Raw genomic sequence first — 1,077,356 nt, 5'->3', positions numbered from 1 at the left:
CCTCAGGAGGGGGCAGCCAGGGAGATGGCGGCCTACTCTGCCATCTTGGAGGAGGTGCAGGTAATGAGAGGGTGTGTGGAGAGGATGGAACATGCCCTCTTGCGGCTGGTAGCCGAAAGAGGGCATGGTGCCAGCAGCCATACACCCTCTCATTGACTGCACCTCCTTCCGCCCCCCTCGCCTGAGGTAGCTCAAGCTGCTCTTGGGGGGCACCTACCCTCTTTCCCTGTGTTATGTGTATGTAAATAGTTATTTAAAAAAAAGTTTTAAGTTTTTAAAAGTTTTAAAAAGTTTATATTTTAATAAAAAAGTTGGTTATAGTTTAAACTTTCCTGTGTGGTTTTAACCATGTAGCATCAGCAGTTTAGTGGACAGAGTCCAAGGTAGATAGGGGTTCAGGAGGGACTGCTGAATGGGCCCTTTTCAATATACAAGAAGGTGACATATAGAAAGTTTGACAATCTTTATTGGGGTCTGTCATTCATTCTATTACCTGCTAGCCACTCTGATGTCAAATCATTGCAGAATCTAGGAAAAAAGTAAGTGAATGCAAGGGTATATGCAACTATAGGTAGATAACGACATCTCAGCTATGATGTGCAAAATAAGGCAGTCCCTGTTCCAAAGTAAATGGCTACATAAGGAAGAAAATATAAGTCACTGTGGTAGATTTGTTGTTAAGGAATAGGGTTACTGCTACTAAGAGTTGGCTCCACACCAGGAGAATCCAAATGAGACATGTGGGTTTTTCTTCCTTTCACGGAAGGTGATGGAAGTAAAGGCCACATACCTCAATCTATCCTCCTGGTTCTTGAGCTGCACTATTTTGGTTAAGCAGGTGTGGAAACCACAAAGATGCTCACAGCTGCACTGCTCTCAGTAATACAAAACTCCATCTGACAATACTGCAGTTGCCTGTTTAAGACACCTGAAAACAGAAAAGAGGAGAAGCTGGTTTACACAAGGTTCACAAACAGGGGGTTCAACCCCCAAGGTCCATATCTATCCTCCCTTCCCTGAAGCAATGTGTTAACCTCATTTATGTTGAGCTGCTGTTTGTGTGCATATAACAGCAGGAATGCGTGCCATGGTGTTCTATGAGGCCAACATTATCAATTTACTATTGTTCCTGAAAGTCATCAAGGATACCTGTGTGAAGAGAACAATAGAAGTGTGAAACATTTATTTCACTCATCAGAAGAGTGACTCAAGTGAAGAATAGTAGAGTATCATTCTCACCTACAACTGTTTGGCTAGGTGCAAGCTGGTGTGCTGAGCTGATGAGCAGAGTTAACCTGAAATGAAGAATAGAGAAACTGTTAACAAAGATCTATGTCTCCAAAATGAAACACTGAAGTTGTGGCAGAACACACACCTAGAAGTAACAGAAGTGCTAACATACCTTTAGACTCCTTATTAAAAATGGCAGCCATTAGCCACTCATTAGGAGTTTTCCACCTGAACCATGTACACTGATTGGATGTCCACTGAATGGCAGTGTTCCCCCCCCCCAACACACCCAACCTGTTCTTATCAATGAGTTAGTACACAGAACCATTCCTCACCTGATTTTAACTTGCCTGTAATTTGATTCTACAAAGAATTAACTTTAGCTCTATGAGTAAACCCTCTCAGATGTATGAACACATCCATTTTACTTATATATCCATATTTCTACCAGCAAAATTTCTACCAGCATGGTCTTTATCAGTCTTCTCAGTCATTTTTGTCAGCCCTGTGGAATGAAGAGTAAGAGATATCAGAAATAAAATAACTATTATAAACAATAGCACACAATGAAAGCCCATAAAGAGAAGTCAGTTTTTGCTGGTTGGTTTCTTTAGTTCTATCATAAGGACACCTAAGTAGCTTACAAAATATCATTCTCACCTGGACTTACTATCTGAGCTACTTCTAGAAAAGATAAAACAACATATTAGAATGACATGTAGCTTGTTAATGGCTCTGTGGAATAGAGAGAAATGGGAGGCAGAGATAGGAAAAAAAAAAGTAAAAGACTAAGACAGAGTAAAGTCTCAAACATCTGCATAAGGAATAGAACAGAATAGAAAAGAAACACTGCTCACCTGGACCTTCTTATACCCATGCACGCCTAATTAACGTCTGACGTCAGTAGGACGGGAAAGGTTTCTCAATGCCTATTGGGCACCGTTCGGGTGCGGTTCCTTGGCCCGCTTCCTAACCACGCCTATCACACCTCATTGGCTATTCTATGGGGGTGTGTTTGAACGTGTTCTACAAGTAGCCTGAAAAGATATCTTCACCTTACAACATGGCTCCAAAACGGAAATCGAATTTCTTGCATGGAGAGTTGCAGATATGGAAAATGGAAGTGGGGCAGACCATGACATTTTGAAAGCAGGGAGAGTGGTGGGTGTAGGCATCTGTGTGTAACCTGGCCTGGCCCCTTCTTTTCCCTAACAATTGATTCCCCTCCACACTTAACACAAAATTTAAGTCCTCAACAATCCCTCACACCAACACCCAGAAAAATCCATAAACGAAAGAAATACAGATAATGGGGGTGGGGAGGAGTGTCAAAGGCAGAAGGGAGTATAAAGGAGAACAGGCAAGTTTCATAGCACAAAGTTTCATCATTGAGGAAACGGAACACCACAAACACCAACTCACATGAGGGGGTCTTACATAGGGAAAATGGCTGTGCCAAAGCTTTCTATATACTAAGCACGCCTAATTAGCGGCGGACGTCATAGAAACCGTTAGGATTCAAATCTAATTGGATGTGCATTGGATGTGGTTTTGCAATATACAGCTGTAGTGACGTTGTAGTCATTTCCTTCACATCTCTAAGCTCTATGTTCTAAACAAAGTTACCTCTATAGCTCTATGCCTTAAGGCATTGCTTTTTTCATCGTCCATACATCAGGGGGTTCAAGTCTTGAGTAAGGTTAGCAAATAGGTTATATTCATTTCTCAGCCAGGACACCTGGTAACTCTTTAGCCTTGCCTTTACATATCAATATTTTGCTTCAGCTTTTATTATGTGCAGCCCATTGTCTAATAGTTAATGCAACCTGTTCTCTCTCATGCTGAACACCCTCCCCCCACCAAAAACATCCCCCCCTAACTGGATCATTCTTCAACACCTGTCCAAGCCCTCTGAAGTTTGATTTAACTCATAGAAAACAAATATGAAATATGTATTAAAGAATTGCAGCACAAATAACGCCTAAACGGAACCGATTATTTACAGTCCTATATGCATTAGTACAGTGCTTAGAATGAAGATTAGCGTGTGAGAAAAACGGAGCTCCACCTCACATGCATTCAAGCACACTTGGGAATATGGGTTTGGGGCTCAGTGAAAGCAGCCTACTATGACATTATAGCTAAACTCCTTTTCCCTTAGCACTTCACTAAGATATGATATGACAAGGGAACCAGAGGAATTGGAGCTGTGGGTCAGTGAGGAAAGGCACTCTCTACCAATTGTCCGGCCTTTGAGGGTTCAAATCCCAGCCTGTATTTTACTTGTGGCGTATCTGCCTTCCAGGTGCACTTTGATGATGCTTTCCACTTCTTATAGGAGTTGAATATAACATTTCTCCATTTAAACATGGCATACGTTGTTAGTTTTTATCGTGGTAAAGTATACATTTCTGAAATGGTGAAGAAATGGCAGAAAGCGGTATAAGCAAATCCAAACTGCTATAAGCACAAGAAAGCATTTGTAGCTCAACACGCTAATGCTCCTTTTCTGAGCTTTGCCATCTAAAACTCCCCAGTTCGACTCCCACCTTTGCTAATTTTAATAAGGTCCTAGTTTTTTGCTATTAGCTCTTATAACATTTCCCTTTGCAGGCAAACCTATTTTCAACTTACCATGGCTCGGACATCCTAAGCAGTGATGAGAGACACCTTTCCTCTGACAGCAAGATGACATTTGTGGATCGCCTGGTTAATGTGCTCTCATCACTGCTTAGGATGTCCCAGCCATGGTAAGTTGAAAATAGGTTTGCCTGCAAAGGGAAATGTTATAAGAGCTAATAGCAAAAAACTAGGACCTTATTAAAATTAGCAAAGGTGGGAGTCGAACTGGGGAGTTTTAGATGGCAAAGCTCAGAAAAGGAGCATTAGCGTGTTGAGCTACAAATGCTTTCTTGTGCTTATAGCAGTTTGGATTTGCTTATACCGCTTTCTGCCATTTCTTCACCATTTCAGAAATGTATACTTTACCACGATAAAAACTAACAACGTATGCCATGTTTAAATGGAGAAATGTTATATTCAACTCCTATAAGAAGTGGAAAGCATCATCAAAGTGCACCTGGAAGGCAGATACGCCACAAGTAAAATACAGGCTGGGATTTGAACCCTCAAAGGCCGGACAATTGGTAGAGAGTGCCTTTCCTCACTGACCCACAGCTCCAATTCCTCTGATTCCCTTGTCATATCATATCTTAGTGAAGTGCTAAGGGAAAAGGAGTTTAGCTATAATGTCATAGTAGGCTGCTTTCACTGAGCCCCAAACCCATATTCCCAAGTGTGCTTGAATGCATGTGAGGTGGAGCTCCGTTTTTCTCACACGCTAATCTTCATTCTAAGCACTGTACTAATGCATATAGGACTGTAAATAATCGGTTCCGTTTAGGCGTTATTTGTGCTGCAATTCTTTAATACATATTTCATATTTGTTTTCTACTTGAAAACGTTCCAAATCTTTAGGCATTCCTTTGCTTAAACTTATTTGAGTTCATCCTGATATGATACCTAATGAAGCACGGACAGTTCAGTCAAGCAGCTGTAGCTCTATCGGTTAGGAGCCCAGCCTGTGCTGCTAACATCCAGAAGTTGTGGGTTCAACACCCACCACGTCTTTTAATTGTGGCATATTACTGGAAGATGCAGATTGATGAGGTCACAATGAGGTCAGTTTTGTGCAACTGAACACCTCCATTTTGCAATGAGGGAAGCTGGATTGTTAAGGTGTGTATCTGTTTATTCTCTTTTTAAGTGCTGATAATGTGTGCTGGTTTTTCTTTGCTTTCAAAAGAGAGCCGATTGCAGTGCTGTTTGTTGAGACAAAAAAGGGGGTTGTAAAAGCCATGTGAAAATTATATTATGGTTTGGGATGAAATGTGGTTTGTTATCCATGCAATATAATGTGTTCCATTGTTATGGTGTCATTATATTTATTCGGACAGAGAAAAGATGAAATATACCTATTGAAATTCACTATTGGAATTATTGATGAAAAACACAGCGGACGTCTGCCTCGCGTCTAACAAAGAGCCGCAATTACGATAGTTGAAACGGCATTGAAATCCAAGCTAGACCAGGGTTTCTTACGTCTACATAATTCACGAGATTTAGACGCACGCGTTCGCCCAAGTAGCGCCTATCTAGCGTCCCCACTTGGCACGCCCAACGGAACGCCCACGGAACGCCCACGTCCAGAGCTGCAGACGGGACTATGCGTTCAATAGACGTTAGTTCGTTATGTACTACCTAGGGACGTCTATGTGTCGTTAATTACCCAATTAACATCAATTAAGACCCTTAACTCCGTAATTATTCACTTGCAGCGGACGTCCAAAGCACGCCTAAGTTAAACGCAGTAATAGAGAATTTAGGCCATTGTGCATATATCGAATGTGAATATGTTTAGTACATGATGTATATTTTATCTGTTGAAATCCGCCTAGAACGTTTGTGAAAGTAGGTTAGATTACTATAATAGTGTGGCTTGCCTAAATATCAACTGAAACATTTACAGTTCATGCATAGGAGCCAACTTTCGAAAATGATTGAGGTGCTCAACTCAACTCACAAAAAATTGCCCCTTGTCCAGCAAAGAAAAACCAAAATGCATCTATTACCTGAATCTAAATGTCAAGTGCTGAGCAAGTAATGTGGACAAATCATAGGCAGCTGAACACTTTTTTGTTGGGGGGGGGGGCAAAAGCTGCACCCCAGACCCACTCCCATAATAGTACTAATTGTAATACCATTTTATCCATTCATTTTTCGTATATAAATACAATATAATCTTATTAACAACACATAATGGTTAACCACAAAATTACCGTATTTTTCGTTCTATAGGACGCACCCCACAGTAGAGGAAGAAAAACCAAGAAAAAAAAAATTTGGTTCACAATTTTTTTTTCTTGGTTCTTCCTCCTCTACATATAGGTGCATCTGGTGGTCTGGTGCTGGGAAGCCCACAGCCTGAAGCAGCCCACAGCATCCTGAAGCCCGCACATACGTGTGTCTGGTGCTGGGAAGCAGCAGCCCGCAGCAACAGCGAATACACCTCCCCCCACTCCCAGGTACTTTTTTTTAACAGGCGGTGGTCCAGCATGGTCTACTGCTGGACGGCTGCTTTTCTCCTGAGCGATGCACAACGCAGGAGTGCAACCTTTGCACTTCCTGCCTGGTCACGCGCTGCTCTGTGATTGGCTGCTGTCAGTTCTCCGCCGCTGAAATTTAAAATCTTAAGGCAGCTGACGCAAAGCTAGCCTCCCGCCATCGGCCTGCCATGGAAGTGTTCTTTCTGCAGCACTTCCTCTTCCCGTGTAGGCAGAAAGAAACATTTCCGGGGCAGGCCGACGGTAGGAGGCTGGCTTTGAGTTGGCTGCCCAAAGATTTTAAATTTCAGTGGCAGGGAGGTGGTAGGTGGGGGAGTTGAGACTCAAGGAGGTTCCTGGAAAGGGTTTCACTACAGTGTCAGCGCACAGTCACTGCGGGCTGCATAAAACCAGAAATGTTTCTTTTTCTGTTGAACAGAATACAAAGATGTCTGCTATATATGTTTCCAGAACTAACATAGTTCAGGCAATAAATTCCTTTTTTTACCTTTATTGTCTAGGGATTTATTTTTACATCAAGTTGGTTCCAGTTTCTGTTTTTCTCTGCTTTCTTTTGCATTTCTTCCTCTCTCTCCTCCACCCCCATGTGCAATATGTCTTCATCTTGCTACAAAGGGAGTGGGAAAAGAGAGAGAGACGGTGGGGATCCAGAGTGCATCTTTCCCACCCCCCTCTCCTGCCTAATGCAACATTTCTCCATCTCATCCCTTGGCTCCTGTACAGCATTTTTTGTCCCTCTCCACCATCCCCATGCCCAAAATTTCTCTTTCCATCAACCCTCTCCACCACTATGTTCAACATTGCTCCCTCTTACATCCATTTACATCTCCCACCCTTCCCTCTCAACATCCAATATTTTTCCCTCCTTCTTCTCCACAGCTATCATGTCACTCTCACTCTACACACCTATGTCCAACAATTCTCCATTCCTTTTCCCTCCCTCTCCGGCAGCATTTCTCTCTCTCCCTTTCCACTACCCCACCCAGTGCAGCATCTCTCTTTTCTTCCTTTCTTACCCCCCCCAATGCATTTGTCTTTCCTAACCCTCTCCTAGTACATGCAGTACCTGTCTTTCCCAACCCCCCCCCCCCCCCAAGCCCCTGAGCATCTGTCTTCCCTGCTTTCCCAACTCCCTACCCCCAGCCCGTGGCATGTATCACATTATTTCCTTCCTTCCTCCCCTAGTGTGACCCTGCCGCACAACCTCTTTCTTCGGCTTTCGAGTCTCAACTCCCCCAAACCTACCTCCTCCACAGTTTTTTTTTGTTTGTTTTTAAAATCTTTGGGCAGCGTCAACGAGATCAGCGTGCTGCCATCAGCCTGCTCCAGAATCCTTCATTCAGCAGTAGCCCACCTATGTGGAAACAGGAAATTGCTGCTGAAAGAAGACTTCCAGGGCAGGCCAACTGCAGCATGTTGATCTCGTCGATGCTGCCCGAAGATTTAAAAAAACAAACACAGGGAAGGAGGTAGGTGTATGGGAGTCGGGAGTTGAGAATGGAAAGCCGAACAAAGAGGTCGTGCGGCAGGGTCCCACTAGGGGGGAAGGAAGGAAATAATGTGATACACACCAACCAGTGGGGGAGCAGAGCCACTGCCAATTTTGGGGAGGCCATGGCCCCTGTGCCTTCCCCCCTCCTGTTCAGACGCCTATGGGACAAATCAAAAGTTAGGGTCCTCCGCTCTCTCCTCCCCCTCATATTTATCTCTCCATTCAAGACATTCATAGTACTTTTCTCTAACCAGCCCTTCTCTTTCCTCAGCCTATCTACACCACATTCTTTTCTCCCAATTTTTCATTTCCCCTCATTTCTTCTCACCCACTCCTCATGGTCCTCTCCCCCCTCCTCCTGCATAGGTATAATTTGATGGTTTATATTTGGGGTCAGGGAGTTTAATAGCTCTCTTTCTGCTCCACGCCCCAAATCTTTTTAGCCTGTTCTGCTTTTCATTTTTCTTCACCCAGCCTTCTATTTCCCTCCACTCCCCAGCAAGTTCCAGTGCACTTTTCCCTAGCCAGCTGCTGTTCAATGCAGATTTGGCTCGCCCATTCCTTTACCAATTCCCACTTCTCATTTTCTTCCTAATGTTTGTAGATTTAACTCATCTTCAGTCTTTGACTCCCTATTGATCGCAGACTTGGATCAATCCTCTGCTCTGCTCTCCCTGGCTCCAGGCGCATTCCTGTTTTCTGGGACTGGTTCCCCATCCCCTTTAGCACTGATGCACTTCACCTGGCAGTCACAGATTCCGGGCCAATGGCCACCTGCCTGCTGAATCCACATCAGATTCTTTCCACATGCTCACCCTGAGTAGGGTTACTATACGACTCCAGTAAAAGGAGGATGGATTAAGGCATCCAGGTTTTACTTCTGTTGCTTTAAATAGGAGTAAAACCCAGATGTCTCAATCCGTCCTCCTTTTTCTAGAGCCAAATAACCCTAACCCTGAGCTCTGGAAGTCCAATAAGGTTCACAGCTTGAAACCTCAAAAATTATAACATAACATAACATAACTTTATTTTTCTATACCGCCACAATCATATGACTTCTAGGCGGTTTACACTGAAGAGAACTGGACAATCAGAGAATTACAGAATACAAATAGTAAAAGTACATGTTTCTCAAAAATAGTCAGTATATAATTATTAATTTTAAAATGATTTCTGTTTAGGAGATAAATCTGTCAAACAATGCAGGCGTAATTTCTTTCCAAAATGTGCCGTTAGTCAACCTGGCTCCATTGATATAATTGCCTAACCAAGACTGCTGTTTACTTGCTTGAAACATGAAAGTTCTATCCAGAAAGGACCTGTATTTACAACCAGTGATCCTTGGATAGGCAAAAAGATTACAATTTCTGGTTATCCTAGTGGGGATGTATAGCACGAAATGAGGTAAGAGATAGGTAGAGGCTATTCCCCAAACCGACTTAAAACAAATACAAGAGAACTTGAACATTATTCGTGCCTCCATTGGTAACCAGTGCAGCAGTCTGTAGTAGGGACTAACATGATCACTTTTCTTCAATCCAAATATTAAACGGACAGCCGTATTCTGCACTATTCTTAATTTTCTCAGTTTTTTTTAGGTATACCCAAGTAAATGATGTTACAGTAGTCCAATATAAATAAAACCAATGACTGAACCAGTAATCTAAAAGATAAAGGGTCAAAATATTTTTTAATAGTCTTTCGTTTCCATAGTGCAAAAAAGCACTTCTTTGCCACTAAGTTCATGTGTTCAACCATGGTCAAATGGGTATCTAATGTGACTCCTAATATTTTTATAGTTTTAGATATCAGCTAATCATGACCATTTAGGTGTAACGATGTTCTAATAATTTTATCCTTTGGGCTTGTCAAGAAAACTTTTGTCTTGTCTGTATTTAATTTCAATTTAAAATTGATTGTCCACTGTTCTATTCAGTCATAATATAGGAAATGTGTTCTAAAATTTCATTGGTCATGCTATTCAAAGGAATTAAAATAGAGATATCATCAGCATATATATAGTATTTTAGGTTTAACTTTTGTAATAGATGTCCTAAAGATGAAATGTAAATATTAAATATGGTGGGTGATAGTGGGGAACCTTAAGGTACCCCCGAAGGATTTTTCCAAGAACTGGAGTATATCCCATCACTAACCACTTGGTATGATCTTTTAGTTAAAAAACCCTGAAACCAATTCCAAACTCTTCCCGAAAGCCCCATTGCATCTAGGCAATATAGCTTTATTTCATAATCAACTAGATCAAAAGCACTGCTAAAATCTAGTTGCAAGATCAGAGCACTGGTACCTTTACTAAAAAGATCGTAAAGGTGATTAAGAATTGATGCTAAAACTGGCTCCGTGCTAAAACATTTTCTGAATCCTGATTGGTGTTCACTTAGAATATTAAATTTGTCTAGATAATTCACTAGTTCCAAATTAACCAATCATAGAAACATAGAAAAAGCGGCAGAAAAAGGCTATAGCCCACCAAGTCTGCCCATTCCAAGTATCCCCCCCTGAATTTACTCCCTTAAAGATCCCACGTGAGTATCCCATTTTTTCTTAAAATCCGTTACGCTACTGGCCTTTATCACCTGGGGTGGGAGTCTGTTCCAATGATCCACCACTCTTTCGGTGAAGAAGTACTTCCTGGGATCGCCATGAAACTTCCCTCCCCTGATTTTCAGCGGATGCCCTCTGGTGGTTGAGGGTCCCATGAGCCAGAAGATATCATCTTCTGACTCGATGCGTCCCGTGATGTACTTATACGTTTCAATCATATCTCCCCGTTCTCTTCTTTCCTCAAGTGAGTACAGCCGCAACTTCTTTAGTCTTTCTTCATACGTGAGATCCTTGAGCCCCATGACCATCCTGGTGGCCGTTCGCTGAACCGACTCGATCCTCAGCATGTCCTTTCGGTAGTGTGGGCTCCAAAACTGAACACAGTACTCTAAGAGAGGCCTCACCATGGCTCTGTACAACGGCATCATAACCTCAGGTCTCCTGCTGACGAAACCTCTACGGATACACCCCATCATTTGTCTTGCCCTGGAGGAAGCCTTCTCCACTTGATTGGCAACCTTCAAATCCTCGCTAATGATCACTCCTAGATCGCGTTCCGCCGTAGTTCTAACCAAGGTCTCACCATTTAGTACATAAGTTCTACGGGGGTTTCTCCTGCCCAAGTGCATTATCTTGCATTTTTTAGCATTGAAGCCTAGCTGCCAAGTTTTTGACCATTGTTCCAGCAGCAGTAGGTCGTGTGTCATATTATCAGGTAATAAGCATCTGCCTACTATGTTACAAAGTTTGGCATCGTCGGCGAACAGTGATACCCTTCCTCTAAGTCCTTTCGTCATATCTCTTATGAATAAATTAAATAGGATCGGACCCAGGACCGATCCCTGCGGCACTCCACTGATCACGTCCGATGCTTTGGATGGGGTACCGTTTACCACCACCTTCTGAAGTCTACCGCTCAGCCAATCCCCAACCCATGTAGTTAGAATGTCTCCTAATCCCATCGATTTCAGCTTGTTCAGTAATCTTCGATGAGGGACGCTGAAGTCCAAGTATACCACATCCAGTGACTCTCCGGCGTCCAGTTGTCTGGTAACCCAGTCAAAAAAGCTAATCAGATTAGATTGGCAGGATCTACCCCGGGTGAACCCATGTTGGTGTGGATCACGCAGTTTTTCTTCATCTAGGATTGTGTCAATATTCTGTTTGATCAGTGTTTCCATGAGTTTACACACTATAGACGTGAGACTCACTGGTCTGTAGTTTGCTGTCTCTGTCCTGCAGCCCTTTTTGTGGAGTGGGATTACGTTGGCTGTTTTCCAGTCTAATGGGACCCTTCCTGTGCTTAGGGAAAGATTGAAAAGAACAGATAATGGTTCTGCCAGGACTTCCCTTAACTCCCTGAGCATTCTGGGGTGTAGGTTATCTGGTCCCATGGCTTTGTTTACTTTGAGTCTTGAAAGTTCGCCGTAGACACTACTGGGCGTAAATTCGAAATCTTGAAACGGGTCTTTCCGGTTATCTCCCGTCTGCAGCTGTGGACCAGCTCCCGGCGCTTCGCGGGTGAACACTGAACAGAAGTATTGGTTTAGTAATTCTGCCTTCACAGAGTCTGATTCTGCAAAGTTACCGTCCGATTGCTTCAGGCGTACTATCCCATCTTTGTTTCTTTTTCTGTCGCTAATATAGCTGAAGAAAGATTTATCCCCTTTCTTAATTTTCCGTGCTAGCTCTTCCTCCATTCGGAGTTTGGCCTCTCTGACTGCTGTTTTGACAGCTTTAGATCTGTCTAGATCAGTGTTTTTCAACCTTTTTTGGGCAAAGGCACACTTGTTTCATGAAAAAAATCACGAGGCACACCACCATTAGAAAATGTTAAAAAATTTAACTCTCTGCCTATATTGATTATATATAAAGTAATTCTCTTGAATAGGAATCAAATAAACACAAAGAAAGTATTTTATAATTACTTTATTACGAAATAAAAATTATAAAAATTATAAAATACTTTATTCAGTGCGAAACCTGGGCCTGTTTGGCTGAACACAAAGCTGATATTCTGGCTGGAATCGAAGAAAGACACACACGTAGCTCTTCGTCAACAGCTCTCAGTCTCTCTCTGTATTTGGTTTTTATAGCATACAAAAATAGACAAATATACCCTCCATCCTTTTTATTAAACCACAATAGCAGTTTTTAGCGCAGGGAGCTGCGCTGAATGCCCAGCGCTGCTCTTGACGCTCATAGGCTCCCTGCGCTAAAAACCACTATTGCGGTTTAGTAAAAGGTGACCATATTGTAAAATATAGACAGCAGATATAAATTCAGAACTGTGCATAGTAAGTGAAGGGAAGTTTCATCTCTGGGAATTTACCCAGTTAACTATTAAGTTATTTGGGCAAATTCCTTTGAAAACTGTGGTAATACTGCCTCCACTTTGCTAAATTTAAAATAAAATCATTTTTCCTACCTTGTCTGGTGATTTCTGGTTGCACTTTCTTCTTCTGACTGTGCATCCAATCTTTCTTCCCTTCTATCAGCCTGTATGCTTTCTGTCCTCCACACCTCATTCCCTCCCCCAACTTTTTCTTCCTCTCTCCCTGACCTTTCTTTCTTTTTTTCTGTTTCTCTTCTTTCCTTCTGTTTCTCTGCCTGCCCCCTTTCTTTCTTTCTCCCTGCCGTTCCCCAAGCCACTGCCACTGCCGCTGCCATCGGGGAACAGGACCCACCAATGGATAACAGGCCCCAAAGCCGACGCCGACGCATGCTCTCCCTGATGTCAATTCTGCAATCGGAGAGGAAGTTCCGCCCAGCCAGGCAGCGATTGGCTGGCCCGAACTTCCTCTCCGACTGCAGAATTGACGTCGGGGAGAAGAAGACTTATCGGCTCGATAGATTAGATCGCCAAGACAAAGTGAGTCCTGGGTGATCGACTCACTTTGCCTTGGCGAGCTACTGGCGCCCCTGCCTCGGGCCCCCTGTCAGCTCCGGGCCCGGCGGCCCTGCGGCACACCAGGCAACATCTCGCGGCACACTAGTGTGCCGCGGAACAGCGGTTGAAAAACACTGGTCTAGATAGTCCTCTTTTGCCCCCTCTCTGCCTAAATGTTTGTAGGCGATAAAAGCATCTCTTTTCTGTTTAACTATGTCTGAAATTTCTTTACTGAACCATTGGGGTCTTTTGTTTCTCCTGCGTTTACTTACAGTCTTTATGTATCGGTCTGTTGCTTCGTGTAGTATGGACTTCAGAGATGACCACATATCCTCCACATTATCAGTTTTTGCTTGTTTATGTAGCTCCTCATGGACGAAATCTCCCATGCGGTTGAAGTCTGTGCCTCTAAAGTTGAGAACCCTTGTTGCTGTGTTTGTTTTCAGGAATCCTTTCTTGAGGTTGAGCCAAACCATATTATGGTCGCTGGAGGCCAGTGTTTCTCCTACTGAGACTTCCGTGACGCTATCTCCGTTGGTGAGAACAAGGTCTAGTAACGCCTTGTCCCTGGTGGGTTCCAATACCAATTGCTTGAGACGTGCGCCCTTTATGGAGTTTAATATTCTTCTGGTGCTACCCGTAGTCGCGGAGAGTGTGTCCCAATCTGCATCTGGCATGTTGAAGTCTCCTAGCATTACAGAGTCCCCGCGCAGTGTGATATTCTCTCTGTCCTCGATTAATTCCATGTCTTTGTCCTCCTGTTGCCTGGGAGGTCTATATATCACACCAAGGTATAGGCATCTTTCATTCCCTCTGGCCAGGTTCACCCAGAGGGATTCCCCAGTGTATCTAACATCTGTGATTCTGGTGGTTTTGATGCTTTCCTTAGTGAATAGCGCTACTCCTCCTCCCAATTTACCCACTCGGTCGCAGCGAAGTAGGTTGTACCCTGGTATAACCATATCCCACCCATGCCATTCCGTGAACCAGGTTTCAGATATCGCTATCACGTCAAGATCGGCATTTGTTATTTCAGTCTCTAATTCTAGAATCTTATTGCCCAAGCTGTGCGCATTAACATACATGGCCCTCCATATCTGTGAAGAGTTTACTTTATGAGTTAGTGTGGCTCCTTAATTATCAGTGATATTTCTCCCTGAATTAATGTGGATGTCATTGGTACTTACCTTAGACTTGGTAGTGTGAGTGCGACTTGCCTCCTCAGGGTGGTTTCTTACTGCTCTGGGATATAAGTATGTACCCTCCCCCAACTTACCTAGTTTAAAGCCCTATGGAGTAGGCGGGCCAATCGATGTCCAAATACGTTTCTACCTCTTCTGGTTAGGTGGAGTCCATCTGGTCCTTGTAGTCCCTGGAGCGTCTCGCCGTGGTTTAGGAATCCAAAGTTCATTTCTCTGCACCATTCTCGGAGCCATTCGTTAGTCCGTTGAATACGCTCTTCTCTAGCTCTGCCTTTGTTTCTTACTGGAAGAATTGATGAAAAGACCACCTGTGCTCCTATCTGCTTCAACTTCTTTCCCAGCGCTCCAAAATCTCTGGGTATGTTCTCTGTGGTATTTCTCGCAGTGTCGTTTGTGCCTACATGGATGAGAAACATGGGAAAATGATCATTAGGTTTTAGAATTTTGTCTAGGTTAGTGGTAATATCCTGGATCTTGGCTCCAGGGAGACAGCAGACCTCTCTTGACTGCAAATTAGGCCTGCATATTGGTCCCTCGGTGCCCCTTAGCATGGAGTCACCAATGACTACCACTCTTCGTTCCTTCCGACGGGGCTGGTCCGCGTGCTCTGGAAATGATGTTGTGAGCTGGGCATCCTCTTGAGCCTCTTCTGATATTTCCTCGGTGGCTCCTTCCTGTAGGATCTGAAATCTATTTCTCAGAGTTAGCTGTGGTAGTGATGAACTGCTATCCTGTTGAAGAGAAAAAGAAGAAGAGAGTGAGAATGAGGTGGGTTTATTTCGCTTGCCTGTAGAGGAGGTTACTAGCTGCCAGGGGCCTGCTTCTCCAATCATCTCCTGTATTCCAATCGTTGTGTTTAGCGCTGTAGGTTTGGGCGTGTCGAGGATGGACCTGTTGTGGGCTCTCTCTGTGAGGTGCAACAGTTCCAGGATGGCGTCGTCGATGAAGGCCTCGTCATCCCTTATGCTCCTCAGGCGCTTTACCTCCTCCCTGAGGCTCAGTAGTTCCTGTAAGATATCCTCGCCTAAGCTTCCCAGCTCCTCTGTCTGTGTAGAGACTGTAGTGCACTTTGAGAGGGGGGGGGAAGGTCTCGGTCTGCACTGAGTTTAGTTTAGTGAATAAGGGGATACTCGCTATGGGCCTGTAGTTCGACTTCAATACAATTGAGTTTTTCTGGTCTTTAGGGATAGGTGTAATCAAAATGTGTCCCAATTCCTCATAGAATGACCCTCTGATAAGAGTAGTTGTTAACCAATTAAATAAATCCCTTTTAAAATCAGGTACTGCAACTTTCATAATCTTAGATGGGTATTCATCTAGCAAGCAGTTTGATTTGGTGTATTTGTTAAACAAAATTAGAAATTGATGCCAATTTGGGAGCTCAAAATGATCCCAGAGCATGTCCACTCTGAGCTCCTTTTCATGAGGTCCAAAATTGGAATTCAAAATCAGATGTAGGCATAGGTATAGTTGCTCTTAAGTCTAAAATTTTCTTAATGAAGAAACTGGCAAGGGTTTCAACCAATGGAATGCATTCATTATCCTTTTTCAGGACCTGAGTTGTATCTGTTAACCTATTTACCAGCTTAAACAGTTCTCTGCTATTTATTTTAGATGTACCTATTTTATGTGCGTAGTGTTTTGAATGCTTTTCTTTAATGAAAATTTTATATTTGTTTCCAGTTTCTTTTATCTTCCTCTTTATCTGATTTATGCCAAATTCTTTCCAATTTTCTCAATTCCTGTTTAAAAACTAGTAGTTCAGAATCGAACCACTCATTTAATACCCTCTCTTTTTGTATGTTTGGAATATTGCTATTTGGTCTAACACTTCGTTGCTAAACTTTCCCCATTTTGTAGGAAAGTCCTTCCTTAATTTTGGGATATAATTTGTAATGTGCCCAAAATTCAATTAGATTTATAGTACCTCTGCTAGTGATTATTTTTCTCTTTATGTTTTTGCTTGTGTGTTTTGAAAAAGTTTGTTTCTTTTGCCAAAGTAAATCAAAATTGCAAATATAATGATCTGACCATAAGCATTTCTCCCAGGACCCTATACAATATTGAATCTTTGGTTCAGGAATTTCTTTGTGTGAAAAAGTGACTATATCTAACTGGTGTTCCTTATGTGTTTCCTCTGTATCTGGTATTACATGCTGAGTAGGAGAATATGTTCTGGCAGCCCAAAGCATAGGAGCATGCATTCATATTGAGCCACTGTATTCTGACCTGCCTGTAGGATATTGTTCCAGTGCCTAAGGAACAAGCATCTAGCTGAAAGAGCCAAGATGAGATCCGGGATGTGGTTGCAGAGTTTTACCAAGAGCAAAGAGGGGAGCAAGGAGAAAGCCAGGGAGTCAAACCAGGAAACAAAGTTTATGAGACAGCATGTTCCTTCTCCCATAACACCAATACTGTCAATAGTCCTGTCACTCTTCCTGCTGCAGCTGCTGTGCTGCTACTTTAGGCTCACATAGCCCAGTGCCCCTATCATTTATATCTCCTGTGAAATGTAATGGGAGAGTAATATTTTTCATTTTTGTGAGGAATGGGAACAGTGCTACTCTCCATTCTCCCTTGGTTCAATCTCTGACCATAGCTCTTCTCAATATCAGAGCTACCAAGAGAAAAAAAAGTTTTAAAAGAGAGATTTTCAAGTCATGGTATTTCATCCTTCTAATGAAATACCTTATCTAACCAGCAACTGCAAAATTGGAAGAAAAGAACAGATACCAGCAGCTACCCAAAACTTACTCCCACTCAGTGATTCTTGGCCTCACTCAGTTGTAGGGCATGGCTGATTGATTTAAACCAGGCGCACAAAAATCTAAACATTTTCTTATTGCTTGTTCTTATTTTTTCTTATTGCTTGTTGTTATGCCAGTTATGCCCCAGCATATTACTGATAATTTTGTTTATGTATTCTCAAGTCTGCTGACCTGAACTCCTTACCCCCAAAGAAAAGTAATACCAGATGGTCTCTACAATAACATTGCTTATTGTAGATCCTGACCTCTTTGATCTGATTTCCTTGATCACACCAAAAGGACAGATGGCCTCTGTAACACCTTCTTGATAGCATCAAAGAGACAGTGCAACACCTATCCTGACTTCCTTTATTTGAATGACAACTGGATAGCATCAAAGAGACAATAAACTGTAACACCTCCTTGCCGCTCAAATAACCTCAGTAAAGACAGATGGGAAACTACATCAAAAAGAAAAGGGACAGTGAACATCCTAACCTCCTTGATCTTCAAAGGGACAGTGAAACCAGTCCCATGGGAAAACAATTACTGCAAACACCTCTTTCTGACATCCTGACCTGGGTGTTGTCAAAACACAGAACAAAAGAGCAGGACTAATTGTAACAGCAGGACCAGCTGTTTATACTTTTACTATGAACTCCGCAGTGTGCATCCTATATAAGACCGGGATTCTGACCCTGACAGTAGAATCCTAGCCGGCTACAGGAACAGATGCCACGAGGCTAAAGGGTCAGTCTCCAGTGTCCACTCACCTATCAATTGTATGGATTCTCCAATTGGGAAGGGAGTATTTGCTTGGGATACAGTGAAGGTATTTAATTCTTATAATATTTATCTATGCATGTAATAAAGTGTTATTGTTTAAGCTTTATATTGTCTGGGTGCCTTTCTGAGGGTTACTGATCATCCCATTGGGCAGAAATAAGTGGCGGAACAAATTGGTACCAGGAAGTGGGGTAATCATGTGGTCAGAAAAGGTAACTAGAAAACAAGGGGTGGAGGAGCAGGCTCCCAATCCCTCCATTCCAAATGGGAATGAAATTATGGGAAAATTAATGACCACTGAGTGGTCTGTAGAAGCAGGATTGTGTGAATCCTGTACTTTTGGAAGTGGGGATCCACATGAATTATGTGCCTCCTTACAAAAGGTGAAAATCTCAAAAGGAGAAGAGCAAGAAGTAATTTCTAGACAAGGAAGGATGATTTTGTCAGACTGGAGGAATTTGCATGAAGCTAAACAGGAATTACAATTGAAATCAGGAGAGCTGGAAAAGAATAGGTGTAATCAACTGCATGCCTTTGGAATGCTGCAATGTCAGAATAAGTTGTTAATAGATAAGGCCGTGCGATATGCACGATATAAATACAAAAAACGGAGGCGGAAAGTGAGTTACAGAAAAGTTAAAATCTTAAATTATCATCTGCCGGATAATTGGAATCCAAACAAACGGGATGGGGAAATTTGTGATTCAAATGCTAATAACAGTGAGGAGGATATATGTATTGAAGGAAAGCAGGCAGAAAGTTTAGAAGCAGAGCCTGTGAGGAGACAAAGATTACAAGAAAATTTGCAAACAGGAGAAAATCTAACTAGAGATAATGTTAGGGAGGATGTTACTACACATGAAATCATGGATATGATAGCACGCTTTATACAGCAGCCTGGGGAACCACTAATACAGTGGGTAGTTCGGGTGCAGGAGCTGGGTGCAGCAGGGATTATGTTAGATGCCACAGATGCCCCTAAATTTGTTCAAATTAGTCAAGAAATAGTAGTGCAACATGCGTTGCGAGAGGATCCTTATCCTGCAAAAAATGCCCAATGGTCTTTATTAGAGATAATTAGTAGGGGTGTCACGAGGCGATATCCACTTGAATCTGACTGGCCCTCAAATGATAAGATTTGGTATACATTAAAAGATGCTCAAATGAGAATTAAGGAGGAGTCTATGAAGGCAGCCTTAGTAATAGGTCACGCTGACACATATACGTCATTACCTTTTACTGAGTCCATGAGAAATAAAATGATTAAGTATGCTGCACCAGCATACAAACAGGTAAAGATAACTTTGTTGATCAATCAAATAGACAGGACTATTTTGGAAGCCTTAGAAGCGGTCCGACAGTTAGGAGATCGGGGGGACTGGGGACCTCAAAATACTTTTAATAAAAAGAGAACAGGACAATCCAATTCAAACAGGGCTAAGCGGGTGTCTCGGAGGAATATGTTTTTGGCATTAATAAAAGATGGTGTAAAGAGGGAAGAAATAGATGGAGAAGATACAGGGACATTATGGGGAATGTACAAAAGTAGAGAACAAAGGAGAGAGGGAGGATATTTTGGTGCCAACGGCCCCCCTGAGGAAATTGCTTCCATTCTTTATCCTGATTTAAAAGGGTGGAAGTGTTGGGAGGATCAATAATGTGAATGCCGAGTCTCAGTGTTTGCCTGGACCAAATTAGAACAGCGTCCGCAGGTAGAGATAAATACCTAGTAGAAATCTGGGGAGCAAAAGGTACAAGCTGTAGTGGACACTGGGGTGTAGGAATATAAATATCAGGATTGGGGGGAAAATTATACAAGCAGGAAGAAAAAATTTTACAAATTTTAAAATTGGACAATTACCAATTTGGGATTAATCTATGGGATTCCTTGCCAGATATCCAAAAAGGGTTATGGACAATAAAAAAGTAGAAATATTGCTAAGTGACCTTTATAATGTATAAAGTTTTGTTAGATAGTATAAGGAAGTTGCACTCCAAGTAATTTTGCAAATGTGTCTTTTACCTAAAACACTAACATTGTGAACCTCTCTTGTATATTTTATAGATTAAAAATTCCCTGCGTGCATTCTCTTACGATTGTGTGACAGAGCTTTGAAATGGAAGAAAATAGAAAAGAAGACCAGTAAAACTATATAGAGCAATTAATTTAAATTTCTATCTCTCTTTCTTTTAGAAGCTTATTATCTAGACATGGTCCGGAGAACCAATTTCACTGTGCCACATTTAAAATACTTCCAGCAATGTGACCTGATAGTGGGAATCCAATGGATACCACATTTGTTTGTGACTCTTTTGATTAATAGTGTGCTTATTTACAGATTAAATTCAACCCTGAATCATTACTGATGGAAGAAAGCATGCCGGAGCTCTGTGTTTGTCTGTTTCTGTTATGTGTTGTCTGTTTTAGCTTAAGGGGTACCCCAACATTGTACATTGGCCATTTCCAGAGTTTATTCCACCCCTTCTATTAGTCCAAATGGTACCATATCCCTTTTCAAAAAAGATTCCCCCACATACCAGAAAGTATCTTATGAAAACCATGCTCACAATGATTTTATGCTATGGCTCACAGGTAATCGAGGCCAGCAGGGTGCCAGATTTTAGGAATAAAGGGGACGCCCATGTGGGATCCCTACGTGGGTCAGGGCAAAACATTGGTTAATCTTAAGGGCAAAGGGTCTATAGAGTGGGCAGACTTGATGGGCCTTGGCCCTTTTCTGCCATCATCTTTCTATGTTTCTATACAGCCCAATGATAATTTAGTTAGGGGTTATATTATAAAAGGATATCTGAAGAGAAATAATTAGAAAGCTTTATACCTGGTAAAATGGTGTTCATTGGTATTTGATATTTGCTAAATAAAATAAAAAATGGTCTCTCTTTATTTAACTTACCAGGTATAAACAGTGCAGTGCACATCTCTGACATAAGTTATTTTGGTATCACATTCTGTACGTGTGTATGGTCTCTCTTAAATGACATAATAATTATGTCCAGAACATAAAAAGGTATATTTTCTGAATGTCCTACAGAATACCTTTAAGTGCATTAGTGTTGTTTCTCTCATCTCACACAAATACTACTTTACACACAAGTATTGTGTCACATGTTATCACCTTCTGTACAGAAAGTGGTTTTTCTCCTTTTTCTCTTATACTCTCTTTTACCACTAGGGGGGTTTAATGTAACTAAAGCATTGAAGTTAAACAGTCATGAGGAAATATTTTCCTTGAAAAATCACGTACTGGGAAATGTTATTCCATATAGACTTTCATCCTTTTGTGATAAAATTGGTCAGCTCTGCTCTCTCATTCTGATGATTTGGCTAACATGCTGAGTTAAGAGAAAATTTCACCAGACCGAGAAGATGATGACGCAACCAGACATACAGTGCCGTGCCATGAGGCTGTTATGTGGCACCAACTGGGGAATAGAAGTGAGCCTAGATCCTGCCACTTCACATTAGGGCTGATCTCTGGAGGTGGTGCCTGAGACTTACATGAGTGAAGGCATGTGAGTGGCATAGCAAGCCTATTGAAACTGGAGCATAGCCAGACCCTAACCAAAGATGCTAAGAAAAACGGGATACCAGATAACTGCGGTGATCGATGGTGAATATGAAGCTACCTTAAATGTATGCCATGAGTAAGAGCACAAATATAATATTAATAAGATTATTAATTTTCATGATTCCCGATACGTGATACTTTCAAGTGAAAGGCCTAATTAGCAAGAAATATTAGGGAATGAAAGAATACCAAGTTTAGCACATAAGGAAATAATTTATGAAGGGAAAAATAATTTTCCCATTTTACCTTTGCTTAATAAATACTATTGTTTCTGAAATACTGACTGGCAAACAAGCATATTTTGGCTCCAGAGTAGCAGATGTATTTAGAAGGGAAGGTGAATGGGTGACAAATACTGTACATAATTATGAACTAACGCTACGATATGATCAGTTAATGTTACATGTCGTTAATGATATCACAAAGAATTAACTTTATCGCATTGATTTAAAAACCACATCACATTCTGTACCCTTAGATAGAAAATGATGTAAATTTTGAAATGAAACAATGTGTCCTTAGAACTGTTGAACTTGTGATTCCTGCTAATCAAACTCCCTTTTCAGTATGTTTACAGAATGTTAGTATGTTGCAGTGGGCAAATAATGCAACTTATGAAATACTAACTTGCATTCTGTGGCAGATCATATTGAAGCTACCACTGCACTCCATGGGTGGGATGCTATTACTAGAGGCTGTGATATGGCACAAAAGGTGTTTAGCTATTAGGAGGACTTTTTATGGGAGCAGACTTAAGAATCCAAGGGTGGAATGTTATGCCAGTTATGCCCCAGCATATTACTGATAATTTTGTTTATGTATTCTCAAGTCTGCTGACCTGAACTCCTTACCCCCAAAGAAAAGTAATACCAGATGGTCTCTACAATAACATTGCTTATTGTAGATCCTGACCTCTTTGATCTGATTTCCTTGATCACACCAAAAGGACAGATGGCCTCTGTAACACCTTCTTGATAGCATCAAAGAGACAGTGCAACACCTATCCTGACTTCCTTTATTTGAATGACAACTGGATAGCATCAAAGAGACAATAAACTGTAACACCTCCTTGCCGCTCAAATAACCTCAGTAAAGACAGATGGGAAACTACATCAAAAAGAAAAGGGACAGTGAACATCCTAACCTCCTTGATCTTCAAAGGGACAGTGAAACCAGTCCCATGGGAAAACAATTACTGCAAACACCTCTTTCTGACATCCTGACCTGGGTGTTGTCAAAACACAGAACAAAAGAGCAGGACTAATTGTAACAGCAGGACCAGCTGTTTATACTTTTACTATGAACTCCGCAGTGTGCATCCTATATAAGACCGGGATTCTGACCCTGACAGTAGAATCCTAGCCGGCTACAGGAACAGATGCCACGAGGCTAAAGGGTCAGTCTCCCGTGTCCACTCACCTATCAATTGTATGGATTCTCCAATTGGGAAGGGAGTATTTGCTTGGGATACGGTGAAGGTATTTAATTCTTATAATATTTATCTATGCATGTAATAAAGTGTTATTGTTTAAGCTTTATATTGTCTGGGTGCCTTTCTGAGGGTTACTGATCATCCCATTGGGCAGAAATAAGTGGCGGAACACTTGTTCTTATTTTTCTTATTGCTTGTTCTTATTTTTTCTTCCACTCCTGCCACTTCCATCCCTCTCTTCACCCTTTTCCACTTAATCTATGGATGGTGGCTTATGCGATCACTGTCCTCTAATAAATGGATATTGATCTGTTAAAGTTAGACCATACACTCTTTGTTGACAAGAAATAATTATGTTCAGATATTAATTATGCTTGCCTTGGGCTATCAATGAAAAGGTGTGAGCTAGATATAAACAAATAATCTAATAGGAAATTTTTTGAACCAAATTGTGAGAAGTGATAAAATTCAGCAGCAGTAAGAACATAAGAATAGCCTTACTGGGTCAGACCAATGGTCCATCAAGCCCAGTAGCCCATTTTCACCTGGCCAAAACCCAAGGTGTAGCAATATTCCATGCTACCAATACAGGGCAAGCTGTGCTTCCCCCATGTCTTTCTCAATAACAGACTATGGACTTTTCTTCCAGGAACTTGTCCAAACCTTTCTTAAAACCAGCTACACTATCTGCTCTTACCACATCCTCTGGCAACGTGTTCCAGAGCTTAACTATTCTCTGAGCGAAAAAAAAAATTTCCTCCTATTGGTTTTAAAATAATTTTCCTTTAACTTTATTGAATGTCCCCAAGTCTTTGTAATTTTTGATGGTCTGAAAAATTGATTAACTTGTACCTGTTGTACTCCACTCAGGATTTTGTAGACTTCAACCATATCTCCCCTCAGCCATCTCTTTTCCAAGCTGAAGAGCCCTAACTGTTTTAATATTTTCTCATACGAGAGGAGTTCCATTCCCTTTACCATCTTGGTCACTCTTCTTTGAACCTTTTCTAGCGCCACTACGGTATATCTTTCTTGAGAAAAGGAGACCAGAATTGAACGCAATACTCCAGATGAGGTCGTGCCATGGAGTGATACAGGGGCATTATAACATTCTTAGAAACTATAGATTCATGCTCATGTCTTCATGTTTCAAGCACAGAAGAAATGATATTTAAGCATGACAAGAGAAGGTGAAGAGGCTACAGCTGTATCAAGGCCCCAATCTCAAGGGGAATCCCAACCTCATAAGAATACTCATATACATACAAAAATAAAGTATGGTGAAATAATTGCAAGGAACAGCTATGTAAATTATGTTAAGATATGTACAGAAACTGATTTCAAATTTGAATAAATACATATATTTTATTAATGAATGTAAATTTCATAATTATAAGCCAACCTTTAACAAACAGATCACTTTTGGACTATGGCAACAAATAATTGAATATCAAAGATAGAAATTTTTTTTTTAAATCCCTGTTCCTTTGATTCATCTCAAAAAACTCTCCTAGTTCTCCTTCAGTCACTCAGCAGGAACTGAATGAACGGCCCCTGATGCTTAATTGTTCTGTTGCTGAGTCCGTGCTGCATTATTATTGCTGAAAAGATAATCCATTTTGTTCAGGGTATTATAAGCATGCTTACATCTTATAACTCAAGCTTTAAAGAAGTTGGTTAGAGGCAGATTGGTAGAATGGACTTCAACCAACAGTTTCACCAGTAATTTTCTCTGTATTTATGTGCAAAACATGTAGAATATAAAAGCTTTGACTCTTAACATATGAGAGTTCTTCAAAAGTTTCCACACTTTCATATTTTCATAGGAAATGGTTGGGGCGAGTGAAGTAGTAAGAGGGTGTGTTAGTGGAATGCTGGGAAAATGTGTCACAAAACGGGGTGACTGTGGAAAAGTGATATAATCTGCTACTGAGATATGTAAATAAGTGATTGTGTTTAAAAAAATAAAAGCGCAGAAACTTTTTGAAGATTCCTCGTATTATAGCAGCCTTCAGCAAACAGACAGTACCTTGGTGTCAACACTTGTGGAAATCTTATAGCAAGTTTTTAAACAAAGTAGTATAAAAAAATCTGCCTTTACTCTTGGGACGTTTGTAGCAAAACTTATAATCTTTTCAGTCAAGGTGATCTTTGTATTTGCCCATGGTATCTCAGTACCTGGCAAAATCTCTTTTAGGTTTTGGAGGACAGGTAGTCCCAGGGTTTCAGTTTCTACATTTTTACCTGCTTTACAATATATCCAACCTTGTTATTGGTAGCTGCTATATGCCTATACTATAGATCTCTAGGCCAGTGATTCCCAACCCTGTCCTGGAGGAACACCAGGCCAATCGGGTTTTCAGACTAGCCCTAATGAATATGCATGAGAGAGATTTGCATATGATGGAAGTGATAGGCATGCAAATTTGCTTCATGCATATTCATTAGGGCTAGCCTGAAAACCCAATTGGCCTGGTGTTCCTCCAGGACAGGGTTGGGAACCACTGCTCTAGGCCACCCACTTCCCACCAATTACTTTCTTCTAAATTATAAACAGCTTTTGGTGTTTTTAAAAGTTTAACACAGAATGGCTATTCAGCAAAATGACTGATGAAGCAGCGCTGTAGCAGGTAGCAGGTATTTCAGTGACCAGTTCCAATTGTGAAATATAGAAAGTCCAAACAGCAGACTGTAGACAAAGCCAAACAAATTTCATTCCATGAATGTAAGTATGAGGTGGATACATAGTTGGACAGTTGAATGTAGTATATTCTATATACATGATGTGGTAAAAAGCAAACTAGTGTAACCAAGAGGAAAAAGAAACTCTTTATCTGAGCACGAAATTCCTGATGCATTGGAGCCATTGAGCCATGTTTCCTCAGTAGTCTGAAGATTACAGATGACTGGCAAAGCAGAAGAATGGAGACTGTTCCAAGAAAAACGGCAATTATGCAGCAATTCAAGATTAAAATGCTTGTTTGAGTAAGGTCTCTCTGGAACTGAAAGCACTTTGTCCTATTGTAGTCGTTTGATGTACCATAATGTGATAGAAAAGCAGGGCTCAGTATCAGAATCCATACGATCCAGACAGTGGCGCTGATCGCAACAATGTAAAGCTTTTTCTGGAACTCCAGCTTTCTGATCTTTTTATGGAAAGTCAGTAGGCGTATTATTATCATAACTACATAGAAGAAGAAAGTGAGGTACATGTGGACATAGATCATGAAACTCACTATCTTGCAAGTGAGCCACCCAAATAACCATTTCTGCAACACATAATAAGAGATGCGAAAAGGAAGAGTGCATAAAAGGAAGGCATGCACTGCAACAAGATTTCTAAAAATGATGACCATCGCTGAATGGGATTTCCTGCTGAATAAAAAATGTGACATGACAATTACTCCAGCAGTACCTCCTGTTAAAACTATAGTATAGAATGCTATCAAAAATTTAATGTAAAGTGGTATGGAGTTTTCATCAGAGAAAATGTCAGCTGGTAAAGAGGTTGTATTAAACATTGTGACCATTGCCTCAGGAAGTTAAAGTTGAGTTAGAAAATAATATAAAAATAAACTATATGAAGAACCGGTCTTGTTTAAATTCCATCTTGATTATGATTGAAAACCAACATTTTCTTGTATCCAGAACTCTGAAACAAAAATGTAAAAATATAGAACATAAGTGGTTTTGCCCAGAAGTGATCCTTGGGTGAGCTTAAGCAGCCTTAGGCATGTCCCTTAGGCTGCAACAAACGCCTGAAATGTAGGTCAGCAAAATGCTGGCCTACATTTCAAATAGACACAGCCACTGAGCTGATCATGGCAAGTAAATCTCCCTGCCACGATCAGCTGAATGACCGCAGCATGGATCCCTCCCCCCATGACATTGGCAGGAGGGATGCCCACTCCCTCCAACCCCCTGAATCCCTCCCTTAGGGATGCCTACTACCTCCTGCCCTTGAACCCCTCCTGCAAAAGCAGGACAGGAGGGATGCCCACTCCCTCCTTCCGACACCCCCCATAACCGCTGACACCCCCCTAAAGCTGACCCCCCCCCCAACAAACCTATGTCTACCCTGACAACTTCACCCCATACCTGTATGAAGAAAGTCTGGCCGGAGGGATGCCTACACCCTCTAGCCAGCAGGCCCGCCACTCCAAAATGGCAGGCCTTTCCCTTCCCAGTGTATTCTGGGATGCACTGGGGCGGGGCATAAGGCTCTGACTGAATGCACTGGGAATGAGGCCTAAGACTCCAGTTGGCCTAGGTTCCCTTTCTTCGTACAGGTACAGGGGTGGGTGGGTGGGGGTGGAGGGGAGTTGGGTAGACTTTAGGTGTGTCATTGGTCCTCACTGGCCCTCTGGATCTTCATCTGGGTCCTCCCTCGCCCTCACTGGCCCTCTGATCTGGGGGGCAAGAAAATGGGACCAAGGTATTCCTCTTCTCAAAGAGGCTACTGTTTTCCAGTTTTGCATAGAATAATATTTAAAATACCAACCCTTGTATATAAAATAAATGCATCTGGTCTGTTGCTTCCTTATCTCGGGATCTCATACCATATTCCAAATTTTACATTCTTCATCACAAAATCTATTTTTGGAATCATTATTTAGATTCTTTTATTTCACAGTTCTTTTATTGTTTTGTTTTTTTAATCTACAGTATTTTAGATAGTAACATAGGGCTCCTTTTACAAAGCTACGTTAGTTACTGCCGCTGCAGTAATCGCTCCAAAGAACATAGGGATTTAATGGGCATTGGAGTGTTTGCAGCATAGCAGCCACTACTGCAGCTTTGTGAGGGGGGAGGGGATAGTAACATAGTAAATGATGGCAAATATAGACCGGAATGGTCCATCCAGTCTATATAGCGGTATATCAAATCCTAAATACTTAAGAGTACCTGATTACTATTCAGTATATTGTAAAACGCTTTGGGTCAATCTCTTCATGAAAAAGGTGGTTAATAAATCTCAATAAATAATAATAACGTACAGTTGCACAACAGGCTTTAGAAGTAGGAAATGCTTTATAAAATTATCCGCTAGAGTTTTGAGTTCAACAGCTCTCTGATATTACCTAATGGCAAAATGAACTTTCAGCCATGTGCATTCACAAGTCACATTACCATTAGGCAATGTCAAATTGCTGCTAGAGCCCCAATGGCAAGGAAATAAGGAGATTTAGCTTCCACTTCAGTCTGAGGTATGCCAAAGGGCTCTAATATCCCAGAGTACCCAGGGTCATTGTCATCAGGAAAGGAAAGGATAGAAGGAAAGAGCATTATAACTGCTGGGAGGAGAGGAGATGTGTTTGGAAGGTGGTATGCACTTACACAATAATGAACTATGACCCCTTTTAAAAGTCTTCAAAGTCTTGTATTGAGTGTAACCTAGTGGTTAAAGTAGGAGGCTAGGAGCACTATTCCCTCTAAGCTAATATTGTGTTTTCAATTGCTAGAGGCAGGCAGGTTCTCTGGAGTCCTGCAGAGCTCGCCTGTCCCTCACTATTGAAAATGTGGTAGTGAAATAGCATCCCTCACTGGTAGGACTATAGATGCAGGACTCCTGCTTAACTTAAAGGTTTCTACCGTGGCCTGGAGCACTAAATGCTCCAACACTGCTCTGACACTCATAGGAAATCAGTGAGCATCGGAGCATTCAGCGTTCTGGGCTGCAGTAGAAACCTCTACCTTGGCTTAGTAAAAGGGGGTTATGTTTCAGTGTTGGGCCTGCATTGGGGTATATATAAATTACAGACAATATTCAGTGCTTTTGTTCAGCATTACACAAGCATATACATATAAAAATAAGTTCTACACAAACAGGAGATCAGATTCTCAATGGAAGGCTAGAAGAAAGAAAAGAAATGAAAGAGAAATAGAAAAAGGAGATACACATAATTGAAAAATTACAAATATTTGAAATGGATTTCAAAAAAAGAATAAATTAAAAATATGACTTTTCATACCCAGTAATTGAGCAACCCTAATGAAGAAATAAAACCATTGGACTCACAATATCTAGAGCTGCCTAAAATAAAAACATGCACTGATAGTCTAGGGGTGCTCGTACTCCAGTACACTATGGGCTCCTTTTACGAAGCTGCGGTAGTGGTTTAACGTGCGTAATAGCGCGCGCTAAACCGCTAGCCGCTACCGCCTCCTCTTGAGCAGGCGGTAGTTTTTCGGCTAGCGCAGGGGTAGCGCGTGATTAAAAGTCACGCGCATTAAAGCCCCTACCGCGGCTTCGTAAAAGGAGCCCTATATGCATGAATCAATAAACATAATAAGAAGTTAGAATATCTTAGCAGGTAAGTAAAAAAAAAACAAACCACCAGTAGAATTTAGCTTACAGACTCACAGAACCTTGCCATAGCAAGAACTGAAGGATTTCTGTTGTAACTGTGACTCTAAAACAGAACACTGTGCAAAAAACTAAAGAAAGGCTTGTGTTTTAAAACTCAAAAACAGATTGGTTTAAGGTATAACTAATAAAAAAGCTATCAGTTTAGAGATGCCATGTTTACCAGCTTCATGAGCCATAGACACTGTCAGGAAAAGTCACTAAGGGAAAAACACATTTTTTGGCAAATAACATGGATTAATTGGGAAACACAGTAACATTGTAAATGACGGCAGATAAAGACCTGAATGGTCCATCCAGTCTTCCCATTAGTTATATCCATTAAAAATTCATGATTAAATTAACTTGTCTCTTCTTTGACATTACTGGAAAAGAGTGTAAAGTCCACCTGATATTGTCCTAGGTTCCAAATGGTGAAGTTGCCGTCCAAACTCTCTCCAGCCTATCCAACCATCCTGTTCTCATTGATGCCCTCCCCAGTCCACTCTACACCAAATCACCACATATAGGACACAGACTGTGCAAGTTTGTTTGTCCTTTATGCACAATTTTTTTTTAATCAAAACAGATTAATTAATAATGAGATACCAAGAAAATAGTTAATCAATATATTTTTTTTAAGTCCACTTTAGGTACTTTTTAAGCACTTGCAGTTTTTAGGTTGTAGAATATGAAAAAACATCAACATTGTGAAAAACAATTACTGGTACATAGTCCCTTTCAAAAATGAAAGTTGCCTTATTTACCCTTCCAAACTTTTATAGCCTTTATCTATGTTATTTGTAAACCCATTTTTGGTAATTATTTTCACTCAGCAGGGCACATTTAGCCTTATTATCTGCTCTCCAGTCTGACCTAGAAATGGAATTTGAAGCACATATACAAGTACAGTATTTATAATAACCATGAGATCTTGATAATGTCACAAACTACTTAAGTCTTACTCTATGTGAATAAATTATAGGCCATTCATTTGATTTTCACCTCCTATATAGCAAACAAAATGGAGACTATCAAAAAACATTCAACCTCTTGCCCTTATTCAGAACTGCAATGTCTTTGTAAAAACTATAGATGATTTTAAACTTACACTGCCTTTGCGTCATTACAGTAGTCTGAATGGTGAATTTCCTTGCTGTTTTCTAACTGAGGATCCAAATGTGCAATTTGCTGATTTAAAACCAGGAACTCCAGTGCTGTGCTAAAGGAGCATCGCCTTTGATACACCAGTCTGGTTTCTCACATGATATCCATCCTTTTCATATCACAGGCTGTTGCATACATTTCTGCTCAAGAGAGAAAAAGAGTTTTGCCAATAACACAAACTCTGACCATCCATCCACAATCGCAATCAGGATCTCACCATAGGCACTATACATGAAAGCTTCAAACTTACTCTGCCTTACCCCCTTTTCCTACCTTTGGGTGGCTTCTAAAGAGGTTCCTAAACTTCTTAAGTACCACAAAGCAAACCTCTAGGTTAACTCTTCAGAGAACTGACCTGTGGTGCTTGATCTCTTCATTTCTACTTTTATTCTCTCTTTCTTCTTCAGTTTTGGACAGGGCTCCTAATGCCAACTTTAATGTCCTTAACTGGGTACATTTGATTACTGGGTCCTCTTCAGCTAGTGTCTGCCTAGCTGAATTTTGCTGTACAGAGTATAGACTCAATCAAACATTTGAAAAAACTAACCTGTTTCAGGATTAAAATTTTCCCCCTGTCATTTGTATCTCATATTTTCTGCCATCAAGATAAAGTGAAACAGGATATGACCAAATGTGGGCTGCCAGGACTCAGGAAGGAACTGACTAATACCTTCAAGAATCCTGTGGTATAGAAATAAAAGTCATTAAACAAAAACATTTTATACAGTTGTGACAGACCTGCTTTGTCTACACAGTGGCGTACTAAGGGGGGGGGGGCGGGAGGGGCGGTCCGCCCCGGGTGCCAGCCATGAGGGGATGTTCCCGGCCTTGCCGTTCATTCCCCCCACCACCACCCCCGAAGGACCGCTCGCCCCACTGACCTTCCTGCACCACCTGTGAAGCAGCCCGCAGCAGGATCGCGACTTCAGCGATACCTGAGCTGCTTGGGCGCTGCTTCCTGCGCCGCGGTCCCGCCCCTCCTCTGACTTCAGAGGAGGGGCGGGAACGCGGCGCAGGAAGCAGCGCCTAAGCAGCGCAGAGATCGCTGACGTCGGGATCCTGCTGCGGCTGCTTCATAGGTGGTGCAGGAAGGTCAGTGGGGCGAGCGGTCCTTCGGGGGTGGTGGGGGGGGACTGAACGGCAAGGCCGGGAGCATAGGTAGTGCTGCTTCATAGTGGTGCGGGGAGGCCAGGGGGGCGAGCGGTCCTTCGGGGTGGGGCGGGCGGGCAGGCAGGCAGGCTTTCAAGGAGGAGGGGGGTGACAGACAGGCAGGAAGGCCTTCAAGGGGGGAGACAGGCAGGCCTTCAAGGGGGGGTTCAGGTCTACAAGGGGGTGGGACAGGCCTACAAGGGGGTGGGACAGGCCTTCAAGGGGGGAACAGGCCTGGGGGGGGTGCAGGCCTTCAAGGGGGGGACAGGCCTACAAGGGGGGGACAGGCCTACAAGGGGGTGGGACAGGCCTTCAAGGGGGGTGCAGGCCTTCGGGGGGGTGCAGGCCTTTGGGGGGGTTCAGGCCTTCGGGGGGGTGCAGGCCTTCAAAGGGGGACAGGCCTTCAGGGGGGTGCAGACCTTCAAGGGGGGGTGGACAGGCCTACAAGGGGGGGACAGGCCTACAAGGGGGGGAGGACAGGCCTTCAGGGGGGTGCAGGCCTTCGGGGGGGTGCAGACCTTCAAGGGGGGGGACAGGCAGGCAGGCCTTCAAGGGGGGGACAGGCCTTCAAGGGGGGTGCAGGCCTTCAAGGGGGGACAGGCAGACCTTTAAGGGGGGACAGGCCTTTGGGGGGGACCCTGGTTTAGAAGTACACGGAGGGAAGGGGGGTGTTCAAAGAGACGTGCATCTGCCAAACTTTGGGGGGGGGGGGGAGGAAGAAATAATGGGTCTGAAAATAGAGGAGAGGGAGAGAGATGATGGACCATGGGATTTAGGGAGGGAAGGAACAGAAAGGGAGAGAAATTGGACACAAGGGATGGTGTGGAGGAGGGATAGAGATACTGGATAGGAGGGTAATTGGGAAAAGAAAGGGAGAGATGGTGGACTCGGGTGGTGGGGAAGGAGGGAGAGATGCCGGATGAAAGGGTAGTTAAGAAAAGAAGGATCTGTGGAGGGAGATGAAAAAAAGGAAAGATACCAGACTTCCTGGGGAGGGAAGGGAAATGGAAAGGGAGGACAGAGTTGGCAGATGGATGGTTAGCATGCAGAAAGAAGAAAGAAGGAGACCCCAAGTTATCAGAAGAAAACCAGAGCCTTGGACCAACAAGATTTGAAATATAACCAGACAACAAAAGGTAGAAAAATTAATTTTATTTTCTGTTTTGTGATTATAATATGTCAGATTTGAAATGTGTATCCTGCCAGAGCTGGTGTTGGACTGCAAACGTGAGCTAGGATTTAACAGAGAGAGGAAAAGTCCTTTTTGTTTCTTTATTTTATTTACACCACAGCGCCAGTGTGATTAGGAGAAGCCAAAGGGGGTGAAAAATCCACCAGGAGTTTTGAAAAAAATCACCCAACTGGGCAGGAAAATCGAATTGAAAAACCAATTCAATAGGCTGAATCGAATCAAAATTTTTTTTCCTGAATCTGACAGCATTAGTTTGCGCTACTGTCTTAGACTTTAGGACCTGGGATTGGGGAGAGATGGCATCCTCAGTACTTTATAATGCAAGTGAAACGAGGATTTGGTCAGACTTTTGAAGGGTCTGCAGAAAAAAAATATTGTATAGGCCGGGGACATGAGACAGCAGGAAATGGGAACTTTTCTTCCTTCTATTTTTGTGAATGGAAAGGCTGAGGATGTCAGAGAGTTCAGTTAAAATATGTGCTTTATAAGAAAATATAATAATGTGTTTTATAAAGTTTATAGCATAGCTGGCCTACCCAGTGAGGTGTTCCTAGTGGTGGTGGTGGCAGCATGTCAATGTGTTGAGAGGAAGAGGTGGTCTGGGAAATTCTGCTGAGCAAACTCCGTGCCCATTTCCACCCCCCAGTTAGTCCACTCCACTCAACTGGTTCACACACTGAGTGGGTCTTTGGGTGTTGTTTTGGGATCTCTTCCAGTGGTTTAGCAGTATCTCCTTCTGGTCCAAGGAAGGAAACTTTGTTATCCTTAGCATTGACCTACAGAATATGTTTGTAACAGCGCTGCTTGTGTGGCATTAGGCTATGTAGTGATCGAAAGAAAAAAACAGACCTTTGCACATTTTTGCACTATATGGTGGGTGTATGAGGAGATTCACATTTCCTGCACAGCTAAGTCCATGTGAAGTTACCTTGTGCTGTATTTGACATCTAGCAAGTTCTCTGTTTGAAAGGAAAGATCTAAACTTAAAAATGAAGTGGCCAGAAGTTATGGTAAAAGCAGATAGTGTAGCTGGTTTTAAGAAAGATTTGGACAAATTCCTGGAGGAAAAGTCCATAATCTGTTATTAAGACATGGGGGAAGTGTCTGCTTGCCCTGGATCGGTAGCATGGAATGTTGCTACTCTTTGGGTTTTGACCAGGTATTAGTGTCCTGGATTGGCTACCATGAGAATGGGCTACTGGGCATGATGGACCATTGGTCTGACCCAGTTAGGCTATTCTTATGTTATGTTCTCATCTGTATGGGCCTTTGTTTTCACTTCTTATTTTAATGTATTTTTTTTCTGTGAACTTATCAGTGTTTTTTATAATGGGAACAAAAATGGAAGAGAATTAATGTGTGTGGGATGAGGGGGTAACTAATTTCTTCAGCTAAATAATTCAATCCACCTCAACCAGACATAGGAGAACTCACGCACCATTCACACACCCTCCAACCAAAAACGTCAAAAGAAAAAAACTGTTCGACAACCTCCTAGCCATTCGAGCTGCAACACTCGACCCCCAACTCTACAACCAATTGACATCGACCACATAATGCAAAACCTTCAAAAAGAAATAAAAACCCTTCTATTCAAAAAACACATAAAACCGAACTAACACAATCAGAACTGTCCCAAGCATCACCTGCAACTACTCCATATGTACTTCTGATGTCATAACAATTCAGACATAATTTATGTTATGTTATGTTTGGAATATAAGAAAATTTTCACTGCCTGTTTCTATTCTGACCATTTATTCCGTTTCATGGTCATTACAAAAAAATATTTTTTTATATGGGGGGGGGGGTGTCAAAAAATGATGGGCCCCGGGTGCCACATACCCTAGGTACGCCACTGGTCTACTAGCCTAGATTTAAGAGAGAGAGATTTCTCTGCCTAGCTCTCAGTAGAGCAAATAGGCATTTGAAACTGTCTCATGCCTTCCACACTGCTAATTCTTAGTTAGGTTTCTTAACTCTTGGCTAGTGAATTGTTGGAAATCTCTACAAGATTTTTTTTTCTCATTGCTCTTCATAGATAAGAGAGTGGCTTATGGTATTATAGCTGGTTTAATTTGTAGAGATTGCAACTGCTGCATTTAAAGGGAAAATTTGGACTCTAAAGGAAAATCTGGATTGTAAAAGAACGCTTTTTTTTGTGTCAATTTTTCTTATTATGCTTGCCCTTCCTATAATGGAACGTAGATGATTAATTTTATACACACTTATAATCCTAACCTTACTGTTCCTATACAGCTAGGTAATAAACATTCACAATATTCTTTGATAAAGTCATATTCAGGTAATCCTGCTGATTGGTAACTCATCATACACCTGTTCACACTAATACCAACCAATCAACCTGATTTTCATTAGTGTAGTACATTCGTCCTGAGGTGCTCCATCTGGAGGTTTAAGGTTTACCCTATCTGTCTATAACTTGCTGATATAAAAACATAAGAATAGCCTTACTGGGTCCATATAGCCCAGTAGTTCATCCTCACAGTGGCCAATCCATGTCCCTAGTACCTGGCAAAAACCCCAAAAGTAGCAACATTCCATACTAGCAATCCATGGTAAGAAGTGGCTTCCCCTATGTCTGTCTCAATTAGTGCTGCCCAATTCAAGAAAAAAAAATTTGATTTGATTCGATTCAGCCTATTGAATCAATTTTTCGATTAGATTCGATTTTATTGCCAAATTGGGTGTTTTTTTCCAAACATCCTGGTGGGTTTATTTTATAGCCTCTTTGCCCTCTCCTACCCACACTGGTCCTGTGGTGTAAACAAAATAAACAAACAAAAAATACTTTTCCTCTCTCTATTAAATCCTAGCTCACGTTTGTGGTCCAACACCAGCTCTGGAAGGATGCACATTTCAAACCTGACATATTGTAATCACAAAACAGAAAATAAAATTATTTTTCCTACCTTTTGTTTGGTCATTTTTCAAATCTTGTTGGTCCCATGTTGATCTGGTTGTCTTCTGATCAGGCTCTCCTTCTTTCTTCTTTCTCCTTTCTCCGTGCTAACCATCCATCTTCCATCTCTGTCCTCCCCTTCTGTTTCCCTATCCTTCCCCAGAGGTCTGACATCTTTCCTTTTTTTCATTTCCAACCCCCGCAGCTGCAGCGATGGACCCCACCATCCACAGATCCACCATCTCTCCTTTTCTCATCTACCCTTTCATCCAACATCTCTCTTCTGTGTCCCTGTTCCTATGCTCCCTCCATGCCTAGCATCTTATCTCTCCCCATATCCAGCTTCTTTTTTCTCTCTTCCTTACCTCCTGTATCCCCTTCCCCAGGTACAGGCTTTCTCCTACTACCGCTCCTGCCATCCTGCACCTTGCCCACCTACTTTGGAGCAGTATCTGTCCCTCTTGTATCATTCCCCTTGTGGTCTTGCATTTCTCTGTTCCTCTCCCTCTCTCCATTAGTCCAGCACCTCTCCTCTGCTTTCCTCCCCCTCTTTTTGGTCTCTCTCTTCCCTTCACTTCACCCCAGGTGTGGCATCTCCCCTCCCCTCTCTTACTCCTTCCTCCTCCCTCTGCACAGGCCTGCCTCCCTACCGCCAAAGGAACTCTTCCTCCTCCTCCCTCTGCACAAGACTGCATCCCTGCCCTGAAGGCCTGCTCCCCGCCATGAAGACCTGTTCCCCCCACGAAGGCCTTCTCCCCCCAGGAAGGCACTTTCGCTCTTCCTCCCCGCGCAAAGGCCTGCTCCCTCCACGACGCCTTCTCCCCCCCACCACCACGAAGGCATATTTTCGCCTGCTCCTGCTGCGAAGGCCTGCTCCCCCCCCCTAAACGAACGCCTGCTCCCCCCCTGCCGCAAAGGCACATTTTCTCCTCCCCCCCGCCGCGAATGAACACCTGCTCCCCCTGCAGCCTGCACCTTCTCCGCTCTTACCTCCTTAATGCTAATAGGGCAGTGGATAGGGCAGGTGGTGGGCCAACCTAGACTTAGTCATCCGGCAGCCATAACCCAAAAGGTTTGACGGAATTTAAACATTTTGAATTAAGACGAAGTCAAAACAGGCATAAATTCCAGATCGGACCGCTGAGCTGATCGCAGTTGCGTGGGATGGGGGAACAGTTCCACGATGCTCTAACCTGCGTTGTTTATAACAGACGCCGGTTAGAGAATTGTGCTTTTAGGCAAAGGACTGGCCCCTTCTTTGCCTAAAAGGTCTTGTTTTGGGTGTTTGGGACTTGGGTGATTTTTTTGGTCGGGAATGTGTTGTAAGCATACATGTAGTGATGGTCTAGGTGATTAAACTGCTGAACGTACAGGTAGGCCATGCTAAAAAAAAAAAACACATTTTGAACTACTTTGTGCGCCTAAAGCCTTAGGCCAAAAGGGGACTTAGACGTTGATTTTGATTATGCCCCTCCCAGTTTTCAAATTTCCTAAGGTCTGCCTGCAATTTTTCACAATCTGCATGCATTTTAAGAACTTTGAACAGTTTACATTACATTACATTACTGACTTCTATTCCGCCTGTACCTTACAGTTCTAGTGTCATCTGCAAATTTAATCACATCACTTGTCATTCCAATTTCTAGATCATTTATAAATAAGTTAAATAGCCTCAGCCCCAGAACAGATCCCTGCAGCACTCCACTATTTACCCTGCTTCATTGAGAAAAATGGTAATTTAACCCTACCCTCTCTTTTCTATCTGATAACCAGTTTCTAATCCACAATTCAACACTGCCTCCTATCCCATGATTCTTTAATTTTTCCACAAGCCGCTCATGAGGAACTTTGTCAAAAGATTTCTAAATATCTAGATACATTATATCAACCAGCTCATCTTTATCCATGTTTATTCACACCTTCAAAGAAGTCAAGCAAATTGGTGAGGCAAGATTTCCCTCGGCTGACTCTGTCCCATTAAATCATGTTTGTTTACATGTTCCATAATTTTATTTTTATAATTGTTTCCACTATTTTGACCAGCACTGGTTTGAAATTTCTCGAATCTCCCCTAAAACCCTTTATAAAAATCGGCGTAACATTGGCTATTCTTCAATGTTCAAGTACTACAGACAATTTTAGCAGCAGATAACAGCTCACTAACAACAGGTCAGCAATTTCATATTTGAGTTCTTTTAATAACCTGGGATGTATACCATCTGGTCCAGGTGATTTATCACTTTTTAACTTGTCAATTAGTCTTGGCATATCGTCTAGATTCACCGATATTTCTTTCATTTTCTCCACATCATCACCCTTGAAAACCATTTCTGGTTCAGGTAGATCTCTTCTTCCTTAAAGAGTGAAGCAAAGAATTTTCAGTTTCTCCGCTATGGCCTTAACCTCCCTGAGCTATGCTCTTTGATGATCCATTAGGCTGTTTCTAATGTACTGAAAAAGTTTACTATGAGTTTTTGCCTCTGGCAAGCTTCTCTTCATATTGTTTTTTAACTTTCTTTATCAACACTTTGCATCTAACTTGCCAGTGCTTATGTTACTAATTCTTTTCTTTATTCAGTTCATTTTTCCATTCTCTAAAGGATGTTCTTTTGGTTCTAATAGCCTCTTTCACTTTCACTTTTAACCAAGTCAGCTGTTATTTTCTCTTCACTTTTGTTAATATCCTGAATACATCTGGTCTGGGCTTCCACGATGGTATTTGTAAATAACATCTATGCCTGATTTAAAGTCCTTACTTTTGCTGCCAATCCTTTTAACTTCTTTTCAACCATTTTCCTAATTTTATTGTAGTCACCCTTTCGAAAATTTACCCCCTCTTTTACAAAGCCACGCTAGCATTTTTAGCGCTGGCCGCTGTGGTAACAGCTGCGACACTCATGGAATTCCTATGAACATCTGTTATCGCCACAGCTGGTGCTAAAAATGCTAGTGCAGCTTTGTAAAGGAGAGAGGGTTAATGCTGCTACAGTAGATTTCTTTAATGACATCACTCCATGCATCAGCTCAAATTTGATCACTGTTTCCCAACAGATACAACACAGTTACCTCCCATACTATGCCTTGCAAGACCAAATCTAAAATGGCTCCCCCTCTTGTTGTTTCCTGGGGTGATCCAGGAAATTTCAGATCTGTAAGCCTGACTTCAGATCAGGGCAAAATAGTGGAAGCTATTATAAAAAATAAAATTATGGAACACTTAGACAAATATGGTTTAATGGGACAGAGTCAGCATGGGTTCAGTGAATGAAGGTCTTGCCTCATTATTTGCTGCATTTCCTTGAAGGTATGAATAAATATGTGGATAAAGGACATAATGTATCTAGAGTTACAGAAAGTTTGTTACAAGGTTCCTTGTGAGAGACTCCTGAGAAAGTTAAAGTCATGGGCGATGTTCTGTTGTGAATTAGGAATTGGTTATTGGACAGAAAGCAAAGGGTAAGATTAAAATGCCATTTTTCTCAACAAAGGAGAGTGAATAGTGGAATGCCACATGAATATACCTGGACCAGTGCTATTTAACATATTTATAAATGATCTGGATATTGGAACAAGTGACCTGATTAAATTTGCAGATGATACTAAACGATTCAAAGTTGTTAAAATGCATGCAGACTGTGAAATATTGCAGGAAGACCTTAGGAAATTGGAAGACTGAGCATCCAAATGGCAGATTAAATTTAATGTGGACAAATGCAAAGTGATGCACATTTGGAAGAATAATCCAAATCACAGTTACCAGATGCTAGGTTCCAACTTAGGGGTCAGCACCAGAGAGTTGCACGGGGCAGAAATCCCAACCATCCCTGCGAGGAACCCCGTCCATCCCTGCCCGTCCCCATAAAAAGCAGCAATTACTTCTGACAGGATCATCAATTCCACAGTTTCTTTTGTGCTTGCACTGCTGTTTTCCTTGTGGAATCTCTGGTGGAACCCTTTTTATGTTTTCTGTTCAGGTAATTAACTTATATTCCCCCTCTTTTACTAAGACATGCTTGCCGGTTTAGCGTGCACTAAATGCTAACATGTCCATTGAATATAATGGACACGTCAGAATATAGCACTAAATCGGCTAGCATGCCTTAGTAAAACAGGGAGTTTATAAGTTAATTACCTGAACAGAAAACAAAAAAAGGGTTCCACCAGAGATTCCACTAGGAAAACAGCAGCGCAAACACAAAAGAAACTGTATAATTAATGATCCTGATGAAATCTTTTACTGTTTTATATTTTCATATTGTGTTTTATTTTTTAATTCATCACCTTTTTCAAATAAAGATTTCATCAGGATCATCAATTCCACAGTTTCTTTTATGTTTAAGTGAATTACCTGACTGCCAGATGCCGAGTCCTCCTGCCTCTCTGAAGACATATTGGATAATGTGTGTGAAGGAGAGGACAGCAGGGAGGGTGGAAGGAAGGAAAGATGGGGGCAGGAGGAAAGAGATGGGACAGAAAGAGGTTGGCGGGTGAAGGGGAAGAAATAAAGAAATGTAAAGCTATTAGAGAAGGAGTGAGGAAACTATTCAAGAAATAACTTCTTGCTCAGTGGACATTTCTTTTGACATTATTATTTTACGGTCACAACATCCTTGCTTTGCCCTGTCATTATGCCCGACACGACTGACAGATGCGATGATCTCCATTGCCATTATGCATATACTCAAGAATTGGAAATCGGCCGACTTGCTGGACTACACCTTTTGGTGGAATTCTCTCTGTTTATATCAAAAATATGAACAATATGCTTTTGAAAAACGATGCATATCTCAAATATCTTCAGGTTCCTCAAGTCCTACTTCTCCTTGGCAATTCCTAGATCACTTTATACATTCTACTTCATAGACCACTTACGTATCTGTATTTCTGTCATTGATCTACTTCTTCCCTCTTCTTCTCTTTCAGTTTTCCTTTTATCTTTCCTTTTCTCTGACATTTCATCTGTTATATGCATTTTTATTGTATTTGGTTTGAATTGCTTGATCACTTATACCACTATATTGTTATTTGTTCATGTATACCAGGTTGATATATATGAATCACAGTCTTACTGTTCTGTTTTATTTTTTATTTCTGTTTCGTTATTTTATATGAAAATTCAATAAAAATCTTTTGAACTTAAAAAAAAAAAAAAAGAGAAGGAGTGAGGAAAGAAGTGAAAATGATAGACCTATGTGATTATTGGGGGAATAGAAAGGACATGAGTGAGAGGAAGATAGTGAACACAGGTGGTAGAAATGTGGTAATGGGGAATAGGAGACCAAGTAAAAGTGAGATATGGGAGAATTAGAGCATGAGAGAAAGAGAAGGAAAGTTGATAAGCACCTCCTCCTGCCTGCTGTGCTCACTGCTGCTCCATCCTCAGCTCGGGTCTAAAAAATAATTGCACAATTCATTGTCTCCTGCCTCCTTGGGTCACTCTCTTCGTGTTCGAGTGAGTCTCCCCAGTATTAGGGCCTTCGGGGTGCTGGGCGGATCACTAAATATATCCTGTGTCTTCCCGCTCTAGCCTTGCCGACCAATCAGCAAGCAAGGCTCTTAGCTGTGTACATGCTCCAACGCCGAACCAATTAGCAAGGCTTTCAGCTGTGTGCGTGCTGAGCTCACTGCTCAGCATGGCTGTTTCTGCCACGGCACCGGGCTGGTCTTTCAGCTGCATCGTCAGAATTTAGGTAGGCCTCAGTAAGTCGAACCCTGCTTCTATCCCCATAGGCTAGAGGGGGTCCCCATGGAAGTCTCATGGGCCAGGGGGATCCCAGTTCCCGTGCAGACTTCTAGTCAGCACTCAAGAAAATTATCTAGACGTCATCATAGACAATATGCTGAAACCTTCTGCCCAATGCGTAGCGGTTGTCAGAGCCACCCACAGGCCAGTAGTTCTCTGGGTGGCATATGACAGGAACATCAATGTTAAATCCTCATTCATACCAGGGTTTCACTCAGGATCAGAGAGAGCTTACTTTAAAACACTCCACCAAATAGCCTCACTGGTGCCTTTCATAAACAAGGCTTTATTATAGCACAGTTCAAACAAGAAAAAAAGGGTTCAGCTTGCCAGTATCAAAAACAATTAACAAGAAAAGAAAAACAAACACTGTTGTGTCAGAATGCTCCCCAAAATCACAGTTGGTAACATAATCACTGGTACTGAAAAAAAAGAAAAAGTAAACTCTTCATACAGTAAATCGCTTGCATCAAGGTTCATTCTTAGCAGTCTTCTTGGTGCCTAGGTATTTATTCATTTAGAACAAAGTTCCCAAAGTTTTCTACTTTGCCTTCTCTGACTGACTCCCAGTCCAGCAATAGCCCATACCAGTGCTAGAACCTGGTTTCCCAGCATGTATTTTTGCTGGGAGAAAAAGCTGTGAATTTGTGTGGTGGTATCTTTGAATTAATAAACCCAATATAACACAAAACTCCCCAACTTCCTCTGGGCAAGACAAAGTCACTTTATATTGTCAAAAAGAAAAAAAAAACACCTTTAAATGTCTTCACACAATCCTCCTTATAAAGCACGTTCAGGGGTTGCCAGGAACTCAAAAAGAAACCAAGTCTTTCAAACATGTAGCAAAAGAAATACTTTCCTCCAGAGCAAAAAAAAAGAGGTAACTAGTAGCTTTTCGCTTGCCTCTGTTCTCTCAATTAATGTCCATGGCCTGCTACTCCTGGCTGCTCAGGTCAGAGCCTATCTCCACTTCCATAGGTTAACCCACCTGGTCATCTGAGGTCTGGTACTCCTCTTCAGCTTCCTGCTAGAAACTTTTATATAAGGATAAAAAATTTGATCACGTTTCCCCACTGCTAAAAGATGCCCACTGGTTGCCTATATCTCACCATCTAACATATAAAATTGTACTCCTCGCGTTTAAATCAAGATTAAACCACTTCCCTGCTTTCATTACAATACTCCAAGTGGATTACATTCTACTTGCCCTAATCTATCCATTCCTTCCTTGTGACATATTGTATATTACACCACTCGCAAAACCAGAGAATTGGATAGAGGGAGTGGGCTAGATGTGGTGTATTCAGATTTTAGCAAAACCTTTGACAGTGTTCCACACAGACGTCTAATAAATAAACTGAGTGCCTTTGGGATGGGTCACAAAGTGATGGGCTGGGTCAAGAACTGGTTGAGTAGAAGGTGACAGAGGGTAGTGATCAATGGAGACTGCTCTAAGGCAGTGGCATACCTAACATATGTGACACCTGAGGCCCATCATTTTTTGACACCCCCCCCTATCTATATGAAAACATGATTTTTAGTAATAATTTACCTATCGTATAACAAGAGTGTACCTAGGAAAAGGCAGCATCTTACATACTGCAGTGAGCAGTAGAGCATCAATACACCTATTGTAAAACTAAACAAGCCAGATTAGTACAGACTAAGCCTACACAGTCAATGCTAACAGAGAACCATGTCTTCCGTATACATAGAACACAGAAAACACCTTTGCCCAATACAGAATACGTAATCACAAGCTACCCCCCCCCCCCTTACAAAACTGTAGTGCAGTTTTTTGAACCGGCTGCAGCAATAACAGCCTTGACGCTCATAGAATTCCTATGAGTACCGGAGCTGTTACTGCCATGGCCAGTGCTAAAAGGGGGGGGGGGGGGGGCTAAAATAGAAATATGTAGACAAAAGTTAAACTGAACCAAGAAGCTGGAAACATAAGCAGCAACGCATGTCCCGTAATATTGTGCAAAATATAAAGATAGATGTAAATTTGAAAAAACAGAGAAATAGAAACATGATGCCAGATAAAGGATAAATGGCCCATCTAGTCTGCCCAGCCACAGTAACCATTATCTCTTCCTCTCTCTAAAAGATCATCAAATTACAAATTAACTAATAACACCCCCCCACCTTTATGAAGCTGCGTTAGGGGTTGTTGTTTTTTTATTGCAGGCCGCAGCGGTATAAGCTCTGGCGCTGAAAGAATTCCTATGAGCATCTGAGCTAATATCGTTATGGCTGGTGATAAAAAAGCCTAATGCAGCTTCGTAAAAGTGGACCAAAGTGTGGGGGGGAATAAAACAAGAATGGAAAATAAAATACCATTTTATTGGACTAATACATTTTTCAGAGGCCAGAACCTCTTTTCTCAGGTCAGTAAAGTATACTGTTGATACAGTATCCTGTCCTGACCTGAAGAAGGGGATTTTGGTCTCTGAATTAGTCAAAAATGTATTACAATTAGTTCCTTATTTCCATTTTCTATTTCTATTTATAAATATTTAGCAACACAGCTACAATACAACTTTATCCTAAAGCAAAAAAATAAATAGAAAAAAAATTTCTATCTTTATCTTCTCTGGTTTCTGCTTTCTCGTCTTCTTGTCACTCTCTTCTTTCCATCTTCTTCTTTTAACATATTGTATTTCCTCACTCTCCTCCCTTCCAAGGGGTAGCTCTATAAACAGAGTGAAAATAGTATGGATAAGTTCTGCACATGTGCCAGTCAGCAACTCTCCCCATCTGTCCGCTAACATCATTTGCATGCAAGATTTTTGGAGAATGTCTCTCTTTTTAAAATTCGCTCTCACAATGGCTGCCTTTTTTATGCGGATTTTTTACCCGGAGTTTTGAGAATCTTGCCCTTTGTCTCTGTGTATGGGCTAGATTCACAATGCAAACCGATCAGTTTGCGACCCCTTTACGACCAGATTTCCCTTGGGCCCCATTCACTAACCTCTCCTGTGATCTGCTTCGAATCTGTGCATGCAAATGAGGTGAAACGCATGCAAAGTAGGCAGAGATGTGATTCACAACACAGAATTTCACATCCAACTGGGCTGGCTGATCAACTGAATAAGCGACTGCTGGGGACCAGTCAAAAACGTCTTTCAGACTCTGCTCTCTACCCTGCTTGCTGCCCTCTCCTGCCTGCTCGCCCTGAATTGCCGCTCCAGTTTTTTCCTGCCCTTCTTCCCCGAATCTCTCCTGCCCTTTCCCGAAACTTCTGCCTGCCTGCTCGCCACATCGTCGCCCCGGTTTTCTCCTGCCCTTCTTCCCTGAATCTCTACTACCCTTCCCCAATACTCCTGCCTGCCTGCTCGCCGCATTGCTACCCCGGTTTTCTCCTGCCCTTCTTCCCTGAATCTTTCCTGCCCTTCCCCGAAATTCCTGCCTGCCTGCTCACCACATCGCCATCCCGGTTTTCTCCTGCCCTTCTTCCCCAAATCTCACCTGCCCTTCCTCGCCCTGTGAGCCCGTGGTTTTAACCCGCGGGTTTAAAGCGTGTTAAAACCACAGGCTCGCAGGTCTAAAAACTAATAATAAAAGTTAAAAAAAAAAAAAAGATTGCGGCTCTGAAGGGCATGCGCAGACCATCTACAGATGGTTTGCGCATGCGTAGGAATCGCAGAAAAGTGATCTGTGCTGGCAGATGGGGGCGTTCCTCCAATCGCCACCATCTGCACATTTTAGTTTGCTGAATTCGTCGGACCTGCCCGGATCGGGCAGGTTGGTGAATCTGGTCCTATGTGAACTGTTGCTTACACTTCACTCTCTCCCCCTTCCCTTCTCAACTGTTAAACATTGTAACTTCTTGCTGTCCCTGCATCTTGCTCTCTTTTCTGTCCTGCTGTACTTTATCGTTCTGCTACTGTAGAACCACAACTATATCTCACTGTACATCTCACCCCTTCATCCGCTAAACATTTCCCCAGGCTGTTACATGTCACGTTCTTTCTTCTCTCAAAGTCTCTGAATGCTATCTTTCCCTTTCCAAACTCCTGTACCTCATTTGTCTTCACTCTCTCTGGGACATCACATACCACCATTGCCACAACACTCTCCAAGCCTCCCCCACCAACTAGAAAGCATCAGCAATAGCTATTCTCATTACTAGCAAGGAGAAGAAAGCTTTTGCCAGCACCATGATTCGACTTGCAGGATGCTGTCTGGGAAGGATTATAGCTGAGTGGAAGAGATGAATGCAAACTAAATGTAAAGGGGATAAGTTAAAAGAGAGAGAGAAAAGAAATCTGATTTAATGAATGGTGAAAATGGAAAAATGGAGAGGTAAGTGGGGTAGAATGAAGAACGTGAGAATGTCAGTTATTCTGTCTCTCTATCCCAGCTTTTCCCTAGGTTGATGATTTTCAAACACTAATTACACTTGACACTGATTCGGAAGTATGATGGGCTGCTGATAAGTACTCAGCCCAACCAAGAAGAGTATGATGTGGAGGCATGAAACTTACAAGTTATTCCACACATTTCTTGACACTTTTTGTTTCAATTATATGAAATGAAATGAATATAAGTTTCATGGCTCCACATCATTCTCTTCTTGGTTCGGCTGAGAACTTTTCAGTGGCCCCCTAGTACTTATTCAAGAACTAGAAAAGATTGCAAGCTGGTTAGTAGATAATATGAAATGAAATCTAGAAAAAAACTAAAGGTTTCATATTAAAACAAATTTTTGACTATCTCTTTGTCTAAGATACAAATGTTGTACGTTCCAATTTACTGAGTTAGATCTGTCAAAATCTTAGAGTGATCATAGACAATAACATTTATTTTAAGAACATATCTCATTCATATCTTTAAAATAATGCTTTTATAAACTAAATATAATACATTCAGTATGGTCTATTTTTTCTACTGAAGCATTAGAAACATAGAAACATAGAAATTGACGGCAGATAAGGGCCACGGCCCATCCAGTCTGCCCACCCTAATGACCCTCCCCTACCTTTACCTTGTGAATAGATCCCACGTGTCGATCCCATTTGGCCTTAAAATCAGGCACGCAGCTGGCCTCAATCACCTGAAGTGGAAGACTATTCCAGCGATCAACCACCCTTTCAGTAAAAAAGAACTTCCTGGTGTCACCTCGCAGTTTCCCGCCTCTGATTTTCCACGGATGACCTCTTGTTGCCGTGGGACCCCTGAAAAAGAAGATATCTTCCTCTGTCTTGACTCTGCCTGTGAGATATTTGAACGTCTCGATCATGTCTCCCCTCTCTCTGCGCTCCTCGAGTGAGTATAGCTGCAATTTTTCCAGCCGTTCCTCGTACGGGAGATCCTTGAGTCCCGAGACCATCCGAGTGGCCATTCTCTGGACCGACTCCATCCTCAGCACGTCCTTGCGATAATGCGGCCTCCAAAATTGCACACAGTACTCCAGGTGGGGCCTCACCATGGATCTATACAATGGCATAATGACCTCCGGCTTACGGCTGACGAAACCCCTGCGTATGCAGCCCATGATTTGTCTTGCCTTAGATGAAGCCTTCTCCACTTGATTGGCAGCTTTCATGTCCTCACTGACGATCACCCCTAAGTCTCGCTCTGCTACTGTTCTTGTTAGGATCTCACCATTAAGGGTATAAGTCCTGCATGGATTTTGGCTACCCAAGTGCATAACTTTGCATTTTTTGGCATTGAAACTGAGTTGCCAGGTCCTAGACCAGCGCTCCAGTAGGAGTAGATCGTGCATCATGTCGGGCATTGAGTTTTTGTCCGTTGTGCTTTTGCCCACTACATTGCTTAGCTTGGCGTCATCGGCGAATAATGTTATTTTACCTCGGAGCCCTTCTGTCAAGTCACTTATGAAGATATTGAACAGGATCGGGCCCAAGACCGAGCCTTGGGGCACTCCACTGATCACCTCTGTCATTTCAGAGGGGGTGCCGTTTACCATAACCCTTTGAAGCCTACCTCCAAGCCAGTTCCCAACCCATTTTGTCAATGTCTCGCCCAATCCTATAGAACTCATTTTACTTAGCAACCTGCGGTGTGGTACACTGTCGAATGCTTTGCTAAAGTCCAGGTACACGATGTCCAAGGACTCCCCAACATCTAGCTTCCTCGTCACCCAGTCAAAGAAGCTGATCAGGTTGGATTGGCAGGATCTCCCCTTAGTAAATCCATGTTGACGGGGATCCTGCAGGTTCTCCTCATCAAGGATTGTGTCTAATTGGTGTTTGATTAAGGTTTCCATTAGTTTGCTCAATACTGATGTGAGACTCACCGGTCTATAGTTTGCTGCCTCAATTTTTGAGCCTTTCTTGTGAAGTGGAATGACGTTAGCCGTCCTCCAGTCCAATGGGACGCTGCCTGTACTAAGGGAGAGGTTGAAGAGCACGGACAGCGGTTCCGCCAATACATCATTATGTTCAGTGATCTTTGCTATGGTTATCACTAACATAGACTACAGTAACTTGATCCTTTCAGGGATCCTGCACATTGACCTCTGACATCTGCAATTATTACAAAACACAGCAATATAGCTCTTAAAAGGTAGAAGAAAATGATACCTTCCTTAGCACAGCAGCAGATGAATCCAGAGACTAGTGGGATAGCTCACATCGACCAGCAGGTGGAGATAGAGAAACTGATTAACAGGTGGTCTTATAGACTGGCAATCCTCCTGTCCATTCAGTTTGCTCTATCTCCCAGCAGGGGTTCGTAGCTATTTATCTAGCTCCTGGATTCTGGCTGTGCTGGATGAAATTTCTGGGATTTTTCTGTTCTTCTGTTGAGACTAGTTCTTTTCAGTAAGAAAGGGGTGTCTGGCTGAGCGGTGCCAGCTTTGGGAGCTACACCTGGGCCCCCCCAGGTCCCTTCTCCACCCTCCCCTCCAGTAGATTGAGGGGTTTCCTTAGGCTCTGTGTTGTTTCTTCTTTCCAGTTAAAAAAAACAAACATTGATTTGGACAGAGCCTCCCTGTGCTGTGCTGTGCCTTCGGGTCAGCTTCCAGCCGGAAACTGCCAGCCATAACTTTTCTGCTGAGTGATTGTGTTTCGGTGAGTGGATTTGCTGGTTTGAGTGTGTCTCGTGCGGTTTAGCCCGTTCCGGGTGTTGGGGTTTGTTGTGCTGCATCGGTAGTTTTTTGGCGGGCTTCTCCGGTTTAAAAAACAAAAACCAAAATCGCCATGGCGGCCGAATCTGTGAAACGGTGTTCGCGCTGTGGGAAGCGCAGAACACCGTCGGGTCTGTGCTCTGCCGGCTGTGCAGACGCGCCGACTGAAGATTCTTTGATGCAGCCTTGTGAAGGGGAGTTTTCCCGCGCTGAGGAAGCGCACTCGGGCTCCTCTTCCCGCGCGGTTGAGTCAGCCATGCTGCCGGGCGCGCTGGCGTCTGATGTGAGTTCAGCGGCTCTCGAGGCGTCGGGAGCGCTGGGGGAAGCCGCGATTTTGTCCCACGATGCAAGGCAGGCCGGACCAGCAGGATGTGGGCTGGGCTCATTTTCGCCGGAATTTATAATGATGATGCACCGTGCCTTTGTATTGCAGAGCTCTCAGCCTACTCAGGCGGTGAATTTGAATTTGAGTCTGCCTTTAATGCCTACTCTGACTACTACTACTACTTCTACTCCTCCTATTTCTTCTGGGACTGCTTCTTTTCCTAATGCCCCTCCGGTGCAGTCTCAGGCGGCCAAGCAGCACAGGCTTGTAATGGCGGACGAGGGGGACCCTAACCCCGTCTCCCCCTTGTCTCTGACTCTTCCTGAGGAGTTGGAGGATGGTGAGGTACCAGAATTGGATGCGGAGGAGCTGTCGGGTAGGGACATGGATGATCCTTCCGCGCTCCGTTTGTTTCACAGGGAGGAACTTTCCTCGTTGATTTCTAAAGCTTTACAAGGTTTGAACATCTCGCAGGAGGATCCGCAAGTTTCTGGGTCCGCGAACCCCCTTATGGCAGGGACTCGCAAGCCGACTAGATCTTTTCCGGTACATGAAGCCATGCAGGAGCTTATCGCGACGCAATGGGACACGCCAGAGGCCAGTCTGCGGGTGTCGAAAGCCATGCGGCAGTTGTATCCTATTGCTCCGAATGAACTAGAAAAATTTAAGTTGCCTAGGGTTGACGCATTGGTAGCCGCGGTCACCAAAAAGACTACCCTGCCGGTGGAGGGGGGTGTTGCACTAAAGGATGTTCAGGATAGGAAGATTGAGTCGTCGCTTAAAATGTCCTTTGAAGTAGCGGCAGTCACCTTGCAGGCTGCGGTTTGCAGTTCATATGCCGCATGTGCTTGTTTGCAATGGTCTCAACTCCTGGCGGATAACATGATGGAGTCCGGGGGTTCTGTCCCCTCAGAAGTGGCTGATATGGAGTCTGGTCTGGCGTATTTAGCGGATGCCTTATATGATATTATTCGTGCTTCTGCCAAACAAATGTCTCTTTCCATGGTTTCTCGCAGATATTTGTGGCTCCGTAATTGGGCGGCGGATGCGGCGTCCAAGCTTCGGCTCGTGAAACTCCCTTTTAAAGGACGTTTGTTGTTTGGGGAAGATTTAGATAGGTTGGTGAAGGATTTTGGTGATACCAAAACACAGCACTTACCGGAGGATAGGCCTAGACCCCCTTTGAAATCCTCGGCTGCCAGACCGCGCTTCCGGGATGTTAAGAGATATAGGCCAGGTAAGCCATCCTTTCAGCCCGCTTACTGTTCCTTCACTACTTCGAGACCTAGGTTTCCACAAAAGAGTTCCTTTCGTGCAGTGAAACCCCTGACAATTCAGCCAGCCCGTGCTCCAGCAAATCGCACTCCACAATGACGGGGTCTCGGCTCCCTCCGCCATTCCCTTGGAGGGGCGGCTGTCTGCCTTTCTGGCGAAGTGGGCCAAGATAACGTCGGATCAGTGGGTTTTGGACATTATTCGAGACGGTTACAAGTTCGAGTTTTCCTCTCCCGTCGCCGATTCTTTCTTGGTATCCCCGTGCCACGGGACGGCCAAGGGAGACTCGGTCCGCCTAACTCTTCAGGTGCTTCTGGATCTGGGGGCGGTGGTGACGGTTCCCCCGGAAGAGGTAGGTCTCGGCAGGTATTCCATTTACTTCATTGTGCCCAAAAAAGGGGGGTCGGTCAGACCTGTGCTGGATCTCAAGAGGGAGTTTGGTCCCAGGAGGAGGCCCAGCGGTCGATCAATATGCTGGAGTTGAGGGCGATCAGGCTTGCGCTTCTGGCGTTTCAGCCCATGGTTCAGGACCGTCTGACCAGGGTCTTTTCGGACAGTGTCACAGCGGTGGCGTATATCAATCGCCAGGGGGGTACCCGGAGTCCTCAGTTGGCTGACGAGGCGATGGTCCTGTTTCGATGGGCGGAGGTGCATGTTCCTCTTCTCTCGGCGGCACACATTGCGGGTCACGAAAACGTTCAGGCGGACTTCCTCAGCAGAAATCTTCTCAATCCAGGCGAATGGGAGCTGTTCGCTCGGGCATTCGATCTGCTGGTCCTACGGTGGGGTCTTCCGGAGATGGATCTCATGGCCTCGTCCCGCAATGTGAAGCTTCCTCGGTTCTTCAGCAGACGCAAGGAACAGGAGTCGGAGGGGGTGGACGCGTTAGCCCTCCCGTGGCCTCCGGGTTGCCTTCTGTATGTATTTCCTCCTTGGCCGATGATAGGTCGGGTGTTGCACCGCATCTCTCTCTTTCCGGGCAGGGTGATCCTCGTGGCTCCGGATTGGCCGCGTCGGCCGTGGTACGCGGACCTGATTCATCTGTCGATGGGCGATCGGCTGACGTTTCCGGTGACTCTGGACTTGCTGACTCAGGGTCCAATCTCCATGGAAAATCCGTCCCACTTTGGTCTTACGGCCTGGCTCTTGAATGGTCGCGGCTGAGATGTAGAGGCTATTCTGAACAGGTTATTTCCACTCTTCTTCAAGCCAAAAAGATTTCTACCTCTGCCTCCTATGCTAGAGTCTGGAGAGTTTTTGAGTCTTGGTGTAGGGGGCAGGGTCTTGCGCCCTTCCAGGCGTCTCTGTCGACTATTCTTTCCTTTCTGCAAGAGGGCGTAGCTAAAGGGTTGGCCTATAATTCATTGAAGGTTCAGGTGGCGGCCATTGCGTGTTACAGGGGCCGGGTCTCTCGTGCGCTAGCGTCTCAACCTAACATGGTTCGATTCCTCAAAGGGGTTCACCATATTCGGCCTCCTGTAAAAAGAACCTGTCCCGCGTGGAGTCTTAAGCTTGTCCTTGGGGGATTGCGGGCGGCACCTTTTGAGCCTTTGTCTAATGCTACTCTGAAAGATGTCACCTTGAAAACGGTGTTTTTGGTGGCTATGGCTTCAGCCAGACGGGTGTCGGAGTTGCAGGCTCTGTCTTGCAGGGATCCTTTTTTGCGCATTTCGGATGCTGGGGTGTCTGTTCGGACGGTGCTTCCTTTCTGCCTAAGGTGGTTTCTTCCTTTCATGTGAACCAGTGTTTATTCCTCCCGGCTTTTCGGCGGGAGGATTGGGGGGAGCGCTTCTCTTCTTTGCGTTTCCTGGATGTGCGCAGGATTGTTCTGCATTATTTGGAGGTGACTAACGACTTTCGTCGGTCGGACCACCTGTTCGTGTTGTTTGCAAGCAGGAACAAAGGTATGGCGGCATCTAAGGCTTCCATTGCTCGTTGGGTCAAGGAAACGATTGCTTCGGCTTATTTGATAGCGGGGAAGTGGTTGCCAGAGCAGCTTCGTGCTCATTCGACTCGAGCGTTGGCTGCATCTTGGGCGGAGTCAGGAGGTCTTTCCTTGGAGGAGATTTGCTGTGCGGCTACTTGGTCTTCTGGGAATACCTTTTCCAAACATTACCGATTGGATGTGGTGGCCTGTGCAGAGGCTAGTTTTGGCGCTTCGGTTATTGCGGAGGCGGCGTTAGCTTCCCACTCAGTTTGAGTTTTGCTTTGCTACATCCCACTAGTCTCTGGATTCATCTGCTGCTGTGCTAAGGAAGGAAAAATTATGTTCTTACCTGTTAATTTTCTTTCCTTTAGGAGCAGCAGATGAATCCAGAGCCCCACCCTTTCTGCGGACGATCTGTCAGTGTTCTGTGTGGCGCGTTTCAGTTGGGTTATTGTTGGTAGTTGTGTTCTGTAGTTACTATTTGTGATTCGCTTCTGAAAAGAAGATTTTTGACTGCTCATTTTCCTATCTCTGGATGCTTGGGCAAGGAGCGTTACTGAATGGACAGGAGGAATGCCAGTCTATAAGACCACCTGTTAATCAGTTTCTCTATCTCCACCGGCTGGTCGATGTGAGCTATCCCACTAGTCTTTGGATTCATCTGCTGCTCCTAAAGGAAAGAAAATTAACAGGTAAGAACATAATTTTCCATGTGACAACCATTTTTATAGAACACTGACTTCCAGTGAAATATCAATACAGTTCAAAATACTAATTTTAGTCTACAAAATCAATAAATATGGCTCAGAACTTTCTCGTTATATCTTCTTTTCATTACATACATCTGCAATCAATTTGTGATTCTATTTTTAGTGGTGTTGGTCTTACACTTTGGAATCATCTGCCTCAATATTTACGATCTGAATTAAGTTATCCAATGTTTAAAACTAATCTGAAGTCTGGAAGAGGACAATTACTTCCAAAGTATATGAGAGCCATTTTGGAATTCATTGACACTGCTGGTTCATTGTAGAGTACTGAACTTATAATCACTGTAATTTTATGTTGGTCTGTGAGTTTAATCGCTGCATGTTAACGAGGGAGAATGGGGGATGGGTTGTTGAGTTATTTAGTTATATATGATAATTGTGCTAGAGTAGCTAGACTGAGTTATATGATAATTTGACTATTGTTAAATTGTTCAACCTTATTTAAATAATAAAATCCTTTAAACATAAACCTAATCTGAAGACCTACTTGTTTAAACTAGCCTATAACTTAAATCTAGATAATAAAGCAAGAATTGAATGGAGAACAGCAATGAACAATTTTGGCTCTATAGTTTGATTTCTGTTATAAATAAATTGTACCTTTCTTTTTTATTTTTGTATTTTGTAGATCTTATGTAAACTGCTGTGTCTGACATGCCAAATAGTGGTATATCAAATTGAAAGTAAACTGTAATTCTTCAAATGTTTCTCTTAGCACTGTATAGAAATAGAGAATGGGAGAAGATAGGAATCTCAGTCTTGGCCATGTTCAGTTTCAAATGGTGGTAAGACATTCAGGCAGCAATGGCAGACAAATAGGCTGAGAATTGGGCCTGGATTCCCATAGAAATTTCTGATATGGAGAGGTAGATTTGGGAATCATCAGTGTAAAGATGACACTGAAAACCATGGGGGGAGATCAGAGCACTAAGCGAACAAGTATATAGAGGGAAAAGAAGTCCCAGGACAGAGTCCAGAGGTGCTGGCTGGTAGTAGGATAGCAGTAGAGTAGAATCCACCAGAGTATTCAGTAAGACCATGATTCTATATATGTCACCTATAAAATGGGCTAGTATGGCGCTAAGTACAATTCTATAAAAGTTAGGTACACTATATAGAATTGTGCTTAGCACTGCCTAAGCAGCCTTAGACAACACTAGGCATCCTAACTTTTAGGTGCAATGTATTTATGCAAGGAGTTTCTTGGCCTAAATGCCTGCACCTAAGTTAGGCGCACAACAGTGCTAAGTCAAAAATAGTCACTTAACTCGAAAACACACCCGCAATCTGCACTTTAGACTAGGCGCCTACTTTTTATACAATTGCGTTTTTTGAGTTAAGCGTCTAATGACAATTGTGAGGTAAGTGCCATTTATCGGTGCCAATTAAACTGATTAATCAATTATGCTAGGGGCCTTAAGCATCTGAACCAATCAGGGTCTTAGGCCCCTTCCCCGGTGCATCCCAGAATTCACCTGGAAAGGGAAGGACTGCCATTTTGGAGTGGCGGGCCTGCTGGCCAGAAGATGCAAGCATCCCTCAGGCCTGACTTTCTTCTGGAAAGGTACAGGGAGGGGTGGGGGGTGGGACTTAGGGATGCTGGGGAATCTACAGGTTTGGGGGTTACTGGGGGTCTGGAGGGGGTGTCACCAGTTGGTGGGGGTGTTGGGAAGTTCCAGGGGTTGGCAACAGGAGGGAGTGGGCATCCCTCTTGCCAGAGGTACTTCAGGGGGATTTGGGGGTTTAGGATCAGGAGGGAGTGGGTATCCCTCCTGCCCGGCTGCTTCAGGAGGGGTTTGGGGATTCAGGGGCAGGAGGGAGTGGGCATCTCTCTTGCCTGGCTCTTTGGAGGAGTTTGGGCAGGAGGGAGTGGGCATCCCTCCTACCAGATGATTTTGTGGGGGGCTCCCTGCTGCAGTCACACAGCTGATCATGGCAGGGGGATTCCCGTGGTGTGATCAGCTCAGCGGCCACATCTGTTTGAAATGTAGGCCAGAATTTTACTGGCCTACATTTCAGGTGTTTGTTGTGGCCCTAGGGAGACACCTAGGGCCACTTAAGCTCACCCATAGCCACTTCCAGGCGAAACCACACCCAGCCTTGGTTGAGTTTAAATGTTTCAATACGTCTCCCTGAACCATAACAAACATTTACAGTGTAAGCGGCCTTCCTCGGGGTTTGTTTGTTTTTTAAACATGTGTCCCAATTGGCTGCTAGACAGTGGTAAGATGCCTACCGCTGCCTACAATTGAGACGTTCATTTATAGAATCTGCCTCTTTGTTTTTACATTTCTTCTGCATTCTAAGATTAACAGAGAGAGGGTAAAAGCAGCCCTCCATAGCCTCTATTACACACCCATCTGCTTTTCTCATTATTTTACTAATCTTGTGCACTGTTTAAACTTGTAAGGATAGTAATCTTCATGTATGCCTAACAAGTCATAGAACTCTAACTTGCTTTTGCCATCCAAGATGACATATATCTTCAGTGGCCTGTCTTTTGGGTTTCTCCTTGGCTAGGCATATCTTTGAACAGAAGCTAACGCTGTGCTGTTCTCCTTGAACTTCAGTACATTTGGGAGAAGCCTTGAGCACTAGTATTTTTTTCTTCATTGTTCTCCCTGTTGTGAATCAACACAGGGGCACAAGCTTCTGTGAAATTAGTTTTTATAGAAACTTCACAACTGCTTTTCAATAATAGAGGACAATAGTTTAAAATTTTTCTTAAATGTTACTAATAATAATAATAATAACTTTATTTTTGTATACCGCAATACCACAAAACAGTTCAGAGCGATTTACAGGAGAAGAGCCTGTACATATGCAATGAAGGTACAGAGAATTACTATTGTCCTCTAAAAATGAATTAAATAAATAAATAGTATTAGCGCAGTTACTGACTGTGTTATTTAAAACTGATTAAACCCTCAATTAAAAAAAGTAGGTGCCAGGACATCTAGATATTTAACGGTGTCTTACACATGTGGGTGTGGTTAGGAGAAAGAGCGAGACTTAGACACGATTCACCAAAGAACTTAGACACCTGCAATAGGCCAGTAAAATGATGGCCTACGTTACAGGTGTCTACGTTGTTGTTTTTTTTAAATTCTTTATTTATATTTAACACAAAAACAAATCAAGAAATAACTTCTTTTTCAGAATATTGAGAAAGACATTACAATATATAATAAATGTATATAAAATAAAAAGGAAATACTTTTCTTAATCAATCTTTAGTCCATTACATATAGATCCAAGAATCTTAATGAGTGAAATAAGTTTTTTCTTAGGCGTCATTAGCCGTGGTTCTGTTAATGGCGCCTAAGCGTGACTGACACGTGGCCGGCGTCCATTTTTGTAGACACCGCCAATATAGGCACTGTTTACAGAATCCAGTTCCCTATGTCTGCATCCTATAGAATGGAAAATGCAGGGAGAAACAGAATAGTGTTTTGTAAACTCTCCATATACTGGCTCCATGGGGGGAACACCACAAATCCCATCCCCTTTACAAGTAACTCTAATGCAACAAATGTGAGTCACATTTAGTAGAGCTTGAATTAAATTTCCTATCTGACCTCTCTTCAAATCTATTAGCTATTCTAACAAAAGATGACCAAAAACTGCTACATAAAATATAAGATCTGAATGTAGTTTTATTTATTAGGCGTTAACAGAAAGAGTATGGATTCAGGTGATATTGGTTGATTATAATTAAATGAAATAGACAATCAATCCTGCAAAGATTTCATATAACATTTTTTTCTACCCATTTCTTTTCATATGGAAAACAGTGCTTTGTTCGTCTTAATTCTATAAACTTCTGTGCTCATTTTCACACTTAGCATCACAGGTTGCAGAAAACTACTTGTTATGTACATAACTTGTTAAATTAGCAGCTAACTGGCATTAATAAACAATAATTATGCTAATTGGCACTAATTTGAAGTTATTCACATAACTGCACTTAACCTTAGCACACAAACTATAGTAAGCAACTGCTAGAGGGGGGTGTAGACATGGGAGAGGTATGGGCAGGTCAAGGTTGTGCCTAGGACTTTGGCGCTATGGTTGTAGAATACTGCTAGTTACAAGCATTAACTAACAGCATTTAGACTCAAGCATTTACACCAGCCTTTGACAGGGCTCAAGTGGTTGCGCGTAAACTTAGGCACGTAGACGTAGACATATGCTATTATTCTACGAGGGTTCTTCAAAAAGTTTCAGCACTTTCATATTTTCTCAGGAAATGGTTGGGGCGGGAGAAGCGGTAAGAGGGTGTATTGGGGGACGCTGGGAAAAATGTATCGCAAAACCGGGTGATTGTTTGGAAAAGTGATGTTAATTTGCTTTTGAGATATTTAATAAATAGTGTTTAAAAAAAAAGTGCAGAAACTTTTTAAAGATTCCTTGTATAATGGCAATTCGTATGGCAATGCTCTTACAGAATTTGCCCTTAGAATACAGCAGGGGTGCCCATAAGGTTGATCGCGAAGGCAACGCGAGTCGATCGCGGAGCCCATCCCGGGCTCAGTGATAGACTCGCGTTGCCTTCACGTTCTCCCTGCTTCCTGATGCCATAAACAGGACAGCAAAAGCGCCGGGCCCATCAGCCCCCCTCCCCCCCGATGTAAATTCTGACGGCGGAGAGGAAGGTCCAGGCCAGCCAATTGCTGGTCTGGAACTTCCTCTCTGATATCAGAATTGATGTTAAAGGGGGGAGGCTGGTGGGCCCGGCGCTTCTGTTATCCTGTTTATGGCATCGGAGAGCTCAGCGGCAGTGGCCGAGGCCCTGTTCCCTGATAGTGGCGGCAGTGGCTTGGGGGGGGGGTGAGGGGGTGGCAAGGAGAAAGAAAGACAAAGAAAGAAAGGGGGCAGGCAGGGAGACAGAAAGAAAGGGGGGACAGGGAGACAGAAAGAAAGAAAGGGGGCATGGAGACAGAAAGAAGGAGGCAGGGAGAAAGAAAGAGCAGGGGGCAGGGAGAGAGGAAGAAAAAATTGGGGGAGGGAATGAGGTCTAGAGGAGAGGGAGCATACAGGAGGCTGAAAGAAGGGAAGAAATATTGGATGCACAGTTAGAAGAAGAAAGTGCAACCAGAGACTCATGAAATCACCAGACAACAAAGGTAGGAAAAATGATTTTATTTTCAATTTAGTGATCAAAATGTGTCCGTTTTGAGAATTTATATCTGCTGTCTATATTATGCACCATGGCCCCCTTTTACTAAACCGCAATAGTGGGTTTTAGCGCAGGGAGCCTATGAGCGTCGAGAGCAGCGTGAGACATTCAGCGCAGCTCCCTGCACTAAAAACCGCTATCGAATGTTTAGTAAAAAGGGAGGGGGTATATTTTTGTATAGTTGTTACTGAGGTGACATTGCATATAATCATCTGCCTTGACCTCTTTGAAAAAAACCTGGAATATAAATGATATTTAACATTTTCTCTGCGTACATTGTGCTTTGTGCTTTTTAAAATGTTATTGTTGGTAGATCATTTTGACTTGGTCATTTTAAAAGTAGCTCACAAGCCCAAAAAGTGCACCCCTGGCATACAGCAACACAGTGCCTGACTTTAGTTGACTTGTAGAGAATTACCCCTAATTGTAATTAGAAGTGACAACACACAAACTTGTTTTTTAGTGACATACACTTGCTCTGTTTGAAGTAATTGCTTTGTAACACAAATGACCACATATCAAAGCAGCTGATGGCAGTTAAACTTAAACAGATGTCATTATATTTAACAATTTTGCAGTCATTCACATTTTGTACATAATAGATCCGAAATATGTGATATGGTACGAAGCAGAAAAACATGACCAATATGAAGAATAAGCTCTTCATCTGGGCACAAAACTCTTGGTAGGCAAGCACTGGGCCCTGCAGCTTTCTCACAATGCCCACAATAATGCAGATTTGCATGCACAGGAAAGCAAACACCACAGCTAAAATAATGGCTATGGTAATGTAGTTCAGTATTTGTACTCCCAACTTCATGAATTCATCCTGAAACTGAAAACACTTGCTTGAGTCATATTTTCCATTTCTGCCATACTCTTTGAAGAAGAGTGGGAAAATAATGACCACTACCAAAACCCATACTGCTACACTGGCAACCACAGCGTGCAGCGTTCTGTAGAACTCAAGCTTGTCCTTTCGATTGAAGAAAATTAGATATCTGATCACCAGGGTTATCACATAGAATATGAATGAGAGATACAGGTGGACATGGATCATGGCACTCACTAACTTGCAAAAGTCATCTCCCAGAAGCCACTCGTTCTTGATGTAGTATAGGATACGGAATGGCACAGTCAGGAGGAAGATTCCATGTACCACGATCAGGTTTATGACAGCTGTTGTGGTCACTGAGCGTGTGTTGCTTTGGAACAGAAGAAAAGACATCAAAGTGATTCCAGTCACACCTCCAATAAAAATGAACGAGTACAGTGCAGTGAGGACATATGATATAACTTCATTGTCTGGACAGTTTGTGCTGTTTGTTATGTTGTCAAACATGGTTTCAAAACCCTGTAAAAGAAGAGAAAATGTCAATAACAAAGAAAGGGCCCTGTGTACTAAACTGACTTTACAAAAGTGCAAGTCATGGAAAAATAGGAAAAAAAAAGGAGGGGCATTTAAGCTATTTTTTCCTACATTGTTGTTTTGCAGAAATCCACTTTGTTGTACTAAACTTTTGTGAGAAGTCCACTTTGCATGAAATATTTTTTTTTTAAATTTTGCATTAATGAGCTGCTGCAATGATAAATTATGTAAGAAGGTGAAGGTAGTCCCCTGTATACAAGTATCAAGTTGAGAATGACTGATGAAGACTACCATTTCCATGACAGTGCAGGATTTGAACTCATGTCATGGGCACAATAGGCAAGTGACCTGCCAATTTCACCACATGGCCTCAAAAGCAGCAGGCACTAACAGGTAGTATTCTGACCTGGGGGGAATATAAGGTTTTTTGGGGGGATGCCTCTTAGTGTCCATGGCTTAGGTTTTAGGAGTCTGTCCATGTGTGCTTAGGTAGCGGGGAGTTTTTATAGGTTGGTGGGTCCTTTGGGTGCCCTTTTTCTGCCAAAGTCATAAGAACCCTGACTCCTGATTTAGTTTGTAGATGTAGGATCCTTTTTTGAGTATTTTAGCTTGGGACCCTGGGGCTCCTATAAGTTTATAGAAGCGGGACAAGTTTGTTTGATTTTTTTCCTTTTTGGATATACATTGCTAGTTAGGGAGCTTGAGTTGAGGTGGGATTTGTGCTGATAGTTGCTTTCCTTTTGGGGGAGCAACTTTTTTACTTTGTTGTTCTCATTTTGGAATTAGCAAATTAGCAGGTGGCCTCTCTATTTTGGATGGGTTTGGGAGGGCGAGGGAGGGGTCTAGTTATTTATTTTCTGTATAAAAAATGGATGACTACTTTTATCTTTGCAAGGTTTTTCTTCTTTGTGCTGTTCAGTTGTCATTAAAACAATTGTTGAAACATAAAATGTTATCAGTGGGGTTTTTTCCCCTTCTTTTAGGCCCCCTTTTATCAAGCTGCATTAGGGCTTTTTATCACCGGCTGTGCAGTAAAAGCTGATGCTCATAGAATTCCTTGGTCCTCTGTGTCTTGTGGAAAGTACTGGGTTTTTTCCTTTCTGTGTGCCATTTTTATTTGCAAAAAAATCATTTCTGAAATGTACTTTTCGATTTATGCTGCTGCTTGGATGAATTTACTAAATGCAAGATAAGGGGTCTTTTTAACTAAGATACATTATGGGATAAAGTGTGCGCTAACAATTACTACTATGCCCCCCTGTTACAAAACTGTGATAGCAGTTTTTAGTGCAGGCCGACGTGCTGAATGCTCTGTAATGTTTCCAACACTCATAGAGTTCCTATGAGCGTTGGGAGCAGCGCAGAGCATTCAACGCGCCAACCTGTGCTAAAAAACGCTATTGCAGTTTTGTAAAAAGGGGGGGGGGGGATATATTCCTATGGGCTGCATGGGATTTAGTGCACACTAATTGCTAGAATGTCTTAGGAAAAGGACACCTAAGGGGGTCTTTTACAAAGCCATGGTAGTGATGCTGCCGCAGTAAATGCACCAAAGTCCACAGGAAATGAATGGACTTTGGTGCATTTACCACAGCTGCATCACTACCATGGCTTTGTAAAAGGGGCCCTAAGAGAGGAAAGGATGTACATACGAGGATGTACATACAATAATTTCATACACAGTTGCAGCTCAGTGCGAGTCTAACATTCCAAGAAACAGGATGGCAGGAGAGTCCTCGTGCGAAACAAGATTTGGAGCACCGTTCAGTGATAAAAAAATTCTCACAAAAGAAGGGAAAAAGCCAAAGGAGATCCATGAACACATGACTGCAGTTTATGGTGAGTCTGCATCATCATCCTACAAAGTAAAATTTTGTTGCAAGTCGTTAAGTAGGGTAGAGAGTTCATTGAAAATGACCCTCACACTGGATGGCCTGTGGAAGCAACTTCCACAAAAATGTGCAAGAAAGTCGAGGATTTAATTTTGTCAGACAGAAGAATTAAGGGCTCCTTTTACTACGCTGCGCTAGTGGTTTTAGTGCATGCTTAGTGCCTGCTACACACTAACGCCTCCATAGAGCTGGCATTAGTATTTTTTGTATAGCGCGGGGTTAGTGCGTGCTAAAAATGCTAGCACAGCTTAGTAAAAGAAGCCCTAAGTGTTTCTAAATAGCTGAAGAAATGGGCATCTCGGCAGGTACAGTTTGGAAAATAATTCATGAAAAGTTGGGCATGTCCAAGGTTAGTACAAGATGGGTTCCAAGAATGCTGATGCCATAACTGAAGGCCACAAGGCTCCAGTGCTGTCAGGAGAACTTGGAGATGCTCTGTAAAGACCAAGTGAATTTTTTTCATCATTTGGTGACTGAAGATGAACAGAGATTCTGAGTCCAAAATGGAGTCAATGCAGTGGAAGCACAAGTCATCCTCTACCCCAAAAAAGTTCAAGACAGACTTTTGCTTCTGGAACTCATGCCACACAAGACAATCATAATCGGGGAGAGTTGCCGCCAACACAATGATCACTTTGCAGGAGTCAATCAAGGAGAAAAAACAAGGAAAACTCATAGCAGGTGTGCTGCTGCTTCATGGCAATGCACCAATGCACATCTCACGACAATCACAGGCTACCATCCAAGAATGTGGATTTCAGAGCCATCCACCCTACAATCCTACATAAGAACTGCCGCTACTGGGTCAGACCAGTGGTCCATCATGCCCAGCAGTCCACACACGCGGCAGCCCTCCGATCTAAGACCAGCGCCCTAACTGAGACCAGCCCTACCTGCGCACATTCTTGTTCAGCAGGAACTTGTCTAACTTTGTCTTGAATCCCTGGAGGGTGTTTTCCCCTATAACAACCGCCGGAAGAGTGTTCCAATTTTCAACCACTCTCTGGGTGAAGAAGAACGTCCTAACATTCGTACGGAATCTATCCCCTTTCAGTTTTAGAGAGTGCCCTCTCGTTCTCCCTACCTTGGAGAGGGTGAACAACCTGTCCTTATCTACTAAGTCTATCTCCTTCAGTACCTTGAATGTTTCGATCATGTCCCCTCTCAGTCTCCTCTGGTCGAGGGAGAAGAAGCCCAGTTTCTCTAATCTTTCGCTGTACAGCAACTCCTCCAACCCCTTAACCATCTTAGTTGCTCTTCTCTGTTCTGGCTTCCTTGTATTATTTCCTGTTCCGAGTTTTGAAGAAATCTCTCCATGGACAGCAGTTTTCAAGTGATTATGATGTCAAGGAAGCTGTGACATCCTGGTTTGAAGGTCAAACAGAAGAATTATTTTCAAAGGGGTTAAAGTCATTGCAGGACAAGTGAATGAAGTGTATGGAACTATCAGAGGACTATATTGAAAAATAAAACAAAAAACAATTTTTTTATTTTTTTTTAACTCTTTTCTTTCCTACTGATGTTGATAAATTATTGAACGCTGGACTTGTGCCATTCTCTGTTTTTCCTCATGTAGGTGCTTATCCTCATCTGCCAGATTTTCTGAACAATATTCTTTTTGCTCTTTCCATTTGGTTTCATCTTTCCTTTTTCCTTGCTAATTTGCATTAAACAAAGATATGGAGGGGCATTTTCAATAGGACGTCTGAGTCTGAATCGGGATGTCCCAAAATTGGGTCTACTGTATAATCAAAAATAAGTCCAGGAACAGAAGGACATTTCAAAAATGAAGTAACTGAACTTCTGAAACATCACTGTCTAAAATTTGTTCTACTGAACATCCAAGAGTTTCGATTATATGGCCCCTAAGATATCTAAAGTTGAAAATGTCTACAATAATGTCAGTCACACTAAAGATGGCACTATTTAAATCTGTTTCATTTATGGTTGGGAATCATATAACACAACTCTCCAATACTTTACCCAACCTCCAAATTATCCAGCGTTCCCCTCCATAGAATTACAAATTGTTAAACATACTCTCATATATTTTAAATATAACAAAATGTGGCCTCAGGTACACCTCCTCCACCCTTAGTAGTGTTCAATATCTGTGGGAATACCAGTGTTTTCATTCCTCATTGGCTCACATGCTTTTTTTGCAATTATTTAAGTAAACCTTTTTTTTTTAACTTTTTTATCTTTTTAGAAGTTTCCTTGAGATTATTCTATTTAAAAATGTTCAAATAAGTAGTATACTTAGCTTATCATGCTACTGGGTTACATGATCCAACATGTTTCACAACAATTTGCTTTATCAAGGATCCCCCAGAGCCATTGTGTCCACCATCTTACTCAAAGTTTTTTGCAAACTAGCCTTATCTGGACTTCTTAAAAAGAAACCATACACTGGTCTGAAAGACATTTGGAGTATTGAGATTAAGTATCAAATTTCTGCGTCTCAATGGACACAAATTTGGACTTGGAGGATGAGATGTACAATGTCAAAATCTATGAGACAAACATGGTTTTTTCTGTTGCATAGAGCATTATGGACCCCTGTTCAGTTACAAAAATTGGACAGCTCTAAATGTTGGCACTGTCATCTTGAAGCAGGGACTTTAGATCATTTGTTATTCTACTGTCCATTTATTATGACCTTTTGGAAATCAATTTGGGACCAAATTAATTGTTTATTAGATAACCCTGTGGCATTATCATATGATACTTTGCTGTTTGGTATGGCAATGAGAGCAAAAAGTCAGATTTCTTCAAATAATAACAAATTGTTGCTTATAATGACTGGTGTTGCCATTCAACAAATTACTTATAATTGGAAAAATTGGAATAGACTAAATTATAATTTTTGGTGGAATTCCCTATGTCACATATATAAAATGGAAAGATCCATTGTAATACAGCGAGGGTGTTTTAGGAAATTTCAAGATGTATGGGAGCCATTAACAAAATATTGTTCTGAATAGATGACATTTTTTCCCTTAATTTTACAGGTTCAATTATGAAGGGGTGGGGGGATAATTTTATGATTTTATTTTATATATTGCACAATTTATTTGAATATATAATAGAAAGGGGTGGGAAGGGTAGATGATAATAACATATTATTTGTACTATTGTTGATTAATAAGTGATATATTTGTGATTAATTTCTTTTAGCATATTGATACACTTATTGTATGTTTGAAAATGAATAAAGAATTAAAAAAAAAAAGATCAGGCTTACAGAGCATAAATCTAGAGTTCATACTCTCAAAGAAAATGCCCCTTTAGTTAGACACTGGCAACTTAGTCACTATACTTTACAAGATACTCACTAGAGGGTCATCGATGTAACAAATGTAGTGTGGGAGGGTGGTGATATAGACAGAATACTTGCATGTAGAGAACTCAAATGGCTATATGAAGTCAACAGTGTAGCTCTAGCAGGTCTAAATGAGGAAGCTGATTGGCTTACAGTGGCCTGTTAATGAAACGTCACTCCTGAGCCAGGGACATCAACGCCTTTGTGAAAGCTTCAGGTTTGAAAATAATAATACATGCAAAATGACACCAGCGCAAGGTTTTTAAAATTATAACCAAGATTTATTGAATTATTGTTTCTATTTTGCCATTATTAGATCAAAAGAATCCAGCATCATTGCTTAACGTTGCGCTAATGGGAGATCGTCATTGTGGCCAAAGGCTGGCCTTCTCACAACGGTCTCGTTTTACTAGCTCCAGAGTTTCTATTATATACTGTTGGCTTTTCGGTGACATCATCATCATAACAACCAATAACAATTCTATGGGTGGTCTTAAAAGTTTAGACAAGGAAAAATAAATCCCTCCATGTTTCCATGTTTAAAAGTTTAGAACAGCACATTTGATTTCTGAATTAACATTATAACATAACATATTCAAAAGAATCTACAATTATTAACATGGTGCTGAAAAATTCTCAACCTCTCCCTAAATTGACAATAACTTTAGTCTGGAAGAGGAAAGCTGACAGCTTCATGTTACACACAGTGATAAGCATGGGCTTCCAATGCCCCCCCCTTCCTATGCTGGAGACTGACTCTAATTATTTCCAGATGTTGTGCTCAGGATTTTTCCTTAGTGTTCTTTTTATAAACCATTTATATCACCACATATCACATTCAGGGGCCCCAAACATTCATAATTTCATTCATGTCTTGGCCATTCATACTTCATGTATTTTATATCTTAGTTTAGAACACGTTATCCTTCTTTACTAGTCTAAAGCAAGCACAGCTGGTGTTAATTAACACCACGAGGCTGGGAGCGGGAAAACTCAGAGAGGACAAAGAAGACAGAATACTATTCACTGGCCCAAGATGGTGTCCGAAAACAGGACAGATATAGTACAAACTGAGAACCCAAAATGGATTCCATGTAATCATGTAATCATGATTTGGCTCAACAGCAAAGTACATACACAGATATTATTATGCTTTCCCTTATATTAATCCTTAGTGTATTTTTCTCTGGCATTAGCTACATTATATTTAAATTTTTATTCACCTGTTTTTCCGTACGCTTCTATTTGGGCGTGGTCCTTAACTGACACAGATGTTTGTCTAACTAGAATTACCCAGAATCATACGAAAAACTGGCGCTTTTGTAGAAAAACTCCACATAAAATACTGCACTTATCATGTCCTGACATCCATTCCCATTTCCGTCCCATAACCAGCACCCCCTGCTGGCCACGAGCCACTACTCACTCCGTAGGAGTTTTTCAATCTCACGTAGTGGGCGGGCAGCTCTCCATTTTTTATAGGGAGAGATGCCGCAGCCATGTTTAAAGCAAACTTTAATGAGACGTTTTAGGCAGCACTCTCTTAGATTTTAGATTTTAAGCCATTGTAATCCTTTCAATTGTATGACACCATTTAAAATGCTAAATATTTGAGGGAAAGAGAGCGGAGCTGATATAGTTACCCGGAAGAAAAGTTAACAGCATTTTAATAGCATTTTAACCAGCTTGCCAGCATGATGTTGATTTGTTTCTTCTTGGCTTTGAAGCATCTTGCTTTAAAAGCTCACCTGCTCCCTGAAGAAAGGGTTGAAACGGATACTCCATCGGAGAGGTGTTGCTGCTAAGCAAGCTAAGTATTTATTTCCATTAAATTATGAATTGTGAATGAGATTATAAGAATTGGAAGAAGAATGAAGTAGAAGATAGATATAATGAATTATAATACAGTTGAAAAAATAAGATAAAAAGTAAACAAGTAAAACTAACCAATGGGACTAATGAAGAATTCAGCCAGCTAGGGTCCATTGACTCTGCTGACATACTGAAGACCCTGAGGATTTAGAAGAAAAATATTTTTTCTACATATTTTTCTACTTATTTATTGGCAAGCATTTGGTGGTGCTTTGATTATCTATATATATACTACAATATCTTTTTTGATATAATAATTGTAATTTGTCAGAATCTGTCAGATATGTCATACTACTGTGGTAATCCTGTTATAATGAAGGGACTGGCCTAGTCCCATCATCTATGTAGTAATTGTAATTTGTCAGAACTGTCATACTGCTGTTATAATCCTTACTCCTGCATCGGAATTAGCCTTACTATGTATGTAAATTTATAACCCATTCCTGGTTCTTCTGAGAGGATGGGCTATAAAATCAATTAAATAAATAAATAAATAAATAAACAAAACTACTACTAATAATGTTAATCATTTTTATGGTGCTACTAGGTGTACACAAAGCTGTACACATTATATGCAGGTACTATCTCTGTCCCCAGCAGGCTCACAATCTACAAGAAACAAGCAGCCAAAATCATCCCACAAAGTAGAGATGAGACTGTAAGTTACTAGGGTTACCTCAAGTAGGGTTATCTTCAAGCACCTCCACCTCTGTAGACCGACGGACACACTCAGAGACAGGCAGAGGTGAGAAGACACAGCTCACACCCTGAGAGACACCGCCAAGTCTCCTACAGATGCCCAACAGCCTGCGCTCAAACCTTTGTTCGGCAGAAGGAGAAAGATGGGTACGGCCCTGAGCTCCTGTCAAGCAAATGCGGGATGGCTGACAGGTACCACCAGGGATTGGCCTGTCAGCTGCAGACCAAAGTCTGTGTGATTTCAATGCAGGCAGAGCTGAAGAATCGCTCCAAGCATAAGAAATCCCCGGCAAAGGGACGAAAAACACAGAATAAAATAATATAATGGAGAGTAGAACAAACACACTCTTGCTGGCAGGTATGCAGAAGGGAAAAACTGTAGGCGGAGCTAGACAGCACAGTAAAGTACAGCAGAGGCACAGAGAAAAAATCTGGAGTGGATTCCTTCTGCAAATGGCAAGCGGCCACTGGGACACTACCCATCTAGAATGTCTCACCTATTGCACTGGAAATAGTATTTCCTGTAAATGTTTTCATTCATGAGAAATGCTGCAAATTAAACCTGCTTATGGGCAGTTGAGCTGAGATGTGTACTGAGAAAACTGTAAAGCAGGATACAGCTGAGGTTGTGTGAGTTGTGGGTCAAGAACCTATCTGATACCTGATGCTTCTCATGATTTATTCAGATTTCTAAATTAAGTCTGGAGTTATATTTCAAAGGAAAATAGATACAAACTTTTAAAATGTATTTCAGAATTTAAACTGGATTTTTGTGACTCCTGTTGCTAAAAAGAAATGTTAAGTACTGGTAATAGAGAATTTTAATTCCTTTACTATGTAAGACTACTGATTTAACTCAGATTGCCTAATATTATTGGTGTTTAAGGCAAATGCTTTTGAGTTTAATTTAAGGTAATAGGGGATTTGGACTTGTATAGTGTCTCTTTTTGTAGTTTTACAACCACACTCAAAAGAAGTGGTGATGACAGATGCCAGTCTTTACATACAGGTACTTCAAGCATTTTCCCTATGTGGCCCGGTGGGCTCACAATCTATCTAATATACCTGGGAAGAATAACCTAAATCATAGTTACCAGATGCTAGGGTCCACCTTGGGGTTCAGCAACCAACAAAACAATCTGGGTGTCGTAGACAATACGATGAAACCTTCCGCCCAATGTTCGGAGGCCAAAAAAGCAAACAAGATGCTAGAACCAAGATGATAAAGGGGATGGAACTCCTCTCATATGAGGAAAGACTAAAGAGGTTAGGGCTCATCAGCTTGGAAAAGAGACGGCTGAGGGGAGATATGACAAAATCCTGAGTGGTATAGAACGGGTACAAGTGGATCGATTTTTTTTTTTTTTTTTTACTGTATCAAGATTTACAAAGACTAGTGAACACTTGATGAAGTTGCAGAGTAATACTTTTAAAACCAATAAGAGGAAATATTTTTTCACTCAAAGAATAGTGAAACTCTGGAATGCATTGCCAGAGGATGTGGTAAGAGCAGTTAATGTAGCTGTTTTAAAAAAAGGTTTGGACAAGTTAAGAACATAAGAACATAATAATTGCCACTGCTGTGTCAGACCAATGGTCCATTGTGCCCAGCAGTCTGTTCCCGCAGTGGCCCTTAGGTCAAAAACCATTGCCCTAACTGAGACTAGCCTTACCTGCTTAAATTCCGGTTCAGTAGAAACTTGTCTAACTTTGTCTTGAATCCCTGGAGGGTGTTTTCCCCTATAACAGCCTCTGGAAGAGCGTTCCAGTTTTCCACCACTCTCTAGGTGAAGAAAAACTTCCTTACATTTGTACGGTATCTATCATCTTTTAACTTTAGAGAGTGCCCTCTCGTTCTCTCTACCTTGGAGAGGGTGAACAACCTGTCTCTATCTACTAAGTCTATTCCCTTCATTATCTTGAATGTTTCGATCATGTCCCCTTTCAGTCTCCTCTTTTCAAGGGAGAAGAGGCCTAGTTTCTCTAACCTCTCACTGTACAGCAACTCCTCCAACCCCTTAACCATTTTCGTCGCTCTTTTCTGGACCCTTTCGAGTAGTACCGTGTCCATCTTCATATACGGCGACCAGTGCTAGATGCAGTATTCCAGGTGGGACGTACCATGACCCAGTACAGTGGCATAGTACCCTTCTCCAATCTGTTCGTGATCCCCTTCTTAATCATTCCTAGCATTCTGTTCGACCTTTTCGCAGCCACCATGCATTGCACGGATGGCTTCATTGACTTGTCAATCAGTACTTCCAAGTCTCTTTTCTGGGAGGGTCTCTCCGAGTACCGCACCAGACATTCTGTATTTGTGTATAAGATTTTTGTTACCCACATGCATCACCTTACACTTATCCACATTAAACTTCATTTGCCATGTCGCGGCCAATTTCTCAAGCGTGTTTATGTCACATTGCAGGTCTTCGCAATCCTCCCGCATCTTCACTACTCTGAATAGCTTCGTATAGTCCGCAAATTTAATCACCTCACTCGTCGTACCAATTTCCAGGTCGTTTATAAATATGTTGACGAGCACGGGCCTAAGCACCGAACCCTACGGCACTCCACTCGTGACGCTTTTCCAGTCCGAATATTATCCATTTACCCCCACTCTCTGTTTCCTATCCACCAACCAGTTTTTATCCACGTAAGTATTTCACCCTCAATTCCAAGGCTCGCAATTTTTCGAAGTAGTCGTTCATGCAGTACCTTGTCGTATGCCTTCTGAAAATTCAGATGTACAATGTCTACTGGCTTGCCCTTATCTATCTGCTTGTTTACTCCTTCGAAGAAGCGCAGCAAGTTCATCAAGCAAGATCTTCCCTTGCTGAAGCTGTGCTGGCTGGTCCTAATCAGATCATGTCCGTCAAGGCGATCAATGATGCGGTCCTTTATCAGTGCCTCTACTATCTTTCCCAGTACCGAGGTCAGACTCACTGGTCTGTAGTTTCCTGGATCTTTTCTTGAACCTTTCTAGAAGATCGGCGTAACATTCGCCACTTTCCAGTCTTCTGGAATCCTTCCCGATTTGATCGAGAGATTAGCTATCAGTTGAAGCAGTTCAGCTATAGCCCCTTTCAGTTCCTTGATTACCCTTGGATGGATACCATCCAGTCTCGGGGATTTATCGTTTTTAAGCCTATCAATCTGCCTGCATATCTCTTCTAGACTGACCATCAACCCCATCAGTTTCCCATCTTCGTTTCCTGCATAAAGCCTGTCGGCTTCCGGTATGTTGTGTATATCCTGTTCAATAGATACAGACACAAAAAAAGTGTTCAGTTTGTTGCCGATGGCTTTGTGCTCCTTTAGCACTCCCTTTATTACATGGTCATCCAACGGCCCCACCGCTTCCTTCGCGGGCCGTTTCCCTTTAATATATTGAAAGAATAGCTTGAAGTTTTTCGCCTCCTTGGCTATTTTTTTCTCATAGTCTCTTTTGGCCCCTTTTACCACTTTATGGCACCTGCTTTGATGTTGTTTGTGCTTTTTCCAGTTTTCATCCGTTTATGACCTTTTCCATTCCTTAAACAAAGTCTTCTTGTCTCTGATTGCTTCCTTCACCATTACAGTGAGCCACACCGGTTCATTGTTCTTTTTCCTCTTAGATCCCTTGTTGATACGTGGTATATATAGATTTTGCGTCTCAGTGACCGTGTCCTTAAAAAGGGACCATGCTTGCTCTAGCATTTTTACAGTGCTTATCTTTTTCCCCACCATGACTCTCATTCCTTCGTAATTCCTTTTTCAGAAGTTCAGTGCCGTGGCCAACATTCTGGATTGATGTTTCGCCCCTGTGTCCAGGTTGAAGTGAATCATATTGTAATCACTACTTCCCAGCGTCCCTTCTACTTCTACACTTTGTGCCGGTCCTCGTAGTCCATTTAGAATTAAGTCGAGAATTGTATTTCCTCTTGTATTTTTCTTGACAAGTTGTTCCAGGAAGCAATCGCCTACAGCATCCAGAAACTTGGTCTCCCTACCGCAGCCGGAGGTGCCTAGGTTCCAGTCTATCCCCGGATAATTGAAGTCACCCATGATAGCTGCGTTGCCTCCCTTGCAGTTGCGTTTAATCTCGTCCATCAACTCTCCATCAATTTCTTCGGATTGCCCTGGGGGGTCGGTAGTAGATGCCAGTCTTCGTTTCCGTTCCTTATGTTCCCAGAATTTTAGCCCATTGAGACTCTACCTTATTTTTTGTTTCCGGCGTGTTCTCTCTGGTAGTCTCAATTTCCTCTTTGAAGCATAGGGCAATACCCCTACCTTTTTGACCTACTCTGTCTCTGCAGAATAGCTTGTATCCCGGTAGCACAGTGTCCCAGGTGTTTTCCTCATTCCACCACGTTTCCGTGATGCCGATGATGTCAAGGTTATCTTTTTGTGCCATAGCTTCCAATTCCCCCATCTTATTTCTTAGGCTTCTTGTGTTCATGTACATACACTTGAGTTTGCGGCCTGTAACTTTTTTGCAATTCCTTCCCTCTTGTGTCCCTTTCGATCTGTCAGGATTTCTGTCTTGCCTATGATCCGGTGAGTCTTCCCCACTATCTTGCTGCACAGTATCCTCTGAGTATACCGGTTCCCGAACCATCAACTCTTGGTCGACTGTCGGCTTTTCCCTTCTTCCTAGTTTAAAAACTTCTTAATTTCTCTCTTGATGTTGCTTGCAAGTAGCCTTGTTCCATCTCCGCAGAGGTGGAGTCCATCCTTACTGAATAGCTTGCTCTTCCCCCAGAATGTCGTCCAGTTGCACACGAATTGGAATCCTTCTTCCTCACCAGCGCCTCATCCACGCGTTGACTGCTTGCAGCTCCGTCTGCCTCTTCTCATCGGCCCTGGATACCAGCAGGATCTTCGAGAACGTACCCTCTGCGTTCTGGTCTTCAGCTTCCTTCCTAGCATCCAGAACTGGTCCTTCAGTACTTCCCTGCTGTAGTTCCTGTTGCTCACATTTTTTGTCCCCACATGGATCACCATCGCCGTATCTTCCTCTTCAACACTGTCGATGATCCTATTGATGCGGCTCACTATGTCTTATACCTTGGCTCCTGGTAGGCATGTCACCAGCTATATGGCTGTCAACTTGTCTGATGATGGAGTCCTCCACAACGATTGCTATCCTCTCTATCTACTCTTGCCTCTTTAGCCACAGGTCCATGTCCCTGGTGTATGACCATCTCTCCTGCTGTGCACTTCCATCTTCCCTCATCCTGGCGTTGGCTTGCACCGGACTCGTCTTCTTGTGGATTCCTTCCGCTTTCTCTAGATCTCGCTGCTGTGTCACCCATTTCTTCCCTGTGGTTGTCCTCCAGGTGGTCCTCACTCACTGTAGGTATATTTTGGCAGTTCCACTGTTGCTGGTGATTTTCCACAGCTTCCCTGTATGCTTCCTCAATTAACTTCTCTAATTCCCGGACTTCTTCCTCAAAGGTTTCCTCTGTCTTGACACTCTCTGCCTCTCTGTCCTCCTCCTCCACTGCTCGAAGTGCTTCCAGTTCCTGGAGGAAAAGTCCATAGTCTGCTGTTGAGACAGACATGGGATGGTAGCATGGAATGCTGCTACTATTTGGGTTTTTGCCAGGTACTTGTGACTTGGATTGGCCTCAGCAACTATTGGTCTGACCCAGTAAAGCTATTCAAATGTTCTTAAGGGATGGTTAACCAAACTAAGAATATCATAAAGCCTCTGTATCGTTCCACGAAGCGACCTCACCTGGAGTATTAGATTCAATTCTGGTTACCTTATCTCAAGAAAGATATAGTGGCGCTAGAAAAGGTTCAAAAAAGAGCGACCAAGATGGTAAAGGGAATGGAACTTCTCTCGTATAAAGAAAGGCTAAAAAGGTTAGCGCTCTTCAGCTTGGAAAACAGATGGCTGAGGGAAGATATCATTGAAATCTAAATCCTGAGTAGATTGATTTTTTTTACTTTGTCAAAAATTACAAAGACTAGGGCACACCAATGAAGTTTCAGGGAAACACTTTTAAAATTAATAGAAGGAAATATTTTTTTCACTCCGAGAATAGTTAAGCTCTGGAACACATTGCCAGAGGTTGTGGTAAGAGCAGTTAACGTAGATGGATTTAAGAAAGGTTTGGACAATTTTACTAAACTAACTAAACTAAATCTTGGGTTTGTATACCGCATCATCTCCGCAGATGGAGCTCGACACGGTTTACAAGATTAGGGAAGGAACGGAACTCCAATGGAATTATATAAGTAAGAGAGAAGAGAGGTTAGGTGCGAGAGTGCCACGAAGGGGACGGGGTTACGTTTTGGAGAAGAGCCAGGTCTTCAGATGCTTACGGAATGGTAGAAAGGGGCTCAAATTGCGGAGAGGGGAAGGGAGACTATTCCAGAGCTGAGCGATTCTGAAAGGGAGGGAAGACCCAAGTTTACCAACAAGGGAGATGCCTTTTAAGGAGGGGTAGGATAATTTTAATTTTTGCGTGGATCTAGTGGAGATTGGATTTGAGGAATTCCAGGATAGAGGGATAAGAAGAGGAAGGATACCGTGGAGGATCTTGAAGGTTAGGCAGACACACTTAAAGTGGACCCTGGAAATAACGGGAAGCCAGTGGAGCTTGGATAGGAGCGGTGAGACATGGTCAAATTTACTTTTTGAGAAGATAAGTTTGGCCGCGGTGTTCTGGATTAATTGGAGTCTGTGAAGGCTTTTCTTTGTTAAGCTTAGGTAAATGGAATTGCAATAATCCAATCTGGAGAGGATGATGGATTGAACGAGGACGGCGAAGTGTTTTTGGTGGAAGCAGGACCTCACTTTCCTCAGCATGTGAAGGCTGCAAAAGCATTTTTTTATCAGGGAGTTGAGGTGGTCGTTGAAGGATAATGATGAATCTATGGTGATGCCCAGAACTTTGCTAGAGAACTCCAACTGAAGAGAGGAGCCTGTGGGCAGTGGGATGGAAGTGGGTAATTGATCAAGTTTAGGGCCGAGCCATAGTAGTTTGGTTTTGGACTCGTTCAATTTCATTTGTACAGTGTGAGCCCAGGATTGAAGGTTGGTTATGCAAGAAGAGATGTTAGCTGCGAGGTTGGTGAGGTTCGCGTCGGTCTCGAGGAGGACCAGGATATCGTCGGCGTAAGTGTAGAGTGTTTCTAGGGGGGATAGGTGGAGGAGATTCAGGGAGGACATATAAACGTTGAAGAGGATGGGAGATAGGGGGGAGCCTTGTGGGACTCCACATGTCGGTTTCCATGGGGGGGGAAGAGGAACCATGTTTGGTGACGGTGTAAGAGCGAGAACGTAAGAAGTTCGAGAACCAGTCAAGGACTGTAGAGCTAATGCCTATCTCGGAGAGTAGGAAGATTAGAATGTCGTGGTGGACAACGTCAAAGGCAGCAGAGAGGTCGAATTGAAGGAGAACGGCAAATTTTTTGTGAGAATGAAATTGTTGGATCTTCGAGACTAGGGAGGCCAGGAGGGTTTCGATACTGAAGTTGGGTCTGAAGCCGTATTGATAGGGTAGGAGGACAGAGAATCTTTCCAGGTAGGCTGAGAGTTGGGAGGAGACGATGGACTCAAGCAATTTGGTTAGGAGCGGAATGTTTGCTATTGGGCGATAATTGGATGGGGTGGAGGGGTCTAAGAGGAAAAGTCCATAGTCTGTTATTGAGACAGATATAAGAGAAATCATTGCTTGCTCTGGATTGGTAGCATGGAATATTGCTATTTTCTGAATTTTGGCCAGAAGGTTGGTTTTGATTATTGGCACTTGGACATCCCTGCTATTAAGACGTTCAAGTGCCAACTTAGGCATGTGTTTGGAGTTTTAAAGTTTTGATTATGCCCCCCCCCCTTAGCGTTCAGCTTTTTTTTTCTGGAGTGCATTCCTGCAGTCTTTTCTGATTGCTAATATGCCGAGTCCTTGGCAAGAATACACCTTTGGGTGAAGTTTGAAGAATCTGAAACTATTTGTTGGGGGCTGAATGATCTTTTGAGAACTGAGGGTCTGGAGTCTTGGGAGTGATGTATTGTCTTGGGGTTCTAGGAAGTTCTGTGGTGCAGAGCAATTTCCGGTCAGTATTCCTGATTTTAGTTGTAATCCACCTTGTTTAAAAGCGGAATATAAATAATAAACTACGTATAAACCATATAGCACTATCAGGCTCTTTGTGAGGAAGCTGCGAGACTGTGAGGTAATTAGTGAGGCGTTTCATAATTTCTGAATCAAAGATACTTGGATAGTTAGATAAAGCTGAGGTGGCTCAGATATTATGGAATTTGTGTGTTGAAACTGTGAGCTGATTTCACATCAGAAGCATTTATGGGGGTCTTCTGCGAGGGTCAGCTTACGGATAAAATAAATATCTGTTCTTTTACACATGTAGTTAGAAATACATGGCCTTAGCCTAAGAAGACACTGACTTTAACCTAGGAGGTTAGGGTTTTGCTTCCTTTCATTTGTTTGCAGATAGGATAGTAGTAAATTTCTGAATCATCAAAGGAGCTGCTGATTCCAGACAGGTAACAGGATAACAACTCAGCGGTACCCAGCACAAGAAAAATGTGATATCAGTAAAAACAAGTTTTTCTTAATGCTTTATTTTTGTGTGCACACAAATATACACTTTTTGCATTATATTGAACTTTGGGACTGAGAAACACGCTGTGGTTTTAAGAGAGTCACCAAGTCAAATACTTGCGTGTGGTTTTGCATATCCTGGAACAACGTTGGTATTAAGCTGAAAGGCATGACATGTTTGTTTGAGGTTTGAATATTGTCACTAACTATAATGGTGCAATCAATGTAAATTTGATCAAACGTGAATGGTAAATTAATTTTGCTATTCATTTATATTTAAATTTAATTTACCTTGTTTAAACAACAACCAATAACAATTGTTGAACATACTTATTTAGTTTTCTTTCACCCTCAATTGTTATTGGGATTTTTTAGTTGCAACAAATACAAATATTTAAAAGTTTAACCTTTGTGTTGGTGTGAATTGAAGGGGAAACCTATTGAAACATCTCACTGATTATAACATCTCATACAGTTAATTGTAATAGTTAAATTGTAATGTAATTGCATCACATCACCACTAGGGGTCTTTCAACTACTATACATTGATCACATATCATTTCAGGAAATGACTGCAAAACTAAAATTCTAGGAAGTGAGAATAACATTAAACACATTTTAGATCTATACCATAAAAACTAGAACAATTATATCATTTATTTCCAGGTATAAAATCAAATCCAGCGTACACTTCCTCCGTATTTCTTCAGATAATCTATGAATCATTTGCTCCTCACTGTAAAGTATGGTACCCAGAAGGAACTGAACCTTCATTTCCCAGAAACTCTATCTCAATTCTACATTTCTCACTTTGGATTTCCCTATCAGAATTTGTTTTTTGCCACTTTGGGGTTTCTAGCATTATCTTTCAAAATCATTACTGTAGGGAGCATTTATCTTCAAATTTAAGTCCAATTTTGAGTGTCCCCAATATCAGACTACCTATGTAGAGGAGCTAAAATGTGAACATCTGCGGTTTATGAGACAAGTTGTCCCTGTATCTTTATCAGACAGACCTATGCAGTACCAGCTGTACAACTATAAATAGTTCCTTAGGGCTTCTTTGAACAAAAATTTTGTCTTCTCTAGTATAGTAGTATAGGGCTTACTGTGAGTTCTGTTGCTCCAGTTACAAAGATTTGTTTCAGAATTCTTCAGTGTTCTCTCTCAGTTACCTTCCATCTCATGCCATGGTCTGAAATGAGGTCCAAACTCTTTTTTAATATATTATATTTTAAAATATATATATATTAAATTTTTATTGAGAAAATGTTTTATAAAAACAAACATTACACAAATACAATAGCACATCCATTCTAAGGATATCCAAATTATAATGCATCCACATTTTTTTCAGGCAAATAATTAACATAATCCTCTTTCAACAAAAGTAACCTAAGACAAATAGAACACTATTGCTGTTATTAATTTCTATTCAAATTTCAATATTCACCCAGAGTTATATTTAACATACCATGGGGCTCACAATCGAAAGAAAAAAATGTCCAAAAACCGGCCTAAGTCGGCACTTGGACGAACATTTCTCAAAAACGTCCAAGTGGCGATAATAAAAACGGGTTTTGGACGTATTTCTAAACGACCTAGGCCTTCATAGTGCCGCTGAATGACGGGCGGGAGTTGGGCAGGACGTGGGCCAGCTTAGACTTAGTCGTACAGCATGTATAACCGAAAGTTTTACAACAGAGCCTAGACGGAACTTGGACATTGTGACTTAGACCATCCAACTAAAGTCACCAGATAAGCACTGCAAACACATAAAACAGACCCCCATACACTACACCAGTGATCACTAACCCCCATAACAATTTTATTCATACCTTTAAAATTCAGCCTCCAAACCATCATCACCTGGCCGCCTGGCATAGGAAAGCCTAGTTATCCAACACAGAGGCAGCTTAAGTCGTCTTGGGGGTGGGTTAGGGACCCATGGAGAGGAGGACCCATGCCCATAAGCCCCTGTAATCACTGCATTGATACTTAAACATGTACACTCTCCTATACACCCCCCAAACCCTTTTGTACTGGCATATAAGTGACTCCTGCAGCCATAAGGGCTATTGGGGGGGTAGATAAGTGGGTCTAGGGGATTCTGGAGGTGGTTTGGGGGGCTCACCATAATCTATAAGGGAGCTGTAGGGAGGAGAAGACATGGCACCCTTTTTGTGAAGTTCACAGCAGTGCCCTATTTATGTGGCATGTCTAGGTGTGTAGTCCATCACTTTGCAGACCCCTCCCTCGTCCAACAGGGCTTGTTCTAGGCATTTTGGACTTGGACGGACAGTTAGATAAAAATGTGGTATAAAGATAGATGATTTAGTGGCTTGGACGATCAGATCGGCAGGACGTATAATTAGACGATTTTCGAAACGAAAAAAAAGTTGGACGTACCTTTCGAAAATGTGTCTTAAGCTGTTTTTTTACTTTGGACGACTTGCGAGATGGACGTAAACGGACTTAGACGTCCCTTTCGATTATGCCCCTCCACACCTCCAGAGATTCCCACCTCTTCTGAAAGCTGATCACTTGATTCCTATGAATAGCTGTTAATTGACTATATACCCTGAATGATCTGAGGCATAGATGGAATATAGTATCTGACCATACTCTTGCTAGGTCCCGTTACATACACATACTACCTTAAATACATTCTTATCCGTTCCCAAAGGTTTATATTGCAACAAAAATAATTTAACATCACATGGTATTACATTCTTCAGCATATCAGAGAGTAAAAGAGCACACTTATTCCAGAAATCTTGTATTAAGGGACAGTTGCACCACATATGACTATAGGTACAAATTAAACCACATCCTCTCCAACAAACTCCAGTCCTAGTAGGGCAATAACAAGCTAATCTGGTTGAATATAAGTACAATCGATAAGACTTTGCTCGACCAAATTAGCTGAAATTGATATTCGCTGTGTTTTCCTATGAATTATTTCCCATTCCTTTAAGGAGATAGTAATCCCTAAATTCTTTTTCCATTTAACTTCATTTAATTATGTACTCCCCTAGGGTTCCCGTGCAACATTACATAATACCTGGTAATAATTTTTTTCTGATTCGTATTCTCTATCAGCATTTCTTCCCACTGCATTTGTGGCCATTGTAACCAATCTTTAATAGGGGATGAAAACAATAAATGCCGAACTTGTACATAAATATGAAAATCAGTAGTGGAAAGAGAATATTGCAAGCACAGCTGTGAATAGGACTTCAATACTCCAGCCTCATATAAATCCCCCAATGTGGTTATTATGCCTTTATTGATCTATCCATTAAAAATTTGTATGTTCCCATACTGGAGCAGATGCATATAATGATATCAAAGGTGCAACAAGTGACAATCTCTTCTTCCCCCAATAATATATTATACTTAATAAACTCACAGCCAACCACAAAAGAAATAGACTCAGGTTAAAGCATAATGAAACAAATTAAGTAGTGCCAGCTCTGTGGCTGCAATGGATGCATTAGCACCTCCAAGACTGATCAAACTCCTTTACTATATCTAGGAAGGATTAATGTATATTGGGTTTAGCATGCCCCAATCATTTTGAAAAGTTATTGCCTATGAACTTATTTAATAAAAGTTTATATAACTATGCTGCTTTCTCACTGGCATTTATCTTCATGTGTAGTATCTGAATATTCTCTCATCACATGCATAATACTCACGCGCTGCCTTGTATTAGGTAATCCTCATGGAGCAGGAATCCACTAGTAAACAGCACAGTCCTCCTTAGGAGTTAGCAGTGTTCAGCTAAGGAAATGCACTACTCAAAGGTTCAGCTTTCTGATGACATGATTCAGTGGAAATTTTTCTAATGCACTTCACAGACTTTCCACAACTTATACAGGATGATGTCTCTCTGCACATCTGCTCTCCAGCTCTTTTGATTTCACACAATTTTCTGTGATCTGAACATACTCCATTCATCCAGGCTATGCAACATGAAAACTGCGATTATGGTTGACTAGATGCTGCTGCATTGAAAAGTAACCAGGGATTACACTAAGTTTGGCAATTTCCTTTTGTAAAGAGGCAGGGCTGTACTTCCTAAAAAGCTTTCCAGAATGCTGCTGTACAACAGCCCTTGCACACTGCACTATTCTCCCATTCTACAATTTACTGAATCAGTGAACTCAAATGCACCAGAAGTAACAGCTAGTTCTGCAGTTCCTAAGCAGGCAAACCAGAAGACCTCACCTCTTTCTTTAGGAATCAGCTTTTATATAAAATGATCTTGGGGGAGTGGGTGGACATTTACACTTATCCCCACTTAAATAGCTCCAGTGAGGTTTAAATGCCAAATAAAAAGCAATGACTATACACTGCAAGTGACAGGTCTCCAGTTCAATCTCTGGGTCCGCTGGGGCTGAAGATGCTGTAGAACAGGCTTGTCCAACCTTTTTCTATTGGGGACCACATCTTATATTTTGTAACATTTGGAAGGCCAAAATACGCAGTTGTGTTTTGCCACATGTTTCATCAGATAGTGGCAAAACACAATGGTATGTTGTCCCGTCTTCAGTCTTTCAAGGGTGATGATGCAGAGGAACTGAAAGAAATCTCGGTGAATCTGGAAGATGTACTAAGCCAAATCGATAAGTTAAAAAGTGATAAATCGCCAGGACTGGATGGTATACATCCCAGGGTACTAAAAGAACTCAAACATGAAATTGCTGATCTGCTGTTAGAGATCTGTAACCTGTCACCAAAATCGTCTATAGTACCTGAAGATTGGAGGGTGGCCAATGTTACGCCAATCTTTAAAAAGGGCTCCAGGGGAGATCTGGGAAATTACAGACCGGTAAGCCTCACTTCAGACCGGGCAAAATGGTAGAAACGATTATAAAAAATAAAATTCTGGAACACGTAGACAAACATGATTTAATGAGACAGAGTCCGTATGGGTTCAGCCGAGGGACATCTTGCATCACCAATTTGCTTGACTTCTTTGAAGGTATGAATAAACATGTGGATAAAGGTGAGCCGGTTGATATAGTGTATCTAGATTTTCAGAAAGCTTTTGATAAAGCTCCTCACGAGAGGCTCCTGAGAAAATTAAAGTGTCATGGGATAGGTGGCAAAGTTCAGTTGTGGATTAGGAATTGGTTATCGGATAGAAAACAGAGGTTAAGGTTATATGGTAATTTTTTTTCAGTGGAGAAGAGTAAACAGTGGAGCGCCGCAGTGGTCCGTACTGGAACAGGTGCTATTTAACATATTTATAAATGATCTGGAAATTGGAACGACAAGTGAGGTGATTAAATTTGCAGATGACATTAAACTGTTCAAAGTTGATAAAACGCATGCGGTTGTTAAAAATTGCAGGCTGTGGTACGCAGCCTATGCCTGCTAGGTGTGTCCCTAGTGCAGAGCCCTGTTTAAAGGCCAACCCTTTCCCCAGTGTTACTGATAAACCTTTTCTTGATTCTCCTGATGCTATTTCTCCCTTGCTCTCTAGAGGGAGTCAGAGAGCACGAGTGCAGAGCGCCCATCCCCCTCTCAGGCCCAGAGTTGCTGATAGGAAATTCTTCCCACCTGAGGGTTGGGGGCGGGGCTGCAAACTAGTTGCCCAGAGAGGAAAGCTCCTGGGAAGTCAGTTAAAAGGAGGAGAGGCACAGGACAGGCAGGAGAGCTCAGGGCTGGGAGATCCTGATGGCAGTTCTCCACTGGAATCTATGGAGCTGACGGAAGCCGAAGAAGAATCTTCTTTGAAGGAGAATGAAGAACCTCAAGCCATGGAACTTGACCCAGATTCATCTGCTGCTCCAGTGAGTGAGATTCTGCCAATGGAAGTTTGCTTCATGAAAGGCAAGCCGCTCGTGGAATAAAAGTGAGTAGCTGTGACCTTATTATATAAAGGACTTCCATGTTTATGCATTGCCCTGTGGGAGCTTTAGTAACCAAGAGCTCCAGAAGATTTGAAAGACTCATGTGAAGGTGTTTTTTTTTTGTGTTTCTCTTACATGAGAAAGGACTGTTACCAGCCCAGGTAGTGGGGGTTTGCCTCACGTATTTTGTGGTGGGATTGTGGGCCTGTTTGGCAGTATATCACCACGTGAAGCGCACTGCCTGCCCAGTATTCAAGCTGCTGGGATAGTCACAGCCGTAGCTCTGACTAGTGCTGTGGTAGTCAATTTAAGACTGTTTGTATTTTGTTTTTCATTGCTGAGAACTGAGTAGAGGTTGAATCCAATAGCCTGAATTTTGGAAAAACTTGAACTTTTGAACATTTCCATTTTGGGACAGTTTGCTGTTTTGTGTTTTTTTTTCTTTTTACTGTTTTGGGACTATTTACTAATCGCAGAAATATCCTGACAAGCTTTATGTTTAATACCAGTGCAAGAATAAATCCTGAGTTTAATTTAAGTATCTACCCTTATCTGGTGTGGCAGTATTTTTCTTCCGCTATTATTTTCCTTGTGCAGATCACCGCGGCTCACAAGAGCACAACTCCCGTGTCCCAGCCGCTCAGGGCCCATTGTCCTGAGCCGGTTGGTGACAAGGCGGACCTTATGAAATTGGAAGACTGGGCGTCCAAATGGCAGATGAAATTTAATGTGGACAAATGCAAAGTGATGCACATTGGGAAGAATAACCTGAATCACAGTTACCAGATGCTAGGGTCCACCTTGGGAATTAGCGCCCAAGAAAATGATCTGGGTGTGATTGTAAACAATATGATGAAACTTTCTGCCCAATGTGTGGCGTGGCCAAAAAAGCAAACAGGATGCTAGGAATTATTAAAAAGGGATGGTTAACAAGACTAAGAATGTTATAATGCCCCTATATCACTCCATGGTGCGACCTCATCTGGAGTATTGCGTTCAATTCTGGTCTCCGTATCTCCAGAAAGATATAGTGGCACTAGAAAAGGTCCAAAGAAGAGCGACCAAGATGATAAAGGGGACGGAACTCCTTTTGTATGAGGAAAGACTAAAAAGGTTAGGGCTCTTCAGCTTGGAAAAGAGATGGCTAAGGGGAGATATGATTGAAATCTACAAAATCCTAAGTGGAGTAGAATGGGTACAAGTGGAATGATTTTTCACTCCATCAAAAATTACAAAGACTAGGGCAGTGTTCTTCAACTGCCGGTCCACAGAAAATTCCTGCCAGTCCGTTGTGGCCGGGCCCGTCCCCGAGTAGGTGGGAAACTACGGTCCGGGCCACAAGTAAGATTTTTAGTACGCCTTTTATATGGTAGTGAAAGGAAGACCCGGATACCGGATTCCTTGGAAAATAGTATCAGGTTTATTACAGTCCCAAAGTATACAGAAAAGAAAACATAAGCAAAAAGAAAAACATTCACCTTGGTTGGTTACAGTCCTTTAGGTGCCTCCTGCACACTATGATATTCCAGTTCAGGTGTTTTAATGAGGAGCTGGATTGCATCTCCTTATCAACAGCAAAAATTATTATCACATCAAAATATTATCAGTTCAGTGCCTTCCTTGGCTCATATTCTCCACTGGGATGTATTGATCTCTCTGGCCCTTTAACACCTTTTAGCTTCTCTAGCTGAGCACGGCTTGCTTCAAGCCTTTCTCCCTCTCAGTTCTCTTTTTCTGCTTAACACGTTGTTCTCACCTCATTAGCTTTGCCAGCACTGCTCTGGCTGTCGGGAAACACATACAATGAGGGAACGTTCTTCAGGAGCTTAGCTGAGGACTCTCACATATTGTATTCCCCCAGGTCCATGTCCTCTTCACTCATATCACTACTCAGGACACTGCACATTTCCCATTCACCCTCATGGGAACCTTGGCTCAAAGTTTCCTTACTTTTCTCAGGTTGTGCTGCCCATCCCCCTCTCTGCAAGTCTGCCAAAATACTTGCAGCCTTTCCCTGGGGATAATTTCTCAGCCCTTCTCTCTGGGGTTTAAGTTGCCAGTCACTGTACCTCCCAAGTGCTGTGCCACCTTTCCTTAGGTGCTGGCTTCCTGCCATACGCTCATGCTGGGATTCAGGCACCCTCTGTGACCTGGAAACTCCTGGAGTAGTTTGGCTGCTCTCATCAGAGACAGCTGTGTCCTCATTCTCTCTCTTCCTCCAGCTCTCCTGCTCCTCTCTCTCTTGTTTTCCCTTCTCTTGCTTCCTTCTCTCTTGCTTCCCCTTCTCTTGCTTCCCCTCGTCTGTAAACTGACTCTGCCTATAAGGCAATCTCCTGGGTCTGACTCCACCCCTTTCTATATTGGTCTCAGGTTTCTCCCTGACCTCTGGAAAGGAGTGATAGGGGAAATTAGTGGTTTTCAGAGCCTTCCTTAATTGGCTCTTCCGCTGTGCTGCTACCTGCCTGGGCTTGCATTCTTTTGGCTGAGCCAGCTGTCCTGGCTCCATGCCGGGTTTTACAGAGCCCTGTGCTGCATTCTGGGGAGTTTTAGCAGTAGTTTTCACTGTGACAGGAGCTTCCCTGTCACATACCCCCCTACTTATACCCCTATCGGTCCTTTCTCCCTTTAAACTCTTAGAGGACTTTTCCCCTAAATGAAACGGAACTCTTTGGGTTATGGGTTTCTTCACCACCCCTTCTTTCTCCTCTGAGGAGCCCCAGCCCTGCTCCCCTCGAGCAGTGTCTGTCCTTATCTCCTCTTCTCGTAGTTCCGGAGTCATCACTCGCTCACATATTAACTGAGCTACACAATCTCCCTCTTTTATTCCATATTCTTTCTCCCCTAGATTCATTACTAAAATCTTCAGGGTTCCCCGATAATCTGGGTCGACCACTCCAGCCCCTATGTGTATGCCATGCCGGAGGGCCAAACCCGATCTTGGCGCAATGCGCCCATAACATTCTCCTGGTAGAGCTATCACTAGGCCAGTATCCACGACCTTTCTGCCCCCTTTTGGCACCTTTATCTCTTGGATACTACTTAAGTCCCAGCCCACGGATCCTGGTGTCACGCGGACTGGCAGTTTAGCCTTGGGAGACAGCCGCATAACCTTTACAATGGGCTTCTCCTTGTCCGGTGTAACCCTTGCCCAGGGAACCTCTTTAATGTCTTTACTCAAACCTACCTCTTCAGGATTTGCTGGTGGACTCTTTTCACCCCGGTCGCTATTCAGGCCTACCTCTTCAGGATTTACTGGCGGACTCTTTCCGCCCCTGTCTCTATTCAGGCCTTCCTCTTCAGGATTTACTGGCGGACTCTTTCCGCCCCTGTCTCTATTCAGGCCTTCCTCTTCAGGATTTACTGGCGGACTCTTTCCGCCCCTGTCCCTATTCAGGCCTACCTCTTCAGGATTTGCTGGCGGACTCTTTCCGCCCATGTCCCTATTCAGGCTTTCCTCTTCAGGATTTGTTGGCGGACTCTTTCTGCCTCTGTCCCTGTGCAGGCCTACCTCTTCAGGATTTACTGGCGGACTTTCCCCGCCCATGTCCCTACACCTCGGACATTCCTTACACCAGGCCGCTACCTCTCGGACTAGTCCGGGCCAATAGAATTTCATTTGGATTCCTTTAATGGTCCGGCCTTGGGTCAAGTGCTCCTTCCCTATGTCCCTATGGATGGACCAAAATATTTGTCCCCTAAAGCTGGCCGGTATTACTAAGCACCTTTGAGCTTTTCGGGTCCTAGGATTCCATCCTCTCTTATAGAGGAGTCCTCCTACTACCTGGAATGCACAAGCCCCCTCTCCAGCAACTTCCCACTGCTCTATAGCCTGCTCTAGCGAAGGATCTTTCCTTTGTTCACGGCTTAGAGTAGGGAATCTTTGGGCCACCTCGTAAGGCACCCAGGGTCTCCAAGATAAGTGACTCCCCCCTCCCTTGCCTGGAGAGCAAGATCTTTTGTCCGCTCGCCTCTCCGCTCGGCTTTTAACTCTTTTATGGGACGGTTCTTCTAGGACATCACCTTCCCGGGGGAAGATCTGGGCTAACTTCTCCTTCTGCACTGGGGAAGCCATCACCCCTCGCATGCTAAAGCATTCCCTAAAGTAGGACCATTCCCGTCCCAGGATTACATCATATGGGGGCCTAGGCATCAGGGCCATTTCCAGAGCATCCTCTCTCCCTTGATACTCTACCCATACCTTCTTCAGTTCATAGGTTAAGGAGGTCCCATGCATGCACTTTATCTCCTTTTGTCCCTGGGGTCTATCGATTCCCTGACCTCGGGCTCTTAAGATCCTCTGCCACACCTTCTGTGCCAGTATGGACTGATCAGCCCCTGAATCTATTAGGGCAACTACCGGAATTCCCTCTATTTTTATCTGGATCATGCATTCCCTCTGGGAACCCCGGACTGTGGACCCAACCTTGTTTGTCAGGTTCCTCCTGACCGGGCATTGCAACCTCCAATGCCCCGGCTTACCACATGCAAAACAATTACCAGCCTGCTTAACCCTGGCCCGCCCCTGGTACCTTCCTCCAGACCTCCTGAAACATCTTTCAAGGCCTTGTTTCAAGGCTCCAGGGCACTCATTCGGGGTCAAACGGGTTACCCGTGACTGGCTCCGATAGTGGCCTGGGTTATTCCCTACATAATCTAGCAAAGTTTGCTTCAGTATGGGATAATTAGCTGCTTGTTCAGCGTTCAAGGTCTGATCTGGTATGTCATCATCTACATTTACTTTATGCAGTCTTATCGGCTCCCCAAAAGGAGCGCCTACCGGCCCGACGACGCCATCACCGCTGCCGGCCACCGGTGTTGCAGGCCTCTGTGCCAGGTTGTTTAGGGCCTATATCTGAGCGGACATTTGCTGCAAAAGTTCCGTGTGCCGCGTTTGCTGGGCCTGGTGATCTGCTTTCCAGAGCTCCGCCTGCGACTGCAGTATCTCCTGAAAACGCAGCTGCATTCTGTGCATCTCCCCTTCTAGGCCTGTCAGGAACTTTGACGCCTCCATCCTGGAACACAAACAAAAGAGAACAGGAAGTGCGGACTTTCAATGCTAGGGTTTCCCTCACTAGCCCTGAGCCTCTGGTCTCCCTTACCCACCAATCCACATCAGCCACCCCTAAGCACCGTTACCTTAGGGACTGATGTGTCTCAGCCTTGGGATATTAGGGCCTCCCCAGCCACTCCTCCGACCAGGAACTCAGGAACCTGGAACCGCTCCTCCGGACTCCGCTCCACTCTTTAGCAGACTGTGTCCTCCGGATGTCTTGATGCTGACTTGTACTCCACCAGGAACCATACTGCACCGGATACTGCTCCTTCTTCCTGCTTTGCCTCTGGGTATTTGTAATCCTCAGGCTCAAATAAAGTCAGGTTAGAAAAATTATGGCTTTCAAAAAAAAAACCACTCGAATTGTTCCACAATTCCCAAAATACTGTATTGCCAGCCTTTGAACACAGTACTTTCTGGCACTATTCTTCACCTCAAAAAGGTCAGCAGCTTGCTTTGCACAAAAAAAAACCCAAAACCAAAATTCGTGTTTTTTTTTTTCTCTTTCCTTCTTGGTGTTTTTTTTTTTTCCAAGTCTTTGGGCGTACTTCCTCCACTAACCTGTGGGCGGCGCGATCCCACCACTGCCACCAACTTCTTGTGGCCGGGCCCGTCCCCGAGTAGGTGGGAAACTACGGTCCGGGCCACAAGTAAGATTTTTAGTACGCCTTTTATATGGTAGTTCAAGTTTCAAGTTTATTAGGATTTTATATACCGCCTATCAAGGTTATCTAAGCGGTTTTTACAATCAGGTACTCAAGCATTTTTCCCTCTCTGTCCCGGTGGGCTCACAATCTATCTAACGTACCTGGGGCTATTGAGGATTAAGTCACTTGCCCAGGGTCACAAGGAACAGTGCGGGGTTTGAACCCACAACCCCAGGGTGCTGAGGCTGTAGATCTAACCACTGCGCCACACACTCCTCAAGGAAGGTAGTGAAAGGAAGACCCGGATACCGGATTCCTTGGAAAATAGTATCAGGTTTATTACAGTCCCAAAGTATACAGAAAAGAAAACATAAGCAAAAAGAAAAACATTCACCTTGGTTGGTTACAGTCCTTTAGGTGCCTCCTGCACACTATGATATTCCAGTTCAGGTGTTTTAATGAGGAGCTGGATTGCACCTCCTTATCAACAGCAAAAATTATTATCACATCAAAATATTATCAGTTCAGTGCCTTCCTTGGCTCATTTTCCCCACTGGGATGTATTGATCTCTCTGGCCCTTTAACACCTTTTAGCTTCTCTAGCTGAGCACGGCTTGCTTCAAGCCTTTCTCCCTCTCAGTTCTCTTTATCTGCTTAACACGTTGTTCTCACCTCATTAGCTTTGCCAGCACTGCTCTGGCAGTCGGGAAACACATACAATGAGGGAACGTTCTTCAGGAGCTTAGCTGAGGACTCTCACATATTGTATTCCCCCAGGTCCATGTCCTCTTCACTCATATCACTACTCAGGACACTGCACATTTCCCATTCACCCTCATGGGAACCTTGGCTCAAAGTTTCCTTACTTTTCTCAGGTTGTGCTGCCCATCCCCCTCTCTGCAAGTCTGCCAAAATACTTGCAGCCTTTCCCTGGGGATAATTTCTCAGCCCTTCTCTCTGGGGTTTAAGTTGCCAGTCACTGTACCTCCCAAGTGCTGTGCCACCTTTCCTTAGGTGCTGGCTTCCTGCCATACGCTCATGCTGGGATTCAGGCACCCTCTGTGACCTGGAAACTCCTGGAGTAGTTTGGCTGCTCTCATCAGAGACAGCTGTGTCCTCATTCTCTCTCTTCCTCCAGCTCTCCTGCTCCTCTCTCTCTTGCTTTCCCTTCTCTTGCTTCCTTCTCTCTTGCTTCCCCTTCTCTTGCTTCCCCTCGTCTGTAAACTGACTCTGCCTATAAGGCAATCTCCTGGGTCTGACTCCACCCCTCTCTATATTGGTCTCAGATTTCTCCCTGACCTCTGGAAAGGAGTGATAGGGGAAATTAGTGGTTTTCAGAGCCTTCCTTAATTGGCTCTTCCGCTGTGCTGCTACCTGCCTGGGCTTGCATTCTTTTGGCTGAGCCAGCTGTCCTGGCTCCATGCCGGGTTTTACAGAGCCCTGTGCTGCATTCTGGGGAGTTTTAGCAGTAGTTTTCACTGTGACAGGAGCTTCCCTGTCACACCGTGCAGGGCCGGCGAGAACGGATTAGTTAAGTAATATCTGGCGTGTCCCCGAGCTTTACACTAGCTGTTCATTTAAGTGCTAAACTCTTACAAACATGCACTGTCTGTCAATTCTATCAACCAATTACAGTTGAGGGGAGAGGCAGATGAGCCTGTTCTTGCCACACCTTATCCATAGCGTCCAGTCCCTCTTTATTCCAGCATAATGTGTCTGGTCTATTCTTTTTGAGTATGTCAGTGAGAGCCATTGCTCTAGTAGCAAACTGTAGTAGCCTATGAGTCCTAGGAACCCCCTAAGCTGCTTCTTTGTGGCTGGCAAGGGATAGGACTTAATGCAATGGACTTTGTCCACCAGTGGTTTCACCTGCCCTCGACCCACTACATAACCCAAATACCTCACCTCCCTCTGGCCACTGTTAATTCAGCTCCCCTCAGTGACTTAAGGACTGCTACAACATATTCCAAGTGCTGAGTCCAACTGCTCGAGTGTATGACTATACCATTGAGGTACGCCTCCACGTAGGGGTGGTGGTCACGCAGCAACTTGCTGACTAGTCTTTGACATGTCACAGCAGTGCCATGAAGTCCAAAAGGCATCCACCTAAATTGGAACAGACCAGTAAGGATAGGCAGTTTTGGGTCTGGCATCTGGCATTAAGGGTATCTGCCAGTACCCCTTCGTTAAGTCTAAGGTGGATAAATACTGGGCTTGTTCCAGGCAATCTAGTAACTCAACTACCCTTGGCATGGGGAAGGCATCAAATTGAGAAACCTCATTAAGCTGCCGTAAATCTATACAAACCTAAGGGTCCCATCTGCCTTGGGCACAATTACTATTGGACTGCACCACAGGTTTTGTGAGGGTTCAGTCACCCCCCAGGGCTAACATTTCCTCCACTAGATTCTGCATCAACTTCTTTTTCTCTTCAGACAACCTATATGGTTTGACCCGTACTATCTTCCCAGGAGTTGTAATGATATCGTGGGACACTACTTCAGTATGCCCTGGGGCCACGGAGAACACATCTTCAAAGTTCTTAACTAATGTCCCCAACTGTTGCACCTGGGCATTAGATAGTTCTGTCCCTATATTGACCCCCCTCTTCCTGAGAGAGATCTGCTACGTGGGGCCTGAAATCTTCCTCCTGGCCTTGCTGTGTTATCAGGGCTAATGTTTCCCTGTCCTTCCAGGGCTTGAGCAGGTTAATGTGATAGGTTTGCTCCCGTCCCTTCTCATCTTTAACCTGATAGTCAACCTTGTTTAATTTTTTGACTGCTATGGCTGGGCCCCTCCACTGTGCCAGGAATTTATGGGGGTCGGTAGGCACCAAAATTAGCACCCTATCCCCAACCTGTAAATGTCTCTCACGAGATCTCTGGTCATAGTAGGCTTTTTGTCTCCTCTGACTCCACTCAAGATTGACCTTACCAACCTGCGCAACCTGGGTCAATCTTTGTGTTAGCTACACCAGGTAGGAGACCACATTTACTTCTTGATCCTCTTGGGGGCTACAATCTTCTCTCAATACATCCAAAATTCCCCTGGGGTTTCTCCCAAAAAGCATTTCAAAGGGGCTTACACCTAAGGAATCCTCTAGCATTGGAGTTTCCCTGGGCTGCCTCCTTGACTGTGATGTCCAGGCATCTAAATGCTGCAGAGCAATGCTCAGCCCTGCGCGGGGAATGGTCCCTGCTCAGCTCTGACTGCCTCTCAGCCTGTTTTGCTAGTAATCCCAAAATGGATGCCCTTAAAGGGGCATAACCCTGTTTTCCCTGATCAGGCTGAGCCCCAACTGAACTCAGAATATTGTCTGCACTACATTCCCGTGCACGGAAGAGGAGTGGAGTTTTCCAGCTGATACATTCAGAGGATTGGGCATGGATTCTGGATTGTACATCAGAATGGTGCCTTGGTGTTTTCATCTATAGTCTGGCCAGACATTTTCTACCAGTACAGCACAGCGTTTCAGACCATGGTCCTAAGCTAAGTAAAACTTTTTTTGCTTTTCCTGTGCACATATATTACTCTTTTGATAATTACAGTTCAGTGGTGGTGGAGTTTTTTTTGCCAGTGATAGTACATAAGCAGCTTGGACTTAAAACAGTATTGAAGTTGTTTACTGCTGCATTTAAATTTTTGAGACTTTTTCTTCACTGGTTTGTGAAATGGTTGTCGGAGGAGTGTAACCCATCTCTGGTGAGTAATATTTTGTAGTTCAATTTTGGGATTTTTTTCTATTACTGTTTGGTTTTTTTTTTTGTGACTAAAAATTATGCCAAGTGTACACCTGGCAGAGCCTCCGCGTGTGCGGATTGCCGGACTTGATGGACCGAAGGTCTGATCCGGAGATGGCGCTTCTTATGTTCTTAGATAAGCAAACAAATAATACAATCAGCACTCAATACAATCAAATGATATAATAAATATATATCATTCCCCTCCCATACCCTCCCACCCACCCTTCCTGGATGTGCATAACAGAAATCAAGGGGAAATACGTATGATCAATTCTTACAAAATTTTGTTAATGGATCCCAAACCACCTTGAATTTATTATAGTGTCCTAACTGTATCGAATTTATACATTCAAATATATAACTTTGACATAGGGTTTCGCACCAAAAACTGTAATTTTTCCAGTTTTTCATGATCAGCTGCATAGCAACTCCTGTCATGATGAGAAGTAATCTATTCTGATTTGCATTAATTGGACTTTTGGGCATTAATAATGTTCCAAACAACACATCATATGTCAATGATAATGGAACTTCCAGGATCATAGTAATTTAACCCCATATAGATCTCCAAAATTTAAGTATCAAGGGGCAATAGAACAATAGATGATCCAGCGTCCCTCTATCGAGATGACAGTGTGAGCATCTATTTGACTTAGAACTATCTAACTTTTGCAACCGAACAGGGGTCCAGAAAATTCTATACAACAGAAAAAACCAAGTCTGCCGCATTGGGGGGGGGGGGGGGGGCTTACTCTACTCTTCAATGTTTAGGCATTCCTCTTTTGTTTTTGTGTCTGTTTGCATTTGAAACTTCTTGTAAACCACCCTGATGTCTCCACTGATATGAAGGCATAACAAATGTCAAAATAAATGAGCCTGACATTCCTACATCACACCCATTGAAACTGAGAAGTAAATGTTGACTTTGGTATCCTTCAGTTTTATAGGCATTTATAGCACAAGGTACCCAGCCTGGGATATTTTTTTTGTTGTTAGAATTGTTTCGGTTTTGAAATGAATATAAGGCCAAGGTTCTTTCTGGTATAACTATTGTTTTCTTTTCAGAAAGTCGTCTTGTATTCTAGCTGTTTCAGCATTTACATTTCAGTACTTCTTTGTAAAATATTTCTGAGTATATTTTAAGTCCTTACCTTGTCCATATTCTATAGTAAAAAGATTAGAAAGCCCATCAGTTACTGTCTGCAGGACTATACAGTCCAGATATAAGTTGTAGCTGTATGAACACTTCCTGTAAATTAACTAGCAACCACAGTAAACACATTTATGTTTGCACGCATCATAGACAGACTGGAAGCAAAGAAAGCAGAATGTGCCTTTCACTCTGAATATATAGTACATGTCATAAAAAACCAGAATGAGTACATAAATAGATATGATTTCAGTTCAAAGAAACAGAATGTTATTTGGATTTAACTCATGCCTTTTCTTAGTAGTACGAGGGGGTGCTGAAAAGTTCTCAGCCCAACCAACTTCCTAAATTCTGAGCGTTATTTTGCCACTGTAGCTGAAAAGAGTTATTTTATTTTGTAAAGTACCATTTTACAGAATCATAATGCTGTTTTGACATTGTTTCAGATCATTGATCAAACCATGGGCTCCTTTTACAAAGGTGCGTTAGCGTTTTTAGCGCATGCACAAGATTAGCGCATGGTAGCCAAAAAATTACCGCCTAGTGTGTGGATTGTGATGATTTATAAAGTTCTTTGAAGAACTGGCCTGGTGTGTGGATTGTGATGATTTATAAAGTTCTTTGAAGAACTTACCTGGGGTGTGGATTGTGATGATTGATAAAGATCTTTGAAGAACTGGCCTGGTATGTGGATTGTGATGATTGGATAAGTCCTTTGAAGACTCTGTTTGAAGAGTAGTGTATGATTGGGTATCCTATGGATGATGTCATCAGGGGGGTGTATATCATGCAGTAACTGAATACTGCGGCCATATTTGGATGACATATTATAAGCAGCGTGAGCAAAACGAATGAATGAAATGTAGTTGGTAAGTAATTGAAGGGAATGATATAATATTGATAATTATTCATTGACATTCCCCTCCCAATAACTCTTATGTTGCTGTGTTTGCTTTTTTGTAGTTAAGGCACTTCCCCATCCTGAGGAAGATACGAAACGCATTAGTGGGGCGTAGTGTAACAGCGACATTGCACTAACAAAGCTAAGTTATCTAGGGGATAAGAAATGTTCAATATATTACTTGAAAATGAATCGGAAAGAATGATAAATTATTGAAATGAATGAAATGACTAAGAAAACATATGGAAGAGATAAAAATTCAATGAATTGAGATTCTGGAAATGACTTTAAAGATATTAGCATATTTATTTATTTATTAAAAAACACAGAAACAGTATGAAATATTAGAATTAGAAACAGTGTGAAGAATATAAAAAAGAAAAAAAGAGATTAGAATAGAGGACACATTTGGCTGAGCCAGTGACGAGTGCTGCCACATTCTACTGCAGGAATCAACAAGCAGACAAGTGGCATTCTGAGATTCCCCTTTTGTTTTATAAAAGTATTATAAGCTGCTTCATAAAGCATGATAAAAATTTAAACAATAGTTTTAAAAATCTTTGAGTGGATTGATATTATAGAGTGCCTAATAGGATTGTGATCCAATAGCTGGGACAGATGGCAGAGAGAAAGCTGTAATATCTCCTTAGATGGTACTATTTATTTATTTTGATTTCTATCCCGTTCTCCCGGGAGTTCAGAATGGGTTACAAAGGGACAGTCACAGTGGATTACAAGACAAGATATTCACGATAGCAAGAACAAGAAGGTGAGAGAAGTAGAATTACAGAAGAAGTCACAGCAATTACGAAAAATCTAGCTGCAGGACAAGGAGTCCACAGGGAAAGGGAGAATGGAGGTGTGTGATAGCTAGTGCCATTAATTTGAAGAGGACGGTCTTCTCTGCTTTTCGGAAGGCCATCAGTGAGTCCTGTGATCTTATCTGAGTTGGCAGTTGGTTCCATAGTCAAGGGATAAAGTGACTGTATAAGCGTTTCTGTGCAGTTTCCATTTGGAGAGATGTTCCTGGGGGGATACTTAGTTGTCTCTTCACTTAGGAGCAGAAGGGGCGGGTAGGGGTATACTGATGCAGCTTGAATGTGATGTAGGCTGGGGTGATGAGGTGGAATCTTTTGTATGCCATTACAAGGCCCTTGAATATGCAGCGTCTGTTGAGTGATAGCCAGTGTTCAGTGTGGGGAGATTGGGTCATAGTAGTTGAGGCGGATTCCAGAGTTTTGGACTCTGTGGCAAGTCTGGCACTGCTTCCAACTTGCCCCATGGTAAAAGCAAGGAGAACAATATTTCAGGTGGTAGTAAATTCCATCAGAGGAATTTCCTTAGCTATGAGGCTGCCTATCCCAATACAGAAACCTTAGAAGCCATCCCTGTGCAGAATGAGAGAAGCAGCTCTGCAAAGGAGCCTATTCCAGGCAAAGAATAAAATCTTTTAAAACTGTCTTTAAGCAGCATATGTTCCCTGACTGCAATTTTCATCTTGGCCAAAGGGGGAGTCAAAGGCAGTACTGGCCCATTCCCATACCTCAGAGCCTGGGGTGTGGCTTGCCACAATGTAAGCCAGAGCTTCAGACAGGGAAGGGGGAGGCTCAGGAAGGTGGATGGAAACCAGCCCAGCAGAAGGTGCCAGAGAAGCAGCCAGAGGGTAGAACAGAGCTCAGCCCAGATCCATTCCTGATGAGGAGTTAATAGAACTGGAGGAAACCGGACTACCCACTCAGTCAACTTGGCCTACTCCTGAGGAATGCATGGAAGTGTGTGAAGCAGTACCTGTACAAGGTGAGCTGAATGAAGATATGGACATTAGCTGAATGAACCCTGCTTATTGAGGGGGTTTTCTCTTTCTTGGAGGAGGGATTCTTTTTCCTTTTTGCTTGTCTCATTGCAAAGAAATGGTGCAGTAAACCTTTATTGCTCTCACCTGAGACAAATCAGCTTGAACTGTGTTTTGTTTCATGGATGTTTTTTTTCTTTATCTTTTTGGCTGGGACTAATTGAAAGACTTTATTGAACTGTGAAACCTATGCTGCACCATACACACTGTGTGGAGTTAACTAAGCAATACCTATGTAGCAGAGCTGATAAATGAACCTATGAAATGGTGTTTGTGTTTGGAATAGAGTTGCGCGGGGACAGAAATCCCACCCGTCCCCGCCAAAGTCCCACCCGTCCCCATGAGGAATCCCACCCGTCCCTGTGAGGAATCCCTCCGTCCCCACCCGTCCCCACGAGGAATCCCCTCCGTCCCCGTGAGGAATCCCCTCCGTCCCCGCCCGTCCCTATAAACTTCAGAAATAGTTATTTAATTTAATTATGCTACTGAATTAAAGGCTCTGGTAGAAACCCATTTACAAATAAGCAAAAAGACTTTATTAATTTGGAAATATTAATTGGGAAGAATACATACTTTGTAAACGGGTTTCTACCAGAGTCTCTAATATTTATAAATTTTTATCAACACAACTAATATACTACTTTATCCTGAAGCAAAAAAAAAGAAAAAAGAAATAGAATTCTTTTCCTACCTTTGTTGCCTGGTTTCTGCTTTCCTCATGTTCTCATTCAATTCCTTCCATCCACTGTCTCTTCCTTCTGCGTCTTCCATTTGCTCTGTTACTGTGCCTCTCCATTTCTCCCCCCTTCCAAATTGGTCTGGCACCCATCTTCTTCCCTCCGCTCCCCCCATAGTATAGCATCTCTGTCTTCTTCCCTGCCAGCGTCTTCTCCCCACTCTCTCTTCCCCATTTCCTTTCAGCGTCCTTCTCCTCCCCCATCTTCCCCATGTCCTGTCAGCGTCCTTCTCCCCCCTCTGTCTTCCACATGTGCTTTCAGTGTCCTTCTCCCCCCTCTGTCTTCCCCATGTCCTTTCAGCGTCCTTCTCCACCCCTTTGTCTTTCCCATGTGCTTTCAATGTCCTCCACCCCCCCCCGTCTTCCCCATATCCTGTCACCGTCCTTCTCCCCCCTCTGTCTTCCACAAGTGCTTTCACTGTCCTTCTCCCCACCTCTGTCTTCCCCACGTCCTTTCAGCGTCCTTCTCCCCCCTCAGTTTTACCCATTTCCCTTAAGCGTCTTTTCCTCTCCATTCCACCTTTCCTCCCTTTCTCTCTTCCTGCCCCCCTTACCTTTGTGGCGCTTCCCTGCCCGACCAACAGAACAGGCCCGGTCCGACAAACCTCCCTGCCCTTAACCGCGAATCTAAATTGCCTTCTTACAGCTGCTGTAAGAAGGTAATTTAGATTCGCAGCTACAGGGCAGGGAGGTTTGTCGGACCGGGGCTGTTGTCGGTCGGTCGGTCGGGGAAGCGCCACAAAAGTAAGGGGACCTGGCCGGCTGTGCTGCACCCGGGGCGGACCGCCCCCTCCCTTGGTAGTCACTCGAGCCGCGAGGCTACTCTCCTTCTCCTTACCTGCCCTGCCTGCAGCACAGAGCTGAACAGAAGTCTTCCCAACGTCAGCGCTGACTTCCGTTCGGCTCTGTGCTGCAAGCAGAGCAGGTAGGGTGAAGAGCCGCGCGACTGAGTACATCCAGCCCCGCAGGTACCCACGACCCTAGGGGACGTCCCCACGGGATCCCCGCGACCCTAGGAGGTCCCCATGGGATCCCCGTGACCCGAAGGGGGAACCCGCGGGTCCCGCGGGATTCCCATTGTTCCCGTTCCCGTGCAGCTCTCTAGTTTGGTACTTACTCAAGGTTATTTTTCTCCTCTCTTTTGAGCCTCCTGATATCCTGGAAACAAAGCCTAAGCAGTGTCTGGGCGTGACATCTAACCAGGCTGAAGGAAGTCAAAGATCCACTGAATACAAGCAATCAGCCATTATCTATACATACATAAGAACATAAGAATTGCCGCTGCTGGATCAAACCAGTGGTCCATCCTGCCCAGCAGTCACGTGGCGGACCTTAGGTCAAAGACCAGTGCTCTAAATGAGTCCAGCCTCACCTGCGTATGTTCCAGTTTAGCAGGAAACTGTCCAACATTGTCTTGAATCCCTGGAGGGTGTTTTCCCCTATAACAGACTCCAGAAGAGCGTTGCAGTTGTCTACCACTCTCTAGGTGAAGAAGAACTGCCTTACGTTTGTAAGAAATCTATCCCCTTTCAGCTTTAGAGAGTGCCCTCTCGTTCTTCCTACCTTGGAGAGGGTGAACAATCTGTCTTTATCTACTAAGTCTATTCCCTTCAGTATCTTGAATGTTTCGATCATGTCCCCTCTCAGTCTCCTCTTTTCAAGGGAGAAGAGGCCCAGTTTCTCCAATCTCTCACTGTATGGCAACTCTTCCAGCCCCTTAACCATTTTAGTTGCTCTTTTCTGGACCCTTTCGAGAAGTACCATGTCCTTCTTCATGTACGGCGACCAGTGCTGGATGCAGTACTCCAGGTGAGGGCGCACCATGGCCCGGTACAGCGGCATGATAATCTTCTCCGATCTGTTCATGATCCCCCTTCTTTATCATTCTTAGCATTCTGTTCGCCCTTTTCGCTGCCACCGCACATTGTGCAGACGGCTTCATCAACTTGTTGATCAAAACTCCCAAGTCTCTTTCCTGGGCAGTCTCTCCAAGTATCGCCCCAGACATCCTGTATTCATGCATGAGATTTTTGTTACCAACATACATCACTTTACACTTATCCACGTTGAACCTAATTTGCCATGTCGATGCCCATTTCTCGAGCTTGATTATGTCACGATGCAGATCTTTGCAATCCCCCTGTGTCTTCACTAGTCTGAATAACTTCGTATCATCTGCAAATTTAATCACCTCACTCGTCGTACCAATGTCCAGATCATTTATAAAGATGTTGAAGAGCATGGGTCCATGCACCGAGCCCTATTGTTTTGTGTTTGTTTCAAGTGCTGCATTATTTTATTCTTGTGCACTGCATATTTTCTGTTATACCTTTTTGCCTGTTTTGAGATTGATTTTGTCTTTCCTGAAAACTTGTTTATTTTGCAAAGACTGCATAATAAATGTCAACTTTTGTTTTCAACAATTAAAACCTTGCCTTAGTGACTTTTGTGAGCTTTTCTGGGTGATCTGTAAAGGTGCTTTGGCAAACCTTATTAGCCAGCACTGCCTGTAGGGCCTTCTCCCTGTTGAAAGACTGGCCTAGTATTCAGTGCCGCCTGGTGGTGAGTCACCGAATTGTTCTTAGTGGGGCTGGCTGTGCGACAACTCGCTAGGTGCGTTTGAGTTCTCTAGCTATAATTCCATTAAATATGGAGTTACAGTAGTCCATCCTAAAGAGTACATAGGCTTAGAGGAGTTGGGCCAGGTCAGGTCTAGAAATGTATGGTTTGATCCATCTTAGTTGGCGCAGATAGTAGAAGAAGGTGGAGACCACCTGTGAGACATGAGCTGAAAGGGATAGACTGCGTACATTGTCTTTTGCTGTCAGGAGGGTGGACTCCCAGGATAGTGTTGGGCAGGTGAAGCTGGTGGTTTTTTTTCTGAATCATAGGAGTTCGGTCTTAGTAGCATTCAGTTGGAGTTTGTTGTCTGTCATCCAGTTCTTCTTGTCGGAGAGGCACTGTTGGAGGTTGGTGAGTTGGGCAGATCTGTTCTCCCCTAGCGGGAGGAGTAGTTGAATGTCATCAGCATAGGAGTGGATTTTGATGTTTTATTTCTGAGCAATATCAATAACTGGTCTGATGTACAGGTTAAATAGGAGTGGGGACAGCAGGGCATCCTGGGGGACTCCATATATGATGGGTTTGGGTTATAATTTGTTTGGGCTCAGCAGTACTGCTTGCATTTTCTGGTGTAGGAAGGAAGTGAACCATTGAAGGGCAGTGTCCTTGATCCCTAGGTCAGTAAATCTGTGGAGTAGGAGCTGATGGTCAATGGTGTCAAAGGCAGCGCTTAGGTCTAGTAGTACTAGTAGGGCATCACTTCCTATGTCAAGTATTGACCAACTGTCATCAATGATGTCTAGAAGAACTGCCTCCATGCTGTGGGCTGCTTGGAAGCCGAATTGAAAAGGGTATAGGGTACCCTGTTCTTCTATGAATGGTAGGAATCAGTGGAGTACTATTCTTTCCAGGAGTTTGGACATAAATGGGAGGCTGGAGACTGGGCGGTAGCTGCTTGAGTCTTTTGGGTTGAGGCTGGGTTTCTTGAGGGTAGGTTTGATAATAGCCGATTTCCAGCAGAGTAGGATCTCTCCAGTTGATAGGGAAGCATTTATGATGAGAAGGATGGGTTCTGCCAAAGCATCTTCAGTGGATAGGGCTGGAAGGGCAGGGGTCAAGGGTAGTGTTAGAGGGTTCGAGTTATTTCAATGTTTCAAGAAGCTTGCTATGCATGACCAGGTGAAGTTGGGATAGGGATCTGAATGCTGGGAATGCCGGATCGCGTAGGGGGTGAGATGTCATTGTTAGGGGCAGTGTCAATCTTGTTACGAATGTTGTCGACTTTGGTTTGGAAGAAGTTGGAGAGGACCTCGCTGTCGAGGTCAGTGAGTTTGTTTTGATCATTTCCTTAGGCTGCAGAGAAGAGTTGGTTTGTCAGGGTGATCAGGTGTTTGGATCTGTTCGGAACTCTCTGTAGTAGTTGTGAATAGTAAGATATTTTGCTTCTAGGATGATGGATTTGTAGTCGGCTAATAGGCCTTTCTTGTGTGCATTCGTTTCCTCATTTGGGTGCTTGACCCATTTCCACTCCACTTTCCTCTGTGTTCTTTTTAGGGATCGGAGATTACTAGTAAACCAAGAGGTTGGAGGTTTGTTGGTGGGTAGCCATGTGGTTCTTTTCTGAGCAAGGCTGTCATAGAGGGACTGGATTCCTGAGTGCCAGGTAGAGGCAGCCAGGTCAATGGAGTGTAGATTCTGGTTGTAGGTTTTGCCGATGTCCTGGATGACTAGAGGGTTGACTGAGCCCATGATCTGGGTTTGGGTGGTAGGAGTGGGGCCTCTTGGCATGGCGGGGGTGGGTTTGTTAGGGAGTTGAAGTTCGATTAGGTGGTGGTTTGACCCTGGGACTGGGGTGGCGGTGCAGCTCACACATTGGGGCTCTGTGGTTAGGTCTTTATGTATGAACACTAAGTCTAGGGTGTTGCCAGCTGAGTGTGTAGGGGTGAATACTGCCTGATGGGATCCTAAGTCACATATGGAAGATAAGAAGTTGTTACTCATACCAGAGGTGTTGGGATAGTCCGGGAAGTTGAAGTCGCTAAGGATGGTCAAGTGTTTGGAGGAGATGGATAGCTTGGTGACGAAGTCGAAGAGCGTTTCCAGGGCTTCTGCTGGGGAGTGTGGTGCTCTATATATCATGATGAAAGTGACTTCACTTTTGGGGTTCATAGTGAAGGCTACGGCTTCCAACTTGGGGAGGGTAATTGACTCTATTATTTATTTAAAAAATGTGTATATGTTTACAACTAAACGGTTAACAAGGTGTACATACATAATCTTAAAACATATTAAGAGACATACAAAAAATCTTAAAATTCATGTTTAAAAAAGATGCTAACGTGGCTTTACATAAAAACAAATCTTAAGACAAATAAACAATAATGTGTCATGGATACAGAGTAATATTGTAACTGCAGATCACAAAAAGCTCATCAAATTTATCAAATAAAAGAATATGATTAAAAGAAAGCATCAACAAATAACTGAGTTTGGAGTAATTTTCTAAACATACCCCTCTCACAACAGTTCCGTATCTGTCCTACCACAGCAGAAAGCTTTTTGCCAGTATCGACCAACCTTGGATTCACGGTCGTCTTCAGCAGAGCCAAATTCTCAGAACGCAAGGATCAGTTTGGAATATAACTAGGTATGTTATTTTTAATCAATTCTGGAATATTTCCATACAAAAATTGATGACAGATCATTAAAACTTTGTATTGTATTCTGAAGGCGACTGGAAGCCAATGAATTTTATGGAGATGAGGCGACATATGGTCATATCTAGACAAACCCACTTTCAATCTTGCTGCAGCATTCTGTGTAACCTGTAACACTTTACATCTAACCTTTGTTATTCCTAAATAAAGGGCATTACAGTAGTCAAGTCTTGACAAGACCATAGCCTGAACTACAGTTTGAAAATCGTATGGTGCTAACATTGGTTTTAAACGATGCAACAAGTGCATCTGTGCAAAGCAAGCTTGAACAGTCTTAGTTACATGTAACTTCATTGTTAGCCCAGACTCTAATCTTACACCTAAAATAGTCATAGATTCATGCACCAGGAGAACATCATCCAGAATTTTCACCTCCATGGGCCATTGAGGATTCAATTTTCCTACCAACATTATTTCAGTTTTATCTACATTTAATTTCAAACCATGTTTCCCCATCCACTGCTCAATTTTACTCATATATTCACTCAATGGTTTCTCAAAATTATCATTCCATCCATCAACTGGAAATAAAAAAATAATATCATCTGCATATATTAGTTTAGGAGAGATGGTGGTTTTAACGATGGCTACCACTCCACCACCTTTCCCATTGGCGCAGGAGCAGACCAGGGCTTCGTAGCCTGGGGGGCATAGTTCACCCAGTGTTATCCCATCATTGGCGCGGAGCCAAGTTTCAGTAATCATAAGGGCATCCCAGCCATTGTCATGGATGAGATCATGGAGTAAGATGGATTTGTTGGATGCTGATGAGGCCAGTGTGAGAGGATTGTTGTTTGAGGTAGGGGGACAGATGGGATTGGTATGAGGTTTTGGGGGTTTCTGGTTCAATGATTCTTCTACTGGGAGCTTAGGTCACCGTATGTGCCTTGTCCTGTGATGACTGGTATGGTGAGGTAGATTGTAGCAAATAGTGCTGGGACTTCAGTGTGTGTAGGTAGTTGTACAGTGGGTGCTATTGTGTGGGACTGATCCAAGCTGGGTTGGTTAGGAGTGATGTGGAATGGGTGGCTGGAGGCATAATGATCAGGTAAGTGGAGAGTGACAGTTTGGCTAGGGAAGTAGAAGGAAGGGTCAGCTGTAGAAGTAGGATGAGACTTGACTGGCGGAGGGGTAGCTAGGTGCATCTTTGCTAAGGTTGAGTGGTGGAGTTTGAGCATGGGCTTGGCCACCTTGGACCACACAAAGGGCCCTTTGGCATGGCCCACCAGTGGAGAGGCCACCTGGTTGTCAGCCCTTAAATAGGACTTGCAGAGATGCTTTGGGCAGAGCTTCAGTGGTGATCCTTGGTGCGATGATCAGCGAGGTAAGGAGGGAACAAGAAGGAAGTTTCCTTGCTCCTTTCCCTGTTTGTCACAGCTATGATTAGTCCCACCAGATCTGCTTCTGTTTGCAAAGCCACCATTTTTTCAGAGGGCTCACCACTCTGTCTCTCCTCTGTCTTTAACAGGCATTATGCAGCTCAGACTAGATGAAGGTGCCTTGATTCACTGCCAATTGTTGGAGCATTCTATAAACAATCCTGTACTATCAGAAAAGCACAGCTGCGATGCAAAAGTCAAACATAAAAAGGGGGTTAATGGGGAAGTTGAAGTGGAGCCGAGCAACATGGCGTCTGCTCAGGTCACTGCCATCACATGACTCCCCTCCACACACACACACTTGTACCTACCAACTGTCAGGTCCTCACTATTCCCTGCTCTCTCTCCACCTGCCAACATTCTTCCACTCAATCACCAAGTCCCATTCATCTTCTGCTCCTCTACCCTGTCCCTACCCCTAAATCCCATCCATCTTCTGCTCTGCTCTCCTACCCCCTACTCCCATTCATTTCTATTCTGTTCCCCTACCTCCCTACCCCCGAGTCCCATGCATCCTCTGCTCCACTCGCCTACCCCCCACACACACACAATCCCATTCACCGTCTACTTGTTTCCCCACCCATGAGTCCCATCTATTTCCTGCTCTTTCCAGAGTTTTCAGTCTGTTCAACATTTCTTCTTTCTCCAAGTCCACCATCATTCCCTCTGTATCCCTGTCCTTATCCCTCCTCTATATTCAGCACCTGCCCTTTTTGTCCCCATACCTCTCTGTGTCTCTGTCTCGCCCAGCTTTCCCCCTATCTTCCCATTTTCCTGCATCCCAAGGCCAGGATGTCTTCCTTTGCCCTCCCCCTCCTTGCAGTCCAGCAACTCTTTGTCCTTCTCCCCATTTGGGGGTTCAGTGTCTGTTCTCTTCTTCCCCTCTACTCACCCTACCATATATCCCAGCATCTCTCTCTCCTCCACCGCCTCCTCTTCCTGACTCCAGCATTCCTCCCCTTCTCTTCCTACTCCCTTATCCAATTTCGCTCTAAGTCCTATCCCCTCCCATCCAGCATGTCTCCCCCTCTCCACCCTTGTGGTCAGAAATCTCTGTTTCCATTCTATCCATCTCCTGCCCTTGTCCCTGCCCCTGTGGGTACAGCATCTTTCTCTTACTCTGTCATGCCCCGTACAGCCCGGTATCTCTCTATTCCCTTCCTTCTCCTCCCCCTCCCCATATAGGCCACCATTTTAGGCACCGGTTTCACGCCTATAAGATGAATAGGGATGCCTACATATGCCTAAGGCCACTTCTGGTGCAAACCATGCCCACACCGGCCTTAGACATCCATAGGCATCTCTATTGACCTCCATAGGCATGAGACCGGTGCCTTAGAACAGCGGTTTCAATTTTTAAAAAAAACAAAAACATGTCCCTTGATGGATCAGTTAGGTGGTGGTAGGGCACCTACCGCCACCAAACTGCAGTGTATTGTTTACAGAATTTGGGACTTAGTACATGCTGATGTGGATATGCTAACTGTTTAGTGCAGAAATGTCTACTCTCTGCCTCTGGTAATTTAGCAGTTACCTCAAGACATGTGAGTGTGTCCCATTTTAAGCTGCATTAGGCACGTGTTAGCACCTCACGCAGCTAGTAAAATGACCCCTTAATCTTTACCAATCTTGACTCTAGCAGAACAGAATCAGCAACATTTTTACAATGAAAAATGTTAATTGGTCTTCTGCAACAAAGAGCATGTACTTAATACTAACATTCTATTCTATTACTGTATTTATTGTTTGCTTTATATTCTTTAGAAATTCATAGCAGATTACATAATTCACTATACTTTTACTGGAAAAAGATAGTACAGTGGAAGATTCTAGAACATTGCCAAAGATGCTTTGCCAGCTATCCACAAAATTTAAAGGGCTGTCTGTCAAAGTTTAGCAGCCTAATCGAGCTGCTTGAAGAGCTGGCCAATCCTTGGCCACTATAAACTTAGCTGGCTAAACTATAAACTTAGTGGCTAAAAATAGACTGGATATTCAATGCTGGCCCAGCTAACTCCTGCAGACTGAATATTATGTCCAGAGAACATAGGAAAATATAAACTGCAAGGGAGCAGATAATGAAGCACTCCGAACCTCACCCCTACCTCATCCCAACTCCATCTTCTTCCACTGTCACTCATCTGAATCCTCCCCTTACAAATACACAAGCCATTCACTTGGACATATCGCTCATTTCTCCCATTCACATATTCCTCACTCATTTACATATAGTATACACACATGCTTCATATACTGATATACTACCCTTTGATCTTTGGAGCAAAGGGTGGTATATCAAAAAGTTGAATAAACTAATACAACATACAAGCATGGGGAGGGGAGCAGTTACACAGGCTTTGGTCACCATCTGGGGTCATGTGACTTTTCAACTGCTAAAATGAATTATATCATGGAAAAATTTGAGATGTACTGCCCCAGTGCTTTATTTTTATCTTAGAATACAGCTGTATGGCCTGAAAGGAATCACAGCAGTTTACATCTACCATTCTAGTAATGGGTTAAACTTTAGGGGCCCTTCACTGCACAATAATTGCTAGCGCATAACTGCAGTTAGGGACTTTGTGATATTTTTGCAGCTACCATGCAAATAAACCATTCACTAAAGTGCTTTTTATGTGAGGGTAAAGGGGATGGGACTTGATATACTACTTTTTTCCTGTGTGGTTACAATCAAAGCAGTTTACATATTTTAGACAGAGATTTATTTTCTATCTAGGGCAATGAAATGTTAAATGACTTGCCCAAAGTCAGACGGAGCTGCAGTGGGAATTAAACTCATAACCTCAGAGTGCTGGGGCAACTACTCTAACCACTAAGCCACAGTTATTGGCAGAGAATGAGCGTAGAATGCATTTTGTTGTTAGCATGTTGCAAATGATGCATGCTAATTAGCACTTTTGCATTTAGCACAGGACCACTTACTATATCTTAAACAGGAGGTGCTATGTGCTTGCATACTAACTCCAAAAGACCTCTAGTTATGCATGATGTAAAAAGCATACATTATGTACCTTATTATACAGATTTATGATATCCGCAGTCTTTCTGACCCTCAGTGGAGCCACCACACACTCAATATACTCTCATAGTGTGTGGCTTTATGCTCCAAATTGTCACTGGATCCATTTTTTATTTTTAGTTATTTTATGTTTTTTATGTTCAATGTTTATTAGAATTAAAAAAAAATAAAATACAGAAAACAAAGGAACAATGAGCAATATATGGCATCATGGCATGCCCTTTGATTTCATGATTATTTTATACGTTTTCTTGTTAACTTATTATTACTTTACTGCTTTAATAAATATGTAAATAAAGTAGTACGCTGACAAGGCATGCCTAGACGTTAGATGCTGTCGCTGGAAGTATGGACACAGCGTCAGCTGATGAGTTTAGGGCAGGCTTAAATTAGAGGAAGGAAGTAGTGATGACATTCTTTTCGAGACGCTGTGGTCTGTTGGAATGGCGTAAAACACAATAGGTAAGACAGTGGGTTATTGAGAGTTTTAAGTAGTAACTTAAATTATTAGATATTTATATATTGTTTAACTAGGTGGGTGAAGAGATTAAGGGGTCCTTTTATCAAGCTGCGGTAGGGGTTTAACGTGCGTAATACCGCGCATTAAACTGCCTGCCGTGCTAGCCGCTAACGCCTGAATTGAGTAGGCGTTAGTTTTTTAGCCGGCTGCAGGGGTTAGCATGTGATGAAATGTCCAACGCGCTAACCCCGCTAGCGTGGCTTGATAAAAGGAGCCCTAAGTGTTTCTCTTTTTTGATCGAAGGGAGTGATAGCCTTGAAAAAAACCTACTAAAGTTAATGGGTGAAACATGTCAGTGATCTACCACTGTTTTGAAGCGAGATCACACAGCTAAGTACTTTTTAGTACATATTTATTAAAGCAGTAAAGTAATAATAAGTTAACATGAAAACGTATAAAATAATAAAATAACTAAAAATAAAAAATTGATCCAGTGACAATTTGGAGCATAAAGCCACACACTATGAGAGTATATTGAGTGTGTGGTGGCTCCAATGAGGGTCAGAAATCTGTATAATAAGGTGCATAATGTATGCTTTTAATATCAAGCATAATTAGAGGTCTTTTGGATCTAGCCCTTATTTACATAATTTTGAGAACAAGTGCCATGAGCTAATGCATACTAACTCCAAACACAGTACTGTGTGGTTTCTGAAAACTAATGGGAGCACCTGTAATGGCAAATGCTGGGAACACTCCCAATGATTGCTGTGCTAAATTTATGCATAGAAAAGTCTCGTGTTAAGCCTTGGCAACCACATATTTTATTGTGGCTTAGTAAAAGGACCCTATAGAGCTAATAGCTAAACAGACCACTGTGTACCCAACCCATGACAGGATAATTTGCAAGGGTTACTGCAACATTAAGAATCCAGTGCTTAACAGGTTTTCACAACAAATTTTGCAAAACGGAAATAAAAGCATTTTCAAGTTGTTTAAATAAGAGGCTGTTTCCACACTGCACACAATTTCATAATTGTTTTACCAAAGACCAATATTGCATAATACACATAAAATAAGAATGTTCACTTCCACTAGCAAAAAAAACTTAGGCACGTCTATTACTTACCACATTCCTCCCTCCCCTTACATTACAGAAAATAAAATTAGTACTATGTACCAAGCCATAGATCCCAACTAGTGGCTGGTATAATTCAAACCTTTAAGGTTATGTCCTAGTACAGTACTTTCATTTTATTATGAAAGGGCTTTCCCATATACTTTAATACAGAAAACCTTATTACAAGACCACCTACTGAGTGGGGAAAATGCATAGACATAGGCCTAGATTCACTAAACCTCCAAACTGTGCACAATCCATTGCCGTTTGCATGCCGGCCGACGAATTCAGTAAAGGCCTGCATGCAAATGGGGACGATCATTAACACGCCCCCTACCCACGGCCAGAGCAATCCCTGCTCATGCGCACACCCTGACAGTAGTGACAGAAGAAGCAGCCTCCTGTCACTGCTGTCAGAGCTCAGCTCAGATCTCTCTTGCCTGCTCCCGGACTCTCCTGCTCTCTGCCGCCGTTCCCTGCAGTGCAAGCCCGTGGTTTTAAAGTGGGCCTGCACTGCAGAAAATGATGGCAGAGAGCAGGAGAGTCCGGCGAGCAGGGAAGAGAGATCAGGCACCGGCCTGACACATCAGCCCTATACGACACCCCCCTCCCCTCCCGCAGGCCCCATTCTCTCCTGCCTGCCCTATTCTGCCCAGATCTCTCTTGCCTGCTCCAGGACTCTCCTGCTCTCTATCGCCGTTCCCTGCAGTGCAAGCCTGTGGTTTTAAAGCGGGCCTGCACTGCGGAGAACGGCGGCAGAGAGAGGAGAGTCCAGGAGCAGGCAAGAGAGATCTGCCCGACACCCCCCCAGGCCCTGATCTCTTCTGCCTGCCCTGCTCTGCCCCGATCTCTCCCTTGCCCCCCTCCCGGCACGGCCCACCCACTCCCAACATCAAAAAGTTGGGAGCAGGAGGAGTGCTCAGTCCCTCCTGCTCCTAGGCCTCCCACCCCCGGCCACCCCTGTTCGGCCCAGGCAGTTGGGCTTGGCCCACCCACCCCAGTACCTTTAAATAGTTGGGAGCAGGAGGGGTCCAGATGCCCCTCCTGCTCCTTCCGACAAGGAGCTCCATCTTCGGGAGCAGGAGGGGCATCTGGACCCTCCTATTCCTAAGCCGAGTAAAGTCTTCCTGCTCCTGCTCCCCGGGCTGCACAATAGAGGCCTTAGTCCCCACCCCGGCGCATCATCTGATGCACGGGGAGGGGCCTAAGGCACTGATTGGCTGAGGCACCCTAGGCTCCTCCCATAACCTAGTTGAAATTCCTCCAACCAGTCAGTCTCGAATCAAAAATACTTTATTCCTAACAAAGCGAGCATTCAAATAAGAACAAGGTACGGAATATAATCCTGTGTTGCCATGTAGGAAAACTATTTTCTTTCAAGGCTGTGTGATTATGGGAGGAATTACAAAGCTGTTTTTTTATTTTCTAGCTCTTATATGGTCTTTAGACAACAGATGAAAGTCTGTTTGTTTGAAATATTTCTTAAACGTGCAATGCATAGTAATGATTTAAATGCATGTGTATTCCTGGTGACTAGTCATTGTTTTTTTTATATTGTAAACTGCTCTGAAATTCATGGTTGTTGCTGTATATAAATAAGTGATGATTATTATTATTATATCAAAACTTTAATACACAATTAACAATCATTTTTAGGAGGAAAAAAAAACATGTCTTTAGCACTTTCCTAAAGTGATAATAAGATTTCAGCGGTCTCAAATGGAAAGGTAAATTATTACTGATTTTAGGTCACTGATATACAAAAGTAGACTCAAATAGATGTTTACGATGAACAAATGAAACTGAAGGAAAATTTAACTTACAGCAGGTAGCTGGGAGGGCTGAGCCGAGCACGTGGAAACCAGAGAGAGACCAGAGCAGAGAGGAGAAATATCGGGGAGTGCAGGGAGAGACCGGAGCAGAGAGGAGGAGTACAGGGGAGTGCTGAGAGAGACCGGAGAGGAGAGGAGGAGTACCGGGGAGTGCTGAGAGAGACCGGAGAGGAGAGGAGGAGTACCGGGGAGTGCAGAGAGAGATCGGAGGAGTGCAGAGAAAGATCGGAGGAGTGCAGAGACTGCTAGGACAAGGAGAAGAGAGGGGCTAAGGCGAAACGGGCAGAGCAGAGCCCAGGGGAAGAGGCGAGAGATAGCTCCGCCTACCCCCGACGTCATCAGCCGATCCCTCCCATAAAAGGGGAGGAGCCAACGGCGGGGATCTCACTGGAGCCGACACTCGGGCTTGCAGCAGGTAGCTGGGAGGGCTGAGCCGAGCACGTGGGAACCAGAGAGAGACCAGAGCAGAGAGGAGAAATATCGGGGAGTGCAGGGAGAGACCGGAGCAGAGAGGAGGAGTACAGGGGAGTGCTGAGAGAGACCGTAGAGGAGAGGAGGAGTACCGGGGAGTGCTGAGAGAGACCGGAGAGGAGGAGTACCGGGGAGTGCAGAGAGAGATCGGAGGAGTGCAGAGAAAGATCGGAGGAGTGCAGAGACTGCTAGGACAAGGAGAAGAGAGGGGCTAAGGCGAAACGGGCAGAGCAGAGCCCAAGGGAAGAGGCGAGAGATAGCTCCGCCTACCCCCGACGTCATCAGCCGATCCCTCCCATAAAAGGGGAGGAGCCAACAGCGGGGATCTCACTGGAGCCGACACTCGGGCTTGCAGCAGGTAGCTGGGAGGGCTGAGCCGAGCACGTGGGAACCAGAGAGAGACCAGAGCAGAGAGGAGAAATATCGGGGAGTGCAGGGAGAGACCGGAGCAGAGAGGAGGAGTACAGGGGAGTGCTGAGAGAGACCAGAGAGGAGAGGAGGAGTACCGGGGAGTGCTGAGAGAGACCGGAGAGGAGAGGAGGAGTACCGGGGAGTGCAGAGAGAGATCGGAGGAGTGCAGAGAAAGATCGGAGGAGTGCAGAGACTGCTAGGACAAGGAGAAGAGAGGGGCTAAGGCGAAACGGGCAGAGCAGAGCCCAGGGGAAGAGGCGAGAGATAGCGCCGCCTACCCCCGACGTCATCAGCCGATCCCTCCCATAAAAGGGGAGGAGCCAACGGCGCGCAGCCGTTCGGCGCGCGGCGAAGGCGAGCGGCAAAGGCGCTTGCCTTAGCGAGAGCACCTTTGCGAAGGAGCCTTGCTAAGGAGCCCAGGCAGCCCAGCAGCAGCAAAAATCTAACTAAGCAGGAGCACACCAGCACTTCACGAGAGCGATGGAGGACCCAGGACCCCAGAGGTACTTTCCGGTATACTGCACAGAGTGCAATATGTACGACTACATCCCCTTGGGAAGGCGGGGGTACATATGCAGTCGGTGTCAGGAACTGGAAAGCCTGAGGACGGAGGTTGACAGACTGAGGGTCAGGGTCCAGGAACTGGAGGGACTGCGCACCACAGAGGAGACGAGCTGGTCAACCAAGGACACAGACGGAGCATGCCCCATTGTGGACCAGGTGAGGGACCTCGAGAGATTCATCGAGGAGGCCTATAGGAAGGTGGAGGAACGGGATCAGCAGCTACACAGATGGATGTCGGCAGATGAGACCCAGGATCCACAAGGCGACACCGAGGAAGGACCTAGCGGAGGAACCACGCAAGAGGAAGTGACTGTGACTCACCGGGACCCCGAGGGAGAGACACCGCACTACACCGAGGACACGGACCTGAGACAGAGGAGGTTGCTGAGGAAAGGGAAGTCTGCTATTGTGGTGGGAGACTCGATCTTGAGAGAGGTGGATAGTCACGTAGCTGGAGGAAGGGAGGACCGGCTAGTGACTTGTCTCCCAGGGGCCAAGACACGAGACATCACTGATAGGATCGAGCGGATCCTGGAAGGAGCAGAGACAGAGGAGACTGCGGTGATAATCCACGTCGGAACGAACGATGTGAGCCGGAGGAACTTCAGCATGGCCACACTGACTGACCAGTTCAGGGTCCTGGGACGAAAACTGAAGCGGAGTACCCAGAGGATTGCATTCTCAGAGATCCTGCCTGTACCGAGAGCAGATGCAAAGAGACAAGCAGACCTCCAGGCTGTGAATGCATGGTTGAGGAGATGGTGCCAGGAGGAGGGCTTCCACTTTGTGAGGAACTGGACGTCCTTCTGGGGAAAGAGTAAACTCTACCGGCGGGACGGCCTGCACCTGAGCACAGCGGGAACTAGACTACTGGCAGCCAATGTGAGAAAGGAGATCGAGAGGGCTTTAAACTGAGGAGAGGGGGAAAGCCGACAGCTGATCTGATGTTGACGCTTCGGACAACGGTATCCAGAACAGATGCTGAAAGGGATGACTGCAAGGAACTAGAAGTCATGGCCAAATATGAGAGACTAGACATCATAGGGATCACGGAAACATGGTGGAACGAGGAAAACAAATGGGACATAGTACTGCCAGGATACAAACTCTACCGAAAAGACAGGACTTACCAGAAGGGGGGAGGAATAGCACTATACATAAGGGATACCATTCACTCAACCACTGTGGACACAGCAGAGACAAATGCCCAACTGGAGTCATTGTGGATCAAAGTACCAGGAAGCAACGGATCTGAGATAAAGATGGGATTGTTCTACCGTCCACCTGGGCAAACTGAAGCTGAAGATACAGAAATGGTAGCCGAGCTGAGAAGGGAATGCAAGAACCCAAACACCATAGTTATGGGAGATTTCAACTACCCTGGGATAGACTGGTGTCTTGGAAATTCAAAATGTGCAAAGGAAATGGAGTTCCTGGAAGCAATCCAGGACTGCTTCATGGAACAACTAGTCGAGGCACCAACGAGAGGATCAGCGACTCTGGATCTGATCCTCAATGGGCTGAAAGGCCCCGCGAAGGATGTGGAGATCATAGGACCACTAGGAACCAGTGACCACAACATGATTCAGTTCAAAGTGCAAGTAGGACTACCTATGGGAAAGAGAACCAAGGCAATAACATTTAACTTCAAGAAAGGGAACTATGATGCCATGAGACAAATGGTGAGAAAGAAGCTCAGAAACAGCTCCAAGGAAACTCGGACTGTGGAGCAAGCCTGGTCCCTATTCAAGGACACAGTAAACAAGGCGCAAAACCTATATATACCAAGATTTAGGAAAGGTTCCAAGAAAAATCAGACAAAGGACCCTGCATGGATAACCAGTGAAGTAAAGAAAGTGATAGGAGACAAGAAAAAATCATTTCGGAAGTGGAAAAAAGGACAAAACTGAAGGAAACTGGAGAGAGCACAGGAAGCAACAAAAAGAATGTCACCGAGTAGTCAGGAAAGCCAAGAAAGAGTATGAGGAGAGACTGGCCAAGGAAGCAAGAAATTTCAAACCATTTTTCCGATATGTGAAAGGGAAACAGCCAGCGAGGGAGGAGGTGGGGCCCCTGGATGAGGGTGACCGGAAGGGAGTGGTGAAAGAGGAAAAAGAGGTGGCTGGTAGGCTAAACAAGTTCTTCTCGTCAGTCTTTACAATAGAGGACACATCCAGTGTGCCAGAACCGGAAAAAATCTTCAGGGGAGATCAAGAGGGTAAATTATCATGCATGGAGGTAAGCCTCGAAGACGTTCTTAGGCAGGTAGATAGATTAAGAACAGACAAAGCTCCGGGCCCAGACAGGATCCACCTGAGAATACTGAAAGAGCTCAGAGATGAAACAGCAGAGTTACTGCAGCATATTTGCAACCTGTCCTTGAGAACAGGGGTAATCCCGGAGGACTGGAAGATAGCGAATGTTACACCGATCTTCAAAAAAGAATCGAGAGGCGACCCGGGAAACTACAGACCGGTGAGCTTAACCTCCGTTCCGGGGAAGATGGTCGAATCAATGATCAGGGAAGGTATCAATGAGCATATAGAAAAAAATAATCTGATGAGATCGAGCCAGCATGGTTTCTGTAAAGGCCGATCATGCCAGACAAATCTACTGCATTTCTTTGAGGGGATAAGTAAGCAATTGGACCAAGGTGACCCAGTAGACATTATATATCTAGATTTCCAAAAAGCCTTTGACAAGGTGCCCCATGAACGCTTACTGAAGAAACTGTGGCGTCACGGGGTGGAAGGGGACGTGTACAGATGGATCAAAAATTGGCTGGCGGACAGGAAACAGAGGGTAGGAGTAAAGGGGCACTACTCTGACTGGATAGGGGTCACAAGTGGTGTTCCGCAAGGGTCAGTGCTGGGACCATTGCTGTTCAATATATTTATTAATGATCTAGAAACGGGGACAAAGTGCGAAGTTATCAAGTTCGCGGATGACACAAAACTCTCCAGCAGGGCCAGAACTGTTGAGGAATGCAAAGAATTGCAAAGCGACCTGAACAAACTGAGTGAGTGGGCAAAAAAATGGCAGATGAGCCTCAATGTGGAGAAATGTAAGGTCTTGCACATAGGGAAGGGGAACTCCATGTACAGCTATACGATGGGAGGGAGGGTACTCGGGAAAGGCAGCCAGGAAAAAGATCTGGGGGTATTGGTAGATAACACAATGAAGCCGGCGGCACAATGTGCAGCAGCCTCAAAAAAAGCGAACAGAATGTTGGGCATTATCAAAAAAGGTATCACTACCAGAACAAAAGAAGTTATCCTGCCACTGTATCGAGCAATGGTGCGCCCACATCTGGAATACTGCATCCAATACTGGTCGCCATACCTCAAGAAGGACATGGCAATACTCGAAAGGGTCCAGAGGAGGGCAACGAGGATGATAAAGGGTATGGAGAACCTTTCATATGCCGAACGGTTAGACAGGCTGGGGCTCTTTACCCTGGAGAAGCGGAGACTGAGAGGGGACATGATAGAAACTTATAAAATCATGAAAGGCATAGAGAAGGTGGAGAGGGACAGATTCTTTAGACTAGCAGGGACAACTAAAACAAGAGGTCATTCAGAAAAACTGAGAGGAGACAGATTCATAACGAATGCAAGGAGGTTCTTCTTCACTCAGAGGGTGGTGGACACCTGGAACGCGCTTCCCGGAGAGGTAATAAGACAGAGTACAATTCTGGGGTTCAAAAAGGGACTGGATGACTTCCTGGAAGCGAAGGGGATAACAGGGTACAGATAGAGGTTTACCGTACAGGACATTGAGCGAATAGGGTATGGATATTTCAGGTTAGGTAGGGAACACTTTCAGGTCATGGACCTGGGGGGCCGCTGCGGGAGCGGACTGCCAGGCACGATGGACCCCTGGTCTGACCCGGCAGAGGCAACGCTTATGTTCTTATGTTCTTAAGGAGGAAGTAGAGAAACCGGTGGATCTTATGATCAGACAGCGAGGGAAACATCAGGTAAAGGGAGCTTGCTGGAAGGAGACTAAGGGGCATGGAGACACAGGGGGACTGGGTGGCACAAGGGCGAAAGCTGAGGGCAATATAGGGGTGCCACAAGGCGAAGGGGATCAAACTGAGGCTCAAGGGATGATAGCCCAAGAGGGGGCAGGTAGGGCTAGAAAACCCAGAGGAAAAGCGGGGAAGTGGGGTGTCGGGAAAGTGGGGAAGCCGAAAGCTACGAGGGTAAAGGCTGATGGCAAAGCAGAAGCACAGGGAACTGGAGAGCTGCCCCAAATTCAAATTCAAGGGGAGGCGGCCCAGGTAAATGCAGAGGTGGAGGAAAAACGACGGGACCTGCGGTGCTTATACGCAAATGCAAGAAGCCTCACGGCCAAGATGGGTGAACTAGAAGTCGTGGCCAAGGGGGAGGACCTGGATATCATTGGAATTACAGAAACCTGGTGGACAGAGGAAAATCAATGGGATGTGGCGCTGCCGGGGTACAAGCTCTACAGGAGGGACAGGACCCACAAGAAGGGAGGAGGCATAGCACTATATATAAAGGACTCTATCTACTCGGTCGGGATGGATATGGCAACGAAGTCAGAGGGGCTGGAATCGCTATGGGTCAAATTGCCGGGAAACAAGGGTGCAGGCATAAAACTGGGGCTGTACTATCGCCCACCTGGTACGCCAGAAGGAGTTGGACACGACTTAGAAGCTGAACTGAGACAGGAATGCAGGACTGGAAGTGTAACAGTGATGGGGGACTTCAACTACCCGGGGATAGACTGGAGTACGGGTCACTCCAACTGCACTAGGGAAACAGGATTTGTAGAAGCCGTGGGGACTGCTTCATGGAGCAACTAGTCAGGGAACCGACGCGAGGGGGTGCTACTCTTGACCTCATCCTAAACAGATTAGGGGGGCCTGCAAGAGGGGTAGAAGTGGGAGGACCACTAGGCAACAGTGACCACAACGCAATCAGATTCAAATTAGAAAGGGGGACTCCCATAGTAAGGAGGACCACAACAACTGCGCTCAACTTCAGGAAAGGAAACTATGTTGCTATGAGGGAAATGGTGGTGAGGAAGCTCAGAAACATCTTTAGGATGGAGACTGTAGGAAGCGCCTGGACCCTATTCAGGGACACCCTGCAGAAAGCACAAAGAATGTACGTCCCCAGTTTCAGGAAAGGCTGCAAGAACAAGCAGTCAAAGGACCCGGCTTGGATGTCAACTGAAGTAAAGAGGGCAATAAATGACAAAAAAGTATCCTTCCAGAGATGGAAAAAGGACCCAACGGAAGAAAATCACCAGGCGCACAGGAAATGCCAAAAGGAATGCCACCGAGAGGTTAGAAAAGCAAAAGGGAAATACGAAGAGGGGCTGGCCAGGGAGGCGAAAAACTTCAAGGCATTCTTCAGTTACGTAAAGGGGAAGCGACCAGCGAGAGAGGAGGTGGGGCCGTTGGACGATGGGGATAGGAAGGGAATGATTAAAGAGGATAAAGAGGTAGCTGAGAGGTTGAACACGTTCTTCTCGTCGGTTTTCACGAGAGAAGACACATCTAATATACCGGACTCAGAGGAGCTCATGAGTGGGGAACAGGCCGAAAAATTGGAGCACATAGAGGTAAGTAAGGAGGATGTCCTCAAACAGATAGACAGGTTAAAATGCGGCAAATCACCGGGCCCAGACGGGATCCACCCAAGGGTTCTAAAGGAACTAAGACAAGAAATAGCGGGCACAATCCAGCATGTTTGCAACCTATCCTTGAAAACTGGAGAGGTACCAGAGGACTGGAAATTGGCGAATGTCACACCTATCTTCAAGAAGGGATCGAGGGGTGACCCCGGGAACTACAGGCCGGTGAGCCTGACTTCAATTATAGGGAAGATGGTGGAAGCTATGATCAAAGACGGCATTTGCGAGCACATCGAGAGAAATGGCCTACTGAGAACAAGCCAGCATGGATTCTGTAAGGGAAGGTCATGCTTAACGAACCTTCTGTACTTCTTTGAGGGAATAAGCAGTCGGGTGGACAATGGGGAACCCATAGACATCATTTACCTCGATTTTCAAAAGGCTTTCGACAAGGTGCCACATGAAAGGCTGCTTAGGAAGCTGTGGAACCACGGGGTGGGAGGGGATGTGCACAGATGGATCAAGCACTGGTTGTCGGGTAGACTGCAGAGGGTCGGAGTGAAGGGCCAATATTCTGACTGGCGGGGAGTCACGAGCGGTGTGCCACAGGGATCGGTGCTGGGACCGTTACTCTTCAACATATTTATCAATGACCTGGAAAAGGAGGCAAAGTGCGAGGTTATAAAATTTGCAGACAATACCAAACTGTGCGGTAGAGTTAGGTCCAGGGAGGAGTGTGAGGACCTGCAAAGGGACCTGGACAAGCTGGAAGACTGGGCAAACAAATGACAAATGCGCTTTAACGTGGAAAAATGCAAGGTCATGCATATAGGAAAAAAGAACCCGTTGTTCAACTACAAATTGGGGGGGGCATTGTTGGGAGACAGCAGACTTGAGAGAGACTTGGGTGTGCTGGGGATGCATCACTGAAGCCATCTGCACAGTGCACAGCAGCCTCGAAAAAAGCCAACAGGATGCTGGGCATCATAAAGAGGGGCATAACAACCAGGACGCGGGAAGTCATCATGCCATTGTATCGAGCGATGGTGCGTCCACATCTGGAATACTGCGTTCAGTATTGGTCGCCACACCTCAAGAAGGACATGGCGGTACTTGAGAGAGTCCAAAGGAGAGCAACGAAACTGGTAAAAGGGCTGGAACACTGCCCATACGCCGAGAGGTTGGATAGGCTGGGGCTCTTCTCTCTGGAAAAGAGGAGGCTCAGGGGAGATATGATAGAGACCTTCAAGATCATGAGGGTCATAGAGAGGATGGATAGGGACAGATTCTTCGGACTGAAGGGGACAACAGGTACGAGGGGGCATTCGGAGAAACTGAAGGGAGATAGGTTCAAAACAAATGCAAGGAAGTTTTTTTTCACCCAAAGGGTCGTGGACACTTGGAATGCGCTACTGGAGGAAGTGATCAGGCAGAGTACAGTACAGGGATTCAAACAGGGATTGGACGGATTCCTGAGGGATAAAGGGATCGTGGGATACTGAGAGAGGTGCTGGGATGTAATACAAGTACAGTGGTGCCTCGCATAACGGACGCCTCGCACAGCGAACGCTGCGCACAACGAACTTCTTGTCTTGATTCGTACAACGGACTTCGTTTCACACAACGAAGTCGCCCGAGCTGCATCCTTCCGCGCAGTGTGCGTGACGCTACCGGCTACCCTCCTCCTCCTCCATCAACCAAATGGGAAGTTACATCATGAGGGGAGAGGAAGGAGGAAGGAAGCAGTTGGCAGCATACGCACTGTTAGAGCCCCGTGGCTTGTGTTAAAGTTGTTTACAGACTTCAACAGCAGCGGGAGAAAGCAGTCGCCGGCCCTGTTTCGCCGATCGAGGGGGGGCCCTGTTTCGCCGATCGAGGGGGGGCCCTGTTTCGCCGATCGAGGGGGGGCCCTGTTTCACCGATTGAGGGGGGGTGCCTGGTGTTGCCGATCACTGCGGGGGGGGGGGGGGCGGGCTTTGGCAGAGGTGGGAGAAAGCAGTAAATGAGTGGAAGTTGGCAGGCCTGGGGATGGAAGGGCAGTCGAAATACGGTATGTTGGAGCAGGGGATGAGAGGGAGGGAGAGAAGGGGAAATATTGGACAAGGGCAGAAGGGATGCTAAATCATAGGGTGACAGGCAGAGAGAACAACAGGAAAAAGAGTGGAAGCAATCTTGAACCCTGAGGGTGAGGGAAGAGAGAGGTGGTGAGATGATTGATCATGGGGAGAGGGACAAAAGGGAATAGAGATGGGATAGGAAGATAGTGGAAGTAAAAGGACAGGGAGATGTATGTTTTTAGATGTATCTAAATAAAAATAATAACAAAAAATTTATCTTTTTTTATGTCATCTTAGCATATTTTATGCTACAGAACGAATTATTTTTTTTAACATGAATTGTTATGGGAAAACGCGTTTCACATAACGAACTTTTCGCATAACAAACTTGCTCCTGGAACCAATTAAGTTCGTTGTGTGAGGCACCACTGTATAGAAAACTAATCAGGTAATAAGTATGGAAACCCAACCAAGTCGTGAATGTGCAAGACCGGAGGATTAGGACTTCGATGGGAAGATAGGACTTCAATGGGAAACCAAGGTGGCAAGGGGGCCCCTTCTGGTTATTCAGACAGGTCGTGACCTGTTTGGGCCGCCGCGAGAGCGGACTGCTGGGCAGGATGGACCTATGGTCTGACCCGGCGGAGGCACTGCTTATGTTCTTATGTACAACCCTGTACAATTCTTGAACAATTAAAAGACTTTGGAATACCCATAGCAAATATTAAACCAGCAGAGTTTAATCCGTTTATGACCTTATGAACTAGACAGGCAGTCTTAAATTGAACTCTTTTTCACCGACAAACAGTATAACTCTATCAGCTATTCAATCAAAAAATTCAATCTTGCCACAGTATTCTGTAGCAACTGTAATCTTACACCCCTTCTCTGTAATACCACAATAGAAAGAGTTCTGAAATTGTTCTGACTGAAAAACGATCTTATTCTCAATTCCTCTATCTAGAAAAAAAAACAAACCAAACTTAACTAAGGGCTCCTTTTAACTAAGGTGCGCTAGCGTTTTTAGGACGTGCAAACCCCACGCTAAACGAAAAATACTAACACAAGCTCTATGGAGGCGTTAGCATCTAGTGCACGCGGCATTGTAACACGTGCTAAACGCACGCTAAAATCGCTAGCGCACCTTAGCAAAAGGAGCCCTAAGGTTTCAATCTGGTCTTCAAAAGTAAGACTAGAGTCAATAATAACCCCAAGAATTTCAGCAGTTCTCTCAATCTTAAGTGTCTCTCCAGAAATCAGTGTTAAATCTGTTCTTGAGAGCAAATCCTAAGCTCCAAATTATAGTACCCTTGTTTTCAACTTAACTTCAACTTAAAGAGGCCCTTTTATTAGTCTACACTTACTGCACATTTAAAGAAAAAAATTTACATGAAGTAAGTGCAAAGACTGAAGTAAATGCAGGGGCTTCTGCCCTGCATTTACTGCACAGGGTACAGTACACAATTAGCACATGGGTACCACATTCAGTGGCATAGTAAGGAAGGAACCACCCTGGGTGCCATCTCGGTGGGGGCACTGGCACCTATCCACCCCTCATGCTACGCTCGTGCCCTTCCTTCCCCTCCCCCGTACCTCTTTAAAATCTTTGCCAGCGCGAGCAACTACTATAGCCTGTTGCTCAAGCAGGCCTGGCTCCCTCTGAAATCACTTCCAGGTTGCGGGGCCAGGAAGTGATGTCAGAGGAAAAAGCCAGCATGGGCAACAGGCAGAGAAGCTGCTGACGCTGGTGAAGATTAAGAGGTACAGAGGTAGAAATGGACAGTGAGTGTGCCGTGAAGGTATGGAAGGAGCAGGGGTTGGATGGAGAGGAGGGCACGGGAGGGTTAATGCGAAAGGAGCGGGGGACGGAAAGAAGGGTGCAGGGGCACCATTCCCCAGGCGCTTTCCACCCTTGCTACATCATTGACCACATTACATGCCTGGGCTGACAGCCGGGGGGGGGGGGAGGGGAGCGACACAATGAGAGATTGCTGAGGGGTGTTCTGTTCTCATAGAGCATGCTGTCCTAGCTCAGGACTCTCTAAGAGGAAATATGCTATATTCTCCAGAGAATTAAACCTTAACACACCAGCATACATGAGAAATCTCTAATTTTCTGAAGTTTACCTTATTGAATAAATATAGTAGATTTACTCACAGTTATTGTACTTCTGAATATTGAAGATGAAGATGAAGGTGAAGATTTGAGGAACAGAAGCATTGTGGCAGAGGAGAGAGAATAGTTAGACAGTAAGGTATTCCAAGTTCCAGAGATGAAATGCTGAATTATTCATATGTGTGCTTAAGTAGGTTAAGATGAAAAGATAAATTATCTGTCCAAAAGGAGAAAGAAAGAGGTATGTCTGCCTTCCAGACAAGCTGAAGCATGACTGACCCTGAGACAAAGGATCCACATAAAATACTTATAAAGCAAGGGGGTTAAGGGAAGAGACCAATAGGAACATCACTTGGCAACAGATAGCAGAGAGAGGTCATACCTTTGCTAATCCATCAGGGCAAAGGTTGTAGAAATGACCAAGAAGTACAGCAGTGACACAAAAGATCCAAGCTCAGTTGAGAGAAAGGGATGGTCTTCACAAGAGAAAGGAACAGTAGCAGTGAAGCTTATACAGGTAAGCATGAGTGACTGCAGCATACATGAGATTACATTACACACAATGCATTGTTCACACATCATGGCAGGAAATTAAGGCAGCACTATTTCAAGGAAGTGTCATAAGAACATAAGAATTGCCGCTATTGGGTCTGACCAGTGGTCCATCATGCCCAGCAGTCCGCTCACGCGGCGGCCCTCTGGTCTAAGACCAGCACCCTAACTGAGACTAGCCCTACCAGCGCACGTTCTTGTTCAACAGAAACTTGTCTAACTTTGTCTTGAATCCTTGGAGGGTGTTTTCCCCTATAACAGCCTCTGGAAGAGCGTTCCAGCTTTCTACCACTCTCTGGTGATGCAACCAGTTCATCCCCTACACAAAAGCCTTATCCCATTCAGGAAACCTGGCAAACAACCTTCCCCCCCCAAATAAGGCCCAATCAGACCTGGCACCCCTCAATCAGACCAAGCAACTCCTGATCCTACAGCCCTGTCCCAAATTCATCAACCCCACTCCTTTACTGAATCCTGATCCCCCTTACCGAGGGCCTGCCTCGCAAATCCATACCCTCCCTCACTCCCTGATCCACCTTCTAAGGGTCAGTATTGATAAGGCAGTGGTCTCAGGTGACAGAATCTTCCTCTGCTGCCACCCAGGTCAGTGCCTGAATCCAAAATGGCACCAATGACCCCTAGTGGTAGTCTGGTGTTCCTACCACTGGAGGCCTTTTCCATTCCTTATATGGAAGATTGCCCACTAGCACTAGTACTGTGCATGCGCACATGGAAACCACGCTTACCATGAAACCTTTGTACACGTACATTTGGTACACTCTCTCCTCATCCCTATTAACTGCAAGTTTGCTGCTTATAAAATTTGAATACATTTAACTTCCTGAATGGTGCAATATTAAACTTGCAGTAGAAGCCATATGCTCAGACATCCATGTGCCACAAGCTTTATGCATTGGCCCCAAAGACTGTAAGGGATAACTTTATTTGAAAACATTCATACTACTCACTATATTTTTAGTGGAGAAAGTTGGAACTGTGTAAAGCCATAAAGAGTTTGAAGCAGAAAAAAAAAGGAAAAATTGTCTCACATTACATTACATTAGAGACTTCTATTCCGCCTATACCTTGCAGTTCAAGGCGGATTACAAAAGAGCTAACTGGACATTTCCAGTGAAGTTACAACAGTTTTGTGGGGTTTTTTTTTGTTACAAGGGAGGAGAGGTAGCTGGATTAATTCCGGAAGAACTTGCAAATTGGATATTAAATTGACTGTACGTTACTGTGTGATATAACAAATAGATTACAGTTAGAGTACAAATAAGATTACATTACATTTCAGGGATCTGAATACTTGGTTGGTGTTTTGGGGAGGAAGAGATTATTTAAGTGGAGGTTTTGGGGTAGAATTTATCTAGGAGGAGGGGGAAGGGTTGGGTTAAGATATCTGGATAAATTTTTTGAAAAGTAGGGTTTTGATTTCTTTTTGAAAAGTTTTGAAGTCGCCCATTGCCGTCAACAGGTTGGAGATGGAGTGGTTAAGTTTTGCTGCTTGCGTCGCCAGAAGGTTATCAAACATCTTTTTGCGCTGAGTGCTCTTGAGTGGAGGGAAGGCAAAAGGGTTCGGAGTTCTTCTTTGTCTTGAGGTGAGGATCTGGTTTAGGCGGTTGTTTAGATAGGGGGGGCGGAGCCTTTTAATGCTTTGAATAATAGACAATAGAATTTGAATTGAATTCGTGCTTGCATAGGTAGCCAGTGAGAGTCTAGGAAGGCAGTTGTAATATGATCATATTTTCTCAGGGAGTAGATCAGTCTGAGGGCAGTGTTTTGTATAGTCTGAAGTTGTTTTATCATGTTGGCAGGACAAGGTAGATAGAGGGAATTGCAATAGTCCAGTAGACCTAAGACTAGGGATTGGACAATTATCCTGAATTGTGCTGGGTTGAAGAATTTTCTTATTTTACGTAGATTTCTCATAATTAAAAAAACTTTCTGGGATGTTTTATTGATTTGGGACTGCATTGTGCAGCATCTGTCTATCGTTACTCCTAGGAGTTTGAGTTCGGGCTGTATTGGGTATTTGGTGTTTTTAATTTTCAGTTCTGTAATGGTGGGAGTTTTGGCCTTTTCGAGCAGAAGGAATTTTGTTTTATCTGAGTTTAGTTTCAGTTTGTGGTCTACCATCCATTTTTCGATTGCATCTAGAGTTATTTCCAGTTTTGCTGTAGTGGTGGGCTCTGATGGGTCAAAGGGGAGGGGTATGGTGATGTCGTCTGCGTAGCTGAAGGATGTAACATTTAAGTTATCTAAAGTGGCTCCAAGGGAGGAAATAAAGAGGTTGAAGAGCGTAGGTGATAGAGGTGATCCTTGTGGAACTCCGCATGGGTTGGACCATGGTTCTGATTTGATATTATTGGACTTTACCCTGTAGGTTCTTGATTTGAGGAATCCTTGGAACCAATTGTAGACCTTGCCTGAGATCCCAATTGTGTCAAGTATCTGTAGCAGTATGGAGTGGTCGACCAGGTCAAATGCTGTGGAGAGGTCAAGTTGGATTAGCATCATCTTTTTGCCTTTGCTAATTTGCTGTCGAGCTATGTCTAGTAGTGTTACAAGTAGTGTTTCTGTGCTGTGGTTGGTTCGAAATCCTGATTGTGAGGGGTGAAGTAGGTTATGGTCTTCCAGGTAGTTGGTGAGGTATTGTGCAACTAGACCTTCTATTATTTTAATGTATATTGGTATTGAAGCGATTGGTCTGTAGTTGGAGGGGCTATCTATTGGGCCTTTGTGGTCTTTAATGATTGGGGTGATTATGATCTCTCCAAGGTCTTGAGGGTATTGACCTTCTGTTAATGTGGTTTGAATCCATAGCATAAGGTTGGCTCTGAATGTGGTGAAGGAGTTTGATAACAGGTAGGTGGTGCAGTTATTTAGGTCGCAAGAAGCTTGGCTGTATTTTTTGTAGAGTTGATTCATATCCGACCAATGTAATATGGGGAAGACTGTCCAGCTTCTGTCTGTGGCGATGGCTTCTCCTGTTGAAGGGTTTGTTGTTATCTTGTCAAGGTGGGTGTGAGTATTGTTGAATGTGGTTCTGATCTTGGTGATCTTATTTTTGAAATGGTCTGCTAGTTGGATAGCTGTCAGTGGGTGGTTTCCTTGTGTAGCTAGGTGAGGTTTGGTGTCGGTGAGATTCTTTACTAGATTGAATAGTTTTTTTGTGTCTAGGGTTTCCGTGCCTATCATTTTGGAGTAGTAGGCTTTCCGTTTTTCCTTGAGTTTGTTCTTGTATTGGTTGATTTGAGTTCTCCATGCTGTTTTTGTGTGTTCTAGGCTCTTTTTTTCCATTCTCTTTCTAGTTGTCTGCAGAGTTTTTTTAGTTGGAGAAGTTCAGTGTCGAACCATTTGTCTGACGGTCTGCAGATTCTGAATTTTGATTTTTCAGGAGCTAGCTCATTCAGGATGGTTTCGCTTACAGTACGCCATTGTGATATGAATTCGTTGGGGACTATATTGGTGATTGCGGGGTCTGCTTTGTCCCAGAATATGTCTGATAATGTTTTCCTTTAGTCCTACCAGACCAGTCCATAATAAATGAGTTATGTCCATGCATCAGTGGAAGGAGACAGAACAAAATAGTCCCAAGTGAATTGTCCCTTAAAGGAATAGTGCAGACATAGAATGTTCATTATTATAAATAAATAAGCAGTGGTGCTCATAATCCTATTATATAGTCACAGTAACTTGCATATTCATAAGAACATCCAGGGTGGGATATTTTGAGGAATTAAACTATATAAATATAATATTGGTAATAATGAATATGAATTAACATGTTATAATAAGAGAAAGGGGGGGCGGAAAATGATTATTTTCTTTTTTAATTGTATATTAAAGTGCATTTTATTCAAACTTTTAATGTTATATTATCTGTAATGCACTGCCAATGTTTGAAAATTCAATAAAGATCTTAAAAAATAAAAAAGAACAAGAATAGCCTTACTAAATCAAACCAATGGTCCATCAAGCTGAGTAGCCCATTCTCACGGTGGCCAATCCAGGTCACTAGTACCTGGCCAAAACCCAAAGAGTAGCAACATTCCATGCTACCAATCCAGGGCAAGCAGTGGCTTCCCCCATGTCTTAATAACAGATTATGGACTTTTCCTCCAGGAATTTGTCCAAACCTTTCTTAAAACCACCTACACTCTCCGCTTTTACCACAACTTGTGAGGACACGTTTACTTGAGATGCAGATATTTCACTGATTTAGGAGCTGCATTAGAAGTTGTCCATTAGAGAACTTTGAAAAACTGAAGCAGAAAAACTTGGAAAGAAACATCAAATGGAAACAAATATAATAAGGGAAGGTTTCTGGACTGGTCTAGTAGGACAAAAGGAAAGAAAATTATCAGGTAAAGATATAATTTTTCCATCCTTTTCGTCAACAGCAAATCAGTCTCTGGGATATAAAGCAGTGTCCTGAAGAGGGTAAGATTAAGGCAATGAATAACCAAAAACTAAGATATGGAAGAAATATAGAAGAAAAACTAAAATACAGGGCCACAAGTATTCAACTAGGAACATGACAACGTGGAGAGAGCACTAGCCCCTAAACAACAACGGAGGCCCTAAACTAAAGGGTTAAGGCCCTAAAACTAGATGGTTAATAGCTCTAAGCCACAAAGGGGAGCTGCACTAAGAAAACTATAGAAGAACAAACAAGACAGAATTTTTGCCAGAGAAAGTCTAAGGAAGACTTGTATTGTCGCTGAGAAGCAACCAGAGAGACTAGATGATTAGAGAAGAAGAAAATTGGCTATTCCATGCACATAGCAACCACAGAAGCTGGTTACCTCTTGATGAAAGCCAAAAGCAATTGGAAGTATACCAGTGGAAGATGCAACCAAGGACAATAGTCTGCCAACAAAGAAGGCAACCAGAACCAATTACATAACTGGTACACAGTAGCTATATCCAGTGAAGTCAGAGACATCAGGGTGACAGCTAAGTCTAGCATTATAGAGGAGCTTACAATCATAAAAATGGTTCCCATACAAATAGTGACAAAAATGAAGGCACCTTATACAGGCAAGAAGTAGAAAGATGTTGGGGCTGCAGAATGGGAAACATTTTACTCCCAGTACAGCAAATAGCTGAAGATCTTTCTAATGCCACTGTAATTTACATGCCATTAGTTTACTGCATTGGGGGTAAAAGGTATTTGTAGCATATGCATTATAACAGTGTTACTGAAGCTTAGCACATGGTTCAAACATACCATCTACTGCATAAAGGCCAGTCAGAAACAGGAAAATAGCACAGGTACACCTGTTATACTTTTAGCCTAGCATGCTTTGTTAGAGCAGAGCACTAGGTGGCAGCCAAGTATCTTGTTCTATTGGTGTAGCATTTGTTAAGTTGCAAGAAAAGTATTCTAAAGTCCCTATAAAAACTTTTGTACGTGTTCTGTTCGTTACTAAGCTGAGGAAAGCAGTATCTCAAATTTAAGCAAGTGCAAAAGGCAGATATAAATTCAGGTCAGCCATGAACAAAAACTGGAAATTCTAATTTAAGAACTGTATACGGCCAGGAATCAGGATCAGGAACTTACCAGGAGTGTAGGAGAAAAAAACCAGGAACAAACAAACTAGAATTAGACTTTAAATACAGCCATCAATAAAGCTGGCTTCTGCTGGTCCATTCAGAAGACAGTTGGTGGGATATAAGACAAGCAGCAAGGTAAAATGTTTAGATAGCATGTGATCAGGGGTTCTCAAACTAGTCCTCAGGACATCCAGTTCTTGTATTTAGGGATATCCTGAAAACCTGGCTAGATATGTCCTCCTGAGGACTGGGATAAGGTATATTACCAGGGGAAATTGCAAGGTTGACTGTATTCATCATGCTTCCAACCCCCCACCCCATCCAACACACACACATACCTCTACAGGCAAATGCTAGGATTCTGAGAACTATATAGGTTTCACTAAATGATGCAAACAATAGCATCCCTAATTCTGGATTTCTGTGTCAGAAGAAACCATTGCTAGGCAAAACATTGTTCTTGTCTCAAAAGCGCCTAGCAAGAAAATGCTTAAAGCAGACATAGAAACATAATGGCAGATAAAGGCCAAACGGCCCATCCAATCTGCCCATCCGCAATAACCATAATCTCTTCCTCTCTCTAAGAGATCCCAAGTGCCTATCCCAGGCTTTCTTGAATTCAGACAGTTTCTTGTTTCCACCACCTCTTCCAGGAGACTGTTCCATGCATCTACCACCCTTTCTGTATGAAGAATAGAGACATCTTTAATAAACAGGATTGAATTGATTGGATATTTTCATTACAAGGAATTCCAGATTGGATTCTATTGCTACAGCATAATTATAAACTTACATAGCTCATACATAATAAAGGATAAATGAAACAAAGTCAAAATGTATTTAGTTAAGGTAAATCTTGCCTCACCAATCTACTTGAAGGGGTGAATAAACTAGGGTTAACAGAGGACTGTCCAAGTGTTCAGCAAAATTTCTCGAGCTGCAGCACACTAAAGGTAGTGGCCGTGACTTGAGGCACCTGGAAGTGTGCGGATATCGCCATGATGACATCATGCACATGCATGACATTATCATGTCAATGTCCGCATGTGTGTAAAAGCCCTCCAGGTGGGCCCTGAGATGTCAATTGGGAGTGCCAGAAGGGAAGAGGGCCAGAGAGAAGGATAGGTGCTGGCACCCACTGATTGCCTACAGGTCGTGCCTCTCACCACGAGAGGCACATCCTGAAGGCAGTCAGCTGGCACCAGCACCTCTCCTCCTCCCCAGTGTACCGCGGCACACCTGAAATCTCAGGAGGCACACAGTTTGAGATACATTACTCTAGTTGAATGCACTCAAAGAGCAAAAGGAAGCTGCATTCCACAGACAATGTAGGAGGACTAAAGAGCTGACCTAATCCATCTTGAATTCCACAGACAATGTAGGAGGACGAAAGAGCTGACCTAATCCATCTTGAAATGGTAGCCATGGTTTCTTTGTGCCAAGAAACAATCAAATTAGGTGCTACGTTTCGTTTGGCGTATCCCTGCAAATGCCTGGTTAGATACCTAGGAGTCAAGTATACCTTCTTTTCTCCAGACCACCTGAAGGAATTTATAGATGTTAAGAAGATCGTCAAGGAATGACTTTAGAAGGGTGTTGAAGTAAAGCAGTTGTTTAGATACATTAGGTCTTTCTTAATTTAATTAAATTCCTTTTTTCATCTCTCGTATAATTTGACCACTCACCTTAAATTGTGGTCTAAGAAAGGGATTATTATGATTGATTGATAACGTAAGTTTGATTTCTGATGCCTTGAATTGATTTTTCTCCCTGTGTTTAATGGTGCAAGATTTACTCTTGTGAAATTTAATGTAAAATTAGAAAATAAAAAAGAAATGGTAGCCTTGGAAGCCATCCTCCCCTTCTTTTCCAGATTTGTCAAAAAAGATGGTCCGAGAGATGAAAATGATTCGTAACTTCCAGGTGTCACAAGATAGCCCTCTGGACTTCCAGCACCTTTGTTCTTTCTAGAACCAGAGAGCTGGAAAGTCGGAAGCCTACCCTCCTGGTGATATGGAATGCCAAAATCACCTTTAGCATGAAAGAAGGGATGGTCCACAAAGAGAACCCTGCATCTGTAATATGGATAAAGTCACCATACATCCCGTTATTAATTAACTTGTCCCGTTGTCCCGAAGCAGAGCTTCAGGACGTTTTCGGAGCCCTGGATTTATCCCTGCTTCCCCAACGCAGCAACACCAAGGCGCATGCAGCGACTGCACAAGCGCCTGGCCCACAAGCCTTCCCCCCCCCATCCCCCAATGTCAATTCTGACGTCGGAGAGGAAGTTCTGGGCCAGCCAATCGCTGCCTGGCTGGCCCAGAACATCATCTCCGACATCAGAATTGATGTCGGTGGGGGGCGGGGGGTAGGCTTGTGGGCCTGGCACTTGTGCAATGCAGTTGCTGCACGCACCTTGGTGTTGCTGCATCGGGGAAGCAGGGTGCGTCGGGGGGCAGGGAGAGAGGAAAAAAAGGGGAGGCAGGGAGAGAGGAAGAAAATGTTGGATTCATGGAAGGACAGAGAGAAATGTTAGTTGGGGAAGGAAATGAGGTCTGGAGTAGAGGAAGCATGCAGGAGGCAGAAAGAAGGGAAGAAATATTGGATACACAGTCAGAAGGAAGTGCAATCAGAGACTCATGAAATCACCAGACACTAAAGGTAGGAAAAATGATTTTATTTTCTGTGATCAAAATGTGTCAGTTTTGAGAATTTATATCTGCTGTCTATATTTTGCACTATGCAGCAACCTGAAAAGCCTCCCTCAAAATCACCTTCGGGCAGGAGGGCATCGTGCTGCATGAGCGTATGCCCTCCTGCTCGACCAGAGCAGGCAGCAGGGGGGTGGAACTATCCCGTTTTGAGGAAAAAAAATAAATGATCACGTTAGATAAGGAGGTAAGAATTCCTGTAAGACAAAGTCTGCAATTCTGAGACATGTCTAGCAGAAGTAATGGCTACCAGAAAGATCATCTTCATAGGTCCATGAGTGAGGCCTCCTGTATAGGCTTGAATAGAGGCTGCGAGAGCCCCTCTAGCACAGTGTTAAGGTTCCAGGAAGGACACAGCTGGTGAGCTGGAGGCCTAAGCCTCAGAGCTCCCTTTAAAAATCTGATAATATCCGGGTGTGAAGAAAGGGAAAACCTGGCCCTTTGGCTTTGAAACAAGAAACTCCAGCCACTTTAACCTTCAGAGAAGAAACCACCAAACACCTATTAAAGCCTTTTTGAAGAAAGGCAGCACTGATAATACTGAAGCTGTGGTAGAGTCCAGCTTCTCTTTGTGACACCAACAATGGAAGGAATCCCACACCTTGGTGTATGTAGGCTTCTTGGCCCTCAGAAGCATACACACCTCTCCTCCTTATAAAATACTTCAGGTACAGTAGTTAAAGACAGAGTCTTTTTGCAGCTGAAGATTGAACAGCTGGAGAATTTCAATAGGAAGCTCACCTTACATGTGATAAATTTTCCAAAATTAGCTTTATCTACTCCTCCAATAAATATAGTTTACTATTTACCAAGAAAAAAAGAAAAATTGCCTGATAATCCACAAGAAATTGCTCAACAGATTGATTTCAACAATTTAACTGATATACTGGAGAATTCTCAAGAGGAGATTGAATACCGAAGAACTTTGCTAATTTAATTAGCAGGACCTGAATTTAATTATGAAGGCCTATTTTTGATCTCCCCAAAATTTATTTATGGGACAAAAAATTTGGATTTTCTCTGTTGTCACAAAGGTGACCCAAGACTGCAGAAAACAATTCTTAGCTATGCGGGAAGAAGCAGTTAAAATGGAAGCAAATTTCTTGTTAAATTATCCTTGCAAGTGTCAAATTAAATATGCTGGACTTAAATATGTGTTCTTCATACCAGAACAGCTTCGAAATTTTCGGGCTGTAGAGAATTATAGGCCGGTTTGATCCACTTTAAACCTTTTTCTATGATTTAATTTTCAATGTAAAGAGATCTCCTTATCTCATTTTCTTGTCTCTCCCATTGTCATTGGAGTCTAAGGAGGAGTTTTAGAATAATGGAAAAAAAAAATTGTTCATATGATTTTTTTCTAATTTACTACTTTTAGTTTTATTAATTATTTGGTTGTTTGTTTAAAATCATATGATGTTATTTGATATTTGATGCTCTGATTTACTGTAACAAGTGGATTCTTGTAATTATTTTTGAAATGCAAAAAAAAAAATCCAAGTAGCCCTTCTGGCTCAAAGCTGAGCACTGAAGAGCCATGCCATAAGACCAAAGCACTCCGAATCTTGCAGCATAATCAGATCTAGAGAGAGAAGTCCCTTGAATGGTTGAAGCCTCAGAGGGGGACCGTCCTGAAGACACACCAGATCCATATATCATGGGTACCGGGGCCAGTCCGGAACTACCAGGATTACCCGTCCCGGGTGCCTGGCTACTCTTCTCAGGACTCTCATGGACCAGGGAGGGAAAATGTACAGAAACTTGACCGATGGCCAAGGCTGTACCAAGGCATCAATCCCTGAGCTTCTGGGCTTGTATCTGTGGCTGAAGCATACTGCTTTCTTGTTCTTCATCATCGTCATGAGGTTGAACGTTGGTCTGCCCCAGCCTGAAATGCCTGAGGAGAGAGAGAGACTACTCGCCCAGGTCCAGAGTTTGTCTGCTGAGGAAGTCTACCTGCATGTTTTGAACTCCGGTGACTGCCACTAAAATGGCCAGTAGATAAGCTTCCACCCAATGGAAGAGAACCGTCATCTCCTTCTGGAGCCTGACACTCCTGGTGTCTCCTTGCTGTTGACATAGATTACTGGTATGGCATTGTCCGACTACACTCTGATTGCCTTGTTCATCAGCCAGGGCTGAAACTGCTGCAGTGCTATTCAGATGGCTCAGAGCTCTAGCCTGTTGATTGTCCAATGGCACTGAGATGGAGATTACCGCCCCTAAACTGGATGGTCCTCACCCAGAAGGCTGGCATCCATTGTCAGCGTAGTCCAAGAGTCGATCTGAAGAGGCATTTCTGAGGTCAATGGCTGTGGATGTAGCCACCGTACCATGCTGTAGGGGGAAGCTGTCGTCCAGGGCAGTAGAACATGCAGAGAGTCCCACTGTAGGGACCAGTGAGACAGAAGGGAGTATTGTAGGGGATGCATAAACACTGTCATCCAAGGCACCACTTCTATCGTGGCATCCATTGAAACCAGAACTTGAAGATAGTCCCAGGTCAACAAAGACTGTTGTACCAGGAGAGCTGAAATTTGGCCCCAAAGCTTCTGTTTGCATGCCTCTGAACGAAATGCTCAGCCTCTCTCTGTATCAAATCAGATACCCAGGTACTCCAGTTCCTTTTCATGTTGACAATCCAGCTTAGACTCAAGGGTCGCCATGCCAGCCTGAACCACTCTCTCCACTTCCTCCCTTTAGGGGGCTCCAATGAGCCAGTCATCCAAGTAACGATGGATAAGCCAACCCATTTTGTGGAGATGAGCCACCACCACTACCATCACCTTGGTGGAGCTCTGTGGGGCTGTGGCAAGACCATAGGGCAGAGCCGTAAACTGAAAATGCTATTCCAAGACATGAAAAAGAAGGAAGCACCTGTGAACCTCAAAAATGGGGATAGAAACATAGAAACATAGAAGATGATGGCAGAAAAGGGCTACAGCCCATCAAGTTTGCCCACTCTGCTTATCCACCCCCTGTCTATGCCCTAATGACCCAATTTCCTTATCTTGACCCTCGTAGGAATCCCATATGGGTATCCCATTTATTCTTAAAGTCTGGCACGCTGTCTGCCTCGATCACCTGCACTGGAAGTTTGTTCCAATGATCAACCACTCTCTCTGTCAGGTCCAAAGCTGCCAGGAACTCCCCTTACTGAACAGAGGCAATAACTGACTGGAGCATCTCAATAAGAAAATGAGGCACTCTGAGAGCCACGTTGATGTATTTGAGGTCCAGGATCAGCCTCCAATCCTCAGAGCTTTTCATGGCATTACAAAGTATATGGAGTATCTGCTGAAGCCTTAGTCTGCATCTGGCATCTGTTCAATTGCGTGAAAATCAGCAATCTGTTTAGGGTCACCTGGACATGGAGCTCTTTTCAGTCAGCCCACTGGAGAGTCCATGAACCAAGCAGAGAGTGGACAGGCGAACTCCAACTTGTAGCTGTCCCCGATTAGCACCCATTGGTCAGTCGTGATGGTCTTCCTGGAGGCATGGGAAGCTTACAGCTTGCCTTTGATCTTCCACAGAGAGGCTAGAAACCTGGCATCATTGGTATTTCTTGGGCTGCCCACCCAGAGAAGAGGTGGAGCCCTGAGACTTCTATTCCTGGTGAACCTCTGTCGTGGGCTCTGAAAAGATCTCTGAGATGAGGATCCAGAGGAGAATAGGCATGAACAGTTTGAGCCTCAAAAGGACCCACAGGTTTGCCCTTTCACAGCATGAGCCTTGTTGTCTGGAAGTGATTTGAGATGGCAGTCCTGGATGCTAGCCATGAAATCATCCAATCCCTGGCCGATTAGCATATTGCCTGCCGAGAGTGGCTTTGGATGTGGAGTCCCCAATATCTGATCCACAAAATCCGGCAGGCAGACACAGAATAAGCAGAAACCTTGCCCTCTACCCTAAGCAGGTCATACAGAGCATCAGCCACATAGTCCACTCCCACCAGCAACAGCTGGGACGGTGGCTCTGAAGTTGCTCCTCCTAGGTCATGCAATTTAGAAAGACATGCTTGAGCAACAAAGACAGCTGCTACAGCAGTCTTAACTGCCAGAGTCAAGACCTCAAACTGCCTTTTGAGCAACATGTCCAGCCTGCGATCCTATTGATCCTTGAGCACCATGCCTCCCTTGCTGGGTAGGGACATGTGCTTTGTCACCTGAGCCACCACTTTAGTTATAGCAAACATCTGCTGGAACTCCTGGTCCAAAAGATATAACTTGGACATTGCTTTTGCCACCTTAAGGGAGTCCTCAGGGTTCTTCCAGTGCTCAGAAATTAGAACTTTCTTCTACGGATGCCACAGAAAGGCGGTAGGCTGAGAGCGGATCCCACTGAACAGAGAACATTGGGTAGCAGACTAAGGATGTAAATTTTGAGCTCCTTCAGAGACTCAGTAAGGAGGTCCATCAAGGCAGCAGACTTGAACAGTCTGTGAACAGAGATATCTTTGCCCTGATCTGCAATAGCACTTAGTCTCTGATCTACTTCACACATCACCGAATCATCCTTGACTGAGGTGTCACTCTGGGAAAGAGGAAAAGCGTTCAGGTTATCATCCTCAGTGACCCAATCTGACCAACTGTCAGAGTCCAGGGGAGATGCAGGTCTTCTTAGCAGAACAGATGTGGGGCCATGAGAAGGCTGCGCAGCCAGTCACTGTCCAGCTGGCCCAGAAGGTGTGCTAGCACCACCGACATAGGCTTGCCAGAGCAAGTTCACAAAATCAGGTGTCACGGGACTGAGAACCCTCTTCAAGAGGAAGGTTAGAGCTCTTTCTTTTCAATTTGGGGCTATCAGCACCCTTACTAGGCACTGGTGCTGTACTATGGGACTCTGAGAGGCTGCAATCATCACCCAACCATCCCAACAATCTCTTAGCAACCTTAATGAGATGGTCAGAGGCTGATCCTGGAGGTCCCTGCCTCCCTATCTTGTGCAGTGAAACATGCGGCATAAGTAACGTGACCATTTATTTTTTTTCAGCAAAACGGGACATCTATTAATATTCAGTCCCTCCCCTAATCCCACCCTAGCCCCACCCCCAATCCCACACTAGTCCCACCCCAGCCCAGCCCCCAATTTCTTCCATTCACTTTCATGTACATACAATATCTTACTAATTCAAATGGCAACCATAAAATTTACAAAAATACAAAGCACACTGTACGCAGTGAAAATGTTAATTATCATTTACGAGTTTTGGGTTTTTTTTTCAAAGATGTCAAGGCAGATGACTTTAAAATGTCACCTCAGTAACTATAGAAAAATAGACAAATATAGTGCAAAATAAATTCTCAAAACTGACACATTTTGATCACTAAATAAAATCATTTTTCCTACCTTTGTTGTCTGATGATTTCATGAGTCTCTGGTTGCAGTTCCTTCTGAGTGTGCATTCTTTCATCTCTTTCTGTCTTTCTTTTTCTCTTTTTTTTTTACAGATTGCTATTTATTGATATTGCAAGAGTTTTGCATTTACAAATGCACACAAAGGTCATTTAAAGTATAACTGAAGGAAAGAAATCTGTTGTGAATGTAAACATAAGCCTTACTAGCTGAAGTGATGGTGAGGATAACCACACAAGGGTGAGCAGCCAGCCATCTTTTGTCATCTACAAACGCACTACATATTTTTGTGCCAATGCCCATTGTTTTACTAAACGTTTCCCTCCTTATGCTGACAGTTGCCCCGCATTATGCTTATCATAAAATCTCTCATTGGCATCCAAGCTTTATAAAAAACACCTTCAGTGATCAAAAAGGGCAGTCAATAGATACAGAGAAGCCAAATGAACAGCCTCAACATAATAAAATTAACATCAGCAGCAAATCCTCTTGCTGAAGACTTCAGATATAGTGCACTTGTACCAAAGTTCTACTGTTGTTAAAAGGTGCATACACGCACTTATTTGTCCCTTGCCTTGAATAAACTGGTTATGTAAATCAGTTATGGATTTTAATTGCTTTCTCAAGGTAAGTGCAGCAACTTCTCTTTGGGGCTTTATTGAAATGGTCCAGTCCTATCTAAGTTCTGGGATGAGCTATATTACCAGGATGGGACTCAGTCTTTCAAATTCACTTCATATTCATCTTCATCAATGTATTGGTGTCATCCCATCATTTTAATGGCAAACTTAAACTTCTCAAATTCTTTTTCTTGGATGTCTTGCATCACTTGAATCCACTTCATCACCTCTCTGAAATGTTCACCCTGGTGTATCCTAAGCAAGAAAGGAATTCCAAATACCTCTTTGTGGAAATGTGCCACTGTAATAAGCATTTCATTTTCTTTATCTATGTCTACCTGATCCAAAAGTATTTCCTCTATTCAAAAGGTCCGGCTTGTTGCAGGGGATAAACATTCTAAACAGTTCATCTTCTTGATGCATTCCAATTATTTTGTAGCTTACAATTTCTAGCAGCCTTAACTTCCCTGATCCCTTCTCAGAGAGTTCTACAGTCTTTTTACATTCTTCTAACAAGTCCCGTACACATCCATGTTTGTCTGGATATAGTGTTATGTCCTCTTCCCTAAACTGGCTGTTTAGCCATATGCATTTAAAACTTCTCAAAATCTGTAATTTTCATTTTGAGCTGTTGGTAGTAGTTTCTTGGGTTGTCTAGGTTTGAAAAACTGTAGTAGATCTCTTAGTGTACCTTAATAATTATGTCTGAGAGGGTTACCTGGTCCATCTTTGTAACCTTGGGACTTAAAAAACTGTAGTAACATTGCATCGGTATTAAGTCTTTGTGCAACTGTCTTTGCTACCTGGAAAGTAATTCATTCTATTTGACAATGTAACAACAAACCCAGAATCATTAGGAATAGTTTTATCACAGAAGATGACATTAGCACGATGATACAGGTCTCTGAAATATTCCTTTGCTGTTGTTAGTTCACTGTTATCATTTTCTGGGTCATCTTTCTGAAACATTATAATGTCGCCATCCATAAGCTCATCAAGCGCTTTCTGTCTTTCTTTCTACCCCCCCTCCCTCCAGTCTTTCATCCTCTCTCCTGGCCCGGCCCAAACCACCGCTGCCGCCTATTTGTCCAAGTCACCGCCGCACTAAACATCTTCGTACAGCGACTGCAGAAGCCTCCTCTCCCTCCCCCCCCCCCCCCCGACGTCAATCTTGACATCTGAGAGGAAGTTCCGGCCCAGCCAATCACTGCCTGGATGGCCCGGAACTTCCTCTCCGATGCCACAATTGACATTGGTGAGGGGGGGAGGAGGGTTGTGCAGTCGGTGCATGAAGATTATGTTAGTGCAGCGGTGGCTTGGACAAATAGGTAGCAGCAGCCCGTTTTTAGCTCACCTGTCCCGCTCCTTCTGAAAACGGGACATTTTGATGTCCTGAAGCTATGCGTCCGGACAATGGGACATGTGAGCTAAAAACAGGATGGTCCCGTTCAAAACGGGACATATGGTCACCTTAGGCATAAGGGCGTTCTTCTGGTGCCTAACCAGAACAAACTTCACATGAATTCATTATATTGGAGCCTGAGGACTCCATCCCTGGTGGTTAGAAGCAAAAATTAGGCTTTTTAAGGAAGTTTGAGAACTCAGAATTCAAATCAGGAAAAATCCAAAATGGCTGCTGCCAGGATTTCCCACTGAAAAAACAGCTGAAACTCCAATGGAGAGCAGCCAAAACTAATGATGTTAGGATTTTTGGGGTGGGGGAACAAGGCTACATCCCTCCTGCCAATGCGACCCCACCACCCCCATGGCAACATTATGGCAGGAGGGATGCACACTCCCTCCTGCACCAGGAAGGGAAAGCCCCGCCATTCTGCAGCGGTGAGCCTACAAGCAGGACAGACTAAACTTCAGTCCTGCCTTTTTGGGGGGGGAAGGGGTAGAGTAGAGGATGTTTGGGGTGGCACCATGCACAGGATTGGGTATTCGGTGGCAGGAGGGAATGTGCATCCCTTCTGCTGTATCGTTACCGTGGGGGTGGGGGAGGGAGGTGCATTGGCAGGAGGGAGTAGGCACCCCTTCTGCCATTTTCACTTCCTTGGGGGGGGGGGGGTCACAGTGCCCTAACAGCAGTGAAAGGAGGCTGCTTCCTCTGTCACTGCTGTTAGGGCTCTGTCCATGTGTCAATTGCTCACTGAGCGATTGATCAGTCCCATTTGCATGCAAATAATTTAGACGGCCAACAACAATCGAGTCGGTATCTTTAGTGCATCTAGGCCTTAATTCCTATTTCCTGCACTAATCTTATTCCAAATGTAGTAGAAAAATGTGAGTAAAATCACCATAATAAAGGGTAGCTTACTGGTCCTGTAAAATAAATGCAAAATGATTAAATCCAAATTTGCTTCTGATATAACAAAAAATAAATAAAATACTACATTTTGGCTTTTTTTTTTAAAGTTTTTCTGTAGTCTGAATCTTTATTCCAGCTCTGCATAGTTCTAATGCACTTTAAATCCCTTCAGTAAAGCTATTCTATGGTTGGCTTCTAGTTATAAACATTTGCAAATCTGTGTATCACAAAAAAAAAATTCCACAATAGAAGCTAGGCATCAGGATATACTCAAACTTCTCCTTGGTTTTAATATTTTTCAGTGCGAATCATACTGTCATATACTTTTTCTGTTTGTGAAGATGATGTAATCTAACTATCCACATGACCCTTTTATCATCCTCTTTATCCCGTGTTCTCTGCTTGTGCCCAGCAGCATTTTAGGGTGGGGAGCTATTTAAATATTTTTGAAACCGCACACTGGTGGGTATGCTGTAGCAAGCTAAAAGCTTGACAGTGCTAAACTCCTGCTATGCCTTTCCTTACTCCTTTTGTCATTTGCTTTGATAAGGAAAAAAAAAAAGTAAACCACTTCTGGCTGGCAGCATTGCACTCCTACAATTGGTAGTTGAAAACCTGGAAGGAAAACAAATAGTTTTTCAAATCAAAACATGAGAAGAGTTAATTTTATCAAAATTACAAAAGACAAGATTTAAGGTAGACCTTGTGGTGTGTCTGAATTCAAGAAAGTATGTGACAGACACGTGGGAACTCTTAGGGAGAGGAGAGGAGAGGAGAGTGGATGCTGCAGATGGGCCATTTGGCCTTTATCTGCCATCATGTTTCTATGCTACTTTTCATGAAGCATGCACAAGGTCAGCAAAACATTCTTTAGAGAAATTATAAGTGTAAAGAAAGGGTCTTAAACTTTACTCAGCTAAACTTCCCCTTAAGGAACTCCCCTCCCTGCAAAGAGACCCCTTCCTCATACAATCCACCCTTTCACTGGCAATTACTGTAAATAACAAGTTATTGAAGCTGTTCTCACTACTGATATCACACTTTTCCTGAGTATTTTTGCCTTTTAGGCACTTTTTAGAAATAAGTTTCTCAGAATATCCTTTGCTTTTAAGGAGCATTTCATTTTTCCTCCCCTCTCCTCTCCAAGTTTTTATCCAGTAGGTCACAGGATCAAGGTCTGCACATACTAGCTCCCCTTGCTAGCTGAGAACCGGAAGGAAATTCTCTCTGACTCAATACTCCAGTGCTCTTCTAATGCCTGTAAGAATCCCTCCTACCCTGCTTCTTCTCTCTAACCCCACTCCCTGAACATAATTGCCAGTGCCTTTCATTCTTGATGTCCCTAAATTTTGGCAGCCCACTCTGCAGCTTTTTGAGGATACACAGTGTAATGCTTCAATGTAAATTCTTCATTTTCTGGCAGTTTCTTTCTGTTCCCTTGAGCTTCTAACTCAAATATAAATTAGAATGCTACATGAGAATAGTGATTGTGGAAATCCCTCACAACCCACAGAATTCCCAAGGGTATGGAAGAAGTTGCCATGGGATTCTCATAGGGATGTATGAGGTTGCAGTGGGATTTCCATGGGAGAGTAGTCAAAATCGTTGATGATTCCAGAATGAGGCTTGGAATGCACTAGAGCACCAGAATGAGGTTTAGAACACTCATTGGTTGAATAGTGAATACCATCCAAAAAAACACAGGAGGTTGTAGGGGTTGGGAGGAAACAGGGGGCAGCAAGCAAGTAAATAATAGTGTCTACTCTTTCAGGTATGGGTGGGGATACAGTAGGGTTACCAGCAGTGGCGTACCTAGGGTATGTGGCACCTGGGGCCCATCATTTTTTGACACCCCCCCCAATGTAAAAAAATATTTTTTTGTAATGACCATGAAACGGAATAAATGGTCAGAATAGAAACAGGCAGTGAAAATTTTCTTATATTCCAAACATAACATAACATAAATTATGTCTGAATTGTCATGACATCAGAAGTACATATGGAGTAGTTGCAGGTGATGCTTGGGACAGTTCTGATTGTGTTAGTTCGGTTTTATGTGTTTTTTGAATAGAAGGGTTTTTATTTCTTTTTGAAGGTTTTGCAGTCTGTGGTTGATGTCAATTGGTTGTAGAGTTGGGGGTTGAGTGTTGCAGCTCGAATGGCTAGGAGGTTGTCGAACAGTTTTTTTCTTTTGACGTTTTTGGTTGGAGGGTGTATGAATGGTGCGTGAGTTCTCCTATGTTTGGTTGAGGTGGATTGAATTATTTAACTGAAGAAATTAGTTACCCCCTCATCCCACACACATTAATTCTCTTCCATTTTTGTTCCCATTATAAAAAACACTGATAAGTTCCCAGAAAAAAAATACATTAAAATAAGAAGTGAAAACAAAGGCCCCTACAGATGAGAACATAACATAAGAATAGCCTAACTGGGTCAGACCAATGGTCCATCATGCCCAGTAGCCCATTCTCATGGTAGCCAATCCAGGACACTAATACCTGGTCAAAACCCAAAGAGTAGCAACATTCCATGCTACCGATCCAGGGCAAGCAGACACTTCCCCCATGTCTTAATAACAGATTATGGACTTTTCCTCCAGGAATTTGTCCAAATCTTTCTTAAAACCAGCTACACTATCTGCTTTTACCATAACTTCTGGCCACTTCATTTTTAAGTTTAGATCTTTCCTTTCAAACAGAGACCTTGCTAGATGTCAAATACTGCACAAGGTAACTTCACATGGACTTAGCTGTGCAGGAAATGTGAATCTCCTCATACACCCACCATATAGTGCAAAAATGTGCAAAGGTCTGTTTTTTTCTTTCGATCACTACATGGCCTAATGCCACACAAGCAGCGCTGTTTCAAACATATTCTGTAGGTCAATGCTAAGGATAACAAAGTTTCCTTCCTTGGACCAGAAGGAGATACTGATAAACCACTGGAAGAGATCCCAAAACAACACCCAAAGACCCACTCAGTGTGTGATCCAGTTGAGTGGAGTGGACTAACTGGGGGGTGGAAATGGGCCCGGAGTTTGCTCAGCAGAATTTCCCAGACCACCTCTTCCTCTCAACACATTGACACGCTGCCACCACCACCACTAGGAACACCTCACTGGGTAGACCAGCTATGCTATAAACTTTATAAAACACATTATTATATTTTCTTATAAAGCACATATTTTAACTGAACTCTCTGACATCCTCAGCCTTTCCATTCACAAAAATGGAAGAAAAGTTCCCATTTCCTGCTGTCTCATGTCCCCGGCCTATACAATATTTTTTTTCTGCAGACCCTTCAAAAGTCTGACCAAATCCTCGTTTCACTTGCATTATAAAGTACTGAGGATGCCATCTCTCCCCAATCCCAGGTCCTAAAGTCTAAGACAGTAGCGCAAACTAATGCTGCCAGATTCAGGAAAAAAAATTTTGATTCGATTCAGCCTATTGAATTGGTTTTTCAATTCGATTTTCCTGCCCAGTTGGGTGATTTTTTTCAAAACTCCTGGGGTTTTATATCTTTTTCACCCCCTTTGGCTTCTCCTAATCACACTGGCGCTGTGGTGTAAATAAAATAAAGAAACAAAAAGGACTTTTCCTCTCTCTGTTAAATCCTAGCTCACGTTTGCAGTCCAACACCAGCTCTGGCAGGATACACATTTCAAATCTGACATATTATAATCACAAAACAGAAAATAAAATTAATTTTTCTACCTTTTGTTGTCTGGTTATATTTCAAATCTTGTTGGTCCAAGGCTCTGGTTTTCTTCTGATAACTTGGGGTCTCCTTCTTTCTTCTTTCTGCATGCTAACCATCCATCTGCCAACTCTGTCCTCCCTTTCCATTTCCCTTCCCTCCCCAGGAAGTCTGGTATCTTTCCTTTTTTTCATCTCCCTCCACAGATCCACCTTTTCTTAACTACCCTTTCATCCGGCATCTCTCCCTCCTTCCCCACCACCCGAGTCCACAATCTCTCCCTTTCTTTTCCCAATTACCCTCCTATCCAGTATCTCTATCCCTCCTCCACACCATCCCTTGTGTCCAATTTCTCTCCCTTTCTGTTCCTTCCCTCCCTAAATCCCATGGTCCATCATCTCTCTCCCTCTCCTCTATTTTCAGACCCATTATTTCTTCCTCCCCCCCAAAGTTTGGCATATGCACGTCTCTTTGAACACCCCCTTCCCTCCGTGTACTTCTAAACCAGGGTCTCCCCCAAAGGCCTGTCCCCCCTTAAAGGTCTGCCTGTCCCCCCTTGAAGGCCTGCACCCCCCTTGAAGGCCTGTCCCACCTCCTTGAAGGCCTGTCCCCCCCCTGTAGGCCTGTCCCCCCCTTGAAGGCCTGCCTGCCTGTCCCCCCCTTGAAGGCCTGTCCCCCCCTTGAAGGTCTGCACCCCCCCCAAGGCCTGCACCCCCCCGAAGGCCTGTCCTCCCCCCCTTGTAGGCCTGCCTTCCTGTCCCCCCCTTGAAGGCCTGTCCCCCCCCGAAGGTCTGCACCCCCCTTGAAGGCCTGCACCCCCCTTGAAGGCCTGTCCCACCCCCTTGTAGGCCTGTCCCCCTTGAAGGCCTGCACCCCCCTTGAAGGCCTGCACCCCCCCGAAGGCCTGCATCCCCCCCCCCGAAGGCCTGTTCCCCCCTTGAAGGCCTGTCCCACCCCCTTGTAGGCCTGTCCCACCCCCTTGTAGACCTGTCCCCCCTTGAAGGCCTGCCTGCCCCCCCCCTTGAAGGCCTGTCCCTCCCCCTTGAAGGTCTGCACACACCCCCAAAGGCCTGTCCCCCCCCCTTGAAGGCCTGTCCCCCCTTGAAGGCCTTCCTGCCTGTCTGTCACCCCCCTCCTCCTTGAAAGCCTGCCTGCCCGCCCGCCCCACCCCGAAGGACCGCTCGCCCCCTGGCCTCCCCGCACCACTATGAAGCAGCACTACCTATGCTCCCGGCCTTGCCGTTCAGTCCCCCCACCACCACCGCCGAAGGACCGCTCGCCCAACTGACCTTCCTGCACCACCTATGAAGCAGCCGCAGCAGGATCCCGACATCAGCGATCTCTGCGCTGCTTGGGCGCTGCTTCCTGCGCCGCGTTCCCGCCCCTGCTCTGATGTCAGAGGAGGGGCGGGACCGCGGTGCAGGAAGCAGCGCCCAAGCAGCTCAGGTATCGCTGAAGTCGCGATCCTGCTGTGGGCTGCTTCACAGGTGGTGCAGGAAGGTCAGTGGGGCGAGCGGTCCTTCGGGGTGGTGGGGGGGGAATGAACGGCAAGGTCGGGAACACCCCCTCATGGCTGGCACCCGGGGCGGACCGCCCCTCCCGCCCCCCCCCTTAGTACGCCACTGGTTACCAGATGTCCAGATATTCCTGGACATATCCTCTTTTTAGAGGACTGTCCGAGTGTCTGGATGGTTTTCTGGACTGGACGGAGTTTGTCCAGGTTTTGAACTCACTCTCTTCAGTCCATACCTCACCTTGGAGTCAGAGATGGCTCTCATGAGTCTCTCCTGTCCCCATGTACCTCATTCAGCGCTGCAATTTCAAAACTTCGGGCAGCCAGCAGTGTTAGTGAGTGATCCTGCTGCCTGGCCTGCTCCGGAAGCCTTCACTTTGCAGTGCCTGCCTATGCAGGAACAGGAAGTGATGGAGAGCGAAGGCTTCCAGGGCAGAACAATGGCTGCAGGATCACTCGCTAATGCTGCCGGCTGCCTGAAGATTTGAAATAGCTGCACTGGAGGAGGTACGTGGGGACAGGGGAGTCTCAAGAGTCATCCCTGACTCCAGGGTGGCCCAGGTGAGGGGCTGGAGAGAGAGAGGCTGTGTTGGGGGGTAGGGCGGTTTAGAGGTGAAACTAGAGGGAGACAAGGGTGGGGCAGGGCACTGTGGGTGGGCCAGGGTGGGCAATGGGTGGGGCCGGGGACAGAGTCAGGTGTCTTCTTTTTTGACTTACCAAATCTGAAACTCTAGGATGGAGGACATTAATTGTGGGAATGGGTAGAGATGGAATGGATCTTGGCAGGTACAGGTGGCTCAGGGTTATGATAGCATGCTCTTAAGCAACATATTAAAGCCCAGATTCTCAAAACTTAAACATGATCGGTAAACTGGTTTCCAGATAGTTTAGCTTGCATGCATTTTAGTGGCTGATTATCAAAATGGCTTAGTGAGCTTTCTAGCAGTCTCCGAACCTGCCATGCAAATGTGCTCTTCAATAATGAAATGAGCACTCCAGTGGATTCTTAAAAATCACCGAGCCATTCTCCAAGAGTGGCGTAGGCTTTTGGTGACAAAAATCAGCGACTGTTCTGGGGGTGCTGGTACAGTGACAGCTCCCAGGACGAAATACACCTCAGAATGCCCCCTGGTTGTGCCCTTCATCTGCAAACTGCCAAACGACGTTCCTACTCCCACTTCATACTGAGCCACTGGAATCAACTGTCCCCGCAGATTAGATCCCTTGAAGGACTCCTCAACTTTAGGAAAGCAATAAATACATACCTCTTCACCTAACTACCCTGCCCGTGACCGATGGATTACAAAGAAAGTATATTGGTACTAGATCCCAGTATGTGTCACGTTAGGATAAAAACTTGTATTTAAAAAACCTTGCATTGTAAAGAATACCTATGGCAAATTATAACCTATAAACTCTATATTATGTTTATTGGTATTAGACCCCTTGTATGTATAGAATTACGACACAACCTTGTATCGCAAACTTGTACTGTAACTATCAAATTGTAACCTGTTAACTGTATATTATGTATTGTATGTTTAACCTGTAACCCATTGTGAGCTCTTTGGGGAAAACAGAATAGAAAACAAATTAAATAAATAAATATCTGCATAATATATGCTCTGGCCCGCTTACAAAAGGCTTGAACAGCTGGTCAGAGCTAGAAGGCAAGAAAAAATTATGGACCTCAGTGGGAATGCGCTTGATACTTGCCCAAATATCTCAAGTAGACACCATACCTCACAAATCTTGTTCCTATCTTTGGCGTAATAGGAGGTACAGAAATATATAAAGCTTTATGAGTACCTGAAATGGATATTTTCCCCAGAAGAATAAGATCAAATTGTCACAATTTATTCCCCAGAGGAAAGCCCATGGCATCTTTATCTACGTAGAGAAGGAAAAATATTTAAGTTGACAGAAGGCATAACAGTCGTCCCACAAAAGAGTTACCTATAAGAAAACTCTGTATAGGTAATCAAAGTCCCCGTGGGATGAAGCAGGTGTTATAGTAGATAAGTTCCCAGAAAAAAAATACATTAAAATAAGAAGTGAAAACAAAGGCCCCCAGATGAGAACATAACATAAGAATAGCCTAACTGGGTCAGACCAATGGTCCATCATGCCCAGTAGCCCATTCTCATGGTAACCAATCCAGGTCACTAGTACCTGGTCAAAACCCAAAAAGTAGCAACATTCCATGCCACCGATCCAGGGCAAACAGACACTTCCCCCATGTCTTAATAACAGACTATGGACTTTTCCTCCAGGAATTTGTCCAAACCTTTCTTAAAACCAGCTACGCTATCTGCTTTTACCATAACTTCTGGCCACTTCATTTTTAAGCTGAGATCTTTCCTTCCAAACAGAGACTTTGCTAGATGTCAAATACAGCACAAGGTAACTTCACACAGACTTAGCTGTGCAGGAAATGTGAATCTCCTCATACACCCACCATATAATGCAAAAATGTGCAAAGGTCTGTTTTTTTCTTTCGATCACTACATAGCCTAATGCCACACAAGCAGCGCTGTTACAAACATATTCTGAAGGTCATTGCTAAGGTTAACAAAGTTTCCTTCCTTGGACCACAAGGAGATACTGACAAACCACTGGAAGAGATCCCAAAACAACTACCCAGGCACAACACCCAAAGACCCACTCAGTGTGTGAACCAGTTGAGTGGAGTGGACTAACTGGGGGGTGGAAATGGGCACGGAGTTTGCTCAGCAGAATTTCCCAGACCACCTCTTCCTCTCAACACATTGACACGCTGCCGCCACCACCACCACCATTAGGAACACCTCACCGGGTAGGCCAGCAATGCTTATAAACTTTATAAAACACATTATTATATTTTCTTATAAAGACATATTTTAACTGAACTCTCTGACATCCTCAGCCTTGCCATTCACAAAAATAGAAGGAAGAAAAGTTCCCGTTTCCTGCTGTCTCATGTCCCCGGCCTATACAATATTTTTCTTCTGCAGACCCTTCAAAAGTCTGACCAAATCCTTGTTTCACTTGCATTATAAAATACTGAGGATGCCATCTCTTTCCAATCCCAGGTCCTAAAGTCTAAGACAGTAGCGCAAACTACCGTAGTGCTGCCCGATTCAAGGAAAAAAAAAACATTTTCGATTCGATTCAGCCTATTGAATTGGTTTTTCGACATCCTGGTGGGTTTATTTTATAGCTTTTTCACCCCCCTTTGGCTTCTCCTAACCACACTGGCGCTGTGGTGTAAATAAAATAAAGAAACAAAAAGGACATTTCCTCTCTGTTAAATCCTAGCTCACGTTTGCGGTCTAACACCAGCTCTGGCAGGATACACATTTCAAATCTGACATATTGTAATCACAAAACAGAAAATAAAATTAGTTTTTCTACCTTTTGTTGTCAGGTTATTTTTCAAATCTTGTTGGTCCAAGGCTCTGGTTGTCTTCTGATAACTTGCTTGCCAGAGTCTCCTTCTTCCTTCTTTCTGCATGCTAACCATCCATCTGCCATCTCTGTCCTCCCTGTTTCCCTTCCCTCCCCAGGAGGTCTGGCATCTATCCTTTTTTCGTCTCCCTCCACAGATCCATCTTTTCTTTACCCTTTCATCCAGCATCTCTTCCTCCTTCCCCACCACCCCAGGGTCCACCATCTCTCCCTTTCTTTTCCCAACTACCCTCCTATCCAGTATCTCTATCCCCCCCTCCACACCATCCCTTGTGTCCAACTTCTCTCTCTTTCTGTTCTTTCCCTCTCTAAAACCCATGGTCCATCATCTCTCTCCCTCTTCTCTATTTTCAGACCCATTATTTCTTCCCACCCAAAGTCCGGCATATGCGCATCTCTTTGAATCCCCCTATTCCCTCCGTGTATTTCTACACCAGGGCCCCCTCTCCCTGAAGGCCTGTCCCCCCCTTAAAGGTCTGCATCCCACCCCGAAGGCCTGCACCCCCCCTTGAAGGCCTGCACCCCCCATTGAAGGCCTGCCTGCCTGTCCCCCCCTTGAAGGCCTGCCTGCCTGCCTGATCCCCTTGAAGGCCTGTCCCCCCCCCTTGAAGGCCTGCACCCCCCAAAGGCCTGTCCCCCCCCCTTGAAGGCCTGCCTGTCCCCCCCCCTTGAAGGCCTGTCCCTCCCTTGAAAACCTGCCTACCTGTCCCCCCCCCCTTGAAGGCCTGTCCCCCTTTGAAGGCCTGCCTGCCTGTCTCCCCTTTGAAGGCCTGCCAGTCCCCCCCCCTTGAAGGCCTGCCTGCCTGTCTGTCACCCCCCCTTCCCCTTGAAGGCCTGCCTGCCTGCCCGCCCCACTCCGAAGGACCGCTCACTCCCCTGGCTCCCTGCACCACCCAAATTATCTAGAATTTCAGTACAATTTAGAATTTTCATTAAATTATACTAGGGAGAACCTGCATGTTTCCAATTTGTTGCCCATTAGGGCAGTAGCGTACTAAGGGGGGGGAGGGCGGTCCGCCCCGGGTGCCAGCCCTGAGGGGGTGCTCCCGGCCTTGCCGTTCAGTACCCCCACCCCCGAAGGACCGCTCGCCCCCCTGGCCTTCCTGCACCACCTATGAAGCAGCCCGCAGCGGGATCGCGATGTCAGCGATCCCTGCGCTGCTTTGGAGCTGCTTCCTCTGCCGCGGTCCCGCCCCTCCTCTGACATCTGAGGAGGGGCGGGACCGCGGCGCAGGAAGCAGCGCCGAAGCAGCACAGGGATCGCTGACATCGCGATCCCGCTGCGGGCTGCTTCATAGGTGGTGCAGGAAGGCCAGGGGGGCGAGCGGTCCTTCGGGGGTGGGGGTACTGAACGGCAAGGCCAGGAGCACCCCCTCAGGGCTGGCACCCGGGGCGGACCACCCTCCCCCCCCTTAGTACGCTACTGCCCTAATGGGCAACAAATTGGAAACATGCAGGTTCTCCCTAGTATAATTTAATGAAAATTCTAAATTGTACTGAAATTCTAGATAATTTGGGATACAGAGGGAGGAGCCTAAGACCCTGATTGGCTCAGATGCCTAAGGCCCCTGAGCCTAAGGCATCTGAGCTATTCAGGGCCTTAGGCCCCTTCCCGTGCATCTCAAGATGCACCAGGAAGGGAAAGGCCCACCATTTTGCAGTGGTGGGCCTGAAGAGCAGGAAGAACTGGGCATCCCTCCTGCTGTCAACTAATTTCAAAGTATGGGGTTCGGAGGGGCCAGGGGCATCTGGTGGCAGGAGGGAGTGGGCATCCTTCCTGCGGATTTTTTTTCTTTAATGAAGGGGAGTGGGAAAGTGGAGGAGAGAGGTTCAACGCAGCAAGAGGAAATGGATATCCCTCCTCTTTTACTACCGGGGTCATGGGGGAGAGGTCAGCATGGGAGGGCTGGCAAGGAGGTAGATTCGGCAGGGGAGTAGGATAGATGGGGGCCCCACTCTCCTGCCCTGCTTATCCACTGGACCACAACAGTAAGTTAAAGTAGGCCAGAGAGATCCAAGAGAGGGGTTAGAACATGTTGGGGGGCTTTCTGTTGTTGGGAGGAGGGATCCAGACATGTTGGGTGGTTTCAGGAGGGAGGGGAGACATGGACAGCTACAGGCCATTAATTGAAAGCTATTCGTATCTATACAGCTATGGAGCTGTTTTGCTAAGTATTTTATGTTAACCAGCATTTTACAAGCTGTTGTGTATTGTGACCGGGCATGGCCATAACTAGGGCCTTGCCTGGAGCACACAGGCCTTAGCCAAGTGGTAAGGCAATATAACAAGTATTGTAAAGTAGTCACTCTGTGTTCCTTTACAATGAGCTAAAACAAGTATCCTTCAACTGCTATTGAAACTAATGCTCAGAGACATGAAGGCGGATGTAACCGCCTCACCACCCAATCATCACATTGGTCAATACAGTGTCAGAATGGTAATAATGATAGATGTTAAACTTGCAATTGCCAAACAGGCTATACACTCTATATCTTGTATTGCTGGCTTAAAAATGTAAAACTTAGTTTCAAGTTAGCTGGTTTCGACATGACACGTTTCGGTACTGCTTCAGGGAACCGACATTGCACTGCTATGCCACCTCAAATATGGGTAATGAAGTCTCATGCAGCGTCAAAAATCACATTCTCGCCATTAAAGTTTACTACGCTAGGAAAGCGGTATTGACCAATGCGATGATTGGGTGGTGAGGCGGTTATATCCGCCTTCATGTCTCTGAGCATTAGTTTCAATAGCAGTTGAAGGATACTTGTTTTAGTTCATTGTAAAAGAACACAGAGTGACTACTTTACAATACTTAATATATTCACTTTGAGTCACTCAACATTAGCATATTGGTTGAGTTACCTGCCCTTTTTCTGATTTTTGACTGAGCGGTAAGGCAAGGCTTTGTGTGTGTGGAGTGGAGGAAAATGCAGTACACACAGGTGTTAAGCTGAAAAAGAAAATGTGCTATATTTGCATAAACAGTTCAGCACTTGTTATAGCTTCCCAAGATTCAATAATGGTGCAAAACAAGAAAAAACACATCAAACAGTTAATTCCATCTTTTCCTTCTGCTGCTTCTGGCTTTGCCATATAATTTAAACCAGGTAAGTCATAAACATTCAAAAATAAAACATAAGTTGCTTGAAGTTCAGCTTCTGTACCTAGTGTTTAATTGCCAGTACTTGGGAGAAAACAAGGAAAAAACTCTTCCCCAAGCTTTAGATGTCACCTCCCATAATGGAACCAGAATGCTAGGCTCCCCACCCACTGAAATCACCAGTAAAAATAAACTGGCTGCCTTATAGGTTTCATACAACCCAAAAAAAATACAGTCCAAACAATATCTGGGATTTAATCAGTCTTAACAGTCAATTTAAGCAGAAGATGAAACAATCCTCAAATCACAAAAACTATTCTTCTTTATCAGTAAGCCTTAATTAAAGTATGGCAGATTCTAGTTCAGCTCCATAGTTCAGTCAAGGCAGGATTAATTTGTCGAGGGCCCCTAGGCAGACAAGTACATTGGGCCCCCTGCCCCGCCCCACCCCACCATGCGCCCAGGCAGAAACAGGAAGCTGCGTCAGAGGGAAGCTTTGGGCAAGCAGAACCGCTTGCACAATTACAGTTCTCATTGCCTTTCTTACCCGCGTTGCTTGCTTGTTTTACTTTCCGTCGATGGGGGTGGGGGGTGGGGCTGCGTTGCCGATCAATGCTGGAGGGGCCCATCGCCGTTTGGAAAAAAACAATGTTGATGCCCTCCTTCATCGGGCCCCCCTGACAATTTCAGGCCCTAGGCACGTGCCTACTTGGCCTATTGGTTAATCCTGCCCTGGCTTCAGTATCAGCCCCCCCCCCCCCCACACACACACACTCTGCAGTTTCCATGCTCCAGGTATCTGTTTCTACTAGAGCTTCTGGCTCCATACCAATACACTTCTCCCTCCATATTCGCAGGGGTTAGGTGCAGAGCTGGCCTGCGAATAGGGAAAAATCACAAATAAGTTTTTGGGCCAGCTCTGACCCACCCACTCCTGCGTCCCCGACCTTACCTTGTGATCTAGCAGTGACGCGGGACAGGAGCGATCTTCCTATGCTCCTGCCCCGTGCAAAGCCATCATTAAAATGGCTGCCATGAATTCCCATTGTAGTCTCGAGACTACAATGGGAACTCACATCAGCCATTTTGATGACGGCTCTGCATGGGGCAGGAGCATAGGAAGATCGCTCCTGCCCCGCGTCACCACTAGACCACCAGGTAAGGTCCGAGGAGGTTCGGGCAGCCTGCAAAAAGATGAAAAAAAAATTGTGAATAACCGAATTCGTGAGTAGGGAAACCGCGAATCTGGAGGGAGAGCTGCATCCTCATAACTAGCATTTAGTTCAGTATTAGAGGTCTTTACCTGAGCCATAGGTGAGGGAGCTGCTTTCCAGCCCTGTGCTGGCATAGTCTCCATTCCAGTTCAGTCAATCTGCAGTTGGGCGATGGTGTGCGCTTCTCCCTCTCCTTCTAACCACTCCCTTTTCAGTTACTGGTGCTGATTAGCACTCAATCCAACTGAACTTCCTTGTCTCAAGCCTGCTATTCTCTGGGTTGCTCTGAGCTGATTACTGCTCATTACACCTGGGCTGATTGGTCTAATCACTCCAGCCATGGTCTGCGTTACTCCTATCCTGGGGCATGCTGGGACTGCATTTATCGATAGACACTTGGTTCCCTATGCCTCTGCCAAAATGCTCAATTCTAGTGATCAACACTTATTGACAGTTCCCTCTTAAAATCATTAGTACACATCGACAGTAGACTTCTCCTTCCGTTTTTGCGAATTCCATATCTACAGATTCGCTTATTTGTGGTTTTAAACAAAAAAATCACTTTCATTTTTCAGGCTATTTTAAGCCCTGTAAGCCCCCCCCCCTTAAGCCTTACCTGGTGGTCTAGTCGGTTTTTGGGGCAGGAGCAATCTACCCACGCTCCTGCCCCGTGCAGATCACACAGGAAATGGCTCGAGAGACTACGGGAGCTCAAGGCAGCCATTTCCTGTGAGCAATCTGCATGGGGCAGGAGCATGGGAAGATCACTCCTGCCTGAAAACCCGCTAGACCACCAGGTAAGGCTTAAAGGGGGGCTTTCAGGGCTTAAAATAGCTGGGGGAAGTGGGTTTAGGGGCAGAACCAGCCCGAATATTATTCACAGTTTTATCATATTCGTGGGCCGGCTCTGCCCCGAACCTCCGTGAATATGGAGGGGAAAGTGTATACTTTTTCCATCATAGCACCACAAACTTGGAATTCCTTGCCCATTTATCTAAGAGAAGAACGTCTTATAAATAGATTTAAGAGCTAGTTAAAGTACTTTCTTTTTAAAGATGCCTTTGACTGATTAGTTTTTTTTAGATTTGGTCTGCTCCTTTGAATTTTATACTCTGCTATTTTTATTTATCCCCTCCTGATATTTAACCCCTTATTTGTTTATTTTCTATTAATTATTGTATTTCTTACTCTTCTTCTTACTCTTACTCTGTATTTCTTACTCTTCTAATGTATGTCATGCTCGTTGAGTATTGTTTGTGTGTTTGTTCCCTCTGAAAATTGTAAAGTTTTTAATAATGTACATTGCTTTGAAGTATGATTAAGCAATTATCAAATTCTAAATAAAACTTGGAAACCTTTCCCTGTTATTTGTTGCATAGGAAAATTAGAACAGGCTTTAGGTAACTTGCCAGTTTTAGAACTGGTATGTAAAGGATTCTGCTGGTCCTGCAGTGCTTTGGACCTAACTCTAGGGACAGGTATTGCTGTTCTCACAGTCTGGTCTGTACCTCCATCCCCATTTCTTGGGCACTGCAGTGTTTCCTTTACCGACACAGGGGTGACACTATGACAGTATCTCACTATGAGTCTGGAGTTTTCCCTTTTAGACGATCTAAGTGCCATAGTGCCATTTACTGGATTGACTCCTTCACCCCTGAGGAAGACTTCCCAGTGGGGGCTGAAACACGGATTGTGTCAAGTCAAAAAAGGAGAAAGGACATTCTATTTATGTATTTATAAATGTATTAGTTTTTATGTGTGATTGCAATCAATAAAATTTGTTGTTTACAAGACTTACATGCATAGTCCCATTCCCCTCTTTGTTTTCTTGCTCTTACCTGATATTTAATGCCAGGACACACATAGTTAAGTGGGTAAATTTAGAACTGCCTTTTATACAGTCCTACCTACCTGTTTGATATTTGGCACTAGTGCCTGTATAGCTGCTGGCACCCACAGAACTCCTGGCTCTGCCTCTGCCCAGATTTCAGATGGTTAGTTAATGCCAATGTTCAGTGGCCCTTTCAGCAGGCATAAACTTCTCCCATACATTTAAATAGCTTTGAATACTGAGTCCTACATGTTTAAATTTATTTATTTTTTAATATGCCCAAGTTTGGTTATACAGTAGAATAACATCTGGACTGTGCAAATCACAAGAAATCCTCAGGACTGAACTCAATCCCTGTTTCACCCAAAGTTCATCTGTTCTGGAAAGCTGTATTAAATGAATGAGTAACGTTATAAGCACTAATATCCCCAGTGAGAATTAATTGACATTAATGGTGTGAAGTAGAGTTTGGTTACTGGTAAAATGAACTTTAATAAATATATAATTGTCACTGCTAACAGTTAATAAGTGGGTATTATTGAAATGAACAGAAAGAACTGCCGATTGGAAAACTGCAGTACTCAACTATGCATGATCTGATGCAAATGGAATTAGTAACAGCTCTAGAGGAGACAGATAGACATTGAGAAATTCATGGCAGCATGGAAAGAATTTATCTATCCTCTATTAAATTAAGCTGGAGAAGTATCTTGGAAAATCTCGAGCAATTTTAAATAGAAGACAGAGCATAAGAATTGCACAGTTGTAATTGGCTACAGTAGAATAGTTGGCCAGATCAAAGGGAAAAGATTGTTTGTTAAAATTTGACAGGCATTGGTGGTTACATGCAATAGGATGTAATTAATTTATATCTTTACTCTGTTTGCAGATGCAGTTTAAAATCACAATTGAACCTGTTAAAAAAAAAGGTTTGTGGAAATTTAAAAAAAAAATGTTATGAAACCTAAGTAGGGCAAACTTGGAAAAGTTTGGCAGAAAGCCAGGAAGATATTGAAGAAATCTCTTCAGAAATTCTGTGGGGATGTAACACCAGAAAAATGAGAAATGGTCTTAGCAGACAAACATGAATTGAAATTAAAGGCTACTGCAAAAAGGGGGTTTGGAACTGCCACACATGAGAACTGAAAGGCTCTTGACTTTCCAGAGAGCTCTAGAAAATTCTGTTCAACACCAAGGGCCTCTTTTTGAAAGCCACAGTAGTGATTTTCCCACAACAAATGCACCAAAGTCAATTCAGTTCCAGTGGGCTTTGGTGCATTTGCTGCGGGAGAATCACAACCACGGCTTTGTAAAAGAGACCCCCAAGTCCAGCTGCACAATAAACCTGTCAAACTAGTCTGACCTGCTTGTCCTACGAGAAAAATTAAGGGCTCCTTTACAAAGCCGCAGTAGAGGTTTCTACCATAGGCTGGTGAGGTAGATGTTCTGATGCTCATCCAGCGTAAGTTAAAATAATGCTTGACCATTAAAAAAATATTTACATATTTCAATGTGCTTTTGCTCTCTGTCTAAAGAAGCAGTAATTGTATGTCCTCAGTAAAGATGCTTTGCTCCTCTAGGACTGATCTATAAAGATTTTTTTAAAAGTTATATTATGCAATCTATGGCCCCTTTTATCAAGCTGTGATAGGGTGTTTTAACATGGGCTGGCGACTGGCGAGATAAATGCTCCAACACTCATAGGAATTGAATGAGTATCGGAACATTTACCTCACTGGCCCGTGCTATAATGCTCTACCACAGCTTGATAAAAGGGACCCTATATTTGTAAGCTAAATTATCCTTATCCTATTTAAAAAAACATAATATTAATTAGAGCTACATTTTGTTTAAAATTTTAATTGTGATTTATCACACAATTAAAGGTATGCTATTTTTTCCCCCACTATAGCTCCTTGTGACTCTGGGCAAGTCACTGCAGTGGAGAAAAAAATAACATACCTTTAATCGCATGATTAATCATGATTATAAATGCTTATTGAAATGCAACCATAAAAAATTAAAGAATAAGAGGTAACGAAAAGATAAGAAATACAAAATGCTAATAGAAAAATTACAAATTAAACAATCTAAAACAGCATGCAAAATAGCTATAAACAACCTTACGGTTTTCACAGCCTACTTCAGAAAAATGAGCCTAATATTGGGGTTCTTGTACTAAGGCGCGCTGGCTGTTTTAGCATGCGCTAAATAGCATGCGTCCATAGACTATAATGGATGCGTTAGCGTTTAGCATGCGCTAAATTGGCTAGCGCACCTTAGTAAAAGGACCCCTTTAATATTTCTTATATATCTGTAGGTTTCATTACATTTTTCCAGGGTTAAAATTGCTAGATTTTACATTAAGAAGGTAATGTAAACATTTTCCTTCATGTAGAGAGCATCTTAAAAAAAATTACCCCACAAGGTTATCCCCCTAATTTTATATAGAGTGCCTAACTTTTGGCACTGAAAAGGGAGTTAAGCGCTAAAATGGGTGTGAAGCAGCAGTTAGGTGCCTAGGTACACTTAGGGGCTCATAATAATAAAAAAAAAGACATCCAAAAACCATCATGTTGGCACTTGGACATCCTAATCGCCGGGACCCAGGCCCATAAGCCCCTCTAACCACTGCATTTATGGTGGAAAGAGTGAGTCCACCATACCCCACCAAAATCCTACTAGACTGCCATATAAGTGCCACCTGTAGCCATAAGGGTTATTGGGGTGGTAGACAGGTAGATATAGTAGGTTTGGGGGGAGTTTTGGATGGCTCACCATAAATTATAAGAGGGTTATGGTGAGATATACACATGGCACCCTTTATGTGAAGTTCACAGCAATGCCTTCTAAGGTGCCCCAGTGCTCTACTGGCATGTCCATGTGGCAAGTCCATTACAATGCTGGCTCTTCCCAAATTCAAATGGTCTAGATTTGGATGTTTTCAATTTAGACGTTTCTGTGGTTGAAAATGGAGCATAAAGTTAGGTGTCCTAAGGTTGGACGTCCTGATGACCAAGACTTCCGAGTAGACAATTTTTGAAAAAAATAATAAAAAAATTGGATGTCCAGCAGTTTAAAAAATGGGCATTTCTTCAATCACGACTTTGGACATCTTGCGGAAAACGTCCAAGTCTGACTTAGACGTCCATTTTGAAAACGGCCCCTCTTAGGCACCATTTTAATAACTTGGTGCTTAAGTGTTCTAGTGTGTAACTGCAAAGTGATATTTTACGTGGGAGGGGCACGGGTGGGTCATGGGTGTTCTATTTGAATGCATGCTTTATTGAATATTGTCAGTTAGATGCCTAACTGCAGCATTTAGATGTGTCCATTTACACCTACCACAAAGCAAGTGTAAGTGGTCCTGCCTAAATTTAAACATCTAATTGCTGATTTAAGCTAGTATTCTATAATATGATTAAGCACATGCATTTGTCATTATAGAATACTAGCATAGCACCTAGATGTTGGTCATCTAATTTTTCACACTTTATATAGCATTTCCCCTTAATATGTAGAGGTACCTGGTCTCAGGGCAGTCATTCTGGTGTCTCCTACCTCTGAGTGCCCTCAGAACATTTATGTGTCTCCTGATCCTTTCCCCTCCTTCACTTGGCACATGCACGCTCTTTTCCAAGGAAGCAGATTGTCTCTAGGGGGAAGGGATATCCCTAGACATAGATTTCCCCATTTTGCTACAAATATTCCGACAGCTCTGGGATGATTCAACTAATTTTACTGAGGAATGGTGTATAACTAGTGTGTTCTCAGAAGACTCTATTTCTTGAGTTGTACAGCAGTAGGTAAACACTGTAGTGTCATGCATTTCTTATCTCCTTTATAGTGGAGTGGCCATATCTACCATTTGGGTGGGTCCAGAGTTAACATAGGTGAGCCTTTCCAATCCACTCCTCCCCTTGGAACCCAGCATCTCCCCTGCCTTTCCCAAACAACCCCCGATGAGGTCCAAGATTTATTTCACGATGAGGTGTGAGACAGAACAATACTGCAGGCTCCTGGTTCAGATCCTGGCTCCAGGTAGATCATAACACATGATGGAGTATGGAAGAGGCCAGAGCCAAGACCTTACTAGTGTGCCTGTGTAGGCCATGGGGCAGGCCTTGGAGCTCCATTGCTGCTGCAGTGGCAGTCAATTGTCTATTGCTGGGCAGATCAGGAAACACAAAGTCCACCTAACCCAAACCCTAATGGACTGTAGGCCTACCCAATGCCACAAGGAGCAGCAGCATTCAGGTATGCCTTGCCTATGTGCTTCATTTTCTTCATTCCCAAAGGCAACAGGAATGGGCGTGGCTTATGTCATCTAAGAAGCAATAGCAACAACACTATCAGACACTCTCTCCCGCTGCTGGGGTTTCTGTCTCCCTGACACCCCTGGAAGGAAGGATGCCCACTCCCTCCTGTAACTGGTGATTCTTACCCATTACAAATCCCCCCCACAGCAGGAGGGATGCCTGACACCTCCAGAAGGGATGCCCATGTCCTCCTGCCACCCGTGAATCCCACCCCAACAGCCCCCTCCCCCAACAAGAGGGATGCCCACTCCTTCCTGCCACCAGTGATGTCCACCCTCCCTACACCTCCATATCTTTCAGTCAATGGCTGGCCAAAGGGATGCCTACTCCCTCTGGCTGGCAGGCTCACTTCTTCAAAATGGTGTGCCTTCCCCTTCCCAGTGCATCCTGGAATGCACTTGGGAGGGGCCTAAGGCACTTATTGACTCAGATGCTTAAGACCCCTCAGCACCTTAGGGGAAGGCTCTGTCGGGGAGGGAGGGAGGGTTGTTGGAGGATTGGGAATTGCTGGTGGTGGGAGGGAGTGGGCATCCCTCCTGCCAGGGATTTTGGGGAGATGGGAATCCTGGAGGTGGGAGGAAGTTAGCATTCCTCCTGCCATCCTTCAATTTGGGGTTTCTTTTTTAAAAAAATTTGTTGGGGGGAGGGTTCTGAGCTTTCAAGCTTTGCTTTCCTGTCAATGCATGAGCCAATCAGCACTCAGGCACTGACCGGAAAGTAAGGCTACAACAGCTCAGACCCTGCTGGAAAATTTTGCCCGCAAATGTAAGACAACGAGGTTAGGGAATCACCTGGTGATGATAGAGAATCGTCGGGTGGGCTCGTTTAAATATTAATGATCTGACCTCGTAATACATTTGTATGGCAGAATCGGAGTCTGCCAGGAAGCTCAGAAAAGACCACGGCGACAGCGAACCCTTTTGATAATTGGCTGGAACTGGTTTAGTGATCATTGTTAAAGGCACAGTAGGTTTTGAGAATCTTCCCCTTATTAGTTCATTCATCCAGGAGACTGGGAAGGTTGTTACTCATTAAAGAAAAAGATCTTCAAGGTCAAGTTGTGCAGTTCTTTAAAGACCTCTACTCTAAAAGGACCCTATGATACAGCTTAATGGGATAGAAACATAGAAAAAAGCAGCAGAAAAGGGCTATAGCCCACCAAGTCTGCCCATTCAAAGTATCCCCTCCCCTGAATTTACTCCCTTAAAGATCCCACGTGAGTATCCCATTTTCTCTTAAAATCCGTCACACTGCTTGACTTTATCACCTGGAGTGGGAGTCTGTTCCAATGATCCACTACTCTTTCGGTGAAGAAGTACTTCCTGGAGTTGCCATGAAACTTCCCTCCCCTGATTTTCAGCGGATGCCCTCTGGTGGTCGAGGGTCCCATGAGCCAGAAGATATCATCTTCTGACTCGATGCGTCCCGTGATGTACTTATATGTTTCAATCATATCTCCCCGTTCTCTTCTTTCCTCAAGTGAGTACAGCCGCAAATTTTTGCAGGACTAAGTGTTTTTGCAGGACTAAGGTTACCAAAAGGGTCTGCAGAACAGCTTAGAATCCTTAACGCACCAACATCCATACCATTAAAAGTATGAAATTGAATAAAACACCTGAATCTGATGATCTTGGGCCAGAGTTTTATAAAAGATTGAAATAGCAGAATGGGCCCCTAAATTAACCTATATGTGGGGATGTTACGGCACAGCATACACATTCACCTTCTCATAATCATGCATGTATTGTAGTACTCCTGAAACCTGGGTGGCATTCAGAATTGATGGGATCCTATTATCCTATGGAGCTCATTTAAAAAAAAAAGATGTCCAAATGACAGCATAAACTGGCACTTGGGCATTTTAATCGCCAAAACGTCCAAGTGTTGATTTTCAAAACTGACTTGCTAGACCTTTTTCTAGGCTTTTTGTCTGTAGTGCGTCCAAAGTTCAAGGGGTGTGTTGGAGGCATGTTATAGGTCGGATTAGGGTGTGCTTAGTGCTTGGAAGACTTGCAACAATAATCAAACATTTACCAAGGCGTCCAGGACGCAATGTAGATGTTCGGAGCTAGACCTGTTTTAAAAGCATCTAAGGAGCAAAAAGGTACCCAAACTGACCAAATGACCACTAGAGGGATTAGTCATGACCCCCCCACACACACACTCCCCCAGTGGTCGCTGATCCCCTCTCACCACCCAAATATCTGAATGAAATAGTACATACCTATCTCTAGAACAGCAGCGCCTGATGTGGGAAAGCCTAGTAGAGTAGCAAACAGGTGTCTGGAGTAACCTGGCGGGCTGTGTAGTGAACCATAGAGAGAGGGACCCATATCCCACTCTAACCACTACATTGATGGTGGAAAGTGTGAAACCACTAAAATCCTACTTTACTGCCATAAAGGTGCCACCTGCAGCCATAAGGGCTATTGGGGTGTTAGACGGATGGGTATAGTAGGTTTTGTGGGAATTCTGGAGGGTTCACCATAAATTTATAAGGAGGTTATGGTGAGATGTACAATATATGTAGCACCCTTTTAGTGAAGTTCACAGCAGTGCTCTCTAAGGTGCCCCACTGCTCTGTTGGCTAGTGCTGTCTGATTCATCGATTCACTTTAGTGAATCAGTTTGAATCGATTTGTTCCCCCCCAAAATCAGAATCGATTTAGTGATCAACACCCCCTCCCCCCTGGTGACATCTGACATGCCTCCGGGCCTCCTAAAGCAGTAGCAGTAGTTGTGGCAGTGGCTGACCAGAAGAGGCAGCATTTTAAACAGACTGCTTGGGCCTGTCCTGCTGGGGTCTTCCCTCTTCTGCATCACTGATGTCACAGGAGAGGGAAGCCTTAGTGGGGAAGGTTGCAAGCAGCCTGTTCAAAGCGCTGCCTCTGCCTGCTGGCCACCTCCACCGCTTCTGCTGCTCTGGGAGGCCCAAAGGTATGTCAGATCTCACAATAGGGGAGTTGGTCAGGAGGTGCTGCATAGGGGGATTGGAGGGAAGGATGGAATGCTGCTGCACATGGGGGGGGAGAGAGGAGAGAGGAAGAATTGTTGGACATGCGGTGGAGTAGAGGAAGGGAGAGACGCAACAAAGAGGTAGAAAGGAGTGAGAGGGATAAATCCTGCATATGGTAGAGGGGAGAGAGACATGCATGGAGAAGAGAGAGGGAGAAATGTTGGATATAGGGTGAAGGGCCGGGAGAGATGGTACATGGGAAGAAAGAAAGAAATGTTGCACATGACAATGGAGGGGAGGAAGGGAGAGATGCTGCTTGGAGGGGAATAGAGAGGTTTGACCCAGGGCACAAGGCAAGGAGAGAGAGAGATAGAGATTGTAGACAGTGGGAAAGAAACAGAAATGTTGGATATGGCAGTGAAAGGGAAGGTACAGAGATGGAAGATGGATAGTGAATATGGAGAAAGAAGAAAACGTTAAATGGGCAGGAGATCCTGGCGAGTGAGTTAACAGAGGATAAACAGAAACTACAGCCTGGGACAAACATGATTTGAATAATAAAATGACCAGATAACAAAAGGTAGAAAAAATAATTTATTTTCTGTATCCGTGAGTTCACTGGAAAAAGACATTTCTACCAAAATTTGCTAATAGAAGGGGATAACACGCACTTTTTCAAAACAGTAAATGAAAGAAATTATTTCCAGGATCAAAAATATGCATAAGGCATGGATGTTATTTAAAAAGCCCATTTTGTTAGCTCAGATATAATATATTCCACCCATCAAAAAAGATTAAAAGAAGGATAAAGAATGGTCAGCAAGGTTTCATGGTGAGGTAGAAGAGATGATGAAAGCTAAGAGCTTCTTTTAAGAAAATGGAAAGCAGACCCTAATGAAGAAAACAGTGATGATCACAAACACTGGCAAGCTAGATGTAAAAAATAAAATAAAATAAGGCAGTCCAAGAGAGACTTTGAAAAGAAGCTTGCTATAAAAGTCAGAACTAATATCAAACACTTTTCAAGTGCATCTGAAGCAAAAAAAACAACAACTCATGAGCAAGTCAGTTGGACCACTGGATGACTATGAGGTAAAATGAGTGCTAAAGGGTAAAGTTAATAGCAGAAAAGCTAAATGAATTATTTGCCTCAGCCTTTATTGAGGAAGATGCTCAGGTCATATCAAAACCACAAATTTTCTTTGCCATCTTTGTCTCTGTTCACCATGCTATCTTTTACCATACTATGTCTGAGAATGCAGCACCGTGGTTGAAACTGCTGCCTAGGCATCTTGAGGTTATGGGTGCAGGCCCACACTGGCCAAGCTTGGCAGGCAGCAGTAGCGTCCCTGAGTCACAGATGCTGGCACCTCAGTGGCTCATGGATGCTGCCAGCGACTGCTGCGCTTGGTGGAGGGGAGTTCTGACCATCTCTAGAGGAGGTCCTCTGCTGGCGGTGCTTGGGGATCCCCACCAGTCACAGCAAGGGCCAACAAGTACTTCAACACTGTAGAAATAAAACCAGAAATGCATTTCCTTTTCTTTTGAACACAAAACAAAGATATCTGCCATATACATTTCCCAAGGCAGATGACTCTATGCAATGTCACCTCGGTAACAAAATACAAAAATAGACAAATACACCCCCTCCCTTTTTACTAAACCACAATAGTAGGTTTTAGCACAGGGAGTTACGCTGAATGCCTCGCGCTGCTCTCAATGCTCATAGGCTCCCTGCGCTAAAAAACAATATTGCGGTTTAGTAAAAGGGAGCCATAGTGCAAAATATAGACAGCAGATATAAATTCTCAAAACAGACACATTTTGATCACTAAATTGAAAATAAAATCATTTTTCCTATCTTTGCTGTTTGGTGATTTCATGAGTCTCTGGTTGCACTTTCTTCTTCTGACTGTGCATCCAATCTTTCTTCCTTTCTTTCAGCCTCCTGTATGTTTCCTCTCCTCCAGACCTCATTCTCTCCCCCAACTTTTTCTTTCTGTCTCCCTGTTCCCCCCTTCTTTCTGTCTCTCTGTCTGCCCCCCTTTCTTTCTTTCTCCGTGCCCTCCCCCAAGCCACTCGGTTTGCTGCCACCGCCATCGGGGAATAGTCCCCAAGCCACCGCTGTCCCAAGCTTTCCCTGCAGAAGCGTCGCGCTGACCAGCATTCCGCTCCCTGACGTCAATTCTGACGTAGGAGAGGAAGTTCCGGGCCAACAAGGCATTTCTCCTCATTCCATCCAGCCTGAGCCCCATCTCTCCTTGATCCAGCATTTCCCTTCTGTGTCTGTCAGAATTACCATTCCACCTATTTTCCAGCATCACCCTTCTTTGTGTCCATCTCACCTATATCCCTATCTCACCACTTTTTCAGAATCTTCATTTGTCTCTGTCCTTGTCTTTACCCCATGTTCACCATTTGCCCTTTCAATGTCTTTATCTCCCCCCACCCACACTTTTTCAGCATTACTTATATGTCTCTATTTCACCTCCTCTTCATGTCCCCTCTGTATCTCTATCCTTATTCAGTAGGTCCTGCTTACTCTTTCTCTTCTTTGTGTCACTATCTTCATTTTCAGCTTTCCCCCCTTTTCCTTTGTTACTGCACCCGGTAGCCAGAATCTTTCCACCTTCCCTCCACTCCAGCCCAGCCCAGTATGAAATATTTCCTTTTGTTTCCCTCCCCTCTCTCTTTCTCTCTCTCTTCTCCTCCCTCACCCACGAGTCCTGCATCTGGCCCTCTCCCTTCTACCTGCACCTGGCAACACCCCCCTGCTCCGCGGCTCTCTTAAGCAACTCGTCAGCAGCGGTGATCAAGACAAGCTGCCGACATCGAGGCCTTCCCTCTACGAGTCCCGCCTTTGTGGAAAAAGGAAGTTGAAACAAGCGGGACTCGCAGAGGGTAGGCCCCGACGCCAGAAGCTTGTGTCGATCACTGCTGCTGAGATGCCGAAGAGAGCCGCAGGTAGAAGGGAGAGGGAGATAGGAAGGCTGTAGAAGCTCCGGAGCATGACACCGAACCCGGCCAGGATGATTTCTTTTTCAGGCTGCTGCTGCCGCTGCCACCCCCCACCCGAAATGACAAAAAACAGCCTAATGCCCGCGTCGGGAAATAGCCATGCTGAGCAGTGAGCTCAGCACGTACACAGATGAAAGCCTTGCTTGCTGATTGGTCCGGCGGCACGGTGGGGCGGGGCCGCCGGACCAATCAGCAAGCAAGGCTTTCATCTGTGTACGTGCTGAGCTCACTGCTCAACATGGCTATTTCTCCTTGTGACCCTGGGCAGATCACCTGCTCCCCCATTGCTCCAGGTACATTAGATAGATTGTGAGCCCACTGGGACAGAGAGGGATTTATGCTTGAGTACCTGAATAAATTCATTTAAACTGTTCTGAGCTCCCCTGTATAGAAAATTGAATAAATAAATACTAATGATTCAGAAGAACTGAAGCATCTAATATAATAAAACGCTAGGCCGCGCATGCGCACTCCCATCGCGTGGGTCCGTTTTCCATGAGCTGTAGCGACCCATAGGAAGTGCGCATGCGCGGCTTACGGTTCTTTGAAAGACGCAGCGGTGGCTACTCTCACAATCCCCGCCTGCGTCGGACTTTCAACGCAGGTGGGGATCATGAGAGGAGCCACCGCCGCGTCTTTCAACTAAAAAAAAAAATACTGCAAGGCGGATGTTGGCCGCGGTGGCTGCCGGCGGCTATAGGCCGCGGCAGCTGTAGCCCGCCGCGGCCGAGCACAGAGACGGGCCGAAGTTTTTTTCAACTTCTCAAAGACGCTGCAGCGGCTCCTCTCACGAGCCGCTCCTGTGTCGGAGAAGGCGGCGATCGTGAGAGGAGCCGTCGGGAAGTTATACTGCTGGGGGCTCGGGCTGTTAGGTCCGTGCAGGCTCCTCTCGCGGTAAATAGAGGGAGAGGGAATGCTGCGGCTGCTGGACAGGGAAGTAGGGAAAGAGATAGGAAGAAAGAAGGGACAGGGGCAGGGAGAGAGACAGAAAGACAGACAGACAAAAGGGGCCAGGGAGGGAGAGAAACAGAAAGAAAGACAGACATATATTCTACCACCAGGGGGAGGAAGGGAGACAGAAAGAAAAGAAGAAAGACACAGGGACAGGGAGAGACACAGAAAGACAGACAGACAAAGGGGGCCAGGGACAGAGACAGACAGAAAGAAAGACAGCAGGACAGAGAGAGAGAGAGACGCAAATAAAGACAGACAGACAGACATATATTCTAGCACCCGTTAATGTAACGGGCTAAAATACTAGTATCACCATGTCTAGAAGATGTAATAGAACAAATTGACAAACTCGAGCAACAAATCCCCATGACAGACTGGAATTCACCCCACTGTCCTGACAGAGCTCAATCATGACATTGCTAACCTGTTAACGGTACTAGAAACTTATAAATTGAAGATACCTAAGGATTAGACTGAGGATGGACAATAAAATCCTGGAATTCCCAGGATGATCTGGGAATCTAAACTAGTGAGCATGTTGTTGCTGCCAGGCAAACTAGTCAAAGTGGTACTGAAAAACATAATTACTGACCATATAGATAGACATGGCTTAATGAGAATCAATCAGCAGGATTCAGCAAAGGCCAATCTTGCTTTACCAACATTAGATTTTTTTTTTTTAAAGGTGTAAATAAACAGGTGCTTGTAGATAATGGCGAGCCAATTGATATTGTGTATTTGAATTTTCAAAAGGCATTTGACAAAATCCACATTGGAAGAATTCTTAGGAAATGAAAGAGTTATGGGATAAGAGTCAGTGCTCTTTTGTGGAATGCAAACCGACTAAAATACATAAAACAGAGTAGGAATGGAACTGGATAGATGTGAATCACTTTTTTACTCTTTCCCCAAAATACTAGGACTAGGGGGCATGCAATGACGTGGCACTGTTCTTCAAAGGCAGAGATGGAGGTGGAACAGGGCAGGGCTGGGGGCAGAATGGGGTGAGGCCAGGCATCCTCATTTTTCAAAGAAGAAATCTGACAATCCTAATTCTACATTGTGTCCAACAATTACAGTCAGTAATAGACTTAGGCATCGCTAGGCAACTGACGTAGTTGCTGGTAAATTAGGCCATGTAAAACCTGACCTAATATGCAGGCACCTACCTCTAAAATGCCTAGCGACATCTAAGTCCAATTAGGTGCCACTACATGATTATACATGGGAGCTTCAAAAAGTTTCCACACTTTTATTTTTTTAAACACTATTTATTCAATATTTCATAAGCAAATTACATCACTTTTCCACATAATCACCTTATTTTGTGATACATTTTTTCCATCGTCCTACTAACTTCTGAATGCCATCAGAAAATAATGTTTTTGGTTGAGCACGAAACTTTGAAAGTGCAGAAACATTTTGAAGGACTCTCGTATAAACAGTGCCATGCAGTTAATTGACAACCGCATGGAGCTACTTGCCATTGCTCTCAACCCTGCTTGAATGAGTCCCTTTCTTCAGCAAGTTCATTAGTGGAGAAATTACCCAGGAGAATCCTTAAATAAAACAGAGGAGGTGGTAGAGCAGAGTGCGACTTTAGGTTTCAAAAAGGGACTGGATGAGTTCCTGAAGGAAAAGGGGATCCAGGGGTACAATTAGAGGGTTGCTATACAGTACAAAATGCTTTAGAGTAATAGACCACTACAGGTCATTGACCTGGGGGGCTGCCGCGGGAGTGGACTGCTGGGCATGATGGACCTATGGTCTGACTCGGCAGAGGCAATGCTTATGTGCTTATCAATAAAAGTTGGCAAATCCTAAAAGCTTGTGGATACTTTTGATATCTTTTGGGGCTGACCACTCTGTGCCATTTATAGAATCAGGCCTTTTATTGATAGGTGGCATAGTAAATCCCTATTAAACCTGGATATTTGGCAATATTAGGTGAATGTTTCCATTTGGCTTCTAATCAGAAGTCTTCACATAACAAAACGCATCACTCCTCTGTCACCGCCCCAAACCCTGACAACTCCTTAAATCATTAACCCAACATTCAGAGGTTATAAATTTAAGAGTCATCACCAACATCTTCTCACACATCAAGCAGCATTATGGGGTAAAGACCTTGAACAATTGCTCGTGCCCACTACCTATGGGGAATTCAGGAAACGCCTAAAAACACATCTGTTCCTGAAATACTTAGGAAACCAACCTATACAATCTCAGTCCTCAACAAATGATCGTTAGAACTATCAATAACTAAGTCTGTACTTTGTTTATTCCATTTAATCTGTAACATTCCTAATCTGTAACATTCCTAATCACTGTAAACCACATAGAACTTCACGGTCCTGCGGTATATAAACTGTTATTATTATTATTATTCAGGTTCCAACTTCATTTCAAGGCCTGACCACTTAAGCTAGTATTACACATCTGAATTAATTAATTTATTTATTTAGCCCTCCCTCCCAAAGGAGCCCAGAACAGGTTACAAAGGTACATTCATAGTATAGATAGGACAAAATTAAGTGAAAGACATATTTGGCAGACATAGCTTAGAAGAATTTGCAGCATTCATAGAAGATATTACATGACATAGCATAGTTTTAGAGCAGCATTCACTGTACTAACAGTGAATTCTCCTTCCTGAAATCATTTTATGACTTTATAGCTTTGCAGTTCTTCCTCTCCTGGGCTCTTCTGTCTGACTAGAAATATGTTACCTGCCTTTAAAGTGAGGTCTTGTCCTTTCAATTCAGAACTCCCCCGGAGCTCTTTCTAGTGTCAAACTGATATATATAATCAGTGATACACTGCTCAGCACTTCAGAACTGGTTTATGTTTGATAGTAGATCTCCACTGAAGTATGAGCTGTGCCAGATGAACTGCAAGCAAAGGATTGTATGAGTGTAATGGTAGTAGCTCAGACTGGAGACAGTAAATTCGGTATATGGAATGAAAACTGGTAGGTAATTTTGAGAACTTACTATGGTATATTATTAAGAGATACAGGGGTATGACAAACCCAGCAATCTACATGACTTCAACTAAATTCATTCTGCTTTGCTCCTGTTAACATATAGAGTTGTTTCATAAGTGATCGCGCGGGAAGTTCGGGGGGGGAGTGTCCAGCAGCAGAGATTGGGCATTCCTCCTGCCGGTGAAGAGCGCAATCGCATGGGGGGATCGGGGGGTGGCGGCAGGAGAAATTGGGTTTCTCTCCTGCCGCGATCGTTGCAGGGGTAGGGACAGCTCCATGATTCTCTAACTGGCATTGTTTATGATATACAAATCTATAAGGCAATAGAGACTTGTTTTTCTAAGGTTAAATTCCAAAGTCAAACATATACAACCTTAGATAAAGATATTATTTATCCCATTTAGGACCTCAGCGGTGCAAGCTGTGAGGAAGTTTCATTCACAGACTTGTTAGCACAAAAGTCTTCATCGGTCTCAATTTTTTATGTATTTTTTCTATATATAAATTTTTATACTTCATTTAAAAATTTTTATACTTCATTTGAAATGAAGTATAAAAATTTATATATAGAAAAAATACATAAAAAATTGAGACCGATGAAGACTTTTGTGCTAACAAGTCTGTGAATGAAACTTCCTCACAGCTTGCACCGCTGAGGTCCTAAATGGGATAAATAATATTGTTTATGATAGACATCGTTTAGAGAATCATGCTTTTAGGTGAAGGACTAGCACCTCCTTCGTCTAAAATGTCTTGTATTGGGCTTTTGGGACTTGGGCCATTTTTTGGTCGGGAATGTGTTGTAAGCATACACGTAATGGCAGTCTGGGTAATTAAACTGCTGAACGTACAGGTAGGCCATTCTTGGAAAAAAAACCCAACATATTTTGGATGGTTTTTTTTGAGAATGGACATTTTCCTGCTACATATTTTGTACGCCTAGGGCTTTAGGCCAAAAGAGGATTTAGACATTGTTGTTGATTATGCCCCTCCATGTGTATTTATGTGCCTTGACAATCTATTATAAAATTATCTATGTAGACCACGGGAAGTGACTATAGAATAGGCATACATTTAAATGGTGCTGTATCTTTTTTAATGTAGCATTGTAAAACACCAGAAAGGGTGGCAGATGCATGGAACAGTCTCCCGGAAGAGGTGGTGGAGACAGAGACTGTACCTGAATTCAAAAGGGCCTGAGATAGGCATGTAGGATCTCTCAGAGAGAGAAAGAGATAATGGTTACTTCATTTTTAAAACTTTTTTATTGAATTTTTCATAAAATCATATAAACAGTAAAAGAAATAACAGGTCAGATAACAAATACATAAATGAATATAGTGTTATTTGTGACCAATGAAAAACTGACATGTAGGGGCATGAGCCAGTGCTAGAAATCATGCCCTCTAACATGTACAGAAAACTTAGAACAGAGCAACAGAAAGGTAAAATCTTGCATCTGTAAATCACATCTCTGCAGCAAAGACAAAATACATTTATATAAAAGAGGCATTTACATGACAATTGTGAGAAAAAAACATCACCCTATAACAAAACTGAAAAAGTGGATATATGACAATTATAGCTGGAGTCAAACAAAATGGTTACTGTGGATGGGCAGACTAGATGGGCCATTTGGCCTCTATCTGCTATCATGTTTCTACCATAATGTATATTACTGCTAACTGTGGAGGGTAGTATTGAAACAACAGTATTGGCTCTCTTATTCAGCTACTATAGGATTACCTATAAAATTGCACTCTTGACTTTTAATGCAAACTAATACTCCAGCGTTCATAGATAGACTGCTGATCCCTTATGACCCTCACAGAACTTTACGATCAGCCTCACAGCATTCCCTTAACGTCCCATCCCTAAAAATAATCGGTACTCGTCATACTCTCATTTTCTCAGTCACTGCCCCTTTAATTTGGAACTCTTTCCCTCTACACCAGGGGTGTCAAAGTCCCTCCTCGAGGGCCGCAATCCAGTTGGGATTTCAGGTTTTCCCCAATGAATATGCATGAGATCTATTAGCATACAATGAAGGCAGTGCATGCAAATAAATCTCATGCATATTCATTGGGGAAATCCTGAAAACCCGACTGGATTGTGGCCCTCGAGGAGGGACTTTAACACCCCTGCTCTACACCTTACAGCTGAACAAAATTTGCAGAAATTTAAAAGCAGCCTAAAATGCTTTCTCTTTAAAGACGCCTATAACTGAATTTTTTTACACAAGTACATACTTCCGTACTACTCAACTTTTCCCCCTTTCCTATTGTATTTTCCTTTTATGCATTTTTTTCTAAGAAATTGTAGTTCTTCCCTTTTTTCCCAATGTTCTCTGGCCATAAGCATGTTTGATTAGTTGGTGTATGTCTAATTATTTAAAATGTTTGTTTCCCAGCTATTTTAAATTACTATGTACAACGCTTTGTACCTTTGGATAAGCGTTTAATCAAAACTTAAATAAACTATGACGCTATGAGATGCACTAGAGCTCTTTTCATAATCTCTTCTAATATGGTCATTCTTACTAGCTAAAGAACGGTTTTAATGATGAACAATCTAGTAAATGTATAATAATTAGCACAATGACTTTGGTTGGAAGGCAGTATATTAAATTTTATGAAATAAATAAATAAATCTTATAAACACTGGAATTCATAAAGGTAGTCTGCTTTTCATACACCACACACAAAAAGTGATGGTAGTTAAGGACTGTAAAATCTATCTAGTCTGCCCAGTTTTACTCATGATGTAATGTAATGTAATTTATTTCTTATATACCGCTACATCCGTTAGGTTCTAAGCGGTTTACAGAAAATATACATTAAGATTAGAAATAAGAAAGGTACTTGAAAAATTCCCTTACTGTCCCGAAGGCTCACAATCTAACTAAAGTACCTGGAGGGTAATAGTGAAGTGAAAAGTAGAGTTAGAGGAAAAATAAAAATAAAATAAACATTTTAACAAGACAGCATTGATCTAAATACTTTGGAAGGTAGAAGAGAGGAGAGAAAGGAATAGAAGCAGAAGGGGGAGCCGTTGAACAGTAGAATTCTGGAGAAATTTAAATGATAGAAATAGAACAAAACAAAGACAAAAGGCAAAACAATAGATAAGATTAAAGATAAATCATAAGCTGGAAAGAAAAATAAAATAAAACGTTGTCTTCAATCCACGGTTTCAGCGTCAGTGATGAAGTGGAGCAAGTAAGTGTAGGAGGAACCTAGTTAATTCCTGACTTCCCATTCATTTCTTTTCTACTAGAGATCCTCTGTGCTATTGGGCTTGATGGAACATAGGTCTGACCCAGTAAGGCTCCTGCCCCGCTGCTGTGAGTTCTGGCTGTTCAGCTGTACCGAGCAGGAGCACGCTTCCCACACTTCTGCTCGGCACTGAGCGGCTTTCTGAATGGCTTAGGCAAATCTTGTAAGAATTTGCGGGAGCCATTCAGGAAGCAACTCAGCACTGAGCAGCAGTATGGGAAGTCCACTCCTGCTCGGTACAGTTGAACTGCCAGAACTTGTAGCAGTGGGGCAGGATGCAGAAAGCTCGCTCCTGCCTGCTATACCTCTGTACCACCAGGGATTCCAGGTACGCGGGTCATACGGAAGGCACTGCGGCATGCAAGATATCGACATAGAGTAGGTACAATGGACAGAGTAAGGAGGGGGACAGGATGCAGAGCCTGGGAGGGAGTAGGGACAGGGTGCAGAGCCTGGCAGGGCAGGGAGGGAAGGGGGCTGGGTGCAGTGCCTGGCAGGGAGGGGGCTAAGTACATATCCTGGCAGGGCAGGGGAGGGCAGGGCAGGGGAGGAAGGGGGTGCTGGGTGCATATCCTGGCAGGGCAGGACACTTGAATATTAAACCACCTGTATATTCGAGTCAACTATTTTTTCTCCTTTTGGGGGAGTCTCAACTTATATTCGGATCAACTTATATTTGAGTATATACAGTACTCTTATGTGTATGAAATTTTTCCATTTCATTCCATTATATTCCGCCAATACTTCATCAGTTCTAGGCAGATTACAAAATAAGATATTAGAGCCAAATGTCTAGAAATATCCATCATAGTGTTAGAAGAAAACTGTTCGAGTGTGAGAGAAGGAGATGGAAAGTTGATAGGAAAAGAGAAAAGAGAAATTAGCACCGGAAAGATGAAAAAAAAAGAATGTTCAGACAACAAAGGCAGAAAAAAGTGTTTTAACCTGAATATATTACCTGGAATATGTTAGCTTTGGGAAATGTGCATTGCGGATGTCGTTGCATTATGTTAAGTACAAGAGGAAGTGCATTTCTGGTTTTTTTCTCCAGTGTTGCAGTACATGCTGAATGGACATCTTGGGGGTCTCATTTCCGTTTTTGTCTTCATATTTCTAGTTTTAATTTGTGATGCCTTGTTCTGTTTTTGAGGAGGATCCTTCTGTGTTTTGCATGTTACTAAGGTGCAGTATTCCATTTGCATATAATATAATAATTTTATTTTTATATACTGCCTAACCAGCAATTCATAGCAGTTTACACAATATGTACTCAGCATACAATATAATAATAACATCATACATAAAACTAATGAATTAGGAAAACACAATATAAACTAAAATAAGTATAGATTAAAAGTACATTATATCTACATGATAATATAAAAATCAATAATGTATATTATATTGTTTAAATGAGTGGGTTTTAAGATCTTTTCCATATTGATAGTAAGTAAGAAATGAAGAAACAAGAAGATTCAAACATGAATTCATGTAGTTTCTGTGCAGAGATCTGTAGTGGACTTGTTTTATCAGTAGTACATATTTTGGTGTTCTATGGTCCAGTGTAATATTTGTAGTGTTGCCTGTGCATAGCTAGGTTTTTTCATATTTAAATTACAGGATTAGCTACATATTTGCTACAGAAATAATTTTTTTAGGCTTTGTATTATCTCTCAGTGTAGGCATTCTTCCTGCTGATCTTCGATTTGGGGGTCTCTTTTTCTTTTTGTGGGTATATTTTGCACATGTGCTGATTGCTATCACCAGCGACTTGTCCCATGCAAATTTACTGACCCTCTGTGACTCTCCACAAACCTAATTTGCATGTGCGGGTTTTAGAGAATGACTTGTTTTTTCAAATCGTTATATTTACAGCTGTGACAGCGGCCCGTCAGATCCTAGCATGAGTGTTAGAGAATCCTCTCCTAAGTTAGTCAACAGTTTGCCTGCCTTATTACCTACAGGATTGTAATTTCTTTGTGAGTCTTAACAGAGATTGAGTCTGGTTTTCCTTTTCTCTTGAGTATAGGCTATTATTATACTTCACAATGCTGTTTTCGCTGCTTCCTAGTACATCATATCTCTGACTCCTAAGTCAGCATTATCATGTACATAATCCTGGTTGTCTTTAGTAAATAATCCTGGAAGACATTGTTCAAATTTAGGGTGGGGTTCATTTTCCATAATTTATTTGCCTAACCTTTCATCAGTTCCATTGTGACCTTAACTGTTGCATGATCTGAGAAGGGAGCCTCCTGAATCTTGTCATCCTGCAACCTGCCAAACAAAGCCTCCAGCAACAGAATATAATCAATCCTAGAAAAGGAGTAATGGACATTGGAACAGAACATGAGGGGTGAAGGACCTACCAGACATCTAGCAGGTCTAGTTCTGTTAGTAAGAAATTTACTCCCTCCCATCAGTTAAAACCTATTCTTCCCTGATCTCAGGGACTTGCAATCCAACATGGGGTCACCAGCAGTGTTCCCTCTAAGCGGGCGGGTGTTGTGAGCAAACTTTTTTCACCGTGAGCCAAAAATATCGGGCGCCAGCAAGTTATGAGCCAACTCGCCCGATTCTCCTCTCGCCGCCCTGCCATCTGCCGTACGCCTCTTCCGATTGTGCGCTGTGACGAGAAACGTGTGCGCTGCGATGTAATATTTTGTGCGCCAGCGCAGCTTAGCGGGAACACTGGTTCAAATGGTTTTATTTATTTCCCCAAATTTATTTTTGTTATACGCATTGAAAATATTTGATATTGCGTTTAAATCAAAATCTCAATAAACTTGAAACGAGTGCCCGTGAGATTGTGGGAGGGTTAAATACTCAAAACTTAGAAGTTTTTGCTACGCCAGCTTTCTGGTATCTTTACATACAGTGGCGTACCTAGCATATGTAACATCCGGGGCCCATCATTTTTTGGCACCCCCCCCATCTGTAAGAAAAACATGATTTTTAGTAACAAACCACACGTCACACATGAGTACCTAGGAAAAGGCAGCATCTTACATATTGCAGTGAGCAGTACATCAATACACCCATTGTAAAACTAAACAAGCCAGACCAGCACAGATCAATCCTACACCGTCAATCCTAACAGAAAACACACAGAACACAGAAAACACCTTCGCCTAGTAAGGAATATGTAATCACAAACTAACCCCTCCCTCTTTTACAAAACTGTAGTGTGGATTTTAGCTACGGAGGTAACAGCTCTGATGCTCATAAAATTCTGAGCATCAGAGCTGCTACCACCAAGGCTGGTGCTAAAAACGCTTCACAGTTTTGTAAAAGGGGGGATAAAATAAAAATACATAGACAAAGGTTAAATTGAACCAGCAAGAAGCTGGACTCTGCATACAATGCTTCACAGAAACAGTGACACATGTCTCCTAAAGCAATAAATAAATAGAAATTTTTTTCTACCTTTGTCTTCTGTGGTTTCTCCTTTCCTCATCTTCTTGTAACTCTCTTCCTTCCATCCACTGTCTGCCGTCTCTCTTCCCCTATATGGCATCTTCTCTCCTTCTATGCCCCTTCCAGAAACTGTATGCCTCCCCCTTCCATCTCTCCTTTCACCCCATTGGTCTGGCATCTCTCTCCTCGCCTTCCCTCTCCCACACCTCTCCTCATAGTCTGGTATCTCCCCTTCCCTGATTCTCTGGCATCTCTCTCCTTTCCTTTTCTTCCATCTTTCGCTCCCCCTCCATGCTCTCACATCTCCCCCTTCCTTTTCCCTTAGACTGGCATACCTTCCTCCTACGCTCCAAGCCCTGGCATCTCCTTTAATTCCCTCCCTCATCTTCCTTCTCCCTCCAGCTGGGTACCGCAACACTCTTCCCTGCAGCTCTGCACTTCCCCACAATTGCCATGCTTCGGTTCCTCTTCTTCCTTCCTTCCTCCCCCCCCCGCGGGACCCTGCGGCACCATCAACTCTTACTCCCTCTAATGTCGGCCCTGCAGCTCCAGACTTCCTCGCACCTTCTCCCCTCCCCCTTTGGATCGCTATTATTTTAAATGTTATAGCCGCGGAGCTGTATCCATCAGTGGAGATGTCTAACCTCGGCCTGCCCCGGAACTCTTACTGCAACAGTGACTTCCTGTTCCTGCCTAGACGGGCGGCTGCTGCAGTAAGAGTTCCGGGGCAGGCCGAGGTTAGACATCTCCACTGATGGATACAGCTCCGCGGCTATAACATTTAAAATAATAGCGATCCAAAGGGGGAGGGGAGAAGGTGCGAGGAAGTCTGGAGCTGCAGGGCCGACATTAGAGGGAGTAAGAGTTGATGGTGCCGCAGGGTCCCGCGGGGGGGGAGGAAGGAAGGAAGAAGAGGAACCGAAGCATGGCAATTGTGGGGAAGTGCAATCCCCCCAATGCGTCCCCTTACCTTACCTCCCCTTACCTTTGCGACGCGTGTGTGCGCTGTGAAGAGAAACTTGTGCGCTGCGATGTAATATTTTGTGCGTGAGCGCAGGCCAACGCAGCTTAGCGGGAACACTGGCAGTAATGACTGGTAAAGTCCCCTGCTATCCTCTTATGGAAAAAAATATTACGATTGTATGGACACCAAGAGGAAGGACTGATGGAGGACCTGAACTCTTCTTAAGATAAGGCTTAAAATGCTTTTTAAAAAATTCCTTTTCTATCTATGTTCTTGTATGTCTGTCAGGGCGGGAGGGAGGTAGTGGTTGAATAGATGGTGGTTGTGAGATGGGATATATTAAGGGCTTCCAGTGGGGGTCTCCTATCTAAACCCCAGGGAATATATTGAGGAGTAGACCGAAGAGTACCTCCCTCTCACCTCTAAAACAAACCCTCCTTCGTCACATGGTTTCTCCCTACTGAAACCCTCAATAAGTAGATGCCCAACTCCCTATAACCCATCTCCTGCACACACACATCACAGTTACTCCTTTCTGCAGATACTCATGCCTTATTCCATTCACATACATCCTCCCCCATAGAAAATCTAACAACAGACTAACCAGAACATGTCATTTAGGCCCTCCCTCTACCCCCCAACTCCACATTTAAGACATTATACAGCCTGGAGACCTTTCTCTCAACACCCTCAAAAATGTTACATCAGTGTCTAAAATTAACAACAGTGGAAAAACAACTAAATATTCAAGAAAAAAAACCCCAAAAGGAGGCCAAAGAGATTTGTAACTATGATACAAAGACCCAGGGATAGCATCTCCCCAAGGAGCCCGAGCATCTGGGTACCAAGCAAGCATTATTTATTTATTGGGATTTATAAACTGCCTTTACGAAAAGACTCACACAAGGCAGTAAGTAAATTTGCTGGTTCTAATCTCCCTCCAAAGATCCAAGTACTCTAGAGTCCTTTATCACTTGTGCATAGACTTATCTGAGACAGTCTCTGATCACTCAATCAAAAACAGAACAGAATGAGCAAGTTGAGCGCATGTTCTTGGTAATTATAATTCTTAGCAAACCAGTCAGCAGACACCAGCACATTATTGTACTGCCAAGTGGTGAAACAGATGGAAGCCCTATTTTCCTGTTGCTTTAATCTAAACAGGCAGGATAAACTAGCCATAAAAGTCTTAAGTTCCTCTACTGTGGCATAAATTTTAATTGTAACCTTGGGTAACCTATACAAGCTTGAGGCCCTGCTGTATAGTTCAGAACAATAGGGGCCAGAGCCCTTCTGCTTGCCACAACTCTAGTGAATAATCATTAAAGAGCATAATACAGGCATCTTTATACTCCAGCTGCCTCTTCTTACGATATGCTGCCATGATCTTTCCTTCTAAGTTCAAAATACAGACCAACACTGGTCATGGATAGCCATCATCTTCCTTTCACAGGCTCATCTGATGCACCCACTTTGGTAGGGACCCAGCATTCATAGAAATCCTACAGCTCTTTTGTCTGGGTGTTTTCAGAAAAGGCCACAATCAAGTTGTTCCTCCTCTCCCAATTTTCATGGTCTTCTAGTATATCCATGAGAAATTGACAACACTCCTCTAGCCTTCAAAATTGGGTCTCCAGGGATCGTGTCCTGTCCTCCTGCTGTGCTGTCTCCACCTGGAGCAGCTTGGTCCCATGACCCTACAGGTTCTCTTTTATTTCATATATGGAGGCTTCAATTTTAGCCAGTTTATCATCAAGCACAACTGACAGATGGCAGGTCTACTCGCTTATTGCTTCCTCCTGCAGCATGAAAACTGTTACTACACATCTCCCTCTGTATTCACTGTGATAGGGGATTAACAGAACCGCAAATACAGAAAAGCCGCAAATAACTTTTTCACATGTTATTTGCTGTTTTCTATTAAAGACCATTGTGAATATGGTGAAACCGCGAACAACATGGTGGGAGACCTGGCCGTTCCTGAAGGAGAGGCAAAACATGATGAAGAAAGTGCTGGGAATCAGCGATTTTCTCTGTAAACGCTTGGAATCAGTGATTTCTCTATGCAAGCTGATGTAATTTGGGGGAAGGAGCCAGCAAGCTACAAACCGTGAATAATCGAAACCGCGAATGCTGAGGGAGAAATGTACTGTGTTGCTCACCATTGTAGCAGGCTCAGGTTTGCTTATCTCTTTAGCTGATCATGGGATCCTGATTGGCATGCCACTCAATGTGCACTCAGAACTGCCCCCTCTTCACCACTGGAGGATTCCAGAGGTCTTCAGCTGCTTACTTACTGTACCAAGTTTCCAAGTTTATTAAAATTTGATATACTGCTTAGAATAGCTGTCTAAGCGGTGTACAAAGTTACAATATAAAAAGTTTAAAAAGTTTAAGGAAAGAAAACTATTCTGAGTGTTTGGATGCAACCGACCAAACCTGCTTTCTGGGCTTGGCGGAACCGTCGCCATGGTTTAATGCTTCTGGAGCAGCGTCATGCTCGCCTCTCTTTCAAACGGAAGAAGGTCTTCCTGTTGACTTGGGGGCGCCTACATTCAATCATTATCCCCTCGGGCTCGGAGCTTAGTGTTGAACACCTAACAAGCCTTGATTTTTTTTTGTTCTTGCCTTTTGTCCTAGTACCCCGGGGTCTTGTGGGAGAGGGAGAATGGGGTGACTGGTGAAGTGACTGATTTTTTTTTTTTTTTGTTTTTTGGGGGGGTTTCTAGGAAGGGGGAGGGCTGGGGGGCCCGGTTCCTGGAGAGTCGTAAGACATAAGAGTACAGCTTTCTGACGTCTGCTTCGGAACTCTTGTTTTGCATTGGGGTGGGGCTGGGGTAGGGGCTATATGGAATTGGTAAGATGGGTGGGTGGGGGGTGAAACAGAAAACTGTTACTATTGTTAAACTGTTCTTGGCTGCTGCTCATGCTGGGGTGTTGTTTGTTGTTCTGTATTGTTCAACAATAAAAACATGATTTACACTAAAAAATTTTAAGGGACAAAACAAGGACATAAGATGTAACATGACATACTGGAACAAATAGAGGGGGAGGGCTGAACTACAATTGAAATAGGACAGAAGAACAGAAATATATGGTACATTAGGAAGGGGTAGCTATGCTCTTCCTTTGATGGAATCGGAGGAGTAAGGATGTCAAAGGTCGTAAGCGTCCTTAAATAAGAAGGTTTTTAAGTTTGTTTTAAATTTGTCAAGATTTGTTTTTTCCCGTAAATATAGTGGAAGTGAGTTCCAAGGGTAGGGGTGGTAACAGAGATTATTTGTTTCTGAGTGGTATCGTAGAAAATATGCCTCAAAGAAGGAACATGTAAGAGAAATTGGTTACTGGAGTGAAATGTTCCTTATGCTTGTACATTATTATAGAGCAAAATAGAGAGCAGCCTTCAGCAATAATAAGCATTTTGTGAGGTCTGGGAGTGGAGATGAAGCTGAAGCCCAAGCCTGCTGCTCAGATAGATATCATTGCATAACTCCCCCACCCCAACACCATTTATTTTCTATTTTTAATTTTATGTGACTATGTTGAGGAACTGAAATTACATACTGTACATTAAATGTTACCCTTCCCAATAAAATGAAGGAATTGTTTGCTTAAAATAGGCCATTTAGAAGGCTATTCCCACATTTTTGTGCAAAACAACAACCCATTTAATTCTGTCTTTATGCTAATAAAATCATCCAATTCAATAAATTTCAATAGAACACGAAGAGATGTTTCTTTCTCTACTTCCAGCTGCTTTGAAAGGGAATAACCTCAAGAAAAGGAATAACCTCAAGAAAGATTTATGCAGAACTTACCAACATATGCTGCAGGATTATAAAACAATCCAGAAATGAAAAATAAGGCAGCATAGTTGAACAAAAATGGTCTGAAATTGAGGAGCCAAAGAAAATTCCTTCTGCAGCTAGGGAAGGGACTTAGGAATCTAGCACAGCAAGATCTGGATAATGCATTTACAGCATTGCTATAGAAAAAAAAAATAACAGCCCACAACAAATCTCATGACCTCACATAAGATCAAAAACACACTCAAGAGAAACTAAACCTGCTGTAAAGTGTAACTGAAAATTAGCAAGTCCTTCTGACAATACAGGAAACTGAGGAATATCTTCTGACTTCTAAGACTACAAAAGCAAGTGAACTACAAGGCCACGTATGTACACTGTACATGAGTTGCTCAGAAACAGCAGAATACTCGAGGCACAATTAAAATTATTAACCTTACTTCATTGTATAGTCATTTCTTTGAGGTACAGTCAGAATGCTTTTTGTTACACAAATATACAGATCTGGAGATACCACTAATCCAAATAGTTATAGAGGGGTCTGGATTAAAAGCAGGGCAGGATTAACCAATAGGCTAAGTAGACACGTGCCTAGGGCCCGAAATGGTCAGTGGGGCCCGATGAAAGAGGGCATCAACACTGTTTTTTCCAAACGACGATGGGCCCCTCCAGCATCAATCGGCAACACGGGCCCCCCTCCCCGATCGGCAACGGGCCCTTCCCCATCGACGGAAAGTAAGACAAGCAAGCAACGCGGGTAAGAAAGGCAACGGGAACTGTAATTGTGCAAGCGGTGCTGCTGGCCCAAAGCTTCTCTCTGACGCAGCTTCCTGTTTCCGCCTGGGCGCATGGTGGGGTGGGGTGGGGTGGGGCAGGAGGCCCAGTGTACTTTTGTGCCTAGGGGCCCTCGATGAATTAATCCTGCCCTGGTTAAAAGTAATACACATTGCTCCTCTGATTCCCTGACGCTCTCCCGTTGGCGCACCTTGATGATACACCAAGCTTCCATGGAGAGGCATTGTTTTTCCTTGTTGGACTCTGCTCTGGGCCAGTTATTTTGTCTCTGTTGGACACCATTTTGGGACACTTTAACACCTAGAGCTCGTAGTCATCTGTTGAATGCATAGGACTTTGGTTGGGACTGCACTGGAATGGACTTTGTTCTTTGTTTCTTGTTTCGGCAGTGGGGTTGGGAGTGGGATGGGGGGGGGGGAGATTCAGGTTTATGGTGAAATTGGGATGTACTTTGATATCCACGTATTTTGTGGACCACCATGTATACTTGAGTCTTTTGTTTATTCTTGAAAATGTAATAAAATATATACTTAAAAAAAAAAGTAATACACATTGTTTTTTAATTTCCCCAGCATTAGAGGACCACAATACATTCATAACAGCAAAAGCCCGCATAGCAGTTAGATTGGATTTCTCCAGGACCAGAATCCAGCCATAATTGTGCCCCTGTGCAACTTGTGCACTAGTGCTCTCTCTCTCTCAACCCCCTCCCCCTCTTCTACCCTACCTGCATTGACACTGCCAAAGAGAGAAGCTAGAAACCAGGGGGGGGGGGCACAATTTTTGTGTCCTTACATATATATATGCTCTGTGCAGCTGTATCAGTAGCCCATCTCTTGGTAGGGTGTTAGATACCTCCCCAACCAAATCACTGGCCACAATCTTTGCCTTACTGACACTAATCATAAAGCACCCCATTTAGGTACCATATGTGTTTGTTTTGATGATGTATGAATCAACTTTTAACTCTATTTGACACATGGTTTCAATTTCAATTTCAAATAGCTGTAAACTAGAAATGGGGAAGGGTTCTGGGTGGGTGAAAGAGCCCATAATTGGGCCAATATTCAAAACAAGTTATAATGTGCCCAGTAGGTGTATAAGTTTACTATATTTATATTTTTAAATCTTATATGGTAGTAATGGGCTGGATGGTTCAACACTATAACTATTGGAAAAGGCTGGATTTGAGGTGAAGGTGAAGTACAAAATTCTTCATTTAATGGTATATTGACAACAATGTCCATATATTCAGTACTCTATTTACATGGTTAGCATAAAATCAATTAACTTAAACCAGTACTGACTCCAATTTCATTAAATTCTTTTAGTCATCCATTTCCATTTATCAGCTACAATATAAAAGATAATGAACATACATATAAACAGATTTAAGGAGGCTGGAGGAAAGGGATCCTCATTCTCTATCATGAATGATTGCCATATTACTGGAGACCTCCATGGATTGAAGAACGAAAACAAATGACTCACAGATTAAACTCTTGGTACATGCAGAAGATCTTGTAATTTTATACTCCATCCTACAATGTTTACAAAAGAATCTCATCCTTATGTTCCTTCAAAGATCTGTTGGAGGTCATGAGTCATACACCAGGCCCAAATTGAGAAGTGGGCAAAGTGAATGACTACCTTCAGCTTCAGGGCAGTGTAATTGCTGTCATGCTTCAGTCAGGGCTTGCTGCTGTCCTGATGAGCAGTGAAATCCCACAGCCGCAACTCTGTATTTAGCCACACATGATTTCAGGCAGTGAGTGTGTTCTTGCTTGGGAACTGTGAGTGGGAGTTGTGGTGTGTCCCTGCTCAAGGAGAATAAGTGCAAGGGTGTCTTTTATGCTGCATCTTTGTTTGGAGAGTCTGAGGGGAAGTGGAAGTGCTAGGGCAGGGGTCTCAAAGTCCCTCCATGAGGGCCGCAATCCAGTCGGGTTTTCAGGATTTCCCCCAATGAATATGCATGAGATCTATGTGCATGCACTGCTTTCAATGCATATTCATTGGGGAAATCCTGAAAACCCGACTGGATTGCAGCCCTCAAGGAGGGACTTTGAGATCCCTGTGCTAGGGTTACCATATGGCTCCAGAAAAAGGAGGACGGATTGAGACATCCGGGTTTTGCTTCTGCTGAAAGCAATGGAAGTAAAACCCGGATGTCTCAATCCATCCTCCTTTTTCTGGAGCCATATGGTAACCCTAGGAAGTGCCGGAGTATGAGTGGTGCTGTGGAGCCAGTATACTAAACCTTTGACTCCAACTGATGTTGGGCTTTAAATTTTTCATTCTGGAGTTGGACTTGGTACATTTTTACTAACTCCATCTCCTCAGCCCTAGTGCTACATCTTGCTGATGAGTGTGAATGTGAGGTTGTGTGTGCTGCTGTGTCCTTGGCTCAGAGGTGTATGTAGTGCTTGTCCTTGCTTAGGAGCAGCAAATGTGACTCTGTGGGGCTCTGTTTTGGCTTGAGCACAGCGAGAGAGTGTGTTTGCACATACTTTTGTGTCCTTGCTTGGGGACAGTGTGTGTGTGTGAACGTGTGTGCTGTCGTTTGCTTGCTTGGTTAATGGGAGTGTGAGGATGTGAAGTACTAGGTCTTTGTTTGGGGACCAGGAGAGCGAATGTTGGGTGTATGTGGTGTTGTGTCTTTGTGCAGGGAATGTAAGAATGAGACTGAGGGTGATGACAGTGTATGTGGTGATGTGTCCTTGCTCTGGGACACAGTGTGTGTGAGAATGAATATCAGTTTTTATAGTAGCTAAATAACCCCCTCCTTTACTTTTACTTGTAAAGTACAGGATAACATTTGTTACTTTTATTTTTACTAAAGTAATAATTTTGCCAATTTTTACTTAGTTACATTTGATGCTTGCAGTTAAAAGTAAAAGTGGAAGGGAGATGTAAATGACAATTCCTCAGTAAACCAAAAGAAACAGCAAATGGGAAATATTTAGCTCGTAAAGAGAAGAGGGGTCAGCACCCAAATAGATGCCTAGATATTTAAAGGAGTGGTGTGTCCTCCTCAGGGGACACAGAAACTGACTTCTTGGGGTCCATCCCAGGAGTGTTTCTAAATATTCTGATTTAGCCAGATTGAGTTTAAAGCCTCAGTAATCTCCAAATTCTGCAAAGGTTTCCAGTAATGCGGGCAAAGATATCTCCGGTGAAGTAATATGTAATAGAAAGTCATTCACAAAAGCAGAGATTTTAAATTGATCACGTCCAAGAGGGACTCCTGTGACAGCCCAGTTTTCCAAGATATCCCGGATAAGAGGGTCTAGAACTAAGACAAACAAAAGAGGGGACAGAGGGCACCCCTGTCTCGTCCCTTGAGACACTTGAAAAGACTCCGACTCCCATCCATTCACCCCAATCTTAGCTATGGGCGCTTGATATAAAGCGCGAACCCTGGACCAAAAGAGTCCTGAAAAACCGTAAGCCTGGAACGTCTCAAATGGAAAAGGCCACACAACTCTGTCGAAAGCCTTTTCGTCATCAAGGCTAATTAGTAATAATGGCGCGGCTTCTATTTTAACCTTATCTGAGGATAATAGGATTTTCCTAATATTCTTGGTGATAGTACAACCTTGAACAAAACCCACTTGAGGAGAACCCACCAATTCTGGAAGAACCCGGGCCATTCTTTTGGCCAGTATTTTTGCAAATAGTTTTGCTTCATATGGAATGAGAGAAATCAGGCGGTATGAGTCTGCTAGCTGAGAATCTTTACCCGGCTTTGGAAGAAGTATAATAAGAGCCTCCCTTAAGGAGTCAGGCAACTGTTCTTCTTCAATAAAGGAAGTAAATACTGTCACCAGGCATCCAGAAAGATCAGACTGAAGGATCTTAAAAAATTCTGCAGTAAATCCATCTGTCCCCGGCAATTTGCCTAACACACTGAGTCCAATAGCAGAATATACCTCTTCCTCCCTAATCGGATGCGAGAGTCTGTGAGAATAGGATGTGGAACATTAGATAAGTATAGATTACCATCCAGACTTGGCTGTACAGGAGAGGCATATCATTTGGAGTAAAAGTCCTGAAAATCCGAGGCAATCTCCTGATCTGTTCGAAGAACTCCCCTAGGGTCTTTTAAAGTAGATACCCTATGGGAACCCGTGCCTGTGCTATCAACTGGTGTGTTGAAATAATTGGAATGTATAATATTGAGCCGATTTCTGAGCCCTCTCATGAAGCAAATGGTTAAGGGCTGCCTGAGAAGTCAACCATTTCTCCCTATGTAGTTTAGTGTGTAACCCCATACCGCTGTCTGTTCTGTCAAACCTTAGTCTTCCATCTTTTAATATCTGCCTCACCCACCTGTCTCTTAAGGACACAATAAGAGAAGATATCACCCCAGAGAACAGCTTTTGCTGCCTCCCAGAAGAGAATGGGATTGGAAACATGGGCAGCATTATCTTGTGTGTAATTAGACCATCAATTGTGGAGAAAATCATGAAACTTAGTCGTAATATCAATGCCTGGGGAACCGCCATTTCCATGGCCCGGGGGCCTCCTCTACATCCTGCAACTCTAACCAAACAAAAGCATGGTCAGAGACACACAATGGTTCTATGCTAGCCTGTTACAGACCAGTGGACAAAGCAGAAGGAGTAAATCAATTCTTGATTGGGTCCCATGTGACCAGGATATATGAGTATAGTCTCTGTCCCCTGGGTGCAAAAATTTCCAGGAATCAAGAAGGCCCAGGGTTTCACAGAGGAAAGGCAGTCCCTTAGAATAGTCAATGGGGGTAACACCTGGGCAAGATGATTTATCCACTATAAGATCATAAACTGTGTTGAAATTCCCCCCCCCCCCCAAAAAAAATAAAAATAATGATGGGCATAGTTGTGGGTAGAGTAAGGTGTCTCAGAAGGTTGCGGTAAAAGCCCTTGTCATAAATGTTGGGAGCATATACATTTACCAATAGCAGTTCCTGGCGATTTACTGTTGCATGGGCTATAAGAACATGACTTAAAGTGTCATGGTAAACTGAGTGTTTCACTACTTCCAACCCTTTCCGAAACAGGATGACTACCCCCGCTTTTTTGTTCTGAGCTGAACTATCCAGAACTTCACCCACCCACCAACGACGAAGCTTAGAGTAAAGCAATATGTGCCCCCTGTCTATTGAGCACCCGTAGAATCTTACTGCGCTTTAATGGGGTGTGTATACCCCCAACATTCCATGAGATATGGTAATTTTACAATTCAGGGCGTAATAAATCTAGGGGTCAGCAGTAAGAGTAAAAACCCACAGCATAAGGGGCTCAGGCATCCCAGCCTGTACCCTCACCCCCCAAAGAAAATCGGATCCAACGCACCCTAGGAAGAGTGCAGCTAGAAAAGTATCTAGGAAACCTATCACTCATTGTCCTCAAAACCCTCCCAACCCCCCTCTCCCTCCCACCCATTCCCCTCCCTACCCTCAAAGAAGCAACCTGGGCTTCTATTTCACCGATCCCACCCAACGCATCAAGGAGCCTAGTAAGGCTCTCCGGAGTCTTCAAGATGCCAGCTTTTCCCATAGGAAAAGTTACACCCAACCAGAAAAAGAAAGAAAAGAAGGTACCCACACAAATAATAAACAAGCAAACAATGTGGGTATGGGTACTGAAAAAAAAATGAACCAATCTATTCAAATAGGGGACCCCTGACTCTATGTGTAATGTAAGCAGGAGCTCACCAAGTCACTAAGGGCTCCTTTTACAAAACCACGTTAGCAGTTTAACGCGTGTAATAGCGCGCGCTAAACTGCCGGTCACGCTAGATGCTAATGCCAGCATTGAGCTGGTGTTAGTTCTAGCTGCGTAGCGCGGGTTCAGTGCATGCTAATAAACTGCGTGCGCTAAAACTGCTAATGCGGCTTCGTGAAAGGAGCCCTGTCACCTGAGGAGAGTCACATGAGAAAATGACAAACACCAGGGTTCCCCTATTAGGGCCTGGAACCCTCAAGATAGATACCAGTTATGCAAGTTAAAGAATTGTCCAAGTGCTTGGCTGAGAATGAAATAAAGGAAAAGACAATCCTCTCCACAATAAGCCTATCAAGGACAAAAATCAGTAGTTAAGGTGTTCAACAAAGTCCTGCGCTGTGCCAAGGTCTTCAAATATCTGTTCGTTGCCTGCATGGTGGGTTTGAAGCTTTGCAGGAAAAAGCATACATGGTCATGGTCAGAGCAGCACAAAGTGGTACAAATGCTTTCTGGGCGGTTGCTACCCGGGCAGAATAGTCCTGGAAACATAAAACCTTATGGCCTTCATAACACAGGTCAAGACCTGCACTTTCAGCCCTTACAATAGCTTGCTTGTGAGCAAAATGTAATAATCTCATAATAACCGCTAGTGGATCCAGGTTGGCGCAGTAAGCCCACACTCTGTGTGCGCGCTCTAACCGCAAGGGTCCCAATTGCATGTCAGAAGGGACAGAATCTTTAAACCAGATTTCCAACAGACGAGCAAGTCCTCATTCTCTTGGTGGTTCTGTGATTCCAATTAATCTCAAGTTGTTTCTTTGCGACTTATTTTCTAGGTCGTCTAGCTTATTTTCCAACTCAAACAGCTGTTTCTGAAGAGTTGCATTAGGGCCTGCCACCGCTGCCGATTTGTCTTCCAGTTCTCCCACCCGGTGCTGGATCTTGTCGATCTTGAGGCATATGCTATCCTGTCACTCGTGCGCAGCATCCGCTCTGTAGACAATAAATTGCAGCTTTTTGTCGAGCGTCACCTCCACTGCTGCAGTGACCTCCGCAGCTATCTCCGCTGTCCATGCCACGCAAACAGAGGAGGGTGGCGAGAAAGGCGGGCCCGCCATATTGGGCTCAGGTCCCTTCAATTTTCACGGTCTTTTGGGGGGGATTATCAAGGACATGGAACTCTGTGTGAAGCAAAAAAGCTCTCCAATCAAGGCTCCAAACGTGATGAAAGTCGTCAAGGGTCCCTGACAGAGTGAGGATTGAGGTGGGACTGGTTAGTCGTACAAAATAGCTGGGGGAAGTACGAAGCTCCGCCGTTTAGCATCCTCCCCATCTTATGGCACCACATGACCTTTGAAATTACATTTTAATTAGTTTTAAATGACATGGCCAATTACTGTGCCAATTGAATTAGGTGGCAGAAGGGCACCAACCGCCACCTAACTTATGACACCGTTTAGAGAATTTGGGTCTTTTATACTTTTACTTGAGTAAATTTTTAATTTGTTTTCATTATACTTTTTTTTTTTTTTTATTATATTTTTATTATTTTCAACTTAAATTTCAAGTATTACACTTGTACAGAAAGCAAGAATAGAATGGATATCAAATACAATAGTAATATAATTCCTAAGTTAACAATTATACTATTTATGCTCAAGTCCACAAATTAAGATCCAAGAATTAAAGAAACTTGGCGAAGAAAAAAAAAAAGAACAGTAATAATAACAGAAAACTGAGAGCTATAGCATTGAGGTAGGGGTCACAATATCTAAATTATAGGGCTCAAAGATTGTTAACATTCAGACGAGACATAGCCACGAAGTTAGTCAGTTGTGATGGTTCAAAAAACACATATTTAAACGTACGATAATATACAATACACTTACACGGATGTCTCAAATAAAAAGTTGCCCCCAAAGATAAAACCCCAGGTTTCAAAAGAAGAAATTCACGGCGGCGCCTTTGCGTCTCCCGTGCCAGATCTGGGAACATTAATATTTTATAACCAAGAAAGCTTTTTTGTCTATTTTTAAAGTAAAGTTTTAACAACCATGTTTTGTCAATTGGCAAAGCTAAGGTGATAATCATAGTGGCTGGTGATGCTAAATCCTTCTCAGATGTTTCTAAAACCTGTGAAATATTTAAAGGTTCTTGATCTGAAGATTTTACTTTTGGTTGTTGATTTTGTTCTTTATCAGGCAAGTAATAAACCCTTGAAAATGGTGGTAATGAATCCTCGGATATCTCTAAATTTTCCATTAGATATCTCTTAAGCATATCTCTAGGAGTTACTAACTCGAGTTTTGGAAAATTAATTAACCTTAAATTATTGCTACGTGAGTTATTCTCAAGCATTTCAATCTTCTTCCTTAGGTTAATATTGTCTTTAACTAAGATCTCTTGAATTTGTTTCGATGATTCAATTTCTTTTTCTATTTTTTGAGTTGATGAATTAAAAGTATTTGTTTCTTCTCTTAAGTTCTTCAGTTCCTTATCATGTTCCTTAATTTTCTCTTCAATTTGTTGAAATGTAGGAGTTATATTTTTAACAAAACCAGCCATTAAGTCCCAAATAGAGTCTAAAGTCACTACTGCAGGTTTAATCAGTACAATTGGAGTTTGTGTAAGTGTAAATTGCTCACCGTCCTGAAATCCTTCGAGGGGAGTCTTCTGTCCTTCCCCCTCAGATTGAGATGGTGTTCCCCCAGACATCTCCATGGGGGCCCTGGAAAAATGGGCCCCAACCTCCAAGCTCTCCAGTAAGTCCTTCCTTGCCTCTGGAGAGGAGAAAACCATTGAATCCGGGGTTTCCCCGCCCCTGGGAGAGCTGGTCGTCTGGGGCTGCGGGGGCGGTGCCCTAACGTCAGGGCTCAGCGTGGTATCGGGCCCAGGAGTATCCACAACGGGTTCGCCTCCCTGTGTCCTCTGCGGGCCGCCATCCGACGTCGCTGTGGCCTCTTGCATGCGCCTCAGGAGATCCTGTATATTTCCGAGACCCGGGGCTCCAGGACGCCGCGAGGCAGAAGCGGCACTCCGGCCCCGTCTCTTCGGCATCGCGGTAAGTAAAAACCGCTAGGAGAAATTCAAACGAATACGATCCTGGGACACGCAGCTCAGCGCGTCCTGCTCTCAGATCGCCATCTTGGATCATATCTTCATTATACTTTTTTACTTTTACTTAAATACTTTGATCTATGTTTATGTTTAATTAAGATTTGATATACCGCTCCTGCATTTTACTGACCTAAGCGGTTTACAATGTATCAAACTAAAATGAAATTAGGTACTTGAGAAAAACTACCCTATCTGTCCCGAAGGCTCACAATCTAGCTAAAGTACCTGATAAACTAAAAATATGTAATAACAACATATAAAGGAACCAAACAGGGTAAACAAAACCACAAATACAAATATGCAAAAGATAGAATAGAATTGTCCAAACCAGAATGATGTGCACTAATGAAAGTGTCCGCCAACTCATCTGATAGTGTAAAAACCTTTATTCATCCAATAGCACAAAAGTTCATCCGACTCAATGACTCGACATGTACATGTTTCGGCCGACTGGCTTGCCTCAGGACATGTAAGTACATGTATAAACATATAACAAAAAGTAAAAATATCATATTATGTATTTGATCAATAGAATACATAAACAAATTATACTGAATAAACATGCAAAAGAAACTCAGACAACAAACAGCAAATGTAACAACCTCAAGACAATAAATTTCCTCATAAAACTTTAAAAAACATCTCTCAGTCTCCTCTTTTTAAGGGAGAAGAGGCCTAATTTCTCTAACCTCTCGCAGTACGGTAAGGGGTTAGAGAAACTATAAGGGTATAAGTGGTTCTGAGTACTCACTTGGAGACAGTGTGAGGGTGTGGATGGTGCAGTATCCTTGGGATGGGACAGTGAGTGAGTGTATGGTTCTGTGACCTTGCTTGTGAGTGTGAGCATGTGTGGTGCTTTGTTTTTGATCTGAATCTGAGACATGAGGAAGTGTGTGATACTGTCCTAAGTATGAAACTCTGAGTGTGAGAGTGTGTGGTGTTGAGTCTGGTGAGTGTGAAGATGCATGTGGTGCTATGGCCTCAATATGGGAGTGTGCTTGTAAGGGTGTGTGTGCGATATTGGTTCCTTACTTGGTGAGGGTATGTGAGAGTGTGTCCTCAGTGTGAGACTGTGAATGTGAGCATGTGTGTGTTGCTGTGTCCTTGGAATTGGACTGTGAATGTAAAAGTATATGTGGTGCTCTTTTCTCAGGTTGTGTCTTCATATATTAAGTGTAAAGAGAGTGTGTGGTGCAGCTGTGTCCTTGATGTGGGACTGGGAATATGTGGTGCTGTTGCCTTGTTGTGTGTGGGAGGGTGTTTTGTGCCGTCCACTGTAAAGAACTGTGATGTGTGTATGGTGCTCTACTCTGTTGGATTGGGAGTGTGAGGGCATATGATGCTATGTGTGTGTGTAGCTCTGTGTCCTTGGTATGGAAATATGTGCCACTTTGTGCTCTTGGTATGGGACACTGAAGGGAGGGGTTGTGGTATTGTGTCTTTAGTATGGGACCAAGAGTGAGTATGTGGTGGTGTGTTTGCAGTGTGCTGTGAGGATCTGTAGTAGTAATCTGCCTCTAGTGCAGGGGTGTCAAAGTCCCTCCTGGAGGGGCGCAATCCAGTCGGGTTTTCAGGATTTCCTCAATGAATATGCATGCGATCCATTTGCATGCACAGCTTTCATTGTATGCTAATAGATCTCATGCAAATTCATTGGGGAAATCCTGAAAACCCGACTGGATTGCGGCCCTCCAGGAGGGACTTTGAAACTCCTGCTCTAGTGCTGTGTGAGCGAGTGTCCTTAGGGGTAGCGTGCGGGGTATGCGGTGCTTGTATCCTCGTTCTGGGTGTGTGTAATGTTGTGGAACTCTGAGGGGGGGGGGGTGTGGTCTATAGTGCCTCCAGTGCAGGAGTATGAGCGCGCGGTGCCGCGTTTTCGCTGTGGGACTCTCGGGGGGATGCGCGTGCGGGTTTGTCGCGCTCTAGTCTGCCTTCAGTATGTGAGGGTCGTCGGCGCGAGGGTCTGTGTGGTACTTATTGTGTCTTCGGTGTGAGGGTTGGGCGCGTGCTGCTGGCTCCTCCCTGACCGGCTGCTCTCGCGCTCCTCCTCCTCCTCCTCCTCCCGCCTCCGGGGCTTCTCAGGCTCTTCGCTCACTCACTCAGCGCTTTTCGGGAGCAGTGGTGGTGCTTCGCGCCGGCCAGTCCTTTTTCAGGTAGGTAGCAATGTGTGCCTGAATTGTTTTTTTTATTTTTTGTTTTTTGGAGGGGGACGATGTTGGGTGCAATGAGTGCTCCGACTGGACTGTGCAGTTGCTTTCTCCTTCTCGCCGGCGCCTTTGGGGAGGGAGAGGGGGGGGAGAGTCGCGCTGGGTCCCGAGCCGGGAGGAGGGGATGGGAGATGATGCTGTTCTCTGTCCGCCGTAGGCCTCGCAGCGGCGATAGGGGTGCCTGACAGGACTATCCTGCTGCAGCTGCCCCGCTGTCGCCACTTTTCTCTACGCCCGTCTCTCTTTCCAAACCCGTTATTTAATTCAGCGCTGGGTTAGGAAAGTGCTCGTTCAGTCTTGCACTCTCTCTGTATGTGTGTGTTTGTCTTCTTTTTTTTGTTTTGTTTTGTTTGTGCTGAGATGTGTGTCACAGGATGGCTAAGGTTGGGGGGGGGGGGGGGGGGGGGGGGGCTCATCTGTCAGCGGCAGGGCCACGTGAAAAGTCGCTGCTGGGCCACATCTGCCAGAGGAGCCCCGAGCGAGATGAATTCAACAGGTTGCTCCGGGGCTGCCTGCAAGTGTTGCGCTTCTCGTCCAAGTCATCAAGACCAACAAATGGGGCCCGATTGCCCCGGCCAGGAAACTACTCCCCGGGGGGTGAAAGCCATGTAAAATGTGACAAACGCCATCAAAGGAAGACAGGATGCTGGTGGAGGCGCCGCATTCTTCTTTAATGTAAGGATTGCAAGCCCTTGAACGCTGTTCGTCTGTTCCGGGAGAGAGCTGAGCTAGGTAAAGCTTTTTGAGCTGCCGGAGCAAAGCCAAAATCAAGTGGAGGTGAAAGAGAGAGTTGGGTTGGGGAAGCATGATGCCAGAGGTGAATTTTGATGCATTGCCTCTGGATTGCTCCAAGGGGCGACCTCACCTGGAGTATTGCGTTCAGTTCTAGTCTCCTTATCTCAAGAAAGATAGAACTGGCACTAGAAAAGGTTCAAAGTGATAAAAGGGGATGGAACTTCTCTCGTATGAGAAAAGATTAAAAAGGTTGGGGGCTCTTCAGCTTTGAAAAGAGAAGGCTGAGGGGAGATATGATTGAAATCTACAAAATCCTGAGTGGAGTAGATTTTTCACTCCGTCAAAAATTATAAAGTCTAGGGGGACACTAGATGAAATTATAGGGAAATACTTTTAAAACCAATAGAAGGAAATATTTTTTCACTCAGAGAATAGTTAAGCTCTGGAAGGGGTTGCCAGAGGTTGTGGTAAAAGCGGATAGCTTAGCTGGTTTTAAGAAAGGTTTGGACAAATTCCTGGAGGAAAAGTCTATAGTCTCTTATTAAGACATGGGGAAAGCCTGGAATGTTGCTACTCTTTGGGTTTTCTCCTGGTACTAGGGACCTGGATTGGCCACCGTGAGAATGGGCTACTGGGCTTGATGGACCATTGGTATGAGCCAGTAAGGCTATTCTTATGTTCTTAAGCAGGGCAAAATCTTCATAACTTTTTTTTTTTTTTTCCCTTATCTAGTATTTGATAGTGCTATAATATTGATGCAATTTAGATTTCCAAATGTGAACAGTTTAACTCAGTGGTCTCAAATTCAAACCCTTTGCAGGGCCACATTTTGGATTTGTAGGTACTTGGAGGGCCTCAGAAAAAAATAGTTAATGTCTTATTAAAGAAATGACAATTTTGCATGAGGGAAAACTCTTTTTATAGGTTATAAATCTTTCCTTTTGGCTAAGTCTTAATAATACTATTGTAATTTATAGCTAAAGAGACATGATTAAGAAACTGTTATTTTACTTTTGTGATTATGATAAACATACCGAGGGCCTCAAAATAGTACCTGGTGGGCCGCAAGTTTGAAACCACTGATTTAACTGTTTCTGAACTCCTGTAGTTTAGATCCTCTTGTTTTACTCTGCAACATCACTCTGATGTCCTCTTACAAATGAAGATAGTTAATAGAATTTTTTCCTGAAGTGACATCAAAATCGGATGCACAATAAGTGGAACTGATGAATATCAGAACAATATTTCAGCATGGAAGGATTCTTGTTTTCACCCTCCTCCTTTGTTCTGATGTTAGACACTACCTTTAAATCTTCACCTTTCCTCTGCTCTGCTTCAAGCAAGAGGGAATGTATCCAATATGTTGATTCCAGTTTTTCTGTCTGGTTTCTGTTCTGCAGATGTACTGGGGTGGTTTAGCCTTTTACTGTCCTACATTTCAAGGAGGTGATAATGACCCACTTTTTGGAGGATCCCTTTGAGATAGCCCTAACTTCTGAATTTATATTTTGATTTCAAGTTTGTCACTTAATTTACGACTTTATAGCCAGGAAGATCAAAGTGGTGTGCAAGAAGAAACAGAAAGAAATTCCATCAAAATAATAGGATAGAAGCAACAAGGTCAACAGATTAAACTGCGATGTATATGCATATTTTATAAAATATACCAGTACACAGGCACTATTTATTTACTTCACACTTTTACATTAGGAGCCCAAGCTGAATTATATTCAAGTGCACTAGGTATGTCCCTGTGCACAGAGGGTTTACAATATAAGGGCTGCGTGAGCAAGTACTGGCGCAGCCCATAGGAATCGAATGGGCTGCATTGCATTTGCTGTATGGGACTTGTTACTATGGCTTTGTAAAAGAGGTCCTAAATTTGCACTTGAGGCTACAGAGGATTAAGGCCCAGATTCACTAAAGATAATGACTCAATCGCTGTTGGCTGATTCTCTGGCTGATTTTTAAACAGCGATTGATTCACTATCAAATTTGCATGCAAATGATTTGCACGGAGGTTTTCAAATTTTGTCATAGGTTGGTTTTCTTGTAGCAATGATTTTTTTTTCCTCTTGATTTGTATTTGAGATGTAAGAAATTCAATAATAAAAACAGAATTCGCCTCTCTTAGGCGAATGTTCCTTATCTTACATAGCTCTGTGATGCAGGAAAAAGAAGAATACCTTAGCTATCCAAGATTCAAATGTACAAAAATTGCCAAGATCCTAATATAGACAGTTAAATAGGAAAGATGGTTAAAGTTTGTTGTTTTGTTTTTTTTAATACATCAGTTTCACATAAATAGTAAATGCTTCTGACCTTGGGCAAGTTGCTTAATTGTCCACTGCATCAGGTACAAACTTAGATGTAATCCTCCTAGGGACAAGGAAATAACTGAATGTAGCTAATCTTGAGCCACTTTGAAAAGGATGTGGGCCAGATTTGACAATAAATGAATTAGAATTTTGGGACTTGTATATCGCCTTTTTGTAATTATACAACCACACTCAAAGTGGTTTACATACAGGTACTTCAAGCATTTTCCCTATCTGTCCAGGTGGACTCACAGTCTCTCTAATGTACCTTGGCCAGTGGAGGATTAAGTGACTTGCCCGGGGTCACAAGGAGCAGTGCAGGGTTTGAACCCACAACCTCAAGAGTGCTGAGGCTGTAGCTCTAACCACTGCACTACACTCTCCTCCATGAAACTTTTTGAGTAGAGCAGCCAGTGATGGCCTTAAACTATGTTGCAAACTTCAGTGTTTAGTCCTTGAGAACCATAAACAGGTCTGACTTCCAGGATATTCATCAGATTTATATGCAATGATCTGAGAATATGATATCAGGTAAACAACATAAGGCCCGTTTAGTCTTTAATTCCTTTACATTATTTTAGACCAGCGATCTTCACTATTTTTCAAGCATGGGCCACTTTGGCAAAAACGTCAGTGTGGGGAGCTGTTGTCAGTGCCTTGGGTAAAAAGGAAGGCCCTTCTGCAGTGGTGCAGCTGGCCTAGAAGGGATGCCCTTTCTGAAGATGGAGCCAAGTTGGCTTCATAGACACACTCAGAGCAATTTATACAGCTAAAATTAACTTTGTAGGAAATTACCGTTCCCCCTTAACAGCACTTCCTCACAATCATAGAGCCACCTTGAAAAGTGGGCTACAAAGCAAGGAAGAGATGACTCAGCAGGAGCAGAACAAGGAGGGCATAGTCAAGGCAGTATAAAATTTGGTACAGATCAGTTGGAGAAACCCAGATGATAGAGGCTGTGGCATAGTAGGAGGGGAGGTGGATCGCTCCGGGTACCATCTTTTCGGGGGCACCAACACCTCTCTGCCCCCTCAAACCTCTTGGAATGTTTGTCAGTGCGAGCAGCATCTTCCACCTGCTGGTCACGCCGTCTCTTCTCCCTTCTGATGTCACATCCTGGTCACAGGAGAGTGTATCTGGAAAAGAGTCAAGGAATTTTGGTATTTGTAGGACAAATAAATAAATAATATCAATAGAATGTACTACAGAGTATATAATAGGATATAACGTGGATTTGTTTATTTATTATGATATAGTTTTACTCTGAAGATGGAAATTGGTAATCTGTTTTTAGCATGAATATCCATGTTAGTGGTAATAGTGACCTGCATGTCCTTTAGGTAGCCATCTTTCCCTGTATGGTTTTGTCATAAGATGGATTGATGTTACTTGGAAAATTGATGTTAACATAGAAATCTCTATACATAGAGGTACATCATAATAATAATAAAAAAAAGTCTAAAAACCTGTCTAAATCAGCACTTGGACAATCAAAAAGACAGATCATCCAAGTACCAATAATCGAACAGGGTTTAAGACATATTTGAAACCAGCTTAGGCCTTTTCCCTGCCTCTGGGTGCCCAGAGTGAAAAGGGGCGTTTTTGGAGGAGTGGATAAGGCAGGATGTGGGCCAACCTAGACTTAGTCGTCCGGCAGCCATAATTGAAAAGTTTCACAGGTTGTGTGGACAGAACTTATATGTTTTGACTTAGATCAATTCAAAACAGGTATAAGTTCCAGATCAGGCCACTGAGCTGATTGCAGCTGCTGTGCGATTAGCTCAGCAGCCCAGGCAACCTGTCCTCCCGCAACAATCACAGCAGGAGAGATGCCCAGTCCCTCCTGGCCAAACCTGCAACCCACTCCCCCCTGCAATCTTCACCAGCAGGAGAGATGCCGAATCTCTCCTGCTGACACTGTGAACCACCCCCCCCTTAACAATCGCAGCAGGAGGGATGCCCAGTCCCTCCTGTTGACACCCCCTAACCCCACTTAACCCCCCCAACCTGGTTTAGTTGGCTGGCCCGCCTTCGATGGAATGGTGGGCCTGCCCCTTCCCGGTGCTTCTTGGGATGCACTAGGGAGGGGCCTAAGAGCCTGATTGGACCTTAGGTACCTGGTCCAACTGGAATTCTAAGCCAATATCCCAGTGCATTCTGAGATGCACTGGAGTGGCCTAGAATTCCGATTGGCCAGATCCCCTAGGCCCCTCCTATGGGATGCACTGGGAGAGAGGCCTTAAACACCTGAGCAAGTCAGACCCTTAGGCCCCTCCCCGGTGCATCCCAAGATGCCCTGGGAAGGGGCAGGGCCACCATTCCAGCGAATGGCTGAATGCAGACAGGAGCCATCTGGCCAGCCAACTAAATTTGGTTAGGGGGGTCCGGTTGGGGTTAGGGGGGTTCAGATGGGGAGTCCTTTGTGGGGTGGGTCTGGGTGGGCGTGAACTTTTTTTGGGGGGAGTATTGGCAGGAGGGACTGGGCATCCCTCCTGACACGATCATTCGGGGGGGGGGGGGGGAGGCGGGGTTTGTGGGTCCCGGCAGGAGAGATTGGTCTTTTGCTTGTCCGTATATGTGAACCTTTTGTAAAATTTTCTGATAATTGTGCTTAGACAGACCTAGGTACCCAATTCCTTTTTCATAATCAGGGTTAAAATTAAGGGCTTTCAGGACATTTTCTAGCTAATTAGGGTTTTTTTGAGGGCTAGAAATTGGTGTTTGTTTTTGTGCTGCATCCCAAGAGGGGGATAAGAGTGTACAGTACTAGGAAAATTATATGTTTGTGGTGTTTATCTAGTAAACTCCAATTTAAATTCTTTTGCATCAGTCTGTTTCATCATTGCTTACTGGTTAAAAAATCTAAAATCAGAAGTCGTACTTATGTGTTTCCCTCTAGAAGTGGCAGGAAATTTAAATTCTTCATCTAAAGATGTATTGCTTCGGACCCATGAAAGCAAATTGAGCAGGCTTTTCAAAGGGGTGGGGTTGAGGTGGGGGGCAGGGGGCATTGGTCCAAAACTTAAATCTGAACCAGATGATGTTAAATTGGTAGCTTAGGGTCTACATTTCAAACGAGACAAATGCATCTAACTGTGTTTTGTGCCAGAAATCTGTTATAAAAGGCAGTAAATACCCTTAAGAAGGAAATCTATTTATTTTTAGTTATAATGGCATAGAAAACTTTGCAATTTGGGGCATACTTAACTCGTATCTTAGTATATATAACTTTTCTGATTAACAGGAGCGCCAAGATATGAGCATATCGCACCATATCTCCGACAGCTGCACTGGTTGCCAGTTGCATTTAGAATCCAATATAACTACTTCCTCTTATCCAGCTTGGGCATTCAGCAGACTCCTGCGAGGTCGAGCCGCTTCCTTTGCCCCAGTCTGAACTTACACACACTCTTTGCAGAGAGCAGAGTCTCTGCGAGTGTCTGGTCTGGCATCCAAGCACGTAAAGCAAGGAGCAGATTCTTTGCAAGTGCCTCGACGAGAATCCTCACACTCTATACAAGGAGCAGAGTCCTTGAGAGTGCATCAAGGTTCCTCCACCATGCCTCTGGAGCTTCGATCTACAGCCTCTAGTACTATTTGTACATCGGCTTCGGCTGCCCACGTCTCCGAGGCGAAGTCTCTTCGATCCTCGAGATCTGGTTTCAGATACAGTTCTCACTGACATTCGAGGCCTTCATCGAGGCATCCTTCCAGGCATAGTTCTTTGTCTCACGACAGACCTTCTTCCTCGAAGCCTCGATCTGGTCCAACCTCGACCAGACCACCGACTCCTCGTTCGAGGTCTCTGATGTTGGACCTCGAGGATGTTCCGGTCTCGATTGCTTTGTCCAAGTCACCAGGTTCCTTTGATGCCTTTTTCCCTGCCGAAGCTTCTTCTTCGACACAGGCTGCCTCGACGTCCTCGAGTCCTTCTCGAGGCAAAGCATTGGCAGATCAGCTATCTTTCTCATCTTTTCTGTGACAGATGGCTGTGGACTTGGATGTTCAATTGGATACTGGCTCCAAATATTCTAAGGAGTATCTCGAAGTCATGCATCTTCCTCAACCTCCGGCAGAGTCTCTTAAGCTTGCACTTCATAAGCTTTTGAATCAGACTTTTGGTCGTTGCATGGAAACACCTTTTTCCATACCGGCTGTTCCAGGAAAATTGGACTCTAGACATAGGACTGTGCATCGCAGAGGGTTTGAAAATTCTCATCAATCCCTGCTGGTCGAGTCCTCCTTGAAAAGGTCCCATCTTTCCAAGGTTTATGCCACCGTCCTTCTTGGAAGGGAAAACTATGGACAAATTCGGACGTCGCATCTACCAGAATGCTATGATGTCCTCTAAAGTCCTCAATTATAATTTTTATTTCATCACATACTTTGAATTTCTTCTTTCTCTTCTACCAAAGATTTTGGGATTATTTGGATACCCAAATGCATTTTGAGTTTCAGGAAGTCATTGCTTCTTTCTCTCAATTACGTCTGCATCTCTTCCAATCATCTTATGATGCCTTCGAGTTATCTGCCTGAGCGGCTGCTTGCTCTGTAGCTATGCGTCGTCTTGCCTGGCTTCGTACCATTGACATGGACTCTAACCTTCAAGACCGCTTGGCTAACATTCCTTGTGAGGGCAACGACCTCTTTGATGAAGCCATCGAGGCAGCCACCAATAAATTATCTGACCATGAAAAATCATTTGCTTCTGTAGTCAGACCTAAGCCAAAGCCAGCTCCTGCCAAGCCTGTACGCCCTGCTCTTATCTATCAAAGGCGCTTTGCTCCAAAGCCGGCTCCTTATACTCGCCCTCCTCTGAAAAAACAGCAACCTCAGAAGCAACAGAAACCCCAACCTTCTGCTGCACCTAAGCTTCTCAGCCTTTTTGACTGTTTATAACAGAGTATAACCTCCACCATTCTGTCTCTGTCCCCTTTTCCCCTTATAGGAGGTCGTCTCCATCATTTTTACAACCGATAGACGATAATTACATCCGACCTCTGGGTGCTTACCATCATCAGAGAAGGATACTCTCTTCATTTCACTCAGGTTCCACCAGAGCTTCCTCCAAGAGAGTATCTTTCCATTCCATCCCAGACCGCCCTTCTTCTTCAGGAAGCTCAAGCTCTGCTTTCTCTTAATGCCTCCGAACCAGTTCCTTGGAACAGCAGAACAGGGGGTTTTACTCCCGTTACTTCCTTGTTCTGAAGAAGACGGGCGATCTGCGACCCATTCTGGATCTCAGGACTCTCAACAAATTTTTAGTCAAAGAAAAGTTTCGAAAATTTGTCCCTGGCATCTCTTTATCCCCTTCTCGAGCAGAACGACTGGTTATGCTGTCTGGATCTCAAGGAGGCCTACACTCATATCTGGCCTCCCGTCAATACCTCAGATTTCGGGTGGGGAATCTGCATTTTCAATACAGGGTACTACCCTTCGGCCTGGCCTTGTCTCCCAGAGTGTTCACCAAGTGCCTGGTAGTGGTAGCGGCAGCTCTCCGGAACCATGGTCTTCAGGTATTTCCCTACCTCGATGACTGGCTCATCAAAGATTCCACATCCCAAGGGGTTATTGTAGCGACCCAATGGACTACCTGGTTCCTACAAAGTTTGGGATTCGAAATCAACTTTCCCAAATCTCAACTTCAGCCCTCACAGAATCTACAATTAATTGGAGCTGTTCTGGACACTGTCCAACTCGGAGCATTCCTTCCACAACAACGTCTGGAGGCTCTTCTACAACTCTGTCACACAGTGTCTTCCCGCTCTTCCATCTCAGCGAGACACATGATGGTACTTCTGGGTCACATAGCCTCCACAGTACATGTGACTCCTTTTGCCAGACTTCACCTCTGGCAAAAGGACCCTGGCATCTCAATGGACGCAAGTTTGAGACCCTCCTTCTCAACACATTTCAGTCACTCCTTCCTTGAAGAAGTTTCTCCGTTGGTGGATGCTCTCTTCCAATCTTTTCAGAGGCTTGCTTTTTCAAATGCCCCCCTCATCAAAAGGTCCTCACGACAGACTCTTTGACCTACGCTTGGGGCGCTAATCTCGATGGTCTCCGTACTCAAGGCCACTGGACCAGTACGGATCGTCAATGTCACATAAATCTGTTGGAACTCAGAGCGATTTTCAAGGCTCTCAATGCTTTTCAACATCTTCGTGACCAGGTAGTCCTCATCCGGACAGACAACCAAGTTGTCATGTATTATGTCAACAAACAAGGAGGGACGGGCTGTGCCTCCCTTTGTCAAGAAGCTCTGAAGGTTTGGGACTCAGCAATCCGCCACAACACCTTCCTCAAAGCTATCTATATTCAAGGAACGAAGAATTGCTTGGCAGACAACTTGAGTCGTCTTCTGCAACCTCACGAATGGACTCTCCATTCCTCGCCTCTTCATCACATTTTTTCACAATGGGAAACCCATCAAATAGACCTCTTTGCGGCTCCCTACAACTTCAAACTGCCTCAGTTCTGCTCCAGGATATACTCTTCTCACCACCTCGAGGCAGATGCTTTTCTTCTGGAATGGAAGAATCTCTTCCTCTACGCATTCCCTCTATTCCCTCTCATTCTCAAGACTCTGGTCAAGTTGAAGAACAATCATGCCACCATGATTCTCATCGCTCCTCGGTGGCCAAGACAACCTTGGTACTCCCTTCTACTTCAACTCAGCACCAGGGAGCCATACCTTCTACCAGTTTTTCCTTCTCTGCATACACAGAGTCAAGGATCTCTACTTCATCCCAACCTGCAGTCTCTACAGCTGACAGCTTGGTTCCTTTCAACGTAACTCCTCTTCAGTTTTCTCAATCTGTAAGAGATGTCTTAGAAGTTTCTAGGAAGCCTACCACTAGACAAAGCTATCACCAAAAGTGGACTAGATTTTCTATGTGGTGTTTTTCTCATCATAAGGAGCTTCAGCATTCCTCCTTATCTTCTGTTTTGGACTACCTGTTGCACTTATCCAATTCTGGCCTCAAGTCTACATCGATCTGAGTCCATCTCAGTGCAATTGCGGCTTTCCATCAGCCTATTGAAGGGAAACCCCTCTCTGTTCATCCTGTGGTTTCCAAATTCATGAAATGACTCTTCAATGTTAAACCTCCTCTCAAACCGCCTCCTGTGGTTTGGGACCTCAATATTGTCCTTACTCAACTCATGAAGCCTCCATTTGAACCAATTGATAAGGCTCATCTGTAGTATTTCACTTGTAAAGTGGTGTTTCTCATAGCATTCACTTCCGCTCGAAGAATCAGTGAACTGCAAGCTTTAGTTACTGACCAACCATTCACTGTGTTCCATCATGACAAGGTGGTTCTTCGTACTCATCCTAAATTCCTACCTAAAGTGGTCTCGGAATTTCATATCTACCAATCCATCGTACTTTGTACTTTCAGTATTTTTTCCAAAGCCTCTTCATACTCTGGACTGTAAACGTGCTTTGGCCTTCTACTTGGAACGCACCAAACCACACAGAACTGCTCCTCAACTTTTTGTTTCCTTCAATCCAAATAAGTTGGGCCATCCTATTTCTAAACATACCATCTCCAACTGGATGGCGGCTTGTATCTCTTTCTGCTATGCCCAGGCTGGATTACCTCTTCACAGTAAAGTCACAGCCCATAAAGTCAGAGCAATGGCAGCTTCAGTAGCTTTCCTCAGATCTACACCTGTTGAGGAAATTTGCAAGGCTGCTACTTGGTCCTCGGTTCATACCTTCACTTCTCACTATTGTCTGGATACTTTCTCCAGACGGGATGGACAGTTTGGCCAAACAGTATTACAAAATTTATTCTTCTAAATTGCCAACACTCCCACCATCCCCTTCTTATTAGCTTGGAGGTCACCCATATGTGAGAATACCTGCCTGCTTGTCCTGGGATAAAGCACAGTTACTTACCGTAACAGGTATTATCCAGGGACAGCAGGCAGCTATTCTCACAATCCACCCACCTCCCCTGGTTGGCTTCTCTGCTAGCTATCTGAACTGAGGAGACATGCCCTGCACTGGGCGGGAAGGCATGCGCGGTGCGGGCGACTCAAAACTTTGAGTTTCTTCAAGCAAGTCTGCTTGCAAGGCGTCCGTATCCGGGCTCCATCGGTGACGTCACCCATATGTGAGAATAACTGCCTGCTGTCCCTGGATAACACCTGTTACGGTAAGTAACTGCTTTCAGGAGCTGGCTACCCAAATTGGCTGTATTCAGTTTTTTAATGTATTTTTATAGTTCTGTTTTAGAGGAATCTAGATTATTCCTTCGCCGATAGAAGGATGATCTACCCATTTTGTGCTATAGATTGTTACCCATCTTCTGATGGAACAGCACTTGTTCTGCCCTTAGTAGGTAGAATCAGATTTAAATGATTGATTCTGATGTTCTGCTCAGTCTTCTCAGGGCTCCTGGACTACTTGAATTCTATGTTGATACCATGTTGGCCTCAACATTCCTTGTGCTACATGATTGGCCTGCTTCTCTAGCTTGACTCTTTCCCTCTGGAATTCTTTGCCTATGTCTCTGAAAATGAAGAGTTTACTGTATATCATAAATTTGTCAAAAGTCAAAATATGGGTATTTGAACATTGCTTTTCTGGTGAATACATTTTGGATTCTAATTCAAGGATATTGGGCCTAACTTTTTCTGGTCATTGATATTTCTTGGGGGGGTAGGAGTAATTGCTTTTTGTTTTTATTTTATTAGACTTATAACCTGCATATTAACTATGTGAGTAACAATGGAACATGCATAGTGTAACTCCCCACCCCCCTATAAAACACATGCAACAGCTCAAAGACTAAGGGGCCCCTTTTTACAAAGCTGTGGTAGCAATACTGCCACTGTAAATGCACCAAAGCCCATTCAATTCCTATAGGCTTCGGTGCATTTACAGTGGTAGCATTGCTACCGTGGCTTTGTAAAAGGGATCCTAAGTCTCAATCAACTTAACACATCGAGCCTAAGCCTACACAAACAAATGCCTTTTTAGCTTTTTCTTAAATTCTGATATGTGACAAAAGGTGAATGCTCTCAGGCAGCTTATTCCATAGCAGTGGGCCAATTAGGAACAATGCAGTGCCACAGGTATTGGAATAACACAACCTTGCAAAAGAAGGCTGCAACAATTGTCGAGTTCTCACTGATCTCAAGGAGTGAGACAGATGATAGAGACTCAAGATTTATTTAAAGTACAGTATTCAGGAGTCATGCCTGTCAGAGTCTTAAAAATCGGCATCAATAATTTATATTGTGCCCTAAATTTCACAGAAAGCCAGTGCAAAGCCTGCATTTTCCTCATCTGTCTGACTCTTATCAGTTTTGCTGTGTTGTGCTATTCTTGTCCCACCTTGTACGATTCCTTGTTTGTTTTTGGTTTTTTTTTTAAGCAGAGTTTGATATACCACAATTATCTGTCTTTTTGTTAAATGAGACAAGAATATCATTTTGTTATAGGAAAGACACATATTCACACCTAGGGTAGCATAACAGAGAAGGGCAATAGAGAGGGAGGAAGGATAGACAATCTAGAAGTGCACTGGGTGCAGTGGTACCTCAGAGCATATGCTTAAAAATAGAATTAAAAAATGTGATTTTTAAGCATAGCATTAAATCTGGAAAAAGTTCCATAGGTGTGTTGCAAGGAAGAAGAAAACTGAGTATCTAATTCAGGGCTGCCCAAGTCCGAGATCTTCTGGCTGGCCAGATTTTCAGGATATCCACAGTGAATATGCATGAGAGAGATTTGCCTGCACTGCCTTCTTGGTAAGCAAATCTCTCTCAGGCATGTTCATAGTGGATATCCTTAAGACTTGGCCTGCCAGTAGATCTCAAGGACCGGACTTGGGCAGCCCTGATCTAGTTGATTTCAAGTTGAGGGGGAGCATGGAATAAAATGAATGGATTGGGGGTTTTTGTATGATGATGGATAAGAAGGGGTTCTGTAGGCATTGTGGGCAAAGCCGAGAACTTTGAAATAAATTCAAGTATGAATAGGTAGCTTTTGTCGGTGAAATAGTAGCAGGGTTGCATGGGTCATTAGCAGCATATTTTCCCTAGCCTGTAAACCTCCTTGATTATTTTATAGGTTGAAATGGTGATATATCAGTTACTGGATGAATGACTAGATAAGTACCGTATATACTTGAACATAAGTCGAGACCACCATTTTCCCCCCCAAAAAGGAGGAAAAATGGTTGACTCGAATATGTCGGGCGGCTTAATATTCAAGTGCCTCGCCCTGCCAGGATCTGCACCCAGCCCCATTCCTTCTGTCCCCTGCCAGGCACTGCACCCAGCCCCCTTCCCTCCCTCCCCTGTCAGGCACTGTATCCAGCCCCCTTCCCTCCCTCCCCTGTCAGGCACTGTATCCAGCCCCCTTCTTTCCTTCCTTCCTTCTCTCCCTCCCTCCTCAGACTCTACACCCAGCCCTCCTCCCTCGCTCATCAGGCTCTGAACCCAGCCCCCTGCCCCCCTCCCTGCCCTGCCCGTTGTACCTCCTCTGCTGATCCCTGGTGGTCCAGAGCTTTCAACGCTTCTGCCCCACTGCTAATCAGGTTGGTCGGTGGCTGCCGCAAGTTCTGGTTTCTTAAGCCACTGAGTGGCACCGAGCAGGAGTGTGCTTTGGCGCTGCCGCTCAGCCTGAAAGAAAAAATGGGCTTTTAATAATCCCTTAAAACTTATGGTATCACGACAAAAGTACATAAAAATCTAGATCCTGGCCTCTCTGTGCCTATAAACTTCGCAGACTTATTACCTTTTTGCAGAGAAAAAGTATATATCATAAAAACTAAAAAAAACACACATCCAAATAAATCCATAAAATACATAAATCAGCCAGATCCATAGTACTTCCCCAGATCTTGCTCTTAAGGAGCACAACTACTCGGATGTGCTCCTTTGGCACAAGCACTGTTGCTAGCATTTAATTTGTAGCTTCACATGGAGCCCATTTACGTATGATGTTCATGGAGCAATAAGGAGCAAAATTACTCTGAGTTACCCAGTCATCAAGAAAATAGGTACAGTCATCAACTATGAACAGAATCGGTTGATTCTTGGTGTGTTTGCACTTGTTCATGTTTTGTAGGATTCTGAATAGCTCTCTTCCTCTATCTTCTGATTATTCCCACCAGTATTATTTTCTTGTCTAGGGACTGGAGAAGATGCTTCTTTTCTTTTGAAGCCTGTTTTGAAAAAGATTGGCTGATCTGGCCCTGGTTGTAAGGGTAATTTCTCCAAGTGGATTAGTTTGCCAGTGAGACAACTTCACTGTGCTTGTTGCAGCTTTTCTTATCTTCTGACTCTTGACTCTTGCTTGCTTTTGTGTGATTTGTGCCTTTCCTCACTTTGACCTTTCTTGAAATGACTCATTGGCCTTGGATTCTGGCCTGGTTTTTGAGTGTGACTGATGTTTTTGATTTATCTGTTTTCTACTTTTTTTTAAAATTTCAAGTAGAAGAGTATCCTAATAGTTAGTGCAGAGAATTGAGAACCAGGGGAACCGGGTTCAATTCCCTCTACAGCTCCTTGTGACTTAACCCTCCATTGACCCAGGTACAAAATAAGTATCTGTATATACAGTACTCCCTCGATATTCCTCGGGTTCCTACTCTGCTGCTGCCCGCCGCCCAATAGTGGCCTTAGGCCCTGCCCCAGTGCATCATCTGATGCACGGGGAGAGGCCTAAGGCACTGATTGGCTGAGGCTTCAGGCTTCTCCCTTTGGAGGGGCCTGGGCACCTCAGCTGATCAGGGACTTTCTTAGGGAGAAGTCTAAGGAAGTCCCTGATTGTCCATTGTTTTGGCCAATCAGGAACTTCCCTAGATTCCTCTCTAAGGAAGTCCCTGATTGGCTGAGGTGCCCCAGCCCCTCCAAAGGGAGGTGCCTGAGACACCTCAGCCAATCAGTGCCTTAGGCCCCTCCCTGCGCATCAGATGATGCATCGGGGCGTGGCCTCAGGCTGCACTCTTCAGCGGAGGAGGCGTGGAGCAAGAGGGAATGAGCACTCCTTCTACTCCCAATGATTCTTAAAGGTGGGGGGAGCCGATTCTTAAAGGTGGGGGGAACGGGTGGGCCCGGCCCAGCCCAGCCCAGGTTGAGCGGCAGGGAGGGAGCTGGTGTGCCCGGCCCAGCCCAGGTTGAGCGGCAGGGAGGGAGGTGGGCCCGGCCCGACCTGACCCGGTGGCATTTAAGATGGCAGGAGGGAGTCGTCGGGGCATCGGCGTAGGAGGGAATAGGCATCAGTGCGCAGGGGGCATCGGCAGTGTGGTGAGCATCAGCACGAGGGGGGGGGGCAATGCAAACCGCAATTTTTCTTTTTTATATAAATTTTAACTTTTTTACATAGGCCAGGGAGCCCATGGTTTTAACCCATGGGTTAAAACCAGGGACTCGCTGGGCAGGGAAGGGCAGGAGAGCTTCGGGGAAGGACGGGAGAACGGCGATGTTGCAGGAGAGAGTCGGGGAAGATCGAGGCAGAGCAGGGCAGCATTCGGGATGAGCAGGCAGGAGAGATTGCAGGGCAGAAGGCAGGGCTTCCTGTCGGAAAGACGTTTTTGACTGGTCCCCAGCAGTCGCTTCTTCAGGTGATCGGCCAGCCCAGTTGGATCGGAAATTTTGTGTAGTGAATCGGGTCGCTGTCCAATTTGCATGCGTTTCACCTCATTTGCATGCATGGATTCGATACGGATCGCAGGAGAGGTAAGTGAATTGGGCCGGATGGAAATTTGATAGTAAAGGGGTCACAAACCGATCGGTACACGATCGGTTTGCTTTGTGAATCTAGCCCTTTCTTTGTTGTTAGTTTAGTTATTTTCTAGGTGTGGGTAGTGGGTGGGGTGATAGACAAGAAGGTAATTACGTAAGGGTTTGTAATGGAAGCTTTAATTAGTGTTGATTTGTAGTTTTGAACATTAATTGGAGTGGTGTTATGGGTGTATAAGTGTAATGTGAGCCTAGGGATGGGTGGGATGAGAGCCAGGGTGGGCAGGCATAGGCCTCAGGTTTGTGAGCACAATGTAGTTGTGGAAATGATCTCTAAAGTTGACCCAGAGGTCAGTATATATTTTTTAGAAGTATATGTCCCAGACAGAGGCTAAGTTAGAAAATAATTTTGAGCTGCTTTCCAGGTGAAGGTAGCTGAGCTTCCAGGGGGACAGATGGGCTTAATGAATGCAGGTTATCAGTAGAATGTATGTATTTAAAAAGTTTTAACATCTGGAAAGACTTGACTAGTCTTACCACAAAACAGTACCTCTTTTGCCCTTTAAAATATGCCTTCTGAGCTGAAACTTTATTCTTCTCATCTGTGAAGATCACAAGACTCGCCCTTAAAGGAGTACTTTATTGTCCAATGAATCCCCCCCCCCAAAAAAAAAACAAAAACCGGTTAACTCTGTACTAGCAGATGGGGTCAGTTCCTCAAGCTTGATTGAACCTTCACTGAAGGCACAAAAAAACATTTTAGCAAAGACAGTTGTTTACCATTAACTAAACAAAGAATCTCCTTAGTGTTTCCTCAAGAGTATTTCTGGAAGGAAATAGTAATAACAATCTAACAATCTATGGTGAAAAACCAAAGAATCTTATGAAAGAAACAGAAGTATTCTGTAAAATAGTAAGAGGCAGTAGCTGAAGCAATAACAATGTGCTTATCCGTTTGGTCTTCAGGTATAAATTTAGAAATAGAGGTGCCAGGTTTTTTCCCTTCCTTTTCTTGCCCATAAATAACAAATAATGTACTTGAGTTAAACAGAAGATGTCAGACAATGTGCCTCTCCTGCTCTTTTGAAGCCCTGGTTGTAACAACCAGCCACATATTCTGCTGTCATGCTCCTTTTGGCAAGTCCAGAGCTTCCCAAACCCCAACAAGACTCACAGGGCAATAAAATGTTAAATAAAGATTTAAAAAAGAGAGAAACATGTACACACACTCTAAAGGGAGGACCTAAAATTTTGCACAAATAGCCAGGTTTTGACAGATTTTGTCAATTTAGAGAAAGATGACAAAGTATAATTTCAGGTTGAAGTGAGTTACAAAGATGTGGACCTGTATAACTGAAAGCAGTATTACAAGTTGTAAGTAACTGAAGGACAGAAAGAAGACGAAGGTAGTGTAGTCTTATACGTGAGGAGTGGAATGAGAATGAAGGTGAGTGTGGAACAAGCAGATTGGAGATATAATCAGGCAGGGAGGGTAGATGGTCTTTGAACTAGAGAGCTGAACGGGGACGAGGGGAATCCCGCGGGACCCACAGGGATCCCGCGGGTTCCCCCTTCAGGTCACGGGGATCTCATGAGGATGCCCCCTAGGGTCGTGGGGATGCCCCCTAGGGTCGTCAGCTAGGGTCGCGGGGATCCACTAGCCAGCCGCATGAAAGAACGGATCCAATTGATAATGGACCATGCGACTGGAAAAATCTTGGAAGCACCCGCCTCCCGCTTCGACTTCTTACGACTCCGCCGATGCACCCTGCCCTCCATAAGACAAAAAATATCTATACAAGAACGTCGCCTAATCTTACGCTGTAAAGCACGCGGCACCCGCTCCCAAAGTTCCGTCAGGGCCACCAAAGCTGGCACACCTCGACCCTCACTCTGCTGAGCCACACTACTACTCCCTGCAAGACCCGCCTCCCCCACCGGCACAGAAGCCGGAGAAGAGGAGGCCGACGACGAAGAGGAGGACGAAGACAAAGACTGGCTCGACAAAGAGGAATCCCGCCTGCGCCGTTGCTTCCCCTTACCCCTCTTCCTACATTTACTCCCCCCAGCAACCACAGCAGGCGCCACCTTACCCGAAGAGGAAGGACCCTCCACTGCAACAGAGATGCCACCGGAAACAACCTCCGTCGATGCCCCCGATGGTCGCTCCACGACAGTGACGCCACGGCCAGCAACCACCACATCAGACGAGGGACCAGCAGCGCCTCCGCCAGCAGCCACCGACTCCAACGCAGAAGTCACCGATGCTCTCTCACTGTGTTGCCGCTCCGAAACCGAACCAAGGCTGCCGGTCGAGTGTCCTGGAGCACCTCCGACTGCGCTCCAATGGGGCTCCGGCATAACCAGCGGACCCTGTGAAAAGAAACCAAAACCAGGAACAGAGCCCGGAAAACCGCCCCCAGGCACCCCCCAACCAGCACCCCCAGCCCCACTTGGTAACATACCACCGGACCACCCGGGAGCAACACCCCCGGCCCAGAATGGGGGAAACAAGCCAGGACTCCAACCCTGCTGCCCAGGACCCCACGGGAAGAAACTATAAGGTACCCCCAAATGTCCCGCAGAACTAGAACCCCATGCACCAGCCCCCCAACTCATGGAAGGCAGAGGCGACGGTTGAACAGGCCTCCCTTCCAATGGAACCGACCCGTCCACCCCCGAAACCGGAGCTGCACGAACCTCAACAGAACCGACCCCGGAGGGTGTCTGATGAGAAACTACATGCTCAGACACAGCACCAGAAGCCTGTGGGGAAACCTGAACCCCTAAATCAGGAGCCTCAGAGCTGCGACTCTCCGGCCGAACAGACTGCCGTCCGCTCGACTTGCCCGATTTACCCCTCCCACCAGTTTTACTCTTCCCGGCTCCATGTCGCATGGCAACCCCAGTTGAGTCGACACCCGCTTCGGGAGACCGCCCACCCACGCGGCCCGCGGAGCCAGCGATTACAATGGCCGAAAGCGCCTCCCGCTTCGACCTGCGAATCGGTCTGCCCGGCACAGCCCCACCAGCCGAACCCACCTGCTCATCCGGGTCCTCCACTAGTGAATCGCCCGCCCGAAACGAGATCTCCGCTTCATCTGAGATCTGATCTCCAGCAACCGCCGACCTCGCCGCCATGCCGCCGCAACAACAGACACGCCGAAAAGTTGAAAAAACGCCCTGGAAGACCCGAATGGTTGAGTCCTTCCCAGCCCTCCCCCTTTTAACCCCTCGCCTCACATGCACGCCGCCGGCCCGACCGCCCCGCCGACGAGCAACGCGGAGGCTCACCAGCCCAGTGTTATATTTCGCCCTTCGACACTAGGTCTCGGGGTCCCATATATCACGCCTAGAGTGCTTCGATCCACCCAACAATATCTTCTTGCCACCCCACCTCCGCCATGCACCAAAAAGTGTATGATTCCACTAGAAAAATGATTTTTTTCCATCGTTGCACCAATGTTGTGGAATTCTCTTCCCACCAACCTCGGACAAGAAAGTTGTCTTCCAAAGTTTTTAAATCTGGACTCAAAACTTTCCTTTTCAAAGATGCCTTTGGTAACTAAATTGCGACGCCATCAGAACCCTTCTTGTAAAAAAAAAAAATATATATAAATAATCTTTTCTCTCCTTTTCTTTACCTTTCTTGGCTTTTTGTCCTGCTTTTTTTTTCTCTCCCTTTCTTCTTTTCATTTTTTTCTCTTGTCCACCCACCCTTCTGGTTTGTTCCTTTACCCTCTCCTTCTATTTTATGATGTATCTGGAATTCGTATTTCCCTCTTTGTGTCAAGTATGCTTGTCCATTGTTTTTTAACAACCCCTGTTTGTCCTGTCCCCCCCCCCATATATTTTTATCATTTCTATTCTACCACGGACACCATACATATAGAGTTTGTATGTTCTAACTGTGTTTGTAACTGTTTCCTTCATGCACCCCAGTTCATAATGTTATTACATTACATGAGTACTCACATATGCTGAACTAGGAACACAGGTTCCATTCTGAACCGGGAAACAACTGCATGGAGTTTCTTTTCAACCTGAGTTTCCACATATTGAGTTGTTTTAATCAATACTGGAACTTTTGGATGCCACTTATTCCAACAGATCTTCCTTTTCAGTTTATGAGATTGCAAATTCCAGTGAGACTTGCATTCTCTATCACAATCAACAAATCACAGGGACAGACTATTACATACTGTGGAGTGCATTTAAGATCCCCCTGTTTTTCCCATGGACAACTCTATGTTGCTTGCTCAAGGGTGGGTTCACCCAAGAATTTATATGTTCTTGCTCATGGAGGTGAAACTAAAAATGTTGTTTATAATCAAGTTTTGTGTTAGTTGTATTGTATTCATTTTGTCAAATATTTCACATTATAATTTGAATATTGTACTTTTTATAATGCTGTTAAAAAATAATTTCATTCACCACTATAAAGTATCTTTATTTGATTCCATTTACAGTGTTATTGCTATAATTAAATACCCGTGCAACGCCGGGGCATCAGCTAGTATATTTTTAAAAATTTCTATTCCGCTTAAGGCCTAAGCGGATTACAATAAAACAAACATAAAATATGGCGCATGAACAAGGTTCTAGGAATCGATATGTGGAGTGTGATGAGGAAAAAGCAAATGTGGAACTTAAGTACAGTACCGGGCAGAGCTTTGGATTCTTGCCCAGAAATAGCTAAGAAGAAGAAAAAAATTTTTTTTTAGATAGAATCAGGTTGGGCAGTCTGGATGGACCATTCGGATCTTTATCTGCCTCATCTACTATGTTACTATAACAATAACAAAACTACATCAGCAATCCATACATCGTCACTCATTCTTTCAGTTATCTAAGTACAGAAGTTGTACATTCCCCCTGTGCATAACACAGAAATAAGTACAAACCCTTTATTATGAGGGACATACAGTAGTTGCTGCTTGGAGAATTAAGAACATAAGAATAGCCTTATTGGGCCAGACCAATGGTCCATCAAACCTAGTAGCCCGTTCTCATGGTGGCCAATCCAGGTCACTAGTACCTGGCCAAAACCCAAGGTATAGAAATAGTCCGTGCTACCGATACAGGGCAAGCAGTGACTTCCCCTGTGTCTTTCTCAATAACAGACTATGGACTTTTCCTCCAGGAACTTGTCCAAACCTTTCTTAAAACCAGCTACATTATCCGCTCTTACCACATCCTCTGGCAACACGTTCCAGAGCTTAACTATTCTCTGAATGAAAAAAAAAAAATCCTCCCATTGGTTTTAAAAATATTTCCCTGTAACTTTGAGTGTCCCCTAGTATTTGTAATTTTTGATGGAGTGAAAAATTGATCCACTTGTACCCATTCTACTCCACTCAGGATTTTGCTAATAATCTTCTTTCTGTTCATGATTAAAGAAAAAAAAAAAAAGCATAACTATTTAAAATGACTCGTATTTAGCGTAGGAATCTAGTAGCAGTCTGTCTAGTTACCATAATTATGTCAGAGCTCTTTGGCTCACCTCAGCAGTTTTGTTTGTGGTGATTAGATGCAGTGTGTAATGATTAAGAGAGGGAAAATAGAACCCATGGGTGGAGCATACAGTCTTTTTTTGCTTGCTCAGATGGAAGAGGTTAGAAAAAGAAACAAAAACAACATTTTAATCCCCTATTTGTAATGGTCTTGCCTCATAATGAATCTTCTGGCTTAATGTAAGTCGTTATTCTACTTCAAGTGCCAGCCCATTAACATTTATTCATTCTCTCTTCAGTCTGTGTCAGTACAAACTCTTGCTATTAGACTTTGCTGTGTGTATCATGACATGCTTGTATGTTACTGAGTGCAGTTTATATATTTTATTTTGAGTAAGCTACCGTGAGCTAATCCAAAACTTTGTGCATGTTATGGCTCCAACTTTTGATCTCCTACGCATGTAAAAAGCATGCCAAATGTTTTCCTTGTAAACAGGATCAGACTTAGAATTCTACTTTGTGTGATCTCTTATTTCCAGCACTGTGGTTTTGCATGCTTAGAAAAAGGTGAATTAGAAACTAGGAACAATCCTCCCTGTCCCTTCCCCACCCCCAGGTCTGCCTCTCCCAGTTTGCAGCATTCTGGATGAGGCTTTGCACAGGGCTAGCTCATGTGCAAAATGCTTTTCAAGCTACCTGATATGGAAAACCTTACACATTTTATTGCATTGGCCTCCCCCTTCCCTCCCCCCTTGGTTGAGTCATACAGTATAGGCTAATTGTTTTCTGTTCAGTTTAGTTTTGCTAAATTTGATTATTAGCTTTAGATAAACATATCAGTGTGAAAGGGACAAAAAAGTTGCAATGAATGTATGCTTGAAAATTGAATCTTGGAGTTCAGCCAAAGGGACTGACAGGTGGATTTATGAATCGGAATAGGTGTTAAATTATTAATAAATTTTAGTGTTTGCCAGGTGTCTAATAAAATTCTATTGTACTTATACAACCTAGGTATCTTGATACTCAAAACATGACACAATCTCAAAGGAGACGTTGCCATTCCAACCATAACCAGTTGGGAAGATTTTGCATGAGCTCGGGGAGGATCTAATACATACCCTGATGCATAATATAGGATTGAAGGTACCTATAAAAATTGGGAAAATTTACCTCCCCCCCCCCCGCCGCAGTTGGTTTTTGTAAAGATACTAAAGCAACTCTCGCAGTTTTCTCCAGCCAAATAAATTTAGTAAGAATACTATTTAATTTCTTGTAAAAGGGCCCCCTGACAATAAACTGGCAACATACCCATTTGGTAGCAAACCACAGGCAAAATCATCATCCTAACTGTTTGAACTCTCCCCCACCAAGATAGATGTAAGGGGTTCCATTGCTCACACATTTTTGTGACCTTCAGCAATAAAGTTCTTTCATTTACTTTCATTGTCTCTTCCAGTGTTTTATAAATTCAAATACCTAAATATTTTATACCCTCTTCCTTCCAAAGAAAGGGAAATGAATCAAATAATCCTTTTAGACAACGTACATTTAGTGGAAGAACCTCTGATTTACTCCAATTTTATTTTATACCCTGAAAATTTCTAAAAATCTATCAATCAAATCTAGTAAATGTGAAATGATAGTTTCAGGAGTCCTCAAATGAAGCAAAATATCATCTGCATACGCAGAGACTTTATATTCCCGAACTGCATAAGGAATACCCTGTATCTCCCTTGCCTGTTGAATAGCAAATAGCAAGGGTTCCAGTACAATGTCAAAAAGCAAAGGAGATAACGAACACCCTTGTCAAACTCCACTCTCCAGACAAAAACATTCTGAAAAAGTATTATTAATATATAATCTGGCAGAAGGGGAACTATACAAGGTTTGAATCATTTGTATAAATCCGAAACCAATTGCTTGATACATGATGGTCCACTCCACAAGATCAAAGGCCTTCTTTGCATCCAAAAATACAGAGAAGGCTGGATCTTCCATAGCTTTTGTTAAATTTAACATATGAAAAGCTAATCTAGTGTTTTTGAAGAATGTCTTTGAGCAACGAACCCTGTTTGGTGCATACCAATAATATAAGGGAGAGCCTTGGCTAAACGTAATGCCAATAACTTAGCCAAAAGCTTTCCATCTACCGTATTTTCACGCATATAACGTGCGCGTTATAAACGATTTTACAAACCGTGCATAACCATGCGCGTTATACGTGTGAGCGCGTTGTACAATTTTTTTTTTCATTCTGATCCAGCATTCCCGCTGCGAACCGGCATCCTCCCCCCCGCTCGCGTCACCCCCCCCCCGCGATCCTACATCCCCCCCAGCACCGCAATGACAACTCTTACCCGATTGGGCACCGGCACCGGCACCAGCACCAGCACCAATGCACAGGATGTGCCAGTGCCAGTGCCCAAAGATCCTCGTTGGGTTGGGTTGGGCTGGGCTGGGTTGGGCGGTGCGAGAGAGATCCTCCTTCTTCCTGTGCCGGGCTGGAATAGGCTTTGAGCATTTGCGCATGCTCAAAGCTTTCTGGTCTCACTCTCTCTGAGATAATCTCGGAGAGAGCGAGACCAGAAGGCTTTGAGCATGCGCAAATGCTCAAAGCCTATTCCAGCCCGGCACAGGAAGAAGGAGGATCTCTCTCGCACTGCCCAGCCCAGCCCAGCCCAACCCAACCCAACGAGGGAGGATCTTCGGGCATTGGCACTGGCACATCCTGTGCATTGGTGCCGGTGCCGGTGCCCAATCGGGTAAGAGTTGTCTTTGCGGTGCTGGGGGGGATGTAGGATCGCGGGGGGGGGGGGTGACGCGAGCGGGAGGGGAGGATGCCGGTTCGCAGGGGGAATGTCGGAGCCCAGCCCAAAGAGGGAGGATCTTCGGGCACTGGCACTGGCACATCCTGTGCATTGGTGCCGGTGCCCAATCGGGTAAGAGTTGTCTTTGCGGTACTGGGGGGGATGTAGGATCGCGGGGGGGGGGGGGTGACGCGAGCGGGGGGGGGGAGGATGCCGGTTCGGAGTAGGCGGGAGGAGGTTTTAGCATGTGCGGTATACGCGTGTGTGTGCTATATTAAAATTTTATTACATAAATTTCTGTTCTCCGCTCGCTATACTCGTGTGCGCGTTTTACACGGGTGCGCGGTATATGAGTGAAAATACGGTACATTAATCAAAGAAATAGGCCTGTAATTCGAAATCAACGTGGGATCTTTATTTGGCTTCGGTAAAACTACAGTTAAGGATTCCGCCTTAGTACCTGTAATGCAACCATTAGTCAGTTGATCCTGATATAATTTTAGTAAATGAGGTAATAGGGTAATTTGAAATGATTTGTAAAACTCTACAGTGAACCCATCACCACCTGGAGCAGATCCAACTGCAAGGGACTTCAGCGCTGCTCGCAATTCTGTCAGTGATATAGGCGCGTCAAGAGAAATTCTATGTTATTTTATCTCTGTTAATTAGCTGATACCACTGCCAAAAACCGAGATGAACTTCTCAATTTCTTGTGAGTGGGGGAAGGAAACCCCAAAAGAAACTACTGCATGGAATTAACTGATTGATTGATACCACAGTATATTGATATATGTTTTAAAATTTGGATTTCTTGTCCAGAGCAACCAAGGGAGAGCAACGCTTCCCAGCCTGCTAATTAGTAGGAATGGAAGATGGGCATTAAATAATTTTATCTACCTCAGTAGGAAAGAAAAGAGTTAAAAAAATAAAAATTCAATATAGTCCCCTGATAGCTCCATACACTTTATCCACTTTTCCTGCAATGACTAACTCCTTTGAAAAGAATTCTTCTGTCACCTTCAAACCAGTACATCACAGCTTCCTTGAGGTCTTAATCGCTTGAAAACCACTGTCCACGGAGAGATTACTTCAAAACTCAGAACAGGAAATAATCTGAGGGAGCCAGGTCAGGACTGTAAGGTGGATGTTTCAGCTGCTGAAACCCACATTCTCGGCAGCTTGTGATTGTCGTGATATGTGCTGTGGCGCATTATCGTGAAGAATCAGCATGCCTGCTGTGAGTTTATCTCGTCTTCTCTCCTTGATTGACTCCTGCAAAGCGATCATTGTGTTGATGTAACTCTGGTTATAGTAGCCTTCCTCTGGACCGCCCATCCTTTTTATATCTTTTTGAAGGTATGGCCTCCAGAATTGTACACAATATTCTAAATGAGGTCTCACTAAAGTCTTATACAGGGGGCATCAATACCTCCTTTTTCCTACTGGCCATACCTCTCCCTATGCAACCTAGCATCCTTCTAGCTTTCGCCGTCACCTTTTCAACCTGTTTGGCCAACTTAAGATCATCACATACAATCACACGCAAGTCCCTCTCTTCTGTCGTGCACATAAGTTCATCACCTCCTAAACTGTACCATTCCCTTGGGTTTTTGCAGCCCAAATGCATGACCTTGCATTTCTTAGCATTAACTTTTAGCTGCCAAGTTTCAGACCATTCTTCAAGCTTCGCCAGGTCTGTCTTCATGTTATTCACACCATCTGGCGTGTCTACTCTATTGCAGATTTTGGTATTATCCACAAAGAGGCAAATTTTAACTGACAACCCTTCAGCAATATCGCTTATAAAAATGTTAAAAAAAAACAACAGGTCCTAGAACAGAACCTTGAGGCACACCACTGGTAACATCCCTTTCCTCAGAGCGATGTCCATTGATCACTACACTCTGTTGCCTTCCACTCAACTAGTTCTTGACCCAGCCCGTCACTTTGGGTCCCATCCCGAGGGCACTTAGTTTATTTATTAGACGTCTGTGTGGAACACTGTCAAAGGTTTTGCTAAAATATAAATACACCACATCTAGTGCACATCATCCAGCTTAGTAAAAGGATCTGGTTGTGATTTAACAGCTTTGAATAACTTTGTCATCAGCAAATTTGATCACCTCACTCATTTTTCCTGTTACCAGGTTATTTATATTAGAAAGCAGCATTGCACAGCTCTCTGAGGAACTCCACTATTTACCCTTCTCCATTGCGAATATTGATCATTTAACCCTACTCTTCTGTTCTCTTTCAAGCAATTTGTAATCTACAAAAGATCATTGCTCCCTATCCCCATGACTTTTTAATTTCCTCAAGTGTTGTTCAAGGAGCACTGTGTTAAATGCTTTCGGAATATCCAGATACACAATATCAACTGGCTCACCTTTATCCACATGTTCATTCACTGCTTTAAAAAAAAAAAAAAAAGTAAAAAAAGTAATAGATTAGCCAAGGGAAATCTTGCCTCACCAAATCTGTTGGTTTTGTCCTATTAATCCATGCCTGTGTACATGTTTAAATCTTTATTGATTTTCAAACTTTGATAGTGCAATACAATTGGTAAATCATAAATACTGCATAAAACGCACTAATAACTATACAATTATTACATTAAACAATCATTTACTCCCATCCTCATCTTAATTATTAATACAATAATACATATGATGTGATTTCAATATTATAATTAAATAATTTAACTCCTAAACGTACATTTCCCTTCCCCCACCCACCCTCCCTGGATGTGTAAAGAAATCTAATGAAATGGGAAGAAACATGACCCTTACTGTAATGCAACAAAAGTAGTCAATGTACTCCATACATCATTAAAGGACTTACTAGTCCCCAAACGTTCCGCCCTCATTCTTTCATACTTATATGTGGTACACACAGTTACCCACCAAAAAGTATAATTAATCCTGTCATGGTTCTTCCAATTATGTGTGATCAGTTGAACACCTTTTCCTGTCATGATCGGGAAAAGGCGACTTTTATACTTGTCTAAAGTAGGTTTAACATGAAGTAACGTACCACAAATTACAGCCTCATAGGATAAGGGGATAGATGACCCAAGAATGAGATTTATTTGTCCCCAAATTGACTTCCAGAAATTAAGTATGAGTGGACAGAAATATAACTTGTGTACAGTACATGCGCAGTAGAACTCAGAACCACACACAGAGCTTTGTGTTCAGTGCCTTTGTGCTTCAGATGACAAGCCAGCTGAGCTTCAAGCCTACTGTGCTTACTGCTTCTCCCAGAACAGCTGAACATGTTTCTACCAAGAGCCCCACTGTACTACACAAACCTGCAAGCAGCCAGCTTAGTATTGGAATTATAGCCAGCTATTAATTCAGAGCCAAATTGTTGTACATCCCTGCTGTGCTTGTGTGTGTGTTTGCCCTGTAGCTTCATAACTGGTGATGTCACTTCTGCATCTCATTGAAGTCCATTATAATTTTTTTATTCTGAAGAATTTAATATTTTTAGAAGCTTGCTTTTTTTTTTTTTTTTTTTTTTAATCCCATACTCAATTTTCTGTGCATGAGTTTATCTTGGATTGTGTGCAGCTGCTTCATGTACTGTGAAAACTACTTAGCAGCTGCTTGATTGACCCAACATGTATAGTAGCGGGGATTTTATAAAACACTGAGGCTGAATTCTCATTGTGTGCACAGTCATGACTTCATCACTCCTGTCTGACATTGCTCAATTTTTACTTCTTGGCTAATAAATGCACTTCATCAAATTATTTGTGACATCTGCATTTCAACTTATTGGCTTGCATATAGTTATTCATGTGGTCTAAAATAGAATTTTGTGTGATAATTAGTTGGATAATTTAGGAAGTCTTGATTTTAAATTTGTTGGGTTGACTGGTATTGGTCATCTTTCCATATATAGTCATACCATTTCTGTGTGCCTTGATTCAAAATATTTGGGTTACTTCAGTAGGTACCTGGACAAATCTTTGCTTTTGAAAAACTCCCTCCATACTGCTGACTGGATAAATTTTGTCTGTCCAACATTTTGGACAATCCACACGATAAAGGGGAAACAGAATTAAACTGCCAACTTCAAAGACTCAACAGAGAACTTATGGAAAAGGAAGTGGCTAATTAAACTTCACATCAACTCTTTCATGTATTTACATACTTATTCAAAAACAGTGCTCAGAGTTGGATTTGGTTTTTCAGACCAAACGCCAGAAAAAAAAACAACGGACGTTTAAAAGGCTATAACTTCACTCTGTGTAGCTTCCCCCTCCAAACCTTTGTATTTGTCCTGTTCATACCAAATTTTCAGGACATGTTAAGGTGGACCTGAGGACTGGGCAGTTTGGTTTCCATATTTAACACATATGCATGTACTGTGGATGTGTGAATGCACTCTCTGATCTCAGAAAGCAGGCTGCTCTTATTCTGACTGTTGGAACTTCTGTGCTTACAGAATGACAGCATGGTCAAAGATAATCACATTTAGGCCATTCATGTCAAGTGGTCTAGGCCTCCCCACTTGACCATCTCTGAAGTTGATGAAATTTTTACTGGATAAATAGGAAATGCAGTGAATATGTGCAAAGTCTAGAGCAGGATCTTCATTTCTTCCAAAGTTAGGGGTGTTGCTATTGATTCCACTTTTTTTGTTCCATGGAAGATAGTGAAAAAACGTCAACTTTTTGGTTCAGGTTGTGGAAAGAATAGTTCAACCAAGCTAAAAGTCATATTTCTAGTACAACTTGTGCTGAATCCAAATATACCACTTGTATCACTAGGGGACCATAAAGTTGTGGAATGCACAGGTAAATATTTGACACAACATAGCTCCTGAATAGAAAGCATAATAGGGCTCGGATTTTAGGAACTGGAATAGATAACAGCCAGTTTTGCATCCACAAGGCCCTGCTCAATCCTTTCATTACCCCCATTAGAAAAGATACTGTATGGGTTTCAGAGGAACATATTTCTATGGTTCTTGAAGCTCCAATGACAACCTCAACATGAAGGCAATTCACAAACTGTGCTGTCCCAATATTGACAACAAATTCAAGGCATTGTACTCGGGCTAGCTGCACGATGAGCAGCATTTGAAGTGATTGCTACTCTTTCCTCACCATACTGTTCTTTGATCACTTAGGCCCTCTTTTACTAAGGTATGGCCCCCGGGGTGCTAAATGCTCCGACGTTGCTCATAGGAATTCTGTGAGCGTCTTGAGTATTTAGCTCTCTGCTTAGTAAAAGAGGACTTTCATTTTTCGCCCTAATAAAAATTTACAGTTATTAGAAAGCCACAAATTTCCAATTAAAATTTTCTCTCATTATTTCAGTGCCCCGTCTACATCTCCAACATATTAAACGCGGGTTGAAAACTTGATGTACTTTCAGGCTTATTTTAAGCTACTGGGAATAGCAGGTCAAAAAATGTGGCTTGGTTAGTTTTGTAGCCAAAAAATTGCTCTTTCAAATGGTGCAAGAAAGAGATTTGGAGGATGTATAGTTGTGATATATGATGTTAAATATAGGTAAAAATTTGCATAACAGTTTTTCAGTTACATTTCTCCCTCTGTATTCGTGGTGGATGCGGGCAGAACATAGCCGTGAATTCGGAAAAAACCGTGAATAACTTTTTATATGTTCGTGGTTTTTTTTTTATTTTTTTTTGTAACAGCCAGCAGTTTTGTTATTAAAACCGCAAATAACTTTTCAACTGTTGTTTGCGGTTTTTGGAAACGGCCACTATTATTAATATTGAAATTTGCAATTTTGGTGGAATAACAATATTTTTGAACAACAATATAGATGTACAGGTTTCAGGGCTTTTAGCAGGCAAGCAGCGGTTCACTTTAAATCTCTATGGGCTTCGGGGCCATTAGCACAGCGCAGCCGCTAGCACGGCTTTGTAAAAGAGGCCATAAGCTGTTAGCAGGCAAGCAGTGATTCGCAATGATTTTCTGGGTAATAGCGATTTTCTCCATGCACGGTGGGAAGCTGCGTTTCTCTCTAAGGATGATGGGAAGCAGTGCTTTTCTTTGTGCACTTTGGGAAGCAGTGATTTTCAGGGTGAAAGATTTGAAGTAGAGAATGACACGGTGACAAAATTCATCACTGTTCCCGTCCCCGCGGATAACCGCGGGAAACCATCTTCATGTCATTCTTTAAGGAGAGAGGGAAGAATCAGAGTATAATTGGGCACAACCACTGACCTGCAAGCTTTGCTTTGAAGAATGCTGGTGTAGAAGGACTGAGGTTGAAATAGACACTAGAAAATGACATGGGATTATTTCCCGCGGTTATCTGCGGGGACAGGAACGCTGATGAATTTTGTCACCGTGTCATTCTCTAATTTGAAGCATCGATTTGATGGGAGAAAACATGGAAGCAGCGAGTGTTGTTGCTAAACGTTAAACTTTCTTTCAGTACAGTAAAAGGAACTTTAATCATGATGTAATTTTTTTGGGGGGGCGGAGTCAGCATGTGAAAAATCGCGAATAAGTGAAACCGCGAGTGCAGAAACCATGAATACGGAGGGAGAAGTGTATCTTAATAAAGATTTATCTCGTAGAAAAAAAGTGCAGTGTGCATAAAGGTTTATGGGGCAGTAAAGCTAATTAAGGCATCACTGTATTCTGAGGACATTTCAGAGATATTTCCAATCCACCAATAATTGTCATACATGCAAGCAACATATTGGCTGGACTGGAGGTTGACAAATTGAATAAATGAAGGAGGATTATGAGCTTTAGTGTCCATTTTGATGGGCCATTTACAAGAGTATGTGTAAGCAGTGGATGTCATAACCTGAGTTAACTAGGCAAGCCCAACAAGCTTAGATGCACCATGCAATTTCACACCTCGAGCTCATTTGCATATTACATAATAGGATGCCAAAAATGTTCTTATTTACCTCTGTATATATGAGTGTGAATAATGTATGCATTTGAGACCTAACTTCTGGCCAAACGTATAATCACACAAAGAAATAATATTAGTGCTTTAAACACATTTTGGGCATTTTTGGGGTGCAAATATCTCAACTATAAATTGTCCAATTTTTTTAATTTTTTTATATGCATTACTTGAAAGAGCATCTTTTTTGCTACAAAGCCATTGTTTTATATTTGACCCAGCTTTGCTTTGGGGTTGGAAAGTTCTGGGGGAGGGGAGGGGTGGCAGCAGGAGGGAGTAGGCATCCCTCCTGCCTCTCTGCTTTGAGAGGGGTTCAAGGGTTTGGTGGCAGGAGGGAAGTGGGCATCCCTCCTGCCCGGCTGGTTTGGGGTTAGGAGGGAGTGGTCATTCCTCCTGCCGATTTTGGCGGGATTTGTGTGTGTGTGTGTGTGGGGGGGGGTCCCCTGCCACAGCTGCTCAGCTGATGATAGCAGGGGGATTTTCTTGCCGCTGATGTTGGATTCCCCTGTCAACATCAGGAGGGAGAAAAAAATTTCTTTCCTTCCCTCCCACCCGCCTCTATGTCTCAAACCAATAGAGATCCAGTTGAAAAATTTTACATGGTTTAATTTGAGGCTATAGGGAACATTCACACACAATTTTATTCAAATTGGAGGAGGTTGAGTGGGGATGATTTTCAATATTGGACTACTTGACATGGAATGACCCATCTATAAGAGATTCAGTGCAATTTAGGACTGTATATCCTGGTCATTGAATTAATACTTTTTGAAGTGTCCTGAATTATAGGTTGCCTTGAGTTCAGATCAGAAAAAGTGAATAATTAGTTCTTGAGAATCCACATAGAAGATATGTGTATGTATTTATTTATATCTACATCTATTATTATTAAAACAAAAACTTAAAGTAAATTTGTCCTCAGTTGGAAGCTGGCTAGAAACCGCCCCCCCCCCCCAGTACATTATAGAGTAATGACTTGAGGTCAGATTTGTCCCCATTCCTGTCCTGTCCTCGCGAGTTCTGTCCCTGTCCCATCCCAACAAGCTCTATATTCGAGGCTTTTTCAGATGTGGATGGGACACGGTCAGAACTCCCGAGGATGGGATGGGAATTGAGATAGATCCCACAGGGACGGGGACAAATTTGTTCCCATGTCATTCTCTAAAGTAGTAGCAATATTCCATGCTTCCAATTCTAGAGCAAGCAGGGGCTTCCCCAATGTCTGGCTCAATAGCAGACTATGAAGCTTTTTCTCCAAGAATTGGTACAAACTGTTCATGAACCCAGATACACTAATTGCTGTTACCATAACCTCTGGTGATGAGTTTCAGAGTATAACTTTTTCATTAAGTGAAAAAAAAAATTCTTCCTTTTCATTTAAAGTATTACCATGTAACTTCATTGAGTGTCTAATAGTCTTTGTACCTTTATTTTTTAAGAAGAATAATAAAAAAAATTGATTGTTTTACGTGTTCAAACACCACTCAGAATTTTGTAAACTTCTATCGTATCCCCCCTCAGCTGTCTCTCTTCCAAGCTGAAGAACCCTATCCTCTTTAGCTTTTCCTCATACAAGAAGAGTTCAATCCCATTTATCATTTTGGTCTCTTTTCTTTGAACTTTTTCTAATAGCACTATATCTTTTTTGACATACAGGGCTGGATGCACAAAGCTCCAGGCAACCCAGCCACAAGTGAGAGACTGAATGAATTCTTTGTTTTGGTCTTTACTGAAAAAGATGTAACAGATCTATCTGTATCGCAAATGGTTTTGATCGGTGGCTTCGGTGAGTCCTGCCAGCAAAGCTGTTCATGGCTTCCCATTCCAGCTCAGCTGATTGTTGCTCCAGAGCCCCGATCAGATGAGCCGGCAGGGCAAAAGAGAGCAGGGCTGCTGGCCCAGCTGCGTTAAAAAAAACCCCCCAAAAAGCTGCTGTTGTGCATGTGTTATGTGAGTGTGTGTCCCGCTCCTGTTAGGCACAGGACACACACTCATACAACAGTTGACGCAGCTCCAGTAAGAGGTGATGTCCTCTTCTCTTTTTGAGCATTACAAAGAGTGTTCATTTAAATACTAATGAGCTCCTTGTAATGCTTTTGCACAGGGTTCACAGTGGCTACTACTTCTTCCTTGCAAGTAAGACTAGTTTTAACCACTCTTACTTGCAAGGAAAACTTTTCAGCATCTGGGCCACAGTGACCAAAATTGCATGCAATACTCAAGTTGTGGTCCCACCATGGAGCGCTACAGAAGTATGGAAAATAAGACAAAAAAATATAATCCTGTCCCAATAATTCCTAGCATACTATTTGTTTTATTAGCTGTCACCACCACATACTGGGCAGAAGATTCCAGCGTATTGTCTGACATCTAGATCTTTTTCTTGGGTTGTGATTCCTAAGCTGGACCATAGCATCAAATAACTGATTTGGATTATTCTTCCCAATGTCCCAATCACTTTGTATTTGTCTACATTTGGATTCCTGGTCTTTCAATCTTCCTAGGGTCTTATTGCAATTTTTCACAGTTTGCATGTGTTTTGACAACTTTGAATAGTTTTTTTGTCATCTGCAAACTTAATCACCTCACTTGTCATTCTGATTTCCACATCATTTATAAATATGTTAAATAGCACTGGTTCTAGTTCAGATCCCTGAAGCATTCCATTATTCACTCTCTTCCAGTGAGAAAAACGATCATTTAACCCTGTCCTCTGTTTGCTATCAGTAAACTATTTCCTAATCCTCAACAGAATATTGCGTCCTATTCAATAGCTTTTTAAATGTTCTCAGGAGTCTCTCATGAGGGAATTTGTTAAAAACTTTCTGAAAATTTAGATACTCTACACAACCAGCTCATCTTTATCCACATGTTAATTCATACCTTCAAAGAAATGAAGCAAATTGTTGAGGCAAGGTTTCTATTGACTGAACCCATGCAGACTCTGTCCCATTAAACCATGTTTGTCTATTTGTTCAGTAATTTCATTATTTTTAATAGTTTCCACTATTTTGCCCAGCACTGAAGTCAGGCTTACAGGTCTCTAATTTCTCAGATCGTCCTGGAACCCATTTTCACATTATATTGGCAACCCTTCAATCTTTAGAAACTAAGGATGATTTTAATGACAGGTGGAAGATAATCAGTTTCATGTCTGAGGGGAAGATTCTCAAAACCCACTGTGCCTTTAATCCAGCCGGTTTAACATGGAAGTATTCTACCGGCCAATTCTCAATTTTCCAAGATTCCTGGCAGACTCTGACTCTGCCATGCAAATGTATTGCAATGACATCGCTAATATTTAAATGAGCACTCCTAGGGTGATTCTCCATTATAGCCAGGTGATTCCCTAACCTCGCTGTCCTACATTAGTAGGCAAAATTTTCTAGCATGTTTGAGTTGTCAGCCTTACTTTCTGGTCAGTGCCTGAGTGCTGATTAGCTCAGGCATTAATAGGAAAGCAAGGCTTGACAGGTCAGATCTGCCAGAAAAGTTTTCCCCCTCCCCCTTGCTGTCAAGCAACCCCTCCACACACACCCTGGCAGTGGGAGAGATGTCCACTGCCTCCCACTGCTGCCACTGAGGAAACTCCCCCCCCCCCCCCGACATCCCCCTTGGCAGCAGGATAGATGCCCACTCCTTCCCACTGCTGCCATTGAGCAAACTTCACCACCAACACCTCTCCCCCCAGCAGCAAGAGGGATGCACACTTTCTCCCACCGCTGCCATTAAGCAGACCTCCCCCTCAACATCCCCCCAGCAGCAAGAGAGATGCCCACTCCCTGCACCACCATTGTTCTTCCGACGACCCCCCTGCCCCCACCTACATTGTTCATGATGGTAGGCCGGAGGGATTCCTAATCCCTCTGGCCAGAAGAACCTGCCTCTTTAAAATGGTGGGCCTTCCCCTCTCCGGTATATCCTAGGATGCACCAGGGAGGGGCCCAAGGCTCTGATTGACCTAGGTTGCTAAAGGCCCATCCTATGGGAAGGGCCTTAGGCACCTGAGTCAGAGCCTTAGGCCCCTCTCACTGCATCCCAAGATGCATTGAGAGGGGGAAGGCCTGTCAATCTGAGCAAGTGGCCATAAGATAGGTAGGAGGGAGTGGGCTTCCCTCCTGCCCGTTTGTCATCCAAAAGTATGGGGGTTGTTGGGGGATGTCGGGGGGAAGTGTGTAGGGCAGGGGTGTCAAAGTCCCTCCTCGAGGGCTTCAATCCAGTCGGGTTTTCAGGATTTCCCCAATGAAAGCAGTGCATGCAAATAGATCTCATGCATATTCATTGGGGAAATCCTGAAAACCCTACTGGATAGCGGCCCTCGAGGAGGGACTTTGACACCCTTGGTGTAGGGGATTGGTGGGTGGGAGGGAGGGAAAGACAAATTTTTTTCTCCCTTCTGATCCTGGCAGGGGAATCCACCATCAGTTGAGCTGGCAGGACTGCACCGAAACCGGCTGAGCTGATGGGGATTCCCCTGCCACGATCAGACAAGGTAGCTGCAAGACTTGGTTTTGTGAGTTTTTCATGTGGACATTTTTATTTTTGAAAATGGCCAAAAAAGATAGATGTACTAAAGACTAAAACATCTACATAGGTCATTTTCAAAAATGAAAGATAGACGTCTGGTTGTTTTGCAAATGGACATTTTCTCTGCTGAATTTCTGGACATTTTAAAAAAATGTTAGACTTAGATGTCCTATTGAAAATGCCCCTCCACGTCAGCTTCTATTCACTTAGGGGGTCTTTTACTAAAGGTTACTGCATGTTATCTCCCACTGGACCCATTTTATTCCACAACAGTGACAATTTGTGGCCAAAATAATAAACTGTGTCCACACATTAAAAAAAAAAAAAAAAGGGTACTGGTTGCTATAACCAAATTGTATTTAAATTGCACTCAAAATATGCGTAAATATGAGAGTGAGCAAGCACTGGTTCCATAAAAGTACGCACACATGGGTGTTTGCTAGCAGCACAATCAATATTTGGTGTACTCAAAAAATTTTATCAGGACTTGGCTTTGCATGCACATGCATTATGAACCTGATTCTATAAAGTCTGCCTAAAGTTAGGCGCTGATATCGGCACCCACTTTAATTGAGCAATGGTCTTAATCAGTGCTGATATTGGCACTCAACACCTCATAGTCAGACTTAATTGAACTTGCAAAACGCAATTCTATAAAAAGTAGGTGCCTAGCCCAAAGCACCTACACTAAAAGTGGGCATGGTTAAGGGGCGGATCATGGGCATGTTTTCAAGTTAGGCACCTTTTTGTGAATCAGGTGTCAGGGGCTCTGATTTTTATTTATTTAAAAAATTTTTTATACCACCAAAAATCGTCATATAGCTAATGACATAAGAAAAGTACCCTTAAAAATACTACCAGCAAGTACTCATCAATGACAGTAAAGGGAAAACAGCACAATTTCAGAGGAATAATTGTCATACCGTATCATAAGTAAGCATCGACAAATAGCTTAGTTTTAAGCAGTTTTTAAAAAAATAGAATGTTTCACACATAATCTTATTTGACCTTATAAGTTATTCCACAAAAACATCCCAACAATCGTAAACAGTTTCGTTTTTGTCGGCATAATCGAAAGGGACGTCTAAGTCCGTTTACGTCCATCTCACAAGTCTTCCAAAGTTAAAAAGGTTTCATTTTTGAAAGATACAACCAACTTTTTTTTACTTTTGAAAATTGTCTAATTATACGTCCTGCTGATCTGATCATCCAAGCCACTAAATCATCTATCTTTATACCACATTTCCGTCCACCTTTCCGTCCACGTCCAAAATGCCTAGAACAAGCCCTGTTGGATGTGGTTGATCATTGGAATGAACTTCCACTGCAGGTGATTTGAGGCCAGTAGCGTGCCAGATTTTAAAAGTAAATGGGATACGCATGTAGGATCTCTAGGGGGGTAAAGTCAGGGGGGTGGTCATTAGGGTGGGCAGACTTGATGGGCTGTGGCCCTTTTCTGCCGTCATTTTTCTATGTTTCTATGAGTCTGCAAAGTGATAGACTGCACACACAGACATGCCACCCTAAATAGTGGGGTACCTTACAGGGCACTGCTGTGAACTTCACAAAAAGGGTGCCATGGCTTCTCCTCACTACAGCTCCCTTATAGGTGACGGTGAGCCCCCCCAAACCACCTCCAGAATCCCCTAGACCCACTTATTTACCACCCCAATAGCCCTTATGGCTGCAGGAGCCACTTATATGCCAGTAAAAAAGGGTTTTGGGGGTGTATAGGGAAGTGCACATGTATAAGTATCAATGCAGTGATTACAGGGGCTTATGGGCATGGGTCCTCCTCTATGGGTCCCTAACCCACCCCCAAGACGACTTAAGCTGCCTCTGTGCTGGATTGACTAGGCTTTCCTATGCCAGGCAGCCAGGTGATGATGGTCTGGAGGCTGAAATTTAAAGTTATGAATAAAATATTTAGGGGGGGGGTTGGTGATCACTGAGGTAGTGTGTGGGGGTCTGTGTTATGTGTTTGCAGTGCTTATCTGGTGAGTTTAGGTGGGTTTTTGAGACTTAGACCATGTTTTACATGGTTTTACATGGTCTAAGTCACAACATCCAAGTTCTGTCTAGGCTCTGTTGTTAAACTTTCGGTTATACATGCTGTACGACTAAGTCTAAGCCGGCCGAACTCCCTTTGACACTCCTCCCGAAACGCCCCATTTAGCTTTGGACAGTTGATCAGCACTATGAAGGCCTAGGTCGTTTAGAAATACATGCAAAACCTGGTTTTATTATCGGCGCTTGGACGTTTTTGAGAAATGTTCGTCCAAGTGCTGACTTAGGCCAGTTTATGGACGTTTTTCTCTTTCGATTATGAGCCCCATAGCTTATATTTTGGCACCTAACTTTAGGCATTGAAAACCTTGAAGTAAATTCGGGATGCCTAAATGTTAGGATGCTGAGTGGTGCCGCTTTGGTGATGCTGAGTGTGACTATAATGGGCGCCTAAGTTTTATAGAATTGGTGCTGATATTGGCCTCTAACTTTAGGCAGACTTTATAGAATCGGGGCCTGTGCATGTGTGTGTCTGAAATGCTATTCTGTATGGCTAATGGTGATATTTGGTAGGATGGTAGACAATTTTATTTTTTGGCTCTTAATCTAGAGAAAGCAAAATTGATGTGGGTAACAAATGGCAAGGACAAGGGTCCATTCCAAGAAATTTGGCCCATTTTAGATGCTTGCGCTCAAAGTCTTAGAGCTGTTAGAGAATGATTTGTCTATCAAAAATCGGGTAAATATGGTGGTTTAAAATGTCATTTGTAAATTTATGATTGTAAATTTATGATTGATTAGACTTTACCTACAGGAGGAACATGTGAAGCAGATGGCTTCAGGTTGTTATAATCTCTCAGCTGGACTATCTATCATTTTTGGCTTTTCTAAGCGGAATTGTGCCAGTTCACGGTTGGTCAAGAATACATCTGCTGATGTAAAAAGAGCTAAAAAAATGGAATAGAACTGCATCCCTGTTGGATGAGATTAAATTTAAATTGCTTATTATAGTGCATATGTTTTTGGGTATTAGAATCGGAGTATATTTGCAGTGTGGCTTCTATTTTTAAGCCAGCAATACCTTTGAGAGATGAGGACTAAATGTCATTAACCATACTGTCCATTAAGCATTAGCAAATTATCAGCCACTAGACAGCAGACCTTGAAAGACTAAACCTAGTGTAAATGGACTGCATTGCCAAGGATATTGAGAGGAATTCACCTTTTGGAAGACATTAAAGATCTGGCAGGTTTTGCAGATTTATTGATATTTTTGAGGTGATGGATTTGAAATCTAAAGATGGGATAATTAGTTAGAAATGCTAGTAAGGCACTTTTATACAAATTCTCTTTATTGAACAAATAAATATCATCATAAGTAAAAGTTTATCAAATAACCAAATATACAATTTGTTTTGAATTTAGAACATGTTATATAATATTTACTCCCCGCTCCTCCCATTACTCACTTTTATTGGTTTTATACAAAATTCCCCCCTGCCAACAAATGTGCCATTCAAGGGACAACAGAAAAATCATATCTTTTAAGTATATAAAGTCATTTAAGAGCTTGTTTCTTGCTCTAGGCATTGTTCTTCAATGGAAGGCCCGGAGGCCAGTGGTGGCCCTTGGAGGGTTCTGGGGTGGCCCTCATTATCATTCTGGGTTTTTTTCCCTGCTATTCTCTGCCTCTCTAACCAAGTTCATGACAGAAAAGGAGAAATGGATGAGAGGAAGAACCATGTGCTTGAAGGACGCATCATTTTTCATAGGTGAATAATAATAATAATAACAGTTTATATACCGCAATACCGTTAAGTTCTATGCGGTTTACAATAGATTAAGCGAGGTACAAATTGACTGAATTTAAGAGGGGGGAAGAGGAGAGTTAATAGGACTGGAAATGCGTTGTTGAGGAGAAAGAGATTAATAGGACAGAAGATGAGTGGGTCAGTTGTCTAGATACTTTAGGAACAGTTGAGTTTTTAGACGTTTTCTGAATTCCTCATAAGTAGTGGGCGAAAGCAGTTGATCTTGGTCTTTACCCCACAATGCTGCTTGATGTGAAAGAAGGTGTTCATTGTGTTTTTTCAGTTCATTTGAAAATGCCCACTTCCTTGAGGAAACATCCAATAAACTGTTTTAAGAGTGGGATGGATGTTAATGATACACACTAGTCAGGAGTGTTGTAACCTTGAATGGAAAGATATTTGGTGGCTCTTTCAGCTCATTGGATCCACTATGGCCCTGACTTAAAATTTGGTGAAGACCACTGCTCTAGGGGCAAAGACTGAAAATACAATGAGGTATATACCTCCCAAACAGACAAAAACAGTTTTTTTCTTAAAGGTGAGATTAGCATTTATAGCTTCCAAGTTGATTAGTGTATATAACATATTCCTCCATTGCCAATGTGGAGGTGGATTATCTCCCAACCAGCACTGCATAATATATAATTTTGCTGTAATACTAGTTTTATTCAAAAGTAATCATTATATTACATTGCCTTCTAACTTGTATTCCGACAAAGCCCTTACGACAGTGGTCTCAAACTCGTGGCCCAGAGGCCACATGCGGCCCACCAGGTACTATTTTGAGAAATAAAACAGTTTCTTGATCATATGTCTCTTTAGATTTAAATTACAATATTATTATTAAGAATTAGCCAAAAGGAAAGATTTATAAACTATAAAGCAGGAGTGTCCAACCTTTTGGCTTCCCTGGGCCGCATTGGCCGAAAAAAAAATTTCTGGTGCTGCACAAACACACAAATGCAGCAGCAAGACAGAGGAGGGAGCCGGCAAGACGGTAAACACACAGGGGCAGCAGAAGAAAACACTGCATTGCCCTCGACTGGGGCCACACAAAATACTTCACGGGGCCGCATGCTGCCCTCAGGCCGCAGGTTGGACACCCCTGCAAAGAGTTTTACTTCATGCAAAATTGTCATTTCTTTAATAAGACATTAACTATTTTTTTCTGAGGCCCTCCAAGTACCAAATCCAAAATGTGGTCCTGCAAAGGGTTTGAGTTTGAGACCACGCCTTACAAGTTCATGGTGGATAACAATATATTTCAGTTATTGGAAACAATCCCTGTTAAACTTAATGGAATGACAGATAATTTAATAATGAATATTAACAAGGAAAAATAGCAAAGTTTAAGATAAAAAATTGTTAAACAGAAATGTTTTTGAATTTTCTAAAAACTGTATAATGACCTACCGATCTAATTGAAATAGGAAGGTCTTTCCAAAACAAAGGGGCCTGATAAAAGAAAGATGAATTCCATTGAACTGATGATTTAATTGCTTTTGGCAAGGGAAATTGAAGATAGAATTTTCCTTGTACATCATGACCTGGTCTACCTACTAGTAATAATATCAATTCCACTAGGCATTAAGGTACTTGACCGTATAAGATATTATCCCAGGACAAGCATGCAGCATATTCTCACAGAGATGGGTGACGTCATCCAAGGAGCCCAGTACAGACAGTGTTAAAGTGTACTGTCACTTTAAGCTTTGAGACTGGCCGAACCATGCATGCACAAGTGCATTCTTGCCCGATGCCAGCTTGCGAGGTAGTTTTTCGTTTTCCACGGAGTGAAGATGACGTTTCTAGACTTCAGTCAAGTTTGCTTTCCTGTTTTATTTTTCATTATTTTCTTTATCTTAGTTTTTTCTTTTATACCTTTTATTTCCTAACAAAAAATTATTTATTAAATCTGCCTCTTTGTGGCTAGACTTTGGCTTCAACCACTCCTCATTCATTAGCAATGAGAATAAAAGCTTTATAGCTCATGGGGTTCCATTATGAGGGGGTGCTGAAAAGTTCTGAGCCTAATCAAGAACGGAATGATATGGAGCCATGAAACCTACAAGTTAATCCACATAAGTTTAACACACTTGGCACATCATGTCTGAAGTTTCTGTAACCCTTCCAAAAAATACTCTGTTGTCTGGTCACAGAAATACTGTTCTGCAGCTGCAAGCACCTCCAAATTACCCAAAAATTGTTGCCCTTTCAAAATCATTTTAAGGTTTAGAAACGGAAAATAGTCAGATGGAACAAGATCTAGTGAGTAAGGTGGGTGGTCTATGCACTGAAATCCCAATTGCATCAAGATATCCATCATTATCCCAGGACAAGCAGGCAGCATATTCTTGACTGATGGGTGACGGCACCGATGGAGCCCCGGTACGGACAATTCTAGAGTGATTGCACTCTAAGAACTTTAGAAAGTTCTAGCTCGGCCGCACCGCGCACGCGCGAGTGCCTTCCCGCCCGACAGAGGCGCGCGGTCCCTCAGTTTCTTAGTTTCCGCGGAGCTAAGAAGACGCGTTTTTTTCAACGGCTGTTGAAACTTTTTTTCTATTGCCTTCCCGCTCGCGTAAACTTTTTGGCTTTGGCCTTATTTCGTTTCTTTTTTTCTTTTGTAAAAAAAAAAAAAAAAAAAAAATAAATATTTTTTCCTTTTCTTAATTTGATTTTCCCCGGCGGGGCCTTCTGCCACCATCGAAGCCTCGGCCTTCGATTTGGCGGAAGCCGTTTTTCCTTTCATGGCCCCTCAACCGGGTTTTAAAAAGTGCCAGCGGTGTGCTAGGCCTATATCTCTCACGGACCCACACAACTGGTGTTTACAGTGTTTGGGTCCTGAGCATCAGGCCTCTACTTGCACCCGCTGTGCTACTCTAAAAAAACGGACATTAAAAAATCGCCAGATACAGCAGCGATTACTGTTCGGTACCGAGATGTCCGACCCCGTTCCTTCGACTCCGGCTTCGGCACCGATTCAGTCGGCACCCTCGTCTTCGACGCCGCGTGATTCCACACCGGCATCTCAACAGTCAGGTAAGCCGGCTAAGAAGCCTTCCCCGCTGGAACGTCTTCCGGCCTCGAGTGCAGTGAGTCCAATCCTGCCGCCTGTAAGACGCCAGCGGAAGCGCTCCGCCCCTATAGAGGTGAGTCCCTCGACATCGGGCTCCTCATCTCCGGGGCGTCGAGCGGCACCGCAGGTACCGCAGAAGAAAAAAGCGGTACTTGTGCCATCCCTCGATGACCGCATTACGGCCATCCTTCAGGTGCAGCTTAAGGAGCAATTAGAAAGACTCCTTCCTGCTATCATGACACCGAACCTTCCGGTGCCGGCCCGCACCCAGCTATCGGTACCAGTTGTGGAACAACCCGTATCGATACCGATTGTGGAACCCGTATTACCCGCTTCCACTGTTTCGGTACCGCTTCACCTAACCTCATCGGTATCGATGCCAGTTCTTGCACCGGAGCCGAGAGCTCACCATCAATCGGTACAGACTTCGGCACCGGTGCGACCGATAACATCTCCTGACTCGGTATCGATGAGGTCGGGTAAGTCGGTGCGCAAAACCCGACACATTCAAACGTCGACACCGGAGTCTCAGGACCATGCTTCCCATGTCAGGGATCCTGATCTGTGGGGGGACTCAGAGGAACCCTTTCTTTCTGAAGGCGAATGTTCCTCAGAGGAGGAGGATTCGGCTGTCCCTGACCCATCCTCCAAACAGGTCACTTCCTCTTTCTCCTGTTTTTTGAAAGAGATGTGTGAATCCTTGTCCATTCCTTTGGAGGCTGAATCCAAAAAGTCTAAAGCTTTTTTGGATGCCCTTGATTTTGATCAGCCTCCAAAGGAATTTTTGAAACTTCCCCTTCATGACATCTTGAGGGAAACTTTCTATAAAAATTTAGAGACTCCTTTAACTGTCCCAGGGGCCCCACGTAAACTGGATTCTCTATATAAAGTAATTCCCATTCCTGGGTTCGACAAACCTCAACTTCCACACGAGTCATTATTTGTCGAATCCACCCTTAAAAAGACTTCAGGAGCCAGTGTATATGCATCTGTCCCTCCTGGCAGAGAAGGAAGGGCCATGGATAAATTTGGTAAGAGGCTCTACCAAAATGCTATGTTAGCAAATAGGGCTAGTAATTATGCTTTTCATTTCTCTTTTTATTTAAAGCATCTCCTTACCACCATGGCTTCTTTCGAAAAATATCTTCCTTCACGAAAGCATTCCTCTTTTCACACCTGCTTGTCGTCTCTTTTCCAATTGCGTAAGTTTATGGTTAGATCCATATATGACACCTTTGAACTTACATCCAGAGCGACAGCAATGTCGGTGGCTATGCGCCATTTGGCCTGGCTTCGGGTATCCGAGCTTGATGTTAACCATCAAGATCGGTTAGCCAACGCCCCGTGCCTAGGGGATGAGCTCTTTGGGGATTCCATGGACTCAACCACACAAAAGCTCTCGGCTCATGAGACGCGCTGGGATACTCTGCTTAAAAATAAAAAGAAGCCTCCTCCACCAAAACCATATAGACAGCAGTCGGCCTATCAACGCCGCTTCACAGCTCGTCCATTAACTACCACTGCTCAGCAACCCAGGCGTCAGAGGCAACAACAACGTCAGCCTCCCAGACAGCAGCAGCAACAACAATCTGTGAAACAACCTCCTCAGCAGAAGTCACAGCCCTTTTGACTTCATTCTCCACAGTATAGCCAGTATCCCTATTCCTGCTCTCCTGCCTCAGCCTATAGGAGGTCGACTTTCTCTGTTCCTCAGCCGGTGGGAAGTAATCACGTCGGACCAATGGGTCCTCAACATCATCCGCCACGGCTACTCTCTCAACTTTCAGACTCTTCCACCTCAAAGCCTGCCAAAAGAGTCTGCTTTGAACAGTCCTCAATCGGCCCTCCTTATTCAGGAGGTCCAATCCCTCCTCCTTCTGAACGCTATAGAAGAAGTTCCTCTAGATCAAAAGGGGCAGGGATTCTACTCCCGTTATTTTCTAGTCCCCAAAAAAACTGGAGATCTCAGACCCATCCTAGATCTTCGCGATCTCAACAAACATCTGGTAAAAGAAAAATTCAAGATGCTTTCTTTAGCCATCCTTTATCCCCTTCTAAATCAAAACGACTGGCTATGCTCCCTCGATCTCAAAGAGGCTTACACTCACATACCCATCAATGTAACCTCAAGACCATATCTCCGATTCATGATCAATCATTGTCATTACCAATACAAGGTACTGCCCTTCGGTCTAGCCTCATCTCCAAGGGTATTCACCAAATGTCTCATTGTGGTAGCGGCATTTCTACGCTCTCACTACCTTCATGTATTCCCTTACCTGGACGACTGGTTGATCAAAGCCACATCCGCTCAAGCAGTTCTCCTGGCCACCAACCAAACCATCCAGTTTCTACAAATTCTGGGGTTCGAGATCAATCTACCCAAATCTCATATCATCCCCACTCAAAGACTTCAATTCATTGGAGCGATCCTAGATACACTCCAAATGAGAGCTTTCCTACCATCCAATCGTCTTCAGACCCTTCAGTCTCTATGTCAGCAGGTGCTTTCACTACCTTCCATCTCAGCCAGACAGATGATGGTACTCTTGGGGCACATGGCATCCACAGTTCATGTCACACCTCACGCACGTCTTCACCTGCGCACTCCTCAATGGACCCTTGCTACTCAGTGGTCCCAAGCGTCGGATCCTTGCTCACGACACATATCTGTGACATTATCTCTGCGTCAGTCTCTTCAATGGTGGTTGGTATCCTCAAATCTATCCAGAGGTCTTCTGTTCCATCAGCCTCCTCATCAACTAGTCATCACCACCGACGCCTCTCTGTATGCATGGGGAGCTCACTTGAACGAGTTCCAGACTCAAGGTTTTTGGACAGCCCAGGAAAAGAAGCATCAAATCAATTTCCTGGAACTCAGAGCGATGTTTTATGCCCTCAAGGCCTTCCAACATCTTCTCTTTCCTCAGGTCCTTCTGTTGTGCACAGACAATCAGGTTGCGATGTACTACATCAACAAACAGGGTGGGACAGGCTCTCGCCTTTTATGCCAGGAAGCCCAGAAGATCTGGACTTGGGCCATAGATCACCATCTCTTCCTGAAAGCTATATACATTCAGGGGGCACAGAATTCTTTAGCGGACAAACTCAGCAGAATTCTCCAACCTCACGAGTGGACACTCGATCCTGTAACTCTACAGTCTATCTTCACTCAATGGGGCACTCCTCAGATAGACCTCTTTGCAGCTCCTCACAATCATCAGCTGCCCCTATTCTGCTCCAGACTTTACTCTCCGCACCGTCTAGCAGCAGATGCTTTTCTCCTCGACTGGTCGAATCTGTTCCTGTACGCCTTCCCTCCTCTGCCTCTCATGTTGAGAACCTTGTTCAAGCTCAAGAGGGAAAGAGCCACCATGATTCTAATTGCTCCGAGGTGGCCCAGGCAACATTGGTTCTCCCTTCTACTTCAACTCAGTTCCAGGGAACCTTTTCTTCTTCCTCTGTTTCCATCTCTGCTTACGCAACAGCAGGAAACCCTTCTACATCCCAACCTCCAGTCTCTGCACCTGACAGCTTGGTATCTCTCGGGCTGACTTCGACTGATACTCTTTTGTCGCAGCCCGTTCGTTCCATTCTGGATGCCTCCAGGAAACCAGCCACTCTGCAATGTTACCATCAAAAGTGGACGAGATTTTCTTCCTGGTGTCTTCTTCATCATCTTGATCCCACTTCCCTGGCAGTGGAGACGTTGTTGGATTATTTGCTTTCTTTGTCTGACTCTGGCCTTAAGTCCTCTTCCATCAGAGTCCACCTCAGTGCCATTGCAGCTTTTCATGAGCCAGTCCATGGAAAACTTCTTTCAGCTCATCCCCTGGTATCCAGGTTCATGCGTGGACTTTTCAATGTGAAACCACCTCTTAAAGCCCCTCCTGTTCTCTGGGATCTCAATGTGGTTCTTTCCGCCTTGATGAAGCCTCCATTTGAACCATTGGCTACATCTCCTTTCAAATTTCTCACTTGGAAAGTGCTTTTCCTTATTGCTCTTACCTCTGCCAGGAGGGTCAGTGAGCTTCATGCACTTGTCGCAGATCCACCTTTTACGGTTTTTCACCATGACAAGGTGGTTTTGCGTACACATCCAAAGTTTCTCCCTAAGGTTGTCTCTGAATTCCATCTCAACCAATCCATTGTTCTACCGGTTTTCTTTCCAAAACCTCATTCTCATTCTGGGGAACAAGCTCTGCATACTTTGGATTGTAAACGGGCTCTAGCTTACTATCTAGAGCGTACGAAACCCCACAGATCAGTTCCTCAACTTTTTCTGTCCTTTGATCCGAATAAATTGGGACGTCCTGTTTCTAAACGTACGTTGTCTAATTGGCTGGCAGCGTGCATTTCATTCTGTTATGCTCAGACCGGACTGACACTGGAAGGTTCTGTCACGGCCCATAGAGTCAGAGCTATGGCAGCATCTGTAGCTTTCCTCCGTTCCACTCCTATTGAGGAAATCTGCAAAGCTGCTACTTGGTCCTCAGTTCACACTTTTACATCTCATTATTGTCTGGATGCATTCTCCAGACGGGATGGACACTTCGGCCAATCTGTTTTGCAAAATTTGTTTTCATAATGGCCAACCTTCCCTCCATCCCTCTTTTTGTTAGCTTGGAGGTCACCCATCAGTCAAGAATATGCTGCCTGCTTGTCCTGGGATAAAGCACAGTTACTTACCGTAACAGGTGTTATCCAGGGACAGCAGGCAGATATTCTTGCGTCCCACCCACCTCCCCGGGTTGGCTTCTTAGCTGGCTTACACTAACTGAGGGACCGCGCGCCTCTGTCGGGCGGGAAGGCACTCGCGCGTGCGCGGTGCGGCCGAGCTAGAACTTTCTAAAGTTCTTAGAGTGCAATCACTCTAGAATTGTCCGTACCGGGGCTCCGTCGGTGCCGTCACCCATCAGTCAAGAATATCTGCCTGCTGTCCCTGGATAACACCTGTTACGGTAAGTAACTGTGCTTTTTGCCAGCCTTGTGAGCATGTGTATTGTCTTGCAAAAAGAGAACTCCTTTCTGCAGCTTCCCTCTCCTTTTTTCTTTCAATGCCTTCTTTAATCGGCACAGCAAGTTACAATAGAATTCGCCATTAACTGTTTGACCCCTTGGAAGATAGTCATTACAACACCTTCCTGATCCCAAAACAGTGTGTCCATGACTTTTCCTGTTGACCTCTGGGTCTTGAATTTCCTTGGCATTGGAGCACCTGAGTATTACCATTGCATGGACTATTGTTTTATCTCAGGATCATAGTGGTATTACCATGTTTCATCAATAGTAACTAGTCGTTCCAAAATGTTGGCACCATTTCACTGAAAATGCTGCAAAATCAACTTGTAAGTATCCACTCAACGTCTTTTCTCATCAGCATTCAAAATTTGGGCACCTGCTTGGCTGAGAGGTTCTGTATACCCAACTGCTCGTGGATTATACACCCAACACATTCCCCAGATATCTTATATTTCAGCAATTGTTTTAGCCAATATTCGCCGATCTGCCAAATTCAGGTCATGCACATGGTCAGCAATTTCCTAAACAGACTACGCTTTTTCCCCCTACAAACCCAAAGCAATCTTCAGGCAATTCCTACCCCTCTCACTTTCCCTCCCCCTTTCAACCCCTCTTACATTCCCCTCCACTACAACCCTTTTCTTCTGTAACATTCCCCTCATGCATTTGTAATTCTCTGAATGTCCAGCCTTCTTTCGATGTAAACCGCTAGAAGTCATCTGACTATGGCGGTATAGAAAAATAAAGTTATTATTATTATTATTATTTCAGGAGTTGACACTGTTTGAGGCTTGTCAGACTTTGCTGCATCTTTGGTATCAATCTCCACGCTGAAAGTTTATACACCATTTCTTCACTGTGGAGTATGATGGGCATTTGTCACCCAGTGTTTGCATCAAACATTATCCCAGGACAAGCAGGCAGCATATTCTTGACTGATGGGTGATGGCACCGACGGAGCCCCGGTACGGACAATTTTAGAGTGATTGAGTGAGAATAGCTGCCTGCTGTCCCTGGATAACAACTGTTACGGTAAGTAACATTGCTTTCTCTGCTGCATGAAGAAGGAAGTCAACTGAAATGTTTATTATACTTGTATTTTTTTAATGTCAATAAACAACTTGCGAGTTTTACCTTTCTTATGGGACTAAATTTAGTTTTGTTTTGACTGACTTTTGATTAGTTAACACTCTTCACTAGGTAGAGATGTAGGGATATATATTCATTTGAAATGATATGGGAAATCTCAACACCATTTTCCCATTTTATTAATGTGAAATAACAGGAAAAAACATAGGGCTCCTTTTACTAAGGTGCGCTATGCTTTTTAGCGTGCACTAACCACGCACTAAACGCTAATGTGTGCATGTTAGTATATGGACGTGTTAGCGGTTAGCACATGCTAAAACGCTTAGCGCACCTTAGTAAAAAGGGGGTTAATTTTTTTCCCCTGTATTGTAAATAACTGAGCAAAATTGACTTTGCCCCAGAAATAATAATAATAAAAATAAAATAAAAAAGACACAAAATCTCACTGGAACTAGAAACTAAACAAAATGTATATTTTTAACCTGCAAACTCCAACCAAAGATTAAGGCCAGCTGCAATCCACACAGATATAATAGCATGCAACTCCTCTGTCCTGGCTGAAGTTCGGAGAGGGTTGGTTAGGTGTCTGACCTCATGAAGTTTTTATTCATGTTTAAATTGTTATCCTTTATTGACGTACAATATAGACTTTGTAAAACAGTGGCCCCCAACCCTGTCCTGGAGTACCACTAGCCAGTCAGGTTTTCAGGATTGCCCTAATGAATATGCATGAAAGAGATTTGCATGTAATGAAGATGATAGGAATGCATATTCATTAGGGCTATCCTGAAAACCAGACTGGCTAGTGGTCCTCCAGGCCAGGGTTGGGGACCACTGATGTAAAAAAACAGCCTCCAAACTATACTTGAATATAAGACTATCCAAATATAAGTTGTTTTTTTAATATATATCTTTATTAATTTTTCAGTCTAAAAACAGTGCATAAGGGAATACATATAAGTAATTTGAAAAACAGCACTTACATCCATCAATAAATATATGAGAAACCATTTTCACCCCCTCCCATCCACCGTAATTCCAATGTATTCAATAAAACCATTGTGTTGTCCACCTTCAGTTAAGCTAGCTCCTCGTGAACACATTCCTCTGAAAATCAATCAGGGTTTACCACACCTCTATCACTAAGACACTAACCAAATTGCTTTATACATTTTGATTGAGTCTGGATGCACTTTTATAATTTAATTTAATTATTGGGATTTATTAACTGCTTTTTCATGAAGAAATTTACCTATAGCGGTTTAGAATGCATTGAATAGTAATCAGGTACTATTAAATATTTTACCTACCTGTTCCAGCAAGCTCACAATCTAACTGTGCTACCTGGAACAATGCAGGATTAAGTGACTTACACAGGGTCAAAGGAAGTAGGCTGGGATCAAACTCACAAACAGGGTGCTGAGGCATTAGCTCTAATCACTAGGCCACTCTTCTCCTCACTTTTATGAATGCCTGGGTTTCTGTCTGCCTTTAATAAAAGTTTGTGTAACCCCTAAACAATAATTTTATTGTGGGGGAGCTGCTACTCCATCGTGTTCTAAATGTGGGACAGAGGAAGGGACGTTTGGTCACTTGTTTTGGGGGTGTAGTTCCATTCAGTCGTATTGGAGGGACATTTTACATTTTATGCGTCATGATCTTCATCTTGCCTTGTTAGGTACCCCGGAACAATTAGTATTGGACTTACCTGAGGTGTTTGGGGCTATGGGAGGGGCACGCAGATTATCATGTCTTAAGCTTGGTTTGGTGGCTCGCAAATGCATTATGAAACATTGGACTTCTAGTGAGCCCTCCCCCCCGAGTTTTGGCTTTGGCGGGCTGATGTGCATCAATTGACCTGCTGGAACGCGAGGGATGCGAGGGGTTCTAGGAAAGAGGGTCAGCGATTTCTGCAAACTTGGGATCCATATTTACGGCAGTTACATCCTAAGAGCCATAGTCTTCTGAATGCCCTGTGAGTGTTGTGGTGTGTGAATGGGGGAGGATGGGAAAAGGGATGAGTTTTAGAATTGGGTGGAGGACATTGGGTAGGAGCGCGGATGGTTGGGTGGAGTAAATATTAGAGTGGAAGGATTTCCTAATAGAAACATAGAAACATAGAAACATAGAAATTGACGGCAGAAAAGGGCCACAGCCCATCGAGTCTGCCCATACCAATGACCCACTCCCTGACTTCTACTCCCCTATAGATCCCACGTGAATATCCCATTTCCTCTTGAAATCCAACACGCTACTGGCCTCAATCACCTGCTGAGGCAGCTCGTTCCAATGATCGACCACCCTTTCGGTGAAGAAATACTTCCTAGCATCACCTTGAAACTTCCCTCCCCTGATTTTCAGCGAGTGCCCTCTGGTTACCGAGGGCCCTGTAAGACTGAAGATATCATCTTTCACCTCTATATGCCCTGTGATATACTTAAAGGTCTCAATCATGTCCCCCCCTCTCTCTTCGCTCCTCCAGTGAGTACATCCGCAATTTTTTTAACCTTTCCTCATACGTGAGATCCCTGAGCCCCAAGACCATCCTGGTAGCCATACGCTGAACCGACTCAACTCTCAACACATCTTTCCGGTAGTGCGGTCTCCAGAATTGAACACAATACTCGAGATGGGGTCTCACCATGGATCTGTACAGTGGCATTATGACTTCAGGTTTTCTGCTGACAAAACCCCTCCGGATGCAGCCCATCATTTGTCTTGCCCTGGACGAAGCCTTCTCCACCTGATTGGCAGCCTTCATATCATCGCTAATGATCACTCCTAAATCACGTTCCACCGTGGTCCTGGACAAGGTTTCACCATTTAGTGAGTAAGTTCTGTGTGGATTTTTTTTTGCCTAGGTGCATTACTTTACATTTTTTAGCATTGAAGCCTAGCTGCCAAGTTGATGACCACTGTTCCAATTTCTGTAGGTCTTGCATCATAAGGTCAGGAACACTGCCTTTGCCTACTATGTTGCATAGTTTGGCGTCGTCGGCAAACAGTGATATTTTTCCTCTAAGCCCTTGGGTCAAATCTCCTATGAATAAATTGAATAGAATCGGCCCTAAGACGGAGCCCTGAGGTACTCCACTCGTTACTGCTGATGTTTTGGAAGGGGTACCGTTTACCATTACCCTTTGAAGCCTACCATCTAACCAATCCTTTACCCATGCAGTGAATGTGTCCCCTAATCCCATCGATTTTAGTTTGTTCAACAGCCTGCGGTGTGGGACGCTATCAAAAGCTTTGCTAATGGGCTAGGTGTTCGTCTGGGATGAGATCTATTTCAGATTTTTGTGATTATTTTGAGTTGGGGTGGGGGGAGGGTTACTACTGTTTGATGGGGCATGTAACTTAGTCCTGTTTTGTGGGGGTAGGGGCTCGGGTATTATCATAACACAGATTCCTGAACCTTATTGTTTTGGTGGGGTTTGCTGGTATTGGGTTACATCTACTGGATCAGTGGTAGTTGGGGGGAGGGGGATCGTTGGGGGATGCTGATTAACGCTGTACTTCGGTGTTTTATCTCTCATTTCCCACTTGCTTTTTCTTTGATCTATGTCTTCGTGGGAACATAATTTTGTAGTAATAAAATGTTGCTATAAAGATTTCTAGCAATTATGGTTGCTAAGGTACAACTGCAGCGTAATATTGCAGGAAACCAGTGTTTTATTATTTTGCCTTGGCTCTGTTCATTTTTATTTACATCTGTTTGCAGAAATAGTATGGACAGTGTGTTTGTAAACACCATTCATCCACTTTATCCCTAGGGGTCTTAGTTGAATTTGGTATTTTTCTGCTTCACTTAAATGCATTCTCCTGCTAAAATATAAATACAATAATTATAACCTGATGATATATTGTACAAAGTTTGAAGGGAATGGAAATTTACATTTACCCTTTTTATCCAATTACAAACCCAAAGTGTTTTTGAAAACACAAAGGTTTAGGCATCCAGCTGCTTGTGGAATGGCGTGAGACTGCAGTTCCTGTATTTGCATGTTAGCATATTGTAAGATGGCCGGAATCACTGAGTTCACACTCATGGAATGTGCCAGGGACAGTGGAATTAAACTAGTATCCCAGAAAATAAAAATGAAACTGCTTGGTAGCTGTTGCTTGTTCAGGTGAATCTGAAAGTAGCTCATTCAGGGACATGCACTTCTGTTCCCAGGTGTCTGCATTTTTGTCCAAAGGGGAGGGGGCGTGACAGTGTCATGACAAAATACTGTTCCTTTATAGATAGATTGAGTTAGTGTTCTGCACAAAATGAGGTCATATGACCATAAGAACATAGGAATAACCATACTGGGTCAGACCAATGATCCATCCAGCCCAGTATCCCTTTTCCACATTGGCCAATCCTGTACCTGGTAGAAATCCAAATAGTAGCAACATTCCATGCTACCAATTCCATGACAAACAGTGGCTTCCCCCATGTCTGTGTCAATAATAAGAACATAAGAATTGGCATACTGTGACAGACTGAAGGTCCATCAATCCAGTATCCTGTTTCCAACAGTGGCCAATCCATGTCCCAAGTAACTAGCTAGATCCCAAGTGGTAAAACAGATTTTATGCTGCTTATACTAGGAATAATTCAATTTACCGTATATACTTGAATATAAGTCGATCTGAATATAAGTTGAGATCCCCATTTCCCCCACAAAAAGGAGGAAAAATGGTTGACTCGAATATAAGACGGGGGCTTAATATTCAAGTGCCATGCCCTGCCAAGATCTGCACCCAGTGTCCCCTCCCTCACACCCTCGCCTGCCAGGTTCTGCACTCAGCCCCCCCCTTGCCAAGTTCTGTACCCAGCCCCCTTCCCTCCCTGCCCTGCAAGGCTCTGCACTCAGTTCCATTCTCTACCAGGCTCTGAACCAAGCCCCCTTCCCTGCCAGGCTCTGAACACTGTCCCCCCTCCCTACTAGGCTCTATACCCTGTCCCACCTTCCTTCCCTGTACCCTCGTCCCATTAAAAAGAGCCAACCTCATCTGTGATGTCACAGTGGCTTGATTGTCCCATACTCCCCTCTGCACTCCAACCCAGCCAGCAGATTAACTCTTCCCCTTAACTGAAACCACCTAGTGGTAGGCTGGGACAGGAGGGATCCCTCCCATCTCCTGCCCCGGCCGACACTAATAATTACCACCCTCCCTCGCGTACCCTGGTGGTCCAGCAGTGTATCCCTCCTTATGATTGCAAGTAGCCAGCGATGCACCCGGGCCAACACACAGGAGTGAGCTTTTCATGCTCCTAGCTGGCCCTACACCGCTCCTTGATAGGTTGCCACGAGAGCTGTGAATCCCGCGAGAACTGGCACTCCCATTATTCACCCTCCATTGAGAAAAATAGTCATTTAACTCTGTTTTTTGTCCAATAACCAATTCCTAATCCACATCAGAACATTGTCTCCTATCCTATAACACTCTAATTTTCTGATGAGTCTGTCATGAGGAATGTAGGTACAATTAGAAAACATAAAATCACTCGGTAATTATTCTGGACTCGTCTGCTAGGAATATGATAGCACCTAAGATATCCTTATGATTCTAGGATTGCTGCCTTAAAAGAAGAAATAATGCCAATGTGAGATTATATATTATTTATTAGATAAAAATACTTAGAAGTTATGGTAATCAGGTTACAACAATAGTTACAAAAATATACTAATGATTACACAAAATATATGTAGATATATAAATGGTAATACTGAAAATATATGTAAAGTAACCCTACAAAATATATATTGTTAAACTGAATAAATTTCCTGAGAAAATATTAAAAAGCAACAACTATATTAGGCTAATTACCAAGTGTCCCAGAATTACTGACCCTTAGCAAATAAAGGACATGTGACTAATCTAGCCCCTAGAACTCTACAAGGTACCCCATTCTCACCTTACGTTCAGTTGTGTCAGCGTCCAATGGTGATGAAATTATTCCTCTTGAGGAGTACAAACCTTACAGCGAGCCCCTTAGTTCTGGTACAAGAAAGGTTCAACTCCTTGCACTGGCCTAGCAGTAGGATTTAGTCTGACAAAAGCAAGTAATCAGCAACTGCAGAATTCTTTCTTATTTTGGTCTTAGCACATAAAAACAATCTCTTCACAGAGATGCATAAACCAACCAAGAATCTTCTTTCTTTTCTTCCTTCTCCACAAACCATACCCAAACTGAGTTCAGCCTGGCGACAAACTGAGTTCATACTGAGATGACAAACATGGGCCATCAGGTTATTAGTAGTCACACATGAGGGCAGATGGGCTTCTAGATGGTACAGAATGTCTCACCAAGAAAGTAGCAAGTGAGACGGACTTCATTCCAATATTCCTGTGAAGCTCGCTCCTACACAATTTCTGAGAAGCTAGATCAGGGCCCACTACAGATGGCTGACCTTGGATGTCAGCTAATAGCATGTTTACAAGTACTGTATATAATCAAATATAAACCAATCTGAATATAAACTGAGCTGACCTCTTTCTCCCCAAAAAGGAGAAAAAAAAGGTTGACTCAAATATAAACCAAGATTAGAAACTTGGGTTATCCTGGTGAGCCAGTATACAAAGAACTAGACGTCCTTGCCATAAGTTTTAGCACAATTTTTTTTTACATTAAATATTTTTATTAGTGTAAAACTACACAACGCTTATAATAACAGCAGTCTAAACAATATCTGTTTAGATCAGTTTATCTCAAACTGTGTGCCAAGGCACACTAGTGTGCCTCCTGAGATTCCAAGTGTGCTGCGGCACACTGAGGAGGAAGAGAGGCTCCTGCCAGCTGACTTTCCTACGCGGTATAGTGCCAGCATTGCCTAATTCACCGAAGGCCTGCATGTTATCCCCCCTTCTCTCTAGCGTCCTCTGGCTTTCCCCCTGGACTCCAGTCTCACCTTTAAAGCTAATTACAGCAGCCTGCAGAGGATCTTCAGTAGGTATTACAACTGCCTTCCTAGACTCTCACTGGCTACCTATGCAAGCACGAATTCAATTCAAATTCTACTGTCTATTATTCAAAGCATTAAACAGCTCCATCCCCCTATCTAAACAACCGCCTAAACCAGTTCCTCACCTCAAGACAAAGAAGAACTCCAAACCCTTTTGCCTTCCCTCCACTCAAGGGCACTCAGCGCAAAAAGATGTTTGATAACCTTCTGGCGACGCAAGCAGCAAAACTTAACCACTCCATCTCCAACCTGTTGACGGCAACGGGCGACTTCAAAACTTTTCGAAAAGAAATCAAAACCCTACTTTTCAAAAAATGTATCCAGATATCTTAACCCAACCCTTCCCCCTCCTCCTAGATAAATTCTCCCCCAAAACCTCCACTTAAATAATCTCTTCCTCCCCAAAACACCAACCAAGTATTCAGATCCCTGAAATGTAACGTAATCTTATTTGTACTCTAACTGTAATCTATTTGTTATATCACACAGTAATGTACAGTCAATTTAATATCCAATTTGCAAGTTCTTCCGGAATTAATCCAGCTACCTTTCCTCCCTTGTAACAAAAAAACCCCAAAACTGTTGTAACTTCACTGGAAATGTCCAGTTAGCTCTTTTGTAATCCGCCTTGAACTGCAAGGTATAGGCGGAATAGAAGTCCCTAATGTAATGTAATGTAAAATTATTTTATTTTCAATATAGCGATTGAGTGTCAGTTTTGAGAATTTATATCTGCTGTGTATATTGTGTGTATATGAAAATGAATAGAAAAAATTGCATTGCAATTAGTAAAGGGAATGGGATCTGGGTCAAAGGTTTGGGTGGGCCTAGGGAAGTCTGTGATTGGGGTACTCAGTTGATATTTGTTAGACTTAGGGGGTACTTAGCTTGAAGTAGTTGAGAAACACTGTTGTAGGCAATCAGCTGGAGCCAGTGCCTCTCCTTCTCTTCGGCCCTCTTCCCTGCTGGCACCCCCAACTGGCGTCTCAGGGCCCATCTGGAGGGCCTCTGCACATGTGTGGACGTCGATGTGATGATGTCACGCATATGCGTGATGTCATCATAGCGACATTCGTGCACTTCTGGGTGCTTCAAGCCGTGGCCACTACCTTTAGTGTGCCCCGGCTTGAAAAAGTTTGAGACACTGGTTTAGATAAACAATCCCTCCCACATAATCCTCCTGTTCCCTAACCTCCATCCCCAAGTTTTAACACATTTAAAATCCTTCAAAACAGGATTTCTCATCAGAATTCCAGACAGACAGTGGAAGTCAGCTTCTGTGATGTCATTAGCATAGACATTGTCGTTATTAATGTCGTCATTGTCATTATCTTAGGACAGCATATATATATATTCTTACAATACTCCCACCTCCCCTAGTTGACTTCTTAACTTTTTTACGGAACTGATGGTCCCAAGAGCCAATATTGGGTGGGAAGGCATAGTTCATGTGCACTGCGGACAATTTTGCGACTTTGAACATTTTTTAAAGTGACAGTACACTTTAATACTGTTCATACCAGGCTCTGTGAATGATGCCACCCACATGTGAGAATATCAGCCTGCTGTCCTCGGATAACACCTGCTACAAATGAGTAACTATGCTATTTCTCCTCACACTCCTCCTCATGAACATTGGTCATCAGGTAAGCCACTCTTATCTGTCCCCTTCTTCTCCACTGCCACCATATGCATGGAATAGGCTTCTTGAGAAAGGGTGTCATGCTTCCTGTGTGATCTTACTGATGTCCAGGTTAAAAACATCTTTTTGAGGCTGCTTTTAAATCTTAATCCCCTTATTCTCCTTTTTATATTCATATTGTTTTAATCATTTCCCATAATAAATGAAATTCACTGATGTTTTATTTGCCCTGTTTGTCTTGAATAGATTGCCATATCTATGGATCAAGTTCGGTCTTATGTATACAACTCTGTGTATGTCTCATAGAACTGTAGAAATGATGGGCTGCATATTCAAACAGGTTTTTTTTAATGGTGTGGAGGAGCTGCTTAATGGTTAGTGTAGTGGCCTAAGAACCCATTGCCATTGCTTGTGACTCTGGGCAAGTCACTTAACCCAGGTACAAAATAAGTACTTGTATATACTACTATTAATTATTTCTGTAGCACTACCAGACGCATGCAGCGCTGTACAGAGTCACTTGTGCAGCATTTTTAACTTGTAAACTGCTTCAATTGTAAACACAGAAATTTGGTATATGAAATCCTTTCCCTTTTATGTTTAGTGATGACCAGTAAATGTGTAAACCTTCCCTACATGAATTTTCAGCAGCATTGGGTGAATACTGCTGAAGAAAATTCTTACAGACCACACTATTAGTGCTGGACCATAGTGAGGGTGCATATAAAGTGGCATAGCGCATAAATACAAGGGGGCGTTCACATAAGAGGGGCATAGACAGGAGGAGGAGCATAGACAGGTCTGCCTCCCCTATGTGACCACCGTATGTGATTTTTTTTTTTTTCCAGAAGGTACAGTGTACAGAATTCTATTAATTATGTGTGCCCTTCTGCATTTATGCAGTCACAATTATGCCAGGTCTATGGCTGGTGTAATCGCGGATGTGGGAAATGTTAGGCATGCCAGTGTAGGTTTAAGCTAGTATTTTATATCAGAATCTGGGTGTTCAGGAGCCGTGTTAGAATTGGCTCCCTGTGGAACATTTGGGCACCTAAAGACTGTGCCCACTAATAGAATTGTCACCTGTCTGGTTAGCTACATACAGAAGTTATATAGCTATTTATAGCAATAATTATCTATAGTAATTCACGTTTCTATACTGGTAGCAGCTGAATATTACTGTTATTCATAGAACTGGTGCTAGTCATTAGTCTTTATGCATATTCAGTGTTGCTGTCTTTATGGATAACAGTGCTGAATATTTGTGGCATTATAAATGCTATAACCACAATTAAACCCCTCCCCCCAAACACTGTGCTTGCTAGGGATTGCCCCCAGATAACTGGTTGTCATTTGTATTTCTTTATTTATGCCCTGCTTTTACCAAGGCGGGTCACAGTAAAGTACATACACAAACAGAATCGCATACAATATATCAAATTAAAAATCAATATCTGTCATAATAAAACCCTAAGCACGCATGCGCACTTCACACTCTATGATCCCTGCGTTTGTGGTCGTAACTCCATGGCTTCGCATGCACAAGGGAAGGAGTCATTGGTGGTTTTTTCTGCACACGCGAAGGCACCTTATGCAGGGATGCACGGAGGCGGTGACCATGGAGGCGACTCCCCCCTCCCGCCCTCACTCCTTTTAACACAGCGGTCTCAAACTCACGGCCCCCCAAGTACTGTTCTGCGGCCCACGGTCTGGCCGGCTCCCTTACAGTCCCTTGCCGAAGTTATTTTTAAGTTCAAAACCACTGTGGCGGCTCCTCTCAAGAGCCGCACCTGCATCGGAAGCCTCTCTGAAATCACGTCAGAGAGAAGGAGCCGCCACAATAGTTTTGAACTTAAAAATAACTTCAGCAAGGGACTGTAAGGGAGCCGGCCAGACCATGGGCCGCAGAACAGTACTTGGGGGGCCGTGACCGCCACAGTTTTAAAATCAAAAATAACTTCAGCAAGGGACTGCAAGGGAGCCGGCCAGAAACAAACGATGTTGCTGCACAGGGAAGGGAGGGGAGGGGGAATGCTGCTGCTACAGCTACACAGGGAAGTGGAGGGGGAGGGAATGATGATGCTGCACAGGGAATAGGGACCGGGGGGGGGGGAAAGGGGTCCAGGGAGCGAACTTGCTTTGCTTTGGGGGGGGGTGTTGGGGGGCAGGGAGCAATCTTGGTTTGCTTTAGGGGGGAGACAGAAAGACAGACAGGCAGTGCACGAGAACAAAAGACGGGAGCCATGGAGAGACAGAAAGCAAGAAAGATAGACAGACAGGGGGCCAGGGAGTGAGACAGACAGAAAGAAAGACACACAGACAAAGGGGGCCAGGCAGACAGACAGACAGTGGGAGGCAGAGAGAGAAAGAAAGAAAGATAGACAGCAGAAGGGAGAGAGACAGAAAGACAGACAAACATGTATTCTAGCACCCGTTAATGTAACGGGCTTAAACACTAGTAATATAATAATAATAATAATAATGTAAAGCCTCCTAAAATTACAAAGAGGCTACCAGCGCTTCACATCAAAAACTATAAATCAGGTCCCATATTTCATCTTACAGAAGAGATAAGTGAAAGCAGTGATTTTTGGGTTTTTTTTTTTTACCTCTACAGAATCCAGAAGGGGCTACTAGATTTTTGTTTATGGTGAGAATCGTGCCCATTTAAAAATCTACATACAGAATTTGATAAGAGGCTAGTTATGGGCTTAATTTCCTTACGAAGTTCCAGGGGATTTCTGAGTGAGGAAAAGAGTTTTAAGTGCACAGTGGAACTGTGTCTTTCCTTTCTGGCAACACTTAGTTGGTTTTGGCACACACTGGACTCTATCTGCCTGTCAAAATTCTCTTGAAGATGCTCTGATGTTTTATTAGCCCTAGAAGCAAGAAATTGGTGGTGTTGGATTGAACAAAATTGACTTTTAAAGCCTTGATATCTTGGACTTTATGACACAGACAAATTATCTCCTTTGAAAATGTGTGGTTCCTAGCTTTATAGATAATATTGTATTTAATAAGTGAGGCAATCTTAAGAGCTGAAATGGTGTCAGATTGCTGCTGCTTGTTTCTGCTGAAAAGAGACTCCAAACCACATTTTTTACATTTATATTTGATACCGCTTTGAACCGCAAGGTACAAGCGGAATAAAAATCACTAATGTAATGTAATGTAATGTAATACTCTGCCTTTTCCTAGGATACAGCATGATATGGGTTATGTGAAAACCAAAATGCATTTAGTTCATGCATATATATAAACACGAAGAACATTAAATACTGGGCAAATAGTGAAGACACAGGGGGATTGCGAAGATCTGCAACGTAACATAATCAAGCTCGAGAAATGAGCATCGACATGGCAAATGAGGTTCAACATGGATAAGTGTTAAGTGATGCATGTCAGTAACAAAAATCTCATGCATGAATACAGGATGTCCTGGGCGGTACTTGGAGAAAGAGACTTGGGAGTTCTGATAGACAAGTCGATGAAGCCGTCCACGCAATGCGCGGCGGCAGCAAAAAGGGTGAACAGAATGCTAGGAATGATTAAGAAGGGGATCACAAACAGATCGGAGAAGGTTATCGTGCCGCTGTACCGGTCCATGGTGCGCCCTCACCTGGAATACTGCGTCCAGCACTGGTTGCCGTACATGAAGAAGGACATGGTACTACTCGAAAGGGTCCAGAAAAGGATGACTAAAATGGTTAAAGGGCTGGAGGAGTTGCTGTACAGTGAGAGACTGGAGAAACTGGGCCTCTTCTCCCTTGAAAAGAGGAGACTGAGAAGGGACATGATCGAAACATTCAAAATACTGAACTCCTGCATCCCTGCAAGAAAATGTGTGGAGACTCGTTGAAAGATGGTATCAGTGGTTGAGATATTCCTGTCTATCCTACCTCTTCTCTTCTTGTTCATGAGCTCTGTGGAACATCTAGTCTGCCTCCAGCACACTCTTGCCTACATTTACAAATTCTTTATCTCTTATGCTCTGTCTTTTTTTTCTCTGAGGTTTGACTTTGCTCTGTAGACTTTGCTTCATTTGCTGCCCTTTGTTACCTTTTCTCACATACACCTCATCCCATTGGCTGCAGTGGTGATATTAAGTTTCAAGTTTATTCTGACTTGATATACCGTTTTTACATACCAAAGCGGTTTACAACTTTACAATATTAAAAATTAATTAAAAACCTTCTTATAGGTTTCAAACCTCTTCCATCTTGGTCTTGCTGCCTTTCTTCAATTGAAGTCTACCCCATCTGCCTATTCGTTCCACTATCCCTCCAGGTAGCTGTCATTTTTCTACCCCTGATAAGTCCCTTCTGTCTTTCTCATGGCATTTGACTCCAGGCTTTCCTTCTTTCTTGAACCTTCCTCCCCTTTTCTTATCCTTGGTGACTTTAATATTCATGCTAATGATCCCTCTGTCTCTTGTGCCTCTAAAAGTTTCTTGCTTTAACATCCTTACTCAAGTCTCCAGCTGTGCTCCACTACAATACTCGCCAGCATGGCTACTGCCTCAAACTTGTGTTCTCCAAGTGCTCACTCTTAAATCTTTCCATCTCAGTTCCTCCCTCCTTTGACCATCATCTGTTAATTTTTTTATAATTACAACTGAATTTATATTCTGCTACTTACTATAATTTGGATCAGGTTACAATATCAAATTCTAGCCAATTCTGGCAAAATACATAAAATTGCAAAAGGATGCCAGTAACAGATGAACTTAGTTATATCAAATATTCTTGAAATAGATATGCTTTTAATAATTTGTGGAATTTCAGATAACATGGAATCAATTTTAATTTTACTGGAAGAGAATTCCAACATTGAACATACAGAAAAGCAAAACCTGCTGAATGAATCGATTTTAAATTTACTAATTTTTATACTAAAATTACCCCCTCCTCAGTCTAGTCCAATTTTTACCAACTTATTCATGAATAGAAATATAGAAAACATAGGCCATATGTTTTTGTCTGCCTTCATGTATCTGTCTAGTCTGCCTATCCATACTATCTACCATCCCTTCCTCTCTCATCTGCTGCCTATGTTCCTGTGCAAGCGCTTTTGGATAAAATCCCTGGGCCATGCTGACTTCATAAATTTCAAAATTCTTGCTGACCTTCTTCCAGTCTGTTCTTGTACTTGCCAAACAAGAATACTATAACTATTTGACAAACTGTCTTGCCTCCATCATTTGCCATATCTTTGCCAAATGAAGCTCAGCACATATTACTCTGATCTCACCCAAACCCATCTACTCGGCTCCATCTCCTCTACTGTCATTCCTTCTGCTTGTCATATCCTGAATTTATCACTTATCACTTAAACTGTACATGCTTCTTCAAAAATGCTATGTTTGTACCATCACTCAAAAATCTTCATTGGAAGCTACTTACCCTTACAACTTACATCACATATCCCTTTTTTTTACCAAGCTGAATGTGCTGTTCACTGCTACTGCCTTTCGTGTATCTCAAGCTATTCCTGATTTACTACAATCTGGTTTTGGCTTTTGCTCTCACTCTCTGTTCTACACAGAAACAAACTTTACCAAAGTCTCCAGTGACCTGTTATTGGCCAGATCCAAGGGCTTTTACGCAATCCTCATAACTGTCTGCAGCTTTTGACACTACTCCTTCATACTCTGTTCTGTCTTGGTTTTCTTCTTATCAGTGGCGTACCTAGTGTATGTGGCACCCGGGGCCCATCATTTTTTGACACCCACCCATGTAAAAAAATATTTTTTGTAATGACCATGAAACGGAATAAATGGTCAGAATAGAAACAGGCAGTGAAAATTTTCTTATATTCCAAACATAACATAACATAAATTATGTCTGAATTGTCATGACATCAGAAGTACATATGGAGTAGTTGCAGGTGATGCTTGGGACAGTTCTGATTGTGTTAGTTTGGTTTTATGTGTTTTTTGAATAGAAGGGTTTTTATTTCTTTTTGAAGGTTTTGCAGTCTGTGGTCGATGTCAATTGGTTGTAGAGTTGGGGGTCGAGTGTTGCAGCTCGAATGGCTAGGAGGTTGTCGAACAGTTTTTTTCTTTTGACGTTTTTGGTTGGAGGGTGTGTGAATGGTGCGTGAGTTCTCCTATGTCTGTTTGAAGTGGATTGAATTATTTAGCTGAAGAAATTAGTTACCCCCTCATCCCACACACATTAATTCTCTTCCATTTTTGTTCCCATTATAAAAAACACTGATAAGTTCCCAGAAAAAAAATACATTAAAATAAGAAGTGAAAACAAAGGCCCCTACAGATGAGAACATAACATAAGAATAGCCTAACTGGGTCAGACCAATGGTCCATCATGCCCAATAGCCCATTCTCATGGTAGCCAATCCAGGACACTAATACCTGGTCAAAACCCAAAGAGTAGCAACATTCCATGCTACCGATCCAGGGCAAGCAGACTCTTCCCCCATGTCTTAACAACAGATTATGGACTTTTCCTCCAGGAATTTGTCCAAATCTTTCTTAAAACCAGCTACACTATCTGCTTTTACCATAACTTCTGGCCACTTCATTTTTAAGTTTAGATCTTTCCTTTCAAACAGAGACCTTGCTAGATGTCAAATACAGCACAAGGTAACTTCACATGGACTTAGCTGTGCAGGAAATGTGAATCTCCTCATACACCCACCATATAGTGCAAAAATGTGCAAAGGTCTGTTTTTTTTCTTTCGATCACTACATAGCCTAATGCCACACAAGCAGCGCTGTTACAAACATATTCTGTAGGTCAATGCTAAGGATAACAAAGTTTTCTTCCTTGGACCAGAAGGAGATATTGATAAACCACTGGAAGAGACCCCAAAACAACACCCAAAGACCCACTCAGTGTGTGAACCAGTTGAGTGGAGTGGACTAACTGGGGGGTGGAAATGGGCCCTGAGTTTGCTCAGCAGAATTTCCCAGACCACCTCTTCCTCTCAACACATTGACACGCTGCCACCATCACCACTAGGAACACCTCACTGGGTAGGCCAGCTATGCTATAAACTTTATAAAACACATTATTATATTTTCTTATAAAGCACATATTTTAACTGAACTCTCTGACATCCTCAGCCTTTCCATTCACAAAAATAGAAGGAAGAAAAGTTCCCATTTCCTGCTGTCTCATGTCCCCGGCCTATACAATATTTTTTTTCTGCAGACCCTTCAAAAGTCTGACCAAATCCTCGTTTCACTTGCATTATAAAGTACTGAGGATGCCATCTCTCAACAATCCCAGGTCCTAAAGTGTAAGACAGTAGCGCAAACTAATGCTGCCAGATTCAGGAAAAAAAATTTCGATTCGATTCAGCCTATTGAATTGGTTTTTCAATTCGATTTTCCTGCCCAGTTGGGTGATTTTTTTCAAAACTCCTGGTGGGTTTTAGAGCTTTTTCACACCCTTTGGCTTCTCCTAACCACACTGGCGCTGTGGTGTAAATAAAATAAAGAAACAAAAAGGACTTTTCCTCTCTCTGTTAAATCCTAGCTCACGTTTGCAGTCCAACACCAGCTCTGGCAGGATACACATTTCAAATCTGACATATTATAATCACAAAACAGAAAATAAAATTAATTTTTCTACCTTTTGTTGTCTGGTTATATTTCAAATCTTGTTGGTCCAAGGCTCTGATTTTCTTCTGATAACTTGCTTGCCAGGGTCTCCTTCTTTCTGCATGCTAACCATCCATCTGCCAACTCTGTCCTCCCTTTCCATTTCCCTTCCCTTCCCAGGAAGTCTGGTTTCTTTCCTTTTTTTCATCTCCCTCCAAAGATCCACCTTTTCTTAACTACCCTTTCATCCGGCATCTTTCCCTCCTTCCCCACCACCCCAGAGATCACCATCTCTCCCTTTCTTTTCCTAATTACCCTCCTATCCAGTATCTCTATCCCTCCTCCACACCATCCCTTGTGTACAATTTCTCTCCCTTTCTGTTCCTTCCCTCCCTAAATCCCATGGTCCATCATCTCTCTCCCTCTCCTCTATTTTCAGACCCATTATTTCTTCCCCCCCCCAAAGTTTGGCATATGCACGTCTCTTTGAACACCCCCTTCCCTCCGTGTACTTCTAAACCAGGGTCCCCCCCAAAGGCCTGTCCCCCCTTAAAGGTCTGCCTGTCCCCCCTTGAAGGTCTGCACCCCCCCGAAGGCCTGTCCCCCCCTTGAAGGCCTGTCCCACCCCCTTGTAGCTTGTCCCCCCCTTGTAGGCCTGTCCCCCCTTGAAGGCCTGTCCCTCCCTTGAAGGTCTGCACCCCCCCGAAGGTCTGCACCTCCCCAAAGGCCTGTCCCCCCTTGAAGGTCTGCACCCCCCAAAGGCCTGCACCCCCCCCGAAGGCCTGTCCCCCCCTTGAAGGCCTGTCCCACCCACTTGTAGCTTGTCCTCCCCCTTGTAGGCCTGTCCCCCCTTGAAGGCCTGCCTGCCTGTCCCCCCTTGAAGGCCTGTCCTCCCTTGAAGGCCTGCACCCCCTTGAAGGTCTGCACCCCGAAGGCCTGCACCCCCTTGAAGGTCTGCACCCCCCCTCCCCGAAGGCCTGCACCCCCCCGAAGGCCTGTCCCCCCCTTGAAGGCCTGTCCCACCCCCTTGAAGGCCTGTCCCCCCTTGTAGGCCTGCCTTTCCCCCCCTTGAAGGCCTGTCCCCCCCCCTTGAAGGCCTGCACCCCCTTAAAGGTCTGCACCCCCTTGAAGGTCTGCACCCCCCCGAAGGCCTGCACCCCCCCGAAGGCCTGCACCCCCCCGAAGGCCTGCACCCCCCTTGAAGGCCTGTCCCACCCCTTGTAGGCCTGCCTGCCTTTCCCCCCCTTGAAGGCCTGTCCCCCCCCCCTTGAAGGCCTGCACCCCCTTGAAGGTCTGCACCCCCCCAAAGGCCTGCACCCCCCCAAAGGCCTGCACCCCCCCAAAGGCCTACACCCCCGAAGGCCTGCACCCCCCCAGAAGACCTGTCCCCCCCTTGAAGGCCTGTCCCACCCCTTGTAGGCCTGTCCCCCCTTGAAGGCCTGTCCCTCCCCCTTGAAGGCCTGCACCCCTTGAAGGTCTGCACACCCCCCCGAAGGCCTGTCCCCCCCTTGAAGGCCTGTCCCCCCTTGAAGGCCTGCCTGCCTGCCTGTCCCCCCTCACCCTTGAAAGCCTGCCTGCCTGCCCGCCCGCCCCACCCTGAAGGCCTGATGCCCCGACCCACCCCGAAGGACCGCTCGCCCCCCTGGCCTCCCCGCACCACCTATGAAGCAGCCACAGCAGGATCGCGACATCAGCGATCTCTGCGCTGCTTAGGTGCTGCTTCCTGCGCTGCGGTCCCGTTCCTCCTCTGACATCAGAGGAGGGGCGGGACAGCGGCGCAGGAAGCAGCGCCCAAGCAGCGCAGGGATCGCTGACGTCGCGATCCTGCTTCACAGGTGGTGCAGGAAGGTCAGTGGGGCGAGCGGTCCTTCGGGGGTGGGGGGGACTGAACGGTAAGGCCGGGAGCACCCCCTCAGGGCTGGCACCCGGGGCGCACCGCTCCCCCACCCTCCCTTGGCACGCCACTGCTTCTTATCTCTCTTGTTGCACCTTTACCGAATGCTTTGGTGGATCCTCCTGCATTGCTATTCTACTATCAGTCAGTGTACCTCAAAGCTCTCTTGCGTACTTTTCTCTCCTTTATCTATACTTACTCATTTGGTGCTTTGATCTCCTGCTGTGGTATTCAGTATTATATTTATGCTAATGACTCCCATAATTACCTCTTCATACCAGACATTTGCCAGGAATCTAAGCCCAAGTCTCAACCTGAATTGACTGAATTTGCTGTCTGGATTTCCCACCATCATCTGAAACTGAACTTGGATAAAACTGAGCTGCTTATCTTTTTCATAAACCCACCTTTCCTCTTCCTCTATTTTCTTATTTCCGTGGATAATACTGTCATCCTCCCTGTGACCTCAACTCATAATCTTGGAGCCATTTTTGACTTTTTCTCTTTCTCTTCACTTTTGCTTCCTAGCCTGGTCGAGGTAATCACTAGGGATTACATAACAGAGACTCAAGTGGCCATATTTTTGACACTTGGTTACAAGATTTCACAGTTCTCTTTCAAACAGATAGTGTGTGGATAATACTCCTTGTTGGGTTTACTGGGCTTTGGAAGCAAACTAAATGCACCTTTTGAATACCGTTTTTACTTGCCGCTCTATCTAAAATTCTAGGCATAGAAAATTCAATTTTTATAACAATAGAAATATAGTTCAAGCCAGGCATTTTCTAGTGTTAATAGCAACCATATTTTAATTTAAGAGATGAAAGAAAAACCATTTTCACTATTAAGTTTTCTCTTGTTTTCTAGTATACTTTGCTTTCTCTGTTAACAATAATGCCTGGAATTCTCATAGTGACCACGCTCAGTCCTCATACTCTCAGTACTATTTGTGCAATTGTATCAGTATCTGTGATACCAGCACTTCTGTTGGGAATCCTCTTCTCTTTAGTTATAGAGCACTGCAGCAGACTCTTCCTCTTGAGCATGTGCTGTGTCATGGAACTTTACTTTTGAGCAGGTTAGATTACTGCAATTTGCTATTTCTGGGTTTGACAAAATCAAAGTCGAAAGCACTGCAAGTATTGAACTCAGCGGCTAGGCTGATTAGTGGGGTTTCAAGGACAGCACACATAACTCCTGTACTTAAGCGACTTCACTGGCTACCAATAGAACAACATATTCATTTTAAGATTTTGTCTTTAGTGCACCAATCTGTGTACCTTTATGTGGCTATGAAAATAAGATATGTGGACATACAACTAAAAATGTTTTCGTACATGGGTGTTTCTCTATGGAATAAATTACGGGGTCAATTAAGGCTATGTTCGGACCATCTCAGCTTTAAGAGATTGCTTAGAACAAAGCTTTTTGTTGATGCATATCTGTGAATTCCTCACCAGAATTTTGTATTGTGTCCTAAGAAGATTTCTTAAAACTAAGCTTTTTGTCATTCCATATCTGTGAATTGCTCCCTAGGATTTTGTTCCTCATCTAACTGTAATGATAGTGAACTGTAATGATAGTGAAGGATGATATCAATGAGTTTTAGGTTCAACTTCTTGAGTTGATTTGAATTATTGTATAATGTTATGTATGTTATTTTGGAAACCGCTGAGACTCCAGGTGGTATAAAAAATTTTTAAATAAATACTTGCATTTACAGTAGTTCATTTTTTATTCTGTTTTCATCTGGTATTATTTTATTCCAGATTGGTAGTGGATGAGTGCATCTCTGTAACACAGATGTGGCTGTAAAAGAGCATAAGGTAGCCCTTCTACAGATCTTGGCACTGGAACATCTCTGCCACAGGTAACTGCTTTCTTCTTTCCTAGCTTATTTCTTTCCATACATTGGGATTATTTATTAATGGAAGATAATGTGCGATAACAACATTAGTGCATAGTAGCTGTTTATTGATCCCAATAAAGTTTGTGACTAATGCTTTTTAGATAGGGTTACCATATGGCTCCAGAAAAAGGAGGATGGATTGCGACGTCCGGGTTTTACTTCCATTGAAAGCAAGTCGGTCTTCCTTTTTCTGGAGCCATATGGTAACCCTATTTGTAGACATGCTTTTGACATGTGCCTAAATTAGCGATCTTTAACTTTACATGTTAATCTCAGGTTTGATGAGAGTCATCTACAGAAAGAGTTCACAGCACAGCCCGCTGGCTGAATTTTCCATGTCCAAGGATGAGCAGTAAAAGAGTAACAGTGCTTGGAATGGGGATTTGATTATTGGAGTAGCCCGAATTTGGACTGTTGACTTCAGACAGGCTGATAGAAGGGCTAAGAGCAAAGCAGCACATGTGGTGGTTGTCTCCCCATGAAAGTGAATTTGCCTGATGGTGTAAGAGAGAGAGCTAACAAAATACGGCAGTGGCACACATCAATTGTTATGCATGAAATTTTATTAAGTATGTCATAAGCAATTGATTCTAAAAAATATAATCTAGGAGAGGATATTCAACAGTAGGCACAAGAATCATACCTTAGTAACAGGCATAGCCATGACTCAATTTTTGGGGGTGTGCAGGGGTGCACTGAGAGAGATAAGTATTTCTTGTTAGTTTTTCTTCTCTCCCTTTGCTGGCAGGGATGAGATTCTCTGCCGGAACAGCGCCTGTGTGCCAAAACAGCATGGAAACTAGCAGGGTGCTCCAGCTTCTGACATGGGCACTTACGCATATGCTCAGTTCAATGCGTAAACTCAGCATGCTTTAAAGTGCCAGAATTGTCAACAGGAGCACCCTGCTGGGTTTCTCATCGCTCCTCTTGCTTCAGCAGCACATGTGTGACTCCAGCAAAGGATCTGTTTGGCTGACAGGGCTTGGGCATCCCCACCAGCCATGTATCTGGCGCCACAATTTGAAGGGGACCTGAGCCCCTTGTGGGGGGGGGGGGACGGCATGTCCCAAGGGGGCCCCTCCCCATGGCTATGCCACTGTTTAGTAAATAAAACAAAACAACATTTTGGACCATAATAGTGTTTAATTACTAGAGTATTTGACTAGTGATATTTGACACCAACCTGTACTTTCATAAGTCCATCTTTTTCTTAAATATATTGCAAAACTTGTGTATAATATGGACCAGATTAACAAATCCAAATTTTAATAATAAGAGTAGCAGCTTATCTTGTTCAGATCCTAGGAGGCTATCAACTTCTGAATGAATCATGTTTCGTAAAATTATTCTTTCATCTCCTCACGTCTCCATGAGCTGCTTCTGCTATGCACCTGTCATATGGTTTTCATGCTACTTTCTCTTATATGGGGCCCTAGTCCTGGAACTTGCTGCCTTGGAGTTTGAGGAGAGTAAGTGGTGGCTCAGAAAGCACTTTGGTTCAGAAAGCAATTGGAAAGTCTGCTTTTTAGGCAACATTTTAACTTAGACGAATGAGAGATGATGGATTTATTATTCTAAAATGGTCTTCTAAGAGTTTTGAAATTAGTTATCTGATGGGAAGGAGATTTTCAAATTACCCTCTTAAAGTGACAGTTCTTGCTTGAAAGGAGCAGTGATGGCTAGGGCCATCAAAATATTTTTATTTATTTATTTAATATATATATATTTTTTGGGAAGGATACTGCCTGAAACCTATATGGTTTACATAAAAACATACATAAAAGTAAATATAATTTCTGTATTGGTTCCATTTGATCCTGTTTTTATATACTTTCTATTCCTTCTTTAATTCATCTCTTTTCTTTTACATTTTTACACATGCCTTAAATTAAGTGTGTATCTTTTTGTTCTGGCTGTAACTCTTTCTTCCCAGGCTGCTCTCCTGTGCTGAGCCTTATAAAATCCCGTCTCTAATTAGATTGCACTGATGCAAGTAGCTGTCGGAGGGGAGTTTTAAGAAACTGTTGTCAAATGAAACTAAATCATTTCCCCTTTTTTTTTTTTTTTGTTTGAACTGTCCAAATCTATTATCTCAGAGTAATTGCTTCAGAGTAGCAGTGCTTGTAACAATTTGCTAACATCCCACTCTCCTGGCTGTTAAGTTAATAGAAAAGAGCTCTCTGTTGATTTTTATGCAGTGCCAAAACCAACTTAATGGCAGTATTAAAATGTAACTTTTTTTTTTTTTTTTTTAAGTATAGCAGTTATGCCTTAAGTGATTGACGAACAGTGTATTGAAAGCATATTTATTCATTTTAACAAAAGTTATTGCTAGTTCTGCAATATTGTTCAGTGCTGTTTCCTTTAATTAAGTGGAAGAGTAGTCTAGTGGTTAGAGCACTGGGCTGAAACCAGGGAATCTTAGCTCAAATCCTGCTGCAGCTCATTGTGTTCTTGTAGGGTTACCAGATGTGTGGGATTTACCCAAACATGTCCTCTTTTTAGAGGACTGTCTGGATGGATTTTAAAAAACCTAGCAGTTTGTCTGGGTTTTGGAAGGCCCCGGCTTGGATAAGACTTTGGGTCTGGGTCTGGAGGGCCTCCAAGCATGAGAAGATGTGATGCAATGACCTTGTTCTCATGCGTACGACATCATTGCATTGCATCTGTGCATGTTTGGAGGTCCTCTAGACGCAACCCCGAGCTCAGGGAAGAAGAGATGAGGTGTGAGGATGTGGCTGGGGGTAAAATGAGGTGGGAGTGGGGCTGGGCCACATGTCCTCATTTTTCCTTCAACAACTTTAAGATTTTAGTTTCTCATATTTATTATGTTTGTTTTAACTAATGTGAACCATTTAGTTCTTAAATAGTGTAGAATATTTTTAAATAAATGAATCTAGTAACCCCTATGTTCTTGGAAAAATCTCTTAACCCTCTGTTGCCTCAGGTACAAACTTAAGTCTCTCTCTCTCTCTCTCTTTCTCTCGCTCTCTCTTTCTCTCGCTCTCTCTTTCTCTCGCTCTCTCTTTCTCTCGCTCTCTCTCTGTCTCTCTCTGTCTTTCTCTTTCTCTCTTTCTCTTTCTTTCTCTCTCTCTCTCTCTCTCTTTCACTCTCTCTCTTTCACTGTATATATGTCACAAAGAACAACAACCAGCACACACCTGCATGTGAACCAGAATGATGTTAATATTTCTATCATATCTCCCTTTCCCATCTTTCTTCCAAAGTATACATATTGAGATTTTTAAATCTGTCCTTATATAATAAATTATAAAGACCACTGACCAAAACAGCATTTTGTGAGTTTGTGTACTTTTTTATACATTTGAAGACTCATAAGACTCCTGAGGCAGGCCATTTGGGCTGAAACATGCGCATGTTGAGTCGCAGTCACCAGTGGAGAGGTGCCATAAACATGTCCTGGTTTGAAAGTCTCCAGTGCATGTGTTTGAGAGTGCAGGTTTCCCACTGGAAGCACCAGTCTCTCAGCTTTACTCTTCCAGTTCAGGCCTGGCATTCAAAACTGCAAGCCCTTTAACTAAAGATTCAAGAGATCTTCTGCTTTTTAATGATTGAAATATTGTAATAATAATAATGAGACCAGGAGAAGGGGTGGGAACCATTTTCTTTCTTAAGACTTCTACAGAGATGCTTTTTGGGATAAGCATCATTCAGTTCTCCTTATATCCTTAGACCTATCATCAGCTTTTGACACAATCAATCATCATCTTCTCCTGAGTAGACTAAGATCTTTGGGAATTTCGGTAGTTCCAGTCTTATTTTCATGAATGATCAGCTAAGGTAACATTCAATAACTCCTCTGCAAGTATAACTTCGACAAGCTTTGGGATCCCGCAAGGTTCAATTTTATCTCCGCTACTGTTTAACGTATTTTTGGCACCGCTGTTAACCCTTAGTCAATCAATTGGGTTTACACCATTTGCTTATGCAGATGATGTACAACTTTTATATCCTATAGACACTAGCTCAGATGGAGAAATTGCAGTAATTAATGAGAAACTTTCTAAAATATCTAAATGGTTACACGACAATAAGATGGCGCTTGACACATCCAAAACAGAGACTATGCTTTTTCAAAAATTTGATCATGTAACTCCACTTCGTAGGAAAAATCATTGGTTGCCAATAAATCATAGAATCATATATAAAATTGCATTACATACACATAAAATATTAGTAAACAAAGCGCCTGCATTCTTAGAAAGATTTTTAATATCATATATCCTTCGAAATCCTTAAGATCGGAAGAAAAATCTTTTAGTAATCTCTTCGTTAAAATTAATTTATTCAAGGAGGGATATGATCTTTTCTGTTACAGCCCCACAAATTTGGAACGTGCTTCCATTCAATATAAGAGAAGAAAAATTACTCAATAAGTAAAAGTCTCCTAAAAAGTTGGCTATTCAAGGACGCATTCAACCGATGCACTCAAAATTTTACACCTTTATATTGGACAAGGAACACTGTCAAGTACAAATTAAGCGGGTAACGTTCCCCAACCTTTTGTTTCATTTACCCATCCCTTTGTTTTTTCATTTTTTTGGAATTGTATTTAAGCCATTTTTTTTCCTGCCTCCCTTATCAAATTAGTTTTTACTGTCATTTGTTGGATTTTTTAATTTTTAACTTAAATTCTAATTAATGTAAATCGCACTGGATTTGGATTTTGCAATTATATCAAATATTTTAATTAAACTTGAAACTTTACCATATGTGGCCCTAAGGCAGAGCTACCCAAACTGTGGGTCAGGATTGTTTCAAAACTGCCTAAGGGGAGTCTCCATTGGTGTATTATTCTGCTCCTAGGGTGTGGAATGATTGCATAGATTGATAAACAGTGCCATAAGACAGTTTGGCTAAATGCCTAAGGTCTTGGTGTTTACTAGGGACCTCTCATGTTCAAGTGCCTGACCGTGCAGCCCCATGTTTTGGCTTACAGTTTGTTTTGTGCTTGTTATTTTCAGAACATGATTAATGCACAAGGATGGCATGTGATATGGTGTCTCAGGGTGAGGAAGGATCTATACTTCTACTAAGACTAAGGGCTCCTTTTACAAAGGTGTGCTAGGGCCTTAATGCGTGCAATAGCGTGCATTAAATTCCCAAGCGCGCTAGCCACGGAGGTGGTAGATTTTCAGCTACCGCACCACTATAGTGCGCAGTAATTTTGTGCGTGCGCTAAAAACCCTAGCGCACCTTCGTAAAAGGAGCTCTAAGTATCTTAATAAAAAATTCAGCCCTCCACTTAACCTGTGTTTTAGATTTTGGCCCCTTATGTGATTGAGTTTGACACCCCTGCTCTAGTGGAACCATGTTGCTTCAGGTCCTGCGATCCATTGGATTCCAAAAACCTTACTTTTCTCTGTTTTAGAAGCATTTCCATTAATTTATTTACCATAGAGGTCAGACAACCTTCTCCATACTTCTGCTTTTATGGAGAGGGACTACAGCTGCCGTTGTCCCATCCTTTGGAACCACTTCTGACTCTAGAGAAGCATTGAAAAGGTCAGAGAGCGGAGCTGCCAGAACTTCTATAAAATCATTTCAGTACTCTTGGATGTATGCAATCTGGCACCATCACTTTAGCCATCTTTAGCTATCTCCAGGTGATCTGAGCCATCTGAAAATTGTTCAGGGTCTACCACACTTCCTTGCCTATTTGTATTTTTCTGGGGTCCTACTCCCAACCCTTCATCTGAGAACAGAAATATTTGTTAAGCAATTGTCTTATCCTTATCAGCTGCTACATATTCCTTCTCCTCATCTTTGAGTCTCACAATTTTTTTTTTAAAATTAGCCATTTTTGCTCTTTCTCTCAATACTAACATAACTTAAAATGTCTTGCTCCCCCCACCCCCATTTTACCACATTAGCTATTTTTTTTCTCCATTTGGATCTTTGCTTTCCCGACTACTTTACTAGCTTCTCTTAGCTTTCCCAGATATTGTCACCCATCTTCCGCTTTCTGTGATCTCTTGTATTTTATGAAGGCTCACCTCTTTTCCTTACCTTTTCAGCTGTTACTTTTGAAAACCACAGAGGCCACCTTTTCTTATTTTTTATTCACTTTCATTGCAAACAGATTTCCTGTTCTTAAAATTGCTCCTTTTAGTTTTGCCCACTGTTTTCCTACTACTTTCAGATATTCCCATTCAGTTAACAACTGCTCAAGGTAATCCCCCATCTCAACAAAGTTGAGGTTTTTTGCTTGGTTGTTTGTTTTTGTTTTTTTGTAAAGTCTAGAGCTCTCACTTTTGAATGATTCTTCTCCATACCTTTCTTAATATTGAACAAAGTCATCTGGTGATTACTGAATGCCAGATGATTACCCACAATAACAGAAACACTCAAGCACCAAGTCTAATATGGCCCCTTCCTACATGAGTTCTATTATTAATTGTTATCCTACTTCCGGATAGCCCCACAAAAGGGATACCCCAATCAACATCTGGCATATTAAAATCACCGATAATGGTAGTACCCCTTTTGGATGTCTTTAATTAAATCTCTGTTCTTTCCTGCCTGTGAATCACACTAATGTAGATACATTTTCTATTACCACTTTCCAGATTGATCCATAGTGCCTCTTCTGTATCTTGTAAGTTGTACAATTTTATTACTTTGCTCTTATTTTTACTACTGTGAATAATTTCTATAGCGCTACTAGATGTATGCAGCTCAATAGACATTATATGCAGGTAACTTCTCTTTCCTTAGTGGGCTCATAATCTAGGTTTGTACCTGGGGCAATGGAGGTTTAAGTGACTGCCCAGGGACAGAAGGGGCATATTCTATAAAGGCTAAGTTGGGCATCCGCTCCTAATTTTTTTTTTTTTAAATTAGCTTAATTGGCATGGTAATTGACGTGCCGATTTTCATAAGAACATGAGAAATGCCGCTGCTGGGTCAGACCAGTGGTCCATCATACTCAGCAGTCCGCTCACGCTGCAGCCCTTGGTCAAAGACCAGCGCCCTAACTGTGACTAGCCCTACCAGCGTATGTTCTTGTTCAGCAGGAACTTGTCTAACTTTGTTTTGAATCCCTGGAGGGTGTTTTCCCCTATGACAGACTCCGGGAGAGCGTTCCAGTTTTCCACCATTCTCTGGGTGAAGAAGAACTTCCTTATGTTCATATGGAATCTATCCTCTTTCAATTTTAGAGGGTACCCTCTCGTTCTCCCTACCCTTATCTATTAAGTCTATTCCCTTTAGTACCTTGAATGTTTCGATCATGTCCCCTCTCAATCTCCTCTGTTCGAGGGAGAAGAGGCCCAGTTTCTCTAATCTTTCGCTGTACGGCAACTCCTCCAGCCTCTTAACCATCTTAGTCGCTCTTCTCTGGACCCTTTCGAGTAGTACCGTGTCCTTCTTCATGTACGGCGACCAGTGCTGTACGCAGTACTCCAGGTGAGGGCGCACTATGGCCTTGTACAGCAGCATGATATCCTTCTCCGATCTGTTCGTGATCCCCTTCTTTATCATACTTAACATTCTGTTTGCCCTTTTCGCCGCCGCCACACATTGCGTGGACGGCTTCATCGACTTGTCGATCAGAACTCCCAAGTCCCTTTCCTAGGAGGTCTCTCCAAGTACCACCCCGGACATCCTGTATTTGTGCATGAGATTTTTCTTACCATCATGCATCACTTTACACTTATCCACCTTGAACCTCATCTGTCATGTCAATGCCCATTCCTCGAGCCCAATTATGTCACGTTGCAGATCTTCGCAATCCCCCTGCGTCTTCACTACTCTGAATAACTTCGTATTGTCTAGAAATTTAATCACCTTGCTCATCGTACCTATAACCAGATCGTTTATAAAGATGTTGAAGAGCACGGGTCCAAGCACCGAGCCCTGCGGCACCCCACTGGTGACGCTCTTCCAGTCCAAGTATTGTCCATTCATCCCCACTCTCTGTTTCCTATGCTCCAGCCAGTTTTTAATCCATGTGAGTATTTCACCTTCGATTCCATTGCTCGAAATTTTCCGAAGTAGTCGTTCATGTGGAACCTTGTCGAACGCCTTCTGAAAGTCCAGATATATAATGTTGACTGGGTCGCCCTTGTCCATCTGCCTGTTTACTCCCTTGAAGAAGTGTAGCAAGTTTGTCAAACAAGATCTGCCTTTGCTGAAACCGTGCTGGCTGGTCTTCATCAGACCATGTTCATCAAGGTGATCAATGATGCTGTCCTTTATCAGTGACTCTACCATCTTTCCCGGTACCGAGGTCAAACTCATCGGTCTATAGTTTCCCGGGTCTCCCCTCGAACCTTTTTTGAAGATCAGCGTAACATTCGCCACCTTCCAGTCCTCTGGAATCTTTCCCATTTTGATCGACAGATTGGCTATTAGTTGAAGCAGTTTAGCTATGGTCCCTTTCAGTTCCTTGATGACCCTCGGATGGATGCCATCTGGTCCCGAGGATTAAGCCTATCAATTTGCCTGCATGCTTCTTCTAGACTGACTGTTAACCCTATCAGGTTCCTGTTTTAATTTCCAGCATATAGCCTGATGGGTTCAGGTATGCTGTGTATATCCTCTTCGGTAAATACAGATGCCAAAAATGTGTTCAGTCTATCAGCGATTGCTTTGTCCTCCTTTTGCGCTACTTTTATTCCTTGGTCATCCAACGTGGGTCGTTTTCCTTTAATATATCGAAAGAACGGCTTGAAGCTTTTTGCCTCCTTGGCTATTTTTTCCTCGTAGTCTCTTTTGGCCCCTTTTACCGCCTTATGGCACCTACGTTGATTTTTATTTGTGCTTATTCCAGTTTTCGTCCATTTTTGATCTTTTTCATTAAACAAGGTTTTTTTTGTCTCTGATCGCTTCCTTAACCTCTACAGTGAGCCACAACGGTTCTTTATATTTTTTCCTCTTTGATCCCTTATTGATACGTGGTATATATAGATTTTGCACCTCAGTGACCGTATTCTTAAAAACAGACCAAGCTTGCTCCAGCGTTTTTACAGTGTTTATCCTCTTCTTAATCTTCTTCCCCACCATGCGTCTCATCCCTTCATAATTCCCTTTTCGGAAGTTTAGCACCATGGCCATCGTTCTGGACTGCCGTTTCACTCCTATTTCCAGGTTGAAGCGGATCATATTGTGATCACTGTTTCCCAGCGTCCCTTCTGCTTCTACATCCTGTGCCAGTCCTCGCAGCCCATTTAGAATTAAGTCCAGAATTGCATTTCCTCTCATGTTTTCCTTGACAAATTGTTCCAGGAAGCAATCGCCTACAGTTTCCAGGAACTTGGTCTCTCTAGCACAGCCAGAGGTGCCTAGGTTCCATTCTATCCCCAAGTAGTTGAAGTCGCCCATGATAACTGCGTTGCCTCCCTTGCAGTTGCATTTAATCTCATCTGTCATTTCTCCATCAATTTCTTCAGACTGCCCTGGGGATTGGTAGTAGATGCTAGTGCTGCCCGATTCAGGAAAAAAGATTTCGATTCGATTTGATTCAGCCTATTGAATTGGTTTTTCTATTTGATTCGATTTTCTTGCCCAATTGGGTGTTTTTTCAAACATCCTGGTGGGTTTATTTTATAGCCTCTTCACCCCCTTTGCCTTCTCCTAACCACACTGGTGCTATGGTGTAAACAAAATAAACAAACAAAAAAAGACTTTTCCTCTCTCTGTTAAATCCTAACTCATGTTTGCGGTCTAACACCAGCTCTGGCAGGATGCACGTTTCAAATCTGACATATTGTAATCACAAAATGGAAAATAAAATTAGTTTTTCTACCTTTTGTTGTCTGGTCATTAGTCAAATCTTGTTGTTCCCAGGCTCTGGTTGTCTTCTGATAACTTGCTTGCCAGGGTCTCCTTCTTTCTCCGTGCTAACCATCCATCTGCCATCTCTGTCCTCCCCTTCCATTTCACTTCCTTCCCCCAGATGTCTGGCATCTTTCCTTTTTTTCATCTCCATCCATAGATCCACCTTTTCTTAACTATCCTTTCATCCAGCATCTCTCCCTCCTTCCCACCACCCCAGGGTCCATCATCTCTCCCTTTCTTTTCCCAACTACCCTCCTATCCACTATCTCTATCCCCCCTCTACACCATTCCTTGTGTCCAACTTCTCTCCCTTTCTGTTCCTTCCCTCCCTAAATCCTATTGTCCATCATCCCTCTTCCTCTCCTCTATTTTCAGACCCATTATTTATTCCCCCCCAAAATCCGATATATGCACGTATCTTTGAACCCCCCTTCCCTCCCTCTCTCCATGTACTTCTACACCAGGGCCCCCCTCCCCTGGTCTGTTCCCCTGAAGGCCTGAACCTCCCCCTAAAGGCCTGCCTGTCCCCCCTGAAGGACTTTTCCCTCCCTGTACTCACTCTCCACTCTCCCCTTTCTTCACCTTCTTCTCTCCATTCTCCCTTCTGTCTTTTCATCTTTATTCTCCCCCCTTTCTGCTCTTCTCTCTCTCTCTCTCCCTTCTCACTCCTTTCCACGCTCCCTCTTCTCCTCATTTTATCTTCTTTCCTTTCTTTCTTCACAGCTTTCTCTTTTCTAAACAGTATCTTCTGTACTCTCTTTCTCTCCCTTCTCCGCAGTGGTTTAGAACAAACTCAGGATGCAAAGTGGTCTTCAGTAAGTGAGCAGGAATCGCAGTGAGGGGGCAAGCTGCCTGGCCGATCTTTCTTCTCATTTTTGTTTAGTGGGTTTCAGCTGCTCTCAGGCTGTACAACAATCTTAGTTCTCTTTGAAGGCCCCAGAATGAACTGTGAAAACTTGCCATGGACTAGCAGCAGCACCGCTCTCTCCTTATTGTAATTTGCCTGACAGCTTCCTGTAGCTTTAGCGAGTCAATTCCCTTCTGCAGCTTCAGGGATTTTGCTAGGCCGCCCCATCTCCGATGATGCAACTTAATTCTTCCTTGGAGGCGGGACGGCCTAGCAGAGGCCCTGAGGCTGCTGGAGGGGATTGACTCGCTAAAGCTACGGTAGCAGTCAGGCAAATTACAATAAGGAGAGAGCGGTGCTGCTGCTAGTCCAGGCTAGTGATACGGGGAGGGTTTGAAATCGCTGAGTCAGGCCGGGGAATCCCCAAACTGGTGAGATGGGTTTTAAAAAATGTTTGAGTGGCGGGCAGCAGAATTCGCACCCAGCTAAAATGCGCTAGGGAGAACACTGCAGTCTCCTGCTTCAGAGATGGAAACTGTCCAAGAGCCGGAGCGGCAGCTTTAGGTTAGCGGCGCGAGGAGGAGGGTTGGGCCCAGTGCTCCCTCTAAGGATTGGCTGGGTGAGTGCAAATTTTTTTCTCATGTGAGTGACAAGTTCTAAAAACTAACAATTTTCCAGATTTGCAAGTATTTTTGTAAGCGACCCTGTAAAATCTGTGAGCAACGCTCCTAGAATGAATGAGCTCATGTGCTCAGCTTAGAGCAGTGGTCTCAAACTCGTGGCCCGGGGGCCACATGCAGCCCGCCAGATACTATTTTGAGGCCCTCAGTATGTTTTTCATAATCACAAAAGTAAAATAAAACAGTTTCTTGATCATATGTCTCTTTAGCTATACATTATATTATTATTAAGACTTGGCCAAAAGGAAAGATTTATAAACTTTAAAGAGTTGTCATTTCTGTAATAAGACATTAATTATTTTTTCTGTGGCCCTCCAAGTACCAACAAATCCAAAATGTGGCCCTGCAAAGGTTTGAGTTTGAGACCACTGGCTTAGAGGGAACATAGGTTGGGCCCTGAATCTAAGTTGGCAATTTTTTAAAAAATACACATTAATTCGAATCGATTCAGCCAAAGTGAATCGGTGAATCGATTTGAATTGGAATTCGGGCAGCACTAGTAGATGCCTAGCCTCGTTTCCGGTCCAGTCAATTAAAAAAAATAAAATTAAATCATTTAAGAGTTCTGCACTGAACTCTTAGGAAGCCTAGTGAGGACTAAGTGAAGGTGCCTTCCCATGCCTAAGGACACCTAACAATGCCCATTTGAAAAAGTAGGTGTGGTTAGGAGGCAGAGAATAGGCATGGTTGAGTTAGGCTTCATTAGGCGTCTTATGTAGGCGCCGCCAAATTAGGTAGAGGAAAAGCTGACCTAATGGAGAGGCACTCAGATGAGAAAATCAGCATGTGATATTAAGATGCTTACCACAATTCGAATCCAAGTTTCTTGCATCAGAGGAGAATGCTATGATTTCTGTGGGTATCATTATTTATTAGAAGCTCACCACATAAGATAATTATATAAGTGTTAGCTCAGTGGCAATGCAAACTATGTGCCAGAGAGATATGTAATGTAATGTAATTTATTTCTTATATACCGCTACATCCGTTAGGTTCTAAGCGGTTTACAGAAAATATACATTAAGATTAGAAATAAGAAAGGTACTTGAAAAATTCCCTTACTGTCCCGAAGGCTCACAATCTAACTAAAGTACCTGGAGGGTAATAGAGAAATGAAAAGTAGAGTTAGAGGAAAAATAAAAATAAAATAAACATTTTAACAAGACAGCATTGATCTAAATACTTTGGAAGGTAGAAGAGAGGAGAGAAAGGAATCGAAGCAGAAGGGGGAGCCGTTGAACAGTAGAATTCTGGAGAAATTTAAATGATAGAAATAGAACAAAACAAAGACAAAAGGCAAAACAATAGATAAGATTAAAGATAAATCATAAGCTGGAAAGAAAAATAAAATAAAACTTTGTCTTCAATCCACGGTTTCAGCGTCAGTGATGAAGTGGAGCAAGTAAGTTTAGGAGGAGCGATTGACGTTTCCAGAAAGGGCTTCTTCAAGGAAGAGACTTGGCCGACAGTCCCAGGATGCCTATGTCTCCTCCCCTGCGATGTTCTCCCATCCATGCATTCCCTCCCAGACACACTGCCCGTGCCCCAGCCGCTCCAAGGAGGCTGCCTCAGATGAGGCCCACGGTGAATGCAGGATTCTCTCCTCTGCGGGAAAGCCGCCCGGAGCCGACAGTCGATCTTCTTAGCGGATTGCATGGGGGGAAGAGTTCACACTCTTGGTAGGATCGGGTCTGTGTGCTCTCGGTGGTTGTGGCTGGTCTCGTTGCTGCTTAGGTGTAAAAGCAGTTGATCTCCACTGCTGCTGATATTTAAAAGCAGGCAGATTGATCTCTCCAATGGACTGCAGGGGGAGGAGTTCACACTCCTGGCAGGATCGGGTCTGTGGGCTCTTGGTGGTTGCGGTAGGTCTCGCTGCTGCTTGTATGTAAAAGCAGTTGTTTTTCTACTGCTGCTGATATTTAAAGCAGGTAGATTGATCTCTTAAACGGGATATAGGGGGAGGAGCTCACATGCCTGGCTGGATCGGGGCAAGGGCTCCTATTATAGGCAGCTGGTCTTGCTGCTACTTAGGTGTTAAAGCAGTTGATTTTCCTAGCGGACTGCAGGAGGTGTGGAGCTCACACTCCTGTCATGATCTGGTCTATGGGCTCTTGGTAGTTGCGGTTGGTCCCAATGCTGCTTAGGTGTAAAAGCAGTTGTTCTCCCACTGCTGCTGATATTTAAAAGCAGGTAGATTGATCTATCCAATGGATATGGCTTCAGTTCTTGAGCCTGGATTCTGTTCTAGAGGTTAGCCTTGTCTGGGGATGCTGTGCAGTAGTGCTGCCCGATTCAGGAAAAAAAAATTTTGATTCGATTCAGCCTATTGAATCGATTTTCCTACCCAATTGGGTGGGTTTTTTTAAGCATCCTGGTGGGTTTATTTTATAGCCTCTTCACCCCCTTTTCCTTCTCCTAACCACGCTGGCACTGTGGTGTAAACAAAATAAACAAACAACAAATACTTTTCCCTCTCTCTATTAAATCCTAGCTCACATTTGCGGTCCAACACCAGCTCTGGAAGGATACACATTTTAAATCTGACATATTGTAATCACAAAACAGAAAATAAAATTATTTTTCCTACCTTTTGTTGTCTAGTCAAGTCATTTTTCAAATCATGTTGATCCCATGTTGGTCTGGTAGTCTTCTGATCAGGCTCTCCTTCGTTCTTCTTTCTCCGTGCAAACCATCCATCTTCCATCTCTGTCCTCCCCTTTTGTTTCCCTTTCCTCCCCCAGAGGTTTGGCATCTTTCCTTTTTTTCATCTCTATCCCCCCGCAGCTGCAGCGATGGACCCCCACCATCCACAGATCCACCATCTCTCCTTTTCTCAACTACCCTTTCATCCAGCATTTCTCTTCTGTGTCCCTGTCCCTATTCTCCTCTCCAGTACTGTCCCCGTTCCTATGCTCCCTCCATGCCCAGCATCTTATTTATCCCCATATCCAGTTTCTTTCTCTCTTCCTTACCTCTTGTATCCCCTTCCCCAGGTACAGGCTTTCTCCTACTATCACTCCTGCCATCCTGCACCCTGCCCACCTACTTTGGAGCAGTATCTGTCCCTCTTGTACCCTTCCCCTTGTGGTCTTGCATTTCTCTCTCCTTCTCTCCCCATTACATAGAGTGTGACGGCAAAAAAAGGGCCAGTGGCCCAACAAGTCTGCCCACTCAAGTACCCTCCCTCCTCGAGAATCCATTTTTAAAGCATTCCTCTGGAGCGACCCCACCAGACGGTCCCATCGTCCCTTGAAGTCGAGCGTGGTACTGGCCTCAACTACCTGACGTGGAAGACCATTCCATCGATCAATTACCCTTTCGGTGAAGAAGTACAATCAAACCTCGGTTTGCGAGTAACCCGGTTTGCGAGTGTTTTGCAAGACGAGCAAAACATTCTCGCAAAATGTGTCTCGCAAACCGAGTGTTGACTTGATTTGCGAGCACCCCCCGATAACCGGCATCGCTCCCCCCCCCTCTCGCAAAGGGCCCCCTCCCGCTTGAATCGGCACCCCCCCCCGCGAGAAAAGGAACCCCCCCACCCGACCAACTTTAACTCACCCCCCCTGTGGCACCGGCACACAGCCCACAAGTGCCGGTGCCGCTTGAAAATCTTCTTCCCAGTCTCTGCTGGCTTTGAGCATGCATCTGCGCATGCTCAAGCCCTTCTAATTCTCCCTCTCGCCGAGAATCTCGGGAGAATTAGAAGGGCTTGAGCATGCGCAGATGCATGCTCAAAGCCGGCAGAGACTGGGAAGAAGAAGATCTTCAAGCGGCACCGGCACCGGCACTTGTGGGCTGCGTGCCGGTGCCAAAGGGGGGCTGAGTTAAAGTTGGTCAGGCACGGGCGTTCCTGTTCTCGCGGGGGGGGGGGGGGTGCCGATTCGAGCGGGGGGGAGCGGTTCTCGTGCCGGTGCCAGATGGGGGAGGGGTGAGTTAAAGTTGGTCGGGCGGGGGGTGCCTGTTCTCACGGGGGGTGCCGGTTCACGTGGGGGGGGGGGACTTTGCAAGCGGGGGGGGAGCAGCGCCCTGGCCTCGGGGGGTGGGGTGGGAGGGTGGGAACGTATCAAAGCGAGTTTCCATTATTTCCTATGGGGAAACTCGCTTTGATAAACGAGCATTTTGGATTACGAGCATGCTCCTGGAACGGATTATGCTCGTAATCCAAGGTACCACTGTATTTTCTGGTGTCCCCATGAAATCTTCTCCCCCTGAGTTTTAGCGGGTGCCCTCTTGTCGCCGTGGGACCCATAGGATAAAAAATTTCTTCCTCCACTTCAATGCGGCCCGTGACGTATTTTGAATGTTTCTATCATGTCCCCCCCTTTCTCTGCACTCTTCTAGAGAATATAAGCGCAGCCTGTTCAGATGTTCTTCATATGGGAGATCCTTGAGTCCTGAAACCATCCTAGTGGCCATTCGCTGAATCGTCTCCATTCTCTTCACATCCTTTTGATAATGTTGCCTCCAAAACTGAACACAGTATTCCAGGTGAGGTCTCACCATGGATCTGTATAATGGCAGTATAACTTCAGGCTTTCGGCTGATAAAACTTCTTCTAATGCATCGTAGCATTTGTCTAACCTTTGCTGACGCTTTCTCCACCTGATTGGCAACTTTCATATCATCCTGGATGATTACTCCCAAGTCCTGTTCTGCTGCAGTTCTTGTTAGGTTTTCACCATTCAGGGTGTACGTTCTGCATGGATTATCTTTACCAAGGTGCATTACCTTACATTTTTTGGCATTAAAATTCAGTTGCCAAGTACTGGACCGTTGTTTTAGTAAAATTAGGTCCCGTTCCATGGTGTCGGGCATGGTTGCGTCGTTAGGTGCTGCTGCGCTGCCCACAACGTTGCATAGTTTAGCGTCATCAGCAAATAATGTAATTTTGCCTCGAAGTCCCTGAGGCAGATCCCTTACAAAGATATTGAATAGTACTGGGCCTAAGACTGAGCCCTGCGGTACTCCACTGGTCACTTCCGACATGTTTGAGGGAGTACCGTTCACCATCACCCTTTGAAGTCTGCCGCTAAGCCAGTCTTCTACCCATGCTGTTAGTGTTTCTCCAAGGCCCATCGCGTTCATCTTGTTCAATAACCTCCATTGTGAGACACTATCAAAAGCCTTACTGAAGTCTAAGTACACGATGTCCAAGGACTCTCCCTTATCCAGTTTTTTTGTCACCCAGTCAAAGAAGTTTATCAGATTGGATTGACAAGACCTTCCCTTAGTAAATCCATGTTGGTGGGGTTCCCTTAGTCTTTCGTCATCCAGAAATGTGTCCAATCTGTTTTTGATCAACGTTTCCATAAGTTTACATACTATTGATGTGAGACTCACTGGTCTGTAATTTTCGGCCTCTGACCTGCATCCCTTTTTATGGAGTGGAATAACGTTGGCAGTTTTCCAGTCCAAGGGAACTTTTCCCTCTCATAGGGAAAGATTAAAAAGCTCGGCTAACGGTTCTGCTAGGACATCTCTCAATTCCTGAAGTACTCTGGGGTGTAGATTATCTGGGCCCATAGCTTTGTTCACTTTTAGCTTGGATAGCTCATGGTAGACATTACCCGTGGTAAATGCAAAGTCCCGGAATGGGTCCTCCGAGCACCCCTTTGTCTGTAGCTGAGGTCCGAATCCTGGCGCTTCGTGGGTGAAGACTGAGCAGAAGTAGTTATTGAGTAGTTCTGCTTTGTCTACGTCCAAGTCCACTAAGTTACTGTCAGGTTTTTTTAGGCGCACAATACCGCTTGAGTTCTTCTTCCTGTCGCTAACATACTTAAAAAAGGATTTATCCCCTTTTTTAACCTGTCTTGCTATATTTTCCTCCATCTGGAGTTTGGCCTCCCTGACTGCTGTCTTAACATTTCTAGATTTTGCCAGATAAGTTTCTTTAGCTTCCGGCCTTTGTGATTGTTTGTAGGTTATGAATGCTTTCTTCTTTTGCTTTACTAGTTCTGAAATCTCCGTAGAGAACCACTGTGGTCTATTTTTTCTGTGCCTTTTGCTTGCGGTTTTTATGTAAATGTTGGTTGCTTTTTGTAGGGTGGATTTCAGAGCCAACCATAGTACCTCCACACTGTCCGTCGTGCTCTGGTTTTGCAGCGCTTTGTAGACATAGTCCCCCATGCACTGAAAGTCAGTTCCTTTAAAATTTAGGACTTTAGTCGAGGTATTTGACCTAGTGGTTCCTTTCTTTAGATGGAACCACACCGTGTTGTGGTCACTGGAGACCAAAGCTTCTCCCTCTGTGACACTGTCCTTGTTGGTGAGCAGCAGGTCCAGGATCGCCTAGTTTAAAGCTTTTTGGAGCAGGTGAGCTAGACGTCTTCCCAGGACGTTCTTCCCTCTTCTGGTTAGGTGTAGCCCATCTGGTCCCTGCAGTCCCTGCAGTGTCTCTCCGTGGTCCAAGAAGCCAAAGTTCATTTCTTTGCACCATTCCCGCAGCCACTCGTTCGCCCTCTTGATCCGTTCTTCTCTAGCTCTTCCCTTGTCTCTTACTGGTAGGATGGAGGAGAAAACCACTTGTACTTCCATCTGTTTCAGCTTCTTTCCTAGGGCTCTAAAGTCTTCCGGTATCTTCTCTGGTGAGTTCCTGTCTGTATCGTTTGTCCCAACATGGATGAAGAGCATCGGATAGTGGACTTGGGGCTTGATAATTTTTCCTACGCAGGTGGTCACATCCCGGATCCTGGCTCCTGGTAGACAGCAGACCTCTCTTGATTGTAGATCTGGTCTGCATACCGGTCCTTCGGTTCCCCGTAGAAGAGAGTCCCCAATGACAACCACTCTGCGCTTCTTGGGGGGGGGGGGGGCTGATTCTTTGCTTCTTGAGTTGGTATCGACTCCTGGATGTCCTCCTGAATATCTTCCTGAGTTCCGTTGGGTCCTTCTTGTAGGAGTTGAAATCTGTTGCTCAGGGTGATTTGTGGTGTCGGTGTGAGGTTGCTGTGCTTGTATGAAGATAGCGAAGAGGAGGACCACCTTCTGTGTTTGCATTAGTCCAGCACCTCTCCTCTGCTTTCCTCCCCCTCTTTTTGGTTTGGTCTCTCTCTTCCCTTCACTTCACCCCAGGTCTGGCATTTCCCCTCCCCTCTCTTACTCCTTCCTCCTCCTCCATGCCCTGAAGGCCTGCTCCCCACCACGAAGACCTGTTCCCCCTGAAGGCCTGCTCCCCCCACGAAGGCACTTTCTTTCTTCCTCCCTGCACAGCCTGCTCCCTCAACGAAGGCCTACTCCCCCCTGCCGCGAAGGCACATTTTCTCCTCCTCCCTGCTGCGAAGGCCTGCTCTTCCCCTGCCGCGAACGAATGCCTGCTCCCCACACAGCCTGCACCTTCCCCGCACTTACCTCCTTAACGCTAATAGGGCAGTCTGCAGGCTCGCTGGTAAGATGATAAGAATTGCCGTTGCTGGGTCAGACCAGTGGTCCATCATGCCCAGCAGCCGCTCACGTGGTGGCCCTCCGGTCAAAGCCCAGCGCCCTAACTGACCATTTAACCCTACTTTCTGTTTGCTACGTATCTTTTAAACAGATCTTAATCCATAATAGAACATTACCTCCTATCCCATAACTTTTTTTTTATTTCCTCAGAAGTCTTAGAAACATAGAAACATGATGTCAGATAATGGTCAAATTGCCCATCTAGTCTGCCCATCCACAGTAACTATTATCTCTTTCTCTCTTCGAGAGATCCCACGTGCCTATCCCAGGCCCTTTTGAATTCAGACAGTCTCTGTCTCCACCACCTCTTCCAGGAAACTGGAGACAGTAAGGCAATAACGTACCTATAAGGCCCAAGGAAGCTAGCTAACCCCATCCTAAGGCCCAGGCTCCTGTAATAAGGCAGCGGCACAGCTATAGAGCCCAGTACTGATCGGTGGTGACTTTCTGCAGTCTCAGCTCGTCTTTGGGGCTGACAGCTCCCCGCCTGCGCTGTAGCGCCTCCTCCTCGGTCCGTGGCGGCGGCGGGCTCCCGGAGGAGCTTCCACCCTTCACCTGCATGTCCGCGGCGCTCTCCAGTGCTGGCTCCTGCAGCCTCCGGCTCCCGGCCAGAGAGTTGGCAGTACTGGGAGACGAGCAGCAGCTCATCCTCTGGGCCTGAACCTGCCTCCCGGGTCTTCTTTCAGTGGGGGTAGCTTTCCAGGGCTCGGACCCAGCAGAGAGGATGCTCTCCCGCTATAACGCTCCGCCCTGTGATATAGCGATCCCTGCAGCTGCCCGTGGTCCTCAGCGGCAAGTTCTCTCTGCGGCGATCCTGCCCCTGACGTCAGAGCAAGGGCAGGATCGCGGCAGAAAGAACGTGCCACTGAGGACCACGTGCAGCTGCAGGGATTGCTATAACACCAGCGAGCCTGCAAGCTGCCCTATTAGCATAAAGGAGGTAAGAGTGGGGAAGCTGGGGGAGGCAAGAGCGGGCAAGCTGGGGGAGGCCTTTCTGACCGACCCTCCCCCCTCAAGCAGGAGCAGCAGCGGATGGCCAGCAACAGGCAGCGCTGCAGCTCCTGCTTTAGGAAGGCACGGGGGAAGGGTCGGCCATTGAAAGGGAGGCCAATTTTTTTAAAAAAATTGAATCGATTCGAATTGATTCACCTGATTTGAATCAGTGAATTGATTCGAATCATGAATCGGGCAGCACTACTGTGCAGACCTAATGGTCTGAGACTGAAAAATTGACTTTGATCCTTTAGAGCAGGGGTGTCAAAGTCCTTCCTCGAGGGCTGCAATCCTGTCAGGTTTTCAGGATTTCCCCAATGAATATGCATGAGATCTATTAGCATACAATGAAAGCAGTGCATGCAAATAGATCTCATTCATATTCATTGGGGAAAACCTGACTGGATTGCGGCCCTTGAGGAGGGACTTTGACACCCCTGCTTTAGAGGAAAGGGAAGTACTCAAACCAGAAATATCTGCATGCAAGATAAACAAATTTAGCACTTAGAGTAGCTGGATGACTTTGAAATTTGCTGATATCTGGGGTTAGTAGGGAACTGCACCATAAGATGCAAAGCCCCTAATCTTGCATATATTTTGAAAATACTTAAGCAATTTTGTGTTCAGAAAAAATTCAATTATGTTAATACAAAAGGGAAAAGAGATTCAGGAGTAAGTCCAACACTGGAAGCAATAAGGTTGAAAAATGTGTTAGATGAGCAGTTTCCCATCCATTTCACAAGTGTGGATCAGCAAATTGGCCAAGAAAGTCTTTGTGGACTGGGGGAGGTAGAAACAAAACCCAGCAGATTTTGGGTTCTTCCCCCCCCCTTACTCCTTCTGTTTTCCTGTTCCAATTTAAGGAAAAAAAATTTCTAAGTTGGTAAGGCTTCTAAGCCCCACCAGCTGAAGGCCTCCTCCCCTCCAATAGCACTAAAAACAGTGCTTGCCACCTTGGCAGTTCTTCAGCAGCTGTCTGAGCTGCCAGCATTGGCACATGTTTTGGGTCAAGTCTGATTATAGCAATATAACTAGGCATGCCTCTGATGTACAGTCAAATATAAAATATTTAAACCCATTTTCTTAAAAATATATTATTATGGTTTTAAGAATGTCTGAAATTAAGCTTAACTCCTAAGAAGCCAGACTTGGCATACAAAGCAACACTAGAGAAAGGAAAAACAGTGACAACTTTTCAAGAGGCACACTTTCAAAAATAGATGGTGTCGAGCAGGCGTGTCCAGCCCATGGGCCAGAACTTGACCTGCCAGCCATAGCTTCTTGGCCTGCAGAAGCTCTGTGAAATCCTCGATGATCCTCCTTCCCTGCTTGCAAGAGTCCAAGAAAGCCCTGTGAAGTCCTGTTATGCCACGATTAGTTTAACCGGGAGCTTGAGCCTTGTGATGCTGGAAGTTGAGGCAGGTCCTGTGGTATCAAGTCTCATGAGACTTAATACCACGATACCAACTTTAACTTCCGGTACAGCTCAACTTCATGGTGGAAACCAGTCACGGCAGAGACACAGAAATCTCATCAAACTTTACAGAGTTTTCTCAGGCTAATAGTGGCAGGGAAGGAGGATACTATTGAAGCATCAGGTAGGGAGGCAAGGAACTCGGCAAGGAACAAGACTGGGGGGGGGGGGGGGGCAAGGGAGGTATGCATATAGGGTTACCAGATGTCTGGATTTACCTGGACTGCCCAGGCATCCGAACAGGTTCCAAGTTTTATTAAAAATTTTATAAAATGTTTATATAATTTCTAAGCGATTTACATTTTAAAAAAATGATACATAAAAAGAAGACATATAGACAATACTTATGTTAATTCTAACTTACAAGAAACTCAGGGAAAAAGGGAGAAAACTACAATTTTTAAAAGCAAAGAAACATTCAGGGTAAGAAGGCTAGTTTCTGATATTTTGGAGAGTCTATCACTGTTAATAGATAATATCAATTTAAGATTTCAACCATTCAGAACCTAATTCTGAAAGGCATCATTAAATAACCTTGATGATTTCTACACACATCCAGGGAGGGTGGGGGGAGGGAGTAAAGTACTGTGTTTCTTATTTGTTCAATAAGTGCTGTTATTTGCATTATTTGACTGTATATTTTGTTGGCGCTTTGAATAAGTTCTGAAAATGAATGAAGATTTACAAAAAAATAAAATAAAATAGAAAACTTTTAAGAATACTTTAAAATTTATCTAATTGTTTTTCTTCTCTTAAAAAAGACGGAAGACGATTCCAAATTTGTGGGGCTGTTATAGAGAAAATCTCTGGCTGTTTTATGTTGCCCGCGGTGCTCTTCTTGTATTTATGATTGTCCAGTTTTTAAAAACCGCTGAGCTCAGGGCTGTGTCTGGGGATCTGTGCGCACTTTTATGCAATATGATGATGTCACACGCATTGCATCCGAGCGTGTGCAGATGCCCTCCAGACGTGACCCTGAAGAAACAAGGTTTGTGTGGGGCAGCGCAGGCGGGGTGGAATGGGGCAGTGCCATACATCCTCTTTTCTTTTTTTTTTTTTCAGAAAAAATATGGTAACCCTAGATACATAGAGAGAGAACTGGTGAAGGTTGGGGGAGGGAGAAATTAAAAAAAAAAAAAAAAGGGAGAATTTGAAAATCAGTAGACACTGGGAAAAGGTAAATGGGGAGACGAAGTGCAGGCAAAAAAAAAAAGCTGGTGAGGATCAAAAGAAAGCATGGAGTTTCATATGGAAATTGCCATTGACGTTACTGTTATAGCGGCATAGCCAAAGGGGCTTTGGGCTCAGATCCCCTCCAAATCTGAAGTGAACCCATTAAATGGGATGACAAAGCCCTGCCAGGCAAGGAACGTCTCTTCTGAGCTGCTTCCCTCTTCCTGGTGCTGCTGCAGTAACCCCAAAGTCAGCAGAATACGTCCAGCTGTGATGCTAGGAGTCCTGGATTACTGCAGGAGCACCAGGAGGAGGAGAATGGCTCAGCAGGAAATTTCTTTGGCTGGTAGGATTTAGCATCCTTGCCAGAAAAGGTACTACCATAATTCTAATGCACAGGAGGGTGGAGGGAATATGTTGTTCCCCCGCCCCCAAAGTCTACCTCTGGGATCTCCAAAATCAGAGGACTGGCTATGCATCTAGTGGGGAACCAACAGGTGCCCTGTATAAAAGGCTTGGGGGGAGATTAAGCCTCCCTAATTCCAACTGCAACCTTTCCAACTCACAGACTTGTGCCTTTTCTCCATTAGGTCAATGCTAATAAGCAACCAAGGAAGGAGCAGAGACCACCACTCTCTGTAGCCTATGCTGTTCCTATTTATGTCAGAGGAGATGGAATTATTACAGGACAAGGTTCTGTGCTATTTCCTTGGCTGTTCCTTAGCATAGACCTGCAATAGAGGTGCAATAGAAGGGAGGAAAATTGTACAGCATAGAGGTGAATGGGATGGGAGACAAAACAGGGCAAGACTGGATGGATGGAAGGAAGATAGAAATGGAGCAATACTGGATGAGTGGAAAGGGAACAAGGGCAAGACTGGATGGGAGGGGAGAAAGAGAAAAACAGAACAGGGCAATGCTAGATTAGGAGAAAGAGAGAGGGCAATAGTGAATAAGGAGGTGGGGGAGAGAGACAGGCAATGCTGAATGACCTGGAGAGACAGCAGAGAGGGGGATATACTGTTTAGGAGGAGAGAGAGAGAAAGATAGGCAATGCTGGATGGGGGAAGAGAGAAGGCAGAGGCAGTGCTGGATGGGGGAAGAGAGGCAGGGGAAATGCTGAATGGTGCAATGGGGGGTAGAGAGAGAGGCAGGCAATGCTGGATGGTTTAGGGGATATTCGTAGGAGAGTCAGAGGAGATATTGGATGGCAAGGGGGAGAGAGACAGGCAATACTACCTAAGGGAAAACAGGAGGGTGGCATGGGAGAGAGAGCTTGTGAGTGTGTTCATTCATGTGTCTTGGCCCTTCAAATGTTATGAAATGTTAAATGTAGTCCCTGATTAAAAAAAAAAAAGGTTGAACAAGCCTGGTATAGAAGATAAATCAGACAATCCACTTATAAACATGGGAGGATTGTGCAGGGCAGGGAAGTACATTTGGCCACCTAGGCTACCAGAGAGTCCACTTTTGGCATAGCAAACATTTGCTGAAATTCCTGATCCATGGGATACAGTTTAGCCATGGTTTTTGCTACTCAGGGAGTCTTCAGGGATCTCCCAAGGCTCTGTGATTAAGACCCTCATGTTCGGGCGCCATGGGAAGGATGTGGACTGAAATGGATCCCGCTCAGAAGAGAACACTGAAGACGGGGTTTGCAAGAGGATCTATTTTCAGTTCTTAGTGGGACTCGGCAATGATCTCCATTAGGGCCAAGGAACTAAAAAGTTGGCTAATGGAGGGATCTTCTCCCTGATGTATAGCCAATAATTCTTGGTTCTCTGAATGGAAGACTTTGTCATCCATCAGGAAAGCCTCATCATCCCAGGACAAGCAGTTTGGAACCCCAAAAAGTCACCAGTGACTCAGGAGAGGAAGACTCGCTCGAGGGAATCCAACGAGTTTTACGGTTGAGGCCCCGAGAGACGAGGGGACACTTAGGCTGGTCAGACTGCGACTGGGTCGAGACCGAGGTCAAAGGTGTCGAAGTCGGGACTAGTTGGCTAACCACCGAGGAAAACTGTGTGGTAATAATAGCCTTAAACATGTCTTCGAACATAGGCACCGAGACCAAAGGTAGGTGGGTCGGAGGTGCAGCAGTGCACTCCTTCGGGGGCGACCTCGAGGAAGAGTATTCCCTACATGAGGAGGCACGCTTAGACTGATGCCTTGAAGACGCCGACGAGGCGGCGCTAACATGAGACTCCGAGGCAGGCTTCTTCGCTTGTATACCTGAGAAGGGAAGAGGAGACTTACCTGAAGCCGGAGTAGCAGGAGGGGCAAAGGCCGGAGCCTTCGAGGCCGACGGGGACTTCGAGGCCGAGTGCCCAATGAGGACATCGAGGCCGAGCTCGAGGCCAATCCCGCAGGATCCATGGGGCCAAAGAGTAGGAGAATCTTGGCCACATGTCTACGAAGAGCCCGCGGTTGTAAAGTCGCACAATGGGGACACGACTCAGCGCAGTGCTCTGCACCCAGGCACTCCACACAACAGCGATGAGGATCGGTGATGGAGATAACTTGGTTGCACTTAGTGCAGTGTTTAAATCCAGAACGAGGCCGGGACATAAGAAAAAGAGAGTCATGGCCCCGCGAGGCCAGGCGGCCAAAGGAAGACCGGGAACCCGGTCAAAAATATACGAACTGAAAAAAAAAATGAAAATAAAGAAAATGAAAGATGCGAGCACAGCGACTCAAAAGAAACTAATCAAATAAGCCACGGTGCAAGAGGGACGAGATTGCGCAAAGCAAGGGAGTAGTGCTTCTGGCTCTGCGGAAAACAGAGAACTGAGGACACGCTGAGGAGATGCATGCCCTAGGCAGGATGGGAGGGGCACGCGTGCATGCACGGGCTAATCACAAGCCTGAAGGTCTTTGAGCAAGTCTGCTTGCGAAAACATCTGCTAGGGGGCTCCGTCGGTGACGTCACCCACATGTAGAGAATATGTAGAGTCCCCGTCGGCCTCGAAGGCTCCGGCCTTTGCCCCTCCTGCTACTCCGGCTTCAGGTAAGTCTCCTCTTCCCTTCTCAGGTATACAAGCGAAGAAGCCTGCCTCGGAGTCTCATGTTAGCGCCGCCTCGTCGGCGTCTTCAAGGCATCAGTCTAAGCGTGCCTCCTCATGTAGGGAATACTCTTCCTCGAGGTCGCCCCCGAAGGAGTGCACTGCTGCACCTCCGACCCACCTACCTTTGGTCTCGGTGCCTATGTTCGAAGACATGCTTAAGGCTATTATTACCACACAGTTTTCCTCGGTGGTTAGCCAACTAGTCCCGACTTCGACACCTTTGACCTCGGTCTCGACCCAGTCGCAGTCTGACCAGCCTGAGTGTCCCCTCGTCTCTCGGGGCCTCAACCGTAAGACTCGTTGGATTCCCTCGAGCGAGTCTTCCTCTCCTGAGTCACTGGTGACTTTTTGGGGTTCCAAACTGGGGGCCACTTTTTCCCCCACTACTGCAGCGAGGCTCACAACTTCTAAACAGCCCCGGTCTTCCCCGCCCTATCGGGGCAGGTCTTCGACCTCAAAACCGTCCAGACACACACTTGTCCTCGAATTGGACTCTAGTGTTTGTTCCCCATCGAGGCGCTTGCTGACTTATAAAGAGACTGCTTTGAAGCCAGTTGGGGATTTTTCCTATACCCCGTCTTCTCTGAGGCTTCCTCAATGATTTCCTCGGACCCCGGGGTCTTCCTCGGACCATCTGGCATGGGGCCGTGCCTCGACGCCCCCTACACGCTTAGTCGAACCTCTTCGGTCTCCCGTTCACGGGACTCTGAGGCTCCGGCTTACTATTCCAGGGAAGTTTCTCCCTCTTTCTCAGCTGCACCCCGGTCTCGGTCGGAGTCTCCCCGGAGGATGAATCTTCCTCTCGGACCTCCTCCTTTTCTCGGTTCATCTCTGACATGGGCAGAACTTTGAACTTGGATCTTCAGGCTGATTCCCGCTTTACCCAGGAATACCTGGCGGAAATGGGAGTTGACAATACACCTCGCGAGGCACTTCGCCTTCTGTTGCATCAGGTTCTCCAGCAGACGTTTCTCTGGAACCTGGAGACACCATATGCTGTCACAGCTATTCCCTCCATGTTGGAGTCCCATTACCGGACTATCCCGGTTAAAGGGTTTGAAAGTGCTCAGCTTTCCCATCAATCCTTGGTGTTTGAGTCTTCCTTGAAGAAGTCTAACCCCTCGAAGGTTTAAGCTGCCGTCCCTCCGGGCAGGGAGGACCGTACGATGGACAAATTTGGTTGCCGCTTTTATCAGAATTCGATGATGGCGAACCGTGTCCTTAACTACAATTTCATCTTCATGTCCTACCTCCGGTTCTGTATAAATGCCCTCCGCTCGTTCTGGGAGGTCATGCCAGAGCCTCGGCGTCAGGAGTTTCGTCTCCTCGAGGAGACCCTCTCCCAACTCCGCCTGTATATGTTTCAGGCCTCTTACGACGCCTTTGAATTGTCCTCGAGAGTTACAGCCTTTGCGATCTCCATGCGTCGCCTCGCTTGGCTCCGGATTGTGGATATGGACCCAAATCTACAGGATTGCCTTGCCAATCTCCCGTGTGTGGGTCATGAGCTCTTCGATGATTCCATCGAGGTGGCCACGAAGCGCCTCTTGGACCACGAGTGATCCTTTGCGTCTCTGGTGAAACTTAAACCTAAGGACCCTCCGGCTCATCCATATAAAATCCCTCTACGGAGGTATCCATAAAAATCCACAAAAATCCACTCCTGCTTTCTCTAGGCCTTCTTCGAAACGGCCCCTACAGCAGCAACGTCAACCTAAGACTCAGCCGCTGGCCCTGGCGAAGACTGGGCCGTCCTTTTGACAATTCCAGTCCGAGCCTTCGGGCTCCCTTCCTCCTAGAGCCTTTCCCCCTCCCCATTGGGGGTCGCCTCCATCATTTTTATACCCAGTGGGAGAGTCTTACCACCGACAGTTGGGTCCTGTCTATCTTCCGGGAGGGATACTCCCTCCACTTCAGTTGCGTACCCCCGGATTTGCCTCCAAGAGAGTTTCCTTCTGCTCAGTCTCAGCTTCCCCTCATCCTACAGGAAGCTCAGGCTCTTCTTCGCCTTCGGGCGGTTGAGGAGGTTCCCCCAGAGCAGTGGAACTCCGGATTTTATTCCCTGTACTATCTGGTACCCAAGAAGACGGGGGATCTGCGTCTGATCCTGGACCTCCGTGCTCTGAACAAGTTTCTGGTCCGGGATTGATTCAAAATGCTCACCCTTTACACGTTGTATCTCCACTTGGACGAGGGGGACTGGCTGTGCTCACTGGACCTCAAGGAGGCATAAACGCACATTATCCCAGGACAAGCAGGCAGGTATTCTCACTAGTGGGTGATGTCATCAGACAGAGCCCCGGTACGGACGTCTCACAAGCACGTGTTGCTTGTAGAAACTTAAAAGTTTCTAGATGCCCGCACCGCGCATGCGCCGGTGCCTTCCCGCCCGGAGGTCCGGGCGTGTCTCCTCAGTTCTTTTCTTTCCGCGGAGCTGAGAAGTTCAACTTCATCATGCGCTAGCTGAATTCAGTTAAATTTGCCTTCCTTGTCCGCGTTTTCGCTTTCTTTTAATTACAGTTAACAGTACTTTTCTTTTTCAGCAAAAAAAAAAAAAAAAAAGAAGATTATTTCCTCCGGCGGGTCGAACGGGCCGGCCACGTGGCTCAGGCCCACTGGCTTCGACCTCGCGGCGGAGATTTTCCGGCCTATGTCCCGGCCAATCACCGGGTTTAAAAAGTGCAGCAAGTGCCAACGCGCGATTTCACTCACGGACCCTCACCGGCGCTGTTTGCAGTGTTTGGGCCCTGACCACATTCCGAAATCGTGCAGGCCTTGCTCTACCCTTACGGCACGCTCATTCAAGCGACGTTGCCTATTGTGGGAATCGATGTTCAAGATGGACGCAGCTAAGGATCCCTCAGCCTCCACTTCATCTGATACCTCCCCGGTTCGGGCGAAACCGGTATCGACCCCTCCTGCATCGAGTGTGGTGAAACCGGCATCGTTCATCCCGACACCATCCACGAGCTCGACGTCGGTGCCTGCCCCGGTCTCCTCGGTTCAGGTACCTCTTCCTTCCACAGTGCCACCAGTGGTCATCAAAGTGCCGAAAGCTACTAAGCAGAAGCACTCGGCCTCGAAGGAGCGCGATGACCGTGCAGGAGGACCCCCTTTCGGTGCGGATCCCTCCTTATCGGCTTCGCTACGGTCCGTGCTGGAAACTCAATTCGTTGAGCTCATGCAGACCATCGGACCCGGGCTCATCGCTGCCATACAGGGTGACCTCCCGGTACCGGTCCAAAGGGGCGGTCCGCCCCCTCCCCCTCCTCCACGCCGTTCGACCTCGAAAACCGACGAGGACGAACGGGGGAGGGCGGCGATGCCCATGCGGCAAGCCTCGCTTACCGATATGCCGCCATTAGAACCCATTACGCCTCCGCGCCAACATGGGACCAGACCTCCGATCGATACTCAAAGCCCTGGGCATAGTCAGGAAGAGTTCTTCCGTACTCCTTACCAGACTTGGGTAGCATCGCAAGAATCCGCATCGCAACCCCAGTTGCGATCCACCGCTTCCAGCCCTATCCACCACTTGGGGGCCTCGGGAGACCATGCTATGCACAGACGATCCCGATCCCCGTCCCGCCACCGAGACGGGCACCGATCAAGACACTCATCCTGGCACTCTTCACGCCATTCGGAGGTGTCACCGCAGAAAAAACTGCAACGGAGGGGATACTCCTCATCAGAGGTGTCCCCTCCGGAGGGCCCGGAGTACGAGGAGACACCGGTGCCCGATTCTCCTTGCCACTCCCCGATGTCCATGGACCCGGAGGCCTCCTCCTCCTCCAGCCCGTCCCACAGACCGACGCTGGCGGATCAATTGTCCTTCTCATCATTCCTCCGACAAATGGCGGATGATCTGGATGTGACCCTTGACACGGGCTCCCGATACTCCAAAGAGTATCTGGACACCATGCATTTACCTAACCCTCCAACGGAGTCGCTTCGGCTCCCCCTGCATAAATTGCTGGATCAGACCTTCATGCAGTGTTTCGAAACACTGTACTCCATACCGGCGATTCCCAGCAAACTCGATGCTCGATACCGCATCGTGCACCATAAAGGGTTTGAGGGCCCTCAACTCTCCCACCAATCCCTACTGGTCGAGTCCTCTCTTAAACGCTCTCATCCCTCCCAGGTCTACGCCTCTGTACCGCCGGGCCGAGAGGGGAGAACGATGGACAAATTTGGTAGAAAATTCTATCAAAACTCCATGATGGCGTCACGGGTGCTGAACTACAATTTCTTTTTCTCTTCCTATCTGGAGTTCTTCTTGCCGGTGCTCCGCAAGTTCACTCCGTTCATAGACAACCAAGCTCGATTCGAGTTCGAGGAAGTGGTAGCCTCCCTCTCCCAATTACGCCTCCAGCTGATGCAATCCTCCTTCGATGCATTCGAACTCTCGGCACGTGCTGCCGCAAGCGCGGTAGCCATGCGTCGCCTGGCATGGCTCCGTACAATCGATATGGATCCCAACCTCCAGGACAGACTCGCCAACGTACCATGTGCTGGAGCTGACCTGTTCGATGAGTCTATCGAAACTGTTACCAAGAAGCTGTCGGATCATGAAAAATCTTTTCAATCCATCCTGCGGCCCAAACCCAAACCTCAACAGTCTCGACCTTCCAGGCCACCCCTGATTTACCAGCGGCGTTACATGCCCAGACAAACGCCTGCTGCGAGACAACCTGCGAAGAGACAACCTCCCCAGAAGTCTCAGCAAAAACCTCAGCCACCGGCTGCACCTAAGGCTCCCCAGCCCTTTTGACTCCCCTCCCGGGAGCATAACCGACACCGTTCTGCACTCAGCCTCTCCCATAGGGGGCCGCCTCCATCTTTTTTACCATCGATGGGAGGCCATAACCACGGACCTATGGGTCCTTACCATCATAAGAGAAGGATACTCCCTCCAATTCCATCGTGTCCCCCCGGACCATCCTCCAAGAGAGTATCCTTCAAGCTCGACGCAGACCGCCCTTCTTCTTCAGGAAGTCCAAACCTTACTTCAGCTTCGGGCTGTCGAGCCGGTCCCGTCAGACCAATTGAACCGAGGGTTTTACTCCCGGTACTTCCTCGTCCCGAAGAAAACGGGCGACCTGCGACCCATTTTAGACCTTCGGGCCCTCAACAAGTTTCTGGTCAAAGAGAAGTTTCGCATGTTGACTTTGGCTTCTCTATACCCCCTCCTCGAGCAGAACGACTGGTTATGCTCCCTGGATCTCAAGGAGGCCTACACTCACATCCCCATTCACCCGGCCTCCCGAAAGTTCCTCAGATTTCGGGTGGGAAATCTGCACCTACAATATCGAGTGCTACCATTCGGCCTATCTTCGTCCCCCAGAGTCTTCACAAAGTGCCTGGTGGTAGTGGCCGCGGCACTCCGGGACAGGGGTCTACAGGTGTTCCCATACCTCGACGACTGGCTCATCAAGGCCCCGTCAGCCCCAGAGGTCACTTCGGCGGCCTTGGCTACAACCTACTTCCTCCAGAATTTGGGCTTCGAGATCAACTTTTCCAAGTCTCATCTACAACCCACCCAGTCCCTCCCCTTCATCGGAGCGGTCCTGGACACCACCCGACTCCGAGCATTCCTGCCTCTGCAACGCATGGAGTCTCTTCTTCATCTCTGCCAGTCGGTGTCTACTCGCCAAACCCTACCGGCGAGACAACTGATGGTGCTCCTGGACCATATGGCCTCCACAGTACATGTGACACCCTTTGCCAGACTCCATCTCAGGATCCCCCAGTGGACCCTGGCATCACAGTGGAATCAGACGTCCGATCCACTATCCAAACACATCTTAGTCACACCTGCTCTTCGGCAGTCTCTACTTTGGTGGATGACCTCTTCGAATCTATCCAGAGGTTTGCTGATGCACTCTCCCCCCCATCAGAAAGTTCTCACAACCGATTCGTCAAATTATGCATGGGGGGCCCACCTGGATGGTCTCCGCACCCAAGGATTCTGGACCACTGCGGAAAGACTACACCAAATCAATCTACTGGAACTCAGAGCCATCTTCAATGCGCTCCAAGCTTTCCAACACCTACTTCACGACATGGTAATCCTCATTCGCACAGACAATCAGGCCGCCATGTATTATATCAACAAGCAAGGAGGCACGGGCTCGGCCCTCCTTTGCCAGGAAGCTCTACGAGTCTGGGACTGGGCGGTGCGCCACAACGCCTTCCTCAGAGCAGTCTACATTCAGGGGGAGAACAACGTCTTAGCAGACAAACTGAGTCGTCTACTACAACCGCACTTATGGACTCTCCATTCCAGCCCCCTTCACCAAATCTTCACACAGTGGGGGACGCCTCAGATAGACCTCTTTGCGGCTCCCCACAACTCCAAACTGCCTCAGTTTTGCTCCAGGATCTACACCCCTCATCGCCTCGAGGCAGATGCTTTTCTACTGAACTGGGGGAAACGATTTCTATATGCGTTCCCACCATTCCCGCTGATCCAGAAGACTCTGGTCAAGCTGAAACTCGAACAGGCCACCATGATCCTAATAGTTCCTCGGTGGCCCAGACAACCTTGGTTCTCCCTCCTACTTCAACTCAGCAGCAGGGAACCAGTACCACTTCCAGTGTTTCCTTCACTACTTACTCAACATCAAGGATCACTGCTTCATCCCAACCTGCAGTCTCTCCACCTGACAGCTTGGTTCCTCTCAACGTAACCCCTCACCACTTCTCTCAAGAAGTGAGGGAGGTCTTGGAAGCTTCCAGGAAGCCCGCCACTCGACAATGCTACTCCCAGAAATGGACTAGATTCTCCTCATGGTGTGTTTCTAAATCAAAGGAACCTCAGCGAGCTTCCTTATCCTCCGTGCTGGACTATCTCCTACACCTATCTCAATCCGGGCTCAAGTCTACATCCATAAGAGTCCACCTGAGCGCTATTGCGGCGTTCCACCAGCCCCTACAAGGGAAACCCCTCTTGGCCCATCCGGTGGTCGCCAGATTTATGAAAGGACTCTTCCATGTTAACCCTCCTCTCAAACCACCCCCAGTAGTTTGGGACCTCAATGTAGTCCTTTCCCGTCTCATGAAGCCCCCGTTTGAACCACTCAACAGGGCCCCTCTTAAGTATCTCACCTGGAAAGTGCTTTTCCTGGTAGCCCTTACGTCCGCTCGCAGAGTCAGCGAACTCCAGGCACTGATGGCGGATCCACCATTCACAGTATTCCATCATGACAAGGTGGTCCTCCACACTCACCCGAAATTCCTGCCTAAGGTGGTCTCAGAATTTCATCTCAACCAATCCATTGTACTTCCAGTATTCTTCCCTAAGCCCCATTCTCACCACGGAGAATCGGCCCTTCACACTCTAGACTGTAAACGTGCGCTGGCTTTCTACCTGGATCGCACCAAGCCACACAGAACCACTCCTCAACTTTTTGTCTCCGACCCTAATAAGTTGGGAAGACCCGTATCAAAGCGCACCATCTCTAATTGGATGGCGGCTTGTATCTCTTTCTGCTATGCCCAGGCTGGATTATCACTTCCTTGTAAGGTCACAGCCCATAAGGTCAGAGCAATGGCAGCCTCAGTAGCATTCCTCAGATCAACACCAATCGAGGAAATTTGTAAGGCTGCCACCTGGTCCTCGGTTCACACATTCACCTCACATTATTGTCTGGATACTCTCTCCAGACGGGATGGACAGTTTGGCCAAACAGTATTGAAAAATTTATTCTCTTAAGTCGCCAACTCCCCCTCCATCCCACTGAGGTTAGCTTGGAGGTCACCCACTAGTGAGAATACCTGCCTGCTTGTCCTGGGATAAAGCAATGTTACTTACCGTAACAGTTGTTATCCAGGGACAGCAGGCAGCTATTCTCACGTCCCACCCACCTCCCCTGGGTTGGCTTCTCAGGCTAGCTACCTGAACTGAGGAGACACGCCCGGACCTCCGGGCGGGAAGGCACCGGCGCATGCGCGGTGCGGGCATCTAGAAACGTTTAAGTTTCTACAAGCAACACGTGCTTGTGAGACGTCCGTACCGGGGCTCTGTCTGATGACATCACCCACTAGTGAGAATAGCTGCCTGCTGTCCCTGGATAACAACTGTTACGGTAAGTAACATTGCTTTCCGATACACCTGGCCTCTCGCTGGTATTTGAGATTCAGGGTGGGGAATCTCCATCTCCAGCATTGTGTTCTTCCCTTCGACTTGGCGGCCTCTCCGAGGGTTTTCACGAAATGTCTGGTTGTGGCAGTTGCGGCCCTGCGCCTCCGCAGCCTGCAGGTGTTTCCCTACCTCGATGACTGGTTAATCAAAGCATCTTCTCGCAATGAAGTCCTGCGAGCGACAAGTCAGACCATCTTGCTCTTTCAAAGTCTTGGCTTCGAGGTGAACTTTCCCTAGTCTCACCACTGCCCGACCCATTCTCTCGAGTTCATCGGAGCAGTCCTGGACACGGTTCGTCTCTGCTCCTTCTTGCCTCGCCCTCTTCAGGAGGCCCTAATCCGTTTTTGCCGAAGGGTGACCCATCTGCACTCGGCACCGGCTCGGCTCATGATGGTCCTCCTAGGTCACATGGCCTCCACGGTTCACGTGACTCCTTTTGCCAGACTTCACCTCCGTGTTCCTCAATGGACTCTGGCATCCCAATGGAACCAGGATAGGGATTCTCTCTCCCGACGCATTGTCGTGACTCCTTTGTTGAAGAGGTTTTCTGTTTCATGCTCCTCCTCCGCAAAAGGTCCTCATGACGGACTCGTCAACCTATGCTTGGGGGGCTCATCTGGATGGTCTGCGCACCCAGGGTCTTTGGTCCCGTGCCGACCGCCTTTGTCATATCAATCTTCTGGAGCTTCGATTGGTTTTCCTCGCTCTGAAAGCCTTTTGTCACCTACTTCGCGACCGGGTGGTGCTAGTTCGCACAGACAACCAGGTCGCCATGTATTATATCAAGAAACAGGGGGGGCACGAGGTCCAGGTCTCTGTGCCAGGAGGCGCTACGGCTCTGGGATTGGGACATCTGCCGCAACATATTCATTCAAGCTGTCTACATTCAGGGCCAGCGGAACTGTCTGTCAGACAAGTTGAGTCGTCTTCTGCAGCCTCACGAGTGGTCCCTCCATTCCGTGACCCTGCATCAGGTGTTTGCTCGTTGGGGGACTCCGGACGTCGATCTGTTCGTGTCCCCCCTCAATCACAAGTTGCCCCGCTTCTGCTCCAGGATTTACACTCCTCTCAGGATCGAGGCGGATGCCTTCCTTCTGGATTGGACGAATGAGTTCCTGTATGCGTTCCCTCCATTTCCTCTGATTCTGAAGACTCTCGTCAAGCTCAAGTCTTCGCGTGACACCGTGATTCTGATACCTCCTCGGTGGCACCGACAACCTTGGTTCTCCCTTCTGTTGCAACTCAGTTCCAGGGAGCCTCTTCCTCTGCCTATTTTTCCTTCTCTGCTTACACAGAGTCAGGGTTCTCTGCTTCATCCCAACCTCCAATCTCTGCATTTAACAGACTTAATGCCCTCATTCCAGTTCTCCCAGCCTGTGCTGGATGTCCTGGAGGCATCTCGGAAGGAGTCCACTCGCCAATGTTACCATCAGAAGTGGACCCGCTTTCCTTCCTGGTGTGCTACTAGGCTGCTGGAGCCACTGTCCGCCTCCTTGTCAGCTGCACTTGTCTGCACTTGTCTGGTGCTGGGCTCAAGTCCTCTTCGGTTCGAGTCCACCTTAGTGCCATTGCTGCTTTTCATGAAAGGACTTTTCCACGTTCATCTGCCCCCTCAAACCTCCTCCGGTGGTTTGGGACTTTAACGTGGTCCTTGCTCGATTGATGAAACCCCCGTTCGAGCCGCTAGCGCGTGCTCACTTAAAGTATCTTACTTGGAAAGTTGTGTTTCTTATTGCTCTCACTTCTGCCAGTAGGGTAAGTGAGCTTCAAGCCTTGGTATTGGACCCACCTTTCACTGTCTTCCATCATGAGAAGGTGGTTCTCCGTACCCATCCTAAGTTCTTGCCTAAGACTGTTTCTGATTTTCATATCAACCAATCTATTGTTCTTCCTGTGTTTTTTCCGAAGCCCCATTCTAACCCTGGAGAAGTGGCTCTACATTTTCTTGAAGCGCACCGCTCCTCATTGTTCTGCTCTCCAGCTGTTCCTTTCTTCCGATCCTAATCGCTTGGGTCGCTCTGTCTCTAAGCGGACCATTTCTAACTGGTTGGCCGCTTGTATTTCTTTCTGTTAGGCTCAGGCTGGTCTCTCCCTGCTGGGTCGAGTCACAAGCCACAAGGTCAGGATGATGGCAGCGTCTGTTGCTTTCCTCCGCTCCACTCCTAATGAGGAAATCTGTAAGGCTGCCACTTGGTCCTCGGTTCATACGTTCACCTCTCACTACTGTCTGGATGCTTTTTCCAGGGGTGATGGCCACTTTGGCCAGTCAGTTTTGCAACATCTATTCTCCTAAATTGCCACCTCTCCCTCCATCCCTTTCTGGTTAGCTTAGAGGTCACTCATATGTAGAGAATATGCTGCCTGCTTATCCTGGGATAAAGCACAGTTACTTACCATAACATGTGTTATCCAGGGACAGCAGGCAGATATTCTCATAACCCACCCACCTCCCCATGGTTGGCTTCATTGCTTGCTATCTGAACTGAGGACATGCTGAGAAGACGCATGTCCTAGGCAGGGCGGGAGGGGCATGCGCGCATGTGCGGGCGAATCGCAAGCTTGAAGGTCTTTGAGCAAGTCTGCTTGTGAAAACATCCGCTAGGGGGCTCCATTGGTGACGTCACCCACATGTAGAAAATATCTGCCTGCTGTCCCTGGATAACACCTGTTACGGTAAGTAACTTTGCTTTTTGGGTCCCCTTGTCCTCCGAGTCCCTCACTGAAGGACCATCATAGTTCAGAATAGTGTCTGCTTTTAGGGAGGATGCTCTCTCAGATTCCAGACAGGTCTGCGTGCTGGTCCACTCGCTTGTGGACTGGACCCATGGATATCCTATATAATAAAGAGCTAGCCGCGCATGCGCACTCCTATTTGCGTGTTCTGTGCGGTGTAGGTCTGTGGCCGCAGGAGTGCGCATGCGCGAGTCCCCAGCCTTGGCTGCGGCTTGAGGCGTATGCGCCAGTTAGCTGCATCGGGCGACAGGAGTGGCTCTGGCAGCGGATGGCGGGAGGAGGGCTCATGGTCCTGCCGCCGCTGCCGCTCCTGTTCACAGCGGCCTGCACGTCGCCGACTCACCCCCTCCCGCAACAACCGCTACCGTTCTTCCCCTCCCTCCAGTCACTGCTGCCATTCCTATTTAAAACAGCCTGCTGAGGTTCGCGGCCGGCTGTAGCGAACCTCGCAGGCCGCTCTCCACGTGGTAGCACGTTCCCTCTGACGCGATCGCGTCAGAGGGAACATGCTACTGAGGTGAACAGCGGCCTGCGAGGTTCGCTACAGCCGGCCACGAACCTCAGCAGGCCGTTTTAAATAGGAATGGCAGCGGTGACTGGAGGGAGGGGAAGAACGGGAGGGGAAGAGGAAAAAGAAGGGCCATGGAACAGGCAGGAAAGGGGGCTGTTCTGGTGGGAGGGTTGTGCTAAGTGCAGATAGCAGAGAGTTGGGCCAACCTCTCCTTCCTCACCGACGCCAAAGAAGCTGCAGGCCCCGTTCTGAGCACTCACGATTGGCTGAAGGGTGTCGTGCCAGTGCTGCAGGTACAGGGGGATGCTTTGTTGGAGAGGTGTGCTGGGGGGGTAGACAGCTTTGCTCGGGGGGGAGGGGGAAGACACAAGGGGGTCAGGGAGAGGGAAAGGGGGCTGCTTTGGGGGAAGGGGTATGCTGGAAGCAGACAGCTTAGCGGGGGAATGACACAAGGACACAGACACAAAGAATGACACACAGGGGGCCATTGAGACAGACAGAAAGGAAGACATTCAGGCAGCGTCCAAAGAGAGAAAAACAAATAAACATAGACAGACAGACAGCGGCCAAGGGGAGAGAGAGAAAGAAAGAAAGACAGACACACACATCTATTCTAGCACCCGTTAATGTAACGGGCTTAAAGACTAGTATATATATATATCTTACAGTAAATGTTTCAACTTTGCTCCTCTTGGTTCCTCATCTACATTTTTACATAGGCACGTTAGCTGAGGCATTATTCTCCTTTTGCAGATTGTAGCACATTTTGCCTTCTTTCTGACATCATGATCATTGCTGCACATTGCCATCGATTTTGTAAACATAGAAAGTTGCATCACTGTGATTAAGAGGAACCACAACTTTCAGTGAACTTGCTTATGTGTACCTAATATTGCATGATGTAAGAATGCCTTGCTGTGAGATTTGACTTGATTCTGTTTATTACAGCAGTAATGGCCAGCTTTAATTTGCAAAGGCTGTAAGCAAGTCTAGTTTTCAGGATATCCATGATGGGTACTTGAGTCGCATAGTTGATCAAAGAACTACATAAACGTGTGTGTGTGTGTGGGGGGGTGATTGTTTACCTTTTATACTAAACCTGTGTGTAGGACCCCATCCCCAAAACCAGCTCTGCTACTAAGCGGATTAAATGTCTGCCTAGAGGTGGTAGCATTGCTAGTGGTAGTAGTAGAGGATAGTGTTGGTAACACAGCTATGAAGGATGTGTGCAAGATCCTTTCCCTTGCCACACCTGTTCCACCCTGTCATGCCCATCAATGTTTTCCTGTGCTAATCCCATAGTTTAAAGAAGAATGAGTGATACATGGCCTCATAAGTATAGGCCCACATAGAAGTATTGCTTTGTTCTACTTCCTTCTAAAGCAGATTTACGGTCAGAGGGGGTGGGCCACTGTAGTGCTATTACACAGGCATATAATTAGAGGGCCCATGCAGTGCTCAAGCTTCTTTAAGTTTAGGGGCAGTACAGAAAGTGGTAGAGTGTGTTGTTGGTGATCCATAAGCATGGAGCAAAGGGGGTCATGATGGACATGGGGTGGAGGTAGGCAAAGGGAGATGAGATGTGGGCCATTTGGGGAGGGGTAGTTAGAGTGGTAGGGAGTTGTTGGAAACCTGAGGGATAGAGTGGGAAAAGGGAGAGTGGCCATAGTTGTAGGGGCAGGGGGGAGGGTTGTCAGGCATATGAGAGGAAAGAAGCTAGGGGATAGGGGGAGGGTTGTGTTGGTAGTAGGGCCTTCAGCTGAAGGTTTGCTTAAGGTATCTGACCATTGGGCTGGTCCAGCCTGTCCCATTAATGTTTTTCCAAAATTCAATAATTTTATGTATAGATTATCAGTTTAATATTGTTTTTCTTTTCTGCACAGTAATTATTGTTCATCTGTGCTGCCATCATCTAAGGCTTGCTCTTCAGTAAATGATGGTATGCGGCTGTGCGTCCTGAAAGGGGAGAACTTCACATGTTCCCAGGGACTTTCCTATACCTTGAGAGCTGATTGAAAATGTCAAAAAGGAAATTGGTATGATAGAATTGCATTCAGACTGACCTTTCTTTTAAATGTCTTCATTTATTAAGGTCTGAATGAGAGTGATCTTCTGTGGAACGTAGTGCTTGGTTTCACTGGCTTTGCAGCACATCAGCAGCCATAATGCCACCTCCTTTGGACATAGTGAAGGTGGCAATAGAATGGCCAGGAGCTTTCCCAAAGTTGATGGAAATTGATCAGGTGAGTATGTGCTCCAGATTTTCTAGCATATTTGCTGTTAGGCACACAAAACAAATCAATGCAAGACTAATGGCATGGTAGGGTATTATTATTGTCTGATTCACTGGCAGCTCCCCTTGCACACTTGCAGCTGCCTATGAGTCCAGCAGGCAACCTCCTTCCTTATTGCCTGCAAGTCCAGCTGGCCCCCCTCCGCCGAAGCCGACTGGAGGGCTTCCCTCCGATGTCAGTGCTGATGTCATAGGGAAGCCTTTCTGGTCAGCCAGGGATCCCAGGCAGTTACCTCGACCGTTGGACACTGTCTTCCCTCCAGCTTGGCTGCTGCTTATCTGCAGCACCAGCCACACTTTGGCTCTTTCTCACTTCATGCTGCTGACCCAGTTCTGGGTCAGACATGTGCAGCGAGTAAGAGCCACTGTGTGCTGTCCCGGCAAACAAGTGCAGCTGGCGCTGAAGATAAGGAGCAGCCAAGCCGGAAGGAAGACAGACACGCGCTTACAGGGGCCATGAATTCTTCACGGACTGGCACCGGTCTGCGGACCGGCGGTTGAACAGTACTGTTCTACTTCACTTATATTGTGGTTATATTGCTTCTTTGAGCATGGTGTAAAGCTATTGTTCTAGATATGGGTAATGGTGCAACAGAGCAGCAACTTGCAAAGCACTGGCCACTTCTAGATAAGCAGCAGAAGGTGAATTTATTGAAATGAGAATTCTGAATAAGTGTGCACATGCAGCTATATTAATACGATAGGTTATGCTTTATTTTTGCCTTTTAATTTTTTCTTATATCTCTATATTTGATACTGTTCTTATCACTGTATATATTTAAAAATCTTTTCTTTTTTTAGGCACTTTAGTCTAGATTGTGAGCCTATATAGGACAGAGAGGGATGTTTCAAGTACCTTAATTCAATATATTAAACTAAATTTGTGATCTGCATAGGCTTTAAGCGGAATAGAAGTGTTAAAACTACATAAATAAATAAACAAGGACATATGAAATTTAGCTACGTTTAATTTTTTTATATGTTCTGCTATTTGAAGAGGCTCTTTATACTTACTCCCTTAAAACTCTTCTCCTCCCCTGTCCCCCTCCACAGCAGGGTTAAACATTTTTATCTCAAAACCTTTCTAAATCTGGCGATTTTGTTGTGTCTCGGTTTGTTTATGCTGCACAAATGAAGGCCATGTTATTTCTTAGTTATTACTCTGTGACTTCATGTCAGACATATGATTATCAAACAGTGTAGGCAAAATGCACTTCTCCCAAAACTATCCTATATCTTAAACATCAAGAGGCCAATCAATGCCTCCAGTCACTACAAAAAAGTTACATCTTTTCCAAAAGCCAGTTTTCAATTCTTAGCAAGCCTTTCATTTTAGTTGTGATATGGCCTCTGACAAATCACCAACCAGAGGAAAATTATCATCATTAGTTTAGAGGAATCCAATCCTATCCAAGCTCACAATCAATTCACCCAACAGGCACAAGAAGATATTTAATAATAAAAATGAAAAGCAAGACCCTTGAGGAATCTCACAGGGGGAACTCCACAGAAGTATTCCCCCAACAAGTCACAATTGACTGTGTCTTAAAATCTTGAAGGAAGAGCTGAATCCAAGACAAAGCTTTATGCTTAACTTTTTACACCAAAGTAACAACAAATTTATTTATTCAATTTTCTATACCGTTCTCCCAGGGGAGCTCAGAACTGTTTACATTAATTTATTCAGGTACTCAAGCATTTTCCCTGTCTGTCCCGGCGGGCTCATAATCTATCTAATGTACCTGGGGTAATGGGGGGATTAAGTGACTTGCCTAGGGTCAACCTGGCAGCTAGGCTTCAATGCTAAGAAATGTAAGGTCATGCACCTCGGAAGCGGAAATCCATGCAGGACGTACTTCTTGAATGGAGAAACTTTAACTAGGACTTCAGCAGAACGAGATTTAGGAGTAATCATCAGTGCAGACATGAAAACTGCCAATCAAGTGGAGAAGGCATCATCTAAGGCAAGGCAGATATTGGGTTGTATCAATAGAAGTTTCGTCAGCCGAAAGCCTGAAGTCATAATGCCGTTGTACAGGGCCATGATGAGACCTCATCTGGAGTACTGTGTGCAATTCTGGAGGCCACATTACAGTAAAGATGTGTGCAGAATTGAATTGGTTCAGCGGACGGCCACCAGGATGATCTCGGGGCTCAAGGGTCTCTCGTACGAAGAGAGACTGAACAAATTGCAGCTCTACACTCTCGAGGAACGTAGGGAGAGGGGAGACATGATCGAAACATTTAAGTACCTCACGGGACGTGTCGAAGTGGAAGATGATATTTTCTTTCTCAAGGGACCCTCGGCCACAAGAGGGCACCCACTCAAACTCAGGGGCAGAAAATTTCATGGCGACACCAGAAAGTATTTCTTCACAGAGAGAGTGGTTGATCATTGGAACAAGCTTCCAGTGCAGGTGATCGAGGCAGACAGCGTGCCAGACTTTAAGAATAAATGGGATACCCATGTGGGATCCCTACGAGGGTCAAGATAAGGAAATTGGGTCATTAGGGCATAGACAGGGGGTGGGTAAGCAGAGTGGGCAGACTTGATGGGCTGTAGCCCTTTTCTGCCATCATCTTCTATGTTTCTATAAGGAGCAGCATGGGTTTGAACCCACAACCTCAGGGTGCTGAGGCTGTGGCTTTAATCACATTGCCACACTCTCCCCCATAAATCATGATCTACAAAATTAAAGGCAGAAGCTAAAGCCAACTAGACTAAAATACCTGCACTCCCATATCAAGGAAATGACAAATCTCATCTTGTAATGTCACAAGCACTGTCAGTGTACAATGAACCATTCAGAAACAAATTTGAATATCAGACAGACCCTTCCTCCTTTCCCTATAACATGCTCCAGTACTTCAGACAAAAAGAAAGATTAGCAATAGACCTCGTATAATTCTTGCAGTCTGCAGGGTCCAGATCTGGTTTCTTTAAAGCAGGAGTAACGAAAGTGTATCACAACATATCAGAAATAATCACCTTCTCTACTGAACAACATACAATCTCCCTTGTAGGTTACAAAGCCATCTGAGGCTGTTGTGCCGTCATAATAATATAAGAACATAATTGCCAAAGGTCTATCAAGCCCAGCATACTGTTTCCAATAGTGGCCAACCCAGGTCCCAAGTACCTAGTTAGATCCTAAGTAGTAAAACAGATTTTATGCTGCTTATCCTAGGAATAAACAGTGGATTTCGCCTAGCCATTTCAATAATGACCTGTGGACTTCTCTTTTAGGAAATTTCCAAGCCTTTTTTAAACCCCCCTTAAGCTAACTGATTTTAACATATTCTCTGGCAACAAATTCTAGAGTTTAATTAAATGTTGTGTGAAGAAATATTTTCTCTGGTTTGTTTTAAATCTACTACTTGTTAGCTTCATTGCATGCCCCCTTGTCCTAATATTTTGGAAAGAGTGACCAAACGATTCAAATCTACCCTTTCCATTCCACTCAGTATTTTATTGACCTCTATGATATCATCCCTGAGCTTCTCTTCTCTAAGCTGAACAGCCCTAGCCACTTTCCCCTCTCCCCTCTCCTCATAGGGAAGTCATCCCAAACCTTTTATCAGTCTAAAGATTACTTCACAAACTTGGATTATATAGGAAGGTGGCAAGAAGGAAGTAATAGCTAAAGAAAAGCCATAAGATGTACCACACAGCTTTTGTAAGGAAATACTTATGGAGGTCACTGCTTGCACATGATAGGTTTTGTGGTCTGATGAGACCAAAATATAAATTAGATCCAAGCAGAGCAGAAGAAGAACCAATATTCCTCCGAGATCAAGAAACGAAAGCACAAAGTAGGACATAAGTTTCTGGATGTCCTGGAAATATTATTAATTATTTATTAATCCAAATTGTCATATTAAAAACAAAATCAAAGCAGCCTCAGGATTTATTTAGGTACAAAGGTATTACTAGTAGTACAAACTCACAAAAGTGAGATCCGGACCCTACACGGTCCATGTTTTGACAAATTCTCCTGCTTTATCAGGGGTCCTAAATCGATTGACACAAATTATATGGTACCTAATACCTAAGATCAATTTTTGGGAAGTGTTGTGCACGAGCAGGATCTTCCAGATGAAAGTGAAAACCAAAAATATAATTACATGAGGTGTAAAACTAACATGGCATATCACCCTAATAAAGCAATCCTAAAGTAAAACATGGTGATGCTAATAATATGTAGGAATACTCTGCACCACCTTTCCCTCAATCTTCTTGGTCCCAATGTCTCAAAGTATAAGCAAATCTCTGGAAGAAACCGGCTCCAATCTGTCACATATCTAAGACTGGGGAGAAGATTCACCTATCAACAAAGCAATAATCTTAAGTATAAAGCAACGATGGAATGGCTCAACATAAAGAAAGTAAATGCCTTTGAGCGACCCAGTTAGAGTTGTTCCTTTCGGGCTTTCAGATCAGTCAGAAAATCTGTGGGAAAACCTGAAGACTGCAGTCCACAGAAAATCCCCAGCCAACTTCAAAGAGCGTCAGATACTCTGCCAAAAAGAAAAAGGCAAAACTGCACTATCCCACTGTGCAAAGTTGGTAGATATTTATCAAAAATGACTGATATCTGTTAGTGATGCAAAAGGAGCTTCTACAACAAAATAAGTTAAGGATGTAAAGATATATCCAATCTATTTATTTACTTGTCCAGTAGGGCTCGAGGCCAGGTTCCGATGGGAGGGTGGGAAGGATGGGGATTCGGCTGCGTGGTGGGAGTGGGTGCCCGGGGGGAGGGTGCCCGGGGGTGTGTGTGTGCTCGCTCAAGGGTCCTGCTGTACAAGGGATGGGAGGGAGGGGAGGAAATATGCTGCACATGTGGAGGAGAGAAAGGAAAGAGGAAGAATGGGGTGAAGGAGAGGAAGGGAGAGATGATCATGTACATACCCCGAAAATAAGACCTAGTGCCTTGTTTGGGCCTAAAATTAATATAAGGCACTCTTATTTTCGGGGAAACACGGTAGAACAGTACTAGGAATTGGTTCCTTCTCTATCTGTTCACTGCAAAGGGCTATCTATGCTGTTCACTTTTACTGCCTGCTGCAATACAACAGACCTTATATAATCTTTTTAATAAAGCTATTAAATCTTTCCTGTCTTAAAAAATGTGTTTTTTCTTTGTAGCCTAAAATAACTAAATGAATGGCAGTGCGCATAGTGTGCTATGATGGCTTGAGTTATTCTCATTTACCCCTCCCCTCCCATCTTTTACAAAACTGCAAAAGCAGTTGTTTGTTGTGGGTTTTTTGGCCACTCATAGGAGTCCTATGAGCGTTGGGAGCAGAGCATTCAGCACAATGGCTAGCGCTAAACACTGCTTTCCTGATTTTGTAAAGGGTGGGGGGTAGGGGATGGTGCCTTTGTTCTACAGTGTTAAGTTTCCAAAATGTCCCACTATTTTAAGAACACCCAATTTTAAATCACAGTAAGTAGTTGCATTTATTGTATTATTATTTTTAAAGAAAACCTTAGTTACTTTAAAACATTTTTACATCCTGTGCAATGTTTGAGGTTGGCTGTTTTGTGCTATTAAACCCTTTAAAATGCTTAGCACATATTGACGCCAGCTGTTAGCGCAGGCTCTGACAGCATTGCTTCTGTGAGAATTAATTTCTGTTGCATGTGACATTTTTCCTTTGATATTCTACTTTTGAAGTGTATGAAACAATTTTGCGTTCCATGTCTTTTTTTTACTTTTACTGGTGAGTTCCAGTTCTTAGGCCTTTAAATATAAGGGTGAATGAAGGGCTGGCTCAAAAGAAAAGTTAAAGAGAGGGTAGAGCTGCCTTTCATGTTCTTCTAAGTAGTGATTACTTTAGAAAGTCTTTTCACTTATTAGGAAGACCACTACAGAAATGCTTATGAGCACCTTAGGTGCTGACAATTATAAGGGCAAGATAAAATTCCTGTTTTGAAACATAAATTTTTCTATTAATTCAATCTGTTTTATGGAATGCTCCCTCTTGCCTGGAAGCAGGCATTGTGATCTGTCCTTTGTTGAAAAATGTGCAGGCAGATTTTTCTGATGTTTTCAAATCTATCCTTTGTGTCCAGAGTCGCAGAAAAATAACAACACCGTGACTATCACACTAAAGGTCTGAAACAAGGTGCTCATTTTCATAAGAACATAAGAATTGCCGCTGCTGGGTCAGACCAGTGGTCCATCGTGCCCAGCAGTCCGTTCACGCGGCGGCCCTCTAGTCAAAGACCAGCGCCCTAAGTGAGACTAGCCCTACCTGCATACGTTCTGACTCAGCAGGAACTTGTCTAACTTTGTCTTGAATCCCTGGAGAGTGTTTTCCCCTATGACAGACTTGGGAAGAGTGTTCCAGTTTTCTACCACTCTCTGGGTGAAGAAGAACTTCCTTATGTTCGTACGGAATCTATCCCCTTTCAATTTTAGAGGGTGCCTTCTCGTTCTCCCTACTTTGGAGAGTGTGAACAACCTGTCCTTACTTTGGAGAGTGTCTATTCCCTTCAGTATTTTGAATGTTTCGATCATGTCCCCTCTCAATCTCCTCTGTTCGAGAGAGAAAAGGCCCAGTTTCTCTAATCTTTCGCTGTATGGCAACTCCTCCAGCTCCTTAACCATCTTAGTCGCTCTTCTCTGGACCCTTTTGAGTAGTACCGTGTCCTTCTTCATGTACGGTGACCAGTGCTGGACGCAGTACTCCAGGTGAGGGCGCACCATGGCCCAGTACAGCGGCATGATAACCCTCTCCGATCTGTTCATGATCCCCTTCTTTATCATTCCTAGCATTCTGTTCACCCTATTCGCCGCCGCCACACATTGCGCGGACGGCTTCAATGACTTGTCGTTCAGAACTTCAAAGTCTTTCCTGGGAAGTCTCTCCAAGGACCGCCCAGGACATCCTTTATTTGTGCATGAGATTTTTGTTACCTACATGCATCACTTTACACTTATCCACATTGAACCTCATCTGCCATGTTGATACCCATTCCTCGAGCCTGATTATGTCACGTTGCAGATCTTCGCAAACCTCCTGCGTCTTCACTACTCTGAATAACTTCGTATCGTCTGCAAATTTAATCACCTCACTTGTCGTATCAATGTCCAGATCGTTTATAAAGATGTTGAAGAGCACGGGTTCAAGCACCGAGCCCTGCGGCACCCCACTGGTGACACTTTTGCAGTCTGAGTATTGTCCATTTACCCCCACTCGCTGTTTCCTATGCTCCAGCCAGTTTTTAATCCACGTGAGTATTTCACCCTCTATTCCATGGCTCGCAATTTTCTGAAGTAGTTGTTCATGAGGAACCTTGTCAGAAGCCTTCTGAAAATCCAGATATACAATGTCTACTGGGTCGCCCTTGTCTATCTGTCTGTTTACTCCCTCAAAGAAGTGCAGCAAGTTCGTCAAACATGATATGCCTTTGCTAAAACCGTGCTGACTGTTCCTCATCAGCCCGTGTCCGTCAAAGTGATCAATGATGCTGTCCTTTATCAGCGACTCAAAAGAGAAAAATGTCTGAAATGCAGCAGATGGATTTTTATGTTTTGGACTATTCATTTTCATAGTCAACTTTTTGTGTGGTTTATATTCTGCAGTTTGTTTACATAGTCTTTAATCTCCAAGAACTTTTACAGTTTTAGTCAAAGAAAAGTAATTTCACACTAGCTGCAGCGTTTCCCAAGTCTGATGACATCAGCATAATTGGAACACATGCAGTATGGCTGCTGGAATGCATATGATTATTTTAGCATTTTTCAAGTGTTTTTCTTAGCATTTTGTGAAAACTTATCCTCCCCCTTTTACTAAGCTGTGGTAGAGGTTTCTACCACGGCCCCGAATGCTAAATGCTCCGACGCTCATAGAATTTCTATGAGCGTCAAAGCATTTAACGCCCTGGGCAGTGATACAAACCTCTACCACTGCTTTGTAAAAGAGGGCATTAGTGATTCTAGATGGGCAGACGCTGCTGCATTAGATTCTACACTTGGTTTTGTTTTGCATTTTAAAAAAATGGATCCCAATTTTGATAACATCGAAGTAAAATGATCATTTTTTGAGCGTATAGCTATTTTTTTTGTCTTACTCATGTTTGCTGAATAGATACAGCATTTGTTTAAAGAAATTATATTTTGATTTGAGAGTGTTTTAAGGGTTTATTTAGTGCCTCGCTTTTGAACTCTGCTGGAAGCATATAAACTAGCTTCATTTACTGCATTGCAGATTCTTCTTTATTCAATTTCCTATACCGTTCTCCCAGGGGTAGCTCAGAATGGTTCACATGAATTTATTCAGGTACTCAAGCATATTTCCCTATCTGTCTCAGTGGACTCACAATTTATCTAATGTACCTGGGACAATGGGGGGATTAAGTGACTTGGCCAGGGTCACAAGGAGTAGTGTGGGTTTGAACCCACAACCTCAGGGTGCCGAGGCTGTAGCTTTTAACCACTGCGCCACATTCTCCCATTTTGGGTTATTTTTAGGTCTGAACACCTCTCTATGTAGTCATTAACTCTATGGTTTATTATTTTATAATATAGATTATTTTTATACAAGTCATTTTGTATGTCTGAACTGATAGCATTTACTCCTGACACAGACTTTTTAAATGTAAAATGTAGCCATGCCAGGTGCTTTGTTTTAATTTTGCACTTCTACAGCTGCTGGTCTGCTCTGTAATGTTTGTTGTTTAGTTGGTGTGAAGATCTCAGCCTCTTTGTCTCTCTGGCCCACACTAAAACTGTTTTAAAAGCTTTAGTGACAATCGCTTTTGATGACCCGATTCAGAAAATGGCTCACTGCCTGGTTTTCCACACGATCGCTCATTCCCCAATCTGACCATGCAAATAAGCTAATTAATATTAAAATGCCATGTAAACTAGTAGAGCAATTGATGCTCTAACATGGCTTCCCGTTGCACAAAAAAAGGTAATCGTTTATAACAATCCAAAAAAGCGACTGGTTAAGACCAGTTGCTTACCTGTGTGCCTTTTTTTTGTGGTGGAAAGGGGGAGGATAGAGGATGTTTTTTTGGGGGGAGGGGTGGGGGACGCCTGCCATGGGAGTGGGCTTTCAGTGGCAGGATGGAGTGGGCATCCTTCCTGCCATTTCACTGCCACCGGGGAGGGGGGGGAATTGCCATGGCAGGAGGGAGTGTACATCCCTCTTGCCAATTTTCTTTTGTGGGGGGAGGTGGTTGGCATGTTAGGAGGAAAATGGCATCCTTCTGCCATTTTTGTCTGGGGGGGGCAAATGGCAGGAAGGAATGGCTATCCCTCCTGCCAATTTTTGGTAGAGCGAGTGGGGTCTTTCTAGTGCCATATTCGTCGGGGGTTGAGGGCGTCATTGGCGGAGGGTGTGCATGTTTTTTTTTGTTTTTTTATTTATTATGGACAGATATTGTGTGTGTGTATCATGCACAGCATCTGTGCCTATTAAAAAAAAAAAAAAAGGTTTCCTGCGCTGAATAGTTGATTGGTAGGAGGCTGCTTTTGGGGCTTCCCCTGCCTCTCAGCTGTTCATGCTTCCCCTGCTGGCTCTGCACATGTGTGAAAGTCGAGTGATCATCGGACAGCAGAGTCTGGGATTATGACGATCATCCATGTGGATTATTTATATGCAAACTTTTTAGTGCATCAATAGCTCTTTCTGAATCGACCAAAAAATTGGATCATGCAGACCCACACGGTCTTCCAATCCTCTTGGTGCATCTAGGCCTCTACTAAGCTCTATAATCCCTTCTGCAGAGATCCTCTTAGCTTGTCCTATGCTTTCTTGAATTCAGATACAGTCCTTGTCTGCATCTGCTGAGAAACCATTTCATCACATTTTCTGTAAAGAAATATTTCTTTAGACGACTAAATCTATTCCCTTTCTCTGTCTTCTATGCCCCCTGATTCCAGAGTTTACTTTCAGTTAAAAGTGGTTCCACCTCCTGTTCATTTGTGCCACAGAGGTATTTAAATATCTCATCATCTCTTTCTTCCAAAGTATAAAAATCGAGATCTTAGCTTGTCCCCATTTGCTTAATGATATACACCACTGAAGAATGATAGTCCCTCTGCATAGGTCTCTAGTCAGATCCCATTTGGAATATTATGTACTATTCTGTAGACCATGCTGTCAAAAAGATATAAATAGGACAAAGTCCATCCAGAAGATATCACCTGAATGAGGAGGACACAGAGTGAAGGTGAAAGGGAATAGATTCAGGAGTAATCTAAGGAAATATTACTTTACTAATCTTTAAGCCCGTTACATTAACGGGTACTAGAATAAATGTGTCTGTCTGTCTTTCTTTCTGCCTCTCTGTCTCCTTGGCTGCTGTCTGTCTTTCTTTCTGTCTGTCTCTCTGGCCCCCTGTCTGTCTGTCATTCTTTCTGTCTGTGTCTCTCCTTGGCCCCCTGTCTTGTCTGTCATTCTTTCTGTCTGTGTCTCTCCCTGGCCCCCCGTCTTGTCTGTCATTCTTTCTGTCTGTGTCTCTCCCTGGCCCCCCGTCTGTCTGTCATTCTTTCTGTCTGTGTCTCTCCCTGGCCCCCTGTCTGTCTGTCATTCTCTCTCTCTCTCCTTGGCCGCTGTCTGTCTGTCTGTTTGGCCCCCTGTCTGTTTGTCATTCTTTCTGACTGTGTCTTTCCCTGGCCCTCTGTCTTTCTTTCTGTCTGTCTCTCTCCCTGGCCCCCTGCCTGCCTGTCTCTCTCTGTTGAACCATGCCTGCTTGTCTCTCCGTGGCCCCCTAAGGAAGTCCCTGATTGGTTGAGGCGCCTCAGGCCCATTCCCAAGGGAGAAGCACGAGGCGCCTCAGCCAATCAGGGCTTTAGGCCCCACCCTGTGCATCACACAATGCACCGGGGCGTGGCATAAGGCCTCAGACTCGTCGCAGGAGGCATTGGAGCAGGAAGGATTGAGCACCCCTCCTCCGTTAAAAGTACAGGGAGGGGTGGGGGTGGGGCGGGGGCATCCATGTGTGTGTGTGTGTGTGGCATCAGAAAGTTGGCATCCCTCCTGCCGTTATGTTTTTGGTGGAACCGATGGCAGGAAGGAGTGGGAACCCTCCTGCCATAATTTTTTTCAACGTGGCTGCGGAGCAAATTTTTTGGGAGGTTTGGGGAGGGAGGGGGGTTAGGGGCAGTTGTTGGGAGGGTGTTAGTAGTTCTAGATATGGCAGGAGGGAGTGGGAACCCTCCTGCCATAATTTTTCTAAACGCGGCTGCGGGGCAAATTTGGGGGGGGGGTTGCATCACTTGGGAGGGGGGTTTAATTTTTTTTTTTTTAAATCGAGCAGATATTTTACATGTTTAAAACACGCAAAATATCTGCCCGATTAAAAAAAAAAATTAAAAAAGCCGGCAGAAGCCCTGACAGTAGTGACAGGAAGCTGTTTCTCCTGTCACTACTGTCAGGGCTTTAGCGATCCGTGCAGTCGGTTGGGAGCGTGCCTCTGATCGCCCCATTTGCATGCAGATGGTTGGCGAATTGGTCGGCCTACCTCCAATCGCCCACGGATCGCAGGGTTAGTGAATCTAGCCCATAGGGCCCAAACTGAGATCACTCAGTTTATTTATAAGTCACTTATACAGAACCATGTCAAAGACTTTGCTGGAATTTAAGTGCACTGGGGTTCTAGAAATTGCATTATCCTCTATTTTAGAAGCATTTCCATTAATTTACTTGCCTCAAACATCAGTGAAACTGGCCCCCTAGTTTTCAATATCCTCCTTCTGCTTATGGTAGACCAGTTTTTAGGGACCACTTCCAGCTCTAAATAAGCTTTGAAAAAGTCATAGTGAAGCTGTCAGAATCTCCTTAAGTTCACAGGACATTCAGATATATCTAATTTGGGCCCCATCATTTTTACAATTTTTAGTTGGATCTTCATGAATACAGTCTTCTGAAAATCATTGGTCTGTCTCACTTCCATTCCTATTTGTGTTTGCCTTGTGTCCTATTTCCAGCCCTTCATCTGTGAACACAGAATAGAAATATTTGTTAATTCTGCTTTATGTTTATCAGCTTCTTCATATTCTTCCCCTCACTCTTGAGTCTCCCAATGACAATTTTGTACTTTCCTCTGTCATCCTTTTTCTGTTTCCTGCTGCCCACTAGCAGTAAGCCATGAATGGCTTGTGGGCCACCATACAAGTTAAATGGCAAGCTCTATAGGTGGTGATGTTATCAGCACCATGGATATTCCAGGTTAATGGAAAGTTACATGATTGCTCAAGACTACAAACTACCACCATGGGATTTGATTTTGCACCTTCCATTTTTCTAACATGCTGCTTTATCCAGTAGGCTTTTATTCCTCTGCATTAAGATTTCTAAACAAAAAAAGTCTTATCTCCCTATTTTTTCTTTGATTAAGGATTAAATTGAATGATTTTTTAAAAAATAAATACATTTTTTAAAAAATAGAATAAATTTATATATTTGCTTTTTGACTACTTTTTCAGCTTAGCGTTTCCAGATATTCTTACCTGTTTTCATCTCTCTCCAATTTTTTTTTTTTTTTTTTTTGTAGTTTATAAAGGCATACCTCTTGTTCCTTTCTTTTTAAGCTGCTAATTTTCAGAACCAAAACAACCTCCTTTTTTTTAACTTCCCTAAAAAATGTTTGTTGCACAGTAGACTAAGCTGCAAGAACAATTTTGGAGGTTTTCCTTTTTTCTTTCTATGTATTTGTATTGTGCATTTTCTTCTTTTTTCAGCTTAGATTTTCTGTTCAAGCATTTCATTAGAAAATAAAAAAGTTTGTTGCTCTTAAAATAGCTCCTTCTTATCCCAGGACAAGCAGGCAGCATATTCTTTACGCATGGGTGACGTCACCGACGGAGCCCACGGTACGGACCTTTTTACTAGAAAGTTCTAGTTGGCCGCACCGCGCGTGCGCGAGTGCCTTCCCGCCCGACGGAGGAGTGCGTGGTCCCCAGTTTCTTCGTTTCCGCGGAGCGAAGAAGACGTGTGTTTTTCAACGTCGTTGAAATACTCCTTTTGCCTTCCCGCTCGCGTTCTTTTTTCGATTTTTTCACCTTCGGGTGCTTTTTTCTTTCTATTTAAAAAAAAAAAAAAAAAAAAAATTCCTTTCTTTTTGCTTTATTTTTCGTTCCTGCCCCGGCGGGGCCTGTTAGCACGATCCAGGCCTCGGGGTTTGATTTTGCGGAGGCCGTGTTCCCATTCATGCCCCCGCAGCCCGGTTTTAAGAAGTGCCAGCGGTGTGCACGCCCGATCTCCCTCACTGACCCACACAACTGGTGCTTACAGTGCTTGGGACCGGATCATCGGGCGGATTCCTGCACCCGCTGTGCCACTCTTAAAAAACGCACTTTGAAGAATCGTCAAATCCAACAAAATCTACTTTTCGGCACCGGCCCGACTATGGATTCGACCTCTTCATCTGCGGCACCGTCGAAATCGACACCGACCACTTCGACACCGCCTGAGTCGACATCGGCGCCCCCGGCGCCAGGTAAGCCGGCTAAGAAGCCTTCCACCCTTGAGCGCCCTCCCACTTCGGGGACGACACCAGTCCTTTCGGCTCCACGCCGAGCCAAAAAAACGCTCCACTCCGATTTCGGTGAGTGCCTCGTCATCGGCCCCCTCATCGCCGGAGTGTAGAGCGGCACCCATGGAACCAAAGAAGAAAAAAGTGGTTCCAGTGCCTCCCCTGGATGACCGCATTGCGGCCATCCTCCAGGACAAGTTGCAGGAACAACTCCACAAGCAACTTAAGCAGCTCTTACCCTCTATCTTGGCACCGCTGCTCTCGGTACCAGACCGGCCCGAGCCCCATACCGTCCAACCGGTATCCACTCCCTCGGTACCTATGGACTCCTCCATGCCCATTCTCTCGGCACCGCATCTCCATTCCCATGCCGAGGCTATGGCCTTGACGACGACCGATCCTCCTCGGGACCGGGCAGGGCACCGGTCTCCCCACGACTCTGACCGGCACCGTACTTCTCGGGACCGAGACAGACACAGGTCTACATCACCCGGTAATGTCTCGGTACGCTCAGGCAAGTCTTTGTCTAAAACTCACCATGCCGAGCCTTCCACTCCAGTCTCTCGACACGCACATACCGATGTCAGAGACCCGGACCTATGGGAACAATCCCCTACCGGTACCGAGGAGGATGCATCGTCGTCGAATGAAGAGCCTTCGGCACCCGATACCGCATCTAAACCTGAACAATCTTCCTTCTCAAAATTCCTCAGGGAGTTGTCGGGTGCTTTGTCTTTGCCTCTGGAATCTGACTCTAAGAAGTCACAAGCTTTCCTGGAGGCATTAGATTTCGATCAACCTCCCAAAGAGTTCCTAAAGTTGCCCGTGCATGATATCTTACGGGAAACTTTTTATAAAAATTGGGAGAACCCGCTGACTGTTCCTGGGGCCCCCCGTAAATTGGACAGCCTCTATAGGGTTATACCAATCCCAGGATTTGATAAACCCCAACTCCCTCATGAGTCTCTCCTGGTAGAGTCCACTTTAAAAAAGACTCAGGGCTCCAGTGTCTATGCCTCCACCCCTCCTGGCAGAGAGGGCAAAACTATGGACAAGTTTGGCAAGCGGCTCTATCAGAATGCCATGCTTGCCAACAGGGCAAACAACTACTCGTTCCATTTTTCATTCTACCTCAAACATCTGGTAATGCAACTCTCCGCCATGCAAAAGTACATGCCAGAGCATAAGGTTCCACTTTTCCAACAGCACGTCTCTAGCCTGCTTCAACTTAGAAAATTTATGGTGCGCTCTATCTATGACTCTTTTGAGCTCACCTCCCGTGCATCTTCTATCGCCGTGGCCATGCGCCGCCTGGCCTGGCTCAGGGTCTCTGATCTGGACGCCAACCATCAAGACCGATTAGCCAACGCCCCATGCCTTGGTGATGAATTATTCAGAGAGTCCCTGGATACCACCACGCAAAAACTCTCTGCCCATGAGACCAGATGGGACACTCTCATAAAACCTAAGAAAAAGGCTCCACCTGCTCGTCCTTACAGGCCACAAACCTCATATCAACGCAGGTTCTCCGCTAGGCCGCTCAATCCACCTCCACAGCAACCTCGGCGGGCCCGCCAACACCAGCACACCCAGGCTCGTGCCCAGTCTAATCAACCGGCCAAGGCTCTTCCTCCTGCCAAACCATCTCAGCCCTTTTGACTCCTCTCTCCAGGGCTTAGCCAGTCTTCCACCCTCATTGCCTCTTCCTCAGCCGATCGGAGGCAGGCTCCACATCTTCCTCAGCCGTTGGGAGGTCATCACATCGGACCAGTGGGTCCTAAACATCATCCGCCACGGCTACTCTCTCAACTTCCAGACTCTTCCACCAGACAATCCTCCCGTAGAGTCTGCTTCTCTTTCAACTCAAACCCCCCCTCCTCCTGAGGGAGGTCCAATCCCTCCTTCTACTCAATGCCATCGAAGAAGTACCTCTGGAACAAAGGGGCCGGGGATTCTACTCCCGTTACTTTCTAGTTCCAAAAAAGACAGGAGACCTACGTCCCATTCTCGACCTCCGGGACCTCAACAAGTGTCTCGTCAAGGAGAAGTTCAGAATGCTCTCCCTTGCCACGCTGTACCCTCATCTCTCTCGGAACGACTGGCTATGTTCCCTGGACCTCAAGGAGGCCTACACTCACATCCCAATCAATCCATCCTCACGTCGCTACCTACGATTCCAGGTGCACCATCGCCATTATCAGTACAAGGTGCTACCTTTTGGCCTGGCATCATCTCCCAGAGTGTTCACCAAATGCCTCATTGTGGCGGCGGCCTTCCTCAGGTCTCACAACCTCCAGGTGTTTCCCTACTTGGACGATTGGTTAGTGAAAGCACCTACGTCTCCACTTGTGCTACAAGCCACTCATCATGCCATCTCTCTCCTCCATCTTCTGGGGTTCGAGATCAACTACCCCAAGTCGCATCTGTTTCCCACACAGCGACTTCAGTTCATCGGAGCGGTTCTCGACACCACACTAATGAGGGCGTTTCTCCCCTCCGATCGTCAGCGAACTCTGCTCCGCCTGTGTCGTCAGGTGCTCCTTCATCACTCCATTTCTGCCAGAAAAATGATGGTCCTCTTGGGCCACATGGCCTCGACGGTACATGTGCTTCCCCTGGCACGACTCCACCTCAGAACACCTCAATGGACTCTGGCCAACCAGTGGTCACAGACCTCGAATCTTCTTTCTCATCCCATCTCTGTGACATCGTCTCTTCAGCGATCTCTACAATGGTGGTTGGACTCCTCAAATCTTTCCAGGGGCCTTCTTTTTCATCTGCCCCCGCATTCCATGATCATCACCACGGATGCCTCCCCTTATGCATGGGGAGCTCACCTGGGAGACCTACGCACCCAAGGTCTTTGGACCCCGCAGGAGCGTCTCCATCACATCAATTTCCTGGAACTACGAGCCATGTTCTATGCTCTCAAGGCCTTCCAGCACCTTCTTTGCCCTCAGGTTCTGCTTCTGTGCACGGACAACCAAGTTGCCATGTACTACATCAACAAACAGGGTGGCACCGGATTTCGCCTCCTTTGTCAGGAGGCTCTTCGCATTTGAACCTGGGCCACGGCCCGCAGTCTCTTCCTCAAGGCTGTCTACATCCAGGGCGAACAGAACTCCCTGGCCGACAATCTCAGCTGCATCCTTCAACCTCACGAGTGGACTTTGGATCCTCCCACGCTCCACTCCATCTTTGCTCGCTGGGGCACTCCGCAGATGGACCTATTCGCAGCTCCTCACAACCATCAGCTGCCCCAGTTCTGCTCCAGACTCTTCTCTCCTCATCGTCTGGCCCCGGATGCATTCCTTCTCGACTGGACGGATCGGTTCCTCTATGCCTTTCCTCCTCTACCTCTGATGTTGCGGACTTTATCCAAACTCCGCAGGGACGGAGCCACCATGATCCTCATAGCTCCCCGGTGGCCTCGTCAACACTGGTTCTCCCTTCTACTTCAACTCAGCTCCAGGGAGCCCATTCCTCTACCTGTGTTTCCTACTCTACTTACACAGCAACATCAGTCTCTACTACATCCCAATCTGTCTTCCCTCCACCTGACAGCTTGGTTTCTCTCGGGCTGACCTCTTCAGGAAATCTGTCTCAGCCTGTCCGTCTCATTTTGTACGCCTCCAGGAAACCGGCCACCCTCCAATGTTACCATCAGAAGTGGACCAGGTTCTCCTCTTGGTGCCTCCGTCATCATCACAATCCCACCTCCTTAGCGGTGGAAACTGTTCTGGACTACTTACTCTCCCTGTCCAACGCAGGCCTCAAGTCTACCTCAATCAGAGTCCATCTCAGTGCCATCACGGCATTTCATGAGCCTGTCCTAGGAAAACCTCTCACGGCTCACCCTCTGGTTTCCCGATTCATGAGGGGCCTCTTCAACATCAAACCACCTCTGAAGCCTCCTCCGGTCGTCTGGGACCTGAATGTGGTTTTGTCTGCCCTCATGAAACCTCCCTTTGAGCCACTTGCCACAACTTCGCTCAAATTTCTGACATGGAAGGTTCTTTTCCTCATTGCCATCACCTCTGCCAGGAGGGTTAGTGAGCTTCATGCACTGGTTGCCGATCCACCGTTCACTATTTTTCACCATGACAAGGTGGTTCTGCGCACCCATCCAAAGTTCCTTCCAAAGGTGGTCTCAGCCTTTCACCTCAACCAGTCCATTGTTTTGCCTGTGTTCTTCCCGAAACCTCATTCACATCCCGGAGAACAGGCATTGCACAGTCTTGACTGCAAGCGTGCCCTGGCTTACTATCTCGATCGTACAAGGGCTCACCGCTTGTCCCCTCAGCTCTTCCTGACCTTCGACCCGAATCGTTTGGGTCGACCGGTCTCTAAAAGGACGCTATCCAACTGGCTTGCAGCTTGCATCGCGTTCTGTTACGCTCGGGCCGGTCTGTCACTAGACGGTGCTGTCACGGCCCACAGGGTAAGAGCTATGGCCGCTTCTGTTGCTTTCCTCCGTTCCACACCCATTGAGGAAATCTGCAAGGCGGCCACCTGGTCCTCAGTTCACACATTCACTACTCACTACTGTCTGGATGCTTTCTCCAGACGGGATGGGCACTTCGGCCAATCTGTACTTCAGAATTTATTTGCATAATGGCCAACCATCCCTCCTCCCTCTGTGTTAGCTTGGAGGTCACCCATGCGTAAAGAATATGCTGCCTGCTTGTCCTGGGATAAAGCACAGTTACTTACCGTAACAGGTGTTATCCAGGGACAGCAGGCAGATATTCTTACGTCCCACCCTCCTCCCCGGGTTGGCTTCTTAGCTGGCTTATACTAACTGGGGACCACGCACTCCTCCGTCGGGCGGGAAGGCACTCGCGCACGCGCGGTGCGGCCAACTAGAACTTTCTAGTAAAAAGGTCCGTACCGTGGGCTCCGTCGGTGACGTCACCCATGCGTAAAGAATATCTGCCTGCTGTCCCTGGATAACACCTGTTACGGTAAGTAACTGTGCTTTCAGTTTTTCCCACTACTTTTCCACTTACCCAAATGTTCCTATCCAGTTAACAACTCCTTGAGGTATTCCCCCATTTTTTGAAGTCTAGAACCTTTAATTTTGAATGAGTCTACTCCATGGACGAGTATATCTTTTTATAATCATTTTATTAAATTTTCAAACAAATGATACAATATAGTATACAAACCAAACAGTACAAAATCAATACATCCAGCAATCACACTAGACAAGAGACATAATTGCACTCTGGCAATGTCAATCTACATTTGTTCTCAAGTTGAAAAATCCTGTGGGCTAAAGGTCTAGGGTTAGGGTCTAGGGCATAAAGCCAAAAATTGTTTCCAAAGATCATGATAATTCACCCAAATTGTGGATTTAGTTCTAGAGTAAAATGCATTTCGTAAAGAGCCATATCCTGTATCTTAAAAATCCATCAAGTAACTTGTGGATCTTCCTGGGATGTCCAATATTATAATATTAGTTTCTTGACCAATATGACTGCAGTATAAATAAATTTAATCTTATCCTTGGAAAGGCCCTGGACAAGGAACACCTGATTTTTCCCTAGCAATAGTGTGGGATAGTCCCATTCCAATTGGATTTGTGTAGGGTCTTCCCTATAATAACAAAGACCTTATTCCAGATCTTCAGCTTGTGCCATTTCAGGAATGAGTGTAAAAATGTGCCTTTGGCCATCTGACACCTAAGACATGTATCATCTGGCCTCAAAAACAACTGAATTCCTCTCATTCTTGTGATAAATGTTCTATGCAACAATTTAAATTGAGTTTTCAAACTGGCATCTTTTATCATGCCAAATAAATGTTGAAACTGATTAAACAGGTCTTGTGTAGTAATTGCCTAGCTCTCTGGACCCAGGAAGCTGCTAATTCTGACAGGTGCCGGTCAGCCTGGTAATCTCTGCACACCTTGTACCAAAATAATAATTTATTGGATGTAACCAGTATGGTCAGAAAAAAAAATTATTCAAGAAGCTCTCCTTCCCATGCTCCCCCTGTGATCTTGGAAGAGATATAGTGTGTCATTTGCAAATAAACGAAAAGACTGGCCAAAATCAAATGCCATGATTTTGTAAGTTGATCAAAAAATAGCATCAGTTCCCCTCCCACATAAAGTACATGAGCTATTGTGATGGTACCAGCTCCCCATGATTGACAAACAGAAGCATCCATCCGTGATGCAAAGTGAAGATTGTTTTTTAAGGGAAGGAATGGAGAAGCCGATGGCATTCTGCCCTGTCTCCATCTCCACTAACACCAGGCTCTACGGAATGGTTGTAAGAAGAGAGGAAATGGTTCTGATCCTTTCCCATGTATGTGTGACAAAAATGAGATTTGTCTAGTGCAGGTGTCTAAGATGTTCTTCGGAGAATACCGGCTGTGGTTGGTAATTGTCTCTTGTATCCATCTGACCAGGGCAGCCACTTTATAGAGGCAGAGATCTGGCAACCCTAGACCACCGTATGATTTGGGTAGTACTGATTAGCTGATTCTTGCTGATTTGTTGTTCCAGCAAGTAAATAGCAGTCCTGGCTGGGTAATTACATCAATGGAACCAGGCTGACCTACAGCGCCTTTCAGAGAGCAATTAAAACAGTACTGTTTGACAAATTCATCTCCTATACAGAAACCTCACTATTTACAAAGTTATAGTCTCCCTCTGTCAAATTCTGTGCAACATGCTGTCCCCTCACTTTCTGCATTCTGAAATTTGCTGTTTGTTCCAGAATTATTCCTTGGGTTGCATACACGCGATCTATATTACATACCTAAGATTCATATTTTCCTTTTATCTATTTCTTGTTAATAAGTTATACCCTCACTACTTGCATTCTGTAATTCACCGACTGACAAGCTTCATTCTTTAATTCACTTTATCCAGTATTTGGCTTTTTCTGTAATTTACTTTATTCCACAATTCACTTTCTTCTGTAATTCACTTCATTCTGCAATTCACCTTATTGTCCAGCTCTATTCTATATGTCGCAGAGTGTCCAACTTTATTCCATGGAATGTAATTCTCTGATTTTCCAGCCTTTTTTGATGTGAACCGCCTAGAAGTCATTTGACTATGGCGGTATAGAAGAATAAAGTTATTATTATTATTATATAAAGGATTGTATAAGGGAACAAAATTAGCATTCATCTTTTTTAGGTTTGTAAAGGATATAATGGTTTAGAATCAGTATCATCTTCACTAAGCTATTCTTCCCATTAATGATAGAGGTAGATTAACCCACTTCTGACAGACGTCTAATTTTTTTTTTTAATTCTCTGTTATGTTAAGTTTGTATATAATGTCATATTGTAGGCTTACATTGTTTCCCGTTTTGGCCAGCCCCACTCCATGTTGCTCTGAACCAGCAGGAGTTCGTTTGTAGCCCAGATAAGCGTTGCAAAAAGACTCTTCCCTGATGCAGTGGGGATGCAATTTGATCCCGCGAAACATAGGCCACTATGTTGGACTGAGAGTAGCAAGCAACAGTCTTGGTTCTTAAAGAGCATAAGAACAAAAGCTAAGTACTTTAAGCTTTATGAGGTTTAAAAGTTTACAGCACAGATGCACTTTTTGAAATGGCACTTTCTGAAATGGCACTTAAAAGCACTAGTACACTTTTTGCACTAGTGCACTTTCTGTCAGACCAGGGTCTCTGAAATGAACTGTGAGGTTTAAATAGTTTTTAGTATTAACGAACAACATAGCCCTTTTAGTATTAAATAGTAGTTTTAATTTAAATCATTGAAGAAATAAAAATTATACTTAATGTTTGAAAGAAGATAGGGAGGATGGGTTCAAGCCAGTGATGTGAATGTGAGTAAGAGAAAAGAAGTGTCTTTCTCTTTGAAAGAACCCTGAATGGGTGAGAACTTAAATACTCAGTATTCTGAGGCTTGTTCCCGTTTATAAATAAATAGAGAAAAATAGAGAAAAGAATTACCTCCAGTGTCATTTTGGTATGTTTTGGTGGTTCTGTATATTGTCTTAATATTGAACCACACAATCCATGATCACTGAATCACCCACTATACCATCGAAATACTCTCTGCGTTTGGTCCAGTATGGTCTCAACTTGCATGAGTTCCATTACCAACTACTGGAACTGATCTCTTTATAAGAGGATTCAGGATCTCTCTACTTCTAGAAGACACAATTGGGATTTCGCAATTGACATCTGGGATGGTGGGAACTGAGGTGGGGAAGAAGGGAATTAACACCTTAGAAAGGCTGTGTTATCAAACAGTATAATTAACTAGCCCCCCCCCTCGCCTTTGAACTGGGGGTAAGAAAGAAATGTCTAGAGCAATCAAAACATTTTCCTATATGTATTTAAAAATATAAAACCTAATCACTAATCCCCCTTCTACTAAAAGCAACAGAAAATAACTCAACATCTAACCCAGTAACATAACATTAGAATGACAAATTCCCCCTTAATGAAATTAGGCTGCAGTTTGATCCTGTAATGAGAGGCTAGGTTAAAAAGCTTGACCTTTTTTGAAAGGCTGTGTGCGTGTACTGTATTATACAGAGCTGATGAGCTATTATGCAAGCTGAAAAGCAAGACCACTTGAAACAGATTTTTTTCCAAAGAAAGCTGTTGATCTTTTCCCAGAGAACTATTGGAAAATTATCATAACTTTTTGCTTTCCTTCTAGTTGCTCTGACTACTTTGTTTAATCCTGGAGCCAGTGGGATCTTATATTTCATGTCCATCTTCTTGGAAACAGGTTGCACCAGTCTTTTCATAGCTATATCGTGAATATCTTCAATTAAATCTCTGCCCACTTCTGCCTGTGAAGAAAGCCTATATAGCACACCCATGTATATCGTATATAGTTGTTCTTTCCCTCCTTCCAGGTTAACTCAACATTGCTGCCACCTTACCCAATATGTTGTGCAATTCTGTTGCTTTGATAGTATCTTAAACACATAACTCCTCCTCCTTTTCTTCCTTCCCTTTCTTTTCTGAATAAATTATAACCTGGGATAACTGTATCTGAGCCATGGTTCTCAGTGAAACACTTCTCCATTATCACTACTAAATCTAAGTCAGTCTCTTCTATCAGAGCCTCTTATCGAGAAACCTATTTCTTATACTGTGGATGTTAACATAAGCAGCTTTCCAGACATTGCCCTTTTTCCCCATTTCTGTAGAGGTATTCAATATTTTACTTACCTGGGGTTTTGTTCACCCATCCCTTATGACAGGGCTGCCCAAGTCCGGTCCTCGAGATCTACTGGCAGGCCAGGTTTTCAGGATATCCACAATTAATATGCATGAGAGAGATTTGCCTGCACTGCCTTCTTGGTATGCAAATCTCTCTCATGCATGTTCATTGTGGATATCCTGAAAACCTGGCCTGCCAGTAGATCTCGAGGACTGGACTTGGGCAGCCCTGCCTTATGATATTAGGGATGTAAGCAACATTGCTGAAGGGCTGTCAAGTAAGATTTGCCTCTTTGCGGATGATACCAAAATCTGTAATAGAGCAGACACCCCTGATGTGATAACATGAGGAAGGACCTAGCAAAGCTTGAAGAATGGGCTGAAATTTGGCAGCTAAGATTTAATGTTAAGAAATGCAAGGGTTACAAAAACCCGAGGGAGTGGTACAGTTTAGTGGGTGAAAACCATTTGTGCACGAAAGAGGAGCGGTACATGGGTGTGATAGTATTTCATGATCTTAAGGTGGCCAAACAGGTTGAAAAGGCAACAGCAAAAGCAAGAAGGATGATTGGGTGCATAGGGAGAGGTATGGCCAGTAGGGAAAAGAAGATATTGATGCCCCTGTATAAGACCCTGGTGAGATCTCATTTAGAATATTGTGTACAATTCTCGAAACCACACCTTCAAAAAGATATAAACAGGAAGGAGTCAGTCCAGAGGAAGGCTACTAAAATGCATATGGGGACAGACTTAAAATATCTCAACATGTATACTTTGGAGGAAAGATCTCAACATGTATGCTTTGGAGGAAAGAGGGGAGATATAATAGAGATGTTTAAATACTTACATGGCATAAATGTGCATGAGGCAAGTCTCTTTCATTTGAAAGGAAATTCTAGAACGAGAGGATATAGGATGAAAAGGGGGGGAAAGGCCCAGGAGTAATCTAAGGAAATACAGTCAAACCTCAGTTTGCGAGTAATGCGGTTTGCGAGTATTTTGCAAGGCGAGCAAAACATTCCCGCAAATCGTACCTTGCAAACCGAGCGTTGACTCGATTTGCGAGTGCCCCCCACCCCCGCTATCCGGCATCCCCCCGCACACGTCGCAACCCCACCACACACATGATCCGGCATCCCCCGCCAAGTGCCCAAACACCATCCCTTACCCCGATTTGGCACCAGCACCAATGCACAGGACATGCCGGTGCTGGTGCCAAATCGGGGTAGGGGATGGTGTTTGGACATTTGACATGTCCTGTGCATTGGTGCCGGTGCCAAATCGGGGTAAGGGATGGTGTTTGGGTGGTTGTGGGATGCTGGATCATGGGGGTGAGGGTGCGCGATGCGAGCGGGGGCAATGCCAGTTCGGGGGGGCGATGCCGGTTCTCGGGGTGGGGAGAGTGGAGCAACGCCGGTGGCCTCGAGGTGGGGGGAAAGGTGAAGCAGCACCGGTGGCCTCGGGGGGGGGTGGGAACAAATCAAGCGAGTTTCCATTCATTCCTATGGGGAAACTCGCTTTGATATACAAGCAATTTGGTTTACGAGCATGCTTTTGTAACGAATTATGTTCGTAAACCAAGATTGCACTGTACTGTTTTTACAGAGAGGAATAATCTCCCGGTAGAGATGGTGGAGACAGACTGTCTGAATTCAAGAAGCATGGGACTGGCACATGGTATCTCTTGGGGAAAGGAGGAGATAATGGATTTTGCAGATGGGCAGACGGGATGGGTCATTTGGTCTTTGTTTGCTGTCAGTAGGTTAGTTAGTTTGCTGTAGAAAGCACTTCATCCCTTTGTTGTTAAGGGAACACCATTGTTTCAATCAACTTTGGAAAATAACTTCATGGTTCAGAAAGCTGAAAAGCAGTCGGTAACATCGTCCAGATAGCCATCTACTAGATTCAAGACTCAACCCAAGCCAAGTGAATGCACATTCCCTTCCTAGTACCTAATTCTTAGTAGCTCTATGGAAAATTGGAGAGCATTCAGTTGCAGGGATCCCCCCCAAATCCCTAAATTTGGTTTAGAAGTCAACTTCAACTTTTCTGGAAGTATATGAGGTATATCTCCTGACTCTGAGATAGTATGGCAGAAATGGTGCTACAAAATTAAAATTAAAAGCTGACATCACAAAATGTTTTGCAGTGGAAATCTTGTGCTCCCAGTGTCTTATCATGGATGGTAATTGTTATTGGGGAATATTAGAGCATCTTTGAGTGCATGTTCATATTTTCAAATTTTTAAGATTTTATTTGATAATAATGTAGCAAAACACTTTCCAAATAGGGTAAAAATACAAATTTTACTAACATTCTCCCTGTATATTAGTCATCCAGTATTTGATACTAGTTACTTATTCAAATATCTTCCAACAAAATGAAATAAACAACAGCAACAACTGATGGCTTAAACAAACTGATGCCTTTACACTTACTGGAGGAAATGTCTCCTTTGCTTTTGTATACATGTTAGTTATTAACTGGTAAATTTTAGAGAATTGGTAGCAATATTGATTTTTGTTGTTTAGCACTAAAAGAGCCTTATAAAAATCAAATACTGATTTAGAATGATGGTGGAAAGTTGTATTTCTTTAATGTAAGAACATTGTCATTCCTCTGTCTTTATGGTATATGTGGAGTGAGTTTGATACCATCTACTTTTACATCGTCTTCAAGAAATCGGCATAACAGATCAAGTCTTGGACTGGTTTTCTTCTCACTTCAAAGATCATTCTTCTAAAATTATTTTCAACGACTCATCTTCTGACACACTCCTTATTGAATATGGCATCCCCCAAGGTTCAATTCTGTCCCCAATTCTATTTAATATTTTCTTGGCCCCTCTACTAACATTAAGGCAGTCTATTGGTTTCACCACTTTTGCCTATGACATCCAGTTAGTCCACCCAACTGATCTTGATAATCCAGACGACATCCGTATTATTAGCCAGAAATTAGAAAAAATAAGTGATTGGTTGAACATTAACATGTTATCCATTAATATCAATAAATTCAAATCTATGACCTTCCCCATTAAGGATGGGCTATCTTTATCCAGCCCCATAGAGATTAAATCCATTCCAATAGAAATCATTCCTACCATTAAATTACTGGGGTTCTATCTTTGATGGAAAACTTTCATACCATGACCAAATTAGCACAGTTACTCAAAAATTTTTCTTTCGCTTACGTTTGATATATTAACTTTCAAAATTGTTAGCTTCTTCATTAAACATTCTCATTCACTCACTCATCATCTTCTGCATCAACTATAGTAACGTTCTATATAAGGGAATAAATAAAAAAGAAATTTGAAGATTAAAAATTATCCAGAATACTTAAATTAAAATGATCACCCACAACACAAAAATTTGATTGTGTCACCCCCTTTTGATCAACGCTCACTGGTTACCTGTAGAACACCGAATTACATATAAGATAATGTTACAGACTTTTAAAACTAGAACCATTGGCCATGCTGATGTCATAAATAGGCTCATGATTCCTTATTTGCCCCATCGATCCCTTTGCTCAGTTACTCAAAACCTGCTTTCAATTCCTTCATTAAAATATATCAATACAATGCGAATCAACATTTTTTCTGTAATAGCCCCAACGCTTTGGAATTCAGCACCTAACCACCTAAGAGAGGAGACATTTATTAAATACCTTTAAGATCAGCTTAAAAACATTTTTGTTCAAGGATGTCTTTGTACTATAATCGTTCTTTTTAGAATGTTTTAATCATTTCTTGATGCACTTTATTCTGAACGACTGTTGGCTGTTTTGTCTTCCCCCCTTACGTTCCTCCCTTCTTTTTCTTTATACATTGTAGTTCTCTCCTCTCCCCTGTTGTTTCTATCATGTAGGTGTATTGTTATTTTTATATATAGTCAAACCTTGGTTTGCGAGTAATGCAGTTTGTGAGTATTTTGCAAGATGAGCAAAACACGCTCACAAATCTTGCCTCGCAAACCGAGCGTTGACTCGATATGCGAGCCCCCACCCCCGAGAACCGGCATAGCCCGTCCGCCCACCCAAACCCTTACCACAATCGGGCACCAGCATGCAGCACCAACCCACAGGATGTGCCGGTGCCGAAAGAGCCTGCTACTCACCGCTGATCTCTACTGGGCCATGAGCATCTGCACATTCTCAAGGCCACCTGGCTCTTGCTCTTTCCGAGATTCTAATGAGAAATCGAGAATCTCATTAGAATCTCGAAGAGAGCGGGAGCCAGAAGGCCTTGAGCATGCCAGTGCTGATCATGGTAAGGCAGGCAGATGGGGCGAGGGTTCTTGGCGGCGATGCCGGTTCTCGGGGGTGGGATGGGGTTAGCGAAGCTGGTTCCCGGGGGTGGGGTGGAAATGCGCCAGTGCCCTTAGGGATGGGGGGTGTCTTTATGGGATGGGGTGGAAGCGCGCCAGTGACCTCTGGGGGGGGGGTGTCTTTTTGGGATGTGGAACAAATCGCCCGCGTTTCTATTACCTCCTATGGGGAAATTTGCTTTGATATACGAGCACTTTGGTTTACGATCATGCTTCTGGAATGAATTATGCTCGTAAACCAAGGTGTGTGTGTGTGTGTGTGTGTGCTCATAAACCATTGACATGTTTATTGGCTGCAGTGGCAAAACATGCTGATACTTCCAAATGGAGAATTGTTGACCCTCATTTTTTTTTCTTGGCTACCATTGACAGGTGGTGTATTACCATAAAGATACTGGGAAAAAAATCTTCATTTTCATAAGTGCATTTTCATAAGCTGCAGAACTAAAATATACAAACTTGTCATAATTGCAGCCAAGCATCAAGACACTTCTTTTTACATTTACAGTTCAGCACATACTTCAGTTATCAAACATATGTATTGGATTAAAATCGTGGTAGCCCCATAATGCAGTGGAAATGCAGTGGCCTAATCATGTGTCTCTTTTCTGTTCTAGAAAAAGCCATTGTCTTCAATAATAAAAGAAGTCTGTGACGGGTGAGTACCACACAGAAGGCAATTGTTTTTGTCCTTATTGGTACGGTAATACAAGGCCCAGGCATGCGGGGGAAGATCTACAATGTCCCTTTTTGTAATGGTGCTTAGTAAACATTCTGTCCCATTAGAAAAGCAACGCTTTAAAAAATTATTCATGTGGAAAAGATGTAAACAAAGCATTGGACTAGGATTTGGGGGGGGGGAGGGTCTTTCGATTCTGGTCTGGCCTTTCACTGGTTCTCTCTATGAACTTGGATAAGTCACTTCATCTCATTTTATCCACTGCACTCAGCTGAAATCAGTTCTGTTAATACCGTGGCTCTTGCTTATGCCTTAACATTGGGAAATCTGGATCTTAAAATTAAATGCTAAACTACTGATGCCTGCAATAGCTGAAAGTATGTTTTGTGATGGTAAAATGTATCAAAATCTTATCTTGCTTGGTTAGTTGTAAAGGAAAAAGCTAGCTTTTCTTTACAACAATAAAAAAAGATAAAACTACTGTTCTAAGCATAGTGCTAAACATAGCAAGGAATTGATACCTGGAGCATGAATATTGGGATGTACTGGAATCCAAATATTGGACAAAGTGATAATTAGAGCACAGTTTGTCATTTTCTTGTGGGTTTTTAATAACAGACCTTGATTAGAGCAGTGGTTCCCAACCCTGTCCTGGAGGACCACCAGGCCAGTCAGGTTTTCAGGATAGCCCTCATGAATATGCATGAGAGAGATCTGCATATAATGGAGGTGCCAGGCATGCAAATCTGCTCCATGCAAATTCATGAGGGCTATCGTGAAAACCCGACTGGCCTGGTGGTCTTCCAGGACAGGGTTGGGAACCACTGGATTAGAGTGCAGTGAAACAAAAATGTTGACTGATATTGCATTAGTAATTTTGATGGAGTACTAAAGGGCACAGGTATTGGGGCTTATAGAAGCAGGTAGTGACTGTTCTTAAGGGCATTTATTTATTAGCTGGCAAAGAACTGATGGTGCAAATGAAACTCACTTTTGATGGTGGTGCAAACTGCTCTCTAAAACAAACCTTAAAGCAAAACTTAAGCAACTAAACGTAAATAGCTTGTAGAGGAGTGGGGTAGGGGGGATATTTATTTATTTATTTATTCAATTTTCTATACCATTCTCCCAAAGGAGCTCAGAGTGGTTTACATTAATTTATTCAGGTACTTGAGCTTTTTTCCCTATCTGTCCCGGCAGGCTCACAATCTTTCTAATGTACCTGAGGCAATGAGGGGATTAAGTGGCTTGCCCAGGGTCACAAGGAGCAGCGTGGGTTTGAACCCACAACCTCAGGGTGCTGAGGCTGTAGCTTTAATATGACAGCTATTGAATAATTGAAAGGTAAATAATTTATTTGCTCAATTATTTAGCCCGTCCTCCCAAAGGAGCCCAGAACAGGTTACAAAGTACATCCACAATATAATCGAGACAAGACAAAGATTACATAATTTACAATATTGACATGACAAAAAATATCCACTAAGCAGCTCTGGTGAGAGTAGGTGGCGTAGGTGTGTTGACTCTGAATGGCATTTCTGGGTGCATGGGTTTGTGAAGAGGAAGGTTTTACATTCTTCCTGAAGCTCCAGAGAATGAAATGTGAGTAGGAGCTTGCAGGCTTTCAGTTTTGAGGGAGCAGCCAGAAGGTATGGTCAATCGTTTTTCTCCTTGAGACCTCAGTGGTCACTTTGGGAAGTAGATTTGTAGTTTAGTTGTCATGTAGTGTAGAATCGATTCGTGGAAGGTTTTGAAAGCGAGCATCAGGGCCTTGAAGGCACAGTGTTTTTGAAGAGGCAATCTTTCCCCCCCCCCCCCACCCCCCCACCCCCCGTGGAAATCTTTTCCCCCCAAGAGGCAATCTTTTCCCCCCAGTGGAAAGTTAAGAGTAGGATGGAATGGCATCATTTTCTCACAGGTAGTCAGATACAAGGGATAGCCTGTCAGAGCAAAATGGAAGAAGAGGGGTAAAAACTGTATTATTCAAAGAGCATAGAACAACACACAGAAGATCCTTTGTTTGGAGCTGAAGATAAAGCCAGCGGTTAAGTAGGGTCTGCAGTATGGGAGCAATAGAAAAAGACAGGGTCTTTGCAGCCTTTATCTGCTGTCAATGTGTGTTCCCATATAAATGAACTATGGCTGATATGTGACCTGAGGGGGAGAGAGAGTAAAAAAGAAAAAAAAGAATACTGTCTTAAGTGATCAAGAAAAGAATTTTAAAAAATCCTTTCCAGCATGTTGTGATCATATAGTCCTGATTAAATCAGGATGGCTAGATGTGGTCTCATAAGTTTGTCTTTATAAAACAGACACCCCTAGAACCAGCCCCAGCAGTTTGTAGGTCATGAAGCGCATATTGCCATGTGCTCAAAAATGAGGGTAAAAGTGGCTATCTCTAGGAAAATAGGACTAAATTCATGTTTTCCCAGAGACAGTCATAAATGTATGTGTGTATACTCTTAAGCATATACAGTGGTGCCTCACACAACGGACGCCTCGCACAGCGCACGCTGCGCACAACGAACTTTATGTCTTGATTCGTACAACGAACTTCGTTTCACACAACGAAGTCGCCCGAGCTGCATCCTTCCGCGCAGGCACTGCGCTTAACTGCCCTCTCTCCGCCTGGCTCCCTCTTGCCCCCCCGACTCCCCGACACGATCGGGGCAAAAAGGAGCCCAAGCCCTCTTGCCCCGCCGATTCCCCAACTCCCCGACAATATCGGGCCAGGAGGGAGCCCAAGTCCTCCTGGCCACGGCAACCCCCTAACCCCACCCTGCACTACATTACGGGCAGGAGGGATCCCAGGCCCTCCTGCCCTCGACGCAAACCCCCCCTCCCCCCAACGACCGCCCCCCCCCAAGAACCTCCGACCGCCACCCCAGCCGACCCGCGACCCCCCTGGCCGACCCCCACGACACCCCCAACCCCCTTCCCCGTACCTTTCTGTAGTTGGCCGGACAGACGGGAGCCAAACCCGCCTGTCCGGCAGGCAGCCAACGACGGAATGAGGCCGGATTGGCCCATCCGTCCCAAAGCTCCGCCTACTGGTGGGGCCTAAGGCGCCTGGGCCAATCAGAATAGGCCCGGGAGCCTTAGGTCCCTCCTGGGGGCGGGGCCTGAGGCACATGGGCCCAACCTCAGGCCCTGCCCCCAGGAGGGACCTAAGGCTCCCGGGCCTATTCTGATTGGCCCAGGCGCCTTAGGCCCCACCAGTAGGCGGAGCTTTGGGACGGATGGGCCAATCCGGCCTCATTCCGTCGATGGCTGCCTGCCGGACAGGCGGGTTTGGCTCCCGTCTGTCCGGCCAACTACAGAAAGGTACGGGGAAGGGGGTTGGGGGTGTCGTGGGGGTCGGCCAGGGGGGTCGCGGGTCGGCTGGGGGGGCGGTCGGAGGTTCTTGGGGGGGGCGGTCGTTGGGGGGAGGGGGGGTTTGCGTCGAGGGCAGGAGGGCCTGGGATCCCTCCTGCCCGTAATGTAGTGCAGGGTGGGGTTAGGGGGTCGCCGTGGCCAGGAGGACTTGGGCTCCCTCCTGGCCCGATATTGTCGGGGAGTTGGGGAATCGGCAGGGCAAGAGGGCTTGGGCTCCCTTTTGCCCCGATCGTGTCGGGGAGTCGGGGGGGCAAGAGGGCTTGAGCTCCCTTTTGCCCCGATCGTGTCGGGGAGTCGGGGGGGCAAGAGGGCTTGAGCTCCCTCTTGCCCCGATCGTGTCGGGGAGTCGGGGGGGCAAGAGGGCTTGAGCTCCCTCTTGCCCCGATCGTGTCGGGGGTGCCAGGGACCACACGGAGTCACCCACCGTACCACCCGATTCGGGTAAGCGCAGGTATCGGTGGGTGGCTTATTTGCGGGGGGGTGCCTTATTTTACATTTTTTTCTAAAAAGGGGGGGCTGTCTTATTTGATGGCCCTGCCTTATCATCGGGGAAACACGGTAGAAAAAAAAAAAAAAATGAACAGTTAAGTCCCAGTTTTTGCCGCTGAGACTCTGCCCTCTCTCACTGTAAAATTAGACTCTACTTAGTCTGTCTTTAAATTTAAAAAATGTGTGTTGTTTTAAAAAACAATTATGTTTTTAGATGTATCTAAATAAAAATAATAACCAAAAATTTATCTTTTTTTATGTCATCTTAGCATATTTTATGCTACAGAACGAATTATTTTTTTTAACATGTATTGTTATGGGAAAACGCGTTTCACATAACGAACTTTTCGCATAACAAACTTGCTCCTGGAACGAATTAAGTTCGTTGTGTGAGGCACCACTGTACTCTATATTTTATAAAATATGCATGACCCTTGCAACTCTGTGCCCGATCTACCCAAATCACTCCAATGAGAATGCCTGCATGTGGTGTGCACATACAGTATAACAATGCTCTCTCGTGTCACTAAGTGCGTTTGCTATCACACAATTATGTAAAAGGCTTTATCTACATGTAAAATGGACTTTACATGCAGATAAGTCTTTAAAAATGATTACAGTAGAGGAAAGTTTTATAACAGAGAGCACACAGACACATATATTCAAATTTTTTAAAGGGCCGCCTTCAAAACACCCAAATACCAGACATGAAACCTCAATAAAGGTGTTTTTGGACCATTATAACTAATACCGCTCAAGATCAATAGTAAAAGGAATAATAAAAAGTCTGTATTTTAGGAATTTTAATCAGTCTGTACAAGTTTAGTGAAAGCTATTCTTAATGTGCTCCGAATGTCCACCCCCCAAATTACTTTTTAAATCTTGTTTGGGAACTCCTCCCCCCAAATCACTTAGGGCCACTTTTATCAAGCTGCACTAGAGGTTTTTAGCTTTTTAGCACGAGCGTCTGAGCACTTAACTCACTGGCCTGCGCTAAATAACACTAGCGCTGCTTAATAAAAAAGGGGGTTAATTTTTTTTCCCCATTTTAAAAAATTTATTAACACTTTCACTTTTCTAATCACAGCCCCCTTTTTTGAAGCTGTGATAGTATTTTAGCATGGGCCAGCGAGGTAAATGCTCTGACATTCATAGGAATTGAATGAGCATCGGAGCATTTACCTCACCAGCCCTCACTAAAATGGTCTACCACAGCTTGATAAAAGGGGACCATTGTGACTTAGGGCTCCTTTTATCAAGGTGCGCTAGCAGGGTTAGCGCATCGGACATTTCATCACACGCTAACCCCCGTGGCAAGCCAAAAAACTAATGCCTCGTCAATGGAGGCATTAGCGACTAGCGCGGCAGGCGGTTTAATGTGCGGTATTCCGCGCGTTAAACCCCTACTGCGCCTTGATAAAAGGAACCCTTAATCTAACATATAATGACTACCGTATTTTCACGTAGATAATGCGCACACGTGTAAAACGCGCACACGGGTATAGCGCGCGGAAAACACAAATTTATGTACAGAAATTTTTGTATACCACACACACCCTTATACCGCGCATGCTACCCAACTCTCCAGTCGCCCGCCCCGACTCTCCTCTGGCCGCCCCGACTCTTCTTTCGCCCGCCCCGACTCTCCTCTCCCCCTTGAAGTCCTGTCCCCACCCTGAAAGCCTGATGCCCCCCGACGTCCGATTCATCCCTCCCCGCAGGACCGCTCGCACGCACCCCCACCCTGAAGGACCGCTCGCACCTCCACAGCCTCCCGACCCCCCCATCATGTAGAAGCTCCTACCGGTGTCCTGCTGCTTCCCCTCTTGCCCCGCCGACTCCCCGACACGATTGGGGCAAGAGGGAGCTCAAGCCCTCTTGCCCCCCCCGACTCCCCGACACGATCGGGGCAAAAGGGAGCCCAAGCCCTCTTGCCCCGCCGACTCCCCAACTCCCCGACAATATCGGGCCAGGAGGGAGCCCAACTCCTCCTGGTCCTGGCGACCCCCCCCTAGTTGTTCGGGCCAGGAGGGAGCCCAAATCCTCCTGGCCACGGCGACCCCCTACCCCCACCCCGCACTACATTACGGGCAGGAGGGATCCCAGGCCCTCCTGCCCTCGATGCAAACCCCCTTCCCCCCAACAACTGCCCCCCCCAAGAACCTCCGACCGCCCCCCCAGCCGACCCGCGACTCCCCTGGCCGACCCCCACGACACCCCCACCCCCCTTCCCCGTACTTTTCTGTAGTTGGCCGGACAGACGGGAGCCAAACCCGCCTGTCCGGCAGGCAGCCAACGACGGAATGAGGCCGGATTGGCCCATCCGTCCCAAAGCTCTGCCTACTGGTGGGGCCTAAGGCGCCTGGGCCAATCAGAATAGGCCCGGGAGCCTTAGGTCCCTCCTGGGGGCGGGGCCTGAGGCACATGGTCAGGTTGGGCCCATGTGCCTCAGGCCCCACCCCCAGGAGGGACCTAAGGCTCCCGGGCCTATTCTGATTGGCCCAGGCGCCTTAGGCCCCACCAGTAGGCGGAGCTTTGGGACGGATGGGCCAATCCGGCCTCATTCCGTCGTTGGCTGCCTGCCGGACAGGCGGGTTTGGCTCCCGTCTGTCCGGCCAACTACAGAAAGGTACGGGGAAGGGGGGTGGGGGTGTCGTGGGGGTCGGCCAGGGGGGTCGCGGGTCGGCTGGTGGGGGCGGTCAGAGGTTCTTGGGGGGGGGGTCGTTGGGGGGAGGGGGGTTTGCGTCGAGGGCAGGAGGGCCTGGGATCCCTCCTGCCCGTAATGTAGTGCGGGGTGGGGTTAGGGGGTCACCGTGACCAGGAGGGTTTGGGCTCCCTCCTGGCCCGAACAACTAGAGGGGGTGGGGGGTCGCCAGGGCCAGGAGGACTTGGGCTCCCTCCTGGCCTGATATTGTCGGGGAGTTGGGGAATCGGCGGGGCAAGAGGGCTTGGGCTCCTTTTTGCCCTGATCGTGTCGGGGAGTCGGCGGTCCTTCGGGGTGGGGGTGCGGGTGCGTGCGAGCGGTCCTGCGGGGGGTGAATCGGACGTCGGGGGGGAACTATGTAAAAAAAAATTTGTACAATGCGCTCACGCGTATACCGCACAATGGTATGCACGGTTTGTAAAAACACGTTTAACGCGTGCGTTATATGCGTGAAAATACTGTACTTCTTCTTATAAGGAAATAACATTAGTAAATCTATTCGTCCATAAAAATAAGGAAGAAAGAAGAGTAAATAATAAAGGCCAGTCCATTCAGTAATTTAAAATGATCACTTAATTTATATTCCAGTATAATGTCCCATTAAACCTTCAATCTTGTAGTCAGCACATGCAACACTAATTGAACTGCTCAGTTTGCCAGCTTGTTGACACAAAGGTATTTCAAGCAAACAAGTGCTCTGGATCAGGGCAATGTCACTAAAAATACAGCAAAGCTCTACATTAGTAATCTAACAAAAATTCAAAATTATATGCAAACATATTTGTTCTGTGGTCCAATATTGCTTTTACTTGATTGAATCTAAAATTTGCAACTTTAGCATCTATTTGATCACTGCCTGTGTTTGAAACCTGATCCATGACAAGGACAGAACTTTGGTACATTTTGTTTGATAATAGACTTTTGATTTGATTTACCCTGCCAACTGTGAAAGCTCTATGTACTGCGCTGCCCATGCTGTCACAATATTGCTGAAAAATTTGAGGGCTTTGTATTGTCTTCAGTAAGAAGATACGTTTTTGGGTTTTTTTTTTAAAGAATAACAATATATGAGAAAATGTTTTTCCCTTCCTCTAATCCCCAGTGTTAACTTTTCTTCTGAGCAATTCATATAGTAAATCAAAGATATTTCATAATATATTCTTTCCAGATGCTTTGTGTTTAAGCATTTTATAAAATTTACTTGTACAGTATATGCTTACGAGTACACACTCTCTGAAACATATAAACATGATGGCAGATAAAGACCAAATGGCCCATCCGCAGTAACCATTCCTTAGCAACAGCAGCAGATGAATCCAGAGACCAGTGGGATAGCACACTGGGATAGCACACATCTACCAGCAGGTGGAGATAGAGAAACTGATTAACAGGTCATCCTTTTGGCTGGCACACCTCCTGCATCTTCAGTATGCTCTATCTCCCAGCAGGTGATGTTCGCTATTCAACTAGCTCCTGAATTCTGGCTGTGACTGGAAAATTATTTTCTCCTGTTGATGTTTCTCTTCAGTGAGACTGCCATTCTATTTCTCCTGTTGAGGTTTCTCTTCAGTGAGATGGCAATTTTATTTCTCCTGTTGAAGCTTCTCTTCAGTGAGACAGGAGAGGCAGCTGAATGATGGTGCCAGCTTTAGGGGTTACACCTGGGCCCCCCCCCCCAGGTCCCTTCCTCACCCTTCCTCCAACGATAGAGGGTCTGACTGGGTCTCAATTTTTCTTCTTTCCCTTCAATGTAAAAAAAAAAAAAAAGAGAGACCACAGTGACTAAAACAATTCTGCCCTCATAGTGCTGAGCGACCGGCATCTCCCAGCACTATCAATAAATTTGTGAGTATATGTTTTATTTGAACTCCTTTTCTGGTTTCTGGTTGTGGTGGAGCTGCGGGTTCGGTGTGAATCTACAGAAGGAATATGTTTTTTTATCAAACGCTATGTTTTGTAGAGTTGTGGAAATGGTTTAGTGACTGACAAGTAAATTTACATTTGTATGAAGTTTATTCAGTAAAGGGCTTGGGTGTATGGATAGAGAGCTCTGTTGACGGAACTAGTGTCTTCCCGCGTGTTGTAGGTGCGCGCTTGTTTTCATACTCGCAGCAGTGCCACAGTGGTAGTGGGATTTCTCCACGAGGTGGACTCTGCTTGGCAGTTCCCGCGGCTGGGTGGAGGTAAATATTTGGACTGCTCCGGGTGTGTTCTTCACATAGCCAGTTCCTGACTGAGCGCAAGAGGCGTGTGCTTATTTTCCTAAGTTGAGAATGAAGCAGCATTCATTTATTTCTCTCCAATGTTCATTTTAAGCATTTTATACCATGACAGTGCGAAAAATATTTTAATGGTTGGCTCTGGGTAGGTTTTTAATGCATTGTTGATAGAGCCAGCTCATTTCAGCATGAAACGGGCATGTGCTTGGGTCTCCGGCGCTAGCGGGAGCACTGCAGCGTTCACGGAGTTTATTTTGCAGCTGACTTAGGTCATTATTCCGCGGTTTCCCTGTTTTCGGGTTTCTAAGCGTCAGGAGTGTTTCAACAGCTTTTGCCACTGTTGCGGTGATATACCTTGTGTGTGTGTGTTTCCCCACTCTCTCTGCTTGAAAAAGACTTAACTACTTTAATTGCGACTGTACTGTTATGCCTCACGGTGCTTAAGAAAGAGATTCTGCCCTGTGCTCAGCTACCCAATCAAAGGTTTTTGCCGTTATGGGTCAGCAGAAGGCAAATTGCTGCACAGTGATGTAAGCGGCATGAGAGTATCCTGTGTTTCATACGGGTATCTTCCTGTCTCTCTCTCTCTGAAGGGTGAGTCTATGTAGGTTTAGAGGTTTTTTTATTCTTTGTGCCTCTATGCAGTGCTGTGTGTGTCTGGTAGCACTATAGAATTGATTCCTGAACTATCTTTTCTATTGGACTGCAAGTTTCAAAGCTTCTTGCACAGATTTCTCAGGTCACCATCTTCTCATGGCACCTGCTAGACAGTCCCTCAAAATGGCAGGAAGAGCTGTGTGACTCCTTCTAACCAGGGACAAGTTACCTATTCTCCCAAACCCACAGAGTAGCAAATGCTATGTGACTGCTGGAATCATCCCTGAAGCTCTCTTTAGGGATGTGAGCTTTATCTGATAACAATTAGGGTGCATATTGTTTCCCATGGGGCGGTCAATGCAGCTTCTAGATTCCGTCTAGTACGTCTTCACTTTAAAGGCAGTAAGTTTTTGGCTAACATTACATACTCCATCTTACATCGCAAAGCTGGATTTTTTGTGGGACAGTTCCTTTCTTCTTCCAGAATTTACAGCTCTTGTCCAGCCGTTCCCCGACTGTCTGCTTTTCATTCTGAAGGGATCTTCACTTCCTCTGGTAACTCTTTATGCTTTCTCATGAGGGGGGAGACACTATGATGTCAGGTCAGGGGGCTTTGGGCATTTTTCAGGATGCTTGCAACTTTGAATCCTCCTCCCATTTCAGATTTGTTCTTGGAGTGACCATGTATTGAGCTTCCAAAGGTTATGTTCATGCGAAACCCCCTTTTAAGTGTTACTGGTTCTCGGGGCAGTAGTTTTAGTTCTTCTGGAACTAAGGGAAGTTATTCCATTTACTTCATAGTGCCTAAGATGGGGTAATTGGTCAGACGGGGGCTGGATCTCATTCTGGTAAATTAGTTTCTCAGAGTTAGACATTTCCAGAGAAAAATTGTAAGAATATTTACAATTTCCCTATGGTCACTGAACTTGCACTATCTTCGCTTAGCTCTCATTGAGCAGCGCTATCAGTTTTGGCAGATGTCATTTGGCCTAGCCACGGCTCCATGAACATTTTAGAAAATGAGTGGCAGATACTTTCTTTCTTAGACGATTGCTTGATTCAGATGTCTTCCAGTCAGGTCAATTTGTCAGACACAAACGGGTGATTTATTTTATTTAAACTTCTTTTCTTCAATTTTTTGGAAGTGAATCTTCAAATTTCCAAAGAGCTCTTTTCTCCTGTACTAATTATTGGAATATCAAGGGATATTGTTCACGTAGGAGAGGAATGTGTTTCTTCCCAGAGACTGGGGCAACAGATTACAGTCTCAGGTTTGCCTTCTTCAGTCACCAAGAACAAGAGTATGGGATTCTGTACAGGTTATAGGATCTATGGTGGTGACTCCACTGGGAACTTCAGCTTGCTATCACACGAGAACGCTACAGCAGTCGCTTTTGTTCCAGTGGTTCCCGGTATCTCAAGGCTCCAATTGTAGTATCTAGTAGGCTCCTCAAGCATCACTCAATATATTTGGTGGCTCAGCGAGATTAATCTTTTCAAACGCATGACTCTGTCTTTGCTGGACTGGCTCAAATTCACCAAACATCCCAGGCTGTCGGGTTGGGGGCTCAGTGCCTTCAATCCTCAGCGCAAGGAGTCTGGTATTAAGAGGAGACTCAGTACTCGTTCATTCTTCTGGACTGAAGCATGGTCAGGCTACCGTTTCAGGAGTTTCAGACCATTCTTCCGGAATGACTATAAAGGTCTTTTAGGACAGTGTTATGACAGTGGTATTTCTCTACAGCCAGGAAAGTACATGATGTACTCAGTTGGCGAGTAAAGTAATGGTTCTACCTCAATGGTGGAATCTCATCTTCCTCTTCTGTCAGCGCATCAGTTTACAGGACAGGAAAAGGGTTTAGATAGACTTTCTCACAACAAAATCTGAGCATGGACCATCTATTGTATGTTAAAATGTACAGCGCTGTGTATACCTTTCAGCGTTTTAGAAATAATAAATAGTAGTAAAATCTTCTACATCCTGGAAATTGGGAATTATTTGCTCAGGCATTCCAGCTCTTTGTATAAAGGTGAGATCTGCTAGAACTAGACCTCATGGCCTCGTCTCGAAATTCAAAGCTTCCTAGCTTCTTCAGCAGACGCAGGGAGTGGCAATCAGAGGGGGTAGCAGCTTTGCTTCTTTCTCGCCTCTGGTTTCTCTTTTTATGTGTTTTCCCCTGGCTGATGATTGGATGGATTTGCCATCTCAAGCTCGCTTTCAGGGCACAGTAATTAGAGAATCTCTGGATTGGCTGCGCCATCCTTGCTATGCAGATCTGATGAGTCTTTCGACGGCCGAACTGTTGAGATTCCTGGTATCTCCAGATTTACTCACCTAGGGTCCAATCAAAATGATATTCGTCATATTTTGGTATTATGACCTAGCTTTTGAAAAGTCATGGCTGACATGTAAGGGTTATGCGAAGCAGGTTATTTCTTCTCTTCTCCAGGCGATACAGACGTCTTCACCTGTGGCTTATGCTTCCGTTTGGAGGCTTTTCTTTTCTTGGGTACTTCTCAACATTGGCACCCTTCCAGAGTTCTATTATATATATTCTTTCTTTTTTGGCACAAGCGTATTGCCAAGGGCTTAGCGTTCAATTCTCTTCAGCTTCAAGTGGCAATCTTAGCTTGTTACAAGGGCTCAGCTTCATGTAGTTCAGTTCCTAAAAGGAGTACAGTATATTTGTATACCTCTTAAGAAGCCCTGTCCGGAGTACAGTCTTAAGGTACTTCTTCGCAGTTTACAGAAGGCTTCGTTTCAACCTTGTCTTTTGAGACTCTAAAAGGCTGTGACGTTGAACACGGTGTTTCTTGTGGCCATGGCTTCAGCTCGGAGGGTTTTCTGAGTTGCAGGCCTTATACGCCGAGGATTCTTATTTCTGATTTACAAATTCTGTGGTGTCAGTTCGGACAGTACCACAATTTCTTTCTAAGGTGGTGTCATCCTTTCTTTTATGCCACTCTCACTTTTCCTTCCTTCTTCCTGGGAGGAGGAATGAGGAGACGAGCTTTTCTTCACTGCATTTTTTGAAAGTACATAGCATTCTCCACAATCTGTAGGTTTCTAACAACTTTTAATCGTTTAGATCACCTCTTTATATTCTTCAAGGGATGCGATAAATGTTTGGCAGCGTCCAAATTATTCATCGCTCAAAGGGTCCAGGAAGACATTCTTTACACTTACATGATGGCAGGGAAGCGGTTGGCGGAAGAACTTCATGACCATTCAGCCAGAGCAATGGCGGCTACTTGGACATAGTCCAGAGATTTTTTCCTTGGAGGAGTTTTGTCATGCAACTACTTGGTCTTCCAAGAGTACTTATCTCAGCATTACCGGTTGGATGTGGGGGCACATGCGGAGGCAGTGATTAGTGCTTCGGTTGTTGCGGAGGCGGCATTTGCTTCCCACCCAGATTGGGATTGCTTTGCACCATCCCATTGGTCTCTGAATTCATCTGCTGCTGTTGCTAAGGAAGGAAAAATTATGTTCTTACCTGTTAATTTTCTTTCCTTTAGACGCAGCAGATGAATCCATAGCCCCACCCTTTCTGGAAATTGACTATCGGTTTTTTCTTTTGCAACTTTCAAAGTCAGTTATTATTGATAGTTGTATTCTGTATTATTACCTTTTGAAATTTGTTATGGGAAAAAAGTTTTTTACATGCTAAACATATTGATGGTTACGGATGCTTGGGCAAGGAGCAATACTGAAGTTGCAGGAGGTGTACCAGCCAATAGTACCACCTGTTAATCAGTTTCTCTATCTCCACCTGCTGGTAGATGTGTGCTATCCCATTGGTCTCTGGATTCATCTGCTGCGTCTAAGGAAAGAAAATTAACAGGTAAGAACATAATTTTTCCTTATCTCTTTCTCTCTCTGAGAGATCTCACATGCCTATCCCCGGCCCTTTTGAATTCAGAAATAGTCTTTGTCTCCACCGCCTTTTCTGGGAGACTATTCCATGTATCTACCACCCTTTCTGTAAAAAAGTATTTCCTTAGATTACTCCGGAGCCTATCACCTCTTAACTTCATCCTATGCCCTTTCATTGCAGAGTTTCTTTTCAAATGAAAGAGACTCGACTCATGCGCATTTAAATTGCATAGGTATTTAAACGTCTCTATCATATATCCTCTCTCCCGCCTTTCCTCTGACATATTTATACCATGTTTGGAGCAGATGTATTTGCACACCATTGGGGCTGGTTTTGGGAGGGAAAGGATTTGCATGGCTGCTGCTAGAGGCCTGCTCTTCTCAACCAACCCTTCTATGCTCCTCCAGACTTAGTGAAGTGCTTATCATGCTAAACGCATATGAAAAACCTTTTTTTTCTTTTTTGCATGGCTGTGAGGTACATAATGATAGCATTAATGTGCATTTAAACACATTTTTGTACAGTCTGTGATAATGGTTTTAGTGGGAGTTAAACTCTCACAGAAACTATTTGATCATTCAGTGCACAGTAATGTATTCACAACTAGTACTAATATTCATTCAGTTGTGTCCGACCCTTAGATACTCTGTAGACCAATCCTCGCCATGCTTCCCTGTTTTCCATAGCGTCTTTCAATTGCTTGATCATTTCCATGTCATTCTTGACGGGCCCATGGTCTCCCTTGTTTCCTTATACCACTGACTAATGTGTGCACAAACCTGACTTTAACTGCATGTTCTTGTACAATTCCACTTTATTCCGGGACCAGTGGGTTATTACCGTCTACCTGCCAGGACTTTGTAAGAAGCCTCAAATTTCAGAAGTTTTATCCCTTCTCCCTCATACCTCATTACTATGTATCATCTTCAGCTTACAAGCCAGGCTGTAAGAGCTTATCTTTTCTGCTTGTGTTTAATTTTGTGGACTTTCAGTATATTTCGTTTGCAGTTTTTCACTTTCATGCTGTGGAGGTTCCCTGTGGGGACATCCTTGACTGCAGGAGATCACAGACCTTTGGAAAAAGTCTGTTTCTGGATGGGTTCCCTGCTTGGCAAGAAGCCTCCTGGACAGCCTCCAGGAAGCCTTCAGGAAGCCTCCTGGACCATTCCCTTGGGAACTTGCTCAAACCAGGTTCATCCGCTAGTGGGTAGAGTGCAGGCTGAGCAGTTCCATGAGAGGCACAACTGGGATCGGAGCCAGACTGCATTCCTCCACCAGGCATCTGCGCAGTGTGTCAGAGGGTGGCGGAGATCTCCTGCCGTGGAAGTCATGCCAGTGGGGCAGTCAGAAGAGTTGATATCCAAATCCACAGTTCTTTGAGGCAGAGATCTCCCTGTGGCTGTTTTCAGCTCTGTATGCAGTGTTTTCCATTCAGCCCAAGTCACAGTGAGTACAAACTGACAGCTTGAATCAGCAATTTTGGAGGAGTTTTTGGGTGCCCTCCCCCTCCCCACCTCTGTAATCCCCAAATCGCCATTTTTTTAGGGTTCCTGTGATTTTCCTAGGCTATTTTTAGTCAAAATTGGCACCTGTAGTGGCCATTTTGATTTTTTCCCAATTTGAATTTAAAATTATTTTTCATACTGCCAGCAGAAACCTCAGACTCCTGCTACATCCAAGGCCACTCAGTCTTTTTGACCATCTGATAGAACGCTGATAGAACAGTTCAAAATTCTGGGAAGGAAGCTGAAGATGAGGGCCCAGAAGATAGTATTCTCAGAGATCCTACCGGTACCGAGGGCAGATGTGAAAAGGCAGGAAGAAGTACAATCAATAAATGCATGGATGAGGAGATGGTGTGAGGAAGAAGGATTCCTTTTCGTGAGAAACTGGACAACGTTCTGGAGCAAGAGCAAGCTCTACAGGAGAGATGGACTGCACCTGAGCACGGCGGGAACAAGACTTCTAGCAAACAACGTCAAGAGAGGAATAGAACAGGCTTTAAACTAAGAGAAAGGGGAAAGCCGACAGTCGACCTAGCGTCGATGATTCGGAAGAAGGTATCCCGTGAAGATACTGAGGGGAAAAAAGGCAGGGAAGAAACAAGAGACAAATTACAGGAGTCAACTAACCCAGAAGAGGAGGTTAGAAAGAATGTAGCAAAAGAGAAGACACCAAAGACCGAAGCACAGGGAAAAGAAATGAAGACGACAAAATGCCAGGATCTAAACTGCATATATACTAATGCAAGGAGTTTAAGTAACAAAATGGGGGAACTAGAAGCCATGGCCAATGCAGAGGACATAGACATCATTGGAATCTCTGAAACGTGGTGGAATGAGGAAAACAAATGGGATACAGCACTGCCGGGGTACAAGCTCTATCGCCGGGATAGGTCAGGTCAGAAAGGAGGAGGAATAGCCCTATACGTAAAAGAAAGCATACAATCGACAAGAATGGACACAGCGGAGATGATCAACAAACTGGAATCGCTATGGGTTAAAATACCGGGTAGGAAAGGGCATGAAATAAAGATGGGCCTATACTATCGTCCACCCGGGCAAACCGGAGATAGCGATAAAGAAATGGATGCCGAGATGAAGCGAGAATGCAAAAGCGGTTACACAGTTGTTATGGGAGACTTCAACTATCCTGGGATAGACTGGAGTCTTGGAAGCTCAAGATGCGCTAGGGAGACAGAATTCCTGGAGGCTATACAAGATTGCTTCATGGAGCAGCTTGTTAGAGAACCGACGAGAGGAAATGCCACTCTGGATTTAATCCTAAATGGACTAAGGGGACCTGCAAAGGAAGTGGAAGTAGTGGGACCGTTGGGAAACAGTGATCATAATATGATCAAGTTCAAGGTTGAAGTAGGCATACCAAACGGAAAGAGAACCATAGCGACATCTTTCAACTTCAGGAAAGGAAACTATGAAGCAATGAGGGAAATGGTAAGGAAGAAACTTAGGAACACTTCCAAAAAATGGCAAACAGTAGAACATGCCTGGTCTTTTTTCAAAGACACGGTGAGCGAGGCACAAAATCTGCACATCCCCAGATTCAGAAAGGGGTGCAAAAAGGGTCGAACAAAAGACCCAGTATGGATGAATAAAATAGTGAAGGAAGCGATAGGCAATAAGAAAAATTCATTCAGGAAATGGAAAAAGGACAAAACTGAAGGGAACCATAAGGAGCACAGGAAGTATCACAAAGAATGTCACCGTGTGGTTCGAAAAGCCAAAAGAGAGTATGAAGAGAGGCTAGCCAGGGAGGCACGAAATTTCAAACCGTTCTTCAGATATGTTAAAGGGAAACAGCCAGCTAGGGAGGAGGTGGGACCGCTGGACGAAGGAGACAGGAAGGGAGCGGTGAAGGAGGAGAAAGAAGTCGCAGAAAGACTCAACATGTTCTTCCCGTCTGTATTTACAAACGAAGACACAACCTACATACCGGAACCTGAACAAATCTTCAATGGAAATCAAGCAGAAAAATTAACATCCATGGAAGTGAGCCTTGATGATGTACACAGGCAGATAGAAAAACTTAAAACTGACAAATCCCCGGGTCCGGACGGAATCCATCCCAGGGTTCTGAAGGAATTATAGGAGGAGATAGCGAAACTACTGCAGCAAATTTGCAACCTATCCTTGAAAACAGGCATGATCCCGGAGGATTGGAAGATAGCCAATGTCACGCCCATCTTTAAAAAGGGATCAAGAGGTGACCCGGGAAACTACAGACCAGTGAGTTTGACCTCGGTTCCGGGGAAACTGGCGGAAGCACTGATTAAAGAACACATCGATGAACATCTGGAAAGAAACGAACTTTTGAAAACAACCCAACATGGTTTCTGCAGGGGGAGATCGTGCCTAACGAACTTATTGCACTTCTTCGAAGGAATTAACAAACGGATGGACAGAGGAGACCTCATAGACATCATATACCTTGATTTCCAAAAAGCCTTTGACAAGGTGCCTCACGAACGTCTATTCCGGAAACTGATGAACCATGGAGTGGACGGAGACGTACATAGATGGATCAGAAACTGGTTGGCGGGTAGGAAACAGAGGGTAGGGGTGAAAGGCCACTACTCGGACTGGATGAGGGTCACGAGTGGTGTCCCGCAGGGCTCAGTGCTCGGGCCGCTGCTATTTAATATATTCATAAATGATCTAGAAACAGGCACGAAGTGTGAGATAATAAAATTTGCGGACGATACAAAACTATTTAGTGGAGCTGGGACTAAAGAGGAATGTGAAGAATTGCAAAGGGACTTGAACAAATTGGGGGAATGGGCGGCGAGATGGCAGATGAAGTTCAACGTTGAGAAATGTAAAGTATTGCATGTTGGAAACAGAAACCCAAGGTACAACTATACGATGGGAGGGATATTATTGAATGAGAATAACCAAGAAAGGGACTTGGGGGTACTGGTGGACATGACAATGAAGCCGACGGCACAGTGCGCAACGGCCGCTAAGAAAGCAAATAGAATGCTAGGCATAATCAAGAAGGGTATTACAACAAGGACAAAAGAAGTTATCCTGCCATTGTATCGGGCGATGGTGCGCCCGCATCTGGAATACTGCGTCCAATATTGGTCTCCGTACCTTAGGAAGGATATGGCGTTACTCGACAGGGTTCAGAGGAGAGCGACACGCTTGATAAAAGGGATGGAAAACCTCTCATACGCTGAGAGATTGGAGAAACTGGGTCTCTTTTCCCTGGAGAAGAGGAGACTTAGAGGGGATATGATAGAGACTTATAAGATCATGAAGGGCATAGAGAGAGTAGAGAAGGACAGATTCTTCAAACTTTCGAAAAATAAAAGAACAAGAGGACACTTGGAAAAGTTGAAAGGGGACAGATTTAAAACGAATGCTAGGAAGTTCTTCTTTACCCAACGAGTGGTGGACACCTGGAATGCGCTTCCAGAGGGCGTAATAGGGCAGAGTACAGTACAGGGTTTAAGAAAGGATTGGACAATTTCCTGCTGGAAAAGGGGATAGAAGGATATAGATAGAGGATTACTGCACAGGTCCTGGACCTGTTGGGCCACCGCGTGTGCGGACTGCTGGGCACGATGGACCTCTGGTCTGACCCAGCAGAGGCATTGCTTATGTTCTTATGTTCTTACGTTATCTAATACAGAGCATCACTTCCATTGTTCTGCCTCTGTCCTCTCCCCTTCCCATTGGAGGTCATCTCCATCATTTTTACCAATGATGGGAACTCATTACTTCAGACATCTGGGTCCTATCAATCATCAAGGAAGATTACTCTCTTCGTTTAATCCAGATTCCTCCAGATCTGCCCTCAAGACAGTATCCTTCCAACCCCTTGCAGACTACCCTTCTTCTTCAGGAAGCTCAGGCTTTGCTTCATTTCTGTGCCATCGAGGAAGTTCCTTTGGAACAGCAGAGCAGAGGGTTTTACCCCCTTTACTTCCTAGTTCCAAAGAAGATGAGTGATCTGCGACCTATCTTGGATCTGAGAGCACTCAACAAATTTCTTGTCAGAGAAAAATTCTGCATACTGTCTGGCATCCTTGTATCTCCTTCTAGATCAGAACGATTGGTTATGCTCTCTGGATCTCAAAGAGGCTTATACTCACATTCCCATTCATCCAGCCTCTCGCAAGTTCCTCAGATTTTGGGTAGGAAATCATCACTTTCAATACAGAGTGCTACCCTTCGGCCTGGCATCATCTTTAAGAGTCTTCACCAAGTGCCTGCTGATGATAGCAGCAGCTCTGCGAAACCATGGTCTTCAGGTTTTCCTATACCTGGACGATTGGCTCATCAAAGATTCAAAGTCTCAGGGGGTTATTGTAGCGACCCAACAGACTACGTGGTTCCTCCAAAGTATGGGTTTTGAAATCAACTTTCCCAAGTCCCAGCTACAGCCCTCTCAGACTCTACAGTTTATTGGAGCTGTATTGGACACTGTGCAACTCAGCATTCCTTCCTCAACAACGTCAGGATGCTCTCATTCAACTCTGCCTCAACGTGTCTTCCCTACCTTCAATTTCAGCAAGACACATGATGGTTCTCCTAGGACACATGGCTTCTACCATTCACTTGACTCCTTTTGCCAGACTTCACCTCAGAATTCCTCAGTGGACCTTGGCATCACAGTGGGCGCAGGCTTTTGACCCACTTTCTCAGCACATTGCAGTGACTCCTTCGTTGAGACAGTCTCTCCAGAGGTTTACTGTTTCAGAAGGTCCTCATGACATATTTCTCGACCTACGCTTGGGGAGCTCATCTCAATGGTCTCTGTACTCAAAGCCATTGATCCAGCATGGATCGTCAGTGTCACATCAATCTGTTGGAACTCAGAGTGATCTTCAATGTTCTCTAAGCTTTTCAGCATGTTCTTCACAATCAAATAGTCCTTATTCATACAGACAACCAAGTTGTCATGTATTATGTCAACAAGCAGGGAGGCACAGGATCTCTCCCTCTTTGTCAGGAAGTTCAAAAGGTGTGGAATTGGGTGATCCATCACAACACCTTTCTGAAAGTGTTCTATGGTTCAAGGGGAGAAAAACGGTGGGCGAATAAATGGCAGATGAAATTCAGTGTAGGGAAATGCAAGGTCATGCATATAGGGAGAAAGAACCCGATGTTCAGCTACCAAATGGGGGGATTAGTATTAGAGGGAAGTAACCTTGAAAGAGATTTGGGTGTACTGGTGGATACAACAATGAAGTCAACGGCGCAATGCGCAGCAGCCGCGAAGAAGGCAAACAGAATGTTGGGTATTATTAAAAATGGTATTACGACCAGAACAAAAGAAGTCATCCTGCCGTTGTATCGGGCAATGGTGCGCCCGCACCTGGAGTACTGTGTTCAGTATTGGTCACCGTACCTTAAGAAGGATATGGCAATACTTGAGAGGGTCCAGAGGAGAGCGACACGAATGATTAAGGGCATGGAAAACCTTTCATACACTGAAAGATTGGAGAGGCTGGAGCTCTTCTCCCTGGAAAAGCGGAGACTCAGAGGAGACATGATAGAAACCTACAAGATCATGAAGGGCATAGAGAAAGTAGAGAGAGATAGATTCTTCAAATTTTCAAAACATAAAAGAACAAGAGGGCATTCGGAAAAATTGGAAGGGGATAGATTCAAAACAAATGCTAGGAAGTTTTTCTTTACTCAGCGGGTGGTGGATACCTGGAATGCGCTTCCAGAGGACGTAATAAGGCAGAGTACGGTACTGGGGTTTAAGAAAGGATTGGACAATTTCCTGTTGGAAAAGGGGATAGAGGGGTATAGATAGAGGATTACTGCACAGGTCCTGGACCTGTTGGGCCGCCGCGTGAGCGGACTGCTGGGCACGATGGACCTCAGGTCTGACCCGGCAGAGGCATTGCTTATGTTCTTATGTTCTGTCTGGCGGACAAATTGAGTCGTCTTCTCCAACCTCAAGAATGAACACTCAATTCCTTGCCTCTCCATCACATTTTTTCGCAGTGGGGAATCCCTCAGATAGATCTCTTTGTGTGTCCCCACAACAACAAACTGTCTCAGTTTTGCTCCAAGTTATACTCTCCTCACCGCCTCGTGACAGATACTTTTCTTCTGGAATGGAAGAATCAGTTTTTTTATGTGTGCCCTCTATTCCCTCTCATTCTCAAGACACTTGTCAAACTCAAACGAGACCATGCCACCATGATTCTGATAGCTCCTCGGTGGCCCAGACAGCCTTGGTTCTCCCTTCTATTTCAACTCAGCAGCAGAGAGCCATTTCTTCTACCAGTTTTTCTGTCTCTGCTTACACAGAGTCAAGGATCTCTGCTTCATCCCAACCTGCAGGCTCTACACCTGACAGCTTGGTACCTCTCAACCTAACTGCCACTCTACAGTTTTCTCAATCTGTACAGGACATTCTAGAGGCTTCCAGGAAGCCTACCACTAGACAGCGTTACAACCAGAAATGGACTAGATATTCTGCTTGGTGCACCATTCATCACAAGGAGCCTCAATCTACCTCCTTGTCTTCAGTTTTGGATTATCTGTTCCATTTATCTCAGTCAGGCCTCAAATCCACATCCATTTGAGTCCATCTTAGTGCAATTGCTGCTTTTCATCAGCCTATCGAAGGGAAACCCCTACCTGCTCATCGTGTGGTTTCCAGATATATGAAAGGACTTTTCAATTTCAAACCACGTCTCAAACCGCCTCCAGTGGTTTGGGATCTCAATGTGGTTCTTGCTCGATTGATGAAGCCTCCTTTTGAACCAATGGCTTCGCCTCATCTTATATAGCTCACTTGGAAAGTGGTTTTTCTCATTGCTCTCATGTCTGCTCGCAGAGTCAGTGAACTACAAGCTTTAGTTGCAGACCCACCTTTCATAGTATTCCATCATGACAAGGTGGGCCTCCGTACTCATCCTAAATTCTTACCTAAAGTGGTTTCAGAATTTCATCTCAATCAATTCATTGTACTTCCAGTGTTTTTTTTCCAAAGCCTCATTCTCATCCTGGAGAAACAGCTCTTCATACTCTGGACTGTAAGCGTGCTTTCTACTTGCAAAGGACTAAGCCACACAGATCTGCTCCTCAACATTTTGTGTCCTTTGATCCAAACAAGTTGGGCCATCCGATTTCCAATCGCACCATCTCCAATTGGTTAGCTGCCTGCATCTCTTTCTGCTATACTCAGACTGGACTGCATCTATAGGGTAGAGTCACAGCCCATAAAATTAGAGCCATGGCAGCATCAGTAGCTTTCCTTAGATCTAATCCTATTGAGGAAATCTGCAAAGCTGCCACTTGGTCCTCGGTTCATACTTTCACCTCTCATTATTGTCTAGATTCTTTTTCCAGATGGGATGGCCATTTTGGCCAGGCAGTTTTACAAAATTTATTCTCCTAGATTGCCAACACTCCCACCATCCCATTCTGGTTAGCTTGGAGGTCACCCACATGTAAGAATATGCTTTCTTCTTGTCCTGGAATAAAGCACAGTTACTTACTGTAACAGGTGTTATCCAGGGACAGCAGGCAGATATTCTCATGACCCACCCAACTCCCCTGGTTGGCTTCTTAGCTAGCTATCTGAACTGAGGGGAACGCTGAGGAGGCGCGCCCTACGTTGGGCGGGAAAGCACTCGTGAACTTTCTAAGTTTTACAAGCAAGTCTGCTTGCGAGGCTGTCTGCATCGGGGCTCAGTGGATGACATCACCCACATGTGAGAATATCTGCCTGCTGTCCCTGGATAACACCTGTTACGGTAAGTAACTGTGCTAAATAGCACAAGGTACACCACCTCTAGAGCTAGTATGCCTGTATATAGATTTCCAAAAATCCATACATAAATTGTAACCTACGCCATTGTGTGTTCTGTTCATGCTTCACCCAAACTCCACTCGTATGTGTCCACTAGACAATATGCACCTTCCTTTAGTGGTGGAAAAAGTAATGGAGATTTTGCTGAAGGAAAAGGATAGTGAACTTTCTAGAACCCAATATATTGTTAGGTCTAAGGCAACATTGGTTTGGCTTGGTCTTACTTTGGTAAAATAATCTGATTTTTCTTTGACTGGGTGACCAGAGGACTAGATTAATGGCATGCACTAGATATGGAAGTTTATCTTCAAAACACTTAGACACACGAAATGCTGTAGAAACCTATGGTACTTTGTGTCTTAAGTGGTTTGAAAATGAGCCCCTTGATCCACTTAGATTTCAGCAAAGCCTTCGATACTGTTCCTCAAGAGGTTTAAGAATAAATTGAGTAGCCTATGAATGGGTCCCAAGCGTAGGCACCAGCTCTATGGTGCCAGGGGATGCTGAGTACCCCCAGTGTTGAGCCATGCCCCTTCACTGTGACTAGGGAGGGGTATTGTGTTAGGCACCCCTAAAACGTTTTGAACTGTTGGCAGTTGTGGTTCCATGATGGTGAACTGACCAGAATTTGGTTGACTGATAAAATAATAGTGTGATGGTAGATGGAATTAACTTGGAAGAAAGAAAGTGTGCTGCAGAAGTTGATTCTGTTCAATGTTTTTGTAAATTGAAAAGAACTATGGGAGGACCAGTAAAGAAAAAAAATTGAAAAAGACCCTAGGAGTCAAAGAATGTTATAAATTAGACTAAGAGGTCTATATAAAAACAATTCCCCCAAACGGTGGAACTTCAAAAGGGCTTGATATCAGAAGGTCTTATAGAAATTGATGTCCCATCAGTTAAAGAGCAGTTAATTTGGCACTGTTCAGAAGCACCAGAAAACAAATCAGTAAAGTGTGAGGTAGCCCTATGATCAGAGTGATGCTAAAGTGTTCATTTTCAGAGGAGACTCCCCATCTGTTCTTTGAAGGCTGGCGAGGAGGCCTTGGCAACTGAGAAAGCAATGGAGTAAATTGGAAACAAGACAAAACAGAAGCTTTACTTGTATTTATAACTTGGTCTACAGAAAATGTGTTTATGAACACGTGTGTTTATGCAGCATTAATGAACAGTGATGCTTGAAGAGCCCTTTTTTGTGCTTGTCGTTTTACACTTTGTGTGTGAGATTACAAAGCATTAAATAAATGTAATGGGCAAATGTTCATATTTTTCAGGTGGTCGCTTCCAAATCATGAAAATTATGCTCTCCAACATGCGGATAGTTCAATGTTTTACATCACAGAAAAGGTGTGTAACCATTTACATCACAGTTTTCGATACTTGGATAACCATTTTGGGAAAAGTTGCAACACTGAGGTTGGATCCCCATTGTCCCCAGTACTGTTCAATGAATATATGGCATCATTTTGTGATAATTTTTCTACCTGTTGTGTGAAATTCTTTTCATGTGTTATGTTTTTATTGATACCAATTCAAGATATACTTCATCTACCTTTACAGCAAATGTAATCTATATATATAAAATCGGAGGTATGTATGTGTGTATGTATGTGTGTATGTGCCGCGATCACGCAAAAACGGCTTGACCGATTTGAACGAAACTTGGTATGCTGATCCCTCACTACCTGGGATGATATGTTCTGGGGGTCTCGCGGCCCACCTGCACATGTGGGCGGAGCTACAAACATAAAATCAGATTTCACCCATTCATGTCAATGGAAAAAATGTAAAAAGCTGCCATTCTCACAGTAATTCAAAAACGGCTTGACCAATGTGAACGAAACTTGGTATGCAGATCCCTCACTACCTGGGGTGATATGTTCTGGGGGTCTCGCGGCCCACCTGCACACGTGGGCGGAGCTACAAACAGAAAATCAGATATCACCCATTCATGTTAATGGAAAAAATGTAAAAAGCTGCCATTCTCACAGTAATTCAAAAACGGCTTGACCGATTTGAACGAAACTTGGTATGCAGATCCCTCACTACCAGGGGTGATATGTTCTGGGGGTCTCGCGGCCCACCTGCACACGTGGGCAGAGCTACAAACAGAAAATCAGATTTCACCCATTCATGTCAATGGAAAAAATGTAAAAAGCTGCCATTCTCACTGTAATTCAAAAACGGCTTGACCGATTTGAACAAAACTTGGTATGCAGATCCCTCACTACCTGGGGTGATATGTTCTGGGGGTCTCGCGGCCCACCTGCACACATGGGCGGAGCTACAAACAGAAAATCAGATTTCACCCATTCATGTCAATGGAAAAAATGTAAAAAGCTGCCATTCTCACTGTAATTCAAAAACGGCTTGACCGATTTGAACGAAACTTGGTATGCAGATCCCTCACTATCTGGGGTGATATGTTCTGGGGGTCTCTCGGCCCACAACTCTATGTTGCTTGCTCAAGGGTGGGTTCACCCAAGAATTTATATGTTCTTGCTCCTGGAGGTGAAACTAAAAATGTTGTTTATAATCACGTTTTGCGTTAGTTGTATTGTATTCATTTTGTCAAATATTTCACATTATAATTTGAATATTGTACTTTTTATTAAGCTGTAAAAAAATAATTTCATTCACCACTATAAAGTATCTTTATTTCAATCCATTTACAGTGTTATTGCTATAATTAAATACCCGTGCAACGCCGGGGCATCAGCTAGTCTTTTATATAAAAATGGAATTAAGTACAGCACATGGTTTAAAATTGAATAGAGACAAAACCAAATTACTTTGGCTTGATAGAGTTAGATGTAATATTCCTAAGGAATTGCTTTTCTCTGATGGATTTAAACTGAAAGTTGATAGTGTCACCAACATTCTCGGTGTTCATTTAGATACATCGTTATCTTTGATATAAAAACGTAAGAATAGCCTTACTGGGTCAGACCAATGGTCCATCTAGCCCAGTATCCTGTCTTCACAGAGGTCAATCCAAGTCACAAGTACCTGGCAAAAACCCAAATAGTAGCAGCATTCCATGCTACCATCCCATGTCTGTCTCAACAGCAGACTATGGACTTTTCCTCCAGGAACTTGTCCAAACATTTTTTTTAAACCAGCTACATTATCTGCTCTTACCACATCCTCTGGGAATGTGTTCCAGATTAGAGTTACATTTTATTAATTACATTGTTTCAGGAGACTTTGATCTATTTTTGATGAAAAACATTTTACAATTTTAGTTCAAGCATTCATCCTCTCTAAATTAGATTATTGCAATGGTTTATACCAGGGGTTCCCAATAGGTCGATCGCGATCGACCGGTAGCTCGCCAAGGCAAAGTGAGTCGATCATCCAGGACTCACTTTGCCTTGGCGATCTATCGAGCCGATCAGTCTTCCTCTCCCTGACGTCAATTCTGCCCTTGGAGAGGAAGTTCGGGCCAGCTAATCGCTGCCTGGCTGGGCGGAACTTCCTCTTCGACGGCAGAATTGACGTTGGGAAGAGGAATGCTAGTCGGCCCGAAGCAGGGAGAGCATGGGGTGGCGTCGGCGTCGGCTTTGGGGCCTGTTATCCATTGGTGGCATTTGGGTCCTGTTCCCCGATGGAAGCGGCAGTGGCAGTGGCTTGGGGAAGGGCAGGGAGAAAGAAAGAAAGGGGGCAGGCAGGGAAACAGAAGGAAAGAAGAGAAACAGAAAAAAAGAAAGGGGGCATGAAGAGAGAAAGAAAGAAAGGTCAGGGAGAGAGGAAGAAAAAGTTGGGGGAGGGAATGAGGTGTGGAGGAGAGGAAGCATACAGGCTAAAAGAAAGATTGGATGCACAGTCAGAAGAAGAAAGTGCAACCAGAGACTCATTAAATCACCAGACAAGGTAGGAAAAATGATTTTATTTTAAATTTAGTGATCAAAATTTGTCTGAATTTATATCTGCTGTCTATATTTTACAATATGGTCCCCTTTTACTAAACCGCAATAGTGGTTTTTAGCACAGGGAGTCTATGAGCGTCGAGAGCAGCGCTGGGCATTCAGCGCAGCTCCCTGCGCTAAAAACTGCTATTGTGGTTTAGTAAAAAGGGAGGGAGGTGGGTATTTGTCTATTTTTGTATGGTTGTTACTGAGATGACAGTGCATAGAGTCATCTGCTTTGACTTCTTTGAAAAAAACCCGGAATAGGAATGATAATTAACAATTCTATGCGTACAGTGTGCGTTGTGTTTTTTTTAAATTTTATTGTTAGTAGATCATTTTGACTTGGTCATTTTAAAAGTAGCTCACGAGTCAAAAAAGTGTGGGCACCCCTGGTTTATACTTTATACTGTCTTTTCTCTAGTAATCTGCTTTCTGAATTACAAGTGATCCAATATACCACTATGAAGATGATTTTAAACAAAAGAGGTCAAATCATTGCCTACTTTGGCAATGCTCCATTGGCTACCTATTAAGATGCATTATTTTTGTAAATTATTATATTGTTTTGTTTTCATTTCCATTATCTCCATTGTCTTTACAAGCTAGAGATTTCCATTTTCCATCTTTTGTTGGGTTAAATATATATAAAAATATCTCTGCCTCCTTTCAATATTAAGCAGTTTCAGCTTTGGGTTCTTTACCTGTTGAATTGAGGATGATTTCCTCTTATTTATTATTTCAAAAACAGTTGAAAGTTTATGTTTAAAAAAATTTCTTTTTTGGTTTTTTGTTATGTTGATGTTCCTAAATATTTTTTGTGTTATCTGCTTTGAACCTGTTTCAGGGAGTTGGCGGAATATAAGTGCTATTACCATTACCATTCTATATTCTTGTATTTGCGCCAGCATAGACTTACAGATAATTCTGTTTAGATTTTTGTTTGTTGATACTTTTTTTATCCCAGGACAAGCAGGCAGCATATTCTTAACGCATGGGTGACGTCACCGACGGAGCCCCGGTACGGACACTTTTAATTAGAAAGTTCTAGTTGGCTGCACCGCGCATGCGCGAGTGCCTTCCTGCCCGACGGAGGAGAGCGTGGTCCCCAGTTTCTTCGTTTCCGCGGAGCGAAGAAGACGCATGTGTTTTCAACGGCTGTTGAAATATCTGATTTTTGCCTTCCAGCTCGCGAAATTGTCTTCCTTTTTGTTCTTTTTCCTTCGGGTTTCTTTTTCCATTCTAAATAGCAAAAAAAAAAACAAACAAAAAAAACCTTTGTTTTTTCTTTATTTTTCAGGCCGGCCCCGGCGGGGCCTGTTGCCACCATACAGGCCTCCGGTTTTGATTTTGCGGAGGCCATTTTTCCCTTCATGCCCCCTCAGCCGGGCTTTAAGAAGTGCCAGCGGTGTGCACGCCCGATCTCTCTCACTGACCCGCACAATTGGTGCCTACAGTGCCTGGGTCCAGAGCATCGGGCTGACACCTGCACCCGCTGTGCTACTCTTAAAAAACGTACATTAAAAAATAGACAGATCCAACAGAATATCCTTTTCGGTACCGGATCTGCCATGGAATCGGCCGCGCCGTCAACGGCACCGCAAAAGTCAGCACCAACTACTTCGACAACGCCTGATCCTTCCTCGGGGTCGCTGGCACCAGGTAAGCCGGCTAAGAAGCCTTCCACTTCCCTTGAGCGCCCTCCTGCCACAGCGGCGACGCCGGTCCTCCCTGCATCACGCCGACCCCGCAAACGCTCCGCCCCGATTTCGGTGAGTGCCTCGTCATCGGCATCCTCATCGCCGGGGCATGGAGCGGCACCTATGGTACCGAAAAAGAAAAAAGCGGTACCGGTGCCCCCTCTGGACGACCGCATTGCGGCCATACTCCAAAGCCAATTGCAGGAGCAACTACAACAACAACTCCAACACTTGTTGCCAGCAATGTTGGCCCCGCTCCTTCCGGTACCGGACCGGCCCGAGCCTCGCACCATACCACCGGTGTCGACACCATCGGTACCATTGAACACCTCCATGCCGGTACTCGCGGCTGAACCACTCAATCCTCCCGTGCAACCACGCTCTGACGCCGACCCTCCCCGACATCGAGACCGACACCAGTCCCCCCGAGACCAGGACCGGCACCGGTCTTCCTCCCCTGGTACCGTCTCGATGCGCTCTGGCAAATCAATCTCTAAGACTCGCCACACTGAGCCGTCCACACCACCGTCCCGTCCTACGCACACCGACGTCAGGGACCCGGACTTATGGGAAGAATCCCCACCCGGTACCGATGATGAGGCTTCATCAACGGACGAGGAACCCTCGATGGTCGATACCAGTTCCAAACCTGAACAGTCCTCATTCACAAAATTTCTAAGGGAAATGTCGGCGGCTCTGTCTATCCCATTGGAATCCGACTCTAAGAAGTCCCAGGCTTTCCTTGACGCCCTGGACTTCGAACAACCCCCCAAAGAATTTTTGAAGTTACCCGTCCACGACATCTTACGGGAATCTTTTTACAAAAATTGGGAAAACCCTCTCACGGTACCGGGTGCCCCTTGAAAACTAGATAGTTTATACAGGGTCATTCCTATCCCGGGGTTCGACAAGACTCAACTACCCCATGAATCCCTTCTAGTGGAGTCCACCTTAAAGAAAACCCAGGGCTCCAGTGTTTATGCCTCCACCCCTCCTGGCAGAGAGGGCAGAACGATGGATAAATTTGGCAAGCGCCTTTATCAGAATTCCATGCTTGCCAACAGGGCTAATAATTACACCTTCCACTACATGAAGCATTTGGTGCAACAACTCTCCTCCTTACAAAAGTACATCCCTGAGCGTAAGGTCCCGGTTTTTCAACAACAAATTTCCAGTTTGCTCCAACTCCGGAAATTTATGGTGCGCTCCATTTATGACTCTTTTGAGCTGACCTCTCGAGCATCTGCCATGGCTGTTGCCATGAGGCGCTTGGCCTGGCTGAGAGTTTCTGACCTCGACATTAATCACCAAGACCGCCTGGCTAACGCACCTTGTCTTGGTGATGAACTCTTTGGGGAATCCCTGGACTCAACTACCCAGAAACTCTCGGCACACGAGACCAGGTGGGATACCCTGATCAAACCTAAGAAGAAGACTCCACCAGCTCGCCCCTACAGACAGCAGTCTTCCTACCAATGCAGGTTCTCGGCCAGACCTCTCAACCCGCCTCAACAACAGCCTCGCCGGCCTCGTCAGCAGCACCAAACTCAGGCTCGCTCACAGTCTCACCAACCTGCCAAGCCTCTCCCTCAGTCAAAACCATCTCAGCCCTTTTGACTCTTTTCTCCAGGGCATAGCCAGTCTCCCACCATCATTGCCTCTTCCTCAGCCAATCGGAGGACGCCTACAACTCTTCCTCAACCGTTGGGAGGTCATCACATCAGACCTGTGGGTCCTCAACATCATTCGCCACGGCTACTCTCTCAACTTCTAGACTCTTCCACCAGACAATCCTCCCATAGAGTCTGTTTCTCACTCCTCCCAATCCCTCCTCCTCCTGCGGGAGGTCCAATCCCTCCTTCTTCTCAATGCCATCGAAGAGGTACCCCCAGACCAAAGGGGTCAGGGATTCTACTCCGGCTACTTCCTGGTTCCCAAAAAGACAGGAGACCTCCGTCCCATCCTCGATCTCCGGAACCTCAACAAGTGTCTGGTCAAGGAAAAGTTCAGAATGCTTTCCCTTGCCACGCTTTACCCTCTTCTCTCTCATCACGACTGGCTATGTTCCCTAGACCTCAAAGAGGCCTACACTCACATTCCAATCCATCTGTCTTCACGTCGCTACCTTCGATTTCAGGTTCAGCACCTTCACTACCAGTACAAAGTGCTACCCTTTGGCCTCGCATCATCACCCAGGGTGTTCACCAAGTGCCTCATTGTGGTGGCGGCCTTTCTCAGGTCCCACAACCTCCAGGTGTTCCCCTACTTGGACGATTGGTTAGTGAAAGCACCTACGTCTCCTCTTGTGCTACAAGCCACTCAGCACACCATCTCCTTCCTCCACCTCCTGGAGTTCGAGATCAACTACCTCAAGTCGCATCTGCTTCCCACACAGCGACTGCAGTTTATTGGAGCCGTCCTCGACACCACTCTGATGAGGGCGTTTCTCCCCTCAGACCTTCAACGGACCCTGCTCCATCTCTGCCGTCAGGTGCTCCTTCGTCGCTCCATTCCAGCTCGACAAATGATGGTCCTCTTGGGCCACATGGCCTCGACGGGCCATGTGCTTCCTCTGGCGCGACTCCACCTCAGGACACCTCAATGGACTCTGGCCAACCAATGGTCACAGACCACGGATCCTCTTTCTCATCCCATCTCTGTGACATCGTCTCTTCAGCAATCTCTTCAATGGTGGTTGAACTCCTCCAATCTTTCCAGGGGTCTACTCTTTCATCTACCCCCTCACTCCATGGTCATAACCACAAATGCCTCCCCCTATGCATGGGGAGCTCACCTGGGAGATCTGCGCACCCAGGGACTCTGGACCCATCAGGAGCGTCAGCATCACATCAACTTCCTCGAACTCAGGGCCATGTTCTATGCTCTCAAGGCCTTCCAGCACATTCTCTACCCTCAGGTTCTTCTCCTGTGCACAGACAACCAAGTCGCCATGTACTACATAAACAAGCAAGGCGGCACCGGATCTCCCCTCCTCTGTCAGGAGGCCATCCGCATCTGGACCGGGGCCACGGCCCGCAGTCTCTTTCTCAAGGCTGTCTATATCCAGGGCGAACAGAACTCCCTGGCCGACAATCTCAGCCACATCCTTCAACCTCACGAGTGGACCCTGGATCCTCCCACACTCCACTCCATCTTTGCTCTCTGGGGCACTCCTCAGGTGGACCTCTTTGCAGTTCCTCACAACCATCAGCTGCCCCAGTTCTGCTTCAGACTCTTCTCTCCTCATCGTCTGGCCCCGGATGCGTTCCTGTTCGACTGGATGGATCAGTTCCTCTATGCCTTTCCTCCACTGCCTCTGATGTTGCGGACGCTATTCAAACTCCGCAGGGACAGAGCCACCATGATTCTCATCGCTCCTCGGTGGCCTCGCCAACACTGGTTCTCCCTCCTGCTCCAGCTCAGCTCCAGGGAGCCCATTCCTCTTCCTGTGTTTCCTACTCTACTTACGCAGCAGCATCAGTCTCTACTACATCCCAATCTGTCCTCGCTCCACCTGACAGCTTGGTTTCTCTCGGGCTGACCTCCCTAGAGAATCTGTCTCAGCCTGTCCGTCGCATTTTGGATGCCTCCAGGAAACCGGCCACCCTCCAATGTTACCATCAGAAGTGGACCAGGTTCTCCTCTTGGTGTCTACTGCATCACCACGATCCCACCTCATTAGCGGTGGAAACTGTACTGGACTATTTGCTCTCTCTATCCGATGCTGGCCTCAAATCCACCTCAATCAGAGTCCACCTCAGTGCCATCACTGCGTTTCATGAGCCTATCCACGGAAAACCTCTCACGGCTCATCCCCTGGTTTCCAGGTTCATGCGGGGCCTCTTCAATGTCAAACCACCTCTGAAGCCTCCCCCAGCCGTCTGGGACCTGAATGTGGTTTTATCAGCCCTCATGAAACCTCCGTTTGAACCACTTGCCACTGCTTCATTCAAATTTCTGACTTGGAAGGTGCTTTTCCTCATTGCCATCACCTCTGCCAGGAGGGTTAGTGAGTTGCATGCACTGGTTGCCGACCCACCTTTCACTGTTTTTCACCATGACAAGGTGGTTCTGCGTACCCATCCTAAATTCCTTCCCAAAGTGGTCTCGGACTTCCACCTCAACCAATCCATTGTGTTGCCTGTCTTTTTCCCTAAGCCCCATTCTCATCCTGGAGAACAGGCGTGGCACACGCTGGACTGTAAGCGTGCCCTTGCATACTACCTTGACCGTACCAGGGCTCACCGCTCGTCCCCTCAGCTCTTTTTGTCCTTCGACCCCAACCGTCTAGGTCGCCCTGTCTCTAAACGGACGCTCTCCAACTGGCTTGCTGCCTGCATTGCGTTCTGTTATGCTCGGGCCGGTCTCTCACTGGAAGGTGCTGACACGGCCCACAGGGTCAGAGCTATGGCTGCTTCTGTGGCTTTCCTCCGTTCCACGCCCATCGAGGAAATCTGCAAGGCTGCCACTTGGTCCTCAGTTCACACGTTCATTACTCACTACTGTCTGGATACCTTCTCCAGACGGGATGGACACTTCGGCCAATCTGTGTTACATAATTTATTTTCCTAATGGCCAACCATCCCTCCTCCCTCTCTGTTAGCTTAGAGGTCACTCATGCGTTAAGAATATGCTGCCTGCTTGTCCTGGGATAAAGCACAGTTACTTACCGTAACAGGTGTTATCCAGGGACAGCAGGCAGATATTCTTACGTCCCTCCCACCTCCCCGGGTTGGCTTCTTAGCTGGCTTATCTTAACTGGGAACCACGCTCTCCTCCGTCGGGCGGGAAGGCACTCACGCATGCGCGGTGCGGCCAACTAGAACTTTCTAGTTAAAAGTGTCCGTACCGGGGCTCCGTCGGTGACGTCACCCATGCGTTAAGAATATCTGCCTGCTGTCCCTGGATAACACCTGTTACGGTAAGTAACTGTGCTATACTGCCTATACTACCACATTATATCTAGGAGGTATACAATCTAATATATAAAACAAATGCAAAACATGAACAGGAACTCCATATAGTGGATAGGAAAGAGGACACCATTCAAACTATAGCAACCATTCATAAAATAATCTACCAGATAAATTCTCAAGCTAGTCAAAATCTTTTGATTGGATAGCCAAGGTAAAATGTGGGTGTTTTTTTTCAGAAGTTTTAAACCTAAGGATAGACATTTCTGCTTGAATTAGAGGGAGGAGGCCATTTCACACGGAGAAAAAATTTATCCCCGTCTCCGCCCCATCCCTACGAACTCGGTCCCCATCTCTTCCCCATCCTTGCGCATCTCTGCCCCATCCCTACGAACCCGGCCCCCATCTCCGCCCAATCCCTAAGAACTCAGTCTCCATCTCTGCCCCATCCCTATGAAGTCGGTTCCCATCTCTGCCCCATCTCTAAGAACTCAGTCCCCATCTACATAGTAACATAGTAGATGACGGCAGATAAAGACCCGAATGGTCCATCCAGTCTGCCCAACCTGATTCAATTTAAATTTATTAATTTTTTCTTCTTAGCTATTTCTGGGCAAGAATACAAAGCTTTACCCGCTACTGAGCTTGGGTTCCAACTGCCGAAATCTCTGTTAAGACTTACTCCAGCCCATCTACACCCTCCCAGCCATTGAAGCCATCTCTGCCACATCCCTGCGCATCTCTGCTCCATCCCTATGAATTCAGTCCCTATCTCTGCCCCATCCTTACGCATCTCCGCCCCATCCCTACGAACTCGGTCCCCATCTCTGCTCCATCCTTGAACATTTCTGCCCCATCCCTGCGAACTCAGTCCCCATCTCTGCCCCATCCCTGCAAACTCGGTCCCCATCTCCGCCCCAGCCCTGTGAACTCAGTCCCCTCCCCATCCCTTCGAACTCGGTCCCCATCCCCACCCCGTTCCCGCAAACCATCTAATCCCATCCGCACAAACTTATTATATTAAAGTATAAAAAGAAATAATATTCTTTACAATTGTCATTTTAGAAATCAGAGTTCTGGCTGCCGAACTAGAGAAAAAGATCTTCAGTTGGCAGGGCTTTGTTTATAAACATCTGTCAACACAGCTATAATACTACTTTATCCTAAAGCAGGGGTAGGGAATTCCGGTCCTCGAGAGCCGTATTCCAGTCGGGTTTTCAGGATTTCCCCAATGAATATGCATTGAAAGCAGTGCATGCACATAGATCTCATGCATATTCATTGGGGAAATCCTGAAAACCCGATTGGAATACGGCTCTTGAGGACCAGAGTTCCCTACCCCTGTCCTAAAGCAAAGAATAGAAATATAAATTTTTTTTCTACCTTTGTTGTCTGGTTTCTGCTTTCCTCATCTGTTCGTCATTCTCTTCCTTCCATCCACTGTCTGCTTTCTCTGTACCTCTTCCATATGGCATCTGCTGTATTTCTATACCTCTACCAGAAACTATCTGCCTCTCCTTTCCATCTCTCCCTCTCCCTCCCCCCCATTGGTCTGGCACCCATCTGCTTCCCTCCGCTCCCCCCATGTTCTGGCATCTCTTGTCTCTTCCTTTCCAAGTTTTATTTAAAATTTGATTAAACGCTTATACAAGTTTCTAAGTGATTTACAATTAAAATCAGGGTTAAAATACATAGGTCATACTGGACTAAGACAAGACTATCACTTACAGAAACCAAAAGGAAGGAGGGTATAACTACAATTGAAATAGGAGAGAAACTATATAAGGGCAAAAACAAAAGAAAGGGTAAGATAATAGCCTAAAAATGCTAGGTTATCACTGTGGAGAAGTTAATTAATTCTGGGAAAGGGCCCAGTGTTTGCCGTTTGCTTCAGCTCTCGAACGCGTCATTAAACAGGAAACTTTTAAGAGAGCTTTTAAATTTATCTAACCGTGTTTCAGCTCTGATAAAAGACGGCAGGTTATCCCAAATTTATAGTGCAGTTACTGAGAAAATTTCTGCTCTTCTTGTACTGATTATTTTTAAGGAGGGGATGGTCAAAAGATTTTGATAGCCGATCTAAGAGATCTTAATGTGTATAAGGAATGAGAAGCTTATCTAAGAAGAATGGTTGTTTCGCTTCGCGGATTTTGAAAGTTAATAGTGCCAGTTTGAAGGTAATTCTATGTTGTATCGGTAGCCAGTGTGCAAGTTTCAAAAGGGGGAGACATGATCAAATTTTTTTGAATTTGTGATGATTTTTATTGCTGTGTTTTGTATTATTTGTAGACACCTTATTTCTTTTTGTGGCAGATTTATGTAAGGAGAATTACAGTAGTCGAGTTTAGTGATAATCAATGAATGAATCAATATATTTAAGGCTGGTGGGTGTAGTACCTTAGTTAGAGATCCTGTCCATCTCTCCCTCCCTCCCCCTGGTGTTTTTAACATCTCTTTCCTCCTTTCCTCCCTTCAAATCTGGTATCTGTCTCCTCCCCCTCCTCCCCCTCCTCCAATGCTCTGGTATCTCTGTCTCCTCTCCCTTTCCTTTCCCTTCCTTTTCTTTTCTGCTCTTCCTTCTCAATTTGTTTTCTACCTCTTGTCTACTTTCTTACTTTCCAGTCCTCAGTTTCTCTTTCATTGTGTCTACCTACAGCTTGCTACCTTTTTCCCTCACCCCTTCCAGTATCTCACTAACTCTATCCTCTTCTTCCAATCCAGCATGTGCCCTTTTTTTTCTTTATCCTTTCCTTCCATCCAGTATGTGTTTTCTCTCTTTCCTCTCCACTTCCTTCCAAAGTCTGATCCTCTCTCCCCTCTCCCATCCAGTGTCTATTTCCATCTCTCTCTCCCCTCCCATCCAGTGTCTGATCCCCTTTCCCTCCTCCCCACTTCCTTCAAGCATCTGTTCCCCTCTCTCACCCCTTCTATCCAGCATCTGCTACCCTCTCTCCCTCCTCTCCATTTCCATCCAGCATCTGCTCCTCCCTCTCGCTCCCCTTCAGAATCTGCTCCTCTCTCTCCCCTTCTCACTTCCCTTTAGTGTCTGTTCCCCTCTCCCGTCCCCCTTCTTTCTCTGCTTCCCTTCAGCACCACTCAACCTCTTCCCCTCAGGCCATCTCCCTCCCTTCCCCTAACCTTCGCGGACACTTTTTAGAGTTTTCTCTTTCTGAGGTGTCCTGATGTGGCAACTGTTCTCACATCTCCTGATGTGGCAACTGTTCTCACGCGACTGCCCCAAAACCTCTCCTCTGATTCACCTTTCTGTTTCCGCCTGGGTGGCTCACGTCAGAGGAGAAGCTTTGGGGCAGCTGTGCAGGACTTGTGAGAACAGTTGCTGTGTCTGGACACCTCAGAAAGAGAAAACTCTGAAAAGCGACCATGAAGGTGAGGGGAAGGGAGGGAGATGGCCCGAGAGAAGGGGGAGGGGAGAGGGGAACTGACACTGAAGGGAAGTGAGAAGGGGAGAGAGAGATGAATAGATTCTGAAGGGGAGAGAGAGGGAGGAGCAGACACTGGATGGAAGTGGGGAGGGGAGAGAGAGGGGAACAGACGCTGAAGGGAAGTGGGGAGGAGGGAGAGAGGGTAGCAGAAGCTGCCCTGTCTGCCCTAACACCGGCGTTGCCTCTGTCAGCCCCTTCGAAGCTTCATGCAGGCAGGACTTCTCCAACCAGAAGCTCGTAGGCCTGCCCCGGGAGTCACAAAGGGGCCGACACAGCCCAGGAGAGTTGCAGGTTTGTTAATGGGGTTTTTTTTTTGCCGCCAGCAATCGGGAGAGAGTGAGTGTCGTGATTGCGAGGGGACTGCTGGATGCGCGATTGCAAGGAGGGCTGCTGACGGGGAGGGGTGGGAAGGGAGGCAACACAGCAGATACTTTACTGCGGGAACAAGGCCATTCACCGCTCCATGGGGTGGAGAATGGCCTTGTCCCCATACCCGCAGCAACCAATCATTTTTCCTCCCCATTCCTGCGGTTACCCGTGGCTCCGGGAGCCGTGCTGAATGCTGTGCGCAGCTCCCGATGCTCATATGAACTCTATGAGCATTGGGAGCAGCGTGGGCCATTCAGCGTGGCTCCCCGCGCTAGAAACTGCTAGCGCAGTTTCGTAGAAGAGGGGGTAAGTCTATTTTTTCCCTCTCAAATTGTGCCACGGAAGTAGTAGCAGAATAATTATATTTGATTAACTTACCGATGATCTGAAACACTGTGGCATCCCTGGACTTCTAACAATTCACCACATAGACATGGCTCACTTTTTATTTTATCTAAATGTAGATTTTCATAAAACCATCTGGATTCAATCAATATTCACAAACCACGTTCTGGTAATTTACTTCAAAGTACCCAAATTGGTTGTGAAAAAGTTCACTTCAAAACACATTAACAATAAATGGTATGCAAACCTGAATGTGTTTCATCTTAGTTGACCTTCCCCCCCCCCCTCAAGATATCTATATAGAAATTAAAGGAAAAAAAGCCAGTGAGCCATTGCAGTATAGTGAATTGCAGAATATCCCTGGGGAATATGTTTCACATTAGTAGCAAGTGAACGGAATCCATATATACTTTATGGATGAACAGAGAAAATAACTGTAGCCAAGGAGCACAGTCAGAAATCAAGCTTCGCTAGATGATTTTATTTTTGTTCTGTTTTGAAAATTTGGTAAGTTGGATATTCAGGGGCAAGTTCTATAAATGGCGTCCCGATTGTAGGCAGCGGTAGGCATCCTAACACTGTGTAACCAGTCAATTAGGACACACTTAAAAAAAAAAAAAACACCCCCCCAAGGCAGGTCACCTAGATTGTAGGCATTTTCGCCAGCCTAGGAAGATGCATAGGGCTGCTTAAGCTTGCCCAAGGCTAGGCGTGGGTGTTGTTTCGCCTGGAAGTAACCTTAGATGAGCTTAGGAGGCCCTAGGTGTCTCTCTAGGGCCACGATAGGTGCCTGAAATATAGGCCAGCAAAATTCTGGTCTACATTTCAAATAGACGCGGCTGCTGAGCCAATCGTGGTAAGGGAATCTCCCTGCTACAATCAGATTAGTGTCCACAGCAGAGAACCTGTCCTTCACATGAACTCGACAGGTAGAAGGGATGCCCATTTCTTCCTGACGGAACCCCAGAAGCCCTCCCCCTAAATGTCTGTAGCAGGAAGAGTGCCCAATTTCTCCTGACGACACCCCCCAAGACATCCCCCAGCAGGAGCAATGCTCACTCCATCCTGCTGCTGGCACCATTATCCCCCAAAGCCCCCCAAACACTCCCTGACTCCACCCCACATTCCATGACACCCCAAGATTCCCCTGCTACCCCGATTTCCCCCCCCCCCCCCCGAACGCTCCTCATACCTTAATCTGATGGCCGGTCAGAGGGATGCTTACTTCCTATAGCCAGCAGGCTCGCCTCTTTAGAATGGTGCACCTTCCCCTTCCGAGTGCATCCTGGGATGCACCGGAGAGGGGCCTAAGGCCCTGATTGGCCCAGGAATCTAAGGCCCCTTGCATAGGAGGGACTTTAGGAACCTGGGCCAACTAGAGTCTTAGGCCTCCTTCCCAGTGCATTCTGGAATGCACTGGGAGTAGCCTAAGACTCTGACTGGCCAGATCCCTAAGGCCACTCCCAGTATGCACCAGGAAGGGGACGGTCTGCAATTTTGCAGTGGCAGGCCTGCTGCCCAGAGGGTGTATGCCTCCCTCTAGATGGACCTTCTTTTTAAGAGGTATGGGGGAGTGGAGGGCTGGTCTTCCAGTTAGGGGAGATGCCAAGTGGGGTCTTCAGGTGGGTGGGTGGGGTCTTGGAAGGGGGGTTGCCAGGGATGCTTTGGGTGGGTAGTGCTTGGGGGGGGTGGCAGGAGGAATTGGGCCATAATTTCAGTACAAGTTTACATTACAAGTTATTATCCTAACATTATTTTACAAAAGGCAAATAAGAGGAATATTGTGACTTAGCATGATATCTTTCAAATCCCTTTTTCCACGTCTATAGCACAGAAGATATAATTGGATTCTGTTTGCTAATGCAGACAAATCTGCTTTCTTGGCATGCAGGATACGAGGTGCTACCCAAAAGTTCAGGAAATGTGAACAGCGCGCGCAAACTGGATATAGTATGCCCTTTCGCCACTAGAGGTGTCTAGCAGTGTGCTTTGTGAATCAGTGTGCTAATGGGTGTGCAGCTGTGTGATCGCGTTGTTTTGTTCTGCGCGATTTTGTAAAGTTGTGTTTTAGTAACTTGGCGGATTTTGATAATGACAGATTTTACTGAGCAAAGAATTTGCATCAAATTTTGTTTCAAACTTTAAAAAACTGCTGCAGAAACCCATCGAATGCACCAGAAAGCCTTTGGAAATAATGCCATGTGCCAAAGCAAAACCTTTCTTTGGTACAAACGCTTCAAGGATGGATGAACATCTGTTCACAACGATGACTGTTTCGGACGACTGTCAACAAGCACAACACTGGAAACCATAGCAAAAGTTTGTGAGACTATCCTTGCAAATCATAGGCAAACTATCCACGATGTTTGTGAGATAGTAGGAGAGTCATAAGGGACAGTTCAACAAATTTTTCAGACGAATTGAACATGAGACGCATTTCTGCAAAATTTGTGCCAAGACTGCTAACCGATGAACAGAAGGCCCGCTCACACATCACTCGTTCAACAATTCCTGACTTCCAGAAACATTACAGTGATTACGCACCCTGCCTATTCACCTGACCTTGCCTCCTGTGATTTTTTTTTCTATTCCCCAAAATGAAATTATGACTTAAAGGGCGCCGTTTTAACATGATTGAAGAGATTCAGGCAGAATCGCAGGAGGTCCTCAAGACACTCACTCAAGATGTCTTCCATAGATGCATGGATTCATGGGTAAAACGCTGGGATCGTTGTATGCATTCTCAAGAGGACTACTTCGAAGCAGACGGTGGAAACAGGTTCGGTAAGCTATTTTTTTTTTTTACAATTGAATTCCCCGGACTTTTGTGTAGCACCTCACATATGTCAAATGATATGGAGCAACTAGTTGCTTTTTAACTTTAAATACTGTAAGAAAATGCTAGGCAAAAAAGATTTACTTCTTTTGGTTTAGGCCTTCAACTTTGTTTCCCTGTATTCACCAGGATCATTGATTAGGTGATCTGCTCTTCAACGTCTACATGTCCTCACTAGGCAAGCAGCTAACCCAGTTAGGGATAAAACTATTTAGTTATGCAGATGATTTTACGATCATCATCCCATTCGTTAATTCTATCTCTGAAAATATTCCTAAAGCTTCAGAAGCCATAAACGTGATGGAGCACTGGATGACAACCTTTAGGCTCAAACTTAATTCAGAAAAGACAACTTTCTTTGTTGCTTCGCCACATCCGCTTGACACTAAATCACCACTATGTATCAATAATCTTAATTACCCTATCCAACCTACCATAAAGATACTAGGTGTAACTTTGGATCAGTGCCTAACCATGAGAGACCAGGTGGACTCCTTGATCAGAAAGGGATTTTTCACTCTCTGGAAACTCAGATCCATTAAAGCTTATTTCGATACAGTGGCATTCAGAACCCTAGTCTAATCCCTCGTACTGAGTCTACTTGACTACTGTAACATCGCCTATTTAGCAATTTCCCAAAAGAACATGCAGCATTTACAACTGATGCAAAATGCAGCGGTCAAACTGATCTTTGGGCTGAGGAAGTTTGACCACGTGACACCCTACTACCGACAGCTGCATTGGCTGCCAATGGAGGCGCGGGTAAAGTTTAAATTTGCCTACTACTGCTTCAAAGCACTACACGGACTTGCCCCTAAATATATAACTGACCTTTTCGTCTTCTCAGCCAACAGGCACAAGAGAAGCTCACATTCCAACTTCGTTTCCCCCCCCCCCAGTGAGAGGTTGTAAACTGAAAAAACACCATGAACATCTTCTCTCGCACCAAGCAGCATCATGGGGTAAAGACCTAGAACAATTGCTTTCGCCCACTACTTATGAGGAATTTAGGAAACGTCTGAAAACACACCTGTTCCTAAAGTATCTAGACAACTGATCCTCTCTTCTCTCTTCCCTCTATAGCGATTAACTTGTTCTATTGATCGCTCTCTCCTCAAAAATGGATTTCCTGATCTATTAACCCTCTTTCTTCCTCCCCTCTTAAAGTCAATCAATTTGTACCTTTGCTTAATCTTTGTAAACCGCATAGAACTTCACGGTATTGCGGTATATAAGCTGTTATTATTATTATTATTATTATGTAGTTTTAAGGTATATTTTCCATTTTATAGATATAGGTGTCATACTTGTAAATCTCTTTTGTGCAGCACTTGTATGGCTGCCCTCATTTTCTGAGTGAGAGGTGGGCTCCAGAGACTATTTGCCTTAAATATTTGAGGTATAAAATCTGAATTAAAAAAATAAGGGTTTCCTGAGCTAGCTGAACAATTATGCAGGTTTTGGGCTGCTGTCATTCCTGTCTCAGAGTCTGCCCTTCTTTTCCACCAGTGCTGAGTGACAGAAATAGAGCAGGGTGGGAATGAAGTAGGAGGAAGAGGTTCTGGTGTTGCCAGTTTGGATCTTGAACAAACAAACCAAAAAACTGCAGACTTTGTACACGATGCAGGCAGACTTTATTATGACAAATGAATCTTTGATTAAAAACCTTTTACCAGGTGAGGGACCCAACACGGTCCGTGTTTCGGACTAACCTTCGTCAGGGGTCCGATGAGTAACACGCTGAAAAAACCGCCAGAGTGTTACTCATCGGACCCCTGATGAAGGTTAGTCCGAAACATGGACCGTGTTGGGTCCCTCACCTGGTAAAAGGTTTTTAATCAAAGATTCATTTGTCATAATAAAGTCTGCCTGCATCGTGTACAAAGTCTGCAGTTTTTTGGTTTGTTTGTTCTGGATTGTTTTTCACTGCAGACAGTTGGACCTTGGGTTTTTTCCCCTTGTTTTGGTTTGTTGCCAGTTTGGATCTTAAAATGTGATTTTCGGAATATGGCACAACATAACTTTTTCTTTCTTTTTTTCCTTTTTTTAAATTTTCTGTTTGTCTTTCTTAGGCTTCCATATTGTTATCTCTTACCCTTGGGACTGTAAGAGTCCAAGTTCCTTGGGGAGGTACTTTAAATATTGATTTCGGCTGTTGTGGGAAGCTGGGGTTGTGGGGTATGGGACTACGGTATGTTCTGTTTCCTAGTTTGTATTCTATTGTGGTTTGTATTTTTGTAATCAATAAAAATTGTTTCAACATAAAATGTGATTTTCAGGATCCCAGATTCACTGGAAGTCTTCAGCTTTACATGGTCCTGGGTTTTATAAAATTGAACTTTTATACTATGCATTTTAAAACAAATGGAGCAGATCCCTGGCAGGAGAGTGAGAAGCATTATGATGTGCCCTACTACTAAAGTGAAAGCCAAGTAAATAATCTCTGTATACACCTGGATATTCTTTAGTTATGTTTTTTCAGTGGAAATATTTAAAATGAGAGGGAGGGAATATAGTATATGTGGAGAAGGGTATTTTCAGTAACATTCCTCAAACCTTCTAACCTTTTTCTTTTCAGAATCGTAATGAAATAAAAAATGGTGCTATTCTTCGACTAACAACATCACCAGTAAGTTGCTAATTTTTTTCATGCTTGTAATTTTTTCAACAGCACCTATATTGATGGGATGAAATAATATCTAAAGTTCCTCCATACCATTAAAACAAAAAGTATATTAAAAAAAGATAGATTTGTGATGTTGGTTGGCATCATGATTGTTGCTGTTTTCCGGGTGTTGCTGTTTTCCGGGTCTTGCTGTGTCTGGGCAGGTAGAACTGACATTTCAGCCATCATGCTGTGGCTTTCTTCAGGGTATGCTGCAAGGTCTGCCATTTGTCTTTATATATAGTGGGTTGACTGACCTGATTGAGAACAGATAGGTCTGTTGGTTATGAATTTGAATTTTTGCGGGAAAGTTCATTGGTCACAGATTTGAAATGTGGCAGGAAAGTTCATTGGTCACAGGTTTGAAATATGGCGAGAAGGTTTGTTGGTCACAGATTTGAAATGTGGCAGGAAATTTGAATTTTGGCTGCCTGGAATGTCTGTTGGACCCAATTTTAAATTTTTGCGAGGCAGTCTGTGGTCACTATTTTTGAATTCTGACAGACAAAAAAAGGAAGGTGGAAACTTTAGCTGGAGGGAGAAGGCATTTGTTCTCGGCCCCAGTCCTTTTTCCCATGAATTTCTTATGGATGAATGGTTGCCATGCTTTGTTTATGGGCTAGATTGTGAGCCCGCCGGGACAGACAGTGAATAATGCTTGAGTACCTGAATAAATTCATATAAAACCGTTCTGAGCTCTCCTGGGAGAACGATATAGAAAATGAAATAAATAAATAATAGAAATATATAGAAATAAATAAATATAACATGGCAGACAGTATACATCATGGCTATCCTAGTATAACTTGACAGTATGGCACTTAACATGGTAGAACCTAGTGTGTGGATATGGGATGGACATTAAGTGCAACAGTTTGAGATTTGTGACAGCAGAGGGCTGGTGCTTTTCTTTGTAAGGTTTGGGAATTTGGGTAGGTGCGCACTCAGAGGGTTTAAGGAAGAAGTGGGTTTTTATTGTCTTCCTGAAGTTCAGTAGACCTTCTGATGATCTTATGAGGGTAGGTAGTTTGTTCCAGAAGCATGGTAGGTAGTGAGAGTACAATCTTTTTTTGTGCAGTCTCAAGGTGGAGGAGTTTGTAGGCCATTACTAGGCCTTTGAATATACATTATTTGTCAATTGGCAGCCAGTGGGCAGTGCACAGCACTGGGGAGATCGAGTCTCATATGTGAAGGTTCTTCAGGAGTCGGATGGTGGCATTTTGTACTTGTTGTAGAGACCCCCATTTTTCTTCCAAAAAAGGAAATGGTTGACTTGAATATAAGATGAGTGGCTTAATATTCAAGTGTCCTGCCCTGCCAGGATCGGCACCAAGTGCCCCATCCCTGTCTCCCCTGTCAGGCTCTGAACCCAGCCCCCTTCCCACCCCTCCCTGCCAAGCTTTGCATTCAGCCCCCTTCCCTCCCTGCCAGGCTCTGCACCCTGTCCCCTCTCCCTGCCCTGTCCATTGTACCTCCTCTCTGTCGATATCCTGCATGCTGCCGTGCCTTCCATATGACCCGTGTACCTGGAATCCCTGGTGGTCCAAAGGTGTAGCGGGCAGGAGCACTCCTGCCCTACTGCTCACTGGCCACTGTTGCGAGTTCTGACAATTCAGCTGTACCAAGCAGGAGTGTGCTTCCCGTGTTGCTGCTTGGTGCTAGGCGGCTTCCTGAATGGCTCCTGTAAATTCTTGTGAGACTGTAAACCAGGGGGAGGAGAAGTTGCAAGCGTTAGTTTTATTTTTTTGTGTTTATGATATGTCTTCATACAGGTTCAATGGGTGTTGGTTCACTCCTAGTTGTTTCAGCTATTTTAAATATGCCAGATGATAGCTTTTCTAGGTTGACTGAGTTTGGGTAGTGCCTTCTTGAATGGAAGCCAGTAAGGATGTCTCTTAGTACCATGCAGCAGCGCCAAATCGTGCTCCTGCTCGTGTCGCTCAGTGGCCGAAGGAACTCGTGGCAGCTGGTTAGCAGCAGGGCAGGAACTTAGAAAGTTCGCTTCTGCCCGATGCACCTCCACCGCAGATCACCAAGATGAGGTACCGTATGAAGCTAGGGCAGGGAGGGAGGCGGGGGCAGAGCCTGGGAGGGGAAGGAGGGAGGGTGCAAAGTCTGATGGGGAAAGGAAGGAAGGGTGCTGGTGCAGAGCCTGACAAGGGAGGAAAGAAGGGTGCTGGGTGCAGAGCCTGACAGGGGAGGGGAGGATGGAAGGGTGCTGGGTGCAGAGCCTGACGGGAGGGAAGGAAGGAAGAGTGCTGGGTGCAGAGCCTGACAGGGGAGGGGAGGATGGAAGGGTGCTGGGCGCAAAGCCTGACAGGGGAGGGGAGGATGGAAGGGTGCTGGGTGCAGAGCCTGACAGGGGAGGGGAGGAAGGAAGGGGGCTGGGTGCAGAGCCTGACGGGGCAGGACACTTGAATATTAAGCCACCCGACTTATATTTGAGTCAACCATTTTTCCCTCCTTTTTGGAAAAGGGGGGTCTCGACTTATATTCGAGTATATACGGTAGTTTCTTTGTCAAGGAAGTATTCCTCAAAAGTAGACTCAGAATTGTAGAGTTCACACAATAATATGCTGCCTACTTTTTATAAGTGTTTGTCCCAAAAAGAAAGGAGGTAGAGGGAGAGAGTTCTGGGTTCAAAGCAGAAGCAACTAATTCCTGAGGTTCATTTAATGGCTGGAGGTTAATGACTGAATGCAGTCTGGTTTGCTAGTGTGAAAGCCATTTACAGTCTGCTTCAGTTGAAAGCCGGTTAGTAATTGGAGACAGGAAGACAATTGATTTGTAGAAGAGTGAGAAGAGATGAGGAGTAGAACTATAAACACAGTTAACAGTTCAAAAACAACATTTTTAAGAATGTAAAATGTTAGCATGTATATTATAAATGTGAGTGCATATAAGAGGGTCATTTCATAAATAATGCACACTATTTTTTTTTTTAATTTACATGTTTTATTTTTTTTCAATAATTTCTTTACAATCCTTCAATATAGTCTCCCTGCTTTGTAGTAACTGAGTCCCTATGTCCAGGAAGCTTCATTATTCCATCCAAGACACTGTTTTGTTCAGTTGCCGAATGGCTCGGGTACTGGCGGAAGAAAGCTCTTGCAGAGATACAAAATGATGTCCACGCATAGGTTGTTTCAACTTTGGAAAAAGGTCGAAGTCTGGTGGACTCATGTCTGGACTGTAGGGAGCATGAGGTAACACCTCCCAGCCATATTCGCATAGTTTTTCAATGACGAGTGGAGAGCTCCATCTTCCCCACGACCAAAAAAATTTCGATGAACTCAATCAAAAGTCAAACAAATGTTGATTTTTGCTTTTGGTCATGAAGGCATCATCATCACAGACAAAGTTCCATGTGGAAGAAGTGTCACAGCAGTGTATTATCATGATTTTTTTGCAAAAAATGCACAGAACCTGACCTCAGTTGCTCTTGGCTGGGCCATTCATTCTTCATGATAACGCTCGCCCGCACTTAAGGAATGTCATTGAAAAACTACATGAATACAGCTGGAAGGTGTTAACTCATGTTCCCTACAGTCCAGAAATGAGACCACTAGATTTTGACCTTTTTCCAAAGTTGAAACAACCTGTGCATTGACATCATTTTGCATCTCTGGAAGAGCTTTCTTCCGCCGGTACCTGAGCCGTTCTGCAACTGAACTAAAATGGTGTCTTGGATGGAATAATGAAGCTTCCCAGACGTTGGGACTTGGTCATTGCAAAGCAGGGAGTCTATATTGAAGGATTGTAAAGAAATACTTGAAAAAAAAAAAAAAAAATAAAACATGTAATTTTTAAAAAAATAGTGTGCATTATTTATGAAATGACCCTCATATATACATATTTGCACACACCCATGCAAGGGTCTACTGTGTTTCCCCCATAATAAGACACTGTAATATAAATTTTGGGCCCAAAAAACACACTAGGTCTTATTTTGGGGGTTGGTCTTTTTTTTTCATGTACAATGATCATCCCTCTCATCCTCTCCTCCACCCCAATTTTTCCTCTTTCCTTTCTCTCCCCCACATGTGCAGCATTTTTCCTCCCCTCTCACCTATCCCCTTGTGCCTTCCCTCTGTAGCATCTTTCTATCCTTCCCTCCCATCCCCCCGTGCAGCAGAACCTTTGCACAGCATCTTTCTATCCCTCCCTCCCATCTCTTCCCTTGTGGAGCAGAACCCTTGCACAGCTTCAATCACTCCCTTCCTCCCATCCCCCATGCAGCATCTTTCTATCCCTCCCTCCCCTCCCCCCACCGCGCAGCCAAACCCCTGCTGACCCTTGCATCTCTCCCTCCCATCCGAATCCCGCCGATTGCACCACCAATATACCTTCTTCCAAATGGCAGCATCAGCAGCAATCTAATCAGGCAGCTGTGCAGCCTTCTTCCGTCGGGGTGTTCTGTGTGCTGCATTGCTGATGTGAAACAGCCTGATTAGATTGCTGCTGACACTGCCGTTTGGAAGAAGGTATATTGATCTTACGGTCAATGGGGTTCGGATGGGTGGGAGAGATGGAAGGGTCAGCGGTTTCGGCTACACAGGAGGGGGGAGGGGGGAGCGCTGCTGCTGGCGAATCCAGCGCTTCAACTAGGGCTTATTTTTGGGCTAGGGCTTATTTTCGGAGAAACACGGTATTTACTAAGGTGCATAAGCAGTTAATATGGGAATTACTGCATACTGACACTGTAGGTTCAAACTTACAGCTAACATGATATATGTACCTTAACAGTTGGTGTGTGATAATTTTCACGTTAGCTACCTAGAGCCAGATTTTGTATATGCCACGAAAAATGATAGCATCTGTTAAGTCACCTTCTTCAAAAAGAGAAAATCTAATATTCTAAAAAATATTTTAAAATATGTAATCAATTAATTAATAGTGCTCAGTGAAAGCCAATACGAACTTCAAGGCATGAAGAGCACGGGACTCTACCAGTTCAGGCTTAAATCCATCATAGCACTCCTCCCTTCCTACCAATATAACAACTAAAGCTCAAAAAAGCGAAAGCTCTAAGTAAACATAAAAAAGGGGGGCACTTATCTCTGCTGGAGTTGTCATAAAGTCCCGGGCTTCTGCTTCAAGTCCAAAAAGTGCTCAGTGCTCCTCAATCACTCCAAAATTTCCACGCAAAAAAAAACAAAAGCAAAAATTTGTGTTGTGGATTTTATTTTTCAAATTTTTGCTTTTGTTTTTTTTGTGTGAAAATTTTGGCGTGATTGAGGAGCACTGAGCACTTTTTGGACGTGCGATTCTGTAACAAGGCGCCTCCAAAAATTTAGGTGGCCTTCAAAAATATAAGGGCTAGGCATGTTAGGTGTGGGCGTGGCTACGTGTTAGGCGCTTTCTTATAGAATCACTGCTCTTAAGCGTGCTTAAACGCTCGCATGGGCGCCTAACTTTTAGTTGTGCCTAGTGCTGGCCTATTTAATGGGCGCCTCCAAAATAGGTTCCGCTCAGCGTGATTCACTAAACAGCACCCAATTTCACTTGAATCGCGCTGAAAGGTGCCTATATTGGCGCCTAACTTTTGGGTGCTTCTTATAGAATTTGCCCTCATGTATAGAATCAGGCCCCTAATGCCTAAGGGGATGGGAAATGTATTTTATGTTTACTGTGGAGATGATGAGCATGTGTAAACTTTAAAGGTGGAAGATAATGGCATAGTTTATACTACCATGAGTTATCCCAGGACAAGCAGGCAGCATATTCTCACATGTGGGTGACGTCATCCATGGAGCCCCGGTAAGAACAGTATTAAAAGTGTTTTTATCGCCACTTTAAGTTTTTAGAAATTTCGACTGCCCAAACCGCACATGCGCGAGTGCCATCCCACTCAATCTAGGTTTGCGGTTCCTCAGTTCTTCGATTTCTGCAGAGCAGAGTACTTTTCTGACTGAACTTCATCAGTCTGTGTTGCCTTCCCGCTTTGCGTTTTTTTCTGACTAGTTTTTCTAATGTATCTTTTTTTCTTTGTCTTATTTCTTTTCCATAATGGTGGAACTTCCAGAATTTTTAAACTCTGATATTTAATATTTGTACCTGCTGTGTACTGCTTGGGTGAATCTGATTAAAGCAATAATTAAATCCCAAAATGAATTAATATGCTTCCAAGAAGTAAATGGAAGCTAGAGTATAAATAGGAAATTATAACAGTTTACTGAATCTTTCAGAGGTTTCAAGGTACAGGGAGCTACTTCGCTTTTAATGTCATGCCAACTGGGAGGCTATCATGCACACTGTGTGGACTCCTCCTACTGCCAAGATTAGAGAGCTTCTGTTGGCTCTTTTGAAAGATTGAGAATAGAGGTATTCCCCCCTTCTCTCACCTGTCTGGCATCTCTTGCTGAGAATACTGTGACATAAACTAGCAACTTGAGAAATGTGGGTGTGTCTGCTATTGAAACAGACATGGGGGAAGCCACCTCTTACCTGGGGATTGGTAGAACTGAATCTTGCTACTATTTGAGCTTTTGCAGGTTCTTTTGACCTGGATTGGCCACTGTGGAAACAGGATACTGCTAGATGGGCCATTGATCTGACCCAGTATTTCTGTTCTTATGGCTTCCATATCTGATCGTGGTGCATTTTTTGTGTGTTTAGATGAAACGCTAGTGTTCTAATCTAATCTAATCTAATGCTTAGTTTTGTATACCGAGACTTCAATCCAGGAAAGCTCGACTCGGTTTACAATGATTAAGTTAGGCCAATAAGGGAATATAGAGAATTATCAAGAAAGATTAGTTTCTAAAAATGTTTAGTAAACAGAAAATACTTAAGAAAAAAGGGAAGGGAACCAGAACTTCTTAAGCAAAGTGGATGGTCTCAATCCTATCCTCAAGGTCTCTGCACATTTGATTTTCAGGGTGACTCAGGGAAACAAGTTAATGTGTTTCTTAGACCTAGTTTGTGCCGTTCTATCTCATACAGATATAATTATTTATTTATTTAATTACTTAAATCTTTATTGATTTTCAATTTAAATTTCAAGTATTACACTTGTACAGAAAGCAATAATAGCATAGATATTAAATACAATGCAAATATAACTCATAAGTTGATAAATTTACTATTTATGCTCAAGTCCTCAAGAATCAAGTAAAAAATGGCGAAACAAAAAGAAAAATACTAATAATTACACAGGAAACTGAAAGCTATAGCACTGAAATGAGGTCGTCAATAGTCAAATTATAGGGCTCAAAGATTACTCCCATTCAGACGAGACATTGCCACAAAGTTTGTCAATTGAGATGGTTCAAAAAACACATACTTAACAGTACGGTAACACACAATACATTTACAAGGCTATCTCAGATAAAAAGTTGCCCCCAAAGATATAACCCCAGGTTTCAAAAGAAGAAATTCACGGCGGCGCTTTTGCGTCTCCCGTGCCAAATCTGGAAACATTTGTATTTTGTGACCAAGGAAACGTTTTTGTCTATTTTTAAAGTAAAGCTTCAACAACCATGTTTTATCAATTGGTAAGGCTAAAATAATAATCATAGTGGCTGATGATGCTAAGTCCTTCTCAGATGTCTCTAGAATTTGTGATATATTTAAGGGTTCTTGGTCTGAAGATTTTTCTTTTTGTTGTTGGTTTTGTCCTTTATCAGGCAAATAATAGACCTGTGAGAATGGTGGTAACAATTCTTCAGATATCTCCAAAATTTCCACTAGATATCTTTTAAGCATATCTCTAGGTGTTACCAAATCAAGTCTTGGAAAGTTAATTAACCTTAAATTATTACTATGTGAGTTGTTTTCAAGCATTTCAATTTTCTTCCTTAGGTTAATATTATCTTTAACTAAAGTCTCTTGCAATTGTTTTGATAATATAATTTCCTTTTCAATTTTCTGAATAGATGAAGTATTTATTTCTTTTCTTATATCCTTCAATTCTTTATTATGTTCCTTAATTTTCCCTTCAATTTGTTGAAAGGTAGGAGTAATGGTCTTAACAAAATCAGCCATTAAGTCCCAAATGGAATCTAGAGTCACTTCAGCAGGCTTAATCAATATAATTGGAGCTTGTGTGAGTGTAAAGTGTTCACCGTTCTGAAGATTTTCTTCGGGGCATGTCTTCTGACCTTCCCCCTCATGCTGAGATGGTACTGTCCCAGATATCTCCATTGGGGCCCTTGTAGTATGAGCCCCAGCCTCCAAGCTCTCCTGAAGATCCTTGCTCGCCTCTGGAGAAGAGAATACCTCAGAATCCGGGGTTTCCCCGCCCCTGGGAGAGCTGGTAATCTGAGGCTGCAGGGGCGGCGCCCTAACATCGAGGCTTAGAGTAGTGTCGGGCCCAAGAGTGTCCACCACGGGTTCGCCTCCCTTTGTTCTCAGCAGGCTGCCATCCGATGTTGCTGAGACCTGCATACGCCTCAGAAGATCCTGAATATTACTGAGACCCGAAGCTCCAGAGTGCAGCGAGGCAGAAGCAGCGCTCCAGCCCCGTCTCTTAGGCATCGCGGTAAGTAAAACTACCGCTAAGAAATTCCTTCCAAAAATCGCTGTTCTGAGATGAGCAACTCAGCGCATCCTGCTTTCAGTCGCCATCTTGGATCCTTCCTTATTTATTTATTTAATTGGACTTAGCTCACACCTTTTTAAGTACAGGTACAAGATCCTTGTTCTGAAATCCTTGGTATAAGGCATATTTTGTTTGTTTTGTTTAATTTTTTGGTTTTTGGAATGGTGATATTAAGCCAGAAAAAGACAAATCATAAGACCATAAAATTGCCACCAAACTTTATTTCAAAATAAGGCAAACATTAAACAATTTAAGCACTTCAGGCACAAACTTGTTCGGTACTATGGTACTGGGACAATACCTTCAAACATAAATGAAGCTTTAACATCCATCATCTTTAGTCACACTTAGGCCCATATTCTATAAACGGCGTCTAAGTGCAAAATGCCGTTTAAAAGCACTTTTAAAGCAAATCAGAATTGCACCTAGTCTTTCTTAGCCAAAAACGTCTTAACATGCATCATCATCTTTCTGTATTTGGCTATCTGATGATGGTGCAGGTACATTAGCAGTCTTTTTAAGAACTTCTTCCAGAATAATCTGTTTTGGTAGTCTCTCTTTGATCAAGAAGACTGCCATAATCTCATGCTCACTGATAAATGGACATTGTTCCATGCCAGCAATTAACTGGTCACACATTTTCACCATATCATCTATAGGAATTTTTTTCTCTGATGTTCACAAGGTCTTCATCACTACTATCTTCAAGCTTTTCTTTATTTAACACCATTTCAGTAACCTTGCCATCATTGATGGCAACAGTTGCATCTTTGTCAGTATTCAGCATTTCATTAATATCCGCTGTCTCTAACTTAAAATTTTGAGATGATAGACTTCTGACATAAGCAATGAGATATCATCAGTGTTTTATTAGGCTTGGAAACCTTCAAAGTCTTCCACTAATGGTTCATTTTCATTGAATATTGTTGATTGTCAAAGTTTATATCAAACACTTTTTAATGCTGATTTAGTTACATCTTTCCAAACATTGGTAAGTACATAAATGGCATGCTTAAGACTGAACTCCTTGAGAAAGTCTTGAATTCTTATGCCTCTGTTAATTGCATTGAGCATGTAATTTAGAAAATTGTCTTTTTACTTGGTCTTCGTGGAATGTAAAATTCCTTGGTCACAGGCTGAAGTAATGATGCCACATTGGGTGGGAGGTAAAAGGCAGAAACATTATATTTCACAAGATGTTCTTGAGATGGATGTGCAGAGCAGTTGTCTATAACCAGTAAAACTTCACAGTTTTCTTACAATTCAGCTTCTCTACAGTGAGCTCTTGCTGTTAGTACAAAGTGATTATTGAACCAATCACTATGTTTCTCTGGTTACCCATGCGTTCTTGTTAGCATAGTAGTCCACATACACCCTTGAAACATTGGGGATGATTCCAGTGACATAAAAAGTTTGCTTGATTTGAACAGCTTCTGCTGTTGCTGATGAAGAGGTGGGTTGTGTAGCAAGGATCCATCTGGTCCAGCCTACATCCATTTGTATGGTGTCAACCCATATTCTTTTGTTGATGGATTTAGTAAATATTCCACCTCGTATGACTGTGTGGCTTTCATCTATTAATGCAAAGTTTACTTTTGGAGAGAAGGTTCTTCTGGTATATTGATTACTTTTCTTTGTTCTTGCTGAAGTTTTTGCCATAATAGGTAAGTAACTTCCTGATTTTTGGGTTGGTATGTCATAATCTATTGCAGTGGTGTATAGGTGTAGCCATTGGGGATCATTTGGGCCTGCTGTAGCATATGAGGATACATCTTGAGTTGGTATGATTTCAAATATCCATTTTGTAATTCTGTATTGATCAAAAAATTGGGCCACTGTTGACTTGAAACATTGGGGATGTTGACTTTTTACAATCACTGCCAACTTTAATTTTTGTGTGTCTGCAGCATTGGTGCATGCAAGAACAGTTACCTTGACCTTTGTCTCCTTAAAACCAGATGGTGCTCATTCATCAGCTGTTGTCAGTGCCAGTAGAGAGCTGTTTAATCAGCATTGTAGATTTGTTCAGGACATAACATGACATAAAACTTTATACCTATCCTTCAATACCTTGTTGTTCAATGAAGTTAACACAACAAAGAAAACTGTACTTAAACAGTGAACTATAAAGTAAACCACACTGATACAAGAAAATCATTCCCCCTCAGATATCTTCTTAGCAAATTCATCAATGTAACTTTCAGCTACCTCATAATGAGCAGAAGTTTTTTCACCACAAATTTTGAGATATTTGATACCATGGCTCTATTTAAATTTCTGCAACTAAACTTCTGAATATTTACCCTCACCGTCATTGTTCAGTTCTTGATGGTGTTATTTGGCTTGCTTCATTACCATCAAACCAGTCAGTGGCATGTGTCCATGCCTTCTTTGCCGTACCCACTCAATCAGCACATGATCTAAATATTTTATTTTTTTACCCTAAACAATGTTGTTTTTTTAATTTTTCATTAATTTCTGGTCATCTCTCTCTCTTTAAAACTTCAACAACTTATCTTTCTGTTTCCTTAAGTCATATATGGTTATGGTTCTTATAAACAGGGTTTAGTTTTAAAAGCTTTTACCTATCTGGGGGCTTCTGGGTGTCCAAAACTGATCTGGGGTTTTTGGGCAGATCAGGGCATTCTCCGTGTCTGGCTTGTGTAAGGGGGATGCGTTGGGACTGAGTTCTGGGGTTCAATTTTGTTCCAGGGTCCTGGAGGCAGAGCCACAGTAAACACAATCTGCCACATTGAAAGCTGGCTGCGTAGTGAGGACCGGCTGAATAGAGGAGCCAGAAAAGGCTGGGGATGCAGTCTAGCCAACTGGAAGTGACTGAGCATGCTCAAACTTTCTGCACATCTTCTTGCTTCCAGGAAGATTGAGTTGGGATATTGACACTGTTGGGAGTCATTGGGGCATAAAGAACTGGTTTTGATGACAGGGATCACTTGAAGAGCCATTTGGGATTCTGGTAAGTTGGTTTTTGGGCCACTGTTGTGTTTGTTTAATTTTTAAAATGTGTTTTTTTCAGTCGCGTTTGGTGGTGGTCCAAAGGAAATTTTTAGGTGTTAATTTTTGGTAATGAAGGTCTCTGGGGGTCCCTTTTGGTGAATTATGTGGGTCTGGTGTTTAGAAAAATGTAAGTTTGCCTGTTAAGTGGATAGGTAGTGGATGACTGGTGAGTTTTAGAATGCACGTTTGGTGGTTTTAAAGGTTACAATTGTTGGGAAATAGTTTTCTAATATTTTCCATGTGGAAACTTGGGAATTTTGGTGCATTGATCCAAACCAACTTGAAGTGTTGCTTCTATCCAAACGATCGTGAAGAGACATTCTAAATCTTTCACTGTCTACAATGTAATAAAAGTTAGCAATGCACTCCAGTTTAGTAGGGGGATCTGGGAGTTTCCAATTGGCAAGAATGGCCAATGGAGCTGCCAGCAGCAAGAAAGGTGGAAAAATTATTATCCCAGGACAAGCAGGCAGGTATTCTCACTAGTGGGTGATGTCATCCGACAGAGCCCCGATACGGACATCTTGCAAGCATGTCTTGCTTGAAGAAACTCAGAAGTTTCGAGATGCCCGCACCGCACATGCGCCAGTGCCTTCCCGCCCGATGCTCCGGGCGAGTCTCCTCAGTTCTTTTTCTTCCGCTGAGCTGAGAAGTCTATCTTCAATTTGCGCCCATTGAATCTTTTTTTTGCCTTCTATTTTGCCGCGGGTTGAGTTCTTTTGGCTCTCCTGTGCATTTATTTCTTTCTTTGATTTCTTTTTTCAAAAAAAAAAAAAAAAAAAATTTTTCCTTCCGATACCGGGTCGGCCGCGTGGCTGGGGCCCCGCGCCTTCGACCTTGTGGTGGAGCTTTTCCGGCCTATGTCCCGGCCGATTACCGGTTTTAAAAAGTGTAGCAAGTGCCAGCGCGTGATTTCGCTCACGGATCCTCATCGACGCTGCTTACAGTGTCTGGGACCGGATCACTTCCCGAAATCGTGCCGGCCTTGCTCCACTTTGACGGCGAGAGCGTTTAAGCGCCGCTGTCTGCTGTGGGAGTCCATGTTCAAGATGGAAGCTTCATCGGATCCTGCAGCTTCGACATCGACATCGACGGGTGCTTCGACTCCTTCCGCGAAGCCCTCTGCCTCCCCGGCTGCTTCGGGCCTCCTGAAACCGGCATCGTTCATACCGGTTTCGGCCCCGGCTTCGGCGCCGGTGCCTTCCTCCGTCTCCTCGGAGCAGGTATCGACCCCGACAGTTCCACCAGTGGTGCTCAAGGTGCCGAAGACTGGCAAGCAGAAGCACGCAGCACCGAAGGAGCGCGGAGACCGTGCGGAAGGGCCCCCTTTTGGTGCGGATCCCTCCATATCGGCTTCGTTGCGGTCCCTTCTGGAGGCTCAGTTCGTGGAGCTCATGCAGACCATGGGGCCTCGGCTGATTGCCACCATCCAGGGTGACCTTCCAGCTTCGGCTTCGAGGGGAGGACCGCCCCCTCCTCCTCCTCCTCGCCGCACGACCTCGTTGCTCGGCGAGGAGGAGCGGTGAGCGGTGTCCGGGTCCTCGAGGAGGTCCTCCGTTAGCGCTGTACCTCCTTTGGAACCGATTCCCTCGAGGAGGGCCTCCCTTAGTGATATGCCTCCCTTGGAGCCCATCCCCTCGAGGAAAGCCTCGTTTAGTGACCTGCCTCCCTTGGAACCGATTACTCCACCCCATGACTCAGTGTGGCGTCCACCTTCGGGGCCACCCAGTCCTGGGCATAGCAGGAAGCAGGACGAATTCTTCCGAACCCCCTATCAAACCTGGGTGTCGTCGGGGGAGGCGCCGACTCTTCCGCCTCTGCGATCGACGGCATCGAGTCCAATCTGCTCCCTGGCAGCGTCTGAACCAGTTTCTCACAGGCGGGCTCGATCCCCTTCCAGGCATCGGGAGGGGCATCGATCTAGACATTCTTCGAAGCATTCCTCTCGGCACTCGACCGTCTCGCCTCAGAAGAAATTGCCTCGGTTGGGGTATGCTGCTTCGACTGGGTCTCCTCCTCCGGGCCCGGAGTTCGAGGACCCTGAGGTTTTCTACTCGTCCTGTTGCTCGCAGGCCTCTCTGGAGCCTGAAGCCTCTTCTTCTTCTAGTCCGTCTCGCAGACCGGCGACGGCGGACCAACTGTCCTTTTCATCGTTCCTCAGGCAGATGGCAGATGACATGGACATTACTCTCGATGCTGGGTCTCGATACTCCAAGGAATACCTCGATAAAATGCACTTGCCTCGTCCTCCGGCGGAGTCCTTGCGACTTCCCCTGCACAAGCTCCTTGACCAGACCTTCATGCGATGCTTCGAGTCTCCTTACTCTATCCCGGCGGTCCCTGGCAAATTGGATGCGCGGTACCGCACGGTGCATCATAAAGGCTTCGAGGGTCCTCAGCTTTCTCACCAGTCCCTCCTGGTCGAATCCTTGCTCAAGCAGTCTCATCCTGGCCAGGTCTATGCTTCAGTGCCTCCGGGCCGCGAGGGCAGAACCATGGATAAGTTTGGTCGACGCATCTATCAGAATTCGATGATGGCGTCTCGAGTCCTGAATTACAATTTCCACTTTGCAGCCTACTTGGAATTTTTTCTACCTGTGCTTCGGAAGTTCACACCCTACATCGAGTCCCAGGCTAGGTTTGAGTTTGAGGAAGTGGTTGCTTCGCTGTCCCAACTTCGGCTTCAGTTAATGCAATCTGCCTATGATGCGTTCGAGCTCTCAGCCCGAGCGGCGTCCTGCTCGGTGGCGATGCGCCGGTTGGCCTGGTTGCGGACCATTGATATGGACCCGAATCTTCAGGACCGCCTGGCGAACGTCCTGTGTGCTGGGGCGGATATTTTTGACGAATCCATCGAGACTGTTACGAAGAAGTTGTCTGACCACGAAAAGTCCTTCCAATCTATCCTTAGGCCGAAGCCTAAGCCTCAGCAGTCTCGACCTTCTCGTCCACCGTTGATTTATCAGCAGCGTTATCAGCCGAGGCAAACTCCACCTGCGAGGCAACCTGCGAAGCGCCAGCCTCCCCAGAAGGGTCAGCCTAAGTCTCAGTCGCCTGCTGTCCCTAAGACCACTCAGCCTTTTTGACTGTCTCGTCGAGGGCATAGCCAACCTCGTTCTGCCTCCCCCTGTTTTTCCCATCGGAGGGCGCCTCCATCACTTTTATCATCGCTGGGAGGCCATAACAACCGACCTCTGGGTCCTTACTATCATCAGGGAAGGATACTCTCTTCATTTCCATCGGGTCCCTCCGGACCGCCCTCCAAGAGAGTATCCTTCCAACTTGACTCAGACCGCCCTTCTTCTCCAGGAAGCTCAGGCTTTGCTCCGGCTTCGTGCCGTGGAGCCGGTCCCGTCGGACCAACTGAACCAGGGGTTTTACTCCAGGTACTTCCTTGTTCCGAAGAAGACGGGCGACCTGCGACCCATTTTGGACCTCAGGGCCCTCAACAAATTCCTAGTCAAGGAGAGGTTTCGCATGCTGACTCTTGCTTCTCTCTACCCTCTCCTCGAGCAGAACGACTGGTTATGCTCTCTGGATCTCAAGGAGGCCTACACTCACATTCCCATTCATCCGGCCTCCCGCAAGTTCCTCAGATTTCGGGTGGGACATCTACATCTGCAGTATCGAGTGCTTCCATTCGGCCTTTCCTCGTCTCCCAGAGTCTTCACGAAGTGCCTGGTGGTGGCGGCCGCTGCACTCCGGAACAGGGGTCTTCAGGTATTTCCATACCTCGACGACTGGCTCATCAAGGCCTGGCAGCTCCAAAGGTCATTTCGGCGACCTTGACCACGATCTGCTTCCTGCAGAGCCTAGGCTTCGAGATCAATTTTCCCAAATCTCATCTGCAGCCTACCCAGTCCCTTCCCTTCATCGGGGCGGTACTGGACACCATTCAGCTTCGAGCATTCCTTCCTCCTCAGCGCATGGATGCTCTTCTTCGTCTCTGCCAGTCTGTATCTTCTCGCCAGTCCATCTCAGCGAGACACATGATGGTCCTCCTGGGCCACATGGCCTCTACAGTTCATGTGACACCCTTTGCCAGGCTCCATCTCAGAATTCCTCAGTGGACCCTAGCTTCTCAATGGACTCAAGTGTCAGACCCGTTGACTCGACACATCATAGTCACTCCTGCTCTTCGGCGGTCTCTACTTTGGTGGATGACCTCTTCGAATCTATCCAGAGGTTTGCTGTTTCACACTCCTCCTCATCAGAAGGTTCTCACAACCGATTCCTCGACCTATGCCTGGGGGGCTCATCTGGATGGGCTTCGCACTCAGGGATTCTGGACCTGTGTGGACCGACTCCATCAAATCAATCTTCTGGAGCTCAGAGCCATCTTCAATGCTCTTCAAGCTTTTCAACATCTGCTTCACGACATGGTGGTTCTCATTCGCACCGACAATCAGGTCGCCATGTATTATGTCAACAAGCAAGGGGGCACGGGCTCGGCCTCCCTCTGCCAGGAAGCTCTCAGAGTCTGGGATTGGGCGGTTCGCCAAAACACCTTCCTCAAAGCTGTCTACATTCAGGGGAGGGACAATGTCTTGGCGGACAAACTGAGTCGTCTTCTCCAGCCTCACGAATGGACACTCCACTCCAAGCCCCTTCATCAGATCTTTGCTCAGTGGGGAACGCCTCAGATAGACCTCTATGCGGCTCCCCACAATTTCAAGCTGCCTCAATTTTTCTCCAGGATCTACGCTCCTCATCGCCTCGAGGCAGATGCTTTTCTGCTGGATTGGGGGAATCGCTTTCTGTATGCGTTTCCGCCATTCCCTCTCATTCAAAAGACTCTAGTCAAACTGAAGTCCGAACATGCCACCATGATTCTGATAGCCCCTCGGTGGCCCAGGCAACCTTGGTTCTCCCTTCTACTTCAACTCAGCAGCAGGGAACCGTACCTACTTCCAGTGTTTCCTTCACTGCTTACTCAGCATCAGGGGTCTCTGCTTCATCCCAACCTGCAGTCTCTCCACCTGACAGCTTGGTTTCTCTCAGCGTAACTCCCCACCAGTTTTCCCAGGCGATGAGGGATGTCTTGGAGGCTTCCAGGAAGCCTGCTACTCGTCAATGCTACTCCCAAAAATGGACTAGATTTTCTTCATGGTGTATTTCCAATTCTAAGGAGCCTCAGCGAGCCTCCCTATCCTCTGTTTTGGACTATCTTTTACATCTGTCTCAGTCTGGTCTCAAGTCGACATCTATACGAGTCCACCTGAGTGCTATTGCGGCTTTCCATCAGCCTCTACAAGGGAAACCTCTCTCTTCTCATCCTGTGGTTTCCAGATTTATGAAAGGACTTTTTCATGTCAATCCTCCTCTCAAACCGCCTCCAGTGGTTTGGGATCTAAATGTTGTCCTTTCTCAGCTTATGAAACCTCCTTTTGAGCCTCTGAGCAAGGCTCCACTAAAGTTTCTCACTTGGAAAGTGGTTTTTCTGGTGGCCCTCACATCTGCTCGCAGGGTCAGTGAGCTTCAGGCCTTGGTGGCGGACCCACCTTTCACAGTATTCCATCATGACAAGGTGGTCCTCCGCACTCACCCGAAATTCCTGCCTAAAGTGGTCTCTGAATTTCACCTCAACCAATCCATTGTGCTTCCAGTGTTCTTTCCAAAGCCTCATTCTCATCCTTGAGAATCAGCTCTTCACACTCTGGACTGTAAACGTGCTTTGGCTTTCTACTTGGATTGCACCAAACCACACAGAACTGCTCCTCAACTTTTCGTCTCCTTTGATCCAAACAAGTTGGGACGACCTGTATCGAAGCGCACCATCTCCAACTGGATGGCGGCTTGTATCTCTTTCTGCTATGCCCAGGCTGGATTACCCCTTCCCTGTAAGGTCACAGCACATAGGGTAAGAGCAATGGCAGCCTCTGTAGCCTTCCTCAGATCGACACCGATTGAGGAGATTTGTAGGGCTGCCACTTGGTCCTCGGTTCATACGTTCACCTCTCATTATTGTCTGGATACTTTCTCCAGACGGGATGGGCAGTTTGGCCAAACTGTGTTACAAAATTTGTTCTCCTAAGTTGCCAACTCTCCCTCCATCCCATTGAGGTTAGCTTGGAGGTCACCCACTAGTGAGAATACCTGCCTGCTTGTCCTGGGATAAAGCAATGTTACTTACCGTAACAGTTGTTATCCAGGGACAGCAGGCAGCTATTCTCACGTCCCACCCACCTCCCCTGGGTTGGCTTCTCTGCTAGCTACCTGAACTGAGGAGACACGCTCGGAGCATCGGGCGGGAAGGCATTAGCGCATGCGCGGTGCGGGCATCTCGAAACTTCTGAGTTTCTTCAAGCAAGACATGCTTGCAAGATGTCCGTATCGGGGCTCTGTCGGATGACATCACCCACTAGTGAGAATAGCTGCCTGCTGTCCCTGGATAACAACTGTTATGGTAAGTAACATTACTTTATGGTCTGATATTGTAAAATCAGAATTGAGAGAGACATTCAGCACTGCCATAGCATACAGTTGTTCCAAGTTCAACACCACAGCAGTGGAATTTGAACCTGGGTTTCCTGGTGTTCTAACCACTAGCCTATTCCTCCAATAGGTGTTTTTGTTTTTTTTGAGAGAAGACATTTTGAGAGGTCATGTTACAAGCCACTGCTGTACTAGCACATGTAAGTAATGCACTTGAGATTGGTGATTGCTAATGTTTGATGTGTTGTCTACAATGGCTTAGCATTTCAGGATGGCCAAATTAATCAGTGTATACTCCCTTCTTTACTTGTGCCACTGTCATTGTGGATTTTAGAATTATTGCTTGCTTTTCTAAATCTGAGCTGAAGGTGAGTTGCATATTGATGGTCTCTAGGTAAGGGGACTTATAATTTAGTTTGTGAAGGTTCATGTTTGTCCTTTCACATCTGTTCCTTCTGCTTCCTGGAAGTTTCTGTCTGGTGTCCACCTGGGCCTGATGTATTGATCGGGACCTCTTGCTTATTGACCGCTATGGTAATGTAGTTTCTGTCTCTTGTATTGCTGTTGGCTGCTTTATCAATAAAAATTATTTAAAAAATAATAATTTCGTTTGTGCATGAGGCAATGGATGGAGCAATGATGTGCCTAAGTTTGCAAAGGGGCTTGTTTCCTAAAGTGCACCAGGCAGTTAGCATGTGAACTGGCACATGCTATTAGTGCACAAGTGGAGTATCCATTATGCTGGCAAGACATACAATGGCATGACGTGAGGAATGGACTTGGACTGCAGTGCACGTTATAAATAGCAAATTATAACTTTACATTGTGGTTTTACTTACGTTGTTAGTGCAGGTGCAATTATTGACTTTTAAATAGGAAGTAAAGTTCATTCATAGTAATTGTTAATACACTTAACATGCAGTAATTGTATGAGGATGTGCTGTGAATATTTATTTATTCAATTTTCTATACCATTCTCCCAGGGGAGCTCAGAATGGTTTTCATTAATTTATTCATGCACTCAAGCATTTTTCCCTGCCTGTTACCTTTGGGCTCACAATCTATCTAATGTACCTGGGACAATTGGGAGGGAGGTGTGGGGGGGGGAATTAAGTGACTTGCGACTTGCCTAGGGTCACAAGAAGCAGTGTAGGTTTGAACTCATAACCTCAGGATGCTGAGGTTGTAGCTTTAACCACTGCGCCACACTCTCCCCCCAGCTTTAATCATAAGAACATAAGAAGTTGCCTCCGTTGAGGCAGACCAGAGGTCCATCTCGCCCAGCGGTCCGCTTCCGCGGCGGCCCATCAGGCCCATTGCCTGAGCAGTGGTCCCTGACTAGCTCTATAACCTATCTCTACTCCTATCCCTATAACCTACCTCTACACCTATCATCACAGCCTATTATCTTTATGAACTATTAGAGTCGGTGGTGGCAAAGGTCCTATCCTGAATCCAGTCTAGTATCATCCAGCCAGCTTCTTTTTAGTTTTCCTATTTTCCTCACTCTTTTGACTCTTTCAAACATTGCTATTTTTATCAACCTGTCATCTTCCATTTATCACCTAAAAGAATGTCAGTGGGAGAAGAAGGGATTTGAACCATGGCTATCCATACCCTGCGTGTCTAACCACCGCACTCCTCTATGCTTGTGCTTTGGGTAAGGGTAATGGGATTTGATATGCTGCCTTCCTGAGGATCAAAGCACTTTACATTTATTATATGCAGAGTAGGTGAGGAGTGGCCTAGTGGTACAGTTGCTTCCTCAGCACCCTGAAGTTTATTTATTTATATAGATTTCTATCCTATTCTCCCGGAAGCTCAGAACAGGTTACAATTGACATTCACAATAAAGTTACAGGACAATAAAATTATAGGCATTCGAACAAGAGACAGGTGAGAAGACGTAGCGAGAGAAGAAGAGGGGGAGCGAAGGGAGGAGGGTAGGGATAGGGGAATGGGAGGGGAGTAAGGAGTTAAAGGAAGGGGAGCAGGGAACAGGAGACTGGAAGGAGAGAAGGAAAGAGGGAGGAGAGAAAGAGATAAGGGAGCTAGGAGGAGGTTGTCTGTTAGCACTGTTCAACTGAAGAGATGGGTCTTCAGCATTTTATGGAAGTTGTAGGATCGATCCAGTGCTGCTCCTTGTGATGCTGGGCAAGTCATTTAATCCTCCATTGCCCCAGGTACAGAATAAGTACCTGCATGTATGTTAACCACTTTGAATGCTAGGAACCAATGCTAGGAAGTTCTTCTTCACCCAAAGGGTGATGGACACCTGGAATGCGCTTCCAGAGGGTGTGATAGGACAAAGTACGGTATTGGGGTTTAAGAAGGGATTAGACGATTTCCTGAAGAAAAAGGGTATAGAAGGGTATAGATAGAGGATTACTATACAGGTCCTGGACCTGATGGGCCGCCGTGTGAGCGGACTGCTGGGCACGATGGACCTCTGGTCTGACCCAGCAGAGGCACTGCTTATGTTCTTATATTCTTATGAATGTGTAACCACAAAAGTCATAAAAGTCACATTCCCTTTCCCTTTACTTTCTCTATCCCTAGTGGACTCACAAACTAAGTTTTTGTACCTAGTGCAGTGGAGGGTTATTTGATTTGCCCGGAGTCACAGTGCGAACTAAACTCACTGTACTAACCATTAGGCTACTCCTCCAGTAGCATAATACTTTGGTTCCAGGGTGGCAGGATTTTCTGACAGGCAAGATATTTAAAATTAGTTGTAAGATCTTGGAACTCACATGGTACCATTTACCTTTTTGTAGAGAATGACACGGTGACAAAATTCATCACCGTTCCCGTCCCCGTGGATAACTGCGGGAAACCATCTTCGTGTCATTCTTTAAGGAGAGAGGGAAGAATCAGAGTATGAATGGCCACAACCACTGACCCACAAGCTTTGCTTTGAAGAATGCTGGCGTAGAAGGACTGAGGTTGAAATAGACACTAGAAAATGACACGGGATGATTTCCCGCGGTTATCCGCGGGGACGGGAACGGTGATGAATTTTGTCACCGTGTCATTCTCTACCTTTTAGTTCATTTTCTACAGTTATGCTGCAATACTTGTATGGTAGACAAACTCTATACATTTGTGACTAGCTTTTGAGCAGTCACTATTTCCAGGATTTGATGATGATCCTTGATGTTCTAAATGCTAATGAGTTTGTTGGTTCGTTGTTTTTGGTTTTTTTAAAAAAACACTGGAATACTAAACTAACTGCTTCAACTGTCTAAAAAATGTAATTGAGTTTGAAAAGTAAGTAAATGGTGACATAAGCACTGGCGGTGCTGAATTTTCTCAATTATTTTCCTTCCCTGTTTTCACTACCTTGAATAATGTGCTGAGGAGGAACATGTGTCAGAAGTCAGAAGGGAGACAGGGCCAAACCCTAACAGCAATCCAGTTTCTTAATAATATATTATTTTAAATTAAATCAGTGCACAAGAGGATTATGCTGAAGGACATTTAATTTTTGCTAGTTGCTGAGTGCAACTCTTACGGAGGGAGAACTTGGCTGCACAGTCCTTTCTAATTCCACTTCTAACTATACACTGAGGATACCAACCAGATCCAGATTTTCAGGATGGTTAATCCATTCCTACTTTTCCTATTTCCCGCAAATTCTAATATCCCTATTGCAAGATCACTTTGTTGTCTGCTGTGGAATAAAACCAGGACTGACCTAGCCTGCCCTGAAAATCTGGAGACTGTTGGCAAACATTCATGCAGTCCCCACCATTACCCAACAATGCTCTTCAAATTGTCCTCCACTGTGATTCTCTACCATCTTTTGCATACCGAGAGGAGGTATAGGAGAGCATCGCTGTTGCCTCCTCTACAAGGTTCTGCCTGAAGTCTGAATGCTTTGGAGCCCTGTAATCTCGCAGGATCTGCTATCACCCTGAGTTCACACCAGGTTGAAGCTAGTAGAGGGGGAGGCGCATGCAGTTAAGAAGTGTTTCCCTTCTGCTAGCTGGGAGAAGGGAGGGTGGAGAGAATGACAATACAGAACCTGGGGTAGTCCCTTGATTCTTCCCACTCCCAGGGAAGATCCTGTAAAGGTGGTAGAAGTGATTATTGTCAATAACACAATATACATTTAGTAAAAACTTAAGTTGTCTTTTTTGATTAGTAGCAAGAATGGAGTTATTCCTGTAAAGTAAATAGTAAGGTTAATTTCAGTCACATAATTTGTTCAAAATGCCCTCCTTAAGTTAGACACACAAGCACAAAGAGGTTATGCTACTGTCTTATTATATTGTCAATCACACAGTCGGGTTCTTCCCATACAGTTTGCCTGGCACTCAGTGGCATAGTAAGGGGGGAGAGCAAACCACTCTGGGTGCCAACTTTGCGGGGGCACTGGCGCCTTTCCTCCTCTCCACACCCCTCTCCCCCCAAGTACCTCTTGAAATGTTCACTGGCGTGAGCAGTGCCACTGGGCAAGTCACTTAACTCTCCACTGCCCCAGGTACGTTAGATAGATTGTGAGCCCATCGGGGAAAATGCTTGAAGTACCTGTATGTAAACTGCTTTGAGTGTGGTTGTAAAACTACACAAAGGTGGTATACAAGTCCCCATCTCTTTCCCTTTCCCAGTATCTTCCATCTGCTGCAGGACAAAGACCGTAAAACAGGACTTAATTTGCAGATAAAAAGGAAATGGGATTGTGGAGCAGGGAAAGGCTCAGGTGGGCTTTGCTCCAAGCTTATAACCTACTCTTCTCTTCTGACCAGAATCGGCCCTAGCACCAATCTTTCAGGCCTCCATTACTCACCTTTTATTTATTTATTTATTACATTTCTATTCCACAGTCATTCAATTCCTAGGCATATTACAGTGTAATAAAAGTCAATTCAACTGTAGTATTAAAAGACAATTCAAAATCCAGTCCGATTAACAAATAAATAATTTCTTACTTCTAACACCACCACCCCTTGGTCAGAATCATAAATGTATGTTTACATATAACTTCTTAAAAAAATGCCTCTCTAAATAAAAATGTTGGAAGAGTTCTTCTGTTAATTGTTTTTATAGTATCGTTATAGCTTAGGTTTTAAACGGGGGTAAATGTTTCTAAATAAATAAATAATGTCTTTAAATCTTTAGTGGTTTGGACTTTTTCATGTAACATATTCCACCGTACTGTGCCTCTTACATAAGAAATTGAATTTCTTTATTCTTACAAATTAATTATATGAAATGAGAGTCCATTGAATGACTGTAAAACTGTGGATGGCTGGTGAATACGTAGTGTTGCAGCAAGTACAGGGTAAATCTTACTTATGAAAGCTTTGAAAACCAACAATATCAGATGTGATATTCTACTGGTAACCAGTGTAGAGATGTCAACATAGAGAATATATTTGAAATGATCTTAAATACTTCTTTGGTACTCCTAATAATAAAGCATTACAGTAATCAAATATGATATTATAGTATTTTGTACAACCAACTGAAAGTTCTCATCTCTTAATATATTCTTAAGTGGCTTTATTAATCTTACTCTGAAAAAGACTTTCTTCACGTTAAGAGAGATTATATTACCACATTGTAAGGGCTGGATCTAAAAGTATACCAAATGTTCTAACACATTTCACAAGAGGAATATCAATATTGTTGATCCTAAATACTTCTGGAAAAGTCATATTAGCATGAGTTCTCAATAGCATGACTTTTGTTTATCCATATTAAGTCTGAGATGATTGCCTTATCACTAATGTCTTATCAAATCTAAAGTTAAGACTAAAAATTAATTATCTACAAGTGCATTTGCTCTGCAGCTCTTCAGTATCTCTCCTCTTTCCCCACACTCTCCTCCTGGGCACTTCACTCATTGGGTAAGTCTCTCTTATCTGTACCCTTCTCTATGGCCAACTCCAGACTCCATCCTTTCTACTTTGCTGCATCATATGCCTGAAACAAACTGCCTGACTCGGTACGTCAAGCTCCGTCTCTGGCAGTATTCAAATCCAGACTTGAAGCTGCTTTCAATTCCAAACTCCTACCTACCTTCTAAGCACCAATATTTGTCTTGTCTTATTCCCTCTGTAATTCCCCCACCTGAGCCCTGTGCATAGATGCACTTTCTTGTCCAGTTTGTCTGCCTTGACTAGATTATAAGAACTTTTGAGCAGGGACTGTCTTTTCTATGTTTTGATGTACAGCGTTGAGTATGTCTAGTAGCACTATAGAAATGATAAGTAATAGTAAAAATATGATGGTTTCAGAACTAGAATTTTATACCCTAAAAATATACCTTTCCTTCCTCTGAGTGAATTCCATTAACCACCACCCTCTGGCATCTGTCAAACAGTTTTCTAATCTAGTTCACCATTTTGGGTCTTAATGTCAGCCTGTCAAGTTGTTCAAGAGCTTTCTATGTGGAATTGTGTCAAAGGCTTTGCTGAAATTTGAGTAGTTTACATCTAGCACACATCCTCAATCCAGTTCTCTGGTTACCCACTCAAAAAATTCAATCAGATTTGTTTGACATTATTTACCTTTGGTAAAACCATGTTTCCTTAGATCTTGTAACCTAGGGGTTGGGGACTCTGGTCCTCGAGAGCCATATTCCAGTTGGGTTTTCAGGATTTCCATAATGAATATGCATTGAAAGCAGTGCATGCACATAGATCTCGTGCATATTCATTGGGGGAATCCTGAAAACCCGACTGGAATACAGCTCTCGAGGACCGGAGTTCCCTACCCCTGTTGTAACCCATTGGATTCCAGGAAATTCACTATCCTTTCCTTCAGCAGTGTTACCATTATTTTTCCAATTGATGAAGTGAAGCTTACCGGCTTGTAGTTTCCAATCTTTTCTGTCACCACTTTTGTGATTGTGAAGAGGGACCACATCCGCTTTTCTTTAATCCTGTGGAACCTTTCCCATCTCCAAGGATTTATTAAACAAACATTAATTGTTGTAATATTTAGTTTATTATAAAAACTTGGTAACCGTCTAGGGTAAATAATCACTCTGATGTCACATTGGCATTGTAGGAAAAGTAAGCAGTGAGTTCCGGGGTTGGTTAGTACGAAGTGTTACTTGATCTTTGTTTTGGTTCAGATTTACCCAAATTTGCTTCAATTATGCAGTTAAACAGCAAAGTTAATTGACAAAATCTAGGCCCTTTTTATTCCAATCACCATGAGTAGATATGTCCACAATCTATATTCATTTTGACATTTGTTAGATAAAAGAATTACAAGCTAGGAAAGCAAACATATTTGTTAGAGCAGATTGAGAATGTTATTCAGACTGATGATATTTGCATTGAAGGCAGCCACTATTGGAATTTGTCAGACTAATTTTGCCATTCTTGAAATGGATTTTGTTTTGCTTCTACTAACTATAACTCCCCTTCCCCTCTCCCTTTTTTAATATTTTTTTTGTTTTGTTTTGTTTTTGATGAGGCTCAAAATGCACAGCAGCTTCATGAGAGGATCCAGTCTTCCAGTATGGATTCCAAGCTGGAAGCGCTGAAAGACCTGGCTAAATACTCATGTGATGTTACGTTTGCTCAGGAATTCATCAACCTAGATGGCATTTCCTTCCTCACACAGATGGTTGAAAGTGGCACAGAGTAAGTGATTCATGCTTTTCTGGGTTTTAGGAAAGAAAAAAATAAAAAGTAGAGCTTTAAAAGTGATACCTTGTAGTTTTTCACCTGCCATTCTCGAAGGTCTTAAAAGGAGTGAAATAAAGTTTCAGCTGTAAGAAAGTGTGATGGAGATTGTCAACTCCTGTCTGGCCATTGAGTAAATTTGGAAGATGCCAGGTTTCTTTGGAAATATGTCTACTAGTTCTTTGTAAAAGAATAAAGTTACCTGACCATCTTTAAAAGAAAACAATACCCTGATCCTTGCTCCAAAACAACCATCCTAGGAATCCCTTTCTTTATACATCTCCTGCACACTTAAGTAGATAATGAGAGAAACCCCTTATCAAATTTTGCCTGGCATTTTCTATCAAGTGCTTCTAAAGTAGAGTACCAAGCTCTTTTGCTCCTTTCTGCATGCTTCGCTATTTGCATCATTTAAGAGCCCCACAGCCTTGATTCTGTTGGTCAAGAAATTATCTGCACTGTAATAAAGATGTCAATTAGATTTTAATACAACATGGTAAAAGATGTCCATTTTGACAACCTGAATCAAGAGGAAATAATCTTATTCTTCTTGACCAGCCTATTACAAGAGGAATATAATGGCAACCATTTCTCTCATTTTAAAAAATAAAATAGAAATTAAAAAAAACAAACCTTCAAATTACCCAAAAGTTTTCTTCCAGATTTTTCTAATTACTGTACTTGGATTTGCTAACAATTGTATTTTAAAACTCAACAATCATTAGCTGAAATTGCCTTATTACTTTGACTCCACTGAGCTGATTTCCTAGAGCTTTTGGGAGCTACTGAAAAACAGGAAATTAATTGCTTATTGAACTCCATTTGACTTTTCCAAATATTTTTAAGCAAATAAATGGAGGAAACTGAACCTAGTAAATGGCATAATATGGTTAATACAGATTATAAGAGAGTAAAGCATCCCATATGGATTCCTCCCCTTATAAAATTTTATTTTTAGCACTGGAATAAAGGAACTTGAAATAAATCCATGGTACAACTAGGGGCACTTTTAAGCATTAAGCACTTCACATGCAAATTGGTGAACATTACCTCTGAAATAACCCCTTTAGGAGTGGCTCTTTCTTAAAAGTCTGAAAAACAGAATGAGTGAAAGGTGATAGTTAAAGAAAGTGAATTCCATTCTGATGGTGGTGGGAAAGGTGACAGAGAATGACAAGAATATAAGCAATCTAGTTGTGTTTCATAATGAATTAAAATCCTACATCTTTCTAATTCATTTTTTTTCAGTTCCAAAGTATTTGATCATTGTGATGTCATATGTGCTGTGTTCACTGAAGTTCCTTTTTACTGCTGTCAGTGATGAGGTCCTGAAAAGCTCTCCCCCATAGAGGGTGATACTTTGGTCCTTCCTCTGTGTGCTCTTTCAGTATGTTTATATAAATTAACTAGCTGATGCCCCGGCATTGCACGGGTATTTAATTATAGCAATAACACTGTAAATGGATTCAAATAAAGATACTTTATAGTGGTGAATGAAAGTACACCTTAATAAAAAGTACAATATTCAAATTATAAAGTCAAAATGAATACAATACAACTAACGCAAAACGTGATTATAAACAACAATTTTAGTTTCACCTCCTGGAGCAAGAACATATAAATTCTTGAGTGAACCCACCCTTGAGCAAGCAAAATAGAGTTGTGGGCCGTGAGACCCCCAGAACATATCACCCCAGGTAGTGAGGGATCTGCATACCAAGTTTCGTCCAAATCGTTCAAGCCGATTTTGAATTACAGTGAGAATGGCAGCTTTTTACATATTTTCCATTGACATGAATGGGTGAAATCTGATTTTCTGTTTGTAGCTCCGCCCACGTGTGCAGGTGGGCCGCGAGACCCCCAGAACATATCACTCCAGGTAGTGAGGGATCTGCATACCAAGTTTTGTCCAAATTGGTCACAGTGAGAATGGCAGCTTTTTACATTTTTTCTATTGACATGAATGGGTGAAATCAGATTTTCTGTTTGTAGCTCCGCCCACGTGTGCAGGAGGGCCGCGAGACCCCCAGAACATATCACCCCAGGTAGTGAGGGATCTGCATACCAAGTTTCGTCCAAATTGGTCACAGTGAGAATGGCAGCTTTTTACATTTTTTCCATTGACATGAATGGGTGAAATCAGATTTTCTGTTTGTAGCTCCGCCCAAGTGTGCAGGAGGGCCGTGAGACCCCCAGAACATATCACCCCAGGTAGTGAGGGATCTGCATACCAATTTTTGTTCAAATCGGTCAAGCCGTTTTTGAATTACTGTGAGAATGGCAGCTTTTTACATTTTTTCCATTGACATGGGTGAAATCCAATTGAATGGGTGAAATCTGATTTTATGTTTGTAGCTCCTCCCACGTGTGCAGGTGGGCTGCGAGACCCCCAGGACATATCATCCCAGGTAGTGATGGATCTGCATACCAAGTTTCGTTCAAATCGGTCAAGCCGTTTTTGGGTGATCGCGGCACATACACATACACATACATACCTCCGATTTTATATATATATAGATTATTTCATTTTTTAAATTAACTTCTGGCCAATTTCATCAATGTAGCATCTCTTTCTCCAGATTTTCTGCACTGTATTATATTTTACATTTGAGGAGTAGCAAAGGGTAGTTGGGTTTAACAATGGGAAAAAATTTCTGGATTGTTTTGGATTTTTCCTGACTTTTAAGGGTTCCTTTTATGAATCCGTGTTAGGCTTTTTTTTAATTGCTGGCCATGGTGGTATTAGCTCAGATGCTCATAGGAATTCTATGAGTGTTGGAGCTAATACCACCCTGGCCAGGGATTAAAAAAAAGGGGGGGATAAATATTTTCATCTTTTTTTTTTTTCAGACATTTGTTTTCATAAAGATATAACCCATGAAATTAATTGTGTGCATGGTAATTCATGGGTTCGAGCACATTAAATGGATACTGTATGCACTAAATTTTTAAAGGCATACTAACAAATGCACAGTCATAATGAGTAGAATCTCCTTGTAGTTGTGTTGCCCATGTTCAGAGCTACAGCAGCCTAGGGGGACTTCCATAGTTTGCAGTAATTTTTGTTAAAATCCATTTGTTTTTCTTGGCAGTGTTATCTTAGCTCATTCCATTTTTCATATATGAGGCAGGAAGTGTTAATTTCTGAAAACTACTCAAGATGTATAAAAAAGCATTGCCTTAAAATATAGTTATGTTAACTTTTATTTCTGTGCATTCAACTAGACCAGGGATAGGCAATTCCGGTCCTCGAGAGCCAGAGCCAGGTCAGGTTTTCAGGATATCCACAATGAATATGTATGAGATGGATTTGAATGCACTGCCTCCTTGAGATGCAAATCTATCTCATGAACATTTATTGTGGATATCCTGAAAACCTGACCTGGCTCCGGCTCTCGAGAAACGGAATTGCCTACCCCTGAACTAGACCAAGGTGTCCAGGTTTTTTCAACAGTAGGCTACATGATCAGAAATTCATTTGTATATAGGCCATCTGAATATTTTAGACTATTAATTAATGATTCATATTCATCAAAATATAATTATATTCTGAACTTGTAACTTTATAGCCAAGAAAATCTCTACAGCTCTTCAAATTCATGTGTGCTAGCTAATAAGGTAAAAAGTATTTTTGGTAAAAAAAAAAAATCTCAAGTGAAACTTTTCCCAAAATCTGGCGGGCTGCATATCAGATGTTTCTGAACTAGACTAACATGGCAATTTTACTACTTTATCCATATTCTAAAAAGAAGTAATGGTGCAAAATAACCATTTTGTGCCAGTGATAAGACAGTTCAGTCAATAGCTTCATCTCACAAGATAGTTTATAAACAATTAATTTTTTGTAGTAGACTATGGGTATTTTAACATGAAACTCCCATGTCTCATGCTGGTGAAGTTTTTATGACTGATATGTTAGTAGATCTGAAAGTCAACTTTATTCAAAGAACAATTTTTTATAACCCCAATGCATTCATTTAAATAAAAAGAAGTGTTTTAACACTGCCCTTGGACTTCTGGGACTTGTTATGGACCTCATTTTCCCTTTGTTATTGTAGTTTTCCAAGTTCAAGTGTCCTGATTGCATCTTACCATACGGTAGTTAGGAAAATAAATTTTCCAATGCAGAGGTTCTTAACTTTTTTTGGGGTTCTCATACCCTCTGACTTGATTAATGAAATATCCTCTCAACCCCTTTCTAACTGATTACTGGCAGTTACATATGTCATTAAAATTGTGGTAGTGCAGTTATACTACCAAAGACATCACACTTAAAGCTATTGTACAATGTGACATAATACTGTTGAATAAAATGACCGTTTACAAATGAGATCTTTTTCTGCACTCGCATTTGACTTTTTCCTGTACTCCTTGGAGGTGTGGACACCACTGGTTAAGAACCCCTGGTCTAGTGCTTAAAGCTTGGAACCATGATTATGCTACTGTCTAAGACATGTTAAGCTGGCTCCATGCCCTTCCCATAAGTTTTAAATTCTTTTTGCACCTTGGGCAAGTCATTATAACTTCTGAGACCTTTGAGTGGGACTCAGTTGAAAAGAAGTTTTGTCTTCCTCTTGCTGTACAATTAAACAGTTTAAACTAAAATTTCTAGCAGGTTACTTTTTTAATTAACAATTTTCTGATCCACCAGATTCTTGAGTAGTAACATGGTTAATCTTGAAGAAACTTTGCTCTAGATAAGCTGAACTCTTTGTAAAAAAAAAAAAAAATAAAATAAAATTAAAAAAAATCTTCCTCTGGTTTTGATCCTTCCATTTAAACTTGAAGTTTTTTTGTTGTTGTTGTGTTTGTCTTTTCCTAATTATCTTTGCTCTCTCTTACCTCCCTCAAAATGACTCTGTGGGAACCATAGATGTCTGTGTTGGCGCAGGAGTGGTGGTCTCCCAGAAAGAAACTCAGTGTGACTCTTGAACCTGCAAGGCTTGCCTCTTTGTAATAGCTCAATGATACCGCTGCAACAAACTGCATTTTTTAAGTATGCTGTTCAATGCCTCTTATAACATTTACAGTACGTAACTTCTGAAAGTTTGTTAGGTATTTAAGATCTAGAGGTCCTATTGCATTATCACTAATATTTGCTTACAAATATTATGGTAGCTTGCTTCTTTTCACAAATGGTCTTAAGAAGCACATTTTTAATTTGGCAATTTTTTTTTTTTTTTGTTCTTTGCTAAGAAGTTACATGAGAGAAACCATTAATACTTTGTCTGAAAATCAATAGGAATTTACTCGCAAGCAGACTGGAAATCCAAATAAACCATGCTCTTGTGGTACTGAATTTTAACAAATGAAAAAAAATACAGCTCTGTTATATTTATGCTTAGCAGACAAAACATATTTCCATGTTGGCTGCCTTGGTGGTATTCTTGTACCATTCTTGTGGTATGGGAGAATGAATCATAGCAATGTCTTTTTGTTGTGTTGCTTGTACTCATGCATTGTAAATTCTGGTCATTCATTCTGTGTTATTTTCTCATGAATACATTGACTAGATTAGATTATTACTTTGTGTTTATGTGCCTTAAACATGTTTCCTTGCTTATTTCCAGAATAGATTTTTGATTGGGCTGGGATTTTATTAACACAATTTATTTCTTGATTCTTAAATGATCATTTTAAATAGATTTTCCTTAAGGCTTGCCCAAGGTCTGTTTGAGTTTGTGTAATTGGATACAAATGTGATAAAATATATATCCTCACGTGGAAGTTTTTAAATTTTTGCAGACGATATCAGAAATTGCAGAAGATAATGAAGCCCTGGTAAGGATTTGATTGGCTCATCGCCTTGCACACCTCCTCTTTGTTTTTGCATGATTAAATCCGGTCCTCACGCCAGTTATCCCAAGAAGGGGAGAAGACAAACCCCACTCAAAATTTTATTTTCTTGCTATTTTGGTTTCAGCTTTTGGAAGCTTCCTCTGGGGCTGGTGCTTTGCTTGTGGCTGTGTGTATTGCATTAATACCTAACTAGACAATCCTTCAAGTTGATCTTCCTGCAGAAGAAAGAAAGCAGACAATCAAAGCCATTCCTACCCACTCTCTCCCCAAACTTGTCTGTTTTCCCAGAGCAGGCCTGCGTTCTAGAACCTCAAGATTTATGTTTGAGTTGAGTTGTTGTTAAGCTTTGATCTTTTTAAACAAGAGCTGCATAGGAGAAATTAAGCTCGCCATATCTGGATGTGTATCTTCTTGTGTTTTTTTGTTTCATCCAAGTTTCAAGTTTTATTTCAATTTGCAGCCCACCTAGGCAGTTTACAGTCTCTATCTGTGTAGAGGGAAAATCAGTTTGACAAAGATATGATAGAGAAGGGTAGTTAGTAACTGTTAACGGTAGCTTTTTTCATTAGTACAGGCTCTACTACGAGTAGGGCAGTATTCACTTGGAGACATTATCCTAATATTCCTACTAAAATTGTGTTCCTTGAACCAAACTTTGATGAATTTATTTTTGGAACCCCCTCCCCCAGGATTTTAACAAGAGAGGATTGATGAGGCTGTTTGGGGAGCACTAGTGACTGTTGGCTCCCAACATTGCCACGTACCTGGCTCCAGCCACTTGAGGAGAGGTCCGTGGCAATTTGAGAAAGGTAGAGGAGGACAGAAAAGCTAGGAACACCAACCTGCACTTTTTCCAAGGTGGTACAGGCACCTAGACAACCCTTGTCTTAGAAAATGAACTTCAGTAGACATTACTTTTTATATTCCCAGCTCAAATTGGTGGCTAATAAAGGAATTTTAATTAAGCTATTGCATGGTAAAGCTCTAAATCAGGGATCTCAAAGTCCCTCCATTTTTTTCTACATCAGACTTCTTTCATTTAGAGCAGAGGACTCAACGTCCTTCCTTGAGGGCCGCAATCCAGTCGGGTTTTCAAGATTTCCCCAATGAATATGCATGGAAAGTAGTGCATGCACATAGATCTCATGCATATTCGTTGGGGAAATCCTGAAAACCCGACTGGATTGCGGCCCTCAAGGAAGGACTTTGAGACCTCTGCTCTAAATGAAAGAAGTCTGATGTAGAAAAAAATGGTATGAAAGGAAATTCAACAATTGGATTCCTGACATGCTTGCAGTTGTTTTCCTATCTTTTGTTTCCTTTATTCTAATGTTTGGTATTCCAGCAAAACTTTCCATTGGCATAAAAGTTTTTTACTTGCAGACGGAAGAGATTGTTTTAGAGGAGTTTAGTAGCACTTACACATGAAAAGAGCTAGTTTTTACATCTAAAGGGGCATACATGTGTGTGTAGCAATTTTAGAAAAACTGTTAGATATATGTTTATATCCTTAGCATGCAAAGCTAGGCAAGAGGATTCAAAAGGAGGCTATGGCCTCTAGGAGATAAGGGGGAAGCCAAGTAGGATCCCCAAATCAGCAGGTAACTGCGCCATCGTCAAGGGTGACCAACCACCTCTCAGGCCTCCCAGGCGGCCAAATGATGTACCAAAGATCTCCAAGTCCAATATGAGGGAGGCTCAGAAACAGTCCAGGATTGCAAAATGCATTTGCGAGCAAGAAGACACACCTTACAACACCATTGGGGACCCTCCTTGGGGAGACCACGGAAAGCCCCAGGAAGGTCTAAAACCAAGTGCTCTACAGTACCTGAAATGAGACTTCGAAATAAGCCCTGGAAATAATGGACTATGGATGTCCAAAAAGCTTGTATGGTCCAACAGTCCCAGAAAGAATGAGCAAAAGTATTGGGTTCCCGGCTGCATTTCAGACAGAGGGGTGAATTAATGCCCCCCACTTTATACAATTGGACCTGAGTATAATAGGCTCTATAGATCACTCTAATATAGCATTCTCAAAGCGTCGCTCCCGTTATTAAATGAGGGACCCCCCCGCAGGGCATGTAGAATGTTGCAATGGCTAAGGTCGTTATGAAGTTCCCGAACCCAGCCCCCCTGTATCCACAAGATATCTTTAGGGCATGCAAATTCAGAAAGGGCTCTATACAATGCTGACACAGAGGTAGAACAGAGTGCCACCCCATCAAAGAAACCCCGAAGGCGTACCCCCATCGGCTGTGTGATCTGCTCCTGCAGAAGAGAGAGAATATATTTCTTAACTTGACAATAGATGAAAGTATCACCCCAGCACCTACCCAAACGACTCCCCTCCTCGGTTAACAAGTGTTCCACAAGAGTAAATCCTTGGTCCTCCCAACCATGAAAAGTAGGGTTATCCTGGCAAGGCAGAAAGGCCGAGTTCCCACAGATGGGTAACTGATTTGTCACGTGGGGATCCCCTCCCAATCTACCGATCAAACTCCCCCACACAGCGCGCATAGATTTCAAAAGAACACTTGGATGGAACAGGACGGGGAGCTCCTTAGCGGGCAAGTGTAATAGACTAGACAAAGAATGAGGTGCATAAAAAGCTTGTTCAAAATCCAAAAGAGTATATTGTTGCGTTCCCTGCAACCAGTCTTTCAGATGTCTTAAACAAACAAGCTTCATTATATAGACCAAAATCGGAAAGTCCAAATCCCCCATGCGTCCATCCACCCACTAAATAATGAAAGCGCCCTTTCGGCTTATGAGACTGCCAACAGAAGCGAGACAAGAACCAGTTCAAATGGGAAAGATCCTTCCGCAATAGGCGAAGCGGCTTTGCAGCATGAACAACCAACGGGGGAAAATCACCATTCGAATCAGTGCTATACAACCTATCAATGCTAAAAGGAGATCACTCCAGGCCGCAAGCTGAACCCTGCTATCCTCCAAAAGCTTAGAAACATTAAGCAAATAGAGCTGTGACGTAGAGATCGAGAGATACACCCCCAAATATTTAAAAGAGCCTGTAGCTCACCGCAGGGGAAAGGAATTGCCCCACTGAGCCTGCAAAGCCAAAGAGGACGGTAGAGCCTCAGACTTAAGCAAATTCAAATGAAAACAGTGTAATCACCATATTCTCAAATAGTTTCCAAAAGAGCCTGCAAAGAGCAGATAGGGTCCGTCAGATGAGCCAAAAGATCATCCGCAAAAGCTACAAGGTAGACACCCCTTAATATCTGGGTTCAAGTAAATATCACGAAGAAGTGGGTCGAGGGCCAATACGAACAATAAAGGAGACAGAGAACAACCCTGACGGGTTCCTCTATGAATCTCAAATAACGATGACCTACAACCGTTAACCCACAAAGTGGCCTGGAGGATGGGGGATAGCATATAGCGTGTGGATAGCTGAAACAAAGCGGCCCTGAAAACCATATTTGGTTAAGGTAGCAAACAAACAATCCCACCTAACATGGTCAAACGCTTTCTCAGCATCGAAGCTAATAAGTAAAAAAGGCAACACAAAGCGAGTGCTATATTCTAAAGAGGTCAAGATCTGCAAATTTTTTGCCACTGAACAAAACTCACCTGAGACTCATGGAGAAGGAGCGGCAAGAGCCAGGCCAACCGATTGGCCAAAATCTTAGCCAAAAGCTTGACATCAAAATTGAGCAGTGAGATAGGACGATAGGATTCCGGGAGAGTAGGATCCCTTCCGGGTTTCAGGAGAACTATAATTTGAACCATATTAAAGTGTTCAGGCATCGCTTCGGCGTTGATCATCACATTAAACAGATTAACCAGTGGCGACACTATTTCAAGTTTCATAAGTTTATAAAACTCAGCCCTATAACCATCAATGCCAGAGGCCTTCAAAGTAGAACTTTGAGTAATAGCGAGCTCCACCTTACCAACATCAACAGGCGCATTCAATCTTTCCAGCTGCCCCTCAGTAAGACATGGAAGATCAATTCCATCCAAATAAAGTTCCCCAGGGATCCCCAAATCCGGAGGTTGAGCATAAAGGTTGGCATAGAAACGGCAAAAGACCTCACAGATGGCAGTATTACTCGTAACCCGATATGAGCCGCTAGTCCGAAGGTGCAAGATCTTCTTATGACTCTCCCTCTGTGAAACCAGATGGGCCAAAAGTGTCCCCCCCCCCTTATTGCCATGAACATATAAGCGGTATTTGTAATACGTTAGAGACCGAGAAGCCTGTTAATGCAAGATCTCATTGAGCATCATTTGCAAAGACAATAAATTTTGTTTGTTAAGCAGGGTGGGTTGGACACCAAAAGCACAGCGAGCTTTCGTTAGTTGGCCGGACAAACTAATCAACTCCTGATCGTGTGCCTTCCGAACCCTACTAACAGCAAATAATAGCTCCTCTAAGAACCGTTTTTGCCGTTTCCCAGTATAAAACGGGATCGTCAACATACTGGCTGTTATGGAATTTATAACTTTTCCATGCCTTCATGAGATAGGGTAAAACATTTGGATCCTTCTGAAGCCATAAAGGGTAGGCCCAAGACCGTGGTGGACGAGGCCCCACATCCAAGTTGATTCGAAATCGCATAGGGCCCAATCTCTGCCCGCTGTACCTTGGAGAAGAGAGATCGAGAAAGCAACACATAATCAATATGAGATTAAGTGGAATGAGCACGAGACAGATGGGTATAATCCTGCTCCCTGGGGTGAAGGAGCCTCCAAAAGATTCAAAAGTTGACACAACTTAGCCTCAGTCACTGCACCCCCAGCAGCAGAATGAGATTTATCCAGAGAAGGATCCCAGACAATATTGAAATCACCCCCCAAAATTATCGGAAGATGAGCACGCTTCAATAATAGAGCCTGCAAACAAGCATAGAAAGATTTATCAAATGAACTGGGGGCATAAACACAGCCAATCAACACCATAACTCCCGCAATCACCGCTGTACAAAATGCATAACGGCCACCCGCATCAACAGCCACCAGCGTGATCTGTGAAGCCACCGATTTACAAAAAAGGATAGCCACTCCCCGCTCCATCCCGACCGCAGCTGCGGAGATGCAGCGTTCCACCCAACCCCTCCTCAGTTTACCATGCTCTAAGTCAGTAAGGTGTGTCTCCTGCAACAATGCAATATCCACTTTAAATCTCTGCAGATTTTGTAAAATTTTGGTTTGTTTAACAGGAGAGTTAATGCCTCCAACATTCCAGGTAACTAGGCGTACCATTCAACCATCATAAAAATGAATTTAAAAATTCAGTAAAGGGAACAGAAAACAAGAATGGTTTCCAAGATGTCGTCCCAGCCTACAACATCCAGCAACAGGAAAATGGACCCACCAAGTAAACGACTGGCCCACAACTAGAGAACAAGCGCTCAAGAAAAAATATTGTGTCCCAGGATCAACCACTGCCACAGCAAAAGCAAACAACCCCACCAAAGAAAAAAGAAGGGAAAAGAAAAGTGCAGGAGCAAACATTGTGGGGGAACCCCCCACCAAACCAAACTACCCCAAACCCCTCCTCATCCCAGCCCACCAACCCCTTCCCCTCCTCCCCATCCCTCCCCAAACACCCCTCTCCCCCACAGAACCCAAGCCCCCATTATGCCTATCCCCCTCCTCTACTCCCAGAACCTACTACTAACCCACCACCCCCCTTTAACCCCCAAAGATCCAGGTCCCTACCCAAGGAACCAGGCCTAAATTGACGCCTCCCAACCCAAACTTAATCAGACAAAAGAGGCAAAAAGAAGCCTCTCCCAGGGCAGTGAAGAAAAACACCCAGGCCCAGTCAGCCACCCAACAAGGGTCTCCCAGCCCCAACCACAAAAAACACCCCACCCAACTCTCAAACCAAGCACACACACACACACCAGTTGTCCACCACCCCACACACACTTAATAACAGTCCTAAGGAGCGTGGGTGCACTGAAGCGTCAATCTCTCGTCACTCTAGGACCTATCGAGGACCCCCACTTAGAGGACCACAGAGGCGACAAAACAATCCCACAACGATCCCCCTGTAGTCCTTCACCCCACCGCCCAGTCAGCACCCTAGTCCAACTATTGGGCTCAGCAAAGTCCACAAGAAGCCACAATGTTCAGCCTGGCAGCAACCCTCACAGCTGGGGACAAGTGAAGGGCCCAAAAAGCAGGCAGAAGGAAGACAAACCAATTGAGGAGGTGTCCCCAGGCAGAAGCCTGCAGCACTGCCTAAGGTCGAAGCAAGCCAAGATGGACTAGCAGCCTCAAGGAAGGACATCCACTAGAGGTCAAGGACAACAGTAGGGTCCGCTGTCCAGACTAGAAGCCCGGTGCGCAGTAGCAGGTCCTGGAGAAGCTGCCGCCGAACAAAACAAACATTGACCTCAAGAACCTGGCACAGGGAAGGGAAGGCAAGGCAAGCCCCAAGATGGTCCCAGGCAGGAGAGCGGAGCACAAGCAAGAACTTATGTAGAACCAAAGGGGGCCAAAGGCTCATTTCCAGTGCAGTGTAGGAAAGCAGGGTGGAGGAATAGCAAAAAACCACAAGCATCAGTGGTGTAGGCAAAGAGAGTCCAAACATAAGAGTCAAACAATAGTCAAAAATTAATCAGGGAGCCGTTGAGTCGGAGATCCACCTGCATCCTCCAGGCGGTTAAGGAAATCCTGGGCCTCCGCCACGGGTTATGCGTGATTCACAGCTTCGCTGGATACAGCAGAGCGAAGCGGATCTTGCAGACAAATAGTCAGGAACAAATAGGACTAAACTGCCTCCGCTGCTGGGCCACCCCCGAAGAATAGTCTTGGAAGCAGAGCACCTGGCAGAACTACCACTTTATGGGCAAAGTTCAAGACCTGCAAAATGATCACTTGCAGTCTCGTAGCTCCCTCCTGCCAAGCCGGTGAGCTCATTCCACCTGCAAGGGCCCCAGCTCCTCCGGAAGCTCCAGGGACTCAAGGAGCCAGCGCTCAAAAAAGGCGCGAAGGTCGGGGGTCAGGCAATGTCTCTGTAAGACCTACAAAACGCAGGTTATTCCATCTGGTGCGATTTTCCAGGTCATCTATCCGTTGCTCCAACACCTTCAACTAGCGACCAGCAGCTGTTTGACTCTCCATCACGTCGCCAACCTGATCCTCTAGGTCGCTCACCCGCTGCTGGAACTGGGTGAGATTGAGACTCACAGCCTCCAGCTTGCCCTGCAAGATGTCCAGTTTAGAGTCCAGGGTGTGGAATCTGGCATCCAAAGTAGAAGCAACCGCCGCGGTCACGTCGGTGGTAATAGCCGCCACCCACGCAGGCGCTGCGGATGGACCAGTGTGGCTCACATCCTATACCATCTTGGGCTCCTGCACGTGGCCCTGATCCTTGTCTTTCTGGAGGGTTTTGGAAGCCATCCAAAACCCTGAGGCACCAGCAAAATGCGCAAATAGTGTGCGGTAAGTACCACTGGCATCGAAGCCCTGGGAGATAGCAAAATGGGTACAAAAGATGGGCTGGCGGCCAGAGAGGAAGCTGAATGTGACCTCTTCAGAGCATGGTGTCACGTGACCTCGATAGGGAAGTTTTTAATCTAGTTCATAAAGAAAACCAAGAGTCGTTCAGGAGTGCATAGTTCAGATCTGGCAAAATATGGATGTTGTAATGTCTGAATAGAAAGGTTGTGTAAAGGTTGAAGTAGCTGAGGTCCGCTTTAATAAAGCAAAGACATAAATTATTTCCATTACCATATTTTGTGAATTGCTGTAAACCATTTTGCATTGTCCTATGATGGACTAGAAAGTTAGTATATATGTCTGAAATAAACAAATTATGAATTCAGATTTATCAAAAAAACATTCTTCGAATCTCTGCATATGAATTCCAAAAAGGAGGCTCTTGACCTTTGGGGCTCATAGGATGTGGATAAAGGGGAACAGTCTCGGGAGTAATATAAGGAAATAACAGTATTTCATTACAGAAAGTGTAGTGGATGGAAACATGGACAGTGTTCAAAAAGCACAGGATAAGCCCTAAGGAAGTCTGAGAAGAAAGAGAGTATACCGGGCCCTTAATTTAGGGGGAGTGTGGTGCAGTGGTTAAGGCCTCAGCACCCTGAGGTTGTGGGTTGAAACCAATGCTGCTCCTTGTGATCCTGGGCAAGTCACTTAATCCCCCCCATTGCCTCAGGTACATTTTAGAAAGATTTTGAGAAAAAAAAATGCTTGAGTACCTGAATAAATTCATGTAAACCATTCTGAGCTCCCCTGGGAGAACGGTATGGAAAATTGAATAAATAAATATGGATGTGAATGGGCATCCTTCTGTCACTTACCCCTCCCACACACACTTTTATGAAGCCCTGTTAGGGTTTTTTATTTAATCACAGGCCGCAATGAAGTGGAGCATGTAAAGGCTGCTTTTATAAACTCTAAAACTGCATTTACTGTGTCATCTAAAATAGTGCCTATAGTTGTCTGATTTTTTTTTGTCTTTGTTGAGTAGGTTGGATTGCTGCAGTACTACTTAATTGGGTTTGCTAAGACCATTTTAAGGATACTGTAGATGATTCAAAATTCTGCTGTATACCTGATCACTGGCAAAGGAATGATGGTGTTCATGATCTTGCTCTGCTTCATTGATTGTCATTCAGTGGATTAAGTTTAAAATTTGTTATTTAATTTTTAAAGTGCTTCAGGCTGGTGAACCTGCTTATTTTGAGGGGTGTTCTGTTAGTCTGTGTATGGGTCATTGCATTCCATGGGAGGGAATTTGTTGTTGGTCTCATCCTTTTAAGTTTTCTAAACATGCATTCACTAGAAAGTTAGCCTTTTCAGTGAGTGGTTCAGATAAATGGAATTCCTTCCCAGAATGCTTGAGAGTGCAATCTGACATTTTAGGAAGCATTTAAAGGTGCTTGTTACAGTCCCATTGAGTAAAACCGGCATTTTAATTTTGAATTTTTGATTATTTGTGTGTTGTATGTTTTGTGTGGTGTGCTAATAATTGTGTATGTTTTGTTGTAAGCTATCTTAGAAACATAGAAACTATGTTGCTAAGATGGAATATAAATGTAGAGAAGACACTTTTAGTCCATCAGCAGCAGTTTTGAGAAAAATATGTAGCAGCTTCTGGTCTGAGTAAATTTTGCAGAGTATTCAACATAAAGCAATTAATACCATGGACTTTGTAAGTTTTGGCATATGAATATGGTACAGTAAATGAATCTTGCCTTGATGAACAAAATTAATTGCATAACTCAAAACTGGCAAAAAAAAAAAAAAATGGACTGAGTGAGTTTTGGAAAAGCGCTCTTCAATTATTTTTTGAATTTTTCTATAAATGCTCTTTCACATTGAATGGGAGTTGAGGCGTAAAGCAGTGAATCAAGTTCCTGCTTTATTGAATTCTGAATTGTATTTTTTAGATGGCAGACTGAAAAATATACAAAGATGTGTGAAGACTTTAACAAGGTCTATAACAGATCTGGAAATCTACTCACATGCACATATTTTCACAATCAGTAATTAACAATAACAGTTTCAGTTCAACCAGATTATGCTGTTATAAGCTAAAGTCTTCCTCTTATTTGTGGCTTCTATCTATCCACAAAGGTGGGTTTGAATCTTACCCAACAAATACAGCCTGAAGGTTGTATCCTCTTCCTCATGGATATAATCTGCAGCTCTACTTCCTCCATGGCCCACATTCTTTCGCATTCCCAACTGCAATCCACAGTATTCAGTCCTTTCCCCAAACAACAATTCAAAATCTTGTGCATTTTGGAGGCAATTCTATAGGGGCTGGGGGGAGTTGGTATTTAAGCAGTAAAAAGCATGCCTGCTTTGGGTTATTCTAATAATTTACAAATTAATGTGGGAACATATGTGTATAAATGACCCCTTGGTAATACGGCCTAGTTGCAAAGTACATACCATGACATGATGGCACACTTTGCTGTTTGATTTTTTAAGGTACTTATATACTGCCCTTTGCAATACCATCAAGGTGGTTTTTACATTCAGGTATTCAAAGTATTTTCCCTATCTGCCAAGTGGGTTCACAATTTACCTATGACACCTGGGGCAATGGAGGATTATGTAACTTGCTCAGGGGCATAGGGAACGGCACTGAACCCGCAACCTCAAGGTGTTGAGGCTGCAGTTCTAACCACTAGGCCACGCCTCCTCCTTGGACATTCACAGGGGTGGAGCATGGGCAGAGTGCACAAGAATGTGTGCAGATTATACAATACTATAATTTATGTACAAACATGACAGATATTGGTATGGACATTTACACCTGTCCTAAGGCTGTTTATACTTGCCACTTAAGCTAGTATTTTGTAAAGAAAAATAGGTGCCTGCTTTTCTTTCAAAAAAGCGCTTATGTACACACCTTCTTAGCCTCTTATCCCTGGCACCCAGTTATACAGTTATCTTTCATGTGTGAAACTCAGGTGGTTGCAGGGGCTCATGTACTTTCATGTGGGAAACCCTTCCTCTCACATAGTGCAGCCTTAGTAGCTGAAGAAGAAAAGTGAGGCTGGTGAGGTTCCCTGCATTTTGTCAGACTGTTAACCAAGTATCATAGTAACATAGTGACAGCAGATAAAGACCCGAATGGTCCATCCAGTCTGCCCAGCCTGATTCAATCTAAAAAAAAATTTTTTTTCTTCTTAACTATTTCTCTGCAAGAATCCAAAGCTCTGCCCGGTACTGTGCTTAGGTTCCACATTTGCTTTTTCCTCTTCACTTTCCACATATCAGTTCCTAGAACCTTGTTCATGCGTCATATTTTATGTTTGTTGTATTGTAACCCGTTTAGGCCTTAAGCGGAATAGAAATTTTTTAAAAATAAATAAATAAGTTAGTCAGTCCATCGTATTAACTTCAGAACAGCTAACGGCCTACCTATTCCAAATTTTGAGGTTCCTTAGAAACTTCTTTATTTGGATTGGCATTTCCTTCTTAGTTTAGACTTTTATATATTTATATGGCCTTTAATTTTATTTGGGTATTGGAACCATAAAGCAACCAAATGATCTTTTCTTTTAAATTGATGTACACCGCACTGATGCTGTAACAAAGAGCGATATGTAAATACTAATAAATATAAACATATCTGGGGCTGTTCAGTGGTATTAGTACTTCCCTGGCTTACTTCTCTCCTTTCCTAGTTTTAGCTGTCAAATTTTGTCAGACTAGCCAAGTGACCAGAGAAAAGTTAAGCAGGCTGCTGGCTTCTGTTTTACAAAGCTAAGCTTCGTCCAGGCAACTTTTAAAGTTGCCAGGACAGTTCTTTTGTATATGACCCTGTCTGTGTTTTTCTGAGGCAGACAGAGTCCCCCTGTGAAATGTAGAAATGCTGAGCCCTTTTTATTGTCTTTACCTTTAATACTTGCTTCTGTGACACAGCCAAAGAGTGACACCTGCTGGGAAAGTTTATTATCTGAACAGCAGGCAATCTTTCTCTTCTACATTTTTGTAAGAACATAAGAACATAAGAAATGTAGTTTCTCCAATGAATTTAACTCAGCACTTTGTACTCAGATAACTTTTGTGATACAAATGCAGAAAAAGTGGAGGTGGAAGTCATGTGATAAGCACAGAGTAGTAAATGCACCCTATGAGCTACTGCTAGCGCTAGGCCAAAATCCTTTACAGTATAGAAATCACACCACCCCTTCATTGTGCAATTTTAACTTGCTTATCTATACTAATAAAGTTTACCTACACTGAGCAGAAGTGTTCTGTGACAACCTCTTCAGCATAAGCCATGTGTAGGAAATGCTGGCTAAATTGCCTATCGATATCTGACCCAGGAGAGATTGTGTTTGAGATACTTCAGTTGTATGTAAGCAAAATATCTGTTGAATTGCTCTGTTGTTAAAACTGCAATAAAAGCAAAGTTTACAAGAGAAAGGTAGGGGAGATTCCTAAGCCAAGGAAGGAAAAATAATCGCCCCTCTCAAAAGTAGAAAAGGACTTTTATATAAACAATTTTATTGTACAGCCAAGTAAAAGATCATAAAACATTGAAAAATAAAAATGTTCACATTTGAAATCATCCCTACTCCATAATGTTCCCCCCTACTAAAGGGGTCTACATCAGGTAAGAAACAAAAAAACTAAAAAAAAACCTAGCAACAAATATAATAGACTAAGATATACAGTAAATGGGATCATACCTCTCCAAAAACACAAATGTACAAAAGTAGTTCTCCAAAAACACAAAAGTGGTCAACTAAGGAACGGAATAAACATCCTTTGGAAGTACAAATATGTAAACAAATCCCCAATTAAATCAGAAACTATGACCCCCAATCTAAACCCCTTAAATTAGACTGGACTTTCAATGAATAAACCAACTGAACAATTTTTATAGTTGATGCCTCTTGATAGAAGTTTTACAGGACTAGGGAGCAGATGCACAAAACTCTGATGATGTAGAGGAACAGAGCTGGAGAAACACTGGTCTATATTTAGCTACCTATTCTCAATACTAACAGCATGCAAATTATATGCATGCTGTTAGTGTTGAGCATTGGTTGGTAAAGGGGTGCAGTCTGAACCCCTCCCAACAGAGATTTCCCTGTGGTCCAATGGAACTTTCTGAATCCCCCAACCTGACCTGACCCAACACTGGGATCCGACCCCCGCAACAATGTTGAGAAGTTCCCAGGTGGTCTGATCTCTCCCCCTTTCCCGACAAAGAAATTCCTCAGTGGTCCAGTGGACCCCTCCCCCAACAGCCTAACCTGACTGCGCAGGACCCCAGGCTCTGAGCCCCAGGCCGGGTTCCCTTGCAAACAGTTATCCTGGTGGCCTAGTGAAATCCTTCCACTCCCTTTGTACTTTACTTGGAGACAAGAGGAAGACCACCTCCCTGTCTCTCCTGGGCCCACCCCATCAAAATGGTGGCACCCAGCCTGGTGGAAGTGGTCTGATTACCATATAAGGAAAAACTTGTATCAAGCATGACCAATCAAAGTCACTCCCATCACCATTGTCCACATATAGAGGCTGGATTCAGTAAATGGCACTCAAAATTCAGTGCTGAAAAAATCTGTACTAAACAGTGGTATTTAGCTTATGCTGCTTGTCAGCGTGGCTTGATAAATTGGGGGGAGGGGGTGTTGGTAAGTTAGTAATTTTATTTTGTGGTGGATCCCCTAGTTTACATTCTGAATCAGATTTGTAGTGCTGCTCACCCAGGCAGTAGCAGAGGCTACAGACTTGGATTTTAATCATTGCTGTTCCATAGGATGAACTGTCTTGCAACCTGCATGCATACACTGTGTACTGTTAAAAAAAAAAAAAAAAAGAAAATAAATTATTTACCTTATTGTGAGACTTTGTGCTTTACTCCAGTATAACAGTCTCTTTGGAGAAAACAGTTTAACTTAGTATATATTAGCTTCATTGCCAGACTATTACAGTATGCTAGCAAGATAGAGCTTGCAGAGTTCATCAGATCTGTTGTTGTTGTACCTTTCTTAATGTTTTCTTGCTTACCTTCATTCCTTTAGCTGATACTAGGACTGGTTTTTGTATATTATTGTAATGCAGTTTCAAGAAATTCATACTGTTACTAAAACATTTTCTTTCAGGTGGTGGCACTTAATGTTTGTTCTCCTTTGGGGTATCTTTGTTGCATGGGTCTCCTCTTTTATTGCTTCTACTTAATATTGGCCTGGCTTTGTTTCTGCTTTCTAAAAGATGCTTGCTCTGCTCCCTTCTCTACATGGTTACTTCTCAGTGTTGTTACTCACTGTAATACTTATGAATCATGTGTGTTCCAGCTTTGGAGAGATGTTGTCCTTTACACTGACTGCATTTGTTGAACTGATGGATCATGGGATTGTGTCATGGGATATGTTCTCTGTTGCGTTCATTAAAAAGGTAAATTAATTGATTATAATGAATTCTCAAGTAAATATGTAGCTTTTTTTGTTTTTACCCTCCAAACGTACAATAGTTTCATAACAGTAAAGAATTTCATATTCACAAATTAGCTTTTTTTCCTCAGCCTGATAGAAAGCTCCAGCTTACTGAACATCAAATTTTAGACCCAAATATGCTAGAAACTGACTGACTTAAAGAAGATGCTTACGTAGTGCTGATGAGAATGCTCAGTTTGTCACTACCTAACAGCTCCTCTGGGTTTCCAAATAGCTGAAAAAGTTATGGAAGGGAAACTATATTGATATCTGTCAGGGAGCTGGAGCAGCTCAGTGAAGGCAAAGAGAAAAAGGAGACGATGGTAAAGTGAAAAAGGAAGACATAGTGAAATCCATTCACAGTTGAGATTCTAGAATTTTAACATTTTAATCAACATTGTATAAAGAAGCTAGGTTTCTTCAAGTATTCTGATGTGATCATTATCTAAGATCATAGGTTTTATGGGACGTGGGCTTCATTAAATGATGATAAAAGGCCCATAAAGAGTGAGATTCAGTGCTGTACACATATATACCTAACTGGGCAGAGTTAGGACTGCCTTTTGTATGGTCCTGCATGCCTTGTAAGTGGGCACCAGTATATTAAATCCAAAAAAGTGAAATATTGAACAGCTGGGGTTTCAAGGGCATAGATCTGTAGCTAAATTCAACAATTTCCCTTTCTTTCATGTAAACCTTTCATCCTTCTTCCCCTACCCAAATCATTTATGGTGGCAAGCAATTATTTTGGTGGATAGAGGCATCAGATAGGGCTTACATTATCAACCTATGAGAGCTTGAGAAGTATCAGCTAACACTTCAACTGTGGACAAGTACTGAAAATTCAGGAGATAAGTATTCAGTGGTACAGTTCCAGGAGAGGATAAGAAGGGTCTCCCCTCCCCACCAGAGGTATAATTTAAGAAAACAACACTTAATTTGTGTTTACTCCATGATGAAATAATTCAAGAGACATCCCTGAACATCTGAGGCTGCCATGCTATGGAAAGGATTCTCACTGGGTTTAGGATCACTTACAGGGGACTAATAGCCAGCCAAAGGGTACACCACATAAGGTCTGCAGTGGTGCTGGACCTGGGGATCAACTTTGTATGAAGTTGTGCAGAGTTATAACTGGCACAATGCAGAGTTGCAAGCTTGATTCCTTCATTCCCTAATAGAAGACTTTTAAGATCTTTCCTCTGGCTCTAGTGCCCAAAAAGGAACAAGAAAAATATAATCTCCGTATTTTAGCTCTGAATATAGACTATCAATATAACTATGTAGGATTTCAAGATGGTTCCAGGTCATGGAGGACAGGCTGAGTTAACCCTGGCTTTATGTCACTAGACTAGAAGACCAGGATTTCCTCAGCTTTTTCTCCTGAAGCTATTTGATAACTCTTTGTTCCTTAAAGAAGATAAAACATTCTTGCAAGTTAGACTCAGAAAAGTGGCATTCTTTTTATAATGAGTACCTATCAGCATAGTTTCAGGTTTTCAATTTTATAAACATATTTGGAATGTATTTCTTCTGAACAGGGCTAGCAATGTTTGCAGCAACCACAGAATTTCCCCCCCAAAAGGGGGGAAAGAATTGATTCTTGGTTAGAGAATGAGACGTAGACAAATTTTCCCCCGTCCCCGCAGGAGCTCATTTTCTCATCCGGTCCCCATGAGTTCAGAATCCATGCCCTGTTCCTGCAAGCTCTGTCCTCATCAACACAAGCCTCAAATACTTTAAAATCATAAGTGTTCGAGGCTTGTGCAGTTAAGAAAGAGTTTACAGGAATGGGGCAGAGACAGCAACAAAACTCATGGGGACGGGATAGGGAAATTGGGTTTCTGTGGAGATGGGGACAAATTTATCCCCGTGTCATTTTCTATTCTTGGTGCTCAGATGGTTTCAAGTTATACAATCTGTTTCAGATGATTAGGTCAAGTAGGGGTGGGGAAGGATCTAGATTGTAGGAATGAAGTATATTAACGCATATTTAATTGTGAATATCCTAAAAACCTGACCTGCCTGTGGCTCTCAAGGACCAGAATTCCCTACCCTTAGTCTAGAATCTTGCACTGTCTACTTGTCTATTTAATTCATGCCTTCTGCTGAATGTATTATAACCTACATTAAATTCTTGTTTTTAATTGTTTATTTTTATTTTACAGATAGCAAGCTATGTAAACAAAGCATCAATGGGTATCTCTGTCCTGCAACGATCATTGGCAATTCTTGAGTCAATGGTGCTAAATAGCCAGGATCTATATCAGAAGGTGGCACAGGAGATCACAATTGGTCAGTTAATCCCACACCTTCAAGGGTAAGTCTCAAATAAAGCACAAGAAACGAACGGGTGATTTATCTCAGCATTGATACAATGCCTAGTAAGGGTGTTCATGCCCTTGGACATTGTTCACACTGTACTGATCTATACAACATATGCCACAACAACAACAATATATATATATGTATATATATATATATATATATATATATATATATATATATAGTCAAAAATAATTAAGTCTAGTAGAACAAAAAGTCTTGATTGCATAAGTCTTCATACTCCTGGAATCGAGGCTGCATGGAAGCTGTGAGTAATTTGTGACTGTTTTGAGGAAAGGGGACTAAAAGTTGCAGATCCAAAATGTTGAGAATCGGTGATCTTCATGTCATGGGTCCATATGTTTTAACTTTTATAACTTTTTTCCCTCTCACATAAAAGGGGGTTTATACAGTTGTGGTCATGGGTCCATATGTTTCCCCTCACATAAAAGGATGAGGTTTACACAGTTGTGTTACAAATTATTTACTCTAACAGAATTTATTAGCAGCAATGAAGACAGTGGCTTCACCAGCAGGTTTAGGAGGAGGCATGGCAGGAGACTCATGCAGTGGCGCATACCCCTAAGGGTATGCTTACCATGTGTTGAGAACCTCTGGTATAGATGGTCTGGGAATAAGATGGTAAACTGTGCTGATGAGTTGGGGTTGGGGGAGAAAGAGAGACTGGTGGGACTTGCAATGCTACTCCTAGCATTTCTTTTACCCACAATTTCTCCGTGTATGCTACCACCTGATGTGCTTTTCATTTAAGAACAGCCTGGCCACTTATGTTCATAACCCACCATGCTTTAATTTCCTAATATGGACTTGGTTCCTATGGCAGTAAATGCAATTTCCTAATTGCTCATGCCTAAAAAGTATAGAAAATGTCTTTTTTCCCCCCCAAAAAAACTTTGCTTTTTTAACCAGGATAGTCAAATTTTGCAGTTTATCTATTTAAAATGTGAAAATGCCAAATTTTCATCTTTTCTTATAAAGTTATAAAAAGCAACATTTGAATCACAATTAACATGTATTTATACTGAAGTTATAGAAAGATGATCACAGAAGATTTAGGGCCTGTTTTACAAAGCCGCGCAGCAACAGCCCCGAAGCCCTTTAAATCTCTATGGGCTTCGATGACTTCCCAGCCGTACTCATCATAGTAAGGTCTTGATGCTGTTGTAATCCTCTTTCAGGGCACTGAGTGAACCAGTAGAAGAGATGGGTACTTGTGCCTGTTATGGAGCAGCACAGCTTTGATTCTCCTGAATGAGTTGTCAGTGAAGAGATACCATTCTTTCAGGTTACAGATAATTTCTATTACTTCAAAAAGACTGTTCACGTTGTGGCAGAAACGGAGCCCTTCTTGATGGGTAAAGAAAGTGGAAAAAGCTTGATGATGCTTCCTCTGATCTGTGACTTGCACACTTTTCATCTAAAAAGTTCCATTGCTGGAGCCTAGATGTCAAAAGCTTGGCATTGAACTTGGTGAGACCAAAATCTCAAATCAAGCTGTTGAGGTCTTTTTAGTTTGGATAGTATGGGTTTCTTTCATCAGCTACGCCACTGATATTGTAAACTGAATCTACAATATCTCCCTTACTCTCTGACGTGCTACTCTCTACTGAAGACAGCTGCTGCTCTTTCTCTGGGAGAGTGGGTATGGGGTGCTCAGGGTAATATGGAACGGGGGCGATGGATGAAGGAATGTCTGGATATGCTGAACAAGAACATGCGCTGGTAGGGCTAGTCTCAGTTAGGGCGCTGGTCTTTAACCAGAGGGCCGCCGCGTGAGCGGACTGCTGGGCATGATGGACCACTGGTCTGACCCAGCAGCGGCAATTCTTATGTTCTTATGATCTTATGTGAATGCAGATGCATGCTTGACAGTTGGATATTTGGAAGGGTTCACCATGCAGAAATAACAGTTGCTTGGGTGGTCAGTGGGTTTCTGCCAAATTCTTGGGATAACAAACTTAATGACTCTCTTTTACCCTCTATACCATCCTGTAGATGAACAAAATTAAATTGCAGTATTGAAAACAATACATTAATTTCACCTATGACTATTGTGTATGAGATCGCAACTTATTGAGTCTGGTATAATATTTCCAGTTTCTAGTAATATGCTGAATGGGGAGGAGGGTATTAAGAGTTATAATTTTTCCTATTTTTGTTTATAATATATGTAATATTGAATTAATTTAATACTATTGTTGGAAGGGATGGGAGGGTTTTTTATTTATATATTTATGCTGATGTTTGATTAGATTTTCAAGTGATTTGTATGATCTAATTGATATTTTATTGTACACTTGTTGTAAGAAACGAAAATGAATAAAGATTTGGGAAAAAAAAGAAAATTTTTAAATTAAAATATTTTAAAAACTTAAACATTCTAAGAAATTTTAGAGCAGAAAATTCTGCATCCTAGTGAGAAACAAAATTATCTTACCTTCCAGAGTTTTTTTTTGGCAGTGCTCTTATGTGAAGTGAGTGAGGTGCCCAAGGTTTGTCTTGATCCCCAACAGGCATGCCGCAATATGCCTTGTAGGTATCGCATATCTTAGCTGATGCTTCTATGGAGTACATAGCAAAATGCTTCTGCTGGTCGTTTGCAGCCTAAGTAAAAGGGGCCTCTAAGTTTACTTAGCTTTGGAATCAATCTAGAATGTTCTGCAAAAAAAGATAAATTAAAAAATAACAATGTCCTGGTCACAAAAGCAAAGTTTGAGGTGAATGACAACCATTTTCTATACTTTTTGTGGCATAGGCAATTAAGAAGGACAACTTAATACAGTGGTGCCTCACACAACGAACTTAATTCGTTCCAGGAGCAAGTTTGTTATGCGAAAAGTTCGTTATGTGAAACGCGTTTTCCCATAACAATACATGTTAAAAAAAATAATTCGTTCTGTAGCATAAAATATGCTAAGATGACATAAAAAAAGATAAATTTATCTTGTTAGAGCTGGTGTTAGACACAACTGGGGACTGCAAAGTCCAGGCAGAGGCTTACGGCTCTCTTTGACCAGGGGGGACAGTTGCCCTAGTTGCACTACCCTAACCCTATTCCTGCTATGTGTGACTGTGGTATTCTGTTAGCATGATATAGAGGGGATATATGTGAAGGGGAGGGGAGACAGGGGTTTTGTTGATCCTTGCTGTGTATTATAATCACCCCCCACATACTCCCCAGTACCTTTTTTAATTCCTCCCATCTTTCCCAGCCAGTGGCGTACAGGCCAGAAGCGCAGAGATCAGGAGCAATTCCTCTGCACGCCTGTGTGGGCTCATGCCGATCTCCGAATGGCTGCAGTTAGTTCTTGTGAGTCCCGCGAGAGCTGGCTGCAGTTAGTTCTTGTGAGTCCCGCGAGAGCTGACTGCAGCCATTCAGAGATCAGCGCAGGCCCAGGCAGTAGCACAGAAGGCTTGCTCTTGATCTCTGTCTGCGCTTCTGGCTGGGAAATTTGCTAGACCACCAGTTCGAGTGAGCGGGTGAGATTAAAGTTGCAGCAGTGGTGGCTTTTTTAAAAAAATATGTGGCGGCGGGGGGAGGTTTAAAAATATGCGGTGGCGGCAGAGGCTTAAAAATATGCAGCAGCGGCGGCAGGGGGGTTTAAAATATGTAGCGCCACTGCACAGGGAGCCAGGCGGAGAGAGGGCAGTTAAGCGATGCAGCTCGGGCGACTTCGTTGTGTGAAACGAAGTTCGTTGTGGGAAGCAAGACCTGAAGTTCGTTGTGCGCAGCGTTCGCTGTGCGAGGCGTCCGTTATGCGAGGCACCACTGTACTCAGGAACCAAAAAAATACATTTTATTACATAATCATAGAATGTTCTAGGGCTCAGAAAGCAAGAAGGCGTTAGGATTTGACGGACCGGATAAATCAAATGCAGCTTATGGAAGCAGAATTTTACAGCTGCACTAATTTGATCATGAAAAGATAACGAGGAATCAAATATCACATGTAATAGCTTTGTAGACTGCACAAAAAAAAGAATAATACCAGAGATAGAGGTATTGAGAGGGTAGGATGCTCAGAATGACTGAACAGTAAAACTGGATTTTTCTGGATTGAGCTTTAGGCAATGAAATCAAAGCTAGTCAGGTATGTGTTAACTTAGAATGGAGTGAATGTAATTCCTCTGTTGATGTATCAGATGATGATCAGAGAATTGCTAGTTTATCTGCATATGCATATGTAGTGAACCTAAGAGATTGTTATGAGGTCAAGTTGTGTCAAGAAAACATTAAAAAGAAAAGGGGCAAAGACTGACCCCTGGGGTATTCTATAGGGCATCGGAATCGGAATTTCTATCATGCTGCCAAGCGATGCAAACTGGCGGAGGAGTTCATGGTCTATTAAGTCAAAAGCTGCCTTAAGTCCCATGAGATAAGTGCAATGACTTTTTGTTGAGCTATGTTGCCCAGTATGACGGATAATAAACCCAGTAGTGCAGTCTCTGTACTGTGTGAATGCCAAAATCCCATTTGATGTGGATGGAGAAGTTGGTGATAGTCTATATAAAGATGATGAAGCACAACTTTCTCTGATAATTTTGAAATAAATGGCAATTGCGCTATAGGAAGTTGACAGGTATATTAAGACCTAAGTTTGACTTGTCTGTTTAACATACAAAAATGTTCTTTTTATAATATTGTTTAACAACATAAGTGCAAGGAACGTACACATATGCAAAACAGGCACCTGTTTTTGTCTGATCTGTGATAAATATATGTAAATTATCTCACTTGTGTAAAAATAACTAATAAAGTTTTTTTATTCGTGACATGTGCTCAGAATTGTGTAGTCCATCCAAAGATCATAGATCCATATAGCTCAGTGTATCGCAAACTGTGTGCCTCCTGAGATTTCTGGTGTGCCGCAACACATGGCGACGAGGAGAGTCGTCTATGCTGGCTGCCTGCCTACAGGACGTGCCTCTCGCGTTGAGAGGCACGTCCTGTAGGAAGTCAACCGGCATGGACGATTCTCTTCCTGGCCAGTGCCTCTCCTCTACTTCCTGCACCTCCCAGAATCCTCTAACAGCGGGGTCGAAGCAAGATGGGCCTCTGCACATGCACGGGCGTTGATGCGATGGCATCACGCTTGCGTGTGATGTCATTGCGTTGACTTCCGGGTGCCTTCCAGTCGGGGAACTGCATTTAGTGTGCCACCGGCCGGAAAAGTTTGCGGGACATTGATATAGCTGCCCCACCATCCGATCATTGCATATGTGACAAAGCAAAAACTAAGTGCTCCTTTTACAAAGCTGTGCCAGGGCCTTAACGCGCAGAATAGCGTGCGTTAAATTGTCGCACGCGCTAGCTGCTACCGCCTCCTTTTGAGCAGGCGGTAGATTTCCGGCTAGTGCACGCTAATTTGGTGCGTGCGATAAAACCGCTAGCGTGACTTTTGTAAAAGGACCCCTAAATGTGATAAACAAAAAATTTTTTAAAGCTGGTGTAATTCCAATAATTTCATATATTAAAGATGAGTTCACTTAGCTGAAGAGTCCTTGCCTGATCTGTGTACAGATATTCCCAGGAGGTTCATTTAGAAGGAGTGGGGTTAGAGATTTGATGTACGTGCTTATTTTATAAAACATAGGGTACACACAAAGCCTTATGTTGCTTTCAACCCTGTCCTTTGGGTGCACCCAGCCTATTGGATTTTCTTGATATCCATATGCATAAGGAAAATTTGATTCATTGCCTCTTTGCATATTCGTTGTAGGTATCCTAGAAAACTGACTGGCTGAGTTGAGAACTACTGGCAAAGAGTACATGCACACATTTACACCAACTTTGGAGCAGATGTAAATGTGTGTACTTGTATGTGTGCACCATTGGAGTTAGTACTGGGAAATTTTTGTTATAAACACACACAAATGTCCATATTGCTTTTATAAGATATGCTTAAATTAAGCGCCTGGTTTTGTTTAGTAATTTCTTTCAGCTCAGTTAGTGTGCTTTATTTTCCTCTTGGTGAGGCCTTGCTCTCTGTCTGAAAAATTTAAAGTAGTCTTTTCTACATTGCTTGGTAGTAGTAAATCCAATTTCATTTTCCACCCAGGACGGATCAAGAGATACAGACATACACCATTGCAGTAATAAATGCACTTTTTCTGAAAGCCCCTGATGACAAGAGACAGGCAAGTAATTGACTTTTTGTTTATGTGGGGGTTTAATTGCATAAGTCCAAATAACTGGTGTTTTCACAAAGGCCCATTATTATGTATTTATCCCTCTTATTATTCCACTTGTTTTCCTTGCTCCTCAATAATTTGTCAGAGTACTAATCAGCACAAATCATGCTGTGTTTTTTCCCCACATACTTTTCTTTCTCTGGAAATGTAAACTGATGTATTTATATCTCCCTAGTTTTGGAGCATACAGTACATTGAGGCTATTAGCCATGCTGTTTCTCTAATTTTGTTGGGGATGTGGGAGGACTGTTTCAAAAACCTTTGTCTTTTCTAAACGTTTACTACTGTTTGATTTATTTGTTTTGAGAAATAGAAGAAATAGTGATGTGGGCACGAAGGGGTAGTTTTTTAATTTAAAAATCTTTATTATTTTTCAAATATTAACAGTGCATTACAAAGAATTTAAACATAAATAAATCAGGAAAAGCACTTTAAATATACAAACATTTTGAAAACAATCATTTTATCCCCCCCCCCTCCCTTTCACCAATAAAAGTAGAAACACATATATAATTTTATTAAATAATAATGCTTTCCCCCCCCTCCCTCCCTCATAGTTTTACCATTGGTCGCCTGTATTGAGAAGGCAAGAAAATGCCTATTGGTAACTTATTTTATAAAGGCACAAGGGGACATAAATGTTCTTTATAAAATATCAGCACAAATACTATAAAAATTGTGTCTAAAGTTTAGCTACAGACATTTATAGATGCTCAGAAGCAAGCATTGTGTGCACATATTTTATAATGTACTTGTATAAGTTTGTTTATTTATTTACTAGTCTTTAAGCCCGATACATTAACGGGTGCTAGAATATATGTTTGTCTGTCTTTCTTTATTTCTGTCTCTCTCTGCCGTTGTCTTTCTTTCTTTCTGTCTCTCTCCCTGCCCGTCTCTTTCTGTCTCCCTCCCTCCCACTATCTGTCTGTCTTTCTTTCTGTCTCTCTCCCTGCCCGTCTCTTTCTGTCTCCCTCCCTCCCACTATCTGTCTTTCTTTCTATCTGTCTCTCTCCCTGCCCCCTATGCAGCAGCATTTATCTCCCCCCTCCACTTCCCTGTGCAGTAGTTACATCAGCATTCCCTCCCCCTCCATTTCCCTGTGCTGCAGCATTTCCCTCCCACCCCACTTCCCTGTGCAGCATTTTCCTCCCCCCCCCCCCCACTTCCCTGTGGTCTCTCTGTCTGTGTTTGTTTTGGTGTTTGTCTCTTTGCCTGCTGTATGTGTGTGTGTGGGGTTTTTTTTCTGTGTGTGTTAACAGGTGCTAGAGTAGATGTCTGTCTGTCTGGTTTTTTTTTAAATTTGTCTCTCTCTCCTTGGACACTGTGTCATTCTTTCTGTCTGTGTTTCTCCCTGGCCCCCTGTCTGTCTATCTTTATGTCTAACTCTATCCTCTTCCCTCACTTGTGCCCTTTTTTTCTTTCTCCTCCCCATTTCTTTCCAACGTCTGCTCCCCCTGTCCCTCAGACTTCCATTCAGGAGTTGTCCCTCCTCTCCCCCACACTTCCATTCAGTGTCTGTCTCCCTCTCTCTAACCCTTTTACTGTTCACCCTCTGTCTTGCCCCTTCCATTCACTACCCTCTCTTCTCTTTCCATCCAGTGTCCGCCCTCTCTCTCTCTCTGTTCCATATGGCCTTTACTCCTTCCTTTCCCCCTTCCTTTTCCCTTGCTCTGGCATACCTTCCTTCTTACCTCCATGCCCTACCATTCTCTCCCCCTCTGCTCCCTTTCCTCCTTGAACTTTATCGGGCAGCAGCAGCAGCATTCATAATTAATTGCTGTTGCCAGCTTCAGGTCTTCCTCTCTGGCGGGTCCTGTTTTCATGAAAACAGGAAGTAGGCAGGACCCGCCAGAGAGGAAGGGCTGAAGCTGGCAACAGCAGCAAATTTTAAACGCTGCTGCTGCCCGAAGAAGCCAGGCCTTAACAACAAAGCTCCCTCCAGCGTTGGCAGGCGCGAGAGCCTTTTAGCATAGGGATACCGCTGGACCACCAGGTTTAAAAAAAAAAAACCAAAACTTACCAACGATGAAGGCAGTGCTGGGGGGGGAGTTGGAGGGTTTTAAAAGGTACAGCGGCGGCAGTGCTGGGGGATTTGAAAAGCCATTGGCCGTGAAGTATGCCGCCTGCATACTTCACGGCTGACGGCTTTTCCGTACTTTAAAAACTTAGTAACGATGGCGGCAGTGCTGGGGGGCTGGAGGGTTTTAAAAGGTACAGCGGTGGCGGTGCTGGGGGGGGTTTGAAAAGCCATCGGCTGTGAAGTATGCCACCTGGCTTTTTCGGACTTTAAAAACTTAGCAACGATGGCGGAAGTGCTGGGTAGAGTTTTAAAAGGTGCAGCGTCGGCAGACGCCGCGGCTCCTCTGTCGATCCCCGCCTGGTGCAAGTGTGGTGGCGATTTAATTTTGAATTTGTCACGGCGGCTCCCCTCACCATTGCCGCCTTCCTCGGAATCCTTTCAGCGGCGCAAGGTGGAGAGCAGGGAGGCTAGTCTGGTGCACTCTTGTGGCCACATCCCGACAGATCAGATCTCAGGGAACACGTGGCGAGAGTGCGCATGCGCGCTTAGCATTTTATTATTATAGATTTTAAAATTTTCTTCTCTGCTTAGTGCCTAAGCAGCTTACAAATTAAACATACACAATCATGTATACACAGACATAGTCAATAATAACATTTTCCTACCAAATCCCCTCAATTAATCCCACTTGCTCTCTGCCCCAGCTCCACCCCAGAAAGCATTTCTTCAATTGGGGGGCCTGCCTTTCCTGGGGCCGAGCTACTTCGGCCATTATTTTGGCTGACAAGGCCTGCTTTCCCCGCAATCATGCTGCTCTGGCCACAAGCTTTGCCACTTCTGTGGGTGATGAGGCCTGTTTTTCCCCCCCCCCCCATTACCTCATTGCTCTCTTTTTGAATTCCCTATGCATATGTTTGTACATTAGCAAACAAATAGGTGCAGATAGACAGACAGTCTGAAAGGTGGATGAACTCTTGATGCCAGTGCTATTGTCCACTGTGAAATGCATCTTACAAAACTTGTGGCAACAGAAGTCTTGTTATAATTTTTTTTATTTCAAAGATGTTCTTTATTATGAAAATCATGTTACAGCAATAAAAGAAGGCAGATAAACTAGAACATCAGAGGCACTAAGCCTCCCTAAACTTAATGTACTCCTAGTTGTTCCTGCCCTGCACTCTGCCTCATTTGATTTCATTTTGCATTGCATACATTATAGAACTATATTTTTTGGAAACAGAATATGAAAATTCATACAAGACTTTAAAAGTCATTGTATTTATCATAATTAGGCATGCAACATAGATCAAACTGAAGATCCTTATGTTGGTGGCCAATGCAGGTCACAGGTATCTGGAAAGCTATATTGCTGTTGTGACAAACCCAGGTCCGTTTCGGGTTTTGGCCAAAACAAACCCGAATCCGTACCGGGTTTTGCCCCAGTGATCAGGAGTATTCACAGTGCACCTAGATGCAGGAGGGCTGATCAGGTGACCTGCCAATTGATTGATGAAGCTGACTTCTGCTCTGATTCTGACATGTAGGTAGAAGAGACAGGGCAGGATAAGATTAAGAGAAAAATCCTACACTCCATGCAGACCTGTCACTGTCAGAAAGCTTATTCAGTTTGAACAGCCTGTTAAAATCAGGGCTAGGGAGAAACCTGCCTGTAATAGCAGGAAGCAAGCCGGTGTGTGGAAAACCCTTCCCCCCCACCTTCTCAGAGGGGGAGTGGTTATCCACAGGATATAACGAGGCACAGGGGACATATGAGGGGGAGAGAGGAGAGACGGGAGAATGGGAAGCTGAGAGGAGGCAGTCTCTCACAGACTGTCCCATGCTGAGGCAGATGAGTTACCTCCTGTCTGGGACACTGGAGTACAGCCAGAAGGAGAAGCCATGGAGGGGCAGGAAAGCTGTGTAGGAGCTGACACTCTGCCAACACCCATGGAGACCCAGTAAGCCTAAGATTGGGATTTAATTTCTTTATGCTGCAAGCTTGTCTCTTACCCGTTTGAAGCCAGTGAAGCTCTCCTGGAAAGCCACATTTTTGAGGTTTTCTGTAAAGCAGGAATGTGTGTGTTTTCTGACAAACCATTTTGAATGTATTTCCTGTATGATGATTCAGCTGGGAAATCTTGATGGTCCTGCACAGCTGTGCCTGATTGCTACAGCAACGTTTAGAGGGAAACGTTTGCTTGATTTTGAACTCTGAATAATGCTGTGATTCTTATGTGTTCTGGACTGTTGGATAAAAGCATTACTTATCTGATTATTACTGCTCTGGTGAAGAGAACTGTATTTCTTGACTGATTAAAGTCCAGAAGCAGGGGACTGTACACAAGGCAGTGCTGACCCAGATTCAACTGCCTGATTATATTATTGTGAACCTTTGTATTTCATGCAATATCAGTCCATCTTGAACTACAAGGCTGTTGCCTATATTTTTTTGATTTATTCAACCAGTGGTTGAAATAAAGTTTATTTTTGCTTTGCCATTTCTGACTAAGATGCCTTTATACTTTGCATGCTGATAAGTTTAGAATGTGCCTGTTCTAAAGACCTGAAGGATCCCTTAGTGGAAAGGGACACGTCGGGTTTCAGCTTTGGTCACATTCCCAGGTGCTCGCTGCGCCTTACAGGAGCCCGGGTTGTGACACTGTATATACTTGAATATAAACTGATCTGAATATAATATGAGGTAACCTTTTTTTCTCCCCCAAAAAAGAGGAAAAAAGGTTGACTAGAATATAAATGGAGATTAGAAATTTGGGTTTGTGAGTATCATTTGTCAGGGATCATCCCATAAATCACTAATTTTTCAGCTAGGGCTTTTTCGAGTCCAAAAAAATTGAAGGAGATCTGACAAATATCTTCCTACTTGGGGCCATGACACCATCCAAAGTTTCTGGACTTCTATCCCCACCAGAACACCTGGCCTCAGCCACACATGCAGAAAACAGAAAAAAAAACCCTCCTCAAATACAAACCCACAAAGTAAAAGTATTATTGTACACAAATGAAACCATAATATGCCAGACTCTGCACACAGGACACCACAAGAGAAACAAAAAGAAATGTATTTCTTCCTGAGCAGTCCAAATATAAAAACAACAGATGTAAATTTTCAAAATTGACATATTTCAGTCACTAAATTGAAAATAAAAACATTTTCCCTACCTTTATTTGGCAATTTTATTTTTCTGATCATCTTGTTCTGTCTGTGCCTCCTTATACATTTGCTGTTTCTTTCCTCTCCTTCACTTTTTGCACTGATTTTCTTTGGCACTGATTTTCATATTCAGTTTTCCATTTTTCTGCCTCAATCTCATATCTATCTATCTTTCCAACTCTTACCCTCTCCTCCATCCTCTCTTCTCTCCCATTTTCCTCTGTCCATGTGCACCATCTCTTCTCTCTCTTCTCTTCCACTTCCATCTGCCCATGTACATCATCTCTTCCCTCCTCTCCCCCTTTCCTCCATCCATGTGTACCATCTCTTCCCTATTCTTCCACTTCCCTCCATCCATATGCACCATCTCTTTTCCCTTTCCTCTTGCCTTCCCCTCCTCTTCATATGCCACCATCTCTTTCTTCTCCCCCCCCCCATCAATGTGCCCACTGTTCCTCTACTCTTTGTCCCTCCCATTCAGCATCTCTCCCTTCTTCCTCCCTCCCTCCTCCCTGGTTCCACAGCCCCCTCACCACGAAAACTACAAAGAGATCACCAGCGCAGTAGCGATCCTCTTGCACTGCCTATGGCTGCCTCTGCACGGTTCCTTTGCTGGGTCTACTCAAGCAGAAGCAGGAAGTTGCTTCAGAGGGGGTTGGACCACGGCAAACAAACAATACAGAGGAGACCACGGCAGCGCTGGAGAATACAGGTTCAGGCACTTCTATCCTCCACTACCCACTCCCCCCCCCCCCACCTCAGACCAACATCACACTTACAGTTCTGCTCAGGAAAAGGAAGTGAACACCAATGCGCAATGTAGAGCTGATGCAGAGCCTTGAACATCTGCACATGCTCAAGGCTTGCTGGACTCCCTTGAGAATCCCAGAGATGGCGGGAACCAGCAGGTCTTGAGCATCCACAGACACTCAATGCCCATTCCCAGCCTAGCATGGAGCATTAGTTTCTGCTTCCTGAGCACTAGAATTGTAAGATGTTGATCTGGGGCAGGGGATTGTAGGTAGTGGAGGATAGGAGTGCTGGTCATTGTGTGTGTGTGGGTGGGTGGGTGGGGGGGAGAGAGATATAACGGTAGCAGCGACTTTCTGAGGTTAGGCATGCCGGTCATCAGGAGGGGTGGGTGTAAGGGAGATAGCAGTAGCGTTGGCTTCCTGAGCACTAGAACTGTAAGTGCCATGTTGGTCTGGAGCAGGGGATTGTAGGTAATGGAAGATAGGAGTGCCTGTGATCAGGGGGGTGAGGGAGGATAACAGTGCCGGTCATAAGAGGAGGTTGAAGGATAGCATTATCTGACATTGAGACAGTGAGAGGGAGTGGGCATCTCTCCCGTTGTGGGGTGGGGAGATGGATAGAAATGTTGGGGAATTGTGCGGCGGGAAGTGGGCATCTCTCCTGCTGCGGGTTGGGGGGTGGGTAGTATTGTCGAGGGATTGTTCGACACAGTGGGAAAGAGTGGACATCTCTCCTGCCGATCTTCAATTTGGGGTTTTTTTTGGTGTGTTTTTTGACATTTGCACTGGGAGTGGGTGGGGTCTGAGCTGTCAAACATTACTTTCCTGTCAGTGCCTGAGCCAATCAGCACTCAGGCACTGACAGAAAATAAGGCTATGACAGCTCAGACCTGTCGGCAAATTTTGACTGCAAAGTGGCACAACGTTGTTAGAGACTTGCTCAGTAATGATAGAGAATCGTTCGGAGTGCTCATTTTAATATTAATGACCTCGTTGTACAACATTTGCATGGCAAAATTGGAGTCTGCTAGGAAACTCAGAAAAGACCACAGTAAGCCATTTTGATAATCTGCCACTAAAATACATGCACACTAAACCGGCTGGAACCGGTTTAGCGAAAATGTTAAAGGCACGTTTAAGTTATGAAAATCTTCCCCTCATGGAAATTTGCTGGTGTTTGTGATAAGGAGCCTGAGAGAGGGGGAATCACAGATCCCAACTGGATTATAATTGGATTATAAAACTGTGCAGAGTTTGAATCCTGTTAATGCCCCCTGAGTAGAGAAAGCAGGAAGAAATTTTAAAAAACAGAGAAAGGTTTAGTGTTACTAAACCTGTGGATTCCTCTATATTACCCAAGAGTGAGGTCCTTTTCCTGCCCAATCTTCATGCCCTACCTTCTTAAAGAATGTACATCAAAACTCTGCCCGTGTTCCTCCCCATTGATGTCTCTTGAAAAGCCTATATTTGGATCATGTAGAAGCATAAGAAATCTTTTTAGCTTTAATAGCCTCTTTACTTCATCACTAGGGACAGAGAAAAAGTACCTGTATATAGTATGTAAACCTCTTTGGTTTCACAGAAAGGTGGTATCAAATGCAGGACCTTTATCCTTATCCTTAATAATTAACCATGTTGGTAGTGTTTTGGTCTTCCGTTAATCTTTTCTAATGCATAAAATACATTTTTACTGGGCTTCTGAGATGATGTTTCCTGTTCTGGGAAAGCTGGTCTCATATGGGAAAGGTTCCTCCAGCCTGGCCCAGGATTCTAGGGTTAGGCATCCTCCTGGTTATGACAACACATTTTATAAAATATGGGAGTATGTACATAGAGCAGTGGGTTTCAAATGATATCTGGCCAACATGATGAAAATTTTAAAAAAATGTCAAGTAAACCTTCAAAAAGGCATGCTTAAAGGGATTTTTCTTTTTAAAGAAACATGCTACTAAAGCAAAAGATAATAAAAATAACTTAAGTGTATCTGAAGCAAAGTGCTAGTGAAGGAGTAGATTGGACCCCACTATAGCAGAGGAGCAAAAAGGGTTATGGCAGATAAACAGAATTATCCCAAGACAAGCAGGCAGCATATTCTCACGAATGGGTGACGTCACTGACGGAGCCCCGGTATGGACCACTTTAAAAGTGCATCACCACTTTAAGTGCTTAGAAGATTCGCGATAGCCTGAACCGCGCATGTGTGAGTGCCTTTCCGCCCACAGAGCTAAGAAGTCACGTTTCAATGGCTGTTGAAAATTTTTCATATCACTGCCTTCCTGCTCTCGCAAATTTCTGACTTTGTAGTCAGTTTTCTTTTCTTTTATCTTTCTTTTCTGTTTTAGTTTTTTTTTTTTAAAAATCATTTTTGAGTTTTCTCTTTCCCGGATTCAGCCTGGCGGGGCCTGTTCATCCACCTTGGCCTCCAGGTTTGATTTAGCTAAGGCAGTGTTACCATCAATGTCCCGGCCTCAGACGGGTTTTAAAAAGTGTAGAACTTGTACTCGGCCCATTTCCCTCACTGACCCACTTCGCTGGTGCTTCCAGTGTTTGGGGCCTGAGCATCATCCAGAGACTTGTTCCCGTTGTTCGTCTCTGCAGAGCGATCCCTTAAGTACCGCCTTATCCAGCAGAAACTGCTTTTCGACATGGAGGGAGATTTGACATCGATCTCTGCATCGGCAGCTCCATCTAAATCGGCACCGCAACTCTTGACGTCAGCAGATCCATCTAAGAAGCCTTCCCCCATTCCTTCGGGTCCTCAGGTCACTTCAGCAGTAAGCCAAATCCTGTCGACCTCGAGGAGGCCCAGAAAGCGCTCTGCTCCAATTTCGGTGAGTGCCTCGACATCGGCCTCTTCATCGCCCGAGCGTAGAGCGGCACCTGGCAAAAAAGCCTGTGGTACCAGTGCATTCTCTTAAGCAGCAAATTAGAGACCTGCTGCAGGAGGAATTAAAGGAGCAGTTACAACTTCTGCTTCCTGTTATGTCGACGTCGGCTCCTCTGGTGCTAATCAGGTCTGAGCCCTTGACACTGGCACCAACCCTTTGAGAGTCTCCATCGGTACCGTCTCACCTGGTTAAGGAACGGTATCGGGGACTTCATGACACCGATCATCTTCAGAGACATCTCCTGAGACAGTGTCCGTCAGATCGGGCAAGGTTCTGAAAAAAATGAAACATCTCAAGCCTTTGACACCAACTACTCGGCACTGACTTCCAGTAACCCGAGATTCTGACCTTTGGGGTGATTCTGACCAAGAACCCTTTTTATTTGATGACGAGGGTTCTTCAGAAGAGGATTCTCATCTCGCATCTTCTCAAGAGCCTCATCTCAAGTCTGATAAGTCATCCTTTGCTGCCTTTTTCCGTGGAATGTCGGACACTCTTTCTATTCCTTTGGAGGCTGATTCCCAAAAATCTAAGGCTTTTTTGGATGCTTTGGATTTATGATCAGCCACCCAAGGAGTTTTCTCAAGCTTCCCTTGCATGATATTCTAAGGGAAACTTTTTATAAAAACTTGGAAACTTCTCTTACCATTCCTGTGGTTCCTCGCAAACTCAATTCTCTATATAGGGTGGTTCCCATACTGGGGTTTGACAAATCTCAGCTTCCCCATGAATCTCTTCTGGTGGAGGCAACCCTGAAGAAATCTGCAGGAGCTAGTGTATATGCCTCGGTACCTCCTGGCAGAGAGGATAAGGCAATGGACCGCTTTGGCAAATGGCTATTCTAGAATGCCATGCTCACCAACCGGTCAGGCAACTATGCTTTTCATTTTTCCTTTTACTTAAAGCACTTAGTAAACCAAGTTGCCACCTTTAGAAAATATTTACCTGACCGTAAATTATCTGCTTTTCAGCAATATATCTCTGACTTGCTACAGCTTCGTAAATACATTAACCGCTCTATCTATGACACCTTTGAGATAACGTCACGCGCTGCAGCTATGTCTGTGGCTATGCAGTGCCTTGCCTGGCTTACGGTGTCGGAACTTGATGTTAACCATCAAGATAGGCTGGCTAATGCCCCTTATTTGGGGGACAAACTTTTTGGGGCATCTTTAGACACCACTACCCAAAAGTTATCGGCTCATGAGACCAGGTGGGATACTCTGTTGAAGACCAAAAAGAAACTTCCACCTTCTTGTCCTTTCAGGCCATAATCCTCCTATCAACGCCAATTTGCTGCAAAGCCTATGCCTTCACCTCAGTCTCAACCTAGGAGGCAGAGACAACACCAGCAGCAACCACGTCAACAACAGCAAAAACAACAGGCTGCACCTCCAAAATCTACACAGCCTTTTTGATGTGTTTCTCTGGAGCATAGTCAATATTCCTATTTTACAGACTTTGCCTCAGCCTATCGGAGGTTGTCTTCAGTTCTTCATCAGTCTTTGGGAACTTATAACATCAGACCTCTGGGTTCTCAACATCATTCATCAGGGTTACTCTCTCAATTTTCATACTCTACCACCAAACAACCCTCCAAGAGAATCTAATTTGGACCCTGCACAGTCCTCCCTTCTGCAGGAGGTTCAATCCCTTCTCCTGATGAATGCCATTGAGGAAGTTCCCCTCAATTAGCAGAAGCAGGGATTCTACTCCCGTTACTTCTTAGTTCCCAAGAAGACCGAGACCCATCCTGGATCTCAGAGCTCTTAACAAATATCTAGTCAAGGAGAAATTCAGGATGCTGTCCTTCGCCCTGCTTTATCCTCTCTTCAATCAGAACGACTGGCTATGCTTCCTTGGATCTCAAGGAAGCCTACACACATATCCCAATTCATCTGACTTCCAGGAAGTACCTTCACTTCCAAATCAATCGCTGTCATTACCAATACAGGGTACTTCCCTTTGGCCTGGCATCTTCTCCCAGAGTCTTCACGAAGTGCCTGATTGTAGTGGCCTCATCTCTCTGATCACACAGCCTTCAAGTCTTTCCTTACCTGGGCAACTTGTCGATCAAGGCTGTTTCATCTCAGGAAATGGTCCAATTAACATCTCAGACCATTTCTTTTCACCAGATTCTAGGATTCAAAGTCAACTTCCCCAAATCACATCTCATTCCGAATCAACATCTGCAGTTCATTGGGGCAATTCTAGACACCATTCTCATGAGAGCATTTCTTCCTCCAGCTCGCCTTCAGGCTCTCATCCATCTGTGTCAGCAGCTGCTTCCTCTTCACTCCGTCTCTGCCAGACACATGATGGTTTTTCTAGGCCACATGGGTTCAACTGTCCATGTAACACCATTGGCAAGGTTGGATCTTCGCACCCCTCAGTGGACCCTTGCTTCTCAGTGGTCTCAAGCGACGGATCATCTCTCACAACCAGTGTTCCCTCTAAGGTGAGCGCAAGAGCGATTGCTCACTATTTTCAGTGGCGTCGCTCATACGCTTTCTCCTGTCGCTCACTCGAGGGCGGGCTGAGATGAGAGGAAGCGGCGGCGGCTTGTATTTTAAAGTTGAAAGATGCAGTGGTGGCTCCTCTCAAGATCCCCGACTGCATCGGACTTCCAACGCAGGTGGGGATTTGTGAGAGTAGCCGCTGCCATGTCTTCAGTGTTGTACCAAGGGGGAGGGGCGTACCAAGGGGGGGGGGGGCGGTCCACCCTGGTTGTGCACCCGCCCTAAGGCTGCAGTCGGAGAGGAAGTTGGACCAGCCAATCGCTGCCTAGCTGGACGGAACTTCCTCTCTGACGGCAGAATTGAAATCGGGGGATTGCTGGTCGGCCCGGTGAGAAGCAGAGAGAGCTTGGGGCAGCCGCGGCGGTGGCTTTGGGGCCTGTTTCCCCTGATTGTTGCGGCGGTGGCTTTGGGGCATGTTTTCCTCGATGGTGGTAGCAGTAGTTTTGTGGAGGGTAGGGAGAAAGAAAGGGGGCAGGCAGGGAGACAGAAGGGAAACAGAAAAAAAGAAAGGGGGCATCAAGAGAGAAAAAAGAAAGAAAAGGCAGGGAGAGAAGAAGAAAAAGTTGGGGGAGGGAATGAGGTCTGGAGGAGAGGAAGCATACAGGCTGAAAGAAGGGAAGAAAGATTGGATGCAGAGTCAGAAGATGAAAGTGCAACCAGAGACTCATGAAATCACCAGACAAGGTATGAAAAATGATTTTATTTTAAATTTAGTGATCGAATTTATATATGCTGTCTATATTTTGCACTATGGCCCCCTTTTACTAAACCGCAATAGTGTTTTTTAGCGCAGAAAGCCTATGATCGTCGAGAGCAGCGCTGGGCATTTAGTGCAGTTCCCTGCGCTAAAAACTGCTATTTTGGTTTAATAAAAAGGGAGGGGGGTATATTTGTCTATTTTTGTATGGTTGTTACTGAGGTGACAATGCATAGAGTCATCTGCCTTGACCTCTTTGAAAAAACCTAGAATAGGAATGATAATTAACATTTTCTCAGCGTATAGTGTGCTTTGCGTTTTTTAATTTATTGTTGATAGATCATTTTGACTTGGTCATTTTAAAGTAGCTCGCAAGCCCAAAACGTTTGGGCACCCCTGAGCTAGAGCGTTGAAGCTGTGTATTTCTATTTTATCCCCCCTTTTACAAAACTGTGGAGCGTTTTTTAGTGCCCGCCATGGTGGTAGCAGCACTGATGCTCAGAATTCTATGAGCATCAGAGCTGTTATCACCGTGGCTAAAATCCACACTACAGTTTTGTAAAAGGGGGAGGGGTTAGTTTGTGACGACATATTCCATACTAGGTGAAGGTGTTTTCTGTGTTCTGTGTGTTCGAAAGACAAAGTTTTCTGTTAGGATTGACGGTGTAGGATTGATCTGTGTTGGTCTGGCTTGTTTAGTTTTACAATGGGTATATTGATGTACTGCTCACTGCAATATGTAAGATGCTGCCTTTTCCTAGGTACTCATGCATGACGTATGGCTTGTTATTAAAATCATGTTTTTCATACAGATGGGGGGGTGCCAAAAAATGATGGGCCCCGGGTGTTACATATGCTAGGTACGCCACTGTATGTAAAGATACCAGAAAGCTGGCGAAGCAAAAACTTTAAGTAAATTGTTATTCTTCTAAGTTTTGAGTATTTAACCCTCCCACAATCTCATGGGCACTCGTTTCAAGTTTATTGAGATTTTGATTTAAACGCAATATCAAATATTTTCAACGCGTATAACAAAAATAAATTTGGGGAAATAAAACCATTTAAACAATAAACATACAAACATATCCATAGATGATTAAAAATACATAAGGAGTACAAGGATAAACTACATTTGTTTAAAAATGCGTCCTCCGTGCCTGCTCATAAATTTGTGGAGTATGTAACTTGTCGCTCATGCATATTTTTTTTTGCACACACCTCATCAATCCTTAGAGGGAACATTGCTCACAACATATATCTGTGACATCATCTCTTCTGCAATCGCTTCAATGGTGGATGACCTCTTCCAATCTCTCCAGAGGTCTCCATTTTCACTTGCCACCTCATCACAAGGTCATCACGATGGACGCATCCCCTTATGCTTGGGGGGCTCATATGGACGATCTCCAGACTCAGGGTCTTGTACCGCCAAGGAGCGAAAATTTCACATCAATTTCCTGGAACTCAGAGCAATGTTTTATGCCTAGGCTTTTCATCATCTTCTCTGCCCTCAAATCCTCCTCCTTTGCACGGACAATCAAGTAGGAATGTATTACATAAACAAGCAAGGAGGCACGAGCTCTCTCCTGTTGTGTCAGGAGGCCCAAAAAATCTGGACTTGGGCGACAGCTCGCAATCTATTCTTGAAGGCTGTCTACATTCAAGGGGAGAAGAATTCCCTAGCAGACAACCTCAGCAGAACTCTTCAGCCTCACGAATGGACTCTCAACTTTGCAATTCTCCAATCCATCTTTGCTCAATGGGGCATTCCTCAAGTGGACTTGTTTGCGGCTCCTCACAATCACCAGTTGCCCCAGTTTTGCTCTAGACTTTACTCTCCTCTCCGTCTGGCAGCAGATGCTTTTCTTCTGGATTGGATGGGCTTGTTTCTATATGCATTCCCTTCACTTCCTCTCATGTTGAGAACTCTGTTCAAGCTCTAGAGAGAAACAGCCACCATGATTCTCATTGCTTCACGGTGGCCCAGGCAACATTGGTTCTCCCTTCTACTGCAACTCAGCTCCAGGGAGCCCATGCTTCTTCCAGTATTTCCTACTCTGATCACTCAGAATCAGGAATCACTTCTTCATCCCAACCTGCAATCACTACACCTGACAGCTTGGTTTCTCTTGGGCTGAATCCATCTCACTTACATCTTTCTCAGCCTGTTTGTCAAATTCTAGGTGCAACCAGGAAACCAGCCACTCAGCAATGTTACCAACAAAAGTGGTCTAGGTTTTCTCCCTGGTGTCTTCTTCATTATCATGATCCAAAATCCTTGGCAGTGGAATTGGTATTGGATTCTTCATCTGTCTGACTCTGGTCTTAAGTCTACATCTGTCAGACTCCATCTCAGTGCTATTACAACTTTTCACATGCCAGTCGAGGGAAAACCTCTGACTGCTCATCCTTTGGTCTCCAGGTTTATGAAAGGACTTTTCAATGTGAAAACCACCTCTCAAGCTTCCACCTTTCGTCTTGGACCTTAATGTGATCCTTTCCAGCTTGATGAAGCCACCATTTGAACCATTGGCCGCAGCTCATCTCAAGTTTCTTACCTGGAAAGTGGTCTTCCTTATTGCTCTCACCTCTGCCAGGTGGGCTGTGAGTTACAAGCATTAGTAGCAGATCCACCCTTCACAATTTTTCATCATGACAAGGTGATTCTGCATACACATCCAAAGTTTCTTCCAAAATTTGTCACTGAATTTCATCTCAATCAGTCAATTGTTCTACCAGTGTTTTTTCCTAAGCCTCATTCTCATGCTGGAGAAACTGCTTTGCATACTTTGGACTGTAAGCGGGCTTTGGCCTACTACATTGACCAGACAATGCCACATTGAACATCTACCCAACTGTTCATCTCTTTTGACCCAAACATGTTGTGGCATCCTGTATCCAAGAGAATGATTTCCAACTGGCTGGCTGCCTGCATCTAGTTCTGCTATGCTCAGACTGGACTGGCACTGGAGAGTCGTGTCACAGGCCACAAAATTAGAGCTATGACAGCTTCTGTGGCTTTCCTCAGATCTACTCCCATTGAGGAAATCTGTAAAGCTGCCACCTGGTCCTCAGTTCATACCTTCACTTCTCACTACTGTCTGGAGTCTTTTTCCAGGCAGGATGGGCATTATGACCAATCTGTATTACAAAATTTATTTTTTTAGGCCAACACTCCCACCATCCCATCTCTGTTAGCTTGGAAGTCACCAATTCGTGAGAATATGCTGCCTGCTTGTCCTGGGATAAAGCACAGTTTCTTACCATAACAGGTGTTATCCAGGGACAGCAGGCAGATATTCTCACATCCCACCCACTTCCCCCCGGGTTGGTGTCTTAGCTAACTCAGAGGCACTGAAGCACATCACATTGTGAAACTGTAAGATGTAATGGAGCAACTTGACAAACTAAAGAGAAACCGATCAGCAGGACCAGATGGCATATACCCCAGGGTTCTAAAAACTCAAAAGTGAAATTGCAGACTTAGTAATAACAAAAACAACTACAGATGAGTGTGGAAAGTGGCCAATTTTTAAGGCAAATCTTTAAACAGAGGTCCAGGGTTGATTTGAGACTCACTACATCAGTGAGCAAAACAAAATCGATGGTCATATGGGTACACATGACTTAATGGGGCAGTGTCCACATTGCCTGCAAACTTTTAACCACTACAACCATTCCTTGTCATTTCTTTCCGACTGGTTTCCTTGTTTTATCAAAGTCACCCCCCCCTAATACAGTATAATGTTTATCAATGTACATTATAAAAAATTTCAATAAACAGATTTTAAAATGAAATTAAATACTGCTGCAGTAGCTTTCCTTACTGTCATTCCTCCACTGATTGTCAGGTTTGATCATGTCAAGGCAGCCCCGGTTTTACACCTTGGACCCAACCCTGCATTTCATTGAAGCCAGGATAAAGGGTAGGGACTTGTGTACCACCTTTTTGTAGTTACACAACTACATTCAAAGCAGTTTACGTACAGGGACTGAAGCATTTTCCTATCTGTCCCGGTGGGCTCACAATCTAATGTATCTGGGCTAATGGAGGATTAAGTGACTTGCCCAGGGTCACAAGGAGCAGCTCTGGGTTTAAACCCACAACCTCAGGGTGCTGAGGCTGTAGCTCTAGCCACTGTACCACACACTTCTCCATCTAGCCAGTTCTTTATTTGGTTGGTTCTGAGACCAATCATTTATGGTTTCTACAATCTTTACTTCCCTAGCATGTTCCAATGAGGCATTCACCTATAAAATGCCAGAGTATTTGAAATCTCTATTATTGCATTCATAATTCTCTTATCAATTCTTTTATCAAACTGTGCTAGCAGTTTGTAGCATGGTAAGCCGCGCTGAATGGCCCGCACTGCTCCCAATGCTCAAAGAGTTCCTGTGAGCGTCGGGTTCAGCGCGGCTCTCTGTGCTAAAAACTGCTAATGCAGTTTGATAGAAGAGGTCCTTAATGTTTTACTGTCTGTTTCCTCTTCCTGGCCAGGCAAATAGTAGTGTACTCCATCTGCTATATTCCTCTTCATTACAATTTCATAAAACATTTTATTTCCTGAACATTTATACTGTTTGACACTCTGCTATATTTAATTTGTAGTGTCACCCCACAACTGATTTGATTTGCCATACTATTTGACCCTTGGTATTATAGAGGTTCCCTTCCTTTCATCAGGTCTCTACAGTTTATTTTATGTATATTTTCATTTAGTTCTCAAAGCACACAAACCGCATAATCTCATTAATCATTACTTACTACCCCATACTGTTTATTAAACTATTTTCAAATGTTCGATATGGCTTACCGTGTTGCTGTGTGTTAGCAGTGTTACCACCAAATATACTAGATACGTTTTACAATTTTTTTCCAATTGAGTGTTTATTGGAATGTGTTAGAGCAGGGGTCTCAAAGTCCCTCCTGGAGGGCCGCAATCCAGTCGGGTTTTCAGGATTTCCCCAATGAATATGCATGAGATCTATGTGCATACATTGCTTTCAATGCATATTCATTGGAGAAATCCTGAAAACCCGACTGGATTGCAGCCCTCAAGGAGGAACTTTGAGATCCCTGTGTTAAAACGTGTATTTTATGGTAATTGTTTTATGGTAATTGGTGGTGGAGACAGTGAACATGCAATGATGGTCTCCAAACACAGCTGACTCCGTGATTTTTCACTAGGGTTATAGTTGTGGGTCTGAGCGTTCAGTAATAAAGTTATTTGATGCTGATTATTTACACATGGACAATTTTGTTATTCCAAAGTGATTAATGAGAGTTGTTTTGTATATCACCTCAGTTAATTGAAGTTCCCTTGTATAGTTGGTATTTTCATTTAATGACATTCATTTGAAATCTCCAGTTGTATTATGTTAAACTTCTGGCATTTGCATACAAACAATTGAAAGTTGATTTTTTTTTCCGTTTTGAATTTGAAAGTCCATTTTGTCTCATTTATGCAGATAATATGTATACACTTTTCAGGTATTTTAGGACTTTTTTTTATCATAATCATTTTGAGTAGATTAAGATTTTGAAAAAGACCCAATCCAGATCTTACCAGAGTTCCTCTAACCCAGGGGTAGGCAATTCTGGTCCTCAAGAGCCGGAGCCAGGTCAGGTTTTCAGGATATCCACAATAAATATGCATGAGATGGATTTGCATCTCAATGAGGCATTGCATGCAAATCCATCTCGTACGTATTCATTGTGGAAATCCTAAAAACCTGACCTGGCTCCGGCTCTCGAGGACCAGAATTGCCTAACTCTGCTCTAACCAGATAAAAGTATGACTTGGAAAAATCTAATGTATGCAGGGGTTCCTGTGCTCCTGGAGAGAATCAGTTTGCCATCTTAAAAACATGCCCCCTTTAAATTTATAACTAAGCTTAAAGTAGCATTCTGTTAAACAAGTGAATTAAAGTACTTTTTGGTTTTCAGTCCCTTAGGGCACCTGTCATAAGCCTTAAAAGAACACACTATACATATTGTAGTCAGGACAGAGTATCTGTTTCTTATGATGATGAACAATTACTGCATTGCCAAAGTCTTGTGGTCTAACCCTGTTTCTTATTTTGCTCCTTTCCCCTCCAGCTATGGTAACAAAGAAACTGAGATCTGTTAGAGCTATAAATTCATGGGGCCCTGCTTTCAGAGTCTGCTTTTTTAGAGTAGGTACAAAATGGTTGTAAAGTGTCACTAAAGTTAGGACCTTCTGTTTTTCTGTTCCCTCCTCAAGGAAATATTGCATACTTTAGGTAACAACTGGCTTTAAAAACAGAGTCCTCACAGCATTTAAGTAAAATTGGACATGGCACAGAGGTGATTTTTCCCAGCTATAAAAGAAACCTAACAGTATATCTTTTTTACTATGGGTTGGCGGGTAAGAGGCAGAATTAGCAGAGAAAGCGGGAACGGACATGAAATAAGGCTACATAATAAATGTGGCAGTGGGAGGCATTATTCTTGCCATCTGAGCTGTGCCTGCTGAGAATTCAGAAGCACTTGGAAACGTGACGTGAATCTGAGCTTTTCTTTGTTCCAGGACTCTCACCACACTGACACATGCACTCACTAAAATGAAACAAACATTTTTGCCTATTTTTCTTGCATTTATTTGTTCCTCAATACTGAAAAAAGCAAATAGAAAATTGCAATTTGATTATCTGATCTTTATTTATTAGAATGTACTTCTGTGTTAAAAAGAAAAACCTGGAAGTGCCCCTAGCTGTACTCTATATAAGTGCAGGAATGACACAGACAGTTTGTGCCCTGCAGGAGAATGAAGATGTAATATTTCTCATACAGCCTTTAAAAAGATACTTTCCTGCACCTTCACTCCTTCCCTGTCCCCTACAGCCTACTTGCACATATGAGATATATATGTGCTTGAGGACTTATGCATATATATATATATATATATATATATATATATATATATATATATATATATATATATATATATATATACAGTGGTACCTCAGTTTACGAGTGCACTGGTTTGCGAGTGTTTTGCAAGACGAGCAAAACATTCGCAAAATCGGTGCCTTGGAAACTGAGCGTGCCTCGATTTACGAGCGCCCCCTATGATCCGGCACCCCCCGCTCACGTCGCACCCACCCCCCCTTCCCGCTGCGATCCGGCATCCCCCAGGCAATCACCCACCCACCCGATCACATTCCTTACCCCTATTTGGCACCGGCACCAATGCACAGGACATGCGGGTGCCGGTGCCCGAAGATCTGCCTTCTTCTTTGTGCTGGGCCTTGAGCAACTGCGCATACTCAAGGCCTTCGGGTTTCCGTTCTCTCTAAGATTCTCGGATCTCGGAGAGAACGGGAACCCGAAGGCCTTGAGCATGCGCAGATGCTCAAGGTCCAGCACAAAGAAGAAGGCAGATCTTCGGGCACAAGCATGTCCTATGTGTTGGTGCCGGTGCCAAATGGGGGTAAGGAATGTGATCGGGTGGGTGCCTGGGGGATGCCGGATCGCGGCGGGGGTGCGACACGAGCAGGGGGGGTGCCAGATCGTGGGGGGGGGCATCACAAGCGGGGGGATGGTGGATCACACGGGGGGGGCCTTCATGAGCGGGGGGAGCAATGCTGGTTCTTGGGGGGGTAAAGCAGCGCCGCTGGCCTTGGGGGGTTGGGGGTGGGTGGGAACGAATCAAGCGAGTTTCCCTTAGTTCCTATAGGGAAACTCGCTTTTATATATGAGTATTTTGGTTTACAAGCATGCTTCTGGAATGAATTATGCTCATAAACCAAGATTCCACTGTATGTATATACTGTATTTTAAATTCTATATTCATTTTCAAACTTAAACAGTGTTATACAGGAGTACATTACAAAATATCTTAAAGACAACACTTACAACTTTCAATAAATACCATAAAAATTATTTTCACCCCCTCCCTCCCCTTATTTCAATATAATCAAGTAATCAAACAATATTACATCCATCTTTTACAACAATCCCAATACACTTTCTTCCACCCTTCCCCCCAACCCCCAGTCCCTGGATGTGTAAGGAATGAACAAAAGTATAGGGAAGTATCATTCAATTATTAATAAAATTAGTCAACGGACACCATGTCAATTTAAATAATTTATTGTTACCCCTTTGATCAGAAAACGTTCTCTTGAACCTGTAACTCAAACATAACGTGTGCCACCAAAAAGTAAAATTTAGACGATCATAGTTTTGTGATCATTTGGATGGTTATCCCAGTCATGATTCCTAACAATCTATTTCTATATTTATCAAGTAGTGGCTTAGGGGATAATAATGTCCCACAAATTACCATATCATAAGATAGTGGAATCACAGTCTCCAGAATCATATTAATATGACCCCAAATAGAACGCCAGAAGGTAAGTGCCAGCATCCATTTGATTTAGAGCTATCTAATTTCTGTAAACGAACAGGTGTCCAAAAACTTCTATGTAACAAAAATAACCATGTTTGTCTCATAGATGTTGACTGTTTGATTCCTGTTCAATCAATGAATAAAGACTTATGCACATATATGCTAGTATTCTAAATGTTTATTTGTGTGATGGATGTATAAATGTAAGTGCCTAACTTGTAGAATTGCTCTGTCTAATCTTAGTTATCTGACACCCATGGGGATTGGTGGATGCCGGATAGCTGTAGTTACTGGTTGCTTGAGAGTTACTGTAAAAATAGGTTTGGGCTTCCTTCTCACCTCACTCTATCATCCCCCCTCCCCCGCCCACTTGTAGGTCCAGCATCTTATCCCAGGACAAGCAGGCAGCATATTCTTGACTGATGGGTGACGGCACCGACGGAGCCCCGGTACGGACAATTTTAGAGTGATTGCACTCTAAGAACTTTAGAAAGTTCTAGCTAGGCCGCACCGCGCGTGCGCGAGTGCCTTCCCGCCCGACAGAGGCGCGCGGTCCCCAGTTTTCTTAATTCCGCGGAGCTAAGAAGACGCGTGTTTCCAACGGCTGTTGGAAGTTTTTTCCTAAACTGTTCACTTGCCTTCCCGCTCGCGCGTATTTTTCTCTTCATTTTATTTCTTTCTTGTTCTTTTACCGTTTGTAAAAAAAAAAAAAAAAAATTTGTTTTATTTTTTTCACTTTTTATTGACTACCCCGGCGGGGCCTGTTGGCACCATCGAAGCCTCCGGCTTCGATTTTGCTACAGCGGTTTTTCCCTTCATGCCCCCGTCACCGGGTTTCAAAAAGTGTCAGCGGTGTGCGCGCCCTATATCTCTCTCCGACCCGCACAAGTGGTGCCTTCAGTGTCTGGGTCCGGACCATAGGGCTGACACCTGCACCCGCTGTAGTTCTTTACAAAAAAGAACTTTAAAAAACCGACAAATTCAACAACGAATTCTGTTCGGCACCGACATGGAAGTTGCACCAGTATCGACATCGGCAACTTCCTCCAAATCGACACCGACTGTCTCGGCACCGACAGATACATCGCCGACGTCGATCCCTGTAGGTAAGCCGGCTAAGAAGCCTTCCCCTACTGTCCTAGGGCCACCAGTCGAGCATGCAGTGAGCCAAGTCCTGCAGACTGAGCGCCGGCCCCGTAAACGCTCCGCTCCCATTGAAGTCACTGCCTCGTCATCGGCATCGACTTCACCCGAGCGTCGAGCGGCACCAAAGGTACCGAGCAAGAAAAGACCGGTACCGGTGCAATCGGGACCTACGTTGGATGAGCGCATTGCCTCTATCCTCCAGGTCCAGCTTAAACAGCAACTACAACAATTGCTCCCGGCTCTGTTGACACCGAATCCTCCAGTGTCGGTACCCAGTGAGCCTTCGGTGCCGACCGTCGATCAACCCCTTTTATTGACATCGACTTTGTCGGCACCGCACAAATCCATGTCCATGCCTTTTCTATCAGCGGAGCCGAAACGACGTTCTGCTCCGGACACTTCTGAACCGGTACCGTTCTCTGAGCCCCGTACCGTTCTACACTCCCCTGGTACCGTCTCCAACCGTTCGGGGAAATCGATACGCAAGACTAAACATGTTGGCACCTCGACTCCACTTTCTCAGGGCCGTCTCCAATCGGTACGGGACCCTGACTTGTGGGATGACTCGGATGATCACCTTGGTACCGAGGAAGATTATTCATCTGAAGAGGAGGATCTATCTGTGCAAGACCCTGCTACTAAGCCAGAGCACTCCTCCTTTACCAAATTTTTAAGGGAAATGTCAGACACCCTTTCAATTCCTTTGGAGTCTGATTCTAAAAAGTCCAAGGCATTCTTAGATGCCTTGGACTTTGATCATCCTCCTAAGGAGTTCTTAAAGTTGCCCCTCCATGATATCTTGAGGGAAACTTTCTATAAGAACTTGGAAACTCCCTTAACCATCCCGGGAGCCCCAAGAAAATTGGAATCTCTTTATAAAGTCATTCCAATTCCAGGATTCGACAAGCAACAACTTCCCCATGAATCCTTGTTGGTGGAATCAACCCTGAAGAAGTCTGTAGGTGCCAGTGTTTACGCCTCTGTTCCTCCTGGCAGAGAAGGAAAGGCCATGGATAAATTTGGAAAGCGCCTTTACCAAAACGCCATGCTGGCCAACCGTTCAGGTAATTACGCATTCCACTTCTCGTTTTACCTGAAGCATCTCATTCAACAGGTGACCTCTTTTCAAAAGTACATTCCGGACCGTAGACTTCCTGCTTTTCAGCAATGTACTTCTAGTCTTTTGCAACTAAGGAAGTTTATGGTCCGTTCCATTTATGATACTTTTGAACTGACGTCACGGGCCACTGCTATTTCTGTAGCAATGAGAAGGTTGGCATGGCTACGGGTCTCAGAACTGGATGTAAACCATCAAGACCGACTGGCCAATGCGCCTTGTCTTGGGGATGAGCTGTTTGGGGAGTCCATGGATACCGCCACACAAAAGCTCTCCGCGCATGAGACTAGGTGGGACACCTTGTTGAAAAACAAGAAGAAACCTCCTCCTCCTCGTCCATTCAGGCAACAACCTTCTTATCAAAGAAGGTTTTCTGCTCGCCCAGCTCAGACTCATCCTCCTCAACCTCGCAGGCAGCGTCAACAGCAGCAACAGGCTCGTCAACAACAACAGCCTGCTGTAAAACCGGCTGTTCAACCTAAGTCTACACAGCCCTTTTGACTCTCTTCTCGAGAACATTGCCAGTCTTCCTCCCTCATGCCTTCAAACTCAGCCCATAGGAGGTCGACTCCAGGTTTTTCTGTCTCGATGGGAAGCAATTACCTCCGACCAGTGGGTACTTGCTATCATCGCTCACGGATATGCCCTGAACTTTCAGACTCCTCCACCGTTAAGTCTACCAAAAGAGTCTGCTTCCAACAAGGCTCAGTCCCTCCTTCTCGGTCAGGAGGTTCAATCCCTCCTCCTTCTCAATGCCATCGAACCAGTTCCTCTAGACCAGCAAGGCCTGGGATTTTATTCCCGGTACTTTCTTGTCCCCAAAAAAACCGGAGATCTCAGACCAATATTAGATCTCAGAGATCTCAACAAATGTCTGGTCAAGGAGAAGTTCAAGATGTTATCTCTTGCCACCCTATACCCTCTTCTCTCTCAGGAAGACTGGCTATGTTCCCTCGATCTAAAGGAGGCGTATACTCACATTCCAATTCATCTGATGTCCAGACAATACCTTCGCTTTCTTGTCAACCAACATCATTACCAATACAAGGTGCTACCCTTCGGCTTAGCCTCCTCTCCCAGGGTATTCACCAAATGTCTGATTGTGGTCGCAGCTTATCTCCGCTCCCACAATTTTCAAGTCTTCCCTTATCTGGACGACTGGCTCATCAAGGCTCTTTCTCCTCAGTCCGTTCACATAGCCACCAATCAGACAATTTCCTTCCTTCGACTGTTGGGGTTCGAGATCAATCTACCCAAGTCACACCTCATTCCAACTCAGCGACTTCAATTCATTGGAGCCATTCTGGATACTGTTCAGATGAGGGCGTTTCTTCCTCCAAACCGCCTTCACACCATCCTTCATCTCTGTCAGCAGGTATTCCAGAAAACTTCCATTTCAGCAAATCAAATGATGGTACTTTTGGGGCACATGGCATCCACAGTGCATGTCACCCCCTTTGCACGTCTCCACCTGCGTACTCCTCAATGGACCCTAGCGACTCAGTGGTCACAAGCGACGGATCCTTGTTCACAACACATATCTGTGACCTCGTCTCTTCGACAGTCGCTTCTTTGGTGGTTGAACTCATCAAATCTATCCAGAGGTCTACTGTTCCATCTACCTCCTCATCAACTAGTCATCACCACAGATTCCTCCCCCTATGCATGGGGAGCTCACTTGAACGAGTTCCAAACTCAGGGGTTTTGGACCACCCAGGAAAAGAAGCACCACATCAATTTCCTGGAACTCAGAGCGATATTTTACGCCCTCAAAGCTTTTCAACATCTCCTCTTTCCTCAGGTTCTTCTCATTTGCACAGACAACCAAGTTGCAATGTATTACATCAACAAACAAGGAGGGACGGGATCCCGTCCTTTATGTCAGGAAGCTCAAAGGATTTGGACATGGGCGACTGCTCGTCACCTATTCCTGAAAGCAGTCTACATCCAAGGGGAGCAGAATTGCTTAGCAGACAATCTCAGCAGAATTCTTCAACCTCACGAATGGACTCTCGACCCCTCGACTCTTCAGTTCATTTTCTCTCAATGGGGCACTCCTCAGGTGGATCTTTTTGCAGCTCCCCACAACCATCAACTGCCCCTGTTTTGCTCCAGACTTTACTCTCCTCACCGTCTGGAACCCGATGCATTTCTTCTGGATTGGACCAATCTCTTCCTTTATGCATTCCCTCCTCTTCCGCTCATGCTGCGCACCTTATTCAAGCTCAAGAGGGAACAAGCCACCATGATCCTCATCGCTCCACGGTGGCCCAGACAGCATTGGTTTTCCCTTCTACTTCAACTCAGTTCCAGGGAACCCATACCTCTTCCTCTGTTTCCTTCACTACTTACACAGAATCAGCAAACGCTTCTTCATCCCAACTTACAGTCTCTGCACCTGACAGCTTGGTATCTCTCGGGCTGACTGCACCTCATGCTCTCCTTTCTCAGCCTGTCCGTTCTATTATTGATGCCTCCAGGAAACCGTCTACTCTTCAATGTTACCAGCAGAAGTGGTCTCGGTTTTCTTCCTGGTGCCTGTTACATCACCATGATCCCATATCTACAGCAGTGGGATTGGTATTGGACTATCTTTTGTCCTTATCTGACTCTGGTCTTAAATCCTCTTCGATAAGGGTCCACCTTAGTGCCATTGCAGCTTTTCATGAGCCGATCCATGGTAAACCCCTCTCAGCTCATCCCCTAGTCTCAAGGTTCATGAAAGGCCTTTTCAATGTAAAACCACCTCTTAAGGCCCCTCCTGTTGTATGGGATCTTAATGTGGTTCTTTCTGCGTTAATGAAGCCTCCTTTCGAGCCTCTGGCCACAACGCATTTTAAATTTCTCACTTGGAAAGTGGTCTTTCTGATAGCTCTCACTTCTGCCAGGAGGGTCAGTGAGCTCCATGCACTGGTGGCTGATCCACCTTTCACTGTTTTTCACCATGATAAGGTTGTCCTTCGTACACATCCAAAATTCCTTCCTAAGGTTGTGTCTGAGTTTCACCTTAATCAATCCATCGTTCTACCTGTTTTTTTCCCAAAGCCTCATTCTAATCCAGGTGAACAGGCTTTGCATACCTTGGATTGTAAACGTGCTCTGGCTTACTATCTTGATCGCACCAAACCTCACAGATCATCTCCTCAACTGTTTTTGTCCTTTGATCCTAACAAGTTGGGTCATCCTGTATCTAAACGCACTCTGTCCAATTGGCTTGCTGCTTGCGTTTCTTTTTGTTATGCTCAGTCGGGCCTGACACTGGAGGGTTCTGTCACGGGCCACAAAATTAGAGCTATGGCAGCATCTGTAGCTTTCCTCCGTTCCACTCCTATTGAGGAAATCTGCAAGGCTGCTACTTGGTCCTCAGTTCATACTTTCACATCTCACTATTGTCTGGATGCATTCTCCAGGCGGGATGGACACTTCGGCCAATCTGTTTTACAAAATTTATTCTCCTAATGGCCAACCTTCCCTCCATCCCTCTTTTTGTTAGCTTGGAGGTCACCCATCAGTCAAGAATATGCTGCCTGCTTGTCCTGGGATAAAGCACAGTTACTTACCGTAACAGGTGTTATCCAGGGACAGCAGGCAGATATTCTTGCGTCCCTCCCACCTCCCCGGGTTGGCTTCTTAGCTGGCTTATCCTAACTGGGGACCGCGCGCCTCTGTCGGGCGGGAAGGCACTCGCGCACGCGCGGTGCGGCCTAGCTAGAACTTTCTAAAGTTCTTAGAGTGCAATCACTCTAAAATTGTCCGTACCGGGGCTCCGTCGGTGCCGTCACCCATCAGTCAAGAATATCTGCCTGCTGTCCCTGGATAACACCTGTTACGGTAAGTAACTGTGCTTTTTCTTCCCTTCTTCCTCTCCAACTTTTTCTCCAACCCCTTTCTCTTCCACTTTCTCTTCCCCCTCCCTCCATTCCAGAAGCAGTAGAGCCGGTCCTTACAAGCCACCCTCCTTCTGTTCCCAAAGCAGCAGAGTGTCCTGACAAACTCCCCTCCCTCCCTCTCCCTCACTCGAAGCTGTAGTGGCAGCCGGAGAGCAGAGGAAGCACCGGTAAACAGGCTGCTTCTAACCAGCCCAGGCAGGGCCTTTCCTCTGCCGCGTCGGAAGTGATGCGGCAGAGGAAAGTCCTTGCTGGGGCTGGCCAGAAGCAGCCTGTTTACTGGCGCTTCCTCTGCTCCGCCAGCTGCCACTACAGCTTCAGGTGAATGAATGGGGGAGGGGGTTTTCAGGATGCTCTGCTGCTTGAACAGAGGGAAAGAGGGAGTGGGAGGAGAAGGAGGAGGGGAGAGAAAGTGAGAGAGAAAGAAGGGAGGAAAATATGCTATTTCTACTGATTAAAGTGATGAATATATGCATTTCAGTGCTGTAGCTGGCTTTTAAAAAAAAAAAAAAATGCTGACCACAGCATTTGAACATTGGCTCATAAATCTTTAGTGTGTGAAATTGTAATAAAGCTGTTGCTACTTTCTTCCATAAATCTGTACCAGTTACCTTTTTGTATGCATTATGTGAAAGTGGAACTTGGTTATGGGGAAAAGTGGAGATAGGGTTACCATATGGCTCTAGAAAAAGGAGGAAGGATTGAGACATTCGGATTTTACATCCATTGCTATCAATGGAAGTGTAACCCAGATGTCTCAGTCTCTCCTCTTTACTTTCATTGTTTTCAGTGAAGTAAAACCCAGATGTCTTAATCCGTCCTCCTTTTTCTGGAGCCATATGGTAACCCTAAGTGGAGAAGACAAAGCACCAAAAGGGAGAAAAAAATCCCCTATGAAAAAATGACAAAAAGAAGTAGGGGAGGACCAATGAAAAATCAATGAAAAAAGAAACCTAGAAGTCATGGAATGACAAACACAAAGTTTTAGGAAATTGTTTATACAAACCTATTTATCTTGTTTTTTTTTTTTAATCAAACTGTGTGTTTGTCTGTTCTCTTAGGCTTGAGTAGGTAGAACCGAAGTTTCAGTGATCTTGTGGTTTCCTTTAGGGTGTGCTGTGAGGTCTGCAGTTTGTCTTTATATATAGTGAGCCCTCAAACCTGAATGGCTGGAGCTTGAGGTGATTTCAGAAAAGTCCGTTGGTCACAACTTCAAATTCTGGTAGGAAAGAGGCTGGAAAATTAATTGGGACAAATCTGATTCTGGGAAAAGGAATTTTTGAGGTTGTATTCTAAAACTTTTGGAGGGAGAAAGAAGGCATTTGTGCTCAGCCCCAGTTCTGTTTGCGTTAAATTTCTTTTGTATGATCAGTTGCCATTATTTGTTTATGAAGAACCCTTTATCTCTATTGAAATTATTGGGGCGTCTTGCTATTTCTATTGCTTTTTTGATTCTTCTCGGCCACCAACGGTGGTCTTTCTCCAAGATTTTTATGTTCTCCTTGGCATGAAGGGCTACAGCTGGTTTTTCCACATTGCATAGCTTGTGGTGTCTCTTGTGCTCTTTTGCATCCTTTTCAGTATAGTGCATCCGGTTTCACCAATGTACCTTGCAGTTGCGATCAATCGTACATTGGCAAAACTGGACGTGCTATAGAGGAAAGGCTGCAAGAGCACAAGAGATACACCACAAGCTACGCAACATGGAAAACTAAACTGTAGCCCTTCATGCCAAGGTAACTTGTCATATGATTAGATTTGAGAACACAAATTTTGGAGAAAGAAGACTGTTGGTGGCTGAGAAGAATCTGAGGCAATACCCCAATAGCTTCAGAGGAGATAAAGGGCACTCCATAATGGGGCCCAAGGATAAAATGCATTCTATCTCCCTCCCTCTGAATCAACTGCTTCAATTAATTTTCCAACCTCTTTCCTGCCAAAATTTAAAGTTGTGACCAATGGACTTTTAAATGTGTGAACAACAAATTTTCCCAGCAAAATTCAAATTCGTGACCAGCAGACTTTCCTGCCTCTTTCACCTTAAGCCCCAGCCAATCAGGTGTTAGGACTTACTATATTTAAAGACAAACTGCAGACTTTATAGCACACCCTGAAGAAATCTGCAGCATAATGGCTGAAATGTCGGTTCTACCTACTCAGACACAGCAAGATCTGGACAGTTGCAACAATCTTTGTGTTTGTCATTCCTTGACTCCTAGGTTCCTTGTTTCATTGATTTTTCATTGGTTCTGTCCTACTTATTTTCCTTTTGAAAAGTAGAGAAGGACATCAAGTGTGAGTGCTGAACTGATGGACTTGGTCATGTCTGGCTTTCTCATTCAGATTCTGTGTATTTAATATTGCATCTTTTGCCTTTTTTTAATGCTTCGTTTCAATTTTGATGCCATTAGCCTCCCCTAGTGGACAGTAATTACATCCTAGACTTTCACTGTAAGTTAAGCTTTTCTTTTTGTGGCACTGCATGTTTGAGCATATGTTCAGATGTTGGTTTAAAGCACATTATTTTGTTTTATTTTCTTCTATATATACCTTAAAAATACAAACACTCTTCACAGCTGTAAATTCCAGAGAAAAGCTAGAAACAATTTGATTAAATTATGATTGAAGGGGATTATTCTTCAAAAAATGTACAAACATTTAGGTGCCAAATATGCACATAGCCATGTACATGTCAAAAATCTGTCTACCCACTATTCTGTAACTATGTGCATATCTTACATAGCATGTACTTTGTAGGTGAGTGTACAAATGGACAGAATTTGTGAAAGATTCACATGCATAACTTATAGAAGACTGTAAACTGCATCTGCAGCATCTAAGTGCAAGTATTTACCCCGCTTTATGGTTGGCTTAAGTGCTTGCAGCTAGCCACATTCTCATGAATATATCCAATTAGGCTTGTATTCTATATAGGAAAGTAATAATAATAACTTTATTTTGTATACCGCAATACCACAAGCAGTTCAGAGCGGTTTACAGAGGAAGAGACTGTACATATACAGCGATGTTACAGGAAGTGTTGTCAAGTACATTGGAATAAATTTCAATTACATTAGTGGGCCGAGAGAAGTTGGGTATAACCGGAAATATGTCAGAGATACAGCAGGTAATTCAGTGATATAACAAGGTAGGAAGGAGTCAGAGAAATTTATCAAAGAGATAGATTTTAATTGATTTCCTGAAGGATTGGTAAGAGGGTGCACTTGAAATGAGGGTGGTTAGACATTTATTCCATTTGCCAGCTTGGAATGACAGTGTTCTATCAAGGAATCTCTTGTAAATACAGGCCTTCAGGGAGGGGAAGGCAAACAGGCACTACGTGTGCAAGTGGTGCCTGGAAACACAAAATGATGCGACAGGTAAATCGGGGATGAACCCGTTAAGGTTTTGAAGCAAAGGCAGGCGAACTTGAAGATGACCCTTGCCTCCATTGGCAACCAGTGAAGTTTTCTGTAGAACAGGCTTACATGATCTGACTTTTTGAGACCATAAATGAGACGGACAGCAGTAATTTGCCCAAACTTTTTTAAACCCTGCTAAGCTAACTGCTTGCAACACATTCTCCTGCAATGAATTATAGAGTTTACACGTTGAATTAAGAAATATTTTCTACTATTTGTTTTAAATCTACTACTTAGTTTCATGTATATACGACAATGCAATTTTATACAAATCCTTTTCCACATGTAAAATATTCCTTACATACAGAAAAAAGGTGTAAAATGTATCCCCCATATATTTCTGCTTTGGCATGTGTAGAATTGGTAAGCTTGCAATTACAGTGGTGTAGCGAGGGTGAGAGGTGCCTGGGGTGGTGGGGCCCCTCCCCTCTGCCCTCCCGCCTGCCACACATACTCCCCCCTCCTCCCACCTACTGCGCGTCCCCCTTCCCTTCCCCCATTTCTCTAGTTGAAGTTGTTGCTCGCAGCAGTCAACAACGTGCTCCTTGCAACCCTGTCGACTCTCCCTCTGATGTCGCTTCTTATGTGCAGCACCCAGAAGTGACATCAGCGGGAGAGCTGACGGGATCGAAAAAAACAACATTGTTGACCACTGCAAACAACAACTTCAACTTCAACTACAGGTATGTGGGAAGTGAAGGGAGCGCACGTGTGGAGGGGAGGAATGGGAAGAGGTAAGGGGTGGAGAGGAGATGGGGTGCCGGTGCCCCCACCAACATGGTGTCCAGGGCAGACCGCCCCCCCTTAATACACCACTGTATATATCTGATATGTAAGTTATATCTACAATAATACCAGATCATAACTTAATACATACTACATAAGTGCACAAAAGGAACATTCAGCAGTATACGCAGAATTTCAAAACAAAAAGACTTTGACACCATCAATACTTTTGTTTTATATATCTTTTATAATAGAAACTAAAGATTAGACAAATGGGGAAAGAATGCATAGTATGGTTCATGGAATTCTTTCCAACCAGTATGTATATACTGTATATGTTGAGGCAAATGTTGGTGGGGAGGGTATTTTTTATGTTTTTGGCAGATTGCAGGGTGTTGAGTGAGTTTTGGGGGGTAACTTTTAGGGGTGGGACAGTTTCCAGGGCAGTTGTATGGTATAGTTTGGGAGTGTTTTCAGTTCAAGGGGTAGTGAGCTTTTGTAGGGGGTAGATTGGGGTGTTGAGGTAGTTGGGTGTTTTGAGGGGGGGCATTTTGCAGGGGCATGAGGCAGTTGTGACTGGGTAGTTTCCAGGCCATTTGTGGAATAAGGGAGTGGAGTAAGTTTGCAAGGATCAGGGCATTTTGATGGGGCTGGGTCAGTTGCAGGAGGGTAGTTTTGGGTAGTGGGGAGTGTGAGAGAGTAGAGAACAGGGAAAGGCAGTTTGCTTTGGTCTATTTGGGTCCATTTTCAAACTCAGTTTGTTTGTTTTTTAATGGATTTTTCCCATATGCAGTGGTATACCAAGAGGGGAGGGAGGGGATGCGGTCTGCCCCAGTTGCAGCTTATCGGGGGTACTCTGGAGTCTGATCCCTCCATGCTGCAGCCTGCAAGCTTTGGGCTGCCGACAATGTCAGTCAGCTGAATAGGCTGCCTTCGGTGGCCTGGATGTTTTCCCCTCTGCTGCAATGTCCTGCCTCTGCAAGGACAGGAAGTTGAAGCAGAGGAAAGCAGAGGCAGCCTGTTCAGATCACCTTTGATGATCTAGGTCACTGCCAGTGCCTCCTGATTCCTGGCTGGAGGAACGTGGCCACGTACCACCTCTTCTTTCTCCTATGTGTAAAATGTGAAATCGGAGCAGACAGTAAGTGGAGTTGGCTGCGGATGAGTGTGAATAGCATGGCTTGGGTAGCTCCCATCATCAGCCTGGAGGAGAGAACGGAGAACAGAGCCATCCCTTTCTTTTACACTCATGTGTAGCTGTAAGGGGTGCGCCGTGGGGCTTCACACTGAAAGGGGACCTGGTGCATGGGGAAATCATTTCCAAGGTAAGCAAGGGACAAGGAAGCAATTATTGGTGCTGGCCCACCATGCATTCAGCAGTTCACGCTTTCCCCTGCTCAGGGCTCTTTTAATCTCCACAGTAATAAAGAACAGCGGAATGGGGTTCTAAAGAGCTCCTTTGCCTTTTCTCAAAGTCTTTCATATAGCTTCTTGCCAACACTTCATAGCATGTAAGAGAGAATGAGAGAGTTGTATGTTCTTGATGGGGTGCTGCAGCTGGAAGTATGAGTTTGTGTGAGTAGGGGATAGTCTTTTAATTATGGAATTCTTTTTCCAAAAGAAAACAGTGCAATGCTAACTAGTGGGTAGAGCTGGTGTTTTTGGTGGGAAGGGGATACTGTCATTGCTGCTCTTTGTTGAACTGGTCTTTGGTTTTCTAGAGCAGGAAAGCTCTTTTCTTTCTGGGCCTTTGGGACTGAGAGAATAGATGGTTTTATTTTTGTTAATACCTGGGCAGTTGTATAAAGGGAAGAGTTGTTTTGTGTGGTTCTTTTATCCCATCTTGAAGCTTTGGTGCCCAGGGTCATTTGCAGGAAGGTAGTTTTGGGTGGTGGGAGAATGCAAATTAAAGAGCTAAGGCTGGTACTGGATAGACTTGCATGGTCTGTGTCCCATATATGTGGTGATTTGGGGTAGGATGGACTGGGGAGGGCATCAGTGGGAACTCCACTAACTTGGAACATGAGGATGTTAACTGGCCAGACTTTATGGTAGATATCCTGCAAACAGGATTGTTGGAGAGCAACTTCAGCATTTGGAACCTAGGACAATACCAGATAGACCTTACAGTGTATGACCCAGAAATATCAAAGAAGAGAAGTTAAATTAATCATGTATTTTTAATGAGTATAACTAATGGGCAGACTGGAGGGACCATTCAGGTCTTTATCTGCCGTCATTTACTATGTTAATATGTTAGAATTAGAAAAAACTTCCACAACTTTTATCACAGAAATTTGAGTGGAATTGAGCTGCAAAGCATCCCACAGAGAGTCCATAGTGACTACTTCAGGCTTCTATATGAGACAGAATGACAACTGTTCAGTGAGTAACATTTAACTTTTGGGCAAAACAACAGAATGAAATGGTAAAGAGACATATACTTTACAGAGTTGTGTATTCAATGTTGGAAGTCCATAAGCCCTGAAGAAGCGGCTTTATACCATGAAACATTGGCTGCATTGAGGACTCTTATTAAACTGTAGGTTTTTTTAACACAGCTTCAGTGAAGTTGTTAAGAATCTAAGTTCCAGTAACACAATTTTTGTGGCAATAAATTACTACTGACGAAAGATTTTTTGCCAATGATGTGGGCGGAGGTGGTAGAGCATAAAGTAAACAGATCAACCAAGAGACCTGAGGCTTTTTCTTTCATCGGATAGAGACTCTTAGCCCTCCAAAGTGGTGGTTTTTTTTTGTATTTAAATACTTCAGGCTTCTGCCATCTATTGCACTGTTTGCGCTGAGGCCCTTTGTTACCCACTACCACTGGAAGTACTCACAATTGGCTTTGTTGCTGGTCCAAAATCCACTGGACTAAAAGAGATCTGTGGAGAGGAAACTGCCAGCGAAGATTCCCTCTGTAGGAAGCATTGAAGAACAGAGCCGCCACCTGTCCCCATTCTCCCCAGGCTTTCAGGTTGGTGTGGTTCAAGTCCATATGGGGGGTCTGAGTGAAACCCCACTACCACCAGTAGAGCTTACATCTGATATGGTTGAAAAAGGAGCAGCAGCAAGACCAGTGGGTATCTGAAACTGCTCTATAGTGATTTGCCTCAACAGAGGAGCAGGCAATCTAATCTAATCTAATCCTTAGGTTTGTATACCGCATCATCTCCACGTTCGTAGAGCTCGGCACGGTTTACAGGAGATGTAATAGGAAGGAACTACAAAAAAGGGTTAGAGGTCGAAGACTGAAGAATAATTAGAGGACTAGGGAAGCCAGATATGAAGAGATTTTGAGGACTTGGGATATCAAAGCTGGAGAGAGACTTACAATTTTTGAGAAAAGCCAGGTTTTCAGATGTTTGCAGAAAACTTGGAGAGAGCTCAAGTTCCGAAGAGGGGAGAGGCTCCAGAGAGAGGCTTACATTTTTGAGAAAAGCCAGGTTTTCAGGCAACAAAGTTGGAGGCACTTGTTAGAGCACTCCTTTCCTCCTCTTCAAATAGCATTGGGCATACCAAAGGCTTCCTGTCAAGAACCAACCATGAGAAGGTAAGGGGCTCCCACAGGCACATCTGATTATGTGGCCATCTTGGATCCCATAGTCATAACCATTTTTAGTGATCTGTTTGATCAGGGAAATAAGCATCGCCACACTAGGACAGACCAAAGATTAAGCCCAATATCCAAAAGAGAAACAGATTTTATGTTGTTTATCTCAGCAATAAGCAGTGGATTTTCCCAAGTCCATCTTAATAGTTTATGGACTTTGCTTTTGGGAACTTCTCCAAACTTCTAAGATAAACTGGTCTTACCACATCCTCTGGCAATGAATTCCAAAGTTTAATTATACATTGACTGAAGAAATATTTTCTCCAATTTGTTTTAAATGTATTACTAACTACCTTGATTGTGTACCTCCTAATCCCTGTATTTATGGAAAGAATAAACTAGTGATTCACAACTATCCATTCCAATTCACTCAGTATTTTATGAACTTCTATCGTATCTCCCCTCAGCCATCTCTTCTTCAAGCTAAAGAGCCCTGGCTTCTTTAGTCTTTCCTCATAGAGAATTCATTCCATCCCCTTTATCATTTTTTTTCACCTTTCTTTGTACTGAGAGAGGGCATGAAAACTCAGGCAATGAGAATTAGAAGGGGAGATAAAAGTGTGACATGAGATAAAAGGGAAAGATCAGTCAGAGACAGATATAGGGGAGGAAGTGAAGAAAACAGAAGGAGGGAGAAGAAAAATAAAAGGAGTTTGGAGAAAATGGAACACACTGAAGGCAGAAAGAATCCATCACTAGCAGAATTGGGGGGAAAAAGTGACCAGACAAGAAAAGATAGAAAAATATATATTTTGTAAGTTTAGTAACTTGAATATGTCAGCTTAGGAAATATGCATTTCCGATATACTGTACAGTAAAACCTTGGTGTACGAGCATAATTTATTCCAAAAACATGCTAGTAATCCAAAACACTCATATATCAAAGCGAATTTCCCCATAAGAAATAATGGAAACTCAGACGATTCATTCAACAACCCAAAACTGTAATACAAAATACTGTATGTACTTGTGTTGCAAGAGTAACTCCCACAACGTCAGAGAGAGATGAACCATCGGCTCAGTTGTGATGATGTGAAGCGTGTATACTGTATGTACTTGTATTGCAAGACTTTGCATGTTTAGAACATCCCCATATTCTTGCAGTGTCTGAGAGAGAATAACCATCAGCTCAGTTGTGATGTGTGTACTTGTATTGCAAGATATTGCTTGTATATCAAGTTAAAATTTAATAAAATGTTTTGCTTGTCTTGCAAAAACACTTGCATATCAAGTTACTTGCAATCCAAGGTTTTACTGTATTTATATTTCTGACAGCAAGGAATAAATGCATTTTAGTTTTTCTCTCCAGTGTTTTCACAGTACATAGAGCCAGAATTTCCAGGATTTCTAATTTGTGATCTCTAGGTGAAGGTCTGTTATGTTCTGTATGTGTGACAGAGGTGAAGTGTTTAGTTTCCTTTTGAAAATCCATAGCGGTGTAACTTAAAATGTTTTTTTCAGCTGAAGATGTGTTTGTATTCTATGCCCTGGTGTAATTTGCCTTTTGGAAAGCTGGGAGCTTGTGTTGTTTTGGTCTGGCAGGTTTGCTAGTTAGGTTTGGAATGCATTTTTGTTGTCATATTCCAAAGTGTCTGATAGTGAATGATTCCAGTTCCTCCCTTATGAAGATATAGCTGTGTGCTTTTGCTGTTGCACATGTTTTATAAAACAATCAAACAACCTTTAAAAAGATAGTTTATTTGCATTCATAATTAATATAAAATTGGTCTACTGTAGTCCTGTTAGGTAAAGTTTTTAAATTAATAAAATTGTAGATGAGACAGTCTATGTGCATGTACAAGATGTTTTTGCCTTTTTAAATTGCTATCTCTAAGCATATTTTTGGTGGGGGAGTGTTAGTGCACCCCTCACCATCCTGCTTTAGCCTCCCCAGACAAGTTAGTCACAGACCACCTATGTTTTTGGTCTTGAACATTTGTGATAAAAGAACTATAAAACACTGTGTGATGGTCCTAAAGTATCCATTTTGAAATTCTGTGAATTCAGCTAGTTTGTGTAACATATCTGTATGCTCACAGGCCCACTCATACATACAGTAGAGCTGCCTGATTCAGGGAACATTTTTTTGATTCGATTCGGCCTATTGAATTGATTTTTTGATTCACTTTCAATAACACAGCTTTGAATCAATTTGTATAGTAAAAGTAAACATGCTAGATTAATTCAGATCAATCCTGAACAGTCAGTGTTAAAGAAAACCATGTCCTTTTCATACACACAGAACACAAATACACCTTCATCCAGTATGGAATAAGTAATCACAAACTAAATAGAAATATGTAGACAAAAGTTGAACTAAATGGCCAAGACTCTGCATACAGTGCAACACCACAGAAACAGTAATGCATGTCACCTATGTGAAATATAAAGATATCAGATGTAAATTTGAAAAAAAAAAACCCTGATAAATAACAATTGCCACCTTACAAATTAACAACAGAAATAAAACAAAAATGGAAAATAAGAAAATACCATTTTATTGGGCTAATCCATTTATGAATTAGCTTTCAAAGGCCAAAACCTCATTTTTCAGGTCAGTACAGTATACTGCTATTATGGTTTCCTATCCTGACCTGGTTAGTTCAATATGTATTAAAATGAGTCTAATTACTTTATTTCCATTTTTTGTTTATAAACATTTATCAATACAGCTACAAAAAAGCAACAAAGAAACTCTCTTTTCTGCCTACTGTCATTTCTGCTTTAATCATCCTCTTGATTCTCATTTTCCATCCAGCATCTGTCTTCTTTCTCCCTTCCATGCATTTGCCCTCTCTCTCTCCCTTCTATTAATTGTGTTTCCATCCCTTCCCCTGTGGCCCTGCCTCTCCTGTCCAGCTTTTCCCTCTGTTCCCTTTCTGCTCCTATTCTCCTCATCTCATGACAAGCATCTCTCTTTTTTTTTCTTTCCATTTGTGGATTTAGTATCTTTCCCACTCTTCTTTCCCAGCATCTTTCTCTCTTTTCCGCCCTCCATGAATTCAGCCTCTCCCACTCTCCCTACTGCCTTATCTAATCTTTCTCTTGTCTTCAGGCCATCTCCTTCCCTGCCTGCTCTGTAGTAAATATATATGTGTATATATATATATATATATACTAGCTGATGCCCCGGCGTTGCACGGGTATTTAATTATAGCAATAACACTGTAAATGGATTCAAATAAAGATACTTTATAGTGGTGAATGAAATTATTTTTTTACAGCTTTATAAAAAGTACAATATTCAAATTATAATGTGAAATATTTGACAAAATGAATACAATACAACTAACGCAAAACTTGATTATAAACAACATTTTTAGTTTCACCTCCAGGAGCAAGAACATATAAATTCTTGGGTGAACCCACCCTTGAGCAAGCAACATAGAGTTGTCCATGGGAAAAACAGGGGGATCTTAAATCCACTCCACAGTATGTAATAGTCTGTCCCTGTGATTTGTTGATTGTGATAGAGAATGCAAGTCTTACTGGAATTTGCAATCTCTTAAACTGAAAAGGAAGATCTGTTGGAATAAGTGGCATCCAAAAGTTTCAGTATTGATTTAAACAACTCAATATGTGGAAACTCAGGTTGAAAAGAAACTCCATGCAGTTTTTTCCCGGTTCAGAATGGAACCTGTGTTCCTAGTTCAGCATATGTGAGTACTCATGTAATGTAATTACATTATGAACTGGGGTGCATGAAGGAAACAGTTACAAACACAGTTAGAACATACAAACTCTATATGTATGGTGTCCGTGGTAGAATAGAAACGATGTCCCTAGTGGTTATAGTGTCATAGAAAGTGTTTTATAGTTGGAATTACTGTGAGAATGGCAGCTTTTTACATTTTTTCCATTGACATGAATGGGTGAAATCTGATTTTCTGTTTGTAGCTCCGCCCACGTGTGCAGGTGGGCCGCGAGACCCCCAGAACATATCACCCCAGGTAGTGAGGGATCTGCATACCAAGTTTCGTTCAAATTGGTCAAGCCGTTTTTGCGTGATCGCAGCACATACACACACACATACATACACACATACATACCTCCGAATTTATATATATATAGATATATATATATATAAGTTCAAAAGCACAATAGCAGGTGGATGTTATCTATGGTACATGAACTGATTTCATATGCGTAGCGCAACAGGATATCAGATATGACCTATGAGTATTAGCACTCTTCAGTTTGTGTCATTTCCTCATTCATCCCTGCGTAATGCATTTTTGTATATTTTTTATAATAATTTTTTTAGTGATTTTTCTTATTCTTTTATACTTAGTAAATGAATTAAATAATTTAAATAGTTTAAATGAACTTAGCTTCAAAGAGAACATGCTTCAGCTTTAGAATGAAGCTCCCCAGTGCCAACGCGTTTCGCACATCTTTATCAAGGCTGGGAATCTCAGAGATTCACAAACACTACTTGTCAAGCCAGCAGCATTCATAGGACAGGGTAGTTGGGAAGAGAAATGGAGAGATGGACCCTGGGGTGGTGGGAAGGAGGGAGAGATGCTGGATGAAAGGGTAGTTGAGAAAAGGACAGATGGTGGGTCTGGGGATGATGGGGTCCATTCCCATGGGCGGGGCAGGTCCAGGGGGGGAGCCCAGTGTACTTGTGTGCCTAGGGCTCTCAAAGAATTAATCCTGTCCTGAAAGAACTACGAGGGTTGCGTTGGGACATGGAAGGGAGGAGGAGGGTCACTTTGGGACAGGAAGAGAGGAAGGGGACACTTTGGGACATAGAAGGAAGGGAGGGAGCATAAACCAACCAAAAGAGGGAAGGGAGGAAGAAAGGAGGGAGGGAGAATGAACTTGGGACATATGATGGAAGAATGGAGGGAGGGAGTGAAAGAGATGCTGAGGTGAGGAGGGACTAGAAAGGGAAAAATTATTGGGCATGAGTGAGTGAGAGGGAAAGAAAGATGGTGCACATTGGGAAATGAAGAAAGAGGTGAATTGTTGGGTATAGGGAGGGAGAGAGAAATATTGGACATGTTGGTGGGAGAGGCGTGAGGTACAGATACATGGGGAAGAGAGAGATAAGAGGGAGAAATATTGGATGTGGTGGAGAAAGAACAGTGGGACGGATGAAGAACAAAAGTAAGTGTAAACCTCCTGTCTTTTCTTTCTATTTCAAGTACATTACTTTATTTTGAGGACTGTTTCTTTAATGTTTATATAGACTATGTACTGTACAGGATCCAAGTTACATACAATATTCAGCTTAAGAATGATTTATAAAATGAACTCGTTCTTAACCTGGGGATTACCTGTATATGTAAAACATAAAAGCGTTCTAAGGATAGTCTCTTAGAGAAAGGTAGGGGTGAGGAGGGAGCTGGGAATATCTCTGCTCAGTAATTCATCCTCCTAGAGTAGTGGCTTTAGATCTATTATGATTGTTTTCCATTTTTCCACTCTGAATTGTATGTCACGGCAAGAAGCACGCTCTCTGTGGGTTTCTTTTCTTTGTACTGTAATAATGTTTCCTTGGGTGTTTTGAAGGAATTGCTGTTTTAAGTATGAATTACTGAAAGAGAGATTTCCAGTTATAGCTGCTGTTGCCTTCTGATAGCCACCTCTGCCGGTAATGTGAAACAAAAATTAATGAAAAGCAAATTCCCAGTGGAACTAAAAAAGAGAATGGCACACATCCTTGCAATAAACCAAGATGCAAACTGTGCCAACATAACCTAGGACCCCCCCCCCTCCCCTTCCCAGTCACTCACATTGGAAAAACATTCACCCCAAGGGGATCCTACACATGCTTATATTAAAAAAATACAGTGTATGTTATTCAATACAAAAAACTGTGAGGAAGGATACCATATTTTCACGCATATAACGCGCGCGTTATACGCGTTTTTACCTACCGCGCATACCCCTCGCGCGTTATATGCGTGAGCGCGGTATACAAAAGTTTTAAAACATAGTTCCCACCCCGCCCGACGCCCGATTCACCCCCCCAGCAGGACCACTCGCACCCCCACCCCGAACGACCACTCGCACGCGCTCCCACCCGCACCCGCATTCACGATCGGAGCAAGAGGGAGCCCAAGCCCTCTTGCCCGGCCGACTCCCCGACGTCCGATACACCCCCCCCCCCCCGGCAGGACCACTCGCACCCCCACCCCGAACGACCGCTCGCACGCGCTCCCACCCGCACCCGCATCCACGATCGGAGCAAGAGGGAGCCCAAGCCCTCTTGCCCGGCCGACTCCCCGACGTCCGATACATCCCCCCCCCCGGCAGGACCACTCGCACCCCCACCCCGAAGGACCGCCGACTTCCCGACAATATCGGGCCAGAAGGGAGCCCAAACCCTCCTGGCCACGGCGACCCCCTAACCCCACCCCGCACTACATTACGGGCAGGAGGGATCCCAGGCCCTCCTGCCCTCGACGCAAACCCCCCTCCCCCCCAACGACCGTCCCCCACCAAGAACCTCCGACCGCCCCCCAGCCGACCCGCGATCCCCCTGGCGACCCCCACGACCCCCCCACCCCCCTTCCCCGTACCTTTGGTAGTTGGCCGGACAGACGGGAGCCAAACCCGCCTGTCCGGCAGGCAGCCAACGAAGGAATGAGGCCGGATTGGCCCATCCATCCTAAAGCTCCGCCTACTGGTGGGGCCTAAGGCGCATGGGCCAATCAGAATAGGCCCTGGAGCCTTAGGTCCCACCTGGGGGCGCGGCCTGAGGCACATGGGCCCAACCCGACCATGTGCCTCAGGCCGCGCCCCCAGGTGGGACCTAAGGCTCCAGGGCCTATTCTGATTGGCCCACGCGCCTTAGGCCCCACCAGTAGGTGGAGCTTTAGGATGGATGGGCCAATCCGGCCTCATTCCTTCGTTGGCTGCCTGCCGGACAGGCGGGTTTGGCTCCCGTCTGTCCGGCCAACTACCAAAGGTACGGGGAAGGGGGGTGGGGGGGTCGTGGGGGTCGCCAGGGGGGTCGCGGGTCGGCTGGGGGGGCGGTCGGAGGTTCTTGGGGGGGGGCGGTTGTTGGGGGGGAGGGGGGTTTGCGTCGAGGGCAGGAGGGCCTGGGATCCCTCCTGCCCGTAATGTAGTGCGGGGTGGGGTTAGGGGGTCGCCGTGGCCAGGAGGGTTTGGGCTCCCTTCTGGCCCAACTACCAAAGGTACGGGGAAGGGGGGTGGGGGGGTCGTGGGGGTCGCCAGGGTGGTCGCGGGTCGGCTGGGGGGGCGGTCGTTGGGGGGAGGGGGGTTGGCGTCGAGGGCAGGAGGGCCTGGGATCCCTCCGGCCCGTAATGTAGTGCGGGGTGGGGTTAGGGGGTCGCCGTGGCCAGGAGGATTTGGGCTCCCTCCTGGCCCGATATTGTTGGGGAATCGGCGGTCCTTCGGGGGGAGGGATGTATCGGACGTCGGGGGGGGGCATCAGGCTTTCAGGATGGGGACAGACCTTCAAGGGGGGACAGTGCACGGAAGTCAGGGGGGGTGAACGGAGAGTCGGGACAGCGCACGGAAAGTCAGGGCGGGCGAAAGGAGCGTCGGGCAGCATGCGCGGTATACCCGTGAGCGCGGTATACCAAAGTTTTTGTACATATCAGCGTGATTTCTGCGCGCTTTACCCGTGTGCGCGTTTTATACGGGTGCGCGTTATTTGCGTGAAAATACGGTACTATGTTGGAGAAACATATTTAAGACATAACTGAATTTACATATATATCACATCAAACCCCTCTATAGAATTTTGTCAGACCAGAGTACTATATTAATGGCTTTATGGTGAGAAAAGTGAACTAAACTGAAATTTCAAAATCATCCAGCAACACAAAACTTTTGAAAGTGAAAATGGTGAAATATTTTGACATCCACCAAGGGATGGATCCCCTGCATATTCCTACTTGTGTAGTCAAGTGGGTGTGTTTTTCAGGAATGTAATAAATATAATTATAAATATTGCTGAAACCCTAATGTTTATCATGTCCATATGCTATAACACTAACAGTATCCAGATGTTATATGTGTACTTGCACAGTTGCAGCTGGTAAAGAGGGAGGGGGCCCCTATGTGCTCATTGGCCCAGGAGCCAACAAACTCCTGATCCGTCACTGCATCTAGCACAATGGGCTTAAAAAAGGTCTTGTTTTCCTATCACATTATAAACCATAAAATTATATACCTTTCCCCATGAGACTCTCATTAGAATGCTTTTATGTTTTACATATACAGTGGTACCTCGGTTTACGAGTGTACCGGTTTGCGAGTGTTTTGCAAGACGAGCAAAACATTTGCAAAATCAGTGCCTCGGAAACCGAGCATGGCTCGATTTATGAGCGCCCCCCCCCCCCTGCAATCCGGCACCCTCCCCCCACGATCTGGCACCCCCCAACGCGATCCGTCCCCCCCCCCCGACGCGATTGGGTACCCCCGCCCCGATCTGGCACCCCCCTGCCACGATCCGGCACCCCCCCCCCGCCGCTTCTTACCCTCATCTGGGCACCGGCATGTCCTGTGCTTGGTGCCGGTGCCCGAAGATCGGCCTCCTCTTCTGCTAGGCATTGAGCATCTGAGCATGCTCAAGGCCTGCGAGTTCATGTTCAGGGTAAGAAGTGGCGGGGGGGGGTGTCGGATCGTGGCGGTAGGGGTGCCCAATCGCGTCGGGGGGGGGGTGCCAGATCGTGGCGGGGGTGCCCAATCGCGTGGGGGGGGTGCCGAATCACGGGGGGTGCCGGATCGCAGGGGGGGGCCTTCGTGGGGAGCAATGCCAGTTCTCGTGGGGGGGGGAACGCATCAAAGCGAGTTTCCATTATTTCCTATGGGGAAACTCGCTTTGATAAACGAGCATTTTGGATTATGAGCATGCTCCTGGAACGGATTATGCTCGTAATCCAAGGTACCACTGTATATTCTTCTTGTATGTCATCATTTGCTCATTTCTGATCTGAAGGAAGGTATTGCCTTTGAAAGCGATCAAAGTATGTATTTAGTCCAATTTTAAAAAGTATTATAATTTTTTTCTCTGTTTGGTTTTATTTCTTTTTACCTGACTAATTTACAAATCTAAGCTTTTACATTCTGTTTCCTTTCTGTCTATTGCCATCTATCTGTAGTTAAAGTGGATAGTTCTTTTATTTTAGTAAATGCCCGTACTCCTGCTTCTCCTGTCTAATTATTTTAGATGTGTTTCAACAAAATAAAAATGCTTATTGGAGAGGCTCCATTCTTCTGTTTGTTTGTTTGTTTGTATGCATAGACACAGACAAACACATATGACAACTCCTTTGTCTTTTCACACCCAGCCTCCAAACAGACATCTATGAGTTTGCAAATGAAGAAAGGAAAAATATACCATGTTGGCACACTATAAGTTTGCACTTTTCAACTTATTTTGGTTTTGGGGTTGTTTTTTTTTTCTTTTCATGTTTTTTGTGTTAATGGAATGCTCTGATTGAAAACAAAGGTGTGTGTCCAGTTTCTTTACACATTTCTAATATCTTGACAAACATGCTGGGCATTGTACATCAGCTAAAGAGATTAAGGAGATTACAGTATTTTTGAAGCATTTACATGAGGAAATAGTGGCATTTACATGTGTAGTGATTTCAGAAAGATCCTGTTTACACACTACAGAGCAACAGGATGCAGAGATTGAAAGGCAAGTAAAAAGTTATATCTGTATTCCCCATCTTGAATGGGAATACAAACATCACTGTGGGATTTTGCAGCAGCTTAATGGCAAGCACAGATATTCAAAAGTGCTTGTTTTGGTTAAGGCTTTATATAAGGGGTTATGGTCTCATTAGTCCCCTATTTTTTATTTCTGCTTCCAAATTTTAAAATAATTGCAGCTTCACTAGTTGTTTGGCATTAGATTTGTGAAATGGCCATATTATATACAGAAGTGATGGCACTTCTACGTGGAAATTGCTGAGCTGTTGCTGATGTTTTTGTATACATACATATTTACAAAATGGCTGCTCCTGCTGCATACACAGGCAAACATATGCACCTCTGCATACTTTACATACAGAGATTGTTTTATAAAATACAAGGAGAACTGAGCTCCTCCTGACCTGAATGTCTCAATTCCAGTCAACCACCTATATTAAATGGGTCTTCATGCCAAATAACCATGTTGCAGCAAGTCATGGAGGCAATATTGAAAACTGCTTATCTGGTCAGCATTGGGCTGACTGCATACATGCTTTAACATTAAAAAAAAACAACAACCATAGCTTATATTTATATAAATTTTGGTCATGTAGGCCAGCATATGGATAGCAGGAGGAGGGGCCCTAGGTGTTTCAGGGGCAGGGCCTTAAGTTATATTCATAATAATCAGCATACATATGTGATTGCCCAAATAGTAGGGCCAGACTTATATGGATAAGTTAGCTGTGCAAAGTTAGGCCGACATTTTATAAACTTAATCAGATTAGGCCACTGGAAGTCATGGATAAATTATTTATATCTGTATACGCTTTGCGTTGCTGAATATTTACTGCTATGTGTGTAAATGTTACTCTATTTTAGTCTTAAATTTCCAATTTTCGTCAAAACAGGAAATGGCAAGCATTCTGACACAGAAGCAGCTTCGCTCCATCATCTTAACGGTAAGGAAAGATAAAAGAACTTTAGAGCCTAGTTGTAATATATGTATAAGCAGTCTTTGCAGCCTAACAATATGATGATTATTATGGCGTGTAATGCTGCTGGATGTTCAAAGAATCCAGACAAAAGATGTGAAAGCAAATTCCCAAAGTGGAATAAATTTCAATTTTATCATCTTCTTAGCCTAAACACAAGCCACATCAGTAGGATTTTGAATAACTATCATAATTATGAAGTGTGAATGAACTGAATTTTAACCTGCAGACAAGATAGTGATTTAAAAACATGTTTTGGTGACTTGTCACTTGGAGGAACATCCAGAATACAGCATCATCTTGCAGTGAAAATTATTTTAACTCTTTTTTTTTATTATTGGCTTAATTGCTGATACCATGCTTATGAATATTGTATGTCAGTTTTCAGCTGGTGTGGTCATAAGTTTAAGTTAAAGTACCATGTTCAACTTACCATAATTAATATATTGAGTGCTGCTGTCTGTATAGATAGTGGTGTTTTTTGTTTTTGTAATTGTTTATTTATAACAAAAAACAACGCATCGAAACAGCAGTACAGTTCAAAAGTAGTACATGCATCGAAACAGCAAGCCCCACTGATGTCAACCCCTCCCCCACTGCCCTCACATAGTGGTGTTTTGACTGTAGATATTAACTAGCGACTGTGTTAGTAATAACCATTATCATTGTTGAATGGATAATTTTTGGGCTATTTGTAACATAAGAACATAAGCCGTGTCTCTGCTGGGTCAGACCTGAGGTCCATCATGCCCAGCAGTCCGCTCATGCGGCGGCCCATCAGGTCCAGGACCTGTATACTAGCCCTCTATCTATACCCTTCTATCCCCTTTTCCTTCAGAAAATTGTCCAATCTCTTCTTGAACTCCAATACCGTACCCTGTCCTATCACTCCCTCTGGAAGCGTGTTCCAGATGTCCATCACCCGTTGGTTGAAGAAGAACTTCCTAGCATTGGTTCTGAATCTGTCTCCTTTTAATTTTTCGGAATGCCCTCTTGTTCTTGTAGTTGTCGAAAGTTTGAAGAATCTGTCCCTCTCCACTTTCTCTATGCCCTTCGTGACCTTATAAGTCTCTGTCATATCCCCTCTAAGTCTCCGCTTCTCCAGCGAAAAAAGCCCCATTCTCTCTAATCTTTCAGCGTATGAAAGATTTTTCATACCTTTTATCAAACACGTCGCTCTCTTCTGAACCTCTCGAGTATCACCATATCCTTCTTTAGGTACGGGGACCAATATTGTACTCTCTCTTTAACCTAGCTCACATTTATATGGATATTGTCAAGCTGTTTAGGTATTTAAATTTTGTCAAGTTTTAAAAATGTACACATTAACAAATTTTGCATAATTTATTTTGAATATTGGCTTGTGTGTTTAGGTCCTTTCAGGAAAGTCCTCGTTCGAGTGAGGTATTGTGTGTGTGTATGTGTACCATGATATCCTAGAATGAGATTCTCCTTTTTGTTTTCTCCTAAACTTTTCCTTATTTTGAGTGATACCATCTGGTAGAGGTAGGATGTTTATTCCTGGCTGTCTTGCAGCACTGCCTTGCTTATCTCTCTCTGAATAATTAAATCAATAGCATAGACTGAAGTTCTTCTGTATGTAAATGCCTGCTCTTGAATCTGCATTTAACTGCACTCCTTTCTTAGGGCATATATTCCAGGAAAGGGTCCCTTTTCCACCTTCCTTTCTTCACTCCCACATACAGTAGAGTCTCAGTTAACTGGGACTCTCACCTAACTGGCAAAAAAAATTGCTGGTGGGGAAAAAAAAGTCCCATGAAGCACCAGTAGCAACGATCCTAAGCCACAAACCCCCTCCCTCCCTCAAGCCCCAAAGAGCTACAAGCAGCAGCAGTAGTCCTGAACTGTGAACTCCACTTCCCTCCCAACCCAAAGCACCAAGCGGGGCAGCATCTGAAGCTGCAAACGCTCCCACAAGCCCCCCGAAGAAGTTACGAGCCATCCTCCCTCCCACCCCAAAGCACCAGTGCAGCAGCAGTCCTAAGCCACAAAGCCTTCCTCCCTCCCTCAAGCCCCTTAGTGGCAGAAGTAGGTGGTGGTCCTGAGCTGTGAACTCCCTCGCTCCCTCTATCTTCCTTACCCATAACGCAGCAATCAAGAGGAAGCAGCCTCAAAACAGACTGCTCGTGGCCAGCCCTGGCAGAGCCTTTCCTCTGATGCGTCTCTTCTGACATATCAGAGGAAAAGCCCCTACCAGGGCTGGCCATGAGCAGCTTGTTTTGAGGCTGCCTCCTGCTGACCGCTGTGCTTTGGGTAAGGAAGAGAGAGAAGGAAGGAGGGAGTGAGGGGGTTCGTGGCTTAGGGAAGGAGGAGGGTTTTGCAGCTTACGATAGCTGCCACGCTGGTGCTTCAGGGCAGGGGGGAATTGAGACTGTTAGACAAGGTTTTTATCAGTTAACCAGAAAAACAGTTATCTGGTATCCACCAATCTCCATGGGTGCTGGATAGCTGAAATTCTACTGTACTTAAGTCTATCCGTAGTGAAAATTATTGTCCAACAGCCAAAGGAACCTGCAAGAATGTTGATTCTATGCTATATGCATAACCACAATGGCATTTACTGTGTGTGTGTATACATATATGTATTTCCATAGCAAAGCAGCAGATGAATCCAGAGACTAGTGGGTATAGCTCACATCGACCAGCAGGTGGAGATAGAGAACTGATTAACCGTTGGCCTTAAAGCCTGGTGTTCTTTCTGTTTATTCAGTTTTGCTCTATCTCCCAGCAGGGTTGGAGCTATCCTTCTAGCTCCTGGTCTCTGCCTGCTGCAGGATAGATTGAAGTGGTGTTCCGGTAGGATTCCTCTGTTGAGACTAGTTCTCTTCAGTAGGTGGGGGTGCCTGGCTGATTGGTGCCGGCTTTGGGAGGTACACCTGGGCCCTCCCAGGTCCCTGCTCCACCCTCCCCTCCGTTGGATAGAGGGGTTCCTTTCCAGGTGCAGGATATTGGCTGGCTTCTTCATTCCAGTATAAAAAAAAAAAAAAAAATGGAGCCTTCCTGCTAGTACTGAGCCGGGCAGTGGTTAACTCGGCTTTCAGTACATTTACCAACGATTGCCTGGCTTCGGGGGTAAGCGGCGGACCGGGTGAGTGTTTTCTTTGCCTTCCTCGAGGGTGGTCGCGTTTCCCGGGTGCCGGGCGTCTTGGGGGGCGGAGTCGTCTTTCGGCGGCGTTCGCCGCGTGTGTAACAAAAAAAAAAAAAAAAAAAAAAACCGCGTCGGAGCTTTTTGATCAGGCCGAGGGGGGATGGCTGCAGAAGTTAGTCAGCTGTGTTCGCGCTGTGGGAAGCGCCGAACACGGGCGGGTCTTTGCTCTGCCGGGTGCTTGGAAGCACAGGCAGACGACCCGTTTTTGGCGGCTTGCGAGGCGGCCATGTCCCGGGTGCGGGAGTCTTGCGCAATGTCCCCGCCGCTCGGAGCCGATGCAGGGTTACTGCAGGACTCGGCCACGGAGGACAAGAGTGAGGCGGCGGGGGAACAGGCGTCAGCGCTGGAGGCCGGCACGGCCCCTCCCCTCGGCTCGGAGCAGGGCGGGGGAGTGCCTCTTAGTTGGGGGGCATTTTCGCCCGACTTTGTGCTGTTGCTCCATCAGGCCTTTCAGTTACAGCGCTCGCAGCCTACCCAGCTGGGGCTGGGGGCCGGGCGGTCCCTTCCGGTGCCCTCTACCTCTACGGGGGGGGGAGGGGACAGCGGCTAGACCCACGGCAGGGGCAGCAGGCTCCCCGGGGCAGTCGCAGGGGGCTAAGAAGCGCAGGCTAGGGGCTGTGGACGCAGTGGATATTTTGCCCAGATCTCCTTTCTCCCTGCCTGAGTCATTGGAGGAAGGGGAGCTTTTGGAGTGGGACACGGAGAGTATCCCGGGTAGGGAGGGGGATGACCCTATGGCTATCCGGTTGTTCCATAGAGAAGAGCTTTCTTCTTTTATTTCAAACGCTTTGCAGAGTTTGAACATTGCTCAGGAAGATGCCACGGGGTCCGGTAACCCCTTGATGGCAGGTACCCGTAGGCCGTCTAAGGCCTTTCCGGTACATGAGGCCATACAGGAGCTGATCTCGGCGCAATGGGAGGCGCCGGAGGCCAGTTTGCGGGTGGCAAGGGCCATGAGGCTCTTGTATCCGGTCGAACCGTCCGAACTGGACAGGTTTAAATTGCCTAAGGTAGACGCTCTGGTGGCGGCGGTGACTAAGAGAACTACCTTGCCGGTAGAAGGGGGCGTGACACTCAAGGATGCACAGGATAGAAAGATTGAAGCTTCCCTAAAGATGTCCTTTGAAGTGGCGGCAGTTACCTTACAGGCCGCAATCTGCAGTTCTTACGCGGCGCGGGCGTGTCTGCAGTGGTCACAAGGGATGACCGATTTATTGCTGGAGTCTGGAGGTACTGTCCCTTCGGAACTGGCTAATTTGGAGTCCGGCTTGGCTTATTTGGCGGACTCCTTGTATGATATTGTTCGGGCGTCTGCGAAACAGATGTCTCTGTCTGTGGTTTCCCGCAGGTCCTTGTGGCTCCGTCATTGGGCGGCCGATGCAGCGTCCAAGCTCCGGCTGGTGAGACTCCCGTTTAGAGGGGGTTTATTGTTTGGAGCGGAGTTGGATAAACTGGTAAAGGATTTTGGGGATACCAAAACGCAGCGTTTACCGGAGGACAGGGCTAGACCCCTGGTACGGGCCGCTTCGTCTAGACCGCGTTTCCGGGATGTTAGGCGAGCCAGGGCTGGTAAACCTTTTTCCAGGTCTGCATCTGGCCCGTTCTCTGCTTCGAGACCTCGGTTTCAGCAGAGAAGTTCCTTTCGGGCGGCGAGACCCTCTGCAGGGCAGTCAGCCCGTACCCCAGCCAGTCGCCCTCCACAATGACGGGGGCTTGGCTCCCTCCGCCCTTCCCTTAGGGGGTCGGCTTTCGGCATTCCGGGCGGAGTGGGCCACTGTCACGTCCGACCAATGGGTATTGGACATTGTTCACGACGGGTACAAATTAGAGTTCGCCGCTCCCGTCGTAGATTCTTTCTTGGTGTCCCCGTGCCGTGGCAGGGCCAAGGGATCCGAGGTCCGCAGGACTCTTCAGGGGCTGCTCGATCTGGGGGCGGTGGTACCGGTGCCCCCGGAAGAGGTAGGCCGCGGGATTTATTCCCTATACTTCATTGTACCAAAGAAGGGGGGGTCCTTCAGACCTGTGCTGGATCTCAAAGGAGTCAACAGATTCCTCAGTGTGCGCCATTTCCGAATGGAAACGGTGCGCTCGGTTATTGCGGCGGTAAGACCAGGAGAGTTCCTCACGTCTCTCGATCTCAAGGAGGCGTACCTCCATATTCCGATATGGCCTCCGCACCAGCGGTATCTGCGGTTTGCGATTCTGGGCCAACATTTTCAGTTTCGGGCAATGCCCTTTGGCCTGGCGACGGCTCCCCGCACATTTTCCAAGGTCATGGTGGTAGTAGCCGCTTTTCTCCGCAAGGAAGGGATTCGGGTACACCCTTACTTGGACGATTGGTTGATCCGCGCCTCGTCCCGGCAGGAGAGTTTGTCGGTGACGCAAAGAGTGATCTCTCTCCTTCAGTCGTTGGGGTGGATTGTCAACTTTCCCAAGAGTGTTTTGTCCCCATCGCAGTCTTTGGTGCATCTGGGGGTGCGGTTCGATACGGCTCTGGGGAAGGTGTTTCTACCCCGAGATCGGGGGGAGAAATTGCAGGCACAAATTCGCCTCCTTCTCGGGTCGCCCAGACCTCGAGTTTGGGATTATGTGCAGGTGCTGGGCTCCATGGTGGCGACTCTGGAGGTGGTTCCCTGGGCCCGGAGCCACATGAGGCCCTTACAGCAGTCTCTGCTCTCTCGCTGGTCTCCAGCTTCTCTGAACTACAATGTGCGTCTCCAGTGGAGTCCTCGAGCGGCTCAAAGCATGCGCTGGTGGCTCCAGGACGGGCCTCTTTGGAGGGGCATGCCGTTGGCCACACCGGATTGGGTGGTGGTTACAACGGATGCCAGCTTGCAGGGTTGGGGAGCCCAGTGCATGCACACGTCGGTGCAGGGAAGGTGGTCTTCCCAGGAGGCTCAATGGCCCATAAACTTACTGGAATTAAGAGCGATCCGGTTGGCGCTGCGGGCTTTTCAGACCCTGGTTCAAGACAGACCGACCAGGATCTTTTCGGACAGTGTCACGGCGGTCGCGTATGTCAATCGTCAGGGGGGTACCCGGAGCCCGCAGTTAGCTGAAGAGGCAAGACTTTTGTTTCGGTGGGCAGAGGGGCAGATTCCGCTTCTGTCGGCGGCCCACATTGCAGGGCACGAAAACGTGCAAGCGGACTTCCTCAGCAGAACTCTTCTCGATCCGGGAGAATGGGAGTTGTCGGCTCGAGCGTTCAGCCTGCTAGTCCGTCGATGGGGGGTGCCAGAGATGGATCTCATGGCCTCTTCCCGCAATGCGAAGGTGCCTCGGTTCTTCAGCAGACGCAAGGAACAGGGATCGGAAGGGGTGGACGCATTAGCTCTCCCGTGGCCTCCGAATTCCCTTCTGTATGTATTCCCGCCGTGGCCCATGATAGGGCGGGTGTTGCAACGCATCGCTCGCTTTCGAGGCAGAGTAATCCTGGTGGCTCCGGATTGGCCACGGCGGCCATGGTACGCGGATCTGATGCTGCTGTCGGTAGGCGAGCAGGTAGCGTTCCAGGTAACTCCGGACTTGCTAACTCAGGGTCCAATATTAATGGAAGATCTGGGCCGCTTTGGTCTTACGGCCTGGCTATTGAAAGGTCACGGCTGAAAAAGAAGGGTTATTCAGAACGGGTGATTTCCACCCTGCTTAAGGCTAAGAGGATTTCAACGTCAGCCTCCTATGCGAGGGTCTGGAGGATCTTTGAGGCTTGGTGCGGAAGACACGGAATTGCGCCTTTCCATGCTTCTCTGCCGGCTATTCTGGCGTTCCTGCAGGAGGGCGTAGAGAAAGGGTTAGCATATAACTCTTTAAAGGTCCATGTATCGGCCATTGCCTGTTACAGGGGCCGGGTGGCTCGCTCAGCCCTCGCATCTCAGCCGGACGTGGTACGTTTCCTCAAGGGGGTTCAACATATCCGGCCGCCGGTTAAGCGAATTTGTCCAACTTGGAACCTTAAACTCGTCCTTGGGAAATTGCTGGGGGCACCTTTTGAGCCCCTATCAGCGGCCACTTTGAAAGATGTCACACTAAAAACAGTTTTTTTGGTGGCGATGGCTTCAGCAAGGCGAGTATTAGAGCTGCAAGCGCTTTCTTGCAGGGAACCCTTTTTGCGTTTCTCGGAGGCTGGGGTGACGGTGCGTACGGTGCCGTCCTTCCTGCCTAAGGTTATTTCGTCCTTTCATGTGAACCAGAGTCTGTTTCTGCCATCCTTCAGGAAGGAGGATTGGGGGAAGCGTTTTTTGTCGGTACGGCTCCTGGATGTCCGCCGTATGCTTCTCCATTATTTGGAGGTGACGAATGCTTTTCGCCGGTCGGACCATCTCTTTGTCGCGTTCGCGGGTAAAAACAAAGGGATGGCGGCGTCTAAAGCGTCCATTGCGCGTTGGGTCAAGGACGCTATTGCTTCGGCATATGTGTTGTCAGGGAAGAAGGTACCGGAGCACCTTCATGCTCATTCCACTCGGGCTTTGGCTACATCTTGGGCGGAGTCCGGGGGGATGTCATTAGAGGAGATTTGCCGGGCGGCCACTTGGTCGTCAGGGAATACTTTTTCAAAGCATTATCGGTTAGATGTAGCAGCCCGTTCAGAGGCGAGTTTTGGCGCGGCAGTGCTGGCAGAGGCGGCATTGGCGTCCCACCCAGTTTGAGTTTGCTTTGCTACATCCCACTAGTCTCTGGATTCATCTGCTGCTTTGCTATGGAAGGTAAAATTATGGTCATACCTGTTAATTTTCTTTCCTTTAGAAGCAGCAGATGAATCCAGAGCCCCTCCCCAAGTGCACGGGCTGTGTGTAGGGTGTTTAGGTCATTAGGTTAGCCGGGGCTATGGTTGGTAAGTGTATTATTTCAGGTCAGAAAAAAAAAAAAAAAAAAAACACAAGAAACGTCAAACGAGAAAATATCAATGGGATTCAGAAGAGAAAGACACATTTTTTACTGGAATGGAGTTTGTGGCTGCTCATTCTCCTTTCGGGATGCTTGGGCAAAGTGCATAACTGAATAAACAGAAAGAACACCAGGCTTTAAGGCCAACGGTTAATCAGTTCTCTATCTCCACCTGCTGGTCGATGTGAGCTATACCCACTAGTCTCTGGATTCATCTGCTGCTTCTAAAGGAAAGAAAATTAACAGGTATGACCATAATTTTACCATATAATCAGATACTTGAAAAGCACCTTTCTTGTCACCTGTATTAGCTATTCAGTGTATAGTACACTGTTCTCAAACAAATGTATATCCTCACTGAAAGATATTTCACTGAAAGACTAAAATCATTTGTCATCTTAAGTGGATCTACTTCCCTTCACAGCATGTTATCCGGGCACAGAGAGCCATTAATAATGAGATGGCTCACCAGCTTTATGTACTGCAAGTGCTGACCTTTAACCTCCTAGAGGACCGTATGATGACAAAAATGGATCCGCAGGACCAGGTAAGTGACCATTGAATTTCATGCCTGTGCTAAAATGAGAAATCCAGTTCCAGGGCCAGTGCTGGATATTCAAGATATTGTCTCCAAATACACTAGATTTTTGTATACTATAATAGGAAAGAATTTCATCTACGACAGGGTATATTGATCACTTTTTTTTTTCAAATTAACTGCTAATATGCATCTCAACCCCTGTATCATGCCAGAGAAAGAATCTGTCTACAGTTCATAAGCTATAATCTCTAAGGTGGATAAGCAAAGGTGATGAAACAGTAATAGCACTTTGTGATCCTTTATATTAGATCAGTGGTTCCCAAACCTGTCCTGGGGGACCCCCAGCCAGTCAGGTTTTCAAGATATCCCTAATGAATATGCATGAGAGAGATTTGCATATAATGGAAGTGACAGGTATGTAAATCTCTCTCATGCATATTCTTTAGGGATATCTTGAAAACCTGACTGGCTGGGGGTCCCCCAGGACAGGTTTGGGAACCACTGCATTAGATGAAGGACTCTTTTATATTCTGCAGATGTGACAGAGGTGAGGTAATGTATATACTCGAATATTAACCTAGATTTTTTATATTTGAATCTTTCCCTCAGAACCATTGCAGGCCTCTCCCCAGGCCTATTTTAAGCCCTGGTGGTCCAGTGGTGAGCCAGGACAAGAGCGATCTTCCTATGCTCTTGCCCCATGAAGTCTCACTACTCAAAATGGCTGATGCGAGTTCCCATAGTGTTTGTTATGTTTATTTACTGCCTTTTCATGAAGAGTTTCAACTAAAATGGTTACAATACATTAAATAATAATCAGGTAGTCTTAAGTGTTTTCCTTATCTGTCCCTGCAGGCTCACAATTTAACTGTGGTAGAGGGATTAAGTGACTTGCCTAGTGTCGCAAGGATCAGGCTGGGATTGAACTCATATCCTCAGGGTCCTAAGGCAGCAGCTGTAACTACTAGGCCATTCACTCCCATACTAACCTTGCAAGACTGACATGAGTTCAGTTTATATTCAGGTCAACCTTTTTGGGGGGAGAAAGGTTACCTTGGTTTATATTTGGATGGGTTTATATTCGAATATATATAGTATTTCATTAGTATTTACTGTGTTTGCCTGAAAATAAGCCCAAGCAGGATTTTCGGGGTAGGTCTTCATGTAAGCCTTACCCTCAAAATAAGCCCTAGTCCCGGGATTTACCGGCAGTTTCCCTTCCCTCCCTCCTATCCCTTGTGCAGCAGGACCCTTGAGAGAGTACCCCTCCCCCCCAAGTACCTGCCATGCAGCCGAATCCCCATCCTTCCCTCCCTCCCATCATAACCCGGCCGCAAGCCCTACTTACCTCTCTAAGCAGCGTCGGGCTGGCAGCACTCTAACAGGGAGGTAAGTAGGGCTCATGGCCGGGTTCCGATGGGAGGGAGGGAGGGAAAGATGGGGATTTGGCTGCATGGCGGATGCTCGAGGGGGGAGTGAGTGCTTGCTCAAGGGTCCTGCTGCACAAGGGATGGGAGGGAGGGAAAGGAAGCTGGGCAAGGGTCCTGCTGCACGAGGGATGGGGGAGGAAAGATGCTGTACATGTGGGGGAGAGAAAGGAAAGAGGAAGAATTGGGGTGAAGGAGAGGAAGGGAGAGATGATCATGTACATACCCTGAAAATGAGACCTAGTTCCGTGTTGGGTCCCTTACCTGGTAAAAGGTTTTTATTCAAAAGATTTATTTGTCACAATAAAGACTGCCTTCATCGTGTACATTCACCTGCAGTTTTTTTTGGTTTGATTGTTCTAAAATTAATATGACACTCTTATTTTCGGGGAAACATGGTCATTTTTGTGTGAAGATCCATAGCTTTGTAACTTATTCTGTTTTCCCAGTTGAAGTATTGTTATTCTAGGTCCTGATGTAATTTGTAGTGCTGCCTTGCATAGGTATTTGGGGGCTGAGGGGTAGTGTTTTGGTCTGGCAGGTTTGCTGTCTATGTTTGGAATGTATTTTTGTTTGAGGTTTGCTGTATTCCAAAGTGTCTGATAAGGGAGAGTTTATCTGATAGTTACTGGGCTGACTCCAGATTTTATATGTTATGTGCTACTGTTAGTAGTACTTTACAGTTAAAAGGCCTTATGTGAATATAGGAGAAAGGTAAATGGTGGGGGTTCTCTAGGAATCTGTGCAGGATTCCTATTTTGTTTTAACATATTTATAAATGATCTGGAAACAGGAATGAGGGAGGTGATCAAATATGCTGATGACACAAGGTTATTCAGGGCTGTTAAATCATAATTGAGGATTCTGTTACATCTCTTCCAGATTCAGTACGCTAGGTGTTCAATCCCTTCCCGCAATCCCGGGAGTTGCAAAATTCCAAACACTTTTCTGAGCACATGCACCTCCCACCTCAGAGAGAGAGAGCGTTAGAGATTCTCTACTCAGTGTAGTAGCAGCCAAGAAAGCAAATAGAATTTTAGAAAATGTATCAGGAAAGGTATAAATCAATATTATAATGCCTTTGTATCAATCCATGATGCAACTGCATCTCGAATTTTGTTTTCAATTCATGTCACTGCATCTCAAAAAAGTTATAGAACCATTAGTAAAGGTACTCAGAAGGATGACCAAAATGCTAAATGGGGTGGAATAACTCTTATGAGTAAAGGATACAAAGGATAGCAATGGTGTATCTATTGTATTTGACTCCTGGGGCAGAACTTTTTTTAACTTCCCCCTCCTCTCTATACGTACAACAAAATTGCTGGTACATGGTGATAACAAAAAGCAGTCAATTTTATTATTTTTTTAATTCTCTGCAGACAATGCACCCTCTTATTTACTGCACTCTGGGTACACTTCTACTAATCCACCTTTGGTATGACTCTGGAGGCTAGGGCTCTTCTGCTTATAGAAAAGATGGCTGACGTGTAGAGTGGAATGTTTAGGCATGAATTTCCTGCTTAACTCTTTTAAAAAGCACAAGGATCAGAAAGTGTGCCATGAAATTACTAAGTAGAATATAAAACAAATTGGAGAAAATATTTTTTATTTATACTTTCATAATTAATTCATTCACCATATATAAAATGAATAGGAAAATAATCAAATAATACCAAATGAACATTTCCAGACCACAATTAGAAAAGTTACAATCTTTGTTCATAAAAAGTTGGAAGTGGCATCATTAAAATGAAAATAAGGGAATAATCCAAAATAAGCTTAGACATCAGCCAACCTAACAGTTTTAGACTGGACAGTTTTCATTTCTTTGGTTCTAAATCAAAATACATTAACACTTTCGCTTAACATTAGATAATCTTGAAGTGGTTTCAGGTCATGAAATTTAATTTCCACCAATAGCAAGGAAATTTCAATAGACAAATCACTCTGAGAGCCAGAGTTCTGTTTTTTAAGCCTGAAACACCAGGCATTGTATTATGTTCAATAAATCAGGAAATATACTAGTTTAAGACCCTAAAAAGCTTCATTCATATAACTGAAGTTAATAGTTTGCATTATGACTTCCAAAGATGGTTCCAGAAAGCCAGTTAAGTTCAATAAAAGTTTGTTAAAAAGAAGAAACCTGACCATTCTGACCCTTCTTCTGGCGATAAACTTCACACACCAAAAATTATATAGTATTTTAAAGAGAAAATATTTCTTCACTTAACATATAATTAAGTTCTGGAATTCTTTGCCAGGGAATGTGCTAAAAGCAGTTTTCAGAGTAGGAATTAAATACAGTTTGGACAAATTCTAAAAGAAAAGTCCATGCACCATTATTAATGTGGACTTGGGAAAATCTGTTGCATATTCCTGGGATAAGCATCGTGAAATGCCTCCCGCCTCCTGTCCCAGCCCGATTTTAATTATTTTAATCTTCCTCCTGCCTCCCCCGCGTACCTTAAGTATCCCTGTTGGACTAGTGGTGAATTGAGGCAGGAGCGACCTTCCTTCGCTCCTGCCCTTGCAGAACCACTAGCTAATTGATTGACGTGAGTTCTCACCAGTGGCGTCTGTTTTCAAAAATTCTTACATTACATTACATTAGTGACTTATATTCCGCCTTTACCTTGCTGTTCTAAGCGGGTTACAGTATAAGACAGCTGGACATTTCCAGGAAGTTACAATTTAGGGGATGCTTACAGTTCTAAGCGGGATATAGTATAAGATAGCTGGGATTTTCTAGGAAGTTACAATTGGGGGATGCTTACATAATAGATGCAAGGAATTACAATTTAGGGGACGTTTACATAGTAGATGCAGGGGGATTACTGTATAGGGAAGGTTTAATAGAGGAGGCAGAGGGGAGAAGTTGGGGAAGGGAGGAGAATTGAGTAATACTAGTAGGGAAGAAGAGTTTAGGGTTGGTTACTTGTTAGGGTCGGTTGGGAGGTTGTATAGTTTTTTTTTTGAATAGTAGGGTTTTGATTTCTTAAAGGTTTATTCTAGCAGTCTGGAAGATGTCAGCCTCAAGGGTTTCAGGTTATTTGGCCCATAAATGTTTGCTACTCATTTTTTTTTTTTTAATAGCTACTGCAAAACGCGGCTCGTGTCAAAGCCGGGTTTCAGATCTGCAAAGCTAAGGGCCTATTTTACAAAGCCGCGCAGCAACAGCCCCGAAGCCCATAGAGATTTAAAGGGCGTCAGGGCTGTTGCATCGCGGCAGCCGCTGGCGCAGCTTTGTAGAAGAAGGGGTAAGTGTTTTCAATTTGCCTTTTTTTGAAACTTTGTTACTTTTGAAAGATTCAATTCTATGTGACATTGTTGCCATTTATATCCTATATAATAAAACGCTAGACGCGCATGCGCACTAAGATCTGCGTGATCTGTAATCCCTGATCTGTAGGTCCGTGGCATTGCAGGAGTGCACATGCGCGCCTACGGTTCTTTCTTCATCGTCGTCGTCTTCGCCCCCCCCAATCCCCGTTGAGCCTCCAGAAGTCCGCTCCGCTCCTCCAACACCGGAAGACCCCGAGCCCAAGTCGGCTAACGAGCTGGTCCTTTGCCGGCTGCTGCCGCTCATGCTGAGGAGCGCGGTGTACAGGCGCTGAATGGCGGCAGCTCCGGGGCTTCTCCTCCCGCACAGGCCTCTCCCCTCTCCGCCAAAGACGCTCCAAGCACAGCGCGGCGCTGTGTGGGAAACCGAGTACCACGCTCGACACCGACCAAACTCCCACTGGACCAGTCGCGCGAAGCTGCAGCGGCCTTCCTCCCCAGGCTGAGCAGCACAACATTCAATAGGATTAGTGATATGAAAAGATGAGCAGACAAGAACAGAGGCTGAGAAAAAGAGAAGGCATAAAGGAGTAGACAATTGCAGTTAGCTTCAAAATTAAAGGCAGTTATTAAATAACTGAGCACTGATGGACAGGGGGGGAGGAAGGGAGGCCTACTGCTGGACAGGGGGACCAGGAAGAAGTGCTGATGGACAGGGGGGGGAAAAGAAAGGGAGGCCTACTGCTGGACAGGGGGAGATGGAAGAGGTGCTGATGGACAGGGGGGGGGAAAATGAAGGGAGGCCTACTGCTGGACAGGGGGAGCAGGAAGAGTTGCTGATGCACAGGGGAGGGGTAAAACAAAGGGAGAAGGGCTACTGCTGGATAAGGGGAGCAGTGAAGGGGTGGTGGTGTACACAGGGGAGGTAAAAGGAAGGAAGAATGGACAGGGGGAGCACACAAGGGGTGGTTGTGGACAGCCAAGGAAAAAGAAAGCGGCTAAGGAGAGAGAGAGAGAGAGAAAGAAATAAAGACAGACATACACACACATATTCTAACACCCGTTAATGTAACGGGCTATAAAGCTAGTATGTTAATAAGTTTGTGTGCTATGATTAAGCTGTGAATTGCATACTGGTGAAAGTTTTATTTTAACACATGGCACCTGTGAATCATTGATTTATGAGCACAAAGAAGATCTAAAGTTGGGACTTTTAAAGTGATTTGAAGTAATTCTCTGTTCCTGGTGGGTTTTGGAGTAAATTTATATCATATTACCCCCCAGAAATATATACTCTGATATACCCTTTGTTTGTTTTGCAATGTTCTTGTTTGGCTCTTAAACAGCGGTAAAAAAAAAAAATAATAATAAATTCAATCATATCTAACAAACTAGAGCTGATGTGGTCTATCCAATGCAATTTTCTGAATCAGCACCCCAAATAATCCCAGGAACGGATCAAAAAACCCAAGGCACCAATAATTTTTGTTGTTGTTGTTGGCCTTGTGTTATCTATCATTTTGATGCCCAGTCTCACAAGTCTCTCTTGCATTTGTTCATAGCAACTTTGTCATTAGGAAATTTAATATTTCACTAGTTATTCCCATCTCTTTGCTTAACAAATGAGAAAACACCTTCTATAAATGATCTTTACTTTTTAACATTCTCATATCTTCAACTCTAGATTTTTATCAAAATTGTAAATTGTTGTCAATATTTATAGTTCTGTTATTGATAATCTAGAGATTGTAATGTTTATATGTGATATACCAATGCTCATTGAGGAGAGAGAGAGAGAGAGCCCGTATTTGCTAATGATAATTGCATCTTCCAGCCAAGAACGGTTCCTAAGATCACCATGGAAGTGTATACTTGAATTTTGCTGCTAATGCATCAGTCAGTTCTTCATTTCCATTCATCTGTCACCAGAGGGCAGACAGATTTCAAAAAACAAGGAAGAGCAGTCTTCACTCAGGGTTTTGTTTTTGTTTTTTTTTTTTGCTGCTGTGCCCTTTATAGAACAAAATTCTGATTTATTTTCCTAAAATGTGCAACTTTTCTTACAGGCCCAAAGAGACATCATATTTGAGCTGAGAAGAATAGCTTTTGATGTTGAATCTGAACCTAACAACATCGGTGGCAATATCGAGAAGCGCAAATCGATGTACACCAGGGACTATAAAAAACTTGGCTTCATTGTAAGTGCATATACTATAGAAAAAAGGTTACCCTTTAATCAGATCTTGTTTTGAATGTTTTATTGTAAATTCTTTAAGACAGAATTGTCCTCTAGTTCCATTTTGAAGTGATAATGACACTTTTAGATAACATGTACAGGCCCTTTTACTAAGCTGTGGCAAAAAGTGGTCTTAGTGCGCCCTACCTGGGTCTTTCCTTACCTCAGCAGTAAAATGGCAGATTTTCTTCTTTTTTTTTGTTTTAAAGGCCATGAGCTACTGTTGCTGTTAGCCTGTGGCCATTTTTAAATTTACCACGAGAGCACTTAACTGCCATCCGTTTTGTTAGCAGTAAAGGCTTGCAAGGTATTCATGCACTAACCAGTTTAGCACATGGTAATTAATGTACATGTGCTCACTGGTTAGCTCAGGAATGCCTACCCTCTGCCAATGTTCCCTCTAATTTTTCATAGGCTGCGTGTGCAAAAAATTTCATCTGTGCACATTTTAAAGAAAAACTAAATTTGTGTGCACGATAAAAATGATCGCCAGAGGGCCCGGAGTTCAGTTATGGGCATTTATGGGCAGATCTTTGAGTTTAGTCTGAATTAACGAAAACACAATGTAATTTTAGTTACAATTTATATTAGTTACACTTTATGTAACATAAAGTCTCATTTCAATAAACATAAATTATGTTTCATTGAAATGTTTTATTGAGCGCTACCTATAAATAAGGTATCATTGTACTTTATACTTAAAATTTAGAAAATAACAGCAATTAAGTTTTCAAAGTTTTTCGCTGCGATCTTTCATATTTATCTAGTCCGAATAAATTCTGTCAAGATCTGTTGAGCCTCCATCTTGAAGGTGACTCTTAACACGCATCAGCATTTCCAAATGCTCTAAATTACATTACATTACATTACATTAGTGATTTCTATTCCGCCATTACCTTGCGGTTCAAGGCGGATTACATTCCAACTAAAAAACAGGAATTACATACAAATTAAAGGAGTAGAATAAGCGATGACATAGAATTTTTTAAGGTAATAAACATTGGATAAAGAGTTACCAAAGGGAAGTGGAGGTCTTTAGGAGGTAAGAATGTGGTGAAATTATGGGTATTAGATAGCATTTGATATGTAAAGCATTTGATAGGTAAAAGTGTTGTTAAGAGTAAGAGGTTTTAAGGGTGGGTGTGGTTAGGACTGTTTCAGGGCTTTCTTGAAGAGTATAGTTTTTATTTGTTTTCTGAAAATCTTGTAGTCTGGGGTGGTTAACAGTAGGTTGGAGATTTGGTTATCCATTCTTGCAGCTTGAGTGGCTAGGAGGCCGTCGTATTGTTTTGACCGTTTTACTTCCTTGATCGGGGGAGGTGTGAAAGGGGAGTGCGTTTTTCTATGTCTGGTTGAGGTTGCTTGGATGAGGCGATTGTTTAGGTAGGCTGGGCTGTTTCCATTTAGGGTTTTGAATATCATGCAGTAGAATTTAAATAATATTCTTTCTTGGATTGGTAGCCAGTGTGAGTTGATGTAGGCTTCTGTGATATGATCATGTTTCCTCAGTGAGTAGATGAGTCTCAGAGCAGTGTTTTGGATTGTTTGTAGTTGCTTGGTCATCGTGGCAGGGCAGGGGAGGTAGAGGATGTTGCAGTAGTCTAGCAATCCTAGGATTAGGGATTGCACTATGAGCTGGAATTGTGATCTTTCAAAGAATTTCCGGACTTGTCTCAGGTTTCTCATTATTGCAAAGGATTTCTGTATGGTTTTATTTATTTGCAGTTGCATAGTGCAGCATCTGTCTATTGTCACTCCTAGTAGTTTTATGGTGGTTTGGATTGGATAGTTGATTGAGTTAAGTTTTAAATTGGTTATAGTTGGGACTTTGTCATTTTCGAGGAGGATGAATTTAGTTTTATCTGGGTTGAGTTTTAGTTTGTGTTCTTTCATCCAGGTTGTAACTGTTTCTATTGTTTGGTGTATTATGTTTGTCATGGTGGTCTTTGGCTGATCATATGGTATGAGGATGGTGATGTCATCCGCATAACTATAGGTGGTAATGCCTAGGTTATCCAGGTATGCCCCGAGAGAGGCAGTGTATAGGTTGAAGAGGGTAGGGGATAGTGGGGATCCCTGTGGTACGCCGCAAGGGTTTGACCAAGGATCTGATTTTTCTTTGTTTGATTTTACTCTGTAGGTTCTGGATTTTAGGAAGCCTTCAAACCAAGAATATACTGTATCTGAGATACCTATTGCATCCAAGATTTGGAGAAGGATGTTATGATCAACTAGGTCGAATGCTGCAGTTAGGTCCAGTTGTATGAGAAGCATTTTTTTTCCTGTGCTGAGGTGTTGTCTGGCTGTGTCCATAAGGGAGCCCAGGAGTGTCTCTGTGCTGAAGTTAGTTCTGAATCCTGATTGCATGGGGTGGAGTAGGTTATGGTCATCTAGATAGTTTGTGAGGAGTTTGGCTACTAGGCCTTCTGTAATTTTGACATATAGCGGTATAGAGGCAATGGGTCTGAAGTTGGATGGTTGGTCTGTTGGTCCTTTTGGGTCTTTTTGAATTGGGGTGATGATAATTTCGCTGAAGTCAGTAGGGAAAAAGCCATCTGTGAGTGTTGTTTGTATCCATTGCAGAAGTAGAGTACGGAATTTTATACTGGAGGTGGTAAGGAGATATGCTGGGCAGTGGTTGAGGTCACAGGAGGCGTGGCTGTATTTTTTGTAGAGTTTATTGAATTCGGACCATTGTATGTTGGGGAATTGAGACCATGTTCTGTCCGCTGTAGTAGATTCTTTATCCGTGGGTTGGGTTGTGATTTCGTTTAGGTGGGATGGGGTAAAGTTGAGGGTGGCTCTGGCGTTAGTGATTTTGTTCTTGAAATAGTTTGCTAGAAGGGTGGCTGAGGGGGTTGGGTTGTTGTTAGTGGTCGTGTAGGGTTTGGTGTCCGTTAGGTCTTTTAATATTTTGAATAGTTTTTTGGTATCTTGGGTTTCTGTGCCTATTAGGTTTGTGTAGTGAGTTTTTCTCTTGTCTTTTAGTAGGATTTTATATTGTTTGTTAGTTTTTTTCCAGGCGGTTTTCGTTTGATCTAGGTTTGTTTTTCTCCATTTTCTTTCTAATCTTCTGCATTGTCTTTTAAGTTGGAGCAGATCATTGTCAAACCATTGGTCTGATCTTCTACTGGTTCTAGTTTTGGTTTGTAGAGGGGCTAGTTCGTCCTGGGTGTTGGTGGCTAGAGAATTCCAGTGAGAGATGAAGTCTTTTGGGTCGCAGTCCTGGAGTGTTTCATCTATTTTTTTCCAGAATACAGTTGGCTCGATATGTTTGCGTGAGGTGTATGTTGTTTTTTGGGATTTAGGTGTGGTTTTGTTCTTGGTCCAGTTAATGCTGAAATTGTAAGTGTAGTGGTCTGACCAGAGGGATGGGGACCAGGTTCCATTGGGTGTTTGAATTACTGGGGTGGTTGATTGGTGGGTCATGAAGGCTGCAATGTCTAGTTGATGTCCTTTTTCATGAGTGGTTTGTGGGTCTAGGATTTGGAAGGATAAGGCATTGAGAAATGCTAGACAGTTTTTTGCTGGTGTGGATTTTGGGTCTTCTAGGTGGAGGTTTAGGTCTCCTAGGATGAGGTTATATTCTGCTGTTAAGGAGTTTTGGTAGATGAAGTTTTCAAATTCAGGTCTCGTTGTGGTCCAATTTCCCGGGGTTATGTAACAGAGCATGCATGCTAGTGAGTTTTTTAGTGTGGGGCTTGTGAGATGACAGGCAAGGAAGTCCATTTGTGTGGTGGATGTTTTTTCTTGTATATTTAGGGTTAGGGAGTCTTTGAATATTATTGCTAGTCCTCCTCCTCTTTTTTTCTCTCTGCAGGTCACTGTTATTTTGTACCCCTGCGGGCATACCTCTGTTATTCTGGGGTCTGTGTCTGAGGTTAACCAGGTTTCTGTGAGGAAGAGACAGTCTAGGTTTTCGGTTTTTAACCAATTTTTTATATGTTCTGTTTTGGATCCTAAGGCTCTGATGTTTAGGTAGGCACACGTTAGAGTAGTAGTTTCTGTTTGATTCTTGTGGGTCGTTTCAGGGTAGATGAGTGTTTTGGGAGGAGGTTGAGGTTTGGTCTTGGGAGGAGTTGTTCTTTTTCTCCAGGTTGTGGTGATGGAATGTTGGGTGCTGGTCTGGTGGTTCGAGTTTCTTGTTAAGAAGGTTCTGCCGTTATGGAGTTGGAAATTGGTTACAGAGGAGCTTGTGGGTGTGGTGTATAAGTTGTTTGCTACTACTTTCCAGCTGGTGAAGAGGAGGATTATTATTAGGGTGGCTTGAGTATGTGTTTGAGTGGATAGCTTCATCTTTAGTGGCAGTTGGTGGGGGTCTGGACTGATTCTGAAAGTCGTTTGTCCTGTTGTTATTGGTGAGGGAGATAGATCTTGTTGTTTTGTGGTAGATGGGTTATGTTGTATATCTGATCAAATGATTGAACTGTTCGGGACTTCGGGGGGGGGGGGAGGCGGAGATTGGACTTCCACGCGGCCGGTGTTCCTACCCTGCGGCAGTCGATCCGGTTTTTATTTTCGTTGGGGCAGCTCCCGGTTTCAGTGGGGCTGCTCTGAAGGGAAGAGGCTGTGTGAGCTGCTCTGCAGGGGGCTTCGGGGGGCGGAGTTGGGCTCCCACGCGGCCCGAAGTTCCTTCCCTACGGCAGGGGTCTGTTTTTCGTTGGAGCAGCTCCCGGTTTCAGTGGGGCTGCTCTGAAGAGAAGAGGCTGTGTGAGCTGCTCTGCAGGGGGCTTCGGGGGGCGGAGTTGGGCTCCCACGCGGCCCGAAGTTCCTTCCCTACGGCAGGGGTCTGTTTTTCGTTGGAGCAGCTCCCGGTTTCAGTGGGGCTGCTCTGAAGAGAAGAGGCTGTGTGAGCTGCTCTGCAGGGGGCTTCGGGGGGCGGAGTTGGGCTCCCACGCGGCCCGAAGTTCCTTCCCTACGGCAGGGGTCTGTTTTTCGTTGGAGCAGCTCCCGGTTTCAGTGGGGCTGCTCTGAAGAGAAGAGGCTGTGTGAGCTGCTCTGCAGGGGGCTTCGGGGGGCGGAGTTGGGCTCCCACGCGGCCCGAAGTTCCTTCCCTACGGCAGGGGTCTGTTTTTCGTTGGAGCAGCTCCCGGTTTCAGTGGGGCTGCTCTGAAGAGAAGAGGCTGTGTGAGCTGCTCTGCAGGGGGCTTCGAGGGGCGGAGTTGGGCTCCCACGCGGCCCGAAGTTCCTTCCCTACGGCAGGGGTCTGTTTTTCGTTGGAGCAGCTCCCGGTTTTCAGTGGGGCTGCTCTGAAGAGAAGAGGCTGTGTGAGCTGCTCTGCAGGGGGCTTCGGGGGGCGGAGTTGGGCTCCCACGCGGCCCGAAGTTCCTTCCCTACGGCAGGGGTCTGTTTTTCGTTGGAGCAGCTCCCGGTTTCAGTGGGGCTGCTCTGAAGAGAAGAGGCTGTGTGAGCTGCTCTGCAGGGGGCTTCGGGGGGCGGAGTTGGGCTCCCACGCGGCCCGAAGTTCCTTCCCTACGGCAGGGGTCTGTTTTTCGTTGGAGCAGCTCCCGGTTTCAGTGGGGCTGCTCTGAAGAGAAGAGGCTGTGTGAGCTGCTCTGCAGGGGGCTTCGGGGGGCGGAGTTGGGCTCCCACGCGGCCCGAAGTTCCTTCCCTACGGCAGGGGTCTGTTTTTCGTTGGAGCAGCTCCCGGTTTCAGTGGGGCTGCTCTGAAGAGAAGAGGCTGTGTGAGCTGCTCTGCAGGGGGCTTCGGGGGGCGGAGTTGGGCTCCCACGCGGCCCGAAGTTCCTTCCCTACGGCAGGGGTCTGTTTTTCGTTGGAGCAGCTCCCGGTTTCAGTGGGGCTGCTCTGAAGAGAAGAGGCTGTGTGAGCTGCTCTGCAGGGGGCTTCGGGGGGCGGAGTTGGGCTCCCACGCGGCCCGAAGTTCCTTCCCTACGGCAGGGGTCTGTTTTTCGTTGGAGCAGCTCCCGGTTTCAGTGGGGCTGCTCTGAAGAGAAGAGGCTGTGTGAGCTGCTCTGCAGGGGGCTTCGGGGGGCGGAGTTGGGCTCCCACGCGGCCCGAAGTTCCTTCCCTACGGCAGGGGTCTGTTTTTCGTTGGAGCAGCTCCCGGTTTCAGTGGGGCTGCTCTGAAGAGAAGAGGCTGTGTGAGCTGCTCTGCAGGGGGCTTCGGGGGCGGAGTTGGGCTCCCACGCGGCCCGAAGTTCCTTCCCTACGGCAGGGGTCTGTTTTTCGTTGGAGCAGCTCCCGGTTTCAGTGGGGCTGTGTGAGCTGCTCTGCAGGGGGCTTCGGGGGCGGAGTTGGGCTCCCACGCGGCCCGAAGTTCCTTCCCTAAATGTAAACGATTCCTTTGTTTAGTCTTCAAATTGTTCATTAGACTAAAACCACACTCACAATCTGAACTAGATGCTGAATGTGGCACCAATGTCCATCAATTTTGCTAAATCTGCAAATTGATCATTCTGAAATGCAAATTTCGTCATATCTGGAAAGCTGTTTATCAGATTGCTTTTGATTTTTTCTGCAACAAGGAATTTAAAGTCATTGTATTACTGAATAATAACACTTTCCTCCGGAAGAAATTGTTTATATTTTAAACAAAGAGATCTGATATGTCCATTTCCGAAGTCAAAGTCGCATTGTGATATTGCTGTACAGTCAAAAGCAGACCATTCCTCAACTTCATTTTCAGGAAATCTTTCACCCAGATGCAAACATAGGATATTGATGAAGGTTAATATGGAATTAGTATCCACTGAAACTTTTTCTCCAGACCTCATCCTGTTGTCAAGAAGACTGTTGACTTTATCACTCCACTTAACCTTGTCGCCTAAGTATTGCATTCGAAGTTTTTTCAATTTACCCTGTGCAAGATGATAAGCTTCCAATGGTCTGCCTGCATCGTGTACAAAGTCTGCAGTTTTTTGGTTTGTTTGTTCAAGCTTCCAATGGTGTCATACCACGTTTTTGAAATGCCATGGTTAAGGAAGCCAGTTCTGATAAGACATCATTCAGAACTTCAAGTGTAATATGAAATTGTTCACTGTTCAGCTTCTTATAGCAGTACTTTGCAATAGGATCATTATCTTTGTCTTCTTCAAAATATTTTAACAGGGAATCATAATTTCGAATAATTGCTTTAAGTGCAAAGTGTCTAGATAACCAGCGCACTTCATTCAGAGGTCTGAAAGCAATTGATTCACATTCAGGTGCATCTGCTATTTCTTGAAATTTGCATCATTTAGTAGAAGACCGACAGAACACCGTGTACACAGTTCTCATTACAGTTTCTACTTCTTTCATCAATTTTACTTCTTTCCATGAATCAGAAAGTCCCAAATCTTCCCGATCTGCAACACAATGTTGCTGCACTAAATGTGGAATGTGCTGCAATACCATCTATTTTGCCTAACATAACAGAGGCACCATCAGAGGTGAACATAACCATTTTATTCAGGTCAAGTTCATGTTTCCTATAGAATTCCCTAATTGCTGTTACTATTGATGTAGCATCACATGCTTCCAACTGTAGCATCCCACCAAATGATGTCCTATACTCATTTGAATTGACTGGCCGATACTTAAAGTAGAATATTAAGTACTTGTTTAAAGTAGAATATTAAGTACTTGTTGACAGAAATGTCTGTGCTTTCATCAACAGTTAACATATGATACGTTGCTAATTTAATGTCTGCCATATGATCATCTTGCATGATGCCATTGATAATTCCAAGAAATTCAAACGCATAGTTTTTGCTTCTCCAGCTATCAGGTATACTAACATACTTCGCCATGTGCTCATTGATATCTTGAACAGAGAGCATTGAGATATTCATCTTAATGGCCAGCACAACACTGTCGACAAGAACCTTAATTTCATCAGGACTGGAACGCTTCTGTTCATTACTAATTTGCCTGTTTTCTTTTTTTGGTTGGGCTTTCAAGCAACATGTTAACCAGTCCCCCTCTTAAATTCAGATTTTTACTTCTGAGTTTCCTAATACTGTCGGTATGAGATTTACTTGATAGATGGCGTTTCAGAAAGTCCAGTTTCCAAACATCATCCCATATTTTTCCAGTAGTGAATTTTCCAGTTGCTTTGGTATCTTGACACTAACAACACACAACACCATCGTCTTCGTCATAGGTAAATATTTCACTCAGTTGAACATGCATTGTATTTCGAAATTCCGGTATCTCCATTTCAACAATTTCTTCAAGCCATTCAGACTTAAAAGCTGTTGCAGCTCTCTTGCGTTTTACACTTTTCACCATTCGCGGTTTAGACATTTTAAGAGTTATATCTGGTTGCAATTTAATAAATGAATACAGTTATACAACCGTAGTACCACGCTGCACACTACGATTCCACGAAATAAACAATATGGCGGAACTTCAGGAAGTCAAAGAATTGGAAGTGTTTCATATCCTATGGGCCATAGGCTATGGCCCTATGGGGCATGTGACGTGTCAAGTTCAACTGCCAAAGATAACGGAATCACGTTAATGACTTAAAATTTATATTATAGCGCTTCAATAAATGTGATAAATGGGAAACTGGAACAGCTGATCTTCTGCAACATTTCATTTTAGCAATGAAAATCATTTTAGGCAAAACTTTATTTTTTTGTGCACGCTATTTTAATTTTTGTGCGCGGGTTCGGCAAGTTGTGTGCGCGTGCACAAGTGCACAGCTTAGAGGGAACAGTGCCCTCTGCCCATGCCCCCTCCCTCCAATTTTTAATATATGTTTTAGTACATGTCTAGTGAAGATATATTTCAGAGCATGTTCCGCAGTACTCAATTTTTTTGCTGTGATAGGCATATGTTAGAGTCTGATGTGGCTTAGTAAAAGAGCCTCTCTTTCTTCTAAACCAGTTAAATTCTGCTCTGCAGTACTTTGCAATCTTTGATAAGAAGGAAGTTTTCCCCTAGAACAGAGCTTTCCAAATGGGGGTCACAAAATCTGCTGTTGGGGTTATAATCTGGGTGAGCTTTCCATAAATGCATCATTCTCCAGAGATAGGCAGGGAATATGCAGCCCCACTTGATGGTGAAGTCTCTGAGTCTAATGACATTGGTACTGTCCCCTAGCTTTCAGCTTACTGAGCATGTGCAGTATTGCCCTACTACTCGAGCCTCTCCCCTCTGCCTGTCAGTTTTTTTTCTGACCCGTTCCTGTACAATCACGGCTCTCCCCTTTCTCAGAGAAAAATATTAATAGGAAAAAAGAAAAAGTAGTTTTTAGTCAGGAAAGCCTTGGCTTTCTAGCCCTTAGGGCAATAATTACAAAGAAAAAAAACAAAGAGTGTGAAATTCTGACCTGTTTCTCATAGTTCTTTGGTGACAGGGAAACTGATATCTTCAACTGCCAGTTTTTTGCCTGTGACAACTAATTGTAAGTATTTTTGACTAGAACGACAATCGCTAAAAAAAAAAAAAAGACAGAGCGAAAACCTAACAAGACGTTCTTCAGAACAAGCACAGGTCTGTTGCCCTTATAGACTTGCCAGCCCCACTTTGGCAGTTAAGATGTCTACGCCTCCGATGTTGCTACAAACCACCACGGAGAAAATGCCGGTGAAGAAACAGCTGATTTTTATGGCTCCCTCCCTCAGGCCCTGCTTCGGAAGGGCAGAGTACATCCGCCAACGCTGACAAAAAAGTTTTAGCACTGTCGAGGCAGCAGAAGATTCCTTTGGCTCCCTCCCTTCAGGTCCCTACTTTGGTCTGGCGGGGGAGGGAAGTGCTGTTCCGCCTCAGCCGGGCTGATAACAATGTCCCAGCACTGGCAGCAACTCATATGAAGAAGAAGCTTCGCGCTGAAATAGTTAGCATACCGGCAAAGCAAAAGGTATTTTTGGCTCCCTCCCCTCAGGGCCCTGCTTCGGTTCCGGCGGGGGAGGGCAGCCTACATCCGCCAAGGCTCCGGCACGGCAGCAGAAGATTCCTTTTGGCTCCCTCCCCTCAAGGTTCTGATTCAGTCCAGCGGGGTAGGGAAGTGCCAGTCCACCTCAACTGGTTGCACCCCAGCATTGGCGGCAATCAATAATATGAGGCATCTCCCAGATCTCCCAGGTAAGTATTTGGACCTGACCATTGGTGCTTTCTGCAGCTAATAGGAAAGCCACATTGGGATGGTGGTTCCTGAGCAGGGACTCTGCAGGCCGCACCGTTGAGAAGATTTTATTGGGCCATGTTCTTCTTCACTTGTTCCCTCCCCTCGGGGCCCTATTTTGACTCCACAAGAGGAGGGAAACCTATCGCTGCAAGTTTAAAAAAAAAAGGGAAATCTATATATTATTAATACTTATAATATGATAATTATTAACTAAGTACCCTGAAGCTCCTGCTGCTGAATTGCTTTTTTATTTTCATTACGGTAGCAGCATACTAGATATGGAGTTCTAATTCATGAGTGGCAGTGGCTCTCTCTCTCTCTTTTTTATCTCATTGGGGAGATGCCACTGAATAAGCTGGTGGGTTCTAAATGTGGATGGAAATTAAAAATTAAAATTAAAAACCTGGACATTCTGCTCCCTCCCCTCAAGGTCCTGTTTTGGCCTGCCAGGTAAGGTGAATTATCCACAATGACCTTGACTCAACAGAGGTAGTCTCGGTTTTATGGTCCTCCTCCAAATCAAGTAGGTATTGCCTCGATCTACATCCTTGTCACTACCCTCATCAATGTGACTACCTCCCCCTATTCAGGACTGACAGTAGCTACTGCAGGGGATGCTCAAATCAGCTCTTCAGCTCATACCACCCTACCTTCTGTGGTTCCGGTGGCGTAGGAGGTGCTGTACCACAGTTCAGGAAAAGCCAGGCCACAGCACACGTAACCTGATTTATTTGCTAGTACTCTTCGGAGTCCAGATCCTGCACTTCCTTGGTGCTTTTTATCTTGCCAAACAGCATTAGCTTGCAGTATTCTCTTTCAACGCAAGTACAATATGTTGCTGTTCAATATATAATGTATGCATTTCCCTATCTTTAGTCCAATCTTTTTCAGAATGGTAAATGGATAGCAGTGCCTCAATACATAGAAAAAAAAAATCCAAACCCCAACTATGTTTTTTCTTTACCACAGCTTAGCCCATACCTCAAGAATAGGGCATGGCTACTGGATAGCTTCACTTTCTTTAGTTGCTCTATTCAGTTGGACACAGGGGTTGTTTCTTTCAAACTTCTCTACAGTGGCATACACTTTCTGTGCTTTCTTCGATATGGTTTATTCTTTTGGCAGGACATGCCTTTGACATTCTGAATTAATTTCAATTTGATCAACTTGCAATGTACTTCATTATCTTTCATCTCTTCTATTTACTACTTCAATTTGAGCCCTCAGCACTTTGGAGGTTTTTCCACACTTACATAGAAACATGATGGAAGATAAAGGCCAAATGGCCCATCCAGTCTGTCCATCCGCAGTAACCATTATCTCTTTCTCTCTCAGAGATCTCACGTGCCTATCCCAAACCCTTTTGAATTCAGACACACAGCTAATTTTTTCTATTTTTACATTAGTACGCTGGATCAGAGCACTTGTACCCTTGTTTCAGATCCAATTTCTAACACATGTTGCACTTCAACGGATTCTCATTGGTCACTGTGGTTGCTCACATCCCCATAGAGTTACCTTGGAGTTCCTTTCCCTTATTCAATCCTAGCGGACTTTCCATGCTTTTCATCTCTCTTACAGGGCCAGAAGATGCTATCTTTCCTGTGCACCTTACGTGCCACCAATCATATCTTCGAGAAACCATCTACATTTCATTCCCTCTTAGATCAACTGTGAGGCAGCTACCTTCTCCTCACGTCACATTTTTACATCCCTTCATTGTTAAATGAAGAGCCATGCTAAACTCTCAAACCTCAGACACTGCCAAGGGACAGTCTGCATACCTTCTGAATACTCAAATATATATTAAAACAAGAAAACAAAACAAAAACAACCCCAAACGAGTGGTTATTTGACATACACTTGAGAAAAAAATAAAAATTTCAGTTTCACAGGATATAACCTCACCTATCCTCCTCTGCACAGCTACGTCCCTTGCAGTCTACAAAATTTACCACAGGCTGCGCAGGTCCCTTAATATCTATATATCTATATCTTTAGCAATGAAGCGCATTAAGGATAACAGCTACTTCTGCACAGCGTACTATCTTGAACAATACTACAGCTGAGAACATAAGTTTCACCAGCCTTCTGCCATTTTATACCAACACATACTCTTATAAGCTTCTCAGGAACTGCTGAGATAACCTCATACCAGCTGATTTCGAGCTCATATTTAAGAGCATTGACACTGTCCCATCTCCATGGTGATTAGCTGGTAAACTACTTTAGTAACAGAGCCAGTTCCAAACAAGTTTTCTACACTGCCTATCTAATCTGATATTCTTTTTTATCTTTTTTTTATAATTCTTTATTGATTTTCCAAACTTCAATAGTGCAATACACAAAAATATCACATATAATGAGTCAATAAAGCACATTTAACTTACAAATATACATAACCAACCAACATAAACACAGAAGCATTAATTTTCCCAATAACCATACCCTATTTGAATTAGTAGTATTCTCCCACCCACCCCAAATGTAAATATTAAAAGACCAAATTAGAACAGAAATAGCCCCCCCCACCCCTTCCTGGATGTGTACAAAAATAAACAAAAACTGGCTCATATTCAAAGACCTACTATAGTGAAGTAATATAAGATCCTATCCATTCTTGACTACTGCAACATCATCTACCTGGGCATCCCACAAAAAACAATAAAAAAACTGAGATTAATACAAAACACCGCCGTTCGACTAATTTTCGGACTAAGAAAAAACGACCACATCAGCCCCTACTATAAAAAACTGCATTGGCTTCCAATTGAAGCGCGAATACTATTCAAATTTGCTTGCACCTGTTTCAAGCAAGCCTGGGGACTAGCACCCTCATATCTACAAACTCACTTCATCCTACACAACCCCACACGAGCGACCAGAAACAAAAATATCTTTGCATACCCAAAGATCACTGGCTGCAGATACAAATCATTTCTGGATAGAACCTTTAAGTTCCAAGCGAACAGACAGCAAGTTTGGCTGAAAAACTACATAAATAAACCTAATCAGTCTTACAGTGCATTCCGCAAATCGATCAAAACCGCCTTATTCGCAAAATTCACGGACTAAAACGGTCCCCCCCATCAATAGGACTCCCTCACTGTAAACGCCTTTCTTTCTCTAAAGATGCCCCTCACGTATTCAGATATTCGCTTTCCATAGAACTCCAACTCAATGGAAGTTCTAAAGAAATACTCAGACATTCATTACCAATTGAACTCCAAACTATACGTAACTTTCCCTTCTACAATATTGTATTATATTTAGACTCATTGTAGGATACTGTATTTAGACTTATGTATAGTATTATATTCAGACTTATGTATTGTATTGTATTCAGACTTATGTATTGTATTGTGTTCAGATTTCTGTATTATATTGTAGTTAGACTCGTACTATATGGTACTGTATTGTATACAGAATCATTGTATTGTATTGTATTGTATTGTATGTTGACTTATTGTATTGTATTGAGACCTCTTGTTATTCGCTGATTGTCCAGCCTTCTTACACTGTAAACCGCCTAGAAGTCGATTGACTATGGCGGTATAGAAAAATAAAGTTATTATTATTATTATGTCAATGGGCCCCAAACCAATTTAAATAAATTACTGTGCCCCAAACAGATTTGCCTACCAGAACGGGAAATGTGGACGATCAGAATTCTTCCAGTTTCGGGTAACCATCTGCATGGCTATTCCAGTCATGATAAGAAAAAGACAGCATTTATAATGATCCATTGGGGGCTTTACATGTAGTAATCAGACGTATGAGGCATACATCTAATATTCTAAGAACATCCAGTGCTAAAAAAAAATTGCCTGCAGAACCTTCAGGATGCTCCGCTATTTCCCTTAGAAGATCATTCCTCTCTTCTTTTTCAGTAGAACAGCCATTTCTTACATTCCAATCTCCGCAGTTTATTAAACATACTGACAAGTCCTCTCAGCTTACATGGGTACATTTATTCCATCCGGGTGCAAGTTCACAAACAGTTTTTCCTCTTTATTGTCCACTTGATTTCATTCTCTGAGATACTGGTCCCTTCGGTCTCCAATAAAAGACCCTCCTCCAGTGTGGGACCTACCATTAGGGGTAGATATCAAAGTCCAATTCCTTTCTAAATCTTTGGAATCTGTTTCCATTATGTTCTTTTCTGGGACATTAGTTTTGTCTCACTGCTTTCGACTTCACTTGAGGATGTAGTAAACTTCAAGCATGACTTACTTATTCTACTTATCTCATACATTTTTCCTACTAGAGTATTTTTTTTTTTTCGAACTCATCCCAGATTCTTTCCTACACTTGGTACAGATTTTCATCTACACCAATCTATTACTTTATCATCGTTGTTTCTTCCTTTGCATTCCTCTCCAGCAGACCAAGGTCTCCATGCTGTCCACTGCAGAGGAGCATTATGTTTTTACCTCTAGACTACTACTCAGTTTGCCAACCAAATCAGTTCTTCGTTTCCCCTACATCAGCTACTGAGGAACACAAGAAAACAAAAAACAATAAAATGCAATATGATAGAACAGAGAAAGAACTCTTTCTCTCCTCTCCGATAGTACGTTGTGTTAATTCGTGCTACCCCAGAGCACACCTGATCCCTCCTGTGTCAATTGTGGATCATGGAGAGCGACCTACAGCTTCTGCATGGCAAATTTTCATCTTAATTCTTATTCAGGAGCTTTTCTGAAGCTGCATTTTGGTCTACAGTGCATTCATTTTTGCTGCACAAGAGCTCATATTCAACCCCCTGGTGGGGCATCAACTACGAGCTACAGCGGCTCCAATAGCCAACTTGAAATTCACCCCAATCTAGGGTATTTCCAAATCAGCAACCTAGTCTTTAGTGCATAATTTTACAATGCAGTGCTGCTTGGACCACACTTTAGCTCCAGATATTTGCTTTTAACAATCAGTTTTATGTTTGAATTATAGACTGTTATCCTCCTCCCATATGCTTTTTCAGCTTGGGACTCACCTTCAAGTGGGGCTGCATATCCCCTGCCTGTCTCCGGAGAAAGCAAAGTTGTTTACCTGTAACAGGTGTTCTCCGTAGACAGCAGGGGAATACAGCCACACTTGCCCACCCTCCATCCCCTCGTCTCCTCTTCTAATGCTAGGAACAAAACTGATAGGCAGAGGGGAGGGGCTCAAGAGTAGGGCAATCCTGCACATGCTCAATAAGCTCATAGGCTTACTATAGCTAGGGGAGAGTACCGATATCATTAGGCTCAGTCAGAGACTTCACCATCAAGTGTGGCTGCATTCCCCTGCTGTCTACGGAGAACATCTTACAGGTAAGCAACTTTGCTTTTTGTTACTCTGGGGGGAAGAGGCAGGGTGGATGGAATCATCACATTTGATTGTGATCGTGGTGTAGTGGCCACAAAGATAGGTAAGCAGCAGGGTGGATTTGATTTAAATCAGGATTTAAATCACTAGTCAGAAAGACTTGATTTAAAACATGCCTGTGACATTATGGATTGATTTACCAAAAAATTTAATCATTGAATGAATATACATAATTAAAAACTAATCCTTATTTCATGATGATTAACTTTTGTACAATGTTTCTTAAATATAAAATTATCTTTAGATAGAGTTTCTATCAAAAAAAGCATTAAAAAAATTCCAATTTAAATAAAAAAAATTTATTTTAAAAAAATTCATTCATTTTTTTTTTTTTTTAATTATTATTATTCACCCTGGTAAGCACTGCTCTAGTTACTTACTGCCAAAACAGCATTCAGAGGTTTTCAAACCCCCATCTGAAGTTTCTGCAATAACCTGTAAATTGGTATTTTATTCACTTTGCAATCTGTTAATACAGGTTTTGAGATAAGCATAGAAACATGATGGCTGATAAAGGCCGAGTGGCCCATCTGATCTGCCCATCCATAGTATCCACTATCTTCTCCTCTACCTAAAAGATCCCACATGCTTGTCCCATGCTTTTTTTAATTTTTATTGATTTTTTTAAGCATATAAAAAGTGCAACAAATATACATTCAAAAATTCAATAAACAGCACTTACATACTTGCAAATTACTGAAACAATTTACCCATCCCTCCCCCCATTCCTGGATGCATGTGGAACTAAGATCAAATCTGGTAGGTGAATACTATTAATTAAGGTGTTTAACAAATGACTCCAATAGACTCCAAATTTCTTTAAAATTCCTAATTTTCCCAGATTGCTCCGCTAACATTCTTTCATAACGGTAATATAAACAAATTGTTTCCCACCAAAAAGTAAAATTCAGTCTATCCCAATTTTTCCAATTTCTTGTGATTAGTTTTATGGCTACCCCAGTCATTATAAGAAGAAGTCTATCTTTATTTTTGTCAATTGGACTTTTAGGTTTCAACGATGTCCCAAATAAAATCACATCATATGACAACAAAAAGTGAAGTTAGAGAAGGTGCCATCCACTAAGGAATTTAGCAGGACAACAGCAAGATTAATTTGGATTCAGGAGAAAGATAGTGCCTCTTATAATAAATAAGACTATCAGATAAACAATACAGAAAATGGAAGAGGGGAAAGGTTAATTGAAGAATTGTACCTGAGAAGTACCATAAACAATGTAAAATTTTCCCACAAAATCACACATTTATACGGGTATCTTAATTGAACTTTACCCCCCAAATTTACAATCTGTTTTCTAAATTGAAGAAGCTTGCTTTCTCCTGGAATTAGTCCATTTAGAAACATCAGGAAACATTGATATTCTCCAAGGACAAGTAGACTAGAGAATGACATGGGGAAAAATTCTGTCCCCGTCACTGGACCACCATCTCCTTCACCGCCCCATCCCTGCCATCCCCTTCACCGCCCCATCCCCGAACCCACCATTCCCTTCACCGCTCCGTCCCCGCAGCATCCACCCTTCCCTCTCGCCACCTCACCTCCTTTCAGCATCCCGAGAATCTCCCTCCCTCCCCCTTACCTTCGCGGTGTAAAGAAACTTAAGTGAGGGAAGGCGTGCGGTCACCGATCAAGCGTGGCTCCTTCCCTCCCTCCCTCCAGCCAAATCTATCTCCCTCCCTCCCCCTTACCTTCGGCGCTTTAGAAAAGAAACTGATGCCGGTGAAGCCTGCCTGTGCCGCCCTGCAGTCGCGCGTGTGTGGGCGAAAGCTTCTCCTCTGACAATTGTCATTTTATAAATACAAATAAAACAGAGCAAGGTTCAACAAAACCCATCTCCCCTCCCTTTACAAATAGCCCCTTCAGTATTGTGAAAACTGAACAAACCAAATTACTACAGAATGCTACACAGAAAAATCAAGCTAACAGAATACATTAGTCACACATGGCAAAAATAATGTTAGGGGAGTCAGAGAGAGAGCCCTAAGCCAGCTGGAAGCTAAAGAAGCACAGCCTGGACTTTGCAGTCCCCAGTTATGCCTAATACCAGCTCTAGCAGGATACATATTTCAAATCTGAAATATTCTAATCACACCTATATTCTGACCCCACCCATCCTCAAGAGAGGTGATATTTCAACCTGAGAGTCTCTCATTCACAGGTTTTGTAAAGGAAATGGTTTTAGCCACCCCATTTATTTTGGAGGAGGAGGAGCCTATGGCAGAGATGTTATCTGACCTGGACTATGAATCTTCTCCCAAAGGAAGGGGTCACAGATCTGTTATACCCTATCCTTAAGGAAGCGCTTGAGTAGAATTTGGGAATCTCCCTTCTTAGTGCAGGTTGTACCAAAGGTGATGAATACTCAGTATTGTATCTGGAAGGCTCCTGGATTTGAGAGAATGCAATTGCCTCACCACTTCCTAGTAGTCAAATCTGCCTTCAAATAACCAGAAGTTCCAGGACTCAAGCCTTATCTCCTCCAGGTAGAGAGGGTCAGATCCTGGACTTGTTTGGGAGGAAACTTTATCAGGTCTCGATGCTCATGAATCAAATCCAGATCTACCAGCTATACATAAGCATATACTTGAAGTCTGGTGTTTAGTAAGCTTGGTCTTGTGGACTCTCTCCCTCAGGAACAGGCCATTGAGCTTCACCAGATGGCCAAAGAGCAGCTGCAGTGCAGGACATATCTGACCAGGGCAATTATGACACCTTTGATATTGCATCCAGTTTGTCTGCTATGAATGTGGACTCTCATGGCTGCACATCTCTGACCTGGAACCAGCAGTTCAAGAGAGGTTAGCAGGCATACCATGATGAGGAGATAATCTTTTTGGGGACAAGCTGGAGGAGGTCGTGGCCCTCATCAAGCAACATACTGACACCATTCAGTCCTTCTCTCGGAAGCCTCCATCTATGTCGTCCTCTAATAGGAGGTTCTCGAGTGTGCCTAGTTGGTGAACCCATTACCATTAAAGATATAAGTTTCCACCGTCTTGAAGTCCTAGCACTAAAGTTTTTGTCCATGTTAGTCCCATCCACAGAAGAACCAGCTGGTTCTACAATCAAAGCAAGGGACAAGCTTTTCACTGGCCCAGGAGAGCATAGCCTTCTGTTGGGAGGGAGGCTGGCTAAATTTTTCCAACAAAGGTTGTCCTTTATAACCACCAACCAGTGCAATTTAAACTTTGAATTTTCCTTCAACTTATTTGCTCCCCAGAGTTAAACATGTCAGCATTGCTATACTTGGACAGACTGACAGTCCATCAAGCCCAGTATCCTGTTTGTAACAGTGGCCAATCCTGATCACAAGTACTTGATAAGATCCTAAAAGGGTAAAACAGACTTTGTTGCTCATCCCAGGAATAAGTAGTAGATTTCCCAAGTCTACCTTACTAATGGTTTATAGACTTTTCTTTTAGGAACTTCTTTTAGAAACTTTTCTTATAGGAATCTTGTTGAAAAGAAGACTTAGGTCCTTGATAGCAAGGCCTATTTATAGTTCCTTCTGATTGAGAAATGATGAATCTAGCCCTGTCCAGCCTCTATTGCATCCCATTATAAGCTGGGGTTAATTTAGGAGCAGGGATTCCAGAATATTTCTCTCCATGGATATGGAGGACACACTTCTGATGCTCCTGATTTAGACAATTCAACCAGTAAGTACAGTACTCTGATTTTGCCAGTGCTAGTGGATTAAATAAAAATTTCAAGATGAAAATGTCATCTGCCCAGTCTTGCATTGGTTTTCCACGCTAACTTGGGTTCTAAGAAATGAATGTTTGTTTCCTGCTTTTGTGATTTGGAATGTAGTCAGTTTAAGAGGGTGTATAAAGCCATGGAAAACATTGTATTGATTCTATTGTGTTCACTGAATTGCTTTGGCTGCCCTTCAATACCAGGACCAACCTCCTCTAAAATGTAAAGGAGTCTGTGATTGTTGCTTGCACTTTTTCATGATGATGGATTAAACTAATTTTTATAAGGAAAAGGCAGCAGTATAACAGCTCTTTGTCTGAAACTCCTTAGGGAACTTCAAATGCATGATGGAGTTGAAAGAACTCAGCATCCAGTTCACTAGGTTTTTATGTTCTTCTGAAACACATAATCTTGTATATTAAAATTGTTTTGCAATCTACCCAGTGGGATGAGCCAAAGGAAGTTAATTATAAGGAGTTTGTTTGTACAGTGTCAGTTCAGTTTTTACCAAATGTGGATGCTAGCAATCAAGTATTTCCTGAAATTTATTTAAGGTTTGCTTTGCAGACATGTATTGCTACTGTCCTTAATCGGAGCGGCAAAAAGAAAACACTGTGGATTATATTCTGCTAAATTTGATTGACAGAAAAGTACAATAAAATTATGCAAAGAATATGTCTGTAATGGACAAAATCAAACATCTCAGAACAGATCCAATACTATATATTATATATATATATATAGTATTGGATCTGTTCTGAGATGTTTTGATTTTGGTCCCAAAATCTCAGTTTATATTCGAGTATATGGTAGAAAAATAACTGTGAGCAGAAGGCTGGAGAAGCTGCTTGTGTCGGCAAAGATTGTAAGAGGTATGGGGGTGAGAAGGGAGGGTGCGAGTGGGGAGGGGGGTTTGTATGGAAGGAGCGAGTGTCACAGAGGAGGCGCAGAGGGGCACCTCCCACCCTCGCTTCACCACTGTTTACACAATAGCATTTACACCTGTTTCTGAGCAACCATGCTTATTTGCGATCTTGGGATAGCCACAATTTCTGCTGCATTTATAAAAGCACATAGTTGCCTAACTCGTACCTTTATAGAATAGGTTAAAATAGGAATTTTCTTCACTTCAAAGCTAGGTGCTCTGTTATAAAGTTACCCTCCAATAGCCTATGTTTTTATTTTTAATTTTTTGGAATTAAGAAGAAATAGCACTTAAGGCCTGACTTGCTAAGGATTGTTGCTCTTTCTAACCTCGCAATCTGTTGAAAATGTAAGGGGATGAAAATGTCTGTCTGTAAAATAATACTCAGAAAACAATGGAGCAGGACCAAATTTCATATGCATTTCTGTGGGAGAGGGCATTCCAGAACTTGCTCAAAGAAACATTGAAACAGAACTGTTAGGGCATTGCTATTTTCAAACTGCCTATCCCCTCTCCTTTCCTTCCCAAGTCATAGACAGAGCCAACACAGATACATTTGTTAGAAGAATTTCCATTATTACATTACATTAGTGACTTTTATTCCGCTATTACCTAGCGGTTCAAGGTGGATTACAAAAGATGTTATCTGGACAATTCCAGAAGAGTTACATGGTTGTGCGGGTTAATTTGGTATATATCTGAATATGGTTTTGTCCTTATGGCTGAATTAGTCTAAAGAAATGTATGTCTTATTGGACTAGCTAGGTATCTTACCTGAAGAATAGATGTTTATAGCAATATTTTTATCTATCCTCTGTACAGGTTATTGCAGTTTGTCATTTTACTTTCAATTATAAACAGCCCTTCATTCTAATACTTGAATCTGTGTAGAAAATGCATATGCAGGACAGACCTTTATTTTATTTACTTTTGCTGTGGGAATAAGGGTTTTTTGTAAAGCCATGTGTATGCTGCATAATAAAATGGTATAATCTGTCATGCCAAATGAGGATGATAAATGAAATGAACACAATAGATTGACGACCTCTACTCAATAAGATTCTAATTTCATTAACCAATGTGCCTAGGAGAATTGTGGTACTGACTCCCTTTTGAAAGCTTTACTGTGAAGGGTGCAATGTCATTGTAATCATCCAGATCTATTAGTTGAATGGCTATTAAAGCCTCCAGCATGTTTGAAAATACCTGGATGCTTGCAATTGGTCTAATTAGAAAGATCATATTCCCCCAAACTGGATTTTTAAGAATGGGCATTAATAAAATATCTTAAGTAAAGGAAATTGACTTGACATTAATGGGTTTTTAAAAATCAAAATATGAAACTAAAGTATAAAAGATGGAAGAGGTTTTATTTTAGTAAATATATGGGAAACAGTCTAGTTCAATGCTACATAAGAGTGGGAGAAAGCCCCCTATGTAAATAAAATCAGTCAATAAAAAGTAGGGGTAGAGGGATGGTTCTTCCTGGGATCTTTATTCAGAAGTTAAGGAATAGGATAGGTCTCATGACTCAACATGGCCAGGGTTTTAGTGCCAATAAGATACCTTCCTCAGGAGTTCAAGACTATCTTATATCAATGTATAATTATATCCTATTAGGAATTTGCTTTACCATTGAAACTCAGTTGTCATATCAAAGCATTCTCCTGCAGCAGAAGGAAAAAGAAACAATATAATACTTATATTGTGCTCACAAAATATAACTCAGTCACCACTTCAAAGTGTTCTCTGCTGTTGCAATGGCATCCCTCATAGCACTATATTAAATATCACTGTTACCAATCCTATGAAACAGTCCCTAAATATTTTATAAAACCATGTCATGTAACCATCTATTCCTGAGGCCTTACTCTCCTTCAAAGACTTCTTGAATATGACCCTATCCAGCATTTTCCTTTGATCCTTCTCTCCTGCACCTGTCTTCCCCATACTTCAGATAGTTTTTCATAGGACACTGTATAAACTGTCTGTATATCTGCTGCTCTCAGGTCCCCTTCCCTTCAAGTGTTCTTTATTTTTATCTATTTCTTTATTTTATCTATTGACTCTACTGTATATCTTCACTTCAAACTTATTGTAACATATTCATCTCTTACAATTCCGTTGCTCAAAATACTGCCGTTTAAGCTGATCTAGCTTATAGGCTACGGCGTTGCATCTAACTCTCACAGTGTAGTGGTTTCTGAACCTTAAACAAAAAGGAACCTGAGTAAATATATAACATGATCTGTAAGTTATTATCCCATGAAGAAAGCCAAGCATATAGAACAGAGGGGAATCAAAAGCAGGCATACGAGGGGGACAAAGTTCAATCAATTCTATATTGTAAAGTTTAAGTTCGCTTGCCTCTGCTTTAAACTACTATACGGACTAGCCCCTAAATACATAACTGATCTTTTCTCCTTCTCAGCCAACAGACACAAGAGAAGCTCACACTCGAACTTCATTTCCCCACCAGTTAGAGGATATAAACTGAAAAAACACCATGAACACCTTCTCTCACATCAGGCAGTATTATGGGGTAAAGATCTAGAACAATTGCTTTCGCCCACTACTTATGAGGAATTCGGGAAGCGCCTAAAAACATATCTGTTCCTGAAGTATCTAGACAGCTGACCCGTACATCTCTTTCTCCTCAATAACGGTTCTCTTGACCTATTAACCAATTTCTTTCACCTCTTTTAAATTCAATCAATTTGTACCTTCTTTTATACTTTTGTAAACGGCATAGAACTTCACAGTACTGTGGTATATAAACTGTTATTATTATTATTATTATTATTATGGGAATGTTCACACATGACACAGCACAGACTGTGTTTCGGCAGAAAGCCTTCATCAGGAGTCCGACCCAATGTGTCAAATATCCACAACAAACACCTTTTAAAAAAGTTTGATGTGGATATTTGCTTCATTGGGTTGGACTCCTGATGAAAGCTTTCTGCCGAAACACTCTGTGTTGAGTCCCATGTGAACATTTCCACCATAAAGAATTGATTGAACTTTGCCCCCCTCGTATGCCTGCTTTTGATTCCCCCTCTATTCTGTCTTTAAATTATCAATGTTTATTATACTTGATATACTGCCTTAGTTACAGCACAGTTCAATGCGGTTTACAATAAATTACATAAAATAAAACATAAAAAAGGAATGCCATTGAGATAGGATAGTACACTACTTTCATACAGAAACATAAAACCTTTCATAGTCCACCACTGCAAAACATATTCTCTACTAATTTGCTAGATTAAGAGAGAGCACATTCAAAGAGGTGAGTCTTCAAAAGTACTTGAAACCAAGAATATGAAGATTCCAAGTGAAAACTAGTCGGTAGCAGGGGCAATTGCAAAAATTCTTAGTTCCTGGTTCTCTCCCATTTTGTTTTTGAGGGATGAGAAATCACTAGTCTATTGTCTAATAGAGGTCGAAGAACCTGTGATGAAGAATATGGAATAATTAAAGATGTCAGATAGTCCGGAACACCCGAGTATAATGTTTTATCCCAGGACAAGCAGGCAGCATATTCTTAACGTATGGGTGACGTCACCGACGGAGCCCCGGTACGGACCTTTTTAACTAGAAAGTTCTAGTTGGCCGCACCGCGCATGCGCGGGTGCCTTCCCGCCCGACGGAGGAGTGCGTGGTCTCCAGTTTCTTCATTTCCGCGGAGCGAAGAAGACGCATGTGCTTTTCAACGGCCGTTGAAAACTCTCAATTTGCCTTCCCGCTCGCGATTTTTGATCCAATTTTGGTTCTATTTTTGTCTTTCGACTTCATTCTTCAAAAAAAAAAAATAATAATAATTATTTTCGTGTCTTTTTCCTTATTTTTGCAGCCGGCCCCGGCGGGGCCTGTTGTAATCATCCAAGCCTCCGGGTTTGATTTCGCGGAGGCCGTGTTTCCCTTCATGCCCCCTCAACCGGGCTTCAAGAAGTGCCAGCGGTGTGCACGCCCGATCTCTTTAACTGACCCACACAACTGGTGCCTTCAGTGTTTGGGTCCAGAGCATCGGGCTGACACCTGCACCCGCTGTGCTACTCTCAAGAAACGCACTCTTAAGAACCGGCAAATACAGCAAAATATTCTTTTCGGTACCGGTTCTACCATGGATCAGGCCCCGATGTCGACGGCACCGCCTAAATCGGCACCGACCACATCGACACCGCCTGATCCTCCTTCGGGGTCGATAGCGCCAGGTAAGCCGGCTAAGAAGCCTTCCACTTCCCTTGAGCGACCTCCAGCTACAGCGGTGACCCCGGTTCTTCCAACGTCCCACCGCTCCCGTAAACGCTCCGCTCCGATCACAGTGAGTGCCTCGTCATCGGCCTCCTCATCGCCGGAGCGTCGAGCAGCACCTATGGTACCGAAGAAATCTAAAGCGGTACCGGTGCCCCCATTGGAGGACCGAATCTCGGCCATCCTCCAGGACAAGCTTCAGGAGCAGCTACAGAAGCAACTCCAACAGCTCCTTCCAACCTTACTGGCACCGCTCCTTCCGGTACCGGTCCAACCCGAGCTTCGCACCGCTCCACCGGTATCCACCCCCTCGGTACCGTTGAACACATCCATGCCGGTCTTATCTGCTCAGCCTGCACTTCAGACTTGCTCGGCAGAGGACCCTTCCCAGGCCCCAGATCGACGCCGGTCGTCTCGGGATCGGGATCGGCACCATTCCTCCAGGGACAGAGATCGACGCCGGTCTTCATCCCCCGGCACCGTATCCATGCGATCTGGCAAGTCCCTTTCTAAAACCCGCCACACTGAACCGGCTATCAGGGACCCAGACCTATGGGAACAATCCCCACTCGGTACCGAGGAGGATGCCTCTTCTACAGATGAGGAACCCTCCATGGCTGAAACCACTTCTAAGCCTGAGCAATCCTCCTTCACGAAGTTCCTTCGGGAGATGTCAGCGGCTCTCTCCATCCCCCTTGAGTCCGACTCTAAGAAGTCCCAGGCCTTTTTAGAAGCTTTGGACTTCGACCAACCTCCCAAGGAGTTTCTTAAACTTCCTGTACATGATATCCTCCGGGAAACATTTTATAAAAATTTGGAGACTCCATTGACTGTTCCAGGTGCCCCTAAAAAACTGGACAGCTTATACCGGGTCATCCCTATTCCGGGATTTGACAAACCCCAATTGCCCCATGAGAGCCTCCTTGTAGAGTCCACTCTCAAAAAATCTCAAGGCTCCAGCGTTTATGCCTCCACCCCTCCTGGCAGAGAGGGAAAGACAATGGACAAATTTGGAAAGCGCCTGTACCAGAATGCCATGCTGGCTAACAGAGCCAACAATTACACCTTTCATTTTTCATTTTATATGAAACACCTGGTCCAACAACTTTCTGCTCTAGAAAAATATATACCTGAGCGTAAGGTCCCACTCTTCCAACAGCAGATTTCCAACCTCCTTCAGCTCAGAAAGTTTATGGTGCGCTCGATTTACGACTCCTTCGAGCTTACTTCACGAGCCTCCGCACTGGCTGTGGCCATGCGACGCCTAGCCTGGCTGAGGGTGTCTGACCTTGATGTAAACCACCAGGACCGTCTCGCCAACGCGCCCTGTCTTGGTGACGAACTTTTTGGGGAGTCTCTTGATACCACAACACAAAAACTTTTGGCTCATGAGACCAGATGGGACACCCTCATTAAACCCAAAAAGAAAACTCCACCGGCACGACCATACAGGCCTCAGTCCTCTTATCAACGTCGATTCTCTGCCAGGCCGCTGAATCCTCCTCAGCAGCAATCTCGCCGTCCTCGCCAACAACAGCACACTCAGGCTCGCTCTCAGTCTCACCAGGCGACCAAGCCTCTCCCTCAGACTAAACCTCCTCAGCCCTTTTGACTCCTTTCTCCAGGGCATAGCCAGTCTCCACCCTTCGATGCCTCTTCCTCAACCTATCGGAGGCCGCCTCACCATCTTTCTCCAACGCTGGGAGGCCATCACATCAGACCTGTGGGTTCTCAACATCATCCGCCACGGATACTCACTAAGGTTCCAGACTCTTCCCATAGATCATCCTCCCGTAGAGTCTGCTTCTCACTCCTCCCAAACTCCTCTCCTCCTCAGGGAGGTCCAATCCCTCCTCCTCCTCAATGCCATCGAAGAAGTTCCTCCAGACCAAAGGGGTCAGGGATTTTACTCCCGCTACTTCCTGGTACCCAAGAAAACGGGAGATCTTCGTCCCATCTTAGACCTCAGGAACCTCAACAAGTGTTTGGTCAAAGAAAAGTTCAGAATGCTCTCCCTGGCCACGCTTTATCCTCTTCTATCTCAACACGACTGGCTATGTTCCCTGGACCTCAAGGAGGCCTACACTCACATCCCAATCCATCAGGCTTCGCGTCGCTACCTCCGATTCCAGATACAAAATCACCACTATCAGTACAAGGTGCTGCCCTTTGGTCTCGCATCATCACCCAGGGTGTTCACCAAGTGCCTGATTGTGGTAGCGGCTTTTCTCAGGTCCCACAACCTACAAGTGTTCCCATACTTGGACGATTGGTTGGTGAAAGCACCTACATCTCCGCTTGTGCTGCAAGCCACTCATCAAACCATCTCTTTCCTCCATCTCTTGGGGTTCGAGATCAATTATCCCAAGTCACATCTGCTTCCTACGCAGCGCCTGCAGTTCATCGGAGCAGTTCTCGATACCAATCAGATGAGGGCGTTCCTTCCTGCCGACCGGCACCGGACGCTACTTCACCTTTGCCGGCAGGTGCTCCTTCATCCATCCATCCCTGCTCGCCAGATGATGGTCCTTCTAGGCCACATGGCCTCAACAGTCCATGTGACTCCTCTGGCACGACTCCACCTCAGGATACCTCAATGGACCCTTGCCAACCAATGGTCACAGACCACGAATCTTCTTTCTCATCCCATCTCTGTGACATCGTCTCTTCAGCAATCTCTTCAATGGTGGTTGAACTCCTCAAATCTCTCCAGGGGACTTCTCTTCCATCCGCCTCCTCATTCCATGGTCATAACCACGGATGCTTCCCCCTATGCATGGGGGGCCCACTTGGGCGATCTCCGCACCCAGGGACTTTGGACCCCTCAGGAGCGTCAACATCACATCAACTTCCTGGAGCTCAGAGCCATGTTTTATGCTCTCAAGGCTTTCCAGCATCTCCTCTACCCTCAGGTTCTTCTCCTGTGCACGGACAACCAAGTCGCCATGTACTACATCAACAAGCAAGGCGGCACCGGATCTCGTCCCCTTTGTCAGGAGGCCCTCCGAATCTGGACCTGGGCCATAGCCCACAATCTGTCCCTCAGGGCTGTCTATATCCAGGGCGAACAGAACTCCCTGGCCGACCAGCTCAGCCGCATCCTGCAACCTCACGAGTGGACCCTGGACCCTCCTACTCTCCACTCCATTTTTGCTCGCTGGGGCACCCCGCAAGTGGACCTATTTGCAGCTCCTCACAACCATCAGCTGCCCCAGTTCTGTTCCAGACTCTTCTCTCCGCATCGTCTGACCCCAGATGCATTCCTACTCGACTGGACGGATCGGTTCCTCTATGCCTTTCCTCCACTCCCTCTGATGTCGCGGACCTTGTTCAAGCTCCGCAAGGACAGGGCCACCATGATTCTCATCGCCCCCCGGTGGCCCCGACAGCACTGGTTCTCCCTCCTGCTCCAGCTCAGCTCCAGGGAGCCCATTCCTCTTCCTGTGTTTCCTACTCTGCTTACACAGCAGCATCAGTCTCTACTGCACCCCAATCTGTCTTCCCTCCACCTGACTGCTTGGTTTCTCTCGGGCTGACCTCTCCAGATACCCTGTCTCAGCCTGTCCGTCGCATTCTGGATGCCTCCAGGAAACCCTCCACGCTCCAATGTTACCATCAGAAGTGGACCCGGTTTTCCTCTTGGTGCCTCCTGCATCATCACAATCCCACCTCATTGGCGGTAGAGACCATTCTGGACTATCTGCTCTCTCTGTCCGAGGCTGGTCTCAAGTCTACCTCAATCAGAGTCCACCTCAGTGCCATCACTGCGTTTCATGAGCCTATCCTCGGAAAACCTCTCACGGCTCACCCTCTGGTTTCCCGCTTCATGAGAGGCCTCTTCAACATCAAACCACCTCTACAGCCTCCTCCTGTCGTCTGGGACCTAAATGTGGTTTTGTCAGCCCTCATGAAACCTCCTTTTGAGCCTCTTGCTACTACTTCGCTCAAACTTCTCACATGGAAGGTGCTTTTCCTCATTGCCATCACCTCTGCCAGGAGGGTCAGTGAGCTGCATGCACTGGTCGCCGATCCACCGTTCACTGTTTTTCACCACGACAAGGTGGTTCTGCGTACCCATCCTAAATTCCTTCCCAAGGTGGTTTCGGCTTTTCACCTCAACCAATCTATTGTATTGCCTGTCTTCTTCCCGAAACCCCATTCTCATCCTGGGGAACAGGCGTTACACACTCTGGATTGTAAACGTGCCCTTGCATACTACCTTGACCGTACCAGGGCTCACCGATCCTCTCCTCAACTTTTTCTGACCTTCGATCCCAACCGTCTGGGTCGTCCTGTCTCTAAACGAACGCTGTCCAATTGGCTTGCTGCCTGTATTGCGTTCTGTTATGCTCGGGCCGGCCTGTCACTGGAAGGAGCTGTCACGGCCCACAGGGTCAGAGCTATGGCTGCTTCTGTGGCTTTCCTCCGTTCCACGCCTATTGAGGAAATCTGCAAGGCGGCCACTTGGTCTTCAGTTCACACGTTCACTACTCACTACTGTCTGGATACCTTCTCCAGACGGGATGGACACTTCGGCCAATCTGTGTTACAAAATTTATTTTCCTAATGGCCAACCATCCCCCCTCCCTCTCTGTTAGCTTGGAGGTCACCCATACGTTAAGAATATGCTGCCTGCTTGTCCTGGGATAAAGCACAGTTACTTACCGTAACAGGTGTTATCCAGGGACAGCAGGCAGATATTCTTACGACCCACCCACCTCCCCGGGTTGGCTTCTTAGCTGGCTTATCTTAACTGGAGACCACGCACTCCTCCGTCGGGCGGGAAGGCACCCGCGCATGCGCGGTGCGGCCAACTAGAACTTTCTAGTTAAAAAGGTCCGTACCGGGGCTCCGTCGGTGACGTCACCCATACGTTAAGAATATCTGCCTGCTGTCCCTGGATAACACCTGTTACGGTAAGTAACTGTGCTTTGTAAGTCAAAGTTAATATTTTAAATTGTATCTAAAAATAAACAGGTAACAAATGTAACTGTTTTAAGAAAGGAGTTATATCATATTTACGCGCATTACTAAGAATTCTCACTGCTGTATTTTGTAATGTCTGAAGATATTTTAGTTGTTATAATATTTATTTAAGGAACAAAGTTATCCAACCCCCAACTCTCATATGAAAAAGTAACTGCCCTCTCAGTAACTGGTTGCATCACCTTCAGCAGCAATAATAGCAACCAAACGTTTCCTGTAATTGGATATCAGTCTTTCACATCACTGTTGAAAAATCTTAGTCCATTCTTTGAAGAATTACTTTAATTCAGACACATTTGGTAGGGTTTCAGACCTGAACTTCTGGTGTCAAGTCCTGCCACAGCATCTCTATTGGATTGAAGTCAGGACTTGGACTTGGCACATCAAAAATTTTAATTTTGTTTCTCTTCAGCCATTCAGATGTAGACTTGCTTTTGTGTTTTGAATCATTGACTTGATGCATAACCCAGTTATGCTTTGCTCATGGACAGAAGATTGGACATTCTCCTTAATTTTCTGGTACAGTGCAGAATTCATAGTTCTTTCAGTAATGGTGAATTTTCCAGTTCCTGAGGCAGCAAAGCATTACCACATTATCACACTACCTCAACCTGTTTGACTGTTGGTACGATGTTCTTACTGTGGAATGCTGTATTTGCTTTATGTCAAAGCTTTGATTTTTATGCCATAATGGGACTATGTTGTCCAAACAGTTCCACTTGTGACTCATCTGTCCATAGAATGCTATTCTAAAAAGCTTGAGGATCATTACATGGGAAACAAGCATTAATGTTACTTTTGGATGACAGCGGTTTCTACCTTGCTACACTCTCACAAACCCCATTTTTGCTTAGTCTCTGTTATTGTGGAGTCATGAACAGTGACATTTGTAGTTCCTTGATGTTCTGGAATGTTTTGTGACCTCTGGTTGAGTTATTGCTAAGCCCATGGAAGTAATTTTGACAGGTTGTCCACTCCTGGAAAGATTTACCACCATTCTAAGTCTTCTCCATTTTGAGATAATGGCTCTCATTGTAGTTCAGTAGCTTTCCCCAGTTTTAGAAATTTTTGGTAACCCTTTCTAGACTGATATAGTTCCATAATGTTTTTTTCTCATTTTTTCTGGGATTTCAATAGGGCTGGTTTCAATCAAGCTTGGCTAAGTTCAGTCAGCTCAGTCTAATTATCAGTTAATTTGGTTGGTTTGTTAACTAACCAAGAGGGTAGTTGCATTTTTTACATGGATGATACGGGTTTGGATAACTGTCATATAATAATTTAAAATAGATTCCTTTCGGTTAATAATACATTTTGTTTAAAGATCAGAAACCATTCATTGTGACATATTTGTAATAATCAGGCAAATCTCACTATGAGTATATATCGCCAGTGCTGAAGCAATTACATTGGTTGCCCATAGAGTACCATATTGAGTACAAAACTTTGACTATAATACATCATATACTCTACAGGGGAGGCACCACAGTATTTAACTCAGGCACTGAGAAAATATATGCAAAAACGAGAGTTACGCTCACAAACGGCAATGAGATTGTCCCTTGAACAAACTCATGATGTGCACTATAAAAAGACCTGAATGGCAGGGATTTTAGTAGCTGGCCCAAAACTATTGAATGCGATGAAAGGTTCATTGAGATTGTGCTCTGAATTCAGACTTTTTAAAGAAACTGATAAAAACCCATTTATTTGTTTAAAGCTTTCTATAAATAAGGAGATGTTGGTAGTTCTTTACAAGGACCAAATTTGAACTGAGGCTTTGATATATTACATTATTTTAAATTGTGAATAGATGTTTGAATTTGTACATTATAAATATGTCATTTTCATTATGTTTGTGAACTTGTAATCCGCCTAGTTGATAGGTGGACTAGAAAATTTTAAAATAAATAAATTGGAGAGGGTTCACATCACATTGCATACAAGTTTTATTTTTCTGTTAAAAACAATTTTATTGATGACTCGGAAAATACAGTAACATAAGAGAATAACAGAAAAACAAACGTCAGCAGTCAGCAGCATTTTGTTATACATTATAGCTCAAACAGATTTCCCCCCCTCAAAAAAAAAGCAGCTCAGCAATTCTATCCCCAGAGGTATCCACTTGTTCTAACAATTTGAATCTTGACCTTTTTCAACTAGGTGTTAAAATTTAGAGTTACTGATAATTAATAAGGATTTAATTTGGTAAAACCAGTGATTTAAAAATAGTCTCTCACAATGCATAATGCATCTGTAACAAAATTTGTTAGAGGCAAAATTCTTTTGTCTTTGGTCTTGGCTTACATGAGTTGCAGAAGTGCCCCCACTTGATGCTCCTCAGTGCTGCAAAGTCCACACGCTTGTACAGTTTGTGCTTCCAGAGGGGCATCATTTATTATTGTCACAGAATGCAATTGCCAGTCCTCCCCTTTCCAGCTGCCCATTTGTCATTGTCATTTCCTACTGCTTGAGCCACTCTGTGACCTTCATTTATCTCCGTCTTGACAGGTGTTAATGTTCTGAATTTTATTTTCTATTCTGTTGTCCTCTAACTCAAAATCTCTAGTTCGAAGATGCTGGAGGTTGACAAAAACCTTCTGCAGAGTGACTTTTATATTTTTGTACTTTTCTCAGACCAGGAATAAAACTAACTTCGAAGCCTCAGGGTGATTTTTCCTTTCTCTCTCGTTTCTCTCCCCCCCCCCCCCCCCCCCAGTATAGTGTGCTACCAACAACTGAAAGAATGAAAATGAATGCAACTGTTTATATAATTGGTGCCAGAGGGAAGGTGGGACAAAGCACTTTATGCCTAGTAGGCATACTGCATAGGCCACTGTACTAACAGTAATTACTAAAATAACATATAACAACAAATACAAATTGGTTTAGTATTTCATTTTTTTTCCAGGTGTAAAGATAGCAGGCAGAGAAAATTATTGTTAACCCAGGTTTGGCCCCGCCATGTATGTTGAAGGCTTCTGAGTTTGAGGCTTGTTATTGGCTAATATCTTTCATGTTATCATGGAAGGATTTAATTAAGCTGAGACATTTGGAAAAAGAACTGATCTGTTCCAGCAGTTGGAACAGACCCTCTCTGCTGTTGATTTTGGAGGTCTTAATAAGATTGATAAAGATGAAATATAGAGGTTTTCTCTGCTCCTTGGACTACTCTTGGAACAGCCTTGGCCTAAAAATCATGTCGGTGGTTAACTGCTTAGCCTGAAAGACCATGATATAGACTAGGAAACACTTTTTTTTAAAAAAAAAAAAACCTTTATTTATCCATAGCAGCAACTTGTATTATAATACACAAACATAGAACCATGTCATATCAATCTGTATCAAAGTTACAACATATTCATCCCAGATCCCCTGGTGGACTGTAGGGGAAAAAGAAGTTTAAATTACCATTTAAAAAAAGTGCACATCTCCCTGTCAATGAAAGGGGTAGATCCTTCCATCTTTCACACAATAACTTACATTTCTCCAAAGGGGTCCTCACATTTAAAACATACATCAGATGCCAATCTAGTGCAAGCTGAATATCCAAATATCTCATGGCTCCAGTAGCCGCCCAGACTGGCACTGGCATAGTCGACCTGCAATCCTCCACTCCCTAAATGTTCAGAGTTATCATAATTACTTTTCAAACCAGTAAAGCTATGAAATGAATGTTTTATAATATTTATAAGGGGTCTTATATTGGGCGCCGGTCTTCCCAGAAAGAGATGAATACGCTGCTCATGATCACCCAAAACAATTCCCTGGATATCAGCTGTGCTAATGGTTCTAGTGTTAGGATGAACAAAAGGGGAGATAGGGGACATCCTTGATGGTGGCCTCTATTTAAGGAAAAGTTCTCGGAAAGATTCCCATTGACCAGGACACATGCTTCTGGGTTTGTGTACAGCCCTTCAATCCATTGACAGAAGGCAGGGCCTTTGCCATATCTCTCCAATGTCTCCAACATATATTTCCAATTGACTCTGTCAAAAGCCTTTTTGGCATCGAGACTGAACCAAGCTGTTAAACCGCATCCCAAAGATCAAAGCGCCATTATAGGACGTGATGTCAGAAGGGAGCCAAAGCCAGCATGAGTAGGAGGTGGAAGATGCTGCTCACACCGATGAGCATTTCAAGAGGTACCTGGGGTGGGGGTGCTTGAGTAGCAGGGAGAATTAGGGGGCACATGGTACAGCAATGCTGGGTACCACTGACTTGGGTGCCTCCCTCGCTATTCCACTGAGTACAGTGAACCAAACTGACTTCTGAGCTTTACTGCATCCTAAGAGATAAATCTTAAAAATGATATATATATATATATATATATATGTATATATATATATATATATATATATATATATATATATTTATTATTTTTTTTTTTTACAAAACAAAACCTATGTCCTACATTTTTATTATTTCCAACCCCACAGAAGTTGGAAAGAATTATAGAAAGTGGCAGAGAAATGTCTCTCTGGTTGTCCTGGGACAAAATGAATCTCTATATTAAATGGAATGAAGTGCAGTAAGTTTGTCAAGCAAGATCTTCCTTTGCTGTAGCCTTGCTGTAGCCTTGTCCTCATCAGTTTGACGGACACAAACTGATGAGCCAACACAGCTTCAGCAAAGGAAGATCTTGCTTGACAAACTTACTGCAGTTCTTCGAAGGAGTAATTGGGCAGATAGACAAGGGTGACCCAGTCAACATCGCATTTCTAGATTTTCAGAAGGCGTTTGACAAGGTTCCGCATGAAAATAGCGAGCCATGGAATCGGGGGTGATATACTCACGTGGATTAAAAACTGGTTGGCGGATAGGAAACAAAGAGTGGGAGTGAATGGACAATACTCGGACTGGAAAAGCATCACGAGTGGAGTGCCGCAGGGTTCAGTGCTCAGGCCTGTGCTCTTCAACATATTTATAAACGACCTAGAAATTGGCACGATGAGTGAGGTGATTAAATTTGTGGACGATACAAAGTTATTCAGAGTAGTGAGGACACAGAAGGATTGCAAAGACCTACAAAGAAACATAAATACGCTCGAGGAATGGGCCATGAAATTGCAAATTAGGTTCAACGTGGATAAGTTCAAGGTGATGCATGTCGGTAACAAAAATCATATGCATGAATACAGGATGTCCGGTGCTATACTCGGAGAGAACCTCCAGCAAAGAGATTTGGGAGTACTTGTAGACAAGTCAATGAAACCATCCGCGCAATGCACAGAGGTGGTGAAAAGGGCAAACAGAATGCTAGGAATGATTAAGAAGGGGATCACAAACAGATCTGAGAAGGTTATCATGCCGCTGTACTGGGCCATGGAATGCCCCCCACCTGGAATACTGCGTCCAACACGTCCCTGTACATGAAAAAGGACATAGTACTACTCGAAAGGGTCCAGAGAAGAGCGACAAAAATGTTTAAGGGACTGGGGGAGTTGCTGTACAATGAAAGGCTAGAGAAACTGGGCCTCTTCTCCCTTGAAAAGAGAAGACTGAGATGGGACATGATCTAAATGTTCAAGATATTGAAGGGAATTGACTTAGTAGAGAAAGAGAATGGTCACCTTCTCCAAGGTGAAGAGAATGAGAGGGCACTCGCTAAAGTTAAAAGGGAAAAGATTCCGTACAAACGTAAGAAGTTCTTCTTCACCCAGAGAGTGGTAGAAATCTTGAACGCTCTTCTGGAGGCTGTTATAGTTGAAAGCACCCTTTAGGGATTCAAGAAAAGGTTGGATAAGTTCCTACTGGAACAGAACATACGCAGGTAAACCTAGACTCAAATAGGGCATTGGTCTTTGACCTAAGGGCGGCCGCGTGAGCGAACTGCTGGGCACAATGGACCACTGGTCTGACGCAGCAGTGGCAAATCTTATGTTCTTATGTTTGCATGGAGGAAAAAACAATGGGCTAGATTGGGCCAGGGGTTTTAGAGAAATAAACATGGGCCATTCAGCGTGGCTCTCTGCGCTAAAAACGGCTAGCGCAGTTTGATAGAAGAGGCCCTTAGTGTTAAAGAATAAACTGAGGCCCTCTTTTACTAAGGTGTGCTAATCAATTAGCGCATGTTAGTCTTTGGATGCGTTAGCATTTAGCATGCACTAATCGGTGAGCAAACCTTAGTAAAAGAGGGGATTAGTGTTCAAAAGCACCTTTGAACTTTTCTAAGTTGGTTTCAGATCTAATCTGTAAAGGTAAAGAATTCCAAATAGTGGGAGCGGTCACGGAGAATGAAGTTATACGCCGAGTGCTGATTATTTTTAATGACGGAACAAAGAAAAGATGTTGATTTGAAGATATTAGTGTTCTGGGTGGATCATGAGGGACAATTAATTTATCAATAAATGGGCTTGGCAGCACACAAGATGGCAGTGTGATCGCGGAGCTCCTCAAACCCAGGTGACACGCTGAGAATTTGTAAAGTACGTTGCAGCTTTTTCGACGCTAAAGCGCGGCTATACGGCAGGCGAAATTAGATACTGCCTTCGCGGCAGGAGGATCGGCAAAGCGGCTGAAACAAGATCAGTGTTTGCCGTCGAAGGTGCCTCTCCCTGCTGAAGCTGTTGATGTGCTGGACAGGAGTGAAATGATGGCTGAATTCAAGAACATTAAGCAAATGATCCAGGACAATGCTAGCGGGATCGCTGAAGTTAAAGAAGAAGTTTTAAATATTAGGCAGATGAAGATTGCCAGTCAGAGAATGTTAACACTAGAAAACAAAGTGGGGCAGTTGGAAATCAATGCGGTTCAGTGTAAAGCTGACAGTAAGGATATTAAAGATTTAAAGAAACAGCTTGAAGATTATGAGAACCGTGGAAGAAGGAAGAATGTGAAAATAATTGGTCTGGCTGAGAATTTGGAAGGGGGGGAATGCTGTTCAGTTCTTGGAAAACCTTTTGCCAAAGTTACTGCAGTTAAATTCAAAACATCCCCTGGAAATAGAACGAGCACACAGAATTCTATCTTAATGGTCAGCTAGCCAAGTGAAGCCAAGGCCTTTAATATTCAAGGTCTTAAGATTCCAGCAAGCTTTGGAGATTTTGAATTTGGCTAAAGCTGATAGAAATTTAAACCATAGAGGTTCAAAGTTGCTGTTCTTGCCAGATTTTGCAAAAAGTACTGCGGCCATAAGAAAACAATTTCTTCAGCTAAGACCCCAATTGAAAGAAAAGGGTCTCAAATATGGATTGTTTTATCCTGCAAAAAATGAGGGTAACAAGTGGAAATAAGTCCCTCTACTTTGAAGAGCCTGAAAAGTTAAAGAATTTCTTGACAAGTTCTGAGCCAATGTCTTTTTAAATGGGTTCAGATTTTAAAACTTTGGCTTTTCTAAATTTTTGTGGTTTTTGGACATATCAATTTGGGAAAAAAAAAGGAGAAACTTTGAAGAAAGAAAGAAAAGAGTAACATCTATAATAAAGTGTAGTAGGAAAGAGATGAATTTTGTCAATTTTAGCAATCATATGATGTGAGGAAAAGAAGAGAAGATAGAAAAGAAAAGAAGAATGAAAAGGAAAAAGAGTTGAGAATAAATATAAGATTGAGATATATTCAACAATATCTGTAGTATGGTTTATAATGTAATAATATTTATGTTCTGGTCTATTAGTTTTTAACCAGTATAGTTTATTATAATTGCATCATATATGTTTATTGATAAATACAAAAATCTGATGCTACATGATGAAATTGAATATAGTAATTTTAACTAAGCAATTTGTGGTTTTATGAATATGTAATGTAATGTAATGTAATTTATTTCTTATATACCGCTACATCCGTTAGGTTCTAAGCGTCTTAATTAAATGAAAAGATAGTTTAATATGATTGATAAAGGCAGTGGAAGTGTTAATAAGAGGAAAAGGAGTCAATATTTCTACATTTTGGGATGGTCAGGGGAAAATTTTTAAAGGTTATTCATGAAATTTTAGAAATATCAATTATTTAATAGTAATTTATGGATAGATGAATATTTATAATAAAGCTGATTAAATAAAATTCTACTTAAAAGGTTATTAGAAAGTTAAAGGATATCATATGAGATGGTAATCTTGGTTCAAACAAGAAACTTTTAAAATAAGTTTATATGAAGAATTTCTTTAAGATAATATTTAAGATTGCATTGTTTTTAGGGGTACTACTAAAAGATTAATTGCTTCATAATGCAATATAAATATACTTTTATTTATATATGTGGTAAGAAAAAGTTGTGATTAAATGTTGCCTGGGGAGGGGGGTATTACGGTTACTAATCCTATGTGTGTTCCAAGGCAATCAATTTATTTGGGAGGTAGGGGAGGGATAAGGGTGGGGGGTCTCTTCAAAATCAGGGATAAGATGATAGGGAAGGATGGGGATAAAAAAAATCATTTTCATTTTTCATTGGATATTATATGTGTATTGGTGTCTAATCATATTAAATAATTTTAATTATCATTATTGGTATATGCATATGGAATTAGATGAAGATTAAGATATTTTCTGTGAATGTCAATGGCCTTAACCATCAAATAAAAAGGAAGAAAATGTTAGCTTTCCTAAAAAGTAAACTGACCTCACTTAAAACCTGTCTATGGAGATTGATCAAAAATGTGGAAGTTGCTCAGAGACGTGAAACTCTTCAGGGAAGGTATATACCTCCCCAGTATGGGTACAGAGTTTACCTTCCAGTCATTGCAGCTTTTTCAATAATGATCACGCTCCAAGCCAGGGAAATTTAAAGAATATATCACAGTCTTTTAAAACTACTTCAAAAATGATGGCATTCTTTGTTTGTACGTTTCATGAAAGCAAACATCACTTGAAATAGGTGACTTATAATGCTATTACTTAGCTTTATGAAAAGTTTGGGGTCCCATGCTCCAAGCCAGGGAAATTTAAAGAATATATCAGTCTTTTAAAACTACTTCAAAAATGATGGCATTCTTTGTTTGTACGTTTCATGAAAGCAAACATCACTTGAAATAGGTGACTTATAATGCTATAACTTAGCTTTATGAAAAGTTTTCAATCGGAAGTTTCCCTGCAATTTCTTAAGGAAGCTTTCCTTAAAAAGCAGAACACTGATGTGTACTTTATCCAAGAGACGCATCTGTCAATAGTGGAATTTAGAAAACTGGAAGGGGGTTGGGTTTGTCAAATTTTTTTTGTCCCTGCAGTTGGCAAAAAGGCTGGGGTTGCCATATTAATAAATAACAAATGTACAGCTAATTTCCAAATGATTGATTTGGATCCTCTGGGTAGATGGGTACATGTTAAAATGAGCATGGGAAATACTACCCTGGACTTGTTCAATGTCTATGCACCAAAAACGAATCAAATGGAATTTTTTATAAATCTACAAAAATTACTTCTCCCACTGGCTACTTCTAATTTAATGGTGGCTAGAGATTTCAATGCTGAAATGGATCCATTAATGGATAAAAAAAAACCATTTAAAATCATGAAATCACTAGGGTTGGATAATTTGGCACAATCTTGCAATTTAATAGATATATGGTGTATACTTCATTTTAATGATCGGGAATTTTCCTTTTATTCACAGGTCCATAATTCTTTTTCAAGAATAGATTATATTTTTGTTTCAAATCAAATAGTTTAGAAAGTAACAAAAGCCATCATAGACCCTATAATTTTGTCTGATCATGCTGGTATATGGATTGAGTTGCAGTCTGATGAACAAAATTGTAGTAGGCCTATTTGGATATTTGATAATACTTTGATTGCAGATTCAAATTTCCATGAAGAATTCAAATTGAAAATGGTTGAGTTTTTCCAACTTAATACCTCAGATGATATTAACATAGAAACGTTATGAGATGTATTTAAGGCTACCATGAGAGGTAATATTATTTCATATTCAGCATTTATTAGAAAACAACTTATAAAACAATTTCATGACTTAGAAAAGGAAATTAAACAATTGGAAAATAAATTAGTTGTTAGATGGGAGCATAATACTTTACAGGCTTTATTAAAAGCAAAAGGCAAATATAATGAGATATCTTCTAAATTTGTAAGGAAAGATTTGTTTTCCCAGCAAACTCAGTATTATGGAAACTCAAATAAGGCAGGAAGATTACTGGCAAATTATCTTAAAGCAAAGAAAAGAAGAACAAAAATTATTGCAATAAAGGATGAAAATGGAGAAACACATACTAAAATTGAGGATATTCTAAAACAATTTCTAAATTTCTATAAGGACCTATATTCTTCTGAGCCTTATGAGGATAGGGAAAAAGATGGTTTAGAATTTTTAAATCTAATCATTGGACCGTAGGTTCCAGATCATATAAAAAGAGGTTTAGAGGAGCCTATATCACTAAAAGAAGTAGAAACAGCATTGAAGTCTCTTAGAATTGGATCCGCTCCAGGTGGTGATGGTTTTACAGTAGAATTTTACAAATCATTTCAAAATACCCTTTTACCCTATTTATTAAATTTATATCAGTTTCAACTGACTAAAGGTTGTATTGCAGGTACTATGGCAGAATCATTAACAATTGTTTTGCCAAAGTCAAACAAAGATCCTACTTTGGTTTCAAACGACAGGCCTATCTCGTTAATTAATGTTGATGGAAAACTTTTTGCTAAGATATTGGCTTTAGGATTGGCTAAGGCTCTCCCTTTTATTATTGATATGCACCAAACAGAATTTGTTGCTAAGAGACATTCTTCTAACAATACTAGATTGGCTTTTCATACTCTAAACTTAACAAAAAACATGAATGATACAGCTTTCTTAATTTCTTTGGATGCGGAGAAAGCTTTTGATCGAGTTGAATGGACTTTCATGTATCAGGCATTAGAATGGTTTGGTATAGGCTCAGGATTTATTCAAATGATTCAGACATTGTATAGCTCCCCTGCTGCAAGATTATACATTAATAATAATTTATCAGAGTGCTTTGTCCCCTTTGTTTTTTGATATTGTTTTAGAACCCTTGTTATTAGCCATTCATCAGGCAAAGGGGATACAGGATATTCCTCATGCAGATTGGGAATATAAAATCTCTGCTTATGCAGATGATATACTGCTTTATTTGAGAAATCCAGAAACTATCATTCCATGCTTACTTGAATTAATAGAGAAATTTGGAAAGTTTTCAGGCTATAAGATAAATTGGAGTAAGTCAGAAGTTCTTCCACTTAATGTGCATTGTACTAAAGGTTTATTCGATTCATTCTCATTTGTTTGGCAAGAAGATGGATTAAAATATTTAGGTATTAACATTAAAAACACACTAGAAGACACTGTTAAGGAAAATGAAAAACTTTTATTAAAAAAAAAAATTATCAATAAATGCAGGTTCATTGGTTTTATCTGTTTTGAATGCTATCATAGCGAGTTTATATGTTACTCTGTGGGGGATGGGGAGCCAGTGAGCCTTTTTCAACAACTGAGTGACGTGGTCGTATTAAAGTGCGGCAACTTTTTAGTTATGTTCTTTATTTTGGTAGAAGTCATTCTGCTGTATCTTAAGCCTGTAAAAAGCTGATTCTTTGTTAGAGGCACTAGAGGGCAGTAGTGCTATGACAGATGTTTCCTACAACTGTTGTTGAATGTCTGCCAATACTGTATAATTTAGAAACTGGGTGCAACAAATAGTAGTATATATTTGTATGATTCTGTTGATCCAAAGACTTCTTATAGGTTCAGCCGTCCCTCTGCAGCAAGGAGAGGAGCGTGGGAGCCCTGCTCCGCCCCCCTCCCGACTCAGAAGAGCCGACTTTCTTTAAAAAAACTCAGCACAGAGGAACCTGCCTCTCTTGCCGACCCTCTGCAGCAACGAGAGGAGCGTGGGAGCCCTGCTCCGCCCCCCTCCCGACTCAGAAGAGCTGACTTTCTTTAAAAAAAACTCAGCACAGAGGAACCTGCCTCTCTTGCCGACCCTCTGCAGCAAGGAGAGGAGCGTGGGAGCCCTGCTCCGCCCCCCTCCCGACTCAGAAGAGCCGACTTTCTTTAAAAAAACTCAGCACAGAGGAACCTGCCTCTCTTGCCGACCCTCTGCAGCAAGGAGAGGAGCGTGGGAGCCCTGCTCCGCCCCCCTCCCGACTCAGAAGAGCCGACTTTCTTAAAAAAACTCAGCACAGAGGAACCTGCCTCTCTTGCCGACCCTCTGCAGCAAGGAGAGGAGCGTGGGAGCCCTGCTCCGCCCCCCTCCCGACTCAGAAGAGCCGACTTTCTTTAAAAAAACTCAGCACAGAGGAACCTGCCTCTCTTGCCGACCCTCTGCAGCAAGGAGAGGAGCGTGGGAGCCCTGCTCCGCCCCCCTCCCGACTCAGAAGAGCCGACTTTTCTCTTAAAAACCCAGCACAGAGGAACCTGCCTCTCGTGCCTCCGACTCAGAAAAGCGGGTCCGGTCAGACCCGGTCCGGTCCGGTCAGAACCGCCTGCGCTTGACCCTTCCTCAACCCTTGAGGGCTACCGAACAGACTCCCCCACCCTCTACGAAACAGAGGAAAGGGAAGCTTTCCTCCACCTTGCTCCTCCTCCCCCCTCCATTGTTCCAAGTTCCTCCCACCCCCGCCAAATCTGTATCTCATTTACTTCACTGTATTTCATTGGACTCTGTTAGCTGCTAAACTGTACACCTTCCGAGGTCAGTACATATGGTTCAGCCGTTAAATTTGTATGTCATTGTACTTCATTACATTTCTTGGAATCTGTTAGACGCTAAACTAAAAGGAACATAGATTCAGACTTCAACCCATTCCCATTGCTGGGATTCGGGTTTAACGCTCACCCCCTCCTGTGCTGTCCTCTACCGCTCAATCCCACTCCCGATAAACGTCAAAAAAAAATAAAAATAAAAAAAAAACAGACACCCTTTTACACCCTGCTCCTGCACACTGCCTCTACCTGACTCCGTGCTGTTGCTAAGTCTCTCCCCACTTAGCAAACCGTTTCACACACGATCCAAACAAGCCCTGCCTCTCAGCTTAAAAGGCTCCCCAAGTTCCACCATGAAGCCTCCCTTCACTCCCTTCTGGCTCCTTTTTCTCCTTCTCTGCTCTTCTCTCAAGATCACCCTCTGTCTGATACCCCCCTCCCCCAATCTACAAGACTCCCCAAATGTCACTATCACCTGCCCCGATCTCAAAATTCCCACGCTGATGCGCACCAGAAGCCACTCTCACAAACAAAAACCCCGCAAAGCCAACCTCGCCTCTTTAAAACCTGTGCCCCCCGCCAACCTTCCCAACCACGCCCCAGACTCTCTAACCACAGTCCCGTTACTCTATTGCAACGCCAGATCCGTATGCAACAAGACCCAAATTGTGAAAGACCTTCTTGCGGATCTTGATCCTGGATTCTTCTGCACCATAGAGTCCTGGATCACCAAAGACGATCTCTTTACACAAAACGAGCTATGCCCCCAGGGCTACCAAGGCCTCTTTTCTCCTAGATTAAACCGAAAAGGAGGTGGCCTGGCACTCCTCTACAAATCTTTCTTTGATGTTCAGCTTCTCGAAAAAGGCAGTCATCGCTCACTTGAATACATGTTAGCCTCAGTCAACGATGAGCTCCATCCTCACCCACTGGGTATCTTATCATTATATCGCCCACCCACCCCCTGGAGCAATTCCTCCGAGCTTGTTTACGAGACCATATCTAACGCGTTCCTTAAGTTTCAAAGACTCCTGATCATCGGAGATATCAACCTCCACCTCGATGACTCCACCAGCAAGGATGCATCTGATTTCAATAATTTCCTCACCTCCCTTGACTTCTCTCCCCCCGCCTCCTCTCCAACCCACGACAGAGGCCACACACTAGACATCATCAGCTTCCTCGATCTCACGGAATACAAAACTTCGACCAATGACATCCGTTGGGACCACGTCCCCTGGTCCGACCACTTCTTAGGAACCTTCTCCCTCCCCATCTTCATGTCACACCTTGGAACCGCATCCCTTACCCCTAAGCCCATTTCTTTCCGCAAGAAAATCTCAAGTGATCAGTTCTGGTCCAAATTTCTCGACAATCTCTCATCCAAGCCTAAGCCTCCAGATTCTGTAACCAACTGGCACAAATGGATTACTCTCTCAGAATCCACCTACCACTCTCTTGCCCCGCCCTCCACCAAAACCGTCACCTACTCCCGTAAGGCCCCCTGGTACCTCCCTCACCACAGGGTACTAAAACAAAAATGTCGATCCCTGGAACGCATCTGGAAAAAATCTAAATCCCCCACAGACAAACAAATCTGGAGAGTAAACATTAAATTTTACAACAACGCACTCAAAAGTGCTAGGAAAAACTTTTATGGGGACAAGATCTCCAGATCAAACAACCAGAACAGCATGCTGTTCAATATATGGCGCTCCCTAATCCCCAACACCAACCCTTCCTTACTCTCCTCCTCCCCATCAGCCGACCTATTAGCAAACTTCTTCAATGGTAAGGTCACCACCTTAAGAAGCTCCTTCCCTCCTGCAGTCTCCTACAATTCTCTAGTGTTCGCCACCCCCAAACCTACTCCAAATGTCATCACCCCTGTCCCAGTCAACAGATCCTGGACTGCCTTTGAGCTAGTATCCGAATCGCAGGTCCTCAAGCTCTGCCAGAAATTGAAATCCTGTAACTGCACCTTGGATCCATTTCCATCCTATCTATTTGAGAAAATACCCACACAGGCCATCTCATCACTCACCAAACTCATAAACTCTGCTCTACTATCGGGCCTCTTCTCACCTGAAATGGGACACATCGCATTGACCCCCCTACTGAAGAAAGCTGACCTAGATCCCTCCATCCCATCCAATTATCGCCCTATAGCGAACATCCCGCTCCTAACCAAAATGCTTGAATCTATTGTCTCCTCCCAACTCTCAGCCTACCTGGAAAGATTCTCTATCCTCCTACCCTATCAATACGGCTTCAGACCTAACTTCAGTACTGAAACCCTCCTGGCCTCCCTAACCTCGAAGATCCAACAACTCCACTCTCACAAAAAATTTGCCGTTCTACTCCAATTCGACCTCTCTGCAGCCTTCGACGTTGTCCATCATGACATTCTAATCTTCCTACTCTCCGAGATAGGCATCAGCTCCACGGTCCTTGACTGGTTCTCGAACTTCTTACGTTCCCGCTCTTACATCGTCACCAAGAATGGTACCTCATCCTCCCCGTGGAAACCGACATGTGGAGTTCCACAAGGCTCCCCCCTATCCCCTATCCTCTTCAACATTTATATGTCCTCCCTGAACCTCCTCCACCTTTCCCCCCTAGAAATACTCTACACTTACGCTGACGATATCCTGATCCTCCTCGAGACCGACGCAAACCTCACCAATCTCGCAGCAAACATCTCTTCATGCATAACCAAACTTCAATCCTGGGCTCTTGCTGTACAAATGAAACTGAATGAGTCCAAAACCAAACTACTTTGGCTCGGCCCCAAATTTGATCATTTACCCTCTTCCATCCCACTGCCCACAGGCACCTCTCTACAACTAGAGTTCTCTAGCAAAGTTCTGGGCATCACCATAGATTCCTCGCTATCCTTCAACGACCATCTCAACTCCCTGATAAAAACATGCTTTCACAGCCTTCACATGCTGAGGAAAGTGAGGTCCTGCTTCCACCAAAAACACTTTGCCGTGCTCGTACAGTCCATCATCCTCTCCAGATTGGACTATTGCAATTCCATCTACCTTAGCTTAACAAAGAAAAGCCTCCACAGACTCCAACTAATCCAGAACACCGCGGCCAAACTTATCTTCTCAAAAAGCAAATTTGACCATGTCTCTCCACTCCTGTCCAAGCTGCACTGGCTTCCTGTCATCTCCAGGGTCCACTTTAAATGTGCCTGCTTAACCTTCAAGATGCTCCACGGCATCCTTCCACCTCTTATTCCTCTATCCTGGAATTCCTCAAATCCATTCTCCACCAGATCCACGCAAAAATTAAAACTATCCTTCCCCTCCTCAAAGGGTATCTCCCTCGTCGGTAAACTCGGGTCCTCCCTCCACTTCAGAATCGCTCAGCTCTGGAATAGTTTCCCTTCCCCTCTCCGCAACTTGAGCCCCCTTCTACCATTCCGTAAGCTTCTGAAGACTTGGCTCTTTTCCAAAACGTAACCCGTCCCCTCCCTATTATTATCACACCTAACCTCTCTCTTACTTACTTTTATAAATCCACTGGAGTTCCGTTGCTTCCTAACCATGTAAACCGTGTCGAGCTCCACCTGTGGAGATGATGCGGTATATAAACCCAAGATTTAGATTAGATTAGATTAGATTAAGGAGTGTCCTAGTAGTAAGAGTAGTAGGCAGAGACCCAAGGGAAGCCAGATTTAAAATTCTTCTCTCCAAACAGTGTTTCACATAACCTTGGGCAGGTTTATCTGCTCACTATTGCTCCACTTGCTAACTTGGTATGTCTTAAGCACAGATTTGAAATGGTGAGTAAATCCAGTACGAGAGATTACTGTTAAAACATTTCAGAACTGTGCTAGTGTCTAGTATGAATTGTGAAATAAAAATAACACAAGCAGAATACCAGACAAATCCAAAATATCACCAAAAGGTATTCATTCTATTTAATCCTCTATCTGAGACTGATTAAGGCAGGGTCCTAATACTGAGAAAAGACCTCAGTGTTCCCTAAAAATAAACTCGGGAAACTACTATGACAATTACAAAATTGTCATAGAGAGCACATCCTTGGTCATAGAAAAACTCTGTAAGAGTGCAATAAATATTTAAATGTATTAACAAAAATGCTTATAGCAAAAAAGAACCCTGCACTTATCTCAATATTATCCTCAGGTGTGGGAAAAATCACCGCTGCTCGATTTTCCCGGTGCAGAGATTCAGCGTAATGAAAATCTTGTAACTACCGTCTTATAACTCCGTATTAGGACCCTGCCTTAATCAGTCTCAGATAGAGGGTTAAATAGAGTGAATACCTTTTGGTGATATTTATGCACTGTGAAATTACATGTGGTACACACTTTAAATTTATATTTGTGATATTCAATGATAACAAATGCACAGTCAAAATTTGTTAAGGGATGTAACTTGGTGGCAGAGTAATAAAAATAATTTTATTTGTAGACTGTAATACCTCGCAATTCAAAGCAGTTTACAGCAAAAATAAAACTGTACAAACACATACGAACATAAGAATAGCCTCACTGGGTCAGACCAATGGTCCATCAAGCCCAGTAGCCTGTTCTCACGATGGCCAATCCAGGTCACTAGTACCTGGCCAAAACCCAAGGAGTAGCAACATTCCATTATCTCAGAGTAAGCAAGAAAGCATGGGACAAATACAAAAGATCTCTAAGGGAAAGGAAGGGAATAGTAGATGGTATGGATGAGCAGACTTGAAAACCCTATAGAGGAGCATAGTTAAAAAAAAAAGTCTAAGTCCCCTTTTGGCCTAAGGCCCTAAATGCTGAAAGTAGCAGGGAAAATGTCCATTCTCAAAAAAACGTCCAAAATGAGGGGTTTTGGGGGGTTTTTTTGAGAATGGCATACCTCTACGTTTAGCAGTTTAATCACCCTCACCCAGACCACCACTACATCTAAACTTAGAACACATTAGCAACCCAAAAATTGTCCAAGTCCCAAATGCCCAAAAAAAAGACCTTTTAGGCGAAGGAGGGGGCCAGTCCTTCGCCTAAAAGCTGGATTCTTTAACCAGTGTCTCCTCCTCTAAAAACACCTCTTTTCACTCTAGGCGTTTAGAGGCAGGGGAAAGGCCTAAGCTGGTTTTAGTAAACCAGCTTTGATTATTGGTACTTGGACAATCTGGCTTTTTGATCATTCAAGTACCGATTTAGGCCACTTTTTAGACGTTTGTTTTTATTATGAGCCCCATAGTCTTTATCAGCTACCATTTTCTCTGTTTTTATATTTCTATTTTTTTTCTCAAGGAATAGCCTTCCAATGAGGGGAAAAAAATAGCTCTTATATGAAGGAATACATTATATGGACTGGACGGGCTTTAATAGCTCTTACTTGCCATTTTATTGTGCTTTGCACTTCTCATGTACGGTATCGTTGACTGGAGTGCTTACACATTATAGATTCAAGAAAGGTCTTAAAGCCTATTTTTTTTCACTAACATCTGGCCTGGAGTACATATGATGTTGACTTAGGAGGGGGGGGGCAAGGGAGCAGTCCATGATTGGCTACCTTTCTTTCCTGAATTGTGTTTTATTTGAATTGTAAGACCTCTGCCCATTTTTACTGATGTAAGCTATTTTGTTGTTTTTGCGAAGGGCAGTATAGCCAGAATGGAAATAAAAAGGAGCAGAAATGAGTGACTTGGGTAGCATATTGTGGCCATAAATAGTCTAGCCTGAGGCAATCTTCTTCATCCTTTTATGCATATTTTCTGATTATCTTTTATATTAGAATTTAATTTGCTGCTAAAAAATTAAACCATTTTACTGTGTAGTTCATTGGTGTATCACTTTTCATCCAAGGAACCTAGGCTATGTAAATATAGGGTTGTCCTGGGAGATGAGAATATTAATCTGGGCAAAAGTCTGTGACCCCCCATGCTGTCACAGTAACCCCATTCTGACAACTGGCATCATTTCCTCGGGAAAGCTGACATATCATCAGCTGCAGCAGCCTGCACAGTGCAGATATCTGTACTGAACCAGAAACAGACTTCTCTCTACTCTGCTTTTCAGTCTCGAGGAATGATTATTATTAACCCAGTCTTCTCAGTGGGTAGGGTTGAGCCCACTGTGGCTGAATTACTCCTTGCTCCATGTACTATACAGGTCTTATATCCCGCAGTTTTTGACAAGGATTCAATGCGGCTAACAAAAAACTTTGTATAGTAATTAACAATAGGAATGGGTTAATGAAGCAGTATAGATCAGTTGAGACAGATATACTGGCCAGAGTTATCTATAAGGAGAAGAGATACATCTTTGGTGTCTTCCGGAAGCGGAAGTAAGAAGGAATGTATAAATTTTGACAGCTGCCATTTGCATCTTCTGGGAAGCTGCTAATTCCAGATGGATCATAAATTCAGAACTGAAATATTGCAAGCAGATTTATCAGTGCTGCTTTTTTTTTATCTGACATTTAATCCCTTCTCTTTTATAGATCACAACATTGGAAGCTTAATCAGTGATATTACAATTCCATTTAATATATTAAGAACTTTTATCTGTTGAAATCAATTAAAATCACACAAGATTAAAAGCATCAGTTTCCATCTCATTTTATTTTAATGTGTATGTTGTGTTTTCTTGTTGCAAGAAATGATTTATTTAAAAAACAACAAAAAAAGAGAGTGGAATATTATTCCACTTAAATAAGAATTGCCATACTATGATAGAACGAAGGTCCTTGAAGCCCAGTATCCTGTTTTCAGCAGTGGGCATTCCAGGTCACAACTATCTGGCAAGATCCCAAAGGAGTAAAACAGATTTTATACTTCTTATCCTAAAAATAAGCAATATATTTTTCCAAGTCAATCTTAATCTAGGAAATTATACAAAGCTTTTTTAGATCCTGCTAAGCTAACTGCTTGTACCACATTCTCTAGCAACGAATTCCAGAGTTTAATTACATGTTGAGTGAAGAAATTTTTTTTCCAGTTTGTTTTAAATTTACTACTTAGTATTTAATAGCTTCTTTGCGTGCCCCCTAGTCCTAGCATTTTTGGGAAAGAATAAACAAGTGATTCATATCTACTTGTTCTAGTCCACTCAGTATTTTATAGACATCTATCATATTTCACAGAGCCCTAGCCATGTTAGCTTTTCCTCATAGGGAAGTCATCCCATACGCTTTTTTTCATTTTCATTACCCTTATCTTACATTTCTAATTCTGCAGTGTCTTTTTTTAGAAACACGATGACAGATAAAGGCCAAATGGTCCATCTAGTCTGCCCATCCACAGTAACCATTATCTCTTTCTCTCTCTGAGAGATCCCACATGCCTATCCCTCGCTTTCTTGAATTCAGACACAGTCTCTGTCTCCACCACCTCTTCCGGGAGACTGTTCCACACATCTACCACCCTTTCTGAAAAAAGTATTTCCTTTGATTACGCCGGAGCCTATCACCTCTTAACTTCATCCTCTGCCCTCGCATTCCAGAGCTTCCTTTCAATTGAAAGAGACTCGACTCATGTGTGTTTACACCACATAGGGCTCCTTTTACTAAGCTGGGCTAGCAGTTTTAGTGCGCGTGGTAGATGCTAACGCTACCATTGAGCTGGCGTTAGTTTTTACGCGTAGCACAGGGCAGCGCGCACTAATCTGCAGCGCACGCTAAAAACGCTAGCACACCTAAGTAAAAGGATCCCATAGGTATTTAAACGTCTCTATCGTATCGCCCCTCTCCCGCCTTTCCTCCAAAGTATACATATTGAGATCTTTAAGTTTGTCCCTATACGCCTTATGATATAGACCAATGTTTTTCAACCTTTTTACACCTATGGACCGGCAGAAATAAAAGAATTATTCTGTGGACCGGCATCGGTCCGTGGACCGGCGGTTGAAGAACACTGGGCTAAGTCGTGGGCCAGACCCCGCCCATCTCTACCCAATCTCCACCCCAGACCCCGCCCCATAATAGTACTAATTGCACCTTGCACGTCCCGTGCTTCATCTGGAAGCCTTCCCTCTGACGTTGCGATGTCAAAGAGAAGGCTTCCGGTTCAGGCGCAGGATGCCCGTAGGAGCCACTGCCTATGGCTTTGTGCACTGAATCAGTGAGGAAGAGGGAGCTGGCTCGAAGATAACGCCACATCGATCGCACCGTGGACCGGCAGTTGAAGAACACTGTGTTGGGCCTGATGCATGTGCTGGCCCTGTGGACCGGCAGGAAATTTCTGTGGACCAGCACTGGTCCATGGTCCGGTGGTTGAAGAACACTGATGTAGACCACGCACCATTTTAGTAGCCTTCCTCTGGACCGACGCCATATCTTTTTGAAGGTGCGGCCTCCAGAATGGTATACAATATTCTAAATGAGGTCTCACCAGAGTCTTATACAGGGGCATCAGTACCTCCTTTTTCCTACTGGCCTACCTCTTCCTACGCACCCTAGCATCCTTTTAGCTTTTGCCGTCACCTTTTAAACCTGTTTAGCCACCTTAAGATCATCACATTCAATCACACCCAAGTCCCGCTCTTCTGTCATACACACAGTATTCGAGGTGTGGTCGCATCATGGAGGGAATGCAAAGGCATTATAACATTCTCATTTCTGTTTTCCATTTCTTTCCTGATAATTCTTAACATTCTGTTTGCTTTCTTGGCCGCTGCTGCACACTGAGATGAGGGTTTCAACGTAACCTCAACAATGACACTTAGATCCTTTTTTCTGGGTAATAATTCCTAATGTGAAACCTTGCATCACATAGCTATAGTTTTGGGTTCCTCTTTCCCACATGCATCATTTTGTATTTGCTCAAATTTAAACATCATTTGCCATTTTGATGCCTCCAATAGAATGATGCTCACAAGTACCTTTAATGTAGCTGTCCCTGGGAGCAGCTGTAAGTTCTAATCTGGATCTCAAAAGGCATAAATGAGTATTCCTTTTCTGAAATGGAGTGTACACATGTATTTTTTTAGTCCCAACCTAAACATGCCCAGATCACATCTCTTTACCATATGATTGAATTTGCAATTTAGAGGTTTATATCCTCATATATGCCTGCTGGCAAAGGACACGCTATTATATCAAAGTACGTACTTTTACACTGGTTGAAATTTTATAAGGTGTCATTTATGAACAAAAATGATTTAGTGGGGCCATTTATAAACTTATACATATATGCCACCTGTTAAACTAGTGAGGGAGTAATATAAAAATCTAGACTAGGGGATGAAAGAGAATTACAAGTGAAGATGTTTTTAAAATGACTTCCTTATTCTGTATGTGGCAAAGGTTTTTTAGTTTTGTGTGTTCTGGTAAATGGGGGTCTCTTTTTGTCTTGAGGTGTTATACTGCTTTTGACTCTTCATCTGCTGTTTTTGTTCCACATTGTACTGTGTTATTCTTGCGATTGTGTTTTGTTCTCAGTTGGTATAAATAAAGATTTTTTTTTAAAACCTCTATGTAAAATCTATGGAAGTGTGACTTAATTTTGCCCAATAAAAGTTGTTTCTAGGTATGCATGTTGCTGTTTGAGTCTTGGCAGTAGCTTTTTGCAGGTTTTAGTATTACTTTACAAAATGCCTGGTAATGGTAGGTATTTTTTTTCTTTTATTGGAAATAATCAAGTCACAGGTTCTACAATGGTATTGTTACTTGATTAACAATACATCTTTGAGGAACTTTCAAAAGTTATCATTTTTTCATTAGGAGAGCTTGTCAAAGTCATTTTTTATTGGCCTTACTTAATACAGTATAATCTTGCTATAACTGACTTCAAGAGACCTGGCAAAACAGTCCATTATATCCAGAGTCCGTTATATCCAGAGTTCCATTTTTTTAAAACTTTATTTAGGTTAACTTGAAACAACGTACAACCAATGAACAACAGTCACTGCACAAGCATCTCAGCAACATCAATAACAAAACTCAGCAAAACATTGGAATAGCACAAAATGATTGCAAAACCAGAACACTAAAAGATGTTCTAAACTCTAAAGCATTATGTTGTATTGTACTGGAAAGAAAAATAATCTGTCATTTTCTTCTGGGCTGCATTTTGATACTATATCACCGGCATGCCGTGTGCCTTGTAGGTGAAGCCTGCATGTCTGTTTTAGCCAAACAAAACTACAGCTAAAAGCGGCTCTGGGGACCAAATTGTTTGTTCATTATATGCGAGTCCACTATATGCGGTGCTTTTCTCCATGTTTGTAAAGGCACACAGCCAGGACCAGCGGACCTCGTCCGCTATAGACAATATTCCATTATAAGCGAGTCCGTTATAACGAGATTATACTGTATGTCTGGATTGTTGACCATTGTTTCTGTGTGTCCAAGTGGAGAATTATTTGCTTTTAACCGAGTTAAAATCAAAATATATATAGTCTTTTGTTTATTTAAATATGAATATATTTCAAATCTTATAACCAAATAATGCATGGTATATGAGAAATGTCAATACAGAGAACTAAACAATAACCAAATATTACATATGTCAGCGTTCTTTCATTAATCACTTTTCCTCTAATGACTCTCTGAGGATATCAGTACTGTATTGCAGCCTTAGAATATTACCAGATGGGCTCTTAATTCTTTAAGCAAATCATCTTTAATGCAGACTTAAAAGAAAATGAACTCACAGTTTGTTGCTTGTATATAAATGTGGCTTTTGCCAATGTCCATCCTCTACGAGTATAATTCCCTGCCTTAGGGACTGGGAGGGGTACTTCAACTGCTTGCTGAGGATAATGCTGTGATTTTTAGAGATTAATAGTACTAAGGTTGAAAAGCCTTAATAGAACAGTGTTTTCCACCAGCCATGTGGTTGCTGATCATAGAGAGCCATCATAGATCATAGAGGACTCAGACAGAGGGGAAAGTAGAAAATAACAGAGAGGCTACTAGCCAGCACTAGAGAGTTAACCAACTTCAGGCCATGATGGATCCTCAGATCTCCCTGCTAGTAACAACTCAGTGTTTGAAAGATCAATACTAATTTATGATGCACCATCCAGAAATTCACTGCATGTAAACAGTCACTCTACCAATCAACCATAGGGGAAAAAAATATATATCAGCTACATATAGAGGAAAACCAACGTGCAACTCATAAAACACCTTACCTAGTGATGCCATATACAGATTTTTAAAAAGCGCTAATAAAGCGGATCCCTGAGGTACCCCTTACATATGGGTAACAGCTTGGAAACACTGTCTCTACTCTTAACCTGTACTGAATGATCTTGAAAATATTATACAAACAGTCATACACTGATTCTCCAGTCCCCATAGTAGCTAAGATATCTAATAGAATCTTATTATCAATCATATCAAAAGCCGATGAAACATCTAGGATTGCCACACAAATAGTTTTATTTTTATCCATCTCTCGTCGCAACTCATCAATTGTAGAAACCATTATTGATTGAACACTATGTCCTACCTGAAATCCATATTGATGGCAGTCTAATAATTCTCGTTCCACAAAACTCTCTAGCTGTTTTGGAACTACTTTTGTCAATGATTTTCCCCTACAAATGGCAATTCAGCAATTGGCCTGTAGTTCCTAATACTGTATCATCCAAGTTTTCTCTCTTCAATAAGGGCCTCTCTGTTGCTGCTTTTAGTAATTTTAACGTAGTGCTTGTTTCTAATAATTTATTTACAGTCATTGTTAAGGATGGCACAATTTCCTTACCTAACTGTAGATAATCATACATGAAATGTAATGTACCAGTCCCAAATGTAATATTGTCAAATAGGGTCCCGACGTATGAGGGCCCGTAAACAAGAACCCAACACGTTCTGTGTTTCGGCACAAGAAGCCCCCTTCAAGGGTTCTTCTCATCAGACAACATAAAATGTACTCATTTGATAGAGCAAAAATGCAGAAGAAATCTGTTGTGGTTGCTCTTGTGACAATCGGAAATGAAGGCGTGAGATTATTGTACTATGACCATTGACTGTTTGGAATGGTGCCCAAAGGCAAGAGCCTCCTGAGAAAAGATCCTGAGGGAAGAGGACACCATTCTAAGCTGGGTCATAGTACCGAAGGAGAGGATCAAGGAAGTGGTGTGAGGATCAGCGAAACTACCTTTCAAATCCTGCCTCCTTCCACTGCTATTTCTTGTGACCCTGGACAAGTCACTGCACCCTCCATTGTTTCAAGTGTTTAGATTATAAACCATCTGAGGCAGGAGCCTACCTACAGAACCTCAGTTGTAATTTGCCTTGGGCATTGATTTGGAAAGATGATAAATTTAAATCCAAATGTAAATACACATGTATAAGTGTTCTGCTTTGTTACCATCATAAATTGCAAAAATTACAAAGCCTGATGGTACCTTAAAGATTAACCAATTTATAGTGATGAAAGCTTGTGAGGTTAAGCTTCCACTTCATCATAAACTGTATTACTCTACTTTTTGTTATATTATGTAATTTTTTTCTCTGTCAGTTATTCTCCCAAGACAGCACATGGACTACTGAACTCCTGCAGACAATAAATACAAGCAGAATATACTATTGTGAAATCACAATATATTTTATGTTCTGTAAATAAAAAATAAAGTTAATTTATTCCTGCAGTGCTAGATAATACTTCCATTAGTTGAAGTGAGTGCTTCACTCATTCATAGTGCGCCTTTGCATTTTTCTTGCCTTCAAAAGAGATAAGTCATCTGAATTTCAGAGTTTTAGGAAAAGATGTTTACTTCCAGCTGTGCTTCCAATACCCATAAACAAGAGGCAAAACACATTTAGTGTGCATGATGATGTAGTCGGCATTGTTCTTATAATTACATTAATGGTATAGCACTGGGACTTATGGTGGCATTTCCTTTATAAATTACAGAATCATGTAAATCCTGCAATGGATTTTACCCAGACTCCACCAGGAATGTTAGCCCTGGACAACATGCTGTACTTTGCCAAACATCATCAGGACGCTTACATCCGGGTAAGGACTGAATGAAAAGTAGAAATGTCTCTTGGCTAGGTGTTTGATTTCTTGTTCTACATAACAATGAACACACTCTGATCAACCAGGTAGGGCATGGCCATTAGGAAACTTTTCAAAGCAACAGTAAAGGGTCATTGTACTAAAACTTCTTAATATGCAAATCCTATTTCATGGATGCTAGAAGTATAGTTTATGTACTTAATCTGTCAGTTGTGTTCATGTGAAGTCTATGCTAATGAGATAATGAGAAACAAAACCATATAAAATAGCTTTTAACCTGTTCATGCAGCAAAAAAAGTCAGAAGCAAAGTGCTTTGCAGATAATAATGCAACAGTTCTACCTATGCCAATGAGAGGTGCAGTTAAATTTTTATGATACTACCTATGCACATTTAGGCCCAGATTCTCTAAATGGCGTCTTTATTGGTGGCTGTCTTAAAATTGGCCACTGATCAAGTGTCCATCATGTGACTGCGCCGTTTAGAGAATTGTACCTCCAGCAAAGGTAAGTGCTAGAAATGTAGGCCAGGGTTTCAAGGCCTACATTTCAGGCACTACCTTTGTTGTGAATTGCACCTCCGGAGGTGCCTACCTGTGCCTAATGTCACTTCTAGCATTAGCCACGCCTACAGTGGCGTTAGGCACCGATAGACACCTCTGCTGGTGCGATTCTGGACCTTTTTTTAGGTGCTGGAAGGCACCTTGTAATTTCTCTTAAGTCTGCTTTTAAATGGCGTTTTGGATTTAGGTACTGGTAGGGTGCCATTTATAGCATATGGGCCTTTAGTATGTTATTTCATTGCATTGGATGTTAGTGTACATGATCCTACAGATCACATAGATCCTTTTCACAGAACCTGTGTTTATGTACCATAACCAGTTCCCTCCTCAGAATGTCTCCATCTCCTCTTCCTTTTTGGATCAAACTATGGCTGACTATATCCATGACAAATTACAGAAAGATCACCTCGCGTTCTCTATGAGGTCACCTCCATTTCCCTTTTCCCTTCTCCATTTCCACACCTTTGACCTCCATCGACTATTTCTTTCTTTTTTTTAAATCACAGTGAGTAAATCGGTATCTTTTGTCGTTCTGCAAACTCTTTACCTGTTCCTCTGATCCCATTCCTACCCAGCATCAGCTCTACTTTCCTTCTGTCAGATCATTAAGCTATCATTTTCTGTTGCCTAAAAAAAATACTCTGATCACACCATTCTTCAGAAACCATCACTGGATCCTACCTACCCTGCTAACTACTCAAACATGCTGTTCACCTCCTCTTTCTTGACTTCTTCATCTCAAGGCATTCTTAATATACTCCATTCTGACTTTCACCTTCTACATTATGCAGTGGTACTCTTGCCAAAGTCTCCAGTGACCTATTCCTGGCCAGTTCAAAGACCTTTACTTGATCCTCATTCTTCTTAACCTATCCACTGTTTTATCAAAACACCTTTGATCACCACTTTGATACCTATTTTGAATTTCAGGACTGTGTTCTGTCTCTCTTTCTTATCTCTTGCATCACACTTTTAATATATGTATCTCTCTCTCTTGCTATCTTAATTGGTATACATTAGGGCTCTGTCTTGGGACTTCACTCTCTCTGTGCTTGTTTTGTGTGGTGCTCTGACTTTCTCTCATGCCTTTCAGTGCCATCTTTATGCTGATGATCCTCAGATCTACCTCTCTGTACCAGAAATCTCAAAAGGAATCCAGTCAAGATCTCAGCCTTCTTGAGTGATATTGCTGCCTGGATGTTCTCCATCTAAAACTTAGTATGGATGAGACAAAACTTCTTTTTTTTCCCCCCATAAAACTCATCTTCCCCTTCTTTATTTACTTCTGTGGACAGTACTATTATACTTTTGGTCTCCTCATTCCTTAGCCTTGTGGTCATCTTTGCCTTTTCTCTCTCTTTCTTTGCACATATCCAGCAGACTGCTAAATCCTGTGATTATTATTTTTTTTTTTCTGTGTATCATCACTAAAATCCACCTCTTCCTTCTTTGTCCACATTCTCATAATTTCCTACATAGACTATTGCAGCCTGCTCCTAACAAGTCTACCTCTGAACTAGAGAATGACACGGTGACAAAATTCAGCACCGTTCCCGTGGGAAATAATCCCATGTCATTTTCTAGTGTTTATTTCAACCTCAGTCCTTCTACACCAGCATTCTTCAAAGCAAAGCTTGCGGGTCAGTGGTTGTGGCCATTCATACTCTGATTCTTATTTGAGCCAAGTATAGGATAATAAAGCCATTGTGACATCACTGATGAGGTTGGCTCTTAGGCACTGGTGGAATGAGGCATTATGATGTCACAATACCAGCTCTGGAATGTTGCTGCTCAATCTCAGCATTCTTCAAAGTAAAGCTTGCGGGTCAGTGGTTGTGGCCATTCATACTCTGATTCTTCCCTCTCTCCTTAAAGAATAACATGAAAATGGTTTACCACGGTTATCCGCGGGGACGGGAATGGTGATGAATTTTGTCACCGTGTCATTCTCTACTCTGAACCATCTCTCTCCAGTTTTGGAGGGTAAGGGGGAGGGGTGCCAGTGTGGACTACTGTTAAGACCATTGTTCCCTGTAAGCTGTGTGAAGTTTTCTAACTGCATTCCTGCCAATGTAGGGTGGTGCTTCAATATCACATTTTCGGTTCATAGACAACGGCGTGAAAGACAAAAGCGCGTGCCGACAATTGAGCGCAGCGCCGCCGCGCCGCTCTAAATTACAGTTTTCTGGGGGTCCGACGGGGGTTTTTGTTGGGGAACCCCCCCAGTTTACTTAATAGACATCGCGCCGGCGTTATGGGGGGTTTGGGGGGTTGTAACCCTCCACATTTTACTGTAAACTGAACTTTTTCCCTAAAAACAGGGAAAAAGTGAAGTTTTCAGTAAAATGTGGGGGGTTACAACCCCACACACCCCCCACAACGCCCCCACAACACGGCGTGATGTCTATTAAGTAAATTGGGGGGGGTTCCCCAATAAAACCCCCGTCGGAGCCCTAAAAACAGTAATTTAGAGCGGCACGGTGGCACGCGCTGCGCTCAATTGTCTGGGCGCGCCTTTGTTACGGCGCACTTTTGACCTGACACCACATTTTCACTTGCTAAGGATTGGCAGGTTACCTGGAGTCATGCAGAGCTTGCCTGTACCTTGCTATGGAAAATCAGATGCTGAAACAGCACCCCCACTGGAAATAATGTAGGCAGAGAACTCCTGCACAGTGTAGAGGGAACATTGGTTAAGACGTGTTATTATACTGTTATTAGTAACTAGGTCTCATTGCATGAAAAAGGATCTGTGCTAAAACAAAACGAGTTAGGGATAAAAATAATGCATCTGAACCGTAGCCCATGTTGATGTTTATATTTATATACTGCTCTTCGATTATAACATCAGTACGGTGTACATCAATTAAAAAGGAAAAGAACGCCAAATAATCATGATACAAAGATAAGAAGAAAAATAAAAAATAAATAAAATAAAAAATAAATCATTTAGTTGCTGTATTAAAGAGATGTCTAATTGAAAATTAAAACCAAATCATAAAAAACCCCAAAAATACATAAACTAAAATAAAAATAAATTAATTAAGAGGGAAATGGCAATCCAAATAAGTAAGTTTTTAGCTTGGCTCTAAATGTGATATAAGTAAGTTCACCACGAAGTTCATTAAGAAGTGAGTTCCATAAGAGGTACCGATGCAAAAAAAAAAAATGCGGAATTTTGAGTTGACTTAGGTTTAACCAGGTGAATTGGTGGCACTGTCAATCTATTTGATGGCCTAAGTCTATTAAAAATTCAGCCACACAACTTATTTTCTGCCAATTTCATTACACATTCCTAACCCCCCTTCTTCATTGGCCTTTTCTCTGTGTTCGCTTATAGTTCAAGGATCTCTATAACTGTGTTCATTCTGCCGCTCCTCTTTATCTGCTCCTTGGGTAAAGTCACTCTTAACTGTGCCATTCTTCATCAACAACTCTAACTCCATTCTTTCCACCTTGCTACATCCCTGAATCAATGTGTCCTGCTTTCCTCTGAAGCCTTATTCAAATCCATCTTAAAACGGCCACCTTTTGAGGGCACTTTTAAATCGGTACCCCTTATCCTCCTGGCCATACCCAAGTAGTTTTGAACCATTTCCACAATAAATTAAATTCCTAATGCTTGTTTCTCATCTGTTTGTCTTGTCAGTAGGGACTGACTCGCTTTAGTGCATTGACCCCTAAAAGAAGACTTTGGACTTAATTTATTAAACTTTATTTATCTTGTACACAAAAGGGAAAATCACTGGTCCTTTTTTGCCTAAAAACCTGCCATTTAATCTGTCTGTTAGGACTCCAGTCGCTTTAGCGGTAAACATACCTGGTAATCTCAGTTTGTAATAACATGCAACAGGACATTGCATTGCATGCATTTGTTCAAATATTCAAAATATACTGGCCATCCAGGGCAGGATTAACCCTGAAGTGGTCTCTAAACTAACAAGTATATTGCACTCCCCCCCCCTCCACCCCAGTAATATAAATACATTTTTAAATCCCCACCTGTGTGTTAGTCTCTAATCCAGTCTCTAGCCTTTTCAGCTACCCTTTCTTACCAGTGCCAAGATCTACCATGGGTTCCACTGAATTACTACATCTAAATGTTAGGCCTAAGCACCTATCTAGCTTGCCTATGCAGTATCCTTGCCCTGGGCTTGTCAGTGGATTTTTTTTTAAAGGATCCTTGCCATTTTACAAAACCAAAGTTCTGTTTCAGCACAGCAGAGGAATAAATATAATGAATTATTAATACAGAGAGGAAAAAAACTATACTGGCCATGATACTTTCAAGATTGAGGTTTCTGGTTACTTTTTTTACACGAGTTATAAAAACAAACACATTCAAGTCCTGTACTGGAACTTAGGGTCAGTTTTCTCGATAACAAATCTTAGCTTTTGTTCTGAAAGTCATGTGCATTAGAAAGCAAAACAATCTTTGCCAGAGTTACACTGGAGTGAATTACAGTGCTGAAAATCACACTGAGGGAAATATCCAGTGTGTATGTTTTGGAGGAAGGTGCTATCAGTGTGAAAATGTCTAGGAAAGTTGATCTAGATATCTTTAACTGCATATTTTTATGCAGAGATATGAAAATATTTCATATTTGCTACATATTGCAGGTTAAAGATATCTGGATAAATCAGTGGAGTGTGGCGACATTTACAGCAGGGGATTCAGTAGATGAGCTAAACCAGGGGTGTCTGACCTTGGTCATCAGCAAGTCAGATTTTCAGAATTTCCATAGTGAATATTCTTGAGATCTATTTGCATACAATGGTGGCAGTGCATGCAAATAATCTCATGCAGATTCATAAGAGAAATCTTGAAAACCCAACTAGATCGGGGCTCTTGTGGACCGAGGTTGGACACTTCTGTACTAAACATTAGAGCAAAACATACCCTTAACCCAGGTTAATGTGGTCACTATGCTGAATGATGTATCGTCTTGGTCTCTTTCTGAGTCACCTATAACATTTGCTACTTCTCCTTTCGAATTCGGTATTGATGTGAAGAAACTTAAGTTTAGTATCAACTACCACCTCTCCAAAATCTATCCTTTAGAGAGTGATACACAGACTGACCTTATGTGGTGTAGAATTGCAAATTCCATCAAAAAATACTTTGAACAATTCAGACTTTGTGATATTTTGAGGCTGAAGCAGTAAGTTATTATGGAATCACAAAAAAGAGGCAAAAGTAGAGAGCAGCAGATACGTGATCACCAGGGTGCATGCAACAAAATAAAATAAGCTTAGCCTTCTCACTCATTGCTTTTTCAGGTCATACTCAAATAGGAGTGACGGTAGACCATGCAAAGTCATTGTCATTATGAGCCAAACTGATGGTACAATTTTCTTAAACATTCTATAGAAAATGTCCTGAACACTTGAAACAGAACTTGTTAATAGAGAGTAATAAGTGAACCTGTTAGAGTAAAGACAACTACTACTACTACTAATAATAATAATAATAACTTAATTTTTTCTATACCGCCATAATCTTGCGACTTCTGGGCGGTTCATAGTGAAGAGAGCTGTACAATCAGCAAATTACAGCGTACAAATAGGGAAGATGTCGTCATTGAGCAGTCAGTGATTATAGAGTACAGAATAGTAAGAATTATAGTATTAATATGTTACAATATAATATTAACATGTTACAGTGAAGGGGGCTGGATAGCCAGCGAATTTCAGGATACAGATGGTGAGGAAGTCACTGAGCGTTCAGTGAATACAGAATGCCTTTAGTGGGAGTACGCAGTATCAACATGATGAGTATTAGCTTTAAAAGGAGGGAGTTGTCTGACTAGGAAATAAATCTACTGTGCTAAATAGTACGACGGACTTGCATATGAAGCCGGGACCATCAGCTATGAATGTCAGTCTTGTGAGTGATTCTTCCCCGATCGCTGCTTCCTTATCATCTCTAGAGTAAACTCCTCCCCCTCAACCCAGTAACTACTTTAGTAGGAGAATCCTCTCCTTTATATATTTCAGCTATGGATGAACAATCTAGAAAACTGGCAGAGGATGGGTGGTTAGATGAATTGCTTTATTTATTTACTAGTTGTTTAGCCCGTTACATTAACGGGTGCTAGCAGCCCTTCTCCCTTACTTTTACCTCCTCCCTGTCCAGAAGCACCCCCACCCATTCCCTGCTCCCCCTATACAGCAGTAGCCCTTCTCCTTTTATCTCCCCCTGTTCAGCATCACCCCATTTCCAGCTCCCCATATCCAGCAGTAGCTCTTCTCCTTTGCAGGAGCCCTTCTCCCTTCCTTTTACCTCCCCCCCCCCCCGCGTCTAGCAGCACCTCTTCCCTGCTTCCCCTATCCAGCAGTAGGCCTCCCTTCCTGTTACCTCCCCCCCTGTCCAGAATCACCTCTTCCCTGCTCCTCCTGTACTGCAGCATCCCCTTACCTGCTCCCCCTATCCAGTCCGGTGATCGCCAGCCATCAGGCTGGCTCCTGCAGGGAGTCTAGTTCCTGTCCGGTCCCCGCCAGGCGTGCGAGCCTGCTCCGCCCCCTCCCGACCTGCTGGGAGTATTTGAATTAGACCCGACGGTTCCTGTTGAGGGAAGCACTCCTCACCGGACTCAGCGGTGAACTCCAGCCATCGGGCCGACATCCGGGGATCGTGAGAGTAGCCACCGCCGCGTCTTTCAAAGAATCGTAAGCCGCGCATGCGCACTTCCTATGTGTTGCTACAGCTCACGGAAAACCGGCACACACTTAGGAAGTGCGCATGCGCGGCTTACCATTTTATTATATTAGATTTATACCACTTATAGCCTAAGTGGTTTACATTCATGTACTCAAGCATTTTTCCCTATCTGTCCTGGTGGGCTCACACTCTGTCCCGATGGGCTCACACTCTGTCTAATGTACCTGAGCTCCTATCCCTCATTTTGTCCAGACGGTATCTGATTATTTAACAGATGGAACTGATTTTCAAGAGAATCAAGCTACTCTCCTGGACATATGGCAGGCTGTTAAGTGTATTGATCATTCAATGCAAGGAATAATTCCCTTAATGAGTGCATTTTTATAGGAAGGAGCTATTAAATTCTCTGAAACTGAAATGAGATTAGAGGACATTGAAGGGAATTTAAAGAAAATTAGATCTCTCTTGGCACATTACAATCTGCAGCTGCGTCTATGGTTAAAGATAGTACCTTATTACATGCTCATTTGGAATTAATGGAAAACCATTTTCATTCTAGAAGGTAAGGATACTGAATTTTCCAATGACTCATTATTTGGCTCCATTAGAACTTCTGAAAATGTATTGAAAATAAATATTGCAGTATCTTCAGGCAGAGTCTTTTTGAGAATATATACTATCAAAAGGTTTCTCTGGTGACCAGAGAAGAGGTGGGGAGCTTGATCAGATAGTATCAGCAGATAACTTTAATGTCCCTCAATTTTTGGGCCTTCTCAGGACTTAATTACTAAGAATGCTACTTTGTTTGTGATGTTTTGCACTTTTCTGTAGTTTGTAGTATTTCTTTACCCCACTCAAATAGCCTGGCTATATAGCTATTATAGGGTGTCTTATCCTCACCATATTAAATGTAACTTGGGCTTGACATAACATTTATTGTAGTACTTCAAGACAGAAATACATCACATTGTAGTAACCTTTGCATACGATGTACCAATACAGGTTAGTGGAAGAATTCTCTTACGGCTTACCTGTCAACGCACTATTTCTGTTCATCTTTTAGTGAGAATTCTGCTTTATGTGCTTCATGCTGCAAAAACAGATAAACACATTAACAGAGAAAAAAATTGTTTGCAAGTACTGTATTTTTCGCTCCATAAGACACACCCGACCATAAGATGCACCCACCTGTGGAGGAAAGACCAGAAAAAAAAAATCTGAACCAAATGATGTGCCCTGTACCCTGTCCCCCTTCTGGTGGTCTAGTGGTAGGCTGGGCAGGGTACGGGGCACGTCTAATGGTAGGCACATGTAGTGGCAGCCAGTTAGCCAGCTATCTCCCAGCTAGAGAGTTGCACGGGGACAGAAATCCCACCCATCCCCGCCAGGATCTTCTCCGTCCCCATCAGGATCCTCTCCGTCCCCACCCATCCCCGCAAGGAATTACCTCCATCCCTGCCCGTCCCCATAAAAAGCAGCAATTACTTCTGACAGGATCATCAATTCCACAGTTTCTTTTGTGTTTGCGCTGCTGTTTTCCTTGTGGAATCTCTTTGGTGGAACCCTTTTTTTGTTTTTTGTTCAGGTAATTAACTTATAAACCCCCTCTTTTACTAAGGCTGACATGTCCATTATATTATATGGACGAACCCTGCTTCCAAAGCCTTCCATCCCCGTGGGAGTCCTGTTGGCTAGAGGGGAGTCCCCGTGGGAGTCCCGTGAGCCAGAGGGGTGTACCTGTGGGAGTCCCGTGAGTTATGGGGGATTCCCACGGGAACCCCGCAGGACCATAATTGCAGCCATTAGTGCTGAAGAGATGTGACTGGCTACTATTTGGTTTTTTGCCAGGTACTTGTGACCTGGATTTGTCACCGTGAAGATGGGATGCTGGGCTAGATAGACTATTGGCTTGACCCAATAAGGCTATTTATACTTAGAGCTTTTATCTTTCCTTTGCTATTCCATGTCCCGGTGTCTAATTTTTTTTTCTTTTTTACCATACCATGCCACAGAAGTAGCATTAGAAGAGGTGGTATGCAGGAGAAGAAAAGCACTGTACTATCTCAGAGATGTTTCTCTACAATTCTATCACTGTAAACAAGGTTGGAGGACCATGGGGGCAGCAGCAGATAAAGTGAGAAATGCTGAGCTGCACGAGTAGAGAAAAGAGAATGAAAGAGATCTAGGTTACCGGAGAGCAGAGAGCCAGTGTGTGAGACCAGGCCCCTTAAGCATGTGATAATGCATGTTTGTAATGAACTCGTTCCAAAAGTGGGAGAAACAGCTCTATCAGCTGTAGTATATGTGCACTGATTCTCACTGTACGATAGTGATTATGGAACTACACCTTTCAAACTGCTTTTCTTTCTCCTCTCCTGATCAGACATACAAAGTACGCATACCAACATACATGTACAGACAAACATAGTCCCCCCATGCCCTATGCCTTACACACACAGCATATACATACATTTACATGCAGAGAGCCTGGAAAGAATTATATGAGCCATACTGTGCATGCTTTTCTCACTTGTTGAGTTATCTATGTTGATGCAAGCCACTTTTTATGCCAGTTGAATTACATTTACTCTTTCTTGTACCTCATTTAGAATTGCTTTATTAGAGAATGATAGTCTGCTATTGGAAAATAATAATAATAACAATTAAGATACCGCAGGACCGTGAAGTTCTATGCGGCTTACAATGATTAGAAATGTTACAGATTGAATGGAATAAACAAAGGACAGACTTAGCGATCGTTTGTTGAGGACTAAGATTGGTTTCCCAAGTATTTCAGGAACAGATGTGTTTTTAGGTGTTTTCTGAATTCCCCATAGGTAGTAGGCATTGGCAATTGTTCAAAGTCTTTACCCCATAGTGCTGATTGATGTACGAAAAGATGTTGGTGATGACTTTTAAATTTACAACCTCTAACCGGTGGAGAAACAAAGTTCAGGTGTGAGCTTCGCTTTCGGGTGTTCCATCTTAATATGGAATATTCTCTATGCCTTAGAGTAGCCAGAATGCTTTACCCAATCTCCCTTGTTTAGTGGTTTTAATGTTCTTTAAAAGCAGTTTTGACCTTTTTCTGTGAGTCAAACAGTAGTAGTTCTTGGACTCGGCTTCTAAACCCATCTGTGTGTGAAAATTGAAATAAAATCTGAATTTTTACAGGTAAGAAGTTTTGTACTTTAAAACTAGTTTATATTCTAATTCTCCTTATTGTCCAACGGTTATTTTCCTGTCAAATGTTTCATGAATTGCTGGCATGTTATTTCAATTAAATTTGATTATGGTTGCCTCTTTAGTGACAGGAAGATTGTATGAAGGGGTGTTTATATTTCAGAATGTTCCTGAATTCTAATTAGCGCATATCAATTCCAGAAGTATGTCACCTGTTAGATATATCTATTTGTAAGCTTCTACATTCCATTTTGAATTTAACCCATTAGTCCTCCACCATTAGTCCTTAGTAGTTTTGATTTACTGTCTACTGCTTATGTGTTATGGAAGCTAAGGGGGATTTGAGGTCAGTGTTTTATTATTTCCTCATGTTTAAAAATGAACGTAGATTACAGTAAATTATCCATATATTAACATTTTTACATATTTCTCTTGCTGCAAGATGAAAATATAATCTGTGAGAGTCATAAAACATTAGCAGCACCACGGTGATACAAATGAGTTTCCATAAGGTAGCTCTGAGCGCCAGGACATGGAAGTTATTCTAATTACATTAGAGTCTCAATTAACCAGGACTTTTACCCAACCAACAAAAGAATCACCAGTGGGGAAAAAAAATGTTACCCAAAGCACCAGCGCGGCAGGGTCCTAAACCACAAAGCCTTCCTCCCACCCTCAAGCCCCTTAGTGGCAGAAGCAGGCTGCAGTCCTGAATCGCAAGCTCCCTCCCCCTCTCTCTCTTTCTCTTCCTTACCCAAATCACAGCGGTCATCAGGAGGCAGCCTCAATACAGGCTGCTTGTGGGCAGCCCCGGCAGGGCCTTTCCTCTGCCGCATCAGTTCCGACTATATAGCAAAGCACCTATTCTGTAAGGATATGCACAAGTAGTATAGTGAATATATACAAGGGGGGTGCCATACACATGGGCGGATCATAGGTAGAGACCTCATCTACCATGGAACCTACACAGCACTGCTGTGGTAACATACATTTGTTTTCCAGTAATAGCAAATCCTCAGTGTATGCATTTAATCATTATTCTTTGGCATATCATGGAGATGCATCAGTTTTTACTAGTTGCGGCTATATTAGCTACTGATAATTAATGATGGCCAGTGCATAGAAGATATTTGGCAAGTAGATATTTCTTCTACAGCTTTCTTTTAAACCATTTTTTACTGTTGTATATTGTATTTACTCTTGCTGTTGTATGGGTTTAAAAATGTGTGATGTTACATTAATTATCTTGTATCAGTTTCAGCATTCCATGGGCTATGTGAAATGTCATTAAATACATAAGAGATAAATTGGGTTTTCTATCTTGTTGTTATAATATTGCACCGCACAGAGCTTTTTTCATTGACAGAGGAAGTTTTTTATGCCAGTGAGGTTGGTACCCTTGATACCTTTAGCCACATCTTTTGCATGGTAAGGGTTGGGTTCTGAGACCTTTTTTTCTCCTCTTAGTTTTTGAATAAGCCTGTGCAAATGTTATGTTGCATTAAATACTCCATGTTTAGTACCTCGCACATTTCAAGTGGAAGAGTCATATAGTAGTTGTTTGTTGAATTTCACCATACTTGTGTCGTTGTGATTAAATACATAAGTGACATCTTTATTTTTCTTCCAGAAAACAATCCTAATAAATAAATACAACACCAAAGGCATAATTTGAAAAAAAAACATGACTTAAAAAATCTAAAAACAAGTTGAAAAATTTTCAACTATCAAGCAGGCAAAATGTATAATGATAACTTTTAATAGGACTATTATAATATATTTAATTTTTTTGTAATCTAATAAAAAGGGCAATGAAGACTAAGGGCTCCTTTTATCAAGGCACAATACGGGGGTTAGCGCGTCGGACATTTCATCACGCGCTAACCCCCGCGACAGCCTAAAATCCTAACGCCTCGTCAATGGAGGCGTTAGGTACTAGCGCAGCAGGCGGTTTAACGCACGGTATTCCGCGCATTAAACCGCTACCGGGGTCCTTTTACAAAGGCGCAGTAGCAGTTTAACGTGCAGAATACCGCGCATTAAACCGCCTGCCGCGCTAGTATCTAATGCCTCCATTGACGAGGTGTTAGGATTTTAGGTTGCCTCGGGGATTAGCGCGTGATGAAATGTCTGATGCGCTAACCCCCGTAGTGCGCCTTGATAAAAGGAGCCCTAAGGAAAGAAAATAGGAGGAAAAAACCCTTCCTCCCATCCTATCTACATTTGTGTGCACATGCACATCTTGTAAATGATTAATATGTCATATATGTTCACTTTCCAATGCAGATTGTTCTGGAAAACAGTAGCCGAGAAGACAAACATGAGTGTCCTTTTGGTCGCAGCAGCATTGAGCTAACAAAGATGCTTTGTGAAATCTTGAAAGTAGGAGAACTACGTAAGTTCATCTTTTTAAAATAAAACTATCTTTCATAGCAGGGATGAACATCCAGAGTCTAGTATTCTTTCCTGCTAATGATAAATGAAGGTTCACAATCTTGATTGTTTTACCTAAACTTGGTTTCTCTGACTAGAATCAAGCTTTTTTTTCAAGTAATCTGTCACTTTAATTAGATGATGCACATTATTTCAATTGTCTGAGTTTTTTTATTTTCAAAGTTATCTCTTGTGAGCATGCATTAATGCAATTGGACATACATTTAATACAAACCCTGTTTTTATTCACTAATAGTGTGTGTTAAAGTGTCCATTGCTTTTTTGACAAGTTTTTAATAAACTCAATTTTTCTCCATTTTATGAGCATTTAAAGTAGTGGTTGTCGGTGCTAGTTCTCTTGGGAGGGGTTGGGACACAAGAAGCTTCTGGTCAGGGTCTTTCAGCCATGCTGCAATGGGGAAATAGAAGCAAGTTTAAAAAAAAATTACAGACCTGTGACAAAAATGTTCCAGGGCAGAATTTTAACTTTTTTTGCTTTGGCCTCTTGAGTAAGCCATAGGTTATCTACTTTTGCATGGGCAGAGTGGCAATTATTTCTGTGCTAAAGATGTACTCTGTGTTCATATGAAAAGATTCTCACTGAGAAAATGACAGCATACTCCAGGTAAGAGATGCTGTTTGCTGTCATCTTCTTCCTGTCAAGTAATTGCTTTGTGCTTGACTAGTGAGAAGTCGACATGTTGGCGGCATCACATGCAGGCAAAGGAAGACATCATTTATTGTTGCCTCAGACCAGTGATTTGTATTTTAGAGCATGTCACCAAGCAATAGAAGTAATCTTTTGGAACAGAGCACCACAGATCAGACAGGTACCTAGCTGGGCTAGGACAATTGCAAGCCCTCATAACTAGACGTGTTTGATATTTTTATGTCCAGAATCCAATCTATAATTGGCTAACACTCTTAATCCCTCGGGGAAAATGTTTGAACTTAGAAAAATATAAAATAAAAATTCTTTTGAATAATGGACATCAGTATGAGCCCTTGGCATGCAAATGAGAGATTGTGGGCTTGGGCAGTAACTCATAGGTGACCAGCACTAGGCATGAGTCTAAATAAGAATTGCCCCATACATCATCTAGTCCTATTTGATATTATCAATCTAATCAAAATTCCATTTAAATCAAAATCAAAACATTCACCCCGGGGAAAAAGTACAAAATTGAAAAGAGAAAAGATGAAAAAATACAAAATAAACTCCCAAGAATCGTCACAATATCTAATAAATAGTTAAGTACAAAGTGCTTACAAAAAATTCATGCTAGAGTTGTCGTGCTGCGTTGCTGCTTATTGACATTTCATAATATCACTTAATGACAAAAAGTGCCTAAAAATATTTTTAAAAAATCATGAAAAAATGAAAAAGTTGATATTGAAACCCACAAGTTAAAAAGGTTCCTAAAAAGTTCATAAAGTTCATAAGAGAATGAATAAATATGCAAAGCCACAGTTCATAAATCAAATTGGGGAAAATGCATGTCCTATATAAAGTTCATACCCCCTCGTGACAATTCACAGCACCACTTAATGCATGAAAAAATTCATCCAAAGTTGTTGTTCAATGAGAAATACTAGCTGAATCTTGTTGGAGAGATATACTGCCACACAAAATTTTAGTATCACCACTCGACAGAGAGCTCCGTTTCACCATCTTCATCAGGAGCAGAGATTGCCAACAAAACAGTAATTTAACAATGCAACAGAGGCTACTAAGACCTGTCGGCACAATCTTCGGAAGCGTGTAACAATCAAACAATCGCTGACCTCTCATACTGAGGATACCCCGCTTCACAAATATTTTCATAATTTAATGAATTTCACGGTTTTGTGTTGTTTTTACACAGGTTTGTTAATCAGTAGATTACCACTCTCAGAACTCTTTGACTATTGTTCTGCCTTTTGGTCTGTGTCAAAATCTTAAAAGGCATTTCAAAATGACATAATCATTTTGTCAAATTTCTAGCTCATTTAAAATCTGAAAACTTGATGGTAGTCCTTAAGATTAACTCTGAGACCTTTATGCTTGGGCATTAATTATGGTTGCTAAGGACTTTACCTGGTGGACACATGTAACTTTGACCAGCCTATATGGCTCACTTGTTTACCAACTATCTAACCAACCAACCAGTGTTGTATTTTTGCATTATGCTGTAAGTGTCTTGACTGCCTTTATATGCCTGTACATATTTTAACTGGGCACCCAGTGCTGCTATTTGCAGTGCCTCGGCTTTTGTTTGATCTTATTTTCAAAGCAACTTGTTGCTTGGCAAACAGAAGCAATTAAAACTTGACAGGAACTGGAATATTACCTTTACTGGTTGCATCTGTTCTCACTGGAGAAGCCAAGGCATTCAGCAGATGGAGGCAGGAAAGGAAAGATAAAACCAAAGCGGAAAAGAAGCCTTTCCTCACCCATCCCCAGAAAAAACCTTCAGAAAATCAAAATGCAGATTTTTTTTTTTTTTTTACCAATTATTTAATTGGATAAAACTCAAAAGGTCACATTGCTGAAAGACACCACAATGTGGCTGCAAATTGATTTTCAGATGCTTTTGACTTTTATTTTAGAAGCCTTTTGTGTAAAGCTTCTGGGCTTAGCTTTGAAACTGACAATAAGAAGAAAAGCTGAGGGTAGAATATTGTGCTGATGACAGTTCTCATAGTTCAAAAATGGAAAAAAAATGAACAGATGCTGCTTCTACTCTGTGAGCTGACATATTTTACATCACTTCCTAATAGAACACATGTATATGTTAATAAAATGCTTTGCAGGACATTTGTTTATTAAAAATGTAATATACTGCTAATGCTAACAAAAGATCACAAAGTGGTTACAGGAAAACCAGAATAGATGAAAAATGAATGCCTTAAAAAATAGGGCAGATCTTTACATTTCATTCATATAACCAGACATAAAAGAATGTTTAGAACTAAATCAGTCACGCCAAAGAACCATTGCTGTGTGATTCCAAAGGAATCTGAACTATTGAGCTCTGATCCTAAGTGTCAGTAAATATGTATGTTCTGACATATATCTACTACAAATGCCTGTTCAAAGAAAAACGTTTTTAAAAGTCTTAAAACTCTTAAAATTCTCTTCAGGACGCAGATGTCTAAGTAATTAATTCCAAATAGATGGGGCAGTCAAATAAAATGCTTTGGCCCTGGTAAATTCCCATTTAGCTTTTTTAATTGATGGGACAACCAGTTTCATCTCATAAAACTCTAATTTAAAAAAAATGTTAAAAAACATCAGAGAGAAACATGAGGAAAACCTGTGGTTTTACTTCTAATTACCTGTATTCATTGTTGAGTGTCATTGATATATAAGGCCAAAGCAGAAACGAGTGGGTCAGTCGAGATGTTTCCAAATGAAATCTTTATTGATGGAAAGAAGTGGTACAATTCTGCAGAGAATGACTCTACGCTGCAAGCATTTCGGTATAGAGGACTATACCTACTTCAAGAGTCTTGGCCACACAGATGGTGGCATTAATAATTGGATGATATCTCCTGTGGATCCAATGCTGGGTGCATAAATATGGAAATAGAGCTTTAATACTTTTATATATGTTTTTTTTTAAACTTGAGAAGAACTGGTATATGGAGAGAACTCCAACGAAAAAACTCCAGTCTTGAAGAAGATATCATCTAATGATAAACGCCACCATCTGTCCTTTGGGGGGAGGGGACAGGCCTTCAGGGTGGGGTGCATGCCTTCGGGAGGAGGGCAGGCAGGTCTTCAGGGGTGGGGTGCAGGACTTCAGGGGGGACAGGCAGGCCTTCGGGGGGACAGATAGGCCTTCAGGAGGGTAGTGCAGGCCTTCAGGGGGACAGGCCTTCAGGGGTGGAGTGCAGGCCTTCAGGGGGAATGGTGAAGGCCTTCGGGGGGGGGACAGGCCTTTGGGTGAGGGGGGCCCTGGTGTAGAAATACACAGAGGGAGGGAAGAGGGGTTCAAAGAAACGTGCATATGCTGGACTTTGGGGGGAAGAAATAATGGGTCTAAAAACAGAGAAGAGGGAGAGAGATGGTGGATAATGGAATTTAGGGAGGGAATGAACAGTAAGGGAATAAGTTGGACACAAGGGATGGTGTGGAGGGTGTGGATAGGAGGGTAGTTGGGAAGAGAAAAGGAGAGATGGTGGACCCTGGGGTGGTGGGGAATGAGGGAGAGATGAAGGATGAAAAGGTAGTTGAGAAAAGGTGGATCTGGGGATGGAGACGAAAAAAAGGAAATATGCCAGACTTCCAGGGGAGGGAAGGGAAATGGAAGGGAAGGACAGAGATGGAAGATTGATGGTTAGCACGGAGAAAGAAGAAAACGATAAATGGGCAGGAGACCCTGGCAAACGAGTTATCAGAAGACAACCAGAGCCTGGGAACAAAATGATATGAATAATGACCAGCCAACAAAGGTAGGAAAAATGATTTTATTTACAATTTAGTGATCAAAATGTGGCCGTTTTGAGAATTTATATCTGCTGTCTATATTTTGCACTATGGCTCCCTTTTACTAAACCGCAATAGCAATTTTTAGCGCAGGGAGCCTATGAGCATCGAGAGCCCCGCAGGGCATTCAGTGCAGCTTCCTGTGCTAAAAACCACTATCGCGGTTTAGTAAAAAGGGAGGGGGTGTATTTGTCTATTTTTGTATAGTTGTTACTGAGGTGACATTGCATAAAGTCATCTGCCTTGATCTCTTTGAAAACCCCCCGGCAATTTAAGGATGTGTGGAGGCCATTGATGGATTTTATTTTTGTAAAGATTAAAAATTATTCTTCCCTGAATTAAAAAGTTTAAGAAAATAAGGGGGGCAGGGGGGGCGGGTATTTTTTGATTATAATTGAAGAATATATTTATCATAATTATATAAGGATGGGGGATATTATATTTTATAAGGATTATTTATAAGATGTCAAGTGTATTTGAAAGTGAAATTGATAATACTTAAGGATGGGACTGGCTTCGATCCCTTCCATCTCTGTTAGCAGACTGCTGATCATTTCTAGTGGATGTGACCAAGAAGGAAGAATAGACAAAAAAAGAAATCTAGGATGGTAATCTTTTTGTGCCTGTGCCATCCTTTCAAGTCCATTACCATAAAATTTGTCTTTGGTTCTATTTGGGTTACTGATCATTTAAGGTGTCTGATTTACACATCTTTTAAAACTTCTTCTACAAATTTGACTTCTATACAGTATCTTGCCTATAGCTTTAACATTAAAAAGCACTGTCTAAAAATAGGCATGCAACATTAGGCTTTCTGTATTATTTGTATAACTTCAAACTGAGGGCACATATCAAAGTGTTTCCTATAAGTATAGCAGTTTGTCTGTCACTGAAAACTGCCCCCATCCCACCCATGGGTAAAAGGAATTTGCATTGTGTCACAAGTCCGACTCCTGTGCCAGCCTTGTGCCAGTTAAAAGACACAGAAACAACCGCATTAAGTTAGTTAGGGCAGATCAATGGGTCTCTGCTGGGCAGAATCCAGAGTATAGTGATCATGCTGAGCCCACACCGAACACTAGTCAAAGAACACTACCCTGCACTCTTCTGCAAATACAGCCAGGGAAAACAGGACTCTGTCCCTTTAAGGCAGGGATACCCACACTCTTTGGGCTTGCGAGCTACTTTTAAAATTACCAAGTCAAAATGATCTACCAACAATAAAATTTTAAAAAACACAAAGCACACTGTACGCAGAGAAAAGGTTAATCATCATTTATATTCCGGGGGGGTTTCTTTCTTTCTTTTTTTTTTTTTTTTTAATACTTTATTCATTTCATATCTTAAATCAAGTACAATAAATACAAATATACTATATAGACCTTAGAAGAGGAACAGTATTATGCAGCTGAACAACTCATTTGCTGTGTGATAAAGCTGTTGCAGTATTTGTATACTAGTAAACTAGCACATTAGATAACTGTGAGCCTGCCAGGACAGATAAGGAAAATGCTTGAGTTCCTAATTTGTAACCCGTTCTGAGCTCCTTTGGGAGGACAGGCTAAAACATTGAATAAATAACAAAAGTGACTGTCTTAATTAAAAATAACTGCTGGTTAACTAAACTTTTGTCCATAGATTCCTGTTTGAATCCTAATTGGACCTAATGTCAACACAGAAGTTGAAAGCCAAAAATGACTAAGGGCTCCTTTTACTAAGGTGCATTGGGGCCTTAATGCGCGGAATAGTGCGCGCTAAATTGCCGCATTGAGCTGGCGTTGTTCTAGAAGCGTACCGCGTGGTAATTTTGTGCGTGCGCTAAAAACGCTAGCACACCTTAGTAAAAGGAGCCCTAAGTTTTATATAGCTTTATATTGTTTAATTGTCACTTATAACCGATGTAGGTGCATTGGACCTTTGTACCCACTAGCATGCTTTTCTAACTGTTCTCTCTGTTGAAAGAATTCTGCCTCTCCAATAATATGTTATAAAAATTCATGAGCAGGTTCAGCTACCCTCAACTTTTTTTTTAATCCGTGGTTTTTCTTAGCTGTTCTCAAATTCTTCAAGTCTGAGATTTATAATTATGAGAAGTGGCAAGGTAAAGGATTGGGTCTGATTCTCTAGTATCAGTAACTTATATGTAAACAGTTCATACTATGGTTTACCCTGCAAATACTTATGATTCTGCTGCTGTTCAAGTTTCTGTATATACTCGAATATGTCTGTTTCTCTTGTTGACTGATTAATAAACATGATTACAAAAAAAAAACAAAAACCCTGAGATTTTGGATTCCTTTTACAAAGCCGCGCTAGAGCCTTAACGTGCAGAATAGCGCATGCTAAATTGCCGTGTGTGCTAGCCGCTACCGCCTACTTTTGAGCAGGTGGTAGATTTTCGGCTAGCGCGCGCTAATCCGACGCGTGTTTTAAAAACGCTAGCACACCTTTGTCAGAGGAGCCCTTTGGGGGGAAAAAAAAAAGGGTCTATAAATGGCAGTCTCGGTTTATATTCGAGCCACCACCTTTTTAAATCTTAGCCATTTTTTCTTCTGCCTGACCATTCACGAGCCGTATATCCCTTTTTACTAATTTGAGTTTAATACAGTAATCTTTTCTGTTAGGTTTATTTTCCCTTATTTTTTCTGCCACTCCTTTGGAAAACCGCATAAGCGGGTGTGCCGTGAGAGATTCCAGAATTTATTTTTAAAAATTCCCTTCATAAGAAATAATTCATTAAAAAATATACACTAGAATAAATGACATGTATGCAAGAGTTTGTCACTAGCAACGCCGGCACCTCTCTTTCTCTTCACCTCTAACATACCTCTGTAAATGTCATCAAGTTTTCTTTGTTTTCTTAAATTTTCTCAATAAATATAGAATCAGTACCTATTCATATGCAAATGAAAGGAATTGAGATCCAGTGCAATTCAGATTTGAAAACAAAATAGAGTGAAATTTGCTTGCTTGAATTTTACAAATATTTGCCAGCCAAGTTTGAAAATACTTGAAAATTCGCATATGAAATAATTTCCATGTTTGGAAGTACATGTCGGTGCGAGCAGTTATGAAATGAAATAAGTCTCCTATCAGATCCAGAATTACTGACATTCACCTTGAGTCAGTTTTAAAAGTAATCACTGTGGATAAGGTTTCCCCCGAAATAGGAAAAATAGTAGCAGAGAAGAGATGTCAGGAAGAAAGCATTAATTTTAGCGTTGCTGTTGTACTTTTTGAAATAAACCTGTTTCTATGAAAAATGACATTTTTGCTTTTTTGCGGCCCACATAAACTTAAACCTTGTTTATTTGGCCTGTGACAGTTTTTGAGTTTGACATGCTTGTCATAGTTTGTAAACCAAGGAGTCAAGCATGCTATCAAGGCTTAACTCTGCAATAAGCACAACACAATCTTTGGATATCTACTGTGTTCTTGAAAGAAACTTCCAGTGCTTTAGAGTAAGTCTTTCTTTCCTGACAATGTAATGCCTTCCTATTCACCTGAATCTGTGGTGGAGTTATATTCATTCATTCATTCATATTATGTGATACCATGCCAACTCACAACCTGGCTCCCTTGGGACATTATACTGCAGCTGGTATGATTTAAAAGCACAGAAAAGCGACATAAGAAGAGAGCTGGGGTTCCTGCTGCTGCTGTTGAAATAATTGCTTTGGAAATTCCTTTTCCAATTACCAACAATGTAGGAGAAGCCCTGCTTTGGATATCTGCAGTAGTACACCTCTGACTATTCAGCATTCACTGACCATCTTGACCCAAATTGCTGTTAGGCAGCTCATAAAGGCCAAGTTTCAAAGCTGGGTGCTAAAATCCACCATGCAACACCACCATAATATAGTTCAAGGAACAGTATGCAAATGATATGCACACTTAATTTGTACTAGTAAATTGAAAGGAGCGGGAGGAGCATGCCTGGCATGCACACAAAGATTTTGTGATGTGTACATGCTCAGACAATTTACCCCATTAAAAAGAAAGAAAAAAACAACCAACACTCTCCTGCGCTATTGACTCCCCTGAACAATCCCCTCCCCATCCCCATCCCCCAAAATAGGCAGAAGGGATGCCTACTCCCTCCTGCCACTGGGCGCCCCCAAACCTCCCCATAACATTTAAAAAATTTGGAAGCAGGAAGCCTGTTCTGAGGGCACAGGGAGGTGCCAAAGGCCCTGATTGGTTCAGACACCTAAGGCCCCACCCAAGAGGTGGAGTCTTAGGCATCTGAGCCATTCAGGTCATAGGCACCTCCCTCTGTATCATGAATACAGAGGGCAGTGCCTAAGGCCTGATTGACGCAGGCACCTAATGCCCCCCCCTCTGTGCATCACATGATGTACCAGGGAGGGGGGAAGGCCCATAATTTAGTACTGACGTGCCCAAACCAGGAGCATCAGAGTGGGCTTCCTGTTTCGAACTTTTCAAAAAGGTACAGGGAGGTTCAAAGGGGTGGGGAGGCATCCGGTGGCAGGAGGGAGTGGGCATCTTTCCTGCCATTTTGGAGGGGTTCAGGGGGGACATTGGCTTAGGGGTGCTTGACGCAGGGGAGGGCATGGCACAGGTGTGTTCTGCTTGGCAGGAGGGAGTGGGCATCCTCCTGCCCATTTTATCTCATGCCGCGTTTGTCAGGGGTCATTGGGGGGAGGGTCATCCTCGGTGGTGGGGGACTTTTTTTTTTGGGTGGGGGGATAGATATTTTGCGTGTGTAACACACGCAAAATATTTGTGCCATTGAAAAAAAAAAGAAAACCAGTCAGGTCTAGACCAGTCGGTTTTTCTGATCGTTAAAACCTCTTTTTGGGGAGAGGGGGGAGGAGGGGAATAGCCAAGCAATATTAGTTCATCAATCACTTGGCTACTTTGCATGGGGTTATAGCTAATTTGCATAGCCGGATCAGAAAATGGGTGATTAAGGGGAAAAACATGCAGTAGACCATTTTGTGCATTTGGTCAGTAAAAGTGATCGTCGTTAAAGCTGACTTCAGTTTATCTAGCCCTTGGCCTTAGAGTTAAGAATGTTCAGTTCCACCTCCTTTTAACTCATTTTACTAATTTGTTCTAAATAAACAGTATGAGGGGCATAATAAAAAAAAAAATGTCTAAGTCCCCTTTTGGCCTAGGCCCTAAACGCTGAAAATAGAAGCAGGGAAAATGTCCATTCTCAAAAAAAACAACCAAAGGGAGTTTAAAAAAAAAATAATAATAATGGCCTGCCTTTACGTTCAGCTGTTTAAACACCCAGACCACCACTACGTCTACACTAACAACATATAATCAATAAAAAAAGCCTTAGTCCCAAACGCCCAACACAAGAGCTTTTAGGTGAAGGAGGGGCCAGTCCTTCGCCTAAAAGCTGGATTCTGTAACCGGTGTCTGTCAAAAAGAACACCGATTACAGAATCCACAGAAACACACACACACCCCAGCATTGATCGCGGTAGGAGAGATAGCCAATCTCTCCTGCCGCAATCCATCACCCCCCCCCCAACTCAATCCAGGCAGGAGGGAGCATAAGCCCTCCTGCCCTGGTGAAATCCCCACCCCCACCCCCATTAAAATGCAGGCAGGAGGGATTGCAGAGCCTTCCTGCCCAATACGCCCCCCCACGACCTCCCCCCGAACCCTCAATCGGCCCCCCCACCTGCTGACCCCGCAACCCCCCACCAACCCCGCAACACCACACCCACCCCTGACACCCCCCGTACCTTAAAAAAGTTGGCAGGACGGATGGGTCCCAAGCAGGGCCGCCATCAGAAATTTCTGGGCCCCTTACTGAGCAATCCTATTGGGCCCCCCACGCACCCCTTCCCCCCCCTGACCCCCCCTTCTTCCATGGGCCAAATACACATATACTTTTCTCTGTCGCCGCACTCTTTGACCAAAAGATTTGTAAGCCTGCAACCACGTCAAGGTAGACTCTTTCAGCAGGGCCCTAACCTAACCTAAACTAAACTAATCTACACCTATCTATTCTAAACTAACATATGTCTAATACTGAACTAATAACAAACTAACAAACATCTGCATAATAAATAACTAATAAATAATAGTGCTAGTAGCTATAATTCACTTTTGAATGTAAAATCTCAGTTAAGGATTTCTTTTGACCTTTGTAGGCCAGAAGTAGATCACAATTGCACAATATTTTTTGTAACAAGTATTAAATGTGTTTTTATAAATACTGTAAGCTTAACAAATATATCAGAAAAAACTACACGTCTGAGCACATATCTGAACATATACATCTGTATGATCCCATCCTCCTCTGCTTGCCTATAGCTGCATCATGCATGTTAAAAATGTACGATATGTTGATATGTGCACCTTCCTTCCTTCCCATCCATCCTCCTCAGCCTGTCCTTACACATCCACAGCTGCATGTTAATGATGATGTATATGTTATGATGATAAATAAGTGCATATGAGCTCATCATTAACATGCAGCTATGGATGAATATAAAAAAGAAACAATATTCTTTACACTTGTCAATTTATAAATTAGCGTCTTCTCCCCATTCTCTCTTCCCCATTTCCCTTCAGCGTCCTCAGCCCACTCTCTCTCCACTTTCCTTCAGCACACGCACATAAAAACAAGCAAGTAATTTATATCATTTTCATTCTATTTATTCATAGAAATTAAAGTCTAAATAATGCCAGTCACATAAGAAAACATGATTTTACACAAATAATTCCCTGCACAGTCAAGCCTTCAAGTATTACTAGATGTCTTTCAGCAGTTCCCCTCCCTCCCTCCCCCTTACCTTTGTGGCCAAGTCAAAATGATCTACCAACAATAAAATTTTAAAAACACAAAGCACGCTGTACGCAGAGAAAATGTTAATTATCATTTATATTCCACGGGTTTTCAAAGAGGTCAAGGCAGATGACTTTATGCAATGTCACCTCAGTAACAACTATACAAAAATAGACAAATATTCCCCCTCCCTTTTTACTAAAACGCGATAGCAGTTTTTAGCGCAGGGAGCTGCGCTGAATGCCCCACGCTGCTCTCAACGCTCATAGGCTCCCTGCGCTAAAAAACGCTATTGTGGTTTAGTAAAAGGGGGCCATAGTGCAAAATATAGACAGCATATATAAATTCTCAAAGCAGACACATTTTGATCACTAAATTGAAAATAAAACCATTTTTCCTACCTTTGGTAATTTCATGAGTCTCTGGTTGCACTTTTTTCTTCTGACTGTGCATCCAATAATTTTTCCCTTCTTTCAGCCTCCTGTATGCTTCCTCTCCTCCAGACCTCATTCCCTCCCCAAACTTTTTCTTTGTTTCACCCTGCCCCTTCTTTCTTTTTCTAAACTAAACTAAACTAAACCTTAGGTTTGTATACCGCGCCATCTCCACAAGCGTAGAGCTCGGCACGGTTTATAGGGTTAGGTTTCTCTCTCTCCATACCCCCTTTCTTTCTGTATGTCTGTTTTTCTCTCTCTCACCCTGCCCCCTTCTTTCTCTCTCCACACCCTCTTTCGTTCTGTATGTCTGTCTTTCTCTCTCTCTCTTTCCGTGCCCCATTTTTCTTTGTTTCACCCTGCCCCCTTTCTTTCTTTCTCCCTGCCCTCCCCTATGCCACCACCATTGGGAAAATGCTGCCACTGCCACTGGGGAATAGGCTGCCACTGCCGCCATCGGTAACAGGCCTACGCCGAGTTTGCCCTGCTTCTCTTCCCCGCGGGGCCGACCAACTCTCGCCACCCGACATCAATTCTAACGTCGGAGAGGACGTTCTAGGCCAGCCAGGCAGCAATTGGCTGGCCCAGAACGTCCTCTCCGACGTCAGAATTGACGCGAGTGGCGAGAGTTGGCCGACCCCACAGGGAAAAGCAGGGAGAACTTGGCGCCGGCCTGTTCCCGAAGGCGGTGGTGGCACTCAAGTGGCTAAAGAGCCGCAGTTTGCCGGCCTAGGGAGAACACTGGAGGGTGGCCAGCTGTGCACCCCCTTGGGACGTAAACCCGGGGCGGGGCAGACCGCCCCCCCACCCTGGTATGCCACTATCTGTACCTCACTCCCTCCCTATGACCAAAAATTCTCCTTTCTTCTATTCCCCGTGTACACAACCATCTTTTTCCTTCCTCTCTCCCAAGTCCATGCCTTCTGTGTCCAAAAACTCATTCCCTCCCCCACCTCAGCATCTCTTTCCCTTTCTTCCTCTCTCCCAAGTCCATGCCTTCTGTGTCCAAAAACTCATTCCATCCCCCACCTCAGCATCTCTTTCCCTTTCTTCCTCTCTCCCAAGTCCATGCCTTCTGTGTCCAAAAACCCATTCTCTCCCCCACCTCAGCATCCCTTTCCCTCCCTTCCTCTCTCCCAAGTTCATGCCTTGTGTCCAAAACGCACTCCCTCACCCCTTTTGTGTTCCGCGTTTGCCTCCCAGCCCATTTTTGCAACTTTCTCAGCAAAACGAAGCTCAAGCCGCGAGGCTTGTCTTCTGTTTCCTGCCTGCTCTGCCGTGCACAAATAGCCGACCAGAAGTATTCTCCGACGTCAGCGCTGACGTCGGAGGGCAGGCTTTGCTTAAGCCCTCCCTCCGACGTCAGCGCTGACATCGGTGAACACTTGCGATTGGCTATATGTGAGCGGCAGGGCAGGCAGGAACAGAAGACGAGCCTTGCGGCTCGAGATGTATTGAACTCCGCGGGTCCCCCGTCCAGCTCTCTCCTGTCCACGTGGGGCGGACCGCCCCTCCCCCTAGACTGTGGCCTAGGACCCTGGGGGAGCCCGGGCCCCCTGTCAGCTCCGGGCCCCTGAATGCAGGACTGGTGGTACTGCCCTGATGGCGGCCCTGGTCCCAAGCCCGTCCGTAGCCTGGTCCCAAGCCTATCCGCAGAATGGCGGGCCTTAGGGCTTGATTGGCCCAGGTGCCTCAAGCCCCGCCCACAGGTGGCCCAGTTGCTTTAGGCCCCTCCTGTGGGTGGGGACTTAGGCACATGGGCTGGGTTGGGTTTTAGATATGTCTAAAAACAACTTTGGTTAAGGGTACTTGGACGATCAGGTTTTTTGATTGTCCAAGTACCCATTTAGGTCATTTTTTAGATGTTTTTGTTTTTTTGATTATGAGCCCCTATGTCTTTGATCAGCCCTATTCCTCTGTTTCTTTTTTTTTTTTTTTTTTTTAATTTGGAAGACTCCATTGTCTGAAATGGTCTTTGTCTGAACCATCACAGAGAAAAGTTGCTTTACCTGGAGGGGAGGGGGTTACCATTTAAAATTAAAGCTTGATTTGCAATTTAAATTGCAACAAAGGAGAAAATGAATATTTTAATATAATGTAATTGTTATTTTCAAGGTTTCAGGTGAAATGCATTAGTCACTTGTTTTGTTTTTAGATACAGAATTTTTCAGAAGTATAATCAGACACTTCATATGATGATTTGCACCTCTCTAGCTAGAATTTGTTAAAATTCACATGCCTGCGACTTTGTTAAATATAAGTTTTAGCAGCTAACTTAAAAGCATGCTTCACAGTAGTTGTTAATATTGTCATTCTAGGAGAGTTAATTGTTCCTAACCGTCTGTAATGGGACTGGAGGAGTGGCCTAGTGGTTAGAACTGCTGCCTCAGCACCCTGAGGTCACGGGTTTGAGTCCTGTGTTGTTCCCTGTGACCCTGGGCAAGTCACCTAACTGTCCATTGCCCCAGATACGATAGGTAGATTGTGATCCCACTGGGACAGATAGGGAAAAATACTTGAGTACCTAAATGTAAAAACTTGCAAAGGGCAGTATATAAGAATCTTAACATAAATATCTTTTATAAATATCTATTATCTGAAAACTCCCAGTAACTTTAAAAATAAAACTCTTACAAACCTTGGACCATATCCCATCATCCATAAAAATTTATAGTATCTGGAGCTTGTAGCATACAACTTGGCATAATCCTATCTTGTTCAAAAGCTTTTCATGTGCATAGATACGACAGATCAACAGGATTCATCCTTATATGCTGCATCCAACAGTTTAAACACCATTTCTTATTACTTTATACTTAAACAAAAGCATAATGCTTTTTTTTTTTTAACATTTTGGAGGAACTTGCCATATTTGGAAATGCTTTTGGTCCGAGTCATTTTGGATAAACCATGTACTGAACCATGAAAATTTGTATTGTAGAAATCTAGAAATGAGATATTCCTTGCTCATGTTTTCTTTCAATAATATTGTTTCCTGTCAACATTCCAAGGGTAGCTGAATGGTGAAATATATACCATAAATTGATCCTCCTAACTGACCTATATGCTGCTTTTGACATGGGTTGTTGCTATCTTCTTTACACATACCTCCACTTGAATTTTGGGACTACATGCTACCTAGGTTCTTCTCTCCTAGTTTAATGAATCCCTTCTACCCTTATCCCATTTTTTCAGTCCATGTGTCCCAGGGCAGTTCAGGAAATAGTTTTGACATTTAAAGTATCTGCTATGGTGTTGTAGCATTTAAAAGTGCTATTATAAGAGTTTACCATAGCATCAGTCTAGAGCAGTGGTCCCCAACCTGTCCTGGAGGACCACCAGGCCAATCGGGTTTTCAGGATATCCCTAATGAATATGCATGAGAGAGATTTGCATATAATGGAAGTGACAGGCATGCAAATCCGCTCCATGCATATTCATTAGGGCTATCCTGAAAACCCGATTGGCTTGGTGATCCTCCAGGACAGGGTTGGGGACCACTGGTCTAGAGCACAGCTATAGGTCAAAGGAAACATCTGTCTCCAAGGCCTCCTTTCCAGGAAGGAAGGGTTAGGATGGCCATTTAGTTGGGAATTTGATCATTAGGTATGTAGATAGCTGGATGGATGTGAGGATTGCTTGGTCACTTGCCTGCCTGATGTAAAGGTGGTGGACCTCATGCATCACTCACCTAGATACATGTAGGTACCAGCAACATAAAGGAATGTGGGAGGAAAATTCTGGAAACCAAATTTAGGCTTTTAGGTAGAAAACTCAAATCCAGAACCTCCAGGGTAGCATTTTTGGAAGTGTTCCCATTTCCACATGCAGGACCCAATAGATGAGCAGAGCTCCAGAGTCTCAATATGTGAATGAGGCGATGGTGCAGGGAGGAGGGTTGGAACTGGGCAACATTCTGGGGAAGGAGGATCCTATTTTAGAAGGATGGGGTGTAATCAGGTCACTGACATCAACAATTAAAAATGAAGTAGATCAGCTTTTAAGCTAGAAGCTGTGAGAATACCAAAAGTCACTCAAAAGTGCATGGTTCAGAACAAGGTATCTCTGAACTAGAGAATGACATGGGGAAAAAATTTGTCCCCATCACCACCCCCTCCCCGCGACCACCGTCCCTGTCACCGCCCCGTCCCCATGACTACTGTCCCCACCCTATCCCTGCGGCCACTGCCCCTGCCCCGTGACCACTGCCCCTGCCCCATCCCCGCATCCATACAAGCCTCAGTATTGCAATATTTAGCTTATTCCTTCCTTATAAATCAAAGTTCTGGCTGCTGAACTAGAGAAAGAGATGTTCAGCTGGCAGGGCTTTGTTTATAAATTTTTATCAACACAACTAATATACTACTTTATCCTAAAGCAAAATAAATAAATAAATAGATAATTTTTTTTCTACCTTTGTTGTCTGGTTTCTGCTTTCCTCATCTTCTCATTCAATTCCTTCTATCCACTGTCTGTCTTTTCTCTGCGTCTTCCATTTGCTCTGTTACTGTGCCTCTCCCTTCATCCCCCCCTAATTGGTCTGGCACCCATCTTCTTCCCTCCACTCCCCCCATAGTCTGGCATCTCTGTCTTCTTCCCTTCCAGCATTTTCTCCCCATTCTCTGTTTCCCATTTCCCTTCAGCATCTGTTCCTCTCCACCCCACCTTCCCAAGTTCCCTCCAGCATCTGTTCCTCCCCACCCCACCTTTCCTCCCTTTCTCCCTCCCTGTCCCTTACCTTTGTGGCGCTTTTACCCCTCCCCCCTCCCCACAACCATGGCTTCTGCTGCCAGAGAAGTCCATCTGCCTTTGACCCTGGTATCTCATCAAAATCCATATCTAGTTCACCAAGGGACCGAGCTTGAGCAAGAGAGAGTCCAGAGTTGTAGGTCTGCGCTCCTTCCTCCTCCTCCTCCTCCTCCTCAAAAACCACCCAGCGCCATTTGGCTCCCTGCTAACCTCCCCCCACCCCAAACAGTGGTCGGGCCAGCGACTCCTGAGCCAAACTACTCCCTGAATTCTTTCCTGCCCGATCTGTTCACCTGTTGCAACAGAAAAGCTTTGTGAAACAAAAGAACAAACTCCGGGGAAAAAGACACGGGTCCTGCCCATAAAAAAATCCAGGTCTGCGTTTCCTTGAGCTTTCACCCCCGCCATGCACACTGCACCCCCCTCCTCCCCCCCCCCGCCATGCACACTGCACCCTCCCCCCCCCGCCCCCTTCGAACAACAGGCCCCAGTCCAACTAATAAAACTAAACAGTAAGTCCTACTCACGTGCTCCTAAGGCAGGAGTGTTTCCTGCTTGCAGCACACAACTGTGCCGGCAAACTTCCCTGCCCCTTACCTCCATGGCGGTTGATTTCTAAATTTCCTTCCTACGGGCAGCTGGAGCGTTGAAGTTGCATGTGGCTGCTGGAAAGGTCATTTCTGATGCAACTTCCGGTTGGAAATAGAATACTGAGTTTGATGGACCTTCGGTCTGTCCCAGTGTGGTGGTGCTTAGGGTATGTTCTTATGGCTTTTTTCTGAGTCCTTTTTTTCTCTCTCCCTCCCTCCATTTATTGCTTTGGTGCTCTGATGTCCTGCCATGGTCTTTTCCCTAATTCATACGTGGCTAACACAAAATAATTGGTTAATTGTTTGCCAGCACTTGATGGTAATACTCACCTGTTGCCAAGGGAGTTTCCATTCAAGTATGGATTTATTTCATACCTTTTTCACTTGTAATTCAAAGTAAGTTACATTCAGATATAGTAGGTATTTTTCTGGCCCCAGAGGGCTTACAATCTAAATTTATACCTGTGGCAATGGATAGTTTGCCCAAGGTCACAAGTAGGATTTGAACCACGGCTTCCTTGATTCATGGACCACTACTCTAACCATTAGACTGCTGTCAATGAAGTTGCAAGCTAAGACAGTAACTAGTACACCATTTGAAACTTCATGCTAGTACAGCATCTAATATTTTCTTTAAGTGGATAATTTTAGGATAATCGCTTGTGTTGTCCACAGTAAATCATTTTTTTAAGGTTCAATTCCTTTATTGCATTTTAAGACACTTAAGAAATACAAAAAGCAGCAGAGTGAAGAGACCAAGTATAAAATCCAGTACCCTTCCATGTGCACACGCATTCGTTCATACACACATTTTTAATTTTATTTTTAAGTTTAAATTTATATATTCAAGAAAAGTCATGAAACAGAAAAAGAAATGGTATTAATGAAATCACATTACATTACATTAGAGATTTCTATTCCGCGGATTACAGAAGAATTACAAAAAAGGTATTTCATGAAGAAGATATCTGGTAATTTCTAGAGGAGATAAGGAGTAGATGAGGTTGCTTTGGGGAATCGGGAAGGTATTAGGGAGTGGTATTGGGAATTGGGAAGGAGCCAGCGGTATAAAAAGAAAAGGTTTTAAGTTACAAAAGGCACTGAGAATTTTACCATTTTCAACTAAGTCCACAACATTTGGGGAGAACAAGCCATCATTAAAAAAAAAAAAAAAAAAAAAAAGAGAAAAAGACATGTCTTCCATAAAATAAACCCTTCTTAATACTTGTGAAATGAAAATGAAATGCTCAAATAAGAGATTAATAGGATCGGTGACAGTGCAAGTTTGTTAATATGCCGAGACTTGTTCAATGGGAAATATAACAGCGAGCACTTGAGATCCTAATAATAATCTCTTTATGCAATTTCCTTGCGAGTGTATAATTTTTAGGCTTATACATCAGCCTCTTTTTGGATGATTTAAGTATGTTCATAAAATAAAGCAAGATAAAACCCTAGTGTGCAGAAATATTCTGTATTGGAGAAGAGTGTATCGATCCTGAACCCTCTGTTCCACAGACACCCTGTTCTCTGTCTCATGACCCTGATCTACCGTTTTATTACTCAAATATCACTAATTACAATGCACAATTATTTGATTCAGATAATCGTTTATAAGAATTTGTCGAATAAGTACGTTTTCAAGAGCTTTCTGAAATGTGTATAAGATGCTGCACTAACTATTAACTCCTCAATCATCTGCTGAGTATAAGAAAGAGTACTACTCTTAACCAAAGATCCAAGGAAAAGGTTCCTCTTTCTTTTCTTGGATCATAGACAACCCCGCGAAAGACAAAGGCGCGCGCCGACAACTGAGCGCAAGACGGAGGCGCACGCTGAAGAAAATTACAGTTTTTAGGGGCTCCGACGGGGGGTTTTGTTGGGGAGCCCCCCAGTTTACTTAATAGAGATCGTGCCGGCGTTGTGGGGGGCTTGGGGGGTTGTAACCCTCTACATTTTACTGTAAACTTAACTTTTTCCCTAAAAACAGGGAAAAAGGGAAGTTTTCAGTAAAATGTGGGGGGTTACAACCCCCCACACCCCCCACCATGCCCCCACAACACGGCGCGATCTCTATTAAGTAAAGTGGGGGGTTCCCCCATGCTCCCCCCCGTCGGAGCCGTAAAAACAGTAATTTTGTGTGGCGTGCACCTCCGCGCTGTGCTCAATTGTCTGTGCGCGCCTTTGTCCCAGCGCGCTTTTGACCTGACACCCTTTTCTTAGACATTTGATAGCAGGTAACAAGGATTGAGTAAGAGTGCTTTCTAGGACGCCATCTTGCTCCCCTACTCGGACACATTTTGAGTACAATTAAACCCTTGCTGTTTTAACATGGTACAGATAACACAGTGAATGGTCAGCTTGTTATTCAGTGACATGTCTGAATTTTAAATACTTCACAGGCCTATTTAATTATGGTTTTCTTATGCTTTTCCTTAAATATGATGAGCTGTAATGCTGCAGTCAGAATTCTGATTTAACATTTCAGAGAAGTAAATTTATATGCACATGCAAGCTGCTTATACTACCTAGATGCTACATTTTCTGAGTATCATAATTTTCAGTTTCATATTTGCATGTTAATAGGTAATTAAAAAAACATTATGTAAATTATACGTGATGGTGAATATAATATCAAATCAAATGGCCATTGGGTATAATTACTGCAAGCAGCTAGTCAGTTACCTAGAAAGCTATAATAAGAGCATATTGAAATTTCATATCATGTTAAAAAAATAATCTCTTTAATTTTGAGCATTCCATAAATGCTCTAATTTTTTAAAATATTATACGTAACGAAGATTGGCGGGTAGTAATTAAGCTTAGCTCAGATGGAACAAATGCTGCTTTAATTTAGTGGTAGAGAGTCTGGTTTTGAGCTAGGCAATTCCTGGTTCAGGGTTGTAAAGACCAAGCTGCAGATGGTTTCATTGACTATTAAATCTTTGCATGATGCACATAAAATTGTATTATACTCGGGACTTAATTTCTGGAGGAACAGCTTGGAGCACCACTTCTTTTCAGACTTAGAGCATCAGGGATGTTCTGCTCCAGCCTCTTTTTTCCAGTCAGCCTGCAGGGAAGAGGGTAAGGTAGAAGCAGAGCAGAGAACAACCCCTCTGCTCCCTAATACAGGTCCTCTTCTCCTGTGCCACACATCCCCTTTCCCTGCTCCACAGTTCCACTTTATTTTGTTAAATTAATCTCTGCTCATATGTGTTTGTATGTTTGACATCCTAATCTATCTCATACCTTACTAAACTCACACAGGTATATTTGGATTCACCTGAAATTCTGCTCCTAGGAGCCAAGATTCAACATTATACCATTTTATCTTTTCTTTCAGACCACTCTTCTCCTTAGTGTGAGCTGCATATGTAGTCTGTCTGTGGTTGGGATGAGTTTGCAAGTTGTGGTGTTTTGATTTTTTTTTTTAAATTGCAAATTCTACTTGAAGTGTTTTAGAGGTGGTTTGGAATGTTCCTAATGACATCATCTTTTAGCCCTGCCAAGAAAGTGACAGAGAATATGCTAATGGCTGATTGCTTTTAACATAAAGTGAACTCAAAGACAGACTTTTATTGACTTTTACAAGTTATGTGTTTCCTGCACTGGAAATTGAGAGAGCTCTCAGCTCTGTAGGTATGATGTATTAAACTCACCTGGATCAATATTCAGTGGTAGCAGTGAACGTGGTTTTTTTTAAACGTTGGCTATGGCATTTAAAAAAATATATATACGAGTTCATTGCTGCTATACGGATAAATGGTATACCCGAGCTAAGTATTATCATGGTTACATTATAAAGTTGAAATAAGGATAAACATGAGTTTAAGAAGTTGAATCACATAAGAATGATATAAGGAATGATATAAGGAATGATATAATAAGTAAATAGTATATAAAGTAAATGAAATAGAATATTTGCATATATATTAAATTGAATAATAAAAAGACGTAAGGACCGATGATAGCTCGCAAAACAGTTATGAGCCAAGACTAGTTTTATTAGTGCTTGAGATCCTAAGTCAATATTTCAATTTTGGGTCTAGCATCAGCCTATTTTTTTGGGAGGGAATAGTGTGTTCCACACACTTTAAGATAGGACATCATTTTTTTTTTCACTTGAACTGCTTAGCTATATGGCTAGTAGCTGAATATTGCCACTATCTGTATGGCTGAGCAAAATGCCCTTGGTCTTCCTTGGATGGTGACGGAGTGGTGTGAGAGAATTTTCAATGATACTGTCCATTTAGGCCCTGATTCTATAAAAGGCACCTAACTTACCCCCTCCCTTACTAACGCAGGTTTTAGCGCTGGCAGCAGCAGTAACTGCTCCAACACTTATAGGAATTCTGTGAGCGTCAGAGCAGTTACCGCCGCTACCGGCACTAAAAACCTGCGCTACGCGTTAGTAAAGGAGAGGGGGGGGTAATTTTTTTTAATTGGTTTAATTGGCGCTGATAACTGAATGTGCCATTAAAGAAACAATTAAGAAATATTAATTAGCTGTTATGGGGCAAATTCTATAAGAAGTGCCTAAAGTTAGGCACCTAACTTAACCCCCTCCCTCCCACACACACACACACACTTTTTTTTTTTTTTGGTTCAAACAATTTTTATTGATGCAAACACAGCACATACAACACCAGCGCACCCCAAAGATGCACAGATACAAATAATAATGCATCATATACAATAATAGAATAAGCATATAAAATAAGAGTAACATCAACCAAACTCCCTCCCCTTCCTTCTCTACATAGGGCAAGTGAGATTAATGAGGGTGAAAAGGCATTCCAAAGCCTTGTACTCTTATGAACCCCAAAAATGTCACACCACCCCTTCCCCCCACCTGAGCCACTTATCCTATCTTTGACTAATTGCCAGAACCTTCAATACACCCCATTTCCCCTCCTCAAACCCCCCTCTCCTCCCCCTCAATGATACTCTCCACCCCGCCCCCACCAGTATTCACATTACTTTCCCAACCCAACTAACTAACAAATTAGGACACCCATCTTAAAACCGCACTTCGGCCCTTAGGATGTAAGACTTGCAGATAAGGCTCCCATATATTCAGAAACAGCATCTTTCGTTTCCTAGACCCTCCGGCATCTCGCGCCTCCCAAATGACCAACTGATACAATTGGTTCCGCCAATGCCAATATGCAAAAGTGCAGAAGAGGTTTTTAGCATCAGCTGACATGCTGAATGCTCTGCGCTGCTCCGATGGTCATAGAGTTCCTATGAAAAAAAGGGGGTTAATTAGTAAATTGATTTAAATAATGAGTTTTAACAAGCTCATAATTGAATAAAATTTAATTGGGAGATAGGCAGCAACTAACACCAAAGTAGGCGTGTTTAGGAGTGGAGAAAGACTTAGGCACAATTGGGTGCGATTCTGTTTAGGACTTTGGTACCTATAATGTAGGCCTTTAAAACCTTGGCCTACATTACAGGTGCCGAAGTTTTAGTTAGGTGCCACTAAGCCCAATTCTGTTATGGGTGTCTAAGTGTGATTGACATGCAATAGGCACCTAACTTTAGGCGTCTGTCATTTAGGCACCAATTACAGAGCTGAAGTGAGGGGGCACCAGAGGTATAATGGAAGAAGAGGGGGGGGGGGTAAGAAAATTGAAGGTAGTTATTAGAAGGTGGAAGGGTTTGCAAGAGAGGTAGGGGTGGATGCAACAGAGCCAGAAGAGGTGATGAATGAGAGATGAAAGAGATGAGGGGATGAAGGGATGAATGAGAACCAGACCAAGGTGCTGAAGAGTGACGAGTATGCAAGGAGATGAACAGGGTGGGATAAGAGTATGTGAAGGCAGGGGTGAGTGGTAATAAGGGATCAGTGAGTCTGAAAAGAGAGCATGTGAGAGCTTGAAAGAAGATGAATGAAAGGAAAAGATTTGAGGAGTGAGTCAATATGGGGTAATGGTGAAGTTTCAAGTTTCATTTGTGCTTGATAAGCCGCATTAACATTCCTAAGCGATTTTCATAGAAAGAGAACCAGAGAGAGAAGAGATAGGAAGCAATGGAGGGGAGAGCTGGGGAAATTAAGCTCTAGAATAGGGAGAATGGAAGGATAAGATGCATGTGTGAGATGGATAGAGAAAATGAAGTGAAGGTGACATGAGAAAATTAGAGGAAGAGAGTACTGTAATGGGAAAATCTAAAATGAAAAGGAAAGATCGGTGAATGCATGATCATTTGCCTCAGGAGTATGTTTTATCCTAAAGATTAATAATAGGCATTGGACATGCTCAATTCCTGCCTGATCCACAGAGGAGAGATGAATAGAGGAGACAGAGAACTGAGATTCTTATTCTAGTGATATTCTTTGGGCAGTGTCTTTCCAACAGATACCTATTTGGGTGGAAGGATTAGGAGTACTGGCTAAGGAAGGGGGGTTACCTAACAGATATTGGTCCAAAGTTAATATTTGAATGTTCTGATGAGGATTTTATTTTTGGAAAAGTAAGGTGCACTGATGTAGATATCATCAGTCCACATTCAAAATTAAAGTTAGGCCAAAGAAAGCCAGTAAAATAATAAAAGCCTAGAAATAAGGAGTTATGAGAAAGCTGACAGGTATTTAGGGACAGAGACTTATTTTATATAAAAATGCTCTAATTTACCTTGAACTACTACTTAAAATTAAGCTATTCGTTGATGCTTACCTATGAAACAGTATGACAATTATTCACCTGAAATTGTTCTGCTTTCCCTTTACTGTAGTTGATGAGTAATTCTTGGAAGTATTTCTAAGGGTTTATATTTTTCTTATGTCGTTAGCAATATGTATGACGGTTTTGGATTACTGTGTTTCAGTGTCTGTATATTTTTATGTTTTTATGCATGTTGTTTTGAAAACCGTTGAGATTTTTGGCGGTATAACATTTTTTAAAAAATAAAATGAACTAGAAAATTGTTAAAGGCGGTGAGAAAGTAGGAAAGATAGAATAGAATCAGCAAAAATAGAAAACAACCCTACCTAGACAATATCGGTAGAAAACTGCTTATTTTCCACTTTCGGGGAGTGTGTGGCACAGTGGTTAGAGCTACAGCCTCAGCACCCTGAGATTGTCGGTTCAATTCCCATGCTGCTACATGTGACCCTGGGCAAGTCACTCCCCCATTGCCCCAGGTAAATTAGATAGTGTGAGCCCACTGGGACCGACAGTGATGGGACGGACCAGGAAAAATGTTTGAGTACCTGAATGTAAACCACTTAGATTATAAGTGGTATAGAAATACTAAATAATGTATAAATAAATAGTATCTGTATTGCTCCTGGAGTACACTGAATTCTTTGCCAATTGCCATAGCTTTAAATAGATAATGTATTTACCGTATTTTCACGTAGATAACGCGCACCCGTGTAAAACGTGCACATGGGTATAGCGCGTGGGAAACCGAAAATATGTAAAAAAAATTTTGTATACCGCGTATGATGCCCTGACTCTCCCGTCGCCGCCCGACTCTCCTTTCGCCCGCCCCGACTCTCCTCTGGCCACCCCGACTCTCCTTTCGCCCGCCCCGACTCTCCTCACCCCCTTGAAGTCCTGTCCCCACCTTGAAAGCCTGATACCCCCCCCCCCCGACGTCCAATTCACCCCCCCCGCAGGACCACTCGCACCCCCACCCCGAAGGACCGCTCGCACGCACCCGCACCCCCACCCCGAAGGACCGCTCGCACACACTCGCACCCGCACCCCCACCCTGAAGAACCGCTCGCACTCCCACAGCCTCCCGACCCCCCCCCCCCCCATCATGTAGACGCTCCTACCGGTGTCCTGCTGCTTCCTCTTGGCAGTCCCAGCCCTTCTGTGAGCCCTGCGCCTGCGCTGCTTCCTCTTCCAGCGGTCCCGCCCTTTCTCTTATAGCCCAAAATGAGTAAACATTGTAGTCAGCATATGGAGCTTTGAAACAAAAATTCATCTTTCTGCCTTCAACCTGGAACATCTCGGACTGGTTCTTTTATTTAATCTTTCTCTCTCACCATCTCTCTCCTCCCTTTTACCTGCTTTCCAAAGAGAGAAGTTGTTTACGACATTGCCATAAATTTTCTGTATTGTGTCCTGTTGAAACAAAATGTTGGGAATATGTGAATAGTGACAGAACTCTCATTGGGGTGGGATTTTTGTCCCTAATCCAGAAATGTAGATTGGATTAGTTCTGAGTGGAACGACTTCTCTTCCCACTTAAGAAAGTAAACTGTTTGAAGAGAGATCTGTCATGTGACGGTGTAATCACATCAACTGTAAAAATAAAATGAGCACAAGAATGTTCTTTCAAAACTGTACTGCCTTCTCCTCTTGATATTTTCTGCTAAACAGGCATTGCTGCAGATCTTAGGGGTATTATCTGTGCTCCCTATCAGCATCATTTTGAACAGGGCTGTCTGATCACATTTTAGGTGCTATGTGCAGATCTTGAGGCTCGGCTAAGACCTGTCATGGCTAGGGATGATATATGATGCTTTGTAGGGCACTGATAAATCTGTTTAGTTACAGAGCTTTGCTGCCAATTCAGTTTAATCAAGTTGGTTAGCATGAATAGCAAGTAGTCTGTGCTGATTTTTGAGTATACTTTCAGCTTTCTCCCAACATCTGTCTTTCTCTAACCAGTCTTTAGTGGAATCCTATTAAATTTGACCATCCGGGATAAATAGCAGCCATTAAAAGTAGTGGTATACAGGATGGGTTAAGACACCACTTCAGTGTAAACTGTAAATCATAATGAGCTGCATTAAATCATGCTTTCTGTGTCCTTTGTTTGGATATCAAATGCATCTGTTATAGGTTTTTCTTTTGTGGTATATAAACTGGTCATTTCTCTCAGATTATCCTTTTGAGGGTTCTGAAATCTCAGTGATGGATTCTAATGCATTTCTCATTGTACTGCCTGCATTCTAATGGACTTCATTATTGTCTTATCTGTGTTATTGCAAGCCTCTTGTTTTGGAGCTGTTGGTCTTAAATTAATCAGTCTTTCGGTGTGTGGTCTGAGAGTATATTTTGCATTTGGATTGGTGCATAGAAAGCAGAATAAAAGTTCAGTATTTTTCACAATCCAGATGTTGATGAGAAGTGCCATAACATGATGGCTATTTTTGTAGGTTTTTGCCTGCCAGATAGGGCCATTCTGTTCATAGATTTCTAGTGCTTGGGGTTTATTACAACTGACTTGGAAACTAATACATATAATTTACAGTTTGTCAGAAAAAACTGTAACCTACTGTATGTGATAAGATACCTGCATTTTATTATCCAGGTAAAAGCAAAAATATAACCACACATCTTTAAAATATTTAAAAAATTGCTGAATTGTGTGAATGTCACTATCGTACAGTCCTGCAGGCATATGTTTCTCAAAGTCAGGCTTATTATATGGGCTGCATTGGCACTCAACTCTGTGTCTGTTGTTCTGTAGAGGTTAACTCTTACTTCCTTGGTATCTGGAGTTGTGAGGGGATTCAGGCTTTTTGGAAGGTGCTGGCTTCCTTCTTACATGGACCTGGTGCAGGTTCCTGTGCCTGTATCGGTATTTTCTATGTTATTTGCCCAGTTTTCCTTACTCTCTGTGTATACTTCTTCGGAAAAACTATTTCTTAGTAAATAGTTTATTTTGGGGAAGAAATGTATCTTATGTTGTTGGCTCTCTTCTGAACCCCCCTCCTTTTGGCTTTGGAGGAATCGACTTCATGAACTTATGGGCTGGGAAGCCCGTTTGGCCTTTTCTTCTCGTCGCCAGAGCAGAGACTTTGTCAACACTTGGACTCCATACTTGAACGTTTTATCCCCTGCGAGTCATAGCCATATCCTGAATAGACTCCAAATGTAATCGGTTCTACCTGTTTGACATTGGTCTCCCCCAGTTTGTATGTTGTAGTGTTTCTCTTGGTGGGGATGGGAGGGAAGGGGGGTGGGTGGGGTTCTTTCTGAGGAGTTAGGGTGTTGATCATGATCGCAGAGGACATAAGAGTCCAGTCCTCTGCGGTAGTTGGTTGATATTGTAAACCTGGTTTATGCTATTGTTGTATCTGCTGTTGTCACTGCTTAATAAAAAGATTTAAATATAATTAAATAATAAAACATAGAAACATGACAGCAGTTAAAGACCAAATAGCCCATCCAGTCTGCCCATCCACAGCTTCCACTATCTCCTCCTCTTCCTAAGCAATCCCATGTGCCTGTCCCACTCTTTCTGTCAGAAACTCCAGATTCACTTTTAAGGGTCTTAGATATTATTGTGCATCTTGAGTACAGGAGTAACTTATTCTTTCATTTTCATATATTGCATTTGAATCATGCAGAAATGGTCAAAGAGAGCATGCCCCATTATTCTTTAATTCTGCAGTACTCTGATAGTGTCGTCATGAATGCTGATGAATGAAAACTACAGTCTGAATGACAATTGTAGCTCCTATGTGGTGGAGTATCTGAACTGTAAAATTCACAAATTATCACTGCTCTGTTTTAATAGCATGAAAACACTTGCCCTGTTTGCTGGGCTCAGGGATTTCTAACCACATTTGAGATAAGATATGCTATATTAATGTGTGCCAAAAGCCAGTGTCTCAACAATACGATTCAACAGCCATTTTGAATGTAGAGCCAGCATGAGCAGGACACTCCTGCCCTGATTAGGCCACTAGACTACCAGAGCTTCTAAGGAAGGCCCGAGGAGGACCTATAGGTGGTGGGAGAGCAGCACTTTTTTTTTTATTTTTATTTTTTTTTGGGGGGGGGCTAAATCCCTCTTTCCAAACTAGTGTATTCCCTCTTTCTCCTCCTTCCTTATCTAATCCCTTTTTATTTTCCTTCATTCCCTTTCCCTGTCCTCCTTTATCCCCATCATCCCCTTCCTCTTTGCTTTCATATCCCTCCCATCTCCTTATACCTCTGTCCCTCCTGCCTGAGATCCCTTCTTCACTTCCTTCCCTTCCATTATTCACTACCTGTACTCCTCTCCTCCACTCTAATTGCTAAGATCTTTTATTCCCCTAAGAGAAGACAAAACAAAACTGGAAACACAAAAAATGGCAGAAAATGGTTTTAATGAAGCAAATTTGTTTTCTAAATATAATATAAAAATGTGCCTTTGAATTTCAGAAACCTTGCAACAGAAGTTTCCATCTCTTGTTGCATAATCTACTCTTAAGCTGCTACAGAAAACTGTTAAAAGGTTCTTGATATGTCCTTGTTTGATATCCAGGTCTTCACTATCCCATAACTGAAAAGAAAATTTCCATGCTGCAGCAGCCATACCCAGATTTTCTCTCCAGGCAGCCTACCAGATCCCTTATGCTTTCAGAATGGACAGTGCTATCCACTTGAGTAAGGACTAAGGGGACTTGGAACTTTCCTCCATTGCCCATTCTGTGCCGTTAAGAATTCCTCAAAAATAGGAATGCACGCTTATCAGCACTTTCACTTCAGTACTTTCTTCAAGAGCTTATTTACAGTCAAAAGGGAGGAATAGCCTAGTGGTTAGAGCTATAGCCTCAGCACCCTGAGGTTGTGGTTTTGAGCCCAGCGCTGCTCCTTGTGATCCTAGGCAAGTTACTTAATCCTCCATTGTCCCAGGTAGATTGTGATCCTGCTGGGAGAGATAGGGGAAAATGTTTGAGTGTACTGTACCTGAATGCAAAATCTGCTTGGACAACCTCCATTGATAGGCAGTATATAAATAACTAACAAACTTGGGAACTAATAATAATCATCTATTTTTAAAATCAAATGGGGCATTTGTTGTGACCTCTGTTTCTGCATGCAAAAGAGTCCCTGAAAGCCTAAAAACTTCAGTCTGAAAAAATTTTTGGTACCACGGCAACATCGACATCGAGCATGGTGGGGGACTTGGAACCCAACACCCTCAGGCATAAAGATTAGCACCAAGTGCATTGACACTGCATCTAAAATGTCATGCTCCTTACAGAGGCAGGACTGTATTTCCTCTTCATCTTTGCATTGTGCATCAAGGCATGTTTCATGTACTCAAGTTAAAGAAACACAAACATTCTTCTCCTTCTAGGCATGGTTCTGTGTCCTCCCAAATGTTGACTTCCTCGACATATAGTAAGTGTCAATGTACAAGAACCACTCTCCTTCCATCCAGCTGATGTCTTCTTGTAGACGTACTTCAACATCGAGATCTCCCATGCCCTGACATCCAGTACAGTAGACTTCTTCCATGCCAATATCTCTTCCAGTACCAGCACCATCTCTCCAGAAGGAGATATTGGGCTATGATCAGACAAGAGCTTTCCAGGCTACTGCAGAAGCAGTCTTCACAGGTGTTAACAGCATCTGTGCCTGCTTCAGCCCAGCAAACGATACATCAAAGCGTCAAGGACAAGGTCACACATCCCCACTCAATGTTGGGCTTTGGGGTCAGCAAGGATCCACTCAGTGCATGCTTGGTCATCGTCAGAGGAGTTCTCCTGGATCAGACCATCAACCTACATCTCGACACACAGTCGATTCTCCCAGAGCTGGATTAAAGGGTAGGCCTAGTAGGCATATGCTTAGGGCCCAAAAATGTCAGGGGGCCCCACTGGTGCGGTGCTTTAGGGCCGTTGGGTCCTCGTGGTCCAGGCATTTCTCCCCCTAACTGGTCCATCTCCCTTACCTTTGCAGCTGACAACATCGCTGAATTAGCCAACAGCAGCACTCCCCCACCCACCCGAAGGGCAGCTGAGCCCCCGCTGACCTTGCCATCTCTCCCACTCATCTGAACACCACTGACCCTCCAACTTAGAGACAACCGACATACCTCCCTCAACAGCAGTGTCGGCAGCACTCTAAATAGGCTTCTTTGCAACCTTCTCCCGTTGGTGATTCCCTCTGCCACATCATTGATGATGTGATCAGTAACGTGGCACAGGGAAGGCCCCGGCGGGAGAAGGCCACGAAGCAGCCTGTTTAGAGTGCTGCTGACACTGCTGTTGAGGGAGGTATGTTGGTCGTCTTGCGGTCTGAGGGAGAGAAAGGAAAGAGGAAGAATTGGGGTGGAGGAGAGGGTGGGAGAGATGATCATTGTACATGAAAAAAAATAAGACATCCCCCGAAAATAAGCCCTAGTACGTTTTTTGGACCCAAAATTAATATGACTGTCTTATTTTCAGGGAAACATGGTATTATCATGCAAGCGGTGCTCAGCCCAAAGCTTCCCCTCTGATGCAGCTTTCTATTTCTGCCTTGGCAGCTCACATCAGAGGGGAAGCTTTGGGTCGAGCACTGCTTGCAAGATAATATTTGCCATCAATGCCGGGGCCCGTTTGACAAAGAAAACATCGGAAGGGTGACCTGCGAAGGTGAAGGGAAGGAAGATGGGCTGACTAGGGGGAGAGATTAAGTGGGCAGATGATGGAAGTGGAGAGAAGAGGGCACATGATGGAAGTGGGGAGGAGGAAGCGAGAGAGAGAAGGGGCAGATGATGGAAGTGGGGAGAAGGGAGAGAGAGAGAGAGAGAAGGGGGAAGATGATGGAAGTGGGGAGAACTTGTGCTATCAGCATCAGGAGCATGTGGGAAAGCAGCAGCAGCGGTGAGAAGGTGAGGGGGCAGGATAACGAGATGGAATTGGGGTGGAGGAAGAGAAGGAGAGAAGGGGCAGATGATGGAAGTGGGGAGAAGGGAGAGAGAGAAGAGGGCAGATGGATGTCAGTTGAGAGGAGAGAACAGATACTAAATGGAAGTGGAGAAAGAGGGGATAAAAAAAGGGCATATGTTGGATGGGGGAAGAAGAGAGTTAGTGAGATAGTGGAAGGGTGAAAAAAAGGGGTGTAATCTGTGGGTAGACACAATGAAAAGAGGGAAACTGAGGACAGAATAATGAGAGAATTTAATTTAGACAGAAGCAGAAAATAGAGAAGAGAGAGATGGCAGATCATGGGGGGAAAGGAGACAGAAATATCAGATCTGAATGGAAGAAATGAGAAGAGAGATGGGGAGGGAAGGAGAGATATGCCAGACCATAGAGGGAACAGAGGGAAGAAGAAGGATGCCAGACCAAGGGGGCAGGGGGAGGGCAGGAGGAGAAATGGAAAGATGGAAGGGAGTTGGCAGACAGTATCTAGAAGGGGCATACAGTGGATGGAAGGAAGAAAATGACAAGATGAGGAAAGCAGAAACTGGGAGACAAAGATTGTTAGGTGCTATCAACTCATTCTCAAGTCCTAGTCCAATGTTAGATGAATATTGGAGAAGAACAAAGAATACCAAAACCCCCTATACCTTTGCTTCATCGACTACAGCAGCTTTTGACTCTGTGGATTATAATAAACTATGGAGAACTGTAGTGCAAATGGGAATACCCAAACACATAATTCAGCTGATAGAGAGCCTAAATGAAAATCAAGATGACAAAGGTAGGAAAAAAAATTCTATTTTTTTTTTTTTTTGCTATAGGATAAAGTAGTATAAATGTTTATAAATAGAAAATGGAAATACAGTGATCATTTAATTGGACTCATTTTAATACATTTTTGACTAACTTTCAGAGACCAAATTCTCCTTCCTCAGGTCAGGACAGGATACTGTAGCAGCAGTATACTTTACTGACCTAAGGAAAGAAGGTTTGACCTTTGAAAGCTAATTAAAAATGTATTAGTCCAATAAAATGGTATCTTATTTTCCATTTTTTGTTTTATTTTTATTTGTTAATTTGTAAAGTGATTTGTTATTTCTCTTTTTTCAAATTTATATCTTCTATCTTTATATTTTGTTCAGTACTGGGGGATATGCATCACTGTTTCTTCATCCCCTAAATTGTACTGTTCCTTCGGTTTGTAGCACAAGCCAGCATGCTGAATGCTCTGCACTGCTCCGATGGTCATAGATTTCCTATGATCGTCAGAACAGTGCAGAACATTCAGCCCACTAGCCAGTGCTAAAAACTTCTTCTGTGCTTTTGTAAAAAGGAGGTGGTTAGTCTGTGTCCTGTGTGTATGAAAGACATGGTTTTCTGTTAGCATTGACCAGCCTTGTTTGGCGAAATGCATCGGGCATGGTTCTTGGGAGCACTTTGAATAAACCTGATTTGAATCTCCTTATTGTCTGCCGATCTTCTTTTGTTCCACATTTGGATTCTTTGTTGGACCGCTTGCCTTGTTGTTTTGTTACAAATTAACATACATGGAGCGGAATGTACCAGAGGAGTTACAGATTTGGTTGTTTATACATACATATGGGTTAAAGTTGGATGACATAGAGTGAGGCAGTTGAGAGGAGTTGTAAACTTGGTTATTAATATGGACTTATGTTTCGGATAGTATTACTGCTTTACAATGCATTTGAACACTTTTATATACGTATGGAAAGGGTTCAGAGTTAAAAGTCCTGGGCAAGTAGGTAGGAAGGGGGGATTTGTTCAGAGATGTTTGGGCTTGCATAGAACTAAAACTGTACCCTGGCACTGGTATGGTAATCTTTGTTGTTTGTTTGAATTTTATAATAGAGAATGACACGGGGACAAATTTTTCCCCATCCCTGCGGGAAATCATTGTCCTGTCCCTGCCTCATTCCTGCAAGCTCCATCCTCATCTGCACAAGCCTCAAACACTTTAAAATCATAAGTGTTCGAGGTTTATGTGGTTAAAGTAGAACTTACAGGAATGGGGCAGGGACAGGGACAGCGAGAAAACTCACAGGAACGAGACAGGGAAATGGAGTTCCTGCAGGGATGGGGAAAAATTTGTCCCCGTGTCATTCTCTATTTTATAATAAAAGAAAAAAAGAAATACAAGTAGAAATGAAGTAAATAAGAAAACAAGTAAATAAATGGGGGCGAGGTGTGGGCGGGACAGGGCTAGGGGGCCCAATGTACTTGTGTGCCTAGGGGCCCTTGAAGAATTACGGTAATCCTGCCCTGGATGCTCCTCTCGACGCACACTCCCTGATTCACCTACCAGGGAGTACTTAGAGGAGTCTGAGTTAGATACCTTCAACCATTCAAAGGAGAATTTGCTAGAATACTCAAAAGAAGAACCCTATGGTATACCTTCTGATCTTTCCTCTCCTCCTCAACAATGCAAGACTCTGCCAGAGAGTACATCTTTTATTGGCTTCATGAGGCAGATGGGTCAGACTTTGCCCATCAAAATGGAAACAGGTTTGCCAATTTCCTGAGTGAGGGCTATTTAGAGCTTCGCCAAAACAAATTGTCTCCGTGTTCGGCTTCTAGCTTATTTTAAGCTGGAGATGGAGTCTGCTTGGTTTTTGTCATTCCTCCTGATGAAGAAAGTTTTGAAACTCGGCTGGAGCTGAGGGGTGAACTTAAGCGTATTTTGGTTTTGGACACTTCTACATGGTGGATACCGTAGTTTTTGATTTTGATTTTTGTTTCACGTGAGGGTCAATTGATGGTGTGCACACCGGGAATTTGGGAATTTCTACAGGGTAACATTAGGCATTTGCCCAAGTGGCGCATTTACATCATTATTTGGATCTGTGGGACAGTCGCAACAGAAGAAGCATAATCCATACGAGTTTGTCATCAAACAGATAAGTGGTTTTTCCATTTTTTTTCCATTAATTAATGTATGTGGCTGGCTTTGGGATTTTTGTTCCATTTAATATGAGATAGCAAAGGAGAACAGAATGTTGCTATGATGGTTCTCCATTGCATTGTTTTTGCTTTGCCTGAATGACCGGTGTGTGGGGGTACTGAGCACATTAAGAACATAAGAATATCCTTACTGGTTCAGACCAATAATAATAATAACAGCTTATATACCGCAATACCGTGAAGTTCTATGCGGTTTACAAAAGATTAAGCAAAGGTACAAATTGACTGACTTCAAGAGGGGAAGAAGAAAGAGAAGTAATTAGACAGAAAATTCATTGTTGAGGAGAAAAGTGATCAAAAGGACAGTAGGTCGCTATTGAGAGGAAAGAGGTAAGTGTATCAGTTGTCAAGATGTTTTAGGAGCAGGTGTGTTTTTAGACGTTTCCTAAATTCCTCATAAGTAAAGGGCGAAAGTAATTGTTTTAGGTCTTTACCCCATGATGCTGCTTGGTGTGAGAGAAGGAATTCATGGTGTTTTTTCAGTTTGCAACCTCTCACTGGGGGGGAAACGAAGTTGGAATGTGAACTTCTCTTGTGTCTGTTGGTTGAGAAGGAGAAAAGGTCAGTAATGTATTTGGGGGCAAGTCCGTGTAATGCTTTAAAGCAGAAACAGGCAAATTTGAACTTTACGCGTGCCTTCATCGGCAGCCAATGTAGCCAATGGTCCATCAAGCCCAGTAGCCTGTTCTCACGGTGGCCAATCCAGGTCACTAGTATCTGGCCAAAACCCAAAGAGTAGCAACATTCCATGCTACCGATCCAGGGCAAGCAGAGGCTTCCCCCTTGTCTTGATAACAGACTATGGACTTTTCCTCTAGGAATTTGTCCAAAACTTTCTTAAAACCAGCTATGCTCTCCGCTTTTACCACAGCCTCTGGCAACATGTTCCAGAGTAACTATTCTCTGAGTGAAAAAATATTTCTTCCTATTGGTTTTAAGAGTATTTCCCTGCAGTTTCATTGAGGGTCCCCTAGTCTTTGTAATTTTTGACAGAGTGAAAAATTGATCCACTTGTACCCGTTCTGCTCCACTCAGGATTTTGTAGACTTCAATCATATCTCCCCTCAACTTCCTCTTTTCCAAACTGATGAGCCCTAACCTTTTTAGTCTTTCCTCATACGAGAGGAGTTCCATCCCCTTTATCATCTTGGTTGCTCTTCTTTGAACCTTTCCTAGTGCCGCTATATCTTGAGATAAGGAGACCAGAATTGAACACACTACTCCAGGTGAGGTCGTACCATGGAGTGATACAGACGCATTATAATATCTTTAGTCTTGTTAACCATCCCTTTTTTTTTTTTAATAATTCCTAGCTTATTGTTTGCTTTTTTGTTGAATCATAAATTTAATTAATATTATCAAGGTGGTTGAGAACATTGTATTTTTAGTAGTTGCATTTATTTTTTTATATTATTAAAAATGGTGTGCCAATTTATTAACATTGTCCCCAATATACTTTGAGTGAGTACCACTAGTACTACACAAGTGCCTCTGCTCAGAGATCTTATCAGGGATCCAGACAGAAATTTAGCAGCTCTAGACGCCAGCAACCCTCAGGATCTTGTGTCAGCCTAGCCTCCAAGAAGATACAATGATGCCAAAGCAGCAGTTTCCCTCCTGCACATTGGCAGGAGACTGTTAGCATTCTGGAGAATATGGGAGCAAATTTTCTCCAACCACTGGGTTCTAGATCTTATTCAGGAGCATCACAAGATTGTGTTCTATTGCCATCAAGTTTCAAGTTTATTAAAATTTGTTATCCTGCCTTATCAAAATTCAAGGCAGTTTCACATAAGGTTAAAATAAATCAGGTAAACAACTAACATCAAGATAGGACAAAGAAATATACAACACAGAAAAACAGGCATATAGGACTAACTTGACAGACTGGCATGAAAGGAACAAGGTAGGAACTACAATAATTTGGATAGGAAAGAACAAAAAAGGAGAAAAACGAAAGGGCGAGGGGACAGACGGGTCAGCCAGAGGCTGGGACAGTAATGGGCTAAAACATTTTTAAAAGGATGGTAAAACCTCAAAGGCATCTTTAAAAAGAAAAGTTTTTAGACTGGACTTAAACTTGTCGATAGTAGTGATCTCTCTTCAATAGTTCGGGGCTGAGTTCCAGAGCGATGGGGCAGTAAAGGAAAAGATCTGTTTGTTGATTCTCTAGGTGGATGGCCAGAAAAGGAAGCCATGGTCTGAGTGACAATGCAAAGACTGCTAGACATTCAAGTCATAGAACTAGTTCTGGATGAAGACTCTGGCTCTGGCAGATACTCCATATACTACATAGTGCCCAAGGAAGGCACCAAAAACTGGAAACTAATTCTGGACCTGAAATTTATGAATGCAGTCTTGAAAGTACCGCACTTTCACATGGAGATGGTCTGGTCATTAATTTCGGCAGTGGCACCAGGTAAATTCCTAGCCTTCCTAGATCTGACATAGATGTACCTTCATATTCCTGAAGTTCCATGTCCTGCAAAGGCATTTCCTGTATGTGATTCTACCATAAGAATATAAGAATTGCCGCTGCTGGGTCAGACCAGTGGTCCATCATGCCCAGCAGTCTACTCACGCGGTGGCCCTTAGGTCAAAGACCAGTGCCCTAACTGAGTCTAGCCTTACCTGCGTACGTTCTGGTTCAGCAGGAACTTGTCTAACTTTGTCTTGAATCCCTGGAGGGTGTTTTCCCCTATAACAGCCTCCAGAAGAGCGTTCCAGTTTTCTACCACTCTCTGGGTAAAGAAGGACTTCCTTACGTTTGTACGGAATCTATCCTCTTTTAACTTTAGAGAGTGCCCTCTTGTTCTCTCTACCTTGGAGAGGGTGAACAACCTGTCTTTATCTACTAAGTCAGTCTATTCTCTTCATTATCTTGAATTTTTCGATCATGTCCCCTCTCTCCTCTTTTCAAGGGAGAAGAGGCCCAGTTTCTCTAATCTCTCACTGTACGGCAACTCCTCCAGCTCCTTAACCATTTTAGTCGCTCTTCCTTGGACTCTTTTGAGTAGTTCTGTGTCCTTCTTAATGTACGGCGACCAGTGCTGGATGCAGTATTCCAGATGGGGGCGTACCATGGCCCGGTACAGCGGCATGATAACCTTCTCTGATCTGTTTGTGATCCCCTTCTTAATCATTCCCAGCATTCTGTTCAACCTTTTCGCCACTGCCGCCACACATTACGCAGACGGCTTCATTGACTTGTTGACCAGTACTCCCAAGTCTCTTTCCTGTGGGGTCTCTCTGAGTACTGCAACGGACATCCTGTATTCGTGTATAAGGTTTTTATTACCGATATACATCACCTTACACTTATCCATGTTAAACCTCATTTGCCATGTCGCGGCCCATTTCTCAAGCGTGTTTATGTCGCATTGCAGGTCTTCGCAATCCTTCTGTGTCTTCACTACTCTGAATAACTTCGTATCATCTTCAAATTTAATCACCTTGCTCGTTGTACCAATTTCCAGGTCATTTATAAATATGTTGAAGAGCATGGGTCCAAGCACCGAACCCTGCAGCACTCCACTTGTGATGCTTTTCCAGTCTGAATATTATCCATTTACCCCCACTTTCCGTTTCCTGTCCACCAACCAGTTTTTAATCCACGTGAGTATTTCACCCTCGATTCCATGGCTCGCAATTTTTCGAAGTAGTCGTTCATGCGGGACCTTGTCGAACACCTTCTAAAAATCCAGATATACAATGTCGACCAGGTCACCCTTGTCTATCTGCCTGTTTACTCCCTTGAAAAAGCAAAATCTTCCTTTGCTGAAGCCGTGCTGGCTGGTCCTCAGAGATGTGCACCAGTAGTGTTTAGTGGTGATGTGTATAAGTGCTGGTATTGCTAAAATATATGTAGGTGTGAGAATGTGAAATTAAGTGAAAAATGCATGGTGAAAAAATGAGGAAGAAGCTGATCAGAACTAATGAAGGAGTGATAAATTATCCTATGTATAAATTATCCTATGTTTAATTAATAGAGAACCATATGGAATACAACAATGTTGTATAGAGTCCTTAAAATGCTTTAGAAGTAAGAGAAAAAAATGAATAAATGAATAAAAGACATGTGGAAACAAAAAAGGAACAAGCTTGGTATAAATGGAGCAAGCATGATATAAAATGACACAAACACCGATAATACAACTTATGAGATTGTGTATTAAATTGATTAAAAACTATGTATAAAATCATAAAGACGGCAAGATGGGGCAACTGTGTTAATGTTGGACAAGAGACTTAGCAAACATGACAGTTAGAGAAATGCTGAAAAGAAATATACATGTTTATGCAAAAAAAAAATATGAAAGAAAAAAATGTTGGCATGCTTATTAAACGAGAGATGAAAAACCAAAAGAACCGAAGAGGCCACCAAGACAAACGCTGAAACAAAATTGTCCAGAACGATAATCGAAGATAAACCATAATGTCATAAGAGCTGAAGAGGAGAAAAATGGGGCACTTACCGTGAATTGAAGGCAAAACTTCAGACGGACTGACACTCAGTGTGAACACTGCTTGCGAAAGTGAAAGAATGCTGTGGGAACAGGCAGATAAAAATAGATGCTGGTTGATGACGTAAGGTGAATATACGGGGCGTAATAGTATGGAATCTCTACTTTAGGATGAGACAAAACCTATGCAGGAAACTGAAGAGTTTGAAAAAATAGGTGGGAAGCAGAAAGTTTTACGTGTGATAGGAAGTGTTATAAGGGATAAAGTTGTATAAAAGATGTGATAAGGTGTAAAAATATTTATTTATTTATTTTTTATATAAGGGAAGTTTGGAGAACCCATGAAAAATAAAAGTGAATAATGACCACTCTTGCAGCCCTTGCGGAAAGAGACAGATATTGACCTGTACAGTGATAGTGTACAATAAACGGATGAAGTAAATAGGAGGAGGAGCATGTGGATAAGACAAGACGTATGATTAAAGGATAAAGTAAGACGAATAACTTGTGGTTAAAGAGGCTGTAAAAGTAACGTAATGACCGAGGGCGTTGGGTGTATGTTATGTGCTGTAACAAAGGGATGATCCATCAGTAAAAGTCATCTAGCGCCAAATCAAAGCAAATGTAGAGATAATCTATTCAAATATGTGCAGTGTATTAAAATCATTCCGTGAATGGTATGTGGATGCCAACAGTTAATGTGTCTCTATAAAAGCAAATGTCATGCAACGCTGACTCTGGTAAATCGATAGGGAATAAGAATGGGTGGTAAAATGAATTAAAAAGCACAATGAGTCTGTATGGAATAAAATGAAAAATGCAATGAATTGAAATGAATTAAAAACACAATGGATCTGATTGGAATAAAATCAAATGAGTAGGAATGTAATTTGAATGACTAAAATAGAAATTGTTTGAAGGAAAATGTGACGGTTGGACTTAAATACAAAATGGGAATACAAAGAGATCTAATGAATGCCAAGCATTACATGTGAGACAAGTCCCTCCTGAAGACATCTGACTGAAGCATGTGCGGGAGTACTGATAGATGTGAGAAATGACAGGCTGCGAAGGGAGAGATGTGTGATGTTTAAATGTCTTGTAAATATATCTGTGAGTTTAGGACAAGTTGTGGTGAGGTTGGTGTACTATTGTTGGGGAATAGGACGTGAATAGGTTGTGATGTGGAATCTGCACAAATGCATCATAAAAAATTGTGTTGGGGAACAGAAATGCATAAGTACAGTGTACATTGGGCTATACAAAGTGGACAGATAAAATGATAAAGGGGAAGACAGAGAGTTAAATAAACAAGGAGAATAGACAGAGCAGGAAAAAAACAGGAAGTTAAGGCCATATTAAAAGGCATACATAGAAAAATGTTTTAACATTCTAGTAACGATTCTGACAATGCAAACCAAGAAAGGGCATTGAATAAAAACATACGTAAAACAATTAGAAAACCAATTCGGAACTATATTAAGATCATACATGAGTGATATATAAAAAATTCATGTAACTTCTGGAAGTTAAGAACATTAGAAAACATACATACAAAAAAATGTTAAACATGCTATTTGCCGTGTAATGGCTCTGACAATGTAAATCAAAGAATAAAAATATACATAAAACAATTAGAAAACCAATTCAGAAATATAAGATCAAACTTGAATGGTATATAAAAATGCATGCAACTCCTTGACACATACGTAACTAATATGAGAATGCTTATACCTTTTAAACAAAAGTACAAGATAACTGATACAAAGTGTCGACTTAGAAGTAAACGGTAATGGACAATAAAATGAAATAAAACGTGCTGTGTGAAATAATTAATGTTCAATATAAACATTAAGAAAAGTGATAATGAATAATGAAATTAGTTAAAACATGATTTAAGCAAATTATTATGAAGAAATAAACAAGGGTTTAAGACCATGGCAGTGGGCCTGTAATGCATAAAGCAGTCACATTGGAAGAAAAACATATAAACAAACATATGTATGAGGGTTTGGGGAACTGTTTCGGAACCTGTTGGAATATCTATTGGAATGATTGTAACAGAAGGAACAAAACAGATAAAGAAACTTGTGGGTCATATCATGTATATCTATGTACAGATGATTATTATGAAGTATAAAGAGTTATTTCATCGGTAATGTCATAGAAAAGGGTGAAAGTCTATTTCAAAATTAAGTCCCACTGGAGTTATGGGATTAAGTTCAAAGATAAGTTTTTGCTCTGCATGCATAAGCACTTGATTGATGTTGCTGCCACTCCATGAGTACCTGATTGTAAAAAACCGCTTAGATAACCTTGATAGGCGGTATATAAAATCCTAATAAACTAAAAAAACTAAAAAACTATTTAGTCTGGAATGTTCTGAAAACAAAGAATTTAGTCCCGCGAGAACTGACGGTAGCCATTCAGGGAGCAGCATGTGGCCAGGCAGGAGCGCGAAAAGCTTGTGCCTGCCTTGTGCACCGCTGTGCCGCAAAAGGAGGCAGCCGTCCAGCGAGGGACATCACCGCAGCAGTAAGCCGAGGGGCTTGAGCACCTGTGTGTCCCGGCGGCTTCCAGACCTGGTCTCGAGGAGCGTAAGTTCTGGCATACTCTTCTGCTTTACACTTAAGCGCTGGACCACCGGAATAAAAAAAAAGGGACAGGGGTGGGGGGTGTTTTCCTCCCACTTTTGGGGGGAGAAAAGTGCATCTTATGGAGTGAAAAATACGGTATTACCCAGGAACAAAAAAGAAAATGTAATGTAATTTTATTTCTTATATACCGCTAATCTGTTAGGTTCTAAGCGGTTTACAGAAAATATACATTAAGGATACAATAAAAATAAAATAAGATAAGTAAAGATAGGTACTTAGAAATTCCTTTACTGTCCCGAAGGCTCACAATCTAACTAAAGTACCTGAGGTAGTCAAGGTTTTTAAAAGCTGTAACCAGCTAAATTTACTCTGTTTATTCAGTGTGTCCAGGCACTGGCACTTAATATTTATTTATTTACTACATTTATAAACCGTCTACCATCAAACGGTATACAAAACATTTTTACATACATAATAAATTAGACTATACTAAAACTGTATCTTTCCACCCTATCTGCCATTAGCATCCGAAAAGTTTTTCCTCTTAAATTAAGAAAGCCTGCCTAAACAAGTATGTTTTCAAATTTTTCTTAAACTGCTGAAAGGTTAAGCAGCCCCTCAGTGTACTTGGGACATAATTGCACAGTTTTGGTCCTGCAATGAAAAAGTGCCATTGATGATAATAGCATGGTAACAATGCACTACTACCTTCTTCTCATCGTTAATCCTCAATGTTCTCTTGGAAGCATACATCTTTACCATTTGTTTATAATAGGATGGCTATCATCAAGGATTCTTCATTTTTATCCCACATACAAGGTATGATCCCCCTCCCTTGCAGCAAGATCAGACCCCCTCTTTTCTGCTCCCCCTACATGATACAACACTCTCCCCCAAACCCCTTGCCCTGGGACAGAACCTCTCCAGCCCCACTCCCACCCACACCCCTCCAGCCTACCTTAACAGGCCTAGTATTAGGCAAGAAGCTATTCGCTTCTGCCCCTAGCAACTCTGAATAGAAATGACTGCTATGACCCTATAGTATATTTGAGAAATAAACTCTTGCTAAAGTTAGTATCCATTGATTCTTGTATCAAAATGGCATGGTTATAATTTTATTAAGCCTGGGAATACCAGTTCTTAAAAGGGAATTATATATGGTGAAGAGAAAAGAGTACCGTATTTTCACGCAAATAACGCGCACCCGTGTAAAACGCGCACACGGGTATAGCGCGCAGAAATCACGATGATATGTACAAAAACTTTTGTATACCGCGCTCACGGGTATACCGCGCATGATGCCCGACGCTCCTTTCGCCCGCCCTGACTCTCCGTTCACCCCCCTGACTTCCGTGCACTGCCCTGACTTTCCGTGCGCTGTCCCGACTCTCCGTTCACCCCCCTGACTTCCGTGCACTGCCCTGACTTTCCGTGCGCTGTCCCGACTCTCCGTTCACCCCCCTGACTTTCCGTGCACTGTCCCCCCTTGAAGTCCTGTCCCCCCTTGAAGGTCTGTCCCCATCCTGAAAGCCTGATGCCCCCCCCCCGACGTCCGATACATCCCCCCCCCCGGCAGGACCACTCGCACCCCCACCCCGACGGACCGCCGACTCCCCAACAATATCGGGCCAGGAGGGAGCCCAAACCCTCCTGGCCACGGCGACCCCCTAACCCCACCCCGCACTACATTACGGGCAGGAGGGATCCCAGGCCCTCCTGCCCTCGACGCAAACCCCCTCCCCCCAACGACCGCCCCCCCCAAGAACCTCCGCCCGTCCCCCAGCCGACCCGCGACCCCCCTGGCCGACCCCCACGACACCCCCACCCGCCTTCCCCGTACCTTTGTGTAGTTGGGCCAGAAGGGAGCCCAAACCCTCCTGGCCACGGCGACCCCCTAACCCCACCCCGCACTACATTAAGGGCAGGAGGGATCCCAGGCCCTCCTGCCCTCGACGCAAACCCCCCTCCCCCCCCAACGACCGCCCCCCCAGCCGACCCGCGACCCCCCTGGCCGACCCCAACGACCCCCCCACCCCCCTTCCCCGTACCTTTGGTAGTTGGCCGGTCAGACGGGAGCCAAACCCGCCTGTCCGGCAGGCAGCCAACGAAGGAATGAGGCCGGATTGGCCCATCCGTCCTAAAGCTCCGCCTACTGATGGGGCCTAAGGCGCGTGGGCCAATCAGAATAGGCCCTGGAGCCTTAGGTCCCACCTGGGGGCGCGGCCTGAGGCACATGGTCGGGTTGGGCCCATGTGCCTCAGGCCGCGCCCCCAGGTGGTACCTAAGGCTCCAGGGCCTATTCTGATTGGCCCACGCGCCTTAGGCCCCACCAGTAGGCGGAGCTTTAGGACGGATGGGCCAATCCGGCCTCATTCCTTTGTTGGCTGCCTGCCGGACAGGCGGGTTTGGCTCCCGTCTGTCCGGCCAACTACCAAAGGTACGGGGAAGGGGGGTGGGGGGTCGGCCAGGGGGGGTCGCGGGTCGGCTGGGGGGGCGGTCGGAGGTTCTTGGGGGGGCGGTCGTTGGGGGGGGGAGGGGGTTTGCGTCGAGGGCAGGAGGGCCTGGGATCCCTCCTGCCCGTAATGTAGTGCGGGGTGGGGTTAGGGGGTCGCCGTGGCCAGGAGGGTTTGGGCTCCCTTCTGGCCCGATATTGTCGGGAAGTCGGCGGTCCTTCGGGGTGGGGGTGCGAGTGGTCCTGCCGGGGGGGGGATGTATCGGACGTCGGGGAGTCAGCCGGGCAAGAGGGCTTGGGCTCCCTCTTGCTCCGATCGTGGATGCGGGTGCGGGTGGGAGCGCGTGCGAGCGGTCGTTCGGGGTGGGGGTGCGAGCGGTCCTGCTGGGGGGGGTGAATCGGGCATCGGGCGGGGTGGGAACTATGTTTAAAATCTTTTGTATACCGCGCTCATGCATATAACGCGCGAGGGGTATGCGCAGTAAGTAAAAACGCGTATAACGCGCGCGTTATATGCGTGAAAATACGGTATATCTTCTATCATGGGGATGATTGTTAAGAGTAAAGCTTTGGAAATTGAACTACTGTACTTTTAAATAAATCTGGATTCATTACTAGATTAAAATTTCTACCTTATGTAAGTGGACCGTCAGAATGAAAAAAGTAAAAAAAACTTCTGTCAAAGCTCATTGAATAAATGTAATTTGAGTTTCATTAGGTGCATAAAGTATAGCTGGTGTCACTGGGGTGTTCCTCATTTGCTTTTCAGAAATAGTGACATCACAGTCTTTACCACCAGAGGGCAACATCTGGCAATTAAAATGGCCACTCCACTTTTTTTTTTTTCTTATAGGCTGATGAAAAAAGGCTGATATATAAACACAATCCTCAATAGGACTCTTCTGTTTTGTTAAGTGAGTCTCCTGAACAAACAAAATACGTACTTTCAATCACTGAAATTCTCTGTACAGAAGAACTCTCTTCAGGAGAGAATTGAGCTCTTGAGCATTCAACAAGGCACAAGAAAAATCAGAAGTCAGTGTCATTTAACCCTCGTATTAGCCCCCTTTTATCAAACCATGGTAGAATGGTTTTAGTGCTGGCTGGCGAGGTAAATGCTCTGACGCTCATAGGAAATGAATGAGCGTTGGAGCATTTACCTCACCGTTGTCTTAAATTGCAAATACTGAGTGTGCTGGGGGACCACTGGACCCCAATCAACATTGTAGCTTTACTGAGGCAGCTGTCACAATTAATGAATGGAATAGACAAAAAAGTGCAAAGAAAAAGAAAAATATTATATTTTAGTTTAAACAATCAGAGTTAGTGTGATCTAATATATTTTAATAGCATTTACTATAGAAGTCCATTATATTTTTTGTTAGAAGCCGTTCATTAGCTTAATTAAGTACTAAAATAGCATGATTACGTGAATCATAAAGGACCTTAGAAAATGTCATTCATCTTGTATAGTGATGCTTCAATATTTCCTGTACAGATTTTTAATCATCTTTTTCTCTAATTTTCCTTTTTGGGAATTGAGGATTGCTTGTTTTGTATTTGTTGGCTATATCACATTAAGAACAGTACTGAAGACATGGCAGACGTGCTGAGATAGCTAATTGTTAATTGACCTATTGCAAGAACCCCCTGAATTAAGAGCAAAAATAACCCTTTGTATTCAGTACTGGCAACAAGTAGCCAGAAAGCTATTGTTCCCTTTCTCCCATTAAAACAGTTATTGCAGGTGAGACTTTTTGGGTTTGAGCAATTGCACATTGTAACTGCAAATGCTTTCTACTTTTTCAATCTCAGCTGGAAAAAAGCTTTCAAGACTCTGCGTGCTAGAGGGTAGTGGGTTTTGATTTTGGGTGTTTTTTTTTATATAGGAAGAGAAATAAAAAGTTTATTTCAAATGGCATATGCTAAGGTTATTCTTATCATTATATATTTGTATAGCATATCCTGATTTTTAAAATAAATGGAAATGGAACAACCAAACATATTTTTTATAGTTATTAGCATTGGAAAGAATAATATATAGTGAGGGTATTTTTGATATGATGTCTATATTTGAGTTTAGATGTTTTATGGAACATGCACAAAAATCTAGTACCAAATAATGCTCATTTTCAAAACTTCAAGATGCCTATATTGGGTTTTGGTTTATTTTTTTCTAAAGATGGATGTGTTTATGCTCAGTGCATGTTACCTTTATGAACCATTTTTGAACAAACAATTTTGAAGAAAAATGCACAGAACAAGCCATTGGGATATAAGGGAGGGGGCAACATTCTTAATTGGCTAAAGCAGAGCAGTGAGGCACTCCAAGTGAACCTCACATTACAAGTCCCAGGTACACATCTCACCATAGTCACCTTATAGCAGGGGTGACCAAATGGTCGATTGTGATCGACCAGTAGATCGCAAAGGCAACGCGAGCTTAGTATCTGCCTAGAAAATAGGTTTCGAAAATAGCGATTTGAAAGGGTTTGGCAAGAAAAACGTCTGTCTGCCCCTTTTTTCCACTTTGTGGACGTCTTTCTTTTTTTTTTTTTTGAAAATGAGCCCCTGTGTTTCATAAATCTGAGTTTAATCCTTTGGAGCCTATCATTTACAATTGTTGTGCAAGTCAGTGATGGATAAATCAGATGTCATGTATCAAACCGAGCTTCTGCAAGTGCCAGCGTTGCTGCGATTTCTGCATCAGCCACAGAGAACCATTTCCTAGGCCAGTAATTCTCAACCCACAATGTGTTTACATGAAATAGATCTGCATGCAATAGGCTCAATTTATACAAATCTGTTTCGTTCATTTTTATTGTGGATAACCTGAAAGCCTGGTTGTCTGGGAGTGTAGACGGGGACAGATTCTTCAGACTGTGGGGAACCACACGTACTAGGAGTCACTCGGAGAAATTGAAAGGGGACAGGTTTAGAACAAATGGCAGGAAGTTCTTTTTTACCCAGAGGGTGGTGGACCCATGGAACGCACTTCCGGAGGTTGTGATAGGCCAGAGCACAGTACAGGGGTTCAAGGAAGGTTTGGATAGGTTCCTAAAGGATGAGGGGATTGAGGGGTACAGATAGAAGCAGAGTAGGTTATAGAAATGGTCAGGAACCACTTCACAGGTCATGGACCTGATGGGCCGCCGCGGGAGCAGACCGCTGGGCGCGATGGACCTCTGGTCTGACCCAGTGGAGGCAACTTCTTATGTTCTTATGTTCTTATATATATATATATATATATATTTGTGTATTCTCTATCTATCTATCTATCCTGTGTCATGAGTGCTTTATATGTAACTCACTTAGAAGGTTTACGGTAGGCAAATAATAATAACCTGAGGTGAGTAAAGGAGAGTGGAATCAAATGATGCCACTGTATATGGGGAGATAGTGGGGGAGCTTGGCTTTGATTTATGAAAAGCGAGGGAGAACACAAATATGTATCCTGTAAATAATTTATTTACTATATTTATTAACTGCCTTTCTTTTTTTTAAAGATCCACAAGGCAGTGCACAGAAAGTTAAAATGATTATAATTAAACCAAGTACAACAACCAGATTCTTATGTGGGGCTGAAGTAAGAGTATCAGTTGCCCTAGATAAGGAGTGTCCAAGCCATGGCCCAGCAAGGAGTTTCGTGCGGCCCAGCTTGAGAGCGATGCCGCCCCCGGGTGTTTACCTTCTGGCCGAAGTTTGTGCTCCCTCCCTTCTGTGCCTCCTTCCGGCGGGTGTTTACCTTCTGGCCGGCTCCCTTGCTGCAGTTGTTTTTCTGCTCAAAGCCACAGGCGTCGGCTCCTCATGCGATTCACGGCTGTCGGAAGCGTTCCCTCTGATATCTTAGCCTGACTGAGCGATCCTCCATAGGTGCCGCTGACAGCATCCCCGCTTTGATGAGGCTCACCTTAGCTGTTATAGAACTGAATGGGAAAACCAGGCTTACGCTGTCAGCGGTGCATGTAGAGGATTGCTCAGTCAGGGTAAGTATTACTGCTTTTTTGGGTTCCTCTCCACAGTGTCCCTGAATGAAGGTTTATTATTAGATACGTACATCTTATATATTAATGATTGCAAATTTAGGACCTGCTCGACTTTTTTTTTTTTTGCTCAGCTAGGATTAGTGTTTGTGCGACCCCAGACAAATTTTTTCCTTCCAGTGTGGCCCAGGGAAGCCAAAAGGTTGGACACCCCTGCCCTAGATGAAACGTCAACCTGTGTCCTTGCTCCTCCCCAATCTAATCGCAAAAGCTTCTGACAGACCAGCCCAAATAGTGGGTACAAAGAAAAAAGATGTTGAATGGCATGTATGTTCAAGATGGGCAATTGCTGGTAAAGGAATTGTCTGACACGCTTGTGTCATCTATGTAGAATATGAGTCAGATAATTTGCCAGATATTATGTTCAGATAATTTGCCAGATAGTATGTTCTGTATGCTAACACTAATTGTAGTCCCATTCAGAATATACCAAATATTATTTAAGGAATTTATAATTTAACCCAGCATGTTCTCTTCCTATAAGATTTTCTGTAAATAACATTAAGATATTGTTAGCAGTGAGTAGGAGGCTATCCAATGTTTGGAACACTGTATGTGTGTGTAAATACATACAAGGTGCAAAGAGCTCTTGACTCAGCAAATGAGCCCAATCTTTAGAAGCTAGAGTGATAGACATAGAGGAGCTGAGGGAGATAGCTAAAAGAGACCTTCAGGGACATAATAGTCTATCACTAGTCTAGCAGCCCTTTTGCAGCCTTGGAAGAATAAGGTCACCTGAAGGAGACTTTCATCTTGGTGTGGCAGGAAATGGTTCTGTAGGAATGCATTCTCTGCTTGCCCAAGGAAGTCTATCAAGGGAAGGTTTAGAACTACTGGGAGATCTGTAACTTAAGAATGTTGATAGCTGGGTGACTGGAGGGTATAAGGATCATTTGGTATCTTAAATGCCTGGTGTGAAGATAGCGGATCTCTCATTTCTCTAAAATGCTGAGAGAGTTCTGGGGAGACCCAGCTGTTGTGGTGCTTGTGAGTACCAGAGGCATAGAGGACTTGGAAACTAAATGTTTGCTTTTAGACAGGAAATTGAAATCTAGAATCTACAAGATTGCATTCTTTAAAATGTTTACCATTCCACAAGCTGGGTTGGATTACCACTGTAGGCCATGCTTCCCTGTTTTCCACAGCTTCTTTCAATTGCTTGATGTTAATTCCTATGTAATTCTTGATGGTATCCAGCCAACGGGCTTCTGGTCTCCCCTGCTTCCTTTTACCACTAACCATTCCAAATAGCACCTCCTTTCCTAGTGAAATCGCCCTCATCACATGTCCAAAATAGGTCAGTTTCTGTCTAGTAATCTTGCCTTCCAGGGACAGCTCAATAGTCACTCAGAATCATAAGGTTCTGTGGATACAAGCAAAATAAGGAAGTAAAAGTCCCAGTAGATTGCTTGTGGTAAAGTCTGAAGTAGCACAGATGGATTTAAATAAAAACTGCTTGTATTATGTGCTAATAAGCATGTTGTAACCACAAATTATAATAGTACAGTATTATAAATGAAAAACATATTTTAAAATGTCTGTTTACAAATGCTAGAAGAATAATATAGGTATTATGTGGGTATTTTATAAACTTTTTGTGTGCATAAAACAGCATATAGATATATACAGATATAGAACTGAAAAATAAGCCCACCAAAATGTTTTTGGTCGTATCTTCAATAGAACTTGGCCGATTCTTATGAAATTTAGTGTCGTGTCCTGAATGTAGTTGATGTAAAATGTTGCAAATATTTCCCACCGCACTACAACACTACCTTGTGAAAATTAATTGTAAACTGAATAAAAACACTTCAAAAGGTTTTATGGTGTATCCTGCAGAAAAATATAAAGTCAAAAAAGTAATGTTTCAATTAAGCAGATGTTCGAAGTGGGCTCCCTTTGCATGAAGGCACGCCCTCAGCCTTGGCCATCACTGATCTATGGACTTGTCTATGACGCTGTGCTTCAGCTCGGCCCAAACAGAGATGAGACTCTGTTTAAGGTCTTCGACATCAGATATCGCTGTCAGGTAGATGCATTCCTGTATCATCCCCCAGATTTAGTGGTAAACTGGGTTTAGGTCTTTTGAATTTGCAGATCAGAGGTCTGGGGTCTCCTGATGTAGCAGTTCTACGGTGTCTTTTGTCTGATGTGCCGTAACATTGTCCTGTTGGAAGATAAAGTAGTCTCCCGACATGTGGCAGATAACTGGCTAACAGCTTCTTCATCGAGAGGACGTCCCAGTAGTATACACCATTAATCTTAACCCCAGAATTGATGAAGAACAGATCTGTGAATCCAAGTTTCAAGATTGCGACCGAGACCATGACGGATTGGCTGAAGGTTGGGCGGATCCGTAGTAGGCGTTTGGAATAACCTCATGCTTCAGTGTTGTTGAACCTCTTCACAACAACAACACCCAAATCTTTGAAATCTGAGGATACTCAATACTTACTCCCACACTTTCCACAGACTAAACTGGTATCTTATTTATATAGTCTTCGTTAAACACTACCAGGACCTCAGTGGTACCACTTAAGGTTCAAATACTTTCAAAGCCCTAAAGCTATATGTACCCAATCATCATTGGTCCACTTGGATAGTTAATGTTTCTTTTTGATGTATTTATATATGTTAAAGATCCTTTCATTAAGGTTAAATATAAGCAGTTCTTAGTTTTGATACATAGTTGCTCATCAGGGGTCCTTTAATCCAACATGTTTCACTGAATGCTTTATCAAGGATATACCCATTAACCATCATAGCGAACACTACCACAATATCAACTGATTAACCTTTATCCACATGTTCATTCTCTCCTTCAAAAAAATGCAGTAGATTGGTGAGGCAAGATTTCCCTTGACTTAAAACCATGTTGGTTTTCTCTCATTAATCCATGGTTACATATGTGTTCTGTCATTTTGTCATTTATAATAGTCTCTACCATTTTGGCTGGCACTGTCGTCAGACTCACCGGCTTATAATTTCTGGGATCACCTCTGGAACCCTTTTTAAAAATCAGTGTCACATTGGCCACCCTCCAGTCTTCTGGTACTATGCTGTTTTTTAAAGAAAAATTACTAACAATAGCTCTGCAAGTTCATTTTTCAATTCTATCAGCACTTTGGTATGTATACCATCTGGTTCAGGTGATTTGCTACTGTTCAATTTGTCAAATTGATCCATTACATCACCCAGCGTTACAGAGATTTGTATGAGTTTCTCTGAATCATTAGAATTGAATACAATTTCTGGCACCGGTAACTCCCCCACATCTTCCTCGGTGAAGACTGAGGAAAATAATTAATTTAATCTCTCCACTATAGCAGCCTGAAAAGAGCGAAGAAGTACAGCTGCATAGGACCCAACACTGGAGGAAGGTATCACACCCGCGAGTTCCCTAAACAAAACAGATCCATCCCTGGAGGGGATCTCCGAGGACTCCATGGGATTACTGTTGCCCCCATTCTTGTACAATTCTCTAATGTGGAACCCAGCCTTGACTTATATATAGCTCACAGTTATACTTACTGGTCTGTAGTTTCCTACGTCTTCCACTTTTGTGGAGAAGGGACCACATCTGCCCTTCTCCAGTCCTCCAGTACCAATCCCATTTCTAGAAAAGCATTGAAAAAGTTGTCAGTGCATAGTCTTGCTAACAGTTAACATAGCAGCTTGACACTTAATGCATTCTAATTCTCAGGTTAACTGCATTGCATGGAATAGGATGAGGGATGTTAACTGTTAAGGAATGCCAAGAGGAAGCAATTTTTAAAAGGAAGCTTTGAAGCATTTTCCCCATTCTGCCTCCTAGCTTCACACATGCTAAATTTTAATGCTATTGTCATTTCAGAAACTACTTTACAATGGTAATAATGATGGCTGCGAAGGAGATGCGTTTCCTTATGTACTCTACAAAATGTAAAGATAACAGATGGAAATTTTCAAAATTAACATATTTCAATCACTAAATGGAAAATTATTTTTTTCTGTCTTTGCTGTCTGATGATTTTATTTTTCTAATTCATTCTGCCACTAATCTCTCTGCTTCTGCTTTCCCCTATCTGTTCTCTTAACTTGATTTCCAGGGCCTCCTGTCTATTTCCTAATTAATTTGTTCTCCACCATCCTTTTCATTTCCTGCCCTATATCCATCTTTGGCACTGATCGTTCACATTCAGCATTCATAACGTTTTTGCCTCTGTTCTCTCAGATTTCACCCCTCCTCACCATCAAGTCTTCAGGCTCTCTTTTTTACTACATCTATCTAGTTTTTAACCTCTTCTTTTTCCCCCCTATATATCCAGCATCTTTATCTCTCCCCTTCCATCCATGTCCATCATCTCCCGTTTTTCTTCCTTTTTGCTTCATCCATGTCCAGTGCTGTCCTTGCTTATCTTTTCCTCATCACTGCTGTCTTTATTGTCATACCTCCCATGTCTGCCTCAGCAGTGAAAGGAGGAGTATAACATAGGACCTAGGAGACGGTGCCTTCGCTCAGCATCTGCCAAGGACTAGCAGATTCCAAGAGTGTGCACAAATTCTAAGGATCTATACTGCCCTTTTCTTTCATTCCTGCCATTTGCATTTGAGGGTTGTAGTTAGGGATGTGGAGTCGGCATCGGAAGCAATTTTTGGGTTACTGGAGTCAGTGAAAATGTGTCGCCTCCAACTCCTAATAGAGTTAAATTGTATATCATGCAAATATTATGCACAAATTTCTTATTTCACAGATAATTATTTGACTAACCCATATTTTTCAGGATATGTTTTACTTTTAGAATATATTTTGATATCAGGTTCTATAATGATTACAAAATGTAATATATTTTATGATATTTATATTGGTGAAAGTGACACCTATGAATGACACTGGGACAAAATTTGTCCTCATCCCCACGAACTCTATCTGATCCCATCTGCACAAGCCTCTAATAGTTATGATTTTATATTGAAATTATTTATTAAAGTATAAAAAGAAACAATATTCAGTACAACTGTCATTTTATAAATCACAAATACAGAACAAGGATTAACAAAACCCCTGTCTCCCCTCCCTCCCCCTCACAAATATCCCCTCCACTATCGTGACAACTAATAATAATAATAATAATAATAACAGCTTATATACCGCAATACCGTGAAGTTCTATGCGGTTTACAAAGATTAAGCAAAGGTACAAATTGATTGACTTTAAGAGGGGAGGAAGAAAGAGGGTTAATAGGACAGGAAATCCATTTTTGAGGAGAGAGTGATCAATAGAACAAGTTAATCGCTATAGAGGGGAGAGAGAAGAGAGGATCAGTTGTCTAGATACTTTAGGAACAGGTGTGTTTTCAGACGTTTCCTAAATTCCTCATAAGTAGTGGGCGAAAGCAATTGTTCTAGGTCTTTACCCCATGATGCTGCTTGGTGCGAGAGAAGATGTTCATGGTGTTTTTTCAGTTTACAACCTCTCACTGGGGGGGAAACGAAGTTGGAATGTGAGCTTCTCTTGTGTCTGTTGGCTGAGAAGATGAAAAGGTCAGTTATATATTTAGGGGCAAGTCCGTGTAGTGCTTTGAAGCAGAAGCAGGCAAATTTAAACTTTACGCGCGCCTCCATTGGCAGCCAATGCAGCTGCCGGTAGTAGGGTGTCACGTGGTCAAACTTCCTCAGCCCAAAGATCAGTTTGACCGCTGCATTTTGCATCAATTGTAAACGCTGCATGTTCTTTTGGGAAATTGCTAAATAGGCGATGTTACAGTAGTCAAGTAGACTCAGTACGAGGGATTGGACTAGGGTTCTGAATGCCGCTGTATCGAAATAAGCTTTAATGGATTTGAGTTTCCAGAGAGTGAAAAATCCTTTTCTGATCAAGGAGTCCACCTGGTCTCTCATGGTTAGGCATTGATCCAAAGTTACACCTAGTATCTTTATGGTAGGTTGGATAGGGTAATTAAGATTATTGATACATAGTGGTGATTTGGTGTCAAGCGGATGTGGCAAAAAGCAACGAATAAAGTTGTCTTTTCTGAATTACGTTTGAGCCTAATTACTACAAAATGCTGCATAGAAAAATCATTCTAATGGTCATACACATAGAACACAAATACCAAATCTATAATAAAAATAATAAACATAAATTAAACCAAAATCCCAAGAAATAACACCTTGCATGTAGTACAACACCTATATAGATACAGTATATAAATGAAGGAATCGGAGTCAAAGGGGACATATAAGGTCTGAAAATTAAGTTCATGAACTTGCCTCAGTGTGCTTATGTTGTCAGCACTGTACAAACAACTTGGTAAGGTTTTAGTTGTGTTCGTGTCAACATGTGGTAGTGTCTTGCTGAGTTGCATTCATTATTGTTGTATGTTTTTGTGTGCCATCTCAAGAATGTCAGAGCTTAAACTTGATTATGGTTAACCCATCAGATAGCACAGAACAGTAAATTGCCTCAATATATGGCATTGAGTGCATCTGTGTTTATCTGCAATGAAGTTAAAATGCAATAAATGTATTGTCTTTGCATTATCTGTAAGGGAAGTTACTAGGCACACCTGAACAATTACTTCAATATTGACTAATTGTTTAGATAAATGGTGATTTCATTATGTAGCTAGTTTAAGTCCAATATTCTAAACAAGGCTGTTGGTGGTACAGAAAGAGTATAAAGCATAAAGGATTAGATTTACTGAAGTATGTTATTAGTGCATATTATTTTGCATTAAAACATGTTATCACAGGTCTCATTTTATGAAATATGACCTTTTTGTTAACAATGTAACACACTTTAAATCTAGCTCAAAATACATATAGTAAAGTCATACAATTAGTCATCATCCTATTCTGACATTTTGTGACACACGTAGATTGGACTGTGTATATGGACTTATATATGAGTTGTAAATTCAGCCCAAAAACATTTTTTTTTTTTTTTTTGGGGGGGGGTAAGAAAAAATGTTCTTGTCTGAATTTATAAGAGCCCCTTTCCCTTATTAATTTTAACAAAGTGGGCAACAGACCAGTTGGATTATTGAATTTTAATTTTGGTTTCTGATTTTAAGCTTATTCTCAAACATTGTGGGAAAATATAAAGAGTAAATAAAAACTGTTTTTTATGAGTAGTTAGAATTTAATTAAATGTAAGAGTGAAAAAGGGTTTTGGTGGGTTTTGGGTTTGTTTGTTTTTTTGCAATCTTTTCTGATTTATAGCAACCATTATTCTTCAATTGTAATCTCATTACTCCTTTTGTTTGTACTCTGCGTGCAGTTCCATAACAAGGCACCTTCATTTACATGCCACATGTGCATGTAAACGTACAGAATATTGTCACTATAGCAAGCAAGTGTACAGTTATATATATAAGAAACAAACAAAGCAAAAAACTGCAGACCTTGTACACGATGCAGGCAGGCTTTATTATGACAAGTAAATTTAGGTTAAAAACCTTTTACCAGGTGAGGGACCCAACACGGTCCGTGTTTCGGACTAACCTTCGTCAGGGGTCCTAATAGGTACAAATACAATATTTAAAACAAACATATTTAAAAATACAGTATATTTAAAAAAAATTTTTTAAAAAACAATATATTAATTACAATAATGGTCCAATTTATTCAATTAAAAAAATAGATTATATTAAAAAATAGAAAGAAAAGAAAGAAGGAAAAATATTCCATAAAAAGAATAAATGATATGATGGATAATTTAATTTTTAATTAATCTATATATATCTAATGAGAAACACATAAAATATACCGAGGAAATAAAAAAAAGGAAAGTGAAGAAAGAAGAACCAATAAAAACAAATTGAATAATGTAAATATATGATACATACCAATTTTGGTAAAGCAGAAAATTATCAAAAGAAAAAAGCCTTGGGTGATTAGCTATCAAGAGACATAAAAAAAGCATATCAACAATAAAAATCATCATAAACATATATCTTAGTCAAAATTAAAATGAATAATATGATTTGGGATGAAATGTAACACTAGCCAAATAAAAATCATAAAACACTATGATATACAGCAATGATAACAATGGTAATTAAAAATAAAGACAATTAACAACAGTTAGAAACAATTAGAATATTAGCACTAGCCAAATAAAACACTAGCCAAATAAATGTCATAAGTCACTATGATATACAGCAATGAAACAACAATGATGATTAAAAATAAGGCAATTGACACCAGTTGAGAGCAATTAGAAACAATACAACCATTAGGTAATTACTAATCGTATACTATTGAATGTGAAAGGAAGCCAATTAACAACAATTAAAAGTAATTAAAAACAGTACAACCATAGGATAGTTACTGATCATATGCTATTAAAATGAGAAGACAACCCAGATAATGAAAGGTATAATCATGTTAAAAAATCATCATTTTTTATGAAAAACCTTAATCCTGCAGTGATTATGAAATCAATAAAGAGATATATATGTATATATGCCAAACCACTATATATTTACTCATTTGCAGAGGCACCCCAACCAAATATTATATTATATTCAATTATAACAAGAGAAACACCATATAGAAATACTTGTGGCTTACAAAAGAAAGTAGGATTGTATGCTTTAAAGACAGATATTACAAAATAAAGAATATGCAGAAAAAATGTGAAACATAATGGATGAAATTGAACAGCAGAGCGTTTGAAAAAGATAAACAGCAGAACTAAGAGAAAAGCAGGCATATACAAAAGAGAGGAGAGAAGTAAAAGTCACAAAAACAAATAAAGATGAAAATAGAGACTTACCCGATAGGTGACATGCTGAAAAAACCGCCCGAGTGAAACTAAAGTTTGATTCCAGTGAAGCTATAAATGGAAAGAGGCCGTAAAGTGCAATCGCAAATTTGCCGAAAAATTGTAGTAAAATGCCAGATCGATCGTGAAAAAATGAAAGATACTAAGAATTAAAAAAACAACAAACAAACATGCTGAAGAAGGAAGGGATTAATTGTAAAATATATGTTTGTGTGTGTAGAGGATTGTAATTAGTATAAATAAAGGATAAATAAAGAGTAAATAGGCAGAACAAAACTAGCCAATCATCTTGTTTATAGGCGTGTCCATTCATAAGAAAGGAAGGGACTCAGACTAAAAGAATATATTAAGCAACAATTATGTCAGATGTCTAGATAAGTTATTGTGTGATAAAATAATAAAAGATATAAATATGAATAGTTATATATATAAGGCAGCAAAAAACTTAAGCACTGTTCTGTAAGTGTTGTGAGTAAGTAGCATAGCACATGAATGCAAGGGAGCATTCACATGGGAGCAGCTGCCACTTAGGTATACCACTTTGAGAAGGTAAGGCATGCACATCTTTGCCACATTTGGGTGCACTTAGTTGACACCAGGTTCATGGCTGGTGTGGCTCCTGGTGCCTAAATATAAGGCATGCTAATACCTAGTTACACTAGCATTCTATAACAAAATCTAGGCACACATATGCCATTATAGAATAGACTTTCACCACATAAAACTTGGACACTTAAAAGGGGTGCCTACTATTAGAATTGCCCCATGTGGGTAAACTCATATTTTATAATACTGAGTGGAGTGGAAAGGGTAGATTAGAGAATGACACGGTGGCAGTTTACCCGCGGCCACCGCGTTTAGCCACGGGTGACCCGCCGAAATAGGGAACGAAAACTAGCAGTCGCTGCGGCGACGGGGACAAAATGGTCTTGTCCCCGCAGTGAGACATGAAGGATTGCGCGGTCCCCGCAGCCCACACCCGCCTGCCCAATCGATCCTAGTGTTTAGCCAGCTCTCTCCCTTCTCCTCACCTTAGTTTGTAGGTTTTCTTTTTCGGCGACCCGCACGCTATCAGAGAGCCGCGCACCCGCTGCTGCTCAGTTTCAATCTTCTGCTCTGACGCAACCGGAAACAGGAAGTTGCAGCAGAGCAGAAGATTGAACACTGAGCAGCCACGCGTGCGCGGCTCTTTGGGAAAGCGTGCAGGTCACCGAAAAAGAAAGCCTGCAAACTAAGGTGAGGAGAAGGGAGAGAGCTGGCTAATCACTACGATCGATTGGGCAGGCAGGTGGGGGCTGCGAGGACCGTGCGATCGCCCGTGTTCCCGGCTCAAACTGGAAGGAGGGAGTGAAAGGGAAAAGGATTCTGGGCCAAGGGGATGAAGACGGAAAGAAAAACCCACAGCAGGAAAGAAAGGGAAGGACAGGCAGGTGAGCCAGATGCTAGAAGCAGGGGGGGGGGAAGAAAGAGGGAAAAAAGCTAGATGGGGTTGAAAATAAGAGACACACTGGTATGGAAGAGGAAGATAGGGGGAATCTGGACACAGGAAGGTAACAGAAAGAGGGGAAATTATGTGCATGGGGCATAGGGACAGAGACATAAAGGGGACATGCCATGGGGATGGTATATGGACACAGGGGGGGCAATGACAGATACATAGGGGAGATATTAGAAATGGAGAAAATAGGAGCACAGAAGCGAGATGGTTTGTGGGGATGGGACAGGGACCGAGCTCGCAGGCTCCAGTGGCTTGCACAAATTACATTGTAACATGCCATGAAAATAAGAGGGAGGAAGGTAGATAGATAGGCCACGCGAGAGGAGCTGAAGGGTAGTAGAAAGTAACAGATGGTAAAGGAGGGAGGGAAGGGTGGTGGTGGAAAGGAATAGGACAGACATTGAAGGAGGGTGGAGAGGAACAGACCCCGAAGGGAAATGTGGAAGACAGAGTGGGAAGAAGACAGATGCCAGACTATGGGGGAGCGGAGGGAAGAAGATGGGTGCTAGACCAATGGGGGGGGGGTGAAGGGAGAGGCACAGTAACAGCAAATGGAAGATGCAGAGAGAAGACACACAGTGGATGGAACGAATTGAATGAGAAGATGTGGAAAGCAGAAACCAGACAACAAAGGTAGAAAAAAAAATTATATTTATTAATTTATTTTTTGCTTTAGGATAAAATAGTATATTAGTTGTGTTGATAAAAATTTATAAACAAAGCCCTGCCAGCTGAACTTCTCTTTCTCTAGTTCAGCAGCAGGAACTTTGATTTATAAGAAAGGAATAAGCTAAATATTACAGTACTAAGGCTTATATGGATGCAGCGGGGACGGTGACGGGGCGGTGAATGGGATGGCAGTGGCGGTGACGGGGCGGTGAAAGGGATGGCGGTAACGGTGACGGGGCGGTGAAGGGAATGGCGGTGACGGGGCGGTGCAGAGGATGGTGGGCCGGTGACGGGGCGGTGACGGGGACAGATTTTTTCCCCATGTCATTCTCTAGGGTAGATGTGAATCGCTTGTTCATTCTTCCATAAATACTAGGACTGGGGGGGGCATGCGATGAAGCTACCAAATTGGAGAAAATATTTCTTTACACGATGTGTAATTAATCTCTGGTATTCTTTGCCAGAGAATGTGGTGAAATCAGTTAGCTTAGGGGGGTTTAAAAAAGGCTTGGATAATTTCCTAAAAGATGTCCATATGCCATTATTGGGATGGCTTAGGGAAATCCACTGCTTATTCCTAGGCTAACCAGCATAAAATCTGTTTTATTATTTGTGATCTAGCTAGGTACATGGGACCTGGGTTGACCACTGTTGGAAACAGGATGCTGGACTTAATGGACCAGTATGGCAATTCTTATGTTCTCATGTTAGAACATAGAAACATGATGGCAGATAAAGGCCAAATAGCCCATCCAGTCTGCAAATCCACAGTAACCATTATGTCTTCCTTTCTCTAAGAAATCCTATGTGCCTATCCCATGCTTTCTTGAATTCAGACACAGTCTCTGTCTCTACCACCTCTTCCAGGAGACTGTTCCATGCATCTACCACTCTTCCTGTAGAAAAGTATTTCCTTAGATTACTCCTGAGCCTATCACCTCTTAACTTCATCCTATGCCCTCTCATTCTTTTCAAATGAAAGAGACTCGAGTCATGCATTTATGCCATGTAGGTATTTAAATGTCACTAATATATCTCCCCTCTCCCACTTTTCCTTCAAAGTTTGCATATTGAGATCTTTAGGTCTGTCCCCATACATCTTATGACAAAGACCATGCGCCATTTTAGTAGCCTTCCTCTGGACCAACTCCATCCTTTTGATATCTTTTTGACGGTACAGTCTCCAGAATTGTACACGATATTCTAAATGAGGTCTCAGCAGAGTCTTGTACAGGGGCATTTATACCTCCTTTTTCCTACTGGCCACACCTCTTCCTATGTACCCTAGCATCCTTCTGGCTTTCGCTGTCACCTTTTCAACCTGTTTGGCCACCTTAAGATTATCACATACAATCACACCCAAGTCTTGCTCTTCTGTCATGCATATAAGTTCTTCATCCCCTAAAGTGTACCATTCCCTCGGGATTTTGCAGTCCAAATACATGACCTTGCATTTCATAGCATTAAAGTTTAGCTGCAAAATGTGTTTACCTCTTATCTCCACCTCAGCTCTACCCAAACTTCACCTCTTGGTGTATGTGTAGAAAGAGCTGTCCTTAATGTAAATGCAATCTTGCTGTGTTTCCTACTGTGCATGTATCCTACTCAATTTTATAATAGCCATTTTTCATATGTAAAGCATGGTTTACATGTAGAAAATATAAGCTTACCTCATAGAGTTCATTTTCCACCCTATTCTTCCCTATATAGCATCCTGTGTAGCTTCAACTTCCACTTTCAACTTTAAATATTTTCAGTTGATTGCCTGCCTGAACAGTTATTCATCTCGGCCTTTTTTCCGGTGATTAAATGGGTGAAAGAAGGCTACTGTTGCAAGTAAAGGGAAAAGTAGTTGGACTATGACAGTTAAATTCAATGAATGTCCCACTGCTTCTTTCTACTTGTTTATTTCTGCTATCTGCATTGTTCAGTGTAATCTAACATACAGGGTGTTAAATATTTATGATCCATCACTGTGATAAATTTGCTGGTTTGATAAATGACATACTGGACAGCTATATGGAAGAAGGATCCTTTCCAGATTGCCGACATTATGCACAGTTGCACAGGAAACCTGACTTTGTTAGAATGCTGATTACCTCTGACAGATTTGACCAGACTTCAAGCCAGATGGTGGTGAGACCGGAATATACAGTGGATACTTAATTTGCAAATCCCCCTACACGGAATAGAAATATACTGGTATAATTTGGAAGAAAATTTGGAATTGAATTAAATGCTAAGATGAAAGGTTATTTGCATAAAAGGAAAAAAAGGGGTGATATTTCACTTAATACCACCATTGCCCCAGGTACATTAGATTGTAAGCCCACCAGGACAGACAAGGCAAAATGCTTGAGTACCTGAATAAATTCATGTAAACCATTCTGAGCTCCCCTGGGAGAACAGTATAGAAAATTGAATTAATAATTAAATAGATTTGACAAGCCTATAATACTCTGATTCAGGATCATGGAGATGTTTGTGACGTGGTCACAGTTTGCATATTTGCTCTTTCCTCGTTTCTTTCTTTCTCTTCCTACTCTGTATCAATCCTTTCACTCTTTCCTTCCATCCTTGCCATTAGCAGTATTGCTTCCCTGTTTTCTTTTATTTTCTTTATTATTTGCCTTATTAAATTTGAGCTTTTATAATTAAGGGGAGCTGATAGAGCTTACCTACAGAGGATCCCACAAATAATATATCATAAGAACTTCAGTACTGCCTATCGGATTAATCTGGAAGAAATGAGAGAGAGCATTGTCAGTAATTGTCAGACCAAAGGTAGGTAGAGTAAACATAGACACACTAAAACAGGGGAAACAAATCCACAAAAATCAAACAAGCAAGAGCAAAAATGGAAATGCCCAATCAGAATGGTGCACAAAAAGTGTCTTTCAACTCATCTGATAAATCCAAATATCTTTATTCATCCAAAATAACTCATTCATCCAAAGTAACTCAGTGACTCGACATGATCATGTTTCGGCCACCCGGCCTGCATCAGGAGTCTTAGGAGTCTTTGGGTATCAATTGGATAAATATGCTCTAAAACACAACGATCAAACCGTTGCTCCGAATCTTATGACGCTACAAACCAACACGACCTTGCACATAAAAGGGAAAAAACCAGCTAAGGAGGCAGTGGGCCCTCTCGACGACCAAGGAAGAAAAGGGTGCATCAAGGAAGACAAACAGATTGCGGATAGGCTAAACTCATTCTTTGCGTCTGTCTTTACCAAGGAGGACACTGCATCAATGCCAGAAACAGGGAGAGTATTCAAGGGAGAAAATGAGGATAGCCTCACCACAGTAAATGTGGATTTGAACATGATATATTATCAGATCGACAGATTGAGAAGTGATAAATCCCCTGGACCAGATGGAATTCACCCGAGAGTGTTAAAGGAGCTCAAGATAGAAATCGGAGAACTATTACAATCCCTAGCTAACTTGTCAATTAAAACCGGGCAAATACCAGACGACTGGAGGATAGCGAATGTCATCCCAATCTTCAAAAAGGGATCGAGAGGAGAACCGGGCAACTATAGACCTGTGAGTCTTACGTCGGTTCCTGGGAAGATGATTGAAGCACTAATAAAGGACAGCATAGAGCAACACCTGGAAAATCACGACCTGATGAGAGCTAGCCAACACGGCTTTAGGAAAGGGAAGTCATGTTTGACTAATCTACTTCAATTTTTTGAGGAGGTGAACAAACAAATTGATAGCGGTGAACCGGTGGATATAATATACTTGGACTTCCAGAAAGCGTTTGATAAGGTTCCCCACGCAAGGCTTCTGAAGAAACTACAAAGCCATGGAATAGAAGGAGATATACTAAGATGGATAGGCAAATGGTTAGAAAACAGATTGCAGAGGGTGGGCATAAATGGGAAGTTCTCGGACTGGGAAGAGTTAACGAGCGGTGTACCCCAGGGATCGGTTCTTGGGCCCATCTTGTTCAATATCTTCATAAACGACCTAGAAGATGAAACAACAAGTAATTTAATCAAGTTTGCGGACGACACAAAACTATGTCGGGTAGTTGGGACATAAAAGGACAGAGAAGAACTTCAGAGAGATTTGAACCAACTAGACTGTCAAAGTCCCTCCTCGAGGGCCGGAATCCAGTCGGGTTTTCTGGATTTCCCCAATGAATATGCATTGAAAGCAGTGCATGCAAACAGATCTCATGCAGATTCATTGGGGAAATCCTGAAAACCCGACTGGATTCTGGCCCTCGAGGACCGACTTTGACACCTGTGAGCTAGAGAAATGGGCAGAAAAGTGGCAGATGAAGTTAACATAGAAAAATGCAAAGTGATGCACCTGGGTAAGAAAAACAAGGAACATGAATATAAAATGTTAGGTATGACACTGGGCAAGACCGAACAAGAAAGGGACCTGGGGGTACTGATAGACAGGACCCTGAAGCCGTCGGCTCAATGCGCAGTGGCAGCAAAGAAAGCAAATAGGATGTTGGGCATGATAAAGAAGGGAATCACAAGTAGATCGGCGGACATCATAATGCCGCTTTACAGAGCAATGGTCAGACCACACTTGGAGTACTGTGTTCAACAATGGTCTCCCTACCTAAAGAAGGATATAACCCTACTGGAGAGGGTGCAAAGGCGAGCTACGAAGCTAGTAAAAGGTATCGAGAATTTGAGCTACACAGAACACCTCGGAAAACTGGGATTGTTCACCCTCGAGAAGAGAAGACTGCGAGGAGACATGATAGAGACTTTTAAAATACTAAAAGGATTTGACAAAATAGAGCAAGAAACATCGTTATTCACATTGTCAAATGTGACTCGGACAAGAGGTCATGGACTGAAACTGAGGGGCACCAGGCCCAGGACAAATATTAGGAAGTTCTGTTTCGCACAACGAGTGGTGGACGCTTGGAACGCTCTCCCTGAGGAGATCGTGATGGAGACCAGCATTCTGGGTTTCAAGAGCAAGTTGGATGCACACCTTCTTGCAAATCACATTGGGGGATACAAGTAAACAAGGTTTCTCATCAGGGAACACCTGGCTTGGCCTCCGCGGGTGCGGGTCGCCGGACTGGATGGACCTAGAGTCTGATCCGGCGAAGCCATTTCTTATGTTCTTAATGTCTTGTGCTATTTAAGAACCTGCTTCTAAGAACCCTTTAACTCTCTTCCTGTTTTGCCATAGCTTTGACAGTGCAGTGCGTTGTTAAACACTGAGCACACTACAGGATTTTCCGGTTGTTTGTATAAAGGAACCCTGTGGAGGGATGAAGCTTTTATCATGCCAGATGCTATAGAAAAGTTGCTGGGTTTCTGATTCAATTTTGATTGTTTGCTTATTAATGGTGTCTTACCCAGCAGGTTATGAACAAGTGAGGGAAAAAAGGTGAGGAATTATTACTTGCAGAGTAAATAACAAGCTTACCTTAAGAAACATTTTTTTGTTTTTGTTTTAATGAAAAGAATTTCATAGTGAGGAAAATGAGTAAGAGGCGTAAAATGAAGTGATGATCTTCAAACTTCTTTGCATGCACCAAATTGGCCTCATTCATGTTTTTATTAATGCAGAAAAGTTTTCTTCAAATTCTTTATAGGAAATAGTACTATAGCTTTGAAAAGGGTGAGCTCCCAAAATAAAATAAATAAATAAATGAAATAGGCGTCAAACAGAGCATGACATCTCTTGCCATCTGTGCATGGATCTATCTTCCTCTTTCTTTCAATTAAAGAGGTTTAAACACAATCCTGATAAATTTTAGATACAGAGAATTGAAGCAAAGATGAACTGTGACTCACTAATGAGCTTTGATTTGTGTTTCCTATGATATGGGATATTTCTAGCTCCTCGTAGGTGGGTAGGCTTGCTTCCCTTAAACTAAAGGGACTGTTTGCAGTCCTAGAAGAATCCATTTTATAGCAGAATATGAGAGGGGGATTTTTTTGAATCTGAGAATACCTTCCTTGGAGGAGACACTATTTAAATAGTAAATCCATTGCTGGATCCTAGTGCAATGATTTTATAAAATCATGATACATGAATGGAATTTGTTAGCATAATTACAGTCACATGAAAAAATCATCTACTAGTAGCCAAGAAAGTCACAGATAACTATAGTTTTTACAATTTTTATTAGCCTGTCTCTACCTCCCCATTTATAAAAGATTGGACTCTGTGTGTCATGTTTGTGTTTTTTCATTAGGAATGAAAGATGCACTTGCATGAGACTCTTATTTGTCTTGTGGAAAAATATCAACCCCAGAGAAAACATCTGAATTAATGTGAAGAAAAAAGAAAAATCTTAAGTCAGATCATTTAAATTAATTGTAAAAATATTCTGGTTGATTTCAGAAATTGCTGCTGTCCGGCTAAATCGCTTGTTTGGGGCTGTCTCTAATTTTCAGCTGCACTTAACTGGTTATTGCAGCCGAAAATTAATGGTTAGTGCCCATGTGAAAGCTGTTTATTTTGGGGTGTTCTGGAGGCAGAGTTGGCATTGGCCATTTAAGTGCTGATATTCAGCACTTGAGCAGCCAGGGTAACTATATAAATGAGACCACCTAAAACAGTGTTCTTCAACCACCGGTCCGCAGAAATTTCCTGCCGGTCTACAGGGCTGGCATGTGCATCGGGTAGCCGCCAGTCCACGGTATGATCGATGCGGCGTTGTCTTCGGGCCGGCTCCCTCTTCCTCAGTGCTGCAGTGTACAAAGCCGTGGGCAGAGGCTTCTACGCATATCCTGCGCCTGAACCGGAAGCCTTCTCTCTGACGTCGCAACGTCAGAGGGAAGGCTTCCAGATGAGGTGCGGGATGCACGAGGAGCCGCTGCCCATGGCTTTATGCACTGCAGCACTGAGGAAGAAGGAGCCGACCCGAAGATAACACTGGTGGGCAGGCCAGAAGGCAAGGCACAGCATAGAGGGAGGGAGACAACAACGGTAGGGGGAATAATTTTATTTTTTAATTTAGTTATTGATTTACATCTGCTGTCTAGGAAGAAATGCATTTGTTTCTTTTCCTCTGGGGATGTACTGCATGCAGAGTCTTGCATCTTAGGGCTTGTTTGTAAATATTAGTACTTTTAGTTTCTGGTCATGCATTTGCATGGGGTTATATGTTTTTTGGTAAAAATGAATGTTAAAAAGCATACAGTGTGCTTTGCGTATTTTAATTTTGTGGTTAACCATTATGTGGTGTTAATACGATTATATTGTGTGTGAAAAATGGTGTTATAATTAGTACTATTATGGGGGCGGGGTCTGGGGCAGAGATGGTTAGGGTCTGGCCCATGACTTAACCCAGTATTCTTCAACTGCCGGTATGCGGGCCAGTGCCGGTCCACAAAATACTTTTATTTCCGCCGGTCCTTAGGTGTCAAAAGGTTGAAGAACACTGACCAAAAATACAGTCCTATCTTTATGCAGCAACCCATGGCTGGTTAAGTTCTGAATGTAACTGGTGCCACATAAATCTGATATTCAGTACTGAAGCTTGGACCTGGTCCAGTATTGAATATCCAAGAATAATGTCAGTGGCAGTCAGTATTTGTGAAACTAACAAATCTCTGAAATTGATAATGTAAGATGAACTTATCTGTAGTTTAAAAATCCTCGTTCTGTGTTTGCTAATTTAGGAAGAGCCATTGTATTAGACTCTTCCTACAGTGGCTCCTTGTTACCCTGAGCAAGTCAATTAACCCTCCATTGCTCAGGTACAAAAACAAACTGAGAGCCACTAGGGAGAGAGAAAGTACCTGCATATGATAAATATAAACCAATTTGGTAGTACCACTGAAAGATGGTTTATCAGATCCATGACCCTTTACAGTTTATAAAGCTGGAGGCCCTATTTTATACCAAAACTGGACCACAAATGCCAGGCTGAAAAATATGAACAGTGTACTTTTCTGCTAATGACAATGTGTTAAGCTACAGTTCAAATTAACACTGAAAAGCAATCTAGACCCTTATACGGTACTCCCCCGATATTTGCAGGGGCTCTGTTCAGGAAACCAGCGAATATCGAAAAAACGCGAATACAGTATTTCGTCTGGGGAGGCAGGAGAGGGCAGCTGGAGCGCCAGCGAGTGAAGGAAATCACTCGCGGTATGCGCCGACCGCCTCTTCCTGTACTAAAGTCGGGCCTCACCAATCAGGAGCTGCTTTGACACACAGCTCTTGATTGGTGAGGCCCGACTTTAGTACAGGAAGAGGCAGTCGGAGCATACCGCGAGTGATTTCCTTCACTCGCTGGCGCTCCAGCTGCCCTCTCCTGCCTCCCCAGACGAAATACTGTATTTGCGGTCCAGCTGCTCCTCTCCTGCCTCTCCAGCTGCCCTCTCCTGCTTCCCCTTCGCGGTCAGATAATACCACGAATAATCTGAACCACGGACCACAAATTCACGGGGGAACATTGTATACAACAGTCATCCATAGTCATGGAAAATGATAGTGCCATCAGCTATGAGGGTGACTCTTTTTGTTATGTGTTGCCTTTTCAGCTATATGGTGCTCAAGTTGTAATCTACAACATTTTAAAGTCACTCAAGTACAAAATCCCCTGTTCTTAAAACCCATAAAACCAACAGTATGAGAATTCAGCTGGCAGTCACGAGTCATATCCTCATATGCAGGCAGCTCAGACCTCACCAGATTGTCTGCTGCCTTCCCTTAAAAACTGCAGCAGCTTCCTTTTAGCCTTATCAAAGCTCTGCCAGTACTGGAAATACAGAAGAGATTGAAAGGGGAGCAGATACTGTCAGAAAATGTTTAACAATGTGTGGTTGTACTCATTGAGGGAAAGTTAAATCCTCAGTGCAGATGTAAGGTATATCAAAATGATGGTGGTTCATCAACAGTATTACACTATACTAAAGAAGAACTGTGCCTAAGGAATCTTGACAACTGTTAGGGTTTGGCTGTATAGTGGAGATGATACACTCAGTCTCGTTGTGGGTGAGGACAAGACATCCACTACTGAGAAGAATAAAAACTGGTTCAAATTTAACCTCCCCCCTCTTTTACGAACGCCTAGCGTGAGTTTTAGCGCTGGCAGTGGCGGTAACTGCTCTGACGCTCATAGAATTCCTACGAGTGTCGGAGCAGTTACCGCTGCTGTTGGCGCTAAAACCCGCATTATGCGTTTGTAAAAGAGGGGGTTTATTTGTTACATGATGACTCGCCTAACCAGTGTTTGAGGTATGGTGCAGCATTTCAAATAGAACATGCAAAAACAATACAACATTTTGAAATTGTGAAATATAAAGGTTACATAATTTTTTAAAAAATTCTTTATTGTTTTCATTTCGAGTAAAAGTGCAAAAAGTTATACAAACAAGTAATACAATGAATAGCAATTATATCCAATCAAATGATACAATACAAAACTTATTCCCCCCACCCCACCCTCCCTGTATGTGTACAAATCAAATAGAGAGGCATAATCAAAAAAAGCGTCTAAGTCCCCTTTTGGCCTAAGTCCCTAAACGTTAAACCCAGAAGCAGGGAAAGTGTCCATAACCAAAACAAACATCCATGTTTTGATTATGGCCTTCCTCTGCCTAAATGCCCAATCTCCACTACGTCTACAAGTACCCCCTCAGCACGTCTACACTTTTTAGCCATAATGAAACAAAAACACGCCTAGGCCACAAACGTCCAACAGAAGGGCTTTTAGGCGAAGGAGGAGCCAGTCCCTCGCCTAAAAGCTGGATTCTGTAACCGGTGTCTGTCAAAAACAACGCCGGTTACAGAATTCCCCCCCCCCCTCACAACGATCCAGGCAGGAGGGTGCCCAAGCCCTCCTGCCATGTCAAACCGTGACCCCCCCTCCCGACAACATCGGGGCAAGAGGGAGCTCAAGCCCTCTTGCCCCGCTGACTTCCCAACTCCCCGACAATATCGGGCCAGGAGGGAGCCCAAGTCCTCCTGGCCCTGGTGACCCCCCCCCCCCCCCGCTAGTTGTTCGGGCCAGGAGGGAGCCCAAACCCTCCTGGCCCAGCCGATCCTGCCCCCCCCTGACAACATCGGGCCAGGAGGGAGCCCAAACCCTCCTGGCCACGGCGACCCCCTACCCCCACCCCGTACTACATTACGGGCAGGAGGGATCCCAGGCGCAAACCCCCTTCCCCCCAACAACTGCCCCCCCAAGAACCTCTGACTGCCCCCCCAGCCGACCGCAACCCCCCTGGCTGACCCCCCACGACACCCCCACCCCCCTTCCCCGTACCTTTGTTTAGTTGGCCGGACAGATGGGAGCCAAACCCGCCTGTCCGGCAGGCAGCCAACGACGGAATGAGGCCAGATTGGCCAATCCGTCCCAAAGCCCCGCCTACTGGTGGGGCCTAAGGCGCCTGGGCCAATCAGAATAGGCCCGGGAGCCTTAGGCCCCTCCTGGGGGCGGGGCCTGAGGCACATGGTCGGGTTGGGCCCATGTGCCTCATGCCCCACCCCCAGGAGGGTCGCGGCAGTTCGGTTAGAAGAGTGATGGCATCACGGTAGGGGAGATGAGGCATCTCTCCTGCCGCGATGGTTAGGTTGCCGGGCCGCTGAACTGATGGCGCCTGCGGCCATCAGCTCAGTGGCCCCTTTTTCAGCACTTAGACCTGGTTTTATTTCGTCTAAGTGAAAAAGGTCTAAGTGCCGACTAAACTGTATTGGTTATACCTGTTGTACGGCTAGGTGTAGGTCGGCCCACTTCCCGCCCAATGCTCGCCCTTTCCCCTCCTCTAAACACACCTCTTTTCTCTCTGTGCGTTTAGAGATACTTCTAAAAACCAGCTTTGGTTATGGGTACTTGGACGATCAGGCTTTTTGATCGTCCAAGTAGCCATTTAGGACACTTTGTAGACGTTTTTTTTTTTTTTTATTATTACCCCCAAAGGAATTAAAACCTTATACAATTAATCTGATTTGATAAATTCCGCTAATGGACCCCATGTTGTTTTAAATATTTTATTATGTCCCAATTTTCATATCTAAAACATTGACACAAAAATTCCTACCAAAAGGAGAAATTCAGCCTGTCCCAGGCCTTCCAATTCCTGGTGATCATTTGCATGGCTATCCCTGTCATAATTATAAAAAGTCTGCTTTTATACCTATCTAATGGATTTTTAGCTTTCAACAATGTCCCACAAATGATTACATTGTAGGACAGCTTAATCGATGTTTCCAGTATCATATTAATTTGCCCCTATATTGATTTCCAAAAATTGAGTAATGTGGGACGAGAACTAACAGGCAGCCATTCAGAGTGCAGTGCGGGACCAAGTAGGCACACAAAAAGCGCATGCCTGCCTCGTGCACCGCTGTGCCGCTGCTGGAAGAGAGCAGGAGAACTAAGGCAGGAGCGGAGAAAGTGTGCTGGACCACCGGGATACCAAAAAAAGGTACCGGAGGGGTGTGCCTGCCTGCCTTTGGGCTGTCTGGCTGGCTTGGGGCTGACTGGCTGGCTGGGTTGACTTGAGGCTGGCTGACTGGCTTGGGATGGGTTGGCTAGTTGTCTGGCTGCCTTGGGGCTGGCTGGGGGCAAGCTGGATGGCTTGGGGTTGGTTGGGGGCTGTCTGTCTTGGGGGTGAGTTGGCTGGTTGGCTGGGTGCCTTGGGGCTGGCTTGACACTGGCTGGGGACTAAGAGCTGGCTGACTTGGGACTGGCTGGCTGGCTTGGGGTTGGCTGGGGGCTGGGAGCTGGCTGGCTGGCTGCCACTAGATGTGCCTACCATTAGACATGTCCTGTCCCCTGTAGCAGCCTACTACTAGACCACCAGAGGGGGGACAGGGTACAGGGCACACCATTTGGTTCAGAATTTTTTTTCTTGGTTTTTCCTCCTCTACAGGTGGGTGAGTCTTATGGTCAGGTGCGTCTTATGGAGCAAAAAGTACATTTCGTTGTAGTCTGATCAAGGGCAGGGGTTTAGGGGTATGTTTTTATTGCTTTTCTAAAGCTGAGTCCTTCAAGGGATCTGATCTGCGAGGGCAGTCAATTCCAGTGGCTCGGTATAAAATGGGAGTAAGACCGTCGCTTTGCGGTTTGCAGTTGAAGGGTACGACCAAGGGGCATTTTGAGGCATATTTCATCCTGAGAGCGGAGGGACCAGTTCGGCACATAAGGAGGAAGCTTAGTCGTCACATAGCCCGGTGCCATGTTGTGCAAGGATTTGAACGCTAGCATCAGGCCCTTGAAGACACAGCGTTTGGCTATTGGTAGTCAGTTTCTTGATCATATGTCTCTTTAGCTATAAATGACAATATTATTATTAAGACTTAGCCAAAGAAAAAATTTATAAATTATAATGAGTTTTACCTCATGCAAAATTGTCATTTCTTTAATGATAATTTAAATAATCACAGCTATTATGTGAAAATAAATCATAGATAATATCCTGATTAGAAATGTGAAGTGCTCAGACCTTATAACCTGTGTTTTTAGTGTTATCACTAAAACGAGGTTAACAAGGGGACCATCATAGCCTTCACAGTCCCCTAACCACCTGTAATTTATAGGAAAAGAAGATGTACTTATCTTTGCCAGGTGGTAGTTGGTAATGTTAATCCTCGTTCAAAGCAACTTGAACCGTGTGATGTGATGTTAAAACATTTCTCTGCTTGTACCGTTCAGCCTATGGTCCCAGTCCCCCCGACCTAGGTTTCGTCTCTTCGTCAGGGAGGGACATTAGTGCTAGAGAAATACCATAAAATCATTAAACTTCTTTATTAAATCAACTAAAGTTAAAAAATCTGAGATAATATCATGAAGATAACTCATGATCTTTCGTGATAGGAATTTATAAGTGTAATCTCTTAAATTTTCATACCTATTGCTGGCTCACTAGGACTGGACCGGACCAAAGTAATGGACGAATTGAACTCATGAGCCCAGGATATGCGATTTATAAAGGAAAAACCGGAACTGATGTAATGAACTCAACCAGAAATGAGATCAAGCAGAAAGATTCTTTACGATCCTAAATTCTTTATACTAATAGCCATTCTATCTCTGAATTCAAGCCATCAGGGATAAGGGTATGCCAATTGTAAATAAAACGCTGTTCCTTTTTTATCAATAATCTAGATAGATCTCCTTGGAAATGTTTTACTTGAATCAACACCGTGTATTGAAGATCTTCAAGGGAATGTGCTTCGCTCAACCAGTGAGAAACCAAGGGGGCAGTGATGCGTTTAGTACGGATGCTGCTCATGTGTTCAATGATACGCGTTTTAATTTTGCGAGATGTTTGTCCTATGTATATTTTAGGACAAGGACACTGAATGTAATAAATAACGCCTTTAGAGTCACATGTCGTGTCAGTATTTAATTTAAACTGGCGTCCTCCTGAAAATGGAATAGTCAATTGAGCAGCATTGATGACATGATTGCATACTATACATTTGCCACATGGTTGGTGAGACATCCTCTGTGTAGTAAACATATCTAAATTTTTATACTTTAATTTTTCACCTAAATTTGGCCCTCTTGAAAATGCAAATTTAGGTCTTTGGGTGAGCGAAGGATGACTTTGAAGAATTGGCCAATGTTTTAAAATAATGTGTTTAATAGCATTACTGCTACCTGTAAATGGCATAACACAAACGGTGTCAGATTCATTTCTTTGTCGATTATTAGATAACATTAACCACGGGCGATGGCAGTTTTTCGCCCTTTTCTATGCTCTTCTTATGACTTTCCCAGGGTATCCACGGTCTTTGAATTTTTCATATAGCTCCATCGCTTGTTTATTAAAATCATCTTCGTTTGAACATATTCTTCTTAACCTTAGAAATTGGCCCACCGGAATGCCATTCCTTAAAGCTCTAGGATGGAAACTTCCATATTGTAAGAGAGAGTTTCGATCGGACGGTTTTTTGTACAGGGAGGTAGAAATTTGATTATTATATTTATCAATCTTAATGTCCAAAAAAGATATCTGATGTTGATTATATTGATAAGTGAATGTAATATTTGGATCTTTAAGGTTGATATCTTCTAAGAAATTATTCAGTTCTTCTACACTACCTCCCCATACAAAAAAGACGTCATCGACAAATCTTTTCCAACAAATAACTTGGTGAAAAAATTTGTACCTCAGGCTAAATCATATATAAAGGATTCGTCCCATTTTTTTACAAATTATAGATCAAATAGCTCGGCAAATATCAATAGAGCATTTCTTTCTAGTAACAGCCGATGTTGTGGCCCTTTATACTAATGTGCCGCAACAGGCGGCTGTTACATTAGTGGAATCTTTTTTGCCAAAATTAGATATAACTGATAAAAAAAGATCTATGTTGAAAGAAATGACAACTATGGTCATTAATAACAATTACTTCAATTTTGAAAATTTGACATACCTTCAAACAAAAGGAGTAGCCATGGGAGCCACAGTGGCTCCCACATTAGCTTGTTTATACATGACGCAATTTGAAGAGCTATTTGACTATACATCTCCATTTTTTCACCAAGTTATTTGTTGGAAAAGATTTGTCGATGACGTCTTTTTTGTATGGGGAGGTAGTGTAGAAGAACTGAATAATTTCTTAGAAGATATCAACCTTAAAGATCCAAATATTACATTCACTTATCAATATAATCAACATCAGATATCTTTTTTGGACATTAAGATTGATAAATATAATAATCAAATTTCTACCTCCCTGTACAAAAAACCGTCCGATCGAACTCTCTCTTACAATATGGAAGTTTCCATCCTAGAGCTTTAAGGAATGGCATTCCGGTGGGCCAATTTCTAAGGTTAAGAAGAATATGTTCAAACGAAGATGATTTTAATAAACAAGCGATGGAGCTATATGAAAAATTCAAAGACCGTGGATACCCTGGGAAAGTCATAAGAAGAGCATGGAAAAGGGCGAAAAACTGCCATCGCCCGTGGTTAATGTTATCTAATAATCGACAAAGAAATGACTCTGACACCGTTTGTGTTATACCACTAATAATTTGTTTAGGGCACAAACGTGAGACTAATAGTAAATATATTGCAAATACGTTTTATCATATACAGTTATAAGCAGGGATTCATCCAGACCAAAAATACAAAGATATAGCTGACAAACTGAAAATCAAAAAGATGAAAAAGATGAAAAGGAGAAAAATAAACCTCAATTGAGGGCGGTTGGGACTACACAAGTACCCAATCATCCACTCATCATCACGGGTCTATAAAAAACTCCAAAACATGTATAAATAATCAATTCTCACGTCTTTCATTCATACAAAATCTTCTTTTTGTTATTTTTCACAGTCTTTTTTTATGTGATTTCAATATAAATGTCAAGCAATAAAAGGCCCGAATCCCAAACTTAACCACATTACTTGGCGAGGACTACAGCTGAATATCAAAAGTATAAGCAGTGTTTAGAGATATGAAGCATATATCTGGAATCGTGAAAAAATACACTCATCTGAAATCGAGGGTTTTCACCAAGGGCTTCCAACTCAAGATCCCGACAGAAAAGACTTTCTGTTTCGCCCGGCAAGGGCTACTTCAGGGGAAGAATGCCAACTCGAATATCTCTCTGCTTCTAATTATTTTGCTGGAAGTAAAGCCGACTCCTCTCAAGATGGTGCTGGGACTGAAAGACGCGCCCGGCTCGGATAAAACACGAACCGGGCGTATTGACGTCATCAACAGTGTGATGTACGATAGGTTAAACACAAGCACTTCTAACAACCACCAAAAAAACCAAAGGAAGGAACTTTAAAAAATAAATTTCAGAGGAACGGCTGCCATTCATAAGCTGTATTTAAGCCATCTGGCTCTAAAGTTTGTAATCGGCTAATCCATTGTTGTTCCTTCTGCCATAGTATTCTTCTAGTATCCCCTCTTCTCTGAGTCGGGCGCAGTTTCTCGATAACCCAACATTTTAAGTTCTCAAACCTATGGTCAAATTGGGTACAATGAGCAACTATCGGAGCTGTTAATTTCCGAGTGTTCAGACAGCTTTTATGTTCAGTAATTCTAATGGTTAAGGTCCGTGATGTTTGACCTATATATAAGCGGTCACATGGACATTGAATGGCATATATGATGTTCACAGATTGACATGAGGACGTCTGATGTAAAACAATATTCTTGCCATCACTGGGGTTGATAAAACTAGAAATAGTCAGCATTATATCACAATTTGAGCAATGGCCACAAGGTTTGTGACCCTGGGTGTTGTTTAAATTTTCTCCTATGAAATCTTCCTTAGATGTATGGCAAAGCCAATCACTTAAATTTTTATTTCTTGATTGTGAAAAAATAAATCTTTTATTTTCAAAACAAGGAAGTGTTTTTAATAGGGGAAGATGTTTTTTGTATTTCTTAATCACCTGTGATGTCATACGAGTTTGTTTAATCACACATGGAATTATAACGTCATCTGAATGAGGTTTTTTGTAGTCTAACAATGTTTCCCTAGGATTATATAACGCACGTTTTTTAGCTCGTTTAACTATATTTTTAGGATAATCTCTTAACAATAGCTTTTGTTCCAATATCTTTGCTTCTTGTGTAAATTTATCATTGGTGTTACAAATACGACGATACCTGAGAAACTGTGCAAAAGGAATGCTGTTTTTAAGATGAATCGGATGCATGCTGTTAAATTTAAGCAACATATTTCTATCTGTATTTTTACGATGGACTGAAGTTTCAATGTGCTGATCTTTCATATGGATTTCCACATCTAAAAAACTGATGTTCTCCACACTATATGTCATGGTAAATTTAATGGAATGATGACACTGATTTATTTTATCATTAAATTCTATAAGTTGTTGTCCAGTCCCCAACCAGATGATAAAAATATCATCAATAAATCTCCACCACTTAAAAATGTGGTGAAATTCTGGCATGGTGTAAATTTTTGGTGGTTGTTAGAAGTGCTTGTGTTTAACCTATCGTACATCACGCTGTTGATGACGTCAATACGCCCGGTTCGTGTTTTATCCGAGCCGGGCGCGTCTTTCAGTCCCAGCACCATCTTGAGAGGAGTCGGCTTTACTTCCAGCAAAATAATTAGAAGCAGAGAGATATTCGAGTTGGCATTCTTCCCCTGAAGTAGCCCTTGCCGGGCGAAACAGAAAGTCTTTTCTGTCGGGATCTTGAGTTGGAAGCCCTTGGTGAAAACCCTCGATTTCAGATGAGTGTATTTTTTCACGATTCCAGATATATGCTTCATATCTCTAAACACTGCTTATACTTTTGATATTCAGCTGTAGTCCTCGCCAAGTAATGTGGTTAAGTTTGGGATTCGGGCCTTTTATTGCTTGACATTTATATTGTTTTTTTTTTCCAATTATTTTTATTTTCAAATTTTTACATAAAGTGTACATAATATTTAAAATACAATTGATAATTACATAGTATCACTTTTATATCTAATACATTATATATCTAAATTTGATTTTCTCCCTTACCCTCCCCCCACCCTTTTATTACTTTAATATAATATTTCAAATTTTACAGAAAGTATACAACATATTAGAATAGAATTGATAAATATTCAATAACATTTTTATATCTAATACAATATGTTCTAATTAAATTTTATCCCTTCTCCCTCCCCCCACCCTTCTATTAGTATTCATTCATATATTACATTTTGTATAATATATTATAATATATTATGTATAAATTATTTTCCTTACCCCCCTCTATGTGTGTCATGAAAAAAAAAAAAAATAAAAAAATCCCTATAAGAAGAAAAGAAGAAGAAATTTTTATTATTTATTCATTACAGTATTTTGTCAATGGCCCCCATATTTTTATAAATTTAGTGTATGTCCCCCTTTGTATTGCTATTGTTCTTTCCATTTTAAATAAATGACATATCGTATTCCACCAAAATGTATAATTTAGGTTGTTGTAATTTTTCCAGTTGTTAGTTATATGTTGAATGGCAACCCCTGTCATAATTAATAAAAGTTTGTTATTTTCTGTTGAAATTTGACTTTTTTTTCTCATCATTGTTCCAAATAAAATTGTATCATATGATATTGCAATATGATTTTCCATCAATTTATTAATTTGTGGCCAAATTGAATTCCAAAAAATTTTAATATAGGGACAATGATATAATAAATGATCTAATGTCCCTGGTTCCAGATTACAGTGCCAGCATTTATTAGACTTAGAGCTGTCTAATTTTTGCAAACGTGTAGGGGTCCAAAAAGCTCTATGTAATAAAAAGAACCAGGTTTGTCTCATAGATGCTGACACTGTACATCCCATTCTCCAAGACCAAATTAGTGGCCATTGAGATGCATTAATCTGATGTCCAATCTCAATGCTCCAAATGTCTCTTAGACCATTTTTTGGTTTTTTATTCAAATATCCAGATATTAATTTATACCACAAAGCGGCTTGATGTCCTAGGAAGTCTGCTTTAAAACATAAGAACTTTAAACTATATTGATTGTTTAATGTTTTCCATTCAGGGAACCCAACCTGAATGGCCTGCTTCAATTGCAACCATTTAAAACTTTGTGTTTTATTAAGACCAAATCTATGTTGCAATTGTGTAAAATCCAGCAGTTTACCTTCTGAAATAACATCGTCTAAAGATCTAATGCCTGCAATAATCCAGTTCTTCCAAAGGATTTGAGCTCCGCCAATTTTGATCTTGGAGTTTATCCATATGGATTGATTAGTTGATTTGTATATTGGGATGAGTGTTAATTTATCAATAAATCTCAACGTTTTCCAAGTATCTATTATTATTTTATTTTCTCTGTATCTTCTGGGTATATTAATACTTGGCATATGAACTAAATTTAGGGGAAACATAAGGCGCCATTCCAAATATAACCAATCCGGTGCATTATCTATAAGTTCTGGGAGGATCCAATACATACCCTGACGTAGAATATAGGCTTGACATTTATATTGAAATCACATAAAAAAAGACTGTGAAAAATAACAAAAAGAAGATTTTGTATGAATGAAAGACGTGAGAATTGATTATTTATACATGTTTTGGAGTTTTTTATAGACCCGTGATGATGAGTGGATGATTGGGTACTTGTGTAGTCCCAACCGCCCTCAATTGAGGTTTATTTTTCTCCTTTTCATCTTTTTCATCTTTTTGATTTTCAGTTTGTCAGCTATATCTTTGTATTTTTGGTCTGGATGAATCCCTGCTTATAACTGTATATGATAAAACGTATTTGCAATATATTTACCGTTTGTGTTATGCCATTTACAGGTAGCAGTAATGCTATTAAACACATTATTTTAAAACATTGGCCAATTCTTCAAAGTCATCCTTCGCTCACCCAAAGACCTAAATTTGCATTTTCAAGAGGGCCAAATTTAGGTGAAAAATTAAAGTATAAAAATTTAGATATGTTTACTACACAGAGGATGCCTCACCAACCATTTGGCAAATGTATAGTATGCAATCATGTCATCAATGCTGCTCAAGTGACTATTCCATTTTCAGGAGGACGCCAGTTTAAATTAAATACTGACACGACATGTGACTCTAAAGGCGTTATTTATTACATTCAGTGTCCTTGTCCTAAAATATACATAGGACAAACATCTCGCAAAATTAAAACGCGTATCATTGAACACATGAGCAGCATCCGTACTAAACGCATCACTGCCCCCTTGGTTTCTCACTGGTTGAGCGAAGCACATTCCCTTGAAGATCTTCAATACACGGTGTTGATTCAAGTAAAACATTTCCAAGGAGATCTATCTAGATTATTGATACAAAAGGAACAGCGTTTTATTTACAATTGGCATACCCTTATCCCTGATGGCTTGAATTCAGAGATAGAATGGCTATTAGTATAAAGAATTTAGGATCGTAAAGAATCTTTCTGCTTGATCTCATTTCCGGTTGAGTTCATTACATCAGTTCCGGTTTTTCCTTTATAAATCGCATATCCTGGGCTCATGAGTTCAATTCGTCCATTACTTTGGTCCGGTCCAGTCCTAGTGAGCCAGCAATAGGTATGAAAATTTAAGAGATTACACTTATAAATTCTTATCACGAAAGATCATGAGTTATCTTCATGATATTATCTCAGATTTTTTAACTTTAGTTGATTTAATAAAGAAGTTTAATGATTTTATGGTATTTCTCTAGCACTAATGTCCCTCCCTGACGAAGAGACGAAACCTAGGTCGGGGGGACTGGGACCATAGGCTGAACGGTACAAGCAGAGAAATGTTTTAACGTCACATCACACGGTTCAAGTTGCTTTGAACGAGGATTAACATTACCAACTACCACCTGGCAAAGATAAGTACATCTTCTTTTCCTATAAATTACAGGTGGTTAGGGGACTGTGAAGGCTATGATGGTCCCCTTGTTAACCTCGTTTTAGTGATAACACTAAAAACACAGGTTATAAGGTCTGAGCACTTCACATTTCTAATTAGGATATTATCTATGATTTATTTTCACATAATAGCTGTGATTATTTAAATTATTATTGATTTTCATCACAGAGTTAAGTTATTTATTCCTCCTGATATAAGCATTTCTTTAATGAGACATTAACTATTTTTTTCTGAGGCCCTCCAAATACCTACAAATCCAAAATGTGGCCCTGCAAAGGGTTTGAATTTGAGACCACTGATTTAACCCTACCCTTTGTTTTCTGTCCGATAACCAATTCCTAATCCACAGCTGAACATTGTCTCCTATCCCATGACTCTTATTTTCTCAGGAGCCTCTCATGAGGAACTTTGTCAAAAGCTTTCTGAAAATCTAGACCCACTACATCAACCTGCTCACATTTATCTACATGTTTATTCACACCTTCAAAGAAGTCATGAAGTCAAGCAAATTGGTGAGGCAAGACCTTCCTTGGTTGAACCTATGCTGACTCTGTCCCAATAAATCGTGTTTGTCTATGTGTTCCACAATTTTATTTTTTATAATTGTTTCCATCACTATGCCCGGCACTGAAGTCAGACCTATCTTTCTGTAATTTACCAGATCTCCCCTGGAACCCTTTTTAAAAACCACTGTAACCACTGCCACCTCCAATCTTCAGGTACTACAGATGATTTTAGCAACTGGTTACAGATTACTAACAGATCATTAATTTCATGTGTGAGTTCTTTCAGTACCCTGGGATATATACCATCCGGGCAGGTGATCTAACACTCTTTAACTTGTCAGTTTGGCTTAGTATATCTTCCAGGTTCACCAAGATATCTTTCAGTTCTTCTGCATCATCACCCTTGAAAACCATTTCCGGTTCAGGTAGATCTCTTACATCTTCTTCCTTAAAGACCCAACAAAGAATTTATTCAGTCTCTCTGCTATGGTCTTATCCTCACTGAGTGTCCCTTTTTCTCTTTTACCATCCAACAGTCCTTCACAGGTTTTCTGCTTCTGATGTACCTAAAAATTTAGTACTATGAGTTTTCATCTCTTTAGCAAGTTTTTCTTCTTATTTTTTCTTAGCCAATACTTTGCATCTAACTTGCCAGTGCTTATGTCTCTTCTTATCTTCATTTTTGATCCTTTATCTATTTTCTAAAGGATTTTTTTTTTTTGGCTCTTTAGCCTCTTTCACTTCACCTTTTAGCCATGCCAGCTCTTGTTTTCTTTTCTTTCCATCTTTGTTAATAAGTGGAATTTTGTAGTCCATGTTTGTCCATGGGAGGAAATTTCTTTGTTTTACCCAGTTCTTTTGCAGGAACAATAGATATGAGCATTTTCTATTGTACTGATATTGTTCTATATTGCTTATTTAGCATTTTATAAATATAATGATCAATCATTTGGTGAAAGAGCAGAGGATTTTACTCTCATGTATATTGTTTCATAATAACATAAAAGAGGAAGACCAGCCATGTGATGGATAACTATGAATGTCATTCTATCAGTGACCAGCCACCTGAGTGAAAACTGAATACAGTTCAGAGGAACTGTCTACAGCAGTGTTTCTCAAACTGTGTGCCACGGCACAGTGGTGTGCCCCGAAGAGATTCTGGATGTGCCATGAGAGATTCCAGAATTTTACTTTATTTAAAAAAATTCCCTTCATAATATACACTAGAATAAATGACACGTACTTCATGTACGCAAGAGTCTGTCAAAGTTATGAGCATCTGTGTGCGTAAAGATACAGCCGCCCAGACAAGCATTTTATGTATTTATGTAATATTATTTATAACTCGCTTATCCACAAATCTAAGCATCATTCTTTGATGTGATTGGTCCTTGAAAACTAACGGCAAGTAATTTTATTTTTATGCAGTAGTTATCCCAACCTGAGCAACAAAGCAATCAAAGCTTTGTTACCGTTTGGATCTTCTTATCTTTGTGAACTTGGATTTTCAGCTATGTCAGAAATTAAATTTAAAAAAAAAGGAGAATGACTGGAGATGGTGGATAATGAAATGCGTATTTGCTTGTTGACTATCGAGCTGCATTTTGAGTTAATTTGCACTCAAAAACAAGCAAATCCATTGCATTGATTAGCAATTCTATTCTAACTATTTTAGTTTCCCCATTGTTATAATTACCCATACATAGCTTAAAGAACTTTAAATAAATAACTCTCAAATTTAAGTTTTTGTTGGTTTTGCAATTTTATAATTTCAATTATAATGTGCCGTGGTAAACATTTGCTCCATTTAGTGTGCCGGAGCTAAAAATGTTTGATAGACACTGGTTTACAAAGTCACCATGAGTTGATACCAACTAGACAGCACTTAACGACAACAATTCTTTCAGAATACATAAGAACATAAGATGAGTCGTGATGAGACAGTTAAGATCCATGAAGCACAGCCATGATAAAGAAGCTGGAGTTCAACAGACTTCAGCAACAGCACTTCGGTGAAGAATATCTCTTTATTATCTACTACAGTATAAAGGAATATACATAAAACCTAACAGAGAAAAAAAAAATCCAAGCCATGCAATTCTGAGCAACTATCAGCTATTCCCCAAAATCTAGTTAAAATATGCACTGTCTCTTTAAATGTTAGCATTAATAACCCGGGTTAAGGTAGAGCCCATCATTTCAGAATAGTGCCCCTTTCCCCAATTTGTTGCCCGGTTCCTAACAAATTTAAAGCCTTCTTCCCTAAGGTTTCTACCACAGGCCATATGAGTATCAGAATATTTACCTCACTGGCCTGTAGTAAAAACCTCTACCACCCTTTAGTACAAAGAGCCTTTAGTTAAAGTACATTTCTGGAGATTTTCACAGTAAAGTGAAAGCTGATCTTTAGCAAGTCACCTGTTTCCCTTTTTTCAGTAGAGAGAATGCTATGTCCTGAAAGACAGTAATTATTTGTGAGATGGTGTTCTGCAGTCTTAAAGCATTTTTTTTCAGCATGGTTGACTTTGTCAAGTTGCCTTTATCGGCTTTGACATCTGAAGAGGTTCAGCGGCATTACTAATGTCTGCTTTTCTCAAGAAATGTATTGTAGGAAAGAGTTGGTGAACTGACAGCTCTCTGTCTTAATGGTATTTTCACATGCTGATTCCCCCGTTCTCATCACATCTGGTGTGCAGTAATTGTCAGATCAGACACAGATTCATATGCTTGGCTGGATGGATTTTATTTGTTCTCTTAGCTTAAATTTATTATTACAGTCAAAAGTATGCAGGGAATAAGAAACATTAAAAGTTTGTTCTTATGGGGGGGGGGGGTTTCTGAAAAGCTGAACCTACAGAAAGAACGAACATGTGAAATACTAAGATTTTAGTGATGGCTTTCCTTGGTTGCTTTTTAAAAAATATTTTCCACAGAAAAGAAGAGATATGATGAAAAAACATTATTATGTTTTTACAAATTTAGTCAATGGGCTTTTGTTCTTTCATTTGTATGACACTGTTTTTGATTAAAAATCAATAAAGAATTTAAAAAAAATAAAATAAAATGTTCCCTCTTCAGCAGCTTCTGTGCTGCTCTACAGTAGGGTTTAGGCTCTGACTTTCCTTTTAGAACTGCTAATATTTTTTCCCATTATGTCCCTCATTTTTTCCTAGTCAACCTATCTGTGATTCTCTTTGAAATCTGGTACAAATGTGCTCTGTACCAGATGGCTTGTTTTGCTGCTGAGGCACATCCCCAACAGGCCGAGGAGCAAAACTAAGTCAAGAATTAAAGCTAAGGCAGCAAACAGCACTGCCACAGGGCCATCAGACCAGCAAAAGGCTTCACCCTTTTTTATTTTTTGTATATTTTGCTATTAATAGGATCGTCATGTCACCAATAGTATTATTAGGTGTTTGGCCAAAAGTAATACAAAAATAGCAACAATCAGATGTTCAGAAACATACATATCAGGGAGATATAACCATTTGGCTTATAGAAACATAGAAAATAAAGACCGTATAGCCAATCATGTCCTTCTCTGGTAGACAATTCTGCCAAATTTGACCGTTGGACTACAGTTCCAAATTTCACCTACTCAGAAGGTGTTGACAACAGATCCATCCGACTTCAGAAGGGGAGCTCATATGGATGGATTTCATACCAAAGGGAAGTTGTCTGCTAAGGAAACAGATATCCATCTCAATCTCCTGGAGACAAAGGCCATGTGGAACATAGGACAATAGTGTCTTTATCTGCTTTCATTTTTCTATCTAGTCTGCATATCCATGCCTTCTACTATCCCTTCCCCTCCCTTAGAGATCCTAAATAGAGTTCTTATCCCAGACTTCCTTGAATTCAGATACCTTTTTAATTTCTTCCACCGGGAGGCCATTCCACCCTTTCCATGAAAAAGTATTTTCTGAGGTTACTTCTGAGTCTGTCCCCTTTCACCTTCATCCTGTACCTCCTTGTTCCAGTGTTTCCTTTCAATTGAAAGAGACTCACCTCACGTGCATTTATGCCACTTAGGTATCCACATGTCTCTATTATATTTCCCCTCTCCCACTTTTCCTCCAAAGTATTAATATTGAGATCTTGAAGTCTGTCCCCATAGGCTTTATGATGAAGACCACTGACCATTTTAGTACCTGTCCTCTAGACCAACTCCATCCTGTTTCTATCTTTTTGAAGGTGCAGTTTTCAGAATTGTACACACTATTCTAAATTAGGTCTCAACAGAGTTGTACAAAGGGGCATCAACACCTCCTTTTTCCTACTGGCTATTCCTCTCCTTATGCACCTAAGCATCCTTCTATCTTTTGTCATCACCTTTTCTACCTGTTTGCCCACCTTAAGTTCATCACCTATTACATCTGTTGCTCTTTGGTCAAGTTGATTTTCCAGCATTGCAGTGATTAATAGCAGAGAGAGACCATTTAGCCAATCCAGTTTGCACAGTTATTCTATCTGTGCTGCTACGGACACATCCCTGCTGCCAGTAATTTAGAGTAATAACTTGCAAGATTTCTCCTCACCAAGGACATTCGTTATCCTAACTGGCCTGTGGCCCATTCTTGTTCTAGCCCATAGCATGGACAACCCAAATATCAATGGGAAAGGAGAGGCACTAGCCTTAGTAGTAGTAGGTGTCACCCAACCAAGTCACGGAAGATGGTGAGAGGGACCACAGGAGCCATATCTGAAGCAACACTGCTCCCTCCTTTTTCCCTGCCAATAGGGAACAATGCCTTGGTCTATGTTACTCAAATAGGCAGAATCTATATGTAACACCCCTTCAGGGTGGCTCTGGCTCCGGGACCTGACCTGGCTGGAGTCCCCCAAAGGCAGTCTCTGTTGGTCCTTCACTCTGTTAGAACTTGGTGCCTTTACCTGGGGAAAAGAAGTGTTAGCAGATGGGTTCACCCTCTTCTCCCCCCAGGAAAAATCTAAAAAAAAAGCTTCTGTGAACAAGGTTGGGTAATAAATTAAACTGATTTATTTGAACTATGTACATGGACCTAATCATAAAATAAATGATCAAGAATAGCTTTCAACAATTCCAATACTTCCACACTTAAACCAGTACTTGGATAGTTAATTCAGCCGCATTTATATACTATTCAAACCCTTGGTTAATTCTCAGTTCAAATTCAGCATTTCCAAAAACCTTTTAGCCTCTCAGTTCTGACTTCCAATCCTGTGGTTGTATGCTCCTCCCAAGTTTCTTGGCTTAGTCACTAGGTGGGCATGGCTGTGTACCTAGATCCCTCCTTTCCAATCCATCTTCACCCAGTCCCCAAATTCTTACACAATCCATAGAAGCTCTTAGGGGTAGGTGGGCGCTGTCCTTTCCAGCTGGTGAGCCTGCCCCTGTGGCAGCCAAGGTACTTATCCCTTAGCTCTGACAGCCCAAGAGCACTCCACTTCCACCACTAGCCTCCAGGTAGCCTCCTCCCTTGTTGGGCCACTGGTGCCAATTGCACTCTAGCAGCCTGGTGCCTCCATTGAGCTACTAGTACCTATACGCACTCCAGTAGTCTTCTCCAGTAGTCTCCTTTAAGAGGAGCCTCTGGGGTAGCTCTCCGCCAGAGTCCCAGTTACCAGCCCTCAACAGGGCTCAGCAACCACTAATAACAAGGGGTCTCTCTAGAGGGCTGCTTCTGCTCTTCTTGGTCCTCAGGTACTAATAGTACTTCCATAGGCCCTTTTTTTCTGCCCTGGGCTGCTCCCAAAGGCCACTTGCCTTGAGTCTAGCTCCCAAGGGCTGCTGGTCTTCTGCCCTGAGCCCCTGCTCCCAAGGGCTGCCAACTTGTTTCTTCAAGAGTGCCCCTAGTGGTACACCTTTGCTGGTACACAGTATACCAGCTCTAAAAAGAACTCTGTGTTAGCTAGTGACAGAGTTTCCCATCTAAGGAACTACTTCCCAAATGAATATAATGCACAGATATGACTCTATGAAGTAGTGCTGCCCGATTCAAGAAAAAAATTTCAATTCGATTCAGCCTATTAAATCGATTTTTCAATTTGATTCGATTTTCCTGCCTAATTGGGTGGGTTGTTTTTGGGTTTTGTTTTGTTTTTTCCAAACATCCTGGTGTTTTTATTTAATAGTCTCCTCACCCCCTTTGCCCTCTCTTACCCACACTGGCACTGTGATGTAAACAAAATAAATAAACAAAAAATACTTTTCCTCGCTATGTTTGTGGTCTAACACCAGCTCTGGAAGGATACACATTTCAAATCTGACATACTGTAATCACAAAACAGAAAATAAAATTATTTTTTCTACCTTTTATTGTCTGGTCATTTTTCAAATCATGTTGGTCCCAGGCTTTGGTTGTCTTCTGATAACTCACTTGCCAGGGTCTCCTTCTTTCTTCGTTCTCCATGCAAACCATCCATCAAATTTTGTAATAGGCGATTCATCAAATATTCAATAAAACTTGAAACTTGAAACTTCCATCTCTGTCCTCCCCTTCTGATTCCCTTCCCTCCCCCGGAGATCTGGTAGCTTTCCTTTTTTTCATCTCTATCCCCCTCCCCCCCGCAGCTGCAGTGATGGACCCCACCATTCCCAGATCCACCATCTCTCCTTTTCTCAACTACACTTTCATCCAGCATCTCTCTCTCCTTCCCCACCTCCCCAGGGTCCACCAACTCTCCTTTTCTCTTCCCAACTACCCTCCTATCCAGTATCTCTAGCCCCACTCCACCCCACCCCATCCCTTGTGTCCAACTTCTCTCCCTTTCTGTTCCTTCCCTCCCTAAATCCCATTGTCCATCTCTCTCCCTCTCCTCTGTTTTTAGACCCATTATGTCTTCCCCCCTCTCTCCCCCAGTCCAGTATATGCACTTCTCTTTGAACCTCCTTCCCTCCCTCCATGTACTTCTGCATCAGGGCCCCTCCCCGCTAGGCCTGCATATTTCCCCAGCTTCCCTTGTCCACTATCCATCCTCCCTCTGAATCCCTTATCTATCTTTTGTGTCCCTGTCCCTGTCCCTATTCTCCTCTCCAGTAGTGCCCCCTTTGTGTCCTTGTTCCTATGCTCCCTTTATGCCCAGCATCTTTTCTCTGTTTTATGTCTCTCCCCATATCCAGCTTCTTCATTCTCTCTGCCTTACCTCCTGTATCCCCTTCCCCAGGTATAGGCTTTCTCCTACTATCTCTCCTGCCATCCTATACCCTACCTACCTACTTTGGAGCAGTACCTGTTCCTCTTGTACCCTTCCCCTTGTGGTCTTGCATTTCTCTCTCCTTCTCTCCATTAGTCCAGCACCTCTCCTCTGCTTTCTTCCCCCTCTTTTTGATTTGGTCTCTCTTTTCCCTTCACTTCACCCCAGGTCTGGCATCTCCCCTCCCCTCTCTTACTCTCTTTTGCCCCTTCCTCCCTCTGCATCATATAGCAAATGTGTTATACTGCCCCACCCTGCGAAGGCCTGCTCCCCCCCCCCCCGCCCCCGCAAGCCTGATTGTTCCCCCAACTTCCCCGCGTTTACCTTAAGCTAATAAGGCAGCCTGCAGGATCTCTGGTACTATAGCGATCCTGTCAACCTCAGTGTCAACCTGTTCTCTCTGCTGCGGTCCCGCCCCTCCTCTGATGTCAGGGGCAGGATCGCAGCAGAGGGAATGTACCGCTGAGGATGACAGCAGCTGCAGGGATTGCTATAGCACCAGCGATCCTGCAGGCTGCTATATTAGCTTAAGCGCAGGGAAGCTGGGGGAACATGCAGGCTTTTCTGACTGACCCTCCCCTCTCAAGCAGGAGCGGCAGCGGACGACCAGCAAGAGGCAGCGCTGCCGCTCCTGCTTTAGGAAGGCACTGATGAGGGGAGGGTCAGTCATCGAATCGGGAGGCCGATTTTTAAAAAAATCAAATCAATTTGAATCAAAAATTGGGCAGCACTACTATGCAGTATAAACTCATAGATTTTGACTTTTCAGAACCAAATCCCTGGGCTTGCCAGTCCACTATTTTCTTCCTTCTTTGAACTCATGGGGAGTGGATTTCCACTACCCCTATTCTGATTCAGCTCTGCTCAATTCATATCCCCATATTCATTTCAGCCCACAAGCTTTATTCCCATTCCCACTCATTAAATAATCTCTTAAAATGCATAACATTTCACCTAAGTGTTTTGAGTGTGCATCCCTCAGTCATGGTTTGCATATGGAGTTACCCTCCCCCTCTGCACACTCAGCCTTGTAACTTTAATAAATCCATACAAATCTCCTGCATTTAGCTAAGTGGCAGACAGAAACCTCTTTTCAGTTGTTTTTTTTTACACAAACAGATACTTGCTGGTTTTGATTCCACAATTCACACTTCTTTGCAAGCTTTCAGAAACCCACCCCCATGGGGGGTTTCATAAATAAATGTGGAGGGAGGTTTCAGTCTATATGATAACTGGCAACTCATACTGAGTTATGTTTTACATCTTGTGGTGTATCATTTTATACTACAGATTTCAAAAGAAAGTGAGAAAAAAAATTTACTTCTGAAGTACTTCCCAGGAATAGCAAGGCTGTAATTTGTTTTGGTGGAGCTTGTGGTATGAGTTGCATGCTGTACACTTTACCTTGTGTAGCATGCATTATTCTACTTGAGTCTTGTATTTAAAAGAACATATAGTACAGTGTAACAGTCAGTGAAAACCTTTGTTTTCATAATTGATTTTCTGTCAAGATAAAAGCAGAATGTCACTGTACCCACAAAAGGGCAGATGGTTTTCCACTGAAATTCTGCTGATCTTGATATTTACCTATATGTATCTATCTAATCTAATTTATCTTATCATATCTATTATATATGTGTCTATCTAATCTAATCTATCTTATCTATCTATCCTCCAGTGGAATCCATTACTTAAATCCCATTTAAATAAGGCTCCCATACCATTGAAACTGAAAAACTCTGCCTAACATTGATTTGATTTTTAATTTTGATTATGAGGTTTTGGTGTGAGCCAAGCTCCTTCAATTTATGGGTTTATAGGCAATGTTGAATTCAGAAGGTTTACCCTGCAGAATGCACACTTGAATACAAAGGGCATCGGAAGAGTGTTAAAAACAGAGTGTGAAATTGTGAAAAACTGCATCTTCTTTGGAGGGAATAGTGGTGGGGGTAATATGTGACCATCCCTAAGAAAAAATGACTAATGTAATAGATCTAAAATGTTGAGAGTGGATGATTTTGTCATGGATTCATAAGCAGATTACAAAAGTTATGTTTGAACTTCTGTAAAAAATTTTTCCAAATGAAAGGATAGGGTTTGGGCTGTTCTGTTACAAATTATGTGCCCTAAGAGATTTCATATTTTAGTCAACTTTTCCCATTGATCATCACAAATAATACCTAAGTTTTCGGGAGAGATGAAGTAGGCAGTTTATTTTTTTCTGTCCAGGGGATTGTTCCTGAGCTCAACAGTAGTAATTCTAGGGACTGCCTGTACTGCCTTTCTATGGTTACAATCAAAGTGGTTTACTTATTATATACAGGTACTTACTGCAGTGACGTACCAAGGTGGGGGGCGAGGGGAGGGGCAATCCGTCCCGGGTGCAAGCCATGGTGGGGTGCTCTCGGCCTTGGAGTCATGGCCCGACCCCAAGGCTTTCGCGCCTCCCTTTACCGATTGTAGCAGAAAGCAACCTGCAGAAAGGATCACAGGTACTTTAGCGATCCTTGCAGGTTGCCATAGGCCTCCGGAGTTGTCATCCCTCTGCCGCGATCCTGCCTCTGATGTCAGAGGAGGGGCGGGACCGAGGCAGAGGGACAACTCCGGAGGCCTATGGCAACCTGCAAGGATTGCTAAATTAACCGTGATCCTTTCTGCAGGTTGCTTTCTGCTGCAATCAGGTAAAGGGAGGCACGGGAGGCCAGAGAGGAACACACAGGCCTTTCTGGGGGGGGCGTGACAGTCCTTTGGGGGGGGAGGTGCAGTCCTTTGGGTGCAGGCCTTCAGGGGTTCAGGGGGACAGACCTTCGGGGGAGAGGTGCAGTCCTTCAGGGGGGGACAGGCCTTAAGGTGGGGGTGTAGGCCTTCAGGGCGGGTGCAGGCCTTCAGGGGACAGACCTTTGGGGAGGAGGTACAATCCTTCGGGGGGACAGGCCTTCAAGTAGGGGTGCAGGCCTTCAGGGCTGGGGTGCAGGCCTTCAGGGCGGGTGCAGACCTTCCGGAGGGGGGAGGTGCAGTTTTTGGGGAGGGGGACATGCCTTTAGGGAGGGACAGACCTCCAGGGGAGGGGGTCCTAGTGTAGAAGTACACGGAGGGAGGGAGGGAAAGGGGGGTTCAAAGATACGTGCATATGCCGGACTTTGGGGGGAAGAAATAATGGGTCTAAAAACAGGAGTGGGAGAAAGATGGTAGATAATGGGATTTAGGGAGAGAAGGAACAGAAAGGGAGAGAAGTTGGACACAAGGGATGGTGTGGAGGGGGGATAGAGATACTGGATAGGAGGATAATTGGGAAGAGAAAGGGAGAGATGGTGGACCCTGGGGTGGTGGGGAAGGAGGGAGAGATGCTGGATGAAAGGGTAGTTGAGAAAAGGTGAATCTGTGGATGGAGACAAAAAAAAAGGAAAGATGCCAGACCTCTAGGGGAGGGAAGGGAAACAGAAGTGGAGGACAGAGATGGCAGATGGATGGTTATCACGGAGAAAGGAGGAGACCCTGGCAAGCAAGACAAGCAGAGCCTGGGACCAACAAGAGCCTGGGACCAACAAAATTTGAATATTGACCAGACAACAAAAGGTAGAAAAAATAATTTTATTTTCTGTTTTGTGATTACAATGTCAGATTTAAAACGTATATCCTGCCAGAGCTGGTGTTAGACCACAAACGTGAGCTAGGATTTAACAGAGAGAGGAAAAGTCCTTTTTGTTTCTTTATTTTGTTTACACCACAGCACCAGTGCGGTTAGGAGAAGCCAAAGGGGGTGAAAAAGCTATAAAATAAACCCACCAGGATGTTTGAAAAAACACCTAATTGGGCAGGAAAATTGAATCAAATCGGAAAACCATTTCAATAGGCTGAATCGAATCAATTTTTTTTTTCCTGAATCGGGCAGCACTAGTTTGCGCTACTATCTTAGACTTTAGGACCTGGGAATGGGGAGAGATGGCATCCTCAGTACTTTATAATGCAAGTGAAACAAGGATTTGGTCAGACTTTTGAAGGGTCTGCAGAAGAAAAATATTGTATAGACCAGGGACATGAGACAGCAGGAAATGGGAACTTTTCTTCCTTCTATTTTTGTGAATGGTAAGGCTGAGGATGTCAGAGAGTTCTGTTAAAATACGTGCTTTATAAGAAAATATAATAATGTGTTTTATAAAGTTTATAAGCATTGCTGGCCTACCCGGTGAGGTGGTGGTGGTGGTGGTGGTGGTGGTGGCAGCGTGTCAATGTGTTGGTGGTCGTGGTGGTGGTGGTGGTGGTGATGGTAGCAGCAGCGTGTCAATGTGTTGAGAGGAAGACATGGTCTGGGAAATTCTGCTGAGAAACTCCGGGCCCATTTCCACAACCCAGTTAGTCCACTCCACTCAACTGGTTCACACACTGAGTGGGTCTCAGAGGATCGAGAGGGGAACCGGGCAACTATAGACCTGTGAGTCTTACGTCTGTCCCCGGCAAGATGGTTGAAGCACTGATCAAGGATAGCATGGTCCGGCACTTGGACGCACACGACTTGATGAAATCCAGTCAACACGGATTCAGGAAAGGGAAATCATGTTTGACGAATTTACTCCAATTTTTTGAGACCGTGAACGAGCAAATTGATAGTGGGAAGCCGGTGGACATAATATACTTGGACTTCCAGAAAGCGTTCGACAAAGTTCCACATGAAAGACTTCTCAGAATACTACAAAGCCATGGCATAGAGGGGGATATACAAAGATGGATAGGCAAATGGCTGGAAAACCGAAAGCAGAGAGTGGGCATAAATGGGAAGTTCTCCGACTGGGAGAAAGTGACTAGTGGTGTACCCCAGGGCTCGGTACTTGGGCCGATCCTTTTCAATATTTATATCAATGATCTGGAGGAAGGAACATCCAGTGAGATCATCAAGTTTGCAGACGATACAAAACTATGCCGGGCGATCAGATCGCATGAGGATAGAGAGAAACTCCAGAGCGACTTGTGTCGGTTAGAAACATGGGCGGAGAAATGGCAGATGAAGTTCAATGTGGAGAAATGCAAGGTAATGCATTTAGGCAATAAGAATAAGGAATACGAGTATACAATGTCAGGTGCAACTCTGGGGAAGAGTGAACAAGAAAAGGACCTGGGTGTACTGATAGATAGGACCCTGAAGCCGTTGGCACAATGCGCGGCAGCGGCAAAGAAGGCAAATAGAATGTTGGGCATGATAAAGAAAGGAATCTCGAGTAGATCGGAGAAAGTTATAATGCCGCTTTATAGGGCAATGGTCAGACCACACTTGGAATACTGCGTCCAACATTGGTCTCCCTACCTAAAGAAGGATATAAAACTGCTGGAGAGGGTGCAGAGACGAGCAACAAAACTGGTGAAGGGTATGGAAAAACTGGAATACGAGGACAGACTTATAACACTAGGATTATTCTCCCTTGAGAAAAGGAGACTGCGTGGGGATATGATCGAGACCTTCAAAATACTGAAAGGAATCGACAAAATAGAGCAGAGAAGATTATTTACATTGTCCAATTTGACACGGACTAGAGGACATGTAATGAAGCTAAGGGGGGACAGGTTCAAGACTAATGTCAGGAAGTTCTGCTTCACTCAGAGAGTGGTTGACACCTGGAATGCCCTCCCAGATGAGATTATTGCGGAATCGACCGTCCTAGGCTTCAAGAGCAAACTAGATGCATATCTCCTTAAGAGAGGCATGTAAGGATATGGTGGACTATAAATTACGACAGGTGTACACCTGGCAGGGCCTCCGCGTGTGCGGATCGCCGGACTTGATGGACCGAAGGTCTGATCCGGAGATGGCATTTCTTATGTTCTTATGTCTTTGGGTGTTGTACCTAGGTAGTTGTTTTGGGATCTTTTCCAGTGGTTTGTCAGTATCTCCTTGTGGTCCAAGGAAGGAATCTTTGTTAACCTTAGCATTGCTGCATGGAGGGGAAAAGAGAGGTTTGACCCAGGGCACAAGGCAGGTAGATAATGGGAAAGAAATAAATGTTGAATATGGCAGTGTAAGGTAGAAAAACATAATTTTATTTTTTATTTTGTGATTACAATATGTCAGATTTGAAATGTGAATCCTGCCAGAGCTGGTGTTAGCGAGCATGAGCTAGAACCTAACAGAGAAAAGTCTTTTTTATTTATTTGGTTTACACCACAGCGCCGGCATGGGATTTGATAGGGCAAAGGGTGGTGGGATTGGTGAAAAGGCTACAAAATAAACTCGCCAGGAAGTTTGGAAAAAAAAAACCCCAAAAAAACGCCCGATTGGTGGGAAAAGCAAATCGAATTGAAAAATCAATTCAATAGGCCAAATCGAATCGAACAAAAAAATTTCCCTGGTTTGGGCAGCACTAGTCTGCACACCCTCTCTGAACTTTTGTTGACCTTCCTATCTCCATGCAGGTTCAAATAGGATTAACCAACAGAAAAGCCACTTACAGGTAGTATATGATGTACTGTATATGCACCTTTACTTATAGGGCTAGATTTACAAATCTGCCTGATTGAGACTGACCCGTGCCCAATCCCAGCAGATCCAATGGATTCTTCAAACTATAATATACAGATGGGGGCGATCGGAGGAATGCCCTCCATCTGCCGGCACATATCGCTGGTGTGTGATCCCGACGCATGCGCAGACCATCTGTAGATGGTCTGTGTATGCGTCTAGACCCGTCCAAGCCGCGACTTTTGTTTTTTTGGTAAACTTTTTTTTTTACTTTTTAGCCCAGCGAACCTGTGGTTTTAACCCGCTTAAACTGGCGGGTTAAAACCACGGGCTTACAGTGCGGGGAAGGGCAAGAGAGATTTGGGGCGACAGAAAGGAGAAAACCAAGGACGAGCAGGGTGGTGATTCGGGGTGAGCAGGGAAGAGAGATCGGGGCAGAGCAGGCAGGAGAGATTGGGGCAGAGCAGGGCGGCGATGCGGCAATTTGGGGCAGAGCAGGCAGGAGAGATCCGGGGAAGAGCATCGGGGCAGCAGGCAGGAGAGATTCGGGGCAGCAGAGAGCAGGGCATGCAGAGAACAGGGCTTCTATGGAGCTGGAAAGTCGGAAAGATGTTTTCGACTGGCCCCCAGCAGTCGCTTCTTGAGTTGATCGGCCAGCCCAGTCGGTTTTTAAAATTTCATTGGTGAATCGCGTCCCTGTCTACTTTGCATGCTTTTCTCCTCATTTGCATGCATGGATTCGAAGCAGATCGCAGGAGAGGTTAGTGAATCGGGCCGGAGAGAAATGTGGTCGTAAACCAATCGGTACACAGTCGGTTTGCTTTGTGAATTTAGCCCATAGTGCCTAATACTTCACTCCTGCAACAGGTACCTAGAGCAAGGGAGGAGAGTTCAATGACTTGCTCAGATCACAAGGAGCAGCAGTAGGATTTGAACCCATATCCCCAGGTTCTCAGGCTGCTGCAATAACCATTAGAGTGCTTCTCCACCAGTAGAAATATTTGATAGGGAACACATGTACTTTGTTATTCCTCCCATGGTCTATCCCACAGGTGTCAAACTCAAGGCCCGTGGGGTGAATCCGGCCCGCCTGGCCCTTTTATGCCCCTGGTGGTATCTTCTGGCCAGCTCCCTCCTCCTCCTTTTCTCTGGGGTTGAACTGCATGCAGTCTTGAATCTTAGAGTTTCATTTGTATATATTAGTACTTGTAGTTTTTGGTTCCGTATTTGCATAGGGGTTATCTGTGTTTGGTGGGAATGTTGAGAAGCTTTGTGCAGTTTAATTTTGTGGTTAACCATTGTGTGTTGTTAAACAGATTATATTGTGTGTGTATTTCTGAAAAACGAGTGGAAAAAATGGTGTTACAATTAGTACTATCATGGGGGCGGGTTCTGGCCTACGACTTAGCCTGTGATTTAGATTTTGGCCCCTTAATGTGATTGAGTTTGACACCCCTGGACTCAGTAGCGTACTAAGGGGGGGGGGGGGCGGTCCACCCCGGGTGCAAGCCCTGAGGGGGTGCTCCCGGTCTTGCTGTTCAGTCCCCCCCCACCCCCGAAGGACCGCTCGCCCCCCTGGCCTCCCTGCACCACCTATGAAGCAGCCCGCAGCGGGATCGCGATATCAGCAATCCCTGAGCTGCTTTGGCGCTGCTTCCTGCGCCGCGGTCCCGCCCTTCCTCTGACATCAGAGGAGGGGCAGGACCGCGGCGGAGGAAGCAGCTCCGAAGCAGCGCAGGGATCACTGACATCGCGATCTCGCTGCGGGCTGCTTCATAGGTGGTGCAGGGAGGCCAGGGGGCGAGCGGTCCTTCGGGGTGGGGCGGGCGGGCAGGCAGGCAGGCCTTCAAGGGGGAGGGGGGTGACAGACAGGCAGGCAGGCCTTCAAGGGGGGGTGGACAGGCAGGCCTTCAAAGGGGGGACAGGCCTTCAAGGGGGGGGACAGGCAGGCAGGCTTTCAAGGGAGGGACAGGCCTTCAAGGGGGGGGGGACAGGCAGGCAGGCTTTCAAGGAAGGGACAGCCCTTCAAGGTGGGCCAGGCAGGCCTTCAAGGGGGGGAGACAGGCCTTCGGGGGGTGCAGGCCTTCAAGGGGGGGAGACAGGCCTTCAAGGGGGGGATAGGCCTTCAAGGGGATCAGGCAGGCAGGCCTTCAAGGGGGGGTGCAGGCCTTCAAGGGGGGTTGCAGGCCTTCGGGCGGGTTGCAGGCCTTCGGGGGGGAGTGCAGGCCTTCAGGGGTGGGATGCAGACCTTTAAGGGGGGGACAGGCCTTCAGGGAGGGGGGCCCTGGTGTAGAAATACACGGAGGGAATGGGGGGTTCAAAGAGACGCACATATGCCGGACTTTGGGTGGGAAGAAATAATGGGTCTGAAAATAGAGAAGAGGGAGAGAGATGATGGACCATGGTTTTTAGAGAGGGAAGGAACAGAAAGGGAGAGAAGTTGGACACAAGAGATGGAGTGGAGGGGGGGATAGAGATACTGGATAGGAGGGTAGTTGGGAAAAGAAAGGGAGAGATGGTGGACCCTGGGGTGGTGGGGAAGGAGGGAGAGATGCTGGTAGTTAAGAAAAGAAGTATCTGTGGAGGGAGACGAAAAAAGGATAGATGCCAGACCTCCTGGGGAGGGAAGGGAAACGGGGAGGACAGAGATGGCAGATGGATGGTTAGCATGCAGAAAGAAGGAAGAAGGAGACCTGGCAAGCAAGTTATCAGAAGACAACCAGAGCCTTGGAACAACAAGATCTGAAAAATAACCAGACAACAAAAGGTAGAAAAACTAATTTTATTTTCTGTTTTGTGATTACAATATGTCAGATTTGAAATGTGTATCCTGCCAGAACTGGTGTTAGACCGCAAACGTGAGCTAGGATTTAACAGAGAGGAAAAATCCTTTTTTGTTTCTTTATTTTATTTACACCACAGCACCAGTGTGGTTAGGAGAAGCCAAAGGGGGGTGAAAAAGCTATAAAATAAACCCACTAGGATGTTTGAAAAAAAACAAACAAACACCCAATTGGGCAGGAAAGTTGAATCGAAAAACCAATTCAATAGGCTGAATCAAATAGAAATTTTTTTTTTTTTTTCTTGAATTGGGCAGCACTAGTTTGCACTACTGTCTTAGACTTTAGGACCTGGGATTGGAGAGAGGTGGCATCCTCAGTACTTTATAATGCAAGTGAAACGAGGATTTGGTCAGACTTTTGAAGGGTCTGCAGAAGAAAAATATTGTATAGGCCGGGGACATGAGACAGCAGGAAACGGGAACTTTCCTTCCTTCTATTTTTGTGAATGGCAAGGCTAAGGATTTCAGAGAGTTCAGTTAAAATATGTGCTTTATAAGAAAATATGTTAATGTATTTTATAAAGTTTATAAGCATTGCTGGCCTAACCGGTGAGGTGTTCCTAATGGTGGTGGTGGTGGCGGCAGCGTGTCAATGTTTTGAGAGGAAGAGGTGGTCTGGGAAATTCTGCTGAGCAAACTCCGGGCCCATATCCACCCCCCAGTTAGTCCACTCCACTCAACTGGTTCACACACTAAGTGGGTCTTTGGGTGTTGTGCCTGGGTAGTTGTTTTAGGATCTTTTCCAGTGGTTTGTCAGTATCTCCTTGTGGTCCAAGGAAGGAAACTTTGTTAACCTTAGCATTGACCTTCAGAATATGTTTGTAACAGCGCTGCTTGTGTGGCATTAGGCTATGTAGTGATCGAAAGAAAAAAAACAGACCTTTGCACATTTTTGCACTATATGGTGGGTGTATGAGGAGATTCACATTTCCTGCACAGCTAAGTCCTTGTGAAGTTACCTTGTTCTTTCTGTATTTGACATCTAGCAAGATCTCTGTTTGAAAGGAAAGATCTAAGCTTAAAAATGAAGTGGCCAGAAATTATGGTAAAAGCAGATAGCATTGCTGATTTTAAGAAAGGTTTGGACAAATTCCTGGAGGAAAAGTCCATAGTCTGTTATTAAGACATGGGGGAAATGTCTGCTTGCCCTGGATCGGTGGCATGGAATGTTGCTACTCTTTAGGTTTTGACCAGGTACTAGTGACCTGGATTGGTTACCATGAGAATGGGCTACTGGGCATGATGGACCATTGGTCTGACCCAGTTAGGCTATTCTTATGTTATGTTCTCATCTGTAGGGGCCTTTGTTTTCACTTCTTATTTTAATGTATTTTTTTTCTGGGAACTTATCAGTGTTTTTTAGAATGGGAACAAAAATGGAAGAGAATTAATGTGTGTGGAATGGGGGGGGGGTTACTAATTTCTTCAGCTAAATAATTAAATCCACTTCAACCAGACATAGGAGAACTCATGCACCATTCACACACCCTCCAACCAAAATCGTCAAAAGAAAAAAAACTGTTCGACAACCTCCTAACACTCGACCCCCTATTCTACAACCTATTGACATCGACCACAAACTACAAAACCTTCAAAAAAGAAATAAAAACCCTTCTATTCAAAAAACACATAAAACCGAACTAACACAATCAGAACTGTCCCAAGCATCACCTGCAACTACTCCATATGTACTTCTGATGTCATGACAATTCAGACATAATTTATGTTATGTTTGGATTAATGGTTACATATATGAGGTTCAATAAAAGAAAATTTTCACTGCCTGTTTCTATTATGACCATTTATTTTTCATGGTTATTACAAAAAATATTTTTTTTAAATGGGGGGTGTGTCAAAAAATGATGGGCCCCGGGTGCCACATACCCTAGGTACGCCACTGCCTGGACTCCATCCAAAGACCATCCCAGGGCACAGCTGCACTTGGGTCACATGCCCCAAGGGGTAATTTTATAAAAGCCCATTTATACTGTATGAGTAAAACTGGGTTATTTATAACACATGGGAAAGGTTTCTAAAATCATCCCCTAATTCTCGTATGGAAGTGGAATCCCCCCTATACACTTTCAAATGAAGGCTCAAAGCACAGTAGCCTTGTGGAGGCCGTATCTGAATGAGCTGATAGAAACTATGAAGTCAAAGAAAAGTGTGACAAAGTTTATGAAATGCATTTTACTTTGATAACTGATTGCAAGAGCAAGCTTTTAAAATCACACAGGCTCTTGAACAGATAATTGGCTGAGTTTTATATTTGTAGCAGAAGGGAGGGATTGGGGTTTTCAAGTGCAGGTTTCTTCCGAAACAGACTCTCAGTCATCAAGGTAGTACTGTACATGTCTGAAGAGTCTCTTATACTTACTCTGAGAGAGCTAGAGTGGAGAAAAATAAGCAGTTCCAGTGCTTCATCACTGCCCCCATTGAAAATTCTATATCAAGCCATTTTACAGACTCACGGAGGTAGAAGTGTGAAGGACAGTTCTATAACTAGTCACATGCAGCAGCGAACACCTTGTGTGCATAGGTGGCGCCTTAATTGGCACTGCCATGTACAAGTGTGTTAGGTCCTCTTTTCTAAGGTAATGCCAAAGTGCATTTCTTTGTTCAAAATCTTTCAATATTCTCATCCACTCTCTGGTGATTTCTAAAATTGACTATTGCAACGCCCTATTTAAGGGAATTGCCCAAAACGAAATTAAACGACTGCAGATTATCCAGAATGCTTCTATTAAGCTTATATCAAAAGCCAAGAAATTTGATCACGTGACACCTCTTCTTAAGAAAGCACACTGGCTTCCGGTAGCTCACCGATAACATATAAATTATGTCTGCTTACATTCAAATCCCTACTTCATAAAACTCCTGCTTTCATCTATAAATTACTAATTCCATATACTTCTAATAGAACGCTGAGATCCAATGAACAACACTTGCTGACGATCCCTTCATTTAAAATTATTAGTACAAGATGGCAATTTATTTTTTCTATTACAGCCCCCCAAACATGGAATTCACTTCCTATTTATTTGAGGGAAGAACGTAACTTGGAGAAATTTAAGAGTAAATTAAAGAGCTTTCTTTTTAAAGACACTTTTGATAATTAGCTAGCTAGTTCCCTAGCTAATTTTAATTTTACTATATAACCTTATTGAAGCATTTTAACTTCCCCTTCCTCATGTATTTTCCTAAACATCTTGCTTACTTTCAAATAATTTGTAGTTCTTTTCCCTACCTTTCCTTGTGTTTTTAAGTTTGTCAAGTTTGTTAATAGTCTTGTAAGACTTAGCTCTTTTTATGCGTTGTATTGTTTCCTAAAACTTTGTAATTTTATCACTATGTACATCGCTTAGAATTATGATTAAGCAATTAATCAAAATTTTATTAAACTTGAAACTTTTATTATTAAACTTGCTAAAGCACATACAGTGCGGAACACGGGAAGACTACTTGTATATCAAGGGAAGGGGTAAAACGCGGACTTTACGGACCTCGTGGATCTAAAACCGCACATCCTTAAACATCTGAGGTCCGTGCCACTTTTAGGGCTCCTTTTACGAAGGCGCGTTAGCGGTTTAACGCACGCTAAACTGCCGGCCGCGCCAGCCGCTACCGCCTCCTCTTGAGCAGGCGGTAGTTTTCTGGCTAGCGCGTGATTAAAAGGCGTGCTGCGATAAAGCCGCTAACGCGGCTTCGTAAAAGGAGCCCCTAGTCTCAGCATAGGTCGTGGCTCTGACAGACCTCTATGACACTTTAGCTTTGACGGATCCTAATGCTTTTCCCTCCCTCTGCTGAGACTAAAAGTGGCAAAACTTTTGCCCTGAGGTCTCGGTGTGGAGGGAGAGATCTGGAGGAAGGGACGATGGGGTTAATTAGCAAAAGCCACGGTGCACCTCCTCCCTCCTTAGCCATTAGGGGAGGCAAAGCCAGGGGCCAGAGCTGAGCGTGCGGGGAAAGCGGAGGAATAAGCTAAAAGGCGGACCTGCAGTCATGAAATCTAAAACCGGGCCTGTCAATAAACGACGGAAGATTTTTAAGGATGTGCGGTCCACAAGGTCCGTGAGATCCACGTTTTACCCCTGCCTGTATATCACCTTATGACAAGCACAATTTATAGAATGCTATCACTTGTACACGTTACAAGGTGCACTAAGCCGTACATGCACAAATATTCTATTGGGTGCATCTGAATGCCACTATGGAACTGGTGCCAAGTGTGCACTAAGTGTGGTACCTAAATTGAGGTATCAAGTTACAGAACTGCCCCCATAAAGAACAATTTTATAATAGGACACCTACTAAGAACACTGTTTATAGATCCTATTTTATAAAGAAAAGTAGCTGCCTATTTTTGTGTATAAAATGTAATGTAATGTAATGTAATTTATTTCTTATATACCGCTACATCCGTTAGGTTCTAAGCGGTTTACAGAAAATATACATTAAGATTAGAAATAAGAAAGGTACTTGAAAAATTCCCTTACTGTCCCGAAGGCTCACAATCTAACTAAAGTACCTGGAGGGTAATAGAGAAGTGAAAAGTAGAGTTAGAGGAAAAATAAAAATAAAATAAACATTTTAACAAGACAGCATTGATCTAAATACTTTGGAAGTAGCACAAGTGGCTGAAAATGCACCTTAAATTAAGGTGCAATAATTTACCCCAGCCCTCACAAGAGAGGAAATTTGATTGGCAACTGTGTTTTCACCTTCAAATATTTGTCTGCTCGGCAAGAGAAGAGAAGTATTGATTTAAGTTAGAATGATTTGAGTCAATATAAGGCTTCTCATAAACTGCATTTTATTGTTGTGGAGAATAGCTGGGAGCTTTACTGGGGGCATATGAGATTGTTGATTCATGTAACACGCAACACTTTAACAGATTAGTTTTACACGTTCTCTTTTATCTCAGGGTACCATTGATTGAAAAAGAGCTACCTTAAAAGGCAACTTTTATTTTGCTTTTATGAGGGTTTTGCAAGTTTTCTGAAGGTCCTTTATTCCATTATGGTTGAGTTTTCAGCAATATTAGCTATTAGAGCTTAAGCTTTACGATATTGCATTGTTTGTGTTCATTCAATTTGGCCTTTTTTATTTGAAATTACCCTTATATTGGCAGCATGCTGCAACAATATGACTCTATAGAAGGCACAATCCTAGTATACAACTGGATTACAGTATATGACAAATATGTTTTTAAAGTAATGATGAAGATGTCCATTTGCTATTATGAGATCGCATACATAAAATGTATGTATTTGGTCTCATAATAGCACATAATCCTGTTGCATGCTAGTATTGTGCCTTCTATACTGTTAACATATAATACTATATAGTAAAAATTAAGCTCCAATAGCTAATACATACAAATATGTGTGTGTGAATGAAGTGTGAATGAAGTAAGCCTGTAGTAGAGGGAAAGCTTCCAGGGTCACTGAAGGCAGCCTGTTTACTTCTTTCACACTGCCCACGGCCCGAAGAGTGCAGGACTGCAGTGCTGAAAACTAGAAGTGCTGGATCCTGACAAGAGGTGGGGGGAGGAGGGAAAGGGGAAGAAGATGCCAGACCTCTGTGGCAGAAAAGATGGAGAGGAAAGGGAAGGACAGAGAGAGGGAGGTGATGGTGCACATGGATGGAGAGGAAGGGAAGGGCAGAGAGAGGGAGGAGATGATGCGCATGGATGGAAAAGTAGACAGACTGAGAAGGAAGCAGAAAAATGGAAGGAAATTGAATGTTAAAAAGCTAATACCAAAGATAGGGCAGAAAGTGGAGGAGAGAAAAACAGCAAATGGATAAGAAGGTCCTGGAAACTGTTAACAGCACAGACAGAAGGAAGTACAGCCAGAGCCTGGAAAAATCTGTTTAGAAAAATAAAATCACCGGACAATAAAGTTAGGAAAAATGATTTTATTTTCAATTCAGTGATTGAAATATGTCATGTTCTGAGAATTTACATCTGATGTCTGTTTTGCATTTTTCACGAAGAAATGCATTTGTCTCTATTTCTCTGGTGGTGTACTGCATGCAGAGTCTAGCATCATGGGTTTCAGTTGTGTACAATCATATATTAGGACTTTTTAGTTTGTGGTCCTGTATTTGCATAGGGTTCACTGTTGTCACACCCACGATCTCTGAGAACACCTTGAGCCGTCGGGTAGTGACATGAAGCTTGTTACTGGCATGGTCCCTTTAGAATTAGGGTCACCTTTCAAGTTGGTAGTCGCTGGCAAATGCCCAACTAAGCTTATTCTCCAAGGATTTTGAAAAAAATCACACTTTGTCAGAATGGCCTTGGTGAAAACATAAGCTTTTATTCGGCCACCGGCCGTGGAATTACTGTGCCGCTCCGGGTTTTCCTGGGAGCATACACCTCATACAAAAACAACAGAAAAAGTTCATTTCACTCTTAGTCACCCAGTAATCAACTCTGGACTGGGTTGGTAAATCACATACAGTCATTAATATTCCATGAGGCTAAGAGGTGAAACAGTTAGCACCAATAACTCTCCATTGTAGCTTTACAGGAGAGACATTCTTGTTCATGATTGAGAAATATTCTGTGCTGTCCTACAGTGCTCTTACTCTCTCTAGCTGGGTTGAACTTTCTCCCTAGTCCCAAGCAGGCTTTTCCCTGAGAGGGTTAATTTCCTTATCCCTACGAGGCAGGCAGACTAATTGAATTAGTTAGTTGCTATGGCACTATCCTTACAGCTGGGCACTTTCACGGAGTGTGGAAGTCGGGAAATTCTGGGCTTTAAAACTAGCCAGCATTACAGCCTGGCGTTTGGTTCAGCTGTGCACATAACCTGCAGAGGAGATTACTGTATCCTTTCCAAACTCCAGCAAAACAGCATGTGAAATTACAGTACAGGATTATTTCCCTAGTAACTCCCACAGTCATTAGCTCAAAGAGCAAACAGCAAAATACAGCCTAAACAAGACCTCTGTTCACAGACCTTTTCAGGATATTCAGCTCTCCATCTCCTCTGGCCAGCTTTCCTGTATAGCCCCACTTTCTTCCAACACCATGGGTTCTGGGGGAAGGAATTCAGTGGCCAAATTACCAGCCTGTTCCTCAGTCATTTCCCAGTCAGTGCTGAGGAACTGCTCAGCCCCGTCCTGCCTCTGCTCTACTGCCAAGCCTCGTTCTGCTCCTCCTCCTTCTTCCCTCTGCTCTCTAACGAGCCTGGCTTTAAGCTGAGGGGAAGAACCACTCCCCCTTGGCTTTGGATGGGGGAAGGGAATTCCTTCCTCAGCCCATGCCGTTTCTCTGAGGGGAAACTGCCTATGAGCTTTCTGCCTTACAGGCAATGGACAATAGCAAGGCAGCTTCTTCCTGCCTGGCTCTGGAACTGCTTCAGGTAAGTCTAAGCCTTCCTGTTCTATTTCCATTTCATTGTCACTCACCAGGTAGTCAGCTAATTTATTGTCCTGGGCACTGACCTGGTCAGCCCTTCTGCCCTGGGGTTTATATACTTTCCTTAATTTCCCTGTGGCAAACCTTGGGAAAGACGTTTGTCACACTGTGTGACCAAGGCTAGGTGTTCTAGTAGGAATGAATGTCGAGAAGCGCTATGGGCATCTTGGCCCCAAGTAGGAATATATTTGTCGGCTCTCCTTCAGCCCTTTTGGCCCCCAAATGGCCCTCGCTTAAAAATAAGCGAAGACCACTGCTCTAGAATCTGTGTGGGAAGGACTATCAAGACAGGAGATAACCTTTAATTGTAGTCAGAAGGTATGTGCTTCTGGGGTGTGTCCAGAGGGGAACAATGAAGGTCTTAATAGGGGTTGGATAAGTTCCTGAAGGAAAATGGGATTGAAGGGTATAGTTAGAGGGGTACTATACAGGACAAAATGTCTTAAGTAAAGGATCACTTACAGGTCCCTGACCTGGGGAGCTGCTGCGGGAGCGGACTGCTGGGTGCGATGGACCTATGGTCTGACTCGGCAGAGGCGATGCTTATGTTCTTATTGGATTAGGCTGGGAACCAGCCCTAGGATGAGAGTGTTGACAGTGATACACAAAGAGAAATGAAGAGACTTTCCTATTGACAGTCAAAAGTATTTGCCTTTTACTTGCAAATCCTGTGTGTATGACTGTGCTTGTGACAGATCTAAGCCACACTCTGGAAGAGTTGATTAAAAAAGTCATTTTCTGGATAAATAAAGCTATATATAACAATGTACTTATTAACCGTGTTCCAAGAAGTTCTACGGGCGGTATACAAAATATTAAAAAGAATAGACATAATCTATGGAATGGAATAAATTAAGTAGTCAAATATTTAGAGAATAGGTAAGTTTTCAACTGTTTTCTAAAATGTTTATAGGAGAGAGCTGTGAGCAACATTGAGCAAAATTCTTTTTCATGAGAAGCTGCCTGAAATGCCAAAGAATGATCGTGGAATCTCTTGCTTTTACAGCCCTTTACAGAGGGAAAGTTAAACCAAGCATGAGTTTCTCTGTTGTATTTATGCGTAGCTATGGAGAAACTGTTGACCAGGTAGGTAGGGGCTGCGCCATATAGAACCTTATAACAGAGGCAGCCCAATTTAAACAATACCCAGGCCTCCATAGGCAACCAATGTAGTTCACAATAAAATAACATAATGTGATCGTATTTCTTCAGTCCATAGATTAGTCTAACTGTCGTATTCTGTATCAGTGATAATTTTTCTTAGTAGTAGTCAAGTATGTAGAGCCTTTTTCAGTTGGATCTCTTCTGCTACCAAATCTGACCTATTTCCTGACTCCGCAGCTCTGATCAGTATCTATGATCACCTATAGCCTCTTCTGTCTCCAGGTGCAGTACTTTTTGAAGAACAGCTTCTTCATCATCAGCAGAGCAGGCTTCTCATCAGTTAACTGCTCAGCAAGATCACCCAGGTTCTTGTCAGCTTTAATCAGGTTTTTACGACGAAACAGGTTCTTCACGAATTTCCCGTACCATTCATGGGTGCATACTTTTGGACATGCCTCTACAATGCATACCCATCGTTTTGCTGGTTCTGACTCCTTGTTGGACTTCGGAGGTCATTTTGCACTATAATCATCAATGCTGGCTCTCAGGCCACCTATATCATAATCTCTTTTGGTGACACATAGGGGTCTCCTGCTTTGCTTAAACAATGTTCTCCAGGCTACTCTTCCAGAGCTTCTTTGTCCACTTCCTTCAAGAACTCTGAACCTTGCCATCCACCTGCTATATAGCTGGTACTGCAAAAAAAAAAAAAAAAAAAAAGCAGTATATCCCTAACCAGCTCAAGAATCATTGTCTTGAAATCAGAAACCAAGAGTTCTACTCCAACTGCTTCCTTGTTCTGAAGGATCTAGAGGAATGGGAGTGGCTATAGGGGAATATGAGGCCACTTATACATCCTAATCAGGATGGCATACTACCTCGAATGACAGTATACCGCTTCCCATCTGGTCTGTTTCTGTACTCTAAAATCTCTTGCAGGCATTCGCCTATATCTTTATATACAAATGCAGTTCATTTGCTCTCACATCTTATAATGCTCTTTCACTTTTTTTTTTTTTTTCATTTAAAAAATTAACAGTTCAGTTCTCGTAACACCAACAACTTCCAGTCATGCTCTACGAAGTTTCTTTCTTGAGATGCTTACCTGACAGGAATACCATCTCCTCCACTATGATCGCTCCCTCAGCGATAATACTGTTAACTGAGCTTCCAGGATTAATACAGAACTCTCTCACTCCATATCCACGATTCTCTTTATAATTCCGTTCCAAACTCAAGCTTAAAAAAACCAAAACTCGGCAATCTCTATTCTTCCTCAAGATTGCTCCTTGACAGCCAGCTCCCTACTTCACTCTCTGCTGTCTATTATACCTATGCCTCATTGGCATGCTTTACCTCTGCAATGGATTCTACTATCGCAAAGGTCCCAGGTTATAAACATGTGCTCTACTATTTATCTCTCACAGACTGCTCACGCAAAATTCATCAATGTATGCGTAAGGCCTCCTCATGCTCGTAGTGAGTATTTCACATTTTTCTTCCAGAGTTCCACCTTATACTTTTAAGGGTTCTTCTCATGTGTGTTCATTGTCTTCTTTTATATCACCAAACAATGATATCTGCAGTCTCTTCTTTCCTATCAAGAGACTACTCATGTCAGGCAATGCACGATCTTGCCCTGCCTCTTTCACATAGCTCATTATTGAAGGCAGGACTTCGGGCCGCAGGCCAGCGTTAGAGAGGCTTGGGAAGTGTTTGTGCCAGAGCTGGTTGGGAGAGAAAAAGATGTGTCAGGTCCTGCCATAAGCGTGTGTTTAATGAACTATTTGGAACATGGCTGAACGAAGATGATTTATCCCCTGATCTCCTGAGGAAGCTTAGGGCGAAACAGATCAGAGATCAAGAGTTTGACCAGAAGTATCAATTAAAGCTAACTAAGTTTATGTCTTGATTGTTTTATAAATTGGACTTGTTGGATCACCACCGCTTTCACACTGGCTCCCAGTACAAGCACGCATACAATACAAATTCTACTGCACCCTATTCAGAGCCCTAAATGGAAACGGACCAAGCTATCTGAGCAACCGCCTAATCAGGAAAAACACATCCAGACCAAGGAGAGCCCATGCACATTTCACCCACCCCCCAATCAAAGGTATACAAAGCAAAAAAAAAAAAACAACACAACAGACTATTAGCCACCAAAGCAGCGAAACTAGACCGCCACCTCTCTAATCTGCTGACTATGATGCCCAACTACAAAACATTCAAGAAAGAACTTAAAACTTTTCTATTCAAGAAATTTGTCAAATGATCTAACTAAACCTGATCGACCCTCTACAGATCCCAACGCATACTACATCTATTAACCATGTATTCTCCGTGGAAATGCCCAGGACAACTCTTGTTGTAAATCGCCTAGAACTGAAAGGTATTGGCGGGATAGAAGACACTAATGTAATGTAATATAATTGGAGGGGGTGGTTGACCATTGATTGATATGACACCCAGTGAATGGACCAGCATGTGCTGCTCTGTTGTGAGTTGGTAAAGGGTAGTCTGAGGTCGTTCCACCCTCCAAAAAGAGTATTACACAATAGTTGTGTGATTTATTCAGTCAGCACACATTAGAGAGTTTTAAAAGTAAATACAAAGCTGACGAAAGAATGAGTTTTTTGAGAATTATGAAAAGACTGTATACCCGCTCCACTTTGTCTTTAGCTGTATGAATGAACATGCATATATTGTAGTAGTCTATAATTTATGCGTATACACATGTTCTCACCCCCACTTTATAATAGGGTATTTAAATTTAAGTGCCATTTGCATGCTTAAATTTATACACCTCTATCCATACATGTAAAAGTACCTTTACGCATGTAAATGGACATTGTATGCCTAAGTCCTGTTCTGTAATTATGTACTAAAATGACTGCGTGTTTAATTGTAAGGGGGCATTCACATGGGAGGGAAGGGGCAAAGGTGGGGCCAGCACTCAAAGAATACTGCAATTTAACTGCAAATGTCACATTTAGATGTGCCCATTTTGCCAGCCATGGACCTGGTGTAGATATACACACCTATATTTAGGAGTACCAGAGCTGACTTTTGCTAGTGTTCCATAAGGACACATATAAATTTCTTTAAAGAACAGGCTCACTGCCCACATTATGTGGCACCTAAATGAAGGTGCCCATTATAGAATTGCCTCCAATGAGAGTAATTCTATAACAGGGTAATTTTAGTTGTGTGCCACTTGCACATGGTAATGTACAGAAAACTGGTACTTGCACACTTAAGTGACTGTAAATTGAGAGTACTGTTCTGAAAGGGGGCACCTAAGTGGCATACTGTATAAATCAGGGGTGTCCAAACTGCGGCCTGAGGGCCGCATGCGGCCCAGTGAAGTATTTTGTGCGGCCCCGGTCGAGGGCAATGCAGTGTTTTCCTCTGCTGCCCCTAGGTGTTTACCGTCTTGCCGGCTCCCTCCTCTGTCTTGCTGCAGCGTTTGCACGTTTGTGCGGCCCCAGAAACATTTTTTTCGGCCAGTGCGGCCTAGGGAAGCCAAAAGGTTGGACACCCCTGGTATAAATGCAGTGGGGAGGGGGTATTCACATGGGGTGAAGCTGGAACTTATAACTTACAATATGCTGTAAATTACGAATAATATTACTATATTTAGCACCCGCAGTTATGCCAGCCTAAATGCAAGGCATGCCAGTACTGGGTTATGCTAGTTTTCTATAAGAAAAAGAGGGGAAATAGATCACAGTGGCCAGTTCAGGTGACAAATACCTGGCAAGATCCTAAATGAGTAAAACAGATTTTATGCTGCTTATCCTAGAAATAAGCAATGGATTTTCTCACATCCATCTTAATAATGGCTTATGGACTTTTCTAAAACTTTTTTTTTTTTTAAACCCTCCTAAGCTAACTGCTTTCACCACATTCTTATAGAATTGTAACTTGTAAAAATATGTACTGTGCAAGGTGGTGTGTACTTGTAGAACAGGTGTGCTCAGTTCAGGATTTAGAGTGAAGTGTGGGCAGAGTCACAATTTACATACTTTATTTTACACACTAAAAGAGAATGACACTTGGACAAATTTTTCTCCATCCCTGCGGGAACTCATTTTTCCTTCCTGCCCCAGTGAGTTATTTTCCTGTCCCTGCCCCATTCCTGCAAGCTCTGCCCTCATCTGCACAAGCTTCAAACACTTTAAAATCATAAGTGTTCAAGGGTGGTTAAGGCAGAGCTTACAGGGATGGGACAGGGACAACAACAAAACTCATGGGGACGGAGAAATTTGTCCCCATGTCATTCTCTACACACTAACATTTCGTAGGCCTGTTCCCAAACAAATATAAATGTTAGCACTCACATACCAATTTCTGCAGGATTTGTGCTAATATTTTATAAAAAAAATAAATTGGCACCTATGGCGCTCATTTTCAAAGGAGAAAAACATCTCAAAAGCAGCAGGAGGACATTTTTTCTGCCAAAACTTTTGAATCACAATTTTTGAACAGGCAGGATTGGGACTTTCACTGAGTGCATCCAAGTAGGAAAGGAATGTGTTGGAAGTGTGTTCTGGGTGAGTTTTGGGCGGACTTACAATCTGAATGTTTTTCTGCTATAATGGAACAGAAAAGAAAGTACAGTGGTGCCTCGCATAACGAACGCCTCGCACAGCGAACGCTGCGCACAACGAACTTCATGTCTTGCTTCCTACAACGAACTTCGTTTCACACAACGAAGTCGCCCGAGCTGCATCCTTCCGCGCAGGCACTGCGCTTAACTGCCCTCTCTCCGCCTGGCTCCCTGTGCAGTGGCGGACCGTCGGCTCGCAGGGGCCCGGCGCCTACTGCTGATGCGTTGGGGGGGCGGAGCTACTCTCGCCGCTTCCCCGATGCTAGAAAAAAAAAAACTGAACAGTTAAGTCCCAGTTTTTGCCGCTGAGACTCTGCCCTCTCTCACTGTAAAATTAGACTCTACTTAGTCTGTCTTTAAATTTAAAAAATGTGTGTTGTTTTAAAAAACAATTATGTTTTTAGATGTATCTAAATAAAAATAATAACAAAAAATTTATCTTTTTTTATGTCATCTTAGCATATTTTATGCTACAGAACGAATTATTTTTTTTAACATGTATTGTTATGGGAAAACGCGTTTCACATAACGAACTTTTCGCATAACAAACTTGCTCCTGGAACCAATTAAGTTCGTTGTGTGAGGCACCACTGTATGTTTTTATCTAGACACATAGGGCTAGATTCACTAAGCCCACCGATCTTACCCGATCCATGGGCTACCCGAGGCAGGCCGACCAAGCCACAATGCACCCTCATGCAAATGGGGGTGATTGGAGGCATGCCCCTCACCAATGACATGGATCGCTGGAGAGTGATCCCAACGCATGCGCAGACCATCTACTTTGCCTATGCATTTGCTGTCCGTGCTTTTTTATTTTACTTTTTTTACTCACGAGCCCGTGGTTTTAACCTGTGAGTTTAAAGCGGGTTAAAACCATGGGCTCGTGCTGCAGGGAAGGGCATCAGGCAGGAGCAGAGAGCTTTTTTCGGCAGAGCAGGAGAATAGCAGAGCGCTTTTTGAGCAGGGAGCAGAGAGCTTTTTACTGTCAGCAGGGAGGGAGCAGAGAGCCTTAAATGAGAGCAAGGCTGGTGGAGGTTGGCTGGGATTTCAGGGCGGCATGGAGCAGGAGAGTCGGCAAGGACATGTTCGACTGGTCCTCAGCAGTCGCTTGTTTTAGGATCGTCCAGCCCAGTCGGTGTTCCTCTTTTTTTTTTTTTTTTTTTTTTTAGTGATTCGCTGCCTGCCTTCATTTGCATGCCATTCCCCCTCATTTGCATGCAAGGATCGGATCAGGTGCCGGAGGAAGGTTAGTGAATTGGATCGGGGTTGCAAAGTGACTGCAAAGTGGTCGGGAGATGATTGGTGTCCTTAGTGAATCTAGCCTAAAGTCTGAAAAAGATGCCCCAACTGACCAGTTGACCACTGGGAGGATTAAGGCATGACTCCTGCTTAATCACCCAGTTGCTACTGAACCTCTCCCACCTCCAAAGATGTGACAGTAGATACCAGGCTCTGACATCTCCAGATATTCTGGCCATTCCTAAGAAAGTAGCAAGCAAATGGATGGAATCTGTTCTGACCTTGTTGAAATTTGTGACCTTGTGGGCTATGGGAAGGGGGATGGATTTGGGAAAGACAGGAGCGGGTGAGAGAGAGGGAAGCAATGTGGGACCCAGCCAGCGTTACATTTTTGTCCATTTTAGTCTTAAAACTGCCCTTGACTTCTATATGATAGGCTAAAAATAATCGAATCGAATCCTTCATTTTATATACTGCATCATCCCTGCAAAAGAGGACTCAATGTGGTTTACATTAAGGGCTCCTTTTACTAAGCCGCGTTAGGGCTTTAACGCGCGGATTAGCGAGCGCTACATTGCCGCACGCGCTAGACCTTAATGCCAGCATTGAGCTGGCGTTAGTTCTAGAAGCATAGCATGCGGTAATTTCCTGCGTGCACTAAAAATGCTAGGTCACCTTAGCAAAAGGAGCCCTAAGACTTTGCACAGTATATTAATTTTAAAAATAGTAATTTTTCTGCTCTATTAAGCACCCTTTTATGAAATTACCCTCTACACATACAATCCTTTTGAATAATTCTTTTTAGTTTGCATGTTTAGGGGTTCATTTATTAAGGTGCGCTAACCGATTTAGCGAACGCAAAAAATGAGTGTGATCTAAATACTAAGATGCCCATAGGAATATAATGGATGTCTTAGCATCTGTTAGCGCACCTTAATAAAAGAACCCCTTAATTAGAAGGACCATGTGTTTCGTTATGTCATTCAAGTCTGTATCAGGTATTTATTCATTCTTCCCTTTCCATCTCTTGTTTGCAGCCAGTGAAACCTGCAACGATTTCCACCCTATGTTCTTTACTCATGACAGATCTTTTGAGGAGTTCTTCTGTATCTGTATCCAGCTGCTAAACAAGACTTGGAAGGAAATGAGGGCAACCTCTGAGGATTTCAACAAGGTAAGGAAGTGCATAACTCTAATCTGATATTTTAAAACCTTAGAAAGGAGCATTCAAAGGATTTTGTCCTAGCTGCAAAACTGGCTTGTCGTTGTGAATATTATTATTTGAAATGCTACTCTCAGAGCTTAATGCCTTTATTGTATGTGGATGATTTAGGTGGTGAAGCAGTGGCATATCAAGTGTGAATCTATGACCAGCTAGCCTCCAGAGTCAGCATTGCATCATGGGAGAGTCAGATTTAGATTCTTCCCAAATGCTCATAGCCTTTACAGACAGCAACCTGTCAACACTAACCCACCACATTGACTTAGTCAAACATGGAGTGCTTAGCTTGCCACGGAGACCCAACAACTTAATTGTCTGCGTTTTCTTTTCTCTTATGTCTTTTTCACATTTCTAATTATTGTCTTTTTAATAAAGTATATGATGGACCAAGTGTAGTATGAGAGCTTTACATAGAGGGCCATTTTCAAAAAGGATGTCTAAGTCTGTCTTGGATGTTTCCTGCTAAAACATCCAAATTCAGAAGCACAGAAACGTTTTAGAAAGGCACGTCTAAATAAATAAAATTTAAAATCGCCTACTTGGACCTCTTGGCTGCCAAAACGTCTAGACCGCCAGGACATCTAACTTTATTTGTGATTTTCAACCATAAAAACGTCCAAGTTAGAAACGTCCAAAACAGCACCATTTAGATGTGGAAGGGGCCACTATTCTAATGGACTGGCCACATAGACATGGCAACAAAGCAGTGGGGCACCTCGGAGGGCACTGCTGTAAACTTCACAAAAAGGATGCCAGATATACATCTCACCATATACCCCTTATAATTTATGGTGAGCCCTCTAAAACTCCCCCAAAACCTACTATACCTAGCTGTCTACCACCCAAATAGCCCTTATGGTTGTAGGTGGCTGTAGTAGGGTTTTGATGGGCTCATAGTTAACACCATAGATGATGTAGTTAGAGTGCCTTATGGATTTGGCTCCTCCTCTCCAGTGGGGCAGGGCCTTTTGGGAATGGGATCTGACAATATATTTTTTTCATGTGCTTTGCTTGAGTAATGCATTTTTAGATATCTTTTTACCTTGATATCAGACTGGAGTACTTTTTACCTCCAAAAACAAAACCCATACCACTATATCTGGATACCTCCAGCATGCCTTACCCCCACCTAACTCGCACCTAGCTAGTGCACAACTCACGCCCAAAAGTAGACTTGGTTAAGGGGCTGGAGGAGTTGCCGTACAGTGAGAGATTGGAGAAACTGGGCCTTTCCTCCCTTGGTCTTTGATGGGCTAGTTAGTACAACGAAAAATAAATCTGAAAAACAAGGATAATATTAAATGTTGTGCAGAATTTTTATCATCTCTGCTTCTTTGCATATTTAATTCAGTTTATCACCCATCTTTTTGAAAGAATATCACTGACCTTGGCATGTAGCATATTAAATAACAATAAGCAAACATGGACTTAGAAATATAGGTCTAGATTCAGTGAGTGGCCCTAAAAAATGAGCATTGGAAAACATTGGAGCTAAGAGTAATTCTAAAAAGGGTGCATACCCATTAGAGTCATGCTTTAGCATCTATCTTGTGCCTAATTTTGAACACCAGACTTACACCTGCATGAAACCAGGGGTAAATGCTGGCGTACAAGTTATATATGCTCAGCCAGTGTTCTGTAATGGTGCGTGTAATGTTTTGGAAATCTTGCCAACGACATGCCTAGCTATGCCCCCTTTTCAGATATGTGTCATGGGATTTAAGCACTATGCCTTAAAGAATAGCATGCAGCTAGATGTGCGTGCAAATCCTGATTACTGTCAGTGAACTGCAATAAATTGGTTGTTGGCACTCAAGTATTTCTAGTTAAGGACTCGTTAATCAGTTAACCTGTGCAGACATCTTGGGCACACGCTCAAATTTAGGTACACAAATTAAGGCACCATATAAACAATCCAGAGGAAAAGAACACAAGAATTGCCTCACTGGGTCAGACCAATGGTCCATCAAGCCCAGTAGCCCGTTCTCATGGTGGCCAATCCAGGTCACTAGTACCTGGTCAAAACCCAAGGTGTAGCAATATTCCATGCTACCAATACAGGGCAAGCAGTGGCTTCCCTTGTGTCTTTCTCAATAACAGACTATGGACTTTTCCTCCAGGAACTTGTCCAAATCTTTCTTAAAACCAGCTACGCTATCCGCTCTTACCACATCTTCTGGCAATGCGTTCCAGAGCTTAACTATTCTCTGAGTGAAAAATAATTTCCTCCTATTGGTTTTAAAAGTATTTCCCTTTAACTTCATCGAGTGTCCCCTAGTCTTTGTAATTTTTGACGGAGCGAAAAATCGATCCACTTGTACCCGTTCTACTCCACTCAGGATTTTGTAGACTTCATTCTTATCTCCCCTCAGCTGTCTCTTTTCCAAGCTGTGAGAAGGGGTTGGTGGGAGAAAGTGGGCATTTCTCCCGCTGCTGGGGGGTTCGTTTGGCAGTTGCAAAAAGTGGGCATTTCTCCCACTGCAGTATTCAGCACTTGATTGGCTATGGGTTAGCGCATAAAGATAGGACTGATATTCATGTGGTTAACCTGGCAGGTTAAGTGCTGAATATTGGTGCTTAACCAGCCAAGTACTGACTCCGCCCCCAAAATAGTCAGTTTTCAGTATGTTACCAACTGGTTATTTTCCATGGTTAATAGTCACTGAAAATTAGCAATTATCCTTGAACAGGTGATTTAACTGGTCAGGAAAAGTTTCTGACCAGATTAAGTTGCTTTAAATTTCAACCCCTATGTTTATAGAAGTTGAACATTGTCACACAGATGTATAATTTACTGTATATGAACTTGCACACAGAACTCCCCAACCCTTCCTTCTTCTTGTTACATACATAACGTGACCATTTATTTTTTTCATCAAAAGGGGACATTTATTAATTGTCAGTCACGCCCCCAATCCCGCCCTAGCCCCGCCTCAACCCTGCCCTAGCCCCACCCCCAATCCCGCCCCAAATTTCTTCCATTCATTTTTCATGTACACATAATATCTTCATATTAATTCATAATGGTAACCTTAAAATTAAAAAATACTACAAAGCACACTATACGCAGAGAAAATGTTAATTATCATTTGGGGTTTTCAAAGATGTCAAGGCAAATGACTTTAAAATATGCAATGTCACCTCAGTAACTATAGAAAAATAGACAAATATAGTGCAAAATATAGACAGCAGATATAAATTTTCAAAACTGACAGGTTTTGATCACTAAATTGAAAATAAAATCATTTTTCCTACCTTTGCTGTCTGGTGATTTCATGAGCCTCTGGTTGCGTTTCCTTCTGACTGTGTATCTTTTCTTTCATTTCTTTCTTTCTGCACTCAGGCCCAACAATTGTCCCTTTCTATTCCCTCCCTCCTTCCTTCCTATGTCCTTAGTGCCCCAGTGCCTCCTTGGCGCGGCAGGGAGGGAAAGTGATTGGCCGTCCTGGTGTCCCTGCTCACAGCTTCGGGACGCTGTCCCTGAAAACGGGACATTTTGGTGTCCCGAAGCAGTGGGTCAGGACAATGAGATGGTCGGCCCAAAAACGGGACGTATGGTCACCTTATACATACAGTATATGAGCCATACATAGTCGTATATTTAAAAATATCTATACCACTATGTATAGAATGGTCCTGAATTTTATTTTAGAAAAGCAGTTATACATTTAACACTCAACTGAACTGCTGTTTGAATGTTGGCCTGAAGATTCTTTGATGGAATCTAAAATCCTAGTTACCTGTGTTTTATGTAAATTAAGATAGGAGTTTTTGTTCATGCGGGAAGCCTATTAGGTGATCAGCTTCAGAAAATGTGGTACAGCAACTGGAGAGCAGGATCAGTTGAATTTTATGACCTTTATCCCTGAAACTCTGAATGGAAATGTAAAGGAACTGAAAAGGCTTTGATGTACTTATTAAAACTGAATATGCTTATCTAATTCTAAAATGATTTTTTTTTTTTGCATATGATTGCTAATAAGATACTTAAATCCCAGTTTGTATTCTCTTGATAAAAGAGATTTATTTTTTTTTTACATTTCAAATGTATTCTGATATTTCCTCATTGAATTTGTTAAAGTAAAAAAAAGGTTTTACTCTCTGGTATAAATTGAACAATAGATCTGGAATTAAATGATTATGGATAATAGCATTCCAGAATCCTAGCTTTACACTCCTACTATTCCTTCTCTCTTAAGAAAATGTTACAGAATAGTAACATATATATATACTTTAAATTCTAAAGGATAATGAAAATAATTTCCGGTGAAAGGCAAGCATTAATTTTCTTGCTGCTTAAACCAGTTTACATTATTACATTACATTACATTAGAGATTTCTATTCCGCCATTACCTTGCGGTTCAAGGCGGATTACAAAAGAGTTATAAACAGTGGGTTACAATGGAAGACCATTGGTCATTTCTAGAGAAGGTAAAGAGTAGGTCAGGTAGTTTCTGTGTGGTAGGAAGAGGGAGGGAGGAAGGACGGTATATGTGATGTTAGGACTGTTGAGAACCATTTGAAAAGGGTAAACTAAAAATAATAATAAAAAATAATTCATTTATCATTACTGTACCAAAATTACACACACAAAACATAATAGTAACTTCAGCCAATATGAAACAATTCTGTGTTAAATGGGGTGTTTGTGAAGTTTACAGGTCTAGTGGCATCCAATTTCAGCAGGGCAGATTAAAACTAATGGGAAAGGCAAAACCTAGAAAAACAAGATGGCCGAAGGTCCCCTGAGCTGAACTGCATGCCGTGGGAGTTCGCTAGAAATTAAAACTTACTCTTTTGAGAAGGTTTTCTCTCTTTCAAGTATGCCGAAGAGAAGAAGCCGTAGCAACGCTGGAGCCTCGCGGCGCTCGGGTGCCTCTTCCTTCGGCGACATCAGAGAACTACTGCGTCGCATGCAAGGTACCCTGGCAACGGCAGCGTCAGTAAGCCCAGTAGAGTCGCCTCGGAGAGACGAGACTGAGGTGGCTTCCTGGGAAACATCATTAAGCCCCGACGCAAGAGCACCTCCCCCACCTCCTCGGATTACCAGCTCCCCGCGAGTGGAGGAGCTACCAGAGGACGGTTTGCACCTCCCCCCAGAGGCAGGGAAAAACACAGAGGGGAGCAGGGAGATGGACTCCCTGTCTTTTCAGGTGAGCCCAGGAGAGGCCGAGGATTCTACAACTTCGGTGGGGAACCGAGCCCAGGAGAAGGACAACCAGGACCTGCTCTCAGCTGGTGAGGAAATTAAAACTATTAAAGATATTTATACTATTGAAAAACCCAGAGAAGTAACCCTAGACTCTATTTGGGATCTTGTGGCTAATCTGGCTACGTCTTTAAAACCTCAGTTGGCACTGCTAGAAGACAAATTGAAAAATCAGGACACTGATATTAAGAATTTGAAGGTTGAAATGAAGGACTCAAAGAACTTTATTGAGAATATTCAACAAGAATTAAAAGTTTCTAAACAACTTAGTGAAACATTAGTAAGAGACAACTCAAATTTACGTAGAAAACTGGAATTCTTAGAGAACTTTTCACGAAATAATAATTTGCGATTGATTAACTTCCCTAGGATTGCAGCAGTGCCGCCTAGGGATATGTTAAAACGTTATATAACAGAGACTTGGGAAATTTCAGAAGATATGATTCCATCATTTACCCACGTTTACTATTTGCCATCAAAAATTAAGGAACAACAATTGCAACGGCAGGATGATATTCAACCGCTTAATGTATCTGCAATGCTGGAACTTTCTGATCGAGAGTCTGCTGTGGCGGCTACATTACTTGTTACGGTAGCCCTTGCACCAGATAAAAACTGGATGCTTCGGCTCTTCTTCAAGAATAAACAGAAAGACTTTCTTGGTCACAAAGTATTAATGTTTCCAGATTTGGCACGGGATACACAGAAAAGGAGACGAGAATTTCTTATGTTAAAGCCAGGGGTTATCTCTCTTGGAGGGTCATTTTTTCTTCGTCATCCATGTAAATGTATAATACATTATCATATGAAAAAATATGTTTTCTTTGAACCCCCCCAGCTGACAGCGTTCGTGGCTGGAGCTCAAATGGACGAAGGGAAAGTTTTGGGTGCAGTTTGAATATTAAGGGATATCTCTTTTCAGTAAAGGGATCTTAATTTTCTTATGTTTTATATAAATTTGGTTTATACTCATTATTGCAATCTTGGACCCAGATAGAGGACTTGAGCTGAAGTTAAGCTATGATTTTTATGTTTCTTATATAATTCTGTATTGTAATAGTGCGCTAGGTGTTCCTAGTCGCGTTTTTAGTTTGTCTGCTTTCTTCAACTTTCTGTACAAGTAGATACATGAATGTAAAATGTGAAATTTGATAAAAAAAATCATAATTTAAAAAAAAATAATAATTTTAAAAAAACCAAAAAATCTAATGGGAAAAAGAATTTTGTTGGGTGGGGGGGGGGGGGGGATTCCTCCGCCAACCCTTCCTTTCCTTTCTCCTTCTTGTGCCCAAGCAGCACAACATATTGCATCTGTAGCACTGCTTATTGGCCTGCACAGGCTACCATAGTAATATCTCTTTTCCTTCTCTCCTTACCCTGAGCCACATGATCTCCAGCTCTAGTCTGATCGGCCATTAGATGGGGGTGGAGGCAGGTTCAAATTCCCAGGTCTCTGAGTTGCTGTTTAAAGAGGAATAGAAATTATAGTCAACAGTTGAGGATTGCTATTAAGTAGCCAAACCTTTCCAAAATGGCCCTTGTTTATAAATTCACTGTGGAATTGTGAAGTCTCACCACTTAGGCTCCTTTTACGAAGGCGCATTAGGGCATTAACGCGCGGAATAGCACGCGCTAGCTGCTACCGCCTCCTTTTGAGCAGGCGGTAGATTTTTGGCTAGGGCGTGATATAGCGCGTGCTAATCCGGTGCGTGTGCTAAAATGCTTAGCGCATCTTCATAAAAGGAGCCCTTAGTTTAGGATTATAATTATGTAATAATTTTATTTGCATTTAATAAAACATGGGGAAGGGGAGATGGGATATTTTCAAACTGCTCTTATGATTGTTAAAGTTTTTCTTATTAGGTGAAAATTAATAGAGGACAGTAATTATTTTCATAGCCAACAAAGAAAGAAAGAAGACTTGTCTCAAAAAGTGTCAAACCAACAAGAAAAGGCAAGTGAGATATCTTAAAACAACCAAAAAATACATTTATTTTCATAAACAAAGTCCCAGTATGTTTACTTTGCTGGACAACAAAGCTAGGGTCCCAGTTTTGACCGTCAGGGTTGCCTTCTTCAGGGGACAAAAAAGTACTGTAAACTAAAATGAAAATACATAAATATCAGTGTAAACCAGTGGTCTCAAACTCAAACCATTTGCAGGGCCGCATTTTGGATTTTTAGGTCCTTGGAGGGCTGGAGAAAATATAGTTAATGGCTTATCAAAGAAATGACAATTTTACATGAGGTAAAACTCTTTATAGTTTATAAATCTTTCATTTAACTGTGGCAACGGCAACATATAGTAACATAGTAGATGACGGCAGATAAAGACCTGAATGGTCCATCCAGTCTGCCCAACCTGATTCAATTTAAATTTTTTTTCTTCTTAGCTATTTCTGGGCAAGAATCCAAAGCTCTACTGTGCTTGGGTTCCAACTGCTGAAATCTCCGTCAAAACCTACTCCAGCCTATCTACACCCTCCCAGCCATTGAAGCCCTCTCCAGTCCATTCTCCCCCAAACGGCCATATACAGACCGTGCAAGTCTGCCCAGTACTGGCCTTAGTTAAATATTTAATAATATTTTCTGATTCTAGATCCTCTGTGTTCATCCCAAGCTTCTTTGAACTTCGTTACCGTTTTCTTCTCCACTACCTCTCTCGGGAGCACATTCCAGGCTTCCACCACCCTCTCCGTAAAGTGGAATTTCCTAACATTACTCTTGAATCTACCACCCCTCAACCTGAAATTATGTCCTCTGGTTTTACCATTTTCTTTTCTTTGGTAAAGATTTTGTTCTACGTTAATACCCTTCAAGTATTTGAACATCTAAATCATATTCCCCCTGTCCCTCCTTTCCTCTAGGGTATACATATTCAGGACTTCCAGTCTCTCCTCATACGTCTTCTGGCGCAAGCCTCCTATCATTTTCGTCACCCTCTTCTGGACCGCTTTAAGTCTTCATACGTCCTTCACCAGATACGGTCTCCAAAACTGAACACAATACTCCAAGTGGGGCCTTACCAATGACCTGTACAGGGGCATCAACACCTTTTTTCTTCTACTGGCTACGCCTCTCTTTATACAGCCCAGCATTCTTCTGGCAGAAGCCACTACCTTGTCACACTGGTTTTTTGCCTTTAGATCTTCGGACACTATAACCCCAAGGTCCCTCTCTCCGTCCGTGCATATCAGCTTCTCTCCTCCCAGCATATACGGTTCCTTCCTATTATTAATCCCCAAATGCATTACTCTGCATTTCTTTGCATTGAATTTTAGTTGCCAGGCATTAGACCATTCTTCTAACTTTTGCAGATCCTTTTTCATATTTTCCACTCCCTCTTCGGTGTCTACTCTGTTACAAACCTTGGTATCATCTGCAAAAAGGCACACTTTTCCTTATAACCCTTCAGCAATGTCACTCACAAACATATTGAACAGGATTGGCCCCAGCACTGATCCCTGAGGGACCCCACTACTCACCTTTCCTTCCTCCAAGCGACTTCCATTAACCACCACCCTCTGGCGACTGTCCGACAGCCAGTTTCTAACCCAGTTCACCACTTTGGGGCCTAACTTCAGCCCTTCAAGTTTGTTCAACAGCCTCCTATGAGAAATTATATCAAAGGCTTTGCTGAAATCCAAGTAAATTACATCTAGCACAGGGGTCTCAAAGTCCCTCTTCGAGGGCCGCAATCTAGTTGGGTTTTCAGGATTTCCCCAATGAATATGCATGAGATCTATGTGCATGCACTGCTTTCAATGCATATTCATTGGGGAAATCCTGAAAACCCGACTGGATTGCGGCCCTCAAGGAGGGACTTTGAGATCCCTGATCTAGCATATGTCCTCGATCCAGCTCTCTGGTCACCCAATCAAAAAATTCAATCAGGTTCATTTGGCACGAGTTACCTTTTGTAAAGCCATGTTGCCTCGGATCTTGTAACCCATTAGATTCAAGGAAGTACACTATCCTTTCTTTCAGCAACATTTCCATTATTTTTCCAACAACCGAAGTGAGGCTCACCGGCCTGTAGTTTCCTGCTTCATCCCTTTTGACCACTTTTGTTCTTTCCTTATATCCAAATTTACACATTATCCAGTCTTAGCATAGTTCTCCAGCATCCCCCACTCATCTACAGACTGTATCGTAACCACTGATTTCTTCAATATATACCGATCTCTTGGCAGTACTGAAGAGATTTTATTTATCAAGTCTGAAGCTCCAAGCATACGGTGGAATAAATGGTACCGATGCGTGATTGACCTGCAGATTGTCGGCCGTATTTAGGCAGCCTTTATAGAATCCGGGCCTTAGGGCTTGTGTATTGAGTGAAATATCTGTTGCTAGATTTAGGGATCCTTTTACTAAGGTGTGCTAGTAATTTTAGCGCGCGCTAAACGCTAACACCTCCTTAGAGCTTGCGTTAGTATTTTTTGTTTAGCGCGTGGTTTTCGAGCGCTAAACCCTAGCGCATCTTAGTAAAAGGAGCCCTTACTTTTCGATGTAATTATTTGAACCACATTATGTAAATCGCTGGAAACAATTATAGAAGTTCTAGCTAGGCATTCACTATAATTCCATGTTTACTCAGTCAAAGATAATGTAGTAGTTCAGGGACTCTCATGCCTTTTTTTTTTTTTTCCAATTCTTATTAGTTTCATATCTCCCTTCCCCCTCCTAATCTTCAGTTTTGTAACACAGTTAAATGAGAGGTGAATGGCATGAGGCTATTTGCTGCCTGAGTAGCTGCTGATGTAAATGTCAGTGAGCATGATACCGGATTCTCATTTGGTGATTCACCCTGTTATAAGTGCAGGGGATTTGGTCTAAGAGCTCTCTTTTGCAGTGAAACTTATTACAGAAAGGATAAAGCAGTTGAAGAGATTCCATCTCATTTTGAATGTGGTTGTTATGATGAATTATGCATGGCACTGTGGCATTTTTATGGCTTCCCATTTAAAAACGAGGGCTATGTAATACCTCCTGCTGTTTGCTCAGTCTGGGTAATTGTAATCAAATCAGCACTGTGATAGAGGAGGGAAAGAAAGGTCTTGCAACTTTTATTTCTTTACTCTCTGTGGTTGCAGTGCAGAAAGCTGGCACAGATAGTTGTCGTGACTTCTGCCTACAATTTTCTGGGTATATATGTAATGTAATGTAATGTAATGTAATGTAATTTATTTCTTATATACCGCTACATCCGTTAGGTTCTAAGCGGTTTACAGAAAATATACATTAAGATTAGAAATAAGAAAGGTACTTGGAAAATTCCCTTACTGTCCCGAAGGCTCACAATCTAACTAAAGTACCTGGAGGGTAATAGAGAAGTGAAAAGTAGAGTTAGAGGAAAAATAAAAATAAAATAAACATTTTAACAAGACAGCATTGATCTAAATACTTTGGAAGGTAGAAGAGAGGAGAGAAAGGGATAGAAGCAGAAGGGGGAGCCGTTGAACAGTAGAATTCTGGAGAAATTTAAATGATAGAAATAGAACAAAACAAAGACAAAAGGCAAAACAATAGATAAGATTAAAGATAAATCATAAGCTGGAAAGAAAAATAAAATAAAAATATAATGCAGAAAAGGGTTTTTGCAGAGAAGCTAACCTTGTGAAAAACCTTGCGATAGAAACTGGCGCACAGCATTTGAAATGAAATGGTAGTGAGGCTATTAGGCATTCCACTCTGATGCAGAGAACAGTGCAAAAATCTTTTAAGGTCCTCCACACTGCAGGACTTGGAACACCAGGTCTGAGGACACATGTCAGGGTTAGCTCATTCTTCTGCAGTAGTGTCTGTGAGGATTTTATGCCTGTTTCTTATTTTTGCTGCAACCATAATGGTACTGAAAGGTCACTTGGTCACACAAAGTCAGAGGCGTGAAGAAAGTACAAGTTTTATTCACAGCATGCATGCTGGACCCCTGAGCTCCAAGCTGGCTCAGAAGTGCCAAAACCAGGAAGTTACAGAGATATTTATTCATTTTTCTGGCTATACAACTGAATTCTAGAAAAAGCTTTTCACGTGTTACTTTTCTTAACACTCATTGGTTCTAAGCTCACACTAGCAGGTCACTAGCAGGACACTTATCTAACTCTTGCAGTTAAATGTACAGAAGGGCAGGGTACATCATGGCTCAAACTCTTATCTATTCAGCTTACAATGTGGTAAGGTAGGGACATACATTTTAGGCAGATGCAGTCAATAGATTATACACTGTTTTCAGCTATGTAGGCCAGAGCAATATTTTAAACAACAGTTAACTATTTTATGACCCTACAGTACTTGCAACTTTGGGGGGCTTTCATAAAGAACATGGGTTTAAAAAAAAAATGGGGGAAATAATGATTCTGCATACAAGTCTGAGCAGAAATAAAATTTTATCTGTGTATAAACTTTTGTTGTGCTCAATTTATGCTCAGAATAACATTCCAAAACCGATTCTGCTTGGACATGCATACAGTTCTAGCTGCCCTTAGGCCAGTACCTTGTGAGTATATGTCTGATGTGCCCTCCCTGATTAGAGTACAAATTCTCTGTGCATAAGATTTGCACATAATTTGTTTACTACATCGGCAATCAACATTTGGTTTTCTGTTTGCATTATAAGCTATGCGCTCAGTCATAAACACATAGACCAAATGCACACTTTCTATGTCGACCCCTTTGTTTACCATACATTGCTATAGCCTTTCATTTTCTTATCCGATGAAAACTTCAGCAAGATGCTGAACAGATTTAATCCACTAATTCTGAAATTATGCCATTCATATATTTTTGGGGTGAAGAGGATTATATTTTATTAAAAATTAAGAGGGAAGATATTCAAAATAATTTAACTGGGAGAAAGGCTCCTACCTGGTGTAATTCAACTAGCCAGCGTCGGAGCACATATTTGGTAGTAGTTAATTGGGTACTGCCACACAATATGTGTTGGTACCATTTTGACACTAATTCTGAAGGGAAAGTGTGAGCTCCTGGTCTGGATAAGGGAATAGAGCTGCATGGGAAAATTTCACCTACCCCCACCCATCATCACTATAATCTAACCCATACTTACTAAGATCCATTATCCCAGGACAAGCAGGCAGCAAATTCTTGACTGATGGGTGACGGCACCGACGGAGCCCCGGTACAGACAATTTTAGAGTGATTGCACTCTAAGAACTTGGAAAGTTCTAGTAGGCCGCACCGTGCAAGTGCCTTCCCGCCTGACAGAGGCGCGCGGTCCCCAGTTTCTTAGTTTCCGCGGAGCTAAGAAGACGCACTTTCAACGACTGTTGAAAATTTTTTCCTCATTCGCCTTCCCGCTCGCGTAAATCTTCCTGGAAATTGTATTTCCTTTTTTTCTTTTTTCTTATTTAAAAAAAATAATAATAATAATAATAATTTTCTTTTTTTCTTCTTTTTTCGGTTTTGCCCCGGCGGGGCCTGCTGCCACCATCGAGGCCTCGGCCTTCGATTTGGCAGAAGCCGTTTTTACGTTCATGCCCCCCCAACCCGGGTTTAAGAAGTGCCAGCGGTGCGCGAGGCCCATTTCTCTCACCGACCCGCACAACTGGTGCTTACAGTGCCTGGGTCCTGACCATCGGGCGTCCACCTGCACCCGCTGTGCCACTCTAAAAAAGAGAACCTTAAAAAACCGACAAATCCAGCAGCGGTTATTGTTTGGTACTGATATGTCGGATTCGGCGGCACCGGCCCCGACATCAGGCCCGACACAGTCGGCACCTACCTCATCGACACCGCGCCGGCTTCGCATCCTCCAGGTAAGCCGGCTAAGAAGCCTTCTCCGCTGGAGCGTCCTCCGGTCTCAGTAGCAGCGAGCCCAGTCCTGCCGACCTCGAGGCGCCTGCGGAAGCGCTCCGCACCGATTGAGGTGAGCCCCTCGACCTCGGGTTCCTCTTCGGAGTGTAGAGCGGCACCGAAGGTACCGCAGAAGAAAAAAGCGGTGCCGGTGCCTTCGCTGGACAAGCGAATTGCCGCCGTCCTGCAGGTGCAGCTCAAGGAGCAATTACAGCAGCTCCTTCCTGCTCTTTTGAAACCGAGCCTTTCAGTCCCGGTCCGGTCTGAGCCACCGGTACCGGCAGTGGAGCAACCTCTTTTATCTGCATCCACTCTGTCGGTACCGGTACATTTGGCTTCGTCGGTATCCATGCCGATCTTAGCGCCGGAACCGAGGTCCTTACACCAGGCTGTGCAAACTTCGGCACCGGCACAACCCATAACATCTCCCGGTACCGTTTCCCAGAGGTCGGGTAAGTCGACACACAAAACTCGACACCTGGAACCCTCCACACCGGAGTCCCGAGACTGCAGCTTCCAAGTAAGGGATCCTGATCTATGGGGTGACTCCGAAGAGCCTCTTCTCTCTGAGGGGGAGTGTTCATCGGCAGACGAGGATCCTTCTGTTTTAGATCCGTCCTCTAAGCCTGATGCAACCTCTTTCACCTCTTTTCTCAAAGAGATGTGTGACTCTCTCTCTATTCCCTTGGAGGCTGAATCCAAAAAATCCAAGGCGTTTCTCGATGCACTGGATTTTGAACAGCCTCCAAGGGAATTTCTAAAATTGCCTCTCCATGGTATATTAAGAGAGACTTTTTACAAAAATCTGGAGACGCCTTTGACCATCCCAGGAGCCCCTCGCAAACTGGACTCCTTATATAAGGTCATCCCCATTCCTGGCTTTGACAAACCACAACTCCCTCATGAGTCTCTCTTGGTGGAATCCACTTTAAAGAAATCCACGGGAGCTAGTGTGTATGCCTCGGTCCCTCCTGGCAGAGAAGGTAAGGCCATGGATAAGTTTGGCAAGAGGTTGTATCAGATTGCGATGCTAGCTAATAGATCAGGGAATTATGCTTTCCATTTTTCATTCTATCTTAAGCATCTCATTCAGAATTTGTCAGCTTTTGAAAAGTACCTCCCTGATCGCAAAAGATCTGCCTTTCGCCAAACTTCTTCATCACTTTTACAACTTCGTAAATTCATGGTCAGGTCGATCTATGACACCTTTGAGCTGACCTCTCGAGCCACAGCTATGTCGGTGGCCATGCACCGTCTAGCATGGCTGAGGGTTTCAGAACTTGATGTCAATCATCAAGATTGACTGGCTAATGCACCTTGCCTGGGTGATGAGCTGTTTGGAGAATCCATGGACTCCACTACCCAAAAGCTCTCAGCTCATGAGACTAGGTGGGATACTCTCCTCAAAACAAAAAAGAAGACCCCACCTACCAAGCCTTTTCGGCAGCAATCAGCCTACCAACACCGATTTGTGGCTCGTCCTTTGCCACCGGCCTCTCAACAGCCCCGGCGTCAGCGGCAACAACAGAGGCAAAACCCTAGACCAGCACAACAGCAACAACAAGTGAAGCCTCCTCCTCCACAAAAGTCCTCCCAACCCTTTTGACTTGGTTCTCCAGGACATAGCCAGTATTCTACCATCTGCCCATCTTCCGCAGCCCATAGGAGGACACCTTGCTCATTACATAAGTCGTTGGGAAAATATCACTTCGGATCAGTGGGTCCTCAACATCATCCGCCACGGCTACTCTCTCAACTTTCAGACTCTGCCTACCCAAAGTCTGCCAAAAGAGTCTGTTTTGAACACTCCTCAGTCTTCCCTCCTTCTTCAAGAGGTTCAATCCCTCCTCCTTCTGAACGCCATAGAGGAGGTTCCTCTAGATCAGCAGGGACAGGGATTCTACTCTCGTTATTTTCTAGTCCCCAAAAAAACAGGAGATCTCAGACCCATCCTAGATCTTCGCGATCTCAACAAATGCTTGGTCAAAGAGAAATTCAGAATGCTTTCTCTGGCCACTCTTTACCCTCTTCTCAATCAGGGTGACTGGATATGCTCCCTCGATCTCAAAGAGGCATATACTCACATACCGGTCAATCTGGCCTCCAGACAGTACCTCCGCTTCATGATCCATCATTGTCATTACCAATACAAGGTGCTGCCCTTTGGTCTTGCCTCCTCTCCAAGAGTATTCACCAAATGTCTGATTGTGGTGGCTGCCTTTCTACATTCTCATCACCTTCAAGTCTTTCCTTACCTGGACGATTGGTTAATCAAGGCCAATTCATCTCAGACAGTACTTCTGGCCACCAACCAAACCATCCTGTTTCTACGACTTCTGGGGTTCGAGATCAATCTACCCAAATCTCATCTCATCCCCACTCAGAGACTTCAATTCATTGGAGCGGTGCTGGACACAGTCCTCATGAGAGCGTTCCTGCCGTCCAACCGTCTTCAAACTCTTCAGTCTCTATGTCAGCAGGTACTTCCACAACGTTCCATCTCTGCCAAGCAAATGATGATACTCTTGGGTCACATGGCCTCCACAGTTCATGTCACACCCTTCGCACATCTTCACCTGCGCACTCCTCAATGGACCCTAGCTACTCAGTGGTCCCAAGCGACGGATCCCTGCTCACGACACATATCTGTGACATCGTCTCTTCGTCAGTCTCTGCAATGGTAGTTGATATCCTCAAATCTCTCCAGAGGTCTTCTGTTCCATCTACCTCCTCATCAACTTATCATCACCACCGACGCCTCCCCTTACGCCTGGGGAGCTCATTTGAACGAGTTCCAAACTCAAGGTCTTTGGACAGCCCAGGAAATGAAACATCATATCAATTTCCTAGAACTCAGAGCGATGTTTTATGCCCTCAAGGCCTTCCAACATCTCCTCTTTCCTCAAGTCCTCCTGCTGTGCACAGACAATCAAGTTGCAATGTACTACATCAACAAGCAGGGTGGGACAGGCTCTCGCCTCTTGTGCCAGGAAGCCCAGAAGATTTGGGCTTGGGCCACAGATCACCAACTCTTCCTGAAGGCGATCTACATTCAGGGAGAACAGAATTCCTTGGCGGACAAACTCAGCAGAATTCTCCAGCCTCACGAGTGGACTCTCGATCCTTTAACTCTACAGTTTATCTTCGCTCAGTGGGGCACTCCTCAGATAGACCTCTTTGCAGCTCCTCACAATCACCAGCTGCCCCTCTTCTGCTCCAGACTCTACTCTCCTCACCGTCTGGCAGCGGATGCATTTCTCCTGGATTGGTCCAATCTGTTCCTGTATGCTTTCCCTCCGCTACCTCTCATGTTACGAACCTTGTTCAAGCTCAAGAGGGAACAGGCCACCATGATTCTCATCGCTCCACGATGGCCCAGGCAACATTGGTTCTCCCTTCTACTTCAACTCAGTTCCAGGGAGCCTATTCTTCTTCCATTGTTTCCTTCTCTGCTTACACAGCATCAGGAGACCCTTCTGCATCCCAACCTACAGTCTCTGCACCTGACAGCTTGGTATCTCTCAGGCTGACTTCGAATGATACTTTGTTGTCTCAGCCCGTTCGTTCTATTCTGGATGCCTCCAGGAAACCTGCAACTCTGCAATGTTACCATCAGAAGTGGACAAGATTTTCTTCCTGGTGTCTTCTTCATCATCATAATCCTACGTCCCTTGCAGTGGAGACCTTGTTGGATTACCTTCTTTCTTTATCTGACTCTGGTCTCAAGTCTACTTCCATCAGAGTCCACCTCAGTGCTATTGCTGCTTTTCATGAGCCAGTTCATGGGAAACTCATCCCTTGGTTTCCAGATTCATGTGGGGTCTTTTCAATGTGAAACCACCTCTTAAAGCACCCCCTGTAGTCTGGGATCTCAATGTGGTTCTCTCCGCCTTAATGAAGCCTCCGTTTGAACCTTTGGCTACGACTCCTTTCAAGTTTCTCACTTGGAAAGTGGTCTTCCTTATTGCTCTAACCTCTGCCAGGAGGGTCAGTGAGCTACATGCACTAGTTGCGGATCCACCTTTTACAATCTTTCATCATGACAAGGTGGTTCTGCGTACACATCCAAAGTTTCTCCCTAAGGTTGTCTCTGAATTCCATCTCAACCAATCCATTGTTCTGCCTGTCTTCTTTCCGAAACCTCACTCTCATTCTGGAGAACAGGCTCTGCATACTTTGGACTGTAAGCGGGCTCTAGCTTACTATTTAGAGCGTACTAAGCCCCACAGATCAACTCCCCAACTCTTTCTGTCCTTTGATCCGAATAAATTGGGACGTCCTGTTTCTAAACGTACGTTGTCTAATTGGCTTGCAGCGTGCATTTCATTCTGTTATGCTCAGACCGGACTGACACTGGAAGGTTCTGTCACGGCCCATAGAGTTCGAGCTATGGCAGCATCTGTAGCTTTCCTCCGTTCCACTCCTATTGAGGAAATCTGCAAGGCTGCTACTTGGTCCTCAGTTCATACTTTTACATCTCACTATTGTCTGGATGCATTCTCCAGACGGGATGGACACTTCGGCCAATCTGTTTTGCAAAATTTGTTTTCCTAATGGCCAACCTTCCCTCCATCCCTCTTTTTGTTAGCTTGGAGGTCACCCATCAGTCAAGAATATGCTGCCTGCTTGTCCTTGGATAAAGCACAGTTACTTACCGTAACAGGTGTTATCCAGGGACAGCAGGCAGATATTCTTGCGTCCCATCCACCTCCCCGGGTTGGCTTCTTAGCTGGCTTATCCTAACTGGGGACCGCGCGCCTCTGTTGGGCGGGAAGGCACTCGCGCGTGCGCGGTGCGGCCTACTAGAACTTTCCAAGTTCTTAGAGTGCAATCACTCTAAAATTGTCCGTACCGGGGCTCCGTCGGTGCCGTCACCCATCAGTCAAGAATATCTGCCTGCTGTCCCTGGATAACACCTGTTACGGTAAGTAACTGTGCTTTCTATTCCCACCCATTCCTGCAATTAATCTCCTCCACCCCCCACTCATACTCACAGGAGTTGATACTCTTACTTGCTCACAGCCCTTCATTTTCTCCTGACCCCAATACCCTCCCGTGTTTGTTTGGGTGGTATTCAACCAATGAGGGTTCCAAGTCTCAATCTAATGTTCTGACTGCCTCTCTGGGAATTCCAAGCATCATTTTGGCACTTTATTTGTCTCTTTCATTACTTTCCAAGCCTCATTGTGCTGATCCAGTTGCCTCTCTGTGTATTCCCAGCTTCATTCTGATCTTATCTGTAACTCCCCCTCCACCTTGTTAGAGATAGGCTAGGTGGCTGCCTAGTCACTGCTTATTCCTAGGATAAGCAGCAGAAAATCTGTTTTACTACTTGAGATCTGGCTAGGTATTTGGGACCTGGGTTGGCCACTGTTGCAAATAGGATACTGGTCCAGTATGACAGTTCTTATACCCAGGATGGTGGAAAGAAGAGGACACAAATAATTTATTTGTTGGGTCCAGAGTTGGGATCAGAATTGTTCCATCAGGCCAGACAAGTACTGCACCAGATTTATAACTCCTAAGAATAAAGTAGTCTACATCAGAACTTTTATTTCTGCTTTCAGTTGATGAAGCAAAAACAATATAAACAGTCCATTGCAGGATACTGGCAGCTCTCCTTCTCTCTAGCATTGAAAAATACTTTTAATAGATGTTAGATACCGTTCCTTCAGTTACAGATGCCACAGTTCAATAATATAGTGCTCTGAATGAAAATCAATAGCCAGCTTGTTGACAATCCCAGTAGTCAGATGGTAGAGATATCCTACCTACATTCAGCTTTGCTGGATTTGTAAATGAAGCCCCCTCTGCCTGAGATATAACCAGTCAAAAGGCTGTAGTCTGGATGCAAATACATTGCTTCAATATATCTGGGTCATTCCATGCCAAGTGGTCTGATGGTCCCCATCATTATGTTTCAGATTTTGTTCAAAATTTTCACATAGAATAGTCAGGGTACTAAGAGAATTTTCCTAAGATTTTAGATTCCTAATTGTAATAGTCACTGAACTGGACCCACTTGTCTGGCTGGATGTTGGCAGTATTGTACACAATAAAGTGTTATTTTTAGCCTCTTGTAAAATTGAGGATAATTGGTCAAGAGTGCTAGTATTTGATAGTCCAGCACAACTTTTTGTGTTAGTTGCAATGATGCTAGTAGGAGCATCATGGATACAAAAGCCCACCTGAAAATTTTGCTCAAAGCGTGTCCAAAAATTTGTCACAGTTTGTTGTAACAGATTTTGACCAGTTTATCAGCTGCTATTGCTCCAGGGCAAGAGTAAATACAGACTTCAGATTTTTATCATAGATTATCCTTGCATTGGATAATCACACAAATTTGCAGCAATTCTTCATGAATAGCTTGCATCATAACATTCCTTCAAATTTGGCATCTTTGACACAGAGGCTGATATTCATCAGTTTTCAGGGTCAGTTATAAAAAAAAGAGTCTGTGGGTGGAGGGGGGGTTGTATTTTTGAAAACTTTGAGCTCTGTTTATTAGATGAAAATGTTGAATCTGTGCATTTTTCTTGGCTCAATAAAAATCATTTAAACATTAAAAAAGAGTCTGCCTATATCTTCCTAAAAGCAAAACTGTATGAAAGAGAAAATTTTACTCTGTAAGATACATGCCTTTTGGTTTTGCAATGCCATTGTCATAAATGTACAAATTCACCTTAAAGTTAGGAATGCTAAGCAGTGTAACATGCAGTATTTGTATTTATGATTGTTGAATACTACTGTATTGTTGGAGAGATTTTGGTCTTTGTTTCTCTGATGTGTTGCTGCAGTGGAAGAAATTTTGTTCTGCTGCCTTATAGACCAAGCTCAGAGATCCCTGCCAGGAGAGTGACAGTTAACAGCTAGGTGACTGTTTTTTTTCAGCAGTGTGATTTATTTTGGACTATTTGAGACCAGAAAAAAAATTGTGTTCATATATTACTGTTTTGTTTTGGAGTTTTTCCTGAACTAGATAATTTTCCTCTCGTTTTTTTGAGGTTTTTGATTTTTGCTCATTTTTTTCCAATCTAACCTGGCCAATGATAGTGCTGCTGTACTCTATAAGAGCACATCTTTTGCAACCTTGAGTTGGATCAGTGCTCGTTGAATCTTTGAGGCTATGTTTATAACTGTGATAAAGGATTCCCCCCCCCAATCAGTAATATTTTATTACTCTAGTGTTTGTAAGTCAGCTGTATTTTGGTTTAGTATGTGAATTATTTCATTGACGCTGGTCCCTGATGTTATAGTTATTTCATTAGGAAAGTAAATTTAAAACAAACAGGAGAAAATATTTCTTCACTCAATGTGTAATTAAACTTTGGAATTCATTGTCAGAGAATGTGGTGAAATCAGTTAGCTTAGCAGGGTTTAAAAAGGGTTTGGATAACTTCCTAACAGAGAAGTCCATAAGCCATTATTAAGATGGATGTGGGAAAATGCATTGTTTTTTCCTAGGATAAGCAGCATAAAATCTGATTTATTCTTTTGGGAACTTGACAGATATTCGTGACCTGGGTTGGTTACTGTTGGAAACAGGATATTGGGCTTGATGGATCTATGATCAGTCCAAGTATGGCTGCTGTTATGTTCTAAAACCTGAACATGAATAAGCATGTAGAAGGCAGGATGACAGCCTTTGTGGATTTGTTCCCAAACTGTTAACTGTTGTCCTAATTTATCATCTAAATAGAAGAGTAAGAAATCAAATAGTATCTACTCAAGAGAAATAAGTTGAACTGTTCAGAGATGTGCCCCGACCATGTGCTCAGCCGATGCTACCTACCTGGCCCATGAACTGCTACTGGTTTGACATTAGTTTGAAAGGCTGGGGATGGGAGTGTGCAGTAGACCACAAATGTTGCCCCGTGTCAAGATCCCACAGCTTAGAGAGAGGCATAATTAACGGCAGCATGGCATGCTCTGAACATCCAAAAAAAACTTGTTCAGTTTTGAATATCAGGCACCTAAAGGAAGAAACTTCAAGCAGATTACTATGTTTGCTTGTTTTGTCTATGTTTGAATTATTATTTATGTTCTCTTGTGAACCACCATGAATTTTGAATTGTGCAGTATAGAAATTTATAAATAAATTACAAAATTTGGTAATAAGACAGAAGGGGGAAGTTATCAACCTGGGCTACTGTTAAGATGTGCCTCTCTCCCTTTTCCGAGTGTGTAGCAGCAACAGTGTCATGGTGCTACGTGCACTTCTGTGTCAGGAGATCACAGCCCAGGAGGCATGTAAAACAGACAGGAACAGGAGAAGGGGACATGTGTCATTGTTTCTCTTCATCGTTGGATCGCCAGGGCAAGGAGAAAGTTTTCCACCAGATCCTCCTTTCCCCACCAAGAATCTAGCATTGCAGCCCTTAGCCCCGCCTACCCAATGTAGACCAATGCTAATACCCAACTCCTTAAGCCTTAAAGGCCAACAACCCTTCATTTCATCGTCAGATTGCCAGGACAAGGAGGAGGTTTTCCACTAGTTTCTCCTTAACCCACCGAAAATCCAGCACTGAGGTTCTTAGCTCCACCCACCTGACGTAGACTGACGCTGAACACCCAACTCTTCAAGCCTTAAAGGCCAACAACCCAGGTAGGCTATTCCCACCAGCAAGCCCCACCAAAGGGCCCTCTATGTACATGAAGAAGGACATGATACTACTCGAAAGAGAAGAGCGACTAAGATGGTTAAGGGGCTGGAGGAGCTGCCGTACAGCGAAAGATTAGAGAAACTGGGCCTCTTCTCCGTTTTGTTTCAAAGATTCTAGAGAAAATAGTCCAGGATTTTGTGGCAAAACAAAGTGTACTTTGTGGCTACCAATCAGGATTTAAACAATTCCATAGCATCAAAACAGTCCTATTAAACCTTATTGATGACTGCTGGTAGTATCTAGATAGGGGTGATGATGCGCTATTGGTCCTATTAGACTTAATTGCTGCATTTGACACTCTGGATCATATTCACCTTTTATTCGGACTTGCTGATATAGGGATTAGCAATATGGTGTTATGATTTCACCTCCTTCCTAGAACAAAGATCACGGTGGGCTACTAGGATCAGCAATGTCTAAACCTAAACTACTTAAATGCGGCGTACCCAGGGATTTCTACAAACACCTATTCTTTTCAACCTATGTGTCAGACCAGTAATTGATATTGCCCTGATTCATCAAATAAAGATTCATTCTTTCACTGATGACATTCAAGTATACATCTCATGGCACTGTTGTTGCAGCAGGCTCAGAAAAGGAAGAGAGGCACATCTTAACAGTAGCCCATGTTGATAACTTCCTCCTTTTTGTTTTATTACCAAATTTTATAATTTATTTATATATTTTTATACTGCACAATTCACCGTAATGGGAAGCAATTAAACTATGCCTTGGAGAACTGTGGCTAAGCTTTTGCAAATCTATCAATAGGTAAGATATTTATACGTCATCAACACTGGCCATTCATACACATTGGGATCACAGTTAAAAAACACCTAAAATGTTTAACAGAAATCAAGAACTGGATGACCATAAACAAGCTGCAACTTAATGCCACTAAAACAGAACTCCTCTGGCTGCACAGAGTTAACAGCCCATGGGAGTATTACAACAGAAATACAGACCAAGGATCTGTAATCCAAGCCTAGCCATCACAGTCAGTCATAATTATATTGCCTTCATCATACCAATGCCACAATCTCTGCTCTCCTATTTCGTGCCAATTACTCTCCTTGCCAGCATGTATTCCTCCATCCCAGTCATCACAGGCCAGGGTAGATATGATGACCTAAGTCACCTTCCCCGCAGCAAATCCATAGCACAAAGATCTCGCTACTGTAGGCCTCCTCCCCCCCACCCCCCACACATCCAATAACCTCAAAATTGTGCTGGTATATATAAGGTCCATAAACAACAGACATTATACTAAATGATCTTGAAGACAATAACTGGGACATCTTCCTAATTACTGAAACCTGGCATAAAGATAATGACATAGCTACCTTGGGTATGCTTTGTCTACCAGAGTACCAAGCAATAGCTTGCTCACACACCAACACTAGAGGTGGAGGTGTAGCCGCCATCATTAAATCCAGCCTCAACCCAAGACTGATAGATGCCATCACACTAGTTGCACTAGAGCAGGGATCTCAAAGTCCCTCCTTGAGGGCCGCAATCCAGTCGGGTTTTCAGGATTTCCCCAATGAATATGCATTGAAAGCAGTGCATGCACATAGATCTCATGCATATTCATTGGGGAAATCCTGAAAACCCTACTGGATTGTGGCCCTCAAGGAGGGACTTTGAGACCCTACCATCTCCAATCTACTGATCAAATCAACAGACATTAAAGTATTCTGAAAAGAAATCAAAACTCATCTTTTCAAAAAACACTTCCCATCATTCTAACCTCACTATAGCACTAGAATATACTCTCATGAATACCACCACCTCCACCACAGCAACACCTTCAACATTGTACAACTCACCACTGTATCCCGAATGTATTATTATTCATCACAGTAACCTATTATATACTTACTCTTTGCTTTGTAATTCTCCTGGAAATGCCCAGACTATCAATTGTAATTTGCTATATACATGATTCTTTGTATTGTAATGCTCCTGGAAATGTCCAGACTACTAATTTGTAATCCGCTTAGAACCGCAAGGCACAAGCAGAATAGAAATCACTAATGTAATGTAACCCCTGCACTAGAGTGACTCGCCTTCTTGGTGGGTCACAACAGAGACCTAACCTTCACCTTGCTATACAGAGTACCACACTCTCCAATGGCCATCTTAGATAACCTGCTATCCATCCTTAGTGAACTGGTCATCACATACAACCAGGTCATCATACTTGGTGACTTTAACTTTGCAAGCTACCCATATGAGACTGAATCCCCAGCAGACTTCATCACTTCATTATCGGAGCTAAGCTTCCAGCAAATAGTCCCCTCACTGACTCACTCTACAGACTACATCCTAGACCTAATCTTTATTTAAAAAGATACTCTGCTCACCACAGGAACTCCTGGCTGCACTAACAAAACTGTACCCTGGCCCAGTCACCATTTGATCACATTCAACCACACCTAAACAACGAATCAACCATCAACCAGGAAGCAAACCCAACATAAGAAAATATACAACAATGATGTTATCAACTTAGAGGATCTCTCCACAGGCCTTTCTAACCTAGTGGGAACATTAAAACCCAATTCTGAATCGGTTGACAAGGCTGCTGTGAACAGGCACACTGAGGTAAAATCCCTATACGAAAGGCTAACACCAGTGAAAGAGATCAAATTCTATCCCCGTAAATACTCCTCCCCATGGTTTACTGACTACTTAAGGACTATGGAAAGCGGAAAGGAAATGGTATAAATCCAAACTTAACAGTGACAGGTCCAAATGCATGAAGAAGGAATAGAAAGCAAAATAAATAAATAAATACTCTTGTCCCTCTATTCACTGGGACAATGTTACTCTAATTGCCAAAGACTGGGTCCACAGTCTAGGAGTAATACTTGACTCTGGTCTGTCACTCACCCAGCATATTTCCCAGGTAGTTTCAGCCTCTTTCTACTACCTATGCCAACTGAAAAAAATCAGAATATACTTCTCAGAAGCAAATTTTGCCCAGCTGCTCTATGCATTAGTCCTATTTCGCATGGACTATTGCAATGCATTATTTGTAGGGTTGTCAGGGAAAAAACCTACTATAATTGCAACGGGTTCAAAATGCAGTAGTGCGACTACTGAAAAACCTAAATAGCCATGACCATGTCTACCCGGTGGTAGCCTCCATCACTGGCTGCCCATAAACCGCTGTATCTTCAAGGCCATGATCTTTCCATTTAAAACCTTTCACACTATGATACCTGATTATATGTCACAGAAACTATGCCCCGAGGCGAGTCCATCAGTCACAAGGAGAGAAACGGTTGGCTGTGCCTTCAGTCCAAGCCCTCCATTTGGATGAAGCATATAGCTGTGTTTATTCCCACTTCATACCTACACTATGGAATCAGCAGAAAGGTTACTGAACTTCAGGAAAGCTAAAAAAAACTTACCTGAAACTAGATCCCAACCATCATCTTCCAATGGTTCTCCAGTATGGCAACATCTACAAAATCTCAATGTGCATAAATATCTAGCTATCATACCAATGCTGCTAAAAAAAACTTCTCCACCTATTGCCTCATTGTCATGTTAGGACAGTGTATTGCAAACTGCGGGCCACGAGATGCCGGCGAGGAGAAGTGCTGGCGCCGGCTGACTGCTTATAGGACATGCCTCGTGCGGCGAGAGACACGTCCTGTAGTCAATCAGCCAATGCTGGTGCCTCAACCAGCGTAGTAATTGCAGGCTTAGAGCCCCATCTGGAGGGCTTCCACGTGTGTGTAAACGTCGATGTGATGACATCACACATGAGCATGATGTCATCACATCAATGTCCTCACATTTCCGGATGCTCTCCAGCCACATCCCCAACTTTAGCTTTAAAAAGTTTGTGGGACAATGCACTAGGAGGACCTGTTTATAATGTCTCGCTATTGTTCTCTGTGTATGTAAAATTTGTAACCTGTTCTGGGTTCTTCTGGGAGGACAAGATAAATAAGTAAATATAAATAAATAAATATTAATAACACCAGTTATTCATAACTGGGTCTCATTTGTATAAAATGGGACCTGTGCTAAAATAACATGTCTTAACATAAGAACATAAGCACATAAACTGGGTCAGACCTGAGGTCCATCGTGCCCAGCAGCCCGCTCACGCAGCAGCCCAACAGATCCAGGACCTGTGCAGTAATCCTCTATCTATACCCCTCTATCCCCTTTTCCAGCAGGAAATTGTACAATCCTTTCTTGAACCCCAGTACCGTACTCTGCCCTATTACACTCTCTGGAAGCGCATTCCAGGTGTCCACCACATGTTGGGTACAGAAGAACTTCCTAGCATTCGTTTTGAATCTGTCCCCTTTCAACTTTTCCGAATGCCCTCTTGTTCTTTTATTTTTTGAAAGTTTGAAGAATCTGTCCCTCTCTACTCTCTCTATGCTCTTCATGATCTTGTAAGTCTCTATCATATCCCCTCTAAGTCTCCTCTTCTCCAGGGAAAAGAGACCCAGTTTCTCCAACCTCTCAGCGTATGAAAGGTTTTCCATCCCTTTTATCAGACGCGTTGCTCTCCTCTGAACCCTCTCGAGTAACGCCATAGCCGACATTGGTAACTATACCCCAGAATTTGATTTTGTAAGTTTAAACTCTTGACCATGCACAAACCTCTCTTTAGCTATTCCTGTTTCAGGTTTTGATCTAAATATTGATGCTATGCTTTATATTTGTAGGTCTATTGTAGCAGCAATTTATATGTGACCTTTTCATTTTAAGTTCCATACCTATTTCTGCTTTTAGTACTTAGGGCTAGATTCACTAAGCTCACCGATCAAGTTCCGACCACTTAGCGACCCCTTTATGACCCGATTTCCCTCTGACCTGATTCACTAACCTCTGTCTCGATCATCCTCCAATCCGCGCATGTAAATGGGAAACAGAATTCAAATGTAGGCAGGAAGTGATTCACTAAAAAAAAAAAAAAAATGAGGGGCACTGACTGGGCTGACCGATTCAAAAATAAGCGACTGCTGAGGACCAGTCACTCAGGTCCTTTCCGACTGCCCTGCTTTCTGACGCCCTGCTCTCTGCCCTGCTTATCTGCTGTCTGCCCCGATCTCCTGCTCTCTGCCCCATCTGCTCTCTTCCCCGCAGTGCAAGCCCGTGGTTTTAACCCGTGGGTTAAAACCACGGGCTCGCAAAAAAATAAAAAGCTCTGCCGGGCACTGAGGGCCAGTGCATGCAGCTATCCCTGCAGTCAGTTGGGGGCGTGATTCCAATCACCGTCTTTTGCATGAGGGCGATTCGTAAATCAGCCCCCCAAATACGGATCGAATCTAGCCCTTAGTCTTGGCAGCATACACTGGGTCTTAATTAATGAATATGATGGAATTTTCTTGTTCTTACATCTCATTAGTTAAGGTCTTTCTAGGACTAGTTCATCATTCCAAAGCTGTATTAAAGTACAGGGAGTGCAAACTGATTGATGGTTTATATCTTACCTCCCCACTGTGAGAGGAATTTTCTCTTTTTATGTTGGTCTTTTATCATACTCTTGGCTTCTCTTTTCTCTCTTTTATGTAGGATTGTTGCACTTTCATCTACTCCTAGATATTTGCACACATCCTGTGAATTCTTTGATATTACATCCTCAGTCATGCAAGTGTTTGCAGTTTACCGGTATGTTAATTTTCCTCAAACAGAGGTCATTTTGACATATGTAGTGAGACTAAGGGCTCCTTTTACTAAGGCATAAGGACAATGTTGATAAACGCTAATGTCGCCTTAGAGCTTGTGTTAATATTTTTCGTTTAGCGCGTGGTTTGTGCGTGCTAATCTTAAGCACATGCTAAAAACGCTAGCACACCTTAGTAAAAGGAGCCCTAGATGTCATCTGAGTAGTTGGGGGGTAGTTAGTACTCAAAAGTTGTTTAAATGGTGGTGATAGACCACTATAGTGGTTTAAATATTCTACAAATACTGTAGCTGCTGTGAATTTATATATTTCTTTTTTGTGTCTGGAATTAAGGCTAAATTTATAACAGTGAATTTTGAATCAGAAAATAAATGTCCCAGAAATGTTACTTGCTGGATCCTGGTATTAAAAATTATGTATTTACATAGTAGATTACAGTAGACCAGGACCAGTTGGTCTTCTATTTGTTTGGGTAGATCAGCATATACGTTTCTATGCTTAAGTCATCAACATCTCCTTCCAAATATACTTTTATCTAAGCTTTCAATTCTTGTTTCCATCGCTCCCTTTTATTTGTGTCACAAACCATGTTGTTCAAATATTTCTGTGTCCCCAGAAGCAAATGCACAAACACCTACTACCATTAGGAACAAAATTCCTGATCACTATTAATTCCAGGTGTGCAGGACCCTTTGTGGCATCTCTGTAGTGCCTCCTTTATGTGCACTCACTCTGTTTCAAGTTTCAATTTATTTGATATACCACAAATCCAACCACAGTTAGTCTAAGCGGTTTACAATAATAATATATTATGAAAATAAAATAAAAACAAAAAATAAAAAGGCATAACAAGGGGGGCAATAAGCAAAAACGTAAGTTCAACCAACATACAAGCAAAAATGGGTACGAGGGGGATAAAGAAGGGGGAGGTTGCAGTAAAAACAAAAAGGTTGGGGAATGGAAAGAGTGACTGACTGACTGAGCCAATGTTTGACAAGTGGTGGCCCAGGGTAGGAATTTGGAAGGGAGCCCCAAAACCTGTCAAAATACTGCCACCATCACTGTGGTTCAGTCTTGGAGCCTCCCATAGCAACTAATACCGGCCTCGCTAAGTGAGCAGCTGATTGGAGTGGAAAGATTTCATTGCTCACCATTACTTCTTCCCCAGAGGTGCTGTACTATTCACAACTCTACTGATGAACAACAATCTGTTCTGCCCTCTTAAATCACGTAACCCCTTCCTACCAACTCCTGCACTGGTTGCCGATGGAAGTGCGTGCAAAGTTTAAGTTTGGCTGTTTTTGCTTCAAGGTACTATTCGGTTTAGCCCCTAAATATATAACTGACCTTTTCAAACAATAGATATAAGAGAAGCTCACACGTGAAGTTTGTTTCACCACCGGTTAGAACAGTGGTCTCAAACTCAAACCCTTTGCGGGGCCACATTTTGGATTTGTAGGTACTTGGAGGGCCGCAGAAAAAATAGTTAATGTCTTATTAAAGAAATGACAATTTTGAATGAGGTAAAACTCTTTATAGTTTATAAAACTTTCCTTTAACAGTTAAAAGGAAAGATATATAAACTATAAAGAGTTTTACCTCATGCAAAATTGTCATTTCTTTAATAAGACATTAACTATTTTTTCTGCAGCCCTCCAAGTACTCTAATTTTTCTGCAGCCCTCACATTTAAAGTTTAATATCTTTTCTTTCTCAAAACATGAGCTTCCTCTCTGTGCCTGTTTCCACACAGAGGCATGCAGCTTTCTTCCCTCTATAGTTATGACTTCACAAGTAAGACTATTTGAAGGATAAAATATGTCACAAAATTTACAGATGCTTATGAATCTGACAAGAGACTGTGGTGTGAGTTTCTGCTCTGCCCTCCCCACCCCCACCCCCCCGGTCCACTTGAGAACATAAAAATGAAGTTCAAACAAATAACTTCTAGGTGATAACTTATTTATTAAACTAATGTGCCCTAATATGACGAAGGCCCTCAAAAACTAGTGAAAAATAAATTAATTCAAGGTAGAAAGATTTTTATATCCAGCTTGTTAGTTGATCATGACTTCTATTATTTTCTTTCAAGAAAATATAACCTTGAGCAAAAAAAAATGCAGTATTTCAAAATTGTGTGGTCAGGCTATATTGCATAAGAACATAAGAATTGCCGCTGCTGGGTCAGACCGGTGGTCCACCACGGTGGCCCTCTGGTCAAAGACCAGCGCCCTAACTGAGATTAGCCCTACCTGCATACATTCTGGTTCAGCAGGATCTTGTCTAACTTTGTCTTGAATCCCTGGAGGGTGTTCTCCCCTATGACAGACTCCGGAAGAGCGTTCCAGTTTTTTACCACTCTCTGGGTCAAAAAGAACTTTCTTACGTTCGTCCGGAATCTATCCCCTTTCAATTTTAGAGAGTGCCCTCTCGTTCTCCCTTGGAGAAGGTGAACAACCTGTCCTTATCTATCAAGTCTATTCCCTTCAGTACCTTGAATGTTTCGATCAAGTCCCCTCTCAATCTCCTCTGTTCGAGGGAGAAGAGGCCCAGTTTGTCTAATCTTTCGCTGTATGACAACTCCTCCAATCCCTTAACCATCTTAGTCACTCTTCTCTGGACCCTTTCGAGAAGTACCGTGTCCTTCTTCATGTACGGCGACCAGTGCTGGACGAAGTACTCCAGGTGAGGGCGCACCATAGTACCACCCCGGACATCTTTTATTCGTGAATGAGATGTTTGTTACCTACATGCAATCATTTTGCACTTTGTTTTACTTGAAATCTAGGAAAAAATGCCTGTCTTTCTTACCCTAAAGCAGGTGGCTGTGACTGTGAGTTGATGGTTTTCATTGGATTCCAAACAAGTTTGAGCCCAAGCAACACTGATATAGGAGATATTGAACTCATTAGCTTTCATAAACTTGGCACGGTCAAGCCTAGCTACTAACTGGTTGGGGTACCACTAGGCAAGGCCAGATGCTCTGCTCTGCAAAAGGGTGGGAAAAGTTACAGAATGTTCTGCCAAGGCAAGGTCACAGGCACCATGGTAGGACTTTAATTGCCCAATTGTTGACACTCAATTTAAGCTGTAGAATTGAGAGAATGCACCATTTCATCCCAGTTCTGTTGACGGGTGTTTTGTTTGAGGGAATGAAAGAATATTGCTGGCTATGTGTCTTTTTTTGTTTCTGAAGCAATATGGAAATAATCTGTGGTTGGTTTGTGGACATAAAAACCTCAGCAGTTAACAGAGTAATTTTTGGTGTTTACGATATGGTGCTTCTCACAGGGATCAATAAACTAAAAAGTTAAAAGCCCTGTTAGCATGTCCCAAACTATTTTAACTTTTATAACAGTGTTTATAGGCTTAAACTAGCAAAAAAAATTACCCTTTTCTATTAGCACAACATAAATATGTGCAAAGACAGCTTCTCAGATACACTAATGAGAAGCAATTAAACTATGCCTCGGAAAACTGTGGCTAAGCTTTTGCAAATCTATTGATAGGTAAGATATTTGCATGTCATCAACACTGGCCATTCATGCGCACAGTAAATAGTGCATATAACTTCTAAGTTTGTTAAATTTCATTGGTTGCCAGTTTGATAAAATCTAATCTTTCATCTTGTTATACTGCATCATTTATTTGGATTTATATCCCATCCTCCCAGAAGAGCACAGAACGGGTTAGAAGGGTATATACTGTATATAATAAAACATAACAGGGTACTCGTAATAAGGTATAACAGGGTTTACATAATAAAGTAGAACTTGATAGTACATTTTTGGTCATGACATGATAGGACAATATATAGGGGGGCATGACGGTAGTCAAAGACCATGGCAATACTTAATTAGGATATAACAGGACAAGACCTCATATAGCATGGGGTGGTGAAATTAGGAGTCTGGTTTGACTTTGTGGTAGCTAATAGAGCTTGACAGTACATTATAGTGCCTTTTTCCTGACAGCTGAGCAGATATAATAGACTAACATTTTGGTCAGGAGAGGAATATTCACTATGGGTCGATAACTGGACGGTGAGGATGGGTCTAGATCATTTTTTTTCAGTAGTGGGGTCAGAGCAATGTGGCCCATCTCTGCAGTAAATAGACCTGATAGTAAGGCAGAATTTATAAGTCTGGTAAGAGATTAAATAGCCTGAGTGGGAATTTTCTCATAGTATGAAGGAAATGGATCCGCTAGGTCAGACCTGAAGTCCATCGTGTCCAGCAGTCTGCTCACGCGGCGGCCTAACAGGTACAGGACCTGTGCGGTAATCCAATATTTATACCCTTCTATCCCCTTTTCCAGCAGGAAATTATCCAATCCTTTCTTAAACCCCAATACCGTACTCTGCCCTATAAGAACATAAGCAATGAAAGAATTCCTCTAGTCCACCGATGTCTTGTCTAAGTTGTGCATGCCATGATAACATCAAGGCTGAATTGCTGTAATTCATGCTACACTGGTCTGATTACAAAGGGTCTGCATCAGATCCAATTCATCTAGTATGTTGCAGCAAGACTAATAGAAGGTTGAAAGCGATGTGACCACGCCACACCATTTTTGTAAAAATTTCACTGACTGCCAGTATAATACAGGAATAAATTAAAAACTCTATCTGATTTTCAGGGCCCTTAAAGGAAATAGCCCAGAGTACTTAAAGGATAGGATCTCCCTCTACACACCTCCAGGGTCCCTAAGGTCCTTCCAAGGAGTATTCCTAACCACACCTCTCCAATGGATATCGCACAATGTGATACCTTCCAGCAAGCCTTCTCCAGAGTAGCCTCCACACTGGTAGTCAAGGGTAGTATGACCCAGAGCAATCCTTAGGTACGCTTTTCCTTTCTGGTTCTGGGTTCAAAAATAGTGGCCATGATCTCTAGCGGTTGTCTCACAAAATTACCTGTAGAGCTCACAGCTGTCAGTTTGAATCCAGAGCTGGCACTGGGGGATTGCTCATGCCCACCTTACCCTAGATTACCAGGAGTATCCTTAAAGTAGGCCAGGAGTGGCCTATGGGAAGTCAAGGAAATTTTTTAGAAGGAGTGGAGCTCATCTAAAACAGTGTTTCTTAACTCGGTCCTGGAGTACCCCCCTTGCCAGTCAGGTTTTCAGGATATCCATTGAATTTGCATAAACTTGATTTGCATAGATGCCTCAATTATATGCAAATGTCTTTCATGCATATTCATTGTGAATATCTTGAATACCTGGCTTCAAGGGAGTACTCCAGGACCGAGTTGAGAAACACTGATCTAAAACACCATAATTGTGAATCAAAACTCTTGCAGCTTAAAAATTCAAAATAAAATATTATCATTACTCCCTCCTTCATATATTTGCAAATTACCAAATACGGTAAAGGCATTCAACACGAGTGTTCCAAAAAGTGTACACTTACCTATAAAAATTCATCAGTTCACATTTTCTTCCTTATGTCGCTGAATTATATCTTCCTGTATCTCACTCTTTCCAACAGTCAATTTTGCCTATCGCATTGGCTTCAGAGAAATAAAATTAGTTGTAGTTCACCTCATCTACATGGCAGCCGCTGTATTAGGATGTGCGATCTACACTCCTCCTAAAAAAAAGTTTTTGTTTTGTTTTTAATATTGATCACAGAGAGCAAACATTTTAGAAACAGACATAGAAGAATAAAGTCAGATGAGGACCAATTGGCCTATCCTGCATTCCCATCCTTGCCAATTGCTCTTCCCTTTCATTCCGTTAGAAAGGAAGGAATGGCCTAGTGGTTAGAGCTGCTGCCTCAGCACCCTGAGGTTTCATGTTCGATCCCTGTGCCACTCCTTGTGACCTTGGGCAAGTAACTTAATTCTGTATTGCCCCAGATAGTTAGATTGTGGTATATAAATAGTAAAAATAAATAAATTTGTCCCAAACTTTCTGGCTTTCAGATGCACTGGAAGGCCATTCCACAAATTCACTAGCCTTTCTGTGAAGACGTATTTTCTCAGATTATTTCTGAGTCTGTCCCTTTTCACCTTCATCCTAAGCCCCCTCATTCTAGAGTTTCTTTTCAATTGAAGAAGGCTCCTGATGATGTAGAGCATTGTTTCAGGATATCCACAATGAATATGCATAAATGTGATTTGCATACACTGCCTCCATTATATGCAGATGTCAATCTGTGCAATATCTCAGGGCTCCTCACTCTCACCAGTGCTCTTCAACATTTTTATGAGCACCCTGGGCAACCTCACCTTCATCGATGGCGAATGTCAGCTATTCTCCCTGGGACAGGTTTAGAACAAACGCAAGAAAGTTCTTTTTTACCCAGAGGGTGGTGGACACATGGAACGCGCTTCCGGAGCTTGTGATAGGCCAGAGCACGCTACAGGAGTTCAAGGAATGTTTGGATAGGTTCCTAAGGAATAAGGGGATTGAGGGGTACAGATAGAAGTAGAGGTAGGTTATAGGAATAGTCAGGGACCACTTCACAGGTCATAGGCCTGATGGGCCGCCGCGGGAGCGGACAGCTGGGCGCGATGGACCTCTGGTCTGACCCAGTGGAGGCAACTTCTTATGTTCTTATTCTAAACAGATGATATATTCCTCTTATTCCCACTTTATGGTGATGCTAGGGAGTCCTCCAAAAAGTTTCCAAAGGCATTGAAAAAATCTACTCCTGGGCACTCTCCAGCAAACTAAAACTAAACTAAACACCATCAAAAACAAGCTTCTTTGGTTCCATACTGCCACAAAGTCAGCAGCTAGAGTCCTAACCCTGCCCTCAGGGCAGGATTAATGAATAGGTCCAGTAGGCACTTGCCTAGGGCCCGAAATAGTCAGGGGGAGGGTCAATCTTCTTTTGTTTCATGTTGGATTTTTTGGACTGCTTGCCTTGTTGTTTCATTGCAAGTTAACATACATGGAGTGGAACGTACTAGAGGAGTTACAAATTTGGTTGTTTATACATACATATGGGTTACAGTTGGTTGATGTAGAGTGAGGCAGTTGAGAGGCGTTGTAAACTTGGTTATTAATATAGACTTATATTTCAGATAGTATTACTGCTTTACAAATATTTGAACACTTTTATATATGCATGGAAAGGGTTCAGAGTTAAATTCCTGGGTAAGTAGGTGGGAAGGGAAGGAAGGGGGATTTGTTCAGAGATGTTTGGGGGTTGCATAGAATAAAAACTGTGCACTGGTATGCTAATCTTTGTTTGTTTTGAAATTTTTTAAAAAAAAAAAGAAATACAAGTGGAAATAAAGAAGAAAATAAGAAAACAGATAAATGGGGGGGCGGGACATGGGCGGAGTAGGAGCGGGGCATGGGTGGGGGTGAGGCAGGGTCAGGGGGGCCCAGTGTATTTGTGTGCCTAGGGGCCCTCGAAGAATTAATCCTGCCCTGCTTGCCCTCTGGTGCAAAACTAAATGTTGAGATGACCTCCAAGGTGCTTGGAATCCTGTTTGACTCCACACTTTCCTACGAACCCCAAATATCCAACCTCGGGGGGGAGGGGGGGAGAAAAAAAAAAAAACTTTCTACAGCTTAAAGCAACTAAGACTGATGAAACCTTACTTCTATAGCAACCGCTTTGCAATTCTGGTTCGGATGCTAGTCCTAGCACAACTTGACTATCGCAACTCTCTTTACGTCGGCATAACCTCCTCCCAAATGTACAAACTCCAATTGATTCAGAACACTGCAATTGGACTGATTTTGGGGTGACAGAACAAAAGCGCGCTGACATTGCAGCCCCGACAATTCGGCACAAGATAACCAGCGCACCGCCTAAAAAGTGACTTTTAAAAAGCTCCGATGAGGGTGGGGGGAACCTACTTTACTTCAGACTGTTCGTGCTGCCATTAAGGGGGGGTGGGGGGGTGCAACCCCCCACATTATAGAGAAAACTTAACTTTTTCCTACAAAATCGGGAAAAAGTTAAGTTTGCTCTATAATGGAGGGTTCCAAACCCTCACCCCCCAATGGCAGCACGAAGAGTATGAAGTAAACTGGGGGGTTCCCCACTCACACCCCGCGTCGGAGCTCTTTAAAAGTCACTTATTAGGCGGCTTCACTGGTGTCTTGCGCTGAATTGTCAGCACTGCAATGTCGGCATGCTGAAGTCTCGTGTGTGAATGACTATGAACCGATTTTTGGCTTTAAAAAGTTATGACCTCCGTCTCTGCATACCATCACATGCTTTACTGGCTACCTGTAAATGTCCAGATCTTATTTAAACTTTCCTGCATTGTACACCGTGCACTAACTCAACGAAGCAGATAGCTCAGGGGTGGGCAACTCCGGTCCTCGAGGGCCGGAATCTAGTCGGGTTTTCAGGATTTCCCCAATGAATATGCATTGAAAGCAGTGCATGCAAATAAATCTCATGCATATTCATTGGGGAAAATCCTGAAAACCCGACTGGATTCCGGCCCTCGAGGACTGGAGGTGCCCACCCCTGAGATAGCCCATCTGTTTTCCACCTCCCTCTTCACCTCAACCAGGAAAAATACCCACCAGCTGCTCATCTCCTCATCCAAGGGCAATGGCATAGCGAGGGTGAGTGGCGCCACACCCCCAGCCTCTTCTCCGCCCCCCTTTCGCCTTCCCGATCCCCCCTGCCATGCACAGTCACCCCCTTCCCTTCACCCATACCTTTTTAATTTTCCAGGCACGGGCAACAGCACAAACTTGCTGCTCGCGTCATGTCAGCTATCCTTCTGACGTCACTTCCTAGGTGCAGGGCCCGGAAGTGACTTCTGAGAAAGGTGACACCGACGTGGGCAGCAAGTTCGTAATGCTGCTCCCGCAGGGATAATTAAAGAGGTATAAGGCCCGCGAATATTGAAAAATCATGGATAATTTTTAGGCCCTGCTCGGACCCACCCTGGCCTCCCTTCTAAGTCCCGTACCTTCCCCAGGCCGTCATCAAAATGGCTGCCATGCAGTGGCATACCTAGGGTAAGTGGCAGCCAGGGCCCATCATTTTTTGACCCCCCCCTCCCCCCATCTATATGGAAAATATGATTTTTAGTAACAATCCACATATCGCACAACAAGAGTGTACCTAGGAAAAGTGTACCTTAAACACTGCAGTGTTTAAGGTACACTTAAACACTGCAGTGAGCACTAGAACACCAACACATACATTGTAAAACTAAACAAGCCAGATCCCGCACAGTCAATGATCCTGTAGTCAATGACAACTGAAAACTATGTTCTTTTCATACACATACAACATAGATACACCCTCGCCCTATGCAGAATAATCACAAACTAAAAATAGAAATATGTAGACAAAAGTTAAACTGAACCGCCAAGAAACCAGATCCTGGATACAATGCAACACCACAAAAACAGTAACACATGTCCTCTAATACAGTGCAAAATATAAAGACAGTAGATGTAAATTTGAAAAAAACTGATACATAATAATCACCACTTTACAAATTAACAAATATAAAACAAATAATGAGAAATAAAAAAATACAATTTTATTGGACTAATCCCCATAAGCTCGGGCCTCATCTCCACAAACCACCTGATTCCATCCACACAAGCCTTGAATTGTTTATATTAAAGTATAAAAAGAAAGAATATTCTGTACAATTGTCAATTTATAAATCAGCGTCTTCTCCCCACTCTCTCTTTCCCATTTCCCTTCAGCGTCCTCAGCCCACTCTCTCTTCACTTTCCTTCAGCGCACGCACATAAAAACAAGCAAGTAATTTTATATCTATTCATTCATAGAAATTAAAGTCTAAATAATGCCAGTCACATAACAAAACATGATTTTAGAAAAATAATTCCCTGCACAGTCAAGCCTGCAAGGATTGCTAGATGTCTTTCAGCAGCTCCCCTCCCTCCCTCCCCCTTACCTTTGTGGCCAAGTCAAAATGATCTACCAACAATAAAATTTAAAAAACACAAAGCACGCTGTACGCAGAGAAAATGTTAATTATATTTATATTCCACGGGTTTTCAAAGAGGTCAAGGCAGATGACTTTATGCAATGTCACCTCAGTAACAACTATACAAAAATAGACAAATATTCCCCCTCACTTTTTACTAAACTGCGATAGCAGTTTTTAGCACAGGGAGCTGCGCTGAATGCCCCACGCTGCTCTCGACGCTCATAAGCTCCCTGCGCTAAAAAACACTATTGCGGTTTAGTAAAAGGGGGCCATAGTACAAAATATAGATAGCATATATAAATTCTCAAAACGGACACATTTTGATCACTAAATTGAAAATAAAATCATTTTTCCTACCTTTGGTAATTTCATTAGTCTCTGGTTGCACTTTATTCTTCTGACTGTGCATCCAATATTTCTTCCCTTTTTTCAGCCTCCTGTATGCTTCCTCTCCTCCAGACCTCATTCCCTCCCTAAACTTTTTTTTGTTTCACCCTGCTCCCTTCTTTCTTTTTCTCTCTCTCCATACCCCCTTTCTGTCTGTATGTCTGTCTTTCTCTCTCTCTCTCTCTCTCCGTGCCCCATTTCTTTCTTTGTTTCACCCTGCCCCCTTCTTTCTTTTTCTCTCTCCATGCCCTCTTTTGTTCTGACTGTCTTTCTCTCTCTCTCTCTCCGTGCCCCATTTTTCTTTGTTTCACCCTGCCCCCTTTCTTTCTTTCTGGCTCCCTGTCCCCCCCCCTTTCTTTCTCCCTGCCCTCCCCTCCCCCTGCCACCACCATTGGGAAAATGCTGCCACCGCCACTGGGGAATAGGCTGCCACTGCCGCCATCAGGAACAGGCCGGCGCCGAGTTCGCCCTGCTTCTCTTCCCCGCGGGGCCGACTAACTCTCGTCGGCCGACGTCAATTCTAACATCGGAGAGGACGTTCTGGGCCAGCCAGGCAACGATTGGCTGGCCCAGAATGTCCTCTCCGACGTCAGAATTGACGCGGGCGGCGAGAGTTGGTCGGCCCAATAGGGGAAAGCAGGGAGAACTCGGCGCCGGCCTGTTCCCGATGGCGGCGGTGGCACTCAAGTGGCTAAAGAGCTGCAGTTTGCTGGCCTAAGGAGAACGCTGGAGGGTGGCCAGCTGTGCACCCCCTTGGGGCGTAAACCCAGGGTGGACCCCCCCTACCCCCACCTTGATATGCCACTGTCTGTACCTCACTCCCTCCCTATGATCAAAAATTTTCCTTTCTTCCATTCCTGTGTACACAACCATCTCTTTCCCTCATTTCCTCTCTCCCAAGTCCATGCCTTCTGTGTCCAAAAACACATTCCCTCCCCCACCTCAGCATCCCTTTTCTTCCCTTCCTCACTCCCAAGTTGATGCCTTCTGTGTCCAAAAACACACTCCCTCCCCCACCTCTTTCCCTCCCTTCCTCCATCCTCTCTCCCAAGTTCATGCCTTGTGTCCAAAAATGCACTCCCTCCCCCCTTTTGTGTTCCGCATTTGCCTCCTAGACCTCATCTTAGCAACTTTCTCAGCCAAATACAACTCGAGCCGCGAGGCTTGTCTTCTGCTCCTACCTGCCCTGCCGCGCACACATAGCCGACCGGAAGTCTTCCCCAATGTCAGCGCTGACATGGGAAGGAGGGCTTAAGCAAAGCCCTCCCTCGTTTTGTCGTCCGCGCTGACATCGGGAAGACTTCCGGTCAGCTGTGTGTGCGGCAGGGCAGGTAGGAGCAGAAGACGAGCCTCGCGGCTCGAGTTATATTTAACCCCTGATGTCCCCGTTCAGCTCTCTCCTGTGCACCCCCTTGGGGCGTGCACCCTGGGCTGATCTCCCCCCCCTAGGTACGCCACTGCTGCCATGAGTTCCCGTTGTAGTCTCAAGACTACAACGGGAACTCAAGGCCGCCATTTTGATGATGGCTTTACATGGGACAGGAGTTTAGGACAATCGATCCTGCCCCGTGTCGCCGCTAGACCATCAGGTAAGGTCTGGGGAAGGTCCAATGCAGAGTTTTGTTTTGTTTTTTAAAAATTGTGAATAACAATCTTGGGATACTGAACCCGTGGATTCAGAAGTGGAACTGTATTTCCCCCTGATTCTACAGAGGCTTCTTATTTTGTAAATCGCCTTGAGCCTGTACTGGATAAGTGCAGTTAAGAAATCCTGATTAGGATTAGATATAGGCCCGGATTCTCGAAACAGCACCTATACTGCCATACCACTGTACAAATGGTGTTTTTAACTGAGATATGAGGCACATACTGGTGCCTAGAAAATTGGCACCAGAATCACACCTACATAAGCGCTTTAGGATGTCAAATGCCAAAGTAGGCATGGCCAATGTTGGAAGTGGCATTTGGCAGCCTAAAGCACCTACATAGTTGCAATTCACATTAAGATATGCGCTGGAAATGTAGACCTGGAAAACCGTGGCCTACATTTCTGGTGCCCATCTTTCATGTCAGCCTGATTCCGAAACCGTTGCCAATGTGTGATTGACACGCGATCGGTTGCTGCTTGTAAGACAGCCGCCAATATCTTTGCCGGTTGAAGAATCTGGGTCATAGTATTCTTTTTGCAACCTTTAAGTAATAAAGTATGATTTTAATTAGGTTGTTGTTCATTCTTAAGTACTTTGAGGTTCCATTTCATATTTGATATTTTTATTCTAATCCATATCGGGCTCCTGCAATTATTTATCATCTGTGGGTTTCTTTGTTCCTCTCCCGAGGCTATCCAAAGAATACCGGTATATAGCCAGCTCCTAGACACCACTTGTACTTGTTCAGTGTGCTTGGGAAGAGGATTTTGAAGGAGATTTGTGGTATCTGTAGCTATAAAATTAAAATTAAAATGTGTACTCGCTCATGGGGTAACCCTCAGTCCCAGTGCTTTGGGAGACCAGCTATATAATCATTGGAAAAATAACCTCCAGAATGCACTTTTTTGACTTGCTCACTATACTATACATTTATTTGGGTCATTAGGAAATTTTACAGATTCACACTTTGTAGAAGAACTTGCACAATTGGCCACAGATAAAAGGGGGCAATTCAAAGAAGTTGCTTAGAGTTTTGAAGACGCAAATATCAGAGAGGGTGAAGTACAGCTAACTCACCATCAGAAAAAAGGCAGTGAAGAGAGCAGAAAGGGATGAGATTGTAGTTGATTATGAATCTGGCAGCAGATGCTCCACACAAACCTAGCCCACTGCTTCCAGTCTGTTTCCATGGTGATGGGACGGATAATTATTAAACCCAGGCTCCCTCCTTTCCTCTTCTATTTAAAAAAAAAAAAAAGGTAAAAGCTGGAGATGGATCGGAGTTCTCCTTTGCTCCTTCTCAGTTTCTCATGTTAATTGCATAGCTTAAAAAAAAAAAAAAGGAGCGAGAGACAAAAAAGAGTAAAAATGCATAGAAATAAATAGGGAGCTATTGTTTCTCAATTATGATCTTGAAGAAAAGGAGCCTTTCCTAGGGAAATCGGTCCTAAGGATGCCTAACAAGCAAGCAGGAGTTCCCTTGGAGTGAGGGCTCACTATGATTGGCTGTTCTGCCCAAGTCTCCTACCAATCAGAATACAACTGGGCATCAGCCATATAAACATAAGAGAGACTACAATGCTTATTGCTTTGGACTTGAATTGTGCATCAGCCCAAAGGTGTGCAGAGGAGGTCTGGCTTCGCATGAACAAACTGAAGAAAGATTTTATTGAGGAGCTTCATTAAGGACCATCTGTCATCTGGGTATATCGTTTCCCTCACAGAAGCCATTAAGTCGTTATCACAGAGTCAGAATTTTTGTAGTTGAGAAGAATGGACCAGCAGAATCCCTGTAAGTAGATCTCGCTATCTCAGAGTTAAAAGTATTGTAGTTGTGTCTGCCTGCCTAGAGATATAGCTTGTGAACATTAGAATATATATCCAGGTATGAGTGATCTCCAGTTAAGGGCAGTTAAAATCGTTTTTATTTTCTATTGTGATCTGATTCATTTGATTACAGTAAAAGTGTACCACACAGTGGCATGTGTAAAATTTTGTTGAAAGGGAAAATGCTATGATCTTTCTTCACTATTCATGGGTTAACATATCAGGGTTTATATTTAGTCTTAAAAATAAATATCAAGAGACAGTCTGTTCAGTGATAGACGAGTGTGAGCTGTTTTGATGGGTGAATTCATTGTTTGTGGTTTTCAGGTATGTTCCGCAATCTGTCATACGGCAGTTTATAGGGCAAGTAAGAGAAACACTGGCAAGCATACTATAGAATCTGCATGGTCTTTCCTTAAAAACAAAAACCCTGTAATAGATTTTCCAGCATGCATTTCATAAAAATGTCTGTGGCAAGATCTCTTTTTCTTACTGAACAGACAAGTGTTTTGCATACTCACATACTTGCTTTTTCTTTCCCTTTATTTTTATTCTTTGCTTAAGCCCATTACTTTAGAGTTTAATTATCCTTTCTTTTTGTGACTTTTTGTTGACGGTGTGCAAAATACTTTGATGCAAATATATGCTCAGTTTTATGTTTGATCGAGGGATTTTAATCAACTGGATCCCCTATTCACTAAAGCACAGTGTACAATAATAGCATTTATTACACGCTAAATGCCTCACAGCCCATTTTAAGCAGTGGAGTTTGCAGGATTTTAGCACTGAATAATGGCATTAAGGTGCATTAAGTGTTAGTAATTAGGGGCCTCAATATGCTTTGCGCTTTCTCCTTTTCAAATGGAAAGAAGCTGAAAGAAATCCAGCACAGTAAAAGATATTTTATTTCTTTTAAAAGCAGTTTGGTTTTGTAAACATAACAGAGAAAATACAAGGTACATCTTGTGGGGATGAGAAATGTGTGTGTGTGTGTGTGTGTATATAGATATAGATATATTCTTCAGTACCACCTGCAGAGTAACACACTCCAACAAAGTGAAATTATTTTTTGTGACTCCTACGGCCTCTTTTACAAAGCCGCACTAGTGGCTGCCGCGCAGCAACGGCCCCGAAGCCCTTTAAATCTCTATGGGCTTTGGGGCCGTTAGCGCAGCGCAGCCGCTAGCGTGGCTTTGTAAAAGAGGCTGCTAGAAAATAATTATAATTACTACATTTGTTACATGCTCACACTCACTTGAATACTGTGGGCATGACGTGTATATACTGTATACACACGCCCAAAATCAGGTATTGGTTTATTCCCAAGCCTTCTCTACCTCTCAACTCTCCCTCCCCCCCTATAGTATCCAGCATTTTCCTCCCCGCTCACTGATCTCCAGCATCTGTCTTTCTCCTTCCGCCTTCCCTGCTAGGTTTTTTTTCTTCCTTACCCCTCTCTCGGTTTGGTGACACTGTAATCAACATAATACCAGAAGCATCATGGTCATTTGGCGCAGGGCCTTGAACATCTGCACATGTTCAAGGGCTGCCAACTCCTGCCCCTTGAAACTTCTTGTTTCAGAAGGTGTGGGAGTTAGCAGGCCTTGAGCTTATGTAAGTGATCAAGGCCCTGCACCAGCTGACCACAATACTTCTGGTGTTATGTTGATCCAAGCGTTTGCTGAACCAGGATAGGGAGGTAGAAGGGGGGATGCTGGATGAGAGGTGGAGGAGAGAGATGCTAGACAGCATGAAAAAGGGAAGAGGTCAGGTTTTCAGGATATCCATAATAAATATGCATGAGAGAGATTTGCATCTCAAGGAGGCAGTGCATGCAAATCCATCTCATACATATTCATTGTGGATATCCTGAAAACCTGACTTGCCTGTGGCTCTTGATGACCGGAATTGCCTACCCCTGTTCTATATGCAAGTTAACCATTCCCCCCTCTTTTTTAAGTGAAAAAATGTTATCTGGGTTTATTTAAAAATATACGGTACACACACATTTCCTTTCATAATTCTTTTGTATTCTCAGGCTTCCATCCCATTCTTCTTCCCTCTACCCCAGGGGTAGGGAACTCCGATCCTCGAGAGCCGTATTCCAGTCGGGTTTTCAGGATTTCCCCAATGAATATGCATTGAAAGCAGTGCATGCAAATAGATCTCATGCATATTCATTGGGGAAATCCTGAAAACCCGACTGGAATACGGCTCTCGAGAACTGGAGTTCCCTACCCCTGCTCTGCCCTGTCACCCCTGTATATTGTATTACTATGCTTATTATTTCATCAATAGGAGCTGACATAGCAGATGTGACCTAGTCGCTAAAGGGGGTAGTTTTATAAAGCATTTATTGGGTGTTAAACCCTGTTGTATGCACATAAAAGGCCACATTGTAGTCCAGATTTTGTGATGCTATTTTGTAAAGACATGTAGAGGCCTTTCCAACTCAAGTGCAGTAAGGATTTGCACTTAGGGCCTGATTCTGTATAGGATGCCTACATTGGGTGCTACTAAGCACCTTAATGGCACCTAGTAATGGCTCACTTTGGAATTCGCGCACAGCTTTTTTTTACATTGGCGTGGTAATTGACCATGCCAGGTTTCAGTCAATTAAAAAAAAAATTTAATGAAGAACTCTTAGGACACCTAGGGCTCCTTTTACAAAGGTGCGCTAGCATTTTTAGCACACGCACCGGATTAGCGCGCGCTATAGCACGCACTAGCTGAAAAACTACCACCTGCTCAAGAGGAGGTGGTAGCGGCTAGCACACGTGGCATTTTAACGCATGCTATTCTGCACTTTAAGGCCCTAACGTACCTTTGTAAAAGGAGCCCCTAGTGACTCCTACATTGAAGCACCCTCTGATGTTTAACATTGCTACCTAGGTGTCCGAGTTGGAACGAGACAATTCATCATGGTCATTTCATCACAGGATGTTTCAGTGCAGCTGCGATGAAATGGCCACAATGAAAATGAATCATTTCCTATCGGTAGAAAACAAATCTAGAGGTACAGTGAGTAGATTAAGGGTTTCATGTGTGGGCTGTTGAGTGCTTCCAGTTTGCCTTGGGTTGGCTTGGTCCTTGTTTTTGGGTTGTTCTGGAGCTATCTGAAGGAAGGGTGTAGGATAGGTCCTTGGAAATATCTGGTGAGAGCTCCTGCCCTGAGCTGAGGGGAAGCAACTTCATTCCCGGGTGTAAGAAACTGGCCATACTGGCCGATTCTCTCTCTCTCTCTCTCCCTCCCTTCCTACCCCCCAGGCCATGTAACAATTCTCTCTCTTTCCAGCTGCCGGCAGCTCATCCAGAAGCCTTCCCTCTGATGCTAAATGCAAACACAGCAGAGAGAAGGTTTCTGGGTCAGCCACTGGTGACTTGAAGAAAAGGTACATGCAGGGCAGGATTAATTCATCGAGGGCCCCTAGGCACCCAAGTACACTAGGCCTCCTGCCCCGCCCCGCCCCACCATGTGGCCAGGCAGAAACAGGAAGCTGCGTCAGAGGGAAGCTCTGGGCAAACTGCACCGCTTGCATAATTACAGTTCCCGTTGCCTTTCTTACCCGCGTTGCTTGCTTGTCTTACTTTCCGTCGATGGGGGAGGGGGCCGCGTTTGGAAACAACAATGTTGATGCCCTCCTTCATCGGGCACCCCTGACCATTTTGGGCCTTAGGCACGTGCCTACTGGGCCTATTGGTTAATCCTGCCCTGGGTACATGGGTTGGAGGAGAGTGTGAAGGTTGTGCTTGGGGGTTGGGGGGCATTGACCCCCAAATAAAGTCCTGCAGCATTCTGCCACTGGGGTGGGCATTGTATGATTCTACGATTTATCACGGCCAATTCAGTGCTGAAACAGCTGTGATGAATCCTCTTAGACCCATCCGAATCAGGCACCTGTAAATTAGACCAAGTAAATCCTGGCCTAATATACCAGCGTATACCTCTAGGATGCCTAGCAGTGCCTAAGCATGCCTAGGCACTGCCAGGTGGGGTTCTATAAGCAGTGCCTAGTGGTTCATTGACCACCATCGTAGGCTCTGTTTATAGAATCCGGCCCTTGGTGTGTGGTAGATACAAAGCCTGCGCATTAATTGTTGGGAGCATTCCCAGTGTGTTCCCATACAGTTGCAGCATAATAAAACGTTTTACTGTGTATTAACTATATTGATAGCGTACATGCACTTATCACTTCATATTTGGGAGGCGGTAAGTGCATCATACTATCTCCGCCAGTGACATTGCACCTTTAAGTACTGTGCACTATCTGCACTATCCCCCATAACGTAGTGTGCAGATATCGTATGAATTAGTGCACCCTGACTCTCATGCCAGCAAGGTAATGATTACCATGGCCATGCAGTAACAGCTACCATGTGCTAATTCATGCTAACTGCTTACGGGGCCTTTTTACTGTGCCTTGTAAATTAGTCTCAAATTAGTTGACTACTAGGATATGCAACCTAAGCAACTTATTATAAAATTACTCTCTCTATGGAAAAGAAACCAGGATTTAACTGGCAGACATATTTGAAGTAGACCCCCCATAAAAATTATTTTGAAATAATTGGCTGGATTCCTTAGCCAGAAGATTATTGAATGGCTCAGTCAATCTAAAACAAAGATAGCTGAGCCTCTTTCATAAAACTGTGGGCTTTGTTGCATTTACCGCACCGGACCGTGCTATTCAGCATGATAAAAGAGACCCGATATCTCTTTAAGTGTTAGCATACTAGAAATTGAAAAGACAACTTTCCTAAACATTGGACTTTCCATCAGTAGATAATTAAGCATGTTGAAATAACCATTCTTTTATAGATGGTCTACATTTTTTTTAAATGTGATCTATTTGATCTTTGGTACATTGCCTATATTCCATGCCACATGGGAAATTAACCCCCTCTTCTACAAAGCCGCACAAATAATGGCCCCGAAGCCCATAGAGATTTAAAGGGCTTCGGGAAACGTTACCATACGGCAGCCGCTAGAGCGGCTTTGTAGAAGAGGGGGTAAATCTAGGCAGTAGTTTGAAGCAGTGTTTCTCAACTCCTTCAAGCCAAGTACCCCCTAAGTCTAACAAATATCAACCAAATACTCCTACCCAAGCTCTGCCCCTGACCCACCCCAGCTCCGCTTCTGACCCGCCCAGACTCTGCCCCTGACCCCACCCCCATAATAATAGTACTAATTGTAATGCAATTTCTTCCATCCATTTTTCATATACATACAATATAATCTTATTAATAAATAATGGTAACCCACAAAATTAAAAAAAAACAACACAAAGCACACTGTATGCACAGAAAATATTAATAGGCAATGCCACCTCAGTAACAACTATAGAAAAATAGACAAATATAGTGCAAAATATAGACAGCAGATATACATTCTCTAAACTGACACATTTCGATTACTAAATTGAAAATAAAATCATTTTTCTTACCTTTGCTGTCTGGTGATTTCATGAGTCTCTGGTTACACTTCCTTCTGACTGTGCATCCAATTTTTCTTTCTTTCTGCCTCCTGCATGCTTCTTATCCTATGGATCTCATTCCCTTCCCCAACCAACATCTCTCTCTGTCCCTCCATGTGTCCAATTTTTCTTCCTCTCTCCTCCACCCTTATTGGTAACATGTCACCCTCTCTCTCTCTCTCTCTCACTGTCCATCTGTCTTGAGAGATCCAAGGTGCATCTTTCCCACCCCCCTCTATTGCCACATCCAGCATTTCTTCCTCTCTCATTCCCTGGATCGTGTGCAGCATTTTTTACCACTGCCCACCAGCCCCATGCACATTTCTCCTTCTATCACCCCTCTCCAGCACCATGCCACATCTCTCCCTCCATCACTATGTCCAACATTTCTCCCTCTTGCATCCCCTTCAATCTGTCCCTCTATTCCCTCTCCACCATCATATCTAATATTTCTCCCTCTCATTCTTCTATTCCCCATGCATCTCTAACTCACTTCTCTCTCTCTCTATGCCAAATTTTCCTCTTTTTTCCTTTCCCTGTGTGCACCATTTTTTTGCCTCCTCTCACTCACACACTCATGCCCAACAATTCTCCCTTTCACTCCCTCGTGTGTCCTAAGTTAGTGCCCTCATCCTCCCTCCCTTCTGTGCCCCATGTTCATACCCCCTCCCTTCTGTGTCCTGAGTTTGTGCCCCCTCCCCACCTTCTAGCCTTTGTCCCCAAATCATGTTCCTCCCATGTCCCTTCCCCCCCTTTCTCCCTTTGTCCCAGATCATGGCCCCACTCTCCCTTACTTGCTTGAGCCACGCTCACTCCTGCCTTCAGTGGCTTTCATTGCAGGGACACGCAGGCAGCGATTCACATGCTGCACGTGGCTGACCCCCTGAAAGCCTTCCCTTTGATGTCAGAGAGAAGGTTTATGGGTCAGCTATGTGCAGCGTGTGAACCGCTACCTGCGCGTCCCTGCAACGAGAGCTGCAGAAGGAGATAACTGGGAAACACACACACGCACATACACCCCACTGACCCAGAAGGCTTTCCTCTGATGTCAGCTCTAACATCGGAGGGAAACCCTCTAGGTCAGGTGTGGTGGAGGGGCAGGCGGGAAGGAGAGATCCCTAGCAGCAGCTTCAATAGGAGAGTGGAGAGCAGGAAGGAGAGATCCCCGGCGGTGGCTTCGGTGGGCGGGAAGGGTATGCATACCGCGTGTTGAGAAACACTGCTTTAGCGGGCCTGCCAAAACCTCTCTAATCTCCCTCAGTATCTTGGGATGTATCTCACCTGGTCCTATGGCTTTGTCCATGTTCAGTTTCGCTAATTACTCTTAAAACACTTTCTTCTGTGAATAATGCAGTATCTATGCCATTCTTATAAATATTTTTGTCAGTCTCTTTTTGTAGCCCTTTTCAATTTAGCCCACTGTCCTTCCATTTCCTTTTATCTCCTCTTACCTAGCCAAGTGCTTCTCTGTATGTTTGAAATCCAAGAATTTGAGTATGATGTAATTGGACTCCAGTTTAGCTCTTATATCAAATTATACCCTTCAATAATGGTGGCACACTTGCTTGATTTGTGAGTATTACACCCAGCAACGACCTTTCCTTGATGCGTTCCCTCATCATTTGTCCAAGCACAGCACCATATCATCCACTATCTTTCTACCTCTTTCCATATTTGCAAATGGGATACTTCAATTCATATGTGGTAGATGAGTCACCCAGCATCAACACTTCCCCTCCCCTCTTTCATTCCCACTTTTGCAGTATCCTTAATCAAATCTATGTCCATTTCTTTCATTTGTCAGAGGTCTTTAGAATATAATATCTCTGTGGATGAGAGTGCCATCTCCTCTTTCCAACACTGTCCACAAGGATTCCTTTTCTCCTCACTTCCCTTGCAAAGTATATATTTCTAATGTCAGTAGAGGTTAAAAAAAAAGCAGAAATTGTACCACTTAAACTATTGTGGCTACCATGTTAGTCCACTTGAAGATAAAATTTCTTTGCTGATATTTCTTTCTTTCTGTAAGACCTTTAGCTTGGGCTGAAATAATATGTCTGAGATAAGCATTCAAGAGCTCTGTTTCATTATCTCAGTAAAGCCTTGAAATTCACATATTTTTTATAAAACTTTTTTTAACATCACTGACCTGATGAAGGGAGCCTAGCTCTTGAAAACTAATCATGAATATACAGTATAGAGTTAGTCCAATATGATCTATTCTAAAACTAGTGGCAGGAACTGTATTTACTTTGTTGTCAATGTTTTCAGCATACTACATCCATAATTCAAGAAGGCTCTTGGTTAACAGAAGATAACAATTTAAGTAGCTTAGCATCTAGTGTTTTGCCAGGACTAGTGAACTTAATTGATGTGAACTGCCACGACCGTGTGTTGGCATTTATGCCATTGATTAAGATTGAGGTCAAGCCTTGGAAATCACATTTTTTTCCTAATTTTTAGACTTTTCGGCATTACTTACATATTTAGATATCAGTTGCTAGTTAAGAAATATGGCTGAATACCTGGATACTCCTAGCTTGGATTCCAGTTCTACTTAGGAATACTTTAAACAATCCCCCTCTTCTACGAAACCGCGCCAGCGTTTTTTAGCGCACAAAGAGCCGCGCTGAATGGCCCACGCTGCTCCTGATGCTCACTGCGTTCCTATGAGTGTTAGGAGAGAGCGGACCATTCAGCGCGGCTCCCCATGCTAGAAACTGCTAGTGCAGTTTTGTAGAAGAGGGGGAAAATTTTGGTGATGACTATGTGATAAAAAGTTGATAACTTGGAGAATGGACTTCAGTTTTACACTTTGGTCCTAATTAGATTTTTTAAATGTTCTTTTTTTTATCATTGTACATAATTTCTGGAAATGTATGTTTTTCCACTAGATTTATCTTATTGTTATCTGCTGTAAACTTTCTGGTAAGTCAGGGAACAGAAGTACTTGTATTTGTTGTACTTCAGTGGCACTGCTCCTTCAATTTGTATAAATAAAGACTGCTATTCAGATTTTGAGATATTGATAGCATTATTCTTTTTTGGATAAAAAGAGAGGCAGATGATATTATACACTAGTATTCTGTAATATTTAGTTTTTAAAGGCATTCTGGGAAATGTTGCTCAAACCACTCCTTGTTAACCAAGTATTGCATTCAGATTGCTGATTGTTTAAAGATATTTAAGTATGGCTAAGGATAAAAGCGTAGAAAAAACTAAGATTTTCAAAATACATTATATCAGTTTAAGGAGGGAAATTATCTAGATATAGTAAAAGCTGGGCTTTTACTGTACCTTGATTTACCACAGGAATCGCCAACCTGTGATATCTTATTGCTACAGGTTGCTGATTCCTGTGGTCAATGCAAACATTACTTGCAAGCTGGTAAGGCTGCATCTTATAGGGTCCAGCACCCAGATGACATGTAAGTGGGTAGAGCACCCTCCCCAATTCCCTTCCCCCCATGAGTCCTTCCATCAAAGCCCACTTCACTCAGCTGTAGAGCCCCTCAGGCCTATCTTATACTATCTGTAGAGCACTAATGAATGTCCAGGCAGAAATTATTCCCACTAGACCTATCTGAAAGGGGAGGCATTCTGGGGAATGGGTGGATAAAGTTGGAAGGGTGCTGACTAAGGAATACATGATGGTTTATGCTTTATTTAGTATACCACCCTTTCTCAGGCAATAACAGAGTAGTTCATAATAATAAAATGTCAACATAAAATCACACAAAATGGGAAAAGGAACTCCAATAAATGATAAGAAAGGATAAAAAGGGTATTACAGTAAAACCTTGGTTTGCAAGCATAATTCGTTCCAGAAGCATGCTTGTTATCCAAAGCACTTGTATATCAAAGCAAATTTCCCCATAGGAAATAATGGAAACTCAGACGATTCGTTCCACAACCCAAAAACTTTAATACAAAATACTATACGTACTTGTATTGAAAGAACTCACTCATTTAGAACAGTCACTACACTCCTGCAGCATCAGAGAGAGAAAAACCATCGGCTCAGTTGTGATGTGTTTATACTGTATGTACTTGTATTGCAAGACATTGCTTGTATATCAAGCTAAAATTTAATAAAATGTTTTGCTTGTCTTGCAAAACACTTGCAAACCAAGTTACTTGCAATCCAAGGTTTTACTGTAATTATTGTTAATGTTACAGAACATGACTAGCATGGGCATGAGCTGGCAAGCTCCACTGAGAAAGACATTTCAAAAAGAGAGGTTTTCAAAAGGGATCTGAATTTTAAGTAAATTGGTTCTAAATGGACTGAACTAAGTAAGGAATTCCACAAGGATAAAAATAAAACATAGAAAAAAGCTTGATTTATCCCAGGACAAGCAGGCATGATATTCTCACATGTGGGTGACGTCATCTACGGAGCCCCGATGCGAAAGCATTTTCAAGCAAACTTGATTGAAGATTTAAGTTTTCTCTGCTGCTCCACGCATGCGTGCCTTCCTGCTCCACTAGGGGGCGCATCCCCTCGTGGTCTCCAGTTCAAAATTTTCCGCTGAGCCTAGAAGTCGTGTTTTTTCAGGCTCTGCACCAACTGCCTTCTAGCGCCGCGATTTTCTTATTTTTTTCTCGATTAAGTCGCTGTGCGCAAATTTTTTCTTGTTCAACTTGTTCCTGCTTCGTTTTTGAACCGACCCGGAGGCTTCCGGGTACCCGTGGCCGCGTGGCTACTCGAGCCGCGGCCACTTTCGATTCTATGTTCCGGCCTTTGACCGGCTTTAAAAAGTGCACCCGGTGCGAGCGGCTTCTTTCCATCACAGACCCGCATCGCCGGTGCATCCTCTGCCTGGGGGCCGCTCATCCAACCGACCCCTGCCCCCAGTGTGCTACTTTCCAGAACCGGGCCCTCCGCCGAAGAAAAGCCCGCATGGCGGATCTCTTTGCCGCCGACCAACCCTCTACCTCGGCCTCGAGGTCGGCCCCGGCCTTGACCTCGGCCCCGAATACCTCGGCATCGCCTCGAGACTCGAATCCGAAGTCCTCGGGACAACAGAAAGCCTCGGCTCCGGGTAAGTCCCCTCTTCCCTCTTCAGGTTCCGCAACAACGAAGAAGCCAGCCTCGGGGACATCGGCGACGCATGGCGGAAGTCCCATGCTCACAGCCCCGGCGAAGCCCTCCAAGCCTTCGGGCCGTGCCTCCACCACACGGGAATACTCTGATACGAGATCGCCCCCGGTGGAGCGCACCGAGGCAGTGGACATGCCCTCGATGCTGTCCGTGCCTGTTTTCCAGGACCTACTCCGAGCGATGATTTCATCGGAGCTGTCCACTGCAATGGCCCATCTACAACCGGCCTTGACCTCGACCCCGCATGTGCCAGACCAGCCTGAGCCTCGCGTCGAGCCACCTCGAGGAAAAGCGCGCAAGCTTCGCCGCATCCCATCCTCCTCGGACTCCTCGCCGAGACACCCGAGGTGCTCTCCCTCCACAGACCGCCGCGGGGCAAAACATCATGCTAAAACGACAGAAACCTCAAACCGCCGTACCTCCAAGAAGGCCCGAGATTCCCCCACTCTACGAGGCCGTTCACCTACACCTCGTACGGGACCGCTGAGGGTGACGGAGCTATCACTCTCCAACCCGCGCATCCTCCTAACTCCCCCTCGGACCGGGGCTCCGATCCGAGGTTTCAGACTTTCACCGAGGGAGTCCGGGTCGAGGTCACCGATTCGTCATCGAACGATACCCCGAACCCCGGCATCGTCTCCGAGGGGCTCCTCGAGACGGCGGAGATCCACGACCCCGGAACACTTTCACAGTACTTCCCCGGTCTCGGAGCGTGGATCGGAGCAGAAACCTCGATACTCGAGGGAAGCCTCCCCATCCTTCTCCACCCGACGGAGGTCTCGTTCACCAACCCCGCAAGGGGCATCGGGAACATCCCGCCCATCCTTCTCTCTCTTTGTCCAGGACATGGGCCACGCTTTGGACTTAGACCTCCAGTCCAACTCCAGATACTCTAAAGAGTACCTAGCGGAGCTGGATATGCCATCACTGCCCAGAGAGTCCCTTCGCTTACCACCTAACCCGGTACTCCAACAGGCTTTCTTCAGAAACCTCGAGACCCCCTATATGGTCACAGCAGTACCCTCCAAAATGGAGGCTAAGTACCGTACAGTACCCTTCCCGGGATTTGAACAACCGCAGCTCTCCCACCAGTCGCTGTTGGTAGAATCCTCCTTGAAGAAGGCTCACCCCTCCAGGGTCTCAGCGGCGGTCCCCCCAGGCCGAAAAGGCCGAACCCTAGACAAGTTCGGCAGGAGACTATATCAAAATGCGATGATGGCCTCTAGGGTGCAAAGCTACACTTTCACCTTCACATCCTATCTCAAACATCTCATTGGACTACTGAGAGCCTTTGAGACTGACTTACCAGCCTCCCGCCAAGGAGCGTTTAGCCTGCTTGCAGAGTCCCTCTCCAACCTACGCCTCCATCTATTCCACGCGGCCTACGATGGCTTCGAACTCTCCTCCAGAGAGGCAGCCTTTGCTATCGCCATGCGCCGACTAGCTTGGTTGCGCCTGGTCGACATAGACCCCAACTTACAGGACCGGCTGGCTAACCTTCCCTGCGTGGGTAAAGAACTGTTCGATGACACTATCGAGGCGGCTACAAAACGCCTCTCCGAACACGAACGCTCGTTTGCCTCCCTCGTGCGGCAAAAGCCAAAACCATCCACGTCCAGGCCATTCAGAGCCCCTCCGCGCCGCTACCCACAAAAATCCACTCCTGCCTTCTCGCGGCCTCCGCCCAGGTGCCCGCAAGCCCACCATCGGGCCCCGTCCAAGTCCCAACCGCCTGCGACTACCAAACCGTCCCCGTCCTTTTGACGGGACACGCGGAAGGGGGCGGGCCCCCTCCGCCGTAGTTCCAGGCCTCCTTCCCATCGGGGGTCGCCTCAAGGTCTTTTACCCTCGCTGGGAACAAGTCACGTCGGACGCATGGGTCCTTGGCGTGATCTCATCAGGATACTCTCTCAACTTTCGGGCCATTCCTCCAGACAACAACCCCAGGGAATTGCCCTCCCAACCGGACGCAGCTACCCCTACTCCTCTCCGAAGCTCGAGATCTGCTTCACCTGAGAGCAGTGGAGGAGGTTCCCCCCGGCCAATGGGGGAAGGGCTTCTACTCGCGTTACTTCCTGGTACCGAAAAAAACGAGAGACCTTTGCCCAATACTAGACTTGAGACGCCTCAACAAATTCCTGGTACGGGAAAAATTTCGAATGCTTTCCCTGCCAACCCTCTACCCCCTGATCGACGAGGGCGACTGGCTCCCTCGATCTGAAGGAGGCGTACACACATGTTCCAGTGCACCCCGCTCACCGCAAGTTCTTGCGTTTTCAGGTGGGAGACCTGCACCTACAATACCAAGTCCTCCCCTTTGGCCTAGCATCGTCACCTCGGGTCTTCACCAAGTGCCTCGTGGTGGTCGCAGCTACCTTACGCTCCCAGGGTCTTCAGGTTTTCCCCTACCTGGACGACTGGCTGATCAAAGCCCCGTCCAAGGGAAGGGGTTATCTCAGCGACCCAACAGACTATTATCTACCTACAAAGTTTGGGGTTTGAGATAAACTTCCCAAAATCCCAACTACGGCCCTCGCAGTCCCTACAATTCATCGGGGCCACGCTGGACACGGTTCGCCTCCGTTCCTTCCTCCCCCCTCAGCTCGACAGATGATGACTCTCCTGGGCCACATGGCCTCCACCGTCCATGTCACACCCTTCGCCCGTCTCCATCTGAGAATCCCTCAATGGACCCTGGCCTCTCAATGGCGTCAAGACCGGGACCCGATCGATCGTCCCGTGACAGTGACTCCTTCCTTGCAACGATCACTCCGCTGGTGGGCCGACTCTTCAAATCTTTCCAAAGGTTTGCTCTTCCTCGCCCCTCCTCACAGCAAGGTACTCACCACAGACTCGTCGGAGTACGCTTGGGGAGCCCACCTGGACGGCCTCCGCACTCAGGGGATGTGGTCAGCAGAAGACCGCCGCTGTCACATCAACGTGCTAGAACTCCGGGCCATCTATCTCGCAGCTATAGCTTTTCAACATCTGCTTCACGACCGGGTGGTTCTCATCCGAACCGACAACCAGGTAGCAATGTACTACGTAAACAAACAAGGGGGGACAGGGTCTTGGCCCCTCTGTAGGGAAGCCATGCGCCTCTGGAAATGGGCAATCTCCAACAACACCTTCCTTCGAGCGGTGTACATACAAGGAGAACAAAACTGTCTGGCGGACAGACTCAGCCGCCTCCTCCAGCCACACGAGTGGTCACTGCACTCTCAGACTCTACGACAGGTGTTCGAAAAGTGGGGGACGCCGCAAATAGATCTGTTCGCATCCCCCCACAATCACAAACTGCCCCTCTTCTGCTCCCGGATACACTCCCCGGACCGACTCGAGGCCGACGCCTTCCTCCTCGACTGGGAGGGAAGGTTTCTGTATGCGTTTCCGCCGTTCCCTCTGATCCTGTGGTCGCTGGTTCACCTGAAAACGGTGAAAACCACCCTGATCCTGATTGCTCCTCGCTGGCCACGCCAGCTTTGGTTTTCCCTTCTACTTCAACTCAGTGTCAGAGATCCACTGCCTCTGCCTCGGTTTCCCTCTCTACTATCACAGAGTCAGGGTTCGTTGTTACATCTCAATCTTCAATCTCTTCATCTGAATGCTTGGTTTCTTTCCCCCTGACTTCTCTCCCCATGTCTCAATCAGTCAAGGAGATATTGGAGGCCTCTAGAAAGACCTCGACGAGAACCTGCTATGCTCAAAAGTGGACAAGATTCTCAACCTGGTGCTCCTCTCACAGCCAGGACCCGGTGTCGGTCCCCGTCCCTCTGGTCCTTGACTATTTACTTCAATTATCTCACTCTTGCCTAAAGACCAACTCCATTCGAGTACACCTCAGTGCGATTGCTGCCTTTCATCAGCCCCTGGAAGGAAAAGCCCTCTCGCTCCACCCCTTAGTCTCTCGCTTCATGAAGGGTCTTCTGAATATCCACCCTCCTCTCAAACCCCCTCCAGTGGTTTGGGACCTTAACGTGGTTCTGGCTCAACTAATGAAACCTCCATTTGAGCCCCTAGACAAATGCCATCCTAAATTCCTCACGTGGAAGGTGATTTTCCTGCTTGCACTCACTTCCGCCCGGCGAGTTAGTGAGCTACAGGCTCTGGTAGCGGACCCACCCTTCACTGTTTTCCACCATGACAAGGTAGTACTCCGCACACATCCAAAGTTCCTGCCTAAAGTAGTGTCTGATTTTCACCTCAATCAGTCCATCGTCTTGCCCATGTTTTTCCCCAAGCCCCACTCTCACCCCGGAGAGGTGGCGCTTCACACTCTTGACTGTAAGAGAGCGTTGGCCTTTTACCTCCAACGCACTCAACCACACCGGAAAATCCCACAATTATTTTTGTCCTTCGACCCAAACCGGTTAGGCCACCCAGTTTCCAAGCGCACCTTGTCCAACTGGTTGGCCGATTGCATCACCTTTTGCTACACTCAGGCTGGTCTTGCGCTGCATGGTCGAGTAACGGGACACAAGGTCCGAGCGATGGCAGCCTCCGTAGCGTTCCTCAGGTCCACACCTATTGAGGAAATCTGCAAGGCTGCCACGTGGTCTTCGGTTCATACTTTCACCTCCCACTAATGTCTGGACTCACTGTCCAGAAGGATTGGCCGGTTCGGCCAATTGGTATTGCGAAATCTATTTGCTTAAATTGCCAACTTCCCTCCATCCCTCTTCAGTAAGCTTGGAGGTCACCTACATGTGAGAATATCATGCCTGCTTGTCCTGGGATAAAGCACAGTTACTTACCGTAACAGGTGTTATCCAGGGACAGCAGGCATATATTCTCACAACCCGCCCACCTCCCCGAGGTTGGCTTCTTGGCTAGTTAAGTGAACTGGAGACCACGAGGGGATGCGCCCCCTAGTGGAGCAGGAAGGCACGCATGCGTGGAGCAGCAGAGCAAACTTAAATCTTCAATCAAGTTTGCTTGAAAATGCTTCCGCATCGGGGCTCCGTAGATGACGTCACCCACATGTGAGAATATATGCCTGCTGTCCCTGGATAACACCTGTTACGGTAAGTAACTGTGCTTTCTAGTTAATTCATAATGGACTGAATGAGCCGAAAGAATATGGAGACGTTGGTCATTTAATGAAGATTCTAGGGGAACAATATAGATTGATAAGCGAGGATAAGATTTTGAGTTTTATATGGGTGGGGATTGGAAGCCAGTGGTGTTGAATGAAAAGAGGAGTAATCCGGTCAAAGTGTGAGAGAGAAGATGAATAGCTGTGTTCTGAATGATCTGCAATATGCGGAGCTAGTATTGGGGAAGACCTGAAAAGATGCTATTGCAATAGTCCAATTTTGACAGAGGCCTTGATTTGGGGCAGGAAATTTAACTGGGGGGCCTCATTGGAAGAGGGGTTGTGATTGAAGAAGGCGCTCTATCCATTCACATGTAATTTGGGTGCCAGCCCCTTTAAGATGCAACCCAGCAGCATCAGCCTGTTGCTGCTGGGGCAATAAAATAAACCCTAGCTGTTAGCTGGAGCTATTTTACTGGCGGTATTTAGCTGTCCGTGAACGGCTCCTGGCCAGCTGCATACCCCTAAGCTGGCTGACTGCCAATAATCAGCAGGACATGGCCAGCTATCTCCAGCTGAATATCCCACTCAGTGGATTGGCCAGTGACATAGCCAGTTACCGCCAGTATTTCTCAGCTAGAAAGTCTGTCTTAAAAAGCAGGTTTATCTGTGGCCGCTAGGACTTAGCCAGCCGGCTGATGAATATCATTGCAGCCCCGGCTTTGAAGATTCTGGTTCACTACCATGCTGCCTTCCGTGGTCTTAATCCTGGCCTCATAATAATGAGCTGCTTTATAACTTCCCCTCTAAATGTTCAAAGAATGCTGATAGAGCAGGAAGATGTTCAAGACCCAAAGCGAAACAAACAAACAAAAAAAAAAAGATTTACAGTATAAGTTTGAGAGACTTCAAGCCTAATATTTTCTGTGACCAGGCAACATTTAATAACAGCGGGATCTGGATAGCCCCTTCTGCCTTCCCCAAACCCCTAACCCCTCAACAATAAATGAAACCACACCAAAATGGAATTTAGCCGCAGCTCAATTTATTATAAATTATATAATATAAACAAATTTATGTGCATAAATTAACATCTTTAACACAATAACTTCATATAACAAATCTGCCAGCTCCTCCCGAGCTACACGGTGTGACCATCCATAACTGGCCCCCAACCCCGCCATAAACAGCAAGAGTCTGAGGGGTGGCATGACCTCATGCCCCTTTAACCATGTCAATATCCCCCAGACACGGCTCCCAGCCGGTCCTCCGCTCATCGCCGGATGAGCCCCAGCACCCAGTAGCTCGGGAGATCCGCCTCCACTAGCTACAAAAACCACTAAAAGAGGGCGGGTGGGCGGGAAAAGCCGCCCTGGAGGACCAGAAAAATTCCAGTCCTCCAGAGTCCCAGCTTTAAAACCTCCCACCTCTCCACCCCCTCCTTCCTTAGCCAATCGCGCACCGTTTAACCTTGTGCCTAGCAACCCTATCTTCTCTTACCCTCCCCCCCTCTAACCCCTCACCTAACTCGACGGCGACACGGGCTTCCAGCCCCGTGTTACATTGCGCCCTTCTAGACGGGCTCTCGGGCTACTTTTAACAGCGGGATCTGGATAGCCCCTTCTGCCTTCCCCAAACCCCTAACCCCTCAACAATAAATGAAACCACACCAAAATGGAATTTAGCCGCAGCTCAATTTATTATAAATTATATAATATAAACAAATTTATGTGCATAAATTAACATCTTTAACACAATAACTTCATATAACAAATCTGCCAGCTCCTCCCGAGCTACACGGTGTGACCATCCATAACTGGCCCCCAACCCCGCCATAAACAGCAAGAGTCTGAGGGGTGGCATGACCTCATGCCCCTTTAACCATGTCAATATCCCCCAGACACGGCTCCCAGCCGGTCCTCCGCTCATCGCCGGATGAGCCCCAGCACCCAGTAGCTCGGGAGATCCGCCACAGGACTGTATAAATACAGGCCCCCCCCCCCCCTAGGGAGCTGCGGCTCTCACCGCGAAGACAATACTCTTTCACACCCAGATGTAAAATCATTAAGGAGGAGATCCCAACCCACAGCAGACAAATGAACCCCGTCGCTATGAAATAATCCGGTACACGAAACATCGACCCAGTCGTGTATCAACTGCAAACCTCCCTGACCCATAACCCATTTTCCCACCTGACGATTAAGCTTCGCCAACCCACGAGTCCAGCGACGTGACGCCAAACAACGAGGGCGCGGTATTATGTCCGACCAAATTAACAAAACCCCAGGGAACCAATCTAAAACCACCCGTAAATCGTCTTTGATGGTGTTAACCAAATCCTTCCCGGAGCAGGAATCTACATCATTGCCCCCCAAGTGAATAAGCAATATGTCCGGATGACGTGGGCGAGATCTTAGTCGCTCCATCAACAACAGTAGCTGATTCCATCGCATCCCACGTTGGCCCCACCAGGAAACGCGGAGACCCTGCTGACACAGACCAAGATGACGACCACCCGGGCGAATCAACGCCCGCTCCGCTGCCCAGTGGATGAAAGAGTGACCAACAATCCACAAGGAGTAACTGCGCCCACTGGAATCTGCAATACAAAAAACAACAAATGACTACAAACTACCAGGATAAAGATCAGGCCTCCCCTCAAATTATCGCGCAACTCTCCCACTGCCCGGCTTTGAACCAAGACCCCCCCGACGTATATAACCGCGAAAAGCGTCTGAAACCCAACGTCCTAAACGCTGTATACCTTCTCCAGACATGCCTGCGATGCTAGCACTCGTGGCCGCACCAATTCGAAAGGAATGAGTCCCATAAGAACTCGGGTCCTCACCACAAAATCTTAAAGCCAAGCGCAACACCGCCTGGAATTGATATCGTGTAAGAGGAGAACCATTCCCATGCACAAACAAAATGTCACCTTGTTCAGGACGGACCGCCAAATAAGCCCGCAAACAAGAAACAGGACAAGAAATACTATCCAAAACCGCATGCAAAACCACGCAATGACCAACCGCCAATTGATCCGTCTTAGAACTGACTATGTGAAGCCGCACGGTTGATTCATGAAAAGTGACATTAGAAACCCTAAGTCCACGAAGACCAAATCGCGACGCAGGACATACTAGCAATTCGCTAACTCGCAGTGCTCCAAAAAATGATGTGACAAAAGCGGCCTGGAACAAAACCGCCTCGTATGTCGAACTGGTAACCACCGACAAAGCCGCAAGCAACCGCAGCAAAAGCTCGTGAGTGATAGGTAAACGAGAATCAGGGGGAGAAGGGTGAACGCGCTGCATGGCTCTCAGCATACGCTGCACCAGAAAACTTGACAACGGACAAGCCCACCCCAAAGCCCTGCAAAAGAAGGCAAATCCTGCTAAGCGGCCACGAACAACTCCACGAGACAACTGGGCTCTAAACGATGACAACACAAAGTCCGATAATAACGATTCAGACACATCGCCCGGGCACCAGCCCCGAGCGGCCAGAAAAGCCGCCACTGTCCGAAATCCTGCGTTATAATGGGACCATGTGGAAGCAGCTACTGACAGTCTGAGCATCTCCCAGATTCCTTCCTGACCAGGGTCCATAAATGTGCTGGCATCGGCAAACCCTCGACTCGAGCTTCTGGCGCCAACCGGCGAAACTGCAAAAAATTAAAGCGAGACAAGGAGTCAGCAATACCATTTTGGAAACCTGGAACATGACGCGCACGCACATATAAATTTAAACGCAAGCAGCGCAGCACTAACTCGCGCATCAACGAATTCAACGCTAAACAACGCGCGGCCTGTCTGTTGACAACCTCCACTACTCCTAAATTGTCACACCAAAAAACTAAGCGCCGATCACGAAACGCATCTGCCCACAATTCACATGCTACAACTAGTGGGAACAATTCCAATAATGTGATGTTTTTTGTAATACCAGAAAGGACCCACTCTTGCGGCCAGCGTTCAGCGCACCATTCGCCACCACAGTATAACCCAAAACCCACACCACCTGCCGCATCAGAATACAGCTCCAAATCCATACTGCTCACCTCCGGCATCTGCATGGGAAGCGTTCCATTAAATTCCCGTAGAAAGAGGGCCCACATATGAAGATCCGCGCGCACTCCTCCCGATAGCCGTACAAAATGCCTCCGATCGCGCACGCCAGAAGTAGCCGCAGCCAAACGACGAGAAAAAGGCCGGCCCATAGGCAAAACCCGACACGCAAAGTTAAGGGAACCCAACAATGATTGAATCGCCTGCAATGTGGATTTAGGGGCCGAAAGCACTTGCTCTATACGCGTAAGCAATTGCTGAACCTTCCCTTCTGGAAGCCGAGTCACCATAGCATCAGAATCCAATTCAATCCCTAAAAACACCAGGGAAGAAACCGGACCTTCCGATTTTTCCAATGCCAACGGAACGCCGAACGATTCTGCTATATTCTCAAAAGTCCTTTTTAAGCGCTCACAATCAGTACTGTGACCTGCTCCCACAAACAAAAAATCGTCCAAGTAATGAACAACCGAAGGTAAACCAACTTGCTGCACTAACACCCAATGCAGGAAAGTGCTAAACTTCTCAAAGTACGCACAAGAAATGGAGCAACCCATGGGCAAACAACGATCATAAAAATAAGAACCCTCAAAACGAAAACCTAATAAAGGAAAAGACTGTGGATGAATCGGCAACAACCGGAAAGCCGATTCGATATCCACCTTCGCCAAAAGAGCTCCCTTCCCCGCTGCCACTATGTGTCTCAATGCAGTATCCAAGGACGCATAACGCACCGAACAAAGATCGCGCGGAATGCCGTCATTAACTGAACAACCTAAAGGTCGAGACAAATTGTGTATGAGACGAAACTGACCCGGAACCTTCTTAGGAATGACTGCCAATGGAGATATAATCATCCTGGGAAAAGGTGGTTCACGAAACGGGCCAGCAATACGACCCAAACGCAGTTCGTCCAATAATTTGACCCGCACTACCTCACGTAACTGTGAAACTGAAACAGCATTTTGAACTCTCTTCCAAACCATAGACCCTTGAAAAGGGATAACGAAACCGGACGTGAAACCCGATTCTAAAAAGACAGCAGCCTCCCTAGGACGATACCTCCCAAGCCAAAGGCGCATGACATCAATCCGTATAGGCGTCGGCAACAACTGACCGCCATTACTTCCCAATCGGTCCTGCTGGGATACTACTCCGTTTAGGACACTTAAGGGCAGAGTGGGACTGACTACAGACGGAACATGCATGTCTAAATTTACAGTCTGTAAATGGGCAGGAGGACTTGTTAAATTTCCAACACACGTCTGAACCTGGCGTTGATCCACCCCCACCACTCCCGCGAAAGGGCCGCCCACTGCTAACCGAACTTGCCCCCATCCGCCCCATCATCCCCGCCGGAGGTTTGGAAGCCATGTGAGTAAGCCACAAGTTCACGTCCTGAGTGCCCCAGGACATGAACTTGTTTTCTTCCATTTTATCCCGAAACGCCTCGTCATAGTTTAACCAAGCCCATCCACCGAACCGCTGATAAGCATCGAGCACTGTATCCGCATACGACAATAATAGGCCATACTCCTGTGGGTAGGCACGCCCCCACACGCTTGCCAGTCTCAAGAAAGCCCTCATCCAATTAATAATAGACCTCGCAACTGGAAAAGATTTAATCTCTTTACGATCCCGTTTAGATTTTTTATGACCCCGCCTCTGCGCCCTGCCTTCCATAAGGCGAAATATATCCAAACAAGACCGTTTTCGGATTTTCCGACGCAAAGTCCTAGGCACTTTCTCCCAAAGCTCTGTAAGAGCCACCAACGCAGGCGCCCCCCGTACACCACCCGCCGCTACACCACCCTCCCCGCCTGTGGAAGCCTCAGACCTACCAACACGACCCGCAGACGAAGACGATGAAGCAGACGAGTCGGACGAATAAGACCCCGACGACGAAGAGGACGACTCGCGGCGCTGGCGCTTACGTTTTACTTTCTTACCCCGCGCCCCCCCTGAATGAGCAACCTGCATAGGCGCCACATTACCCTGAGAAGAAGACGCTCCAGGATCACTACTTCGGGCTGCTGAGACGCCACTGTCAGCAGCCCCCGCCTCGACAGCAGAACCAGAAGTGGAAGCCGAGACGCCTTGAACAGCAACCCCAGGTAAAGTGGATGAAAGAAGCGTAGTCCCAGCAGCGCCACCGCCAGCAGCCACCACACCACCGAGCGCCGAACTGCGCTCCGAACCGGCACCACCAGGACGCTCCGACACTCCTCCGACTTCCAAGGCTCCAACTTCACGACCTCCAGGGAAAAAGGGGGGCACCTGTGGAAAACAAGGAAAAAAGGAGGCAGGACCAGGCAAAACCCCACTAGCCATACCCAACGGCACTCCCCATCCCGGGCCATAGGCGCCTGCAGGCATAAAGCCCATGGCCAACGGACCAGGACTCCCTCCCCAGTGAGACGCAGAAGGCCCTACGCCACTAACTGAGGATCCCTGTCCCCAACCCGGAGAACCCCAACCCGGACCCCAGCCTGCAGGAAAAACCCCGGACCAAGATCCCGAGGGCCCTGCTACCGGAACAGACCCAAAGCCCATGCAATCTGTCCCTCTCCCCAAACCCACCAAACCAGGAGCCGACCCAAAACCCAAGCAATCTGACCCTCTCCCCGCTCCGGCCATACCCGGGGACCCACTGACCGACAGCCCGCCGAGAACCTGTGGCATCTCAGCAGCAGCCTCGACATGGTAATGCCCCGATCCAACCTCGAGACTCGGAAGAGCAGAGGACTGTGCCTCCGCTGTCGCTGACCCCCCCCTGCCTGAAAGTCGCGTCTGTATAACATCAGGGCTGTTTGCAACAGGCAAAGCAACCGTTGCTGACGCCCCGCCCACGCACGCGGTACCCGAGCTGCGGCTTGCCGAAACAGCTCTGATAGAGCTGTTCGACGCTCCCGACTTGCGCCCAGCCTTAACCGTCGGGACCGAAACGTTGGATCCACCCCCCCGTGTCCCCAAAACGCCAGACCCAGCAAGCGCCGACAGTGCAACAACTTTTGACCGGCGCGACGGACGGACCCGCTCTAGTCCATGCTCCTGACCAACCTGTTCCTCCGTCTCAGCCAAAAACAAGTCACCGGCCAGCAGCGAAATCTCTGCTATCTCCTCTGCCTCACCCCCACCGATACCGCCCTCCGACTCCATCCCGACAGCAAAACACGAATTGAGGCCCGAAACAGCAGGAAACCGGTGAGAAAAAGCCGCCCTGGAGGACCAGAAAAATTCCAGTCCTCCAGAGTCCCAGCTTTAAAACCTCCCACCTCTCCACCCCCTCCTTCCTTAGCCAATCGCGCACCGTTTAACCTTGTGCCTAGCAACCCTATCTTCTCTTACCCTCCCCCCCTCTAACCCCTCACCTAACTCGACGGCGACACGGGCTTCCAGCCCCGTGTTACATTGCGCCCTTCTAGACGGGCTCTCGGGCTACTTTTTCATTACATTGAATTGCTTTAGAAGTGTATTAGGAGAGAGGGCAATGTTAATGATGTTTTTACTGGGTATTTTACATGCCTTTTAAACATTATCTTGCTTTATTGAGTGACAGAGAAAGTAGTGTTTCCTTTTTATAAAAGCCTTGACATCTCATCTCATAAAGAGCAACAACCGAACTCCTGACTATAATAGCCCTGCCCCAGTTTCAGACTTGGACTTTTAGTCTGTTGCCTACCTTCCTTGTTTCCTGAGACTGTTGCAAGCTGCTTATTCAGATTTAGGAATGTGCAGGCTAGTTTGACCTGAAGCAGACACAAGGAGATTTCACTGTGTTTATTTCAAGAATGAAAAATGGACATTCGTATATTTTGCCAAGATTAACAGCATAAATCTTACTTTTTGATAAGAATTTTGTCAACATGTAAGGCAAATTTTGGCTGGGCTGCCATGGCTTTTACAGTGAATTGTGCCTCTTTAAAAAAGTATATAGCATCTTAAAGTAATTTGAGGTTGAAATAGATTTCAGACCTATTTTCACATCTCTAGTCAGATGGATTTTATTTGTGAGAATATTTTGTCATGTGTACAGCTGTACGAGCAAAACACGGTTCTAAATTTAGAAATTAGTACGTAGCTTAGCTGTCACCGCCAAGAGTTCTGTTTTGCTCATTTGTGGAAGTGGATTCCAACAATATGAAACTAAAGCTAAGGTTGGTGTTTTGGAACAGGCTTCTACATAGAGAAATGTGCCAGCAGCATTAGGTTCACCAACAGCATAAACCAGGCTTATAGGGATTTCTAGGTAGATTATTGACTTGAAAGTTGATATTTTGTTGTTTTCTATTCAAGCTTTCCTCCTATGATTTCCCTTTTCAATGAATTCCTACCTAATTGTTACTCTATTGGATCTTTATTTTAGAATGTTGGGAATTAAAAGGAATGGAGAATAAAACAGAAAATGTCATAATGCGTATTGTCACCATCTAGTCTCTGGCCGAGCGGTTTTCCAACGCTAGGCAGTGACACACTTCTAACACCTGGCGTGAGCCCCTTTAAAGTAGGGCTACCTTGCAAGCTGGATACCCCTATGGCTTTCCTGGGCTAGATGTGGTGTGTTCTTGGCACAGAAAACTCCAGTAGTCAGAATGGCTTCAATAATAAATCATAGCTTTTATTCGGCCACTGGCCTCGGCAACCTCAGGCAAGCCCGGTTTTCACCAGTAACATAAATTTTGCACAAAGGAAAAAGTTCATTCAAAATCAAAATATAAGTCACACTACTCTGGACTTCCTAGAATGCCCCACAGTCCAAGCATGTCTCCTTCACCAGAGTTCATTCCTTAAGTCCAAGGTTCTTTCAATCAAAGCAGTCTTGCAGAACCTGATTATTTGGAAACTATTTTCCTGCGTTTGTACTGCAGGAGATAATGCAGGTCAAACAGAACAGTCCTTTTAGTTGGAGCTTTATCCAGTTCAAAAAGCACACGGAGTTAAATTACCTCCCACAGTTTGCTAATGTAATTAGCTAACAGCTGTGCGGGAGGTTTGGTACTATGAACCAAAGACATTTAGGCAGATTCCCTGCACAGCGTTTGCTTAAGTAAGCTATGCTTTAAACACAACTTATCAGCTCTTGTGCTTTACTCAAATTCGGCATACAACACTTTAACATCAGGTTAGCTTTTCCCACTTTCCAGCAGGTCAGCAGAAGACCAGTAGGAAGGGGCCTAAGGCACTGGGAAGGGGAAGGCCCACCATTATGAAGATTTGGTCTTGCCGGTTGGAGGGAGTAAGCATCCCTCTGGCCAGCCTTCCTATTAAAGGTACAGAGAGAGAGTCCGAGAGGGTTTTGGGGGCTGGGGGTTCAGGGGGGACCAGCAGGAGGGAGCGGGCATCCTTCCTGCCTGAGATGTTGGGGTGCTGGCAGAAGGGAGTGGGCATCCCTCCTGCCGGGGATTGTTTAGGGGTTTGTAGCAGGAGGGAGTGGGCATCCCTCCTGCCTTGGATAGTGTGTGGAGGATTCAGGGGTGGCGGCAGGAGGAAGTGCGCATCTCTCCTACCAGCTGACTTGCAGTGGGGTTTGAGGGTTTCTGGCCACAGCTGATCGCTTCAGGGGGATTTCCTTGCTGCGATCAGTTTAGCGGCCATGTCTATTTGAAATGGATGCTGGCCTACAATTCAGGCACCTATCACAGCCCTAGGGAGACTCCTAGGACCATTTAAGCTCACCTAATGCCACTTCCGGGCGAAACCATGCCCAGCCTTGGGCGAGCTTAAGCACTCCTAGATGCCTCCCTGCACCTGTGACAGACATCTACAGTATAGGCAGCCTGCTATGGGGGTTTTTTTGTGTGTGTTTTTTAAACATGCATCCTGATTGGCTGGTTAGACAGTGGTAGAATGCCTACCACTGCCTATGATTGGGATGTCATTTATAGAATATGACCCTTTGTGTTAATCCTCAACAAACTTCCAGGATGTTGAAATTGTAGTTGGTTTAATTTTCTTGTGGAATGAGTCTCTGTAATGCGTTTTCAGTGAATGTCTCAGTTGAAGTCATGGGAAACATTGGGTAAATGATAACTCAATGGGGTTATGGCCTTCCTTGGAGAGCACAATAATTAGAGATTATGCCATTGTACCATCGACACTTTTATTTCTTATGAATTCAATATAGATGTTAATAGGTAAGGAGCCAATGTCTGCTTAAAAACAGCATAAAATTCAGTTATTAACCCATCCATACCTGGCATTTTCCATTTTGCAGATCAGATATGCTAGTCATAATTTACTCAACAGTTATATCCTTTTCTAGATCTACTTGCGCATTTATTTGTAATTTAGGGATATTAATACTGGCCAGGAAGCCATCTCAAATAGAAGTCATCTGGACTATCCGAGGAATATAATTTGTCATAAAACTATGTAAACTGTTCAATTTTATCACCTGAATGTGTAAGGACTGTTTCATCATCCTTTTTTATTGACGTGATGAAACTTTTTTTGTTTCTTTCCTTTTGAGTGGGAAGCAAGTATTATCCCAGGACAAGCAGGCATGATATTCTCACATGTGGGTGACGTCATCTACGGAGCCCCGATGCGAAAGCATTTTCAAGCAAACTTGATTGAAGATTTAAGTTTGCTCTGCTGCTCCACGCATGCGTGCCTTCCTGCTCCACTAGGGGGCACATCCCCTCGTGGTCTCCAGTTCAAAATTTTCCGCTGAGCCTAGAAGTCGTGTTTTTTCAGGCTCTGCCCCAACTGCCTTCTAGCACCGCGATTTTTTCTTGTTTTTTCTCGATTAAGTCGCTGTGCGCGAATTTTTTCTTTTCAACTTGATTCCTGCTTCGTTTTTCACCGACCCGGAAGCTTCCGGGTCCCCGTGGTCGCGTGGCTACTCGAGCCGCGGCCACTTTCGATTCTATGTCCCGGCCTTTGACCGGCTTTAAAAAGTGCACCCGGTGCGAGCGGCTTCTTTCCATCACAGACCCGCATCGCCGGTGCATCCTTTGCCTGGGGGCCGCTCATCCAACCGATTCCTGCCCCCAGTGCGCTACTTTCCAGAACCGGGCCCTCCGTCGAACCCGCATGGCGGATCTTTTCGCCCCAGACTAACCCTCTACCTCGGCCTCGAGGTTGGCCCCGGCCTAGACCTCGGCCCCGAATACCTCGGCATCGCCTCGAGACTCGACCCCGAAGTCCTCGGGACAACAGAAAACCTCGGCTCCGGGTAAGTCCCCTCTTCCCTCTTCAGGTTCTTTACCAGCAAAGAAACCAACCTCAGGGACACCGGCGACGCATGGCGGAAGCCCCATGCTTACACTTTGGACTTAGACCTCCAGTCCGACTCCAGATACTCAAAGGAGTACCTAGCGGAGCTGGACATGCCATCACTGCCCAGAGAGTCCCTTCGCTTACCGCCTAATCCGGTACTCCAACAGGCTTTCTTCAGGAACCTGGAGACCCCCTATATGGTCACAGCCGTCCCCTCCAAAATGTAGGCCAAGTACCGTACGGTACCCTACCCGGGGTTTGAACAACCACAGCTCTCCCACCAGTCGCTGTTGGTAGAATCGTCCCTGAAAAAGGCTCACCCCTCCCGGGTCTCAGCCACGGTCCCCCCAGGTCGGGAAGGCCGAACCCTGGACAAGTTCGGCAGGAGACTATATCAAAATGCGATGATGGCCTCTAGGGTGCAAAGCTACACTTTCACCTTCACATCCTACCTCAAACACCTCATCGGACTACTGAGAGCCTTTGAGACTGACTTACCAGCCTCCCGCCAAGGAGCGTTTAGCCTGCTTGTAGAGTCCCTCTCCAACCTACGCCTCCATCTATTCCATGCGGCCTACGATGGCTTCAAACTCTCCTCCAGAGAGGCAGCCTTTGCTATCGCCATGCTCCGACTAGCTTGGCTACGCCTGGTCGACATGGACCCCAACTTACAGGACTGGTTGGCTAACCTCCCCTGCGTGGGAAAAGAGCTGTTTGACGACACTATCAAGGCGGCTACAAAACGCCTCTCTGAACACGAACGCTCATTTGCCTCCCTTGTCTGGCAAAAGCCAAAACCGCCTGCGTCCAGGCCATTCACGGCCCCTCCGCGCCGCTACCCGCAAAAATCCACTCCTTCCTTCTCCCGGCCTCCGCCCAGGCGTCTGCAAGCCCACCACCGGGCCCCACCCAAATCCCAACCGTCTGCAACTACCAAACCATCCCCGTCCTTTTGACGGGATACGCGGAAGGGGACTGACCCCCCTCCGCCAGAATTCCAGGCTCCCTACCTATCGGGGGCCGCCTCAGAGCTTTTTACCCTCACTGGGAACAACTCACGTCGGACGCATGGTTCCTTGGCGTGATCTCATCAGGATACTCTCTCAACTTTCGAGCCATTCCCCCAGACAGCCCCCCAGGGAAGTGCCCTCCCAACCGAACGCTGCTACCACTACTCCTCTCAGAAGCTCGAGATCTGCTTCGCCTGCGAGCAGTGGAGGAGGTTCCCCCCGACCAACAGGGGAAGGGCTTCTACTCCCGTTACTTCCTGGTACTGAAGAAAACGGGAGACCTACGCCCAATACTAGATTTGAGACGACTCAACAAATTTCTGGTACGGGAAAAATTTTGGATGCTTTCCCTACCGACCCTCTACCCCCTGATCGAAAAAGGCAATTGGCTCTGCTCCCTCGATCTGAAGGAGGCGTACACACATGTTCCAGTGCTCCCTGCTCACCGCAAGTTCTTGCGTTTCCAAGTAGGTGACCTGCACCTACAATACCGAGTCCTCCCCTTCGGCCTAGCATCGTCACCCCAGGTCTTCACCAAGTGCCTTGTGGTGGTCGCAGCTGCCTTACGCTCCCAGGGCCTTCAGGTATTCCCCTACCTGGACGACTGGCTGATCAAAGCCCCGTCCAGGGAAGGGGTTATCTCAGCGACCCAACAGACTATTATCTACCTACAGAGTCTGGGGTTCGAGGTAAACTTCCCAAAATCCCAACTGAGCCCCTCGCAGTCCCTGCAGTTCATCGGGGCCATGCTGGACACGGTTCGCCTCCGTTCCTTCCTCCCCCCTCCACGTCTAGAGGCGTTAGTAAACCTGAGTCGAAGGATCTCACTGCTACCCTCGGTATCAGCTCGAAAGATGATGACTCTACTAGGCCACATGGCCTCCACCGTCCATGTCACACCATTCGCCCGTCTCCACCTGAGAATCCCTCAATGGAACCTAGCCTCTCAATGGCGTCAAGATCGGGACTCGATCGATCGCCTCGTGACAGTGACTCCTTCATTGCAACGATCGCTCCGCTGGTGGGCCGACTCTTCAAATCTTTCCAAAGGTTTGCTCTTCCTCGCCCCCCCACACAACAAGGTGCTCACCACGGACTCATCGGAGTACACTTGGGGAGCCCATCTGGATCGCCTACGCACTCAAGGGATGTGGTCAGCAGAGGACCGTCGCTGCCACATCAACGTGCTAGAGCTTTGGGCCATCTATCTCGCAGCCGTAGCTTTTCAACATCCCGGAGAGGTGGCGCTCCACACTCTCGACTGTAAGAGAGCGTTGGCCTTCTACCTCCAACGCACTCAGTCACACCGGAAAGTCCCACAATTGTTTTTGTCCTTCGACCCAAACCGGTTAGGTAACCCAGTTTCCAAGCGCACCTTGTCCAACTGGTTGGCCGATTGCATCTCCTTCTGCTACGCTCAGGCTGGTCTCACGCTACATGGTCGAGTAACGGGACACAAGGTCCGAGCAATGGCAGCTTCCGTAGCGTTCCTCAGGTCCACACATATCGAGGAAATCTGCAAGGCTGCCACGTAGTCTTCGGTTCATACTTTCACCTCCCACTACTGTCTGGACTCACTGTCCAGGAGCGATGGCCGGTTCGGCCAATCGGTTTTGCCAAATCTATTTGCTTAAATTGCCAACTTCCCTCCATCCCTTTTCAGTTAGCTTGGAGGTCACCCACATGTGAGAATATCATGCCTGCTTGTCCTGGGATAAAGCACAGTTACTTACCGTAACAGGTGTTATCCAGGGACAGCAGGCATATATTCTCACAACCCGCCCACCTCCCCGAGGTTGGCTTCTTTGCTAGTTAAGTGAACTGGAGACCACGAGGGGATGCGCCCCCTAGTGGAGCAGGAAGGCACGCATGCGTGGAGCAGCAGAGCAAACTTAAATCTTCAATCAAGTTTGCTTGAAAATGCTTCCGCATCGGGGCTCCGTAGATGACGTCACCCACATGTGAGAATATATGCCTGCTGTCCCTGGATAACACCTGTTACGGTAAGTAACTGTGCTTTTTACCAGCCTTATTGGATGCTTTGTAGTATGTAGCTTTTTGGATGAATATCTCACGTTTAGCCTTATCACTAAGAATTTGATTATAAGAAAATTTCAATAATTTTTGCAGTGTGTTTGAAGACCAGTTTTGTGATAAGAGGGTTTCACAAGCTTTAATATCATCCTCAAGTAATTTAGTATGTTTGTGAATTTTATTTAATTTGGCAGTGTAAGACCATAATATGTGCTCTAAAGCAGTGTTTCTCAACATGTGGTACGCATACCCTTAGGGACACATGGCCCGTTTGTTGGGGGTATGCGACCTGGCCGCCACCAAGGATATTCCCACCATCCACACAAGGATATTCCTTCCACCCCACTGAGGATATCGCCATCCTGCCTGCCGCTGCCAGGAATCCCTCCCTCCCTACCTGTCCCCTGCCCCCGAAGTCGACACAGTTCTTGTTCGAGCTGCACTCTCTCCTTTAGTCTTCAGCAGCACTTCTTGCAGGGACAGTGTAGGCAGCGATTTCCACGCTGCACGTAAGTAGCTGACTCGGAAACCTTCTCTCTAACATCAGAGTTTATGTCAGCGGGAAGGCTTGTGGGTCAGCCACATGCAATGTGTGAATTGCTGCCTGTGCCATCCCTGCAAGGAGTGCCACTAAAGACTGAAGGAGCGAGTGTGGAAAAGAAATTTCATGACGGCTCGGAGTTCCATCCTGAGCATTCCACACTTTTCATTGACATGGTTCAATCAATTATTTTTTTACAGTGTCAAAACATAACATTACAATTCTGCAAATTGGCACATTGCAAAATAAAATAACACTCTTTTCTGCTACAGTGAGAAAATAATGCTCAGAGTTTAGGAAGTTGATTGGGCTGAGAACTCAGTACCACATCCTATAACTACATGCATAAGTGGGAGCCATGTCCCTGCTTCACCCATGTGGCTATTCGGCAACTCTAGTATTTTGAAACTAAGGCCAGCGCCAGACAGACTTCTACAATTTGTGTCCCTTCCATGAGGACATGGCTGCTATGAGTTCCCGTAGTCTCTCGAGACTACGACGGGAACTCCCTATAGCCATTTCCTCATGGCGATCTGCACGGGGCAGGAGCGTAGGAAGATCGCTCTTCCCCCGAAAGCCCGCTAGACCACCAGGTAAGGCCGGGAAGATGGCAGGGAGGTAAAAAATATGTTTTTTTTTATTTTCCCCCTCCCTTGAAAAAAAAATCGCAATTATGTGAAATCGCAAGTGCAAAAACCGCGAATGGGGAGGGGGAAGTGTATATTAAGTGATGTCAAAGTATAAAATGATTGTATCTTATGTTACACTTATTGGAAGTTTTAAAAATGAATAAAGATTTAAAAAAAAAAGAATCCTGCTTTGATAGCTGTCAAAGAGAGGAAGGCAATCACATCCTATCAATAAATGTAGTACTAATAATCCTCCCTGCCCAATGAAGATCTGAAAGACTTATGTCACCCCCATTCATAGGATTCTCTTTCTTGCCTATGCAAAGAGTCGGTGACTATTTTCACAGATGATCTGTATTTTCTAAATTTATTTTTAAAATCAGATAAAACACTAAACTATCTTATCTCTTCCTCACTGTGTAGAGGAGGAAAGGTTTTTCATCTGGTGTGTTTTGTTGGTGCTTTTCTCATATCAGCCACCATGCTTTGTGAATAGAAATCACATCTTGGCAAGAGTGGAGTTGAATCCAAACTGCTAAAACCTCAAGGGAACCTTATGGAGTTTGCTTTATGTGATTGTATAATGCTTTGACAAAACAGCTGGGGCTTACCAACTCCTCTGTCTAGTGTGAGAAGATAGCTTACTGCAGAATAACAGAATTATAGTTGCTTAGGTCAGGGAAGGTGCAATGAAATGCAGCATTCCCACAGGACTATCCGGAAACCCAGGAAAGAGGAGGGAAGAAGTGGCAAAATATTTACTTGTGGATATATTTACCATGTAATATTTGCAAATCACTTGATAAAAATTGATCTTTTCCTCGCAAGCCATTGTTTTTTCAGTGTTAGGCTGGAGCAGAGAAATAGCTCTATCAAATAATTTCTTCTGGCTGTAATAATAGAGCACAGGAGATAAAGCATGAGAAAAAAGAGGAGATAATACCTTGGGTGTGTTTCCAAAAATAATAAAAATTTTAGCTGCAAACAGTATATGGAGATAACTATAATAATACTATATATGCATATACACCAGGAAAACAGAAGATCTAAGATACTTTTTGGTTAGCTGCACAGTAGTACATTATTAACTGAGCTTTCTGGGAGGACAGAATATAAAACTAGATAAATAGTGCTTGTTACACAGACGGGAAATATGCAGGCTAATTTTATCAAGAACCCCTGTGCAATCGGGTTCAGGTTCAGTAAACTAAATTTCAAAAAATTTCACTGTCGCAAGAGAACTACCGGTATATAATAGTGTTAAAAGGTCAGTATGAAAGCAGGTTTCTGTTTCAAAGTTAACACCAAATTATATTGATGATAACTTCCCGTCCATGCTCACAGAAAAAAACATGTATTCAAGTGCAAACTGCAGTGACAGTGACAGCCTAGTACAGCTCTCTAGAAAGAAGTGAAGCATTATAAAAGACCTTTCAGCATTTTCAGGGCTTAAAGCTTGGGCTACAACAGTCACTAAGGAATCCATCCACACAGTTTCAGGAGGGTTGGGGAAATTTTTTAATTACCCTTTTATGTTGAAAATCTGTTCTCAGGAGCTTGAATTGGGATGAATAAGCTGTTAATAAGGTGTTTAGGTCTGACCTGGCTCCAAGCCACAGAAAGAATTATCGGTCTTATTAACATATGCACTCACATAATTACCTATCTCTTTGTTTTTAAATGGTTAGTGGAGGTGTAAGGAGCATGCTCATTGAATTGAATCAGTTTGTGCTTAGGGCAAAAAGTCAGAAAGGTTTGTCCGCGTTTGAGTCACTTCTCCGACCAAAAGTGCTCAATTGAACACTTTCAGCCTGATTATAATGGAAAAAGAAACAGAAGCAATGCGTGTGCATGAAAAGGCTTACCAAGCTACCCAGCATAAACAGCTGCTTAAGGTATAGAAGATCAGATTATGGCAAACCATTCTGAAACATCATTTTCTGGGGAAAGCAGCTTATCTTTCATTGCAGTAGTTAATACACAAGTCAACCCCTATCATGATCTCTCAGCCTTAGACTTCTGAAAGTCTTCATGATAGAAAAACCAAAGGTAAGGATTATAGGTAATGGATTCCACAGAGAATAATGCCAGGCCATTTATGAGAGGACCCTGTATAGCTGTACATCCCGGAGGGTAATTCTTTAAACCTTTTTCATATTGACAATGACTTTTATAGAATTACCTCATGCATTATAGGGCAAATTCTATAAATGGCAGTTGTAGGCATCCTACTGCTGTCTAACCAGCCAATCAGGGGGACACGTTTTTTAAAATAACCTCCCTTGTGGTCCGGAAGTAGCCTTAGGTCAGTGGTCTCAAACTTGCAGCCCGCCAGGTACTATTTTGAGGCCCTCGATATGTTTATCATAATCACAAAAGTAAAATAAAACAGTTTCTTGATCATATGTCTCTTTAACTATAAATTACAATATTATTAAGACTTAGCCAACAGGAAAGTTTTATAAACTATAAAGAGTTTTATCTCATGTAAAATTGTCATTTCTGTAATAAGACATTAACTGTTTTTTTCTGAGGCCCTCCAAGTACCTACAAATCCAAAATGTGGCTCTGCAAAGGGTTTGAGTTTGAGACCACTGCCTTAGGTGGACTTAGGCGGCCGTACGCTTCTCCTTAGGCCAGCGGGAGACACGTACAATGGCCTACACTGTAAGTAGATGCGGCCGCTGAGCTTATTGCAGCTGCGATATGTTTAGCGGCCAACCATCCCCGCCGAATGATCATGGCAGGAGGGATGCCTAGTTCCTCCTGCCCAGCACCCCCCCCCCTAACGATCATGGCAGGAAGGATGCCCAATCCCTCATGCCTGTCATCGCCCACCCCCTGCCAGACCACCCCTTGCTGAACCACTCAGCCCACCCCAGAAACCCCTTCCACACCCCACCCGGACCACCCCTTCACAACCAGGACCCCCTGGACTCCCCTCTAACCTTTGTTTGATGGATGGACAGGTTCTTCCTCTGGCCAGCAGGCCCACCTTCATATGAAAGGTGGGCCTGCCCCTTCCCAGTGCATTGTGAGATGCACAGGAGCAGGGCCTAAGGTCTGATTAGCCCAAGCACCTAAGGCCCAGTCCATAGGAAGGGCCTAGGCACTTGGGCCAACCGAAATCTTAGGTTGGCCTATGTGCCTAAGGCCTCTCCTATGGGCGGGGCCTTATGCACCAGGCCAACCGGAATCTTAGGTTGGCCTATATGCCTAAGACCCCTCCTATGGGCAGGGCCTTAGGCACCTGGGCCAATCAGCCTTTTGGCCCCTCCCCGGTGCATTCCACAATGCACCGGGATGGGGCAGGCCTGCCATTCAGACGAAGGCGAACCTGCTGGACGGACAGAGTACCCATCTGGCCATCAAACAAAGGTTAGAGGGGGGTTTGAGGGGGCTAGGGGGGTCCTGGTGGGGAGGTCTGGGTGGGGGTAGAGGGGGGTCCGGGGGTGTACTGAGCAGTCCAGCATGGGGGTGGGGGTCCAGCAGGAAAGACTGGGCAAGCCTCCTGCTGGCGATCTACTTGTGGGGTATCTGACAGGAGGGACTGGGCTTCCCTCCTGCCAGCAATCTACAAGGGGAGGGTTTCAAGAAGGAGGGACTGGGCATCCCTCCTGCAGTGATCGTTAGGGGGGACAGGCAGGAGGGACAAAGCATCCCTCCTGCCGTGATTGTTAGGGAGGGGCCGGGCAGGAGGGACTGGGCATCCCTCCTGCCGCAATCGCTAGGTGGGATGTTGGGCAGGAGGGATTAGGCATCCCTCCCACCGTGCGATGTACCGGGGGTGTTCTTTGTGGGGGGATGGGGACGGGTTGCCGCTAAACTTATCGCAGCAGGAAGTTCCCTTGCTGTGATAAGCTCAGCAGCAACCCGATTCCCTAACCGGCAACTGTAATATGGACGTCGGTTAGAGAACTGGGTTCTTTTCTAGACGGGCTTAGGCGCGATTCTGTATAGGACACCCATGTGCTCTGAGATCGGGCGTCCTATATAGAATCCGGGTCTAAGTGTATACAAGTAAGTATATTGTTAAGAAGGCCTATATGACTACACAGTCTTCATATAGGTGTGTTCTTAGGTGGAATTTGAGCAGAACAAGAGCATTCATAAGAATTTAAGAAATTACAAGGGGAGAAGTTTTCAGCCCAACCAACTTCCTAAATTCTGAGCACTATTTTGCCACTGCAGAGAACACAGATTCTGAAGACAGTAGTCTGTAGCCAAAAGGCAGCCTGCTTGGCAGGGCACCTGCTTGGTCAGCCTGCATTAACAGTCCAGGAGCTCAGGAGACCGTTCCCTGGGGGCAACGCTCACTCCAGGTTTTGTCTGCAGAGAGCTTGAGCACAGGCTGAGTGCTAGGAATTATTAGAAAAGGGATTGTAAACAAGACTAAGAATGTTATAATGCCTCTATATCACTCAACTCACCTTGAGTATTGCATTCAGTTTTGGTCTCTTTATCTCAAAAAAGATATAGTGGCGCTAGAAAAGTTTCAAAGAAGAGCGACCAAGATGATAAAAGAGGATGAAACTCCTCTCATATGAGGAAAGACTAAAGAGGTTAGGGCTCTTCAGCTTGGAAAAGAGACAGCTAAGGGGAGATATAATTGAAGTCTACAAAATCCTGAGTGGTGTAGAATGGGGTATCGATATTTTTTTTTTTTTTTTACTGCATCAAGATTTACAAAGACTAGGGGACACTCGATGAAGTTAGAGTAATATTTTTAAAAAAAATAGGAGAAAATATATTTTCACTCAGAGAATAGTTAAGCTCTGGAATGCGTTGCTAGAAGATGTGGTAAGAGCGGTTAATGTAGCTGGTTTTAAAAAAAAAGTTTGGACAGGTTCTTGGAGGAAAAGTCCATAAACTGCTGCTGAGAAAGACATGAGAGAAGCCACTGCTTGCCCTGGATCGGTGGTATAGAATTTTGCTACTATTTGGTTTTTTGCCATGTACTTGTGACCTGGATTGGGCTCCTTGAAGATGGGATACTGAGCTAGATGGACCATTGGTCTGATCCAGTAAGGCTATTCTTATGACTCATGAAAGATAATAATGTTAATACTCAATTTTTCTTTTATCCCTGACCAACAAATCACTCATGGTACATGAACATTGTGATGATATCAGGTATATAACAGAAAACAAATTAAATTAAACTGTCCAATAAATCTTACTGACATTTATCAAGAGGGATTTATAAGTGGTAGTTATGATGTTACCACTACTCTCTGCTGTGTTGCTTATGTACTGCATTGTGTATACTACCATTTGTTGAATAAAGACTCTATCAAGATCATCAGTTCCACAGTTTTTTTTCTTGTATTTGCTCTTTTGCTTTCCTTGTGGAACTCCTTGGTGGATTTTCTTGTTTGTTTTCAATGACGATGTTACCTGCCTATACTATATGTAAAACTATTTTGGTTGTATCACAGAAAGGCAGTATATCAAAACCATGATTCTTTACCTCTAGAAATCACTGAAATTATTTTTTTTTTAACTTGTGCACTATGTACAGCAATCTAAAAAGACTAATCTAATGCAATCCTGAGCAGTGAATGAGCATGATGGGCTTACATTAGAACATAAAAGTTGCTATACTGGGACAGACCAAAGGTCCATCAAGCCCACTATCCTGTTCAAACAGTGGCCAACCCAAGTCACAAGTATCTGGCAAGATCCCAAACAAAAAAAGAGATTTTTATACTGCTTTTCCTAGGAATAAGCATTAGATTCCCTCAAGTCCATCTTAATAATGGCTTATGGACTTTTTGTCTTATAAGAAGTTATCCAAACGAACTAAGATGGCAGCTGGTAGCTGGAGCTAAGACACCACTTATGTGCCTGGGAGCTGCTTTTTACCATATCAATGGTCAAATGGAAATCTAAGCCCTGGGTTTCCCTGGATGAATCCTTAGCAGCAATGGGCCCGATGGACGCCTTTTTCCAGCGTGGGGCCCAAACAAATGAGCCGGAGTTTCCCTCGACTGTGAAAAGCACACAAGCTGAAGCATCAGCACTTTCCCTCGAGGCAACATCTCTATCTCCAGAGGAGCAGAGTACTCCGAATCGCCCTGGGGCGTTAGTGCAGGAGCTGGAGGAAAGAGCGTCCCGGAGTGTTCTCTCTCCCGACCAGCTGAGTGCAAGAGCCGACTCAGCAGGGGGAGCAGTAAAGCCAACTCAGCCATCGGAGCCCTCGGAGGAGTTGAAGCAGCAGATTCCTCAGGATTTTCATAAGTTGAATTCATCTTCTGCTGAGGTTGCAGGTACTTTAATTTCATCAGAGGGTCTGGGTTTAGAACTTGTACCTATGCAAAGACCCAAGGTCTTTAATATGGAAATACTTTGGGAAGCAATATCTAATTTGCAACTCTCTTTGGGGACCCAAATCCAGCAGCTTACAGCACGTTATACTACGGTTGTTTCAGAAAATTTGGACTTGAAAAATAGACTATCTAGCCTGGAAAATAAAGTGGAAGGACATGAGACCAGAATAAAAAATGTGACGTCCCAGGCCTCAATGTGGGTCAGGGGCAGTGGAAATCTTAATTTTAAGGTGGAAATGCTGGAGAACATGACCAGGAGATGTAATCTTCAGATTACATATTTCCCAAAATTATCATTTATACCAGTGAAAGATACATTTAAGAAATATTTGAGAGAAGTTTTGAAAGTTCCTGAATCCTCTTATCCGCCTCTCTAAAAAATGTACTATCTACCAACTAGAACAACAATTCATAACCCAAACCAGCAGAATTTATCTGCTGATAGTTTGGATTTGACCAATTTCCTAGAGATATCCGATAATGAGGCACCGGCAACTGCTACACTGTTTGTACCATTTGCAATTGATTCGGACAGAGAATGGATGCTTAAGCTGTTCTTTACATTTAAGGATATTCTATTTATGGCAAAACTAGTGAGAATGTATCCAGATGTGTCACGATCTACCCAAAAGAGAAGAAAACAGTTCCTTATATTGAGACCTCGGACATTACATTTGGATGCGACGTTCATTCTGAGATACCCCTATAAATGTGTGATGGTCTATCAAGGGAATAGATATGTCTTTTTCGAACCTCAACAGTTGATAAAATTTATTTCTGCCAAAGAGCAAGTGTAGTAATCTTGAGAGATTCTCTACTTCAATACCAGCTCAGTGAAGTTTAGTTCTAGAGCCCAATTAGCCACTTCTTTATTTTCCTTTGTATATTTTAATTAGTAAAGTTCAGCGAATTCACAGCTGTTCCCCTCCCCCCCTAAATTAAGGACTATACAAACCTGTATTTTTTATTTCTGGGTCTAGTTTTGTATCTTTGAATCAATGGAAGGGTGTTTCCTGATACAATTGCTTATTTAATGTAATTTGTTTTGCCATATTTTTCTCAGTATTCAAAGATGTTGAAACTGGTACTGTATTATTACTTGTTTTTGACTAATATTTTGTCAAAAGGATAAAATGAAAATAAAGATTTAAAAAAAAGAAGTTATCCAAACCCTTTTGTAAGCCCTGCTAAACTAATTGCTTTCAGCATATTCTCTGGCAACGAATTCCAGAGTTTAATTACACATTGAGTAAAGAAATATTTTCTTCAGTTTATTTTAAATCTACTACTTTGTAGCTTCATTGCATTCTCCCTAGTCCTAGTATTTCTGGAAAGAGTAAACAAGTGATGCACATCTGCCTATTCCACTCCACTCAGTATTTTATAGACCTCTATCATATCTCCCCTTAGCCATTTCTTCTCCAGGCTGAAGAGCCCTAGCCACTTTAGCTTTTACTCATAGAGAAGTTGTCCCATCCATTTTATCATTTTTGTTGCCTTTCTTTACCTTTTCTAATTCCGCTATATCTTTTTTGAGATGCAGCGACCAGAATTTAACATACAAGGCCAAGTCACATTATTTTGGCCATCGCCTACCTCTGATATCAGAGATGCACAGCCAATGAACAAATGCATGTGTTGCGTGCAGACTTCTTGGGTATACAAAGTGGGATGTCAGCAAGCTGAAAATATAGCAACTCTGAATGCCATGGGGAAAGGTGTGATTTATCAGACTTTGAAAAAGGCATGATCATTAGTTACTTGGCCAAGTGCAACAGCATTTTGGAAATAGCAGAGTTTGTGAACAGTTCACGGGATGCTGTGGTTAAAATGTATCATGAGTGGATGAATGGAACCTTTTTGATGACCTGACATGGTGGGGCAGCATGAACCATCGATGTGAGAGGTGAACTCAGCTGCACAGGTTGGTGCGGGCCGATCAGCATGTTATCATGGAGCAACTCACCATTCAAATGAACCAGGGGGCTTCCCCATGTGTGTCCATAATGACAATGCAGCAAACCCTGTTGCGAATGGGGCTCTGGAACAGACGGCTGGTGACTGCACCCATGCTCATGAGGGTTCATTGCAAAAAATGGCTGCAATTTGCACAGGAGTACCAACATTGGGCTTGCATCAATATGGTAAAAAGCAGCTCCCAGGCACATGATATGGTAAAAAGCAGCTCCCAGGCACATAAGTGGTGTCTTAGCTCCAGCTACCAGCTTTTCTGATGAGTCACGTTTTGAGCTCCATTGAATGGATTGACGTTGGTGTGTCAGGTGTGAAACACCCAGCAACTATTGTTGAACTTACACAAGCTGGTTGTGGCATATTATGGTCTGGGGAATGTTTTCATGGTATGATCTGGGTCTCTTGATACCTCTGGAAGGCACTCTCAACTGACATGGGTATCTCTCCATCCTTACCGATCAAGTACACCCATACATGTTAACAGTCTTCCCTGTGGCCAATGGGATCTTTCAATAGGACAACGCGACATGTCATACCACTTGACTTGTTTGCGAGTGATTCGGAGAACACAACCAAAACTTCCAGCTACTTCTCTGACCTCAATTTTTCCAAGACCTTAACCCAATCAAGCACATTTGGGATCACCTCGATCAACATGTTTGACGACTGACTCCACCACCATGCACCCATCAGCAATTGTCAGACGCACTGCAGTCTGCATGGCTCCAGATACTTCTAGCAACCACCCAGCATCTAATTGAGTCACATACCGCCAGAGGCGGTTATTCTGGATATTAGCAAGTGGACATAATCATGTGACTTGACCATGTAGTATTTAAGGTACAGCCGTACCATGGAGCGATACAAAGGCATTATAACACTCATCTTTGTTTTCCATTCCTTTCCTGAAAATTCAATTTGCTTTCTTAGCCACCTGTGCACACTGAGCTGAGTTTTTCACCATATCCTCAATGATGACACCTAGTTCCATTTCCTGGGTGGTGACTCCTAACACAGAACCCTGCATTACCTCTTTCCCACATTCATCACTTGGCACTTGTTCACATTAAACATCATCTGTCATTTTGATGCCCATTCTCACATTCTTGCAAAGTCCTCCTGTAATTTTATTTTTTAATCCTCTTGTGATTTAACAACTTTGTGTCAAAAGCAAATTTAATTATCTCAGTAGTTATTCCCATCATCCCATAAATATATTAAAAAAGAGCAGTCCCAGCACAGACCTCTGGGGAATCCCACTTTTTACTCTTCTCCATTAAGAATATTGACCACTTATCCCTAGTCTCTGTTTTCTATCTTTTAACCAGTTTTTAATTCATAACAGGAAATTACCTCCTATCCCATGACTTTCTAATTTCCTCAGGAGTCTTTCATGAAATGCCTTTTCAAAATCCAGATACACAATCTCAACTGGCTCACCTTTATCCACATGTTTATTCACCCTTTCAGAGAAATATAGTAGATTGGTGAAGCGAGATTTCCCTTGACTAAATCCATGTTGATGTTGTCTCATTAGTCCTTGCTTATGGATAGGCTCTGTAATTTTGTTATTTATAATAGTTGCTACCATTTTGCCCATCACTGACATCAGGCTCGTCGGACTCTTATTTCCTGGATCACCTCTGGAATCCTTTTTAAAAATTGGCATATTGAGTACCATCCAATCTTCCATGCTGGATTTTAGAGATAAATTATAAAATTTCTAACAATATCTCTGCACTTTAGCCTTCACTATTTCATAATTGGTGAACATATTTAGCAAAACTGTCATTTTCACAAACTAATAGAGGCAGTGCACTAAACTGAGTTAACATCAGCTGTTAACCCTTCCTTGTTAAATAGTTTCTTTTAATGGCCTTTGTGATATGCAACTAAGTTTGGTGTTAATCAGCTAGCTTTTTGCAGTAATATCCACATTAATGCACTACTTCTACCCATGGCTTGTGTTATACAGCAATTTATCCTGTGGGAATCGCATGCACAAAGAAAATGAATGGATCTGAGATTTTCTTAGTAGTACTAGGGTTTCTGTTTAGTCAAATCATTTTTCAGTTGTAGAGTTACCATAAGTGTATTAACATATGTCAGTTTATACTTTGCATGTACTTGGCGGTTTGTTGTGTTGGATACCATCTTCTGCTACTAACAGGAAGAAATAAAAATGAATTGCAAAACTCTATAAAAGCCAATAAACAGTTTGTACTTTAAAAAAAATGCATTACAAATAATATTGAAACTAAGCTGCTTATCATTATTGTGTTTGCATTTAGCTTTTGGCAAATCATCTTTCAAGTACAGTAGGTATTTCCCAGCCCCAAGAAGACTTACAATCTAAGTTTATACTTGACATAAGGGAGAGTTAACTGATTTGCAGTTTCCAAAAGCAGCTGTGGGATTTGAACCCCGGCTTCCCTAGTTTTTAGCCCAGTGCTCTAAGTACTAGACCACTCCCTTGCTTGTTATTATTTAACATTCACCTTCATTACAGGTTAGGCTTTTTATTGAATTTTTCTGTAAAAAATGTATTGCTTATTTGCTAATAGGAAATACAATGCATTCTATTCCTCTTCCCACAGCTGTATGTCATACTTCACTTTCCTGATAGCCATTTAGGGTCGCAAGAGTTAAGCATTTTCCCCATAGGCACAAAATGGAAGAAATCTTTTAGTACATATGGTCTGTAAAGTGTTCATTTTTATATTCTAACCAGCTTTTCAGAAATCAGTTACTTCCTGTGCTAAAGTCATGTCATACAAATTAAGTTTGAGCAGTTACATTTTGAAAGCTTTTTACTCTACTTCACTGTCAGACAGCACAGCTCAGTAATTGCTGAGGAAGTGTGGGGATTGCTAAGAGATGTCTGAAGACAGTTCAATTAAATTGCCAATACAGAAGTGATCAGAGTAGGTCTATTCAACTGTACAACAGACAGCCTTTGTTATAGGTATGAAAAAAAAGCATGTCTGATTCTCTTGAGTTTGCCAGTCAGACAGTTTTTGTATCCCCATCAGTTCAGGTTATAGCAGTGTTTCTCAACTTCTTCGAGCCTAAAAAATACCAACCGAGTACCCTGCCCAAGCTCCACCCCAGGCCCGCACAAGCTCTGCCCCTGACCCCACCCCCATAAGAATAGTACTAATTGTAATGCAATTTCTTCCATCCATTTTTCATACACACACAATATAATCTTATTAATACATAATTTTAACCACAAAAAAACCCCACAAAGCACACTGTACACACAGAAAATGTTAATTATCATTTATATTCGTTTGTTTGGTTTTCAAAGAGGTCAAGGCAGATGACTTTAAAATATGCAATCAGTAACAACTATGGAAAAATAGACAAATATAGAGCAAAATATAGACAGCAGATATGCATTCACAAAACTGACACATTTTGATTATTAAATTGAAAATAAAATTATTTTTCCTATCTTTGTTGTCTAGTGATTTCATGAGTTTCTGGTTGCATTTCCAATATTTATTTATTTCTGCCTCCTACATGCTTCCTCTCCTCCAGACCCCATTCCCTTCCCCAACCAATATCTCTCTCACTCTCTGTCCCTCCATGAGTCCAACTTTTATTCCTCTCTCCTCCACCCCAATTGGTGACATGTCACCCTCTCTCTCTCTCTCTCACTGTCCATCTGTCTTGAGAGATCCAGGGTACATCTCTCCCACCCCCTCTATTGCCACATCCAACATTTCTCCCGCTCATCCCCCGGATCATGTGCAGCATTTTTCACGACTGCCCACCAGCCTCATGCCACATCTCTCCCTCCATCATTATGTCCAACATTACTCCCCCTTGCATCCCTTTCAATCCGTCCCTCTGTTCCCTCTCTACCACCATATCCAACATTTCTCCCTCTCATCCTTCTCCCCCTCCCTACCTTCTAGCCTTTGTCACAAAAGATCATACCCCCTCACTGCGCTAAAGCCGCTTCTGATGATCTCCGCCCCTCCCCACACTGAAGCCGCTTCCGATGATCTCCGCCCCACTCCCATCCCCAAAGCTGATACAGAAACTTTCTTCAGCTGCACTTGCTCCTTCAGTCTTCACCCTTCAGCAGCAGCAATTCCCCCCCCCCCCCCCGCATGGATGGCCCAAGCAGCGACTCGCACGCTGCAAATGGCCAACACACAAGCCTTTCCCCCGAAGTCAACTCTGACATTGGAGAGAAGGTTTCTGAGTCAGCCACTTACGCGTAACGTGCGAATCATGCTGCATATGCTGCCCATGCAAGGAATGCTGCTGAAGATGGAAGGAGCGTGTGCAGCTCGAAGAAGATTTTTGTGTCGACTTTGGGGGCAAGTTGGAGATCAACGGAAGTGGCTTCAGCACAGGGGAGGGCAGAGACCGTTGGAAGCAGCTTCAGCATCGGGGGAGATGTCGCCTCTACAGGCGGGAGGGAATTGGAGGCCATGCCGCATACCCCCAACAAGCGGCCTGTGTACCCCCTAAGGTACGCATACCTTATGTTGAGAAACACTGGGTTATATGTTAATACCCACACCCACACATTATACAGGTTCTCACTCTCGTAAGAACATAAGAATTGCCGCTGCTGGGTCAGACCAGTGGTCCATCGTGCCCAGCAGTCTGCTCCTGTGGCAGCCCTTAGGTCAAAGACCAGTGCCCTAACTGAGACTAGCCTTACCTGTGTACGTTCTGGTTCAGCAGGAACTTGTCTAACTTTGTCTTGAATCCCTGGAGGATGTTTTCCCCTATAACAGCCTCTGGAAGAGCATTCCAGATTTCTACCACTCTCTGGGTGACGAAGAACTTTCTTAAATTTGTATGGAATCTATCCCCTTTTAACTTTAGAGAGTGCCCTCTTGTTCTCTCTACCTTGGAGAGGGTGAACAATCTGTCTTTATCTACTAAGTCTATTCCCTTCATTATCTTGAATGTTTCGATCATGTCACTTCTCAGTCTCCTCTTTTCAAGGGAGAAGAGGCCCAGTTTCTCTAATCTCTCACTGTACGGCAACTCCTCTAGCCCCTTAACCATTTTAGTCACTCCTCTGGACTCTTTTGAGAAATACTATTCTTAATTTTAACCTTTAGCCACAAACATGATGATCAAACGTTGTACCATATAGCGTAGATGATGTTTTGATACTAAATTAAATGACCTGAGGATGGCCCTGATGTGAGTAACTTTGAGTAAAAAAAATGGGATTGTGAAAAGCAAAGCGTTTTCTTCACTTCTAAGGCATGTGGAAGGTGGGCACCCACTATAAGTGCTGATTATAGCACTTATTTAAAACCAGTTTTAAAATTAAACGTATACATGCACACAACACTGTCTTTTATCAACTTATGTGTTTTCACTACCTTCTGGTCCTACAACTCCTACTACATCTTTTTTTTTTTTTTTTTTTTTTTTCAGTAGTAACTCAAGGTGTTTTATTTAGATATTTTCCTGGCCCCAGAGGACTTACAATCTAAATGTGTAGTTGAAGCAATGGTGGTCAGTCTGGTGCGATGATCACTAAGCTACTCTTCTCCTCCTCTTTGGGATATGATGGACACTCCAGGTGACCTGCCAGGCAGGCCCTTGCAGATAACAGTCGTTTTATACCAAAGACAACATCCTTTCAGGTTCAGTCTCAGTTCCCATTCGAGGAGCACTAAGTAGTTTTTAAGTCACTTCCACTTTTATTTCATATTTTCCCCACATGCACTCTCTGGTGTCTCAGGAGGTGCTGGTTCCGATTAAAGCTCTTATGACAGACATTGCAGGTGAACGGTTTCTCTCCCGAGTGGATCTTCAGATGCTTGGCCAATTCCGATTTCTGCTTGAACCGTTTCTCACACTGCATACAGGCAAACAGTCTCTCCTCCGTGTGGGTCCCCAGGTGGGTCAAAAGGTTGCCTTTCTGACTGAAACTCTTCCCACATAATGCACACTCAAACGGTCTCTCCCCAGTGTGCATTCTATGGTGCTTGTTCAGGTCGCCCCTGTGATTGAAGGTCCGGTGACACATGGTACAAGAAAAAGGTTTCTCTCCATTATGGATCCGGAGATGGACCTTCAGGTGGGAACTCTTTAAGAAACTTTTCCCACATTCCGTGCACTGGAAGGGTCTCTCGCCCGTGTGAGACCTCTGGTGAACAACTATAGTTTCCCGGTGGCTGAAGCTCTTTCCACAGACACCACAGATGTATGGTTTCTCACCCGTGTGGCTTCTCTGATGCACCTTTAGATGGGAGCTTTTGATGTAGCACTTCTCACACTGATCACACTTATAGGGTTTTGCTTTTGGGATCTTTGGAGCTTCAGTGTGTTTTCTGTCGACGCCATCATCAAATTCCCCTCTCATCTCCTGTTTCACTGCTGAGTGGACGGTCTCCTGTAAGATCAGACTTGCCCGTACAGCTGAACTGCTCTTACTCTCACTGGACAGGCCTACCTGTTTCTCTGAAGAAACTCTCCGAGACAGCGTCGCCTTGCGCTGCCTCCTGCAACTGCGGGATTGGTCAGGATCCTGAAAAACGTTTTCCGCAGCTTTTCTGGGCAAAGTCTCTTGCAATTTCAGCTTTTCAATGCATTTCTCAAGATGTTTCCCCTTCTTCTGTTCATTGGATGGCTTTTCTTCCAAGTTAGCATCGTCGTCAGTTCCCTCCACTTCCTGAGCATCCCAGCAGAAAGCCTCCACATCTTCTTCCTCCTCCTCCTCCTCCTCCTCTTCCTTTATCCTGAGCAAAATGTCAGGTTTTATCGAGAGAAAGTCCAGAGAGATGAGGGTTCCATGGATCTCCTTCATGACGTTCCCATACAGCTCCTTCTGCCAATCTTCCAACACTTTCCACTCTTCCTCCGAGAAAGATGCCACCACATCTCTGAAGGTGACTGAGATCTGTTCGTACTCCTGCATAAACATCAGAGTGTACATAATGCTCCTGCGTGGCTTGTCTTTCTGCAGCTCTCCTTTGCTCTAAGAATCCTTATGAATTATAACCTTTTTTCCCCACTCAATGTGATGGTGGCAATATGGAGATGGGCACAGGACCAGGAAGGATAGCAAAGGTCTGTGCCCCAAAGGAACAGGGCCAGGAAGCAGAATGAGCTGTTATTTCCCAGATTGCTTGAACATTTCTGAAACCAGACTCTTCATTTCTTTGTAAGTCTATGGGCGGCTCATCTCGAGGCTTTTCCTGTCCAGGCCTGGCAATTAGGGCTCCCTCCTCTTAGCTTTTCCTGAGGGTTTTCTGCCGATTAAAGCTCTAGCATTCCTTTCTCTTCTGCCCCAGGGAGCGCTGTCTACTAGTTATTTAAACCGCAGCCCCCGAAAAACTGGACTTTTTAAGTGCAAAATACTTCAAGGAACCGCCACCCTCGCGCGCCACCACCAGCCATGTCTAGCTATCCAGCGCCGCTACTTCTGTATCTTTCATACTTCTACCATACTTTTTTTTATCTTCTTGCTACCTTTTTCTTTGATAATCTCTTTATTATAAACTCCCTCTATTTCATACAACTGCTCTAAGTCCTGTGCGTCTCTCTCTCACACACTCTTAAATCTTATTTGCCCAGTGTCTCATAGCAATTCCTCCTCCTTAACACAGCCTTATCACCCCTCTCAGTGACTCTTCCTCTGTCACAGCTTGTATCCCTTCTTGAAGTTTCTTCCATGATGCTTCTCTCAGTCCATCTTGTTTTCATCTTATGTCTTACTCTTTCAGATAGCCTATGTCAATTTATCTCCTACCAGAGCCCTTCTCTCCATTCTCTTCCACTCACGTCCTCTTCCTCTTTCTTACTAGTTATTCCTTCTTTCATTTCTTCTCACAGAAATTTTATATCTTCCATCCAGAACCCCTTTTTCTTGTACAATTCCTCTGAAGGCTGAACTAGAGGGTCCTTGTATTTCTTTCTCTTGCTTTCTTAGTCTCTGCTCTCTGCTCTCTGTATTTCATCTGATTATCTGTATATTGTATTTCGCTGAATGTCCAGCTATCTTGATTGTAAACCGCCTAGAAGTCGCAAGATTATGGCGGTATAGAAGAATAAAGTTATTATTATTATTATTATTATTGTATGTCTGATAGCTTCAGCTGCAGGGCACTAAAAGATGATCCCTCCCCTTTGGGCTACCTGCCCGGGGGATTCCTGATTTGCTCAGTTTGTTCCTGCAGCTTCGCTGTATGGTTGAAATCATTTAATTCTACTCCTGATTTGTTTTCAATTCCTAGTCTCTTTTGATTTTTTTCATGGATTTGCCCACATGCTGCGGATCAACTCTATGCAAATGATCCTTCGGTGGGAGATCGCAGACATTTTGAATTTTGGCTGGTTCTGGAGGGTGCTCTGTAAGCCTGAAACTGCAGTAAGCCCTCTGGACAGCCTGCAGATTGGATCGGGTCTCCAGGATCAGGAGCCATCTCTCCCCTGGTTCATCCACAAAGGGGTAGAGATCAGGCTGCTGCAGTTCCAAAGGGGTATGCCGAGATCGGAACCACGCCGCGTGTCTTTCCTGATTTCCCTGAGGGGTCCTGGTGGTCATGATCTGAGGTGACAGGGAAGGTGAGGCGGCCAGAAGACCTGTAAAATCCAGTTTAATCAGCTCCTGAGGTACTGATCTCCCTATGCTTGCACTGTGTATTGCTAGCTGCCATTGAAATGCATTGCCAAAACCAAAGAAAATTGACCCCAAGGAATGCACAGAGAAAAAATCCAGGAGAAACCAAAAAACACTGTGGTTTCTCTGTAGTGTCTGTGAGTCACAGAGTTTGCCAATTTTGGGAGGGTGCTCAAATCAGGATTTGGGGATTTTCCTGCATGCCCTTGTACCCCCTCCTGTAAAATCCTAAAATCGCCATTTTTAGCATTTTCCTGTGTTTTTAACAGGCGTTTTTTAGTCAAAATCAGCACCCGCAGCGGCCATCTTTGGATTTTCTTTAAACTTTTTTAAACTATATTTTTTGGACTTAGAAGCTTCGTTTTGCTCCAAACTTCACAGATGGTCACCTCAGGACAGGATGGCATGGATTCATGCCTTAAATGTGGAGGATGGCTCATGTATTCGCAGCCATGTATTACGTGTGCCACGCCCCGTGAGCAGCGTGAACAGTGTGTGGATGCCGCACTATGCTTTCCTCTGATTCCACCGGAGATGCGATTCCAGCATCCGGGATGCCAAATTTGGGCGAGGAGGGCGCTTTCATGAAACGCAAGCATAGTTCCGGGGAAAAGTCTCATAAGTCTTCAAAACATTCCAAATCTGAGTCCAGCAGATCGGCTCTGGCCGCTGGGGATTATTTTCCGCTGGACTTTGTGGATATGATGTCTAAGGCTTTCATGAGAAAGCGGGCTATGCCTTTGTCTCCCCCTCAGACTCTGGTGCAGCAGTCTGTGTAGCCTTTGGATTCCAGCATGTCAGTCTGCTCCATTGCTGGTTCGCCTGAAAGATAGTGGCAACTTCCTGCTATTGCCTCAGCACCTGCGTCCATGGCAGGTTCCACTGATATGGCTAGCCTGACAGATCTCGGGGATTCCTAGTACACTGTTTCCCACGATCTGGGGGAGGATCAGACAGTGCGCAGGCTCTTTCAGTCCAGTCGCCTTCCTTATCTTATCTCTGAATCTCTGTGGACATTGAAACTTGATTCAGACTCCGTGGTTCCGGCAGAGTGTTCCGTCATGAGTTCTAAGCCTCCGCTTTCCACTTCATTTCCGGATCACGTGGATTTGGTGGAAATGCTCTTGCAGGTTTGCGGATCCAGGAGGGTCCCCTGAAGTGCACTAGGGCCATGGAAACGGTGCGTTTTGTCATAGCAGCAGTGGCACCCGGGGAATTTTTGGCTTCCTTGGATCTCACGGAAGTGTATATCCACATCCTGATTTTCCCAGATCATCGGAAGTTTCTGAGGTTTCATGTTCTTGAGAGGCATTTCCAGTTTGCGGCACTCCCTTTTAGTTTGGTACCCCTTGTGGTGAAGGCTCACTCTACCAGAGGAATGACTTCCTCGTGGGCTGAATCTCATGCCTGAGGAGATTTGTTGGGCGGCCACATGGGTTTCCCTTCATACCTTTTCCAGGTTTTACCGGCTTGATGTGGCAGCTCATCGGCCTCCCCCCCCCCCCCCCCTGAGATTTGGGACTGCTTTGATATGTCCCTCTAGTTCAGCCTCCAGAGGAATTGTACAAGAATGAAAGATTAGGTTTCTTACCTCTGCTAATCTTCCTTCTTGTAAATCTCCTCTGGAGGCTGAACTCCTGCCCATCTGTTTTGTTAGATTCGCAGGTCGCCTCTTCAGTAACTGGTAAGCTGGATTTCTGTCTTTGACCAGCTTCACTAAGATTTACATGCATATTCCCCTTTGGAAAGTTTAAGGGTTGGTGAGGTTTCCAGAGGGAGTGGGTAACCCCCTCTGATCTTCAGGCTGTGTCTGCGTTCCATAAAATTTCCTATGTTTTGCAGTTTTATAATGTTTGCATTCTATGTTTGATTACAATTGGCCTTTTTTTGGCTGTAGTTTTAGTGTAATAATTTCTTGAGCAGAATTGACTGGAAGCGGGAGTTCCCGCACCCTCTCTTTCTTTTCTTCTGTTTCCTGTTGTCATAGCTCTACATGGCTTTTCTACTAACTGAGCAAGTCAGGAAGCTCCCGGGCAGATAGCCCACAGGGGAGGGATCATCTTTTAGTGCCCATACAAGAACCCTCTAGTTTAGCCTCCAGAGGAGATTTACATGAAGGAAGATAGCAGAGGTATGAAACCTAATCTTTCATTATGATGGGCCTCTCTTCTTTCTAATCTAATCTGAGATTTGTGAATCATTCTATGCCTATAAAGGTTCAAGGCGATTTACAATGAAACGAGCCCATACAAACATGGGGAGCTTTCAGAAGAAGTTGCTACAGCAATTTACAATCAAAGAAGAATGCAAAACATGAACCCATACAGACATGGGGAGCTTACAGAAGACAATGTTACAGCAATCTACAGTTTAAAAAAAAAAAAAAAAAAAAGAGTGCACGCAAAATATGGGGAGCTTGCAGTAAAACCGATATGGACAAGATTATGGAAGTCAGAGCTTGGTTAGCACTGGGAAGTCTATAAGGATCATCCTGCTGAGAGGTAGTTTTTGTAAAGAAATGTTTTCAATTTTCTTCTAAAATCCAGGTAGTTAGGTTCTGATCTTGTATCTGTGGGGAGGCTGTTACAGTTTTGTTTTTTTTATTGCGATGTAGGTGAACAATGAGTTGAATACACGTTTATATCTGACACTTTTTGGTGACAGGAGGATAATCTTGGAGGTGTTGAAGATTCTAGCAGATGAGAATTAGAATCTAGAGAAAACATGAATTATTGCATCCGCTAAGTTCAAGTGGTGTATCTGGTACAGGATGCAGGATGTTTTGAAGTATATTCTGGGTACTATAGTTAGCCAGTGCAGCTTATGGAAGTAGTCAGATATTGTATCATATTTTCTTAAGCAGAAACATATCCAAAACCAAACTGCTCTGGTTTCACACACCATAACAAACCATCCCCAACTCATTAAATCTGCCTTCAGGCACCAACCTCCGAATACAAGAAACTTTAAAAGTACTTGGCGTCAACCTAGGCTCCACACTCACCTACGCACCTCAAATATCCAATCTCAGAAAAAAACAGACTGCATGAAAAGGCAGCGACTAATCAGGCCCTTCTTCTATGAGCAACTCATTGCTATCATGATGCAAATGATCATCCTCTCACAACTGAATTGCTGCAATTCACTATACATAGGCCTAAGTACCACCCAACTACACAGACTGCAGCTAATACAAAACACTGCAATCGGGCTGAGTTTAGCTTGAATTTGTTGTAGATGGCCCAATTAGAGATTTTTTTTGCTTACGCAGTTTTCAATTTTTCTGGGATATTGGTGGAAGTGGGATAGCTGTATGAGAAGAAAGATATCAACTGCATATGTTAGGAGTAGGGTTACCAGATGTCCTGATTTTCCTGGACATGTCTTCCTTTTGAGGATGGAGCATCCCGATAATGAGATTGCAATACAGACCACAGTAGACCAGGTTTCCTTAAATACAGAGCAGACTGATTTTAAAGATTGCAAATTATCTATGCCAACTGCTGAGCAAATTGTAAATCAATATGACAAATACTGTTTGAAATGTCTGTATGCAAATGCCAGACGCGTAGGGAACAAGATGGGAGAGTTAGAATATGTTGCACTAAGTGAAAAGATAGATGCAATAGGCATCTCTGAGACCTGGTAGAAGGAAGATAACCAATGGGACACTGTCATTCCGGGGTACAAGTTATATCGTAGTGATAGAGTGGATCAGATTGGTGGAGGCGAAGCGCTATATATTAAGAAGGGCCTTGAATCAAATGGATTGAAAATTCTACAGGAGTAGAAGCATACTTTGAAATCCCTATGAGTAGAAATGCCATGTGTAAAGGGTAAAAGGATAGGATAGGTTGAACAAACAGATGCTGAAATGTTATCAGAAATTAGGGAGACTAACAATCTGGGTAATACAGTAATAATGGGTGATTTCAACTACCACACAATAAAGAGATGATTGAATTTATACTCAGAACACACCATTCATATTCAATCACACCAAGAATCCAGACACACAGCACTACCTAACCATTTTCCTATGTTGCTATGTGAATGCAAGATCTCTTTGTAACAAAATTCTCTGATTTAAGATATGATTCTGGAGTTGTGATTATTGTGGAGAAGTGGCTAAAGAATAACCCTGATCCTTCAATTTTAGAGGTGTGCCCAGAGGGCTATAAAATGATCCAGATCAATAGACCAAGGAAAAAGGGAGGAGGAGTAACTATGATATATAAGAGTTGTCTGGAAATTGAAAAAGTTAGTTCCTTGTGTGAATCGGATATAGAGTTCTTATTTTGGCAGTTTAAAAGAGATTCCTGGGAGGGGCCTTAGGTGTCTGAACCAATCAGGGCACCGGGAAGTGAGAGGCCCACCATTTTGGAGTGACGAGTCTGCGAGCAGGAGGGACTGGGCACCCCTCCCGCTGTCATCTTCCTGTATAGGTACAGGGTGATTCAGAGGGGGGAACCAGGGGGGCATCCAATGGCAGGAGGGGTAGGCATCTCTCATGTCGATTCTCCCTAAAGTAGGGGGAGAGTGATCCTGTGAGGGGAGAGGGTTGGTCAATTCATGGGGGGGGGTGTTGTGGAGGCAGGAAGGATTGGGCGTATCTTCTGCCAAATTTTATTTAAGTCTGTAAAGGGGGATGGGGGTCCTGGCAGGAGGGGTAGGTTCAGCTTCTCTGCAAGGGGTAGTGGTGGAGGCAAGAGGGAGTGTACATCCTTCCTGCCTCTCTTTATTTTTCTTCTGGGAGTTGTTGGGGGGGGGGTAATGGGAAGGCAGCGGCTCAACTCGCTTTTTTTTTCTTAATGGACCCAACAGCTGAGTGGCAGGATGCTGCTTTGGGGCTTCCCCTACCACTCAGCTGTTTGGGCTTTCCCAAACTGGCTCTGCACATGTGTGAGAGCCAGTTTCTAAGTGAGCAATCGGATGGGATTACATCTGCCCTCTGCAAAACTCATTTGCATGGGCAGCCGTTTGAATATCAATCGCTGTTTTAGAAATCTGCCAAAAAATCATCCCACAGCAACCCGCATGATCTTAACGATCTTTTTAGTTCATCTAGCCCAGAGTCTGCTGGGATGGGGGTAGCGCCCGCGGGGACAAACTTTGTCCCATGTCATTCTCTACTGTAGCTTATTTCTGTACCAGAACTCATGGATTGAATGAGTTTTGGCACAGGAATAAGCTACAGTAAATCTTGCTTTGATGAATAAAGTTAATCAGAAGCTCAAAACTGACAAAAAATGGGCTGAGTTTTGGAAAAACGCTCTTCAATTTGGAATTGTTTGGAAATGAATATTTGATCTTTTGATCAGTTTGTTTTATGAGTTTATTCACAATCTGCTCACATATTTGCATATTAGCTGAAATAAGTATTCATAAGTTCAGCAATACTTGAGGGGGTAATTGTGTAACTTTCTGTGGGTAAGTACTCATAAAATTCTATAAAGGCCTCCTAAATTTAGGCACCTACATCAGCATGCCTAGCCAATGTAGGCAGCTAATTTAATTGATTAATAGGCTTAATTGGTTCCAGAAACTGGCACTTAACATCTCATTGCTCTTAATTGGACTTAATTGAAAATTAGGTGCCAAACTCATAAAACAAAGTTCTATAAAAAATAGGCACCTAGGGCTAGATGCACTAAAGTCAGCAATTGTTGCTAAACTTGTTTTCACAGCTTTAGAGGCAATCGCTTTTACCGACCCGATGCACAAAACAGCTCACCTTTTTATTCCTCCTCAATTGCCCTTTTACTGATACGGCCATGCAAATTAACTAAAACCCCATGCAAAGTAGCCAAGCAATTAATGCATTAACATCCTTGGCTATGCAAAAACAAAAAACAGGGGTTTTAGCTATCGGGAAAAAAACAACAGGTCTGACTGAGTTTGAGGGGGGGGGGGTTCATTTTTTCTCAATGGCACATATATTTTGTGTGTGTCCCGTGGAAAAAAAAGTCCCCCACCGCCAATGACAGCCCTCCCCAACGACCCCCCCCCCCCCAAACCGGCTCCATGATCCCCCCCCCATGGCAGCAAAAATGGTGGGAGGGATGCCTACTCCCTCCTGCCTGGCCAAATACCTTGGTGCCATGCTCCCACCTGGTTCTAGACCCCCCCCCCCACACCACCGACCCCCCCCCTCCCCCAACCAGCCCCTACTCTCACTCTTCCAAAGGAAAAAAAAAGGCAAGAGGGATTCCCATTCCCTCCTACCATCAGATGCTCCCCCGAACCCCCCCCTCCCATACGTTTCGTAGACATTGGGAGCTGGAGGAAAGCATGGTCCCTCCAACTCCAAGATCCGCATGTGGAAAATTACGGGCCTTCCCATCCTTGCCCATGTGATGCATGGGGAGGACCCTTAAGCGTCTGAGCCAATCAGAGCCTTAGGCTCCTTCCTCTGTATCCCATGTGATGCATGGGGGACGGGCCTAAGGTCCTGATTTGATCAGATGTCAGACCATCATTTTCCACATGTGGGCCTTGGAGCTGGAGGGACCGTGCTTCCCTTCAGCTCCTAACGTCAACCAAAGGTACGTGGGGATTCAGGAAGTGGGGGTGAGGTTCAGGGAAGCAACAAGTGGCAGGAGGGTGTGGGCATACCTCCTGCCTTTTTTGTTTCTTCAGGAGGAAGGGGGAAGGATATGGGGTGTTTGGGATTGGGGTCAGTGGCACAGGATTGGGTGGGGCATGGTGCAGCCATGGAGGGAGCCAGGGAGCCAGGAGGGAGTAGACATCCCTCTTGCCATTTTCACTGCCGTGGGCATGTCGCAATGCCGGTTTCGGGGGGGGGGATCATTGAAGATAGCCTTCAGCGCGGGGGCTTTTTTAATTTTTCTATTTTTTTTAAATGAGGCAGATTGTGTGTGTGTAACACATGCACATCATCTGTGTCATTAAAAAAAAAAAAAAGAAGCCCTAACATCAGTGGCAGGAGGCTACTTTCCCTGTCACTGCTGTTAGGGCTCTGCGCATGTGTCAATCGCTCACTGAGCGATTGATCTGTCGGGTTTGCATGCAAATGATTTGCACCTTCATGCAAATCATTTGTATGCAAACTCGGTAGCACATCGATCGCTCTTCCAGAATCAGCCAACAATGATCCAGTTAGTATTACCGACTGACTTTAGTGCATCTAGCCCCTAGTCCAAAGTGCCTAACTAAAAGTGGGCATGGTTAGAAGGCGGATTGTGGATGTATTTTTGAGTTAGGTGTCTTTGATTTAGACACCGTTTTGTGCCTAACTTAGGCACACATACTTAGGCCAAGTAAACCCTGGTATAAATATGGTATGCCTATTAGTCGGGATGCCTACCATCTCCTAATGCCACTTAGGTGGCACTAAATGTGATTCTATACAGTGCACCTAAGTTTTATAGCATTGCAGTAGTTGGCGCCGATTTTTTAGGCAACCTATATAGAATCAGGGCTTTTGTGCATAAAATTATACATTACAGATTCATAGCATGTTTTTTTTAAATGTGGAACAAGCATTTATTTGTTACAAAGAAACATAGAAACATGATGGTTGATAAAGGCCAAATGGCCCATCCAGTCTGCCCATCCGCAGTAACCATTATCTCTTACTCTCTCTATGAGATCTCATGAGCCTATCCCACGCTTTCTTGAATTCTGACAGTCTCTTTCTCCACCACATCTACCATCCTTTCTGTAAAAAAGTATTTCCTTAGATTACTCCTGAACCTGTCACCTCTTAACTTCATCCTATGCCCCTCTCGTTCCAGAGCTTCCTTTCAACTAAAAGAGACTCAACTCATGCGCATTTTCACATGGAATTGTGAGATACATACACATTATAAAATACATATGCATCCACTCAGACTTAAGACAGACCATTTATTCTTGCCCCAGAGTAAGTATAAATGTCTGTACCTATTTTGTGGGGATGGGGAGGAAGCTATTTTTAAAGGTATGTAGGTACATCTGTTGTCTTTGTGAAATAGGTGCAACGTATGTACCTATGTACCTTCACATTTTCAATGCCCTTTTACAATTATGCTCCATATGTATTCTGTCTGGCAGACATGGACAACTTGTGCACAAAGCATACAGTGTGTTTACTGTAATATAAAATTTGGAAATCTTTGTGCACTATAAAACAGATTCAATATACATATTAATCCTAAAAAAAATTGGCACCAACTAGAACAGCACTTAGCATGATTCTACAAGGTGTGCATACTTTTTATAGAATCACACTTAGTGCCACTGTGCAACACATAGGTTAGGCAAAGTTAAAACCAGGCCTATTCTGTAACACTGCAGCTAACTTTTAGAAACACCCCTGCCACGCCCCATTTTCAAATTTACACACCACAGCTTGCACATTCTTTTATAGAATCACTCTTTCAAAATTGTGCGCATAACTTTTAATCAGTGCCAGTTAGCATCAATAACGAGGTGTTAATTTCCAATTATCGGCACCAATTAGGCCAATTAATTAAGTTGTGCACATACATCAGCTATGCACACAACCTTAGGTACGCACACAACTTTAGGCACAATTTATAGAATTTGAGGGTATGTACATAGATAGTTACAGCTTTATGGTTACCTAGCATTCTAGTGTTCATTTGTCTGATTTCTGAGATTCTTTCCAGACGCTAGACAATCTGAATTTTTGACCTTTGTTAATACTAGCTTTGAGAAAATGAAAGATTATAAATTTCTTTAGGCAAAATACTTACAGACAGCTACTATTAAATAAACAGCAGCAGTTTTCTACATAAAATAGATGTTGACATTATCTCATTGTTTCAGGGCATGTTTTTCCGCCGCCTCCTGTTTTGTCATCATGGATAGGTGGTAAATATAGGACACTTTAATGAACTGTTCTTATCACCATTTCAATTATTCTAACACACAAGATAGGGCATTGCTGCAAGACAATACATGCTCTATAATTATCTTTACCTATCTGTTTCCTATGGGTCTGCCTAATGCTTGGCCGGCAGCATGCTTATTTATTTATTTATTTATTTTGTAAAGCTGTTCATACTCCAGTTTAGCCTTGTATTATATACTATACTTTTATTACCCTCTTAATTACTTTATTTTAATTCATATCTAAGGAAGGGACTCATGTGATTTCCAGAACTCATGTACCATGTCAGCTTTTGATGGTGGCTGGGTTGGTCCAGGAAAAAAAACAATAGTGCAACCTGCAAATGAATCTCATTTACACCAGGACAAGCAGAATCATAATGCTATGTTTTGACATTGTTTCAGATCATTGATTGAACCATGTCATTGAAAAGTTTGGAACTCCAAGCTGTCATGAAGTTTTTATTCCTGCATAAGAAAACTCCAAAGTAAATCCATGAAAGTATGATGCATGTGGTTTCAAGACCAAAGATGCAGCAAGGTCTGGGAGGCCTCAAACAGTGTCAACTCCTGAAATTAATGACCATGTCCATGACCTGATTTTGGCAGATCAGTGAATATCAGCTAAAACAATCGCTGAGATACTACAGATATCCTGGGAGCATGTTGGATGTATAATCTACGAGCAGCTAGGTATGCAGAAGATGTCAGTAAAGTGGGTGCCCAAATGTTTGAATGCAGATGAGAAACAACGTCGAGAGGACATTTCCAAGATGATTTTAAAGCATTTCCAGCAAGCTGGTGCCAATCTTTTGGAACAACTATTTACTGTCAATGAAACGGTAATCCTGAGACAAAACAGTCCATCCAATGGCGGCACTCTGGTTCGACAAGGCCAAGTTAAGACCCAGAAGTCAGCAGGAAAGGTCATAACCACAGTGTTTTGGGATCATGAAGGTGTTGTAATGACTGACTATCTTCCAAGGGATCAAACAGTTAATGCAGAATACTACTGTAACTTGCTGTGCTCATTAAAGGAGGCATTGAAAGAAAATGGAGAGACAACCTGTGGAAAGGAGTTCTCTGCAAAACAGTGCATCTGCTCACAAGTCTGGCAAAACGTTAGATGTTTTGACGTAGCTGGAGTTTCAGTGCATAGAATATCCACCCTACTCACAAGATTTTGATCCATCTGACTATTTTCTGTTTCCAAACCTTAACAAGAATTTGAAAGGGCAACAATTGATTTCCTGTGAAATGTTTCATTAAAATTAAGGTGTTCAATATTTTGTTTGGACCCTAGTCAATTATCCGCATTTCTGGATCATAAATTTCCATTACTAATTGGCTTGCCTTCATGGATTGATTTTGGAGTTATAGGGTAAAGGAATCAGAATTAGGAATATATGTTTAATTGGCTGCCTTTTTACTTTATTGTTAATTTCAATTTGTGGTTCACCTTCTTGATTTCTGTTGGAGTAGTCTCTCGTCTATATTGTGGACATAATTATACAATTTAAATTTCCTGGTATTCATTATATTGTGGATTGCTATATATTTGTTTAATTATTCTGTGTCAAGTATTGTCTTGTATATCTTTTTGAAAGTTTAAATTAAAAAAATGAAAGGGCGATCATTTTCGAGTGATTCAGAGGTGATTGCAGCAGTGGAGCAGTATTTCAGTGACCAGACAGAATATTTTTTGGAAGGTTACAGAAACTTCAGACACGATATGCCAAGTGTGTTGATCCTAGGGGTGAATATGTGGAATAACTTGTAAGTTTCATGGCTCCATGTCATTGTTTGGACTGAGAACTTTTCAGCACCCCTCATAAAATAATACTATTCAGTTGTTGTAGAAGATAAAAACAACTTCTGAGTATCCCAGAGTTTTGATACAGTAAGATCAAATAACTATCTAGCTCAACATCAGATTTCTTCTTCTATCGTGCGTATCAATTTTACCCTTTGTCACAAAATAATTGGACTGTCCAACTTCAATCGTGCTACATGTAATATCTCCATTTTCTGAAAATTCAAATGCAGTCTATTCAAGAACTTTAGTTATCCACCAACTCTAAACAGTTTTGCAGCTGCAGCTTCTCAGTCAGGTCGACCTTTATACGCAGAAGAATGAGGAACTGAATTCCAACAGCAAGAATAAAATATCTAACACCAACCATCTTAAATATATTTTATATTAGCACTAAAAGAGATTAAGGGCTCCTTTTACTAAGGTGTGCTAACGTTTTTAGCATGCGCTGCATTGCCTTGCGTGCTAACCCCACGCTACGTGCCAAGAACTAACGCCAGCTGAATGCTGGCATTAGCGTCTAGCATGCACAGCAATGCAATGCACGCTAAGCACACGCTAAATCCACTAGCGCAGCTTAGTAAAAGGAGCCCTAAGTGATTGACCAAGAAGGCATCACAGTGATAATACGGTGAGGAGCTATGTTCTTCATTTCTTCTGTTTCTGTGACAGATCACCTGAAATTTAGTTTGCTTAACGGCTGAAAAGGAAGAGGAGTCGCATACTCTTGCCTGTCTGCCTTGGACCCCCATTCTGAAAGTTTGCATACCACTTCTTCACTGTGTAAAATGATGGGCATTTGTCACCAGGGCAGGATTAACCAATAGGCCCAGTAGGCACGTGCCTAGGGCCCGAAATGGTCAGGGTGGCCCGATAAAGGAGAGCATCAACATTATTTTTTCCAAACGGCGATGGGCCTCTCCAGCATCGATCGGCAACGCGCCCCCCCCCCTGATTGGCAACGTGGGCCCCCCCGATCAGCAACGCAGTCCCCCCCCCCATCGACGGAAAGTAAGACAAGCAAGCAACACGGGTAAGAAAGGCTACAGGAACTGTAATTTTGCAAGCGGTGCTGCTGGCTTAAAGCTTCCTTCTGACGTAGCTTCCTGTTTCCGCCTGGGCGCATGGTGGGGCAGGGCAGGGGGCCCAGTGTACTTGTGTGCCTAGGGGCCCTCGACGAATTAATCCTGCCCTGTTTGTCACTCAGTGTTTGCATCATACTTTTCATGGATTTTCTTTGGAGTTTTCTTATGGAGGAATAAAACCAGCTATGTGAAAGCTCCATTCTGTGACAACCTCAGAACTGTTTAATCGAAGGAATAGATCCAGAGCATGCTGTACAGTAGAGAGATTCTAAAGCAGTTTAGATGCTGTCTAATGTCACTTCAATTGGCCTTTCCAGCTGTTTTAAAAATGTAGGTGTTGTGGCTGATATGGGTTCCCTGGGCCTGGTAAATTCTCATTTTTAGGACCTTATCTTAATATGTCCCCAGCTTGGGGAGCAGTTACTGATAGCTTAATGTTCCACCAACTTCTGTTGAAGCCAATGGGATGGTAAAAATTTACAGCATCGCCAGATGTGAATTAATAATCTGTGCTAATGATCCTGCAGTTCTGTTTGCAGCATATTAGCATGCATATACATGTAGGGTAGCACTGATATTTTTGTGCACGTCAGTACTCACTGTATTGAAAGTTTTCAGAATGCACAAAAATTGAAAGTTACCATTGAATTATGATTAGCAGTTTATTGTATTGTCCCTCAGTCATGAGGAAATCTCAACCATCCTAGTAGCCAGATTTGGAGTATGTGCATGCTGGGTTGGGTTCTGCAGGGAACTGGCATCTGAGGCCTCTTGTCACTAGCCATCTATCACAGTGACAGTCCACAACAAGAGGCTTCAGTTTTATTTCCCTCTAGAATCTGACACTCTCATGGGGAGTTGTGACTGAAGGTTCATGATGATACATCGCAAAAGAAGCCATTTCCCAACTGAGCTGGAAGCCTGAAAGAACACAAAGACGTAACCATGAATATATATATAAAAAATAAAAAGATAAAATGTGTTTGAATTAAATAAAATTTAAAGAAAAGGATTAAATATATTAATTTGTCTCGTGCATTTTAACATAGCACTGAAAATTTTGCATTTTAGAAAGGAGGGGAAGTATTGATAAGCTTTTGTTCTTTCACTGCAGATCCATTCTTGATGGCAGACTCATCATTGTTTTAATTCATGACTGGGAATGGCCCTGGTTTTAAATCTTTCTTTGCGCATGTTTTATTGCTTGGCAAGTGACTGTATCTGAGGATATTGTGACTCCCACTTCCTAATAAAATATATTTCTGTGCCCCAGCTGGTAGGTCTTATTAACAAAATGGGTAGGGGGAGAAATGATTTGTGATAGTCTTTTCACTAAAAGAAATATTTTAAATGAGAGAGAAGGAAGGGGAATGGGTGTGGGTGGAAGGACTATGATTTGGCTGAGCAAAATAGCAGAATTGATGTTGTACTATCCTGAGTGCAGTGGGCAGCTGTAAGAGTATTGATATTGATCTTGTGAGTGATTTGCTTTACCACCTGCTGGCAGAAAAAAATAATTACAAGACCAAAGTAATGTTTGTCTTGCTTCAAAAGAAAAGGTCCTAAGGAAAAATCTGCAAAACCATAGATAGTAGAGCGGGGTTGATTTATATAGTCGAGCTCAGCGCCCCTGTGCTTTTCTCGTCTCTGTTCTACAAATAGCCTGTTTGATATAAAGGGGAGGGGGTAGGACAGGAGGGAAGGCATCTATTTCACATCTCTGTGAATATTTAATTCCCAGACACTATTATTATGCATGTTTGCAGTTTCTTGGCAAGACTTTTGTTGGCAAGACATTTGTTGGTACATGATTACAAAGCAGACTGATTGCTTTTTCTGTACAAAAGGCAGGATTGCTAAGTGCCAGTCCTTCATAAATGCCAATTAAATTACTTATTGGCTGAGGCATTTCAGGCCTTCCTATAGCAACCACGGATGAAACTGTACTGCTAGGAAAGTGATGACTTAGGATTTTCATAGTGGCCCACTCCTCCTGAAACAGTGAACAAGAATAGCATAAGACCAGAGATTGCCTGTACTGACACATAGGTCTGTAAATTGAGACCATAAGATTTTCTTCATTAAGAATGTGCATAGGGAGCATGTTTTTTTGTTTGTTTTATGGGTCATTTTCAGATCTTTTTCCTAATTTTTGGACATTTTTCTTGGTTTGTTTCCATATTCATTTTAATACATTTTTTAAATGAGCTTAAGAATTTTTTTATGTGTGGCGCAATGGTTAAAGCTACAGCCGCAATACCCTGAGGTTGTGGGTTCAAACCCACGCTGCTCCTTGTGACCCCGAGCAAGTCACTTAATCCCCCCCATTGCCCCAGGTACATTAGATGGATTGTGAGCCCACTGAGACAGATAGGGAAAAATGCTTGAGTACCTGAGTAAATTCATGTAAACCGTTCTGAGCTGCCCTGGGAGAACAGTATAGAAAATTGAATAAATAAAATAGATCCATTAATTCATATGTTAATACAAAATAAATTATAAATAATTAATAGTAATAGTAGTAATTTAACACATACTGAATGGATACACATCCCTATTATGGGCAGGATTCATTAAAGTCCCGAAATCTATCCGATCCGTTTCCGAGTCATTGTAGGTGATCGATTCAGTAAAGCTTGTCCATGCAAATGATCCAGTCGTAAACACCGCTATTAGCGCTGAAACATCGATCGACGGGCATGTGCACTGTATCCTTGTTGGTTTTGAAGCTTATAACGCTTGCACTACCTCTTTAGGACTTCACTGCATAGAAATGGGGCGTGGTTTAATTGCGGACATCATTAACGGGCTCCGAATTGGCCTACCACAAAGCATTGTTGTCGTAAAAAAGGCAATATAAGGAAGTCTTATTACCAACCGTTATTTTTCTGAAGTACTGTTGCAAGCTGTACAAGCTGTGACCGTAGGCAGGGAAGTGCTCGCCTTCTCGTTTCTCTAGCTGTAGCCTCATCTTCCTCGGCATACTCGTGTTCCAAAAGAAGCAGATAGTGTAGCCGACGAGCGCCGTCCATTTCTCTCTGGAAAAGTACTGTTAAGTTGCTAGAAGGCACAACAGTTAACAGCTGTTGAATGCGCTGGGATCACGCGCTGTTATATACAGCCTACGAATCCCAGGAGGCTGTGCAGCTCTATCAGCTGTGAAGCACGTAGCAACCACTAGTGACACCCTGACGTCACATGCACGTGACAATCCAGCTGGAAGGAAGGGGGGAGGGATAGCTGGCCCATAAAAGTTTTATTTCATTTTGGATTTTATTTTTTGTTATTTGGCATTGATATTTGAAATGTACAATGCGCAAGGAGAGCAAGAAGTTAATCCACGATTTTCTCACCATGCGCATTACAAATCCGAGATTCACTCCCACGCTCGCTAAGTGCATTCCAAGAAAATAAAAAAAATATTTCTCTTATGTACATGAATGTTTACATATATTTAAAAGTTTTGATATATTTTGGATTTTTGGAGGGGTAGATACCGTATTTTCTCGCATATAATGCGCGCATTATACGTGGTTTTTACATACTGCGCATACCCTTGCGCGTTGCACAAAATTTTTTTTACATAGTTCCCCCCCCGACGTCCGATTCACCCCTCCCCCCCCGCAGGACACAATCGGGGCAAGAGGGAGCTCAAGCCCTCTTGCCCCAGCCAACCGCGGCACCCCCGACACGATCGGAGCAAGAGGGAGCTCAAGCCCTCTTGCCCCCCCCCCCGACACGATCGGGGCAAAAGGGAGCCCAAGCCCTCTTGCCCCGCCGACTCCCCAACTCCCCGACAATATCGGGCCAGGAGGGAGCCCAAGTCCTCCTGGTGACCCCCCCCCCCTCGCTAGTTGTTCGGGCCGGGAGGGAGCCCAAGTCCTCCTGGCCCTGGCGAACCCCTCCCCCCCCGCTAGTTGTTCGGGCCAGGAGGGAGCCCAAACCCTCCTGGCCACGGTGACCCCCTACCCCCACCCCGCACTACATTACGGGCAGGAGGGATCCCAGGCCCTCCTGCCCTCGACGCAAACCCCCCTCCCCCCAACGACCGCTCCCCCAAGAACCTCCGACCGCCCCCCCAGCTGACCCGTGACCCCCCTGGCCGACCCCCACGACACCCCCACCCCCCCTTCCCCGTACCTTAGTGTAGTTGGACCGGGACAGACGGGAGCCAAACTCGCCTGTCCGGCAGGCAGCCAACGACGGAATGAGGCCGAATTTGCCCATCTGTCCCAATGCTCCGCCTACTGGTGGGGCCTAAGGCGCCTGGGCCAATCAGAATAGGCCCGGGAGCCTTAGCTCCCACCTGGGGCGGGGCCTGAGGCACATGGGCCCAACCCGACCATGTGCCCAAGACCCCCGCCCCCAGGGAGGGACCTAAGGCCTCCGGGCCTATTCTGATTGGCCCAGGAGCCTTAGGCTCCACCAGTAGGCGGAGCTTTGGGACGGATGGGCCAATCCGGCCTCATTCCGTCGTTGGCTGCCTGCCAGACAGGCGAGTTTGGCTCCCGTCTGTCCGGCCAACTACACTAAGGTACGGGGAAGGGGGCGGGGGTGTCGTGGGAGTCAGCCAGGGGGGTCGCGGGTCGGCTGGGGGTCGGTCGGAGGTTCTTGGGGGATGGGGTCATTGGGGGGGAGGGGGGTTTGCGTCGAGGGCAGGAGGGCCTGGGATCCCTCCTGCCCGTAATGTAGTGTGGGGTGGGGTTAGGGGGTCGCCATGGCCAGGAGGGTTTGGGCTCCCTCCTGGCCCGAACAACTAGCGGGGGGGGGGGTCACCAGGGCCAGGAGAACTTGGGCTCCCTCCTAGCCCGATATTGTCAGGAAGTTGGGGAGTCGGTGGGGCAAGAGGGCTTGGGCTCCCTTTTGCCCCTATCGTGTCGGGGAGTCGGGGGGGGGGCAAGAGGGCTTGAGCTCCCTCTTGCCCCGATCATGTCGGGGGTGCCGCGGTTGGCTGGGGCAAGAGGGCTTGAGCTCTCTCTTGCCCCGATCGTGTCGGGGGTGCCACGGTTGGCTGGGGTAAGAGGGCTTGAGCTCCCTCTTGCCCCGATCGTGTCATGCGGGGGGGGGGGTGAATCGGACATTGGGGGGGGTATCAGGCTTTCAGGGGGGGGACAGGACTTCAAGGGGGAGAGGAGAGTCAGGGCGGGCGAAAGGAGAGTCGGGGTAGCCAGAGGAGAGTCGGGGCGGGCGAAAGGAGAGTCGGGCGGGTGACGGGAGAGTCGGGCAGCATGCGCAGTATACGGGTGTGCGCGGTATACAAAATTGTTTTTACATATATGTCTGTTTTCCGCACGCTATACCCGTGTGCGCGTTTTACACGGGTGCGCGTTATCTACGTGAAAATACGGTATATATATTTTAATGGAGTTCTTAACTTGCACGCATCAATTGCTAGGCAGAAATAGTCAGCGAGGATGTAAATGACTGGTCCTCAGTAGTCGTAACTTTTTGGACAGGAAAGGCCAGTCGGTTTGGATGAAATGGTTTCATGAATCGACGCGTTAGGAAATTTCCATGCCTTTTTACTCATTTGCATGCACAGATCGGATCAGGTGTGGATGGGGACTGGAGAAAGGTTAGAGAATCGAGCTGGAGTCTGAAAGTGAGCGCAAACCAAGCGGTACACAATCGGTTTGCTTAGTGAATCTAGCCCTATGTTTGTATAGATAAAGAAAAATAGGCACGCATATAGGAGGTAATTTTACAAGTGGGTGCCTGTTTTGAGGTGCAAAGAGGGCATCAATTTGTTGACAGTGCATGGACATTAACAAAAATTAACACACGAGCCCTTATTGCCACCTAATTTGGAGGCATTAAAGGCTCACACACTAATCAATTAATGCGAAATCATGCAGATGCACTGATTAGTAGAGAAGCCCCCCTCCTTCCCCACCCCCCTCCCCGGTGGAGTAAACCCTTTTAAGCTACAATAAGCTTGATAAAAGGACTCCAAAGTTACAATATGCTTAAAAGTAAGCACAATGACCAAAACATGCATCCTTTTGCATGACCCAGGTTTAGGCTTATTCAGGGGCAGGTTTTGGTTGATAAAAGGGGTGAGTTGGAATTTATAGGTGTATTTTATGCACAAAACACAAAAAAGAGGCAAGTGAGAAGTCTAAAAACAAGCAAATGAAACACGTTTATTAGTCCAACAAAGAGAAACTCTCATCTGATATGGTCCCAACTCGGATTCCAGTTTCGGCACCTTATCAATGACTATCTCACTACACTTCTCCCTCTGTATCCATGGGGGTTAGGGGCAAAGCCAGCCCGCGAATATTAAAAAAAACGCGCATAATATTTGGGCTGGCTCTGACCCATCCCCGGCATCCCTTAAGTGGTGGTCTAACAGGTTAAACTGCTAACGCGGCTTCGTAAATGCTCTAAACCTCAAAATGTGGACTTTGTTTAATGACAACAATTAAGGATAGGATCTCCTATTTTAATTTTCTTGTTTTCTTTTTTGAATTTCGGTAATTGTTCCATTTTTCTGATATAAAAATTTCAGTGAATATAATTTTTTTTAGAAATCCATCTTTTTGGATATAGATTTCCCTTTCCCTTCTGTTATTGGAGATGGATGTCCATATTTGGCTCCTACCCTAGTCTTACCCCAAACACACCCAGACCACACCTACTTGCATTAAGGGCATATACTGGCTTCATAAAATAGTATTTGGATATCCATGCAATATGGTTGTCTAAATGCTGGTTTTCAAACTTCCAAGACATAAATAGAGCTGTAGGCACTTGCATGCCTTTAGAAAATAGATCACATTAGGCATCTTTTTACCCTCTCAACATCGGATGACCTGTTTATAAAATTATTTTCATATTAGATTCATTATGGCATGGTAACAAAAGGAATTGTATTGGCACAAGTTTGGCCAGTGAAACATTGATGACTGATATTATTATTCACACATCAAATTTGTGCTAATTCTAACTTTTTGCCTTTATATCATATGAAGAATCATACCCATATGTATGAATCTGCATATCTATTTATCATTTGAGCCTATTTATATTAGGCTGAATTCCACTAATGAGAATAATTTAGAGCCATTGGCCAGATGCAGAATAATTAGTCATCTTTTTCACAACTCCCTGGTGCCTTGCCATAATTTAAAAAAAAAAAAAGTTTTCTATTGAAGAAAGCCACAATAGAACTACAGTTTGATAGCTAAAAAAATATGTATAATTGCAATGGATACATCTAGATCCTCCACAGTTATGAAGAATTCAGATGCATACTTAATTATATATGGAATAGTTGACAATATTAAGTAAAGGGGAAAGAATGATTAAAAGCCTTTTCTTGGGACCCTAAGAGTATAACTCTGCACTGCTCTTCTAAATGCATTACATATATAATAAGGGAAGATTGTGAAAGATGGAAAAGGGATTGTAGAGAAATTCCCTTGTGTGTTGTGAATGAGAATAATATGACTGTTTGGGAGGATGAGGGAGAGATGATGGGAGTGAGGGATAAAACAAGATGTGTACCGTATAAATGTTTTGCTTACCAGTATAAAGTATGAAAATTAAGCACTTTGATGTGGTATTATGATAGAATTCTGTGGTTTTTAATAAAGATCAGTTAACCATAACTAAGTAAAACAAACCAGGTCAGTTGATGCCACAGCCTCATTATCACTCTACCCAATAAAGGAGAGAGTCTAGTTTTGTGTTGAATATATAGGCTTCTGCTTTTTGGTTAATTACCCTGACAAAAGAATCTAACTGGTGTAGCAGAGTCATAACAAGATATCTTACATCAGCTAGCTTATCCTTACCATAAAATGTATGTGTGACCTGCATAGATAGTATGGATAATGAGGTAGATAAATTAGATAAATAAAAAATTGTACTGGGCTGCATCATGCAAGCAGAACTGCAGCTCTTGCAGAAAGTAGCCAAGGATTCTTGGTGACCAGTTCCTGACCAAGCAAGGTCACTGACCCTCCTAGGCCTGATTATTTTGTAACTGAGAGAATTATCAATCTGGTGCCTTACAAGGTTTTGCATGCCAAGTGCCAGGCAATCCAGAATCAAATAGTGCACTATTTAATATGTTTAAGCATGACTTTATAGCCTGGGAGCATAGGGGTATAAGTGCAATCACTTACCTATGTGTAAGTGCTAGATTTTAGTGAAATTTTCTGTGTAAATTTAGGTTTTTATCCCCAGTCATTATATCAGAAAGGATAACTTAGGAGCATAATTCTCAAAGTTTAAGAGTTTAGATCCTTTGAATATTGGACCCTTAATTCTTTGGTCTTTACTGAGGAGCATATTAGGAAATCATCTATGCGAGATATCTTCTGTAAAGGTGAGAACTCTAATGAGTTAATCATGTGAGAGATATATACTGATGCAGACTTCTTAGAAGGGGTCAGAAATGATGAAGAACTGGTAGAGTGTTTGTAGTTGGTGAGGTATGTTTTAAAATGCTGCATCATTTATATATGCACTCAACTTGACTAGTAAGATGTGGAAAGGAGCCTCAAGCCATGTGCGAGAATTGCAGGAGCCAATCAAAGAAGCCGCTGAGCGCTGATCAGGCAGTGCCAAAGCGCGCTCCTGCTGGTTGCCGTTCTGCGGCAGAAGAAATCAGCTGCCACTGGCTGGGTTAGCAGCGGGCAGGAGCACGGAAAGCTCGCTCCTGCCCGCTGCTCCCTTGGACTACCAGGGATCAAATTTTTCGGTGCCCATGATTCTCCCAAGGGTGCTCAGAACACTTTACATGAATTTATTCAGGTACTCAAGCATTTTTCCCTGTCTGTCCCGGTGCGTTCACAATCTGTCTAATGTACCTGGGGCAATGGGGGAATTGAGTGATTTGAGTGACTCTGAAAACCATAACTGCTTAGCTGCGTCCTCAGGGAACTGTTGCTTCAAAATCCTCCACATTGTGGTGCAGTGGTTAAAGCTACAGCCTCTGAACTCCGAGGCTGTGGGTTCAAACCCATGCTGCTCCCTTGTGATCCTGGGAAAGTCACTCAATCCCCACCCATTTTGTAAGCGGTAAGGGCTGCCGCACTAACCTCACCCTAATCAGTTAACATGCAGCAATTATCCACATGTTAACTGATTTGTGCTGTCATACCCACTCTCTACCCCTCCCCCCAAAAACCCCCTTCCCAGAAAATAAAAATTATTTTTTTAGCAGTATGTACCCGCAAATTACCAAATTTTACTGCAGGATGCCTCAGTGTGTTCCGTGGTAACCTTTTAAAGCTGTAGTATGCATGCATTGATGCTTACTATAGCTTAGTAAAGGGACCCATATGAGGTATGCTAGAATTTATTTCAAAGAAACTCACCCAAGACAGTTTGGCTCCTATATGATAATACAACAAGTAGGACTTGAATCGCACAGCCTTTTTTCTTTTTGTTGCCCAATCAAAGCAGTCAAGAAGCATTTTAGAAAACGATGAAGCAATAGGGATTGACAGAAAATATTTGTCTAGCAATTCAGCCTTAGAAGCTGTAATTCAGACAAACTTGAACATTGCAACTGTTGTTCTTTGCCAGGGCCGGATTAATGCCTAGGGCCTGAAAATATCAGGGGGTCCCAGGGCTGGTGTTAGGGGGGAGCAAAAAGGGCAGGGGGCTCCCCCTACTGTCTGGTGAGGTCAGCCCAGTGGACTTGTGTGCCTAGGGGCCCTCAACGAATTAATCCTGCCCTGTTCTTTGTAGCAAACGATGAATACCAGAACACCACTTTACACCAACTATTCACATGTTCAATCACATATGCTCCTCAGAATGCCACACCAAAGGAATAGTGTGGTAACCTATTTTCCAGTTTAAACAATTCTCTGCTATTTATTTTAGATGTACCTATTTTTTGTGCGTAGTGTTTTGAACTCTTTTCTTTAATCAAAATTTTATATTTTTTCATATTTTGTTTCCAATTTCTTTTATCTTCCTCTTTATTTGATTTATGCCAAATTCTTTCCAATTTTTTCAGTTCCTGTTTAAAAGCTAGTAGTTCTGAATCAAACCACTCATTTATTACCCTCTTTTTCTTTTTGTATGTTTGGAATGGTGCTATTTGGTCTAACACTTCCTTGCTAAACTTCCCCATCTTGTAGGGCAGTCCTTTTCTTCCTCAATTTTGGAATATAATTTGTGATGAGCCCAAAATTCAATTGGATAATACCTCTGCTAATAATTATTTTCATCTTTATGTTTTTACTTGTGTGTTTTGAAAAAGATTGCTTCTTTTGCCAACGTAAATCAAAATTGCAAATATAATGATCTGACCATATGCATTTCTCCCAGGCCCCTATACAATATTGAATCTTTGGGTCAGGAATTTCTTTTTATGAAAATGTAACTATATCTAATTGGTGTCCTTTATCATGTGTTTCCTCCGTATCTGGTATTATAAAACCGAGAGTTGTTAAAAACACATCAGTTTCAATCACTTCTGGTTTTCCCACTTGTTCTAAATGTATATTTATATCACCAACAACAGGTTATATGATCCCCTTAAGGTATTAGTGGTGAGAAACTAAAAAATTATATCTTTAACACTTGTCCATTTTTTAGGGGGGGATATAAAATAATGTCACAAATAATGGCTCTTCCAATTGGGTATTAGTGACCTTACAAGTTAAAATTTCCAGTTCTTCCATAGTTTTAAAATCTATCCTATTAAAATCAAATGATTCTTTTAAAATTATCGCTAAAGCCACCCCCTTTTTTCCAGCTTCTAGATAGTGGAAGCATTTTATATCCCGGAGGTAAAATTTATTTCATAATAACATCCATATCCAAGACCATCCATGTTTCTGTTAGAAATAGGAAGTCAGGGTTCATTTGCACGATCCAATCATATATTACCTGCACCTTATTTCTCACAGATCGGGTGTTCAGGTAGTATCCCTTAAAATTGCCATAGTTAGTTAGGGTAGGAGTGTCAATACATTCTAACTTTTTTAAATTTCTATTCTTGGTTTTGTTTCTTTTTTTTTTAATTTTTAAATTTCAAATAATGTTTACAAAGAAACATAACAGGATATGGAAACATAACAAATCATTTTACATTATTATCATTACAAATCATGAAATTCCATCTAGCCCTCATTAAAAGAAGAGGTGCACTATATTAATAACAGAAATCTATTTCAAAGGAAAATAAAAGGAAGAAAACATCTTCATTCTATATAAGCATATTTTCAAATCAGGCTTCTCAATTTGAGAATAGCCATCTCAACCAAGAAAATATATAATCCCCTATTATTTTTGATCAAGAAATTGTATTAACTGAGCCGGATCCCAAAAAATATAATCTATACTTTGAAAAGTCACCAAACACTTGCAAGGGAACTTCAGAAAAAATGTGGCACCCAGTTCCACAACTCGAGATTTCAAGGCTAAAAAGCCCTTCCTTCTGAGTTGGGTCAATCTTGCCACATCGGGAAACATTTGAACCTTAGCCCACAAAATAAGGCATTTTTGTTTTTAAAATAAAGTTTCATCGTCAATGCCTTATCGCTCTCATTCAAAAAAGTTACAAGTAAGGTAGCTCTCATCTCTATTACATCTTGAGAGTCTTCTAAAAAAAATCTGTCAGATCTATATCAATAGATTCTAACTGATCTGTTCCTTGCTGCCTTGATACTTTTTGTTTAACTGGTATATAATAGAGTAGAGATAGGCACTGTCTCAGAATTCTGCATACCCCAAACCTCACTAAGATACTTCCAAAAAAATGATCTCAGGTGAGATTAAATTCTTAGGTTTTTTTGACCTAGCAGCATTCTCCATTGCTTCCAGCTTTAGGTGAATAGTATGTGAATCTTTCAATGCAGACATGGAGAATGATTTGTAAGTTAACAACCTTTTTTTCCATAGTTGTCATAGTAGAGTCTAAAATCATTATTATTGGAATCTACATTCTCCAGTTTTTCTACAACTTTTCTAGAAAATTATTGTGATTGAGATACAAACCGTTTTCAATAATCTCTCCATCCTCGTGTTAAGCATCCAAAATATCTGTCAAGGAAACCTCTTCTTCCGGGAATTTCATCTGAGCCTAACAGCCCCTCAGTTGAGGTAAGTGAAACTTTTTGGCATTTTTGAAAAAACTATAGTTTCTATATAATGTTGTAAGGTTAACGAATGGTATTACCACTTGGATTTGTAGCGGGCCTAGTTCTGAACAATCATATAAAAATTGGTGTAAACCAGTTGGTTTGTTCATCTTAGTTGGCCTATTCCAAGAAAGGTGAACAGGAATTGGTTCAGGGCGCCTTTCATCATTACACCAGCTTCTATAGCAAATTAAATAAAATACCCCCAATATTTCTGTCTTATGCAAACATTATATGACATTGAATAATTTGTAAAATTAGATTTTTATATTGCAGTAAGCAGGTAAAGCTGTCTTTAATACATTTTATAAATTGGCACTCACTTGAAACAGTGCCTGAATGATTCTTGTTGCTTCTTTCCTAGAAATTTGTTATTCAGTCAAATATGAAATGAGAAAATGGCTGGCAAATCCCTTTATCATCTAAATGACTAACATAGAAACATGATGGCAGATAAAGGCCAAATGGCCCATCTGCAGTAACCATTATCTCTTCCTCTCTCTGAGATCCCACGTGCTTATCCCACACTTTCTTGAAATCAAACACAATCTCTGTCTCCACTGCCTCTTCCGGGAGACTGTTCCACACATCTATCATCCTTTCTGTTAAAAAGTATTTCCTTAGATTACTCCTGAGTCTATCACCTGTTAACTTCAGCCTATGCCTTCTCATTCCAGAGCTTCCTTTCAAATTAAAGAGAATCAACTCATGTGCATTTACGCCATGTAGGTATTTAAAAGTCTCTATCATATCTTCCCTCTCCTGCCTTTCCTCTTCATTTGCTTTACTAACTGCTAGTGATGTTTAAGTCATTGTCATGAGATTTTCTGGAACTTATTACACTGTAGACTCATATAATAGAGATGTCAGGAGTCTAAGATTTGACCACCTCATAAGTGAATCTGTGTTTTATTTGTATATGGACTAGAATGCGTGAGTCTGACTTCGGTAGAAATCTGGAACTCTCTTCCAGAGGCTGTTATAGGGGAAAACACCGTCCAGGAATTCAAGACAAGGTTAGACAAATTCCTGCTGAACCAGAACATATGCAGGTAAGGCTAGACTCAATTAGGGCACTGGTCTTTGACCTAAGAGCCACCGCGTGAGCAGACTGCTGTGCACGATGGACCACTGGTCTGGCCCAGCAGCGGCAATTCTTATGTTCTATTGAACAGTCTCCTGGAAGAGGTGGTGGAAACAGACTGTGTCTGAATTCAAGAGGGCCTGGGCTAGGCACATGAGATCTCTCAGAGAGAGAGAAAAAGAGATAATGGTTACTGCGGATGGGCAGACTAGATGGGGCATTTGGCCTTTATCTGCCGTCATGTTTCTATCCTGAAAAGACAGGGTCAGAAATGTCAGCCTACATCCCAGACTGAGCTTTGTGTGTGAATATTCATACCTCTGTCATTCACTGAGAATTCCACCCACGCTACAGGTACCTGTCACATTAATGTGCTGCTGGAGCCAGTCTACTATGAATAAACTGAAAGTGCTGTGCCTTTTGTTTGGAACCCCATGAAAGTGACTGTGAGTGCAGAGCGAAGTGGTGCTAGTTCAGTGCGATTGTTTTCCATTTCTTGTTCTTCTTCCTTGCATTTTATAAGTACTGTGCTCTTCAGATATATTGCTCTCAAGGGCAGGAGCCTCTATGTTAGTAGTATTAGTCACCTCATGGGAGTTGACATTCCAAACTATGGTAGGAGGAGAGTTTATGGACACAGAGGGAAGATGGCTAGGCATAAAGGAGACTAGGAATGCAGAAGGGAGATGTTGGACTTAGGGGGGGCATAAGGACACAGAGGAGTGATGCTGGACACAAGGGGATGATGATGAAGGCAGGGAGATGGACACAGGGGAAATACTAGAAAGGGAAGTATAGGAGACACAAAGAAGGGAGATGCTGAACATGGGGAAAAATGCATACACAGAGATGGAAGATGGATGGTGAGCTTGGGAAAGAAGAAAATGGGCAGGAGACTCTATCGAGTGTGTTAAGAAAAGACAGAAGGAAACAAACCAAAACCTGAGATCAACATGATTTGAAAAATAAAATGATCAGACAACAAAAGATAGAAGAAAAAAAATGTATTTTCTATTTTGTGATTAGAATATATCAGATTTGAAATGTATATCCTGCCAGAATTGGTATAAGATATAGCTGGGAATCACAAATCCCACTAAAAGGCTGCGCCGCCTTCAGCTTCCAACAGGGATCTCTCTGGCCAGGGGGCATTACCTTAGCTGCATTGCCCTAGTTGCATTACCCTAACACTATTCCTGCCATGTGTGACCACAGTATTCTATTTGCATGATTTTTCTGTGTAACATTCTGTATTAATTTGACTTGTTTAGTTTTTTCGATAGTGGCGAAGATATATGTGAAAGGGAGGGGAGATAGGTTTTGTTGATCCTTGTTCGGTATTGTATGTGATTTATAAAATGACAATTGTACAGAATATTGTTTCTTTTATATACTTTAATAAAATAAAGTTCAATATAAAATCATAACTATTCGAGGCATGTGTGGATGAGATTAGATGGTTTTGCAGGGACGGGACGAGGACTGTAGCTCATGGGGATGGGGACAATTTTTTTCCCCGCATCATTCTCTAGTCTGGTTCCCTGTATGAGCAGTAGTGAAGGAGCAGTAGTGGCCCTAGTCCAGGGGGAAGACCAAAAGGTGCACTGTCTGTTTAAAACCTCCATGCTCCCGGGCATCATATCTGCTTGCTGTGAGAATTGAAGCTGGAAATATCTCTGCGAGTTGGTTTTTTTTTTGTTTTTTTTTTAATTATATCAGCTACCTCTTCAGTCTTGTTCCCAGACAGGTCATCACCTTTGCAAGGGACATCAGAAAGGTGTTCCTGTACTGAAGTTGCCAAGATAAATGGCACACTGCAATTACTGCTGCAGATGTTCTAGAAGATACATCAAATGCATCAAATATGCCTCTAGCTAAGAGCTTTCTTGTAGTGAACAAGTTCTTAGATAATTTGCTGGCATTCCTCAAGCTCTGAAAGCTGTTTAAATAAAGATTTTAAATAAATGGTAGAATAGAATTGGTAGTCCATAATTTATTTATGAGCATAGAAGATTGAAAAATGTGTTTTCCAAAGAGTTGAGAGTTCTGGCTTCCCTTCCTGGAGGAGCAGAAGACCTTGAACTTGTGAGCATTTTAGAGTTTTAGTGCTGAAGCTGTGTTCTCTTGAACCCTGGACACTTTTGCATTCTATATGTTGTGTCAATTTTTCTCATACCTGGACTGGGAGAGGGATTTCCCAATTCTTAAACAGGGTATCCTTCATGACCCTATGTAAAAAGGCACCTTGATGGAGTCATTCGGTGGTGATTCTCAAGAAACTAAAAAAGCTCAGAGCAAAGTTCTTCCTCTATCTCCATCTCCATCTTCATGGGAAGAGCTTGACCCCAAAACATTACTGCAGGAGAAACTTCTGTCGGAAGTTTGAGACATTTCTGAATTGAGCTCCTTAATTAATGAAATCCCAGAATTCAATGAGCCAACCAGCTCAGTGGTGTTGAATGTATCAAGGTTGAAGGAGGCCACTTTGAATACAAATGATGAATTAACTAGGAAAAATCCCATTGTACTAATGTATTTTTAAAGGTCATATTAAATGTTTAAAACAATTGCTCCAGGGTGGGAGGATCGGGGGGGGGAGTTGAAATATATTTTTAATCTTTAATTTGAGTGCAATTTTTAATTTGAAGATGGGGGGTGATATATATATTTGTCATAGATTACAATTTGATTGAATTTAGGTGCTATTATAGTGTAATATGATTGTATAATATGTTGCATTTATTTTTGGTTTCAAAATGAATAAAGATATTTTTTTAAAAACCCAATTGCAAAGTATTTTGAAACTATGTAAGGGGTCCTTTTTTTCTGGACACTATGGGGGTAATAATCAAAAAACAAACAAACGTCTAAAGAGTGTCCTAAGTGGCTACTTGGACGATCAAAAAGCCTGATCGTCCAAGTACACATAACCAAAGCTGGTTTTTAGACGTATCTAAAACCAACTTAGGCCTTTCCCCTGCCTCTAAACGCACAGAAAGAAAAGAGGTGTGTTTAGAGGAGGGGAAAGGATGGGCAGTGGGCGGGAGGTGGGCAGACTTACACCTAGGCGTACAACAGGTATAACCAATACAGTTTAGTTGGCACTTAGACCTTTTTCACTTAGACAAAATAAAACCAGGTCTAAATGCCGAAAAACGGGCCACTGAGCTGATGGCCGTTGGCGCCATCAGTTCAGCGGCCCGGCAACCTAACCATCGCGGCAGGAGAGATGCCTCTTCTCCCCTACCGCGATGCCATCACTCTTCTACCCAAACTGCCGCGACCCGCGGCAGTTCGGGTAGAGGAGTGATAGCATCGCGGTAGGGGAGATGAGGCATCTCTCCTGCCGCGATGGTTAGGTTGCCGGGCCGCTGAACTGATGGCGCCAACGGCCACACACACACAACATCGGGGCAAGAGGGAGCTCAAGCCCTCTTGCCCCAGCCAACCGCAGCACCCCCGACATATCGGGGCAAGAGGGAGCCCAAGCCCTCTTGCTCCCCGACTCCATCGGGGCAAGAGGGAGCCCAAGCCCTCTTGCCCCACCGATCGTGCCCCCCCCCCCTCGACTCATAATCAAAACATGGATGTTTTTTTTTGGTTATGGACACTTTCCCTGCTTCTGGGTTGAACGTTTAGGGACTTAGGCCAAAAGGGGACTTAGACGTTTTTTAAAATTTTGCCCCTCCGCATATATAATCTTAGCGTGCTAATGGTGCTTACAATTAGGGGGATGCTGAGTCTTTTTTTGCTCCTTGCCATCATGATCTATATTTCTAGGTGAGAACATGGATCATTTGCTCCTTCAGCTCAACTGTTCTCTAATTTACAGCTGGTATTCATTTCAGCTAGAAGGAAGCAGACAACCATTGCATCCTTATTTCTGACTGACAGCATGCTTTTACTGGCTTTATATCATTAACAGTTCAGTACACTGATGCTTTTATTAAAAAAACACCCCAAAACAAAATCAGAAGATGGCAACTGAGCAGGACAGGTAGGTGAGATTTTTCTTCATGCAAATTGTTGGACTATTTTACCTTTTCGATGCCCAAAAGAAGAGGGAGGCAGAGGGTTAACCCTCTACCCATTTCTGTAACTTCATCTCCGCGTCAGACTGTAATTACATCGTTTACAGTCCCTTCAACAACACCGGGCATTTCTACTGCTGGGCTTTGGGAAAACCCAGCCTAGACAACAATTATTCGTTGAGCCCGGGTGGACCTAACCCATTCCCTGCTCCCAGACAGGCTGTGGGGAACTACTCATTCATAGAGGGTCATCAGAATTTACCGACAGTGAATGATAATGGAGCTACAGCAAACCTGGAGGTGGCAGCTCCGGCACTAGTAAAGTTGGACAAACTTGTGTTTTTATATGCAGACTTCCATTTTGCAAAATATATGCATAAATCTGGCAAGCACACACATATACAACTGCACTTACTCTGGAAAGGGTATAAATATATATCTTAGTTTGGGGGGGATGAATATATTTGTCTATTTTATGAACAGAAAGTCTGCATTTCTTTTCCTTTATAAAATTAGATAGACTGCAATACCTATCTGTCACAATGCTTTTATGCAGCCTGCCATAAAATTACCCTCAATGTTGGGATTATTTTTCCTATGAGCATCACTTTGCAGTTGCTGACTTTAAATTTCAACTTCCATATTATATAACTAGTTTCCCAAATTCTTACAACCAAGTTGTGCTTTCTTTTGTGCCACATGTGTTTTTGATTACCGTACTTGTCTCCCCTGGCATGAAACATCCCCATACATTCTTAAAATGTACTTTCTTCAAGAAGAAAGAAATAAAGGAAATTTAGCTAGCTTTTAAATTTCAAGAAAGAAACCCCTCTCTCTTTCTATTTCAAAAGCATAAAATAATCAAATTAGTAAATGGAAAAAAATTAAGCAGCTCTGCCTTGCCTAACAGTAACTGGATTCTCTGCAACTTGCTCAGCTAGTGTCTTACTCTGCTGGAAGCTGCTGTGCCCTAGTTTTTTGTTCTTACTTAGAAGTGAGGAAGGAAAAAGTGCAGAAGTTGCAGAAACACTGTGCATATGGTATCTGTCAGGTTTTATATCATATCTTTAACAGCATGTTTCTTTTCATCTTTGCCCCTCATAACACTTGAGTTTTCACTGTCTCACTTTTCCTATTTTACAGTGCATCTGACAGATCTCATATGAAAATAAACATTTTTCTAATGATATGAAATAACATTTTATTACATACACTTTGCTCTGATAACCCAGGAAGAGGGTTAACCGAATAACTTATAAAATAGCTCTACTGACTTTCAAAACACTAAATACTAATGAACCACAATTCATAGATCGTTTATTAATACCCCATTCTTCAAATCGCTCTTTACGTTCCGAATCCCAAGAATTATTAATGGTTCCCTCTCTAAAAATAGTAGGGACAAAACGCCACGATATTTTCTCTGTAGTGGCTCCTCTTACTTGGAATTCTCTTCCTTTATATATCAGAAAAAATAAGAATTTAAACCAATTCAAAACTAATTTAAAAACATTTCTTTTTAAAATTTCTTTTGACCTCTAAACTCACTTCATTGCCAATTTCTATCTGAGAACCTTCAATCCCTCCCCATTGTTTTTTTCCCTCCCCTTTCAGACCTCTCTTTCTCCCTTTTTAGGGAAAATATTTTTGTAACTTTAAATCCTTATGTTCATTCCATATGTGTCATAGTCTGTCAATATTGTTTTGTGTGTCAAATTCCTTTTAGTTAAAGAAATATTATAATACTGTCATTTTACCCCTTTAGTGTTCAATATTATATAATTTAACGATGATTGTTATACTTTGTTAATCGCTTAGTTTGTAATAAGCGATACATCAAATAAAATTAAACTTGAAACTTGAGGGTTATTAATGTCTATCTAGATTCTGTTGTAGGCTGCTTATCCTGAGGAATATGGAAGCCAGCCAGCCAGTTTATACTGTCGCATTGATTTTATTCATGTATTCACTCATTTTATACTATGCCAATCCAAATTAACTTGTTCTTGACAAGTTAATAATACGAGATAAAATATATGAAACCATATACAAATTGAAAATTATTCTGTAAGAAATAGTTATAATTATTTTTTAATATTTTTTTCTCTGATATAATCTTCACTTTGCAAGGCTTTGTAGAATGAAAAAGGAACAAAGCAAGGGAAGTAATGTAACCTTTGTGCTAACACAGGTGAGGTCAGCAACCTAGGCTCCGCTGTGTCACCAGTATTGAGCTTCACTTCAGCCTGTTCCTGAACTCGGAGTTCCCAGATTCTATAACACAGCCTCCTTTGTCAGCTTTAGGCCCTCTACCCTCTTCCTAGAGGGTCTCCTGCTGCATCCCACCTTCTTTGGTTAGCAACTGGGATGTAGTTATACCAGACTATAATCTGTTCAGGAAAGACAGGGTAGGAAGAAAAGGAGGGGGAGTAGCGTTATATGTTAAAGATCATATTAAAGCCACACAGTTGCTGATGTTACAATGAGTTTCTGATGTTACAATGAGTGATCATCTGGCATCCAGTAATCACTGCATGGTACAATTTAATATTAAGATGGGTATAGATAGAGAGGACTCATTCAAAAGTAAATGTTCTAGACTTTAAATAATACTAACATTGTTCAGATGGAGGATTACATCAATGAATTTTTGTCTGGATGGGAACATCTAGAAGGAGCAGAAATGCATTGGGCAAAACTGAGGAGTAAATGTAAACGTGACATATCTTTTTGTGAGGCAAGTAAGTAAAAGGAAAAGGAAAAGAAGGCCGCGATGACTTGAACTGTATGCTCTTTTTCGGCTTGGATTTGTGTGTATCTTGTTGGCAATGTCTGCTGTTCATGTTTCTGCTCTTTTGTGGTCATCAATATAAAATTGTTTAAACATAAGAAGGCCACTTTGGTTCTCAAAAGTAGTAGCTGAGAAGTAAGGAATAAGAGGTTATCTTTCATAAACTATAAAAGATCCCAGAAAGAGGAAGACAGGAAATAATATCTGGAAAAGGTAAGAGAGGCTGGTCGAGAAGTCAGGAAAGCAAAGATACAAATGGAAGAAAAAAATAGCTGCCACGGTAAAACAAGGACACAAGACATTTTTAGACATATCAGTGATAGGAAGAAGTGCAAAAGTGGCATTGTGAGACTCAAAAGTGAAGGGGAGGAATATGTAGAAGCTGATAAAGAAAAGGCTATTGCTTAACAAATATTCCTGTTCTATTCTGTTCTGAAGATCCGGGAGCAGGATCGCAGAAGACAAATGCGAATAGGGATGGTGAAGTGGTAGACCCTGATCAATTTTCAGAGGATTGTATTCATGACAAGCTAGCTAAATTGCAGGTAGACAAAGTTATGGGGCCGGATGGTGTAAATCCGAAGGTGCTGAAAGAACTTAGGGAAGGTCTGGTGGCTTCGCTGACTGACCTTTTCAATGCTTCTCTAGAGTAGGGAGTGGTTCTGGAGGACTGTAGAAGGGCAGATGTGGTTCCTCTACACAAAAGTGGAAGTAAGGAAGAAGTAGGGAATTACAGGCCAATAAGTCTGACTTCTGTGGTAAGCAAATTAATGGCAACGCTTTTAAAACAGAGAATGGTGAAGTTTTTGGAATCCGATGGAGTACAGGACCGGAGGCAATATGGATTAATTAGAGGTAGGTCTTGTCAGACAAATCTGATCAATTTTTTAACTGGGTGACAAGAGAATTGGATAGAGGGAGTGCACTAGATGTGGTGTATTTAAATTTTAGCAAAGCTTTTGACAGTGTTCCACACAGACATCTAATAAATAAACTGAGTGCTCTTGGGATGGGCCCCAAAGTGACGGGCTGGGTCAGGAATTGGTTGAGTGGAAGGTGACAGAAGGTAGTGATCAGTGGAAATCACTCTGAGGAAAGGGATGTTACTAGTGGTGTGCCTTAAGGTTCTATTCTTGGGCCTGTTCTTTTTTTTCTTTTTGCAATAACATAACAAGTAAATACTTGTTGACAGAAATTCAGAAAAGTAAACAAATACAAATAAAGAAATTATTGAAGAAAAAAATTAAATTATTTCTTAGACCACCATTACTCTAGGGCAGGGGTGTCAAAGTCCCTCCTCGAGGGCCACAATCCAGTCCCAATTAATATGCATGAGATCTTTGTGCATGCACTGCCTTCAATACATATTCATTGGGGAAATCCTGAAAACCCGACTGGATTGTGGCCCTCGAGGACCGACTTTGACACCTGTGCTCTAGAGGCATCCATTAACCCCATGGAGAAGATTTCAATAAAAGGAAAAAATATATATAAGAAAGCTGACTTCGTTTAACAAACCCAAGCATACAATTTTTCCTAGTTGATCTATGTATCTCTAGAGATATTTTTAAGGTCTAAAAAAGCTTTCAGTTGTGAAGGTACAAAAAAAGTATACTTAATCCCCAGGTAACAAATTAAACATTTACAAGGGTATGCTAACAAATAGTAAGCCCCCAACTTTTTAACTTCTCGCGTAGTCAAGAATTCTTTCCCAGGGTCTTGTGTAGTCTTTGAAATATGTGGATAAATCCAAATCCTTTGACCAGAAAAAAGTGGGAATTTTTGAAGTAAAGTTTCATCACTGAATTCAAGTTCTGCTCGAATACGAATGAGACTAATAATGTTGCCCTTTCCTTTACATCAGAAAGGGAATCTTCCAGTATAGCAGATAAATCTTTCAATTCATCTTTTTTTTCTTGCACTAAGTTTCCTTCATCAGTAGCCTTGGAAGCTAAACTAGGAATATAATATATCTTGTTAATTGGAGGAATGGCTTGTTGAAGAAATTTAACAATCTCAGTTAGATATTTTTTAAAGAATTCAAGTGGATTTAAGGCTAGTGATCTAGGGAAATTCAGTATACGAATATTGAGCCTCCTGTTATAATTTTCAATTTGTTCTAGATTTGATGTACCAAGTTTTTATCTTTAATCAGTGTTGTCAATATTTCTTTTAACTCTTTAACATCACTTTTCACCTGCAGAATCTGTTCAGTAGAATCCCGTTTAATTTTCTCACTTAAAGAAATATTATCTAGTTTTCCTGAGAGATTAAGTACCTCTTGAGTTGATTTGATCAATAAACTGTCCAGCTTTTGGAAATGATTTCTAAACTCCACCACCGAAGGAGTTGAAAGTGGTGAAACACTCGCCACCGCTCCAAAGATAGATTGCTCAGCACTCTTTTCCTCAGGGGCTGGAGCCGTGCACTGCGACTTTCGCCCTTGGAATAACAGCCGGGGCACTCCATGTGAGCGCTGGACACAGCTGTGTACTGAACTCCGGAGGGGACAGAGATGCTTCATGCCCCAAAAGACTGGACACTTCATCATCCTCGTCTATAGCGGGGCCCCCTTCTCTCAGCAATTGGGTTGTGGATTGGGTCAGATTCCACTCCAAGGGGGCCTGTTCTTTTTAATATTTTTATAAGTGATATTGCTGAAGGGCTATCAGGTAAGATTTGCCTCTGCGGATGATACCAAAACCTGCAATAGAGTAGACATCCTGGATGGTGTGAATAACATGAAGAAAGACCTGGTGAAGCTTGAAGAATGGTCTGAAATTTGGCAGCTAAAATTTAATGCTAAGAAATGCAAGGTCATGTATTTGGGCTGCAAAAACCCGAAGGAACGGTGCAGTTTATGGGATGAAGAACTTATGTGCATGACAGAAGAGCGGGGCTTGGGTGTGATTGTATGTGATGATCTTAAGGTAGCCAAACAAGTTGATAAGATGATGGTGAAAGCTACAAGGATGCTAGGGTGCAAGGGAAGAGGTATGGCCAGTAGAAAAAGGGAAGTATTGATGTCCCCATATAAGATTCTGGTGATACCTCTTTTAGAATATTGTATATAATTCTGGAAACCGCATCTTCAAAAAGATATAAAAAAAGATGGAGTTGGAACAGAAGAAGGCTACTAAAATGGTGCGTGGTCTTCCTCATAAGGCGTATGGGGACAGACTTAAAGATCTCAATATGTATACTTGAGAGGAAAGGCAGGAGAGGGGAGATATAATAGAGACGTTTAAATACCTACGTGGCATAAATGCGCATGAGTCAAGTCTCTTTCAAGGACAAATCATGCTTCTTTTCCTCTGGGGGTTTTTCTGTTGCCACCAGTTCTTGTTGCTGTTGAAGGCTATTCATTTTTTCTCAGGTGGATTTGGTTTTCCTTTATACCGGGGGTCGGCAACCTGCGGCTCCAGAGCCGCATGCGGCTCTTTTCCACCTTTGCTGCGGCTCCGGTAGTGTGTCACGCAGGCATGCAGCTTAAGTCCGGCGTCGCGGCGGGAAATAGCCATGCTGAGCAGTGAGCTCAGCACATACACAGATGAAAGCCTTGCTTGCTGATTGGTCCGGCGGGGCGGGGCCGCCGGACCAATCAGCAAGCAAGGCTTTCATCTGTGTAGTGCTGAGCTCACTGCTCAGCATGGCTATTTCCCCCGCGACGCTGGACTTGTAAGGTACACGCCTGAAAAAGAAATCATCCTGGCCGGGGTCGCTGTCATGCTCCGGAGATCTACAGCCTTCCTATCTCCCTCTCCCTTCTACCTGCTTCCGGCCACATCCCCTGCTCCGCGGCTCTCTTCGGCAACTCAGCAGCAGCGATCGACACAAGCTTCTGACGTCGGGGCCTACCCTCTGCGAGTCCCGCTTGTTTCAACTTCCTTTTTCCACAAAGGCGGGACTCGTAGAGGGAAGGCCTCGATGTCGGCAGCTTGTCTTGATCACCGCTGCTGACAAGTTGCTGAAGAGAGCCGCGGAGCAGGGGGGTGTTGCCAGGTGCAGGTAGAAGGGAGAGGGCCAGATGCAGGACTCGTGGGTGAGGGAGGAGAAGAGAGAGAGAAAGAGAGAGGGGAGGGAAACAAAAGGAAATCTTTCATACTGGGCTGGGCCGGAGTGGAGGGAGGGTGGAAAGATTCTAGCTACAGGGTGCAGTAACAAAGGAAAAGGGGGGAAAGCTGAAAATGGAGATAGTGACACAAAGAAGAGAAAGGGTAAGCAGGACCTACTGAATAAGGATAGAGATACAGAGGGGACATGAAGAGGAGGTGAAATAGAGACATAGAAGTAATGCTGAAAAAGTGTGTGGGGGGAGATAAAGACATTGAAAGGGCAAATGGTGAACATGGCGTAAAGATAAGGACAGAGACAAATGAAGATTCTGAAAAAGTGGTGAGATAGGGATATAGGTGAGATGGACACAAAGAAGGGTGATGCTGGAAAATAGGTGGAATGGTAATTCTGACAGACACAGAAGGGAAATGCTGGATCAAGGAGAGATGGGGCTCAGGCTGGATGGAATGAGGAGAAATGCCTTGTTGGCCCGGAACTTCCTCTCCTACGTCAGAATTGACGTCAGGTAGCGGAATGCTGGTCAGCGCAACACTTCTGCAGGGAAAGCTTGGGACGGCGGTGGCTTGGGGGCTGTTCCCCGATTGCGGTGGCAGCAAACCGAGTGGCTTGGGGGACGGCACGGAGACAGAAAGAAGGGGGAACAGGGAGACAGAAAGAAAAAGTTGGGGGAGAGAATGAGGTCTGGAGGAGAGGAAACATACAGGAGGCTGAAAGAAAGGAAGAAAGATTGGATGCACAGTCAGAAGAAGAAAGTGCAACCAGAGACTCATGAAATCACCAAATAGCAAAGGTAGGAAAAATGATTTTATTTTCAATTTAGTGATCCTGTATATAGCATTAAGATAAGAAACAATATATGCAGTGTTAGATTTGTTTTATAATGGTTTTGCGGCTCCAAGTTTTTTTTTCTTTTCGAAAACGGGTCCAAGTGGCTCTTTATGTCTTAAAGGTTGCAGACCCCTGCTTTATACTGTCAGGCGCATGGAGAGAGAATCTTGTGTCCCTGCCCTGGTTTTTTGTTTTCAGGATTCTTTAAAGCTGATAAACTCTCCTTCACTAGCCCAGTGCTCTTTGGTACTTTCTTGTGTCAGAATTTGTCACTTTTTTCTGCGGGTATAATGCCTGCTTCCTTGGGCCTGGTGTGCCCCGCATGCTCACTCTATGCAAGGGTTGATATGAAATTGTAGTTGGTGGGACATTTTGTTTTTCCATCATCTTGGTCCCAGTTTCTGCTTTTGTCTATCTTCTAATTCTCTTTCCAGGCCTCAGGAACCCCGGTTCCATCCCTGTAGGAGTTTCTTGAGCCTGGGGGGATTCCTGTGGGAGTCCTCTGAGCCTGGGGATCCCTATGGGGTTCCCGCAATCCCTGTTCCCGTGCAGACCTCTAGTTTGGAGTTGTGAACTAGGCTGGCCCTCCATAGAGACGGCATTGATCTGTGCCTTCAGGAGGGGATTATTCACTTTCTGTAGCTGTGTTAATGAGAATTTGGGTGCAGAATGTTTAAATGTGTTGCTTAAAGCCATAAAGCATTTAAACATAAAATAGGTGTGGCCATCCCACTCAGTCAAATGCATTTTGGCATCAAAGCTTATTAACAGAAGGTATTTCCTCTCTCTGAAAAAACTTCATATATGGAATCACATTCTATAAATGTAGAACACAATATACAGTATAACTGGGACAAGCCCTACTTGCTCTCCTGCCACTAGTCCAGAAAGCTTCCCAATAAGCCTGTCAGCTAGGATCATGGTTTAATAATGAAATGGGCCTATATGTCTCAGGCAAAAGTGGGTCCTTTCCTATTTTAAGGATTACAGTAATGAATGCTTTAGTCATCATTTGAAGTGGGGAGCCTTGGTCCACAGCATCTTGGAAAACCACTACCAAGAGGAGAACCACCAGATCTTACACTATTTTGTAAAACTTTGCATTAAACCTATCAGACCCTGGCACTTGCTCACTCAAAAATTCCCTGCACTTCCTCTGCTGTTAAGAGAACATTACTTTTGCTATCTGGTGCTCATCAAAGTTCAGAATCAGCAAGTCCTCCAAGAATGGCCTCATGTCTTCTAAAGCCGGGCTCTTATGATACAAAGAGCAGTAGAACTCCCCAAAAGCCCTTCCCATTTTTTGGGACATTATTTACTATGGTACCCTGCCATGTACAAATGCAACAACAATTGAGGGTGAAAGAAAACTAAATATGTCCAACAATTATTGTTGTTACATGTTGTTTAAACAAGGTAAATTAAATTGAAATATAAATGAAGCAAAGCTAAATTAACATTCACATGTGATCAAGTTAACATTGCTTACACTATTGTAGTTAGTGAGAGGCAAAGGTAGAGTCAGGGAAGATCGTATCCAGAAGACAAACGAGTGGCTACACGGATGGTGCAGAGAGATGAACTTCGACTTCATGGACCATGGAGAGGCACTGCAAGGACTACAGGGACTAGACGGGCTCCACCTGACCGGAAGAGGGAAGAATGTCTTCGGTAGACGACTGGCTCGCCTGCTCCAAAGGGCTTTAAACTAGGTGAGTTGGGGGAGGGTACCCACTCTCATCCTGGTGTGGTAAGTAACCATCCCGGTATGGTTAGTAACCACTCCACTACTGAGTCTGAGGTAAGTACTTTCGTTGCAGACAGTACTGCAGGGGATAAACTAACTCGAAAGGGACAAAATAACTCAAACGGGGAAATAAGGGACACACTAAATCAAACGGGAAAATCTCCACACAGACCGGGCAAACACGACGTATGGAAGGCTATGTACATTAATGCCCGCAGTTTAGGCAATAAAATTCTGGAATTAGAGACGGAAATGAGGAGCGCCAACCTAGATGTGGTGGCAATATCTGAAACCTAGTTTTCAGATTCCCATGGATTTAGATATTGCGATTATATCAAACATTAAATAAACTTGAAACTACGCCGAGACAGAGAAGGCAAAAATGGAGGAGAGGTAGCGCTATATATCAAGGAGGAAATCAAAGTTACCAGAATCACAGGTGTCAAGTATACAGGGGAGTCCCTCTGGGTGAACCTTGCCAGGGGAAGTGGCAAATGCCTGTATCTGGGTATTGTATACAGACCTCCTAAACAGCAGGACAACATAGACAAGGAATTAATCGAAGACATCGAGACCATCACTCTGCGTGGAGACACTGTACTGTTAGGGGACTTCAACAAGCCAGATGTAAACTGGAACAAACTTTCAGCTACGACCAGCAGCAGCAGAAGGCTACTAATCTCTATAAGGGGAGAACGACTCAAACAAATGGTACTGGAGCCCACTAGGGATCAGGCAATACTGGACCTGATACTCACCAATGGAGATAGTGTCACAGAAGTTTCAGTAGGTGAAGCATTGGCCTCCAGCGACCACAACATGGTGTGGTTTATCTCAGGAAAGGAACCACTAGATCGAACACATCAACAAAGGTCCTTAACTTTAAGGGCACTAACTTCAAGAGCATGGGAGATTTCGTCTATGAGGCACTGCAAAACCAGGACACAACAGATAATGTGGAGGTAATGTGGTCACCTCTGAAATCTACCCTACAGGAAGCAACTAATCTCTATGTAAAAGCCGTGAGCAAACGACGGAGAAATAACAAACCCCAATGGTTCTCTGCGGAGATCTCGGAACTCGTAAAACAGAAGAGAAGAGCATTTGTATCCTACAAACAATCACGACGACTAAAAGTCAAAGAAGCCTATTTGGAGAAATCTAGAGCTGTCAAAACAGCGGTCAGAAACGCCAAACTCTGGATGGAAGAAAAGTTAGCTATGAATATTAAAAAAGGGGATAATTTCTTTTTCAGTATGTTAATGACAGAAAGAGGAATACAGACGGGATAGTGCGCCTAAGGAAACCCAACGGTACCTATGCAGAATCGGACTCTGATAAACCCAAACTACTAAACAATTACTTCTGCTCAGTCTTTACCTGTGAGGCGCCGGGATCCGGTCCACAGCTGCAAACAAGGAAAAGCTCAGATGACCCATTCAGGAATTTTGAATTTACTACCAGCAGCATCTACCAGGAATTATCAAGGCTCAAAGTGAACCAAGACCTGGGACCAGATCAGTTGCACTCCAGAGTGCTTAGGGAATTGAGAGATGTCCTGGCAGAACCGTTAACCGCGCTCTTCAATCTTTCCCTGAGCACAGGAAAAATTCCATTAGACTGGAAAACAGCTAATGTCATTCCACTTCACAAAAAGGGATGCAGATCAGAGACTGCAAATTACAGGCCGGTAAGTCTTACATTGATGGTGTGTAAACTCATGGAAACGTTGATTAAACACAAATTAGATATGGTTCTGGATGATGAGAGGCTGAGGGATCCCCACCAGCATGGATTTACAAAGGGAAGGTCCTGCCAGTCCAATCTAATCAGCTTCTTTGACTGGGTAACAAAAAAACTAGATAAGGGAAAGTCCCTGGATGTAGTGTATCTGGACTTCAGTAAGGCTTCTGATAGTGTCCCATACCGTAGATTATTGAACAAGATGAGCTCGCTGGGACTAGGAGAAACATTAACTACATGGGTTAAAGACTGGCTCAGTGGCAGACTTCAAAGGGTGGCGGTAAACAGCACTCCCTCCGAAACGTCAGAGGTGCTCAGTAGAGTACCACAGGGCTCGGTCTTGGGTCCAATCCTATTTAATATCTTCGTAAGGGATCTACCTCAGGGACTTCAGGATAAAATTGCATTATTTGCCAATGACGCTAAATTATGTAATGTAGTGGGCGGAGGTACCCTATCCGACAGTATGACACAGGACCTACTTTTACTGGAGAAATGGTCTACTATTTGGCAGCTGAGCTTTAATGCCAAGAAGTGTAAAGTTATGCACCTTGGTAACGGAAACCCTTGCAGAACCTACACTCTGAACGGTGAGATCTTAACTAGAACTGTTACAAAACGGGACCTGGGAGTAATCATTAGTGAAGATATGAAGGCTGCCAATCAAGTGGAGAAAGCTTCATCCAAGGCTAAACAAATGCTGGGTTGCATCCGGAGAAGCTTCGTCAGCCGAAAGCCCGAAGTGGTAATGCCGCTCTACAGGTCCATGGTGAGACCACATCTGGAATACTGTGTTCAATTTTGGAGGCCACATTATCAAAAGGATGTGCTGAGAATAGAGTCAGTTCAGAGATTGGCCACTAGGATGGTCTCAGGACTCAAGGATCTCCCATATGAAGAACGTCTAGGTGGGTTGCAGCTATACTCTCTCGAGGAACGCAGAGAAAGGGGAGACATGATAGAGACATTCAAATATGTTACTGGCTGTATGGAGATGGAAGAAGATATCTTTTTCCTTACAGGACTTACGGCGACAAGAAGGCATCCGCTAAAAATCAGGGGTGGGAGATTTCATGGGGACATTAGAAAGCATTTCTTCACCGAAAGGGTGGTTGATTGTTGGAATGATCTTCCACTTCAGGTAGTAGAGGCCAACAACGTGCTCGCTTTTAAGAATAAATAGGATAAACATGTGGGTTCACTTCGAGGAAATGCTTAGGAGGGTGGGTTATCCGAGTGGGCAGACTTGTTGGGCCGTCGGCCCTTTTCTGCCGTCATACTCTATGTTTCTATAATATTCGGACCTCAAACAAACATGTCATGCCTTTCAACTTAATACCAACTTTGTTCCAGGATATCCAGAATCACAGGTAAGTATTTGACTAGGTGACTCTCTTAAAACCAGAGAGTGTTTCTCAATCCCATACTTCAATAAAATACAAAAAGTCTATGTATATCTTAAGGCTCTAGACCTTTAGTTCTCAGAAGAACATTTAACTTTCAAAAAATAGTTTGATTCTCCAAACTTCACATAACTGTGTACACTGGGCAAGGACTCAGCAGATTAGCAATCTGAAAAGTCTGCAGGAATGCACTCCACAACACTGCAGCAGAAAACCGCTGAATACCAAATTAAATATGATACATTTGCCTTAAACACCAATAATATTAGGCAATCTGATTTGAATTGGTGGTCCTACACAGTAAAATTCTCTATTTTCCCAGGTTTTTAGTGCCGGCGGTACACTGAATGCTCTTTGCTGCTCCAACGCTTATAAGAACTCTATGAGAGAGCTGCTATTAGATGCAGCTTCCTGCTGCAGACTCTTTGTCCCTCATCTCTCTGGTCTCCCTGCAGCTCAGAGGCTCAGTGCATGGACTCATCCCCCTAGCAGCCCTCAGCATTTCCTCACCAATTTCTTCTCTTTAAATGTATTATTTTTTCTTCCTGTTACATAAGGAAGTTCTTTTTCAATGCAGTTATAAATAACTTTATTCAGGGCAGTCTGAGTGGCTGTAAAATGAGCTGTGGTCTGATTGAAAGGTTGATATGTAGAGTCCAGTTTATCTCGTTTAAGCTCCTTCTCCAGAGTTACAATATGCTGAGCTAACTTGTTGTTCCTTGCAATTATATCTCCCCTCAGGACTGCTTTGACTATTTTCCAGAAAATCCTCAGAGTACCAATGTGTTATTTGTTGCATTCCTAGTACTCTTTCTCGAGTTCATTTGGTTATTAAAATCCTGAAAAAGGTACACATGGAATGTCCACACTTACTGACATAAATGGGAATGCAATCTCAGATCTCCACATGTTTTATTGTTAGATATGTTATTTGTTACCAGTAATAGAAGGGGAAAAAACAGATAAAGCAACACTCTGTTCGCTGAGCAGGAGTCCTCCACCCACAGTCTCACCAATAGAGGGTGCTGTTTCACTGTCACATTTTTCAATTGTGAGGGACAGGCAAGTTCTGCAGGACTCCAGGGAACATACCTGTCCTTAGCGACTGAAAATATTCCACCCCCTAGTGGTAGCAATGCAGCTGGAGGACACCTGCTCAGCTTAGAGGGAACAGTGGCTCACTTGCCACCTCTTAATTCTTCTCACTGCAACTCCTACTCCTGCATCCTTCCTTCTGTTGCCAGCACTTCTTTACATATCCCCTGTCTGGACGGCAGGACGCTCTGTGAGGGAAATTCTATAAAAGGCGTCTAAATGAATAGGCGCTTAAGTTAGGCACCTAACTTAGAGGGTCTTTTACTAAGGCACACTAGCCGATTTAGCGCGTGCAAAATGATAACGCATCCATAGAATATAATGGATGCATTAGCATTTAGCGCGCCTTTAGTAAAAGACCCCTTTAATTTGTATATTAATTATAGTATAGTATATTAGTATAAACTCTTATATCTTGGCATCCCAAGTCCTCTAAATTTTCTTCACACTTCTACCTCTAACCCTCTGTTGTAATTCCTTCCTATTTCTCCTACTGTAAACCGCGTCGAGCTCTACGAACGTGGAGATGATGTGGTATACAAACCTAAGGATTAGATTAGATTAGATTAGACTGGTTTCATAATTCTACATAAGATAGGTGCCTATCTTATTGTGCCTAACGGCTTCTTAACACCAATGTAGGCATGTTTAGGGACGGAGAAGGACATAAGCACCATTAGGTGCAATTCTCTAAAGTACTTAGGTGCCTATAATGTAGGCTTTCAAAACCCTGGCCTACATTGTAGGTGCCTAAGTTTTAGTAAGGCACGATTCTGTAATGTGCACCTAAGTGTGATTGACATGAAAAGGTGCCTATCTTTTTAAGCACCCAATTACAGAATCTGTCCCTGTGTGTATAAGATCCCTGCACAGTTGAAAAATCTGAACCTCACAGGGCTCCATATATATAGAGCATCCTGTAATTCAAATAGAACACGTGTAAGAGAGGGAGGAAGCAGGAGCTGCAGTGAGACGGGGTTTAAGATGAGTACTTGGCAGCATGATGACTGTATAGGAAGACCAGCTCTAAAACAAATTTTTGGGAGGTGGCAGAAAAGGTGCCAATATTCAGTATCAGCACGTAATGCCTGCAAAAAAAAAAAAAGCCCTGATGAAGCTGTAAATGCTGTAATATCACTGTTTGAGAAACACTGGGATCACAACCCTGTCAGAATTGTGAGAATGGAGAAGTTGCTATTGATGTGGGACATTGCAATTCTCACTGATTAAAGCTGGATGCAAGAAATAGAAACATGTATACCAAGGAACTGTGCTTTTTCACTATGTGCAGAGAAAGAGAAGATTCTCAAATAACAACCAATGCAATTGGAAACCAAGAAAATTTGGTGCGTAGACACAGAGGGCCCAATATTCTGACCACGAGAGGTAGCGAACCTGTAAAATTTAATGCTAAGTTGTGTCTGGCAACTGGTATTGAATTTCCATTTTTTTAAAGCCACTTTTGACTTAGCCAGTTAAGCTGATATGCATCATCTGGCCAGCTAAATTATAGTGGCCAAAGATAGACCTGCTATTTATATGGGTCTAGCGAACCGCTAAATTTAGCCAGTTGCCAGTGAATATTGGCACTAACCGGCTATATTGCGTGACATAGCCAGACTAAGTGCTGAATATCTGATGGAGAAATTTTCCTTTTTCTGTTGGGCACAACCAGCCTGATTAAAAAAACTTCAAGCACATGTCGATCTATTGCTCCTTATAAACCTCTTAAAGGGAAGCAACTGTCATTGAAGCAATGCAAATGTTTACTCCAGCATTGGCAGTGAATTTGAGAACATCGCCATAGTACACTAAAAATATAAGAACATAAGAATAGCCTTACTGGGTCAGATCAATGACCCATCAAGCCCAGTAGCCCGTTCATTCGGTGACCAATCCAGGTCACTAGTACCTGGCCAAACCTCAAGGAGTAGCAAAATTCCATGCTACCGATCCAGGGCAAGCAGTGGCTTCCCCCATGTCTTTCTCAGTAGCATTGGAGTAGGGTTCATTTCTGTCATTGCAAGCACATCAGTAACCCATTTGGAGACCGTACTACAAAAAAAAACAACCAAAAACCAACAACTTGTATAATCTAGGAAAGTATGCTTAATTTACCAGAGACAATCCAAAATGAAAAGTACCATTTATTACCGTATTTTCACGTAGATAACGCGCACCCGTGTAAAACGCACACACGGGTATAGCGCACGAAAAACACAAATTTATGTACAGAAATTTTTATATACCGCGCACACCCGTATACCGCGCATGCTGCCCAACTCTCCTTTCGCCCGCCCCGACTCTCCTCTGGCCACCCCGACTCTCCTTTCGCCCGCTCCGACTCTCCTCTCCCCCTTGAAGTCCTGTCCCCACCCTGAAAGCCTGATGCCCCCCCGACGTACGATTTACCCCCCCAGGACCGATCGCACCCCCACCCCGAAGGACCGCTCGCACGCACCCCCACCCCAAAGGACCGCTCGTACGTACTCCCACCCGCACCCCCACCCTGAAGGACCGCTTGCACCCCCACAGCCTCACGACCTCCCCCATCATGTAGAAGCTCCTACCGGTGTCCTGCTGCTTCCTCTTGGCGGTCCCGACTCCCCGACACGATCGGGGTAAGAGGGAGCTCAAGCCCTCTTGCCCCAGCCAACCGCGGCACCCCCGACACAATCGGGGCAAGAGGGAGCTCAAGCCCTCTTACCCCCCCCCGACTCTCCGACACGATCGGGGCAAAAGGGAGCCCAAGCCCTCTTGCCCCGCCGACTCCCCAACTCCCCGACAATATCGGGCCAGGAGGGAGCCCAAATCCTCCTGGCCCTGGCGACCCCCCCCCCCCCCCGCTAGTTGTTCGGGCCAGGAGGGAGCCCAAACCCTCCTGCCCTCGATGCAAACCCCCCTCCCCCCAACGACCGCCCCCCCAAGAACCTCCGACCGCCCCCCCAGCCGACCCGCGACCCCCCTGGCCAACCCCCACGACACACCCACCCCCCTTCCCCGTACTTTTGTGTAGTTGGCCTGACAGATGGGAGCCAAACCCGCCTGTCCGGCAGGCAGCCAACGACGGAATGAAGCCGGATTGGCCCATCCGTCCCAAAGCTCCGCCTACTGGTGGGGCCTAAGGCGCCTAGACCAATCAGAATAGGCCAGGGAGCCTTAGGTCCCTCCTGGGGGCGGGGCCTTGGGCATATGGTCGGGTTGGGCCCATGTGCCTCAGGCCCCGCCCCCAGGTGGGACCTAAGGCTCCCGGGCCTATTCTGATTGGCCCAGGCGCTTTAGGCCCCACCAGTAGGCGGAGCTTTGGGAAAGATGGGCCAATCCGGCCTCATTCCGTCGTTGGCTGCCTGCCGGACAGGCGAGTTTGACTCCCGTCTGTCCGGCCAACTACACAAAGGTACGGGGAAGGGGGGTGGGGGTGTCGTGGGGGTCGGTCAGGGGGGTTGCGGGTCGGCTGGGGGAGCGGTCGGAGGTTCTTGGGGGGGGGCGGTCGTTGGGGGGAGAGGGGTTTGCGTCGAGGGCAGGAGGGCCTGGGATCCCTCCTGCCCGTAATGTAGTGCGGGGTGGGGGTAGGGGGTCGCCGTGGCCAGGAGGGTTTGGGCTCCCTCCTGGCCCGAACAACTAGCGGGGGGGGGTCGCCAGGGCCAAGAGGACTTGGGCTCCCTCCTGGCCCAATATTGTCAGGGAGTTGGGGAGTCGGCGGGGCAAGAGGGCTTGGGCTCCCTTTTGCCCCGATCGTGTCGGGGAGTCGGGGGGGCAAGAGGGCTTGAGCTCCCTCTTGCCCCGATCGTGTCGGGGGTGCCGCAGTTGGCTGGGGCAAGAGGGCTTGAGCTCCCTCTTGCCCCGATCGTGTCAGGTGTCGGGACCACCAAGAGGAAGCAGCAGGACACCGGTAAGAGCTTTTACATGATGGGGGGGGGGTCGGGAGGCTGTGGGGGTGCGAGCGGTCCTTCAGGGTGGGGGTGCGGGTGTGGGTGGGAGTGCGTGCAAGCGGTCCTTCGGGGTGGGGGTGCGGGTGCGTGCGAGCGGTCCTTCGGGGTGGGGGTGCGAGCGGTCCTGCGGGGAGGGTGAATCGGACGTTGGGGGGGGAACTATGTAAAAAAAAATTTGTACAACGCGCTCACGCGTATACCGCTCAAGGTTATGCACGGTTTGTAAAAACACGTATAACGTGAGCGTTATATGCGTGAAAATACGGTAATTTGCAGTTTTCAAAACTTTTCTCAGATCAGTGGCTTATGGAGGAGTTCTCTCTGAACTGATTACGCTGTTAACCCAAATATGATAATGAGGTAAAGTGCTGTAAACCCAAATCCAGTTTAAGTAGTCATATGTTCTGAATTGCTGTACTTAAAGAGAAATGATTATATGAATGAATAACGCACAGTGGTACTCGATAACTCTATTCTCATCAAATACTACTGGCCAGAACATATTTGATGGCTATAAACTACTTTTTTAAGGTTCTTTATGCAGCCAGAGCTACCTACAGAGAAAATAATTTCAGCATTTTTGTTCTGCTAAAATTCGAATTTGAATTATACAACGATTTAGGAAAAAAACCCTCTTCTGCCCTGAAGCGCTTCTAAAACAGGAAATGTTAAATTAAAAATGTATTGCTTTTGACAGGCAGTGTGTCTAAAGCATGATTTGAAAAACGCCTATTATGAACCATTCAACATTAAACAAAAGTAGAGGCCTTGTGCTTCTTTAACTGAAGTGTACTATTTGTATAAATCCTTCTTTGTAGACACAAATTAATTTTAGCTTGTACAGTACATTAATGCTGTATGTTGTTAAAGGTTCCTGTATATCCTGTTATGATATAAGAAAATAGAATAATCTCCGATTTGGGAAATTCACTGCTTATTCCTAGGATAAGCAGCATAAAATCTGTTTTACTACTTGAGATCTAACTAGGTACACTTGGGACCAGGGTTGGCCACTGTTGGAAACAGGATGGTGGGCTTGATGGACTTTCAGTCTGTCCCAGTATGGCAATTCTTATGTTCTTTAGATCCTTCAAGCAATTAAATTTCTGCCCCCTCAAGATCATTTGCTCCCTGTAAGAAGCTAGCATTGTGCTGGTGCACTTTTGCAATTATTACACGCAGAAATACTCAAACTTTGAGGATGTTTTTGCTGCTGTTATTAAAACAGTCTTCAAAAATCAATGGCATGTAATTCTCAATATCTCTTTCACCTAAGCCTACTCACACAATGCCAATCACATCAAATGAACCTAGGCATATAAGAAAAGTCCCATTATGTATTTATATACATTAAAGGAAGCCTCAGCCCCACCACTCCAACGCTGTATTAATTCTTAAACTGCGGGAAGAATTACGTGGCACCTCATCATTGGCTGCCAGTATGTATTTTTTAATGCATTTTTTACCACCTTTTTTTAGTGTTATTTATGTTCTCCGTGGTTTTCATCTTATCCAATAAATAATTTTGTTCTTAGTTTTTTAATAAAATGGCTTTTGTGCTTAGCTTTTATTCCATCAGCCAACATCTGGGAGTCTAACCCGACATGACATGTTTCGCACTATAGCAGTGCTAACTCAAGGGTCTCCCTAGGACAATAAGAGAAGAGGACTGTTAAAAAATATTATTAAAACAGTAACATGTTACAGGGAAGAAGTTAATCTAAATGGACTACAAGTTGGAAGGTTTTTCCCTTGGTGTCAAAATATATAAATTAGATTGTGAGTCTTCCAGGTGCAGAAAAAATACGTACCTGAATGTATATCACTTTGATAACTTTCAGACCGTATATTAAAAATTTAATAATAATAAAGTTAGAGCTGGTTTCTAACTGATGCCTAAAAATGTGGCATCTATTATATGTCAATCATACTTAGGCAATGTACAAAAATAATAAAAATGCTATAATCCCATTCACAAGATAGTACATACAGTATAATAGTAATATCTCTATGACAGAATAGTGCAAACATATAGGAGGATAAATCAAAAAGTAAAGGTAAAATACATTTAACAGCTTTAATAGAAGTAACTGTGAGCAACTGAACATATCACTTTTCCACATAGTCCCCATGCAAGATGACACATTTGTTGTATTGTTAAACTAGCTTCTGCACTTCGTAACGTACAAGCGGAATATAAATCACTAATGTAATGCAATGTAATTCCTGCAGAGAAGTTTATTGGCTGCTCCCGAAGCCAGGTGAGCACCACTTCTTTTACTTCATCATGCTTTGTCTTTTGTTCGCCGGGTCGAAGTGATGCATCCATGTCTCTGGAAACTCAGATCCCTTAAAGCTTATTTTGTTACATCGGTTTTTAGAATCCTAGTCCAATCCCTCGTACTAAGCCTGCTTGACTACTGTAACATCGCCTATTTGGCAATTTCCCAAAAAAATATGCGACGCCTACAACTGTTGCAGAATGCGGCAGTCAGACTAATCTTTGGACTAAAAAAATTTGACCACGTGACACCCTACTACCGGCAGCTACATTGGCTGCCGATGAAGGCACGCGTAAAGTTCAAATTTGCCAGTTTCTGCTTTAAAGCATTACACGGACTTGCCCCCAAATACATTACTGACCTTTTCTCCTTCTCAACCAACAGACACAAGAGAAGTTCACATTCCAACTTCGTTTCCCCCCAGTGAGAGGTTGCAAACTGAAAAAACACCATGAATTCCTTCTCTCACACCAAGCAGCATCATGGGGTAAAGACCTAGAACAATTACTTTCGCCCTCTACTTATGAGGAATTTAGGAAACGTCTAAAAACACACCTGTTCCTAAAACATCTTGACAACTGATCCACTTATCTCTTTCCTCTCAATAGCGACCTACTGTCCTTTTGATCACTTTTCTCCTCAACAATGAATTTCCTGTCTAATTACTTCTCTTTCCTCTTCCCCTCTTGAAGTCAGTCAGTTTGTACCTTTGCTTAATTTTTTGTAAACCGCATAGAACTTCACGGCATTGCGGTATATAAGCTGTTATTATTATTATTATTATTATGTCTTGTTGCCGGTGACAGTTCTCAGGAACTGGGTCAGATCAATGGTCCATCTAGCCCAGTAGCCTGTCCTCACGGTGGCCAATCCAGGTCACTAGTACCTGGCAAAAACCCAAAGAGTAGCAACATTCCATGCTACCTTTTAGTTGTAGTGATATTTGATTTATATATTTAAATTAAAATCATGCATATTAATGATTTAAGCTTATTATTTACGACTAGTTTACTAACATGTTTTGGTTTGTGCAGTCTTTTTAGCCCTTATGCTGCCCATAGTCGGGCATTGCTTTTTTACTAATACAAGTGTTGTAGTACTCCGATAAATATCTGGTTGACCCTAATCGTTGCGCTATCTGATCTTTGCATTGGATTTTGCAGTCTGCCTACCTGGTTTTTTGGGACCTTCACAGAATGCACCATACACTAACAGCCCCAGGGAAGGAGGCAGATGTGGTTATTATTCAGGGGTGGTACCTAAATGATTGCATTCATCACCCATAGTTTGGTTTTGGTAGATAGCTATTGCTGAATTAATATGAGTGGTGGCAGTGACTTGCTAAATTCCTGGATATTTGTGAATGAAGGTCCATGGCATCAGAATCCCAGCACTAGTTCTGACTGAACTGGAAACCCAAAAGGGCCGGGGAGACAGCCATATTAAAGGAAAAACACATCACAGTATAGGCAGGTTTTCAAGTAAGCGCACTTGTTAGAGGAAAAAATTACAAAAGGTAGCAACACTAATCAGAATGGTTCCATAAATACAGCTGTAACAAAATACTCTACGTAGGCCTACCGGGGGTCCCTTTGAGGAAACAGAAAGGCATAACATAAGAGCTGTGGAGAAATCAAAGATTCAAAATGAGTTTTTTCATCAGTATTCACTGGAAAAAAAAAATCACTTTCACTAAATAGAAAAGGGAGCCGTGCTACATTGGCATTTTAAAAGAGATTTGTCAGACTTCAGAAGAGGAAAAGAAACATGTACAAAATCAATACAAACAAAATGCCAGGTTCAGATGCAATTTACCTTTTGTTGCTTTAGGAATCTGAGGCTATCATTGTTAAATCATTATTTCTGGTATTTACAGAATTGATTAGATTAGGTGTGTTTTCAAAAGGTTACCCCATTGCCAATGCAGCATCCACTTATAAAATCTAAACTCGATAACCACAGAGCATCATGTTTAACATCTTTCAGAAATCCTGGAGCTTCACACAAAGAGGTTATCGATCACGTAGCTAAGCAAATTTAAAGCCGATCTTGACAAAGTTACCTAGTTTTATTTTCTATGAGAAAGGAAGGAAAATGTGCATGCAAAAAAACATTTGTCATTATTTAGCAGCAACTGCTTCATAAAATAAAAAAGGGAATGAATAAAAAAGCGTAGCTGGATGAATAAAATGGTTAAATGGTTGAATCTTAATATAATAATCTATGACTGTCACTCTGACTAGTTTAGTAATTTGTTTTGATTGTTCATTGCCTTTCAGTATATATGTTAATATGGAGGTGATTGGTTACAACAGGCTTGTCCAAGTTAAATCCTCCAGAACTGCAGATAGGCACAATTTTCAGGATATCTGTAATGGATATGTATAAGGCTGATTTGTGTACAGTGAAGATAGAGGGCGTGCAATTGTATAACTAACTCGATGATATGAAAAATTGTCATGCATACAGCATAACCACTATGTTAGAAGTCTAACCACATTTTTAAACTTATATGTTTACTCTTATGTAACAGTTGATGTAACCCACCTTGAACTCCACTCTGGAAGATTTGGCGGAATATAAGACCCCATTTAACATAACAAATCTGTCTCATGCACAGTCATTAGGGATATCCTGAAAATCTGGCTTATATATGCAGCCTTTGTGCACTGAACTTGGAAAAGCCTGACTTGGTGTTCTCTTACAGTCTGCTGATGACATAAAACTAGACAAAGCAGTAACCATAATGGAGGGTACTGTGTAATTGGCAGAATAATGAATTTAAAAGTGAATAAATGCATGCTAATGCAAATAGGCCAAAATAAAAGTATTTTATTGTTACTGCTGTAATTTTGTTATTTGTATAGTCCTTGCAGGTATACTTAGTGCTTTACAAAATGCATATGATAGACAGTCCTTGTTTGGAGCTTACAGTCTAGACAAGAGATAGGACCTGTAGGTTAAGACAATAGGGCCAGTTACAAGAAATGAGGCCTAGTGAGAGTCCCTCTAGGGGAGCCTGTGGACAGGGAAGGGAAGCCATCTGTAGGATTAATAGGTTTAAATTTTAAAAGCAGCCTCAAAAAGGTACGTTTTCAGACTGACTTTGAATCCAGCAAGAGAGCTGACCAATATGTTAGATTCACTCATAAAATACCCTTCAAAATAGAGAAAGAGGCCAGGACCATAATGCTCTGTGCATTTCCTTCAAGTGCTGTGTTTGAGGGGTTTTCAACCATAAATGATATAGTATTTTTCTATTTTCTTCACCTTTCCCATTCAGTTCCTAAGGCACAGAACAATGCAAGTGTTTTTGAGCTATTTAAATGAGGCCCTGTGATGCAGGGCCGTAGTGAGCTATGTGTGAGCAGATGCAGCTGCACAGGGCGCAAGGGAGACAGTGGCTCCAAAATTGAGGCTTGGTTGTGACTCAGTAAACGGGACAGTAGCTCAAGAGGGCTTGTTGCACAGGGTGCATTTCCAGCTCAAGGCAGTCCTGCTGTGATGACTGAAATGTTAACAAATGTTAACATCACAGTCTAAACATGTTCAAAAGTCGCCTTACTTCTTTCCAGTTGGTGATTGCAGGAGAAAGATGATGGGATTTGATAATACTGCCTTTCTGTGGTTACAATCAATGTGGTTTACATATTATTTATAGGTACTTGTTGAGTGCCTGAAGGGATAATGAAGAGTTAAGTGTCTTCCCAGACTCACAAGGAGCTGCAGTGGAAATTGAACCCAGGTTTTCTGGCCACTGCGCTAACCACCAGACTCCTCTACCAAGTTCCATGTATTCAGAAAGGGATAATGAGGCTCAGGGTTCTAGATCAGTAACCACCTGGACAGTTCCTACCGGACAATTACCATCCACCAATTGTCACCTGGAAAATTGCCACCTAGGTCAATGACGATGAAGACATTTGCATTCTTTTAATTCTTTGGTTTTATATATCAACATTTCTCAGCATTTTAGTATAACTTTAAAAATGTATATTATGCTCAATGAGTTAGTGCTTATCAAGACAAATGAGAAGAATAATGCAATGTTAGAAAGCCAAGCATTAGTGCTCAGTGCCAGATTTTTGCTGGTCTAACTGGGCAAGTGCTAAAATGTATTATGGGGGTCATTTATTAGCACTGATAGCCCATGGACTATAAGATTAAAATGAACCCTGTGGCAGCCAGCACATGCACACAGCATTAATGCATGCTGAAGCCATTAGTAAATGTTCCCTTAAGTAAGGATTTATGTGCAAAAAGGGAAATAAGTTGAACAGTGTGCATCAACAACACCAGGTGATTTCTTTGATAAGATGGTTGGCAATTATTGTTTATGAATCTCAGGGAACATTATGATGCTTGCTCAGTGTTTCAAGTTTAATAAAAGTTTGATTTTTATCACATTATCAAAAAATTTCAAAGCTATGTACAAAATTAAAAAATAAATAAATGTGGATGGAAAACTTTTGGCTAAGCTATTAGCTTTAAGATTAGTCTAGGCTCTCCCTTATATGATTGGTATGCACCAAACGGGTTTTGTTGCTCAACGACATTCTTCCAGTAACACCAGATTGGCATTTCATATGCTAAATTTGTCAAAAACAATGAATGACCCGGCCTTTTCTGTCTCTAGATGCGGAGAAGGCTTTTGATAGGGTGGAATGGACTTTCATGTATCATGCAATGGATTGGTTTGGGATAGGTTCAGGTTTTATTCAAATGATTCAAACCTTGTATAGCTCCCCTTTTGCCAGATTGTATATTAACAATGTCTTCTCAGAACGTTTTTGTATGGAGAGGGGAGTTAGGCAGGGTTGTCTATTATCTCCTTTGCTGTTTGATATAGTTCTGGAACCCTTGTTATTGGCCATTCAACAGGCAGAGGAGATACAGGGAATTCCTTATACAGGTCAGGAATATAAAATCTCTGCTTATGCAGATGATATCTTACTTCATTTGAGAAATCCTGAGTCTACCATTCTCTGAAAATCAGGGGAGGGAAGTTTCATGGCGACTCCAGGAAGTACTTCTTCACCGAAAGAGTAGTGGATCATTGGAACAGACTCCCACTCCAGGTGATAAAGGCCAGCAGCGTGACGGATTTTAAGAGAAAATGGGATACTCACGTGGGATCTTTAAAGAAGTAAATTCAGGGGAGGGGATACTTGGAATGGGCAGACTTGGTGGGCTATAGCCCTTTTCTGCTGCTTTTTTCTGTTTCTATGATTTGGCAGATTCTTGGGATACAAAATAAATTGGAGTAAATCGGAGATTCTTCCTTTGAATGTGCATGCCACAAAAGGATTATTTGATGCATTCCCCTTTCTTTGGAAGGAAGAGGGAACAAAGTATTTAGGCATTATGATTTAAAAAAACAATAGAAGACACGATGACAGTAAATGGAATCCTTTACAACTATCTTAGTGGGGGAGAGTCCAAACTGTAAAGATGATGATTCTTCCTGTAGTTTGTTATCAAATGAGCATGTTACCAGTATATTTTCAGGGGTCATTTTATAAAAAGTTAAATAGTATCCTTATGAAATTTATTTGGCTGGGGAAAATGGCTAGAATTTCTTTACTAACTTTACAGAAACCAATTGAGGCGGGTGGGGTAAATTTTCCAAATTTCTATAGATACCACCAGGCTTTTATCATGAGGCAGGGTATGTATTGGATCCTTCCTGAAGTTTTGCAGCATCTTCCGGATTGGCTATATTTGGAATGGCAACTCCTGTCTCAGTTGCGTTTGAGTTATGTGTTGAGTATAAAGATGCCCAGGCTCTATAAGGACAATAGAATTTTAGTTTCCATGTGGGAAAAATTAAAATTCATAAACAATTTAACACCAATTCTGATTCATCAATCCATGTGCCAGTCCCTATGGTTAAACTCCAAGATTCAAATTGGCGGATATAAAGTTATCTAGAAGCACTGGATGAAGGCAGGTTTATGTATGCTAGATGATGTGATATCAAATGGAAAGATGCTTGAGTTTTCACGACTGTAACAATCTTTTGGTATTTCAAAGTCTCAAACATTTAAATGGTTGAAGTTGAAGCAGGCTATTCAGAAAGGGTTCCCTGAATGGCAGAACTTAAAAGATCAGTATAGCTTGCTGTTCCTATGCTTCCAGACAGATTTCCTAGGTCATCAGGCTGCCCAGTGGTACAAATTAATAACTGGTCTTCTGAATAAAAAAACAAAAACTTGTCTTAGAAACATTTGGAGCATTGAAACAAAGCAGCAGATTTATGCATCTCAATGGCCACAAATTTGGAATTGGAGAATGAGATGTACAGCCTCAGCATCTATGAGACAGACTTGGTTTTTCTTATTGCATAGATCTTTTTGGACTCCGGTTAGGTTGCAGAGGTTGGATAATTCTAAATCTAATAGATACTGGCATTGTCATTTTGATATAGGGACGTTGGATCATTTGCTTTATTATTGTCCTTTGATACTCAACTTCTGGAAAACCATTTGGGGTCAAATTATTACGATTTTGGAAGTTACTTTATCACTATCATATGATATAGTATTATTTGGAATGATATTGTTAACCAAGAAACCTATAAATGCAAATCAGAATAAATTGCTCCTCATCATGACAGGAGTGGCCATGCAGATGATACTGAAAAATTGGGATAACTTGAATTATAGTTTTTGGTAGGAGTCCTTATGTCAAATTTATAAGTTTGAAAACATTTATTCTATACAGAGGGGATATCATAGTAAATTTAAGGAAAGAAGAGGAGGGGGGAGGGAGGGAGGTTGGGAGGTGGGATTTAATAACTGTATATTATTTGATTGGAACAGAGTGCAGTATGTTATATTACTTATTTGTTCTTCTGTTTGCACTATGTATTTGATGTAAAAATGAATAAAGAATTAAAAATAAATGAATAAATAGTATATGACAAAACAATCTATTTAGGTGGACAAAAGACTTAACAATAGACAAACGGTTTATATCATGAAACAGAGTAGTGGGAAGAACTACAATAAGTAAAGAAAAGAGACATAAAATAACACTAGGTCATATCTAAAATAATGATCTCGTAGCTTTTATATCAAATGCGTCTTTGAAAAGAAAACATTTGAGTTTTCCTTTAAATCTGTCAAGATTGGGTTTCTCTCTTACATATATTGGCAATGAGTTCCAAGTTTGAGGGGCTGTCACCGAAAAAATAGTGTCCCGCCAGGTATTAACAGTTCTTAAGGAGGGAACTGAAAGAAGATGTTTATCTTCTGATCTTAATGTTCTCGAGGGTGCATAAAGAGTAAGTATTTTTTCAAGGAATAGAGGGGCTTTGAACATTTTGACTTTAAAGGTTATTAAGACTATTTTGTAAGTTATTCTATGGTTTATGGGTAGCCAGTGGGCATTCTTTAAGAGTGGTGTGACGTGATCAAATTCCAGTCCTTGAGATCTCCCAATAGGTGTGGTTTTCAGGATATGCCTATATATATTCATCATGTTTAAAGTGAGGCTCACTAGTGATCCTTATGAATAGGCATAGTGAAATGGCAGGTATGCTAATCAGTGTATAAGAAAAGAAAAAAGAACTCTTTGAGCACAGCAGGACATCACATAGGAGTAAAGTGAGAGATTTGGAGCCCACAATTGGAAAGAGGGCTAGAGGAGGGGGACAGGAGGGGGAGACAAGACTGTGGACAAGTTTCCCCAAAAATCCACGAAGACCTAGGCTTTGCTGAAAGTTCACTGAAACAGAAAGAAAGTTTTTCAAATTTAGCTCTAGATTTCATATAGAACATTTTGCAACAAAGATAAGAACACATCCCATTCCAGTCAAGGCAACATAGAAAAAAAGGCACTAAATCATTTATAGTCCAACTGTACATGTGACACTAGGAGAACAGAAATCCTGTGATGATTGAACTGCACAAATGGAAATACATTAGCAAATAGAATGGTTAAGGCTCTCTGTATGAGATCAAGAATCTTAAATTGATGATGATAGAACCCACTAATATGCACACTGTAATTATCTTGAAAACTACTTGGAAGAAACTGAAGAGCAGACTTACAGACCAGCTGGTGCAAGTACCATACTTTGTAAAGGAGATCGGAGAGGTGGGAATGCTACAGAAAGAGACAACAAATTAATAATAATTTCTAACGGGGCAGTTCTTGTGGGGAAATAATTTGAGACTGAGACAAGATCTATTTAGTCTGTATTAATTATCATGTGCATCCTCCCATTTAACAACTTATAAATCAAGGTTTCACGTTCTACCAACTTAATGAATTATAATAGAAAACAAAGTGATCCTTATAAGCAATTCAGTAACTGTATAAAGGGGTAAAAGGGGTAGAGTCATGGAACTGATGCCTTTCATTGGGTGCAACCAAAGCAGTTTATACATATATATTAAATGCAGGTACTTTATGTCCCTAGTAGGCTCACAATCTGTCTTGTACCTGGGTCAGTGGAGGGTTAAGTGACTTGCCCAATATCACAAAGAGCTGTAGTGGTAACTGAACTGCATGTAGCCTAATAGTTAATGCATGTAGCTTTAACTATTAGGCTACATGCATGAAAAATGTAAGGTTGGGAGGCCAATTAGGCACATATTTTGGGGCTATTTTTTTAAAGACACATAGATGATGGTGTGTCTATGTAAAATATGAGCACAAAAGCTGCAGGATCACAACTAAAATGCTTCTGCATACATTTACACCAAATATATGCAGTACATGAAGTGTACATGTAGTTGCATATATTATATTATAACGAATGTCTGTATATCATGACTCTGCCCATGGCTCACCCATACTGTGCTTCCAAGCATGTCAAACATAGAAACATGGTGGCAGATAAAAGCCAAATGGCCCATCCAGGTTGCCCTTCCACACCATCCACCTTGAGATCATCAGACACAACCACCCCTAAGTCCCGTTCTTCTTCCATGCACAGAAGTTCCTCGCCTCCTATACTATTATCTTTCTGGATTTTTGCAGCCCAGAATGTGTATGAGTACAGGCCTCCTTATCATAGGGTGTATTTGTGCACTCATACCCTCTAGGATAAATTTTTAAAGAGGATTTTTAAGTATGTAAAACAGGATTTACTTATGAAAAATCCTTTATAAGATTACTCCCAGAAAGTACATGCACATTATCCACTCTGTGAGTTTTGCAGAATGTTCAGTATACATGTACTTCCGATGTAAAACTTACTCCAGGGAAATTATGTGCTTATATTTATACACGCAGCTTAGTTTACACAGATGTTTGGGTTCATTTAGATGCAGAAACACCAGGTAAAATTGCATATTTTTATGGCTGGAATGCTGTTTTATCCTCAGAAATGATTCTGAAAATGATTCTTCCTAACCATGTTCTTTATGATTGTATGATTTAGCATCTCTATGAATATAATAGAAAAATGGAGGGAGGGGAGAATTGGTGACATTGGAAGGCATTTGGAAAGTATGACTTAACAAGATGAAAAGAATTGAATCAGGATCAGATTTTTAAAACTGCACTTGTCAGAACTAATTTTCTTTTTCATGGTACTATCCCAGCTGAGCGACAATTGTTAGCTTAATGCATGAAACCCTAGTATGGACCAAGCCTAATACAGAGGGAAGCTCAAAGGAGATTAAGGAAGCTACTGGTCCAAAAAAACAGCAATATAAAGACAAATATTAGATTTGTGAATCTTGTTTCTATTTCAGGTAATGCAGGTGGTGAAGGAGCAAATAATGAGAGCACTGACTACCAAGCCTAGCTCATTGGACCAGTTCAAAAGTAAACTTCAAAATCTAAGCTACACAGAAATTCTGAAAATCCGTCAGTCTGAGAGAATGAACCAGGAAGACTTCCAATCACGTCCAATTCTGTAAGTATTGTGATCAAGCCCTTAATTTTGTGAATAATTATGAAACGTAAACAACATATGATATGAGCTTTTAAGAGCGATGCCTTCTGTTAGATACTTACTGAAAGAGCTGTAGTCCATTGTAAGCATTTTTCCATGGTAGAATTCTAGTATTTGAATGAGTCATCTGTCAATCCCTTTAGGAACTCATCATTCTTTATATACTACAAACTGATTTCAGCACTTTTGCACATTCATTTGCTTGATTATAAAGGTCATTTCATAAATAATGCACACTGTTTTGTTTTTTTAATTTACATGTTTTATTATTTTTTTTCAAGTATTTCTTTACAATCCTTCAATATAGTCTCCTTGCTTTGCAATGACCGAGTCCCAACATCCGGGAAGCTTCATTATTCCGTCCAAGACACCGTTTTTGTTCAGTTGCCAAATGGCTCAGGTACCGGCAGAAAAAAGCTCTTCCAGAGATGCAAAACGATGTCCACGCATAGGTTGTAGGGCGCATAAGGTAACACCTCCCAGCCGTATTCACATAGTTTTTCAATGCCAAAATTCCCTATGTGCGGTGAGCGTTGTCGTGAAGAATGAGTGGCCCAGCCAAGAGCAACTGAGGTTGGGCTTTGCGCATTTTTCTGTGCATTTTTTGCAAAAAATCATAATACACTGCTGTGATACTTCTTTCACATGGAACTTTGTCTGTAATGATGATGCCTTCATGATCATAAGCAAAAATCATCATTTGTTTGACTTTTGATTGAGCTCGTAGAAATGTTTTGGGCTGTGAGGAAGATGGAGTTCTCCACTCGTCATTGAAAAACTACACAAATACTGCTGGGAGGTGTTACCTCATGCTCCCTATAGTCCAGACATGATTTCACCAGACTTCTACCTTTTTCCAAAGTTGAAACAACCTATGCGTGGACATCATTTTGCATCTCTAGAAGAGCTTTTTCCGCCGGTACCCGAGCCATTCGGCAACTGAACGAAAATGGTGTCTTGGATGGAATAATGAAGCTTCCCAGACATTGGGACTCGGCCATTGCAAAGCAGGGAGACTATATTGAAGGATTGTAAAGAAATGCTTGAAAAAAAAAACATGTAAATTTTAAAAAAAATGTGCCTTATTTATGAAATGACCCTCGTACATTTGTTTACTTTATAACTGCAGAGAGGAATCTACAAGGTGCAGGAACTTTTATTGAAAGTCGGTAAAATGATGTTTTCCAAAGGATGGCTCTCTTATATATGGAGACCGGACCCAACATGGTCCATGTTTCGGAGAAACACTCCTTCAGGGGTCCGAGTTCTCCTATGCTTCAGTGATAGAGAACCATGTGGAATGCATCGATATGGTATAAAAACCTTTAAATACAAAATACTCCTGTCTGACTGAGATTAACATGTTAATTATGCCCAATCTCTCCTGCCGCGGTTTGTGGCAGTTCGGGTAGAGGGGTGATCGGCTATCACGGCAGGAGAGGTAGCCAATCTCTCCTGCCTTGATCCACCCGAAGACCTCACCCCCCCCCCCCCCCCGATCGGATTGGGCAGGAGAAAGCCCAACCCCTCCTGCCTGAAGACCCCCCACCCCAACTAAGATACGGGAAGGAGGGATCCCGGTAAATGAAAAATCTTTATTGCTGAAAGTCAAAGAAATGTGTGAGCAATGAAATTAATGCTATGTTTGTTATAATTCTGTTTTGCCACTCTTTGTCACAATTCTTTAGCCCATTAAACAACACTTCTGTGGATGTGTGAAAAGTAATATCCTTGTTTGTCACATAATCTGAAAAAGCGAAATCCTCACTTTTCACTCTCACTTAATCTGCTCAAATTTGAAATGTAATCGGGAACCTTTAAACTTGTGATTTATATTGTCATGTATTCTGCACATTGACAACACTGTATAAATACTTATTCTACTGTAAATAAATAAATTTAAGGGAGTTTTTTGTATGTATGATTGGGGAGCATGTTACGATGAAATACAGTATTTTCTCGGTGACTGAAATGATTTCATGTTAGTAAAAGGGGATTTTATTTCTTTGTTATATTGTTTTGTTTTTTTCTTCAGGGAACTAAAGGAGAAAATCCAGCCTGAAATCCTAGAGTTGATTAAACAACAGCGCCTTAATCGTCTTGTTGAGGGAACCTGTTTTAGAAAACTCAATAGCCGGCGACGGCAAGGTACTACAGAATTACAGATACTTCTTTATGTACAGGGCCTTACAAAAATCTTCACATCCATTTATGTTTTTCACATTCTGATGTAAAAAAAAAAAAAAAGAGTCATAAGCTAAGTTGTCAGTTTGCTTGGCAATGCATTTTGGAACAGTTGAGAGTTAAATAAGGAATAGGAGGTTTGGGAAAAGAGTGGAGTTAATATTGCCTTTGCTCGATTTCTGGTTGTAAGGTAGATAAAGAAGCAATATAAAATGTGGAAGTGATGATTGGACAAACAAGAGATCCAAATGCATTTTGTTCACTAAAATTGTTTTTTAACAGAAAATTCTGCTGGTGCCAATTTATTATTTTTTTATTTATTGAATTGATATACCGCTTAACATAACATAGCAATTATTAAAATTAAAAAGTTTTTTTTTTTTTTTAGATCGTCATAATTTTAAGAACTTCCAAAGGTGTTACTAAAGAACCATGTCTTTAAGTCTTTACAAAAACCTACACAACTACTAATACCACTGATTTCTGATGGCAGAGAGGTTCCCCATAACAAGCTCATCTTCTAGTTGAAGTCAGTTTAACAGAAGTTAATTAAGGAAGTTGAAGAGAACATTGAGATGAATGTAGCGAGCATTAGGACATTTGCTGAAGCGTCACATCTTAATGATATTTAGGAGAGTCCATTTGAAAAAAACTTGTACTCAAGGCACAATATTTTAAATATAATTCTCACTGTAACAGGCAACCAATGTAATTCAGCTAAAGCAGGACAAATGTAATCAGTCTTTTTATTTCTAGATATTAAACATGCCATTGTGACTTGAATCAACTGTAGTCTCTTCAGGCTAATCTGAGTTAACCCTTGGAAAAGTGAATTACAGTAATCCAATCTACTGGTAATCAAAGCATGTACAACCTTTTCCAAATTAAATTTATTTGAATGTCTTCAACTGCGGAATCATCTGTAGCTGAGACTTGACCACCTTTCCAGTTTGCAAACTGAGGCCTAAAATGCACTAAGAGGATCGAGTCTGCTCCGATCTGATTTTTTTGGCTGATTCAAAAAGAGCTATTAATGCACTAAAAACTTTGCATGCAATGATTCATGCAGAGGTTCGCCGTAATCCCTGTCTCTCCTGTCCAATTGATGGCTGTGAGAGTGACTCTCACACATGCGCAGAGCTGGCAGGGGAAGCCCAAACATCTGAGAGGCAGTTGCACAAAAATGGAAATGCTTTACTGCACTTAGGCCCCCTTTTGTCAAGCTGCAGTAGAGCGTTTTAGCGCAAGCTGGTGAGGTAAATGTTCCAACACAATGAGCATCGGAGCATTTACCTCACCAGTCCGCGCTAAAATGCTCTGCCACAGCTTGACAAAAAGGGACCTTAATTAAGATAGAAAAGGGGATTGAATCAAGAGTGAGGAGTAGCCTAGTGGTTAGGGCTGCAGCCTCAGTACCCTGAGGTTGCAGGTTCAAGCCCAGTGCTGCTCCTTGTGACCCTGGACAAGTCACTTAATACTCCATTGCCCTGGTTCATTAGTTAGATTGTGATAGGGATAGGGAGAAATACTTGAGAACCTAAATGTAAATCACTGAGGCTATAAATGGTTTTTGACACAAGGATATAGAAATATTGACTCTAGGTGATTATCTCCTGGTCACAAATTGATTGCAGAAAGATGTCATACGCATTTATTTTATTTTATTTATTTATTTAAAACATTTCTAATTCACCTTTGTCCAAGGCGTCTCACAGTATCACATACACAATTCAGGTTTGAACATCTTAAAAAGTCACATACATCAGTAAAAAATCATAAGATTACTGTATTTTTCGCTCTATAAGATGCACTGGACCATAAGACGCACCCACCTGTAGAGGAGGAAAAACCAAGAAAAAAAATTTGGTTTGGAAATTATTTTTCTTGGTGTTTCCTCCTCTATATGTAGATGCGTCTGGTGCTGGGAAGTCCAAAGCCCGCAGCCCCCGGTACCTGTCCTATGCTCCTTGCAGAGCGGAGCATAGGGCAGGAGTGCGACCTTTGTGCTTCCTGCCTGGTCCTGCTCCGCTCCGTGATTGGCTTGCCGTCAGTTCTCGCAAATCACGAGAACTGATGGCAAGCCAGTCATAGAGCAGAGCGGGACCAGGCAGGAAGCACAAAGGTCGCACTCCTGCCCTATGCTCCGCTCTGCAAGGAGAAAGGCAGCCATCCTGCACTGACAGCATCTTATGGAGCAAAAAATACGGTATATCATCTGAACCTATAGATTACCTCCCAGCCGTTCATCTACTACCATTACTTCATAATAAAGAAAACCAGATCTAATTACCTGCAAAAGATGATGGCATTCGGAAGATAGAATATTAACTTAAAAATGCAGGATATTATCTTAGAAAAGCCTGCACAAACAGATGGGTCTTAAGCAGCTTTCTAAATTGCATTAGATTTTTACAAAACTGTAAGGTACCAGTCAATGCATTTCACAACCTCCCAACTAACATTAGGATGGAAACATTCTACAACAAATTCTGAAAAAAATTAGAAACTCCCTTCTTTGAGAGCATACACACTATAGACAACTAACTCAATATAACTAGTATCACTAAATCCCATACTTAACCTTCCTCTTTACAAACCCAGCTACTTGAAGACCAACATCTACACCCCTTTCAGATGGCTCTCAAAGACATAACCAAAAACTCCAAGCGGAATCTCACTAATACTCGCATGCCACCACAAATATTACTACTACATTCTCTGACAACAAGCATGCACCCACTTACTAAGAAAACTATTTTACTGCCATGTGATATCTACACTGAATGTGCTGCAATTTAATCCACCTTATGTCCACTAAGTCTGTATTTTAAGTTTGCATGTTATATCTATACTGTAATCTAAACCCCTTTGTCTATACTATAAATGCTGTAAAATCTGTATTTTTCACTAAAGTTTGTCCTAACTATACTATGAATGTACTCTTGTAACTCGTTCTGGGCTCTTTTGAGAGGATGGGCTAAATAAATGAATAAATAAATGTTAGTGCAACCTGTTTATAATGTCTCATTATTGTTCCCTCGCTGTGTATGTAAAATTTGTAACCTATTCTGGGTTCTTCTGGGAGGATGGGAAAAAACTACTACTATTTATTATTTCTATAGCGCTGAAAGGCATACGTAGTGCTGTACATTCTAACACACAATAGGCAGTTCCTGCTCAGAAGAGCTTACAATCTAATTTATACAGGACATTTCATGGTTGGGGGAGATTATAGTGGGTATAGGTATCTGACAGCAGTGAGTGGGAGTTAAGAGTTGAAAGCAGTTTCAAAAAAGTGGACCTTTAGCTTGGATTTGAACACTGTCAGGAACAGAGCACAACATATTAATTCAGGAAGCCTGTTCCAGGCATACGGCGCCACAAGAAAGAAGGGATGGAGTTGGCAGTGGAAGAGAAGGGTACAGATAAGAAGGGCTTGCATGATGAGTGGAGATCATGGGGGGAAGCATAGGGGGAGAAAAGCCAGGAGAGATATTGGGGGGGCTTCAGAGCAAACGCACTTGTAAGTCAGCAAGAGGAGTTTAAACTGTATTTGGAAATGGACGGGGAGTCAATGAAGCGACTTGAGGAGAGGGGTAATGTGAGACGGCAAACTACAGACCAGTGAGTCTCACGTCTATAGTGTGTAAACTCATGGAAACACTGATCAAACGGAACCTTGACATAATCCTGGACGAAGAAAACTTACGAGACCCCCACCAACACGGGTTCACTCAGGGTAGATCCTGCCAATCTAATCTGATTAGCTTTTTCGACTGGGTTACTAGACAACTGGATGCCAGAGAGTCACTGGACGTGGTATATTTGGACTTCAGTAAAGCATTTGATAGCGTCCCACACAGAAGGCTATTGAACAAATTGAAATCGATAGGATTAGGAAGCACTCTAACTGCATGGGTTGGAGATTGGCTAAGCGGTAGACTTCAGAGGGTGGTGGTGAACGGTACCCCATCCAAGGCGTCAAGCGTGATCAGTGGGGTGCCGCAGGGCTCGGTCCTGGGCCCAATTCTATTCAATTTATTCATAAGAGATATGACACAAGGACTTAAAGGAAGGGTAGCACTATTCGCTGACGACGCCAAACTTTGCAACATAATAGGCAAAAGCTTATTACTTGATAATATGACACACGATCTACGGCTGCTGGAAGGATGGTCAACTACTTGGCAGTTAAGCTTCAATGCTAAAAAATGCAAGGTGATGCACCTGGGAAAGAAAAATCCGCGCAGAAATTATGTACTGAATGGTGAGACCTTAGTTGAGACCAAGGCAGAACGCGATCTAGGAGTGATTATTAGTTAGGACATGAAGGCTGCCAATCAAGTGGAGAAGGCTTCCTCCAGGGCAAGACAGATGATAGGTTGTATCCGTAGAGGATTTGTCAGCAGGAGACCTGAAGTCATGATGCCGTTGTACAGATCCATGGTGAGGCCTCACTTGGAGTACTGTGTTCAGTTCTGGAGACCACACTACCGTAAGGACATACTGAGGATCGAGTCAGTTCAGTGAATGGCGACCAGGATGGTCCTGGGGCTCAAGGATCTCACGTACGAAGAAAGACTAAAAAAAATTGCGGCTGTACTCACTTGAGGAAAGAAGAGAACGGGGAGACATGATTGAAACGTACAAATACATCACGGGACGTATCGAGTCGGAAGATAATATCTTCTGTCTCATGGGACCCTCGACAACCAGAGGGCATCCGCTGAAAATCAGAGGAGGGAAATTTCATAGCAACTCCAGGAAGTACTTTTTCACCGAGAGAGTGGTGGATTGTTGGAATGGACTCCCACTGCAGGTGATTGAGGCCAGCAGCGTGACCGATTTTAAGAAGAAATGGGATACTCATGTGGGATCTCTAAGGGAGTGAACTCGGGGGGGGGGGAGGCTAATTGGAATGGGCAGACTTGGTGGGCTATAGCCCTTTTCTGCCGTCATTTTCTATGTTTCTATGTTTCTAATAGTGGCTCTCACAGAATATGAGTCGCGCAGCAGCATTTTGAACAGATTGAAGAGGCTAGAGACGGATTGAAGAGGGAGGCCCGAGAGAAGTACGTTGCAGCAGTCTAAGCGCGAGGTGACGAGAGCGTGGACAAGGGTTTTGGTAGTGTGTTCAGAGAGAAGACAATGGATTTTGGTAATATTATAGAGGAGGAAGCGACAGGATTTGGCAGTTTCTTGGATCTGAGCAGAGAAAGAGAGAGAGGAGTCAAAGATCACCCCAAGGTTGCGAGCTGGCGAGACAGGGAAGAGGATAGCATTATCCACAGAAATCACAGAAATAGAGAACGGTGAGAGAGGGAGGCGGGTTTAGGTGGAAAGATAAGGAGTTCATATTCAGTTTGAGATGGTGGCGAGACATCCAAGCGGCAATGTCGGAAAGGCAGGCTGAAATTTGGGCCTGAATTTGTAACCTATTCTGGGCTCTTCTGGGAGGATGGGAAAAAAAAACTAAACAAACAAATGTGCATGAGATAAATTTTTGTACTGTGGAGACACTGCATACAGATTTATCTCATATATTCATTATGGATATCTTGAAACCGGACTGACTTGGTTGTCCTGATGACTGTTGAGAACCTTTGCCCTAGAGAATGTACCATGCTGTTTCCTATATATTTGATGGCATTGTTTTATAAACCAAAGTATCCAAAGCATAAAAGCCATGGAAACCACAATCTAGAATTTACTTTCTGATGAAGCTCTCATATAAGCAAAGCACAGCCTCTTATAGGGGTATATATTGTTGCTGTTTGTTTTTAGATGGCTATGCTAATATTACAAAATGATTGTAATTGTTATGGACAGATGAATTGTTTTAGTGTGTTCTGCACCTTTAAAACACCTTTTGATCTATTTGCACTTTAATAAATTTGTATTTAATATTTTTAGAAAATGAATTATTCCATGCCCTTTTTTTGTTCTTGCTGTTTTATAAACTGAGTGAATTAATTTTTTATTTTGTGAGATAAGTTATAGAACATAGTGTACCTAGAATGAAAATTAATTAAAAGAAAATGAACAAAATAATTGGGGAGAGATGATACCTTTACAAGTTTAATGAATGTTTAAAGACACAAGCTTTCAAGGCTGACAAGCTGCCTTCCTCAGATAGTGGGTTAGTTATCTTTCCACTAGAAAAATGTTTTTTTCCAGTGAAAGGATAGAGATCTTTACCATGTCTCTTAGCTAATTTAAACAAGCATTATAAAAAGGTCACAAGAGGGGATCTTTTCCAATCCAATGCATTTTAATCTCATGCTTCATTAATCTTTTGCTTCCCTGCGGCTCCCCTAGGCTGTAGTGCTGTCACTCTGTCATGGCCTCTGCTTCCTGTCAGATGTACCCGGGACATGTAAAAATGTTTAAATAAAATATTTGTCACTTTGATCATGACAGAGTATAATCTGTATGGAGTGACAGGTGTAGCTCTGGCTGCATTATGGGGCAGACTAGATGGACCATGCAGGTCTTTATCTACTGTTATATATACAGTACTGTGTTATTATGTATGTTGAGCAGAGTTAAAAGCCTTTCTCTCTCTTCTTTTATTAATCTTTTATTTTATAGTGGAATTTATCATTTCTCAACAAGAGCATTTTTGTGGTAGCACAGCAACAAAAGAAACACTCAAAACAGGGGAAAAGATAAGAATAAAGATATAATATGCAATTGCTAATGCTTATTATTCCACTCATCCTCTATAATAAAACCCTAAGCGCGCATGCGCACTTAGGGTTTTGTGTTCCCTGCCACCGTGGTCTCTGGCTCCGTGCCGAATTCTATTTTAGAACACGGAGTCAGGGAACATGCCGGCGATTCCCCTCTCCCGCCCTCCCTCACCAACCACTGCCGCTCCTCTTTAAAGCAGCTTGCTGAGGTTCGCCAGCCGGCTGTAGCGAACCTCGCAGGCTGCTCTCCACCTCGGTAGTACTTTCCCTCTGACAGGGGATAGGATGAAGTTAAAATGTTGTAGGCTCAGGAGTAATCTAAGGAAGTACTTTTTTACAGAAAGGGTGATGGATTCATTGAACAGCTTCCCAGTAGAGATAGCAGAGACAAAGATTGTATCTGAATTCAAGAAAGCATATGGGATTTCTTAGGCAGAGAAGATGGTGAAACTGCATGGATGGGGCCATCATGTTTTTAAAAGGAGGAGAGTACCGTTCAATATAAGCACATAAGCAGTGCCTCCGCTGGGTCAGACCAGAGGTCCATCATGCCCAGCAGTCCGCACACGCGGAGGCCCATCAGGTCCAGGGCCTGTGTAGTAGTCCTCTATCCGTACTCTTCTATCCCCTTTTCTATAGAAAGTTGCCCAATCCCTTCTTGAACCCCAATACTGTACTAGAAATGCCTTCACCGGATCAGACTTTAGGTCCATCTATTCCGGCGACCCGCACACGCGGAGGCCAAGCCAAGTGCTCCCAGATGGATACCCTGATTACCCATATCCCTCAACGTGATTTGCAAGGAGGTGTGCATCCAACTTACGCTTGAAACCCAGTATAAAAAGAATAGAGAGATAAAACAGGAGGAGAGAGAACCTTAAGAGCTCCTTTCTACAATTGCTACATGAACTTCCTTCTCTGATCTACTGACCCCACCTTCATTTCTCACTTCACAATTCCTACAAACATTTAGGGTCTGATTCTGTATAGGCTGCAGATCTTGTGTCCATCACACATCAATGTCCTAAGGAGAATTGTATCTAGTTTTCTCACAGACGCCTTAAATGTAGGCCAGCATTTTAGAGGCCTACATTTAAGACGTCTCTCTTGCGCCTATGGAGATGCACAAGGACATGTACCGATGCCCAAGGCCACTTCCGTGGGAAACCATGCCCATGCCACACCTTGGGCTTCTGTAAGTGTTTCTATGTGTCTCCATAGGCACTCAATATATGCCTACAATGTAACATAACATCGTACTTATAAACCGCATAACCATAAGTTCAATGCGGTGAACAAAAGATTAAAAATAACATAACCTAAGGATGATTTAAATTAGTTCGCTAAATATTTTGAAAAAAGATGAGTCTTCAATTGAGTTCTAAAGTGCTTGTAAGAGCAAGCACTACACAACAGTGGCCTAAATTCCCTGTCATAGAAAGCAGCCTGAAATGCTAGTGTATGTTCCAAGGATTTCTTGCTCTTACAACCTTGAGCAGACGGAAAATTAAACAATGCATGTGATTCTCTCCTATGTTTATGGAATGCTATGAGAAATCTATCAGTCATATAGTTTGAAGCAATACCAGACGCAACTTTGTAACAAAGACAACCCAGCTTAAAACACACGCCTCCACTGGAAGCCAATGCAACTCATGGTAGAAAGGAGTCACATGATCATATTTCTTTAGACCATAAATTAATTTGAGCCCCGTATTTTTAATCAGTCTAAGCCTAGCCATTTCTTTCTTGGTACATGTCAAATAGACATTATTACAATAGTCGAGAAAACTTAGACGTAACGACTGAACTAAAAGTTTAAAGGCCGGAAACTCAAAATATGATTTTATGGTATGCAGCTTCCACAATGTGTAATAATCCTTTTGCACCACAGCATCTACTTGCATTTTCATGGTCAAGTGTTGATCTATAACAACTCCCAATATTTTAATCATTGGATTGATCTTATAGTGTTGAGTCTATAGTAATTGATGGTTCATGTAAAATTCTGGTGGAAATGCAACAAAGAATTTGGTCTTATCATGATTTAATTTGAATTTAAATTCTTGCATCCATGATTCCATCAGTTTCAGTATAGACTCAATAATTTGGGTAATATAGCTATATTACAAGGAATGATGATTGTAATGTCATCGGTATAACTAAACAGACTAGAGCCCAGTTTGTTCAAATGAAATCCCAGAGAAGATAGATGCACATTAAATAATGTGGGGCAGAGTGGGAAACCCTGAGGGACCCTGCAAGTGTTTTTCCAATTTATGGAAAGCTGATTGTTAGACATAACCTGATAGAGTCTCGATCCAAGGAACCCTTTGAACCATGAGAGAACATTACCTTGCAACCCTAGGGCATCTAGGCAGGCCAATAACTTGGTGTGATCCACCAAGTCAAAAGCACTACTCAGATCAAACTGGAGAACCAATGCACTACTACCCTTGCTAAACAGACCATTTAGATAGATGATCTAACATTGTAGCTATCACCGTTTCTGTACTATAATAAGTTCTGAAGCCAGATTGAGAATCATGGAGCAAAGAATGTTGCTCAAGATATTTCATCAACTGAATTTGGACCAAACCCTCCATAATCTTTACAAAAAGGGGATCGATGCCACAGGTCTATAGTTGGCTGGTAGTGAAATAGATTCATTCTTATTCTTAATTATTGGAGTAATAATTATATTACCCTCCTCTTGCGGAAAATTTCCTGCTTTCAAAGAATCAAATAGCCAATCCAATAATTTTAATTTAAAGCTTGAAGGTACCGCTGTCATTCTTCTCCTTTTTTTATGTTGAAATATTTTTATTGAAAAGTTTCCAGATAATCAAGCATATCAAAAACAACCAAAGTTCACAATACAAATACAGCAACACCCCACCCTCCCATCCACCCTCCAACCCCCCACCCAAAATTCCCACAGAAACAAAACAATCCATCTTCCAGAATGCATGACTAATCATGGGTTCAATAAATGATTACGGGCTTTTGAAAATAAAAACAAAAACTGTGGATACAGATGTTCTGGAGATAATTTATTAAACACTGAAATATAAAACCTTGAAAATTCAATGAAAAAAGTACAATGAAAAAAAAATACTGTGATAAAAATCCAACCGGACCCTACACGGTCCGTGTTTCGGCGAACACACCTTCCTCAGGGGTCCAATAGTTTGCAACCTCACATATAAAGAATTGGACTGAAAACAGACTATTGTCTTTAAACATGTGAGCAAAGAACACCACAGACAAGCTGAAGTAGCAAAAAAAAAAAAAAATGCTAAGAGCTTTATAATAATAATGAGTCAATGTGAGCCAAAAGGGCTCCCAAATGGAACAAAACAAACGTCCCTGTGGTGTATCCAAAGATGTCAAGGAGAGCCACTCCATAGAAGCCTGATGTATCATGAGAGTACGCCAATGAGACAAGGTGGGAGAATCCGGTACAATCCAGCACTGCAATATGTTTTTCTTCCCCAGCAATATATCTCGTTCTTCTCGTTTTTTTAAAAAAACAAAAACTTGCATCCCAATAGGCTATGAGTCAGCAGTAGGATGCCTACTGCTGCCTGCCATTGGGATATTTTGATCTTTTCTCTCAATCTGTTTGTATTTTTTTGCTTGAACCCCACTATCTACCCTTCTCCATTGAGAATATTGACCATTTAACCTATTCTCTGTTCTCTATCTTTTAACCAGTTCTTAATCCACAATAGGATCTTACCTCCCAGCCCATGACTTTCTAATTTCCTCAGGATTTTTTATGAGGTACTTTGTCAAATGCCTTTTGAAAATCTAGATACACAATATCAACCAGCTCAGCTTTATCCACGTTTATTCACCCCTTCAAAGAAATGTAGGTTGATGAGGCAAGATTTCGTTTGACTAAATCCATGTTAGCTTTGTTTCATTAATCCATGTTTATGTATATTGTCAGTAATTTTGTTCTATATTATATTCTCTACCATTTTGCCTGGCACTTACATTAGGCTCACCGGTATACAGTTTTCCAGATCCTAGCAAGCCTGATCTGGCACTGCCATCAGTTTTATATAACTTCTATGGTCTGTGCCCCGCTTGCAGCAAAACAGTTAGGCCAATTCAGGGTGGATTTCTGTGATCTGTGCTTTGAAAACTGCAAGGACAAATCAAATATGTATGTGTAGAATCACATCATACCTTATGAATTTATCTTGTTGGGCAGACTGGATGGACTGTACGAGGGGGTGCTGAAAAGTTCTCAGCCCAACCAATCAACTTCCTAAATTCTGAGCGTTATTTTGCCACTGTAGCTGAAAAGAATGTTATTTTATTTCATTAAGTGCCAATTTGCAGAAACAAAATTCTATGTTTTTGACATTGCTTAAGATCATTGATTGAACCATATCTACGTCATTCTCTGCTTAGTTGGGCTGAGAACTTTTCAGCATTCCCTTGCACAGGTTTTTGTCTGCCATCATCTACTATGTTAATATGGATCTCCTCTTGAATCCTTTTTGAAAATTTGCGTTATATTGGTCAACCTATAATCTTCCAATACCATGCTTGATTTTAAAGATAAATTACATATTACTAATAATAGCTTTGCAAGTTCATTTTCCAGTTCTATCAGTACTCTGGGTTGTATACTATCCAGTTTAGGTGATTTGCTACGCCTTAATTTATCAAATTACCCCATTATACCTTCAAGCTTTATAGAAATTTGTTTCTGTTTCTCTGACTAAACAGCACCGAATACCATTTCTGGCAATGGTATCTCCTCCACACCTTCCTTGGTGAGACTGAAGCAAAGAATTAATTTAGTCTCTCTACTATGGCCTCATTACCACTATCTCTCCAGATAATACTTATATGATACACTTCCCCCTCCCTATTCGTGGTTTTGATTATCCGCGGTTTTTTCCCCAGGCCCTCCCCCTGAGAATCGCTCATTGGCATCGATAAAAAAACAGCCCCAGGACTTGGAGGGAGGCGATCAGAGGCAGCGGGGGGGGGGCGATCAGAGGCGGAGGGGGGCGATCGGAGGTGGCGTGAGGGCGATCGGAGCAGGAGGGGCCTAAAGCTTCCGGGCCTATTCTGGTTGGCCCAGGCACCTCAGGCCCCACCTGTGGGCGGGGTTTAAGCCACCTGGGCCAATCCAGCCCCATTCCGGAGCCGGCTGGCCTGCCGGATGTGCGGGCTTGGCACCCGTCTGTCCGACCAATGTTGACAAGGTATGGAGGGTGGGATTGGGGGTTGGGGGGGCGATTGGGGGTTCGGGGGGGCGGTCATTGGGGGGGGGTTGTGTTGAGGGCAGGAGGGCCTGGGATCCCTCCTGCCCATATTGTAGTGGGGGGTAGGGGGTCCGCCTGGGCAGGAGGGGTTGGGCTCCCTCCTGCCCAATCTTGTAGGGGGTGGGGGTGAGAGGCCAGGAGGGCTTGGGCTCCCTCCTGGCCCCATCGGACTTGGGGGGATTAGAGATCGTGGGGCAGGAGGGCTTGGGCTCACTCCTGCCCCGATCTTCATTGCGGATTCGGGGGTGCCGCGAGGCAAGAGGGCTTGGACTCCCTCTTGCCATGATGTCGGGGAGGTTGGGGATGCCGTGGGACAAGAGGGCTTGGACTCCCTCGTGCCCCGATGTTATGGGGAGGGTGGATTCTGTAACCGGTGTTGTTTTTGACAGACACCGGTTACAGAATCCAGCTTTTAGGCGAAGGACTGGCTCCTCCTTTGCCTAAAAGCCCTTGTGTTGGACATTTGGGGCTTAGGCGTTTTTTAGGTTCATTATGGGGTATAAGTTTAGACTTAGTGTGGTGGTCTGGGCGTTTAAACAGCTGAACGTAGAGGCAGGCCATTATCAAAAAAAACTTCCTTTTGGATGTTTTTTTGATAATAGACATTTTCCCTGCTTCTACTTTCAAAGTTTAAGGCCTTAGGCCAAAAGGGGACTTAGATGTTTTTTTTGATTATGCCCCTCCACCAGTATAGCGATGCTAAATATACAAATAATTTTAAATGCCCACCACTGGGTCTGACTGCTGACCTGAAAATCTTTTAGTTTGTATCACCTGTTTCAAGGATGGAGCCTTAACCTTTCCTGTTTTACTTTCTTCTAATCCTGCTAGATAAATTTTGGTATTGTCGGCTATCACCTAATCACAAGGTCTTGCACTATGGCGACTTGGAGGAGAGTCCCCAGGGAGAAGTACCCCATGATTCTTTGCAGGATAAATGTGAGTCATTAAAACATTGATTATTCATTGTGAGGATGGAGAGAACTGTTCAAAGAAGCATCTACAGTAGTTCATTTACTCTAAATAAAGCCTTATATCCACAAAGGCTGCATAGCTTAAAGCAGTGTTTCTCAACACGTGGTATGCATACCCCTAGGGGTACATGAGCCACTTGTGGGGGGTAAACAGTGCCAATGCTATATGTCTCCCAACTTCCTTCTTCAAGTGTATTTCCCATTTTTCTAGAAAAAATGGTGTAGGTACTCAAATGCCAGGCTATCCTTTAGGGGTGAAGTAATCACCAAGGGACTTGCTCCACAATATTCAGGCCCCCTGCAACCGGCCACAGTATCTTTGAAAAAAGGTGGCATTGGTGTGCAGATCCTGGATTCTTTAAGAACATAACAGTTGCCGCTGCTGGGTCAGACCAGTGGTCCATCGTGCCCAGCAGTCCGCTCACATGGCGGCCCTTAGGTCAAAGGCCAGTGCCCTATTTGAATCTAGCCTTACCTGCATACGTTCTGGTTCAGCAGGAACTTATCTAACCTTTTCTTGAATCCCTGGAGGATGCTTTCATTAATACTTTGAGACCTACTGAAAACCCCTGGGAATATATTTATACTTTAATAAATTTCTGTGCCAGCTTTTGCACCTGCTCCAAAGCACATACAAGTGCCAGCCTTCTGATTGTTTGGACCATCAGTGATTCAGGAGACAAGTGTAGTGCCTACCACCAACTCAGAAATTCAGAAGGTAGAATTATTTTTCTCTATTCTTTAACCAGCTAATTGTCCACATGCAGATTTTTAAAAAATTGTGGCACAAATGTGTTTAACAGCTGATAACCTCAAATGTATGTTGTGAAATTGATGCCTACAAATGTAAATGTCCATGGTTAAATGTTTAAAGCCCCCAAACAATGTCACTATTTTTTCTAAAATGGATGTTCAGCAAATAGAGATACGCATAGACCTTCTTACACACAGAATGCAAAAGGCTCTGCAATGAGAAAAGGCTTTTGTAAAATACTGGGGGAAATGTGAAAATCCCAACCTGAACAGTCCCATTTCACACATACAGCTCTTATGAAAAATGGAATTTCATTTGTCTTAATAAAATTCTTAATCCAGGTGACCTGTTATAAAATTATTCTAAGCTTTGAGAAAAACCAATAAAAAACATTTAAACATAAAATTATTCTAAGCATGTAATTTGCACTAGTGTACATTAAATGTACGTTAAAATATTAAAGGATTAATGTTAGTAAATGAGAGACTCTCATTTACTGTAACTTGAATGTAACTCACCTTTAGCTACTTAGAAAAGAATGAGCAAAAGCCATATAAATTTTCTCTCTTGTTTGTCCTTTGCCACATTTCTTGAAGATTTTCTTCATTTTGCTTGTTTCAGAATTCTATAGTGCTTTTTGCTGTGATGCATCTTCTCACCTTGCCCCTCTCTTCTTAATCCTTTCCATGCTCTATCCTCTTGTACATACGTATTTTTGAATTTCTCCTCCTCTCTCGTATATCTCAGTCTAACATGCCTCTCTGGCCTCTCCATCTTCCCTATTCTCTCTCTTAACCCATCTTATTGCCAGTTCTCTATCTTCCTACCCCCTCCATTCCCCCTTTGCCTATCTTGTTTCTCCATCTCCACATCCACATCTGTCTGTCCCTCCATCTTACTTTTCTCACTCCTTGGATTCTCTTTCATGGCAATTAATCTTTCTGTCTTCCCCCATCTGTCAGCCTCTCATGTCTCCTCACCTCTACATATCCCTATCCCCCTACCACCATCACTGTGCCTTATCACCAAGGGAAGCAGCTTGAAAATTGAATGCTGGAGCCTGTTTTCTGAGAGGTCATCTTTGCCTTTTCTTAAAGTCAAAGGGGTGGAAGAATTGGTCCCCTGCCCAAATCAAAGGTTGCCTGTGTGTATAGAGATATAATATTGTGGAGGTGGTAGAGCGATGGCAGATTTTCTTACCCATTGTATAAAATCATTTTAGGGTGTTTTTCTAACACACCTCATGTGTTTGTTTGCAGTGCCTGTGGCAGACATAAAAGCAGTAGTGACGGGAAAGGACTGCCCTCACATGAAGGAGAAAGGAGCACTGAAACAGAACAAGGTTCGATTCTCCAGTTACTCTCCATGTTTGTGCTCCAGCCACATTGACTGTAACCCTTGCAAATGTTCTCCCTTCACCAGTATTCCAGAGTCATCCCCTTTTCCGCTCCCCTCCACTGGCTGCATGCAGACAGAATATTGACTTCACTGGCTGCATGCAGACAGGGTGTTGCACATCTCCAGCAGTTAAATTACTCTGCCGTGATCTGATGAGATCTGACAAAGTTCATGATCCAGAGTTGTCTAGTACTCTCTGTATATGCTTGGGTAATTGTCCACTGAGCTTGCGGGGTTGACACAACAGCATAAGAAAGGTAAGAGTGGCAGGGGCACCAATATTTGGAGGGGCGCACAAGCCTTGCTGCATCCCAGTCTTTCTGACAGGAAGCCATCACAGGGGGTGGAATGTGCCAACACTTGAAGGCCCTATGCCATGTTGATTTCCTCCTCTTTCTGGTCCAGGCAAAGATTGGTTGAAGGTAGCGGCAAATCTGACAGGGTAGGGGTGCCAATTTTTATGTTGCCCAGAGGGGTGGGGGCAAAAAGCCCTTGTTCAGTTCATGTGAGCTTGATACATGTCGCAATACAATGCAGGTTTACAGTGTGTGTTTGATACCACAATTGTGACCGCTTTTAATACAGTAATGCTAGATGCTAAATAAGGCTTCAGCTATAAACAATTAAGCAGTATATTGTTACGGCCAAATTTAAGAGCTATAAACATTATGGCAGACATAATTTGCCAATTACAGGGATTTTGCAAGTGCACCCAGAATCTTACATCATCAAGATACATTGAGCATACCTGAAAACACTCTGCGGGTTTGAATTAAAGCACCAGATCTCAAGGTGTGTTCTCAGGCTCTCTTCCATTTATTGGCTACAGTGAGCACTCTGGTCATATTTTCCAGAAAGTAGCAGTGAATATGCTAGATTATTTAAACACCACAGTCGGTGTTTTTAAAAAAGAAATGCTTGCTGCATTGTTTAAATATTGACACTTATGTTTTTATATTTCATGTACCACAACACTCAACCAGAAAAGTGAGTCTACTACCAAAGGCCTCAGAATTGGAGCCTATGCACAGTTGTACAATCACAAACTGGGAAAATCAGCGTAGTATTGCTCCTATTCGCTCCAATCATTGGCCAAAGGACCTGGTGTTAACACTTATTTTGTCCCTTACTTTCACTATATTTTTATCATTTTTTATATTATATATTTAGGTACTAGCTTATGCAATTTACACCAGTGTCTTCAAATTTATCATTTCATTATTCCTCCATTATCTTAAAAATATATACACTTATCCAGTATGTTGAAAAAAATGACAAAAAAGGCCACTTATCTTAGGCAATACTTGTCTCTAAAAATGCCTCTTTAAACAGTGCTTGTCTCTAGAAGGGCCACTGGAGGGGGAATGCAAAGGAGATGAGAAAAGTGCCTCTAGAGCAGTGGTCTCAAACACGCGGCCCCCCAGGGACTATTTTGCGGTCCGCAATTTGTTCTCAACTAAAGCAGGGGTTTCCAATCTACTTCCCTTCCAACTGCCCTTCCCCAAGCCACTGCAATAGGGGAACAAGCCAGCACCCGAAGTCTTACTTCTCCCTGCCCTCCCCCAAGCCACTACCATCGGGGAACAGGCCGCCACCGCCGCAATCGGGGAACAGGCCTCGCCGAGGTCTTAACTCTCCCTGCTTATCTTCCCCAGCTCGGAGCCGACCAATTCTCGCCACTCGACATCAATTCTAACATCAGGGAGGAAGTTCCGGGCCAGCCAATCGCTGCCTGGCTGGCCCGGAAGTCCCTCCCCGATGTTAGAATTGACATCGGGTGGCGAGAATTGGTCGGCCCCGCGCTGGGGAAGATAAGCAGGGAGAGTTAAGACCTTGGCGCGGCCTGTTCCCCGATTGCAGCGGTGGCAGCCTGTTCCCCGATGGTAGTGGCTTGGGGGAGGGCAGGGAGAAGTAAAGAAAGAAAGGGGGGACAGGGAGACAGAAAAAAAGAAGGGAGACAGGATACAGACAGAAAGGGGCATGGAGAGAGAGAAAGAAAGAAGGGGCAGGGTGAAAGAAATAAAAAGTTGGGGGAGGGAAGGAGACAGATGCCAGACCAGGGGAAAGGAAGTAAGGAAGGAGGGAGAGAAAGGAAAGAAAGAGATGTCAGACAATGGAAATAGGGACAGAAGAAGAGAGAGACAGAAGGGAAGGTAAGACATGGAAACGTAGATTTTGAAAAGAGAGCAGTTAATGCCAAATATGGATGCAATAAACCTTCCAATATATATATCCTGGATCAAATAGTAGTTATAATTCAATATATGTTTTTAAGGACACCTCAGCCCTACCACTCCACCGCTGTAATGATTTGCTACTGCGGGAAGAATTATGTGATGCCTCATCATTGGCTGTCCATTTTATTTTTGGCTTTTAACATATTTCAAAAAGTGTTCAAAACATTTCTTCAATAGGTGAAAACTTTTATAATATATCTTCAATTGTGTAAAAATATAAATATTACTTATCTCAGCCAAACCTGGGAGTCAGACCCGACATGTTTCGCACTAAGAAAGTGCTGTCTCAAGGGTCTCCCTAAGAGATAAAGAAAGCAAGCTATTATATGTGTGCCTGTCTTAGCTCTCCCCACCTAACTTAAAATATTGCTTGTTCGTTTCAGTCTAAATAAATCAAAAAACTCACCGGGGCTGCCGCTGTCATCCGACTCCTATTTAGTTCTGTGAAAGATGGTGGCGGCGTCCCTCGGCAGCATTTAAATATCCTGTCCAATAATATCATAGTCCTGCCCCCTGTGATGACCTCAGCCCGAAATTTAACCAATCAATGTCCCCCATTCTACTTTGCTGTTTAATCCCTGTGGCTCAACAGTATCAAGCATAAAAATGTATCGTTGTTCATTTTCATTAAGTTTTATTTGATCTTTCCCACCCTCCAACCCCGTAACAACATTTATGACACGCCATCTTAAATCACTAATGGTATGTTTATGTTTATGCCAGTGATCTACCAACGGAGCCTGCGCTATCTCATTACTTATGCGCGACTTATGCTCTGTCAATCTCACCTTGATCTTCCTATTTGTGCGACCGATGTAAACCGATGTGCATTCTCCCTTTCTCCAAGGCTACCAGGATGATGGAGGGTTTACTAAGAAAGTATTGGTAGATTGTTCAAGCTCATAAACCGCTGGAAAATTTCCCCATGATAACATATTCACGGGGTATCACACTAGATCAACGGTGTAATTTCCAGAGATAATGGAGTTAGGATGAGGGAGAGAGGAGGGCGTCATAATGCCTGTGGTAAGTGCCAGTGGTGTCCCTTTACCATCCAAGGGGATAAGTGAAAAGTCCCAGGGAGGCAGATGGTTCTTAGGTCAAGATCTGATACGGATTGTAATTCACAAGATGTCATTTATGCAATAATTTGCCCGTGCGACCTGGTTTACATCGGTCGCACAAATAGGAAGATCAAGGTGAGATTTACAGAGCATAAGTCGCGCATAAGTAATGAGATAGCGCAGGCTCCGTTGGTAGATCACTGGCATAAACACAAACATACCATTAGTGATTTAAGATGGCGTGTCATAAATGTTGTTACGGAGTTGGAGGGTGGGAAAGATCAAATAAAACTTAATGAAAATGAACAACGATACATTTTTATGCTTGAAACTGTTGAGCCACGGGGATTAAACAGCGAAGTGGAATGGGGGACATTGATTGGTTAAATTTCGGGCTGAGGTCATCACAGGGGGCAGGACTATGATATTATTGGACAGGATATTTAAATGCTGCCGAGGGACGCCGCCACCATCTTTCACAGAACTAAATAGGAGTCGGATGACAGCGGCAGCCCCGGTGAATTTTTTGATTTATTTAGACTGAAACGAACAAGCAATATTTTAAGTTAGGTGGGGAGAGGCTAAGACAGGCACACATGTAATAGCTTGCTTCCTTTATCTCTTAGGGAGACCCTTGAGACAGCACTTTCTTAGTGCGAAACATGTCGGGTCTGACTCCCAGGTTTGGCTGAGATAAGTAATATTTATATTTTTACACAATTGAAGATATATATTATAAAAGTTTTCACCTATTGAAGAAATGTTTTGAACAATTTTTGAAATATGTTAAAAATCAAAAATAAAATGGACAGCCAATGATGAGGCACCACATAATTCTTCCCGCAGTAGCAAATCATTACAGCGGTGGAGTGGTGGGGCCGAGGTGTCCTTAAAAACATATATTGAATTATAACTACTATTTGATCCAGGATATATATATTGGAAGGTTTATTGATTTCTATACTGGACACAAACAGCATAAATAGTAATATAGCCAGTGATGTGAGGCTTAAAGATGTGGATGCAAGGCAGAAAGTGAAGATGGAGAGAAAACCAGTCAAAAGACAAGAAGATCCTGGAAACATAGTTAAATGCACAGAAAAATAAAGTCACCAGACAACAAAGGTAGGGAAAATGATTTTATTTTCAATATAGTGATTGAAATGTGTCAGTTTTGAGAAAGGAAAGATATTAAACTTCAAATGTGAGGGCTGCAGAAAAAAATAGGGTACATGGAGGGCCACAGAAAAAATAGTTAATGACAATTTTGCATAAAGTAAAACTCTTTATAGTTTATAAATCTTTCCTTTAACTGTTAAAGGAAAGATTTATAAACTATAAAGAGTTTTACCTCATGCAAAGTTGTCATTTCTTTAATAAGACATTAACTATTTTTTTCTGTGGCCCTCCAAGTACTACAAATCCAAAATGTGGCCCCACTAAGGGTTCGAGTTTGAGACCACTGAGTAACACCCAAATATAAAGAACTGATGTGAAAAATAGAATCTAAAGAAGGCGATGAGTCGCCGCATGTCTATGTAATGTAAGCATGAACACACAGCATGAGTCATCAGCATAAAGTGCTTCCTTCTTGCAAATTTCCATTTACCTGTCTCATTTGAAAATGCGCTACTCACAGTCTAGCTAAACTAAAGAAACGTTGAGAATCTAAATTATCCCCTCGGTGCTTGTCAGTTCCTTTTATAATGTATTCCTTGCATCTGTACAAATAAATATAGAGAAGCACTCCTTTCAGCTTATTGTTTATTCATGTAAATTTAATTTATTCACCCTTCTTAACAGATACCCAGGGTGGAGCTTAAGCTATATTGATTTTACTGCAGTAGAAAAGTTAGCTAGTACTGTATGGAAGATCTGAATTTAGGCATCTCTTACTGTGGCCTGTCAATATTTTCCACAGATGTGTTCAAGAGAAACATAGGGTCCTCACAATAAACACACTTTTAAAATATTTTGGAATAGTATGTTATAAACATTGAATACATAAAAAATAGGTGTAAAATATTTTAAAAACACTATTCTGGGTAGGATCTGCTCCTGCACCAAGGGCATGGCCAGACATCCATTTTTAGGTAGATCTGATCCCAAAGTGGGTGGGCAGTTGGGCACAACAACCCTACCTGCCCGGCATCTCTCTCACCCCTCCCTCAGGAAATCCTTTTGGTACTTTTAAATCCTTTATGTTTTTGTTGGCCTCGAGCAGAAACTCATTCCCCTTGCTTATACTGGCTCCAAGCTTTCCCTTTGACACAACTTCCTGGTCCCATGAACAGGAAGTTGCACTAGAAGGAAGGTTCAGGCCTAACGTGACCATTTATTTTTTTCATCAAAACGGGACATCTATTAATATTCAGTCCCGCCCCCAATCCCGCCCTAGCCCCACCCCAATTTCTTCCATTCATTTTTCATGTACACACAATATCTTATTATTTCATAATGGTAACCATAAAATTAAAAAAAAACACACAGAGCACCCTATACGCAGAGAAAATGTTAATTATTTATATTTAGGGGGTTTTCAAAGATGTCACCTCAGTAACTATAGAAAAATAGACAAATATAGTGCAAAATATAGACAGCAGATATAAATTCTCAAAACTGACACATTTTGATCACTAAATTGAAAATAAAATCATTTTTCCTACCTTTGCTGTCTGATGATTTCATGAGTCTCTGGTTGCGTTTCCTTCTAACTGTGCATTCTTTCTTTCATTGCTTTCAGCATTCAGGCCCAACAATTGTCCCTTTCTATTCCCTCCCTCCTTCCTTCTTATGTCCTTAGTGTCCCCAGTGCCTCCTTCCTATGTCCTTAGTGCCCCCAGATCCAGTGTCAGTTCTCCTTTGTACCTTTGTTCCAGGTCTCCCTCCTCTGTTATGATCTTGCTTCTCTCTGCTCTTCCTCAGGGTCTCGCCCCCTCTGTCTGCACCTCCCATAGTCTTGCTTCTGCCTCCTGTCTTTCCCCTTTGGTCCAGGCCTTTATCTCTCTAGTCTTTCTTCTACTTACAACCTCCCCCCTTTCTCTGCCTCTTTCTCTCCTTCCTTCCTTCCTTCCTCCCTTCTTCCTATGTCCCCCTCACTGCCTTCTAGCCTTTTGTCCCACCCCCTCCCAAAAAGCCTGCCTGCCTGCCTGCCTACCTCCCGCAAAGTCAGCCTGCCTATCTCCCCCAGAGCCAGCCTGCCTGCCTGCCTATCTCCCCCAGAGCCAGCCTGCCTGCCTTCCCCAAAGCCAGCCTGCCTGCCTCCCCCAAAGCTAGCCTGCCTGCCTCCCCCAAAGCCAGTTTGCCTGCCTCCCCCAAAGCCAGCCTGCCTGCCTCCCCCAAAGCCAGCCTGCCTGCCTCCCCCAAAGCCAGCCAGCCTGCCTCCCCAAAAGCTAGCCTGCCTGCCTTCCCCAAAGCCAGCCTGCCTACCTCCCCCAAAGCCAGCCAGCCTGCCTACCTCCAAGCCTGCCTACCTCCTTCCCTCCCTGCCACACACAAAAAAAAAGCCTCCCTCCAGGCCCGATTTAAACCTCCCAGTCTGCCCCCACTACTCCTCTGCTTACCCCCCCTGCTGCTAATCGCGCCCAGAAGCCTTCTTCCCAACGTCAATTCTGATGTTGGAGAGGACGTTCCAGGCCAGCCAATCGCTGCCTGCAGAGGAGTAGCGGCGGCAGACCGGGAGATTTAAATCGGGCCTGGAGGGAGGCTTTTTTTTTTTTGTGCAGCAGGGAGAGACAGGAAGTGATCGCCTGTCCCGTTGTCCCCGCACACAGCTTCAGGACGCTGTCCCTGAAAACAGGACATTTTGGCGTCCCAAAGCTGTCTGTGTGGGGACAACGGGACAGGGGATTCAAAAACGGGATGTATGGTCACCTTATTCAGGCCAGCACGAGCAGGGGGGAATGTGTTGCTGCTGGGGAAGAACTAAAGAATTTAAAGGTGAGAGTGGAGAGTAACACCCATCCCCACCCCAATCTCCTAGAGGAAGTGATGTGGGAGTCTTCGGCTGGTGGGTCTTGTGAATTCTTGTCGGCTGTCTCACTGTTGGGTGGGCCTGTGCTTACCTGACCTCATCTGTGGCTATGCCACAGTCCTCACAGATTAGACCCAGTGAGAGGAATATTCACCATTAATAGAAAACATAGGAACATGATGGCAGTTAAAGGCCAAATGGCCTATCCACAGCATCCACTACCTTCTCTATCCCCTAAGAAATCCCACGTGCCTGTCCCATACTTTCTTGAATTCAGACAGTCTTTGTCTCCATCACCTCTATCGAGAGACTATTCCATGCATCTACCATCCTTTCTATTAAAAAAAAGTATTTCCTAAGATTACTCCTGAGCCTATCACCTCTTTAACTTCATCCCATGCGCTCTCACTCTGGAGTTTCCTTTCAATTGAAAGAGACTCACATCATGCATATTTATGCCACTTAGGTATTTAAATATATCATACCATATCTCCCTTCTTCCGCATTTCCTCCAAAGTATTTGGAGGATGTATTCCTCCAAAGTAAATTGAGATCTTTGAATCTGTCCCCATATGCCTTATGAAACATAGAAACATGTTGACAGATAAAGGCCAAATGGCCCATCTAGTCTGCCCATCCGCAGTAACCATTATCTCTTTCCGAGAAATCCCATGTGGCTATCCCAGGCCCTTTTGAATTCAGACATAGTCTCTGTCTCCACCACCTCTTCTGGGAGATCATTCCATGCATCTACCACCCTTTCTGTAAAAAAGTATTTCCTTAAATACTTTATTTTCAGAAAGGGTGGTAGATGCATGGAACAGTCTCCCAGAAGAGGAGGTGGAGACAGAGACTGTGTCTGAATTCAAAAGGGCCTGGGATAGCCACAAGGGATTTCTTGGAAAGAGAAAGAGATAATGGTTACTGCGGATGGGCAGACTAGATGGGCCATTTGGCCTCTATCTGCAATCATGTTTATATGTTTCATAAGAAACAATGAAGAAGGAACCAACGAGGTCTGCAGTCAGGGGTATGAAGACAAAGCAAAGAAAACTGCAGATGGACGTACAATGATGCAGGCAAAGTTTATTATATCAATAAATAGAGTGCGGTTAAAAACATCTAAAATCAAACGAACCAGGGGACCCGATATGATCCGTGTTTCGGAAAACATGCCTTCATCAGGGGTCCCAAGTTGACAAAGCAATCAATTAAATCCGCAAAACAAGCTATGGCCTGCGTAGAAACAAACTCCGGAGGTCAAATTGTGCGTGGGCTGTTTCATAAGGCATATGGGGACAGATTCAAAGATCTCAATATACTTTGGAGGAATAGACCACTAACCATTTTAGCAACCTTTCTCTGGACTGACTTCATTCTGTTTATATCTTTTTGAAGGTGTGGTCTCCAGAATTGTACACAATATTCTAAATGAGGTCTCACCAGAGGCTTATACAGGGGTATCAATATATCCTTTTTAGACCATTCCTTCAGCTTCACTAGGTTCTTTCTCATGTTATCCACTCTATGAGGGGTGTCTACTCTATTGCAGATTTTGGTATCATCTGCAAAGAGGCAGATCTTACCAGTCAGCCCTACAGCAATATTGCTTACGAAAATGTTAAAAGAACAGGTCTAAGAACCGAATCTTGAAGCACACCACTGATAAAATCCCTTCCTCAGAGCGATCTCCATTGACCACTACCCTCTGTTGTAAGGTTTAGCCCCCCAATATATAAGGGTTTGGAGGGATAATGTTGAAGCAACCTTACAATCCACCAGGTCCCGGGTTCAATACCCTCGTAGAAGATTCAGTAGGAAGTAAAATCAAATGACAAGCACAGCCAGAAGTGATTACATGAAGAATATAATGTAGAAATAGGCTTAATATTACAGAAAGGCAATCTTTAGAAAGATACATAAGCTTTACTGGGTTACAAATGTAAAGACAGAAATAGACATAAGCTTTACAAATACAGAGTGGATTCAGAAACTGCTTCTGTGCTCTTGTGAATGAGAGAGAAAAGACAGTTTACCTGCCTTACAGAGTGCAGAGGAAAGAGAGGGAAGGGAAGAGGTGATATTCCAGGGAGAGCAAACAGGAGGGTGATGTTCCAGGGAGAGAGGAGGGGAGTTCTAATCTCCCATATTTATACGCTTGAGGCTTGTTATAAAAATGGAATCTATTGAAGTTAAGTACCCCTATCTTTTGTAAACTGTTTGAAATGGTGAATAAGGTGAGTGAGGTGTGAGAGACTAGAGAAGAATAGAGGGAGAACCTGTCCCTTACAGACTGGAGTCAAATGTAATTTCCAGTATGTCTCTGACAATGGTTTTTGATTAACCTTAGCTATCTGTGCTAGACAATGCACCTGGGCTTACTGTATATCTTAGGCTGCCCATCTTAAGCACCAGAAATTAGCACCTCTTAGCTGTACCAAGGTCCTTTGTTACCTTTAAGCACTGTTGTAATTTAGGCTGTCTGGGGGAAATCTAAGGCTGTTTGCACTGACGTGACCCAAGATCAGATATCAATATGATCTCCCATAGGCCTTTTCTGACATTGGTACAGCCAGCAAGTTAAGGCAGGGCTGACATCTGTCATCTTCCACTCAACCAGTTCCTGACCCTGTCCATCACATTGGGCCCATCTCAAGGGCACTCAGTTTATTTGACACCTGTGTGGAACACTGTCAAAGGCTTTGCTAAAATCTAAATACACAACATCTAGTGCTTTTTCTCTATCCAGTTCTCTGGTTACCTCAGGTTCTGTAATGCACTGGATTCCAGAAACTTCACATAAGAACATAAGAATTGCCGCTGCTATGTCAGACCAGTGGTCCATCGTGCCCAGCAGTCCGCTTACGCGGCGGCCCTTAGGTCAAAGATCAGTGCCCTAACTGAGACTAGCCTTACCTGCATACGTTCTGGTTCAGCAGGAACTTGTCTAACTTTATCTTGAATCCCTGGAGGGTGTTTTCTCCTATAATAGCCTCCAGAATAGCATTCCAGTTTTCCACCATTCTCTGGGTGAAGAAGAACTTCCTTACGTTTGTACGGAATCTATCCCCGTTTAGCTTTAGAGAGTGCCCTCTCATTCTCTCTACCTTGGAGAGGGTGAACAACCTGTCTCTATCTACTAAGTCTATTCCCTTCATTATCTTGAATGTTTTGATCATGTCCCATCTGTCTCCTCTTTTCAAGGGAGAAGAGGCCCAGTTTCTCTAATCTCTCACTGTACGGCAACTCCTCTAACCCCTTAACCATTTTAGTCACTCTTCTCTGGACCCTTCCAAGCAGTACCATGTCCTTCTTCAGGTACGGCGACCAGTGCTGGACGTAGTATTCCAGGTGGGGGTGTATCATGGCGCGGTACATGATAACCTTCTCCGATCTGCTCGTGATAATCAGTCCTAGCATTCTGTTCACCCTTTTCGCAGCTGACGCACAATGCGCAGACGGCTTCATCGACTTGTCGACCAGTACCCCCAAGTCTCTTTCCTGGGGGGTCTCTCCAAGTACCGCACCAGACATCCTGTATTCGTGTAAAAGATTTTTGTTACCACATGCATCACCATACACTTATCCACGTTAAACGTCATTTGCCATTTCGCAGCCCATTTCTCAAGCCCTTCTAATTCTCCCTCTCGCCGAGATTTTCCGATAATCTTGGCGAGAGGGAGAATTAGAAGGGCTTGAGCATGCGCAGATGCATGCTCAAAGCCGGCAGAGGCAGGAAGAAGATCTTCAAGCGGCACCAGCACGTCCTGTGGGCTGCGTGCCGGTGCCAGACGGGGGGGGGGGGGGGTGAGTTAAAGTTGGTCAGGTGGGGGGGGTGCCGATTCGAGTGGGGGGGCCTTTGCGAGCGGGGGGGGGGCGATGCCGGCTCTTGTGCTGGTGCCAGACGGGGGATGAGTTAAAGTTGGTCGGGTGGGCGGTGCCGGTTCTCGCGGGGGGGGTGATTTGAGTAGGGGGGGGCCTTTGCGAGAAGGGGGAGGGAATAGCGCCGCTAGCCTTGGTGGGGGGAACGTATCAAAGCGAGTTTCCATTATTTCTTATGGGGAAACTCACTTTGATATACAAGTATTTTGGTTTACGAGCATGCTTCTGGAACGAACTATGCTTGTAAACCAAGGTTCCACTGTAGTTAAAACGTACATGTATATTTTATAAAAGACACGGGTACTCGTGTAGGTATGCAAACACTGTTCTTCAAAGTATCTGTAAATGCATGTCAGCACTTGTGCACTCTTGAGATTGATCTGGAACCTATTTTATAATAGCACACAGATTTAAAATAGGCATCATTTTGGACTCTCACATAGACATATACATATTCTAAAATTAAGCTCTTTATTGTTAAGTCTTTTTAAATAAAAACCTCCTTTCAAATTGAGCCAGCCTCACTTTTGCCATTGATTTGGAGAAAACATAGCCAGCAATGCAGTATGATTTGTTGGCATAATTAAATTTTATTCAGTTTTAACTGAAATTACAATTGCTGATCTTGAGGGAATTAAATGACTTAATGCATTATGCCAAGTCAGATTTATAGAACATCAATAAAATCCATTATTGTGCAAATGGTATAGTCCCATTTTATAGAGATGCACTGTGCAAAGACATATCAATCTTAGCTCTAACGTGGAATTTTTGAGGTCCAATTAAAGGATCAAAATTTTCAATAACCATGTAATTCTGTGCTGCATTTCCCAGAGCCTTGGATTTTTTTGATAAATCTGTATTCACTATGTACTGGTCAGTATTTTACGAATATAAGTAGCAAGTGGTAATATGTACTCCTTTTTTTTTAAATTAAATGTTTTACCATTACGTTGTTTTTAAAATCCTTCTTCAGAGATCTTGGGGAAACCCATATTCAGAATAGTGTCACAGACTGTATTATATGCATTAATTATAACTTTTATGTCATATTTTATTTTGTTCTTTCCCTTAATAATCAATTTTTCCAAAGTTTAGTGTGAATATTGAACATGCAGGAGATTTATGATATTATAAAATGTAAACATATCAAAATTGCAATATAACACATTCTACTAATACTGATACTATTAATTACCATATTTTTCGCTCTATAAGACACACCCGCCCATAAGACGCACCCTAGATTTAGAGAAGGAAAAAAAAAATTCTGAACCAAATGGAGTACCCTGTTCCCCCTCTGGTAGTCTGGTTGGTAGGCTGGGACAGGATTCAGGGCAGGTCTAGTGGTAGGTAGGCAGCCCCCTCCCCCAGTCTACTGGCAGGCAGGCAGGGCCGGTGACAGGTCAAAAGCGCGCGCCAACAAAGGCGCGCTGAGACAACTGAGCGCAAGGCGGAAGCCCGCGCTGAAGAAAAACAGTGTTTTAAGGGGCTACAACAGGAGGTGGGGGGCAGCCCCCCCCCCACTTTACTGAATACAGATCGCGCCAGCGTTGTAGGGGGTTGTAACCCCCCACATTATACTGAAATTTCACTTTTTCCCTAAAAAACAAGGAAAAAGTTGTTTCCAGTATAATGAGGAGGGTTACAACCCCCCACAATGCCGGCGCGATCTGTATTCAGTAAAGTGGGGGGGTCCCCACCAACACCACCCGTCGGAGCCCCTTAAAACACTGTTTTTCTTCAGCGCGGGCTTCCACCTTGCGCTCAGTTGTCTTGGCACGCCTTTGTCAGCGTGGGCTTTTGACTATGAACCGACAGTGCCCCTCCCCCCGGTACCTTTTTTTTTCATTTTGGTGGTCCAGTGTTGTATCGGCAGGAGCTTTCCCTCTCCTGCCCCTCCCTCCCTGGACAGCTGCCTCTCTTGCGGCAGAGCGGTGCACAAAGCAGGTGCGAGTTTTTCGTGCTCCTGCCTGGTCCCGTGCTGCTCCCTTAATGGCTGCCATCAGTTCTCGCGAGTGCGCCATATGGAGCGAAAAATACAGTATTTCTATAGTGCTACCAGATGTATGCAGCTCTGTACAGAGTCACGAAAGAGAAAGCCCCTGCTTGAAGGAGCTTACAATCTTCAGCCGGCACTGGCTCCTCTCCTCCTCGTCAGTGTCTCTCCACACTCACCCCCCCCCCAGTTCAGGGTTAGCAAGCTCAACATTGACGTGATGATGTCACACATGTGCATGATGTCATCACATCAACATCTGCGCATGCTCAGAGGCCCTCCAGCTGTGGCCCCGAGTTTAGTATGCCAAGGCTTGAAAAAGTTTGCAAGACACTGATCTAAACAGACAAGGCAGACAAACAGATGCCCATGGATAGATAGAGTTAGGGGGAATGGTTAATCTGCTGGCTAGGGTACTGGGCAGTGGGGAGTAGGGTTATGGATTGAAGGCTATATCATGTAAATAAAACAACAAGCCACTGTTCACATAAAATACACTAACAAAATCATTCTTATAGAATGGAAGTATAGCCTAATGATTAATGCAACCCCAACATTAAAAAGTTCTGAGATGTAGGAAGATGAGTCTATTGGCCAAAAAATGTATTCTTCAATATTCGACGATCCCTGACCCTCTGAAGTTTTGGCATTGGTGGAACCAGTTACATCAGTTGGCCATCTGGGAGGCAAGAGATGCTGGATGGGCTAGGAAGCGAAAGATGTTGTTTATGCAAATCTGGAATCCAAATGTGTAGGCTTTACATCCTAAAGGCCGTAGTGCGGTCTTAAGATGGGTATCCTAATTGGGCTCTCATTTTGTAGGATTGAGATTGTAATGGTATGTCCTGATTATTTGGGATAGAGAGTACCATTGGGATGGGAGGGGAAGGGGGGCTTGGGGAGTGGAGGTAGAGGGTATTGAAAGGTTCAAACACATAGTCATGTATAGATTAAGTGGGGTTTGGTGGGGAGGGGGTTGAAATGTATTCTCTAGGTTCAAAAGAGTCAAGGGCCTGGGGGTGCCTTCTCTCCTTTACTCGCCATATGTAATGTAGAAGGGGAGAGAGTTAGTTTGCTGTTATGTTTTATTTGTAAATGTCTATTATATTATTGTATTCGATGCTTCATTATTGTACTATTCACCTTGGGTGCCCTTGTGTTGTTTGCATCAATAAAAAATCATTTGAACCTAAAAGTTCTAAGTTTAAAATTACTCCTAAGCTGTGTTCCCTCTAAGCTGCGCTGGCGTGCGCTGGCGCACAAAATATTGCCTCGCAGCGCACAATGTCACGTCACAGCGCACGGCGTACGGAGATGGCAGGCCGCGGCGAGAGGAGAATCGGGCGAGTTGGCGCTGGCGCCCGATATTTTTAGCGCACGGGGAAAAAATTTTGCTCACACCACCCGCCCGCTTAGAGGGAGCACTGCTCCTAAGACTTATTATACCTTCCATTTAACACTAAGCAGTATATTTTCTAGAACTACTCCTGGAGCTGAGGTTTTGAAATAAGGATATTTTAGCAAAATACCTACATTTTATTAATGTTCAACTTCAAACTGTTGGGCTTGATCTATTTTGTAATCATTGACAGTTTTGAAATGATCATGATTTGTTTAGTGTATATCAAAAGTATACATATTATTTTCTTAGGACAAGCAGGCAGCATATTCTCACTTGTGGGTGACATCATCCACAGAGCCCAGTACGGACAGTAGTAAAAGTATATTGCCACTTTAAATCTTTTAGAAAGTTTGCAACTGCCCGCATCGTGCATGCGCGAGTGCCTTCCTGCCCGAGGCCAGTTTGCGGTATCTCAGTTCTTCGTTTTCTGTGGAGTGAAGAAGTGATTTTTTTTCTGGACTCTGTCCAGCGAGCGTTGCCTTTCTGTCAGCGTACTACTTTTGGCTATTTAACACCTTTATTATATTTCTTATTATTTTATCTTGTTCAGTCTGTTTAGGAAAAAAAAATTATATTCTTTTTCCGTTTTACCTCAGTCGGGCCTTCAGCCCTCTTTTGTCTGCCTCAGCGGTTTTTTTATTTTCTTGTCACCATTCAGTTTAATCTTGCCGCCGACATTTTTCTGTCCATGTCTTAGCCATCGAGCAGTTTTAAGAAGTGCTGTCGGTGTCAGCTCCCTGTCTCAATCACCTACCCCATAGTTGGTGTTTGCAGTGTTTGGGCCTTGAGCATCAAGTAGACACATGTAAGCATTGTTCCACCTTACAAAAATACTCATTGAAGGCTCATCGCATCCAGCAGGAGAAGCTGTTCAGCTTGACAATGGATTCTGAAGAGAGATCTGAGCCTTCGGTACTAGTGGCACCAGCATCGACATTGGACATCATTCCAGCATTGGGAAAGCCTGCTAAGAAGCCATCCTCTTCCCAGCAAGTGTCGCAAGCCTCTACAGCATTGAGTCTCTGGATGCAGGCCAAACATCGACACCAATGTTCTCCTTTAGTGCAGGCTGTGTCTCCTTCAGGGTGTGCATCCTCATTGAGGCCACCCACCCCTTGACACCTTGCCACACCGATGATACCAGCTGTTGAGCCAAGGGTACTGGTGCAAATCTTCAAGGAACAATTAAATGAGTAGCACTCCAAGGCCACATGGCATAGATTCCAGGTTTACACCACGATGCTGATCTACATTCTATCAGCACTCTTCCAGAAGACATCGACACTCTCCATCGAAGAATCGATCCTCCTCAAAGCATAGACATTCTTCATCAAGGCCTTGATGCTCTCCATCGAAGCACCGATGCTCTACATCAAAGCATCATCGTTCTCAATCACATCGATCCTATGTTTCCAGATACTGTATTGACCTTTATCGTTCTTCTCTCCTATTGCAAATTGTATTTCTCCCCCATCCCTCTTGTTTCAATGCGTCATTTATGACTGTTATTGTCTAAATATGTCTCCCCAAAGATTTTAACTCTATGATTCTGTACACCACTTAGACAACTTTTTTATGCGGTATATTAAATTTTAAATAAAACTTGGAAAACTTAGTTGTACTTGTATTCTCAACTTTTATTTATCCTCAACGATTTTTCAGTTAACTGCTGTTAACTGCATCGAACTTCACGGTGTATTGCAGTATACAAGGGGGCATCCGTTCAAACTCAGAGGAGGGAAATTCGATAGTGACATAAGGAAGTATTTCTTCACAGAAAGGGTTGTAGATCACTGGAACAAGCTTCCAGAGCAGGTGATCAAGGCCACCAGCGTTATTGACTTTAAGAATAAATGGGATGCCCTAGTAGGATCCTTACGAGAGTCGAGTTAAGGAACTAGGTGATTAGTACTCAGATTTAATGGGGTGGGTCAGTAGAGTGGGCAGACTTGATGGGCTATAGCCCTTTTCTGCCGTCATGTTTCTATGTTTCTATGTTATGTTATTCCATTTTTGGGACCTCTTGGAACCTTTTCTTACTTCATATGTACTGCTTTTCAAGAATTCCACAAACCATTTTGGTACTACTCTGTGCAAACCTAGTTCATTTAGTTTTAGAAGTAGTAGGGAGTGGTCAACTGTATCAAACGCAGCCAAGATATCAAACAACAACAGAACAGTCTGTTTACCTTTGCTCAGGTAGGATCGCGCCTTTAATGTCAGTTCAAGCAATAAGATCTCTGTACTATGCATTGCCCTAAAGCCATGTTATGAACTATGGAAACCTTCTGCCTAATTGAGAAAGTATGTTAGTTGTAGATTTACACAGAATTCTAACAATTTAGCAGGCCATGATATTCCTGCCACTGGTCTAAAGTTTTCAGTTAAATCAAGTCCTGAGGCCTTCGAAAGAGGGGTCAGAGCAATAGCTGCTCTGTTGTTGTTTTTTTATACAAACCCTCTTCTAAGCATAAAACAAAGCAAATATCACTTCGCAGTCTTCCCAGTCCAATTACTAATCAAGCTCAATTAATTATACAGCAAAGTGGATGGGTCTGTTAGTGGGTCAAATTAGCAAAGATCAGATAATCAAGACTGTACTCTATTCTATAAATTTAAGTATGTAAATGGCACCTTAATTTGGGTGCCAAGTTATAGAATGAGAGAATTTGTCATGTTCTCCTTTCTTCCCATGGTCAAGTAGACTCCATTGAAAAGATATAAGAATGGCCATACTGGGTTGGTCCATCTAGCCTAGTATTCTGCTACCAATAGTGGCCAATCCAGGTAATAAGAATCTGGCAGAATCCCACATAGTGGGAAGATTCCATGCTACTGATCCCAGGGACAAGCAGTGGATTCCCCCATGTTCATCTCAATAGCAAATTATGCACTTTTCCTCCAGGAGCTTGTCCAATCATTTTTTTTTTAAACCTAGATAAGCTAACTGCTGTTACCACATCCTCTGGCAATGAGTTCCAGAACTTAACTATTGGTTAAATGAAAAAATATTTCCTCCTATTCATTTTAAAAGTATTACTATGTTAAGTTGTGGCTCCTAATCTTTGTACTTTTTTAAAAGAGTAAAAAATAGATTCATGTTTATGCACTAATTTGCTGTGCTGATTTAAAAAATCAATTAAAACTCAATTTTTTAAAAACCGGAGGTGCCTAAGGGTGCCTCCATAAAGACTGTCATCCCACCTACAGAAGCACCTTACGCCGTCTATTGCCACTGTAGGTGTGATTAACGCCAGAAGTAGCTTTAGGCGTTATAATGCACCTCTGTAGGCGCAGGCCTTTAAAACCCTGGCCTACGTTTCTGGCGCCTACCTTTCACATAGCTGCAATTCTGCAAATGGCACCGTTACGTGATCGACATTTGATCAGCCTTTTTTAGGCAGCCACCGATAATGGCGCCATTTACAGAATCCGGGTCTAACCACATAAGCCTTTCCTCATATGAGAGGAGTTCCATCCCTTTAATCATTTTGGTCACCCTGCTTTGAACCTTTTCTAATGGCGCCATTTACAGAATCCTGGTCTAACCACTTAAGCCTTTCCTCATATGAGAGGAGTTCCATCGCCTTAATCATTTTGGTCACCCTGCTTTGAACCTTTTCTAATTCCGTTATGGGGCTCAATTTCAAAAACAGACATTCAAAAAGTGGCACGAAGGGGCAGATAGAGATTTTTCTCACTGTTTTCTAGACTATTTTCAAGACCTGTTTTCTATGCTGTTTATCCTCAGTTTGTCTAAATCTCAAGGGGGGACATGTTAGAGGCATGGTGTGGACAGACCTATTTGTATTATTTGTATACCGCCAATACCTCTTCGAAGTTCACAGCAGTTCACAAACAAACTAATATTAGGTGCTTGGAGAAACAACCCTAACTGTCCAATAAGGTTCACAATCTAACTAAAGCACCTGAATAAACAATTGCTTACTTACTAAAAAATAAAGAAAACCAAATGAAAGAAACAAAAGAATACTAAATATAGCATATAAAATAATACTAAGGTAGCCTTTTAAACAAAAATAAGAAACTAAAGAAAGATTTTAAAAAAATTAACAAAAATAAACATGTCCACAATGAGCTGGAATTCCAACGGCCTGATCTAAAAAGAAGTTATTAAAAGAATGATGGACCATCCTCACCTGGATGTATCAATTCTTCAATGCCACTAATCCAAGGATCTCAAAGTCCCTCCTTGAGGGCCGCAATCTAGTCGGGTTTTCAGGATTTCCCCAATGAATATGCATTGAAAGCAGTGCAAGCACATAGATCTCGTGCATATTCATTGGGGAAATCCTGAAAACCCGACTGGATTGCGACCCTCAAGGAGGGACTTTGAGACCCCTGCACTAGTCTGACCAGGGCATAGTTTAGATGTCTGGGGCTAGACCTGTTTTAACAACGAATAAGTGCCAAAAAGTTGGCCAAATCGACCAGATGACCACTGGAGGGATGTAAGCATGACCTCCCCACACTCAATGACACCCCTCCCACCCCCCAAAGGTGTGATTGAAACAGTACATACCTGCCTGTCTAACAGCTTCAGAAGTTGTGATCAGTTCTAATAGATCAGTAAGCAGGTTCCTGGAGTAGCCTGTAGGCCCATACTCTAACCCAGACATGGGCAATTCCGGTCCTTGAGGGCCGGAATCCAATCGGGTTTTCAGGATTTCCCCAATGAATAGGCATGAGATCTATTTGCATGCATTGCTTTCAATGCATATTCATTGGGAAAATCCCAAAAACCCGATTGGATTCCGGCCCTCGAGGATCGGAGTTGCCCACCCCTGCTCTAACCCCTACCCTTGCAATGGAGCATGTGAGTCTTCCACATCCCATCCTAATCCCACTGTATCCACATATAGATGACACCTGCAGGCATAAGGTCTATTGGTGTGGTGTTTGGTTGGATCCAGTGGGTTTAGGAGGGTTCACCATACACTATAAGAAGGATATGGTGAGATGTGTACCTGGGCCTTTTTATGTGAAGTTCACTGCAGTGCCCACTGCTCTGTTGGAATGTCTGTGTGGCCAGTCTACTAAGAATGCTGGCCTCTCCTCTATCCCAATGACTTGTTTTGTGTGTGTGTCTTTTAGATATGGTTCTTTTTTTAATGGTTCAAAAAGAGACACACAGACACAGAGCACAAGCACATCCATTTTTGAAACAAGAAGATAGACATTTTGCAGTTTTGAAAATGGGCATGTTTGGTACTGGATTTTTGTTTGTTTATTCTGCAAAACGTCTAAACTCAGATTAAATGTCTAATCAAAAATGGCCCTCCACATCTTTTGTGAGATATGGCGACCAGAATTGCATACCATACTCAAGGTGAGGTCACACCATGGAATGATATAATAAAGACATTATAATATTCTTTGTCTTATTCTCTATTCTTTCCTAATAATTCCTGGTAGACAACCATATGTGGTAACAGGTAAAACAGTAGCAGCAGATCAGAGGCATTGATTTTGGAGAGGAATTAGTTCTAAAGACTGATCAACTTGAGTTGACATATTGTTTCCATCCTATGAAAGAGCATCTTGCCATTTGGTAAGTTTGCTGCACAGATAGCATGCAATTAGTATGCACATGGAAAGGTCTGCTCTGGTGCATCTGAGGAAAGGAGGATACCCTCCTACCCATAACAACCGTAAAATAAGTGTATTAGAAAAGAGAGCTCTGAATGGGCCATTGCACACATCTCTGGCTAAGTGCTGTGCTGTCACGGTTGGTACAGCTGGAGGTAATATAGAATTCTTATTAAGCAACAATTTATTGGACATTACTTGAAATCCATTAATTCAGGCTGCTTCGGTACACAGGACTTGGGGTTAGATTTATGAAGCTGTTTTTATTTATCTGTGTTTTGTTTTACTGTTCCAGGAGGTGCTTGAGCTGGCTTTCTCTATTTTGTATGACTCCAATGGCCAGTTGAATTTCATTGCTCCTGACAAGCATGAAGTAAGTACTTTCCTCCCCCACCTCCCCCTCAGTCTCAAATTAGCAACAAGGAAAGCTTTGGTTTTGTCGATGGTTAATAGGCAGCTTTTATAGTATAAACAACTGGCAAGTTAAATAGAGAGAGTTTTATGAAAATGGCTTTCTTGTAAAGGAAATCAGTTCTTCAGTGAGCAGAGCGCTCTTTCAGACTTTCTCTGGTTTCTTTTATATTAGAGAAATCCTTCTGAAAAGAAATACAAATTTATGCCAGCTAACTTAGATTTACTGTACTTAGAATTAATAACAGTAATGAAAAATACAGCCTATATTTTAGTGTCACTATTATATAGTGCTTGGAAATAAAGTATCAGCTCATTTGCTTGCTAAACATTCAACCCTAGGAATTTTTTTTGGTCTTTTTTTTCAAAGTGTTGGGAAAATTCTGTATAAATCAACTCCTTTCCTGCCTGGATTACACATCAGTGTGTTCAAGTGAGAGACTGGTTTGGGCAAGGGCATGACTAAAGTCCAAGTTTATTTACCTAGCCATTATTTGTACTGTAAATGTGCTTTCACCACATTCTCTGGCAATGAATTCAATTTTAATTATATAAGAAGAGTCATACTGGGTCATACCAACGGTCCATCTAGCCCAGTATCCTTTTTCCAACAGTGGCCAATCCAGGTCACAAGTACCTGACAGAAACCCAAATTGTAGCAACATTCCATGCTACCAACCCCAGAGCAAGCAGTGGCTTCCTCCATTTCTGTCTCAATAGCAGACTACAAGGCAGAACTCTTCGATTTGGAGAAGAGACGACTGAGGGGAGATATGATAAAATTCAGTAAAATACTAAGTGGAACAGAACAGATAGACCATTGTTTACTCCTTTCATAAATTCTAAGATTACTACGTAGTAAATTTAAAACATATCGTAGAAAATATTTCTTCATTCAACGTATAATTAAACTATCAAATTCAATGCCAGAAAATGTGGTGAGAGCAGTTAGCTTGTTATTAGGTGCTATTGACTCGTGTTCAAGTCCTAGCAACTTGATGAATTACATATCTAAAAAGAAATCGGTTTTGTGGTAGTCCATGTTTTCAATGTGTCCACCCAGCCCTCTTTGCCTGGTTTCTTCAATCTTCCTAAACATGAAGTCTTTCTCCAGTGATCTCTCTCTTCTGACAATGTGACCAAAATAAGACAGTCGTAACTTCAACATTTGGGTTTCAAGTAACATAGCTGATTGATTTCTTCCAGAATTGATTTGTTAGTTCTTCTGGCGGTCCTTGGCATGCATAAAATCCTTCTCCAGCAACAAAGCTCAAATGAGTCAATCTTCTTTCTGTATTCAGATTTCACATCTGTAATTGACCACTGAGTAAATGAATGTGTAGATAAGTCTGATCTTCGTTTGGAGTGTTATTTCCTTGCCTTTGAATACTTTGTCGAGAACCTTCATTGAAGAGCAACAAAGTGCTATTTTGTGGAGTACCTAGTTGCTTCTTTGTTTACAAAAGAGCCCAGGAGATTGAAATCCTTTACTTCTATTCTATTGCCTTCAAGCTCAAAATCTTTCTCATTTTCCTTGGTCGTAATCTTCATCTTGTTTATGTTCAGTTCTAATCCCATATTATGACTTTCAGTTTTGACTTTGCTCAGTAGATACAGCATAGCGCAGGTTTTATGTATTTCAGCCACTAACCTTGAAACCAATGCTCTCTTCTTCCAAATTTACTTTTCTGAAGATGGCTTTTGCCATAAAGGTTGAACAAGTAAGGTGACAAGATGCATGCTTGCCCGATGCCACATTTTATTGGAAACCAATCAGTTTTTCTATACTCAGTTCTCACTACAGCTTCTTGATTTTCGTAGGGGCTCTTTATCAGCTGAGTTGTGTGTTTGGGTATTCCCATTTGCACTAGAGTTCTCCATAGTTTATCATGATCCACACAGTCAAAAGCTTTACTGTAGTCGATGAAGCAAAAGTATAGGGGCTCCTGGTATTCTTTGCTCTTCTCTAATATCCATCTAACATTGGTAATAATGTCTCTTATTCCTTGACCTTTCCTGAAACCAGCCTGAACTTTGGTTAGTTCTTGCTCAGCATATGATTATAGCTTTCATTGTATTATTTTCAGCAATATTTTGCTGGCATGTGGAATTAATTCAATCATTCTGTAGTTGTTACAGTCCTTGGTGTCACCTTTCTTCAGTATAAGTATGAACAGTGATCTTCTCCAATCGGTTGGCCATGTTTTTTCCTTCCAAATCTGTTGACACAGTCAAGTGAGGGCCATGTTAGCACCTTCTGAGTCTTTGATTAATGCCAGATGACTTGTTTTTCAGTAAAGCTATGCTGCTATGATTTCTTCTTTTAAAATATCTGATTCTTCTTTGGTGTAAATTTCCAGTTCAATTTTCCCAGTGTTATCCTCATTGCCTTTTTTGTATAAATTTTCCATATATTCTTTCCATCTCTTTTTAATGCTTTCTGGATCATTCATTATCATTGATGTCTTTAAGTATCCCCAAGTGAGGTTGGAACTTCTGCCGCCATCTCTTAACATCCTGATACACTAATCTGTTTTTTTCTGTTTACATGTTATAATTCAATTTTTTAACATATATCTTTGAGCTATCATTTTTGTCTTGCCAAACTTGACGTTGAAACACTCAGTTCCTTTGTAATACTTTCTTTTCTATCACCAGAAAATTTTGCTTGATTTCTTTATTTTGCTACTTTTCTGGTTTTTTTCTGAGGTCCGTGTTTTTATAGTTTCATCACTAATTATGGTTTTGATTCTATCTCCTGTATCAAGAAAGGCAAATCTGTTGTCTAGTTTTATCCAATAGTCTGATGAATATTTTCAGTGTCATGTTTTGGGAGGTCTGTAATGATCTTCTTCTAGCAAAGCTTTACCTTGATCTTGCATTGTTGTCCTTGCAGTCAAAACTGCAGAATTCTATCTCTGTCCTATGCAGATGTAAGGTTTTAAAAAAGGTTTGGATAATTTCCTAAAAGTCAAGTCCATAAGCCATTATTAAGATGACTTGGGATCTAAGATAAGAAGCATGAAATCTGTTTTACTGTTTTGGGATCTTGCCAGGTACTTGTGACCTGGATTAGCTACTGTTGGAAACAGGATACTGGGCTTGATAGATCTTCAATCTGTCTCAATTTGGCAGCTTTTGCTCTTATCTATCTTTTCCCTGCCCAGAACAGTGTTATATTAAACATAACATAACTTTGTACTTCTTAACCACGTAACCATAAGTTCTACGCGGTTTACAAAAGATTATAGACAATATTCAATTTAATGATGGCAGGAAAATTATTTGACCAAGTATTTAGAAAAAAGATAAGTTTAAAATTGAGTTCTGAAATGTTTATAAGAACAAGCTCCAAGCAATAGCGATTGAAATTCTCTATCATGGGAAGCCGCTTGAAATGCTAGAGTATGGTCAAGAAATGTCTTGCTTTTACAGCCCTGTACTGGTGGAAAAGTAAACAGGGCATGAGATCTTCTACTATATTTGTACGATGCTAGAAAAAATCTATTAACCATGTAAAATGGAGCGGTACCATACATAACCTTGTAGCAAAAACAACACAACTTAAACAAGTCACAAGCCTCCATTGGAAGCCAATGCAATTCACAATAAAATGGAAATACATGGTCGTACTTCTTAAGACCGTATATCAATCTAACTGCTGTGTTCTGAATCAATATAAGTCTAGCCATGTCTTTCTTAAAGATTGTTAGATATGCAATGTTACAATAGTCCAAAAGACTCAGCAATAAGGATTGAACTAGCAGGTTAAAAGCAAAAAACATACAATATAATGGCAAATGAAGACCATAGATGCACTCTCTCCGATCTGCTCATCCATACAAACTGTTCAGCTTTACAATCCTCAATATTTGTCCTATACTTTTTTTGAATTCAGATGCTGTCCTTGTTTCCAACAGCTCCACCGGGAAGCCGGTCCATATATTCAGCATTCATTCTGTAAAGAAATATTTCCTTAGATTATTTCTGAATCTGCCCCCTTTCACCCTCATCCTGTGATCACTCTGAATTTATCAATCACTCTACTTTTGTCCAGACTTTCTGCCACAGTATTAGACACCTTTTACTTCTCTGGCCAGGGTTTTAAAGTCTCACTTAGATTTTCCAAATATGATGCTTTCTTATTTACCTGTGGTATCCCTCAAGGTTCAGTTCTTTCTTCTTTGCTTTTTCATTTTTTTCTTGAGTCTCCTCACCTCTCTAATCCAAGAAACATAGAAACATGATGGCAGATAATGGCCAAATGGCCCATCCAGTCTGCCTATTTGCAGACTCCTTTAACTTCATCCTATGCCCTCTCATTCCAAGTAGGTATTTAAACATCTCTGTCACACAAGAAAAATAATGTAATAACAAGAATTCAGTCTCAAAAATATACTCAATGTTATTAGCCTAGTGGTGAAGCTACCCACTGAAGCACATTTACTAATAGTGGAGAAAAAGCCTCAATTGCATTTAAAAATGCTTTCAATTTCAGATGGCAACTCAACGGGTTATAAGCCAGTCACCTTCTGTCTCATAGGCAAAAAACTCCACAAAGTGCAAAATGCTACTTTCAAAATGGATTACCCAACACCACTGTGCACAGGAAAACAAAGGAAGAACAACAAAAAGAACATGAAAAAATGCTTTGCTTATCTTCACTAGCTGATATCCTTGCTCACAGACCATTGCAATCGGGCCCACAGCTGTTCATGTTGAAATCGCGTCTCAGCTAATCCACAATGCTGTAGTGAAGAAAAGCAACAAGGCTCTTGTTTCGCCACCTAGTGGCTGCATCAGGGAAATTTCCAATGTTCTCACTCCCTCCATGGCCTGAAACTTTCTCTCCGAAGTCAGAATTGACATTGGGGGGAAGGCTAGTGGGCCCGGTGCTTCTGCAGTCGCTGCCGGCCTGTTGCAGCATCAGGGAACAGGGAGAACTCGGCAGCAACGGTGGCTTGGGGGTCTGTTCTCAGACAAAGGCCCTGGTGGTGGCTTGGGGAGAAAGAAAGGGGAGACAGAGAGAAAGAAAGGGGAGACAGAAAGACAGGGAGGCAGAACAAGGATACAGAAAGACAGACAGGGAGACAGAAAGAAAGAAAGGGGGGCAGGGAGACAGAAAGAAAGACAGAGAGAAAGAAAAAAAAGGGGGACAGGGAGAGAGAAAGAAAGGGGGCAGGGAGAGAGGAAGAAAAAGTTGGACTCATGGAAAGACAGAGATGTTGGTTGGGGAGTGGAATGAGATCTGGAGGAGAGGAAGCATGCAGGAGGCAGAAAGAAGGGAAGAAATATTGGATGCACAATCAGAAGAAGAAAGTACAACCAGAGACTCATGAAATCACCAGACAACAAAGGTAGGAAAAATGATTTTATTTTCAATTTAGTGATCAAAATGTGTCCGTTTTGAGAATTTATATCTGCTGTCTATATTTTGCACTATGGCCCCCTTTTACTAAACCGCAATAGCGGATTTTAGCACAGGGAGCCTATGAGCGTTGAGAGCAGCATAGGGCATTCAGCGCAGCTCCCTGTGCTAAAAACCACTATCGCGGTTTAGTAAAAAGGGAGGGGGTATATTTTTGTATAGTTGTTACTGAATTGACATTGCATATTTTAAAGTCATCTGCCTTGACCTCTTTGAAAAAAAACCTGAATATAAATGATAATTAACATTTTCTCTCCGTACAGTGTGCTTTGTGTTTTTTAAAAAATTTTTTATTGTTGGTAGATCATTTTGACTTGGTCATTTGACACGCAGCTCCTGATTGGTGAGACCCGACTTTAGTGCAGGAAGAGGCGGTCGGAGCATACCGCCAGTGATTTCCTTCACTCGCCGGCGCTCCAGCTGCCCTCTCCTGTCTCCCCCACTAAAAAACGTATTCGCAGTTTTCAATATTCACAGGGGTTCCTGGAACAGAACCCCTGCGAATATCGGGGGAGTACTGTATTGTGTAAACCTTTACTTTCAGCAGTGATTAATACCGTATTTTCACGCATATAACGCGCGCATTATACACGATTTTACAAACCGAGTATAACCATGCGCGTTATATGTGTGAGCGCGTTATACAAATTTTTTTCTTCAGTGCGATCCGGCATCCCCCCTGCGAACCGGCATCCTCCCCCCCCGCTCGCGTCACCCCCCCCTCCCCTGCGATCCTACATCCCCCCCAGCACCGCAAAAACATCGGTCGCTTACCCGATTGGACACCGGCACCAGCACCAATGCATAGGATGTGCCAGTGCCCGAAGATCCTCCCTCGTTGGGCTGGGCAGTGCGAGGGAGATCCTCCCTCTTCCCTGTGCCGGGCTGGATTGGGCTTTGAGCATTTGCGCATGCTCAAAGCCTTCTGGTCTCGCTCTCTCCGAGATTCTGAGCCCGGCACAGGGAAGAGGGAGGATGCCGGTTCGCAGGCCAGAAGAGGGAGTAAGCGGGAGTGGCGGGAGGAGGTTATAGCAGCATGCGCGGTATACGCGTTTGCGTGCTATATAAAAAATGTTTTACACAAATGTTTTGGACCCACGCGCTATACGCGTATGCGTGTTATACACGTATGCGCGTTATATGCGTGAAAATACGGTACTACACTGCTTTGAGATGTGAGTTGTTTTTTTAAAATTAAATTTCCATCCCATTTACAAACAAGTAAATAAAGCAGTTCAGAAAAAAAAGCAATTGTCCAAAGTAATAGTAATATATAAGCTAAAATAGCCTACATCATAGAGAGAAAAATTAGATTTATAAAAACAAAACCTCTGAGAAACTCAACACTTCCTAATTACAAACTATGGAGCCCTTTTACAGCAAAAAATGGAGTATCTTGAGATGGGCTACAGAATCATGCACTTATTAGAAATCCGGTAGAACTATCATATGATATTATATTATTTGGGACATCAATGAGAGCTAGGAGTCAAATCTCTTCTTCTAATAATAAACTTTTACTTATTATGACAGGGGTTGCCATACAACAAATTACAAAAATTTGGAAAAACTGCGATAGGTTGAGTTATAGTTTTTGGTGGAGTTCGTTGTGCCACATCTTTAAAATGGAATGAGTAATATCTATATAGCAGGGGCATTTTAGGAAATTTGAGGATGTTTGGGGGCCATTAACAAATTACTGTATATAATGAACATTGTGTTTTCCCTTTATTAATACACGTCCGGGGTAGGATATGTTGAGTTATGTTTTCTTAGGTTCAAAATACTATTGAGGGTATATGGGGAAGGAATATTTTATTTGTATTAATTTTTGATGGAATATTAAGTGATGTTTAAATGTCAAGTGATTGTATTTTACATTGCACTTATTGAAAGATTACGTAATCATAGGTCTTCAACCTAAAAATCAGACTGACTGCCATATTTTGCACTATTCGCAGTCGTCTTCTGGGAAATTGCCAAATAGGCAATATTGCAGTAATCAAGCTGGCTTAGTAAAAGAGCCTGTAACTCAACAGCAATATAAATGCATTTTTAAACCTTCTGTAGTATATCAAACACAAATAGATAGTAAATAGATTAATAAATAGATACATATATTAGCCTTAAATCTAATCACATCACATTAATGTGAAGATTAAAAAAAAAAAAATTCAGACTCCAGCAAGTATCCTCCCCAGCTTCTAAAACAACTGGGACTTGTTTAGTTGTACACTGCTTCCTACTCCTTTGGGTGCGGAGAATTTACTTAAGGGGTTTTAGACACTAGTAGGCCACCAAGGGCCCAATGTGTGATGGTAGCTAATAATGCCTTCTCCTAGCCATGCACGGTACCAGATGATGATATGGGTGGCTGATATGATGCCACTTCTTACTCTAGGTGTGTTGATACTACAGATGTGACTGATGACTTTATTTTCTGCATGGGGACTATGTAGGGCCTGAGGCATCTGCCTAAATTACCTTTGCTTTAATCCTGCCCTTTGTGTAACGCTACATAAATCAGGAAAAATGCATAATTTTAAATCCTTTTGAAAACAATGCTTAAGACATTAATCATGTCTGATTCAGCAAGAAATGTGACTAAAAGGGTAGCTCTACTAAGAATAAAATCAGACGAAGAGTCCAATAAAGCAGGAATCTCTAAGAGGAAATGGGACATCAGAGTGCGATCTCTCAAAGGGTAGCTAGGAGGGTGGGTGGGTCAATAGAGTGGGCAGACTTGATGGGCCTTGGCCCTTTTCTGCCGTCACTTTTCTATGTTTCTATTGTGTCAGGTGTTACTATCATGTCCTTCTCTCTCTCCATTACCTTCCTCACTAGGGCTTTAACAGGAAAATAGTATGAATTGAGAATACTAATAGTTTCAACATTAGAAAGCTGCAGTATCTCTGAGAAACATTTCTTTAACAATTCTAAAGGGACAGAAGCCAAGATTTAGGGAAATTAAGAAACATGCAGTTTCTGCTCACACCAATTATCTTTTATTAGTCTTTAAGCCCGTTACATTAACGGGTGCTAGAATAGATGTATCTGTCTGTCTTTCTGTGTCTCTCTCCCTGGCCCCCTGCCTGCCTATCTCTCTCTGTTGCGCCATGCCTGCCTGTCTCTCCGTGGCCTCCTTCTGTCTCCCTCCCTGAGCAAACCAAGATTGCTGCCTGCCCCCAGCACATCCCTCCCCCTTTCCTTCTCCTCCTCCAGCAGTAGCAGCCGGATGTCTCGCAGCACCCGTACCCTGTCTGCTTTGTTCAGGCCGAAGGACACCCTCCTGCCATTGCTCTCAGCGCCGTAAGCCAACACACACCGCACGCGACGCAAATTGAACACGGCCACGGAGTGACACAACACGGAGTCAGGGATCACGGCATTGTAAGTGCGTGTGCACGCTTAGGGTTTTATTATAGAGGATGCTGTCCATTCCATCACAAGATATAATCATGACTGAAGTTCTAATTTAGAAATAGCTATTTCTACTTGCCTGTTCCAGGCCTTAGGATCTCCCAATTTGGCTGTTGCCTCCTTAGAGAAAACAGAAACACCTAATCTTAAAACCCCGAAGCAGAATCAGTTTGCAGGAGCATCTTTCAAATGTCAACCAATATTATATCTGTAGGAGACATTCTTGACACATGTGAAGAGTTTGTCAAGAAAAAGGAACTGAAACAGTAGATTATTCCCTCCAGATATACCGTGTCCCTAGCAACTCTGGAACTGTTCTGTCTAAGTTCTAAACTAGCATCAGCCAAAAGGTCTCCCTCTCACAACTGGGCAACCTGGCAGCTAATATTATACTCTGTTAAATCTTGGTATTTTGCTAACGTGCCATAGACATTTTAAAACCTGCTTTCTTCCTTCTAACCTTCATAGTTTTATTCAGTTCCACATTAGCAAATAGTTTGTGACCCTAATTACAGTGCTTTCATTTGAAATTTTTTGAGTTTGATCTTTTGGGTGTGAAAAGGGGTTGTACTATATTTTGAGTCTAAGCATGTGTGGGTTGGATTAGTCAATATTTAGGCCAGGTGACACCAAACCAGATCTGAACTGAGCCGCCCATTTCTTGTTTGCATAATCAAATCTCATAAATGATTATTGCTGTTGTCCAGGTCACACCGCGGCTAGGTAGGTAGAACCGACGTTTCAGCCATCATGCTGTGGCTTTCTTCAGGGTATGCTGTGAGGTGTTTAGTTTTGTAACTCTTTTGCTTGCTAGGACTTCAGCTGAAACAATACACTTTTCATGCAGTTAATACTTTGCATTGTTTGAAGAAAAAAAAAATCATAGCTGCTTCTACAGTGAATATTTCTTTAAAGATATTTCTAGCTTAGCCTACTTAAGTTATCTAGTTATTCCCCAGACCATTCACATCAGAGATGGTTGCACTTATGTTTCCTGTGGTTCTCTAATTGAGAAGCACATTGGGATGGTATTTGATTGATAACTACTGCAGGAATCCAGACTTTGCTTTGCATCAGCCATTATAATAATAAGTCTTTATCTTCCCACAGTACTGTATCTGGACAGATGGGTTGAATGCCCTCCTAGGGAAGGATATGATGAGTGAGCTGACACGGAACGACTTAGACACACTGCTCAGCATGGAGATCAAGCTTCGCCTGCTCGACCTAGAAAACATTCAGATCCCCGATGCCCCTCCACCTATTCCCAAGGAACCCAGCAACTACGATTTTGTTTATGACTGTAACTGAAGCTGCCGAGTGCAACCTATATGTGCAAACTGGAATGTCATATGACTGCAGAAGTGACTACACAAAAAGAAAAAGACACAATCTCGGGTGGTATTGTTGTTGATATTGTTGTTTTTATTATTATTATTTGAAGTGCACCCTCACCTCCTGAAGAATTTGTCATATGTCTTCCAGACAGTAGCCACATTGCTTTAGTCAAAGGCACAAATAACAGCAAGGACCTGTACAAAGATGTGACAGTGTGCACTTCGTCAGTGTTCCTCCCCTGTCTCTCAACTACCTTTTTTTTTAATGCTGGAAATGCAGTGAAGGCATAATTACCTAGATGTGATTCCTGTGAGAAGGCGCCATATACTGCTGCTACTGCCGCTTTAACTGGAAAGGAGCTGTAATCACAGGAGCAGCTAACGCAACATTACAGCTTTTGCTGCTGCTGCCGCCAACACCAATGAAGCAACATAAAAATAAATAAAACCACAGAACACAATGGCTCACGGCCAATTCAGATCGTACCTCTTTCAGTTCTGGCTTTGTAAATTAACATTTCATTGAACAGGAATGAACAGGCTAGTTTCAGATAATCTACAAGGCTCTAATGCTAACTTATTTTTGATTTGTTTTTCTTAAAGTACTCTCCCCTCCACACCCAAGTCTTCAGGGGTCTTTTACTAAAGATTAATGCATGTTATCTGCTATAGGACCTATTTTTTTCCTATGGGCCCTGCCGCAGATAACATGCTAATATTTAGTAAAAGACCCTCTTAATTCCTTCCAGGATAGTGACTGAAAACACAACCAGTGGCTGTCATATGTTTCCCTCTAAAATTATTAAGCCTAAAAATAACTGCCTCTGAACCTAGTTGTAGATTTTTAAAGGCCACGGTTACTACTTTTTGCCTGTTAGTAAAGATCATAGAAACAATCAGCCAGACAGGTTTATACTATTATAACTTACAATATTACACATTTTATGTATATGACATTTGCTTTGTCGTCTTTTCTGCTTTTTTTGTACAAAGAAGTTTTACTTTTATTTTTTTGGTTTGTTTGTTTTGGGTTTTTTTTTATTTTTTTTTGCCGAACATATATATTTAATGAAGGAAGAAAAACTTTAATGTATGTACTTTTCTAAAAAAAAAAATATATATATATATATATTATTTTCATTTGGAACATTTGCTCTGGAAAATAACATTCCCTTCCATTTGCTGTTGAATAAAATTTGAGTTGTGATGATTTTCTTGAACATCGGTTTTCCTTTTAAGCTACTTGGGTGATTTAATACTGCACTATCAGAGCTTCTGCTGGGTGAGGTGTGGAAAGCTCAAGGCCGACAAACTCTGCCATATGTGATAACACAGATGGATGCACAAAGAAAGAATGATTTGTGAGCTGTGTGATTTTTGACATATTGTGTTGCAGCATACGTTAAAAATCTAAGGTGCATATGGCTATGTATTCTGCTTGACGACAAACATCACTTTTGGGATCACAAATATACTACGGAAATGTCAAATCTGGCGCCTGTCAATGGAACCTTTGCTGCTCCCTATAGTGTATATGAGTTCAGTTTTATGATGCAGATGTTTGGGTGAATTTCTTCAGAAAGACAGTAAATAAATCCTAATGAAAGATGTCAGCCTTGGAATGTATGGCAGCAGTACGGCTGAACACCAGATTGGTATAATTATATCTGAAAATCTCTAGACCAAAGCTGATCTTATTTAATACCTCATCTAGAAATCACTGATAAACTGGCTTTTTGGTATTTATGAAAAGAGCTCAACACAAAATGTCCTGCTCTCTCCTGTAATAAATCTATAAAATTTTAAATTCATCTAATAAATAGCCTGGCAGGTCCCTACCGCATAAAACCAGGAGGGACTGCTTCAGTTAGCACAGTTAAATATTTCTTTGAAACGTTGGTATTATCATGTAGCAGTAAACCCTAGCTAAGAATTATAGTCATTCACAAAGGTCCTTAATTTCCTTAAATAGCAAATTTATGAACATCTGCTTCTTAATCAGCCAGTGCTAACAAGTAGGAGGTAACACTGTCTTAACATATTTACACTGATACGCCACTTAGAAACATAGAAAAATGATGGCAGATAGAGGCCAAATGGCCCATCCAGTCTGTCCATCCACTATCTCCTCCTCCTCCTTTCCTTAAGAGATCCTACATATCTGTCCCATGCTCCCTTGAATTCAGACAGAGTCTTTGTCTCCACCACCTCTACCAAGAGACCATTCCACGCATCTACCATCCTTTTTGTAAGAGAGTTTTTCCTTAGATTACTCCTGAGCCTCTTAACTTCATCCTATGCCCTCTCATTCTGGAGTTTCCTTTCAATTGAAAGAGACTTGCCTCATGCATATTTATGCCACGTAGGTATTTAAACATCTCTATCACATCACCCCTTTTCCGCCTTTCCTCCAAAGTGTACATATTGATTTGCAATGCTCTGCTCAGCACAAATAGTATGCAAATTATATGCACGCTATTTGTGTTGTGTATCCTAGCACCTGCGCACAAGAGCTGGCCAATCGGAGTCTTAGGCCACTCCCAGTGCATCCCAGGATGCACTGGGAAGGAGGCCTAGGACTCCAGTTTGCCCAGGTGCCTAAGACCCATCCTATGGGAAGGGTGTTAGGCATCTGAGCCAATCAGGGCTGTAGGTCCCTCCCTAGTCCATCCCAGAATGCACTGGGAAGGGGAAGACCCACCATTTCGCAGTGGCGGGCCTGCTGGCAGGAGGGAATGGGCATCCCTCTTACTAGCCATCAGACAAAGGTATGGGGGGGGGGGGGTCGGTGGTGGCAGGGGAGATCTTGGAGGTGTCGGTGGGCATTTGGGGAGTGTTAGAGGAATCTTGAGGTGTCGGGGAGTGTCAACAGTGGAATTGGGGTGAAAAATTGATTCACTTTTACCCATTCTGCATGACTCAGGACAACAGGAGAGATGTCCATATGCAAATAATATTTAGCCTATGGTAACCATTCTCCTCTCCTAGCTGAAACACATCACATCTGCAATGTGCCCATATATCCGTAAATAGAAGGGAGTGAGGTGTGGAACTCTATGCAATTATTGTAAATACTGGTGTTTAAGCGCGTTACATTAACGGGTGCTAGAGTAGATGTCTGTCTGTCTGGAATTTTTTTTCTTTGTCTTTCTCTCCTTGGACGCTGTCTGTCTGTCATTTTTTCTGTCTGTGTTTCTCCCTGGCCCCCTGTCTGTCTTTCTTTCTGTCTGTCTCCCTGGCCCCCTGCCTGCCTGCCTGCTTGTATTTCTATGTTGCGCTATACCTGTCTATTTCTCCCTGGCCCCCTTCCTATGTCCATAGTGTCCCATCCTATGTCTTTAGTGCCTCATTCCTATGTTCTTAGTGTCCCCAGTGCTGCCTCTCATGTCCTTAGTGTCCCATTCTATGTCCTTAGTGCCCCCAGTGCCTCCTTCCCATGTCCTTAGTGCCCCAGTGCCTCTGTGCTGTGCCCTTAGTGTCCCCAGTGCCTGTCCTGTGTCCTTACTGCCCCCAGTGCCTGTCCTGTGTCCTTAGTGCCCCCAGTGCCTCCTATGTCCTTAGTGCCCTCAGTGCCCCTTCCTATGTCCTTAGTGCCCTCAGTGCCCCTTCCTATGTCCTTAGTGCCCCTTCCAATGCCCCCTCAATGCATTTTAGACTTTGTTCCCCCCCCCCCACACCCAAAGACAGCCTGCCTGCCTCCCATCCCCCTGTGCAGTAGAACCTTTCATTTCTACCCCCACCATTCTACCATACAGTAGAATTCGGCATTTGCAGCATTTTTCCATCTCCCCCCTACCCCCCCGCCACTACCGCCGCCGTGCAGCCGACCTCATTGACCCTCCCACCGCGAGATGAACACAAACCTCCCAGCTGCAGCAGCGTCCACAGCACTCTAAACATTCTGCTTCGCGGCCTTCTACTGCCCTGATTTCCTCTGCCGCATCTCTGATGATGTCATTAGGGACACGGCAGAGAAAATCAGGGCAGTAGAAGGCCATGAATCAGAATGTTTAGAGTGCTGTGGACGCTACTGCAGCCGGGAGGTTTGTGTTCATCTTGCGGTGGGAGGGTTGGATGGTAGGCTCAATGGGGGTTTGGGTTCGCCGGGGGGGGGGACGAATTGGCTTATAGTGAGTAAGGGGGGATTTGCCAGCGTGTTCCCTGCCGCCAGTTTCTAAATTAGAATTCGACCACCTTAAATACGTATATTTTGTGTAATAGTAAATACTGCTGTAAAAAAAACTGTAATAACTGTAAGTTCTGGCTGCAGCGGATGAGCTGGAGCTGGTTGGCCGCCCACACCAGCATGCTCGCGAAAGGCCATTAAGGCCCGTCTCCCATTTTCCTTGCCCCCGAGCGCCAATTCGGTGCACGTGATGTCCGCTGTCAGCACCTGCCCGCTTCCCAACGACCTCCTCACTGTCCAATGCGGCCAGCCATAGCGACGTTTCTCTGGCGATGGGGGAGTAGTGGCGTGTTTCCTGCCTCCGTCAATCGGCCATTGCCACAGCTAAGCGCGCTTGCGCACTCCTGCCAACCACGGACATACGGAACACGCAGGTAGGAGTGCGCATGCGCGTTTAGCATTTTATTATAGTAGATGCCATATAATTGCTGCAGAATCTTTTTTTTTTTTAATTCTTTATTAAAATTACATTAAGTGTTACATATATTTAATCATATTAACAATAAATATATCACTTACATGCTATCATTTGCACATTACATAAATTATTATCCCTCCCCCTTCCCACCCCTCCCTACCATATATTCCATTATAATATAAATATGTATTAATAAAATATCCCTACCCTACCCAATTAAATTAAACTGTGCTGCAGAATCTTGAAATAACAGCTACAAAAACCCAGGGGCCAGTGATAACATTATTCTACTGATTAAATAAATCGAAACAACAGTCTTTCCAGCTGAAGGAAATGCCAATTTTATAACAGGTTATCCAAGTTGTGTTGTAGCAATGTGTTTAAGTTGCACCAATTTTCAAAAAGGAAGTATCCATGTACTTTTCCTTTGAAAATTTCCCCATGGAAGGTACCCGTACACATTTTCACTTTTATTTTGTGTGCACAGATTTCCTGGCTTATGGGTGCATCACAGTGGCATAGCTTTTCTCACCAGTCTGTGCTGCTGTCACCGATTGGGTGGGTTGGCTTCAAAGTGATAGAAACAAAGTTCACCCATATCTATGTCCCTGGTTACATACATATAAATAAATTTTAAAATTCACTCCCCCGCCCCTCAAGCCTGCTCAGAAAAATGCCTTGGCTTATATTTTTACCTCATATAGAGCAAGTCATTTGAAAATGAACTAGTTCTGCACATAAAACTCTGCTTTATGCACAATAAAGGTTTTTACAATTACCCCCAAAGGTGCAACTATATACTAGCTGAATCAGAAAGCTGCATAATATTCTTAGTCTGATTGTACAGTTTTGCTTACAAATTTGCAATAAAAAAGCCCCCTTTATCCACTTTCTTTCATCATGTTGGGAATTTCTCTAATCAGTTAACTGCAGCATATGGGTTTACACTAGCATTCTGTATTTCTAGTTATGTGTTTGCTGGCCCTGCATTCAGAAGAAGGAACTGAAACAGAGACAGTAACGTGAATTCAGAATGAGGAACACAGCAGAGATTATCAGCTCTGCCACAGTTTCTCACCATTTCATCTCACTCCTGTGATCGAGTCAAACTCTAGTAGATACATATCAATCTATGATGAGATATCCCTTTAGCACAAGTATCTCACAGAAATAACTGCTTTATGCAAGACCCTTCTGCATACTGAGCTTCTATGATGTTCCACAAAATTAGAAATTAATTAACTCCCCCCACCCCTTTTATAAAGCCATGTTGGGCTTTTATATTGCCGTCCACAATAGTATTAGCTCTGACGCTCATAAGAATTCATAGTGTTGGAGCTAATACCTCCGTGGTTGGCAATAAAAAAGCCCAACATGGCTTTGTGAAAAAAGGGGGGGGGGTAACTTTGATAAGTGCAGGGAAAATGAAGTACGGCAATGTGGGATAAGTGCCAGACCGAGGCTGCGGTACTGATTATGTAACTGGCTACTGTCTGATATCCTGCACATCCAGACTCAGATATTTCTCATAGGTTCTTTTATATTTTAAGTCCATCTGAACCTTGACACCATCTCAAAGGCTATCAAATGCCAGCCTCAGCTGCATGGTTTTATTTATTATTGATCCCTCTGGAGATGATGTGAGAGAACCTGTGTGGCATTTCAGCGAGGAGATGGCAGTTGTACATTCATCGATGCTCCTCATGTGTAAGCACTAAATTTTGGAACTGGCATTGCCTGCACCTATACATGTCTGCAGAGGAGGCGTTTTGTAGATGGTTTGGGGCATTCCTGCACAGTATAAAGGCAGAACATATTTCACAAGGCCTGATTCTGAGAGTCCATTTTGAATGCCAGCCTTTATATGTACTATTGTCCTTTCTGACCTGGTGATTTGTGAGGTATTTTCTAGAAGTGACTTGCTTGTGGTTTGTAATGTAACCAGGGTTAGGGGAATTTTAAAAAGTGCCCCCGGCGGGGTCAGCCCAAGAGTGTATCCCAGCAGCTCTCATGCTCTAGGACATAGGAGAGATAGGCAAGCATTTCATTAGTATTTAAATCAGCTCTCCTTGCGATGCACAAAAGGGAACCCCCCCACCCCCCCTCCTTTTTAGAGTTGTTATTTTCCGGCAGCTCTGGAGCTGCTGGTAGTGGTTATGCATGCACACAACACAAACATAACAGCTGTGCCCCTTTTTTTAAAAAAAAAAAATGCCATTGTTTTCCTTCCCTCCCAGCTGATTCACAGCTTCTCCTGACAGCTCCAGAGCTGCGATCAGCTGATTGGGGCTTCCCCTGCCATCAGGGGAAACCCCAATCAGCTGATTTGTGAATCAGCTGCCAGGATTTGCCCCTGAGCCCCCTTCTCCCACCTGCTAATCTTTCCAGCCCTCAGCCTCCCACATCAAAAAAATCTCTGGTGGTCTAGTGGGCTGGGATCCCCCCGAAACCCCTGAAAAAATCTCTGGTGGTTGGGCTCCCCCAACCCCCTATACCTTTCATTGAAGACTAGTGTTTTAGCCCGTTACATTAACGGGTGCTAGTAAAGCCTCCTTCCCTCACATGTCCCCTATTTTCAGCCCCAGCTCCAAACCCATTTTTACCCCCCCAGCCCCCTTCTCCCATCTGTTCCCTTTCAGCCCGAGCCCCCTTTTCTCACCAGCAGCATTTCCCTCCCCACTCCACTTTCCTGTCCAGCAGCACCTCTTCCCTGCTCCCCCTGTCCCTCTTCATTGCTCCCCCGGCCCAGTAGCACCTCTTCCCTGCTCTGCCAAAAACATCTCAACACCAGAGCCTGCACCAATTCAAACCCAACCCCCTCCCTGGCCACTGCACTGAATCTTTGGGCAGGCTGCCTGTCCCCAGCCCTTTACCCAGATGTACCCTCCACACACTCACACCTGGCCAACCATCCTCACAGGTCTATCCTCCCTCCGCGTGGGTCTGTTTGCTTGTTCATTATTTTGTCGTGTTTCGTTGAGCAGCCATGGAGGAAGCGAAGTAGCCAGTGTGCAGCTGCCTATTTTGGGAGTCGGTCATCCTGCCCTGCTCACACAATATCTGCCTTCCATGCGCCCGCACCATCACATTGCAGACCCCAGATGCCCGGCCAGACAAAGTTCATTTTTTAGTTCAAAGCCTACGCTGCGTCTCCTCTCTCGATCCCCGCCAGAGTCGGAAATCTTCTCCGACTCTGGTGAGGTTCGATAGAGGAGCTGCGGTGGTGGCTTTGAACTAAAAAATGAACTGTCTGGCCGGAGCCAGCAAGCCCACATGTGCACTCTGCTGGCCACGGAACTACAGATCAGGCAACACAGCGGTGAGAGTGCGCATGCGCGCTTAGCATTTTATTATGAGACTGGCAGGAGGGATGCCTATTTCCTCCTGCCTCTGGGCCCACCTCTTCAAAATGGTGGCCCTGCCTGGTGCATCCTGGGATATACTGGAGGTGTCTAAGGTCCTGATTGGCCCAGGCATCCTTCTGGCTCAACTGATCGGGGATTCTCCTGCTGTGATCAGCTGAACCAGTAGGGAGAAGCAGCAGGAATTTTTTTTTGCCTGACAGGAGGGATGTGCTAGCGATTGCTCTTCTGAACAAGCACTAGGTACAGTTCCATTATCAATGGGCATCAGCTTCATAAATTGTTGAGTTAATTTGATTGGAACCAAAGTAATGATGATTGATATCAAGTTTATCTCATTTACTGTATTTTATGCTTATATTTGGTCATTTTATATTGTTATGTTATTAGCAAAATTGTAAGTTTTTTATGTTAAACTACTATAAACTGCCTTGGGTGAATCTCTTCATAAAGATGGATAATAAATCCTACTAAAGAAAGACAGAAGGTCTTCAGTTACATTCAGCTTCATCAACATTAGAAACATGGATTTAGCCAGCTTTGGACTTCTTGATAAGAACATTTCTTCAGAGATGAGATTGTTTCTGAAGATTAGATGCTTTTCTGTTCCTAGTAACATTGCAAATGGTGCTGAAAAGTATGCTTTTCCCATGTGCATGTTGAGAAAAGCTCTCCCAGATGGTGAGATCTGCAAAATGGACTGGCTTTGCTGGATTGTAGACCCTGTTTCATTTTTAACAGTATGTGAGAAAGTGCCTAGGCAAACTCTAGTTCCCCTTAAGAATATTTTCTCACTGGGTCATCTTACGAATAGGTATGTTAGCCTGTCTACCCAGGAAGCAGGGCTCAGGCAGAGAACAGGAAATTAAAAACCCAGAGCAGCAATAGAACAGAGAGGCCTGAGTAAGAGAGATAGATCCTTCTATGGTGTTTCAAGAAGGGCTGCAGTACCTGAGAGGGAAGCAGAAGAGTCCTTAAGCTTATGCCTCCAGTCTATGCGTGAAAGATTTTTGCAATCACTTTGAAGATCCAAATTAGTGCATCCAGGGCAGGGTTACCATATGGCTCCAGAAAAAGGAGGACGGTTTGAGACATCCGGGTTTTACTTCCATTGCTTTCAATGGAAATAAAACCCAGATGTCTCTATCTGGCCTCCTTATTTCCATTGCTTGTAGTGAAAGTAAAACCCGGATGTCTCAATCCGTCCTCATTTTTCTGGAGTCATATGGTAACCCTAATCCAGGGTGAAGGCAGACTTGTGTTTATTAGAAATTGCAACACCGTGATTTGGGGCATGGCCAGAAGCCAGCCCTAGTAAAATTGCTTCCTTTTGATTTTGAAGGAAATATGGATGGAACTGTACTAAGCTATAAAGCAACAGGCTTTGGTATACAATAGTGGAATAAAGTAATAAAGAATTTTTCTGTTTACTTTTATACCCTGTCTGGCTGTTTCTGTGAGGCCCTGCAGCTGGCCACCACCCTTAGTACAACACATCAACAATGCATTTCACAAGTAAATTCATAAATCATAAAGACAACTATATTCAATTGTAAAGTGCTAGTCAAACAGCATCAGCTAACAAGTTATAAAAAATGTACTTTTATATGAATTAAACCGTGAAACTTTTAAATGGAGACAAAGCATGACCATAAATTGAATGCAATTCTTTTTTCTTTCTGAAAGATTAGGGGTTTTTTTTCCCCAACCCAAATCAACATATAGGTAGCCCAGAAAATCGAAGCTTTCTTGGAATCATTGAGCTTCTTAGCAAGTACAACTCATTGTTATCTGAACGAGTCAGAAATGAATGCAGGTTCATTATCCTTCACCAAGAATACGAAATTAGTTCATTGACTTGTGCCTTATTTTTGTGCAAACAATTCAGAATGGAATATGAAATGCAAATCCAGGTTGTTCTCATACATAAGGAACAGACAACCTTAATTATTTGTTATGTGAAAACTGCAGATACTTTAAATGTGTCAATTGAAGAACTTTTCTCTTTTGTCCAATACTGTATTTCACACTAAAAAAAGGAAAAGGAATTGCTGCCAGAGTTCTTGATGTAATGAAGTGAGATTTTCCATTCTGCCTCAGCCTTCAACAATAGGTCCCATACTCGTATATTGTAGCTGGGGAGTACAGAGAGAAGTTCAAGCAGTTATTTTTTAGAACATAATAAAAACTGCATTTTTCTCCAACCATGGAAACCACTCTTTGAATCAAAGCGTTGACTGTGCTGAGCCATACGATGAAGCAATGACATTAATTGGAACAATCGTCAAATCTACAATATTTTCAATAGCAGTCCTTCAAGATGGAAAATTCTGAATAAGAATGTGGCTGTTTCACCAAATAGTATGTCAACAACCAGCTGGTCTGCATGAAACAATAGGGTTAAACCTGTTGCAGAGCACTTAGAAACTTTAAGAAATAATTTAAAAGAACATGAAGATCTCACTTTCAAATGTCAGGCTTGTAATTAATTGAAGTGCATGTCTCAGTTTTAATATATCTTATTGTTATCCGTATACCATATTTTTCACACTATAAGACGCACCTAGGTTTTGAGGAAGAAAACCAAGAAAAAAAACCATTCTGAACCAAATTGTGTACTAATATATTTAATAAAATATACCAGGCTCTGCATCCAGCCCCCCTTACTCCCTGCCAGGTTCTACACCCAACCTCACACTCCTTGCCAGGCTCCACCCTGTTCCCCCTTCTCTACCAGGCTCTGCACCCAGCCCCCTTCCCTCCCTGCCCTACTAGGCTATGCAGCCAGCCCTTCTCCCTGCCAGGCTCTGTACCCTGTCCCCCCTCTGGTGGTCTCGTGGTAGGCTGGGACAGGAAGGATGCATCCCAGCCGACTAACAATTTTTTTTACACCCCCCCCCCGATACCTTTTTAAATTCTGGTGGTCCAGCAGTGTATCGGTGGGAGTGAGCTTTCCACACTCCTGCCTCTCCCTCACTGGACGTCTGCCTCATCACATCTTGCGGCCAGCGAAGCACAAGGTAGGAGTGAGCTTTTCACACTCTAGCCTGGCCCTGCGCCACTCCCTGAATGGCTGCAATCAGTTCACGCTGGCAAAGATTTTAAAGAGCGGGGGCAGGGAAAGGAGGGCATGAGGTGACATGGGGGGTGGAGAGGTGCCAGTGCTCCCGCCCAGACAGCGACTGGGGCGTTCCGCCCCCCCACCCCCTTACTACGCCACTGCACAGAATACAAGGCATTACTATTAACTCTATGCTGATGATATGTTAATTTATCTAATATACAAAGCTCTTTACCTGATTTATTTTACACTATCCTTGAGTTTCATAAGATCTCAGGATATAGAAATAATTTTGAAGAATCTGTAATAATGTCTTGTAACCCCTATTTTCGTGTGCTCTGTAATTTATGGGCAACATCCAACTTGAGATAGACCAATCAATTTCGGAATCTAGGAATTCAGATCTCCATTAGCACATTATATTAGGGTTACCAGATATTTAGATTTACCTGGCACTTTGTCAGGGTTTTGAAAATCAGATCATGTCGGGAGGGGCATCCTCGCATGCTCTCCCAACCAACAAGCAGGTTGAGGGGGCAAAGCTAGGCTGTGGCATGATGTGGGCGTAACAGGGCGTGAATGGGTGTAACTGGGCAGGCCTAGGGCAGGTCTATGTGACCATATTTTACATATGTAAAATCTGGTAACCCTACATTATATATTTAATAAGGAGCTCATAATCAAAACTTAACCACATCTAAAAACCCACCCAAGTTGGTACTTGATCACCCTAAAAGACAGATCGTCCAATTGATAATTGAAACTGCTTTTTCGATGCATCCAGGGACATTTTAGGCCTCTGAAAGGGGCATTTTTGGAGGACTGGTTAAGGCGGGATGTGGGCCGACCTAGACTTAGTCGTCTTGCAGGGATAATCGAATGTTTGACAAGACTTGCTAGACAAAACATATACATTGTGAGTTAGACAATGTAAAAGCAGGTATAAGTGCCAAAAAGGTATCCAAAGTGATCAGATAACCATTGCAGGGACAAAGAAAAAACCCATACACACTCCCCCTGTGTTCACTGACCCCGTCGCACCCCCAACAAAGTTCAGAATAAAAATGGACATACCTGCCTCCAGAACATCAACACCTGCTATAGGAAAGCCTAGTAGAGCTCAGGGCCGCCATCAGGGCAGTCCTACCAGTCCTGCATTCAGGGGCCCGGAGCTGATAGGGGGCCCGGGCTCCCCCAGGGTCCTAGGCAGTGTTCTAAGGCAGGGGCGCCAGTAGCTCGCCAAGGCAAAGTGAGTCGATCACCCAGGACTCACTTTGTCTTGGCGATCTAATCTATCGGGCCAAACAGTCTTCCTCTCCCCGACGTCAATTCTGCAGTCGGAGAGGAAGTTCGGGGCAGCCAATCGCTGCCTGGCTGGGCGGAACTTCCTCTCCGACAACAGAATTGACGTCGGGGAGAGGAAGACTGATCAGCCCGAAGCAGGGAGAGCATGCGTCGGCGTCGGCTTTGGGGGCCTGTTATCCATTGGTGGGTCCTGTTCCCCGATGGCAGCGGCAGTGGCAGTGGCTTGGGGAACGGCAGGGAGAAAGAAAGAAAGGGGGCAGGCAGGGAAACAGAAGGAAAGAAGAGAAAAAGAAAAAAAGAAAGAAAGGGCAGGGAGAGAGGAAGGAAAAGTTGTGGGAGGGAATGAGGTCTGGAGGAGAGGAAGCAAACAGGCTAAAAGAAGGGAAGAAAGATTGGATGCACAGTCAGAAGAAGAAAGTGCAACCAGAGACTCATGAAATCACCAGACAAGGTAGGAAAAATGATTTTATTTTAAATTTAGCAAAGTGGAGGCAGTATTACCACAGTTTTCAAAGGAATTTGCCCAAATAACTTAATAGTTAACTGGGTAAATTCCCAGAGATGAAAACTTCCCTTCACTTACTATGCACAGTTCTGAATTTATATCTGCTGTCTATATTTTACAATATGGTCCCCTTTTACTAAACCGCAATAGTGGTTTTTAGCGCAGGGATCCTATGAGCGTCAAGAGCAGCGCTGGGCATTCAGCGCAGCTCCCTGCGCTAAAAACTGCTATTGTGGTTTAATAAAAAGGATGGAGGGTATATTTGTCTATTTTTGTATGGTTGTTACTGAGGTGACAATACATAGAGTCATCTGCCCTGACCTCTTTGAAAAAAACCCAGAATAGGAATGATAATTAACATTTTCTCAGCGTATAGTGTGCTTTGTGTTTTTTAATTTTATTGTTGGTAGATCATTTTGACTTGGTCATTTTAAAGTAGCTCACAATCTCAAAACGTTTGGGCACCTCTGAGCTAGAGCATTGAAACTGTGTATTTCTATTTTATCCCTCCTTTTACAAAACTGTGGAGCGTTTTTTAGCGCCAGCCGTGGTGGTAGCAGCTCTGATGCTCAGAATTCTATGAGCGTCAGGGCTGTTACCACTGTGGCTAAAATCCACACTACAGTTTTGTAAAAGAGTGAGGGGTTAGTTTGTGATGACATATTCCATACTAGGCGAAGGTGTTTTCTGTGTTCTGGTGTGTTCGAAAGACATGGTTTTCTGTTAGGATTGACGGTGTAGGATTGATTGGTCTGGCTTGTTTAGTTTTACAATGGGTGTATTGATGTACTGCTCAATGCAATATGTAAGATGCTGCCTTTTCCTAGGTACTCATGTGTGACATGTGGTTTGTTACTAAAAATCATGTTTTTCTTACAGATGGGGAGGGGTGCCAAAAAATGATGGGCCCCGGGTGTTACATATGCTACGGACGCCACTGTATGTAAAGATACCAGAAAGCTGGCGTAGCAAAAACTTTAAATAAATTGTTATTCTTCTAAGTTTTGAGTATTTCACCCTCACGGGCACTCGTTTCAAGTTTCAAGTTTATTGAGATTTTGATTTAAACGCAATATCAAATATTTTCAATGCGTATAACAAAAATAAATTTGGGGAAATAAATAAAACCATTTGAACAATAAACATACAAACATATCCATAGATGATTAAAATTACACAAGGAGTACAAGAATAAACTACATTTGTTTAAAAATGCGTTCTCCGCGCCTGCTCATAAATTTGTTGACTGGAAGGATCCAGCAATGTGGCCAGATGCCATTCAGGACAAAGACAGAGAAAGAATTGTGCAATTTGGATTAATGATGGAAGATGATTTAAAGCAAATGGCACAGTCTATGAGTAAAGATCTTGACGGACGTTCTTTTTATGAATATCTCCTCTATGCCAAATCACCCAATGGACGTGAGAAGATTTTACGGGACTGGCTTAGGTGGAGCATTAGCAGAAAAGTATGTGTGTATTCGGCCCATGGAAGAAGGGGGGGGCGTCAAGGGGTGCGTGGGGGGCCCAATAGGATTGCTCAGTAAGGGGCCCAGAAATTTCTGATGGCGGCCCTGGTAGAGCTGCACAGAGGTGTTTTAAGTAGCTTGAGGGGGGTGGGCTACTGAACTATAGAGAGGAGGACCAAGGCCTATATGCCACTCTAACCACTACATTAATGGTGAAAAATGTAAGCCCACCAAAAACCTTACTATAATGTCATATAGGTGCCACCTGCAGCCATAATGGCTATTGGGGTTGTAGACAGGTAGGTATAGTGTGTTTCAGGGGTGTTTGGGGGGGCTCACCATAGCCTTTAAGGGAGTTCTGGTGAGATGCACCCTTTTTGTGAAGTTCACAGCAGTGTCCTGTAAGGTGCCCTTCTGCTCTGTTGCCATGTCTGGGTGGCCAGTCCATCATAATGCTGACCCCTCTCACATCCAAAAGGTCTTGTTCTGGGTGTTTGGAACTTGGATGAATTTTTGGTTGAGAATGTGGTATAAAGATAGATGAACTGGTGGTCTGAATGATCAAACTCCTGAACGTACAGATAGATGATTTTTTTAAAAAAAATTTTAGATGTACTTTTTGAGAATGGGCATTTTACCGCTACCAACTTTGGGTGACTAGCACCCTATGTCCAAATCAGACTTAGACATATCTTTTGATTATGGCCCTCTAATTATATTAAAATTGTACATACTCTTAAAAATAAAGATTTAACAATACATGATGATGATAATTTTATTTCCTTGTTAGAGAGAATTAACCCTCCCCCCTCTTTTACAAAGCCACACTAGCGGCTGTTGCACAGCAAAAGCCCTGAAGCCCTTTATCCCTAAAGGTAGCCACTAGCGCAGCTTTGTAAAGGGGGGGGGGTGTAACATTAAAAAAAAAAAAAGTTTTAATAAATTATTTGTTTTTTTTATGAATTTACCTATTTCCACATCTAGAAGCTTCTTTATTACATTGAGGTCTTATATAATTCATTACATATGGCAAAAGAAGAATCCATTAATTAAGGCTGATTTACTTTTTGTGCCTATGTCATTGAGAGGTATGAGTGTTCCCAATCCTTTATGGTATTATTGGACAGCTTGCCTTAGGGCTTTTCAATGCTGGGTAAATCCCTTTGCTCAGAATCATTGAGTACATTTGGAGGAATCCTTAGTTCAGCCTTATACTTTATGTTTTTTCAAATAAACCTGGATCTCTTCAGTTCAACAATCACTGTTTTCTTTTATTGGTCCTTAGAAGCTGGGTATATTTGCAAATTATATATTTCTTCTCAATTCACTCCAGTGAATTGTCTCTTTTAGCAAGTCATTTAATACAAAATTTCAATCTTTCTACTGATCTAGCTAATTCCCCTTTATCAAAGCCTTTAATAATATCTTACTTCACATGATAGATATTCGAGCTAGAGTTAAATTAAAATTATCCTTATATCAATATTTTAAAATTAGGCATTATGTCCCTCTTTTACTAACTAACAGTAGAAGTTTCTACTACGGCCCAGGGCACTAAATACTGCGACGCTCATAGAATTCTATAAGTGTTGGAGCAGCGTCAAATCATTTAGCGTTTAGTAAAAGGGGAGAAATACCTCCTTCTTATCCATAGAGCAGATTATTTGTCCCTTAAAATTATTTGAAAAATATTATATTTAGGCGCCTTTTTCTTAAGGAATTTATATCATGCTTATATAAAGCAACTTTCTATTAATCCCTAGTAGGCATTTTAATTTATATGCTCAAATGGGAGCAATTGTTAGGAACACAGTCCTTAGTTGATTTTTGGCCCCAGGTGTTAGAATATAGTTTTAAATGCTTAATATTTTTGAATCTAGTAAATTCACAATTAAAACTGCTGTTTGTAGTGGCAAAGCGAGGGGGAAGCGGACCGCCCTGGGCATCATCTTAGCAGGGGTTCTTGTACCTCTCCTCCTCTCCACCCACCTACCTCTTCAAATCTTCTCCAGTAGCATCTACTTGCTGCTCGCTCTGGTTTCGCAGGACCAAGAAGTGATGTCAGGGGGAGAGCTGAGGCCGGCACAAGAAGCTGGTTGGAGATGGTTACTCACTGCCAGTGAAGATTTGAAGAGGGGAGAGGTGTGCAGTGGGGAAGCATGCAGTGGGTGAATGGCAGGGAAGAGTGAGAGGATGCATAGCTCGGCGATACCAGGCACCACTGCTCTAGGTGCCTCCTCCCCTCACAACACCACTGGCTGTTTGGTTCATACTTAACCCCATATCATATTAATAAATGGGATTCAAGGACATTTCCAAATTGTTGGAGAGGTTACAAGATACTAGGAACACTGACACATTTAGGGTGGAAATGTCCTCATATAAGTCCTACCGGAAGATGGTTATGCTTCATATCAGTATATTGGTAGGATATCAAGTTCCAATGGAACCCATCACTCATATTAGTACATTGAGTGCTACTTTTGAAGATAAGCAACATTTTAAGTTCATTAGATTATTTTGATTGCCAAAGTTTATATAGCCCAAAAATGGAACCAGCTTTTAGTATCCACTATGAATTTATGGCTAGAAAAGGTATGGTAGGTAGCTCATATTGAGAAGCTAACTTGCCTTATGACAAATAAACTGTATCAATATCAATTTTAGCATCTCTTATTAAGGTTGTTATTTTAATTTTTTATAAACAAGAAGGGCTTGATTCTATAAATGGGGCTTAGCGACACCTAACTTGTAAGCGCTGCACTCAGCAGGTGTCAATCAACCGCACGGCACTATTTATAGAATCATGCCTAGTGATGCCTAAGTGAACTTTGGCATCACTAGAGGCCTCTTCTATCAAACTGCGTTAGCTGTTTGTCGTGAGGTGAGCTGCGCTGAATTGGCCCTGAATGTACTAATATGCTCCCGATGCTCATGGAGTTCCTATGAGCGTCGGGAGCAGCGCGGGCCATTCAGCGTGGCTCTCTGAGCTAAAAACTGCTAGCGCAGTTTGAATGAAGAGGCCCTAGATGTCCTAGAGGTAAGCGCAAGTATATTAGGCCAGGTTACCAGTGCCTACCTCAAATATCTAGCAATGCTTAAGTCTACCATGCCAATTCTCCACCTCTAACCTCGTTAGGTGTCTGAGGATGCCTCAACTTAGATGTTGCTAGGTGCCAAGTGGATATCTGTGCACTCTGATTGTCAATGGGTTTTTAATGCCATGGTCAGTTATCATGCCATTTTACCCAATAAAAACCAATTGTTATGCGTGAGGCATCGCTAGGTCCCCTTGATTAGGGTACCCAGCGGCTCTTAACATTGGCGCCATTTATAGAATTTCTCCCAAAATGTAATATATTTGTTCTTTTGTTCATATATTCTCTCCCAAAATGTAATTTATTTCACCTTTTGCTCATATATTTTCATTCCCGGAACTCAATCATTCTTGTTTATTGGGATTACTGATGATGAGGGTCTCTTTTACAAAGCCGCAGTAGCAACTCCCATACAGCAAGTGTAACATAGCCTATTCAATTCCTATGGGCTGCGTCGCATTTGCTGTGCCGAGACTCGCTACTACAGCTTTGTAAAAAGGGCCCATAGTTTGTTATTTTTATTATCCTCTTCTGATTTTAGTTCTTTTTAAAAGATCAATTCTCTTCCAACATTATGATTTTATGGTAGTTTTTTTTTTTAATTATAGCCCTTTGCTGTTTTTTGTTTTCCAAGTTTATTAAAATCTTACTATCCCACACCAAGGGTGAATCTTCTGGATGGTTTACAATCTAAAAATCCAACAGGAAAGGACAAGGGTGATTAGTGAGATAAATAAATTATATAAAACATGAAAATGAGGTTAGGAGGGGACTAGAGGGGAAGGTAAACACATTTGGTAAACTTTATATTTAGCATGGCTCATCCCGTGTAATTAAGTACTCATTGTGTTTGATATGCATCTAAAAAAAACAGAAATGCTTTTAAGACAACCTTAAATTTATCAGTAAAGAGATAAATGTAGAGAGTTCCAGAGCTTAGGGCCAGTACTGTTCAGTATTGTTGCCTACTGATTATCAATATTATTCTACAGGATGTGCCTCTTGCTGCGAGCGCTTGTCTGTCTTGTCTGTTTAGATTGTAAGCTCTTTCGAGCAGGGACTGTCTTCTTCTTTGTGACTCTGTACACCACTGTGTACATCTGGTAGCGCTCTAGAAATAATTTTTTTAAAAATTCTTTATTAATTTTCAAATCATACAAAAGTGCAAATAATACATAATCAGGTAATACAATAATCAGCACTTACATCCAAACAATGTTATAAAGTACATTCCCTCCCCCCTTGGATGTGTGTGAGGATCAAATAGAAATCAAAAGTTTATTTGTTCAATCGGTTTTTACAAATTCCGCTAAGTCTTATAATGTCCCAGTTGTTCCGAAATCATTCTCTCATATCTATAAAATTGACACAGGGTTTCCCACCAGAAGTTGAAGTTCAATCTATCCCAATTTTTCCAATTTTTTGTGATTAGCTGCATAGCTACCCCCGTTATAATGAGAAGTCTGTTCTTACTTGCATTAATTGGGCTCCTAAGTTATAATAAAGTCCCAAACAAAATAATGTCATACGACAATGGAATAGAGGCTACCAATATCCTATTAATTTCCCCCCAGATTGACTTTCAAAAGCTGAGTATCAAGGGATAATAAAACAATAAGTGATCCAGTGTTCCCACTTCAAGATGACAGTGCCAGCACCTATTAGACTTTGAACTATCTAACTTTTGTGAACGAACAGGGGTCCAAAAATTTCTATATAACAGAAAAAAACAAGTTTGTCTCATAGATGCTGACGCTGTACATCTCATTCTCCAAGTCTAAATTTTGTAAGAATCCCATTTAATTTCTTATAAAAGGAATTTGAAAATAAACCAGTAACATACTCATTTGGTAGCAAACCACAGGCAAAATCATCATTTTGATGGTTTGGACTCTCCCCCACCAAGAAAGATATCATGGATTCCAATGCTCACACATTTTTTTGACTTTCAATAATAAAGATTTTTCATGTACTGTCATTGTATCTTCCAATGTTCTTTGAATCATGATACCCAAATATTTTATACCCTCTTCCTTCCAAAGGAATGGGAATGGGTCAAATAAACCTTTTACACAATGCACATTTAATGGAAGAACCTCTGATTTGCTCCAATTTATTTTGTAACCAGAAAATCTGCCAAATCAATCAATCAATTCCAGTAAATGCTGGATGGTTCTCTAGAAATAATTAATAATAGTAGTCTATTAATTTTTTTTGTTGTATTATAAGAACATAAGAACTGCCATCTCCGGATCAGACCCATGGTCCATCGAGTCCGGCGATCCGCACACGCAGAGGCCCAGTCAGGTATACACCTGATGTAGTTTTAGTCACCCATATCCCTCTATGCCTCTCGTAAGGAGATGTGCATCTAATTTTCCTTTGAATCCCAGCACAGTGGATTCCTTAATAACCTCCTTTGGGAGAGCATTCCAGGCATCCACCACTCGCTGCGTAAAGCAGAACTTCCTGACATTTGTCCTGGACTTGTCCCCCCTTAGCTTCAAACCATGTCCTCTTGTCCGTGTCGCATTGGACAATGTAAATAATTTATTTTCCTGCTCTATTTTATCGATGCCTTTCAGCATTTTGAACGTCTCGATCATGTCCCCTCGCAGCCTCCTCTTCTCAAGGGAGAACAGTCCCAGTTTCTTGAGTCGTTCCTCATATTCCAAGTTCTCCATACCTCTTATTAGCTTCGTTGCTCGTCTCTGCACCCTCTCCAGCAGTTTTATATCCTTCTTTAGGTTGGGAGACCAATGTTGGACACAGTATTCCAAGTGTGATCTGACCATTGCTCTATAAAGCGGCATTATGACTTTCTCCGATCTACTCGTGATTCCTTTCTTTATCATGCCTAACATTCTGTTTGCTTTCATTAACTGTATTGAAATATTGTCCTTACTTTATTATAAAATAAATAAGTTATTGGAATAAAAAAGAGAAGCTTTACTTTGAATGTACTTCTATGCAATGAAGGTAGTTTCCAAATGTCATTTACCTAGATACATTAGCTATTTGAAAACTGCCCACCATCCCTGTATGTAGAAGCATGTGCTGATGGTTCTATGAGTTTCTGTGGCTGTGAGCTGGTGACATAGTCAGGGTGACCTGGGTTTGAAGGGACCCATCCACTTTGGGTTCAGGCTCATCCAGCAGAGGTGCACATCATTGGCATTGCTGGTTGGGATCCCCAAGTCCCACTAGCTGAAGATGTCTTCTGTGGAGCTCCCCAGCAGGGCTTACTTAACCTATGAACCAGGTGAAGCTCTGGCCCAGGGCACCGGTGCTATAAGGTGCCACACACCTAGGGCCATGATGTCACCAGCCCATAAGTTAACCTACCAACACTTCCCTCTTTCTCCCTCTTCTGACACTGCTGCCCAATCCTAGCAGTCTGCAGCTTCAAAGGCCAGCTGGTACGAGAGAGGAGAGCCAGCATGTCAGAGAAGTGCAGTATTTCCCTTCTCTGATGCTACTGCTTGACACTGATGTTTGTCCTCTCTCCTTGCAGCAGCTGGCCTGTGAAGCTGCATCCTGCAGGGACCGGACAGTAGCATCAGAGGAGGGAACTGGCCAAGGCTGGGATGCCATAATCTTTTGATCTGGCCCTGCTTCCTAGGCTGTCAGAGCAATGAGAAAACAAAAAAAACAAAAAAAACTCTGTGGAGTGACGATGTTCCTAAATGGAACTTTGACACTTTCAAATAAAGTCCATTTAGGAACATCGTCACTCCACAGAGTTTTTTTTTGTTTTCTCTGGATTTTCTTCTTTGTGGATATTTTGGGGTCAATTCCTTTTGTTTTTTGCTTAGAGCAATGAGAGTCAGCAGTTTGCTTTATGTGCATGAACTGAGTGTGCATAGGAGTGTAAGTTTTGGCACGGATATGCTGAGAGACCAAACATGTTTAATTGGAAACTGCTTGGTAACAGGTGGTATATAAATTTTTTAAATAGAATGAAAACCTGGTGGGTGAGCAATGCTAAACTCAGGTTCTAACAGTCCTATGATCTGACAAAACTTTTCACTCTCACCCCCGCCTTTACTAACGCATAGTGCGGGTTTTAGCGCTGGCAGCGGTGGTAACTACTCTGACACTCATAGGAATTCTATGAACGTCGGAGCAGTTACCGATGCTACTGGCACTAAAACTCACGCTACGTGTTAGTAAAGGAGTGGAGCAGTCTGAACAAGAAAGGGGACAGGCATAAGCTCTGTGGTTACAGCCTAGCTCTCTGGAAGAAGCAAAGCCCTATGGGGATTTAAATCCACAGAGCACACACATACTGTACATCTTAGTATAAACGCTAATACATTTGTATATACAAGAACATGAGTAAATGCCCACATAAAGTGGGAACAGAACAAACTTGCTGGTCTGATTTGTCAGTGCAAGTGAGGACTATTTGGTGAAAAAGGCGGTCTTGAAATGTTTGGAGAGCATTGCGTATTACTTGGAGCTCAAGGAGATTGATATGAAGTTTTCTCGTGAGAAGACCACACTACTTGAGTTTGGAGGCCATTGAGATAAGCTCCCCAGCCTCACAATGAAGCATCTATGGTGAGAAGTTTCTGATGAAGGGGGAGGCTGGAAGACCTCCTGGGAGGTTGGATGGAAGCATTCACCACAGGCTGAAAGCCCACTTTTTTGAAGCTGCGTTTAGGACTCCTAACTCGACCAATTTCTAAAGCACCTATTTCTGCCTCATCATTCCCCTTCTAATTTCATACTTGATCAGCGTATATGAATTCACTCTTTTGTCCTGTGTCTGTCATAATTAGATTGTAAGCTCTGTCCGGCAGAGACTGTCTCTTGCATGTGTCTGGTAGCACTATAGAATTAATAAATTGTTGTAGTTTTTGGCAGCTGGAAGTGCACTGCTGACTTCCCCGTGCTCAGATGGCCCAGGGCTCTGCAGAGAACTTCTTCAGTTGGCAGGGTTTGGGGGATCCCTGCATGAAAAGTTATTTCTAACATGGTAAGGGACAGCAGAGAGGAAATGCAGGGACTCCCCCCCAATCTACCCCTAGGCTCCCCCGAAATTGACTTCTGGCTATGCCTCTGCTTTGAGGGCCTATAGAATGTTGCATTGACTGCAGCTGCATTTTACTTCCCTCCTCCTCTGGTCACCTTGTCTTGCCTAATGGTTTTAAGCCAGCCCTGGAAGTGGGATTGAAGAGAATGCAATAAGAGAGGCTGGGGAGGATGACTGGTGGGAATGTCCTTGACTGGGGTAAGGCTGGAGCAAAGTGTGTATTTTGAAAAAGGAGGGGGGGAGGGGGAAGAGAGTGTTGTGGGGGAGGAGCTGGGGAAAAGAGGTGGTCAATGTGTTGTGAGGATGAGGTTAGTGCAAGAGACAGTAGAAGACTGTTTTAGTTATACCAGGCCCTGTGAATGTGCTTGAAAGACCAGACTCAACTCTCTAGGCTGGCACTGTCCCTGGAGGGCCTCCACCCTCCTGCTTTAATTGGCCATAATCTTGTTTTTGGCTAAAATTGAACCCCCCCCCAAAAAAAAAAAAAAAAATATTGCAGTAGTGTATATAAATTTGTTTATTTTGAGTCCAAGCCCCAGGGCTTCGTCGCTGCAAGAGCAAACCAGAGTACAAGGAAGAGCCGCAGCGTAAAACCCCGCCGCGGGCCCTGTACAGTCAGCAGCCACATGACCCCCAGCCACTTCCTCAGGCACCTTCGCTTTTCCTCCCTACAAAAGAGAAAGAAAGCTACTCCGAAAGGCAGATGCCCGCGAGAGGCTCCCCTTGCAAATCCTCCCCCGCTAATCTCAGGGATGGTGCCGGCCGCTCCTCGCTACTTGCTGCCGCTGCTACTGCTGCTCTTGCCGGGCGGTCGCACACGTGAAGCAGCCGGGGATGCGGAAGAAGAGCTGGAAGCCGTTACCTGTGTGGGTAGGTTCGGGGACGCGCGGCGAGCACGCGCAGCCTCCCCTCTGTAATGCATTAGCTCGAGAAGTTCATGCTGTGTACGCGGGGGCTAAGTTAGGCGCGTCCCCCTTCCTGCAGCGCGCAGGCGGCTTCGGGGCGAGATGTGGCTGTTGCATTTGTTTTGGAGAAACCGAAGCCCTTGGCCGGTGCGGCCTGTGAAGCTCATCTGGAATGTTAGACTGACAAATAAGGAGCTTAGAATGAAAACGCATAATTGGACAGTACTAGATTGCAATAATAGCAGGGCCGAACATACAGGCCCCAAGAACGTAATACCACATTTCCCCGAAAATAAGCAAGACAGTGTCTTATATTAATTTTGGGTCCAAAAAATGCTTTAGGGAATATGTCAGAGATACTTGTGGTATCTCTGACATATTCTCGACTTCCAATATAATTGAAATATTTTACTAATGTACCTGACAGTATCTACTGTATATGTACAGTCTCTTCCTCTGTAAACCGCTCTGAACTGCTTGGTAGTATTGCGGTATACAAATAAAGTTATTATTTTCAGGGGATGTCTTATTTTTTTCATGTACAACATTCATCTCTCCCTTCCTCTCCTCTACCCCACCCCAATTCTTCCTCTTCCCTTTCTGCCCCCCCCCCCCCCATACACATGTGCAGCATCTTTCCTTCCTTACATAGTAACATAGTAGATGACGGCAGATAAAGACCCGAATGGTCCATCCAGTCTGCCCAACCTGATTCAATTTAAAAAATCTCCTTGTGCGGCATCTTTCTATCCCTCCCTGCCATCCCCCTGTGCAGCAGAACCCCACAGACCCTCTCACTGTCAGACTGGCATACCTCCACTCTGAGGCCTCCAAAAACAACAGCGGCAGCAGCGCTCAGTGATGTGGCAGAGGGAAAGCTCCAGCAGGGAAGGCCGTGAACAGCCCGTTCAGAGCACTGCCACCGCTACTGCTTTAGGAGACCTTGGAGTGGCGGTATGTCAGGTCTTACCGGGGTGGGGTTTGCTGAATTGAGTCCGATTTTTCCGCGAATCAGGCAGGGATGGAGTCAGGGAATGTTGGAGACATTTGGAGACGGGGGGGGGGGGGGTTGGGGGTTGATCTTAACTATGGCTTATTTTTGGGGTAGGGCTTATATTAGGGGAGCATCTTTAAAATTTTTCAGGATAGGTCTTATTTTCAGGGAAACAGGGTACTACTATTTATTATTCCTATATAGCACTGTACTGTATGTTTAAACACTTATGGGATATCTACAAGCTCTTAATCCCAAAAATATAGTGTGTAAATATAATAAGTTATCATAAATCCATTCCTGCCCTGCGCGCAGGGCAGGATTAATTCCTCTGGCACCCTGCACCCTGCCCCCACCATGCGCCTAGGTGGAAACAGGAAGCTGCGTCAGAGGGAAGCTTTGGGCAAGCAGCACCGCTTGCACAATTACAGTTCCCGTTGCCTTTCTTACCTGCGTTGCTTGCTTTTCTTGCTCTCCGTCGATAGGGTGGGGCCCGTGTTGCCGATCGGGGGGGGCTCGCTTTGCCGATTGATGCTGGAAAAAACAATGTTGATGCCCTCCATCGGGTCCCCCTGACTATTTCGGGCCCTAGGCACGTGCCTACTTGGCCTATTGGATAATCCTGTCCTACATGTGCATGCTTATTATAATTTTACATTTTACTAAAGCAGCCTCAAAGGCTCACCAAGCATAGAAGACAGCCAAAGCTATTCAGGAGCATAGAATCTTATCATCAGCTGATGGTACCAGAAAAAAGGAGTACTTAAAAAATAATATTAAAAAAATGTCTAAAAAGTGCTCCAAAATAACTGGTCCAAAATAAATATTTAAAAAATCATGCACTTCAGAGCACTCCCCTAACCAGGAAAAAGATCCTTATGAACAAAAATTCTCAAAATAAAATTAAAAAAAGAACAATCAAAAAAAATTAGAAGACAAGACACTTATCTACAGGAGGGTTTCCAGTCCTTCAATAAAAGTGCTGCTACACTTTCTCAGGAGAGGGAAGGAGGTAAAGATGGATGAGGTTTGCATTCATGGGATGGAGGAGAGAAATGGCGATTGTATTGTGCTGGAGGATGTGAGAAAGATGATAATTATATCGATAGACAGGAAACAGTGTAGTAAACTCCAAAAAAATGGCAAGTTATATTTCACACAGATTTTCTCCCATTTTTTTTCTTGCTGTCACAAACTTTCTTTCATTCCTGGAAAAAATATTTATAAAACGTTTAATCAGTTATAAGTGAAACATGTAAACAAACATGATTTAATGAGACGGTCAGCATAGGTTCACCTGAAGGGAGGTCTTGCTTCACCAGTTTGCTTGACTTCTTTGAAGATGTGAATAAAAGTGGATAAAGGCGAGCCAGTTGATGTAATGTATCTAGATTTCCAGAAGGCTTTTGATAAAGTTTCTCATGAGAGGCTTCTGAGAAAATTAAAAAGTCATGGGATAGGAGGCAATGTTCAATTGTGGATTAAAAACTGGTTATTGGACAGAAAACAGAGGGTAGGACTGAATGGCCAGTGGAGGAGGGTAAATAGTGGTGTGCTGCAGGGATCTGTGCTGGGACCAGTGCTATTTAACTTATTTATAAATGATCTAGAAATTGGAACTACGAGTGAGGTGATTAAATATGCAGATGACACTAAACTGTTCAAAGTTGTTAAAACACATGCAGACTGTGAAAAACTGCAGGAAGACCTAGGAAATTGGAAGACTGGGAGTCCAAATGGCAGATGGAATTTAATGAGAACAAATGCAAAGTGATGTACATTGGGAAGAATAAAATCATAATTATCAGATGCTAGGAACCACCTTGGGGGTCAGCGCTAAAGAAAAGGATGTTGTTGTCATCGTAGACAATACGCTGAAGCCTTTTGCCCAATGTGCGGTGGCGGCCAAGAATTCAAACAGGAGGCTAGGAATTATTAGAAAAGGGATGGTTAACAAGACTAAGAATGTTATAATGTCTCTTTCTCGCTCAATGGTGCAACCTCACCTTGAGTACTTTACATCGCCTTGAATGTAGAGTAGGCGATTAATCAAATTATTTAATAAACTTGGAAACTTGGAATTCAGTTCTGGTTTCCTTATCTCAAAAAATGATAGCAGCACTAGAAAAAGTTCAAAGAAGAGCAGCCAAGATAATAAAGGGGATGGAATGCTTCTCGAATGAGGAAAGACTAGAGAGGTTAGGGCTCTTCAGCTTGGAAGAGAGATGGATGAAGGGGAGATATGATTGAAGTCTACAAAATTCTGAGTGGTGTAGAATGGGTACAAGTGGATAGATTTTTTATTGCATTAAGATTTCAAAGACTAGGGGACTCGATGAAGTTACACAGTAATACTTTTTAAAAACAATAGGCGGATATATTTTTTCTCTCAGAGAATAATTAAGCTCTGGAAATTGTTGCCAGAGGATGTGGTAAGAGTAGTTAATTTAAAAACTACCTAACTATTTAAACAAATTTAAACCTTATAAATGATTACATTACATTACATTACATTACATTAGTGATTTCTATTCCGCTTGTGCCTTGCGGTTCTAAGCGGATTACAAGTTAGAAGACTGGACATTTCCAGTAGCATTGCAGTACATATAATCAAGAATGCGTTAATTTACAATTGTTGTTCTGGACTTTTCCAGGATAAATTGGTAGTAGATAGTAGATAGTGATAGGTTGTTTAGACGAATAGAGATAATATTGTCCGGATTCTGTTGTTTAGACGAGTAGAGATAATACTGTCCGGATTCGGGTGTTGCTGGTGGTGGTGTTTGGGTAGTCATGAGAGCATTTTCTAATACTTTTGTGAGGTTATGATGATGGGAAGTGTTTTTTGAAGAGATGAGTTTTGATTTCTTTTCGGAATGCTTTAATGTCTATTGATTTGGTCAGTAGATTGGTGATGGTAGTATCGATCTTTGCTGCCTGTGTCGCTAAAAGGCTGTCATATAGTTTCTTTCGTCGTGTTCCTTTGAGAGGGGGGTGAGTGAATAGGCTCTGGGTTCTCCTTAATCTGTGTGAGAGGTTACGGTGTAGTCTGTTGTTTAGGTAGCTGGGTGCTGTTCCATGTATTACTTTGTATAGTAGACAGTAGAATTTGAACTGGGATCTTGCTTTTATTGGTAGCCAGTGTGAGTCTAAATATGCTTTGGTGATGTGGTCATATTTGCCTAGTGAGTAGATGATTCTGAGGGCTGTGTTCTGAACTGTCTGTAATTGTTTTATCATGTAATTTGGGCATGATAGGTATAGGCTGTTACAGTAATCTGCAATACTCAGTACTAGGGATTGTACTAATATCTTGTATTGATCTTTGTTGAAGAATTTTCTTATTTTTCTTAGGTTACGTATTGTGAAGAATGCTCTTTGGATGATTTTGTGGATTTGAGACTGCATTGTGCAGTTTCTGTCTAGTAGGATTCCCAGGATCTTGAGTGTGCTTTGCATTGGGTACTTGATTGTATTTACTTCTAGTTCTGTGAGAGATGGTTTTTTTTCCCTTTCCAGTAGTAGGAATTTAGTTTTTTCCGAGTTCAGTTTTAGTTTATGACTTGACATCCATTTTTCTACCGTTTCCATTATCATTTTCAGGTGGTTTGTGGATAAGGGGTTTTGAATATTAAAGGGGAGGAGGATAGTTATATCATCTGCGTAGCTGAATGATACTGTGTTTAGGGCGTCTAGGGTTATGCCTAGGGATGCTATGAAGAGGTTAAATAATATGGGTGATAATGGTGATCCTTGTGGTACTCCACATGGGTTTGACCATGGGTCGGATATGTGCTCTTTTGATTTGACTTTGTATGTTCGTGTTTTGAGGAAGCTTTGGAACCATTTGTGAACATTACCTGAGATTCCTATTGCGTCTAATATCTGGAGTAATGTGTGATGGTCAACTAGGTCGAATGCCGCAGAAAGATCGAGTTGAATGAGAAGCAGCTTGTTTCCTTTGCTGAGGTGTTGACGGGCAATGTCTAATAGTGATACCAGTAGAGTTTCTGTGCTATAGTTGGATCTGAATCCAGATTGTGATGGATGTAGTATGTGATGGTCTTCAAGGTAGTTGGAGAGGTGTTGTGCGACAATGCCTTCTGTTATTTTAATGTATAGAGGGATTGAAACGATTGGTCTATAGTTTGCAGGATTATCTATAGGACCTTTGGGATCTTTTAGGATAGGTGTAATTATGATTTCTCCTAATTCCGGTGGGAAATGACCTTCACTTAGTGTTGTTTGAAGCCATAGTGTGAGGCTAGCTTTAAATTTGGTGGAAGCTGTTGCTAGTAAGTATGAGGGACAGTTGTTCAAGTCACATGAGGATTTGCTGTATTTTTTGTAAAGCCTGTTCAAGTCTGACCATTGTATCTTTGGGAAGTTTGTCCATATCCTGTCTGCTGGGATTGCTTCATCTGTTTTGGGATTGATTCGTATTTCTTCTATGTTGATTCTTGAATTGTTGAATGTGGATCTGGTTGTGATGATTTTGTGTTTGAAGTGATCCGCTAATTGGGTGGCTGTGGGAGTTTGGTTTCCTTGGGTGGCGAGAAATGATTTGGTATCGGTGAGATTTCTTAAGATGTCAAAAAGTATTCTTGTGTCTGGTTTTTCGGTGCTGATGAGTTTGGAGTAGTAGTTTTTTCGTTTTTCCTTCAGTTTGGTATTGTATTGTTTGATTAGGATTTTCCATTCATCTTTGATGTGGTTGTGTTTTTGTTTTTTTCCATGACCTTTCTAATTGTCTGCATTTTCTTTTTAGTTGTAGAAGTTCGTCGTCGAACCATTTATTAGATGGTCTGTCTATTTTGTTTTTGTTTTTTATTGGAGCAAGTTCGTTTAGTGTAGATTCACTGAGGATCCGCCAGCTGTTTATGAATTCTTTGGGGTTGTTGGGGTCGATTTCGGGGTCGACTGTGTTCCAGAATGTGTGAGGTTCGATTTTCGGTCTGAATTTGATGAGTGTTTTCTTTGGGATGGGTTTGTTGTTATTTTGAGCCCAATTGATGGTGAATGAATATTTGAAATGGTCTGACCATAGAGTAGGGTGCCAGGACCCGTTTGAGATGTAGATGTTTTGTGTGTTTTGATTTGGAGATGAGTAAGCTGCTATATCAAGTTGATGACCTTTTTCGTGTGTGGGTTCTGGGTTGAGAATTTGATAGGATAAAGTGTTGAGGTATGAGAGTATATCTGTTGTTTGTTTGGATGATTGATCTTCTAAGTGGAGATTTAAGTCTCCGAGGATCAAGTTATGTGTGGAGGAGAGTGAGTTCTGGAAGATGAATTCTTCAAGTTCTTGTTTTGAAGTGTTCCATTTACCTGGTGTAATGTAGCAAATAAGACAGTTCAGGTTTCCATTGAGTGATTTGTCAGATATTTGGCAGGCTAGCAGATCAAGATAAGGGGTGGAGTGCTTGGTTAGTACGTCGATGTTGAGATTGTTTTTTTGTTATGATTGCTAGACCTCCTCCTCTTCTGTTTTCTCGACATACTACTTCAAGTTTATATCCTTTGGGGCAGAATTCTGTGATGCTTGGATCTGACTCAGAGGTGAGCCATGTTTCGGTTAGGAAGAGACAGCCTAGATTGTCTTTGGTCAGCCAATCTTTGATTAATTCTGCCTTTGGGCTGACGGATCTGATGTTCATATATGCGCAAGCAATTGTAGTGTATTTTGTGGATGGTGTAGTGGTTGTATTGATGATAGTTCTTGGTGAGGTTTGGTATTTTTGTGTGTTTGAGTTAGGTTTTGGTGGGGGTCTTTTTCCCCAAATGGTGGGGATGCTGGCTTGGCTGGATAGTGGGCATGGAGTTAGTGTTCTAGTGGTATGCAGTTTTCTGGTATGTTGAACAGGTCTGTGTGTTGTTGTTAGGATAGGGATGTTTTGTATTTGGTAGCCTGTGGTTTTCCATTTTGCTATAAATGTGGCAATTAGTATGAGGGCAAGAATGAGGTTGTGTGTACGCAGTGCCATTTTTTTTTTTTTTTTTTTTATATTTGTGAAGATTGCGGTTTGGTAGTTATTTGAGTTGGTTGTGAGAGTGGATGTATGAGTTGTGTTCAGAGTTCGCTGGAGAGGTGGTTGGAGAGGCAGGGGCTCTAATAGAGAGCAGAGTCCTCCTGCTTGCACGGCGTCGGGCGGAGGAAGGAGGGAACAAGATGGCAGAAACTTCCTCCTTCCTCTGCCTAGGAAGTCGCTGGGTGGGGGAGGCTTTCGGTGGCCCTCAAGGGCTGAAGAAAAAGTCCGACTCAGAAGTCGGTCTGCGTTCGGTGATCCGCGGTTGCTGGAGCGGCAGGGGCTCTAATAGAGAGCAGAGTCCTCCTGCTTGCACGGCGTCGGGCGGAGGAAGGAGGGACAAGATGGCAGAAACTTCCTCCTTCCTCTGCCTAGGAAGTCGCTGGGTGGGGGAGGCTTTCGGTGGCCCTCAAGGGCTGAAGAAAAAGTCCGACTCAGAAGTCGGTCTGCGTTCGGTGATCCGCGGTTGCTGGAGCGGCAGGGGCTCTAATAGAGAGCAGAGTCCTCCTGCTTGCACGGCGTCGAGCGGAGGAAGGAGGGACAAGATGGCAGAAACTTCCTTCTTCCTCTGCCTAGGAAGTCGCTGGGTGGGGGAGGCTTTCGGTGGCCCTCAAGGGCTGAAGAAAAAGTCCGACTCAGAAGTCGGTCTGCGTTCGGTGATCCGCGGTTGCTGGAGCGGCAGGGGCTCTAATAGAGAGCAGAGTCCTCCTGCTTGCACGGCGTCGGGCGGAGGAAGGAGGGACAAGATACTTTAACATTTGAACCCGTGAGGAACGTACATGTCAAGCTTAAAGCAATGAGCAAAGTGAGCCTGGAGTGGTGTTCTGAGGTTCTTGAAAAACTTGAAAAAACTGAATAAGCTTTGGGTACATATCGTACATGTTCTTACTGGAGATACATGGTATAATGGTATATAAATATATCTAAAGCTAGAGACAATCCGTGCTGTTGAATTAACTATTTGGGTTTTTGCCAGGTACTTGTGACTTGGATTGGCCTCTGTGAAGACGGGATACTGGGCCATTGGTCTGACCCAGTAAGGCTATTTTTATTTTTATATTCTTATAAAGTCAACTAATGAAGTGATACATTCTTTAAAAACTCGAAAATGTCAGAAGCCAAAAATATCATACATAAGAATTGCTGCTGCTGGGTCAGACCAGTGGTCCATTATACCCAACAGTCTGCTCACGCGGCGGTCAAAGACCAGCGCTCCAACCGAGACTAGCCCTACCAGCGCATGCTCTTGCTCACCAGGAACTTGTCTAACATAGTCTTGAATCCTTGGAGGGTATTTTCTCCTATGACAGACTCCGGAAGAGCGTTCCAGTTTTCCACCACTCTTTGGGTGAAGAAGAACTTCCTTATGTTCATACGGAATCTATCCACTTTCGATTTTAGAGAATGCCCTCTCGTTCTCCCTACCTTGGAGAGGGTGAACAACCTGTCCTTATCTACTAAGTCTATCCCCTTCAGTACCTTGAATGTTTCATAGAAACATAGAAAAGACGGCAGAAAAGGGCTATAGCCCACCAAGTCTGCCCATTCCAAATTCCCGCCCTTCTGATTTTACTCCCTTAGAGATCCCATGTGAACATCCCATTGTCTCTTAAAATCTGACACGCTCTTGGCCTCAATCACCTGCAGTGGGAGTTTGTTCCAATGATCCACTACTCTTTCAGTGAAGAAGTATTTTCTGTAGTCGCTATGGAACTTCCCTCCCCTGATTTTTAACGGATGCCCCCTGGTGGTCGAGGATCCCTTGAGGTAGAAGATATCTTCTTCCAACTCGATACGGCCCGTGATATACTTAAATGTTTCAATCATGTCTCCCCTCTCTCTTCGTTCCTCAAGTGAGTACAGCCGTAGTTTATTCAGTCTTTCTTCATATGTGAGATCCCTGAGCCCCAAGACCATCCTAGTGGCCATACGTTGAACCGACTCGATTCTCAGCACATCTTTCCGGTAGTGTGGTCTCCAGAATTGAACACAGTATTCCAGATGAGGCCTCACCATGGACCTGTACAGCGGCATCACTACTTCAGGTCTCCTGCTGACAAAACCTCTACGGATACAACCCATCACTTGCCTTGCCTTGGAGGAAGCCTTCTCCACTTGATTAGCAACCTTCATGTCATTACTAATGATCACCCCTAGATCACGTTCCGTCGTGGTCTTGGCCAAGGTCTCACCATTTAGTATGTAAGTTCTGTGCGGGTTTCTCTTTCCCAGGTGCATTACCTTGCACTTTTTAGCATTGAAGCCTAGCTGCCATGTTGCTGACCACCGTTCTAGCAGCAGTAGATCCTGCGTCATATTATCAGGCAAGGTGTTTTTACCTACTATGTTGCAAAGTTTGGCGTCGTCGGCGAACAGTGATACCCTTCCTCTAAGTCCTTGGGTCATATCTCTTATGAATAAGTTGAATAGAATCGGGCCCAAGACCGACCCCTGCGGCACTCCAATGATCACGCCTGACGTTTTGGATGGGGTACCTTTACCACCACCCTCTGAAGTCTACCACTCAGCCAATCCTCAACCCATGTAGTTAGAGTGTCCCCTAATCCTATCGACTTCAGCTTGTTCAATAACCTTCGGTGTGGGACGCTATCAAAAGCTTTACTGAAGTCTAAATATACTACATCCAGTGACTCTCCGGCATCAAGTTGTCTAGTAACCCAGTCAAAAAAGCTGATTAGGTTAGATTGGCAGGATCTGCCCTGGGTGAATCCGTGCTGGTGGGGATCACGTAGGTTTTCCTCGTCTAGGATTGTGTCAATATTTCGTTTGATCAGTGTTTCCATGAGCTTGCACACTATAGACATGAGACTCACCGGTCTGTAGTTTGCCGTCTCTGTCCTGCAGCCCTTTTTGTGGAGTGGGATAACGTTGGCGGTTTTCCAGTCCAAGGGGACTCTTCCTGTGCGTAGGGAAAGATTGAAAAGAACAGATAGTGGTTCTGCCAAGACTTCTCTCAATTCCCTGAGCACTCTGGGATGTAGGTTGTCCGGTCCCATGGCTTTGTTTACTTTGAGTCTTGATAGTTCGTAGTAGACGCTACTGGGCGTAAACTCGAAGTCATGAAACGGGTCCTTATGGCTGTCTCCCATCTGAATCTGTGGACCAGCTCCCGGCGCTTCACGGATGAAGACTGAGCAGAAGTATTCGTTTAGTAATTCTGCCTTGGCAGAATCTGATTCTACAAGATTACCGTCCGATTTCTTCAGGCGTTCTATCCCATCTTTGTTCCTTTTCCTGTGACTAATATAGCTGAAGAAGGATTTATCCCCTTTCTTAATGTTCCGTGCTAGATCTTCTTCCATTCTGAGTTTGGCCTCCCTGACTGCTATTTTGACAGCTTTTGACCTGTCCAGATAGTCTTTTTCCGCCTCTTGTTTTCCTAAATGTTTGTAGGTGATAAATGCTTCTTTTTTCTTTTTAACGAGGTCCGAAATTTCTGCACTGAACCATTGGGGTCTTTTGTTCCTCCTGCGCTTAGTTACTGTTCTTATGTGGCGGTTTGTTGCTTCATGTAGGGTGGACTTCAGAGTCAACCACATATCCTCCACATTGTTAGGTTGTGCTTGTTTTTGTAACTCCTGATGGACAAAACTTCCCATGCGGTCGAAGTCTGTGCCTCTAAAGTTGAGAACCCTCGTTGCTGTGTTTGACCTTGAGAAACCTTTCTTGAGGTTAAGCCATACCATATTATGGTCACTGGAGGCCAGTGTATCTCCAACTGAGACATCCGTGACGCTGTCTCCGTTGGTGAGTACCAGGTCTAGTATCGTCTGGTCCCTGGTGGGCTCCAGTACCATTTGCTTGAGTCGTGCACCCTTTATGGAGTTCAAAATTCTTTTGCTGCCACACGTAGTCGCGGAGAGTGTGTTCCAATCTGCATCGGGCATATTGAAGTCTCCTAACAGCACTGTGTCTCCCCGTAGAGTGATGTTCTCTATGTCTTCGATTAGTTCTATGCCTTTGTCTTCCTGTTGTCTTGGAGGTCTGTATAATACCCCAAGGTATAGGCATTTTTCATTTCCTCTGGCCAGATTCACCCAGAGGGATTCCCCAGTGTATCTAATATCTGTAATTCTGGTAGTTTTGATGTTATCCTTAGTGTATAGTGCTACCCCTCCCCCTAACTTGCCCTCTCTGTCGCGACGTAGTAGGTTGTATCCTGGTATAACCATATCCCACCCATGCGAGTCCGTGAACCAGGTTTCTGATATTGTTTCGATCATGTCCCCTCTAAATCTCCTCTGTTCAAGGGAGAAGAGGCCCAGTTTCTCTAAACTTTCACTGTGTGCCAGCTCCTCCAACCCCTTAACCAACCTTAACGCTCTTCTCTGGACCCTTTTGAGTAGTACCGTGTCCTTACATAGTAAGAGAATGAAACCCTGAGGAAGCAATACATTGCAGGTGGTAGGGGAATTCACCATTGGAAAGTTCTAGAGAAAAGAAATTCTGTAGACAAAGCCTTGGAGAAATGTTTGTGGGTGAATCCTAAATACATTTGTTCCATAATGGAAGATAAAAGTTCTCTCTGTGTTGACTTCACCTACTGTATCTACAGTAGCTTGTAATAGTCTTCACAATCTTATACATGTTTCACATTCTGCTATCTAAAAAATACAATTCAAAATGCATTTGCTTTAGCATTGCCCTATGATGTAATGCTATTGGATGTATGTATATAGTCCAAATTAATCTTCCAAGTGAGTGGTGTAACAGTTCATTCATCAAAGATTTATGAATCAATGAGCCCTCAGAAGCGGCACTCCAATGTGTATAAACACGAAATGTTGTGGAGTGTCAATTCCACTGTGCTTCCTCATCAGCTCATGATCATCTTATATATCATAATTTATAACTTATCTTCTTATTTAAATTTTAAATTAAACAACTTATCTTTAGTATCCAGGTTCAGCATAAGATTTAACTTGTGCTGGACTGTTCAATAGTGCCGCCGCTGACATGCATGTTTCATATGCTGCTAACTGCTTCAGGGCACAGTCATTTGAGTACTAGTTAATCTTAAGATGGTGGGTATCCACGCTCCGCTCCAAGCAAACTGTGAGGCTCAGAAAGGCCTCAGGAAACTGGAAGACTGGGCGTCCAAATGGCAGATAAAATTTAATGTGGACAAATGCAAAGCGATGCACATTGGGAAGAATAATCGAAATCATAGTTATCGGATGCTAGGAGCCACCTTGGGTTTAGTGCTCAAGAAAAGGATCTGGGTGTCATTGTAGGATTCTCCTCCATGCAGGGGCATTCAGTCATCACCCACTCCTCTCTTTTCTTTGGAGGCAGATCATAGACACAAGCACCTCTTCTCTTGAATCCTTGCCCTGCTGGATTTCTCTCCAGTCAGGAGTCAGATGTGGCAGCAACACTTCCTTTCTTAAACCCTGACCCTCCCAGTCTCAGCAACTGAGGTTATTCTCTGAATCCTCCTCTTCAAGGATCAGTGAAAATCTTTTATCCTCCTTAAGACTTCTCTTGCTGATGACTCCTTAGGTGCATAGGAAAATATTGTCTTAGCCAGTCAAACTTTCTCTCTCCTCCTGCCATTACCTCACTAGCAAGGAGAACCTTCTCTGTGCTGGAAAGACCTGGGTGGCATTAAAAAAGTCATGTGTTATAATTAGTAGGATCACAAGGGATCTGTACATGTATTATGGGTTTAAAGCACATTTTCACTTTGTTATCTGTCTAAAATGTTCAACTTCTAAAATCAGTTAAAGAAATTTCAGCATAGTGGAAGGAAAGGTAACGTGAATAATCTCTCTTTGTTCTCCTGGTAGGATGTGTAGTGGTGGTATCCGTGATTGAACAGCTCACTCAGGTCTACAATTCCACGGTTCAGAAAGCAATGGAGAGACTCTGCAGCTACCTGCCAGGTAAACAGAACGGATGAGGTTTTGTTTTAATTCAAGGCATCTCTGGTACCAATGCTGCCCATACTTTAAGGGCAATTCTGTAACCCAGGTGCTCACTTTTTATATGCATAGATGTTTAGATTATATACTTAAAGAGTAAATACCTGCTTAATTTATGTGGAAATTCTAATATCTACGGTCTGGATTGAATCTTAATCTTCTCTATATATCCTATATCTTTAAGGACGCCTCAGCCCCACCACTCCACCGCTGTAATGATTTTCTACCGCGGGAAGGATTATGTGGTGCCTCATCATTGGCTGCCCATTTTACTATTGTTTTAGAATATCAAAAATGCTCAAGTGATTCTTCAATATGAAAATATTAATAAATATCTTGAATGTGTAAGAGTGTAAACAGTACTTATCTCAGCCAAACCTGACTCCCAGGTTTGGCTGAGATAAGTACTGTTTACACTCTTATTTATTAATATTTATTAATATTTTCATATTGAAGAATCACTTGAGCATTTTTGATATTCTAAAACGATAGTAAAATGGGCAGCCAATGATGAGGCACCACATAATCCTTCCCGCGGTAGCAAATCATTACAGCGGTGGAGTGGTGGGGCTGAGGCGTCCTTAAAGATATAGGATATATAGAGAAGATTAAGATTCAATCCAGACCGTAGATATTAGAAGAAGCATTGAATTCATGGCTGGATACAAACATTAATTGATCAAAATTGCCAGTTTTGTTAGGCTTTAATTTATGTGGAACAGCATTTCAGAAAGGACACCCAGCTCAGAATATGGATGTCCAGGTTGGTACATCTCTGGTGGCACTTATATTAGAATAGTATCTGCCAATGTAGAGTCTCTTCTAAAATACAGGTAGTTGTCGACTTACGACTGCAATCAGTTCCGACTGATAGGTCGTAAGTTGATTCGGTCGTAAGTCGGCCTATGTTAATACAGTACTGTACTATTTTTTACCCCTCCCCGCCTACCTTTTCCCTGGTGGTCCAGCAGTATATCCTGCCTGAGCCCCTCCTGCCGATGTCAGAAGCCAGCAGTGCACCCGGGCCGGCATGCGCAGGAGCGAGCTTTTAGAACTCCTGCCCCGCCGACTGAAACACTGCCGTAAGTTCTCACGGGACTTGTAGTTCTCGTGGCGCCGCTGGCTTCTGACATCGGCAGGAGGGGCTCAGGCAGGATACACCGCTGGACCACCAGGGAAAAGGTAAGCAGGGAGGGGTAAAAAATTCTAATTAGTATGGGCTGGGGAAATGCATTGTAAAGCCAAACGGTCACATGTCACATAGGTCATAAGTTGACGACGACCTGTACATGCCAGTCAATATTCAGCCAGCAGAGGTCAGAGTTATTTTAGCATTAACTGTCAACTAAATTAGATCCAGATATTCAATCCAGGCCATGTCTAGGCACCAGTATTAAATATCTGAATCTCACCAGACTTCTCCTGGCTGAAGGAACATATGTCAGTCCCAGTTGACTATCATCTGGGACCCACATAAGAGAGGTGCATATTCCCCCCTCCCCCTTCCATCTTCCTGAACAAAGCGTGATCCACCCTCTCTCTTGCCTTTTCCTCAAGTCGCAGCAGACACCCCCCTCCCCCCAGAGCCACCTTTACAGGCTTTGTGATGATCAGAGCAGGAGTGAACTCCACTTGAGATTATTGCTACAAGTTACAGTGACTATTTTCAATAAGGAGAATGAAGGGCATGAACGTGTGGGATTTGCTTCTGTCCTCATGACCACTAGACCATCAGGCATATAAACGTAGGCCCAAGAGGGTCCACTGCAACTTGAAAAGAGAATTAGGAGGGGGCAGGAAAGAGGGGGAATCAGCTTCAGCTACAATCGGGCCAATATTGACGTAGAGAATGACACAGGGAAAAAAATCTGTCACCGTCACTGCCCCGTCACCGCCATTCCCTTCACCGCCCCGTCACCGTCACTGCCATCCCATTCACCGCCCCGTCCCCGTCCCCGCAGCATCCATACAAGCCTCAGTACTGCAATATTTGGCTTATTCCTTCCTTATAAATCAAAGTCCTGGCTGCTGAACTAGAGAAAGAAATGTTCAGCTGGCAGGGCTTTGTTTATAAATTTTTATCAACACAACTAATATACTACTTTATTCTAAAAAAAAGAAAATAAATAGAATTTTTTTTTCTACCTTTGTTGTCTGATTTCTGCTTTCTTCATCTTCTCATTCAATTCCTTCCATCCACTGTGTGTCTTCTCTCTGCGTCTTCCATTTGCTCTGTTACTGTGCCTCTCCCTTCACTCCCCTCCCCCCAATTGGTCTGGCACCCATCTTCTTCCCTCCGCTCCCCCATAGTCTGGCACCCATCTTCTTCCCTCCGCTCCCCTATAGTCTGGCATCTGTCTTCTTCCCTTCCAGTGTCTTCTTCCCACTCTGTCTTCCACATTTCCCTTCAGGGTCTGTTCCTCTCCACCCTCCTTCAATGTGTGTTCTATTCCTTTCCACCACCACCCTTCCCTCCCTCCTTCACCATCTGTTCCTTTCTACCACCCTTCAGCTCTTCTCGTGCGGCCTATCTATCTATCTATCTACCTCCCTCCCTCTTACTTTCGTGGCACGTTATAATGTAATTTATGCAAGCCACTGGAGCCCAAACAATCTCGCGTCCGTGTTCCTATTTTCCCCATTTCTAATATGAATCTGGCATTGCTCCCCCCTGTGTCCATATACCATCCCCATGGCATGTATGTCCCCTTTATGTCTCTGTCCCTATGCCCCCATGCACATAATTTCCCCTCTGTTTCTGTTACCTTCCTGTGTCCAGATTTCCCCTCTCTTCCTCTTCCACACCAATGTGTCTCTTCTCTTCAACCCCATCTAGCCTCTTTCCCTCTTTCTTCCCCCCTCCTGCTTCCAGCATCTGGCTCATCTGCCTGTCTTCCCCTTTCTTTCCTGCTGTGGGTTTCTCTCTCTCCCTCTTCATCCCCTTGGCCCAGAATCTCTTTCCCTTTCACTCCCTCCTTCCTAGTGTGAGCCGGGAACATGCGCAATCGCGTGGTCCAGCAGCCCCCTCCTGCCCGATTGCAGCGTTCCGTCAACTCCCTCCCTCCACCTCACCTTAGATGCAGAGTTTGCCGGCTTTCTTTTTCGCCCAGCCGCACGCGTTAAAAAGCTGCACATGCGCGGCTGCTCAGTTGTTTAATCTGCTCCTCTGATGCAACTGGAAACAGGAAGTTGCAGCAGAGGAGAAGATTGAACAACTTGAGCAGCCGCGGGTGCGCGGCTTTTTGAAAGCGTGAGGCTGGTCGAAAAAGAAAGCCGGCAAGTTCTGCATATAAGGTGAGGTGGAGGGAGATAGATGGTGGAACGCTGCGATTGGGCGGGTGTGGGCTGCTGGACCGCGCAAACCTTGATTGCCTCACTGTGGAGACAAGACCATTCACTGCTCCACGGGGCGGTGAATGGCCTTGTCCCCGTCCCCGTAGCGACCACTATTTTTTCTTTCCCCGTTTTGGGGGGTTACCCATGGCTACTTGCAGCTAGCCGCGGGTAACAACCACCGTGTCATTCTCTAATTGTACGCACACTGGTTGCCCATTCCCCATCGCATCACCTACAAAATAATGCTGTTAACCTTCAAAACTAGACAAACACAACAGCCAGAATTCATCAACAGACTTCTAATACTCCTAACTTTCCAACGTACTCTCCGGTCATCAAATCAAAATCTGCTAATAATTCCATCGCTAAAAATCATCCATACTATGCGCAATAATTTTCTCTGTTACTGCTCCCACGCTCTGGAATTCAGCACCGGCATACTTACGAGAGATCTGCACGTTAGATAATTTCAAGATCAGTTTAAAAACAATACTTTTTAAAGATGCGTTTGCAGTATGACTGTCATTTTAAGGACATTTAAATTGATTTCTAGTCCAGCTTCTGTGGCAATTATAGCAATACAGTTTAAATTTTTACCCCTTAACCTTCCGTTTTTTCCTTAACTGTTCTTTTCTTTCTGCTTCAAAATCCATGGTACACAGCTGATCTTGTACTCATGAAAAAACAACTTAGATCTACTGAACGTAAATGGAGAAAAAATAAAACACATGAAAATGCTCAATTATTTAAAGAGCTTTCAAAATTATATAAATCTAAAATTAACCAAACAAAAGCAAAATTCTATTCAGAAAAAATAATAAAAGCCAAAAATCCTTCAGCACTATATGCACTACTAAATTCATTGACATACTCAAAAAAACATCAAACACAAACTTACAACACATTACCAACAGCTCAAGATCTTGCAGATTTTTTTATTGAAAAAATTAAAACTATTAGGAATTCTTTTACACAACAGCAGTCCAATACTCAAAACGATCATCCTATCACAAATATATCATATTCAACATGTTCCCATTTCAGCCTGCCTAGTCTTAATGAATTAGAATCTATACTTAAATCTATTAATGCAAAGAGTTCGATAGTAGACCCAATTCCTCCATTCATTCTAAAAAAATATTTTGAACTCTTTGGTCCTTTCATACTAAAATTAATAACTGAAAGTTTAACACAAAGCACTATGCCCAAATGCTGGAAAGCCTCTGTTATTCGTCCTATTATAAAAGATTATAAGATCAGTTCGGAAAAAATCTCAAACTATAGGCCTATAGCTAATCTTCCTTTTATGGCTAAACTGACGGAAAAGATTGTTTTCAATCAAATTTCCGAATTTGCTGAAAAAACAAACGTTCTTCATCCGAACCAAACAGGATTCCGGCCACACCATAGTACTGAGCATTCATTAATAGGAATGACCTCTTCAATACACTATTACTTAGATCATCACCAATCGGTTTTATTAATATCCATCGACCTTTCTGCTGCTTTTGACACCATAGACCACCATCTTTTATTAGACAGACTTTATTCAATCGGTGTTACTGATCAAGTATTGTCTTGGTTCAAATCTTATTTTACCGAGCGTACTTCTACAGTTCTATTTAATAATTCAAATTCTAAAAGCTCTTTAACCTCCCATGGTATTCCCCAAGGTTCTATTCTGTCCCCCTTGCTCTTCAATATCTTTCTTGCACCACTGATGACCGTTTGTCAATCTATAGGTTTTCACGTATTTGCATACGCTGATGATATTCAACTTCTGCACCCTTTGGATCCTAGCAACCCTTTGGATATCACAGCTATTAATAATACACTAGAACAAATCCATAATTGGTTAGATACAAATAGGTTAGCTCTTAATATTGAAAAAACAAAAACGGTGCTTTTTCCATGGAAAGAAAATCCTAAACTTATCATCCCTATTAATATAAAAAATATTCCTTTGCAATTAGTTGATTCAATTAAAATTCTAGGAGTCATATTTGATAATAAATTAACTTTTCATGAACATATAGGTAGTATCATAAAATCATCATTCTATAGACTCCGTCAAATTCGCTCTCTTTCACAATACCTTTGTACCAAATCTCTAAATATCCTGATCCACTCTTTAGTAATCTCTAGAATCGATTACTGCAATGCCCTTTATAAAGGAATTGCACAGAATGAAATAAGACGACTTCAAATAATACAAAATACTTCAATTAAATTACATTACATTACAAAAAAATTTGATCACGTAACACCACTGCTCAAGAAAGCTCATTGGCTTCCAGTATCCCATAGAATAACATATAAACTAAGCCTACTCACTTTTAAAGCAATGTTTTTTAAAACACCTGCATTTATTTTTAATACACTAATTCCCTACTCTACAAATAGAACATTACGATCTAACGAACAGCATTTATTAACAATTCCATCTCTCAAAATCATTAATACTAGAAGACAATTTATCTTCTCTGTTACTGCTCCACAAATTTGGAATTCTCTGCCAATATATTTAAGGAAAGAACATGATATTGAGAAATTTAAGAGTAACTTAAAAACATTCCTTTTTAAGGATGCTTTTGATTAATAAGTTCTTCCCTTGAATTCAATAATGCTGCTTTTGACAATTCTTTGAACTCCCTTCCTTATGTTTTCCCCTACCTTCTTTTCTATTATAAATTGTATTTCACTTCCCCTTTTTCCCTTCATTCATGTTTGTTTTTATTTAATGGTTATATATTAATTAATGTTTTATTGTTAATTTTAAAAATGCAATTTTATCTTAAAGTTGTAATTTAAATATTTTCTTTTATGTATGTACATCGCTTTGAAGCAAGATTAAGCGATTAATCAAAAATTTTAATAAACTTGAAACTTGAAACTTGCTTATTGTAGTTCTACCCTTTTTCCTCTCGTGTGAGTTTGATTTGTGAGACTTTGTAGATGTCTTTATTGGATAAAAATTAGTTACTAATTTTAATGTGTCTGTACTACCCTGCTTTCTGTTTTTTTAGTTAGTGTAAAGCCGCTTTGTAATTTAAAAAGACGGGATAACAAATTTTTAATAAACTTGAAACTCTGTTAATGTTATTCACTTCTACTGTAGTCTCCCCTAACCTTCTTGTATATTCCCTTTGAGTTCTCTTTATACTAGAAAGTTCGCTGTCATTATGATAACTGTTCTTTGTAGCTCCTCATGTATGCACGGGTTCTTGATATTATAAATTGCCTTGATCTTTTATAGGCATAGCAATCCACAAATTCTAGTTTAGATTAGAATATTCAGTGCCAGCATCCTCATAGCTAACCGAGCAAGTTAAGACTGATATTCATGTGGTTCTACATACAGGATTAGCTATATGGGCATCGGCCTCCACATTTCCCAGATCCTCCCAAACACTCTTCCTGGAACGCCTCACTCCTGCCTACTTTCAAAATAGCCAGTTAGTGCCAATAGTCAGTGGCATTGTGCAGTTCAATGCCGCTGAATATTGGCGATCAGCCCATTGAGCAAAATTTAAGCTAGCAAAAACTTTTCTTGCCACTCTTAAATTGCTTTGAATATCAGGCCTATGGGGAAATGGGTATCCATGTTCTTATTACATTCACCACGAACATCCATCTTACAAACAGAAATGTCTAAAATACGAATGAGGCAAAACGGACATTGATGTCACTGTTGCAGCACCAAAATGTCCAAGGTATGAAAGGGCTGTGTTGACATCCATGTACCGGGATATGAATTTTTGTCAGCCATTTTAGTTTGTGAACATTCATATATCCTGAAACTGTCATAAAGCCTGGTGTCCTACTGGAGTACTACTCGGAGTACGTTTCTGATGCTTGGATATTCAGGGAACCAATTCTAAATGTCAGTGTCCATTCCCTGTCTGAAATGGGAATTGGATATCCATATTTTGGCCACTCCATAATCCTACCCAGAACTTGCCCAGATCATGCTCCTTTGTATAACAATATACTGCAGTTTTAGACATCTGTATCCTAACTTATAAAATTGAGATTTATATATCCATACATTATACACATCTAAATGCTGGTTTACAAATGTCTAAAGCACAAATAGAGCTTCTCAAAGAAGAGCCATGACATGTATTTGCAAGGGGGCGGCGACACAGGGGTGGAGCATGAGTCGGATAAAGACAGGGATGGAGGTTTACAGTTAAGTGCCGTCACATTTAGGTATGTGCCCTTTAACCAGCTCTGTGGCCTAAATGCTAGGCACACTATTAGCTGGTTATGGTAGTTTTCTAGAACAGAATCTAAGCACTTAGCCCCTACCTTATATCCTCTGGGCACCTAATTGGAGGTACCCAGTTATGGAATTGCCCCCTGAATGCTCATTGCTGTTTTCTAGATAAAATGGCAGTCTTACTGAGTGAGTTATTTCTCTGCATTAGTGCTGCCCGATTCAAGGAAAAAAATTTTGATTCGATTTAGCTTATTGAATCAATTTTTCGATTTCATTTGCTTTTCCAGCCCAATCAGGTGGTGGTGTTTTTTGTTGGTTTTTTTTCCAAACATCCTGGTGGGTTTTTATTTATAGCCTTTTCAACCATCCCACCCCCCTGGCGCTGTGGTGTAAACAAAATCAACAACTTTTCCTCTCTCTGTTAAGTCCTAGCTCAGACTCGCTAACACCAGCTCTGACAGGATGCATATTTCAAATCTGACATATTGTAATCACAAAACAGAAAGTAAAATTATTTTTTCTGCCTTATTGTTGTCTGGTCAAATTATTCAAATCATGTTGGTCCTAGGCTCTGGTTTCTGTTAGTCTTCTGTTAGCTCGCTTGCCAGAGTCTCCTGCCCAGTTGATATTTTCTTCTTTCTCTGTGCTCACCATCCATCTTCCATTTCTGTACTTTCCCTACCACTGCCATATCCAACATCTCTTTCCCATTGTCTACCATCTCTCTCTCCCTGCCTAGTGCCCTGTGTCAAACCTCTCTATTCCCCTCCATACAGCATTTCTCTCTATCTTTCCTCCATTATCATGTGCACCATCTCTCCCTACCCTTCACCTTATGGCCAGCATTTCTCTCTATCTCTTCTTCATGCATGTCTCCTTCCCCTCCACCATATGCAGGATTTCTCCTTCTCACCCTTTTCTCCTCTGTTGCATCTTTCCCTTCCTCTCCTCCAACCTATGGCCAACAGTTCTTCCTCTCTCCCCCTGTGCCGCAGCTTTCCATCCTTCCCTCTCATCCCCCTGTGCAGCAGCTTTCCATCTTATCCATCCCCCCAGTGCAACATTTTCCAACTGCTTCCCCACTCCCACCCCATGCGATTTAACATACTGTTGGACTTCCTAAAGCAGCAGCAGCAGTGGTGGCTGTGAATAAGCTGTTTGCAGCCTACCCTACCAGGGCTTCCCTCTGCACCATCATCAGTGATGTCATCGGTGACATGACAGAGAGAAGGCCCTGGCAGGGCAGGCCACAAGCAACCTACTCAGAGTGCTGCTACTGCTGGTTTAGGAGGCTCGGAGGTATATCAGGTCTCACCGAGGGAAGGATTGGTTATTGAATCGGTGAGTCCGATTTGGGGGGAAACAAACCAAAGTGAATCGGGCAGCACTATTCTGCATATTATTGCCCTTGCTAGTCAGATTGAGGAAATGCAGGTGAGGTCACCATGGCTGTGTCAAGAGAAAGAGACTGCTTGAAACGGAGAGAAAGTAACTGCTGCTCTGGATTGAGTCTGTCCTCCCAGAGAGCAACTTGTTATATTTTGGACTGTTTTATGCTTTATTAAAAGTGCTTTGGACTTCATAGCGTTCCACTTTGTTTGCTCATTTGTTGACATCCTGTGAAACTCGTTCTGCTCCTTTTGTGTTTGTTCACCCTCTGTGCTGGACATCAGTTTCTCCACTCTTCAGAACACACTACAAGGTTTTAATGGAAGTCAATAAATTGTATTCCGGTCAATCTCTATAATTCCTTTAAGGCATGAAGTGCAAACTTTCAGCAAGTTCCCTAAAAGCCTAAAGTCACTGTCAGGATAGACTGGCTTGTGGCTTCCCCTCAAACTCGGTCTTAACCAAACAGAAACTGAAGCAGACTGCAGTTTCCAGCTGCTGCTTTCTAATTAAAAATGCAATAGTTCCAAAAATCACATAGTCCCTGCTCCCAAGGGCTGACTTCAACAATGATGTTTAAAATCACTGGTTCAGAGTTTGGAAGACTAGCTACAGTCCTTTGACTATCTTGGGTCCTAAAAACAAATGGGGAAGCGGTCTGCTAATCCTAAAAGATCACATAAAAAGATTCCCGCCGTGGCCATGTTTTGTCCAGGGGCCATATCAGTTCTAATAATACATAAAAAAAACCTTAATTAGTTAATAATTAATTGGTTAAATGTTCATAATGCATCACAAACTGTAAAGAATGAATAATGAATATGAAATTAAATATACATACATGTACAAACATAAAAGTTCATCTCTGAACCAACTGTTGGGTTAAACAGATAAATGCACATGTAGACGAAACCATAGAAAAAAAAAAAGGTCTTTGGACCAGTGATTATATTACTACATACCCTCAAAGTGTACTTCTATCACTTTTCACAACAGGGTACTTGAGATACCACTTCAGGGGCAGAATAAATACTAATAACACTTAAATGAATTAGTGTGTATATACTAAAGTTAAATCAAATGTTCATAATACATCATAAACTATTTAAAAAATTTCAGGTAAAAATCTTTAAAAAAGTTATCTGTGCACCAACTATTGGGTTAAACAGATATTAAATGCATGTAATTGAAAACAGAGTAAAAACGTCTCTGGACTAGTAATTATATTACTACATACCCTCAAATTGTACTTCTATCTCATTCCACAAAGGAGAAACCTGATGTATTACCAGTTATAGCGCTGCTAAACAAGCACAAAAGTAATATTAGTGGTTAATTGAAAAGAAATATTACTTAAGACATGTTAAGAAAGAGCTAAAAAACAAGATAAAAAGTTACCAGAGTTTTCACATGCTCTATTCCAGGGGTAGGGAACTCCGGTCCTCGAGAGCCGTATTCCAGTCGGGTTTTCAGGATTTCCCCAATGAATATGCATGAGATCTATTTGCATGCACTGCTTTCAAGGCATATTCATTGGGGAAATCCTGAAAACCCGACTGGAATACGGCTCTCGAGGACAGGAGTTCCCTACCCCTGCTCTATTCACTAACGTGTTCCTCATCTGACTAAGGGCTCCTTTTACAAAGCGATGCTGCCGCAGTAAATGTGCCAAAGCCCATAGGAATTGAATCGGTTTTGGTGAATTTACTGTGGCAGCATCACTTTCCAGAAGGCTTTTGACAAAATTCCTCATGAGAGGCTCAATTGTGGATTAAGAACTGGTTATCGGACAGAAACAGAGAGTAAGTTTGAATGGCCATTTTTCTCAGTGGAGGAGGGTAAATAGTGGTGTGCTGCGGTGATCTGTGCTGGGACCGGAACTATTTAACTTATTTATAAATAATCTAGAAATTGGAATGACAAGCGAGGTGATTAAATTTGCAGATGACACTAAACTGTTCAAAGTTGTTAAAACATATGTGAACTGTGAAAAACTGCAGGAAGACCTTAGGAAATTGGAAGACTGCGTGTCCTGTTGGCAGATGAAATTTTATGTGGACAAATGCAAAGTGATCCACATTGGGAAGAATAATCCAAATCATAGTTATTGGATGCTAGGGACCACCTTGGGGGTCAGCACTCAAGAAAAGGATCTGGGTGTCATCATAGACAATACGCTGAAGCCTTCCGCCCAATGTGCGGTGGCGGCCAAGAAGGCAAACAGAATTTGGCTGGGAATGATTAGAAAAGGGATGGTTAACAAGACTTGAATGTTATAATGCCTGTGTATTGCTCAATGGTGCAACCTCACCTTGAGTATTGCATTCAGTTCTGGTCTCCTTATCTCAAAAAAGATATAGCGGCACTAGAAAAGATTCAAAGAAGAGTAGTCCAAGATGATAAAGGGAAAGACTAGCGAAAAGACTAGAGAGGTTAGGGCTCTTCAGCTTGGAAAAGAGATGGCTGAAGTCTATAAAACCCTGAGTGATATAGAATTGGTACAAGTGGATCATGTTTTTATGTTTTGTTTTGGTTTTTTACTGCATCCAGATTTACAAAGACTAGGGGACACTCGATGAAGTTACAGAATAATACTTTTAAAACCAATAAGAGGAAATATTTTTTTCACTCAGAGAATAGTTAAGGTCTGGAACGTGTTGCCAGAGGATATGGTAACAGCAGTTAATGTAGCTGATTTTTAAAAAGATTTGGGCAAATTCCTGGAGGAAAAGTTCATGGTCTGCTGTTGAGACAGACATGGGATGGTAGCATGGAATTCTGCTAATATTTGGGGTTTTGCCAGGTTCTTGTGACCTGGAGTGGCCTCCGTGAAGATGGGATACTGGGCTAGATGGATCATTGGTCTGACCCAGTATGACTATTCTTATGCTCTTATGTTACCATAGCTTTTGTAAGAGGGGTCCTAAAAGCAGCTAGCTTTAAACACTATCTGGGTCATATGACCTAGTGTACCAATAACTCAGAAACAGTGAAAAATCCAATGACAGTCTGAAAAACACATTCACATGGATCGTGTGGAAGGTAGGGAAGGCTATAACATGAGTCAGCTAGGACCCCAATAGGAGGAAAAGCCTCAGACAAAGCCCTCCCACCACCACAGGCGGAGAATCTCATTGGCAGAAAAACCTCCCTTGGAGCCTAATAAGGCTCTATGTTGTGCAAATAAATAGCAAGTGGTCACAATTTTAGGTATAGTGACTCAAAACTTATCTTTGCCAGTGTAATAGATTGTAAAGCTCGGTCGGAGCACCTACGATGGCCAGCGTTTCACATAGTGCTGCCTCAGGGTGTGACCTCCAATCATGCCCCACTTTGAAAGCTCACGATCGGAGGTCACATCCTGAGGCAGCACTATGAGATACAAACTACAAACTAAAAAATTCAGATTTCTTAAAAAAAAAAAAAAAAAAGGAACAAAAAGAAAACTAAAAGCAGGATCCAGGAGGGCTGAGCTCCCCTATCATACTCATGAAATCAAAAATTGCTAAATGCTTAAAAAAAATTGTGATTTAAAATGCTGGATTCAAAATGGTTGCCATTATTAAAAAGTTAAATAAAACAATCAAAGCTCCAGGATAAATAATAAAAATGGCAAAAATTTGAAGGATACATCATTCCTGACTTGCATGCTAAAAACGTCACAATTGAATAAAAAAAATTTTTTGATTAAAATCAGCAGACCAAGATGGCTGCTACAACTAAAATGTGCTATAAAACCCTTAAAATTGCTCATTTTTGTAAAAGAAAACCATATTCTTGGAGAGCACAACCTTTCTGACCTGCACATATCAAAATTAGGACAAAAGGTTTTTGAAAAAAGTTGTGATAAAAACAGCCAATAAAATGGCTGTCATCATAAAAAAAAATGAATTAAACATACAATTAAAACTATTAGAGTTGGCGTATGACTGGTATACTGTTCTTTGAGGGGCACAACTTACTGATCTGTGCATGTCTTATCCTGCCTATAATAGATATGTAATAGATTCTCATTGTTAAATACTAACCATCCTAAAAAGTGAATGCTTTTTTCAGCTTCCCAGCTGCTGCCACCCTCTTTATCCTCTTATTCTCTCTTAGGCAACAATAGGGGAACAAAAACCCTTCAATTTGCAGGACCTACCACAACCTCCTTTGGCTACAACAAATAAGGAAATCTTCAAGTGGGAAACCTGTCTTTCTTTGAAAAAATATAGTGGCACAACAATCCAATTTAGCTTCCTAAGTGCCAGTTCTGTATACATGAATGTCCATACCTTCTGAAGTATGGGCATTGGGCAGTGATATATATATTAATAGGCTCTGGACTAGGGATAGCTTCTAGTTCCTGAGGCTGCACTAAGCCTCAAACTTGGAGCTTCACCCCTTTCCTGTCCCCTAGGAAAGACATCCTAGGGATTACTCTCTCTCATTGGCTCCCTGCTCTACCCACTACATCCCCCAGAGTGCCTGTCTGACCCACCTTTGTGATCTCATAGCATGTAAGAATTTGATAACTTTCCTCCATTCCTGGAAGAGGAGGGGGGTGGGATAACCAGTGGCTGTCTATCTTCTATCTTGGGCATTTATTTACTGTGGTTTCAGGTAGGGATCCTTATATCCCAACTCAAGGGTTTTCTCTTCAGGTAGGATAGCAAATTTCCCTTGGGATGTTTCTTAGGAATTCTGCTTTCTAATGCCTTCATTTTAGGAGCTTTCCTCCAAACAACTGCCTATAATAAAGACTTTTTTAAAATTCTCATTTCCTTATTAAGGTTTATTTTTCTAAGCTGCTTTACCGAGGTTCCTCACAAAGGCACCTTCTACCTTTAAACCCACTATGAGGGATCCTTGTATAAAAATACCTGGATTGCTTCTGTAATTCCTAGGCTTGGCTGCTTACTCAACTATAGGGTTAACAACCAAAATAAAAAGACTTGTTACTTATCAATGGCTAACACTTCTCCATTTATAATTTAGCTTACTACTTTCTTTTTAGAGCTCTCAGACACCTGCGCTGTCAAATCATGATAGATTGTTCCAACAGCAACTGCAGGTTAATGGTATCTTTCATTGAGCTCAACTTGTATGTGCAAGATTTATAATAAAGTGCATTAGTGTGTAAACTTATCTTTTAAAGTGCCCGTGCCCTACGGGACCCGTTTCGCCGTGATTCCGGCTTCTTCAGGGGTCTAATAGTAGACATATAATCTACAAAACAAAACAGTATTTTAACGATTTTATACTAATGTGCCAAAGATATTTAAAATCATAAAAGAGGTTACTTACTGAACAGCTTTGCTCGCATTTGCTGGATCTTCAGGCTGGGGACTTTAAAATCTAATGGTTTGAACACTACTGTTGAATGGTGTTCGTTTTTTTAACATACAGTAAGTGTTATAAAACATTTATCCAGTCGGCTGTAATATAATCATGCGACTGGCTCTTTAAATAGGAATTGATGAATAATTAATGAATGCATTTTAAAAGCCAGCGCCATTTTTGTTTCAACAAATGCGACAAAGCTGTTCAGTAACCTCTTTTATGATTTTAAATATCTTTGGCACATTAGTATAAAATCGCTAAAATACTGTTTTGTTTTGCAGATTATATGCCTACCATTAGACAAGTTTCAAGTTTTATTTATATTTGATTAATCGCTTAATTAAAATTATTTCTAAGCGAATTACAATGTATAAAAGTAACATATGATTAAACATAATACTAAAATAGGAAATAACATATAAGATATTATAAAACTAACAATTTATACAATAAATACAAATTTAAAAAAAAAAACAGAAGAATTTACATAACAAATATATAATGAGCTAATAAATTTATACACTAATGCAAAACATATCAACATACGAAAAAAAAAAAGATTTAGGAAAAGAAGAAAAAAGAGAACGAGGGAGAGCTCAAAAGTAATTTATACGTTAAAGGCATCCTTGAATAAAAAGCATTTTAAATTCTTTTTAAAATCGCTTAAGTTATTTTCATCTCTTAACTGTAATGGTAATGAGTTCCAAAGTTGCGGAGCTGAAACAGAGAACATATCTTGTCGGCGGGTTCCAATAACTTTTAAGGAGGGAATCGTTAAAAGTTTATGGTTGTTTGATCGTAGAGAATGTGAGGTACTATATGGAATAAGTACTTTATTTATAAATTGGGGTTCATTAGTGTCAAGAGTTTTGAATGTTAATAATAAGATTTTATAAGTAATCCGATGATTAATGGGAAGCCAATGAGATTTAATCAGAAAGGGAGTGACATGATCATATTTTTTGCCTTTATAAATAAGCTTAACGGCAGTGTTTTGTATAATTTGTAAGCGTTTCTTTTCTTTTTGTGTAATATTTAACAGTAGAGAATTGCAATAATCAAGTTTAGAAATGATTAAAGAGTGAAGTAGGATATTTAGAGATTTTGGTTCTAAAAACTTTGAGATTGATCGAATTAAACGAAGTCTATGGAAGCATGATTTAACAGTATTATTTATATGATCATGGTAAGAAAGGTTATTGTCAATAGTGACACCAAGGATTTTTAAAGATGATACAATCTCAATAGACATATTGTCAAGAATGAAAGGAGCACACAGATTAATTCCTTGTTTCCAAGTGAATAGTAAAGCCTTAGTCTTTTGTACATTTAGACCCCTGAAGAAGCCGGAATCACGGCGAAACGGGTCCTGTAGGGCACGGGCACTTTAAAAGATAAGTTTACACACTAATGCACTTTATTATAAATCTTGCACATACAAGTTGAGCTCAATGAAACATACCATTAACCTGCAATTGCTGTTGGAACAATCTATCATGATTTGACAGCGCAGGTGTCTGAGAGCTCTAAAAAGAAAGTATTAAGCTAAATTATAAATGGAGAAGTGTTAGCCATTGATAAGTAACAAGTCTTTTTGTTTTGGTTGTTATTCATGAGTGAGATTTGTCGCCATTTAGCTCAGTTTGAGTGTCAACTATAGGGTTACCATATGGCTCCAAAAATAGGACAGACTGAGACGCATTGAAAGCAATGGAAGTAAGGAGGACAGAGAGACACATCTGGGTTTTATTTCCATTGAAAGCAATGGAAGTAAAATCTGGATGTCTCAATCCATCCTCCTTTTGTCTGGAGCCATATGGTAACCCTACTCAAGTAGGGCTGGGCTGACCTATGGTAATCCATGGGGTTTGGCAATCTGACCAGGGCTGAGCTCGCACTATTCTCCCTTTGATTGCCCTAATAATCCCTGGGGCTTGGCTGCTGGTCCTCTCCAGCTATATCTTTTCCCCAGTTTATAAATCTGAACCCATAAGGTTCTCACCTTAATCCCTGGGAATAAAAAAGATTCTGGGGCTTCTAGCTTGAAGAATGGTCTGAAATTTGGCAGCTAAAATTTAACGCTAAGAAATGCAAAGTCATGCATTTGGGCTGCAAAAACCATAGGGAACGGTACAGTTTAGGGGGTGAAGAACTGATGTGCACGACAGAAGAGCGGGACTTGGGTGTGATTGTATGTGATGATCTTAAGGTGGCCAAACAGGATGAAAAGGTGATGGTGAAAGCTAGAAGAATGCTAGGTTGCATAGGGTGCGGTATGGCCAGTAGGAAAAAGAAGGTATTGATGCCCCTGTATAAGACTCAGGTGAGACCTCACTTAGAATATTGCTTACAATTCTGGAGACTGCACCTTCAAAAAGATATGAACAGGATGGAGTCTGTCTAGAGAAGGGCTACTAAAATGGTCAGTGATCATCATAAGGTGTTTGGGGACAGATTTAAATAAATTTATACTTTTGAGGAAAGGTGGGAGAGGGGAGATATGATAGAGACATTTAAATCAAAAAATTCAGAAATTATATATTACTCCCAATAAGCATTTCACATAAAAGGTGGAGAAAAAGCCTCAAAATTCAAATTAACAGCAGTCCACAATCAAAACTTGATAAACATTCAATACTGCTTTATTTCTTCACCACCACTGAAATGAATTCATCAAAGGGTGTAAAAACCCATCACTGTGCACAGGAAAAGAAAAACCAAAAAAGTTTACTTAGCTTACATGGTCGAGAACACGCCATAGATGAAAACGTCTGGCCAGAGAAAATATTGGTGCACGGAATAAGAACAGAGTTTTGAGCTGTATTATATTCCTTGACGCAGCCTTGTGTGAGGCGAAACAAGGACTTGTTGGAATTTAAAAGAGGACATGGTTTGTGAAAGGTTCATCTAGTGAGCGCCACCAGTATTTTCTCTGGCCAGACGTTTTCATCTATGGCGTGTTCTCGACCATGTTTCCAAAGCTAAGTAAACTTTTTTGGTTTTTCTTTTCCTGTGCACAGTGATGGGTTTTTTTCACCCTTTGATAAATTAATTTCAGTGGTGGTGAAGTTTTTTTGCTTATGATAAGAAATGAAGCAGTATTGAATGTTTATCAAGTTTTGATTGTGGACTGCTGTTAATTTGAATTTTGAGGCTTTTTCTCCACCTTTTATGTGAAATGCTTATCGGGAGTGTTTAGCCCACCTCTGGCGAGTAATATATATAACTTCTGAATTTTTTGATTTAGTTATTACTCTGTTTTTTTTTTCTTGAGAGACCTTTAAATATCTACGTGGCATAGATGCGCACGAGTCAAGTCTCATTTGAAAGGAAACTCTGCAATGAGAGGGCATAGGATGAAGTTAAGAGGCTCAGGAGTAATCTAAGGAAATACTTTTTTACAGAAAGGGTGGTAGATGCGTGGAACAGTCTCCCGGAAGAGATGGTGGAGAAAGAGATTGTCAGAATTCAAGAAAGCGAGGGATAGGTACATAGAATCTCATAGAGAGAGGAAGAGATAATAGTTACTGCAGATGGGCAGACTGGATGGGCCTTTATCTGCCATCATGTTTCTATGTTTCTCCTCCCATGGTGACTCCTGTGACACTCTTAGGTGTTACAGTATTCATTACTGTATGTAACCAGAAAGGAAGGTGCATAGGTTTAACAGTGCACAAACTATCTCCATCTTCAAATACAAGATAAATCTGCAAGTTGACTTTAAAAATTTGGGGGGAGGACACTGATATTCAAAAGCACTTATGTAGTCGGCTTCAGGTTTTGACTGCATAAATACTTTTCTTTAAATTTCTCAGGCTACCAAACGGATGAATATTGATCAGGTAGCCCTAGCCCCTCCTAATTTTGGATGGATATCAATATTGAACAGACAACTTTATGTCCATCCTAAATTAGGAAGGGCGGTGTGTTCCAGGATTGGGGCCTACAGTTATCCAGAGGACAGTGATATTCAACTCACCTCCAGATAAATTTATCCTTATACTGTATGTGTACCACCTAAATAGCAGTTGTCTAATAACTTATCTATATGAGTTTAGGACCATGTACCATAACCATTTTCAGTTGTTCAACTTAGACAAATTACTGTATTTTTTTCACTGTAAGACTCGATAGTTTGTATGTCATCATTGCTGTTAATGATAATAGCGATAATATGAATAACAGGAACGAGTCCAACCCCTGAGGTTGGGTATACTGACAGGCGACGCTAAACTAGCAGCCAGCGCAGGCGCTCCCTCACGCTCGCATCTTCTCATTGGCTGAGCTGCACGGGAGTTGCAACGTTCCATCTCTCCTTCCTATCCCGCAAAGCAGAACCATGCCGACCCACCGCGAGGCCAACATATCTCCGTTCCAAACTGCAGCAGCGGCAGCACTGAACAGGCTGGGGGCCTTCCCTCTGCCGCTGCTGTTTGGAACGGAGATATGTCGGCCTCGCAGTGGGGGGGTTGGTTAGAGGGTCGGCAAGGAGGATGTTGCATAAGGGGATGGGTGAAGGGAAGAAAGATGCTGCACAGAGGAGGGAGAAAGCACTGCCGCCAGCGAATTGGGGAGTATCGGGGACATTCAGGAGGGTATTCAGGGGTTGATCTAACTGGGGCTTATTTTTGGGGTAGGGCTTATATTAGGACCTAACCCAAAAATCATGCTAGGGCTTATTTGGGGGAAAACACGGTACAAGCAAAGATTTGGGTCTGTTTTTTTCAAAACGGATATTTTTTTCTATGTCAATCAGGTGTATTTGCTGGATAGACAATATGATCATAGTATGAAATCGCCCAAAAATTATGATCTATAAATATTGTAGAAATAAAAAAAAGAAATGGTTCATATTTAAATACTTCTAAATCAAACAGTTCATTTTGCATCAATATTAATATGATTTCTTTCCCTTTCATTATGTAGAACAGCTGTACCTAAAATTGATCTGCCAAAGAGCAACTGAGTATTTTGGACTTGATTTAATCAAATTGTAAGTAATAATACATTTTTCTAAGGCATAATACTTGAAACTAGAGTAATTCTGTTATTTAAGGGGCCTTTTTACTAAAATGTGCCAAAATTTACAGTTAGTATGACTTTTAACGCAGGATTTTACTGTGCAGCAGCTACAGATGTTAGGTGGCACCTTTTGAGGGCGTTTATTTTTATTGCAGCTTGTGCATTACTATTCTCATTAGCACATGGTATCTGTTGAGAGTTTATGTTATGTGCAATCACATTTCCTCATGTTTTTTTCCAAACTTGTTTCTCCCCGCAGGAGCTGTCATTTCTTCTGAATTCTCTTTTCATCATTCCGTGCACAATTCAGCTCATCACACATTCTAATAGAAACATGACGGCAGATAAAGGTCAAATGGCCCATCTAGTCTGCCCATCCGCAGTAACCATTATCTCTTTCTCTCTCTGAGAGATCCTACGTGCCTATCCCAGGCCCTCTTGAATTCAGACACAGCCTCTGTTTCCACCACCACTTCCAGGAGACTGTTCCATGAATCTACCACCCTTTCTGAAAAAAAAAAGGATTTCCTCAGATTACTCTGGAGCCTATCACCTCTTAACTTCATCCTATGCCCTCTCATTGCAGAGTTTCCTTTCAGATGAAGGAGACTTGACTCATGCACATTTATATTATGTAGGTATTTAAACATCTCCCCTCTCCCGCATTTTCTCCAAAGTATACAGAGTGAGATCTTTAATTCTGTCCCCATAGCCTTATCACAAAGACCACACACCATTTTAGTATCCTTCCTCTGGACCAACTCCATCCTTTTTATATCTTTTTGAAGGTGCGGCCTCCAGAATTGTATGCAATATTCTAAAAGATGGTCTCACCAGAGTCTTATACAGAGGCATCAATACCTCCTATTTCCTACTGGCCATACCTCTCCCTATGCAACCTAGAATCCTTCTAGCTTTCGCTGTCACCTTTTCAACCTGTTTGGCCACCTTAAAATCATCATATACAATCACACTCAAGTTCTGCTCTTTCGTCGTGAACATAAGTTCTTCACCTCCCTAAATTGTACCGTTTCCTCTGGTTTTTGCAGCCCAAATGCATGACCTTGCATTTCTTAGCATTAAATTTTAGCTGCCAAATTTCAGACCATTCTTCAAGTTTTGCCAGGTCTTTCTTCATGTGGTTCACACCATCTGGCGCGTCTACTGTATTGCAGATTTTGGTATCATCCGCAAAGAGGCAAATCTTACCTGACAACCCTTCCTTCAGCAATATCATTTATAAAAATGTTAAAAAGAACAGGCCCAAGAACAGAACCTTGAGGCACACCACTGGTAACATCCCTTTCCTCAGTGCGACCTCCATTGATCACTACCCTTTGTCGCCTTTCACTCAACCAGTTCTTGACCCAGCCCGTCACTTTGGGACCCATCCCAAGGGCACTCAGTTTATTTATTAGACATCTGTGTGGAACACTGTCAAAGACTTTGCTAAAATCTAAATACACCACATCTAGCGCACATCCTTTATCCATTTCTCTGGTCACCCAGTCAAAGAAATTGATCAGATTTGTCTGACAAGACCTACCTCTAGTGAATCCATGTTGCCTCTGGTCCTGTAATCTACAGGATTACAGAAACTTGACCATTCCCTATTTTAAAAGCGTTTCCATTAATTTGCTTATCACAGAAGTCAGACTTACTGACCTGTAATTCGCTACTTCTTCCTTACTTTTGAGGATAGGGACCACATCCGCCCTTCTCCAGTCTTCTGGTACCACTCCTGACTTTAGAGACTCATTGAAAAAGTTAAGTCAGCGGAGCTACCAGAACTTTCCTAAGTTCCTTCAGCACCCTCAGATGTACACCATCAGGCCCCATTGCGTTGCTACCTTTATTTTTGCTAGTTCCTCACGAACACAATCCTCTGAAAATTGATCAGGGTCTATTACTGCTCCATCCCTATTCACGTTTTTCTTCTGCGGTCCCGCTCCCGGCGCTTCAGCTGTGAACACAGAACAGAAATATTTGTTAAGCAATTTGGCCTTTCCTTTATCACCTTCTACATATTTCTCCCCTTTACCTATGAGTCTCACAATGCCACTTTTGCATTTCTTCCTACCACTAATATCTAAAAAAAGGTCTTGTCTCCCCGTTTTACGTGTCAGCTATTTTTTCTTCCATTTGCATCTCTACTACTATTCGTCTCCCGCCCCCTTTCTCCACACACGATACGCTTATCTTCTCCTTAGTTCTCATACAACAAATGTGCATCTGACATCCTCCACCAGCATCCATTCATAATCAGTTGTTTTCCCGCGTCGTCTTCTTTTTCACTTTTGGTTACAGTATTCACACTGTGTGTTAGCCCGGAAGAAGTTTTGCCTTCGATTCACAGTAAGTGTTTTATTTCACATCCCAGTGTTCTTTTGTTTCATTTCACACTTGTTTCAATGAGTTTCAGTTTTCTGTTTAGTGTCTGTTTTTATAATGTCAGCCCTATTGGCCATGTTTTTCTCTTGGTGGCCCCGTTTGGCTTTATGACCAGTTGCACTCATTAGTAGACTATTGCTAGGTTTTATTAGCATCTTGACTGACATTAACTAGTATGTCTTTGTGAGTTTTGATCAGTATTTTGCCTGACACAGCGTTGCCCCCCTCCTGCCATACTTGGTACTTCAGGTAATGCTCTTAACCCCTCATTTTAGATAAATACTGTATTTTTCGCTCCATAAGACGCACCGGACTATAAGACACACCTACCTGTAGAGGAGGAAAAAGCAAGAAAAAAAAATTTGGTTCAGAATTTTTTTTTTCCCTTGGTTTTTCCTCCTCTACAAGTAGGTGCATCTGGTGGTCTGGTGCATCTGGTGCTGGGAAGCCCAAAGCAGCCTGCAGCCCTCCGGTACCTTTTTTAAGTGGCGGTGGTCCAGCGTGATCTCCTGCTGGACAGCTGCCTTTCTCTTTGCAGAATGACACAGGAGCACAACCTTTGCACTTCCTGCCTGGTCCCGCGCCGCTCTGTGATTGGCTGCAGTCAGTAACACCTCTAAAACTACTAGTACATCATCCATTTCAGTAATAGAAAAAATATGCACTAAAGAAAAACCAGTAAACACAGGCTAGATCACTGCTGGCCCCAAAGCCATCCAATCTGGTTACTGGGTGGGACTCAATCTGAACAAACTAATTCCTGTCTGCCTTCTTTTTCCTGTCCCGTGGGCCATCACTAGCTGCATCAGGGACTGGCTTTGCTTTGAGCTCTAGGCTCTCAGTAATATTTACCGGCTTTTCTTTCTTCGTTTGTCCATTTTTTTCTCTGAAACTGCTGGGTCTAGGCTCACCACTGTCAACCTTTCTTGCCCCTTTCTGTTTGCCTGCAGCACTCACAGGTGTCCTATCCTTTAGTGCTTTCACCAAACATATTACCACACAAATGATAAACAACGAGAAGAGAACACTGGGAGCCGTGTGTGGCTGGAGATAGTCCCGCAAAAGTTTCAAAGTAAAGGGCAGAGGTGCATCTGTGGAACACAGTAAGAACCCTTTATCCTTCAGTCCAAACTGAGAGAGAAAAGTCTCCAGATGCACCCTGCGACCCTCGGAGGCGTCCCCACGGGATCCCCGCGACCCTAGGGGGCGTCACCACGGGATCCCCGTGACCCAAAGGGGGAACCCACGGGATTCCCGTCATCCCCGTTCCCGTTCCCGTGCAGCTCTCTAGTCCGTACTCCATGTATATGAGAACCATTTCTTTGGATTACAATTTTGTATCGACTTTTAATAAACATTCCTGTACCTTGTACATTCTGTTCTGCAGTCCTTTCTTTGTTTTTGGCAATCATATATCCCATCTAATCCTCAGAAATCAGAATTATGGGAGGGTTACAAGCAACATATTGCTATATATTTTATTTGATTTTTTTAGCCCTTCCTACCAAAGGAGTTCAGATTAAGCATCAGATTAATGCATCTCAATGGCCACGTATTTGGTCTTGGAGAATTAAAGGTACGATGTCGGCATCTATTAGACAAACATGGTTCTTTTTGTTGCATAGAGCATTCTGGACCCCTACTAGATTACAAAAATTAGATTGCTCTAAGTCTAATAGGTACTGGCATTGTAAAATTGAAGTTGGAACTCTGGATCATCTTTTATTTTATTGTCCATATATTCAGGCATTTTGGTTATTAATATGGGATCAAGTTAACCTCTTTATGGAAAATCATGTGGCATTGTCATATGATACAGTTTTATTTGGAATGTGTATGAGCCAAATATCTGCAGTAAATAATAAGCTTTTGATGATCCTTACAGGAGTAGGGATACAACAAATAACATTGAATTGGAAAAATTGTTCTAGACTAAATTACAGCTTCTGGTGGAACTCAGTGTGTCATCTGTACAAAATGGAACGTTTACTTGCAATACAAAATGGTCATTTTAATAGATTTAAAGATGTGTGGAGGCCAATAATAAATTATCATAATGATTAATGTTAATTTATTATTCTTTTTCCTTATATGATAATTGAAAGAATGGGGGGATGGGTGGGTTATGATAATTTAATATATATGTACATAATTTAATTGATTAATGTGCATAGGAATTATTCATGTATAGTTATGAGATGGGGTGGGATATAAATCTTTTAGTTATATATTGTTATGGAATTATCAAGTGATAATGTAATATGTTGTGTTCATATTTTAATGTACACTTGATGTATATGTTAAAATGAATAAAGATTTGAAAAAAAAAAAAAAATCAGGTATTCAAGCATTTTTCCTATCTGTCCTGGTGGGTTCACAGTCTATCTAATGTACCGGGGGCAGTGGAGGATTAAGTGACTTGCATATGTGCTACATAGGGTTATACTGTATATGCTACATAAAATTATACATTGAGGGTTTGATCCTTTATAGGACGTTGGTCTCGGTGGCTGCCTAAGAAGAGGCTGAGAATCATACACCGGTGTCCTATACAAAATCATGTCTGTCTTATAAGACACCAAAAATAAATGGCTTAGATTAAAGCAAAATAATGATGAAAGCCCAGGTCATTCAAACAAGTCAGAATATACCACTGTAGACTCGGGCTAGAACAACGTTAAACAGTTTTTTGTTGCTACTAATGGAAAGCCTCAGCCCCACCACTCCACCGCTAGTTAAGAATTTCAAATGCGGGAAGATTTATGCAGGAACTCATCATCGGCTGCCAATAGCGTATTTTATCAAACCAATTTTCCTATGTATATATGTTTTAATACTTATATAGTAGATATTTTCAATTATCATGTTTTTAAAGCTTGTACTTAGCTCATTCAATTACAGCCAATATCCAGGAGTGGAACCCGACATGCATGTTTCGCACCATGGACTAGTGCTGTGTCAAGGGTCTCCCTAGGACAAAAAAGGGGAAAAAGGGCCATTAAAAACCTTCATAACCCCCTCCCCCTACCTATGAAAACATTCACATCAAATTTACCATTCTACCCATGCCTACCAGAAACGCTCATGTCATCCGACTCCACTAGTTAAAGGAGTAAAAGATGGCTGCGGCGTCCTGACCGGGAGTTTAAATAACCCGCTCAAACAGAGTAAAAGAAGTCACGCCCCTAGAGTCCCATTGGCCTGAACTCTTACCCAATCAAAGAGACCCACTCAATTTCACCATTCAACCCCCGTGGTTCCACTGTATCAAGCATAAAAATATGCCTCTGTTCGCATTCATTGAGTTTGAAAGGATCCTTAACCCCATCCCTCCCAACCACCTGATCAATAACTCGCCACCGAATTTGATCCACTGTATGTTGGTATCTCAACCAATGGGCAACAAGGGGGGCTTGGATGACAGAATTGGCGATGCGGGACTTGTGCTCAGTAAGACGAACCCGAATCGCCCTACTTGTTCTGCCAACATAAAGAAGATCACAGGGACACACGATGACATATACCACGTCCTGTGACGTGCAATTAGTGACAAATCTTGATTTTAAAGTAATATCTCTCCCTGGAACCTTCCAACTCCCCCCTTGAATAGCTGAGGAGCACCATTGGCACCTGCCACAGTTGGTATGACTTCCCACCTGATTTTCACCCCCCTTCCCATACAACAAACAACTGAATTTTTGTCCCAGTGTCATGCCCCTAGAAAAAGCCACCCGTGGGAACTGCCTCAACACGTTATGAGCTTGAAGAATATGCCAATGACGTTTCATAATGGATAAAAGTGGATTGGCTGCCCTAGAGAAAGGGAGTATTATAAGACAGGGTGTCTTATAAGACAGACACCTTACCCCCGATTCTCTAACTGGTGCCCATGTTACCGGCGCCAGTTACAGAATCGTGTCTGCCTGATCGAGGGATCCTTTGCCATCAGCTGATCACGGCAAGGAAACCCCCAAGCAACTGATCTGACAAGCCTCCCTGAAGCAGGCTCAGCTGATTTGGGGGTGGGGTGGGGTGATGAGCCAGCTGTGGCAGGGACCCCCAGCACTTACCCCCAAAATCGGCAAGAGGGATGCCCACTCCTTCTTGCCACTGGCCCGCAATGCCCCAAGACCCCTCTGAAGCACCATTCCCTCCTGCCGCTAGCCCATGATCTCCTTGACACCCCCCTCCGAAGTAGCCTGGCAGGACGGATGCCCACTCCCTCATGCCGACACCCCAAACCTCAACACCAAGATGGTCACAGCTTATTGATAAACATACTCATGAGAAGGGCCATATTTAGATCTGATTTGCATAGAACAGGACCTAATGTCCTCTTCTAGGGCAATTTGTTTAGATAGTTTTCAGCCAGCACTGTGATCATAGAAACAGAGAAACATAGAAACATAGAAAAAAGCAGCAGAAAAGGGCTATAGCCCACCAAGTCTGCCCATTCCAAGTATCCCCTCCCCTGAATTTACTCCCTTAAAGATCCCACGTGAGTATCCCATTTTCTCTTAAAATCCGTCACGCTGCTGGCCTTTATCACCTGGAGTGGGAGTCTGTTCCAATGATCCACTACTCTTTCGGTGAAGAAGTATTTCCTGGAGTCGCCATGAAACTTCCCTCCCCTGATTTTCAGTGGATGCCCTCTGGTGGTCGAGGGTCCCATGAGCCAGAAGATATCATCTTCTGACTCGATGTGTCCCGTGATGTACTTATATGTTTCAATCATATCTCCCCGTTCTCTTCTTTCCTCAAGTGAGTACAGCTGCAATTTTTTTAATCTTTCTTCATACGTGAGATCCTTGAGCCCCAAGACCATCCTGGTGGCCGTTCGCTGAACCGACTCGATCCTCAGCACGTCCTTTCGGTAGTGTGGTCTCCAAAACTGAACACAGTACTCCAAGTGAGGCCTCACCATGGCTCTGTACAACGGCATCATAACTTCAGGTCTCCTGCTGACGAAACCTCTGCGGATACACCCCATCATTTGTCTTGCCCTGGAGGAAGCCTTCTCCACTTGATTGGCAACCTTCATGTCCTCACTAATGATCACCCCTAGGTCACGTTCCGCCGTGGTCCTAACCAAGGTCTCACCATTTAGTACATAAGTTCTACGCGGGTTTCTCTTACCCAGATGCATTATCTTGCATTTTTTTAGCACTGAAGCCTAGCTGCCAAGTAGTTGACCATTGTTCCAGCAACAGTAGGTCGTGTGTCATATTATCAGGTAATAAGCTTTTGCCTACTATGTTGCAAAGTTTGGCGTCGTCGGCGAACAGTGATACCCTTCCTCTAAGTCCTTGCGTCATATCTCTTATGAATAAGTTAAATAGAATCGGGCCCAGGACCGAGCCCTGCGGCACTCCACTGATCACGTCCGATGCTTCGGATGGGGTACCGTTCACCACCACCTTCTGAAGTCTACCGCTCAGCCAATCCCCAACCCATGTAGTTAGAGTGTCTCCTAATCCTATCGATTTCAGCTTGTTCAGTAATCTTCGATGAGGGATGCTATCAAATGCTTTACTGAAGTCCAAATATACCACGTCCAGTGACTCTCCGGCGTCCAGTTGTCTAGTAACCCAGTCAAAAAAGCTAATCAGATTTGATTGGCAGGATCTGCCCTGGGTGAACCCGTGTTGGTGTGGATCACGCAGTTTTTCTTCGTCTAGGATTGTGTCAAGATTCTGTTTGATCAGTGTTTCCATGAGTTTACACACTATAGACGTGAGACTCACTGGTCTGTAGTTTGCTGTCTCTGTCCTGCAGCCCTTTTTGTGGAGTGGGATTACGTTGGCAGTTTTCCATTCCAAGGGGACCCTTCCTGTGCTTAGGGAAAGATTGAAAAGAACAGATAATGGTTCTGCCAGGACTTCCCTTAACTCCCTGAGCATTCTGGGATGTAGGTTATCCGGTCCCATGGCTTTGTTTACCTTGAGTCTTGATAGTTCGTCATAGACGCTACTGGGCGTAAATTCAAATTCATACCATTTTATTTTTTCATTTAGAACAGTGTATTGCAAACTGTGTGCTGCAGCGAGATTCCAGGTGTGCTATGAGACACTGTCGAGAAAGAGAGGCGCCAGCGCTGGCAGGACATGCCTCTCACAGTGAGAGGCATATTTTGTAGGCAGTCAGCTGGCACATCTCCTACTCTCTGCATTCCCCCTCCCCCACCACTGACATACTAATTTCAGGCTTAACAAACTCAGGGCCCAGTCTGGAGGGCCTCCGCATGCATGGACATTAAAGTGATGATGTCACACATGCGTGTGATATCATCGTGTCGATATCCATGCATGCCCGAAGGCCCTCCAGCTGTGGCCACGAGTTTAGTGTGCTACTGCTTGAAAAAGTTTGCGAGACACTGATTTAGAGGAAGAAAAAATTTTCCCCCTTCCACAAGAGGGAGTTGTTTTTTTTAAGGAAGGAAAAATATGAATTATCTGATGTCAATTCAGCTTTTTCTGACAGACTTATTTTGTCAGAAACTTCTGAGGTGGCACTTGGTGTTGATAAATGGAATCGAGCAATGATGGAGGCATTGGACTCAATTGCTCTTATAAAAGTAGTGTATAGGTCTAGATTTCATAATGTCCCATTATTTAATGAAGATTTGAGGGTTCTGAAGCACGAGACCAGGCAAAGTGAAAGGCCTGTCGCTCACAGATTACTCAAGAAGAATACAACTTGAAATTACAAATTTATCAGACATCAGTTTTACCTGCTAAGAAATTTTACTTTAGTAAGACAATTTGAGTCTGCTCCTTCTCGCTCTAAGAAGTTGTTTGTCCTGATTTCGAAACTAAATTCTGACAAATCTGGTAATTTTAGTTTTCAGATGGTTTTGACCAGTTGGGAGTTTGCCGCAGTTTTTGAACATAAACTGTCAATCATTGTGAGTCTCTTTAATTATATGAATATGCCTACTGAGAATTATAATAAAAAATAAACCATCTACGAAGTGGCTTAAATGGGTACTTGGACGATCAAAAAGCCCCATCGTCCAAGTACCCATAACCAAAGCTGGTTTTAGATGTATCTAAAACCATCTTAGGCCTTTCCCCTGCCTCTAAACGCATAGAGGGAAAAGAGGCGTTATTAGAGGAGGGGAAAGGGCGGGAGGTAGGCCAACCTACACTTAGTCGTACAGCAGGTATAACCAAACCTTTTGACAGGTTGCCTAGTCAGCACTTATACGTTTTGACTTAGACCAAGTCAAAACAGGTATAAGTGCCGAAAAAGGGGCCGCTGAGCTGATCGCGGCTGCCGCGATCAGCTCACTGGCCCCAGCAACCTGCCTACCCTCCCCAGCAATGATTGCGGCAGGAGAGATGGTTCATCTCTCCTGCTGCAATAGCGATCGTCCACCCCCCCGAACCTACCCTGCCGTGATCCTCACCTCGAAGTGCCGTGGTTCGGGGGTGGGTGGGCGATCGCTATCGCAGCAGGAGAGATAGCCAATCTCTCCTGCCGCGATCAGCCCCCTACTGACATGACCAGGGCAGGAGGGATCCCAAGCCCTCCTGCCCGAACAACCCCCACCCTCCCTGACACGATCGGGGCAGGAGGGAACCCAAGCTCTCCTGCCCGAACAACCCTTGCTCTCCCCGATACGATCAGGGCAGGAAGGAGCCCAAGCCCTGCTTCCCCGGCGACCACCCCCACCCCCACTAAAATACGGGCAGGAGGGATCCCAGGCCCTCTTGGAGGCCCCCCACATCCGGCCCTCCTGCACCCCCGATCGTCCCCCTGAACACCCCCCCACCCGCTTACCTGCGAGATCCCCCGCCAATCCCACCCCCCCGTATCTTGGCCAGACGGTCGGGTTCCAAGGCCGGCTGGCAGGCCCGCCATCCTCAGAATGACGGGCCTTAGGGCCTGATTGGCCCTGGCGCCTCAAGCCCCGCCCACAGGTGGGGCCTGATACGTCTAGACCAACCGGAATAGTTGCCTTAGGCCCCTCCTATGGGTGGGGCCTTAGGCACATGGGCTGGGCTGGACTCAATTTGTTTTTCATGTCAATCATGGCACCGAAACTTTAATAGTGCCATTTATTGACACAACTAGATTAGGCTTCGGTAAGGGAGCGTGCTATTTTTTGGTTAGTGTAGACATCTCGGCAGTCTTTGATATCATTCATCATGCAATTTTAATTAATAGATTACAATAGATTGATTTCTCAGGAGAAGTACTTAATTGGTTTTTGTCTTTTCTAGCCAATAAAACATGTAATGTGGTTATTAATCTAGTTAGATCTTATGACATGCCCTATTTGAGTGGTGTTCCCAGGAATCAATAGTGTCTCATTTTATTTAACATTTTTTTTGCTTCCTTTGTCATTTATTTCAAAATTTGGAGCTTCCTTTTCGTTTATAAGCAGATGGCATTCAATTTTTGATTAAGATTCAGTCTAATATCAATGAGACACTGGAAGAGCTATAATTGAATTTAAAATTGATTAATAACTGGTTGCATGGTCTAAATATGTTAAAAACTAATATTCTGCTTTTGTCTGCTTATGGCTCTTCTGATATACTGAAAGTGATTCTGGTAGAAGGAATGGAGTTAAAGGTATTAGATAAGATGTGTATTTTAGGAGTCATTTTAGGTAGGATGGAGCATATGAAATTGCCTGACCACCCTCATTTCATACGCTCCATCCTACCTATCCTTCAGGAAATCTCTCAAATCATACCTCTATGATAAATTTCTCTAACCCCTTCCCTCCCGACCAAACTACCAAACTCTAACCATCTCCCCTCCTTTTCCTGTCCCTCCTTGTAATTGAAAACTGGTTACCAATACACTTGACAATTATTCTTTGTATCTTCGCTGTATATGTACAGTCTCTTCCTCTGTAAACCGCTTTGAGCTGTTTATGGTATAGCGGTATACAAAAATAAAGTTATTATTATTATTGTCTATTAAATTTCAAATCTCTAAGATTGCTTCTATACTCTTCTATAGACTGAAACTTAGGACACAAACTTCCTGTTTTTTTAGGTCAGAACACTGCAGTAGAGAATGACACAGTGGCTGTTACTGCTGAAACAGTGGGGGAAAAAGAAAGTGCTCACCGCGGATATGGGGACAAGGCCATCCACCGCCCCGTAGAGCGGTGACTGGCCTTGTCTCCACAGTTAAGGGAGGGAACATACACAGTCACCGATCGCATGCAGCCCCTCCCGCCTTCCTACATACCGATTGCCACTGCATCTATCTCCCTCCCACCTACTAATTGCCACCGCATCTATCTCCCTACCTTCCTTCCCCTTACCTTCATGGCGCATTTTAATTTAATTTGTTCAAGTAGCCCGAGCCTGAAGTCGCATGCGTCTGCGGAAGCTTCTTCTCTGATGAAACTTCCGGTTCTGTCAGAGGAGAAGCTTTCGCAGATGCATGTATCTTAAGGTTCGGGCTGCTTGAACAAATTAAATTAAAACACGCCACAAAGGTAAGGGGAAGGGAGGGAGATGCATGGACTGTGCGAGTGGTGCTGAAGGAGGGTGGAGAGAGGGAAGGGGGGTGGAGAGAGAGAAGGGGTGGAAAGGAACAGACGCTGAAGGGAAATGGGGAGCAGAGAGTGAGAAGAAGACGCTGAAGGGAAATGGGGAACAGAGAGTGGGGAGAAGACGCTGAAGGGAAATGGGGAACAAAGTGGGGAGAAGATGCTGGAAGGGAAGAAGACATAGATGCCAGACTATGGGGGGATCAGAGGGAAGAAGATGGATGTCAGACCAATGAGAGGGGTGGGGGAGAAGCACAGTAACAGAGCAAATGGAAGAGGCAGAGAGAAGGCAGACAGAAGGAATTGAATGAGGAGAAGATGAAGAAAGCAGAAACTAGACAACAAAGGTAGAAAAAAAATTATATTTCTTTTTTTTTTTTTTTTTTTTTTACTTTAGGATAAAGTAGTATATTAGTTGTGTTGATAAAAATTTATAAACAAAGCCCTGCCAGCTGAACATCTCTTTCTCTAGTTCAGCAGCCAGAACTTTGATTTATAAAATGACAATAGTACAGAATATCGTTTCTTTTTATACTTTAAGAAAATAAGTTCAGTATAAAACTATTCAAGGCTTGTATGGATGGGATCAGATGATTTGTGGGGATGGGGACTGAGCTCGCGGGGATGGGGGACTGAGCTCATGGGGATGGGATGGAGAAGGAAACCATTTTTTTCCCTGTATTATTCTCTACACTGCAGGTCTGGTAGTACACATGCGGCTAGAAGGTCCCTCACTGCCTTCAGAGGATAATTGCTGCTGTCTGCAGGTCTTTGGGTGATTTGGTTGCAGCTACTGGTGAAGGGTTGGGATATAGATTTGGAGGAGAGGGAATGGGGGGGTTGCTGCCCATAATATGACAGAGGAAATATGTAAGGGCACCAGGATAGGGGAGTATAAGGACATAGGAGAACAAAAAAATAGAAGAGATGATAGATTGGGGGTGGTAAAGTGGACTAAAAAAGGATGTAGAGAAGGAATGCTAGACATGAGGGAAGATTCTGGATACAGAGAGGGGACAGGACAGAAAAAAGGGCATGCTAGGGGTGGAATTCTGGCCAGGAAGTGGTGGAGCTTGTCATATGAGAAGGAATAGGGGAGATTCTGGCTACAAAGAGTGACAGGATAGAGAGGGTGCCGGGCATAATGGAAGGAATGGGGGAGATTCTGGCTACATGGGAACAGGATAAAAGTATTGCTGGCCATGAGGGAAGGGATAGGGGAGAATCTGGCACAAAGGAGGGACAGGACACAGCGAGTGGTTGCAGGGCATGAGAAAGAATGGCGGATATTGTGGCCAAAGGGAAATATAAGGGCAGGTTCATAAAGATGAAAATGCTGGACCTGAGGAAGTTTCTGTAGAGCGAAGGCTTTTGGGGCAGGTTGACAGCAGCAGGATCATGTTTCTAATGCTTCTGGCTACCTGAAGTTTGAAATTGTCATACTATTCCATTTCTCTTCCAGTTAAGGCAAGTAATTACATTTCAAAAGAAAAAAAAAAATCTCAAAGCAAGAAAACAAAATGTTCCTGGCTGAACTTTCAACATTGTATTACTTCTGAGCTCTTTGAACCATGCCTAATGCTTGGGCCCACAGGCTTTTTTTTTCTGCTGGTCACAATCCCTGTTGGCCATTTTAGTGAATGCAAATAGCTCAGGGGTAAAGTATGAATGCAAAGCTAGCTCTTCCTGCAGAACCTGATGATCGAGTTTGCTACTGCTGGAACAAATGGTGAACTTATGCAATAAATTAAGAACCTAAGCCTCAGGTTTTAACAATGGCAAGCAGTGGCGCGTAGTAAGGGTGAGCAGCGCTTGGGGTGGTGGTGCCCTGCCCCCCGCGCGCCCCCTTCCCTTTCCCCATACCTTTTTAACTTCTCTGGCACTAGCAGCATGCGTCAGTGTCGGCTCGCCCTTTAATGTCACTTCTAGGCGCAGGTCCCAGAAGTGACATCAGAGAGAGCGCCGATGCTGAGTCTATCCCCCCTATCACTTTCATATTATGCCCTCTCATTCCAGAGTTTCTTTTCCATTTTAAAATCTTTTTATTAAAGTTCCAATATAACATAACAGGCACTAAAGGAAGAAAAAAAAACACAGGGCTATTGACAAATGTATAAATGAGGATGTCATTGTGACCAAAGAAACCTGGCACGAACACCAAATATGACGAACACCAAATATGACGAACACCAAAAGTCCAACAGGGCAAGGAACCCACGGGTTCAAAAACACACAGAAAAAAGTGGGAATCCGCTTAAACTCAGTGGCGGGAAATTTCATGGTGACACCAGAAAGTATTTCTTCACCGAAAGAGTGGTTGATCATTGGAACAAGCTTCCGATACAGGTAATCGAGGCCAACAGTGTGCCAGATTTTAAGGGTAAATGGGATGTCCATGTGGGATCCCTAAGAGAGTGGAGTTAAGGATGGGTCATTAGGAGCGTGATCTCCAGGAGTGGGCAGACTTGATGGGCTATGGCCCTTATCTGCCGTCATTTTTCTATGTTTCTATGTTTGACAATGAACCCTCCACTGAAGATCACTGATGTGAAAAGATCTTGTTTATTTCAATAAAAAACACATGTATAAGCCGTGGACCCGACACAGCACTGTGTTTCGGCGACTGAACGACTCCTGCATCAGGGGTCACTGCAACGTTGTAAGTCACAAAATAACAGGTCCTTTGTTAAAACAAGACTGGATCAGTACAACATGCGAAAAAAGGAAAAGCATTGAAAAGCTGTCGACAGAGGGAGGGAGGGGGGTAATATATTTTGATGTATTCATTGATTACAAGTGCTGTTTATGATATTGATTGTATGCATAATTTAAAGCACTTTGTTTTTGTTCTCAAATTAGGGTGGGGGAAAATATTTTGTAGTATTCTTTGATCGGTTGTAAGTGCTGTGTATGAAGTTAATTGTATGTATATTTTAATGCACTGTTCTCGAATTGAAAATTAATAAAGATTTATTAAAAAAAAGAGATGAAGCCTGTAGAATCCATTTTGTAGTTTGGCTTGTTCCGTCTATTAGGCCTAGTTTCTTAGTCCAGTGCCTCGGGTCTCCCATGAGGAGAGGGTCCTCTCTCATTCTCCTCTCGAAGGCTCTGGAGAGGCATTGCAGGCGTCAGATAAATGGTGGTTAGGTTTCAGTGGTTCCAGGAGGACATGTCCATGGTCAGAGAGAGAAGGGGAGGGATTCATAGCCCATAGGTCTAGTTCAGTGAACCAAGGAGACCTCTGTCATCCCAATCCTGTCTAATAATGTCCTAATCTTGTAATGACCATACCTGTGCTAATTCTGAAATTATTCATTCAGAAATCATAATAAGATCATATTTGCCATGTGTTGTGTACATTCTGTAGCATCCACAAAGTATGGTTTAGCTAGCTGTTTGTTTCTGTGTTCTCAAAGTCTATACCTTTCTGCTTTATCTTATTCATTTGATGGTAAATTATTGATTTGTTTTGTGATTGGTTGTAAATTCCTGCTTGTTTTTATTGTTGTTTAACTGCTTTGTTATGTCAAGTGAAGGGCAATATGATGAATGATTAAACTATCCTTGTTCTCTATCCCCCTTCTCCTTTCCAACACCAGTATTTTTCTCCTCGATAAAAGAACCAAATAAATGTATTTATTTAAACATTTATATACCATCTAAAAACTAAATTGTTTACATCAATAAAACATACATAAAATTACCTAGATAGACATGAGAAAGCTGAGGTTGTGGAAAAGAACTAAGTGAGGATCTTCCAAAGATAATGGAGTGCCAAGAAGGGAGGTAAAAAGATTGGATAAGATCTCTTGTAGATGGTTGTATTTTGTTGCTTGCAGCTGGGATGTGTCCTTATCAGTGTGGACCTGAATTGAAACGAAAATCTGTGGCAAGACTTGTGGTCTACAGACAATCCTCAGCTCTGATTGGCTCAGACGCCTAAGGCCCCTCCCAGGGAGGTCAATTTAGGGGGGGTCAGTTTGGCAGGGGGTGTTCGGCGGCAGGAGGGAATAGGCATCCCTTCTGCTGATTTTTATTGTAGTGGAGGGGGTTCTGCAGTGGGGGGGGGGGGGTAGTTTGTCTTGGTACAGGGGGGTTTCGTTGTGGCCGGAGGGAGTGGGCATCCCTTCTGCCTCTATTTTGGTTACAGGGGTCGTTGGGAGGAGACCGGCTCGCTTTTTTTTTTAATGAGCCAGATATTGTGTGTGCGTTACTCACACACATTTGGGCCCATAGAAAAAATATGTCAGACCTGTAAGTTTTTTGTGGTTGGTATTACCGATCCGATTCTGGCATGCAATGTTAGGCCATCGATTGGATGGCTGGTTTTAATATTAGTGACTTTAACAGTAATAAGGTCATTTTTATGTCAGAATTGGAGAATGTACAACTGCAAGGGAAAAAAAACATGGTGAGCCGTTTTGAGAATTGAGTTAGCAAATTCCGTCGGATGCTAAACCAATCAAACTAGTTTAGCGGCCATCAGTACACGATTGGCGAGTTTTGTGCATCTAGCCCAGAGATGGTCGACGCTTAATCCAGAATGTCTCATGGCTGTTGTTTCAAAAGGGGCTTCAGTGGGTGCACAATCAAGAGCATTTTGTTACTTTTGGAATACTTCTCTAATTATTCTTTCATGTTGGAATTCTAGAGTATGTTGTGTGGATCAGTGAAATAAACTTCTACTTTAATGCTTTTTGAATTATATTTTTTAAAGAGCAGACTGTGAGAAATGGACAAAGTGGAGACTTTTATAAGCATGTAATGATGAGTGATGCAAGAAGTCACCACACCATGACATCTAGTGTGCCTGCTGCAGGTTAAGTTAAATGCATAGAGCTCAGAAAGGTTTGTAGTCTGGGTTCTAGTTGTAAATATATAATAACATAAAGGGCAGCAGTTTGTTTGTTATATATAACTGAGCCTATGTCATAATGAAATGATCTAAACCAGTGTCGCTCAAACTTTTTTAGCTCCGGCACACTAAACAGAGCAAATGTTTTTTTTATGGCACATTATAATTGAAATTATAAAACTGCAAAAACCAACAAAAAGGTAAATTTGAGAGTTATTTATTTAAAGTTCTTTAAGCTATATATGGGTAATTGTACAACAGTAAACTAAAGTAGTTGATTAAAATTGCTAATCAATGCGATGGATGTGCTTGTTTTTGAGTGAAAATGAACTCAAAACGTGGCTCAGTAGTCGACAAGCAAAAACGCATTTCATCATCCACCATCTTTTAATTTCTGTCAGAGCTGAAAATCCAAGTTCGCAAAGATAAGAAGATCCAAACGGTAACAAAGCCTTGATTGCTTTGTTGCTCAAGTTAGGATAAATATTGCAGAAAAAAAAATAAAACTAAAATTACTTGCCATTAGTTTTCAAGGACCAAACATGGCAAAGAATGATACTTGTCTGGGCAGTTGTATCCTTACGCACAGAGACGTTCATAACATTGACAGAATCTTAGGTCTACAGCGTACATGTCGTATATTCTAGTGTATATTTATGAAGGGAATTTTTAAAAGTAAAGTAAAATTCTGGAATCTCTCGTGGCACACCCAAAATCTCTTTGGGACACACAGTTTGAGAGACATTGATCTAAACCGGGGGTCGGCAACCCGCGGCTCTTTTCCACCTTTGCCGCGGCTCCGGTAGTGTGTCACGCAGGCATGCAGCTTACAAGTCCGGCGTCGCGGCGGGAAATAGCCATGCTGAGCAGTGAGCTCAGCACGTACACAGATGAAAGCCTTGCTTGCTGATTGGTCCAGCGGCCCCGCCCCGCCGTGCTGCCGGACCAATCAGCAAGCAAGGCTTTCATCTGTGTACGTGCTGAGCTCACTGCTCAGCATGGCAATTTCCCGCCGCAACGCCGGACTTGTAAGCTGCATGCCTGCATCGCCAGAATTTAGGTAGGCTGTTTTCATCCCCGTGGGAGTCCCGTGGGCCAGGGGGCGTCCCCTTGGGAGTCCCTTGGGTCAGGGGGGCATCCCCGTGGGAGTCCCGTGGGCCAGGGGGAACAGGGAGACAGAAAGAAAAAGTTGGGGGAGAGAATGAGGTCTGGAGGAGAGGAAACATACAGGAGGCTGAAAGAAAGGAAGATATAGTGAGATGGACACAAAGAAGGGTGATGCTGGAAAATAGGTGGAATGGTAATTCTGACAAACACAGAAGGGAAATGCTGGATCAAGGAAAGATGGGGCTCAGGCTGGATGGAATGAGGAGAAATGCCTTGTTGGCCCGGAACTTCCTCTCCTACGTCAGAATTGACATCAGGGAGCGGAATGCTGGTCAGCGCGACGCTTCTGCAGGGAAAGCTTGGGACGGCGGTGGCTTGGGGGCTATTCCCCGATGGCGGTGGCAGCAAACCGAGTGGCTTGGGGGAGGGCACGGAGAAAGAAAAAAGGGGGCAGACAGAGACAGAAAGAAGGGGGAACAGGGAGACAGAAAGAAAAAGTTGGGGGAGAGAATGAGGTCTGGAGGAGAGGAAACATACAGGAGGCTGAAAGAAAGGAAGAAAGATTGGATGCACAGTCAGAAGAAGAAAGTGCAACCAGAGACTCATGAAATCACCAAACAGCAAAGGTAGGAAAAATGATTTTATTTTCAATTTAGTGATCAAAATGTGTCTGTTTTGAGAATTTATATCTGCTGTCTATATTTTGCACTATGGCTCCCTTTTACTAAACCGCAATATCGTTTTTTAGCGCAGGGAGCCTATGAGCATTGAGAGCAGCTAACTGCATGATCCTGTATATAGCATTAAGATAAGAAACAATATATGCAGTGTTAGATTTGTTTTATAATGGTTTTGCGGCTCCAAGTTTTTTTTTCTTTTCGAAAACGGGTCCAAGTGGCTCTTTATGTCTTAAAGGTTGCAGACCCCTGATCTAAACAAATTTACATTCTACCATATATGACCATCTCTAGCAAAAGGTGACTAAATTCTCTAGAAACAAAAAATGAGGTTTTAATGAATTTTGTTAGAGCAAATACCGTATTTGCCGGCGTATAAGACGACTGGGCGTATAAGACGACCCCCCAACTTTTAGTTAAAAAATAGAGTTTTGTGTTATACTCGCCGTATAAGACTACCCCTTCTTCCGCACACCTTCTCTACCGCCCCGGGTGCAGCACAGCCGGCCAGGTTCCCTTACTTTTGTGGCACTTCCCCGACTGACCGACAACAGCCCCGGTCCGACAAACCTCCCTGCCCTTAACCGCGAATCTAAATTACCTTCCTACAGCTGCTGTAAGAAGGTATTTAGATTCGCGGCTACAGGGCAGGGAGGTTTGTCGGACCGGGGCTGTTGTCGGTCGGTCGGGGAAGTGCCACAAAAGTAAGGGAACCTGGCCGGCTGTGCTGCAACCGGGGCGGGGGCGGGCCGCCCCTCTCTCTTGGTAGCCACTCAAACCGCGAGGCTACTCTCCTTCTCCTTACCTGCCATGCCTGCAGCACAGAGCCGAACGGAAGTCTTCCCGACGTCAGCGCTGACGTCGGAGGGAGGGAGGGCTTTGTTTAAGCTTTGTTTAAGCCCTCCCTCCCCTCCGACGTCAGCGCTGACGTCGGGAAGACTTCCGTTCGGCTCTGTGCTGCAAGCAGAGAAGGTAGGGAGAAGAAGAGCCGCGTACATCCAGAAGACTGAGCATCCAGCCCCGCAGGAGCCCCGCGACCCTTGGAGGCATCCCCATGGGATCCCCGCGACCCTAGGGGGCGTCCCCACGGGATCCCCGCGACCCTAGGGGCGTCCCCGTGCAGCTCTGTAATGTAAAGTAAGGACATGTAAAACAGTACCCGGCGTATAAGACGACCCCCGACTTTGGGGAGGATTTTAAGGTACTGAAAAGTCGTCTTATACGCCGGCAAATACGGTACTTTGTAATACAACAGCCCAAACCCCATCCTTTTATGTGAAAAAATAAAAAAGTTCTAGAAGTTCAAATATAACTTTTTCAAGCTTGTAATACCATTGTATATACGACAGCAGGGAAATGTGCGCGATTTCAAGAAATTGCTGAAGAGGCATTTGTTTTGCAGTATGAAAATGGGCACTGAGTTTTGTAACGCTGGCCACTGAATTGCTGATGTAGCTTTGTTTTTTTAATTTTAATTTTTATAGTTTATTCTGTTATTACAACAAATAACAACTTCAGGTAATTACAAAAAAAGGTACAGAATAAAAACAACAACCTTAAAAGTATATATCAAGTCCACGTTATTAGGGCTGATTATCTCCTGAAGGAGTCCTACAATTGAAAAGAAAATAAGTACCGTATTTGCCGGCGTATAAGACGACTTTTCAGTACCTTAAAATCCTCCCCAAAGTCGGGGGTCGTCTTATACGCCGGGTACTGTTTTACATGTCCTTACTTTACATTACAGAGCTGCACGGGGACGCCCCTAGGGTCGCGGGGATCCCGTGGGGACGCCCCCTAGGGTCGCGGGGATCCCATGGGGACGCCTCCGAGGGTCGCGGGGCTCCTGCGGGGCTGGATGCTCAGTCTTCTGGATGTACGCGGCTCTTCTTCTCCCTACCTTCTCTGCTTGCAGCACAGAGCCGAACGGAAGTCTTCCCGACGTCAGCGCTGACGTCGGAGGGGAGGGAGGGCTTAAACAAAGCTTAAACAAAGCCCTCCCTCCCTCCGACGTCAGCGCTGACGTCGGGAAGACTTCCGTTCGGCTCTGTGCTGCAGGCATGGCAGGTAAGGAGAAGGAGAGTAGCCTCGCGGTTTGAGTGGCTACCAAGAGAGAGGGGCGGCCGCCCCGCCCCGGTTGCAGCACAGCCGGCCAGGTTCCCTTACTTTTGTGGCACTTCCCCGACCGACCGACAACAGCCCCGGTCCGACAAACCTCCCTGCCCTGTAGACGCGAATCTAAATACCTTCTTACAGCAGCTGTAAGAAGGTAATTTAGATTCGCGGTTAAGTCGGTCGGGGAAGTGCCACAAAAGTAAGGGAACCTGGCCGGCTGTGCTGCACCCGGGGCGGTAGAGAAGGTGTGCGGAAGAAGGGGTAGTCTTATACGGCGAGTATAACACAAAACTCTATTTTTTAACTAAAAGTTGGGGGGTCGTCTTATACGCCCAGTCGTCTTATACGCCGGCAAATACGGTAAATCATAAATATCATAAACTTCTCATGTCAGGCAAAAAATATATTTTAAATGACTCACTCATTCTCAACCTCTGCATTAGTTACAGGTAATAGATCTAATTTAGGTTTATCTTGAAGAAATATTTCTAATTGAGCTGGATCAACAAAAACATATTTGTTATTCTGATAGGTCACCAAACATTTACATGGAAACTTCAGAAAAAATAAAGCTCCCACAGCCAAGACTCGAATCTTAAGTTGTAAGAACTGTTTCCTCCTGTACTGTGTGTTTAGAGACATCTGGAAATATATATAGCTGTTGCCCACAAAACAGTGCATTTTTATTAGCAAAATATAGTTTAAGAATAGCTTGTTTTCTATTTCAGTACTAAACTTAAGTTAAGTTTAGCTTTGTATAATGTAAGTTGATGTCTTTAACTATTGTGAGTGTTTTACTGTGAGCCACTCTTTTAAAAGCGGGTTATAAATGAATAAAACAAAAACAAAAAAAAAAAACCAAGCTGCCAAAGGATAAAGTTATCATATGGCTCCAGAAAAATGAGGACGGAGTGAGACATCCAGGTTTTACTTCCATTGAAAGCAATGGAAGTAAAACCCAGATGTCTCGACCTGTCCTCATTTTTTTGGGAGCCCTATGGACCCATGACATGAAAAAATCAGCCATTCTCAACATTTTACAGACGTTTTCCCAGAGACAGGCACATGCTTGATTAACCTTGTCAAAGCAAAAGACTTATATGAGTGATGAGCATCTTTTAGAGAAAAAAGTGGGACTGAATGTAGAAGCCTGCCAACTGTTGAAGTCCTGTTATTATGCCACGCAGTTTACTTTCTTTTTCAATTATTTTGTTTCCCCTCAGGCTTTACTCTAAAGCAAATGCAGATGTGGTGTGCCACGCTCTCAACCTATGCAGAAAGAAGACAGAGATGCCATACTGTCATATCTATCGTCTTCCGAAGGTTAGATAGCTTTGATTCAGCCTTCAGTTTTCAGAGCGCATCTTATGTCTGCTGGCAGATAGTTAAGTGGCTTGGATTCAAAGATGTATGTCTGAAAGTTTTCATGTATTTTCCCTATTGGGATAATGGCAGGCAGTTGCTGATCATACAATAGAGTAGGGCTCATTTTCAAAACAGAAAACCGTCCAAAAAGAGACATAAAGGGGCAGATGGATTTTTTTTCTCACCAAAATATCCAAATCACTATTTTCAAAACCCATGCGGTCCTTATGCTTCTCCTACTCTTGTTCGTATTCTCTTGCTTCTTCTTTTGCTCTCTGCCAAGGATATCTAACCCAATCCTGGCCCTCCTAATCAACTCTCACCCTACTCATGCAGGTCACACCGCAATGTCTCCAATCTTATTTCTGTTCCTCTCCCCTCCCCTCCCCTTCTTTTCCTTTCTCATATGCCCTGTGGAAGTCCGCTCTGTCTCCAACAAGGTTGCTTATGTCCACGACCTCTTTATCTCTCAAACTATCCGCCTGCTTCCACTAACTGAGACCTGGCTCTGCCCTGAAGACGTTGCTTTAGCTGCTACCCTGTGGCGTGGAGGTTATTTTTTCTCCCATACACCTCACCCGACTGGTCACAGAGGTAGTGTTATGCTGTTACTCTCATCCTCTTGTAGATTTCAACCCCTTCTTCCACCTTCCTTCGATGTCCACTCCATCTATTCGCTATACTACCTCTCTGAGTAGCAGTCATTTACTAACCCCTTGATAAGTCCCTTTCTTCCTTCTTTCTTGAACCTTCATCTCCTTCCCTCATTCTTGGTGATTTAAAAATTCATGCTAATGACCCCTCTGACCCTTATACTTCTAGGCTTCTAGCCTTAACATCCTCATTCAGTCTTCTGCTGTGGATCTGACTTCTATTCTATCTTCATCCTTCTCAATCTATCCGCTGTTTTTGACACAGTAGACCACCACCTTCTCTTTGATACCCTGTCCTCACTTGGATTCTCTTTTTATCTCTCAAGTTGCATCTTTAATATACGCAGTGGTAGATCCTCCTCCACTGCTATCCCACTATTAGTCAGGGTCTCTTTCCTTTTCTCTATCTATACTCATTCCCTTGGTGCTCTGATCTCCTCCCATGGTTTTCAATATCACCTCTATGCTGATGACCCCCAGATCTACCTCTCTGACCAAGAAAGCTCTACAGGCGTCCAGGCCCAAGTATCAGCCTGCCTGTCCGACATTGCTGCTTGGATGTCTCGCCACCACTTAAAACTGAACATGACCAAGACTGAGCTATTTATCCTTGAACCTAAATCTTCATCTCTTCCCCCCCCCCAGTCTCTCTCTCAGTAGATAACTCTCATTTTGTCTCATCAGCTCGCAACCTCAAGGTCATCTTTTACTACTCTCTCTCTCTTTCTCTGTATAAATACAACAAACTGCCAAAACCTGTCATTTCTTTCTCTATAATATCTCCAAAATCCGACCCTTCCTCTCTGAGCATACTACCAAAATCCTTATTACCTCTCACTGCAACCTGCTTCTCACAAATCTTCCAGGTAACCACCTCTCTGCCCTTCAATCAGTTCAAAATTCTGCTGCATGGCTTATATTCCGCAAAAGTTGCTATGCTCACATCACCCCTCTTAAAGCACTTCATTGGCTTTCTATCCATTAATGCATACAATTCAAACTCCTCTTATTGACTTACAAGAGCATTTACTCTGAAGCTCCTCAGTATCTCTCCTCTCTTATCTCTCCCTATACTGCTTCTCGGGAACTCCATTCATTGGGCAAGACTCTTATCTGTAGCTTTCTCCTCTACTGCTAACTCCAGACTACATTCTTTCTCTTTTGTTGCACCATATGTGTGGAACAGACTGCTTGAGTTGGTAAGTCAATCTCCGTCCCTGGCAGTATTCAAAGCAAAGCTAAAAGTCCACTTTCTCAAGGTTGCTTTTAACTCCCACTCAACTTGTAAAGCACTCATTCCTGAGAAATTCCCTAACCCCCTACTTGTCCTTTTTGTCTGATTAGATTGTAAGCTCTACTGAGAACGGACTGTCTCTTGAAAGTTTTAATGTATAGCACTGCATATGTCTTGTCAGTGCTATAGAAATTATAAGTAGTAGAAGTGGTACATTAATAAAACAGGACTGATATCTAGTTAATGGTATATCTAAAAACTTAAGTAGCTAGATGAGTACCACTGAATATATTCAATTAATGTTGATGAATCAACTATCCAATTAACTTTGATCCAAGTATTTTTTGACCAGACTTAACTGCTTACCTTTAACCATAGCACTGATACCTAGCACATTAAGTCAAAACAATAACTGTGCCCCTCTCCCAGTATGTCTCTCTTCCCTTCCCTCTGTAAGGTACATTCTCTATGCAGGCTGTGAATAAATGTGTGGATAAAGGTGAGCCGGTTAATATAGTGCAGTGGTTCCCAAACCTGTCCTGGGGGACCCCCAGCCAGTCAGGTTTTCAAGATATCCCTAATGAATATGCATGAGAGAGATTTGCATACCTGTCACTTCCATTATATGCAAATCTCTCATGCATATTCATTAGGGATATCTTGAAAACCTGCCTGGCTGGGGGTCCCCCAGGACAGGTTTGGGAACCATTGATATAGTGTATCTAGATTTTCAGAAAGCTTTTGATAAAGTTCCTCACAAGAGGCTCCTGAGAAAATTAAAGAATCATGGGATAGGTGGCAAAGTTCAGTTGTGGATAAGGAGTTGGTTATCGGATAGAAAACAAAGGGTAGGGTTATATGGTCATTTTTCTCAATGGAGGAGAGTAAACAGTGGAGTGCCGCAAGGGTCTTTACTGGGACCGGTGCTATTTAACTTATTTATAAATGTTCTGGAAATTGGAACGATAAGTGAGGTGATTAAATTTGCAGATGACACTAAACTATTCAAAGTTGTTAAAACGCATGCAGATTGTGAAAAATTGCAGGTGGACCTTAGGAAATTGGAAGACTGAGAGTCCAAGTGGCAGATGAAATTTAATGTGGACAAATGCAAAGTGATGCACATTGAGAAGAATAACCTGAATCACATTTACCGATGCTAGGGTCTGCCTTGGGGATTAGCACCCAAGAAAAGGATCTGGGTATCATTGTAGACAATATGATGAAACCTTTCGTCCAATGTGCGGCGGCGGCCAAAAAAGCAAACAGGATGCTGGAAGTTATTAAAAAAGGGATGGTTAACAAGACTAAGAATGTTTTAATGCCCCTGTATCACTCCATGGTGCGACCTCATTTGGAGTATTGCATTAAATTCTAGTCTCCTTATCTCAAGAAAAATATAGTGGTACTAGAAAAGGTTCAAAGAAGAGTGACCAAGATGGAACTCCTCTCATATGAGGAAAGACTAAAACGGTTAGGGCTCTTCAGCTTGGAAAAGAGACGGCTGAGGGGAGATATGATTGAAGTCTACAAAATCTTGAGTGGAGTAGAACGGGTACAAGTGGATCAATTTTTCACTCCTTAAAAAATTACAAAGACTAGGTAGGGCTCATAACTTAGTTCATTTGCATGCCCATAGATAAAATCTGTATAAGTGTATAAGTTCCTCAACCGCAACTCCTCAGACTCTGTACTCGGTCACTTGGTTCATTCAGAGATGCCCACATCTTCGTGTAACAAGTATTGTTTTCCTCAGCGTTTAATCTGGTAGATCATGACATCCTCCTACCTACGAGGGATCTTCAAAAAGTTTCTGTGCTTTTATTTTTTTAAACACTATTTATTAAATATCTCGTCCAATTAATCACCTTGTTTTGCGATACATTTTTCCCAGCATCCTATTAACTTCTTAATGCCAGCAGAAAAGGATGTTTTTGACTAAATATGAAAATATGAAACTGCAGAGACTTTTTGAAGAACCCTCCATATTATGGCTGGTATTGAAATCACAGGTTGTGTTTTTGAATTTTTTTTAGCTAGATTCTATGAGGTGCACAGGGTTGATGTTAACGTCACAGAATTGGTTGGCATTTAATGGGGTACCTCAAGGCTCCACGTTTTCACCTGTCCTTTTTAATGTGTATGTACAATCTCTTGGTTTTGCATTAGAGAGAGATATACTGTGTTCATTTATGCAGATGACATCGTGATTCTAATGCAATTTGATTTCACAAGATACTGTGGTTACCATCGCTACTGGGCTTGCCTAAGATTGTATGGCTATTGTAGGGATTGGATGTTGAAGCATCATTTGAAGTTAAATGAGGATAAAATAAACATCATGTTAATGAGTAGGAATCAGCACGTTTATTTAGGCAAATCATTCCATATTAACGACTCAGACTTTGTATTAAGCCCAATGATGCGGATATTAGGGCTTTGGTTACAGGGCTGCCCAAGTCCGGTCCTCGGTTTTTAGGAAGTTCTTGAAAACATTTTTTTTTAATTTACTAAATTTGTCTCTTGAATGGTACGATATATTGTGGAATTCTTATCCTACTCTATTTGTTTATAATATTTGGGTATGCCCTGTTTTTAATATGTGATCCGCATTGATCGTGTTTGCAGGTGTATGCGGAATTTAAGACTAAAATGTTATGTTATTGCTATATTTTTATGCTTCATCTCCACACAAAAATGAAAAGATTGTGAACCCTTGACCCTAGCATATTCAAGCAATTATTTTTTCAGCAGCTAACCATTTGAAATAGATAGACTGGTTAAGAAACGAGATTATGTGCAATCCAGAGAAAATGTGTAAACTCTCCTCTTGGTCTCCCATTGGGTAGAAAAACAACATGACTTGGCAGACTTACAATATTCTATCTTAGACACTGTCTCAGTGACCAGAGGCGGAGATGTAGCTCAGATTTTATGGAAGAAAGAACAGAAGTAGATTTATATTCGCAACACGCTACACCCGCATGGTCTTAATAATGAGATTGAGTGGTTGGCGTTTCTTTAATCTATTCTTCACCTTTTCAGCCTGGAATAAACAGCTTATAAACCTGATAGCTTTTCGCTTTAGAGACTTCCCTTACACTGACATCAGTACGATGCTGCGTCATGACGTGTTCATTTGAAAAAGCACGCTAGTGGACGCGTCTGTCTGGCGGTTGGAATATTTAGAATTGACTTTATCAACTTTCTGCGTAAACCATCCCTGGCTAGCTGAGTGAATGACTATGAGGCATAAGCTCTCGTGTGAGTATCAGGAATTCCTTACTCACACTTGATATGTAAAATTTGTTTTATCTATAGATGTGATTGCAAGTCACGAAGCCATATAATATCACCATGAATAGCACTCAGGAACTCTTTTGAACACGCATCATGCATCACTAACTAAGAAAAACCTCCATAGACGTCAGCTAATTCAAAACGCCGCGGCTAAGCTTATTTTCGCAAAAGGCAAGTTCGATCACGTCTCCCCACTCCTCTCCAAGCTTCACTGGCTCCCAGTATACTCCAGAGTCCTCTTTAAATGCGTCTGCTTAGCCTTCAAGATCCTACATGGCGTCCTTCCTCCCGTTATCCCACTCTTATTCCAGGACAAGCAGGCAGCATATTCTTAACGCATGGGTGACGTCACCGACGGAGCCCCGGTACGGACACTTTTAACTAGAAAGTTCTAGTTGGCCGCACCGCGCATGCGTGAGTGCCTTCCCGCCCGACAGAGGAGTGCGTGGTCCCCAGTTTCTTCGTTTCCGCGGAGCGAAGAAGTTGCATGTGTTTCAACGGCTGTTGAAAACTTAGTTCTGCCTTCCCGCTCGCGTATTTTTTTTTCGTTTTTTTTCCTTTCGGATCCCGTTGATTTTCTTTTTACAAAAAAAAAACCAAAAACAACTCATCGAGTTTTCTTTATTTTGTAGAGCCGGCCCCGGCGGGGCCTGTTGCCACCATACAGGCCTCCGGCTTTGATTTTGCGGAGGCCGTGTTTCCCTTCATGCCCCCTCAACTGGGTTTTAAGAAGTGCCAGCGGTGTGCACGCCCGATCTCTCTTACCGACCCGCACAATTGGTGCCTGCAGTGCTTGTGTCCAGAGCATCGGGCGGACTCCTGCACCCGCTGTGCTACGCTTAAAAAGCGCACATTAAAAAATAGGCAGATCCAGCAAAATATTCTATTCGGTACCGGATCGGCCATGGAATCTGCCGCGATGTCGGCGGCACCGCAAAAGTCAACACCGACTACTTCGACTCCACCGGATCCTTCTTCGGGGTCGCTGGCCCCAGGTAAGCCAGCTAAGAAGCCTTCCACTTCCCTTGAGCGCCCTCCTGCCACGGTTGCGACACCGGCAACCCCGGCACCGCATCGACCCCTCAAACGCTCCGCTCCGATATCGGTGAGTGCCTCGTCATCGGCCTCCTCATCGCCGGAGCGTAGAGCGGCACCTATGGTACCAAAAAAGAAAAAAGCGGTACCGGTGCCCCCCCTGGACGACCGCATTGCAGCCATACTCCAAACCCAGTTACAGGAGCAGCTGCAGCAACAACTCCAACAACTGTTACCAGCGTTACTGGCACCGCACCTTCCGGTACAGGACCGGTCCAAGCCTCGCACCATTCCATCGGTGTCGACCCCCTCGGTACCGCTCAACACTTCCATGCCGGTCCTCTCGGCTGAGCCACATCTTTCTCAACCTACGGTACAGACCCGCTCTGATGCCGATCCTTCTCGGTACTGGGTACAGCACCAGTCTTCCTCACCCGGTACCGCCTCGGTCCACTCTGGCAAGTCTCTCTCTAAAACCTGCCATGCCGAGCCCTCCACACCGATGTCCCGCCGTGCGCACCCCGACATTAGGGACCCTGACTTATGGGAAGAATCCCCACACGGTACCGAGGAAGACGCTTCCTCTACGGACGAGGAACCTTCAGTGACTGATACCGTTTCAAAACCTGAACAGTCCTCGTTCACCAAATTCCTCAGGGAGATGTCTGCTGCTCTTTCCATTCCCTTAGAGTCCGACTCTAAAAAGTCACAGGCTTTTCTCGATGCCCTAGACTTTGAGCAACCTCCCAAGGAATTCCTCAAGTTACCCGTACATGACATCCTACAGGAAACTTTTTATAAGAACTGGGAGAACCCCCTCACTGTCCCTGGGGCCCCTCGCAAATTGGATAGCTTGTAACGGGTCATTCCCATTCCAGGGTTTGACAAGCCTCAATTGCCCCATGAATCTCTCCTGGTGGAATCTACCTTAAAGAAAACTCAGGGCTCCAGTGTCTATGCCTCCACCCCTCCTGGCAGAGAGGGAAAAACTATGGATAAGTTTGGCAAGCGCCTTTTCCAGAATGCAATGCTGGCCAACAGGGCAAATAATTACACCTTTCACTTCTCCTTCTACATGAAGCATCTGGTGCAACAACTCTCCGCCTTACAGAAATACATCCCTGAAGGTAAGGTACCTCTTTTTCAACAACAAATTTCCAGTCTGCTCCAACTCCGGAAATTCATGGTGCGCTCCATTTATGACTCATTTGAGCTGACCTCTCGAGCGTCTGCCATGGCTGTTGCCATGCGGCGTCTGGCCTGGCTGAGAGTTTCTGACCTCGACATTAACCACCAAGACCGCCTGGCTAATGCACCTTGTCTTGGTGATTAACTCTTCGGAGAGTCCCTGGACTCAACAACCCAGAAACTCTCGGCTCACGAGACCAGGTGGGACACCCTGGTGAAGCCTAAAAAGAAGACTCCGCCGGCTCGCCCCTACCGACAGCAGTCTTCCTACCAACGCAGGTTCTCGGCCAGACCTCTCAACCCGCCTCAACAGCAGCCTCGCCGACTCGGCAACAGCATCAAACTCAGGCTCGCTCACAGTCTCACCAACCTGCCAAGCCTCTCCCTCCGTCAAAACCATCTCAGCCCTTTTGACTTCTTCCTCCAGGGCATAGCCAGTCTCCCAACATCATTGCCTCTTCCTCAGCCGATCGGAGGTCGCCTCCACCTCTTCCTCAGCCGTTGGGAGGTCATCACATCAGACCAATGGGTTCTCCACATCATTCGCCACAGCTACTCTCTCAACTTCCAGACTCTTCCCCCAGACAATCCTCCCGTAGAGTCTGCTTCTCACTCCTCCCAAACCCCCCTCCTCCTGAGGGAGGTCCAATCCCTCCTTCTTCTCAATGCCATCGAAGAGGTGCCTCCGGACCAAAGGGGTCAGGGATTCTACTCCCGCTACTTCCTGGTACCCAAGAAGACAGGAGACCTCCGTCCCATCCTCGATCTCAGGGACCTCAACAAGTGTCTGGTCAAGGAGAAGTTCAGAATGCTCTCCCTTGCCACGCTTTACCCTCTTCTCTCTCAACACGACTGGCTATGTTCCCTGGACCTCAAAGAGGCCTACACTCACATTCCAATCCATCTGCATTCACGTCGCTACCTCCGATTTCAGATACAGCACCGCCACTATCAGTACAAGGTGCTACCCTTTGGCCTCGCATCATCGCCCAGGGTGTTCACCAAGTGCCTTATTGTGGTGGCGGCCTTTCTCAGGTCTCACAACCTCCAGGTGTTCCCCTACTTGGACGATTGGTTGGTGAAAGCACCTATGTCTCAGCTTGTGCTACAAGCCACTCAACACACCATCTCGTTCCTCCATCTCCTGGGGTTCGAGATCAACAACCCCAAGTCGCATCTGCTTCCCACACAGCGACTTCAGTTCATTGGAGCAGTTCTCGACACCACTCTGATGAGGGCGTTTCTCCCCCCCGACCGACACCGGACCCTGCTCCACCTCTGTCGTCAGGTGCTCCTTCATCAAACCATCCCAGCTCGACAGATGATGGTCCTCTTGGGCCACATGGCCTTGACGGTCCATGTACTTCCTCTTGCTCGCCTCCACCTCAGGACACCTCAGTGGACTCTAGCCAACCAATGGTCACAGAACACGGATCTTCTTTTTCATCCCATCTCTGTGACATCGTCTCTTCAGCAATCTCTTCAATGGTGGTTGAACTCCTCAAATCTTTCCAGGGGTCTGCTCTTTCATCTACCCCCCCCACTCCATGATCATAACCACGGATGCCTCCCCCTATGCATGGGGAGCTCACCTGGGAGATCTTCGCACCCAGGGACTCTGGTCCCCTCAGGAGCGTCAACATCACATCAATTTCCTGGAACTCAGAGCCATGTTCTATGCTCTCAAGGCCTTCCAGCACCTTCTCTACCCTCAGGTTCTGCTCATGTGCACAGACAACCAAGTCGCCATGTACTACATAAACAAGCAAGGCGGCACCGGATCTCCCCTCCTCTGTCAGGAGGCCATCCGCATCTGGACCTGGGCCACGGCCCACAGTCTCTTCCTCAAGGCTGTCTATATCCAGGGAGAACAGAACTCCCTGGCTGACAATCTCAGCCGCATCCTTCAACCTCACGAGTGGACTCTGGATCCTCCCACACTCCACTCCATCTTTGCTCGCTGGGGTACTCTTCAGGTGGACCTCTTTGCAGCTCCTCACAACCATCAGCTGCCCCAGTTCTGTTCCAGACTCTTCTCTCCTCATCGTCTGGCCCCGGATGCATTCCTGCTTGACTGGACGGATCGGTTCCTCTATGCCTTTCCTCCACTGCCTCTGATGTTGCAGACGTTATCCAAACTCCGCAGGGACAGAGCCACCATGATTCTCATCGCTCCTTGGTGGCCTTGCCAACACTGGTTCTCCCTCCTGCTCCAGCTCAGCTCCAGGGAGCCCATTCCTCTTCCTGTGTTTCCTACTCTACTTACACAGCAGCATCAGTCTCTACTGCATCCCAATCTGTCTTCGCTCCACCTGACAGCTTGGTTTCTCTCGGGCTGACCTCTCCAGACAATCTGTCTCAGCCTGTCCGTCGTATTTTGGATGCCTCCAGGAAACCGGCCACCCTCCAGTGTTACCATCAGAAGTGGACCAGGTTCTCCTCTTGGTGTCTCCGGCATCACCACGATCCCACCTCATTGGCGGTGGAAACTGTTCTGGATTATTTGCTCTCTCTGTCCGACGCTGGCCTCAAGTCTACCTCAATCAGAGTCCACCTCAGTGCCATCACTGCGTTTCATGAGCCTATCCTCGGAAAACCTCTCACGGCTCATCCACTTGTTTCCCGGTTCATGAGAGGCCTCTTCAATGTCAAACCACCTCTGAAGCCTCCTCCAGTCGTCTGGGACCTGAATGTGGTTTTATCAGCCCTCATGAAACCTCCCTTTGAGCCTCTTGCCACAAATTCGCTCAAATTTCTTACGTGGAAGGTGCTTTTCCTCATTGCCATCACCTCTGCCAGGAGGGTTAGTGAGCTACATGCACTGGTTGCCGACCCACCTTTCACTGTTTTTCACCATGACAAGGTGGTTCTGCGTACCCATCCTAGATTTCTCCCCAAGGTGGTCTCGGACTTCCACCTCAACCAGTCCATTGTGTTGCCTGTCTTTTTCCCTAAGCCCCATTCTCATCCTGGGGAGCAGGCGTTACACACGCTAGACTGTAAGTGCGCCCTTGCATACTACCTTGACCGTACCAGGGCACACCGCTCGTCACCTCAGCTCTTTTTGTCCTTCGACCCTAACCGTCTAGGTCGTCCTGTCTCTAAACGGACGCTTTCCAACTGGCTTGCTGCCTGCATTGAGTTCTGTTATGCTCGGGCCGGTCTCTCACTGGAAGGTGCTGTCACGGCCTACAGGGTCAGAGCTATGGCTGCTTCTGTGGCTTTCCTCTGCTCCAAGCCCATCGAGGAGATCTGCAAGGCGGCCACTTGGTCTTCAGTTCACACGTTCACTGCCCACTACTGTCTGGATGCCTTCTCCAGACGGGATGGACACTTCGGCCAATCTGTGTTACAAAATTTATTTTCCTAATGGCCAACCATCCCTCCTCCCTCTCTGTTAGCTTGGAGGTCACCCATATGTTAAGAATATGCTGCCTGCTTGTCCTGTGATAAAGCACAGTTACTTACCGTAACAGGTGTTATCCAGGGACAGCAGGCAGATATTCTTACGTCCCACCCACCTCCCCGGGTTGGCTTCTTAGCTGGCTTATCTTAACTGGGGACCACGCACTCCTCCGTCGGGCGGGAAGGCACTCGCGCATGCGCGGTGCGGCCAACTAGAACTTTCTAGTTAAAAGTGTCCGTACCGGTGCTCCGTCGGTGACGTCACCCATGAGTTAAGAATATCTGCCTGCTGTCCCTGGATAACACCTGTTACGGTAAGTAACTGTGCTTTTTGGAATTCCTCAAACCCATACTCCACCAGACCCTCCCAAAAACTGAAACTATCATTCCCCTCTATAAAAGGTATATCCCGCGCAGGAAAACTTGGAACATCCCTCCCCTTTAGAACCACAGAACTCTGGAACAACCTCTCATCCCCGCTCAGAAATTCAAGCTCCTTCCAATCCTTCCGCAAACACTTGAAAACTTGGCTCTTTTCAAAAATCTAATCACCTCCCATTCTCTAGTATCCTGTCCCTCTCTATCTTCTTAGTCCCTCTCCTACATCCTTTCATTGTAGTTCCTTTCCTCTTCACTCTGTAAACCGTGCCGAGCTCTGCGCTTGCGGAGATGGCGCAGTATACAAACCTAAGGTTTAGTTTAGTTTAGTTTAGTCTCCTGAAGCAGGGATCGAAACGGGGCCACCTTGGGACCCCATAAGCCCTGTTTATGAGCTAAGTGAAAGCATTATCATTTCAAAAGTGCAGTGACATTTGCATGATTGATATAAGAAGAGAGAGAAGATATTATTGCGTTGTTTTTTTTTAATATTTGAAAGACTTTAATATAAGATTTAACCAATTATCACAGCCTTTGAGTGTGTGATCAAAAACTTTTTATGAAGTGGCATTTTATACATACTTTTTTGATCACCCTCTATAGGCTGGTTACTTTTAAGAGGTCAATTGCGCTCTATATAAATTATAATCACTTTAGTTTTTTTTTTAAGTTTTTAAGTTTTATTAGGATTTTATATACCGCCTATCAAGGTTATCTAAGCGGTTTTTACAATCAGGTACTCCTGATTGTATATTGGCATTGTACAATGAAATGAAAAGTCATCTTCAGCTGATCTTTTCCAAAGTACCCTATCATTTTCATGTAGCGAGTACTTTGTGTGTGTGTATATAACAATGCTGGGACTCTGAGTACCCACTTAATGTCTGCTCTTGGTGACTTGCCAGTTATATGACAATTGCAAGGCTTATCACTATAAAAACCCATGGAAAGAGTGGATAGAAACTATGCCATGTCAAGCAAGACTAGCTAAGATTAACCCTAATAGGATCTTACGGATATGTGACAGGAAGACTTTCGCTTTCATGGTGAACGGAATGTGACAGATGATAGCACCTGCCAGTTTTTCAATTGTTTTGCATCAACATCGCAATCTGCTGGCATTATTTGATTTTCGTTGTCTTACAGACTTGATTTCCTTGTCATTTCAATCTGGTGTGGTGTCTCTAAATAGAAGTGTTTAAGGGGGCTAAAGAAAGGTGTATTAGGTAGGGGGGGGAGTGAGTGGCAGTGACATTTCTACACATTACACCCAGTCCAGTGGCATAGTCTCCTGCCTGTCTTTGCATGCAGCACCTGTGTGCAACTTTCTCTACCACTGACCTGTAATGCTGCCAGGGCTGTAACAAGGGGGCACAGGGCAAGCTAATAGTTTGATGGTCCTTTTCATTGTTCTTATAAGCTGTGAGATAAAGGTAAATGCCCCAGGCAGGAATCATGAGTAAACCTCACCTGTTTTCTTTATATTTTTTCTATATGTCTCTGAATACTCATATCTAGATTTAACTTTCCTTGTCTTTATTCATTCCTTCTTTTTCACCATCTTTTCCTCTAGTTACTCTTTTGATTTAAATCATTAAATTACATTAGTGTCTTTTATTCCGCCAATACCTTGCGGTTCTAAGCAGATTACAAAAGAGGTGATCTGGACATACCCAGTAAAATTAAAAGATAGACTATTAGATGAAGCGTTAGGATCTGGGGTTAGATTGAAAAGGTCAGTTATAGCAGTGTTTCTCAACTTCTTCAAGCCAAGTACCCCCTAAGCCTAACAAATACCAACTAAGTACCCCTGCCCAAGCTCCACCCTAGACCCTCCCAAGCTCCGCCCCTGACTCAACCCCCATAATAATAGTACTAACGTGTTTCCCCCAAAATAAGACCTACCCCAAAAATAAGTCCTAGCATGACTTTCGGGGTAGGTCGTAATAAAATCCCTACCCCAAAAATAAGCCCTAGTAAATGCAGCGTTTCCCCCCGCCGCCGCCCTGCTTGCAGCCGAACCCCTGCTGACTTTCCCATGTTTGAATCTCCTGCTGTACTTCGCTCCGCTATGTTGCCTCGGGCCTTTTTCGGGCTCGCACTGTTCGGTTGTTTGCCGCTCACTTCTTTCGAGGGTGGCAGCAACAGCAAATAATCGTGAGAGGTGAATGAGAGAGAGACGCAGTGTGGGGAAGCCGAGTTCTGGTTTCTTAAACTGAACCAGGTGTGGTAGAAAGTGCAATGGCGAACCTGTACCCTGATGCAGGAATCAAAACACTGGCTGTGTCAGCAGTGGTCCAGTGGAGCAGTTGTTCAAGCTTACAAGTTAAGTTTAATTTTTACATGAAATATTGATCTGGTTTTTGAAGTTTTTAAAAGAGAAAAAGTTTTGTTAAAAATGTATGGGAGACCAATGATACGGGTGACTATAAGTTGGCTTCTTTCAAGCACTCTTTATCCCCGATTTATGCTGTGAGGTTTATGTAAACATTGCTGAATCTTTTTGCTTTTGTTTTGAATGAGATATGTTTTGTGCTGGGGTTTTTCTTGTTAGTTGCTGCAGAGGGAAGGCACAAGGGGAAGTGTGAGAGGGGAGGAAAGATGCTGCACATGTGGGGGAGAGAAAGGAAAGAGGAAGAATCGGTGTGGAGGAAAGCAAGGGAGATGTGATTATTGTACCCCGAAAATAAGACCTAGTGCGTTTTTTGGGCCCAAAATTAATATCTTTGCAAAAAGTAAATTTTATCACGTCTCTCTGCTCCTGCAAAAACTTCATTGGCTTCCTATAATTTCCAGGGTTAATTTTAAATGTGCCTGCTTAACATTTAAGATCTTGCATGGTATCCTTCCTGCTTTAATTCCCCTGTCTTGGAATTCTGTAAGATCCGACATTACCAGATCTACTCAAAAATTTAAATTGTCCTTTCATACGCTGAAAGGCGTTACTTACATTGGCAAATTAGGGAAGTCTCTACTTTTCAGAATTTCTGAGCTGTGGAATGATTTTCCTATTCACCTGCGCGATCTGGGTTCTTGCCAACCATTTTGAAAACATCTGAAAACTTGGCTATTTTCAAAGTTGTAAATTCTGCTCCTCTCCATACTATTCCAAATCCATATTGTATCTGTTCTCTTCTCTAATTTTCTTGTAAACCGTGCCGAGCTCTACTGTTATAGAGAAGATGCGGTATATAAACCTAAGGTTTAGTTTAGTTTAATATAAAACAGTGTCTTATTTTCGGGGAAACATGGTAATTGTAATGGAATTTTTTCCATCCATTTTTCATATACACATAATATAATCTTATTAATACATAAAGGTAACCACAAAATTAAAAAAACACAAAGCGCACTGTATGCAGAGAAAATGTTAATATCATTTATATTCGGGGGGGGGGGGTTCCAAAGAGGTCAAGGCAGATGACTTTAAAATATGCAATGTTACCTCAGTAACAACTATAGAAAAATAGACAAATATAGTGCAAAATATAGACAGCAGATATAAATTCTCAAAACTGACACATTTCGATCACTAAATTGAAAATAAAATCATTTTTCCTACCTTTGCTGTCTTGTGATTTCATGAGTCTCTGGTTGCACTTCCTTCTGACTGTGCATCCAATATTTCTTTCTTTCTGCCTCCTGCATGCTTCCTTTCCTCCAGACCTCATTCCATTCCCCAACCAACATCTCTCTCTGTCTCTCTATGAGTCCAATTTTTCTTCCTCTCTACTTCACCCCCACTGGCAACATGTATCCCTCTCTCTCTCTCTCACTATCCTTCTCTCATTCCCTCCCTTGCTTCAAAGGGAGTGGAAAAAGAGAGAGATACAGGCTGCATCTCTCCCACTCCCTCTACTGCCACATCCAACATTTCTCCCTCCTTTCCACCAGTCCAACATCTCTTTCTCTCTGCCTCCTGAATGCTTCCTTTCCTCCAGTCCTCATTCCCTCCCCCAACCAAAATCTCTCTCGCTCTCCCTCCATGAGTTCAACTTTTTACTCTCTGCCCTCTCCCTTTTCCCCTGAGTGTGACATTTCTCCCCTCCCCATCCATCTCTCACTCTCTCTCTCTCCATGAGTCCAACACTTTCTGGCTTCTGCAAGCTCCCTCTCCTCCAGATCTCATTCCCTTCCCCAACCAACACCTCTGGGGTTGGTCCAGGATTCTGATTTTTCTTTGTTTGTTTTTACTCTATAGCTCTTGGATTATAGGAATGCTTGAAACCATGAGTGAACCCTACCTGGGATTCCTATTGCTTCCAATGTTTGTAATAGGATGTCATGATCTACCAGGTCAAATGCTGCAGTGAGATCCATTTGTATGACTAGCATTTTTTTACCTTTGCTCATGTGTTGTTGGGGCTGTGTCCAGGAGGGAAGCTAGAAATGACTGTGCTGTAGTTGGTCCTGAAGCCTGATTGAGAGAGGTGGAGTATGTTGTGGTTTTCTAGGTAGTCAGTGAGATGTTTTGCCACAAGGCCTTCAATAAGCTTGACGTATAGCGGTATTGAGGCTATATGTCTGTAGTTGGATGGTTGATCTGTCTCACTCTTTGGGTCTTTCAAAATGGGGGTGATGATGATTTCATTGAGATCTTGTGGGAATAGGCCCTCTGTAAGCACTAGTCAGAAAGACTTGATTTAAATCATGTTTTTCTCATTGTATTCACTACCACTCAGTACTGTCCAAAAATGAATATTTGCTTTTTTCAACTCATAAGAACATAAGAATTGCCATACTGGGACAAATTGAAGGTCCATCAAGCCCAGTATCCTGTTTCCAACAGCGGTGAACCCAGTTCCCAAGTACCTAGCTAGATCCCGAGTAGTAAAACAGATTTTATGCTATTTATCCTAGAAACAAGCAGTGGATTTCCCCCAAGTCCTCTTAATAATGGCCTATGGACTTATCTTTTAGGAAATTATCTAAATCTTTTTTAAACCCTGCAAAGCCTCAGTTTTCCTTCTGTACGCAAGTTGGAAGGTGTCTTTCTGATCTGCTCTGAGAATAGTTTATTATTTTAGGGTTTTTAATCCGAATCTTGAGGCTTTCAATGCCCAAGAGGTATGCAGCAGCCTTGGGGTAGCTCTGCCTGGGAGAAGACGTAGACTCTCTGAGCAGAAGTCTGCAGTTAACAGGTCAACCCTTTTACAGGGAACCTCTTTAGCTAGCTTGCATTAACATCTGAGGAGCTCAGGGTCCGATCCCCTGAAAGCAAAGCTCACTCCTGGGTTTCCCAAAGCTTAAGCACAGGCTATTTGGTCCCATGGCGGTCCACTGGGCTTTAGCAGGTGCCAGCTGTGTTCTCCTTCCCTGTCGATGCATGTGGAGCTGTGGGGGTCTGAGGTCTCAGTCTGATTGGCAGCCTGAAGATCAAAGCATTGGGACCTTTATACATGTTGATCTAAGGCAGTGATCTTCTCTATATTCCAGCTGCAGTGTGAGCTGATGAGGCAAGGCACCAATACAGCACATTGAGTACAGGCTGTTATAGCCTATGAGAGAATTGGGGGAGAGGGGGGTCTGAAATTTGCTGATATGATGGTTTCTGGGGCTGATACAGGGTCCCTCTCCTCCAGAAACCCCTTCACTGATTTTTTTTTTTTTACCTTTGCTGTAGCTCTCCCGGGTCATTTATTGGTACCAAAATGCTGCTGCGGCAGCCATCTTGGATTTCCTGATTTGGTTCAAAAAACCTCTTATCTGTCTGTTCAAAAAACCTCTTACCACACATCTCCATTTCCTTACACTCTCACCTCTTTTCAGTTTCACCCTGTCATGTTCTTCCCTCATCGCTAATATGCCCGTCCCCCCCCCTCAGTTCTTTCTTCTTGGAATCTTTCTCCTTCTGTTAATACCACTCTATTTCTCTTTCATCTCCTCACATGCTTTCCTCTCTGTTCCAATTGTTTTTTTCTTTCACTCCCCTCAAAACGTTCTACGTATGTTTTATCCCTCCCCATTGCTGGTTCTCATTCATCGCCTTTATATGTAGTGTTGTTATGTAGATTGTATTTCCTTCTTAAGTTCATATGGAAGGATGCTCTCTCTTTTTGTATATGTGAGTTCAGCAAACAGAGCTGGCCCAACCATTAAGTAAGTCTAGGTGGTCACCTAGGGCAGCAGCTTCTTAGGGGCAGTAAATAGCAGCTGCAGTCAAAGCAAATTAACAGGGCTTGACTGAAATTCAAAAAACTTTTGTATTATATACTGTATGATTTTTGTATGATGACCATGACTGTGGAGTTTAATTACTAAAATCTTATGGGAAGGCCTGGAGACTGTGGGTATGTCACTTAATGGGGGAGGGGGAGTAACACTGAAAGTTCATCTGGGGTGCCCAGTATTCTTACACTAGGTCACTGAAGCACATTGGAAAGAATAACCCAAATCATAGGACTAGATGCTAAGGTCCATCATGAGAGTTAGCGCCCAAAAACAAAATCTGGGTGTCATTGTAGACAATACGTTAAAACCTGACCTATGTGCAGCGGCTGCCAAAAAACAAACAAGATGCTAGGATTTATTTTAGATTGTAAACAATATTTATTGACAATAAAGATCGGCAGAATCAGAGGAAAACAACAGGTTACTGAAAACAATGAACATTGGCGGGAGATCCACATAACAAAGTACATCGTGACAAAGACATGCGTCAGTTACAGCCACCCATAAACCCCGAAACCCCCTCCTGTTCCCCCCCTTCCCCACCATCCCCCCGTCCCCCACCCCCTACCCTCCCAAGATGGAGGGGAATGCAAGGGTGTAGAAAAGAAACACGATCAAATTCCCCCAGGGTCTGGACTCTGATGACCTCAGGGCACACAAATGAACAGGGCATCCCCTCCAAAAACAGTCCCCCCCCAACCCCTCTCCCCCCCCCCCGAGCAGAGAGATTCAGGGATCCAGAACCAGCCAGGAGATTGCACCATTAAGCTAGGGTATTAAGGATAAGACTGCGCCCCCTAGGGGACAAAGAACATAAATAGGGGTCCCAAAGAAGCAGAAAGCACCGGCGATGTTTAAGGGAGCCCTCCACCTCACGCACCTCCCAAAGAACTAACACATGGAGGGGGGCTCTCCAATGCCAAAAAGACAGAGGATTCGGTGAGGTCCAGTGCTGCATAATACGCTTGGGAGCCAGGAGACACACCTTACGACACAGCCAACGATCTTCCCTGGGCAAGGACCCAAAAGCCCCCGGTACAAGTGGGCAAACAAGTGGCAAATGAGTTTTAACGTACAGAAATGCAAGGTCATGTATGTGGGGAAAAAGAACCCGATGTTCAGCTACAAAATGGGGGGAACACTGCTAGGGGTGAGTAACCTTGAAAGGGACCTGGGGGTGATGGTAGACACATCACTGAAACCATCGGCGCAGTGTGCGACAGCCTCAAAGAAAGCAAACAGAATGCTGGGCATCATCAAAAAGGGTATCACAACCAGGACGAAAGAAGTCATCATGCCGCTATATCGCGCAATGGTGCGCCCGCACCTGGAGTACTGTGTGCAGTACTGGGCGCCGTATCACAAGAAGGACATGGCGGTACTCGAGGGAGTGTAGAGGAGGGCGACTAAACTGATAAAAGGTATGGAAAATTTTTCATACGCTGACAGGTTAAAAATGCTAGGTCTGTTCTCCCTGGAGAAGAGGAGACTTAGAGGGGACATGATAGAAACCTTCAAAATCCTAAAGGGCATAGAGAAAGTAAATAAGGACTGATTCTTCAAACTGTGGGGAGCCACAAACACTAGGGGTCACTCGAAGAAATTGAAAGGGGACAGGTTTAAAACAAACGCTAGGAAGTTCTTTTTTACCCAGAGGGTGGTGGACACATGGAACGCACTTCCAGAGGATGTGATAGGCCAGAACTCTGTACAAGGGTTCAAGGAGGGTTTGGATAGGTTCCTGGAGGATAAGGGGATAGAGGGGTACAGATAGAACTTGAGGTAGGTTGTAGAGGTGTTCAGAAACCACTTCACAGGTCGTGGACCTGATGGGCCGCCGCGGGTGCGGACCGCTGGGCGAGATGAACCTTTGGTCTGACCCAGTGGAGGCAACTTCTTATGTTCTTATGTACATCCAGCACCACTTGATCAATGGTGCCAGTCACAGATTTACCCAAAAGGGAGCCCAAATATTGAACCACCTCAACCCAAAAAGCCTGAATGCACCAACAATCCTACAAGGCATGTGAAAATGTGTTAGGATCTCGACCACATTTGAGACACAGAGGCGAGGCAATGCCACCAAATTTAAAAAGCTGAACTTGGGTGATATACCCTCTATATAATATACGAGCATAACATTCCCGCAACACAGCTCCCTGGATTAAATGAGGCAAAGCCACGAGATTCTGGGAGACATTCCATGAAGCCAAATCCATGTGAAGTTCCGATGCCCATTCGTCCTTAACCCGCTGACAGTCCCTAGGGGCCTCGAAGGGAAGCAGGGCCTTGTATAAGGCGGACACCGAAGTCTGAAAAGGCTCAATCTGGGCATAAAAGTCCCGAAGACAAGCACCCAACAGATGCTGAAGGGCCGTCTTGGGGAGCGCGACAATTTAGTGCTTGGCCTGACAATAGGCAAAGGTGTCCCCCCAGCACCTCCCCAAACAATCCCGAAGATCAGCTAAAGATCGTAGCCCCACCTCGACGGACAAAAGGTGTTCCACCAAAAAGATGCTCAACGTTTTCCAGCGACGAATACTCGAATGATCCGTCCCAGGCACAAAACAAGGATTGCCCGTCAGGGACAACAAAGGAGTCACCCGTGAATCTTCCCCCCCAGGCTCTAGGAATTATTTTAAAAAAAGGGATGGTTAATAAGACTATGCCTCTGGATTGCTATGTGATGCAACCTCATCTTGAGTACTACATTCAATTCTGGTCACCTTATTTCAAGAAAGATATAGCGGCACTAGAAAAGGTTCAAAGAAGAGCGACCAAGATGATAAAGGGGATGGAACTTCTCTCATATGAGGAAAGACTAAAAAAGGTTAGGGCTTTTCAGCTTAGAAAAGAGATGGCTGAGGGGAGATATGATGGAAGTCTACAAAATCCTGAGTGGAGTAGAACGGATACAAGTGGATCAATTTTTTTTTTTTTTTTTAAACTCCATGAAAAATTACAAGGACTAGGGAACACTTGATGAAGTTACAGAATAATACTTTTAAAACCAATAATAATAATAATAATAATAACTTTATTTTTCTATACCGCCATAGTCAGGCGACTTCTAGGCAGTTTACATTATAAGAAGGCTGGACATTCAGCGAATAGCAAAAATCTTAATACAATACGGTGTCATAGATCGACTTACGATACAATATAGTGAGTCTAAATACAATAACATATAATACAGTCTAAATTCAATAGTATAGAATACAGTGAGTCTAAATACAATAGCATATAAAAGTCTAAATATAATACCGTACCAGGAGTCTTAATGTAGTACGATAGTCTGGATGGGAAACTTGCGTGTTAAATTGGAGATCTATGGGCAAAGAGTATCTGAGAGATTTAGGACATCCATCAGATGGAGTCCTAAGGGTAGAGGAGATCAGAAAAAGAGGGGCTTCTTGAGAAAGAGAAGGGCGTTTGTTGGGGGGAGTCCTAGTGAGGGAGGGGGCTGTTTTAGTCAATGAATTTTGCGAATAGGGCGGTTTTGATAAGAGGAAATCATTTTTTTTCTCAGACAATAGTTAAGCTCTGGAACATGATGCCAGAGGTTGTGGTAAGAGCTGGTTTTAAGAAAGGTTTGGACGATTTCCTGGAGGTAAAGTCTATAACTGCTGTTGAGATAGACGTGGGGGAAACCACTACTTACCTTGGATCTGTGGCATGGAATATTGCTACTTTTAGGGGTTTTGCCAGGTACTAGTGAGGATGGACTACTGGGCTAGATAGATCATTGGTCTGACCCAGTAAGGCTATATGGTCTTTCTACTCTACATATGGTACAGTTAAATGCCAGCCGCCAATACTTAGGGCTCCTTTTACGAAGCTGCGTTAGGGCATTAACGCGCGGAATAGCACACGTGGAATAGCGCATGCTACATTGCCCCGCACGCTAGACGCTAACGCCAACATTGAGCTGGTGTTTGTTCTAGCCACATAGCGGGCGGTAATATCCTGTGTGCGCTAAAAACGCTAGCGCACCTTAGTAAAAGGAGCCCTTAGTGAACACTTGGGGGTCCTTTTATCAAGGCGCGGTAGGGGGGTTTAACGCGCAGAATACCGCGAATTAAACCGCCTGCCGCGCTAGTCGCTAACACCTCCATTGACGAGGCGTTAGTTTTTTGGCTTGCCTTGGGGGTTAGCGCGTGATTAAATGTCCGACACGCTAACCCCGCTAGCGCACCTTGATAAAAGGAGCCCATGGATTTTTTTTATGCATTGGCTGCAATATATTGACAACTATCTGCTTAACTTTCCCTAGAAATCTCCTGAACCTTTCCCAGCAAGGGCAACAAATATTTTTTGATTTCTTGCCCTTATACCCAAAACATCAAGGGCGATATTCAGAAGCTTATAGCTGGCCAGCAACTGATAACCCTTAAAATTTGTCCAAGTCCCTATACAGCTAAAAGGCCTCTTACGGTGTTACTCTCATAGCATTTCCCCAGAACTATGCAATCAAATGGTCCTAGCTTTCTACCACATATCAGTACCCCATCACATAATTCTGCTTTCCCTCCTGTACCATCGTCACTGGCATTCTCTCAACCTTCTCCCCTGGAACAAAGTGTGAAATGTTCATTTTGCTTTTGGAGGCAATAGCAATACAACCTCACTCTTCACCATAGGGCAGGGTCTCTGCTTCTTGGATTTTAATAAAATATTTGGCACTGTACTAGCAAGAGTCAGAACAAATGTGTTTTACTGCTCCTTGTGACCCTGGGCAAGTCACTTAATTCTCCACTGCCCCAGGTACATTAGATGGACTGTGAGCCCGCTGGGACAGATAGGGAAAATGCTTGAGGACCTGACTGTAAACTGCTTAATACACCTTGTCCAAGCAGTATATCAAATCCCAGTCTCTTTCCCTTCCCCCTTATCATTCTACTCTAAATTTTCTCACCTCACTTCTCTGCTATATTTCAATATTGACATGCAATATTGGTGCTTGGCTGCATAATGTATTATCTTAAAGGCTCTTCAGAAAGTATCTGCAGACATTTTGCAAAAATGTCTTTCTAGTAATCTGAATATGAGAAGTTGGCATATATTCATGCAAGAAAACACCAGGACATACGGATGGTACAGTGTGGAAATTATTTTTCTATTTTTGACAAGTGCGAGCCACCCACATCCTGCCTCAACCTGTCAGGGGCCTTTCTGCTTCAGAACTATAGCTTTGCTTTTGGATTATTTATTAAAGGAAAAAAAAAAAGTAAGATTTGCTGCAACTCCATTTAATTAAGTTTCGTTTATTAAAAAATTTGATATACCGTCTAGGCACGGTACAAGGCGGTGTACAATTAAATAAGAACACAAACCAGATAAGACAAATATGGGATAATATATTGATCCAAATATGTGTTTTGTGCTGAGGTCACTGGAAACAGGAGTAGGCCTTCTCTCAGGTCACTAGAATTAATATATAAGCTCTGTTGAAGACCAGAGAAGATACACACAGGCTGTAGCTTAGTTTTATGAAGTCCCATTGTTTCAATGTGTGCCAAGTCTGGTCTCCAAAGACCTGTGTGGCAGATAAGGTTTGGCTTTTGACCTGGTTGCTATAGAGATGGATTTTTCTTCTTACTACAGAGATTACATTCCAGGGGAGGGGGTTCCCTCTTCTTTTTGCAGGGTAAAGTTAGAAATTATAATTGGATATACAAAATGCATATATGATGAATTAAATCCCATTCACTAAATCCTGTAGCGATCCTCCTATGCAAATTAGCAAAACCCTATGCAAAATTCATATTGATTCACTAACAATTGCTTGGCTATTTTGAATCGGGTTTTACTATTAGCAAACCCGATTGCTGCAGACATGTTGGTAACTGAGTTACCGTCAGGTCTGCAGGTTTTTTTACAGGCCTGCCTGTCTTTTTTTTATTCTTTTTTTTTCCATGGCACAGATATTTTGCTTTCTCTTACTGTATTATGATGCTATGATGATGGCCTCTGAGTTGGGCTTTTCTTATTTGCTTAATGCTGTAATATAAATGAATGCTGTAACATGAATGATTTGACAGCTTTGGAATTCTCTAATTCAGAGCCAAAAAGGGCCCTTGGTAGGATTGTGCCCCATTTGCCCTAAAGGTCCTACCAAGGACCCTTTTTGGCACAGCTGAATGATGTCATGAAAGCAGAGTTTCAGGATACCTGGCACCAGTTGGGCCCGTGACTTAGTTTCTCTCTTGGGTCCCAGGAAATCTAAGGCTAGCCCTGAAGGAGCTGGAACACCCCAGCCCAAAGGTCTTTATTGCTTAAATCATCCTTGCTGGGACGCTGCAGTACTTGCCCATCAGAAGATTCAGTGCAAATCAAAGAAGCACATTTTGCCAAATCTTGTAAATATTGCCCAAAATACTGCTTGAGTTTTAGTCATCACCAGCCTTCCCAGTTTCTACCAGTTGCTCTAAAATTAAGATTTTCTAATGGTAGTAGGGGAGGAAGAACTACTTCAATAGGAAAAAGTCTCGGCGTACAGAAGAGGGAGGCTACATTGTTGCAAGAGGGGAGACAGGGCCGGATTCTGTATAGGATGCCCGCAATCAGTTTAGCGGCAGGGAAACTTCCCCCTCCCCCCACGAAGACTACCAACAGGAGGGATGTCCAGTCCCTCCTTCTGGAAATCCTGAAGCTACCACCCACCCCGAATGTCCGCAGCAGGAGTGCCCAATTCCTCCTGCTGCCACCACCCCAACATGGTGGGGTGCCCAGTTCAAGTTCAAGTTTATTATTTGATGAATCGCCTATATAAAACATTCTAAGCGATGAACAATTTTAAAAACAACTTATGAGGAAACAAACAATTTTAAAACAACATTTTAGAGAACAAATATTATTAAGACACAAGTAAAAAGTCAAGATACTTATAAGGTTTCTTTATACATGTGGCTTAGTGACAAACATGATATAAAAGGGAAAGGGGAAAAAAGTTACAATTATCTCAGTCAGAAAAACATAAAGGGGGTAAAAACACGAGGAAGGGGGAAGTAAGGGGAAAAAAAATTAATTTGTAAAAGTATACATTGGTTTGATCGTTTAATTAATAAAAGCATCATTAAATAAAAATGTTTTTAAGAGTTTTTTAAAAGAGATGAGATCCTTTTCTTTTCTGATAAAAAGTGGCAGAGCGTTCCAAGTTTGAGGAGCTATGACAGAGAACATTTCATTTCGCCTTGTACCCACAATTTTTAAAGACGGAATCGATAGTAGGTCTTGAGATGATGATCGGAGAGATCAAGGTATATAATATGGAGTGATCATTCTAGACATGAACTGTGGTTCGTTAAATGATAGTACTTTGAATACTTCTGCTGGAAACCCTCCGCACCCCCTGAGACATACCCAGTCATTCCTTCTGGAACCCCCCACCCCCTGACACATCGAAATCCCCCGCCACATCCCCTGGTAGAAGGGATGCCCAGTCCCTCCTGCTGGAATTCCCCCCCTCTGCCCCCGACACACCAGCACCCCAACCTCTCCCCAAGCACACCCAGACCCCCCTCCAAGTACCTTATTGCGTTGGCTAGCCAGAGGGATGCTTACTCCCTCCGGCCGGCAGGCCCTCCTCCATTGAATAGCGGGCCAATAGTAGGGACCTTAGGCACCTGGGCCAACCAGAATCTTAGGCCTCTCGCAGTGCATTCTTGGATGTACTGGGAGTGGCCTAACATTCCCCATGGAAGTAGCCTAAGGGAGGGATCTTAAGCACCTGGGCCAATCAGTTCCTTAGGCCCCTCCTTAGGACATCCCACAATACACTGGGAAGGGGAAAGCCCGCCATTCAGTGGAGGTGGACCTTCCGGCTGGCCAACTCAATAAGGTACTTGGGAGGGGGTTGGAGTGCTAGTGTTTTGAGGGGGGGGGGTGCCAGCAGGCGGGACTGTTTTCAATAATTTTATAACATAGTAACATAGTAGATGACGGCAGATAAAGACCCGAATGGTCCATCCAGTCTGCCCAACCTGATTCAATTTAAATTTTTTTTTTTTTTTTAAATTTTTTTTCTTCTTAGCTATTTCTGGGCAAGAATCCAAAGCTTTACCCGGTACTGTGCTTGGGTTCCAACTGCCGAAATCTCTGTTAAGACTTACTCCAGCCCATCTACACCCTCCCAGCCATTGAAGCCCTCCCCTGCCCATCCTCCACCAAACGGCCATACACAGACACAGACCGTGCAAGTCTGCCCAGTAACTGGCCTAGTTCAATATTTAATATTATGTTCTGATTCTAAATCTTCTGTGTTCATCCCACGCTTCTTTGAACTCAGTCACAGTTACTCTCCACCATCTCTCTCTGGAGCGCATTATAGTCTGTTTAATAGACCTCAGAACCACCACTTCTCCGTCCCACCGAAGTGTAATCACGGGGAGATGCAAGTGGTGCACTCCTCACCGGTCTATTTAATTTAAATTTTATATCATTCCTCCAATTCTTTTACTTATCTTAGTAATGGCGAACTATCAGTTCTCACGGTAGACTGGCGGTAAGACCCGACATGTTTCATAATTGTTTCTTCAAGGGTTTGTCAAATGGCGGCGGCATTTGACAGACCCCTGAAGAAACAATTGTGAAACATGTCGGGTCTTACCGCCAGTCTACCGTGAGAACTGATAGTTCGCCATTACTAAGATAAGTAAAAGAATTGGAGGAATGATATAAAATTTAAATTAAATAGACCGGTGAGGAGTGCACCACTTGCATCTCCCCGTGATTACACTTCGGTGGGACGGAGAAGTGGTGGTTCTGAGGTCTATTAAACAGACTATAAAATTATTGAAAACATTTATTAAGAGGACATAAGATGTTTACTGAGCACCTTAGAAACCATTTATTTATATATTGATAATTGATTGGTCTAAGGCAATATTCAAGCCAGTTTCAGTTGGAGCAGGAGGGACTGGGCATCCCCTCCTGCTGGAAGTCTTTACGGGGAGGGGGGACATGAGTACTTTGCTGCAGTCGCTAATCTGATCGCGGCAGGGAGATTCACTTGCCGAGATCGGATAAGCGGCCGCATCTGTCTGAAATGTAAACCAGCATTTTGCTGGCCTACATTTCAGACACCTATTGCGGCCCTAGAGAGACGACTAGGACTGCCTAAGCTCGCCTAAGGTCACCTCTGGGTGAAAACATGCCCACGCCTTGCCTTAGGCGAGCTTAGGCAGCCCTATGCGCCTCCCTAGGCTCACAAAAATGCCTACAATGTAGGTGACCCTCCTCGGGGTTTTTCTTTTTAAACGTGCATCCTGATTGACTGGCTAGATAGTGGTAGGAGGCCTACCACTGCCTGCAATCGGGATGCCCCTTACAGTGTACTATGGAGAATGGTTACATTATCAGGAGAGGTTGCCAAGGCACTGAGTTAAATGAATTTATCAAATAGGTAAGTTTTCAATCTTTTCCTGAAGGCAAGGTAGTTCTGCTCAGTCCTTATAAGAGTTATAAGGGTGTTCCAACTTCCAGGTTCTCTTAGTGACGTATGTGAAGAGAGCATTGAATATCCGCTTGTATTTCACTCCCTTGGAGGTTGGGCCTAATATTTCTCTCTCCCTTCCTCCCCCAGACCTAGCTGACCCAGAAACCTCTCTGACGTCAGAGTTGACGTTAGAGGGAAGGTTTGTGGGTCATACACCTGTAGCGTGTGAATTGCTGCCTGTGCGTCCCTGTAACGAGAGCCGCTGAAGGCAAAAGGAGCGATTGTGGCTCAAGCAAGTAAGGGAGAGAGGGGATGTGATCTGGGACAAAGGAAGTGGGGGAAAAGGCATGCATTGAGACAAGGGAGGAGCATGATTTGGGGACAAAAGCTGGAAGGCGGGGGGGGCACAAACCTAGGACACAGAAGGAAGGGAGGAAACTTTCAAACTAAGCCACTGATCACAAAATCATGATCAGAAACTTAAAGAATTCCCTCTTTGACATGATCATGTTTCGAGATCTGCATCAGGAAGCTGGGAATTCATCCAAACATACCACTCGGCAATCAACAATCACAAAATAAATAAATATCATAAGAAGTCATGCTTAGTTTTGATTGTGAATAATCATGTTTGGCAGAAGAAAATATTATGGATTAATGATGATTTTGTGATCAGTTTGGAAATTCCTGTAGCCCAACACTTTGAAGTCCATATTTCACAAATTATATTACATAAGATTAGAGTTTTCTGACTCTATTAGTTGAATAATATAAAAACCAACCAGTTGGCAAACCTATCTGAAATGTGCACTATAACTGCACAATTGATGCCACACCCACCCTTGTAGATTTCACCAAAGAACATTCATGCTTGATAAATGGCTCAATGAATCAAAATTTCAGATTATTCATAGATCTTTGTTCTGCTAGTAAAACACGTTTCTGCTTCTCTGGTCAGCTGCTACCTGCATTGTTTGAATCCAGAAATTCATTAAATTTCTAATAAATGAGGCAGTTAGACCAGAAAAATCTGAGCATGCTGTGGTGCCTGGTATTGTGGTGATTAGTCTTAGCCAGTTTCTTTTCCTGAGACAGAGACAGAAACCTATTGATGGCTGTAAAAGGCAGATAAATAAGGGAAAGGGAAAGCTCGGGTAGGGAAAAAGAGAGAAATACAGTCTCTCAGAAAACTCATTTGTGGAAAGCCAGCTTTATAGACAGATATATCAAATACCTGCACTGATCACTACTGCTTACCTTCCACAGCTCTTGCTAGGCCAGGATAAGAAAACAAAAGAATGTCAGAGTCAAGCGCAGTGGTTCTACTCATTACATGTAGAACAGAGATCAAATGCCAATGCAAAAGTTTATCCTCATCTATCTATGAACTCTTAATAATCTTGTCCAAATTGGCTGGCTTTTCTCGGGGTCCCAGTGCAGCCACTTTATGTACATCAGCCCTGGCTCTTTGTTGTTCTGTTGCCAACTACTGTGCGCCGTTTTAGGCCTCATCTTCACATACAAAATTGGTTGATATACAACCGAATACTTTGATGTGACTCATCCTGTTGTAATGGCTTACTGATCCTGTTGCAATGGCTTCCTGTTGTATCCAACATTGAACTTCCTGCTTTGAAGGGCTGTGAAGGTGAGGCTTATCCAGAATGCATATAATTATCCTGACTGAGGCCTGTTCCATGATATCTCCCAGCCACCATCACACCATCTTACTTCACAACATTCGCAATGGAGAAATATAGAACACTTCAATATGGCACCTTGGTGGCAAGAAGAATGGAAGTCAGCACCTGTGATCAATTTAACTTTTGTGGATGACCCTACTATTTGCATTAGTGTCTATAATATACACTTATTATTATTTAGGTCAGCTACTTTATTGCCTTTTTGTATTCAGGTTCTCACACTATTAATGGGAGGTTAATAGTCCCAAAGACTGAAACTCTTCATACTACTATGAATTATTTTTGTAGCGCTACCAGACGCACACAGTGTTGTACAGAGTCACAAAGAAGAAAACAGTCCCTGCTTGAAAGAGCTTACAATCTAAACAGGCAAAACAAACAAACAGGATGTCATGGATACAGTTAAGGGGAACGGTTAATCAGCGGGCTGAGTTGGTGGGCAATGTGAAGTAGGGTCATGGATTGAAGGCTATATCAAAAAGGTGGGTTTTCAGTCTGCTTTTAAACAAGGGAAGGAAAGGGGCTTGATGGACAAACTCAGGTAATTTATTCCAGGCATAGGAGGCAGCTAGATGAAAGGAACAAAGTCTGGAATTGGCAGTGATAGCAATGATAGCAGTGGAACCTCTTTGCCAAGGTTTTAGAATTTAGCATAACAGGTCCAGTAACTATTTTAGCCATGTGCTCTATCTGAATAGCAGAGTACAGCACTCTGTAGCTACTGACCTCCCTACTATGATCTTCCAGGCAAAAGTAGAAAAGTTGGATGCATGGAACAGCCTCCATGTGGAAGTGGTAGAGAGAAAAAGGGCAACAGAAATATAATATGACAAAACATGGAATGGTGAAACATACCACTCAGCAAAACATAGTATTACAAAGCATGGCTAACATAGAAATGACTAGCAAAAATGGTTAGGCAAATATGCATGACGAAACATAGCATATTAATAGAGCGACTAAAATGGTTAAGGGGCTGGAGGAGTTGCCATACAGTGAGAGATTAAAGAAACCGGGCCTCTTCTCCCTTGAAAAGAGGAGACTGAGAGGGGACATGATCGAAACATTCAAGATACTGAAAGGAATAGACTTAGTAGATAAAGACATATTGTTCACCCTCTCTAAGGTAGGGAGAACGAGAGGGTGCTCTCTAAAGTTGAAAGGGGATAGATTCTGTACAAACGTAAGGAAGTTCTTCTTCACCCAGAGAGTGGTGGAAAACTGGAATGCTCTTCCGGAGGCTGTTATAGGGGAAAACACCCTCCAGGAATTCAAGACAAAGTTAGACAAGTTCCTGCTGAACCAGAACATATGCAGGTAAGGCTAGTCTCAGTTAAGGCACTGGTCTTTGACCTAAGGGCCGCCGTGTGAGCGGACTGCTGGGCACAACGGACCAGTGGTCTGACCCAGCAGCGGCAATTCTTATGTTCTTAAACATGGGTTAGGGCTTAACACCCTTTAATAAGAGGGTGCAGTGTTCTTCTAAGGTTCCCGCTTGGTGATAAAATTTTAGAGATAACTTCATCATGAAAGAAGGCTGAAATATAGTTCACAGAAATAACAGCCATTTAGGTCCAACAGACAGGCTTAGTGAGTAATATAAGATGTTTTAAATAATAAAAAGACCCCACAGATTAGATCCCTTGAAGAACTCCTCAACTTTAGGAAAGAAATAAAGACTTACCTGTTTACAGAACTCCCCCGCCCACAACTGATAGATTAGAAAGAAATGTATATTGATACAAGATCCTCGGTATGTGTTATATAAGGATAAAAACTTGTATTGAAAAATCTCGTACTGTAACTGGCTAATTGTAATCTGTTAACTGTATATTGTGTATATTGACCTGTAACTCGTCCTGGGCTCTTTCCGGAGGATGGAATAGAAAACGAATTAAAGAAATAAATAAAAACTTAAGAAAACATGGGATGAGCATGGAAGATAAGGACTTGCAAATGTGAGGGGTAAACCGAGATCAAATGGAAGGAAACTAGGAAGTCCTCTTTGTAGCAGGTTTCCGGGTCTCGCCTCGTCTGTGTAGAAAGAACCAACATTTCAGCAACCATGATGCCGGCCGCTGAAGCCTAAGAGAACATAGGAAGTCCTTATCTGCTGCCATTATTCAGTCTATCTTAGGAGCAAGAGACACCAGAGCAACAGATGTCAAGAACAGTAGAGAGTGGTTGAAAAATACTTTTGATTATTTCTGGGAAAAGAAAAGAAAATTTTAATAAAGAAAAAATATTTTTAAAAAACCAATAAAAAAAATAAGCATTAACAACAGCATTATGAATAACGGATTTTCAGAGCAGTGGACACTGTCTCCTTCCATATAGTCTGTTGCTCAGAGGATGGATTGCATTGTGTTTCTTTGTTCCTGGATTGAGATAAGGTTGCTACTATACTCACCATTCCTTTTCCTGAGGGAGGATAGAGAACTGGAAAGATGATGCATATTAAAAACAGTTCTGGTGGGGATAATAATTTGAGCTATGCAGAATTTACAGGAATTTGCTATCAAAATTATCTCAGCAAGACTGCCTGGACAGTTCTATTGTTATTCATTCTACACAGGTCACTTTTCTAAGGAAAATAACGATAGTGGCTTAAATATTTACCTGCAAAACTGTGAAAAATTCATTTAATTGTTCTCTGTTGTAGGAGGGGCTGAAAGTGTCAATAAAAAATGCTCGAAGAATTGTCAAGAATCCTGCTCCCTTGGTAAGCAACTGGGTCTTTCAGTTATATTGTTTTCTGCTTGTGGCATGTTGAGAACTTGAAGCCTAATCATGCAATGCTGACAGGACATACGTATTACTCTGAACCTCTTTCAAGTTACCTCTCAGTGCAATTTTGGGTGGGTCCTCTGAAATAATTGCAGTATATTGCATGCTCATGCAGGGGCATAGCCAGACCCAAATTTGGCCAGTCATAAACTCAAAGTGGGTGGGCACAACAACCCTGCCCCCACCTACCATCTCTCCATCCCTCCCTAGGCAATTGTGGGAGGGATTTACCTTAATTCCACTCCCCCGACCCCTCCTTTGTATCTTTAAATTTTTTAGGTCTTCACTGGCAGCATGCAACAACTCATTTCCCTTGCTTAGGCTGAGTTTTCTCTCTGATGCTACTTCCTGATCCTGCGAACAGGAAGTTGCATTAGAGAGAGGTCTTGAGCTGGTGCAAGCAGGAGGAATGTGTTGCTGCTTGCTGCTGTTGAAGACCTAAAAGATTTAAAAGTACTGGGGGGTCAGGAAAGTGGAATTAAGTGACATCCCCTTCATTTACTGGAGAGAGAGATGCATGGAGTCTTCAGCTGGTGGGGCCTGGGAATCTCTGCCAACCACATCGCTCATGTGCCCACCCAGGCCAATCGTTGGCTATACCACTGTTACAGATTGCAAGATGGCCAAGAGGATAATGTTGTCATTGGAGCCACTCTTGGTTTAATAATTTATTGTTGTCCTCTTGGTCCTCTTGACTTTCTGCTGCTCCTTATAGGACTCGTGAGGTGTTTGAAAGCTAAGGCAAAATGTAAAGAATTGTAAAGGAGCATCCTTGAGGGGTGTGCTGTCCTGGAGAAAGAAAAGGCTGAAGATCACTCTAAACCTGTAAATAAACATAGCCAGTTCTAAAATTGCCATGGAATTAATATGATGGATAATATTGACTAAATATCTAACATTGTCCTCCTGTACTTCCCATTCGATCTGGATAATTTGCACAGTACAATCGGCCTCTTTTACAAAGCTGCGCTGCGCTAACGGCCCCAAAGCCCACAGAGATTTAAAGGGCTTCTGGACTGTTGCCACGCGGCAGCCGCTAGCGTGACTTTGTAAAAGAGGCTGTATATGTATAATCTATAAAGTAAAAATATTATAATCTGTATTAATTAGCGAAATGGGTAGATAATTTGCATTGTTTGATGGGTGTACAGTGCTCCCCTGCGAATCTCAAAAATCATGAATACGGTTTTTCATGGGGGAGCCTGAAGAGGGCAGCGAGAGAGGGTAGCAGGAGAGCAGGCAGAGCGCCGCGAGTGCAGGAAATCACTCATGGTTTGCTACGACCGCCTCTTCCTGCACGAAGTCGGGCCTTATCCAATCAGGAGCTGCGTGTCAAAGCAGCTCCTGATTGCATAAGGCCCGACTTTGTGCAGGAAGAGGCAGTTGGAGCGAACCGCGATTTCCTGCACTCGCAGCACTCCGGCTGCTCTCTCCTACCTCTCCCGCTGCCCTCTCCTTGTTGGTGGTTCGCGGTCCAAAAATACCACGAATGACAGGGACCGCGAACCGCCGACCGCAAACAACCAGGGGAACACTGTATTGTCTTTTTCTGCCTTGTGCCTCCTGCCTCGTCTTCCGTTCTCCACTCTTTGTAAACTAACATACCTTGTCTTTATTGTTCTAGAAAAAGCACACAGGTTTACCAAGTGTTTGCTCACTTCCATTTCTGAGCGAGATATGTCAGAAGATTAAACAGTACGTATACTCTTTCTGGTACTTAAAGCAGGAGTAATTGGGGAGAGAAATAGTTGTAATTCATTAACAAGTTTGTTAAACAATCATTACATGGTAATTTTAACGTTGCATGTACAACCTTATATTTCTGAGTACAGATTTGCTAAATTTCAAAGGAAGTGCTTCTGTTTACAAAGCAGTTTAGATTCACACCTGTTCTTTGGTGTATGCAAAATTTATTTATTTATTAATTTATTTGCTTATTCTTATTCCACCTAAACCTAGGCCTACTGCACGATAACATACACAATTAAAACATTAAAATTACAATTCAATAAATTATTTAAAAAATTTACACCAATGGGAATGCCTATGCTGATTGTGGGTCAAATTATGCTTTAAGGAGCTAATGCTTTGAAGGATTATTCATGCATAAATAGCCTCTGACAAAATTTCCTAACAAGATATAGGTGTAAAGTACAAATGCATTTCCCTTACACACTATACCTAGAAGGCATGTATTTTACCCAATCATTTTGGGGATGGAGCACAAGCGGAGTCACATAGTGTGTGGTGTAGTAGTTAGAGCAACAGTCTCAGCACCCTGAGGTTGTGGGTTCAAATCTCAAGCTGCTCCTTGTGACCCTGGGCAAGTCACTTAATCCTCCATTATGCAAAGTACATTAGGTAGAGTGTGAGCCCACTGGGACAGAAAGGGAAAAATGCTTGAGTACCTGAATGTAAACCACTTACTACCAAATTCTATAAACGGCGTCCTGATTGTAGGCGTCGGTAAGCATCCTACTGCTGTCTAACCAGCCATTTGGGACACATGTTTAAAAAAACCCAAAAAATCACCCCCAGGCAGGTCGCCTACACTGTAGGTGTTTTTGCGAGCCTAGGGAGAGTCATAGGGCTGCTTAAACTCGCCCAAGGCTAGGCATTGGCGTGGTTTCGTCCAGAAGTGGCCTTAGGCAAGCTTAGGCGGCCATAGGCATCTCCCTAGGGCCGCAACACCTAAGGCCACTCCCATTGAAGGTGACCTAAGTGATCTGGCCAATTGGAGTCTTAGGCCACACCCAGTGCATCCCAGAATGCACTGTGAGGGAGGCCTAATATTCATTTGGCCCAGGTGCCTAAAGCTCTTCCTGTGGGGTGGGGCATTTCTTTAGGGAGGGAGTGGGAATCCCTCCTGCCAGGGACATTCAGGGGGAAGGTGTGCCCCTCCACTCCTTCCAAGCCACCCCTTGCCACACTGGCACCCTCCTTTCCCACCCCGTACCTCTTTTAAATCTTTGCCAGCATGAGCAGCTTCTCCAGTCTACTTCTCGCACCAGCGTTGGCTTTCCCTCTGACATTGCTTCCTGGCCCCGCAACCTGGAAGTGATTTCAGAGGGAGCCAGGCCGACGCGAGCAGTCTGCCACTGGTTAACCTCACCTGTTAAAATTGAACACCTATAGATCATCCACCTCATCTGGTGCCTTCCAGTCAGAGGCAGACTTGGAGAGAAACAAAGGGAGACAGAAATAGAGGGGAGAAGCTGGATGGAAAGGGGAAGATGATCGAGTTAACGAAAGACTCATTATTTTCATAAGACGTTCCAGCAGTTATGAGTTAGGCAACTGTCTGCATGAACTGGATTGAGCCTGCTGTCATTTTGGTATCCAGCATTGTCTTCTAGCTAGGATAAATGGAAGCACCTAAGGCACGCCAATACCAAGTTACACTAGCATTCTATAACAAGACTTAGGCACCTTGATTCCTAAGAATAGGCTTCTACTGCTTGGCCATAAGGCAATGGAATTACCTCTATATCGGGTGAGAAATTTCAAATATCTGCTGAGTCCCTTAGCCCTGAAGCAGCTAGAATAGCAAAACGCTGGCATCCATTGGTGGGATCTTATAGCTCCAATTGTTCTCTAACTTGCGAAGCTAACTTTTAAGTGAAGATTTGTGGAAAGATGACAGACAATATATACATATTCTAAATTCAGATAAGTGTTGTAAACATTAACTAATTCTGATGAACTATATGGCATGTTTGGAACTTTATTAAGCCTGTGGGGTGGGATAGGAGGTTTTTATGCCTATGAGGTAGCACTTTTAAGGTCTGTGAGAAAAGGGGTTTAATATCTGAAGTTTGAATATCTTAAATTTTGAATTTTGCTCTACCTATGGTATTGCTTTAGAAAATCACCCTCCCAATTTTCCTTGCAGTTTTCATTTTGTTCCTGATGGGGATATTAATGTTTTAAATCTGTTGAATTCTACCTGCGTAGTCTCAGTCGCTCTAACTATTATGAATCAAAGTCATTTGGAGCATGACTGGGCCGATTCTCATCCGATTCCTCTGCCTGGAATGCTAGAAAGCCACTGCTAAAGATTGCTGCTTAGCTCCTCTGCTGCCTTCTCCTAAATAGAGGAAAAGTTACTTAATCGCTGCACAGAACATCATTAGATAGTGTGAGGGGAAAGCACTAACTGAAAAATTATTGCTAAAGAAGAACAATGAGAATCTCCTTCCCTGCGGGGAGCATGAACTAGATGGGAGACAGCTGCTTGCTGAGAAGTGGCTCTGTTCCCCAGTAGGGGCTCTCCTTGTGCAATTGAGAGGCAGCATGTCAACTCAGCAAAATATTTTTGTACTGACAGCCTAAATGTATTACAAAAACCTCACAATATTGAGGACAATTCTAGTTTCATTGAGAAACTGTTCCCCGTATCTGCCTGGTTTTCCATAAAGAAATACAGGGTGGGCCACGGAAAAGTAGCCCGCCTCTGGCGATAGTATGACAAGATGAACGAGCAAGTGGATTGTTTTTATTCACTTACCCACAAGTAACAACAGATGGTGAAAGTGGTCCCAGTTCACGTCTAAGCACCTTTGGGCATGTCAGATCATGTTGGCGGATACTGCTTGCATCTCTTCTGCGCCGTTCACGGAGGAGGGTGTTTATGAGCAACTTGAAAAACTGAAGGTGGACAAAGCGATGGGACCAGACGGGATCCATCCCAGGATACTAAGGGAACTCAGAGAGGTTCTGGCGAGTCCTATTAAAGACTTGTTCAACAAATCTCTGGAGACGGGAGTGATTCCTGGGGATTGGAAGAGAGCGGATGTGGTCCCTATTCATAAAAGTGGTCACAGGGATGAAGCAGGAAACTACAGGCCGGTGAGCCTCACTTCAGTTGTTGGAAAAATAATGGAAGTGTTGCTGAAAGAAAGGATAGTGTATTTCCTTGAATCTAATGGGTTACAGGATCCGAGGCAACATGGCTTTACAAAAGGTAAATCGTGCCAAACGAACCTGATTGAATTTTTTGATTGGGTGACCAGAGAGCTGGATCGAGGACATATGCTAGATGTAATTTATTTGGATTTCAGCAAAGCCTTTGATACAGTTCCTCATAGGAGGCTGTTGAACAAACTTGAAGGGCTAAAGTTAGGACCCAAAGTGGTGAACTGGGTCAGAAACTGGCTGTCGGACAGACGCCAGAGGGTGGTGGTTAATGGAAGTCGCTCGAAGGAAGGAAAGGTGACTAGTGGAGTCCCTCAGGGTTCGGTGCTGGGGCCAATCCTGTTCAATATGTATGTAAGTGACATTGCTGAAGGGTTAGAAGGAAAAGTGTGCCTTTTTGCAGATGATACCAAGATTTGTAACAGAGTAGACACCGAAGAGGGAGTGGAAAATATGAAAAAGGATCTGCAAAAGTTAGAGGAATGGTCTAATGCCTGGCAACTAAAATTCAATGCAAAGAAATGCAGAGTAATGCATTTGGGGATTAATAATAGGAAGGAACCGTATATGCTGGGAGGAGAGAAGCTGATATGCACGGACGGGGAGAGGGACCTCGGGGTGATAGTGTCCGAAGATCTAAAGGCGAAAAAACAGTGTGACAAGGCAGTGGCTGCTGCCAGAAGGATTCTGGGCTGTATAAAGAGAGGCGTAGTCAGTAGAAGAAAGAAGGTGTTGATGCCCCTGTACAGGTCATTGGTGAGGCCCCACTTGGAGTATTGTGTTCAGTTTTGGAGACCGTATCTGGCGAAAGACGTAAGAAGACTTGAGGCGGTCCAGAGGAGGGCGACGAAAATGATAGGAGGCTTGCACCAGAAGACATATGAGGAGAGACTGGAAGCCCTGAATATGTATACCCTAGAGGAAAGGAGAGACAGGGGAGATATGATTCAGACGTTCAAATACTTAAAGGGTATTAACGTAGAACAAAATCTTTTCCAGAGAAAGGAAAATGGTAAAACCAGAGGACATAATTTGAGGTTGAGGGGTGGTAGATTCAGGGGCAATGTTAGGAAATTCTACTTTACGGAGAGGGTGGTGGATGCCTGGAATGCGCTCCCGGGAGAGGTGGTGGAGAGTAAAACTGTGACTGAGTTCAAAGAAGCGTGGGATGAACACAGAAGATTTAGAATCAGAAAATAATATTAAAGATTGAACTAGGCCAGTTACTGGGCAGACTTGTACGGTCTGTGTCTGTGTATGGCCGTTTGGAGGAGGATGGGCAGGGGAGGGCTTCAATGGCTGGGAGGGTGTAGATGGGCTGGTGTAAGTCTTAACAGAGATTTCGGCAGTTGGAACCCAAGCACAGTACCGGGTAAAGCTTTGGATTCTCGCCCAGAAATAGCTAAGAAGAAAAAAAAAAAATAGCTAAGAAGAAAAAAAAAAAAAAAAAAATTTTTTAAATTGAATCAGGTTGGGCAGACTGGATGGACCATTCGGGTCTTTATCTGCCGTCATCTACTATGTTACTATGTGATGCTGTGGATAGTGTTTGTGATGTTTTCTTTGAGTTCATCTAGGGTATGTGGATTGTTGGCGTACACTTTCTGCTATAAATTTCTTTACAGGTTAAAAAGCGCATGTGGACAAGTCCGGGGAACGTGATGGCCAAAACACCTTGCTCACAGTTCGCTCCACTGTAAACAGTTCATGAACCCATGCCAGTGAGTCGCGTGAGGCGTGGCATGTTGCCCCGTCTTGTTGGAGAAAGCAGTACATTTTTTCTTCTGGTGTGTGTTGGTCATAAAATTGTTCAAAGATGTCCAGGTAAAACGTGGTATTCACAGTTGATTTGAAGAAAATTGGGCCCACTATTCATGTTCCTGACACCGCTCACGAAACGCCAATTTTCGGGTTGTGAAGTAGTGTTTCGTGAGTTAAGTAGGGATTTTCAGTGCACCAGTGCCTCATATTCTAGGAATTTATGTGACCTGATGAATGAAACCAAGCTTCGTCCATCATGAAGTGCAGTGATGGGTCCAAATGTCTTTCAGCAATTATATTCGGCAACCATGTTTAGTAATTTATGCATTTAGCTGTGCCAGGCACTTTCAGGTCCTGCACACATGTCGTTTGGTACAGTTTGAGGTTCAGGGATTTCAGCACTCGCTGACACGTCATTCATGATACACCAACTTGCTGAAAGAGTCTTTGAGTTGATTTTTGGGGGCTAATTGCAATCCACTGTTGAATGTCATGGACTACTTTGGGCTGATGGAGGCCTTGATTTCTTCATGTTTGTGACAGAGCCAGTTTGATGCCATTTCTGAACCAGACTCTGAATACAATATTTAGCTGGTAGTTTTGTTCCTGGGTACTTGTCAGCAAAGGCCTCTTGCATTTCCTTAATCGATCTGCTTCGCACATAGTCTTCCACAATCACTACTCGCTGTTCAGGGAGAACACCATCTTTCTGGCACTGGTATTAGAGGCGGGCTACTTTTCCGTGGCCCACCCTGTACTTCTTTATGTTACACTTCAGACTATGGTTCTTTTAGCTTTGTACCACAGTCCTTTATTTTAGACCTTCCTTTACGTAATGAATTTGTGGAACAGCCTCCTGGTGAAGTTGATTGTAAAGAAAACCATATCTGTATTATTTTTTTTTTTTTTTTGTAAATCTTTATTAATTTTCAGAACTGGTACAAAGTGCAAACAAATATTCATTCAAATAAATATAAAACAGCACTCATAGTCAAACAAAATTTTAACAAAGTACCATTTTCCTTCCCCCCTTCTCCCTCCCGCCCTGGATGTGTGTAAATCTTTATTAATTTTCAGAGCTAATACAAATTGCAAACAAATGTACATTCAAATAAAACATAACATCACCCGCTGGATCCCAATAGCTCCTCTGAAACATCAGCAATTAATGAGAAACTTGAGCAGATTCATCAATGGCTTGACACCAACAGATTAGCCCTTACTATTAATAAATCAAATATTATGTTCTTCCCCTAGAAAGATAGTTATAAACTTATCTTTCCAATTTCTATTAAAGGTATCACTCTAAAGTTGATAAATAGAATTAGGATTCTAGGGGTTATCTTCAATGATAAATTAACCTACCATGACCATATTAGTAATGTTGTTAAATCAACTTTTTATAGACTTCGCCAAATCCATTCAGTATCAAAATTTGTATGTCCAAAGTCTTTGAATATATTAATTCATTCCTTGGTTATTTCAAAAATCGATTACTGTAATGCCCTATTTAAGGGAATGGCTCAAGGGAAATCAGACGTTTGCAGATCATCCAGAATGCTTCAATTAAACTTATTATGAAAGCCAAGAAATTTGATCATGTGACTCCTCTACTTAAAAAAGCACACTGGCTTCCTGTCGCACATCTCATAATGTACAAATTAAGTTTGCTTACCTTTAAATCTCTGATATCTAAAACCCCAGCTTTCATTTACAAATCATTGATTCCTTATACTTCATCTAGATTACTGAGGTCTAATGACCATCATTTATTAATCATCCCCTGATGGTATTTCATATTTTCCGTTACAGCTCCTCAAACATGGAATTCCCTTCCAATTTACTTAAGAGAGGAAAAAAATTTGGAGAAATTTAAGAGCAAACTTAAAAGTTTTCTTTTTAAAGATGCATTTAATGACTAAAAGAATTGTCTAGGAGTTTCATTTTATCGTCATATCTTTTGAGATTCTTTCCCTTCCTATTGTTTTTAACCTTAATTGTCTTTTTTGCTATTAATCAGATTGTATTTCTTTTCCTATTCTTTCCTCATGTTTTATTATGTTTATAAAATTAGACTTTATTATGTTTTGTAAGATTTAGTTTTTTTGTTAGTTATGTTTGTCCCACCAATTTTGTAATTTTATTGATTTGTTCATCGCTTAGAATTTGGAATAAGCGATAAATCAAATTTTATAATAAACTTGAAACTTCACTTATAGTTAAACAAATTTTAAACATAGTACCCTTCTCCCACCCCCTCCCTCCCTCACTGGATGTGTGTACAAAGTGTGTAGGAATTAAAGGTTTCATCAATTAGTTATTCTGTTCTTTAACAAATGCCTCTAATACCCCATACTTCTTTAAACTTTTTATTATTTCCCAGATGTTCTGCAGTCATTCTTTCATACTTGTATTACAAACACAATATTTCCCACCAAAAAGAAAATTTTAATCTATCCCAGTTCTTCCAGTTTCTGGTTATCATTTGCATAGCAACCCCATCTTAATCAGAAGAAGCCTGCTTTTATATGTGTCAATTGGATTCCTAGGCCTCAATGTTCCAAATAAAACCACTTCATAAGTCAATGGCAAAGGGACACCAAGTACCATACTAATTTTTCCCCATATTGATTTCCAGAAATTGAATATCAAGGGACAATAGAATAATAAGTGATCCAGTGTCCCTACTTCAAGATGACAGTGCCAGTATCTATTAGACTTTGAACTATCCAAATTTTGTAAACGAACTGGGGTCCAAAAAATTCTATATAACAAAAAAAACCAAGTTTGTCTAATAGATGCTGACGCTATACATGTCATTCTCCAAGTCCAAATCCGTGGCCATTGTGTAGCAGAAATGTGCTGCTTTATTTCTATACTCCAAATGTCTTTTAAGCTTGTTTTAGATTTTTTTTTACCAAATACTCAGATATTAATTTGTACCACTTAGCGGCCTGATTCCATTGCAAATGTGTCTGGAAACATAGGCCTGGCAAACTATACTGATTTTTTAAGTTGCGCCAATCAGGGAACCCTTTCTGAATGGCCTGTTTCAACTGCAACCATTTATACCCTTGAGACTTTGATATGCCAAATGATTGTTGCAATTGTAATAAATTTATCATTTTCCCATTTGAAATTACATCATCTAAAGTATGTATGCCTGCCTGCAACAAATGTCTCCAGAGGATTTTAGACTCGCTGACTTGTATCTTGGAGTTTAACCATAGGGTTTGACACGTAGATTGTTGTACTGGATCCGGAGTTAAAATATTGATAAATTTTAATGTATTCCAGGTAGAATAAAGAATAATATTGTCCTTGTATTTTTGAGGAAGCTTGATACTCAAAATATGGTTAAGACGTAATGGGCTTATTATGAGAGGGAATTATAATCACAAAAAGGGTGATAATAATAACACTGCTTTAATTAGTCACCCATGCCAAATCTGTAAATCTCTTTATGTATAAAATGATCACACAGTATAATACATGCTTAATAGTGAACGCTCAGACCCACAACTATATCCCAGTGAAATATCACGGAGAAGCTGTGTAAAGAGACCATCATTGCTTGTTCACAGTCTCTCCCACTATTACATATAACATTAGATCTTAACTGCATCCACAGCTCCTGAACTAGGAACAAAAACTACTTATCTTAGTAAGGTGGTACTATGGTCTTTACAGCTACTCCGGGTACATCCTTAATCACCACAACTGCACAAAATGCATATTCACCGACCCCCCAACCCAGGTTTCACCAGTTGGCTTCATCAGGAGGGGTATTATACTGTGTGGTCAATTTATACATAAAGAGATTTACAGATTTGGCATGGGTGACTAATTAAGACGTAATGGGGCCATAAGATGACTTTCCAATATCAGACAGGCAGATTCTCCATGAGTTCAGGAATCCATGACTTAAAATAAAGGCTTGGTGATACCTGTAAAAATTTGGAAAATTTACCCCTCCCGCCAATTATGATTTTTGTAAAGATACTAAGGCTATTCTAGAAGTTTTACCCAGCCAAAGAAATTTTATAAGAATCCCATTTAGTTTTTTTTAATAAAAGGAACCCTGAAAATAAACTGGTAACATACTCATTTGGTAGCAAACCACTTGATGGTTTGAACTCTCCCCTCTAAGAAAGATGTAATGGAGTCCAATGCTCACACATTTCTTTGACTTTCAATAATAAGGATTTTTCATTTACTGTGATAGTGTCTTCCAGTGTTTTTTGAATCATTATACCCAAATATTTTATACCCTCTTCCTTCCAAAGGAATGGGAATGGATCAAATAAACCTTTTACACAATGTACATTCAATGGAAGAACCTCTGATTTACTCCAATTTATCTTATAACCAGAAAATTTACCAAAACAATCAATCAATTCCAGTAAATGAGGGTTGGTTGATTCAGGATTTTTCAAATGAAGCAAAATATGATCTGCATAAGCCGAAACTTTATAATCTCGACATGCATATTGTCACACTCCCGGTACCGGCTCCTCACCTGGGCAACCGGGCAGTGTGCAAAATAATAGTCCTGAGCGTGCCTTCATAAAGTTGAAAGTCCTGCTGGCTATAATAATGCAAGAGACTCAGTTAAAGTCAGGAAAATAAATGTTCTTAAAGAAAATAAGCTTTTAACTCTTTCAGGACCAAGGGACATATTTGTCCCATAACTTTAAAATCCTATAAATTTTGATTGGGATAGTCTACAGTTCTAAATTTGATATGTACGGATTCCATATGATACTGCCTTTATGTAAACAAACTGGTTCCGACATTCATTCATTAGCGTCGTTGCCAGATTGACGAGAAGATTCACTTGCCACACTGTCCATAAGCCAGAAGTTTGATTTTTTTTAAAAAAAATAATGATATTTCACAAAAAAAATCAATTTTTTGGCATCTGCAAGCCCTTTTTACCATAAAAATGTCATCAAAACCACAAAAATTGGCCTACGATCCTTATGGTCCTGAAAGGGTTAATTATGCAGCACCACTGACTTAGCAGTACTGCCAGAGTTCAGGAATTCATTCCACACAAACTTGTGCGCCAAACAAAAAGAGCGGTCTTACAAAAGACAGACCTTCACCTTACCTTCAGGTAAGTATAAAACAGTTTCACACTGCTTTCTTTTATCGCTCAACAGTCTTCACAGTTCAACACAAAATCCCACATTACTGGGTGCATTTATTTCACAGTCCTTGTAGTAATCATTTAAAGGAGTTCTTCCGTTTTAGTCCAGAACACTGGACTTGCCCGGCTTATAACAGGCTTCCCACACCAGCTCTATAAGCAGGTGGGGGAAGGGCAAACTTCTGCTTCTGTTGGGCTTTCTCCTGAGCCTTAATTAACTTCAGCAGCTGAGCACTTTTAGGCTGACTTCTGGGCTGTTCCTTCCTACAGGCAATCTCAGGCTCCTTTAGGCTGTTCCTATAATGTTCCCCCTCCCCCCTGAGCTCCTGCACTCGGACAGACTTCCTAGGCTCAGAGAATTTGGGGGCAGCAGAACTACTACACTGATCTGCTCTTTTCAGCTGTATGCTAGGATTTTGTGGCTTCCTGCTCGGAACAAGCCTAGCTCTAGGGCTGGGGTTGTTACAATATGGAATTCCCTGTATCTCCTTTGCCTGCTGAATAGCCAACAAGGGTTCCAAAACAATATAAAAAAGCAAAGGAGACAAGGGACATCCTTGTCTAACTCCCCTCTTCAGACAAAAACGCTCTGAGAATGTATTATTAATATATAATCTGGCAGAAGGGGACCTATGCAAAGCTTGAATCATATCAATAAATCCAGATCCTATTCCAAACCAGTCCATTGCTTGATACATAAAAGTCCATTCTACACGATCAAAGGCCTTCTCTGCATCCAAAGAGACAGAGAAGGCCGGATCGTCCATTGTTTTTGCTAAATTTAGCATATGAAGTGCCAATCTGGTGGTGTTTGCAGAATGTCTTTGTGCAACAAAACCCATTTGGTGCATTCCAATCATATAAGGGAGAGCCTTAGCTAACCTCAAAGCCAATAATTTAACCTGAATTTATCCATCCACATTAATTAAAGAAATAGGCCATGTAGTTTGAAACCAACATGGGATCTCTATTTGGCTTTGGCAATATTATTATTAAAGCTTCTACCATAGTACCTGATATCTGACCCTTCGTCAGTTGTGATTGATATAATTTAAAAAGATGAGGTAACAGTATAGTTTGAAAAGATTTGAAAAACTCCACTGTAAATCCATCACTACCCGGAGCGGATCCAGCTCTGAGAGACTGGGATGGCGGGCCTGCCGGATGGACGGGCTTGGGACCTGTCCGTCCGTCTGTCCAACGTTTTGTACAGGTACGGGGAGGGGGATTGGGGATGCGAGGGTCGAGAGGTTGGCGGGGGGGTCTTGCGGGTCGGCGGGTAGGGGGCCGATTGAGGGTTCGGGAGAGGGGCAATCGGGGAAGGGGCGTGCATCGAGGGCAGGAGGGCCTGGGATCCCTCCTGCCCGTATCTTAGTGGGGGTGGGGGGTAGGGGGGGTCACCTGGGCAGATGGGTTGGGCTCCCTTCTGCCCAGATTGTAGTCAGCGGGGTGGGTGTCGCTGGGCCAGGAGGGCTTGGACTCACTCCTGGCCTGATCGTTGTCGGGGTGTCAGCAGTCGCTGGGCCAGGAGGGCTTGAGCTTCCTCCTAGCCCGATTGTTGCTGGGGTGGGGGGATTCTGTAACCGGTGTTCTTTTTAACAGACACCGGTTACAGAATCCAACTTTTAGGCGAATGACTGGCCCCTCCTTCGCCTAAAAGCCTTTATTTTGGGCGTTTGAGACTTAAGATTTTTTTTAGGTTCATTATATGTCTTAAGTGTAGACGTAGTGGTGGTCTGGGCGTTTAAACAGCTGAACGTAGAGGCAGGCCATTATAAAAAAAAACCTCCTTTTGGACGTTTTTTTTGATAATGGACATTTTCCCTGCTTCTACTTTCAATGTTTAGGGCCTTAGGCCAAAAGGGGACTTAGATGTTTTTTTTTTTATTATGCCCCTCCACGGTCTGTCTGCCTTCATTTTTCTACAGCACTTACATTTAAGCACTTATGTGGTACCTATTATGATTTTAATGAATCTAATTAGGACTAGGAAGTATGCGATTAAGCTACTAAGTAATTCCTAAGTAAGTAATTCCTAAGTAAAACAAACTGGAGAAAATATTTCTTCACATAACGTGTAATTAAACTCTGGAATTCTTTACCAGAGAATGTGGTGAAATCAGTTAGCGAGATTTTAAAAAACAGAGAAACATAGAAACATGATGGCAGATAAAGGCCAAATAGCCCATCCAGTCTGCCCATCCACATCTGCTATCTCTTCTCTCTCTAAGAGATCCCACATGCCTATCCCATGCTTTCTTGAATTCAACAGAAACAGAGAAACATGACAGCAGATAAAAAGATTTGGATAATTTTCTAAAGTAGAAATCCATAGGCTATTATTGAGATGGCTTGGTGAAATCCACTGCTTATTCCTAAGATAAGCAGTATAAAATCTATTTTACTACTTATGATCTAGCTAGGTATTTGGGACCTGGGTTGGTCACTGTTGGAAACAGGATACCAGGCTTGATGAACCTTCGGAATGTTCCAGTATGGCAATTTTTATGTTCTTATATAACATTTTTGTATACTATTCATGACCCATTTAAAATTTTCATAGCGAAGTACAATAAAAATAAACATGCCCTCTTCACCAGCCCTTGCAACTGTCATTCAGGAAAAATCATCCTACCTACTAATGTTAATCGAATTAAAAAATCCTCAATACAATAAAATCACTAACTAACCAAATCCCATAAAACTACGACCGTTGTCATCTCTTTCAGTGTCTAGCACAGGGGTGAGCAACGAGGGCCGGAATCCAGTCGGGTTTTTAGGATTTCCCCAATGAATATGCATGAGATCCATTTGCATACAATGAAGGCAGCGCATGCAAATAGATCTCATGCATATTCAATGAGGAAATCCTAAAAACCCAATGGGATTCCGGCCCTCGTTTCCCATCCCTGGTCTAGCATCACCAAAAGACATCTGGAATTTCACTCAACCCTTTCCCATGCTCACAGGAATCAGGCAAGTTTTAGAAACTTTCCAAAATTTTGTGTACTGTCCTATTTCATATAATTTCAATGGCAATTTATTCCCCCTCCCCCCGGCAACTGAAAAAGCCCTAGAATGTCATACCGAAGGAACTTCTAACAACTACCTTTCTCTAAATTGCAAGGCACATACAGTAGAGTCATGCACCTCACTAACTTTTGAGTCAGATATATAGCACATACCTTTCATACAGTATGAAATCCATACATACATTATACTGCATCTGTTCTATAGCAAGCCAATGTAACGATTCCAGTAATGGGTGAGGTACCTTATAAATTAAATATACTGCAGCATTCTGAGCTACCTGAAGTCACTTTGGAAATCCTAAATACATTTCTGTAATTCCTGGGGCCCAGTAATATTTAGAGATTTCAAAGATTTCTGTTTGCTGTTCATGAAGAAAAAGGAAGAAAGAATCTTCACCATCCAAAATCAAAAAAATATCCGTTCATATATGTATTAGTTCAGTGTACAGAGTCCTCAATCATGCAAAATTTGAAATTGTTAAAAAAAGAATCATTTCCTTATTTATTTTTTGGCACTTGGAAAAAGTACTTCTGACCAGTGCTTCAGTACGGCCAAACAGTCATCAAATTGTGCAGCTTAGAAACCCTGCTGAACTTGGAGGCATTAGGTCTAGATAAAATATAGAACATTTAGCAAGTCAGTGTTCAATAAAAACAAAGTACAAACAGCAGTAATTCAAGTGCAAATGAATCAGCTTATTTTATGCAAAATGCTCAAATCAGTGCATGAAGTGGAAATGAAATATATAACACACTGGATGTAATAAAAAAAAAAATCCTTATGCTTCAATGACTCTATTGAAGCATGTTATTCTATATTTCTTCCTAGGAAAACATTAAAGATAAATTAATGTTTAAATATTTTTTAAAAGGCAGGGAGATGATAAAAGCCAGAAAGCTGTACAAGTGGTTTATTTTCAGTGTCTTTTATTAATACCCTTATGCGTATAACTTTTTTTTTTTTTTTTTAATTTCTTTATTCATTTTAAAGCCATGAGTAAGTGCAAAATATAATACAATCATATAACTCTATAAAAGCACTTAAATACGTTTACGATTATAATTTATGACATATAGATATTTCCCCCCCCTCAAAATTGAAAAATACATTCCAACCCGCCCTCTCACCCACCCACCCCTGACGTGTATGACCAAAGGGCTTAATCACCAATCACTCTTTGCAAAATTTTGTCAATGGCTCCCAAATCTTCAAAAACTCAAAGTTATAGGTCAGGGGTGTCCAATGTCGGTCCTCGAAGGCCGCAATCCAGTCGGGTTTTCAGGATTTCCCCAATGAATATGCATGAGATCTATGTGTATGCACTGCTTTCAATGCATATTCATTGGGGAAATCCTGAAAACCCGACTGGATTGCAGCCCTTGAGGACCGACATTGGACACCCCTGTTATAGGTGGTTGCAGTTGAAGCAGGCCATTCAGGAGGGGTTCCCTGACTGGAAAAATCTTGATAATCAGTATAGTTTGCCTTTCCTGTGCTTCCAGGTGGATTTCCTGGGTTATCAGGCCGCTCAGTGGTATAAATTAATATCTGGATTTTTGAATAAGAAACCAAAAACTGGTCTTCGTGATATTTGGAGCATTGAGATAAAGCATCAGATTACTGCGTCTCAATGGCCACAAATCTGGACTTGGAGGTTGAGATGTACAGTGTCTGCATCTATGAGACAAACTTGGTTTTTTTTGTTACATAGAGCAGTTTGGACCCCAGTTCAGTTTTAAAACTCTTATGCGTATAACTTATTAATATAAAAAAATTTCTCCTAACTCTGGTGATTTTTCATTTTTTCTAATCCATGGCTTTCGCTGGCTTTTATCATACCTTGTTAGAGGGTTTTACTGCGGGCCAGTGAGGCAAATTAAACGACGCTCATTCAGTTCCTATGAGTGTCAAGAGTATTTACCTCACTAGCCCGTGGTAAAACCCTCTACCACAATTTGATAAAAGAGGCCCCTAATTCTCCAAAAAAAAAAAAAAGTTTCCCCCAGTTCGGTACAAGTTTTCATTTGAGACATTCTTAATTGCTAGTTTATAGCCTGTAATCTGCTCTTTGTAAACTACTTTGACCTACTGAGGATAAGCAGAATATCAAATATTAATAAATAGAAACAAGGAATTCTTCCAATGCAGACCTTTCCACAGTATCATGCTCTTAACTAGACGGCAAGCACAGCAGTGCAATTGATCAGTCCTTTCACACTTTTCTCACTCATGGGGTAATTCTGTAAAGTAGACGCTAACAGATACGTGCCAGTTAAACACACAAAAATGTTTAGAATACTAGTCAATAAGCACCTACAGTATGTGTGCACATATATTCATACAGGCTAGATAGCTGCACGCATTTGGGCCTTCTCGGAGTTGCTGCAGCAGCAGTGGGTAATTAAATGGAGCGGGTGGGTGGTGAGGGTGGCGGCAGACCAGGGGGAGGAGGAATCTGCGGTGAGTTGGCTTGGGGGCAGGCAGGCTTCAGTGCGGCTTTGGAGAGGGAGGTTGGAAGAAATTGCATTACAATTAGTATTATTATTATGGGGGTGGAGTCTGAGGCGGAGTTTGGGTGGGGTACACGATTGGTATGTGTTAGGCTTAGGGGTACTTGGCTTGATGGTCTAACATCTGGACATAAATGGATCATTCCATGCTTGGACTATTTGCAGCAAATATCTACAAATAGTGGAACTGTCTTCGTCTACCCTACTGTCATGTGTGCATGTTTACATTCAGTTTGTATTGTACTGAATAGTTAATGGAAGATATTTCTTCTTGGTCCTGTAACCTTAACACTTATAGGTTAAATGTTGTATGTGACCTCTTTTCTCTTTGCTCATAACTAAGCCAGGTGTAACTTTTGAACTTGGTCAATTCCAGAACTTCGAGCCCTGTAGGTTTTCCTCTGCAACCCTCCCTCAACAGAGTAATTTCCATTGTGGCTCGGTTCTTCGGGCAAGGTAACATGAGCCTCCTCTTCTCCTCACAGCCCCACTCCCAGAAAAATATATTATCTTTTCACTATGTCTACTGTACATTCAACAATCTAATCACTCATCATTTTTGAATAAACCTGCATTTACCTCCCTAGAGGTTGTGTGGTTATCAGAAGAAAAACAAACAAACAATTCACTCTTTCCAAAAATACTAGGACTAGGGGGCATGTGATGAAGCTACTAAGGGCTAGATTCACTAAGCCCAACGATCAACTTCCGACCACTTAGCGACCCCTTTATGACCTGATTTCCCTCTGACCCGATTTACTAACCTCTGTCCTGATCATCCTCCGATCCGCACATGCAAATGAGAGGGAACGGCATTCAAATGCAGGCAGGAAGCGATTCACTAAAATAAGAAAGTAACACCGACTGGGCTGGCTGATCCAAAAATAAGTGACTGCTGAGGACCAGTCGCTGAGGTCCTTCTGCCGCCCTGCTCTCTGCTCTGCTCTCAGCCCCGATCTCCTGCTTTCTCCTGCCTGTCACGAATCTCTCCTGCCGCCCCGACTGGCCGCCCTGCTCTTGCCATGACTCTCCTGCCCTTCCCTGCACTATGAGCCCGTGGTTTTAACCTGCGGGTTTAAAGTGGGTTAAAACCACAGGCTAGTGAAGGAAAAAGTAAAAAAAAAAATCTTTAAAAAAAGGTCGCTGCTCTTAAGCATTCGCAGACCATCTACAGATGGTCTGCGCATGCGTCGGGATCGCTAGAGAGCGATCCCGACAGTTGGATGGGGGCGTGATTCTGATCGCCCTCATTTGCATATCAGCCCCCCGGACATGGATCGGATCGGATCCTATCTGTGACCTTTGTGAATCTAGCCCTAAGTAGTTGATTTAAAACAAACCAGAGATAATATTTCATCACACAGCAAGTAATTAAACTCTGGAATTCGTTGCTGGAGAATGTGGTGAAATCAGTTAGCTTAGTGGGGTTTAAAAAAGGTTTGGATAATTTCCTAAAAGAGATGGCTTGGGAAATCCGCTGCTTATTCCTAGGATAAGCAGCGTAAAATCTATTTTACTACTCAGAATCTAGCTAGGTACTTGGGACCTGGGTTGGCCACTGTTGGAAACAGGATGCTGGGCTTGATAGAGATTTGGTCTGTCCCAGTATGGCAATTCTTATGTTCTTATCTGCTATGCTCTTATTTCAATATTGTATGCAGTTAAGTGGTTCATTACTTGGGTTCATAGACAACCCCGCGAAAGACAAAGGCGCGCGCCGACAACTGAGCGCAAGACGAAGGCACGCACTGAAGAAAATTACAGTTTTTAGCGGCTCCGACGGGTTTTTTTTTTTGGGGGGAGCCCCCCCAGTTTACTTAATAGAGATCGCGCCAGTGTTGTGGGGGGGTTTAGGGGGTTGTAACCCTCCACATTTTACTGTAAACTTAACTTTTTCCCTAAAAACAGGGAAAAAATGAAGTTTTCAGTAAAATGTGGGGGGTTACAATCCCCCCCCCACAACGCCCCCACAACGCGGCGCGATCTCTATTAAGTAAAGTGGGGGGGTTCCCCCCCACGCCTCCCCCCGTCGGAGCCGTAAAAACAGTAATTTTCTGCGGCGCGCGCCTCCATGCTGCGCTCAATTGTCTGCGTGCGCCTTTGTCCCGGCGCGCTTTTGACCTAACACCCATTACTTGCCTTGCTTGTATTAAACAGTTGCAAACTAAGAGATTGAGTTTCTTCTGTCATTGTTGGACTGGATGTTAGGCTGGTTTAACTAACTGTTAAATATTGCATTAGGAAACACAGTTTGAAAACGATGACAGGCTATTCCTCGTTTTTGTTAGTTCAAATACAACCTCAGTCATGTAAAATTAGTAATATTTCCTGTGTTGTGGGACATTTGCACAGGAAATGAAACGACTGTGCTGAAAAGTTATGTACTGGTTATTGAACTGTTGTTCAATGTTTCATTTTGTGTGATTCCCTAGTACAATAGAGTCTGAGGTGCCTTTCAAAGACTTTGATCAAGATAACTTCAGTGTCTTATCAGTAAGTAAATCCATTTTATTTTGTGGAATCTATGGGACACATTTGCTGTAAAAACATTGTAATGGTTTTTGGTAAGCATTAGAGCTTGGATGCTCAACCCAGTCTGTGGGTCCCAGAAACAGAAAATTACAGCAAGCTCTGATGTAACTTCCTGTTTCTGGGACCGCACACACAGACCAGTGACCCCCACCTCTGCCTTCTGTTTGTTATTGCTGCCATTGCCATTGTGCAGACTGGGAGGAGAAGTAGGCTCAACAACCAAATGAGCGAATAAGGGGGAGAAGAAAGGAAATCAGATGGGGCAGTACAGGATGGTGCTGAGGGGGAGGAAAGGAATGCTGAATGGCTGGGGAGCACAGAAAAGAGACAGAAGTGTTGTAGACCCGGAGCTATTAACTACATTAAAATTATCAGCACACATTGAAATTCTAAAGTTTTAATCACGCTATTAACTTGTTAAATGTGCAGCCCTAATTCTAAGAAGCACAACAGAAGACAAAATCCCTTATGTTGAAGAAAATAGAATCTGTAAGAAAACACCCAAACGTCACAGTGTAGACTTATGACATTACAATACATGTCATCATAAATCTACACTGTGACGTTTGGGTGTTTTGTTTTGGGGTTTTTACAGATTCTGTTTTCTTCAACATAAATTATGTTGTTTAATCTGCCTTTTAAACTAGACTCCTGATACGGGCCAAGTAGTGAAAACCCAATTCATGTTGAGTCGCAGAATAAATTGGATCTGTTTGGACGCCATTTTGGGGTGTGGTCTTTCGTCTCCTCCGCTGTGTTGTTGCCACCCTAATTTTTAACCATGCATTGTTTACTTGTGGAAACTCCGTCCATAGTCTGAAATTCTTAGTCTGTGCTGCGTGTGCAGGATTGCTATGGTTGACGCACTGTATAGCTTAAAATTGTAGAAACAACAAATAACCCATGGCAAAAAGTCAGTCACAAAAATGTGGGAATAATACCACAATATCTGGACGAACACGATTTATTTTTTTTTTTTTGATTGACTGAAAACTGACACAGTCAATTACCATTCCAATTTTTTAAAAAAGTTGTGCGCAGTTTCCAATGTTAGCCATCGCTAGGCGTTCCTTGATTAGAGTGCCTAGCGGCGCCTAATGTAGACATCTTATACTGCTGAAACATGGACCATGTCGGGTCCTACTCCACATCACTGACCTACATTTGAGAATTAACTTGCCTAACCCATTTTCTGTCATCTACAATTACGATTTATTTTTATAATAAATTTGTGTGTGTTCATCTGGATATTTGTGGTGTTATTCCCACATTTCTGTGACTTTATAGCTTAAGATCAGTGTATTTTTCCTAGCAAAAAAACAGTACCGAAATATGAAGCCATTCTTCAGGAGTGGAGTGATCACTGAGGGACACCCCCCCCAGGAGCCAGGCCTTCTGCAACCAGCCACAGAATCCATGTCGCCTTAAAAAAATTGGCGTCATGTGCAATTCTTTACATGTTATGCACACTGTATAGAATTACGCTAAGCGCCGCTCTGCATCACGAGACTGCCCAATATTTAGATGCACCCTATTTACGAGTATGCCAGGGTTTCCTTGGCCTAAATGCCCGCACCTAAGTTGTGCACACAATGGCGCCTGTCAGAAACATATGCCTAACTCAATAACATGCCCATGATCCAGACCCAATCACGCCCATTTTAAGTACGTGCTATGTTCCTTCCAAGATGTGCACCTAACTTTCTTTTTAAAAAAAAAAAAAAAAATAATAATAATAATAATTTGTATTGATAATGCAGCCAAAGTCACAAGAAACAAAAGTAGTAATAATGATATATTTATGTTTATGTGATAATTGTATTGCATTGTCAAAGTTTTAAAAATCAATAAAGATTTATAAAAAAACCAAAAAGTCGTAATAAAAGGTTATACAAGTTCAGTGCAATCAGTCCAGGAAAGGGAACAGTGAACAATCAAGATGAATCAGCAAGGCCATGCCCGCCAGCAGAAAGCAAGAGAATAATAACAATTCTGGTAGCAGACTCTATGGAACAACTAACAATGTGGCAGACACCCCCTGTGGTTAACTAACCAAGGCTGCAATAACAATTTTGTAATAGAAAGAACAGACCCCCCCCCACACACACACACACACATACACTCGTATCCAGTCTTACAGGCAGCAACCAGTCAGGCGTACCATACTAGACACACCATGTAATCCCCACACATCCCCCCACGTACACCAGCCATACGCACACCAAACACCCCGGCTTGAGAGTAGATAGAAGGTATGATGCCCCCGAGACCAGCCAATCAAGATCACGGTCGGTCCGTGGGGGGCAGCCCCTTCAGCCACCCTCTGGAACGCCTTCCACAAAGAAACATAAAGGCGTTTATCAAGAGAGAATGTGGTCCACTCGGTATGTGTTTCAAAAGTAGCCACTTTCTTCATCAACTTTTTCACCAAAGGAGTGCCATGTACAAAAACTTCCAGAGTGGGAGAGTAAAGCCTCCATTTAGCAATTCCCTCTGATCACCCAGCAGCAGCAGGCCGTAATCCCGTGGCACCCGGAGCCCCACCAAGTCATCTAGAAAGGGAAGGACCTAAAGCCAAAGAGCCACATGAGGGCATTTCAAAAACATGTGGACCAGGGTACCCTCCGCCTTCTGGCAGTGTGAGCAAGTGGCATCTTCCCATAGACCCGGGTTCTAGAGATGTAAACGCAATGCAGGATTTTAAATTGTGTTTCTCTAAGGTCTGTGGAACCCACTAAGAGAGAGAGATTAGCAAAGAGCTCCAGAAATTGAGCTCTGGTGAAGTCGACTGCCAGGTCCTGGGACCACTGACCAACCACTCGTTCTAAATAGAAGGGCTTGGGGACAAGCTTAAGAATTCTGTACCATGTGGCCAACTTGTTCATCTGGGAGGGAACCAGCACCAATTGTGCATCTAAGCTGCCAAGGGACCACTGTCCCCCCCCCCCATTTGTGTACCAGGGATAAATAATAATATTGTATTTGTAAATATGCTCAAAATTGCGTAGCTGGAAGCTCCCATCTGGCCTGTAATTGAGAGAAAGTGGGGAAAACCTCCATGCCACCCTCGGCAAGGTGCCGCAGACTGACACAGCCCCGGGATTCCCACAACTGGAACCTTGAGAGACCCATCCCCGGAGGAAAGGCCACATTCCTCACCAAAGGGAGGAAAGGGGATGTCTGAGGTGAACGTCGTTGCCGTTTCCGCCACCACCGGCAGGCTAGACGAAAAGGTTTAAAAAATTGGAACCGAGGACCAGCCCCGGACACAGCCTGTGGTAACACATACAATAAGGTTAAAAAAGAGTGTGGAGCGCACCCACTGGGCGAAAATTTATAACTACCAGTAATCCCCTCATGTACAAACCGCAGCAGCGAAGCGACATTATACAAGCGAATGTCCGGGAGGTTCAAGCCACCCAACTGCTTGTCCAACTTTAAAGTGGCAGAACTGATTCGGGCTGTTTTGTTACTTCATATATAGGAAAGGAGAATAGAATGAAATGCCCGCTCATCTTTAAGGGTGATCCAGAGGGGGATAGTTTGCAGAGAATATAAGAATTTTGGCAAAAGGACCATCTTAAACAGAGCCACCCAGCCCCAAAGAGAGCCTTCCATTTGACGCAGAGATGCCGAATAGCCTCAAGATGGTGAAGGGCATTATATTGATACATAAGTTGAACACTCAGATAGACCCCCAAGTAATGCATCGGTTTTCGCACAGGGGGGATAGGTAAGTCATCATGCTAGCGCTCGTGCTGCTCAGAGGCCAAGGGGAGCAGTTCAGATTTATTTGGCACAGTTAACGCGGAGGCCTGATATTATCCCAAAGGCCTTCACAATATCGAGAGCCCGGGGTAGATGCAAAGGGGCTTGTTCTAAATAGTGTAGGATGTATGTAAGCCACACTCAGGGAAGGCGAGATGATGTCCGAAAGGATCTTGTAATATTCAGACCCATAGCCATCAGGTCCCGGGGATTTGGTAAGCTTAAGTCCTTTAATACCAGTTTTCACCTCCTTGCGGGTAATGGGGGAATCTGTCTGGAGTAAGATGTCCTGGAAAAACATATCCCTATCCTTCTCTACATTAGGCTTATGGGCATACAAGTCTTTATAATAAGTCCCGAATTGCTGGTGAATATGGGCTTCGGTCGTATGGATATGACCATGCGAATCAGTGATGGACATAATCACCTGGTGCTTACGATATGGATGGACAAGACAAGCCTATAAGCTACCCGTTTCTCCCCCCCCCCCATCTATGAAGTCTATAGCAGCGAAAATAAATATCCCGTTTGGCCTGGACTGTCAGAATCGCATCAAACCGTTGCCTAAACTCCCGTAGGCGAGAGCGATCCACGGCCGTCAAGCTACCTTGGAAGCCACCATGCTAGAAGGCTTTGCCAGTTTGTCTTTGCCAGGCCTCGTGGTCTTAATGGACATAACTGCCACAAAGCGCTGATGTTAGCTGCGAGAGCCCCTTCAATCAGTAGCCAAGGCAGTCCGGGTACGTATGATACCTGATTGAGGAGATAAATGATGCTGATAAGCACGATTTTAGGGGGAAAAGCAGGGAAAGGAGCGGAGCTCGAGCAGGAGACGTCCAGTCAGAGCGCTGCCATCACGCGATCCCCCATGCACCTAACGTTCAATTAATTCCAGTTAATGTCAATTAACAGGTATTATTTGCCAATTATCAGCTCCAGTTAAACCTAATATTTAACGCATGCACATACATCAGCTAAGTGCAGACTGGGAAAAGCAGTATGCTTTAGGCATCATATACTGTCTAGAATTTGGGGGTGAGTGTGCAGAACCTGAGCTCTTTAATTAATACTTGGAGACCATGGGTTATTTTTATGAAGCAACGGAAAAGGAGCCAGCACTGAGTATCCCTTAAAAAAAGTCCTGCTTAAGATTATCCCTTAAAACAGGATTTAAAATTAGGTAAACCCAAAGAAAGTCTGGCCCTTAATGTTTCATTACATTTGTCCTGTAAAGTGGGTGGGGGAGAAGAAGCGAGGACCAGTTTTATCCTATGGGGAATGGGCCTGTGCTCCAGAAGAAAAGGATGCTTTATAGACTGTTTTACATATGATGGTGGTGGTGAACTCCTTTTTGAAGAATCAACCAGATGTAGATTGCCAAGATAGACTGTTCTGCCATTAACCTTTAGGGAATCAGAAAGAGAAAATTATCTGAGAAACTTGGATTTTCTTTGCCATTGGAGCACGTACAGAGACTGCTTAGAGAAGGTGGAAATACACTTAGCAATGCTAAGCTTCTGTGTGTTTATAGCTGATAAAATAGCTAGGCCTTGACCTGTGCTTGTCTTGGCTTTCAGTATTTCAGAGGATATGACTGGAGGGGAAAAGACTGCAATGACTTAAATGATACTGTATATCCTGGAAGAAGGTAATTATACTGTATACTGTACAATATTTATTTTGTTATTATTTGTATGATAGAGGGTAAGGAAAACAGCTTGTCAAAAATTATAGCCCATAACAATATAATCATAAAGATTATACTTCAAAAATTATTTGCATTTTTATACTGTATATATAATACCCATACTCCTAAGTGTGTACATATGAATAATTAAACTGCGTTGATATAAACACCACTGGTAGTCTTTATTTAAAGGGTTTATGTTAATAAAGCAAAATTAAATTATGTACCTAGTTATGCTTTGATTATTGTCCCAGTACAGAATTACTTCCTGTGCCTGCTCTTCATAACAATATTTTTTCGGGGCAAAACAATACTGGTAGTTTTGAAAATCCAAATCTACATTAAAGGCCAACCAAAACTGCCTGTAAGCTTTCGGCTGAAACCAAAACTCATCCAGTTTTGACCAAAGTCAAAAACTCAAGTATGGTTATGTGAATGTGAACCATTGAGGACTGCTGGGGATTGCAGTCTATATCTCTCTGCTAAACCCACATGGCTGAAAATTTAAAGTAACCTTGCAGTTGAAACCAGAACAGGGCAGGAAATGGATTTTGGGCCAGTATTGGCCCTATAAGTGAAATTAATACCAAAATTCAGTCAGCCTCTAATCTGCATGCTCCCTCATTTTAACCCCAAACCCCCAGAGAGAAGGAGATTTTAATTATATTCAGTTCTGAAGGGGGTGGGGTAGAATAAAAATCATAACCACTTTATGGTTCACGATCTTTGTGAATTTTGTTATGTTCTAATGTTAATATTAGATTGTTTTTATTCGGATCTATGTGTTCAATAAACAACATTTAAACTAACCCTGACCCCCTGGGAATGTGTGCTCAATACTCAGCTAAAAGTGTACTTATTGTTTCAAAGCATACATTTTCACGTGCATACATGGTGGCCACTTTTCAAAAAGCTGTTTAAAATGACTTTACCGGGGCAATTTTTAGTAGCTTGTGAAATGAAACACTCACACACTGTACTTTGAAGCTTTGAAAATTAGCTATCAAAAAGTACATTGTGCCTGCTTTTCTATTGCAGGCATAAGAGGGTTAAAATAGTGGGGGTGTGGGGTAGAGTGATGTTCAAAACTTCAGAGGTCTAGTAAGTGGTGTAAATTTATGAGATTTTTAGCAGACCTGTACATTCAGGTCTCAACATTGAAAATTCCAGCGTAACTTTCTGTGGATAATTTATGTATCTAGATACAGTTACCGTGTTTCCCTGAAAATAAGCCCTAGTCGTTGGCGGCAGCAGCAGCACTCCCCCCCCCCGACCCATCTCTCCCAATCCGAACTGCGAGACAGAAATAAATGTACCTTATAACAAACTGGCAGCGTCGGCAGAAATCTAGACAGGCTGCTTTGCGGCCTGGGCCGTTCCTCTGCCTTATCACTGATGACATCATCAGTGATGCAGCAGAGGAACGGCCCAGGCCACGAAGCAGCCTGTCTAGATTGCTGTCGATGCTGCCAGTTTGTTATAAGGTACATTTATTTCTGTCTTGTGGTTCGGATGGGAGGGAGAGATGGGTCAGCAGGGGGGGAGGGAGAGATGGGTTGGTGGGGGGAAGACTTCCGGTTCAGGCGCAGGATGCACGTAGGAGCCGCTGCCCGCGGCTTTGTATACTGCTGCAGTAAGGAAGAGGGAGCCGGCCCGAAGATAACGCTGCATCGATCGCAGCGTGGACCGGCAGCTGAAGAACACTGGTCTATATAACTTTTAGCCCCACCTTCAGTCACACCCAAGTTTAAACTACATAATTTTGGGCCATATGATGACTTATTTGGACAAGTAAGATGCTTTGTCTATGATTGGATTTTTTTTTAATAAAAGAAAGCTCTTAAAAGCCAGCACTTAACACTAGCAACATGAGTTCCTTTGAATTTGTCTCTGATGTGTGTGCTTTTGAAAATTAAATTTATGCATGCTATTTATCTCCCACAACCTATACGTGCCCTGGGAATACCACCTCTAAATTGAATTAAACATATCCATACTATATAATCCCAAGTGTAATTTTAGATTGGAGTGAAGAGACCTGTTTTCAGAAAGCATAAGCTTCAGACTTTGCACTCAGCATACAAGATCTGGGTTAACGCCACTCATCTTCTCTGGGATGCCACCAGGTACTATAGCCTAAGCTATAGGATCTTTGCTAGAGAATGACATGGGGACAAATTTTTCCTCGTCCCCGCAGGAACTCATTTTTCTATCCCATCTGGGCAAGTTCTTCTCCTGTTCCTTCCCCATTCCTGCAAACTCTATCCTCATCTGCACAAGCTTCAAACACTTTTAAACCATAAAATGTTCAAGGCTTGTGCAGTTAAGACAGAGCTTACAGGAATGGGACAGGGACAGCAGCAAAACTCCGCTGTGATGGGAGAGGGAAATTGAGTTCCTGTGGGCATGGGGAAAATTTGTCCCCACGTCATTAACATAGAAACATAGAATATGACGGCAGAAAAGGGCCGACGGCCCAACAAGTCTGCCCAATCATGATCCCTTCCACCCTAGAGAAACTATCCTCTATCATAACTCTGTTGCGACCCCACATGTTTGTCCCATTGTCTCTTAAAGTCTAGCGTGCTTCTAGCCTCGACTACCTGACGTGGAAGACCATTCCATCTATTAATCATCCTCTCGGTAAAGAAGTATCTCCTGGTGTCCCCATGAAATCTTCCTCCCCTGAGTTTTAGCGGATGTCCTCTTGTCACCGTGGGACCCGTAAGAGTAAAGATTTCCTCCTCCTCCTCTCTGCGGCCCGTTATGTACTTGAAAGTTTCTATCATGTCCCCCCTTTCTCTGCGCTCCTCGAGCGAGTATAAGTGCAGACTGCTCAGACGATCTTCATATGAAAGATCTTTAAGTCCTGAGACCATCCTTGTGGCCATTCTCTGAACTGACTCAATTCTCTTCACATCCTTTTGGTAATGTGGCCTCCAAAACTGGACGCAGTACTCCAGGTGCGGTCTCACCATGAATCTGTATAATGGCATTATAACTTCAGGCTTTCGGCTGATAAAGCTGCTTCTGATGCAGCCAAGCATTTGTCTAGCCTTTGCTGAGGCTTTCTCCACCTGATTTGCAGCCTTCATGTCTTCTCCCAAGTCCCTTTCTACTTCAGTTTTTGTTAAGTTTTCTCCATTTAGGGTGTATGTAGTGCAAGGATTCCCGCTGCCAAGATGCGTCACCTTACATTTTTGGGCATTAAAGTTTAGTTGCCAAGTACTGGACCATTGTTCTAGCAAAAGTAGGTCTTGTTCCATAGTGTTTTGCGCGGTTGCGCAGTTAGGTTCTGTTGCCCTGCCCACAACGTTGCACAGTTTAGCATCGTCGGCAAATAACGCAATTTTGCCTCGAAGTCCGTGCCGTCAGGACCTCTGCAGGAGACCTCTTACTTCAGGGCCTCCTCAATCTATTCAGCCTCAGGACATTTAACTCCCACCTAGTCTGAGCCCTACCCCTCTGACAGCCTCAGTCTCGGCAAACTTGCACCACCTTCTGTAAGGTAGCTAAACTGCACCAACAATGAGAATGCTCTTCACTATACCATCTACTCCCTTACAGCCTGGCATAACTGTAGTTGTGTAAATGTGGCAAGATCACACGTAACCTACAATATTCTCTTACCTTATACATGTAAGTGGGAGTGCTACCCACCTCCCACCTATTTGTACACCCCCTTGCATTTATGCACAGTGCCTTATGTGCACCATTACAGAATAGCACTAGGTGCAAATGTGCACTTAAGTGCTCAAAATTGTACTCTCATATTAGAATAGCAGGTCTGAAAGCCAGGGAAGTCCAATTCAAATCCCACACCTCACAATCTTGGGAAGTCACTTAACCCTCCATTGCCTCAGACTGTGAGTCCTTCAGGAACAGAAAAATACCCACTGAACCTGAACGTATACTGCTTTGATAGCTTTGAGGCTTGCAAGCAGTATGGAAGAAATTACATTTAAAAATATCTGCACATCTGCAAGGAATTGATTAAGGTGCTTTCCCCTAAAAGTCAAACTTTTTTTCAGTTGGAGGTAGTTTTTAATGCCAAAAAGATAAGGAAAGATGAGATTCTTACCTCGGTAATCTTCTTTCTAGTAGACAAGACACTTTATTCTTGAACCTTTGGGTAGTCGGTTCCTTCTCGCAAGAATTCTTGTAGGGAGCTTCATTAGCATTCTTATGATCTGCTTCACATTCTTCTTGGCTGTCCTCCAATTCCTCAGATTGTACCAAAGCAGATGGCCAGTCCTGGAGAGGAAAAAGAATAGGGAGGGGTACTGGGATATTCTCAAAAATTGAATGTAACACTACCATTCAAAAAAGATGGTAAGTGGGAAAATATGAAACCTTCGCAACAAACAGCAAAATCCCACTAATCCCACTAATTATGCAATAAGTTTCAAGTTTATTATGTCTTGATATACTGCTTTTACTTTCCAAAGCGGTTTACATCTTTACTGCGTTAAAATAATGAATTAAAAATCAGGGGAATAGACAAACAAAAGTAAAAGTAATTATTGACACAAAAAATGAAACGAAGGGAGAAAGGGTAAGGATACAATATTAAAAATAAAAAGGAAAGGTACAGGAAAAAACCATCAGGGAAGGGAGTTGACTGGAGCAAGCATCTTTACTTTTTTTTTTTTCATTATCAATCGTAAATCTCATAAACATCTTTAAAGAGAAAAGTTTTAAAGATTTATTCTAAAGTTATTTAAACTAATTTCTTGCCTTACTGTAACGGGAAGAGCGTTCCATGGTGTTGGCGCAACTACCGAGTAAATGGATTTGCATGTAATGGCGTAGAAAAGCTGTCGGATTGAGGGAATAGTCAGAAGATGTTGCTGAGATGATCTCAGTGACCTTGAGGATTAGTAAGGGATTAAAAGCATGTCAATGTACAGAGAGGAAAAGGATCTCAGAAACCTACTTGATTAATCAGGATGGACCTTAACTAAGACTTTCAAGGTTCCACATTTCTATCATCGATCCTGAAAAACCTTTCAACACTTTCTTTTCTATTTCCACTTTTTTTCTTTTTTAAACTTTTAATCCTTTTCTATCATATTTATTCTCATGAAAATAATATTAGCTCATGCTGTGTGCTTTACTAGTATTGAACATGCATCTAATAACAGCCCACACTTATCTTCAAAGTTTACAGACAGCTGTTTGTTGTACGGGGACATTCCCCAAGAAACATGTCTGTTCTGCTCATACCATTAAACATATAACAGATAAACAAAACGTAACCATTTGTAATACATAACAATGTGAAAAGCAAACAAGTCACCAACTTGAATGCCACCTGCACTAAGAGTATGGGAGGTTTTATAAGAACTGCCATACTGGGACAGACAGAAGGTCCATCAAGCCCAGTATCCTGTTTCCAACAGGGCATCCTATGACTTTGTGCTGGTCCTGCTCTAAGCTGGTGTAAATTCCAGTGAGGAAATTTTTCAGAGTTATACATGTATTGCTGTTCTAAAGGACACAGAATGCATATGTACTTTGAAGGATCACCCAAACCATACCCACAACACGCCTCCTTTAAATTTCTTTATGCCATGGCATATGTGCATAAGCAATGCCTTAACTTAACTGAATCCAGTAACCTAACCCAGAGAAATGGGGCAATCTTGTGCACCCATGCTGGAAGGATGGAAAAATTTTCAGTCCAGGGAAAGGAGTGCTAGAATACTTTTGGGTTTCCATAGAGGGCATCTCCTGGAGAGCTGAGGATCAAGAGAGTGTTGAGAAATCCTTCAAACCAGTGGTTTTCAACTGAGTCCTCACAGACCACTTGGCTAGTCAGGTTTTCAGGATATCCACAATGAATATTCATGAGATAGATTTACACGCATTGCCTTCTTGGTATGCAAATCTTTCTCGCACATATTCATTGTGAATGCCCTGAAAACCCAACTGTCCAGATGGTCCAGGAGGAATCGGTTGAAAACCACCAATTTAAACCATTACCACTCTCAATGGGCACTAAATGTAGGAGACACCTGAGCACTGACATGCCTGAGTCCAAGTATGTAGGATAGTGGCGTAGCCAGACAGCCAATTTTGGGCAGGCCTGAGCCCAAAGTGGGTAGGCCTGAGCCCAAAGTAGGCAGATATATCTCTCCCTCTCTCCCACCCTCCCTTCCCCCCCAGCCTATGCAGCAGACTCTCTCCCTCCTTTTCCACCCCAGCCCATGCAACAGATTCTGTCTCCCTCCCTTCCCACCCCAGCCCATGCAGCAAATTCTCTCTCTCCCTCCCTTTCTAACCCCCAGTCCATGCAGCATATTTTCTATCTTTCCCTTCCCCCCTGCCCTCCCCCCAGCCCGTGCAGCAGATTCTCTCTCTCTCTCCCTCTCCATTCCCACTCCCCTAGCCAGTGTACCATTTCTTCAGGTCACCTGCAGTGGTTCCTACATGCTGCCAGCAGTTGACCCAGAAGTCTTCCCTCTGGCACAAAATGCAAACGCATCAGAGGGAAGGCTTCTGGGTCAGCCGCTGTCAGCATGTACGAACTGCTACTGGCAGCCTATAGCTACTGGGTGGCTGAAACCAAACAGGGCGAGCCAGGTTTAGAAACATCCGCAGATATTGGCATTGTAAGTGAAATCTTTTCTGCCCCAGGATAAACAGCATAAAATCTGTTTACTACTTGGGATCTAACTAGGTACTTGGAACCTGGGTTGGCCACTGTTGGAAACAGGATACTGGGCTTGATGGACCTTCGATATGACAATTTTTATGTTATGTTCTTAATTCAGGTTTTCAGGTTTCAGGTTTATTTAAAAATTTGATATACCGCCTTATCAAAATTCAAAGTAGTTTTACATAATATAAAAACAAAGAATAAAGAGGGCATAAGTTAAAAACAAATTACAATTATTATTACAGACAATCAAACGCACAGACAAACATTAACATACCGATACAAAATGGAAAAGGGCAGAAATACATTTGTATAATGAAAAAGAAAAGGAAGGGGAAAAAAAAATAGTCTGGTACTTTATAAAATAGGTTAAAATGATTAAAAAATGGCAAGGAACAAATTTCCATTGCAGTGCTTAGAAGGACTGTTGTACTCCAAATGCATCTTTAAAAAGAAAGGCCTTACTTTAGAGATGATAGAAGAGTAAAAATAAGTGGCTCATCTACAGGCTATATTTTCATTCTGCAGCTATTCTCTCTCTTCAATAAACTCAAACCATTGGGAAGTCAGTCCAGCCAAATATGGATATGCCTTTATATAATGACTGTTCTCTGCTATAGGAGGATCCCTTTTAACATCTAGGTCAGAGAACAACTGAGTAACTCAAACATCCCAAAATTGGTTCTGTTTTAAATAATCTATAAAGCACTCCACCAGATTAAATCTTCTAAGCATGTCATTAGCCTTAATTAACTTATTCTTGGCTGGTACCCTTGTCTCAGCAGTTTTAGTGCTGAAATGCCTCCACAGTGAATCGGAGCAGAAAATCTAACATTATTCTGCTTCAAAAAGAAAGCAATTATTTCTTTGAAATTATAACTATTTCTTTGCATTTGCATAATGTTATCTGCACTGTTTCTTTATAGCCCCTCTAATTGGGATATTCAGCAGGATTCAAACTGTAATGGCATTTGGGTAAGTAATTGTTCTTTCAGGTGTTTTCTGTTCAGAATCAGCCTAAGACAATTTGCTTTGCATGATTTAGAAACATCAAAATATAGAAAATAAACACCATGGGGCTCATTTTTAAAAGAACAAAACATCCAAAAAATGACAGTCGCATTTAAACGTTTTGTTTCCTAAAATGTTCAAATTGCCTTTTATGCAACACATTTTTTTAGACTGTTTTCTATGCTGTTTGTCGGAACTGCATCTAAATCTCAAGGGGGTGCGTTGGGGCATGTTTTGGGCGTGATTAGGGTGGACTTATGATTTGGACATTTTTTTGCAATAAAGGGAACACTGCAGAAAATATCCAGGGCAAAATTTGGATGTTTGAGGCTAGACCTTTTTCAATAAGTACCAAAAAGATGGGCAAACTGACCAGATGAATACTGGAAGCATGAAGGCAAGCCCCCCCCCCCTTATACCTCAATGGTCATTGACCCCTCCCTTCCAAAGATGTTAATGAAACAGTACATACAGTACCAGCCTGTATGATAGAGAGTTGAACGGGAACAGAAATCAAAAGCGTCCCCACTGGAATCAAATCTGTCCCCCCCCTCTCCCCGCAAATAATCTCTTCAGTCCCCATAAACTTCAGAAGTAGTTATTTCATTTAATTACCGTATTTGCCGGTGTATAAGACGACTTTTCAGTACCTTAAAATCCTCCCCAAAGTCGGGGGTCGTCTTATACGCCGGGTACTGTTTACTAGAGAGCTGCACGGGAACGGGGACGACGGGAATCCCGCGGGACCCGCGGGTTCCCCCTTTGGGTCACGGGGATCCCGTGGGGACGCCCCCTAGGGTCGCGGGGATCCCGTGGGGACGCCCCCTAGGGTCGCGGGGATCCCATGGGGACGCCTCCAAGGGTCGCGGGGTTCCTGCGGGGCTGGATGTACTCAGTCGCGCGGCTCTTCTCCCTACCTTCTCTGCTTGCAGCACAGAGCCGAACGGAAGTCTTCCCGACGTCAGCGCTGACGTCGGAGGGGAGGGAGGGCTTAAACAAAGCCCTCCCTCCTTCCGACGTCAGCGCTGACGTCGGGAAGACTTCCGTTTGGCTATGTGCTGCAGGCAGTGCAGGTAAGGAGGAGAGTAGTCTCGCGGTTCGAGTGGCTACCAAGGGAGGGGGCGGTCCGCCCCGCCACACCCCGCCCCGGTTGCAGCACAGCCGGCCAGGTCCCCTTACTTTTGTGGCACTTCCCCGACCGACCGACAACAGCCCTGGTCCGACAATCCTCCCTGCCCTGTAGCCGCGAATCTAAATTATCTTCTTACAGCAGCTGTAATAAGGTAATTTCGATTTGCAGTTAAGGGCAGGGAGGTTTGTCGGACCGGGGCTGTTGTCAGTCGGTTGGGGAAGTGCCACAAAAGTAAGGGGACCTGGCCGGCTGTGCTGCACCCGGGGCGGTAGAGAAGGAGTGGGGAGAAGGACGCTGAAAGGCCATGGGGAAGACGGGAGGGGGTGGAGAAGGACGCTGAAAGGCCATGGGGAAGACAGAGAGGGAGAAGGATGCTGAAAGGACATGGGGAAGCAGAGGGGGGAGAAGGACACTGAAAGCACATGTGGAAGACAGAGGGGGGAGAAGGACGCTGACAGGACATGGGGAAGATGGGGGGAGAAGGACGCTGAAAGGAAATGGGGAAGAGAGAGTAGGGAGAAGACGCTGGCAGGGAAGAAGACAGATGCCAGACTATGGGGGGAGCGGAGAGAAGAAGATGGGTGCCAGACCAATTTGGAAGGGGGAAGAAAGGGAGAGGCACAGTAACAGAGCAAATGGAAGATGCAGAAGGAAGAGAGACAGTGGATGGAAGGAATTGAATGAGAACATGAGGAAAGCAGAAACCAGGCAACAAAGGTAGGAAAAGAATTATATTTCTTTTTTTTTATTTTGCTTCAGGATAAAGTAGTATATTAGTTGTGTTGATAAAAATTTATAAACATTAGAGGCTCTGGTAGAAACCCATTTGCAAAGTATGTATTCTTCCCAATTAATATTTTCAAATTAATAAAGTCTTTTTGCTTATTTGTAAATGGGTTTCTACCAGAGCCTTTAATTCAGTAGCATAATTAAATGAAATAACTATTTCTGAAGTTTATAGGGACGGGCGGGGACGGAGGGGATTCCTCGCGGGGACGGGTGGGGACGGAGGGGATTCCTCGCGGGGACGGGTGGGGACGGAGGGAATCCTCATGGGGACGGGTGGGGACGGGTGGGATTCCTCACGGGGACGGGTGGGGACGGGTGGGATTTCTGTCCCCGCGCAACTCTCTACTGTTTACATGCCCTTACTTTACATGCCCTAACATCTCCTTCCTTACCTCCTTACGGTGCTTACGGTACTAGTAAACCTGCCGGGACATCAGCGGGGCCATGGCGGGACATCAGTGTGACAAGGGTGCCATCTCCTTCATCCTGCGCAGCGGGAAGCAGCAGCGCTCTGGCCCCACCCCTTTTCTCTTTACTACGTCTCTCGCACATGCGGCCGTGTGTGGAGTCTAGCCCTTAAGGAAGTTGCGGGGGCGAACAGGAGGCTTTTGAAGGCTTTTAAAGGGAAACTGTCATGCCAGCAAACTTGCTAGGGACTTGCCCGGCACTTGCTCTCTCCCTCTATGTGTTATCTTCCTTCTATCATTGACAGTTTCAGTTTGGTTAACAGTTTAGAAAACAAATAGCATGGCAGCTCCCATGGGTTTGTTGTTCTATTCAGCTTTAGTGAATTAATTAAAATTGTTGAAATAAATTCTGATGTTCTTTTAAGTTTTATTTGTTGTGCAGAAGGTGTGCGGAAGAAGGGGTAGTCTTATATGGCGAGTATATAACAAACTCTATATTTTAACTGTAAAAGTTGGGGGGTCGTCTTATACGCCCAGTCGTCTTATACGCCGGCAAATAAGGTATAATACTGAATTAAAGGCTCTGGTGGAGACCCATTTACAAATAAGCAAAGATACCTTATTAATTTAGAAATAATTGGGAAGAATACATACTTTGTAAATGGGTCTCTGCCAGAACCTCTAATGTAAATATAAAATACTCCAGCTGATGAGGAACTTCAAACTATGTCAGCTGAGGAGTGGACTTCCTCTGAAGGTGGCCGGTGGTCCTTTTTGCCAAGCTTGGCAAGCAGCAGCAGCAGCGTCCCTCAGTTACAGATGTGGGCCTCAGTGGCTCAAGGATGCTGCTAGCAAATGCTACACTTGGTGGAGGGGAGTTCTGGTTCAGGTCCTCAGCTGGCGGTGCTTGGGGATCCCCACCAGCCACAGCTAGTACCTCAACACTGGAGAAATAAAAGCAGAAATGCATTTCCTTTTCTGTTGAATATAATACAAACAACAACAACACACTCCTGATTTGCCAAACAAATCCTAAACTAGAAAAAACAAGGAAGGCAACCAAGTCACATCAAGGTCTGTGAGGGGGAAGCTCAAAGTGCCTAACTTGGCTCACAACTTGCAAGCCAAATATAATGTAATATGTCAAAGAACATGTCACATTATATGATGTTATAGGGCGCTCTCAGTGTGAACCCTCAGTGATAGGAGCTCAGCTCCGACACTTCACTTCTGGGTCAAGGCCATAAGCCTCCACCCGCACACCATCATCGAGCGCCCTGTGTGTGCAGAAATCAAACCAATCAACAATCAAAGTGAGTAAATGAAACTCAATACAAACAACCTGAGCGACCCCCACACAAACCCTGCCAGCCAAACCCCCTCAGAAAACTCACACAAAATCACAAACAGAGTCAAAAACCATACCAAAAAGTGAAAAACATATCCAAAAGAAACAATACTTATCCAAAACTGTCACACAAACGGAAAAACCGCGCCAGGAGGAAAGGTTCAACCGCGCGGTTGAACCTTCCCTCCTGGCGCGGTTTTTCCGTTTGTGTGACAGTTTTGGATAAGTATTGTTTCTTTTGGATATGTTTTTCACTTTTTGGTATGGTTTTTGACTCTGTTTGTGATTTTGTGTGAGTTTTTTGAGGGGGTTTGGCTGGCAGGGTTTGTGTGGGGGTCGCTCAGGTTGTTTGTATTGAGTTTCATTTACTCACTTTGATTGTTGATTGGTTTGATTTCTGCACACACAGGGCGCTCGATGATGGTGTGCGGGTGGAGGCTTATGGCCTTGACCCAGAAGTGAAGTGTCGGAGCTGAGCTCCTATCACTGAGGGTTTCCACTGAGCGCCCTATAACATCATATAATGTGACATGTTCTTTGACATATTACATTATATTTGGTTTGCAAGTTGTGAGCCAAGTTAGGCACTTTGAGCTTCCCCCTCACAGACCTTGATGTGACTTGAATATAATACAAAGACATCTGTTATATACATTTCCGAAAGCTAACATATTTCAGTCAGTAAATTCCTTTTTTTACCTTTGTTGTCTGGAGATTTGTTTTTCCATCAAGGTGATTCCAGTTTCTCTTTTTTCTGCTTTCCTGTCTTCTGCACATTCTTCTTCAAGCGGTTGCTGTCCATTAGTTCGTCCTACCATGGGCCAGCATTTCCCTCTTCCCTCCCATTATATGTTTATGTTTAAATATATTTTATTGAGCTCAACAAGAAAATCAAACAAATACACAAACAAGCTCAAATTTTTTTTGTTGTACAAAACCCCACACACAACTTCCCCCCAGTCTCCCCCTGCCCTCCCTCCCATTATATAGCATTCCCACTCCTATCTTGACTCATTCTCCCTCTTTTTCCCCTTCCCGTTCCTGCACAGGCGCCATGTGCAACGTCTCCCTCTCTCTCACTGTCCACTATCTCTCTTTGTAGACGACTCTTCATTGTATCGGGCAGGAGGATGTTATACTTGAACATTGATCATGGTTAGCCATTAAACAGCATTACCAGTCATTTTGTAGCTCCAATAATGCAAAAATCCATAAAAATTGAAAAAAAGTTATAAATCCAAATAAATGTGAAACAGTACAAGTCCAAAAAAACGTTCAAAATACTCCAAATCCAGCAAATCGATATCCAATTATAGCAGTTAAAACATGTTGTCTTCCTCTGTTTCACCAGTCGCTTTGTCAGGGGGAAGAATACAATCCTGGAGAAAATATAGATAGTATAATCTCAAAAAGATTCTTACCAATTTAAAGCACATTTTCATCATTTTGTACCATTTGTTTTGAATTTTGATGGGAGTGGGTACTAGGATATATTAATTCCCTTTTTTGTATATGATTTGTGAGAATATATCCACAATGAATAGTTATGAGCTCCATTTCCATACATTTCAATCTGTAAACAATTTACTTTCCATATGATTATTTTGAAGATCAAACTGCACTGGGGCTTTTAAGGAGCAGGTCTGAAATCTGCTCTACATGATCGAAACTCTGGACCAGTGGTTGTCAACTCAGTCCTTGGGACATGCCTAGCCAGTAAAGTTTTCAGGATACCCACAATGAATATGCATGAGCTAAATCTGCATGCATTACTCTGTTGTATGACCATTTCTCTCATGCATATTGATTGTGGATATACTGAAAACGTTACTGGGTAGACATATCTCAAGGACTGGCCTGGGGCTATAGGGATCCTCCTCTCTGCGTCTGTCTGCATGTTGTGATCATTTCTTCATCAACTCAATGAAATTTGTTCTCTGTTTTTGGGGTTTTTTTTCAGAAATGCATACATAGATGATACTGTGAAAATATGTTAATTAAAAGTGTTTGATATGAAAAACATGATTTCAATGTAGATTGACTACATGATGGTCTAGTATAGGAGTCCGCAACATCATTGGGTCAAATACCAAAAAAATCCATCATAATTGCCATGGTAAGGGGAAATCATGCAGCCCTGCAGGGGAAGAAAAAAGTTCCACAGCTTTATTTTTACCTCCCTAAAATCCTGCAGATCAAGCACCTTGGGGAGTGAAAAGTGAAACATACAATTCTGATGGCCCCTGCTAGAATAGTTAGATTTGACATTTGCCTTTGCCATTAACTCTGATCCTCATTTCTGTTTATATAATTCATATTAGTACTACATATTAAAATTAGATTTACTATTTCCCTCTCCTCTTTGGAAGTATGCATGCAATCTAGTTGCCAGAAGCATGCAGACCAAATCATTCACCCCATAGGTGACCACATCTATATTTCTGACATACTAACAATTGTTTATCGATGTATTCTAGTCGTCCAAAATACTCAGGACCATTCTCTGCAAATGTCCAGTGCCTGTGGCATCTTCCGGCCCACTCCTGCGCCCAAGTGCTGAGCTCTTATTAAGCCTCAGCCTTTATGTGCTTGATAAAGTTGAAAGCAAAATCAATTTGTACAAAATTGAAAAATGGGCTTGGGGGTTTGGAGTCACATGACCATGTCAAATTGCCTCTTCCATTTATTGCAAATGAGCAGGTCTGGATTACCAGTATCAATTTGTTCTCTGTGCAGCAGCTTGTTAAATGAAAAATAGCTTTATTTCTGCTAATGTTCTCATTTATACAGAGCACCTGATCTGGAAAATCCATCGGAAGAAATGAAAATCTATTGATTTCAAGATAATAAAAATAACTAGTTTCAGAGAAAAGATATTGGGTTACTTGAAATAGATTAAGAAACCCCCCTAATGTGTTGTTGCTTCTTGTGGCTCAAACGCACCACTGTATTTATCGATTGCCCAAAATAATAAGTCACAAAGCAAATTTATCTTAACAAGTGAACATTATGCTGCTCCCAACCAAAAATTGCTAATGGTATAATATATTGACACATAATTGTTAGGAAAAAAAACCCACACCAAGTAATTTACCCCCCCCTCCTTTTTTCAAAACTGTAGCGTGGTATTTAGCACCAGCCGCGGCGGTAACTGCTCCAATTCTTATAAGAATTCCTGTGAAGGTTGGAGCTGTTACCACCGTGGCTGGCGCTACAAACTGCGCTATGGTTTTGTAACAAGGGGAGGGGAGGGGGTTAATGTAGAACCCAAGCAACTCCTACCACCAAAAGGAGCATCTCAGCAAATATGAGAGATACAGATATAGAGCACTCATGTCTTTGCTAAAATCCTAAGAACATAAGAATTGCCGCTGCTGGGTCAGACCAGTGGTCCATCGTGCCCAGCAGTCCGCTCCTGCGGCGGCCCTTAGGTCAACGATCAGTGTCCTAACTGAGACTAGCCTTACTTGCATACGTTCTGGTTCAGCAGGAACTTGTCTAACTTTGTCTTGAATCCCTGGAGGGTGTTTTCCCTTATAACAGACTGGAAGAGTATTCCAGTTCTCTACCACTCTCTATGGTCTCCTCCAGGAATGAGCAAACTCTGCTATTATCCTGTAGCAGGTTGTTCTTTCCAAGTCACATGGTATGCATGGCATCCACCCTTGATACATGCAGATACTAATGTAGTGATGTTAGAAATTTTCCCCTATAACAGCCTCCGGAAGAGCATTCCAGTTTTCTACCACTCTCTGGGTGAAGAAGAACTTCCTTACGTTTGTACGGAACCTATCCCCTTTCAACTTTAGAGAGTGCCCTCTCATTCTCCCTACCTTGGAGAGGGTAAACAACCTGTCTTTATCTATGGCTATTCTCGCAAGGTGACAAGTCTTTATTTGGGTGTGTTGCAGTATATCTGTGAGTGCTGTGTCTGGAAGCAGCAGCTGTGTCCTTTGCACTAAGTAAAGTTGAGTGGGAGATCAGTTGGCATTTTTTTTTAGTGGAGAAGTAAATACATCTTATCCCAGGACAAGCAGGCAGCATATTCTTAACGTATGGGTGACGTCACCGACGGAGCCCCGGTACGGACCTTTTTAACTAGAAAGTTCTAGTTGGCCGCACCGCGCATGCGCTGGTGCCTTCCCGCCCGACGGAGGAGTGCGTGGTCTCCAGTTTCTTCGTTTCCGCGGAGCGAAGAAGACGCATGTGCTTTCAACGGCCGTTGAAAACTCTATTTTGCCTTCCCGCTCGCGATTTTTTGATCCTTTTTGTTCTATATTTTTGTCCTTTGACTTTACTTTCCGTTTCAAAAAAAAAAAAAAAAACAACTCGTGTCTTTTTCTTTGCTTTTTTGCAGCCGGCCCCGGCGGGGCCTGTTGTAATCATACAAGCCTCCGGGTTTGATTTCGCGGAGGCCGTGTTTCCCTTCATGCCCCCGCAACCGGGCTTCAAGAAGTGCCAGCGGTGTGCACGCCCGATCTCTCTGACTGACCCGCACAACTGGTGCCTTCAGTGTTTGGGTCCAGAGCATCGGGCTGACACCTGCACCCGCTGTGCAACTCTCAAGAAACGCACACTTAAGAACCGGCAAATACAGCAAAATATTCTTTTCGGTGCCGGTTCTACCATGGAGCAGGCCCCGACGTCGACGGCACCGCCTAAATCGGCACCGGCCACATCGACACCGCCTGATCCTCCTTCGGGGTCGATAGCGCCAGGTAAGCCGGCTAAGAAGCCTTCCACTTCCCTTGAGCGACCTCCTGTTACAGCGGTGACACCGGTTCTTCCGACGTCCCGCCGATCCCGTAAACGCTCCGCTCCGATCACGGTGAGTGCCTCGTCATCAGCCTCCTCATCACCGGAGCGTCGAGCAGCACCTATGGTACCGAAGAAATCTAAAGCGGTACCGGTGCCCCCATTGGAGGACCGGATCTCGGCCATCCTCCAGGACAAACTTCAGGAGCAGCTACAGAAGCAACTCCAACAGCTCCTTCCAACCATACTGGCACCGCTCCTTCCGGTACCAGTCCAGACCGAGCCTGGTACCGCCCCACCGGTATCCACCCCTTCGGTACCGCTGAACACATCCATGCCGGTCTTATCTGCTCAGCCTGTACTTCAGACTTACTCGGCAGAGGACCCGACCCAGGCCCCAGATCGACGCCGGTCATCTCGGGACCGGGATGGACACCATTCCTCCAGGGACAAGGATCGACGCCGGTCTTCATCCCCCGGCACCGTATCCATGCGATCTGGCAAGTCCCTTTCTAAAACACGCCATACTGAACCGGCTGTCAGGGACCCAGACCTGTGGGAGCAATCCCCACTCGGTACCGAAGAGGATGCCTCTTCTACCGATGAGGAACCCTCTATGGCTGAAACCACTTCCAAGCCCGAGCAATCCTCCTTCACGAAATTCCTTCGGGAGATGTCTGCGGCTCTCTCCATCCCACTTGAGTCCGACTCCAAGAAGTCCCAGGCATTTTTAGAAGCCTTGGACTTCGACCAACCTCCCAAGGAATTTCTTAAACTCCCCGTACATGATATCCTACGGGAAACATTTTATAAAAATTTGGAAACCCCACTGACTGTCCCAGGTGCCCCTAAAAAACTGGACAGTTTATACCGGGTCATCCCGATCCCGGGATTTGATAAAACCCAATTGCCCCATGAGAGCCTCCTCGTAGAGTCCACTCTAAAGAAATCTCAGGGATCTAGTGTGTATGCCTCCACCCCTCCTGGCAGAGAGGGAAAAACTATGGACAAATTTGGAAAGCGCCTGTACCAGAATGCCATGCTGGCTAACAGAGCCAACAATTACTCGTTTCATTTTTCATTTTATATGAAACACCTGGTCCAACAACTTTCTGCTTTGGAAAAGTATGTACCTGAGCGTAAAATCCCACTTTTCCAACAGCAGATTTCCAGCCTCCTTCAGCTCAGAAAATTTATGGTGCGCTCGATTTACGACTCCTTCGAGCTTACTTCACGAGCCTCTGCACTAGCTGTAGCCATGCGACGCCTAGCCTGGTTGAGGGTGTCTGACCTTGATGTGAACCACCAAGACCGTCTCGCCAACGCGCCCTGCCTTGGTGATGAACTTTTTGGGGAATCTCTTGATACCACAACACAAAAACTTTCAGCTCATGAGACCAGATGGGACACCCTCATTAAGCCGAAGAAGAAGACTCCACCGGCACGACCATACAGGCCTCAGTCCTCTTATCAACGTCGATTCTCTGCCAGGCCGCTGAATCCTCCTCAGCAACAATCCCGCCGGCCTCGCCACCAACAACAACAACACACTCAGGCTCGTTCTCAGTCCCACCAGGCGACCAAGCCTCTCCCTTCGACTAAAAACCCTCAGCCCTTTTGACTCCTTTCTCCAGGGCATAGCCAGTCTCCAACCTTCCATGCCTCTTCCTCAGCCTATCGGAGGCCGCCTCACCATCTTCCTCCACCGCTGGGAGGCCATCACGTCAGACCTGTGGGTTCTCAACATCATCCGTCACGGATACTCACTAAGGTTCCACACTCTACCCATAGATCATCCTCCCGTAGAGTCTGCTTCTCACTCCTCCCAAATTCCTCTCCTCCTTCGGGAGGTCCAATCCCTTCTCCTCCTCAATGCCATCGAAGAAGTTCCGCAAGACCAGAGGGGTCAAGGTTTTTACTCCCGCTACTTCCTGGTACCCAAGAAAACGGGAGATCTTCGTCCTATCCTCGACCTCAGGAACCTCAACAAGTGTTTGGTCAAGGAGAAGTTCAGAATGCTCTCCCTTGCCACACTTTATCCTCTTCTCTCTCAACACGACTGGCTATGTTCCCTGGACCTCAAGGAGGCCTACACCCACATTCCAATTCATCAGGCTTCACGTCGCTACCTCCGATTCCAGGTTCAGAATCACCACTATCAATACAAGGTGCTACCCTTTGGTCTCGCATCATCGCCCAGGGTGTTCACCAAATGCCTGATTGTGGTAGCGGCCTTTCTCAGGTCCCACAACCTACAAGTGTTCCCCTACTTGGACGATTGGTTGGTGAAAGCAACAACCGCTCCACTTGTGCTGCAATCCACTCACCACACCATCTCTTTCCTCCATCTCCTGGGGTTCGAGATCAATTATCCCAAGTCGCATCTGCTTCCCACGCAGCGCCTTCAGTTCATCGGAGCTCTTCTCGATACCAACTCCATGAGAGCGTTCCTTCCTGCCGACCGGCACCGGACACTGCTTCACCTCTGTCGACAGGTACTCCTCCAACCATCCATCCCTGCTCGCAAGATGATGATTCTTCTGGGTCACATGGCCTCGACAGTCCATGTGGTTCCTCTGGCGCGACTCCATCTGAGAATACCACAATGGACCCTCGCCAACCAATGGTCACAGACCAGGGATCCTCTTTCTCATCCCATCTCTGTAACATCGTCTCTTCAGCAATCTCTTCACTGGTGGTTGAACTCCTCAAATCTTTCCAGGGGCCTCCTTCTTCATCCGCCCCCTCATTCCATGATCATCACCACAGATGCCTCCCCCTATGCATGGGGAGCTCACATAGGGGATCTACGCACCCAGGGACTCTGGACCCCCCAGGAGCGTCAACATCACATCAATTTCCTGGAACTCAGAGCCATGTTTTATGCTCTCAAGGCCTTCCAGCACCTTCTCTATCCTCAGGTTCTTCTCCTGTGCACGGACAACCAAGTCGCCATGTACTACATCAACAAGCAAGGCGGCACCGGATCTCGTCTCCTTTGTCAGGAGGCCCTCCGAATTTGGACCTGGGCCACAGCCCACAATCTTTTCCTCAAAGCGGTCTATATCCAGGGCGAACAGAACTCCCTGGCCGACCAGCTCAGCCGCATCCTTCAACCTCACGAGTGGACCCTGGATCCTCCCACTCTCCACTCCATCTTTGCTCGATGGGGCACTCCACAGGTGGACCTCTTTGCAGCTCCTCACAACCATCAGCTGCCCCAGTTCTGCTCCAGACTCTTCTCTCCACATCGTCTGGCCCCGGATGCATTCCTACTCGACTGGACGGATCGGTTCCTCTATGCCTTCCCTCCACTTCCTCTGATGTTGCGGACCTTGTTCAAGCTCCGCAAGGACAGGGCCACCATGATTCTCATCGCCCCTCGGTGGCCCAGACAACATTGGTTCTCCCTCCTGCTTCAACTCAGCTCCAGGGAGCCCATTCCTCTTCCTGTATTTCCTTCTCTGCTTACGCAGCAACATCAGTCTCTGCTACATCCCAATCTGTCTTCCCTCCACCTGACAGCTTGGTTTCTCTCGGGCTGACCTCTCCAGAAAACCTGTCTCAGCCAGTCCGTCGCATTTTGGATGCCTCCAGGAAACCCTCCACACTCCAATGTTACCATCAGAAGTGGACCCGGTTCTCCGCTTGGTGTCTCCTTCATCATCACAATCCCACCTCTCTGGCGGTGGAAACTGTACTGGACTATTTGCTCTCTCTCTCCGACGCTGGCCTCAAGTCGACCTCAATCAGAGTGCACCTCTGTGCCATCACTGCGTTTCATGAGCCTATTCTTGGAAAACCCCTCACGGCTCATCCTCTGGTTTCCCGGTTCATGAGAGGCCTCTTAAATATCAAACCACCTCTTCAGCCTCCCCCCGTCGTCTGGGACCTCAATGTGGTTTTGTCAGCCCTCATGAAACCTCCTTTTGAGCCTCTTGCTACTACCTCGCTCAAATTTCTCACATGGAAGGTGCTTTTCCTCATTGCCATCACCTCTGCCAGGAGGGTTAGTGAGCTACATGCACTGGTCGCCGATCCACCGTTCACTGTTTTTCACCATGACAAGGTGGTTCTGCGTACCCATCCTAAATTCCTTCCTAAGGTGGTTTCAGCCTTTCACCTCAACCAGTCCATCGTACTGCCTGTCTTCTTCCCTAAACCCCATTCTCATCCTGGGGAACAGGCTCTTCACACGCTGGATTGTAAGCGTGCCCTGGCGTACTACCTTGACCGTACCAGGGCTCACCGCTCCTCTCCTCAACTCTTTCTGACCTTCGATCCTAACCGTCTGGGTCACCCTGTATCTAAACGAACGCTGTCCAATTGGCTTGCTGCCTGTATTGCGTTCTGTTATGCTCGAGCTGGCCTGTCGCTGGAAGGAGCTGTCACGGCCCACAGGGTCCGAGCTATGGCTGCTTCTGTGGCTTTCCTCCGCTCTACGCCTATTGAGGAAATCTGCAAGGCGGCCACTTGGTCTTCAGTTCACACATTCACTACTCACTACTGCCTGGATGCCTTCTCCAGGCGGGATGGACACTTCGGCCAATCTGTGTTACAAAATTTATTTTCCTAATGGCCAACCATCCCCCCTCCCTCTCTGTTAGCTTGGAGGTCACCCATACGTTAAGAATATGCTGCCTGCTTGTCCTGGGATAAAGCACAGTTACTTACCGTAACAGGTGTTATCCAGGGACAGCAGGCAGATATTCTTACGACCCTCCCACCTCCCCGGGTTGGCTTCTTAGCTGGCTTATCTTAACTGGAGACCACGCACTCCTCCGTCGGGCGGGAAGGCACCAGCGCATGCGCGGTGCGGCCAACTAGAACTTTCTAGTTAAAAAGGTCCGTACCGGGGCTCCGTCGGTGACGTCACCCATACGTTAAGAATATCTGCCTGCTGTCCCTGGATAACACCTGTTACGGTAAGTAACTGTGCTTTTTCAGCAAGAAACAGTCCCATGGCTTCAGGCTAGGTTAAAAATGCATTCTGGAGTCAGTCAGTTTTTAATGACATGGCAACCGTGTTGTTAAACAGATTACTTTGTTTGGATTTTCAGTAGTTCTAACTGACCAAGTAAGATTGTTGAAAATACTTATAAAATGAATAACTTGTCCTTATATACTTACACCTGCTATTTGTGTGGTCTGACTAGGTCAGATAAGTTATCTGGTAAGTAGCTGAATTTCACTATTTACAGAATAACTTTTAGGTCTCCTTTTACAAAGGTGTGCTAGGGCCTTATGTGCGCGTTAAATTCCTGAGCGCGCTAGCCACTACCGCCTCCATTTTAGGAGGCGGTAGATTTTCGGCTACCGCACGCAGTAATTTTGTACGTGTGCTAAAAACCCTAGCGCACCTTCATAAAAGGAGCCCTTAGTCTCACCCCTGAACCACCCCATATTAAAGTGGATAACTTATAAATCCTTTAAGAGTCAATTCTATAATAGAGCGCTTCAATTAGGCAGCTTAATAATGTAGATACTGAGCCTCTTCGATAAGGACCCCTGAGCACTCAGGTGTCATTATTGAATATTACTGTAAACCTGGCAGCAGCACACTAAAATGAAGCACAAAATTTATAGCAGGTCTGTGGGTCACATAAATGTTCATGCCTAAAATGCAACAGGAACATGTATAACTTACAGTATTCTGGAAGTTTCTTATGTAAATTTTAACCCCGCCTATGCTCTGTTCATGCTTCTCCCCTATCAATACTCTTAGAACATAGGACCATGCATTTATAGAATAGCAATTGGATGCAATAGTGCCATTTGCACAGATGAATGTACACTTCCAGTGTGGATGGCAGATTTTAAAAATGGCTGCTCCACATAATTTGATGTTAAACGAGAGCAACAGTGCCAAGTAACAGGCATTTGGAGATGCAGAGCTCCCATAAGAGCCATAGAAACGCATGTTGCTTCTGAACAACAATGCCAAATAAAGGGTTAAATTAAGCCAAACAGTAAGACATAAATTTAAGCATCGTATTATAAAAGGCCAAAGTATCGACATCCCTGATATTTAAGTTGATTTGCTAGGGATGTAGGGCATGACTGCCTAGAATGCATGCAGATGCAGAACTCATCCTCCTGCATATACACATTCTTGTTTTCAAATTGACATGCTCGTTAGTTGAGGCCTTCGTGTGACTTTTTCACCCTCATATTCCATATTAGGAATCCTGTAGACCTGCCTCACACTCTCTTGATTCTGTTGAATACAAATTCAGTAGCAGAAAGGGAGAGTTTCAAGTTTATTAAAATATTTTTTTGACCGCTTAATCTAATTTCTAAGCGGTTAACATAATAAAATTACATAAAAACAAGTTATACAATTACATTGAGACGTATATTAAAACAGGGAAAGCAGGTGACTTACACAGACATACGGCAACATAAAGGGCAGATGGGGAAGAACTACAATTGATATAGGAAAGGCAAAACATAAATGGATAAAACAATAGGTTAGGTAAAAATTGTTAAAAAAGATTAAAGTTTGATTATAGACTTAGAGAGCATGGGATGAGCACAAAGGTTCCCGAGTTGCAAAGAAGTGAGGAAAAAACAAAAGATCAAATGGGGTTATTGGCACTGGACCAGGAATGAAATTGAGCATCACAGATGGGCTTTATGTCTTTATGTATTGTCATATTCTATATTTCTGGTAAGATTTTATGTCCTGATCAATAGCCTTTTAGTGGCAATCCAATATGAACTAGATAACTGAGTATCTGGGATCTCTCTTCCTGAGTAGGCCACACATCTCTTGATGTTGGTGTTTGATACCACAAAGCAAAAAAAAGAAAAACCCAAACACCTTGATAGTATCTATACAGCTTCCCAGATTCTCTCTCTTGGGTGATTTTGTATGGTTAATACATATGAATGATATGTGGTATTGTTTATGCAAGATTAGACAACATCTATTATATGTATTTCCTTTAAAGGGCATAGATCCAGAAGATGGAATACCTTATGAGAAGAAATTCTGTGAAGGTATTTTCTTGATTTCCAATAAACTTTTCCAATTATTTTCATGCTGTTTTAAAAATGTATAAGCAGCACTGTAGACCTGGAATATTACATTTTATATCAGTGGTTTCTATAATATTTATCATAAAAATTCCCATCTTAAATTAGCATTAAAGTCTTCTTCATACCATAACTGTTCACCACTAAAACTAAATATTTTCTTTTTGAGGTACGGATAGCAAGGGTGTCATTGTGCTGGGGGATTCGTCTACAGCTCACTTTCACATTCCCCCTGAATGGCTAACAGCAGAAAAGATATCTCTGGTAAGATCTTTCACTTTGGGCTGCCTTGGAAGTAGAGAAGACCTTGTGTGTCGGCTGTCGTGAGATTCTGAAAGCCAAGCATCAAAGAGGGGAACTCTGATGCTGTAGTCACTCTTCTGTGCACACTTTACTTCAAGTTTCAAGTTTCAAGTTTTCAAGTTTATTAGTTGGCTTGTTCAATCGTTTAATCGGATTTCTAAGCGATGTACAGTAAAATATACTTTCATAAGGAAACAAAAACATTACATACACTTAATTAATTATAATATAAACAAAAGGAAAGAGGGGATGAAATACATTTTTTATAGTAAAGAAAGAACATACAGGGAAAATACAAAAGGAAGTTGGAAAAACAAGAAAAAGCAAAATAATTCACTAAAATAACACAATAAAATAAAATTTAATTAATTTGCAAATGCATCTTTAAACAGAAAGGTTTTTAACTCGCTTTTAAATTTCCCAAACACCTTCTCCTCCCGTAAAAACATGGGAAGCGCATTCCAAATCTGGGGTGCTGTACATGAGAAGATAAATTGTCTTCTTGTACTAATAATTTTTAGCGAAGGAATTGATAAAAGGTTCCGTTCACTAGATCGTAAGATTCTTTTAACTGAATAGGGGATAAGTAGCCTAAATAAAAATGCTGGAGTCTTATTTTCTAATGTTTTAAAAATAATTGTACATAATTTATGAGTAATTCTATGAATGACTGGAAGCCAATGAGCCTTTTTAAGGAGTGGTGTCACATGATCGAATTTTTTAGATTTTGTTATTAATTTAATTGAAGCATTTTGAATTATTTGTAATCGTTTAATTTCTTGTAAAGCAATTCCTGTAAATAGTGAATTGCAATAATCGATTTTAGACATCACCAGAGAGTGAATAAGAATATTAAGTGCTTTGGGACAGAGGAATTTAGAAATAGATCGAATTTTACGCAACCTATAGAAGGTAGTTTTAACAATACTACTAATGTGATCAAGCAAGAGATAGAGCAATCTAGATAATTAGACTTCCATTTATGCAAACAGGACTTCTCTCATCCCTTCCTTAAGGTGGAAGTGAATTGTGGTATTGCTAGAGATTTTTGTTTTAAAAAATGCAATAGTAAATGCAAGAGATTTTTATATTCTAGTGCAATATGTCTAGTGGTCCATCTGAACCACTACAGCTTCCTGTCCTCATGGTAGGAAGCTGTAGCAAAGGGAAAGCTTCTGGGGCGGTTCTCTCTAAGCTAACTGTGTTTCCTCTACCTGCATTGCTACCAGGAAGTGGTGGTGCTTCAATATTGTATTTTCAGTTACTAAGGACAGGCATTTTCCCTGGAGTCCTGCAGAACGTGTCTTTCCCTAGTGAAACAGCACCCTCCACTGGCAGGATTGTAGGTGGAGGACTCCCACTCAGCTTAGACTGAACAGTGGCCGGCCGGCACTTGTGTGCCTATTTCCTAGCATCTTTGTATGTGGCTCTGTGCTTAGCTAGCCTTTTGTAAAAAATAGCTGTAAAACTGTGACCACCTCTACATGGACAAAGAAACCAGAATGGAATTGTCCAGATCAGAATGATGTGCACTACAAAAGTATCCTCCAACTCATCTGATAATGTGAAGATCTTTATTCCTCCAATGTCACAATGGTACATTCAAACGACTCTATGACTCAATGACTCGACATGTACATGTTTCGGCCAACAGGCCTGCCTCAGGAGTCTATAAATACATATATATACATATAAATAAATGATAAATAACTTCATATAAATAACTTCATATAAACTGATATCGTTAAGACAAAAGTTATCAAAAAAACCCATAAAATTGCATCATGAATACGTTATGAAAACATTTAAACAATACTGTGATATAAATATTAAAATCAATCAACCAATATAGTACAATAAGACATATTTAATAAAATTAGCACATATTATATCATTAACAATTTATATAATTAAACATTAATATAAACACAAAAGAGTAGGAAAAAAGCACAATGAGATGCATTTACGTATAAATCACTAGCTATATGATGGCTCATAAATAAATAGATAAAAGGCACCAAAAAAGGACTTAACAATACATAAAGTACTCAGTTACCATCAAAAACTATAAAAACCATACCTTGAGAAACACGAATGATGATATACGAAGATTGCTACCACTCACATAGATTTAACCAAAATTCAAATAAGGAATGTCATCTAATTATATAAACAAAGAAGGGGAGGGGAGGGTAGAAAGGGGAAGGGGGTGGGGGTGGGGGGAGACTTTAGAAAGGCAGTTCTATACCTGGGCAACTAGGTGTAGGCACCAACCCTAGGGTTACCAGATGTCCATATTTCTCTGGACATGTCCTCCTTTTGAGGACATGTCTGGGGGTCTGGACGGCTTTTCAAAACCTGGCACTTTGTCCGGGTTTTGAAAAGCCTCCTCAAATCCCGTCAGGCAGGGAGGAAGTCTGCGCATGCGCGGACTTCCTCCCTCCCAACAAGAGCAAGCAGTCGGGGTGGGGCTAGGGTGGGACTGGGGGCAGGGTTAGGGCATTAGAGGGCGGGAATAGGCAGAACTGGGCAGGCCTGAAGGTGGGTCTAGGGCAGGGGTCTCAAAGTCCCTCCTTGAGGGCCGCAATCCAATCGGGTTTTTAGGATTTCCCCCAATGAATATGCATTGAAAGCAGTGCATGCATATAGATCTCATGCATATTCATTGGGGAAGTCCTGAAAACCCGACATGATTGCGGCCCTCGAGGAGGGACTTTGAGATCCCTGGTCTAGGGGGTCTGGATTTTCCGATTGGAAAATCTGGCAACCCTAGCCACGCCCCAATTCCGTATATAGCTCCTTAAGTTGTGCACATAGCCAGTTTGCGCACACAACTTAACATGCCTTATTAGTGCCAACTGGCAATTAGCACCTCAAGTGACACTAATTGGTCCTAATATGCTATGCATAAAACTTGGTAGGTGCATTCTATAAAGTGCTGCGTGCCAGTTCTAGTGCATGGATCTTCAAAAAGGAGGCGGACGGGGGAGGAACATGGGTATTCCTAAAATTTATGCACACCAGTTTAGAATACGCCCGATGCGCGCACAAGTCAGGTGTAAGTATTTAGACCTGCTTTTCCTTGGCCTAAAAGTTATGACATGTACTGGTACTTAATAATGATAATAATAACTTTATTTTTGTATACCGCAGTACCATAACAGTTCAGAGCGGTTAACAGAGCAAGAGACTGTACATAGACAGCGATGTTACAAACAAGTCAGTCAGCTTAGCTTAGCAAGTCAGGAGTAGTCAGGAAATCCGGAGGCATGTCGGAGATGTAAGGCAGGGTTACAAGGCGGGGAGGGAGTCGGAGAAATTTATCAAAGAGATAGGTTTTGATTGATTTCCTGAAAGTTTGATAGGAGGGTGAGTTAGAAATGAGAGTGGTAAAAATATGGAACGCTTCACGAATTTGCGTGTCATCCTTGCGCAGGGGCCATGCTAGCTTGAGTCTCTTAAGATGCACGTACATTTTATAGAATTACACTAAGCACCATTCTAGTCAGCAGTGATTTTTTGACCACTATATTTAGAATATGGCCCCCAGCTGTTCACTCATGTTCTAGAATAATAGCATTTATGCACATCAGAAGTGCCCATAAATGGCAGTTACGTGTGTAAGTGCTAGGTAGTGTTTTATAATGTACATGTCAAAGTTGCTTAGCGCATACCTGCAAGGGAGTGTACGCATGGATGTATCACCAAATAAAACATGCAAGTTATAGAATAGTATGCATTGTATGGTACACTTAGGGTTCCTTTTACGAAGCCACGCTAGCGGGTTTAACGCGCACGACTTTTCATCATGCGCTAACCCCCGCGCTGGCCTAAAAACTACTGCCTGTTCAAGAGGAGGCGGTAGCGGCTAGTGTGGCCGGCGGTTTAGCGCGCGGTATTATGCGCATTAAACCGCTACCGCGCCTTCGTAAAAGGAGCCCTTAGTCATGCCAACTTGTGACAGCTTAATGGCTTGGTGTTAAGTTGGCACACCTATAATTTAGTATGCCAATGTGATAACTAGAATGCTAGTATTTGATAACAGCTTAGGCACACCATGAAACCATTATTATATTGGCGCTAAGCATGTCCCATTGTGGCATCCACATCTTGGCACCGAATTACAGAATTGCCTTGTAGGTGTGTTGGGAGAAAATATAAAATAAGGAAAAAATTCCCTTGCAGTTGAGAACATAGGAACATAAGAAGTTGCCTCCGCTGGGGCAGACCAGAGGTTCATCCTGCCCAGTGGTCCGCTCTCGCGGCGGCCCATCAGGCCTAATTGCCTGAACAGTGCCCCTGACTAATTTTGTAACTGCCTCTAATCCTATCCCTAATACCTACCTCTACTTCTATCTGTACCCCTCAATCCCTTTGTCCTCCAGGTACCTGTCCAGACCCTCTTTGAAGCCCTGTAGCGTGCTCCTGCTTATCACATCCTCCGGTAGCGCGTTCCATGTATCTACCACCCTCTGAGTGAAGAAGAACTTCCTGGCGTTTGTTCTAAACCTTTCCCCTTTCAATTTCTCTGAGTGCCTCCTTGTACTTGTGGTTCCCCGTAATTTGAAAAATCTGTCCCTGTCTACTCTTTCTATGCCCTTCATGATCTTGAAGGTTTCTATCATGTCTCCTCTAAGTCTCCGCTTTTCCAGGGAGAAAAGCCCCAGCTTCTTCAGTCTGTCACTATATGAGAGGTCTTCCATACCTTTTATTAGCTTAGTTGCTCTTCTCTGGACTCTCTCAAGTACCGCCATGTCCTTCTTGAGGTACGGCGACCAGTACTGGACACAGTACTCTAGGTGCGGGCGCACCATTGCACGATACAGTGGCAGGATGACTTCCTTCGTCCTGGTCGTGATACCCTTCTTAATGATGCCCAACATTCTGTTTGCCTTCCTTGAGGCTGTGGTGCACTGCGCCGACGCCTTCAATGATGTGTCTACCATCACTCCCAGGTCTCTTTCAAGGTTACTCATCCCTAGCGGTGATCCCCCCCATTTTGTAAGTGAACATTGGGTTCTTTTTCCCTACATGCATGACCTTGCATTTCCCTATGTTGAAGCTCATTTGCCACTTTTTGGCCCACTCTTCCAGCGCTGTCAGATCTTTTTGGAGATTTTTGCAGTCCTCCTTGCTTTCAACCCTGCTGTATAATTTGGTGTCATCCGCAAATTTATGAAGGCTCAAAATGCCAGATCCTAGCTCTGGTTCCTTCTGGGAGCAACAGGGGAAAAATATATGATGCACTTTCGCACAAAACCACTGGACAATTTATAAACCTTTCTATTCAAAGGATTGCTACTAACACATTTGGCTCGTAATTTTCCTGGGTTTGTTTAAAGAAGGAGGATACAGGATAAAAATATGATCCACATATGAACAAAAATGCACCTTCCCCAAGAGCCTCATATAGATGTTATATAAAAGAGGTGAGATGGGAGGGCCCAATGGGGCATGTTGCCAAGAAGATAAGTCACCATTATTAATCACATGATAGCTACTACTAATCATTTCTATAGCGTTGCCAGATGTACACAGTGTTGAACATTAAACATGTAAGAGACAATCCCTGCTCAATAGAGCTTACAAATCTAATTAACACCAGGAAATCATTAAATCACTGAAATTCATTATAGGTAATTCCTAATTCAGCCAATTTACTCATGAAAATATCATGGTCAAACATATCGAAGGATGCCAAGATGCCAAACTAAGATCACCATCTGGCCTTCCCTAATGAGAACTTTCTTTACTTTAGATCAGTGGTCTCAAACTCGCGGCCTGGGTACTATTTTGAGGCCCTCGGTATGTTTATCATAATCACAAAAGCAAAATAAAACAGTTTCTTGATCATATGTCTCTCTTTAGCTATAAATTACATTATTATTATTAAGACTTGGCCAAAAGGAAAAATTTATAAACTATAAAGAGTTTTACCTCATGCAAAATTGTCATTTCTTTATAAGACATTAACTATTTTTTTCTGAGGCCCTCCAAGTAACCATAAATCCAAAACGTGGCCCTGAAAAGGGTTTGAGTTTGAGACCACTGCTTTAGATGTTAACTACCAATACTAACTCTGTGCTATTAGACTGTCTGAATCTATACTGTGAAGACTGAAACACATTCAAGTCTTCTGTACAATCTGATAATATAGGCGGATGGCCCCACCCAAGTGATTTAACAAGCCAGGAGCCAGTTGTATAGCAATTGCACATGTGCAAAAACTGAGAATGTGCAGGGTACTGCTACTACTACTATTTATAATTTCTATAGCGCTGAATGGCAAACACAGTGCTGTTCATTTAAACAATCAATAGACAGTCTTTATTCAGAAGAGCTTACAATCTAATTTGGACAGTCAGGAAATATAGGGTTGGGGAGTTTCTTGCAGAGAGAATGATAGGATGGACATAGGTGTCTTACAGTGAGCAGGAGTTAGGGGTTGAAAGCAGCCTGGAAAAAATGTTTTTTTAGCTTGAATTTGAATACTGCTAGAAATGGAGCTTGATGTATTGACTCAGGAAGTCTGTTCCAGGCATACAGTGTCTGGAGTTGGCATTGAAGAAGAAGGGTATGGATAAGAGGGACTTACCCGATGAACAGAATTGGGAGGGGGGGAAGAGGGGAACATAGGGGGAGATGAGTGAGGAGAGATGCACTTGTAAGTCAGTACGAGGAGTTTGAACTGTATACAGAAATAGATGGGGCGCCAATGAAGTAACTTGTGAAGAAGGGTAATGTGAGAATAGCAGCTCTGGTGGAATATAAGTCGTGCAGCAGAATTTTTCATGGACTGAAGTGGGGAGAGATGGTTGAGTGGAAGATCTGAGAGAAGCAAATTGCACTAGTCTATATCTTCACTTACATCTCGATTAGATAAAGTGGATAATTCTGTATCCAGGACCTGCATAGAATCCTCTATCTATACCCCTCAATCCCCTTTTCCTTCAGGAAATCATCCAATCCTCTATCTATACCCTTCAATTCCCTTTTCCTTTAGGAAATCATCCAAGCCCCTCTTGAAACCCAATACCGTACTCTGTCCTATCACACCCTCTGGAAGCGCATTCCAGATATCCACCACCCTTTGGGTGAAGAAGAACTTCCTAGCGTTGGTTCTGAATCTGTCCCCTTTCAGCTTTTCCAAATGCCCTCTCGTTCTTGTAGTTTTCGAAAGTTTGAATAACCTGTCCTCTTTACTTTCTCTATGCCCTTCATGATCTTGTAAGTCTCTATCATGTCCCCTCTAAGCCTCCGCTTCTCCAGGGAAAAGAGCCCCAGTTTCTCTAATCTTTCGGCATATGAAAGGTTTTCCATACTCTTTATCAGTCGCGTCGCTCTCCTCTGAACTCTCTCGAGTATCACCATATCCTTCTTGAGGTACGGCGACCAATATTGGACATGTTGTAGGAGAGGATTGCTTCATTGACAGACTTGTGTGACATAGTAATAGGAGGGTGACTTCTCAGGGACACTGCTGCTGATTGCCAAACGTGGTCGGAGTTCTGGCCCCAAAGGAAGAGATCTTCAACTGGCAAGGCTTGGGGATCCACACCTGCTAAGGTATTTATATTTTGAGTTATAAGGGGGGGGGGGCGCCATACAGACAGAGAAAACATTTTGTGCCCGTTCATTTTGGGCTCAGGGCCACCCAAAATTGACGGTTTGGCTTCTATACAGCTTGAAGAAAATAGTTAAATCTCAAGTTTCTTTATGACTTGTGTCTGTGTGCACAGGTGTGAAACTTGTAATGTAATCCTACCAGAGGGAAAGTGAAGACCAGTGTAGTCTTTTGATAGGGATGTGCAAAGGTCAAAATGTTCTGGTTCAATTTTGGTTTATTCCTGATTTCTAGTCACTTTTGAGATTGCTTTTGTTTTAATTAATGTTTTTATTTGCATTAGAGCTATGTAACATGAAAATGACTTTTATGTGCATTAATTTATAGGTTAACATTAAATCAACTTTGTGCATAGGTGCCTTTTCTGTGAATTTCCAGCAGCACTATACGTACGTACACTCCTGCTAAAAATTCATATAGACCACCAACCCTACAGATACTTGTAGCTAGTGGTATTCAGTCGTTAACCTCATAGCTAAGTGGTTTAATTTAGAGCAGCAATAATGTTAAATTAAACTGCTTAGCTGTATGGATAACAGCTGAATATTGCTGCCATACGTATAGCTCAGCAGTTACATATACAGTGGTACCTTGGATTACGAGCATAATCCGTTCCAGGAGCATGCTCGTAATCCAAAATGCTCGTTTATCAAAGCGAGTTTCCCCATAGTAAATAATGGAAACTCGCTTTGATACGTTCCCACCCCCCCCCCCCCGAGGCCAGGGCGCTGCTCCCCCCCCGCTCGCAAAGTCCCCCCCCCCCCCGCGTGATCCGGCACCCCCCGTGAAAACAGGCACCCCCCACCCAACCAACTAACTCACCCCCCCCCGTCTGGCACCGGCACGAGAACCGCTCCCCCCCGGCTCGCAAAGGCCTCCCCCCTGCTTGAATCAGCATACCCCCCCCCCCCCCGCGAGAACAGGAACCCCCCGCCCGACCAACTTTATCTCACCCCCCCCTTTGGCACCGGCACGCAGCCCACAAGTGCCGGTGCCGGTGCCGCTTGAAGATCTTCTTCTTCCCAGTCTCTGCCGGTTTTGAGCATGCATCTGTGCATGTTCAAACCCTTCTAATTCTCCCTCTCGCCGAGATTCTCGGCGAGAGGGAGAATTAGAAGGGCTTGAGCATGCGCAGATGCATGCTCAAAGCCGACAGAGACTGGGAAGAAGAAGATCTTTAAGCGGCACCGGCACTTGTGGGCTGCATGCCGGTGCCAAAGGAGGGTTTGAGTTAAAGTTGGTCGGGCGGGGGGTTACTGTTCTCGCAGGGGGGGGATGCCAATTCGAGTGGGAGGGGGCCCTTTGCAAGCGGGGGGGAGCGATGCCGGTTATCGGGGGGTGCTCGCAAATCGAGTCAACACTCGGTTTGCGAGACATGTTTTGCGAGAATGTTTTGCTCGTCTTGCAAAACACTCGCAAACCGGGTTACTCGCAAACCGAGGCTTGACTGTATATTTAATATTGTTGACTATGGGACTCATTTTCCAAAAAACAGACATCCAAAAGATGACAAACTAGCACTTTGTCATCTTACTAGTCAAAATGGCCAAGTGGGCATTTTCAAAACTGACTTTTAAGACATCTTTCTGATTGTTTGTCTCCAGTTTATCTAAATCTTAAGGTGCCATTTCAGAGGCGTATTTTGGGCAGGATTGGGGCGGGCTTAGCACTTGGACGTTTTACTGCAATAATCAAACATTTTGTAAAACATCCAGGGCAGAATTTGGGCATTTTGAGCTAGAACTGTTTTTAAAATGAATAAAGGCCAAAAAGGTACCCAAACTGACCATATGACTCCCTCCCACCCCCAAATATCTGAATGAAACAGTACATATCTGTCTAGTAGAGCTGCAAGCAGGTCTCTGGTGTAGCTTGGTGGGTAGTGCAGTGGCCTACAGAGAAGGGGACTCAGACCCATATGCCACTCTAACTGGTACACTAGTGGTGGGCAGTGTGAGCCCATAAAAATCCACAAAAAAACACTTTACAGGCATAAAAGCTACTGGGGTGGTAAACAGGTGAGTACAGTAGGATTTGGGGGACCCTCCATATAATGTATGGGGGTTATGTTAAGATGTATATATGGCACCCTTAATGTGAAGTTCACATTAGTGTCCCCTAGGGACTCTGCTGGCATGTTTGTGGCCAGTCCATTAAAAATGGTAACCCCTTCTATATGCAAATGGCTTGTTTTGGACATTTTTAATTTGGATTTTTTTTTTTCAATAATTTAAAAAAAAATTAAAAATTAAACATTTAACATTTAACTGAATAAAAATATGTAGCCGGACCATTTAAAAAAAAAAAAAAAAAAAGATTGATGTTTCACGGGGCCATTTTTGAAAAATAAGATGGACATCTTGCAGGTTCAAAAATGGACATTTTCTCCATCCAGTTTTTGGATGTTTTTCTCACAACATCCAAAGCTGTAAGTAGACATCCTACTAAAAATTCCCCTCCATATGTATAGCGGCATTAAATTATATGAATGATTTAAACATTGTAGCCAGTGAGGATTTTTTTTTTTAGGGGTTGGGATTTGATATATGTACTGGTTTTCTGTGATTACAATCAAAGCGATTTATATACAATACTCCCCCAATATTCGTGGGGTTCCATTCCAGGAACCCCCATGAATCTTGAAAAACTGTGAATACCGTTTTTCATGGGGGAGACTGGAGAGGGCAGCGGGAGAGGCAGGAGGGAGCAGCCGGAGCGCCAGCGAGTGCAGGAAATCATTCGCTGTATGCTCTGACCGCCTCTTCCTGCACTAAGTCAGGCCTTACCAATCAGGAGCTGTGTGTCAAAACAGCTCCTGATTGGATAAGGCTCAACTTAGTGCAGAAAGAGGCGGTTGGAGTATACAGCGAGTGATTTCCTGCACTCGCTGGCGCTCCGGCTGCCCTCTCCTTGTCAGCGGTTCGCAGTCGGAAAATACCGCAAATGACCGGGACTGCAAACCACCGACCGCGAATGACCAGGGGAACACTGTACTGGTACTTATTTTGTAGCTGGGGTAATGAGGAAAGTCACAAGGTGCTGTAGTGCAAATTGAACCCAGTTCCTCTGTACTAACCATTAGGCTACTCGTCCACTCCGAAAAGAAATGCTGGCCACAGGGTTTAAATACTGATCAATAAAATATTTAAAGCACCATTTGATGAACAAATTATGCACTAATTAATGAACATCTCTAAAGTAATTCTCTCTTCTAATTTGCCTTGTTTAGAAAACATTTTCAAATCTCCCAGTGACTATCTTCAATGAATTTGACTGGCCTCAGTTCTCAAGCTATACTGGTTTTCTGAATTCCACCATTGGGTAAGCTTCTAAAAATAACACAATCTGGCTCATATTCATTCTGCAGGAGATCACCAGCAATCTCCTGTGGGCCACTGTTATACTAGAAATTCAATTCCAGCGCCATATTAGGCCACCGGCATTGAATTTACGGTTTATTTATGGCTGGCCGAGACATAGCCGGCTATGCCAGTGTTTAATGGCTAGCTGGCTGTCTCAACAGCCACAGATATACTACCTTTTAGGTGGCTGTCTTTGGCCATCAAACTTACTCCCTCTTTTACTAAGACGCACTAGCTGAATTAGCGTGCGCTAAATTGACTAGTGCGCCTTAGGAAAAGGACCCCTTATTCGCATGACATAGCTGAGTGCATACACTATGACTGCAGCTAGGGACTGTAGGGCCCATATAGTTTATTGGAATTTGCTAAACCAACTTTTATAACCAAGTGTCCAGGTGGTTTAAAATAATGATTTAAGAAATTAAACTTTCAGTACAGACCCAAGTAGTTCACAGTTGCCAAGTTGAAGAAGGAAGAAATTCAGGCAAAACCCAGCACCGTGATAAACAGGCCGGTGGCTAATAGCCAGTGAAGACCAGGGGTTTTGAGGCCTTACTGAAATTTCTCTTAGGACATCTCAGCCCAGATGCTAAGGCACTCATTTTCAAAGCAGACGAATGACTCAAAATGGCCAAAAAAGTCCCATCTACTGAAAACATCCAAATTGCCATATTTGAAAGGCAGAATTTGGACATTTTACACTGCAGTGCATCCAAATAACAAGGGGGTATGTTGGATCTGTGTTTGAATCTTTGGCTGAAGAAGCAATCCACATTTTTGTTTGTTGCTGAAGCCATCAGGCCGAATATCTGCCGTCCCCATCGATGCACAATGCAGTCGAATGTCTGCTGTGATAGTGACCATTCCCCTGGTCCAAGGTCTGTCAGCTGAGAAAGTCAGCCTGTATATTGTCCACTCCCGCTACGTGTGCCACTGATAGCACCAACAGATGAAGCTCTGCCCAGTGGAATAATAACTGGGCCTCCAGGCACAGTAGAGCACTTCTAGTGCCTCCTTCTCGAGTGACATAAGCCACTGCTGTGGCATTGTCTGAGAAAACTCTGACCGCTTTGCCTTCCAGGTATTTTTCCAAGGGACAGTAATATGAGCTGAATGGCTTGCAGCTCCACTCGATTTATGGACCACTTCCTCTGTGATGGTGTTCGATGGCCTTGGACTGGGTGACCCAGGTTATGAAACCCTCCCCAGCTGTAGAGACTGACATCTTTTGTCAGCATCATCCAGGAGGAAATGCAAAGTTGTATGCCCTTTTCCAGTGACTCCAGACAGAGCTACCAGCGCAAGCTTCGCCTCACTTCTACCGTCTAGGCCCATGGCCTCTGCAGCAAATCCAGCTTCAGAGACCAGCAGATAACAGTGTGTCATGTAGCAGGTGCATATGGACCTTCACCCAGGGAACCACCTCTGTGGTTGCTGTCATGGATCCTAGCACTTGGAGATACTGCTAAGCCATAGGAGCAGGCATATTCAAGAATTTCACAATCTGACTTGCAGGCTTCTGCTTGCGTAACTTAGGAAGAAAGACGCAGACCTTTCACCATGTTAAAACAGGTTCCAAGTACTCCAAGAGTTGGCCCGGCTCCAGATGACTTTTTCCGAAATTGACAATCCAACCCAGATCCTACAGCAGCTGAGCCACCTAAGACACCGCTCTCTCTCCCTCCACTCTGATAAGCCAATCATCTAAGTACGGATGCACCTGGATCCCCACCTTCTAGAGGTGAGCCATCCCCTTGGTGAATGTGCATGATGCTAGCTAGCCTGAAGGGGAGTGCAGGGAATTGGAAATGCCTTCCAGCACAAAAAATCTCAAGAACTTTCTGTTATCCGGAAATATGAGAAAATGGAGATAGACCTCTGTTAAATCCATGGAGGCCTGGAATTCCCGCAGTGCTACTACCACTATGACTGAGCAAACAGTCTCCATGCAGAATCACAGCACTTGCAACACCACATTGACTGATTAGAGATCCAGATTGGCCCCCAAGCCAAAAATCCTGCCCACTGGCTTACCCATAGCATCCTCCAGAGAGATATGCAGTAAGCAGAAACTTTGTCAAATACTCTGATATCATATAGACCAGTGGTTCCCAAACCTGTCCTGGGGGACCCCCAGCCAGTCAGGTTTTCAATATATCCCTAATGAATATGCATGAGAGAGATTTGCATATAATGGAAGTGACAGGTATGCAAATTTCTCTCATGCATATTCATTAGGGATATCTTGAAAACCTGACTGGCTGGGGGTCCCCCAGGACAGGTTTGGGAACCACTGATATAGACTATCAGCTACATAATCAACCCCCACTATTACCAGCTGGGAATAAACGTCATCATCCGTGCCTGGAATCCGATGGACTCTGGTATGACAAGCTCCTGCCACAAAGGAAGCTGCTGATGGTGCTTTAATTCCCAAAGCTAATGCTTTGAACTAACGCTTAAGCACCAGATCCACCTTGTGGTCCTGCGCATCCTTCAGAATCACTCCCCCACTCATTAGGCAGGGAAGTACACTTGGTAACTTGAGCTACTAGCAGATCTACCTTTAGGCTGAACAAACAACTGGTGAAAGTCAGGAGCCATGAGGTAAACCTTTGTCCTTGTCTTGGCAACCCATAAGGAGCCCCTAGGGCCTCCCATGCTTCATGATTAATCCAGTGAGAGCAGGATTCGAGGGGAAAAAATGTGGTCTTATTCTGGGAATCACTCATTATGGAGCACTGGGTAGCCAAAGCCTGCTCCAATTTCAATTCCTGCAATGATTCTGTGATAAGCATCTATGTCAGGGCTACTCAATTCTGGTCCTCGAGATCCACAGGCATGCCCGGTTTTCAGGATATCCACAATGAATATGCATGAGAGAAATTTGAAACATTGCCTCCAGGGCCGGATTTAGATGAAAAGAGGCCCTAGGCTATTCCACTTATGAGGCCCTTTCACCTCCCATTTTTAAGTTTGTAAATTACATGAGAGATAATAAAAGACATCATTACTGTGATATATATCAATATGTTAAATGAAACATGTTGTTATTGGTACTAACCTTTATAAAAAATATGACACGGATCTTGAGGCCCTAGGCTGAAGCCTAGTTAGCCTATAGGAAAATCCAGCCCTGATTGCCTTGTAGGTACGCAAATCTCTCTTATACGTATTCATTGTGGGTATCCTGAAAACCGGGCCTGCCTGTGGGCCTTGGGTAGCCCTGATCTATGTTATAGAAACCATTTTCTTCATTTTTATGATTGTGTAACCCTTTAACCCTCAATCCAGTAACCTTGGAGAATGCTACTTTTTGACAGTATTGGCATAAGATGTTTTTCCAGAGAAAGAGCACCTGGTCATTGGATTTGTAGCTGGATGATATAACAGTAGCGAGTGTTGTGCATGCTTTCTTGGGCACTATCATGTTTCACACATGGTTTCTCTTTCTTTTATTTAATATACCACCAAAAAATAACTTAATATTGAATCTAGGTTTTGCACGTTAGGTGCTTTTGATTGCAAAAAAATAAAACTAGAAAACATTCTAGTACCACAGTTCTTGAATTTATTCCACCCTATGTCATCAGTTCTGTTGATGTAAATTTTATGATCTTGTTTCAGCGGCTGGACAGATTCCATTTACCTGCGCTTACGAGACAGAAACCGCTGCAACCACAGAGACTACCAGAACATTTCCAAAAATGGTATAATGTATTAATTTTGCAATTTCTTATGTAAATAAAATTTTGATTCATTATTTGTAGATTTTAGCCAAATATATGGGGGTGATGGAACTAATGGCATTGTTTGAAGATATTTAGGGGGAGGAGTTATTATCAACATGGGCTACCAATAAGATCGATTATTTTTGTGTTATCCACAAAGGCACTATGCTTTTTAACGTGCAATAAATATTGCACGCTAAATGCTAACGCGTGCATGTTATCCTATGGTTGCGTTAGTGATTGCGTTGATTTAGCACATGCTAAACACGTGCTAAAGAGGGCCTAGGCCTCATTGCATAAAATAGCACAGTTTAGTGGTAAAATAACATGTCTTAACATTAGCCCACATTGATAACTATGCCCCATAATATGTAGATTTGTAAGTTTCACATTTGAAAGTGTATTTCATTCTGTGCTATGCCAATAAATCAAACTCCATTTCCAGAGCAGAAACAACATTATTGCATAGACTCTTTGAATATACTTGATTCAAATTAACATGTGTTAATGTAAGTTAGTAAATGATTCCCATGCCTAAGCTGTTTAATGTTGTTTCATGTTTGGATATTTGAATAAACTGAGACCCTATATTTCTGTGCTCCTTAGTGATTAGCCTGTACAGACATCTGTGCTGTTTTCAGTGCCCAAGGCTTGTTGCGATGCCTGCCTCTAGACATGTTGGGAGGAGCAGAATTTCCCCTCCCTCCACCTGATCTAAGGTAGAGAGTTGCACGGGGACAGAAATCTCCTCCATCCCCACCTGTCCCCAGAAAAAAGAAGTAACTACTTACAGTTTTGATCTAGTTTCTATTGAAGTTAACAGAAAATACAAACACAAAGTCAAACATCTGCCAGAACAGGCACATTGTCCTCAAGATGAACCCCTCCCTCCTCCCGCTGTGGCAGAAATGAAACACAGAGTATGAGGGGAAAATCTTCTTTTGTATGCATGTGTGGCAAAGGCTGTGAGGACAAAAAGGATGGAAATGGACTGCTGAAGAAGCTGTAACGTTCCCAGAAAACCAAGACCCCTCTCCCCCCGAACAAAGCTCAGGCCCTGATGTTCTAAATTTACCATACCTTTAACAATCGATGCTAAACCAGTTCTAACCGGTTTAGCATTGAAGTATTTTACCTTCCAATGCACATAATGGTTCTTCGCGGTCTTTTCCATGCTTTGTAGCATCCTCTGATAATACTATGTAAATATAGTACAATGAGGTCATGCACGAAATGAAGCGCTGACCTATAACGTTCCAGAATTACCTGCAGGTCTGGAGTAGAGGTCTGCACGGGAATGGGGATCCCGCGGGTTCCCCCCCTGGCCCACGGGACTCCCACGGGGACGCCCCCCTGGCCCACGTGACTCCCACGGGGATGCCCCCCTGACCCACGGGACTCCCACGGGGATGCCCCCTGGCCCACGGGACTCCCAAGGGGATGAAAACAGCCTACCTAAATTCTGGCGATGCAGGCATGCAGCTTACAAGTCCGGCATCGCAGCGGGAAATAGCCATGCTGAGCAGTGAGCTCAGCACGTACACAGATGAAAGCCTTGCTTGCTGATTGGTCCGGTGGCCCCGCCCCGCCGTGGGAGTCTCGTGCGCTATGGCTCTAAGTCAGGGGTGCCCAACACGTCGATCGCGATCGACTGGTAGCTCAGGAAGGCAACGTGAGTCGATCGCAGAGCCCTTCCCGGGCTCCATGATAGACTCGTGTTGCCGTCCCGATCTACCGGGCCTATCAGCCTTCCTCTCCCCGACGTCAAAGATGCCGACGCGGGCATTAGGCTGTTTTTGTCATTTCGGGTGGGGGGTGGCAGCGGCAGCAGCAGCAGCAGCAGCCTGAAAAAGAAATCATCCTGGCCAGGGTCGTTGTCATGCTCCGGAGCTTCTACAGCCTTCCTATCTCCCTCTCCCTTCTACCTGCTTCCGGCCACAACTCCTGCTCCGCGGCTCTCTTCGGCAACTCAGCAGCAGCGATCGACACAAGCTTCTGACGTCGGGGCCTACCCTCTGCGAGTCCCGCTTGTTTCAACTTCCTTTTTCCACAAAGGCAGGACTCGTAGAGGGAAGGCCTCGATGTCGGCAACTTGTCTTGATCACCGCTGCTGACGAGTTGCTGAAGAGAGCCGCGGAGCAGGGGGGTGTTGCCAGGTGCAGGTAGAAGGGAGAGGGCCAGATGCTGGACTCATGGGTGAGGGAGGAGAAGAGAGAGGGGAGGGAAACAAAAGGAAATATTTCATACTGGGCTGGGCCGGAGTGGAGGGAGGGTGGAAAGATTCTGGCTACCGGGTGCAGTAACAAAGGAAAAGGGGGGAAAGCTGAAAATGGAGATAGTGACACAAAGAAGAGAAAGGGTAAGCAGGACCTACTGAATAAGGATAGAGATATAGAGGGGACATGAAGAGGAGGTGAAATAGAGACATAGAAGTAATGCTGAAAAAGTGGGGTGCGGGAGATAAAGACATTGAAAGGGCAAATGGTGAACATGGGATAAAGACAAGGACAGAGACAAATGAAGATTCTGAAAAAGTGGTGAGATAGGGATATAGGTGAGATGGACACAAAGAAGGGTGATGCTGGAAAATAGGTGGAATGGTAATTCTGACAAACACAGAAGGGAAATGCTGGATCAAGGAGAGATGGGGCTCAGGCTGGATGGAATGAGGAGAAATGCCTTGTTGGCCCGGAACTTCCTCTCCTACGTCAGAATTGACGTCAGGGAGTGGAATGCTGGTCAACGCGACGCTTCTGCAGGGAAAGCTTGGGACGGCGGTGGCTTGGGGGCTATTCCCTGATGGCGATGGCAGCAAACCGAGTGGCTTGGGGGAGGGCACGGAGAAAGAAAGAAAGGGGGCAGACAGGGAGACAGAAAGAAGGGGGAACAGGGAGACAGAAAGAAAAAGTTAGGGGAGAGAATGAGGTCTGGAGGAGAGGAAACATACTGGAGGCTGAAAGAAAGGAAGAAAGATTGGATGCACAGTCAGAAGAAGAAAGTGCAACCAGAGACTCATGAAATCACCAAACAGCAAAGGTAGGAAAAATGATTTTATTTTCAATTTAGTGATCAAAATGTGTCTGTTTTGAGAATTTATATCTGCTGTCTATATTTTGCACTATGGCTCCCTTTTACTAAACCGCAATATCGTTTTTTAGCGCAGGGAGCCTATGAGCATTGAGAGCAGCGCGAGGCATTCAGCGTAACTCCCTGTGCTAAAACCTACTATTGTGGTTTAGTAAAAAGGGAGGGGGTGTATTTGTCTATTTTTATATTTTGTTACCGAGGTGACATTGCATAGAGTCATCTGCCGTGACCTCTTTGAAAAAACCCGGAATATGAATAATTAACATTTTCTCTGCCTTTCATTGTGCTTTGTGTTTTTTTAAAATTTTATTGTTGGTAGATCATTTTGACTTAGTCATTATAAAAGTAGCTTGCAAGCCCATAAAGTGTGGGCACCTCTGCTCTAAGTCTTCTTACTCTGGGGCACCAGACCTCCCTCATACAAAGGCCGGGAATGCAGAGTTGGTTCCATTCTTGGTAGGGGATGCCTTGGTAGGCTCACTGCTCAGCCACTGGGAACCCAGATTCGGTCATGTTCTGGGTGGAGGACACTTGTGGGGTGGGGTGGGGGCTAGTTTGCGCCATCGTGCAGGCTCACCACTCTGCCGGCAAAAGCACAGTCTGTCCCAATCTAGGGGGAGAAAACCTAGCAGGGACCAGGCTGCACCACAATACTGGCTTCTAGAAAGCACAATGGACTGGGGGGGGGAGGTCTAGCAGTGTGTGGCACCATTTGGACCCATGTAGACTTGCACGGCCATTCAGATGCTGACCTGAGGTCCCTTTCCATCCAGCATCTGCCCCTCCTCCTCTTTCCAACCAGCATCTGCCCCTCTGTCTGCTGCTTCTGCCCAGCATCTGATCTGTCTCCTCTCTTCCTCCTTTCTGCCTCCTCTGTCATCCCATCCATCATCCACCCTTCTTTCTCCCCCTTCCATCCAGCATCTGCCCATCTTTCCCCCCTTTCAGCCCAGCATCTGCTTCATTTCTCTTTCTCCCCCTTCTATTCAGTGTCTGCTCCATCTTTCTCTTTCCTCCCTTCCATCCGTATCCTCCCCTTCTCCTCCTTTCCATTCAATGTCTTCCTCCCCTCTCCTTTTCTTTACATCCATCATCTGTCTTTTTCTCTCTCCCCAGGCATTCCAGCTTGTCTTATCTTTCCCCTTTCATCCAGTGTGTCTGATCCCTCCCCATTTCTATCTACAGTCTGTCTCCTCTCACCTCCTACATCCAGTATCTACCCCCTCCCACCTGACACCTCAGCCACCACCAGACTGATGCAAAGCCTTCCCTCCGATGTCAGCTGTGACTTCGGGGGAAGACTTCTGGGTCGGCTACATATGGCTTGCTGCAGGCTGCCTCCAACCCCTGCTGTTATCTGGACTCGAATGAAGTGGTGGAAGGGAGTGCATTTTTGGACACAGAAGTCATGAACTGGGGAGAGAGGAAGGGAGGGAAAGAGATGCTGAGGTGGGGGAGGGAATAGAAAGAGAGAATTGGGTGTGGGTGTGTCAATGAGCGGGAAAGAGAGATAGTTGTGTACACACGGCAAATGGAAGAAAGAGGAGAATTTTTGGTCGTAAGGAGGAAGGTACAGAATATGATAGGGAAGAAAAAGATGAGAGTGAGAAATGTGGCAAGGGAACAATGGGACAGATTGAAAGGGATGCAAGAGGGAGGAATATTGGACAGTGGTGAAGGGAATGGAGGGAGAGATGTGGCATAGTGCTGGAGAGGGGTGATAGAAGGAGAAATGTTGGGCATGGGGCTGGTGGGCAGGCACGAAAGATGAGAAAGAGATAAATGCTGGACAATGGTAGGGGGAACCAATGGACAGCAACAGAAGAATTTACAGAAGATGGGAAAGCGGAAAAAAGAAACTGGGACCAACTTTATGGAAAAATAAGTCTCCAGACAACAAAGGTAAAAACCGGAATTTATTGACTCAAATATGTTAGCTTTGGGAAATGTATATGGCAGATGTCTTTGTTTTGTGTTCAAAAGAAAAGGAAATGCATTTCTGGTTTTATTTCTACAGTGTTGAAGTACTTGTTGACCCTTGCTGTGACTGGTGGGGATCCCCAAGCACCGCCAGCAGAGGACCTCCTCTAGAGATGGCCAGAACTCCCCTCCACCAAGCGCAGCAGTCGCTGGCAGCATCCATGAGCCACTGAGGTGCCAGCATCTGTGACTCAGGGACGCTACTGCTGCCTGCCAAGCTTGGCAAAAGGGACCCCCGGCCAACTGCAAAGGAAGTCCTCAGCTGACAGTTTGTGGGTTCTCATCAGCTGAGTATTTATATTTTATATTTACATTAGAGGTTCTGGTAGAAACCCATTTACAAAGTATGTATTCTTCCCAATTAATATTTCCAAATTATAAAGTCTCTTTGCTTATTTGTAAATGGGTCTCTACCAGAGCCTTTAATTCAGTAGCATAATTAAATAAAATAACTATTTCTGAAGTTTATAGGGAAGGGTGGTGACGGAGGGGATTCCTCGCAGGGACGGGTGGGGACGGAGGAGATTCCTCGCGGGGACGGGTGGGGACGGAGGGATTCCTTGTGGGGACGGGTGGGATTTTGGCGGGGACGGGTGGGATTTCTGTCCCCGCGCAACTCTCTAGTCTGGAGGTGCCAGTATTGGGTTAAAACTGTGTCTTGGGCGCATATGTTAAAGGTGCATCTCAAGTGTGTGCATTAAAAGAGTACACTAGCAGGTCTGGGCTGCCAATTGCATGAGAGATGGATGTTGAAGATACATTTATCATACTTGCAGAGTGGGGTGTTCATATATGCGTGTGTTAAGTGTGTCTCATGCACGTCTATTAAAAGCATATGATCGTAGGACTGAGGATGCTGATTTCATGTGAGGTGGAAACTCCAAATAAAAAAAAAAAGGGGGGGCAACATATGTCTCACAGAAGCAGTATAGAAAAAAGTATTTGCATGGTTTGCTGATAGTTCTCTTCCCTTCCACTTATGGCATTGGCAGATGCTTGTGACATGTCTCACCTCTCCTATTCAGCGCACATTGGTTACCTGTTGAACATAGAATTAGTTATAAAATCTTACTTTTAACCTTTACAACAAGATTAAATAATCAACCGGAGTTCATTAACAGACTTTTAATTCCTTATAATTCTCTAAAATCGCTTCGTTCAATATCACAAAATCTTCTCGTCATACCTTCATTAAAATTAATCAACATGTTGCTGTCACTGCCCCTACTCTCTGGAATTCACTGCCCAATTAATTGCGCAGTGAATCCGAAATAAAACAATTCAAATCAAAACTAAAAGCATTTTTGTTCCATGATGTCTTTGGATGATAACTGTCCTCTTAAGGATAAAACAAACAAATTTTATCACTTTTTACACTAACCTGTTGTTCTTTCCTTTTTTGTTTTGCTTTTTCTATCACGATTGTAGTTCCTCCCTTTCTTTCCTATTGTTTGAAGTAAGTCTATATGTCTTATTATGTGTTTTACTAAGCCACTTTGGTTTTGTCTAGTATCCCTCATTTTTAATCTGTTTTTATGTAAATTTTATATTGTACACCGCTTAGAAACCTGATTAAGTGGTTTTAAAATTTTTTTTAATAAACTTGAAACTTGACTCACGATGCACCACAATAAGGCACACCTATAATTGACACTCATTCATGCTTATGACATAGTCCTGGTGAATGTGCACATTTATGTCTCTTTCTGTGGACTATTCTGCGCATATCAGTCGCCTTCTCCGACTGAACTGATGAACTTTCCATGGACCTTCACAAAGTTGCCTGTCAACTTTGTGCAGCATTGCTCTTTTTTAAAAAATTCTTTATTAATTTTTATTACTAAAAAAAGTGCAACACAATATTCACATCAATAATAATAAATAAGCACTTAAATACAATCAGTATTAGTACAACAATATATGCTCTCTCCCCCCCAATTACCTTAAAGATCACCCTAAAGATACATCCCCACCCACCCCCTCGGATGTGTCTGAATTACATCAGTTAAAGAAAGCTAAACGAACTATAACAATTGTACAAAAGATGTTAATGGACCCCAAACTAAGTTAAATATCTTAGAATACCCTAAAATATTGGCATTCATCTTTTCAAACCTGTAGCTTAAACATAAGCTCGCCCACCAAAAGGAAAAATTAAGACGATCAGTTTTTCCAATTTCGAGCTATCTGTATGGCTACCCCAGTCATATCAGAAAAAGCTGGCATTTATAACGATCCATGGGGGGCTTAACATACAGTAGTATTCCACATGTAATTACCTCATAAGTCAATGGGATTGTCGATTCCAATATGAGGTTAATCTGTCCCCATATTGACTTCCAAAAGTTGAGTATCAAAGGACAATAAAACAACAGATGATCCAATAATTTACCAGCCCACAGGATTTTAACCATAAGTATAGAACATCAGTAGGCAACAGTGGTGTAGTGAGGATAGAAGGCACCTGTGAGGGTGGTGCCTCCACTGTGCCCTGCTCTCCACTGCCTCCCCATGCACCCTCCCTTCCCCTGTACCCTAATCTTCACCAGGGCATGTACTGGAGTTGGCTTTCCTTCTGATGTCACATCCTGGCACTGCAACCAGGAAGTGATTTCAGAGAGGAGCCAGGCTGGTGCAAGCATTAGACCGGAGAAATTGCTTGTCCTGAGGAAGATTTAAAGATTGGGGAGGGGGGAAGGGAAGGCAGAGAGGTGCTGGCATCCCCTACCATGATGGGGTCCGGAGCGGTCCTCCATCCCCACCACCATGCCACCGGTAGGCAATAACAGTGTCAGTTCTATAACAATGGAAGCTCACAGGCTGCAGAGAGGTCCCAGGACATCAGCAAAGAAACACTAATGGTACAAAAATACTGATATTCAAACAATGTGCTGAAGTCGGAATATTCCAAAGCTATTATAAAAAGTCCAAAGAAACTTTACAAGCCACGTATTCATTGTGGATGTTCTGAAATCCTGACTGGCTGGGTGTATGCTGAAGGCTTGGGTAAGAAGCATCACTCTAGCTTACCCACCACTGCCCTGTGCACTTTCAAGGTTGCATTTCAGGCAGCTGGCCCTTCTAGTCCCTCTTTAAACCCAGTTTCAGTGTTTGTGGTTCTTAATAAATTCAGACTGCCATAGCAATATAAATACTTCTGAGCTTTGTTACAGGAAAATTTGTTAAAAATAAATGGAACTGTAGTTTAACAGCTGGAACACAAATGATTCTGACATGGAGAAAGGAGTATTTTAGTACTTGTGCTGTTAAGGAATGGGTGTTGTGTTGTTTTTTAACATGAAATGTTATTGGATGAACATGTGCTGTTTTGTTCTGGGCAAAGAGATGAGCAACAAAAGCATCAGAAGCACCAGGCCAACATTTTTGGGAAATTATTTTCATCTGTTTACTTTAATTGTTTCTTGTGTACAATTATCTAGGTGGATCCTCCAGGAATCTAATGGAATTTATAGAAAGGTATGCAATCTGTTTAATCAAGTGTGGTTACTGAATATTCAACACAATAATCTGTTTTGTTAAAGTGCATTTTAAATTCCTAGGATAGAAACTTCTGGTAGTCAGCTGCCTCCAAGCCATCAGCTTAAATTAGTTTCCATATCCATTATCCTCCAGTTCTTAGAGGTTAAACTTTTGTTTTGATGTATTAACTTGACATACCATTAATCTATCAAAAATCTCGATCAATCAGTTTACAATCAGAATAGATCACATATATACTATAGTACAATTGTATATCTCCTATCATAAAAGCAAACTACTACTAACCCCTGTCCCACAGAAGCAGAAATAGTTCAGACAGAAATTCTCTCGCCCCTAAATGTTTAGATGAAAAGCCATGCTTACAAAATTGTTGATAGATAAGTTCCTTCTTAAGTTCACCGGGAAGTGTGCTCCACCACCGATATCCTATGTAACTAGAAGCACCCCTCTGAGCAGAGGACAAGTGTGCATTATACAGAGAAGGAAAGGCCAAAAAACACCTCTTGGAGAAATGAAAGATTCTCAATTATCCTTAAATTTATCAGCCAGCAGAATGGTTGAACCCTATACAAATCCCAGTCAGCCATACATACAACCTTGAACTGATCTCAGAACACTAGTAACCATGCGACTAATCTCGAAGAAGTCGACAGGAGCTCCAGGGATAGTTCTGCCTGTTTACTACCTCGAAGAAGTGCAGTAAGTTCATCAAGCAAGATCTTCCCTTGCTGGTCATCATCAGTATGAAATTCACCATATCAAAACCACATGAGTAGTGGGGCTTAGTAAGAAAGACAGCAAGTGGAGAAAGATGGAATAGTAACATCTGTCAGACGTTGAGATAGTACAATTGTTTATTCAAGTTTTCTTTTTCTAGTTTGGCTAGAAAGAAGCAACTGGATAAGCCTGCTTTAGTCATATATTCCATGATTGGCAATGATGTCTGCAATGGGTAAGTTAACAAGGAAATACTTCTGAATGAACATATTTGTGCTATTTATAATGGACTGCAGGGGGCAGAAAGGAGGAAGGGAAAGAAATATTTAAATATTATGTATGTAAACCGTTTAGTTTTAAACGGTATATAATTTTTTAAAATAAATAAATGGTATGTGTACCTGAAGGCACGTAATCGGTAAACAGATTAACATGCTGGACCACAGGCTTTTTCCCATTGTATAGGAATTAAAACTTAGGGGTCCTTTTACTGAACCATATTAAGTATTTAATGCGAGTTTACTGCATGGTAAGTGCTAGCATAAAATAGCATTAAGGGGCTGTGTGGTAAACTGCATGTTAAGTGCTTTTTGTTTTATCAGGTATGGAAGGTGTTTTGTAATATTTAATGTGCTGCAGTTGGGAAATCAATATGTTGCAGAAGATTAAGGTCAGAAAAAAAAGGGAAAGTGAATGTCTAGCATTACTGGTTGAAGGATAATCAACATGAAAATTTAAATCACTAAGTAGGAGGAGATTGGGTCTGTGATAAGGATTCCCAGGTAGTAGTGTTAAAAGAAGGGAGGGGGGGAAGGAAGTAGATGGAGGAAAAAAGTTTGAGATATAATTCTTGGTAGGGAGAAGCTTCAGGGGAAGCTCCAAATTTGTGATTGATGTGGGGAAGGAATATAACACTACTCTCCCAGCACATGACAGTCTGGGGTCAAGAAAAATAGTTATCTTCAGGCACATTGATTAAGGAGAGGCTCTTCACCTCTATGTAGAGATTTCAGTAATAGAGAATTTGAGAGGGTTAGCAATGATATTGTAGAATGCTGTAGCCTTATTTTTGATAGACTTACAGTTAAGAAGAGACAGGGAAAGAAGTCACCGAAGGTAGGGCAGATGAAATAGGTAATTGTAGGGAACTAGAAGATATAAGAGGATAAAGTGTAAAGTATCTTACACGCAGGTATGGTTAAAACTGAAGAGGTGGCCCAGGCCTGTGACCCCCAATGAGTCAATATCTGACTGTGGTTAGGTGGCATCTGGGCAGGAAAGAGGGGATGAGACGAAGTAAGGAAACAGAAGAGAAAGATAAGCAGACAAAAAGAGACATTATAGCAATAAACAGTTACCCCAAGGATTCGCCCCAAGGAGCTTGCCCAAGGAGCACAACCTGCCCCTTGTGCATGCTCCTTTAGCGCACAGATGCCACAGGCAGCTTGAGTTTTGAGTACTAACTGGCTTCTCCTGGTGACATTCTTATTGGAGTGGGGTGGGGGGGAGCCTGACCATGGGACCAGAGCACCATGGGGAAAGCAATGGCCGCAATTGACTTCTCCTGATGATGTGTGAATAGGGAGTGGAGCCCAGACACTGGGACCAGAGCACCAGGGGGAAAGCACAACTCATCTCCATCTCCAGGGATGCCTCCATTCAGTCCAAGTATACATAGATACGAACCCATGTAATATGTACATAAGATTACCATATTGCGATTGGGAAATGTTATAACAGGCCAATTCCACAAGTAAAGCATGGTTTTACCTAAACATACATTTTTGAAAATTACCTTTTCTGTTCTATATAATAACATATAGTAAAATAGTAAATGACCGCAGATAAAGACCCAAATGGTCCATCCAGTCTGCCCAACTGTACACTCTATAAATTAATGATTTAATTTAAATTGTCCTTTTCCTTAGATATTTCTGGGCCAGAAACCCAGAGCTCTGCCCGATATTGTGCTTAGGTTCCATCTAATGGAGTCTCCATCAAAGCTCACTTCAGCCCATCTAAACCATCTAAGCTGTCGAAGCCCTTCCCAGCCCATCCTCAAATGAATGGCCATATACAGGACACAGACCCATGTAAGTCTGCCCAGTACTGGTCTTAGTTCTTCAATATATACCACTATGTTCTGATTAGAGATCCTCTGTGTTCGTCCCATGCTTTTTTGAACTCTGTCACAGTTTTTCTCTTCACCACCTCCTCGGGAGCACGTTCCAGGCACAAACCACCCTCTCCATAAAGAATTTCCTAACATTATTCTTGAGTCTACCACCCCTCAACCTCAAATTATGCCTTCTGGTTTTACCATTTTCCTTTCTCCATGTTAATACCTTTCAAGTATTTGAACGACTGAATCATCTCCTCTGTCCCTCCTTTCTTCTAGGGCAACGGTCTCAAACTCGCGGCCTGCCAGGTACTATTTTGCAGCCCGCGGTCTGTACTAGTGCTCTCCGCTCTTTGCAGTGTCCTCCAGCTTCCTCCCTGGCCTCCGTTCTTACCTTCAGATAATTACCGCAGCCTGCAGAGAGGATTGCCGGTGCTGTAGCAATCTTTGCAGGCTACCGTCGTCCTCAGCAGCACATTCCCTTTGAAGCGATCCTGCCCCTGACGTCAGAGAAGGTGTGAGACCGTGACAGAGGGAACATGCCGCAGAGGCCGATGGCAGCCTACAAGGATCGCTACGGCACCAGCGATCCTCGCTGCAGGCTGCGGTAATTAGCTGAAACTAAGACCAGGAGGCCAGGAGGGAAGCTGGAGGATGCTGCAAAGAAGGGGGGAACATGCAAGCCTTCAGGGGGACAGGCCTTCGGGGGAGGGGGGCCTTGGTGTAGAAGTACACAGAGGGAGGAAAGGGAGAAGGGGTACTGCTGAACAAGGGGAGCAGAGGTACTGCTGGACAAGGGGGAGATAAAAGGAAGGGAGAAGATGTGCTGCTGGATCTGGCAGAAAGGGAGGGAAGGAAAGGTGCTACACACTTGAGGTGAAGGTGAGATGGTGCATGGGGAGAGAGCATGTTGGGTTGATGGGTGGGAAGGAGGGATGCCACTGAGGGAAGAGGCAAGGACAGAGAGAGAAAGTGTGCAGGAGGCAGAAAGTGTTGGACTCATGGAGAGTGCAAGATGGATGAGGAGGACAGAAAGGAGGGAATGAGAAATGTTACACTGGGGAAGGGGGAGAGGGCAGAGTGAAAAGTTGGACTCATGGAGGGAGAGAGAGAGATGTTGTTTGGTTGAGGGAAGGAGGATCAGAGAAGAAGCATGCAGGAGGAAGGGAGAAAAAAATGTTGGACTGGTGGAAAGGAGGGAAAAATGTTGGACTGGGAGGGAGTCCAGAAGGGAGATGGACTGCAGGGGGCAGAAAGGAGGAAGGGAAAGAGAAATGTTACAGGGGGGGGGGAAGGTAAGGAGAGAAAGATAGGAAGGAAAGATAAGACATGGAAAAGTAGATTTTGAGAAGAATGCACATCTCCTTGCAAGGCGCATAGAGGGATACGGGTGACTAAGGTTACGCCAGGGTACACCTGGATGGGCCTCCGCGTGTGCGGATCGCCGGACTTGATGGACCTAAGGTCTGATCCGGAGATGGCAGTTCTTATGTTCTTATGTTCATGAGTAAATCAAGGAAACTTTTTGTTGTTTACCTGCAATTACATCACTTTTCCAGAGATTTAAAAAAAAAAAAAAGATTTGACATTGATTTGTGAACATTTCTTAAGAAAGAACTGAATATTTCATGGAGTGTCCTAATTTTTTCACGTGATTGTAGGTCAGGGTTTTTGAGGCCTACATTTCTGGCGTCTATCTTTGCCGTGAATAGTGCTTATGCAGGCGCTTTAGGCCGCTTAATGCCATTTCCAACATTAGCTACGCCCATAGTGGTGTTAGGTAGCCTAAAGCACCTATGGAGGTGCGATTCTGGCGTCATTTAAACATAGTTTTTTTAAACTGAACTTGGGCGCCTACTGCTACCTAAAAAAATTGGTGCTGGTTAGAGAAATCAGGCCTTACTGCCACTGAATGTTATCAGCATTTCAGTTAGCATCACTTGCTAACTGAACAAGTAAGTGCCTTACAATATCAGCTCCCATGAAACTAATTTTTTTATGGTGTATTAAACTGAGCTTTTCTTTTACTCACTTCCTTTTTTTGCTTCTTATTGTTTGAGCATCTTGCATCTCCTTTGTGTTTGAGAAAAGCATGTTATACATTCTATAATTCCTTATATTGTAAATCGCCTTGAACATAATTAGGTATAGTGCGACTCAGAAATACTGGATTGGATTAGATTAAAAACATAGAAACATGGTTCTTTGAGTTTGTCTGGCACAGGGGTCTCAAAGTCCCTCCTTGAGAGCTGCAATCCAGTCGGGTTTTCAGGATTTCCCCAATGAATATGCATGAGTTTCTATGTACATTCACTGCTTTCAATGCATATTCATTGGGGAAATCCTGAAAACCCGACTGGATTGCGGCCCTCAAGGAGGGACTTTGAGATCCCTGGTCTAGCAGGACTTTTTTGTTTTGCTTTGCTGATACCATCTAAGAAGCTGCTTCCCTAGGCAGCTGGTCTGTCTTGCCTAATAGTTGGTTCAGCCATTGCCCCATCCTCATTTTGGATGCTGAGGGGGAGCGCCAACTCATCCCTCACCTCAAGAGCAGATTTTCTTGAGCTGTCCCTGCTCATACTGCTAAAGTAAAATAAAACCAAAGGCCACAGTTGAGTACAAGCAGTCCCCGGTTTAAGAATGCCCAGCTACATCAAACTCATTCTTACGAACCGGGGTCCTTCTTCTCCCTTCCTGAGTCAATGCCCCTTCTTCCTCCCTTCCTGTCTAAATGTGACCCATAGGGGCATAGGTGGGCATAGGGAGGGAGAAAGAAATATTGGACATGATGGTGGGAGAGGCATGAGGTGCAGATACATGGGGAAGAGAGAGATGAGAGGGAGAAATGTTGGATGTGGTGGAGAAAGAACAGTGGGACGGATGAAGAAAAAAAGTGTAAACCTCCTATCTTTTCTTTCTATTTATACTACAGTACTTTGTTTTGAGGACTGTTTCTTTAATGTTTTATAAACTCTGTGCTGTAGAGGATCCGAGTTACATACAAATTCAACTTAAGAACGGTCTAAAAACGGAACTTGTTCTTAACCCAGGGGACTGCCTGTATTTAAATTTTAGGCTTCTAATAACAAACAGAAGTTACATTTAAAGGCCAGATCTTTGTTCTCTGAGGGCCAGAGAATGACTTTCAAAGCAGATTTTGATGCAAGAAGGTTCCATGCAAGGGGGATATTGCATGAACAAACCGTACCCAGTTTCAGTGCACTTTTCTTACCAGAAACAGCACAGGATTGAAACTTTGCCCTTCCATAATTTTCCTGATACATACCAAATCTTACAAAATAGCTTGATGATTTTTTATTTTTATTTTATTTAGAAATACGGACATGACTTCACCAAAGGAGTTCCATGATAACATCATGCAGGTTCTGAAGTATCTAAACTCTCATCTTGCAGATGGAAGCCATGTGATTTTGCAGGGTTTAGTAGATGGGCGCATTTTATGGGATCAGTTACACAATAGATATCATCCTCTTGGTAAGTGTTTGGAACTGGGTGTAAGCAGTGGAACAGAGTGGGCCATAAGTCCAGCAATTGTTACCCAATAGAGCATCAGCAAGTAGAAAGCTTGGTGGGGAGGGGAGGTAATTGGTTTATTTTACTCATTAAACCAAAAAGATATTCTACTATCCCTGGATCTGGGTTCTTCTCTTAGTGTGACTTTTACTTGGCATAAGCAAGCAGTGCATCAGGCTAGGATAGGCGGAGTTAATATAGGTGTAAGACATGCTTATGATTTTAAGGAATTATGACAGCTAGGTATATAGCACTGAAACTTTATGGGACAGGATAGTACAGTAGCCCCCAAACTCCTCCATTGTGGCCCTCATTTAGCTGAAATGCTCTTCAAATCCTGTAAATGCATTAATTTAAATCTTGCCCACTTGATATAGTAACTATCTAAAACAATTTCTTAACTGTGTTACTCAGGTGTCATTTATGGAATTTGGTACTGTTGACAATCCATAAAGAAAGTTGTTGCTTTTTAAAAAATATATCCTTGAAGTGTAGTAGAATTCCAGTGCAATAGGTGAAACATTCTAGACAATAGGGTTATTTCCCCATACTCACATGCTCTGCAGAAGGAATCCACTCTGGATTTTTCACTCTGCCTCTATAATACTTCACTGATCGGTTTAGCGCCCTCTACAGTCTTTTCTTCTGCACACATATCTACAGCTGTGTGTGTTCTGCTCTCCCCATTTTATTGTTTTAAATTCGACCTGCTGAATGCTCTGGGTTAAGCAGTGGGCTGGTGTTTCCACTTCCATGACGACTTTAGCGAGGCTGTCTTTTGAGGGGCAGTTATTGTTTGACACAGGCCTGGAGGTCCTCATGGATTCGGTAATGGACCGTAGCCAAAGTCCCTGCCTGATAGTAGACCCAGACCAAATTTCATGGTTCCAGATAATATGCACATTCCATGTCGCAGAGAGTTTCCCAAAGATCTCAAGGTCAGTACGCGAGCTACAAACGTTCCCAACCTTCTGCCGCCCATCCTGCGCAGCCTACCAGAAAGATACAATGACTCCAGGATGCTGAATAGGGGACTGGCTCTCGGAGTTTCTGCCTGCCTGGATACACATTGAAGCAGTGGGTCTTGGGCATTATTCGATCAGGATACAAGATGGAATTTGCCACACCTCTGTCAGATTTGTGGTTGCTCCATCCGGATGACCAGACAAAACGCTCAGGCAACTGTTCAGTGCTTCCTGGATATTCAAGCTATAGAGCCAGTGTCACGTAACCTAGCTAGTTAAAGAACGGCTCTGATGACAGAGGGTAGGATTAAATGGTCATTTTTCTCAATGGAGAAGAGTAAACAGTGGAATGCCGCAGGGGTCTGTACTGGGACTGGTGCTATTTAACTTATTTATAAATGATCTAGAAATTGGAATGACGAGTGAGGTGATGAAATTTGCAGATGACACTAAACTGTTCAAAGTTGTTAAAACGCATGCAGTCTAGAAATGGATTTTTTGTTTTGTTATGTTATAATAATTGTTCCTGCATTAACTTTTTTCAGATAATGCATGTAAAGGCAAACATTAGCAAACAACCAGAAAATTTTTTTAAAATTAAAAACTGGCTTAAATACTGCTGCTTTAGGCATGGGTTTAGCACACAGGAAAGTTCCACATTAAAACGTGCTAAACTTATTTCCTAAAATCTACTATAATAAAACCCTAAGCGCGCATGCGCACTCCTACCTGCGTGTTCCGTGATCAGTATGTCCGTGGCAGCAGGAGTGCGCATGTGCGTTTAGGGTTCTATTACCTTGGGAGAAAAAACAGCACCACACTCGCGGAACCCCAAGGATGTTCTGAGCGAAGTTATTTTTAAGTTCTAAGCCGCAGTGGCGGCTCCTCTCATGAGCTTCACCTGAGTCGGAGAAGTCTTCCAACGCAGGCGGGGATTGTGAAACGAGCCACTGCGGCAGCTTTAAACTTAAAAATACCTCCGGCACAGAACTAAATGGTTGGCGAAAGAATGCCAGACATTTGCCGCTCCTCACACACACTAGCGGGCAAAACAGCTTCCCACGCACCCGATCAACCTCTAAGCATGGGCCACCCTGCTCTTCAACTCCTCCAGACAGTGGCAGAACTATCCACAGCCAGGAAGTATTGTAAGGCCCTCTGCTGCTCCTCTGTCTGCCCTCCTTTTCTATACAGCCAGATGCTGGACAGGGGAATCAGGTAAGGAGTGCTGCAGTACAGGGGGAGCAGGGAAGAGGTGCTGCTCAGCAGGGAGGGGAGGCCTACTGCTGGACAGGGGGAGCAGGGAAGAGGTGCTGCTCAGCAGGGAGGGGAGGCCTACTGCTGGACAGGGGGAGCAGGGAAGAGGTGCTGCTGGACAGGGGGGGAGGTAACAGAAAGGGAGGCCTACTGCTGGACAGGGGGAGCAGGGAACTGGTGCTGCTTGGCAGGGGGAAGGTAAAAGGAAGGGAGAAGGGCTGCTTCTGGACAGGGGGAGCAGGGAAGAGGTGCTGCTGGACAGGGGGGAGGTAAAATGAAGGGAGAAGGGCTGCTGCTGGACAGGGGGAGCAGTGAAGGGGTGGTGGTGGACACAGGGGAGGTAAAAGGAAGGGAGAAGGGCTACTGATGGACAGGGGGAGGAAAGAGAGACAGAAAGAAAGACAGACAGCAGGAGGGAGACAGACAGAAAGAAAGACAGACAGAAAGCAGCCAAGGAGAGAAAAAAAAAAAGAAAGAAAGACACACATCTATTCTAGCACCCGTTAATGTAATGGGCTTAAAGACTAGTGTTTTAATAAAAGGCCCCCTCACTTTACAAGGCTGGTTGTAATATGCTGGGTTTTCCTGTTATTTTTTCTCATTTGCTTTCTTGACACATAAGTTCTCTTTTTCCCAAATTTTGTTATTTTCTTCTAGTTATATGAAACATGATTTGATTTTAATATTTTCTAATAGAGTTTTTAAAAGTTTTTAACTAAAAAGGAGTGCAAATAATCGGCAATCCTATTTTGCAGGTCAGTTAAACAAGGATATCACTTATGAACAATTGTACTTATTCTTAAGTTGTCTCCAGGTAAGTGTGTGCACTTCAATGGAAGGTGTTAAATTTCTTCAGTCTGTTTCTTTAAATTATCATAATATATTTATTCAGCTTCATTTGGCCACAGATAAATCCCTGCAATGGTTGGATGTCTATAAATGAAACTCTTCGCAATCTCACCTCACAGGTAAAAATTATGTTAATGGGGGGCGGGATTGGTTGGTTACTAAGAAGAGGGTCAACACCGGTAGCAGAACTAAATCGCTGTTGGGGATACTTGTAAATTGCACCGTGGAGGGATGGGGTTCTGAGATAGGAGAGCAGATACTTAGAGGCTGCGGTGGGGGTAGGGGGAGTGTCAAGGCCCATACAAGTTAACTGTGGGTCCGTCCAAATTACTGGGATTGGTTATGCCACTGCTACTATATAATCAAATTTTGCTAGAATCTAGTGTTTTTCCTTTACAACCAAATATTCCCAATAAATCTAGCAGTTTCTTCAATGTAATCTCTAACTGCAAATTAAGTCATCTGTAACAGAGCCCCTTTTACAAAGCCGCGGTACTAATTCCTGTACAACCAATGTATCGAAGCCCATAGGAATTGAATGAGCTTCAGTGCATTGGCCGTGGGATAATTGGTACTGTGGCTTTGTAAAACGGACTCTTAAAGTGAGCAAGTAGCCCAAAGCTGCTTGTAGGGTAAAAAAGGACTTCATCAAATCCAAGATATGAAGGGAGAAAATTAAGTGGTTATCTGACGCGACTCCAAGAATGCTGACCAAATCTGAGATACATTAGTAGTTGGCAGGCAAGGTAAAAGTTAGAGGAACAGTAGCGCAAGTGTTTCTGAGGTGTTCAGTTTTAACCCATTGTTGGTGAGCCAGTCAGCAATCAAGTTTAGTTTAGCAAAAATGTCCAAGATGATGTGTATATTATAAAGTTCAACTTCAAACTGAACAGTAGGTGGATGTCATTAATATATGGCATTAAAATAATCAATGCCTAGAAAAAAAAAAAAAAAAAAAATAGAAAAAAAACAAAACGAAAAGTTTCCTCTCCCGGCTGTGGGGGAGGCGGAGAGGGGCTCGTTTGACCCTGCAGGCAGGGCCGATGGTCTCCTCTGTGGCTTTGGCGGCGTGGCTATTTCCTGTTACTCTCACCAGGGTAAGACATGGCTAAGAACTGTTTGCGGCCCTGTCCTTCAGAAACCTGTCCAAACTATAGGCACCAACATTTCAAAATGTTTGGGGTGACCAACACAATACAAATTACCCATCCTTGGGCACAAACACAGGACACAATATTGAGGGTGCTCAGCACTCGTAGAGCTGGCTCCTATGCTTGTAAGCCTCTTCAGTTCTTCATCAAATCCAAGGTGACTCAAGGGTGATTACCTTGAGGCTGGAGACTTTAAATCTCTGTAAATCTCTTCACAAACAACCTACAGCGTTAGCCACTGGTTTTCAAAGCAATAGCTGGAAAGGAATGAGGAAGCGCAGAAGCATGGTGTCACTTACTGCATTTCATGTGTCGCCTAACCTCTGAGGCTCAGATTCATATACGCATTACTAATCAAGCGACTGCAAAAAGCAAAGGCACACTCGCAGACGCACAAGCAATAATTGTATGATTGCAACCCCCTTCCCCCCATACGTGCAAAAAATATGTTCAAAGAAAATGTCGTTGAAATGCCATGCAAACCCAGTTCACAACTTGCACACTAAACTGGTCTCAGTATTAACAAGACGAGGTTTTGTTGCTGTTGTGCATGTGTGCTTTATCTATTCCGCCCACGCAGGAGTAAAGAAGGTTGTCACCCCCATGTATGTTATTGTTTGCCTCAGAAAAGGTGGATAATAAAGTTTCACGAGTAGATCGGCGGACGTCATAATGCCGCTTTACAGAGCAATGGTCAGACCACACCTGGAGTACTGTATCCAACACTGGCCTCCTTACCTAAAGAAGGATATAACCCTGTTGGAGAGGGTGCAGAGGCGAGCCACGAAACTAGTAAAAGATACGGGAAATTTGAGCTACAAAGACCGCCTCGGAAAACTGAGCTTGTTCACCCTTGAGAAGAGAAGACTGCGAGGGGATTTGATAGAGACTTTTAAAATACTAAAAGGTTTCGACAAAACAGAGCAAGAAGCATCGTTATTCACGTTGTCAAATGTGACTCGGACAAGAGGTCATGGACTGAAATTGAGGGGCGACAGGCCCAGGACAAATGTCAAGAAGTTCTGTTTCACGCAGCGAGTGGTGGACGCTTGGAATGCTCTCCCGGAGGAGGTTGTGACGGAAACCTCCATTATGGGATTCAAGTGCAAGTTGGATGCACACCTCCTTGCAAATCACATTGAGGGATACGGGTAAATAAGGTCTTCATCAGGGAACACCTAGGTTTCCATCAGGGAACACCTAGATTGGCCTCCGCGTGTGCGGGTCGCCGGACTAGATGGACCAAAGGTCTGATTCGGTGAAGGCATTTCTTATGTTCTTATGTTCTTAATTGAATTAATAGGGCGAGAGGTTGAAGATAGATATTAAAAAGAGTCTTGTACCCCCAAATTAATGTGGACTAGAAAGATTTGTATTAGATATTTATTTAAAATCTTTATTGATTTTCAAACTTCGATAGTGCAATTCAAATGGTAAATCAGAAAAACTGCACAAAACACACTATTCACTATACAATTATTACATTAAACAATCATTTTCTCTCATCCTCATCTTCATTCTTAATATAATAATACATATGATGTGATTACAAATTATAAATAAATAATTTAACTATTTAACTATTCAAAATACATTTCCCTCCCCCCCCACCCTCCCTGGATGTGTAAGGAAATCTAATGATAAAGAAAGAAACATGGCCCTTATTATAATGCAATAAAATTAGTCAATGGACTCTATACATCATTAAAGGATTTACTAGTCCCCACACATTCCGCCATCATCCTTTAATACTTATATGTGGTACACACATTTACCCACCAAAAAGTAAAATTGATCCTATCATGATTTTTCCAATTCTGTGTAATCAATTGAACAGCTATTCCCGTCATAATCAGGAAAAGGTGACTTTTATACTTATCTAAAGTAGGCTTAATATGTAGTAATGTACCACAAATTATAGCTTCAAGAATGAGATTAATTTGTCCCCAAATTGACTTCTAGAAACCAAGTATCAATGGACAAAAATATAACAGATGATCCAAAGTCCCTATATTAATATGACAATGCCAGCATCTATTAGACTTAGATATTTATGGTATTTTTCCTTTTCTTTTGAGGCATGTCTTTATCCTTTACTGTTCTTTAAGAATTGTATGAAAAATTAGATAAATAAAAAAAAAAGTGTCTTGTGGTAGTGGCAGGAGCATTGTGGATTCAGGGTCTCCAGGTGTTCCCCTATCTAGAAGATTGGCTGAGCAAAGATCCAACCTCTCAAGGGGTGATTGCAGCGACTCGCTTAACAATTCTCTTCTTCAGCACTTGGGTTTTGAAATCAACTTTCCCAAATCCTAACTTTAACCCCCTGAGAATCTGTATTTTATCGGAGCTCTCCTAGATACCATTCATCTCGGAGTGTTTCTCCCTTAACAAAGACTAGAAAATTTGATTTAACTTTGCACTCAAATTTCTCACCTTCTCACTCTTGGCCAGACAAGTGATGGAACTGTTGGGTCACATAGCTTCCATGGTGCATGTTACTCCATTTACAAGACTTCATCTCAGGAAGCCTTCTTCTTCAGGAGCTGCTTGGCAAGAGGAAAATCAGCCTGCTGTGATAATCGATGTTTGGAAAATGGCGCAGCCGGAAGGGAACACCTTCAGATTACTTAACTGTAGACCAAGAATCTACAAACAGCTGACCCACGTGTTGACGTCATAGTTAAAGTTAAATCAAAAAGGAAAAAAGAAAATTAAAACTCTGAACAAACAACTCGGCAAAAAAAGGAAAACCAATAATTAAATAGCGCAGTTCCATTCTATAAAGTCATTCAGCCCATATGGGGAGACAGTTTGAAGCTCGAAAATCCAAAATTGTTCTCTGTGAGCTAAACAAGCTGCTTTATCACCTTGGAAATCATCTGATATTTTTTCTATGATAAACCATCTCAGATCCTTAAACTTATGATTGTGCTGTAAGCAGTGTGGTACTATAGGGACATTCTCAGCTTTGGTATTAATCCTGCTGCGCGATTTTCAATCAGCCTCGAACGTGACGTACGTTGTGTTCTCCCCAAGTACAGTAGCTGGCATGGGCATATAAGTACATAAACTACTCAGGTTGATCTACAATCGGTGATAGCTCTCAAATTGTAGTTTTTATGTGTCCTAGGGTGAGTCCAAAAATCCCCTTCGATTGTTGTAGCACATATGTCACAGTTGTCATTAGTCCTATGACGCCCATTGATGTTACCTGATATAATGCCAGAAAAATGTGAGCATACAATCGATTGCCTACATTCTTTCAACAAGCATAGGCAATGCAGGAACTTCTTGAAAGGCTGTGTATAGCTGAAATATGTGCCAGTGTTGTTGAACACTCTTGGCTATCTGATTAGCTTGGTTGAAAAACGTGAAAACACACACCGTCCTTCCTTCACTGTTAGAAGTATTGTGCTGTAACAACAGGTCTCAGTTAGCATAAAGAGCTCGATAAAAAGCTTTTTGGAGAACTTGGCGGAGATAACCCCTTTGAATGAAACGGTTGAAAATTATGTATGCCTGTCTTTTAAATTCTGACTGACTGGAAGTGATTGTTGTAATCTTGTCGGATGGCAGCTGTTGTATTTCAAATAATTGTTCTTGTCTACAGACTTTATGTAGACAGTAGTTTCTAGTCCACTACCCTTGTTATATATCTGGACATTTAGAAAGGAGATTTTGTAGTGGTCAAAGGTCATGGAGAATTTCAAATGATAATCTTGGTCATTAATCCATTCCACAAAAATCGGTAATAGTTCTTCCGGACCCGACCAAATACAGAAGATGAAGTTAGAGGGAGTTAGATGGCAGCATGGCAAGACTGGGGAAAGCAAGGAAGATTGAAAAGATAGTATCTATTTATTAAAGGTATTTGCAAAATAATTAGTCATTCAAAAAATTTCTGGTTTTCTTTGGAAGGAGTTTAACTGGCAGAGGATCTTAAAAAGCTGAGAGATTTGTGTCTTTTAGGTAGATGAAAAAATAGGCTCTCTTAGCCTGAATGACATTTTCTATAATCTTACACACTCACTAGGACATATGAGCAGTGGAATCAAGTGAGCCACACATAAAAGGTTTAGAAGAAAAGGAATAACATTAAGATAAAGGACAATTTGACTCGGTCATCCACCAAATTCCACCCTATTATATAATGTTTTAAGGGATTACAACTAAAAATTAAACTAAAACTGCACAACTAAATTAAATCTAACAGAAATTTCAGTCAGTATCTGAAAGACATGCAGCAACCCTTGATGTCAAATTTTGACTAGAAACATTTAGATAACCCCATCACCTGGAGAAAAGTACTCTTGGCCATTAAGTCAAACTCAGGAAAGAGCCCCGAGTTGGATGGTTCATAGCTACAGTCGTGTGAAAAAATTAGGATATCCCATGAACTATTCAGTTCTTTCTTAAGAAATGTTTGCATATCGATGTCAAATCTTTTTTTTAAGTTATCTCTGGAAAAGAAAGTGATTTAATTGCAGGTAAACAACAAAGGTTTCCATGATTTACTCATGAAACAAAAGATATCCACAAAAATGTATATTCTGAGGAATAAATTAGGACACCCCTACATATCCTCCCACTTAAAGTGGCTCAAATCATATACAGTTGTATCACATCAGGTGCACATGATTAGAACATTGCTATTCATCATTTTGAAGGAGGTTTGTTCCTCCTCCCATCTGCTGGCTGGCTTGTTTATGAGCCGCTCATAGCCTAATGATTGCTGTCTGTCCAGTATAACAGGTTCCTGAGGAAGGGACCCAGAGTCTCCGAAACCGGGCTTGGTAGAACCTGATCATGGCAGTGGTTTTCTTGCCCCGCCGTTGATTCCAGTTCTTCGGACCATGCCTTCAAGCTAAGTCTGCTGTTTTTTACCTAGGAGTTGGCTGGAGGACTCTCAGAGCGTCCTACTGTGTCTTTACTTTAACACTGTAGTATTGTGATTCATTTAGCACTGTAGTATTGTGATTAATTAATTATTTCATTCACTGATTTGTGATTAATTTGAGCACAACGGAGGGGTCCAGTGATGGTGTGCAGGTGGAGGTTATTATATCTTCACCAGTGTATGTAAAGCGCTGGAGAATTTTCTCCCTTCGCTTATCCTTCACACTGAGGATCCCTCCTTCACATATTATATTTTGTATTGAAGATTTGGTGCTTGAGACAGAGTGAGATGCCCTGAAAGTCTTTTAGACCTTTTACTTCTTTATGTGGCTTCTATTTAGTACCTTTTGCAGTATTTTTTGGAGTATTTTTGTGACTATTTAAACCTAAGCTAAAAGAAGTTTCCCAAAACCCTAAAATGTCATCACAGGACCTACAGCAAGCTCTTGCTACTGTTGATGTGAAAATGCATGCCTCTACAATCAGAAAGAGACTGCACAAATTTAACTTGCATGGGAGCTGTGCAAGGAGGAAACCTTTGCTCTCTAAGAGAAACATTAAGGCCAGACTGAAGTTTGCCAGAGAAAACGTAGAGAAACACCAGGATTTCTTGAATAGTGTTTTATGAACAGATGCATCTAAAATTTAATTATTTGGATACCAGAAAAGAGGATCTGTTTGGCGTACACCAAATTCAGCATTCTAGGAAAAGAACCTCATACCAACTGTGTAGTATGGAGATGGAAGTGTCATGGTTTAGGAATGCTTTGCTGCAGCAGGGCCTGGCCAGCTCACCATCATAGAATTCACCATAAATCCTACCATGTATGAGAGGGTGCTTGAGGAACATGTGAGACCATCTGTAAGAAAATTAAACCTGAAATGGAACTGGACCATGCAACACAACAGTGACCCAAAACATACCAGTAAATCCATCAAGGACTGGCTGAAAACTAAGAAATGGAGAGTTCTGAAGTGGCGGAATCAAAGCCCTGATCTTAATCCCATTGAAATGCTGTGGGGTGATTTGAAACAGGCTTTACATGCAAGAAACCCCTCAAACATCTCACAGCTGAAAGAATTCTGCATTGAGGAGTGGGCCAAACTTTCCTCAGACCAATGTCAGAGACTGGTAGATGGCTACAAGAAGTGTCTCACTGCAGTTATTTCAGCCAAAGGGGGTAACACTAGCTATTAGGGTATCCTAATTTATTCCTGTTAGAATACACATTTTTGTAGATATCTTTTTTTTCATGAGTAAATCAAGGAAATTCTTTGTTGTTTACCTGCAATTACATCACTTTCTGTTCCTTAGATAAATTAAAAAAAAGATTTGACAGATATGTGAACATTTCTTAAGAAAGAACTGAATATTTCATGGGGTATCCTAAATTTTTCATATGACTGAATATTTTATAAATTTTGCAAATGTCTTGGTAGGCCTGTTGACAAGATGTACAGTCCCCTGGAAGAAGGCAAGTTGCTCTCGCAAGTAATGAGACTTGAAAGGTGGGGGGGGGGGTAAAGACTCTGTAGGACATACCATCCCATTTTTATGTTATGGATAGATCTTAACTTATTGACCTGTTATTGACAGTGAGGTCATAGCAAATATGGAGGAACATTGCCAAATAAAAGCCAGTGTAAATCTGTATATCTGATGGTTCTTCGGGATCACTGACATGATAACCATTTCCTGCCGTGATGGTAGTAGACACCAAGGCCCTGATTCTCCAAAAGTGCGTCCCGATTTTAGGCAGCTGTAGACGTCCTACAGCTGTCTAATCAGCCAATTGGGATGCACGTTTTTAAAAAAAAAATGCTCCCCAGGCAGGCCTGAAGGCGCCTCCGGGAGCCTAGGGAGACCCGCAAGATGCCTAAGCTCGCCTACAGGCCTTAGGCGAACTTAGGCGGCCCTATGCGTCTCCCTAGTAGAGGAAGAGACGCTTAAAATGTAGGCCAGCAAAATGCTGGTCTACATTGTAAGTAGACGCGGCCGCTATACTGATCGCGGCAAGGGATCTCCCTGCTGCAATAAAGTATAGTGGCCGCGGCCGCCTGTCCCATCACCAACAGGAGGATGCCCAACTAATCCTAAGGCCTTATTGGTCCAGGCTTCTACAGCCTGGGCCAATCAGGCCTTAGATTTAGCGGGGATGGGCCGGGAAGGGGCGTGCCGTCTCATTTCCACGAGGCAGACCCGTCGGCTGGACGGCAGCAAGACCTGTCCAGCTGACCAACATTGGGGGAGGGAGATTAGTTGGGGCGGGGGGTCGTTGGGCTTTCTGGCAGGAGGAGTTGGGCATCCTCCTGTCGGCGATTACGAGTTTGGGGGGGAGGGGGTTCTGGGGTTCTGACAGGAGGAGTTGGGCATCCTCCTGTCGGCGATTACGAGTTTGGGGGGGAGGGGGTTCCGGGGTTCCGACAGGAGGAGTTGGGCATCCTCCTGTCGGCGATTACGAGTTTGGGGGGGGGAGGGGGTTCCGGGGTTCCGACAGGAGGAGTTAGGCATTCTCCTGTCAGTGATTACGAGTTTGGGGGGGGAGGGGGTTCCGGGGTTCCGACAGGAGGAGTTGGGCATCCTCCTGTCGGCGATTACGAGTTTGGGGGGGGGAGGGGGTTCCGGGGTTCCGACAGGAGGAGTTAGGCATTCTCCTGTCGGTGATTACGAGTTTGGGGGGGGAGGGGGTTCCGGGGTTCCGACAGGAGGAGTTGGGCATCCTCCTGTCGGCGATTACGAGTTTGGGGGGGGGAGGGGGTTCCGGGGTTCCGACAGGAGGAGTTAGGCATTCTCCTGTCGGTGATTACGAGTTTGGGGGGGAGGGGGTTCCGGGGTTCCGACAGGAGGAGTTGGGCATCCTCCTGTCGGCGATTACGAGTTTGGGGGGGGGAGGGGGTTCCGGGGTTCCGACAGGAGGAGTTAGGCATTCTCCTGTCGGTGATGGGACAGGCGGCCGCAACAACCGCGGCCGCTATACATATTGCAGCAGGGAGATCCCTTGCTGCCATAAGTATAGCGGCCACGTCTAATTTAACACGATTCTCTAAAGACGCCGGTTACAGAATCGGCGTTTAGTATAGGACGCCTCTCCCGGGCGGCCTGCCTGGGGAGCATTTTTTTTAAAAAAACGTGCATCCCGATTGGCTGATTAGACAGCTGTAGGATGTCTACAGCTGCCTAAAATCGGGACGCACTTTTGGAGAATCAGGGCCCAAGTGGTTTATATAGCCCATAAGGCTTCACTTAATATGCAGATTTATTTTCAGATCCTGAATCATTATCTTACTTGTTGAACCAATTTAGAATGTTGATATTTTATTTTCTGAGGATAAAACATTTTTAATTCGGACCTTTTCTTTTTTATTATATAGAGGGCTTTTCAACTCTCAAGTGTCCTGGAACAAATAGCAAAGCTGAAGTTCTCAAGTTTTGATATTTTGTACGTGAATTTCTCAATAGCTAAAAGTAAGTTAATATTATGGTTAGCAAGATAAAATACAATTGAAATGTGAACATATTCTACAGTATATTTACAATACTGTTTAGCCAGTGAGTAAATATTAACAAAATAATTTGGTCATTTATGTCACATAGAAATGTAATACTATTATCTTGCTTAGGTTGGCAACCTAAGAATAGCCTTACTGGGGCAGATCAATGGTCCATCAAGTCCAGTAGCCCGTTCCATAGGTTTCGGAACTGGGGAGCCACAGGAACAGTAGCCTTCCCAAAAATTGGCACTGGCTCTGCTCCTTGCACTGTGATACCTCTGACGATCCCTGGTGGTCCAGAGGTGCAGCGGGCAGGAGCAAGCTTTCCACGCTCCTGCCCTGCTGCTAACCGGTGAGTGGCGGCTTGGATCGGGTTTCTTCTGCCACTGAGTGGCACCGAGCAGCAGTGCACTTTGGTGCTCCTGCTCGGCACTGAGTGGCTTCTTGATTGGCTCACTCGAATTCTCAAGAATCGCAAGAATTAATAAGAACCAGTCAAGAGGCCACTCAGCGCCGGGCAGGAGCACCAAAGTGCACTGCTGCTCGGTGCCACTCAGTGGCAGAAGAAACCCGATCCAAGCCGCCACTCACCGGTTAGCAGCAGGGCACCTCTGGACCACCAAGGATCGGCAAAGGAGATAGGGCAGGGAGGGGGGCACAGGGTCCAGAGGCTGACAGGGGGGGATGGGAAGGGGGACTGGGGACAAAGCCTGACGAGGGAGAGAGGGAAAAGGGCTGGGTGCAGGGCAGGGCAGGGCACTTGAATATTAAGCAGCCTGACTTATATTCAAGTCAACTATTTTTCCTCCTTTTGGGGGGGAAAACGGGGTCTTGACATATTCAGATCAACTTATATTCGAGTATAAACGGTATTTCCTTCCTTCCCCTCTAGCGGGACCCTGCCACAAGACCTCTTTCTTTGACTTTCAACTCTTGAAATCCCAGACTCCCAAAATTTCCAACACATCTACTTCCTCCCCAGTGTTTGTTTTTTAAATCTTCAGGCAGCGTTGATGAGATCAGCGTCTTGCCGTCGGCCTGCCCCAGAAGTCTTCTTTCAGCAGCAATTTCCTGTTTCTGTATAGGCGGACTGCTGCTGAAAGAAGACTTCCGGGGCAGGTCAATGGCAAGACACTGATCTATCGACACTGCCTGAAGATTAAAAAAAACAAACACTGGGGAGGAGATAGATGTGTGGGAAAGTTTGAGAGTCAGGTGTCAAGAGTTGAAAGTTGAAGAAAGGTCATGCAGCAGGGTCCCACTAGGGAGGAAGAAAGGGAATAACGTTATTCACACCACAGGCTGGGACTGGGAAGGATAGCATTCTGGGAGATCCTGCCGGTACCCAGGGCCGACCAGAAGAGGCAGATGGAGCTGCAAGCAGTCAAAACGTGGATGCGGCGCTGGTGTGGGGAAGAACAAGCTATTCAGGAAGGACGGACTCCACCTCAGCAGAAACGGAAAGAGGCTACTTGCAAGCAACATCAAGAGAGAAGTTGAGAAGTTTTTAAACTAGGAAGAAGGGGAAAGCTGACAGTCGACCGGAGGATACCGTGCAGGAAGATAGAGGGGAAGACTTACCAGATTCCGGAAGACTGGAAAGTGGCGAATATTACGCCAATCTTCAAGAAAGGTTCGAGGGGAGATCCTGGAAACTACAGACTGGTGAGTCTGACCTCGGTACCGGGAAAGATGGTAGAGGCGCTGATAAAGGACAGCATCATTGATCACCTTGATGGACACGGTCTGATGAGGATCAGCCAGCACAGTTTCAGCAAAAGCAGATCTTGTTTGATGAACTTGCTGCACTTATTCGAGGGAGTAAACAAGCAGATAGACAAGGGCGACTCGGTCGACATTGTATATCTGGATTTTCAGAAGGCGTTCAACAAGGTTCCACATGAACCACTACTTCGGAAAATTGCAAGCCATGGAATCAAGGGTGAAATACTAACGTGGATTAAAAACTGGCTAGAGTGGGGGTAAATGGACAATACTCAGACTGGAAGAGCGTCACCAGTGGCGTGCCGCAGGGCTCGGAGCTTGGACCCATGCTCTTCAACATCTTTATAAACGATCTGGACATTGGTACGAGTGAGGTGATTAAATTTGCGGACGATACAAAAGTTATTTAGAGTAGTGAACACACAGGGGGATTGCGAAGATCTGCAACGTGACATAATCAAGCTCAAGAAATGGGCATCGACATGGCAAATGAGGTTCAACGTGAATAAGTGTAAAATGATGCATGTTGGTAAGAAAAATCTCATGCACGAATACAGGATGCCCGGGGCGGTACTTGGAGAGACCTCCCAGGAAAGAGACTTGGGAGTTCTGATCGACAAGTCAGTGAAGCCATCTGCTCAATGTGTGGCGGTGTTGGCGTCGAAAAGATTGAACAAAATTCTAGGAATGATTAAGTAGGGGATCACAAACAGATCGGAGAAGGTTATCATGCTGCTGTACTGGGCCATGGTGTGCCCTTACCTGGACTACTGCGTCCAGCACTGGTCGCCATACATGAAGAAGGACATGGTACTACTCGAAAGGGTCCAGAGAAGAGCGACTAAAATGGTTAAGGGGCTAGAGGAGTTACCGTAAAGTGAGAGATTGGAGAAACTGGGCCTCTTCTCCCTTGAAAAGAGGAGACAGAGGGGACATGATCGAAACATTCAAAATACTGGAGAGAATAGACTTAGCAGATAAAGACAGATTGTTCACCCTCTCCAAGGTAGGGAGAACGAGAGGGCACTCTCTAAAGTTGAAAGGGGATAGGTTCCATAGAAACGTAAGAAAGTTATTCTTCACCCAGAAAGTGGTAGAAAATTGGAACGCTCTTCTGGAGTCTGTTATAGGGGGAAAACACCCTCCAGGGATTCAAGATAAAGTATGCAGGTGAGGCTGGACTCATTTAGAGCACTGGTCTGTGACCTGGGGGCCGCCGCGTGAGCGGGCTGCTGGGCACGATAGACCACTGGTCTGACCCAGCAATGGCAATTCTTATGTTATCAGCCTCGGCACGTTTTCTGTACTGCAGACCACCCCAGCAGAAACAGGAAGTTCTCAGAGAGGGTGAGCTGCAGTGGAGAGAAGACGCCAGGGCCAATGGCAGGGTGATGCTGTGAATCTGTTCTGCTGGCCAGGAACATTTACAGGAAATATAAGGTGGACACGTGGGGAGGGGGTAGGAGGAAGGGACACAGTAGAGAGAGCCAACAAGCAGGTACGCTGGCTAGCAGCAAGATGCTGCTTCTACCAGAGTGCTGCCTAGAAATAAAGCCCCTCCCAAGTCATTTCAGATTTGGGGGAGAAGTATAAGTTAGAGAGGGAGCGATATAGGTCTTGGGGAAGGGAGAGATGTTGGACTCAAATGAGGTAAGGAGGGAGAAAAGTGAGAGTTAGGAATGGGTTAAGGGAAAGAAGGAGGGAGAGAGGGATGGAAAGATGTCAGATTTGTGAGGAACAGGGAGAGATGGACAGGGACAGCAGAGGGAGTAGAAGGGGAATGGTGAGAGATAGATTTGGAAGAGGAAAGAGAGAGCGAGATGGACATAGGGGAAAGTAGAGGGAGTCAAAGAGAGATAGTGGAAGGAGGTGACAGGGAGAGGGAGAGATGACAGAGTGAGAGAAAGGAAGAGAGAGAGATGGATTTAGTGGAGAAGGCAAAATTGGGAGAGGGAAAGATTCAGGAGAGGGGCCAGAAGGGGGAGGAAGAGGTGGATGACTCAGGGAGAGCAGGCGAGGACAGTTGGTCAGGGAAAGGTGGAGTGAGATATGGACTCAGGGCCGGAAGAGGGGGAGGAAGGAGAGATGTAGGACTTGGGAGGAGGGAGTGAAAGGGAAGAAAGGCGAGATGTTGCACTTATAGGAGGGGGAGAGAAAGAAAGAGGAAGGAAATGAAGGTGGAGTATGTGATAAGGAGGGAAGATAATAGAAATGGTGGATCAATGTGGGAGAATTGTCAAGGAGATGGGTGATTAGAATAATGAGTATACGAGAGTAGAAATGTGGTAATAGGAAGCAGATAAAAGGGAATAAGAGGATGAGAAATATGAAAGCTAGGGGATGAGAGGAGATAGAAAGTTGATTAGATACAAAGTGAAAAGGAATAAAGCAGTGTTTCCTTCTAAGTTGCGTTGCCATGCACCTTTAGGTAGCAGGCCACACAGCTAGCACACCAGGACCTCTGACCATATTCTGCTGCTGATACCAGTGGCTTTGTGAAGAAAGAAGTGCAGCTGTAAGAAAGGAGGAGGTGGTCTACTTGGATGTCTTAGATCTGGCCAGAACACAGATACACACCCTTGGTAGGGGAAGGAATAGAAAGGGAGAATTGTTGAGAATAGGTGCGAGTGAGAGGGAAAGAGATGGTGTACATGGGGAAAGGAAGAAAGAGGAAAATTGTTGGACATAGGGAGAGAATTGTTGGACATGGTGGTGGAGAGGGAACAGTGGGAACAGATGGAAAGGGATGCAAAAGGGAGGAAAGTTGGACATGGTGGTAGGGGGAATGGAGGAAGAGATGTGACATGCTGGACAGGAGTGATAAAAGGAGAAATGTTGGGCATGGGGCTGGTGGGCAGGGGCGAAAGATGTTGCACATAGTCCGGGGGATAAGAGAGGGAAAAATGTTGGAAGTGGCAGTGCTGCAGAGGGAGTTGGAGATATGCACCCTGGATCTCTCTCTCTCTTTTTCCAACTCCCTTTGCAACAAGGGAGAGAAAGGGAGAAAGAGATGGTAGACAGTGAGAGAGAGAGAGGGAAATATTGCACATGGGAGTGGAGGAGAGAGGAAGAAATGCTGTACAGGGGTGGGGAGGGGAAAAAAGATTATGCTTTGTGTAGTTTAAATTTGTGGTTACCATTATGTGTTGTTAATAAGATTATATTATATGTAGATGTAGATGAAAAATGAATGGAAGAAATGGCTTTTACAATTCTATTATTATGGGGTGGGGTTTGAGGCAGAGCTTAGATGGGGCTTGGGCATGCCAGGCAGGGTTTAAGGTGGAGCTTTTGGGCCCTCCCAAATCAAAAAGCATTTCGCTGCCTATGAGTTAGGATATACAGTCAAACCTCAGTTTATGAGTGCACTGGTTTTCGAGTGTTTTGCAAGACGAGCAAAACATTAGCAAAATTGGCACCTCAGAAACCGAGCTTGACTCGATTTACGAGCGCCCCCCCCCCGCTCACTTCACACACACCCCCTGCCACGATCCGGCACTCCCCCCCCCCCCCGCCACGATCTGCCATCCCCCCACACACCCATCCACCCAAACACATTGGCTTACCCCCATCTGGCACCGGCACTAGCACCAACACACAGGACATGCCAGTGCCGGTGCCCGAAGATCTGCTGTCTTCCTTTTGCTGGGCCTTGAGCATCTCCAAGATTCTCAAGGCCCAGCAAAAGGAAGACAGCAAATCTTCGGGCACCGGCACCGGCATGTCCTGTGCGTTGGTGCTGGTGATGGTGCCAGATGGGGGTAAACCAATGTGTTTGGGTGGGTGGGTGCGTGGGGGATGCCAGATCGCGGTGGGGAGGGGCAGTGCCAGTGGCCTCGGGGGGGGGTTTAAGATGGAGCAGCACCGCTGGCCTCGGGGGGGTGGGAGGGGTGGGAATGTATCAAGCAAGTTTCCCTTAGTTCCTATGGGGAAACTCGCTTTGATATACGAGTACTTTGATTTACGAGCATGCTTCTGGAATGAATTATGCTTGTAAACCAAGGTTCCACTGAATAGTCAATGTATTTCATGAGGGGCAACAAATGGTAACAACTGCAACAGAGTTCAGATTGAAGGGGTTTGCACTTCGTTTTACATTTATGAACATTTTCAAGACTTTAAGGATGTGAACAATTACTGCTTTGTGACTTAACGAGATAGTTTAACAGTTTAAAGACCAATACATTTTTTTTTTTTTAATTCTTTATTCATTTTTACATATTACAAGTGTATAAGAAAAATCATTCAAACTTATAAATATACACTTGATTAACTTTCATATATCATTAAAAATATAACTTTTCAGCCAATACCTATATTCTATAATATTTTGAATATTATGAACTATTCCTAGTATCTAAACAATTGATATCAAGTTAGAAAACCCTCCCAATCCCTCCCTCCCCTTACAAAAGTTCCATTCCCAATACATCAAAAACAGTTAAATACTCATACATTATAGGATTTAATATTTATTACCCACCCACACCCCTCCATGTCAAATATCTTACTTTGGGAAAACGTTATTACTCATTACAAAAATCTGTTAATGGTCCCCAAATCTTCTGAAATTTACCAAAATATCCTCTTTGTGTTGCTATTGTGCGCTCCATTTTATATATATGCCACACAGAATTCCACCAGAAACTGTAATTTAATCTGCTGTGATTTTTCCAATTGAATGTAATCTGTTGAATGGCAACTCCAGTCAATATAAATAAAAGTTTGTTATTATTTGACAAAATCTGACTCTTCGCTCTCATTGACATGCCAAATAAAATAGAATCATATGTCAAGGCTACCGGATTCTCTAACATCCTATTGATTTGAGGCCAAATTGATACCCAAAATACTAATATAAATGGACAATAGAATAAAAGGTGATCTAATGGCCCACCCTCAAGATGACAGTACCAACATCTATTAGAGCTATCTAATTTTTGTAAACAAACAGGGGTCCAAAAAGCTCTATGCAAAAGAAAGAACCAAGTTTGCCTCATAGATGCAGACATTGTACATCTCATCCTCCAAGACCAAATTCGTGGCCATTGAGACGCATTAATTTGATGCTTAATCTCAATGCTCCAAATGTCCCGAAGACCAGTTTTTGGTTTTTTATTCACAAATCCAGATATTAATTTATACCACTGTGCGGCCTGGTGCCCCATGAAATCTACCTGAAAGCATAAGAATTCCAAACTATATTGATTATTAAGAGTTTTCCATTCAGGGAACCCCGCCTGAATGGCCTGCTTCAATTGTAACCATCTAAAACTTTGTGATTTGTTGAGACCAAATTTATGTTGCAATTGTGAAGACCAATACATTTTCTATGTTCTGATGTGATTTTGTGAGTGTAAAGATTCTGTTTTTCAATCATTTTGCTGAAAGAATATTTCTTTCCATGGCCCAGGAGCTTCTATATTATACAGATACCAAGTTTCCCTGAAAATAAGACCTAGGATGATTTTCGGGGTAGGTCATAATATAAGCCCTACCCAAAAATAAGCCCTAGTTAGTTCGACCCCTGAAGCCCCTCCTGAAAGTTCCTGGATTCAAAAGCAGCAGCACTCTTCCCCCCCTCCTCCCATGCAGCCAAACCCTGCTGACCCTCCCACCACAAGACCGACATACCTCCATCCAAATAGCAACGGCAGCACTCTTAACAGGCTGCTTCGCGGTCTTCTCCTGCCTGTTCCTTCCCTCTGCTGCATCACTGATGTCATCAGCAACGCAGAACAGGGAAGACCCCGGCTGGAGAAGGCCTTGAAGCAGCCTGTTAAGAGTGCTGCCGACACTACTGTTTGGAGGGAGGTATGTCGGACTCACAGTGGGAGGGTTGGCAGGGTTTGGCTGTGTGGGAGGGATAGAAAGATGCTGTGCAAGGGTTCTGCTGTACAGGGGGATGGGCAGGAGGGACGGCTAGAAAGATGCTGCAAAGGGAAGGCACAAAGGAATGAGTGAAAGGGGAGGAAATGCACATGTGGGGGAGAGAAAGGACATGTGAGGGAGAGAAAGGAAACAGGAAGAATTGGGGTGGGGGAGAGGAAGGGAGAGATAATCATTGTACATGAAAATAAAATAAAGACATCCTATGAAAATAAGCCCTAGTGTGTTTTTTGGACCCAAAATTAATATAATAATAATAATAATTTTATTCTTATATACCGCCAAAGCTGTAGTAGTTCGAGGCGGTTTACAATAAAGAAGAGCTGGACAATCAGCGAATATAAGTACAATGTAAAGTCATCAACATACAGGTGGGCAGGATACAGGAGGTATAAGAGAAATTGGGGAACAATTCAGTTTGTGTTGGAGAGATAAGGCTTAAGAGGCCTTAGGTTACAAATCTTAGGTTACAAGTTTGTTTTTACTAATTTTCTGAAATTTAGGTAGGATGAGGAGTGTGTGATAATATTACTCAGCCAATCGTTCAGTTGACCTGCTTGGAAAGCAAGTGTTTTGTTCAGGAATCTTTTGTAATAGCAGGTCTTTAGTGTTGGATGGTTAAATAGATGGACTCTGCGTGTGGGTCTGGATGAGTTAAAATGATAGGGTGGGGGGAGGGATATAGATTGATTTGTTTTTTGAAAGAGTATTAAGTGATGTCTTAAATATAAAATGTATTTAATTTGTATTGCACTTATTGAAAATATTGAAAATGAATAAAGAATTAAAAAAAAAAAAAAAATGGGGAACCAAGTACATTGGGGGCTGAACCAAGAATGGATTTGAAACAGAGATAGGCAGATTTGAACAGCACTCTAGGTTCAAGGGGCAGCCAGTGGAATTTTTGGTATTAGGGAGTTATGTGTTCCCATTTTTTTAACCCAAAAATCAGTCAGATTGCCGAGTTTTGGATGATTCGGAGTCTTTGAATGGTTTTTGAAAGATTCCCAAATAAATGATGTTGCAGTAGTCGAGTAAGCTCAGAATGGAGGATTGGACCAGTAAGCGGAATGAGATAGCATCGAAGTACTTTCTGATGATTCTTAGTTTCCATAATCTTGAGAAGCCTTTTCTGACCAGTGAGTCGGTGTGAGCTTCAAGGGTAAGGTAGTGGTCCAGAGTCACTCCCAGAATTTTTATGGAATCTGTAATAGGAAAGACTTGACCATTCAAGGAAATTGATGAATCTTTGATTTTGTCGTTCAGGCTTGCCAGGAAGAATTTGTTTTTTTCTGAATTGAGTTTCAATTTGAATTCAGCCATCCATAGTTCGATTTGCTTTAAGATGGATGCCAGGTGTTTCTTCGTCTCGGGAGTTAGGTTTGTTAGGGGAAAGACTATGGTGATGTCGTCAGCATAGATGTAAAATTTGATTTTTAAACTTTGCAATAAGTTCCCCAGTGCGGCCATGTAAATGTTGAACAGTGTGGGGGATAGGGAGGAGCCCTGCGGGACTCCACACGAGTTTACCCAGCTGAAGGAATGAGTATTGCCACTGTAAACTTGGTATGATCGTTTACTCAAGAACCCCTGGAACCATTTTAATACATTACCAGAGAGACCAATTGACTCCAAACATTCCATAAAAATATCGATTAAGTCGAAGGCATTACTTAAATCAAATTGCAGGACTAGTGCACAGGAAACACGGTACATACACATTTGTGCCAAAGATGCAACAGAGGAAATGACTACCCTTAAATCAGGATTTAGTATTTTACAGTGTGACCTGCTCATCCATTTCTCTTTGCTGGAAGGCAGACATTTCATTCACAATATTTGTTTATTATGAACACAGAACTCCCACTACATAAATATTTTCAATAAAATCAACAGCTTAAATACTGCATTGGGAAAAGAAATCTGTTGTGTATTGTTACAAACTGTCTATAATAGCAGTTTTAGTTATAAATAACTAATCCCAGCACTGGTTGCATGTGGTCCTCATTTTTTTTTTTTTTTTTTTACAGTTGCTGATGAGTGGCGCAAATTGGGAGGGAAACCATGGCAATTGATTGAGCCCGTTGATGGATTCCATCCTTCTCAGGTAAAATGCCTGCTCTGTTCCTTTAATTCTGCCCTGCAAATATTGGAGTTCATGCGTTTCTGACATTTCCTGTTCTGCTCCATTACAGAGCTTCTAATAACACACACAATCTTTCCAGCAGAATAAACTCTTAAGACTAAAAGCTACCTATTAGATATCTGTGCTTACCCAGATCTGCCAAATCCAGAGACTGACACCCATTCTGGAAGACTTAAGAGTCTTTCGCTGTTACCATTTGGCTTCCTGAAGAAATTTTGAAACGTGGCACGTCGAGGCCAAAGAACTATACACAAAAGATAAGTGCTTTTTCAATAATACAATCTTTCAAGTCATGCACATATAAAAGTGTGTTAAGGTGGAAGTTTTGCAATGATTGGGTGGTGAGGTTTTTGGGGGACTTTTTGTCCCCTTTTTCCTCCATGTCTCTGAGCACAATCTATTCACTAATTAAAGTATAAGGAATAAGGAGTTCTAAGAGGACTTTTAAGAAGTTACAGCAAATTACACTAGCGTGTTTTTTGTTTATTTTCTTTGAATTTTTTCACGCTGTTTGATTTTTGAAGTTATTTTCCTCCTGTGTAGTTTTGACTAAGTCTCCTGCATTCAGCACGAGACTCCCTCTTTTGCAGGTCATCTCCTGCACTCCCAGTGAGCCCTTACATCATCAACAGGCAGCAGGAGATGCGTTAATAAAATATAATTTCCTCCCATCACCGGACCAGTCTCGCAATAAAAACAAACTCTCATCGCAAGACTAATCCTGTGGTAGCAGGAGATGTTTTATTAAAATGTCTACTGCTTCCTGAGGCGGGAGGTAGCTTGATGGGGGCAGGGGGCAGTGGAGTGGGTGGATCTGGGGGACATGGCTGAGCAGAGTAAGGTAGAACTGAGGGTATAGCTTAAAATCTCCCTCAAATATCAGGCCCCCTTGGCAGCTGTTTGTCCTGACTGTACCATGAAGTGTAGCTACAGAACCCCTGGCCTCCAGGAGGCTGCTGCAGTGGGTTAAGGGAAGGAGAAGGCAGGCAAGCACTCGGTGGAAAGTATGTGCTCTATGCCTGCTTCAGAGCTCACCCGAGCTGTTAAGCACAGGTGCCATCACTATTGTTCTCTATCTCACCATTAGATTCAGTTTAAAGCCCACTTTTCCACAGCAATGCTGAAAGCAAGTAACAGCATATTAGAACCAGATAAACAGAAAGTACTGAAACAATGAGCAGGGCATGGAAAGCAAGAAGAATGCAGCCTGGTGGGCAGTTAAGATACCCCCTAAACATACATGGGGCTTGAAGCATGCAGTATACATGGACTGATTGTTGTATTATTATGAACAGAACAGGACAATAAGAAAGAATTAGCATAAAAATATGCAGCTCATCAGGGTTAATGAGGAATTAGCATTTTAGTAACAAGAGGAAGCTCTGGAATTAAGCTGAGTGAGAAGATAGGAAATGCCAGGTGTTCAAGGACCACAACTACGTCTGTTGTTTTTTTTTTGTTTTTTTTTAATATACTAATTAGCTTTGTTCTTTGACCATATATTTTTAATAAATATATCTGATGAACACTCATTGTGGATATCCTGAAACCCAGACCAGTTTGCAGACCTCATTGTCTGTTTTGCACTTCTGACTGAGGCCTTCACAGAACATGGCATTAAGAGACCAGAAATACTTTGTCCCCGTCACCCATATAAAGCTTAAAATAAAAAAATTAACTTTCTCTTTTGTTATCAGCTGTTTCTATATTTTCACTCTGATTGTAACCAGAGGATCATATAGGCCTCTGTTCCTTATCTCCTTTCAAGTCAGTAGAGAAGAGAATTAACTGCCAACAATGTCATTACTATTTAAAAGTTGCACATAATTTAAATTATACTTTATATACAATTACCAAGATATCAAGTTGCCCAGTTCCAGGCTGGAGATTTTGGAACAGTCCTAGATTTCTGACCACCCCATTCTGATGCATGATGGGAATTGCAGAACTACTTCAATGGGCAGGACTAGGCACTACAAATCCCATACTGCTGTTAAGGTAGAAAATTCAAAACCAGGACTGGCCAAAATGTTTCCAGTCTAGAAGTAGATAACTTGGCATCTCTATGATTCAACAATTATTGTATGTCCTTCATTCTTCAGTCTAGAGAGAAAAATGTGCTGCTACTCCCTATGACCTTTTATTGAGAAACTGGATGTTATGTTACACAAAATGTGGTGTTTTGTAGAAAGATAGAGAGGCAATTTATGTCCATTTTTGCTATTCCTATTTTCTACAGATTGCCATAGCACTTGATGCAAAAGTTGTCTGGCAGGAAGTACTGCAGAAGTGGCCTCATGTGCTTGGAAAGCCAAATCCATTCAATAAGGATATTGTGCACATATTTGGAGACCAAGGGGGACACTGAGTTCATCCAGATCATCTGCATAGGCCTGTGGTCTACCCTAAACATGTGGAAGAGAGGGGCTTAAGACATCAAACTCTGTTAAGTTCACTATGTACGTACATGCAGCAAAGTGACAGAAGATGGCGCTCCTGATGTCATCTATCAGAAGAGCTGATTTGAGCAAGCAGCTTTGTAGTACTTTCTGTAAGCTGCAGTTTATGAGCACGGCAATCTTGAAGATCAGTTTTAGGAGGCTACGTTTACAGATACAAAGAATGCTTACGCAGATGTATTAAATATCACACCTGACTGAGATCATGTGGTAATATCACATTGCTTTTACTGTGGTCATTTAGTACTCAGTCACTGTTACATCTGAATATAAAATAAACTTTTTTTTTTTAACCAAGCAACAGAGAACCACCAATGCATATTCTGATTTTAAAGAGGCAAACCCAAGAACTTGAGTGTGATTCAGCAAAAGTTATGTGGGTAAATGTACTTACAATAAGTTTGCAAGACAGAGTGCACATATGCTGTCACTTCTGTGGCAGATGCAGCAAGATATGATATCTGTTAGCACAGCAGTTTGTGCTTGATTTTACTGCGATAATCTTATTCCCAGAGCAGGAAGAAAATCAGTGTTTACCCACTGCGCTAAACAGTAGTGCAGTAGACATACAAACTGCAGCATTAAGTTGCTCCCAATGTTAAAAAAAAAAAAAAAAAAAAAGCTTTAAAATCTAGCAGGGTTTTTTTTCCAATTCTTTTTTAAACAACCAATACAAAGTGCAACCAATTATAAATAAGTGATACAATAGACAGCACTAATAGCAATCAAAGAGTGATACTAAGGGTCAATTCTTGCAATACTTTGCCAATGGACCCCAGATCTCATTGAACTTATTATAGTGTCCCAATTGTATCGAGTTTATTCTCTCAAACTTATAAAACTGGCACATAATTTATCCTATCCCATTTTTTTGTAATAAGCAGCATGGCAACTCCTGTCATTATAAGCAGTAATCTATTCTTATTTGCGTCAGTTGGACTCTTGGGTAATAAGAGTTCCAAATAACACTGTCATATGATAATGAAACTTCCAATATCATATTGATTTGACTCCATAGGGATCTCCAGAATTTAAGTATCAAGGGACAATAGAACAGTAGCTGATCCGGTGTCCCTATATCGAGATGACAATGCCAGCATCTATTTGACTTAGAACTATCTAACTTTTGCAACCGAACAGAGGTCCATAAAATTCTATACAACAGAAAAAACCAAGTCTGCCTGGAGAGGGGAGATAATCTTGGCTATGGGTTGGGGGAGGGGCAGGGGAAGAGAGAGATGTCAGACCACTAGGGGGGGGGGAAAGGAAGGAAGGAGAGAGAACATAAGAACATAAGAAGTTGCCTCCACTGGGTCAGACCAGAGGTCCATCCTGCCCAGCGGTCCGCTCCCGCGGCGGCCCATCAGGTCCGCGACCTGTGAAGTGGTTACTGACCAATTCAATAACCTACCTCAAGTTCTATCTGTACCCCTCTATCCCCTTATCCTCCAGGAACCTATCCAAACCTTTCTTGAACCCCTGTACAGAGTTCTGGCTTATCACCTCCTCTGGAAGCTTGTTCCATGTGTCCACCACCCTCTGGGTGAAAAAGAACTTCCTAGCATTTGTTCTAAACCTGTCCCCTTTCAATTTCTCCGAGTGACTCCTAGTGCTTGTGGCTCCCCACAGTTTGAAGAATCTGTTCTTATTCACTTTCTCTATGCCCTTTAGGATTTTGAAAGTTTCTATCATGTCCCCTCTAAGTCTCCTCTTCTCCAGGGAGAACAGCCCCAGCTTTTTTAACCTGTCAGCGTATGAGAAATTTTCCATACCTTTTATCAGTTTAGTCGCCCTCCTCTGCACTCCCTCGAGTACCGCCATATCCTTTTTGAGGTACGGCGACCAGTATTGAACACAGTACTCCAGGTGCGGGCGCACCATTGCGCGATACAGCGGCATGATGACTTCCTTTGTCCTGGTTGTGATACCTTTTTTGATGATGCCCAGCATTCTATTTGCTTTCTTTGAGGCTGTCGCACACTGTGCCGATGGTTTCAGTGATGTGTCAACCATAACTCCCAGATCCCTTTCAAGGTTACTCACCCCTAGCCGTGTTCCCCCCATTTTGTAGCTGAACATCGGGTTCTTTTTCCCTACATGCATGACTTTGCATTTCTCTACGTTAAAACTCATTTGCCACTTATTTGCCCAGTCTACCAGTCTCGTTAGGTCCCTTTGCAGGTTTTCACAGTCTTCTGTGTTCCTAACCCTGCTGCAGAGTTTGGTGTCATCAGCAAATTTGATAACCTCACATTTTGTCCCGGTCTCCAGATCATCAATAAATATATTATAAACAATAGAGGTCCCAGCACCGACCCCTGTGGAACTCCGCTCGTGACCCATTGCCAGTCTGAATATTGGCCCTTTATTCCAACCCTCTGTTTCCTGCCTGCCAACCAGTGTTTGATCCATCGGTAGATATCTCCTTGCACCCCGTGGTTCCACAGCTTTTTTAATAGCCGTTCGTGAGGTACCTTGTCGAAGGCTTTTTGGAAGTCAAGGTAAATGATGTCTATGGATTCCCCCTTATCTATCTGGTTGTTTATTCCCTCGAAGAAGTAAAGCAAGTTTGTGAGGCATGACCTTCCCTTGCAGAAGCCATGCTGGCTCGCCTTCAGTTGTCCATTTTTTTCTATGTGTTCGCAGATTGTGTCCTTTATCATTGCTTCCATCATCTTTCCCGGAACCGAGGTCAAGCTCACAGGCCTGTAGTTTCCCGGGTCACCCCTTGATCCCTTCTTAAAGATGGGCGTGACATTTGCTATTTTCCAGTCTTCTGGGATCTCTCCAGTTTTTAGGGAGAGGTTACATATTTGGCGGAGTGTCTCTGCTATTTCGTTTTTCAGTTCTTTTAGTACCCTTGGGTGGATGCCGTCCGGGCCTGGTGATTTGTCGCTCTTCAGTCTATCTATCTGTCTGAGGACCTCCTCTTTGCTTACCTCTAGTTGTACCAGTTTTTCGTCGTGTTCCCCGTTTATAATCACCTCGGGTTCTGGGATATTGGATGTGTCCTCTCTGGTGAAGACTGACGAGAAGAATTTGTTTAACCTGTCAGCTATCTCTTTTTCCTCCTTTATCGCTCCTTTCCTGTCTCCGTCGTCCAGTGGTCCCACTTCCTCTCTGGCTGGTTGTTTCCCTTTGACATACTTGAAGAAGGGTTTGAAGTTTCTTGCTTCTCCTGCCAGTCTTTCCTCATATTCTCTCTTTGCTTTCCTGACCTCTCGATGACATTCTTTCTGGTGCCTTTTGTGCTCTTCCTGGTTCTCCTTTGTTGGTTCTTTTTTCCATTTCTTGAAGGATGATTTCTTGTTGCTTATCGCCTTATTAACTGCAGTTGTTATCCATGCTGGGTTTCTAGTTCGATTTTTTTTGCACCCTTTCCTGAACCTTGGGACGCACAGGTCCTGCGCCTCGAGCACTGTGCCTTTAAGCAGTGTCCAGGTTTCCTTTACGGTTTTCATCTTCCCTGAGCTGTAGCTGAGCTTTTTTCCTACCATTTTCCTCATGTCATTGTAGTTTCCTTTTCTAAAGTTGAGTGCTGTCGTTGTGGTTCTTTTCACCTTTGATGTTCCCATGTTTAATTTGTACTGGATCATGTTGTGATCGCTGTTCCCTAACGGTGCTAGTACCACCACTTCCTTTGCGGGTCCTTCTAGCCCGTTGAGGATTAGGTCTAGAGTGGCATCCCCTCGTGTTGGTTCTGTGACCAGCTGCTCCATGAAACAGTCTCTTATCACCTCTATGAATTTAGTTTCTCTCGTGCTATTTGAGTGCCCAGTGTCCCAATCTATTCCCGGATAGTTGAAATCCCCCATAACCACCACCCTTCCACTTTTGCACATCTGCCTCAGTTCGGCCTCCAGGTCCAGGTCGTTTGCTTCAGACCACTATGGAGGGAAGGAGAGAGATGTCAGACCACTGGGGGGAAGAGGGAGGGAAGGAGAGAGATGTCAGACCACTGGGGGGAAGGGGAGGGAAGGAGAGAGATGTCAGACCACTGGGTGGGAAGGAGAGAGATGTCAGACCACGGGGTGGAGGGGGTGGGGGGGAAGAAGAGCGATTTCAGACCATGGAAATGGGGAGGGAAAGAGAGATGCTAGACCATGTGAGAGAAAAGGAAGACATGAAAAGTAGATTTTGAGAAGAAAGTAGAAAAATGGAAAAAAGTTGAATGTTAAAAGTTAATGCCAAAGGTGGATGCAGGGCAGAAAGAGAAGAGAAAAACAGTCAATGGATAAGAAGGTCCTGGAACACAGTTAAGAGCACAAACAGAAGGAAATGCAAACAGACTGGGAAAGAATGATTAGAAACATTAAAATCACCAGACAACAAAGGTAAAGAAAATAATTTTGTTTTCAATTTAGTGATCAAAATGAGTCAGTTTTGAGAATTTATATCTGCTCTCTGCCTTGACCTCTTTGAAATAAAAATAAATATAAATAATTAACACATTCTCTGCATACAGTGTGCTTTGTATTAATAAGATTATATTGTGTGTATATGAAAAATGAATGGAAGAAATGGAGATTGTGTACTTACCCTGCTAAGCTCTTTTTTAGTAGATAGGTGAGAGATTCTAGACCAGTGGTTCCCAACCCTGTCCTGGAGGACCACCAGGCCAGTCAGGTTTTCAGGAATATGCATGGAGCAGATTTGCATGCCTGGCACTTCCAGTACATGCAGATCTCTCTCATGCATATTCATTTGGACTATCCTGAAAACCCAACTGGCCTGGTGGTCCTCCAGGACAGGGTTGGGAACCACTGTTCTAGACCGGTCGATCACGATCGATGTATTGGGCACCCCTAGTCTAGAATGTTTCACCTATCTACTGGAAAAGAGCTTACCAGGGTAAGTACATAATCTCCTTTTCAAGTGCAATAGGCCAGACATTCTAGACCACAGGGATATACAAAAGAAGTCCCCCCAAACAGTCGGGGTGGGCTTGCTGCACCAGCATTGAAGCCCAAAAGTTTAGTCCCATCTGGCAACATCCACTCTGTAAAACTTGGCAAAAGTGTGAAGAGATGACAATGTTGCTGCCCTGCAAATCTCAGGAGAAACAATCGTGCTTCAGCACACAAAGAAGCCTAGTAGAATACGCAACAGAAACAGATTGTTTTCCCACAAGAATGTAGGTGGATCCACTGGGAGATCGTGGGCTTAGAAGTGGGAGTACCTCACTTAATCAATTGCGTCAGATAGATGGTCAGAAAGGCGAAAATCATTAGTAACATCCAGATAATGCAGGTATCTGCGCATGTCCAACTTTTTCAGGAACCAGTCGGTTGAAAAACAGGCAAACACACCTGATTGACATGGAATGCTGAAACCACCTTTGGCAAAAAGGAACTGTCCAGAGCGAAACGCCCATCTCTGAAATTTGGAGAAAAGAGTCTCTATAAGACAATACTTGCAGTTTAGAAACCCTACAGGCAGAAGTGATGGCAACCAGAAAAACAGTCTTGATCATAAAATCCAGGAGAGAAGCATCGCAAAGAGGTTCAAAAGGAGCACCTACATGGTCCACTCTCCAAACATTTACAAAGTATTATAGGATGGATATGAAAGCCAGGAAGGATACCGCTTTTGGGTCCTCTGTGTTGGGCCCTAGGATCAGGAGACTACTACCTACTGTCAAGACTCGTATAACCTTTGCTCCAGAACAGATTAAGTATGTACCTCAATCATTTCTCTGGAATAAAGCAATATGAGTCGACACCCCACCCTGTCAGCCTAAAGTTTGCCTGCCTACTGTTCAAACATGCCTAGAGCTGGAGATTTTCTCCTATCACTCATACGATTAAAAAAAACAGGAAAAGCATAAAGTGGTGAGACTCTACGAGCCCCATAAGTTTAATGCTGGTTGCATTTTGAAGGGTGGTTGCTGTACATTCCACTTAAGTTGTTTATGCTGTTGTTTAACCTTGTTATTTCTTACAGAGCAGAACAGAAATGTTGTAGTGGGGAGATTCCCCATTCCCCCTCATTTCTATTTTAATGTTCAATTGCTTTGGTACAATCCTTGGACTGTGACCTCCACCTGGGCCGCCTTCTCTGGGGCAGGGGAGTCTTGAAAAATCTGGAGCCTAAAGCCATCTCAACCTTCAAGACCCAACGGTCTGAAGTAGAGAATTGCGCGGGGACAGAAATCCCACTCATCCCCGCCAGGATCCTCTCCGTCCCCACCCGTCCCCGTCAGGATCCTCTCCGTCCCCACCCATCCCCACAAGGAATTACCTCCATCCCTGCCCGTCCCCATAAAAAGCAGCAATTACTTCTGACAGGATCATCAATTCCACAGTTTCTTTTGTGTTTGCGCTGCTGTTTTCCTTGTGGAATCTCTTTGGTCGAACCCTTTTTTTGTTTTCTGTTCAGGTAAGTAACTTATAAACCCCCTCTTTTACTAAGGCTGACGTGTCCATTATATTATATGGACGAACACTGCTTCCAAAGCCTTCCATCCCCGTGGGAGTCCCGTTGGCTAAAGGGGGGTCACCATGGGAGTCCCATGGGCCAGAGGGGGGTTCCCGTGGGTTAGGGGGGGGATTCCCGCAGGAACCGCAGGATTCCCACGATCACCATTCCCGTGCAGACCTCTAGTCTGAAGTGATAGCCTTCCATTCTGCCAGAAAGGCTGAGAGCACCCACCCCAAATCTGAGGCAGCCTGGCAAAAGAACTGGTTCGTAGACCAAAGCCAGATGGGCTCCTCGCCAACTGCTAGCACTGGGACGCACCAAACTTCTGCTTCACTGCTTAGGAACGCTGCCCTGAGAAGCTCCCATAGTACCGACAGGAATGTCTAAGGCAGTGGTCTCAAACTCGCAGCCCAGGGGCCACATGCGACCCACCAGGTACTATTTTGAGGCCCTCTGTATGTTTATCATAATCACAAAAGTAAAATAAAAGTTTCTTAACCATATGTCTCTTTAGCTATAAATTACAATATTATGATTAAGACTTAGCCAAAAGGAAAGATTTATAAACTATAGAGTTTTACCTCATGCAAAATGGTCATTTCTTTAATAAGACATTAACTATTTCTTTCTGAGGCCCTCCAAGTACCTACAAATCCAAATTGTTGCCCTGCAAAGGGTTTGAGTTTGAAACCACTGGTCTAAGGCAGGGGTAGGCAATGCCAGTCCTCGAAAGCCAGAGCCAGGTCAGGTTTTCAGGATATCCACAATAAATATGCATGAGATAGATTTGCATTTCAAGGAGGCAGTGCATGCAAGTCCATCTCATACATATTCATTGTGGATATCCTGAAAACCTGACCTGGCTCCGACTCTCGAGAACCGGAATTGCCTACCTCTGGTCTAAGGGGATGAAAACTAGGGTGCCCCAATCCCCTGGAGGGTTGGGGCCTATGAACTGGCAAGGACTTGGGTTTACGGTCCTGCACACTAACCATAAGGTCATCTAAACCAGTGGATCCCAACCCTGTCCTGGAGGACCACCAGCCAGTCAGGTTTTCATGATAGGCCTAATGGAACAGATTTGTATGCCTGTCACCTCTATTATATGCAAATTTCTTATGCATTTTCATTAGGGTTATCCAAAAAACCTGACTGGCTGGTGGTCCTCCAGGACAGGATTGGGAATCACTGATCTAAACTTTGCAAAATAGCAATTACCCTCTGAAATTTAAGTTTTGCTTCCTTAAAACAAATTGGTGATTATGATAGAAACAAGACAGTAGATAAAGGCCAAATGGCCCATTATCACAGGAATTTTGAGAAACACGATGGTATCTTTAATTGACTTAACATTTTAATGCACAAAGTTTCTGATAAGCTGTGATAGTTTAAAGTGTTTTCCTGCTGATTTTTGTTTGTACATCTGGTGAATCTCATTGCAGTGTCCAACAATAGTCAGCCAGCATAGATGGATGCCAGCTGCCCCGATATAATTTTTCCATAGTGGCAATGTCCTGGTGAAACCTTTCACCATGTTCATTGCTGACTGCTCCAAGTTTTGCAGGGAAGTTGTCCAAGTGTGAATGTAGAAAGCGTATCTTCAGCAACATGTTGCACTTCATGGTTTTGAATTGCTTTTATAGAGCCTTTTCAGGCAGAATCCATCAAGCACATGTACAAGCATGCCCAGACTGCATCATTTCCAAGGATATTATACAACCTGCCCTGAATATACACATGGACATGTCCACACTATATCCAGCAAGGTATGTTAGCAATAGGCCTATATTAAGAATTAGGCTAAGAATTACATTAGCCTGAAAATAACAAAAAATTGGAAAAATGTACTTTTTTGTTAAAACAGTACGCGATTACAGACTAGGAGACACTCAAAGTTACAGGGAAATACTTTTAAAACCAACAGGATTTGTTTTTTTACTCAGAGAATAGTTAAGCTCAAACACATTGCCAGAGGTTATGGTAAGAGTGGATAGCGTAGCTGGTTTTAAGAAACGTATGAACAAGTTCGTAGAGGAAAAGTCCATAGTCTGTTATTGACAAAGACGGGTGAAGCCACTTCTTGCCCTGAACTGGTAGCATGGA

The 1,077,356-nt window shown here is 43.4% G+C and overlaps 4 protein-coding genes and 1 pseudogene across 13 annotated transcripts; 2 read left to right on the top strand and 3 right to left on the bottom strand.

The window, feature by feature from the left end:
• Window positions 1–58,420: 58,420 nt before the first annotated feature.
• GPR141 (G protein-coupled receptor 141) lies at window positions 58,421–90,618 on the bottom strand. Of its 3 annotated transcripts, none has more exons than XM_033934953.1 (3): window positions 90,505–90,618; window positions 76,965–77,050; window positions 58,421–59,503 (listed from the first exon to the last, which is right to left on the bottom strand). In XM_033934953.1, the coding sequence occupies exon 3, from the start codon at window positions 59,489–59,491 to the stop codon at window positions 58,580–58,582; it is 912 nt and encodes a 303-aa protein (XP_033790844.1). In that variant the 5' UTR covers window positions 59,492–59,503; window positions 76,965–77,050; window positions 90,505–90,618; the 3' UTR covers window positions 58,421–58,579. The 3 variants fall into 3 exon arrangements, with proteins under 3 accessions (XP_033790844.1, XP_033790843.1, XP_033790842.1); XM_033934952.1 differs by lacking the exon at window positions 90,505–90,618 and adding an exon at window positions 83,476–83,495; XM_033934951.1 differs by lacking the exon at window positions 90,505–90,618 and adding an exon at window positions 79,557–79,673.
• Window positions 90,619–189,216: 98,598 nt separating this feature from the next.
• ELMO1 (engulfment and cell motility 1) lies at window positions 189,217–857,835 on the top strand. Of its 5 annotated transcripts, none has more exons than XM_033930218.1 (23): window positions 189,221–189,530; window positions 257,874–257,974; window positions 296,969–297,119; window positions 324,786–324,826; window positions 348,687–348,759; window positions 367,505–367,555; window positions 393,018–393,187; window positions 398,975–399,010; window positions 412,795–412,894; window positions 415,101–415,252; window positions 421,338–421,416; window positions 466,343–466,393; window positions 474,904–475,026; window positions 481,796–481,927; window positions 536,741–536,845; window positions 549,540–549,648; window positions 660,461–660,597; window positions 808,367–808,530; window positions 810,605–810,717; window positions 823,568–823,675; window positions 825,724–825,806; window positions 846,325–846,402; window positions 856,399–857,835. In XM_033930218.1, exons 3-23 carry the CDS (start codon window positions 297,042–297,044, stop codon window positions 856,597–856,599), a joined length of 2,184 nt encoding a protein of 727 aa, XP_033786109.1. In that variant the 5' UTR covers window positions 189,221–189,530; window positions 257,874–257,974; window positions 296,969–297,041; the 3' UTR covers window positions 856,600–857,835. The 5 variants fall into 5 exon arrangements, with proteins under 5 accessions (XP_033786114.1, XP_033786112.1, XP_033786109.1 ...); XM_033930220.1 differs by lacking the exon at window positions 189,221–189,530 and adding an exon at window positions 246,549–246,647; XM_033930221.1 differs by lacking the exon at window positions 367,505–367,555 and having other exon boundaries at window positions 189,220–189,530.
• On the bottom strand, window positions 746,623–748,541 carry LOC117353826 (zinc finger protein 501-like). Its single transcript, XM_033930224.1, has one exon. It carries the CDS (start codon window positions 748,094–748,096, stop codon window positions 746,864–746,866), a length of 1,233 nt encoding a protein of 410 aa, XP_033786115.1. The 5' UTR covers window positions 748,097–748,541; the 3' UTR covers window positions 746,623–746,863.
• A 21,383-nt stretch (window positions 857,836–879,218) lies between the features above and the next one.
• Window positions 879,219–1,069,131, top strand: AOAH (acyloxyacyl hydrolase). Of its 4 annotated transcripts, XM_033930215.1 has the most exons (22): window positions 879,574–879,937; window positions 892,803–892,898; window positions 912,136–912,202; window positions 934,117–934,216; window positions 965,424–965,483; window positions 967,173–967,243; window positions 985,351–985,411; window positions 990,796–990,866; window positions 998,493–998,541; window positions 1,013,962–1,014,010; window positions 1,014,216–1,014,310; window positions 1,025,203–1,025,294; window positions 1,028,963–1,029,045; window positions 1,037,574–1,037,610; window positions 1,038,512–1,038,586; window positions 1,043,805–1,043,965; window positions 1,046,982–1,047,040; window positions 1,047,135–1,047,194; window positions 1,056,495–1,056,588; window positions 1,066,259–1,066,335; window positions 1,066,508–1,066,631; window positions 1,068,614–1,068,741. In XM_033930215.1, the coding sequence occupies exons 1-21, from the start codon at window positions 879,694–879,696 to the stop codon at window positions 1,066,580–1,066,582; spliced, it is 1,776 nt and encodes a 591-aa protein (XP_033786106.1). In that variant the 5' UTR covers window positions 879,574–879,693; the 3' UTR covers window positions 1,066,583–1,066,631; window positions 1,068,614–1,068,741. The 4 variants fall into 4 exon arrangements, with proteins under 4 accessions (XP_033786107.1, XP_033786106.1, XP_033786108.1 ...); XM_033930216.1 differs by lacking the exons at window positions 879,574–879,937; window positions 1,066,508–1,066,631 and adding an exon at window positions 879,219–879,265 and having other exon boundaries at window positions 1,068,614–1,069,131; XM_033930217.1 differs by lacking the exon at window positions 1,066,508–1,066,631 and having other exon boundaries at window positions 912,141–912,202; window positions 1,068,614–1,069,131.
• On the bottom strand, window positions 1,017,741–1,017,797 carry LOC117356148 (annotated as a pseudogene).
• Window positions 1,069,132–1,077,356: the final 8,225 nt, after the last annotated feature.

This window comes from Geotrypetes seraphini, chromosome 2, assembly GCF_902459505.1.
Source record: "Geotrypetes seraphini chromosome 2, aGeoSer1.1, whole genome shotgun sequence".
Classification (NCBI taxonomy): domain Eukaryota; kingdom Metazoa; phylum Chordata; class Amphibia; order Gymnophiona; family Dermophiidae; genus Geotrypetes; species Geotrypetes seraphini.
Note: the sequence above shows the minus strand (reverse complement) of the source record. Positions and strands in the feature narration are given on the sequence as shown.

Coding starts and splice junctions, on each gene's coding strand:
- LOC117353826 (XM_033930224.1), bottom strand. CDS start 748,096: ATGTACACTCTGATGTTTATGCAGGAGTACGAACAGATCTCAGTCACC.
- ELMO1 (XM_033930218.1), top strand. CDS start 297,042: ATGCCACCTCCTTTGGACATAGTGAAGGTGGCAATAGAATGGCCAGGA. Junction 466,394..474,903: donor TTCGCTCCATCATCTTAACG/GTAAGGAAAGAT, acceptor TTCCCTTCACAG/CATGTTATCCGGGCACAGAG. Junction 549,649..660,460: donor CTTGAAAGTAGGAGAACTAC/GTAAGTTCATCT, acceptor TCTTGTTTGCAG/CCAGTGAAACCTGCAACGAT.
- GPR141 (XM_033934953.1), bottom strand. CDS start 59,491: ATGTTTGACAACATAACAAACAGCACAAACTGTCCAGACAATGAAGTT.
- AOAH (XM_033930214.1), top strand. CDS start 879,694: ATGACCCCCAGCCACTTCCTCAGGCACCTTCGCTTTTCCTCCCTACAA. Junction 1,014,011..1,014,215: donor TGAGAAGAAATTCTGTGAAG/GTATTTTCTTGA, acceptor TTTCTTTTTGAG/GTACGGATAGCAAGGGTGTC. Junction 1,029,046..1,037,573: donor CCAGAACATTTCCAAAAATG/GTATAATGTATT, acceptor ACAATTATCTAG/GTGGATCCTCCAGGAATCTA.